General features: G+C 41.6%; 7 protein-coding genes, 1 long non-coding RNA gene and 1 other non-coding gene across 58 annotated transcripts; 5 read left to right on the top strand and 4 right to left on the bottom strand.

Moving 5' to 3' along the window:
• Positions 1-43,648: 43,648 nt before the first annotated feature.
• On the bottom strand, positions 43,649-45,703 carry GSX2 (GS homeobox 2). Its single transcript, XM_019928036.3, has 2 exons — positions 45,130-45,703; positions 43,649-44,435 (listed from the first exon to the last, which is right to left on the bottom strand). The coding sequence occupies exons 1-2, from the start codon at positions 45,701-45,703 to the stop codon at positions 44,095-44,097; spliced, it is 915 nt and encodes a 304-aa protein (XP_019783595.2). The 3' UTR covers positions 43,649-44,094.
• Positions 45,704-73,271: 27,568 nt separating this feature from the next.
• Positions 73,272-121,000, top strand: CHIC2 (cysteine rich hydrophobic domain 2). 5 transcript variants are annotated; one of them, XM_073805246.1, is made up of 7 exons: positions 73,272-73,735; positions 95,822-95,876; positions 96,018-96,173; positions 103,758-103,937; positions 116,140-116,196; positions 116,363-116,422; positions 118,753-119,583. In XM_073805246.1, the coding sequence occupies exons 1-7, from the start codon at positions 73,617-73,619 to the stop codon at positions 118,768-118,770; spliced, it is 645 nt and encodes a 214-aa protein (XP_073661347.1). In that variant the 5' UTR covers positions 73,272-73,616; the 3' UTR covers positions 118,771-119,583. The 5 variants fall into 5 exon arrangements, with proteins under 5 accessions (XP_073661347.1, XP_073661346.1, XP_073661348.1 ...); XM_073805245.1 differs by lacking the exon at positions 118,753-119,583 and adding an exon at positions 119,590-121,000 and having other exon boundaries at positions 73,279-73,735; XM_073805247.1 differs by lacking the exons at positions 103,758-103,937; positions 118,753-119,583 and adding exons at positions 111,800-111,904; positions 119,590-121,000 and having other exon boundaries at positions 73,282-73,735.
• Positions 121,001-424,430: 303,430 nt separating this feature from the next.
• Positions 424,431-624,392, top strand: LNX1 (ligand of numb-protein X 1). 7 transcript variants are annotated; one of them, XM_019928167.3, is made up of 12 exons: positions 424,431-424,754; positions 472,005-472,090; positions 504,228-504,720; positions 576,660-576,898; positions 577,403-577,555; positions 583,406-583,608; positions 586,512-586,883; positions 606,903-607,037; positions 613,280-613,457; positions 615,103-615,334; positions 623,241-623,399; positions 623,796-624,392. In XM_019928167.3, the coding sequence occupies exons 3-12, from the start codon at positions 504,329-504,331 to the stop codon at positions 623,929-623,931; spliced, it is 2,199 nt and encodes a 732-aa protein (XP_019783726.1). In that variant the 5' UTR covers positions 424,431-424,754; positions 472,005-472,090; positions 504,228-504,328; the 3' UTR covers positions 623,932-624,392. The 7 variants fall into 7 exon arrangements, with proteins under 7 accessions (XP_019783726.1, XP_073661356.1, XP_073661359.1 ...); XM_073805258.1 differs by lacking the exon at positions 504,228-504,720 and adding an exon at positions 443,081-443,178 and having other exon boundaries at positions 424,432-424,754; XM_073805255.1 differs by lacking the exon at positions 472,005-472,090.
• On the bottom strand, positions 440,692-447,241 carry LOC109548835 (uncharacterized). Its single transcript, XR_002174987.3, has 4 exons — positions 446,938-447,241; positions 444,301-444,334; positions 441,281-441,479; positions 440,692-440,922 (listed from the first exon to the last, which is right to left on the bottom strand). It is a non-coding gene; the product is annotated as an uncharacterized lncRNA (long non-coding RNA).
• On the bottom strand, positions 621,782-690,242 carry FIP1L1 (factor interacting with PAPOLA and CPSF1). 36 transcript variants are annotated; one of them, XM_073805259.1, is made up of 20 exons: positions 689,928-690,240; positions 688,704-688,748; positions 688,561-688,600; positions 684,833-684,890; positions 683,622-683,725; positions 678,809-678,873; positions 678,154-678,264; positions 677,343-677,473; positions 676,983-677,051; positions 669,443-669,552; positions 662,413-662,520; positions 657,357-657,611; positions 655,139-655,232; positions 653,275-653,431; positions 644,108-644,134; positions 642,022-642,076; positions 640,571-640,626; positions 633,951-634,164; positions 626,513-626,650; positions 621,782-625,749 (listed from the first exon to the last, which is right to left on the bottom strand). In XM_073805259.1, the coding sequence occupies exons 1-20, from the start codon at positions 690,010-690,012 to the stop codon at positions 625,602-625,604; spliced, it is 2,070 nt and encodes a 689-aa protein (XP_073661360.1). In that variant the 5' UTR covers positions 690,013-690,240; the 3' UTR covers positions 621,782-625,601. The 36 variants fall into 36 exon arrangements, with proteins under 36 accessions (XP_073661360.1, XP_073661361.1, XP_073661366.1 ...); XM_073805260.1 differs by having other exon boundaries at positions 678,154-678,261; XM_073805265.1 differs by lacking the exon at positions 676,983-677,051 and having other exon boundaries at positions 689,928-690,241.
• Positions 690,243-697,571: 7,329 nt separating this feature from the next.
• On the top strand, positions 697,572-1,109,408 carry SCFD2 (sec1 family domain containing 2). Of its 5 annotated transcripts, XM_033857009.2 has the most exons (10): positions 697,573-698,536; positions 713,099-713,267; positions 744,988-745,115; positions 767,281-767,456; positions 864,717-864,966; positions 1,058,547-1,058,692; positions 1,070,176-1,070,310; positions 1,085,145-1,085,264; positions 1,106,540-1,106,794; positions 1,109,263-1,109,408. In XM_033857009.2, exons 1-10 carry the CDS (start codon positions 697,699-697,701, stop codon positions 1,109,266-1,109,268), a joined length of 2,223 nt encoding a protein of 740 aa, XP_033712900.1. In that variant the 5' UTR covers positions 697,573-697,698; the 3' UTR covers positions 1,109,269-1,109,408. The 5 variants fall into 5 exon arrangements, with proteins under 5 accessions (XP_033712896.1, XP_033712900.1, XP_033712899.1 ...); XM_033857005.2 differs by lacking the exons at positions 1,106,540-1,106,794; positions 1,109,263-1,109,408 and adding an exon at positions 1,086,984-1,093,442 and having other exon boundaries at positions 697,572-698,536; XM_033857008.2 differs by lacking the exons at positions 1,106,540-1,106,794; positions 1,109,263-1,109,408 and adding an exon at positions 1,093,449-1,094,760.
• Positions 752,148-752,220, top strand: TRNAE-UUC (transfer RNA glutamic acid (anticodon UUC)). The gene has a single exon. It is a non-coding gene; the product is annotated as a tRNA-Glu (tRNA).
• On the top strand, positions 945,899-947,325 carry LOC117312405 (chromatin modification-related protein MEAF6). Its single transcript, XM_033857012.2, has one exon. It carries the CDS (start codon positions 945,933-945,935, stop codon positions 946,506-946,508), a length of 576 nt encoding a protein of 191 aa, XP_033712903.1. The 5' UTR covers positions 945,899-945,932; the 3' UTR covers positions 946,509-947,325.
• On the bottom strand, positions 1,102,640-1,107,473 carry RASL11B (RAS like family 11 member B). Its single transcript, XM_033857011.2, has 4 exons — positions 1,106,829-1,107,473; positions 1,106,161-1,106,217; positions 1,104,913-1,104,989; positions 1,102,640-1,104,122 (listed from the first exon to the last, which is right to left on the bottom strand). Exons 1-4 carry the CDS (start codon positions 1,106,968-1,106,970, stop codon positions 1,103,652-1,103,654), a joined length of 747 nt encoding a protein of 248 aa, XP_033712902.1. The 5' UTR covers positions 1,106,971-1,107,473; the 3' UTR covers positions 1,102,640-1,103,651.
• Positions 1,109,409-1,153,433: the final 44,025 nt, after the last annotated feature.

Raw genomic sequence — 1,153,433 nt, 5'->3', positions numbered from 1 at the left:
GGCTTCTCATTGCTGTGCCTTCTCTTGTTGCGGAGCACAGGCTCTAGGCACAGGGGCTTCAGTAGTTGTGGCACATGGGCTCAGTAGTTGTGGCTCATGGGCTCTAGAGCGCAGGCTCAGTAGCTGTGGCGCACAGGCTTAGTTGCTCCGCAGCATGTGAGATCTTCCCGGACCAGGGCTCGAACCTGTGTTCCCTGCATTGGCAGGCAGATTCTTAACCACTGCACCACCAGGGAAGTCCCCAAGGGTGCTATTTTCTATTGGGCCATGTATGTCAGGGTTTTAGAGGGACTATCACAGAACTGGCTCCTATTGCTCATCCCACCTGTCTCCGGGCCCAAACCTTGGCATTTATTCCAGAGAGGTTGATTTGCTCTGTCTGGGGAGGTTAACATTATCATCTTGTGCCCTTTGTCTAGGGGGTCACCAATCTCCAGTTTGTCTCCCATTAGGTGGATAGTAGATCTCAATTTATCTAAGATATCCCTTCCTGACGGGGGCATAGTGCATTCAGGACTGTAGAGGAAGGAATGGGTGAGAGTGTGTTCATCCAGTTTGCATTCTGATGGCTCTGTGAATGCCTGTTCTTGGGCCTTCCCTGATACCAACATAATTTTACAACTCTTGTGACCAAGTTTGTCTGATCTGGTGTTCAGAACCGAGTAGGTGGCACTGGTGTCAACTAAGAATTTGACAGGCTTTCCCCTTATATCCAATGTCAGCCAGGGCTCCTCAGGGGTCAGCTGGAGTGCCAGCTTAAGAGCCCTCTGGCCCTGTCATTCTTCATCTATTTGGACCATCTTCCTTCGAGGGTAATGGCCAAGATCTGCCATTTCCATTCCCATGACAGGTGCTATGTATGAGGGCATTCTCTCTTCTAGTGTCCCTCTTATTTACATACGGTGCACTGATTGAGTCCTAGTTTCCTGGGCTTATTATCCCTTGGTGGGTGCTGGGGATCACCCACTAGAGTTGAGTCTCTGTGGGCAGACAGTTAGTCCAGATTCCCGTACCGACCAGTTGATATTGGAGGGCAACAGCCAGTAGGAGGGCTTGCCTTCAGACCTTTTTATCCTCTGACATTTCCTCCTTTATATCTCGGTTGTTAAACACCTAGTAGGTAGGTGAGAGTTAGGGGTATCTGGTTCTGAAACCAAGCAGGACCCTGTGGGGCCCTCCCAGGTATAAAAGCCTTTCTGTGTCCCCCATTCCTTGTGGTGGAAAAAGGCTTCCTTCCCTGAGTTCCAAAGGGCAGATTCAAGCAGTGTACTAATTAGAGGAGTGAAAGAATACAGAAACAAAGGAAAGGCAGTCAAGAAACAATAGTGCAGTGATGGGGCAGGGTCCTGGTTCCTCCTCAAGGGATATATATAACAATATGATACAAATCTCTGACTTATTCTATAGGATCTAAGACCCCCCCCCCCACCCAGGTGGAGGAAGGTAACTTCAGGCAAAGCATAAGCACATGGACCCCAGACTGGTTGGAACTAGAAGCCTGATGATTGAGATTCCTGGAGCGCCACCCTATTATCTCACTACCAAGTCAGAGGAAGGTCACACCCCCTGTAGCCTCCCCCCTCCCCCCAATTTTGCCAACTCTCCCTCCAAAACCATCAGGGAGTTCAGGCTTTTTGAGCATGAGTCACCTGTTCTCCTTGCTTGCCCCTTGTAATAAACCTGTCTCTGCTCCAAACTCTGATATTTCAGATAGTTTGGTCTCACTGTGCATGGGGCACACAAACTTGGTTTCAACAGCAGTTCTATTTACAGTTTCTGAAGTTTATACCTAATGTCAGGGGCACTTTGGGAAATGAACTATGACCTCAGGATTGCATTCCCTTCCAATGACTCGGGGTCTGTGGTTATATAGATTCTGGGGCAGTCCCTGAAGTGCTCTTGGAATGCTGAAGGGTTTTCCGTTGACATCTGATTGACTTCCTTTCTCTTATCCCAATTGACAGGTTTCTTTCCTTCTGCCTGGATTCCCTTTAGGATCATATTTTTATAATGGGTCAGCCTTTGTCTTCCACCCCATTCTCCATTGTCTCAGTGGTCCAAGTTGGGTTCATTATCTGAGACTGCTTGATTCCCTGGTTTGAAAATAGCATGACCTGCATTGTTCTGTTCTCTTTTGCCTTTTCTTCCCCTGTTAGGGGTACATTGAAGAGACTCTGCCTGTCATTCCAGGTGGGGTCATGGATCTGAAAGATTCCCCTAATCAGATTCAGGAACGCTTCTGGATCTTCCTTCAACCCCTTACTATGATTTTTCCAGTTATACAGATCAAAAGTGGTAAATGGGACATATACTTGGATGAGCTCTCCTCCATTGGGAACCTGACTCAAAGGGAATGCTTTTTCGAGCAGGTGTTGGACCTTGGCTGGTTATTAGTCCTGCTTCCTGTACGTGCTGGACTGGGTTCTGGGGGAGGGGCCTGGTATGGAGGGTGTCCCTCTGTTTTATGGCCCAAATCTGGACATATGAAGGAAAAGGGTAGGGAGGGAGAAGTAGGAGGAAGGTTAGGGAAGAGATCAATGTCCTCAGGGGGAGGGTCAGGGACTAGTATCACCTCAGTGGAAGAGAGCCCACATCACTTATGAAGGCCTTTGTTTGGATATAAGGCCATAAAAAACTGGGTATAGGGAATTTCATCCCATTTCTTTTGTCTCTGGCATAGCAGGTCCGATTGTAAAATAGTGTAATTTAGAGACCAACTGATGGGCCAACTTCCCCCATCTCCCAGCTGGTATTGGGGCCAGGCTGCATTACATAGGAAGATTAAATGTTTGGGGGTCAGGGAATGATACCCGAAAAACTTCCAGTTCTACAGGACGCACCCTAATGGGTTCCCCATACCTTAGATGTTCTGTTTTGGATTTGTTTTCAAGTACCAAGGGGAGCAGTTGTAGTGATTTGTTGGCATGCAAATGCCACAAGATTTGACCCAAATAAGATTTCCAGTTGGGGAAATTTGGAACCAGCACCAAACTGTTCATGGATTTCTCAAAAGATCCAAATCTGAGGTGTCCAAGTGGTGTGGACTCTGATATAACTGGGGGTCCCCCTTTGAATTTCTACGGCCCCTGCTTGAGACAGTTAGTCCTTCCTCAGTCAGAATGTCCCACAGGAGGTTAGATGGATGCCTTAGGGCCAGAGCAGCTGAGCCACTGTGGTTCCTTGCCCATTTGGTCTATTATGGAGTGGCACAGCTGTTTAAGGCAGGGGCCTCTCCTCCTTTTGACCAAAAGGGGGAATTTTCAGATCTCCCACAGGGTGAGGGCAAGAATATGAGAGATTTCCACGGGGTAGTCACCAGATTGCTGGAGCAGTTGATGTTTTGTGCCAACATTGGGAGGAGAGCCCGGGGGGACTTAGGTGGATGAAGAATTGCCCAAGGTTCACCTCACAAGCAGAGGGGGAAGGAGCTTGGAGGATTAAGAATAGGAGTCGGGCAGTATGGTGTTTCCTCTTCTTGCCAGCAGCTCAGGGGGCTTCCTGACAGCAGGGATTCCTGGTCTCACAAGTGGCTCACAGGGCTCCCTAGCTCACTTCAGATAGAATAGTGCTAACTGGAAGAGAAATTCAGTCACTGTTCACTTACCTACCTTGGGACAGTTCTGCACTCAGGCGTCCCCAGTGTCCTTTCCTGAACTTGCTGAATGAGTATCCTCATTCCCTTTGTCAGGCAGCCTCATTACCTGGACCTTTTCCCAATCTCGCCTATAGGCTTACGGGGCTGCCCACTCCCCTTTACCAAACCAGAAGTGACTATGGAGAAGGCTACTGTTGACCCCTGGAGTTGTGAGGAGGGCAGAAGCCCTGGTGCGGTGGTGGCAGTTGTGGTTCAGAAGCAAAGGAAAGCGTTATTCTTTGATCAGAGGATAAAGAGGTGTGAGCTTGAACTCTATAGAGTCCATGCTCCCCAACAGGCTGCCGGCAGGGCTGCTTTATGGGGATCTCATTAGCGGGGAGGGGAGGGGGCGGAGTTCTTGTAGGGCAGGCGCAGCTGTGCAGCTCAGGCTCCAGATCGGGTGCAGTGTCTCTGCACATGGTCGGCCGCTGCCATCTTTATTCAAGGTTTCATTTGGTGCTTCTGGACACAGTCCCCAAGCTGAGGTGTCTGGTGCAGCTGTTTCACACTAAGAACTCTGGTCTAAAGTGCCATGTGCGAAGCCTCTGCGTGTGGCCCCCTATGAGTAAGTGAAACTAGACAAGGTGCAAAGAGAAAAAAGTTTCGACTTTTTTACTCAGATTCTATTTTTATTCCCTGGGAAATGTTAACGGGCTTTGCCAGGGACAAATCTCCAGAGGCAATGTTAACTTCAGGCAAAGCTGTATCCAGCCCCTCAAACAATGTTTCCAAGGACCCATTTTTTCCTCTCTGTCTCTCTTATCTGCTTTCTATGGTGTAGCTTTCATCCTTAGGCTCCTTTTTGTGGCAACTCTAAAATTCCTCTCCTTATAGAAAAATAATTTCCATAATTCCAGATCTCACACCAAGCAGGGAAATAGGGAAGCTTCTCCACATCAGAAGTCCTTGCATTTTGTTGGCTTTGTCTGTGTTCTTCACCCCAAAACCATCACAAGTGACCATGGGACATAAGACAATCAGCCACTCTCTGGAATTTGTAGTAAGGTTATTCCCACCTAAATCACATGACTGGGAGAATGAAATTTCGGAGTAAGGTTAGAGGAAAAGTGGAAGATGAATGCCAGGGAAGTAACCAATAAATAATCATCACAAATACAAAAAATAACCTTTGATTGCTTTTTGGAGGTTTTTTGGCTGTGGGATCTTAGTTCCCCGACCAGGGATCAAACCCAGGCCCACAGCAGTGAAAGTGCCGAGTCCCAACCACAGGACTGCCAGGGAATTCCCATTAATTAAATATTTTAAAAGAGCATATAGCATGTGGAACCAACTGCTGAAATAAGAAGAATTCACTTGTAGGAAGAATGGATTTCAACAGAGATTAGCTTCATTTATAATTATATTCAAAAATATGCTGAAATTATTAAAAGTAGATTATTCTCTTCGGTAAGTTAACCATATTCTTACATTCACTCAGTGTGTTTTTCCTATTTCATTTATTTGGAGCCTCCAATCTGCATATCAAAATCTACCTATAAGTTCCAACATCTTCTTTTTTGAACATATCCCTGCAACTTGTACCTACCTCCCTGTAGTTCAAGGAGATAAAAGGACAGCAGCCAGAAGCTCTTAAAATCCTTTAGCAACTCGCATCACCCCCTGTCATTCATTAGTCATGGAGAAATCAAAACTCTCACATAGGCAAAAGGCGAAGGACATGTGACATAGGCAACTCTGCTGATCTTGGCTGGCTTTCTCACATGTTGGGGAGTTGGTTGGCTGAAAGCTGTTCTAGAATGGCCTTCACAGGGATAACCGGACTCTCCTCCATGTGGTCTCTCGTCCTCCAACAGGCTAACTCAGGCTTATTCACAAGGCTGTGGCAGGGCTCTGGGAGAGAAGATCAAATTATACAAAGGCTCTGGAGGTCTAGGCTTGGAACTAGTATGCTGTCCCTTCTGCGTTCTGTTGGCCAAAGCAAGTCACAAGTTCAGCTCTGCTTCAAAGGATGGGGAAAAAGACTCCACCTCTTGGTGCAAGTTGCTGCAGTAGCACCTTGTGAAGGATGTGGATATAGAAAACCATTAAGGGAGCCACTAATGCAATCAGTCTATCAAGGCTGCAAGGATTATAGGTTCAATTCATGTTGTGGAGTATCTAAATTGTGGTCTGGGGCAAATAGACATCTTGAGTGATGGTGGTGGTAGCGAAAGTAGCAGTGTCCATTCAGGTTTTGTGCATGTCTTTAAAAATGTAGAATATGAAAAAAAATGTAGAATATGCACCCACTTTTGAAGAGTTTTATCTTTTAAAAATTACAAGTAAGCAAAGAAATCTGAAAACAGACTAAGCTTTTTAGAAGCACCATCTACATTCTTATCAATATTTTTCTAAACAGTTTGGCAAATTGAATATTGCCTTTTTACGGAGACTGCCATACTTGTTTATAATTTGGTACGCAGATTACATCTTTTTAAAGAAGGAACAGGTGCATGCTTACCTTCTTCTCATTGTAAATGGTTCCAGATGGTGACTATTCATTTCAGAAGTTTCTTAAGAAACATCTGTTCACAATATTTATATTTGACTTTATTATATTTTCCAAAAATTGCATTTTAAATACAGTTTCCTTTAAATTAAAAACAGCATTCATTTTTTTCTATTTATAAGAGAAGCCTCTGTGTTAGTTTAGTCTCACTTTGTGCACAGGCTCTACATTATTATATCACAAACAAAGCTAGAGTTAAATGATAACTTTGTGAAAGGAAAAAGGAGAGGAATACATGGAGTCTCTTTTATAGAATCTAATATTGTCATGCAGAAATTAATTATTTCTCAATTAAGAGAATCAAATTGGTTTCAGTTTTCTTTTTCAATTGCTATACATCTGAGTTTTGCAACTTATTTTAAATATTCCCGGGGGGAAAAAAACAGGTTGTGCTGGAATATTGATAGTGAGGCTGATCATTCCTCTAGTTGTATGAAAAGCTTTTATGACAAAATGCATTCTCCCAAAACAAAGCACATAATGATTATAAATGCAGCAAAATTACACACTATGAAAAGCCAAAATGCAATGAAAGAAGAAAGAAAGAAACCCTTTTCAACATTTAAACAATAGTGTACTAAAGCTCTGTGTACTCATGTAAGGAGCAGCTTTCCTAAGGATTTGTAAGAATTCTAACTTGTGATATGACGACAATAACGAGAGAAGTGGACAGTAGATGTGGCACTTGGTCCAATCAATACTTAGAACAAGACAATCCTGGGTTAGTTGAGTATCCAACCTATACCTGGTTGACCTCCTAGTCCCCTCTGCTTGCCTAGTCCTTCTTCACATATTATTCTTTTTTTAAAGATGTTTTTATTTTTTTATTGGCCATGCTACATAGCTTGTGGGATCTTAGTTCACCCACCAGGGAGTGAACCTGGGCCCTAGGCAGTGAGAGCGTAGAGTCCTAACCACTGAACGGCCAGGGAATTCCCTCATTTATTATTCTCAATGAAGAGGTTCATATTGTGGGATAATGTGAATATTGGTTCTCTTAGCCTGTCCAGCATTATTTCACTCTTCTTGGAGTGACAGTGTCCCTTCTTTCTCTCTGGACCTACTATCTTTCCCCCACTACTCTCAGTCCCTGCAACTGAGATGGATGGGGTTGACCTTTAAGAAACACACGGCCAACCAAAGCAACCCTGCCCTCCACCTCGCTCCCCAGCCACTGTGACTGGTTCAGGGTTGGCACTCCACCCATCAGCTTGACTCTGAGCCAATCCCACAACTTTTGTTGAAGGGACCAGCCAATGGGTCCTCTCTCTCTGCTGCTAAACGCAAGCAGTGAAGATTAGGCTGGCTGCTCTGCTGGCCTTCACCTTTCCAATAAGAGCCTGTTTGACAGCAAGGTCAACATAGGGAAAAGTCTAGCCAAGAGAAGGACTAGACTCTGGTGATATCATTTGGGACCTGAAATCCAGCTATGCCTGAACTCTTCAGTGTTAAAAACCAGTGGAGTTCCCCATTTTGCTAAGGGCAATTTTAAATTTTAGTTAGAGTTTTCTGGGGGTCCAACCAAAAAAGAAACAAGAGAAAAAAAAGGGAGGACAAGCTGCACACCCCAAAGAGGAAGAGCACATTTCTCTATGCCCATCCAAATCTCACTAGGTTAGGGACAGTGCCTTTGACGTCACTATATTCCCCATACTGTACAAGCTATTTTCTAGAAGTTTGGTACACATACATTGATGTGATTTAACAGCAAAACAGAGTGAAAGGCAGCCACTTGCTGCCCATGTAGTATGCAGTAAAGGTCTAGGCAGTTGGTTAATATGGGCAGCAATGTCCAGGCATCCCCTGCAGTGCCTTTGCCTGTCAGCCAGCAATTCTGTCCCTGCTGCACAAAAGGATTTCCCTCCGCCGAGCAGGATGGGCACTTTTATGACCCAGCCTGGTTGTTAACTGCTCTTTTGTTGCGAGGAAACACAAAAAGCAGAGAATTTTTTTTTGAACCAAGGAATCATTAGATGCCCAACAAATCCAGAAAGGAGAAAGTCGTGTTTATCAACTGTGACTTCACATCTTCTCTTTTGCGGTGTCTTTTGTAAGCCCATCATAAAGAACAAAACTGAAAAGGAAATAAAGGAAAAGAATCATGGAGTTGACTATTACAACTGAACAATGGCTTCATGATCATTTGTTCTATTTCTTCTTGCTGGTTGAGGAGCTGAGGCTGGAGCAGTGAGTGACATGCCCAAGGGCACACACTATAGTTGTTGGTGGGGCCAAAACTCAAGGGAGCTCAGATGACTACTGCTTCTGCTACATTCTGCTTTCTCCATATTTTGACAGGCAGAAAATGCCAGGAAACTGCTTTAAATGTATGCCCTAGCAGTATAAAAGAGTGGGGAGTAGTCCAGTATTATAGGTAAGGTAAAAGGTTAAAAAACTTGGCAATGTGGGACAAAGCAAGCTTTCACTTACGTTAATTCCTCAGGGTTAATGATCCCCAGAAGGGAAGTCTGGGCTTTTCTAGAGTTTTCCATAGTTTCATTTGTTTTTTTGTTTCTCTAACAAATGTTGTCAGATCACTTTACTTCTTGGTGTTCATACTGCCATATCTAACCCTGACAAGAATTTTCTAACTTAATTTCTGCTTCAGTAGGTTACATAAGCTGAACATCCAAAACAAATTTGAAACATGAAAATATTTCACAGGCAAACAGTCTCCAAAGGAAAATATATTAATCAACTATTGAGAGACAGAATATCAAGACATTTGAAAACTATTTCCCACTATCTTTTTTCCAGATGAAAGTAGAGTTCTTCTCTTTTTCCCCTGATAATTTTTTTCAATATTACTGTGTTTCAAAGTGTTATACATCTACCTCATGACTCCATTTGCTGAAGCTGTTTTTTTGGGGGTGGGGGGGAACAGCATTATATGACCACACATTTGAAAATGAGGACAAAAATTTAGAGGGGAAAAACAGTAGTCCTTTGCTTCAAAATACATTATCAAGGAAAGGGAAAATATCTCTTGCCAGGTAAAGAGATTAGATTAAGAATTTGAGGAAGACAGGAAAGAAGAGGAACTGGGAGAAAATGGAAAGGAGAAGAGACAAAGGAGGACAAGGCAGAATAGAAAAAGCATCTCAGTATCATCCATTTATCCAATAAATATATGTTGAGAACCTGCTGAGTGCCTGGTATTGTGTTAGACTCTGGGATATAATGCTATGCAAAACCAGTTTTGGACCCTGACTTTGCACAGTTTATGGTAAGCAAGGAAGACAGACTTCAATCTGAATAATCCCATAAGTAAATGTAAGGGAACTCAGTACCCAAATTGTCTATTGGAGAGACAGTGGGGAAAAGGAAGAGAAGGCAACAAAGTGGGCCCATCACAAACCCTGAGTTCCAGGTTGAAGGGAAGCTGGGATGACGAAGCTGCCTGAAATGATGGACAAAATTTAAAAATTGGGAAGTTTTATATAAAAATCTGCATGTATGACTTCTCTTGAAATCCTGCCAGATAGATAGTATTTTAAATCTCCATCTTAGAGATAAGGAAACTGAGGCATGGAACTTTCAACTTACATGAGGTCACAACGTTAGTCAGAGGCCAAATTGGAACTTGAAGCCAGGCCGTCTGGTGCTAGAGTCTGTACTGTTTAACTACCATGGCATACTGCCCCTTAGATGGGGTTTGTGCTCTGTAGCTCCCCTCTCTATCAGCCCCTCCACCCCAGGACCCTCACACACACACTGCTCTGTCTTCCCTGGGACAATCTTCCCTCTACTCGAAGGAAGATTTCCATCTTCTATCAACTGAAATCTTTCCATCAACTTAAATGTCTCATTTTTCTATCAACTGAAAAGTCACCTCCTTGGAAAGCCCTTCTTTGAGCAAACTCAGAGGATCCTTTTTAAAAAATTTTCTCTATCACTGACATCTGTGCTTTCTTCATAGAACTTATCACAGATTCTAATATATATTTTTTTGACTTCATTTTGTCTGTGTCCTCCACTGGATTATCAGCTCCATAAAGGTAAACACCATTTGTGTGATTTATCCAGAGCCCCTCATGTAGACTTTCAACAAGTGATTGTTGGATGGATGGATGGATGAAGACATGAACAACCTCACATTTAATAGAACTTATAGGTGAGGACCATCAGGAGGCACAACATTAATGAGCTGGGATGGCATCCCAATAGGGGCAGATCTTCAAGCCTACTTTTTCCCTCAGAGGCAGGAAAGGGTTTTTCCTTCTTTAAGTCATGAAACCAGCTGTACTGAGTAGGCTTTGGGGTATGAGCCTCATGAGAAGTGAGGTGACGATTGCTCTTTATCAGTTTCCTACCCCAATCAGAAATGACATAATCCATCACAGCTAAAGAAGGCCCTGGAATCAGGGCAAAGTTAGATCAGTACTTTATAATTTTATATGCAGTATATTATAGTTGAGAATCTGAACTCAACAGCACTTAATTAGGTAACTTAGGAAAATGGAAAAAGATAATAAACAGTAGATCTAAAAGATTGGGTTAGATTCTCTGAATTTGTAGTGAACTCAAGCAGTATGATTTTTGGAATTTCTACAGCAGCATTTGAGGGTCTGTTATGTGCCAGATGCCTGATAGGTGCTAAGGATAAAACAAACAAACGAAAAAACAGTCAGCAAGTGGATAAGGTTATCTGCTATTACATCTTTGTCTCCAGAAAATATTCTTGGAATTCCTGAAGGAAAAAAAAAAAGACAATCTTTCAAATTTTTACCCTGCCTTCTCTTGAGAACTGAGTGCCGCCACCTGTATTACTCTCTCCAAATCACCCCTCTCCCGTCAACCATCCAGGCTTCTGAGAAGAAGACCCTGTATTCTGATACTTCCCTGCCCCCTGGAGCACTGTCTTCAGTGGAGGGGCAGTTATTTGTATCCATCGTGAAGTGGAATTGTGAGTGAGAGTTCCCATTCCAATTCCTTAGGTCCAGACTATTTTCCCTAACAATTAGTAGTTTAAAATATACACATCTAGACCCTCTAGGCAAATGTATGAAAAAGCTAGTGGATTCTAGAGAGACAGAAAAATCAGTTGTGAAAATCGTGAATTATCTATCACCTATGAGGAACTTCTGTGATTTTTAGCGGGTCATTTGTCATTGTGGAAATGTCAAGAAATATAAGCCTTCTTTTTAGTTCCTCTAGGTAAAGTTAGCCATTCCTTTCCTGCCCATGGTTTTTCTAAAGCCTTTTTCATGTTGAATTATAATGATTTGCTTTTGCGTTACATCTCCACTAAAATGTGAGCATCTTAAAAGCAGGGAACATGCCGCATGCTAGTTTGTAACCCTTGCCCAGAGCCAAAAATATAATAGATACTCGGTCACTATAGAATGGATAAGTAACAATGTAGTCCTTGCCCTCCAAGGTGGACAATCTCCAAGATGGACAAATAATTCCCAAAACAGCTATTTGCTAAGGACTAAAAGAGAGCTTTCTAATAATTGCTAAAAGGATCCAGGAAAGGGAGAAGTTAGTGTGTGCTGGAGCATGCAGAAGGTGTCTAGAGCAGATGGTGAGAGATGCAGAGGAAAGAAGGGTTCCCCAAGCATAGACAATGGCAGAGTTAAGACATTGGGGCAGGAAAACACTATAGCATATTTAATGGAGTTTGCTAATTGATTATTTAATTAAAGATATTACTATATAATTAGAAATATTAAGGGCCTAAGTTTAGGTAGTAATGCTAAAAATGGATGAAAAGTTGGGAATTCCCTGGTGGTCCAGTGGTTAGAACTCCGTTCAGGGGAGTTAGGACTACTGCAGGGGACACAGGTTTGATCCTTGGTCGGGGAACTAAGATCTTGTATGCCGCGTGGAGTAGCCAAACATATATATATATATATATGTATATATTATTCAGCTTTAAAAAGGAATAAAATTCTGATATATATTACAGCATGAATGAACCTTGGAGACATTATGCTAAGTGAAATAAGCTAGTCACAAAAGGACAAATACCGTATGATTCCACATACATGAGGTTCCTAGAGCAATCAAAATCATAGAGGTGGAAAGTAGAATGGTGGTTGCCAGGGGCTGGGGGGAGGGGAGAACGAAGAATGATTATTTAATGGGTAAAGAGTTTCAATTTGGGAAGACAAAAAAGTTCTGCAGATGAATGGCGGTGATGATTGCACAACAGTTTGGATGTGTGTAATACCACTGAATGAAACACTGAAAAAATGGTTAACGTGGTGAATTTATGTTGTGTATATTTTACCACACACAAAAAAAGATCTTAGATCTGCAAATTGTCCTTATAAAAGGGATGACTGATCCCATGGGAGAAGTGAGAGCTCTGAGGAAGAGTGAAGAACAAGAAAAGGACAGAATCTTAGGGAATGCCTGAAGGAAAAGGGATTTAGTCAAACCTTCCAATAGTTTGACACCCCTAACATTCAAACTTCTAGCCTGCAAGTTAAATTTGAAAAATCTGAGTCAGGTGGATTATTCCTGAAGAATTCAGTGGAGGCATTGAAATGTAAAATTGCTGGGGGATAAAAAAGATGGTACTGATTTTAATCTACTTTCCAAGTTGATATCCTGGCAACTCTATGAATATGTTTTGAACAAATGCCAGTAGCTGCTTGGCAAGAAATGAGTTCTTAGTGGCCACTGGCTTCTAGTTTTTCTCTCAGAGCTTGGAGAGAGAAATAAATACATCATAAAATACATTCGTTTCGGTTAGTAACATAATTGTGGTTCTGTGCATGCGGGATGTAAGGAAGGGATGAGTGTACATACGTGTGTGTAGAGGAATATGAAGAATATATGTAAGGAATATAAGACTTACAAATTACAGCACCCCAGAACGCATAATCATGTTTACTTAAAGAAACTTTGTCTAGAGAAACAGGAATATTAAAACGGTTTGCAGGGAGAGCTACTGATTGTCCTTTCTTTGCCATGCCATTCAGGTAGGCAGCTGAACAAATAGGTCTCTAAATAGCAAATAAGACTTTGAGGACTTCCCTTGTGAATCCACCTGCCGATTCAGGGAACACGGGTTCAAGCCCAGTTCCAGAAAGATCCCACATGCCGCAGAGCAGCTGAGCCCACACTCCACAACTACTGAAGCCCGTGTGCCTAGAGCCCATGCTCCGCAACAAGAGAAGCCACCGCAATGAGAAGCCCACGCACCGCAACGAAGAGTGGCCCCCGCTCGCCGCAACCCGTTGCTCAGCAAGGAAGACCCAATGCAGCCAAAAATAAATAAATAAAATAAATTTTAAAAAATCTCTTCATATCAAAGTCTTTTCTAAATTTAATTTATTTATTTTTGGCTGCATTGGGTCTTCCTTGCTGAGTGCAGACTCTCTCTAGTTGTGGCGAGCGGGGCCACTCTTCGTTGCGACATGTGGGATCTTCCCAGACCAGGGACCGAACCCATGCCCCCTGCATTGGCAGGCGGATTAAGTCCATTTGAAATACAACAAATTTTTTCTAGGAATATATACTAATAATCTTATTCTCTGGCAGATCCCATGCCCACAGATGTCAGTTGTAGGGGCAAAATAGTTATGTTTCTCAGGGAATACAAGGCAAAATGGATATATGGCTGTGGGATAAAAACTGGTATATTTGAGAGTTTTATTTATCTCTCCTTAACTATCTGGAACTACTATTAATATATTGTCTTCACAGTGGAAAATCTACACTTAAAATAACTCCCCTGCAAAGCTAATCCACTGTGCCACATGTGGTTGGATGAATAGTTTTTATATTTTATATCTGCAAAATCTCTGATGAAAAGGCCTCATAATAAACCGGCAACCAAATTTTTAAAATTTTAACTTCTAAGAATTAAAAATTTTTTTTTAAATTTTTACTTCAGAAAGTCGTCTTTGCTGATCTAAGGTTAAGTGCTTTGGACCTTAGCTTTTTTATCTAATATGGGGAAGTTGGACCACATTGCAGACAGAACTGGTGGCCCATGGGCTGAATTAACCTAACAGATATCTTGTTAGGACTGTACTACACTTTAAAAGAATTTCGAATTATTTGCTAAAATGAAATATTGGGAAATTTTACAGAAGGATCTGAATTTCAGGATTCTTTCAGGAAAAGGAGAAGAAGAAGAAGGACTGATCATGCTCAAGATATTTAATACCACAAGAGAAAAAAAAACTATAACTATGTATGGTGACAGATGTTAACTAGACTTACTGTAGTGATCATTTTGCAGTGTATGCAAATATCAAATCATTATGTTGTACGCGTGAAGCTAATATAATGTTGTATGTCAATATACCTCAATTTTAAAAAAGGTATTTAATATCAGAGGTGAATTGAACTGAAACTAACTGAAGAGGCAACCCCAAACTTTGATTAGACTGAAGAAATCAGCCTCTTAACCTAGCTTCCTGATAGAGGAAAGGGGATTGCCTTTTCTGGGAGCAAATATTAGTTGTAAACAAATACACACAAAGTGTCTAAAAAGTGACAAGATATGTGAAAAAGGAAGAAAATATGACTCATAATCGAGAAAAATATTACCCACAGGTAACCCAGGTGTTAGAATTAGCAGACAAGAATTTTAAAATAACTATTACAAATATGTTAGAATATTTGGATAAAAGATAAACAAAATGAGCAAATAGATGGAGAATTTCAGCAGAAAAATGAAAACTCTAAAAAGAAAAAATACAATATCTAAAATGCAGAATTCATTGGATGAGCTTAATGACAGACATATATCACAGAACAAAGGAATTAGTGAACCCCAAGATAGGTCAAAAGGAATTATACAAACTGAATAAAGAATAAAATATTGAGGGAAAAAGAAAAACAGAACAAAGAGTCAGAAACCTATGGGACAATATTTAGTAATCTAGCATATATGTAGCTGGAATCTAAGAATAGAGGAGAGACTGGGGCAAAAGAAATATTTGAAGAGATAACAGCCAAGAATTTTCCAAAATTGGTGAAATAAATCAACCCGTATATCCAAGAATCTTAGTAAACACTAAGCTAGATAAATAAAAAGAAAATTATACCTAGACACATATTAAAAGCAGCCAGGTTGGGCCAAAGGAGCAATGATGTTTATGAAGACAGAACTATGAATGTTGGTTGACTTCTCATCAGAAAAAAAATGGAAGCCAGAAAACAATAGAATGACATCTGGAAAACAACAACAGCATCAACAAACCCAAAAACCTGTCAAGCTAGAATTCTATACCCTGTGAAAAATCCTTTTAAAGTGAGAGCAAAATAAAAACAGAAACAGAGAATTTGTCCCTTGAAAACCTGCACTATTGAGAAACACTAAAGAAAGTTTTTCATGCTGAAGGGAAATGACTCCAGATAGAAGCCTGGATCTGTAGAAAATAATGAAGGCCATCAGAAAGGGCACAGATGTGAACAAATATAAAATATATTTTTAATTTTTTTCTTTAGAAGACTATTGACTGTTAAAAGCAAATATAATGAAATGTGTTATAATAGATGAGAAAAATACATAAAAACAATAGCACAATGGCAGAAGGGTAAGAAGTGGAACTATACTATAGTAAGGTTCTTACATTGCTTATGAAATAGTGTAATAAGGATAAGTTAAGGATGAGTATTGCAAACTTTAGTAACCACTAAAAACAAAATGCCAAGAGGTATTACTAGAAAGCCAATAGGGGAAATAAAATGAAATAATTATTTTTTAAAAGGTAGAAAAAGAAGAACAAACAACAAGGAGGGTTGTTTTTTGGGGTTTTTTGGGGGGTGGGGTGGGTTTTGGTTTCTGGTTTTTTTGGCCATGCTGCGTGGATCTCAGTTCCTTGACCAGGGTCTGAACCCAGGCCATGGCAGTGAAAGTGCCAAATCCTAACCACTAGGCTGGTGGTCCCCAACATTTTTGGCACGAGGGACCGGTTTCGTGGAAGACAATTTTTCCACGGACTGGGGGGATGGGGGGGATGGTTCAGGCGGTAATGCGAGCGATGGGGAGCGGCAGATGAAGCTTTGCTCACTTGCCTGCCGCTCACCTCCTGCTATGCAGCCCATTTCCTAGTAGGCCGTGGACCAGTACGGTCCTCAGCCCAGGGGTTGGGGACCCCTGCACTAGACCACCAGGGAACTCCACAGATGAGATTTAAAAAACAAAATAGCAACGATTGAACCAATCATACCAGTTGCTAATTCAATATAAATGGCCTAACACTGCAGTAGAAATTGTCAGACTAGATTTTAACAAAACAAAGACCCAACTATATGCTGTTCATAAGAAACACACTTTAAATATAAGGATGCAAATAGATTGAAAGAAAAAAATAATAAAAGAATATATGATGAAAACACTAATAATGTTATAAGTAAGTGCAAAAATTATAGTATACACTAGGTAATGCTGAACTGTTAGAAAACAAGTGTCAACAAGAGGGTCAATTATAGAAAACTTAGAGGTGATGAGATTTGAGTCTTTGAAAAAAGAGTTGAGATATATGTGTATTGATTAGGATAATTTGGGTTGTATTGTAGTAACAGAAAATCTAATTCAAACTGACTTAAATGATAAAGATAATTTATTGACTTATGTAACTGAAAAAGCCCAGGGAACATGTCAGACTAATTTTGATCAGGGTTCCAACTTTGTATTTCTCTGATTTTCACAGCTCATTCTCAGGCTTACATCCCTCATGGAAGCAAAGTGATTACAGAGGTCTTCTCTCTAGAGGCCCCTCTTCAGTAGCAAACCCTTGCACCTCCCTCTGATTGGTGCAATCCTGACCAATCTATGAGGCTAAAGAATTTCTTTCTTCTTCTTTTTTAAAATAGAGGTATATTTGACATTTAACATTATATTAGTTACAGGTGTACAGCAGAATGATTTGATATTTGTATATATGCAAAATCATAACCATAAGTCAACACCTGTCACCATATATAGTTACAAAATTTGTTGTGATGAGAACTTTTTAAAGATTTACTGTCTTAGCAACTTTCAAATATGCAATACAATATTATTAACTATAGTCACCATGCTGTACATTACATTCCCAAGTTTATATTTATTTTATAACTGGAAGTTTATACATTTTGACCCATTTTGCTCACCACCCCATTCCTCACCTCTAGCAACCACCAATGTGTTATTTTATCTTGGAGCTCAATTGTTATTGTTGTGTTTTTGTTGTTTGTTTATTTTAGATTCTACTTGTAAGTGAGATCATAGGTATTTTTCTTTCTCTGTCTGACTTATTTCAGTTAGCATAATGCCCTCAAGGTCCATCCATGTGGTCCCAACTGGTTGGATTTCCTTCTTCTTCATGGCTGAATAATATTCCTCTGTGTGTGTGTGTGTGTGTGTGTGTGTGTGTGTGTGTATGTGTGTATGTGTATCAACCTGTATCCACACATCCATCCATGGACAGTTAGCTTGTTTCCATACCTTGGCTCTTGTAAATAATGCAGCAATGTACATGGGAGTGCAAATATCTTTTCAAGTTAGTGTTCTCATTTTTTTTTCAGAGAAATACCCAGGAGGGGAATTGCTAGATCATATGGTAGTTCCATTTTTAATTTTTTGAGGAATTGCCGTATTATTTTCCATAGTGGCTGCACCAATTTCCATTCCCACCAGCAGTACACGAAGTTCTCCTTTTCTCCACATCCTGTCCCATGCTTGTTATTTCTTCTCTTTTTGATAATAGCCATTCTAAAGGTGTGAGGTGATATCTTATTGTGATTTTGATTTGCATTTCCCTGATGACTAGTGGTTTGAGCACCTTTTTAATTAATGTACCTGTTGGTCCATTAAAAGGTATAATTTCAGTGTACCTTTTACAATGTACCTGTTGGTCATCTGTTTGTCTTCTTTGGAAAAAAGGTCTATTCAGATCCTCTGCCCATTTTTAAAGTGGATTGTTTAGTTTTATGCTATTGTGTTGTATGAGTTCTTTATATATTTTGGATATTAACCCCTTATCAGTTATATGATTTGCAAATATTTTCTCACATTTGGTAGGTTATCTTTGCATTTTGTTGATTGTTTCCTTTGCTGTGCAGAGCTTTTTAGCTTGATGTGGTACTCCTTATTTATTTTTGCTTTTGTTGCTTTTGCTTTGGTATCAAATCCAAAAAATCAGTGCAAAGACTAATGTCAAGGAGCTTATTATCCGCTGTGTTTTTTTCTAAGAGTTTTACAGTTTCAGGTCTGACATGCAAGCCTTTAACCTATTTTGAGTTAACTTTTGTGTATAGTTTAAGATTGTGGTCCAGTTTCATTCTTTTGCATGTGGCTGTCCAGTTTTCCCAACACCATTTGTTGAAGAGACTATCCTTTCCCCAGTGTATATTCTTGGCTCCTTTGTTGTAAAGTAATTAACCATATATGCATGGCTTATTTCTAGACACTCTGTTCTGTTCCATTGATCTATTTGTCTGTTTTTATGCCAATACCATATCATTTTGATTACTATAGCTTTGTAATATAGCTTGAAATCAGTGATGCCTCCAGCTTTGTTCTTTCTCAATATTGCTTTGGCTATTCAGGATCCTCTGTAGTTCCATACAAATTTTAATATTGTTTGTCATATTTCTGTAAAAACTGCCATTGGAAGCTATGGAACTTCTATGGGTTGATTGGCCTAAGCCTGGGTTACTATCCTTCCTAAAACAATCACTGTCACAAGAGGGATGAAATGGTGCTTGTTATGGAGAATGCTTCTTTCCCACTCCTGATGTTGCTTCAATTAATGTAACTCCAGTCTCTCTCTGCTTCTGGGAAGACGGATCCACTCATCTCATATGGTAATTTTATAAAGACTGAGAACACTCTACTCAGCTCTGCCTTCCTTTTGGGAGTAGACTTCCCCTCAAAAATCAGAAGTTCTCTTTTGTTATTCTGTGTTGCTGGACCTGTCAAAGTCCATCATGGCCTGAGTTGCATCATTTGGCGTTGAGTATTAGTAAGTCCACTTGGTTAGCAGACATGAGACAAATGCCTCTATGACAATAAAAGTGCTATTTGGGACCATCATATTTACTCTTTGCTTTGTTTTTCAAGTTGTTCAAAACCAAGGCAGAAAAAAAAAAAAAAACAAGGCAGAGAAGAGATGACACTTACCAGGGACCTCCTTGAAGTTTCAAAAAAAACATTGATTGACTTATGACAATCGAAGCCTACCCTTAGAACTAGAAGTAGGGTCCATGCTACCCAAAGCACTGACTACTCCAGTGAGGAAGAGTGGGTTCCCCAAAGGAAAGTCTAGGTACTGCCAGGATAAGAAAAAGCCCAAAATCTATTGGCTGATAAACCAACCATGAGATACACTGACTACTCCAATGAGGAAGAGTGGGTTCCCCAAAGGAAAGTCTAGGTACTGCCAGGATAAGAAAAAGCCCAAAATCTATTGGCTGATAAACCAACCATGAGATACCCCCTAATATGGTTTGGTCCATAATCTCTTTGTTTATGTCAGTCGATCAGGAAACATGCTCACAGATTTAGTGACTGTTATTGTCTGAATGTTTGTGGCCCCCAACCCCAAAATTCCTATGTTGAAATCTTAACTTCCAAGGTGATGGTAATTAGCAGGTAGGATCTTTGGGAAGTGGTTAGGTGATGAGAGTAAAACTCTCATAAATGGAATTAATATTCTTTCGAAAGAGGCCCCAGAGAGTCCCTGGCCCCTTCCGCCCTGTGAGGATACAAGAAGTCCGCAACCCAGAAGAGGACCCTCACATGAGCATGCCAACACCCTGATCTCAGATTTCCAGCCTCCAGAACCATGAGAAATAAATTTTCGTTGTTTATAAGCCCGTCTGTGGTATTTTTGTTATAGCAGCCTGAATAGACTAAGATAGTGTTCAAAGAGTTAAGTCCAAATCTTAAAACCAAAATTGCTTACATGGTGTACTTCATACTCAACTCCTGTCACTCTCCCCACCCTGGTGTTCCCCACACTGACCTTCCTTCATTTAATGGAATACACCTTGCTTCTCCCTTTCTAGAGCCTTTATATATACTGTTCTATCTGCAAAACCTACTCTCCTGTCCCCATTCACAGTGTTTAACTCCTCACATCTTTCAGATCTTGTTCAAAGGTACTTCCACACAGTATTAACCCAAGGTCTCTTTTCCCATCGTATACTGTCAAAGCATCACACTTTGTGTGTGTGTCTGTGTGTGTGTGTGCGTGAGAGACACACACACACACACAGAGAGAGAGAGAGAGAGAGAGAGAGAGAGAGAGAGAATCACACTTCTGGAGGCCAGAAATCTGAAAGGTGTTGGCAGGATCTTGCTCCCTCCAAAGTCTTGAGGGAGGAATCATTTGTTGCCTCTCCCAGCTCCTGGTAGCCTGATGGTTGCTGGCAATTCTGGGCTCTCAGTCATTTGGTTTTTCTTGATAGAAACTTTCCAAAGTTTATAACTGTATGTTTATTTGACTGATCGGTAGGTGAATCAGTAGTGCCATCTTCATTCACTTTCCAAGTGACACATCATTTGAGGCATAGTTACAAGGAATATAACTGAAGCAGCATCCAACGGAAACAGTCCTCTGTGCACAATACAAGTGCTACAATCCCCAAACAGGTGTGTGGAGGCAAGATTGGAAGTGGACATTAGGAAGCCAAACAAGCTGTTCTCCACACGGCCGGACTGATCCTCAAAACACTTCAGTGGTTCCCCATCTTACTCAGAATAAACACTGAAGTCCTTACAGTGGCCTCCAGGGCCCTACACTGCTCTGATCTCACCTTTACTACTCCCCCGACCCCAGCACTTCTCTGATGTGCCCACCCTGGCCTCCTTGCTGCTCTTCAAACACTCCGGGCAAGCTCCTGCCTCATGGCCTCTGGCTCTACCCCCTGCCTGGAATGCTTTTCTATCAGACCTCCTTCAGGACATATTCTTTTTTTTTTTTTTAACCTTTAATTAATTAATTAATTTATGGCTGCGTTGGGTCTTCGTTGCTGCACATGGGCTTTCTCTAGTTGTGGTGAGCGGGGGCTGCTCTTCGTTGCGGTGCGCAGGCTTCTCACTGCGGTGGCTTCTCTTGTTGTGGAGCACAGGCTCTAGGCGCGAGGGCTTCAGTAGTTGTGGCACGCAGGCTCAGTAGTTGTGGATCGCGGGCTCTAGAGTGCAGGCTCAGTAGTTGTGGCTCACCGGCTTAGTTGCTCCTGACATGTGAGATCTTCCCGGACCAGAGCTCGAACCCGTGTCGCCTGCATTGGCAGGTGGATGCTTAACCACTGTGCCACCAGGGAAGTCCCAGGACATATTTTAATGACTACATCTCAGTAAGGTGTTCCTTGACCATCCCAGCCTTGGGAACAGCAGTGAGGGTCACTGTGGCTGAGGCAGAGTGGAGAGGTCCACAGGAGTGGTGTCTCTGAGCCTGCCCAAAGCATTTGTGTCCAACAGACAGGAGGAACTGGTCTGGGTAGCAGAATCACGGAGCAGAAAACAGCTGCAGCCATGAAGCCCAACACTTTCAGCTAAAGCCTTGGCCTCTCCCCATTTGCTAGACAGGGAAGAGACCACTCCTCCAACCTGGATTTTTAGAAGACCCAAAGAAGAGGGGGAAATTCTTCAAAACATAACTGAGGATGGCTTTCTCACCACTGGCTGTGAGGACTAGGAACCATAGTTACTCAATTTAGAACATGTAGACAAGATAACAATTCACTCACCCAGTTGTTCACATCTACCCCACTGCATTCAGAGCAAAGCCTTTCCCTGGTACACTTGTGAGTATAAATAGATGAAAGAGGGAGGAAATCATCATGTTGCTCACTTTAAGTATACGCAGTTTTGTCAATTATACTTTAATAAAGCAGAAAAAAATAATTTCTTTTTAAAAAGGAGCACTTAGAACAGCAAACTCTTAATTATACAAATTAAATGTAGTATTTTCTGTTTAGTGTAAGCCACAGCCATCGAGATGGTGATGTTACTATAATCATATACATAGCTGTTGATTAACACAATGAAATAGCTCAAATCTCTCACAAACTTTGCTTCACTCTTTATTATGCCAAAAAATCACAACCCAAATTAAATCTTCATGTCTCTGAGAAAACCTCAACTATTTTGTAGGTTTCCTTTTTTTTTAATGATGCCGTTTTAGCCAAAGAAATGTGCAAAAATCCTGTATTCACAAATAGTTTGATACCAGCAACCACTTGGTTATACTGTAAATAGGTAGCCAGCTGAAAATTTTTGGCAATTTAATTGCAGCTTGGCAGCTATGAAGACAAGCCAAGGGCTTCCCTGGTGGCGCAGTGGTTGAGAGTCCGCCTGCCGATGCAGGGAACACGGGTTCGTGCCCCGGTCTGGGAAGATCCCACATGCCACGGAGCGGCTGGGCCCGTGAGCCATGGCCGCTGAGCCTGCGTGTCCGGAGCCTGTGCTCCGCAACGATAGAGGCCACAGCGGTGAGAGGCCCATGTACCACAAAAAAAAAAAAAAAGACAAGCCAACAGGCTACCCTGCTGTCTCAATAAATCTGACTCACATACATTGTATGAGCTGCTTGATCTCTGAGTAATCACAAAAAACAAATCAGCAGAGAGAGGAATTCATAAAAAGAGAATAAAGCTTTGCAAAATAGAACCTGTCTTTGGATCTTCAGAAGTGACTAAAACATTTTAATAGGGCTCTTTTACTGCCTCTTTCTGTTTACCTATGAAATATTGACAGGTCTTCCTGACTGGTAAAAATCAAAACTCATTAAACTCTCTATGTCTTACTTGATTGAATAAAAGAGGTAGAAAGATAGAATGGTTATTATGAGAAAAGAGAAACAATAGGAAGTATGGAAATTGGAGCTCCAAACATCAATCTTAATTTGTGCATTCCTGAGCAATTTTCTAAGTAGACATCAGCTTCCCATATCTCTTGTGGTGAGGCATCGTCTTCTGGACATCCAGACCTGCCACTCAATACCTTCCAGTCCACATGTGCCTCAAAGGTTAAACTTCTGTCTGTTGTCCTCCTGTTGCATTTCCATTTTCTTCAGATTTCCCCCACGATATGCGTGTTGACTTTTGTTTCGAGACTACGTCCAAATGCTACCTACCCCTCTTCTGGATTGAAAGGATTCTATAAGCACAGGGAAGTCAGCGAAGAGCTCATCTGAAGCTCATTTGCCTTTTCTGAGTTTTAGATTAAGGGAATGTTATGATGAGAGGAAAATGGGTGAGGAGAGGTGATAACTCATGTCTGGATGAAACAGATATTAAAAAAATATGATGCTGTTGAAAGGCAAATACTACAGCAGGACTTCCACGAGGCAGGCTATAAATACTAATTCTTCCCTACACCCTGAGTATTTGGCTCTTCAGATTAATAGCCTTGGTTCCTTCAACCACACCTCTGAAGACTAAGAGCTCGACGTCCTTCACCATACTGGCCATCTTCCTGTTCATTGCATAAAACAGATAATGTAAAAATTTTGTCTTCTATTTTCATTCTTCTCACAGCTATTAGGATTTGGAAAAACTGCCTCATAATTCAATGTTTGCAGTGTTTTATAGCTTGCAAACACTGTACATATGTTATCTCATTTAATCTCCACCACTCTCAACTTTACAGATAAAGAAAACAGATTTCTTTACAGATCAGAGAGGTTAAACAATTGGCACACAGCTCATAGAAAAAAGGAGTCAGAGCTAAAACCCAGGTAGGCCCTTATCTTCTAGTTCAGCACTCTTTTCATGCACCAGTTCCATCTCAAAGAAGGGGGAAAGCTTTGGAGTTCTTGATAATATTGAAAGTGAGGCTTATTTTCAAATACAGCCTATAAAATTGTATATATAGCTTTAGGAGAGGTCTGAGGAAGATACAACTTCATTTGATTGCTTCAAAAGCAATACAAAGAAAAAAGATAGTATTCTGTTTCTTCATTTTTAAATTCAACTTCTATTAAAGAACAAAATAGTCTGTAAATTCAAAATCCACTTAGGCCCACATAAACCACTTTTATTTTTTTTAATTCTGCATTTCAGTTCTATAAATATGGTCTGTTTTTAAGCCCTATGATCAAAAATTTCTAGGGGTTATATAATACACTTTAAAAACTATGTCCTCTTACACTCCCTTCCTCAGAAGCTGACAGATTAAAACAAAAATTCATACATTATTGAGAGTGAACTATTTCCCAAAGAACAATTAAAATAAAATGTATAATCTTTTAAGCTACACATTTTACACATTGTGACTGTGTACTTCCTGTGATTTAGGTTTCATGTGTACAATTTCCTACAGGTTTGTGAATTTCTCGGTAGACTGAAAGTACATACTCTGCGTATTGAATAGGATTTTTTGAGAAATGCTATTGGGCTGCTGAACTTCATAAGTTCAAAAGTTTAGAAACCTTTCCTATGTTTCTGAGTAACAGTTTAGCTCTTTATGTGTATGTGTGTGTGTGTGTGTGTATACGTACACACATATATAATAAACATAATATATCATTATTACATATAATTATACTATATTATATAATTAATAAAATGTAAATCAATAATACAATTAATTACATTGTATTATGTTGTATATTTATATTCTAATATAAATTATAATATGCAATTAGCTATTTCCTTTTTTTTTTGCGGTACGTGGGCCTCTCACTGTTGTGGCCTCTACCCTTGCGGAGCACAGGCTCCGGACGCGCAGGCTCAGCGGCCATCGCTCACGGGCCCAGCCGCTCCGCGGCATGTGGGATGTTCCCGGACCGGGGCACGAACCCGTGTCCCCTGCATCGGCAGGCGGACTCTCAACCACTGAGCCACCAGGGAAGCCCCAGCTATTTTCTTTTTTTTCTTTTCTTTTTTTTTGTGGCTATGTTGGGTTTTCGTTGCTGCACGCAGGCTTTCTCTAGTTGCAGCAAGCGGGGGTTACTCTTCGTTGTGGTGCATGGGCGGCTTATTGCAGTCGCTTCTCGTTGTGGAGCACTGGCTCTAGGTGCACGGGTTTCAGTAGTTGCAGCAGGCAGGCCAGTACTTGTGGCACGTGGGCTCAGCAGTTGTGGTTCGTGGGCTCTAGAGTGCAGGCTCAGTAGTTGTGGCGCATGGGCTTAGTTGCTCGGGCATGTGGGATCTTCCCCGACCAGGGCTTGAACCCGTGTTCCCTGCATTGGCAGGCAGATTCTTAACCACTGCACCACCAGAGAAGTCCCACACAGATAGCTCTTGATTCATTTCTTTCCTTACAGCTTGCTAGAACCAACAAAAAGATCATTAAGTAAAATGATTAGAGTGGGCAGATTTTCTTGTTCCCTATTTTAATGGGGATAGTGTGACAGTTTCACAAATTAGTAAGACATTTGCCATTAGTTTCTGACAAATGTTTATTAATGTTAAACAATTTCTTTCTGTTTCTAGCATACTAAAATTTTTTTATTAGGCACAGAAGTTTAGAAAGGAATTTTGGCTAAGACATGGCTATTTCTAAGATCAGACCTGATCCAGTGTGCTTTGGGCTATTGAGAAAGAGATTTACCAACTTCAACTTCATAAAGAAAGCCTAGGAAATCAAAACAATTAAAAAGAAATTGTTTGGTGCTATAAAGCTTAAAACATGGAGGAAAGTGTTTTTAAAAAACAAAAACATTCAAGCATTTTGTATATATCCATGTCCTGAATGTCTCCATATGCCCTGGAGAAGGAAGCTTAAATTCAAAAATAGTTATTAAAAGTAATCCTGACACTGACCAAGAATGCATTCTGAATGTGAACTAGTTCTTATGCTACTCAAAACCTAATCAAATAACAATTTTTCTATTTGCAAATAATGAGACTGACAAGGGCTTAATTTCCAAAATATACAAACAGCTCATACAACTTAACACTCAAAAAACAAACAACCCGGGCTTCCCTGGTGGCGCAGTGGTTGAGAGTCCGCCTGCCGATGCAAGGGACACGGGTTCGTGCCCCGGTCCGGGATGATCCCACATGCCATGGAGCGGCTGGGCCTGTGAGCCATGGCCGCTGAGCCTGCGCGTCAGGAGCCTGTGCTCCGCAACAGGAGAGGCCACAAAACAAAACAAAACAAAACAAAAACAACCCAATCAGAAAATGGGAAGAAGACCTAAACAGACATTTCTCCAAAGAAGACATACTGATAGCCAACAGGCACATGAAAAGATGCTCAAAATCACTAATTATTAGAGAAATGCAAATCAAAAATACAATGAGGTACCACCTCACACTGGTCAGAATGGCCATCATTAAAGAGTCCACAAATAACAAGTGCTGGGGAGGGTGTAGAGAAAAGGGAACCCTCCTACAGTATTTGTGGGAATGTAAGTTGGTGCAGCCACTGTGGGAAACAGTGTGGAGGTTGCTCAAAAAACTAAAGATGAAGTTGCCATATGATCCAGCAATCCCACTCCTGGGTGTACATCTGGACAAAACTATAATTCGAAAAGATACATGCACCCCTATGTTCATAGCAGCACTATTCACAGTAGCCAAGACATGAAAACAACCTAAATGTCCATCAACAGATGAATGCATAAAGAAGATGTGATACATATATACAGTGGAATACTACTCAACCATAAAAAAGAATGAAATAATGCCATTTGCAGCAACATGGATGGACCTAGAGATTATCACACTAAGTGAAGTAAGTCAGAAAGAGAAAGACAAATACCATACGATATCCTTATATGTGGAATCTAAAATATGACACAAATGAACTTATCTATGAAACAGAAACAGACTCACAGACATAGAGAACAGACTTGTGGTTGTCAAGGGGGTGGGGGAGGGATGGACTGGGATTTGAGGATTAGCAGATGCAAACTATTATATATAGAATGGATAAACATCAAAGTCCTACTGTACAGCACAGGGAACTATATTCAATATCTGTGATAAACCATATAGGAAAAGAATATAAAAAATAATGTATATGTATGTGTAACAATCACTGCTGTACAGCAGAAATTAACACAACATTGTATATCAACTATACTTCGGTTAAAAAAAACAATTTTTCTTCTGGTGTCTTTTAGACTAATCATTCCGAACAGGTCATAAGAGCCGAAATTATTTTGTAATTATTCTTATTCTTTGCAATTAGTTTTGTAGTTCTTTACTGTTTTAGAAAGCAGTTTTACACATATTAATTCACATTTCTAAAACTCCATCTCAGTAAGCATTATCTCAATATTTGGGCGACTGTATTTCCAGGCATTTAAAAAAACATGATTTCTTTAAAGATACGTTTTTGGACTCTTTGAGCTGCACTTTCACATTTACTAACATAATCCTTATCTATTTATTTATTTATTTATTTTAAACTTTTTTTTTTGGCTGTAACATGTGGCTTGTGGGATCTTAGTTCCCCCACCAGGGACTGAGTCCCCCATCAGGGACTCCACAGTGAAAGCGTGGAGTCCTAACCACTGAACCTCCAGGGAATTCAAGCAGGATTGGTGATTTTGCTGTTTAACACAGCCTCCCAAAAAGCTTGTGTACTGCAAACTACAAAATGTTGCTGAAAGAAATTAACAATACAAATAAATGGAGCAACATCCCATGTTCCTGGATTGGAAGACTTAGTATTGTTAAGATGTCTATACTAATCAAAACAATATACAGATTCAATGTGACCCCTATCAAAATCCCAATGATGTTTTTTACAGAAACAGAAAATTTATCCTAGAATTCATATGAATAGACCCAGATAGCGAAAACAATATTGAAAGTGAAAAATAAAGTTGGAGGTCTCACACTTCCTGATTGCAAAACAACTACAAATCTATGGTACTCAGAAGAGTGGTAGTGGCATACAGACAGACATATAGACCAGTGGAATAAAATAGATGACCCAGAAACAAATTTCAAATGATTTTCAACAAGGGTGCCAAGAATATTCAATGGGGAAAGGATAGTCTCTTCAACAGGATATCCAGTTCAGAAAACTGGATATTCATATGCAAAAGAACAAAGTTAAACCCTTACCTTACACCATAAACAAACATTAACTCTAAATGGAATAAAGACTTAAATGTATGACCTAAAAATATAAAACTCCTAGAGGAAACCATAGAGGAAAATCTTCATGACATTGAATTTGGCAATGATTTCTTGGATACGACACCAAAAGCACACGCAACAAAAGAAAAAAATACAGATGGGACAAATCAGATTTTAAAACTTTTGTGCATCAAAGGACAGAATCAACAGAGTGAAAGACAACCTAAGGAATGGGAGAAAATATTTACAAATCATATATCTGATAAGGGGTTAATATCCAGAATATATAAAGAACTCCTACAACTAAACAACAAAAAAATCAAATAGCCCAATTAGAAAATAAATGGTCAAAGGACTTGAGTAGATACTTCTCCAAAGAAGATATACAAATGGCCAAAAAGAATATGGAAAAAAAAAAAGAATATGAAAAGATGCTCAACATTACTAATCGCCAGAGAAATGCAAATCAAAATCACACTGAGATATTACTTTACACTATTATGATAGCTACTACCAAAAAAAAAAAAAGCCACCGAAACTAACAAGTGTTGGCAGGGATGTGGAGAAGTTGGACCTTGTGCATTGTTGGTGGGACTGTAAAATGGTACAACCATTACAGAAAACAGTACAGTGGTTCCTCAAAAAATTAAAAATAGAACTACCGTATGATCCAGCAATCCCACTCCTGGGTATAATCCAAAATAATTGAAAGCAGGATCTCAAAGAGATATTTTTACACCCACATTCATAGCAGTACTATTCACAATAGCAAAGATGTGGAAGCCACCCAAATGTCCATCAATGGATGAAATAAAATGTGGTATATAAGCACAATGAAATACTATGCAACCTTTTAAAAAAGGAAGTGCGGTCACATGCTACAACATGGATGAACCTAGAAATCATTATGCCCCGTGAAATAAGCCAGACACAAAACAACAATACTCTGTGATTCCACTCACATGAGTTGTCTAAAGTAGTCAAATTCACTGAAATAGAAAGTTGAATGGTGGTTACCAAGTTCTGCAAGACAAAAAATTCTGGAGATCTGTTTCACAATAATGCAAATATATTTTACACTACTGAACTGCATACTTTAAAATAGTTAAGAGAGTACATTTTATGAGATGTGTTTTTTCTTTTTTTTTTAATAAATTTAATTATTTTTGGCTGTGTTGGGTCTTCGTTGCTGCACACAGGCTTTCTCTAGTTGAGGTGAGCGGGAGATATTCTTCATTGTGGTGCGCGGGCTTCTCATTGTGGTGGCTTCTCTTGTTGTGGAGCACGGGCTCTAGGCGTGCGGGCTTCAGTAGTTGTGGCGTGTGAGCTTCAGTAGTTGTGGCTCGCAGGCTCTAGAGCGCAGGCTCAGTAGTTATTGCACACGGATTTAGTTGCTCCAAAGCATGTGGGATCTTCCTGGGCCAGGGCACAAACCTGTGTCCCCTGCATTGGCAGGCAGATTCTTAACCTCTTCCCAGATTCTTAACCTCTTCCCTTCCCACCAGGGAAGCCCATGAGATGTGTTTTTTCAATTAAAACTTTCAATCATTAAAACTTACAATCATTAAAACTTTCAATCATTAAAACTTTCAATCATTAAAATCATAAAAATTAAACTTTCTGGGCTTCCCTGGTGGCGCAGTGGTTGAGAGTCTGCCTGCCGATGCAGGGGACACAGGTTCGTGCCCCGGTCCGGGAAGATCCCACATGCCGCGGAGCAGCTGGGCCCGTGAGCCATGGCCGCTGAGCCTGCGCGTCTGGAGCCTCTGCTCCGCAATGGGAGAGGCCACAACAGTGAGAGGCCCGCATACCGAAAAAAAAAAAAAATTAAACTTTCAATCATTAGAGAAATGCAAATCAAAACTACAATGAGATATCATCTCACACCAGTCAGAATGGCCATCATCAAAAAATCTAGAAACAATAAATGCTGGAGAGAGTGTGCAGAAAAGGGAACCCTCTTGCACTGTTGGTGGGAATGTAAATTGATACAGCCACTGTGGAGAACAGTATGGAGGTTCCTTAAAAAACTACAAATAGAACTACCATATGACCCAGCAATCCCACTACTGGGCATATACCCTGAGAAAACCATAATTCAAAAAGAGTAATGTACCAAAATGTTCATTGCAGCTCTATTTACAATAGCCCGGAGATGGAAACAACCTAAGTGCCCATCATCGGATGAATGGATAAAGATGTGGCACATATATACAATGGAATATTACTCAGCCATAAAAAGAAATGAAATTGAGCTATTTGTAATGAGGTGGATAGACCTAGAGTCTGTCATACAGAGTGAAGTAAGTCAGAAAGAGAGAGACAAATACTGTATGCTAACACATATATATGGAATTTAAGGAAAAAAATGTCATGAAGAACCTATGGGTAAAACAGGAATAAAGACACAGACCTACTAGAGAATGGACTTGAGGATACGGGGAGGGGGAAGGGTAAGCTGTGACAAAGCGAGAGAGAGGCATGGACATATATACACTACCAAACGTCAGCTCGGTGCTTTGTGACCGCCTGGAGGGGTGGGATAGGGAGGGTGGGAGGGAGGGAGACACAGGAGGGAAGAGATGTGGGAACATATGTGTGTGTATGGTTGATTCATTTTGTTGGAAAGCAGAAGATAACACACGATTGTAGAGCAATTATACTCCAAAAAAATTATTTTTAAAATAAATAAACTCAAAATGGATTAAAGACCCAAACATAGGAGCTTAAACTGTAAAACTCTTAGAAAAAAACGTGGGAGGAAAGCTCCATAACATTGGATTTGGCAATGATTTTTTGCATATGGTGCCAAAAGCATAGGCAACCAAAGAAAAAAATTACTATTTTTGCTGAGTTTAGAATTCTGATTGACTGTTTTATTCTTTCAGTACTTTAAAGACAGAAGTCACTGTCTTCTGGCTTGCTTTTTTTTTTTTTTTTGGCCTTGTGGCATGCGAACCTGTGCTCCCTGCAGTGGAAGCAGGCAGGGAGTCTTAACCAGTGGATCGCCAGGGAAGTCCCTGGCTTGCATTCTTTCTGATGACAAATCTACTATCATCCTCATCTTTGTTCCTTTGCACATAGTATCTGTTTTCTCTAGATGTTTTTAAGATTTTCTTCTTATCATTATAATTATGATGTGCCTTGGGGCACATGTTTCTGCTGTTTGGAGTTTGTTGAACTCCTTGGATATGTAGGTTTATAGTTTACATCAAATTTGAAAAAAAATTGGCAGTGATTTCTCTGTCCCTTCATCTGTCTTTCTTCTCCTTCTGGAACTCCAGGAACATTTGTGTATAGGTCACTCAATGTTGTGTTACAGCTCACTGATGCTCTATTCTTTTCTTTTCAGTCTCTTATCTCACTATATTTTGTTTCGGATAGTTTCTATGGCTATGTCTTTAAGGTCACTAATCTTTTTTTAAAATATTTATTTACTGGGTTGCGCTGGGTCTTAGTTGTGGCATGCAAACTCTTTTTTAATTTAAAAAATTTTTATCTTTGGCTGTGTTGGGTCTCTGTTGCTGCGCGGGCTTTCTCTAGTTGTGTCGAGCAGGGGCTACTCTTCGTTGTGGTGCACGGGCTTCTCATTGTGGTGGCTTCTCTTGTTGTGGAGCATGGGCTCTAGGCGCGGGGCTTCAGTAGTTGTGGCACACGGGCTCAGTAGTTGTGTCTCGCGGGCTCTAGAGCACAGGATCAGTAGCTGTGGCTCATGGGCTTAGTTGCTCTGCATCATGTAAGGTCACTAATCTTTTATTTGCAGTGTCTAACTGTCGTTAATCACATCTGGTGTTTTTCATCTCACACACTGTATTTCTTGATTCAGATCTTTTTTTTTTTAAATAACTTGCAGATCTCTCCTTATTATGTTCATACTTTCCTCTGCCTTCATGAATAAATGGAGGGGATTTAAAAATATAATAATTGTTTGAAAGTCTTTGTCAGAATTCTGCCATATGTGTCATTTCTGTGTCTTTATATTGATTGATTTTTCTTCTCATTGTCATACTTTGCTGCTTCTTTTCATGCCCGGTGTGTTTTGATTGCATACCTCATAATTTATTATTATGAATTATACCTTCTAGGATGCTAGAGTTTTTTTTTAATTCCTTTAAATATTTTTGAGCTGTTTTGGATGCAGTTAGGTTACTTGGAAACAGTTTGATCCTTTTGAAGCTTGCTTTTAAGCTTTGTTAGGTGGAGCCTGAGTAGTCTTTAGAGCTAATTTTGCTCTACCACTGAGGCAATACCTTTCTGAGTAGTCTATTTGAATGAAAAGCCCCGTGTATGTTAGGAGGTCTTTTCTTTCTGGCCAGAGAGGACACAAAGTCTTACCAGGCATGTGTGAGGTCATAAATTTTTCAGCCTGCTTCTTTGTGTTCTTTCTCTAGCCCCAGGTAGGTTCTTCATGTGTAAGTACTGATGAATACTCAGCTGAAAACTAGAGGGGAAATCTCTGTAGATTTCTAGAGCTTTCGTTCTGAGCAGTTTGCTATTGAATAAGTACTGTGTCCTATGAATTCTAGGCACCTTGGTTTCCTCTGCTTCTCAATTCTGTCTCCTCAACTCAGGGAGACTGCTGGCCTTTGCTTGGGTTACCCTCCCTGAGTTCAGGAAATTCTCTCCAGGCCATATGGTGGGTCAGTCATACTACTCACCTCATTGTTTTCCTCTATGTTCATTCTTTCTCATCTCCAAGACTTGTTTTCAATGCTTTTAAATTTTAGAGTTCTCCAGTGCTAAGTCCTTGGGTTCCTTCCCCTTTTACTATGTACCACTCCCTTATGCGCTCACCTTGTCACATGATTTTAATACCATCGTTACATTCATGACTCCTTTATTTACTTCTCGAGGCTTGCTCTCACTTCAGAATTATTTTTTCAATTGCCTTCATGATATCCCCACTTTGATGTGTAATTGTCATCTCAAACTTAATATATACTAAAATTGCTCCTCCTACAGTCTTCTTTTTTTAAAATAAATAAATTTATTTATTTATTATTTATTTATTTTTGGCTGCATTGGGTCTTTGTTGCTGCACGCGGGCTTTCTCTAGTTGCGGCGAGTGGGGGCTACTCTTCGTTGCGGTGTGTGGGCTTCTCATTGCGGTGGCTTCTCTTTCTGCAGAGCACGGGCTCTAGGCGTGCAGGCTTCAGTAGTTGTGGCTCGCGGGCTCAGTAGTTGTGGCTCACAGGCTTAGTTGCTCTGCGGCATGTGGGATCTTCCTGGACCAGGGCTCGAACCCGTGTCTCCTGCATTGGCAGGTGGATTCTTAACCACTGTGCCACCAGGGAAGTCCCCTATAGTCTTCTTAATGGCAACATTTTTCTTTTCAATGCTTGGGATAAAGACCTTGGTGTCATCCTTGACCCTTTTCTTACTCTTACTCCTCAGTTTCAGTTTGTTAGCAAATCCTGGCAACTCTACCAAATCAAACCCAAGAATTCAACACTTCTCCCCACTCCCATTACTTCCACCCTGGTCCAGGCCAGTGTCATCTCTTACCTGGCTGTATTTAATAGTATCTTATCTTCCTGGCTTCTCTCAACATAGCAGCCAAATTCATCCAGATTAGTCATAAGTTACAGCATATCACTTCTCTGCTCAAAATCCCGCAAGAGCTTCCCAGTTAACTAAAAATAAAAGCCAAAGCCCTTACTCTGACCTACAAGCCCTACCCCATCATCCCTCTTCCCCCCTCACACACACTCACTCACTGTACTCTAGTCACTCTGCCTCTTCACTGTTTCCCAACTATTTCAGGCATCTTCACACCTTGGCCTTTGCTTGGAATTCTTTACCACTAGAATTCTCTTGACCCAGCAAGCACAGGGTCAGTTCTTCGTATTCTCTTCAGGTCTTTATTTAAAAGTTACTTTTTCAGTTAGACCTTATCTGAGTTAACTAAATATCTGTATATCTTCATGTATATTTCCTTATTTAGTCGTCATCACCCTATGAGGGAAGTACTATTAATTATCCCCATTTTACAAATGAGGAAAATAGAAGTTAGAGAGGTTAAGTGGGTTGCTCAAGGTCACACTGCTAGTAAATGGTAGAGCATGCAGACTGATTCCAGAACCTTCTCTATATCCTATCTATAATTATCCTCTATATAGGATATTTATTCTGTACATAGGATATTTAGCCTATGTATATATACATTTTTAAAATTTTATTTTAATTTTTGGCTGCATTGGGTCTTCGTTGCTGCACACAGGCTTTCTCTAGTTGCGGTGAGCGGGGACTACTCTTTGTTGCGGTGCGCAGGCTCCTCATTGCGGTGGCTTCTCTTGTTGTGGAGCACGGGCTATAGGCGCGCGGGCTTCAGTGGTTGCAGCACGCAGGCTCAGTAGTTGTGGTGCACGGGCTCTAGAGCACAGGCTCAGTAGTAGTAGCGCACGGGCTTAGTTGCTCCGTGGCACGTGGGATCTTCCCGGACCAGGGCTCAAACCCGTGTCCCCTGCATTGGCAGGCGGATTCTTCACCACTGTGCCACCAGGGAATATATGTTTATTACATATATTTATATACAGCTACAATGAAGTATAGTTGTTTCTAGCCTCCATGTTTGAGGCAACTGGTGGAGTCTTGGAAGCAGAATGATGCATTGATCTAGCTAGTTTACTGGGCATCTACTATGTACTAGGTATTGTGATGAGTGCTGAGGATGCAGAGATGACAGATGCAGTTGCTGTCATCAGGGACATCACAGTTGAGAATAGGGAAGAAGGCAGACACCTAGAAGTCCATGAGGGAAGAACTAGGTAGAACTCATGGATAGAAATTACAAAGGAAGATACAACACAAGTAAGTATTCCTAGTGGTCAAAGCTGTTGAAAATGGAATGGGCTGGGACAACTTCTCTCATGGGAGACATCCCAGCAAAAGTGAGGAGACAGTTGACCTGACTGTTACAGAAGAGACTGGCTCAAGCATAACATGGCTGGTCAGCCACTCGGCAACTGATCTGTGCGGGGTTTTTTTTTTTTTTTTTTTTTTTTTTTTTGCGGTACGCGGGCCTCTCATTGTTGTGGCCTCTCCCGTTGCGGAGCACAGGCTCCGGACGCGCAGGCTCAGCGGCCATGGCTCACGGGCCCAGCTGCTCCGCGGCATGTGGGATCTTCCCGGACCGGGGCACGAACCCGTGTCCCTTGCATCAGCAGGCGGACTCTCAACCACTGCGCCACCAGGGAAGCTCGAGTGGGGATTTTTAAAGAAAGTTTTCAACAAAATGACTACTTGCAGAGATGTGTGCCGGGCTGAGAGAACCAACAAGAATTTGATGGGACTAGTAGAGGGGACTAGTAGAAGCCAGAAGGCATTTTCACCTTTTTCCATGAAGGTGCAGGAGGAGCCTGACTGAGAGCTGGAGCCTTGGAAGAGAGGCTCTCAGAGAGAAAGGGAATTTCTGGAAAGGAGCAGCAACTGCCAGAACTGGGACAATGCAACATCCCCAGAAACAATCAGTGTACCTCAGATTCTCTCATCAGGTTGTTCGGTTATTTGCAGTGCCACTCATTCACCAAACCCAAATGCAAGCCAGAGGCAAGAGACTGCAGGTGATGCAGTTAATAGAAGATGTAGTACAATCCACAGTGGCCAGTGTCTTCTGGCAACCACGAGGCCAGAGGAAGGTGGAGATGGATCTAGACCGGCATATGGAGAATAACCAGCACAGTTGGTTAAGAGCCCTTCTTTACTAAGAAGCAAGAAATTCTCCTCGAGGTCTGTAAAAGTGAACGATTAGGAAGTGAACCTCAACCATGGGAGAAAATTAGAGCTGAACGGAAAATCCGGCTCTGCTCTTCCCGTGTCTCTTTCCCAGCTCCAACATCCTCCTGCTGTGCTCCCGGGTGCACCACCCACCCTGGCGTCTGGGCGAAGCACTTGGTCTGGGAGCCTCCCTCCTGCGCGGGGGACCAAGGACAGCCGGGCGCCGGGTCTCAGCTCAGCTTTCCGGGAACGAGGAGGCTAGGCTGGGGCAGGCGTCCCGTCCCGTCCAGGTGCTGGTGCCTGCAGGGTCCGCCCAGCCCTGGTCTGCTCGCGGGGGTCGCCGAGACCATTCAGAATGTCCGGGCTGCCAGACAAGCAGGGCTCTCCACTTGGGCAGAGACGAGGTTGGACAGGTGGCAAGGATCCAAGGCGGAGCTTCCTTCCCCTCTGGGTCCACCCACCGCCCCTCCCCAGCCCCGACCCAGAAAAGGACACGCACACAAAAAACTTTTGCCACACTATTAATATATTCGCGTTTCCTCCCACTTTCCCAATGGGCTACCAGCTGCAGAACTCCTGAATAGAAAGCTTAATTGTGCTTTGTCATGCAGAGTACCTCGATTTTCTATAGAAGGTTACAAAGGGCCATTTGAAGTATTTCTTTCTCGCCTAATAGTGAACCATTTGCATAGGGCACCTCTGCGCCTGCGAGACCCAGGTAGCAGTGGCCCCCGGGTAACAAAACTCAGTGCGGCTTTCAAGGGACGCCCCACTCCACCTCCAGTCCCGCATTCCGACTCTTCTCCATTCCCTCGGGTCGCGGCCAGCGCCTGCAGCTGATTTAGAGGATGCGAAGCCTGCGGCCCGCAGGCCGCGGTGGCCCGGCCCCTCCGCCGACCTCTCGGCAGCCTCGGGTCATCACGGGCCCCCTACCCTGGGCTGGGGCCTGCTCTAGGCCGGGCCTCCGAGCTCAAGTGGTGTTTTCAGCTACTACCTGCGGGTCGGGAACCGAGGCGTTCACCTAAGCGAGGCCCTCCCGCCTCTTGCCTCCGGCAGAAGGCCCAAGGGAGGTACTGAAGGAACTGGAGCTGATCGTGATTTGGATCGGCGCTGTTCCATTTCTCCTGGTTGAGTGGCAGGGCTGCCTTCAGAATATCTTTTCTTGTTGCTTGTTTTGACAGTTCGGATCCAGGTCTATGTGACATATAAAGCTAATAAAATTCTAATTCCATTGTTAATCTTATCTCATTGCAGTATAGGTTTTTACCCTCACACCTGCGTGGCAGGGTGTAAGTCCATTAATAATAATAAAAAAATCAACATATTCATTGCATGTCTTTTCCCTGATGATATATTGTGAGCAGTGTGAGTTGAAAAAGAACCATTTATTCCCACCGTGAATGAGCCTGCATGGGGCGGGAGCTTCACCTGCCCCTCAGTCAATTAGGAATGTATCGAAAAGTCTAGCAGAAAACGAGTTAAATTAACCGTTCGCTAATTTCCTTGTGTCCCTCCTACATAATCCCCCCTCTTCAGCTTGCCCCAGAAATTACCACACGTTGCAAGGTTCAAATAGTGCCTAATGAAACTGACTACACGCTTCTTCCTCCAGCGCCACCGTCGGGGGAGCCCTTCCGCCGGCCTTCAAAGCCGAAACGCTTTCCCGCTCCTGGTCCTCTGGTCCCTTAAAAAAAAAAAAAGATTTCTTTGGCAGGAAAAAAAAATCTAAACTGTCAATAACTCCTGATCCAGCCGGTGAACACTGCTGCCCACTCACTTCCCGCCACTGAGGACGCGGTGAGATTCGGAGCTGCTGGCCGGTGCCCTGGGTGAGGGCCTCATGGGCATCCTCCCCTCTCCCGGGACAGCTGGGGTCCTAGAGTTGGGAGGGTTGAGCCAGGGCCAAGGGATATTGGAGGAGTATGGGGAGATCAGCCTGGAGAACAAAGAGGGGAAACATTAGAGAGACAGAGACAGAGACACACCAAGGCAGGAAGAGTAGGAGAGACAGAAAAAAAGCAGAGGCAGAGACCTAGAGGGAAGCAGATAATAGAGACACAGACTACACTGCCAACTTTCAACTTTCTTCTCAAGTTAGAACCACGTGCCTGGCTCAAGCAACTCATCACCCCGGGGGGGGGAGGTGATTTGAAGTCTTGAGATGCAAGACCCTAATAATTAATCGTGGTCATTAATTAATTAAGGAGGAAAGGGGGGAGGTGGCTTGCTGCTGCTTGACCCCAAACAATTTAAATTAGGCTTTGTGAAGGTGGACTCCAAAAGCCTGCCGTCCCCCTCCTTCCTATTATTTCTCTTTCAAGCTCTCAAAAATTTCCATTATAATCCTCAGCGGCCTGGGGCCGGTAGAGCTGTGCATCCCTCTCCAGCCCTTCCCAGCCAACTGAGGCCAAGCTGGCTTTAACTCCTCGGAGCCGGCTGCTGCGCACGGGGCAGGGAGCTCTTTCCCATAAGGAGCAGCTCCCACCTGCCTTTTTTCTCTGCACCTGCTGTGGGTTGTTTCTCCCTGAACTTCAGAAACCAAATAGTTGCCTAAGAATTAGTCCCGCTGCAGTGCTCACACAGGCTAAATATCACCACATTCTCTGTTCTCTCTCTCTCTCTCTCTCCCTCTCTCCCTCCACCCCCCTCCTTCTCCCTCTCCCTCTCCCTCTCACAGTCTTCTTTTTCCTCCCTCTCACTAGAGACTTGAGTTCCTTATTTGAAATGGGGCAGCTAATACAAAGTCATCAAAGCACTATGGTTCTTGTCTTAAAGTGACAGCCCTCTTTATGGGGCTGTTTGAAATACGCCCCCTGCTTTTCAATGTCTCTCTATCCATCTTTGTCTGCTCTTCAGAAAAGCGGACAATATAAAGCCCAGCCTGGCGAGCTCCCCACGCTCAGGCCTGGGCAGTGCCAACCTCCGCCTTTAAGCAGATTGAAATTGTCACTGCTTCATTAATCTGAAACTAGTTACTTTCCTAAGCACACAGCACACACTTCCGATCTGTCAGGATTCACTCAGAGGAGCCCCTGGGGCCTTCCTGGGTTTAGGATTTGGAAGACTCAACAAAGGTAGGACAAGGGTTCAGGAAAACATAGGGCTCTGCTTGAAGAAATGCAATGCCTGGTGCAGAAGGGCAGGCAGTGACATCAATATAAGGGCAGACAAAACACCTTTTCAGAGACAATGGGATGCCCAAGCTTTTGGAGGGTGCACTTGAGAACAAGGAGTCCAGCTATGGGAGCAGACAAGGATATCTACCTCCATGTAGAATAGCTTATGGGACTGTGAGAGCTCACAGGCTTTGGATTTTTCTCTCCCCAAACAGAAGAAACTTGCTTCCACATATGAGTCAGGGTTGGCTGTTGTTTTTTCATCTGAGCTCTGATTCATCTCTGTTCCTAAGAGATCTCTTTAACCTCCTGTTCCAGTTCTAGCCTGTGTTAACCACTCCAAGTGCCAGGCCCTTGAGTGAGAAGCCCTCATCTTCTGTGAGACAAGCTGACTCTTTTCTTCATACCTCCACCATTAACAAAAGATAATACAAAAAATTCTTCTACTTTTAATATTTCCAGCTGGCTTAGAATAGCAAGTTTTTGGATTCTATTCCATCTAATTTAGGGAAGAGACATAGGTATTTTTTTTTTCAGAGATGCTCAGTTTTCGGTAATGTGAGCCTAAAGATTTATAAAATAGATTTATATTAAATTATGTTAATAGAAGCCTAGTAAATGCACCATTTAATTGCATGGAAAAAAATGTTCCCTTTTAAGAGGTCTGTTACCTTAACAGGTACATTCAAAGATTCCCTGTGAATAATGAAAATAGGAACAATTGCTTTGATGCACTGAGCTGCATTCATGTCTAGGACAGCTTTAGGCTGTGTTTGGAGAGGATGGGAGGAGCTCCTTTTAAAGCAGTGATTGCTCCTTTAAACCCAATTTCCTCTAGCAAATAGGTTCTATTGGAAGTGTCATTCTCCCTCTCTCTTACACCCTTAAGCCTGGACCTGAGATCTTACCCAGAGCTCACTACAGTCTTCCCTGAGGTTCAGCCTTTTGCTCCTTCCCCTAGCCCAACTCTGAGCCTCTTCCTGCCTCCCTCAAAGAAATCTCCCAAGCAGTGCCATGAAAAATGAGTGGAAACTGCACGAAAGATAGAAGTGCGAAGCAAAAAAATAAGAAAAAAAATTCTAGTGAAAATAACTCTCTTCTTCCCACATACATTAACACCACCAAGAGTCCACACACACTTGTGTACATGCACATACACACACAGACCCTGTTGCCCTCTGTGACCACTTTGAGTTAGAACAATCACCCTTCTGGCAATTCCCTGACCACAGTCAGGGTGGGCCAAGCAAACTGCATTTCTAATCCTGATTAGATGTAACTGGGCAGCAGTGGTGAGGAGTGGGGGTGAGGGGAGGGAGGAGGAAGCCAGAAAGTCAAAGACTTCACAGCCCCAACTTTTTGTTTCTCCTAAAATATCTATGGATATCCTTGGGGGGGATATGGTGGGGGGTTGGGAGGGGGCAGTAAACTATGATGGCCACTTCAGAATTAGGAGAGGAGGTGGGATCTACCATCACCAGTGTCTCTATCACCTGGGGCCATGAACACCCCAGGGATGGGCTGCTGGGTCCTTTCTGCCCTGGGCATGGTTTGCAATCAAGAAGCCTTGCTGGGGCTTCCCTGGTGGCGCAGTGGTTGAGAGTCCACCTGCCGATGCAGGGGACACCGGTTCGTGCCCCGGTCCGGGGAGGTACCACATGCCGCGGAGTGGCTGGGCCTGTGAGCCATGGCCACTGAGCCTGCGCGTCCGGAGCCTGTGCTCTGCAACAGGAGAGGCCACAGCAGTGGGAGGCCCCCGTACCGCCAAAAAAAAAAAAAAGCCTTGCTGTGTGCCACCGTCATTGTTAGACCCTTGGCCTTGGGCTTGGTTTGGTCACTGAGTGGGAGGGTGAAGGGGAAAGGTCTCTGCTCCTCCTCTTTGCTGGGAATTCTGGACTGGGTCAGGGCACAATGGCAGGAGGTTATTCTTCCCACTGTCCATCCTCCCCAGCCCCCAGCTCTTTTCCTGTTTAAAGAGGTGGATTCATCCATGCTAATGGTTCCTGCTGCTCACTTCTTTTCTCCTAATGGAGCAAGGTCCTGATTTTTAATTCTCATTTTTATTCTCTTTCTCTCTTTCCATCATGTGGTTATAGGCCCCTAAGAGGCCATGTTTTGGAGGAACAGAGTTCTGTGTTTCAAGTGGGGCGTATTGAAAAACTAGCATCTAGTGCTTCCCAGATAGAAATAGTCAAGCGTGACTCCACACATCTTAAACATTCCTCTTTTAATAAATCTGGGGACACTTCTCTTAGAGTGTTTGATATCAAGATTGTTTAACAGAATATTTGTACATCTGAGTGTTGGCTTAGGTGTTCTTACCCTAAGATGAAACTGTAGGCCTTTAAAATCAGACAGATTCCCAAAACCTTATTCCCAATCTTCAAAAACATCAACTGATTTTTTTTGGGGGGGGCGGGCGTTGGGGACGTGTAAAATAGGAGACAAGGAGACTTCATGGTTCACTCTGAAAGTGACAAGAAGATTCACCGGAGAACGTTTCTTTGGAGAATGTCCAGCGTCTTTGCCTGAATCTTTTTGCCTCTGGTGCAGGATTCACTGTTTCTCCTCTCTTCCCTAAGGAATATCCCTGAAGACAGGAAGGAAAGGTACCGAGCAGCCAACCCCAAACCAGGCACGGAGGGCTGGCCTCGCGTCTCCGTTGCCGGGTCGTAGAGCTGGGCGAGTGCAGCATCGGTGTGGCAAGCGGGCGGCTCAGCACTCTGGGCGCAGGGCCTGGGTGCGGGTAGCGAGGAGAAGTGCAGATGCTCTGGTCCCTACTGGGCAGGGACTTGGGGAGGGCCAGGCCCGAGTGCGGGACAACAGAGAGGCCGGGCTGAGAGTGGATGGGTAGGGGATGGGGTTGCCTGTCCACCTCTCAGATGAGGCTTCGCTTTGGGCAGGAGCGCAAAGCGGTGCGGCCGGGGCTCTTTGGCCTTCTTGTTATTTCCTGTGAAGGAATTCTTCCTTAGCTGCCAGTTTTTTGCGCTACGAAACTCCCTTCCTCCCAGCCCTGTACCGGTGCCCGGAGACGCCTGTTTATTGGGAAGGAGGGAGACGGATTCTTTGGAAAAGGCAGTGGGTCAGCGCCCCTCCTCCTTCGCGGTGGGCAGGGCGAGGGGGCCCAAAGCTTTGCTTGTGTGTGAAAGAGAGAGGGCAATCCAGAGCCTGAGCCTCCCAGGCCCGGGCCAGGAGCGAGTCAGATGCCTGTGACTGCTGCGCAGGATCGGGCCCAGGTCACTGCACAAAGCGGCGGCAGCTCCCCATTCAGTACGCACCGTCCAACCTCTCCTCTCCCCTGCCTGCCCTGGCCAGCACCAGAATGAGAGATGACGACGGGCCTCAGGAGTGTGTGTGTGTGTGTGTGTGTGTGTGTGTGTGTGTGTGTGAGAGAGAGAGAGAGAGAGAGAGAGGAGAGATCAGAGAGAGAGAGAGAGAGAGAGAGAGAGGGAGTGAGAGTGAGGGAGTGTCTGGGCGGGGAAACCCATACTAGAGCCCAGCCCCACCTGGTGAGGTTTCAGTTCCTACAGACCTAAAGTAAATCAGACCTAAAGAAGTGTGAGTATGTGTGTTGTAAACAGTTCCTATGGCTTGGACTTTTTAGGTGGCATCTTTAGAGAAAATAATCAAAAACAACCCCAGCGGGTGTTTGTGGAACTCAGCTTGCAGGGAATGAGATTGCAGGGAATGAGATCTCCTAGTTTCCATGTTTCCAGCTTCACTCTCTCCCTTAAAGAACAGAACCTGGCTGTGCTGAAGAGAGAGCCAGGTTGCCTTGCTGAGGGCAAAGCCAAAGTAAGTCTTCTCCAGGGCCAGGATTGCGCGAATGCACTCTGCAAGGTGGTGGGAAGAGAGGGACTAGAAAGGAACTAATTTAGGTTAAAGTTAGGGAGACCAGAGAAAAAAACCAGAAGTCCGAAGGCACCTGTGAGCTATTTTGGAAAAGTGAGAATGTAAGTCTTTGGACAAAATAATTCCCTATTCCTGAACTTTTGTTTTCTCAGCAGTGGTGGAAACCAGCTAATTTCTTAGCTAGACAAACTCGGAAAAACGGTATTGTTTCTAGTCACTTGTAGCATCATTTGTAACTTTGCATGTGTTTGCTTCAAACCTGTTTGATGAATTGTTGCCCTTCCTAAAACAATTCCTGCTATTCAGATTCCTTTACATAATTCAGGTTTTAGTACTGAGAGAGATGAAGAAGGAAAGAAAGGGAGGAGGGACTGATACAGAAAATAAATACTAGGTAAGGGATTTTCACCCTCTCCTGCTAAATAAATTTAAAGGTTTGCCTGTCATTAATTGTCAGTGTCACTCTAAATGGAGTGATGTATCCTGTCAATTGTGAGGAATTGAGCTATTTTAAGAATGGGGAGTACTACCTGGTAGGCAGCATCATGATGGAAGGTGTCTTCTTGGCAGAAGTTTCAGTGACACAGAAATCCTATAGAGCCACAAACTCCCTCAACCAAGAGACCCACATTACCAAGTTATAGTCATTACTTTGCTCTAAATTCTCAGACACTTTTATTCCCTGTCCATAAGGGGGAGAGAAAGACGGGGGAAGATGGAGAAAGCAAACATCACAAATTTAAAACCTTGATTTTGTTTCATTTATTTAAATAAATATAAATATAAATTTTATATAAAACTATTCACAAGGAGACTTCCAGTGACTTGGATTTTAAACTCTCCCCAGGCAAATTTTCAGAAAGCAAGACCTACAGGGTTTAATTTTCTAAGTTATTTGCAATTCAATACTTTCATTAAAAACAAAACAAAACAAAAAGAATCAAGAAACCCCGTGTTCTTATCAGGTTCTGAAAGACAGGGAAAGGGAAATGACATGCGCTTTCAAAAACCCACATACAGTTTTAAACTTAAACCAACCCTTTTTTCTTTGTTATACGACGAGACTTAGTTGAATCTAGATTATTTACATTTTAAAAAAATGATCTATAACTGCGAGTGGAGTCCCAAACAAATAGATCAAGTAGGAGACGGAAGTGACAGGCCCGTCATGTAAGCCCCCGGGAATACCTGTCTCCACCTTCTCCAGGCAGAACAACCGAAAGGCCAAGGATTTTGGCCCCTGGGTGCCTGCCGCGTCGCGTTGTGTGTGTGTGTGTGGGGGGGGGATTACGGGAGCGTGTAGGGAGAGGTGGGGCAGCCCTCCCTCATAATGGGGAAATCTCCTTGTCATCGTTGGCCGAGACCGGCGACAAGGAGTCCTCATCCTCTGAGCGCGCGTAGTGCGCCTGGTTGCCGACGCACTTACAGCCCGTGTGGCTGTTCCTCTGTGTGCCCTTCCCTTCCTTCTTATGCTTCACCCTGCGGTTCTGAAACCAGATTTTCACCTGCTTCTCTGACAGGTTCAGGTACGTGGCGATCTCGATCCTCCGGAGTCGAGACAAGTACATATTGGAAGAGAATTCCCGCTCCAGCTCCAGGAGCTGCGTGCTAGTGAACGCCGTCCTCATCCTCTTGCCATTGGGTACCTGGCTGGCCTCCGAACCCCCTGCAGACGGGCCAAGAGAGGGCAGAGAGGTAATTCTCGGGGGTGGGTGTGGGGAGGCGCTCCCACCCCACGTGCCATCCCTTGGAAAGGATGCCTCGCAGGGACGCACCCGTGAAGCTCAACTAAATACCTGTATCCATCTCTCACTCTTTCTCATTTCAAGACACATCGTTACTTAACCGGGAAGGACAGGGACGCCCAAAGCAAGTGAAGGCCTTTGATGTTCGGGACGTAAAGTCAGAGGATTAAAGTGGGGGGCGGGGGAGGGGTTGCATTGTCCGGTCGTCTCCCTTCAAGCCTAGCGGAAAGGCAGGCAGGCTTAGCCCAAAGCAACGAAACCCAGCCAGCCTCGACGCCGGAATGCCACACTTAAATACAAATACACCCACCCCGGACCTCAGTCAGTTAACCTCCGATTTCTCAGCCCTCAAGTTCGAAGTCCTAAAGGCCCCGATGTTATGCAAGACTCGGGCACCAGATACCGGGAGTGAAGCTCACCAGGCTGCTTGGAGAGGCTGAGAAGGCTAACTCCCACCTTCGTGGAACTTCTGGGGACGACTCCACAGTTATACTAAAAGCCCCTCCTCCCTCCCTATCCCGCCCCCAGGCTCCCACTTCATCCACTGAAGGCGGAAAGTTTGCTCCCGGGAGCCGGCAAGGCACAGCGCGCAGGTGCCCAGAAACCCGGCCCTACCCATGGTGAGGCAGTGGAATCTCCGCGGGTCCGCCACGTTGTAGGTGGTGGCGGTGCAGACAGGTGCGTGGTGCTGCGGGTGCCCCAAGGCCGCCGCGGCCGCCGCCGCCGCAGCCGCCGCAGCCGCCGCCGCTGCAGCGCCGGGCTGCTGGGGCTGGTGGTGGTGATGGTGGTGCTGCGGAGGGTGGTGGTGATGGTGCGCGTGGCTCACACGCGGGCAAAATTGTGCGTCCCCAGGACCCGAAGAGAACTGACTCTTGAGCAGGGGCAACGCCCCGGCGGCTGCCGCCGCCCCGCCACCCCCGGCCCCGGCACTCCCGGTCCCTGCGCTCCCGCAGTTGGAGCTCGCGGGCCCCCGAGGGGAGTGCAGGTGCGAAGTGACGCAGAGCGGGCAAACGCAGAACGCACCGCTCTTGCGGGACGGGCAGCCCGTCCCGGACACGGACATCACCAACGGGGATGGCATGCCCAGCGGGATGAAGAAATCTGGCCCGGGGTGCGGCTCAGGAAGCGAGGGCGCGGGCCGTGAGGAGTCCTTGATGATGAGCGAGTCGACATAGAAGGAGCGCGACATGTCGCGAGGGGTGGGTGGCTGGAGGGCCCGGCCGGCCGTGGCGCCCCCTCCCCTCTCCTGTCCTGAGCTCTGCCCCGGGCGCGGCGCGAACGCAGGCGGTCAAGCCCTTGGGGACGCGGAGGTGTCGGCGTCTGGGCTGCGAACAAAGGGGTCCCTGGAGAGGGCTGGTCCTCACGTCCCCCGCCCGACGCCCAGGCTCCGGGATTTTATAGCCCCCACCCCGACACGTGATGCTGCGGAGTACCGCTTGGCTCAGGCTCCTCAGCAGCTCCCCACCCTCGGGATAGGCTGCCCGAGTCACAACAGAAGCGGCGAGGAGGGGCGGGTGCGCGGCGGGGAAGAATTCGGAGGAGGGGGATGGGGGAGACTTTGCAAAGTGTAGGTTTTGTTAATTTCGCGGGGAGGCCGGCCTCCTCCAATTCTTTCTCCACGCTTTCCCGAGAAATCACAGAGCTGCATCCTCCATCCCACCCCTCTCCCTAGCCTGGGCCCCGACCCAACTCTTCCTCGCTTCCGGTCACAGATCGCACCAGGTGGGGACTTTGAGGCCTTTCTAATAGGAATGCCTAGTGCTCCTTGCTCTTCTGTGCCAGCCGCGGATAAGTCACGGCATAGTGTGAAGCCTACGGTTTAGAACAGGATTGTGTGGCGGTGGACTGGCAGGGACCCAGTCCCGGAGCGCAGCTTGGGACACGGACGGACACACACACACACACACACACACACACTCACACACTCACACACTCACACAGAGTCCCCTAGCTTTTGGAACTGGCCAAGGTCATTCAGGTGGTTGGCTGGTGAGGGATCCGGGGGGCATAGCAGAGAGGCCTCCCAGCTCAGAAGTGGAGCTTTTCATTCTGATGCTTGGGAAGTTCTAAAATGCCTTTGCACTTGGGGCCTTCTGGGGCCACTCAGATCAACGACCCTTCCTTGTGCCTCTTTCTAACCTGAAACCACCCCCCTTGGCAAAGAGAGACATTGAACATACGCTCTTGTCTTTCTCCGAGTGGTCCCACTGCTGCATTTGCAGACCAATCCTACAAACTCCATCTCAAGGACTTTGGGGAGAGGACCAAATCCCGGCCCTTCTAGAGACTGGGCAGGGGTTGAGGGAAGCCTTCGTTCTGAGTCCTGCTATCTACTGCTTAGGCAGCTAACCAGGAAGTTCTCTCCCCTATGCACGCCTTTTAAAGCCCATAAAGGTTTTGAAGGGAATTGAGTCACTCAGTGAATCCTGCCTCAGGATGGGAGAGGTGGCTTGGTAAAGGAAACCTCTCTGAGTGGCGGTGGAAGACTGGTGCACCAGTGGCTGGTGAGAGAGGGTGGCTGCTCACCTAAGGGCTATTGATCTTTCTGGGGAAGCAAGGCTGCAGAAGTGACAGCTTTCTCTTCTTTTTCCTTGTGGAAAATCTGGCTGGAGCAGGGAGGGTGAGCAACAGCTACAAGTCCAATCCTTTCCCCCAAACAGCAAACTTCAGGCCTGAGATAACAAAGGTGCTAAGAAACTTGGGGACGGGACTCCCTCCACCTGTGAGAACCAAGGGCCCAAATGCTAGGGGAGCATCAGCTTCTCAGCTGGTGACATGGCTGTCTCTCTGTCCTCTCTCCTTCCCCCTTTCCATCTCTGTGACCGTCTCTCTTGCCTGCTAGAGAAGTGTAATTGGGTTGTAGGGACGACCCGCTCTGGGGAGCCCAGGATTTATGGATGGCAATTAAAGTTTTATGAATTGCAGCTGAGGCTGGTTATTGAGCTATTTGAATGTGATTAGAATTCAATTAGAAAGCGGTTAGTGGACGGTGGGTCTCCAGAGTGTAAACAGACAGCTATTCCAGAAATGTGCTAATCCAACATCTTGTGACAACAATTAAGGAGTCTCAGGGCTTAACTCAGGGCAGCTCAGCTGTAACTACTTTTGTACCACAAGGTTTGCTGCTGCAGCCATCGCAGGCGCTCAGCCTCAACCCAGCCTGCCTGGCCCAGCCCGCCCTCGCTCACAATGGGAGAATCCGGGAAGTTCCCGAATCATTCCAGCCTCAGAAAGAAAACTGGGAGCTCAACCATTGGGAGGTGCTTAATGGCAGGATGTTTGTATAGGCCTAAATTGTCCGAACAGGTGACGTGATTTCCCTGTTGACTTTGCAAGTGTATATATACATTTCACTTAAAATTTTGTATAATATATATTTATATGTATCTATTCACTTTGATCTGCAGTGGTTCTAGTTCTGCTCTTGGGAAGAACTTCTAATGTGCTGGGAGTTGTGCTTACGTGAGGATCATTTTATTTTAAAGAATCCTAATTATGATACTTGAGCATCTAACTCGATTTATGTCTGCCTACAGAAACCTCCGGTTGGTGTGCTGGTGAATTTTGAGAAAAGTGAGAGGCCCATAGGGTTACTTAGGGCTGCGAGGGGAGTAGCGGCTTGGGGCCAGACTGAGGCTGAAAGCAGACCACGACCAAGAAATTTGTCTATTAGGATACTCGGTTAACTGCTTGAGCCCACCAAGAGCAAGTATTTTGGGGTCACGTTCCACATTGGAGTCTCTTTTCTCAGACTCTTCTCTTCAGTTCTCTTTGGATCTCTCAGTCTCTCTCCCCACCCCCTCCCCCTTTCCTCCACTCCAGCCCCATCTTCAGAAGCTTCCCAACCCCGTGTGCCTTGCCATCGTTCCCCTGCCCAATGACCCTGTGGACAGCTTTGCGGCTGGCCCTGCCCAGACCTGCCCTCCCCCAGGACTGCAGCGCCTCCAACCCATTCGGAGCAGAAAGGGACCCTGGGCACACCATCGGCGTGCCCCCATGGTGCCCTCGCTAACACCCAATTTTATTTCTCAGTGATTCTGTCCGATAAAATTTCATCGTCCATTAAGTAATCCCTGAAATGAGAGCTCTTATGAGCCTATAATGAGCTCTAATTGCCACGACTCGGGGAGCCACGTGGAAGGATTTATTCGGTATTAAGCAGTTGGGTACAGAGTACAGGCTGTTACCTAAGCCATTACTTTCATAATTCAAGGAGAAAATTAGCTCTTTTAAAGGGGGGGGAATCCTTTGATTTTTTTCCCCCTTTTGCTGGGGATGACAGAGATGGCTTTGCTTTGTCTTTTATGATGTCACAAATGCGAAGGTAACAGAAATTGTCCCCACCATCCCGCAGCCTTGCCCAGTCAGGACACCCCACCCTTACCCTCAACTGAGGAAAAAAAAATCAAAGCAGTTCAGAGGCACCACCTTCTTGCCTCTGGACTCTCCAGCTTGAGTCTGGATGAGCAGTCTCCTCGCAGCCCAACCCTGAGATTCGAATTCTTGGATATACCTTTCAGAAAGTCTCCCAGTACTTTCCCTCATCTGGGATCACACCGGATCTGAACCGCACATTTTCCTCTTCCTTCTCTCTCTTCCTGTTTCTTTTCACAGGCAAAAACAGGGAAATAAAGGGCGTGGACTAAACCTTACTTATTCCGCAACCCTAGCGTTCTGACCCATTGATGTGCTTACTGTTCTTCTCCGGCTGGAAGTCTTACTTTGCCCCTCCCTCTGCTCCCCCTAAAGCTTCGCCCCCTCCACCCCAAGTCCGTTTTTTCCCTCTCAGTTGCAGCATTTGCCCACACGGTTCTCCCGCCCCAAACAGAGGAGGCCGCGAGCAGGGCGGGACAGCCGGGAGTTGGCGGGGCCGCCTTGGATTTATTTGCTCCTCTTACATTGATTTCATATTAGTTTCCAAAGCAATGAATGATCTCAAAGCTGGGTTTTGTTAGCCGAACACAAACAGGAGACAGGACTTACTTGCCCCCAGCTCCCTTTAATGAGGTCATTATCAAAGCGTGAACAAGTCTATGAATGTTTTATTGAAAGCGCATCGTTAACTTGTATCCATCCTTTTCTCTGAGTGGCATTGTGATATTGCTGTCTGTGGCACATCTTACCCGATATAGCCAGAGATTTCCCCATTCTCTGTAACCAGGCAACCCTTTCTGAATACCCAAAAATTGAAAAGAACTGCTTAGTCTTCAAGAAAGTCCTCAATAATAGTGGAAAAGAACAAAGATCCAGGAGACAACAAAATGCCACAGGGGTGACTTTTCATGAGCAATTATCTCTCATTAATCAGAAGAACAGCTGCAATATTAATTTTCTCTCTTTCTTCCTCTTTTTTCACAGTCCCCAACATTTGAATAATCATAAATTTTGATTTTATGAAGGAGTCACATTTTCAGAGGCTAGAGGAAAGCAGCTACCTAGGTGAGGACAAGGAGAAAATGCTCTCATTTGATTTTTGTTGTTGTTTGGGTAAAGCTGCCAACAAAGCAAAATGAAAAGAATATTTAAGTAAGAGAGAAAAATACCAGAGAAAATGGTCCTTCCCCTCCAGCCCCTCCCTTCCTCTAGATGGTGGCTGAGAATCAGGACTGTTTTCCTGCTCCCCCTTCTTTCCTCCCGCTGCTCAGACCCATTCCCCAGTTCTGGTCAGATCAGGGTGGAGGGAAATGTCCCGGCGTCTGGCGTGGGAGTTTCAGCCGGGGTTCTGCCTGTTTAACTTGCAAACGTGAAGCCAAGCGTTGTCGATATGACCAAAGAGACACTCTTTGGGCGTAACTTGCATTGTGGCCATCAAAAGCCCGCCAGCTTTGGATGAACCAAGACGTGCATTCAGCAGAAATGGGGTGCTCGCTCTCTTTTCAGGAGCCAGAGAGGCAATTGTTCACAGGATGTGTAGCCAGGGTGGAAAACGGGGGTCCCCAGATAAGGCTGTAACCTACAAACGGGCTTGGGGGAGTTAAAAGACTCTCATTAAAGCCGAGGCTGCAATTAGCAAATACACACTCTTAGGGAACCCAAGCTCCTCTTGAAAAAGCGCGAGTCGGGATGAAAGAGGGGCAGTTGGGAGTCAGCCCTCACAATTCTGCGCTGGCTGAGCGGTGAGGGACTCAGGTCCTGGCTTCCCCTTCAGCTGCCCCACTACTGTTACTTTTAATCCATGGTCGGGGGAGGCCGGTCCATGGAGAGGGCAGGCTGCGGGCCTTGGGCTCAGCCACTACCGAGAAATGATCTTGCTTCTCCCCAGTGTTTACTCAGAACCGACGGGCCTTTGAGAAACCTGAATTCGCCTTTGTGCTCACCACAGGCACAAGAGTTCAATTCGGCCCTCAGAGAGGAAGGGGGGGAAGGTTCTGGGAAAGAAGCGAGGAGCTTGGCTGAGAATCTCAGGAACAGCCTCTGAGCAGAGTTTTGATGGCACCCCGTCCCCACCACACAGCCTTTCTGCTCCCCCCTCCCCTGAATTAATATTCGCCCAGCCCCAATCCTTAAGCCTAACGAGGCATCCCTCCCCCACCCTTAAAGCTCCTCTCTGTCATCAGAATAAAATTTATTGAGCACCAACTCAGTGCCCAGCGTGCGCTAGGCGCTGCAGGGAGCAAGCCTGAAAAGGCCGAGACTGTATCCAATAGAATATTGTTTCACTTTACTAACAATGGTCTGAGGTGGGGAACAATTATCCGGATAATTGAAGCAAATGCTGCACCGCCCTCCTTCTCCCGTTCTCTCTCGGCGCTTACCATTTTTTAAAAAATCTACGTTTTTCAAAGTTGGTGGTTTTGAGTTAGAATCGGGTAGCTGGGAGTGTAAGGGGAGGGCTGAATTAGCACCAATTCTCCACTTCCCTTGGCCTAAGTTTGCTGAAAGCACTGGGCCTAAATAGCTGCTTAGTAATGGGATTCAAGACAGTTTTTTATATATAAAAAAATAGTTACTAAAAAGAGAGAGAACCTTTATAATTTTTAGCAATCTGGCCTTTCTGGTGTTCAACCTTTGTCATCTACAAAAATCTCCTGGAGAGTACGGATGCCCGTTTAATGGTGTGTGGCCAGAACAACTTAAAAACAAAAAGCATGGGTCACTTTCTGTGTGGTCCTGAAGGTGGTGAGAGTTGAGAAATAACAGATAAATTCTACCCTCATTTATCCAAGGTAATAACCCCTCTGAGCCTCATTCAACAATTGATAGTTGTTGAAAGTGTGTAATGAGCGCCTACTATATGTCAAGTTTGGTGCCAGGGAGTTCCCTTGCACAAGACCCGCCCCCCTGGGTGCTTCCTGTACATCAAAAGAATCGACAAATCAACTCAGATCTGGTGAATCCCAAAAAGTCGCGTGAATATGAAAGTAAAGCCCTCAAGGCTCTGGGAGTGGATAAAGCCGAAGGCTGAAGTGACCTGCTGGACAACCGGGTAGCCTCGGCCTGGGACGGGGTTGGGGGGAGGGGATGGGGAATGTGTCGGGACACCGAAGGGTGGGCACAAAAGCCGAGAAGAGTTTCTCTTGGCTAACTGCAAAAACTGAAGCGAGGCCAGGGAGACTGGTAGAAGAATCTCAGTTTCCGCATCTGCGAACTAGGAAAAATGCACACAGCTCTCGAATCTAGATAAATGAGGGTAGAAGAATTAAGCACTGCCTAGCACCTGGCCTGGTGCTTGGTAAGAGCTCGTGGCGTCTCTTGTTTTTGTTATTATCTGCGACCTGCAGCTCCATGGGTCCTGAGGCTTGGGAATGAGGTACCAGAGCCCCGGGTTTCCTAATGAGTAACCAGGGAGCCGGAGCCTCTGCCCAATCCCTTCTCCGCCCCCGGCAAAGGCTCCTCCGCAGCCTGGCATCCGCACCCTAGAGCCACCCATCCGGGCGTTTCTCTGGCCCTCGGTTTCTGGGCGTACCGTCAACCTGGGCCTGGCTGGAGAGCCTCGCCACCTCCTGTTCCCCATCCACGTCAAAGGCCTCGAGCTCCATCCTGCTAGTCCCCACTTGGGACTGAGCTCCAAATTTCAAGGCTCCTTTGGCCCGGAGAAACCTTCCAGCTTTGTTGACTTGTTTTACAGGGGAGGCAACAGGAGGGTATGAGAATCCTCATAGCCATCATTTCCCGAGCTCTCATTGTGCGCCTTGCCCTTAACCAGGAGACTTTGCCCACAAAACCTCATTTAATTTGCATAACTGCCCTACCGGATAAAGCACTATTTTTATGGTTGTTTCTCTGATGAGAATCCCGAGCCTTATGGAAGTTCAAAGGCTTATCCGAGGTCACAGAGCTAGAGATGACACAGCCAGGATTCAGATCCTGTCTGTAGAATGCGGAAGCCTGAAGTTTTAGGCACTAGGCGATACTGTCTCCTAATAATATCTAGCATTTATTGAGCACCTACTATGTTTTTTAGAAACAATTTTTATTGGAGTATAGTCGATTTACAATGTTGTGTTTCAGGTGTACAGCAAAGTGAATCAGTTATATATATATGTGTGTATATATATATATCCACTCTTTTTTAGATTCTTTTCCCATATAAGTCATTACAGAGTATTGAGTAGAGTTCCCTGTGCTACACAGTAGGTCCTTATTAGTTATCTATTTTATATATAGTAGTGGAGCACCTACCATGTGCCCAGCTATGAGTTAAGCCTTTAATGCATCATTTATTTCTAGCAATGACCCTGTGAGGTAGGTACTTTTATTATTTCTCATTTGTCTATTGTCCACTCCTTGGTTAATGTGGTTTTCCTATATATCAAAGATAACAAAGGCCAGTCTAATGTGGCCCATATGACGGAAAAGGCAGACTGGAATTGGGATGAGATAGGGAATGTGACTGTTTTTATTCACTTGCTCCCAGAACATAGTAAGTGTTGAAAGACATTTGGGCAGGTGTAAAAAAATCTTACTCTTTTACTTCAAAAGCCTTCCTCATAATCAATATGTATGTCTGCAGGTTTATTTCAGTGCTGGTTGAGTACCTCCCCCAGTTGACTGCAAGCTGCACTGGGCAGAAACTGGGTCTGTTTCGTTTATTCGCCAGTGTATATAAAACATCCAGCTCAGAGGTGACATATATTAGGAGTGGAATAAGTATTTATTGAATGAGTAATCCCTCATTTTACAGATAGGAAAAATGAGGCTCAGAGAGGTTATGCAACTTGTTCAAGGCCACACAGCTTAGAAATGGCAGAGGGCGAATTCAAACTGAGGACTTTCTAATGCTGACCCTGTCCCCCTTTTCACCCTAGCCCACAGCTTCCTGAGCTATGTCCTGTAGGTCACAGGGACTGAGCACGGGAACAGGGCTGCTCTGCCAGGGGCTGTCCGAAATCCGTGCTCAGTCACTCCTCTCTCCAGGTCTGGGTGAAGCCGAGGGAGGCAGAAGTTGCAAGAGGCCCGCGAGGCCAATCCCTAGTTGGGGGTAAATAGGCTCTGAGATTTTGCCGCGCTCACCGCGTGCCTTGCCCCTTCCCGGCGTTCTGGCTGCCACTGCGGGAGAACTGCAACCTACACCTGCCTGTGTCTGTCGCCCTCTCTGCGTCTCGGTCTCCCCCTGTCCCTGCCTAGCATTTCTTACTGGAAAACGCAGCGGCTCTAAGAGAGCTCATTGAACCCACAGCCTGAAAACGGTTCCATCAGCAGCAGCCCCCAAACTCCAAGCACACCGGCGGCATTCACGCTCCGCTCAGCGGCCTCGCCGTGGCAGATGCGCAAGCGCGAGCGTGAGTGCAGGGCGGGGGAACTGAGTGCGATTCTGTATGTGCGCAAGAGCGTGTGAGACAGTGAGGGGGTGAGCGTGCGTGAGCGTGAGAATGAGTGCGTGCTGGAGGGTGTGTATGATGTAAATGTGTATATCAGCAAGTGTGTGAAGAGGTGAAGAGTGAATATGAGTAGCGTGTGTGTAAGTGTAAAAGTGCAGAGTAGGTGTTTAGAAGTTTGGGGGGTTGTAAGCATCAGTGTGCGTGTGACTATAGGAGTGTGTGGATATATGAATGTGAGAATTAGAGAGGCTGAGTGTGTGAGAGGACGTGTGAATGTGAGTGTGTGAGAAGCGTGGGGTCCCATGAGTGTGTGCGTTTGTGGAAGCTGGTGTGTGTGCGGGCCTGCCAGGGTGTCTGTGAAGAGTGTGACTGGGGAGTGTGCACGTTTGAGTACGAGTGTGGACGTGGAAGAGGGCGTGTGTGCGCGTGTATATATGTGTGTGTGTGTGAGAGAGAGAGAAGTTGGCATTTGAGAGCGCGTGCGTGCGTGGGGTGGGTGCGCGGGGTGTGGCTTCTCCCGCGGGCCGGGCCTCTTGGCTGCTCGCTCCTGCTTACGCAGTGGGCATCCACCGCAGGGCAAGCTCCTCTGTCTGCATGGAGCCTTGGAACCTGCGACCTCAGAGGGAGGGAGGGGGGGTGGGGGAGGAGGGAACCTCACGTTTAAAGGTGGACGTACTAAGCGGGCGGGGCTCTGGAGCAATGGCTCCTGGAGTCCCCTTCTTTTCTGCCGCCGGTTTTTTTCACTCCCATCTGGATCGTCTTTCCATCCATTTTCTCAGTGAGCATTTATGGAGTGCCTACAGTATGCCAGGCTCTGCTTTAGGCCGCTGGGGAAACCAGGAGAACAAGATAGCTTAGGTCTCACTCATCGTGGAGTTTTCACAGGGCTTTCTGTTCATGGGTAACTACTTTGCCAAATGGTGATGATACAAACATAAATTTTGGCCTGTGCCCTCCAGCAGAAGGGCTTATAAGACAGACAATGATAGCAATGAGACAATGCACTGTAGTAAGTGTGTGTGCATTCTGCTCCATCCCAGCCTCAACCCTTTCACTGCACTATTGAGCTTGGGCATAGGGTTAGGAGGTCCTGGGTGTGAATCTCCTCTCCTTTGACAATGAAAATAATAATGACTCTTCTCATAGGGTGGCTGTGGGTGTTAAATGAGTTGCTATGACAACCGTGGGAAAATGCCTGGTGCATGGTTAGCCCTCAATATATACAAACCATGATGATGGCGATGATGGTGTTCCCCAGGCCTGATGGAATGTGGGAGAAGGGGAGATGCTGTGTTTGTGGGCTACAAGTTTAAGAGATTATCCATGGATTTAAATTAAATTAAATGAATCTGTGTATGTTTATACTGCATTCCTCTCTAGAATCAGGCTGTGAGTATCAGATACTTGGTCTTCATTCTTCTCTAGTGACTTCTCCTGAACCAATGGTATCAATAGTGCTGTTGTCAAGAGGAAATGGAAAAGTATTGAGGGAAGACAGCGAGAATCTACAGGAGCCAAATGTTCTTTCAGGCAGCCTTAGAAGCATTTTGAGTCCACTCAGGTACCATTAAAGTGAAAGGGAATATTTTCACAGTGACACAAAATGCGTGCTGTAATTTAAACTTGTGAGCAAGGTTTCCGATGAAATATGACATAGGAAATCTGTTTCCTGATTAGCCATGTGCCTCCCTGGAACAAGATACTGTATAAACAATTGCAGGACATAATTTTTCTTTTTAAAGAAGGCTGTCTTATTAAGATTCTTTTATTTATTTTTTTTGATGTTCTAACTAGGATCACAAAATAATTTTATTTTAAACCAAAAAGATCATGTTCAAAGATTTAATTTCCTTACTTTTTTCAAGAGAAAATAAAAAAGAAATCTTGAAAAGTGCGAGAATTGTTTGCAACATCTAGGTTCTTGAATTTAGCAGCTGAAAAGAATTTTGCCATTATCCTGCTGGCCCATCTCATATTATAGCCAGAGAAACTGACGTCCCGGGAGATGAATGGTCAGTCCCTTTAGCAGTCACCAATTAGTCACAATTTTATCCACAATTTTACATTTGCAGGAAGAATTCCTGCAACTAGGAGGGAAAAAGGGAGTTCAGCTCCCTTCCATTTGGACACATCTCTGTTGCTGGCAGCTCTATCTTCTGGTGGGTCAGAACCAAACTTTTGGACTCTTCCTGACTCCTCTCTTTCCCTCTGTACATTTACTCCATTGGAAGTCCTGATGGCTCTACCTTTAAAAATATCCAGAACTTGGGCTTCCCTGGTGGCGCAGTGGTTGAGCGTCTGCCTGCCGATGCAGGGGACACGGGTTCGTGCCCCGGTCCGGGAAGATCCCACGTGCCGCGGAGCGGCTGGGCCCGTGAGCCATGGCCGCTGAGCCTGCGCGTCCGGAGCCTGTGCTCCGCAACGGGAGAGGCCACAACTGTGAGAGACCCACGTACCGCAAAAAAAAAAAAAAAAAAAAAAATCCAGAACTTGACCACTCTCAACACTCCCACCACTGTCACACTGGTCCACATCACAGTCTAGTCTCCTGACTGGGCTTTTTTCTCCTATACTTGCCTCTATAGTCTGTTCTCAACCCAGCAGCTAGAAGATCCTCTAAAAACAGAAGTCAGATCACGTCAGAGCAAAAACTGAATATATTACAATGGCCAGAAAGGCCCTCCATGATCTGGCCGTGTCTGTCTCTCTGACCCCCTCTTCTCCTGTTGACCTACGTGCTTGCTCTACTTTCCTTGCTTGTCTGGCCCTCTCTTGCACTGGCCTTCCCCTCTGGCGAGAATTCTTCCCCACAAGCTCACTTCCTCACCTTCTGGTCTTCCCTCAAATGTCATTTTCTCACTATTTTAAAAATACCGAAGCCCCTACTGTGCCCTCTGTACGCCCAACCCCCGCACCATGCTCTGTTTTGTTCTCCCATAGCACTTATCACTTTCCGGCATACTCTATAATGTATAATGTGTACTGTGTTTGTGTGTTTATTGTCAGAATCTCCCTGCTAGACTGAAAGCTCCTGGAGGATATTTATGTCTGTTGGGGTCACTGAGAACAGTAGGTGCTCAATCAGTACTAAGTACAGGATTGAAAGAAGAATGCCAGTGTTCTGGGTAGATGCCTAACCACAACTCCATCTTACCTCTACATAGCATTTTGGAGTTTACAAAGAATATGTTGTAAATATGTCTTAAATATGTTGTGTCATTGGATCTCACAATTAATATAAGCTAGACAGGATTTTTTTTTTTCCCAACAGTTATTTCCACAATGAGGTATTCACAGGTTAAAGGACTTGTCCAAATCAGATCCAGGACTAGGCTCTAAATCAGAGTGTCTTTTTGGGTGGGAGACACTTGGCTCAATGAGGAGAACTAATAGGTTACTGGTTCACTGTGGGTTGCTCTAAAATCTGGCCCCAGGATGAAGGTTGGGGTCCTCTGTCTACTGTCTGTCTTTAGTATTATGTATCTGCTCAAGCCCCAGCTAAATGAGTGGTGCTTGGGGGAACATAACACAATGGCCACATCCTCTTGTGTTCATAATTTGCACAGGGTTGAAAACAAGAGAGATTGTCTTGTTAGCTCGAGCTCATTTAGAGTCTGCCCCGATTCCCTGGACTTGGCTGGATGCCCTACCTTGTCTGACTTGCTCTGGGCAAACCAACATACCGTCTTAGTCAGTGTATTATAGTTCCTTCCTCATGTTTGGTTTCTCTGTCAGTCCATCAGATTTAGCTGATGAGCTCATTGACTGCAAACTGATTTAGCAAGACAATGTCCCTCATTCTCTGGGCATACACAGCACCACTGTCTTCCCAGATATTATGAAAAATTGACATCTCCTTTTGAGAGCATTGATACCTCAATAGCCATTCATCAATAACTGGTGTTAGAGCAACAATTAATTATATCGAACTCTAAAATCAGTAAAAGAAAAAGTAATGTGATTCAGAAAATAGATGTAAATATAAAATTACCAATTCTGAACAAATTTTTAAAGATAGTACTTTTTCCTCAAAGATGTTCACGTGTAGTGAATGACAGTTGCTTCTTTGTTATCCCTCGAATGGCATAAATTGTTACTTTTTTATGTGAATGGGGAAAATTAAAACATTTCGAGACAAGAAAAGGAAAAGAACAATTTAATTGTTTATTGAAATATTAATTCAATGTTTGGTTATTCGCAGGTTATCGTCATGCCATCTCCATTTAGAATTTAATACATGTCTCAGTTATACACTGTTTTTCAGTTCCAGGTGCTCTACGGCAACAGAGATGTTAATTATGAATGCAGAAGGCATAGTTCAGAAAGGAACAACGGCAGCCAAAGTTAACTGCATCGTTGCTGTTCTAAAAAAGGCTTTTTACCTGTGCTTTTCCTGAGATCAGGCAAGTTAATGGAGTTCCAAACAGCGTAACTAATAAAGATCACAATACCATTTATATTGGCCAGAGAATGACCCCTACCCAGACAGGACTCCTGGTGTATTTAGTTGTAAACACAAGCAAAGCATGTCAGAATAATGGCCAATTTTAAATATAAGGTCTAGGCCATATTGCTGGAGGAACTTCTGGAAGTAGAGCTACAGTTGCTATTAAAATTCAGTTCAGTTCAATTCACCATTATTTACTGAGTGCCTACTTGTGCTAGGTGCTAGGGTAACAAAGATGGCCAGAATCTAACCACAACCCTTGATGAATTCTAATGGAATGCAACAATCTATGAAACCATGGAGAAGAGAGCCATTCTTTCTTCTAGCTGGCATCAGGGATTCTGAGATTGGGCCTTGAACTGTTTGTAGGACATGCTCAGCTTCAAAACAACACAACATCACCACAACAGCAGTGAGAGAAGAGACTTTTAGGCCAAAGGTCTGCTAGTGAGCACAGGCCTAGAAGGTGGATGTCTGTTATGTGGAGGTGGAATGGCTGCACGCAGCAGGGAGAAACAGCAAGGGCTGCTGAGCGCTAGAAAGCAAATGGTCTGAGTGGCAAGTGAAGTACTATGAGATACCTCCATATTAGATGGACAGTCATTGACGGTGCTAAGCAGAAAATTGCAATGATTATATTGTAATCATTGTAAAGGAATGATTGGAAAAGAGAGAAACCAGAGGCAGTTAAAGTCTTAAAGTCCAGTCCTGAGATGAAGAGGGTCACATTAATCAGTGGGGGCAGGAAACGAGAAGGGAGGATAAATTCAAGAGTCATTTGGAAGAGAGCACCAACAGTCCTTGGTTACTAATTAGATGGAATGTGGGTACAGGAAGAGAAATGAGTCAGTGGGGAATTTGGATTTCTAGCTCAGGTATCTGTGTTAATGATGATGGTATTAACAAACATAGTGGTTACAGATGGAAGATAAGCAGTTTTTCGTTATTTCAGGTGGGCTTGTGGTTGGAGTGGGTGGAAGAGGAAGAAGAAAAAGTATTTGGTTTTAAACATTTTGAGTTGTTAGTACTTTGGGAACAGTCAAGGAGAAATTTTTTATGTATAGGAGTAGTTGGAAAAATGGATCTGAACTTAAGAGAAATTGGGGCTGGAAGTAAAAATGGCATCAGTTGGACTTCCCTGGTGGCGCAGTGGTTAAGAATCCGCCTGCCAATGCAGGGGACATGGGTTCGAGCCCTGATCCGGGAAGATCCCACGTGCCACGGAGCAACTAAGCCTGTGCGCCACAACTACTGAGCCTGTGCTCTAGAGCCTGTGAACCACAACTACTGAGCCCATGTGCCACAACTACTGAAGCCCCCGCGCCTAGAGCCCGTGCTCTGCAACAAGAGAAGCTACCGCAATGAGAAGCCCATGCACGCAACCAAGAGTAGCCCCCGTAACCCCCACTCGCCGCAACTAGAGAAAGCTCACACGCAGCAACGAAGACCCAATGCAGCCAAAAATAAATAAATAAATAAATAAATGGCATCAGTCTACAGTATTTAAACTGTATTCGAATAATAGTTGCAGCATTAAGATAAGATGAAATTACTGCGGGTTGAGGTGATGGTTAGGACGGTGGTCAGGAAAGGCCGCAAGGTCTGATGGGTATAGTGCCCACCAGAGTAATTGGCACACAGTATTTAACATGTTTGTTGAAAGCTGATTCTGTTCCAGAGGCTCACTTCCCTGCTCTCAGGAACTGTATAATCTCTTGGTCAGTCTATCTAGTGGTAATCAAGTCCTTGCCAGTTGACAATGGGACTGGAATACAGTAGATTTGGAAACCAAATCAAGGTTGGAAGGTGGCTTGGTGGGAATTTGGGATTAGAGTTCGAAATAGCCTCCTTTAGCCAACCAGGTGCCTTAGAAAGTTGGCCTGAGCACTCTTTCTTCATCCCAGCCCATCTAATAGAAACAGAGTGAAGTAGGGAAATCTTAATGTAGTCTTCAGATACCCCGCCTTGTTTCCTTTCCAAAAGACTTCCTTTTCCATGTAGACCTTACACGTTTTCTGACTGATACAACTTTGAAGGGCCTATTGCCAACTTAGCATGCCAAGGACTCATCAAGTAGGGCAGTCAGATGTTTCTGGCTTGGTCCTAAGCAACAGCATTGCTCAGATTCGCAGTGTGAATCACAATCCTAAGGGACTGCTCCAGGTCACAAGGTGTTTGTGTTTCGTGAACGACTTCAGGTGCTTGCAAAATGGTCTGTCATTTTGCAAACCTCCAGAAAGAAGGTTGCTCACCTTTGAGACCCCAGGTAGATGGAAAAAGCAGGGAGAAATGGTAAATCAATGCATATACATTATCACCATTTATCATCAGCTATAACTTTTAATTTATTTTCCATCCATCACCTCATTACCTATCTAATTGCCCTCATCCTAGTACATTCTGGACCAACATCTCTGCTTTAAGCAGGCAGGCCTGTTTGTGGTCCACAGCACACAGAGCTCCATGTCTGGGGCTTCCTACTGACATCTTTCCCCACTTAAAGTGCTTCTACCCTGTTTTTCTACCTTTTTCTTCCTAATGGTGAAAACACGAATCTAAAATTCCTCAGTGTTTACATATATAGTAACTATAAGTTTTATCTCTTCATAGTCTATACTGGGGCATAATTTCTCAGGATCTGTTTATGCAGATGCTAATCTTTCAAGAGCAATATCTTATAGACTAACCCTCAGCATCATCTAGAGAGATGGTTGAGTTAAATGAACTATTCAACTAAGTCAATTTGAAGTTTCTTAGATGATGAGAATAATAATGCTAATAACTATCATTTATTGTGTCTGCTATGCCAGAATAAGCATTTTGCCATGTTATTACATTTGGCTGAGTGAAGAGGATATCATCCTCATTTTACGGACGAGGAAACTGAAGTTCACAGAGCTTAATTTGCCTGAGGTCACATGATTAGTAAAGAGCAGAACCTGGATTCAAACCCATGCCTTTGAGACTCTGCAATTCAAAATCTTGCCAAAGCACCATATTTTTAGTGTTCATTTTTTAAAGGACAAAAATAGTTCCTGGTATTTTCTTTATCTCTTTGCATTCCTCCTTGTACAGGGCTGTGTACTGAACATTGTAATGAAATGGGCTTTTTTAAGGTTGCAGGAACACATGGATACCCAATTTCCCTCAGCTGACTTGAGTGTTTTGGTAAGGATAGACAGGGAGGTAAAGGAAAGTAGGGTATGTCTCAGCAACTGCAAAGCCAGACCTCATGGAGAATTGGAAAAATCATTCCTTCTTATGCCCATTTCCTCAGAAGGGGAACTTAGAGATTTATGGATCCTTCCTCCCTTTGAGAACAAAGTTTGCTGATGTTCAGATCAAAGGCCCTTCATTAGAAACCAGTTACTTCATTAACTCCACAAATATTTATTGAGCGCTTACTGTATGTCAAGCAGTCTTCATGGCACCAGGGAAAAGAAAACAGGTAAAGTTTTCTCCTAATGGGGCTTATGTTCTAACAGTTCCTTATATTAAGTTTTAGGGGTATGCTGATAAATCTCATGGGACTGGTCTCTTGTTAATGCTTATTCTCCAGGTTTGGAGTCATCTTCATTTTCAAGATTATACTTGAATTAAGAAGTAGGTATAAGTCAATATTTTCCAAATATATTTATAGTGGACAGCAGTTAGTTATTTCTACAGCATTGGTAGTGTTGTTGTTTCAGCCTTGGAATTCCAGGGAAGCTGATACTATCTATGGCTCCAAAGAGGGAAATATGATCTAGGGTAAGCCAGTCAGTATATGTTATCCCTTGCGTAATGATAGGCTTGGTAAACAGCCTGTGACCTGAGAGGATCCAATAAAAGCAAGTCTCAGAACTTTTGGTGGTGGGGGGGCGGGGTGGTGGAGTTTAAGAACACTGATCCTCTCTCATGCTCTGGAGAGTGTGATGTGTATATGTGAGGGCTGGATCTGCTGCAGTCATTTTGCAGAGAAGAGGAAGAATATAACACACAGATATAAACAGAATCCAGAAATGGAGCTTGAGGCCTGATCGCATTGTACCTTGCCTGCCCCACCTCTAGACTTTATCAGTGAAGTCAACAAATGTCTACTTATTGAAACAGTTTGAATTCAGTTTTGAAGGAAGGAAGGAAGAAAGGAAGAGAAAAACACTTATCTTCTCCCTTTGTTTTTTTCTAGAAGCATTTCACAGGACTAGATTTTCTCAGAGTAAAACATTGGGAAATGCTGATCTTGACAGTTGATGGCTGTTAGCCAAAGTCCTAGACAGGATAAAATATGCATCCCTTTGATCAAGATCTCTCCAAGTTTTAAGAAGTATCTTTATACCCACTGTTATGTAGTCTAAGTGCAAAGAGATGTTCTTAAATGCTGATCTTTTTTTTTTTTTAACATCTTTATTGGGGTATAATTGCTTTACAATGGTGCATTAGTTTCTGCTTTATAACAAAGTGAATCAGTTATACATATACATATGTTCCCATATCTCTTCCCTCTTGCATCTCCCTCCCTCCCACCCTCCCTATCCCACCCCTCCAGGTGGTCACAAAGCACCGAGCTGATCTCCCTGTGCTATGTGGCTGCTTCCCACTAGCTATCTACCTTACGTTTGTTAATGTATACATGTCCATGCCTCTCTCTCGCCCTGTCACAGCTCACCCTTCCCCCTCCCCATATCCTCAAGTCCGTTCTCCAGTAGGTCTGTGTCTTTATTCCTGTCTTACCCCTAGGTTATTCATGACATTTTTTCCCTTAAATTCCATATATATGTGTTAGCATACGGTATTTGTCTTTCTCTTTCTGACTTACTTCACTCTGTATGACAGACTCTAGTCTGTCCACCTCATTACAAATAGCTCAATTTCATTTCTTTTTATGGCCGAGTAATATTCCATTGTATATATGTGCCACATCTTCTTTATCCATTCATCCAATGATGGGCGCTTAGGTTGTTTCCATCTCCAGGCTGTTGTAAATAGAGCTGCAATTAACATTTTGGTACATGACTCTTTTTGAATTTTGGTTTTCTCAGGGTATACCTCTCATACTGTTGCAGTCAGGATGTTAGCTGGAGTTGCCGCCATCTGAAGGCTTGACTAGGATGGCTCACTCACAGGAGTGGTGGGAGGCCTCAGTTCCTCTCTTGTGAGCCTTCCCGTAGAGTTGTTTGAGTGTCTTCATGACATGGCTACTAGCTTCCCCCAGAGCGAGTGATTTAAGAGAGTAAGGTGGGTGCTGCCATGTCTTTTATAACCTAGCCTCAGAAATCACATACTGTCACTTTCACAATCCTGTTGGTCGCACAGGTCAACTCTATTCAATGTGGGAGGGACTACAGGAAGGTGTGAATACCAGATGATGGGGCTCATTAGGGATCAGCCTGGGGGCTGGCTATCATACTAGTCAAATCACACTATTTCTGGTTCTGAGCCCCAAATAATAAAATGGCTATTGACCCAACAAAGCTGATAAGAGGCATATACAGCCTCTGAAAAGAGTCAGGAACTTGAAACTACCTTCTTGGAGGAAAAATGATTGAAGTAAGTGGGCATGTTTAGCTCAAAGAAAAAATTTTGGGTGGAGATATCTTCACTTATTTGAAGGACTGTCATATAGAAGAAAGAGTAAACTTGATTTATGTCTCCCCAGAGATTGGAAAGAGAATTAATGGATGAAGATATATTGAATGACTCTTGAATTCCAGGCAATATTAAAGGGCTTGGAATAAAAAAATAGCAAAGACACAGTCCCAGACCTTAAAGAATCCAGTCTTTAAGAGCTGTGGAAGAACATAATACAGCATTTTTGTCTATGCTCAGTATGGTTACAGATATTTAATATAATTATCGAAGATGTTCAATAGAGAAGGAAGCACCACATGATTTAGACTGAAGCATGGTTTTGGAGGTTAGTGTGGATAAGATGACTTTGGGCTTCATTCTGATCTTATGAGCCTATGATTTTAGTAGTCTCTAGACATTTGTGAATTTAAAAGACGGCAGTGAGGGGCTTCGCTGGTGGCGCAGTGGTTGAGAGTCTGCCTGCCGATGCAGGGGACACGGGTTCGTGCCCTGGTCCGGGAAGATCCCACATGCCATGGAGCAACTAGGCCCGTGAGCCATGGCCGCTGAGCCTGCGCGTCCGGAGCCTGTGCTCCGCAACGAGAGGGGCCACAACAGTGAGAGGTCCACGTACCGCAAAAAAAAAAAAAAAAAGATGGCAGTGAGGAAAACCCAGTACAAATTATATGTCATATTTACAGCATTGGTTTAAATCAGGTGAGCAGCTGTAGATATTATTCTAGGGTAATCTAGGAAAATCCATATGGATTTTACAGATTTATTATAAAAATATTTGGAGACATTGAACTAAATATGTATATACAGTGTGAAATGATCAAAGAACAATGAAAGCAATGAGTTCATATCTGTAGTCATCTAATATTTATAAAGCACTAACTGTATACTAGGCACTGTTGTAGGTGTTGGGAAGATGGAAGTGATCTGAATATTTCTCTGCTGGTGTTTAAAACTGGAGAGCATAGTGGTAAGGTCATGGGGTGAGGAAATGTACTGTTTAGGCTCAAATCCTGGTTCTACCATTTCCTAGTTGTGTGGCCTTGGGCCAAGTTACTTTAATTTCCTTTTGCCTCAGTTTGCATATGTGTAAAATAGGAATGAAAATGGTACCTATGTTATAGGGATGTTTGTGAGGCTAAATGTGTTGATATATGCAAAGTGCTTAGATATATGCAAATGTGTTGATATATGCAAAGTGCTTAGAATAGTGCACTATTCTAGTTGCACAGCTAGTTGCACATCTAGTTTCTCTGCAACTAGAGAAAGCCCGTGCACTGTATACTATATAAGCATTTGTTTCTTTTCCTAAGTAGAATAGCGTCTGCCCTCAGGAAGCTCCCACTCTAGTTTAGATCACCTTCTTTCTCTCTTCCTCAGTCACCACAGTTGTTCAGATGACTGTGGAAGCAGAAGAGGATAACTGGTGCTCCCCAAAGGCCTTTCACACACTTGTATTGCACACGACCTTTCCTTAATCCTAGGGCACTGGAGCAGCAGTGCTATTTTTCACTAGTAATACTCTGAGCACCACAGACTCTAAGATTGGGACACATAGTGTCAATTTTATGTTAAAAAAGATTTTAAAAATGATCAGTGTGGGGGGGGCTTCCCTGATGGCGCAGTGGTTAAGAATCCGCCTGCCATTGCAGGGGACATGGGTTCGAGCCCCGGTCCAGGAAGATCCCACATGCCGCGGAGCAACTAAGCCCTTGTGCCACAACTACTGAAGCCTGCGTGCCTAGAGCCTGTGCTCCGCAGCAAGAGAAGCCGCAGCAAGAGAAGCCACCGCAATGAGAAGCCTGTGCACCACAATGAAGAGTAGCCCCCGCTCAATTCAACTAGAGAAAGCCCGCGCACAACAACAAAAACCCAACGCAGCCAAAAATAAATAAATAAAATACATAAATTTAAAAAAAAGTGCTAATGATCAGTGTGGGTTGAGAAGATTAACTTCTTTTTGGGAATTATACCTATGAGTAAAGACTAAGTAAGACATTTTATTTGTTTTCCCAGAGAACCAAGAAATTTGAATTTCTCCAGACAATTTAAAATTCTCCTGATGCAATTTAAACTTCTTCCTCTCACCTAGGAAGATGGTACTCATGGCTGGCACCAAACATTTCTGCTCCTAAGGCCATGTTCCCTAATACCACATCTACCCTATCCAAATATTAATAAATTAGGCTCTAGAACATACAAAATCATACGTTAGTTTTATTGTCCCTATCACTCTTCTTAGATAGTAACAGAGATAGAGTAATAAGAAGAAAAATAGTTGGGGCTTCCCTGGTGGCGCAGTGGTTAAGCATCCACCTGCTAATGCAGGGGACATGGGTTCCAGCCCTGGTCCGGGAAGATCCCACATGCCGCGGAGCAACTAAGCCCGTGCACCACAACTACTGAGCCCGTGTGACACAACTACTGAAGCCTGCGTGCCTGGAGCTTGTGCTCCGCAAGCCACCGCAATGAGAAGCCCCCTGCAACTAGAGAAAGCCCGTGCACAGCCACGGAAGACACAACACAGCCAATAAATAAATAAAATCTATTTAAAAAAAGAAAAGAAAAGAAAAATAGCTAACATCTTCTGTGAGGTTCCAGGCACTGTATGCTAGATCCCAACCCATTTGCCTTTTTTGAAAATCATATGCTAGAAATGATTCCTCCCTCAACTAATGTCTTAGGTCAGCCATTCCTGTATTACAAGTTTGGTGTAAATTTGCATATGGCAGTTAAGCAAGATGTAGGCCTGGGCCTTTGATTTTTCACCAGAGATCTTTATCTCCTCAGCCCAGAATTCCACGAGAAAAATTTTCCATGTTGCTTCCTTTGCCCATGGGCAGAGTTTTTCTGGTTTCTGTCTTGCTGCCCTTCCTGGTTAGATGCCATGGTCCTGCTTTGAACCTGCCCAGGGCCAGGTCTCCTATCACAGCATATTGAAACTCCTGCCTTTAGCTGCTGGGACCTACTTCTGGTCCAGTAATTCCCCCTAACCCTTCCCCTCCCAGCCCCATGATGTAGTCTGTGAGTCTATCACTCAAGCTTAAAGCTTCATCTTTGCTTCTGGCACTAAAAAGCTTTCTCTGTCTCTCTTTTAAATTCAGTATTTACTATATTACTAATTTTTAAAACTTAGGCTTTATTTTTTAAGAGATGTTTTAGACTTTAAGGAAAATTGAGAAGATAATACAGAATGTTCCCTACACTACTGCATGCAAGTTTTCTGTTATTAACATGTTACAGTATGTTTGCTAAAATGAATGAACCAACATTAATACATTATTATTAACGGAAGTCCATAGTTTATTCAGATTTTCTTAGTTTTTACCTAAGTTCCGTTTTCTGTTCCAAAATCCCATCCAGGATGCCACATTACCTTTAGTTGTTATGTCTTCTTAGGCTCCTCTTGGCTGTGACAGTTTCTCAGAGTTTCCTTGTTCTTGATGACCTAGGCAGTCTTCAGGAGTACTGTTAAGGTATTTTGTAGGATGCATCACTACTGGAATTTGTCTAATGTTTTTCTTATGATTAGAATGGGCTTATGGGTTTTGGGGAGGAAGATCAGAAAGGTTAAGTGCCATTGTCATCATATCATAACAAAGGTACATACTATCAACATAATTTATGGTCAGCATGATGTTGACTTTGATTAGCTGGCTGCAGTGTTTGTCAGGTGTCACCACTGTAAAGTTAGTCTTCCCCCCTTTGCTTTGGAAGGAAGTCTCTATGTATGGTACACACTTAAGGAGTGGGGAGTTATGCTCCCCTTTATTACTGTTTTTTTTAATGGTTATATTTAATCAAGGGGTTCTGTGTTGGCTCTATCAAATTGCTGGTTGTAGAAATTGAGTCCTTCCTCAGGATTTGCTGTTCTCCTTAATACAGTGGACACTGGTTTCTTACATTATCTCTGCAGCATCTCACTTGAACAGCTACTACCTCCTTCTTTTACTTTTTTCTCTCCCTTTACTTGTAACACCACACTCTCTGAGTTTGCCTCTCACCACTTTGACTAGTTTCTCTCAATTTCCTTTGTCAGTCCTTCCTCCTGTCTCTATCCCTACTCACTGTAATTCCTTCACCCTACATCATCTTATCTTCTCACTCTCTCCCGGGGACCTCACCTCTTGGCTTTTGAGCCATCTAGGGCACTGCTATGGCTACCTTTACCATCTATGAGTTGATGGGTCCCAAATGTTTTTATTCCCTGCCAAGACTTATCTTTTGAGCCTCTCCCTCTCCTCATTCTCTCTTCTCCCTGTCTTATCTATCTCTTCATTCATCTACCCACATATCTATCCATCTGTCTGTCTAATATCCGTGTCTATCTAACTATGTTCTACTGGGCATCTCCACTGGGTGTCCACTAAATCCATTATTCTCTCCTACAAACCAGGGAAATTTTTAGGAGTAGCTGAACTCAGGGGACTCAGGACATGGTCATCAGGAAAAGTCATGTCTGCTTCATTCCTTGGTTCTGCTTCCCCCAGTGTTGGCATCATTCTTAGACTGTTTCTACTACTGTAAGAGCGACATGGTTCCTAGTAGATTCATAGAAAAAGAGATCCCCCTCTTCCCAATAGTTATGTTAAAAGTTCTGGTATTGAATCTCATTGGTTCTGTCTGAATCATGTATCTGTTCAAACCAATCACTCTGCCCCAAGGTATCCCATGCTCTCTGACTTGACACCCTAGGTCATATGCACACTCTTGGAATTGGGGATGTGCCCAGCTTAACCCAATCATCTGTACTGAGAGTAGGGGAGATATGGTTTACCACAAACTGTCCAGGGAGGGGAGGATGAGTGCTGTTTCCAGAAGAAGTAGGGTATACATGCTGGGTAAGTTGGACTACTGGTCTCCCATTTGCAGATTTTAAAATGCACATCTGATAATGTCATGGCTTGGCTTCACATCCTTAGCGTATCTTCCTTACTTTTAGGATGAACTTCTGGCTCTTTATCAAGGCCTTCAAGTTTCTCTCAGCCTCTTTTATCCCATTGCATTTTGGCTCTGCCTTCCTTCCTATGGTTCAACCACACTTTGGTTTTTACCTGATTTGGATCATGTGCTTTTCTGCCTCAGAGTCTTTAAGTATTGCTATAGACTGAATGTTTGTGTTCTCCTCAAATTCCTATGTTGAAATCTTACCCCGCAATGTGATGGTATCAGGAGGTGGGGCCTTTGGTAGACGATTAGGTCATGAGGGCGGATAAATCTCTGTTGTTCATAAGCCACCTAGTCTGTGGTATTCTGTGACAGCAGCCCAAACTAAGACAAACATGCCATTTTCACTGCCTTAGAACTTTCTCCTCTTTTCTATTTCCCCACCCTCATACTTTTGCTTAGCTCATTATCTTAAATGTCATTTCCCCAGAGGAGAATTCCTGATTTCTCAGGATAAGTTAGGCCCATTAGCCCTCATGGTCCCCTGTACTTCTCCACAGGATTGATCACAACTCTGATAGTTAATTATTTTTATAGTTGTCTGTCACCCTTCCCCCATGGACTTTATGCTTCATGAAGGCAGGGACTGTGTTTCATTCACTACCTTATTGCTAAACCCTAGTTCCTGGTGCAGAGTACGGCACACGGGAGTAATTCAGTGCATATTTGTTTAATGAATGAATGAGTGAACAAATGAGGGTTTACATGCTGTCTTAGCTCGGGCTGCTGTAACAAAATACCATAGAATGGTTGGCTTAAACAACAGAAATGTATTTCTCACAAGTTCTGGAGACACTGGAAGTCTGCAGAAAGATCAAAGTGCTTGCCAGTTTGGTTCCTGGTGAGAACCAGCTGCCTGGCTTGCAGGTGGAAGTCTTCCTTCTGTGTCCTCACACCAAGGCAAGGGTGTTGGGGAGAGTAAGCTCTCTGGTGACTTCTTATAAGGACACTAACCCTGTCCTGAGGACCCCAGCCTCATGATCTCATCTAAACCTAATTACCTCCCAAAGGCCCTATCTCCAAATACCGTCCCCTTGGGGGTTAGGGCTTCTGTATATAAATTTTGGGGAGACACGACTCACCTCATAGCACATGCATTATCTCATTTGACCCTTGATAACCCCATGACATAGGTCCCATTTCAGGATGAAGAAAAGGAAGCTTAGAAAGTTGAAACTACCCAAGGCCACTCAGCTAGGTAATGACAGAACTTGGAAGTTTTCAAATCTAGGGATATTTGCCTTAAAAGCAACTGTAGATTTGCTGCCTCATGAGGCCTCTGAGGCATCTTCCTGTTTGGTTTTGAGCCTTTTGGTGTGAGGGTACATGTGAAAGTGTGTGAAGCAGGAATGTAAAGGGGAGCTCAAATGGAGGGGAGTCCATACTGCAGAGCGCAGGAGAGCACCTGAAAGCTGAGGGAAAAGATACTGAGAAGGGAGATTTGTCCCCAGGAAGAGACTGGAAAAGGAGTGTGACAGGAAGCTGGACCCTGGAGGGCTGGAAATGGAGTTTGGGATTATGATGTCAACCATCATCAGGGAAATGTTTGACTCATCTTCCCTTTACCCTCTCGCCCTTGTTCCCAGGTCCTACACCCTTTTGCTGGCTGTGACAGGGTTTTCAGAACAGGAAAAAGAAGCGTGAAATAGGAGGAGCAAAAATAAGGTAGCCCCCGCCTTACACTGAGGCAGTGGGAGTTACAAAGTTCTCTCTGTTGGATAGATCTTAGAATAAGAACATTTCTCCCACACAGAACCAGCGTTAAGATAAGGGTGAGATTTGCACAGTCCTCAAAAGCCTAATTAACTCATGATGTTCTGGAAACAGCACCAGTAACAATATATCTCAATTCAGAAAGCATTTATTGAGCTCCTCCTCTGAAGCAGGAGTTATGGAAAGTGCTGGAGATTTAAAGGGCCGTGGGTGACTTCCCCTGCCCTTGCGTGATGATTTAGAAACTTTGGGGCACCAGCCCCTTATCTTTGCCATTATTTCTACAGAAAGGTGAATTCTCAGTCACGGCACACAGGGTGTGGGCCATGTCTGGAACATACTGACCTTTCTTCCTCTGGTTCCCTTTTCTCACCCTCCCATCTGCAGCCATTCCTTTAACTGAGCGCAGCCACTTGGCCTCCTAGTTCCTGCCAAGAAAGAAATTCAGGAGCTTGGCCTACCCAGTGCACTGAATTGAAGCCCTGAGTTTGACTCTTAGATAGCCATTTGGCTGTAGGGCAGTCACATAGCATCTCTGAAACTCAGGAATCAATTACATCCTAGATTACCTCACAGAGTTCTTGGGGAATATTAAATGATATGTATGTGCTTCATAAACAGTAAAGCATTACATAATGCAAAACAATTGTGCTGATCCTCATAGAGTTGATTAGTCGGATGGGGCCTTAGAGATCTCCTATTGCCACCCAATATTTACTGTGTGCCAGGCTTTCTTCTACGCATTTCACATGTAGTAGTCTGTTTAATCTGCAGAGCAGCCCAGTGGGGTAGTACTATTATTATCCTCAACTTACACATGAGGAACAGAGAAGTTAAATGACTTGTCCAGTGTCACATTGTAAGTAGCAGAGCTGAGATTCAAAGACAGGCAGTCAGGCAGGCAGTTAATCACCAAACCAAGCTGCCTCCTGTGTGCTCTGTTACCGCCCTCTGATACTCCTCTGGGAGCACTCGACAGGATTATGATTGCTTGCCTTAGTGATAAATAAGCTACTGGAAGGCAGGAACTGTACCTCATTACACACACACACACACACACACACACACACACACACAGTGCCTGCCACATGGTTGGAGCTCAGTAAATGTTTGTCGAATGCATAAATGTACTCAGGAGAGATACATAGCAAGTCTGATACTATCTACTATGTTTTTCCTTCATCTTTTCTTGGCTAACTATGCTCATTTTCTTCAGCCATTACCAGTAGGAGGTTCTTTGGCATTTCTCACTCACTATCCTAATTGCCCTCCCCTGCACTTTCTCAACTTTAACAACGACCCACCTAAACTGGTAGAAGTGAACACTGTACTTGGAGAATATTCTCACCAGCACTGGGTATGACTACCCTTTCCTGCCCGCACAGTGTATGTTCCTTGTCCTGGACTCTCTCAGGAGCCTACTCCTGCCCCTGAACTATTTGCCTGGGCAGGTTCTTGACCATGAAGCCAAGTGGCCAATGTGAACCTTAAGCCTTTACTGGTAGTCTAGACTGGTAAGGGGAATCCATTAAACGGTACCTCCCCTCTCCTTCCTTCACTTTTCCTTTCCTGGGAGGAGCTTAAGAACTTAGGGATTTCCTAAGTTCTTACGGGAGAAAAGAGGTTATAGCTGGTGAGGAAGCTGGGGCAGGAGAATGCTTCTTCTAATCTGGAATCCAGAGAATTTGTCAATTTTGCTTCATGGCATGACTAAAATGAGTTTTCTTGTAGGGAAAAAAAATCAGCATAATTGGCCTCATCTACTGGACTATATTTAAGGGGATAATGGGACAAGATGTTTGATTTTAGATATGTTTTGAAAAATCCTGTATTATAGTGGACAAAAAATATTTGCAGTGTGTCTGTTGAGTTCCTCAAATTGGAAAAGTACAGACTCTGGTTCTCATCACAGACTAAAAAGACTGACGAAAAGTGAGATTCGATTGTTAGATAAACTGGCAACCACATACACAATAAATTCTCTATTCCAATCAGGGTTTTTATCTTTTGTTGTTTCGGTTAGACATTACTCTGGGGAACTAAGTGCCCCACTGGACACTCAGAGATCTGTTCTTTGAGTCGGGGTCAACGCCACCAGCTCCCAGAGACACTCCCCTCTGTGGGTCCGCGACCCCTCTGCTGGGGAGCGGTGCCGCGCCTGCGGGAGCGCGCGTCCGAGGAGCCGTCGGCGAGTGGAAGTGGAGGAACGAAAGCGACCTGGGGGAGCTAGCGAGGCCTCACGTGCGCGCTCCCGCCATCCAGCCCGCGTGCTCGCGCGCCCGTTCGCCCGCCCGCCCTCCCGGGAAGTCTCGCGATGCCGTAGCCCGGTGCTCCCGCTGCAGGAGGCGCAGGCTGTTGCTGTGGTTGCCTGAGTTGCTGCTGAGGCGGCGGCGACGGCGGCGGAGGCGGTGGCGGCGGCGGCGCTGGTGGAGGTGTCGGCTCTTGGGCGGATGTTGACATTGTGTTGTTGTTATTGCTGACGGTAATGGCGGCGGCGACGGCCGGGACCCCATCTCCTCTGTAGCCGACGCCGAGACAGCCCGGAGTGAACTCCGCGGCCTCGGAGCCCGCGGCAGCGACTCCCTTCAGCCTCCGCCGCCTTGCCAGCCCGTATCCCGGCCTCAGCCCCTGGACAGGCCCCTTCGGGCAGGGGGCCTCGGAGGCTCAGGATGGCGGATTTCGACGAGATCTATGAGGAGGAGGAGGACGAGGAGCGGGCCTTGGAGGAGCAGCTGCTCAAGTACTCGCCGGACCCGGTGGTGGTCCGCGGCTCCGGTCACGTCACCGTGTAAGGCCCGGAGGAGGGCGAGGGTGAGGCCGGGAGGTGCAGGGCTGGGGCGGGCCCCTTACTCCGCGGGGGCCCTCTCGCCCCGGTGTGCGTCTGGTGTCGGAGGCCTGCGGGAGGAGTAGGCGACCAGGAAGTGAAAACTTGCTTTATTTTCATTGGTTTCGGTCTCTGAAGTGGGGACAGACGCTGCCCTCCCTTCCCCCGCACCCCTCTTAGTAGGCCCTTCGGGCCTGGGCGCCTTGACGGATCCCAGAAGGAAGGTTATTCTTCAGGGTCTGCCCTTCCGGCCACCCCTTCAGCTTTGGGGTGGAAATACGCATTTCTGAGGTGTCTCCCCCTGTTTTCTCATCCAGTTACCCTGTGCTTCTGTCTCCTCGTCTGTGCCTTTGAGCCTAGTGACATATGGCTCAGAGGCCAGATGTGGGCCGGGTGAGACCCCAGTGACGATCGGTAATGAGTGGTTCCCTGTCCTTGTGTATTTCACACACCCACAGGTCTTCCCAGTTTCTTGCAGAGTCAGTTTCTGCGGAACTAGTGCAAGTTCCTGTAATTGTATATGATAAAAAGTATAGATGAACATATATATTTAAGATGCAGAACGATGTATGCTTACACATAATTAAAAAAAAAAATCTATGTGATGGGCACACACCGCTCAGGTTACTGAGGGTTCTCAGTAATCTAAGTCCCTCCTTTGGGCATGAACTCTGGGATGGCTTCTTCATTTGATAAGGGTTCCTGTAAGTCCAACTGGCAACATTTTAAAAGCGCAATATTATTCAAACAATAAGGAAGGAGAGCTTTCTGAAAGGTCATGACTAATAAAGGAATGTGAAGACTTGAACCAAATAATGAGCTGTCCGGAAGCAGGAAGTTTTGTAATGTTTCTCTGAGAAGTCCAGAGTTTTGTACAACTTGAAGTATTTCTACTGTTTTTCATTTTAGATCTCTGTTCAAATCCTAGGTCAAACTTCATGCTTGTCAGATATCTCCCCACTTCACCTTTTTAGTAAAATAAAAGGGCCAGCAAGTCTGAGACTGCCTGGAACACTTTTCATTATATTTTTGGTTTAGGGTGAGTGGGTCTTGCAGTGAATAACTTTCAGTGAAACAGTAAGACTTTTCATATAAGACCGTCAGCAAAACCCTTGCATTTCTCAATACATGATGTGATCAGCCATATTGTTGTTTGGGTGTGCTTATGTAATGCTTTGATTTCTTTAGCACCTGTTAGTTTATATTCAGGTGACTTAACCAGGGTGAAAACGCTGCCTAAGTGCTGTCACAGTGCCATGAGAAGACAATGGAATTTATCACCACAATAACAGTTACTTAGTATTTTAACTGTTATCACCAGCAGAATTAAGACATGTAACCAAATATAGTGGGATATTAAATCTTTTTTTAACACATATCACAGAAATTTTTAAGTCTTCAGAGCCTGCCATTTAAGTTTTGTTTGACTATTAGGACCTTTTTACATTCTTTTAAACCTGAGGAGTGCTTAAAGAAGAGTTTTCAAACTTTATCATGTTGTCTGCCCACCCTGCCCCTTACATTCCTCTTGTCAAAAAAAAAGCTGGCAATATTTTATTTAAAAAGGTGCAACTATAGTTATAATGTTTCCTCTGTTTAAGGGAAAGAAAAGCTAAGTACTTTCTTGGGCATGGTGGAAAATATAATAGGCGAAGTGCTCAGAACCAAATAGGTGATTAGCAAATTTGATTTTAGTTGGCTGCTTAGAGAGGTTAACAGAGTGGAGAGAATTAGTGGTGGTTCTCAACGTTAGTTGCCCATTAGAATCACCTGGGGAGCTTTAAAAAAAAAAAAAGCCGTGTCTTTGCCCCAGTTGAAAGCCAGTTATCTAAGTGAGTGTCCCAGGCTTGCATAGCTTGTTTAAAAAGTTCCACAGGTGATTCAAATATGTACCCAGGATTGAAAACCATTATTCCAGAGTATAAGAGGAACTATATGCCACCAGTAAACAGTATGCCTTTCTACGAGGGGAGTTAATTTTTCTGCGATCTCCCTCAGCAACTTCTCTTTCTTTCCTGTTACCTTGGTTCCAGGCTCTGGGTTCAGATCTATCCTCTGCCACTTTTTGGGTAAATTATTTATATCTAAGACTCTTCATTTAAGATGGGGATAGTTATAGTCCCTCACTGTTAAAATTATTAAGGATTAATTGAGAAAATACATGCAAAGAATTCATCACATTGTATGGTAATGTGCTCAATAGATATTAGCCTTTATTATCATTCACACACACAGTGTTCCACTTTGAGAAACATAGGAGTAAAGCACAGTACTAAGCAATCCGAACTGCCGTTTTCAAACCTAATAGTGATTCACTTTAGTCTTGTTTTTCCATTTCTAGACAATTTGTATGAGGTTAAATTATTGTGTGAAATATTTCAGTGAGGATTAATAAGAATCTTTCTGCATTGAAAACCTAATCCTGTTTTGTGGTGCCATATATAAATATAGTAACTAATGCAAAACTTTTTTTACATGACTCTGTCATACATAATTCACAGGCTTACTATGCCAGTAGGAACCCAGTTAACACCTATAAAGGTTTCTGAAATTGGTGTTTATGGGTTGCTATACCTGTTGAGCATATTCAGTTTTTCTTGCCTTTAAGTACAAATGTGGGGACTTCTCTGGCGGTCCAGTGGTTAAGACTTCGCCTTCCAATGCAGGGGGTGTGGGTTCGATCCCTGGTTGGGGAGCTAAGATCCCATATGCCTTGCGGCCAAAAAACCAAAATATAAAATAGAAGCAATATTGTAACAAATTCAATAAAGACTTGAAAAATTGTCCACATCAAAAAAAAAATCTTAAGTATAAATGGGAAGAGCTATTAAAATAGTTATAATAAGACTGGTTAAGCTTATCACTGCAGCTGCCCTACCCCCTACCCATTTATTTAAACTAAGGAACTGTTCAGAGCCCTTTTCCCTTGAAAGGCAATTATAGTGTAATGTATAGAATCATCTGTAATACAGATCAATCTGAAAAGATATAGATCCATCCATATGTGTTTTTCACAGATTTCACTTTTGAGTAGACGCTTATAGTTGAATATTTCTACTCTTTTCTCCCCCTATGATTTACTACATCGTATTATACTATTACTCTCATTTTAGACATCACTATATTCTCATATGATGTAATTTGGCACGTCATTATAGTGACGTGAGAAATTAAGTCACCTTCCATTTTCTACTACACAGGCAGGTCTTGGTTAGTTTTGTGGCATAATCAGATTTTGGGAACATAAGTATTTAAAATGTATAATTTGCCTAAACGAAGCCTGCTTTAATGTAGTTTCTAATAAAATATTTTCATGTTGACCCCAAATCAGGCTTAAACTGTGTACCTCCATTAAGATCAGTATTCTTTCTTGATATTCTTCTAGATGAGTATAATAATTTCCTTCATTTTTGGATTTGCATGTAGCAATATGAAACAGGGTGGCAGCTCCAACAGGAAGAAATCTTGTGCAGAAGCATATTTTGAGGAAAGTGGCATTTGAAGGAAGAGAGGGAAATGATAAGTTCCTGTTATTGCATAATGTTTATGTACATGTAATTTAAAAGGCTTGAACTCCCACTTCAATTAAAAGTAGATTTCCTGTGTGTGTGTGTGTGTGTGTGTGTGTGTGTGTGTGTATGTGTGTGTGTGTGTGTGTGTGTGTGTGTATTATTATGTAATGAAGATGAGGGGAAAAAACTGATTAACTTATTAGGTGGTATTGGCCAAATTTGTTAATATTTTTAAATTATGGTGTTCTTTGCCCCTTAGAATAAATTTGTGTAAAATATAATGATCATTTGTTGAAGAGTTTAATTTTTTACAATGATGATAGTGATGTGTTAATATAAAAATTAGAATTTAAAACTGGTTTTAGGCCAGTATTTCCTATCTAAACTATCATTATAACTGACATTAGTTCCTGTCTCATTTCATGCCCTCCCATATCAGAATCAAACCTGGAGCTTTCATAGGGCATGTATAATCTTTGACTTCTAAAATAAGCCCAGTCATAGAGCCAACTTATTTTACTGGGGTTTGTTTCTAATTTCACTAAATTATTGTGTCTTCGGGTACTTTCTTCTGAGGTATAATCTTCCTGTCATGTCCACAAATAATTCCTCATCCTTTACCAGTTTTTATCAATGGCTGTGGGACATCATTCTCTTTGTCTTCATCTCAGTTAAGCTGTGAAAATTGAAAGATTTAGAAATGTGACTTGAAAAAATATGGGAACACTTGGGATACAATAGGATCTTTGCATAGGAGACATCACAGGAACACTTTAGTGTATACTGACCTTTCAGATGGTAGAGTTAAAAAAAAATTGTCTTGAAATGTATTGGACCAAGACTGCTTCTAGATGCTGTGGTTAGCAACAAGAGACCTGAATATGATTTGCCCAAATAACAGATTCACTTTAGTTTAACAGTTTGTTTTAAACTTTATAACTCCCACCTCCTCTCTTCCACCCGACATAATTCCATTTTTAAAGATTAAATTTTTTGTTTGGAGATTTTTGAAGATCTTATTGATATTTCTGCACAAAACTGGATAGTTCTTTGAGGGCAGGAATTATGCTTCTTGGTTTTTATTTCTCCATTGCTTCATATAGTGTCTGGAATGTTATAGGTCCTGAAATGTTCTCTAAATAAATGAGGTGATTGCATACATCTTTGGATCTTATTAGAATTGTCAAAGGAATAACTGTTTTTTTTTTTTTTTTCTGTACCTACCAATGAAGGCAAACAATATTTTACAATAGAACTCTTATGAAATCACATTTATAAGATAAGTGGCCAGTCTTATTTCATTGATTTATTTATTGGCCGTGCTGTGCGGCTTGCAGGAGCTTAGTTCCCTGACCAGGGATTGAACCCGTGCCCTCGGCAGTGAAAGCACAGAGTCTTAACCACTGGACCGCCAGGAAATTCTCTGGCTTCTCTTTTTTTTTGTTGTAATGTATATATTCGTTTATTAAAAATCCATGCACAACCATATTCATTTTTGTAAAAACACATACAAATGAAAAGATGCATGTTAAATACATTTAATTGATTGCCTAAGAGGAGAGGAAGAAAATACTAGCAATGTAAATAGGAATAAAAGGAAATTAATTCCCATGTCATATACCTATCATTTTAAAATAACAATAAAATAAGAATGCCAGGGAATTGAGAAGCCAGGATACCAAAGGCAGAGAAGGATAGGGGTTGATGCCCAAGTCTGGGCTTCTATTTGCTCCACATGATTCACAGGGCAGGCTGATGTCTTTTCTTAAAAAACAAAGTTTGGTGAATGTGAGGAAATTGTCACCTAAAGTAGATATTTTTTTCCCAGAGAATTTTCTTACTCCGTATAATTTGAGAGGAAATTAGTTTGATTTAGAACATAGCATTGAATGTATCTCTGATAATATGAAGGAAAAAAAATGCTAAATGTTTTAACTGGATTAACTGCCAAAAATTCTCAATGGGTAAACTTTCTTGAAGAAATGAGAAATATGGTAGTAAACTGAAGTTTCAAAATTTTACTGTATTTGAATTTGAAATTCACATGATATTCCAGTCCAAACAGTTCAATGTGGAATTTCTGCCTGCCAACAGATGTGAAATTAACCAGTACTTAAGATTTTATGTGTCTAGCTAAGTGGAATATAGGAACTAAATGGTGGGACGTAAATGATATGAAATTATTTATGATGGTAAATAATCAAATACTAAATATTATTATTCTAAATAACATTACTCTAAATAATAATGTTATATGAGAGCTGCTCTTGAATTCCAACTTGAGTTTATTTTCCTAGCAGGTTAAACACCTAGGATATTAGACTAACTATATACTCAGAAGGGAATCTTTTAAGTCTCTCTAGTATCTATGTCTGGCTTAGCTTTCAAATCTGTTATAAAGCTACTTAAGATTTCATTCACGATAAAATTAAGCTTTAAAATATAACAGCAACAGATGCTGTTAGGTATCCTTACTCCAGTATCTTCTGTGTAAGATTTGTTGGTGACTTTTCATAATTTGTTTCAGAATCCACTTGTAAAATCAGATCTTATACCAGTGTTTCCGTGTTCATGCAGTCTAGCTTAATCCCAGTACAATATTTTTTAAACTTGCCTAATCATCAGAATCACTAAGGACATTTTAAAAAATATACATTTCGAGTTCTTACCCAAGACATCCCCAATCAGAATCTTTAGGGGAAGACTAGGAATTTTTATTTTTAATAAGACCTTGGGTGATTCTTATATCAGATGCATTTGGAAAACAATAGATGGTACTGTGGAAAGAGTGTGGTCTTGGATGTCAGGCAGATTGATTTCAGTTCTCAGAAACTTCCTAACTGTAACCATTAACCTTTCTGAACTTTAGTTTTCTCATCTGCAAAAGGGATATCTACCTCAGAGATTAGGTGTGACAGTCAGAAATAATTTATCTGATTACCTGGACCCATAGTAGGCATTCAGCAAATGATTACCGTATATTTTGATATTTATCCCTTCATGCATATTTTTTGGTTAATCTTTACTGTTTTCTTGGAAATCAGTCTGAAATGTGACATATGCTTTCCTGCTTTAAAGCAAGATCCTGAGCATAAATCAGAATTATCTGATTGAGTAGGGGAAACATTTAATCAAAAGAAGATACTAACAGATTGGTACACAGTGATGTTCTTCGAGGCTGTTGAGGTATTTTGGGGTTTGAGGATCTTCTCTGAATGGCACTTTCTTTTGAATTTCACATGTGAGAGATTTTACTTTCTGTTTACATTCTTCTTTTCTTTCTAATTGATCAGCTGTAGGTTGGAAATGAGACAACCAACCTTATTAGAGCTATGTGTGAAGTAAGAGAAGTTGGTTCTGAGTGCTAGACTTAGATGCTTGAATTTTAATACTTGGGTTTTAAGATACTTGTTTGCTCAGAGTATTTTTGACTAATCATTATCAACTGTCTTATTGAGGTTTCCTGATAAGTAATTTAACAAGTATTTATTAAATTTTATGCTAAATGTCATGTGAGTCTCTGGGTATATAGTTACGAATGAAACATGCATAGTTCCTCTGCCCTCCTGGAGCTTACAACTAATAGACAAATTATGTCTGAGAAAATTGTTGTGAAGGAGACCATTAGAGTCTCTGATAGAAAATAATGTGATTAGGGAGAACCCCTCTGAGAAGGAAACATTTAGGAAGGGTGAAAGAGTCCTGTGAAGAGCACTGCAAGTCTGGAGAACAGCAAAATAAGTTCAGCTTCCCTGAGGAACTGAAAGAATACTACTGTATTGTGGCTAGAATGTAGGAAACAAAGGAGATAGTGCCTTGAAATGAGATTGGCGAGCTCAGGTAGGGGCCAGAAAGGATTGCAGAGAGATTAGAGTGAAACTAGGAAGAGTAGTTAGGAGCTCTTGGAACAGTAAAGATGAAATGATAGTGGCCTGGTCTAGGGTGATGGACTTTAGATAAAGGAGGTATTTCAGTTCTAACTGTAAACCATCAAATTTAGCAACTTTCCTATGAGGTATGGCAGAACTCGCATTGGCCACTTTTGCCATCTCATTCCCCAATTGTGGTATTTTTTGTTTTGTTTTTGGTTTTTGTTTTGGCTTTGTGGAGGGTGAGGTCAAAGAACTGTGGCTGCCCTTACTGTTGACTGGAGACTGTCTTGATGACATACCTACATTTCCTGTTCTGCTGCCACATGGCAGCTAGTATGCCAAGAGAACAGCATGTGGCAGAAGTGGAGAGGGGCTTTCCCACAAGATCGTGGATTTTGAAGTGAGGACCTTTGTACCCTTTAGCTACAAGATGTGTGATGTTTGACAATGATCTGTTCATTAGGAGGAAAACACTATGCTTTTTACATGTTTACACTTAAAACTGAATTGTCTACATAAGGATTGAAATTTTCTCAAAGATCTGGAAAAATGATTTTCTTCTTCTTGAGCTCTTTTCCATCCTACATCTAGTAAGTGAAGTTTACTTAGGGTAGAGTTGGTTGGACTTTGTGTTAACTTACCTTTGTTCTTTTGATTGATAAGAAGTGAATGTTTATGTGTATCTCTATTTGTCTGTCTGTCTGCTTCCTGCAAGAGCACCTTGTTTTATTCTCTTTGATCTTGCATTGTATTGATAATTACAATGGAGTCCTTGATTAGTGCAGTGAAGGAGTTCCTGTGTATCCAGCCTTCTTTCTCTGCCCTTTCTAAACTATTCAATTATAAATGTTACTTGAAATTGATATGTTGGTAGTCTGTACTATAAACCAATTCAACTATATATTATTTCTTAAATGAACATAATTTATTGTATTGCTCATAGTATTTATATAAATATGAAGAATATTCTACAATATATATAAATTAGATATATAAGGTCTTTTTTCCTTGGTCTGGTACAGGTAATGTAAAGTAGTTGAGTTGGATTAGTTGAATCTCTAAATCATCAGACGTTAATACCATGAAGTTTAATCAGTATACATTTACATAACTTTATTGCTTTATATGTAATCGTCTCTTAATACTTGAAAATACCTTAATAATTGAAACTTAGTAAAATTCTAATGCTAGAATATTATAGAACTGTGTATAATTATGAGGTTATGATAGACTGATTGTAATACATGATTTAAATAAATTTTTGATTTCACTAGTTTATGAATGAGATTATACTCTCACAGAGCTGGTTGAACCCAAATGTATAGAATTTGGTCACACAGTTAAAATTTTTAGAGTTATATTATGAGACATATATATGTCTCCAACTCCAGGGGTTCTGTATCTTCTGGGTAAATATAGTACACTTTCAGTTCTATCCTTCCATGAGCCACATTGATATTCAGATGTGTATTAAGGCAGCCAGATGAATTTAAAGCGTGATTTTTATGCTTTGAAATCTGTTAATTTCTTCTATGGTTATGGCTTCATCTCCCAAAATAGCGAAAAAGCTGATTCCATTGAGCTCAGAGTTCAGCATTAGGAAATAAGTGTTGTCTTCACTTGCCATTTGCATAACCCATGTGTTCAGGTTGAATCTGAAATTTCTATTTCATATGTGTTGTCATATCGACAGGAAGATAAAATTCTCTTAGTCTATAGATTTGTACAGGTCAAGTGTCTCAGAGTTCAAAATATCCAAAACTGAATTTATAATCTTCCCCCCAAATCAGCTTCAAGTGCAGCCTTCCCATTTTCAGTTGATGACAGACCTGGCATCCTATTTGCTTAGACTAAAAAATCTGTGACACATTCTTGATGTCCCCGTTTCTCTTTCACTGCCTCTAATCTGTCAAGAAATCAATCTCTTGGCTCCGTCTTCAAAATATATCCAAACTCTGACCACTTTTTACCATCTGTACTGCTGGTGTGAATTATCATTTTCTCTCTTCTGCCTTGTACTCAATACTTTTCTTCCCCCTGCTCCCACCTTTGCCTCTCAACCTTTACGGTCTCTTTGGTACATCTGCCACAGTGATTCTTTTAAAACATAAGTCAGATCACGTCTCTTTTCTGTATCAAGACTCCCTGAAGCTCCCCATCTTCAGAACTAAAGTTCCTTTTAATGGCCTGTAAGACCCTACCTGATCTGGCCCATTTCTCTGCCTTCTACCATTCTTTCACTTGTTTACCCCAGTCTAGGCACACAAGCCTCCTTTCCATTCCCCGAGTTATTCTAGGCACACTTCTGGTTAGGGCTTTGCACTGGCTGGTTCCACTTTCTGGAATATTCCCCTCCAGATACCCAAATGGCTAACTCCTTCACCTTCAGATCTTTCACAATTATCTTAATGCATCCTACCCTACTTTCTACTTAAAATTAAAACTCCTCTACTTCCTCTTACTCTGTGCTTTCTCTTTTTTCATAGTTCTTCCTCTGTCAGAACGTGAGGTGAGCCAGGCTTGGTAGAGTACAAACTTTAGACAACTTTCTCTTGCAAAGAGGAAAACTCTCAAACTTTTTTGACAAGAATAAATGTTTAAAACTTTCTTGCTTTTTTACAGCAGCTGTTCCACCTATAAAATGTGAACCCAGAAAATATTGCCTTTTTTTTTTTTCTTAAAAACTTTGAGACTGCATTTGACTTTTGGGCCATAAATGACCCTGAGAAGCATGTTGTCTTACCCGAGGCAAATAAAACCAAAAGGTAGATTTGCTTTGTTGAGATAATATACCTAGTTCATACCTGAACCAGGGTTAGAATTCAGGCATTCTGTCTCTCCATTGTGTTGCTCTTATATTTTCACCACAGTAACAACTTTGTGCTTTCAAACTTTGTCTCACCTGCCTGGATTCCTGGCCTCATGCTTGTCCATGATGGCTACAACTGTTCAATTTTGCCTGGCTTTCCTGAACCCAGCACCTCTCTATGTACCCTGTTTCCTCCACATTACTCCTGACCTTGACGAGGTTGGCAGAAAGTTGGAATATCTTTGACAGTTAACAGTAGCCAGTTTTATCATCGGCTATTCTATTTGCTAAGCTATTTGAAGAGGATATTTGTGAAGTCATCGAGATCTGGACATTCTCTAATTTAGCATTATCTATAGTGGACATTAAATGATAATATTGTCAACTTTATCAGAAGGATGATAACCATAATAAAAAGTAAGCATACATTTACATTGTTTTATAATAATGAAAGCAGTTAAACATACAGAGTTTATACTGTGCACTGTTGGTGCTTTATGTATATGAACTCATTTAATGAGTTAGGGGTGATTATTATCCCTGGTATATAAATAGGGAAACTGAGGCTCAGAAAAGGTAAACTTGATCAAAGTGACACATCTAGAAAAGGCAGTATCAAGATTTCTATCAAGGCAGTCTGGCTCCAGGGTATTGTTTACTTAATTGCTTTTATTTTATTGAACCAGAGCAACAAACTTAAGCATTCTCTATATTATTCATCAACAGAAACACTTATAACAAAATCCTATACATTTTGGGATTTTAGATACAAATGTGAAAAGCTCAAAAACAGATTTTTTCCCCTAGATCCGTATGAGAATTTTAACATTTGTTATGTGTTAGTTTTATAATTTCTGTTTGATGGAAAAAGTTTTTTCCCTCCAATTCTCAAATATTTTCTCAATTTAGAGTTTCCAGTTCAAGGAGATAAACATTTTCTATGCTTACAGAGAAAGTTATTAGAGGCATTGTCCTGTAGTAGAAATTGCCCCGGGCTTGGGTTCAGGAAAATAAGGCTCTAGCCTAGATCCTACATATTAATTAGCTATGAGACCCAAGCTGTTTGCCTTTTATGCATCAATTTCTTCATCTGTAAAATTAAATGTTTGGACTAAATGATAGTTGTGGTCCTTTCTAGCTCTCAGATTCTGAGATTCTGTTGTGGAATTAGGAATTATTTTTTTCTATTTAATTTTAAAATTCTTTACAGTATACTTAATATGTATTTAAATATACTTTAAAAATCCTTAAAATATACTCTAAAATATACTTAAAAACTAGTAGAATTATCTTGAAATCTAGACATGTCAATTGCACATATATTTCCTTAGGCTGAGTTAAAAGTAAAAACAAAACTCCTTTAATCATCTACTTTTTCTTCAGGTTTAATGCTTTTTCTAATTATAATGAAAAACATAAAGATTATTAAAAATTGGAAAGTAGTACTTCCCAGTGAAGCAGAAAATAAACCATCTATAATCACCAAGAGGAAAAGGTCATTTAATATTTTGGTGTGTTTGTTCCTAGTCCTTATTAAAATATTTTGTTTAGTTTAAAATACTAATATATGTAATTATTGAAAATTTGGAAAACATGAAATTATGAAAATGAAATGTCACCCATAATATTTTTGCCTAGGGTTAGCCACTATTAATATTTTGATGGATAAACTTTTTCTGTTTTTCTATGTATATATAAATATTTTTATTAAAAATTGAGACCATACTTATAAAGTATTTTGTACTCTGCATTTTTCATTTAACATATTGGGAACATTTGCCAATTTATTACAGGTTCTTACATAGTCTGAAACATTAGGCTCTGTTAGATTTCAAAGAACAGAACCACCCAGGGGGCCTTAAGCAGTGCACGTTTTTTGTAAGAAGACAGGAAACTTTGCCATTGTATAGCCAGACTTCAAGGAGACTGGAATATTATTATTTTGGATAATTGAGTGCAGCTCTGGTGATGAAGTTATTCTGTCATTTTTCTCAGCAGCAAGTGTCCTTTGGTCTAGTGGTCTGTCACAGCGACTTACCTTCTTTCAGTTCTAGCTTCTGCTGTTGCAGTTGTGAACTGGCAGATTCCTTTTTGCCTCTGTCTCATAGTTTCTGCTTACTGTTGGCTTCAGCTTATTCTTTTTTTTAAAAATTCTTTTTAACCTCTACTTACATGACTTTACTGTATCTCTGCTTCCGCTTAAGCTTCATGTTACCAGTCTCTTATTCAGATACCTCAAGAAAGAGGGTCAGATTGAGTTAGTTAATGTTGTCCAAGTTGGGTAGGCCCTGCCATCCCATATGCTGCTAGCCAGCCCAGGAATTAGCTGTTCTTAAAGCAGATGCCTGTTTGTGGTCTAATTCACCAGAGCTTAGGGAGCTCCTAGTCAGGCACGCAGAGTAACAGGCTACTCTCTAGTGTACATGGTTTTGAGCTGTGTAGTATCTTTCAAATTGGTATATCATAATTAATTTCATACAGTTTTAGTCTTTCAATTGTTTTAAAACCTTCACTGGTAAAAATAGCACTGCAACTCAGAAACAAGGAAAATAAACATAGCACAAAACAAAGTTGAAGAAATCAGGTTCTTGTACTTCTGTATTTAAAAGACAAAATTCAAAATAACAATGCATTAGTGAATTCTAAGAGACATTAATATGAGGAGATACAAGGAACACAGAAAAATTAAAAATCGAAGTTAAAAAAAAGGTCTGGGGATTATGTAGACTAGAACTATAGAAAAGGTTGAAATGCATTCAGGAAAGCTATTGATTAGTGAACCCCAAACTTGTTTACTTATGATAACATACCTAGTTAATGCCAAATAAAAGATTCAAGTAGAAAAAAAATTATATTGGTGTTATCGTATATTATAAAATGTGTTTGCGTAGCAATTACTGTACATCTGCTGAAAAACAGATCCTATTTTAAGAAACAACAAATGAAACAAAATGTCTTTAATACTCCCTCACCAAAATAGCACTGCAGAATACTTGATTATTTGTGAACATATCTGTGCCACTGTAATTATTTTCTTCTAATACATTTCTAGAAGTAGAATTATTAGGTCAAAAGGTATGAACTTTTTTTAAGACTCTTTTTACATACTATCAAATTGTGCCCTTGAAAGGTCTTTCATTTTGTAAGTTTTTTTCCTTTACATTCTAGATCATATGTTACATGTATGTTTTTGTATTTTCTTTTTATTTAACAGTATATTATATGTACTTTCCATGTTATTAGTTTGCAAACTTCATTTTTAATAGTTGTCTAATATTCTATTATGCTGAGATACTGTAATTTACTTAACATTCCCATTATTTTATTCTTCTCTATTGTGAATAAAGTTTCAGGGAGCTTGTTTATGCATATATTTTTATTCACATTTCAGATTATTTTTTAGGCAGGATCCCTAAAGGAGAAATTACTGTGCCAAAGGTATAAATATTTTTAATGCCAAATTGATTTCTGGAATGGTTGTAATAATTTATAGTTCCACCGACAGTACATGATATTTTCCATCTTAAGACCTTCTTGCCAACATAAAGTGTTTTTTTTAATTTCATTTATTAGTCTTTGTAGATAACTAAGATGCCACCCGTCTTGAATTATATCTTTTAAAATTATTAAGTGCTACTTCTAGTTTTTTGGGTTAACAGAATGTTAGGTTATTAGGTTTGAAGGGAGTTCAGCTTCCTACCCATTACTCTTCTTTCCAGCATATCGAATTATTATTTTAAGAAATTTGACCTTTCCATTACTGTCCAGGGCCAACTGTACTTTGACTTAGAATAAACTAAATTATTATCATTATATTTTAAAACTTTAAACTTGAAGGAACATAATGGATAAAAGGAGTAATTTATAATGCTGTCCAGTTAAACTGAAACATACCTCTCATTTTCATTGCTAACAAACCCCATCTCCCACCAAACTTAAAAAAACAAAACCAGCACCACCACCCCCCAAACTGGAACTAAGGTAGTATCAAAATTAAGTAACTTAATGTCACATCAAAACCATCAAAGATGATATTTTGTAGTTATATTAACAAACATGAAGTGTGTGGCTTTTCTTATCCATTTAATAAAAAAGGATGGTTTTGTTAAAACTTTATCTGACAGTATTGTTTGGTTGGCACAGCAAAGGAGGTATTTGCTGTAGCCAATAACAAGTAAAAGACTTGCCACTCTGGTACTCGAGCTCTTTGCTAGGAGAAAGCATGCTATATGAAGTGGGACTCACTGAAGAGAGTGTTTTCAGCTGTTCTGTTGAGAGCAGTCTCATTTGTAAAGAAATGTGAATTAAACCCTGGATTGTAGTGGTTTGAATAATGAATGGGAGGTGAGATAAAGAGGTGAATGTGGAAGACTCTTTCAAGACACTGGATGAGGAAGGAGAAGAGATGGATGCCATCATACCTTGAGAGAGAAGAAAATAGGGGTTCAGATCTCAGGCTGGGTAGACTTATGCAGGATTGTAAGCTATGTGTAAGGAGCCAGAGAGAGGGAGAAACGAGTGGATTGCAGAGGAGACTGAAGGAGATGCAACCAGGAGCAAATGATTAGTTTGCCTCCATTGAGAAAGATGGTAAAGATACTGAAAACATAGGTAAATCTAAAAATGAAAGGGAGAGAAGGCATAGCAGTTTATGTTCTTGATCTGTTTTCCTCTGGTTGGAGGAACCATGGTTATCTGCAAAAAAGTGGGTTGGGAGGAAAAGGCTGAGCACATAGAGGAGCAATTGTGAAGTATGGAAAAGGGAGTTGATTAGGAATGAATTGCTATAGCATTAATCTAACTGAAGTTAGAAATAATTTGTATGATTTTTTTCTATTGTAGCTCCAGGCAGTGGGAATTGAGGTGAAGAAAGTAAACATTTCAATTAAATTGGATTGACAAGAGACACTCTAGAGGTGCAGAAAATAAAGGGTTTTGTTGGAGTATGGTTAAAGGATTGATTGTGTAGTTCTGGCAGATAAAGGAGGAAGTGGAGTCATAGGGAGCAGATTTGGAGTAGAAAAGCAAGGAGGAGTGGTAAGGAGTAGGTTACAACCAGAGACAAAAAAGCAAATTTGATAAGGGTGGGAGAAATGAAATGATTGATGGTAGTGGTAAGAGGAGAAATTTACAGTTCAGAATTTCAGAGGTGATACAGTTCCAGATGATGGTGTGGGTTGCTGAATTAAATAGAGGTGAATTTCCTCAGAGTAGATGAGGTCAGTTAATCAGTTAGGTTTTGGTGCTGAGTACTGAATTATTTGGGATGAAGACAAGAGTTCTTGTAGAAAGAAAAAACTGTGATGTGAATGTCTGTGTCATTAGAGAGTGTGAAGTTGTGCCAAAAAGAGCACAGCAGACTTGAGACTGCTATCCTTAAAAAGCCTTGCTTGCTGTGTCGGCTTTTGGTTGGTTGTCTGAGAACTTGGACTTTGGAAGCATTCCCAGTATGCCCAGAATTGATAAGAATGGCTCACTGTGCCTAAACTGTTTGTACAAACAGTATGGTGTATACTGAACACCTGCTTTCCTTCTGGGAGTCTGGAATTTTGGTACACGCTAAGTAGAGGGGGCCTACGTGACTAGTCCATGGTAAAAGCTTTGGCACTGACTCTCTAATGACCTTTCCTGGTAGACAACATTATACACATGTTGTGAAAACTAGTTGCAGGAGGAATTAAGCACATCCTGTGTTCTTCACTGAGAAGAGACTCTTGCACGCTTGCTTCTGGTTTCCTCTGGATTTCACCCCATATGCCTTATCCCATTGCTGATTTTGCTTTGTATCCTTTTGCTGTAGTAAATCTAGCTGTGAGTATAGATTTATACTCACAGGACTGTATGCTGAGTCCTGTGAGTCCTCCTAGTGAATCATCAAACCTGAGGGTGGCCTTGGGGACCCCCAACACAGAGGGAGCGACCTGGAAGGCTGAAAATGACGGTTGGGCTTGGAACATGTGGAAATCATGTGTATCAGAGGAAGAGAGAGCAGTGGTGTGGAATTTTGCAATGAGGAGGTAGTGGAATGTAGACATTTCTTCTTGCTTGGAAATTATTTAGCAAATATTTCATGAATATTTATCAGGCATTGGACCAGACATTTAGGATATAAAGATTATTAAGATATCGTGCCTACCTATAACCAACTCATTGACTATCAGAGTAGGGAGTTAGGCTTATGACATAATTATAATGAGATATGATAAGGACTGTGCAAGAGAGAATATAGTCAAGTATTATGAGGACATGGAAGATGGAGTCTGGAAGATGAACTCCAGGGAATGAGCTATAGTTGAGAATTTCTAAGGAAAGAGTGTCATTTCAACAGGATTTTTGGTTAAAGAGAAGATATAAATAGGTATCCAGGTAGCAGATCAATAGATCAGGGGTTCCAAAGTTAAATATTAAAAGAGGTTTGGAAGGGGAAGAATCTATCAGGAAAGGGAAGTTCTGAATTAGATGAAGATGAGAGTGCAGGGTAACAGATGAGTTTACTCTTTGAATTTTGGCTATAGATTTAGGAACGAGGCGACAGTGAAATGGAAGTAAGTGAGTAAAACAAGCCTATTTCAAGATTCCATTTAGATTTAGGTGTAAAGTTGCAGTCCCTTTGCCGAGCTTTACCAGGTGTAAGAGCTTTGAAAATTACCTCAATTTATATAAAAGTAAAAATTGGGGGAATTCCCTGGCGGTCCAGTGGTTAGCACTCTGCACTTTCACTGCTGAGGGCCCAGGTTCAGTCCCCGGTCGGCAAACTATGATCCCGCAAAAAAAAAAAAAAAAAGTAAAAATTGGCCTCTTACCTGCTTGCTTCCTTTCTTTTTATTTTTTTTTTTTTTTTTGCTGCACTGTGCGGCATGCGGGATCCTAATTCCCTGACCAAGGATTGAACCCGTGCCCCCTGCATTGGGAGCGCAGAGTCTTAACCACTGGACTGCCAGGGAAGTCCCATGCTTTCTTTCTTAAAAAAAATTTTTTAAAGCTATATAAGCCTTCTGTTGTAGGACTTTGTGATCATAAAATGTTACATAGAAGGTGCTCAATAGTTTGATTTGAATGAATTTCTCTTTTTCTCCAAGTACTAGTAGACTTGTAAACTTGTAATAGGTAAAATAGGTTGTTTAATGTGTTTTATCTTCTTGTCATATATGTCATTCTTTGAAAATAGTTTACATCGTTTATCACTTCTAAAGCCGTATTTTAAGAGTGATTAAGGACAAGGTCTTTCATAGGAATAGATGTAGATGTAGCACATGTCTACATTTTTCAGGCATCTAATGGACTGACAGTTAATAGGTATTGAATGGTAAATAAGACAGTTGTTGGTAGCACTTTGCCAACCCTCACTTTCTTCTTCATTTCTTCTCTCCCTCTTTCCTTCTACTTCCCCTTTCCAACTTTTCCCTGTATTTTTCCTTCTCCTGCTTTTATTGCTTATGCATATCAAGGACACCTATTAAAATCCACAGCCATTGCCTATCTCCATTAGTAACATTCAAAGCTAGGAAAAAAAGTCATCTATTTTTTTTAAAATTTATTTTATTGAAGTATAGTTGATTTACAATGTTTTGTTAATTTCTGCTATACAGCAAAGAGATTCAGTTATACATATATATACATTCTTCTTCATATTTTTTCCATTGTGGTTTATCACAGGATATTGAATATAATTCCCTTTGCTATACAGTAGGACCTTGTTGTTTATCCATTCTATATATTAAAATAATATGCTTTGAAGTTAGTTTTAAGGTATAGGTGGTAGCTCAAATTAACCTTTTTTGTTTTGTTTTGTTGGTTATCATTCAGCCTCTTATTTATTTTTTTTAAGTAAAGCAAGACTATCACTTCAAGTAAAACAGCTGATAGCATTTGTTGTCAATAATTCCAGCTTTCAGATGAAAATTGGAATTTGGGAAAACTTACATCTGCCTCTGTGAGCTTGACAGCTTCTCAATACTTAGGATGAGATCAGTGGTCATGTTAATGAATGTAATGATTCTGATATCACACAATGAAGTGTGTCAACATTTGGAAATCTGCATAACTCAATCTACCAGTATTTTCCAAGGGGCAAATATATGAAGTTATAAAATCAGGTATGGGTAAGAAAAAAAAAATCCATTTAAAATGCAAGATATACAATGGATTTTAATTGAACAGAGTATTCAAAGTTCATTGATAAAGCTTGTTTCCTCCTTACAAGAAATCCTTAATACGGTAGCACTTACAAGTTTTGTTATAGTATCAAAGAATATATACAATTTTCCAACTACATATCTGGTGAAACTCAATTTTCTTTATAAACATTAATCAAAAGAGCATATCACTACAGATTGAATGCAGAAAGAGATGTGAGAATTCAGTGTCTTCCACTGTGTGACATTAAAGAGATGTGAGAAAATCTCACTAAAGTTTTTTGTTTTGAAAAATATTTCTCATAAAAACATTATTTTTGTTAGCGTAAAAATGAGCATTTTGGGCTTATTTATGAATAAAAATTTTAAGTGTTTTGGATGTCTCAGTTCTAATGTATAATCTGAAATAGTGATAAATCTAAATCACATAAGCTTAAGCTCACTGAGGTCCTCAAGGATTTAAGAGACCAAAGAAGTCCGGACACCAAATGTTTGAACACCCCTTGTTCACCCAAATGTTTGAATATAGTAGAGTACTATATTCCAAATGGAAATGAGGAAAGGGTGCCTGGGTATCATGGCTCAATCTGCCTATAATCATGAAGTACTTGATTTGAATATTAAATGTCTTTAAACTTTTTTTTTTTTTTTTTTTGCGGGGCCTCTCACTGCTGTGGCCTCTCCCGTTGCGGAGCACAGGCTCCGGACGCGCAGGCTCAGCGGCCATGGCTCACGGGCCCAGCCGCTCCGCGGCACGTGGGATCTTCCCGGACTGGGGCACGAACCCATGTCCCCTGCATCGGCAGACGGACTCTCAACCACTGCGCCACCAGGGAAGCCCCAGTCTTTAAACATTTTTAAAGCGAAAGCAGATTGCAGTTGGGGTTCACTCCTGTGGCCTGGGGAGACTCCAAGGCCTTCAACAGCAGCATCTTCTTGCCCCTCTTTACAGGTATTCTTGTTAAGCAGGTGGGAAAGAAAAGTGAGGGGAAATGGGGCTTCCTTGGTGGCACAGTGGTTAAGAATCCACCTGCCAATGCAGGGGACACAGGTTTGAGCCCTGGTCCGGGAAGAGCCCATGTGCCGTGGAGCAGCTGAGCCCGTGCGCCACAACTACTGAGGCTGTGCTCTAGAGCCCGCGAGCCACAAGTACTGAAGCCCGCACACCTAGAGCCCATGCTCTGCAACAAGAGAAGCCACTGCAGTGAGACGCCCTCGCACCGCAACAAAGAGTAGCCCCCGCTCGCCGCAACTCAAGAAAGCCCCCGCACAGCAACGAAGACCCAACGCAGCCATAAATAAATAAAGGAAGGAAGAAAGGAGGGAAGAAGGGAAGGCTGGTGGCAAAGCTAAGCACTCCCATCTATTGTGAACCATGTCATTCTTTTGGGGGTGAGATGAAGAAAGAGAAAGGATTACTGTCTGTTGTTAAGACACAACAAAATTATGACTGAAGAGGACAGTGCCTAAAGAATGTCCTTGGAACTGCTAGTTCTTACTCAGAAGAATAACTACTAGCCTGACTTACAAGGAGCCCTGGCTTGCAGGAACAGCAGGGCAATTAGCTGGTAGTGCTCCCTGGGCAAAGCATCAACACTCAGCCTTATTATAAGGAAGTATCCAGGCTTGGAAGAGAAAGGAAATTAAGGTTTATACTCATACTGGATTGCTCCCTCTAAATTAGCATATTACTGGCAAATATAGGTATTTGATAAAATAATCTGTTCCAAATATTTAATGGCTGAAGGTGGAAGAGGAAGATACTTATCTTTAGGAGACTTGGAGGTATCTGGTTGTTGCTTTTCTAAAAAAATTTGAGGACCGGTTGGAAGGAGATGGTTAATTGCAATAATAAACATGGTTGAAATGAAACCTGTTGCTTGAAGGAGAAGATCTTCAGACCAAGGGAGATAACACAAGAGATGGAAGTGTATAATCTAGAAGGTCCAGTATTCTATAAACATTTGTTGAATGGTATCTCCTCTAAGGCAAATAGATGAAAAGGGAGTCCATTATCTAGAGACCTCATAAAACTGTCAGCGAGTACTGCATACCTCTTCCTCATGCTAGGGCCTTTACAGTTGTAGGTGAGTTATCTGTAGGGGCATTTTCAAGTAGAACCACATTGCTCTGAGGCCCCCACAGAAAAAACAGGTTTAGCTCAGAGTCTTAGAAAGAGAATATCACCAATGCCAGAATTATAGTAAACAGTAATGGTTGCCAATTTACGTTTAGGGTCAAAACTTTTTTCATAAATAGTATTCATTGTTTACAAAGACATATTGATGTTATTTCAGTGCTGCTATTAAGTAATTTTTGAAAGTACTTTAAGATGATGACAGAATGGTCTCAGATGCCACCATCTACATGTTGTAAGGAAGTCTAGATCATGATGCAAACGACCACCTGACCCACAGAAGTGTTGTGATTGACTTGCACAGTATTATAAAGGTGGGAAATTTTGCAGAGAAATCTGGTTTTCCATCTCCTCTTAGAAGAAGAAAAATACAACCTGTCAAAGGTGGGCCTGCATTCTAGTGTGACAGTAATCAGCTGGATCTGACTCATTACATTCACACACACACAAATTGTATACCTCTGCTTGGCTAGTCTCCACCACTCCTTATTGACTGCACACAGCCTACCTTATTTGATTTCTCTCTCTAGCTCCACTGATGGTTGAGTTAGAAACCCTTGACCTGGCCAGCTGTTTCATACAGAATATCTTAGGGGATCCCTCTTACCAGTGCCAGCTACCCAAGATGCAGTATTGTGTATTCAAGTGTTGCTAAGAGAGTGAATTTTAAGCATTTTCTTCACAGGAAAAAAAAAATATAACAGTGAGGTGATGGATGTGAACTAAACTTACTGTGGTAATCATTTCACAGTGCATGCATGTATCGGATCATTAGGTTGTACACCTTAAATTAATGCAGTGTTAAATGTCAAGTATATCTCAATAAAACCGGAAAAAAAATTTGGCTCCAGGGTCCACTAAAAGTCATATGTAAGCATCTCAATTTTATTTCCAGGGTGCAGTCTGCTATTACCAATGTTGTCTATGAATGTTTTATTCTTTCCCACTAACTTATGCAAAGAAATAGTCAAGTGCCCAGTCAATCCTCATGATCTTTAAAGACACTTAAAAGCTTAAAGATGTTAAAATGCACTACCTTGGTTTCATTTCTTTGGGGGTATGTGTAGCAAATGTCTTGGTATTTGAAAGTTGTAGTAGCTGTTTTGTTCCAGGTGTTTTTGACATTCTGTAGCTGTAATAGCAGTGTAGATATGCTGATCTCAGAAAATGTAATTTGCGTTCTTAGACATGTTATCCCTTTTTTGAGAGTTAACAAAATGCTCTTGACCTAAAGAGTAATTAATAGCAGAGATTTTAGCTTCCTGTTACTTAATTGGAAGAATCTTAGTAATTTTGACAGAATTGGACAGTTGTGTTGTTTTCCACAGTACTATTTGGCTCACAAAGATAGCTCCAAAGAAGTCATGTCTTTGTATATTCTCAGCCTCTTGTATAAAAGTTTTGATTCAGCTGCTAAAATTGCTTGTTACATTTCATAAATTGCTGATGACAGTGTGTCTCAAACTTCCATTGTTATTCTGTGTATAAAGTTGCACTCTATTTACTTGACATTTGATTAAGTTAAATGGTGTATTTGTTGCAACAATGACATGTAATAACATATTTTTCTTTTTTTAAAAAATAGATTTGGACTGAGCAACAAATTTGAATCAGAATTCCCTTCTTCATTAACTGGAAAAGTGAGTGTCAATTATTTAGGTATTATTTGTATGCCTCAAAACTAAAGTCTTTTCCTAACAAATTAGAAAAATTTATGCTAATGAGACATGTTTATTGACATTAATACTGCAGTGTTGTTATTTCTTAAAATTTTTCTTTAGGTAGCTCCTGAAGAATTTAAAGCCAGCATCAACAGAGTTAACAGTTGTCTTAAGAAGAACCTTCCTGTTAATGTACGTTGGCTACTTTGTGGCTGCCTTTGTTGCTGCTGCACACTAGGCTGCAGTATGTGGCCAGTTATTTGCCTCAGTAAAAGAGTAAGTTGAATTATATATTTTAATTTAAATATAGAAGTTGACAAGCCAAATCTTGCATTTACCTAGTTTTTATTTTTTTTATTGAATGCGTCACACTATTCTGAATACTATACAGAAATAATTTGATCCAATAGAGGAGTGATTAAGTTATGTCCACATGCTGTTAAATAGCAATCTGAAAATTATAATTTTTATGACATAGGACATTACGTTAGGGTAGAATATAGCGTTCTCTATGTATACATTCATGGTGGTAATTGAAAATTTGGGTTCAGGTCTGCCACTTATCTCTGACCTTCTAGGCATGTTTCCTAACCTATTTATTTATTTGTTTGTTTGTTTATTTATTGCTGCATTGGGTCTTTGTTGCTGTGTGCAGGCTTTCTCTAGTCGTGGTGAGCAGGGGCTACTCTTTGTTGCGAAGCTCGGGCTTCTCATTGTGGTGGCTTTCTCTTGTTGCAGAGCATGGGCTCTAGGCAGGCAGGCTTCAGTAGTTGTGGCACGCGGGCTCTAGAGCGCAGGCTCAGTAGTTGTGGCGCACGGGCTCTAGAGCGCAGGCTCAGTAGTTGTGGCGCACGGGCTTAGTTGCTCTGTGGCATGCGGGATCTTCCCGGACCAGGGCTCAAACCCACGTCCCCTGCATTGGCAGGTGGATTCTTAACCACTGTGCCACCAGGAAAGTCCCTTCCTAACCTCTTTAAACTGTAGTTGACATGTTTGTAAAATGGCAATATTTACCTCCCTACTTGAATAGGACTGTTGTAAGGATAAAATAAAATAGTGTTTGTAAAACTTTTAGTTGAATAGCTCAGAGCAAGAGTCTAATATATGTTGATTAATAGCATTATTACTGAAATGTAAGATAGTACCCATGGAAGAAATAAAATGGTAATAGTGCTTATTTTTATTTGGTGAAATTATGGGGAATTCTGTTTTCTTTTTTTATTGAAAGAAAATTTTTTTGTTATTTTACAAGTTTCCTGTGATGAGTACATAATAATCCTGTAATCTGAAAAAATGATCTAAAGTGTAATAATTTTGACTGCTTATAATAAAAAATTTCCAAGATGTGGGTAGAGATAAGGCAAATTAGTATAGATTGAATGTGTTATATTTTTGTTAAAAAGCTTTAAAAAATTGTGTAATTAAATGTATAAAAATGAAATACCATTACATTGAAATTGTATAGTTTTATGTGGCTACATTTCATTTTGTCATCAAATGATAGGAAATATGGAAAAGCAAATTTTATTTGTCCTTTTTTGTTTTACATAATAAGATATATATTTCTACTGGAAAAATATTTAACTAGTGCATTTTATTAATAGGAAGTAGATATTGCCTTCATAATAAAATTACTATTGTAATATTTACTTTTTTATATTCCAAGAATATCTTCCCCCCCCCCCCCCATAGTTCTCACCAGATCATCTTCCTACCATAGATTAAAAGGAAAAAAAAATATGGTTGTACCTGCATCCACAGTTGAATTTGTAGCTCTTATAGTTTAGAGCCTCTCACTCCCTCCTACTGTTTGGGCATTTCCATTGTTTAAGTGACTGCTATATCTTACTTGGTTGGCCATTTGCTGTTATTTAACCCAAGGAATCAGAGAGTTTTATTACTGTAGAAACCTTTGTGACCTAGTTATTTTTATTTTTTTGAGGTTTTGAGATTCTGTTTTTTACTTTTTAAATGAGTAAACAAGACATTGCAATGTGCACACAGTGTAGGATTTAGAAAACAAAAGTAAACTTCCTACCCTTCTCCATGAATTCTTAGTAAGAAGATCATATTTCAGATGCTTTCATTAAATTCCTTCTTATTTGAGACATAAGGTAGATTGACTTTTTAGGTTATTTCAGTCTGTAGTTTCAGAAAGTACACTTCATTCAACTGTGTATTATTACGTTTAAGGTCTTTCTTGTATTTATATGATTTAATTTTTTATGGACTCTACTGTCCAGTGGGCATAAAAAATTTGACTACTGCTTAAAAAACTGTTCGTTTCCCTGTCGAGGGTTTAAACTATTATATAATTGGAGAGAGGGACTCTTCATGCATGTATGAAGAGTATTAGAGGCCCTGAAAAAAGGGGTGCTTTGTAAGATGGGGGCAGGATGATTTGGAGCAGGGATTTTTAACCTTTTATTTATCATAGACCCCTTTGATAGTCTGAGGAAGCCTATGAACCCTTTCTTAGAATAATGTTTTATTTGTGTTTGGAAAGGTTTAATGTATCTTAAATGTGTTTTCAAATACATTGGATTATTGAGGAAACCAATTACATAGTTATCAAAATACTGAAACCTCTCAAATGTGTGCTTTATAAATATTTATTAATGCATGCAAAATAAAAGAGCAGGGGACTCATGGTAGTATGATGTTATAGGAAAAATCTGTGATTTCTATGAGTGATAAATATACAGGTCCTATTTAAACTACCACAGTTAGTTGCATGCATTCATAGCCTAAGGAAATATACTACATTTCAGTTAGAGGTTAGTGAAATTAAAGATGAATTTTTGTTCTGTCCACTTTCACAGACTGCTGGAATTCTATCTAGGTATTCCATGTTAAGAACCCTTGATTTAGAGGTACTAGTATAAATAAAAGCTAAAACCCAGCCTGATTGCCAGCCTCTGAACCCCTCTGAACCTCTGCTTTGTCCTCGTTTGTGATGTGGAATCGTCTTATACGGTTAGAATTGTCTCACTCTAAGGCAAATCAGGACCAAAGGCATACTCCATATGCAGCTTAGCGTTTTCACCTTCCTAACATTACTTAATAGTTTGAATAACTAGATTTCTGCCTTGTCTTTGAAACCCATCCCCAAATGAGTGATCCTTTTTATGACCTGGCCATGTTCCAGAGACCTGGTTTTTAATCTGTCCTATCGTTATTATTTTTAGGTCTTCCAAATTGCCTTTTCCTTTTAATTTTTTTTTAAAATTTATTTATTTTTTGGCTGCGTTGGGTCTTCGTTGCCGTGTTTAGGCTTTCTCTAGTTGCGGCGAGTGGGGGCTCCTCTTCGTTGTGGTGCACGGACTTCTCATTGCGGTGGCTTCTCTTGTTGCAGAGCATGGGCTCTAAGTGTGTGGGCTCAGTAGTTGTGGCTCGCGGGCTCTATAGTGTAGGCTCAGTAGTTGTAGTGCACGGGCTTAGTTTCTCTGGGGCATGTGGGATCTTCCTGGACCAGGGCTTGAACCTGTGTCCCCTGCACTGGCAGGCAGATTCTCAACCACTGTGCCACCAGGGAAGTCTGCCTTTTCCTTTTAAAAAAATTACCTTAGCCTATTTTTGAAAATTATTTAATATACAGTAAAATTTTCTCTTTTTGATGTACAGTTCTATGATTTTTGACAAATGGATAGAGTTGTGTAACTACTGCCACAATCAAGATACATTACAGTTCTTTCACTTCAAAAAACTTCCTTTTTCTGTCCCACTGCAGTCACACCCTCTTCGGTTTTTAAACCCTGGCAACACTGATCTGTTCTCTATCCCTATGGTTCTGCCTTTTCTAGAATATTGTATGAATGGAAGTATGCAGCGTATATAGCCACTTGAATCTGGCTTCTTTCATTCAGGTAGTGCATTTTAGAGTCATCTATTTTGTTTCATGTATCAATAGTTTATTCTTTTTTATTGCTGAGTAGCATTCTATTGTATGGATGTATCACAATTTGTTTATCCATTCACCAATTGAAGGACATCCCTTGTCAGATATATAACTTGCAAATATATTTTTGCAGTCTGTAATTGTCTTTTCATTCTCTTAATGTCTTTGGCAGAGCAAAAGTTTTTTATTTTGCTTAAGTCCAATTTGTTAATTTTAAAAAAATTGATTGTGCATTTGGTGTCATATCTAAGAATTCTTTGCCTAAATTAGGGTCACAACATTTTTCTCCTGTGATCTCTTCTGCATTTTACTTTTAGGTCTATCACCCATTTTGAGTCAGTATTTGTACAGGTGTGAGTAGATCAAAGTTCATTTTTTGCATATGACTTCAAGTTTTCCAGGGTGATTTGTTGAAAAGACTATCCTTTTTCCATTAAATTGCCATTGTATGGGTACATTGTCAAAAGTCAATCAACCATATATATGTGGATCTATTTCTGGACTCTGTTCTGTTCTGTTGACTTGTGTCCATCTTGATTTCAATACCATGTGATCTTATTTATAATATTTTATAGCTGTATAGTATATCGTATATATATATGCTATAGTGCTGTAGTACCTACTATAAAACTATAAAGTACTATATACAAGATACATCTATATATATGTATATATAGTATGTAGTGTGTGTGTATATATATATATATATATATACGTGTGTGTGTGTGTGTGTGTGTGTGTGTGTGTGTGTATATATATATATATATATATATATATATATATATATAGTTTAGTACCTTATACCTTCATAGTAAGTGTGGAATCAGGTAGGGCAAGTCTTCCAAACTTCATTCTTCTTTTTCAGGATTGTTTTGGCTATTCTAATTTCTTTCATTTTTCATATATGTTTTAGAATCAGGTTGTTGTGTCTAAAAAAACATGCTGGGATTTTGATGGATTGAAATTATAGATCAATATGGAGAAAATAGACATCTTAACAACAAGTCTTCTAAACCATTAATGTGGCATACCTCTGTATTTATTTAGGTCTTCTTTGATTTCTTTTTCATCAGTATTTTGTAATTTTTTTGCATAGCATACAGATCATGCACATATTTTGTTAGCTTTATATGTACTTATTTCTTTGGTTTTGGTGCTATTAATGGTATTTTTAAATTTTTGATTTCCAGTTGTTCATTGCTAGTACATAAAAAATACAATTGATTTTTGTATATTGACATTGTGTCCTGTGATCTTATTATATTACAGGAATGTTTTTGTACATTCTATGGGATTTTCTACATAGATAACTATGTTGTTTTATTTCTTGATTTCTAATCTGTATACCTTTTATTTCTTTCTCTCTTTTTTCACTGAGTAGGATTTCCAGTAAAATGTTGAATAGGAGTGATGAGAGTGGACTCCTTTAGGCCTGATTTTCTCTATTTTTCTGTTTTCAATTTCACTGCTTTTTGCTCTTATTTTTATTATTTCTTCTTCTTGATTTGGATTTAATTTATTTATTTCTAACTGCACTGACTAGAATCTCCAGAAAAACACTGATTAGAAGCAGTGAGAACATATGTCCTTGTCTTGCTCCTGATATTAGGGGGAATGCATTCTCACTTTCATCATTCCATATCATATTAATGACAGGGTTTTGTAGATGTCCTTTATCATCTGAGTAAGTTTTATTCTACTAGTTTGTGGAGAGTTTTTATCAGGAATAGATGGTGGATTTTGTCAGATACCTTTTCTGCTTCTTTAGAGTGGTTATATGGTTTTTCGTTTTTAGTTTAGAAATATGTGGAATTGATTGGATTTTTGGATGTTAAACCAACCTTGCATTCCTGGAATGAACCTCACTTGGTCTATTTTTCTTTTAATATTTTTGTTGGATTTGATAGACTATAAGTTTGTTTAGAAGTCTTATATCTGTGTTCATGAGGGATATTTTTCTGTAGTCTTTTCTCGTAATGTCTGATTTTGGCATTGGGGTAGTGATAGCCTCACAAAATGAGTTGGGAAGTATTCCCTCCTCTTTAGTTTTCTGGATGAGTTTGTGCAGAATATGCATTATTTTTTCCTTAAATTTTAGGAGCACTCATCAAGGTTCCTCTGTGTTGTAATGTGTATCAATTCTCCATTCTTTTTTATGGTTGAATAATATCCCATTATGCGTATATATCACAGTTTGTGCTTAACTTCTCGAGGAACCAGAGCAGTGTTTAGTCTAGGGCTGAGCACTAGTGAGGCAAGACCTTCCTGGTTACTTTACTCAGTAGCTTGTTAATTGTGATGTTCTCTAGTATGGCTCATGGAAAGAGGCTTTGTGCTGGATATTTGTCAGTTTGGGATACTCTTCCTGTAATCCTTTCTAGTAGTTCTTTGCTCTACCTTTGGTAGTTTCCTTACCCATGTGTGCTGCTCAGCACTCACCTTGATACTCAGTAGAGACTATCTGCAGATCTTTGGAGTTCTTTGCAGCACTTTCCTCTCTGGTACTCTGTTCTGTGGCTTCTAGCTGCCTTGGTTTCCTCAGATTCTCAGCTCAGTCTCCTTAACTCGGAGTTGCCGGCTTTGTCTGGGCTCTCCCTCCATTCACTGTGGCCTGGAAGCTCTCTGACATCAGTAATCATGGGAAAGCATAGGGCCTTTCTCATTTGTCTCTGTCTCCCAGGAATTCTGGTCTTTCCTTGTCTGTTGTCCATTGTCTTGAAAACAGTTTCATATGCTTTGAGGGGTATTTTGGGTTTTTGTTTGTTTGTTTTGGTGGTTTCAGGCCAGAGGGTAAATCTGGTGCCTATTGCTGCATCGTTGCTGAAAATGAAAGTCTGAATGTCCTCTTTCTATAGAAGTGTTTTGACAAATAACTACTGTGCTGCGGATTGAAAGATTTATATTAACGCTATACTCAAAGAGCATGTAGTCTATTTGGAGAATTGGCTAGATGAGTGCAGAGATAGTTTAAGTTTGTAAGTACTTGTCATGTTTTTCATGAGGTAGCTCTAATAACAAAAGACAATAAATATATGTCCTTAGGGTCTAGAAATATGAGGTAGCCACCTGCAATCACAAAATATGTTTGAAGTCTTGTGTTACATCTCAGACACTCATCTGAATTTTACATTCTATTACATAACATATATTTGTTTTAATAGAAAATGTTTAAAATGACTTATTGAATAAAGTTGATACTCTTAGAATATAAGCATATGTGTCTTATGAAATTGCTGGTTTTAGCTACCACTTCTTTATGCTGCTAGTATGCCATTCTCTGGAAGTTACTTATTCATTAATTCAATTAATATTTCTAAAGCTGCACTGTGGACTTGGTACTGTTTAAGCTGCTGTTTAGATACTGTTTAGAGGTTATATGTTTCCTCTTGTAGACTTAAAAAGTAGACAGAAAGCAATGAGGTAATTACAGATAGTGATAAGTGCTTGGAAGACAATAAAGCAGAAAACCTCAGGCTTTTGCTGTTCTTTGTAAGAGCTTGAGGAGCTTACAAGCAAATAAAATGCTTCAGCTTCGTTAAATAGATCTTATGGCCTTTACTTTGCAAAAGCTTATTTTCATTGATACTTGTGATTATACTTTGCTTTTTGATTGTGCCTTAATTGTAATATTATAGTTTTGAAAATTGATGTCTAAGTAAGTGAACTCTTTATGACTTGTTTTTCTTTCAGCCTGGCTTATTTATTGAGGAAACAAGTTTCATAATTTTACTGTACGTTGTGTTACAGTATTTTTTGTTTTAGCTTGTTTTCCATCCTAAAGTAACTATTAGTTTCAGTCTTCTAAGATTTTGCATATATATATAAAATATCCCACATTTAGTGGTTTTATAGACTTTGTTTATATATGCTCTCAACCATTATCCTTTCTGACTGAAGAACTCTTAAGTTTTAGAATGTTTATACACCAATTTCTTTTTTTTTTTTTTTTTTTTTTCCCGCAGTACGCGGGCCTCTCACTGTTGTGGCCTTTCCCGTTGCGGAGTACAGGCTCCGGACGCACAGGCTCAGCGGCCATGGCTCACGGGCCCAGCCGCTCCGCAGCATGTGGGATCTTCCCAGACCGGGACACGAACCCGCGTCCCCTGTATCGGCAGGCGGACTCTCAACCACTGCGGCACCAGGGAAGCCCTATACACCAATTTCTTAATCTAATGAGTTGTCTTACCTCCTTTTTTTAGTGCTTTAATCTGTCTCTTACATATGATGACCAAAATTGTGTGGCTTTCTAAAAGTGCTCTCTGTATGGATTTGTTGTAAATAGTGTATATTTCCATTCCCTTTATACTTTTATTTGTATGTTGTCCTGTATCAGGGAATCATTTCTTTAGGAATAGGGAAATAGGCTGCAACATGTGGTAGCTGAGACCTGCACTTTGGTGCTAGAGGAACTGGTTTGGAAAGTGGTACTTACTCAGAATGACTGATCAGTTCACTCTCTCTAAACCTCAGTTTTTACCTCTCTAAGATGGCGTTAATCTCTTCTTTGCAGTGTTGTTTTAAAAATTAGAGCAAGTGCATGTAGGGTACTTAGTATAGCATTTTGGCTATAGTGTGTGCTTAGTTAATGGCAGTTGCTATTAATATCATTTTATTATTCTTCCCAGTGTCTGTCTTGCTAACTACTATATCCCCAGTGCCTCTCACAGTGCCTCTCGTCTACTTTATGTTCAATAAGTATTTGCTGAATGAATGTACCTTTTGGCTTTTGAAATTTGTGAGTAGTAAGAACGTAACATTTCAGAAGATATAGTCCTCACTATTCAAAATAATATTCCTAAGTAAATAAAAGCATCTTGTCTTTTAGAGTAAATAACATTTTTTTTTTTTTCTGCAGGAGCAGTGTGATAAAGTATAAACAATAGTAAATTAGTGTTTGAAGCTGAGTGACTTTGAGAGAGTCGCTTAAAACCTCTCTGAGACTGGACTTTCACCACCATCCCCCCCACATCTTCTTTTTCTTTTAATCTCAGAAGAAGAGAGGCTGACTGATCTCTCTAGGTACTCTCCAGCCCTAAAAATCTATAATCCTTTGAAAATTGAGCTGTGTAGGTCTACAAAACATCGCTATTTCCAAGCTCTAAGTAAAGAAGTTCTCAATATTGATTTTTATTTCAAATCTAAAGATTTAACATTTTAGTAAAATATTTTCTTTCTTTGTTTTTTTTTAGTTTTCCTTTTACTTTTTTGGCTTCTCTGAGTTTTTTTTGGATAATTGCTATTTAGTTTTGAAACTTTGATTAAAAAAAAAAAAGGCCTGTATCTCATCTGTTTTACTTTAAGTTGTATTATGCTTAGATTTACTTCTAGATATCTTTTCTCTCAACCTCAAGTTTAGTTATCCAATAATTGTGAGTCACTTTGGTTGGGGTATAGAAGGGGTGGAAAATCCAAATGGAAGAGGTCAAGAGTAGAGGGTTTTGAGTGAGAATGCAGCCTTGTAAGACTTAAAAAAATTCAAGGGAAAGTGAACCTAGGACAGTCATAACCAAAGAGCTGCAAATATTTGTATATGAGAGGAATTTGAAGTATACTTACTCAGTTATACTAACAGTATTAAAAGTTACCCAAAACTTTTAGAACTCTAATTTACTCTGTGTTTGGGATTTGAGCATGTGTATTCAGTAACTCTGAATCATAAGATGAGAATGTCAGTGAACCTTTGGATGAAGAATTAGATGAAGAAAAATGCTAACATGTTTCAGGTAGTGAAAGCAAAACAAACTTAAAAACATCATAATGAAATTTTAGTGAAGGGCGATCTTGAAAAGTTTCTGGTAAACAAAAGAGATGATGAGTTAAATGTAGTCTTATGACAATCATTATTATTAATTGAAAGTATAGGAAAACCAGTGCTAACTTTTTTTTAACGAATGCTATCCAATTGCTTTATTTCTATAAATATAACATATTTATAAGGGCTTTCATATGTTCAAGATAAGTATACATCTGTGAAACCAACATTATAAGCGGTGCTGTAAACCCAACCATCACCTCTAATAATTCACTCCTTTCCTCCCTCTTTTTTTGTGTATGTATGTGTGACAAGAACATTTAATGTAAGATCTGCCCCATGCATTCTTCCCCCACCCCCAGCTTTACTGAGATGTAATTGACACATAACATTGCATAAGTTTAAAGTGTATAACATGATGATCTGATACACATATATATTGCAAAACCCAAACGTTCTCTTCTAATCTTGAGTGTTCACTTTATGCCAGGGTCATTGAGTTAATCAATTTACTTGTACTGTGTCATTCAATCTTCCCCAAATTCCAAGAGTAGGCATTCATATTATTCCTATTTTAAGGATGAGAAAACTGAGGCTCAGAAGTTAAGTAATCTGTTTGAGATCCCACAGTCTACAAAGCTAGGCCATAATTTGAACCCCAGGCGTAAAGCCTCAGATATGCTTTTTTTTCCACTCTTTGATAAGGATACAAAATCAAGCTGTTTTTTATTACTTATCATAATTTAATTTTATACCTGGAAGCAGGGGGATTTTAGAGGTTTGGAAGAAACTTAAAAGATCATTATTTCACAAGATAGGAGATTCAGGCCCATTGAGTGTTGTAAGTTTATCCAGTTGATTTATAAATGGTAACAGTGTTCAAGCATTTTATATTAGCTTTTGCAGTACTTTAGTTTTTCAGCAGATTTAGCTTTCCAATTATTTTTTCCCTAATATTTAAACAAATTTGTATTTTTTTGTGTGTGTGTGGTACGTGGGCCTCTCACTGCTGTGGCCTCTCCCGTTGCGGAGCACAGGCTCCGGACGCGCAGGCTCAGCGGCCATGGCTCACGGGCCCAGCCACTCTGCGGCATGTGGGATCTTCCCGGACCGGGCCACGAACCCGTGTCCCCTGCATCGGCAGGCGGACTCCCAACCACTGCGCCACCAGGGAAGCCCATAAACAAATTTGTATTTCTTGAAAATACAAACTAACAGTAAAGGAAGGAGGCCATAAAGGAGGTAAAGATGCAGGAAAACAGTATATTTTAATCAGATTTTTTACAAAGTTCCAGTTGGACAACTAAGAGTTGATATATTGCTTTTGCTTCTATTTTACTTTTATAAAAACAAAAATCAACATCCCTGTCTTTGAAAAATTATCAGGGTCTCACTCCCTAATAAATAAGTACACATTATTTCTGGTAAAGTTTTTTCTTTTTATAATATTACACCCTTCCTTAAAACTTGTGTATTTACTCTTAGAGAGACTGAGAATGTCATGTAAGGAGTTAATGCAAAGTAGGGGGGACAGGGACTCGCACTGAAGGTAGAGTCCGGTATTCTAACACCCATCTATCCTTAAGTGTTCAATTTGCAGTTTCTTGCCTCTTCTTTAGTATCTCCCACATTATAAGGATAAATAGGTTTAACCTCTTTCAAATCTTACTTCAATTGCTGTGGAAAAGGGATCTCGTGTAAAAAATTTCTTAGGACCAGAAGAATATATTTATTGCTGTTTCATTTTAAAGAATACTTTAGGCGTGAAACTTAGAAAACTGATTCTTACATAAACTAAATAAATTACTTCCGTTAGTGTGAATGGCACTGATGATTTGTTTTTAGCTGGAGTAAAAACATGTTACTAAATTAAATTCTCATTATGAAAGAAGATATGCAAGAAAGAAGTGTAAACTTTGAGTCTTAAATGTGCAGAGATTGCACTGGGACTTTAAAGATGTGTTCGACTCCTTTAAAATGTGTTTTGCCTAGAGCTGGCTGACATTCAGTTCCCTCTGAATATTTAGAACATGGTATTGGTGTGGTGGTTTATAGAAAGATTTGCTCACCTTCTTCAGTGTCCAGTCTGCTGTTACCCCATGCCATGAGTTCTTAATTTCAGATGGTGTATTTTTCAGTTCTAGAAGGTCCATTTGATGTTTTTATAGAGGCTAGTCCTCTTTTGAAATTCTTCATCTTTTCACCCATTTTGTCCGTCTTTTCCCTCTATTTAATTGAACATACTAATCATAGTTAATTTAAATTCCTGTCAGCTAATACCCATACTTGGATTATCTGTGGATCTGTTTCTGTGGGTTTTTTCTTTTGATTATTGGTCATTTTTTCCTGACTCTTAAAGTTTTAAATTTTATGGTAGATGTTATAAACAGAATGAAGTAGAAACTCCAGAAAAAATCTTCCAAAATCAAGGGTCCCATCTGTTCTGTATTAGGCAGATAGCTTGAGGAGAACGATCACTTTGATCTAATGAGAGATTGGGGTGGGTTGGGCTGGGTTGCAAGTTTAGTAGATTCAGTCCATCTCTGGTTTTCTATTTCTTGGGTATGACCCTTTCAGACTTTTGATTGAGGCCTGGCAGGTCTTTGTCTCCTCTCCTCAGGAGGTTGTATCCTTCGGATATTTTGAGTTTAGCTTTCCATCTTATGCAGGTTCAGGTGTTTTGAGGGGGAGACCAATCATGAGTTTGTTGCAGATCCTCCTCCATCTAGCAGAATTTTGTCTCCTAAATACTAGGAGACTATGAGTAATTTTTCTCTGCCTTTTTGTCTTGGTCCCCCATCCTTCCATGCTGCCCCAGAATTCAGTAGTGTCTCTAGGGAAAACTGGCTTTGCATTTTAGGGTACATCTAATTTCCAGTCCATTGGGCCAGGCTGTACAACCTACAAAAGCTCTGTTGATTTCCCTTTTCCCTAGTAGAGTCCCACTGGTGCCAAGCCTAATCCTCAGCTGACCTCTCTAATCAACAAAGAAAGAAAATGGCCAGTACATAATCATCAAATGATTTAGAAAGCGCTCTTTCCTTCTCTGGATTTTATTTCATCTAGTCCTTGTTGCTTCCAGAATTTTCTGATGTTTTAAAAATAATGGGGTTTTTTTCTTCTTCAGTTTATCCGTTTCTATTTGTGATGGGAGTGTTGGCTTGAGTTTGACATCCTACACAGAAATATAAGTCTCTAGTTACCTTGACTTTACATAAAGATTATGCTGTTCTTTGCATGTGGGGAAGGAAAGAATGGTGTGATTATCACTCTCTTGTTTTTTAACATTTTGTTTGAAATTTCTTCGTGTTTGGAATTGAAGAAATCGTATTTTAAGGACGTTGTATTCATTTTATGTTTGTGCCTTGATTGGGAGGATTTATAAATTGATGTCTCTTAATTCAGTTGCAAGTAAAAATAGTTATGCTTGCTGATCCCAAGTAAAAAGAATGTTGGGTTTAAAGTTTAGAGATCTGAGTTTGAATCCTGTCATTACCCTTACTGGCTGTGTGACCTTGGGCAAACTATTTAACTTCTTTAAGCCTGTGTACTTAATCTATAAAATAATAATATACCTCAATTCATGTTTTGTTGCACAAAGCAAGATATAAACAAAAACAAAATACATTTTGGATAAATCTCATTGAGACTTAAGAATAAAGTAGAATGAGTACTTCTAGACCTTAGAGCTGGAGAAAATTTAGTTTTAGATTAGGTTGGCTGTTCAAGGCCGATAGCCTAGTTAGTGGCTTAAGATACCTTGCGTGTCATAGACATGTTATTCAACAAGTTACAAATTCTTTACAAATTCATAGTTCGTTGAATAATGGAGAGAGCATGATGTTGAAAGCCATACAATCCCGGTTTCAAATCGCAGCTCCACCATTTCCTAGTGTAGCTTTAAGTTTCTTAACCCCACTAAGACACAGTTTTCATATGTAAAATAAAAGTTATACAAGCTGCCTTCTAGGTTTATTGTGAAGATTAAATAAGGTAACAAAGGGAAGACACATGGCATGGGGTCACATCCAAAGTGAGGATCAACAAATACTATTCCTTACTCCTTTTTTGTTTCTGTTTCTCCAGTTGTCCATTATAATTAATCAGCAGTAATTTTTTTTTAACCCCACCTGTTGGTTCTAGCCAGTGATTCTTCCTTGTGTAGTTACATAGATTTTAAAAATCCCTGATAGTAATACATTTGACTCTATTAGCTTAGTGAAATTCATTTGTCTTATGAATAATTTTTCTAATTTTCTGCTGTCAGTTGAAACTCAGTTTTAGTTTTTTGATATGTTATCAGTATTTTCTGAAAAGTTATCAGAGGTTTGTGGATAACCCCTTAAAATTGTGTGCAACATTTTACATATTGGTGCATAAATGCTTTTTTCATCATTCACAGGGTAGTCAGAGTAACGTTAAAAAGTTAAGAACCACAAGCCTAGTCATACACTCTTTTTTTTAATATAAATTTATTTATTTATTTATTTTTGGCTGTGTTGGGTCTTCTTGCTGCATATGGGCTTTCTCTAGTTGCAGCGAGTGGGGGCTACTCTTCATTGGGGTGTGAGGGCTTCTCACTGCGGTGGCTTCTCTTGTTGTGGAGCACGGGCTGTAGGCTCTCGGGCTTCAGTAGTTGTGGCTCGCGGGCTCTAGAGCGCAGGCTCGGTAGTTGTGGTGCACGGGCTTAGTTGCTCCGAGGCATGTGGACTTAGTTGCTCCGAGGCATGTGGGATCTTCCCGGACCAGGGCTCGAACCCATGTCCCCAGCATTGGCAGGTGGATTCTTAACCACTGCGCCACCAGGGAAGCCCTAGTCATATACTCTTGATTAAATTGTATTTAAGCATACCTTGTTTAAGATTAGTACCTGTAAGTCACTGCTCAGTACTAAGTTAAAAGGGCACTTTTGATACACAAAATATTTGCAGTTGTTTAGTTTATCTTCATCTAAAAATAGTACTTTTAACAAACAGTATGAAAAGGATTGTTCTGAATATACTTTAGTGGATATTTAGTTTAGGTTACTTAAAAGTTAATATTCACATAAAATTTTTAAAAGCGGCCTTTAAGTACAGGAAGGGAATTTGTTTAAAAATCCTTTTGAGGAATCTAATCATATTCTAGTTTGTCTTTTGGTGAATATAGAGTTTTCATGTATCATAATACTGAGATATGCCATTTAATTTTCTGCACATAACTGCAGTATAAGATTTATATTAATCCAGAACAGACAGAGGTGAATCAAGTAATTTTCTCTTAAGTTAAAATAATTATTTAAAATTTTGTATGGTTTCTTTCTAATGACTTATAACTAAGAACATTTTTGTTTCACTTATTTTAATGATTTGAATTTGCACAGATGTCAAAAGATAAGTATAGTTTTTATTTGAAAATACTTAAAAGTTTAAAAAATTATGAATACATTCAAAGCATTATTTTAGCTAAAGCTTAATTAATGCATTATAAACGTAGGAGTTTAAAACTAAAACTTGTTTTAAATAAGACATTGAACATTGTGATGTTATGAATAAATCCTGTTCAAATAAGCTTTAATTTTAAGTAGTTGAACTTTTACAAATAGTTATTAGTGAGCTACCCTATTTATACATTTTGTTAACATATCTTAGCATCTTATGTTCTAAAGACTGATAAGAATGCCATTTCTTTGAGAAAAATTCAGAGAAATTTTGTTACAGCTTCCACATTAAACGTTTTTCCTTTGGTTTTAAGTACTTTAAAATCTGTGAAATTTCTATTGATTTTATTAGCAAGTTCTAGAAAACTACTTCTTTGAAAAACCGTTTTTTCAAACAATTGATTGTGAGTAAATGAATCGTTGGTAATGAGTATGCTGTTAAGTAATAGTGGTAACAAAGTAGAGAAGTAATACATTGAAGATTTGCTAAATGATTTCTTGCTGTCCTGAAAGACTTATTTATATCTAGTGGCACGTAATTTGTTTATAGGGAATAATAACATATTCCTTAGAAAGTATGATATTAGAAAAAAATTACAAAAATGTTTCTTCTAATAATACGTCAAATTTGAATTTTCAGGAAATCCTGATTTTCAATTGCAGTAACATAACTTTATTTAGGTGTTTCATATGTATTTTTCTATTGTAAGCTTACTCTAGATGCTTCTTTGGAAATTGATAGGGCTATATCATACCTAATATTAATTGTTGATTAATCATTATTTAATTAGCCTTTTATGTGAATTATCCAGGCTATTTTACCTCTTTTGCAGTTGGCATGTTTTGACTTATTTCCACAATTCTGCCAAAAATGTAAAGGAACCAAAGGAGTAGAAGCCAAAATTTCTATCCTCCTGTTATTACTACTTACTACTCAAGTTGAGTCTATTTAATAAATAAGTCTATTTATAATTGTAATGATGTTTTTAAACCTCTATTATTTTTTACTTTAACATTGCTGAACAGCTATATTAGAACTAGTTCACCAGTGAGAAAAATAAAATTAGCAAGGTGCTGAAATGAGGAAATGTGTTAAAAAAAAAGTTAAAGTGAGAGCTCTGTGATGAGGGAGATGGGTAGGAGTCCAGATGCTTGGAGCAGTCCTTTTCCCAACCAGGTTAGTTGACATGATGTTATTCTCATAAAAAACTTGTTTTGATTACATGGTATGAGTTGATGGTCTTGGTCCTTTTAATTAAGGATAAGAATCCATGATAAAACTAGATTTCTTATTGATCATCTTATGCAGAAGGACTGAGGATTCATTGGTTAAGAACCACTAACCTGTCCTCTCGCCCCCAGGGTGTGAGCACTGAAAAGGATTAAGGCCCACTGTAGGGAAGCTTGCACTGAAGCCTGCACTGCCCTTTCCCCTGTTCTTTCAGTTAAATAGAAGATTTTTAGTTCCCATGACTGTCAGTCTGGTGCTTTTCACAAGCACCAAATTCTTTTAAGAAAATTAAGATGACTTATTTTTAGATCCACTGACCTAGAATACCGAAAGATGATATATTTTTTTGGTACTTCATGTTGACAGACCTTATACATATTGTTTTTTTTTCTGATGCATATTAGTTTGCTTTAATTTATGTTGAATTTGGTGATCGATACAAACTTTTAAAAATCAAGGACAGATATTTATATGGTTAAGTTTGTTTGTCCAGTAGTAATCACAGAGTTAGGCAATGTTAAATCTTATATTTCATTAGAAATAGCTATCTGACAACCCTGTGGACATAAACTCTTAACTTTTATTTCTAGATTACTGCAATAATAAGGTACTTTCTTTTCATGTTTAAAGGCTTTAAATAGCTTTTATAAATGCTGAAGTGTCATATTTTTTTCAATATCTGCCAAATTGGTATTGTATTTAATTGTGAAAATATATTTTGATTTTGTTAACTAAAATAATTGCAAAGTATTAAACATTCTCAGTAGTTAAAGCTTTTTTTCCCCCCATTTAATTTGAGCTTTTGTTGTTACTAACAAATAATTTGTGGCACAGTTTCTTTTCTTTCTTTCTTTTCTTTCTTTTTTTTTTTTTAATGACTGTTACAATCTATATACTTGTCACCTTAGTGTGCTAGAAATGTTCCACTCAGATGAAGGGTTCCTTTCTGGTTTTGTATGTTCTCACCTGCTCCTCACTGTAAATCATTGAGATGTCAAGTGCAATGATTAATTAAGCTGCACGTGCAAGTGCTTTTTTTTTCACCTGTCAAGCAGGAAAGAAGTCTTATAGCAAGATTAGATGGTGTTAATTCACAGCTATTACTCCAGACTGTGAAGTGTGTAAAAATATTTTATATTTAGATGCTTACTTAGAATATGGCATACCACCGTTTGTTTGGTTTAGAATTCTTAAATATTGTAAGATATAATTATTATATCATCAAACCTTGTCATTAAACTTTCAATTAGAGGCAAAGGATAAATTCAGAATTCCTACATGAATATTTTGGAATTTAAGGTTCATACTTTATAATTACCTTTTATTCAAATACTGGTAGTTGATTTATTTAAAGTAAATATTTAAGTTTCTAAATTTATGTGTGTGTGTATGTATGATATACACCATGAGATCCATTCATAATGAGATTTGTTCTTGTTATAATATAGCATGGGTTTAAATTTGTGATGAAACGATGATTGTGGTAACTACCCTTTTTTCTGTGAGTAATGAATATTTGCAGATTGTAATGTCAGCCTTTTAATTTTTATACATTAATATGAAACAAGAGACTTGGAAAGCTTGTTCTCCCCACCTTACTTCTTTCATACCCCCTGCCCCCTTTTTAAACCATCAGTAAAAAGTAAAACCTCAAATTGTATAGTAATCTTAATCTATTATTAAAAGGTCCTAGAAAGGAAGATTACAAGGTAGATTCAGGTTTTGAATCGGTTTTGCCATTGGTTTAGCAGCGGGTGGGCAGGCAGATGCCTGCTCAGAGTAGAACCTATTGCCATTTTTCACCATTGATAGAGTAGCCTTTCAGAGTCAATGAGCTCTGTCAATGTGAGCTTGTCAAGGCTACAACTTCATAGACCTGAGAGGCGGTTTGAGAGGTCAGCCCTTTTCAGGTTCGCTGTGATGCAAATGAACTTTAATGCTTAAACAACTATTGGAATTTTTATGTCTGCTCCTTGTTCTTTTTTCTTCACAAAGTCATTGACGAGACATTCAGTGCTTTTTAAATTGGAAGTTGCATTGTGCTAAAGACCTAGTACAGATTTACGGAGGGCTGAAAGCAGTTAGATCATGTTCTTTTCATGGTGCGATTAGAATCAAATCGATTTCCCTACAGCCTTCAGCATTCAGATGGCAATTTTAACAAAGCTTGGGGGCTAGACAAGGGACAAAACGACTGAACTGAATGTTAATTACACTCTGCAGCCTTATTTTCTTTTGATTTGGGGCTGACTGGCAACTAAATTAACAAAAAGTGTGACCATAACTGCTGCCCTATTTTCATTTAAAAGGAGAGCTGCCTCTAAAAGGCTATCTTTACAAAGAAACAAGTGAGGTTTGCTGATCATTGTTAACAAGGGCACTTTTTTCCTTTAAAATTCTTGCCAAAAAACTGTTCAAAAAAAGTAATGTAATAAATTAGTCATTGGCATATTATTATCCAGGGAGTTAGTTGATTTTCTGATTTTTATGACATAAGCTTAGAAAATGTAAGGCAGTAAGTAGTAGTTATGAATTATAATTGGCACCTCTGTGACTGTGGTGTCTTTAGCATGTTTAACATGCTAAGAGGTAATATGGTAACTAAATTATAGTAGGTACTTTAAATAAATATTAAACATTTTATTATGTAACATTCAAAACCAGCTTGATCCTAACAGTTTTTCACCTAGCTCATCCTTGTTTGACATGAAGATTTTCGTATTTGATGATTAGTACTTATGTAGTTGTGCCACATTAATGGAGCTGTATGCTTTTCTCCTTTCCTTGCAAGGAAGCTGCAGCTGCAGCAAGTTGCAGTTGCTTCTTGTGGCAACACTGTCCTGTTTGCACCTGCATCTGTGTCAGTCTCATCCTAACACCTGGCACCATGAATTATCCTCCCCTTTTTTCCTCCTAAGCAAGAAACATTTCATGCTGCATAGTATATATTGCAAAAATCAAGTGATCTTAAATATAAATTTCTTAGTTGGTTCCTTTTACAGTAGTATTGAATAAAGAGTTTGATTTTCAAATAAAACCAATTTTGTTTGAAAACCAACAAAAATGATTGGAGACTGAATGAAGCTGCAGCTGCAGCAAGTTGCAGTTGCTTCTTGTGGCAACACTGTCCTGTTTGCACCTGCATCTGTGTCAGTCTCATCCTAACACCTGGCACCATGAATTATCCTCCCCTTTATTCCTCCCAAGCAAGAAACATTTCATGCTGCATAGTATATATTGCAAAAATCAAGTGATCTTAAATATAAATTTCTTAGTTGATTCCTTTAACAGTAGTATTGAATAGTTTGATTTTCAAGTAAAACCAGTTTTGTTTGAAAACCAACAAAAATGATTGGTTTAAATGCAGTTTTGCCTCTGTTGGAAAATCTTTATCTGTGGAATAATAAACTAGCTCTTAAATTTGGACATTATTTTTAAGTATGAGGTAAAAATTAGTTTGATTTGTTAGCAAATTGATTTTTTTATTAACCTTTAATTATTTCCTTTTTAAATTTACTATAAAGGCCCTTTTCATTTCGTTAACTAATGTGTAAATAACCTTTGCTTTAAAATATATATATATTAAGATATTCTTGTTTTACTACTTAAGTATTACAATATTTTTGAAAGAAATGGGGATTTAAATTTGTGTCATTTGGTAGATATCATTAGCTGTTTAGACTTTGATAGTTTTAATCAGAGGCTAGTAAGTTCGAAACAGTTAAAAAATACAATGCCAAAAACCAAAACCATATCTTTATCAAAACAAAGTACTATTTCTGTTCAGGCTACAATTTAGTGCTTGAATATTGATAGTGTTATAGACCACCCTATACTCAGTCACTGTCTTATACCTCTTTCCTTTTCACACAAAAAGCAGCTGCAAAACAAAGTTTTTCTAAAACCAGTCAAGAGTAAACTTTTTTCTCATTTGTCTTCCAGACACGAAGATCGATTGAGAAGTTATTAGAATGGGAAAACAATAGGTTATACCACAAGGTGAGTACCACAGGGAGCAGCTTCGTACCGTTGGGGTCTGAATTGCACAGTATGGAAACAGATGCTTTTGTTGAACTAAAAATATGAAAGGTGGACAAATGGGTTAGTCTGTGTGCTGCAATAAAATAGAGCTCATTTTTCTTCTTTTACTCTCCTTCTTGTCTAGCTGTGCTTGCACTGGAGACTGAGCAAAAGGAAATGTGAAACGAATAACATGATGGAATATGTAAGTTAAAGGGCTGTTTTGTGAGTTTCTCTATTAAATGATCATTTATTTTGCTTCTGATCTTATTCTTTCCATGATTATTAATCAGCAAAGGTGTCAGGAGCTTAATCTCCTGAGTGCAAGGATTTTCTACGGTTCACAGATGCATGGTTTAATGTGCAAGACTGATTTATAAAGTTATGAATGACTTGAAAACAAGGCTTCACTGTGTTCTGAAAAATAATAAATTAATTGCCAAGATAAAATAGGCTGAACATGTGTTGATGGAGTGTGAAATTTTAGATGCTGTATAAAGAATAACCACAACTTTGGTTACGCAGCAAGTCAGATATGGCTTTTTTATATAATGCTAATCAGATTTCCAAGTATGGAAGAAAACCTTTCAGTCAAGCCGCTGGAGCTTAAGAAACCTTTAGCCTTTATAGATTTTAACTGCCCATACCTCAGTGGCCTTTAAAGAGTCTTTTAAAGTGTTATTGGAATATTATTTTGTAAAAATTATCTTAAAAGTAAACAGGAGATGAGATGTTGCTCATCCTGTGTTTATTCTTTAAACGACGTCTAATGGGCATGTATATACAATGATTTTAGAGCTTAGAATGGGATTTAATTTACTGACTGCTTGATTTACTTGAACAGTTTTTCTCCTTTTGAAAAGTTCAGAATACTATAGAAAATTATGAATCTTTATTCTCCCTCGAGCTTGGGTGTTTTATTTTAAATATGGAAAGGTAATATACAAAAATAAAAAGATCTGAGGAAGAGTTAACTATCTGACACATCATTTCTGACAAATTTTGTCTATTCTTTGAAATAGTATAGACATCATAGGTTTTGTGTGTGTGTGTGTGTGTGTGTGTATGTGTATAAAAGATTGATGAAAACAGTGCTTAGATACTGGAAATAGTTGGAAATTATCATAAAATTTTTTTCTCTGTAGCATTTTCTCTTTCATTAGCACAATCAAATCCCATTTCTAGCCTTGAACATAAAAGATATCTTTAAAATGTCTCTTCTTTCATAGAATATCTCTATTCAGTGAACCAAATAATGTAGATTTTATCATTATCTATTATATTAAGCATGTTAATTTATGATGATAAAAAGACACTCGATACTTCTTTATAATAATAAAAGCACATTCAAATAACTTGTTTTGAGATTGACCTATGAATATGCTAGTCTTATATTTTCATCATAGATGGTGAGAGAGTTTATGTATTTTGTGAGGAGGGATGGATATGTAAGAGATTTAAAGGATTTTGTGAAAAGAATATTTGCTATATTTATAAACCCAAACACTAAGCTTAAAATGGAGCTTTTTATTTATTTATTTATTTTGCACATTTCTAAATTTACTTTGGAAAGAAAAACATAAAAGTTATTCCCAATACTGTTATTTCCAGATAGAACTATAAGAATGTCATTCATTCATAAAATATGCATATTATATTCATGTTTATTTTTATGATGTTCTATTATTAAAACAAAATAATTTAATTTAACCTTCCAAAACATTCTGAACTTATGTGCTGTGTTTGTAAAATAGTTCCCTTTAATTATCATAAATTTTTAGATAAACACTCTACTAAGAAGAGTAGTTTAAAAAAATTGCTTAAAAAATGTATTTTTCTAAGTTTTCTTGGAGAGAGAGAGAGAGTGTGTGTATATGTGTATGTATATGTTTGTGATAGTTGAATGGGGGAAAAACATAATTTAAAAAACCCCCTAAAAATAGTTTTGAAAAGTTAAGATAGTAAATAATCTACCATATATATCTATTTGACCTCAGATTTTATTTAACTTACAGAAATTTCATTTGTTAGTTAAAGGGAAGTAATTCTCCTCGATTATATTTTGAATATTGGAGTAAATCTATGAAAAATACCAACTTGTACCAACTTTTTTTTATTGAGATACGGCAGAGCAGTATGATCTAGAAGAAATGAGACGAGTGGTTAATTTTTATGTGTGGCTTCTGAAGGGAAAAGTTTGTAAGAGATATTCTTTAAAAACTAGTAATAATTCAAGTATAGTCAAAGATAGCTTTTATTATTCATTATGTAGTATATACTGTAAAATGTAATTTAATCATCAAATTTTAGAGCTACAAAGAATCTTGTCATCTCTCCAATCCCTTTATTTTATAGATGAGGAAACTGAGAAACAGAGGAATCTAGCTCAAATAAAAAAGCTGGATAGGAAGCTAATAAACATTTTGTAGGCAAATAACAGGTCAGGAGAGTGGCCCAGGGGGCACCAAAGGATAAGTCAACTAGGAGAGGAATGTTTTGGAGCCACGTATAGAAATACCTTCTTTATTGAGACAGATCAAAAGCCAGAACTGAAGAGTGAAAATGAAGGTTTCTGGCCCAGATGGCTAAATGTAGAAGAGTATCCAAACCTGGAGGTCATATCAAGACACAGTTTCTGAAAAAGAGTGAGGAGTTCATCATTTAGCATCTATTGCATATAGAGTTGGAACAAGAGGAAGAATTGATTGTAATTTAAGACAGTTCCAAGTTTAGAATAAAAATCAACTCTGGTCAACTTGTGTCTTTCTGTGTTACTGTGTTTTGTATTTGTTGATTTTCCTTTAGTTTTCTTGTAAAAAGTCTTTTGGAACAAATTTTAACCTTTAATTTTGCTAACTTAAAAAGAAAAGACTGTTTTTAAAAAATTAAGAGAAAGACGACCAACTCTTTTTCTAGAGATCACATATCCTGGTACAATAAAATGAGAACAACTCTAGGTAAAAGGGAGGAAGCCCGAGGAAGTGAATATTGGGTCAGCTACAGCCACCATAGGGCAGTAGAAAGGGCAAGGCTTTGGAGTTAAGACAGTCCTTTGTTCAAATACTGACTCCACAATCCATGGTGTTACACTTCTCGGATCATCAGTTTTCTCATCTATAAAATGAGTATGACAATACTTGCCTCACAGAAAATTGTTGGGATTAAATAGATCCATATAGTGTGAAACATTTGGTATGTAGTTAGTTCTCAGTAAATGGTAGCTTCCTTTTCTCATTCATTCATGCATGCACTCTCCTTCTGTCTGTCAGAGGCACTATCAAAATCATTTTAAGTGATGGAATATAAGTGAAGTTTTTTTTAAGATAAAATTTTTTTTAAATCTTTTTAAAACTTTTTTTTCTCCTTCTACAGGTCATCCTCATAGAATTTTTACCAAAGACACCGATTTTTCGACCAGATTAGCATTTACTTTATTTATAGAGACTTTCCAAGTATGTTGTCTTTCCAATGGTGCCTTGCTTGGTGCTCTCCTGGTGGTGACATAACATTGGTTCTACAGAATCGTGTGGTGTTTTTTTCCGTTTTTGTTTTTTTAAATAACCGCATGTTCTAAGTGTGCATTTTTGTCAGACTTTGCAACAGTTATTTCATACAGATGTTTAATACTTAAGTTATTGTGCTCTTTTATGTTATGTATTCTGATTTTCAAGGATTACTTTTTTGTATTATCAAAAAAATACATTTGAACTTAGCATAAAAAGTGGCCAGCCTTTTTTATTTTACCACCAAGGTACACACAGTCCTTTATTTATTAATTCCTTAATATAGAAAAAGACCTTTGTAAGGCTCTACTTATCTGTTCTAGCAAGCACCCTCTTTGTATTATTTTCTTGCTTTTTAAATTTATTGTCATTATTTTAAAATAGTAAATTTTCTTTCATAGCTTTTTGAACCCTAACATATTTTCTCATACAATTCCTAATGCTCTGTTTACAGCAGAAATATCTGTAACATTATGAAGACGTATCAAAAAGTTTTGAAGGTATTTCTGTCTTCAAAAGTAGTAAGGCAGGACTAAATTATTTTCATTAGAATAGACAAATCCCTGAATGGTATGCATGCATCTAATGGTTACTAGAGCTCAGGATCACAAAATATAGTAGCATTACAATCTGTATATTTTTGATCAAGATGATATTAATAATGGCCTTATTTGGGTTATTTTTTATTGTTTATCAAATCTTGTATACAAAAGTATAGAAATACTCCTTTAAAAAATTTCTAAGGAAAATATTTGTCCCAGTCTAACACAGTTGTAGAATGGATATGTGTTTCTGAAAAGTTTTTGAAAGAAAGCAAAAGTTGTAGAATTAAAGTAAGCTGGTGTTTAATACCCCATTAATATTTAAAACAGATTATTACTAAGAAATGAAGGGCATATTTAGTACCGTTTTAGTCCACTAGTTTGCTTTCAGTCCAGTTATGTATACTTTTTTGATTGGGAGTGTGACATACAAGTTTGAGTCAGATCAGTTTGTTTCTTTCAAATATGTACAGACATTTTTTTCTCCTTTTGGTTGTACATATCTCCATGCATTTTAAAACTTTCTAAATTTCTAAATGGCCTATGTATAAATTTTTGTTTTTATAAACCTGAAATTATACAAATTTTGTGTGTGTCAAGAACTTGTTCCGTACAACTGTGGTATCGAGCAATAATGTGAATAACTTTTGAAATTATATAAACTATGCTTAATTTGTATTAAGAATTGGTACCACTATATAATACTTTTTTTCCTTGTATTAAATCTTTTAAATACCAGTTTCATTAATTTATATACCTGTATTTTTAAGGAGTATTTATTTATATTTCTCCAAAGTACTATTATTCTATGTAAATTTGGATAGTTGAATGCCAGTATCTTATATCCTATATTGGACATTAGGAACTGTCTTAAAAACTAGGATTTTTTTTTTTTTTTTTTTTGGTCTGAGATTTATTTGTTTCCTTTGCCTCCCAAAACACCAACTTGAATTTATATAACACTTTTCCTATGAAAAGCTCAAAGTACAAAGGATTCATACACTTCTCACTTTATTTACCTTGTGTCTTGGGTGTGTCCTGTCACCTTAAAGTAGTGCAGATTAAAAGGTAATGCTGTTCGGAAACTCTAGTATTCCTCTTTGGTTTCCCTGTGACAGATTATTGTATGGAGAATGCTAATTCTGCCTCAGGATTCCGAAAGAACAGAAAAATATGATGACTGTGTAGACTATGCAACACAGTTTTCCAAATCTAAAAGTTTGTAAATTTGTAAAGCACCATATTAATCAGCTTTATAGGAAGAACTATACCTATTTAGGCATAATTTTTTCTCCTATTATTCTTCTATAAATTGTAATTTTGACATTATTATATTCCCATAAGAATATTGTTAACAGTAAGATAGTTTTCATACTTGATAATGTTAAGTATAGGATTTTTAAAAACTTTCCTAATTTTATTGAGAAGTATCAACATGTCAGTTGCTTAAGGATTCCCTAGAAATGGGCACTCATGCTTCTAATGAATATATAGAAAAGAGCTGTCAATGCTTAGTATGTGGCATTACCATAAGCCAGTGATGCTTTGAGGAGTTAGATTTTCACGCTTGGGTTTTCATTAGTACCCCCCAGTGTAAGCCCTCTGGTTTACCTTTTCTTGAATCATGAATTTAAGTGCCCATGTTACTGGAAATTAGGAGTGTCAGAGATGCCTGTGTTATATGAACATTAGTCCAAAGAAAGTGTTTTAAATGATGATCTTTAGTGTCTGTTTTCTGACTTAAAGTTTGTGAGACATGAACCATAGTACTTGTAAAACTGGCCAAGGAAAGGTATTAGCAGAAAATCTAATGTTTAGATTTTACTTATGATCTTTGTTCATATATTACTGGCATTTTACAATTAGTCCAGTATCCCTTTGTAGAAACACTCCTTTATCAAATAATGTACTTTGCAAACTTTATTATATTTTAGTACATGACTTTTATATACCTAAGTTAAAATATGTAGTCCAAAACCTAATGACTACAGTAAAACTGAAGTGACACAGTTAGCTTTTAAGGTATATATGCCCCTCTCTCACAACTTCACCTATATCAAATGGTCATCAGATGATTTTTTAAGACTTTTTAATGACTAGGTTTCATCCATTTAAAATATAAACATGTAATTTTGGCCTGAAATCAACAAGTGTTCAAGCTTGAATACTAGTAAACGATGATATCCTTTTCTTACTAGAGAACTAGTTTTGTAACAACTTTCTCCATGGTTGTATTTTCAGTGTTGTATGTAGAGAGCTTCTGATTGCTTCTTTATGTTAATAGACACAGGCTAACCGTATGTAAAATCTTGACAGCATTCCATATCAATCTTGGTTATAAAAAATGATATTAAATAGTAACATGTACAGTTGGATCCATAGTTGCATGAGTTCAAACTACACTGGTTTAATATTTTGTATATAGACTGTTTCAACTTTTATGGTATTTGCTTCACAGTTATAACCATTAGCTGCTTGCCTGATGTTTCACTGTAAATATTTGCTTTGGCTCAGCTCTTGGTCAGTAGTACTAAATCATAAGTACCTTGTGTTTGAAACTGTCTTTGACTGAATTCCAGCATCTCGTCCTGGACTCTGTTTCCTTCTCCTATCCCACTGAAGTACTGTGGGTGCTTTTGCTGCCCTCCTGATGTCCAGAGTCTTCACCCAGGCATGGACATAGTTCAGAATTGCCTTTCTGTCTTCCTTCTCCAAAGCTCCCAGTAAGAATGTTAATTTTTTGGCACTCTTAGCTAGGTGTTTAGAAAGCCAGTTAAAGTGAGTCAGTCACATTAAGTGATGAATGGCTGACACACTGAATTCTGCTAAAGTGGTACTTGCATTTTTAAAAGGGAATTTTTTAACTTAAATTTCCAATTGGTGCAGTGGTACAATTGGTGTTTTCCTTTTCAATAGACCCTATCAATCTGGACTTTCCAGGAAGGGAGTAATAGAATGGTTGCATATGGGGCTTCTCAAACCACTATTTCTGAAGAAAGTTGATTTATGTTAGTATTAAGGTGGAAAGAATAGGCTCAAGACCAATCTCAAACCAAAATATTGGTTATCCCATAATAATTTGTGTTTAAATAAATACCCTTTTTAAAATAAATAAAACAACTCTTAATTTTCCATGGATATAATAGCCAACTTTATGTTGTTTTTAGGATCATACCTTTTATATAAGTTGAGATTTGAAGGAGATTTGTCTTTAAATCTTGAGTTACCTTGTCTGTACTTTTACAAAGATTTTTAGATAGTAATTTAGGAGAAACTTAAATATTGTTTACATTATTAGTCATAATTTTGTGTACTTGTTTCTGTTCGAGGGAGCAATAGCCCCCCTACCCCTGCCACCTGCCCGTGGTAAATTTAAACAACAGAGGTTGTTTGTAGCCTTAATAGACAGTAATGAAAACGGAAATTCAGATTGCTGATTCTGATTTTGAATTGATTTCTGATGTTCTGCAAGATCATCAAGTTACTTGGCATCTTTGCTTTTCATTTCCACAAAAGGAGGATACTATGACTACCTCATATTTTTTAATCATTTATTTTGCTGTTATTAAGTCCTATATAGAAGTTAAGTAGCTAGATGTTTAATAGTAATGACTGAGTAGCTTTTCTGACTTATTTACAATATCGGCAGAAACTTGAGTTATTATCAAATTTTGCTTTTAAAATGAAAGAGAGTGAGTACTTCCTATATATACTTATAGTAATGCTTTGCTTGTTTAAAAAGTCAGGTAAACATTAAGTATAATATTTGAGAAAAGTTTCTAATAAGACCTTTTAAAATATAGTTACACCTCCAATATTAAAGTAAAATTACGCCTTTCTTTTGGTTTGTTTTTTAACATTTACTTCATAAACATGGTGCTCTGAATTTGAGAATTGACTTTTTTCTCCTCATGCAAAATAGACAGTATATTGCTTTCTTAGCTCTTTATCTCAGAAATAGTTCAGTGAACTAACTATACCAGGTAATACTTAATTTTGGCAGATAAGCTATCTATTCCTTTTTTTTTTTTTTTTTTTTTAAGAACCATAATGTCAGCCAGCCTTCAAGAGAAGATAAGTAACAGGTTGGTGTTCTGGCTGCTCTCCTCTACTGGCCCATGATGTATCCTCAAACTGCAGATTTTTCTCTCTCATTATTTTTCCTACTGGTTCTTAATTTAGTAAAACTGGTTCCAGTTCTTCTCAATATAAATGCTATATCGATTTAAAATGTTTTAGAAGAAAAGCACATTCTAGTTCCTCAAGAAACCTTTTGTACTAAATAAAAGACCACCATCTCTTCCTTTTTTTCCAATAGCAGTTTGTTTAACTAGGTAATTACTACAATCTCATTGCATTACCATGAAGTCTTCATAAACAGGAGTTTGTTTTAACTGAAGTTATTGAAGCCCTTTAAAGTCACTTTCTTTTTACATTTGTTAGAGCTAGTGACATTTTGACCTCTCAGAAGAGTTAAGCATTGTAAAACTGGCAGTGGAAAGCAAGGTAGACATGATTTGGAAAGCAATATGCTGAAATCTACTGTTGGAGAGAAATAACTGCATTGTTATCCTACAGTTTGGTTTACAAAGGGGAAAGTTATGCAGTGGTCAAGAACTGCGCACAGCTTTCTTTATGTATTACAATGGAAATTATTTTTTAAAAGAAAAATATTGTTCTAGATAGAGTTTTCCTCTGCTATATAATGTCCTTTGAGAAGATAGGAGGCTACCTTGAGTACAGTATTCTTCTATTTATTTTTTATAATTTAAGTGTGACAATTTAAAAAAGTACCAAATAAAGGATTTTAGGAATTTGTTCCTATGTCCTTGATGAGCATGGAATAGTTTACAAATAAAATATCAATAATTCATCAGAAATTTTTGATGGGTGAGCAGTTATGCAGACCCAAGAGGTCCCTATTAATTATACTTTCAGGTAATTCTAATTACATTCAGCTAAGTCTAGTAACATTAAAATAAATGAATACAATTTTGGTAAAATACGCAGTTGAATTTTAAAGGTGTGTATTATATTTTTCTTTCATTATTGAGAAATTAAAGCCATTGTCAAATGAATATCATCTGTTTTTGTTAAGATGAGATTTTTCTTATGGTTAGATAAAAATTTGTTGGCTTTTATAATTGTGAGGAAATCTGTATTTAAGGTGGCTTCGTTTTTGTTCCAGTGTAGGTTGCAGTATATTTAGTCTTGCAAAATTAAACCTTCACTGACATGGTTTTTCTAGTAAACAAATGGAGACCTAATTTGAGCTACAGGATTTTTTGTTTTGTTTTGGTTTTAACTTTTACTTTGCTTGCTTGCTTTGCCTAGTTGAGTTTTTATTGTTCTTAAGTGAGTCTGTTGTAACACATGACTTCAACACATGATTACATGCTCAAAACTGAAATATGGGCTAATTCACAGTATTTGGTCTCTAAAGACTATAATATGTCAAATAAAATTTTAAGCCAATTTAGGTGAAGTTGGAAAAGGGAGTCTGGAATTTAGAGATCAAATCACTTTAAAAGAAATTGACCAAACTTAATAATGTCTGTTGAAATGACCATGTGAATGAATATACATACACATATTTCTTCTGTAGACATGACCTTTACAAATATCTGGGAATAAAATATTTAACATTATGAATATGAGTTTAGGAACTATGAGCAATAAACTTATTAAAGAAAATTTTATATTGTGTTCATGAACTTGCTTTAGAGTTGGAACAAAGAAGAGGAAAAAATACAACTTACATATTACCTTTATTTCCTCCAAAGATCTTATTTAAGTTGTCCCTAAATTTTTAAAGCCAATACAGCTATTAAGGTTTAGCATTGGTTTTTCAGTTTTTAGGGGGAGGCAGATAATTCTAATCACTATTCCTGTAAATATACACATTTAGCATTTAGCTAAAGTTTATCTGTTGCATTGTATCAAATGACTATTTGTCGTACAGACTTTTATTTTTTTCATGTTACTTGATTGACCCAGGTTCCATTGCAAACCTTTAAAAAAAACAGTTCCATATATATGGAAAAAAGTGTATGTGTGCATATATACACACACAATTCTAAGATAAAGTAATTATAACTAAGAAATTCACTAAGACATTTCTGCAGTAGGCAGTAGAGATGCTTTTAACACTAAGACATTTCTGCAGTAGGCAATAGAGATGCTTTTAAATCACCTGGATTGTTAGAGTTAAAATGCAAAATGACAGTTGAGTCTATTTGAAACATTTAAAAACTAAGGGAAATTTTGTGTTTGTGGATAATTTTTTTTGTTTCCTTGAGTCATCTCAATATTGTAGTTTTAAAAGAATTAATTTCTTATTTTCTGAGTTTTTATTCCTTTACTTATTTTTCTTTTCATCCTGACAAGAAAAATGCAAGGGTTCTCAGCAGCATATTAAGTTTCCCTTTTCACAGGTGGAGACCTAAGCAAAAATGCCATTACTGCTTGCATTAGTTACTATCTTAGAATCCATCACAGAAAGCCCAAAAGATAGCCCAACCTTTTGTACCTACAGTCTTAGATATTGTTAGATAGCCATTCAGTTTTCTTTACATTGTGTGTGAGATGAATATTTCTTGAGACTTTTTTGTTTGCTTTACTAAAGAAATCAACGAAGGAAAAAAAAAAGTCCAAAAAACAAAACAAACAAAAAACACCCTGTAACTCATGTGAAGCATGCATGGTGTTGTAATTTCAGTTTGCAAAGTGGTGTGATACAATGTTGCTGAGCCAAAAGCACATGATAGATTTAATGTAGCCAATTGTGTACTTTTGAAAAAAAGAGTAACTGTTCCCTGTGAGTTAATTTTGGATTTTTTCAAAATCTCTCTTTTAGGCTTTGTGCTGGATTCTTCCAGACAAATGCGTATTCCATGTGGGCCACTGTTCTGCTAAATGCTCTCAGTTCTCCTTTTGCAATCAAGATTATGTTGCTAAGGAGATTTTGCTTTTATTGGTGCCATTGATTTGTGTTAATACGTTTTGAATACCTCTCCGTATTCTTCCATAGACAAGGCCAAAAGAAAAACTTCCCCGAGTTTCCCAATTTACATTACAAATGGAGCGGTGGTGTAATGAAGCCGATATAAAGTGGGCAGTTGAAAGGGAACTAAAGAAGGGCACTCAAGTGAGAAATGAAGAAATGTGCTGAGTGTAGTCTGTGGGCTGCCTTTGGTCCAGCTGCAGGAACTGGCTCCGGCCATAGGTAGAGTGAGTGAGCACCTCCCTCTGCAAAGACCACCCACTTTTTGGAGCCCAAGCTGGCATACCATAGATTACCTCATTGACTAATATAGGGCCATTTAAAAAGTGAGAAACTCTTCTGAGGTGGCAAAGAGATTATTCTGTCTCACCCCCAAATCTCTCTTTGAGTCCTTCCTAGAGCATGACTGAGGCTAGACTTCCTATACATTATGACCTTAAGTTATCCTTTAAAGGAAGCCTTATCGATGATTGTGAGGACCAGCATATTCAAGTATTGTTGGTATGTCTCTAGGTGAGAAGGATGTTAACTAGATTAAATTTAAGGTTTTAGTTATATGCTTCTTACTTTGTATCATATTCTAGACTCCAAAGACCATCTTCTTAAAAAACTCAAATGTTCTGCTGTGAATGGAAGGAGAATCCAACTTGACATGTCTTGACTCAGTGATTTACTTACAGTGTAGTATCTGAAGGTGCCAAAGAATACCTTTGTGGCACAGTCATACCTTTTAGTGGTTTACATTGTTCAGTCTGGTGTTAACCCATATGGTTTTGTTCTGTTGGTCTTTTAATTCAAAGCACAAATACTGCATGGATATAACCTGAAGAATTTTTAGACATTTTAAATTAGAAATGTCAATATATTCGAAACTATGAAAAAAATTGCTACACAAGTCTGAAGAAATTAAGAATTGATCAGAAGGAAAGCATCTCAAGTGTTAAAAGAACAAGCCTGCATTATTTAGAGGTGAAAAATGCCTTGTTTCTGTCAAAATAATTTATTAATTACTTCAGCAAAATAAAAGTCTAAATTATCAGTCCTTTAATGTTGTATGATCTGGCCAAAAAGCATAAATTGCAGAGGCATTCTGCTACCAGTGGGAAATAAGAACTTTATAAAAACATCTGAAAAGGAAATCTTTAATTTCTATATTTATAGTGTCTACTCAGTAGGTTTTTTTCTCCAAAAGATACTTGTCAGCTACTGTGCTTCATGGTTAAAATCCCAGTTTTCAGACTAAATGTGGTAAGAATTTTTGTCATCTATCCCCAAATCTCCATGTACTGTACTTCTGGGGGTTTTTTGCCTGTAACTTTTTTAAAGCTTTTAAAATTAACTACAGCTTAAAGACTAAAGTTGAAAAATATAGGGATGAATTTATATTTTCAACCTGGTATTTTTGGCTGTATTTGTCAATTTCTATATTAATGATACCATTCTTCCATGGTATAATCTTAAATTTAAGAATTGTATTATAGGTAAAAGGTAATGAGACAAGTAACACAAATATTTCTGTACTATATATTGAGAGCTTTTTTTTTTTTTCCAAATTGGAATTTAATCTATTGAAACTGACTTAAATTACTTCAAGCTTATGCTTGGAAAGACTGACCTGACGAGATGGGCAAACCTGTTTGTGTACATAAAGCATAAGCAGTATAGTTTTACTCTGAGCATCAAACATGTAACAAAAACTAATGAAGCTATTTTGCAAAGATAGGTAAAGTTTACCAGAGGCATTCTAAGATTTATGAACTCTGAAAAACCAGCTCTTCATAGTTTTCTGTTTATAACATTCTATACCTGCTGGAAGGTATTTTTGTAAAAGAATGTAAGTGTAAGAAGTCAACCATTCTGCCCAGATTGACCAATATTTCTTATATCTACTGTTTAGAGCAAAGATGAGTTAGATCTATAAATACATGGTGAGTGTTTAAATACTATCAAACCCATTGACAATTAATCTGCACTAGGAGAGCCTTGCAGAAAGTATGTGTGTAGGAAAGCACTATCTTCTTTTCCAATTTTGTCAGCACAGGGCCTTGCTCTTTAGTTATAGAGACCACATACATTTTTAAAAAGATAGAATCTCAGAGCTGGAAGAAACCCCAGTGGTACCCAATGGGGATGTGCCTTGGAATCAACTGGGGAGTTTTTTTGTTTTGTTTTTTTCAAATACACTTGTCTGTACTGTCCCACCCCCTACCACCCCCATTAGAATTGAGAGGAAAGTAGAATATGTATATTTTGAAAGATTTTTCTCAATTATGATGACATCGTTCTTCCCCATTCTAACCTTATAATGACCTAAGGAGTTTGTCATTTATCTGTGCTCACAGATTGTTAGTGACAGAGCTTATGTGTGTGTGTGGGGGGGGGGGGGGGGGGGGAGTCTCTCCTGCATTAAATACTATAAATAGAATCTTCCTTTTTGCAAACTTAGCAATTTTTTAAAAATCCTAAAAGCTGTCATTTGAAATCCAGAAAGTGTTACCAAGATTGATTCTTTGCAACTGAAAGACTATCACCTATGCCTAGAGCACCTAAAGGCAAATTGTTGAAGAGAAACAACCCAAAATTGCTTATCTCGCTAAGTGGTGAAATTCTAGCTCTATCTACTGTCCAACCTGAGAACTGTGACTTAAACATTTAATTATTTATCGCTGGTCCGTGTGAAAACATTTAGAATGGCTGGCTGGCAGCCTACCAGACCCTGAGTTAAACATTCTACAGCCTGACTAGACTGCTGGGTAGCCAACTTCACATCAGATTAAGCACATTCTCTTCATGATGAATAGCTTGGAACCCAAAAACTTGATTTCCTTACAAAAAAATGCAAGGGGTGTGTTGTTTTCTAAGTTAAAATTATTTTATGTTTTACTGCCACCGTTCTATTTGTGATTGTCAGAAGTATTTTCCTTGGTGGTGGTGAGATAGAAGAGAAATGGACAATGACGGGCTTTTGGTACTAATAAAATTCAAAAAGGACTCCAGCAAGGTTGGACACAATGCAGCCTAGAGGTGAACATTCATGCATTTTGCATAGAAAAAATTTACATTTCATTAACATTTTAAATTACAAAGGCAGGTCTACAAATACCGATTTGTGTGCATGTGTGTTCTCATTGCATTTTCCAAGCAAATGGTGAATAATGTAATGTTAACTATATTGTTTCCTTACCATTAATTTCCCTTTTTATTTTAAAGTGTAAGCTAACTGTAATGTGTAGTAACATTAATTTCAGTGAGCCGTACTTTACGTTATCTATGGATCTATGCACGTAAGCTCTGTGTAATGTTCGCTTATGTAATAAATGCTTCTTTGGGATAATGAAGGGTACTCTGAGCATCATTGCTCAGCTATGTAGTAAACCAGTTCTCCACAGACTTGCCATTCTAGTTCTGCATCCACATGAATAGAAATCAACTCTCTTGATAGTGAATGACAATATGAAAACGTAATATTTGATGATGAACTTTCACTAGATAGGATAGAGTTCAACTCCAGTTGCCATTCTTTCAAATATGTTTTTGGGAAATTTATGCTTCGGGAAAGTGGGAAATTACAAAGAATCTGAAAGGGTTACAGAGGAAATGGTGGCTAACTATGTAATGAATTGAAATGTTGGAACTAAGAACTGTGCTCAAGGGAGCTGTCTGTCCAGCAGGCTGCCAGTTGAGAGTAATTGACAAGCAGGTGCCTGAAAAAACGACAGGAAAGGCCTATTTTTAGTTATTGGCATCAATAATAATGACATTATGGCTTTAGGCCATGATTGAAGAAGATTATTTTCTGAGAGTAAAGTAGTGTATCATGAATTTAAAGTGTTAGCTGTTCAACTGCAGGAAGTTACAATGTCTAAAATTTTTTAATGACTGAAAACCCTTCGACCAGAATCTCTCATTTAAGAACGTGTTCTTGCGCAGTTTGAAATTTTTAGCAGCTTAAAAACAAAATTAGCTTTAGATATATTTTTGATAAAGGAAAATTGTAAAATATACTTTAAAAATCACAAAATGTTTACTACTTTTATGAATGTGTTTTTTCATTTATTGAATGTTTGGAGCACTCTCAGAAACTTACATAGTTTTGGAGTTCTCAAGGAACCAGCCATTAGTGAAGAATATTGATATTGCAGGATTACTGAACTCTTGACAGTTACCTTTCTTACACTTCTTCTAGCAGTATGGAGTCCCTATAACTATGCTGCAAATGTGCTATTATTTTTAAATGCCACATTTTCAAACATGAAAGTGTAACTATGAACAATTTCTTGGTTATCTCCTTTGTTTCCCCATTGAACTACCCTGATTTACTCATCAAAATTGCATTCTTGAAATGAATTTGTATCAAGATCACAAATGAAATTTATTAAACCATTCACAATCAACTGGAGAATGTTTTTAATTAAATAAGAAGATGAAGTACAGGAGTTAGCAATGTTGAAACCTAGATTCTTAAATAGTATGTTAAAATTTAAGTATGCTTTTGGGGTAATATTTAAATAGATTAAAACAAAAGGAATAAAAGAAAAATGATGTTTGCTTTTAAATAATTCAAAGTATTGGCCAGAGATAGAAAGTCAGTGGTAGTTCTGCCTTGAAATAATGCTTAGATTTCAAAATTTGAGTTTTATTTTTATGTTTTTATTTTTTACAGAAAGGTTATTTTGCTTTCTTCACAAGAGAGTGTTTAAGACTTTGAACTTTTTGAAACTTCTAGATGTAATAAGTTTTTAAAACAAATACTGTAGAAATAAAGAGAATGTCAAGTATATTTCAAACAAGATAGAATTTACTATTATAGCAAATCTGTTTACTCACAAAATGGCATTTCAAAGATATCTCTTAAAAACAAAAGGGGAAAACAAATTTTTTAAATTTATTGTCATTTTAGTGCCACTTTAAGCATATGTTTTGACCCCAATTTTATTCTTCACAATTTAAAAATAGATGATGGTAATCCTTTTCCCTTCAATAAAAAGGAATCCAGCTCAACTTCTAAAATCTGTGTTTATAAGCTGCCCTGTTAATACACACTTTTCTTCATAGGATTGTCCATCACATTTAAGTAGATAAATAACTTGCCTCTTAATTATTTCATACTAGCTATATGACTTTATTTTCATTACTTTCAACAATTACAACTTTAGCTTTAAAGAATACTTCTATCAGTTTTTTTGCATCAATTCAAAATTCAGAAGGTACAAAAGACAGTGGTAGCTAGTTTCTTTTTTTTTTTTTTACATCTTTATTGGAGTATAATTGCTTTACAATGGGGTGTTACTTTCTGCTTTATAACGAAATGATTCAGTTATACATATACATATGTTCCCATATCTCTTCCCTCTTGCGTCTCCCTCCCTCCCACCCTCCCTATCCCACCCCTCTAGGTGGTCACAAAGCACCGAGATGATCTCCCTGTGCTATGCGGCTGCTTCCCACTAGCTAGCTATTTTACGTTTGGTAGTGTATATATGTCCATGCCACTCTCTCACTTTGTCACAGCTTACCCTTCCCCCTCCCCATATCCTCAAGTCCATTCCCTAGTAGGTCTGTGTCTTTATTCCTGTCTTACCCCTAGGTTCTTCATGACATATTTTTTTCTTAAATTCCATATATATGTGTTAGCATACGGTATTTGTCTTTCTCTTTCTGACATACTTCACTCTATATGACAGACTCTAGGTACATCCACTTCATTACAAATAGCTCAATTTCATTTCTTTTTATGGCTGAGTAATATTCCATTGTATATATGTGCCACATCTTCTTTATCCATTCATCTGATGTTGGACACTTAGGTTGTTTCCATCTCCGGGCTATTGTAAATAGAGCTGCAGTGAACATTTTGGTACATGACTCTTTTTGAATTATGGTTTTCTCAGGGTATATGCCCAGTAGTGGGATTGCTGGGTCGTATGGTAGTTCTATTTGTAGTTTTTTAAGGAACCTCCATACTGTTCTCCATAGTGGCTGTACCAATTCACATTCCCAGCAGCAGTGCAAGAGTGTTCCCATATCTCCACACCTTTTCCAGCATTTATTGTTTCTAGATTTTTTGATGATGACCATTCTGACTGGTGTGAGATGATATCTCATTGTAGTTTCGATTTGCATTTCTCTAATGATTAATGATGTTGAGCATTCTTTAATGTGTTTGTTGGCAGTCTGTATATCTTCTTTGGAGAAATGTCTATTTAGGTCTTCTGTCCATTGTTGGATTGGGTTGTTTGTTTTTTTGTTATTGAGCTGCATGAGCTGCTTATAAATTTTGGAGATTAATCCTTTGTCAGCGGCTTCATTTGCAAATATTTTCTCCCATTCTGAGGGTTGTCTTTTGGTCTTGTTTATGGTTTCCTTTGCTGTGCAAAAGCTTTGAAGTTTCATTAGGTCCCATTTGTTTATTTTTGTTTTTATTTCCATTTCTCTAGGAGGTGGGTCAAAAAGGATCTTGCTGTGATTTATGTCATAGAGTGTTCTGCCTATGTTTTCCTCCAAGAGTTTGATAGTTTCTGGCCTTACATTTAGATCTTTAATCCATTTTGAGCTTATTTTTGTGTATGGTGTTAGGGAGTGATCTAATCTCATACTTTTACATGTACCTGTCCAGTTTTCCCAGCACCACTTATTGAAGAGGCTGTCCTTTCTCCACTGAGTGGTAGCTAGTTTCTGTTCTCTCCAGTTGGCTTCCACAAAGTGACTGTTCTGTGGTGAGTCTTTTTGGTTTTATTTTTGTTAGTATTTATTTTCCTTTTAGTTATCAAAGAGATTTATTTCTGCACTATGTTCCCAAATTATGTTAACTGCTAATCCTGGAATAGCAGATGAAAACTTCTATAAAAAATATATGTTTAGTTCCAAGAGATGACACTGCTGTAACGTAACCTAAAGACCTGTTGAACTTCTGTTCCTGGGTGAGAAAAATAATCCAGTTAATATCTTCCAGTCCACAATAGATCTAGGAAAATAGTCTGAATACCAGTTGTCCACCATCATGGGTAATGTGCAGATTACTAAATCATTAATGTAGATTTCTTTAGTGCCAGATAACAGAGCTAAACATATGTTACTAATGAAATTGGAGACATTTGACTTGTTCTCCTTAATAGTGCCATACTCTAAATTGGTTTGGTTAGGGAAGAGTGTAAAGAATATGTGTTAAGCTTGGCCTGTTTCCCGGCATTATGCCAAGTACAAAGGCTATCAAGGGAAATAATATCACTCTACTTCTGAAGAGTTTAGGCTGGAGGAATAAACATGTAATGTGGTATAATACGTGCCAATAATCAAGGGAATTATGTGGTACGGTGGGACTACAAAGAAGCAATAAATTTTGTATTGGGTGAGAAGGTCAGTGAAGTCTTCAGGAGATAGTCATGACGATTTTGAAGGATCAGTTGAAAATGGACAGGTGCAAAGGCAGAGAGGGATATAAATAAGTTGCATTAAAAAATGGGTTCTGCATGACTGGAAAATAGGGAAAGGCTATCTGGTATGTAGTAATTATCTCTTAAGTTAATGAATTATGGGAAAACATCAAGAGATAAGGCCAGAAAAGGGAGAAAGGGCATGTGTACCATGCTGAAATTTTTTACTCTAACCTGAAGCTATTGAAGGGTTTTTAGAAGGTGATTGGACCCGATCAGATCTCTCATTGAAGAACTCACTATTTTAACAATAAGACCAAATAATAGGTAAGATGGAAGGAATAAAGGTGTAGAAAAACAGAATTGACTTTTGTTTAACAGAAAGACTAACCTTCTGACAATTCTGGATAATTACCTGGGACATTATCAAGGAATCTCTGGAGTCAAACCTGGACTGTAATTCTGGCTCTGCCACTTTCTGGCTATTTGACCTTGGAAATATTACTCAACAGTTTTGTGCCTCTGTTTTCTCATTTGTAAAATAGACTTATAATAGCACCTGTTTCAAGAAATTGCTGTGAGGATTAAATAATGTAATGCATATATTCTATTGACAATGCCTCCCAACCTAAGATTACCAGGAACACATGAGGAGTTGAACAAAATTGGGTTAATTGTTGAAACTAGAGCACACACAGTGGTGTATCAGTGGAGCTGTTACAATCAGAGGGTGCTGAAAAGACCTTATAAGATTCGGGCTCGTGTTTGGTGATTTGGAAGAGTTCAAGGAAGCAAGAGTTTGGTCTGGATTGCATCCTCTCAGGAAGTGGGATCATTTTATGATTGGGTATCTTAATGCATCTTGTTTAGATGGTGGAAAGAATGAAAGGAAGTTAAAGCTGTAATTGGTAAAGAAGCAGCAGTCACCTAGTTTTAGGTGGAAGGGGGGATATTTGGTATTTTGTGCTTTGCACTGTGACTTGGCTTTCTATCTGTGCTTAGACAAAATTATGAAGAGGTCTTGCCTGTTTGTCTTATTTCATCAGGGTCACAGAGTGCCCTTGCCTGATATTGATGTTCTGTGAGATTAAATTTATGTTCAACAAGAGAATACCAAGACCTAGCTGACAGTAACAAGCCAGTTCCCAGATGCCAGGGGGCTGCTTTCCTCTTCTCATCACTCAGCGTAATGCCTATCATAAACTTTATAGTGTTTCTCATGGCTGAACTTTATTTACCAAGTGTAGTTATTTGTATAATATCTGTGTTCCATTATATACCATGAAACCTGTTAGTCTTGTTATCTTATCTCTAGCACTAAGTGCAATGCCTGGCACACAGTAAGTGTTGAAGAAATGGTTGTTGAATAACTGAAGGAGGAGGAGAAAAGAAATTGTGTTTGGGAAGCAGAACTGAAACTAGAATCTATTGAGCGGTTACTCAATGCCAGGTCCTATTTTAGGCACATTGCAAAAGTTATAAGGAAATTCTGGACATAAAAGTTAGTATGTCTATTCTGCAAAGGAAACTTAGCTGAAGATAAGTAACTTGTTCTTCTAGAAAGTGATAAATAAAGCTTGATTCCAGACCTGTGTCATACATCAAACATTTAATAAACGCTCATCTTGTATTGCACTGGGAATTGAATTTATCAAAGCCTATCATTAGCGATTGCTGCTTTGTAATTACATCAACTCCTTCAGCTCCTCTCCCTCTGTCACAGTCAGCTGGGAGTCTCAACTTGTTTTAAACACAGCTATCCCCCTACTCTGTGCTTGCACCTAACAGCTGAATGGGGCTGGAGAAAAACCTACCACCAGTGCTAATTTCATTTTCAGTTCATTATCACAAATGTCAAATAGTCACCACCCAAATATCTTACCATACTTCACATATATGTTTGTTCTCTTACTCTCCAAAATTACTTTGTCATACCTTCACTTCCCACTTCAAATGTTCAACACCAACCTTCTCTTACTACTGAATCTTTCCATCAGCATACGAACATTCTCTTTTACCTCCTATCTTTAAACAAAATAATACCCTCCCTGCACCTCATATTCCTTCTGCCATGTCTCTCACACCTCACAGAAAGCTTCTCAAAAGTTTCCTCATGTTTCAGCTTACCTCTACTGACCCTTACTAGGCTTTGGTTACCCATTCCCCTGAAGCTGCTCTTGTCAAGATTACCACACACTTCCACTTTGCCAAATCAGTAGTCACTCCTCTATGTAAAAGCATTTACTCAGGGCTTCCCTGGTGGCGCAGTGGTTGAGAGTCCGCCTGCCGATGCAGGGGACACGGGTTCGTGCCCCGGTCCGGGAAGATCCCACATGCCGCGGAGCGGCTGGGCCCGTGAGCCATGGCCGCTGAGCCTGCGTGTCCGGAGCCTGTGCTCCGCAACGGGAGAGGCCACAACAGTGAGAGGCCCGCGTGCCGCAAAGAAAAAAAAGCATGTACTCAGTTGACCACTGCATCCTCTTCATACGCCCCCTCCTCTTGTCTTCCCTGACAGCATGCTCCCCCAGGTTTTTGCTCCTTGTTCCATCCATTGGCTTCAGCTCCTCCTCTTCACCTTTAAATGTTGGAGTGCTCCAGGGCTCAGGTCCAGGACTTAACTTTAGCTCTTCTCTTTTTCTACCCAGTCTCATCTAATCCCATGCTTTAGATACTATCTGTATGCAAATTTATGTTGCCAGCTCTGACCTTTCCACTGAGCTATAAATTTAGATATTTAGATGCCGACTTTACACTTCTCTCCTTGAATGACAAATGGGCATTTCACACTTCTTGGTTTTCTTGGTTTTCTCCCTGTGAAAACTTCTTTTTTCATTCTTCCTAACCTCACTATATGGCCCCTCCTTTCACTCAGGTATTCAAGACAAGAACCCAGCCATTGTCCTTTTCCCTCCATTTCCCATACTCTCCATACTCTACCTTAAGAATACATCCTCAGTATATTTCTGTCTGTATCCATTGCTTTCACTTGTGTCTAAGCTTCCATTATCTTCTGTCAGTTCTTACCTGAATTATTATGATAACTTTTTTTTTTTTTTTTTTTTTTTTGGCGATACGTGGGCCTCTCACTCCTGTGGCCTCTCCCGGGCTCTGGACGCGCAGGCTCAGCGGCCATGGCTCACAGGCCCAGCCGCTCCGTGGCATGTGGAATCTTCCCGGACCGGGGCACGAACCCGTGTCCCCTGCATCTGCAGGCGGACTCTCAACCACTGCGCCACCAGGGAAGCCCTATGATACACTCTTAACTATTATTTAGCTTCCTTCCTAATCTGGCTCTTGTCTACCTTTTGACATTTCCTACCACCCAGCACCCAGTCTCACCCACTGCAATCCCACTGCTGAACGGTCTTACTCAAAAGGACAAAGTGTAGTCCTCCTTTGGGGTCTTTGGTTCAGTGTTGCCTCTGCCTGGAATGACTAACTCCTGTCATTCAGGTCTCAGCACAAGTGTCCATTCATCAGTGAAACCTTTCCCAACCATCCAGTCTGAATTAGCACCTCTACCCAGTCAGTATCCTACTGTATTCTCTTGACTGTGCTTTTCACTGTCTGCGTTGATCTTATTCATAGTTTTGTCATTTGGTATGTCTTCTATTAGGGTACCAGCCCCACAAATTGGGGCCCTTGCCACTATATTCCCAGCACTAAGAACATTGCCTGTCACATGATAAGTACTCAATAAATTTGTTGAATACATAAATATATAACCATGTTTGTTTTAATATCAAACTAAATTTCACCCCCACAACTTTGACCCTAGGAAAACGCACCTTATTTCTCCCATGGCTCTGTGTGTTCACGGCTTCATTACCTCATTTCTTTTTCTTTCTTTTTTTTTTTTAACCTGGAACTGGGTCTGCATCCCTGCTTTGCCTGAGAACCTAAGGTCAGAACCTGTGATAGGCAGAATAATGGTCCTTAAAGATATTCACACCTTAATCCCCAGGAGTTTTTTGGTTTGGTTTTGTTTTGCTTTGCTTTTTTAGAGTTCCCTGTGCTATACAGCAGGTTCTTATTAGTTATCCATTTTATACGTATTAGTGTATATATGTCAATCCCAGTCTCCCAGTTCATCCCACCCCCTGCTTTCCCCCCTTGGTGTCCATATGTTTGTTCTCTACATCTGTGTCTCTGTTTCATTACCTCATTTCTTTGAGAAGGTTCGTCACTCTTTTCACCTACACTGTTAAAAAATAATAGTCTCCAAACTCCTTCAGAATGAAAAGAAGGATGATAGTATCTTTGAATAAACATCAGTAAAGAAGCTCATCAGTAAATCATCAATATAGGCCAAAACAAAAAATAGAGACACTGTCATAGAAATCTCCCACGTACTTGAGTATTTGGCTTGATTTAAATAAACATATATACTTCCCTGATGTAGCTGGTAAAAGGTAACATAGTATTATGTGATGTAAAGAGAGATGAGACAAAGGCTTGAGTCTACTTTGAAAATATGTTAAGTCTCTGATTTTAGACCACACATAGACAATCCTATGAGGAACAACACAGAAAAACAGCATAAACTTTCTATCCTTTTTGTGTTTGTCTAAAGCAGAGGTTAGAGGATAGTCCCAAGGGTGCAATTCTCTTTTCCAAACACAGAATAATGTTTATATTTCTCCAAATTGGTTTTTTTTTAAATTTTTCAAGTGAGTGAAACAATGAAATTTAGTCTTAATTTAAATGTATTTCCTATTTTAAGGATGTGTGTGTGCCCAGTAAACTTTACTAAGCATTTAAAGGTGGAAAACAGAGTCTGATTACTACTCTTATTTACCTCATCTCTTTTCCCTTAGTCAAAATTTGTTTTTAAATATGGAAACTCTTTTGTATCCTAGATAGTTAATCTTAGGAAACAGCTCATGGGCTAAAATAAAATCTAGCAGTTCATGAATTTGGGGTTGTCTCAATCTAATCTGTTACCATGTTCACTTTTGCTGTTTAACTTTTACTAGGTCTCTGCTTCCTTACCTGTAGATGTTGATAGTGTTCTAGTCAACAGTGTTAGGGTACAAAAAAATATGGTACCAAGACAGATTAGGAAAACTTTAAAAATTGGTCAGTTGCTTTTGATCTACCCACTTGATTGTTAGCTGTAAACAAATGATTTTGAAAAGATTTTGAATTTTACCATATGTTTGAAGCAATGCAATAGTTTTTACCAGATAGGTTGGGAATGGGTCATCCCAGAAAAGAAAAGAAAGAAAAAAAAGAAACAGATTTTAACAGTCATGAGATTTTAATTACAACAAAATTTTTTTTATTCCTTTAAGTAACAATGGAAGATAAGCCTTTTTACCTTCTTTTCTCTAATATTTGCCCATGAATTAAAATATTCAAAACACAGGTTTAAAATAATCCTGAGTGTCATTTATTATTTATCACTTTAGTTCAAGAATAGTGAAGTTAACTACTGATACTGCTGACCCAGTCCTACTTGCTAAATAATAACTTGGGATAGTGAAAGCTGAATGGGACCTGTTTAGGCCATGGCCTGAGCTTTGGCCATCTCTTCCAACACTGGTTGTATTATTATATGATGCTAACTTGACAAGCTCTGGTCATTATTTTACATTTATTCCAGCAAATCCAGCCCCTGTGACACTTAATGCTGCCATTGTCAATCAGTCTACTGCCTTTAGGGCTCCTGCTGTGTGCCACATCCAGTGTCCACTGGGTTCTGGGAGAGACACCAAAGAAGAGGTCATTTACGGCTCTGCTGAGAGTAAATCAAGCTCTAAGAAGGAAGGCTCAGGGAGGAGAGCTTATTAGTACGGCACAGAAAGGCCTTAAACATTCTCACTTTTGATTGGAATAAGAAGCCCACAATACCAAGGCTTTTCTACAAAGAGATGCACCCTGAAAGATAATACACAGCTCTGAAGAGTGAATTTGGAGGGTACAGGGACCACCCCCCCGCCAACTTCCCACACTCCTTTTTCTAAGTGACAAGGTTATGGGGCATGGCTGGCTGTTAGAGATTGAGGTAGGGGAGGTATTGATTTACTTCCTCGCACTGCAATTTTAAAAAGAACAGAATAGAACAGATGAGCCAGATGAAATCTTTTTTCGTTTGTTTTTCAATGAGGCAGGGTATATATTATTTTAAAAGAAAAGTTAACCTGGAATTCTTGAAAACAAGGGACCAGTAGGAGAAAATGGGGCAGGGGCGAATGTAATAGAAAAATAGCGACACCTATTCTTTTAGGGGAACAGCAAGGGTCACTAAGAATGGGACCCTTTTTCCTGGAAATGCAGACCATGTAGAGCAAGGCAGTATGACTTGTCCACAACTGAAATGCAAAACATAGATGAGCTAAGGAAGTTAATGAAACACTAGAGTGCAATTTATGTAGAGTCCAGACATGTACATCTCACAGGGTCTGCATCCCTCTTCTCTGAAAGCCCCTGCACTCTGCATGAGGAGAGAGCAGCAGAGAATGGGGAGAAGGAACAAGAGGACAGGGCCAGCCTTAAATATCTGGTGGTATATTGTCCTCAGCTCACCAAGAGAACTCTGCACAATGCGGCTCCTATTAGGAATGAGAACAAGTACCTATTGTTTAGGCTTAAACAGCTTGAGTGTTTCTCCTAGAGATAATTTAATTAAAATGGTCCCCGAAGCCAAACTGAGCTTCATATTGAGCACTGCACACATTCCTTCCAAATTCCAGCACAGGCTATTCAGAATGAGCAAGCCATCAGCCATGTAACTCAGCAGATGCACTGGGCCTGGTCCCCACAGACTAGCCTTTTCACTTCCCTTGGAAAGGAGGCCCCAGGTCAGGGGCTAAGACAGGGGGCTCTTCCTAGGCTGAGGGCAGGGCCATTAGTTCTGATGCAGTTAGAGAAAAGATCATCTTTCATCTGTGAATTTAGTTCCAAAAATGATGGGGGCATATTTTTTCCCTTAGGGATCAAGGGATAAATTGGGCTTACTGGCTGCATCCAAATCAAAAATCCTCACTCAGTGTAGACTCAGCACGTTGGTGCTCGACAAATATACGTTGAATGAATGAGTGGATACGTGAATGAAAACCAATCCCTTTGACTGGCTTTCAGCCTGTTTCCTTCTGGAGTAAGAAAGTAAATGGGTAGCCTCTGATCTTAGATCAAAGCTACCAAACTGTCAAGTACCCCAATGGGACATAATACAATGCTGTGGCACTGGATGGTGGTTTATTTGTGGTGGATGTAATTCAACATGTTTGGGATATATGAACAGAATAAAGATCTTTGACTCTGTGATCCTTGTTGTCTAGCAAGGGTAGGGGGATGGAAGGCAAACAAAAGCCATAAACATAGTAAAATAAACATATGATATGTTAGAAGTTCTATGTGCTAAGAGAATAGTAGTGCAGGGTAAGAGATCCAAAGGCAGTGTTGGGGGATATGGGAGGGTGGGAGTGGCTTGCAATTTTATAGAGGGTAGACAAGGGTAGACAGAGTGGGTCTCTTTGAGAAGGTGATGCTTGAGCAAAAAATTAGAGTGGTTAGGGTGTAAGCCCTCTGGGTATCTAGAGACAGAATGGTCTCGGCAAAGGGAAGCCAGTACAAAGGCCAGAGGGCAGGAGTACGCCAGGTATGTTTGAGAGCAAAGAATAAAGAAGCTACTGTGATGCACTTTGAAGACAGAAGAAGGGGCCACAAGCCAAGAAATGTTGGTGGTCAGTAGAAGCTGAAAAAGTCAAGGAAACAGATTCTAGTTATGAAAGAACAAACCCTGCCAAGTTCTTGACGTTAGCCCGGTGGAACTGATTTCAGTCTTCCTGAACATCGAGATAATAAATTCATGTTGTTATAAATCAAAAAACAAAGGAAAAGCAGCTACAGTGGCTTGGAAGGGGAGAAAAGTAACTGTGTCTATGTGGACGCACAGAGAATTGAATTCTTCTATGGTAACAGGCAAAGAGACAGAGAACAGGCATGCAGCTGTCGGTAGGTGGGTAGATGTGGCTGTGGAAGTCTCTGGGGGTTTTCTCTGGTTCTCTCAAATGTCTTAGAGAAGTAGGAAGCAAAGTAATCAGCTGAGACAAAGGGTAGAGAGGAAGGTATGAACTTGTCCTCTGGGAGAACAGGAGAGTGAATGGACTGGGGGAACGTAGGACAAATACCAGGCAGCATTAAGGGCCCACTTAATGGTTAACGATCACAGACTCAAAATGAGGCCAGGCAGCAGTTGAGTCTTTCACCAGGCATACTCAGCTGTTCTGGTACAGGCAAAGAGTTGGGTTTTGCCAGGGTGGTGGTTTTGCTAAGCAAGTGCGACAAAGTGAGAAAGAGGCAAGGGACTTCAAGGGTTCTGAAGTGAGTAAGTACAACTTGATAATGACCAGAGAATCCAAGCCGAGTAAGCAGAGAAGATAGGACCTCAAGTAAAAAGAGGGAAGGATCAAATGGATTAGAAATCCCCATAGTTTAGAAGGATTGGAGGAATAGGGGTACTAGAAGGAGTGATCTGGAAAAATGGGAGGTGGGGTCAGAGTGGAATGTGTCCAGTTAAGATTATGAAAATGCATCTAAAATCTGAGGAGAGTCTCTGGTGCAAATCGGGTACTCAACAATAAATAGCTGTTGTTAGGAGTTCATAATATCTTATCCAAAACCTTTGAGGCCAGATATGTTTCATAATCCAGAATTCTTCAGATTGGAGAAAGGTTATCTAGTGCATTTACATCTCCGTGGAGGTCTTGGAAGTCTTTTCATAATCAAATACACTTGTATTTCTTCAGTGAAATATATGAATATTCATATTAAGTGGTATATATAGCCTCATGTAAGCTCAGGCCAGACTTTGCTATTCAATAAGTTTTGGCACTAAAATAACAAAGCAAATAACTTTTGTCTTTAAGAGCCTATGAGATTTCAGAATTGCAGACAAGAGAAGGTTAACCTATACTGGCATTTTAACTAAGTTGTGGATTTACGGGCAATCACTTCATCTCTCTGGACATTGATTATTTCAGTATAAAAAGAGGACTTTGAGTTTGAAAAATTTCTTAGCTACTTTTGAGCTCAACATTTTATGATGCGTTGATACTCATTGCTGAACTTTAAAAAATTGTTTTACTAATAAATTTTCTGTAAGAGTGTTGGATAAAGAGTCTGGACCTAGATTTTGTATTAATAAATGAACTTATTTTGATTAACTATTATAGTCCTGCTTAAACTGATAATATCAGAAGAATTTAGATACTCTTTTTCCCATATTCAAGGCTAAGAAAAATACAAATCAATCACAGGCATTTAAGCATCTATCAAATTTGGTGAAACCTCATAGGTCAGATAAGTTAGAAGGAGATCAGGCTGAATTCATACAAAGTTTTAACGAAAGTACTTATGAAATACTGCATTATGTAATTAAATTCAAGTTCATTTTTATAATGCCTGAGTGTTTCCCGGTAGATGTTAAGCCACGACTTGCTTTGATGACTAGATGAGGCTGATTTTTAACTTAATACATAGCATCATTTGCATATAGTGTGCTTATAAAATGTTGAAAAAAAAAGTGTCCTTGAAGTGGATTAAATACATACCCTGCTTTTGGTTACTCTATTCATTATCTTAGCAAATCCTTTCTTTGTGCAGCAAAGGGAAAGGTCAGCCCAGCTTTGTTCAATTACCACATATTCTCCAGGGAAGCTTTCCAATATGGAGTTCACTTTCTGGTAGTGAGCAAAATTGTAAAGAATGGAGCAAAACGCCAAATACTAAGAAATAGAATGTTTTGCATTTTCTATTATATTTTCTGTAAGCAGTGATAAGACATAACTAGTTTAAAATAAAAAGGCCCCAGGGACATCCTCAAATCTATCTTCAGCCCAGGTTGTGCTACTGAGTTTCTATCCACACCTACAATTGCATTGACACTTGTATTTGAGTTTGATTCTATGATTTGTTTGAACTTCTTTTACACAATGGTTATTCTCCTCCAGGTGCCCTTGCTACCCTTCCCATTCTTTTTGCTTAGCTCAGTGTTACTCATTCTTTAATACCCAGCTCAGGTGACATCATTTTAGGAAAGTCTTTCCTGTTTCCATCACCACCACCATTCCCAAGCCTGGGGTGGGTGTCCTTCCTAAGTTTTCCTATGGTAACACCGTATGTTCCCCGTTGTAGTATGTCTCTCTTTAGTGTCCATGTACTTGTCTTGATCTCTCACTAGGCTATCGAGAAGGGAGGGACTGTGTCCGTCTCACACTTTGCTTCTTCAGGGCCTACCTATCTTAAGCTAACTAAAGGTTTAGAGTTCCAGAAGTAGGCCTTTGCACTGCAAACCCAAGGATGCGTAACCCAAAGCAAGATTTAATCCCATTCAGCTTCCTCAGAAAGAAGCCTAGAGGAAAAGAAAGGAGGTGGATCCCTGGCTGGAGAGAGAAGAATTACAGTTCAGCACTCCATGCCAGAGGAAGATGGGGTTGTCCTTGCATCTGACTGGTCCCTAGGGAAACTAGGTCCTTTATCTAGTCAGGGGAGAGATAGCACTCGTCTTAGGAGGCCTCAGCAGGTAAAAGAGGAAAAGCGATATAAGATAAAGATTTCATTTTTTAAGGCATTCACTCAATAATACAACAAATATTTTCTAAATACCTATGCCAAACAGTGTGTGGCAGCATCTATGTAGGGAGCCCCAGGGCATGCTCTTTTGGGAGCCTGGTCTCTCTAAAGAAAGACTGAAGGGGCTCAAATAAGACAACTATCTGGCCTTATTTACAGGGTCACCTGTGTGTATCTCTGATCTTATTAAGAAAGGGGTGGGTCTGCCCAGGTACACACATTTAAAGACACATCATTCCACTACATACAGACAACTAAACGCTAACTATTATATTTCAAACACAACATTGGCTCCTACACTCCAATTGCTGTATTACAATCATATTGCATCAGCCAGCATTATAGTTAAAGCCCACAGGCTTCAACTAATTAAAGAGACTGGTGATTAAAGAAAGAAAGTTTCGGAGGGGTGGGATAGGGAGGGTGGGAGGGAGGGAGACGTAAGAGGGAAGACATATGGGAACATATGTTTATGTATGACTGATTCACTTTGTTATAAAGCAGAAACTAACACACCATTGTAAAGCAATTATACCCCAATAAAGATGTTAAAAAAAAAAAAGAAAGTTTCATTATAAAGTGGTATTTGTTTAGCTAGTCCAGGTCCCCAAAAGAGGATAGGTCTCCCTATCTAGATACTATCATACAGTGTTTGGCATAGGTGCTTGGTAAATACTTACATTGAGTGAATGCCTTGAAAGTGGAATTTTTATATTTGATTCTTTCTTCTCTTTTACATTGTTCCCTGGGTTAAGCATGATGAGTTCGTAGTGACACATGACTTCACATTTCTCTGTGTGCAGGAGAGAAGGTCACTGATAAGTGCACAGCTGAGGCTCCTTATTGGGCTGAAGAGTCTAGCCATGACCCGCATCAGCTATGATCATTATTATTTGTGTGAATGGGGGAGCAGGAGACAGTTGCTTCACAGAGTAGCCTAGAGCCTTGTTACTGAAAGTGTGATCCTTGGGCAAGCAGCGTCAGCATCCTCTGGGGGCTTATGTGGAATGCAGCATCTCAGGTCCTATCCTAGATTACCTGGACCAGAATCTGCATTTTTAACAAAACCTTCCAAAGATTTTTAAGCTCACTAAAATTTAAACACTGGCCTAGGGAGTCAAAGGAGGACAAGCACTTGGACCTCACATAAAGATTACCAAGAAGATAGCTCAAAGAAGAGCAGAAAGGGCAGTCTGGAAGGGGGACTGGAACCCTAGGGAAAGAAGGTAAGGCAGTCAACTCAAGGGTGGGGGGTGGAGGGGGCACAGGAAAATCAGGAGTGACTAGACTTAGAGCTGAAACTCAGAGAGGAACAAGCAGGCCCCAAACCAGTCATGGAGCATCAAGTGAGGGTTTGGAGGGTCATGGCTTTGGGCTCAGAAGACGTTTAGAATCAGACATCCTTGGAATTCAAATCTTGGCTCAGTTTTCTATTGTTGCATGACAAACCACCCCATGTTTTATTTATTTATTTAAAAATTTCTGGTCACACCATGTCATGCGGGATCTTGGTTCCCTGACCAGGGATTGAACCCACGTCTCCCCCAGAAGGCAGAGTCTTAACCACTGGACGACCGGGGAAGTCCCAACCACCCCATGTTTTAGTGGCTTAAAACAGCACCTATTTGTTTACTCACAAGTCTATGTGCTGGCAATTTAGGCAGGGCTCAGCTGGGATGGCTCATCTGTGGCCCACGTGGTGTTGGCTGTCCTTACTTCCATGTCCGTAGTCAGCTGGCAGATCGGCTGGGAGGTGGCTGGTCCCAGATAGTGTCACTGGCTTCATGTGTCTGGTTTGACTGGGATAACTGGGCCTTTCTCTCCATGAAGTCTCTCATCCCCAAGGAGGCAAGCCTGATTTTGTTCACGTAGTAGCGGTGTTCCAAAAAGGCTAGAGCAAAAGCTGCGAGCCTTCCTGAGGTCAAAGGTTGGAAGTCACTTCTCTAGTCATTCTGTTAGTCAACGATGGTCAGAAGGCCAGCCCGGTGGGCTGACCTTCAGAGACTGACCAGCTGCCACGCTCTGTCATGTACTAGCTCTTTGACTTGAGGCAAGTTACTTAAACTTCTGAGCCTCAATTTCCTCTTCCTTTAAAGTGTAAATAATAATACATTTTTCATAGGATTATATTATACGAGACAAATAGTTCTAGTGACTGGCATGTTGTTAGCACACAATAAATGGAAACTGTTATTGTTAATACATAGCTAAAAGGTGTCTTCTCTCTCTACAGCCATCTTTCCAGCTCTGCATAGCAAGTACTTTTTTTTTTTTTTTTGTGGTACGCGGGCCTCTCACTGTTGTGACCTCTCCCGTTGCGGAGCACAGGCTCCGGATGCGCAGGCTCAGCGGCCACGGCTCACGGGCCCAGCCGCTCCGCGGCATGTGGGATCCTCCCGGACCGGGGCACGAACCCACGTCCCCTGCATCGGCAGGCGGACTCTCAACCACTGTGCCACCAGGGAAGCCCGCAAGTACTTTTAAAGTGGCTAAAGCATTATATTCTCAGAGGCAGGTTTGAAAAGGGGCAGAGACAAGACTGTGTGTGTGTGTGTGTGTGTGTGTGTGTGTGTGTGTGTGTGTGTGTGAAAGAGCTGAGGACCCATGACAGAAGGACTTTAGTGAGGGAAAACTAGATGTTTGCTGTGCATGATTTATAGAAATGGGGGCCAGATTGACCCTACAGCTCAAATACCATGAACTATTCAAGTTCTATTCACCATGCTCTGAAGACCAGCAGTACCAGCATCACCAGAGGTTGCTAGAAATGAAGAATCTTGGGCCTCAGCCCATACCTATTGCATCAGAATCTGCACTTGAATGAAATCCCAGGTGATTCACATACACGTCAGATTCTGAGAGGCAGTGCTATTAAAGAGAGCCGCTTGCCACTTCACTTGGTCTGCTGTGTCTGAACTCGTGTGGAGCTCTTTGGGAACAAAGAAAACTACTTCTATCTGAGTTGGACATAAAGGGAAAATGAAGAAAGCCTATGTCAAACTTCCCTCATCTTTTGAGATAAGGTGGGTCATTCGAAGAGGAAGAGTTTGGTTTGGAGCCATCACTTTGATCAAGTGATAGGCACAGCCAGACAAGGCAAGGGAAACGTGCAGAATTTTAACGGACGTCGCTTATATATTTATAAGGGTCATGGCCTGGTCAAAATGGAAGAACAGAAAAACATTCAGAGGAGAATCAGGAGGGAATTCCCTGATGGTCCAGTGGTTAGGACATGGTGCTTTCACTGCCAAGGGCCTGGGTTCAATCCTTGGTCAGGGAACTAAGATCCAATAAGCTGCACAGCACCACCACCACCACCCTCCCCCAAAAAGAAAAAGAAAAAGAAAAAAGAATAGAATAGAATCAGGAACAAATAAACTATTCTAGCCAATAAAGTGGTGAGCAAATGGGCAGGATCTGAATTATAGATAAACCAGGTGATGATGTATCTTGAAGCTGAGAGAGACCACCATCCTCAAAACAGTTCACCGTGTTGCTTGTCATTGTCACAGAATAAAATCTCATGCCTTGGCCCCAAACCTGCAGCCAATGTGAACACTCACTCCACTAGAGTGGTGATCTCTACTTGTTTGGGGATGGTATAATTGTTTTCTTAATGGGGCTTTTAATCCTGTTAAGATTTAGAGTTAAATAGGTAGTGAAGTAAGTCGAATCCACAGGGTTAGCATTTTTGCGTAAGTTCAGGAAGAGATTTTTATAATCTTGAGGATGAAGTGTGTTGTTTGGTATTTCAAATATTTGTAAGGGAGGATTTAACCTGTTAGAGAATTGCAGTCCCAATTTAAAGAGTGTAATTTGTAATTATTAGCTAAAATGTATAAAGAGAACTTTAAAAACCTATTGACTAAGGTTCTAAACCATTTTGGTTTAAAAGAACTGGAGATTACTCTAGTTACATTTTGCTAAAGTCATGTAAGCAGTTGAGAACATTTTGCTTAGAAGCATTTGAAGTGCTAAAAAAGATCCACTATATTAAATATATAATGCAGCTTGAAATTTCTAATGGAATTTAATTAATTGAGTATTTAAATGAGACTTTAGGAGAATTTAATTCCTGCAGCTTTAGTTGACAGAGCTTTAATCCTCTTGAAACTAATGGTTAAAATTTACGTGACTTATAAATAGAATAATAAGGTTTCTACATTGAACTTTAGGTTTAAGGAAAACAGTTTTAGAATTACTTAAAGTTTCTTCCTTTAATAAATTTCATATTCATTAAAAACCCTAAGGACTCTGCAAATAGCCTTCATTTTGCTCTAAAGCTTCCACTAAGGACACCAAAAACTCATGTCAACATAAATAATTTAAATTGTCACCAGTATCTGATAAGTTAAGACGTTTTAAAGCCAAAGGCATGTTTTTTTGGTAAGTGTGGGACACTGCTCTTGCGCTAAGACTTTCAAAGCCATAACCTTCAAGCTCACAGGAGAAATACTTTCATATACCATCTGTAGATAACTGGCCAACAGACTGCACACATAGCCCCTACGGTGGTCCCCCTGCAGTCACTGCCACCACCATGCATTTGTCTCAAGTCCCCTCCTCCTCTCACCCAGAAATCCATGACAACAGAAGACGAAAGCCAGCCAGTGAAGCAAAAGCTGAAGTCCTTCCATGATGTCTACTGACCCACGCTACCGATTAGAATCACACAGTTTGCTCACTCTTCCTTCTCAAAAAGCCAAGAGCTCAAGCCTGTATTTCAAGTTGCAAATGATTTGGAAAATTCTGTTTTAAAAGTGATGCTTGGCATTCTGAGGAGTATTTTCCTTGGGTATGAGGGTGCCTCGCCGCTGATGGTGATGTCAGGGAGCCAGCTAGATATCCAAATTCAAGGAAGCCTTGGGCCTCCACGGACTGCCAAAAACACCTCTCTTTCAGACTTTGATTCTGTTGGCTCTTCTGAGGATTTAAAAAAAAGAGGAAAAAAGATTCACCCTCAACCCTTCCTACAGCAATCGCTTTGCCCCCGAGGGCTTGATAAATCCAGCTGGCTTCATAACAAAAGTCACTTGAAACTGGCTGAAGCCCCACTGGGTGCTCAATGTTGAGAGGTCTGTCCTTTTCCCCACCTTTTGGAAGAATTGTAGCTAAGGAGAGAAGGAAGCCCATGAAAACAGCATGTGTTTTCTTAATCCAGTATGGTGAAAGGCAACCTCGGAAGGCTTTTGCTTCTAAATCGATGTACTTCGTGCAGAATTCATTGTCACTGTTGTTGCCCCCTCTGCCCCCTTCTTCCTGAAGCTTTTCCTAGTTTCTCCTTGGGTACCATCTTATATCACATACTACTGTAATTTGTATATACTTATTTATTTCCCCCACCCCAGAGTACCTCAGCGCAAAGCTTGCGTTTTATTCATCCTGTATTTCCCTGTGGCTTCTTCCAGAGCATTTCATACATCCTAAGTGCTCAAAAAAGTATTTGTGTAGAGAACAAGTGAGTGAACTATAATACAGCTAATTACAGTAGAAATGTTTACAGAAAGGTATATGGAAGGGTTGCTTTCTCAGTTTTTCAGGTTCTGACTTTTTTTCCTATTTTAATTTTTTATTTCTTTGGCCATGCCACGTGGCTTACGGGATCTTAGTTCCCCGACCAGGGATCGAACCCATGCCCCCTGCATCGGAAGTGTGGAGTCTTAACCACTGAACCGCCAGGGAAATCCCCATACTTTAATTTTTTTTATTATTTATTTAATTTATTTATTTGGTTGTGCCGGGTCTTAGTTGTGGCTCGCGGGCTCCTTAGTTGTGGCATGTGAACTCTTAGTTGTGGCATGCATGTGGGATCTAGTTCCCTGATCAGGGCTTGAACCCGGGCCCCCTGCATTGGGAGTATGGAGTCTTAACCACTGCACCACCAGGGAAGTCCCCCTACTTTAAATTTTAAGTGTAGGTTTTACCCTAACTTCATGGCTATAGTGTATTATCAAACATGTGCATATTTTATAGGTAAGGTCTGCCTGTACTAATGGAGAAAGAATCATAGAATTTATTTATTTATTTATTTATTTAACATCTTTATTCGAGTATAATTGCTTTACAATGGTGTGTTAGTTTCTGCTTTATAACAAAGTGAATCAGCTATACATATACATATATCCCCATATCTCCTCCCTCTTGCGTCTCTCTCCCACCCTCCCTATCCCACCCCTCTAGGTGATCACAAAACACCGAGCTGATCTCCATGTGCTATGTGGCTGCTTCCCACTAGCTATCTATTTTACACTTGGTCGTGTATATAAGTCCATACCACTCTCTCACTTTGTCCCAGCTTACCCTTCCCCCTCCCTTTGTCCTCAAGTCCATTCTCTATGTCTGCGTCTTTATTCCTGTCCCGCCCCTAGATTCTTTAGAACCATTTTTTTTTTTTTTTACAGAATCATAGAATTTAACCAGAATAGGTCTCAGAGATTATCTACTTGCTAATAATAATAATATCTTATTTATTAAGCATTTACTACATGCAAGGCATAGTGTTAAACACTGTATATACCTTATCTCATTAAATGATTGAAACAACCCTAAAAAGTAGGTATTATTATTATTCCCACTTTACTGATCAAGAAAGCATACTCCAAAAAGTTACATAACTTGCCCTGTTTAGCAAAAATCGTTCAAATTTTGTATATCAGACTTTGATCATGGCAGATTTATCTTTCCAATACATTATATTTAAGCTAAAATGAAAATCATTTTATATTAAAAAATATATATATAGTCCCTCCACTCAAAGAGCCAAACCTCTGATAGTGAGACTACATCCTGATTTGACAATACAAGGTAGAGCATGTCAGCTCATGAGAAGAGAACAGATGAAAAGTCAAGGTTCAAACCACAGTGGAGGGAATTGGTACGTGTGTGGAGGTAACCTGGGAAGGGAGCCTTGAAAGATGCAGGTTCTGGTTTAGAGGCGATGGGGCAGAGGGACAAAGGGGAGCCCTTCCAGGAGAGAGAAGAGCGTAAGCAAATACACTTGAAACAATTAACCAAGTTCTTCAGCTACTCTCTTCCCAACACTATCTCTTCTTACCACAGAGAAAAGTAGTTTGTACCAGGAGTAAAAGGCCAACAGTTTCACCTGTGCTTCTGACTCATCACCCTCTCTTCCCTCTGACTAACCTCTCTCAACTGGTTCCCTTCCTATAGCTCATACGTAGGTTCAGGTTTTATCTGTTAAAAAAGAAAGAAAATCCTCCATTAATCTGTATCTCATTGTGGATTGTTTCTTTCCTTCTTATCCCAGTCTTAAAAAACAAAAAAGTCTCTATAGTCTCAACACTCTCAACCTCTATCCTCTCTTCATCCTAGTACAATTCAGCACTTCTACTTATTGTCCTGACTCTTCCCTACCAGCACCCCACCTCCACCCCCTCAAAAGAGAACACTGCTTCCTAGGATGATCATGACCTCTTCATTGTCAACTCCCATGAACACATGGCCTCTCTGGTAGATGACATTGTTGCTAGCATCCTTCTTCATGAAAACTCTATCCTCCCCTGGCTTCTGACTACTGCTCTCCCTTGCTGACTCTTCTTTCTATGTCCATATTTAAAGAGTGATGTCTTAGTCCATTCAGGCTTCTGTAACAAGAATACCACAGACTGGGTAACTTAAAGGACAAGCACTTATTTCTCACAGTTCTGGAGGTTGGGAAATAAAAGATAAAGACATTGGCAGATTTGATGTCTGGTGAGAGCCCACTTCCTGGTTCATAGACAGCTGTCTTCTCACTGTGTCCTCACATGGCAGAAGGGGCAAGAGAGCTGTCTGAGGTCTCTTCTTATAAGGGCACTAATCTCATTCATGAGGGCTCCATCCTCATGACCTAATCACCTCCCCAAATTTCGAACTCTAAAAATCATCACAATGGGAATTAGGCTTCAGCATATGAATTTTAAGGAGACACAAACATTCAGTCCATGACAAGTGGTGTTCTTTTACTCTGGTTTTCAGCCTGCATTTAGTCTCACTACAAATAGTCCCTGAGGGACTGTATTGAATCCAGTGGATTCAACGTCTATCTCTCTTCAGGTAAGTACAGAATATCTCTAAGGGTAAGTACCAAGTCTATTTCCTGAGCTCCCTTTCAACACGAGGTCACAGTGCCTGAATGCTTATACTCTGTACTGAAGACATCTCCAGAGCAGATACCTCCATATGGACATCCCATAATACCCTGAATGGCACAAATCAACTCTTCCCTCATTCCCTAATCCATTCTTCTACTGAATTCCCCATCTTTATTAATGGTACCACTCTTCACCCACATGCCCAAGGAGACAATCTAGCCCCTCTTCCTTATGTCCACTTGGTAATTGGAGTCTTGCCAAAGCTTTACCCTTAAGCTCTCTGGGACCTATTTCTTCTCCATGCTGTCTGCTATGCAGCCTCCGCATCTCCTACTTGGAATATCCTAAGAATCTCCTAAGTCTTCTCCTCTTCAACCTCTTTTCCTTAAAATTCATGCTGCAGGAGTAAATTTCACAAATACCACCTATGCCACATTACTCTTCTCCATCATGTGGGGGACAGAGACCATGCCCCTCTGTCCTCTGGCTCCAGCCTTCTCCCCCTTCACTCCTCCGCAGCCACCCTGAATACTAGTCCTGCTTGACATCCAGCAGCTTCCCGCTCAGGCCTTTTGTGTGCCCTTTGTATGGTCCCCTCCATCCAGAATGCCCCTAACTCCTGCCCCCCTGGAGAACTAATACCCCCTTGAAAACCTAAACATTCCCAAGCTCTTCAGACAGGGTGGATGCTCTCAGATTATGAGTTCCTACAGGGCCCGACTTGGCCTCATTCCTCTTGATATCAAGGGTTGGTAGGCACGGAGAGGCCCTAGGAGATGCCAGAAGAGGAATGAAAATCTAACCATCTCAAGTTTCTACCCTAATCCTAAGCAACAAGCCTCCATGAGGGGTTAGCTTTTTTATTAATTCAAAGATTCATGCATACTAAAGGGTAGTTTTCACAGGAGCCAAGACTAATTTTTTCCCTCCTGCTGGATTCCTCGCTGGGGCTTGTCATGAGGGAAGTGAATTCACTCTCGTGGGAACAAGCAGACCATTTAGGGCCTCTGTTGTCCATCAGCAGCCTCTCTGGCCCTGCACCCAGGATCTCCGCTGTGCTATCCGCTCAAGGAGCTGGCTCCCCATACCCCAGCCCCACCACCTGGCATTAGAAAATGAAGCTGGGAAGCAGATTACTGACTCTCTCTGAAATGCCACTTCTGTAGGTGATCTACCACCTTGCAAAGAGATCGCTATTGTTACACAACATCATTAATGATAGCAGCCTTCCGGAGGATTAAACTGTTATCGAGCTTTCATTTTTAAGAATGTGTTTGATTTGCAACACGGAAGAGTGAATTTACAACATTACAGAAACAAAATGAAAGATTAGAGCAATTAAATGAAAACCGCCACCAATTAATTTAATCTAGACTAAAAGCTGCAAAATGGTTACTAATACTGATCATAATTACAATGACATTAAGGCGCCTTTTTGGGTTGCTTTTGTTTCTTTGTAAATGGGATTTAAGTAACATACCCTATGAAGATGATAAATCTAACTGCATGACTACCAGGTGCAAGAATTCTATTTGTGTGGCATGAACAGGGCTGCTAATCCCTCGCTCGTTCTTTTCTGTTTGGCAGCTAAACACTTCCTGGTGTGCCCTGTAATAACAGGCAGCTGTCCTGTCAGCTCCACTGAAAAATGAGATAATAAGGCAGGCAAATGATGTCCTTTATGTCCTGAATCTACCACTTCCTGCAGTTTTCTTCTCAAATGCTTTAAGTAACAAGGATCTGTGCAATTTTCACACAGTTTCTTCTTCTAAAAAAGTTTGTCCAAATTCTTGGTGAATGTCATTTCCCTTTGGACATTTGGTGGAAAAAGAGGCAGCCTGCTTCATTGCACCAGGACAGAAGGCTTCCAAAAAGCCTCTGAATGGGGTTTATGAATGGAAATCCCCCCTCAAAAGCCACTGAGGTGATCGGAGCTGTAACTCGTGTTTGGAGGGATGGGCTTGGCTTCTCTAAAGACAACTGCCATGGACCTTTCTGTTCTGCCCCTGGGATAACTGGTCGTTTTAGAGGCGACAGCAAGAGCAGCATTATCCTGCCACACTTGAGAAAGGCTGCCCAGTGGCCTCCTGGCTGGGAAAATTGTGGCCAGATGGGTCTATGCCTGACGTCTTACCTGGGGAGCCCAGGCGGTGTAGAATTTGTGAGTTTTGAGGCATCTTGGAGGTCATCTGTATCTGTCCCACCTTTTACCAAAAAGGAAGTGGCTGCTCTATGCTGGAAGGCAGAGTTGGAACTTGAACTCAGGAGTCCTTCTGGCCAGGCTGGTGGTGGTACCTTTTCCTGAAACAAGGGTGTGTTTCTTGGCGTTCTTTATAATCCACACTGACTCAAGGCTGATAACAATTGAATCCTCATTTTAAAATCCTATTCATAATGTAGAAGAAGGTTAATGTTCAGAGAACGTATATTTTAGAAAGTTTTCAGGGACTCACTCAATTATCTGTCATTCATTCATCCATCCATCCATGAATCCTGCCCTGTGCAGGGGTTAGAGAGACAAGTAGGTCAATTGATCTTGCTGCCTGCAGTGGTGCTTCAGGAGGTGGCAATAACTAGAGAAATGCATTCCAGGCATTCTGGACATGGGTGTGTGTGTGTGTAGGTGGGAAGGACTAACAATCCAAATGAATCCATAAACTTTTTTTTATAATCATTATTATTCTTTATTAATTTATTATTTTTGGCTGTGTTGGGTCTTTGTTGCTGTGCGCGGGCTTTCTCTAGTTGCATGAGTGGGGGCTACTCTTCGTTGTGGTGCGTGGGCTTCTCACTGCTGTGGCTTCTCTTGTTGCAGAGCACGGGCTCTAGGTGCATGGGCTTCAGTAGTTGTGGCTCACGGTCTTAGTTGCTCCGCGGCATGTGGGATCTTCCCGGACCAGGGCTCAAACCCATGTCCCCTGCATTGGCAGGTGGGTTCTTAACCTCTGCACCACCAGGGAAGTCCCTCCATAAACTCTTAAACGGTCTGAGAGAAAAAGACTTGCTTCAGGACTTCCCTGGTGGCGCAGTGGTTAAGAACCCACCTGCCAATGCAGGGGACATGGGTTTGAGCCCTGGTCCGGGAAGATCCCACATGCCGCGGAGCAACTAAGACCGTGAGCCACAACTACTGAAGCCCATGCACCTAGAGCCCGTGCTCTGCAAAAAGAGAAGCCACAGCAGTGAGAAGCCCACGCACCACAACGAAGAGTAGCCACACCTAGAGAAAACCCACACGCAGCGACAAAGACCCAACACAGCCAAAAATAAATAAAATTTATAAAAAAATAAAGACTTGCCTCACTTCATCAATTTATTCCAACTATCCAGACTCTGTTTTCCCTGTGGAAGAAAGATCCCACTTCATGACAGTTAGATTCATCTTTCCTGCCCTTTACTTGAATTAGCCTTAAAAGAGCTGCAGGACAAGGACTGCCCCGGGGGCTGGGAACACTGTGCCCACTGTTTGCCCGCAGGCCCCGGGAAGCCTGTGCAGCCACCTGGGCTCAGAGGCTCAGGCCACAGGGCGGCAGGCATGGAGCGGGGCTTTGTCTCTCCAGGCCCCAGGTGGGGGAGGAGGGGGGAGGGCATTCAAGCTGAGCAGAGGGCTCATAGCAGCTCCACGGGGAGGAGCCCTCTGGGGAAAAGAGGAATTCAATAAGCCGTTGAAGGAGTCCACTTTGCAGGCCACACTTTTTGCTCACTCTCTTCTCACTGAAGGCAGGTCTCAGCAGACTAAGAGGCCTCGGTGGTTTATTTGCACTGTTGACTCACCTTTCCTGCGGGAATAAGCGCCCCTTTTATTCACTCAAAAATTCCTCTCTCCAGTCTCCTCCCCTCCTCAAGTATTTTTTCCCCTTCCATTTGTATTCTTAGGGAAGAATGATATATCTAATATTTACTGTGCACTTATTATATGCTCCAGCACTTGTTCAACGGCTTTAGAAGTATTAACTCACTGAATCCTCATAGCAACACAATAAGGTATTTCTGTGATTACCCTCATTGTACAGATGAGCAAACTGAGGCCCAGAGAGGTTGAGTGAAGTGTGCAAAGTCACACTGTTGGTACGTGGAAGGAATTGGGGTTCAAATCCAGGAAGTCAGGCTTCAAAGTTTCTTCCTCTATACAACTCGTCTAGGAGCAGATGATGGGTTCATCCTAAATTTTCTAGAAATGCACTGTCCAATACAGTAGCCACTGGCCACATGTAGCTATTTAATTTAGCATCTAAATAATTCTAAGTAAGTTAAACATTCATTTCCTCAGTAGCACTAGTGCCACTTCAAGAGCTCAGTGGTAGCTACCATATTGGAAAGTGCAGATACCAAATGTTTCCATCGCAGCAGAAAGTGCCCTAGAAAATCCCTGACTTCCTGTAATTTTATTCTGTTTGATAAACATCAAGAACAATAACACAAACAATGGTGATCTGTAAAATCTATATTAAGTGAAATTTAACTTTTGAGGATTTTTCATGTGCTATTAATAGACTAAAACATGTTCTTCCTGGATTTCCGTGGCGGTCCGGTGCTTAAGACTCCGTGCTTCCAAGGCAGGGGGAGTAGGTTCGATCCCTGGCTGGAGAACTAAGATGCCACGTGCTGCACAGTGCGGCCAAAGAAAAATAAAAAGATAAAAAAAGTTCTTCCTGAAAAGATGTTTCCAATGCAGTGAGTGAAAAAAATCAAATACAGGTTTCCCCCACTATCTGAAAGCAGAGGTTCCTATGAAACCTTTCCTAAGCTGAAATGGCCTAAAGTGAAGAAGCAATTACCTGAGGACATGTCTTGCTAACAGATGCATGGAATCAACTGAGATGAAGCACAGATGCTCACAGACACAGTTCAAAGCTATGGCGGCTGATGCTGAGATGCTGAGTATATTTCCCAGGAAGGAGTTGGCGGGTCCACTCTCTGCTGGCTGTGCCTGCCTCTGTAATGTCTGCTGAAAAACCAGTGCTGAATGCTCTTTTTGCTTTTCCTCTTTGTTTTGTAAAACTGAAATCTTCTTCAGATTTCTTTCAGTTGTGGAAACTAAGTGCTAAGGTAAAAGACCTGTGGCATAAAGTGAACTTTTGAAAAGTGAGGGATACTTGTATCAACGAAGTATGTGAAGTGGAATGCATTTTTGTTAAAGACAACACATGCGTACACACATGTATGCACACACAGAGAAACACCTGGAAGGATGCACCACACACTAAGCCATGGCTATCCTTCCTACAAAGTAGATGGGAGGGGATGATAGCGGGGAGGGGTAGATTTCCTTGTATAGTTTTGTTTTACTTAAAAACATTTTTTACGACATTTATGACTTGCTTTGATAATAGAAAAAACTTCTAGAAGAAAATTTATTGAATAAAAAAAGATAGGAAAAGTGCTTTGTAAAATATTCTGATTTGGTGTTTGGATAACGTGATCTCCATAATCACAATTTTAAAAATGCCGTCCCACCCTGAGGACATTTGCATTTTGAGAGAAAATATGAAGACAGAAGCTGTGAGGAGAGAACTTCAGGTGTCAGGAAGCTTAACAAGATCCTGCAGCTCTTCCTGGGGGGTGCAAAAAGCAGAGAGCTGGGGGCATGGGGCAAAGGCAAGTTGGGGGGCAGTCAACGCAGAGACCCAGGTGTGGGGAGAGAGACCTGGGTCGGTGCTTCGCATCCAGCAACACAGAGTTTGTGACACTGGCTCAGGACCTGCACTGGCTTTTTGCTTCCCACTCTCACCCACTTGTGACCATCCCCCCACGCCCCATCGCCCCCCTCCCCAGCCAGAGCTAATCCGGAGAAAGCTACCCCAGGACAGGAATTGCCCTCCCCTGCTCAGCTGAACACCTGGCTTCACCATCACCTCCACTTGCCCTCCTGCACTCTCTCCAGGCTTCTCTCTTTTCCAAAATAAAGAAAACCCCAGCCCCAAAACACACACACACACACACACACACACACACACAGTACATTTTAACACTTGCTAATATTTGCAAAAACAATTTAAAAAGAAAAGAAAGAATGAAGGCAATCTGCACCGTGGTAAATCCTTCGGAATCTACACCTGTTGGCTCTGGGGTCAAGCACAAGTGTGGCCGCCCTCCTGGTCCACCCATCGCTTTATAGCTGTGCTAGCTCCCCCATTTCCCCGTGGAGCAGCAGCTGGGGTTTTTGGTGTCACAGCAACAGGCCAAAGGAGACTTCTCGGACAGGCTTCTCAGAGGACGCGTTATGGGAGCAGGCCGGCGGCAAGCAGGCCGAGGGGGGCACGCACGCCTGGGGCCAGCCTGAGGTCCGCAGCAGGTCTGCTGAGGATGCAAGCCCAAGCTGATGGAGTCCTCATGGCTCCCTGGTGGTGGAGGAAGCAGTTCCCCTCTTCTTTCCCCACCAGCACGGGCCGGCTGCCCAAGCCGTCAGCTGAGGCGAAGACCAAAGTCCTGGTCCCTCGCACATCTTTCAACATGCAGCACATTTGTGGTTTATAGCTTCTGCCGAGGGATTGAAAGGTCTGAGGTTCAAACTCTCAAGGGAAAAGAAAAGGACTCTTGTTGAGAAAACATTTCTAGCAGCTCATCTCGAAGGATCATTTGTGAGGCCTCAACCCTCGACCTCTGTGTGAGAAAGCGTGTCACTAAGTAGAAAACCGGAAGGCGTTTGACCCCAGTCCACAGTCACAAATTCCTCCCTGGACTCAGCCACACACACTGCTCTGCTCCGAGCTGCCTGGGCGGCTCGCGAAGGCCCTGAGGGAGGCTGGGCTTCAGGGCCCCTGGGCCGGGGAAGGCCGCATGGAGAGACCTTTCAGTTCTTTTCTGTGAGAAATGCGTGTCTGGGATGCAGAGCTCAGAACTGTGGCATTTAAGAGCCCGGGAGCTGTGAATGATGGGGAGGGACGCCTTCTTTTTGTCCCACAAATTTCAATGCAACGAGAAGAAATTCACAACTTAACTGAAAGAGAAATGCAGAGAAAAGAGACTCCATGTCATCTTGAAATGCCTTTCCTTCCAGGAAAGCAAAATTCAGCTAACGTTTGAGGCCCCCAAAGCCCCACAGTATGCTTAAACAGCTTTGGAAAGTGAATTACCTGGTATCACTGCTTAAAAACAAACAGGCTTCTTGTCTTAGGCTGTGTGCCCTAGGAATTAGGACTCTTTACCGGGCACCTAGATTAGCAGCCGTCTCCTGGTATCCTTTGAATTTACTCTTTCCAGAGTGTGATCTGGATCCCATTCCAGTCAGGATAATTCTGGAACGGTCAGAAACAGACTAAGTGCCAAATAAAGATTCCCCTCTGTAGGTGACAAAATCAGACCCTCTACCCTCTGCCTGAGGGGGAGTAAGGAGTCCCTTGTAAACCTCTGTCCACCTGTCTGTGCCCTGGACCCAGCTTTCTCCTTAGGATTTCATGTGGAAACTATGTGAACACTTGTAGTGACATTATTTATCACTCAGGAGTCTCTTTCAAGACTTTTACACTCACATCAAGAATCTATTGGGGGCAGGGGATCCCGCAAATCTGTAGGACAGTAAAAAAATTCAGGCAGAATTTCTTTTTATCTCAATTTCTGGAACAGCACATCCAATCCTAAGTGGGCCATCACATTCATGGCTTGTCAATGAGAATTTTAGGTGATGCCTGTGAAAAGGTTAAGAACTTGAAAAACGTTTCCAAATATTTTCATTGTAATTCTTTGCAATAATCGTGCAGGAGATCCCTGTAAGCATCTCCTAGTAATACTGACAGGATGAGGAAGTGTTTGGAGATAGACCAAGTACAGCCCGCTCTCGTTATTCGCGGTAGTTATGCTCCAGAAAGTCACTGTGAACAACGAAGTAGCAAATTCTGAACTGCTTTTCCTGCGGAAATACAGAGTTAGCTTCTTGGGGCCTCTGGTCACAAGGTTTTCATCAATCAAGCAATACATAACCTTGTTTTATGTGTTTCCATTTAAAGACACCTTACTTAATGTATCTATTGTTGATTCATTCACACTGAACTCATGGCTGACGGCACCATAACTCATGACTGAAGGAAGCTTGTCTAACACACGTGTTTTCTCCTCAAGGCGTGTCACAGCCTTCTGGCGCTTAGAAACACTAGGCAGCACTTCAACAACATGTTTGGGGGCCATGAAACAGTGAAAACACCAAGAAAAGCACATCAGGACAAAAAACATGGAACTATCAATACATGGATTATGAAAAGGACCCTTGTTACAGTCTGGGAGCTAAAACAGGAAAGCAGAGCCGGTTTTACTGTGATCTGGGTGGGACTCATTTTTCAGCCCTCTGCATGTCTGTGAATGACCACAGAATTCCTGCCAATTATTGATTTGGGTGTGACAAGTGAATTTTAGTGGGTAGGCGAAGTCACAAATACAGAATCCACGAATAATGAAGATCATCTGTATATCCTTCAGGGTGAGATCTCATTACCCTGGTTCCTGTTCCACAATACTTCCCTGATGTTATAAATTCATCACTATTAGTTTGCCTACTAAAAGGCAACAACCTCCGGGAAGGGAAACAAATGATTAGTTGAGTCATTTGTATCTTATGGATTTGTTTATCAGCTTCTTTGCTGGAAAGGACCTATCTGAGAGCAGATTTAGAAAGGGTTGTATTTAGAGAGTAGATGCGGGCAAGAGGGGATGGAGAAGAATTATAAACATACAGAGAGCAAACTCTTAAGGCAAACTCTAATGTTAGTGTGTCTTCATTCTCCCTGAAGTATGGTGGGACACTGGAAGTCCACTTTTCTATGGCTCAAATGCCACCCTGTCCAGCTCCCTTCCCACACTCCCCCAACCCCCCCAGACAATTTGCCAGAATTCAATTGACTTCAGTACTTTGTCCTCAGTCAGCCAGAGCCATTCTCCCCAAATGCAGCTGATTTGCTCACTTATGAAAACACTTCCTGCTTATCACTGGGGCTGGAAACATCTGTTCCAAGACCCAAGTTTAAGTCAATCTGATGCAACAACTATTTCTGAGCTTCCACACTGTGCAAGGCTTTGAGTTAGCTGAATTTGAACAGGCAGGTGGAGGGCAGATGAGGACTCTCATCCTACCTTTCAACCTGGACTCTGAAATCTTTGTCTCCTCACTTGGACCACAGTTTTATGCACCGTGGACTCCTTGGCCTCAGGCTAGACTTCCTGGCTTCCGCCCCTGCCTTGCGACTGACCTCTGCCCTCAGAATTCTCCGTGGTCCTGTCCTGATTTTCCAGTTTCCTGACCTTTTGCTTGGCCTGATCTCTAGTAGCCCCAGGCTTTGTAACCCCCAGCTTGCCAGCTCAGCAGCTTCCTAATGCAGCTACATCCTGCTGGTGTTACGCCCTCCCTGCCTCCGTGGTTCAAGTCCCTCTCGGTGGATGGCTCTGCATCCCAGGCCCAGCACGGAGCATTCTGCCAAGTGAGTTAAACCAAGGAAGATCCGAGCCTGGGGGAAGGGACTTGCTAGTTTCAGGTCTGTAATTGGCTTACTGTGAACTGCGGAGCCGCAGTCTGCATCATGAGTGTTTAATGTTCTTCTGGGTCAATGATAATCACAGGATGTTAGAGCCAGAAGTGACACTGTATTCTCTCATGTCAAAGATAAGAAAACGGAGACACAGAAGTATAAAGGAACTTGCCCAGAGTCATGTAGCTATTAAATAAAAGGGGTGGAACTAGAAGCCAGGTCACCTGATCTAAATTCAATGCCCGGTCCCTTATGCTATGCGGCTTCTCCTGTTTAGCTGAAGGGGGCACCTGAGAAAAGAAAGATTACACCACTCGTAATGATTCGAGTTTAAGTGCAGATAATAGAGACCACTTTAGTTGCTTTAAGCAGAAAGGGATTTAATGAGGGAACTAGGTGCCTACAACATTTCTGGAAGGGGATTGACATATACACACTAATACGTATAAAATAGATAACTAATAAGAACCTGCTGTATAGCACAGAGAGCTCCACTTCTCTGTACAGTAGAAACTAACACAACATCGTAAAACAACTATACCCCAATTAAAAAAAAAAACAACATTGCTGGAAGGGCTGGAGGAGTGGCCACAGACTGGCCTCTGGGAATAGCTTCTAGGAGGGTGCTGTAGAACTGGCCTGTGGAGGGAACTAACTTCTCTGCCCCAGTGGGGAGATTCAGGAAGTTGCTATCCCAGCCACTGGGTCCACGACCCCCTATCTTGACTGTGATCTGGGGATCAGGAAGCCACTCCCAGAACTGTAGGCACCAAAGCCTCATATACCTACAATGATCTGCAAAACATAGCCTTGCGTGCTGCCTCTTTTCCTGCTTACCTGTGTTTCAAAATCAAGTCTTAAGCCTATGCAGCTGATTGATGGAAGCTAAATCATATCCAGAATCTTATTTGCAAGGGAATCTGGGAAACGTGGACTTTAGCTTTCCAGGCTATGTAATACAGGAAGGAAGGTACATCAGAAGGAAACTGGAATGGATGTTGAGTGAGCTAATCTGTGGTGTTCCCGCCACACTATGCCTCAGTTTCCTCATCTGTAGAATGGGGATAATGATTTTACCTACTTCATAGGGTTGTTATAAGCAATGAATAAGCCTATATTACAAGTAAAACACTATTCCTGGGGCATAGTAAATATTCCATAAGTAGTAGTTATTAGTTTCAAAACCTTAGCAGGTTTACAGTCTGATCTCTTGAATTTTCAGTTTTCTGTGTATTCAGCCTAAATTTTTAATCTTGTTCAGCCCTGTCGAATTATGGGGTATGGATGACTTTGTAAAATTCCTTGACTAAAACAAACAGAAAAAGAGATATTATTAAAATAGGGCTTAAACTATTAACAAGTTGATTAGAAATAATTTTATCTCTCCCCATTTTACAGGGAAGAAACTGAGGCTCAGAGAAGTAAGAGGACCTGCCCAAAATGAAACCATAAACTAATTGCAAAGCCTGAACTAGAACCAGTCTAATGCTCTTCCCAATACAAATAACCAAAATGCATGCCGATGACGGTTGAACCTTCCAATTTGCAAAACGTTACCAAAAATGTAGTGAGTTTCATTTTTTTAAAACCACTCTGCTTTGTAAATATACACAGACTGGGAAAACGAAACAAAACAAACAAACAAGAAACCTCTCATTATTGTAAAAGAAAAAGCATGATAAATGCTGTCTCAAATAACAGTCAACACTCTATAAAAAAGTGCAGTATTAGAGGTAATCCTCTTAAGATCATGAATGAGATGAGGATTCCTCCTATCACTATCATAATTTAACATTTTTCTACAAGTCCCAGTTAATTCATTGAGAGAAGAAAAAATAAGATGGAGTATAGCTGTCAGCAGGAAACAGACAAAATTTTCGTTATTTACAAATCTCTAGCATTATATATACTATATAATTATCTACAAAGAAAACACAAAAGAATCATTTGGAAAAACTACAGTATTCAATATAAGAATCCAGTGATATGGCCAGTTACAAAATAAGTATTTTTCAAATAAACTGCTTTCTTTTATACCAGTAAGAATGAATTAGCAATTATAATACAAAAATAAAATCCTATTCTCAACATGAACACAAGTCATTACCTGGAAACAAGAAGAAATATGCTAAACCTACAAGAAGGAAATAACAATATTTTACAAACAGATATAACAGAGGCTTGAATAAATGAAATATATACTTTGTCCCTAGAGGGAAAAACTAATAATGTAAAGATGTCAATTCTCTCCAAAGTAATAAATCCCTTTAATGCATCTCCAATAAAAATTTTATAAAAGGAGTCTACAGGCATTGTGACAAGATGGTTCTAAAATTCACTTGGAAGAATAAATAAGTGAAAACCCATGAAACAATATGGCATTTTACTTATGGGTAGACGTATATGAAGTTAAAGGTTTAAAACATGGACTGGAAGGTTCCATGTACAATTCATGCTTGTGGTTACTTCTAAGCAGGGAGAAAGGGGAGTGGGTCAGGGACTTGGAATCAATCTGTTACATTTTCTACCTTTTCCTAAGACACACGCCTGAAGCAGCTATGTTACAATGTTAATATCTGTTAATAATCTGTGGTAGGTGGTATATATTATTCTCTGCAATTTGCTGTTTTTATATTTTTTTTTCCAAAAAAGAAGACTGAGGGGTATGTGGAGTCTGCACTGCAAGAATTCTCAATAATAAAAAGAGTATCATTTTGCCTGTAAATAAACCAATGACACTGAAAAGAAAGCTAGAAGCAGACCCAAGGGGAGGAGGTATTTCAAATCAGTGAGGGAACCAACAGAAGTTCTTAGTGATGTTCTCACCATCATGCATCAGAATTTTTTCTAGAGAGGTTAAAAGAAGTAAAACATGAAACCATGAAAGAGCAAAAAGGGAAATACTATTGCCTATTTATCTGATTTCGGGGTAGAGAAGGTCAAAAATCTCCTCATGAGACCTCTTCCCACCCCTGGGCCTTTGCTCAGGCTGTTTCCTGCCTGGAAACCTCTTTCCTTTCCTCTTCACTCGTGCATTTTTTCCCCAGGAAGCCTTCCCTGTCCTCCCTCATTAGCTGACACCCTGAATTATGGCTCTCTCGAGCACCATGTACCTCTCTTTTGTGTCATTTGTCACTTTTGTGATTTTGCGTTTGTTTGTGTGATTATTTGACTAATAATCTAGTAGACAATCAGCTCCATGACGACAGGTCTTGCCTGTTTTACTTGTTCAAAAGTAAAGCACTTTGCCTACAGTGTGTGATACACTGTAGGGGTCTGATAAATATTTGTTGGCTGAATGAATGAGTGAATGAATGAGTGGTGGCCGAGAAGAGTTGTTTTGTCCTGCTCGTTTTCATGTGTGCTATACATATGAGGATCTCCGTAATCGATCACTCTGAGCTCCACACCTCTTAAATGTTTGGAGCATTGGTGGTCTTCGTGATTGGCATGGTTGCACATCAGGGACGTGGGACAATCAACTTCTCGGCCTCCCTTCACAGACATCAGATTCTAGAAGTGACTTCTTTTAGAGCTACTGGAAAGCCAATTTTGCCTTAGCTTCTAGAAGAAGGAAACAGCTCACATGTGGGACTGTGAACTTGCTGCTGGCTTTGTCTTCCTTTCTCTAGTGAGTCCTTCCTACCCATGGGGATTGTCCCCAGGAGATGATGGAATTAAAGTCTCATAGGCATAGAGGACCACAGTCTTTCTCCAGATGGGTCTCCCTGGGCCTTGGGACACAACCAGAATCACAGCTCTGGCCATTCCATCTCATAACAGTCCCTTCCTGCGGGGATGACCAGATGTCTAGTTCTCCAGCTTCTGCTTCTGTGTGGTCTCGTTAGGTTTTTTTTATCTTTCTGGCAAATGCATCCAGAAATAGAGTTTTGAGAATGACATGACAATTACTAGTCATGTATTCATACTGGAGTATATACAAGAGCTGAGGAGAAGACTGTCATTCATGGAGGGGCAGCCCTTCAAGGGGAGGGAGATGCCCAGGGAAGTCTGCGGGGGCGGCACATCGGCCTGGGCGGGCTGCATCGCTGGAACGTGAGAAGCGTGTACAACGACTTCAAGCTCCCAGGGAGGAACAGGTGGGTGTTTTCTCTGACCTGCACGGTTACTTAGCCAAATCAGTATTTTCATCCCACTGGGCCCCAGACCCCCAGATGGGCCTGGAGTTAAGGCTGTGGGTCTTGAACCCTGGTGTCCACCTAACATTGTCTCTAGATTGAACAAAGGCTCTGTCCCACACATCCAATGCCCTACTATTTTCAAGATGCTGGTGGATGGCATTGAGGCCAACAAAATACATTTAAAATGTGACTGAATGTAGAGAGGCTTTTTGGTTTCATGTGTTTTTTCAATCAAGGATTTAGAAATATATAATTATTATGTTTGGAGGGGTCCCAAAATTTTTTGAGGTACGTAAGGGCTATTTGCTGTCAGCAAAAAGTACAAGGAGTCATTGATGTAGATGTCATGATCCAAATGACTGAACCTTCCTTTCCAGTTTCTGGCCTAAGTAATCTTAAGTAATCAATCTGTCCACTCTGTAGAAAGAGGAACCCAGCCAGCTTTGAGGTGTAATAACAAGTAATTACCACCATCCATTCAATGCTTACCATGTGCCAGACACTGTGTGGACATGAACTATTCTATTTCATCTTCCTGACCAGGCTGTGAGGTATTATCATTCATTTTACAGATGAAGACACTGAGGATCGAGTCACTTGCCCAAGGTCAACGTGTGAGTGATGGATCTGGGGTATTGTAGCTTTAAATCTCACATTCCTCAATGCCATCTTTCATTCGGTCCACCGGACACTGTGCTTGGCACCAGGCACTTCCCAGCCCACAAGTGCACTTGCTGGGTCAAAGAGTGTGCACATTTTCACCGTAAACGGGAGACCTGGGAAAAGGTAATATTTCGGTTTGAGTCTGAAGACAGGGAAAGAGCCAATGCCCTGGTTCAAAGACTGTTAGGCAGGAAGAATTCTCTCTTACTTTCTGTTCTATTCAGGCCTTCGAGTGATTGAATGAATCCTCATTTTGATCTCACGTTAGTACTTATGAGGGCTGATCACCACATATGCTATTTCTGCCTTTTGAGCACCTAGTAAGGTTGTAATTCTTGGTTCCCTCTCACCCCTTGGGGTTAGTTGGTACCGTGTGATAAATTCAAGGTCAAGCTTTTTAAAAAATATATTTATTTATTTTATTTATTTTGGCTGTTCCGTGTCTTAGTTGCAGCACACGGGATCTTTAGTTGCACCATGCATGCGGGATCTAGTTCCCCAGAGAGGGATCGACCCCAGGCCCCCTGCATTGGGAAGGTGGACCCATTGGACCATCAGGGAAGTCCCAAGGTCAAGCTTTAATTGCTGTTGAGACCCTCCAGGGCTCTTTTTTTAATCTCTGCCACCATTTCAGAGAGTGGGTGCTTCATCATCTATCTTCCAAGATAATGCATGACAGACATATAGCCCTGTAATGGACACACAGTACAAGCAAGAAAGAGACTTTCGTCATTTTGAGCCACTGGTAAATAAATTTTGGAAGTTTATTTGTTATTACAGAATAACATTGACTATCCTGACCGCTGCACGCTATTTGGAGAGGGTGGCTGGAGAGACTGCTCTCTAGAAAGCCTCCTTGCCCTCTATGGGGAAAACATTGTGCTTGCGCATAAATGCCCCGTCCTATTTTCACTCTGTGTCATTTTCTGGGAGTACTTAAGACGACAAGTCTATCTCACTCTTTCTGTTTTTAAGATGGCCAATTCGAAGTCAGAATCTTGCAATCCAAGCTTCAAGCCACATGTTTTAATGACCGATTTCCACGAAACATTTAAGATTGTTCTAGAAAATCCAACCTCACCTAATCCAACGTGACACTTATTCATGTGGTGGCTGCATGAGTTACAAAAAAAAAAAATTCATGAAACATTGCTGAACAGTTATTAAATAGTCTCTAGTCCCTAATGGCAAATTCATTTTCATTTAATAACAAGTTATTGTGAAGTATAATGAAAAATAGAGTGGCATGCAAAATAGACTGGCCTCTGTTTCCATTGACACAGTGCCAGTTTCTTGGGTGCAGCGTTATAATACTATCCATCTTCATAAAGCACTCTTTGGGCGGCATTATGAAACAGTGGGAAGGAATGGCGGATGACAGCTTCATTAGTCATGAGTAGGTAATCCTGGCCAATTTCTCCTGGGAATTATTAACACATTCCTAAACACCCCTTGGTTGATGACATCCAAAAAAGAAGAGGAGGAGATCGGTTATAAGATCTTGGACATTATCCAAATCTGGCTACAAGTGAGCTGCAGAAAGCCATGGAACAGTCCCTCTTTCCCAGAGCTCTCTGGAAGGCTTCTGGGGAATGGGACCTTGTGAGCCAAGATGGACAAGACCTCAAACTCTTGCCCATTGCTGAATACCTTAGTGGGGAGAAAAAATCGAGATGGTGTCTACCTGGCAGACAACTTCAGGCTGTATCACTTGGTAAGTGGATGAATTGGCCTCAAATTCATTCTCATCACTGGCTAGAAACTAGGAACTCCAAGAAGGTATCTTAGGGAGGCAGCTAAGTACACAATAAACACTGAATCCCAGAGGTTCCTGTGAATCCCAGCAACCGGGATCCCTTTGCCAAAGATTACCTAATCCCTCCAGAGTCTGATCACTTAGCCTGGAAGCTTGAAGGACAATGTGGCCCCTGACAGTCAAGATTTCTCATGTTTTTGTGGCCTTCTCTAGTGAAGCTGCCTTTTCAGTTTCTTGGTGAGTCAGCTGGGTGGGGTTGTATGGGGCTGGCAGGGAAGTGATTTATTCTGCAGGTCAACAAAGCTTTATCTGTGGGTTTAGACTCCCATTAACCATGGTTTGGTAATTCATGGTATAGCAAAATGGCTTATGAATTGGAGTGAGACTTGAACTCAGATCTTTGCTCAGCCGCTTACTACTGATGGCTGTGGGATCTAGGGCAAGTGAATTAACCCTTCTCAGCCTTAGCTTCCTCATCTGCAAAATTGGGGTGATGATATCTATCTCAGAGTTGTGTGAGGATTACTTACCACAGCTAGGTAAAGCACTTGGCAGAGTGCCTCAGTAAATATTTCTTCCATATATGGAAGCTATGTCCTACTTAAAAAATAAAACCAAAAATAATCAGATTTATAGGAAAGAAAAATCAGTATGAGTTGTTTATATTATCCTGTCCGCTGCCCCCAACTAAATTATAATCTCTTGTTTTCATTTATTTTTAAAAGAAGAGCAGTGATGGCCAAAAACATTTGTAGGCCCCCAGACCATTGTCAAATTTTCACATCAACTCTATTGTTGTCCCCATTTTCCAGATGAAGAAACTGAGGCACAGAGGAGGGATAAGTTGTCCAAGGTCACACCAGCAGTAAGTTTTGGAGCTGGAAACCAGATAGTCTGCCAGCAGACTCTGTCCTTATCCATCACAGCTATGTCCATGAACCTTTGTTGAATTGGTTGAAGCTAATAGAGAACTCCTATTTAAACAGCAGGTTTCCTAAGGACATTTAAATGTTTACACATTACTACGCTAGGGTGTCTCCCCGGCTACTCTGTGCAAAGCTAAAGCCTACGCACACTCCAGTTCCAGATCCTTCGGAAGTCTCCCTGATTTGTTCTATCTGCTCTTTCAACAGTCCTAGCCTGAGCCGCACCACCCACTCAGAGCACTCAAATCATTCATCGTGGCTCCCGAGAAGATGAGAGAGAGTGACAGCTGCAGAGGATGCCAGAGAGAGACAGGCAGAGAGAACAGAAGCCAAAAAGGAGAAAGAGGCAGGGGGGAAAAAGGAAGATACAAGCCAAGAAAGAACTAAAGGTGCTTAAATTTCAAGGTGGATTTTCTTTTTAAGTATGCTGTATCATAAAGTCTGACTATTGTCGGAACCCTTTTTTTCCCTGCTGCCTCTGGCTTTTGTGAAACAGTGAAGTGTTTTTGCTTTAGCCATCATGGAAGAATCTTATTTTTAGTGATTCCTTACACCAACTAAATAGTTAGCAATCAATGATCACTGTGAACATTTTTCACGTAATTTCTTTCAAATCAACTTCAGATTTTTTTTTTTCAGTTTTATGGCATTTGGAAGCTATTTCAGGGATTTCTTTTCTGTAAAAAAAATGTTAAAAAATTTTTAATCCAGTTGGAATTTAGTACCAGGTATGATCAATTCGGTAAATCTTTATTAAGTGCTTACTACCTGCATGTCACTGTGCGAAGTCCCAGACACAAGGGTGAATAAAGAGGACCTCTGCTTTGGTGGAAACTCTAGGCTAGCTGGGGCTTCCCAGCCTTGGGGGCATCGCTCTCTTAGGAACCCCGTTAGAAGTCTGCCTGTGTGGGCTCCACTCCAGGACTGCCTGAGTCGGTAGGTGATTCTGATGCACCCCAACGTTCAAGACACACTGGTTGGGAGCAGGCACTATTTGTAGCAGTCGTGCACCCCAGCTTTAGAGAGCTATCCAGGACTCTGAAAGCTCTGGAGACACCTCAGCTACCCGCTGTCTGCATGCAGCTCCTCAGACCCCAAGAAGGCTCCACCCTAAATAAGGGGGCATGGATGCGCTAGGGCCAGAGACAGATCAGTTTATATCACAACTAATGGAGAGCCGAGTATTCTTGTTAAAAATTCTCAAGGTCCAGAATTAATCTTGGGTAACTGGGAAACATCTTAATTTTAGAATTTTAAAAATCAGAAAAATTTGATTGGAATAAACTATTTTTGTGTGTGCCTATCTTACCTCCTGATTTGCAAAAGGGTGAGGGAAGACTTGTCTTCTTAAATCAAATTTGTACATCTCTGGAACTGCCAAATATAGTAAGTTCATAAGTGATCTGATAATACAGAATACATGCTTGTGCTTCTAAACCAGCAAAGTGCTGATGGAAGAATATTCTCCAAGTTCCAATTGTTCCCTCCTCTATGCCTGCAAATTTCTATAAACTGTTTTTCTGACCATATTCCTGCCCCACCTTTTTTTTTTTTTCCCTCCAAAATAAAATAAAGGCAATGGTTCAAATGACTGGCTCTTCATTTCTAAGTAACTTGGGTGAGGTTACCACAGTGAGTTTTACTTTACACAATTTGAATCAGGTCAATCTGAAAAACAAGAACAAGATTATGTAACTGTAGAGATTTGTATGTGTGTTGGGGTAATTGGAACCATTTTTATAGAGCAGTGAGTAGTTTATAGAGAAGCTAGTTGGTGATACTTTTCCATCGTATTTGAACTTATTATTTCAACAAGCCATTTTGAGCACTGACTGTGAGTACTACCCTTATTCCAAGGGCATAAATATATTTTCCTACATAGAATGCAAGCTCCTGAAGGGAGGATAGAGATTATATCTTTTTTTCTTATATACCCAATGCCCCCCTACCCCCACCCAGTAAAGTGGGACAGGAGAGGTTGGAAAGGGGTGAGGGGGAAGGAGGTGGGATTTAGGTAATAAGGATCTAGCCCCGCAGGTTAAAGCAGTGTGATTTTAGCGCGATAAAGATGTAGGTCAGTGAAACTGGCTAGAGAACTGGACCTAGATCTAAAAATATATAATAATTAAATAAAGGATTATGGGAGCATCACGAAGGGAAAGCAAGAATTATTCAGTAAATGGTCTTGTATACAAAGATTAAAATTAGGGAAAAAGCACTTGAGATTCGTACTTTAAACTGTATCCTGAAACGAATTTACCCTGACACTTGATAACTGTTCCTTAACTTTCTCCCTTCCACGTGCCAGTCTTCAGAGACCCACTCAGGCTCCACACTGAACTAGTTGATCAGCAGGGTGACTGTTTTATCACAAGTGAACCGTCACCAGTGCCGTGGCACTGGGGCTGACCTGGGAACAAACCCAGATGAGTTCCAGAGTGATGTGGTATTTGGGAAAAGGACACACTGCGAATTCTCCAGAGATGGAATGGCACAGAAAATATTGAACAGAAAGGGGAATGAGAGTTGGGCCTGGGTCTTCCTTCCCCACACTGGCTGCACAGGCATTCAGCAGGCTTCGCCTCCTGTGTCGACGCAGAACACGGTCTCTGGCCAGTTCCTCTCTCCTCCCCTCCCCTTTGCCTGGAGCGTAAACCCGGCGCTCTGGGATCCCTGTGTTGGAGGAAAGGCGGATGGTAGACACAAGGGGCCGAATGCCTGCAGCGCTGGTTGGTCCTGGATTGGGAATGATTATTTGCTGGTTGGGATGAGGCGGGGCTGGGAAGAAAATTCAAGTCTCATTCTTAAGTGATGTGGAAATGTATTGCCATTGGCTCTTACTAGGTAGCTCTAAGCCAGTGACGAAAAAAATGTTTTCATTGGCACAAGAACACATTTTATATCCACATATATGTGTGTCTACTTTTGGGCAGAATGCAGAAACTTGTAGCTTCCGTCCTTCCTGCTCCTCTGTCTAGTGAATTCTACCAGTGGTTCAAGGTGTAGCTCAGTGCCTGCCTTGAACAGGAGGATTTTCTTTTATTTATTAACATCTTGATTGGAGTATAATTGCTTTACAATGGTGTGTCAGTTTCTGCTTTATAACAAAGTGAATCAGCTATACATATACATATGTCCCCATATCCCCTCCCTCTTGCGTCTCCCTCCCACCTTCCCTATCCCACCCCTCTAGGTGGTCACAAAGCACAGAGCTGATCTCCCTGTGCTATGCAGCTGCTTCCCACTAGCTAGCTATTTTACAGTTGGTAGTGTATATATGTCCATGCCTCTCTCTCACTTTGTCACAGCTTACCCTTCCCCCTCCCTGTGTCCTCAAGTCCATTCTCTACGTCTGCATCTTTATTCCTGTCCTGCCCCTAGGTTCTTCATAAACATTTTTTTTTAGATTCCATATATATATATATATATATATATATATATATATATATGTTAGCATATGGTATTTGCTTTTCTCTTTCTGACTTACTTCACTCTGTATGACATCTCTAGGTCCATCCACCTCACTATAAATAACTCAATTTAATTTCTTTTTATGGCTGAGTAATATTTGAACAGGAGGATTTTCTTGACAACTTCAGTTCACACTGATTTACCCATGATCTCAGCTCTTGCTGCAATTACCATCTTCACCACAGTTAGGGCAGAGTTATTGTAAAGTGACAGAAGCTTAGGCTTTAGAACTTCTAATAATGCTTGGGTTCACGTGGTCATATGCTTCTGATAACATTGCAAATGTAAGATATTCAATATTTTAACTGCAGTGGGCTAAGGATATTGTCTTCTTCTACTCAGCTTCCCCCTCCCTTAGTTCTACCCCCAGGAGTTATGTGTTGACGGAGAGGCTCTGAGCATTTTGGGGACTCCAACTAGGAGAAGCTGAGTTGGAGATTTATTTGTTTTGGGTTCAATGGATCTATTCATGTGGTTCACACTTATTTCCGTGTTATCTATTCTCATGTAAGAATGGCTTCCAGGAATACTCCCGATAGCCTTGGTACATACTCATCTGGCATCACGGGTCCTATTGCAATATGAGCGTGTCCCACTGCGCCTACCACTGGAAACGAAGAAGAAGAGTCAAAATGCGCAGAAACGAACGCTAGTCTGAGGAACGTTCTTTGAATCCTCAGATGTAGAAAATTATAAGTGGAATATTTGATTCTCATTGATGTCTACTCAAAACAGAAATTACCTTCAGGAAAATACTCAATAATGCAGTGTATACGATTATAACACACCCTACTACCATGCTTTTAAAATGGGAATCAGTGCAAAATAGAATTGACCGGAATTCTTGTGTTAGCAGGGCACCAAATGGTAGCAATACTGTAAACCGTGAAGTAGGATTTTTATGCATGCCAAATTGAATTTTTATGCCTCCCAACATAAAAACCAATGGGGATCTCAACTGATCCCCATTGGACCAATCTTTGCATGTCTGCAATGCCTTGTCCTGATGAAGCCTGGCAATTTCAGAAAAAGAAAAGAAAAAATGACATTCGAAAGCTCTACAATCACAGCAAAGCAACCTAAGTGCTCCTGTGACAAAACTCCCATGCATATTCATCTATAAGTTATTGCACATAGTTTAAGGGTTATTTGATTAAACAATCAGGTAGCTCAATCCAATATAATGGCATTTCATAATGCACTTGAATCACTTTCTCTTCCCTCCATGAAAATGATATTACAGAATTATTGTCCATGAAGAGATGATCATACAGGGTATACAACCCCCAAAATATGAAAAAGTATAACAGAAGTATACTATGTAATTTTTCACAGTTTTATTATATGTACAGTATTTGTCACCTTCTAAAAATTTGTAATTTATAATGATTTTTTCAATCAAAATACATTCCACTTTCATACCTAATTTTGTATTCCTGTTTTGAATTCTTTTTCTTAAAGAGTCTCTCCTCCATGTATGAGCTTCAAGACCCACGTAACCTGAATCTGCCCTTGACCACAGTTGAGCAATTTCTTCTTATATTATTCTTGTAACAGTTATTGAATTTTATTTTACTATTATTTTATTTTTGATTTTAAAATTTTTATTGGAGTATAGTTGATCTACAATGTTGTATTAGTTTCAGGTGTACAGCAAAGTGAATCAGTTATAAATACACCTATATCCACTCTTAAAGATTCTTTTCCCATATAGGTCATTACAGAATATTGAGTAGAGTTCCCTGTAGTTAGTGAATTTTAAAGGTAACCATAATAGTTTATGTATGGGAAATAATTTTCAACAATGCAGAGCTTTGTGTAGAAAGTAAATAATATGGTCTCCTAATACTAATTTTGTTTTTTGTTTATTTTTGGTCATGCCGCACGGCTTGCAGGATTTTAGTTCCCCTATCTTAGTTCAAGGGGTTGAACCCATGCCCTCTGTAGTGGAAGCACGGAGTCCTAACCACTGGACTGCCAGGGAATTCCCTCCTAATACTTCTTGCTCCCAGGGATAACCAATGTTAATTTGATGTCCCTCCTCAAATGCCTTTCTTTTTTAGCCAGTTCATAATGAGTTAAGTGTGGGCTTTGGAACTAGCTGCCTGGGTTTCATTTTCACCTCTGCCCTTGTGACCTTGGGAAAATTACAAAATCTATTAGTGCCTCACCTGAAATCTCTTAGTGCCTCACCTGATTTTTTTGTATGTGTCTCAGGAGTCCTGGGAGAAGAGTTAAGGGCTTAGGTAGAACAGCGCCTGACATGCTGTACTCATCATATGTTGGTTTTATTGGTAAATGAATATACTACAATTTCTTATCGGTTATCTTATGTGACAAGTATATTGCTCTCCCTTCCCCCAAGTCTGTAAGCTTCTCAAGTTTGAGTACTAACGGGAAATGTCTTTGAAATCTCCTTATTCCTCAGAATTGTGAGGATGTGAGCGCCCTCTAGCTGCATTATTTAGTGGCTCCGCTGATCACCAGGTGGATTTCCACTGATTTGGCTGTTCTGGGTCAAAGAATAATACTAGATTTGTCAGAAACTGGAGGGCAGCTGGGGATGTGACAGAAATTCAGAACCAACGTATCAGGAGTCACTCCTGAGAAGCTAGGGATCCATCAGACACAGAAGAGTCTCTCTGAAACGTGATGAGACGATGTCCAGGAGAAAACAGGACAGTGTTGGATTTATACAAAACGCCCAGGAGCACACAGTAAACGCTTGTCTCTGCACTTCATTGAAACAGCACCTGGAAGTGTCGCTAAAATGCTCTTCAACGAAGGCCTGGGGAGACGGGGAAAAGGGAACTTGGGGCCTTCCCAAGATAACACAGCTCCACAACTACTTACAAAAGGAGCTGGGGAAAAAAAAAAAGGGAGGAGATGATAAAATATCAAGGGATGAAGAGATTTGGGTGGGGGAAGATTGTTTGGGTATATACCCTATTATCGTAGAAGATTCTCCTTAGGAAACAAATACTGATAGATTATCAATCGCAGGCTAGGTAATGAAGTATACAATAGCTGCTCAGGCCTCCCCCGCCCCAATTCACAATCTGATATTGAGTGAAAAAAGCTCGTTCCAGAAGACTATGAACTCAGTTTTGTTTTAAAAAATTTATAAGTGCACAAGACTAGAAAAATGACAGAAAGAAAAATAGTGACATATAAACTGTGGTTATTGGGAGAATGCAATTTTGTGGGAAACTTTTGTTCCTTGTGTTATTATGGACTCCCTTCTCCTAATTATAATAAACATGTATTTCGTCTGTAATTAGAACAATACCTATTTTAAAACAATCATTAGATATCTTTTAACTTATTGTAGTTCTTTGCATTCTTGTTTCTGTCATTTTTTTATTATATGGCCCAGTATTAAATTGTAATTGAGTTTAAAAACAACTTGCCTCACAAAAGTATATGTCCCCCAAAATGCAGTATAATGCACCACATGTTCTAGAATCAGTCCCTGTAAATCAAAACTCTTGACTGACCTATTAATCTATGAATAAGAAGTCTTTCTAGGGAATTCCCTGGTGGTCCAGCAGTTAGAACTGGGCGCTTTCACTGCTGAGGGCGCAGGTTCAATCCCTAGTTGGGGAGCTGAGATCCCTCAACTGGCACAGCCAAAAAACAAAGTCTTTTTAGCATGAAACCATCTAATCGGCCGATTAAAAAATGTCTGGAAGAATGATCAAACTCCCAATAGTAGGTATTGCTGAGGGTGGGAGGGAATTGGGCACTCATATTGTCTGTTTTATACACTTCTGTCTTCTTTGAATTTTTCACAACTATGTGTTACGTTTATAATTAGGAAAAAAAATTCCTTTCACATAAAAAAATAACTTCTGCACCAGGCTCTGCAAAGCTTTCCTGTCAGCCCCTTTCCCATCAGAATATCCATCTAATTATATCAGATGTCTTTAAACTCCTCACCTGGAGTATATTTTCCTTTTCCTAGTCTGTTTTAGCTTGGACTTGAATCTGGCTTTGTAGGTTACAGCAGCTCTGTGACCATGATGATAAAGGACTGTCCCCAGCCTTCACTCATAAGGAAAAGCATGACAGTGACCCCTCACGGCTGCCCAACAGCAAATGTTTGGGATTTCTCTCTTTATTTTCTCTCACTGCAGTTCCCCTGTGGGGTAGGGCAAAGATCCACCTCCTGAATTCTGCCCTCAAAGCCCTCATGGTCTAGTGTGGTAGCGGCTCCGGGGTCATCAAGTGGAGATGGCTTTCAGCTGGGCTGGGAGGCCATTGACGCGTGCTCGCTGGAGGGCTCACGTGCTCGCTGGAGGGCTCACGTGCTCGCTGGAGGGCTCACGTGCTCAACAGAGCTGTGAGGGGAGGTACGTGTGCACAGGTGTGTCTGCAGGAAGGCCAAGGCTCGCGGGACTGTGGACTTGCTCCCATTTTGCCACCCCGTCGGCTGTGCTGGCCTGAAGGGCTCCTGTTGGCCTGGACCCCGTGGCTCTCATCCCCAGATGTCTGGTTTCAACTGAGGCTGCCTTGTCCTCGGTCACCACCCCAAAGGCTGTGACTTTCTGCACCGACCTCAGGTACCGAAGGTTTCTGTTTTTTTCCTGGCTGACTGTTAGTGAATTCATTCCGTTGTTTCTTACCAAAGACTCCTTGGAGACTCAGAAACCTGCACTCCTCTAAAATAACTAACTCCCAGGCACTGCCTGACCTCCAACTGATTCTAACCTTGGTCTTGGATCAGTCAGGCCACCGCCCCGCGTCTGTCTCCTCTTCTCTGGTAATAACGGTGGTGACGATGTGTAGCTCAGGGTCCCTGAAAATGGAGCCTGAGACGGAGATTCTTGTGTGTGTGAGTTACGGGAGGCCCCCCAGGAGAAGGGGGTGAGGAGGCAGGACAGGAAAGGGGAATATGTCCAGTTGGATTCCAGCTCAGTCTGCTCTCCTGGGGACTCTGGAGCACAGACTGCAACTTGAAGTCCACCCTACCTTGAGGACGGGCCGGCTTTCGTAGCCCAAGTCAGCCAGGCATTGACTATGAGTATAGGGGACGGCTTGGGCATTGGGGAGTCAGAAGGTAACCATCTGGGCGAGGCTGAGGGCAAGTCTCCAAAGAAAGGGGAGAGTCGGGGCCACCAGCAGCCAGCCTCACTGCAGCGGAGACTAACTCGGTGCGCCTCTGGGCCAGGTGTCCATGGTGTCATTGCGATGATAGTGATAAACTCTGGCGTTCACTAGCACTTAATTATACGCCAGGCACTGTTTAAAGGACCTTATATACACTAACATTTGATGCCCATGGCCACCCTATTAAACAGATATATCATTCTATCATCCGCATTTTCCAGATGAAGAAGCTGAGGCACAGAGAGGTTAAGTAACTTACCCAAGGCCACACAGCTAGTAAGAAGTAGAACTGGGCTGGGGAAAATGATCTCTAATATCTTCCTATGACCCTATAGAAGAGTCACATTCATTAGCAAGTTAAGAATGGTGTCATTTATTTATTCAGTCAGTTACCCATTCATTCCACATTTATCGAGAGCCTCCCAGGTATCAGAAATGACAAAAGGCAATCAAGCCCATCTCCAGCCTTCCAGGAACTTCAGGGAGGAGCACACGGGAGGACAGTGCACTGGGCCCCCCGGGGAGAGGGAAGTACAGACATTAAACGAGCGCTTCAAGGAAAAGACAAGGATCCAGTTCGGTCTGGAAAGCTTAGCAGATACTAACATTTGGAGGACAGAGCAGGGTTTTTCCGGTGGAGGGAACACCATGGGCAAAGGTGAGGAGGGCGAAAGCCTGGTGGGGGTGGGGGAGGGTGGCAAGTGCTTGGCGACAGGCTGGGGTGGCAGCAGGTTGTGAGGGGCCTGGAGGGTCAGGCAAGATGGTTCAGAGCAGTGGCCGCCAAACCGTACTGTCTGCGAGGCTGGCCTGTGGTCCGTCTTCAGCTCGAACAAGCTGGTTCGGTGCCAGCGGCCAAGGGTGACTGTCCAGGCCCAGAACTCTCTCACTACCTGGACCTGGAGGAGGAGAGATGCCCCACCTACCCTCGACTCAGCTCAGTGCCACCACCTCTCTGAGCCAGATGGTTGGAAAAGTGATGCTGAGCGAGGTCCACAGGCAGGCAGGGGGTAAACTCCAGAGACTATGGTCTCGGGGAACATTTGGAATTGGCTCAATAAGAAAAAGGAATTTTATAATCAAAAAAGGAGCCACAGGGACTTCCCTGGCAGTCCAGTGGTTAAGACTCTGAGCTTCCGATGCAGGGGGCGCGGCCCAGGATGCGGGACGGTGTTGGGCAGGAGTTATAGTAGAGATCCCCTGTCACCTGTCTCTCTCCAGCTATCTTGGGCACTCCTCTCAAAGAAAACCAAAAAAACAAGGAGCCCAGGGCATAGCTCTTATCTTTCTTCTCATCCTGTCGAAATCTAACTGTGACCCTCGGCAGGTCTAGCGCACACTCCCACCTTTATCAAAGCCTTTGCTTGGGACTAGATAAGCACTGGGGAAGGTGGGAGTGGTGGCCAGGCCAGATGAAGTTCATAGTTCCCTCCCAGTCGGCTGTCTGGGTACAATTCAACTATTTATGATGTAACCAGGGGCAAGGGAAAACATTGCCAAGAACTGGGACACCTTCTTTGTCTCATCATTAAAGGGCAATACAATGAGTTAAGTTTTCACAGGGGGTGTGTGGCCCTACAATTACTAAGAACCACTAAGAAAGCAGAAGCTTGCTTTACTTCACCAAGATGTCTTCAGTGCCTTGCACGGCACCTGGCAACTTTATTACTCCTTGTGAAATATGAGCTTTTGTTTCTCCCTATGTCTCTTTCTTTCTAGTGACTATACAAAGCCTGTTGATGAATCCTAGCATCTCAGGGTTTTACAAGATCGCCTAAGATTTTCACGTCTACCCTAGGCCTAAGTCGTCATGGTTAATATTGGCTGAGTGTTATGTGCCAGGCTCTGTGCTAAAAGCTATAATAATAATAATGGTAATCATAAAATTATACATAACATCAATACTTATAGAAGGTGTGGTGCTCCAAGGACAGTGATGCTTGAAGGACAAAGGATGACCCTGCCTGAAAAGTTTCAGCGTTACACCCCCTACCAGACTCTTAATCACCCTCCACACCATGGTGCAAGGGTTATGACATTCCACCTGGGTAACGGGACCTGTCCCAAATAAGGAAAGGCGTATGCCCTGTCCCACTCCCACCCTATAGAAGGACCAATCAGTAAACGAAAATTTCACCTTGGACCATTCTTTTGTTTTCTGGCTATAAAAACAGATCAATAGCACATGTTCAGGCTCGACTCTCCCAGACTACTAGGAAGTCGGCCTGCTGTTCTGGCAGCGACCCTTCCCTCTAACAAATTCCATCTTCTTTACATTCTGCCCTGTGTCTGGAAATTCTTTTCCAATCCGCGTTCGGACCACGACAGAAGGTACGATTGTAAGTGCTTTACCTGTAGTAGCTCATTTAATCCTCGCAGGAACTCTGAAGTACGTATTACTATCCTCATTTTACCAGTGAGGAAGATGAGGCTGACGGGGTTTTGTGACCTGCCCAAAGTAACTGAACCTGGGATTCTAACCCGGGACTCCACATCTGCAGCTTGGAAGAAGAATGTTTAGGCCTGTCCTAGACCTAGCTCACTCTCTGGGGGCAGCATCACAAGGGTTCCCAGAGCCTGGTTTGAGGTCTGGCCCCTGTGACACCCTTCCCAGGGTCTTCCAGTGTGGGTTGGGTATGGAAGTGATCCCTGTCACCATCTGGGTACCACTGGATCCATTACTCTGGGCCTGGAAGGCAGAACTGTGCCTTGAATCATTTCCTGGGATGGCCTGTCTAATGGCCTCAGGCCTATTTGTGTTTCCTTTTTGGGGTGGCCACTTAAAAACGCTTCCCAGTAGATTTCTGGGAGCAGCTAAGCCCAAGGGATGAGGTGCAGGATGGACTGCTCCATGCCTTTCTCAGAAAAAGGAAAGCTGTGTCTCTGAAGCCCTTGGTTTCCTTCTAGTGACATGACCTTTGTGGTCAGACAGGGGTGTCTCTGTAGATTTGAACAGCGTGGCACTTTCGGGAGAGGTGGAGGTCTTCTGAGAGGTCAAGGGACAGGCAGCACTCAACTGGACTTAACGCTTTCTGAGAGTTTGTTGAAATGAAAATCTCTTCTCCTCCGGATAGACTCTAACTAACCTGAGGGCGAGGATGGAGTCTGGCTCCAACACCCCACACTGCCTGGGTGGACGCAGAGTCACAGCAAAGATCTGGCATTGAACCGTCTCGCATTCCCTTTGGTTGGCTGTCTTTTCACTTTATGCCATTAGACGTTCGTTTTAACTTTAAACTTTTCTTCATTTGGTGTTTTTGCAAAAGCTCTTAAATACTTTAGGTGAATTGCCCAATAGTGCTGAACCATTTGTGTGCAAGTTTACAAAGTTAGGAGACTTTACAAGGTTCCGGGGAAAGCCAATGTGGTGGCTGGCTGCTTGGTGGTCTCCCCATAATCATTTGTTGACGAATGGATATTTTAATAAATTAATGCAACCATCACGAAGGTTGAAATATGAGTTGAATATCATGGTATTAATTCTTTTCCTAATAGTGATGGCTCAAATTTATGTGAAAAAGGAATGAGAAAAAGGGACGAATCAAGGCAAACTCTTAGGCTTGGGGTCCGAGCAGCTTGTGAGTGATGGTGCCTTTTACAGAGAGAACAATGGATTTGGGCCACAGAAAGCAAGAGTTCTGTTTTCAGGGTTTCTCAGCCTTGGCACGGTTTGAGTTGCATAGCTCTTGGTTGTGAAGGCTGTCCTGTGCACTGATGGATGCCTAACATCCTCTCTGGCCCCTGCCCCCTCGGTGCCAGTAGCATATCTCCTCCCTCAGTTGTGACTCCCAAAATATCTCCAGATGTGGCACAATGTCCCTGGGGCAGAGGCAAAACTCCTCTGCTGGAGAAGCATTGGGTTAGACGAACACTCTATGAAATCACCACAGTCGGCGGGGAGAGGAGTGTCAGATAGGCAGGGAGAGGCGAGGGAGAAATGTACATTATAGCAGATGAGATTTATAATAGATCTTGAGAAGAACTTTCTGACACATGATAAGATCCTGAAATGGATTGCTTTTGGTCTCAGAAATTGTAGGGAAAAGGATCAAGAGCTGCCTGGACACCCCCCAGGAATGCTGAGTCTGTAGCCAGATGGGTCTGGCTGGAACCAGATTCAGGCACCTGGCGACACTTAGCAACTCTGGGTCCATTTCCTCGTCTGTTAAATAGGGCTAATAACATCTGCCTCCTGGAGCTGATAAGATTAGAGGCATGTGTAGAAGATACCTAGCGCAGGGGCATGAATTAGGGCCCTCAAAAAGAGTAGAAATCGCTGTTACTGTCACTACTCTCAGGTTTTATGTGGGCTCCTTCCTGCTGGGGCTCAAGAACTAACAGCGGGCCACCGAAAGCCTTTTTTTCTTTTTTTAATAAATTTATTTTATTTTGGGCTGCATTGGGTTTTCGTTGCTTTGCGTGGGCTTTCTCTAGTTGCTATGAGCAACTACTCTTGGTTGCGGTGTGCGGGGTTCTCACTGTGGTGGCTCCTCTTGTTGCCGAGCACGGGCTCTAGGCACGCGGGCTTCAGTAGTTGTGGCACGTGGGCTCAGTAGTTGTGGCTCGCGGGCTCTGGAGCACAGGCTCAGTTGTTGTGGTGCACGGGCTTAGTTGCTCGGTGGCATGTGGGATCTTCCTGGATCAGGGCTTGAACCCGTGTCCCCTGCATTGGCAGGCAGACTCTCAACCACTGCGCCACCAGGGAAGCCCCGAAAGCCTTTTTGAGTCTATCGTCTTCACTGAAATCTGTGCATACCTTCCTGTGGCAGTTCTGGGGACAGAAAATACAATTGTCTAGAAAGCAATTACCACTTAAATGGTCACAGAAGAGGTTAGAACCACACAGCAGATATTTTGATATTCCAGCCCAAATGTATCTGAAGCGGTTACTGCTTCCTGGCAGGTAGCACTCAGTATGTACTTAACAGCTGACAGGACCCACTGAGGTAGGTACTTTAGGTTTTTCTAGGGGAGAACCTCCTTTCTATCTAGAAATGTTTCATTTGTTATTTTTTATATTTTGCAAACAATGGAAATGTCATGTACCCTCTGTTGGCTGGGTACCTCACTCACTGAGGAGACAATTAAAACACAGAGAGGTCAGGTATTTACCCAAAGTCACACAGCTCATAAGTGGCAGAGTAAGAATTTGAAACTAGACATTCTGCCTGCAAAGCCTGAACTTTTAGCCACTACACTGCGTAGTTCAGTTGAAGGTTGAAGGGAAAACTTCTGGAGACACTAACAACATCTAGAGGACTGTTTCCTCATTTATTATCTGCTTGTCCGCATTCCCCATTTTAGTTTCTTACACACACACATCTGTTGGCGTTCCATTTCATTTCAATTCTTTTCATCTTTTTTTCCCCCCAAGAACTATTTTATTCTCATATTTTATTACTATATTTAAAACACCCGGCACAAGGGGACCCTTCAAAAGAAAAAGCACAGGGGCCGTCGGGAGCAAATACCTCTGCAGTGGTCTTTATCTCATACAGCTGAATGTAATTTCCCCCCCAGATGTGACTTTAGTAACTTATTAAATTAATCTTTAGTGTTTCAAAACCAATAGTAACACCACCACGATCTGAGCTAGCCAAGGGGACCTGCAAACCTGCGCAGCTGATGAATTTGTAAACAGTCCCTTGGGCCTGTTTGATCTTCACAGCACAACCTCTTAATTAAGCTGATTGAGGATAAGACAATTGGAGTCTTTGCATATTCAAACCTTCCAGCCTCCTCTTCCTTGGTGTGAATGAGTGAGACAGTGGGAGTGATCCAACTGTCTCAGCCAGAAATATTGGCTGTGTCCTTTCCTGGGGCAAACACGCAGTTACCCCTGTTCGCAGGGCTCTTGACTGAGTGTCCATCCCTGCTATGCTGGAGCCCAAATGCAAGTCCATGCGGTCGGGGCACGTGGCTGCCTTGGGCTGGTTGGTGTGTCAATGGAGACACGTTGCTTCCTGTAAGGCCCTTTAGCAATTTTGTGGACCAGAGCTTCCTGATTTTCTAAAAGGAAAAGCCACTCCCCAGGCAGGCTCCCAGGAGAGAAATCTGCTAGTCGAATAGAGGGACCGATTGAGTCCCTGCTGATCTCTGGTAGGACCTTGGCCCTTCTGAATTCACAAGTCACCACGACTCGTTTCTGTCCTACATGTCGGTCTTTTGCTTTTTGAAGGGGTTGCCCAGGAAATTATAATCAAGGACTTCGGTTATGGCATCAAGAAAACGTCAGCAAGAAAAAAAAAAAAAGAGGGTTTACAGGGGTCTTCTACCTTCTCTGCCCTGCTCACCCCCACTGCTATAAACGAACTCACAAATTGTCCAGAGCCCGAGCCCTGGCTGGGGTTCGGCCCCCTGGAGCCTGGACTCGTCACTCTCCTAAGGTGGCCGAAGTCCCCCCAATGGGAGGTGCTAACAAGCTTTGAAGAGGAACCAAACAGAAGCAGCTCAAAAGCCCAGAAACCGTCAAAGGGGCTCTTTTAGGAGCCTTCTGCTGGAGCTTGTCTCTCGTGTTCACTAAGAGCTGTTCAACTTTTTTTTTTTTTTTTTTTTTTTGGTACGCGGGCCTCTCACTGTTGTGGCCTCCCCTGCCACGGAGCACAGGCTCCGGACGCGCATGCTCAGCGTCCATGGCTCACGGGCCAGCCGCTCCATGGCATGTGGGATCTTCCCGGACCGGGGCACGAACCCGTGTCCCCTGCATCGGCAGGCGGACTCTCAACCACTGCGCCACCAGGGAAGCCCGAGCTGTTCAACTTTTAAATGTTGAAATCATTAGCCCTATTATTGTGTCATTCTGCCACATTTACTTCCATCCTTCCTTCTCTCCCCACCCACCAGCCTCCCCTGCTCCCCCCACAAGCTGAATAACACTCTATTTAAATCTTCTGAGACAGAACTCCCTAAAATATGCCCTTCTTTCAAAATATGTTGATATTCGAGTCACTCAAGGGCTCTGTCGCTGAGTCAAGGACTTACAGACATTTTAAGGAAGAGGAGAGAGATGGGAATTAGGGCCTTTGGTCCAGTGTCTGTGTGGTCCTCTGATTCCTCATTCGACCCCTGCCCATCCCCCCATCCCACCCCTTAGTCATGGCTCTTGGCCTTTTCCTGATGCAGGGAGTTCAGAGGAACAGAGAGAAGCCCGGGGAGCACAGTCAGACCAGAGGGCAGAATTAGCAGGAACCAAAAGGTTCAAGACGCTGAGTTTTGCTGGTGTTAGTCGGGACCCTAGAGAGACCCCAGAGCCCTTCTGCTTGGACCCTACCTCTGCGCGGTGCTTCTCTCCTTTGGCACCCCTCCCCCCGCACACCCCAGCCAGCCCTCTGTTCTCCCAGGGTCCACGCCCTGACTCTGAGCCAAGGCTTTGGAGTCATCCAGCCCCCGGCTTCAGGTCTGACATCTGTGTGACCCTGACCAGGTCCCTTACCCTCTCCAGGCTCAGGTTTCTCCCGGGAATAATAGCATTAGTACTTAATTTGTAGGGCGTTTGTAAAGACGAGGTGAACAAATTGATGCATGTGATTTCTCCCAAAAAATGGAGTTGAAATTCGCACAGGATGCAATTAACCATTTTTAAGCAAACGATTCAATGGCATTTAGGACACTCACAATGGCGTGTAACCACCACATCTACTTCGAAAACACTCTCCTCGCCCCAGATCAAGTGCATACTCTTTAAGCAGTCAGGCCTTCCAGCCCCTGGCAACCACCAATTTGCTTTCTGTCTCTATGGATTTCGGGGCATTTCCTATCAGTGGAATCATACAATATGTGACCTTTTGTGTCTGGCTCCTTTCACTCAGCATCATGTTTTTGAAGTTCATCCATGTTGCAGCAGTTATCATGACTTCATTCTGCTTTATGGCTGAATGATATTCCATTGCATTTATGCACCACAATTTATTTATCCATTCATCTGTTGATGGACATTAGGGTGGTTTCTACCTTTTGCCTATTATTAATAGTGATGCTATGAATATCTGTGTATATTTTTTTGTGCTATTTTTTTCTTAAAGAAAGCAGTAAGCTTTTTTTTTTTCTCCTCTCTCTCATTTTATTACAATGAAGTTTAACAGTACAGATAAGTCAGATGACCTTGGTGGGCAGAAAGTAGTAAGCTCTTAATAAATGTCAAAGAAGCAAACCAAAGACCAGGGTCCTGTACTGATGACTAGAAGATTCCTTGTCTCCTCAGCATCCCACACAGAGGTTACTCACAGTTTTAATTTTCATGAATGCCAGGGCTTTTCAAATCTGTGCTCATACAAGATCTAATCTCCCCTCACTGTTGCATTATAAGTGGGTGTGAGTGTGAAAAAAACATGCTGAGTCCTGCTCAGGTACACTGGTTTGGCTGAATAACTTAACCAGGCCAGTGCATGGCTAGTACTTCTAAGGAATTAGAAAAATTAGAATCTCACTAAGCCTCAGTTTTCCCGACTGTAAAATGGGGTGATAGTAGAAATGACCAACTGTTCTCATTTACGTGGGGAACTAGCCATCAACTCAGGATGGGACCTGAACACAGATTTCCTCTTCCTTACCTCCTACTAAAAACAAATATATATATTGAAATAATAATTCCCTAAGAGAGAAAGATAACATAAGGCACTTTAATTGACACAGCAAATATTTTTTGAACCCCTACTATGTGCCAGGTACCGTTCTACCCTCTGGGGATACAGCAGTGAACAAAGCAGAGAAAATCCCTGTCCTCATGAAGTTTATATTCAAGTGGGAGGGGATGGACAGTACATAAGTAAGTTAGAAAGATGTTCGTTTATTAGAAGGTGGTAAGTACTTTGGAGAAAAATAAATCTGGTGAGAGAGGGACGGGGTATGTTGGCCAGAGGGTAAGAGTGGAGTTTTGCAATTTTCCAAAGAGTGGTGTGGCCAGGATTGATTTCCTTGAGAAAGTGACATTTGGAGAATGATTTGAAAGAGGTGAGGGGGAGACGTAGGTGAGTGTCTGGGGGACAAGCAGATTGTGCTGAGAGAGGCAGGGACACGGGCCCTGAGGCAGGAGCAGGGCTGGAAGTGTCGAGAAAGAAGACGGCCACCAGTGAGCAAGGAGGCGCCCCGCTGGGGGAGGTCAGAGAGGTGATGGGAGCCGGATGGTGTAGGTCACGCGGTCAGGACTTTGGTTGCTGGGTGGAGAGAGCTGGCAGGGCCGGGGCGAGGAGTGGCAAAGTCTGCCAGAGGCTCTCCAGCTCATTTGGACGAAAGCCAAAGTCTTTGCGATGGCTGCCAATAACTTCCATTGCGTAGGAATCAGAACTCGTGATCCAATCCCCAGCCCAAACATGTCTCTCTCCTTTCCCATCTTCATCCCAGCCGCTCAAACCAAACGTTTCAGAGTTGTGTTTTGATTATTCTCATTCTCACACACCTCCGTCCATTCTAGCAGCAAGTTCTGCCAACCCTGCTTCCCAGACAGATGCCAAATCTGCCCGCTTCTCCTTCCCACTGCTGCCAGCCTCATCCGAGTCACCAGCTCTCCGACCCGGCGTGCTGCTGTGACCTCCCCACACTGTCCCCACAGAGCGGCCAGAAGGATCATTTAGAACATCAATCAGTCGTGCCAGTCTCCCTTCTTAAAGAGGCTGCAGAGGCTTCCAACCTCAGGGAAAAGTTCAATCCCCTTACTGTGGCTGACGAGGCACCTGTCTGGTCAGGCTGCCCCCCTGATTTTGTCTGCCTGCGCACTCAGTCACTCCAGCCACACTGACCCTCATCCCACCGCAGGGCCTTTGCATCTGCACCCGCCTTTGCCCTCTGCCCCAAATGCTCTTCTCCCAGTTTCTGTGTCACTCTGGTCCCAGCTTGAATGTCACTGGGGTTTCCAAGACCACCTGGTCTAAAGTAGGCACCCCTCCTCAACAAACCTGTTACACTCTATTAAATATCCCGCTTTATGGTCTCTATAGCACTTAATCCTCTTAGACGTTATCTTATTTATTAGATATAAAAAGGGTTTGTTTATAAGGCATGTAAACTACTTGAGAGCTGGGACCTCGTCTGCCTGTCTACTCTTGTGCTCCCCAAATCTAGAGCCATGCCTAGCCCATAATAGGTGTTCAATAAACACTTGAATAAATGAAAACATAGTGAGTTGTAGAGCTTACAAAGCATCCTCTGGAGTCCCATAGCACCCTGTCTTTCCCTCATTAGAGCTCGTACTACCTTAGGTTGTGATGACTTGTATATGCCATGTCTGCCCCTCTGGCTCTCTAAGGAAAGGAACTACGTTTTGCATCTGTCTCAGCACCTAATATTTGCCTGGCACGTGATAGGTACTCAATAAATGCTCTTTGTACCAATGGATGAATCAGGGTATGCCCCAAATAAGTGGCTTAAAAAAATGTTATTTCCCTCTCATACACAACTCTAAACTGGTACACTGGCTTTGCTACGTAAGTGTTTAAGAGCTCACTTTGTGCCTTCCTCTGAATGGCCTGAGATGGCTCATTACCTTCTCCGCTTCCAATGCTCAGGAAAGGGAAAGGGGAGGAGGGCACATCCCTCTCTCTAAGGGTGAGACCTTGAAATTGCCATATCACTTTAGCTCACATCCCATTAGCCAGAATTAAGTCACATGGTCCCCTCTAGCTGCAAGGGAGGCTGGGAAGTGTAGTCTTTTACTGGAAGGAGGGATGTGCCCAGCTCACAATTGTATTAGAGTGGAAGAAGGGAAGATTGGCTACTGAGGGAGGACTCAGCATCTCCGTTGCACATATCCATTACTTCACTGGATCCTCACAACTGTCTTATTATACCAGCAGTGTATGCATTATGACCTCCATTATACTGATGAGACAATTGACCCTTAGGTTAAGTGACTAAGTTTATTATAATATAATATTATGATATATAATATATAAATGGTTACATAAATATAACCAAGCTCATAGATACAGAACAGACTGGCGGTTGCCAGACGCCAGGTGTGGGGGGATGAGAGAAATGGATGAAGGGGGTCAAAAGGTAAAAAAAAGATAGTTGCCTCAGCTCCCCACTTTGCCTGTGTCGACACAGACTCCACATTCTATTCACATGAAGATATTTAAATCTGGAGCTCGGTTTGTCAGGAGGCAATGGCTAGGTGGGGAGTGGAGAAATAAGACAAAGAGGGAAAACGTAGTAAAATATCAGTGAGAAGGAAAATAAAGAGCAAAGCCCTAAAAAACAAACTGAGTGATAGACACTGAAAACAACAAAATTCCATTCAAGCAACGTGATTCTTGTAGAAGCAGCGAGTGAAGACTTGGGTAGACACAGTCGAGTCTGGCACGTGCTGGGCATTGAGTACGTTTGCAAATGTGGGTTCCCAGCGAGTTAGAAAGCTGAGGGATAAGGCAGAAAGTTCAATAAATAAGATGAATCCATCCTGTGGTCTGAAAGTATGTACGTGCATGGCTGAGTTAGATGTATTAAAAAATAAATAAACACAGAATGATACCTAATCACACTGTTACTCCTAGACAAGCAAACTAAAACCATGAGGAGCTGTTAGTTCGTACCCACCAGACTGGCAAAAATTTGATAATAAAACTATAAATCATTACCTACTAACACTGAATATGCACATATTGTATATCTTGATAATTTAGCTCCTACAAGTCTATACCCTTGACAAATTGAGTGTGTCTAGCAGGCAGCTCTGTTCTTAATATCAAGAACTTCAAAATAGTAAATAAATAAGTAAATTGTGAATATAAAAATATTATACATATGTGGAAATGAATAAACTACAAGTTCTCACAATAATGTGGTTGCATCATAAAAGGGAAGAAAAAGCACTAGACAGGAGGGGCCCAGGACGCAAGCAGGGAGACAAGGTAGAGGCTTTTGTAAAGGATGGTGGCTTGGCCACTTGAGGACATTAGTGTCTGGGTGCCAGGCTGGAGGCAGACAGGCTGGCCCACCACTTAGCCACAAACCTGGCTCTGGCTTTCCTGGAATGCTGTTGCAGCAGACTGCAGCCCCCTTGAGAAGCACAGTCCAAGAAGCCTTGGCCTGTGTAGGCACACGCCTCCCCCAACCATGAAGGACAGTATGCCTTTGCCCTGTGATAACACTGTAAGTCACCATCCACTGAGCATCTGCTGTGTGTCAAGCCTTATAGTAAGCCTTTTGCATACCCATCTCTTTATGCCTCACGTGAGGAATCTCGGAAGGAAGCTGTGATCGAGAGAGCTCAGTAACTTGCCCAAGATTGCACTGTGGTAAGTGGCAGGGCTGGGATGCAAAGCACCTTCAGCTCACTGGGGCCTGGGCTCTTACCACCTTGTTATGCGGTGTCTTCCTAGAAGGCACCATAGGGAAGGAGGAGGGGACGGCTCAGCTCTGCTCCGAGCTGTTAGTCAAATTGCAAAGAACAAGCCTCCCCCAGCTTGATATGAATCTCTCCCAGGCCTTTGCTTTCTTGTCTTCCAGATAAGTTAGCCAGACAGGCTGCTGATTAAGAAACCGTCCTATTTTTAAAGAGGAGAACATTCCATAATTTCCTCTGGTAACTCAGTTGTTTCTGGTAAACAATGATTCTCCTAAGTGTCACCCAATGGGTTGGAGCCATATCTTTTCATCTAGTGCCTAACAGGATGCTGACTCAATTAGTATTTGCCAAACAGATAATTGGAAATAATGGGGTTATCAGACAATTCGACTAAAGATGAGTGAGCCCCACAGAATGGACTGGCTCAGAGGTAGGAGCGCGGTATATCTGAGACTGATCCCAATACACAACTTTCCTGCAAAACCCGACCTTTAACCTTTTGGGGGGGGCAAGAAGGGAAGGAGGGGGATGAGTGGGACAGAGGTGAGCTCCAGCAGGGAAATTCTCAGTGAGAGAGAGGGAACAGAAAGCCCTTTATTTTGCTTTCTCTTGATCAAATTATGTGTGGTTGTATTTTTTTTTTTAAATCTTGATGTGGGTTGAATTTTTTTTTTAAGGTTTCCCTTTTCTTTTTTTTAGATGTTGGGGGTAGGAGTTTATTAATTAATTAATTAATTTTGGCTGTGTTGGGTCTTCGTTTCTGTGCGAGGGCTTTCTCTAGTTGTGGCAAGCGGGGGCCACTCTTCATCGCGGTGCGCGGGCCTCTCACTATCGCGGCCTCTCCCGTTGCGGAGCACAGGCTCCAGACGCGCAGGCTCAGTAGTTGTGGCTCACGGGCCCAGCTGCTCCGCGGCATGTGGGATCTTCCCAGACCAGGGCTCGAACCCGTGTCCCCTGCATTGGCAGGCAGATTCTCAACCACTGCCGCCACCAGGGAAGCCTGGTGTTCTGGGTTTAAGCTCCAGCTTTGGCATTGAAGGTGTGTGATGTCGAGCTGGTGCTTAACCGTATTGAGCCTCGGTTTTCTCCCTGGGAGAGTGTGGGTAACAGTGCAATTTTAGAGTGTGTACTTGCTGTGTCGCAGGCCCTGACCTAGAAGCCTTCACAGTTATGTTCCTTAAGGTCTGTGATAACTGATGCGCGGGCGATACTTCCATTAACTCTGCTTTACAGAGGCAACACTGAGGCACAGAGAGAGTCAGTGACTGCCCGGGGCCACGTGGCTAATGAGCAGTGGAGCGGGGATGTGATCCACTCAGGCTGTGCCTTGTTAGTTTCTCAAAGCCTTGTCATGGGGTTCAAAGAAAATATTGCTCTTGAAAGCACATGTAATCTAGGATCCAGAATAGTGCTCTGCAGACTGTTATCACTTAGTATTAAGTCAAAATTTTGAGCATTGTCTGACTCTTTCCTGGAGGCCAAGAGAAGAAGGAGCGAGGAAGGGCCCCTTCATCTGGTCCCAGAGTACGGAGACAAGGGTCTGGCGCCATTTGGAGTTCTGAGCTCCTAGAGGTAACGCCTCTGGTTCAGGTCTGAAGCGCTTGTCCTCTAGTTAAGGGCAGGACCTACATTCCATGTTATTGATTTAAAAAACCGCAAACCCCCAAACCAAAAATACTTACAAGAGCGCAAAGCTCTGAAGAAGAATCATGGCCCTGGGGGAGATGGTGTGTCCCATGTCACTCCACAAAGATGCGAAGGAGACAGAGGGGAGGCACGCATTTTGGTACAAGAGAGCTTTCCAACTGGACTACACAAGGAGGCCTCAGCTCTTTATTAAGCAGCCCCTCTGTGCCAGGAACTGTGCAAAGCAATTTCACACGAATTGCCTTGTGTAATGCTCACTTTGGGCAGAACGTTCTATTTTCTTTTTTTTTTTTTTGCGGTATGCGGGCCTCTCACTGTTGTGGCCTCTCCCGCTGCGGAGCACAGGCTCCGGATGCGCAGGCTCAGCGGCCATGGCTCACAGACCCAGCCGCTCCGCAGCATGTGGGATCTTCCCGGACCGAGGCACGAACCCGCGTCCCCTGCATCGGCAGGCAGACTCTCAACCACTGCACCACCAGGGAAGCCCAGAACGTTCTATTTTCTTATGTTTGTGCTCACAAAGCTAGTAAGGGGCAAAGCCAGGTCTAAACCTGATTCCAGATCTTTCCATCGTACCATACTGCCTCCTAATGTCCCATCTTCATTTCCAATACCGTTGTTTCAATTTGCCCCAGGAATGAAACTGCAAGGCTGTGTGAATCACTAGAATATATCTCGCTTTTAAACGAAGGTTTGCCTAGAAGGCTGTGTTTAAATTGATTATATACGGGCCAGATTATATTTTTTAAATGCCTTCAAAGCCTTTTAATGGGATTCAATGCTAAAGCATTTTCTATCTGAATAATCCTTTTGTAAAGAAAATCAGAATTTCCTTCCCTTTTCCCATGACTAATTTGCAGTTTCACATTAATCTTTTTATAAACTGGGCTTCCTTAGGATACTGTATACCAATATCAAGACAAGTAGAAACCAAAAGAGATGCAAGAACGCAACATTCCCAAATTGACAGCACCTTGAGAGAGGTCTGCAAACTGCCTTAGACCACGGTTTGGGGTATCAAGAGGGTGGAACCTTCTGGAATGGCAATCTTCAGCCATCAGCTTGGTCTGCTTCAACCTGGAATGTGCTGTTCTTTTGACCTGTCTCTGAGAACCCGTCCTGGTTTTCAGCCATCCCTTGGACATCTCGATATTGATATTTTGTAGGAGTCTCCAAGTCAGTACACCCAGGGCCAAGCCAGGATCACCTTCCCCCAGACCAGCTTCTCCACCTTCCCTTTGTGCCTCTACTAATGACACTTTCACTGCAACTCACTCTGGCCCCCTGCCTGCTGCCCTGCCTTCCCCGCTCAGTAGGTACGTTGCTGCCAAACCTTTAAGGCCACTGTCCCCTTCTTTCCTTTTGCACTGGCTACCACAGCATTTCATCCCATGTGTCTCTGCAGTAATAGTGCCTTAACTGGTCTCCTCACTTCCTGCTACCCTCCTTGAATCCCCTCTCCTTCTCCAGGTCAGACTAATTTTCCTAAAATTAAATCTAATCCTGGTCCTGCTCGCCTCAAACCTCCAATGGTTTCCTATTATTGCCTTTTGGAATCAAGTCCACCAGCCTAATGCTGAAGCTCTCCACAGTGTGGCTTTAGCTAGCATTTCCAACCTCTTCTTTTACCTCTTCTTCCTACAAGCGTTAGCAACGGGCTGTTGGCTGCTCGGGACCGGCCCCAGCCGCCTCTGCCTACCTGCCTTTGCTCAGTCCTGGGTTTCTCTTCTCTGACCATCCATTCATCTGCCTTGGGAAACCTACCTATTCTTCAGGGTCCCATGTAAAGGCTCTTTCGTTTATTGAGGTTTCCCTTCAGCCTTCCACTCCAGATGAATACAACCTCTCCTTTTGCTATTTGTTTGTATTTTTCTTCTAGATGAACTCCATTCTGTCTTGTTTCATAGTTATTTATGGCCTCATCTGATTCTTCTAACCTGATTTTAGCCTTCAGTCTCTTAAGGGCTAGAACAGTGTCCTTTTCACCTTTGTGTGTCCAACACAGAGGCTTACACACGTCAGGAGTTCAAAAATGTGGGTAGAAAGGAGTGAATTAATCCGGGATTAAAGAGTACTTTCTTATCAAAAGAAAAGACAGTGGATATACATATAGTTAAAAAATAGGTGGATATGTTGGTAAAATGTGCATTTTTGAATGCTCAGGTTGTAATCCTTTATTAGGTAAAATAGCATGTCCATGAAAACTCTTTCTCCAAAATGTACATCTAGTCCAACCCAATAAGATGCCATGCCGGGCAGGAGACAGGATTCCCTTGTTAGGTCCTAGTTTCTTTACGCACAGGGCATACAGGAGTCTTATTTTGAAGTGACTGAAAATCCTCTAAGTACCTCGGGGAGGAAAATCCGACTCCCTTTCCCCACATGCTGATAATAAAATCTGAACACAAAGAGAAGCAAATGATAAACGTCCAGACCTGGTCCTCATCTGCAGAAGGAAGGGTTGGAACTCAATGAGCCTTTATGAGATGTTAGAGTTTGAAGAAGACGACCTCTTCCTTTATTTTCTTTGAGAGGTTTAGTCCATCTGAATAAAAAACAAGACCAAAAAAGCTCTCCATGGGTCGGAGGGGAAAAAAAAAAGGATTTTTACAAACGTACTGCTCATTCTGCGGTGACTGCAGAGTCCAATATCTAATCTACTTCCCCACTTCCTGTGTTATGAAATGCTGGGCATAGTTTTCTGTTGGCTCAGTTGCATTTCCATACAGAGCAAAGAGCAAGAAAGAAAGACACAGCGAACACTGCCCTCTTTTGTCCACCCGGGGTTTCTGCCGATTCTTCTGGATGGGTGTGTATCAGGCAGACAAGAGTTAAAAGTCAGGCTGAGTAAACCTTGGAGTTGAATTTCATTTTAGTTGTTCCCTGCGTGCCTCTGAGGTTTTAGCAGCGTGGAACATCTTTATTTTGGTGTCGCAAACATTTTAGCTTACCCAAGGCCGCTGCTTTGCACCAAAAACCATTTCATAATGGTTGTTCCGTGCTGACCCCAAATCGTGGGTGTAAAGCAGAAAAGAGGCTCTATTGTTTGAGGTTTCCCTGCTCCGTTTGGATTACTAGGGAGCTAAAGATAAAACCCAGGCAGAAAGCGACGTGTCAGCAGGAACGGAGCAAGATTCCCTCTCCCATTGGGTAACCCCTCGCTTGGAAGAGACGGCTTTGTCTGAGTGGCCTGAGAAATTCTTCTCAGATAATTTGGTTATGATGTTCTTGTAAGTGTGTCGTGGGAGATAGGAAGGAAGGGACCTCATGAACTGAATATATTGCCAGAGAGCTTGAACCGATTGAAGCAGTCCTGGCAAGGAAGAGCATTTCTGTTTGTGGAACAACTTATACATTTTTCAGAGGCATATGTAGAAATTAAAAATTTATATGACCTCCTTTCTTGGTTGAATCACACTTGACAGTCACTTCTTTCTTGCGAGAGTGCATATGTATTTCGAGGGGCTGCTGAGAGCACCAGGGGTAAAGAAGAAGGGCCAGGCGCACTGTTTAGGAAGATGGTTTAGAGTCCTCTTGGCTCGGTGCCCAAATGCAGATTACTTCATTTGGTTTGAAAGCTTTAAAAGTCATATTGCTGAGGTCTCAGTGCATCAATTAATCATCTACTGTGTCTGTGCATCTGTTGTGTATGCAACCAGGCATCAAGGTGCATAGGCAAGATGTGTTCTGATGGGAAAGGGAAGATTTAATTGCGGATTCTAATTCAAGGAAATCGAGTTTGCAGTCCGCACCTCATCTCTTTGTCCTTAAATTTTAGCCCGAGTTCCAGCAACTTTGGGTCCTTCATTTCCCAAGAGAGTTCTGGGGACAGATATTCAGCTCCATTGTGCTCCTAAGGGAACTTGTGCTTTGATGGGTCATTTGGAAAACATGGTGAGATAAAGTCATTATCGGCGCAAATGGAGCAGTCGGGGAATGGGTCCCAGGGAACTTTTTCCATTCCTGTTGCTCTTTGAAAAGCCCTGCAAAGATGCTATTGCCAATTCCTGTCTCATCAAGCCAGGATGTTACCTTTACAAAAGCAATGTTAGGACACTTCTCATCCATGATATCCTCTCAACAATGGTAGATCTCTAAATTATCAGGGGTAAAGTATATTTAAGAGTAAGAATATATTCATCGATGGAACAAAGTCAGGAAACATCTATTTAGTTGTTTTCTTTCTGCTAAAGGTCTTTGAGGAAGCATTTACATTGGCTTATGCCCAGGTGTCTGATTCTAGACAGACACAAGTGGGGAATTTTCAGCCGGGGGGTGGTCAGAATGCTTCATCTATATGAGAGCTTCCATTCAGATACACGGAGCTGGAATCTGGAACTCAGATCGTTAGTAACTTAATTGTATAGAGCGCCACAGTAGCCTGCTTAGGAATGGTTAACGTGTTGAAATATTTTGAAAATACTGACACCAAAAGATTTTATTCTGAAAAATTATTATCCAATGAGGAAAAAGAAAAGGGACAAATTACAGAAAATTCTAGAGTCCCTGGGGATCGATGATAGAGCACATCATTTAAATGAATGCTACTTAAGAGAAAAGCAGTGCTGGCTTTACATGCTTTCTTTAGGAAAGACGCATTCTTAGTCCTTGCGCCCAACACAGGCTGATTAGAGGGAAGGGAATGTTTATTAACAAGAAAATGTACATTTGCTTCAAAAGCTAAGGGGATGTTTCTTTTACAATATCCTCGTAAGTTTCTTTATTGGCAATGTGAATGAAATACTGAATACTGATTTTTTGCGTTTATATAGCACTCTACTTGTCGGAGATCTTTCTCAAGGATGGGATCATTTGGTAATAGAGATGAGCCGTGGGGGTAAGATTAGGAGACAAGCCAGTTGACAGTGTTCATGGAGCAAACTGGAAACAGAAACTAAAGAATGTTATTTTCCCTCGTTTGAGTAACAGACTGGTGTTTGGCAACCTGTCCCAGGAGATATTCAAGAGGAGAGCAAGCATCCTCATTAAAGACTCCTCTCGCCTCTTTTCCTCCCCACACCTCTTCTCTGACCACAGTCTGAACACATTTCAATCAGCAGCAGCCCCAACTGGGCAAGGCTGCCACGTGCTCGCTAATAGTGTCCCAAAGGCGGCATCCCAGGGGCTCTTCCCGGAAGTGCTGCTGTAGACCGGTGAGTTACCGTATTTCCCCTGCAACTGCCGCCTCCAACACTGAAGCAGCAGGGCTGGGCTGCCAGCCGCTGCTCTGCGAGGGCACTGGAGGTACCACACTTCCAGGCCCAGCCTGGTAGTCCAAAATAATAAAGGGCAAGCAGGCACCTATAAAGTGTAACGACTGTTTAGTTGGAATGGGCTGATTTAGAGCTGGTCTGGGAATCCCTTTTGTCCCTCAGGTCCCAGTGTTCAAGGGCTTTCCCCGCAGACTGGCTTAAGCCATTGCAGCGTTAAATAAATACATGAAACACAATGCTGCTAACTTCTCGGGAAGACAGCAGATTCTTCTGGGCATGGGGGAACATAGTGAGCTGGGCACGGAGCCTCCCTGAACCATTAGCTGCCAGCTTCCCATCTGACAAAACAGATTTGCTAGCTTGACTTTGAACTTAAGTCAACAAAGTCAGAAAAAGTGTGGGAAATGCAGTCGCTGAAAAGGAGGGCCCAGTAACTATTTTGCGAACTAAGGAAGGCTCTTTACAAAGGTATTCGTAGTTTATTTTTCAGAGCCTTCCATAAGACAATACATATGAAAGTGTTCTGTAAGCCGTGGAGTCTTTCATAAATGGCAACTACTCTGCTGAGACATTTCCAAACTCATCGGGGTGAAAGTACTAAGAATATCAAACAAGAGTGGACAGAAGCACAAAAGAGACACTGACAAGACCTTTCTAGGCACACAAGACAGCATGTTCATTTTTACAGGTCTTATTAAAGAGAGTGAAGAGACTAGAACAATTTAGAATACAATCTCTACCCTGGTAGAAGCTGATGCAAAATTATAGAAGACAAAGGAGGAGACCTTAATGCTTTAGCTATTCTTCCATACAGTTCCCGTTACTCTATAACACCTCTCTTCCCTTTGTCAGATCAACAGTTCTTTAAAATGGGGGGGAAAAGCCTTACTCAGACAAGAGGAACCTGGCGGATCCCCTTGGGTTACTGTCCAGGCTTACCCGATATTCTCCAATTTGCTCACTTGGGATGGAGAAGCCGGCCAAGGAAGAGGGACCCGTCCCAGTTTCGGGGAGAGCTAAGCTGTGGGACCCATGGCTGTCTCCTCCACTCATCAGCCATTAAGCTTGTCACCAGTTGCTGACATCTAAAGCTGAAAAGAGGGACGTTATGGCACAATAAAATGGACAAGACCATAAACCCCTCCTTGGTGATTGGTCATGGTCTTCACATCCTGCCTGGCCTTTGCCCATTTTTATCACTGGGTACACGGCAGTCCTCCACTCAGAGCTTGTCCACAACAAAGGCGCATTAGTTCCAGACGGAAGCATTGCCCCTATAGCAGCCCCTACTTTCTCTTAAGCAAGAAGACCAAGGGAAAAGCACCAATAACAGCAATAATAACAACAGAACAATTTAAGACTGGATACTCACTAGCAACCCCTTTGTCTGGGGAGACCTCGTCTGGGGTGAGCTGGGTGCTGGTTCCTATGAAAGAGCATTTTGCATTGGCATCACCGTTGCTGGAGATGAGGGTTCTCTGGGGTGCCCATGCCATGTTTGTTTATCTTTGGAGACTCAAGCTCCATGTGGAGGGAGTGCAAGACTTGGAAGGAGCAATTCACAGACAGACTAGCCAGGCCTTAAGCTTTCTGTGGAATGGTCCACATTTGTGGCTCAGGGAGATGCTGCCCAGATCTGAGTCTTCACTGCCAGGAAGGGAGAGATCTCTGTGCTGTCACGTCAGCTATTGTGGCACATTATAATAGTTCATAGAGAACTTCTACCTAGTCCTCAAAACCTCTCAAGGTGGCTGTTTCCCTTCTCAGCTGCAAATGTGACTCTCAATCATAAACCCTTTGTTCTTGTGCCAACCCTGCCACTTTATAGATATGTGCAACCCTGAGCAAAACACAGGTGAGAAAACCAAGGCTCAAGAGAGTGAAGTGACTTGTTTCTTCCTGACAGAAGAGAGAGCAAGTGCAAAGGTCCTGAGGTAGGAACAAGCATGGTCTATTGGTCCCTGTTCTCAGAATGAGCTGGTGTTGGTGCCTGATCAGATCTCACACCTGCTTCCTTCTCTTCATTTAAGTCTCCTTAGTGAAGAGTTCTCTGGTACTCCGTTACATCTCTATCCCATTCTCCTTCCTGACGGAGTTTTTCCAGAACACCTGTCGCCTTCAGAAATGATCTTGTTTGCTTCTGTGTTATTGCTTGGCTAGCTGGAAAGCAAACTCCATGACAGCAAGGACCTTGATTTTATTCCACCCACCATTGTATTCTCAGCCTCTACAACAATGCCTCATACACATCCAAACAGATACACATCCCAAACGCTTTATCTGAAACCCGTGGGGTCCAAGTGTTTTGGGAATTCAGAATTTTCACATTTTAGAAAGGTCACGGGGTCCAATCCACTAAGTTTTGTAACACCCCAAGGGTCAGGGGTGGCATCCTATCATCAGACACATTTGCAGATCTGCAGTGAAAGGTGCAGAATATATGAATATTCACATTAAGGGAGATCAATAAAGACTTTGAATAGCTTCATGTCTATTTAGGTCAGGAGTCCCTATCAAAGAAGCTTGCCGTCCTTTTCAGGGCTTTTTGGAGTTTGGAATTGCAAATAGCGGACTGTTGATCTGCATTCAATTAATATGTATCAGATGCATAAATTAACAAATACGCTTCCATGGCTCCTGTGTGTCTAGGCTCTGTGGCAAAGCTGGCTCTACAGCAATTAAATGAAACAGATTTGATCCCTTCCAGCTCAGACCTGCAGAGAGAACAGGCAGTTGAACAATGAATTTCCACACCACTTCAAATAAGATGCCTTTTCTAAGGAGAGCAAACCTGTAGTTTTCATAGGCATCAGAGAAAGTAGTTTACTAATGATTTCTCTCCCCACACACATTGATCCTATCTTGGATCCAAGCAAAGGCAGCCACAGGCTTTTAGAGTCTGATCTTATAATGTATTCCTTAGTATGACGACAGAACCAGAGGTGGGAGAGAGGGAATTTTCACACCAGATTCGGTGTTTCTCTGTCCCTTCCCTCCCCATTCTCTCCCCAGCAGGTCACAGTGTCAAACCATTCAGAGTTTGAACCTCCTTTAGGGATTACTAATGCCAGGTAGAAATGCTGATATGCCAACAGGTGTGGTAGAATGCTCCTCTGTCAGGGAAAGGCATTGGAGATGCCAGGAGCATTTGTCACAGAGGCAGGAAGCTATTTCTCTGATTTCACATTGCCAAGGTCATCCACCTCATAAGGCAAAGGACTTTTGGCCCTTTTTTCCTTGATGGTCTTCTGAGAAGCCCTCCCTCCGTTCATCCCTCCCACCCATCCACCCACCCACCCATCCACCCACCCAACGAGTATTCATTGAACATCTGCTCTGTGCCTGGTCCTGTCCTGGATATAATGGCAATCTGGCCAAAATGAGAGCATGTAGATTATAGGAACAAAACACCATTGATTTCACTGCCCCTCCTAAAAGGGAAAACTTTTGCTGAGTGACCTTGTATTAGGGAAATTTGGGAGACTGGAAGGTGCAGCAGTTAGGGGACTTTCCAGACCTGGATTCAAACACTAGCTCTGCTGCTTACTAGCAAGTTTTTAAACTTGAAGTTACTAAGCCTCAGTTATTTCATCTGTAAAATGTGGATTACAATCCAACTGCATGGGACTGTTGGGATGATGAGATGGGAAAGCTCATGAGTAGGAAAACGACGAGCAGAGCGTCAGGCACATGATCAATACACAGTCATCTGCTTGTTGAGTGTCCACTCTGAGTCAGGCTCTATGCTGGACGCTGAGGACACAGAAATGAGTAAGGCAAAATCCCCATCTTCCAGAACCCGTAAGAGCCTACACTAATTAGATTTCCTAAGTATTTAAAGTGGAGTTCGAATTCAGGTAGGCAGATGTTTTCTTTTAAAAGAATAAACATTGTTACGATTATGAGAAAGGAAATCAATGCTCATTAAAGAAACACTGGAAGGAAAATAGAAGTAGAAATGCACAACGGTTATTCACTCATGTTCAGTTCGCTCAACAAATTTAAACATCAAGCACTATGCGCCAGCACTGTTTCAGGCACTGGGGACACAGCAGTGAAAAGCCAGACACAACCTCTGTGCTCAATATTTTGGTGGGAAGAGAGATAATAAGCAAATAAATAATTCCCGATAGCGATAAGTGCCACAGAGAAAGAAGGTGATATGTTTAAGAGGAGGGCGTGAGGTTGAGCATCAGGGAAAGAGACTCCAAGGTGGTGACAATGGAGCTGAGACCAGAACGGCAAGGAGTCGGCTGAGTGAAGGTTTGGGAAAAGTTGTTAACCAGCTCAAGTTTTTCCAGTGGTTTTTCTATCCAAACATCCAGCTGTTCCTCATCTACTCCCAGAGGAAAATGACGTAGAAAAACCTGTGTTGCCAAAGATTTATAATTTAACCTTCCTGGTTCTAGAGCCAGTTCTTCCAGCAGCAAAGAACCGCTCTTAACTCTTGAGTGCCTTCTGCTCTTCAGAATCTGAAAATCCCTCTGAGAGGGGAACAGATGGGGTTGGGCTCTCAACTGACGTGGAGACAGTGATTTATGCTTATAGGAACATGACACACAAGCCTCAGGATCCTCTTCTAGACTTGGCATCCTCCAGGCTCTTTTCCAACGTTTTATGTTCTCGGCTGGTCTCTGGAGGGATTGGGCCGTAGCCAGCAGAATGTGGCCACTCCGTTTAAGATAACGTTGAATGGTGTCCTCAAATATACGGAGATTTATGAAAAGGGTAACACTCAGTGCTTCCACTGAGACGGCAGTATGAGCACTCCAGGGAGGATTTGCCCAGACAGATGGGCAGTCTTTATCTCGGCTGTCCAACACAGTTCTGATTTTATGAAAATTAATTCTTTTCGATAAATGGCATTTATTTATTAAAAGCATAGATAACTGTGATTTAACTTTTATGCCTTTTTGCAAGAGTTTTCAAAACTCCTTTGTCATGAAAAGGGTTTCCATGTTAGATTCTAAATAGATGGTCACTGTAGTCAAAGGAAAGCACTCTACCGTGGGTTCAACTTTGGAAATACAACACGTAAGGCAGTTATTTGATGGCAGTTATAAAAAATACGGTTGGCAAACATACCCCTTTGCCTTCACGGAGGAGATGTAGTTCTGCCTTCGGGTAAGGAGACTTAGTTAGAGATGAACCCACTTTCCCCATCCCCAACAGTACGGCAAAAGCAACATTAAAAGAAAGTTCCAGGGCTTCCCTGGTGGCGCAGTGGTTGAGAGTCCGCCTGCCGATGTAGGGGACGCGGGTTCGTGCCCCAGTCCGGGAGGATCCCACATGCCGCGGAGCGGCTGGACCCGTGAGCCGTGGCCGCTGAGCCTGCGCGTCCGGAGCCTGTGCTCCGCAACGGCAGAGGCCGCAACAGTGGGGCCCGCGTACCGCAAAAAAAAAAAGTTCCAGGGACTTCCCTGGTGGTCCAGTGGTTAATATTCCGTGCTTCCAATGCAAGGGGTGCAGGTTCAATCCCTGGTTGGAGAACTAGGGTACCAAAAAAAAAAAAAAAAAATCATTTGAGCAAAGCAATGTTTCATGTGTCCATATTATCTTCTATCACGTTTATCTTTACGTGCATATAATATGTGCATCTTTGTAATAATATTACAGATAGAATTTAATTTAATTAATTTATTGCTTGTTTTTTAAAAACTTTATTGAGATGTAATTGACATATAACATATGTAAGTTTAAGGTGTATAACCAGATCCATTGAGACGCATATATATTGTGAAATGATTACCACAATGAGGTTAGTTAATACCTCCATCATCTTAAATAATTACCTTTTTTTGTTGTTTATGGTGGTGATAACATTTAAGAATTACTACCTTAGCAGCTTTCAACTGTTTAATACAGTAGTGTTAACTACAGTCACCATGCAGTACATTAGGTCCCTAGAACCTATTTATCTTATAACTAGAAGTTTGTACTCTTTGACCAACATCTCCCCAGTCCCCCCCATCCCCCGTCCCACCCCCAGCGACTGGCAACCACCATTCTACTCTCTATTATAGATAGAATTTTAAAGTAACAAAAACACTCGTTTACTACTAGTATGTGCCAGGCTCTGTCCCAAGCTCTTTAAATACATTAATTCATTTGATTGTTACAATAACCCACTGAGACAAGTACTGTTACTGTATCACTTTACACACGGGGAATTAAGGGAGTATTTTCTATTATCTAGTCTACATTTGGCTTTAGATTATAGTATTTTTCTCAAATTTTCATTTCACCTAGTCTTTTCCCCCTCTATCTCCCTCTCCCTCCCTCCCTCCTCAGACTATATCTATTTTTCCCCATCCTGTTTTTCTCACCTAATAAATGCATTGTAGACATTTCTTTAGATAAATAGATGTGGATCTCACTCTTTCTTTTTACATTGCTGCTTAATACCGCATAGTACAAATGTTACACGTATATCCTTATATACTGAGTAGATTTATTTCTAACAGATAGATTTCCAGAAGTGGAAATGCTGGATGAAAGAAAATGTATGTTTTTAATTTTAAAAGATACTACCAGATTCATTTCCAAAATTGTGCAACAATTCAAGTTCCTGCCAACAAACTATGAACATGTGTGTCCTTGTATCTTTGTCAGTTTCAGTGTTTTGATATTCAAATGGATGAAATGGTATCAAGATGACAATTTAAATTTCCTCCAGCTTTGAAATATTATAGCTTCAAAATTTTTTGTTTTATTACAGAGGTCAATTTAAATGAGTTTGTCACCATGTGATAGAATCATCAAGAAAGCAAAAACGTAAAGAGTAATTGTAAGGAGTTTTCATGACAGTCTTAGTCTGGCAAACTGAAGGGACAGTGAGATCCACTGATGTTTGACCTGGGTGCTCAGGGCAGACGAAGGAAGATTTTCTGAGTGGATCGAGTTCTGGTTCTCAGTGATCATTCATTCCCTGGCTGGCTTGGGCCTCTTCTCTTACGGAGGAATCACTTGCTGTCTGAGACAACTGCCAAAGTCCCATGTAACTTTGCTTTTTCACTTCAGTAAGGTGAACCATGGGATCTCGTACTCTCATTTCTCTTTAAATTGTTATCTTCCTGGTGATGCTTTGCACTCAAGACAAAAAAAAAAAAAATTGTTTTTAATGGAGTGGATAGACAAATGGAATTTTTTAAAAGAAAATTCAGTAAGGAGGAGACAGGATTTGGAGATGGCATGGTAGTACATTGCTTATGCCTTCAACCTGAATAAGCTACTGAAACACTCACACACAACGACATCCTGTGCATGGCCTTCTACCCATACTAGGTTTTGGAAAGATAGGTGGATATCAGTGAACCATTAACCTGTTGCCTGTAAAGCACTTAGTTTAATGATGGGTTGAGAAAATATTTTCACCACTCACTCAGTGGGTCATATCTTTGCTTGCGTGACTATATGATACCAACTGTAGAGTATCTCTTAAGAGCATGGGTTCAAGAATCAGACCTGGGTTCAAATCCTTGCTCTGCCTCTTCCTGTATGATTTTGATGTCTATGCACCTCGGTTTTCTCATCTGTGAATGGGGATAATAGTTGGATTTTACGTGACTGTTATGATGATTAAATGAGTTAATTTGTATAAAGTGCCTAAAAATTAATACATCCTTATGGTACTGTAGGTAACATTTTTGATATGGATTTAATTTTTTCCCAATAATAAAGATGAATCATGTACAACATGTAGTATATTCAGACAGAAATAATCTTAAGACTAAATTCTGTAGAGAGTTACAGATTTAAAAACTTCCTTATAACAAAGTTGGGGGGTTAAAATCTGGGCATTGCGGGTCACAGAGATTGGATTCAAGTTCTAGTTTTCTCACTTATTAGCTGAGAAACTTTGGGCAAATTACTTCATCTTTTAAAGCCTCTGTTTGTCTGTAAAATAGGATTTATAATGTTTCCTACCTCATTCAATTGTTTTGGGAATAAAATAAAAAATATTCGTAAAGGGCTTGGCACAAATTAAAAATAGTTGGTAGCTCTTATTCGATTTGGTTTTGTTCCCTTTGGCATCAGAATTTAGATGATGATTGGCAGGTAGAGTGCCCCTAAGCACAGCAACCATATCTATTTTCGAGGGGGTTCTTTAAGTCAAGAACTTTATGAAGTTGACAACAGTTTTGTTGAAAATCATTGACATTTAGAGGATGTACCAGCTCTATTTGCTCCTCCCTAGGGAAAAACAGATCCTCCAAAAAGCTAGTCTGGGCCAGCCTGGATTAAGCTAGTTTTAGTTTTAGTCCGTTTGGGGGACACACATGTAGATGGCATTTTGCGTCAGGCCATACAGTACCATTAGGAGGCCTTCATCTAATATCAGGGTTTTAAATGCTCATTGTAGAAAGTTCTTCGACTTTACATTTCTTGAGAGTACAATCTTCAAGTACCAAGTGTTTAGCAAGTGTTTTCTTTGGAAGGCAGGGTTTGCCTCACCACGCTATGCTAAAGGCTATCTTTCTGCCTTAGCAGTTGAGTAGAAGTGGCTGTGTTGCTACAGCTGTCTCTCTGCCTCGGCTGACTCATTCTGTATCTTTGCATTCTTAGGTCTCTCACCTCTGCCAAGATAATTTTAAAATAACATTTTTGGTGTGTTCTGGTAACGGGGAGGGTATTTTAATCTCTTTTGGGTGGAAAAATCCACTTTTTGTGGTAGTCAGAGGCCCAAATATTGCCACCCTGGGGTGGCCTCTTACACTTCTCAGAAACATCAATATCCACTCTAACCTTTTCCTCACTCCTGTAGTTCATTTCTTTTTTTTAATTTATCTATTATTTTTTATTATTTTTAAAATTTATTTTTGGCTGCATTGGGTCTTCATCGCTGCCCACGGGCTTTCTCTAGTTTCGGCGAGCGGGGTCGGCTCTTCCTTGCGGTGCTCAGGCTACTCACTGCTGTGCCTTCTCTTGCTGCAGACCATGGGCTTTAGGCGCACGGGCTCAGTAGTTGTGGCACGTGGACTCAGTAGTTGTGGCTAGTGGGCTCTAGAGTGCAGGCTCAGTAGTTGTGGCGCACGGGCTTAGTTGCTCTGCGGCATGTGGGATCTTCCCGGACCAGGGCTCGAACCCGTGTCCCCTGCATTGGCAGGCAGATTCTTAACCACTGCGCCACCAGGGAAGCCCCCTGTAGTTCATTTCTGCTTAATCACTTACTGTTTAATTTCTAACACCATGTAAGCAATTCATGCTTATTGTAGAAAACTTGAAAAAAAGGCATGAAAATGGAGATAAAAAATTACTCTCCAAAGACAACATCTGTCACATTTTAGCATATTACCTTCCAGTCCTTCAGGGTTTGATTTTTCCTCTTTTATTATTGTTTTAAAATATAAAGTAGAGAGCATACTGTTTACATAATTTCCTTACTGATTCTTTTTGCTGGACATGACAATAAGGTTTCCTTTGTGATCTGTGACATTCTTGGCAGATGTAGCCAAACTGATCGTTACTGTGTCTTTACTTATTCCAAGAGTAAAACATGTTTTTTTATTAAATTTGAAAACATAGATAAACTCAAATTAGAAATCCATTAAAACCATGCATAATCCCACCACTCAGAGACACCTTCTGCTAATATTTTGGTGTATTTCCTTCTGTATTTAGATTATCTATATTTTAGATCTACATAGAGAACATATTCTACATTCCATTTTAAAGATGTGTTAGTCACTTAAAAATACTTGGGCTCATCTTTTTAATAAAACCTTACAATTGTTGTGGAGGAGGGAGGTGGGCAAAAAGGGTGAAGGAGGCCCAAAGGTACAAACTTAGAGGTAGAAAATAAAGGAGTCCTGGGGATGTAATGTACAGCATGGTGACTATAGTTAATAAACTGTATTGTATGTACAGCTGCTAGGAGAGTAGATAGATCTTAAAAGTTCTCACCGTAAGAAAGAAAATGTGTAACTGTGTGTGGTGATGCATGTTAACTAGACTTACTGTGGTGATCATTTTGCAATATGTCCAAGTATTGAATTATTACGTTAGACATCTGAAACCAATATAATGTTATATGTCAATTATGCCTCAATTTTAAAAAAAGACCTACAATTCTACCAGTGTTTGTATAGAAGTCTATTTTATGGAATTTTTTTTTATTCAAACAGTTTCTATTGTTGGAATTAGTTTGAAATGATTGCCTGATGGCCCAGTGTATCCTGTGGGTACCTGCTGTCTTTTCCATGTCGCTTCTATGAGCCTCGGGTACCTGGAGGTCAGAAAGAATTCCTGAGTCATCTTAGCAGCCTGCTGCCCAGCACCCAGCACATGGTCCACACGATAAATGTTGGCTGGATGAATGAACTCTTACTATGCTCAGATGGCCTGGGAGACAGCGCAGTACAGAGTTTATGAAGTTCAGAACAGAGCAGGTTGCTGGTCTTGGGGGAGCTGCCGTCCTGGGACTGAGACTGTCTTCCTCCTCTACCCCCATTTGAATTTCCTCCATTACCATGCAGTTTACGCACGTTTATTCTTTAATTATGTGCCACTGGGTGCTATCTGCCTCTTTCTAAAGAAGAGAACCATAGTGAATTCTCAGTATTTGGGGAAAGCATTTTGGAAGACGACGGAAGGCCCCATAGTAGAAAGAACTGTGATTTTGGAGTACGAAGACCTAGGTTCGATTCCTTGCTCACCACTCAGCTTTGCAATCTCAGGAGTCTCACCCAACCTTCCAGGCTTTAGTGTCCTTCTTTATCAAGTGGAAAACTATGAATACACACTCTTCCTCTGCATAAAGGCTTATTGAGAAGAGCAACCATCCCATAGATGTGAGCTGGGCTGAGTGGGTAGACGAATGGGGTGGAGAGAGGAACCAAGGAAGCCCTTTGGCCTCACATTCACAAATTGTCTCAAATTTATATTTTTGAAAATTATACACACACATGTATGTACCTACACTATCAATGAGACGCAGTTGTGTTGCATCGAATGGCATTTGTGCATGCACATTAAAAGTAATAGTTGCCCAGTATGAATGTTTTAACAGTTCCATAATTTTTTATAACTTTCTTTTGGCCTTTTCCCCCTTCATTTTGAGTATGCTGGCAGCCTCAGTCAAAGGAAGTGGCTTAGGTCTCCTAACTTGTGGGAAACCCTGTTTGCCAAAGCGCCTCATAAACTATACACCACTCCGACAACGCTGGAAACAAAACGGGAGGGATGAGTAGGGTTGTTCTTTGATGGGAGAGGGGTGATGATGGAGAGGAAGTTGGAGAATGAATAGGAGATTATGGGCAACTGGCTCCCCTAGGGTTGTCTACCTCAGGCTACTCCAACTGGAAGCAGAGTTGGTAAAGTGATAGCAGTGAAGAATTCATTTTGAACGTTGCCTTTCTTTCCTCAGAAAGACTGTTACTTTTCAGTTAGCGGGAACAGGGATTTTCAGAGTAAAAATTTTGGCATTAAAAAAAAGAGAGAGAGAGAAAATAGAAAACACCCAAAGGCAGTTAACTGCTCCTCCCAGGGAGTCACTTAGGACCCCTTGAACGTACTAAATGTAATGGTAACAATGTTACTGTGGATGCACTCTGTGTTCCAGGCAGCAATCGGCAGGGGATCCAAGGTCAACAGTTTTCCTTATGCCATTTTACCCACAGCTCATTTTATGCCACCATTTATTACAGGGGACAGTTTGCATCACAAATCTCATAGATTGGCTGCAATTCCGAGTTTAATCATGCAGTCAGAAAGGAAGTTACCTCACAATTTAATAAGGTAAAAACAAACATTTTTACCATTATCATGTGTTTTATATTTGGCTCGAGTGAACAGTTCTCCCCTTTCATTTATGGAAGGTGGGCCTCGGCTGTCTCACATTTGGAATTTTCCAGGACAGTCCTGCCTTTGAATCCTCTGTACTGGTGGCCACTGGGCATGGACAATGGTTTATGTTAGGCCTTCACGTCCTGGTCTGGTTCTGGAGCGATGGCTGTGCCCCTTTTTGTGTGGGAAGCGGAGACCAGTTCTTCCCTCAGGCAAATGTCTGTCTCCCACTAAGTCACTGTTCCCAGGATCTCAAACTTGTTCCAAAGGAGGAGGGGGTCCCAGAATCCAGGATCCTCTTTTGCAGAACATTCATCATAAGGTGCTGCTCTATTTTATACCATAATTGGAATTAGAAATGCTTTTAATGGGGATAAACATGGCCTTCCTATGAAGGTTTATTTTTTAATTGAAAATAATAATAGCATATACATGGCTTTCATAATATATTAATACAAATTGTTAGAAACTCTTGACTAACTTTGCAGGGTCACCTGTGGCCTCCTCACTGGCCAGATCTCTGAGCTAAGTTTCCTGAAATCAGGTGATGGGCAGCAGTAGACACAGTTGCCAATCCTTCCCTGAAGCGTTCTCTCATCGTGGCTCCCGGGACACCTACTCCGCCTTGGTCCCACCTGGCTTCACTGGCTGCCCCAGGTTGGGCAGGACATGTCTGTCTCCATGGTGGACATGGGAAGGAAGCAGTTGTCCCCTTTCCTGAAAGCACATCTTGCTCTTCCTCTTGTCCCTCCTCCACCTCCCCAGGCCTCTACAAATGAGACTGGAGATGGTCCAAGCGACTCTTCTCCAGTTTTGTGGGTGGAGCAGGTATAGGCTTGTCTGGTTCCCTCACTTAGCTGCACAGACGCTCAGCCTCTTCACTTCTAAGATGGGAATATCAGTCGTCCCAGCCTCACCTGTTCATTGTGAATATTAAATGCTCTAAGCCAGTGGTTCTCAATGGGGGATGATTTCGCCCCCCAGCAGATATTTGGCAACATCAGGAGACATTTTTGAGGCCACATCACAAGTGTGGTGGAGTGGACTGGTCGCCGCTGGTAGCTAGCCGGGAGAGGCCAGGGAAGCTGCTACATATCCTACAAGGCACGGGGTGGCCCCACAATGAGGAAGGATCTGGCCCCAATGTCAAGGGTGCCACGGTTGGGAAATTCTGCTGTGCGGCTTGAAGGGTGCTTAGTTCAATGCCTAAGAAAAGTCATTATTGGTAGTGGGGAGTTAAGATGGCATACTAGGAGGATGTGGAATTCGTGTCTCCGCACAACTAGGGCACCTACCAGGCACCGGTGGGGGACCATGGATACCTAAGGGAATGGGAGGAACCCCCAGCAAGAATCCAGCTTGGGGGATCTTGGTTCCCAGGCCAGATGTTGGCCCGAGCTCCCATGGCGGGAGCTCTGAGTCCAAACCACTGGACTAACAGGGAACCTTCGACCCCAGGGAATATTAATCGGAATGAGGCTTCCCAGAGGTCCTCATCTCAGCACCAAGAACCGGCTCTACCCAACTGCCTGCAAACTCCAGCGTTAGAGGTCTCAGGCCAAACAACCAGTAAGACAGGAATACAGCATCACCCATCAAAAGAAAAAAGAAAAATGAAACGACAAAAAAATATGTTACAGACGAAGGAGCAAGGTAAAAACCTACAAGACCAAATAAATGAAGATGAAATAGGCAACCTACCTGGAAAAGAATTCAAAGTAAAGATAGTAAAGATGATCCAGAATCTCAGAAACAGAATGGAGAAAATACAAGAAACATTTAACAAGGATCTAGAAGAACTAAAGAGCAAACAAACAGTGATGAACAATACAATTACTGAAATTAAAAATACTCTAGAAGGAATCAATAGCAGAATAACTGAGGCAGAGGAGCAGATAAGTGAGTTGGAAGATAAAATGGTGGAAATAACTGCCAAAGAGCAGAAAAAGAAAAAAGAATGAAAAGAACTGAGGACAGTCTCAGAGACCTCTGGGAAATTAAATGCACCAACATTTGAATTATAGGGGTCCCAGAAGAAGAAGAGAAAAAGAAAGGGCCTGAGAAAATATTTGAAGAGATTATAGTCAAAAACGTCCCTAACGTGGGAAGTGAAGTAGTCAATCAAATCCAGGAAGCACAGAGAGTCCCATACAGGATAAACCCAAAGAGAAACACGCCAAGACACATATTAATCAAACTATCAAAAATTAAATACAAAGAAAAAATATTAAAAGGGGCAAGGGAAAAGCAACAAATAACATACAAGGGAATCCCCATGAGGTTAACAGCTGATCTTTCAGCAGAAACTCTGCAAGCCAGAAGGGACTGGCAGGACATATTTAAAGTGATGAAAGGGAACAACCAACAACCAAGATTACTCTATCGAGCAAGGATCTCATTCAGATTTGATGGAGAAATTAAAACCTTTACAGATAAGCAAAAGCTGAGAGAATTCAACACCACCAAACCAGCTTTATAACAAATGCTAAAGGAACTTCTCTAGGCAGGAAGCACAAGAGAAGGAAAAGACCTATAGAAACAAATCCAAGACAATTAAGAAAATGGTAATAGGAACATACATATCGATAATTACCTTAAATGTAAATGGATTAAATGCTCCCACCAAAAGAAATAGACTGGCTGAATGGATAAAAATACAAGACCCATATATATGCTGTTTACAAGAGACACACTTCAGACCTAGGGACACATACAGACTGAAAGTGAGAGGATGGAAAAAGATAGTCCATGCAAATGGAAATCAAAAGAAAGCTGGAGTAGCAATTCTCATATCAGACAAAATAGAATTTAAAATAAAGACTATTACAAGAGACAAAGAAGGACACTACATAATGATCAAGGATCAATCCAAAAAGAATATATAACAATTGTAAATATTTATGCACCCAACATAGGAGCACCTCAATACATAAGACAAATGCTAACAGTCATAAAAGGGGAAATCAACAGTAACACAATCATAATAGGGGACTTTAACATCCCACTTTCACCAATGGACGGATCATCCAAAATGAAAATAAATAAGGAAACACGAGCTTTAAATGCTACATTAAACAAGATGGACTTAATTGATATTTATAGGACATTCCATCCAAAAACAACAGAATACACTTTCTTCTCAATGCTCATGGAACATTCTCCAGGATAAATCATATCTTGGGTCACAAATCAAGCCTTGGTAAATTTAAGAAAATTGAAATCATATCAAGTATCTTTTCTGACCACAATGCTATGAGACTAGATATCAATTACAGGAAAAAAAACTGTAAAACATACAAACACATGGAGGCTAAACAGTACACTACTAAATAACCAATAGATCACTGAAGAAATCAAAGAGGAAATCAAAAATACCTAGAAACAAATGACAATGAAAACACGACGAACCAAAACCTATGGGATGCAGCAAAAACAGTTCTAAGAGGGAAGTTTATAGCAATACAATCCTACCTCAAGAAACAAGAAACATCTCAAATAAAAAACCTAACCTTATACCTAAAGCAATTAGAGAAAGAAGAACAACCCCCCCCCCCAAAGTTAGCAGAAAGAAAGAAATCATAAAGATGACATTAGAAATAAATAAAAAAGAAATGAAGGAAATGATAGCAAAGATCAATAAAACTAAAAGCTGGTTCTTTGAGAAGATAAACAAAATAGATAAACCATTAGCCAGACTCATCAAGAAAAAAAGGGAGAAGACTTAAATCAACAGAATTAGAAATGAAAAAGGAGAAGTAACAATTGACACTGCAGAAATACAAAGGATCATGAGAGATTACTACAAGCAACTGTAGGGCAATAAAATGGACAACCTGGAAGAAATTGACAAATTCTTAGAAATGCACAACCTTCTGAGACTGAACCAGGAAGAAATAGAAAATATAAACAGACCAATCACAAGCACTGAAATTGAAACAGTGATTAAAAATCTTCCAACAAACAAAAGCACAGGACCAGATGGCTTCACAGGTGAATTCTATCAAACATTTAGAGAAGAGCTAACACCTATCCTTCTCCAACTCTTCCAAAATATAGCAGAGGGAGGAATGCTCCCAAACTGATTCTAAAAGGCCACCATCACCCTGATATAAAAACCAGAAAAAGATGTCACAAAAAAAGGAAACCACAGGCCAATATCTCTGATGAACATAGATGCAAAAATCCTCAATAGAATACTAGCAAATAGAATCCAACAGCACATTAAAAGGATCATACACCATGATGAAGTGGGGTTTATCCCAGGAATGCAAGGATTCTTCAATATATGCAAAACAATCAATGTGATACATCATGCTAACAAATTGAAGAATAAAAACCACATGATCATCTCAATAGATGCAGAAATAGCATTCAACAAAATTCAACACCCATTTGTGATAAAAACTCTCCAGAAAGTAGGCATAGAGGGAACGTACCTCAACATAATAAAGGCCATATATGACAAACCCACCGCCAACATCGTTTTCAATGGTGAAAAACTGAAAACATTTCCTCTAAGATCAGGAACAAGACAAGGTTGCCCACTCTCACCACTCTTATTCAACATAGTTTTGGAAGTTTTAGCCACAGCAATCAGAGGAGAAAAAGAAATAAAAGGAATCCAAACTGGAAAAGAAGAAGTAAAACTGTCACTGTTTGCTGATGAGATAATACTATACATAGAGAATCCTAAAGATGCTACCAGAAAACTACTACAACTAATCAATGAATTTGGTAAAGTAGCAGGATACTGAAATTAATGCTCAGAAATCTCTTGTATTCCTATACAGTAATGATGAAAAATCTGAAAGAGAAATTAAGGAAACACTCCCATTTATTATTGCAACAAAAAGAATAAAATACCTAGGAGTAAACCTGCCTAAGGAGACAAAAGGCCTGTATGAAGAAAACTATAAGACACTGATGAAAGAAATTAAAGATGATACCAACAGATGGAGAGATATACCATGTTCTTGGATTGGAAGAATCAACATTGTGAAAATGACTCTACTACCCAAAGCAATCTGCAGATTCAGTGCAATCCCTATCAAACTACCAATGACATTTTTCACAGAACTAGAACAAAAAATTTACAATTTGTATGGAAACACAAAAGACCCTGAATAGCCAAAGCAATCTTCAGAAAGAAAAACAGATCTGGAGGAATCAGGCTCCCTCACTTTAGACCATACTACAAAGCTACAGTAATAAGACAGTATAGTACTGGCACAAAAACAGAAATATAGATCAATGGAACAGGATAGAAAGCCCAGAGATAAACCCATGCACATATGGTTACCTTATCTTTGATAAAGGAGGCAAGAGTATACAATGGAGAAAAGACAGCCTCTTCAATAAGTGGTGCTGGGAAAACTGAACAGCTACATGTAAAAGAATGAAATTAGAACACTTCCTAACACCATTCACAAAAATAAACTCAAAATGGATTAAAGACCTAAATGTAAGGCCAGACACTATCAAACTCTTAGAGGAAAACATAGGAAGAACACTCTTTGATATAAATCACAGCAAGATCCTTTTTGACCCACCTCCTAGAGAAACTGAAATAAAAACAAAAATAAATAAATGGGATGGGACCTAATGAAACTTAAAACCTTTTGCACAGCAAAAGAAACAATAAACAAGATGAAAAGACAACCCTCAGAATGGGAGAAAATATTTGCAAATGAGACGAATGACAAACGATTAATCTTCAAACTATACAAGCAGCTCATGCAGCTCAATATCAAAAGAACAAATAACCCAATCCAAAACTGGGCAGAAGACCTAAATAGACATCTCTCCAAAGAAGATATACAGATTGCCAACAAACACATGAAAACATGCTCAACATCACTAATAATTAGAGAAAAGCAAATCAAAGCTACAATGAGCTATCATCTCACACTGGTCAGAATGGCCATCATCAAAAAATCTACAAACAATAAATGCTGGAGAGGGTGTGGAGAAAAGGGAGCCCTCTTGCACTGTTGGTGGGAATGTAAATGGATACAGCCACTATGGAGAACAGTATGGAGGTTCCCTAAAAAACTAAAAATAAAACTACCATAGGACCCAGCAATCCCACTACTGACATACACCCTGAGAAAACCATAATTCAAAAAGAGTCATATACCACAATGTTCATTGCAGCTCTATTTACAATAGCCAGGACATGGAAGCAACCTAAGTGTCCACTGACAGATGAATAGTTAAAGAAGATGTGGCACATATATACAATGGAATATTACTCAGCCATAGAAAGGAAGAAAACTGAGTTATTTGTAGTGAGGTTGGTGGACCTAGAGTCTGTCGTACAGAGTGAAGGAAGTCAGAAAGAGAAAAACAAATCCCATAATGCTAACACATGTATATGGAATCTAAATAAAAAAAAGGGTTCTGATGAACCTAGGGGCTGGACAGGAGCAAAGACACAGACATAGAGAATGGACTTGAGGACACAGGGAGAGGGAAGGGTAAGCTGGGACGAAATGAGAGAGTAACATTGACATATACACACTACCAAATGTAAAATAGATAGCTAGTGGGAAGCAGATGCATAGCACAGGGAGATCCGTGCTTTGTGACCACCTAGAGGGGTGGGATAGGGAGCGTGGGAAGGAGATGCAAGAGGGAGGGGACATACATACGCATATAGCTGATTCACTTTGTTATACAGCAGAAACTAACACAACATTGTAAAGCAATTATACTCCAATAAAGATGTTAACAACAAAGTGATTGTCATTGTTGTGGCCATTATTCTTTTATGCAGCTGCTCTCTGTCAGAGCAATGGCTGTGCCTTCTATTACTTTTAGGAAGAAAGTATATTTTAGTCTTTTGATCTGTGATGCAAGAATGCTACTCTGTAGTACAAACATTTGTGGAAAGACTGTGCATGTGCATTTAACAGCATGGCTAGGTGAAACAAGAAGAAAGCAAATGGTCTGTATGCCTCAATTAAACACTAACCAGGGAAAATTATAGATTATAAAAATAACTATACTTTTTACATATTACCACTAATCTTCCCTGCAAATTAGGCGTGTTATACTCCCTTTGGAGAAGGAGAAAGCCTCTACTCACAGAAGTTATGTGATTTGTTCCAATGATAAAGGCTGGTGACTGATGAAGCCAGGCTATGAACACAGGTATTTTGACTTGATGAGTTTTCTACCTGACTGCTCTTCCCCTGCCCCCCAAACCACCAACTCCTGCACCCAGGCTTGACTGGGTGTTCTGGAATCAGATCAGATAGAGCGTATCCAGGCAATATGTTTAACAGCGTGGAAAGGACACGAGGACAGAAAAAGAGTCACTACCTTAACGTGGTGAGTTGATTAGTGCTTACTTGAAAATTTTTACTTTTATAAAAGCCCATAGTTGATCTAATCATAACAAACTTAAGGAAGAGAGTCATACATAGACGCATGTCCCATTGACTGCCAATCCTGGTGCCCATGCAAAACTCTTAAAGTCAAGATTAGATCAAACCCAACGTGATTATGATTTAATCAAGTAGCTAGACTGGTGATTCCTTGTTTTGTGAAAATGCTGCCAAAATATGATTCTGATCCCCCTGCCTACTCTCTGCCTACCATCCCCCAAACACACGCGCGTGTGCACGTGCGCGCACACACACACACACACACACACACACACACGGGGATGTCTTCACAACATTTCATTCTTTCTGAGTCCATTTACCCACTCAGTTATCTCTCTCTCTCTCTCTTCCCTCCCCTCTGAAACAGATTAGCATTTTAATGGAGGGTAAGGGGTTCCAGCAGTTCCATTAGGAGAGAGCCTTTTGGCTGGGCAAGGTAAGTGAGGAGAAAGTTTAGCAAGGAGAAATGCCACAGTTCCGAAACAACTAGTGTTTTACATCAAAAACAGTCCTTGTTTTTTTTTTTTTGGAAAGAGAACAGCCGAGTGGTGAGTTACAGAAAAGTGCCCCAGAGACTGGGTCCTCCGCGCTGTTTCTCTGAACGAAGACAGTCACATAAGCAGTAACATCTGGATGGGGGGGAAGTCCACTTTGAAATCCGAATATAGACGAACAGTGATTATTTAAACATCGCTTGTGTTTGAATAATGGCAAGAGTAGAGTCCATGAGGGACTTTGTTTTTCAGGCTTTTGGAAAGGGGCAGAGAGAACTTCCGGCAGTTTGAGGTGATCTGCAGTTGAGGTTAGGGGTTCTGTGAGGACATGGGACAATGGCGAATTTGGGCAACTTGTTCACAGTCATTTTGGGTTGTGTTTAAATTTCTCTTTTCTTCTGCATTCAGCAGCATTGAAGCATAAAGTCCCCAAGAAAAGAGGCAGACCAATCGGGGGGAGGTGGGCGCTTAGGTCAGGCTTTGTGGCTCTGCTTCGGTGGTTGAGGCGTTGGCAGACCGGGCGACAAGCTCTGTGTGTCCTGGGAGCTGAGGCCGGCACTGACCGTGGGAGCTGCTGCTGTCCTGTTCATGACATGGGGCCTTCTGGAACACGGGCGTCTGCCCGGCTCATAGAGAAGACTGCACACTCGCCTTTGTGTTCCCGGAGGGGTTTCATGCCCTGAAAGAAGGAGCGTGATCACAGCAGACCCTCTGCCTGCCCCTCCTCCCCACACAATGCACCAATCTCTGTTAGTGCCACACACAGGGCCACCCCAAATGTCCTTGCTGGGCACCCCCAGGCCTCCTTCCCGCACGTGCCTGTACCCAGTTGACCACTTGTCTTTGCATTTCTCCTACCAGGTTGTATGCTTTTGAAGGGAGGCCACAGAAGGTGATAGGCAAGAACCAAAATTCTGGAGTCAGGCTGGGCTTCCCTGCTCATAGGCTCTGTGACCCTGGGTGGGTCTCTTAACTTCCCTGGTGCTATGGACTGAATGTTCCTGTCCCCTCAGAATCCCTATGTTGAAATCTTAACCTCAAACTTGATGCTATTAGGAGGTGGGGTCTTCGGGAGGGGATTAGATCATGAGGGTGGAGCCCTCATGATGGGATTAGTGCCCTTGTAACAGAGACTCCACAGAGTCTCCCTCACCCCTTCCATCATGTCAGGACACAGCCAGAAGACTGCCATCTATGTCTATGGAGCAGGAAGTGAGCCTTCACTAGACACCAAACATGCCAACGCCTCGATCTTGGAATTCCCAGCCTCTAGAACTGTGAGAAAGAAATTTCTGCTATTTATAATACCACCCGTCTGTGGTATTGTGTTATAGCAACCTGAACTGATTTCAGTTTCACATCTGGGTCAGGTATATGGTTGACAGATGCTTAATAACTATTTGCTGAATGAATTCCTATCTTTTAGAATAATTGGGATAATTACATAAAATAATGTAAAACACAAGCTCGGTGCCTGCACACATGGCCAGGGTTCCATAGTTGCTAGTATTATATATATAATAATAATATACAATGTATAATAACATACCATACAATAAATATTTTATAAAAGGATATTTGCTTATATAATAATATCTAATACATATACATAATGCTTACTCTATAGCAGGTATTATTCTAAGTGCTTTATATATATATGAAGTAATTTATTCCTATATGAAGTAGCTGTATTATTATCCCCATTTTACAATGGAGTTTTTCTTAGTCTGTCAGGGCTCTCCCACAGGGTCGCAGGTGGGAATGAAGGATAGTGGTAGGTTGCCTTTTCCTTTTGTTGGAAGCTCTGAATTTAAGAGCTTGGATGAGTTCAAACTCAGTACTATAAACTCTGGGTAAAGAATGCTTTCACCATACTGGAATTTAGTTGTTGAAAGTGTAACTTAAATGAGTGAACCTTTGTCTGTAGTTCTGACTGTAGACAAGTTTCTTGTTCCAGCAGCACTTGCTCTAATGAGATTTGAGATGCGGTGGCAGGCAGCGCTGTGTCCAAAACAAATCACAGGGCATACGAACAATACAATTCTGTGATTCTCTCAGACAAGGCCCCATTTCAGAGCGTAATACTCCCTTAAATTATAAGATCATTAGCAGAAAGTTTAGCTTGGATTTCTCTACTTCATTTTGTTTTATTTTTTTTCTTTAAATTTGGTTGGTGCTTTAATGAAACCTCCACTTTCAGATTCAAATCTCCAAAAAGAATCCTGGGGTGTTGATGACTCTCTGGATGATGGTCTTTCTTCTTCTGGACTGTTTCCTTTCACAGACTAAGTAAAGGTGACGCCCTGCTTGCCGGACTCCACAGAGCCCTCCTCCTGGAGGCTTTGCTGGCTCAGTCAGCCCGGCTGCCAAATACGAAACACTTGACCGTGGACTCTCTGGAGGGGAAGCGGGAGTTTGTGGGTGGCACTTTCCTGGCAAAGTCAGAATGCGTCCAGCTCTAGGGGCTGCAGAGAGGAAGGGACCACGGCAGGTGGGGCTCTCAGGGGTCCACTCCTCTGCCAGCAGGCTGGACCCCAACCAGCCTGGCCTTCCATCCACACGGCTGTCAGTGCTGTCTCCCAAAGCCCTTTCCACTTCCACCTTCCCTGAGCAGCTTCTCCTTTGAATGTTTGTGGTCTTCACTCAGTTTAGTAAGAAAGTGTGGATGGAATTCAACTCTTCATCATTCATTCATTTGCTCCTTCTCACGTATTTACTGAGCCCCTACTATGTGCAGAGCTCTGTGCTTGCCGTGGAAGGATTTCAAAGATTGTCTTTGCCCTCACGAAGTTTACAGTCTGATGGAGATACCCATTCTAAGTTGTTAGTTCAGCAAATATTTACTGAAGGCATACTATGTGCCAGGTGCTGTTCTAGGGGTTGTAGCTAAATCTATGACAAGAATAGGCCAGGTTTTTGCCCTCATGGCATTTACAAGGGCAGCTAATAGCTAGCTGTAACACAGGGCAGTTCAGTTAAAATGGTGTTGACTATAAGTCTGTTGTCTTCATTCATTCACTCACTCATTCATTTCAGAAGTAGTTAACTAGCTCTTACCAGGTACCCTGTTAAAGTCTGATGAGCAAATAAGGACCAGATCCTCTCTTTCTTGGTACATACAGTCTAGTGGGAATTCAGGCATGAATCAAGCAATTGTATTAGTGAATCAATAATAACAAACAGACAAATTGTTTGAGGAGCAATTAAAGCAGAGCTGAAGCAATACATACTTTTCTGCTTTTAAAAGCAGAATAGTTGAGTGTAATTTAATCTTATCTTGGTGGGTAGGCTAATATTTATAGAGCTGACTTCACCCCATATTTTGGCATCTAGCGTTCCTCCTTACCTGAATCCATTATTAAACGGGGAGTAGATAAATAGTGATTTTCTTATTTCATCTTTCTTTCTGTTTGTTGGCTGACATTCTTTTGTAAAGAAGAACCTCCATCACATTTGCTTCCTCCTACTTCTCTTTTTCTCTCTTTCTCTCTTTTTTGGGTGTCACTATGGACTCATGAATAATTTTTTTTTATTCTATCCAATGCCATTACTATTTCTTTTCCTGCACAGGTTGTCCTAAATTTGGACAGTGGAAGCCCACTTTAAGTCACTGCTTGTGGTTTTTTGTGTTTTTTTTTTTTTTGACAGCTTTATTGAGATATAACTGAAATACCGTAAACTCCACATGTTTAAAGTATACAATTTCGTAAGTGTGGGCATATGTATACACCTCTAAAATCATCATTACTATCAAAATAACACATTCATAGCCTCCCCCCCCGCAAGGTTTCCTTGTGCTCCTTTGCCATTCCTCTCTCCTATTTCTCCTTCCTCCTCCAGGTCCCTCCTATCCTCAGGCCCTCAAGGAAACATAGATCTGTTTTCTTTCACAGTAGTTTGCATATTCATGAATATGATATAAATGAAATCATACAGGACGTATTCTTATTTTGTCTGGTTTCTTTCACTCAGCGTAATTATTTTGCAATCCATTCAAGTTGCAGAGTGTATCTATAGTTCATTCCTTTTTATTGCTGGGTAGTATTTCATTTTATAGCTAACCACAGGTTGTTTATTCACTTGTTGTTGGACATTGGGTGGTTTCCAGTTTGGGGCCGTTACAAATGAAACTCCTTTGAACATTCATGTATAAATTTTTGTGGGATGTATGCACTCATTCGTTTCTTCTGAGTAATCACTTAGGAGTAGAATGGCTAGATCATATGGTAGATATATGGTTAACCTTTCAAGAAACGGCCAAACCGTTTTGCAAAGTGGTTGTGCCATTTTACATCCCCACCAGCAGTATAAGAGAGTTCTTATTCTTCTGCATCCTCACCAACACTTGATATAGTCAGTTAAAAAAAATTTTAGCCATTCTAATAGGTGTGTAGGGGCATCTCATTGTGATTTTAATTTGCATTTCCCTAATAACTAATGATGTTGGGCACATTTTTATCTGCCTTTTTGACATTTGTATAGATTGATAGATAAGAGAAGTGTCTGCTCAATTGTTCAATGTTTTTCTCTTTTTTAGATTGGATGGTTTTCTTTGAGTTTTGTGAATTCTTTAGTACACAGAAGACTCTTGCCTTCAAAGTGGGAAATAATTAGTTCTAAAATGAGCAATCTCTGCCCCTAGCTAAAAAATCTTAAAGCAAGAACCGAAAAGATCAAACTCTTTCCATCTGACTTAAATATGCCCCCAAACAAACTCAAGATATTTATAGGAGTATAAAAATATTCAGCACCCAACAGGGTAAAATTTGCAATGACTCTCATTTAGATGAGATTATCAGCCATGCAAAAATTATCAGCCATGCAAAAAAGCATAAAAATATGACCCATAATGGGGAGAGAGAAATCAGTCAACTGCAATTGACCCAGGACTGATAAAAATGTTAGAATGAACAGTCAAGGATATTAAGATAGTAATTATAACATAGAACATATGTTCAAAAGTTAAAGACGTGGATGGTATAAGAGACTCAAATAGAACATTTAGAGATGAAAATTACAATAAATGCTAAAAATACACTGGGATTAATAGCAGATTAGATGTTGCAGAAGAAAACATTTGTGAACCTGAAGACACAGCAATAGAAACTATCCACAATAAAACACTGAAAGATAAAATAATTTTTAAAAATGAAATAATCATCAAAGATCTGTGGGAAAACTTCAAGAAGCCTAATATATGTGTAAATGGAGTCCCCAAAAGAAAGAGGGGGAAAAGAAAAGATATTTGAGTAAACAGTGGCTGAAAATGTCTCAAATTTGACAAAAACTATTAACCCACAGATCCAAGACCAGTTAACCCAAGAAACATGAAGAAACATGAAGAAAACTAGACCAAGTAACATCATAATCAAATTATTCAAAACCAGTGTTAAAGAAAAAGCATTTTAAAAAGCCAGAGGAAAAAAAAACATTATGTACTGAGGAGCATAGGTAAGAATGACAGCAGATATTCTTTCTAAGAATTACAAAACTGAAGGAATTTAGGAGCAGCAGTCCTGGCACTACAAGAAATGTTAAAGGAAGTCCTTCAGGCAGAAGGAAAATGGTACCAAGTGGAAAAAGGATATACACGAAAGAATGAAGAGCACTGATAATGGCAACTACATAAGTAAATATTAATATATAGGGATTTTTTTCTTGTTTAAATCTCTTTAAGAAACAATTGGAAACTTCCCTGGTGCTACAGTGGTTAAGACTCCATGCTCCCAATGCAGAGGGCCTGGGTTCAATCCCTGATCAGGGAACTAGATCCTGCATGTCGCAACTAAAAGATCCTGCGTGCCACAACGAAGATCCCACATGCCATAACTAAGACCCAGTGCAGCCACATAAATAAATAAATATTTAAAAGAAGAGAAACAATTGATTGTTTAAAAAATAACAATGTATTAACATGGGGATTATAACATAAGTAAAAGCATAACGTATGACAACAATAGTATAAAAGTTGGGAGGGGAGAAATGGAAGTATACTATTGCAAGGTTTTTATACTATATGTGAAGTGGAATAATATCACTTGAAGGTAGAATATGATAAGTTGAAGATATATACTATAACCTCTAATGAACAATTACAATAACACAACAAACAGTTATAGCTAAAAAGATGAAATCCAAAAGAAGTAAAAAAAAAAAAAAAAAGAGCAAAAATGAAACAAAGAACAGATAGGATGATAGATTTAAATCCAACCATAGCAATTATCACATTAAATGTAAATGGTTTAAATATCCCAGCTAGAAGGCAGAGGGAAAAAAAGACCCAACTATAAACTGCCTACAAAAAATGTAGTTTATGTATAACTGATTCACTTTGTTATAAAGCAGAAACTAACACACCATTGTAAAGCAATTATACCCCAATAAAGATGTTAAAAAAAAAAAAAGAACATAGTCAAAAAAAACACAAAAAAAGGTAGTTTAAATATAAAGAATAGATGAAAAATAAAAAAGATGGAAAAATGTATACCATGTTAACACTAATCAAAAGAAAGCTGGAATCATTATATTACTAGTCAGTAAATTTCAGAGCAAAGAATATTTCCAGTGACAAAGAAAGTCACTTTATAATGATAAGGGACTCAATTCATCAAGAGGACATAACAATTTTAAATGTTTATTCACCTGATACCATACTTTGAAATACACAAAGCAGGAAGCTGGAGGGAAATTTTGAAATCATTTATCTAGTCCAACTGCTTTCTTTCTTCTTCTTTTCTTCCTTCCTGTTTCCCTCCCTCCCTCTCTCGTTTCCTTTCTTCTCTCCTTCCCTCCCTTTTTATTTCATCCTCCTCTTTCTTCTTCTCCTTCTCCTCCTCCTCCTTTCACTAATGAAGAAACTGAGGCCAGAGGTGAAGTACACATCCAGTCAGAAGCAGAGGGGGGTCTAAGATCCAGATCCGGCCCTCCAACTTCTTATCTAGGACCCTTCCCTCTTCGCTGCACTTTACTGAGCTTGAACAAACATTGTCTTGATACATTAACAACTCTTAAAGTGGAGGTATTAATGATGCATAAATAAACAGATGGAAAACAGAAGTGTGACCTAGGCATTACTCCTCATTTGTTGACAGTTGATTGGCATCAGCTAGCACAGAAGCCAAACAAAAGGTTGAAAAGAAAACTGGGGAAACTCCTGTCCTATTACTTGGGAATTGCTCATTGAATTTCTGCTTTCAGGAGAAGTCTGGGAACCTTGGGATATGAATCCTTAGTAAGCATTTTACCTTCCTGGCACTGGGTGGGCAATGTCCCCTTAAGTACAGGTCTTTATTTGAAGTCAGTATGCCAGTGACCTGCTCTAAAGTGGTGGCTGCCCTAGGCTGCCTCCTGCCTGTGCTGTCAATGTGCCCAATGGCCCAGTTCTGCCAACTGGCCCATGAATTCACATGGAAATCAATTAGCAGCTGAGCAAGAGCTATGGGAATCTCTGAGTGCTGACCCGTGCACTGGGATGAAGGCAATCAAACACAGGGTCACCTGGGGTCAAGCCCATGGCTTTGGACAGCCATTTGTCACTTGGAATTGGGCAGAGAACTGTAAACACAAGAGACAGTGAGTGAAGTTAACTAATTATACACAATTGTGGCCATAGCTTGGCCTGATCAGACAGGGCACGATAGTTAAAATGCAAAAGTATATTTAAAACCATAGCCTTCCCCAGCCAGAAATGGTGCTGGAAAGCAGTGTTGGAAAGACATGAGTAGGAGTTAGAGTGGCCCAGTCTTCAATTTGGAGGCCGTGAGACATGATCTTGGAGAGGAGTGCAGGGTAATTTTAAGGCTCCCTGACAATTAAACCAATGAAAGCTGCATTACGTCAGCCTCCAGTAACCACCATGACAGTTGGAGTCAAAAACAGAAGTCTCGGAAAAATGCTTCTCCACCAATTACTAACTCTGGGGTAATGTAATCCACAATTCCACGGAAGAGAGGTTGGCTGCTGGACAGTCAATTCAGATTGGCTTAGCCATCTCGTTTATTTTTATATATAGGGTGAAAAAAAGAAACATATGCAACAGTAGTATGAAGACTTTGGAGCTAAGCAGATACGGGTTCAACTCTCATCTCAACCACTAGAAACTATGTGACTAGGATCAAATTAATCAATCGTTCTTAGCCTGAGTTTCCTCAACCATAAGAGGAGGATGATTACATCTACCTCATAGGATTGTTATGAAGGTTAGGAATCGTATATGCATGTACATGTAGCAGGAGTGGGTACAATTGTCCTCTTCCTCCTTCTCTTCATCATCATCATCATCATCACTTGGATGTCTTTGGGCAAGCCACCTCCTTTCTTTGCCTTTAGCGTCTTTTGGTCTCAGCATAGAAAAACTATGAGCGTAATCCTGGTCATCAGACCAAGCTGTGCCACATTAGGTGCTAAGCCAGAGCTATGAGCTGGGAATGAAGACCAGAATCCTCTCTCCTCTGTGGGTCGTATAACACTGCCTTCCTTTCCACCCGGGTGGTAATGGGGGCTCTGACACCTGCTATTTCTGGGATTAAGTGTGACGTTGCCAAGGCCAGGCCTCTGTATTAGACACACACAGAGCTAGTTTCTCCTGCCCTAAGCTATGTATCTGTCCTCTGTTTGACTAGAAGAACTGAAAGTAGCCACAATTAAATATATTTATTTAAATATCTATCAAAAAGCAATAATACGTCAGCTAGTCAATTGCAACTCAACTCATCTATTACATAATTATTTTACATACATTATATTTTATTTTGGATTTTGGAAGCAGGTAAGGATGTCTGCAGAGGAGTCCTGCCGAAGGATAGTTTGCCCTGCCTGTAATTTCCAGTAGTATCCTATCCTCCTCACATAAACATAAACACAATACTCAAAATAAGCCCCAAACCCCAAGTGAGAGATATGATTACCACTTCCCCTAGCCCTTGCTGCCTTGTTTTTTCACACTTCTATTGGATTAGGTAGAAACTATTATTCTAATTCTGCCAGCTAAAATTTGGGCTGGGCATCTCTCTCTCTCTTTTTTTTTTTTACATAAAATAAAATAATAATACCATGATTAATGCCTCATTTTTTTTTCCTGAGAGGAGGAAGGAGCTGCAGTTGGAAACTTTGTCTTCCAGATACTGCTTCCTGACGTATGGTGTTTGCAGAAGTCCTATAGTAGAATGTGTTATGAGGAGAGACTGAAGGCTTGGGGTGTCATATTAGTCAGAATTCTTCAGAGAAATGAACCTATAATAAAGAGATTTATTCTAAGGAATTGGCTCATGCAATGATGGAGGCTGACAAATCCCGAGATCAGTAATTGGCCAGCCAGGGACCCAAGTGAGTGGATACGCAGTTCTAGTCCAAGTTTGAAGTCCTGAGAACTAACAGGGCCAATGGTGTAAGTTCCCATCTGAAGGACAGCAGGCTCCAGACTCAAAAGCCAATATTTCAGTTCAAATCCAAAGGCAGAAAAAAAAAAAAAAAGTCCTAACTTGAGGGTAGTTAGGCAAGAGGAATTCCCTCTTATTCAGGGCAGGGTCAGCCTTTTAAATTCTATCTAGGCCTTCATCTGATTGGACGAGGCCCACCTACATTAGGGAAGGCAATCTGCTTTACTCAGTCTATCAATTTACATATTAATCTCATCCGAAAACACTCCCACATATTCTGAATAATATTCCATCAAATATCTGGGCACCTCATGGCCCCATCAAGTTGACACACAACATTAACCATCACAAGTACATATGGACCTACCTTGTCTGATGATTTGAGTACAAGAAAGTACCAGACAGCATGGTGAGGCAGGAAACGTGTGCTGTGAAGTCAGTTGGACCGAGGGTCAAATTCACCTGTGCCTCTCATTACTCCATCAGCCCTAGTTGTCTCATTAGTAAAATGTAGATAATATTTATTGTGTAAGGTTATAAGTTTAGCTGAGATGATACATACAAAACCTCTAGTAAGCAGTAAATACTCATAAGGGGTAGTTGTTATGATTGATAATAATCTATGAGGATGATGATAAAATCAGATGTGTAATCTTTACCTCATTAGTTATATTCTCTTCCATATACAGTTTTCCTTACCCTAAGATCAGCAAAATCCCACAGTAAGTGCAGATTTACCATTTCTAAATGTGCAGTAAGTCCCCTACATACCAGAGTTCTGTCCTGAGAGTGCATTCGTAAGTCCAATTTGTTCGTAAGTCCAACAAAGGTAGCCTAGGTACCCAACTAACACAATCGTCTATACAGTACTGTACTGTAAGAGGTTTATAATACTTTTCACACAAATAATACATAAAAAACACACACAAAGAATAAAGAAAACATTTTAAATCTTACAGTACAGTACCTTGGAAAGTACAGTAGTGCAGTACAATACTTGGCACACAGGGGCTGGCACTGAGTGAAGAGTTACTGACTGGAGGAGGGAGAGGAGGTGGGAGATGGTAGGGCTGAAGGATCGTCAGCAATAGGTGATGGAGGGCGAGCTGCAATTTCACTCACGCCTGCCGTCGATGGCACAGGTGATGGTCCCTTGCTGGATTCATTCTATCTACCCTCTTGAAAAAACGATCCAGTGATGTCTGGGTCATAGCTCTTCTTTCCTCATCATAGATGACGAATTGCATTCTGAACAGTGACACGGGTTTGCATTCTGAACGGCTGCTGCAACCTTCGTGTACCGTTCTACGTTTGGGTCCTGTGCCTCAGAAACTAACAGGGCCTCCTCACATAAAGAAAATCCCCTTGCCATTTCCTGCATCATGAATTTCTTCGGTTCTTCAGTTACTTCTTCTTCCTCTTGTCTCTCTTCGTCCTTTCTCTGGGCATATTCGCAGCTTTGAAATTTCACAACTTGAAGGTTCGTGTGTAGGGGACTTATGTACTGCTTAGTTTCCCAAACTATAGGAGATCGGTTAGCTTTCTAGCCACTGCCTTTGGTTGAAGAACAGGACCATTTAATCTACTACAGGCACAATATCTAGGGCCTATGAGATTTTCATAGGACAGGAAAAGTGTTTTCCTTTTGAAAAAAATTCTGGTTCTGGGGCTTCCCTGGTGGCGCAGTGGTTGAGAGTCCGCCTGCCGATGCAGGGGACACGGGTTCGTGCCCCGGTCTGGGAAGATCCCACATGCCGCGGAGCGGCTGGGCCCGTGAGCCATGGCCGCTGAGCCTGCGCGTCTGGAGCCTGTGCTTCACAACGGGAGAGGCCACAACAGTGAGAGAGGCCCACGTACCGCAAAAAAAAAAAAAAAAAAAAAAAAAATTCTGGTTCTGAAATATAAAAAGCTGTGAAATTGCAATTAAAATGTTTAATTAAATATCTATAAAAAGTAATCATATGTCAGACATATGCAACTCAATTCATCCGTCATTAAATGGAAATTATATTCAATGATGGAAGTGGATGCAGTTTAGGATGTCTGCTTTGATGTGGGGTGAAGCCTCCGGAAGTAAGAATGCTTAGGGTCTCTGAAGGTCTTAAAATAACCCTAACAAAGGCTGGGAAATGTGCATTGGCCAGGAATGGAGAGCAAATGGAAGATATTTGGAGAGAGGAATATGGGGGAATTTGAGACTGACCGGGTGTGCAGGCCACGGCCAGTGAGGCTCATGTGTGCCAGGAAATGGGATGGTTCTGGAGACCCAGTGGGAACAAAGCAGGAGTAAAGGAAGCCCTCTGATGGTCCTACCACCAGCAGATCCCCCACTTCAGCATCTAAGTCAGTGGAGAGAAAGATTCTCTGCCCAAGCATCTTTCAGCAAGTAGGTCAGGGAAAACCGTCAGATGGAGAAGCAAGAAGTAACTGCTGACAGGCCAAACCACAAATACTTCTAGCTAAATAGGAACAATTAAGTGGGAGCTGATGCCAAGAGCAATTCTAGTTCTACTAATGCACTTGTCCTTTCTCATATCACCATTGACATTCCCCCTTTTTGTTCCCTTTCTCTGGCCTTCGTGCTACAATCCATCTTCACTGAGCAGAGGGCTAGAATATGCCAACGAAAACCAGAGAGACTGAGCTGGCAGGGACTTTCCATCCTTGAGTGATGGCTGGAGCACTGGCTCCTTGGAAAAGGCGGCATTAACCATGAGCCAGGGAGATTCCCCTGCAGCGTGGCGGCTGGGCTGCAGCTCCCCACATTGCCACCTGTGTGCCCATCACCAAGGGAAAAGGGCATCCCACTATCAGGGGAGGCAGGAAGTGAGTGGCTGAGATGGCAAAAAAGAGAGAAGGATGGAGCCCATAAGTATTCCTGACTACCAAGCAACACACACAAATGACCAGCACACGGAGTCCCCGGATCTGAGGGGGTGGGGCTGTCCCCTCTGTCTGTGTTTTAAGAGAGCTTGTCATTGCATGGACCAGTGGGCCAAAGCCTCATTACCCTTGGGGGAGCCTTATCCTCCTCTTCTCAAACAAAATCAATCAGGGTCAATTGATAGAACTGACCCCAAACGACCATGACACAAAGGCCCTGTTGGCTAATTTCCTTTGATCCTCTTCCCAATGTCAAATGGCATGTGGTTAGCTCGGCAAAGTTCATATTTGCTATTGAGAGGTTTTCTTGTCTTTTTTGAAAGACTTCCTCTCCAGGCTAAATAAACCACCTCAGGTTCCCAACTTTGATTTCGGGGAAACATTGATTATTTATTTTAACAAACCCTTATACGGCCCTTGCTAGGTGCCACACGTGATTCTAGGTACATTACAAATACCAAAATATTTTATTCTCATGACAGCTCCATGAGATAGGCATATGTGTTATTATCATTTCCATTTTAGAGAGGGGGTAAAAATGGAACAGAGAGGTTAAGTAACTTTTCCAAGGTCACAAAGCTCCTGAGAGGCAGAACAAGGCTTTGGGCCCTGGCAGTCCCTTAGCCACACTCCATGCTACCTCACTTCTCTCACTGTGGCTTTCCTCAGATTCTCTTAAGGTTGTGGAGTGTAAAGTTAGTCATGATGTGCTAATGACGATTTGGTCTGCACTAGTTATGAGGGAGCGGCACTGCTTAGCCCCATCTCTGTTCTTAGATTCTGGTAGCAGCTTGGCTTTAAGCCTGGATTCACCTTATGCCCTTGTCTTTCCACAACTCCCTGTTCAGGGGCCCAACACTTTTCTCAGATTGTGTCAGAAAATTCACAGAAGCAAGCAGGGTAGGCCAGGGAGGGGAGGTCAACATCACCAAGAGCAATAAGGTGTGCAAGACACCTGTCCCCTTCTATGTAACTAGACCTTAGGTAGATGCCTGGGTTGTTTGCATTTGCTTGTTTACTTATAAGCAGCAGAAATGAACTTTGGTTAACTTCTGTTTGTTTGTTTAATAAATTGATTTATTTATAGCTGCGTTGGGTCTTGGTTGCTGCATGCGGGCTTTCTCTAGTTGTAGCGAGCGGGGGCTACTCTTCGCTGCGGTGCGCGGGCTTCTCATTGCGGTGGCTTCTCTTGTTGCGGAGCATGGGCTCTAGGTCCGCGGGCTTTAGTATTTGTGGCATGCAGGCTCTAGAGCGCAGGCTCAGTAGTTGTGGCGCACGGGCTTAGTTGCTCCGCAGCATGTGGGATCTTCCCGGACCAGGGCTCAAACCCATGTCCCCTGCATTGGCAGGCGGTTTCTTAACCACTGCGCCACCAGGGAAGTCCTGAACTCCGGTTAACTTAAGAGAAAAAAAAGAAGAAAAGAAAATAGAAAAAGTAAAAGAGAAAATATTGGAAGGATCCTGGGTGGTTCATAAACTCAAGGAAAGGTTGATTTATCAGAGCAATTAGGCCTCAGAAAGGACTGAAAACAAGGCAACCTTGGAGATTTCGGTAGCAGGACTCGGGAATGGTCTTTCAGGGTGCTCTCTAGAAATATATTCACCCCCAATATTCCCCATCCTTGTGTCATTCCAGTAAAGATTTCTACTCCCGGCAAGTGGAATGTGATTGGACTAGGTCCGGCCACAGGGAAAGCGCTTGGTTAGGCTGTGGGCATGGCGCACGCAATGAGGGAGCGGGGAGCTCCTCCGGAGGAAAGGCGGGAAGGAACCCTGGGGACTGGGCAAGGCACAACGGCAGCTGTCGGTTCCATGCCCTGGCCCGTCTGCGGCTGACCCCCAGCATCTCTGTGTCCTGGTCCCGTTGAAGGCCTGGACTCCCCGCCAGCCCCACATCTGTGTGTTTCTGATCCAGCCTGTTGATCTGGTCCTGATTCCTCTCTGTTTCCTCCCTTGATGGTTTGGTGTTGGTGCTCCGCCCTGCTACCCACGGCTTCCGATGGGTTCAGAGTGTCTTTGTAGGAGGGCCTGGCACAGATTTCATTTCTCTTCCTGTATTTGTGCCTACGGATCATTACCAGGTTTTATTCTGTAATTATTAACGTTTGAATGACATTTTCACTTCTGTCATCTCATTTAATCGTCTCAAAACCCCTACGAAGTCGGCAGAGCGGATATTATTTCCCCCGTCTTGTAGATACGCCATCTAGGGTTTAGACAGACTGGCTGACTCAGTCACGAAGTAATTCCGAAGCAAGCAACTGCACTAAAATTTAGGACGTCCAGTTTTGCAGTTCTGAGTTGCTGTCCATTTCTCCAAGTGTCATGGTTTCCAGGCTGCTGTGCATCTCCCCCGAATAGTGTCTTTGATTAACTTAATAAACATCTCTTCTTTTTGAAAAAGGAAACAATAAGCAAGAAAATGGTAGAAGGAGAGAGGCAGTTTCCTCTGCTGACCAAGCTCTCATGGTCAAACAAGGATGATGTGTGTTCATGTCTGTGGCTTCAGAGTATCCAGTGTTTTGTTCACAAGGCATTCCTTTTTTTAATCCCTTGAAAAGTAACAGTCACAACTCACTCAGTAGGCGAGCAGGACCCAGCTCTCATGGTGGCCGTTCTTCAGCTAACACCCGCAGCTCCGCTGTATCTCCCTCGGCTGTTGTAGGAGAGCCCCTCGCCATCTAGACCTCCGTCAACGCCAGCGAAAAGCCAAGCGCGAATGACAAATAGGTTGTGATTATAAGCGCTGTCAAACCTCAATCCCCACTGAGTCAGTTCACATGTGCTGTATGTTAGCAGATACAGCGGGCTGTCTGGGAAGCCAGGGGCCTGGCTGCAATGGGGGTTCAAGGATCCTTAATGCTACCTGGAGATGATCTCGGGGGTTCCTCTAGCGCCAAGTTCCTGGGGCTGTGACCACCTCTAGGCTACCTCTTAAATTAAGTTACTTAGGGAAACATCTGTGAATTCATTTATTCATTCAAAAGGTATTTATTAAGGGCCAACCGTGTGCCAGGTGCTGTCCTGGGGGCTGGAGGGAAAAATTTAAATTCCCTGCTGTCACTTAATAATCAGGTACCTATAAATGAGCTTGCGTGAGTGTGTGTACACATATGCCTGTGTATATGTGTACACATACGCCCGTGGAAAGGGTCTTCGATATCTTAAAGCAGGAGCCACAGACCCAAGTGTTTTCGTAACGCAGGTGTTAAGGTAAGTGAGTGAGACCCAGGGTGGGTGTGCTATCAGTCAGCGTAACAAAGCACCTCATCTAACGGCTTAAGGCAACGGTGATTTAATAATAGAACTCGGTTTGGGCTCTGCTTGGTGTTTCTCCCTCTGGTCTCCCCTGGGCTCCTCCAGGCGACTGTGGTCAGTGGTGGCTCGGCTGGGGCTGGATGGTCTAGCTTGGCCTTCCGGTCTGGGGTAACCCCGAGTTACCAGCCAGAGGGCTCCGTTTGCCTGCTCACAGCCCCTCCTGCAGGCTAGCTTCGTTTGTTCACACGGTGGCCTCAGGGTTCTCCGCAGCCAGGGACACAAGCCACCATGTGCCAGCACTGTTCAGGCTTCCGCTCGTGCTTACATTTGCTCTGGTCCCACTGAGTGAGTCACACGGGCAAGCCCAGAGTCATAGGAGTATGAAGATGATAATGAAAGGGCATGGTGTCAAAAGACATGGACACCTTGGCCATGACCGCAGCGGTCTACCCAGATACCAGACTGCAGGCGGAGGGGAGCACGTGACAGCGTGCCTGTCCAACAGGGAGCCGCCACCACCCAGCTCCACGTTCCAGAGGGAGTGGACACCCGGTGTAGCCAGATCCCTGGAACTGTAAAGAGAGGCCAGAAATCCAGATTTGTGCATAAATTCTCCTATTGGAAATATTGTCAGTTAACGTAGGATGTTACAATCCACTGTGACCAAACCCAAATACCTCTGTATCAGGGCTGAATTTGACTCAGGAGCCCCCAGTTTGCAGCCTCTGTCCCTGGGGGTGGGACACCGTGGTGTAAAGTGCCTTGGTTCTTAAACATTTGGAGTTTTCAAATAGTAAAACTGTAAGAGGAAGGACTATCACTTCTTATTTTTGCCAAGGAGTTTTTGAAAAAGCAACCATCATCTCTTACCTTCTAAGTGTAAAAGAAAGAGTTAAACACGCAAAACTAGGAATGACATGAACCGAGAATAAGTGCACAGTTCTTATGTTATGACAGAATCTTACCAACTCTGTTGAACGTGCCCTTTCCCCACTCTTTGCTTACCCCCTGTTTGTTGGAGCTCTGGAGGAGAAAGTGGCACTGGGTGTACTCAGGGGTGTACTTAGCTGATGGCTCTTGGTTCAGCTCGGTATTAAAGGGTCCTACCCTCTTCTTTCTGTTGGCAACCTCCTTCCCCAGTCCTGCGTTGTTCCAGGGGTTCCATCCTTACCTCGGCTGGTCTTGACCCCCGGGGTTCCTGGTCTTTACCTGACAGCTGGACTGACCTTCATGGGTTCCTATCTGTGGTCCAAAAGTCTTAACCTGATTTAGCTCCTTTACGTCCCTGATTTTACTTCCTGTTTTCCTTGTGGAAAGAAAGTAGTGAGGTAGAAAAGGATGGAGAGTTCAGGGTTTGACAGACTTGGGTTCCACTGCTGTTTACTAGCCCTGCGATGTTGCGTGAGTTAGCTTTTCTGGGCCTCAGTTTCCTCGTCTGTAAGATGAGCATGACAACACCTGCCACTCAGCACTGTCGTGAGGATTCAATGTGATGTCATATGATGTCATCGTCATGGAAGGAGCCCAGCATGATGCTGGGGGCAGAGTAGGCACTTAGCTTCTGAGCAACAAGCATCTCTTCAGCTTTTGCTCTGCACCAGGGGGCATTTCAACAGTGGGAGGGGACGCGGAGCAAAGCATACAACTTCCTGTTCAAACCGGACTTACTTTCTAGAGGGGAGAAGCAGACACAGACAAGGAAACAAATAAAGGAATAAAAGAGGCTAGATAGTAAAGTGCTCTGAAGAAAATATATGAAGGCGAGGGGATGGGGAGAGATTGGGGAGGAAGGATCAGCTACAGCCTCGCAGAGGCTAGATGACGAGAAGGAGCCAGACATGGGAGGATCTGAAAGAGGCCCTTTCTGAGCAGAGGAATTGGCAGATGCAAAAGTCCCCACGGGCCAGTGGAGCCCGGGTGAATGTGGGCGAGAGGCCAGCGTGGCAGCAGCAAGAGTGGGAGGTGGAAGACCCCAGGGGAGGCAGGCAGCGCTTTGGAAGCCAGGGTGGTATTGCGTCTCTTTCTGCCCTTCCTTCCAAATCTGACTTCAGGCTGGTACCTTGTTATCTCCTCTGCCTGACAGTTCAGCTTGGGCATCTCAGCCCAGTACCAAATCTTGACCCTGTTCCCAGTGGCTCAGCGTTAAGGACTTAAGGCTCTTCCCTCCCACGCCCCCCATCCCCCAGATACAACCCGATGCACAATTTATCCCCAGCTGCTGAGACTCCTCATCTTCTTGAGACACCTGTCCTTCCTCACTGTCGCTTGCCCTGATCACGGCTTTACGTCCTGTATTTGCAGGTTTGCATGTAGGTTTTTGCATATTCATAATTTCTTCTGAACGCTTACATACTTCTCTCACCTCTCCAGCTACACATAAGGTCCTTAAACAGAATCACCACTCCTATTTCTTTGGTAACCGCCCGGGCCTCCTACCTTGTTTAGCTGCTGAGTGAATGAAAGCTCCCCTCTTTCCACTCAAACTAAAACCGCCATCACTGTTGACACCACCTTCCTGTTTTATGCTCTTTACAGCTTTATCGCTACCTAAGTTTATCCGGTCCGTTCATGGGCTGCCTGCCCCAACGAGAATGTCAATGCCGGGAGAGCAGGGACCTCACCTGTGTTTTCACTGTGCCTGGCCCCAGGAGAGACTCAGCGAATGAACCAATTTGCACCGGAGACTGGGCCTCTAGTGGGTGTATTGGCCAAGTTAGCACTGTGGGTCAGGTGATCCTGACTTCTTGTGCAATGGAGAAACTGTCCTCGAAAGGCATTTTATGCCTTTCCCCTGGGTCTACTTCTTGGAACTCAGACTCTGGGGCTCGGCCAAAGGCACTCTGCTTTGGGTCAGTGGCAAAATCCTTAATGTCCTGTTATGTCCCTGTGGCCTCTCTCTTGGTACTTGATCTAGAGGTGGAGAATTTTGGAGGGTTGGAAGCAGCTGCTCTGGGGTATACACGTTTCCTGAAACGGTGACTTCATTTGTTTAATTCATTTTAACCATCTCCTTTTTAATTGACCATTTACAATCCGCTAAGACTATAGCAATGGCCTGTAGGGTTAAGAGAAAATAATGGTGTGTCAATGACGGAGCCTGCTCTCTGCCCTCTAACACCCCCCTCTGCCTCCCCCATTGGCTCAGGGAAGATGTGGTTTATATTAGTGACCTGGAGAAAGTTCGTGCCCTCTGGGAAAAGTATGTCCATGCAATGGCAGAGTGATTAATGGTTTATTTGCAGCCCTGACATCCAGGCTGTCAGGACCCTTCAGTGGCCTTTGATGTAAAACACACCGAGAGGCCTTGGGTCGTCCTTATCTCCTCAGAGGAGAGAAATCAGAAATGAAGAATGGTGGGCTGAGGCTCTGAACGTGAGGCTTCAGGGGTCCGAATGGTGAGAACAGACAGGGGCCGGGGATGGGGGTGGGCAGCGCTCAGCAGGGTGCCCTGCTGTTTCTCTGGGTGCTCATGTTTCCTTTTTTTCCTTGTATCTTCTTCTTCCTTGGGCACCCTTACGTCAACCCACATCCCTCAAGTCACACAGGGTAATGATTTCACAAGTTACGCATGGATGTCCCAGGAGTAACGTCATGGATCTTTGTATTTCTAAGGGCAGGTGGGTGGGCAGGTAATGGCTATGCCTCAGTATTGAACCATTGACGATAATTTAAAACTCTCTGGCCTCTGGTTGAAGGAGCCATGTTTCCTTAAGAGAACAAAAGAACCCCAAATGACCCCCAGTTGCCCAGGACAGAGGACAGAGTTTGCAAACAGCCTACAAGCTGGATTCAGCCCACAGCTGTATTTTGTTTGGCTACAGAGAGCTGAAAAACTTTTTAATAGCTGACAACATTTAACAATAAGATTTCAATTTCACATAAAGATTTGGATTTCTGCTTTCTCTTGAAAGACTGAAGATTTAGCAAAACTGGGCCTGGGCACCCTCACAGCAAAAGGGGCTGAAGTTGAAGAGAAGTTGCTTCCCTTAATTGGGGCAAGGTCTCCTTTCATTTGGGGGCCCAAATGGTGCTGTGTTCATTGCCATTTATCACTGTGTTTGAACTGCTGTTTCAAACTGTTGTTTCGTTTATTCCTAGTCCACTTTATGCATGTTTTGTGTGAGTTAGGTAATCCAAATTCTTTGAATCTCAGTGTTTTCATCAGTAAAAAGGGAATAGCAGAACCACCCTGAGAGGGTTGTTGTGATGTTTACAAGAGATAGAGCAAGTAAAGAGCTTAGCACGGTGCCTGGTATATAAAAAATGTTTAACAGATAGTAGTGATTATCTTTTTTTTTTTTTTGTTTGTTTTTTTGTTTTGTGCTACGCGGGCCTCTCACTGTTGTGGCCTCTCCCATCGCGGAGCACAGGCTCTGGACGCGCAGGTTCAGCAGCCATGGCTCACGGGCCCAGCCGCTCCGCGGCATGTGGGATCTTCCCGGACCGGGGCACGAACCCGCGTCCCCTGACTCGGCAGGCGGACTCTCAACCACTGCGCCACCAGGGAAGCCCAGTGATTATCTTTTTGTAGACATGAATTTGGGCCTTCCACTCAGTCAAATCCCTCTGGCAGTCCCTTGTTGGTTTTGAAGCTAAATTATTCAAATCAACGCTTTAGAAAAAGGTTCTGCCGTACTTTATCTATAAAGAATCCCCAGAGGGATTCAGTAATATTCCAAAGCAGCCTGGATTCTGGAGTTTTAAAGAATTCTTTGAGGGCACTGATTGCAAACATTCCACCTTCTGAGGTGAGAATTTAGGAAGTACCAAGTGCCTTATCACTTCAGGGTAAATTGGTATTGAGCTAACCTGAAATGCATCTGGCCAAGAATGAATAGATACAAGAGAAGAAACAAATAGCCTATAAAAAAGGATGTTAGGATATTCTCCAGCAGCTTTCCTGCTTTTATTTCTCTGTCCTCCTGTGGAAAAAAAAATGAGGCAAGGGAGAACAGCAGCTGGTCTAATGAGTCATGACCCATAACGAGACACATGTGGCCTCAAACACTTGACTTCCAGCAGACCTTCTGTTTGCCTTCTTTATTTTCTAATTCCTCCTGTGGTTCTTCCCAGGCTATTACCTACAGCATGGGAATCTGGAGGCGATGGTGTTTAGTACAATTTGATGTATGGTTACAAGTAATCCTGTCTATAGCCATGAAACCTCACTTAGATGCAAGGGATAGGTTTGTTCATTTGGAATGAGGTCCACACTAAGGAGATCACCAACTCTTTTCTTTTTTTTTTGACCATGCTGTGCAGCTTGTGGGATCTCAGTTCCCCAACCAGGGATTGAACCCGGGCCACAATAGTGAAAGCCCAGAATTCTAACCATTAGGCCACGAGGGAGCTCCTTTGGATATCACCAACTCTTGATTATTTTTTCCACATTATTTCCTAACTAGAATGAGCTCTGTACTTCTGGATGTGTGCCTCCAAGATGTTGTTTTCCATCGTGGTTGCTGTGGTGTGCTTAAATTTGCATGAATCAGAATGTTTTTGGCTGGAAGTAACAAACAGATAAAGATATTTTGTTGTTTCACTCATCAAGAAGTCTAGTGTGGGTTTAGTTCTTTCCTACCAACAGGGCTCAAGTTTTGTTTTGTTTTTTTTTCTCTCTCTTTTTAAAATTTTTTTTTTATTGGAGTAAAATTGCTTTACAATGTTGTGGTAGTTTCTGCTGTACATGTAGTGAATCAGCTATATGTATACCTATATCCCTTCCCTCTTGGACCTCCCTCCCCCCTCCATCCCACCCATCTAAGTCATCACAGAGTACTGAGCTGAGTACCCCAATGTTCACTGCAGCACGATAGCTGCAATGAACAATAGCCAGGACAGGGAAACAACCTAAATGTCCAATGAGAGGTGAATGGATAAAGAAGATAAGGCTCAAGTTTTTGCAGATAGTTGAGATAGGTTTCCCATGGCACCCATGGGAGAAACTTAGAATAAAATTCCAGGAATAGAAAAAAAATACTCTAGTACTAAAGCTCTGTTCTATGTCACAGATAAAATCTTACATTGAGAAACAGATGATAGTTCAGGGATGAAATGCACTGGGGCCTCATTTAAAGTTTTCCCTGCCACATGTGGGAGAAGAAAAGCCATGTTGAGAGTTTGTTGACATCCATCAATCAAAGGAGAGATTATCCATGAGCTTGTGTAGTGTGGCAGATATCATCTGAGATTTCTGGTTGCAGTGGTAGTGGGATGGCAACTGGATAAGCGAGGAATGCAGCAACACGCTCTGTGTTGGGTGGTTCAGGGCTCTGGTGTCTGGAGCAGTAGCTGGCACATGGTGAGGAGGCCTCTTGGGGGTGGTGTTAGAAGGTGCCCTGACAGCCAGAACAGCATCTGAATTCACAGCAGTAACTGCAGAAGGTACAAAGTAAATTCCCAAATAGAGATGGTACCATGAGGGAATAATCGGCAAGTATCTGGGTCAGTATTTCTTAACATGTAATCCCCGGTCTAGCTGCATCAAATCATCTGGCAGATTTCTTGACCTTGCCCATCAGCCTTACATTTTAAGAATCTTTTGGGAGCATGGCCTGAGAATCTGCATTTTAATCAAGATCTCCTAAAGGATTTGAAGGCATGGAGAGCTGATGAGGCAAAGAGAACTGTAGGACTCCAGAGAGGGGCGGCTTCAGAGAAGTGAACTGACTTCTGCATCAGATTTAACCCTGGGAGTATTTGACATTTCTGGCCTCAACCCGAAGGCTAAGAATCTCAGGTTTATACCTGAAGAGGGTTGCCTCTTTTGGAAGAGAATTGAAGGCCTCAAGCACATGATCAGCTTTTGCCTCAGGACTTCTGCATAATTTGGGGGCTGTACTGGGTGGGAGGTCACAGACATAGGTCAAGAAACTTTGAGAATCAGAGCAGAATTTTGGCAATCTTTTTGGTTTTTCAAAGGATGTATTCTTTTATTTTATTATTTCTTTTAAGATTTCATTTTATTTATTTTTGGCTGTGTTGGGTCTTTGTTGCTGCCCACAGGCTTTCTCTAGTCAAGTAGGGGCTTCTCTTGTTGCGGAGCACAGGCTCTAGATGTGCAGGCTCAGTAGTTGTGACACACGGTCTTATTTTCTCCATGGCATGTGGCATCTTCTGGGACCAGGGATCGAACCCATGTCCCCTGCACTGGCAGGTGGATTCCTATCCCCTGAGCCACCAGGGAAGTCCCAGAATTTTGGCGATCTTGCAAAGCAAAGGTTAGTGTTCAAGACCTGCCAGGAAGAGGGATTGTGTAGACTATACAGCATCTGAATTCACAGCAGTAACTGCAGAAGGTACAAAGTAAATTCCCAAATAGAGATGGTACCATGAGGGAATAATCGGCAAGTATCTGGGTCAGTATTTCTTAACATGTAATCCCCAGTCTAGCTGAAAAGCCAATCCCCAGTCAGTTGAAAAGCCAATAGATCAGCAGAAAACAAGAAATATATTAAATTACAAGAGCCACAACAGACTTTGACATAACACAACATTTATTGGCCTAGTGGAACGTAGGGTTTTGAAACCCTCTTTGAAAGAAGTTGCCATCATCTGAAGCCCCTACACCCTTTAATATGCAATATCCTTCATTCATTCAGAAAAATTATTAGCCATGGCAAAAGAGAGGATGACAAGAAGAAAAACCAAGAAATAAAACAGATCATAGAAATAGTCATGCATTGAAGTTAGCTAACAAGAACTTTTTTTTTTGACTGCACCAGACAGCATGTGGGATATTAGTTCCCCGACTAGGGATCAAATCCATGCCCCCCTCACTGGAAGCATGGAGTCCCAACCACTGGACCACCAGGGGAGTCTCAACAAGGACTTTAAAATAACTGTGACCACTATGTTTTAAAAATAGAGGAAAAGGTAGAGAAAAATATACAATAAAAGAATTTCACCAGAGAATTGGAATCTGTAAGAAAGAATAAAATCAAATTCTAGGAGCAAAGAACAATATCTGGAATTAAGAGCCCATCAGATAGGCTTAACAGCAAATTGGATAGAGCAAAATATGGGAACAGGGTAATTGAAAATAACCAAACAGAAGCACAGAGAGAAGAAAAGAATGGGACTGCAGGAAAGATTATTGAGATATGTGGGGCGTATGTGTCATTGGAGTCCCAGGAAAAGAGGAGAGAGAAATAATGGGTCAGAGAGAGAATAGGACAAAAGAATATTTGAAGACATAATGGTTAAGAATATTTCCCAACTGATGAAAGATATTCACCCACAGATTCAGGATATTTTTGCAAACCCCAAGCAGAATAAATACAAAGAAAACCACGTATAGATACATCATAGTAAGACAGTTGAAAATTAAAGGCAAAGAGAAAAGTCTCAAAAAGAGCTAGGAAAAAACACACATTACCCTCAAAAGAACAAAAATTAGTCTGATAATTGACTACAAGACAATGAAAAGATATCTTTAAAGTGCTGAAAGAAAAATCTATCAACCCAGAATTCTATACCCAGTGAAAATATTCTTCAGAAATCAAGGGAAAAAAGGGTATTTTCAGAAAAGAAAAATGAGAGAATTCATTGCCAACAAACCTCAATTAGAGAAATTCTAAAGAGAATTCTCAAGACAGAAGGAAAATGATCGCAGAGGAAACCCCAGAATTGCAAGAAATAAAGAGTGACAGAAATGTTGTTATACACCTATGGGTAGGTATAAATGAATATTGACTAAATATTAATCATATATTTATATATGATTATATATAATTTATATATAATATTAATCATTATATATGTTCCCGCTATGTGTGTATATATATATATATATAGAATTAAAACGCAGGACAACATTAATGCAGAAGTTGAGAAGGTTATAGATGCAGTTAAAATTTTCTAAAGTTTTGGCATTGTATGGGAATTAATAAAAATAGTAATTTAGATCATAGTAAGTTAAGGAAATATTTTTTAACATGCAAGTGAGCACTAAACGAGAGGTAAAATGTGCATAAGAGAAAAATGGAATAATAAAAGATATTAATCCAAAAAGACAGGAAAAGAGACCAAAAGAAATATGGGTTACATATAAAATAAATGGTAAGATGCTAAATAAAAACACCAATATATCATTAACTACACTAATTATAAGTGGACTAAATACTCTAATTAAGTCAAGTGACATTGTTTTAGTAGTCAGATGGCAGGCAGTGACATTGGAGGTTGGAAGACAGTGATCCAAGTTTTGCAGTGACAAACACATTTGTTAAAATTGTGCCTGAGCTCATGTGGCAGGAAGATCAAGTAGCTACCAATTCTTTAACTTCAAGGAAAAGGTTTGGAAGGTAGAATGTTAATAGTGTGTGTTGGTTGTGACCGGATGTATTATTAGAAGAAAGAGATGAGTTCAGACAAGGATTTGCTGATTTGGAAACATAAATAAAAATGAATCTAAGGAGTTCAGATATTTGGGTACTGAAAGATTTAAAAAGCCATCTGCTTCTAGACTCCAAGCAGTAGGAAATAAGATGGAGAAACCCTTTGAAAAACAATGTCTTATTAAGATGCAGATTTATAGTAAAGGTCAGATTATATGGCTTTTCTACCCAAGCTGGATGGCCCGAAGTTGGTTGCCATTAAGTTAAGAGAGAGTCGTGAGGGCAAGAGAACAAAGAAATGTATCAGGCTTTAGAATCATATCTAAAAACTGACATTCGCAACTGACTGGAGGCAGATAGATGGGAAACATACTATATTTTTGAGGAAATTTTATTACCAAAGAAATATGAATAAAGAACCATGAAACTGGACTAAAAACCGACATTCCCTACTAGTCATCTCCTACATTCTTTGATAGCCTTTAATTTGTATTACACACCAATGGTACAGAGAGCCAAGAATGAGCTTTGATAGCTGGGTAGCCAATAGTACAGAAAGAAGTATATTGTCTTGCTAGAGTTGGACATCCTAGAGAATTGAAAAGGGTAAAGCATACGGTCATGGATCCAACCATTGGGTGGAGTGTCATTTTACAATCTCGTTTCTGAGCCACCCTCCATGGGCTTAAAACTCTTTCCACAATTCCAGTCATTGAAGTGGTGGCAGGCATTGTGGAGAGAGCCTCCCCTCAATACCACTGAAAAGCTTTATTCTGCAGTGGGTATGCTTATAACATGTGCCTCTTAGAGCAGTTTTCTGCAACGGGGTCAACATATTTTTCCACAGAGCAAAATCCTGGAAATGTCTGACTAACTCTAGCATCATGTCTTAAGGGGGTAAAATAGTTTTGCTATCTGGCCGCAGGAATGTAGGCCTCCTAATTTCAAGTAATTCATCTCATAGGGGTGTTTTTGTGTGTTTGCATGTTTTTCTTGGTCATGCAAACTGTATAGTTGGTCAACTCTACAGTCATCTTATTCTGCAGCCAGAAGCAATTTTTTTTCTCTGAAACCATCCAGCTTACACATTTTGCTTTCCAACCAGGAAGGGCATTGTGGGGAATAGTCCTGTCTGACACAGACTGATTCATGATTACGTTAGAGAAATAGTTACGTGTCATCCTATTAGAATATGAACTTGGCAGCTGGGTAAGTCTTCAGTTCGGTTTGCACAAGAACAGGGGAGAATAAGGGTGTTATTGAGCTCACGTGTGACTCTGTGTCTGTCTTTTATTATGCAATGAGACAAATAAAAATAAGCGGATTCTTAGAGCCCTAGAGCATGCATGATTTGTCATGAGAACAAGAAGCAGGTTTTCTGGGAAGGCTGAGTATAGGCCCAGTTCAACAGTTTTGAATCTGATGATTTATTTAGGAAGTCTGATGGGAGGAAGCATAACCCTAACTGGCTGAGTCCAGCATAGGAGAGCTGACCACAGGAGGTTGTACTTGATTTGTCAATAAGAGGAGTCCTCACTCCTTGCCTCACACTTTCTGAGAGTTTGAGGAAGATAACTTCAGAGAGACTGTGTCTTGGATTGTATTATGCCATTCATCTGAGAGATTCAGGAATGAGAATTTGAGATTTGGGGATCTGGTGATAGAATCTTGCCCTTACACTTGGCAACAAGGCTGAGGTCGATCCACTGACAGATCCTTTCCTTCACTATGTATTTATTGAACAGCTGCCACGGTAGAGGTTCTGAGCCAGGCCCTGGTGGTACGGTGGGGAGTGATGCAGAGAGTTCCTGTCCCTGTGGAGTTTACAGCCAATGGGGGAAACAGATCAATACAGAGACTCACTTATAGTGAGGCACAGGGAATGCTGTGAAATGGGTAGTATAGCTGCTAAGGGAGGCCAGAGAAGGGTCAGCCAAGCCACCTTCGTGGAAGTGTCAGGGAAGGCTTCTTGGAAGAAATGATGTCTAGACCATGACATAAGAGATGACGGGGAAGCAGCTAGGCATAGGGCTGGGGGCAGGGGCAGGGGCAGGGAAATTGGGTGAGGGAAGGGAATGGGCTAGAGCAGGGGTCCCCAACCGTTTTGGCACCAGGGGCCAGTTTCATGGAAGACAATTTTTCCCACAGGACGGGTGTGGGGGGATGGGGGGGATGGTTCAGGCAGTAATGCCAGTGATGGGGAGCTATGGGGAGCAATGGGGAGCGGCAGATGAAGCTTCCCTCTCTTGTCCTCCGCTCACCTCCTGCTGTGTGGCCCGGTTCCTAACAGGCTGCAGACCAGTATCGGTCCACGACCCGGGGGTTGGGGACCCCTGGGCTAGAGAGTTTTGGGAGAGGCAGTCACAGAGACTGTATTGTGGGAACTGGGAGCAAGGGGCAATTGACTATATTCTAACATGTGAGGCAGGAAAAGTTGAAATCTGAGTGAAGGCAGGAGTCGTATCTTGCTGAGCCATGTGGAATATTTTTAAAGAGGCTGGCCTTTATTTTAAGAGAGATGGGAGCGGGGCTTCCCTGGTGGTGCAGTGGTTGAGAGTCTGCCTGCCAATGCAGGGGACATGGGTTCAAGCCCTGGTCTGGGAAGATCCCACATGCCGCGGAGCGGCTAGGCCCGTGAGCCACAACTACTGAGCCTGCGCGTCTGGAGCCTGTGCTCCGTAACAAGAGAGGCCGCGACAGTGAGAGGCCCGCGCACCGCGATGAAGAGTGGCCCCCGCTCACCGCAACTGGAGAAAGCCCTCACACAGAAACGAAGACCCAACACAGGAAAAACAAATTAATTAATTAATTAATTAAAAAGTCATCTTCTTTAAAAAAAAAAAGAGAGATGGGAGCTATTGAACAAGATTGATCTATCTATAATTCTTCTCCATTATAGGTTATTATAAGATATTGAATATAGTTCCCTGTACTATACAGTACATCCTTGTTTTTTATCTATTTTATATATAGTGGTGTGTATCTCTTAATCCCAAACTCCTAATTTCATGTGTGCATTTTTGATGTAAAAGAGTATTTTCCAGGGTACCTTCCATGGAACCCCAAGTTCTTAGCTTTTCATGAGATAATATTGAAAAATGGAGTTCCAGGTTAAACAATTCCGGGTAGCCTGAGGTGAAGTTGAATTTCTTTACTGAGAAATTGAATATGCTAATGTGCGTTGTGACTCTGAGAAACGAAGATGATTTGCAACATACTTTAAAATGTTTCTCTAAGATTCTCCCAGCCTGCCGGACCACAGAGACCTTTTAATTTTTTGGTGGAGCAACGTGAGGCACAGGGCTGATTGTAAGCTGTTTGGAGAAAAGACATCGTGTCTCTGTGGCTGAGAGCTGCCTCTAGGGTTGCGGGATCCCAGCCGTCCCCCCTCCGCAGCTTGTGATTTGCATGTGTATCTGTGACAGAAGCACAGAGTGGCAAACACACTAAGGGCTACTGGATTCTTCTCTCCAGGAGAGACAGTTTGTCGGTTTGCTGAATTCTCCAGGGAAACATTCAGAGAATGAAGGAACAGGACTTGGGGAACGGCCATTCCTTTGTCAAAACAAACACAGGCGCCCCTGCGTCAGCAAACCCCGTGGAGAGTAACTTGCTCAAAATTTGAAATAGATTTTAAAGGAGGATTTGGGATCTTAAACTTGACATTGGGGAGAAAAAAAATCTTTGTTAAGAAAGAACATACATGAGACAAATGTTGGGCAGCTGAAAATCCTGGGTAACTTTGACACATCTTAATTTTTAATTGAAAATAAGATATAGAAAACTCTCTCTTAAAAAGCTCATCTTTCAAAAAAACAATCCTGTTGAAAAAGGCAAGCTGCACTGGGTGACATCTGCCTAAGGATGTGAAGTTTTGAAAACAACCAAAATGTGAGAGAATTCCTAGGACACATTTGTTGAAAGGTCTTAAAAGAGCCACAACCACGAGCCAGAGTAGTTTCCTGAAATGTAGTTTCTCAAAATATTTTTATTAATCCATATAATTTTCACCAGCTCTTTGGATCTTACCGATATCATCGGAAGGGGGGGATTCAGATTAAATGAACAGATAAACACACGATTTAATAAAAATATTAATAGTAACAATACTCAAGGAATAGAAAGATTCAACTGTTTACATCAGAAAATCACCCCCAAATCTACTATGAATACTTGACCAGGCTTTTGAAAATTGTAAGGGAATCAGTTAAATGCAGGCAGGCTAAAGCAAAAAGATAAAAGGCTGAATCTTATCAGGAAGAGAATATTTTTTCCACCACCAGACTATCTTCCAAGTACTTTCCACAATAACTTATATTAATTTCATAATCCTAAGAGGTTCATATTATCCCCAACTTGCTAATGAATAAATTGAGTTCAGAAAACTTAAGAAACTCTCTCAAGCCCTTACAGTTGAGTGTTGAATTCGTATCTTAACCCAGATTCTTCATGTGATGAATGCATGATCTCTGTTCAATGTTTCTGCTTCCAAAGGCAAAGTTGTCCCCACCTGAATAAATTTAATTTGAAAGACAAAGATAAAAGATCTCAGACAAGCAAGAAAACTCCTAGTACTGTTTTTAAATGAAACAGAATCCCTGGATGAAAAGAGGTGGCACCAGAAATGAAATCGTTTCTGCAAATCTATTCATTTTATTCACCATACATTGATATAACAGTGACCAGGCATAGGTTTAAGCACTTTGCAAATGAGGCTCCTCCTGCCATCTCTATGAAGTAGGTACAATTAACATCACCCTTTTACAGAAAAATAAACAGAGAGGTTAAGTAATTGGCCCAAGGTTCCCCAGCTCAGAAGTGGCAGAGCAGGGTCCAGATCCAGGCCGGCAGGCTCCCAAGTCCTTGTTTTTAACCTCTCTGTTAGGTTGCCTCTTTGATGGAGCACACCATGTCTAAGGACATGCCACATTAGGGTGCCCGGTAAGATGTCTAGCTTTACAGCGTGTCTCCTCGCCTAACGTCAGATGCACTTTAGGCCAAAGCAGATTTTCAAAGTTTTCCTGACTCCTGCCATGTCAAGGAGCGTGAGGCCTGCATGTCTATATCTGGTGAGGATCTCGTGACTCCGCACAACCTGTCTGTGCTTTTCTCAGGGGTGGTCCAATTTCCATGGCCACGGTGAATCAAAACCCCACCGGCTTCCCATTTGGGTGGACAGTGGATAGGGGGTTTGTGTCGCCCGTGATATCGGGACCATCTTATTGGCACCGAGTAATGAGGAGGATCACTTTGTGCTCTCCATGTTCCAGAAAAACCCAGATTAAGAGTAACCCTTGTCGCTACTAACGCGCGCGCACACACACACACACACACACACACACACACACACACAGAGCTGAGTCAGGATCCGTATGAACAAACATCTGTGCAGAGGCCTAATAGAGTGGTACTGTGCTTGGGATAAGGGCTGAGAGCCCTCCCAGAAGTGGTTTTAGCAGAGTGAAGCCTGCAACTGGCCCTATAAATAATTATGACATTGAAAAAATAAGGGGGGTGGGTAATAATACAGCACTTTTGAAAAGCAGTTTGTTGATTGACAAAGTACTTCATGATGTTAAAATCTTCCCACTGAAGTCCCTTCCCTCTGTCTAGGTCAAGGCGTAAATAAACAACATTTTTTCCCTCTGCTGAAAGACAAATTATGCAAGCTATGAAGCAAAAGATAGGACAAGGTGTAAGTACAATTCTCTTTAAACTGTGAAGTAGACACTTCTATTTGCTTCAGCTGACCATTTTCTTTTATGTAAAATAATGAGAAAAACTTCCTTGAAGTTACTTCTATTTTCCATTGGTCTTCTAACTTTACCAGAAGTCCATTTGTTTCTTTTTCATAATTTTCCCTTAGGCAGGTCTAAGACACAAGATTTAAATTGTCAAGTTTAATCGGTTCTTAAAAGACATGCAAAGTCTTGGAAGAAAAAAATTTTTCAGATGGTCTATTTAATCTAGGGAGTATTATTTAAAAATATGTCTCCTGCCTCCTGTGACCAGAACCTAACAGGTAGCAGATCTACACAGGTCTGGATTTTTCCAGCCGAAAACACTGGAAAATTTCACCTTGTGGCCTGAACCTGTAAACCCATCCCTTTTTCGGAGAGTTGGTTGCTGGAAGGCCCAGGGCATCTGGAAAGAAGAACGCTTGACTGCGAGGTATGTTGAAGTTTTGCTGAAGAAAATGACCACAATGCTAAGAATCATAACTGACCCTCAGCATTTCCAGATGTGGAACCAAGTGTCAGCATAAATTTCCCCAGACTTGTTTCGAGTCCAGGCTTGGCTCTCAGTGCTGCCCGGAACACACAGGCAGAAGGCGCCAAGGTAGGCTCGTCCTGCCCTGTGTCCACCCAGCATAGATCTTATGTGGAAGCCAGCTCCACAGATAAAAGCAGAGCTGTAGTATTGGCTGCTTTGGAAGGCACTACCTACCTCCAATACCAGAATAAGACATTCCAAGAAACTGAGGAGCATAGAGACCCAAGAGAGAGGAATCCATCCCTCCCCCATGCATCTTAAGCTTTGCTTCAAGACAAAAATATTCAACTTTCTTCCCTAGACTTCTGTTCCTACACATTTCCGTGTGTATAGATCGTTATATATAATCTTTTCAATCATAATTTAAATTATGGATAATATTCCTCTGGGTAGCTATCTTGTAACTTAATTCATCATTTTCCTGCTATGGGAAATCGGGCTTCTTCTAATTGTTTAACATAATGAATAATCTGTAATTAGTATTTCCATGGATGTGTTTACCTTCAAACCATTTTGTGATGTTTCCTAGTTTTCAGAGTCTCTCTTTCAATGGCACTTACACGGATCATTGGTGTATGTATCCCTTTAGCTCTTTAGTCACACCATCACTTGGAAATCCATTAACAGGAAGCCAAAAAAAAAAAATCTGAAAAAATGTCCATTTAATGAAATATGTATGCAAATCTGTTGTGAGATCTACACAAGCCTTTAAAACTCCAAATGATTTTTTAAAATGCAGAAATGGAAAAAATGGTCAAAAGTTCCCACAGTCTTAACCATCCTAATGTAATACTTCCACAACCACATACACCAGAATGATGCTGTTGTGTTATTTTTGTCCAGCACTTCTGCATTTGCAGAGATAAAACAGCACAGCAAACACTTAATATAAAGTGCTTACTCTGTGCCAAGTAGTTTAGTATAAGAGTTTTATGTGATAGTAACTCATTTAACCCTTAGAAAAAACCTGCGAGGAAGCTATTATTATTTTTCCTACTCTACAAATGAGGAAATCGAGCATCAGAGAGGTTAAGTAAGTTACCCAAGGTCACAGCAGGTAGGTGGCAGGGCTGGGACATGAACCTAGCCAGTTTAACTATGGAATCTGTGCTCTTAACCACTGTACTTACTGCCTTTCTAGAATGCACACCTACGTCTGCATTTGGCTCTCTTCAGTAATGTTACATCGTATACATACTTTCGTAGGTATATGTAGCTGGATAGATTTTATAACAATCATTTTAATTATTGCATAGTACTACCATAAAATTTTCCATAATGATTCAATGAGCCATTCCCCCACTATTGGAAATTGAGTTTCTCTAATTGTTTAAAGTTTTCAATAAATTATTCCATGAACATGATTGTTCAAGCCATTTTGCAGAATTTTCTTGCCATACATTCCCATAAATCGTATTGCCAAGTCAAAGAGTAAACATTTTATGACTCTTGATACGTATTTCAAGAATGATTTCCAAAAAGTCATTCCAATTTACATCACCAACATTACTATATGAGAACACTAGATTATTTGAAACCTAACCAGAGTGGGATATTATCAGTTATATTTGTAAAATTCATCATGTTCAGATGTACTGTTTTTGGCAAATTTTTATAATCATGTACCCCCCTCATCTCAATCAAGATATAAAATATTTTCTTCACCACCCCCAAAAGTTCTCTTTGTAGACAATCTTCTCCTCACACCTCCAGCCCTTGGCCTCCTCTAATCTGTTGTCTGTTCCTATAGTTTTTCTTTTTCCAGAATGTCACATACATGGAATCATAAAGTATGTATGGTTCTTTTTTTTTTGGCGGTACGCGGGTCTCTCACTGCTGTGGCCTCTCCCGTTGTGGAGCACAGGCTCCGGACGCGCAGGCTCAGCGGCCATGGCTCACGGGCCCAGCCGCTCCATGGCATGTGGGATCCTCCCGGACCGGGGCACGAACCTGTGTCCCCTGCATCGGCAGGTGGACTCTCAACCACTGTGCCACCAGGGCAGCCCCTGTATGGTTCTTTTGTGTCTGGCTTCTGTCACAGCATGACGATTTTGAGACTTCATCGTGTTGTTCCACATATCAGTGGTTGTTCCTTTTTCTAGCAGTTTGGTATTCTATTGTACGAATGTATCACAATTTGTTGATCCATTAGCCGGTTGGGTTTTTTCCTCTTTGGACAACTATGAATAAAGTGGCTATAAATATTTGCAAACAAGTTTTTAAATCTTCTTTTGGGAATTTTTGTCCAAGTAATTTTCTTTACCAGTGTCTTAGGGGTTTTGTTATCTATTTTTATCAGCTCAGGACTGAACATTTTTTAACTCTCAAACATACTTTCAACATGTGTTTATCTTAGCCTTTACAATTACTTTTTATCTTTAGTTCTAAATTCTGAAATGTAGTGAAACCAATCAATCTCTTCCCTTCCCTTATTATTTCTTCTATTACTTCTATTTTTTTATATAATTTTTTTCTTTTTGGCCGCACCGTGAGGCTCGCGGGATCTTAGTTCCCCAACCAGGTATTGAACCCATGCCCTCGGCAGTGAAAGCACAGAGTCCTAACTACTGGACTGCCAGGGAATTCCCTCTTCTATTACTTCTATGCTTAGGATTTTGTCTTTTGTCTTCTATGCTTAGAAAATTACTTAGAATTTTGAAAAATATTACATTTTCTTCATTAGTTGGTGGCTGGGATTTTTATATTAAATTCCTATTCACTTGGAATTGATATTGATTCATGGGATAACATCTTTAACATCTAACTACTCTATGATATGATTTGTAAATATCATCCTATCACAGAAATCCATAAAGGGCAGTAAGTAAAGTAAGTCTGTGCAAGCGTTGTGTGTTCTTCCAGGTTTCAAAGAGATGGAATTAGTAAAGGATACAGTTTCCGCTCTTGAGTAGCTTTTAGAGGAGTTAAAGATCAGATGGTGTATTAGTCAGGGTTCTCCAGAGAAAGAACCAACAGAAGATAAGTATGTGTGTGTTCACACACACACGTATGTGAGATTTATTTTAAGGAATTGGTTGACCCAGCTATGGAAGCTGTGAAGTCTTATGATTTGCTGTCTGCAGGTTGGAGACCCAGGAAAAGTGGTGTCATAGTTCCAGTCCGGGTGCAAAGCCCTGAGAACCAATCCCAGAGCAGGAGAAGACCAATGCCTCAGCTCAGGGAGTCAGGCAGAGAGCAAATCTTCCCTTCCTCCACCTTTTTGTACTATTCAGCCTCTCAAAGGATTGGATGGTGCCTACCCACATTGGGGGGGCCATTTACTTTACCCAGTCTGCGGATTCAAATATTTTTTAAAAATATTATTTATTTATTTTGGCTGCACTGGGTCTTAGTTGCGGCACGTGGGATCTTTATTTGCAGCATGTGAACTGTTAGTTGTGGCATGTGGGATCAGTTTCCCAACCAGGGATCCAACCCGGGCCCCCTGCATTGGGAGCATGAAGTCTTACCCACTGGACCACCAGGGAAGTCCCTGTTGATTCAAGTATTAATCTCATCTGGAAAACTCTCACAGACACACCCAGAAATGATGTTTAACCAAATATCCGGGTTCCCCAATGACCTAGTCAAGTTGACACATAAAATTAACCGTCACAGATGGGTAGTTAAGGTAGAAGGATAATTTAGGTGAGATATTTCCGTTTGTGTCAGTAGTTATAGTCTCTGTAGTCCCAGCATGTACAGCACAACTAGGAGGGCTAGAATGTTGATTTGGAATTTTAGGCCTTGTCAAAATTGTGTGCTAATTGGACCGATTCCCCATCAGCCTGTATCAGAAATAACCAGACCAAATCTGCAATTGGTAAACTTTACCTGATCTCCTGAATGTGATTACAGTCAATCAAAAAGGCACTTTAGGAAAGTTCACTGTCTCAGCTAACATCTTCAGCCACTCACATTCCCTCTGCTCTCTGTCCAGACTCATAAACGAAGGAAGTTGAAGGAGCAGAGTAGGTGCCAGCTTGACTTGTACACTTAACTGCTTGAGGAGAAAAAAGGCAGGAGCAAGAGAGTGAGTGGAAAATGGTGCACCAACCATGCCTACTAGTCACAGTGACCTAACAGATGCCTTGGCCTCTCACCATTCATGTTATCAGAATATCCTTCTTTGTTTGGAAGCAGGGTGGGAGGGAAGTGAATAGGGAGGTGGGGAGAAGGGAAGGAGGATCCTCTCTCCTTTTTGTGTAGTTGGCAATTGGGTTTTCTGAACGTAATATCCCTGAGTCTTCATAGTGGCTCTGGAGTCAGATACAGGTTCAAATCTTAGCTCTACCACTGCGTAGATTGCAACCGTGTAAATATATTTCTCTGAGTGTATACACACACACACACACACACATATGTTCACAGGGGAAAAACCCACTGTAAATCACTAAAGGAGGGAGAATTACCACTCTCTTGGGAATTACTGTGGAGGTGGCATCAGTAGCAGTGATCAAACCCTAAGCAGAAGATGACCCTGTCCCAATAACACCAGCTGACATCCAGTGACTGCTTGCCTTGAGCTGACACTGCGTGCATACTTCACATGCCCTAGTTCGTGAAGACGTTATTAACTGATTTTACTAATGATGAAGTTGAGGCTCAAGAGACTTAGATAATTTCCCTCATAACCCTACACAGTGCTGAAGTTGAGCTGGGATTGGAATCTAAATATGTCAGATTCTAGAACGTGAATTCTAACCTTGACACTGTACTTAGTGGCACTAGTGGGTCATTTCGCCTTCCCCTCTTGGGGCTTTTGCTGCCAGTGTTAGACTTTAGAGGGTCTGGGTTTTGTTTTAATAAGGGGAGTGATTCCTCTAAAGGCTCCCAAATCCCCGCGAGTATGGAGTCTCTCTGTATAGGTCCACAAACACTTAGTTTCCTCTCATTTCCTCAATCATACGATGTTTCATTATTTTCATTTACTCTTTTTTTTTTTTTTTAAATGTTAGGGGTAGGAGTTTATTAATTAATTTTTGCTGTGCTGGGTCTTCGTTTCTGTGCGAGGGCTTTCTCTAGTTGTGGCAAGCGGGGGCCACTCTTCATCGCGGTGCACGGGCCTCTCACTATCGCGGCCTCTCCTGTTGTCGGAGCACAGGCTCCAGACGCGCAGCCTCAGTACTTGTGGCTCACGGGCCTAGTTGCTCCGCGGCATGTGGGATCCTCCCAGACCAGGGCTCGAACCCGTGTCCCCTGCATTAGCAGGCAGATTCTCAACCACTGCGCCACCAGGGAAGCCCTCATTTACTCTTTATAAAAGAAATCAGCCTAAGGGTATGGAGGCTTTCTCAGGACTAATTCTTATATGATTGCAAGACAGGCCTCATGGGTGGTTCCAAGGCTCCCACTATTATAGTTGATATCTCTTCTAGTGACTTTGGATCCCATGCTCAAGAAACTTTCCTGAACCTGTTTAGTGGTTGGACAAAGCGAAAGGCAGATCCGCTCTCTATGGAATCCCAGGACTGGCCTGACCACGAGAGAGGTGTTTAAGTGGAGGGCTACAAAAGTAACTTGGGGAGAAAGGAATGGAAGGTATTTGACATCTTTGATCTGTTGTCAGATTAGGGCGATGAGAAGTGAGATAGGTCTGCTGTCAGAGAGGAGAGACCTAAATGCGAGTGGGTGGAGGAGACTATGAGGTTGGCAGAGAGGTGGTGGGTTACTTGAGGGGAAAAAGAGATGGAACCTCTCAGGTGTCATTTGGTAATTTAATGTTGGCCGTGGAATCCATTGGCCATCAGTCTTGATGAGCTGCCCTGGCCGAAGAGGTCACGTTTAAGCTCCTCAACCAGAGCTCTTCATCTGCTCTCTGTGCAGGAAGCCAGGCAGCCTGTTGGGCTCATCGTTCTTTGTTGTTCCTGCTCGCGCCTGCCCATCCACTCCCTCTTACTTACGGTAGAAGATTCTAAGGCAGGCAGGGGTCTGGGGCTGCTGGTTTATATCAGCATCTGAGGTCTGAGTTGAGTAATCCATGGCTGTCAGACTCCCACAAGAACTATGATAACAGATTTAGGAATATGTGGGAATATGTTCAACTTTACATCTTTGTAAAGATGGTCGCCTCACTTTCAAGGGCAGATCATTTGAGCCAAAAGATATCCAGACTTGGAATGTGTAGACTTGCTATTTACTCGCTGTGTGACTTGGGCATGTCGCTTAACCTCTCTGAGTCTTGGCTTTCACTAAGGTAGAAAAGGAACTCGGGTCTCTAGGAACCAGTTCTGTAAAGTTCCGTCCAGGCCCTTGGGAGCAGTAGCTGTGAGCCTGTTACTGGTTTACTCAAGACTCAGAATAGGTATGTCCATCACCCTTAGGTAAATTGATTCATTTTCTAAAGAAAGAGGAATTCACCACTTAAATGAATCTTCTGGTAATTCCTCTGGTTAATCCAATGGATATAATAATATATATATATTGATGTTTAGCCAGTGGTCTTATTTCAATTGAGAAGTTATGTTGGTCGGCTAGGCAATTCTCTTCCTACCCTGAGTATTCTCGAAGGACGCACCACTAGACATGAGCCTCCCCCAGTGGGTCTCCCACATTTATCACCTTTGGGATAACTCCCTTGGCCATCTCCTGGGAAGACAGGAAAGGTGCCTCCAAAAGTCAGGTTTGAGATTTGCATCCGTGCTTTACCTTTAGCCCCCTTCCAAGCTATTGCCATGACAACCAGCCTCACCCTGGGTACCTGGTCAAGAGTATACTGACGTTTAATCCAGTGCGAGAGAGCTTAGGACACGGCCTCCATATTTAGTGCTGAGTGAGACTCAGTGATAGGATGAACCTTTGGACATCCTGGGCAGGAGAGTGAGGGACCAGAAAGCAGTACCTCTGTGGCCTAGGTGTGTTGACTGTAGCTGGCAGATTTGTGAGCCTGTGTGAAAACGCCTTTGACGACTCCCCCAGTGAGCTGAGGGGACTTTGAAGTGGGTGAGAACTGTTGTCCTGAAAACAAGCAAGTGGGGACTCTAATTTGGCTTTAATCTTAGTGTGACGCCTCGGGAGTTCACAAGCTGTGGAAGCCCGTAATAATACGATGGACTCTTCCCAATTTCCTCCCAACCAGCAGGCTCCAGCTCCGACCCTGGGGTCAGGGAGCTCTTAGGCCCCTCACATGTCATCACTCTACTTCCACCCTCTGGGCCAGAGTCAGCTTTTTCTCTCAGCATTTTAAGTCCCTCGAGAAAAATATTTCCTCAACCCAGGCTCCACGCCAGCAACTGATCAAAACTGCCCTGCTCACGGTATTTAATCCAACAATCTAGTTTGTGTCCCCTGGTTTCTATCCCTGGAGGCATTTTAATTTTTAATGTAGTTTTAAAAACCAAGGTTATACCGCACAGCATTTAAAGAATCAAATGCATCTACAGAGAGCTTTCAGAAAACACAGCAGCCTCTCCCCATCCATTTACCACTCCTCCAAAGCCCCTGCTTTCAACCCCTTTGGCCTTTCTTGTGGTCTTTATCCTTAACATGGTTCAACCGCAATTCTTGATTTTTCAGTGTTAAACATCATCTATGGACTTCCAGCTATGGAAGATGAGGATTTATCCTTCTTTCCCATCCGCCACCCAGGTCTGCTACACATAGACTTTTTTTGTCCCCTGTCTTTTATAATTTTGGTTAGATTGATATGTAGCACTTGACAACTTCGTAAACTCCATACCTGAGTCACGTATGATTACCTTCCCGGCACACGCATTTGTTGTCCTAAAGTTAATAATGGCTTTGTTTCTACATGTGCTTAGTTTTCTGTGCGATTGTCATTACCATCTTCCTTAACTGTCCCCCAACTGTGTATCTCTTTCCGTATCTTCACATACATTAGAGAGTCTATTAATTTTATCTGCTCTGAAGAGGTCCCTCCTGGAGCCTGCCCTATAGGCCTGTTCACAGCTGTCATCTTGAGATCCTCCTTCATCATTTTCCTGGACTTTCTCTTCGCCTCTCCTTTTCGTTGGGTCTTCTATTTCCTGCATTTTGTGTCTGCCTCTTCCTGGGTTTACTTCCTTGTTCTGGTGAGGTATCTCTGAGAAAGAATGAAAATGAGATAGACTTTTGGAGATCTTGGGGTCTGAAAATCCAAAATCCTTTGATTTCCTCTTCCCCTTCATTATCTTGGGTACTCAACATCCAATCCTATATTGGAAATCATTTTCCTTCAGAATTTTTAAGGAATTGCTCCCTTGTCTTTCAGCTTCCTGTGCTGAGAGAGCCGATGCCATTCTGATTTTTGAGATTTTGTATAATGCCTGCTTTTTACTCTGGAAGCTTTTAGAATCCTCTTTGTCTTCTATCACCTTAGGTTGGGTTTCCTAGAAACTGAGATTGAGACAGGGTTTTGAGTGCATGTGACTAATTGAGGGATTAATCTCAGGAGAAGGTAAATGAGGGAAGGAGGATGGTTCTGGGGAAAGAGCTAAGGATGTGGTTTGGCTGGAAGCTAGTTTGGCCTGATACCCTGCTCTGCTCTGGAGCACAGACTGGACCAGAGTTGGTTCCCCTTTCGGGACAAGACTCTAGACATTTCCCATCAGTCATTGGTGTGACCTCTCCTGTGCAGGAGCTGGAGTGGTGGGTGGAACCTCCCAGGAGACACAGCTGCCCTTTGGCTGAGGGCAGTTCCCCAGAGAAGGGGGCTGTGAGCCCAGAGTGGCCAACAGTTGGATGTGCTGGCCCCATACAGGGGATCCGGACAAGGTACCAGCGATGTCTTCTAGACATGTGTTCTAAAGGTCACAATGATTGTTTTTCACTCTGGAAACATATACTAGAGTTCTGGGAAATTTTTGGCAGTACACGGGCCTCTCACTGTCGTGGCCTCTCCCGTTGCGGAGCACAGGCTCCGGACGCACAGGCCCAGCGGCCATGGCTCACAAGCCTAGCCGCTCCGCGACATGTGGGATCTTCCCAGACTGGGGCACGAACCCATGTCCGTTGCATCGGCAGGCGGACTCTCAACCACTGCGCCACCAGGGAAGTCCCCTGGAATGCTTTTTATTCAGATGTTCGAGATGCTGGAATGGTTCTCTGTCATCACCTTATCTGTCCTTTCCTGTTTTCCTTCTCTTTTTCATTTTTTTTTTAATTTTTGAATTTTATTTTATTTGTTTTTTTATACAGCAGGTTCTTATTAGTCATCAATTTTATACACATCAGTGTATACATGTCAATCCCAATCTCCCAATTCATCACACCACCACCACCACCACCACCATCCCCCACTGCGGCTTTCCCCCCTTGGTGTCCATACTTTTTTTCTGTACATCTGTATCTCTATTTCTGCCCTGCAAACTGGTTCTCTTTTGCATTTTGTTCTTTATTTATCTTTCTTCTGAGTTTTTACATTTCTGCTATCTTGTTTTTAATTTCTGAGACCTCTTCTTTGTTCTGAGTATTCTTCATTTATTTATTATTTTATTATTTTTAAATTAATTAATTAATGTTTGGCTGCGTTGAGTCTTCGTTACTACGTGCAGGCTTTCTCTAGTTGTGGTGAGTGGGGTCTGTTCTTCCTTGCGGTGCATGGGCTTCTCATTGTGGTGGCTTCTCCTGTTGCGGAGCGCAGGCTCTAGGCGTGTGGGCTTCAGTGGTTGTGGCACATGGGCTCAGTAGTTGTGGCACACAGGCTCTAGAGCGCAGGCTCAGTAGTTGTGGCTCACGGGCTTAGTTGCTCTGAGGCATGTGGGATCTTCCTGGACCAGGGTTCGAACCTGTGTCCCCTACATTGGCAGGCGGATTCTTAACCACTGTGCTACCAGGGGAGTCCCTGAGTATTCTTCATTTAAATAGTCTCCTGCTTCTCTTTTATGGCTGCAATATCTTTTTTCCCCAAATATATTATAGGTTTTTTTTTTCAGTTTTTCTCTGCCTCCAAGTTATTTTCCTCTGTGTATTGGTTTTGTTCCTAATCTTTTATAATTGAGATTTTCCCCTAATATGTCTGGCTTGACTAGACGCTCATATTTAAAAACAGGACGCTCAAAAGCTGATTGGAAACTCCGAGTCAGTGGGGTTATCGACCGTGAGCTTCATGGTAGGGTGAGCTGGACAAGCCATTTTCTGCAGAACCCTAAGATCTTTAGGTCTTTTCCTGTGAGTTGATCAGATTCCAGTGAGAAGGCTCTGTTAATTTTCTGCGTAGAGGATATAAACCTGATTTCCAGTGTTTTGAGAGCCAAGTAGAAGGAGAAGAATGTTTGAGTTTCAACGTTCACTAAGTATTCATTTAATCCTCCTATTTTTATTACACCATCTCCACCCTCAGCTGTGGCTGGTGTCCTCCAGTCCAGAGACTATGATTTATCTTTTCCAAACACCAACCCTCTTTCTTCTTCTAGGGTGGCGGGGGAGTCTGTCACCTGGCTCCATGGGAGAGAAGGGATATGAAGGGTCTCAGTGCTTCTTAAACAGACTTTTACTCAATACCACCTCTTGTAAGCTTACCTTTCCCTCAGCTTCTACAAGTACCCCCAGTTCTTAAGACTTCTGTGGGTTCTTCACTATAATTTGTGTCTCCACTTCCCTCACTTAAGATTTATCTTTGTTGAGATAATCAGTAACTATGCAGGCATCTGCCTTCCGACTTCCAAAATTTCGTTGCTATTGTATCCTCTCTGGAATTCTTTGTTTTTATACGTTTACGCCTTTTAAAAAAAATCCTTTTACTGTTATTTTAGTGGAATTTCAGGAGGGACTAGACATTAAGGCATGCGTTCAATACAACATCTTTAGTTGAAATCCCCAACAGGATCTTGTAACCTTTCTGCCAGGAGAAAGAAATATTCACTGCAATTTCTCTCTGCTCCTTACTATTCATCTTAACTGTGTTGACCCTGCCTTCTTCACTGGTAAGGAACTGTCCTCATAACCAAAACCCCTTTCCTAGAATGTGCTCCGTAACAGGTGCATAATAATAATAAATTTTTTGTTAAATATTTATACAACATTATATACTCAACATTGTACTAGATCCTCAAAGAGCTTATCTAGTTGGGGAAATACACACACACACACAGTACAACAAAGGGCTGTTCTAATACGTTAAAGAAACAATAATCCATTCAGAGATTCTGCAGCAACAGATGTTTAAAACAGCATATTCAAAACTCCACATTTCACTCATTCACATGCATAATCCAATTTAGCTCGATCCACAGACACTTACAACAGATGGAGTTCTCACCATGCGCTTCTAAGTTATGCTCCAATATCGAGGAGCTGACTAGAGCTGTAGCATCAGGAACGGATGTGGTCGTGGAATACAAAGCTATTTCCACCTTTCACCTTCCCCTCTTCGCTCTTGAAGGTCATGAAAAAGACCAGTGCCTAGAATCAGGAGAAAGAAATTTCAAAATTTGAGAACCCCAAAGGCAATAATCTAGCACCCACCACTTGCCAGGTGCCTTGGCATTCGCCTCTACACACCCAAGGCTGCTTGCTGTGAACATCAACAGCTCTGTTCCTGAAGACTTTCTACCTGATGGCAGGGTCAAGCTCCACCTGTACCTAGGGGAGCTTGTGTACAATCTGGTATTAATACCAGAGTTTAATTAATACCGGATTCCCTTAGGAATCACCCTTGAGTCAGTGGCAGATTGGGGATGTTATTGGTGGGTAAATTCCCCAGCTTCCTAATCCTTCAGTTGGGATGACTCTGAGGCGTGTTCTACACTATCTCCCAGAGCACCCCAGCAGGCATGAATTCCAGTTGCCCACCCTGCTAACTGGCTCTGAAACGTACCCTTCATTGGCTTCCTTCCGTTTCCTGTCCCACTTCTTCACTTCCTTACAAGTGCTTCCCATGGTCACTCACTAAATAAACAACTGGCACTCAAATTTTTGCCTGTAGTGAAACCCAGACCTAGACCAAGATCTTCCCTAAAGAATAATGTATCTCAGAGAGGCCATACTCTTACTCTGAACTTTACAAAAGTTGAATGAACCCAAAAGATATACCAGGAGACTGTTACTCCAGATGCACAGAACAGTAGAATAACTCAACAGCCAACCAATGCTTACACAGTTAAATTTTGGAGCCGGAAAGGGTTCAAATGGTAATTCAGTACAACTCCCACTCAAAGCTAGAGCCTCTCTTCTAAAGATCCCTGACCAGTAATCATCTCAAGTCTCTATTCGAATACTGCAAAACACGACAGAAAACCCAAAGAAACTCAGCCCTTCATATTTAAGTTCCCACTTTGCGTTGACTCTGGTAGACCCTAGAAAAGAAGGAAGATAACAAAAGGTGTCCAAGATACATGGGTGTTTTTTGAGTGAGAACAATTTAGACTGTCATCTACAAGAATACCAGTTAAAAATGGACTTTATACACATTCCCAAGTCATTAAACCAAGCATTAAATTAGCTTGTTTCCTTGGCAATGAATTTCCAAAAGATTTCCTTCTCTAGTTTCTAACCCATCCCTATTTTCCCTGGATAGAAAATTTCCTTCCTCTCTCTCTCTCTTTTTCTGTCCTTCTCTGTTTGAACAAGCATCTCTAGACAGCCACACAGTGGACCCTGTTGACACTCAGTAGATGGTAAACAGTTTTAGCAGCAATGTCCACTCCTAGTCACATAAACCTCATTAGAGACTGCTTATCACAAAGTCTCACCCCCTGGGGGAACAAAGGAAGGCTAAGAAGTACAGCGAATACACAAATTATTGCCCAGAACAGGAGCTACTTCTACAAAGCGCAGTGGCAAACCCAGCCTTCCATAGAGGATGCTAGAACACTGGGCTGTTTGCCATAATTCTCGTCCTCTCCCCCGCCCCCCCGCAGAAACACTCTCAGAACCACTGAACGTTTTCAAGAAATATTAACATGAAAGTTTTATACAGAAAGCAACCAACCAATCTAGGATGAATTAGAATCCAGTCACAAAAGTTCAGGAGCTGAGAGCAATTGACTGTAGCAGCTAGATAGATGCGAATGTGTAGGGCAGTGTGGTGGAAAGAGAATGTATTTTGGAGTTTGTTAAGATTTATATTTCAATCACCAATTATGTTAGCCGAGGCATGAACTTAGGCTCTCTTGACTTCATTTGCTTCAGCAATGGGAATGATACTGATATTTAAAAGATTCTTTTGGGGAGTAAACAAACATTAAAATACGTTTGGTGAAATATCAGATTATAAGGCAAGGTACCCAGATTAGTTATTATTACCTTCCCTTGCTGCTATACTGCCTTTGGTAGCAACAATGCCCTATTGCCATTTGAACGATCCAATCTGAATCACGTAGCCTTAGTTAATCTAAAGCAATTATCAATTTTAATTAAAATAATCATTAACATTGTTAAGACTATGACTTACAGACCACTTACTGTATGTAAGGTACTGTTAAGCTCTTTTCATTATCATCTCATAGAATTCTTAAAATAGACCTATGAGATGAGATATTTTTTCCTGTTTTACAGTTGAGGAAACAACACTTCAGGGAAGTTGAATTACTTTTATGAGGACAACAACGAACAAGTGGTAGAGCCAGGGTTAAAACTCAAGTCTGTTTGACTATAAAACCTGTGTTCTGAACCATCAGTAGCTACAAGGTAACCCATGGTGATTGGAGTTGGTGAGGGTGAGAGCCAGGACACCCCCAAAGGAGAGGAAGCAGAGCGGGGGGGACGCAGAGGAAGGCATTGGCCAGGGGCAGCCTGGAGGATCAAATTTTACATTCTGATGGGGCTAAGTGAAGAATTTGGCCAAGGAATTAGGTGGGTGGCCTAATGGTCAAGTTGTTAGATGTGTTCCGTGAAGGGGAAAAGCTCTTAACATGAAACATCTAGCTGCAAGGAACCGAAGACTCAACTACCAGTGGCCTAAGCAGAATGGACTTTATATCTCACTTAGTGCCACGTCCAGAGGAAGAGTGGTTCCAGGGTCCATTTGGCTATTTGACTGTGTCATCAAGGATCCAGGTCATTTACATCCCGCTGTTCTGCCATTCCCAGAATGTCTACAACCCTCTCCCCATCTCCTGCCCAGCTGCATGATGCTTGTGGAAGCTCCTGATATGTCACACAGAACATCCACACCCAGCGAAGAAGGGGGTGTTTCTTTCCATGTGTCTGTCTCTTCTTATTATGGAGAAAAATCCTTCCAGAAGCCCTGAAAGGGCCACCCCTCGGGCTCCATTTGTCAGACTTGTGTTACGTGGTCGTGCCCAACCAGTCCATGGCAACAGGGAAGAAATTACTATAATTAGCTTAAACTAACCAGTGTTCATCTTCTGGGATGAGGTGCTCCTGTCCTTGACAACTTGGAGGTGGGGCACCTAGACAGAACCAAGAAGAAGTACGTGTTTGTGTGTGTGTGTGTGTGATTGTGTGTATGCACACTTGCATGCGTGTGCAAGTGTGAGCTCTAGGAGAGGCAAACAACAGGGTCGGCCACAAGTAGGCTGCTTGCAATGTCTCCTGAAAGCGATGGGAAGGGAGAAAACGTCCCTGGAATTACTCCAGTAAAAATTAGTCTGCACCGAACTCTCCAAGCCAGAGGTCTCTCTTTTCTCCCTGAGCATTTTCCCTTTATTGTTCATTGACCCCTTTTGCCTGGAACACACCTCCTTTCTGCCTGGTCTGCATCAGGCCTGCCTTGGACATCGCTTTTCCATGACCGCTGTAACCTTTACCACTTCCTATGGTTGGTCCTAGAGCCCTTATTCTCCAGACCTTTATTTCCCCAACATTTTTCTACATTTTTAAAAAGAAATATCTATTGACACCATGGATCCCAGTTTAGGAAATGCTAAGCCAACAATTAATTCAGCAGTAAATTATTATTTAAAGGAAAAATAGAACCATAGAGACTGTTTTGGGGAAAGAGCATTCCCTCCTAAATATTCCCGTATTTTTTAGTTCCTACCCAAAAAGTTGCTCTCTGTCTTCCATTAGATACCAGAGAAACAAATCCTTCCTCGCCACTCCCAAGGGTGCATCCCCGCGGCAATCTCCAGTCACTTTGCTTCCTTGGCAGGCGCTGAACACGATGGGCCCATCCTTCCTCATTCAGATGGCGGCCGGGGCGGGAGGATTGGCCTAATGTTAACCAGAGCTCCATCTAGTCCTGCAGTGAGCAGTGGCCAGGAGCCCAACGTTGAAGACATAAATAAGCTGCAGGTTTGCAGAAACCTGCCAGCAACTCTCTGAAACAGGAAGAGGCTACTTAGAGCTGTCCTGCTAACTCTCAACCGTGGGCCTGCTGCTCAGGTCTGAGGCTCCCTGGCTGCCGAAACCACCAGCCTTGGAGTTGACTCCGAGGGCACCAGTCTGAGAGGCCGCCTGAGATGGCAGGGACCGCCGATCGGGGAAAGAGCTAGATAACCCCTCCATTTGCAGCAGCAGAAGGGGGTTATAAATGTCATTCCTCTTCTGGGAGACGTGGTGTCTGACTCCATTAGACTTCCAGGACAGCCCAAAACAAACAAACAGAAAAGGAAAGGGCTTAGGATAATGGAATCGGATCAGGGCTGTCGTTGGGGAGCTGCTCCCAGGCACCCTGCGTTCCGGGCCCCCGGCTTGACTACCATTGAGAACTGTGCTGCTCACATGGAGATGGGGCTGGAACAAGTCTTTGAAACTCTGATGCAATCAAACTAGGTTTTCTGGGGGTCAGTTTTCTCAAGTCTGAGAGCCATTAGTTTTGTATGAAAAGCCATTATGGACGAATACAGTCAATACAATGAAAACAGATTCCTTGTATGACAACAAATGATAAACAGTCAGAATGTAGCTGATGGCCTACTTAGTCAAGTAATAATAGATACCGTCAAATTTCTATCCAGTGGAAGACTGGAGATCATTCCTTACAGTTCATGGCAATGAGAGTCAAGCCTAGGAGGGAGACCTCTAAACGTCATCATTCAATAAGGAAATATTTATCAAGCACTCTGTGTGCATAGACACAAAAGATGTGTCTCCTTCAAAAGCATCACAGACACATACGGAGTTAGACGATGATTTAAATAATAGAACGAGAGCGCGTGAGGGGTCACAGGCACGATTTGAGAAATTAGAGTGTGTATAGGCTAAGACGCTCATGGGTGGATTCAACTATGATGAGGTGGAGTGGCCTGAGAAGGCCTCTGAGAGAAGGTAGGACTTAAACTGGGGCTTAAAGATGAAGGATATGGATAGATGAAGGGGAAGAGAAAGGAGAGGTTTTAAGAAAATTGCCGGGAATAATCACGTGTGAACAATGTTGTTTATACTGGAGCTTTCATGTACCGGTATGCCCATCCACTTACAATCACCTGCCTGAAAATCATCATTATGGTCTTTTTTTGTTGCTGTTCTCCAAGTGAATTATTTTCCATTTTAACTGCTTTATTGAGATGCAACTGAAATGCAATAAACTGTACACATTGAAAGTATATAATTTGATGTTTTGACATATGTATACAACTCCACAATCAACACAGTGAACCTATTCATCACCCCTACTGAAAAGTTGTAATCTCCTTTTCAATTTGGAAAGCCGGATATATGGCTTCAAGACACGCATTCCACGCAGATTCTAAAAGCCAACTCTTCTCCCTTCTTGGACACGAGGGCCCCTTTCTCTCCAACCCAGAACATAGGTTTCATCTTTTAGTAATAATCAAAGGAACCACACTTCGTTGAAGGCATTTGGCAGCCTGGAATCGGCTTATTGCTTTATTATTCCTAAGGACAGTCCCAGTGAGGAAGGTATTAACTTTCTTCCCATTTCAGAGGCGGAGAAAGCAAAGCTTAGGGGCTCAGTCACTCGCCCAGGTCTGATGGATTGATAGTCTGCTCTCAGCAGATGGCAAAGCCACTGCTGGATCTCAAGGCTGCCTGTCTTTCAGGCATACACTCACATGTATGTACTCTGAGACCCTATAAACCTTTTCCAAGACAAAGGATCCTGCTAGCCTGGCACACAGGCAAGGAGGATATTGAAGATAAAGTTCTAATCATTGAATCCTGACCATGGATAGAACAGTGAACTCAGGTTGGCTCGTTCAGCTTTCAAAAGTATCAATTTACATTCCCTCCAAGAGTGCGTGAGGGTTCCCTTTTTTCCATATCCTTTCCAACACTTGTTATCTTTTGTCTTTCCGATTACAGCCATCCTAGCAGATGCGAGATGATATCTCATTGTGGTTTTACTGGCATTTCCCGGATAATTAATCTACACTCCCATGTTCAAATCAACATTATTCACAATAACCAAGATGTGGAAACATGGAAACAACCTAAATGTCAATGGATGAGTGGATAAATATATCCCATATATATATATATAAACATTTTCTTGATATAGATATATATATATAAAGGAATGTTACTCAGCTTAAAGAAAAGGAAATCCTGCCACTTGCAACGAGGTGGATGAACCTGGAGGACATTATGCTACATGAAATAAGCCAGACACAGAAAGACAAATACTGCATGATTCCACTTATATGTGAAATCTAAAATAGTCAAACTCATAGAAGCAGAGAGTGGAATGGTGGTTACTAGGGGCTGGGGATTGTCAATTATACCTAAATAAAGCTGGAAAAGAAGTTAGACTGTGACTTCCCTTCTGTTTCCTATAAAAGAGCTTTGGTGGTCCTGAGTGGGAGTGGGTAAACTTTCCTCCATCTGCCGCTGTCCCTGCAATCCCACCCAGTCACTCATCCTTCCCAGAACTCAACCAGGCTCTCTTGTAACGGACAGAAGAAGTCCATCTCAGAAAGAAGAGAAAAGATGGGCGTCTTGCTCTCAGAATCTCCCCTGCTGGCCTCTGGCACACCAGGGAAGGAGTGCTCTGCTCCGATTGCTGCTGTGTAAATGTCCTGTCAGGCTGTTTATACTCACAGTGCATTTTCTTGGCTTCCCCAGATCTGTTAATTGCCACCAGTTCAGGAACCTTTGAAGGGAAGAAAGCCAGGTTGCAGAAACATACCAGTGTTTATCATGAGCGACTTTCCAGGGGTTCCTGTAACAGCAAGGGGCAGGTCCTGTTCTTCAGAAGACAAGGCTTTGCTGCCTCAAGTCTGAGGCTGACTTTCACTCCTGAGGGCTTCTGATGCACAGGAGACGGTCGATTCCTCTTCACGAGCTCTCACTCAGAAACTTGTATGGAGTTGCGGCTCGTGATGTGGAATGGCTGTGCTGGGTAAATGGTTTTTTGATCATGTGTTTCTGCATCACAATATCCCATCCTCCAAGCCCTTCCAGATAAGGGGCTACCATATGACCCAACAATTCCACTCCTGGGTATTTATCCGAAAAACACAAAAACACTAATTGAGAAAGACACATGCACCCCAACGTTCACTACAGCACTATTTACAATAGCCAAGATACGGAAGCAACCTAAGTGTCCATCGACACAGGAATGGATAAAGAAGATGTGGCACATGTATACAGTGGAATATTACTCAGCCTCTGAGTACTGATCTCATCCTCTCTCTTTCTTCCCAGCAATGTTCGCTCCTGGACTTAGGTACTTCTTTGCTGCATTTATAAATACTCAAGGAGGGTGTTTAAGAGTATATAGTTGCAAAGTACTGTGTTAGAAGGACCCTTCTTCTTTTTTTCCCTTTCTTTCATTTATTTTTATTTTTTAAATGACATATAGTTGATATACCATATTATATAAGTTACAGGTGTACTATATAGTGTTTCACAATTTTTAAAGGCTATACTCCATTCACAGTAATTATAAAATATTGGCTATATTCCTCAGGCTATACCATATATCCTTGTAGCTTATTTTATACCTAATAGCTTATACCTCTTAATCCGCATACCCCAATATTGCCCTTCTCCCCCTTCCCTCTCCCCACTGGTAACCACTAGTTTGTTTTCTATACCTGTGAGCTGCTTCTCTTTTGTTATATTCACCAGTGTGTTGTATTTTTTAGATTCAACATATAAGTGATAATATACGGTATCTTTCTTTGTCTGACTTACTTAACTTAGCATAATGCCCTCCAAGTCCATCCACGTTGCTGCAAATGGCAAAATTTCATTCGTTTTTATGGTTGTGTAGTATTCCATTGCGTATATGTACCACATATTCTTTATCCATTCATCTGTTGATGGACACTCAGGTTGCTTCCATATCTTGGCTATTGTAGATAATGCTGCAGTGAACATTGAGGTACATGTATCTTTTCAAGTTAGTGATTTTGGTTTTTTTGGATATATACCCAGGAATGGAATTGTAGGGTCATATGGTAGTTCTGTTTATAGTTTTTTGAGAAACCTCTATACGGTTTTCCACACTGGCTGCACCAATTTACATTCTTACCAACAGTGTACGAGGGTTCCCTTTTCTTCACGTCCTGGCCAACATTTGTTATTTGTGTTCTTTTTGATGATGGCCATTCTGACAGGTGTGAGGTGATATCTCATTGTGGGTTTTGTTTTTGTTTTTTTTTTGCGGTACGCCGGCCTCTCACTGTTGTGGCCTCTCCCGTTGCAGAGCACAGGCTCCGGACGCGCAGGCTCAGCGGCCATGGCTCACAGGCCCAGCTGCTCCGTGGCATGTGGGATCCTCCCGGACCGGGGCACGAGCCTGTGTCCCCTGCATCGACAGGCGGACCCTCAACCACTGCGCCACCAGGGAAGCCCCCTCATTGTGGTTTTGATTTGCGTTTCTCAGATGATTAGCTATGTTGAGAAGATCCCTTCTGTTAAGGAAAGTACTATATATATAAAGACAATTAGAATATAAGAGAAAATGTGACAAGTTCTTAAGAGACACTTCATGTAATATAGGTCTTCAAAGGAGGAAGAGAAGGTACCCAACTGGGGCGCAGTAGCAGAGGTGTGTTAATTAAGCATATTTCAGAAATCGTATTACTTCATCTTCACAGTAATCCCATTAGATAAGAAAACTAAGGCTTAGAGATATGAAGTAACTTAATCAAGGTTCCACCGTGAGCAAGCAGTAGACTAGAGATTTGAACTCTGGAATCCTGGCTCTCCTGTCCTACTGCAGAAGTGGAACTGGAGCTGGCCTGTGGAAGATGAATCAGATTATGATTGGTAGGGTTGGAAGAGGGCATTCCCAGTTTGGAGAACAGGAGGAGAAAAGTAAAAGACATGTAGTAAGAATATTGTTAAAAGCATCCCTGGGGAAATTTACTCACTCATCCATCCATCCATCCATTCATTCATTCAATAAATATTTGTTGAGAACCTGTTTTGTACCAGGCACTGTGCAGGCTCATAGGAATTATCAGGGTATAAACAAAGATCCCTGCCCTCATGTGGAGCTGATTCTAGAACAGAAAGACAGATGATAGAAATAAAGTGTGTTAGAGGTTGTAGAAATAGAGAAATACAGCTCGGTGAGGGAAAGTTGGGAGTACGGCAGGGGGTGTGTGTGTGGAGTCAGTAACAGTTTACGATAAGGTGGCAGGGGGTAAGCCTGTCCCTCACTGCTCCCTCTAACTCCACCTTCTCCTCCTCTCATCCATCTGTTTATCCACCTATCACACCAGACTCAGAAACCGTGAAATTGTTGAGGTGGCATCTTAGGACAAATTCTTCCTGCGGCACTGACAGCCCCAAGCTGCTGGAACGATCTTTGAACCGGCCTGGGAGGCGTAGCAAACTCAGAAGCTTGTGATCTGGGCCCAGGGCTGAGCGTGGTCCCTGATGTTTCCTGCTCTCCAGGCCAAGTAGGGCTTGCTGCCTTCCTGTTTACTATATCCCACTTTGCCTCCTTCCACACAAGAGGGTCAGCTGCTAGGATAAGGTTGGGTACAAGCCCTCCAGGGGCTGTGCAACCAATAGCTTTGCTGCCCAGTGACCCTTCAGCTCAGAGGACGCATCAAAGGAATGCAGAGTGTGACTCAGGAAGGGGCGTGCAGAATTCCACTAAAGAAATACAACCCATCTGCAGCACCCTGGCCTGAATTCTGCAGTAAAAATTTCAGACGGAGAGTAACATGTTGAGAGGATGTGTGGAGAGAGACGCTGTCTCAGAACAGAGACTGCTTCTTAGAGAGCCATTAGGGAACTCAAAAGGAACCCGAGAGGCTTTGAAGAATGTGTGGGTGAGCTCAGAGTGGGGGGTCTTTCTAACGACTCAGTAACAAGGATGCAGAGTAACTGGGTTTTGGTCTAGACCAGCAGCATGTGAGCGCACAGAAGGTTAAGGCAAGAGAAGATGACTTCTTTAGTCCTTTGTGTCCCCCTAAAACATCTCCTTTTCTGACCTCCAACTAAGTAATGAATCGGATCACAGACATGTAGACACAGTGCCCTCCCTGGCACTATTCTTTCCGAGTGGGCTCTGTTGACTCCACCCCAGCGTTTTCCAGCAAGACTGCATTATTTTTTCAGGGAGGAAGTAGAGGAGAGTGTTGAGGATGCCATGGGCTGTCTGAGACAATGTTAAGGTTAGGTGTTGAAAACTCACAAAAACGAAGGGCCTTTTGTAGTCAGGTATTGTTTAATTTCAAAGGTCTGAAGATCCCTCAAACTAGTTTAAGTAAAAGAAAAGGGTGGGGGGTGGTGAGGACATGTTTTTGGAATGGTACGGAGGCATCTCCCATGCTGGGGTTGGGGGCAGAGCTGGGCTTCGGCAGTGCTTGGTCAGGAAGGCTTGAGCTGAGCCACTCTGAAGCCTTCTCTCTGCACATCTGCCTCTTCCTTCCTTCTCTCTCTGCAACTGGCTTTCTCGATTTCCCATGTACGTGCAGACCCTGTCCTAGCTTCACATGATGCCCGGTTCTCCAGGGCACCGACCAGGGTCTCTGGATCTCGATTCTAAATGCCTGCGGGACAGAGTTGGCCCATTAGTTCAGCTATTTAAACTTTCTTCAATTAGATGAAGCCAGGGAGGACTGAAGTTATTTGTTACAAAAGTGGTCACAGAAGTTCCCAGAAAGGAGAGGTGGGGCGGAGGTGGAGAAAGGGGGAAATTTTCCAAGAAAAGGATTTAGTTGGGCAGTTATTCCAGAAAATGGCTACTGCAGGGTCTTCATTAATTGGGATAATGTTTCCTAGAATGAAACAAATACTACCAATTAGAATACAGCTGTGGCTACCCTAATGTACACCCTGCCTTAAAGAAGATGAGCGTTTATTTAACCTCCCCTCGTGGTTGGAGCATAAACAGACCAGCAAGGAGAGGGCAACTCCATGGTGTCAGGATCCACGGCAGGCAGCCTCTAAAACGGCTCTTGGTGACCCTCTCCCCTTCTGGTCTTCATGCCCTGGTGTAATCACTTCCCCTTGAATGGAGGCTGGATCCTGTGATTCCCTTCTAACAGTGTGTGGCAGCGGTGATGGGGTGTCGCTTCTGAGACTGGAGTACAAAAAGACTGCCTTCCATTTTGCTGGCTCTCTCTCTGTCTCTTGCTTTCTCTGGGGGAAGCCATCTGCCTTGTTGTGAGCTGCCCCATGGAGAGGCCCACAGAGCGAGAAACTGACATCAGAGGTCAACAGTCAGCTGGGACCTGACGGCTGCCAACACCACTTAAGTGAGCTTGGACGTGGATCCCACCTCAGTTGCGCCCTAAGATACAGCAGCCTTGGGAGGGACCCTGAGCCAGAGGATCTCGCAAAGCCGTACCCCGATTCCTGACCCAGAGGAACTGTGAGATCTTAAATGTTTGTTACTTAAGCCACTATGTTTTAGGGTGGATTATTATAGAGAAATAATACAACCAATACAGGGTACCAGGCTTCTTCCATCTTGTTTCTCTGCTATCCTTCCCATCCACATGGTACAAGATTACTCACCACCTTGCTTGTATCCCGGCCAGTAGGAAGAGGGAAAAAGGAACAGGAGGGCATGCCCTCTTATTTTTCAGGGCATAATTCAGAAGTTGCACACATCACTTCCACTCACATCCCACTGGCCAGAACTTTGCTGCTACCAAGGAGGAGGGAAGGGGCGGCCTCGTGCCCAAGTGAAAGTCAAGGATTCTGTACAATGAAAGAACAGGAGAATAGATACTGAAGAACAACTGGCAGTCTCTGCCACAAACACCCATGCCCATGTTTGTCTGCTCTGTGTGTGTGATGAGATTACACCCATATCTCTCTGGTGCCTGGATACACAGAGCGTCAGAAAGACTACAAGATGAGAGATGGAAGCCAGCTCCACAGAGCTAGCACAGAGCTTGCATGGCAGGTGACAAATTCACATTTGCTGGAGGAATTCATGCACCAGAAACCTTGGCTGACTGTTACTTTTTCAGGGTCACACAACTCTTCAGCAGCAGAGCCATTACAAACACCGGGGTTTCTGCCTCCCAGCCCAGAGCTCTCTCCGCTCCTAAAGGGCATTTTTTAAAAATTGCTTCTGGGTTAGGACTACATGTGCACTATGATAACGAGGAGAGGATGACACACAGCAAAAGGATTCACTTGCAGTCCTGACGTTACTTTTCCTGCCAGACCAAAACAGGTTGGTTTCTAGCACCTGGTGAGTGCTGTACCAGCTCTTGATATCACCATGAGCTCATCCAGGGCTGCATCACCTGTGAGTGTTCAAAACATTTTAATTCAACTGATGTCAAATGAGAGGATATAAGGTTTGACTCTGCTGTGATTTCCCACAGAGAAATGAATATGTAATGGATGGTGCTATCTGTGAATTTAGTTAAAACCTGTTGGGGGACTTCGCTGGTGACACAATGGTTAAGAATCCGCCTGCCAATGCTGTGGACACGGGTTCGAGCCCTGGTCTGGGAAGGTCCCACCTGTCGCGGAGCAACTAAGCCCGTGCGCCACAACTACTGAGCCCGCGAGCCACAACTACTGAAGCTTGTGCACCTAGAGCCCGTGCTCCGCAACAAGAGAAGCCACCGCAATGAGAGGCCTGCACACTACGACGAAGAGTAGCCCCCGCTCACCGCAACTAGAGAAAGCCCGCGCGCAGCAACGAAGACTCAACGCAACCATAAATAAATAAATAAATAAATAAATAAATAAATAAATAAAACAAAAACATGTTGGGATTTTCCTCTTAAAGGCATCATGCCGAGACATTCTTTAATCAGTAGATTTTCCTCTCTTCTAAGACAGTGTTTAGTCAAACATATTTAATCTAAAATGTATACAGTATTTTAAGAGCTGGATGCTAACATTTTTCTCAAGTGATCCCTGAGTACCAAAGTGAAGAAAAATCCGCCATCCAGTACAGATCAGCTAGTCTGCTGCTCCTCCGTAGATGATAACGCTGGTCTTACCACATCACACACATCTTTCCACTTTGTTAAAATAGTGACTCTATTAGAAAATTAGGGTTCTATGACATCTACTCTGTGAAGGGTAGGGTCTTTTAAGAGAAGGTAACCTGATTATATCATGAGTCAAGAGTGTAAGAAATTCCATTTAGGTGATGGAAATGCTTATTATTTAAAAGACTACCCAGGGCTTCCCTGGTGGCGCAGTGGTTGAGAGTCCGCCTGCCTATGCAGGGGACACGGGTTCGTGCCCTGGTCCGGGAGGATCCCACATGCTGCGGAGCGGCTGGGCCCTTGAGCCGTGGCCGCTGAGCCTGCGCGTCCAGAGCCTGTGCTCTGCAACGGGAGAGGCCACAACAGTGAGAGGCCCTCGTACCGCAAAAAAAAACAAAAAAAACCCCCCCCTATATCCTGATGGTTCCAAGCACATTGTGAGTGCCCACAAAATGCCCACTAAAAGACATGAAATAATTGATCTGCTGTTACAAAGTGGACACTTGATGCTGCATTGACCACACTGAGTTTTCAGCCTGGGTACCTTTTCCCAAATACCATCCTTCTCCCCATCATCTTCTGTGTACTTGTCATGTGTTGACTTTTCAGTGACAGATTCTTGACATATGGTCATGCTGTGTCTCCAAGAATCCAAGACATATCCTTGGCATTTGCTTTACACTTTGTTGACCAGACTGTCTCCTACGAAACTCCCATCACTCCTATTATAATGCTGTACCATCTTTGAATCCTATAGCACCAATCTGCCTTTCCTGGACATCCTTATGAATAGATACACAAAGAGAGATGCGTGTGTATAATGTATGAATAGGTATAAATGAATGAATTGAACATCAAAAATTCTACCTAGAAAGCAACCTTTTCCTTTCTCACCATTTCCCTTCAGATACTCTGAAGACGTGAATTATTCTTTACTACACGTTGGGTAAAATCTCGGGCAGATCCCATAGCTTTTTTGGTCAATTTCAAATGTGAAAAGGCCAATCTCATCCAATAAACTCTGAACTCTCATCCAATGAGAACGTTTTCTCTTCCTCTAGTTCTGACCTGCCTCAGGCAATGGGACTGCAGTGGACAAGGATACAGTAATTTTTTTCTCCCTTCCTCGCTAGACCTCCTCTTCTTCTAGGTGTTGTTTTGCTCTCTAGGGTCAGGATGGAGTGGAGGTGGGATCAGGTGAATTAGAGGACCAGGGCCAAGTTGTCACTGCAATTTAGCATCATGGCCCTTTGCGTGCTGTGTGCCCCAAAGCTTACACTTCCTTGGGTTCCTTGGGTCCCCAGCACTGAGGATTTCACATCTGAGGTTCCTCTGAGGTAATGTCTGCTTTGAATGGCTAAAATTGCCCCCTGCCCCAGTCTTTGGCTTCTGGTTGGTGCTCTGTTGGGGTCATCTCATCCCTCCAGGAGGTTCTCTTGTGCAATATCCCTTCTGAGATGACCCACCACCAGCTCCCTTCCTCAGGGTCCACACTTAGCTCAGGAGACGTGAATGCAACATCGCCCCCCCCATCCCAAACCCGGCAAGCACTGACCTTTCTTAGGCAAGCTGCTACTCCACCCCACACTTGCTTTTAGACCTTTTAGGTGAGAATACCAGTCTACCCAAATTTCTTTCTTTTTTTAATAATAGTTTTATTTTATTTATTTAGTTATTGGCTGCGTTGGGTCTTCGTTGCTGCATGCTGGCTTTCTCTAGTTGTGGCGAGCGGAGGCTACTCTTCCTTGTGGTGCATGGGCTTCTCATTGCAGTGGCTTCTCTCGTTGCGGAGCACAGGCTCTAGGCATGTGGGCTTCAGTAGTTGTGGCATGTGGGCTCAGTAGTTGTGGTGCACGGGCTTAGTTGCTCCGCGGCATGTGGGATCTTCCCAGACCAGGGCTCGAACCCATGTCCCCTGCATTGGTGGGCGGATTCTTAACCACTGTGCCACCAGGGAAGTCCCAGTCTCCCCAGATTTCAGGGAACATAGGTTGTGGGTTGCTTGAAGTACCCTACCACGGAGTCCCCGCGAGTCTTTTTACTTTGTGCTGAACAAGAGAAGGACCAGGTGCACATGCTCTCCGCAGAAATGCTGCTGAGGGCTGGTCCTCTGGTTCATTTCTGACCTGGCTTCTCTCTGCAGAGGTCCCCATAACCCAGCAAGGGCCCCAAGGGCCATTTCCCTAAAGCCCTTCTTGCTTGTGGAGGGTGTCAGGCAGGATGTTGGCAGCAGTCTTGAGCCTAGCTGTGGGGGGGCAGGGGCAGGGGCTGGATGTGAGTAGGAGAGGCCTCCCAGCCGCCCGCTGGACTGGGCCGGCCTTTAGCAAAACCACCAGCAAACAAGCAGCGTGCCAGGCCCCAGGAGTTCCGTGTGGTCCGACCAGCCTCATACAGAGCTGCAGCTCCAGCCCTGGGATGGTACAAACACAGTCCAGTGAGGAGGCCCCGGTAAGCCACCCAGGCCTTTTCTGATTTATGGCCCACTAGACTCCCACCAAATTGAACACACGTGTCATAAACGCTTGGTGATTCAGCCATTTATTTTTTTTGTTTTTTGTACGCTATTTTGTTTTTTGTATGCTTTTTTGTTTTTTAACCTAAGCACTTTGTTTATTTCATCTATTGATAATAACATCTTCTCTGGGTTGTGGCTAAGGGTCAAGCTGGGTGAACTTCTGTGGCTCCTTTTAGATCTGGTTTCTGTCGGTGGCTGATGTAGGAGTCAGGGGGACTCGGGGCACACTTCTCTCTGCAGCCAAACTCCATTTCAGATCCCATTAAAGAGGAGGTAGTGTTGTGGTTAAGGGCCCCAGACTCTGGAGCCAGACTGCCTGAGTCTGATTTCTGGTACCATCAGTTACCAGCCGTGTAACCTGGAGCAAAACAAGACACGCATTCACTGATACACATTCCCATTTCCTCTTCTGTTCAGTTAGGATAACAGTCCATGATGTGTTTAGAACGGGGCCTGGCACACAGCAAGTTCTCAATCAATGTCAGCTGTCAGCATAAGCAGAGGATGCTTGCATACTTCAGTTATGGCCTATTTTCCATTGTGTCACACTGTACTGTGGTTCTCTATCGGCTTGTTTAGTCAAAGATGCCCAGAGCCCGGCATAGTTGCTGTGTGTGGTGCGTGTCAATCTGATACAGATGCTGATCTTGAACATACTGTATCCCAACTGCATCCCATCAAGACCTGGCAGCATTATTTTAGGGGTCTCCAATTGTTTCAGCACAGCCTGCTATGACAAAACACCAAAACCGTGCGGCTTATAAAGGTAATCGTGTATGGAAAAGCACTTAGCGCAGTACCTGGCAAACAGAAATGTGGAATAAATGTTGGTTATTAGCATCGTGATCATCCTTAAGATGCTTATTGTTGGAAATGAGTGGTGCGATGGTTTTAGGCGACGAGGGTCACCCTGAGAATCACCTGGAGGGCTTATTAAACTATTACTGGTCCCTGCCTTCCAGATTTCTGAGTTAGTAGATGTGGGGTGGGGCCTGGAATTTGCATTTCTAACCGGTTACCAGGTTACTGATGCTGCTGGTCTGGAGACCACACTTTGAGAACCACTGATTTAGACACTCTCCACCCGTAACTACATCATCCCCTTTCTTATTTCTTTCAAGGGAAATCAGCAGCACACAGAGCGGGCACTTTCACCTTGGCCTTAAGCTTTGTGCTGAGTTTTTTAAAGACGACGAGGAGTAGGTTAGCCTTTGAGCTCTGTGTGGACAACAGAAGCTCTCACTCTGTAGGAAAGGAAGCGCCGGCTCCTAAACCTTGGGGGAGGAGAGCTGGGGCCTCCACGCTACCCTTCCTCCCACTGACAGCCACATGTTCCAGGCAGGAAAGTTTGCCCAGTTTTGCCTGGACTTCAAAGGAGGGTCTGTTGGCCAAATGTCTGCCCGTGCTGAGCAGTTGCTCTGCGTTGGGAGCCCCTGGAGTTGCTGCAGCATCAGGGCCTCGTCTTACCTCGGCGGAGTCTGGCTTGAGCATTTCTAGGCTGTCCTGAAATGCTGTCCATGTGCAGCAGTGAAGATGCTGTGCTCCTCTTGTGCAACTTTTGCGATACACCTGCGATCGCTCCAACCCACAAGCAAGTCAGAATTTTATCTGAAGTCCTTTGGGGGCTCATAGACAAATAATTTTGGAACGATTGCTGGGAAAGGCCCAGCTGGTGGGGGGTACTGGGATTGCAGAAAGGGTCCCAGTCACTGCTGTGTCTGCCCTTTTCCTTCAGCTCCCGGGCTGGGCTGGGCAGGAGAAGGCAGCCGATTTCTCCTTGGGGTTGGCCCTCACTTGATTTAACCACTTTGCCTGATGGGCGGTTTGGAGATGGTTGGTACCATGAATGTTGAATGGGGATCATCTTCTGATTCCACCCAGGATTGGACCCTTGGCTGGTGCCTCCTTTAACACCGGTAGACATTGGTGATGGGGACTACCCTCCAGGTGGCAGGGGGGCCGGCTTCCTGTGTGTGACACCCGAAAAGTCACAATGGGTCCCACACTCAGAAGAGTCCACACCAGGTTTAATGTTCTGTGGTTACTGTCTTGAAATTCTGAGTGAGTTTTGAATGGGCCCTGAATTTTCATTTTGCACTGAGTCCTGCAAATGATATAGAGGTTCTGGGTGGCAGTCTCAACCGTAATGTAAGAATAGAGACATCAGGAAGGAAATGGATTTCAGTTAGAGCTACTGCATCAAGTGAGCTTTCAGCTTCGCCCTCCTGAAACCCTGCGAGCCACTAGGAAAGGACTGTCACTAACTCCAAGTCGATCCACTCAGCTCTGGGGGCTTGGAATCTTCTGTGATGAAGGGTTGTTGGGTGTCAATGCTAGGGTGGTGGGTAGAATCAGGAAGAATCTTTTCACTTTAAAGTTCTTATATCTCAGTCAGTGTGCCCTGAAAGAAATCTAGCCAGTCTGAGTCGATTCAGATGGAATTGCATTCAGACAGCTTCTCCCCTGATGGAGCAAAGAGGAGACCGCAGTCCAGGCTCACAACCTGTCTGCTAAGCATCCTTAGTGAAAGGAACTTATCTTTTTCCTGATAATATCAATGAAAGTCTAGGAATTGAGTTTTATTGGTCTAGCTTGGGTCATGTGCCCATCCTTGAACTAATCCCTGTAGCCAAGGGGAGTGAAATGCTCTGATTGGCTAGGTCTTACTCCTATATCTATATAGTGTCAGGGGGTGGTCTCAGCCCCTCCATCCCAGGTTTGGTCCTGCAGTGGGATCATAGCTTTTCTAGAGCCCTGGTCCTACTATACACCTCTCAGTTTCCCCCAGCCCTGGGCGTCCAGTAAGTGCCCTCGATATTTGCTGTTTACGATAATGGTACTTAACAATGAACACAAGTTCCACCTTCATCTCTCTGGATTCCCATGAAGCTAGGGCCACCTGTCACCCAGAAAGATCTCTCCTACTGAAATTGCCACGGCTTATTCTCCAAATTGCTTTCCTCAATTCAGGTAGGAGTCAACCCCAAACAAACCAAACCAATCCCCCAAAGATATTTATAGCCCCTGACTGTATTGGTTAGCTCTGTTGCTACACAAGGCTGCTTAAGAAATCACCCTAAGCTCAGTGACTTAAAACAGCAATCGCTTCTTCTCATGAGTCTATCCGTGAGCTTGGCTGATCTAAGTCTGGTGTGTCTGGGAGGCTCTGCTTCAAGCTGTGGGTCCAGCCACACTTCTCTGGGGAGCTCTGCTCCGAATGTGTTCACTTTGGGCCTGGAATGAAAGGTGGCAACTACTCAGGGGAAACTCCTCTCAGTGCTTTGGCAAAAATGTGAGAGTGCAATTGGAGATACAGAAGGTCTCTTGAGAACTAGGTACTGTTGCATCTGTCCACATTCCATTGGCCAAAGTAAGATATATGGGCAAACTCGAAGTCAAGACACGGGGAAGTATTCCCTGCCGATATGAGGTTAAGGCAAGGATGTGTCTCTGGAGATGAAGAATTGGAGCTAATTCAATTTACGCCACTAATTCTGTTATCTAAAACACTCCATCTGTACTCTAGTCATAACCTGGGGCCATTGTTTCTTGTGCATGTGGCAACAGCAATATGTCAACTCACCAGGTGCTGAGAAGATAACAAATGGAACTAAATGGAAACCTTCACCCCATGGTGTAAAGTCCCCAGATTTTGCCATGTAAGCCAGTTTATTAAAAAATTTCTTAAAGAGTGTGTGAAAATGCTGATATCCTATTCCCAGATGGCATGATAAGGAGGTCTGTGCCCCAGGCTTCTGCATTTGTATAAGCACCTCAAGTGAAACAGGGCCCGTGTTTGGGATACACTGTCTTAATCCTTAACTATGTCGTTAGGTTAGTCAATACTGGGATGCTAGCGAATTTGAGCAGATCTGGTGAAATTCTTATTGATGGGCATTTAGTAAACTTCTACACAGATGAACTATTTTTTTTTTTATCTCCCCCATCCTCTTAATTTCTCGGCATGTCACCAGCTACCAGTTTTGCAGGTAGCTTCTGGTCTCTAGACACTTGTTCAGCACGTATATCTTTGTGTCATCTTTAGAATCTGAAAATGAGTTTCTTGTGATCGTCCATCACTATGAAAGGTATCCATCATTTTTACTCATTCAGCAAACTCCAGCTTTTGCTACTTCACTCAGATTTTTTTCTAGGAGGCACACCTTTTCCTCTTTCAATCTATGGGGTCACATCACAGCTGACCCCACTCCCATAAGCTACCCCTGTTTCCAAAGGAAGGCATGTGAAGTCACAATGATGGTTGTGAACAGCCCTGTATCCCAGTCTGAACTAAATCTCTGTCCATAGTTTTGCTGGTAGAAAAAAATTTTTTGGAGCTTCTGGGGCTCATCTTGGCCACCACAAAACTAAAACCTGCCTGAGGGTGAAGTCAGTACAAAGGAAAGCAGAGCAAAGGATTTTAGCAACGACTCTGAGCACCCGAATCCAACTGTGCCTGAAGGTGTTCTCCTGGACCTTTCCATTATGTAAGCAAATGCATGGCCTGTGTAGTTTAAGCTAGTTGAGTTTGGTTTCTTTCATGAGCAATTGAAAGAGTCCTAAATGATATATCATAGTCTGGTATTGAGGCCAATAGGACCACAAGCAAATGAGACTGGTCAGAGCTTAGCAAAGCCCAGAATTCACTCAGCTAGTCACACACACACACACAGAGCTTATTCTGATAATCAGACCAGACTTGGGACCAAATCTTATCAGTAGTTATTGAGGTATTTTAAAGCAAAATAGATTGAAAAATGAATACAACTAGTAAATATATCTGTGTATTCTTAGCAAGGTCTAATTGCATTTTAAAAAACTATTCCCTTGGGCTTCCCTGGTGGTGCAGTGGTTGAGAATCTGCCTGCCAATGCAGGGGACACGGGTTCAAGCCCTGGTCTGGGAAGATCCCACATGCCGCGGAGCAACTAGGCCCGTGAGCCACAATTACTGAGCCTGCGTGTCTGGAGCCTGTGCTCCGCAACAAGAGAGGCCGCAATAGTGAGAGGCCCGCTCACCGCGATGAAGAGTGGCCCCCACTTGCCGCAACTAGAGAAAGCCCTCGCACAGAAATGAAGACCCAACACAGCCAAAAATAAATAAACAAATAAATAAAATTAAAAACAAACAAACAAACAAAAAAACGATTCCCTTTCAGGGCTTCTCTGATGGTGCAGTGCTTAAGAGTCCGCCTGCCAATGCAGGGGACACGGGTTCGAGCCCTGATGGGGGAAGATCCCACATGCCGCGGAGCAACCAAGCCTGTGCGCCACAATTACTGAGTCTGTGCTCTAGAGCCTGGGAGCGACACCTACTGAAACCTGCGCGCCTAAAGCCCGTACTCCGCAACAAGAGAAGCCACCGCAATGAGAAGCCCACGCACTGCAACAGAGTAGTCCCTGCTCGCCGCAACTAGAGAAAGCCCGCACGCAGCAACGAAGACTCAATGCAACCAAAAATAAATAAATGAATAAAACGATTCCCTTTTAAAGGCATAACTCATTTTATTAGCACTTTGCTTTATTGCGCTTCTCACATACTGTGTTTCTTTGTTTGTTTTTACAAATTGAAGGTTTGTAAAACAAGTTGAAGGCAGTCCTGTGTTGTTAGATGATGGTTAGCATTTTTTAGCAATAAAGTATCTTTTAATTAAGGTATATATATCATTTTTTTAGACATAATGCTATTGCACCCTTAGTATAGTGTAAGCACAACTTTTATATGCACTGGGAAATGAAAAAAAATCGTGTGACATGCTTTATTGGGATAGTCTTTTTATTGTGGTGATCTGGAACCGAACCCTCAATATCTCTGAGGTATGCCTGTGTTTGCATCTGCTACAACAGTTACATTTTCTCTCTCCCAACTCCCACTAGTAACATTTTCAGTGGCTTCCTCCCAGGTATTGCATAGAAGGATCTCTCTGAAATCATTTCTTTTTCTCTGCTTGGCTGTAGTAGAAAGACAGAAGCCTCACTCTGGACAGCAGGAAATAATGCATCACTTTGAACAAGTTGTCTTTTTATTATAAATATGATGATATGGCTAGGTGGGATGGTTTCAAAGAGACAGGATGTTACCTTAAACATTTACAATGCTGTGGTTAAAACAGTCTCCTTAAATTACCTTTTCAACCCGTGGAGCTTACATAAATATTTGGCTGTTGGTGACAAGCCTAATAAATCTGTTTAAGATGTCGCAGCAATATTTACTTACAAAGTAAAAGCGTAAGCCCACTTTGGCCAATAATTTTAAGAAGGAGAGATGCTACTTTTTAGCACCTTGCATAAATATTTGCAAGACCCATAAATCCAAGATAACTTTGCCTCTTCCCTAAAGCTATTTACTACTTCCTATCATGTTCCACCAAAATGCCACTTTTAAATGTCTTTCGATTCACTCGGCAAAGCTTGACATTTACTTGAGATGTATTGGAAGACATCAACTGATTCTGGGCTATAATGGAGGAATTCTTAGATTTCTTAATGGCCTAAAATTCTTTCTTTTTAATTAATTTTTATTGGAGTATAGTTGATTTACAATGTTGTATCAGCTTCTGCTGTACAGCAGAGTGAATCAGTTATACATATACATATATCCACTCTTTTTTAGATTCTATTCCCATATAGGTCATTACAGAGTATTGCGTAGAGTTCCCTGTGCCATACAGTAGGTTCTTATTAGTTGTCTGTTTTATATATAGCAGCGTGTATATGTCAATCCCAATCTCCCAGTTTATCCACCCCCCACCCCTTGGTAACCATAAGTTTGTTTTCTACATCTGTGACTCTATTTGTGTCACATTTTAGATTCCACATATAAGTGATATTACATGATATTTGTCTTTCTCCGTCTGGCTTACTTCACTGAGTATGACAATCTTTAGGTCCATCCATGTCACTGCAAATGGCATTATTTCATTCTTTTTCATGGCTGAGTAATATTCCATTGTATATATGTGCCACATCTTCTTTATCCATTCCTCCGTTGATGGACATTTTGGTGGCTTGCATGTCCTGGCTATCATAAATAGTGCTGCAATGAAATAGTGCTGCTGAAAAGATACATGGGATACATGTATCTTTTCAAATTATGGTTTTCTCTGGATATAAGCCCAGGAGTGGTATTGCTGGATCATACTGTAGCTCTATTTTTAGTTATTTAAGGAATCTCCATACTGTTCTCCATAGTGGTTGTACCAATTTACATTCCCACCAACAGTGTAGGAGTGTTGCCTTTTCTCCACACCCACTCCAGCATTTATACTTTGTAGATTTTTTGATGATGGCCATTCTGACTGGTGTGAGGTGATACCTCATTGTAGTTTTGATTTGCATTTCTCTAATAATTAGTGATGTTAGCATGTTTCCATGTGCCTCTTGTCCATCTGTATGTCTTCTTTGGAGAAATGTCTATTTAGGTCTTACGTCCTCTCATGGCCTAAAGTTCTGCATGATACTTTCAGGCTAGGGGAAGAGCTGAACTTCCTTTGCCTCTAAAACTTGCGAATCAGCGCATGAACATTTGGGGAATACAGCTCATCATGTCTGACCAGGAACTGAAGGTCGCTCTCTTCACTTGACCTCCCACATCACAGGGAGTATAGAAAGTACTTGAAACGAAAGTGGACAGGATGGTGGCTTTTTTGGCAACTGTTTCTCCTGGAGAAACTAAGACGTGACCTCAGTGTTTTGGGCAAGGCTGTTGCACAAACTGGAAAGGATTCTGGTCTTTCTGAAATAGAAATGAGATGCCATCTGCCTTCTCTCCAACCTGTTCAACAGATGAGTTTCTTCTTGATTTCAAGAGATGATTCCCCAGGGGAAAGATACCAACAGTGACAAACATCTCTATATGGAGGTCAAACAACAAAACAACCTCTTGATTGCCCAGCACATCCCTATACTGTTGTTTTTTCATGGTTGAGTTTTTCAAAAACTATATGGGCTATTTCCGTCTACTACATGGTAGAGAAACAGGCTGTGGAAAACTCATCCCAAGCACAAATACCAGAGAATTCCAAAGTGCCTGTCATTTGCGTATTACAGTTATGTTATCAGATTTAATTTCCAGTGAGTGTTAACTAAGCAACTGGTAATCATTCTGTTTTCTTATAAACTGCTCACAGTTTACAAGAAAACAGAATGATTGACTTAGAAAAATAATATTTCCAGGTATCATGAGAAATTGCTTTTTTTCCAAACTTATGATGAGGCCTCCTGGTCTGAACATTTCTGAGGAAGGAGAACAAAAGAGGTTTGCTTTGGCATTTACATTTTCTAGGGGTGGAAGAAAAGACTACGGCCAAGACTTTGATGTTTCTGAGGAGGACAAAATGATTTTGTATTTATCCCTTTTTAGTATGTGAATTTATACCAGATGGTCCCTTTAAAATAGACCCCATTCTAAACCACTTTTGAATTAAGTGGGGCCATCCAGAAAGCTCTCATTTCCTCTCTGACAGTAGCTGGTGTGAGATCAGCCTCCTAGTAGTGGCAGAGCTGCTATACTTGCGTCTGCTGCCAGCCTGCAGGAACTCACCCGCACTGCCACCCGCTAGTAACAGATGGCCAAAAGTAACTGCAGTAAGAGAAGTCCTAGGCAGTGCCTGACAAACGGGTCACAGCATTTTCTCCTGTCTCTGGGAATGGTGGAGGCTAACAGTACTTTCTTGATGTGCTTCATTTATTCCTGGGAGAATTGGGGAAGGTGTCACAGAAGGTTCAAGGAGTAAATTAGTCAGGCTGGGCTAGGTGCTGTAACAAGCATCCCCAAGACGTGGCACTAGGCTCTGGGGACACAAAGTAAGCAGAACAAAGTCCTTGCTCTCACAGAGCTTCTATCTGAGTGTAGCTTTCAGGATTACACTGAGTGTCTAAAGTGAATAATCCTTTCCATCAAATATTGGCTCTGGACTTTTCCACATCATGGTCACTCTCTGTAAAGGGTGGATCTGGATGAATGGATGCTATTTACATACATAAAAAAGGGAAGGAGAAGCAAAGAACTCAAGCAGCTCTGTTTCCTTCCCCCTAGAAGAAATACCTTCCAGTTCCTCTCACTTGATCCTCCTTCAAACATCTTAGCCTCTTCTGTGGTTTCTGGTCCTGGCTGCACATTAAAATCACTGGGGAGCTTTAAAAAATATGGGAGATTTTGACTTAGTTAGTCTAGGAGTGGGTACTGGAAATGAGGTGGTTTGTTTTTGTTTTTTAAACTTTCCTGGTAATTCTGATGGGCAGTTATGGTTGATAATCATGGAGTCAGCATCCTTCTTAGGCTGGTGGCAGTAGAGGGACCAGTTTTTATTATAGTGCATGCAAAACATTAAGCTAAAATGAGCTCAGATGTTAGGGAGCTGGAAACATAATTTGAACATTTTGCCCTGTAAGCCTCTGTCTCTATGCACAAACCAGCATTGAGCATCTTCCATGTGCCATACATGTGATGAAAGGCAATGGAGAAATCAAAATAAATAAGCTATAATCTCATCCCTAACCTCTAGCTACTCACAGTATATTTGGAAGGGATAATAAATTAAGCCTACAATTACTGTCCAATGAGAGAGATGAAACATGAAGACAGGCATAATTTTATCTGATTTGTTCACTGATGTGTCCACAGTACCTAGATATTGCCTGACACAAAGTGGTGCTCAATAAATGATTGTCGAATGAATAAATTTGAACAGTTATGGATGACATGACACAGGATTGACACCTTTATTAAGTATGTTGTAAACACAAGCAAGAAATGAATCAATAGTTAAAAATAGACAACTCTGTAAAGACCCAAACAGAAAATTAACCAAATTGAAAATAGGAGTAAATAATCATACAGAGAAAAGTTTAACTCAGTTAGTAATAAGTAAATTAAAATACAAATAAGTTCAATCTTTCTTTAATTAAATTAAAGATAGTAAAAATAATCTATGAGAGGATGCAGGAAGATGAGCACTGTACACTTTGCTCTTGGCACCGTACATTAGTACAACAATTTCTAGAAAGCAATTTAGAAAAAAACACTGTCATCCCTTAGTATAGATGGGGGAATTGGTTGCAAGACCCCCACAGATACCCAAATTCAGGGATGTTCAAGTCCCTTATAAAAAATGGTGTAGTATTTACATACAACCTATACACAGTCTCCTGTATACTTTAAGTCATCCCTAGGTTACTTAATACAAATGTAAAGGCTGTGTAAATAGACGCCAGAGTGCAACAAATTCAAGTTTGGCTTTTTGGAAGTTTCTGGATGTTTTTTTCCGAATATTTTAGATCTGCAGTTGGTTGAATCCTTGGAAGCGGAATCCATGGATGGGAAGGCCGACTGCATTAAGCCAATAAAAATATTCGCACCAGTAAATTCACCCCTGAGAGTCTATCCTAGGAAAATGGAACAAAATATGAAAAGCTATATTTTGAGGATATTCACCATATTTTTATCTATAATAAAAATAAAAACAGTCAAATGCCCCCAAACAGAGCAATAATGAAGTTAATTACAGCCAACCCATTTAATGCAGTATTATACATTCATTAAAGGTGATGGTTCTGAGGAACCTCTCAACGTGGAAAAATGCTTATGTCGTTATATGAAGAGAAAATGTGAGATACAAAATTATATATATCTCTACCTTATAATAATTTTTGGAGTGAGACAGAAATAAAGATTACATTTTAGAAATATGCTGTGTGTGAGATTGTTTCAAGATGGTGGAGTAGAAGGTTGTGCTTCACTCCTTGTGAGAGCACCGGAATCACAACTAACTGCTGAACAGTCATCAACAAGAAGACAGGAACTCACCAAAAAAGATACCCCACATCCAAAGATAAAGGAGAAGCTGCAATGAGATGGTATGAGAGGTGCAATTACAATAAAATCAAATCCCATAACTGCTGGTTGGGTGAGTTACAAACTGGAGAACATTAATACCACAGAAGTCCACCCACTGGAGTGAAGGTTCTGAGCCACATGTCAGGCTTCCCAACCTGGGAATCCGGTAATGGGAGCAGGAATTTCTAGAGAATCAGACTTTGAAGGCTAGTGGGATTTGATTGCAGGACTTTGACAGGACTGAAGGAAACAGAGACTCCACTCTTGGAGGGCACACACAAAGTAGTGTGTGCACTGGGACCCAGGGGAAGGAGCAATGACTCCATAAGAGACTGAACCAGACCTACCTGCTAGTGTTGGAGGGTCACCTGCAGAGGTGGGGGGTGGCTGTGGCTCACCACGGGGACAAGGACACTGGCAGCAGAAGTTCTGGGAAGTAATCCTTGGCAAGAGCCCTCCCAGAATCTGCCATTAGCCCCACCAAAGAGCTGGGTAGGCTCCAATGCTGGGTTGCCTCAGGCCAAACAACCAATAGGGAGGGAACCCAGCCCCACCCAGCAATAGACAAGCAGATTAAAGTTTTACTGAGCTCTTCCCACCAGAGCAACACCCAGCTCTACCCACCACCAGTCCCTCCCATCAGGAAGCTAGCACAAGCCTCTTAGATACTCTCACCCATGAGAGGGCAGACAGCAGAGGCAAGAAGAACTACAATCCTGTAGCCTGTGGAACGAAAACCACATTCATAGAAGGACAGACAAAATGAAAAGGCAGAAGACTATGTACCAGATGAAGGAACAAGATAAAACCCCAGAAAAACAACTAAATGAAGTGGAGGTAGGCAACCTTCCAGAAAACAAATTCAGAATAATGATAGTGAAGATGATCCAGGACCTCGGAAAAAGAATGGAGGTAAAAATCGAGAAGATGCAAGAAATGTTTAACAAAGACCTAGAAGAATCAAAGAACAAACACTTATAAGAATTAAAGAACAAAAAAACAGAGATGAACAATACAATAACTGAAGTAAAAAATACACTACAAGGGATCAATAGCAGAATAACTGAGGCAGAACAATGGATAAGTGACCTGGAAGACAGAATGGTGGAATTCACTGCTGCAGAACAGAATAAAGAAAAAAGAATGAAAAGAAATGAAGACAGCCTAAGAGACCTCTGCGACAACATTAAATGTACCAAAATTTGCATTATAGGGGTCCCAGAAGGAGAAGAGAGAGAGAAAGGACCCCAGAAAATATCTGAAGAGATTATAGTCGAAAACTTCCCTAACATGGGAAAGGAAATCCACCCAAGTCCAGGATATGCAGAGAGTCCCAGGCAGGATAAACCTAAGTAGAAACATGCCAAGACACATAGTAATCAAACTGACAAAAATTAAAACAAAAATTATTAAAAGCAACAAGGGAAAAATGACAACATACAAGGGAACTCCCATAAGGTTAGCTGATTTCTCAGCAGAAATTCTAGAAGCCAGAAGGGAGTGGTATGATATATTTAAAGTGATGAAAGGGAAGAACCTACAACCAAGATTACTCTACCCGGCAAGGATCTCATTCAGATTCAAGGGAGAAATGAAAAGCTTTACAGACAAGCAAAGGCTAAGAGAATTCAGCACCACCAAACCAGCTCTACAACAAATGCTAAATGAACTTCTCTAAGTGGGAAACACAAGAGAAGGGAAAGACCTACAATAACAAGCCCAAAACAATTAAGAAAATAGTAATGGGAACATACATATCAATCATTACCTTAAATGTGAATGGATTAAATGCTCCAACCAAAAGACACAGTCTTGCTGAATGGATATAAAAACAAGATCCATATATATGCTGTCTATAAGAGACCCACTTCAGACCTAGGGAAACATACAGACTGAAAGTGAGAGGGTGGAAAAAGATATTCCATGCAAATGGAAATCAAAAGAGAGCTGGAGTAGTGATACTCATATCGGATAAAATAGACTTTAAAATAAAGAATGTTAAAAGAGACAAGGAAGGACAAAACATAATGATCAAGAGATCAATCCCACAAGAAGATATAACAATTATAAATATATATGCACCCAACATAGGAGCACCTCAATACATAAGGCAACTGCTAACAGCTATAAAAGAGGAAATTGACAGTAACACAATAATAGTGGGGGACTTTAACACCTCACTTACACCAATGGACATATCATCCAGGCAGAAAATTAATAAGTTAGCACAAGCTTTAAATGACACAATAGAACAGATAGATTTCATTGATATTTATAGGACATTCCATCCCAAAATGGCAGATTACACTTTTTTCTCAAGTGTGCACAGAACATTCTCCAGGATAGACAACATCTTGGGTCATGAATCAAGCCTTGGTAAATTTAAGAAAATTGAAATCATATCAAGCATCTTTTCCAACCACAATGCAATGAGATTAGAAAGAAATTACAGGGAAAAAAACCGTGAAAAACAGAAACACATGAAGGCTAAACAATACGTTACTAAATAACCAAGAGATCACTGAAGAAATCTAAGAGGAAATCAAAAAATACCTAGAGACAAATGACAATGAAAACACGATGATCCAAAACCTATGGAATGCAGCAAAAGCAGTTCTAAAAGGGAAGTTTATAGCAACACAATCCTACCTCAGGAAACAAGAAAAATCTCAAGTAAAGACTCTAACCTTACACCTAAAGGAACTAGAGAAAGAAGAACAAGCAAAACCCAAAGTTAGTAGAAGGAAATAAATCATAAAAATCAGAGCAGAAATAAATGAAATAGAAACAAAAAAACAATAGCAAAGATCAAGAAAACTAAAAGCTGTCTCTTTGAGAAGATAAACAAAACTGATCAAACTTTAGCCAGACTCATCAAAAAAAGAGGGAGACTATTCAAATCAATAAAATTAGAAATGAAAAAGGAGAAGTTACAATGGACACCACAGAAATACAAAGCATCCTAAGAGACTACTACAAGCAACTCTATGCCAATAAAATGGACAACCTGGAAGAAATGGAGAAATTCTTAGAAAGGTATAGCTTCCAAGACTGAACCAGGAAGAAATAGAAAATATGAACAGAACAATCACAAGTAATGAAATTGAAACTGTGATTAAAAATCTTCCAACAGGGCTTCCCAGGTGACACAGTGGTTAAGAGTCTGTCTGCAAATGCAGGGGACATGGGTTTGTGCCCTGGTCTGGGAAGATCCCACATGCCATGGAGCGGCTAGACCCATGAGCCATGGCTGCTGAGCCTGCACGTCTGGAGCCTGTGCCCTGCAACGGGAGAGGCCACAACAGTGAGAGGCCCACTTACTGCAAAAAAAAAAAAAATCTTCCAACAAACAAAAGTCCAGGACCAGATGCCTTCACAGGTGAATTCTCTCAAACATTTAGAGAAGAGCTAACACCCATCCTTCTCAAGCTCTTCCCCCAAATTTTAGAGGAATGAACACTCCCAAACTCATGCTATGAGGCCACCATCACCCTGATACCAAAACCAGACAGAGATACTACAAAAAGGAAAATTACAGACCAATATCACTGATGAATATAGATGCAAAAATCCTCAACAAAATACTAGCAAACAGAATACAATAACACATTAAAAGGATCATACACCATGATCAAGTGAGATTTATCCCAGGGATGCAAGGATTCTTCAATAACGCAAATCAATCATTGTGATACACCGTATTAACAAATTGAAGAATAAAAACCATATGATCATCTCAATAGATGCAGAAAAAGCTTTTGACAAAATTCTACACTCATTTATGATAAAAACTCTGCAAAAAGTGGGTATAGAGGGAACCTACCTCTATGTAATGAAGGCCATATATGAGAAACCCACAGCAAATATCATTCTCAATGGTGAAAAACTGAAAGCATTTCCTCTAAGATCAGGAACAATACAAGGATGTCCACTCTCGCCACTATTACTCAACATAGTTTTGGAATTCCTAGCCATGGCAATCAGAGAAGAAAAAGAAATAAAAGGAATGCAAATTGGAAAAGAAGAAGTAAAACTGTCTCTGTTTGCAGATGACATGATACTATACATAGAGAATCCTAAAGATGCTACCAGAAACCTACTAGAGCTAATCAATGAACTTGGTAAAGTTGCAGGATACAAAATTAATGCACAGAAATCTCTTGCATTCCTATACACTAACAGTGAAAGATCAGAAAGAGAAAATAAGGAAACAATTCCATTCCTTATTGCAACAAAAAGAATAAAATACCTAGGAATAAACTTACTTAAGGAGGTAAAAGACCTGTACTCAGAAAACTATAAGACACTGATGAAAGAAATCAAAGATGACACAAACAGTTGGAGAGATGCACCATGTTCTTGGATTGGAAGAATCAATATTGTGAAACTGACTATACTACCCAAAGCAATCTACAGATTTAGTACAATCCTATCAAATTACCAGTGGCATTTTTTTGTTTTACAGAACTAGAACAAAAAACGTAAAATTTGTATGGAAACAGAAAAGACCCCAAATAGCTAAAGCAATCCTAAGGGAAAAAAACGGAGCTGGAGGAATCAGACTCCCTGACTTCAGACTATACTACAAAGCTACAGTAATCAAGACAATATGGTACTGGCACAAAAACAGAAATACAGATCAATGGAACAGGATAGAAAGCACAGTGATAACCCACGCGCCTATGGTCAACTAATCTATGACAAAGGAGGCAAGCATATACAATGGAGAAAAGACAGTCTCTTCAATAAGTGGTGCTGGGAAAACTGGGAAATATTTCATAAAAGAATGATGTTAGATCACTTCCTAACACCATACACAAACATAAACTCCAAATGGATTAAATACCTAAATGTAAGAGCAGACACTATAAAACTCTTAGAGGAAAACATAAGAAGAATAGTTTGACTAAATCACAACAAGATCTTTTTTGACCCACATCCTAGAGTAATGGAAATAAAAACAAAAATAAACAATGAGAACTAATGAAACTTAAAAGCTTTTGCACAGCAAAGGAAACTATAAACAAGACAAAAAGACAACCCTCAGAATGGGAGAAAATATTTGCAAATGAATCAACAGACAAAGGATTAATCTCCAAAATATATAAACAGCTCATGCAGCTCAATATTTAAAAAAACAAACAATGCAATCAAAAAATGGGCAGAACATCTAAATAGACATTTTACCAAAGAAGACATACAGATGGCCAAGAAGCACATGAAAAGCTGCTCAATATCAGTAATTATTAGAGAAATGCAAATCAAAAGTACAATGAGGTATCACCTCACACCAGTTAGAATGGGCATCATCAGAAAATCTACAAACAACAAATGCTGGAGAGGGTGTGGAGAAAAGGGAACCCTCTTGCACTGTTGGTGGGAATGTAAATTGTTACAGCCACTATGGAGAACAGTATGGAGGTTCCTTAAAAAGCTAAAAATAGAATTACCATATGACCCAGCAATCCCACTACTGGGCATATACCCAGAGAAAACCATAATTCAAAAAGACACATGCACCCGTGTTCATTGCATCACTATTTACAATAGCCAGGTCAAGGAGGCAACCTGAATGCCCATCGAGAGACGAATGGATAAAGAAGAGGTGGTACATATATACAATGGAATATTACTCAGCCATAAAAAGAAATGAAATTGGGTCATTTGTAGAGATGTGGATGGACCTAGAGACTGTCAAACAGAGTAAAGTAAGTCAGAAAGAGGAAAACAAGTATCATATATTAACACATATATGTGGAATCTAGAAAAATGGTACAGATGAACCGGTTTGCAAGGCAGAAATAGAGACAAAGATGTAGAGAACAAACATACGGACACCAAGGGGGGAATGTGGTGGGGGTGGGGTGGTGGTGGGATGAACTGGGAGATTGGGAGTGACATGTATACACTAATATGTATAAAATAGATAAGTAATAAGAACATGTTGTATAAAACATATAATAAATAAAATAAAATTCAAAAGAAAAGAAACGTGTGAAAAATACGTGTGTACTAAAGACAGAAAGGAATTATGCAAAAACTATAAAAGTTATTGCTAAAGTGATGGGTTTATGAGTAATTTTAAAAAACTGTTTTCCAAGCAGTCTATGATATTATTCTATTAATCCTATCATTAAAAATAACATTAAAGTTTTTGTTAAGAAAACAAAAACACCAACAAAGGCTTATGAAAATACCTAGAAAGGAGTGTTAAGGGCAACTCATAAAAACTAATGGAAATTGATACTTAGCTGCTGTTCAAGAATGAATGGATTAGTCAGGATAAGATAATGCTGTAACAAACAATCCCATCTCAGTGATTAACACAACACAACATTTTTTTTCTCACTTCTAATTGAATATTGGGTATGTGGGCTTCCATATGGTGATTCTGGGACTCTGGATCTTTCATCCCACAGTCCTATGAGATCTTGAAGTCTTCCACATCCAGCCATCAGATGATGGGAGAGGCAGAGCATGCAGAATCCCACAGGACATTTTAGAAGCCAGATCAGGAAGTGACCCACATCACATCCACAAGGATACCATTGGCCAGAACTAGACATATGATGCCATCAAGATACAGTGGAACTGGAAAAATGTAATCTTCCAATGTGTCCAGGGAGAAATTGAAATAGTTTGGTATTCATAAATTATTGTCTCTGCTACAATTAATGATACAATAGAGGGAGGAGAAATGGTGTGCTGCAGGTGAAGAGGCTAGCATGTTGGGGGTTGTTGAGTATCTCAGTTTGGCTCAAGTTGAAGACTGAAAGAACATGATGCCCTTGAGGGTGCATCATGCAGAATTTGAAGGTGGAAAGATGACAGATTAACCTAAAAGGAAGTTTGAAGCCAGATTGTGAAGTCCTTTCCTTGTTTTGTCCCTTCCAAGTGGCTTTCAACTCTGGCCTTTATACAATGGAGAGCCAATGAAAAGATTTAAGAATCATTACGTTTACGTATTAGAAAAGTAAGTCTGGCTATAGTACAGAGTATATATGGGAAAGGGAAAGGCTGGGAAAAGGGGGATTTATTAGAAATTTATATTTCTAAGAGCATGGTTGGCCTCTTTAATTCATGGAGGCCATGTGGACTTTCTGTTTTATGGTCAAATGGTACTAAGTGCACACCCAGTATTTGTTGTGTGCTGAAAAAATTTGTGGGAAATTGATTCCTGAACTCAAGGAGTGTTCAGTTAATGGAACAAGGCAGGGCAGGTGTAAAAGAATAGAGTGAGTATAACTGCCCGAGCTCACCCAGGTCTTCAACAAAATGTGAAAGGCTAGAACTTTACAGACAAATAATCTGAAATGAAACTATATCAACATGATGCATCTGATACACTGCTAAGCATGGAAGGGATTCAGAAGCTGGATGGCCAAAAAGACTGATAATGTCTAAAACAATATTATCAATCAATAGACTGTGTTTGTTAAAGTAAAAATGACCTTAGGAGGATGTATTGGTTCCTTGCAGTTGCTGTAACAAATTACTTCAAACAGGGTGGTTTAAAACAGCAGAAATTTATTATTTTTTAATTTTTTTTCCTTCTGATGAGAACCCTTAGGATTTACTCTCTTTTTAATTTGTTTGTTTGTTTATTTATTTATTTATTTGGTTACGCCGGGTCGTAGTTGTGGCAGGCAGGCTCCTTAGCTGTGGCACGTGGGCTCCTTAGTTGTGGCATACAAACTCTTAGTTGCGGCATGCATGTGGGATCTAGTTCCCTCACCAGGGATCAAGCCCAGGCCACCTGCATTGGGAGTGCGGAGTCTTAACTCCTGAGCCACCAGGGAAGTCCCAGAAATTTATTCTTTTATAGTTCTGGAAGCCAGAAACATGAAATCAAGGTGTCCGGAGGACCACACTTCCCCTGGAGGCTCTAGGGACTGTCTGTTCTTTGCCTCTTCCAGCTTCTGGTGGCTGTAGGTTTTCCTTGCTTGTGGTCACATTATCCCAATCGCTGCCTCTCTGGTCACATCACCTCCTCCTCTTCTGTCCGTCTTCTCTTCTATGTGTCTCTTAATTGGACACTTGTCACTGGATTTAGCACCCATGCAGATAATCCAGGATGATCTCCTCATTTTAAGAGCCTTAACTTAATTGCTTCTGCAAGATCCTTTTCCCAAGTAAGGTAACATTCACATGTTCTAGGGATTAGGATATGGACATATCTTTTGGGGGCCATCATTCAACCAAGCACAGAGGCAATACATTCACTCAGACATAAGTTCATCAGCTCCTCCATGTGAAGGGGTACATGCAGCCATTTTTACTCTTTGCTGCTTGGGGACCCACACTGTGTCCCCACTGGACTGAGGAGGCTGAGGGGAGGGAGAGACCCTGAAAGCGATGGGAGATGTAAAGACAACTGCAGTTGCTTTACGGTGTAAATCCAAATAGTAGGGAAATAGGTACTGACTTTCACCTTTTCTTATTCTTTCTTTCTCTGTTGTCATAGGTGTGCTTAATTATTGAGCTTTTTTTAACTTCCACTTTGCCATTGTAGAGTTTCTCTCTTAGCACAAATTACATGCTGTCATGTTTCTCAGTGAGTTTACATGTTGCCCTTCCCTTTCATACCATGAAATAAGGACAGAGACACCTATTCTTCTCCGCATCCTCCGCTATAGCACGGCGAACAATCCTCTATGGAGTACAGAATCCCGCAAATGGTGGTGAAGCTTTGTGCGTATGATGGGAGTCAGAAAGGGTGGCTGTCAGGTTTGTTTCAAAAAATAATCATTTTCTAGTTCTGCTGCACCTAGGGGCAGGGGAGGAATAAAGACATAGATGCAGAGAATGGACGTGTGGATGAGGGCAGGGGGAAGGGTAAGCTGGGATGAAGTGAGAGAGTGGTATGGACTTATATACACTACCAAATGTAAAATAGATGGCTAGTGGGAAGCAGCCACATAGCACAGGGAGATCAGCTCAGTGCTTTGTGACCACCTAGAGGGGAGGGATAGGGAGGGTGGGAGGGAGATGCAAGAGGGAGGGGATATGGGGATATATGTGTACGTATGACTGATTCACTTTGTTATAAATTAGAAACTAACACACCATTGTAAAGCAATTATACTCCAATAAAGATGTTTAAAATAAATAAATGCAAAAAAAATCATTTTCATTTACCCAACCGAGTTGAAAACTTGTCTACACAAAGGCCTGAATGCAAATTTTTATAGCAGCTTCAGTCATAATTGCCAATACTTTGAAGCAAACAACACATCCTTTAGTAGGTGAATGGATAAACAGTGCTACAACCAGACAATGAAATATTACTCAATGCTAAAAAGAAATAAGCTATCAAAGAACATAAAGACATGGAGGAACTCTGAATGTGTACTAGTAAGTGAAAGAAGCCACTAAAAGGCTACATGCTATATGATTTGAAATAAATGACATTCTGGAAAATGCAAAACTATGGAGACAACAAAAAGATCAGTGGTTGCCAGGGGTTGGGGGAGAGGGGGTGAGTGCAGAGAATTTGGGGGGCAGTAAAAACACTCTGTCTGATACTATAGTGGTGGATGCATATCATTATACATTTGTCAAAACCCACAGAATGTGCAACACCAAGAGCGAACCCTAATTTAAACTATGAACTTGGAGTGATTATGTTGTGTCATGTAGGCTCATCATTTGTAACAAATGTACCACTCTGGTCGGGGAAGTTGATAATGGAGGCATGTGTGGGGGGATGGGAGTATACAGTAACTCTGTATTTTCCACTAAACTTTGCTATGAGCCTAAAACTGCTCTAAAAAATAAGGTCTGTGTATTTTCAAAAAACCAATCATTTTTTTTCCTCCCAGAAAATGTCAGTGTTTCATAATTAACAGACCCAACTTGGAGACTGCCACTTGAGCAAGTTTTGCCGTCTTCTCTTTTCCCCTTGAGGATAAAAACAAAGGTTGATATTCAGACCACTAGATAAATAATATTTCTGGATTAAAATGTAACACTAAGAAGTCATTGAACTAGCATTTCTTCTGAAATGTTAGTCCCGGGGCAACTGAGAACACTGCCCTTTTGATAGTGGTCATTGGAAAGGAGAGGATAATTTCCCAGCCCATCTCTTAAGGACAGCCCACCGAGGGAACAAAACTGCCTGGGCATGAGTGTTACAAAGAAGGCCGTGTTCCCCTACAGGGCATCATTCCCCTGGCTGCTGGGCAGAGTCCGACAGACATATTCTAGGGTGAAAAACTTAAGTGTTTGGCATCCAAAAGTGATGTCATACCCACCTAACTTTTGGTAAATGTGGGTTTAGTTAGACTGGTTGCATTTCAAGACTAAGAGGAAAACTGGAGGATAAAGTTGGTTTCTTCTGATCACACCCTGGTGCGCACAGACAGAAATCAAACAGAAAAACCAGCTGTCATCGAGTAGTGAAAATATTGGGATAAAAAGTAGACTGTGAGGCATCAGAAAGAAATTCTACGAGGCTGAGTTAGCTGCCGTCAGCCATGGGGTCTGTTAAGTGCCTGCGAGCCCTTCCCTCTCCTGCTCGCTTCTGAGTATTCCAGTCCTCAGTGAGGTTGACTCAGGGCTAAAGGATCTTTGAAACCACCTGATTCGAGAGCAGCCTGCCCTCTCATGGCCTGAGTGGCCCCCCCAAGGCCCCCAGACAGTCAGGCACTGACGTGCTTGCCAACTCAAGGCCACCCTAGCCTGAGAGTTCTGACAACCACACACAAATACACGATAGATTTCCTCACCTTGTTCTTTAAGGTTTTATAGCTTTAAACTTTTCATATGTGTTTCAGAGATAGAATCTTCATAATATAGGGACAAGTAGCAAGGAATTTAAGAATAAACCACTTAATAATTTATTAATAATAAATAATAAATGAATAATATTGTTCATTTAGTAATAAGCCTTATCAGTGCCAGCCACAGTGTTTGGTGTTGGGAGAAATCAGAGATGACGCAGACACAGGTAATACATCCAGAGATTCCAGGCCCAGGCAGGTAATGTGACGTACTCCCAAGTAACAGCAAGGCGAGGCAGACGGGATGGTAAATGCCGTGAAAGAGGCTTACGTGACAAACGGCACGGGCATGGAGGATTACTCCCAGCTGGCGGAATGGAGGAGGTAATACTAGTGATATTAGAAGTCAGTCTGGGGGGAAGGGTAAGCTGTGACAAAGTGAGAGAGTGGCATGGACATATATACACTGCCAAACGTGAGGTAGATAGCTAGTGGGAAGCAGCCGCATAGCACAGGGAGATCAGCTCAGTGCTTTGTGACCGCCTGGAGGGGTGGGATAGGGAGGGTGGGAGGGAGACGCAAAAGGGATGGGATATGGAGATATATGTATATGTATAGCTGATTCACTTTGTTATAAAGCAGAAACTAACACACCATTGTAAAGCAATTATACTGCAATAAAGATGTAAAAAAAAAAAAAAAAGTCAGTCTGGGAGGGCAGGATTGGGTCTGCAGGCAGAGAGATGAGAGGACAGAAAGCATCCTAGGTGCCATTTTATCACAAGCTCCAGGGGAGGAGATATGCCTGCATTTGTAAGCGTGATAGGAGGAGGGGCCACGACGGAGGAAAGTCAGGATTAGCCCCACGAGGTGCTGCACCCTAAGTGGACACCTCAGACATGGAACCAACAGGGGTCAGCCTCGCCTCCGGGAGGGCATGCGGGGACATAGGAAGGAAATGGGAGGAGTGGTGAACAGGTGGACTCTGGTCGGAAGAAGAATTTTTTAAAAAAAAAAAACTCTTTTCTTTCTTCCTTGTAAGTTAGAAGAGTTCAGAGTTCTGGCCATGTGTGTAGGCTGAGGTGAAGAAACAGCGGAAAGCAAGGGATTGGAAACTCGCAGAGAGAATTGACAGGGAAGGGCCTAAGGAATGAGCAAAGACTTGGACCAGGATGTTCACAGCAGCTGTATTTGGAATAGCCCCACACTGGAAACTCAAATGTCCATCAATGGGGGAATGGCTAAGGAAACTGCAGCGTGTTCATTCATATGGAATGCTACACAGCAAAGGAAAGCTAGAATACTGGTATTTTATGAACAACGTGGATGAATCTCACAGACTCAATGCTGAGTGAGAGAAGCACCAAGTTGAAATAGAACAGACACAAAAGAATTCCTATTGTATGACTGCATTTATATGAAGCTCAAAAATCGGCAAAACTAGTCTATGGTGATAGAGGTCAGAATAGTGGTTGCCCTTGAGGGGGGTGCTGGCTGGGAAGGGCCACGAAGGAGTCAGCTTGGGGGGCTGGAAGTGTTCTGTATCTTGACTGGGTGGGGATAGAACAGGTGTGCACCTATGTACAAATCTATGGCACTCTACAGGTAAGATTTGTGCACTTGATGTAGGTTATTCCGAGAGGGAGAGAGAGAGAGAGGAGAAATTGGGCAAAGCAAAGAGGTGGATGAGATAAAGATAGGAGGAGAGGGGAGGGTGTAAGGACAGGGATTTTAAGGTAGAGTGAAGACAAATTGCACTGTTGCCTCCAACTTCTTCATCCATCCAGGTGCGAACAGATAAATGCCTCACCTGGAGTGGTGGGGATGACGGGCCTGGGAAGACAGGGATGGGTTCTGCAAAGGAACAGTCTGCAAGACGTGGTAACTTAGTACGGGACTTGGTGGGCATCTGACGGAGAGGAGGGGATCTCAGGTGCTCCCGAGGCCCGGAATCTAGATGTGTGCCTTACATCGTTGTGTCCAGTAAATGGTCGTTGACTTTCCTACTAGGCGCTTATCCCATTTATGGAACGTGACTATGCATCTAATTCATGGGCTGAGTTGCCAGGAGCATTCAGAGGATAAAGAAATATCTCAGGGAATACTTCAGTATAACATCAGCTCTCTGTCTTATCCTTGATAAGACTGAATGGGGTGGAATTTGGAGTTTTCCCCATAATCTGTTAAATGCAGTCACTCTCAATGGAGCTGAGGTCACTGTGAATTAAGGGGGCCTATGTATGGGTTCACAATGGACACACAACAGAGAGCCTGCTCCTCTTGATACCGATTGGTGAAGCCAGTTCAGAAGCCCTGGGCAGAAAGCAAAGGTAAGGAGAGGCAGTGAACCCACTGTGGGCGTAAAGCTTCACCTCCCTGGGCATCATCAGAAAAGCCAGGGAGGTACAGTGTGGTTGGCCCTGCCCTACCATCAGCCTCATTTCCTTCCTAAGGCACCTGGAGTTCCACTTGGATGGAGTCGTTATTCTAGGTGACAGTGCGACTCAGAAAGTCAAGAAACTGGGCCATCAGGGGTGCTGAGAGCTGGGGCAGAGATGTTGTCCAGCTGGCGTCTCCCGGGCACTGACCCTGCCTTCTCCTCCCAGCTGAGGATGTGGTCTCATTGGTGCTGAGTCCAGGTCAGATCCAGGAGAGTTTGCTGCTTATAAACAGTCCCACCAACGCAAGTACATGGGTTGTTAGTGTAAGTTCTTCCTGGGGTGGGGTGAACCACCCCAGGGTGGGCTGAAAACACAGTGGCCGAGCAAGCCTGGGTTGTTTTCTCAACGCTGGCCGAGCCCCATCTGCAGAGTGCTGCAGGCAGCTGGGGGTTGTAAGGGAACCCAGGAGCAAGGGAAAAAGCCCATCAAGAAACACGTTGCATCTGCTCCTGCCTTGTGTGACCACTTCCCTTCCCTTTCTCTCTGTATCTTGGCTACATAAACAGGATTGTCGCACAAACATGTGCATGCAACACGTGAGAGCGCGTAAGAGCTCTTCAGTGAGCGTGTAACTCGCTGAACCAGTGCTCTAAGGCATTGTGACCACATCACAGGCTTCGGAGAGAGGTGGGCATGAAGGGCTGGGGTGTGGGGGACTCAGGGGACATGAAAAGCATGAGATGCACCACCAGCCTTCAGGAAACATACGGCTTAAAACATGTGCCACCCCATGTGGGCCCAAAAGACAACTCCAGACCAAGCGAGTGGTACCAAAAAGAGGTGTTGAGGATGGACAGGGGTCGAGAGAGAGAAAGGGACAGGGGAGGGGAGGGCACAGGAGAGGAGAGCAAGGGCAGTCGCAAGGGCAGTCGGAGAAGGAAGACATTGTGATAAAAGGACACTTGATCTGGGGTCTTAGAGGAAGCAGCTTACATTTACGATGAGAGAGAGAGAGAGAAAGGAGAGCATTCCAAAAAAGGAGCTGGGGGCTTCCCTGGTGGCGCAGTGGTGGAGAGTCCGCCTGCTGATGCAGGGGACACGGGTTCGTGCCCCGGTCCGGGAAGATCCCACATGCCGCGGAGCGGCTGGGCCCGTGAGCCATGGCCGCTGAGCCTGCACGTCCGCAGCCTGTGCTCTGCAACGGGAGGGGCCACAACAGTGAGAGGCCTGCGTACTGCAAAAACAAAAACAAAAAAGGAGCTGGTAGGTACAAAGTCCTGGAGGTAGGAAAGTGGACAGAATGTTCAGGCAGAGAAGGATCAGAGGCTTCGTGCTCTGGGAGTTAGCTCTGTCGAGCAGAGTCCCCCTGCCTCCCCACGCGTTCAATCAGTCAGGAATCACCAAATGTTAACTCAAATATTTTATATACACGTACATCTCTCTCTATATAATATAATTCATATATAATCCTGTATATGAATATAGGAGGCTATGGGGTAAGTAGAAAGTGGGAAGATTAAGAATTTTTTTTTATTGGGGTATAGTTGTTTTACAATGTTGTGTTAGTTTCTACCGTATGGCGAAGTGGAGTTCCCTGTGCTCTACAGCAAGTTCTCATTAGTTACCTATTTTATACATATTAGTGTATATAGGTCAATCCCAATCTCCCAGTTCATCCCACCCCCACTTCCCCCCCTTGGTGTCCATACGTTTGTTCTCTACATCTGTGCCTTGCAAACAGGTTCATCTGTACCATTAAGAAAAATATTTTTAAAGGAGTAGTAACATATAACACCGATCGTCGCCAAGTCGGTATTGCACACCTAGTTAATGTAGCAAAAAGAAAGGCAAGGGACTTCCCTGGTGGTTCAGTGGTTAAGACTCCACGCTTCCAATGCAGGGGCACGGGTTTGATCCCTGGTAGGGGGAACTAAGATCCCACACGCTGTACAGTGCAGCCGAAAATAAATAAGAAAGATGAGGCAGCTCTGCGGCCATGCTCCCTCAGTTACTATCCCACAGGGGTGACCTAAGCCCTCCCCTCCAGCCTCCTCAAGGTCTCAGAGCAGCCCAGCCAGGTGGAGCAGCCATTGTGGAACCTGGGCCATGCGACGGGCATATCTGGTTCAATCCTGGCTCTGCCACTTTCCAGTCATGTGATCCTTGGCAAATTACTTGCTCTAACTGGGGCTCAGTTTTCTCATCTGTAAATGGGAACAGTGCAATAGGACCAATCTCAGAGGGTTGTTGTAAAGTTTAATGAACTTGGGAGGAAAAAAGCCCAGTGCTGGGGACCCCTCAGCAAATGTTAGCTACTTTTATTATTCATACAAGTGAGAGGAGGTGACAGTGTTCTCTGCTTCTGCCTCTGTTCTCTGCTCTCTGCCTCTGTCATATGAGTGCTAAGACTTGTGTGCTTACAAGGTCCCCATGGTATGGAGCCCTGGTTGCCTACCCAATAGCCAGTCTCTCCTTCTTCCTTAGTCATTGACCCTTCATTTTATTCAACATAGCAGTGTGCCTAGGTTAAACACACACACACACACACACACACACACACACACGCATTTCCCTTGTTTCCTTCGCAGCTATGGCCCATCCTGTTCTGACCAATGAGATGTACGCACTAGGTGTATCCTCTGTGAAGCTCTTTAAGTGAGCCGAGTCACAAAGCATATACCACTTTGCCCTTCCTAATCTTCCTCCTTCTTCCTGCCTAAAAGGTAGATGTGATGGCTGAAGCTTCAGCAGCCTGGCTGAACCATGTGGTCATCTGAGTATGGAAGCCTTGCACTAAGGCTGGATGGGGACACAAGGAGCAGAAGGGTCCCAGACGATGATAGAGCAGCATAATGGTCTTAAGATGTCTATCTCTTAACTCTCATTACATGATAAACATAAACACCTACACTGTTTGAGTACTGTGTCTATGATACTCACCACTAATTGCAAACTGGAAATGATACATTTCCCCATGACTGAAAAATGGGATTAAGGCCTGGAGCTGGCTGAATCGTTGTTGGGATCCTAGGATAGGCAACTGGTTTCTTCCATGCCCTCGCCTCTCTCTTTTCCTCTCTCTCACGCTAGTACACACCTGCAGTGGAATGAATGGTGGACCCAAAAAACTTATGTTCATGTGCTAATCTCCAGAACCTGTGAACGTTACCTTCTTTGGAAGAAGAGGTCTTTGCAGATGTAATTAATTTAGAGATCTTAAGATGAGGAGATCATCCTGGATTATCTGTACAGGTCCTCAGTCCAGTGACAAGTGTCCTCATAAGAGACACACAGAAGAGAAGACAGAAGAGGAAGTGATTGTGACCATAGAGGCAGAGATTGGAGTGACACAGCCATGAATCCAGGAAAGCCATCGGCCACAGAAGCTGGAAGAGGCAAAGAACGGACTGTTCCCTAGAGCCTCCAGAAGGAATGTGGCCCTGCTGACGCCTTGATTTTGGGTTTCTGTGTTTCTCTCCAGAACCATAAGAGAATATACTTCTGTTGTTTTAACCAATCCAGTTCACGGTAATTTGTTATGGCAGCCACGGGAAACTCATACATACCCACTGGCACACTGTACCCGAGCTTGCATCATGCAGGGTGAGAGCCTGGAACCCTTCGTAACTCTTCAATAAATTCTTCTTGAAACAAACGGGCATGTTCTCACATCAGAAACTTGCAAGCCAGGCTGCTCTCCCTTCCTCAGGGATAAAGAAGCCAGCCCACAGCTCTGACATTCCCCGCATACTCCCCTGCACAGACTCTGTAAACAGCTGTGTTCCAGGGGCAGCTGCGTCCCTATCGTACACAGAAGAGTAAAACCATTTGGAACCATCTGGAGGACACAGCCTGATCCTCTTTGCTCTGAAATGTCTCCGAGTTTAGAAATCTAAACACATATTCTAGTTTGTCAAACTTCCTGAAGGACTGGGGTCTATTACACGGTTGCATAATACAGTTAAATGACCGCCCTGCCTGCGCCTCTCTCCACCCCCGTGCCAGGACCCAGTTTAGGAGAGGAAGTAGGCTGGAGAAGATGGGCCAGAGGATGGGAAACAGAAGGGCAGAGGAGCATGGGCAAGCATGTTCAAGAATCAGGAGCCTTCCAATGGAATGTGGAAGGAAAACCTGCCGCACTATGTTGGTCAGAACCGGAAAGCAACATAGGGTGGTGGCATGTAAGGTGACAGTCGTGAATCCGAGCCTGCGTTCTTCCTCTAACCTGCTGTGTATCCTGGACCAATTCGATATGTATGATTTGTCTTACTTATCCACAAACCGGGGTTAGTAACTACATCTTCCTCATGGAGTTGTTGTGGAGATTAAGTGGGATAAATGTGCGAAAAGTGCTCTGGGCAGTACCTGGTAAGTATACACACTTACCTGATAAGTATGTATAATTAACAGAAACACCTAGTGTTTCCTTTTCAATAGAATCCATGGTAATCAAGACACTAGGCTTGTCCCAGTCACAGAGGTCTATCAACAGTGCATCCATTTCCTGTGGACAAGTCGCTCAACCGCAAACTTTCAAGGACTTCTCTTTGCATCTTTATTTTTGTTTTTAAACAAAGCTGGCCCAAGCCTCATACCACAAAATTCCTCCACCCCTCACTCATGCCTGTAATGCCCATTGCTAAAGGCTTTACTCCTCTGGAATCCAGAGGGGTCAGCAAACTTTTAAGGGCCAGAGAGGAAATAAGCTAGGTTTTGTAGGCTACCTGTAGTCTCTGGATTTGGCCCAAGGGCCATGGTTTGCCGACTCCTGCTAGATGAAAGTTTAAAGAGACTCACAGTTTTCTGATTAGATTAGCCATCTGCATAAAGGAGGCTCTGGGAGGTCTCTAAGAGAGAAAGGGGTTTTCTGTTTTCTCTCCCTCTATCAGGAGAGGAAGAGATGGCAACGGTGGTCCCCAAGGGAAAGGACTCATTGAAGGAATTAACTGGCTACAGGACGTAAAGTAGACCTGGAAGACGGAGCCACATCCTGGCACTGCCTGATTCTGCCTGAACCCAGCCTGTCTCAGAGTTTGCCGCCATTAGTAAAGAACAGGTGAGAACCAGACTCGCATCTGTGCTTCAAAACGGCTCTCATCTCACTACTCAAAAGTGCTGTCATTTTCCAGCAATCCAGTCCAGCAAGATGCTCAGAAATGAAAAAGCCAAAACCTGATTTCATAAATAATTCACTCATGTTGATAGGTTCTCCTCATCCCATAACCTTTCATTCCAAGCAGCAGAAGACAGGGCTACGGTTTTAACTCTGACAACAGCAAAGAAGCCCCATGGGTGATAGAATGAGATCATAGATACAATCCCCAGGGCCAGGAGACTCCCATCTACACTTGGTAGAAAACTGGCTCGTGAAGATACTGGCCACTGGGCCAGGTTCTAACAGATCCGATTTCACAGAGAGGAAAAGAAGAAGGCTGAAGATTAATTAAATTGATCCTGGAAGGAATGTAGACTAGTCTCTGATCAAAAGAGAAAGTGGAATAAATCAAGTTTTTCTTTATCCAAAAATCACACACACACAAAAATTATAAACATGCTCAACAAAATCTGGAATGGAAATTCTTAATGGTTTCCACTGAGGTATATATCTCAAGGGTCTTTGTTTCCCACTAAGAGTTTATTCTTGGGACTTCCCTCGTGGTCCAGTGGTTACGAATCTGTCTTGCAATGCAGGAGATGCCGGTTTGATCACTGGTCAGGGAAAAAAGATTTCACATGCTGCAGGGCAACTAAGCCCATGTGCTGCAACTACTGAGCCCACGTGTCACAACTAGAGAGAAGCCCGCGTACCACAATGAAGATTCCCGCATGCTGCAACTAAGACCTGACGCATGCAAAAAATAAATATAGTTTTTAAAAGTTTATTCCTTCCCTGAGCTTTTATATACACAATATATTAGTCATGCTTCTCTGGACAAACAGAACCAATAGGATACATGGTTCTGTTTCATATATATATATGTGAGAAATTGATTGATTTTAAAGAATTAGCTCCTATAATTATGGGGGCTGGCAAGTCTGAAATCTATAAGGCAGGCCACAGGCTAGAAACCCAGGGAAGAGTTCATGTTGCATCTCAAGTCCAAGGTCAGTCTACAGGCAGAATTCTCTCTTCCTTGGGGAACTTCAGCCTTTCTCTCTTAAGGTCTTCAACTGATTGGATGAGACCCATCCACATTATGGAGGGTAATCTGCTTTACACAAAGCCTACTGGTTTAAATGTTAATTTCATCTAAAAAATACATTCACAGCAACATCTAGATTGGTGTTTTACCAAATAGCTGGCTACCATGGCCTAGTCCAGTTGAACACAAAAAATTAACCACCATACCCATTAATCTACTGTTTTTTCTTTGGACTCTCCATATTAGTCACTGGTATTGGATCATCTAATCGTGACTGTGCCATCCTTATCTGGGATGATAAAAGGGAACAATAGTAGACTATTCCTGAATGGCAGATTCTATCCATTAGAAATGGATTTGACTGCAAGTGATATAAAATTGAAAGAACAATAGCTTAAAAGGAAGAATTAACTTTCCTCCTGTATCAAGAAATCCAGTGATGCCATGAGACCCATATTCTTTCTATCCTTTGCTTTGCTATCTTACATGTGTTGGTTTTTTTTCCCCCCCTCATGCTTATTGCTTCCCTCACACTCATAGTTTCACGTTAGCTGCAGTAGCTCCGGATATCACATCAACATTCAAGGCACAGAAAAAATAGGGTGGGAAGAAAGAGTAGTATGGGCTATGACTTTTCCCTTTTATTAGGAGAGCAAAGCTTTTCCAAAAACCTCCCTGGCAGCCTTCACTTGTTTCACTGGATAGACCTGTCACATGGCCACCTTGAGCTGCAAGGGAGGCTGGAAACATTGCTGCTCCAAACAGAGCTACGGTTCTGTTGTCAAGAAAAAAGGAGATGTGATACTGAGTGGGTAACTTATAGTGTCTGCCACAAGGACAGTATACAATTATTTTTATCTGGATTTGAAAAGTGTTTCTTTAGTTCTGCATTCCGTCATTCATTTAATAAACACTTCTTCTATGTGATAGGTCTGTGATACCACATTTCATACAACAATGTACTTGCTCTTAAGAAAATTAAGTCTATACTGGTTTCCAAGAATAAACCGCTTACTATGAGAGAGATGTGATAGAAGAGGGATACACAATTCATTCTTCAGGAAGAAGTGGGTGGAAAACCGGGACAGTTTCAAAGAGGAAGTGATGGTAGAACAAAGTCTTAAAGGATGACTAAGAGTAGGCCTTGGGGATGAGGAGGCACAGGTAGAGAATAAGCAAAGGCCCTGTGGTAGGAAGGCCCGCTACGTGAATCAGTCAGGTTTCTGCAGGAAAACAGACACCTCCTCAAGTATTTACAACAGAAGGAATTCAAAGCAGGGGATTGGCTGTATGGTAGAGAGAGATGCTGAGAGTTAAACATGGGACAATGAGTCCATGCAGGAAAAGGCATCAGCAAGAAGCCACTACAGTAAGTCCCCTACATATGAACGAGTTCCGTTCTGAGAGCACGTTAGTAAGTCCAATTTGTTCATAAGTCCAACAGAGTTAGCTTAGGTACCCAACTAACACAATCGTCTATACAGTACTGTACTGTAAGAGGTTTATAATACTTTTCACACAAATAATACATAAAAAACAAACACAAAAAATAAAGAAAACATTTTTAATCGTACAGTACAGTACCTTGGAAAGTACAGTAGTGCAGTACAACAGTTGGCATACAGGGACTGGCATCGAGTGAAGAGGCAAGAGGAGTTACTGACTGGAGGAGGGAGAGGAGGTGGGAGATGGTAGAGCTGAAGGATCGTCAGCAATAAGAGACGGAGGGCGAGCTGCAGTTTCACTCACGCCTGACGTGGATGGCACAGGTGATGGTCCCTTGCTGGATTCTCTTCCTGTTTTCTCTGTTCATCTACTTGGAGCAGACAGCATCATTTCTGAACACTTGTGTCATCTGTTGACATACTAGGATCTTTGTTTACTTTAGCTCAGCAAAACTGGAGCAGTAGACCTTTTAAAAGCAAAATATTTATTACCAATCTATACAATAGTTAATGTATTAGTATAGTACTCACTTCATTAACATAGTTCTGGAGAAATCTACATCCTAGTAATGTTTTAGAGATAGTCTTGTTCTACCTGCTAGTCCCTTAAAGCATATGTAGTCCTTATGATTTGGTTTTCAACTTTTAAAATAAATCAGTGTCATTTGTCATTGGGTATGGAGGTGGCAGTTGGGGACAGAATCTCAGATTAACTTGAAGTGTTGACACAATGTTATCACAGAGCCAAGACTTATGGCCCTCGAAGAGATATTTAGAGTTTCTTTCTTCCAACAACCTCTTTTAGATGAGAAGAGTGAGCCCACGCAGATAAAGCCGCTAGCCCAAGGATTTGAAAGTAATTAGTGGTGGTAGGGCTACAATCTAGACTCTCAGATCAATTCCTTTTAAACTTGCCTTTATTGCCAAGGTGTCCAGAGCTAATACAAAGTTGCTATTTTCAGAAATATTGCTCAGGTGATGAAACTCTCATCTCAATGGACTTGAGCAAAAAAGAGGGTTTACTGGCTCAGGAAACAGTTTAGGGGGATTCCAATTTTAGGCTCGGGTCAGTCTAGGGGCTTACAGCAGTAGTCAGGACTCAGCCACTTTCTATTTCTGCTTTCCTCTGAGCAGGTTTCATTTAGACAGGCTCCTCCCATGACTGGGCAAGGAGGAGACCAAAGTCCAGGCTCACAACCTATTTGCTCAGCATCCCTAGTGAAAAGAACTTGTCTCTTTCCTAATAATATCAATGAAAGTCTAAGAATTGAATTTTATTGGTCTAGCTTGGGTCATGTGCCCATTCTTGAACCAATCACTGTAGCCAAGGGGAGTGAAATGCTCTGATTGTCTAGGTCTGACTGGTATGTCTATATAGTGTCAGGGGCTGGTCTCAGCACCTCCATCCTCAAATTACATATTTGGAGCATGAGGGAAGTAAGATTCTTCAAAGAAGATCAAAGTTCCATCAACCCAAGAAGAGAGAATAAGTGCTGGGCAGGCACAAAACTGAGATGTACTCTAGACGCTGAGACTTGTGTCAGATAACAGAGTGGATTTCTAGATAATATATTGGTGAGGTTTTCCTGTTGGCTATTACCCTGCTGTAGGAAATAATCCCCTTTAGGTAAAATGAATTTCTCATGTGCAAAGCACATGTACACCCAGGGAATACAGAGAAGTCAATTGTTTCTGAGGCTTTGGAAAGATGGTGATGCTGAGTAGGGGACTCCACCCCCTTACCCCTCTCCTAACCCCATGGATTGATCGCTTTTGAGTCCTAAGCAAGTCTCTGGGAAACACTCCCTTAACAAAGAGCTCTTGCCTTGGCCCTGCTTTAGAGGCACGACTCCAAAAAGTTTAACAAACTGAGCATTGAACACATAAGGTGCTCAGGGGTGAGAAAGGAGTTCGAGGTAAGGTGAGTGTGCCTGCTAAGAACTACCCCCAAAAGAAACAGGGTTCCAAATGAATCTGAGCATTCAAATGAAGAAGCAGCCTGCCTTTGGGCATTATTCTCTCTTTGGGGGCTCTGCTGGGCTTTTCATGCTCTGTGATAAATTAGCAAAAGCAAGCCAACTCTGGTAAGCAAAAATATATGGAATTTTATTCCACTGTAATTTAAGTCTCACTGCATCTATTCACTGCCTCTGTTCTTTTTGTTTAAAAATGCATAAAGGATAGCCATGGAGGTTTGAGGAAGCATTGTCTAAAAGCCTCCATCTTCCCTCAGAGATAAATGGAGGACTTTGTAAGCATGATTCCAAGGCAGAAACCTTTATATTAAAATCTGAAAAAAATTTGAAGTATATGGCAAAACACTATGAAAAAGCTAAAGGGCCAATGATAAACTTTAAAGAAATATGTAACTTGTATTAAAAGCTGATAAAGAGGGCTTCCCTGGTGACGCAGTGGTTGGGAGTCCGCCTGCCGATGCAGGGGACATGGGTACGTGTCCCGGTCCGGGAGGATCCCGCGTGCCGCGGAGCGGCTGGGCCCGTGAGCCGTGGCCACTGGGCCTGTGCGTCCGGAGCCTGTGCTCCGCAGCGGGAGAGGCCACAGCAGTGAGAGGCCCGCGTACCGCAAAAAAAAAAAAAAAGCTGATAAAGAATATCTTTTACATATAAAGGGTTCTTATGAAGAAAAAGAGGAATACTGTACCACAATAGAAAAATGCACTAAGGGCATGAATAGCCAGTTAATGAAAGAAAAACAAATAGATAATACACATATGAAAAAAATTCATTTTACTAGTAATTAAAGAAATGCAAATTGAAACAAAGAGGCACCACTTTTACACAATCAGATTAGCAGAAGAGAAAAGTGACGCTACCCAGAGTTAGCCAGGGGTAGAATAGATGGGAGTGAGGATTGATAAAACTCGGCGTGGAAGGTGGGTGAGTGGGAGGTTGCAATTTGGAAACAACCATTCTAAGAAGCCTCACGATATGCACAGTTTTGACCCGACACCTAGGAATTTATCCTAAGGAAATAAGGAATTTGCACAAAGATTTAAGGCTACGGGTTGTTTATAAGAATAAAATACTGGAAACAACCAGACTGTCTAATACAGGGGAATTAATTAAACATACTATGACATGTTCATTATAGTGGGAGAAACAAGTAAATTGTAAAAAAAAAAAAGAAGTTTAGTGTTATCTGTCATTTGGTTTTCTGTGGAAAGCTTTGGAAGAATATTTAAGAAAGTGTTAACGGTGGTTTTCTTCTTTTTGGCCCATTTGTACTTTCTCATTTATCTTAAATGAACACAAATGAAGCTTGTAACATTAAAAAAGAAAGAAAAGACTGAGGAATGGTAAACTGCCTAGTTGAACAGGGACCTTTCAGGGACCTTAGGCATCCCCTCCCAGCTGGGAGAGAGACGGATACTTCTGCCTCCTTTCTGGAGTGTCCCTACAAATCTGTTGGGAAGACAGAACCGAAACACCCATCTGTCCTGCTCAGGGCAGCTTCTAATTTCATGGCGGGTGTCTGTGCCCGGCTCCGCTGCACTGGGGGAGCCCCCGAAGCAGGAATAAGTGAGCCTGGCCAACACCAGGGGATTTTGATCTTTATGCCTTGACAAGCGAGTCCAAGGCTTAATGAAGCCTTGCTCACTATGCCAACGTGAAGGAGAAGGGGCTTTTCACATACGCCAGGGCCGGTTTTCCTCTTACTTTAGAAATATAATGTTTCTTGAATTCTGTACTGTCATTGCACGCAGACGTTTATCAGCTTTTACAAGAGAAAAAGAAAAATGGAAGGAAAGACAAAGGGAATTCAAGTCAGCTCAATTTGTCCCCAGATCCTACCTTGTGTATGTTTTAAGTCTGCTTGTTCGTGTCTCCTTCTGGATTCTAAAACCCCTTGATAAGATTCCCTTTTCGTATCTCTATGCTTGTCAGGGAAAGAGGCTCAGAGCTGGTCAGACCCTTTCATCTCTAACTGATAAAGCTGTGTGTTTATTTAGATTCGGTCATATTGAATGAATCTGAACAATTACACATTACACGCCCCATCCCCTGAACAATAGATGTTCCCTTTGCCCCTCCCCTTAGGCCTGGACTTCCAAGGAATTTGAGAGATGTGAATCAGAGCTCTGAGAGGGAATAATACAAATATTTCTGAGGTCCAGGAGTATTCAGAACTGACATGCTTTCCAAGGCGTCTATCCTTCCCAATCCCTCACCCTAACCTCAACTCATCTCCTTTGATTTCCTTTGGTTTCGTTTCGCTTTTCAACGTAGACCCTTCATGGCTCTGATCATGCCTCATCTGGATGGAATTGCAGGGTTATCCTCTCCCACCTGATGGATAATTTCCTGCACTGAACGTTGCAAGACAATCTGGTGAACACTCCTTCCCACCTAGCCAAACCGTTTCATAATTCTTCAACCCTTCACTAGGGCATCCAGCTCAGAAGCTGCAGTGAGTCAGAAGAGGATGAATGTTTCCTTTGGTCTTATCTTTTTTTTTTTTTCTTTTAGGTTAGTTTCTAAGTGTATGTCTTGAGCTTTATCTGGGCCTGTTGGATCCTGTGGGTTGAATTCAGCTTCAGAAATCAAGGGACTTCATCTCCATGACCATCCCCTTCGCTGGTGTCTTTCTAAGTGACTCCAAAAAGATCACAGACAGTTGATACACTTTCTTTCCCATCTGTTTATAATAAGGCCTCAGACAGCCCCATCGGTTTGGATGAGCCTAGTTTATGGAGTGTTTAGAAATCCCTGAAGGACACTCGTGCCCCCAAAGCCTTTTTCATAGTTAGCAGACCTGCAGCTAGGAAAGCAGAGAGTCTCCGTAATGGGGTAATGAGTTCCTCTTACAATTCTAAAAGTCAGCTTTGTAATGGAGCTGTCATCCCATTCCCAGCTCCCCTGCCCAGGTTCCCCATATGTATTAAAAATATTTGCTTCTAATGATAAATAAATAGTGCTTTTCTTTACCCTAGAAAAATTGCACATATTCTAGAGGAAGGGGAAAGAGACATACAAACTCCAGGAATTTCTGGGGGTGACTTATATCTTCTTTTTCTTGATTGTGGTGACGGTTTCACAGGTGTATACATATGTCAAGTCTTATCCAAGTTGACACTTTAAATGCGTACAGTTTATGATGTGTCAATTATACCTCAATAAAGCTGTTGGAACAAGAAAAAACAAAACCCTAAATCCAACATTCCCCATTTCCAATGCCAAGAGTCCGCTGTACTGCCCTGCATTGTTACTAATAAATAGGTGTTTACGTTAGAAAACCGAAAAACTCCACAAGGAAATAATGTTGGCCCAGGCAAAGCTTTCTAAAGTCTTACATTTTATCCAAGTATTATTTTGCCTACTTTCAGATTCTAAGAGAACTTAAAACAAGATTCTGCTTCCAGGAAAAGAGATTTAAGAGTAACTTGCCATCAGAAAGAAAGCAAAGTGATAAAGTTCCACCAGAAATTATAGAAGACCCAGCTGGCATAGGACCAGCTCCTGGTAAACATAGGACACAACTGGGAATCCACTCTCAAACAACTTGTAACATTTACAGCCTTTGCTCAGGGACCACCTTAATTGTTATCATAGTGTTAACATCTCCCCAGTTCTCATGGCCTGTGATTTAGTCAGTATTTATTGGTCATTTTTAAGGCTAAAATTTCCAACAAGCCTCTATGGATCGGAACAGGAAGCATGGAGCGCGAAAAGAGAAGAGTCAACGATCATTTAAATGGTGAGAAATTGTCTTTTCTCTTTCACTATCAAATGTATACTAGTGTTGCTAATTTACTTAGATCAAATGTTAAAACTGTTTGTAGTCGGGGAACGACCAAAGGGGTTCTTCTAGTGACTGAATATTCAAAAGTAACACGGTTTCATTGAGGACAATGTTGGCTGTGGGTTTGTCATATATGGCCTTTATTATGTTGAGGAAAGTTCCCTCTATGCCTACTTTCTGCAGGGTTTTTATCATAAATGGGTGTTGAATTTTGTCGAAAGCCTTCTCTGCATCTATTGAGATGATCATATGGTTTTTCTCCTTCAATTTGTTAATATGGTTTATCACATTGATAGATTTGCGTATATTGAAGAATCCTTGCATTCCTGGAATCAACCCCACTTGATCATGTTGTATGATCTGTTTAATGTGCTATTGGATTCTGTTTGCTAGTATTTTGTTGAGGATTTTTGCATCTCTGTTCATCAGTGATATTGGCCTGTAGTTTTCTTTCTTTGTGACGTCTTTGTCTGGTTTTGGTATCAGGGTGATGGTGGCCTAGAGTCTGTCATACAGAGTGAAGTAAGTCAGAAAGAGAAAGACAAATACCGTATGCTAACACATATATATGGAATCTAAGAAAAAAAAAATGTCATGAGGAACCTAGGGGTAAGACGGGAATAAAGACACAGACCTACTAGAGAATGGACTTGAGGATATGGGGAGGGGGAAGGGTAAGTTGTGACAAAGTGAGAGAGTGGCATGGACATATATACACTACCAAACGTAAAATACATAGCTAGTGGGAAGTAGCTGCATAGCACAGGGAGATCAGCTAGGTGGTTTGTGACCACCTAGAGGGGTGGGATAGGGAGGGTGGGAGGGAGGGAGATGCAAGAGGGAGGAGATGTGGGAACATGTGTATATGTATAACTGATTCACTTTGTTATAAAGCAGAAACTAACACACCATTGTAAAACAATTATACTCCAATAAAGATGTTAAAAAAAAAAAAAGTAACACGGGATTACACTCACTGGAAAGGTGTAAACAGCAGGGCTCTGTCTCCCATTGCGTCCTGGTTCTCTCTCCATGGTCAGGGCGCAGGAACGGGGCCCGGAGTTGTGGAGCAAGGACATTTCCCACCTGATGATGGCCAGCCTTGCTTGTTTGCAATATCCTGTGCTCTGTATGTGTTGTTTTCACCTGTACCTCACACTTTAAAATAGGTGTAGCGCTCCCATTTTATGGAGAGGCAGTCTGAAGCACAGAGATGTGAGGCAACTTGCCGAAGGTCACATAATACTAATACTAATATTAATAGTAGCACTAAGAGAACCAAACAACTAGATAGGATTTACTGTGAGCCAGGCAGGGAGTACACCAATTGCTCTACATATATGAACACATTTATGTTCCTGTGAGGTATGTTCCTGATACCCTTATTCCCACTAAAGACTAGGACATAAGAAGGGGGCAGTAGCTCATCCAGTCACACATCTGATCATCGATAGAGTCTGTTCTTCACTAAACACAGCGTTGTGTGTCTTTCTAGTATATTGTAGGCACTCAGTCAGTAGGTGTTTGTGTATGTGACTTTTTCGTGTGTATCATTGGGAGAGTAGGTTCTGGATCATAATGTAATTTTCCTATTTCTAGCCCAAATCCCCTATTTAGCTCAAACGATTAAGACTAGATTGGAGTTGACCTTCACTGCAGTTTATGCTCTGCCAGGGCCACAGAATGGCCCATATGACACTGACCAATTTCTGTTTACATCTTCTAACACCCCCTGGGGCACCGCACCCACTCGCTCTCCCAGAGGATCTAGAAAGGCAGTTAATCACAGCACTCACATCTTGACCATGGAAGTGAGCATGTGTTCGATAACCTGGCCAATCTCAAACCTCCCCATGGCCACAGGAACTGGCCCAGCATTAAGCATTTGACCAAACAAGAGCCATTTAGGGTCCTTTCTTTGATTGCATATTTTAATGCTCAGAGAGAAACCCTCTCTGTTTCCTCTGGAAATTTTCATTAGGAGAGATTATGCTCGAAGCTGTAAGAGGCCGTGTTCCTCTTCATGGCAGAGGTTCAATCATCATGGGAGGAACTGAGGCCCAAATACCAAGAAAAGCAAAGACCGGCAGTGGGGACAGAGAGGGAGAGAGAGCAAATGACATCATTTGAGTCTCAAAGGATCCTCAGGCCCTCTTGATTTCTAAATTTCCTAGTTATATGAACCCATTTACTTCATTATTTAAAGTGGTTTTATTTGAGTTTCTTTCATTTGTTACCTTAAAAGTACTGACAAATACAGGAGATATTCTTTTTCCTTTTTCTTAAATATTAAAATTATATCCACTCCAAAGTTACTTTTGATAATAAGAAGCATTATACCTACCATATTATGAGGGAAAGTAATTGCAATTCTTTAAATACTCATTGTGAGAATATTATTCTATTTATTTTTAGCTAAGTCCTTCTACGGACTGTAGTATCATTAGGCAGGAAGATAGGATCAAAAGATCAATATCATCCTCTCTTTCATAATTAGAACAGAATCAACAGAGTGGAGACATGATTTGGATACAAGTAGTGAAATCCTCTGGGCCTGAGCATAAAAAGAGACTCTGTATTGAAAATGATTCCCTTGGGCAACATGAAAGATTAACTGGGATCAGTAAAAATTGGGGCAACAATCTAGAATTTCCCTTTAAACCAGAATGTATTTGGGAGTTTTCCTACAAAATCTATTCCACTTGAATAGATTTCAAAAACCTAGGGACTACCTAGAGATAGAGTCCCTTTTAGCCCCATATGCTTCCTTTGGTCCCCAGCTACCTGAGGGTCCTCCTTTAGGAAGTCATCCTTTTGATTACCATTCCCTCTTTCTCTAGTTTTCCTTGAGAAAATTTCCTTGCAGGGCAATATTACATCACTTTCGTCTTACGACAGTAACTTTATAGTATTTAAGTGCATGGATTTAAGCCAGACATCTTGGGCTCCCATCCTAGCTGCACCATTTACTAACTATGTGACCTTCCCTTTACCACCCCACACCATACCTTATTTTACACCTCTGTAAAATGGGGATAATAATAATAATAGCTACCCGGAGGGTTATGGTGGGATTAGAGAAGATAACACACATAAGGCTCTCAGCATGGTGCCTGGCACATAATACCTGGTTTTCTTTGTTTATTTTTTTGGGGTACGCGGGCCTCTCACTGTTGTGGCCTCTCCCACCGCGGAGCACAGGCTCCGGACGTGCAGGCTCAGCGGCCATGGCTCACGGGCCCAGGCGCTCCACGGCATGTGGGACCCTCCCGGACCGGGGCACGAACCCATGTCCCCTGCATCGGCAGGCGGACTCTCAACCACTGCGCCACCAGGGAAGACCCCATAATACCTGCTTGATAAATGTCAGCTATTCTCCTGAGAGTGAAACATCCTGGCTGTGTGCAAAGGACACTGAGAAACCAGCCAGGAGCACTGATGCTAAGCCTGCATCTCCAAATACTGTCCGCGTGACCTTGACCAAGCGCACCTTGGTTTTTCTCACCTGATAAAAGGCAATGCTAATGGCCCTCATGCCAAGTTCCCAGGGGTGGCAAATCCGAGACCGGTGTTTGGAGGACACAATGAAGTAACAGAAATGAAAGAGGTTTGGAAAGAGTAAATGGATTTTACAAATAATCAGTACTATCAGGGGGAAATACTTTATTAATTCAACTAATATTTAACAAGTGTCTACCAGGTACAAGGACCAAAAACAGTTTTATTTTCAAGGAGGTGGCAAATCTTGCTCTAGGATGAAAGAAAGTCAGACAAGAGACTAAAAGCCAGATAAAATTAGGGAAAATATAAGAAATGGGAGATGAGGGAAAGACCAATCTCACCTTCTCTACACTTTTGCAACAGGCTAACTCCACAAGGTTTTCCTGAACCTTACTCAGTGTGGCCAGCCCAGAGCCACTTTAATGTCATCTGTTCTTCAAGCCAGTCCCAGGCAAAGTTAAGGTTGGACACGTATTTCTAAACGGCTCGGAAGGGAAGCTACTTCCACACGTCATGTCCTTGGCTCTGAATTAATGCAAGTTGCTCTCCAAGGAGCAGAATATATATACATATATACACACACACACACACACACACACACACACACGCATACACACACACCTTATACTATATATAAATGTATATAAGTATATATTTATAACTTATATAATTATATATAAATATATATGTATATAGATATATTTAATTGTAGCAAAATGCACATAAAATTTACCATCTTAACCATTTTTAGTGTACAGTTCAGCGGTATTAAATACTTTCATAATGTTGTCCAGCCATCACCACCCTCCATTTCCAGAATTCTTTTTATTTCGTAAAACTGAAACTCTGGAAATTCCCTGGCGGTCCAATGGTTAGGACTCGGCGCTTTCACTGCTGAGGGCGCAGGTTCCATCTCTGGCTGGGGAACTAGGATCCCGCAAGCCACATGGTGCGGCCAACGCTTTAAAAATAAAAAAAATGTTTAACAACTCTACCCATTACACACCATTCCCCATCTCCTCTATACTCCCAGCCCCTGGCAAGCCCCATTCAACTTTCTGTGTCTATGATTTTGACTGTTCTCTGTACCTTATATAAGTAGAGTCATGCAGTATTTGTCTTTCTGTGATTGGCTTCCTTCACACAGCTTTTTTGGAGAAGGTCTGAGATCATTGTCCCTGGAAATTTGGGATGTGGCCACATTCCTTTCCTTTATTTGCGGGCCCACCAGTTTATGAGAAATTCTCTCTCTAGGTTTCAAGGGCAGCCAGGCTTCAGTAAAAGCGGGAAAGGGGATGTATGGCTTTTAATCCAAGCGGCAGCGTCTGGTTCCTTGAATTTCACCTTTTTTGGCTGCTCTCCGTTTTCCTTCACTTTCCATGTAAACAAGGACTTGGGGGATGGGGTGAGTGGTGTGTGAGCCGAGGCCCCTCAGACACTTTTGTCCAAGGAGTTTAATGGAGGCTTCTGAAGTCTGTAAAGCACAGTGAGAAACAGCAGCTGCTCGTTCGCCCCGAGCCTCCATTAATAATGAGATGTGCCTTTGTCATAAATGTAAACACACTGAAACGGGAACGTTACCAAGAGGCCCTGCGAGAGGCTTATCAGCAGGGGGAGAGGCCAAAGGTAAAGGTCACCAGTGATCCAGGGGCCATTAGACAGAGGTCTGATGCCACTGTTGCCTTGGGAACAGGGCTCCGCACCCAAAACCTGGAAAGAACACGGGGTCTGTGTGTCCTCATCTGCTACATCTGGGCTCCCGAGACATGATCTCAGCTAAGCAGAGCCCACCTCCTTTGTACAGCTGACTTTTTAAAAAAGCATGCATTCCAGACTTTATGCTTCCTCGTGGAGATTGCCCTCTAAAATCACCATGCCATGGGGACAACATATTGTCCACCAGGGCCACCTGGAATGCTGTTCTGCACAGGCCTGTAAGCAAAGACAAAGTCCTGTGAGCTTTCTCAGTGATGGCAAGTCAAACTTTGGCTTGGATTTTGAGACAGATGGTGAAATCTGATAGAGGAAGCGTGTGATCAACACAGTCATTTTATCTGGGGCGGAAAACAAGGCATGAGGGCTTCCCTGGTGGCACAGTGGCTGGGAATCCACCTGCTAATGCAAGAGACACGGGTTCGAACCCTGGTCCGGGAAGATCCCACGTGCCATGGGGCAACTGGGCCCGTGCGCCACAACTACTGAAGCCCGCGCACCTAGAGCCCGTGCTCTGAAACAAGAGAGGCCACCACAGTGAGAAGCCCGCACACCGCAATGAAGAGTCGCCCCCTCTCACCGCAGCTAGAGAAGGCCTGCGTGCAGCAACAAAGACCCAATGCAGCCAAAAATAAATAAATAAAATAAATAATTTTTTTTAAAAAAGAGCTTATGGTTTCTTTGTGAAAAAAAAAGGGAAAAACAAGGCATGAGTTCATATAAAACAATAGCTAATGTTTATTGAGGCAGGCCAGGTACTAGTCTAAGTGTTCTGGATAGAATGTCCTATTTAATTCTCACCATAACACCATGGGCTGAATAGTATCATCTCAATTTTACAGAGCAGGAAGCTGAGATACAGAAGAGTTAAGTAATGTGCCAAAGGTTACACAGCCACCGAGTGGTAGAGTCAGAGTCCAGGTCCAGGCTCTTAACATTCACTATGCCAACTCCATGATTTACTTGAGTCACTTCTTTACGAGAATTGCTGAATTAGAGGTTACCAAAGAGACTTGTGACTCAATCTCTTACTCGTCCCCATGTCCACAAGGCCTGGAGTCTCTCCATTAGAGTTACTCCTCAGGCATTTTGTTTTGACCAGGGCCCCTGTTAAAATGCATGTGCTTTGCTCTAGAGAGTATTTATTCAGATGTGTCTAAAAAATTAAAAAGACTCAGAGAGCAAGGAGATATAAACACGGAAAACAAGGCAATGCATTTTGATGGGACAGGAAGTCGTGAGAGATCCTAATCTTAGAGTTCCAGGGGATGATGGTAGTCTGGGTACCCCATCCATCCATCCATCGATCCATCGATATATCCATCTCTTCATCCCTCCCTCCCTCCATCCATTCATTTAACAGATATTTATTGAAGGCCTGTGATGTTCTAGGAATCCTGCCAAAATCTGGGATACAATGTTGAGCAAAAACAGACCGAGCCACTCTGAGAGTTTGAGTCTGGAAGGGGAGAAGTAAAATTTGAATTATGATAACATCTGGGAAAGAGAAATACAAGGTGCTATGAGAACAGATAACAGGGGGCTGGAATAGCATGATCTGAGGGCACTGGGTGTTTGGGAGGAGACAGAAAGAGATGCCAGATGAGAGGCAGGGAGGGGGTCAGCATGGTAGGTGGTGATGAATGCTTGACAAAATTCAGCTAGATCCCCAAGTTAACTCTGCTTCAATGTTTGGTGATGGACAGGTACATATATGTGCAAAATGCCTTAGCCCCGTGAAGGAAGTTATTATGGTCATACAGTGTGCTATTTAGAGAGGAAGAATTAATGACTTTGAACATGCACTCAGCCTTGACTCTTTTCCTCCCTAACTTTACAGCTATGTCACTTTGACATCCTCCACTGCAGTTACCTCGTGGATAAAATGAAAAGGTCAGAGAGACATTGTCTTTAAGCTCCCTTGAGAGTCCGCGTGTGGCTGTGATAGGAGCCCAGAGGGCAGCCACCACTGTCTGTCTTTGGTTGTCCTAGTGTCTCTGTGGAAACTAAAAGACATGAGGGGCATGCAAGGCAGCATGGCGGCCAAGGCATTTGGTGCCAGGGAGTCCAAGATGGGGAGTGGGGAGAGAGCAGAGATGACTTTCTTCCCTTTGTTCTTGGAGGGGGGAGAATCAGGTAAAAAAGTCTCAACACTTAATACACTATAATCTGAAAGCTGGGCTCATTTAACAGGGGCCAAACCAATTCATTTTGGAAACATCCCAGAAGACACGGTATGTGTGGCAAATTCATAATATATGGAAGAGTGCAATCCAAACGCTTGCTAAGAGTCCATGTTTCAAGCACTCGTTTATTTATTAATAATGTTAATAATAATAATAATGTTCATTGATTGTTTACTATGTGCTACTTCCTTCACATTCACTTTCTCATTTCTTTCTCACATTAACTATAAGAAATAGATACTGTGCTGTTATTATCCCCATTTTACAACTGAGGACACAGAGGTCTAGAGATGTCATGTGACTTGCCCAAGATCTTACTGCTGTTAGAGGTACAACCAAGGTTGAAATTGAAGTCTGACGGATTGTGAAGTCCAGGCTCTCAAACACTGTGCTCTACTGACTCTGTGGCAAAAGAGATGATTGATATCCAGATATTTACCAACCTGTTACTTGTTCATTAAGAAAGACAGGTCTTGGGCTTCCCTGATGGTGCAGTGGTTGAGAGACCGCCTGCCGATGCAGGGGACATGGGTTCGTGTCCCGGTCCAGGAAGATCCCACATGCCGTGGAGCAGCTGGGCCCATGAGCCATGGCCTCTGAGCCTGCGCATCTGGAGCCTGTGTTCCGCAATGGGAGAGGCCACAACAGTGAGAGGCCCGCGTACCACAAAAAAAAAAAAAAAAAAAAAAAGAAAGATAGGTCTCTAAATACACTGAGACCAACATTGCTAGATTTTGCAGATGAGTAAAATTCTAAAAATATTTGGGAGTCAGACAAAGGGGTGTCAAGTTTTTGTTTTGCTAAATGAACAAGTTCTTTATTTTTTTAAAGCCTATTCCATCATCATTTCTTGAAAGAAAAAATAATTTAAAAATAAAAACAGAATCCTGCAGCCTGTGGAACAAAAACCACATTCACAGAAAGATAGACAAGAGGAAAAGACAGAGGGCTATGTAACAGGTGAAGGAACAAGATAAAACCCCAGAAAAACAAGTAAATGAAGTGGAGATAGGCAACCTTCCAGAAAAAGAATTCAGAATAATGATAGTGAAGATGATCCAGAACCTGAAAAAAGAATGGAAGCAACAATCGAGAAGATGCAAGAAATGCTTAACAAAGACATAAAAGAATTAAAGAACAAACAAACAGAGATGAACAATACAATAACTGAAATGAAAGGTACACTAGGAAGAATCAATAGCAGAATAACTGAAGCAGAAGAATGGATAAGTGACCTGGAAGACAGAATGGTGGAATTCACTGCTGCGGAACAGAATAAAGAAAAAAGAATGAAAAGATATGAAGATAGTCTAAGAGACCTCAGAGACAACATTAAATGCAAAAACATTCACATCATAGGGGTTCCAGAAGGAGGAGAGAGAGGGAAAGGACCCAAGAAGTATTTGAAGAGATTATAGTTGAAAACTTCCTTAACATGGGAAAGGAAATAGCCGCTCAACTCCAGGAAGCTTGGAGAGTCCCATACAGGATAAACCCAAGGATAAACACGCCAAGACACATAGTAATGAAATTGGCAAAAATTAAAGACAAAGAAAAATTATTGAAAGCAGCAAGGGAAAAATGCCAAATAACATACGAAGGAACTCCCATAAGATTAACAGTTGATTTCTCAGCAGAAACTCTACAAGCCAGAAGGGAGTGGCATGACATATTTAAAGTGATGAAAGGGAAGAACCTACAACCAAGATTACTCTACCCGGCAAGGATCTCATTCAGATTTGACAGAAAAATCAAAAGCTTTACAGACAAGCAACAGCCAAGAGAAATCGGCACCACCAAACCAGCTGTACAACAAATGCTAAAGGAACTTCTCTAAGTAGGAAACACAAGAGAAGAAAAGGACCTACAAAAACAAACCCAAAACAATTAAGAAAAGGGTAATAGGAGCATATATATCGATCATTACCTTAAACATGAATGGATTAAATGCTCCAACCAAAAGACACAGGCTCGCTGAATGGATACAAAAACAAGACCCATATATATGCTGTCTACAAGAGACCCACTTCAGACCTAGGGACACATACAGACTGAAAGTGTGGGGATGGAAAAAGATATTCCATGCAAATGGAAATCAAAAGAAAGCTGGAGTAGAAATATTCATATTTGATAAAATAGACTTTAAAATAAAGAATATTACAAGAGGCAAGGAAGGACATTACGTGATGATCAAGGGATCAATCCAAGAAGAAGATATAACAATTATAAATAAATATGCACCCAACATAGGAACACCACAATACATAAGGCAACTGCTAACAGCTATAAAAGAGGAAATCGAGAGTAACACAATAATAGTGCAGGATTTTAACACCACTTACACCAATGGACATATCATCCAAACAGAAAATTAATAAGGAAACACAAGCTTAAATGACACAATAGACCAGGTAGATTTCATTGATATTTATAGGACATTCCATACAAAAACAGCAGATTACACTTTCTTCTCAAGTGCACACAGAACATTCTCCAAGATAGATCACATCTTGGGTCACAAATCAAGCCTCGGTAAATTTAAGAAAATTGAAATCATATCAAGCCTCTTTTCTGACCACAATGCTATGAGATTAGAAATCAATTACAGGGAAAAAATGTAAAAAACACAGACACATGGAGGCTAAACAATATGTTCCTAAATAACCAAGAGATCACTGAAAAAGTCTAAGAGGAAATCAAAAAATACCTAGAGACAAAAGACAATGAAAACACGATGATCCAAAACCTATGGGATGCAGCAAAAGCAATTCTAAGAGGGATGTTAATAACAATACTGTCCTCCCTCAGGAAACAAGGAAAATCTCAAATAAACAATCTAACCTTACACCTAAAGGAACTAGAGAAAGGAGAACAAACAGAACCCAAAGTTAGCAGAAGAAAAGAAATCATAAAGACCAGAGAAGAAATAAATGAAATAGAAACAAGGAAAACAATAGCAAAGAGCAATAAAACTAAAAACTGGTTCTTTGAGAAGATAAACAAAATTGATAAACCATTAGCCAGACTCATCAAGAAAAAGAGGGAGAGGACTCAAATCAATAAAATTAGAAATGAAAAAGGAGAAGTTACAACAGACACCACGGAAATACAAAGCATCCTAAGAGACTGCTACAAGGAACTCTATGCCAGTAAAATGGACAATGTGGAAGAAATGGACAAACTCTTAGAAAAGTATAACCTTCCAAGACTGAATCAGGAAGAAATAGAAAATATGAACAGACCAATCACAAGTAATGGAATTGAAACTGTGATTTAAAATCTTCCAACAAACAAACGTCCAGGACCAGTTGGCTTCACAGGTGAATTCTCTCAAATATTTAGAAAAGAGATCACCTATCTTTCTCAAACTCTTCCAAAAAATTGCAGAGGAAGGAAAGTGCCCAAACTCATTCTATGAGGCCACCATCATCCTGATACCAACAACCAAACAAAGATACCACAAAAAAAAGAAAATTACAGACCAAAATCACTGATAAATATAGATGTAAAAATCCTCAACAAAATACTAGCAAACAGAATCAACAACACATTAAAAGGATCATACACCCTGATCAAGTGAGATTTATCCCAGGGATGCAAGGATTCTTCAATAAATCCAAATCAATCAATGTGATACACCATATTAACAAAGTGAAAATAAAAACCATATGATCATCTCAATAGATGCAGAAAAAGCTTTCGGCAAAATTCCACACCCATTTATGATAAAATCTCTCCAGAAAGTGGGCATAGAGGGAACCTACCTCAACATAATAAAGGCCGTATACGACAAACACACAGCAAACATCATTCTCAATGGTGAAAAACTGAAAGCATTTCCTCTAAGATCAGGAATAAAACAAGGATGTCCACTCTCGCCACTATCATTTAACATAGTTTTGGAAGTCCTAGCCACAGCAATCAGAGAAGAAAAAGAAATAAAAGGAATACAAATTGGAAAAGAAGATGTAAAACTGTCACTGTTTGCAGATGACATGATACTATACATAGAGAATCCTAAAGATGCCATCAGAAAACTACTAGAGCTAATCAATGAATGTGGTAAAGTTGCAGGATACAAAATTAATTCACAGAAATCTCTTGCATTCCTATACACTAATGATAAAAAATCTGAAAGAGAAATTAAGGGAACACTCCCATTTACCACTGCAACAAAAAGAATAAAATACCTAGGAATAAACCTACCTAGGGAGACAAAAGACCTGTATGCAGAAAATTATAAGACACTGATGAAAGAAATTAAAGATGATGCCAACGATGGAGAGATATACCATGTTCTTGGATTGGAAGAATCAACATTGTGAAAATGACTATACTACCCAAAGCAATCTACAGATTCAATGCAATCCCTATCAAATTACCAATGGCATTTTTTACAGAACTAGAACAAAAATCTTAAAATTTGTATGGAGGAACAAAAGACCACGAATAGCCAAAGCTGTCTTGAGGGGAAAAAACGGAGCCGGAGGAATCAGACTTCCTGACTTCAGACTATACTACAAAGCTACAGTAATCAAGACACTATGGTACTGGCACAAAAACAGAAATATAGATCAATGGAACAGGATAGAAAGCCCAGAGATAAACCCATGCACCTATGGTCAACTAATCTATGACAAAGGAGGCAAGGATATACAATGGAGAAAAGACAGTCTCTTCAATTAATGGTGTTGGGAAGACTGGACAGCTACATGTAAAAGAATGAAATTAGAACACTTCCTAATACCATACACAAAAATAAACTCAAAATAGATTAGAGACCTAAATGTAAGACCAGACACTATAAAACTCTTAGAGGAAAACATAGGAAGGGCACTCTTTGACATAAATCACAGCAAGATCTTTTTGGACCCACCTCCTAGAGTAATGGAAGTGAAAACAAAAATAAGCAAATGGGACCTAATGAAACTTAAAAGCTTTTACAAAGCAAAGGAAACTACAAAAAAGACGAAAAGACAACCCTCAGAACGGGAGAAAATATTTGCAAACGAATGAACGGACAAAGGATTAATCTCCAAAGTATATAAACAGCTCATGCAGTTCAATATTAAAAAAACAAACAACCCAATCCAAAAATGGGCAGAAAGACCTAAATAGACATTTCTCCACAGAAGACATACAGATGGCCAGGAAGCACATGAACAGCTAATTATTAGAGAAATGCCAATCAAAACTATGATGAGTTATCACCTCACACCAGTTAGAATGGGCATCATCAGAAAATCTACAAACAGCAAATGCTGGAGAGGGTGTGGAGAAAAAGGAACCCTCTTGCACTGTTGGTGGGAATGTAAATTGATACAGCCACTATGGAGAACAGTATGGAGGTTCCTTAAAAAACTAAAAATAGAATTATCAAATGACCCAGCAATCCCACTACTGGGCATATACCTAGAGAAAACCATAATTCAAAAATAGTCATGTACCACAGTGTTCATTGCAGCACTATTTACAATAGCCAGGTTTGAAGCAACCTAAATGCCCATCGACAGATGAATGGATAAAGAAGATGTGGTACATATATACAATGGAATATTACTCAGCCATAAAAAGGAACAAAATTGGGTCATTTGTAGAGACATGGATGAATGTAGAGGCTGTCATACAGAGTAAAGTAAGTCAGAAAGAGAAAAACAAATATCGTATATTAACGCATATGTGTAGAATCTAGAAAAATGGTACAGATGAACCGGTTTGCAGGGCAGAAATTGAGACACAGATGTAGAGAACAAATGTATGGACACCAAGAGGGGAAAGTGGTGGTGGCGGGGTGGGGGTGGTGGGATGAACTGGGAGATTGGGATTGATATGTATACACTGATGTGTATAAAGTGGATAACTAATAAGAACCTGCTGTATAAAAAAATAAATAAAATTAAAACACTAAGAATTAAATAATCTCAGAATTTGAAAGCTGAATAAATTTCAACCCATGAACAAATCACTGCACAATTCTTGCTTTTCTCTTTTTGCTTCAAACCAGTGAAAACATGGCCCTAAGCCACTGACTGGCACCAGTGCAGGAACTAATATTGGGAGTATCTGTCCATTGGTCTCTTATTAACAACACGTTGATTCTGAATCTAGCTTAGAAAAAAATAAGATGGTATTTCTTAAAATCTTTTACAACTCAGACTTTCCACTAACTTCATCTGGTCTAACCTCCCCCACCATATAATTAGTCTGAATATTTGAGGTTTTCCTATTGTCTCCAGTAAGGTTCTTGGAGACGAGGTCAAATTAAGGGCAAGTCTCACAGGTCAGAGTATTGTTTTAAGCCATATAAATGTGTCTCTTAATAATTAAAAAAAAATAAAATCACTGAGTTACTGAAGTTATTGGGTGAGTGGATTTGGGGCCAAAACCGAAGACCATATTTTAAAGATGGCCAATGATTTAAAAATGATATTCCATCACAACTCAAATAGGCAAAGAGAATTCACTTCAGCCATGAAGAAGACATGGGTGTGATCAACGTTCGGGTGAGTGTGATTTGTTTGGGGCCAGTGACCCTTCCCTGCTCTGGTATTTTTTCAGGCCTTTTTTGACTATTCAGCATTACACAGTTCTTAGTTTATGAGTCACAGGTTATCTTGAGGGCAGCATCTCCTTTTCTGGGGATGTACATGAAATTTCAACCCTGTAAGCTGTATGCCATCATCTTACTTCATTAGTCGTTTCTTTGACACTTTGGGAACAATCTGTCGAAAGTGTTTGAAACATCTGAACATCTTCCTTTTAAAATAAAGCAAAGCAGATGAGGAAATACTATCTCAGTGAAATTTTTTCACATTAAAAATAAAATGCTGCACTTGATATGGGAGTATCACCAATCTTAAACCCAAGTCTCCATATCTTCAAGTCACCCAGATAATTTGATCGGTGCAGACATCATACTTCAGGATTTTAACCTTTCATTTCCCCCCTCAGTTTTCAGAGTGATTCAGAAGACAAATAAAAGTAAAGATAAGGGCTTTGAGATTTTGAGTAAAAAAATTTCCCATCAGTATAGCCTAGGGCTATGGACTTCTGGAAATAGACATATCTGAATTCCCATGTGAGTTCTACCACTTACTTTTATTTGACCTTGGGCAACTTAAGCTCTTAAGTCTCAGTTTCCACATGTATTTAAAAAAGAATGAAGCAAGACACTATATGTAAAGTTCTTAGCGCTACAGCTAGTACATAATGAAAGTTCAAAAAATGTGACAGAGACCCTCATAGCTCAGCAAACATTCTATGTGCTCCCCTACATTTCCCAGCTACCCTTGATGTTAGTTGGAACAAATGGGTCATAAGCATATTGTCACATTGGGTTTAGGCAGTTAAAAGCTGGGTTGTATGCTCTCTTTCTCTCCCCCTGCCATGGTGATCTTAAAAGTCTCGTTTTTAAATTTTTATTTATTTTTTTACTGAAATATAGTTGCTGTACAATATTATATAAGTTACAGGTGTATAATATAGTGATTCACAATTTTTAAAGGTTATACTCTATTTATAGTCATAAAATATAAGCTCTTTCCCCCGTGTTGTACAATATATCCTTGTAGTTTATTTTATACCTAATAGTTTGTACCTCTTAATCCTCTCCCTCTACACCGCCCCCCCCCTTCCCTCTCCCCACTGGTCACTATGTTGTTCTCCATATCTGAGTCTGCTTTTTTATGTTACATTCACTAATTTGTTGTATTTTCTGGATTCCACATATAAGTGATATCATACAGTATTTGTCTTGAAAGCCCCGTGTTAACGTGGCAGCATCACAGGATGGAGGGATCCTGGATCCCTGAATCGAGGAGAGCTCCTGCTGAGCCACCTCTTTTTTTTTTTTTTTTTGACTGCTTTGGGTCTTTGTTGCTGCACGTGGGCTTTCTCTGGTTGCAGCGATCAGGAGCTACTCTTTGTTGGGTGCACAGGCTTCTCGTTGCGGTGGCTTCTCTTGTTGCGGAGCATGGACTCTAGGCACGTGGGCTTCAGTAATTGTGGCACGTGGGCTCAGTAGTTGTGGCTTGCAGGCTCTAGAGTGCAGGCTCAGTAGTTGTGGTGCACGGTCTTAGCTGCTCCGCAGCATGTGGGATCTTCCCGGTCCAGGGATTGAACCTGTGTCGCCTGCATTGGCAGGCAGATTCTTAACCACTGAGCCACCAGGGAAGTCTCCACATCAGTTTTTATTGTAAAGACACATCAAACTTTTTCATACAAAGACCCTAAAGTTTTGAAGTAGCTTATGTTAATTATCTTAATTCACCTAGTGATTGAGATACATATATACTTTCATTCAAATCTTCAGACATTTCTTGTACCAGGAGGCATGTGCGTGGGGCTACGTCAGCTCCCCTGGGTAAGAAACTCAGAGAAGCCTCTCCAGCTCATGCATAATCTGTCCCTTCCTCTCCTGTCACAGGAGAAGCTCATTTTAAGAGTATGACTTCCAGCTGGTCAGTTACCAAGTCCCTGGCAAGAATCTGCCTACCTGATGGCTATGAGTTTTCCAAGATTTCCAAATTCTCTTCACAGGTGATTTCTACTCACTACAAACATATGTCACTTTTACAGTCCAGTGTTTTTTTTTTTTTTTTAGCTTAAATAGTAAACTTAAGACCTGAATGAAAGTTGAGTGTATTAGTTTCCTACAGCTGCCGTAACGAAGTACCCTAGACTGAGTGGCTTAAACAACAGAAATTTATGTTCTCACAGTTCTGGAGGCTGGAAGTCCAAGATCAAAGTGTCAGAAGGATTAGTTTCTTCTGAGGCCTCTCTCCTTCCCTTATAGATGGCCATCTCCTCCCTGTGTCTTCACACGGTCTTTCTCTGTACATGTCTGTGTCCAATTTTCCTCTTTTAATAAGGATGCCAGTCATATTGGATTGGGGTCCACCCTAACAACCTCGGTTTAACTTAATTACCTCTTTTAAGACCCTATCTTCAAATACAGTCACATTCTAAAGTACTGGGGGTTGCTTCGGCGTATGAATCTCAGGGGAACACAATTCAGCCCATCGCATGGGGCAACCAGGATTTCAATGAGAGGTGAAGCCCAAACATTGGTGCTCTTGGGCTTTCAGCCTCCCGTGTGTGAATCTGAGACAAAGGACTCATAAAAAGAGTAAATGCCCATGTTGTGGCCCAACAGTGAGATTCTTGGACCCAGTGACCAGGCAGTAGCAGCTGATCAATCTGCACAATTTTTATTTGAGCTAATTTGGATAATCTCAGGATTGATCATTGATCTATGCAGAGCCAGTGAGAAGAATATACAATTGAAAAACTCATTTAAGGTAGAAATACGAGCGGACTTTTCACTGGTTTCTCTGCCTCAAGTTAGTAAACAATAGCAGAAAACATAAAAGCAAAAAACAGTCCGTTCCCGCTTTGCCCTTTAGCTTTCATGCTTTTGTTTCGTTTGTGTTTATCAGTCAGCTGGAACGGGAAAACAGGATCAGCCTGGCTGGTTAGTGTGCCTTTCCTCGGGGGCATACTTCCAATTCTGAGGAGGAAAGACTGTATCTGAATAAATAAGACTTGGTCATAAGCTTCCCCAGTGAGAGGAAAATATTTTCTTTTAAATTGCTTTTGCTCCACTTTTGAACATGCAAAAACCCAATGTGAGGTTTCGTATACGCTTTAGAGTCGTTTCAAACTCGTGCATAGGAGTAAAAACATAAAAGGACGTTAAACTGAGACTCTTGGAGCAGGGAGATGTGATTCATTGCGGGCCTTTTTAAGACAAGTCACTACACAAAGCAGAGTAATAAATTAATAATGCCTCAGATCATGAGTTAATAAAGACGGCTTTGCCTAAGGCGCAGATGATAATTTGTAAAGGCCTGTGCAGGCAGAATGTCTCAGACAGCCCTTGGGAGGTAAAACAATTGGGAGGTTCGTCCACCGTGACAGCCTTCTCTTTTGCTGTTAAGAAATGCAACCGATGAATCTCAGATTCCAGAGCTAACTCAGTTTAGATTAGAAAGAGAACTGTTTCTTTTGACCTGCACGGACTTAGGGCAGGGATGGGGGGCTGATTGGTGGCGGTATTGGAGGGTCTCCGACAAAAGCCTTAGTGCTCTGAGCCAACATGCTGAGTATTCGCTGATGGCCCAGACGTCTGCAAGTGGGCACTGTGGAAAATAAAGGTGGTCTGTCTGTCAGGCCAGCGGGGTGGGTTATACTGCAGGGGTCTGCGGCCCAGCCTCTAGCGGGGAGTGGGCTCGGCTGCGGTCTGCCGGTGTTCAGTGACAGCCGCGGTCACCCAGTCCAGCTTCTTGCCGGACTTATTTGAGGAAAACAAGCCGAGGGCACTGTGGGAAGAGCCCTGTGCTCAGGGTCGGGGTACTGGATTTGAGTCCTGCGTCTAATCCATGGATCCAGTGTGGGCTGGCAAGTCCCATCACTGCCAGGGGCCTCTGTTTCTTCATTGGTAAGATGAGAGCTGGGGGGTGACTTTCAAATGTTTTTAGCTGTCTAGCTTGTTCCTCAACCCAAAGCTTAAGTGGAAGCCCAAGGAGTTGAGCCTCTGGTTGTAGCAGGAACGAAGGTGACCCCCTCCCCAGGCCCACGCCACGCCAGGGACGTGCTAAGACACCATGGCTTAACATCCTCAGTCCAAAGCAGTGCTTCTGAAATTTGAACGTGCAGTAACATCAAACACAGATTCTGACTCATCAGTTTGGGGGTGGGGCGGGGTAGTGGGGTAGGAGCTGAGATTGTGCGTTTCAATCAGGCTCCCCTCTCCCCCCACCCAGGGTAAGCTGGCACTGCTGGTCCACGAACTCTTCTTTGACAAATGAGATCATTTCTGTTTAGCTCTAAAAGGCTACGAATTCTTCTGACCCCTGACCCAGTGCCCATCATTACCCGGCGTCCCCTCCAGTGATGGAGAGGTACCAAGAGCAGGTTCGCTCTGTCTCTTTCTCTCTTAATAGAAATGTGGTGGGGGCACTTGTGGACTCCACAGCCTTTAGGATTGTTATCAGCATTTAGTAGATTGAAGCTCAGGAAGGGCTAGATGCTCTGCAAAGCATACAGCTGCCTCACATGGCAAACAATTATCCCCCATACTGCATAGCTTTGCTTTCCTTAAGCTCTGCAGCCAACAAAAAGCTTTCCCCCTTCTTCAGCTTTTTATTTTGGAAAATACATTTGTCTCTCAGTATCCATGGAGCATTGGTTCCAGGACCCCTGTGGATACCAAAACCCACGGAGGCTCAAGTCCCTTATATAAAATGATGTAGTATTTACGTATAACCTAGCCACATCCTCCTGTATCCTTTATCTCTAGATCGCTTGTAATACCCAATACAATGTAAATGCTAACGTTATGGGTATAAGGCCAATTCAAGTTTTGCTTTTTGGAAATTTCTGGAATTTTTTCCCAAATATTTTTGATCCATGGTTGGTTGAATCTGCAGATGTGGAACCCACAGATACTGAGGGCTGACTGTATTCACACCTACAGAAAAGATGCAAGAATATTTCAAAGAACACCTGGGTACCTTTCATTTATATTCTCCAACTGGTAATATTTTGGCACTTTTGCTTTATTATTTTCTCCGTGTATACATAAGGAAATCTCTTTCTCTCTCCTTGGCGGAATCATGTGAGATTTAATTACAGACATCCCAATACTCTACCCCTAAATATTTCACCTTAACTCTTCTAATAACAAGGACATTCTCTTACATAACTGCAGATTATATACTCAGGAAATCTAACACTGATACAATTCTATTTGACATTAATAATTTACAGTCCATATTTATAAATTTCCCAAGTTGTACCAATAATATCCTTTTTAGATTTTTTTTTTTTAATGCAGAATATAATCAAAGATCTTGCCCACATGGCTTTCTAACACCCACTGGACATTCAGGTACATAAAAAATTAAATCTCTTTGCATCTGAGCCTAGGATCTAACTTTATAAGTAAGTACAAAGCAATTTTTCCATAGTTTTAATAAATATTAAATTTTACACAAATGCATTTCCTTGGTAACGAAACAAAGAATGCGCTTTGATTTGTCTGGAAATTTGGGTAAAGTTGTTCACCATTTTGGTAAATCACATCAGTGAGGGCAGTGTTGCTTATGGGGTTTGGGTTTCCAAATGACACACCTCCATTGATAAGCGTTTGTCATTGGAGCCCTCACAGTGACTCCACATGCACGTGTGAGCATTTGACTACTTACTTATGGCTTCTAGTTTATGCACACCTATTTACATACTGAAACACACATTATTTTATTAGAAAATTTTTTAAAAATTTCTCTTTCACTTTACGGTTAGGGCACTGTGTTGGCATTTGTGTAGTTACTCATTACGGGTAGGTATAATAACAAATTTTATTTCTGGATCATACAGGGGGGGTTACAAAGTATTTATTATAGAAAGAGTTGTTGACCTCTATGAGAATGTGTAACATTAGAAAGATTATCAAGTGTTGGTGAAGATGCGGAGCAACTGGAATGCTCAAACACCGTTGGCAGGAATATAAAATGGTACAACTGCTGTGGAAAACAGTATGACAGTTTCTTAAAAAGTTAAACATATACCTACCACATGATCTGGTTGTTATCTTCCTAGAAATTTATTCAAGAGAAATAAAAGCCTCTACACAAAGGTTCATGGCAGTTTTACTTGTAATAGCCCAAACTGGAAACAACCCAAATGTCCGTTAACAGATGAATGGGTAAACAAATTGCAGTTTATCCATACAGTGGAATACTACTAAGCAATAAAAAGGAATGAACACGTGATACACACAAGTCATAGGTGAATTTCAAAATCATTTTGCTGATTGAAAGCAGCCAGAAAAAAAAAAGAGTACGCTTTGCATGATTATTGACAATTATAGAAACTTCTAAAATTCTAGAAAATATGAACTAAGCTGTAGGGATGGAAAGTCCATTAGTGGTTGCCTAGGGGCAAAGAGTGGGTAGGAAGGGGCCTGAGGGGGGATTGCAAAAGGACAGGAGAAATCTTTTAGGGGTACTGGTTATGTTCATTATATTGATGGTGGTGATCTTTCACAAGTACATACATGTGTCAAGTCATATCAAATTGTTTACTTTAAGTATGTGAAAATTTAAATATGTCAATTATACCAAAATAAAACTGTTAGAGAAAAAACAGGGTTGCTGTAAACACCTGCCCTATAAGTGCAGTTTATACAGCATCCTCTGCAATCTGAGCCCTTATTGCCTTTGTTTAGGTAACTACTCTTCTCTTGGGTGGTGGATCCCTAATGGACTAAGTTAATTATGGTTTTTTTTTAATCCCTTTTTCCCCTAATTATGGTGGTTTTTTTCCTTTTTTTGGATTAGGTGTGGGGATGAATAGCCATTCTGGACAGTGAAACATGAGGGAAGGTGTGTAGGTCAGGCTTCTGTGAAGGATTTACTTCCTTCAAAGAAAGACAGAAAGGGAAGGACCCTTACCTCCTTCTTGACAAGTGTGTGTCCAGATGTGATGTCTGGAATTTCTGCAGCCATTTTATGACCATGAGGGATGGTGGTTTGGGAACACAGCTAACATGTTGAGGCGGGAGAAAGAGAGACATGGAAAGAATCTGGGTCCTTGACAGTCTCTAGACTCTATATTATATAGTATAATAAGTTCCCCCATCTTGTGAGGCAGTTGAGTTTAGATTTTTTGTTACATGCAGCCAAAGGCATATTACTTGATATATTCCTTATCTTTTAAGACTCAACTCAAGCACTACCTCCTCCAGGAAGTCTTCTGTGATGCCTGCTCCCTTCTGGGCCTGGACTGCATTATACATCCCTCCTTTGTGTTCTCGGGATATCCTTTTAATGGCCCTTTTTTACACTGCATGTATTATCTAATTACAATTTTCCTCCTGCATTGATTGAACTAGGAACTTCTCAGGGCAGGGCTGGGTTTCATTTGTTTCTACTTCACCAGAACCTAGACAGTAATTAGCAAATAGTAGGCATGTAATAAATACCAGATCAACTGAATTGAAACTCTCCTTTTCATGTACTAGCAAATGAATCTCACTGCCCTCCAGTCATTACCAACCTAATTAGATTTCTCACATCTGAAAATTCCTTTCTTCTCTTCCTCAGTCTTTTGTGGTTGCTCTTCCCTGAGTATCTTTAGAAACTGGAGTTATCTTTGAAGTCTCCCTGCAACTACATAAGGCCACCTTCCAGGTGTGCCCTTGCAGGCTGCAAAGGAAGGAGGAAAGGGGTTCCCTTTCTCCACTTTTGGGGCACTACCTCTCCAATTTCCCCCTACTGTGGCCTTAGCTCTTTGGGGAGTATTGGTTTTCCTGTCACAGCAGGACTGTTGACCTAAAGACCTGTGCCTTCCCTGCCTCTCCCGTCTCCTCTCCCAAGTGCAATTTGGATTATTTTTCTATAGCTGTCTTGGCCCAAGTGGGCTAGGATTTCTGAATTCTCTCTATCAGAACATTTCATGTGTCCTGTGGGGCCCTTCCCTATAGCACTAGCTCCAATGATACTGACAGGTAATGTTTCTCTGTTTCCCAGATCATTACCAGTGAAAAAGATGTAAACGCAGAGCTGGCCAACCCCCTGCCCCTGGGGGCTCCTGCTAAACATTTTTCTTCCCTTCCTTGGAAACACCTCAGGCTGGAGGCAACATTATTCATCATTTCTTTGGCTGCAAATTGTGCAAGAAGATGGATTCCATTTTTAGAAAATGGAATAAATATAAAATGGTATCTTCTGTCTCCTCCCGTCCTCTGTCTTCCCCTCTCCCCTCCCCTCTCCCCTCTCCCTCTCCCAGCATTTCTTCCATATCTTCCCAGATTAGTGCTTAAGCACACAGACTCTGGACTAGACAACATGGCTGTGGATCCCTGTTCCATCACTTAATAGCTATACAGTCTTGATGGAGAAACTTAACGCTTCTGTACCGTGATGTCCTCATCTCAAAAGTGGTGACAATTATGCTTCATTGGGTCATTTTAAGTATTAAAATGCAGTATGTACAAGGTTCACAAACATGCCTAGTAAAGCTAAATACAATACAGGTGTTAAGTATGATTGCTACTACCACCACCACTGATACTACTACTGGCCAGCATTATTGAGCACAGACTATTTATTATGTGCCCGGTGTTTACTCTACTAAACTTTTATAACATAGTCCCTTTTAATCCTCGTGACAGCCCTAAGAGATGGCTCCAAAAAACCCCCAGTTTTTGAATGCTCTGTGACAGACTCTCTTCTAAGCTCTGTACACTTATTTTATTATTTAACTTTCATAACAATCCCATCAGGTAGCTATGGTCAAGGTCCAGCTGACACATGGGAGAACGGCGGCTGGGCTTAAAAGTCTTGCCCAAGTCACACCGATTATAAATGGAGAAGCAGGGACTTGATTTCAGGCCTGTGTAAACTTGTGATTCTCAAAATCATCTGGGGTTCGTTAAAACACACGTTGCTGGGGTCTCTGATTTAGTAAGTCTGGGGTGGGATCCGAGAATTTGCATTTCTAATAAGTTCCCAAGTGATGTTGACACTGATGGTCTGGGGACATATTTTAAGATCCATTGTATTAGTGGTAGGCACTGATTTATCCTTAGGATAGGCATAATCCTTTAGTTGATGTCTTGAATTCTGCTATAGAATCTTAACTAAGAGATATATTTCTCATCATAGGAACAGAGGGGAACATTTCACGTTCATTATCCCACTCATGACGTTCCAGGGACATTATGACTTCAGCTCAAAATCTTATTTACAAGCTGATGGTTTCGTGTTAGCAGTGCTCAAGGACACAGACTCTCACCTGCATCCTGCGCTCTGGTCTCCTTGTTTAGATTTATATTCTTTTATTCTGTCTTTTTCCACAAAGAGGTCATCAATTCTGGAAGTTTTCCTTGCAAACAAGTCATAAACCTGAGCACCAAGAGATGCCGATGTTGTAGATTTCAGATGCCAATATGTGGAGAAAATCAAGCACCAGATTGAAGGGGTGTGATGGTTAATTTGATATGTCATCTTGACTGGGCAGTGGGTGCCCAGATTAAACAGTATATCTGGATGTGTCTGTGAAGGTGTTTCTGGATGAGATTAGCATTTGAATGGTTGGATTTAGTGAGGCGAATTGCCCTCCACAATGTGGGTGGGCATCGTCCAACCCACTGAGGACCTGAATATAACAAAAGGTGGAGGAAGGAGGAATCTGTTCCTTTTTCCCCTGCCTCACTGCTCTCCTGGGTCTCCAGCTTGCAGACCATCAGGGAACTTCTTAGCCTCCATAATCCCATGAGCCAATTCCCCATAATTAATCTTTCTCTCTCTTTCTCTCTCTCTCTGAGCTTGAGTGCAATGATCAACTCCTTACCACGGGGAAATGGATCCTACTAATTCATGGCATTTGGTGGCTTCACAATTAATCAAACTGGGTGGCTGTGATGACATACAGATGGAAGCAAGGACTGTGGTGCTGGATGGGTTCTCCTGAGGGCACTGGAGCATCTCTAAACAGCTAATGTTCTTTCAGTCTCAGTTCAAGTCATGATCTGAGAGCCAGAAAGTTTCCATGGCAGCCCTAAAAGAATCTCTTATTTAGTATAGCCACAGGCTCATATTGCTAAAAATCAAATAAAATGTAATTGGGAGGGTTGCAGAATTGCAATGTCAGTTGAATTCACAGCCTTACCAAGTTTCTCATGTAAAAGTCAGGGAATTGATTGGAAAAGAATGAGACACTGAAACCTGGAAGGGGGAGATTATGTTGGAACTGACACTCCAGCAGCCCCATGTCACTCTGAGCCTCCCTTGCTAGTACCAGTAGCTCATCCTCCTGTGTCGGAGGGGACGAGCCTTCCTTTGATTGAAAGCCCTGTGGTGACCTCACCCAGGACAGAAGGCTTGCAAGGGGAGGCTCATTCAAGACCCGTCACAGATACCCCTTGTTGTCACTAAAACAGTAACTAGGGTCAACTCTCAGTGTGTCCAGCGGTCTGGAACATGTAATGACCTAGGAGGAAAAAGCATATATACATTGTAAGATTTTCCTGACCTAAAACCTGAAGGATATGTACGATAATGGGTTTTGTAAAATATAATACTATGTCTTTTCTTTGGAGCATAACCAAGTGTCCTTTGAAAACAAAAAAACCCACAAAAAACCTTCATTTTATTAAAGAGTTATGGAGAGATTAGCCTTCATAGAAACTAAAGAGGTATTATAAACCTACAGTATTTGAAACAGAATCCTGCTGGTACATAGGTGAACAGAATAATCAGTGGAATGAAATAGAGCCCAGAAAAAACCCCAAGTATGAAGAGTAATTTGATTTGTGGAAACAGTGGCATTTTATGTAAGTGGTCAAAGAACAAATCAGTCAATCAATCAATAGTGTTCATACAATAAGCTAGTGATCTGGGGAAAAGAAGAGAGAGAGAGAGAGAGGGAGAGAGAAAGGGAGAGAGAGGAGGCTAAGGCCCTGCATCACACCTAAAATAAATTCCATTTTGGTCTGTTATTTGCAATATGTAGAAAATCCATAAAAACTTTAGAATAATGGTAGAATTTTATCCTCTGAAACGGTGAAGCTCTTTCAAACAAGACATAAGACCCAAAAGGTCTAACGAGTAGATTTGACCACACAAACATTTTATTTTTTTTTTTTTTTTTTTTTTTTTTTTTTTTTTTTTTTTTTTTTTTTTTTTTTTTTTTTTGCGTTACGCAGGCCTCTCACTGTTGTGGCCTCTCCCGCTGCGGAGCACAGCCTGCGGACGCGCAGGCTCAGTGGCCATGGCTCACGAGCCCAGCCGCTCTGCGGCATGTGGGATCTTCCCGGGCCAAGGCACGAACCCGTGTCCCCTGCATCGGCAGGCAGACTCTCAACCACTGCGCCACCAGGGAAGCCCCACACAAACATTTTAAACAGAAAAACAAACACAGAAAGCCAAGAGACGAAAAATAAACGGGAACATATAACTGCCACCCATATCTCAAAGATTAATTTATTTAATTTACAAAAAAATCCTGCTATAATCCAACAAGAAAAGGTTGAAAACCAAACAGAAAAGTGGGGGAAAAAAGATTAAAGCAAGCATCTTACACAAAAATAATTACAAAGAGCTATTCACAATATAAATGGATGCTCGACTCTACTCAGAGTCAAGAATATGCCTGAAAAGAGCACAAGAAAAATAACAGGAAGATGGATGCTATCCAGTGCTGATGAGGGTGTAGAAAAAGGGGAAGTGGCCTACACTCTTGATGGAAATACAAATTGATTCAGTCTTTGAAAGTTAGGCAAATCTATCAAAATTTAAAATGTGTATGTTCTTTGACCTAATTTAAAATATATATGAGAGATATGCTCATACAGGTGGATAGGGGTATTTGAACAAGATGCTCTTTGCTGGCTTGTTTGTATTAGTGAGAAAAATGTTGGAAGCGATCTGAGTGCACATCATTAGAGAACTCATTAAGTCAGTCACTTTTCACCGATGTGATGACACTGTAGGGCCACTTAAAACATTGAGGTAGGGCTTCCCTGGTGGCGCAGTGGTTGGGAGTCCGCCTGCCGATGCGGGGGACGCGGGTTCATGCCCCGGTCCGGGAGGATCCCACGTGCCGCAGAGTGGCTGGGCCCGTGAGCCGTGGCCGCTGAGCCTGCGCGTCCGGAGCCTGTGCTCCGCAACGGGAGAGGCCACAACGGTGAGAGGTCCGCGTACCGCAAAAACAAAAACAAACAAAAAACAAAAAACATTGAGGTAGATCTAGAAGCATCGACATGGAAAGATGAATAGAATATATTATTAAGTCAAAAAAGTAAATTGCTGAATGATATTTATTGTATAATCTCATCTGTGGTCAACCAAAAAAATATACATATAAATGTATAGAAAAAATCTGAGTTTTTACCTCTGGGGAGCAGGATGTGGGAGGCTGTACTTGACAAGTGGCGTGAGATTTTTACTTTTTATTTTATACAATGCTCATTTTTGTAAGCCTGTATCAATTTTATATTTAAAAATACATTCCTTTCTCTTCTTCTCACTCTCCTGCCTTTTTTAAAAAAGAAGCTTCCTTCTCTTTCTTCTTTGGCAGTTCCCTGCTTCACAGGGCCTTCCCTCTCCTCCATTCTGGATTCTGCCCAGAATAATCACTCTCAAGCTCCAACAAGGTCGGATGACCCCAGGAAACAAGGAGAAGGCACTGACAGGTTGAGAGGCGGGAGACCTGAGTTCTCCTTCTTAGTTTTGCTTCCCTCTAAGGAAATGATCTTGGGTAATTCATTCAACCTCTATGAGCCTCGGTTTCTTTGGGTAATGCGACAGTCGGAAGGTTTCTTCCAGGGTCTATGTCATACTGATGACCTGAGCAAAGACCTGCTCCAGTTCAGCAGTTTTCCAGACCCCGCCCTTGTCTCCTGGAGAGCCATCTTCTGCCTTATATGGGAAGCTCCCAGCACCTTTCACACGGAGGTGTTGCTGACACTGATGGGCAGCAGAGGGCTTTTATTCCACCTCAGACCTGCTCTATTTCTGGGCTGCTATCAGCTATTTCCCATCTCAGACTTGCCTCTGTTATCTAAATGGCCTATTGGGGGCTGGGAAACAGATGCTTCGGCCATCAAGGAGAGCCGTCTTTGTCTAGGTTTGAAGTGGGTTTCTCTGAACAGTCCTGTCACTCAAACGCCCCGGGTGGCTCCTGAGTTGAGTCTAGAGACATAGCAGGTTGGGTCACCTGTATATGGAAAGACTGTAGCCCCAGGCTTTATGACCAACTCTCTAAATGTGACATAAACAACGCCATAAATATGACATTGGGGGTTTGTGTGTGTGTGTTGGGTGACTCCCTTGTCCTAAGCTCTCCCTCTGTGCCTGCCAGCATGCCTGGTGCTTTACACAGGACCATACCCTAGAAGCTATGTGTTATTAATCCCATTTCACAGATAAAGAAAACTGAGTCTCAGAGGGAGAAAATAACTTGTAAGCACATCTATAAGAGACGCTTTGGTTTTAAGAAGCTGAATCAAAGGGTATGCACAAAACTTTCTTCACCTCTATCAAGCCTGCCCCTTTGTTTTGCTTTTGGTGAGGATGGAAAAGGTCCCCAAACACCCTAGTGACTATCGGAGGAGAAGGAAATGCATTGCTGATCTTTTCTCAACTCTTCCCCCACTGCCACCTCCACCCCCCCCACACCACCAAAATTTGATTATTTCCACTTTCTTTCTTCACCAGATATTTGTTTACATAAATAAAAACCTTACGGTTGGCAGTATCGGCCAAGTTGTGACATGGCAGCTGGGTGGGGGAGAAGAGGACCAGAGCTGAGGAGACAGGGTACAAAACAAATGTTTACGTGTCATTTAAAATATGGCCTGGGCCTGTGTCAGACGTTTGCGCAAAGCTCTGAATCAATTTTGTTGATTCAGGCACTTTTGGAAGGATAACCGACATATCTTGAAATATGAAGCCAGGAAGCAGCTTCCCTGGAGCTCATTTTCCAGTGACAAGTTCCACCTTATCTCAGGTGCCTCCATTCCTAAAATTACAAGCGTATGTCCTACCGCCACTGAAAATAAATTTGATGAGACAACAAGCTGGCATGGAGGGAGACAGTGTGCAAAACAGGAAGGCACGGCAAGTGCTTCCATACTCCTCCAGCAGACAAATTACTTGGCAAGTTTCACTCGAAACAACTATAGAAGTTAGTATTTTATTTCCTGGACCTATAAAAGCCTAATTGGTGCCCATATGTCAGACTAATATTTCTTCCAGCCCTTTAAACTCTGCAGTAAGATTAGGATAGGAGAAAAAAAGAATAACTGAGCTCTCCTTGGAATGAGGTGACGTCACCTGAAAATGCCCAGACTCCACCTGTAAACTGTTGGGGCTTTTCCTTTACTTTCTCATGGCTCCTCTCTTTGTTCCTCTCATCTTCACAAGGAAAATTCCACCTAGCATTTGCACGCTCCCTCTCCGTGATTTAAAAGCCCCAGTTGCATCTTTGTGGACCTAAAGATTATTCTAGAGCCCCTGGTGAGTTTGGTAGTATTCCCAGAAGAAGGTACACATAAGCTTTTTAAGAGGACACAAGAAACTGCTTCATCATTCTTTTTTTTTTAAAGAAGTGGGCCCCGAGTCAACTGTGTGGGGTTTTTTTTGTTTTGTTTTGTTTTTTTGTTTCGTTTTTTTTGCAGTACGCGGGCCTCTCACTGCTGTGGCCTCTCCCGTTGCGGAGCACAGGCTCTGGACCCGCAGGCTCAGCGGCCATGGCTCACGGGCCCAGCAGGTCCGAGGCACGTGGGATCTTCCCGGACCAGGGCACGAACCCGTGTCCCCTGCATCGGCAGGCGGACTCCCAACCACTGCGCCACCAGGGAAGCCCTGCTTCGTCATTCTTGGATGTGAGGACCTTCTGGGAGATCAGGGGTTTTTGTCTGTCTTCTTCAGTTTGCATGCCCGTTGCCTAAGGTAAGATCAGGCATATTCTTGGTGCTTCAATAAATATTTGTTAAATCAAGGAATAAGTTATAGTAGACATCTGCAGCTGTTGCCTGCCTGTATTCATTCCCCTCTTTCTGGGAAGAGCACCTGGAGCTTTTATGGGAAACCTCACCTTTCCCACTCTCAGTGCACCTGGCTCAGGTAGAGGTGAACTATCCCCAGCTCCAGGGGTGGGCGCATGTCCCAGGCCTGCATCACTGGCCACAGTGATTGGTTCAGAGATGGGCTCATGATCTAATGAGAGTCCAATGAGAGGGAACCTTGAGGATTTTATGGGAACTCTGGGGAAAAGAGTATGTTTGTTTGTTTGTTTTTTCCCCACTGAAACTGCTCTCTCTAAGCATACTGTGAGCCAGGAGCTTCAGCCTTCACATCATAGAGAGGTCCTGCTTGGGAACCAACTCAATACAGAGAAAAGATGGGCCAAGAGATAGAGAGAGGGATTGAGTTCTACAGACATTATTTAACCCTTGGATCTAACTATACCTAGGGCCCCAAATCCCCTGGAGTTTTTAATCATATGATCCAACAAATTCCCTCAAACTAGTTTCTAGAAATCTAATATTTAAAAAAAAATAAAATAAAGAACTGAATTAAGGAAATGGCAATGATTTTACCACAGTAACTTTGGTTTCTATTAGAATGTGTCCATACTTGACTCAACTAGTCAAGAATCAGGCTGCTATTTCTACCCAAAATGCAGCAACTGAAACAATATAGACTTTTTTTATTCCCCCATGCAGAAGTCTGGGAGGCAGTCCAGGCTGTAATAGTGGCTTAACTAGGATTCTATCTTGTTACTTTGTCATCCTCAAAATGTAGCCTCTCTTTCATGCTCTCATGGCCCAAGATGGCTGTTTGAGCTCCTGCCATCATGTGTCTTCCCACCGGTAGGAAGAGAAAAAGGAGAAAGCGGAAGACCATGTTTGTCCTAAGGCACCGTCAACTTGGAGAAAGGTACACGTGGGTGGACCAGAAGTGAAGCTGAAAATAATTCCTCCCTCCCTCCTTCCTTCTTTGCTTCTTTCTTCCTTCCTCTCTCCGACCCTCCCTCCCTCCTGCTTCTTTCTTTCCCTCCCTTCCCCCTTCCCCCCTTCCTTCCTTCCTTCTTTCCTTTCCTTTCCTTTCTTTCCTCCTTCAAGCATTCATTGAGCACCCATTATGTACCAGATACTGTGATGAGCTCTAGAGAGACAACATTGAATAAGGTAGATTATTAAAAATACCACAGGTCCAATTTTAGGATGTAGCAGCTCTCAGAGAGAGAGATCTGGGACTTCGTTTTTACAAGTTGAGAAACCCCAGCAACCCCCAACTTCCAAAAGCCTGGGGACTTCCAATCTAGCCCATGCCTAACAAACCAGGAAAACATCTCTTACCTGCATTTACATTTTGAGTAACGTTACTCATGTGTACATATTAATTTTCTCCATCACATGCATGTTATAAACTTTTGATGTTTAATCATGTTATTAAAGACTTTGTCTCTTTTCAAAGGAAATTCAGGCAGTCACAGAAAGATGAAAAAGATATTTCTTTCTCTATAAAATGGAGACAATAATGTTACCTGCTTTGTAGATGTGTTTTGAAAATTAAATGAGATAATACATATAAAATGCTTAGCATAAGAAAGATGTTAACAGTTTTTTAAATCATTTTTATTATATTTTCTGATCAGAGAACATTCTTTCTCCTTAATTCTATTTGGGGCACTTGGTAGTGAAAGTGTCTGGATTTTTTTTTTTAATGAATATATATGGCTTTTATGTTAATAATTTAATATCCAAGAAGAATGACTATTCTGTGTTTGTAAAAATGAAACATGCTCATTATGAAGTATTTAAGCAATGGAGAAATGTACATGTTTATAATAACCCCAAATAATTATCATTCAATGAATAATATTTCACATCTTTCTAAGCAGATGTATCAATCACAATGTTTTCCGTTCCAAAAATATATACAAAATCTGATTCAAATTGGTTTAACTCATATGGAAATGTGTTGATTGCCCTAATTGATGTTCAGAGACAGGGTAGTCTGATCCAGCTTCATTTTTCTGTGACTCTATCCTCTGTCTGTGGAGGCATAAGCCTCAGGCTGGCTTCACTTGTGGTAAAAATGGCTGTAGATGTTCTAGGCTTTGCACCTTCCCACACCAAGTCCACAGGGAGAGAAGGAACCTCCCATGGTGAGCGTGGTGGGTGTACTATAAAAACTAGGGTAACTTTTTCCCCAGAAGTCCCCAGAAAACCTTCCCTCAAGTTACGCTGGCCTTACTTAGCTGGGTCACAGCCCATTCCAGATTCTGTGGCAGGACTATGCCACGTTCTGGTTGCCTTTGCTCTGAGCTCCCTGAGATAAGGAGAAATGGGATTATCCTGGTAATTATCCACCCCAGAGCTGAAGCTGGGTTCAGAGTCCCCTGAAGGACATATATTTTCTGGTGGAGAGATGGATATCTAAATGAAAATCAGGGTACTGTTTGGAAGGGAGAAGAGAGGAGAGGGGAAAGTATGCTAAAAAGAGACTGGAAGACACAGACCTAGAGAGGAAGAAATATTTTTACAGAAATATGAGCATTTTACACATGCTATTTTTAATAAAACAATAGATTTAATATTACTTGAATTAGAAAAGTAAAACTAAAGTAAAACTGAAGGAAAAGTAAAACTAAAGTAAAACTGAAGGAATTGCTGCCCTTTCGTTAAGTGTATCTTTACCACAAAGGTTATTATTTCCTTAAAATAGCCTCTTGGGGAAACAAGGTTAAGAAAAGAAATTATGAAAAATGTTAAGATGTTGTAATCATTATTTTTTAAGAACAGTTTTCAATTTTAAACAGTACGGAATGACCCGTGTATATGAAAGATGCACTTCCTCCCATCTCACCAAACCCCACCTCTCAGTGCTGACTCTGCTACTGTTTTTACAGTATCATAGTTTGCAACATTCACATTCTGTTGTGGAAACATTACTCCCATAATTGTTTCATATCATCAGTTCGGTATTTAAGTGAATTGTATATTCATGATACGTCCGTTTTATCCCAGCTTGTCCCTTCCCAAATACTTTATTTTGCCTCATCTTTAAATTGACTGAGTCTCATCCCTGAATAGTTGTTTCAAGAAAGACCCGTGGGGCTTCCCTGGTGGCGCAGTGGTTGAGAGTCCGCCTGCCGATGCAGGGGATGCGGGTTCGTGCCCCGGTCCGGGAAGATCCCACATGCCGCGGAGCGGCTGGGCCCGTGAGCCATGGCCGCTGAGCCTGCGCGTCCGGAGCCTGTGCTCCGCAACGGGAGAGGCCACAACAGTGAGAGGCCCGCGTACCGCAAAAAAAAAAAAAAAAAAAAGACCCATGGGTGTGTCTTCTCTTCTTTTCTGTGTCAGAATATTTGTCTCTGGCTTTTATACTAGAACTCCTCTTGGATGGGTGAAATATTCTTGAGTCACAATTTCCCTCAGAAGTTCTAGATGATGCTTCATTATATTCCGGCATTGAATATTGATTATCAAAGTTAGAGCCCAACCCAATTGGCTTCTCTTACTTTTTATGTCAGTATGCCAAAGGACTTTTTTTTTTTTCCTTTAAGTCCTTGATGTTCAATAAATTAAAAAGTCTGTGTCTCTGTTATTCAGTATCTCCTTTCCTGGGTCCTGCTGTGCCCTTTCGGTCTGCAGATTCATTTCTTCATGTGTCAGAGAAATTTTCTTATTTTATATCTTTGCGTATTTAGTCGGTCCTATTTGTGGATTCTCTACTTTAGGAATAACGAACAGGCTCAGATTGCTTTGTGCTTTTCACATACATTCACTACGTTTATCTTAAGCATTTTTTTCTGTCTGTAATTTGACTTTGAGCTGTGTCTATTCAGCTTTTTGCTATATGTATTTATTTATTAGTTCCATAAGAATGCTGTTTTGGTCTTTGATTTGTTTCTATAGAATCGAAATGTCCATTTCTTTCCAGATCTTTGCCTTGTTTTATCATTTTCCCTTTGGTCCCCAGTGCGCTGAATTCATATTCTTATTAACCTGTTCTATAACCCAATATAGCCAGCTAGTTTGCTTCTTACCGGATTTGGAGGTTTTAATAAAAATGCTCAAGATTTTTGATAATTCAAGGTTTCCAGGGTGAGCACAGGGTTAGAACCTCTACTCCTCTAGAAGCTCCCCTTTCTTTCCTTGTCCTCTCCTTTTTGAAGTACATGACATCACTTCCTTATTTGTACCCATTTCCTTATTTGCTTGCTACTGCTAATTTCCTTTTCTTGTTGGTTCTCACTACTTTTGTTCATATACTAGATATCAAGGGAGGAGAATCTCTACTTTGCCTTAATTCAGCCATCTTTCTTCAGATGTCTGTATTATTTTTTTTCACTTACACTTATAAAGTCAGAAAGAAGCGATCTCCATTACTTAAAAAAAAAAATCAGTGAGATCATGTGAGGTTTATCGAACACTTTGAAGTCCTATGCAAATATTATTTTTAAAAGATGAGATCATAGAATCTTAAGGTTGGAATAGACCTAGGATCTTTTGTTTTAATCCCACATCCAACTAAGAAATCCTCCTACAGCATTCCTCATAATGGCTTCTCCTGCTCTCTGTGATGGGAACTCACTGCTGGGCAAAGCCAAGTGGATTCAACGAATGGACACCTCTCAGAGTTAGTAGTTATCTCTGTGTATCAAGGCAAAATGTGCTTTCCTGAACTTCAGCCTAGAGATTCTAGTTCTGCCCTGCTCAGCAGGTGGCAAAACGGGCATCATTTGAAGTTGTCACAATGTGGAGACATCAGCATACTGAAAAGAAACAAATAATAATGAAAAGATTTAATGGGGGACTTCCCTGGTGGCGCAGTGGTTAAGAATCCGCCTGCCAATGCGGGGGACACGGGTTCGAGCCCTGGTCCGAGAAGATCCCACATGCCACGGAGCAACTAAGCCCGCGTGCCACAACTACTGAAGCACACGTGCCACAGTTACTGAAGTCCACGTGCCACAGTTACTGAAGCCCACGTGCCTAGAGCCCATGCTCCACAACAAGAGAAGCCACTGCAACGAGAAGCCCATGCACCACAACCAAGAGTAACCCCCGCTCGCCGCAACTAGAGAAAAGCCCGCACGCAGCAACAAAGACCTAACGTAGCCAAAAATAAATAAATAAACTTAAAAAAAAAAGATTTAATGGGCTGTATAGGAACCACACAGATCACAATAATTTGTGTGAAGTGTTTTCTACTTGTGCCCCCAAAACATATAGCAGGAAAAAAAAAAAAAAGGATTTTAACTGTAAAAATCACAGATTAACTTTGTAGCAAGTTTTTAATCTGAATTTAACTGAATCCTACACAATTTTGTTAAAGGCTCATAGGTAGGTGCTCCTACAAATGTTGGCAACCTTAAAAAAAAATTAGAAAGATTGCTCCTGATATGTGGCCATTATCACCTCTCTCTGCCTCTCAGGCTGCTGAATAAGCACTTGTTGAGTGAGAAACACATTTCCCAGTGGGTCAAACCACTTCTCAGGAGGAAACAGCCTGAGGACCACTTCCTAATCTACACACTCCTGCCAGGCAGTGCCAAATGACCCATTCGGAAATATTTTTTTGACAAATCACTGCTCTTGTAGCCAAATGTTTTGAAAATACTTCAAAAAAATATTTTCAACAATGCTGATTCTAATCTGTAGCAGAAATGTATTTATATTTTACAGATTTTTTTGTGCGTTTTGCATCAGCTCAAATCTCCCTTGAAAATGCTTAGGAGCTTCTGATGGTCTTTTGTTCTCCTTTTGAGAGTGAATGTTTCTAAGGGGTTTGTGTGGCACTTCAATACTGACACTTGGGCGTTAGATAAGAGACAGATGGAGGGTGGTGTAGAGATCCAAAGTGGTAGAGGTTAAGAGACCCTTGCCTCCCCGCAGCCCCACCCCCGCCTGCTGGAAGGTCCACGTGCTTTTCTGATTCTCCCCACAACCTCCCTAAATGAGGCTGACATCTCTGCGCTTGAGAACCCCTTGAGACCCTTCTGTGGAGTTTCATTTTTCTTTCTTTTTTTTTTTTTGCGGTACGCGGGCCTCTCACTGTTGTGGCCTCTCCCGCTGCGGAGCACAGGCTCCGGATGTGCAGGCTCAGCGGCCATGGCTCACGGGCCCAGCCGCTCCGCGGCATGTGGGATCTTCCCGGACCGGGACACGAACCCGTGTCCCCTGCATCGGCAGGCGGACTCTCAACCACTGCGCCACCAGGGAAGCCTCCATTTTCCTTTTTCTTTTTAAAATTTTTATTGAAGTATAGTTGATTTACAATGCTGTGTTAGTTTCTGGTGTATAGCAAAGTGATTCAGTTATACATACATATATATATATTTCTTTTCACATTCTTTTCCATTATGGTTTATTAGAGTGGAGTTTCATTTTTAGATCAATGCACACAAACTTTAGGTAATCCTCGCCCAATTCTACGTTTTCAAAGAGACTATTTTTTTTAACATCTTTATTGGGGTATAATTGCTTTACAACGGTGTGTTACTTGCTGCTGTATAACAAAGTGAATCAGCTACACATATACATCTATCCCCATATCTCTTCCCTCTCAAAGGGACTTTTTTAGAATGTTATTTATTTATTGATTTTTCCTGAGGAGTGGGTCAAAATCTCTTCAGTTACAAAGGTGATGACCTCAGGGTTTTTTTTTTTTTATCCTCCTTCTTGTTTTTACTTCTGGGAAGGGGCAGGACAACCCTGAGGAGCTATCCCTCCATGCTGGTCTGTTGTGTGAGAGCTTAGAGAAGAGCCTCCCCAGCGCAGGGCCTTTCCCTTAAACTAACTATCTCTCTCTGAGAGAGAGAGATACTTGTGGAGGGATACTGTGTGCCGGGCCCTTTGTGTACAGTGCTTCATCTAATGCTCTCAGCACCTTCCTGGAGTTAGTTCTATCTTATTCCTGCTTCACACGTTGGGAAATGAAGGTGCAGAGAGGTTAAATGGCTTGCCCAAGGTTACCCATCTTGGAAGCAGAAGAACCCGAGCTTGAATCTAGTCAATCTGATTCTAGAGCTTGTGCTCAGAGAGCTCCCCCCACCCCACCACGGCGCTGCTCCCCTACATAGGAGGGTATCGAGTACCTACACGGGAAACACTGTATCAGCAGCCTCTGCTGTGCTCTCCTGGTAACTCACTCAGATGATCGTCTGCAGCGAACCTCTTGTGAGCACCTCACGAGGTGCTATTCTAGGGGCTAAAACAGTAGCAGAGGAAGATGTCTGCAGGTGGCACGTGATGGTGCCAGAGTCTTACACAGGGTTTCGGGGGCCTAACGGGCTATTTCCGGCAACGTGGTGGATTGCATTACATAAAGCCCTCCTGCTACGAGACACCTGGAAAGGCCATATAAAATAGAGCTAGCATCCCTTTAAATGTCAAAATGGGCTCAAAAGAGAGAAGAGGAAACTCCAGGGACCAAAAATGAAATGGAAACTGAAAACCAGCGGGCAATCTGCAAACCGAAGCTGAGGCTACCTGGGGGGATTTGATGATCTCAGAAACTGAGGAGTTGGGGATATAGAGGTTACTCTGGGACAGCAGGAAACCTCAATCTCCCATGTAAAGTTCTTACTCCTAGTGAAAGGGTAAGGAGAAAAAAAGGCCCCCAAAAGACCAAGGGAAATGACAGGCAGGCTCACGTTTCTTGGAGCGAGCGCTCAGCAGAGGAAAAATTTGAAACGCCAGTCCAGCCCTCACTAGCTTTGGGCTTCAACGGTGAACCCCCTATATGGCTCCTGGATATTTAAATTAGCTTAGAGACAGCTCTTAGGTGCTCCCAAAGTTCCTGGCAAAAGCAGAGGAGAAGCCTTACTAGAGAGACATCCTCAAACCTAGAGCCCCAGGGTTCCTGTGGATAAAACACTAGATGAAATGAATTCACAATCCAAGATGTTTAAAAACACCAAATGCAAGCAGAAACTAACACACCATTGTAAAGCAATTATACCCCAATAAAGATGTTAAAAAAAAAAAAAACACCAAATGCATGAGCCAATGCCAGCAGGCAGAGCAACAGAAGTATCAATCTTTCCAAAACCGGATCTCAGATAGAGACTATAAAATAAGAGCATATAAAGTGATTACAGGTAAGAAAGAAGTAGTGAGAAAAAAGAAACCATCAGTCTTACATTTGGTAGTGTATGTCTGTCCATGCCACTTTGTTATAAAGCAGAAACTAACACGTCATTGTAAAGCAATTATACTCCAGTAAAGATGTTAAAAATAAATAAATAAATAAAAAGAAACCATCCAAAAGACTAAGCAGATTGTGCTAAATAGAACTTTGAGAAAGGAGCAAGGTTACAGACTTAAGGGCAGCTGAGGGAGAACCAGGGAAGCGCTTGATTCAATTCTGGCTGACATCGGAGACAGATGGAAAAATTTTCAGAATGCCGTACAGGAAAACAAGTGGTCCCAGGAAGGCAGTCTTGGACCTTTTACTGGAAACAACGGACAAGAATAGCTCTTTTTGTACTGGAGCTGCCCTGTCGTTGGCAAACTCTTTTTGTAAAGGTCCAGATAATAATTATTTTCAGCTTTGCCAGCCGTGTTTTCTGACTGTCACATAGTCGTCGTCTTTGCATTTTTTACAGCTCTTGAAAATGCAAACATTCTCCTTAGCTCACAGGCCTCAGGTGGGTTTTGACCCAAGGGCTATCGTTTGTGGACCCCTGTGCTGAGCTAATAGTCTGTGGCTCTCCTGGACATCTGCCACTGCGTGGGGAGAGCCCGCCTGAGAATGAAACCACTCGAAGGAAGGCCTTGCCAGGAAGAGGACAGAGAACACAGATTCCTGATGGCAGGATTTGAGTGTCTGGACCCACCATATACAAAGATCCAACCAGGAATTTTTAGTTATGTGAACCAATAAATATTCTATTTTAGAAAGCCACTTTTCCTTGATTTTATGCCACTTATAAACAAAAGAGCAACATGCAAGTTTAGCAATGCCCTTGAAGCTCATTTTAAGAGAATCTCTAAATCCTTTGTGTGTCATAGTCTGCTTGCCTTAATATTATCTAAACAGCAATCGATTTTGTTCAGGAATTACTGAAAACCAGATGAATGCATCATTATTTTACAATCAATTGCTATGTGGACGGAAAAAGAGAAGAGAGGAAAATAGTATTTGTGTGTGTGTCCAGCACCGTACTGAGTGTTTTACCTGTGGGCTCATTGAAGCGTGACAGCAGCTTGGTGAGATATACACTAACCCTATTTTATAAATGAGAAAACTAGCCTTAGAGGTGAAGTAACTAGTCCAAGGCCACACTGAGAAAGTGACAGGCCCACTGCTTGGATCAGGACTGTTTGACTTCAAAATCTGTTCTTTTCTTAAACCCCACGTTGCAAATGTCTTAGATTGGGGTCAGCAAACTTTTTCTGTAAAGGGCCAGACAGTAAATATTTTTGGCTTTGTGGAAACGACTCAACTCTGCCATGCAGAGCAAAAGCAGGGTTGCAGAAAGATCTAATACATGATTTTAAGTTGTTTGCTCTACTGTATGCAATGTCACCCCTCCCTCTCTGTGATCACTTGGTCTTTAGGAAAATGCCTTGTTTTCATGGTTGCTTTTGGGGTGGGGAGAGTCAGAGAAGAAGCTGTATGTTATATAGGGGCTGATGTCAGAACAGAATTGAAGAACTAGCTCTAAGACATAGAGCAGAGTGATTTTTTTTTTTTTTTTTTTTTTTTTGTGTGGTACGCGGGCCTTTCACTGTTGTGGCCTCTCCCGTTGCGGAGCACAGGCTCAGGACGTGCAGGCTCAGCGGCCATGGCTCACGGGCCCAGCCGCTCCACAGCATGTGGGATCCTCCCAGACCGGGGCACGAACCCGTGTCCCCTGCATCGGCAGGCGGACTCTCAACCACTGCGCCACCAGGGAAGCCCGAGCAGAGTGAATTTTGATGAAGTCAGGACATGAGAACTCAATTAATCAGAAGTCTATAAGAACTTCTCCCCAAATTTGGAGAACCCTTGGGAAGTGCTTTAGGTTTCCTTAATCTGTGCAATTGGAATTGGATCCACCTTATCTAGAGTTTAAAGGCCCAGGTGACCCTAGCTGATAGCTGAGTTAGACACTTACTCAGCAAGTGTTGAATAAGGTACTCTCCTTGCTTCTGGGAGCTCACACTCTGTGGGAAACAGATTTAGGAATAAATGTGTAATAAGGGCTCTGACAGAAAGATGCTGTGAATGCCTGAAGGCAAAATGATCCGTTTTCCCTGGGGTGTCAGGGAGGGCTTCCTGTAGGAAGTGACCTTTGAAAGGTAGGCCTTGAAGGATGAGAAAGAGTTAATTGCTCAGAGAGGCGAAGGGAGAATCTTCCAGCCAGAGGGAACAGGGGGTGCCCAAATGGGAGTCAGGAAGTTTCCTGTGAGAGAAAATGAGGAGGGCAGAGCATGCAAAGGTGGGTCAGGGCCAGGTAATTTTGTGTACTTCTTTTTTTCCTCTGTAATGCTTATTATATGAGGAAGATGCTCTCAGGTGGGTTAACATCTATTATTTAATAAGAATTTGGATTTGATGAGGTGTCCCTTTCCTTTCTTGTTGCTCTCTGGAGTGTTAAATATTTGGTGGCCTTAGTGACACCATATGGTATTTGTCTTTCTCTGTCTGGCTTACTTCACTTAGTATGACGATCTCTAGGTCCATCCATGTTGCTGCAAATGGCATTATTTCGTTCTTTTTTATAGCTGAGTAATATTCCATTATATATCTATATCTATATCTATATATGTATATCTCAATCTCACATCTTCTTTATCCATTCATCTGTTGATGGACACTTAAGCTGCTTCCATGTCTTGGCTATTGTAAATAGTGCTGCAGCGAACATTGGGGTGCATGTATCTTTTCGAATTACGGTTTTCTCCAGGTATATGTCCAGAAGTGGGATTGCTGGGTCATATGGTAGCTCTATTTTTAGACTTTTAAAGAATCTCCATACTGTTCTCCACAGTGTCTGTACCAATTTACACTCCCACCAACAGTGTAGGAGGGTCCCTTTTTCTCCACACTCTCTCTAGCATTTATTGTTTGTAGAATTTTTGATGATGGCTATTCTGACCAGTGTGAGGTGATACCTCATTGTAGTTTTGATTCGCATTTCTCTAATAATTAGCAATGTTGGGCATCTTTTAATATTTTATTTATTTATTTATTTTTGGCTGGGTTGGGTCTTTGTTGCTACACACAGACTTTCTCTAGTTGCGGCGAGCGTGGGCTACTCTTCGTTGTGGAGTGTGGGCTTCTCGTTGCGGTGGCTTCTCTTGTTGTGGAGCACGGACTCTAGGCACACGGGCTGCAGTAGTTGTGACTCGTGGGCTTAGTTGCTCCACGGCATGTGGGATCTTCCCGGACCAGGGCTTGAACCCGTGTCCCCTGCATTGGCAGGCGGATTCTTAACCACTGTGCCACCAGGGAAGTCCTGTTGAGCATCTTTTCATGTGTCTTTTGACCATCTGTATGTCTTCTTTGGAGAAGTGTCTATTTATAATTGATTATTTATGTTGTCAAAGGTTGTGTGTTAAAAAAAAAGCACAGGTTTGAGTTTAAAACGTGACCTTGATGCTTCTTAGTGAAGCACAATTTATTTAATCACTCAGTTTCCCCCTCCATAGAGACAGGATAATGTTATCTATGTGGCAGAATTATGATGTGAGTAAATGATGTGACGTAAGTAAAATTGTCAACCCAGTGGCCATCACATAGTTGGTACTCCATAAATATTCCCTATTTTCCAACTAGGTGGGTTTTCTTTGTACATGATTCTTTAATGATTGTTTAGAGGCTTGGCATTTTCCAGTAGGGTAGCCCTAGCCACATATGGCTACTGAGCACTTGAAATGTGGCTCGTGAGAACTGGATGTGCTGTAAGACTTGGTGTGAACTTAAGGACTGAAAATATCCCATTAGTATATTTGCATATTGATTATACATTTAAATGATACTATTTTGGGTATATTAGGATAAAAAAATTCTTAAAATAATCTCACCTGTTTCTTTTAAATTTTTTAACATAGGCTAATAGAAAATTTAAAATGACATTCACGGCTCACCTTATGTTGCTGTGGGACAGTTACAAGTCCAGAGGAGTGATGGAATTAAATTGCAAGGCTTCTCTAAAGCTCAGATGATCAATTAAATTTTTCAATTTTTTTATCTTTTGCTGTAAATATCTAGTTGCCTAAAATTCAATGGAGTTATGAAAATTGGGTTAGGTACTTAGCCATTAGCGTACAGGTTAAGTGACTGATGAAAAAAAAATCAGTTGTTAAACCTTTTCTGTTTTTGCATTTTCACCACCATCTGTGTCATCTGAATAACCTGTCCTCTAATGCAAGTGTGAAGTTTCAAGCACTGTCTCTCTGTCTCACTTCTGATGGATGGAATCCCAGAACCCAGCTGTGTGCTCTACTGTCTGTCCCTCCTGCACTGCACACTGAATTCATTTTCTCTTTACGCGTGACAGTGCCTTCACGTTTTGAACTCCTCATCTTTCTTAGAAACCACACAGGGATGTCCCTGGACTACAGGGGAGAGTCTTTTGAACTCTAAATCAGCAGCAGGTCTCAGGTTTGACATTAAAATCATTTGAACACACACATAAATGAGAAAAGCCAATATAGGGGGTATGGTTTATATATATATAAAAAAAATCCAATGCACTGTCTTTGGGATACAGAGAAAGGCTGAAGGATTTCTTCATACACTGTATCTCCTCTTCCTTGCCACCATCTGTCCGTTCTTTTGCTGGGGGAGGCAGACGAGCTACTGAGGCTCCCATTAAGCACTTATGCAGGTGGAGGCGGAGAGACAAAGCGGAGGGAAGTTGGTTTTCACTATGAGGCCACGTCGACTTCACAGTCTCTATTTCCTTCTCTTCCCATCCTCAACTCCCCTAACCTCTCTTCCAACCCTAATACCCTTCCACAGTGGCTGCCTCTTCCTAAGGACACCCATGATCTCCATATCACTGAATCCCATAGATACTTTCAGCCATATCCAGGGATAACCTTAATGTCCACATCACTTATCCAGCATTGTCCTAGGGTACCACAGCTGTGCTCACTGTCTGCCTTTCCTCATCTCCCAACCAACACGCTCCAGTAGGCTTTCTCCTACCAGGCCCAGCAATCTTCTAAATGGCTCCTTCGGAGGTCACCCATGACACACACAGTGCTACATCAATGGTCTCTTTCAGTTCCCATCTTTCTTAACCTCTCACCAGCATATCACTCCTTCCACCTTGAGACACTCTCTTCCTTGGCTTTCCAATACAATCCTTACCTGGTTTGCTCCTAGGTCTTTGGGCACTCCCTCTCTATCTGCTTTGCAGGCTCAATTTCTTCTTGGCTAAAGTGTCGGCTTCCCAAGACTTGGCCATGAGCCCTGTTGTCTCCTTCTATTCCATACTATCTCCCTCAGCGTCCAGCAACCATAACCATTTCCAGAGTTTAAACAACTAAAAATTCTGATAATTTTCAAGTTTATATCCTCAGCCCAGAAAGGTTTATCCAAACCCATATACCTAACCTCTTACTTGACATCTCAAGTTGAATGTCTCAAGGATATTCAAAATCAACAAGGCCAAAACAAGCCCCCAAAGCCTGGTTCTCCCTACCTATTTCCTCTTTCAGGGAATGATAGTGCTATTCATATCTTGCATGAGCCAGCAGTCAAGTCGTCACTTTTGAAACCCTCCGTTTCCTTTGCCTGTACTGTTTTTTCCATTATATCATCCAGTCCCAACATTCTTATGTGCTAATAATCTCTCAGATCTATTCACTTCTTTCCACCCTTCCTGCCAACCCCTGGGCCACAGTTACCATCATTTCTTGCTTTGGACTGCTTCAGTAGCCTCCAGTCTTCTTCTCACTCCTCCCCAAACACAGTCACTGGAGTCATCTGGCATACTGAGTCTCAGTCCTGTTGAGTCTTCCCCAACTTGGTGTCTTTCCAGAGTATAGAAGCCCTGGGGACCTTGAACTATGGCCTGGGAGCTCCATGACTCCTAAAAGCACGAGGGTTTAACAGGAGTTCAGAGAAGGAGAAAGTTGCTTCCGGCAAGTGGGTCAGTGGAGGCTTCACAGAGGATGGGTTTGACTCTGAAGGATGATTAGGTGCCAATCATGTGGATACAAGAGAAGGTCACTTTAGAGAGTGGAAACATGAACATAAACAGGGAAGTGGCAAAATGCCAGTATTGATTCATTGCTTCATTGAACAATGAATTATTGAGCATTCTTTATGAGCTAAGCACTGCTAGAGGGGCTGGCAATAACTTGATGAACAAAACAGACATGGCCTCTGGCCTCATGAAACTTACAGTCAAGAGGCGCTGTGTGGGGAGTGTTTGGGGCACAGGGCACACAATGGGGCTCCTGGGAAGTTATACCAGAAGAAAGGGCGAAGGCCAGATCGCAGGAGGGCCTTGAAGAGCAGACGAGGAGTTTTAGACTTTAGACTTTCTGTCAAGACCCATAACTTCAAATGCTGCCAGGGGATGCTCAGAAAATGTAAATCAGGGAAGTGGTCTGGGTGTGAGGCAAGAGGAAGAGTAGGTAGGGATTGGGGCAAACTGGAAATCCCAGACTCTATCCAAAGCTGTGAGTGATTACTCAACCACAGCTAATTATTGCTCTTCAACGGTGTGGGCTCAGAGCCTCTGCCATTGAAAGAGGTAAACACAGGATTTTAGAGAGATTTTTGGCTTGTTAAATTTTGATAAGTAATTCAATTCACTTATTTTTCAAAAGACCGTGAAGGTCAATCAAACTATGTCGTCTGGATGCAGTTTGTGAGATACTGGTCTGTGGCTCTGCTCGATGCAGATGGGAACCACTTAACATCCAGAAGACCGCTCATGGGTAAAGTGGGTTGAAGACAGGAACCTTTAGGCAGAGAGCCCATGGGAAGTGGCGTAGGAGACAAAGAATGAGAGTCTGGGTTAGAATCTGGACAACGAGAAAGAAGATGCTCTCCCGGCAGGATTTGGTCTTAGCAATCGAACCCCGTGCAGTGTGCCAGCCTCCCTTCTAGCTGGGGCTGGGTGGCCATGTGAATCACTCTGGCCGATGTAATGACAGCAGGTTATTGGATAGGGCTTCAGGAACAGTTTTCAAAGGAGTACACCTTTTTGTCCTTTCTCCCTTCTACCTTTCATCTTTCTGGGATGTGGACGTGATGATGGCTGAAACTCCAGCAACTATCTGAAGCCAGAGTCAAAGACGATAGAGAAGACAGGTGGGAAGACCAGGGTCCCTAATATCCACAGAGCAATCACCTCAGCCCTGGCCTGCCCACCTCAGGATTTTTACTTGAAAGGAAAATAAGTTTCCTCTGTTTAACACCTGCTCTACATTTTCCGTTATATACAATCTGACCTAATCCTAACTGAGAAAGCAACTAACTGAACGTAGAGAGCGGGGCTGGTGGGGGTGCAGTGGTGGGGTGACAGGAGCCTGGATGTGGGTATAAGATATTGGAAAGACAGGAGTGGCAGGAAGCTGGACACACATTAGGAAAGGCAGGTATGAAGGCGTAAAGGACCAGTGAGTACTCACAATGTTTCAGATGTTGCTTGACACACATTAGCTCATTAAAATCTAATAACCACTCTATAAAGATACGTTCTATAACCATTTTACAGATGGGAAAACTAAGGCACAGAGAGACTAAGTAACTTACTCAAGATCTCCCGGCTAGTAAGTAGTAGAACCATGGGTGTCCAAGTGGCCCATTCCAGAGCCCACACTTATAACCTCCATGCTGTGCTGCCTACATCGGGCATGTAGTCTGTTCCTACCATCGCTCCCAAAGAAGCACCTCCTCCCTCCCTCTTAAGTGCTGCTCTCCGGCCACACTTCTTCCTCTTGTCCTTGGAAATGCCAAGTCCTTCCTGCCTCAACTCAAAGCCTTTGTCCTAGCTGAACTCTCTGCCTACAAGGCTCTTCCCTCTGATGTCATTGTGTGACTGGCTCCTTCCCCTAATTCTGGGCTCAGCTCAAAGAGCACCTCCTCCAAGAGGCCTCTGTATCAGTTGTTGGAGTACCCTTGCAGTGAACGTTTCTCGTGCAGAATTATAAGCTGTATCCACATTCTCAGACATCTACAGTTATGTTTCTGCTTTTAAGCTAAAGAGAGTGATCTATTTAAAGAAAAAGCAAAAACAAAGAAAGAAACTTGGGACTTGAGAGCCAGACAGTCATCCATGCCCTCAAGGAATTCTCGGCCTAATGACGAGGCACAGAAGAAAATCCACATGTCTGCTGCATTATCAGTGCTCCTAGGGACGTGCGGATGAGATGCACACCCACGGCAGAAAGAACAACTTCTGCAGAGGCTGCCGCAAATACTGGAGAGTGAAAGTATCAGCGTGTGCTACTTGTCCCCAGTTTCTTGTTGGATATATGACCACCAAAAACAGGGACTGCATTTCCCAATCTGTTTTGCAGCAAAGGTAGCCATCTGACAAAATTACGTGGAAACTAAATGGAGGTTCTTAAGTGGAACTTCTTAGACGGGGCCATCAGGGGAAGAGTAAGACTTTCTTTGGTTCCTCCTTCCTATGGGCTAAGATGTGGATCTGAGAGCTGGATCTCAAGCAGAGATCATCGTCATCTTGGCTGACGACGTGGAAGCCACGTGATGAAGAACATGGAACAGTGATAGAGAAAGAGCTTGAGTTTTAGAGACTTGGAAAAACATATCTGTCATATGGGAAGGAGGAAAATCAACTTTTTATAGTTTACACCACTGTTATTTTTAGTTTTCTATCACCTGTGACCAAATCTAATTTTGAGTCGGGGAGTATTAGATAGTAAATGAACCTGGAAAGATAAGGCCAAAACAATAAAGTCATTTTAAGGAATATCAAGAAACTTGAAATTTATCTTGAAGCAATGAAAAGAGAGTGGATGTTTTCTAGCAGTAGATGAAAAAGATAGGATTCAGATTTTTTGAAAAATGACTCCTGGGAGTGAAAACATCTTTGGAAAGCATGGATGGGAGGGGGCAAGCCTGGTGTCAGAGAGGACAGGTAGGAGGCTGTTATAAGTAATGCAATGAAATGGTGAACTTCTGAGCTATAGTAACAGATGCTGAATCGGAGAAGATGGGTTACAAGGAAATGAAAGGTGTAGAACCTCTAGAGCTCGATCTATTGGTGTTCTGGCTGAGGAGAAGGGAGCACCTTTACTAACTTCCAGGTTTCTGACTTGAGCAATTCCATCACTCATGAGTGGAAGACATTAGAAGGAGCAGTTCACCAGGGGACATGGAAACAAGTGGTGGCAGATTCTGGAAACAGAGTGTTATTAACCCAGTTTCAAGATTGCAAGTCTGCAGAGTCAAAAGTATGAACCAAATAGATTGGGTTCAAACTATGCCCATGTTGCTTGACCTTAGGCCCATTTATTTAAGCTCCCAGATCTTCTCAACTATAAACTGGACAGGATCACAAAGACCTCACTGGGTTTTGTGAAGAATAAATGAAATTCCAACAGTGTCCAGACATACTAGATGGTATGTCCATACTAAATGGTCGATACATGGTAGGTGTCGTTATTTTCTGCTTGTTAAATAGTCAGGTCATCCACGCAGGAGTATTTTTCCTTCCCCGTGCTGTGGATCGAATGTTCGTGTTCTCCCCAAAGTCATATGTTGAAGCCTTTATCCCAAATGCGATGCTATTTGGAGGTGGGGCCTTTGAGAGGTGATTAGGTTTGATGTGGTCATGAGGGTAGAGCCCCCATGTTGGGATTAGTGCCCTTATAAGAAGAGGAAGAGACTGAAACCTCTGTCTCTGTCTGTCTGTCTGTCTGTCTCTCTCTCTCTCTCTCTCTCTCTGTGTCATGTGAGGATACAACAAGAAGACAATAATCTGCAAACTAGGAAGAAGGCTCTCATCAGGAACATAATTGGCTGGCACCTTGAACTTACCCTTTCCAGCCTCCAGAATTGTAGAAAATACATTTCTGTTGTTTAAGCCACCCGGTCTATGGTTATTTTGCTATAGCATCTTGAGCTAAGATACCTTACGTAGTCTCTTAAAGGTTGTTAGTACATGGCACAGCAAGTAGGACCTTCAGTCTCAACTCTGAATATACAGTACATTCTCAATAAAAACAAAGGGAATAAAAGAGCGAGTGTGCCCTTGCTAGTCCAAGGAGGTAGTAATAGGTAAACCTATTCGGGTTTACCTTCACTTTGATTCTCTTCCTGCCCTGAGATCTCTCTCAGCTTCTCCCACTGGCTGTATACTCTGCCTAGAAGTTCCAGCAAAGAGTTTTTAAAATTAAATGTTCCTGATAAAGATTTTGGTAAATTTCTTGATATCTTAATGTGGTATACAAATGATTCCTTCTCTTTTATAAACCTTTTTTTTTTTCTTTGAACGAATCTCAGTTGACATTATAGGACCAAAAAAAAAAAAAAAAAAATCAGCATGGTGTATATAATATTAACCAGCTATGAGTCTGGAAGAAATTCAAAAATGAGACAGAAGTCTTTGATTTTTAAAGCATATTTAATCATGTTTTAAAGCAAAATGAAAGACCACAAATCTATTCAGACATTCTAAACAGTGAAGGAATAATTTTTATCAAAATCTGTAACCTTACTCCCGCTGAAAGAAATTGTCCCTAAGCAGTGCTGACAACCCTGTCTGAGACGTGAATCTGAAAACACTGTGTATTTTTTCAATTATATTTTGGAAGCATTGAACGTGCTCAATGAAATTCCAGAATTAATCCACTCTAGTTTCACAATAGGCACTGACTCATCCAAAACTCCTCCCCTCTTTCCTTTTGGCAAAGTCACCCTCCTCCCTCACCCCCCTTCAACACACACACACACACACACACACACACACACACACACACAAATTCAGTTAGAACCAACGGCTATGATACATCAAAATATTCACAGTTAATCCAATAGACTTACATTTCTGTTTCCTGCCTCTGTTTTTCCCTCCCAGATGGAGGGAAAACATCTCATTTACCACCTGGACCATCTCCCAGATGAGCCGAGATGCAGGGCACCTCCCCATCTAAGGGGGTAGGTTGGCTCTTCCTGCCCATGAATTCAGTTGCTCAGCAGCCTTTAATGGAATGACAAGAGAGCTATGTGCTACTGCTTCCCACAAGAGCTGAAGCTGCAATGGGTTGACTTTTATTGTGCCATCGTCAGAGAACAAATGATTCGCCTAGAAAGAGACACAGTCGTCCAATGAGATGGATCATTTTAATTCCAGTGCTGAAGAGGTAGAGAGTCCATGAAACAAATGAGCTTCAAAATCCACGGTTTTAGCTCATAAAAGATAGTTCTTTTTAAAAAAGAAATAACCATTTTTTGAGATATAATTACATATATAAAATTTATCCTTTTAAAGTGTACAGTTCAGTGGGTTTTAGTATATTCACCAATTTCTACAACCACCACTATTATCTATTTCCAGAACATTTTTGTTATCCCCTCCAAAAGAAATGCCATATCCACTAACACTCAGTCTCAGTTCTGCAACCCTCCAGCCCTAGGCCATCACTAATTTACTTCCGGTCTCTATAGATTTTCCTATTCTTGACATACATTTTGTATAAGTGGCTACATGTGACCTTTTTTCTGGCTTCTTTCACTTAGTGTTTTTAGGATTCTGGATGAGAGGTTTTGATGATATGTTGAATTTCTCTTCTAACAGTCTTCCAATACCAAGTGCCTCTCCACCTTTAAGTGCTGTAATATGTATAATCTCACTTCATCCTTCCAACGGTGGGATGAGGCATATACAACTATATGCATTTTACAGATAAGGAGTTGGGGCTTAGAGAGAAGTCAAGTAACTTGTCCAGGGTCAGACAGCTAATAAGCAATAGAGCAGGATTTCAGTCCAGATCCATTTGACTCTAAAGCTGGTAATCTTAACCTCCAGTCTCCAGGATATTTAGAGACAAGTTCTGATTTTGCTGCCCTTTCCAGTCTCTTCTTTTAAACACAAAAATGTAGATTGCAGAGATGCTTGAGAGTTAAGGCAGTTCCCTAGGGCCTGTACTGGGTGGGATGAGTCTGTGAAACACAGCACAGTCAGTTAGCGAGCTGAGTATCAGCGAATGGTGGCGGGAAATCTAAGGGCCCAGGAATCCCAGAAACTATAAGGAGAATGACCCCAGGGCTTCTAGCATACCAGACGGGCAAACAGCTTGGGGTGTCTGGTTGAAGCTTGGAATGCCGCTAACATCCCTGTTTGGGTCTCCAATGGGTGGACTAATACATCAGATTATTCACCAACAGAAACTGATCTTGATGAATCTTAGAGAAACATAAAAGAAGAGTCATCTTGCCCATCACATTGCTATGATCCACAGCAAGGCTCAACCTAAGAATCTGGGGATGAGATTCAACTTATTTTTTTTTAATTTTTATTTTATTTTATTTTTTATTTGAGGTATAGTTGATTTACAGCCAACTTATTTCTGAAGACTCTCCAAAGAGTGACAAAACATGCAAGCAGAAATCTGTCAAACACTGTCCATTTTCTTGTTTCTCCCAGAAGAAATGACATAAATTATAACTGAAACCCACAGCTCGGTCTTTAACCTCCTGTCTTGTTCCAACTCCTCCTTTGAAATTTCAAGAACCGAATAGTCAGGAATTATCAGCCTCACTTCTCCTTGTTTCCACCTCCCGACTTTGAGAGACCCTGACATCCACAAACTGTGACACGGCTCAGAATGGGCTGCATTTGAGCAAATTAGAGGGTCTGAGTAATTCTTCCTTAAAACACCGGACCCTGGATATGTTTTGAATGCAGGTGCAGAGGAAACGGTCTTTAAGTGATGATAGATTATTAGGCACATCGTTAAACGAAGCCAACCAAACTCAAATGCTCAGCTCTTCATCCTGGTGCAACTTTAGGTTTGAGTTGAATCTTTTTTTTCTTTCTTTCTTTTTATTTTAATTGAAGTATAGTTGATTCACAATTTTGTGTTAGTTTCAGGTGCAGAGCATAGTGATTCAGTATTTTTGCAGATTATACTCCATTACAGCTTATTACAAAATAATGGCTATAATTTCCTGTGCTATACAGGAGATCTTTGTTGCTTATCTTTCTGATGTATAGTAGTTTGTATCTGTTAAGCCCATACTCCTAATTTCTCACTCCCTGTTTCCCTCCTTTAAAGGGGAGAGAGAACACCGTTCTCCCCTCACCCCAAAGGGAGGGACAGTCCTGCTGCCTGGTTCCTGCTGTCCTTCTGCTATTTCTGGCAGCAGGACCTTTTGCCTCAGGCTGAACCCGAGTCCCCTGACATCACACCTAGTTCTGTGGTCAGAGAAGAGCGCCTCTGACATCCTGGTCTGCAAGTTCCTAGGTGCAAGGCAAATTCGTTAACCTCTCTAAGCCTGTGTTTCCTCCCTTATTAAATGCGAATATTAATACCCACCTCTTAAGGGTGTTAGGAGGATTAAATGGAATAAAATATGTGAAGCCCTCAGCAGAGTGTTTGACATGCAGTAAGTCCCTATAAATTCCTCTTGGTTATCTGGAAGCACATCCCAGTGAGATACTTATACTGTCTTTATTTTAGCCTGCAGAACACACATATGATTTAGAGAGGCTGGGAGGGAATAAAAATGTGAGCTAGCTCTCACGGGTGCTTGCTGGTATGAGCACTGCGTCTCAAGGGGAAAAGCTTTCGGAAGGCTTGGAAGTGGAATTGTTTTTGTCATCTGCTCTCCTCCTCTTGGTGGAAGAAGGAATTGAGGAGTAATTAAGGAGGGGCCTGAACAATGGAAGATTCTGAGGCGAGAGGTGAAGGCCTCACTTCAGAGGGAGAGAGGAGAGGAGGCATGCAGGCCATGAGGGTAGGGCCCAGGAGACAGCCTTGGCCACTGCCAGCCATGGGCTCCAGGGAGCCAGTTAGGGACAGGCACCCCTCCTCCCAGGACCCATGATTTGGTGAGGGGAGCACAAGGTGGATTTCAGTCCCCCACCATTTCCCTCACATCTCCTCAAATAAGTCCTTGACCCGGACCCAGACTTCACAGCCTCAAGCAGTGGCCTTGGGCTGGGGGTAGGTGTCTGAGTTTGGATTTGGACCAAGAGTCCAGAACCAGGAAGATAAGAGCAAGTAGGCTGATATCTGTGGAGGGCAGGAGAGGAAGAAGGGAGGGTCTTAGCGAAGTGTTTCTCTATGTGTAACCAAGAAGGACCTTATCAGGCCTTCCCAGGACAGACACCCCCCCGCCCCATGTCCTCTGCCTGCCTCTTGTTCATAGAAAAACTTTAGCCTCCTAGGCATTCCCTGAGTTCCAAATAATAAATTTAATCAGAGAAGTGAGAAAATGCAGAAATATAGGAAAACACTTAAGCAAGACAAAAATAATAATAGTTGAGCCATTAAACAATGGCTTTAGTTCCTCCTCAAGGGCTATAGACAGTATTCTGAGCCATGTCCTGTGAGCTGTTTTGCAGATACTAAGATCCCACCAGGTGAGAGGAGTTAACTATATACGGACCGTGAGCACGTAGACCCCAGACCAGTTGGAACCAGGAGGTTAATGATGTTGATTCCCAATTACCTCACCACCAACCAATCAGAAGATTGCTGTCCATGCATCCCACAACCCTCGTCCCTCACCCCGTCTTTAAAAACCTTTCCCTGAAAGCCATTAGGGAGTTCAGGTCTTTTAAGTACTAGCTGCCTGGCCCCCTAGCGTGGTACCCTGAAATAAATGCTGCACTTTCCGTCACCATAACGCAGTGCCAGTAGGTTGGCTTTACTGTGCTTGGGCAAGTGGACCCAAGTTCGGTTAGGGAATGTATACTTTGCCGAATTTGTGAACCACCTTAGCAGGTTGGGTTCTTCAGAAATTGAAGCTGAGATGGATATAAGACATGCACTAGGGATCAGCACCTGTGAAGCACAGGGGAGGAAGTAGGATGGGACCTAGAGGAGCTGCCAGCTGAAGGCTCTTAACCATACTCCCTGCAGCTGGGCAGCAAGGCCTTCCTTAAAGGGTGATCTAGGTGATGCCGCTCCGAGTGGGCCACAACCACCAGTCAACTAGCACTGAATTAGCAAGTAGTGAAACTTTGCTCCTGGGGAAATGCAGGGGTTAATTTCCTATGAGCCTCTGATCACAACATTGTCACCAACAGATCAATACATGACCTGGTTTGATGTGTGTTTCTTTTTAAAGACACCTTTTAAAATATACGTTATTGATTCATAGACGTTGAATTCAAAGTCAACAGGACTACAATTCAGGCCTGAGCAAAACTTAGATCTAACACACGTGTTTTCTGTGTTTTCTCCATAAAGCTCATCACAGCTTTCTAGCGCTCGGGAACGCTAGACCCGCTTCAGAACTGCACCTGGGGGCCATTTTATTTTATTTTTTTGTGTGTTAATGTTCTCTTTCAATCATTTTTTTTTAAACATCTTTACTGCAGTATAATTGCTTTACAATGTTGTGTTAGTTTCTGCTGTATAACAAAGCGAATCAGCTATATGCATATGTATATCCCCTCCCTCTTGTGTCTCCCTCCCACCCCTCCAGGTGGTCACAAAGCGCGGAGTTGATCTCCCTGTGCTATGCGGCTGCTTCCCACTAGCCATCTATTTTACATTTGGTAGTGTATATATGTCCATGCCACTCTCTCTCTTCATCCCATTTTAAACAGCAAAATCATCAAGAAGAAGCACAAAAAAGTGGCACTAAATAGACCTCGAAAAGGACACGTTTGCAGTGTGGGAGCTGAAGAAAGAAGGCAGCGAGTCACCTGTCCAACCTCAGCTGAGAACTTGAGGGTTGGGCAACCCAATTTTTTGTCCCTCTGCACATCTGCAAATGACCGTGGGAGCATTGTAAGTACTGGCTTTGGGGTCACAGATAACTTTGAGCAAGTAGGTGAATTCACAAATTCAGAATCCATGAATAATGAGGGTCAATTGTGCTTACTATTTATTAATTGCCTCCCTAATAATTTAAAATGTTAGTCTACTTTCATTCTGGGTAACGTTATTGATGAAATCATGGTTTAATTTTGCAGGATATATTTTTTCTAACATACATTAAATGGAATACATTAATGTTACAATTGTTCATCTTTACACCTCCTAAAATCATCTCACACCCCACCCCCTCCCACAGTGATGCACAGACCTCAGGGGTCCGCGATTTTTAGAATTTTTTTTTTTTTTTTTTTTGCTGTACGCGGGCCTCTCACTGTTGTGGCCTCTCCCGTTGCGGAGCACAGGCTCCGGACGCGCAGGCTCAGCGGCCATGGCTCACGGGCCCAGCCGCTCCGCGGCATGTGAGATCTTCCCGGACCGGGGCACGAACCCGTGTCCCCTGCATCGGCAGGCGGACTCTCAACCGCTGCGCCACCAGGGAAGCCCGGTCTGCGATTTTTGAGGCTGCATTTTTGTGGGCAGGGATTTGATATGTACACGGTTTGGTCTGACACAGTCTCAGGAAATCCTTCTTTTCGGGTTTCTGATGGAATCATTCTTTTGTTCCAGGATCTCTGGGCTAAGAGGGAATTCTCTTCTATATTCCACTCAACATAAGTTATGTTTATCCTTCACTTGCTCATAAAACAGCAGCTTGTGTTTAATGTTGATTGATTCAAATAAGAGAATTCAGCAAATTTCCAAACCCACCAACTTCCTCCTGTGTGGTTAAACTTTCCTATATTTGGTGAAAATGGAGGAAGGAAATGACAAAGGATTTGGATATTATCCTGAAAGCTATTTGTTTGCTTTAAAAATCTCAGTAAAAAGATTTTCTCCAATTTATTTTTCATAACTTCGTGGGAAGCAAAAATAATTTCTGTGAAAGAGCTGGTTTTTAGGCAAAAATGCCATTTAATCTCCAAGTACACTGTAAATGACTTATAAGGGTTACCTGGCATTTGTAATCTAAGATGTCCAGAGCCAATAACATTGCAAAGATTCTCTGATAATCACGGGAATGCAAGTTTATTTCCTTCAGTGGAGAGTCCATTAAAAACATATGAGCTTTTTAATCGGTCTCTAGCCTCTCTGCAGTGATGTGATCTACCTATATTTTTCCATAATTTGTAAGCATCAACTGAGACTTTATTAATAGATGAAGCTAAATATTTGTTAATTGAAAGTGGAGGTGATTTAAACCAAACCAAAGATAGCATGTATAAATTTTTTTTAACATTGAACCTATCTTCAATGTTCAGGAACCTATGTTCCGTTTTCTTCTCCTTCATTGTGCTTTTCTTTTCTTTCTCTTTTTTTTAAAGTTCAGCTTTATTAAGGTATAATTGACAAATAAAATTGTAAGGTATTTAAGTGTACATTGTGATGACTTGATATATGTTGTGAAAGGATTCTCCCCATCTAGTTAACTAACATATCCATCACCTCACATATTTATACTTCCTTTTTTTGTGTTTTGAGAACATTTAAGTACTACTCTCAGCAAAATTCAATCATACAGTACTGTGTTCTCGACTATAGTCACCATGTTTTACATTAGATCCTCAAACCTTGTTCATCTTACAGCTGAAATTTTGTACCCTTTTACCAACCTCTCCCTATTTCCCTAAGCCCCCAGCCTCTGGCAACCACTACTCTACTCTCTGTGTCTATGAGCTTGACTGTTGTTTTTTTTTAGATTCCACATATAAGTGATACCATGGAGTATTTGTCTTTGTCTGTCTGGCTTATTTCACTTAGCTTAATGCCCTTAAGATCCATTCGCAAATAGCATGATTTCTTTCTTTCTCACAGCTGCATAATATTCCATTTTGTGTGTGTGTGTATATAAATGTGCCACATCTTCTTTACCCATTCATCTGTCAGTGGGCATGTAGGTTGCTCCCATGTCTTGGCTATTGTAAATAGTGCTGCTATGAACATGGGATGTAGATATCTCTTTGATATCCTGTTTTCATTCCCTTTAAATATATACTCACAATTGGAATTGCTGGACCGTATGGTAATTATATTTTTAATTTTTTTGAGGAACCTCCATATTGTTTTCCATAGTGGCTGCAGCATTTTACATTCCCATCAACAGTCCCAAGGATTCCCTTTTCTCCACACCCTCTCCAACTCTACTATCTCTTGTCTTTTTGGTGATAGCCATTCTAACATGTGTGAGGTCATAACTCATTGTGGTTTTGGTTTGCATTTCCCCGATTAGTGATGTTGAGCACATTTTCATGTATCCAGTGGCCATCTGTTTGTCTTCTTCAGAAAAATGTTTATTCAGGGAATTCCCTGATAGTCCAGTAGTTAGGGCTCCGTGCTTCCACTGCAGGGGGCATGGGTTCGACCCCTGGTCAGGGAACTAAGATCCCGCATGCCGCACGGTGTGGCCAAAAAATTTAAAAATTCAAAAAAAAGGAAAAGAAAAATGTCTATTTAGTTCCTCTGGCCATTTTTAAATTGGATTGTTCTCATGCTATCGAGTTTGTGAGTTCTGTACGTATTTTGGATATTAACCCGTTATCAGATAGATGATTTGCAAACACTTTCTCCCATTCAGTAGTTGCCTTTTTATCTTGTGGATGGTTCCCTTCGCTGTGCAGAAGCCTTTTGTTTGATGTCGTCCCGCTTGTTTATTTTTGCTTTTGTTGCTTTTGCTTTTGGTGTCACATCCAAAAAATCACTGCCAAGACCAACGTCAAGGAGTTACCTCCTATGGTCTTTTCTAGGAGTTTTACAGTTTCAGGTCTTACATTCAAGTCTTTAATCCTTTTTTTTTTTTTTTGTAGTTATAAACTGTTATTTATTTATTTATTTTTAACATCTTTATTGGAGTATAATTGCTTTACAATGGTGTGTTAGTTTCTGCTTTATAACAAAGTGAATCAGTTATACATATACATATGTTCCCATACGTCTTCCCTCTTGCATCTCCCTCCCTCCCACCCTCCCTATCCCACCCCTCTAGGTGGTCACAAAGCACCGAGCTGATCTCCTTGTGCTGTGCAGCTGCTTCCCACTAGCTATCTATTTTACGTTTGGTAGTGTATATATGTCCATGCCACTGTCTCACTTTGTCACAGCTTACACTTCCCCCTCCCCATATCCTCAAGTCCATTCTCTAGTAGGTCTGTGCCTTTATTCCTGTCTTGCCCCTAGGTTCTTCTGACCATTTTCTTTTTTTTTTTTTTTTAGATTCCATATATATGTATTAGCATATGGTATTTGATTTTCTCTTTCTGACTTACTTCACTCTGTATGACAGACTCTAGGTCCATCCACCTCACTACAAATAACTCAATCTCATTTCTTTTTATGGCTGAGTAATATTCCATTATATATATATGTGCCACATCTTCTTTATGCATTCATCTGTTGATGGACACTTAGGTTGCTTCCATGTCCTGGCTATTGTAAACAGAGCTGCAGTGAACATTGTGGTACATGACTCTTTCTTTCTTTCTTTCTTTCTTTCTTTCTTTCTTTCTTTCTTTCTTTCTTTCTTTCTTTCTTCCTTCCTTCCTTCCTTCCTTCCTTCCTTCCTTCCTTCCTTCCTTCCTTCCTACCTTCCTTCCCTCCTTCCCTCCCTCCTTCCTTCCCTCCTTCCTTCCTTCCTTCCTTCCTTCCTTCCTTCCTTCCTTCCTTCCTTCCTTTCTTTCTTTCTTTCTTTCTTTCTTGCTGTGTTGGGTCTTCGTTTCTGTGCGAGGGCTTTCTCCAGTTGTGGCAAGCGGGGGCTGCTCTTCATCGCAGTGCGCGGGCCTCACTATTGCGGCCTCTCTTGTTGTGGAGCACAGGCTCCAGACGCACAGGCTCAGTAGTTGTGGCTCACGGGCCTAGTTGCTCCGCGGCATGTGGGATCTTCCCAGGCCAGGGCTCGAACCTGTGTCCCCTGCATTGGCAGGCAGATTTTCAACCACTGTGCCACCAGGAAAGCCCCATGACTCTTTTTGAATTATGGTTTTCTCAGGGTATATGCCCAGTAGTGGGATGGCTGGGTCATATGGTAGTTCTATTTTTAGTTTTTTAAGGAACCTCCATACTGTTCTCCCTAGTGGCTGTATCAATTTACATTCCCACCAACAGTGCAAGAGGGTTCCCTTTTCTCCACACCCTCTCCAGCATTTGTTGTTTCTAGATTTTTTGATGATGGCCACTCTGACTGGTGTGAGATGATATCTCACTGTAGTTTTGATTTGCATTTCTCTAATGATTAATGATGTTGAGCATTCTTTCATGTGTTTGTTGGCTATCTGTATATCTTCTTTGGAGAAATGTCTATTTAGGTCTTCTGCCCATTTTTGGATTGGGTTGTTTGTTTTTTGTTATTGAGCTGCATGAGCTGCTTGTAATTTTGGAGATTGATCCTTTGTCAGTTGCTTCATTTGCAAATATTTTCTCCCATTCTGAGGGTTGTCTTTTCATCTTGTTTATGGTTTCCTTTGCTGTGCTAAAGCATTTAAGTTTCATTAGGTCCCATTTGTTTATTTTTGTTTTTATTTCCATTTCTCTAGGAGGTGGGTCAAAAAGGATCTTGCTGTGATTTATGCCATAGAGTGTTCTGCCTATGTTTTCTTCTAAGAGTTTGATAGTGTCTGGCCTTCCATTTAGGTCTTTAATCCATTTTGAGTTGATTTTTGTGTATGGTGTCAGATAGGAGTCCAGTTTCACTCTTTTGCATGTGGCTGTCCTGTTTTCCCAACATCATTTATTGAGGAAACTGTCCTTTTCCCATTGTATATTCTTGGCTCCTTTGTCATAAATTAATTCACCGCATATGTGTGGGTTTATTTCTAGGCTATTCTGTTCTGTTGTCCTTCATTGTATTTTCTCTTGGTTATGAATGTCCATGTCTGGGTTTCTTTTGTAATTCTCCCCCAGTTTATTACTTCACAACGGCCAGGTGGCCCCCTGGAGTGGTTAGAGCCTCTTGAACTCTCACCTCTGGCCTTGAATAGCCTCATCTGTAGTCTCATACACAGTACACGAATGATCATTTTCTACCTGTGCCAGGACATGAATAAGGTTGGGAAGCTCCTCTCAAGATCAAGGTTCATCTTGGCTTTGGGAATCTTGAAGGGTCCCTTACTGCCTCTATCCACAGTATGTTTGCTGGACTCTCTCTCTAGTACCTGGTCACCATTCCCCCAAACAACTGGCCCATCTTTAGACTTGAGACTGGCTTGCTTCACTCCTATGAAAGAGACTGGCTTGGTGGTCACCCAACCTGCTTCCTCTCCTGGGCTTAGATACACACTACGTCTCCCAGTCCCTTTCATCCAGGTGGGAGTGTGAGACTAGCTCTTGCTGATGGAGTGGTAGTGAGAGCGATGTGTCTCTTCTGGGTCAAGGCCGCTAAGAGTTGTGTGCCCTCTCCACGCTTTGCACCTAACTTCTTCATCCAAAGTGTCCCTTGCATGTTGAAGATGGTTGCTAGGTCCCTAAATGACTGCCCTTTGTCCAGCTACCCCACCGCCTCTAACTGAATGAAACAGACTTTGATGTGGATGAAAATAATTTTTTATGGTGGTAAGCCCTAAGACTTCAGGATTTATCTGTTATAACAACTAGCATTACTTACAGTAATCAGTACAATTTCCTTGTCATAGACATTCATGGTGTTAGGAGCTGAACTGTGTCCCCTGTAATATTGATACATTGATACCCCTGGTATCTCAGAATATCATTGTAAGTTCTTTAAAGAGACATATAGTTTAAATGAGGGCATTAGAGTGGGTCCTAATCCGACATGACTGGTGTCCTTTATAGGGAGAGAAATAGACCAGGGGCGCTAGTGCACAGAGGGACAACCATGGCAAGAGGCAGCAAGAGGGTGGCCTCCTGCAAGCCAAGGAGAGAGGCCTCAGAGGAAGCCAAGCCTGCTAACTCTTTGATCTTAGACTACCAGCCTCCAGAACCGTAGGCAATTAATTTCTGTTTTTTAAACCACCAGGTCTGTGGTATTATGTTACGTCAGCCCTAACAAACTAATAGATGTGGCCAAGCCTCCCCATGTACCATCTTGTTTCCTTCTTATTTCCCAACAGGTTTGCTCATTAAAAATACTGTGAGCAACTGTGAGTCCTCAAAGATGCTAGTCTGTCCAGCTTTCCTGTCTCTGCCATTATTATCTCTTATGACCTGCAATCAATTTTGGTAATTCCTGTTCTTACATAAATCCAAACACACACACCACACATATTGCTTTTGCTTGATATTTTCCAATTTCATAATGGTCTTAGTATCTGAGGTTTATTCAATAAAAGTCTTTACCGAGGGCCACCCAGGATTTGAATTTAGCCCAGTCCGACACCCCACAAGGAGCTAATGGGTTAGATGAACACCAGTTCCAAACATCTCTGTAAGATTCTCCTATTACTGTCTCTCCTTCCCAGCCACTGCCTCCGAAGCCAGTCGCTAACAAACCTCCTAAGTGATAGGTTTCTCTGGCTCAGGATCTGTCTCCGGAGACCGTGAACATGAGCAGCCCTGCCCGGTGTGTGAGTGCAGAGTCAGCGGAATCACCCATCTCCCTCACTACACTGGAGCCAGGCCCTGCCTCTGGAATCTACAAGCTTGTCGAATTGTGGCAACTGTCATGTTAAGCCCAAACCAAGTTTTGCTGATGGAAGCAAGATGCAAAATCCAGGGCAACCCACAAACCCCAAGACACCGGCTTGCAAACGCTTTGCTCTGGCTCAGAGCTTTTGACTAGGTAACCACCTATTGATAAATGAAGCTTCCAAAATATCCACAGGGGCCACCTGCTTGGCTAACTGAAAGTATTGTACATTCAACTCAGGGAAATTGTTTAACACAGCTCCCTCTACTGGGCTATTAGTCCCTCTGAAGTTTTTGGTGTCATAAAACCTGGGAGAAAGGAACCAGCCCAGTTACCCATTGAGGAACCAGCTGATAGAAACAGTGAGGAAAGGGCATTGTCTGATGTGAGAATACTAGGGTGCGTATAAGTGGGACCCTCTGGGTTTTTGCCAATGCTTTTTGGGTGGTCTGCCACATTGGGCCCTTCTGCATCTCAACAACTTGTCATCTGAGAAAAAAGGGGGCAGTGATCCTGACAGGCCTTCCAAGAGGTACAGGTTAATACGGTTCCAGCATTTTCTTCTAGGAACAAATATGTTTCCAAGTTTAGCTCCACAGGAAGTCAACAAGCATGAGAAACAACAGGGCAAAGGTGTTCCAGAAAAATAAGCCAAAACACATTCACAAAAGGGGCCCTTTCAAAATAAAGGCAGACTGAAAGGAAGACAGGCAGTTCTTCCAAGAGTCTGATCTGGGATATCAGTGTGAGTTCCAGGCTTGGACCGAAGGCCATTCATGACCTTTGTCCAAGTGCTACAGACTCTTAAGCAAGGACAGTCCTGATCTGCTTCTTTCCTCCTGTAACAGGAAGCTCTAAAGCAGGGGATGAGGCCGAGAAAGTCGCTGAAAATGTGTCTCCTCTCTCTACAGAGCTCGGGGTCATCCTGGTCTCATTTGGCACATGGAGTGAAGACTACTGTCAGCCCAGCCCGAGTGGAGTATCCGCCCCGCTACACACATCTACATGTCTGCCCAGACTCCAAGTAAGCATTGCCTGTGTCGGGGTTTGAGAGAGTCCAATAAGGCGAATGGAGATCAAAATGACAGTGCTGATGAAAGCTGGGTTGGTGAGCGTGGCTTTAAATATATGAGCCAGGTGGCTTTCCAGGCGCTCCCTCTGTGCTGAACTTACTTCCTAGGCTTTTGCCGGGAAGGTTACAATGAGTAAGTTCCTGGCAAAAGCCTGACTCTGTAAAGTTTACAGCACAGGGGAGCAAAAGGAACAGTCCCCGCCAAAGAATGACTGAGTCACTCTGTCCCAGTTCCCTCTCCTGGACTCAGTGATCAGATAAGTAATCCCTCTCCCTCCCAGGGAGATGAATAAAGGGTGGTAAGAAGCCAGGAGCAGTGGTCTAGCGAAGGTGTCCACATGGAAGGAAGCTTCAAGAGAAGAAAGTCAGTGTCCCCAACAATCTCCTCTGGAAGCCCCGTATATCCTCACCCTCCCTCCCTGTGTGAGGGCACAGGCGGGCACACACACACACACACACACACGCACACGCACACACACACACACCACCAGCACCTCCCAAGAAGACTGAGTCTGGACTCCTCCCCATGCTTTCATAGCCTGTGATGATATCTATCGCTGCCCTTAATATTCTGCGTCACCACTATTTTTCTTTTCTACTTCCTCCACTAGAGTTTGAACTCCTGGAAGTCAAGATTGTATTGCATTGCTTTTTTTGTTGTTCCATTTTTATTGAGAAATAATTGGCGTACATCATTGCATAAGATTAAGGTGTAAAGCATGATGGTTTGATTTCCATATACTGTGAAATGATTGCCGTGACAGGTGTTGATAACTTTAACCATCTTATAAAGATACAAGAAAAAGAATTTCTTCTTGTGAGAAGATTTATCTGGATTTTTTCACTATTCATGATTTTAAGATTCTTCCATATTGTATCTATTAATATTTCATTCCTTTTGCTTGTGAGTAATATTCCATTGTATGGACATACCAGACTTTGTTCTTGGGTTCAGCAGTTGATGAATATTTTGTTTCTTTTTTTTCTTCTAGTTTTACTGAGATATAATTGAGATACAGGACTGTGTAAGGTTAAGGTGTACAGCATAATGATTTGACTTATATATGTCATGAAATGATTACTACAATAAGTGTAGTGAACACCCATCATCTCATATAGATACAATAAGAAGAAAAAAAATTTTCCTTGTGATGAGAACTCTTAGGATCTACTCTCTTAACCACTTTCAGGTATAATGTACAGCAGTGTTCATTCTATTGATCGTGTCGTACACATTACTGATCTCTGTCTCCCTGGTACTAGCACATAGTAGATGCTCAAGAAATGTTTCTGGGAGGGAGGGAGGAAGGAAGGGAGGGAGGGAGGGAGGGAGGGAGGGATGAATAAAGAAGAAAACTGTGGGAACCCAGAGAGGAAGGGCTTTTTTCTAGATATAAGCTAAGGCTTTGACTCGGTCTAAGGGCACAGCTGCCTCAGTCCTGTCGTTATCCTAGAGCAACCCTGGAACCAGCCAGCCTCACAAAGGCTGCCAGAGTAGAGAGGATCTGAATCTGAACTAAATTCCTCTGAATGCCCATGTTTCCTGGGTTACATCAGTCCCCTGATGGATCTCCATGTCCTGGCACTGGCCTGAGTGTGGACCTTTCCTGTGGATCTGGTGGGGTCCCTCCCAGCTCCCCATATGCTTCCCACCCTCCCTCCTCCAGGCTGACAGACCCGCTAGTTCCTGGCTGGAGACCTGGTTTGAGGATCTCCAACCTAGGAAATGCAAGACCCTCTCACAACTGAAGTACAACTGTTAATGAAATATGAACTAAATATTCACATCCTATACATCATACTGTTTTCTTTTTTTGGCTTGTGTAGACTCAAATAGCATCTTGCCTAGAGAACATAACATACTCAATAAATATTGGTTGGATAATTATTTGATCAATGTAATTACACTGATACCAATTACACTGATAGAAATTACAGTGTAATTAAACATTGATCAATTACACCGATAACAGGTACAGTAGCTTAGACTTTGAACAAGGAAGGCTGTAGAAAAGAGGTGCTATAAGCCCCTACTGACCGTTCTGGGACATGTGAGGCAGTGGCTAAGACACGAAAACTACCCCAACAGGCTTGTGTATGCGTTCCACCTCTGCCGCGTCTTTGACACGTCCTATAATATTTCTAAATTACAGTTTGCTCTTCTGTAGTCTGGAGATGATCATTGTACCGACCTCGTAGGACTATTCAACGAGAAATAAAATAAAACAGCATAAAATGCTTAGTATAGTATCAGGCACATAGTATAATACTTAACAAATTTTTTTTTTTAAATTGTAGGTGTTTTGTTATTTTTATGACTTAGGATTCTGGGGCAACGAAAGGGGCCAGGGTGAAAGATCTTCATGAGTTCAGGGGCCTGTGTCGAGGTGGTAAAGCCCAGGGTGACCCCATGCTATGTCACAGCTCTGTGCATCTCCAGATGTGCACAGATGGAACAGTTTTCTGCAAAATGAAGTGTAAATTGAGTCAGGGGCGCTTACAGGAGCTCAGAGAAAATGTTAGGAGCAGAAGGTTCAATCACGATAACAAGCTTGAAAAGAAACCCTGACGAGGGAACCTCGTGCTCTTACCTGGAGACCTTGCTCTTGGGCTCTCAGTCAAACTCCATCCTGTGAAGGGGAGTGGGGAAAGAGACAGAGACAGAGAGAGACCAAGAGAGACCGAGCCAGCCCCTCTCATGCCTGCTGCTGGCCAACCCAGCTGTCTCTCAGAACCTGCTTCCTGCCTCGCTGGTGGGGGGAGATGTGTCCCTTGGCCCAGCAGCCATCAAAGGTCTTAGAGCGCGGAGGGATGCCTGCCAGGGAAAACAAAAGGACCCCGCCTTTTGCTGCCCGGGGAAAACTCTTGGGGATGCTGTAGAGTGATGTCTGCACATGGGGTCACGGAGGGAAGAAGCCCATCCACGCTGGGGACCTTGAGGGATGGTGAACTGCAGAGTTGAGGGAAAGCCCGTGGGCTATTTTTGGCCAGATTCAGACTGGAGTCAATGGAGCTTTTGTTTATGTAACATCTGCAGAAGGCCCTTTGGAGAAAATGACCCCGGTCTCTGGGCCAGGGCTGCAGCGAGCAGGGGTGTGGTGGAAGCTTCCTGTTGTTCTTGGCCAGGCTGCCCAGCTGGTTTTGCAGCTCCTCTCCTGGAGCCGTGCTTCCTCACTGCCTGCTCCTTCCAGTCAGCCTTGCTTCAGCGACCTTCCTATGGGGTAGCACAGGCAGGGTGTCCCACAGAGCGGGTACCTCAGGCTCTGTGTCCCGCAGAGTTGCCCTCCTGACCTCAGGCCTCCCTGCCTCCTCTGCGGCCTTGGATGCTTCAGGGTGTCCTTCCTGCACATTCCCTTGGCTGACTGGGTTTACTATCTGATGCAGTGGTTAGGGCAAGGGGCAGGGTCTGAATCCAGCTCGATCATTTGGTACTTGCTCAATCTAAGGCAAGTTGTATCATCCCCTGTGTTATTTATTACAGGCAAATAGGTATACAAATACATCAGACATAAATAATATATGTCAATTTCCCTCCTACCAGCCTTGCTCAAAGGCATGAGGACTATATTGGTATCTTTTTGAAACGCAGATTCCCTTGGTACTAACATCTGAATGTTGTGTCCCTCCAAAATTTGTATGCTGAATTCCTAACTCCCAAGGTGATGGTAGTAGGAGGTGCGGTCTTTGGGAGGTGATTAGGTCATGAGGGTGGAGCCCTCATGAATGAGATTAGTGCCCTTATGAAAGAGCCTCCAGAGAGATATCTGGTCCCTTTGTCATGTGAGGATACAAGAGGTCTGCAACCCAGAAGAGAGCCCACAACATTTATATTGGCACTCTGATCTCAGACTTCCAGCCTCCAGAACTGTGAGAAATCCACTTTTATTGTTCATAAGCCACCCAGTCTGTGGTGTTTTGTTATAGCAGCCTTAACTGACTAAGAATTAGGAAGGACTTTTTGAAGTTTAAGTAAACTTTACATACACAAAAATGTACAAACCTGAAACAGTTAGGTAAATCTGTTTACCTATGTATCTACCCATGTAACTACTAGTCAGATCAAGATACAGACTGTTTCCTTCACCCTTGTGTGAAAAGTTCCTTTGTGTCCCTGTCTATTCAGTGACTTGCTCACACCCAATCTACCCTTCTTTTTCTGCTCAGGCTGCCATAACAAAATAGCCCAGACTGTACGGTGTAAACAACAGAGACCCATTTCTCATAGTTCTGGAGCCTGGAAGTCTGAGTTCAGGGTTCCAGCATGGTTGAGTTCTGGTGAGGGCTGTTTTCCTGGCTTGCAGATGGCCATCTTCTCATTGTGTGTTCACACGACCTCTTCTTTGTGCACCAAGAGAGAGATCTTGAGAGAGAGAGCTCTCTGTTGTCTCTTCTTACAAGCACACTAATCCTATCAGATCAGGGCCCCACCCTTAGGAGCTCATTTAACCTTAATTACTTCTATAAAGGCTCTGTCTCCAAATACAGTCACTTTGGAGGCTAGAGCTTTAACATATGAATTTTAGGGGAACAGAGTTCAGTCCTTAGCACAAACACCACCTCCTCCTCCCCCCAGTCCCTGGCTGTAGCCAATACTTCACTTATAATACTTCAAATCTGAAAGCAACCCAATGTTCATCACCACAAAAATGGATAAGTAAACATTGTACAAGTAAAGTCGCACAATGGAGTATTCTGCCGCAATAAAAAAAAAGCATGGCTACTGGTACCTAGGATCCATGCTGGGTATTCGTCTGATCAAGGCCTTTGGTACTTACATTCTGATCTCTGCCTCCACTGCTCCAAAGGCCGGTTTGTTCAAACCAAGTTTAAGTATTCCCTCACATTTGAAAGCAAAATTTCAAGTCTTTCAGGACCTTGGCTAACCACTCACAATCCTCCCACCATGGGGTAATAATGGAGACCCCTGCTCATAGCATGAGTGGTTTTCAGTAGAGCCTTGTTAATATGAAACATAGCTTTCTTAGGGGAGAAATTGACTTTTAATTTGGACTTTCTGTTGTTTTTATTAAAGAACAATAGGGTACCCACTTGACCATGGAAAAAGCAGTTGTTTCAAATTAGGTATACTTTTGAATTAAGCCAATATTGGCTTAACGGGTTTTACCCAAGATGTTTTTCTATACACTGGAGGTCCTACTAAGTCTGAGAAAGATTGTGGTAGATTTCCACATGCATTGTTATTTGGCCTTACACGTTGTAAAGTATCAAAGTCAGTTTATTTTTAACAGTTGTGTTTTAACGGATTGAGCTAAAACTGTCGAAGAGGAGAAAAGATTTTTATAATCATCATCTCTTTTGAGGTGGGGAGTTTTAACGCACCGATATAATTTATTTTAAAGTGAAGGCAGCTAGAAGTTGAGATCTGAGATAACAAGCCAACCTGCTTGCCACTCTGCAATTCACACCCATTTCCGAGACTGGGTTTTCTATTCCTGGAGGTTTCATTCTGGTTTCTGTGAGTCTGGTTTTTTTATCCAGGGGTCTTGCTTGCCTGCTGTCCCAATTTGCCTTTGGTTTTTTGCACGAAAATGATATTAAAATGGCCAGCAGCAGAGAAGCCAGTGAAGTATAGAGGAAAGGTCTGTGTGTTAACATCAGGGAGACCCATGTTTTGGGTCCTATATCTTCCCCCTGCCTGACTATGTGATCTTGAGCAATTATTCCAAGTCTCAGTTTCATTATCCATAAAATGGGGATGTTGATGCCTACCTCTGATTTGATAAGAATTTGGAAATAATATCTGTGATGTGCCTGGCACATGGTGGTTTATTCATTCAAAAAATATTTATTGAGTACCTAACACATGTCAGACTCATTAACAGTGGGGACAGAGCAATGAACAAAATGATCTCTGCTCCCACAGATCTCATGGTTGTTCAATAAATAGCCACTATTCCAGTTGGTACATGAAAAGATGCTCAACATCACTAAATCATCAGAGAAATGCGCATCAAAATCATGAGATATTGCCTCACACCTATTAGCATGGCTATTATATTTTTGAAACCTTAAGTGTTGGCAAGAATGTGAAGAAATTGGAACTCTTGTTGGTGGGAATGCAAAATGGTGCAGCCACTATGGAAGACAGTATGGAGGTTCCTCAACGAATTAAAAATAGAACCACCAAATGATTCAGCAATCTCACTTCTGGGTATTTATCCAAAAGAATTGAAATCAGGATCTCAAAGAGATATTAGCATTCCCATGTTCTTTGCAGCATTATTGACAATAGCCAAAATGCGGAAACAACCTAAATGTCCATTGATGGATGAATGGATAAGGAAAATGTGGCATATACATACAATGGAATACTATTCAGACTCAAAAAAGAAAGCAATCCTACAACATGCAACAACATGGCTGAACCTGGAAGATATGCTAAGTGCAGTAAAGCCAGTCACAGAAGGACAAAGCCTGAGTGATTCCACTCATAGAAGCGGAGAGTGGTTGTCAGGGGCTGAGGAGACGTGGAAATGGGAAATTGCTGTTCAATGAGTATAAAGTTTTAGTTGTACAAGATGAATATGTTCTAGAGATCTGCTGTGTAACAGTACCTGGAGCTCACAGGACTGTGCAGCACATATGAAAACTGTTGAGGGTAGATCTCATGTGAAGTGTTCCTACATAATAAAAAAAGAAAAAGAAATGTTCTAAATCTGGATTATGGTAATGTTTGCATAACTGTAGATTTACTTAAATTCATTGAATTTTATGGTATGTAAACAATACCTCAACAAAGCTGTTTTTAAAAAAAGTCGATGGAATATTATTCAGTGCTAAAAAGAAGTGAGCTATCAAGCCGTGAAAAGACATGAAGCAACCTTAAATGCATATTACTAAGTGAAAGAAGCCAATCTGAAAAGGCTGCACCCTCTATGATTCCAACTATAACATACTCTAGAAAAGGCAACGTTATGGAGACAGTAAAGAAGATCAGTGGTTGCCGGGGTGGGATGGAGAGGAAGGGTGAATAGATGGACCACAGAGGATTTTTAGGATGGTGAAACTACCTTTTATGATATTATGTTGATAAATACATGTCATTATATATTTGTCCGAGCCTATAGAATGACAACACCAAGAGTGAACCCTAAGGTAAACAGTGGACTTTGAGTGATTATGGTGTATCAATGCTGGTTCATCCTGGGACAAAGGTACCACTCTGGTGAATGATGTTGATAATGGGGGAGGCTACATGTGTAGGGGGGCAGGGAGCATATGGGAAATCTCCGTAACTTTCTCTCAATATTATCGTAAACCTAAAAGAGCTATAAAAAATAGTCATAAAAATTTAACAGCCCTATCTCCTTCAAGTCTGTTCAATGTCACCACTCCTCCTCCCAAAACTTCTTTGCCTGCTCTGCTTTTGTTTCTCATAATCACCTAATACACTATATAATTTATCTACTATAGGTAATCAATTCTAAGTTGCACAATTTTTTATACATTCTAGCATACATGAAATCAGGATTTTAAAAAATAATTGACAGTGAGTATTAGCGTTCTGTCCTGTTTTCATGGCACACAGAATAATGATACATCTTATATCATTGCAATCTTAGAGATGATAAACTACGGTGTTATGTTATTGTTTCTTGGTCTTTTCTGCCGTCTAGAATATCAGCTCCTACAAAGGTAGGGGTCTTTATTTCCCTGCTGTATTCCAAATCCCTAGAACAGTGCCTGGAACATAGTAGATCCTCAGTGAACACTTGTTGCATGAATGAATGAATGATTGGATGTCGTGCCTGTTGTTAATAAACTGATAATAAAACAAAGGAACTGAAATGAAAAGACAAGATGAGTTATTAGTAGAACAATCTATTTCCATTACTTCCTCACTATTCTCTCCCCCAGATACCAGGAAAAGAGCCTAGTTAGGAAGCATGTTAGCGAGTCACCAAGACTTATCCTCCAGGGCAATAAGAGACTTCCAGAGACCTTTGGGAGGGTTGAAAAGAAGGCTACTGTGGTTAGTTAGCTCAGTCCCAGAAGCTTTTTGTCCATACTGTCTCCCTCTGAAGCACTCATTCATGACATTCTCTAGAGATGCTGGGAGGAGCCCAGTCCTGCAGGAAAGTGGCTAGAGGGTCCCCCTCAGTGGGCAGTTCATCTCTTCCGACACTCCCCAGGGGTCCAGGGATCACCTATCCCCCAGAGCAGGCTCATCCTTTTGGTTTTGTTTGCCAGACACGGCAGCTGGCTCTCAGGAGCTGTGACATGAGGCCCCTGAGGTTGGGCTGCGGGTGGGTGGCTTCCTGGGCATCTGGAGGGGCTGCGGGCATTCATTCCTGATGCCCAAGGGCAGGACTTACACCAAGGCCTGGGTATGCGAGCCTGGGAAGAGTTCATTCCTTGTTAGATGAGCCTTTGCTCTGGTTCACATTAGCTAACACTTACCGACCCCATTACAGGCTGCCTCTTTATTTTTCCTTTAGTTTCAAGGGAGAGAGATGATATTATCCCTCCCCATGCCAGCCCTCTACAGCGGATGAGGGGGCTGGGAGTGGGGAAAACCCATTTAGGGGAAGGGACGAGTACAACTTCCCATGGAATCAAGACCCCTTCCTCATGCAGCTTCAACCTGCTTTCCCTTTTCTCTCTTTCTCTCAGCCACTCACACATTAGGCACAGCCCCTGAGGCCCACGATGCTTTTAGGGCCCACCAAAGTGTTTTCATTTCTTTTAAAATCAAAAGGAAAAAAAAAAAAGAACTTTCAGGGGTAAAAAATGTTTTTATTTTATCTCACAGCAGCAAAAAATGTAAATCGTAGGATTTCTAAAAATCGATGACGTTTTGCCTGAAAGAAAAAATAAATAAAATGTTGCAGTATTTAAAGCTCTATCAAAAATTTTAATTTTGATATTATCATGAGGAAGGAGCCCACGAATGTTATATGGTGGCCCTGCTTGTTATGAAATCAGAAAAGTGATGTTGTCATTTCTGGGAGGCCAGGTGGCTTGAGAACATTTGGGGCTGCAGCAAATAGTGGGGACATTTAAGGGAAAAGGCAGGGTGGGGCAAACATTTCTTGAGTGCCACTCTGTGGTAAGCCTGATGCACGGTATTTTAGGTACATTATCTCATTGAAGCCTTACAACTCTGGGAGGCCATCTAACCACCCACTTTTTTTTTTTTTTTTAACATCTTCATTGGAGTATAACTGCTTTACAATGGTGTGTTAGTTTATGCTGTATAACAAAGTGAATCAGCTATACATATACATATATCCCCATAACTCCTCCCTCTTGCATCTCCCTCCCACCCTCCCTATCCCACCCCTCTAGGTGGTCACAAAGCACCGAGCTGATCTCCCTGTGCTATGTGGCTGCTTCCCGCATATGTCCATGCCACTCTCTCACTTTGTCCCAGCTTACCCTTACCCCTCCCCATGTCCTCATGTCCATTCTCTACGTCTGCATCTTTATTCCTGTCCTGCCCCTAGGTTCTTCAGAACCATTTTTTTCTTTTTTTTTTTTAGATTCCACATATATGTGTTAGCATACGGTATTTGATTTTCTCTTTCTGACTTACTTCACTCTGTATGACAGACTCTAGGTCCATCCACCTCACTACAAATAACTCAATTTTGTTTCTTTTTATGGCTGAGTAATATTCCATTGTGTATATGTGCCACATCTTCTTTATCCATTCATCTGTCAATGGACACTTAGTAACCACCCACTTTTATAATGAATTTAACGAACTACCCAGTTCCCCTGACACCTCCCTGTGTATGTCCCCTTTCTTAAAAAAAATTAGTTCACAGGTTCATGAATCCTTCTCAATGATCTTATCCAAATACTGTTTTGGAATCTTTTGAAAAATGCCTTTTCCTTTTTGATCCTTAAATTAGAACCAGCAAGATGGGTTTTGACAGTCCGAGGTCTGCCTTAAGTTCCAAACAAGTTTTGACTGTATTCTAAGATGCACCTGGCGTCTTGGGGTGGGGGGGGGCTTGATTACTTAAGGCAGCCTGCCTTGGAGAAATGTGTATTTTTACTGATCTTTTTAAAAAGCATATTTCAAATGTCCAAAGGTAATTTTTTTTTTTTGCAGTACGCAGGCCTCTCACTGTTGTGGCCTCTCCCATTGCAGAGCACAGGCTCCGGACGCGCAGGCTCAGCAGCCATGGCTCACGGGCCCAGCCACTCCGCGGCATGTGGGATCTTCCCGGACCGGGGCACGAACCCGTGTCCCCTGCATCGGCAGGCAGACTCTCAACCACTGTGCCACCAGGGAAGCCCCAAAGGTAATTTTAAAAACCATTTCACAATCAGATTTTGGTGGTGGTGGCCCCCGTGCAAACACCCATACTGTTCACAGAATGTGGCCTATGGGCCATTCAATTAGGATAAACAGAAAACAAAGCCTACACACTGGAAACAAAATCCTGTAAAATTTGTCCCTAGAAAAACAAACAGTGCTGACTCCAGGAGCTCTGGTCTCTTGATCGGACAACTCATTTCATCTGTATACAGAAACCAGGAAGGCTGACTCAAAGAGGTGACTTTGCACTTAATCTCAAAGGATAAGTAGTAAGTAGCTAGGTGAAGAAAAGGGGAAAGATACTCAAGTACAGGGAACAGTGTAAGCAAAAGAACATGCCTGTTTGGGACCTACAGGTAGTTAGGGTACAATAGGAGAAATGGATGCATGAAATGAGGTTGGAAATGTGGACCAGCTCCAGCTCATGTCCAGCTAAGGAGTTTTGACTTCCTTCTTTGGGTGATGGGGAGCTGTTGAAGTCTGTTAAGCAGAAGAGAAACATGATGGGATTTATGTTTTAAGAAGACCTCTCTGGAAGTCCTATGGGGAAAGAACTGGGTTGGCAGGGAGCTAGGAAGACCAGCTTCAGAGGTTGCTCAGTAGAACTGTTGAAAGATGCCAAAGATCTACAGAGTGACTCTGGGTGTGACAAAGAGGAGGGATTTAAGAGACATTGGAGTAGGAGATTCTAAAGACTTGATGACCCATGGCGGAGGGTGGAGAGGGGACTGGCTTGAGCAGAAAAAGATGAGCATGACTCTTCCGAGTGTCTTTTGGGTAATTAAGGTAAATATATAAATTCATCCAAAGACTATTTATTGAGAACCTCCTATGTACCAGGCACTAATCTAGGCACTGGGAGTATGGCTTTGAACAAAATAGGAAAAGCCCAAGTGGAAGAGTCTGTAAATAAGTAAACAAAGAGATAGTAGAATTTCAGATTGTGTTAAGCCTTATGACAAAAAATAAAGCATGGTAAAAAGAGGGAGCATGATGTTTATTTTATGCAGGAGACAAGGAATGATTCTCCAAGAATCATTAGGGCACAGGAAAGCCACGTGAAGATCTGGAGGGAAAGATATTCAGGCAGAGGGAAGAGTGGGCATAAAGAGCCTGTGACTGAAACAAGGGGGGCTTGTTTGACAAACAGTGAGAAGGTCAGTGTGGCTGGAGCTCAGTAAAGTCACAGGAAAAAGGTGGGTAGCAGGGGTTAGATTCTCACAGCTTTGCCCATCATGACCGTGAGTGTAGATTTCATATGAAATGTGATGGGAAGCTATTAGATGGGTTTGGGTAAGGGAGAGACATAATTTGACTTATGTTCTTCTTGTTGATGTTGTTGTTAAATTATTCTGGTTGTGAAGTATAGAATGAATTTTATTTTATTTTATTTTTGTTTTGTTTTTTTGTTTTTGCGGTACGCGGGCCTCTCACTGTTGCGGCCTCTCCCGTTGAGGAGCACAGGCTCCGGACGCGCAGGCTCAGCAGCCATGGCTCACGGGCCCAGCCACTCCGCGGCATGTGGGATCTTCCCAGACCGGGGCATGAACCCGTGTCCCCTGCATCGGCAGGTGGACTCTCAACCACTGCGCCACCAGGGAAGCCCCTAGAATGAATTTTAGAGATGCATGAATGGAAGCAGTAGTCAAGGCAAAAGAAAAGTGGCAGCTGAGACTTGGGTTGTAGCAGTGAGAGTGTTGAGAAGTAGCTGTAGCCTTATTGAGGGTGGAAAAATCAGGACTTGCTGATGGATTGAAAACAGAATCAAGAATCACTCCTAGGTTCTTCACCTGGGAAAATGGGTGAATGTTGGTACTCTTTACTGAGGTTGAGAAGAGTTGGGAAGGAATAGGTTTTAAGGCAATGGAGGAGGGAATCAAAGGTTTTGTTTCAGACATACTTCACTTGGAAAGCCTGTTAAACATCCAGGAGGAAATATGGGAAGATAGCTAGACACACAGATCTGGAGTTCTTGGGGAAGGTTTGGGTGGAGATAAAAATTTGAAGGTGTTTGATGTCATGAGATTGAATGAGGTCACAAGGGAACTGAATATAGATTGGAAAGAGAAGGTGGGCCAGGACTGATTCTTGTTCACTCAGGATGATAATAGTTGAGTGGAGAAGAAGCAGCCAGTAAAGGAGATTGAGAAGGAGATGAAAATGCTGGTAAAAGAAACTTCAAGGGTGGTGTCCCAAAGGCCAAGTGAAGAAATTCATTTCCAGAAGGAAGGAATGAGTTTCTATGCTAGATGCTGCTGAGAGGTCTAGTAAAATGAGACCTGAGAATTGACCACTGGACGTGGCAAGACGGAGATGATTGGCAACCTTGACAGAAGCTATTTTGGCAAAGTGGTGGTGACGAAACACAAGGAGACTGAGAGGTGAGAAAGTGAAGAGAAGGCCCATCGGCGATGCTTTAAAAGGATTTGCTTTAAAAGAGTACAGAGAGATGAAGTGAGAGCCGGATGGGGACAAGAGGTCAAGGGGATTTGATCTTGTTTTATTTTCACAGCATATTTATGTACAGATGGGAATTATCCAATAGAGAAGAGAAAGCTAATGATACAGGAGAAAGCGGAGCAAACTGCAGGAGTCAAACCCTTGACTAAGCAGGAGGATGGGATGCAGTGCACAGTGGAGGGGTTGGACTTAGGAACAAGTACGATCCCACCTGTTGTAAGAGGAGGAATGGCAGAACGTGGAGGAACAGGTGCCTGGTCCTACCAGGAACAGTCCTCTCTGGTTGGTTTTACTTTCTCAGGAAAATAAAGCAGAGTAAAGTACAGCAAAATAAAGGAAAGGAAAGGAAAATAAAGCTGAGAGTGAGGAAGTAGAAGGGATGTTGGAATTTTGAGAGGCCGGAGGTGTGTAGGGGGAGTATAAAGAGGAGCCGTGATATTTTTTTTTAATTCATTTATTTTTATTTTATTTATTTATTTATTTTTATTTTTGGCTGCACTGGGTGTTCGTTGCTGCACGCGGGCTTTCTCTAGTTGCGGCGAGCGGGGGCTACTCTTCCTTGCGGTGTGCAGGCTTCTCATTGTGGTGGCTTCTCTTGTTGCGGAGCACGGGCTCTAGGCGCGCGGGCTTCAGTAGTTATGGCACTCAGGCTTGGTAGTTGTGGCTCACGGGCTCTTGAGCACAAGCTCAGTAGTTGTGGCACACGGGCTTAGCTGCTCCACAGCATGTGGGATCTTCCTGGACCAGGGCTCGAACCCATGTCCCCTGCAGTGGCAGGTGGATTCTTAACCACTGCGCCACCAGGGAAGTCCCTAGCTGTTATATTGAGAGAGCGAGTTGGGTGGCAGATGTATTAGAATTGCCAGGCAGTTGCGAGTGCTCACTTAAGAGATATACGGTCTTTGTTTTCTAACTTTTTTGAAATTTAACTGACATATGACATTTTATAGTTTAAGGTGTAGGACATGTTGATTTGATACACTTATATATGGTGAAATGATTACCACAGTAACCTTAGTTAACACCTTCATCATAGCACGTGATTACCATCTCTTTTTTTGTGTGGTGAGAGCATTTAAGAGCTACTCTCTTAGCAACTTTCAGGTATATACTGCAGAGTTGTTAACCGTAATCACCATGCTGATCCCCAGAACCTGTTCATCTTAGAACTGGAAGTTTGTACCCTTTGCCCAACATCTCCCCGTGTTCCCCAGCCCCAGCCCTTCCCCCAGCCACTGGCAGCCACCATTCTACTCTCTCTCTTATTTTTTTAAATGAAAGATCTTATGATGTGACTTGCAAACTGGACAGTTCCACATTACTTCGAAAAACTTTTATTGCCATCATTGACAATAAATTAAGTGGATAATGCAACAAGACAACTATGGGGAAGGATAGCTTAAAATGGATACATTTTAGTTTCCTTTAAAACAAAAAAGGTTGTTATTCTATATTCACATAGCTCTGTGTATCTTCCTATTTTTTTCCATTCCTGGTCACCTTCTGCACGTTGCCGAGAGTGCAAAGATAGGAGCCAGGAGGTACTCACAGGTTTCAGTATTCTCGCTGCCGCCAGCTCTCCGTAGCTCTACACTGTTTCTAGGAGTCTGGCTTTTTTAGATTCCACATAGGAGATCATACAGTATTTGTTCTTCTCTGACTTATTTCGCTTAGCATAATGCCGGCAGGACCCACCCACGTTCTTGCAAATGGCGGGATTTCCTTCTTCCTTTTGGCTGAATAATATGGTCTCAGGTCAGTTTAGTCAGGCTGGTTGTGTTTAACTCCAGCCAGTTTAGCCATATGGGTGCAGGTGTAATGTAGGAAGAGAGAAAAGAGAGATGACACGTCGGTGGAGGGAGACATTATATGGTAGGAAGACAGAATTCAGCTTGGCCTGTGTTGGCTTTAAAGTATCTAGGGAGGTGCAGGTAAAGCTGTCTGGTAGACAGTTGGAAATGAGGAGTTTATGTTATAAATAAAGGTTTGGGAATCACTCACTGATCCAGCAAACATTTACTGAGTGTGTCTGGTGTGCCAAACACTGTTGTAAACCATGGGATATAGCAGCAAACAGACAGAATCTTTGCCCGCCTACGGAGCTCACACACTGGTGAGGAAAATCATCCTGTGTAGCTTAGAGGCTTCCCAAGAGTGAGACGCGGAGTCCAGGGATAGGTGAGATGGTCCTTTGGTATGTGGCTAGAAAATATTTGAACTTCCACTTCTATATTTCTTATAGAAATATAGAATTTCTTCTATATTTCTTCTCTCCTTTAATATCTAGCTTTGTATGTGTCTTATTTCATAATATGTTAACGCAGCAGCACATCTATTATTATATAATAAATATGTGTATCTTGGGAGATGCATGCTCAAAAATTCTCTACTGACAGAAGTGCTTGATCAAAAAGACTTGGAAAACACTAGCCATATGTGAGATAGCAGAGGAAGAAGGATCGTAGTTAAGTTCCTCCCAAACTGACACTATTGAGGATGTATATAAGGAATTAGATTCACTTTCTACTGGGCCCAGTCCTCAAATATCCCACCATGTGTGGGGAACTAACATTCCTAAGTGATGAGCCTTCCAGGAATGGCACAGGATAAAAATATCAAAAAGAACTTGATTATGATTGTGCTGTTGAGAAACAGGACAAGCTGCCGTGTGACACGGTGGACACCATTCTGTGGAGGCAAGATGATCATTGGTGAGGCTGGCTGTGGATGAATGTGGGCCTTGCGGGACCCCGTTGATTTGACAGAGAAGATTTGACCATGCAACCCTCAAGTGTCTTGTAACTCTAAGCATCAATGTGTATATGAACAATGAGCTGTGACCTTGGAATTATAATAATCTCTTTATGCAAAGAGTTGGATAGAGGAAGGGTGAATCATAGCCTTACATCTACAGACAGAGGGGAGAGGCTCTACCCAGACAGCAGCCAAGGGAGGACTGAAGAATATGTTAGCATTTCCAGCTGACTTCACGAGAGAGGATGCCTGAGGAGCAGATGTGAACATTTTGGTTTCTGTGGTTGTTATTTTCCTATAGTGGAGAACAGTGACTCACGGTGTCCCCACGCCTGACGAAAATCACCCTGGAGAGGCAGTTCAGAATAGTGGAAAGTTACTCCACGTTTACAAATAAGGAGACTGAAGCTCAGAGAGGCTAAGTCATTAGCCCAGAGTCACCCAGCTGATAAGTGGTGGAGCTAGAATTAAAGCTGGGGCTATCCAACTTAAAATCCCATGTTTTCTAAATAGAGGTAAATTGAGGACATGTCCTAGGAAAAACACCAAGGGCTGCAGGAGGAAGAAGCAAGAATGCATTCATCTAGAAAATGTGGGCTGCTATAACGAAGAGAACCAAGAATTACGAAAACCAAACAGTGGTTTAAACGAGATGGCAATACTTCTCTCTCACACATAAACGTCCAAATGTAGGCAACCCTGGACTGATATGCCAGCTCCATTGTGTTGGGGACCAGGCTCCTTTTAATTCTTGGCTGTGACGTCACTTGTGGTGTTGCCTTCAGCTGCATGGTTGAAGATGGCATTGTGCCCACTGTATCCACTGGGTCTGCATTTCATGCCATAGGAGGAGAGAGAAGGGAGTCCCTGTGTCCTCTCAGTTGTGACCATCACTGCACACTTTGCTTCTGCTCCCAGACCCTTGGCCAGAACGAATCACATCGGCACACCAAGTCATGCAAGAAGCGAGGAAACATCTTCCTTCCAGGGATCTGTGTGCCTAGTTAAAGCTCAGAGCCTCTCTTTCTAAAAGAAGAAAGGGGAATGGATATTGATAGACAACCAGCAGCCTCAGACCCAGAAAGTTACATCTGTTAGAAGAACAAGAAAAAGTACACAGAGGAAGGATTTAGACTATTCTAACACAAAGTGAGGGAGGGAAGTCCAGGCCTGGGAAAGAGCCTGGGCAAGGGCAGAAGAGACAGGCCTCTTATAGAGAAGTGCCAAGTTGGCTGAAGAGTTTAGCAGTGCACACAGGGAACGTTCAGAAACAAGGCTGAAAATTTTTGTCACAGGCCTTCAATAGATCAGGTGAGGAATTTGTACCACCCCTTTGTAGGCAAGAGATTGCAGGAGTATAAGCAGAAAAAGTTATGATTAAGGTTGCACCTGTCAGAGATTTGTTCTAGCGGTTGTGTGCAGAGTGTAGATAGAGCGAAGGCAAGATAGGAAGCAGGGTGGGACAGTGGAAAAATGCTGGACCGCGTTCAGGAGGCCTGGCCGCAAAGCCCAGCCCTGCCACTAAGCAACTACTGTGCAGTGGTTATGCATCCAGCTCTGGAGTCTGGTCCCTGTGTTCCGTCTCAGCTCCACCACGTACTAGCCATGCAGAGAAACCAGATGTCTATTGAGTGTGCTTAGCACACGCCGGGCACGTGGTGAGAGTTAGCTTGGCTGTGACCTTGAGTAAACCTCTCTCCTTAGTGAAACATAGATTCCTTAATGAAATGTTTAGTTGATTTCTAAAGCTACTTTTTGGTGTAAAATTCCCTGATTCTAAAAAATAAAATATCAATCAAATAAAATTCCCTGATTATATGAGTGTAATACAACTATTTAGCACTGGCTGAAGATATCTGAAAATAATATTTTACAACAGTTTTCTTTCCCTTGGGTAACATGTTAGTATTGATAAATTCACCTTCCCCCCAACCGCAAACTGAATTATAATGATCTGTTGATTAGAGGAAGAGAATTCTCTTCAAATCATATTTTACTCAATGCAAAATAATGCTGGTAGTCCGGGACATTGAGGCAATACTGCCACCCGGCTTTGTGCCTCTGTCTCCTATCTTAGAAGAGGAACGAGAATTCCATATAACCCATTAGTTTTCTGAATCAAATTGGGAGGTATATTCTTTATCACAGTCTTTTCAGGAAGCTACTAAAGAGATTGCTAGGTCCAAATGCACCTTCTAGATAGATTTTCTACTTCCCAGGATTGGGAGAGCGGGGTATGCAAAGGAGCTACACCTCTGTAGCTAAAAGGGGGTGGATGGATAAAAGGGAAACACAGGCAGCCAGTCTGATATCGTTTAGTCCCTGTTAAGGGTTAAATTGTGTCCCCCAAATTCATATGTTGCAGTCCTAACCCCCAGTACCTCAGAATGTGCCCTGAGTTGGAGATAGGGTCTTTACAGAGGTAATCAAGGTAAAATGAAGCCATCAGGGTGGACTCTAATCTAATACAAATGGTGTCCTTATAAAAAGGGGACATTTGGAGACAGGCGTGCACATAGGCATAATGTCTGTGAAGATGAAAGCAGAGGTCAGGGTAATGTTTATAAGCCAGAAAACCCCAAAGATCACCAGAAAACCACCAGAAGCCAGGTGAGAGGGATGGAACAGATTCTCTCACAGCCCTCAGAAGGAGCCAATCCTGCCAACACCCTGATTTCGGACTTCTGGCCTCCTGAACGGGGAGACAATACATTTCTGTCATTTAAGCCACCCGGTCTGTGGTACTCTGTTACAGCAGCCCTAGGAAAAGAATACAATCCTCATCACAGAGAAGGGGAAATGACCAGCACTTGGAAAAATGCCTGGCTCATATGAAGTGTTCAATAAATACTTGTTGGATGGATAAATAAATTCATGAGGAAAGTTTTTTGTTGGGGAGCACAGGCTCCGGACGCGCAGGCTCAGCGGCCATGGCTCACGGGCCCAGCCGCTCCGTGGCATGTGGGATCTTCCCGGACCGGGGCACGAACCCGTGTCCCCTGCATCGGCAAGCGGACTCTCAACCACTGCGCCACCAGGGAAGCCCGTGAGGAAAGTCTTGAACGAACCAATGACCTGCTCTCTCTTTAGGAATCCTCCCTCTGTTGTAAATTGCACACCCGGCACCCTTTCTGGAGAACAAGAGAGGAGAACGGGGGTCATGAGAGCAGGAAGAAGAAGAGGCGATAACCTCCATTTTTTAGAAATTCTTCCCAGGCTGTGGGGCTCTGGGCTTGGCCAGTCATGCTCAGTCCAGGGAAATTGCCTAGGAGGGTTGACAAGCCACCATTTATTATTATTTATTATCAGAGCTCAGAAAGTAATCATCTCTATAAATCCCCTTAGTTATGAACATCAGCAAAATAGCTTAGAAAACATTTGGAAGGTTTGCAGACTGAGGGTAACCTCCGGTGTGTATTTTCAGAGCAGTTTTGCACTTCACTGTGAAAAACATCTGAGTTTCTGAGAAAATATCATCCATATGTTTCTGGCCCATTTATCCTGAAAACCTCAGGAAGTCTTGCTTTCTAAGCACCATGCAGGAGAAATGCTGGAGACCTTTCAACCCGTTCTCTGCGAATGAGTTCTATTTCCTGTCGCCATCTTCACTGGCAGTCTTCTGATTCAGTCCTAACCTGTTTCCAAATCTACGCTCAGAGCTCACCTGTGACTTTCCTGGTTGTTTCTTTTTCAGAGCACAGACCCATCTCCCAGTGGGTCTGCCTTGAATGAACTTCATACACAGGTGATACAGTCCCAGCCCTAGGGCATGCTGTCATTTCCTAAATAGCAGAGATTTGCTTCATTTCTCTGACCACCTCTCCTTCGTGTATCTCTTTATGGAAGGTGGTAGATGATTTCTTTTAGGCTTTTGGATATTAAAAAAATAATGCCAAATAGTAACACACCAAAAAGTTGGACAGGATAAGAACTTGCTAAGTTTTATTCGAAACAAAATGTTTGTCCCATGCAGGTCAGAAGAGGAGAATTTCATAACAAATTCTTATGTCTCCTGTTCAGAGAAACATGAAGCTCTATTCCAGGAAAATTCCAGATTATATGAACCACATGGGACTGAGTGCTTTCTGTTTAATGCCTCTTACAACTGGCCTCTTTGGGATTTGTTATATTCAGTTGTTCATTGTTTTGCGTAGGTAGGTAACTTCAAAACTCTCAAAAACCCCACCATTGTTTGTAAGCAGCAAAAAAGAAATTTAAATGAGAATTTTGTCTTTGAATTGAAAACATTTTATTTGTAAGAGATATAAGAGGGAGAGAAACAGTGAATGCTAAGGGCAGAAAACATATGAGTCTTGAGACAAGCTAAAATATGTGAATAAACTAATTGCAGAGTCGGCTGACTCAGCTGCATGCTCACTTATAGACAGTCCCTTATAGACAAGGGGCATCACACCCCTGAACAAGGCACAGAGCATCACAGTCTAAGGTCTTCTCAGGCTTAACTCCTGTATCACTTACCCACCCACATTCCCCACTTGAGGAGTGAAATCACAGAAAACACTCTCTGTTCTGATTTGTGAAGGTGAAGAGCAATTTGAGTTAGCAAAATAGCTGAAGTGCATTATTTTTTTAACCTCCCATGCCTAGTGTGGAATTAATTCACATTCCTCATTTCATGATGTATTATTATAAGATGTCCTTGGGAAGTCCCTTCCATTCTTTTCCTTCCTTCCATTTTCCTTCCTTCCTTGCTTCTTACCTTTTATCTCCCTTCCACATCACCATCCATTCTAACACGTTATATGTGTTTTTGTATGTACGTGTGTTTGCAAAATGAATAATGTGCTTTTGTACATATGCATTTTAGTTTTGCACGTTGTATTGTGTTACAGATCTTACAATATGCAACATCAACATTTAGTCATCTGCTGTCCCAGGGATGGATACGCGGACTGCCTTCAACAATTCAACCCACAAATAAGCCTGCTATGAATTCATTTATTCAACAAATATTTATATGAGCCTCTACTATGTTTCAAGTGTGGTTCTAGGTACTTAGGATATATCCCAAAAAAAGGCAGATAAAAATTCCTCTACTTTTAGAGTTTATAATCTAGCAGAGAGAGAAAATAAATTCAAAGATAATAAATAAGTAAATTACATAATATGTTAGAAAGTGATAAATGTGACATGGAAAGAGAAAAGGTAGATCAGAGTAGGCAGGATTAGTGCTGTGGGGACGGGGTGGGCAGCAATTTAAATAGTCTGTCAGGGTAGTCATTTGAGCACAGAGATGGAGGAGACGGGGGGCAAATCATGCAGAGACCTGGGGGAAGGGAGATTCAGGGAGCCAGCACAGCCATTGCAAAGCCTTCAAAATTAGAACATGTTCAGGGTACAGCAGGAAGGCAAAGTGGCTGGAGCAGAGTGGGCAAGGTAGAGAACAGTAGGAAATGAGGACTGACCATGTAAGGCCTTGGAGGGTACTTTTAATTTTGATTTTAGGTGAGGAAACTTTGGAGTGTATTGAGCAGGAAAGTGTCATGATCTGATTTGTATTTTAAAAGGATCGCTCTGGCTGACACATTGAGAAAAGACTGCATGAAAAACAAGGGTGAAAGCAGAGATTCTGGTTAGAAGCCTTTTGTAATAATATGAGCACAGGATGATGATAGATGAGATCAGAATGGAAGCGGTAAAGATGGAGAGAGGTGGCCAGATGTTTTTTTTAATATCTTTATTGGAGTAAAATTGCTTTACAATGTTGTGTTAGCTTCTGCTATATAACAAAGTGAATCAGCAATATGTATACATATATCCCCATATCCCCTCCCTCTTGCGTCTCCCTCCCACCCTCCCTATCCTACCCCTCTAGGTGGTCACAAAGCACCGAGCTGATCTCCCTGTGCTATGCGGCTGCTTCCCACTAGCTATCTATTTTACATTTGGTAGTGTATATATGTCCATGCCACTCTCTCACTTCATCCCACCTTACCGTCCCCGCCCCATGTCCTTAAGTCCATTCTCTAGTAGGTCTGTGTCTTTATTCCCGTCCTGCCCGTAGGTTCTTCAGAACCATTTTCTGTTTTTAGATTCCATATATATGTGCTGGCATACAGTATTTGCTTTTCTCTTTCTGACTTACTTCACTCTGTACGACACACTCTACGTCCATACACCTCACTACACATAACTCAATTTCATTTCTTTTTATGGCTGAGTAATATTCCACTGTATCTATGTGCCACATCTTCTTTATCCATTCATCTGTTGATGGACACTTAGATTGCTTCCATGTCCTGGCTATTGTAAATGGAGCTGCAATGAATATTTTGGTACATCACTCTTTTTGAATTATGGTTTTCTCAGGGTTTAATGTTTTTAGTTCTTTAGTTATTTTTTTGTTTTTTTTTTTTTGGCGGTATGCGGGCCTCTCACTGTTGTGGCCTCTCCCCTTGCGGAGCACAGGCTCCAGATACACAGCCTCAGCGGCCATGGCTCATGGGCCTGGCCTCTCCGCGGCATGTGAGATCTTCCCAGACCGGGGCACGAACCCGTGTCCCCTGAATCAGCAGGCGGACTCTTAACCACTGCATCACCAGGGAAGCCCTATTTTTAGTTTTTTAAGGAACCTCCATACTGTTCTCCACAGTGGCTGTATCAACTTACATTCCCACCAACAGTGCAAGAGGGTTCCCTTTTCTCCACACCCTCTCCAGCATTTATTGTTTGTAGATTTTTTGATGATGGCCATTCTGACCAGTGTGAGATGATAGCTCATTATAGTTTAGATTTGCATTTCTCTAATAATTAATGATGTTGAGCATTCTTTCATGTGTTTGTTGGCAATCTGTATATCTTCTTTGGAGAAATGTCTATTTAGGTCTTCTGCACGGTTTTGGATTGGGTTTTTTGTGTTTTTGATATTGAGCTGCATGAGCTGCTTATAAATTTTGGAGATTAATCCTTTGTCAGTTGCTTCATTTGCAAATATTTTCTCCCATTCTGAGGGTTGTCTTTTGGTCTTGTTTATGGTTTCCTTTGCTGTGCAAAAGCTTTGAAGTTTCATTAGGTCCCATTTGTTTATTTTTGTTTTTATTTCCATTACTCTAGGAGGTGGATCAAAAAAGGTCTTGCTGTGATTTATGTCATACAGTGTTCTGGCTATATTTTCCTCTAAGAGTTTCATAGTGTCTGGCCTTACATTTATATCTTTAATCCATTCTGAGTTTATTTTTGTGTATGGTGTTAGGGAGTGTTCTAATTTCATTCTTTTACATGGAGCTGTCCAGTTTTCCCAGCACCACTTATTGAAGAGGCTGCCTTTTCTCCATTGTATATTCTTGCCTGCTTTATCAAAAATAAGTTGACCATATGTGCATGGGTTTATCTCTGGGCTTTCTATCCTGTTCCACTGATCTATATTTCTGTTTTTGTGCCAGTACCAGACTGTCTTGATTGCTGTAGCTTTGTAGTATAGTCTGAATTCAGGGAGCCTGATTCCTCCAGCTCTGTTTTTCTTTCTCAATATTGCTCTGGCTCTTCAGGTTCTTTTGTGTTGCCATACAAATTGTGAAATTTTTTGTGATAGTTCTGTAAAAAATGCCATTGGTTGTTTGATAGAGATTGCATTGAATCAATAGATTGCTTTGGGTAGTACAGTCATTTTCACAATGTTGATTCTTCCAATCCAAGAACATGGTATATCTCTCCATCTGTTTGTATCATCTTTAATTTCTTTCATCAGTGTCTTATAGTTTTCTGCATACAGCTCATTTGTCTCTTTAGGCAGGTTTATTCCTAGGTATTTTATTTGTTTTGTTGCAATGGTAAATGAGAGTGTTTCCTTAATTTCTCTTTCAGATTTTTCACCATTAGAGATTTCTGTGCATTAATTTTGTATCCTGCTACTTTACGAAATTCATTGATTAGCTCTAGTAGTTTTCTGGTAGCATCTTTAGGATTCTCTATGTATAGTATCATGTTATCTGCAAACAGTGACAGTTTTACATCTTCTTTTCTGATTTGGATTCCTTATATTTCTTTTTCTTCTCTGATTGCTGTGGCTAAAACTTCCAAAACTATGTTGAATAATAGTGGTGAGAGTGGCCATCCTTGTATTGTTCCTGATTTTAGAGGAAATGGTTTCAGTTTTTCACCACTGAGAACGATGTTGCCCGTGGGTTTGTCATATATGGCCTTTATTATGTTGAGGTAAGTTCCCTCTGTGCCTACTTTCTGGCAAATTTTTATCATAAATGGGTGTTGAATTTTATCAAAAGCTTTTTCTGCATCTATTGAGATGATCATATGGTTTTTATCCTTCAGTTTGTTAATATGGCGTATCACATTGATTGATTTGCGTATATTGAAGAATCCTTGCATTCCTGTGATAAACCCCACTTAATCATGGTGTATGATCCTTTCAGTGTGCTGCTGGATTCTGTTTGCTAGTATTTTGTTGAGGATTTGTACATCTATGTTCATCAGTGTTATTGGTCTATAGTTTTCTTTTTTTGTGACATCTTTGTCTTGTTTTGGTATCAGGGTGATGGTGGCCTCATAGAATGAGTTTGGGAGTGTTCCTTGCTCTGCTGTATTTGAAGAGTTTGAGAAGGATAGGTGTTAGTTGTTCTCTAAATGTTTGATACATTTCACCTGTGAAGCCATCTGGTCCTGGGCTTTTGTTTGTTGGAAGATTTTTAATCACAGTTTCAATTTCAGTGCTTGTGATTGGTCTGTTTATATTTTCTATTTCTTCCTGGTTCAGTCTTGGAAAGTTGTGCTTTTCTAAGAATTTGTCCATTTCTTCCAGGTTGTCCATTTTATTGGCATAGAGTTGCTTGTAGTAATCTCTCATGATCCTTTGTATTTCTGCAGTGTCAGTTGTTACTTCTTTTTCATTTCTAATTCTGTTGATTTGAGTCTTCTCCCTTTTTTTCTTGATGACTCTGGCTAGTGGTTTATCAATTTTGTTTATCTTCTGAAAGAACAAGCTTTTAGTTTTACTGATCTTTGCTATTGTTTCTTTCATGTCTTTTTCATTTATTTCTGATCTGATCTTTATGATTTCTTTCTTTCTCTAATTTTGGGGGTTTTTTTGTTCTTCTTTCTCTAATTGCTTTAGGTGTAAGATTAGGTTGTTTATTTGACATGTTTCTTGAGGTAGGATTGTATTGCTATAAACTTCCCTCTTAGAACTGCTTTTGCTGCATCTCATAGATTTTGGGTCGTTGTGTTTTCATTGTCATTTGTTTCTAGATATTTTTTGATTTCCTCTTTGATTTCTTCAGTGATCTCTTGGTTATTTAGTAGTGTATTATTTAGCCTCCATGTGTTTGTACTTTTTACAGGTTTTTTTTTCCTGTAATTGATATCTAGTCTCATAGCGTTATGGTCAGAAAAGATATTTGATATGATTTCAATTTTCTTAAATTTACCAAGGCTTGATTTGTGACCCAAGATATGATCTATCCTGGAAAATGTTCCATGAGCACTTGAGAAGAAAGTGTATTCTGTTGTTTTTGGATGGAATGTCCTATAAATATCAATTAAGTCCATCTTGTTTAATGGGTCATTTAAAGCTTGTGTTTCCTTATTTATTTTCATTTTGGATGATCTATTAGTGAAAGTGGGGTGTTAAAGTCCCCTACTATTATTGTGTTACTGTTGAGTTCCCCTTTTATGACTGTTAGTATTTGACTTATGTATTGAGGTGTTCCTATGTTGGGTGCATAAATATCTATAATTATATCTTCTTCTTGGATCAATCCCTTTGATCATTATGTAGTGTCCTTCTTTGTCTCTTACAGTAGTCTTTTTTTAGTCTATTTTGTCTGATATGAGAATTGCTACTCCAGATCTCTTTTGATTTCCATTTGTATGGAATATTTTTTTTCATCCCCTCACTTTCAGTCTGTATGTGTCCCTAGGTCAGAATTTGGTCTCTTGTAGACAGCATATATATGGGTCTTGTTTTCGTATCCATTCAACCAGTCTATTTCTTTTGGTTGGAGCATTTAATCCATTTACATTTAAGGTAGTTATTGATATGCATGTTCCTATTACCATTTTCTTAATTGTTTTGGGTTTGTTTTTGTAGGTCTTTTCCTTCTCTTGTGTTTCCTGCCTAGAGAAGTTCCTTTAGCATTTGTTGTAGAGCTGGTTTGGTGGTGCTGAATTCTCCTAGGTTTTGCTTGTCTGTAAATGTTTTAATTTCTCCATCAAATCTGAATGAGATCGTTGCTGGATAGAGTAATCTTGTTTGTAGGTTTTCCCTTTCATCACTTTAAATATGTCCTGCCAGTCCCTTCTGGCTTGTGGAATTTCTGCTGAAAGCTCAGCTGTTAACCTTATGGGGAGTCCCTTGTATGTTATTTGTTGCTTTTCCCTTGCTGCTTTTAATATTTTTTCTTTGTATTTAATTTTTGATAGTTTGGTTAATATGTGTCTTGACGTGTTTCTCCTTGGGTTTATCCTGTATGGGACTCTGCACTTCCTGGACTTGATTGACTATTTCATTTCCCATGTTAGGGAAGTTTTCAACTATAATCTCTTCAAATATTTTCTCAGTCCCTTTCTTTTTCTCCTCTTTTTCTGGGACCCCTATAATTCAAATGTTTGTGTGTTTAATGTTGTCCCAGAGGTCTCTGAGACTGTCCTCAATTCTTTTCATTCTTTTTTCTTTATTCTGCTCTGAGGTAATTATTTCCACTGTTTGTCTTCCTGGTCACTTTTCCATTGTTCTGCATCAGTTATTCTGCTATTGATTCCTTCTAGAGAATTTTGAATTTCATTTATTGTGTTCTTCATCATTGTTTGTTTGCTCTTTAGTTCTTTTAGGTCCTTGTTAAACGTTTCTTGTATTTTCTCCATTCTATTTCCATGATTTTGGATCATCTTTACTGTCATTACTCTGAATTCTTTTTCAGGTAGAGTGCCTATTTCCTCTTCATTTGTTTGTTCTGGTAGGTTTTACCTTGCTCCTTCATCTGCTGCATATTTCTCTGTCTTCTCATTTTGCTTAACTTACTGTATTTGGGGTCTCCTTTTCGCAGGTTGCAGGTTCGTAGATCCTGTTGTTTTTGGTGTCTGCTCCCAGTGAGTAAGGTTGTTTCAGTGGGTTTTGTAGGCTTCCTGGTAAAGGGGACTGGTACCTGTATTCTGGTGGGTGGGGCTGGATCTTGTCTTTCTGGTGGGCGGGACTGCATCTGGTGGTGTGTTTTGGGCTGTCCGTGAACTTATTTTGATTTTAGGCAGCCTCTCTGCTAATGGGTGGGGCTGTATTCCTGTCTTGCTAGTTGTTTGCCATGGGGCATCCAGCACTGGAACTTGCTGGCAGCTGGGTGGAGCTGGGTCTTAGCGTTGAGACGGAGGTCTCTGGGAGAGCTCTCACTGGTTGATATTACGTGGGGCTGGGAGGTCTCTGGTGGTCCAGTGTCCTGAACTTGGCTCTCCCACCTCAGAGGCTCAGACCTGATACCAGGACAGAGCATGAAGACCCTGTCAGCCACTTGGCTCAGAAGAAAAGGGAGAGAAAAAGAAAGAAAAATAATAATAATAAAATAATTTTTAAAAAAATTTTTTAGTTATTAAAATTTTAGAAAAGTAATAGAGAAAAAAGAGAAGAGAGCAACTAAACCAATAAACAAATCCGCCAATGATAACAAGCGCTAAAATCTATACTAAGATAAACATAAAAATTAGAAACAAGTCAGTCACAGACAGCAAACCTGAAGTCTACAGTTGCTCCCAAAGTCCACTGCCTCAATTTTGGGCTGATTCGTTGTCTATTCAGGTATTCCACAGATGCAGGGTACATCAAGTTGACTGTGGAGCTTTAATCCACTGCTCCTGAAGCTGATGGGAGAGATTTCCCTTTCTCTTCTTTGTTCGCACAGCCCCCGGGGTTCAGCTTTGGATTTGGACCCGCCTCTGCGTGTAGGTCGCCTGAGGGTGTCTGCTGTTCGCTCAGACAGGACGGGGATAAAGGAACAGCTACTTCAAGGATTCTGGCTGACGCAGGCCGGGGGGAGGGAGGGGTACAGATGCGGGGCGAGCCTGCGGCGGCAGAGGCCAGCGTGACGTTGCAACAGCCTGAGGCGTGCCGTGCGCGTCCCGGGGAAGTTGTCCCTGGATCACGGGACCCTGGCAGTGGCGGGCTGCACAGGCTCCCGGGAGGGGAGGTGTGGAGAGTGACCTGTGCTCACACACAGGCTTCTTGGTGGCGGCAGCAGCAGCCTTAGCATCTCATGCCCGTCTCTGGGGTCCACGCTGATAGCCGCGGCTCGCGCCCGTCTCTGGAGCTTGTGTAGGCGGTGCTCTGAATCCCCTTTCCTCATGCACCCTGAAACAATGGTCTCTTGCCTCTTCGGCAGCTCCAGACTTTTTCCCGGACTCCCCCCCCCCAGCTGGCTGTGGCGCACTAGCCCCCTTCAGGCTGTGTTCACTCAGCCAACCCCAGTCCTCTCCCTGGGATCCAACCGAAGCCCAAGCCTCAGCTCCCAGCCCACGCCCATCCCGGCGGGTGAGCAGACAAGCCTCGTGGGCTGGTGAGTGCCGGTCAGCACCGATCCTCTGTGCGGGAATCTCTCCGCTTTGCCCTCCGCACCCCTGTTGCTGCACTCTCCTCCGTGGCTCCGAAGCTTCCCATCTCCGCCAGTGAAGGGGCTTCCTAGTGTGTGGAAACCTTTCCTCCTTCACAGCTCCCTCCCACTGGTGCAGGTACCGTCCCTATTCTTTTGTCTCTGTTTTTTCTTTTTTCTTTTGCCCTACGCAGGTACGTGGGGAGTTACTTGCCTTTGGGGAAGTCTGAGGTCTCCTGCCAGCGTTCAGTAGGTGTTCTGTAGGAGTTGTTCCACATGTAGATGTATTTTTGATGTGTTTGTGGGAGAAAGGTGATCTCCACTTCCTACTCTTCCACAGTCTTGAAGGTCCCCCTCAGGTGGTCAGATTTGAGACAAATTTTAAATTTAAAACTGATAAATTTCTCAGAGTTCCATTTCTACTTAGGATGTAGAAAACCACAAGAGTACACTGCTCCCATACTAACAATGAGAAAAATCTGGAACATCTATAACATCATAACTTTTCTTAAGTCTGTCAGAGAACTGACGTCTCAAGGCAACCAAAGAAATCGAATTCAAAAAAGTGACAAGATTATCCTAGGAGAAACAAGATACACAGACTGTTCCACTTTCGGCAAGACTCAGGGAGAAGAGGTGGCTGCCATAGAAGAGAGTTGGAAGAAACAAGCTAAAATTTTAGCAAATTCCTAAAGGTCTAACTTGGCTGGCGTACCAGTACAGTATAACTGGGAGCTATAGACACAAGGTGAGTTTTCACTCAAGCTCTTCTCCATGAGCGTCTAACAGGTATTCAGAGGAGTTGAGGGCAGGGCAGGGGACCAGAGAGAGCACCCCTCAGTAGCCCAGGTGTGTAGGAAATAATTAGATGCCATTGCAAACAGGTAAAAACCACTGCATGCTTCCCCAACCTTTCTGTCATTCAAAGCAAAAGCCTTATGCTGCTGGGGGAAATACAGCAAAAAATCTCACCTCCAGAGCTCCCTGGGGAGGGGTAGAGGGAAAACCCATCTGCCTTTGCAGGAGGTATATAAAAGCCTCCTTCCTGCCCCCCAGGAAGCAGGCAGAGATCCGCTGCTTCTAGGGGAAGGATAGGAGCAAAAATCATCTTCCCTGGAGAAGGGGCAAGAAAATCTCTTGGTGCCTGGATCTTGTATCAATACAAAGCAGAGGTCTACTACTGCTGGGGAAGGGACAGAAAAATATCTCCTGTCCAACAGTACACATCAATATGAGACAGAGTTTTGCTGCCATGGGGGGCAGGGAGGGGAATAGCAGGAATGGGGAGAGGCCCTCCCTGCAAGGCCAAGTGCACAGTACCTGCCTAAGATTGAGGCTGGACCAGGAGAGTTGAGAATCCCCTCCTGCCCCAGATCAGAAGCTTAGCACTAAGGAACAGGCACCACTGCAACAAGTCCACTGCAGGAAGAGCAGCAGAAACAGGGAGGGAGAACCCTTTCATTGTGACTGCTGAAATCTGAGGGTGGAGCAGACATTCAGAAAAAGTTACTCTGGTGCCCAAGCCCTCTCACTAAGCAGAAGGTAAGACAGGGTACCACTGGAAGAATGTGACGTGTGTGATGCACTGAAGGTAACGACAGCAACAGTAAACCCCAATCCAGCTCAACCACCGAGTACATTGACTCAGTTCCCCCACAATAATGGCCTGACAGAAGAAGAGGCATGCCCACTTCTGGGATTGAACACTACTTATCTCTCCTGTTCTTCGGACACAATGCCTGGCAGTCAATGAAAAATAATGAGATACAAAAAAGAAAGGGAAAAAAAAAAACCCATTGTTTTTTGTTTTGGTTTTGTTTTCCCTAGTTTTATTGAGATATAAATGACATATAACATTGTATAAGTGGTGGGTGAAGGTGGATCTTGTCCCTCTGGTGGGCAGGGCTGTACTCAGTAAAACTTTAATCTGCCTGTCCACTGATGGGTGGGGCTGTGTTCCCACCCTGTTGGTTGTTTGGCCTGAGGTGACCCAGCACGGGAGCCTACAGGCTGCTTGGTGGCCTCCGAGAGGGCTCACACCAATGGGTACTTCCCAGAATTGCTGCTACCAGTGTCCTTATCCCCACAGTGAGCCCCAGCTGCTTCCTGCCTCTGCAGGAGACCCTTCAATACTACCAGCTAGGTCTGGCCCACCACTTATGGGGTCACTGCTTTTTTCCCTGGGTCCTGGAATGCACAAGACTTTGTGTGAGCCCTCCAAGAGTGGAGTCTCTGTTCCCCCCAGTCCTGTGGAACTCCTGTGACCGAGCTAGCCTTCAAAGTTAGATTCTCTGGGGACTCCTCCTCTCGTTACTGGACCTCCAGGCTGGGAAGCTTGATAGGGGGCTCAGAACTTTCACTCCTGTGGGATAACTTCTGTGGTATAATTGTTTTCCACCTGGTGGGTATGGGATTGAGTTGATCACGATTGCGCCCCTCCTACCGTCTCGCTGTGGCCTCCTCTTTGTCTTTGGATATAGGATATCCTTTTTTGGTAGGTGCCAGCATTTTTTTTGTCGATGGTTGTTCAGCAGTTAGTTGTGATTTTGGTGTTTTCTTCAGAAGGGGGTGAGCCTGTGTCTGTCTACTCCGCCATCTTGAGCTAATCTCCCACCATCGCTATACTTCTATTTACATTCATTAGCCAGCTGGTCACAAGGTCACCTCTAGCAGCAAGGGAAAGTGGGAAAGCAAGTCCATTTCCTCAGCAAACAAAATCTAGGTTCTGTAAACAAGGAAGAAGGGAGTATGTGATATTGGATAGACAATATCAACAGAGTCTGCTCTGTGAGTATTCACTGTGACAGTGTATGCAGAAGAAGCAATATGACATCTGGCACGTAATGGATGCTCAATAACTGTATGTTTTTAAAAAGCTGAAGAGATGGAACTTACTTGAGATGGAATGGTAGGAGACGGCCTCTATATCAGAGGTCAGGTTCTCACACTTCAAGAATGACAAATTAAAAGTTTGTACTTGATTTTGTGAACCCTTAAAAATACACAGCAAAAATAGTGCCGTGCACTCAAAGAGCAGAATCAAGCGTTGGAGGGAGGTTGCTGTCTATATATCCTTAACGGGTGGGATGGTTATTGTAAACCTAGAGGAAAGATACTGGGTCAGATGCAGAGAAATAGCAAATGTCACAGGATATAAGCAAATGCAGAGGTAGCTTCGGTTCTGAAGAGGACTTTTGAGAGGTGGAAGACAAGTAGCGTACGGAGTCTGTAAGTGTATTGTATACACACACATGTGCACTCTATAAAGATTTCACAGGCCGCCAAGCCATTCTTCAGAATCATGGTATAAGAGAGGCTTCCATACACGAAAACAAATTATCTCAACATATCCCTTCTATCAACTCTGCAAAGTTATTACAAGACGATTAACTTTGTTGCTTTTAAGAAAGTTTAAGGCATAACTTTTAGAGTCTGTGTCTACATAGTCTAAGCAAAGAGAGGAACTGACTTAAACTCTGAGGTTTTTTTTAACATGATAACCAACCAGTATAATGAATTTAAGCTTACCACAAAATCCTTTCCATAATAATGAATTCTTTTTGTGACATTTCTGATGATAACAATTATAGATCATAATTTTCATCTCTGCTTGATTTCTTGAGGGTGCATGAGTCTACAAGTTAGAAGTATCACAGACACCATGGGTACCTAGCCTTTTTCTAGGGACCATCCTGAATCCCCAATGCCATCTCCTTTTCTATCTAATGGAAAATGGCAGAGCAGGGTAACTACAAAGATGTACCAGAACATCCCTGTAGGGATAGCAGTTAGGAGAACATATATTTAGTTGATATCATCTTGTTTCAAATAATTGTTTTCAGTCAATATCCAGTTAGGGATTTCTTTTTTCCAGCTAGGGATCTTAATCAGGTTGCAAGACAAAAAAGATACGTTTGAAATGATTTCTTCACTATGACTGAATTATTATCTGACATTACTATACAGTTAAACACTATAACGAATTACAAACATACAACATAGAAATGTTTCACTTTGACCACCAATCCTTCTTTACCTAGGAGGGTTACTGTATTAGTTTGGATACAAGCTTTGATGCCTTAATAAAGACCCCCAAACAACAGTGATTTCACAGAAGTTTGTGCTTTCTCATATAGAAAACCAGGAAGGTGATCCAGGGCTGGTATAACAGCTTCACAACCACCATGAACCTAGGCTCCTCCTAATCTTATTGTCCTGTCGTCCTCGATATATGACTTTTATCTCATGACCTGTATTAGTCTGATAGGGCTGCCATAACAAAATACCACATACTGGGGGACACAAAGAACAGAAATTTATTTTCTCACAGTTCTGGAGGCTGGAAGTTCAAGATCAAGGTTCCAACATGGTTGGTTTCTAGTAAGGCCTCTCTTCCTTACTTGCTGGTAACTGTCTTTTTTCTGTGTCCTCAGATGAACTTTTTTCTGTGTGTGTGCATATCCCTGGGGTCTCTTCCTCTTCTTGTAAGGGAACCAGCCCTATTGGGTTAGGGCCTCACCCTTATGACCTCATTTAACCTCAGTTACCTCCTTAAAGGCTGTCTCCAAATACAGTCACGTTGGGAGTTAGGGCTTCAGCATATGAATTTTGGGAGGAAATAATTCATCCATAACATGTCCCAACATAGCTGTTCTAGCTCCCACTACAATATCCACATCTCAGCCAGAAAGCAGAAAAGGAAAAAAGGGAAGGGCACAAGTCCTCTCTTTAAGGGCATAGTGAGAAATTTAAATGCATCACTTCCACTCAAATCCCATTGGCCAGATCCTAATCACATGGTCAAACCTAACTGCAAAGCATGCAGGGAAGTAGATGCTTTAGTGAAACTTCCATATGCCTGGCTTAAATTTCTCTTCAGAAGGGAAGAATAGATGTTAGGAGACGACCAGCAGTCTCAGCCACATTTGGAAAGGTTCTGTTGTCCGGTATAATCATACAGCATCTCCATTTGTCCCTTCTGTCTCCATTTCCCTTTTGTACCCCTCTGGTTCCACCCAGAGTATTGGTTTCACTCAGTGCAACATGGGAGAAGCCTGGTACATTCCTAGAACTGAAGGCTTCTTTATGGCATCCATAGAAAACGTGGAAGCATCATTAAACCAAAAGTTGTCTTTCCCTTTGGGTATGAGGAGATAAAATATGGAAGGGGATGAGGCAACTGGCAATGTAAGGGTAATTAGGAGAGAAGGCAGGGTCAAGGAAGAGAACTGAGATTGGAAACGTTAGTGCACTTTGTCCGCTGGTGGGAGTGATAACGCTTTGTCCTATATTTAAATCTCTCCAAGAAGAGCAGACCATTTGAGGGGGAGAAGACATTTAGAGCCAGTTGACTTTCTATACTGTTTCACTCTGAGCAAGAACTGCCTCTTATCTCCTGCTTCCTGTCTCTCGAAAGTGGAATGTCTCCTTTCGTTAGCATTTTTAATCTGGTTATTCCAAAATTGTGCAATTTCCTGCTATTTCTTCTATGGTAATCTAGCCAAGTTCTGCTTCGGAGGACTCTCCCCTCTTGCTTTAAGGTTTCCCCAAAGCCCTGCATTTAGCCTTTTATTCTTCCATGACTTTGTGGGAACACTTTGTTCTGGCACTCATGGAACAGCTAAAAATGTATCTTGTTACCTCGGCCCCATTTCAATCAACAAGTATTTATTGAGAGCTGTCTTTGCTCCAGTGCTGTTCTAGATCCTGTCGAATATAGACATAAAAGAGTCTGAGGTCTGGAAAGCACCTTAGAGATAGCTGCTCATTTTCCAAATGAGGAAACTGAGGTCCAACGAATAAACAACTTGCCCCAGGGTCATGAGGCTGTTTAGAAAAATAACCTGCTGAGTTTTCCCATTTCCTACTCTCATTAGGATTTACCCTTTGACTGGGAAGATGAAAGAAAGTGTATGGAACATTGTGGCACCTTTTCTAAGCCAAGCTTCATGTTTTCAGTATGTTATGTAAATTGCATCATCTCCCAAAGAACTTAGTAAGATTACTCTGTGAGAATTCAACTAAAAGAACAAAAAACCCATAAAGTAATTAAATTATGCACAATAGCTTGTCCTACCCCATGGCCCTATCTAGATGAACTAATAATACAAATTCTGGGGCTTCCCTGGTGGCGCAGTGGTTAAGAGTCCGCCTGCCGATGCAGGGGACGCGGGTTCGTGCCCCGGTCCGGGAAGATCCCACGTGCCGCGGAGCGGCTGGGCCCGTGAGCCATGGTCGCTGAGCCTGTGTGTCTGGAGCCTGTGCTCCGCGGCGGGAGAGGCCACAGCAGTGAGAGGCCCGGGTACTGCAAAAAAAAAAAAATAATAATAATAATAATACAAATTCTGGACATGCAAAGCTAAGGACCAGATCTTAGATCCTCCAGGTGCTGATACTTTGTAGGGACTCTTGGAGAACAGTGAGCCAGGAATCTAGGGGTCTGCCTTACTCTTGGCCTTATGTAAATTGCTACATGTATCTCATTCTACCTTCCAAACAGCCCTGTGAAGTGAATATCACTATCCCCATTTTATAGATGAAAACATCCAGGCTTAAAAGGGGAATTCCTGGGCAGGAGTCTGGCCTGACTGCCAAAAGATTGCAATGGAATTCAGGTTTTACTGATGTCTCTTCTTATCCTTAAGTGCTAGAATAAGTCACATCCCCCTCTTCTTTGTACAGCTTTCCAGCACAGAATGGTGCAAGAGCGTGAGACAGAAGCATTTAGGTGGACAGAGGTTTGGCCGTCAAGATGAACTTGATGGTGAGTGCTGGCCCTCAAAGCTGATCTCTCCTTGCTGCTCTAAGGCTCATGCCCTTCCCTTCACAGGAAGAAGAGCTCTTTCAGGATGAGGCAGGATAAGACCCTAACTCTCCAGAGTGGATCTGAGCCCTCTGGAAAGAAGCAGGGGCTTGGGAATTGTGTGGGGATGGGGAGAAGAGGAAAGTAGACCAGAGAAGATGCTCGGGCCAGGTTCCCACCTGAGATGGCTCTGTTTGCCTGAAATGCGATTCCAGGGGAAAGGCAACACTTTGAACCATGTTCTGGACCCATATGATTACTCTCTTTATGGAACTGAGTTCTGCCTTCATAACCTTCCAGACATTGCAAGCCTAAGAAAGGAGTTATATATTTGTGTATACATACAGAAAAAAATGTCTAAAATAATATTCATAAAAAATACTACTAGTTGTGATTAGAGTGGAAAGGTTTGGTGATTTTGAATTTCCTTTTTCTACTTTCTGTACTTTTAAAAATAATAAGCCAGAATTATTATTATTTTTTTATTTTTATTTTTTTATTTTGCGGTACGCGGGCCTCTCACTGTCGCGTCCTCTCCCGTTGCGGAGCACAGGCTCCAGATGCGCAGGTTCAGCGGCCATGGCTCACGGGACCAGCCGCTCCGCGGCATGTGGGATCTTCCCAGACCGGGGCACGAAGCTGTGTCCCCTGCATAGGCAGGCAGACTCTCAACCACTGCGCCACCAGGGAAGCCCCAGAATTACTTTTTAATCGGAAAAAATGAGTTGTTTTTTTTTTTTCCATTTTTCATTGTTATTTGGCAAACAGAAACCACACATGTATCCACTAGCTTCAAATGTGATTGCTGCCTCAGGGATGCTTGGAAGTTTCAAAATGACTTTGTGTGTAAAGTAATATCCTCTGGCCACAAAAACAATTTGAGAAGAAAAAGAAGAAAATAAGATAGAAACCCGGTTTTGAATTTGAGAGTGTGTCTAGGTTATACCAGTCACACGTCATACCCTTTCTGGTTCCAAGCACAGGCTGTCTGACATTTCACGTCCCCACGCAGCATCACCTTCAAACTTTCCCACTATTTGCTCATTGAGCAGTTTACAGCTAATTGTGATTAGCCAGGATCTAGCATAAGAAGCTCACAAAACAAATAGGGAAAATGAGTGAGGTTTTCCCAAATCGGAATCCAAGAAGAAAGATGATGACTACTCCACGGTGAGGACCAGGAAGTAGACAAGAATCAAAACAGGTAGGAATCAAAATGCCCCTGAGTATTTTAGAGTGAGGCCAATTAAATTTGGCCTGGAGGATGAAGGCAGGCTGGGGATTTCCGTCTTTGCAGGCCTCTTAACAGTAAACATGTGAACATCTAACAGGATTTATTTATGTGATTGTCCTAAGAAAGGCACAGAAATAGACTTCATCAATTTCCCAACGTGTGGTTACGGACAGTTCATGTATTACTTTATCTCAAGAGGAAAACAGCACTGGGGACCAACCCCATTCTCCCTCTCTACTTTGACTTCCAACGAGTGTGGCTTTTTAAAAAATTCATCACCTCTATCTAAAGGTTGTAGTTTTCAGAATCCAAATTATGTAATGGATCAGGGCCAGATCACTTGAAAAAGAGACCAGGTAGAGGGAGCTGGGGGACCTGGATCAGATTCCTTGCATTTTTGACGAATTGGGAAATTTCTCCGTTTTGACGAATTTCTTCGTTGGAGAAAGATCACTTTCTTAGGTCTGTGTCGTTCTTAGGTCTGTGTTGTCCCACAAGTAGCCGCCAGCCACATGTGACTATGTAAATTTATGTTAATTCAATTAGGTATAGGAGTCTCTGGAGGCACACAGACACAGACAGGAAGTTCCTGAGCTTGGACCTTCTCTTGTGTTCATCTTTCTGAGATGTTCGAGAGTGGTAACAAAAAGTATTGGTTACCTCAAAAACATGGGCAATGAATTTTTCTCTTGAAAGAGTCTACTTTCTTTTCGTGCGCACAGGAAAAAGTTTAGAAGGAGGCGCACTCAATGGCTAACAGTGGGACTCAGAGTGGGACTATTCCTCTACAAGTGGGATGGGACGGCCATGGGGCAGAAGGAGAATGGGAGTTGGGGAAGGAGACACTGAGGGGCTTTCATTTGTTCCCTTATCTACCTCTGGGTTGTTGAGTTTTTTGTTTTTTGTTTTTTTGGCTGAGTTGGGTCTTTGTGGCTTTGCGGGGGCTTTCTCTAGTTGTAGTGAGCAGGGGCTACCCGTTGCGGTGTGCGGGCTTCTCATTGATGTGGCTTCTCTTGTTGCAGGGCACAGGCTCTAGGCGCGCGGGCTTCAGTAGTTGTGGTCCATGGGCTCAGTAGTTACGGCTAGCGGGCTCAGTAGTTGTGGCGCACGGGCTTAGTTGCTCTGCGGCATGTGGGGTCTTCCCGGACCAGGGCTCGAACCCGTGTCCCCTGCATTGGCAGGTGGATTCTTAACCACTGCACCACCGGGGAAACCCTGGTTGTTGAGATTTTTTTCTTTCATGGGGATGCTTTTAATTTTTAATGGGAGAAAACTAATAAAGAGACTTAAAAATAAATAAGGAAGCAAACAACACATGGATCCAAAATTCTAACCAATCTCATTTTTCTTCTCCAAGAACAAAGATTGTAAAGAATAATAAGCAAATGTTTGGGAGGAAATCTTGTTTGTTTTCACCCTCCATATGTTTGGCCTGGTCCAAAGCAGCTGGCGTGGCATTGTTTACCCACAATGTGTGCGTGACTTTGGTTGGCTGCATGTCCTGGGCTCTGCAATTCTAAAATTAACATGAAGCTAGCTGGAAACTTCCCCTCCTTCAATGCTGTAGAGGCAGAGATTCGAGTTCTTTGATTTGCTTGATAAGTCCTTCCTAGCATTTAAGAGATAACTCTTTGTCTTATTTAAGGGTCAAATTCACTGAGATGCTGAGTTTGCTCTTTATCAATATGGTCAATAGAAACAGAAATGTCCCACCCTGTAAGGTTTAGCTGGCCCATTCTCCTGCCTCCAAGTACTTAACACTAACTTCTACCAATAATATGCCAATATGTGTTACCATTCCCTTGGCAAGCTGTCGATTTTCTTATTTAAAAGAAATTCGTGAAGTCATTAAGCTCAGAAAATGATATGCTGAGATGTTTTCTCAACTCTTTGTCAACTTCCGTTTCTATTTGCCTTTGATGAATTATGATATTCCATATACACTAGCTGGGAAGCTTTTAAACTTATTTAACAGTAAAAAGACTTGGATGGTTGAAAATTAGATAGATAGATAGATAAATAGGAAGAATATATCTCTATGATATATACCTATGTATGTCTCTATGATATATATATATAGTCTATGAAGAATAAAGTAGGAAGTTGCTGAAGAAGGTGGAGAGAGCCTTAGACAGCACAATTAAAGTGTAATACCTGTGAAAGAAGAGCTACATGGAAGGAGGATTCAGTAGGAAGAGCTTCAACCTACAGTGAGGTTCAGAGAAAGTCTCTGCCAGGCTGATAAGAAGGCTTGAGCAATGGCAACCCATTAGAGGATCCCAAGTTGGTCAGGAAAGCCCAGTTCCAGTGCCCCCCACTGCTCAGTCATCAGCAGGGAGTGGCCCAGGCAGCGTGGCCTTGGTGTGAATGCTGCCGTGGGTCTGATGGTGGGAGCAGGGGGTTGTCAGTACACGGTGCTCCCCATGGCGGGTTCTCTTGAGGGAGATCTGAACAGTGCAATGTATGGGTCTGCTAAGGCTGCTATAACAAATACCACAGTCTGGGGGGCTGGTACAACTGCAATTTATTTCCTCCTAGTTCTGGAGGCTAGGAGTCAGAGATCAAGGTGTCAGCAGAGTTGGTTTCTTCTGAGGGCCACGAGGGAAGGAGGTGTGGCAGGCCTCTCTCCTCGGCTTGTAATGGCATCTTCTCCCTGTGTCCCCACATTGTCTTTCTCTATGTGTTTCTGTGATCACAGTTCCCCTTTTAATGAGGACTCTAGTCACTGGATTAGGGCTCATCTTGGATAATGACTTCATTTTAACTCAGTTACCTCTGCAAAGACGCTGTCTCTAAGTATGGTCACATTCTGAGATACTGAGGATTAGAACTTCAACACTTGAATGGTGGAGGGGGAGACACAATGCAACCACAACGTGCACCTCCGTGCCACCACAAAGCTCCACTTCTCCACACCGGTTCAGGAAGCAGCTTCTCCACATTTCCCACTGGCCTCTCTTCCTGAGGGAAAACTGAGAAGAGGGAGGTTAGCAGGACAAACCACTGCTCCTATGGCTGCAGTGGTCTCAGGGCAGCAACAGTTACTCAGCCTCTCCCTCCACCACTATCCATCCTAAACTGCCCCCCTCCCAACAATCACCTCAGCCATTATTGGAGGTTCACCAGATGGTGTGAAGTTTGCCATGTTAATCCCCTACTAATTTACCTGCAGTGAGATTACCATGGAGGGCAGTACAACCTGAAGCAAAAATTTTTTTGTTTGCCATCAAAACTGCTTTCAAGATTTCATTCCCTTAAATAATATCCTTTCTTAGAACATCAGAGAATGAGGATTCTGTTTTCTAGTGGAGACTAGCAGAAATTGGAGCCATTTTGAATTTTTAAACTTTCCCAATATAGATGACCATTTCTTGATGAATAATTATATAAAAATGTGAATACCGGTCATGGTAAAAGGGCAGGGCAGAATATAAGTTTCCTGGTCCATAGTGGGGACACTTCCAATTCATATTCTGATTCCCTTGGCCTTTGCACAGCCAGTTACGTTGGAGAGCACTTTTTTTTTTTTTGTGGTACGCGGGCCTCTCACTGTTGTGGCCCCTCCCGTTGCGGAGCACAGGCTCCGGACGCGCAGTCTCAGCGGCCATGGCTCATGGGCCCAGCCGTTCCGCGGCATGTGGGATCTTCCCGGACCGGGGCACGAACCCGTGTCCCCTGCATCGGCAGGCGGACTCTCAACCACCGCGCCACCAGGGAAGCCCGGAGAGCACTTTTTAAAACTAGGATTTTCCATCGCTTAAAAAATGAATTAGCTTTTTCCCTTTGTACTTGTCACTAATGAGTCATTTTAAAGTGTCGAAACTTGTCATTAATAACCTTTCCTGTGTTTGTAGCAAAAAGAGTAGAATCAAGCAGGAGTTCCATGATTATTTATGGAAGCTGTGCTCTGGATTCTTCTTTCAAGTTTTCTTAGTTCTGTTTAAAATACAATTTTAAAATACCTGGGTTACAATTATTACATTTTCTGGGAGACAGCATAACGGAGTAATGTTTTAGTTCAGTTGCTTTCAGCTGCAAGTAACAGAATACCTCCATTAAAAGTGGCTTTAGGGCTTCCCTGGTGGTGCAGTGGTTGAGAGTCCGCCTGCCGATGCAGGGGACACGGGTTCGTGCCCCGGTCCGGGAAGATCCCACATGCCGCGGAGCGACTGGGCCCGTGAGCCATGGCCGCTGAGCCTGCACGTCCGGAGCCTGTGCTCCGCAACGGGAGAGGCCACGACAGTGAGAGGCCCGCGTACAGGAAAAAAAAAAAGAAAAGTGGCTTTAGACAGAAAGGAATTTAGTAATCTCACAAAACAAGAATTTGAGGGGTAGGTGGGCAAGGACAGGGTTGGATTAGCAGATCAGCAGCATCATTAAGGATGGAAGCTGTTTTCCTCTCTGACATCTTCAAGGTTGGCAGCATAGGTGCAAAAAGGCTGCCACATTCTAGGCAACACATTTATACCCCACAATATCTGGAAGAGAGAGACAGTGAAAAAGAGAGAGAGACAGAGATTTCTTTCCAGGCATCTTCTTTTATTAGGAGGGAAAGTCTTCCCCAGAAGTCCCTCAGCTGACATCTCCTAAGGTCCCATTGGTCAATACTGGATTACACATTCTAGCTGCAAGGGAGGCAGGAAGCGAACACATCTCCAGCCTCTTCCAGGAAGGAAGGATGGCAGCCAACAGGTTGACCATGCAGAAGTTGATGTGATCAGAACCTCTGGGAGAACGCCAGTTCTTCTCCTTAATACCACTATAAACTTGAGCAAGTTATTGATACTTAGTTACTCAGTGCCTTAGTTTCTTCCTCTGCTGTGTGAAGTAAATTCAATGATACATGTAAAGCCCTTTGAGAAAAACAAATATCGTATCTTAACGCGTATATGTGGAATCTAGAAAAATGGTACAGATGAACCAATTTGTAGGTCAGGAATAGAGACATAGACATAGAGAACGGACATGTGGACACGGGGGTGGGGGTGGGAAGGGGAGGGTGGGACGAATTGGGAGATTAGGTTTGACAAAAATACACTACCATGTGTAAAATAGCTAGCTAGTGGGAACCTGCTGTATAGCACAGGGAGCTCAGCTCTGTGCTCTGTGATGACCTAGATGGGTGGGATGGGGGGTGAGGGGTGGGAGGGAGGTCCAGGAGGGAGGGGATATAGGTATACATATAGCTGACTCACTTCATTGTATAGCAGAAACCAACATAATATTGTAAAGCAATTTTACTCCAATAATAATGATTTTAAAAAGCCCTTTATAGTATCTGCCATATGCCGCCTGTTAGGCATCATGGCTATTTGCTAGAATCACAGAGGGTCTCCTGGGGCCTGGGGTTCATCCAGATGCTCTGGCCGAAAATTTGACAGACATGTCGGATTTAAGCTGCTGTAATGTTAAATTTTTATAGGACCCTAACCGCGGTGGCTGTCTTTAATTCTTCAGACTTAATGCTTAATATTGTCATATATTTTTAAAAGCTTTTAGTTGGCAGCCGTGTCCATTAAACTTATTTCCAAAAAAGCTCTCAGAGATAGAAGAAGTGTCTTTGGGTCCTATGGGAGGTGCCGACCTCCTCCAAGATTCCGTCCACTCCTCTCTCATGTTGCCCGTGTGTCTGACGCCTTGGTCTGTTCTCACTACAGCTTAAAGCAAGCACTAGTTTCACACAGTCATATACCTCATGTCAGCTCTGTTTCTCAATCTCCTGGCTTCAAACTAGGGCAAATTCAGGAAGAGGACGGAAAGTAGCTATTAGGATTTTCCTTTAAAATTTGATACACTGTTAAGTGGGATGGAAATCGGCATAAAATTTCTGAAGTGCAATTTGACACATGAAATATTTAACTACATAATTATCTTGACCCAGCAATTCCACTTCTGTGAATGTAAGCAAGAAATAAAGTTCATAAAGCATTGCTTGCCTTAGCAAAAAATTTTTAACAACCTAAATGTCCATTAATAGTAAATATGTTAAATAACTGTGGCATTTCCATATTATGAAATTTCTATATTGGAACATTTTTTAAAACACAAGGAAGATCTTTATGTACTGACATGAAAGGATGCCTACTGTATATTGAGTTTAAAAACAACAAAATACGGACTGTTGTTTATCCTATTGTATCAGTTTTCTACTGCTGTTTAACAAACCGTCCCAAAAGCTTTAGTGCCTTAAAACGACAATATTTGTTCATGATTCTGTGATTTGGCAATTTGAGTTGGGCTCAGCTAGGACAGCTTGTCTCTGCCGTATGTGGTGTTGGCTGTGCTCACTCATATATCTGAGGCCTAAGCAGAGGTGACGGGGACAGGTCCCTCCACCTGGCCCCTCTCTCTTCCTGTTCTCTCATCCTCAAGGAGGCTAGTCCAGGCTGTTCACATAGCGGCAGCAGTCCAAGAGGGTGAGAGCAGAAGAAGGAAATCCGGACCCTGACAATGTTATTTCCTCCAGTTTCTATTGGTCAAAGCAAGTTGCAAAGCTAGACCAGAATAAAGTAGTGGAGAAATAGCCTTCACCTCTTAATGGGAGTTGCTGTCTCAAAACCGCCATCCAAAATGCCCCGGGTCATCCTCACTTCCTGAGATCCATGCCTCTGTATAGTCCCTCCCTTATTGAACCTGGACCAACTGTTAAAACAGAACTTCTGAGGCTAGATCATTCCACACCTTGCACCTTCCACCTTGCTCTCTTGGACCTCTCCCTACGGGGGAAGTCAGATGCTATTTCATGAGGAAATTCAAGCAGCCTCTGAAGAGGCCCACATGAAGAGGAAATGAGGCCTCCTGCCAACAGCCGGCACCAATATGTCAGCTGTGGGAGTGAGCCACGGTGGAAGCGAATCTTCCCGCCCCAGTCAGATCTTCAAACAACTGCAGCCCCACCCAACACGTGACTACAACCTCACGTGAACCCTCAGCCCCCCAGAACCTGGAATCACTTGGTCAAGCCTCTCCCTAATTCCTGGTCCATAGAAGCTGAGAGATAGTAAATGATTAGCGTTCTTTTAAGCCACAAAATATTGGAGTGATTTGTTACACAGCATTAGATAATAAGAGATGCAAATAATTTATGACCTCTGTGTGTGTGTGTGTGTGTACACACACATAAATATACAACACAAAGATAAATATTGTCTATCTATCTAATGATTATCCCTAGAGACTGGGAATAAGGGTGTGTGTGTGTACACACATAAATATATACATACACAAAGATAAATATTGTCTGTCTATCTATCTAATGATTATCCCTAGAGGCTGGGAATAAGTGAGTGTGTGTTTGTGCGTGTTGTTGATGTGGGGCACTAAGAGGCAGAAAGACATATGTTTTAGTTGAGGCCCTTTTCTCTTCAGACTTGTTTGAGTTTTTTCCCTAAGAATGTTTTACTTCTATAATTTTTTAAACAAAAATAATTTCTCTTGATATTTAAAGCATTTGTATGTACATATGAATATGAGTAACTGGGCTGGGGAAAGAGGCACAAATCCATTTAAGAGTCTTCAGCGGCCCTCTGGCATGATTGCTCTGGACATTTCAGTCCTAATAACTGTGCCACATGCCCTCAGAACATCAGCACAGGCTTGGTGTACGGAGATGAAGGCTCTCTGACCAAGGATAGCATCGAGACTACAGTAATAAGGCAACAGTGAGATTTAAGCATCCGTTTTCTTTTTAAATGAGGTTTTCCCGAAAAGACAACATCCAACCTAGTCACCGAAATGCAATTAGTACATACAGCTGGATCGAGTTTAGAACACTAAGAATCTGTTTGAAAAAACAAACACAAAATGGGGTCCAGCTGTTCTGAACCAGTTTAGAGAACATCACATTTAAAGACAAAATGCGTTTATATGTTTTCCAATCGCTTTTTCATTGCAATGTGGTTTTAAGAATCAACCGACTCAAACGATTCATCAGTGCAGTTGACCAGGCCTTTTCAAAATAAGGAATCTAAAGCATTTTGTCCCCTGAAAATAGAGATAAGTGTCATAAAAATCTTGGGATATTTTTTTCTAAAGTCTGAGATAACTCCACGAATTTCTTTCTGGATTGTAAGAAATCTGAGTTCCCCTTACATTATTATTTTCATTCACAGTAGTTATTATTGTGATATTTATTTATTATTTATTAAGTATTTACAGTATCCTCAGGGCTGGAAACAAAATTCTAGAGGAGACTATAGTCTTTGCCTAATAGATTACAGTTTGGTCCTCTTCTCTATGACTGTCCCAGAATGTACAATATTTAGTCTCATTACATTTCATACAGTCCTGAAAGAGGCAGTTTCACCTCAAAGGGAAATATCCTTAACTTTAAAAAAAAAAAAAGCATCTAATAAGAAACTAACAGAACACTGTAAATCAACTATACTTCAATTAAAATTTTTTTTTAATTTAAAGCATAAAGAAATATATGTGTAAAGACATCTGTTGTGGAGCTCATAAGCAGACTGCTCAGAATTTCTAATATTTTTGACTTAGTGGAAGAGTTCAAATCGATGTGTTCTTCCTACTCTGATTAAAAACTTAGAGACATTGCAAAGAAAACTGGATTTTTCTTGGTGTAACAACTCGTTTTATTTTTCTTTATTGCCCAACCTCTGCCCCCAAATCCCCCTCAAGACAGTAATCTGGGGCACCTAATGTGTATAAGTATGAAAAAGACAGCCTTTCCCCAGAGCTTGCAAACAGTTTTCCCAGTAACCTGTTAGGAGAAACTGCAGCCCCTGTGAACTAATTTGGGGTTCCTGGCATGCAGGTTTGAGAGCTGGATATCTGATTTGTGTGCCCAGCACTAAGACTCACTGTCTTTTGAGCAGCAGTGTCTTTGCTCACTGGTTTTGAGCAATCCCCTACATCATTCTAGGCCTGTTCCCTTCAATGACATGATACTGATTTGTGAGCAAAGCATTGTAAACCTATTATTACATGGATGACGAAAATGTAGAACAGAAATCCTAGGTATGGAGATGGGATGCATGGCTGTGTGCATTTGTTTGGGTTGACTCAAGGGCAAAGCCGCTTTTTTTTCTTTTTTCCTCTTTTTTGGCTGTGTTGGGTCTTCGTTGCTGCGCGTTGGCTTTCTGTAGTTGCAGTGAGCGGGGGCTACTCTTCGTTGCAGTGCGTGGGCTTCTCACTGCGGTGGCTTCTCGTTGCAGAGCACGGGCTCTAGGCACGCAGGCTTCAGTAGCTGTGGCACGCGGGCTCAGTAGTTGTGGCTTGCGGGCTCTAGAGCGCAGGCTCAGTAGTTGTGGTGCACAGGCTTAGTTGCTCCGCGGCATGTGGGATCTTCCCGGACCAGGGCTCGAACCCGTGTACCCTGCATTGGCAGGCGGATTCTTAACCACTGCACTACCAGGGAAGTCCCCAAAGCTGCTTAATATAAAATTCTTCAGGGAGTTTTCCTGGGTTTTGTTGAAAAATCTAGGCTATAGAAAGACTTCATTTTACCACTGGTATTTGAGACAAGGCAAACACCTGATTTACACAGTTTCTAACTCCAGTGTGAGATTTATTTTTGTGTGCATTTTATACATAGGTATAGAAAAGATGTTTATGAAAGAAACAAGTTAAAATACAAACACAAATTACCGACGTTGGGGGGAAGCAGGTGTCTCCTGGTTGAGGGCAGAAATCTAGAGCAAGGGGGACTCTTAATACAGCATCTGCGTTCTGAGGAGCTGGACGGAGACCAATGCAGAGCTTCCTGCCACCTTCCCTGAACTATAAGACCCACGAGAGTCTGACTCCTCTAACCAGTGAGAGGGAAGAAAATTGAAGCAAGAAAGCAGAGGCTGGTGTCCTCAGGCCTGGCGTCCCCACATGGCCTGTCTATAACAGGGAGACAAGGGCCACACAGGCACACCCTCCCTTCATCTGAAACTCACCAGACAAAATCCAAATGGCAGAGGGAAAGAGGCCGTTGCTTTTCAGTGCAGCCTAGGACCTCGCGTAGGGGGCCAGGGAAGGACCTGCTCACCCTGTTTCACCAGTGAGATTGGTCATTACTTCTCCTTGCTGGGAGCAGCAAGATGGGAGCTAGGGAGGTGCCTGGAAGTGTGGTTCCAGTTTGCTCCTTCCTGGGGAATGAGTAGGAAGTTCCTTCTGAAATATGGACAGGAAAATAAATGTTTCCTGGCTGTGCCTCAACCCAAATAAACACAACGCCTGTGTGAATAAATGATCTCATGGGCCTCCCCAGTGCCATCCAACACGTGCTCCCTAGGAACCAAATTAAGATGAGCCGTCAGGGAGGATGTGGCTGGTGAGGAGTCACCGTGTATTTGACAATTCATATGAACACAAAACCGGCCGCTCCCGCTTAGAAAGAATGTTTGTTCTGAGAGGTTCGGTTTTTCATTTTGGGGGGTTTTTTGGTATGTTGGCTGTTAGAATTTGGAACACATTTTCCCCTATAAACTGATGTTCTAAACCTAAATGGTGTTTGCTTTCCCAAAGCTGGTCCCCCAACGTTTTTATAGCAGTATAGCCTCTGCTCCGCCTTACCGTTTTCGTGGGGAATGAATTACAAAATCCAACACGGAAAGTCAGAAATACATTAGTCCTGGGTCCATACCAGTCCACCCACCTCTCCTCCCCCCACGTTTCCCTGGGCTGCGGGGTGGCACTCCCAGAAGCAATAGCAAGTGGTTCCTTGGACGGGAGAACTTGGTTAGATTCTCTACATCTACACAGGGAAAACTATATCTGCCTATGAATAAGGACAAGTAAGTACCTCTCGACAACTATTTAAGAAACTCTTCCTTAAGTGAACTGAATTGAGAGAAAATCAATTTGTTTTTCAATTACTCATTCCTTCATTCAACTTAAAAAAACCCTGGAACCTGGTAGGTACCAGGCCCTGGACATGTAGCTGTGAACACAATAGACACAGTTCCTGCTTTCATGGAAGGAAACCTAGTTGTAGGTAGAGGGGTGGGTGTAGGAGGGTGAATTATATAAGTTCTATATTAAGCAAATAGGCAAATAAATAATATACTTACAAATCACAGCAAGTACTACCAAGGAAATGGGTGTGGGGGGAGTATGTCTCTAGGAAATGACATTTGAGCTGAGACCTGAAAGATGAAAAAGAGGCAGGAAGAGAGTTAGCTTGTATGATTTTGGCAGGGGAGCTAAGGATGGCGGGTGGAGATCAGTACAGGCCAGCCCAGGAATAGCAAAGCTGTGAGATGGAGAAAAGCTGGGAGTGTTCAAGAAACTGAAGCCAAGCTAGTGTCACCGAGGTAACATTGGAGAGGTGAGAGGGGATCCAATTATGCCAAAGCTAGCAGGGATTTTATGTTTCCTCCTTATTGCGCTAGAAAGCCTTGAGGCTTTCAGATAGGTTAATGGCATCATCTGAATTACTTTTGCAAAAGTCTGCTCTGGCTGGAATGTGGAGTATAGATTTGGTAGAGGGACTGGAGGCGAGGAGGGCAGCAGGAAGACCAGCTAGGAGACAACTCAGTAATCCAGGTGAGAGCTGAAGGTGGGTCGGCAATTGTGGTGGTGGAAATAGAAGCGGCGGTTGCAGTTGATATCAGTTTGCGAGGTGGAATTGTCAGAACGGACTCATGGATTGGATGTGGGACTGGAGGGAGAGGCTGCAGCACTTGGGTGTTTGAAAGGACCATTGGCTGACATGGAAACAACAAGAGATGAAGAGCTGCTTTCGGATGCGTGGGGTTGGAGATGGTAGTGAGACTCTGAGAACACGGTAGGAAACTCAGAAAAGAGGTCTGAGCCAGAGATACAAATATGGGAGTTGTTGGCACAGAGATGGGATTTAAAGCCTCCGGGTGGAGCTTCCGATTCCTCACTGCCTCTCTCGTTTGTGGGCACGGGTGGGCAAACTATCAGTTATGTGCTTAGACGAGGAAAAGAAAAGCAATACATAATGGTTTAAGGAAACCGTTTTCTACCTCCTAGTTTGAAAAATCCATGTTCACCCTAAGCATCTTATAAGCGTGAAAACAAGCCTGAGAGAAAGCTTGCTCAGGTTCTGATATCTTGATCACAGAATACTGAAATATGGGGGGGAGGGATAAATTAGGGATTTGGGAGTAATATATACACACTACTATATATAAAATTAACAAGGGCCTATTGTATAGCACAGGAACTATACTTAATATTTTGTAATAACCTATATGGGAAAAGAATCTGAAAAAGAGTATATATATATATATATATATATATATATATATATATATATATATGTATAACTGAATCACTTTGCTGTAAAACTATCACCTGAAACTAAAACAACTATACTTCAATAAAAAATAAAATAAAAATAATACTGAAATCGCTCCTCTAGCATTTTACATAGCTCAGATTTAATATCCCTCCTTCAAAATGCCCCCAAAATGAGGACATTTTCTCTGCATATAACTGGGCATGTTACTTTTGTGGGACACTCTAAAAAGGGGCAAGTTTTCCTTGCATGGCAAAGTTGCGTTTGCTTTCCCATGATGATTAAAAAACATGAGGATTTAAATTTCATCTAGAGGTTTCTGCTGAGTTGGAGCCTGTCGTTCATCTGGAACATCCCGCACCACATGGAAAGGACATTCTAAAGCCATGGAGTTTGAGTAGACCCAGGTCCCCATGCCGTGAGCTGCCAGGGAGTGAGTAATTCTGGCTTTGGAAAGGGCATATTTGTAAAGCTAAATTAATACGTCCTGTTTTTCATCTGTGACTTCTCTCTGTTTCCAATAGTCAGCTGCCTTGGTTACATGACCATGCAAAAAAATGTTTTTGGAGGTTTGTGTGTTTATTGTTTATCCCAGAATGGACTCAACTCTTGAAACCAGTTCAATCAGTACTGATCTAGATGCTCAAAGGAGAGGAAGGAGAAATAAAATCCATCTACCTTACTTACCTTTCTTAATGGAAACCCCCCAAAGTGTCTGACAGTTCCCAAATCTACTGTCTTTATCCCCTGGTGGTGAAAAGCTGTGAAGCAGATGAGGAACATGAAAGCCTTCGTTACATCAGCTCCTTTCCAATATTTTGGTTTTCATTTCATACGATAAGGTTGAAAGGCCCATTTGACTGTTATAAATTGCCTCTTCTCATCAAAGAACTCCAAGACCAGATTCTATAAACATATCTGGACACTGTGTTTAGTTGTAAACCACTGGGAAAGAAAAATGAAATGACATCTAAACTAAATGCCCGGCCCCTTTCCAGTCTTCATTTTTTTATTGCCATAAATCCAGTAAATAAGTCTTTAGTTTCTGTTGAGAATGAAAAGCTGACCAGCCTCAAGTTTAAAGGCGTATGTGGACCCAGAGCAAAGTACCCCCAAGCTCCACCAAACCAAATGCAAGCGTCCCAAGGGCAAGCAGCTGCCCTGATGTTGCAAGTCATATATTTACAAAAATGGACAACTTGGACTTTGCTGGGAGGCATCTCCCTCTCTCCTAATAAAAGCTTTTACTTTCATTTGACCAGCGGCCAGCTGCCCTGGGTAACTGCACGTGTAGGAGAGCTACATGCTAACAGTTGGAAGTAAAGATGAGGCCAAAAAAAAAAAAAAAAAGTTGCAGTAGGACCTGAGGACTGAAAATACACATGCTGATTTCTTCTCATCAAGCAGAAGTTTCCAGGCTGGAACTTAGAATCGTTCACCCCCTGGATTATTGATTAAAAGAAGCCTGTAACTGTTAGGCTTCTAAAGTCAAAAAGACAAATTTGTGATCAGGCCATAACTGCAGCACACACAGAGGTCAAGAGATATACAGGGCACTTCCTTGTGGGTAAATCAGAATCACAGTGGAGAGCCGGGTGACAGCAGTCAGCCGCACACCCTTGGATTAAAGAGAAGAGAAGGCTCTGGGCTAGGTGTGTCCTATGTACGAGTTACATAAAGGTAGCACCAGTTCATAACTCCAGGGAGAGACCACTTAACTAACCAATGAGCCATGTTTCTGTTTAGAATTCTATTCTCAGCCCTAAGAGTTTGTTTAAGCAACTCTTTGGCCATCACTGGAGCTGTCAGTCCACAGAAGTGCTTAAGCTGACTGTTGGGAAAAGCAAGGCTCAGAAGAGCATCCTTCCAGAAAGGCAATTTCTACATTTTTAACTAGCTGGGTCACTTTGCAGGAGTGACTTAATCTCTCTAATCTTCATTTTCTTCCTCTACAAAATGGGAATGAGAATGACAGTATTATGTCAAGAATCATAGGAACTGGGCTTCCCTGGTGGCGCAGTGGTTGAGAGTCCGCCTGCCGATGCGGGGGACACGGGCTCGTGCCCCGGTCTGGGAGAATCCCACATGCCGCGGAGCGGCTGGGCCCGTGAGCCATGGCCGCTGAGCCTGTGCTCCGCAACGGGAGAGGCCACAGCAGTGAGAGGCCCGCGTACCGCAAAAAAAAAAAGAATTATATGAACTAACACAGGTGAGGTCATTAGCACAGGAGCTGGTGGACAGTAAGTTCTCAATAAATGCTAGCAAAGATGACGCTACCGATGATGACTGTGACATTGAAGAGTAAGTAGAAGAAATCTTTATGTAAGCAATAATCCTGTATCTTTAGAGGATATCTTCCTTTAAAAGTCTTAGCTAGTGCCAGTCGTAAACTTGCTCCTTCTTTTCCTTTGTCTACAAATGTTTGCCAGTGTTCGGTTACAAGAGAGGCTGCCTATGGAAAATCTTTGAAAGATTTGGCAAGACATTGGAGTGGTCAGGATTGCTTGATTTGTCCGAGACAGATCTCACGCTTCTGATATAAATGCACACTTCTTTACATATATAAAACTTAAAAGATGCCTGGGACTCTGAGGTCCGTCCGGGCAGCGGCCAGCTCCTGCCACTTTAGGAAGTGGTCCCAGCGTGATGATGTCCCAGTCTGGTGAGAACATGGAGGGGCAGTGACCCTGTGTTTATTTCCTTGTTGATTTCCCTTCCCTGGCTCCAAGCTCATTTTCCCATTGCCTGCAGGAAAACAACATCCAGGGGTGCGGTAGGCCTGACTTGGCAGCCCTAAAGGTGAACAAAAGGATCCTGGCTTTGGCGAGAGCAAAAGGAAGTTGGAGGGAGCCTCGGCCCCATCCAAACCAGAACAGACTTGTCGTTGATGCCCCTGAGTGGCTGCTCTGCGGCGGCCGCTCTCCCTGGAAGCTCCCCAGAGGCTGCTCTCAGGTCGATGCATCGACTCCGTGCAAAGCCTGCAGCAGGGGCACAGGACGAGCTGATTAACTCCAGGGCAGAGTGCTTCTCGTGCGTGTCTGGAAGACGGGGCACAGGAAAGAGAAGGGAAATTTTCCTGGGCTACTGCTGAGTCAGAAAAACTGAGCTCCCAGATGGACTTTACCCAGAGGCCTCACACGGCTGGAAACTGATCCACAATGCAGCAAAGGTAAGAGGCCTGCTTCCTCCTCAGGGTGGTATCTCAGGCAACTGGGGAAAAGTTTGCCCCTGACTACGGCAGCCCAGCCTCCACCCAGCCCACTACACACACACACACACACACACACACACACACACACACACACACACACACCAACTTGTTGAGAAGAACCTAGAAATATCTAGTTCTGTCTTTTTCAAAGCACTCTAGAAAGGCCTCAGGACATTTGCTCTCTTCATGTTTGATTTTTTTTCTGCATTCTTCATGGACACCTCTTCCTTTACTTTCAAAAATAAAAACTACTTTTTTTATTTCATTTTTCACTGGCCAAACAGGTCAGTAAAAACGTAAGTAATCCCACTAGTGGTGACCGGGTTTATATAATATTATTCTTCATCAATATTCAAAACACATTCACAGCTTTTGTCCCATTTCTACCGGAGAAATGGGCATTGCCACTGCAATTTTATCCTCGGAGACACTTAAGTCCAGAGAAATCGTGATTTGCCCAGCAGCACGTAGGAAGGTGAGTGACAGACAGCTCATCTTGTCTCCACTCCTGCCTCTTTTCAGTAGAATGGTGACTCTCCTTTCTAAACCAAATACCAGACTACATTCTCTGCCACATATTCTGGGAAACGATCTGATGAGAGGATGGAATTTTAGCAATTGGAACTCTCCTGGATAATCCAGATGTGGAGAGTCACAGTAGCCAGGACTACGCCGCCATGTTACGTATCCCTGTTTACTTCCATCCCTGGGCATGGATGCCAGTTCAACAAATGTCGATAACTGATGGCCCCAGTGCCCAGCTCTGGGTCACATGTCAGGGCGTGGTGCAGACCGTATGCCCAGGAGGTGCTGAAGGAGTACAGAGTGGGGCCTGAGAGAGGAGGTTGTGTGTGAGAAGACTCTCCACAGGAGGGGAGCTTCACACTTGGACTTAGCATGAAGTAGGGACTTGTACTGAGGGAGAGCATTTCGGATCAGCACAGCCCCCCAGGTAGGGAGGGAGTGGGCATTTACAGCAAGACTGCGACAGCAGGGCAGGGGGTGAAGAGCATGGACCGGGGAATTAGACCATCTGGACATGAATCCTGGTTCCACCACCTACTAGCTCTATGTCCTGGGGTAACTCAGTTAACCCTCTGACCTCAGTTTTTTGATATGTAAAATGGGAATAATGGTGATACCTACCTCAAGGAGCTGTCTTCAGGTTTCAATGAGATAATGTATGTAAAATCTTTGCTGGTACGTAAATGCTCAATACATACTAACTATTTAAATACCATGTGCCTGGCCCCATGGGAGATGCTGGGGATACAGTATTGTGCATTAGTTGTGTGCCACTAACTGTATGCCGTATAGTAAGGGCTGTGGGACGGCAGAGGAGGGATCTACTAAGTCTGTGAGATTTTGGATGGTTGTTCTGGGCGGCCTATTGGAGGAGGTGGGAAGAATTTTCACAGCAGAGGCCCTGTGTGTAGGAAGGTGACATAGAACAGAGCTACACGGATTTGATTTTGAATAGCAGCTTCATCTCCACCAGATGCCTAGCATAACCATGCCAGGCTGCTCAGGCTGCCATAACGAAATACCACAGCCCGCATGGCTTAAACAGCAGAAACGTATTTTGTCATCGTTCTGGAGCCTAGAAATCCAACATCAGGGTTAGGCTACTCTCCTTGGCTTGCAGACAGCCACCTTTTTGCTGTGTCCTTGCATGGTCGTTCCTCTGTGCACCTGTACCCTCGGTGTCCCTCTGCATGTCCAGATTTTTCTTTTCTTATAAGGACACCAATCAGTTGGATTAGGTTCCACCCTAAGGACCTCTTTTTAACTTAATCACCTCTTTCAGGGCCCTATCTCCCAATCCAGCCACATTCTGAGATACGGGGCTTCAGCATATGCATCTGGGAGGATACAACTCAACCCGTAACAATGAGCCTGTTACTAAGCCTTTCCAAGCTTTATTTCCTCATCTATAAGATGGGGACGCTACTTTAAGAGGAGAACCATTGTGATGATTATAAGAAGAACACATGAGCCACCTATCCCAGTTTCTGACCCTTAGAAGGCACCCAATAGGCAGTGGTGGTTATTATCAGCATTTTAGACCAAGCCTCAGATGAACATGGGATCCCCTGCACAGTCCACATTCCAGATAGACACTAAAGAACTGGGCCTTAGTTATCCCACAGACTTCCCCAGAGGACAAACGGGCCCTCAATTTTCCTACTTCCTTGGTTGTGGCAGGGAGCCCATCATCAGTTACGTGAAGTGGCCGGCGTGATCAGCCCATAGATACTGTGTTCTCTCTCTCTCTTATTCAGTAACCTGTCCTTTCTTTACTAAATGAGTGGGGTGAGAATGCGCATCTCCTACACCTCAACAGAGAACCAACATGAAGCAGACATACCCTGATTCTACTCTTGGGACAGCCACTCCAAGGTTTATCCTCCCAACGCAGCCTCTGGGTACCTGTGTCCTGGCAAGTCTGAAAAACATTATAATTCCAACCTAAGATATCCACTACATGCAGATGTAGATATAGGTATAGATATAGATTATTTTGAAAAATCTCAAACTTACAGAAAAGTTGCACGTACACTACAAGGAATTTTATACTATATTTTTCCTGAACCCTTTGAGAATAAGCTGCCAAAGTGATGCCTCATCTTCCCCCAAATACTTCAGTGTGCATTTCCCATAAACAAGGGCATTCTCCTACACAACCGCAGAATCAGGGACTTCATGTTGATACATTACTATTCTCTAATCCTCAGACCCCAGTAAGTTTTCATTAACTGTCATTGGATCCTCAGATCAATTCAAGTTTTTGTCAGTTGTCCCAATAATAGCCTTGATAGCAAAAAGAGTACTTTCGAATCAAGCACTGCATTTAGTTGTCACATCTCCTTAGTCTGCTCCAATATGCAACCTTTCCTTGGTATTTCTTTCACTTTCATGACCTTGACACTTCAAAAAAATACAGGCTAGTTATTCTGTAGAACGTTCCTCTCTTGGGGTTTGTCTGAATTTACTCAAGTCTAGATTCAAGTTCTACAACTTGGGCAAGAATATCACAGAAGGGATGCTGTGCTCTTCCCATTGCATCCTATCAGGCGGCAGATGATTTTAAATTTCCCCGAGATCACTTGATTAAAGTCATGTCTGCTAGGGTACTCCCCTGGAAAGTCACCCTTCTTCCTTTTTTTTAATTAATAAGTGTTGTCAGAAAAGGACCTTGAAATTATGTAAATATCTCATTCCCAAACTGTCAGTGTGCCCTTCTGACATGTTCCCATCATCATTTGAACACTTCTTTACTTCCTGTTACAACGACATGTTCCTGCTTTAAAATTAACTATTTCTCCAAGGAGCTCTGGTTCCACTATGTGTGGGATTATTTAGAATCCCAATTCTCACTGCTCGGTGTGCTCACTGCTAACTTAGGTATTGCTGTTCCCTGACTCTTTCAGTGGACAGAGCTAGTGTGTGTATATATACATCTATATTATTTCCGTAGATGATCCATATATACTGAAAACCATAAATTCACTCTGGTACTTCCAATTCCAATCCAGCACCACAGGGTTCGTCCTAGCTTTCTCCCTTTCCATATCGTAAGTTCCTTCTCTAACACTTATGGAGCCTGATTTCCATCATCCTTAATACACTTGCTTATTTGATCAATCCCTTGAATGTAACCAACTGCTATCATGACCACTGCCCCCTTCCCCACACAGTTGCCCTCCCCATTCCGCTTGGATTCTGACACTGCCCATCTGGGCTCTGGCCCTTGTGCAGGTCAGCCCTTCTCTGGGGCTGATCTCCTTACCTTGTCTGGGCCACCATATCTCCTCCACCCCCCACAAGGGTGACTGCCTTACTCAGCCCACATAATAGCTTTAAGGACTGAATTATTTAGGAAGAGAAGGGAAGGTAAAGAAGATGTTCATTCACTTTTAACATTTTTGAAAAACTCAAAAAAGTCATGCTGTGACCCATGGTGAGCATTTGTGCGAGTATGTGTTGTCACTGTCTTTGTTTTGTGGGGAGCAGTCTCTTCCATACAAATTGGGCATATGTCCCCAGTGCCAGGACTGAAGGCATGAGGTTCACACTACTGATTCTATTCCAGTCAACACCGTTCCAGTCTATATGGACATGGGCTGCTCACTGTCTACTCAGGGTACCAACAATATTTCCAGGCTGAAAACTACTATTTGGGCAACCACCGCTCCTTTTTCTATTCTGAGTCCTAGTCTGGGCTCTGCCTTATTTATTTATTTAAAACTAGATAGTAAGCACTTACTCGAAACCAGGTACTTGGCTAGGTTGGGACATAGAGATTTAAACCCTTGGTCTCAGCCCTCAGGGAACTCTCAGTCCACCGTGAGATGCACACAAGAGTCAGACAGTTATAAATCTGTGCAGCAAAGTGCAATGTGAGCTGTCTGAACAGCTTGAGTCTAACCTAGAGGGCACCTAACCTAGATGGGGTGGGCAGAGAGAAGGTGCCCGAGGGGAACCCTGAATGGGCAGGGATTAACAAAGTAAGGCAGGGCAGGAAGGAAGGCATAGGGAAAGGTGTGTGGAAGGGCCAGAGGGAAGGGGAGGGCTGAAAAGGCAGGTGCAGGTTGGTGGAGGTGTGTCACACATGCCAGGTTAACATGGTTGGATTTTTTTTTTAACATCTTTATTGGAGTATAATTGCTTTACATGGTTGTGTTAGTTTCTGCTGTATAACAAAGTGAATCAGCTATATGTATACATATACCTCCATATCCCCTCCCTCTTGCGTCTCCCTCCTACCCTCCCTATCCCACCCCTCTAGGTGGACACAAAGCACCGAGCTGATCTCCCTGTGCTATGCGGCTGTTTCCCACTAGCTATCTATTTTACTTTTGGAAGTGTATATATGTCAGTGCCACTCTCTAACTTCTTCCCAGCTTACCCTTCCCCCTCCCTGTGTCCTCAGGTCCAACCTCTATGTCTGCATCTTTATTAACACAGTTGGGTTTTAGACTTTAGGACATGAGGCTCTGGAGCCCAACTTTCTCGGTTCAAATCCTGACTCTGCCACTTACTAGTTGTGTGATCTTAAGCAAGTGACTATTTTGTGTCAGTTTCTTTCACTGTAAAGCTGGAGATTATAATCGTACTTACATCATGGGATTGACGTAATGATTAAATTAGTGATTTTACACAGTGCACAGAAAAATGCATAGCATATAAAAAACATATAACAGAGAGGGAAGACAGCAGAAGCAAGAAGAACTACAATCCTGCAGCCCGTGGAATGAAAACCCCATTCACAGAAAGACAGACAAAATGAAAAGGCACAGGACTATGTACCAGATGAAAGAACAAGATAAAACCCCAGAAAAGCAGTTAAATGAAGTGGAAATAGGCAACCGTCCAGAAAAAGAATTCAGAATAATGATAGTGAAGATGATCCAGGACCTCGGAAAAAGAATGGAGGTAAAAATCGAGAAGATGCAAGAAATGTTTAACAAAGACCCAGAAGAATTAAAAAACGAACAAAAAGAGATGAACAATACAATAACTGAAATGAAAACTACGCTAGAAGGAATCAATAGCAGAATAACTGAGGCAGAAGAACAGATAAGTGACCTGGAAGACACAATGGTGGAATTCACTGCCACAGAACAGAATAAAGAGAAAAGAATGAAAAGAAATGAAGACAGCCTGAGACCTCTGGGACAATATTAAATGCAACAACATTCACATTATGGGGGTCCCAGAAGGAGAAGAGAGAGAGAAAGGACCCAAGAACATATTTGAAGAGATTATAGTCGAAAACTTCCCTAACATGGGAAAGGAAATAACCACCCAAGTACAGGAAGCGCAGAGTCCCAGGCAGGAAAAACCCAAGGAGAAACAGGCCAAGACACATAGTAATCAAATTGGCAAAAATTAAAGACAAAGAAAAATTATTAAAGGCAACAAGGGAAAAACAACAAATAACATATAAAGGAACTCTCATAAGTTTAGCTGATTTCTCAGCAGAAACTCTACAAGCCAGAAGGGAGTGGCACAATATATTTAAAGTGATGAAAGGGCACAACCTAAAACCAAGATTCTACCAGCAAGGATCTCAGTCAGATTCGACAGAGAAATTAAAACCTTTACAGACAAGCCAAAGCTAAGAGAATTCAGCACCACCAAACCAGCTCTACAACAAATGCTAAAGGAACTTCTCCAAGTGGGAAACACAAGAGAAGAAAAGGACCTACAAAAACAAACCCAAAACAATTAAGAAAACAGTAATAGGAACACACATATCTATAATTACCTTAAATGTGAATGGATTAAATACTCCAACCAAACGACACAGGCTCACTGAATGGATACAAAAACAAGACCCATATATATGCTGTCTACAAGAGACCCACTTCAGACCTAGGGACACATACAGACTGAAAGTGAGGGGATGGAAAAAGATATTCCATGCAAATGGAAATCAAAAGAAAGCTGGAGTAGCAATACTCATATCAGATAAAATGGACTTTAAAACAAAGAATGTTATGAGAGACAAGGAAGGACAATACATAATGATCAAGGGATCAATCCAAGAAGAAGATATAGCAATTATAAATATATATGGATCCAACATAGGAGCACCTCAATACATAAGGCAAATGCTAAGAGCTATAAAAGAGGAAATTGACAGTAACACAATAATAGTGGGAAAAAAATAATAGTGGGGCACTGTAACACCTCACTTACACGAATGGATAGATCATCCAGACAGAAAATTAATAAGGAAACACAAGCTTTAAATGACACAATAGACCAGAGAGATTTCATTGACATTTATAGGACATTCCATCCCAAAACAGCAGATTACACTTTCTTCGCAAGCGCACACAGATCATTTTCCAAGATAGATCACATCTTGGGTCACAAATCAAACCTCGGTAAATTTAAGAAAATTGAAATCATGTCAAGCATGTTTTTGGACCACAATGCTATGAGATTAGAAACAAATTACAGGAAAAAAACCCATAAAAAACACAAACACATGGAGGCTAAACAATACGTTACTAAATAACCAAGAGATCACTGAAGAAATCAAGGAGGTCATAAAAAAATACCTACAGACAAATGACAATGAAAACACAATGATCCAAAACCTATGGGATGCAGCAAAAGCAGTTCTAAGAGGGAAGTTTATAGCAACACAATCCTACCTCAATTAACAAGAAAAATCTCAAATAAACAATCTAACCTTTCACCTAAAGAAACTAGAGAAAGAAGAACAAACAAAACCCGAAGTTAGTAGAAGGAAAGCAATCATAAAGATCAGAGCAGAAATAAATGAAATAGAAACAAAGAAAACAATAGCAAAGTCAATAAAACTAACAGCAGTTTTTTGAGAAGATAAAATTGACAAACTTTTAGTCAGACTCATCAAGAAAAAGAGGGAGAGGACTCAAATCAATAATATTAGAAATGAAAAAGGAGAAGTTACAATGGATACTGCAGAAATACAAAGCATCCTAAGAGACTACTACAAGCAACTCTATGCCAATAAAATGGACAACCTGGAAGAAATGGACAAATTCTTAGAAAGGTATAACCTTCCAAGACTGAACCAGGAAGAAATAGAAAATATGAACAGACAAATCACAAGTAATGAAATTGAAACTGTGATTAAAAATCTTCCAACAAACAGAAGTCCAGGACCAGATGGCTTCACAGGTGAATTCTATCAAACGTTTAGAGAAGAGCTAACACACATCCTTCTCAAACTCTTCCAAAAAATTGCAGAGGAAGGAACACTCCCAAACTCATTCTGTGAGGCCACTATCACCCTGACACGAAAACCAGACAAAGATACTACAAAAAAAGAAAATTATAGTTCAATATCACTGATGAATATAGATGCAAAAATCCTCAACAAAATACTAGCAAACAGAATCCAATAACACATTAAACGGATCATACACCATGATCAAGTGGGATTTATCCCAGGGATGCAAGGATTCTTCAGTATATGCAAATCAATCAATGTGATATACCATAGTAACAAGCTGAAGAAGAACAACCATATGATCATCTCAATAGGTGCAGAAAAAGCTTTTGACAAAATTCAATACCCATTTATGATAAAAACTCTCCAGAATGTGGGGATAGAGAGAATCTACCTCAGCATAATAAAGGCCATATACAGCAAACCCACAAGAAACATCATTCTCAATGGTGAAAACCTGAAAGCATTTCCTTTAAGATCAGGAGTAAGGTAAGGATGTCCACTCTCGCCACTATTATTCAGCATAGTTTTGGAAGTCCAAGGCACAGCAATCAGAGAAGAAAAAGAAATAAATGGAATCCAAATCGGACAAGAAGAAGTAAAACTGTCACTGTTTGCAGATGACATGATACTATACATAGAGAATCCTAAAGATGTCACCAGAAAACTACTAGAGCTAATCAATGAATTTGGTAAAATTGCAGTATACAAAATTAATGCACAGAAATCTCTGGCATTCCTATACACTAACAACAAAAGATCAGAAAGAGAAATTAAGGAAACAATCCCATTCACCACTGCAACGAAAAGAATAAAATACCTAGGAATAAACCTACCTAAGGAGGTAAAAGACCTGTATTCAGAAAACTGTAAGACTGCGATGAAAGAAATCAAAGATGGCACAAACAGATGGAGAGATACACCATGTTCTTGGATTGGAATAATCAATATTGTGAAAATGACCATACTACCCTAAGCAATCTACAGATTCAATGCAACCCCTATCAAATTACCAATGGCATTTTTTTTTTTTTACAGAACTAGAACAAAAAAATCTTTAAATTTGTATGGAAACACAGAAGACCCCAAATAGCCAAAACAATCTTGCAGGATAAAACAGAGCTGGCAGAATCAGACTCCCTGACTTCAGACTATACTACGAAGCTACAATAATCAGACACTATGGTACTGGCACAAAAACAGAAATATAGATCAATGGAACAGTTTAGAAAGCCCAGAGATAAATCCATGCACCTATGGTCAACTAATCTATGACGAAGGAGGCAAGGATATACAATGGAGAAAAGACAGCCTCTTCAATAAGTGGTGTTGGGAAAACTGGACAGCTACATGTAAAAGAATGAAATCAGAACACTCCTTAACACCATACACAAAAATAAACTCAAAATGGATTAGAGACCTAAATGTAGGACGGGACACTATAAAACTCTTAGAGGAAAACATAGGAAGAACACTCTTTGTCATAATTCACAGCAAGAACTTTTTTCACCCACCTCCCAGAGTAATGGAAATAAAAACAAAAATAAACAAATGAGACCTAATGAAACTTAAAAGGTTTTGTCCAGCAAAGGAAACTATAAACAAGATGAAAAGACAACCCTCAGGATGGGAGAAAATATTTGCAAATGAATCAGTGGAGGAAGGGTTAATCTCCAAATATATAAACAGCTCATGCAGTTCAATATTAAAAAAAACAAACAACCCAAGCAAAAAATGGGCAGAAGATCTAAATAGACATTTCTCCAAGAAGACATACAGATGGCCAAGAAGCACATGAAAAGATGCTCAGCATCTAAAAGTGGAAGCTCAGAAATGTCAGTAGTGCATCATACTTTAAAGCTTCTAAGCATCAAAAGACACAATCAACAGAGTGACAAGGCAGCCCATGGCATGGGAAAAATATTTGCAAGGCATATACTTGATGAGGAGTTAATATGAAGACTATATAAAGAACTTCTACAACTCAACAATAAAAACAATCCAATTTTTAAATGGGCAAAACAGACATTTCTCCAAAGAAGATATTCAAATTGCAAATAAGCACATGAAAAGATGCTCAGTGTCACTAATTATTAGGAGATGCAAATCAAAACCACAAGGAAAAGGAAATACCACCTCACAACTATTAGAATGTCTGCTATCAAAAAAAAAAAAAAAATCCGCAAAATAACAAGTGTCAGCGAGGATGCAGAAAAATTGGAACCCTTGTGCACTGTTGGTAGGAATGCACCATGGTGCAACCACTGTGGAAAATGGGAAATTGGTATGGTGATTCCTCAAAAACTTAAAATAGTACTACAGTATGAACCAGCACTTCCATTTCTGGGTATTTACCCAAAATAATTGAAAACAGGAACCCAGATATGTGTATACCCTTGTTCATAGAAGCATTATTCACAATTGCCAAGGGATGGAAGAAACCCAGATGTCCATGGACAGATGAATGAATAAAGAAAGTGGGGTATAAACATACAATGGAATACTATTCAAATTTAAAAACGAAGGGAATTCTGACACATACCACAGATGGATGAACGTTGAGGACATTATATATTAAGTGAAATAAACCAATCACAATGGGACAAATACTGTATGATTCCACTCATATGACGTACATAGAGTAGTCAAATTCATAGAGACAGAAAGTGGAATAGTGGTTGCCAGGGGGGAGGAGGGAATGAGAAGTTTTTGTTTAATGGGTACAGAGTTTCAGGTTGGAGAGAGGAAAAGAGATCTAGAGATGCATGGTGCTGATCGTTGCCCAGTAATGTGAGTGTACCAAGTGCCCCTGAGCCGTATGTACCCTTAGAAATGGTGAAAATGGTCCATTTTATATTATGTATATTTTACCACAATTTAAAATAATAATTAAGAAATGCCAATAAAGCCTGGCTTATTTTCCTTAACAAAGGGATTCTGGCAAAAATGGTTAGGCGAACTTGTAGAAGGAAAACAATCCTATTATGTTTAGAGAATTTTCCACATCTCAGAGTTTCCTAAAAATGTTAGAGACCTAAATTTCAATACTGGAATTTTATTTTAAAGCTTTTCTCTGGGAAGGTAAATACATAAGAAAATAAGTCTTGGTCAGAACTTGGGCATGCTCTCAAAAACGAGGTATTGTCTGCTAGATCACAAAGAACCTACAACTCTACCAATGATAAAGGAGACTGTCTCCTAAAACAAATAAGATGAACATCCTACTGAAGATACAGAAATGAAAGAGGCACTGCAAGGTGTGTTTGGTTATTCAATTGTGTGTGTGTGTGTGTGCGCGCACGCACACACTCCTAAAACATTTTAAGCTTATAGTTCTTGACTGGTGGCAAGGGAGCCAGGTATGTGAAAGGAGTTTAAGAAACATCTACACTGATGGTCCCTTCTGCACTGAAAGGCAGAGGAACAGACCCAGCATGAGGCTGACTCTGAATTAGAGGTCACAGCCTGTGTTGGGAGAAGCATCTACCCAGCCCCTGGTTCTGGAACAGGAAGAAAAGAGGAACTGACACAAGAAGGGGCTCTTCCTCCCTCGTTCCTGAACATCTGACCAGGAGGCCACCTCTGACCCCGGAGGAGCCCTGCCTCTAAGCTCACGGGTTCACTTTATGCCCTCAGGGGCTTCAATTTCCTCATATGTAAAACTAGAACAATAATGAAATACTAGAGGGCAATGGGGCTTCATTAACCATAAAATAGATGCGGGTTTTTAGTTATTTGTGTTCTATTTCATTCCACAGAGAAACTGGTGGCTACAGCTGGCAAATGCAAAGTAGAACAGTGGCTCACGCTAACATGGCCCGTTTCTGGCCAGCAGAGGGTTTTTAATTTTTTATACTTGCCACCAACATCTAAAAACCAGAAGATTTCATATAAAATCCAAATTTCAAATTCTGTTACAATGTAGTAAAAACCTAGCCACACCGGTCCCACTTTCATGCCTTGATTCACTCACCTGGCAGATGTGGGTTGGGTGACAGTTCTGTGTCAGGCACTGTTGTGGGTGCTAGGGATATAGCAGTGGTAAGAGAGAGTAAACAGATAAATCAGATAATTGCAGAAAATGATAAATGCTATGAATAATCACAGTTAGGGGCTAGAGATTGACAATGGGGGAAGGGGACAATGCTATTTGAGTAGAATGGCCAGGAAGGACCTCTCTCTGTTTGCCACAGTCCACTCCATGCCCTATTACCCCACTTACTTCAGTCATTTACTGCTACCTGCCTGGCAATTAGAGGCAACTGAGACTAAGAACATACAATGATGGGAAACATAATGAAGAATTTAAATTAGGAACAGGGGAAATGTAAATAAGATTAGGATAACAAGAGCAGAGGAAATGAGAATCAAGTGTGCATGCCACAAGAGCCTTCGTCATTGGTAGAGCTGGGCATCAGATTTAAACCTGAACTTCCTGGCAACTAGGGCAAAAGGGAGGTATGTCCAATGACATCATCCTCATTTTCAGAAAGGAAGAAAGAAAGCCATTCCTTTATAGGTACAAAGCTTTCCTCACCTAAACTTGGAGTAGAAATTGACCACATCAGACTTTATAAAGGGAACTGTGAGTGATATAGTGATCAATATCTTCACCAACACATTCACAGAAGTATGGTATTTCCCACTCATCAGTCATTCATTCAAAACCCTTTTGTCAAGACACTAACAGAAGCACTGGCCATGCAAAAATGCCTGTTGTTTTCCCTTTTTTCCCTGGTGTCCAGAGATAAGAGATGAGGGCGTCTCTTACAAGAACATTGTTATATGAAAGGTCAAGATGATGCCATGCAGACCTCTGCTCCTGCTGATTTCAATTGACAGAGTATCAAAAGAATGGACAGAATGCCTGTCACTCAAACTCCCTTCCTTCCATAAATCTATCTTCTCTCAGCTGGTTAGACAGAGGGAAAGTAAAGAGTAGAATTAACAGTTCTTTGTGACATTCCTCAGTGACAGCCACTCCTATTACCAAAAGGCAATTTCTGTGGTCCTTGAACCTTTTGACTTAAGTAAATCTCTTTCTTTTTATGGACTAGCCCAGCGGGGAAATGCTGATGGTTACACATCCTGACTGCTTACTACTGAGACCGGCCCACGTGAGGGAAGGAAGTTCCTACATCTATTCATTCACCCCCTGCACAGGAAGCCTCTGCCACACTCCTAGGCTGGTGACCAAACACTGGGAAATCTAGCCTGTCTTCTAGAATGTTCCTAGGCAGTTCTTTCATGGCTTCAGTGTCCAAAGCCACCTAAGGGTTCCCGTGCCAAAGGAGCCCAAAGGATTCTTGCTTTGTGTTAGCTCCATTGTGTACGCCCCAAGTACAGAGCATACCTATGTTTTTAAAGGTGTCCCCCTGCCCCCATGAGAAAACACACAGGCAGAAATATAGTTAAACCAAATTTTCTGCCCTTCGTTTTTGGCCCCGGGGGCTGCCTGGCTGAGTGCTTGTCACCGGGATTCTCTCCTGGCTCACTGGCGATTTTGTGGACTCACTCTCCTGCAGTTGGCAAGAATCGAGGCATTGTCTGAGGGCCAGGGCCAAGCATTACTTCTCCCTCACTCTTTTGAAAACTGAGAAGAGCCTTTTGACTGTGCTGGTTATAATCCTTCCCCAGACTTCCTCCACTCCATTACCATACCTCTCTGTTACTCTGACTAAATACCCCCTTTGAGCCAACCTCACAGAACTGGTTTTCTGGGTTTGCAACAATGACCTTCCAGAAACACCCTGAGCTCAGTCTGGCTCGAGCCTCACAGTCTCTGCTTGGCCATCTGGCAAAGAGGCCCTTCTGGTGCCAAAGTAACTGACCCCACGTGAGATGTTATCCAAGTCACTTGACATGGAATCCTGCTCCGTCCTGGAACGGGACAGCCCAAGAGTCCCCAAGGATTTGCTCCAAGAGTCCCAGCTAGTGCTGTGTTTCTGACAAACTTCATTTTGTAAATTTCTTTCCATGGACCATAAACAAATATTTAGGCTTACATTTACACACACGCATAAATACCTCAATATAGACTACATTGTTTTTTTTAATTTAATTTTTATTTTATATTGGGGTATAGTTGATTTACAATGTTATGTTAATTTCAGGTGTACAGCAAAGTGGTTGTTATACATATACGTATATCCATTCTTTTTCAGACTCCTTTCTCTTATAGGTTATTACAGAATATTGAGTAGAGTTCCCTGTGCTATCCAGTAGGTCCTTGTTGATTATCTATTTTATATATAGTAGTGTGTATATGTTAATCCCAACCTCCTAATTTATCCCTCCCCCTACCACATCTCCCCTTTGGTAACCATAAGTTTGTTTTCTATGTCTGTGAGTCTGATTCTGTTTTATAAATAAGTTCATTTGTGCCATATTTTAGATTCCTCATATAAGTGATATCACATGATATTTGTCTTTCTCTGTCTGACTTACCTCACTTAGTATGATAATCTCTAGGTCCATCTATGTTGCTGCAAATGGCATGATTTTGTTCTTTTCTTATGGCTGAGTAATGTTCCATTGTATATATGTACCACATCTTCTTTATCCATTCCTCTGTCAATGGACCTTTTGCTTGCTTCCATGTCTTGGCTATTGTAAATAGTGCTAAGACTACACTGTTTTAACTTAAATCATTTTTCATTCATTTCTTTTACCACTAAAGTGAGGTTCAAAATACAGTGCATCCAACACACCCATCGGGCTTTGTTTCTGAAGGGTAAGTGTTATCATTACTAAGACTTTTAGGGTAAATGCTTTGTAGATTAATAAAAACTTGTCACCAACATGCACTGAGTGGCCAGGAAACACCTGGAAAAGGTACGTTGAGTTCAGCAGGTGCTCAACTTGTGAAATAATAATAATCGGTCACTTCCTGAGCTCTTCTCATGTGCCAGACACCATAAAACTCTTTACATGGCTTGGCTTATCTTGTTTAATTCACATGATTCTGAAAGGTACTATGATAATTTCCATTTTTCAGGTAGAAAAACTGAGGTTTAAAGAGGTTAAGTAACATGCCCAAAGTCACCAAGCAGCAGGACTGGGTTTGAAACCAGGTCTGTTATACTTCAAAGCTCTTAACAGGAGGCAGAAGGGAAGGCAGAGGAAGGTGGTGAGAGGGTGAGAGGTCTTGGGTAGCCCACCCTTCACGACGCCTCAAGCTTCCTGATCAACTCTCTGTGTCCATACTGTGGTGTTTGTCTGTTTAATGGACAAAGAACCGCTTTTTCAGAATCTACATCAGTCATTTTCTCTGTTCGCTCTGATTGACACCTGATTAAATCATCAAGATGGAGGTTTCCCAACCTCGCCAACACTGGCATTTAGGGCTGGATATTTCTTGGAGGTGGAGAGCTGTCTTGTAGCATATTGAACAGCAACCCTGGCTTCTGCTCACTAGATGCCAGTAATATCTCCCCAGTTTTGACAATCAACAATGTCTCCGGAAGTTGTCAGATGTCCCCTGGAGGGCAAAACCACCCCATACGGAGAACCACCGCACTTGATACAACGAGAGGTGAAAGGAGATTAAAGTTCCAGAGGTGATGGCGAAATTCCCCAGAGGGCAGGAGTTTCTGTGGGTCTGGCTGGGAGGCCTCTGGGAATTCTTCAGGCGAAGCAACCCCATTCCTAGTCACCCTGCCATTCTGACCTCAAGCTAACTGGAAAAGGCCAAGACTAATCACCCAAAGGAAGCCTCGGGCGCCATAGGCTGACATGTGGGTGGAGCAAGGGGGGTCCCTCCGAAAGGCCCTGATGGCCATGATTAACCTTCCCAGTGTCACCATTCTGGCAGGAAATTTGTGTCTAGCTGGGAAATGGTCCTTTCTTCCATAGCCACCTCTGTGGCATTCATTTAATCCCAAGCATAAATGACTAAAGAGTGATCATGCCAGATATGACTTTAGGGTAAACGGGGTATGCGGGAAGTGCCCAGGCTGGTGCTGGTGTCTCATGGCTTATCACAAGGTGACCAGTGGGACACAAGAGTCCTTTGTCGCAGGCCCCACATTGGGCCTCAAATTTAAAATTTTGACATCCTCTCCCATGTTATATACATGCTGAATTTTTGCACGTGGTCAAAAGCACTAATTTGTTCAATATATACATTTAAAATATATCACGCTTTTCACATGTCTATTTTGGAATTTCTTTTATTTTAAATATCTCAAGAGCCTCAAAAAGTGGGCATGGCCCAGGCCTGTCTTAACTTCTGACATAGCCTGCTTTCAACATTATAAGGCAGAGCAAGACACACAGGGAGAGTGATCTCCAGGGGCTAGAAGGCCTTGGGCCCCCAAATTGTTCCGCATGTGCTCTTAGTGCTGAAAATTCCATGAAAACTGTCTACGCGATGTCTTACATTCCAGGATAATTCTGTAAATAAAAAATATCCCTGGGAGAATGTATAATGACCTCTCAAAACGAAATCACGAGAAAATAGACAAGCCAATTTAAGAAATGGTCAAAAGATTTGGACACTTTGCCAAAAGAAGATTTACAGATAACAAGTAAACACATGGAAAGATGCACAACATTATTAGTCATCAGGGGAAAGCAAATTAAAACCAGATTGAGACACCATTACATACATTTTAGGATAGCTAAACCTAGAAAGGATGACCATACCGAATGTTGGAAAGCATATAGGAACTGCAACTACTTGTGGGAGAAAAAAATGGTACAACCACTTTGGACAACAGTCTGACAGTTTCTTAAAAAGTTGAACCTATACCTGCCATACGATCCAGCCTTTGCACTCCTCAGAATTTACCAAAAAATGAAGGCTTATGAGCTTCTCTGGTGGCGCAGTGGTTGAGAGTCTGCCTGCCGATGCAGGGGACACAGGTTCGTGCCCCGGTCCGGGAAGATCCCACATGCTGCGGAGCGGCTGGGCCCGTGAGCCATGGCCGCTGAGCCTGCGTGTCCAGAGCCTGTGCTCCGCAACGGGAGAGGTCCGCGTACCGCAAAAAAAAAAAAAAGAAGGCTTATATCCACACAAAGTCTTGTGCACATATATTCACAGCAGCTTTATTTGTAATCACCCCAAGCTAGGAACAACCCAAATGCCCATCAACAGGTGAATGAATGGACAGACCACCATGGAAAAGTACTGAGCAGTAAAAAGGAACAAACTATGCATACATACAGTATGAATGAATCCCAAAAGTATTTTGCTGAGTGGAGGAAGCCAGACAAAAGAACATCCTGTCTGATTCCATTTATATAGGATTCTAGAAAATGCAAATAACCTATAGTTCTAGGAAGCAAATTTACGGTTGCCTGGGGATGTGGAGTGGAGGGGCGAGCTAGAGGAGGGATTATAAAGGAGAATAAGGGAACTTAGGGAGGTGATGGACATGTTTATTATCTCAACTGTGGTGTGGACGAAGAGTGTCACCTGCCGTATCGGTAAACACAGGAGGTTGCGACCGTCCAGGGAGCAGCGACTGCAGCCCCCACAAACAGTACACCCTGAGGGCATTCAGGATGGAGAAAAGCAAGATCCAGGCCCTAGATAGTTAAGGTGCATAGCAAAGGAATGATTTCACTGAGCCCAGACTCTTGCATCTTCTCATACAAGGTGCTAAATTTATGAACGTGAGATGTCAGGTTTTCTTTAATTAATAGTAATCTTTTGATGTTCCAACTACCCAGTTTTTGTTGCAAAACTTCTCTATGTTCTGGGCCCTCCCTTACCCCTGCGGAGCAGTCCCTCAGAGCTACCTGAGAGGCTGGCTTCTGGGCTTAAGTCCTCAGTTTTGTCCGCCAAGTAAAACATAATTCTCAGCTTATAGGTTGTGCATTTGTTTTCAGTCAACGGTGGTGATGATTTCGTGGGCATATCTGGATGCCAAAATTGATCAGATTGTACACGTTAAATATGTGCGTTAGGATGGAGCTCAGGCACCAGGGTGCTGTGAGGGTGACAGAGGCACAGTCATTAATGAAATCTTCCTGGGCGGTTTTTCCATCTCCCTCTCCTCGGGCTGAGCACAGAGGCTGTAGCCATCGTTCTTGAGCGCTGCCTGGATTGTGTTACTAGAGTCAAGTGTGAGAAACTCATAAAAAATGCAGCAGCTTCTGGGTGGGTGAAAGCCCGGCTGTGACACCCTCTCATAGTACCTGAAGGGTACCTTTTATCGGGATAAGTTCTCTTGGGGCCAGAAGAGATTAGATCAGAATACACTGGATATACTCGCAGGGCTGAAAATCCCTCCTTAGACAGGAGAGAAAAGAGGGTCCCTCCCCACCAGAGTGGAGAAAGTGGCTGAGCAGCTTGGATCCTTTCCAGCCTACTTAGGCCAAAAAAACCGTGCAGTGTCCCAGTGTTCATTGAGAAAATCAAACGCGCGCGCGCGCACACACACACACACACACACACACACACGCACGCACACGTGCACACGCGCACACACACACACACATACACACACAGCGGCATCAGAGCCCAGCCGCCTCCGAGGCTGGGGTCTGCAGGTGCAAACTCCAATTAGAGCAGCCGGCCTTCCAATACCTTTTCATCCCGAACAAGGACTGGGTCTCAGCCCCCGCCAGGGATTGAGGAAGGTCCCGGAAGGACTGCCGACCAGACGGGAGGAAACAAAGACTGTCCAAAGAAAAGCAGCTCATGTGAGTCGAACCTGAAACCCTCCCTTCATTCTAAATACTCTTGTGAGAATTAGCCAATGCACATTTGGTGGAAAATCAGTCACTGGCCACAAGGAAACAAACCGCCTTGCAAGGCCCTCCACTTCCTCAGCTAAGTTGGGGAGATTTCTTTTGCAAACCAGCGAGGCGCAGTATTTCTACAATGGCACAGTCTCCGTGGTGGTTTCCACCATTGACAACAGTTCCCCCTAAGCTGATGTGTTTTTCAGAGTTATGGATGCAGGGTGGTCCCTCTGTAACTGGTGGCTCTTTATCATCAATTTCACCTCAAGGCTTAAAAGAAATCACTTGTGCCCCTCATTGTTAGCAAGTAAGCATGTGCTCGATAGGCTTGTCAGTGCTCTCTTCTCAGCAGAAAAGCACTAAGACCACAGGCTCATTTTCTCTACTCCTCTTCTTCTCCCTCCTCATGTTTCTTTTACTGACTTTTTAAAGAGAAGGCTAAAAGGTCAAGAAGCTGATATAGAGCCCTGTGCTTCCTCTACAATCAAGTCAGCTTGTTCCACAGCCAAGGAAGCACTCCAGAGGGAGGAGGACATCTCTGCAGGGGAGTTAATTCCTGCTGAGCTCCCCCTGCTGCTCTGCCACTCCCCCAGCCACCACCCTCTGTCAGGGGCTGTTTCCTCCCCTTCCCGAAAATCTGGCTTGTTTTCTAACGTCTAAATCTCCAAAGGAGCACCAACAATTAGAAATGTTAACAAAAGAATGTTACAAACATTCTCGACCTTTCTAGACTTCTCTTGAAAACTTCAAACATTGGTTTCAGGTCAGAAGGTCTGAGTTTGAGTGTGCTGCTTCAGGCTTCAGTCTCCATCAGCAGCCTGACCTTGAACTAGGCATACGTTTCCTCCTCTGTAAAAGGGGAAGTCCAGTGTTCATTAGTTCTGAGACACTCATGTTTTCACATCTTAACATATCTGAAACTGCATGGTCTTTTTGTTTTGTTTTGTTTTACAGTTGATTGTGTGTCATTGTTTAACAGGCAACATACTGTTTTCTTTCTGGGTGGTACATAAAATAAAGGTGCATATTCCACCCTTTGGCATCTTAGAAGTGATGAAATACAAGAATAATTATACCTACCTCATGTTGTCTTGAGGACCGGGCGATACCACAGCTTCACAGGGTTGATGTGAAAAAGTAAATAGAGTGTGAAAGGATATGAACAGAGCAAAGCACTTGCAAATTAGGGGATTCTTATCAGGACTGGGAGTATTTTCTTGCTCCTGGAATAGATCAATCCTTTACTTTTGAAATTACTCAGGAAATTTCATGAAAGTTGCACCCACGATCTTCTACGACTCTGTTTTTCATGCAGTGGTTGGTACAAACAGATTAGTTTAGTGGATCATGAAATGTTTCTGTCATTGGAAATAGATTCCAAAAAGAGTTTGAGAACTACTGCTTTGGGAAAAGCAAAACACAAGTTCTTCGGAGGCCAGAACATTCCTTTCTCCATGTCTATGATGTTGCAAATGTGAGGTTACATGGGACTTGGTTACTGGGATCCTCCCATTTGCATTCTGAGATTCTTTGCCAGTGGAAATTGGATTTCCACTCATAAAACTTCTTTTGCATATGTTCTGTTGTCTCGGTGGTAAAAGGGATGTGAAAAAATTGAGGCAATAATTCAGTCCTAAATTATTAGTACAACCCAAGATTCTTCCATGTAGGTCATCCAGATTATTACCTAAATTGCTTTTTTTTTTGGAGGGGGTGGATGGGAGAAAGGTTACCTAGATCATGTGTATAAGAGAAAGCTTATAACACCTTCACTCCAAACAGAAGTTTTAAACAACAGATCTTGGCCTGGTTTCTTTATACAGGTTGGTTCGTTCCTTGATATAAAGGAACGATATACATCCAAGACATTTCTCTGGAGTGTAAACATAGACTATGATGGGATCCGCTGGTTGTGTGTGTAGGACAGGAGCATTTGCTCCCTGGGAACAAAATATGGAGATCTGCTGTCCTATTGTCAAATACTATCAAAGTAAATGAATAAATGGAAGGGGGTAGAAAACCAAGGCTGCTTCTAATTGCCATTTTGTTACGTGCTTGTGTATAACTGTTTCAACACACTTAAATATGAGCTTTATCATTTCCATGTTTCTAGTATGAAAACCTGGCACTCAAAGGAGAGACGATTTCTGTTAAAGTCACAAGAGTTAGGAACAGAATCACCTTAACACCCAAATCCTGTCTCAAAGCCCTGCTATTCTATTCTAAGGGGCAAGAAGGGCCAAGCAGTGTCCCTGAGATGTGGTGACAATCGCCCTGCCATCCACTTTTCCTACCACCTTCTCTGAGGGGAATTGCAAAACTGGCTACTTTATTCACGTGGTTGTCTTCTTACCACACAGTGACATGCAGAAGCAGATGCTCGCTAATTTTTTTGAGACAATGAAGTTTTGTCTTTCGCAAGCCTGTCAAGGATACATCCCTTTTGCCCCACCACTCCTCCTCCCTTAAAAAAAGAGAGAGGAAAAAAAAAGGAGAGAGAGAAAAAGTAATAGAAGTGCGGTCCCAATGAGATACCTCTTCGATTTCTGTTCTGAATAGCAGGTATTGTCCTCAGAGGTTATTGCTTCTGGAGAGCTGGCCAATAAAGATTAGCATCTCCTTTGCTCAAATGCAGTGCGAGAACACAGTTTTTAATTGGCCTGCCCAAGGTCACACAGGAATGAGCAGTGGAGCCGGAAGTGGGGCCCCAGTACTGTAATTCTCCTTCATGGGCCGTAGCAGCCCACACTGCTGTTTTATATACACTTAGTAAATATTTACAGCTTTAAATATCTTCCCCATCACAGTTAGGACAAGAAGTGCTTTCACATATATGCATGTGCATGCGAAACAGATGTGAGAAATATAAACTTGAATTAAACGGACACAGCACCCCTGATAGTAAAAGTACTAGACTAAAACCCGGGAGACCCAAGATTCAAGACGACTGCTTTGCCCTTTCCCGTCTCTTGGTTGTTCTTTAATATTCTGAGCAGAGACTACACCTTTGACTAAGAGACCTAAAATCTGTGCCCACCTAGAAGTGCACTGATGAAAAAGGATGAGCAAAGTGTTCTCTGTGTCGCAGCCTTCCCAAGCTCATGATGCCCTAAAACATCCTATGTTGGAAAAAGTAGTGAAAGCCCATTATAAGATGGCTGGGTTTTGTGTTGGAAAGAATATTGATCAAATTATGCCCCTACTTCCCAAGAGACTTTTTTTTACATTAAATTATATATAACTTACACCAAGATATTGATTCTACTTCTCTTTATAATAATATTGAAATACAGTTGACCCTTGAATAATCTGGGGGTTAGGGGCACCAACCTTAACCAAAGTTGAAAATCCATATATAACTCATAGTCAGCCCTAGGTATCCATGTTTCCCCGTATACACGATCCACATCCTCGGATTCAACCAATGTTCAATCGTGTAGCACTGTATTTACTATTGAAAAAAATCGCATGTAAGTAGAACCGCACTGTTCAAACCCCTGTTATTCAAGGGTCAATTGTAATTGCAATATATTAACACTGAATGGACTCATTCTATCCTAATCACATATATCCTTTACTATAAGATACTTGAGGAAGAACATCTATCTGAATGGAAGTTTATATTTTTAAAATTAGATTTTTTAACTTTGTAGTGAGTTATGTAACATAACCTCAGTTCAAACCAACTAAAGAAAAAGAGAGATTTCATTGGCTCACCTAATTGGGAAGTCCAGAGGGGGGGATCTGGTTCAAAGAATGTCCGTGTTCTCTTCTCTCTCCACATCTGGCCTCTGCACATCTCTCGTGCTTCCGAGTGTGTTGGTAGAATTCTATCCGCCCCCACCCCATGTGACAGGAAAGATGGATGGCAGGCCTCCTCCTTACAGCTTGTTTTCAAAAAGGCGGAGGATGCTGTCCTTCTCCCTCTTATTCCAAAATGCTGGAGAAGGGTTCCGATTGACTTGATGAACCATCTACCCCTTGGACCAATGCCTGTGACCAGAGAGAAGTGGACTGTGCTCAGCAGAGGCTGGGTCCTGTGCCCACCCGTCCTGCAAGGGGGGCGGGGTGAGCCGGTCGGGCAATTAGACGCCATGATCACAGCCCCACTAGGACCAAGGGGTGGAGACAGAGATCCCCAGGGGAAAGGGAGTGCTGATGCCGGAAGGAGAAAAAAAGTAGTTGGGCAGGCACAGAATATTGCTTAGCTCAGACTGTTCCATTAGACTTATGATAATAATTATTATTATAAAAATCCACTTGAGCAGCTGGTATTGGGCGCTCAAGGCTAATGTGTGTGACTTTCAGATTTCCCACCCTCTTCACTGGAGAGTGTTATCATGACAGACATGACTTACCATATACTCCATGCCCTGGAGAGTTGAATTGCAATGGTTTCATAATGTTATTCACAAGAATATTTGTAACAAAATATATTGTTTTCAATCAGTTTCTGCACAGGATTCCAGTGCTTCCCCAGAAAAACATTTTATGAATTCTAGGAGGTCCCTTGTGGAGTAGCTGGCACATATTTTGCTATAGAACCTTCCTGGTGATGGAGAAAACTAGGCCCTAAGGAGGTTATGCAATCTCCCCAAAGTCCCACAACTAGTTTGTGACTGAGCCAGTAAACTCTTGTCTCAAGTCCTGGCTGTGGGGATCAGCTCCCTCTGCTCCACTGTTTGGCCCAGAAATTGAAGACTGAAGTTGATGAGGGTTCTTTATGTCAAGCACTAGTGTAATTGGCTTTTAATGGCCTTATTTTCATCTTACAAGGAAAATAGCGTATCCTTTCCTGGCTAAACGCTATCTCAGAAAAAGCCACAAACCAGCCTCCTGAGTCCTGTTGATAAAACTGAACGCAGCCTAATTCTGCTGAGCTGGCAAAAACGGATAACTTCACTGCAGCTTCCCTGGCCATGGCCCACAGAACAAGGATCTGTATTTCTGGATATTACTGTATATCTTCCTTAGTCTATTATGGCTGGAGGAAGTGGAAAGCACTACAAAAAAATGAGGTGAGAAACCCTGGGAAAGGGAGATAGTAAAAGGAAGGTACAGAAGGAAAGAAAGAGAAAGAGAATGGAGAGACTAAGAAAATCATCGTGCATGGGGACCAAAGAGAAGAGTGGAGAACCAAGTTTAGAGGGAGGTGGCAGGAAGGTTCCAGGAGGCAAGAAAACTTGACATTACTGGATCCCTACTATGTGCCATGGACATTCACATCCATTCTCTTGTTGCATTTAATGTCATCCTCACAACATCCTTGCAAGGGATGTGTGGCCATCCCACATTGTAAAGAGAAGAAACAGAGGATCATAGCTTCCAGGTAACTTGATGGATTCTTGCAGCTAAGAAGTAATAACATTGGAGCTAAACCCAGACATATCTGACTCCCAAGTTCATATTCTTTCTGCCCCAACCTCCCCATCACCCACATACTATCTAGTCACTATTGTCATAAGACAGGTTATCTAGAGGCAGAACCTGAGACAAGGATTCTTGTACAAAGGATTTCTTGAGGAAGGGCTCTCAGGAGAAGGGGAATGAGGGAAGCAGGATAGGGCAGCGAAATTGTAAGCAAAGACAGAGCCACAGTTACTCTAGCTTTAGCCTGATCTGACAGAGAACATGGATTACCCTTCAGAATTCATCCCACCTTGAGGCAAGGGAATCAGACTCCAACACCCCTGCTAGTCAGTCATTGACTGTGGGCCATCCCTCCTGGCCAGGGTAGAGAGGGGTATGGGGGGTGTAACATCTCAGGGGGGCAGCTGTGTAAGAAAGGGGGGCCCTGAAGAGAAGAAACCAGTGCCCCAGTGGTCACTGGAGACCCATGCTGAGTGCCAGTGTCAGTTCCAAAGGCCTGGCCAACTGCAGCAGCCAAACTGAAGGTAGTAGACCTCACACTGGGGCAGTTCCTGGATAATATGGCCCTAGATCTGCCCCTCCCAACTCCCCCTGGTCCCCTCAATGGCCCACTTGCCTCCCCTCACAGGTGAAGATTCGATGGATTAGAAGAATCAGAGGACCAGGATCTTTGAAGGTACCCAATGCCTGGTTTCACTTTCACTATATTCATATATTTATCACATTCAGATATTTCACCACATTCATATTTATCACCAGCATTTTCTGCACTCTCTCTTCCTTGCTTTTCTCTAGCAGATTTTACTTCAAACATGTGATAATTATGGCATCTCACTAAGCCAGGGATTCTCAAGGGCTTTAAAATATATATACCAGGGCTTCCCTGGTGGCGCAGTGGTTGAGAGTCTGCCTGCCAATGCAGGGGACACAGGTTCGTGCCCCGGTCCGGGAAGATCCCACATGCCGCAGAGCAGCTGGGCCCGTGAGCCATGGCCGCTGAGCCTGTGCGTCCAGAGCCTGTGCTCCGCAACGGGAGAGGCCACAACAGTGAGAGGCCCGCTTACCGTAAAATATATATACCAGTGCCCAGGCTTTCTCTACCTGCAAGGGGGTTCCGAATCAATTCACCTGAGATTTATTTTAAGTCCCAGAGTGATTCTCATTGCAGGCAGGATTGAGAATCACTGTACCAGGCATACCTCAGTCACTTGGGGCCAATATATTAGAATCACACGGGCACTGAAAAAAAATACCCATGCTCAGGTCCCATCCCCCAGAAATTCTGATCTGATTGGTCTGAAGTGGGGGTCTGACATCAGGGTTGTTTAAAGCTCCCCAGAAGCTTCAAATGTGCAGCCAGTGTGGAAAGTTGGGGGATTTTTTTGAATTGTACCATGGGGAAGCATGTCAGGATAGGGTGGTTTGGAACTGTGCTGGGATCAGAGTCCTAATGAAAAGAAGAGAGGCCTGCGTGGACAGTAGCAACAGAAGTGAAAGAAGAAACTCTCACTTTTAATCTGACAGCCAACAGCCAGTTTGATTAGATTTCCTATCAAATATAAAGTAAAACTAGATTTTTCAGGAATCTTTTTCTGTCTTCAGGTCTTCCTGTTGGAAAGCTTTCTGTTAGACGTTTTCTGTTGGAGGTCCCCAGGAGAATCATCCCAAAAATGGTGCGAGGAGAAAGGGATTATTGTACCTGAGATCAGGCCCAGAATTAATTTACCCAATCAAGATTGTTCAGGCGCCTATATTATCCCACCCGGCTCCTGAACGTTCACCCCCACTGGATATACAGACCCCATGAAAACCAACCATTGGGTACTGAAATTGTTTCCAAGTGACTGCATCCCTCACATTCACGGGCCTCTGCCCCCCTCCCCCCACCCCCTCCCCCAATTCTCCATATTGACCCAGTCTATAGTACTGCACTTCTAGCCCGGTGGGCCTCACTGCAAAGTTCTCACCTAGTTCCCCTCACTGGCTTACCTGGACTGGCCTGCTCGAACTGGCCTCTGCATCCAGGTAGGCCCTGACCCACCCAGGTAGGCTCATGTCCTATCCTGATGTGCACCTCCAACTTCTCAAAGTGATACAGTTGATTCTCCATATTCCCAGTAGCTATATTCCATAAAGTCAGTGCAAACACTGAATCAGCAAATACTGAACATTGTTCCCAGGAGAAATATAGGGTTAGCTTCCTGAAAGCTTCTGGACACATTCTCAGCAGTCAATCAATATATAACCTTGTTTTAGACGCGTTTCTGTTTATAGACTCCTTACTTAATGTATAGTATTGCTTCATTAACATTGAACTCATGACCAATAGCACCATAACTCGAGCCTGAATGAAGCTTGTCTAACACACCTATGCTCTCTGCAAGGCACATCACTGCCTGTTACACTTAGGAACACTGGACAGCACTTCAGCACTATGCTTGGGGGCCATTTTAAACAGAGAAATCAACAACGGAAAGCACAAAAATGCAAAAAAAAAATGTGGCCTTAAACAGACCATGAAAAGGACACGTTTACAGTATGAGAGCTGATGAAAGAAGGCAAATGTGTCTGAGCGTGTCCACGGATGACTGTGAAAACGCCACAAGCATTGAATTTGGGGCTACAGGTACATTTAGTAACTAGAGGAATCCGCAAGTTTGGGATCCACAAATAACGAGGATCGATTGTGTAAGCATCCTGTTCTGGTGACGGGATGTTTTAATACCTTGCTATTAATTTAAAAGCTATGTTCTAAGCAAGAGCTCCTGAAATATTACAGAGCTCAGGTCCAGAGAAAACTCACACGGTGCTGTGACCCTTTTTCTTTTTTTTTTTTTTTAAGCAAGAAATTGTTTTTGTGGAAAAATACTCATATTTGCACAGATGATTGAAGGTTTTTTTCCCCCCCAAGCAATGAAACATAATAGAAAAAACAAGTATCAGTACATTGTGTAGATTTTGGCTTTTCGCTAGAAGAGTGTTTTGTTGTAATGGGAAAAATAGATACATTTGTGGTCTTTATCGTGGATACGTAGAGAGGATCTTTTTTTTTTTCCTTTGTTCAAAATGGTATCATTCATTTAAAAAAATCAAACCGTGGTGTCTCTCTGTCATGTAAAACAAAACAAAAGACTCCATCCAAGCCAGGGGTGTTGGCCTCGGTGTTGTCCAGCTGAGATCTGTTGGGAATAGGCACAGACTAACCACCACCACCCTGATCACCCCAAAGATTGAGCAGAAAAGGGAAGTGGGTGTCTTTTTCCTCCCCTCCCAGGTCTGAGCCTGTCTCTGACCTCTGGTTCCGTTCTGTTGCAAAAGGCTTTGCTCCTGGTTCAGAGCACCCTTGGGCTGGGCTGCAGCCTGTGTGCAGATGGGCCATTTGGAAGGCACACTGCATCTTTTACAACACTCTTTCTTTCCAGGTCTGGGAGAGAAGCCACGCTTTGGCACTGCCTTGGACATATTTGAAAGGATGGGCCAACACAGACCAGAAGGAGCCAGAGCCAGCTCTTAGCACTGAAACTCTGTCCCTTTGCTAGAGGTGGTGTGAGCTTGGTCTGTTTCCTGGTGGCCATCATTCTGGCTTCCAAGGGCAGCTTCCAGTCCTGTTTCATTTGCGGGTGCACCGAGGGATGGCTGGAGGCAGGGCGGAGGGGGCTTCCCCACCCCTCCCATCTCAGGTAGCCCCCTAGTCAGGCCAAACAAACATCCTAAACCTGCGCCCTTGCCCCGTTCCCTCAGCTTCAAGAAGTCTGTACCTGCGCCATCCTTCCAACCAAAAGGCTGCCTCCAGGCTTTGCCTAACGGAAATCCTGGAGATGATTCTGTTCCCAGTGAATTTAATTTTCACTCCCACTTGAAAAAGTGAAGGGGCGCTAAAGAGAAATGCCCTCAGATTGGAGCATTGTGAACTGGACACCCACAATCTTCTCTTTTCGTGGCTTCCTAAATGCAGTTTCCCTCAAAGACTTGTGAAGTTGGAATTATGTAAATCCTGGGTCCACTTGACCCAGAGGAGCTGAGCGCTCCCCTTGAACACCCACCTGGAATCCTCCCGTGGGAAGTGCAGAAGGAGGACTGGCTAATTAGGAGGGCGCAGGCTCCCTAAAAACCACTTTCGGATCCTTCAGCAGGGCAGCAATGGCAGTGGAGCCTTTAACAGGTTCTGGATCAACTCAGAGCATTACATTTCTTGACGATTTTAGTTTTTTTATTTTTAAAATGTTGTGCATTGTTTCATTTTTACACAATTTTAAATGTTATTTTCCATTTACGGTTATTACAAAATATTGGCCATATTCCCTGTGCTGTACACTGCATCCTTAAGCCTAGCTTACACCCAATCGTTTGTACCTCCCACTCTCCACCCCTATGTTGCCCACCCCCGGCCCCACTGGTAACCACTAGTTTGTTCTCTGTATCTGTGAGTCTGCCTCTTTTTTGTTATACTCACTAGTTTGTTGTACTTTTTAGATTCCACACGTAAGTAAGATCATACACTATTTGTCTTTCTCTGTCTGACTTATTTCACTTAACATAATGCCCTCCAAGCCCATCCATGTTGCTCAGAGCATTATATTTGAGCAGATTACGGCATCCATCTTCAGAGGGGTGGTAACTCAAGACTGACTTACCCACTGGCACATTTTAGAAAGGGAAATAAATTACTTTGCTTCCATACAGCCAACAATTATTTGATTCCTTTAATGTTTGAATTTTCTTTAGGTTGGGAGCATTTATTTTGGGATTATATCATTTTATTGGAGTCAAAGGAAAAAATCAATTCAAAGCAAAAAAAAAAAATCTCATTTTTTTGATGGAGTTGTTTGTAACTGAGTTCTTTTCAACGTAAGAGCTCACCATCCGTAGGAATTCTTATGGAAGTAATGTGAGAGTCAACCAAGTTATTTGGAAGCAAATTAAACTTTCAACAAGATTGCTCAACTCTGTTAGAATCAGTTTAACAAAACTTGATTGGGCTTTTCTTATAAATGTTAACGAGCAGTTCAAGGTAGGAAAGATGATGAATACAGCCTGAGGACCACTCTATAAGTTCAAGGACAGTGATAAGAGAGTTAATAGGTAATCAATAACTCCAAACCCGGTCCTCTTCACACCATCTAGGGGAGTCTTCTTACACTAGGTAAGCTTTCCTTCTCCCTGAAGACACCACTGGCCTAAGAGACAAAGTCTGGGTACGAACTGTCCCATGCCACACAGCCCCATTAAAATCTATGGATGTACCTGGGGCAAATGCGGTTGAGGGGACAAGAAGGAGACATGTTGGAGCAGGTGACACTTTCACATGCCGTTCTTGTCCAACCAAGCTGGCCTCAGCTCCTTGGCCACTCACTATATACAGTGTTTTTTGTCAACGATGTGTGAGGAATGAAGATCCAGGCCTCCAGACCGCTTGCTGCTCTCCTAGCTTCACTTTTCACTTCAGGCTCTTGGCAAAGATGGGCATATGGTGTGTTTTTCATTAGATTTCAAAATCAAAATTCAAGTCTGGTTTTTATGATTCTAAAGCTCTTTTCTGAAGCCCCTCAGACACCACGGAGCTTTCTTTGGATCACAAAAGAGCTGAAGAAGAGCTTGTTTTCCTTCCTTGGTTTGTCTATTTACGGTAAAAAGAATGTAAAGAAATGATTTTTGACTGAGAAGCGATGTGATTCTGTGTATTGGCTAACTCCCAATATTGTCACCTGTCCATATGATTCTTGGTGCCCTTCCAATCTGGTCACCATGAATCTTTTTCCAAATGCCATTATGCCCAGTACCTAACACAATCCCTCGCTCAAGGGATGCGCCCCAAATATTCGGTAAATGAATGAATGAGGAAATGAACACTAGCTTGCAGGTAGCTAATCCCTACTTATTTTTTCTTCCGAAAAAGCTTTACTGAGTTATAATTCACATACTACAAAATTCATCCCTTTAAAGTGTACAATTCATGTACAAGGTTGTGCAACCACCAACACTATCAAATTTCAGAACATCTTCGTCACCCCGAAATGAAACCCAGACCCAGTCACGTCCCTCTCCATTTCCCACTCTGCCCAGCCCCTGAAAACTTCTAACCTATTTTCTATCTCTATGCACTTGACTATTTTGGACATTTCTTTAAAATGGAGTCATGTGATATGGGACCTTTTGTGTCGAGTTTCTTTCACTTAGCATAATGTTTTCAAGATTCATCCGTGTTGTAGCATGTACTTCATTCATTTTTATTGGTGAATAAATTCCATTATATGGATATACCACATTTTGTTTATCCATTCATCGGTTCATGGAAATTTGAGCTGTTTCCATTTTTTGGCTATTATGAAGAATGTTGCTATGAACATTTGTGTACATATTTTATATGGATATATATTTTTAATTTTTTTAGGGATGTTTTTAGGGATATATATTATCTAGTGGAATTGCTGTGTAATACGGCATCTCTGTTTAACATTTTGAGGAGCTACCAAACTCAGAAGTGATTGTACCATTTTAATGAACGAATTTACTTATTTTATTTTTGGCTGCATTGGTCTTCGTTGCTACGCGTGGGCTTTCTCTAGTTGCGGTGAGTGGGGGCTACTCTTCCTCGCGGTGCGCGGGCTTCTCATTGCAGTAGCTTCTCTTGTTGCAGAGCACGGGCTCTAGGCGCTCGGGCTCAGTAGTTGTGGCATGAGGGCTCAGTAGTTGTGGCTCACAGGCTCTAGAGCGCAGGCTCAGTAGTTGTGGCGCACGGGCTTAGTTGCTCTGCAGCATGTGGGATCTTCCCGGACCAGGGCTCAAACCTGTGTCCTCTGCATTGGCAGGTGGATTCTTAACCACTGCTCCACAAGGGAAGTCCCGATTGTACCATTTTAAAAACTCAGCAATGTATGAGGTTTCCAGTTTCTCCATATCCTTGCCAATATTTGGTTTTTGTTTGTATCCTTGCCAACATTTGCTTTTTTGTTTGCTTCGTTGGTTTTGTTTTGTTTCTGCCATATTTAAGTAGTTCAGTGGCATCAAGTACATTCCCTTGCTGTATAACCGTCACCACCATCCATCTCCAGAACTTTTTCATCTACCCAACGTGAAAATCTGTACCCATTAAACAATAACTTTCCATTCCTCTCTCCCTAAGCCCCTCGCAGCCACCATTCTACTTTCTGTCTCTATGAATTTGACTACTTTAGATACTTCATGTAAGTGGCATCACACAGTATTTGTCCTTTTGTGACTGGCCTATTTCACTTAGCCTTATATCTTCGAGGTTTATCTATGTCATAGCATGGGTCAGAATTTCCTTCATTTTTAAGGCTGAGTAGTATTCCATTGTGTGTATACACCACATTTTGTTTATCCATTCATCCATTGATGGACACTTGAGTTGCTTTAACCTTTTGGCTATGCTGTATAATGCTGCTCTAGACATGGTGTACAAAGACCTGTTTGAGTCCCTGCTTTCAATTCTTTTTGATACATACCCAGAAGTGAGATTGCTGGATCATGTGGTAATTCAATGTTTAATTTTTTGGGGGGGAACTACCATACTGTTTTCCATAGTAGCTGCACAATTTTACATTTTCATCAGCAGTGCACAAGGGTTCTAATTTCTCCATATCCTGGGTTGACTTTTTTCTGTTTTGCTTTTTTTAAATAATAACCATCCTAATGAGAGTGAAATGATATCTTATTGTAGGCCAACATTTGTCTGTCTTTTTTATTTCAGCTATCCTACTGGGTGTGAAGTGGTATCTCATGATTTTGATTTTGATTTCCCTAAAAATTTGTGACACTGAACAACTTTTCGTGTACGTTTTGACCATTTGTATATCTTCCATGGAGAAATGTCTATTCGAATCATTTGCCCTGTTTTCAACTGGCTTGCTTGTCTTTTTGTTGCTGTGTTGTAATAGTTCCTTATATATTCTTTTTAAAATTATTTCCACTTTATTGCTCAAACACAGAAATTGAGGCAAACCTGGAAAGTTTTTATATATTCTGAAGATAAGTTCCTTATCTGATATATGCTTTGCAAATATTTTCTCTTGTTGCATGGCTTCTCTTTTCATCTTCTTGATGGTGTCCTTTGGAGCACAAAAGTTTTTTAATTTTGATGAAGACCAATTTATTCTTTTGTTGTTTTTTCTTATGTGTTATATCTAAGAAACCATTGCCTAATTCAATCTTCAATTCATGAAGATTGACTCATGTTTTATTCTAAGAGTTTTAGCTTTTGCTCTTGCATTTAAGTCAATGATCCTTCTTTTAAAATTGAAGTATAATTGACATATAACATTGTATTCATTTTAGATATACAACATAATGATTTGATATATGTGTGTATTGCAAAATCATACCATTGAGTTTAGGTAAGATCCCTCACTACATATAGTTAGAAAATTTTCTTTTTTATAAATTTATTTATTTATTTTTGGCTGCACATGGGTTTTCTCTAGTTGGCGGCAAGCAGGGGCTACTCTTCGTTGCAGTGTGAGGGTTTCTCATTGCGGTGGTTTCTCTTGTTGCAGAGCATGGGCTCTAGGCGTGTGGGCTTCAGGAATTGTGGCACGTGAGCTCCGTAGTTGTGGCACATGGGCTTAGTTGCTCTGTGGCATGTGGGATCCTCCCGGACCAGGGCTCAAACCCGTGTCCCCTGCATTGGCAGCAGATTCTTAACCACTGCGTCACCAGGGAAGTCCATTATAAAATTTTCTTAATGTGGTAAGAACTTTTTTTTAAAGAAGTAGTCACAAAATTTATTATGTTAAAGAGGCAGATTAGAAAATAGTATTACGGTATTATCTAGTTTAAAAAATTTTTATCAATATATTGCTTTTATAAATAGCTCAAATAGACATACACTAAAACATTACCATTAAATCCAAGGAAGAAAGGATATATGTATACGTGTGGCTGATTCACCGTGCCATACAGCAGAAACCAACACAACATCGCAAAGCAACCACACTCCAACAAAAATTTATTTTTTAATTAAAAAAAGTTGTGGTAAGAACTTTTAATATCCACTCTCTTAGCGACTTTCAAATATATAATACAGTTTTGTTAACTGTAGTCACCATGCCAATGATCCATTTTGAGTTAATTTTTATATGTTATATACCTATAATTTTTAAAATATTAATCAAATATATATAAATCTTTTTAAATACTATTGAATTTATTCCTTACTCTGCAAAAGAGGGCTGTTGTTGAAATGTTGGGCAGTTTCCTTAACTAGAATCATTTTCTTATGAATTCCTTTTGTTTTTGTTTGTTTTTTTGTTTGTTTTTTTGTTTGCGGTACGCGGGCCTCTCACTGTTGTGGCCTCTCCCGTTGCAGAGCACAGGCTCCGGACGCGCAGGCTCAGCGGCCATGGCTCACGGGCCCAGCCGCTCCGCGGCATGTGGGATCTTCCCGGACCGGGGCACGAACCCGTGTCCCCTGCATCGGCAGGCGGACTCTCAACCACTGTGCCACCAGGGAAGCCCCTTATAAATTCTTTAAAAATGTAGAAGGACGTTTACATGTAACATTTTTTTTCTTGTTTTTAATCATATATACATTGTATTTAAGAATTATAAAATCTTGAGTATATTTTTAACCAATCATTTATTAAATTTTTGTGTGTCTAATGTGCACAAGCAGCTCTCCAAGCAGTGGATGATCTGCAGGACCAAATGCTGCAGAAAGGTCAAGGTGAACGACAACAGGGAAAGGCCTTCAGGTTTGGTGGTTAGAGATCACAAGTGCCCGTGAGGATGCAACTGCAGCAGAGTCGGGGGTGGACAGTGAGAGACAGGAAGTCTCAGCAAAAGAGACCACTTGTTGAGGAAAGGAGAGAAATAGAGTAATTATTCGAAGGTACAAAAGAGTCAAGTAAAGAATTATTCAAAACAAGAGAAACTGGAGCATGAGTGTATTGAGAGGAGACAGCCAGTAAGAAGGTGACACTGAAGATCCTCAGGAAAAGGAGAAACTGAGAGTCTGCTTCTCAGAGGCAAGCAGAAAGGACAGCGATAAGAGCATAGGTTACGAAAGTAACTTGGAAATCAGAAAAACCTATACTCCTTTAAGGAGTAACTACCTATAAATGTAATAGATTTTTCAGTGCAAGGTTGTCATTTAAACTAAAAGAAGTTCAAAACGTAGAACTTGAGCTCCAGGTACAAACAGACCCGTGTTTACATTCTACCTTTGCTACTCGTTAGCCAAGCAGCCGTGGGCAAGCTACTAAACTCTTCTATAAAATGGGATCAATAATAGACCTACCTTATCGGGCTGTTTGCATGAGGATTCTAGGAGGACTACATATAAATCTCTGGATAGTTACACATTCTCTGTAGCTCTAGCAGAAACGAAACACATCCATGTTACTTCAGTTGAGAATTCAAGTGGTTGAAATGATATTTTACTCTATCCTAACCCTCTTCCTACCATTTAGTCACAGTACTCTTGACAAATATCTGAGAGGCACATACGGTTTGTGTAAGAATGGCTCTTGACTCATTTTCATTCATGTTCTGTGGAGTCAAACCTCTTTCCCCTTCCATCCCCTGGAGTAAAGGAGATGAAGTTAGCCCTCATTTTAGTCGAGCAATTCACAGTGGCGGACTTGGATGTATTCTAGCCATACTGCATGCTCATTTCACTATTTTGAAATCTCTTCCAGCCCAAGCTAGGATAAGTTATTAAAGCTCTTTATGACTGAATACTACCACATACCATTTTCCTTAATCTCTGGTTAATGAAAAGACAAGCTCTTTCCACCTTTCTTGTACAGCCATATTCATTTCTGGGCAAAACTCTTGAAAACTTCCCTCCCAAAGAGTAATAGTTTACTTCTAAGGGAAATGGAATTGTGAAAGAAAATGCCATTGACTTCCAGTTACTGAAGTTAGATTTGAAAGTCCTGTGACATAGACAAAGGTGAGCGATCTTTCTGGCAACATATGCATCAGCCCTACTCATTCTCTCCTCTCTCCAGAGATGCTGTTTTTCCCCAGCAAATACAAGTAACTGCACTGCGTTAGGGGTATTTGGTTTTCTCAGAAATTTTTCGTTTTCTCAGAAATGTTTTGTTTATACTTTTAAACCTTCTCCCTCTCATGAGCATCGTTCTTTGTTTTCTTTACTGCATCCTGTTGTAATAAGAGGATTTTGTTTTTATACCGATTTGGAAAACTTCCTTCCTGGCATTCAGATTCTCTCTTCCGATGTCAGAATGAGAGATAATGGTCCTTTGCCAGCCCTTGGGTGGGGGAGTGATAGGGAAACAAGGGGAGCCCTAGTCTTCCCAGCCCGGCCAGGTTGACGGTCTCCGTGTGTGAGAGCCGCCCAGTGTGTGCCAACAGGGCTTCACTGTTCCCTCCCGCGACACCGGGGCCTTAACATGCAAGGCTAGTGTTGTGAAAATTGTCAGTATTTTCTAATCGATGCCCTCTTTGAGGCATCAATGGGGTTTCTAAAGTACTTAGTCACTCAGAACAAAGTTGGGTTTATTGCAAATGCCAACTTTCTCGATCAAAATCCACTCTTCCTGGCTTATGACACGCCTACATCTTTCTGAAGCAGGTTCCATTCAATAGTTTCCTTCTCATGAAAACCTTAAAATACAATATACCATGTTTTTTAAAATGTCTGTGGAAATAAGGGAAGCTTATAGCTTAGTGTTACTTGCCTATGAAAGAGATTTTGCAAACTGGTTACGCTCCAGAGGCCTGTTCATGTAAAACCTTAATTTCCCAAAGTTGCCTACATTAGATTACATTAATATCTAACAAATATTAGAACTTTAGTGTTTAAAGCGATCTGTGATGGGGTGGGGGGAAACCTAAGGGACTGCTTAGTCCAACTCCCTCACCTATTAATGAGGAGAGAGAGCCCAAGGAGGTGAAATGAAAGGACCAAAGTGATTCACCCCGGATCAGCACCGTATTCAGAATCCAGCTCTCAACCCCGTGCTCACTTCCTGTCAGGTCCCAGTCTCTGTCTTTTGAGGTGGGATCTGGTAAATCAAAATGTAATGAGAAATCATAAAGCAATCTTTTCAAAAGGAGAAACTAGATTTTCTCTTTTAACTCCTGGCCACTTCCCAGTCCCCTGTCACCCTAAGTTTCTGTCTGGTTCTCTCTGATGCTTATGAACCAGAAAACTGACCAGAATTATGTGACCGTGACAGAGGGGAGTATAAGCCCCGAGGTAAATTCACCCAAGATGTGGTGTCTACATTGAGTACTTGTCACATCTCATTCACGCACACGTTGTTTCATCAAAGGAACATTGACTGAGCACCCATTATGTGCAACGCGGCAAGTAAGTCCCGAATCTCTGCAAATTACAGAGGAAAATAAAATGATCTCCCTGACCTTGAGATGCTCTCAGTCTAGTACTGAAGACAGGTAAATAAACAACCTGCAGTCCGGGTGCTGTCATGAAAGGATGTCCAACTTCTCTGGGGGTCGGAGAAGCCAAAGGAGGGAAGGGCATTCTGGGCAGACAGTGCTGCACAGAGGTTATAGTTAGGCAGCTCTGGAGAATGGCTCAGTTCTTCTCAGTAGCTAGAGCTGTACTTCTGAAACTTCAGTATGCATGCAGATCACCTGGGGTTCTTGTTCAAATGCAGATTCTGATTCTGTAGGTCAGGAGTGAGCTCTGAAATTCTGCATTGCTAACAAGTTCCCAGGTGATGTCAGCGCGCTGTGCACACACCCCACCCCTCCCTGCTCTGAGTAGCAAGGAGCTACGGAGCAGATGAAGTAGGGAAAGAAGTAGGAGCCGATTAATAAAGTATTTTGAAGGTCATGCTCTAGAATTTGGATTCTCTCCGGAAAGTCACAGGAGTAACAAATAGATTTGAACGACCTGAAACTGATGTCGGCTTTCTAAGTTTATTGGAGGCTCCATAAGGCATTTCCTCCGGGAAGTTTTCTCACCCTTCCCTGGGCGGAGTGTCACGTGCATACCTTAATTTAGAGCCAATCACACTATAAGGTAATGCTGAGCCAACCATCTATCAAATTCACTTGACTCTAAGCATTAGAAGGACAGTAATGTCCTTTGCAGTGTTGAAGCCTCAAGACTGAATGCATCTAACACCTGCCACCGTACCTGACATATAGGGGTTTGTCCATAAACTGTGATCCTATGATGTTCTTGCTGTAGATCAGTGGTTTTCAAATGTTCGCATCCATAAGAATGACGGAAGGCTTGTTAAGACAGAAATTGCTGGATCCCACTCTCAGAGTTTGTGATGCAGTAATTCTGGGCTGGAGCCCTAGAGTTTGTGCTTTAACATGTTCACAGGTGATGCAGATGCAGCTGTGATTACTTCCTACCAAGCAGTGGTAACAAATGAGATAAAGTAAGTTAATGGCTTAAAAGCATGGACCCTAAGCTGTGGAATCTTGGGGAATTAGTTAACCTCCCAGGCCTCAGAATGCTCACCATAAAATGAAGGTGGTAATTATAACACCTACCCCCTAGGGTCAATGTGAGGATTTAATGAGCTAATATATATAAAACACTGGGGAATTGCTGATAAGTATTCATTGTTGTCGCTAAAAGAACTCACCTCAATGGCTGATGGCACAGAGAGAATAAAACAGCTTTGTAACAAAGCTGCAATGTGTTTCTTTACAGGTAAACTTGGCAAATGTGAGGCTAATCGCTAATTTCTGAAATCTGCAGGAATATCATAGCCCCTGTTGCATTTTTGTAAGCACAGTTTTAATATTTTTTAATCTGTGAAACACTAGCTGACGCCACATTTGTTAAAAAGTGGCTATAATAAAAAAGACAGTAACAAACAGTGGTGAAACTGGAAGCTTCATACACTGCTGGTGGGAACATAAAATGGTGCAAACACTTTGGAAAACAGTTTAACGGTTTAATAAGTTTTTCCTTGAAAAGTTTAACACAGTGTTACCATTTGACCCAGCAATTCCGTTCCTAGGTATATACTCAGTAGGACTGAAAACATGTTCTCACAAAAACTTTTACATGAATGTTCATAACAGCATTGTTCATAGTAGCCAAAACGTGGAAAGAACCCAAAGTCCCATCAATTGATGAATAGTTAAAATGTGGTGGGCTTCGCTGGTGGTGCAGTGGTTGAGAGTCCGCCTGCCGATGCAGGGGACACGGGTTCACGCCCCAGTCCGGGAAAATCCCACATGCCGCGGAGCGGCTAGGCTCGTGAGCCACTGTTGAGCCTGCGCGTCCGGAGCCTGTGCTCTGCAACGGGAGAGACCACAACAGTGAGAGGCCCACTTATCGCAAAAAAAAAAAAAAAAAAAAAAGTGGTATATACCCATACAACGGAATAGCGTTCAACCTTAAAAAGAAGTGACGTACTGATACACGCTACAACATGGATAAAACTTGAAAACATTATGCTAAGTAAAAGAAGTCTGATACAGAAGGCCACATATAAATGAGTCCATTTATATAAAATGTCCAAAAGGGGCAAATCCACAGAGACAGAATGTAGGTTAGTAGCTGCTGGGGCTAGGGAAAGAAGAGAATTGGGAGTGACTGATAATGGTATGGAATTTCTTTTGGGGATGATGAAAATGTTCTGGAATTAGATTGTGGTGATAGAGAGTGGTGATAAACAGTCTTGTGATGATACTAAAGACCACTGAATTGTACCCTTAGAAGGGTGAATTTCAGTGTGTGAATTATATCTCAATGTAAAAAAATTACTTAAGACCCTGTAATCCTACTTGGTGAGAATAACATTTTCATCTTAGAGCTGCACTGTCCAGTAAGGCAGCCACTATGAAATGTGGCTAGTCCAAAGTGAGCTGTGCTGTAAGTGTAATATACACTGCAATTCAAAGACTGTTTTTTAAAAAAGAATGTACATTATCTAAATACCTTTCTAATACTGAAGTGATACTATTTTAGATATATTTAGTTAAATAAAATATAGTGGTAAAATTTACTTATCTGTTTATTTTTACTTAAAATGTGGCCACTAGAAAATCTAAAATTCTGTATGTGGCTCACATTTCTGGCTCACATGATCCTTCTTTTGGCCTGATCTGCCTCCAGGGTCCTCCTCAGTAGGTTGGAGTCTTTGTAGAGACACATGAAAGTGTTTGCATCTGGGGTTAGTGAATCTGAAGCTGGTCCTTTTCCTTTACATAAAGGGCTTTGTACCCAGCGCTTGATTAGCTCTCTTCCATTAGCATGACTCAACACATGTAAACAGGGCAATTCAATGGATGCTTCCAGTTTTTGTTCTTTGAGTAGAAGGCCACCTGCAAAAACAGAGCCTTGTTATCTCAAAGAGCAAGGTTCTGGACCATTATTTTAGAAAGTACTTCTTGTGTCTCTTGCTAATGAACTACACAGCAAGTCATCTGAAAAAAAAAATTTAAGGCATAATTTCTTTCCTCCTCACAGTAATTTTTTTCCAAGGCTCAAGTCCTCTGTCAAAGTTTTTTTAGCCTTGGCATAAATTTCTAGGTATCAGTGAAAATTGGTCATAAGAATTCTTCTGGAAGGGAAAATTTGTTTTTTCCACATCTTTATTGGAGTATAAATGCTTTACAATGTTGTGTTAGTTTCTACTGTACAACAAAGTGAATCAGCTATATGTGTACATATATCCCCATATCCCCTCCCTCTTGCGTCTCCCTCCCACCCTCCATATCCCACCCCTCTAGGTGGTCACAAAGCACCGGGCTGATCTCCCTTGTGCTATGCGGCTGTTTCCCACTAGCTATCTGTTTTACATTTGGTAGTGTATATATGTCCATGCCACTCTCTCACTTCATCCCAGCTTACCCTTCCCCCTTCCCGTGTCCTCAAGTCCCTTCTCGACGTCTGCGTCTTTATTCCTGCCCTGCCACTGGGTTCATCAGTACCGTTTTTTTAAATTCCACATATATGCATTAGCGTACGGTATTTGTTTTTTTTACTTACTTCACTCTGTATGACAGATTCTAGGTCCATCCTCCTTGGAAAATTGTTTTAAATAAAATGAAGACAAGGATTTATTTGGTAGGCAAAGTAGTTAAGGGCAAATTATTTGAATACTGTAGAGATGTCTATCAGCAAGGAAATTAGGTAGGTTGATTTCTTTAAAAAAATCAATATCTTTTTGTTATAAAAACAATATATGCTATTTTGAGAAATTTCAAAAATAATGAAAAGCAAAGAGAAGTAAATAACCAACAATTCCTAATCATACTACCAGAGATAATCATTGTTAATATATAGAGGCCTATCTTTCCAGGGACAGAAAGGTCAAAATAATCCTATATAGAGAAAATTGGCCCCAATTCTATTAACTGCTGGTCAAAAAATAGAACAGTTATTTTTCACCCAACAAAAATAATTCTACTGGCACTAAATTTTGAGAAGATAAATCAGCTTTTTACAAGTTTGGTTATAATATTCCCATGTTACAATTTACTAGGTGGACTTAACGTAATCCTTTAGCCTTTACTTCAATAAAACAAGAAAGATATTTACATTACACACATCAAAGATGTGGGTGGGCATGTCTCTCTACATTTTTCTCTTCTCTTCACCGACAAGGTTGTGTAAAAATATTAACTGCTTCCCCATAGGCTCATGTATGTTGTATAGTATCTGCGTCATGAGGCAGAAGGATGGATTTTTCTCTGGAGTTTTTATGGACCCACATTCAAGTGTTTCCCCAGCTGTGTTTTCAGCTTTGAGTTGCTAAACTTCTTGAAAAGTAATCAATTTTGATCATCTTAAATCCCAAAGTAAATTTTCTTTTCTGGAGATTACTCTAGTTACTAACACAGGTTAGTCTGGGCTATTGAACCATCTTTTAGTGCCGTGACATCCAAACATGAAAGCTGTGGTTTTGCTTCGAGGTGAAAGGGAGATTTGAATTATGACTCAGATTCTTCCCTGCAAGAGGTGAGGTCTCAGAACTACTTTGCTCTTTTTTCAGTTGTATCTTGTCTTATTCTTTGGCCATTTCATCGTATAAGTCTGCTCTCTTCAAAACAGTGTAAATGCCTTTAAAGCCAAGATTCTTATATGATGTTATTTTTTGTATTTGTTTATATGTTTTATAATTTTCTGTGTACACACACAGACACATACTCTCAGTAATACTTGTTTCTTGACTAATGAGAAGTACAGTGATATTTAAAAGTTTTGGAGATTGTCATTTGTAGGTGATTTCTTGTTAGATAACTTTTATAAATGACTATGTTTAACATTCCTTAGTTTAAACCTTTCAGCTGTAACTATACAATTAGCCACGAAGAGTCAAGAGTGTTTGCTAAGCACTAGGGCTCTGCCGTGTAACCGTGCTAGCTTAGGCAGATAAATTAGCCCATCTGTGCCTCAGTTGCCTTATGGAAATGATAGATTACTAATTAACTGAATTAGTTAATTCATGTCAAGTGAATAACGTGATGACTGGCATAATGATAAGATATCAACAAACATTAGCTGCTGCTTCTGCCGCTCCTGCCAATAGTAGTACTATAATCAGTACACTCTTGACCAATGAGATCAGTTCCTCCACAAGTGGAGAGAGGCTCTCTTCTTCCGTGCTGGGATCTTTGAGAGCTTTCTATGTGGAAAAGTGAGGCAACAAGGGAACATCTGCAGAGCTGGCCAGCTAAACCAAATCAACAAGTCACTCTTCGTTTTGTGACACATGCAGGTATTAAGAAAAGGAGATGAAAGCAGCAACAGGTGTCCCAGGAGACGCTTAATTTGGTCAACATGTGCTAACCTCCCACCAGCCATGCTATCCTGGGTATGGGTTCCTGAAGAGTAGATATAAGACGTGGTGCCTGCCTTTGCAATCTTCTATCTCCCAGGAACCATTAAATACGTGGTATTTAGCAGTTAGTTGCGTCCATGCAGAGAATGTGTTTTCCCAGATTTCTAGGAAAAAAATGAAAAAGGAGCCCTGTTATACAGGAAACACTAGAATAGAGCAAGAAAAGATATATACTCAGTTAAAACATCCAGGCCACTCTGTTAATCAGCTATTGCTGTATGATACACCACTTCAAACTCAGTGGCTAAACCCACAACCGTTTATTATCTCTCCTAATTCTGGGGCTTGGCTGAGCTACTTCTCTGTAGCTTTTGCCTGGGATCACTCGTGAGGCTGCCTTCAGCCGGAAGGTCCAAGATGGGCTCACTCCCAAGTCTGGGAGTCAGTGCTGGCCGTTCGTGAGAGCCTCCATTCTCTTCCAAAGGTCTCTCATTCACCAGTAGACTTGCCTGAGCTCCTTTACAGCCTGTCGATCTCAGGGTTCCAGGAGGGCAAGAGTGGAAGCTGCAAAGTCCCTCAATGCCTAGGCTCTGAAACTCCCACGGCATGCCAAGGCCAGCGCAGGCAGATTCACAGGGGTGGACAAATGGTCCCTAATTCTTATTGAGAGAAGCATACCATATGGCAAAGGGGTTGGACACAGCATCAGTTAACTAATTCTGCATTAACAAACCATCCCAAAAGTTATGGCTTAAAACTAATCTCCCACAGCCTATTCGCCTTCCTCTAACTTGTGTCATTTTCTCTTTAGTGACATGTGTAATTATCCCTCCTGTTTCTGCAGTTAATCAGTTTGAAACGTCATGACACAGCTAGGGTCAGTGACTTGAGGAAAAACGAAAACTACATTTCTTTCTCGCTCTCAGAGTTCAAAAGCAGATGAATGAATTGAGGAATAGCTCCAAAAGTCAACTTGGGATAAGATGAAGGGAGGAGATGTTTCATTAAGAAGAGGAGCCAGATTCTGAGGGGGGGCCACACCCCTTGGGTCCTCCCTGCACCTGGAGCTTCCTTTGAAGTGAAGGAAATTGTTCCACCACAAGGAGGCGGAGGGAAGCAGGTGGATGTGAGCACGGAATGTGAAACTAGTAAACATTCTGTAAACACCGAGGGCGCGGTCAGCAGCGTGGGCTGACCAATGGTATCTCGTGTTCGTTTTCTTGTCTTCTTATAGTTTACCCCATATTTGATTCTGAAGAAGTTCACAACTTAGACAACTTTAAAGTTCTTGGACTTATGACCTAAAGAGCAACTGGTCATTCTCCAGGTACCTTCACCTTCTGACTTCTCTGTTGTGGGGAGAGAAGAACCATGACCCGACCCCCCTAGAGAAGCTGCCCCAAATGCTGTGATTTGCTTTACTTACAAAGGTTAACCTGGGAGTCATTTCACAGAAGGAAGTATGGACAAGAAGGGACAGAGGTAGAAAAGCCAAAATATATTCATTTCTAGAAGGAAGTTGGAGCCCTTCTGAGCGCTGTTTCTGAGATGAAACACTATGCCATGGGAGGGTAGGTCTTAGAATTAAGAATGGGAATCCCAGAATCAGAAATTCTTACCTGGGGAATGTTTTGGTACAGGGGTACAAATGGAATAGCAAATGTTCCTAGAAAGGAAAAAGTTATCTGGGAGGCAGAGTCCTTTGAACTGGCCGGGTGAGCTCTTTATGTCTGAACAATACACATTCATACATTTTCACAAATGCATGTATGTGAGGGATTTAAACATAGGTACATGTGTGTGGTCATGTGTGGGTGGTCTTTTTGTTTGTTTTCCTTTTTTTAGGCTTGGTGCCTCCTCTTCTCTTACAAGCATATCAATTCCCAACCCACCACCTACCCAGATAACCCTTATTAATAATCTAATATGTATCTTTCCTATTTTTACCCATGGCCATGTAATCACATAAAGATGCACACATACACAGGTGCTTTCTGATCATCGTTTGTTTTACAAAAATAGAAAACTATTACCCTTTATTTTCTGCACTGTGCATTACTCAGTCAACAATGCCTTCTGAAATTCCTCCTGTCCATTAGCAGAACTCTATGTCCTTCTTCCTGATGGCTGTGTTGTTCTGTCACAGGCTACACCATAGTTTATTCAGCCATTCCCTATTGCTTGAAACATTGTAGCTTTCACAGACAATTTGAAAAAAAACAAAATAAAACCACTCCCTCCTTCCAAAAAAACAGTTTATATGAGCCCTTATGTTCTACTGACTTTATTTCTATTGGAGAGTTTCCCAGGAAAAAGATTTCTGGCCTAAAAAGTATATGTATTTTAAATTTGAAGTAGATATCACCATACTGCTTCCCCAAGAGGCTGTAGCATTTTTCATTTTGACCGTGAAAGTGATCCCTTTCCTACAACCCAGCCAGCAAGAAGTGTTTCAGATCTTTTAAATTTTAGACAATTTGGTAGGTATAAAATGATATCTCATTGTTAATTTGCATTCCCCTCACTTTGGGTGAATTTGAAGATCTTTCCTTGTTTCTCGGACATTTGGATTTGTTTTTCTGTGAACTGCCCATTCACAGACTTTGTCCATTTTCCTACCGGTTTGTTCTTTTTTAAACAATATTTATTTATTTATTTGGCTGCACCGAGTCTTAAGTGCTGCATGAGGCATCTTCGGGATGTTTGTTGCGACATTCAGGTTCTTTTAGTTGCGGCATGCAGGATCTAGTTCCCTGACCAGGGATCCAACCTGGGCCCGCTGCACTGGGAGCATGGAGTCTTAACCACTGGACCACCAGGGAAGTCCTCTGGTTTGTTCTTGTTTCTCTTGTCAAATTATAATAAATATTTGTATATTATAAAAATTAAATATACTATCTGCATGATATGTATTCCTGCAAACCTATTATGGTCAATGATATTTTTATGACATCTTTGCTTTAAAAGTTATAATTTTAGAGTTAAATATGCCTATCTTTTCTCTCGTAGCTTTTGACTTCTCAGTTTTGATCAGGGACGTTTTCCTGCACAATATAGTACATATAATCTACTAGATTTTCTCGCAAAAGCTTTGCTTTATCTTTTTACTCATATATTTGTACTGTATCCTTGGATGTGCAATCAGACTGGGATCAAATAAGGTACTTATTTGAATACAGTGGCTTTCTACAGAGTTCTAATAACCGGTGAGGAAGTCTCTGCCCCATTTTTACTTTTCTAAAATTACTTAGCTTTTCTTTAGTATTTAATTTTTTTCTAGAAACTTTAAGATCACTTTATGCAATTGCCAAAAACAAACAACCAAAATACCCACCTTATTGTGAGTTTTCATGAAATCCATACACAATTTGAGGGAACATTTTTATGGCATTGAGTTTTCTCATCCAAGAATATGGCATGTCTTTCCGTTTCTCCTTTTACATATTTTAGTATGATTTTGTTATTTCCTTTTTTTGTTATGTCCAAATATTCCATAGGGGTTGATTTTAAATGATTTTTTTCCATTCCTATTTTATTGCTAGAGTAGAGAAAAGCTAATGATTTTTTTTTTTTTTTTTTGGCATATTTTTGGATCCATCTACTTTACAAAATTCTCTGCTTAATTCTAGGGGATTTTTACCAGATGCCTTTGGGCTTTCTAGGTTTACAATCATATCATCTGCAAAAATAGATCATTTTTCCTCTTCCTTTCCAATGTTTTTTCCAGTTTTCAAATTTGTTGCCATAAAGTTTCAAATTATATTTTCTTTTAATATGTTTAGTCACTTTAATATCTGTTCTTTCTACTCCCTGATCTTTTATAATTTTGCTTTTTCTCCTTTTAAAAAATTAGGTTGTTTATCAAATGTATAGATTTTTAATACAACAAGATTTTAAATTTATTTATGTGTTCAACTACTTTTTTCCTTTCTATTATATTAAGATTTTACCCTTATAATCACTCTTTATTGTTCTTTTTCTAATTTCTTAGAATGCGGATTTAGTTTCTTTACTTCTCATATTTATTCTTTCACAAGGAAGGGCTTTTGGTTGTAAAATTTTTCTAGTATCATTTCATAGAGTCTTAGAGTATTTTACAAAGGTTGCCTTTTCATAGCTTTCAAGATGGTTGGTAATTTCCCTTTTGATTCTTTGTTAAGCCAAATATTTTCTAAGTATTTCTTAATTTTCAAGTAGACAGTTTTTGGTCATCTTTTCATAATTTTTTTCTTATTCATTGAATTGGGATCAGATGATATAACCTATAAAATCTTTATTTTTTGAATTTCAGAAGTTTTCTTTGTAGCCAGCTACATGATCAGTCTTTATAAATGTTCTGCAGGCATATAAAAAGTAACAAAAATTATCTTTATTTGAAATGTAGGGTTTTGTTCAGTTATTGTATTGGGAAGCAGTATGGCACAGAGATTAAAAGCAAAGTCTTTAGGGAAAATATGTTTATTTTCAATCTTGAACTTACCATGTGACCTTGACCACATTTGTAAGATGTAAATAATAGTATCTACCTCATAGGGTCTTTGTGAGGGTTAAATTATTTAATATTCATAAAGTACTTAGAATAGAAATTAGCACATACCAAATGCTATATAATTAATTGTTTGTAAACAAAAAGAATGAGTCAATTCATCTATGCCCTTATTTCCTTCTTTCTCCAGAATTGTCCAATACAGTCAAATAGATATATTGGGTTAGTATAAGTTGTTTTTTTTTTTAACACCTTTATTGGGGTATAATTGCTTTACAATGGTGTGTTAGTTTCTGCTTTATAACAAAGTGAATCAGTTATACATATACATATGTTCCCATATCTCTTCCCTCTTGCGTCTCCCTCCCTCCCACCCTCCCTATCCCACCCCTCCAGGCTGTCACAAAGCACCGAGCCAATATCCCTGTGCCATGCGGCTGCTTCCCACTAGCTATCTACCTTACTACGTTTGTTATAGTATAAGTTTTTTGGTGTTTTTGAGGATGGCTCGTGTGTCAGAACATTATTCTGGTACTATTTTCTTTTAATTTAAGCTTTAAATTATTAAAGTGATAGATTTTTAAATGTAATCCTTTTTTCTTTAGATTTTCAATGCTCATTTTACTTCCTTGAATTTTTCTTATCTCCATTACTTTTTTTTTTTAACATTTGACCACACAAATTAAAATTTCTTTGCCCTTTAATAAACTTAGTCCCAATCTCATTCTTCCTTAACTAAGTTGCCTTTTCCCCAAAATAGTACATAAATAACCATTCTCATTATACTTTAGAATGCTGAATTTCCTTCAGAGCAGTTCAGGCAAATTAAATAGCCTGTTATAATCACATTGGATTACAGATGTGCTCCCAAAATGATGTTAAGTGTACTGACTTCCACAGTCCATTCATTCTTACAATTTCCAGTGCCATTCATTTTTTGTGTTAATCCAAGTTTCTGTCTCACATCACGTTCCTTCTCCCTAAAGAAATCCCTTTAAGATTTCTTGTAGTTCATGTCTGTTAGTAATAAGTGATCTAGGTCTTTGTTTATCTGAAAAAGTCTGAATTTCACTTCATATTTGCAAGGCTTTTTCCCCGGGTGTAGAATTCGGGGTTGACAGTTTTTCCCTTCCAGCATTTTAAAGATGTTCCCCCATTGCCTTAGGCTTTATTCCTTTCTGATGAGAAGTCTGATCTTCCTTATCTTCCTTCCACAGGCCTGATCCATGAGGAAGCATTTCTCCCACCTTCTACCCTGCATCAGTCTTTCTCAGGAGGTCTGTGGAGAAGAGCCTCTGATTAGGTATGACTCCTCTATTTACCTGTGACTCATATATTTGTACTATACTCTCATATGTGACTCATATATATGTCTATACTCTCATGATAGCCCAAACTTGACTTTAGAAATTTACTACAGATTTTAGCTGAATTTTTCTTACTTGCTTTCACGGCAGATCTGCCTTCTTCCCATGCGCTGCTTCAGATTAGCTAGTACTCATATTTTTTTCCTTGGAAGTGCCTATCTTCTCTTAGATTTCAGGCTAGCTGGTTGCCCTACAACTTCAGATCACTAATGGACCCCAGAAGAGTTATGATTTTGTAGATTATTCTACTTTTTCTTAGGGTGTGAGTGATGTTCTTTCCAGTTTTTTATATTCTAAGAAGAATCCACCTACTTAGATTTTAAGTGTAATTTACAAACATTATTATTTAATTTATAAATCTAGCAAAAAAATATATATATATATATACACACACACACACACATATAATCCCTTCTTAGCATACTTTTTTTTTTTTTATTTTTTTGCGGTACGCGGGCCTCTCACTGGTGTGGCCTCTCCCGTTTCGGAGCACAGGCTCTGGACGCGCAGGCTCAGCGGCCATGGCTCACGGGCCCAGCCGCTCCACGGCATGTGGGATCTTCCCGGACCGGGGCACGAACCCGTGTCCCCTGCCTCGGCAGGCGGACTCTCAACCACCGTGCCACCAGGGAAGCCCCTTAGGGTACTTTTATAACTTAACTTATTAAATTTTTTAACATGTTCAACTGCATGGTAAATTGTAAAGAAAATATATTAAAATTTCTTTTTAAATATTCCAATTATCTGTTGTCGTAGATTGTATTTTCCAAAATGGGTACCACACCACAATTCCCATCCCATATGCTCTTCAGTGTGACCCTGACACTTCCCATCATGATATAGAAAGTATTTTTTCATCCCTTTGAATCTGGGTGACCTTGTGACTCTTTCTACCATTAGAATATGGGAGAAGTTATGCTATACAAGTTCTGGTCATAGACCATAACTGACCCGGCAGCTTCCACTTCACTAGGCTAATGGAGACTCCAAGTCTTGCAGTGATCTTGTGATCCAGGTTCCTTGGATTCTCCCTTAATTCTCTGATGAGTATGTGAAGAGAGAGAGGTTGTTTTAGCACTTGTTTACAGCCTGTTCATCTTTTTGTTACTTGATTCTATTCTCAAGTATTTATAGATCCTTTCAACAACTCTTATAGATCGTTACATTACCTTGCGTTATTTTTGCGCATCTCTTCTGTCTTGTCTGATTTTCTGTTCACGATTCCAAGGTCATTCTAATGGCATCCTAAAGTTATCCACCAGAACTCTTTTTTAAAAATCAAGTTGTTGTTATATTTCTAAAAGTGTTTGGTTTATAGTTAGATGTTTAACGTTTGATGCGTACTTTGGTGTTTGATGCAAATGGGATTATGACTGTTATACCTTCTTTATAAAAAGTATCTTTTATCATAATGGAATATCTTTTTTTGGTCCTGTTTAGTGATTTTAAACTTAAATTTCACCTTTGCTGATGTGAATACGCTACCTCAGGTCTTTTTATCGTTTCATTTGCCTCTTTTCTTGCCCTCGTTTCATCACATTAACAGCATTTAGTTAAACTTTGTGTTTGAAAGCCTCTGAAATTTACTTAGTCCACAAATATTGAGCGCCTACTATGTCTTAGACTATATCTGGGCATTGGTGTAAAAAGCAAAGATCCCTGATCTCAAGAAATTTTATGGGAGGAGACAGACGATAAACAATACACATAATAAATAAGCAATTAACATAACGTGTTAGAAGTGATAATGATGTGGAAAAAGGTAAAGCAGGGTACGTAAGATTGGGAGCACAAGGGAGGAGTTTGTCATTATAAATAGAGTGGTCATGAGAGACCCCACTGAGATGGTGACATTTGAGTCTGAATTAAAGGAGGGAGGAAGCAGGCCATGTGGACACCTGGAACCTGGAAGTGTTCCAAGCAGGAAGAACAGCCAATACCAAGTTGTAAGGTGGAGGTATGCTTGCTATGCACGAGGAAAAGCCAGGAAGCCAGTGTGGCTGGAGTAGAGTGAAAGGGAAAAGTCATCGATGAGGACTGAGAATCGGCATGGGTCTGGCCACAGGACGTCATTGGTACGTTGGCTGAGGGTGGGCGGTTTTAATGGAGTGACGAGGAAATGCCATGTTCTTCATGATGGTGGATATGCTCAATTCTACTTCTCTCCAATTCGTTTATGATTGGTTTGATTTTATTTTTTAAGCTTTTTCTTTGTCCTAATTTTCACAAGTTTGATCAATATCCGAGGTGGGATATCTGCAGTCTAAATTCCTTGAGTTTTCCGCAGCCCAGCCCTAAACTCATTTCTGTCTCCAACTACCACAAAAAGGCAGGGATTTTTAGCTATTCTTTCCTGCAGACCTTTGGTACAGAGGAAAGAAGAGGGCTGTGTGTGACTTTGGGCCACTGTATCAATCTGGCTGGCAAACAGGTGCTGTAGACAAATCCAGTCATTGAAAACAGCTTATGAAAAGGGGCCATTTCCCAGGTGAGCAGAGGGACAGTGCAGACTCAGGGCTACTGACAGTGTGTGTTTCGGTGGGTGGGTGAAGGCATTACCACGCAGGAGAGAAGCAATGACTAGAATTCTGAGAGAAAGAGAGCTTGTGCCCTGTGTCAGAAAATGAAACCACTCTATTACTCTGGAAGGGGAGTTTAAATGCATGTAAGAAAGCATGTCACTTCCCTCAGAATTCTATACCTCCAAAGCGTCATCTTTTCCAGTTTCCTGCTCCTGCATTGCTCTTTTCTTGGTGACCTGTGACCTGCTATTCCCACCCAAGTGGTTCAGCCCCATCCCAGACATGGGCACAGATTTTCAGTCCTGGAGAATTATATGAAAGCCAAATTAGTCTGTCTCTGACTTTGGACTGATATTCATAATTCATTTCTGGTTACAAGAAACAACAAATCCAGGGCTTCCCTGGTGGCGCAGTGGATGAGAGTCCGCCTGCCGATGCAGGAGACGCGGGTTCGTGCCCCGGTCCGGGAAGATCCCACATGCCGCGGAGCGGCTGGGCCCGTGAGCCATGGCCGCTGAGCCTGCGCGTCCGGAGCCTGTGCTCCGCAACGGGAGAGACCACAGCAGTGAGAGGCCCGCGTACCGCAAAAAAAAAAAAAAAAAAGAAACAACAAGTCCAGCTAACCTAAGTACACCCCAGATACCAGGTGTATCCCCTTATATACTCTTTGGAGCGCTAGTTAAACTTGGCCTAAACCCCAATACCACCGCCCATGAGAGTTCAGGGTCCTTGGTACAATCTCCGGGGGTTCCTGAGTTCCCTTCTCTTGTTCCTCCCTGTCTCCAGCTCCCACATCCTCATGGGATCTGCCAGTTCTTCTTCTTGTCCACCTGGCTTTTAAGTCTAGACGTTTCATCAGTTTGCCCCCCAGGTATTCCCATTACTTCAGCATGTTGCGAGTATAAAAACTTTAATAACAGGTCACATTTCACTTGGTCTCAGTTTATTTTTTCTTCAAATACTCTCCAGTCTGAGGAGGCCGTCCTGTGCTTATAAGAGAACAAAGAAGTCCACCAGCGCTGGTTGCTGGTATATTTTTACTGGGGCGGGGGGGGGGGGGGGAAGTAATATAAATTCTTTCCTAGGGAGAGTAGAGCAAACATCAGCAGCTCCTCAGAAACTTGGAATGGACATAGCCTCAATTTGCTAAATTGCCCTCCATCAGAGTCACAGAACAGCAAATGGATTTGGGCGGCTGCCCTGATGATGACGCCACCACCATCTGCGAGAATTCTCAGCATGTGTCGTGGCCCCACGTTGCGGTGGGACGGCCATCAGAAATAAGTAACTTTCCGTTTGTGAAACATCACCAGGTATTCTAGGCGATATGATAGTCCATGTAACTAGGGATGATTTTCAAAATATTTAGCAATCAGTACAGCACAGGCCTCAACCAGTCTGAATAGACCTGAACAATCAGAGGAGATGTCAGGAGTAAAACACCCAGTACAGCCCCAGCTGAATATCTACCCTGCATATAACTTAATAGCAACTCTGCTAATTCACATTGTTTTGTACCCAGATGCTTCCTTTCTCCTCCCCTTTCCAAACTATACTTTGCCCATTCATTCATCCATTCATCCATCCATCCATCCATCCATCCATCCATCCACCCATTCATTCAACAAACTCATGATTAAGCTTTTCCATGTGCTTTCCCAACCTTTCTCAGCTCCTGTCCTGTTGTCGCTCACACAGGCATCTTCCCTAATTAAGTCCTTGCGTGCTTGACCTCATCCTGGCATCTGCTTCTCACAGGACCCAGACTAACTCCTAATGGTGGTGTCAGGATCATAGACAGCAGAGCTCTCTTGTTACATTTGGGTCAATCCATCCTTGGATCATTACAGAGGGTTACTTCATTTCCATTACTTTGGGCATGTGCATTGACAGACCCTGATTACTCTTTCTATGTTCCTCTTTCCATTTAAGCACGGATGAAGAGGGTAGGTAGTATACAGTTTCTATAGAACAAGGAGATTTGTAGGAGAGGGGATGGGGGCAGGGAGAAATAATGGCAATCAGTTTAGAACGTTTGGCTTTGAGATGACTAGCGCTTGGGACTGACCTGCTGGTGACCTCTGGCATGTGCTTCCTGGTTCCTTTATTCTGGAGACGATGCTACCTTCAGATGGGTAGAGCGTAGATCAGAAGACTCACAGGTCTTCTTCCACCTTCAAGTTCAAAGGAGTTGGTGTGTGCAGCATCCCCTTGAGGTAGAGATGAGGAGGGGACATGCCCAGCACGTCTGCTGTCCCCTCTGCCAAAACTGCACAGCTATATGACATTGAAGAAAAGCAGGGACTTCCCTGGTGTCACAGTGGATAAGACCCTGCGCTTCCAATGCAGGGGGCCCGGGTTCGATCCCTGGCCAGGGAACTAGATCCCACATGCATGCTGCAACTGAGAGTTCGCATTGCCACAACTAAGGAGCCTGTGAGCCACAACTAAGGAGACTGCCTGCCACAACTAAGACCTGGTGCAACCAAATAAAAAAAAGAAATAAATATTTAAAAAAAAAGAAAAGAAAAGCATCCTGAGGTACACCTGGCTTGCTGCCCCACACACTCCATAGTCACAGCTGCGAGTTTATAGGTGGGTGGATGGAACATGAACAGTATTGATCCAGGTGCAGCCAAATAATGCAAAAGGACTGGCCACCCTGGGGAGACACTTCAGTGAGAGTCACCCAATGCAGAGGTGGGAATACACCCGTGGCAGGACTTGTCAAAGCCGTACTTCCGTCCACCTCCTGGGGCGACTCAGAGAAAGTGGGAGAAACGACTGAAGGCCAGCCTCTCCCTTGCCACGTGGACCATGCCACTTCAGGGGGACACGGTGAGCTGAAAAGACCAGCCTAGCCGCCCTAGGCTGATGGCCAGTACTGATATTGACAAAGCCTCAATGAAGGCAGTACAAACAGAGAACTTGGAGATCTGGGGCCTCTATTCCCCGGGCCGGTTTATAACACTGCTTCTAGCTCTTAACTCTCTGCAAATGTTCCTTGAACTGAGCTGAAGGGATTTGAAAATAAGATGCAGGCATCTTTCAGACAGTCTCATACCCCAGGGAGAACGAGCTTCTGCTGTCTGCACTTTGGCACCTTGGTTGCAGTTGAGGTCAACATTTCCAATGCAGGATCAGTTGAGCCACCCAGTAACGGGGGACTCCAGGAAAGGTTTATGATGGCAACAACCCCACATTCTCATAATTGGCGAGGGCGAGTAGGAGGGGAAAGTATTCATCACTCGGTGATAATCTAAACTTCGACTGCAAGGGCAGCTTCCACGCTGAACTTGGGAGGAGCTGGCAGCTCCTGGAGCCAGAGTTACCAGAACTGGCCGTGGAGATGCCATCGTCCACATCACCGGAATCCATGTTCACTGCGCCGCCTTGCTGTGGCTTTACGACCAACGGGAAGCGCCCTTGTTTACTCCGGGCACCTCATCATGGAGTAGTGGCAGGTGTCCAGGGAAATTCAGCTCTAAGAAGGGCTGAAAAGAGAGGCAACCATCCAGGTTCATTGTCCAAGCTGAGAAGGAACATCTTCACCTGCTCATGATCTGAGAACAGACAAACGAACTTCCCTTTGCTGAGACTCTGGTAGTCAGAATCAGACCAAGAGCTGTCTCCACATTAATGGTGAGTGGTTTTCCTGATATCCTTTCTTCTATTCTTTGACTTAGGAGAACTGAAGGACAGGATTCTTGGCAATGATCCCCGTTTTTGAGAACATGGCCTCTCTTGGATGGAAGCAAAAGTTCAGTGGGAAGGAAAACACTTCCCTACCTAGAAAGTTAGCTGCTTCTGTGCTTATCACACCCGAAGGAACCAGCAACGTGATTCCCCTCTTGCTTTTGCCTTTTCCACTCCATCCCTTACTGGGCCGTTTTGTGTGTGTATCTGTGAGTCACCGTATGTTACTAGTTATTTTGAACTTTCAACTTTCTCAGGAAAAAGTTTGAAGAAGTTGGACTCTTAGGCCTAGACAGAGCACTCTATTAGACAACATAAAAGGCAGCAAGTATATGGAGGTTGGTGAAGAGAATGGTCATACGGTCTTCTTCACTGAGGACTGAGTGTACAAAAAATAGAATTAAGTGGGATTTAAATTATACAACACTGAAAAAGCTTATGAAGTTTGAGGTGGGGATTTTTTTTTTTTTTTTTTGCAGTACGCGGGCCTCTCACTGTTGCGGCCTCTCCTGTTGCGGAGCACAGGCTCCGGACGCGCAGGCTCAGCAGCCATGGCTCACGGGCCCAGCCGCTCCGCGGCATGTGGGATTTTCCCAGACCGGGGCACGAACCCGTGTCCCCTGCATCAGCAGGCGGACTCTCAACCACTGCGCCACCAGGGAAGCCCTGAGGTGAGGATTTTAACTAAGGTTTACCGAAGTCGTCAACTCCTCTTTAAAGGAATTTCAATTCGTCTAAATATCTACAGATGTTACTGTCACCTGAGAGCACAGGTCTTTTTCAAGTTCTTCTCAAGGTGTCAGCCAATCCTGACTGTGGGCATGAAACTCTGAGACCACATTTGAGAAGTTGTTCGTTTTTCTACCCACTCAGAGAACCCGCCTCTACATTCGTGAAAATCGTTAAGGCATAAGAAGCCTCAGGTTCTCTGGAGTGACACACAGAGAATCTAGAAGCAGGGCAAGTCCCTGTTCCCATGAGCCCCCTTCTTGCCTAAGGGCCAAGGCGAGGCTATGTGGAGCCCGGGAAAGAGGCTCTGAAGTAAGCAGATCTGCACCCCAGTGTCAGCGCCGTCATTTACTAGCTGGGTGAACTTGGGCAGAACTCTCTAACAACTTAAAGCCTTTACATGAGAAGAAACAAGCTGACCTTCCTCTTTCCTGCAACTGCACAAGCACCTGGTAATTTCCACCTGTGCTTTAATCCTTTGTCTTTAACTCTGCTTCTCCATTGATTATGAGTTCCTGAAAACAGAGATTCTTCTCATCCTTGAGAGTGTTTAACCATTTTCTTTGAATAAGTGAATGAATGAAGAATGAATGTCTAGAATGTAGTATTACTGTGAAAATTAAATGTAATAAAGTTAGTTCCCTTCCCAAAGTCTACAAGCCCAGACTCCTGGGAAAAGGAAGGAGGGATACTTCCAAATTTAACCTAACAATGGGAATTCCCTCCCTTCCCTTGTTTTATAGTCATCTTTAGATCTTTTAACTAATATTTATTGAAGGCACTGGGCTGTGTTCCTTCCAGGCACTGGGCTACGTCCTGAAGGTCTATGAAAAGTCGTGTTCACTAGCTGACTCTCTAGAGTCAGATTGTCTGTAATAAATTACAATCAGCACAATAACTGCTGGAGTAGGGCGTAAGGAGAGCACAGCACAGGTGCGGATGTCGGAAAGCCAGGGGAGATTCTACAAAGGAGGTGGCATCTGTGCTGAGACACGAAGAGGGAGAAGGAGTTACCCAATCTGAAGGAAGGGAAATACCTGAGTGTCAGGTTTGCCTGTAACCTGCTGGGCATGTTGGACAAGTTACTTTACCACTCAGAGACTCAGCTTCTTCCTCTGCTAAGCAGAGCTAGCTCATGGGGTTTCTGCCAGGATTCTGTAGGAGAATATATAAAAGTGCCTAACATCAATCTGGGCGATGGTAAATGAACAAGAACTGTTAAGATGGTGCTGCATGGGTAAGAGCCTAGCAGTGAGAGACCCTGGCTGTTATGGGAACCACACTCAGGTTTTTTGGGATATCCAAGGGGACCCCAATGAACAGTGACTCTCCTGAGTTTGGAATAATTGGAGAAAAACTCAAAGGGGTAATTATGGAGGCCAAAATATGGCCTTTCAAATGGTAATAGCTAAATTGGAGAACGAGGCCTGGAACAAGGGAAAACAGAGCTTGAACGCACCCAGCCTGAGCAGATCTGGGCACGGCAGCTTCTCAAACAGAAGCCTGCCTGGGGAAGACTCAGCAGGTGGAGCTGCAGAGGAAAACTCGGGCTCATTCCCAAGACAGAAAGGGGAGGAGAGAAGCCAAGCTTGCCTGTGGTTTTTTTTTCCATTTTTCCAGCGATGGACTTGCAGGGGCAGAATGAGTAAAGGGCGAAGCACGGTCGGAGTTTGCTTTGGAAACCACTCTCCTGCGGAAATGAGGGTATGGGGGGGCAGTCCATCTGACACAGTGTTACCAGGGCATGGGGGCTGGGGCGTGGGTGGTATTCTGTGGGTGGAAAGGATGTGGAGGTGTTGATGAGGTATGATTGGCAGGCAGGGACCAGGTCATGAAAAGCCTAGTGTACCAGGCAAGGCAAATGAACAGAAGGCGGGATGGCTGCAGAGAAGAGTCACAGGCCAGGAGTGCCGAGGAGACTTGACTAGCGCGGCTGGCGTTGCAGAGCGTACAGATATAGTGGCACCAACCACCGTGCTTATAGGAAGAGAGAAGCCTGGCACCCTGGTTCTGCCAGGCCATTAGGAAGTCGAGGATGCAGGCAAGGAAGTGGGATCTGGACCAGACAGGCTTGAAGTGAAAACAGTAGGGAACAATATTCTTGGGCAGCCTCTAGGAGTCAAGAACCAGGGGTCACAATCAATTCAAAGAGGAAGGTAGAATTTGGGTAGGGGAGTGGAAAATCTGAATGGCTAAAAGAATACGGGAGGGAGCAGCATCCTCAGAGTTTTTTCTTGCATGATAAGAAGATCCAAGGGGTGGCCCCGAAAATGGGCAGCTTAAGAGGAGTAGTGATAACTGTCCTTAGAGTTGACAAGGTCAAGGAGGTAGAGGGGTTGTCTACAAGGACATGGAAGCTCCCAGGATGAGGCCACAGTTCAAAAGGAGGAGACACATTTTACACCTTTGACACGTGGTATTGGGTCAGTTATAGTAGCTATAGATGATGGAACCAAGAAAGAAAGATACGAAAACCTTCAAAATGGCAACAGCCATCAGCCCCCAAATTGACTAACCCACCTGGTTTACGCAAGGATGGAGTCATGAAAGCGTAGATATCCACATTTGCAGAAGACAGGCCTTGTGACATTTACAGAGAGAGCAATAACGATGTCTTTTTTCTACTAAAGAAGAATGTGCCATGCTGGCCGCAGGTCTGTGTAGGAAACCATCACAAAATGTGTGCCACCTCCAGTGACCAATGCACTCCCTCTCTCGCCAAAAGCAGACAACCCAGAGAGGGCTCCCAAACTGTACATCCGTCACGTAGCCTAGAAGCTCGTCTGCAGGCCAGATAACACATGGGCTGTGAGTCTGTGAGAGAAATGCAGTCTCTTCCACATACACAGAACCAGAGGGCATCTATCCCATCAGCTGATATCTGTGATTATCACTATTATTTTCCGTAACTGCCCTCTGGGTTCTGCTTACTTGTACCTTGCTAAGTACTTGTAATTAGCCATTAAAAGATTTGGAGCTAAGCTAGCTCAGAAAAGAAACTGAGGCCAACATGATGCAGTATGTACAGCAATTCCATCTCATAATGCTAGATACTTTCAGCTAAAGAGATGCCTTTTATTAAAATCAGATGGAATATGTGCACTTTTGTTGTGGCATTCAGTCGTCTTAGACAACTCTACAAATATGCTGTGGGGGGAGAAAAAGGAAGCAAAGAGGGGCTGAAGTAGTTCTGACGAATCTTGAGGTACGGTCTTAGCAATAGTTCATTGCCGGGAAGAAACCTTGAGAATGCCAACCTTCATTGTAGTGATCTAGAAGGAAAGAGCTTTGAAAACAGACCTCCTTTCCCCCCATAGATTTCCCTGTCAAGATACATAAAAGAATTCAGACTAATGAAAAAGCCCAAGTGAGCTGGCTGGCTAACTAGGACAGGCCCAGCCTTGAGTTCAGAGAGCTTTCTAATGTGTTCCACCTGTCTCTCCAGAGAACAAAGTTTACAGGATATGTTGATGGCAAAGGAGGCTTGCTTCTAAAGAGTGAGATGATCATATGGTAGCCGAAATGGCATATCGTAGAAGTTTAGCTCAACACCAAAAATACGGTCACTCTTAATAAATGACCCATGCCCTAGATGCTGAATTTCTTTCTCTTTCTTCCTCCCTTCCTTCCCTCCCTCCCTCCTTCCTTTCTTTTCCTTCCTTCCTGTCTTTCTTTCTCCCTCTTTCTGTCTGTCTTTCTTCCCTTCGCGGTTTCATCATCATGAGAGAAGTCTCCAGCAGTAACGTGAAGACGTGAAGGGTGAGCTCTTAAGGCTCTTTATCATCTGGCCCACCTTACCCATCCAAACCAAGCACAGGATGGCTCCTCTTTACCCCGACAAGGTGCACTTCTCATGGTCTTGTCCTTTCCCTCATCCCCTTCTCATACCTTCCTCCCCAACACACACAAGTTGGGATCATCCCTGCCTCTACCTGCTGTCCTGTCTGGATTTGTGTGCCCTTCTCAGCTATCTCTCCAAATCCTAAAAGGTTTGATTCATGTTCCATTCTCCATGAAATCTTGCCTAATGACACCAGCCAACACCAATCTTTTCCTTTCCTGATTATCCCTCCCATTTACTCTTAAACCAAGGATAGAAATTGCTATGGTGCTTGGACTTGGGTCTTGAAGATTCCAAGGTCACCTCTGAGCTCAAGGGCATCACGGCCTTCTAGCAATGACAGTGAGAATGATATGGGAGGAGGAAACGGAGAGGCATGTGTCTAGTATTTGCCAAGCCTGGTCCAAACCATCTAACTTGGTAGTGGTTGTATTGGAACTTAATTTTATGTTGTCCATATAATCCAGTTGTATGTAGTTCTATGGTCTTATGACCCTTCTGATAACATTTGCAGATTTTAAAGGGATCGACTGTTGAAGTTTTAGAGAGAAATAACCATAAATGATGTCATAGAGAGTTACAACCGATCATTCTGGAGGGGCCCCTCAAGTTGGCCTTCCTTGCTTGGGGTTGGTTTGACAGACTCCAAAAAGATGATGCACCCTGAGGATGCCCCCAGGGAGGATGGATTTCCTGGTGTGTTTTCTCATAAATATATGTATAAACGTATCCATATGTCTATATGTTCTATATTTACATACTCAGTGTATAAACCAGATTAATAATTCATTTGCAATTGGAGACAGTCCTTCCCAGAAACTACACTTCCCAGAGCTACTTCTACAAGACACTTCCTTCTGAATAGAGGATGGGTAAGAACTTTGATTAGTGTCCAGGAAGTTGTCCAGGAAGCATGAGATCAGAACCCTTCCCCATTTTTTCCCAGTGTGTTAAACTGCTCTGGCCCTGCCATTTGCTGGCTGGGCTGGCTTTCAGCGTCTCTATGCCTCGGTTTTCCAGCGTCTATGCAAATAGTAATAGTGCCTAACATAGGATTGTGGTACAAAGTGCTTACGACACTAAGTAGCACCAGCTAAGCACTTATTCAGTGTTTGTTTCTTATGATTATTGTGTATATCTTTTCACCAGTACTTTAAAAATAGCATTTCCATAAATAATGCAACAGCCCTAATGGAATAATGAAGCCCATATTGATTTTTTTAATCTTTAAAGATTATTCTAAATCCAGGAGTACCAAGTCGAGGGGCTTATTATGTGAGATACATCTACTTTTTCCTTTCCCTTTTTTTTTTTTTTTTTTTTTTTTGCGGTACGCGGGCCTCTCACTGCTGTGGCCTCTCCCGTTGCGGAGCACAGGCTCCGGACGCGCAGGCTCAGCGGCCATGGCTCACGGGCCCAGCCGCTCCGTGGCATGTGGGATCTTCCCGGACCAGAGCACGAACCCGCGTCCCCTGCATCGGCAGGCGGACTCTCAACCACTGCGCCACCAGGGAAGCCCTCCTTTCCTTTTATACACCGTTTCTGGGAGTAAGCTCCACTCATGGTTCCACTTCTGTTCTCAATTTTTATTCATCAAACCACAGGAGCAGAAGGCTGTGTCTCTGAATACAGCAAGCGAAGCCCCATCACCTTGATGGCTTTAGAAAACGCTTTCTGCGCTGTCACTTCCTGCAAATTCTTTCACTCAGAAACCGTGTTCTCCGTCTACCCTCCCTAAGTCTGTGATCTTCTCCCCCTCCCCGGTGGGGCCTGGCGCCCTTCAAAGATGATTGACACACACGGAAGGCAACCGTACGCAGGCCTTCTGATGACTCACCAGGCCGGCGGCTGGGCTGGCCCTCCTGTTGTCGGGCCGGTACCTATTCCGGAAACACCGGCAAGTAGAAGGTTTTGATCCCTTAGTCTTATTTTGTTGTCGTTGTTAATAATAAAGTAGTAGCCACACCTACCACAGTTTCTACTGGATAAAAACGTGAATGGGTTTTTTTGTTTTGTTTTGTTTTTTAAGCTTCAGTTCTCTACAAAGTGCACCTAGTTCCCAGGTGGGGCAGGTAGTCTAGAGCACTCTGGGACGGCTGGGGCGAGAAGCCAGCTCTTTTTTGCAAGTGAAGTATCCAGAGCCCGCCCTGCACCCCAGCCCTTGACTAGAATTTCTCCTCCTTCCCTCCCTGGTTGTTTTACAAGGTATCAAATGACTGGCGACACCCAGTCAATGTGGAGGCCAAGAGAATGGAATTAACACCTTCCTCCTCTCTCCCTCCCCCTCCCCTCCCCTCTCTCCCCCTCCCCTCCCCTCTCTCCCCCTCCCCTCCCCTCCCCTCCCTCCCTCCCTCCCCCTTCCCTTCCCTCCCTACCTCCCTCCCCCTCCCCTCCCCTCCCCTCCCTCCCTCCCCCTCCCCTCCCTCCCTCCCCCTCCCCTCCCCTCCCCTCCCTCCCCCTCCCTCCCCTCCCCTCCCTCCCCCTCCCCTCCCCTCCTCCCTCCCTCCCCTCCCTCCCCTCCCTCCCCTCCCCTCCCCTCCCCTCCCTCCCCTCCCCTCCCTCCCCTCCCTCCCCTCCCCCCTCCCTCCCCTCCCTCCCCTCCCCCTCCCTCCCCTCCCTCCCCTCCCCCTCCCTCTCTCCCTCCCTCCCTCCCCCTCCCCTTCCCTCCCTCCCTCCCTCCCCCTCCCCTCCCTCCCTCCCCCTCCCCTCCCCTCCCCTCCCCCTCCCCTCCCTCCCCTCCCCCTCCCCTCCCCTCCCTCCCCCTCCCGTTCCCTCCCCCTCCCCTCCCCTCCCCTCCCCCTTCCCTCCCCTTCCCCTCCCCTCCTCTCCCCTCCCTCCCCTCCCTCCCTCCCTCCCTCCCTCTCCTCCCCCTCCCACTTATCCTTCTTCCTCCACCCCTCCCCCCAGCCAAAACACCAACCAACCAATCCAAAAACCTCTGAAGAAGGACAGTGTTAGAACTATGGAACCAAAGCGTTTCCAGTATCAAGAGAAAAGGGAGCTGGAGTAGGGGGGAAAAGACGGAATTTCAACTTTTTTTTTTTTTCTTCAAGGGAAAAAAATAGAGTGTATCTCTGGGTAAGCAGGCCATCCTCCCGGGAGGGAGAACCCACGATTTCCCCAGGTAGTACATTCCAGAGAGTAGATAAATTGTCCAGAGATACTGGACGGGGGCCACAGAAATACACGACATTTAAATACAATGATGGAAGCTGTTTACAGTCCTCTGAAAGATGCCTTTCATCTGAAAGACGAAAGGGTTTAACAGTTAGTCGCGATAGCTCAGAGCGGTCGCTGTGACACCAGATGAGTTGTAGTCTTCCAATCTTTTCCTACTTGAAAAGCTGAAGCAACACAATGACTTGCCCAGGGTCACACACACCACACTTGGGACAGAAATAATCCTAACTGCTCCTTCCCGGCTCTAACCAGCTGACAAAGCCACCTTATTACTGTACCATCATTGGAATCTGAATCATTTAAATTGCTCCTAATTGCAGGCCAGCGGTGAACTGTAACCTCTATGTGACTCTGCCAGGTCAGGGAGGTAGGAGTGACGGAAGTTTTACAAACACCTGAATATGGGATGAAATGCTGGGAGGGGGAGAGTGTGAAAGTGTTTGAAAGTCAAGTGTTTGAAAACTTGACTCTGAAACTGCTAACAGTCATCATATTTAGATTTTTTTTAAATGAATTTGAAATGTCACCTCTCATTTATTTTATTGGAACAGAGAAGCACTGGGGATCCAAATGGATGCCATTAAGAAAGGCAATTTGGGGATAAATCTGATATATTCCAAGCAGTCAATCTTCACACACTTCCCTTTTATGCTCATTAAATGACTGTCTGTTTTGTGTTTAAAGATCCTATGTTATCACTTATATGTGGAATCTAAAAGATAAAACAGTCTGTTTCTGTATATACATAACAAAACAGAAACAGACTCATAGAGAACAAACTAGTGGCTACTGGTGGGGAGAGGGAAGTGGGGAGAGGCAAGATAGGGGTAGGGGATTAAGAGGTACAAACTAATACTATGTAAAAAATAAATAAGCAAAAAAGATATATTGTACAGCACAGGGAGGTATAGCCATTATTTTGTAATAACTTTAAATGGAATATAATCTATAAAAATATTGAATCACTACACCTGATTCCATATTCAGGTCGTACACCTGAAACTAATATAATATTGTAAATCAGCTATACTTCAATTTTTAAAAATAAAGTTTTGAAAATAAAAAAGTAAATAAACTTTCTTTTTAACTCTTTTGTAGGCAACTATTGGGGGGGGTGGGAGGAGGGGACTGAGGAAGCAACCAGGCGTATAAATTCAGATCTGTCCACGGAGCTGGACACCTGCTGTGCTCAGGAAAGAAAGTAAATTCCATAGGGCAAATTGCTCTGATTCATTTGTCCACGCAGAGACGCCACCTACCTGCTCGCAGGTATTCAGGTAAATGACAGATGGGCCGGACCTACCTGACTGTTTCAATAGCTAAGGTCCCAGCAGTGTTTTATCTGTTGAGGCTCCCGTGATGTCACGCATTTCCTGGTCTCCACCGACCAGTGCCTTCCTCCTTCCTCAAGGCACCTATATGACCGGTGGAGGCCGGTCCTGCTCAGGTGGCCCAAGGAGCTGCTGGGTTAACCCACAAGGCGAGAGAGCTGCAGGGTTGTTGCTGCTTTGAGAGCCCCAGGCAGCACTCGAAAAGGTGAGCTGAAACCCTCCATTTTTCTCTCCGGGCATTTAGACCACTGGCCCCTGACAGATCTGAAGGAAGAATTTGAATGAAAAATATAAACTGAATGGTTTAGCCCTGAGTGTTTGACCCAGCGGGAGAAGCCCTTTTTGAAAGGAAAAGAGATGCCGTTGACATTTTGGTGACACCGGAACTTTCTCCCAGTCCAGATATTTAATCCTTTTTGTTTCTCTTAATCATTAATCCTGCCTCTGCTTGTCTGGGAAGTTGAACTAATTATTATTTTTTTAAACTCTGAAGTGGAGTGGGGACTTTTTTTGAAACTTAACCCAAAGATGCAGACCTGTTCAGCCCGTGTTGGGAGGGGGCTGAATTCAGAGTTGCCTTATTTTGTCTTACCTTCTGCGTTCACCGGAGGCAATTTGCATCTAAACCTGTGAGATGACCTCAATTTTTTTTCTCCTGAAAGTCTGTTCCGCCAACAGGTAAGCTCTGTTGCCCTTACTCAGCAGCCCTGCGCTCCAGTGTTCTTCCCTCTTTCTTCTCTAAAAAAGTCTACTCTTTTCTTTGTTCTTTGTTCTTTTTAAAACCACTTTGCAGTCTGGATTAGAATTGTTTACATTCAGACCCTGAGCGCCTGCCTGCTGACCTTTGGTTAAAGTAAAGATGATTTCCTCAGTGTTTACAAGAATATAAATTCAGGTCTGATTTGTAATTTTTTGGAACTCTTCCATTTTTTTCTCTCTTTTCTTTCCTTAGCAAATATACCAAGGAGATTGTTCTGCCAGGACCTTTCTTTTTTAAGTAATTTTACCTCTAGGATCCATTTTTGCTTTCCTAATCCTGACCACACAGCCTGTTGCTACTTCTGTTCTTAACAGCCCAATAGCCACACTCTGCACTCAGTTCTGTTGTTAGGGGGAAAGAACCCATCTCCAAACTCAGTTAGCGAGGGAATAATATGTTAGGAATATTCATATTCCTATGACTACTCATATTCCTCCACGCAGAAATTCAAAGTGCATGGCCGTTCTCCAGAAGTATAGATTGAAACAAGCTGAGAACGCTGTTGTCTCAGACAGTTGCTTCTCCCCCGAGACTCAGCTCCGTGCTTGTTGTCAGTTTCTCTTACTCCTCATAGGCTTATATAGCTCTTCAAGTGACCTTCGAGTCTGTCCTTTTCCCCTGAGCCTTGTGCTGGGGTGGTGACGGCTGCTTGTCCCTCACCAGTGTGCTCACTTGATTCCGAGTTTTGTCAGCAGAAGAGAGAAAAAGATCCCTTAGATCCTGAATCTTCCGGATAAAACTGTGTCTTTAAAGTCACAAACCTCTCGACAAGATTGCCTTTCCTCTGTTGGCCACAGTTTGTTAGTTCTTTGCATAGTAGTTCATGTATGGTTAAACCATATAGTGACATCACTATATGTCAGAGCCCCTGGCTATTAAAGGAAAAAAGCTAAGGACACTACACCCACAGCTATAAATTTATTTATTTACTTATTTATTTTTGGCTGTGTTGGGTCTTCGTTGCTGCGTGTGGGCTTTCTCTAGTTGCGGCAAGCGGGGGCTACTCTTCCTTGCAGTGTGTGGGCTTCTCATTGCGGTTTCTTCTCTTGTTGTAGAGCACGGGCTCTAGGCGCACTGGCTTCAGTAGTTGTGGCACGCGGGCTCAGTAGTTGTGGCACACGGGCTTAGTTGCTCCGCGGCATGTGGGATCCTCCCAGGCCAGGGCTCGAACCCGTGTCCCCTGCATGGGCAGGCAGATTCCTAACCACTGCACCACCAGGGAATTCCCTACACCCCCAGATATAAGAAAGGGAAAAAATTACAGAGACTGGAATTCACAGTGATCCAGAATGCAGTTGGTGTCTTGGATAATGTATACATGAGTTTTGTCCAAAGGGACGAAAAGACCCTCAGTGGTTCCCTTCCTGTAGTAACTCCATCCCTTGGTTAAGTGGCAAAAAGCTGGATTGCAAAATGTATAGTCTCTTTCATTCACATCTTCCTTATATTACTTCTCTGAGCCTCAGTTTCTTCATCAGTAAAACAAGAGCTAATAATCCCTACAATATAAAGTGGTCCTGAGAAGTACATGAGGTAACATATAGGGAGCATCTATATACATCCTTCTTTAAGGCATTTATCTGGGTTGCTTGGAAGAGATAGTCTGGCCTTACAGAGATAAAAGGTCTAATGTGATTGCAATTGTTAGGGGCCCTGATAGTTCTTGTTATGGTTATTAATTGTAAGTAATTAACACCAATGTGCACAGTGCAGAGAAAGGAAACAGGCAGGAGGCAGGGAAATGCTTAAACTGTGTAATTAAACAGGCCAGGCCGATTGGTCTCCACCGACCTCCCAGGCAGGGTTTAGGAGCTACTGTCCGCCGCTGTTACTCCTTCCTTCTCCCTCCTCAAGGCTCTCATCCCACAACAGTCCCACAAAATGTTGTCCTTCGCAGACCTTTGGGGGAAATGTCCTGCTGTCATTTGCTGTAATCTGACTTGGCAGGCAGACCTCGCTGCCTTCGGTTGTGCTATCTGCAGGGCAGATTGGTGCTTGGTCTCCTCCAGGCTTGCAGATAAACACCCTTGGCCACAGCCTGGTGAGCTGCAGGGCCAAGTCGCTGGGAGGAGGAGCCTGCCCTGGACTGAAGAAGGGGGACTTGTAGGTCTTTTGGATATGATAATTCCAATGGACTATCGTGTGTCCTTTGATGACCTGGGACATGAGGGCAGGCATGTTCCCAGGACCCTGGGACCTTCTCCAGGTGTCACCCCATCCTGAAAAGATAAGGCACCTATTCACCATTCAAGAGCAAAGTAACGGCTTAGTGGGTTGAGACCAAGGGTTCAAAACCTTGATCCGACTGCTAGCTTGCTTAGGGGAACCTGGAGAAGCACCTCAACCTCCCTTTCCATCAGTTGCCTTGTTTACCTTTTCCCGCAAAAGGGATGCTAACATGGTGTGCTTCACACGCCCCTGGGCCCCATAACAGAAGCTGGATGGGCTGCACACCTAGGTGGGTAGGTCAGGTTGACTGCAGGGGAGTGGGCAATTCCTCCCTAGGAAATATTAGTCTTATTTATTGAATTCTAGGTGGAATGGTGCTACTGCTTTAGAAGAGTGGCCCGGTTTCAGCCACCAGACTCCCTAGGTTCAAAACCCAGCTCCACCGCCTACTAGCCTTGTGACCTGGGATGGGTTATTTAACCTCACTTTACCTCAGCTGTGAAATAGGCTTATTGTGAAGTTTGAAATGAGTTGAAAGGTACAAAGTGCTTAGAATAGTCCCAGGCACAATGTCAGCTATTACTAGTATCATTTTCTTGAAAGGAAGGCACCATGGGTAAAATCAGTCAGATCTGGGTTAAAGAACCAGTGCCGCCATGTAATTACTAAACTAAAGAAGCAATTTAATATCTCTTTGTCTCAGTTTCATCATCTGGAAAACAGAATACTTACCAAACCCGGTGCTGTCACGAGGAATAACTGAAATGGTTTTATATAAAGTGCCTGGTATATAGTAAGCACTTAATAAATGTTAAATCGTATATTATTATAGGAAACAATTATTATATTGGATACAGCTAAACTTCTAAGGTCATGCTACAGTTTGGATATGATAATATTGGAAACAATAGTAACTTGAGAACCAAAGATTCTCTGAGCAAAACAGACTTCCCAAAAGGCCCCCAAAGGCTTAAAAGGAGAACCTGATTAACAAAGATTATCTTGTTTATCTTGGACTTCCAGGGGAGGGGAACTGCCAGTTGAAATGCCTGAACCTTTGCAGAACTGTGGGCAGTAGGATTCTGCGATGTAAACAAACAGTGGGTTTTCCTGGAGCAGTGACTCCTGGCTTCCTGGCTTGCAGTGTCTCCTTTTTAGATTTGAATTCCTCACTTAAAGTGGAGAAATAAGGTCTGCTAGGATTCTGACTACTTAAAAGGCCGTTTTCGTCAGATGCTACCAAGAGGGGACATATGAGAGATGCTCCGAAATGTGTCCTCCTCATTGTCTCAGTATCCGAGGACTCCCTGGGGGGACATAACCATTCTTGATATTTCTGTGCTGGCAACACATAGACTCACTTTTATGTGGGTGGCAAATTTATTGTCCTCTGGCAGGGCCTCCATAGTATCAAGGGCTTTTCAAAACCGTTTGGAAGGAAGACTACATCACTCTTTCTGGGTTAATAGGATTTAACCATCTATTATCTCCAAAGAATAAAGGTTTACATGAAAGCCATACAAATTGCAAAGCGCAAAGACTGCACTGAGCTGAAATCAAAAACAGAAAATGTTGGTTGTCCCCTATAAACTTTTTACATCCATCTTTCCCTCTTATTTTGTTCTAAGGGACATGAGGACACCACAGTGACCTGTTGCTTAGTTACCCACGGATATATTTCAGATCAATATAAGGAAGAACTTTCTAAAAATTCGAGTTGTGCAAAAATCCAGTAGTTTGCCTTTTAGGGCACTGAGTTCCCTGTCACTGAAGGTGATTGTTTTTTGGTATATTTAGTACCTGGTACATGTTTGCTGAATGAATGAGTGCAAAGTAGATTTGTGTTTCTTTAGCAGCATATACCGCTCATCTGTAAAATAAAGACTATAATCACTGATCTCATAGGATCATTCTAAAGATTAACTGAGAAAATGCATGAAAAGTACCCAGCATAGTATCTTGCACTTAGTGAGCTGCTCATTAAATAGTAATAATCATTATGTTTTATTTTATATTATATTCTAAAGGGAGAGGAGAGAAGGGATTCCTGGGATTCAGGTAGAGGGTAGACAAGATGACCTCCAAATTTGAGATTTGCGGTTTCTGCGCTTATCGCTCTATTCCTGTTCTCTTCACCCCTGCCCTTCTGTGTCTGCCTTTCTAGAAGAACTTCTCCCCCCTGTTCCAGGGGGCCATGCTCCTTGACATGGTAGATTGAACCACTGTTAGGTTCTGTCCCATTCAACCAGAGACTTTTTTTTTTTTAGTATCACTAATATGTGACTTGAAATGTGTGGACTTAAATTCCACCATTATTTTCCAATGACTCTTAGTCGTTTCTTCTGTTTGATGCATTCGTCACAAGGACATAAAGGACTTCACCAACAGCAGAGTGGAAACTCTCCAAGAATTTTCTTTAGTAGCCTCTTGGTGCAGAGCATGACAACAGCACACATATGATGGTGAGGACTAAATATGTCCTTGCTATGTGTTGAGATGATTTACATAAGTTGCTCGTGACTCCTTCGGTCAGTCGCATGGCCTGTTTGAATAGTATGCTGAGTGCTTAGGCGTCTGCATACTCATGTTAATACATGAGTCATTTGGTGTTTTCAAACGCCTCATTAATTATTATCATTATGCTTGTATTATGTCTTCCACGGCACACATACAAACTCAGCTATGCTACCTGTACTCTTTTGTCCCCTTTGGGGCCCTAGCAAATTTGGTTTAACAGTCATCTCTGAAGACATCTGTGTTCTAACTTAGCAATGGATTAAAAGAAAATTATTAGGTTTTTATGCCAGGGCAGAACTGCTATCCCTAAGTATGTAGCTATCTAAGTGGCTGCCACTCAGCATATCGTCCCTAAACCCTAAACCGTGTAGACAAGAGTTGGAGAGGATCCTGCGGAATACGTACCCCATTCCTGGGGAATACCCCTGGAAATACAGAGACCCTGTATTCATTTCATATCGCTGCTGTAACGAATTAAACTTGGCCTCTTAAAACAGCACAGATTTATTTTCTCACAGTTCTGGAGGCCAGAAGTTTGAAATCAAGGTGTTGGCAGAGCCTTGCTTCCTCTGGAAGCTCCAGGAAAGAATCCTTCTTTGCCTCTTCCAGCTTCTGGTGCCTCCAGGTGTTCCGGGCTTGTGGCTGCATCCCTTCAGTCTCTATCTCTGTCTTCACATCACTCTCTCCTCTGTATCTGTGTCTTTTCTTCTGTCTCCTAAAAAGATACTTGTCACTGGATTTAGGATAAATCAGATAATCCAGGATGATCTCATTTCAAGATCTTTAACTTAGTTACATCATCAAAGACTTTTTTGAATAAAGTCACATTCACAAGTTCTGGGGGTTAGGATATGGGTATATCTTTTGGGGGGACATTCCTTCACATAGGTCCCTCCCACTACTTATAGAGAAATTCCTTCTCCACTTAGAGGCTGAAATATTGTGCAGAATCCAGCAAGGAGAGTTAGAATTGGCAGCCTTCACCACTACCATTATTTAATTCCTATGTTCAAAGTACAATAGTTAAGTGTTTTATATTCTAAAGACCTACTGAATTTTTTTAGTCAGTAGTGTAATTTATCTACAAAAGCAAATCAGTAAAGGTCATTTGAGGTTGCTTTGATAGACAAGTAATATCCTGGTTGAGGAAGTGATTATTCCACTGAACCCTGAGCCCAAACCACAAGTTTTCACTTCTAGGAGCCATGTTTTCAAAGGGACCTTAACAAACTAGAGGGCATCCTGAGTGGACACTTGACCACTACCTGGACTACCCAGGAAGACAACTGGAAGAACCAGAGACAAAAAGACAAGAGAGAAACCACAATGCTGTCTTTAATTTGGGGGGCTGTCATGCTTAGAGGGAATGAATGTGATCTATGTTACACTGAAAGGCGTAGCAAGAGCCAAAGGTCATACTAACGAGAGGGAAGCATTCAGCTGTTGGCAAACCAATGAGCTCCCCATCACTGGAGGTGTTTCAAACAGAAGCTGATAGGTCCTCCGTCTGGGATGTTGTAAAGAGGCTTCTTGCACTTGGTGAGAATCTAAGGTCATTATCCAACTCAAAATCCTGTGACTTCTAAATAATTTTAAAATCTCAAATACAGATCATCAGGTGGGAACATCAGACGTCAGCGAGTGGATTCCTCTTCCTTGATTGAGGAATTTGCTCAGGTTCTTCCTTCCATCTGGATTTCTTCCCACTTGCCCAAATCCCATTTATCTTTCATGATCCTCCCTGAGGACCATCTGTTCCATGAATTTTCCTTGACTCTTCTGGGCCAGGCTACGCTGCTCTCTTGCTCCTTTCCCTCCACGCTTGCGTCCCTGGCTTCAATTTTGGAGGACCATACTCCTTGTGGATTCTCTTGCAGTGTTTTAACTTTTTTTTTTTTCTATATGTAAGCTCCATTTTCATAATAGACTTAAACTCATTGAGGATGAAGTTGAATTGCTATGGGAACTCCCACAGAAATGCAGACACATGTCAGGCAGGTAATAGATGATACGTGAACACCTGTAGAATTGAAACAGTAGAAAAATGTTGAGAATTCAAATACCTTCCTCCACCTTGTCCTTCCTTCCTTAAAGCTTGGTTATCTGTTTAAAAAAACCATAAGCGTTTCCCGAGTATGTGTTTCAGCCTTGAGTGGAAGAAAGCCAGCCTGCTTCTTTACCATGCTTCTCCTCTGACATCAGTACTGCCCAGGACCCTATGGCAACTAGCTGCATGAACAGAGCCCTTGGTCAATGCAAAGTACCCTACTTTCACTTTTGTTATTGGCGGGGGGTCTGCTCCATTTCACCGTGTTGGTAGACCAGGAACTGGAAGGATATCTCTTCTGGGCCAGAGTTCTTACAAACAAACCCAAGTTTGGTGCCATGACACCCCGGGGGAAAGACAGTAAAATCTGTCAAGAGAGGCAAAGCTCCTCGGGCTTGGGAAAGTCCATCACTAACTTCTAAACCTTGCATCTAATTGGCTTGCCACCCGGGACTGTTCTCACTTAACACTTCCCTTGTTTTCCCCACTTTCTGAACATCTATGTTCTCAGTTATTGACTCCAGATATATTACATTGTCTCCTTTTAGTTCAGTTCTTTCATTTCCTGACCATATTTCAACTTCTTTAAAGACCATTTATATATTTTTTTTCTGTCTTTTCTAGTGTTGGCAACACTATGCAGACTAGTGTCATTCACAGCCTGCGTTAATGAATTGCTTACTCTCTCCGAGAACACTGATTTAGATATTAAGTAGGAGCAGAGCTCACCTTGACCTTTGCAGCAGCTCATATGCACCTGCCCTCCCTCTGTTCCCTCTGTCTGTCCTCTGCAATGCATATGGCACCCCTGCCTTCCCAGCCTCCACTTCCAACCTAGGCTCTTGGTTCAAAGACAGTTTTTATCCCATGTGTGACTAGTTTTATTCAGGTCACTAAAGCACTAATTTCTCCCTATTACATAGGTGTCTATAAGCTAAGGAATAGCCCACAGAGCATTTCTTCATCCTCTTATACACCTTAGTTCACAGTTGGTTTTTTTGTTGTTGTTGTGGTACGCGGGCCTCTCACTGTTGTGGCCTCTCCCGCTGCGGAGCACAGGCTCCGGACGCGCAGGCTCAGAGGCCATGGCTCACGGGCCCAGCCACTCCGCGGCACGTGGGATCTTCCCGGACCGGGGCACGAACCCGCGTCCCCTGCATCGGCAGGCGGACTCTCAACCACTGCGCCACCAGTTGGTATTTATAAAAAAACTGATGGCACTTTGATATCTCCCAGTCTCACAAAATTTATCTATAATTTAAAATGTAACTGTAAATTTACTTTGTTTAATAGAGGAAGATAGCGTTTGCCCTAACTTTGGCAATTACTTTCCCCCAATAATCTAATTTAAGAGTTGAAGCCAGAGCTATGGCAGTGGTTAGACAAACATGCCTGCTAGATAATCATTTTAGAAAGAGAGACGAGGCCACTGGTGTGAAGAATTTATTGGCACTAGTCCACCCTATTCCTCTGTGGGTGTATTTCTGGTCTTCATGGTCCCAGATGGTGTTTCTGACTGTGACTGTGATCTCTGAACGGAGGTGTGCCTTTAGTGACCAGTTTCAAACCAACTCTGCAGCCTTTCTGCCCTGCGCAGCTTCATCCAGATTTTAAAGTACCATCAACAACAGGAAAACCTTAAGCTCAGTTTTGTTTGAATGGCTAATTCATCTTGGATTTAAAAAAAAAAATTTAATTGAAGGATAGTTGATTTACAATATCGTGTTGGTTTCAGGTGTACAGCACAGCGATTCAGTAATATAGATATTCTTCTTCAGATTCTCTTCCCTTATAGGTTATTAGAAAATATTAAATATAGTTCCCTGTGCTATACAGTAGATCCTTGTTGGTTATTTATTTTATATATAGTAGTGTGTATATGTTAATCCCAACCTCCTAGTTTATCCCTCCCCCCCCAACCCCACAAGCATAGTTTCTTGAAGGGAAAGACTAAGGGATTCTAAGTCTTTACGTGTTTGAGACACACTGTAAAACATGAAGGTTGGTTGAAGGGATTCAAAGATTTGGAACATTAAATAAGTCAGCAAAAATTATGAAGCACACTGACTACAGTAGGGCAGAGTCTCATGCCGTTTGTATAGCCACAGAGTGTCCTTGCTCTAGAGGACGGTTTCTATCACTTGACTGGGCTCTCTTATACACTCACAGAACAAAGCTCTTTCAGGATCCAATAGTTTTGTGATCATTTTGGGGACCTGGCTGTAGGTTACACTTTCTTCCTCTCATTTGAAGCCAGTTCTTCCTCTTGCCTCGTGAGCCCTTCAGCAAACGGCTCACCTGGTGCCTCTATCAAGTATAACAATCAGAGCAGTCAATTTAGACCTTGGTTAAAATTTAGTGGCACACCTGTGACAAGGTTGTAATTCTCCACTTTTGCCGTTGCACCTGGCTGGGAACCAGGGCAGGTGCAAGGAAAAGATTGAGGCCCACAGGAGGTGTGGGAAGCTGATCTGGGTCCTAACCACAGCCTCAACACCCTACTCTCTCTACCTGAGTCTCTAAAAATAACAGTGACAGGGCCATGAGTAGGTGGGGCAAATGAGGCGCTCACCTTAGGGTGCAGATTTTAAGGGGGCACCAAAAAAAACTTAGTAATCCCTATAGATAATATTTTAATGTATTATTTTTAAAAACCAAAATTAATGCAAAAAATCCATGGTGATCAGAATTTAAATAAAGACAAGGATTGGTAGCTCAAGTTAGCTAAAGGTTATTTAAGATTATCACTTTGTCAGACATGGCAATTTCGGGCTTCCCTGGTGGCGCAGTGGTTGAGAGTCCGCCTGCCGATGCAGGGGACACGGGTTCGTGCCCTGGTTCGGGAAGATCCCACATGCCGCAGAGCGGCTGGGCCCGTGAGCCATGGCCGCTGAGCCTGCGCGTCCGGAGCCTGTGCTCTGCAACGGGAGAGGCCATGGCAGTGAGAGACCCGCGTAAAAAAAAAAAAAAAAAGGCAATTTCCTCAACTGAAAATCAGACAGGCAAAGAGGTAGATTTTGAAAATAGTATTGATGGGTTTGCTTCCTTTAAAGCCAGGAAAATGAAACTATGGCGAAAAAATTTTGGTTTTAGTATAAGTAAAATATTTAAACTTAAAATAACGTTGTACATTTAATATACATATTTTTCATGTTTCCCACATTTTTTCAACTGTCTTAATGATCTGGGGAAAAATTAACCATTAAAAAATACACAAAAACATGTATATCAGTACTCACATTTCCTTTTGCCTTAGGCTGCAACACGGACCACATAGTGCTGATGGGATAAAAGTATCTGTTATCTAGGAATGTCTTCAGCGGATTTTTTCTGACACTGTTTGTCATAGGCTAAGTAGGAATTTTCCAGAAGCAAGGCTTTCTGACAGATAAGGGGAGAACGCTAATGGTCCAAGGTGCCTGACTAAGAAGGCTCCTCACACACTTTCCTTCTCAAAGAGTATCTGGAGCTTCAGGATTTCTAGTTTATCCCATGGCCCACCCCACCGTCAGCTGCCCTTGGCCTGCCACTATTTTAATTTTTTCATTTATTAGTGAATTTCAGTGAAAGCTCGTCAATGTTTATGCTCTGCATAGGAAAAATTATCTCGGATTTACCATTTCTTGCAATGATTTCCATTTCTTTTGTGTTACATATGTCAGGATATTTTAGGACAACAAGAGTTGTCAAAATAAAGGAATGCTTACAGACAAATGGGAGAGCTCCAAATTCCCCAAATACCATCCGTTCTTCAGATCAGATTATGCGCTGAGAATTCTAATACTGGAACTGTTTAGCCATTAAGGACTTTATGCTGTTTATATCAATCTAACTAATGCCACTAAATATCTTTGCATTTTCTAAACTGTTCCTAGCCCTTGCTTTTGCTTTTAAAAGTATTTACTTCTCTACTTGATTACCCTTCATTTTTTTTTCCCTCTGTGGCCAAGAATTGCTAATAGATTCCTTCAGGCCTCAGGGCAGTGTCCTGTGCTCAGCCCCAATGGGACGGCAGCAACAGCCGGGGCGTGTATTGCCACCAAGAAAACAGATGCAGTCTTTGGCTGTGGGAGCAGTTGGTTAATTCCCGCTTCATTCTGTCCCGGTTGCTCTCCGTACATTGTAGGGAGGACACTGTTAAGTTGGGAGCTTGCAGAAGGGTGTGGTCAGCCTCTTGGAGTCTGAAGGAATCCTGAAGGAATGTCAGATGCACCTAAGGCTACTGAACCTAGGGGAGGGCTTGGGGGCTGTCTTCCTATAATTGAGGGATTTAAGGAATTAGACATATTCTAAATGGCACCCATGAGGGGGTGGGTGAGTTCCAGGGAGGCAAATTTTTGGTCAATATATGGACTTTCCCTCCCTAGGAGATTAGAGGTATCCAAAGGAAGAATGATCTATTTTATAAAGTAATAAAGGCCTATTTCATCTAAGGACCATCTCTCGAGGCTCCCTTTCAACCCAAAAAGTTTCTGGCTACCATGATTCGTGTTTGTCAAGGGTAAAGTACCAACGCGAGACACGCTGCCATTTGACTACAAGGATACATTCTTTTTAATAGTATGAGGTCCCGTTACTATTGTTTGAATAGCGCATGTGACTCACGCAACTATTCAAGAGATGCTTTAGAGTCATGTCTTGACCTTTCAGTAGAAGGAAAATGTGAAATTGTCAGTGCAGCATGCCAGATGACGTGTTTATAGCACCTTTCCAAAGTGGAGTACATGGATTATTCTGACTACATCAGATAACCATTTTCTATAAAGGCAGTGTACATTTAAAGGAAACTTAGTGGGACAGTAGCCACCAGGGACCCCATTGTTCTGATAGGTTATCTCATACAAATTTTTTTCTACTTCCAAATAGGCTATATCCCAAAGGCTGTTCTTTTGTGTGTGTGCTTTTTTATCATCCAGTTTTATTGAGAGATAATTGACATACAGTTCTGTATAAAGTATACAGCATTATAATTTGACATACATACGTCATGAAATGATTACCACAGTAAGTTTAGTGAACATTCATCATCTCATATAGATATAAAATAAAGGAAAAAATTGTTTTCCTTGTGATGAGAATTCTTAGGATTTACTCCCTTTCATATATAACGTATGGCAGTGTCGACTTTATTAATCACGTTGTACATTACATCCCTAGTGCTTATTTATCCTATAACTGGAAATTGGTATCTTTTGACCACCTTGACCCACCCCCCTTCCCCCGACTCTGGTAACCATAAATCTGATCTCTTTTTCTCTGAGTTTGTTCGTTTGTTGAAGTATGATTGACCTACAGCACCATGTTAGTTCCTGGTACACTGCATAGTGACTTGAGATTTCTAGACATTACAAGATGTTCACCACGATAATCTAGTTATGATATGTCACCATATGAAGATCCTACACGTTATTATTGACTATATTATTTCACCCCCTGACGCCTTCATTTTGTAGCTGGAAGTTTATACCTCTTCATCTCCCTCCTGAAGCCTGTTCTTAAGGATATTAAGTCTTCAGTCTATTGAATTTTCCAGCACAGGCGACAGTGCACCTATGACCTCTAACGACCCTCCTGGCCGAGGACGGTGCTGAGTCACGTTTGCTATGAAATGTATCTTTGTTGACAAGCCGCAAACGTTTAGAATTTGAAAGTTAGGTAGGAAAAGTTCTGGACAGATTTCAGGCAAGATAAACCAGTGGGAAAGGAAGCAGGGATTAAGGACAAACAGAAATGGAGATTTTGTTATTTTCCCTGGTACTTCCTGGCGTGACATTGGTGGACTACACATCTCTGTAAAAGTCCCCTCGGGTGTCTCTTCCACCCCCACATAAGAGGAGAAGGAGGAAAAAATGGTTCCTGAGTCACAAGAGCATTGTATCAAGGCAGAATAAGAGTTCCACCCCAAACCACACACCCAAGGAGGCAATCTACTTCCTGCTCTTTTTCACTCCAAACTGCAAGAAAGCCACCCTGCAGCTCCCGTGCCTTACCCCAGCCAGGATCAGGGTGCCGACAGCTGACACATTGACTGATGCGGATGGATAGGCCCTCTCGCTCACGTTTAGGGGAGAAAAGAGTTTACCTTTTAAGCCTTAATGATTTTTGATAATTTCCTCTCAGTTCATCAGCAAGGCACATATATGTCTCAAAACATGATACATCATCCACGCTTATAAGATGTAAACTGGAAATAAGAAACGTCAGGTAAATTATACGAATCATATTTTTTTAAAGTCTACCTAGTTCTTTCTTTAGAGCCCAAACTGTTGGTCAGCCAGTGCTCTTTTAATCTGTGTCTATTCATATAGGCTTTATTTAGTCTAAAGCGAAGTTGAAAAATATATACAGCAGTGTTTACATTAATATTATGTGAAGAATCTGGTTTTCTCATAGGGCCGATTGCTAGGGACTTCAAATTGGTCTCAGATAAAAAAGAAAGCAAACAAAAACAAATGAGCGTTGGAGCTAAAACCTGCCGTTTTTGCTCGCCCCAATTCACTCATCCTGTGTCAGGCATTTTAACACTCAGTAAAGTCAAAGAATCTTTTTATTCAGAGATGTTGGGAAAACCCATCTGCGATGTGGCCTAAAGAGATTTTTCACCTTCTAATTTCCTGGGGCTCTTTTATTTAGTGAGTTACATTTTGGGATTCTCACTGGTCATAATCAAAAAAAGATGCTGGGAGAAAAGTGGCAAAATGGTGAAGAGCAGTAAGGAGTCAGGAGCCCTTGCTGGTTTGTTTCTTTTTTTGTGCAACTGACAAGTTACTTACCTACTGCACCTCAGTTTCCTCATCTGTTAAATTAAAAACAAAACAAAATCCCTGGGGATTTGTAAGGATTAAATAACATAATATATATAAGGCCCCAGCATAGTGCTTGGCACATGGTACCTGGCATACTCAAAAAGCTGTTATAAAGAAAAAAAAAAGATTTTCCCAAAAGCCAACCACCCCAAAATAAAACACCTCCACTTTATTAGAACAGATACATAGAACGCTATTTCTGAAAGGGATTTCATAGTATCTAGTCTGATGGTTTGCCTTTTTTTTTTTTTTAACTTAAGCCACGGTGCTTTGAACCAAATATTATGAGGAATCTAACGTGTGAAATGAAAGTGGGGCTGGGTCTGGGTGGAGTGGAAAAGTGGACACAGCCCACCATCCCCCTTCCCTTCCCTGGAAGACCCGGAGGCAACTGACACCCCTTCCAGAGCAGAGTGAAAACCAAAACTCTGGTCCAACTCCACCTTTTCACCAACAAGGGAATGGCCTAGAAACGTGACGTTGTTTTTCCAGCTGTCCAACCAGAGCTATCACCTGCATTCCTAGCAGTCTCCAGTACTGCACAACAAGAAAGAACACGTGGGAGTATGTGACCCAACTCTTCCAGGTCTAAATATCTAGAGCTTTAGTTCAAAATATGTGAACATCTTTTCCTATAGCAGATGATAACGTTTGGGTGGCCATTTCCATTTTCATGTTTATTTTTCAACCGTTTTTCATGCCACTTAAAGCATTTCCTGTGTGGTTCCAGTACCTTCTATCAGCCTTGACGACAAAGAGCAGCTGTGTAGGTTTCCATGAAATTTGACTAGAAACAACTTCACCCCCTCCTGCACCCTCTACCTTAGCTGCCTGTGGTCTCTTTTGATGCTAAATAAAATGCTATGATTTCTAAATGTTTCACATTCAGGGTACTTTACTTCTACCTCTTGACCAGAGCGTTCTTCAAGCCATATTACTGCAGTACAGAAATGTAAACACGAAGCTGACTCAGTGAAAGGTTGAAGTCAATGTATTTTCTTTTTGAGATAAGGCTATGTTTGTACAAACAACCTCGGACTTTATTTGAAAAGAAAAAAAAAAAAACTGCAAGGCAGTTAATGACTGCTGTGCTGTTTCCAAACGTGGCTAGTTTCCTGTTAGGTTATTCATGTGTCCTTATGTTCCTGTGGAAAGCTTAAAGTTATTTTATTTACTTTCAGAAAAGAAGAAAGTTGAGTTGGGGGCTGGGGTATTGCAGGATTCTTTGTTGTCATGAGCGTTGACCTCTGTTTGCACTGCTTACCCAGGCTTCTCATTACTGTGTTCATGTCCACCTCCTCCGGACTGGGGACTCCATGAGAGCAGGCATGTCCTTTAAAGCTCTCTTGAAAGTCTCCCCCATAGGCAACTCATTACCTAGCTCAAGGTTGGCGCTCAAAAAATGTTTTTTGAAAACAGAGATGTTTATGATTATCATTGTTATTCATCTCACATTACTGCAGCTCATTAATAAAAATGACTGAAGGCCAAAAAATATGTTTATTGACTGATCAGGAGACTTCCTAGATGTTAATCAGGCATGTTGAAAACTCCATTTTAAACTCTGATACTAAAGGAAAATACATAGTGTGATAGTATTCTGCTAGTTTGAAAAAATATATATATAATTGAATGAAAGACAACTATGAGAACAAAGCAAAAAGACCCCTTAGAGGAACTATAGCTTTCAGTTTCCAGGCCAACTGAGCTAGACTGGAGACAGGAGGACTTCAGTAACAAATACATGTAAGAATAGTTCATATTTATTGGACACTTACTATATTCCAGGCATAATTCTAAGACCTTTATGCCTCATATCTCATTTAATCCTCACAACAACCCTCTGAGGTAGTCTGTCCCCACTTTACAGACATGGAAACAGAGGCTTAAATTATTGGCGCACAGTGGTGGTGGGATTGGCCCAGGCAGTATGGCTCCAGGACCCACTTTACCACTACATGACTGAGTAAATGAAACGCATACAGAAGAAAGCAATGCTTTCGTCATCGTAAAAATACGACTGCCCAAAGAGCTCTCATTTCTTCTCAGATGATTTAGCTGAAGACTCTGAGGTCCTATATTTTCTGAGTTTCGGAGAACGGTAAGGAAGACAGATACGAGAAAGCCATCAGCGTTAACTGGTTTTCTTCTTGTCCTGCTCTGACAGAGAGTTTTATAAATCACTGGGCTATTTTGTTAACAAATTACATTTCATAGGGTGTATTTCTGGGCATTTCCCAGATCTTACCCCAATAATTTTCACGACACCAACATGAGGACATTAAAGGGAAATATTATTCCTGCTGGGATAGGTGGTTAAGCTGAGGCATAAGGAGGCAAGGCTGCTGGCCGCAGGTCATGTCAGTCACCTGAGTGGGCACTCAGCCCTGGCCTTCTGAGTCACGGCCCAGCTCTGTCCCCTGGCAGCACTGCCTCCCATCTATAACCAAGATAAGCAGTCTTGTTCTCTTTTAGGTTTGTGGATGGCTCCTAGAAGATCTTGATTCTCTCCGGAGGATACATCGTTTTCCTGGGTCGGTTTCCTGTCACACTGCCCTGCCCCCTCCCAGTCAACCATGAACCAGCTGGACCCTGCTGAGGACCCAGATGCCATCCCTGCCCCCCGCTGTGTGGTGTGCGGCCAAGCCCACACCCCTGAGGAAAACCACTTCTACACCTACACGGAAGAAGTGGACGATGACCTCATTTGCCACATCTGCCTGCAAGCTCTGCTGGACCCTCTGGACACTCCCTGCGGACACACCTACTGCACACCCTGCCTCACCAACTTCCTGGTGGAAAAGGACTTCTGCCCTGTGGATCGCAAGCCTGTGATCCTGCAGCACTGCAAGAAATCGAGCATCCTGGTCAACAAGCTCCTCAACAAGCTGCTGGTGACCTGCCCGTTCACAGAGCACTGCGCGCAGGTCCTGCAGCGCTGCGATCTTGACCGTCACTTTCAAATGAGGTAGGGAGGGGCTTGTCCTCGGCCAATCCAGTGAAGTCCCGCCCTCAGGGCGGCCGCTGGAAGGGTGGGGTGTTCCAGGGCCCGGCTGCTTCCCGAGATGCTTGTTTCTCTGCCTTCTGCTTTGCAACCAATGCAAGGAGTCATTCAAAATAAGAAAGGTCTTAGGTATTAATGGCTGTGGTTCAGGGTGAGGAAACAGTATGCGGTAGAGTTGTGGGGTGTGAGTTGCGCGTGTGTGTTTATAGGACTGGGTTTTTTTGTTAAAATATACATCACATAAAATTTACCATTTTCAGTATACAGTTCAGTGGCATTAAGTATATTCATATAGTTGTGCATCCACCACTACCATCCATCCATCTCCAGAACTTTTTTCATCCTCTAGAACGAAAACTTCATACCCATTAAAACAAACAAACAAACACAAAAAAACTCCCCTTCCCTCCTCTCCAGCCACTAGCGATCGCCATTCTACAATAGTTTCTGTCTCCATGAATTTGACTGCTCTAGGAACCTCATATAAGAAGCATCATTCAACGCCTGTACTTTTGTGATTGGCTTAGTTCATTTGTGTCCATTTGAAATGTGAAAGATACTGGAAAATCTGATGGGCAGCTTTCTCTGAGGCTCCTGATCCCCAAAAAGATTTCCTGGAGGGCATTGCTTACCTTTTTTGTTGTTGTTAAATTTATTTATATTATTTATTTATTTATTTATTTATTGGCTGTGCTGGGTCTTCATTGCTGCGTGTGGGCTTTCTCTAGTTGTGGTGAGCAGGGGCTACTCTTTTTTTAAAATTTTCTTTTATTTATTTTTTTATACAGCAGGTTCTTATTAGTCATCCATTTTATACACATCAGGGTATACATGTCAATCCCAATCTCCCAATTCATCTCACCACCACCACCACCACCCCTGCTGCTTTCCCCCCCTTGGTTTCCATACATTTGTTCTCTACATCTGTGTCTCAATTTCTGCCCTGCATACGGGTTCATCTGTACCATTTTCCTAGATTCCACATATATGCATTAATATGCGATATTTGTTTTTCTCTTTCTGGCTTACTTCACTCTGTATGACAGTCTCTAGATTCATCCACGTCTCTGCAAATGACCCAATTTCGTTCCTTTTTGTGGCTGAGTAATATTCCATTGTATATATGTACCACCTCTTCTTTATCCATTCATCTGTCGATGGGCATTTAGATTGCTTCCATGACCTGGCTATTGTAAATAGTGCTGCAATGAACACTGGGGTGCATGTGTTTTTTTGAATTATGGTTTTCTCAGGGTATATGCCCAGTAGTGGGATTGCTGGGTCATATGGTAATTCTATTTTTAGTTTTTTAAGGAACCTCCATACTGTTCTCCATAGCGGCTGTATCAATTTACATTCCCACCAACAGTGCAAGAGGGTTCCCTTTTCTCCACACCCTCTCTAGTTTGTAGATTTTTGTAGATTTTTGTTTGTTTGTAGATTTTTCTGATGATGCCCATCCTAAGTGGTGTGAGGTGATACCTCATGTAGTTTTGATTTGCATTTCCTTAATAATTAGTGATGTTGAACAGCTTTTCATGTGCCTCTTGGCCTTCTGTATGTCTTCTTTGGAGAAATGTCTATTTAGGTCTTCTGCCCATTTTTGGATTGGGTGGTTTGTTTTTTTAATATTGAGCTGCATGAGCTGTTTATATATTTTGGAGATTAATCCTATGTCCATTGATTCATTTGCAAATATTTTCTCCCATTCTGAGGGTTGTCTTTTGGTCTTGTTTATGGTTTCCTTTGCTGTGCAAAAGCTTTGAAGTTTCATTAGGTCCCATTTGTTTATTTTTGTTCTTATTTCCATTACTCTAGGAGGTGGGTCAAAAAAGATCTTGCTGTGATTTATGTCATAGAGTGTTCTTCCTATGTTTTCCTCTAAGAGTTTTATAGTATCTGGTCTTACATTTATGTCTTTAATCCATTTTGAGTTTATTTTTGTGTATGGTGTTAGGGAGTGTTCTAATTTCAGTCTTTTACATGTAACTGTCCAGTTTTCCCAGCACCACTTATTGAAGAGGCTGTCTTTTCTCCATTGTATATCCTTGCCTCCTGTGTCATAGATTAGTTGACCATATGTGTGTGGGTTTATCTCTAGGCTTTCTATCCTGTTCCATTGATCTATATTTCTGTTTTTGTGCCGGTACCATATTGTCTTGATTACTCTGGCTTTGTAGTATAGTCTGAAGTCAGGGAGTCTGATTCCTCCAGCTCCGTTTTCTTCCCTCAATACTGCTTTGGCTGTTCGGGGTCTTTTGTGTCTCCATACAAATTTAAAGATTTTTTGTTCTAGTTCTGTAAAAAATGCCTTTGGTTATTTGATAGGGATTGCATTGAATCTGTAGATTGCTTTGGGTAGTATAGTCATTTTCACAATATTGATTCTTCCAATCCAAGAACATACTATATCTCTCCATCTGTTGGTATCATCTTTAATTTCTTTCAACAGTGTCTTATAGTTTTCTGCATATAGGTCTTTTGTCTCCCTAGGTAGGTTTATTCCTAGGTATTTTATTCTTTTTGTTGCAATGGTAAATGGGAGTGTTTCTTTAATTTCTCTTTCAGAATTTTCGTCATTAGTGTATAGGAATGCAAGAGATTTCTGTGCATTAAGTTTGTATCCTGCAACTTTAGCAAATTCATTGATTAACTCTAGTAGTTTTCTGGTGGCATCTTTAGGATTCTCTATGTATAGTATCATGTCATCTGCAAACAGTGACAGTTTTACTTCTTCTTTTCCAATGTGTATTCCTTTTATTTCTTTTTCTTCTCTGATTGCTGTGGCTAGGACTTCCAAAACTATGTTGAATAATAGTGGCGAGAGTGGACATCCTTGTCTTGTTCCTGATCTTAGAGGAAATGCTTTCAGGTTTTCACCATTGAGAATGATGTTTGCTGTGTGTCTGTCATATATGGCCTTTATTATGTTGAGGTAGGGTCCCTCTATGCCCACTTTCTGGAGAGTTTTTATCAGAAATGAGTGTTGAATTTTGTCAAAAGGTTTCTGCATCTATTGAGTTGAACATATGGTTTTTATTTTTCAATTTGTTACTGTGGTGTATCACATTGATTGATTTGCGTATATTGAAGAATCCTTGCATCCCTGGGATAAATCCCACTTGATCATGGTGTATGATCATTTTAATGCGTTGTTGGATTCTGTTTGCTAGTATTTTGTTGAGGATTTTTGCATCTATAGTATCAGTGATTTTGGTCTGTAATTTTCTTTTTTTGTAGTACCTTTGTCTGGTTTTGGTATCTCATAGAATTAGTTTGGGAGTGTTCCTTCCTCTGCAATCTTTTGGAAGAGTTTGAGAAGGATGGGTGTTAGCTCTCCTCTAAACGTTTGATAGACTTCACCTGTGAAGCTATCTGGTCCTGGACTTTTGTTTGTTGGAAGATTTTTAATCACACTTTCAATTTCATTACTTGTGTTTGGTCTGTTCATATTTTCTATTTCTTCTTGGTTCAGTCTTGGAAAGTTATACCCTTCGAAGAATTTGCCCATTTCTTCCAGGTTGTCCATTTTATAGGCATAGAGTTGCTTCTAGTAGTCTCTTAGGATGCTTTGTATTTCTACTGTGTCTGTTGAAACTTCTCCTTTTTCATTTCTAATTTTGTTGATTTGAGTCCTCTCCCTCTTTTTCTTGATGAGTCTGGCTAATGGTTTATCTTCTCAAAGAACCAGCTTTTAGTTTTATTGACTTTGCTATTGTTTTCTTTGTTTCTATTTCATTTATTTCTGCTCTGATCTTTATGATTTCTTTCCTTCTGCTAACTTTGGGTTTTGTTTGTTCTTCTTTCTCTAGTTCCTTTAGGTGTAAGGTTAGATTGTTTATTTGAGATTTTTCTTGTTTCTTGAGGTAGGATTGTATAGCTGTAAACTTCCCTCTTAGAACTGCTTTTGCTGTATCCCATAGGTTTTGGATTGTCATCTTTTCATTATCATTTGTCTCTAGGTATTTTTTTATTTCCTCTTTGATTTCTTCAGTGATCTCTTGGTTATTTAGTAACATTGTTTAGCCTCCATGTGTTTGTGTTTTTTACGTTTTTTTCCCTGTAATTGATTTCTAATCTCATAGCGTTGTGGTCAGAAAAGATGCTTGACATGATTTCAATTTTCTTAAGTTTACCGAGGCTTGACTTGTGACCCAAGATGTGATCTATCCTCGAGAATGTTCCGTGCACACTTGAGAAGAAAGTATAATCTGCTCTTTTTGGATGGAATGTCCTATAAATATCAATGAAATCTATCTGGTCTATTGTGTCATTTAAAGCTTGTCTTTCCTTATTAATTTTCTGTTTGGATGATATGTCCATTGGTGTAAGTGAGCTGTGAAAGTCCCCCAGTAGTATTGTGTTACTGTCGATTTCCTCTTTTATAGCTGTTAGCAGTTGCCTTATGTATTGAGGTGCTCCTATATTGGGTGCATATATATTTATAATTGTTATATCTCCTTCTTGGGTTGATCCCTTGATCATTATGTAGTGTCTTTCTTTGTCTCTTGTAACATTCTTTATTTTAAAGTCTATTTAATCTGATATGAGTATTGCTACTCCAGCTTTCTTTTGATTACCATTTGCATGGAATATCTTTTTCCATCCCCTCACTTTCAGTCTGAATGTGTCCCTAGGTCTGAAGTGGGTCTCTTGTAGACAGCATATATATGGGTCTTATTTTTGTATCCATTCAGTGAGCCTCTGTCGTTTGTTTGGAGCATTTAATCCATTCACATTTAAGGTAAGTATCGATATATATGTTCCTATTACCCTTTTCTGAATTGTTTTGGGTTGGTTTTTGTAGGTCCTTTTCTTCTCTTGTGTTTCCCACTTAGAGAAGTTCCTTTAGCATTTGCTGTAGAGCTGGTTTGGTGGTGCTGAATTCTCTTAGCTTTTGCTTGTCTGTAAAGCTTTTGATTTCTCCATCGAATCTGAATGAGATCCTTGCCGGGTAGAGTAATCTTGGTTGTAGTTTCTTCCCTTTCATCTCTTTCAGTATATCATGCCACTCCCTTCTGGCTTGTAGAGTTTCTGCTGAGAAATCAGCCGTTAACCTTATGGGAGTTCCCATGTATGTTGTCTTTTTTCCCTTGCTGCTTTCAATAATTTTTCTTTTTCTTTAATTTTTGCCAGTTTGATTACTATGTGTCTCGGTGTGTTTCTCCTTGGGTTTATCCTGTATGGGACTCTCTGCACTTCCTGGACTTGAGTGGCTGTTTCCTTTGCCATGTTAGGGAACTTTTCAAGTATAATCTCTTCAAATATTTTCTCGGGTCCTTTCTCTGTCTCTTCTCCTTCTGGGACTCCTATAATGCAAATATTGTTGTGTTTAATGCTGTCCCAGAGGTCTTTTAGGCTGTCTTCATTTCTTTTCATTCTTTTTTCTTTATTCTGTGCCGCAGCAGTGAATTCCACCATCCTGTCTTCCAGGTCACTTATCCGTTCTTTTGCCTCAGTTATTCTGCTATTGATTACTTCTAGTGTATTTTTCATTTCAGTTATTGTGTTGTTCATCTCTGTTTGTTTGTTCTTTAATTCTTCTAGATCTTTGTTAAACATTTCTTGCATCTTCTCAATCTTTGCCGCCATTTTTTCCCCAAAGTCCTGGATCATCTTCACTATCATTATTCTGAATTCTTTTTCTGGAAGGTTGCCTATCTCCACTTCATTTAGTTTTTTTTCTGGGGTTTTATCTTGTTCCTTCATCTGGTACATACCCCTCTGCCTTTTCATCTTGTCTATCTTTCTGTGAATGTGGTTTTTGTTCCACAGGCTGCAGGATTGTAGTTCTTCTTCCTTCTGCTGTCTACCCTGAGTGGAGGCACTCTTCGTTGCGGTGCACGGGCTTCTTATTTTAGTGGCTTCTCTTGCTTTGGAACATGGGCTGTAGGCATGTGGACTTCAGTAGTTGTGGCACGTGGGTCAGTAGTTGTGGCTCGTGGGCTCTAGACCCCAGGCTCAGTAGTTGTGGTGCACGGGCATAGTTGCTCCATGGCATGTGGGATGCTCCTGGACCAGGGCTCAAACCCATGGCCCCTCTGTTGGCAGGCGGATTCTTAACCACTGCACCACCAGGTAAGTCTGCTTATCTTTTTTTTTTTTTTTTTTTTTGCAGTACGCGGGCCTCTCACCGTTGTGGCCTCTCCCGTTACGGAGCACAGGCTCCGGACGCACAGGCTCAGCAACCATGGCTCACGGGCCTAGCCGCTCCACGGCACGTGGGATCTTCCCGGACCGGGGCACGAACCCGCGTCCCCTGCATTGGCAGGCAGACTCTCAACCACTGCGCCCCCAGGGAAGCCCTGCTTATCTTTTTATGTAAGGAAAAAATGTCTCCCACTTTGGCCCATGATTATTAGAATTTTCTCTGTATGAGAATTGGCAACATCCAACTCTCCTTTGAGGAGATGTGAGGTATTTTCAACTAAGTTTTTAAAAGGAGAAATTTAGAAACCTTTTGTCCTTCAAGCGATTTGTTCTGCAAATTTTTCAGCCAAGGTACACACACTGGTGGTAGAACACTGGTCTGACCGCTCCTGCTGGTGGCCAACATCACCCACTCCACCTGTCCGCCTCTTACTTCGTCCACTCACATTGTCATGGTCCTGAATGTTCCTCGTGTGGACGGCCCAGGGGCACCCCTGGGTCTTGGGTATAGGAGTTACTCTCTTAGAGCATTTAAGGTGCTTAATAAAGCGTGAACAATAATACCACAGTTATTTTGTAAGAGGAAATTTGGAAGCTGGTATTTATCTTGGTTCCTGTTGTAACAAGGGCAAGAGGCAGGTGCAGGTGTTTTTTGTAAAGGTCACATTCCTTAAGTCATGAATCTGAGTCTTTGTCTTTGCGCACACACAGAATCCCTAACATGGAAGTTTGCGTCCAAAGCAATGGCCTGGGTGTAATGCTTCACACATGTTTTCCGTATAATTACGTCAGTGAATTCACTTTTCTCCCCTAAGATGTTGCACCAAATGCATCTATCTCAGGTTTCTGGGCTGCCTCTGACCCTCTGTGATTGTTGGTGTGTAAACTAGGATGTGGCTCTTCTCTGATTGCCCGGAAGGAAGTTGGCCAGAGGAGAAGGGGTAAGGGGGTCTATGTGTGACTTTTGCTGCAAGTTTTACCCAGGTAGGAGAGGCATTGTCTGGAGGGGGAGTTGGTCTGGGGTCAGAGGTTAGATGCAGATAGATGCTGATGGGGGACCAGAGCCACGACTGAGGTCACACTGGGTAGGGGAAGTGAGGAGATGAGGAAGAGAAAGGCTCTGGTAGACCTCCCTCCCACCTTCCTGTGTTCCCGATGTTTGCCGTCTATATATTTGTTTTGGGAGGTGTATTCGTTTCCTATTGCTGTTCTAACAAATGATCACAAACTTAGTGGCTTAAAACAGTGCAAGTGGGCTTCCCTGGTGGCGCAGTGGTCGGGAGTCCGCCTGCCGATGCAGGGGACACGGGTTCGTGCCCCGGTCTGGGAGGATCCCACATGTCGTGGAGCGGCTGGGCCCGTGAGCCATGGCCGCCGGGCCTGCGCGTCCGGAGCCTGTGCTCCGCAGCGGGAGAGGCCACAGCAGTGAGAGGCCCGCATACCGCAAAAAGAAAAAAAAAACAAAAAAACAAAACAGTGCAAGTGTGTTATCTTCCAGTTCTGAGGATTCAAAGTCCAACACGGGTCTCACTAACATCAAGGTGTTGGGAGGTTAGTTCCTTTTGGCTCTAGAGGAGAATCCCTTTCCTTACGGCCTCCAGCTTCCAGAGGCCACCTGTGTTCCTTGGCCTGTGGCCTCTTTCTCCATCTTCAAAGCCAACAGCGTAAAATCTCTCTCTCTCTTCTCCCACCTTTCCCTTCTTTCTCTCTGTCTCTCTCCTCTCCTTCCATCACCACATCTCTTTCTATGACTAATCCTCCTGCCTTTCTTGTATAAGGACACTGGGATCCAGTCAGTGAATCCACCTGGATAATTCAGGCTCCTTTCCTCATCTCAAGATTTAACTTAGGGCTTCCCTGGTGGCGCAGTGGTTGGGAGTCCGCCTGCCGATGCAGGGGACGTGGGTTCGTGCCCCGGTCCGGGGAGATCCCACGTGCTGCGGAGCGGCTGGGCCCGTGAGCCATGGCCGCTGAGCCTGCGCATCCGGAGTCTGTGCTCCGCAACGGGAGAGGCCACACCAGTGAGAGGCCCACGTACTGCAAAAATATATATATATGTTATATTTGTTAGTCATCAAATGCTTAATATACACTTCCTTCCCTCAGGCTTCCTGAGCATTAGCCAGGATTCAGAATTTGGAGCTAATCCAGAGCCTGACTCTAGAGCCCTCTTGGGCCTTGGGCCTGTGACTGGGTGGGTAGACTACCTCTTCCTCCCCTTAGAAGAGAGGTTAGATTAAGTAGTTACTTAATACAAAAGTAATTAAGTAGTTACTTAGTTACCTCTGGAGTCCCTTAAACTAGGAAAACTCAGAGGTTACCAGAAGGCAAGTGTTTGCCTTACGTTCCCATATGACGCCTCCAGGCTGGTGGCTGCTTGTGTGTGAGTGTGGTCATATGTTTGTACTAGAAGACAGATTTATTTATCATTTTTGCATTCTTGGTTTCAGTATTTAAAATGTAATGAGTTAAAAAAAATATTCTTTCGGACTTCCCTGGTGGTCCGGTGGTTAAGACTCTGGGCTTCCACTGAAGGGGACATGGGTTTGATCCCCGATCAGAGAATTAAGATCCCGCATGCAATGCGGTGCAGCTAAAAAAAAAAAAAAAAAAATTCTTTGGCTGATGGCGCTTTGATGAATATAAACTAGGCAGGCTGAGAATCGACCTAGAATAGAGAACTTCACTGTAATTCTGGCTGAGAACCACCGGGAGACCGATGTGGACCCACACACGCCCTTCCAGGGGGTCCTAGAGAGCTAACGGTTCAGGGCTTCATGAGAAACTCCGCATGTAGGTTTCTCCAACTGTACAATGGGTATTTATGTCAGTTGGCTCCTTGGATACTAAGCTCTTGCAGAAATGAATCACATTTAGAATGTTTCCATTGTCCCTTTAGAAAAGAACATGTGTTCGAGAACTGTTTTCCCAAGGTCTCTGTTCATGGCCTGTCCATAGGATCACGCTAATAAGAACAGTAGACTTGAGCCAGGGATGCTGGCTGTTTTTCTGCAGAATTCATGGCATTTGTAAACATCGTTACCCTACTACTTCAGACCCTGGGTTGAATGTAAATCCTGAAGTCAAACGTGTAGGACCAACTGTGAGTGTGCATGCCTAGTTGGACCAGCAATGACGTGGACAACTATCTCTGACTTCCGACTAGAGGGTTCTTCTGTGGAAGTAGATCTGAGCGTGTGAGCTAATGTTTGGAATTTTCTGGATAATTCTGTTGACTTCTGCCCTCTTAGATGCTAGCAGACTCCTGTCACATGAGTCTACTCTAAAGAATGCCCACGAGGGCGATGGGCTTGTTGAGTCAAATGGCAGCCTCCCCAACCAAGGGACGTTGGCAGTGGACATGGTGAGGGCACAGTAGAGGGTCAATTCAATGCATCTCTCTTGACCCAGACCAGCAGTGAGAGGGCACGTGGAGGCGAAGCTTTTCCTTCCTTGATCCTGAGTGGGAGTTATCTTAGCCTCAAGGCTACAGCTTTATGCAATATCATCATCTGCATATATAATATTTATCAAGGATCCACCACAGGCCAGGCCCAGAATGAAAGAAAAATCTATATAAGCCATGATTTCTGCCTCTGAGCAAATGACCTTTGAAAGGTAAAAGAGAGAATTTGAAAACACATACACATTGAATTTTTTCATGGGACAAGTCACGTTGCTCTAGAGTTTCTGTCTCATGGAAGATAATAAAAATGGGAGATAGTGAAGTTGACCCTCCTTCAGCATTTACTGGCATGAATAAAGAGCTCATTGTTCAGTGTTTTGAAAACATCCCTGAATGAAAACGTGATGCATTAGCACACCTGACTGAAGGTTCTCTAGAGGTTATTTTCTTGATTAACTTTAAGCCCAATGTCCTGGAACTTTCTTCCCCAAAGGCCTACCCTGGAACCTCTCCTGACCTTTTCTTCTATCAGGGGCCCTTTTCTGGAGTGTGTTCCATAAACACAGGCTCAGCTAGCTGCCTACAGGGCAGGGAAGATTTTACTGCCAGAGTGAAGGTCTGGGGAGTATTACCCTACGGAAAGGTGGGCAGGTGACAAGTCATGTTGGCCATTTCAGCCTGGGTCAACATCTCCACCCTAACTGTGTTTGACATACATCCTTCATGTGACTTTCTAACCGTGAACTCAATTTTCTCCTGGCCCCACCTGGCTGAGGTCTGCTCTTTTAGCTCTCCTGGGCACAAAAGAGATGGGGCAATGCCTTTGCGTTACTTTCTGAGAGAACCATTGAGTGCCCATCAGATTATGCTCCAAGCAATTCTTTAAAGAAACCACAGGCTCCTGGGCACTTATTTCCAGAAATCTTCCTTACCTTTTTCCTTTCTTCCTGGACATTTTATTATCCATCCATGTACATGCTCAGTCTCTGCCATCACTCTCATAAAGTATGAAGTCCTTTTTTGCTAATTTGCCTCTGATCAAGAAAGATTGGTCCAAAAAATGGTCTCTTTAACTGAGTTGAATTCTCTTTCATTCAACAAATATTTATTGAGCATCTACTGCATTCTAGGCACTGTGGTGAGGACACAATAGAGAACAGGACCAGTAGAACTCCTGCCCTAAACGAATTCCCTGTCTAGTGAAGAGAAAAGAGACAGGAAAACAGGAGGTGATTGGTGATGGGTGATGTCTGAGCTGACATTTAAGGATAAATAGGACTCAGGCAGGCAGAGCCTGGGTGCATTGATTAGGGTTAGGACTGTTTACTAGCAAGGAAGCTACACAGCAATCCATGAGCATTTGAAGGTAGGATTTTATTTGCAAAAGATTGTATTAGGTAGGATTATATCTGATGGCAGGTAATAAAAAATTCAGGTTATATTGTTCTAACTATGTAAAAGTTTTCTTGTTCTCATTTAACACAAAGTCAGGGGCTAGGAAGCCCACAACTAGTATGATGTTGCCATGATGCCGTCAGGAATCCAGGCTCCTGATTTTCGATTAGCATTCATCCTCAAATTTGTCACCTCATGACCGCAAGATGGCTGTTCAAAATCTGTCATCACATCCAAGTTCCATGCGGAAAGAACCAGGCAGGAAGGGCAAAATGCAATGTACAAACTGAGACTCCCTCCTTTAAAGAGCTTTCTGGGATGCCTAACCCAGTCATTTCTTCTTATACCTCATTGGCTAGTATCATGTTACATGGCTGCCTATCTATAGGAGAGGCGAAGTGCATCACCACCACGAACAAAACCTGGGTGCTGTTCAAAGGAAGAAGAGTAGGGCTTCCCTGGTGGCACATTGGTTGAGAGTCCGCCTGCCGATGCAGGGGATGCGGGTTCGTGCCCCGGTCCGGGAGGATTCCACGTGCCGCGGAGCGGCTAGGCCCGTGAGCCATGGCCGCTGAGCCTGCGCGTCCGGAGCCTGTGCTCCGCAACGGGAGAGGCCACGGCAGTGAGAGACCCGCGTACCGCAAAAAAAAAAAAAAAAAAAAAGGAAGAAGAGGAAATTAGATATTGGATAAGAGACCAGCAGTTTCTGCAAGAGCGACAGAAGCAAAAACAAAAAACAATAACTTCATTTTTATATTGCATCATATATCCATTACTGCATCTTATCCTATGGAAATACAAGGAGGTGGAAGGCAGACATCCTTCTTTTTTCACAAAGACTTGGAGAAGCAATCTGACCTTACCAAGGTTATCAGAAATACAATCCAATACACTCTGAAGCCCACAGTATGTGTTATATATGAAATTGTTTATGAGTTATGCTCTATACAGTAGATCTTGGACATTCAAGAAGAGTATGTCCCAGGACTCTGAAACTCTATATTCAAGAAAAGACTGTAACATGCCACATCCCTAATAGAGCAGCAGGAAAGAAAGGTCAGGACCAGAATAGCAAAGCCTCTTGAAAATAGATGCTGAGCTAGCTGCCAGCTAGGCTTATCCACTATTACTAGTGGCTGTTAATAACAGCATTTATAACAATAGCTAACACTCATTGAGTCCTTTGTTCTTACAGGCATTATTTCATTCCACCTTCGTAACAACACTGTGAGTTAAGCATACTATCATTGTCTTTCCTCTACAGAGGAGGATATGGAAGTTCAGAGAGGTTAAGCAACATGCCCAGTGTCACACAGCTCATTCGTGGCAGAGCTAAGGTTCAGATTCAAGCCTGTTTGACTACAGCATCTAAATTCCAAACCTAATTTCCTTTTTACGGCTCTTCACTGGATCTGACTCACTCTTGCATACCAGACAAAGAGAATGGAATTCAAATTAGGACCTCAAAAAATTATAAATTAATAGATGCCATGCTTTCTCAAGGTTGCTTATCTTCAGATCTAAAGTGTCGGAGTTAAATCTGTACATTCTCAGGGTCTACCGTAGTTAACTCTTTCAGCCCTGCCTTGGGTGAATGCAGATCTCTGATGCCAAATTCCCTCTGACTACACTATTTATTGCACGTGGTCTCATCCCGGAGATTTTTGTCTGGTCTTCTTCCTGTGAAGTGGAGTTTGCTGTAATTGCTTGGTTGTCATTAATGTAACTATCCCTTTGAGCCATTTCTTTTTTTTTTTAATCTTTATTGGACTATAACTGCTTTACAATGGTGCATTACTTTCTGCTTTATAACAAAGTGACTCAGTTATACATATATATATGTTCCCATATCTCTTCCCTCTTGCGTCTCCCTCCCTCCCACCCTCCCTATCCCACCCCTCTAGGTGGTCACAAAGCACCGAGCTGATCTCCCTGTGCTATGCGGCTGCTTCCCATTAGCTACCTATCTTACGTTTGGTAGTGTATATATGTCCATGCCACTGTCTCACTTTGTCACAACTTACCCTTCCCCCTCCCCATATCCTCAAGTCCATTCTCTAGTAGGTCTGTGTCTTTATGCCCGTCTTACCCCAGGTTCTTCATGACATTTTCTTTTTTCTTAGATTCCATATATATGTGTTAGCATACGGTATTTGTCTTTCTCTTTCTGACTTACCTCCCTCTGTATGACAGACTCTAGGTCCATCCACCTCACTACAACTAACTCAGTTTCGTTTCTTTTTATGGCTGAGTAATATTCCATTGTATATATATGCTACATCTTCTTTATCCATTCATCCCTTTGAGCCATTTCTATTAAGGTTTAGGCCTTCAGTTAGCAAAATGGATTTTAATGTTCGTAAATATAATATGAGCTAGAAGGAGAGGAGTCTGGGGCTTCTGTGGCATTCCAGAGCTTAGGCATGCAAAGTAGCCCTAGTGTTAAGATAGACAGTACAGTCTAGAATCACAGATCTCAGTGCTGGAAGAGATGTTATGGCCCAGCCTCTACAGAACCAGGTAGGTAAGGCATTATTAGCTGTATTTCAAAGAGGAGACGACTGAAGCTCAGAGCTTCAGTGAAATGCCCAGAATCCGACAGCTAGTACCAGAGCCTAATTCAGTTATTCAGGGGTTATGCAGGATGAATGGAGTGACTTGTTCTTACAGATCAGGAGCCTATATACACTGTTTGGACAGAATTTTGTCTGTCTGTCAAGGCTCTTTATTAGTCTCAGAGAGAATGACAGCGCCTATTCTGACATAGGGACAGTTTGCAGCTTCACAAGGAAACCATCACTTCTCTCGCCTCTGACAGTGTAGTCAGGACAGCACCAGGTAAAATACCTTAAATGCATATTCTAAATATACGTGTATAAGTGGAGTTGGTTCACTTTAACATTCCTGTGTCACAGTATCCAAAGATTCACATTGAGCTCAGAGCTCCAAGCTGTGTTCTAGAAATGCTGATTTCATCCAGTGTCTTCCTCCAACAAGCTGGAGGACAGCTTCTGAGTATCTGCTTATTCACACGGTGGGCTCTGAATAAGCCATGTTCACGCCCTCTTCCAACACAGATTAGCTTCCCGCCCATCTGCTCCCAGCCAGTGATGTAGATGTACCAGCTGCTTCCCAAGAACCAGTCGGCATCCTGTAGGAGGGGCAGGTCCCTTTCCCAGGTCCCTTTCCCTGCTGCCTGCTCTCAGCCTCAGCCCTCTCGCCAACCACGGTGGGTCCCTCCGTTCTCACTTCTCCCCATCTGAGAATCAGAGCACACAAACCTCTTATGAGCCCATGATTTAGCAGCACAGCTCCAGCTCAGGGCTCTAAGTCTGATTCTCTATGATCTACTGATTGTGGGAACATGGCAAGGGTTGTTTAAAGGGACTGGGCTGGGCTGGGCCCCTGCAGCTGACAGACAGAAGGTGGCTGGGGAAAAAGCTGCCCTCTAATCGGAAAATGAAGGCGCTTCTGTTGCTGGTCCTGCCTTGGCTCAGCCCTGCCAACTACACTGACAATGTGGGCAACCTACACTTCCTGTACTCAGAACTGTGAGTCCCCCTCTCACCGTGCCTGCCTGTGTTTGTGTATTGGGTATGGTCGGGGGTGGGACCTGAGTCCGTTTCTTGGCTGGTATGTCGGTTTAGAGGAATAAATTCCACATGCACTGGATGCACTTGGACGAAACACACTGCCGGCAGTTTAAAGCAGCGTGCTTAGCTGTCTGTGACTTAACAAAAAAACCACCATCTTATTGATGCAGTGCTTTCCCAACAAGGCGTTTTTTTCCCTGCTTCTGTGCCAACACTGCTTTCTCTTTTTTGGTACTCTGCTTTTTCTCAATAGATGTGTCTTCTCTTCCTTCCATAAATAGAACCAAAGAACAGAGGCTGAATGCACAGATGTGCAGTCTCTATCAGGCATTTCTAGTTATGAGCAGATAGCATCCTTTTTTGAGACAGTCGGTCTCCATACCTGCAAACACAAAGAGTATCAGTACAGGGGCAAGATAGCCCTATAGGTAAAAAAAACCTCTACATCCATTTTGTTTTTATTTTTGATAATTTTTATACATGGGAAAGCAGAAAGAACGCTGCAGTGAACACCCACATTCATGTCACCTAGATTTAATGATTAACATTTTGTCACTTTTGCCTCATTTGTTTTATTTTTTTTACAGAAGTGGTTTGGAGTAGATTGCAGTCATCATAACATTTTACCTCTAAATATTTCATTATGCATCTCTAAAAAAGAAAGACGTTTTCCACCATGACCTATGTCCATTTTGTAAGGGGAAATGACTCATGTCTCCAACCTTTAGAGTGATATGTTTCTGGTTCTTTTTTGTTAATAAGCTTTGAAAGAGGATTGCAGACTGATGTGAACAGCTTCTAGCAATCAGGTGAAAGGTGCTGCTGTGTGTGCCTCAGTGTTTGCAGAACTTACAAAAATGTAGTTCTCCTTACTCACCAGAGCGGTAAAAATAGCAAGAGTTGGCTTATGTATAAATCAGAGTCAGTGGGCAAATGAAGAGGACTCTATAAACAGAGTCCAAAGAGCCCAGACTAGAAAAGCTTGACTGGCCAGATTTAGATAGAGATCCCCACATGTTTAGATATAACCAGTGCCTCTGTTATAGTTAGACAGACTAACCAATTTGCCCAGCACAGTAGATGCTCAATAAATGCTCCATAAGTAGAGAAAAGAATGAATGACCTGGGTCTTTGGAGGCACGTCATTCATTTTGAGGACTCTTCATTTCAGGATTTCCTGGTCCTACCTTATTGGAATGTTACCCCAGTCCACCTTGGATAAGAAGGTTCAAAGAGAAAGTACCTAGCTTAAGCCTGAATAGTGAGCATCTCCGGGGTGATGATGACATTGTGGAAGCTTTTCTAGAAAAATATGCAATGGCAGAATTAACTGGGATGGTGAAAAGGCCCTTTCCTCTCTCTTGATGGATGCCGAAGGTACCTATGAAATCTAGTGCCCAAAAGCATTCCTCCCCACCCTTGTCACCGGCACCCCTCCACCTCCACCCCCAGCCCCCATCTGCTATCCTTGTTAGTTGCTGTATTCGTTTCCTAGGGCTGCTGTAACAAATTACATACACAAAACAACACAAATTTATTCTCTCACAGTTCTGGAGGCTAGAAGTTTGAAATCAAGGTGTCAATAGGGCCACACCCTGTGAAGGCGGTAGGGGAGAATCCTTCCTTGCCTCTTCCAGCTTCTGGTGGCTCCCGGCATTCCTTGGCTTGTGGCTGCATCCCTCCAGTCTCTGCCTCCGTCTTCACATGGCCTTCCACTGTGTGTGCTCTCTAATTCTACATCTTCTTCTCTTCTTATAAGGACACTTGTCACTGGAGTTAGGGCCCACCTGGATAATCCAGGATGATCTCATCTTGAGAGCCTTAGCTTAATTGCATCTGTAAGACTCTTTATCCAAGTAGGGTCACATTCACAGGTTCTGGGTGGCATATCTTTTGGGGGCCACCATCCAACCCACGACAGGTGCTAATGAGGAGCCTTTCCATTGAGTTACTTTCTGTTTTATAGCCTAATTAAAGGAAGGCTCTTCATACTGGCTTACCGTTTTCTTTTCTGCACACACATGAATCAAAGGCAACTTCTGTGTTGAATAACTGAGCGAATGCAAGCTGCCCATTCTTTCTGAAATGTGAAGCAATCCAGGAAGCGTGACGCCAGAAAAGTGCAAAGACCATGTTCCCATACTGATTTGACAGAACTTTCTTGGAAGCTTCCAGTTGCTAGGGATGCTTTATAAGAGAATCCTGTGCAGCTGTTACCTGATGCTGCTGGTGATCATGAACTAATTGGTGAATTAATGACACATTGCAGGTACTGTGGCAGGTGCTGGAAGGAATACGGGCAATAAAAAATTAGTCACACTACCCACCCTCTAGGAGCCAAGGATCTGATTGAGAAGACAACATTTATGCAGATAAGAAATATAAACAATGATCCAAGGCATAAGAAGATAAGTCTTTTAAACAGTAGGGCAGGTAACCGGTTGAGAGGAGGTGGAGATTGTGCATTTCGGTGAAACTGATCAGGGCAAGCTTGGGGAGAAGTTGGGGGTTTGAGTCGGATCTTGAAGTAATTAGGGAGGAATTAGGCAGAGTCAGAACTGGAGGGAGAAAGCAGTTTCAGGCAGGGTCAGTTGCACTGGTAAAAAGGGCTAGGAGTTGGCTAACCCTTTGGTTGGTCAGCAAAGGTTTGGAAAACAACTGAGAGCCGTGCGTGGTACCGTGGGTCTGCTCAGCATTCTCAGAGCGGGGGCCATCGGGTGATGAGGTGCTACCATAGGCCGCTGGGATCTCGAAGGTGGAGGGGACTCATTGGGAAGCGTGAGAAGCCAGGCTTCCCCCTGCCACCCTCGTCTGAGCTTTGGCATCCGGTGAGGCTGGCCCTGTGTCCCGAACTTCCAGCCGCAGAGCTCCTCCTGGATTTTCCTTTCTCTCTGACACTAAGGCTCTCTCAGGCTGAGTCCTGTTCCCTCAGGGCCCCACTGGAAAACTGGAGCTAATCCAGTAAACGGATTCAAACTTAAGAGGTGGCACCTAGAGGTCTCAAACTCAAATGCCTACAGGAACCAGGCAGGAGTTATCTGAACATGGGATTCATTCGGGTATAAGACCAGAGGAAGAGGTGAGGCCTCTGAACAACTGCTGAGAAAATACATATATATATATATATAATGTCTGAAGGTATTTAAACCCAAAATAAAACAAAAACACCATGTCCAATCCAGCAGATCGCTTCTGCCCGGTTTGGCCTTGAGGGCCAAGAGTTTATGACCCTGGACAGCTGCTTCTTTAAACATTTCCGTGGACACCTGTTGCCATGACCCAGAGGAGAGTGAATTCCATGGAAGGAGCCTAAAACCAGAATATTTGGTGTAAAGGAGTCCCAGTCAGAGGTTAGGGGACAGGGAGTCTAGGACTACTCCCGGGGTCTACAAAAAACATGCCATAAGGATCAAGGGCAATGCTTTCTTCTACAAGCGCTCACCCGCCGGACTCCCACAAACTCTTTTTGAACTTCCTAGACCCCCAAGCAAATTTATGAAATAGACTTTGAGTCTAGTGGACCTGAGCACGGATCCAGCCTTCTCATCGTTCTGGGGCTATTTACAGCCTCATGCGTGACAAGACTTACAGGTGAATGAAGTCCTTGGAACAGCGGGGGTTCTGAGGACCCCCCCCCCCCACAGAAGAACCGAGGTCCCGCTTTGTCTTTTAAAATGCAGATGTTTGGGCTCTAAATCAATTCGCTAAAACAAAAATCTTGGCAGGGGAGGGTGCATCCGTTTTCATGCTTAAGTTCCCCAGGTGATCCTTATGGAGCCCATCCTATTTTCATGCTTAACAAGCTCCCCCCGTGATTCTTATGGAGCCCATCCTATTTTCATGCTTAACAAGCTCCCCCGCGTGATTCTTATGGAGCCCATGCTATTTTCATGCTTAACAAGCTCCCCGCGTGATTCTTATGGAGCCCATCCTATTTTCATTCTTAACAAGCTCCCCAGGTGATTCTTATGGAGCCCATCCTAGTTTCATGCTTAACAAGCTCCCCAGGTGATCCTTATGGAGCCCATCCTATTTTCATTCTTAACAAGCTCCCCAGGTGATCCTTATGGGCACTATCATTTAAGAACCTTTAGCTTCAGTTCAGATGCAGACTCACTCTGACTCCCCCCCATGGAAGATCGTCTCTGTGCGTCTCCTGTGCTGTGTATCGCCAGCAGCGTTCCTGTCCGTCTCCTCTGCCTGGTGAGTCCTTAGAAGGAGAGCTTTTTGAGAGATGTTAAGTTCTGTACACCCAGCTTCTGTGCGGTATAAGCTTAAGTTGAACTAAATGAAATGGATTTGCCTCATGTCTTGGCTACTTCCTTGGCAAGCTGGCCTATCTCAGGTTTTGCAGGAAGCAGCACTGGGCATGAATAACTGAGAGGGCTGCTTCTGTGGTCAGTGATCTCCCATGGCTTTTGTAACGTTTGTTTAAATATTTTGTTTAGCAAAAATCCCAGGGAAAAACCTTAGAGTTTGGGGGGGTGGTGAGATGCATTTTATGGTCCAGCCCCTACTCTCAAGAGCCATTGACAGAAAATTGAAAGTTTTGTCATCTTTCCTTAGCCTTTCACATTTCTAGCTCCTACAGCCCCTGAAAAGATTTCTTACTTTGTGTCCTATTTTGGTAGATGCTGTGTTCACGCCCATGGTGTAAAGTTTGAGTGAGTTCTGAGTAGGCATACAGTGAGTTGGAGCCCTGTTTCTCAAAGTAGGTAACTGTCCTTTGTTTTAGAGATGAAGGTATCGATAAGGCAGCTAGGTGTGGTCGTTGGGGGATGAGAGGTCCCTGAAACTGGTGCTATTGCTGTAGCTGTGTGGCTTCTCGGAAAGCCAGGGCATGCTGGCTCTCTTTCTAGCTTACAGCCAAACATTCTTGGTTGGGAACCGGCATCACTATGAACAGTATCCATGCCCGTATCTGGAGACAAAAATTACACTCTGTCCCCTGACTCCTGTAGAAACAGTAGCTCTAAGGAGGGAAGGTTTATTCCCCCTAGAGTCTTGTGCTCGGGAAATTAAAATGAACAACTCCAGTTTTGCAACTTGAATCATTTAAGGTTGTGGAAAAATGTCTCCTGGAGAAACTGCCAGGTGCAGCAGGAGTTATGAGGCAGCCCTGTGTGTGTCGTTCCTGGGACACATGTCTCGGGTCCAAGGAGCCCAACCTCCCATAGCCTCCCTGGCAGAACTTCCTTGAAGCAACCTGTAAAACATACCTCTGACAAATCCCACTGTCTTTGTTGGGGTTCACGGGCCAAAAAGAGCCTTAAATCACACCCAGCTGGGCATTCTGGGCCTTTAAATGAGGAGATGGTTTGCCCTGGTCCGACTTCTCCATTTCCCCTTCTCTAGGTAAAGGTCATGCAACAGCACTGGCCTCCTCCCTGCTGGCTTCAGCCAGACTTGGCCATGAACTACACAGCCTGGGGAGGCATCTTTTTTTTTTTTTTTTTTTTTTTTGCGGTACGCGGGCCTCTCACTGTTGTGGTCTCTCCTGTTGCGGAGCACAGGCCCCGGACGCGCAGGCTCAGCGGCCATGGCTCACGGGCCCAGCCGCTCCGCGGCATGTGGGATCTTCCCGGACCGGGGCACGAACCCGCGTCCCCTGCATCGGCAGGCGGACTCCCAACCTCTGCGCCACCACGGAAGCCTGGGAGGCATCTTTTTTTAAGGGCACAAGGCATATCTAGTTTGTTGCTGTTGGATTCTTTCTTGTGTGAATGAGTTGGAAGAGGGTTGAGGGAGAGGAGTGCAGTGGGATGACCTCAGCATCCTTTTCCTCCCCACTTCATTTGCACTGTGTTAACGACTCCCAACACTTTCCAAGTTTAAACCAATAGGGCGAATTCTATGGGTTTGCCAGGAAACGCTTTCCAAGTTGAGTCTCAAAGAAATTGTTTCTTTTTCATCAAAATTGAAGCGGGAAAAAAGAAAAAACTGCTGATCTCTGGATTTTTCTCATCGTATGTTTTGAGAATCTGAAGTTGAGTTTAGATTAGGACTTAGAAGGAAGGAGAGAGAGTTTACAGAGGAAATGGAGTGAGGTGGAGAAATCCTACTCCAATGGAGAGGAGCAAAGCCAGGGCCCATCTGGGTTCAGTGACTCTCAATGTCTTTCAAAGCGTGGCAGCTCCACACATGTCTAATAGGGCATTTTTCCCTAAATCTACAACTTGTGCATTTGGAAGGAAATTGAAGCCGCCTGTTCCTGATTTATTTACACTTCACTCATCAAAATGGTGCTTTGTAATGATTCTTTGTCCAAAGAGCATAGTGATCCCGTTTAATGGTCTTATTTTTCTCCTTGAGAATTAGCAAGTTCTCTTTTGCCAGCAGAAACGCAACACCAGTCCCAAACCATTTGCTTTCTGGTCTAAAAGGCAAAACCCGAGGGCTTCCAGGTACCACTTCAGTGCTTGGCAAATTGTGTCTTTCCTGGTGTCACCTGATTATGTCAGGTGATGAGAGACAGTGGGGATTTTTTTTTATATCAGGCCTCACTGATTGCTTTATGTTTGGTGATTTTTTTATTTTTATGATAAATCTCAGCACAAAAGTAGAGTCTAAGGAATCCCCATGTACCCTAATACCCACCTCCAGTAATTAACAATTCATGGATACCTGTTTTCCTCTATATCCTCCTTTGAAGCACATCTCGAGCATCATACTTCATCTGCTAATACGAAACGTTTTAGTATTTACCTCTAAAGGATAAAGATTCTTGAGAAATGTAACCATAACACTAATATCACACCAAAACAACCATAATGCCTTAATATCAAATATGCAGCCAGTTCAAATTTTCCCTTTTGCCTCATAATTTTTTATAGTTTGTTTGAATCGTGATCTAAATAAACTTTACACATTACAGCTGGTTGCCATATCCCAAGTCCTCCTCCCTTCCCCCTCCAGACTCCATGGAAACAAAGGTGTTCTTGAGGTAAATTCTGAGGAATATAACTTTGGAAAACTCCCGATACTGGGTTAGTAGCTGAAAAAGAAAAATACAGCAATTATTTTAATTTCCTATCAAATTGAAGGAAATGTAAGGAAGACACGGTCCAAAGCACTGAACAATCTTGTGAATTTAACCAAGATGGGTGTTTTTGATGACCTTGTCACCCAGAAGCTTTAAGAGAGGGAACTAAAGAGGATGGGGAAATATCTTTTCCCTAAGGTGATAATCTCCCAATTTTTTTCATCACAGACCTGTATCAATAAATTTGTTCATATGCCTGTCATACGTATGATTATTTATAAATTATGCACATGTAGTACTGTATTATATCCATTATAAGACATACAAAAATATTGTTAAAGGATCAGGAAATTCTACATAAGAGTTCTATTACAGTCTCCCCACATTCCTCACGGGTGTCATCACTTTGGAGACCACCGTGGAGGAACAGGCTCTCTGGACTGGTTGGCATCAGAACACAACCCCTTCATTAAAGTAAACAGGAAATTTCCCACTGCCAGTCTGTGGGATTGGCCTTGGAAGGGCAGGAAATGGCCTTTATCTGCAAGCCAACGAAAATTTGCAGGCGAGAGAATCAGACCTCTTTTCTCCTAGTTATTTTCCCTCTTCTTGACCATCATTCCTTTTGCCTGGCCCATGTGGACCCCACTCTCTTCCAGCTTCCTCTACCCCGAACTGCACCTGCTTTCATAAACCCCAAGAGTGGGTCCAGGGGGGGCTCCAGGGTTATGAAAACTGAAGCATTTATTTTTTAAATTTAATTTTATTTAGTTATACAGCAGGTTCTTATTAGTTATCTATTTTATACATATTAGTGTATATATGTCAGTCCTAGTCTCCCAATTCATCCCACCACCAGCACCCACCCCGCTTTCCCCCCTTGGTGTTCATACAGAAAACTGAAGCATTTAGAGGAGTCCTCTTCAAACAAACAGAATCATGAATCCACACTGGCTAGGTCCCTGGTCAGGTTCTTGGAAGGGCTCATGCGTGCCTTGAGGTATAATCATAGGTCTTAGAGTAACCCCCCTTCCTGTGACAGCACTGAGATACCAACCGTCTGTCTGTGTCCCTCCCCCTTCTTATTTCTCTTTCAGTTCCCTATAGAACTTGCTCTGGGAACTCTGGTGCCCCTCTAAGCCCACTGCTCCTGTGTTTAACTCCTGCCTAACCAGAGCTTTCTTGATGATCAGTGGGCCAAGGGAATACCTGTGGCCCCTTCCCCACCCTCTTCCTTCATTGGCAGTTCTACCCGTAATCAAGTGGCCCACCACTTGAAGGTTGGAGGTGAGATAACTTGGTGATTAAAGGCACATGCTCAGGAGTCAGGCTGACTCAGCCTCCTATTCAGTCTCTGCCAGCTGAGCAACCTTGGGCAAGTTACTTAGCCTCTCTGAGCTTTTTCTCATCTATAAATGAGAGTAGTAACACCTCTCTCACAGATTGTGAGTATTGAATGCAGTTAAATAAAGCATTTAGTACAGTTCCTGGTACATAGCAAACCCTTAAATTATGGGTTTTATTAGTAGTAATAGCAGTAGTTATTAGAACAACTCATCAATTCTAAGATACTTCTTAGTATGGGAGTAGGCTGCATCTTGTAAGTGGCACTATACAAAGATAATGGGAAGTGCTGCTTTTTTCTATTTCTGTAAAATAATGGTGCACCTACAATAGATGGAGTCTTTGATTTAATGACATCTGATAATAACTAAACTTCATCCACTGTGAGCAGGGATGGGCTAAGTTCAGGGAAATGGAGTTGTTGAAACCATACATTCCCTCCCACCTTCCCTCCCTCACTGAAGAGGTAGGTAAGTGCCTTACCTGAGCTGAGAAAGGGGTGACTAGCATTCCTGGGTGAAGCCTGGGGAGGCACCTGAGCCATCTGTCAGTGGATGAGGGCCTCGCCTCCTACACAACTCTGCTTCTGTGGTGGGTCCTTCTCTCTGGACCTTCTTCCACGCTTCCTCCCTGCAGTCATTCCTCACCACTTAGCTCCTTGTTACCTTGATATTGCAGCTCCTACTTCTCTTTTCCTCTTTCCTACCCATCTTCCCCCTTCCCCAGTTTGCACAGGAACGCTGGATCCAGCATGTCTCTGGCTGGTGGAGTCCGTGGCCCAGAGCCATGGTTTTTTTTCGAGCCTAAGGGGGCTGTGGAGATGATCCAGCCCAGTCTGCCCATTTTGTAGAAGAAACTGAGGTCTAGTAATTCACCCAAATAACTCAGTCCTACCAGTAACAAGCTGTGTGACCTCAAACAAGTCATGACATTTTTGGGGAAACTGCTAACGCATTCATTATTCTAATGTTTCCTCAGGAAACAATAAAACTGGAGTTAGTTGTTAAAACTTTAACAGCTTTGGGCAAAGCAATGGCATAGATGTGATATAATGATGCGTGGGACCACACACGTTGCCTTTAAGGAAGTGAGTGTCCTCTGAGGGTATATGAACGCCTGGGCATGCTCAGAGAGGCCTATCATGGGACTTCCTTGATCAATTTTGTACAAATACGACCTGAGGCCATTTGACAATAATACAGCTTCATACTGGAATGTGGCAGTCCAAGGATTTTCACATAATTCCAAGGCTTTCATATACAAATGGTGGCAGCAGAGAGGCGGAGCCCAATCATGAAGCAGTTACAATTAGAACCGTGGCTTCAGAAGTCACTCCGATCTGAGTTCAAGTTCTGGCGCATCACTTACCAGCTGTGTAACTTTGGATAGATTAATTACTTCAGCTGGGCCCCAAGTTTCTCATCCTTACATCAGTTTTTAATGATGGTACCTACCCCATGGGGTAAAAATTAAATATACACACGAAGCACTTAGTAGATGCTTGGAGCATTGCAAGGACGCTGTAAACATTAGCCATGGTGATGGTCAACTACCTCATTTGAACCTCATAGCAAATGTAGTGAATCCCCATCTTATTGATGAGACAACTAAGCATCGCTGAGGTTAAGGAAGTTCCCCAAGATGATCCAGCCATCCTGGAATGCAGGCGTCCTGATTCTAGGACCAGGGCTGCTCTTCCTCTGCATCTCCCTTTGCTGCCATGGAGATGGCGTTGCTGGGGTGTGTCTCGGGTTATTCCAGGCCTTTACAATTCACTAGAGCCAGGCTGGGGGACTGAGATGGATTCTGAACCCACAAAGTAAACTGCTTTATAGATGAAACTTTTCTGGGTGAACTATTTGGGTAGTTTCTCCGGCCAGTTGAAATTATGCCAAAGACTTTCTAGCATGTACAACTATTTTTTTCCACTGGAGTAGGCATAAGGGGGCTGACTACAAGTGGTCCCAAAGACGTTCTTTAAAGTGGTCAGCCAAAAATGTTTTTTGGCCTCATGAGCTAATTGACGATAGATTAAGAGGATCAAAGGGATTCTGTTGCAAATGCATTTGGAATAACCCTTCCCTCCAAGATGCTGCAGTTTTTATAGAAAAACATCTGGACACCATCAAAAGTAGAAGCTCCCTGCACCCTCACTCCCCACCCCATGTGACAAACCCTGTGAAGGTCGGAAGTGTCATCAGGGATGTGCAAGTCACGTAGCATTATGGTCATGAGTGTGGACTCCAGAGAACCAGACAAACCCTGGACCTGTCCCTTGCTGAGTGTGTGTCTTAGCTGCCCTAACCTCCGAGATCGGCCTTATGGAGGACTAAGTGAGATCACATGCAGCTCCAGTACCATGCCTGCCACGTGAGCATTAATGACCAATGCGAGCTCTTCTTATGCTTCCGTCTTTGCTGCTCTACAAGCCAACTTCCTTTCTTGGCTCCCTGCGTATTTTTCTATTTTAAAAAGATACCCATGTGGTGGGATTGGGTGGTGGTGTCAGTGTCTGAGTTCTAAAGTCTTCTCCCTGAAGAGGTTCCCCTCTTTTGATCTCCTTGGATTCTACTCAGGATAGCAGCCCAACTCCATCAGGGAATTATAATTCCTTTTAACAACACAGAAAAACGATTCAACCCCTGAGAGGTACTGATTCTCCCTGAAAAGGCCCCAAACACTTATAGTTAGCTTCAGAGAATTTGAAAGTCCAAGTAGCAACTAGACGGGAATGGTATCTAGGACTCAAATACAGGATGGTTGAGGGTAAAGGAGACTATGAAAAAGCATTCTTTGTAACTCAGGCAATTGTTTCTTTAGTTACAAAAGAACCGGACAATATAGGTTATTCTGTGGGAAATGTGGTCAATTTGTTTTTTAATCCCCCGTTCAGTTGCTTGGCATCAGTAAAGAAAGCATCCGGTCAATGAATTGATTTTCTCACCTTTCACTCACTTTCTCTGCACACAGGTCCATCTCCCCTTAGTTCCTTGGTTTGGTTGACAGAGTTAGATCAAGGCATGTGGACCTCCGAGGAATCCAGTGATTTGGTTCGCCTTCAGATTCTTTATTTAACAAAAGCAGGGAATTTCTATTCATGAAAACAGTACCTTACAGAAACAGACTGACTGCTTGGTACAGTAGACATAAATTAATATTCTGGAAGAATCCAGCGAGACATTTCCCACTTCTTAGAAGTTCTCATTCTCTGTTCAGCGTTTTGTTTTATAAGTGTGGGTTTTTTTTTTGTTTTTAAATTTTCCAAACTAGGCAACCAGTGGTAGATGAATTAGTGTGCATTTAGGTAAGGAAAAGAAAGCATTCATTTCTGGGAAGCGTATAATCTAATAAATATCTATTGAGTGCCTATGAAATAGCAGGCATGTTCGAGACTGAGGATTGAGCAATAAACATATATTCCAGTGAGAGGGCAGTAAGCAAGACAATAAATAGCATATCAAATAGAAATAAGCGTTGTGAAATAGCATCTCTTTGCCCTGGTTTATTGCTATAAGGAAGACTCTCTTACGTAAAGGAAGAGACACTTGAGCAGAAACCAGAAGGCAGTGAGGGAGGGAGCTGTGAGGGCATCTGATGTTGGGACGAGCGTGGGCTTTGGAGTCAGGCTGTGCTGTTTGCAAACCCTAGATCTGACACTTTCTAGTTCTGCGTCTCCTTATGTGGCCTTAACCTCTTTGGCCTCGGTTGTCTCATCTGTGAAATGGGAATGGTGAGTCCTACAGCACAGGATTCCTGTGAGCAGCCAGTGATACCCGCGGAAAAAGAGCTGGCATCTGGGCGTGCTGGGCGATGTAACTTCCCGCTGCTTCTGCTTTCATCTTTCTTTGCTGGATTATTCCTGAACGAGGGTGGGGGAGGGATTTGTACCTAGTTAAACCTTACTCTGGGTCTCATGCTCTGAATATAGTTTACATTGGAACGTCAAATACCGATGACCTCCCTCTCCACACACCCCCATTCTTGTTTGGTGTGAATTCATGGTTAATTTTCTCATCCCTAAATTGTGTTGTTTTCTCTCTTTCTCCAGCTTGTTCATATCATTGTCTTCAGTGGATTCTCTCCAGTTGCAGATGTGTCTCTGTCTAACCTAACCTAGTTTATTTCTTTTTCTTCCACCTGTCTCCCATCTTCTGTGGCTCTCTCCACCTGGGTGTCATCCATAAATTTTCTGACACCCCATCTCGGGTCATCCATCAGGGTAACGATTGAGACTGATGTGATGGTGGATTGTTAAGACACCTTCTGAAACACGTCCCTATGACTGTGCTTAATACCTTCTTTGTTTGAAATTTCTGTCCATTTTCAGCCCCCCTTCTGAATCTTTAGACTCCTAGTGGAAATAAAATCTTTCCCAAGACACGGCATGTTCACCTTAATGCCCCCTTCCCCATCCCTTTACATTCTTAACTACAACAAGAACTGTATTAAAGTCTTCAACATAATCTCAGACCGCTCATGTGCGGTCCTCTAAATGCAGATTGTTTTGTTTGTTCATCCCTGGTATTCTGAACCTTTTACTTTTTGCCTCTGTAATGTTTATTCCTATATACACTAATTTTTCACTGCCCTTTCCTTCTGTTTTCTTTCTACATCACTATCACATGTTGTTGGTCTTTTTCCAATCTTCTGACATCCCTCTGTGTGCAAGGTAATTTTTCAGAAATAATTATTCATCTTTACTGCACCATTGTTCAGTAAGCATGTTAGTCAAATTCTTTTATTCCCCGGGGGTATATGTCATCCGGAGCAGCTGATTTATGTGTGTGTGTATTTGCCAAATATTCCTGTACCTAATTTTTTCTTGTCAAAACTTCTCTGTGTTAGTTTAATTCTTCAAATTTTTATTTATACTTATTTATACTTAAAGATATTTTTTAAGGAGTTTAGCATTTCACGTGTTAACATTTTCATTTCAGTGTTTGCGTGTTTTAAAAACATAGATCTGTGTTCTTTCAAGCTTCTTGGCCTAATTTTTTTATGAGTCGGTGAGCTTACAGAGTTTAAAGCTATTGCTAAGTGTTAAATCCTCCTGTTTCAACTTATGTGTATTCTTCTCTGTTGAGCTTAATAATGTCCATTGTCTGACTGTTCTTAAGTACTCAGAACTGTTTGGTGATCCTAAGAGTTTCTGACACACATCTGAATAGATGTCCTCTTTTTCCACTTGATATAAATAGAGACTGGAATTAAAGAATTATGAACTGTAAATTTCTTTCAGAAAAAAAAGCATGGAATATGCTGATCAGCTTTTTAGAAACCAAGTCTCATCTTCCCAAAGTGTAGAACTTTCCACCATGCGAATAATTTGGCACTGGTTTTTCACTCTTTTCCTCCGAGAAATCATTGTATTCAACCCAGCCTCTCTTTTTTTAACATGACCTTGCCACGTCAAATGATTTTAGAGAGCATTTTGCTGAAGTTTATTCTGTGTCCTGACTTGGTCGATACCTCCACCCAGCCACTGGAGAAGCCTCAAGTCGTAGAACACATTCCTGCCAGTTATTTTTAGAATCTATTCCAACGCCTTTATTTTACTAAAGACAAATGTTTGACCCCAATAAGCAAGGACACTTAAATCTGTAACAACTCTTTGCCAATGGTGACTCCAACAGAAAGCTCTGTTCCTGATGCAATAATCCTTCTTTTTTTAAAATTAATTAATCTATTTTTGGCTGTGTTGGGTCTTCATTGCTGCCCGCAAGCTTTCTCTAGTTGCGGCGAGCAGGGGCTGCTCTTCGTTTCGGTGGGTGTGCTTTTCATTGCGGTGGCTTCTCTTGTTGCGGAGCACGGGCTCTAGGTGCGTGGGCTTCAGTAGTTGTGGCTCACGGGCTCTAGAGCTCAGGCTCAGTAGTTGCGGCGCACGGGCTTAGTTGTTCCACGGCATGTGGGATCTTCCCGGACCAGGGCTCGAGCCCGTGTCCCCTGCATTGGCAGGCGGATTTTTTTTTTTTTTTTTTTTTTTTTTGCGGTACGCGGGCCTCTCACTGCTGTGGCCTCTCCCGTTGTGGAGCACAGGCTCCGGACGCGCAGGCCCAGCGGCCATGGCTCACGGGCCCAGCCTCTCCGCGGCATGTGGGATCCTCCCGGACCGGGGCACGAACCCGCGTCCCCTGCATCGGCAGGCGGACTCTCAATCACTGCGCCACCAGGGAAGCCCGGCAGGCGGATTCTTAACCGCTGTGCCACCAGGGAAGCCCCAATCCTTCTTCTTAATGAGCTTTGCAAGCTGGTGTAGCACTTGACTTGGAGGCTGGTGTCGGAGTACATTTAAGTGAAGCTGCATTGTCATTTGAAGCTGTCGGCAAGCACAGTGTAGTTGCTGTGCCATTTTATTTTATTTAAATGCATTGGATGTGGTATTGATTAGTAGCCTGAGCAAACAGAACTGGAACAACTCAAAATAGTCAACATCCGGTTTTAACTGTGGCCAAGTCAACCTTTGTCATGAATGATCCATGCAAGGACAGCAGAAATTAACACCAACTACCGCTAATGCAGTGGTGGATTCCCCTGCAGCTTACAAGAAGCTGTTGTCACTCTCCTCTGAAAGCAAGTTTTACTCTTAAAACATGCAGTAAACAATGGCTTTGATAGCATCAGTTTTAGATAACAGAAGTCCTGGTACTTGGAGGCTTCTGATCACTCTAAAGGCATCAGAGCAGTGGTTAGAGCAAACAAGTGAGAGCTGAATCCGTTTCTGCAAATGAAAGAATGTTTGTATAATCTTGTTCCTGCTACTAGAAGAAAAATGTCAAAGTTCTAAAATATTACTTACCGAGCCCCAAACTAACCACGCCTCCACTCAGGGCCACTTTCACCTGAGACAGTCTGCATTCTGCCTGCAGAATTTGTATCTCTCTAAATAAACTTGCTTTCACCTTTAAAAAAAAAAAAAATATATTACTTACCAAAGTTCTAAAATCTTATACTGAAACGAGTCATTTTTAAAAGAACTAAGGAACTTGTGAGCATTTATCAGCCCAGACATAACTCGTGGGTAGATATCTATGTACATCTTAGGGACAGGAGGTAAAATAATGTTCCCACTTCTTGAGTCTCTGCATGATTAGAGGGCCAGAAGGGTAGGAAATATTGCTGGGGACCTTCTGGGAAGGGAACAGCGGACATCTCTCTAGCTCAGGTCTAGCCTTGGGCAGCTTCACCTGGCAGAGGGTCCTTGTGGCCCCATTCGTGCCAGAGGGAGCCCTTCACCCGTGTGGGCTCCTTAGATAAAGCAGGATGGTTACAAGGCTGATCCGATTTTAGGCAGGAAATCTACCTTATTTAAAGCAGAAAAAAGAATTGAAATAGATTAAGCCCTTGGAACTGACCCCGCTTTCAGCGGGACCAAGTTGATTTCATCCTCCTTCTGGAGCCCCTTCAGCCAGTCGGCTCTCTGGGGGTCGGGCAGGTGAAAGTGCATGAATGTCAGTCGGCTGTTCGGCTTACTCCCTCTGATTGCTTCCAGAAGGTGTGGGACATGTTGTCCCTATTGAGGGTCTTCAGTTACCTTTTTTCCTCCCCCCACCCTGCCTCTCTCTCCCTGCCCCCCCCCCACAAAAAACAGCCCTTGTTCCGGTGTGTTCATGTTTGGCCTTTCCTGGCCATGTGAAAATCATGAGACTAGACGCTAATGACACCTGCATTTTGAATCTTGTGTCATGTCCCCAGTGAGCTGTACACCTGCGAATTTGAAGTCTCTTTCAATCACAGCTTTTGAATTGCAGATGAATCCAGCAAGACTTGGGCTACATGGGGAAGAGCTTTTATCCAAACACATGCTATGATAGTGGGCTTAAGCCGTCCGGCAGAGCAAGCGGATTGACTGCTTTTCTAACATGTAAGACAACTCAGATTAATTGGACCAAATTTGTAATTTAGTGCTTTTCCAGAGATGAACCCTAATCCATTCAGCAAGGAAGCATGGGGGTTCTGATCTCCTACCCCACCTCCAGTTATGTGTGTGTCTCTTTCCTGCATTTCACCTGGAGTTAGGAGCCCCAAATGCAGCAGAACCATAAAGACAAGCTGTTCTAAATAGCAAAAGATGGTGGTGTCAAAGGTGTGTTTCTGTCCCTGCTGATCCTGGCTTTTAGGCTTGAGGGTGAGGTCTCACTCATCGTAGTGGGTTTGTGGCCAGGCTAGTAGAAAGGGGTGCAGATAAAGCCCAGACACCGTAGTGTCCCAGCCCCAGGAGCCATCCAGGCACTCACCCTGAGGGCCCTGTGTATTACTCACTTTCGATTCCTCTCTGTTCTGGGTAATGGGCTTGGGAATGGGCTTTTTTGTGATTGTGGGTTGTTTTTCGGTTTTTGAGACATTTATATTTAGCCAGTGGCTGATTGAAACCAATTACTATGCAAATTTCATTACATACTTTGGGTCCCCTAACATTTCACATTCTGAATGAGAATAGAGAAGCAGTTACTGACAGTGGCCGAGCTCCACCCAGCCTTAGGATACTGTCTCAGATCAGCCCCTGAAAAGAAGGAACTGGGTGGACCAGAGTGTGCATTTTTATGAGGAAGGAGTGCTACTCATGGAGAGCTCTTTCCATTTTCAATGGCAAAGACCTTCTCTGCCTTGGCTGTGTGATAGGATGTGGTTTGCTGGGACTCCTGTCAGACGGGGAGGCAATGCAAAGGAAGGTGCGAGGGCTGCCCACTGCTGAGGGACTTGGGCATCACTGAGTCTCATGAGGCTGACGGCAGAGCCTGGTGGCTGGGTGCAAAGTTGGGTTAGAGAAAGTGGAGGGAGTGAGAAGATACTAACGGAGCCTGAAAAGTGGCCACATCCCAGTCCTTTGTAACTTCTCACGATGTGTGTGCATGTGTGCATGAGCACGTGCCCTCCTCTAAAAGGAATAAAACGAATCCATGCTTTCCAAAGAACCAGCGTCTGGCTACCAATTGATAGAAACACCACAGCCTCCCTCCCTCCCTTCTCCACCCAGGAGTAGGACTGGACATAGGATGAGCAATTGGCCCTCAGACAAAAGATTCATTCAATTAAGAAAGGATGAACCTACGGCTATTGTACACATAGAACTTCAAGGGTGTTGTTTACCATTTCGAAGCATTTATAGGCATTCTCACAATGCTTTTATGACTTGCTGGGTGTTTGCATAAAAAGTGCCAGGTGTTCACGCAGGTGGCTGCCTTTAAATATATATCTTTTTCGCACAGTTTAAGGCAAATCACTTTTTACAGGAAAATCAATGTACCTTCCCCACTGCCACCCTAAAATGCAAAGGGAACAGACCTAGAGGTGAGTCTTTTCACTAGTGGCGTGCTAATGACCAGCTTAGGCTAGAAATAAAGCAGCCAAATGAAAGGGTAAATTTTCCTGAGTAACCAGGAAGTGATCGCTGCTGAAAGCATGTTCGCCATACTTAGAATCTGCTACCAGCAGAGAAAGTAATGCTCCTGGGGTTGGAGCAGAAATTCCACCCTGATGCTAATATTTGCATCATAGTGTAATAAATGCAGTCTCCCACATCTTTTGTGTTGTTGTTCACCCAAGGTAATGCATCATTAGGTGGAGAATCAAGAAGAGGAAGAGAGCTGGCTAATTATAGAAAAACAAAGGAGAAATTTCTCGGGAACACTTCGTGCTTCCTCAGTGCAATCAAAGTCTCTTGAGAGGCATTTAGAGCATTTATCCAAGGAAGCTGTGTCACTTCAGTATCTAAAACTCTTTGTAAATAAGTGACGTGAGAACAGAAGCACTAGACTAGGAATGTCGTGGCCTGAGATCTAATCCGGAGTTGGTACATTAACACTGCTAAGCAAGTTTTGATAGAGCACAATTATAGAACACACTGAGTTCTAGGACAAAGGTGGAGGAGAAAGGGGAAACCGTTTTAGGTCAGGAGTTGCTTTTGGTCTAGGCACCCTTCCATTCAGGGACATTGCTAGATACTTTGCTACGACCATTTTGTGCTTGTCTGCCAAAGTAACAGTTCCTCGGGGGCAACCTCAGGGGCCGTACCATTTGTGTTAGGATCGTCTTCCAAAGGAGGGGTGCAGTGAGAATCTCTTCCTCTCCGCTGGGTGATGAGTGGTTTCAGTTAAAGGAGGAAATCCTGTTAGGCATTTCCCATGAGATTCCCACGAGAGTCTGTTTGATTTGAACTTGAGGCTAGAGGAGGTATATTCACAGAAGGCATTGCATTTATGTAGAAATGGCCTTAGTTATTCTCTACCTATTTCCTCGTGGTCAAATAAGGAAAACCATGTTATGTGGAATAACTAACTAAACAATGGTAAGACAGTTACTTATTAAAAGCAGGTGGAAAGACTTCAGGTCAGGGTCAAGTGATTAACGCACAAGGCTTACACTGGTGCGGTCCCTGAAAACCTCTCAGAAGTACTGGCCTTGACTAAGTCTAATACTCTAGTATTTGAGGTTACCCTTCTGCAAAATGGGGGTGCTGGTGCCTTTATCAAGTTATTAGATGCTCTACCAAACATAGGAGTAAAGATAGTCCCAACCCCTTGTGCTCATGATCTGAGCCAATAGATGAATGAGAAATCACAGGGGAAATGAGATTGATGTAGCAGGAAGGGGAGACTGGGAAGTATTTATTTACTTGGCGTCCATACAGTGCTGGGGCTGGGGAGCTGATTCAGGGAGGTGTGGCTGACCATTGAACCAACTCACATTTCCCTGGCTTTTGTCATCCCTCATTTCATTCCAGTCTATATCAAGGGAGTAACATTATTATAAAAAATGTTTACCTTTGAGAACGCTAACGTGGTGTTTTAAAATATTCACTAATAGAATAGAATGGTAAAACTAAAAATAAAAATAATGTTCAGTTTCATTACAATGTAGTGAGCCAATTGATTTTACTGAATTGATTTCTCATGTGCCCTTGTAGGAAAACAGAGTAAAATAGTTTGCTATCCTGGATGGAGGGGAGCTATTTCATTTCTGGCCATATCAGGATGCAAGTTTTATGTCACGGAAATAATATTTCAGGAGGAAGACAACAACTGTAGTAGAATTTGCAAAAAGGAGAAAGAATCATGCCTTAAGCAACAAAACAACAAAGCCTGGTCTCAGTTGTTTTCGGGGTCTACAGAGCCTAATTAAACAGGCTGAGCTTGTAATGGAAATATTGGTGGGTCTCATATGACTTTGATTATATTCTTTGTGTTCCTTAAAAAAAAAAGTCTAAACCTTCAAATTATGATGCAGAAAGAAAAGTCTGCTTCTATTTCTCTTCGGATTCTTTACAGCCACGAGGAATCATAATTATTCCAAGAAAATGATAAACACCTTCCATCATCTCAACTCCATGACTTAACAGAAAAACATTTCCGTTTTACAACAGGTTACCGCTACTGGTTTCTTTCCCTCCACCCACAAGCACAATCACTTCTTTCCATTTACATTTTTTTTTTTTTTTTTTGGTCCCTCCACACGGCTTGTGGGATTTTAGTTCCGCACCCAGGGATTGAACCTGGGGCCACGGCAGTGAAAGCACTGAGTCCTAAACACTGGACCACCAAGGAAGTCCTCATTTTAATTTTTTAAGAGGTCCTTTCTCAGACCTTCTCTCAGTGATCCTTACAGCAGTTCAGCGAGTTAGGTCAAGCATTATCTTGGGCAAGGACACCAGGGCCCCCAGAGATAGCAGCTGGGCCCAAGTGTATGGTTGCTGAAGAGAAAGAAAATAGAGCAGAAATCATTTGACTCTCTGTGGTACTCTTGAGCACTAGAAGATAGTTGAGATGTTTCTCCTGAACTTTTTCACATCTTTCCCTTAGCCTTCTGTGGCACGACAAATAACTAAAATACAAGCCCTAGATGTAACTCCTGTTCTCCCCACGGTCCACTTATGACACTTAAGGTTGAAGATACGGCCCTACCAGAAGCATAGCACACTGCCAGAGAGGACTTGCAAACTCTTGAAGAATCAATGAAGCCAACAAAGCTATAATGATGGGAAAATTGGCAGTGAGGCTGATGTTTCAGAGTCACAGCTGCTCAGCATTCCCTTGCTTTTCTGCTTGGGGTAACTGGACCCTATGTTTACTCATGCCTACGGTCCCATTGTAAGTCCTATTAAAGTCTCCCATGGGTCTTATGTGGAATAAATTTGTAAAGTATATTGTGACTGTCTTCAGTGCTACCGATTTGAGTGTATTCCATGTCTACCTCAACCCACCCTCATTGCCCTGACAACCTGATGTTGTCAGCTAGTTGACAACACGTGGGTGGAAGTTCTCACACCTCAGATTACATTGGAATCACCTGCAGAGTTTATTTAAAAACACAGGTACTTGGCACCCCTCTAACCCGCACAGCGAGGTTTCTCAGCCTTGGAGTATTGATGTTTAGGCTGGGTGATTTGTGTTGGGTGCTGTCCTGTGCATTGTAGGATATTTACCAACAATCCTGACCCCAACCCGCTAGATGCCACTAGCACCCTCCCCAACTGTGACAACCACAAATGTCTTTAGACATCTTCAAATATCTCTTGGGGGGCAAGAGAGTCCCTGGCTGAGAACTACTGTCTTTGGGATTCTAATTCCTCATGGAAGATTGGAGCCCAGGATTCTCTTTTTAACATGCTTCTCGGGCAAATCGAGTTGCTGCGTGTGACTTATGGGGCCTCTTCAACACCCCGTGTCCTTCAGCCCCCGCTTCCACGGTCACCTAGAGGATTACTACAGTCTTAATAAAAGGTAAATTTCGGTTCTCCCCTTCCCAGGCCAGGCCAGCTGTGCTGCCCAGAGGCAATTAACTAAATAAACAAAATCCTGCTCTGTGCTGCTGAGTGGCTCTCTCTGCATCCAGGGAGCATATGGGCTTAAAACCAGAGCCCTTTCCGGGGGAACGTCCCTGCTGTTGTTGTATAAGCCAGGAAAACAATAAATAGGCTCCCCTGATGGGATCTTCGGACCCAAAGGGAGAAAAGAGCATCGGTGTAGCTGGCTTGTGGAGGGGGAAATGTCTAGAGCAGATGATGCTTGCTAGCAACTCCTGGGGCAGCCTGGAGCCTTCCCTGACGGAAGATTGGACCTGGATTCGTGGGCAGGTGAGGTAGCCTCAGCAGAGACCCATCAGCCTGCAGCCCAGCACAGGCTGGGCACCGGCAAAGGCGAATCTGATGCCTTTGCCCTAGCGTGAATGACTTGGATGCTTTCAGGAATTCAGCTGTTTAGTCTGTGTCTTGTGGTTGGAACTTCCTCTCCAAACAGTCGTATTGGGGATGTTATTTTACAACTGGCACGAGCAGAATTTCCTATGGTGACTGTAAGTGCTGTAAGTGCTGGCCGAGCTTGTGCATTCAAGGCGGGAAGGCCTTCTGTGGGGCTCTCTACCAAGAGCGAACATTTTGTTTAAGCCTGGTTGCAGTTGGCAACACAAGGATTTCTGGTCTGTGGGTTTCCTTGAGGCTTTATGTTGTAGCCGGTGGCCTTGTGTCAACAGGTGCTTTCTCGAAGAGGACACTGTCTATATTGATGGCATTGGTGTCCTTGGTCCACCTTTTCTTTTTTTAATATAAATTTATTTATTTTTGGCTGCGTTGGGTCTTCGTTGCTGCGCACGGGCTTTCTCTAGTTGCGGCGAGGAGGGGCTACTCTTCGTTGCGGCGCATGGGCTTCTCACTGCAGTGGCCTCTTTGTTGAGGAGCACGGGCTTTAGATGCACGGGCTTCCGTAGTTGTGGCTCACAGGCTCTAGAGCGCAGGCTCAGTAGTTGTGGTGCACAGGCTCAGTTGCTCCGTGGCATGTGGGATCTTCCTGGACCAGGGCTCGAACTGGTGTTCCCTGCATTAGCAGGCAGATTCTCAACCACTGCGCCACCAGGGAAGTCCTGGTCCATCTTTTCTGAAGAACTTAAGCCATTGCAGTTATATTTAGAAATAATGTTGCCTTTATTTGTTTCTCATTGGAAGGCTGGCATAGATGCTTTGGTGTCTGCCCGTGACTCGGATATTTCTTATAACACCAGAGGCCTTTAACTCCTTTCCAGAAAAAAGAACAACTGAGGCAGAAGGTGGTTTCTAATCCTCAGAGAGGCCGCACTGTGTCTCCTAAGCATCCCTGAAGAGATAGAAATAAATACATCACCAAGATGGTGATGTGACAGGACAAGTCCTAAGTTCCCTCTTAGAACTCCAAGCGTTCGTTATGGTCCCATGTCAAGAAAAATGAAGTGCAGAAATCGTGGTTTACCAGCAGCGTGGTTCAAACGTATCACAAACGTGAGGCATTTCACTCTCACATTTAATGCTCATTCACAGTTTACACAATGATCGCAAGTTCATTCACCTCCCTTTACATTCTCCCCAAGCTTATATGTTTACATAGCGGGGAAGCATCTGAGCAGGCAAATGCAAACAACCAGCTTCAAGCTAAAATAATTTATACTAAAAACATTTTGAAAGCTAAATATTGTCCTAACCACTGTCTGTTTCTCTGTGCCTCATCCAGGAAGCTGTGGGTGTAGAATAGGAGACAGACTCGTGTCTGAGCCAGGCTGAGCTGTGGAATGTTAAGATTATTCGGGGCAAGAGAAATGATCTAATTCAAGCCTTCACTTTACAGATGAGAAGACTGAGTCCCTGGAAAATTAAGTGGTTTGCTTTAGAGAACAGAGTAAGCTGGTACAGAAGAAGGACAGGTGGCATATCTTAATTTCTGACCCAGTTTTCTGCAAATCACAGAATTCTGTTGCCCATAAAGTGTTCTTTCCCTTCCTCTCTAGACAGAAGTAGAGAAAAATTCTCAACCAATGCCAACTGAACTTAGCTTACTAGAGGAAAGAGAAGACTGAAGTTGCCTGTAGTGTGTATTAGTTTGCTTGGGCTGCCATAACAAAGTATCACAGGCTGGGGAGCTGAAACAACAGAAGTGTAGTTTCTCACAGTTCTCGGACTAGGAGTCTATGACTAGGGTGTCAGCAGGGTTGTTTTCTTCTGAGGGCCATGGGGGAATGATCTGTTCTGGGCCTCTCTCCTTGGCTTGTAGATGGCCATCTCCTCCCTGTGGCTTCATGTGGCCCTCCCTTTCTACCCTCTGTGTCCTAATTTTCCTTAAGGACACCAGTCAGATTAGAGCCTCCTCTAATGACCTCAATTACCTATTTAAAGACCCCCATCTCCAAATAGTGTCATACTGAGGTACTGGGGGTTAGGACTTTATCATAAAACTGGAGGGACAAAACTCAGTCCATACAGCATAGGTACATGCATGTTTTTGTGCAAAAGAGAAAATGGAAGAGAGTAACAGAGAGAAGAACATGAACAAGGTCCCTTGGAGGCCTGTCAGAGAGGCATAATCATTTCCTGCCAGGACCTTGGCGAGAGAAAGAAGAAATAAGAAAGGAAGGGAAGCTGGGCTTCTACCTGGTCAAGTACATGGGCCCTGAGGACTCCTTATCATCGTCTGACAGGGCCGGGTGTACTTGAGCGTGGTGTGTCAGTCTTCTAAGAGAACAGGCTAGGGGTTAGAGCAGCATTGTCCTAGCTGATTTATCTAGTGTGCAATTAGACTACCCAGGAGTCCAGTACGAAGGGAGAGGCTTAAAAGGGCTAGTTCTGTACTACCGTTATGATAGCCACCAGCCTCGTGTGGCTATTGGGCACTGGAAATGTAGCACTTCCAAGTCCAGATAAGCTGTAGACGTAAGAGTCAATTTCAGGGATTTAGTATAAAAAAAAAAAGTAAATTATCTCATAATTTTTCTATTGATGTTGAAATGATAATATATACTGGGTTAAAATATGTTAAAATTTCACTTGTTTTTAAAAATCTTACATTATAAAATATGGTGACTAGGAAATTTTAAATTACTTCTGTGACTTTCATTGATTTTTCTTTTGGACAGCTCTATGCTCTTAACTATGCATGGAGAAAAAGAATGAAATTAAGCTTATACTATATATTTTAAAATATATATTCATATAGTTTCTAACCTTTTCAAATATATATATTAGTATATTTTATGTATTTATATATTTATATTTAAATATAAAATATATATTAAAATATATTTGAAAAGGTTAGAAACTATATGAATAAGCAATTTTCTATCTTGCACTTATTTAATATTGTACTTCCTAATGTTCATAATTGAGTCATGTTTCTATTTTATTTGCTATTCTTTAAAACTATGATTTTAAGTTTGTAAGGTAGAGTTTTTCAAACATATGCAAAAGTAGAGAGAATAGTTTAATGAACTCTTATGTGAACATCTCCCAGTTTTAACAATTATCAACGTTTTGCAATTTTATTTCATCCCTGCCCCCCCACTTTTCGTTGCTGGAATATTTTTAAACACATTCCAGACATTATATAATTTTACCCAGAAATAAATAATTTTACCCAGAAATACCTCAACAAAATGTTTTTCACTGTGCTGCCTAGTATTCTGTCTTTTGGCATGTCATAATTGATTGAACTATTCTCTAGACATAGGGACATTTACTTAGCCATATATATATATATATTTTTTTTTTTTTCGATACGCAGGCCTCTCACGTTGCAGAGCACAGGCTCTGGACGCGCAGGCTCAGCGGCCATGGCTCACGGGCCCAGCCGCTCCGTGGCATGTGGGATCTTCCCGGACTGGGGTACAAACCCGTGTCCCCTGCATCGGCAGGCGGACTCTCAACCACTGCGCCACCAGGGAAGCCCACTTAGCCATATATTTAAATTTTCAAATTTTAACTCTCCTAGGTAATCTGTGATGAACATCCTTTAATATAAATCCCTACTTTTTTAGACTGAAGTCTTAGGAGTAGAATTACTTATTCAAAGTAGGAGATTTTAAAAGTATGATACATATGCCAAGTTGCTTTCTAAAAATTTAAGTTCCTGCTATAAGCTTTTATCACAGTGCTTCACTTTAAACACTTTGACCAGTAGTTTGGATATTATCAATGCCAATTTGATACATGAAAATACTATCTCATGTTGTTTCTTTAATTATAATGTTATACTTTAATTGCAAGTGAGATTGAACAATTTTTTTCTTCTGTTTCACTGGCTAAGTACATGTTGTCCCTTCTCCCTTTGACCTTTGTTCTCTTGTTTCCTGGGAATCTCGGTCTCCACATGAATGTAGAAATGTGTGAATGTGACTCTAGTAGATTGGTTGCCTCAAAAATCAGCACCTGTACTATCCTCTTTTTCAGTTGGAATAACGTCTCTTGGTCTCTGTCTCTGGACCAGGGAGAAGACAGAGGCATGGAAAAATTCTCTCTTCCTCCCCAACCCTGGGCAGATTCTGTTCTGTTTCATGAATCAGTGCGTATGGGGCAAAGTAGCTGTTGGGTTTCTCAATCCAGCTCCAGCACCCCTATCTCCTAGACTGTGTCAGTTCATTGCCTAAGTTTTGGTGTTTTAAGTTTTTTCATTCTCTCTCCCCACCCACCTCTCATGCCTTAATTGTGTTGTGCTGACCTCTGTTTTCACATATGTGTGTGTGTGTGTGTGTGTGTGTGTGTGTGTGTGTGTGTGTTGGTCAGAACTCTTTAGCTGTAGATGTCAAACAAGCAAAACTAGGACGGCTCATACTGAAGACAGCAGGCATCACTGGATCTTGGGTCTCCATGCCTTCATCAGGAAGGTTCTCTCTCACTGTCTCACGCTCTGCTTTCACCTAGTATGGCTTCTTTCACAGGCAGCCTCTTCCTACCAACTGAAATGCAGAGTCCCAACTTGGATTGATCTGATGGGAGTCACATCTCCATCTTGGACACAATCCATTTAGCTATGGGTACCCTGATTGGTAAGTTAGATCACATGCCTTGCCCTTCCCTCCTCCAAGAAAGGTGGTACCAGGGTAGATATGGTCCACCAGTCTGTATAGGCTGGCTTCAGTTCATATTGGTCAATGATCTATTCTCACTGGTTGCTGTGTAGGCTGTTCTTGCTTTTTATTTATTTTTTAAAATTAAGATATAATTGACATAACTAGACTTATTGTGACAATCATTTTGCAGTGTTCACGAACATAGAATCATATGCTGTATACCTGAAGCTAATATAATGTTAACATCTAACTCCATGCATAGTTATCCAACTTTGTTCTTGTGATGAGAACTTTTAAGGTTTATTCTGTTAGCAACTTTCAAATATACAGTATTAACTATAGTCACTGTGCTGTACATTACATCCCCATTACTTAGTTATTTTATAACTGGAAGTCTGTACCTTTTGACAAACCCCTTCACTCATTTTGCCCACATGTGCTACCCCACCCACGCCTGCCTCTGGCAACTGTCAATCTGTTCTCTGAGCTTGGTTTTCTTTTTTAATTACACATATGGGATCATATGATATTTGTCTTTCACTGTAACTTATTTCGCTTAGCATAATGCCTGCAAGGTCTATCCGTTTGTTGCAAATGGCAAGATTTCATTCTTTTTCATGGCTGAATAATATTCCGCTGTATATATATATCACATTTTCTTAATTCGTTCATCTATTGATGGACACATAGGTTGTGTTCACACCTTGGCTATTGTAAATAATGCAGTGAACATGGGGGTGCATATACCTTTTCAAGTTAGTTTTTGTTCGGATATACACCCAGAATTAGAGTCTGATTATATGGTAGTTCTAATTTTAATTCTTTGAGGATCCTCCATATTGTTTTTCATAGTGGCTTCACCAATTTATATTCCCACCAACAATGCGCAAGTGTTTCCCTTTCTCCACATCCTTGCCAACACTTATCTCTTGTCTTTTTTGATAATCACTAGTCTTTTTTGTTGTTAATTTATTTTATTTATTTATTTTGGCTGCGTTGGGTCTTTGTTGCTGCTCCTGGGCTTTCTCTAGTTGTGGCGAGCGGGGGCTACTCTTTGTTGTGGTGCACTGGCTTCTCATCGCAGTGGCTTCTCTTGTTGCAGAGCATGGGCTCTAGAGCGCAGGCTCAGTAGTTGCGGCACATGGGCTTAGTTGCTCCACGGCATGTGGGATCTTCCTAGACTAGGGCTTGAACCCGTGTCCCCAGATTCTTAACCACTGCACCACTAGGGAAGCCTGATTATAGCTACTCTAACAGGTGTGATGTGATATCTCGTTGTGGTTTTGATTTGCATTTACCTGACAATTTAGAGCGTGATGTTGAGCATCTTTTCATGTATATATTGGCCATCTGTGTATCTTCTTTGGAAAAATGTGTTTTCAGATCTTCTGCCTATTTTCACGTTGTTTGTTTTTTGCTATTGAGTTATATGTTATTTATATATTTTGGGTATTAACCCTTTATCAGATATACGATTTGCAAATATTTTCTCCCATTCAGTAGGATATTTTGTTAATGGTTTCCTTTGTTGTGCAGAAGTTTTTTAGTTTGATGTAGTCCCACTTGTTTAATTTTGCTTTTGCTGCTTTTGCTTTTGGTGTCAGATTCAAAAAATCATCACCAAAAGCAGTGTCAAGGAACTTGTTCCCTATGTTTTCTTCTATGAGTTTTATGGTTTCAAGTCTTTAATCCATTTTGAGTTATTTTTTTGTGTATGGTGTAATATGGTGTCTCAGTTTCATTCTTTTGCACATGGCTGTCCAGTTTTCCTGACACCATTTATTGAAGAGATTGTCCTTTCCCCATGGTATAGTCTTGGCTCCTTTGTCATAAATTAATTGATCACATACATGTGGGTTTATTTCTGGACTTTGTTCCATTGACCTATGTGTCTGATTTTATGCCAGTAGCATACTGTTTTGATTACTATGGCTTTATAATATAGTTTGAAATCAGGGTGCATGATGCTTTCAGCTTTTTTCTTCCTCAAGATTATTTTGGCTATTCAGGGTCTTTGTGGTGCTATACAAATTTTAGGATTCTTTCTGTGAAAAATGCCATTGGAATTTTGATAGGGATTGCATTGAATATGTAGATTGCTTTGGGTAGTATGGACATTTTAACAGTATTCTTCCAATCCATGAGCATGGAATATTTTTCCATTTATTTGTGTTCAATTTTTTTCATCAATCTCTTATAGTTTTCAGTGTACAGATCTTTCAGTTCATTGGTTAAATTTATTCCTAGGTATTCTTTTTCATGTAAATGTAAATGGGATTTTTTTTAAATGAACTGTCTGAAAGGAGAAATTAGTAGTGTATAGAAATGCAACAGATTTTTGTATATTGATTTTGTATTCTGCATCTTTACTTCGTTTATTCTAACAAAGTTTATTTGGTGGAACCTTTAGGATTTTATATAGATATATGTATATATATAACATTTATGTTATATATATCCTCTGCAAATAGTCACAGTTTTACTTCTTCCCTTCCAGCTTGGATGTCTTTTACTTCTTTTTCTTGTCTACTTGATCTAGTTAGGACTTCCAATACTGTTCTGAATGAAAGTGGTGAGAGTGGGGCTTCCTTTTCTTGTTTCTGATCTTAGAGGAAAAGCTTTCAGCTTTTCACCATTGAGTATGAAGTTAGCTGTGGGCTTGTCATATATGCCCTTTTATTATGTTGAGGTACATTCCCTCTATATCACTTTGAGGTTTTTTTTAATGATAAATGGATGTTGAACTTTGTCAAATGCCTTTTCTGCATCTATTAAGATGATCATATGATTTTTATCCTTCATTTTGTCAATACGACATGTCACATTGATTTTGCAGATGTTGAACCATCCTTGCATCCCTGGAATAAATCCCACTGGATCATGGTGAATGATCCTTTTAATGTATTGTCAAATTCGGTTTGCTAATATTTTGAGGATATTTGCATCTATGTTCATTAGGAATATTGGCCTGTAACTTTCTTTTCTTGTGTCTTCCTTGCCTTGTCTGGTTTTGGTTTCAGAGTAATGCTGGCCTTGTAAAATGAGTTTTGAAGTACTCCCTCCTCTTCTATTTTTGGGAAGAATTTGAGAAGGATTGCTATTAATTCTTTGAATATTTGGTAGAACTCACTAGTGAAGCTATCTGGTCCTGGACTTCAGTTTTTTGGGAGACTTTTGATTACTGATTTAATCTCCTTACTATTGGTCTATTTTTTTCATCATTTCAAAGAACTGGCTCTTAGTTTCATCTTTTCTATTGTCTTTTTAGTTACTATTTTGTTTATTTCCACTATGGTCTTTGACATTTCCTTCCTTCTACTAACTTTGGGCTTCATTTGTTCTTAATTTTTCTAGTTTCTTGAGGTGTAAAGTTAAGTTATTTATTTGAGAGTTTGTTTGTTTGTTTGTTATTTGAGGCTAGGCATTTATTGCTGTGAACTTCCCTCACAGAACTACTTTTGCTGCATTACGTAAGTTTTGGTATGTTGTACTTCCATTTTCATTTGTCTCAAGATATTTTTAAAATTTCTCTTTTGATTTTTTCTTTGACCCAGTAGTTCAGTAGCATTTGTTTAATCTCCACATATTTTTGAATTTTCCAATTTTCTTCTCATAATTGATTTCTAGTTTCATACCATTGTGGTCAGAAAAGGTGCTTAATATGATTCTAATCTTAAATTTACTAAGACTTGTTGCCTAACATATGATTTATCCTGGAAAATGTTCCATGTGCACTTGAGAAGAATGGGTATTCTGTTGCTTTTGGATGGAACATTCTGTATATGTCTAAGCCCATCTGGTCTAATGTGTCATTTAAGGCCAGTGTTTCCTTATTAATTTTCTGTCTGGATGAGCTATCCATTGAGGTAAGTGCAGTACTAAAGCCCCCTACTATATATTGCATTGCTGTCTATTCCTCCCTTTAGGTTTCTTAATATTTCTTTATATATTTAGGTGCTCCTATTCTGGATGCCTAGATATTTACAAATGTTATATCCTGTTGTTGGATTGACCCCTTTGTCATTGTTTAGTACCTTCTTTGTCACTTTTTACAGTCTTTGTTTTAAAGTGTGTTTTTTCTGATATAAATATAGCTACCTCAGCTTTCCATTGGTTTCCATTTGCATGGGATATTTTTTTCCATACCTTCACTTTCAGTCTCTGTGTGTCCTTACATTTGAAGTGGATTTCTTGCAAGAAGCATGTAGATGGGTCTTGTTCTTTTTATCCATTCAACCACTGTCTTTTGATTGGAACATTTAATCCCTTTACATTTAGAGTAGTTATTGATAGGTATGTAGTAATTGCCATTTTGTTAATTGTTTTGCAATAATTTTCTTCTATTACTCTCTTCCTTTGTAGTTTGATCACTTTCTTTAATGTTATGCTTAGATTCCTTTCTCATTATCTTTTGAGTATCTACCGTAGGATCTTGCTTTGTGGTTACTGTGAGACTTACATATAAAAACTTATATTTATAACAGTCTATTTTAAGTTGATAAAACTTAAGTTTGGACACATTCTAGAGCTCTACATCTTACTCTTCCCCTCCCGTCACATTTTATGTTTTTGATGTCACATTTCACATCTTTTTTTATCTTGCGTATTCCTTAACTAATAATTATAGTTATTATTTTTCCTACTTTTTTGTGTTAACCTTCATTTTAGCTTTACAAGTGATTAACCCACTACCTATACTATATATTTACCTTTACCAGTGAGATTTATACTTTCATATGTTTCTTGTGACTAATTAGCACATTTTCTTTTCAACTTAGAGAAGTCCATTTAACATTTCCTGCAAGGCCAGTGTAGTAGTGATGAACTCCTTTAGCTTTTGCTTGTTTAGGAAACACATCACTTTCAATTCTGAATGATAACTTTTCTGGGTAGAGTATTCTTGGCATTTTTTTCTTTTAGCATTTTGACTGTATTGTGCCACTCCCTTCTGGCCAGCAAAGTTTCTGCTGAAAAGTCTCCTGATAGTCTTATGAGGGTTTCCTTGTATGTAACAGTTGTTTTTCTCTTGCTGCTTTTAAGATTCTCTCCTTGTCTTTTTTTTTTTTTTTTTTTTGGCTGCATTGGGTCTTTGTTGCTGCACAGGGGCTTTCTCTAGTTGTGGCGAGTAGGAGCTCCTCTTCATTGCAGTGCAGGGCTTCTCATTGCGGTGGCCTCTCTTGCAGAGCACGGGCTCTAGGTGCACAGGCTTCAATGGTTGCAGCATACAGGCTCAGTAGTTGCGGCACACAGGCCGTAGAGTGCATGGGCTTCAGTAGTTGAGGCGCGTGGGCTCATTAGTTGCAGCGCATAGGCTCTAGGGCACGCAGGCTTCAGTAGTTGTGGCGCGCGGGCTCAGTAGTTGTGGCTCATGGGCTTAGTTGCTCCATGGCATGTGGGATCTTACCAGACCAGGGATCAAACCCATGTCCCCTGCATTGGCAGGTGGATTCTCAACCACTGCGCCACCAGGGAAGTCCCTCCCTCCTCGCCTTTAAATTTTGACATTTTAATTATAAGAAGCCTTGGTGTGGGTCTCTGTGGTTCTTCTTATTTGGAACTCTCTAGGCTTCCTGGATCTGGATGTCTGTTTCATTCCCCAGGTTAGGGAAGTTTTCAGCCATTATGTCTTCAAATAAGTTTCTACCCCTTTCTCTCTGTCTTCTCCTTCTGAGACCCCTATAATGAAAATGTTAGTCTGCTTGATGTTATCCCCTAAGTCCCTAAGCTATCTTCACTTTTTTTCATTCTTTTTTCTTCTTGTTGCTCTGATTAGGTTGGTTTCACTGCCCTGTCTTTGGGTTCACTGATCTTTTCTTTTGTTTCATCTAGTCTAATGTTGAACGCTTCTAGTGGGTTTTTTGTTTTTATTGTTTAGTTATTATATTTTTCACCTCCATGACTTCTATTTGGTCCTTTCTTATATTTTCTCTTTGTTGAAATTCTCACTGTGTTCATCTCCCAAGTTCAGTGAACATCTTTATGACCATTACTTTGAATTCTATTTCATTAAGGTTTTTTCTGAGGTTTTATCTTGCTCTTTCATTTGGAACATATTCCTCTGTTTCTTCCTTTTGCTTGACTCTCTCTGTTGGCTTCTAAGACTTGATGAAACAGCCACCTGTCCCGGTCTTGAAGGAGTGGGCTCATGTAGGAGATGAACCTCATCATTCAGCACTGCCTGAGCTCTTGGTTGTCTCTCAAAACTTTCTGATTGTCCAACGGCCTATTTTATTTTTAATAGCTCCCCGTAGTTGAGGGTATGCCAAGACCTGTCAGTGCTTCAACGAGAAGGATCTTAGTCAGCATCTAGACTCAGGTTCACTGGAAGCCAGAGCTTCGAGCAGAAGCTGTTAAAGTAAACAAATATATACAGTCCTGCAGACCACCAGAGCCAAGTGATCTGGAGGTGTCTCCTGAGTGCAGCTGCAAAAAGTGAGGCTCCAGATGTGCGTATAAGCTGCTTTCTGTAAGATACCAGTGAGCTATGGCGAGGCAGAGGGAGAGCGCAAAGATGGTGTCCCCCAGCATCTATTCCCCCTGAGAGCACCTCTGTAGGCCCCTAGGTGTGTGCCGAATCTGAAGCTGGCCCCTCAGGCCAAAGCTCCAGGACTAGCAAGTATTCCTCTTTCATAGAAAGGCTGGGGGTGTGTTTCAGTCTGCTGTCTGCACAGTGCCCTGGGGGTGGCAGCGTGCCAAGAGCTATCTCTGATCGTTACTGTCCCGTGGGACCCAGCACTGTAAGCCCTTCTGGCTACTAGAGCCAGAAGATCAAGGGATATTCCCTGGGTGGCAGTCGCAAAAAATCAGGGCACCAGATGTAAAAATTGAGGTACCAAGCCTGTAAGAACTCCCCTCCAAGTGATACTGGTGCTCTGGAGAGCGTGAAGATGGTGCCCATCCTCCCAGGTCTCTTGAAGGGATTACAGTCAGCCCTCAGATGTGTTTTTAAGTCGATGCCCGCCCCTCAGGCTGCAGCTAAGATGATAAGCTAACGGGCCTCTTTCAGGAGAAGGAGCTCCTGAGTCTGTTGCCGTGCCCTGAGGGTAGTAGCGGTTTAAGAACTTTTTCTCCGTGGTTACCGTCCGGTGGGACCCACAAGAATCAGCCTCGCAGGCCACCAGACCCAGGTGATGTAGAGGTGTCCCCCTGGCCCCAGCCACAAAAAATCGGGGTGCCAGACCAGGGTATAAGCCCATCTCTAGAAGATGTTGCTGAGCTGGAGGTAGGCAGGTGGAGGGTGCAAAGATTGCATCCCCAGCCTTCATTCCCCGAGTGCACCTCCGTACCTCTTAGAAGTTTGCCAGACCAGAGGCTGTTCTAAGCTGAGCTCCTGGGCAAGCAATAGGCGTCTTTCTCAGGAAGACTGGAGGTGTGTTTCAGTCTGGTCTGGGCAGTGCCTTGGCGTGACCTGCCAGGATCTCTCCCTCCAGTCGTTGCAATCCCATGGGACACAGGCAAGTTCCCCTGGCCTCAGAGCCGGGCAGTCAACGGACGTCCCCTGTTCGGCAGCTGCATAAACGCAGCACCCGATGTGTACGTAGAAGCTACCCTCCAGCTGATACTGGCGGTCTGGAGTGTGGCACCCACCAGGAAACAATGGCACCCGCAGGCTTTAGCAAGGCAGAGGGAGAGCGTGTGGCTGGCATCCACCAGCCTCTATTCCTGGAGAGTATCCCAGCAAGCCCCTACCCCTCTGGCGGACACTGCTTTGACATTAGCAAATGAACGTCTTTCCCCTAAAGTCTGGGTGCTTTTCAAAGAGCTGCTTCTGTGTTGTGCCCTGGGGCGGGTGACTCTAGTCTTGAGAGCCCTTTTAGAGTCGTTTCTCAGTTTGCTACATCCTCATGGGTCTCATGCGCATGCACCCCGCTGGTTTTCAAAGCCGGGTGTTTGGAGGGACTCATCTTTCAGGTGCAGGTCTTAAAAGACTGGGTGCCTGATGTGGGGTTTTCAGGGAGAAGCTCCGGATTTGAGTTCCCTCCTGGTTGTGGGACGCTGTGCCAGGGATCGGGCTTATGGCGAGCTTGCGTCTCAGCCTCTCTCTCGTGCTTCCGTGCGGTTTCCCTCTCATATGCTCCCAGTGCAGGAGTCACTCAGCTAGTTCTTCGTCTTTTTTTCCATAGAGATTGTTCCAAACTGTAGCTATAGATTCAGTGTGTCTCTGGGAGGAAGTGAACTCAGGATCTGCCAGAACCTCACGCTAGATTTTTAAATCTTTTCCATATCATCCCCGGGTTAGCCTACATGACTGGTTGCTTGAAGTCCCTTCAAATGGAGGAGCCATTCTCAGAGGGAAAACAGACACAAAGGGTTAGGCAACAACGTTAGGCAAGATTCTAAGGCATCTCAGAAGACAAATTAGAAAGACAGTTAATTGAACATGGGCACTTAAGTTTAGGTAAACTTAGAAAACTTAAAACTTTATTCCCAGAAACTGGAACGTAGTAGGTTCAAAATTAATATTTTGGGGGTTGAATGAATGAATGAAAGAAGTAGATTATATCAGACCACAATCATCATCATCTAATTGCTGGAGGCATTTTGCCCGTGTAATGGGATTAGAATCCCTCTGTTTGCTCTTTGATTTTGGGGGGAAGAGCTGAATCTCTCAGGGTAGCTTTCACAAGGTCTTTGTCTTCAGAGTCTGCGAGCTGTCAGCCCCAGCACTGCCTTTCCCTGCTGCGACCCCCTGCTGCACTCTCCACCTTCTGCTGTTGGATCTGTGGGCGTGGGTTTTACCGATCCAGTGAGGAGCCAGAATTCAGGCTTGGCTGAGTGATGGGGACAGTGCCCAAGAAGAGAAAGGCCCAGGAAGTGTCCAGAAGCATCAAAGCGTTTCCTGGGCATAATGAAGAGTTTGAAAAGGGACTGGGCTGTGCCTGCAAAATGGAGCCAGGGATGCCCTGGGGCTGAAGACCTTTATAACAACAGAGCCCAACCAGGGTGTGGGTGTGTGTGTGTGGGTGTGTGTGTCTGATTCTGGCTGCCGGGGAATCAGGCAGACCCCTTCTCAAGGATTTTGAAGCCATCAGAGAGTGCCACACCAAATTAGGAAAACATTTAAATGCATAAATTCCTAAAATAGAAGAAAGTTAGTTCCAATGGATAATTAAACAACCCTTGACTTCAAAAAAAAAAATAGCTTATTTGTACAGTTCAAGGTACAAACCTGGAAGTCAGCTAGTTCATTGAATATGTAGAAGTAGTTTCAGTGAATGGATATAGTTGTATCTCCGTTAAAGATGCAATGAAGAAGTTGACCTGGTGCTGAGAATATAGAACTGAATTTCTATAAATTCCTAGCTATATATTTTAGTTGCAACTAAGGTCTATAAACACAAGCTTGGGTTGTTTTTTTGTTTTCTTTTCCCCCCTTGGGTTTTTTGGGTTTTTTTTTTTTTTTGGTGGGGGGAGGGGAGAGATGGTCGGAGAGTCTGAAACTTTATTTGACCCAGCATGTATTTGGTCTCTAATTCATGCATTCCCTACCCCTCATTTAGGCTTCATTTGCTATTACTTCATATTCTATTACTTTCTACTACTCTCTGAGTGTATACCTTACAAAGAGGGCTTTGCTCTACATTTTCATTCATTCTACAAGCGTTGTGAGCCTTCCACGGAGCTAGCTGCTGAGTGTATAAAGACCTTAAGACCCTCTATCATTAAGATACTCACAGTCTAACTGGAGAGACTGAGGAATTCACAACTGATAAATGCCAAAGGTTACAAAGTTTCAAAAGAAAAGGAATACTTTTACCTTCAGAAGCCTAGTAGAGGCTAAGCAAGCAGAGACTAGAGCAGATAGAGGGGCACTGAGGTGGTAGCCATTTGGCTACTGGAGGGAGAGCCCCTTATGGCTGTGGCTGCAAAGGGGTGTAGTTTGTTCTGTACCTTTACTAGATGCTTGGCCAACAGTTTTCGTTGGACTTCAAGATGTCTTCCAGAAATTGCCATTTTAATATGAAGTTACACTTGTTGAGTTCCCCAGTGGGTGCCAGGCGTGGGTGGATTGACTCACTGGTAATTCAGACATGAGAATTCAGGGTCATGGAAAAAGTTCAGAAGTTGTGTGTCACTTACACAGTAACCAGTCATCATCTTACATTGACATGTACAAATTTCCCAAATTGAATTTCTAACGTAAACGTAGGAATGGACACGTAGGAATGTGTCCAGTGATTAAGTTTTTTTGTTCGTTTATATCATCATTGATTAGAAGAGGTTTCTTGTTGAATGTGACTTAAATTATCCTGGAAGCTTTATTACATTTTTTTCTTTCTAAGAAGTTCCAAAACATGATATAATTTTCTTTTAGGCCGTTTCTAAACAAATAGCCTGTATTTTTAAAAAATTGAATACCCGTAACCAAGCGATTATTTTGGTTAAACAGTAATTAGATAGACGCTGGCAATCTGCAAAGTCCAATTTGCAAATTACCCCTTTGCCCATTTTTTATTAAATGACAGGGTACATGCTAGCACTGATCAGGTGGTATTTCCTAAAAATGTGATTGAGCTAACAAAGAACCTCATTATTTTAACAATCAGCCCAGCTTGCCAGTGCCTTCCCCCAAGGACACCCCCTTCCTGGCCTTCTGAGTCCTCTCCCTGAAAGGAAGGCACTATTTCAGCCACAGGATAATAGCATTCACTACCACATTTTTGTTTGTTTGTTTAATTTTACTGAAGTATAGTTGATTTACAATGTTATGTTAATTTCTGCTGTAGAGCAAAGTGACTTAGTTATACATATATTTTTTCATATTCTTTTTCATATTCTTTTCATATTCTTTTCCATTGAATATAGTTCCCTGTGCTACACAGTAAGACCTTGTTGTTTATCTAATCTATATGTAATAGTTTGTGTTGCTAATCTCAAACTCCCAATCCTTCCATCCTCCACCCTCCCACCCCTCTTGGCGACCACAAGTCTGTTATCTATGTCTGTGTGTCTTTCTGTTTCGTAGATATGTTCATTCATGTCATTTTAGATTCTACATACAAGTGATATCATATGGTATTTGTCTTTCTCTGACTTACTTAGTATGATAATCTCTAGGTCCATCCATGTTGCTGAAAGTTGTTTCATTCTTTTTTGTCTGAGTGGTATTCCATTGTGTATATGTACCACATCTTTATCCATTCATCTGTTGATGGACATTTAGGTTGTTTCCATGTCTTGGCTATTGTAGATAGTGCTGCTATGAACATAGGGATGCACGTATCATTTCCAATTATAGTTTTGTCTGGGTACATGCCCAGGAGTAGAATTGCTGGATCATATGACAATTCTATTTTTAGTTTGTTGAGGAACGTCCATGCTGTTTTCCATAATGGCTGCACCAACACCACCACATTTTTGATTCAAGAACCTTCTGTGACTGAGTCTCTACCTTTAAGAAATCTGAAACTTGAGCTGTTTCTAGTCACCAGCCTGACTGACAGTTCTTTCCTTATGGTGGTGATGGCCAGTCAACTTTGTAGACTAAGGGACAGACATATTTCTGAGATTTGCTGAGATCAAAATAGAGCTGAAATTGCAGACAAGAAAGCAAGCATCTTTCTGTGTGGTTAGCTAGATAAGCTAGGCTGAAAGCATAGAACTGAAAAACTAGAAGGAAGGAGGTGGGAAAAGACATGTTTAAGTCCTCCTGGTTTACCAGCTCTATGACTTTGGGCAAACGGCAGAGCCTTTCATTTTTAAAAATCCGTAACAAGGAGGGCCCATAGCCCACATCGAGTGGCTCTCGGAGCTCTATATGAGAGTGAAAGAGAAGCATGAGAGTATGTGAAGGCCCTGCGGCTGCAGAGGCTACAAAATATAGATGACTACTGTCTGTGCTACACACGAGAGCTTTCTGGAAGCTTCCAAATCAAGCAGAAATTCCCACCTGTGCACTCTAAGATTCCCTCCACACTAAACCTCCTTTAGATCACGTGCAAATTAGAATAAAGCAACCCCTTCGCAAGTGGACAGAGACTTAATTTTTTTTCTTTTTTTTTTTTTTACAAAAAGGGCCCCTACCTCTTGGCAGATGAATCCTCTGCTGGCACTTGGCTTGGGAGGCAAAGCACTAGCTGGATGTTGACCCCCCCCCAAGCCCTCGCTTGGGCACCTTTGTGCAGGATCGAAACTGCCCAACTGTGTGTGTTTCCCCTAAACCTTAGGAAATGCAGTGAACTTCCCAGGTATTGGATTAGTTCTAGAGGTCATGTTGACTGATAGTAAGATACGGGCTTGAAGTCATATGGACCCATTTTTCATTTCTTGATCTGCCATTTACCAGCTGTTAGAATTGAATGACTTCCAGGAAAATCATCGTGGTCTTCTTGTGTGATCTTGGGTGAGTGACTTAGTGTCTCTGAATCTGTTTCACCATCTATGAAATGGAGACCCAACAATACGTAGGCTGCCCAGTAAATGTGAAAGATACCACGTGTGAAAGAGTAGCACAGGGCTCAACAAATGTCCGCCCAGCTGAGTCCTGCTTCCAACCTGGCTCATTGGTTATTCCTGGGACAGGAAACGTCACTTTCCATCACTAGCTCTTCAGATCACCACAAAATTTCAACAAGATAATGACCATAGTGCTACCAAGGTCCAATGAAAGCTTTGTTGACTATAATTTTAAAACGGGGGCAGTGGGGGAAAGCCCACTTTAGTTTAAACATTGGGAGTGTTTCTTATCAAACCGTATCTTCCAAAACACATCGATGCTATTGACGTTAAGAGAACAGATGTTAGTGAGCCAGATCTCCTGGTTTTCTGGGAGAACAAAGGCTCTTATCCAAAATGTCAGTTTTATGTAATCCAATTGATGGTCAATTTAAGAATAGGCCGACCAGCCAGATGACAAGTTAATAGGAAAAGTTTTCTTCTGCAAATCAGTTCTAAGTATTATAATTAATGAAATCCTTAAATACCCAAATCCTCTGTCACTGACAGGCAAGAAGGAAGATGGGGGAACAGTGTAAATGGAGCCCTCAGCGGGTATTTTAGGACAGCTGGAAAGAGTGTGTGAAACTATCTGAATCCAGAGTGATTTCTGCAATGTATCTGGGCCTGTCTTCATTTGAAGAGGCCAAAACTATACTTCCAAGTTCACCTATGAACCAGAAAATCCATGGTTTCCTTCTAGTAGACCACTATCTAATTTTACATGAGATGTGCATATTCATACTTGAAAGCTCCTTATACAGCTTGAGATACTCATTTTCAAAGATCAAAATATAATATTCTTTGTCTATAACAATCCTCTACTTAGGAACGTAAACCCATGCCTAGCTCGGTCTTTCCTTGGAAGATTTCCAGAGGATCCTGTTACTTAATCTGCTTGGAGATCTGTGCAATTTTTATATGATAACAACTCATAACAGATGAAATGCCTAACATCTTAATAAAAGTTTAAAATATCTAAGAGTTCAGATCCAAAGGATGTTGGCACCAAATTCCATCCTATAAAGACGTGAGTTCCTGTGGTTTTATATAATATTCTGTGACTTGACTTCCCTATTTCCAACTCCCAGTGTTGGCAGATGGGTAAAAGCTGGATTGAACAACTTGGAAGTCCACGTTGTCCTAATAAATCTGGGAACTCTGTTTACTCCCTGTGGAATAATTGGACAGATTAAACTGTTTGACCCCCATTGATTTCAGTGCAGTTCTCCGATGATAGATTTTAGTCATGAACAGGTTGAGTGATAAATTAGATGGTTGGCAAGCGGCCAAAATTTAGGTTTCCCTTATGTTCTTTTTCTTTTCCCTTTCTGTGCTATCCCTTCCCTAGGGATTGTTGAATTCCTAGAGAAATAAAAGGAAAACGAATCAAATGGATTGAAACCAAAAAGGCAACTTCTGAGCTCACAAGTGATAGAAGGTCGGGGCTATTGCCACATTTAGGATTCAGTCAGGGTAGTAACGGTCGAAACCGAACACTGAAGTGTTGAAGGGTCATGGTACAGACAGAACGTTTAACAGGATGCAAACCCTAAACTCTGCTGATTGGAAATCATTAAGAACACATGATTAGTAAATAGTACCTTAAGACATTTACCCACTTCAAGGATCTTATAAGCTGTGTGTGTGTGTGTGTGTGTGTGTGAAAGAAAGGAGAGTGGGAGAAGGGGTGTGGGAAGAACCCTACCATCAGTGTATCAACATGCCTTTTCCCCTATCCAGTGGCTGTTAACCTTGGATGAACCATAGAGTCACCTGGATTTTTAAAAGAATGTGTGGAAATAAATGGGATGATGGAAAAGTTAGGAGTATTGTTAAAGTTATTTCAATTTTAAATGAGACTATCAAACCAGGAACAGAGTGACATTTTTACGTAGGTTGTTGGAATCAGGAATCTAATTATTAAAATCTTCCTGCATCATCACTTAACAAGTGTTCATTGAGAGCCTACCATATATCAAGCACTCAGCATAGCTCCCAATAGGGATTTATTATTTTAGGCTTATAGAAGTTAGAGCTGAAAGAGAACCCAATATGTTCTACTAAAAGGTTTTAACCGGGCTTCCCTGGTGGCGCAGTGGTTGAGAGTCCGCCTGCCGATGCAGGGGACGCAGGTTCGTGCCCCGGTCCGGGAGGATCCCACATGCCGCGGAGCGGCTGGGCCCGTGAGCCATGGCCGCTGAGCCTGCGCGTCCGGAGCCTGTGCTCCGCAATGGGAGAGGCCACAGCAGCAAGAGGCCCGCGTACCGTAAAAAAAAAAAAGTTTTAACCATCTAGGATAATAGGAAAAACTTTAACGTGGCTTATTTTAAGCCATAAAAATCCATCACTGTGTCTATTGAGGTGGACTTTCGATTTACCCTTCGAGCTATCTGTAAGTTTCGGGAATATGCTGTGATCATGCTGGCCATCTCTTAATGGGTTGTTTGCCTGATTATATCTTAAGTATATCATGCAAAGAACACTGTAAGAATTCAACTAGTTACGTTTTAGATGAAACACTGATTTGTGCAGCACGTTGTAGCCACCACCCTCTACGCACTCCCACGCCCCCGGCCCAGCCCATGCCCTGTGGAAGGTCAGGGTTAAGTGGATGCTCTCCAGTGGAGTAAATGGCAGTGAGACCTAATCCTTCCCTTTTGCAAGTCCAGGTGATGCCGTAGCAGGGAAAGAAACCCTATTCCACCCCACCTCTTTCCCTGAGGGAGCTGTACACCCAGTTCCCACTACCCCAGACATTATCTCCTAAGATGGTTCCCAGCACAGCCTTCTGGGAGGAGTGAGGGAAATAACTCAGTGGTACCCTAGAAGCCGGGACACCTGGTCACTCAGACATCAAGAGTGAGAAATGTATGATTTCAAGAATTCACACAGCAGTGATTGGCCGATGGGCAGTCCTAAGCAGATTCTGTAACTCAATCAGTTAAAATAATCAGTGAGATGGAAAGGATTGGTAGTGGTTCTCAACCAGTTGACATCTGGTTGAGATGTCAACCAGGGAGCTTTACAAAACACTGATGTATGGTAGACCCACTCAGATTCTCATTTAATTTGTCTAAAGTATCTGATAGGCTGGATTTTTAAAAAACTTCCCAGGTGATTCTGTTCATAAGGTTAAGAACCACTGGATAGGGGAACAAGCATGTCCATACACTGATAATAGATTTATTTACTAATCTCAAATGGCTTAAGAATGTGCATTTGGTCCAGTTATGGAAGAAACACAAGATAAACGTGTATATGTGTGTCTATGTATTAAAAAGAGATTAGAAAAAAAAGATTAGAAGAATACTAACAGACTAGCAAGAATTTTCTTTGGGGGTAGAATGATGGGTTTTTTCTTCTATATTTTCAAAAATTTCTTCTCTGAACCTCTATTGCTTTTGAAATTTAAGAAAGGGACTATTTCTATTTGATTCTAATAAAACTAAGAAGTATTTCATGAGTATCTATCATGCCCTCAACTGTGTATGCATGGTGGAGGTTACAGGAGACATGGTCTCAGGGGGTTTGCAATCTAGTCAAAGAGATGTAACCAGTGTCCGTCAACATGTAATGAAACACTGAGTCCTGGGGTTAAGCAGGTGTGGTTCAGACCATGTGTGTTCATCTGCCTGTCTTGTTTCTGTGCTAGATCACTAGCTACTAGAGGGCAGAGTCTTAGGGGCACCTAGCCTTGGGGCTTACGTTTGGAAGCCACTCGGATATTTGTGGAAGGAAGGAATGAGTTCAGAGAACAGAGAGATTACTATGAAGCGTCCACGGAGAAATGAGACGTGAGATTAGATTTATCATTGGATAAAATGAGTCGGAGTGGCCACCGTTCAAACAGATCCAAGTGAGAGGCCTGTGGTGGAGGTCATTGCGTACGAGGAGGGACAGTTTGCAGATGTGCTCCACTGCAGAAGCCTTGTCGAGTGCAGTGACTGTGTGCCACACCAAAGAAATCGGGCAGAGCCGTAGCCAAAAAGTAGGCCTGGCAAGAGAGAGGGAGAAAGAGGTGTTCTATTATCCAATAAGTAAATAAGAGAGTCAGGATTTCCTGCATCTTCTCCCTCTGCCATTTGCATAACACAATTTTGGGGAAATGAAATATGACTCACAGAAGTCAGGTTGTTTCCTTAATATATTGCAAGGGAGAAGCAGCTCATTTAGCAAATAGAAGCTAGCTGGAAAAATAGGAGTTTTGTTTCATGCAAAAAGATTTGGCACAAAAGAGCCAAAATATCTTTGCATGACGTATTCTCAAACACAGAGTGAGGAGGAACCCACTTTCTCAGTACCTGAGAGTCGTGTAAAGTGTATCCAGGAGGGCTCCGGACACCCAGCCCAAAAAGCGCTTGGAAACACTGGAGCATTTCGTAATTATCCTAAGGGCTGGAATGGAGGGCACTTTGAGGAAAGAAGGAAACGCTTTAAAATGTCATCTGGAAATGATTTCCAATCGAATGCCCTGCTACCTTCTCCCACCCCTCCCCCATCCCCATGCCAAGCTGTCACCTTTGAACAGCCCCCAGGGTTGTGCAGACTTCACAGAAATTTGGGGCCCTCAAAGACTCATCCCAGGCAGCTGGAAGAGTTGGTCGGAAAACCTCACTGGGCGGTCAGTTCCGATATTTAGAAACCCTCACCACCGTGAAATCCACCCTTTCCCATTCTCCTAAAAACATGTCCTACTCAACCCTGAAATAGAAAGCACAATTGATCCGTAGCCCAGTTTCCAAAACACGAGAAGCTGGACTTTGGTCATTTCTAAGTGTTTTAAAAGTAAAGATGATAGGGCTTCCCTTGTGGCGCAGTGGTTGAGAGTCCGCCTGCCGATGCGAGGGACACGGGTTCGTGCCCCGGTCCGGGAAGATCCCACATGCCGCGGAGCGGCTAGGTCCGTGAGCCATGGCCGCTGAGCCTGCGCGTCTGGAGCCTGTGCTCCGCAACGAGGGGGGGGAAAGAAAAGTAAAGATGATAATTCTGAATGGAACCAAGAATTGCATGAACCTAAATGTTAGCCGAAGAGAAAACAACCTCCCCCCGCCCTCTCTCCCCCTCTCTCTCCCCCCCTCTCACTCATATCCATGAACAGTTGACGGAAAACTCCAATCATCTATGGTATGGGAATTGTCTGCTCTCCCTCCCCCAAAATGTCCAGGAGAACAACTCCATGACCCTCAAAGATGCTGGAGACTCGCAGAATGGATAACTATTGTGACATCTCTGTGAGGAATTGACCTGGCGAGTGGACTATACCCGATCCCTTGACCATCCCTCATTAACCACTGTCAACTTCACATCTGCTTTGGGCTTTGGAATTCTTAGGCATCACCCCAGGGAGCAGCACGGGTATTTATCAGGCACTCCTGCCTATCCGTGTGGGTCTTCCTAATTAAACAGTGGAGTCGATTCTTCTAGTTGCTGAAAAGCCCTGGAATTGTGTGTTTTGGACCTGCCAGGGCTGCTGTGAGGCTGAGCTGAAGCAGCGGTTTGGGGGTGGCCTTTTGGAGGCCCTTCTAAGAGGGTGTCATCTGAGCACACACTGGGAGGCACCTGAAACCACAAAAGCTCCCACCTCACTCATTTGTTTCTATTGAAACTTTGGGCCAAATAAAAGGGAACAAATGTCATAGAGTACATGGTGAAGAGCATGTTCCTTGGAGTCATGACTCTGACTTTCAACTCTGTTTCTGCCCCTTATAAGGTGACCAGCTCATCCTGGTTTGCCTGCGACTGGCCTGGGTTTAAAACTGAAAGTCCTACATCTCAGGAACCCAGTCAAAGGCAAGCTGGGGCGGCCAATCACCCTAGGTGTTGTGTGACCCTGGGCAAGTGAACCCTTGTATTACATTTCCACATCTTCAAAGTGGGCATGATAATTACGTCTACCTCATTAGGTGGTTGTAAGGATTGAATGAACAGAGGGGAAAGTGCCTAAAACCGCCTGACGCATGTTAAGGACCAAGATAACTTGATAGTTACACACGGTTTAAATCAGCAACAAAATCCCAGACAGAGCTATGTTTAATTTTCAGCTCCTTTACCTTAGTGCTGTGTCATCTTGGATAAATTACTTAACCTCTCTGAGCCTCGTTTTCCCCCCTCTGTAAAATGGGGATAATGTAAGCCAGCTGGGGCAGTGTTTGATAGCACAAGCCCCGCTACTATGCCTGGTGATAAAGACCAAACATGGAATAAGTAACAGCTCAGGTGATTACTATTATGACTTGTTATTAATAGGACAGGAGAATGATGCACTCCTAGGTGGCATGGGACGGATACGTCTGCCTCTTTTCCCCTGATAAATTGTTTCCACCACAAATGCTGTGTATTTGAGTATCTGAATACCTGGACTAAAGAGCTCCCTCTAGAGGAGGAAGAAGTAAATCACAAGAAGTTAGGCACCCACCGGGTAGAGATCGTTTTAAGCAGCTGCCTCTTAGGATGCTTGGAGCTGCACCTCTTCTCAGGTAATTAGGTTGTGCTTGGAGAGGAAGAACGGCAGGGAGACAGGGAACCTCAGGGCACATGGGGACCATGCAGCTGCCTCCCTCCACCACCGGCCCACCAAGTGTGCTCTGCTGACAAATGGCCCTGTTGACAGGGCAGAAGCAAAGACGCAAGCAGCTCAAAGCTCACGGCTGTCAGCTGCAGGCCTGAAGATGCCGACTTGATTGGAACGGGCCACACTTGCCAGCTCATGCTGTTTGTATTTCTCATAGCAGCCACTCAGTAGCTGGCAGTGAACGATAGCTGTAGTGAAGAGTATGTGGTTATAAAGAACCTTCTCATGTTCCTTGCCTTTTCCCTGCCTGCTGCGTTGCAGTCGCCTCCAGATCATCAGCCACCAGAGTACAGTTCCGAGGTACACGCCTCAACCAAAAGCCTGTCTGCTTTGGCTTCAAATCCCAGCCCCTCCACTTACCAGCTGTGTGACCGTGGGAAAGTTACTTAACCTCTCTGTGCCTTAATTGCTTATTAGCAAAGTGGCGATAGGGATCTTCCTCATTGGGGTGATGTGAGGACCGAATGAATTAATATGCATAAAGTACATGGAATAGTGCCTGGTCCATAGTAAGTGTACAGTAAGTGCTGGCTGTAATTATAAGTTGTTACTAATATGTGAGTTGAGATTTGAAGGATAAAAAGATGAAGCCACGGGTTGTCTGACAGACCTACCTCTGCAAACTGACAGAAAAAAATAAAGGAGAGCTGTTAACATTAGGTGAAAGGGTATCTGCTTTTCCCTGCCTCCCCCAAAATAAAATAGACACTGTGCAGAGACAGGCCAGCTGTTTCTCATGCCTGTACAGCACCGGGTCATCAATCCCACAGGAACACATCGACATGTTTGGTAAACTGAGTCACGTGTGCTGGCTTAGTTGTCATTGGACCGTTTGTTTCTGGAGCTAATTCCACCGTAAGAGCACCGTGCCCCTCACTCCACCCCACCAGGCCCAAGGGACTGGGGTTTCAGCTGCCCAAAGTTTGATCTGCGCTTCCACGTTGCTTTCCAGTTTGTTTTAAATTTCCCTTTCTGGGATTCATTAATAAGTGAGGCAGGGGCGGTTGGAATTTCTGGGGATGTTTTCCCCGTGGTTTGGAGGCAGGAGAATGGGGCTAATGAGAGGAAGGAGAGCATGGTTGGTGGTGATGTAAGAAGTCCCTCAGTTCTGCAGGGTGAGGGCCTTTCACTCAAGTTCATACTCAGAGACTAAGCTGACTCCCGGATGGTGGGCTTGCCCAGCTGATGACCCTTTTACTTACTAACCGATGTTTGCTTCACCCATGAGTACACAAAAGTGCTAATGACTTTTTTTTAATGTATGGCTTCTGGTAGCTTCATGAGTGGCCATGTATCATTCGATCCCAGGGTACATGAATTTTAACCTAGAGGAGAAAAATCCAAACAAGGAAGAATTACTTTACTTAACATCCTTAAACTAAAGAGAGATTAGTTCAGAAGCTGCAGGTATAGTGAGTGAAATATAGAATACCGTTATCCAATCTGAACTCAGAAAATTCTCCAAAGGGTTCTGGTACTTAGGACCTGGCTGCCTGAAAACCAGGGCGGTCGTATTATTAGAAGTTGTGTTAGTGTTGAGTCTTTTCCAAGTAAAGTGATCAGGACTTAATTAGCAAGGGTGGGTCCTGCTGGAGTGTGGGCTTGGAGAGTTCAAATGCATCTGTTTTGGAAGAAGATGACGAATGCGTTTATTTTTATCTTAAACATAATAAAGATTTCTAGTGTTTTGCATTCAAAAAGTCATGAAATATTATCACATATTTAAAAAACATAGCCTGCCTTCCTCCAAAAAAAGAATCAAGACAGCCTGCAACAATGAAAACATATCTGGGTCAGCATGATTAAAAGTATAAACAGAAATCATCTAATAAAAGGAGCTAGAAAAAACATAGCGTAGGGCATTATGCTAAGTAAAATAAGTCAGAGAAAGACAAGTACTGTATGATCTCTCTTATATGTGGAATCTTAAAAAAAAAAAAAAAATCACAGATGCAGAGAATAGATTGGTTACCAGAGGCAGGGGTGAAGGGGGCCCAAAGGTATGAACTTCCAGTTATAGAGTAAGTCATGCAGATGTATTATACAGCATGGGGACTACAGTTAATAATCTGCACAATAATTTGAAAGTTGCTAAGAGACTAGATCTTAAAAGTTTTCCTCACAAGGGAAAAAAATTTAACTGTGAACGTTAACTAGACTTACTGTGGCGACTATTTTACAATATATAAAAATATCGAATCATTATGGTGTACACCTCAAACTAATATAATGTTACAGGTCAATTATACCTCAATAAAATCTATCAAAGGGAATAAAACGTATCTAGGCGAGCACAATTAAAGGCATAAACAGAAAGCATCTAATAAAGGGAGCAAGAAAGAAACACAGCTGTTCCCAGAATCTCTCAGGCTGCTCTGACACATGGCTGACCCCGTGTCTGTGAGCGCTGTGTGCAGTGTCGAGGATTTAGTGGTGAGCAAAACACGTTGGACTTTTGCTGTTGGGGGGAGACAGTGATTTAAAAGAGAAGTAAGTAGGGCTTCCCTGGTGGCGCAGTGGTTGAGAGTCCGCCTGCTGATGTGGGGGACACGGGTTCGTGCCCCGGTCCGGGAAGATCCCACTTGCCGCGGAGCGACTGGGCCCATGAGCCATGGCCGCTGGGCCTGTGTTTCAAAAAAGAGAAGTAAGTAAACACACAGAGTCATTTCCAAAGATGTTAAGTGCTGGGAAGTTAAAGTGGGCGCTGGTGGGAGAGACGATCCTTTAAGCGACAGTCACGGAGCCTCCGTGAGGAGGTGACTTAGAGCTTTCTGTTGTTCCCTTCGTCCCTCCTGCTCTCCCCTACTCTCTCCCGTGTTGGCATCCGACTTCTCGATGCCCACTTGTCTCCTGTGCCCACGGGCATGGCTTTAGCCCTGCTGAACCCCAGAAGCGGCAATAGACGGGTAGTCAGGCGGCCTCCAGCACCACCCCCAGCATCTGTCCTCCTCTTTGGTCTCACTTCAGCTCTGTACTTTTTCCATTTCTACTTTCTCCATTTCTACTTTACCCCTTGAGATAAAGTCTGCACCAAACTCAGTAAACCTGGCATCTACCGTGCACTTGCATCCTTCGGGTCTTTAAATGTGATATTCACACCTAGTCTGTCAGACCAATGTCACTCATTTTCCTAGACTCAGCTCAGATGTCACCTCTTCTGGGAAGCCTTCCTTGATTACCCCAAGCAGAGTGAGGTGACCCCTTTCTCTGAGCTCTCCCAACACTTGGCTCATACCTCCATCTCTCTGATAATGTGGTGTGGCAGTTTTCTGTTTTCACGTCAGTCTCCTCACATGCATACACTGTATAGTACGTTTCTTTGCATCTATAGTGTCTAACATTATGCTTGATATACAATAATTATGTTGATTACTGCTTATTGAGTTGCTACTGTATTCCAGGTACCCTTAGGGACTTGGCATGAATCTTTAAATCTCACTGTAAATAAACCTTGTGCCCATTTTACATCTGGAAAATGAGGCTCAGAGGAATCATGGAATTTGTCCAAAGTCGCAGACTGGCAGTGGCAGACCTAGGATTCACACCCAGATGTTTTAAACTTGAAAGCCTGAGCTTGTTCCACATCACTGTACCCTCTTTGTCAGGGGGCCGCCCTCCTGTGCTCAGTGAATGAAAAAAACAAGGTCCTCCTTATGTGCTCATTGAATGAAAAAAAAGTATTTCAAAATCACCCATCCTGTTGCAGCAGCTTAATACATCAAAAGAAGGTATATGGCGACTATTCCTCCTATATACGTAATAGTTGTACAACCCAGACCCAATAAAATCCTATTCAAGTTATCAGGGAAGTATGTGAAAAAAGAATTCTTAAAAAGTCTCACTTTTCCCTCTTTCCTCTCCCTTTTCTCATCTCGAGTCGGAGTGCAGGGAAATCATGAGCTTGCTGAGGGAAGAAGGGAGCCTGGCATGGGTATCACAACCAACCACAATTATGTGTTAGCAGGACTGTGGGGGTGAATCAATTCCCAGTTTGGTCATTTCAATAGACAGAACACCCAAAAGGGGACTTCAGCTCAATTCAGTAAATGTTTGCTGAGTGCCTGCTCTAGGAAATCTAGATGGTATGGGGACCCTCTGAAAGGCACCAGGTGAGTAACACTTTGTCCCTTCTCTCCAGTCCCCTCCAGCCCCGTGGAGTAAGATGTGCCCAGAGCTGACTGGGCAGCTGAGGCAGGGCTGGTGTGTCTTGACCGTCAGCCAGGAGGGACATGGGAATCCATGAGCTTCCTCTTTCCCAAGCCACCAATATGATGAAGCCTTCTTGATCCTAAAGGGATAAAGTTTTCAAAGTTTGGTTCTATCGGCTTAATTATGGAACTAGACTCCACCCACTCCCACCCCATTTGGAGTTTGTACTCTATTATAGAGAAAAAATGAGCAGGGAGGAGGAAGAAGAAAAAATAAGTAGGGTTAAGACGTGCCAGGGAAAAAGCTGCTGTTTTAAGAAGGGTACTCAGGGAAGGTAGACTTCAATCACGGACCTGATGGAGATGAGGGAGCTGACCAGACAGGAATCTGGAGCAAGTGTTGCGGAGAGGGGTGGAGGGGGCCATGGAGAGACAGCAGAATGCAAGGCCCCTGAAGCAGGAGCGTGCTGGGCAAGTGTGAGGACCAGCAGGAGGCCAGATGAGCAGGGGATGGAGATGAGGGTACAAGTAACAGGGACAGAGAATACAGGGCCTTGTGGGCCATTGTGAGGACCTTGTGTTTTAGTAACATGGAGAGCCATTTTAAAAGGATCACACCGCTGCTGTGTTGAGAATAGATGGGGACGGGGCAGGGCAGAGAGTGTAGAAGCAGGAAGACCTCTCAGGAGGCCATTGCAATAACCCAGGCTTTGATTATGGTGGCTTGGACTAGGGCCGTGGCGGTGGACGTGATGAGAAGGCGTTAAATCCTGGATAGATATTGCTTGATTATACTTGGGGTGTCGAGAAAAAGAAAGGAATCAGGGCTGACTCTGGGGTTTTCGGTTTGAACAACAAGAAGGATGTAAGGTAAAACGGAAGAGGTGGGAAGAGCAGGGAGGCTTGGGGTGTTTGGATGTGTGAAGTTTGAGATGCCTGTTGGACATGGCAGTGAAGATGTGGCATGAGCGGTTTGATACAGGAGTCTGGAGTGCAGGAGATGCTCTGGGCTGGAGGCCAGGCCATGGGAGGGGAGAAAGCATGACCTCACAGCCTGGATTCAAATCCCAGCTCCACTCTGATAGGTAGAAGGGAAGAAAGCCTTATCCAAGTTTCCGCACCCTCATCAGCAAAGTGGAGGTGGTTTAACTGACTTGACAGCTGGGACCACTGGGAGGGTTTAAGAAGACCACGTATGTGAAGCATAACGCGTAGTACACAGTAGACCAATAGATGTGAGCTCTTCCCAGCCCCCTTCTGTGTTGCCAGACCCTGTGGTGAGGCCATGATCAATACGGCTCAGGGATGGCCTGGGATGTCAGCCTGGGGAGTTGGGACTTGACCTGGTAAGCACTGGGAAATATTTCCATGGGAAGTTTTCGAGCAAAAAGAAATTGTGCTGGTATGTTTGTGGTTAGGATGGATTGGATGGTGGGGAGGAAGGGAAAGACTGGGAACAGGGAGATGGGCTAGGGTGTGTTGCAAAGCCCTAGAGGCATGGTGTCGGGAGGGCCAGGGTGGAGGCCTGGAGATGGAGTTGGGAGCCAGGCACACATGGCTGAGGCCCACCCTCAGCCCCCAGGGTCACCAGCACCCTGACACAGACTTTCTCTGAGCCAGAGCACTGTGGTTCCTTGAGGCTCCCGATGGCCCGTCTCCCAGGTGCCTTGTCTGAGGACACAAAGGAGAGCCTGCCGCTCTCTGACAGCGATCACTTCTTCCTGCAGCGGGTGATGCAGGACCTTTAAGGTCCATTCATGTTGTTGCAAGTGGCAAGATTTCATTCTTTTTCACGACCGAATAATATTCCGTGGTGTATGTATGTATGTATGTGCATATATATATATATATATACACACACACCACGTTTTCATTATTTAGCCATCGGAGGACACTTAGGTTGTTTCCATGCCTTGACTATTGTAAGTAATACTGCAGTGAACAGGGGGGTGCATATTATCTTTTCCAGTTAGCATTTTCGATTTCTTCAGATAAATACCAAGTGGAAATGATGGATCATATGGCAGTTCTATTTTGAATTTTTGAGGAACTTCCATATCATTTTCCGTAGTGGCTGCACCAATTTATGTTCCTCCCAGCAGTAGGAACATCCTCACCTTTTCTCCACATCCTCACCAACACTTGTAACCTCTTGTCTCTTTGATTATAGCCATTCTAACAGGTGTGAGGTGATATCTCATTGTGGTTTTGATTTGTGTTTCCCTGATTAGAGAGTGATGTTGAGCATCTTTTCATGTACCTGTTGGCCATCTGTGTGTCTTCTGTGGAAAAATGTCTATTCAGATATTCCTTTTTTTTAATCGTATTATTTTTTTGCTATTGAGCTGTGTGGGTTCTTTATATATTTTGGATATTAACTTCTTATTAGATACGATTTGCAAATAATTTTTTCCCATTCAGTAGTTGCCTTTTCATTTTGTTGATAGTTTCCTTTGTGGTGCAGAAGCTTTTTAGTTTATTTATTTTTGCTTTTTGTGTCAGATTCAAAAAATCATCTATAAGACCAATATCAAGGAGCTTACCATCTGTTTTTCTTTTAGGAATTTTATGGTTTCAGGTCATACATTTAAGTCTTTAATCTGAGTTAACTTTTGTGTATGGTGTCAGATAGGGGTCCAGTTTCATTCTTTTGCATGTGGCTGTCTAGTTTTCCCAACACCATTTACTGAAGAGACTGTCCTTTCCCCATTGTATATTCTTGACTCCTTTGTCATAAATTAATTAACCATATATGTGTGGGTGTATTTCTGGACTCTGTTCCATCTATCTACATCTGGCTTTTTGCCAATACCATACTATTTTGATTACTGACTGTCCTTTCCCCATTGTATATTCTTGACTCCTTTGTCATAAATTAATTAACCATATATGTGTGGGTGTATTTCTGGACTGTGTTCCATCTATCTACATCTGGCTTTTTGCCAATACCATACTATTTTGATTACTATAGTTTTGTAATATAGATTTAAATCAAGAAGCGTGATGCATCCAGCTTTGTTCTTCTTTCTTAAGATTGCTTTGTCTATCTGGGGTCTTTTGTGGTTCTATACAAATGTTAGGATTGTTTGTTGTATTTCTATGAAAAACGCCGTTGGAATTTTGATAGGGTTTGCATTGAATCTGCAGATTGCTTTGGGTAGTATGGACATTTTAATATTTTCCAGTCCATGAGCACACAATATTTTCCCATTTGTGTCATCTTCAGTTTCTTTCATCAGTGTCTTACAGTTTTCAGTGTACAGATCTTTCACTTCCTTGGTCAAATTTATCCCTAGGTATTTTTCATGCAGTTGTACACGGGATTATTTTCTCAATTTATCTTTCTGACAGTTCTTTGTTAGTATATCGAAATACAATAAATATTTGTGTATTGATTTTGTATCCTGCAACTTTACTGAATTCATTTATTCCAATAGGTTTTTTGGTGGGGTCTTTGAAGGTTTCTCTATATAATATCATGTCATTGCAAAGAGTGACAGTTTCACTTTTCCTTTCCAATCTGGATAACTTTCATTTCTCGATTAGTGGCTCTTGGGCTGGTCTTCTTGAGGCAACACTCAGTGAAGGTCTGTAGAGGTTGCTGCACCCTTGAAATGGAACAGCACCGCTCCACGCAGCCCCCACCTGGCCTGATTAGCATATGAATTTGCAAGCCCTGGTTTCAAGTAAGAGCAGACTGGGCAATTAGTGAACTCAGTAAGAGAGTAGACTCAATGTTTACCTAATTCAGAAGTGAACTGAGAAAGAAAGAATGCAAAGGAAGTTAGAAGGCTAAAGGGGAGGTTGTGTAGTTACCCAGACTGTTATAATGAGTATATTGAGGCTCAGTTTGTCGTGGACCACTTTTATTCTTCTGTCATCAGAAAGGAGCCCTCCCCGGGACTTCCATGGTGGTCCAGTGGTTAAGACTTTGCCTTCCAATGGAGGGAGTGTGGGTTCGATCCCTGGTCCGGGAGCTAAGATCCCACATGCCTTGGCGCCAAAGAACCAAAACATAAAACAGAAGCAATATTGTAACAAATTCAATAGACTTACAAAAAAAAATAACCTTAAAAAAGAAAAGAAAAGAAACAAAAGGAGCCCTCCCCTGCAAACTAGCTTGTGCCACCCGGTTGGCCGAGCTCTGAGCCCCTCAGAGCCTCTGTGAAGTATGCCGGGGGTCCATCCTGCTTCAGGTCAACCCCCATTAGTAGTGAACTCATGGACTCAGGAATTTTTGCAAGGAGGGTCATTTTCTCTTCTTACTTCCCCCCCGCCCCCCGCCTATCCTTGCAAAAAAGACAAAAATTCCATGGCACCCCCACCCAGTGTCAGCATTCTTATATTAAGACAGATTTGCCTCTACTCACTTTGATATAGGAGCTCAGGATCTCAACTCTGTTATTAACACAACTGGTCGTCAGAGTTGCTTTGAACAGTTAGCATATCCAAAGTGGCTGAAAAATGGTTTTCCATGTTTCTTGTGTGCATCCTTCAAGTTCATGGCCGTCGCCCATCACCACCTGAGAGTACTTAGTGCTCAGGGATAACTAAAGGGCGAATAAATCCTGCCTGCTTTGAACACAACCCAGGGTTCAGCATATGTTCCTGTACTGGCCAAGGCTAATCAGCTCTTTTCCCCTCCTCCCCTCACTCGTGCCTGTAAATCAAGAGACCCCGGGATTAGTCAACACAAAAGAGATAATTAGTAAGTACAAGCTGCTACCTTCATAGATCACCGTGTGCCTCAGATCCGAGCTAAGCCAGGAAGCTGAAACAAGCAACATTGCACAAGTATGAGCCTCTTCAGCAGACCATTTTTATACAAGGTTTATGAGTCTGAATGTTTAAATCTACCCTCCCCAGATACTGTAAGGATGTCTGGGATACGAGGCCAGAGGGGAGGCTTCTAAGTCATTTTATGAGGTTTTCCTTTCCTGGACTAAACTGTGTCTTTGGAACCCCAAGGATTTGAAACAGAAATGGCTTCTTAATGGCATAGTCTTGGGATTCAGAGATGTTTAAATACCTTAACTCTTCTCACAGATATGGCAGCAGAATAAGATGCTACTTTTTTTTTCCACTGGGATATGCTGTGTCTCCTCAGAAAGCCATGGTGTGTGCCTTTGCCAGCCGTTTGTCCAATTGGAAAATTCATTTCCTGCTCTGGCAGGGCACATGGTCAAGGGCATTGCTGCCCCAAGAAAAGAAATACTGTTTCCAGTCCAACGAAATAGCCTAGGAACTTCCTAACCATGCGTTGCTAACCGATACTGCTGGCTTACAGAGAAGTGTTCCACTCGTATGTTTATGACTTTGGAGCTGCTCAAATGCACGCTGGCTTTCATTTTTTCCATCACACAATGTTTCTTCCAATTTTTGAGTTTCTCATATCAACCACTTTGCTATTTTTAAGCAGAACAATTCAAAGCCAAAGTAGCTAATCAGAACAGTAAACCCTCACCAATTCAAGCAGGGAGCTTGTACTCTTTCAGTGAGGGAAAAACTAGCATTAGAAACCGGGGGCCTGTTTCATGTTCTATGAGATAAGGATGTAGGGTTGTAAAATCAGAGTCCTTTTCTACTAATATTAAAACCACATTTCAGGGCTTTCCTGGTGGCTCAGTGGTTGAGAGTCCGCCTGCCGATGCAGGGAACATGGGTTCGTGCCCCGGTCCGGGAAGATCCCACATGCCGTGGAGCAACTGGGCCCGTGAGCCATGGCCACTGAGCCTGTGCGTCCGGAGCCTGTGCTCCGCAACGGGAGAGGCCACAACAGTGAGAGGCCCGTGTATCACACACACACACACACACACACACACACACACACACACAAAGAAAACACACACATTTCATCAAATCATCATCGATTATAAGAAGCATCATATTTTATGTACCAACAAGAAAAAAAATTTTTTTTCATTTATTTTTTAACTTATTTGTTTGGTTCCTCCGGATCTTGGTTGTGGCTTGCAGGCTCCTTAGTTGTGGCTTCAGGGCTTCTTAGTTGTGGCATGCGAACTCGTGGTTGCGGCAGCATGCATGTGGGATCTAGTTCCCTCACCAGGGATCGAACCCGTGCCACCTGCATTGGGAGCATGGAGTCTCATCCGTTGTACCACCAGGGAAGTCCCCTAACAAGAAAATTTTAAAACTGCCACTGGTTAAATCATTCCAAAACACCTTTAAAGATATCCCTGCAATGCATGGGTTGGTCAGATCAGACTTTGAAATCCATTCAGACACATATGGCGACATCTCCTGCCCTCTAGTTGTACTGTTTGGCATGAACTAGGCCTGTCCTTTAGGATGATCTCAGTAACAAAGTGTGACATCACTTTTCATCTCCTTGGGGGTATCTCTCTTGCTAAGCAAATAAAGCATTTGCTTGTCTCTTTGCAAGAAAATCAGAAATTGATGCCCTCCTTCTAAAGACAAATATTTACCACCAATATCAAATTTACATGCCACTGCTCCGTTTTTGAGACTTTCCACGTATACAGTACCTTTTCATTACAATGCTTAATCATAATGTAATCTTTTCTAAGACATTGAAGAGCAATTAAACTCAATGGCATAGTACCAAGAGTGGTGGCAACTCAATGGAAGGGACGAGATGGACACCTGTGACCATGTTTCCTTGGACAGTGGCATTTGTGTCATGACTGCAGCTTGGCAACCTGAAGCTGTGGGACCCCGTCAGTCACCCACGCATCCCAATCTCAGAGAAGTTAAAATGTGACAGAACAGGCATCTTAGAATGGTTGAATTATGGAAGTAGCTACAGTCTGTTGAGAATTCTCTATATATCTGGCAAGATATATAGAACTAAGCTCTTGACTTAATGTCAACCAGACCTTACAGCAACCCAAGATGTATGTGCAGATTAGAAAGTTTAACCAGGTTAACAAACGTGTCCCAGATCACACAGCTAGGTAAATTTCAGAGCAAGGATTCCCATCCAGACAAAAACCATAGATCTGGTTCTGTAGGCCATATAAATCATGGGCATATCAACTGAAGACTGCTGTTTGATTCCATTCTTGAGAACCGCGCCAAGCAGGCTCTCAAAGCATTATTTAAAATAGCTCAGCCGTATAAGGTTTTCTGTATTGAGTTGGTAAAAATCATTTATAAATTAACATCCATTATATGCAAATGGCCACTTCTTAAAGGGACCCGTCCATTTGATTTTTGCCTTCATAACCCCTGGGAAGGTGGTTTGGCTGTCTGCAGCACTTCCTCACCACAGTGAATGAGAGTTAAATCCTCCCCATTTGCTGATCAAAACCCGACCTAAGAGCTGAGACGACTTGCCCAGTGACAATGGAAGTGCGTCCATAGCAAAATATGGGCTTAGAAGGGCTCAAACCTCGGTGTCCTGGCCCTTACGCTTGCTCTTTAACATGCGTGGTGAATGGATATAGACCTGTTTTTTAAAGACCACGAATGTTGTTTTACCTTCCCAGTGTTAAAAGACATGAAAACTTTTAGCACATGGGAGCCCTGAGCTCCTGGTCCTGGCCACTCAGACCACCCCAGAGGTGGAGACTGGAAACCAGCAAGCCTGCCTCTACAGAATGTGAAGCTGAACCAACTCCTGTGGCTTTGTAGTGAGGGCATTTCTGTTTCCATGGACAGTTAAATATGGAATCTGGGAGGAGCTTTGTATTTATGGTCAGTGGTTTGGGAACTAAACCCAAAAGAAGGGACTGAGAGGGTGACTAAGGACTTTCATGGTCAAAGTAAACACCAGCAAGAAGGAATTACATCCAAATAGTTGAAGACTGCCAGCCTCAAGCCCTAGGCTTGTAGACCCCGTGACAGCTCTCGTAATTTGCATTCCAGGGGCCAGTGTAGAGTGCTTTAACAGAATGCTGTAGACATCTTTTAAAAATGGTTCTTTCAAGTCATTCATTCATTTGGTTGGCAAGTGTTTACTGACTTCCGTCCATGTGAGAAGGGAGAGGAGCCAGGGGTGAGTAAGTCGATTTCCAAGGGTGGCAAGCACGTGGACTTGAAGAGCCCTGGTTGAACAATGCGCAAAGCCTTCTCTGACCTCCTGCTGGTTTTGTTGCAGCTGCAAAGGTGCCTCCCACTACGGCCTCACCAAAGACCGGAAGAGGCACTCTCAGGAGGGCTGTCCAGACGGCTGTGCCAGCCTCACAGCAACAGCGCTGTCCCCAGAGGTTTCTGCAGCTGCCACTGTCTCCTTAATGACAGACGAGCCTGGCCTAGACAACCCTGCCTACGTGTCCACAGCAGAGGACGGTCAGCCAAACAGCCCCCTGGACTCTGGCCGGAGCAACCGAACAAGGGGTGAGTCAAAGGGGGTGGTTGTCCGGGAATGGACTCCTTGGCCTTGGGATTGCCCTGTCTGGAAAGTTATAGAAATGTTTTTTCAAGGGAAAAACGCTCTGGTAGTTTTGGGCAGCAACCCAACATCCAGTTCTCCAGAGTGAAATGAAACCGCGAGGACCTGAGATCATTAGACATGTGTGTAACCTGACCTGGCGAAAGGGGTTGAAGTTAGACCTAGTGATTCATCACTCCCTCGGTGTCCCTACCTTCCCATCCAGGTGGCTCGAGAAAAGTGCTGTTATATTCCATCCAGCCCAGGAAAAAAACCAAGCAGATTTTAAATAAACCATCCACATTGCATTGTAGAAAACTGAGAATATACAGCTAAGCAAATTCTATCATCGCACCACCTAGAAGTAATCACTGTTCACGATGTGTTGTGCGTGTCTTACCAGCCGCGTCCATAAAAGAGGACCTCTGTGAATACGTAGCTACTCTCCCTCCCTTCTCTCTTGTCCTCAGCACGGCCCTTTGAGCGATCCACCATCAGAAGCAGATCTTTTAAAAAAATAAACCGAGCCTTGAGTGTTCTTCGAAGGACAAAGTGTGGAAGTACAGTTGTCAACCAAGCTGAGCAGGGCAGAGAGAATTCTGAAAACACCACTGGCCCTGACGGTAAGTGGCCTCCCAGTAAGGCTGGGCTTCTGGAATGACGACTCCAGGCGTGATGACAACCAGACCGCCCCCACCCCCCGCTTTCTATGATACCTCTCTTCCCAAGGGCATAAATATTTCTTACCTTGATTGGCCTCTTCTTGCATAAGTAACCAAAGGCAGAAATTATTGTTCTCTTCTTACATAGATTGAGGGAAAAGGTTTTGGAACCCTTACCTTCAGATGCTAGCTTAGTGCATGTAAAGAATAATATAGTTTTTTTTTTTAACCGAATTATGCCTCAATTTATTTATTTATTTTTGTCTGCTTTGTGTCTTCGTTGCTACGCGTGGGCTTTCTCTAGTTGTGGCGAGCGAGGGCTACTCTTCGTTGCGGTACACAGGCTCTAGGTGCACGGGCTTCAGTAGTTGTGGCTCGTGGGCTCTAGAGCGCAGGCTCAGTAGTTGTGGCTCATGGGCTTAGTTGCTCCGCGGCCTGTGGGATCTTCCCGGACCAGGGATTGAACCTGTGTCCCCTGCCCTGGCAGGCAGATTCTTAACCATTGCGCCACCAGGGAAGTCCCAAGAATAATACAGTTAAGTGAAGAACATTTAGAACAGTGCCTGGCACATAGTAAATGCTATGTAGGTATTTATTCTTATTACCACTTTGTGTGATGTGTGGTTCTGAGTGTTTTCCATGCATTAACTCATTTAATCCTCAACAACTCTTTGAAGTAGCTACTACTATTATCCGTGTTTTACAGATGAGGAAACTGAGACACCAGGAGGTTACTTAGCTTGCCCCAAATTACCCTTCTAAACTTGGAATCCAGGTTAATTTGGTTCTAGAATCTATGCAAAGGAAGTTTATGGATCTTATCCTATGTGTTTTCCCCAATATAAATGGAGCTGAGAAAATACTGTCCTGTCCTTTCTTTTCATCTAATGTTAGACCTTTACAGCAGTAATAATAGTAGCTTCAGTTTTTTTTTTTGAGCTTTCCTGGGTGCCAGGTAGTGCTTTAAGTCATTTAAAGGTCACAGTGCTAAGGACAGTGATCGTGATTCTCATTTTACAGAAGAAACTTAGACTCCGAGAGATTGGGTAGCTAGTCCAAAGTCACCCATCTGGAAAATGGCAGACCTAGGATTTTAACTTGGGTCCTCTGGCCACAGAGCCCACTCGTTTACCCACTGGATTAAGCACCCTCCACTCCTTCGAGGTTGGGAGGTAAATCCGAAACCACCGTCCTTATCATGTTCTCAGAGAACTTGGAGCAGTCGTATAAGACCCCTGCTTATCCCCTCTCACCCTGTACACACGCTACATGCTCTGACTACTCTGAACTTATTGCTGTCCTATAAATACTGTGTCTCTCTCACTTCCATGTTGTTGTTCGTCCTGTACTCTCACGCCCCTTCAGCTGGCATCCTAATTCCTCTTTCCAGGCTCAGCATAGGCTTTGCCTCCTCCTGGGAGCCCTCCTTGACTCCCTCAGTCCTCTCTCCTTTGTGTTCTCAAAGCACCTGTATCTCTGTTATTGGCAATGTCACCTTTCATCGTAACTGTACCAATGGGGGCAGGGGCTCTTTATCTAAGTCTTTGTGTTCTCAAGTCCAAGCACAATATATGACACATAATAGTTTTTGCTGAATGTTTCTGCAATGAGTAAAAGGATTATAACTTCCTTTCTGCCAGTCTTCCCCGCTTATTAAAGCCTCCTTAATTCCATTCCATGTAAAGTTTTCTCCTACCTGAATAAGATTGATTTGCATGTTTATTGCAGAAACTTTTAAAATAAAATATTACTATGTGTAAGACATTGGCCTAGGCTCTGTACTTTTTTTTTTTACTGAAGTACAGTTGATTTACAATATTATGTTAGTTTCAGATGTACCACATAGTGATTCAATATTTTTATAGATTATACTTCATTTATAGCTATTATAAAATATTGGCTATATTCCCTGTGCTGTGCAATATATCCTTGTAGCTTATTTATTTTATACATAGTCGTTTGTACCTCTTAATCCCCTACCCCATTTTGTTCCTCTCCTCTTCCCTCTCCCCACTGGTAACCACTAGTTTGATCTCTATATCTGTGAATCTGTTTCTGTTTTTATTTTCTAGATTCCACATGTAAGTGATAACATACAATATTTGTCTTTTTCTGTCTGACTTATTTCGCTTAACATAATACCCTCCAGGTCCATCTACATTGTTGCAAACAGCAGAATTTCATTCTTGTTTATGGCTGAGTAGTATTCTGTTGTATACATACCACATCTTCTTTATCTATTCATCTGTTGATGGACACTTAGCCAAGCTATGGAAGCAACCTATCTTGGTAAATAATGCAGCTATGAACACTGAGGTGCATGTATCTTTTCAGATTAATGCTTTTGTTTTCTTTGGATATATACCCAGGAATGGAATTACTGGATGATATGGTAGTTCTATTTTTAGTTATTTGAAAAACCTCCATACTGTTTTCTATAGTGGCTGCATCAATTTACATTCCTACCAACAGTGTACTAGGGTTCCCTTTTCTCCACATCCTCGCCCTCATTTGTTATTTGAAGACTTTTTTTTTTTTTTTTCCCCCTGCGGTACATGGGCCTCTCACTGCTGTGGCCTCTCCCATTGTGGAGCACAGGCTCCGGACGCGCAGGCCCAGTGGCCATGGCTCACGGGCCCAGCCGCTCCACGGCATGTGGGATCTTCCCGGACCGGGGCATGAACCCGTGTCCCCTGCATGGGCAGGCGGACTCTCAAGCACTACGCCACCAGGGAAGCCCTGGAAGACTTTTTGATGATGGCCATTCTGACAGGTGTGAGGTGATTAGCGATGTTGAGCATCTTTTCATGTGCCTGTTGGCCATATCTGTACATCCTCTTTGGAAAAAATGCCTTTTCATGATCTCTGCCCGTTTTTTACTCAGGTGGTTTGTTTTTTTGATATTGAGTTGTATGAGCTGTTTATATAGGTAAGCTCTGCACTTTTATATAAAGATTATAAAATCCAGCTCCTGGTTCCAAGAAGTTCATTCAAGACAAAAAATAAAATACCAGAAAGAGTGAGATATAAATAAACAAAAATGACAGCTGTCAAGAGAGGCGCGCCTCTTCCCAGTGGGACGGTGTAATCCGTGTTTAAGGAGTGGTTATGACCTGGATGGGCATCCCCATCTCGACTGTGTGTTGGAAAGTAGTGGGAGATGAGGTTAAGGCCAGATTAGAAGGGTTCTGGATGCCATTTAGGAGTCTTGACTTGGGGCAGTGAACATACCTGGAAGCTTTTGCATAGAGTTATAGCAGGATGGAAGCTGTGTTTCAGGAAGATGAAGATGGCATCTGTGTTATGTGTGCAGGGGCTTCAAGTAGGAGAGAATGGATTTCCTCAGGTGCTCCAGGAAGCTATTACTCCACAGTGGGGTGAGGTATTATGACTCAGTGAGGCTGGTACAGGATTTGTGAGGCAACAAAGCTTTTAAAAAGGGCCTTAGGATCTCATTGCTTCAGTAAGTAACCCGCAGTTAGTATGGTGAACGCCCATGGTTTTATCCATCCTTTTCATATCAGTAAAGAGACTGACTTCACTACTTAGCTGTGTGACCTGGCCAGGTTACTTGACTTCTCTGAGCTTTAGTATTTCATCATCCAAAACAACAGGGGTGATAATAATCTAGTTCAAAGGGTTGCTGTGAGGACTAAACAAACAACAAAGTGTCATGCAACTTGCTTAGCTCAATGGCCAGCATATAATAAACACTTGGTAAATGATACTATATCCTTTAGTCCTTAAGTAAGGACACAATACTGAAAAACTTTCAGACCAGCACTAGTTTGGCAGTTTAAAAATTACTTTAACTCTCAAAGGGAAGGTCACTAGGGTCTCATTATTGTAGCTCTAATTAACGTTTCCAAGTGTGACTGGGTATGTCCTTTCAGACTATCAAACATCCTTGATCAGCTAGATTTGGGCGCATGGTTTTTGTAAATCTGTTGGGAAAAAGAGTAGAAAGGGAGAGGGAGGAGAGAGAGAAAACCAGCAGCTTTGATGATAATTTCCAAATCTTTCTTTGCTCAAAATGATTTTTTTTTAAGAACTTCCATTTCCTTGTCACCAGACCTGTTCCAACAAATACTTGTGGATAGAGCCTACTTAAGGTAATCAAGATAGTTTAAACGTTAATTGAACTCGGTCACCCAAGCTCTGTTAGCACCAGGAGCTGACAGATGAAGGCTGCTGCCCACAGCCTTACAGCAAAGCCCAATTGCTTACATTAAATTAACTCCCAGTGGGGGGTAAAGACCCACATTTACAACGGCTCCAGCTTCCTCTGGCAGCTAAATTGCTTTGTGTATCATGTTCTGCAATACTTAGAAATAATTTTAATTCTTGCTGTATTGTTCCTAGAGAGTTGAGTACTCATCCATGAACTCATAGTTCACTAGGGAAAATGCATTAAGGTCATGGGTTTTGAAAATAGTCAGAAAGAGTGTTTTATGTAGAACCAGGCCTGCAGTTTTGATCTTTCCCGATGACATAATTAAGGGAGAATCATAGGGCAGAGGCAGCTGTCAGCAGCTACAGGAGACAAAAGCATCAGTGCTCTCAACATCCTAACTCGAGCCTCAAGCAACTGGGGAGGAGCTGCAGCTCCCGTCAAACTAGGTGTTACGTGGCCGGCATTTCCTGGTGTCCCCCTGTAGGCTTCTATTCCAGCCGAGGTGGAGGACAGCGCCAGTCGTTGCTGCTGGCTGTGGGTCTGTAGACCAAGTCCCCTGTGGACCCGTTGCCGGCTGTGGACCCCTGGCTTCAGGGGACTCTGAGGAAGGTGACAGGAGCTGTCATCAGGAGCCCCGGGTTCTGACCTGGCTCTGAGGACCACCACCTAACTGCCACCTCCAGCCAGTCGTGCCACTTCTCCTCTCCGAGCTCACGCATCCTCCCTTGTGAAACAAAGGTCTGACTGTCACTGTCAAACTACACAGCCTGAGAAGCAATTCTGTGTGTGGGCCCAGCAGGGCGGGGGACCCGTGACAGATTTCAAGGCGAAAGAGTCCTCAGTGAAAAGGTGAAGTTTGGAAACACCAGCCTGGGTCTCTGAACCTCCTTTTGGCTCTGAATCCAGCCATACAAGCGGATCAGGGACGAACCTCTGGATGCCACCAGCTGGGCCTGGGCCTCTTTCCTTGATCGTGAATTAGGCCATTTGACTTCCCTTTACTGACAACAGGGTAGAGAGGACTGATTCACTAAGCCTGAAAAGCAGGTCCTCCCAGGAGGAGATCTTCAAAATGATCAAAAAGAGCAAAACAGGCTTGTTCTGTTTTGCCCCTTGATTAGTAAGTGATCAAACTGCAGCCCTTTGCATGATGACTGTTCGTTCATTCCTCTTCATTCGGTAAACATAGGCTGAAGTCTCCTGTGTACAGAGATCTGTGCACAGAACTACAAAACAGCCAGAAATTATGTCCTCAAGGATCTTAGAGTCCAGTGGTGGGTATAAGAAATGGGCATGAATAATAATAGTAATAATAATAATAGAAGGCTCGGTGCCATGAGAAATAAAGCTTTATGGGAAATGGGAAGTTTAGAGAGAGCAGGGGGAAAGGGATCAGGGTAGAGTTTAATTGGAAGGGATCATTTCATGCAGGCCTTGAAGGAAAAGTTGGGTTTAGGCCTAGAATGGAAAACATTCCAGGCAGAGAGACTTATGCTGGCACAGAGGCAGGAAGATGGAAAACATGTACAAGGAACAATGAATAGTTTAGTTTGGCTGGAACCAAAGTTTGGCAAGAAAAGGAGTGGTTGGAAATGTCCGTTGGGGGGGGTGTCTTAAATAAACATTGTCCATTTTAGTCTTTCCAAGGTTGTATCACCTGATTCCATATGGTGAAATTACCAGAGTCAAGATCAACCGAGCGGATCCCAATGAAAACCTCTCCATTAGGCTTGTGGGAGGCAATGAAACCCCGCTGGTCCACATCATTATCCAGCACATTTATCGTGATGGGGTGATTGCCAGAGACGGCCGGCTACTGCCAGGAGACATCATCCTAAAGGTAGAGACCACGGCTGTGGAGCCATGAAGAGGGTCTTAGCAAAAGTCACTTCAGAGCAAATCGGTGGGTGGGTGGGTGGGTGGATGGATGGATGGATGGATGGATGGATGGATGGACGGGCGGACGGACGCATGCGTAAAGCACTAACGTAAATGTGGAGCCGTCACTTTCCATAGTTCTTATGTTGATATGGCTCTTCATACAAGATTTGTAATCTGAGATAGGTCCCTAACCCTTCTGTCTTTCTTGTATTTTTTTTTTTTTTTTTTTTTTTTTTTTGGCCCTGCCACACAGCATGCGGGATCTTAGTTCCCCGACCAGGTGCCCCCTGCAGGGGCAGTATGGAGTCCTAACCACCGGACCACCAGGGAATTCCCATTCTCGTTCTTTTGATCTCTTTCTCTCTCTATAAATACTGTCTCTGTATCATGTATCTTTTTCTTTTTTTTTGCGGTACGCGGGCCTCTCACTGTTGTGGCCTCTCCCGTTGCGGAGCACAGGCTCCGGACGCGCAGGCTCAGCGGCCGTGGCTCACGGGCCCCGCCGCTCCACGCCACGTGGGATCCTCCCGGACCAGGGCACGAACCCGCGTCCCCTGCATCGGCAGGCGGACTCTCAACCACTGCGCCACCAGGGAAGACCCTCTGCATCATTTTGTCTCTGTGTTCCCCTCCTTCCTCTGCCTTCTGCTATCTTCCCCCTCCCTTTTCTCTACCTCTGCGTTCTTCTCTCTTCCTTTTCCTCCTCCCTCCTCTCTCTTCCTCTCTCACCCTTTCCTCCCACTTTAAGTAGCACTAACATAAAACAATATAAAACCGAAGCCTATATCTTCTTAAATTGTTTTTAGAGCAGATAAATGGAACATTTTATATTTTACTTAATCACTTACATTCACACACCCCTCTAAAGTAAATTTCCTAGAGCTTAATGGCCCTTCACACACACGCACGCACACACATCCCTAAGCTATTCTGCCAACCCACAGGCATTCCAGGGGAGACAGGTGGTGGAAGAGAACACGTGGGGCATTACTGTCCTCTGAGGCTTGACTGAGGGGAAGGATGCTAGGGAGGAATTTTCAGAAGAAGAGAAAGGATAAAGGAAGAGTTGTTTATCAGACAGAAGTCCAACATGTGCCAAAAGTGATAAGAAAAAATCCCTGCCTTGGTCATATATTTCCTGTCTGAAACTCAGATGACAGTTTCATCCCATCCCTTCTGGGTTGCTGAGGGGCCAGCTCCTGATACATCATGCGCTGGTTCTCTGGCAAAGAAATTCTTATTGTTTGGAATAAGAGGAGAAAGAACTTAAAGCAGTTATTGTAGAAACACTGATGTTCTCACTGGCCTCCGAGGTGGAGTACGAGGCAGGGCCTGTCAACCTCAAGGGACGGTCAGCCGTGCAATCAGCGACACTCTGCATGGCTTCCTCCCAGTTCTGCGGAAACTATGCTGCCTGGAACGGTTGCCTAAGGAAAACCTTTTTGATTCTTGTGACCTTCAACTGGCACTTGCAAGCAAAAGAGGTGCCAGGAGTATTTAGCAGGCGACCCTGACTTTCTTTTGGCCTCGGTGTGATGGAGAAAACCAGACCCGGGATAAGGTGTCAGAGCAGAGCCAGGTCTTTGAGCTCACCTGTGCTTGGACAGAGGTGATGAGCCTTGTCCGAGCACGAGGGAGCCTCCGTCCATCCCTGGAGATGGAACAGAGGACTAGCGATGGCACGCTGCAGGCAGGCCCATGAAATCTCATTCCAAGATTCTTCTAACTGTTGGCTGCAAGTACAGGAAATCTTACCAAACCATAGAAATTCAAGAAGGTTGTTTCTCTTCTGTGAGGCCTCCTTCCTTAAGCACAGAGTGTAGTGCTGCTGTGAAATTATTTTCTTCCCAGGCAGTGACCAGCACTGAGATCTGAAGCCTTCAGGCTGGGCCTGCCTAGAGTAATTAAAACCAGAAAGCCCCATGCAGCATCAGCCCTGAAGATCATTAGCGAGGCACAAATGAGTGGGCCAAGCTGGAGGACATTTAAGCAGCCTAATAACGTGATCCAGCCTTTCAATAAAAGAGCCGAGAAGCTTCCATTCACATCCGTTTGTTTGAAACTGGAGAGATTTTTTTTCTCTCCTTTGCTGAGAACATGGGCAAAAGACCTTGTAGGTGAACACCTGGAGACTTGACACACACACACACAGACACACACACACACACACACTTGCCAACACTCAAATATTTTCATGTACACACACATTCCCTCCCTCCCTCCCCCCCCTCCCTCCCTCTCTCTCTCTCTCTCTCTCTCTCTCTCTCTCTGTCTCTCTCTGTCTCTCTCTGTCTCTCTCTGTCTCTCTCTGTCTCTCTTTCTGTCTCACTCTCTCACACACACACACACACACACACACACAGTAGTGGGGCCTGGAAGTTCCAGTACAGGTGATCCAGGGAGAAAAATTCATCTGGAGATGTTTGGAAAGAAAATGCCAACTCAGTTTGATTTAAACAGCAGTTTAATGTAATCATTAATCAGAAATTTTCTTTTCTTCTTTTGCCTTTTCCCACTTTGTCTTCCTTTTCCTCCCCCCTTCAGCTGAAAAATAAGTTTAGCAAGCAACAGAAAGGAGGGTTAGGACTATATAAATACATTCAAGGGCCTGTGTAAGGACAAGACTGAAGAAAGATGGTGTCTGCTGAGAGAGTTGAAAAGGTGTGCAGCTAAGACTCAGGGAAACCGGGTTACAGGTTCTGTTGGAAGATGGGGGTATCTGGACGGAGAAGAAGGTGATAGAGCAGAGTGGTCCTTCAGGAAGGGCCCCAGGGAGTCTGTGGGCTGGGCCTTTGGGGCAGGTTTGTGGCCGGTGGCGTGGACGGCTCGGTCGCTGCAGATTCTGAGGTCCCCTTGCCCTAGGTCAACGGGATGGACATCGGCAACGTACGGCACAACTATGCCCTGCACCTCCTGCGGCAGCCCTGCCAGGTGCTGTGGCTGACGGTGCTGCGGGAGCAGAAGTTCCGGAGCAGGACTGATGGGCAGCCCCTGGACACCTACGGGCCCCGGGATGACAGTTTCCACGTGATCCTCAACAAAAGCAGCCCGGAGGAGCAGCTTGGAATAAAACTGGTGCGCAAGGTGGACGAGCCTGGGGTGTTTATTTCCAACGTTCTGGATGGTGGCGTGGCAGACCGACACGGTCAGCTGGAGGAGAACGATCGTGTGTTAGCCATCAATGGACATGACCTTCGGTACGGCAGCCCGGAAAGTGCAGCTCATCTGATTCAGGTGGGTCACAGGTCATTACAAGATCCCAGTCAGCAGTTGCCAGCATGATTAGGAACACTCGTCACCCTGACCCACCTACCCTGTTACTACCCCGTGTGACGTACAGTGCCTCCCTTTCGAGGAGCTGAGGGTGGAGGGCCAGGGAGGAATATTACTCCAGCAAATGGTGTGTCCTGGGGTCATGGCCATTCCGTTGGCGTTGCCAGTCATCCAGTCTTGAATGCAGGTAAACACATTGGGCGAGGTGTTGCAACCCCACCGGGTTAAGATCACTCAAGGTCAGCGGGGTTGTGTCATCCCTGTACCTAGTATGATAGTCATAGACTCAGGGCTCACTTAGATGTGTTCTGGACACTTCCAAGACATCTGGTGGTACCAACTCCTGTAAGAAGCTGCACCATGTGCCCTCCAGGGATCCTGTGGACAAGAAACCACTGTAGGATTGGCTAAGGCTGAGCCCTGTCTCCATGGCTGAGTCCGGCCCCCTTCGAAAGCCCAAGGGAACTCGAATATGAACCTAAGGAAGTCCCCCTATAGGAGAGGCATACAAATTATCATTAGTCAGGCAAATAGAGCTCCTGATAGCCTGACATTAGTTCAACCTAATTCACTCTCCTGACAGGCGCGATGTTACCAAGCCCCAGCATGCATCCTGTTGACTTTGGCTGGGTCACCATGAGTTTTTCTTTTTGTTGTTGTTGTTTTTCATTGAACTATAGTTGATTTACAATGTTGTGTTTCAGGTATACAGCAAAGTGATTCAGTTTTACATAGATATGTATAATTTATTCTTTTTCAGATTCTTTTTCCTTATAGGTTATTACAAAATATTGAGTGTAGTTCCCTGTGCTATACAGTAGATCCTTGTTGGTTATGTATTTTATATATAGTAGTGTGTATATGTCAATCCCAAACTCCTAATTTATCCCTCTCCCACCTTCCCCTTTGGTAACCATAAGTTTCTTTTCTATGTTTGTGGATCTATTTCTGTTTTGTAAATAGGTTTATTTGTATCTTTTTTTTTAGATTTCACATATAAGCAATATCATGATATTCGTCTTTCTCCGTCTGACTTACTTCACTTAGTATGATAATCTCTAGATCCATCCACGTTGCTGCAAATGACTTTTTTTTCATTTTTTTTATGGCTGAGTAATATTCCATTGTGTATATGTACCACCTCTTCTTTATCCATTCCTGTGTCAATGGATACTTAGGTTGCTTCCGTGTCTTGGCTATTGTAGACAGTGCTGCAATGAATATTGGGGTGCATGTATCTTTTTGAATTATAGTTCTCTCCAGATATATGCCCAGGAGTGGGATTGTAGGATCATGTGGCAACTCTGTTTAGTTTAAGAAACCTCCACACTCTTCTCCGTAGTGGCTTTACCAATTTTCATTTCCACCAACAGTATATATAGGAGGGTTCCCTTTTCTCCACACCCTCTCCAGCATTTATTATTTGTAGACTTTTTGATGATGGCCATTCTGACTGATGTGAGGTGATACCTCATTGTAGTTTTGATTTGCATTTCTCTAATAATTAGTGAGGTTGAACATGTTTTCATGTTCCTGTTGGCCATCTGTATGTCTTCTTCGGAGAAATGTCTATTTAGATCTTCTGCCTATTTTTTGATTGGGTTATTTATTTTTCATCATGAGTTTTTCTAATGTTCTCTGAGCTTCCAGCTTTATTCCTAGAGAGACAGGCTTTGTTCTGGGCTCTTGTATTCTAACCCTTTAATCCACTTCATTTAGCCAAAATGTATTAAGTTTTTGCTCCTTGCCTAGCTCTGGATTAGGTGCAGAGAACAGGGAGATGATGACCTCTTAGGCTGGTCTCCCAAAGGAGTCCACAGTCTAGTAGAGGAGGTGGACTTTTTCTAAATGACTGCCATGTGGTGTGACAGTGTGTAATGGTGAAATTAAGTAGAGTGCTGGTATAGACAAAGGAGAGTGGTTTTTTTTTTTTTTTTTTTTTTTTACTGAGATGGGGTCTAGAAATTCTTCACAGAGGAGGAAAATCTTGAACTGGGGTTTTGATGGATCAGCAGACGTTCTCTAGGTGCATGAGGCAGGGAGGGTCATTCTAAGGAGACACAACACAAAAGAATGTTTCCCCAAAAGCCAGTTAGGGAAATGGTTAACATCTGGAGAGTGGTATACATTTTAAAAGCAGCAATAGATAAGGCAAGAGTGGTAGGCAAGGGCCAGATCATGTAGAGTTTTACAGGCCATGATAAGGAGCTCAGACCTTACCCCCAAGGCCATGCGGTGTCATTGGAAGGGTTTAAGAAATGAAGTGACATGACTTTCTAGCAAGATCTCTCTAGAGGCAGTGGAGAGCTGACAGGAGAGGGGCAAGACCAGAGGCCTTGTCTTAAGATGCGTTTGCAGTTATCCGGCACATCACGTCAGCTTCCACTTAGTGACTGAAGTATTAATTCTTCAAGTATAGACAGAGTCAGCAGCAGTAGCTGACTGGTCCTTGTACCAAGTTCCATGGAGGATGACATTCAGAAGACAGAGCCTACTCTCAAGGACTTGATCATCTCAGTACAAACACATCTCCCTACCCTTGGGTTCCAGTCATGGAGCTCTTCCAGGTGTCGGCAACTCTTTTCACTGTCGTATGTGTGGTATCTTATCCCTCTCTTTTGAGGAGAACCAAGCAGCGGATGAAATTATTGCCATTTTAAAGGTGGAAAGCCTGAGGCAGAGGGTGCAAGGGGACTTACCCTGCTTCCTCCAGCCACCAGGACAGGAAGTACATGTGGTGCTTTGGTCCCCAAGCTGGGACTTCTGATGGTGCCCCAGTTCCAAGGTGATTCTTAACCTGATGGCCGTCCATCTGCCCTGTGGGGCCTGAGGTCACGCCCTGTGGAGCCGGGGGAGCACAAAACCAGAGTTACAAGAGACATTTCCTTTCTGCACTTTATGCCGTCTATTCCCAAGTTCACATGCCCAGCTCCAACTTCTTTGAACACCACACTTGCATAGACAGCTGCCTGCTTGGTATCTCCATGTGGCTGTCTAAAACGCATCTCAAATTTAATGTCCAAAAGTGAACCCTTGACTTCTCCCCGCTCCACCCCTTTCCAAACCTGCTCTTCCTCTCAGTCTTTCCTCACCTCTAGAAATGGCACCGCCATTTTCTCAGTTACTTGGACCAAAAAGAATCGTTACTCTTCTGCATCCCCAGCCTACAATTCATCTCTCACCAACTCCATGGCTTGGATCAGCCAGGCCACCATTATCTTTGGTCTAGGCCACTGCAAGAACCTCTTAACTGGTCTCCTTGCTTCCATATTCCATGCTCCTCGCCTCTCTCTCGACTCAGCAGTTAGAATGACCACTTTACAGAGTCAATTCCACCATGTCGCTTTCTTGCCCTCAGCTCTCTGGCGCTTCCCAAGGCACTCAGATTAAAACTCCAAATCCTTACAGTGACCTGCAAAGCCATGCTAATCTGGTCTTTAGTTGTCTCTGCAACCTCATCTTAAGCAGATGGGGGAGAATTTCTGGTATTCTCCCCCTTGTTTAACCATGCTCAGTCACACTGCCTTCTTGCTATTCCTCAAATATTTTTAAGAACTTTCTCAACTCAAGGCTGGTGTTCTTGCTGTCCCTCTGATCAAAAGACTCTTACAAATGTCTATAGAACTCCTACACTTCACTCAGGTCTCTCCTCAAATGTCACCTCCTCAGAGACACCTTCGCTGACAATCCCACTTAAAGTGGCATCTCCCACCCTCAATTCTCAATTCTGTATCCCCTAATCTTCTTGATCTTCTTTTTTTGGCCATGCCACACGGCTTGTGAGATCTTAGTTCCCCAACCAGGGATCGAACCCATGCCCGCGGCATTGGAAGCGCTAAGTCTTAACCACTGGACCACCAGGGAAGTCCCTAATCTTCTTTACCTTCTACCAACAAATTATTGTATTATTACCTGCCAATCTAGCATAGTATAGTACAATAGAGTATTATATCTCAAGCACTTAGAGATATGCCTGGCAGTAATAGGCACTCAATAAATATTTGAATGAATAAGTTTAGTCAAATTATAAAAATGTATAATTATATATAATTCACACATTAATCCCATCTCATAGGGATATTTTTTGTCAAACCATTTACTGAAGAACAAGCACCAAATCCACTTTTACGTTATTTGTCCCCAAGATAGAACTCTACTTGTTGTCGCCTTGAATTTGCTCAGTGATTATTGGTTGAGCACCTTCTAAGTGCCAAGAGGTGTGTAGTACAACGGTGAACAAGACTGACACAGTCCTGGCCCCTTGGAGCTTGGAATACATTCCCACCTCTCCTCAAATACAATTAAGTCAGCACTGAGCAGGTGGTGTAGCCTGTATGTGCCAATGGGTGAGAACAGGATATAGACAATGTTTTTGAAAATATTAATCCATGGAAAAGGAAAAGCCCTTGGTTTTTTCTTTGTGAAGAAACTGCACTCTAAGCATGATTTTCTTCTCCTTAAAAAGCAGACTCTTGGGTGATCATCAGTTTTTTTTTCCCTGTTACACTTGTCAACTCCCTCTGCAGGTCAGTCAGTGCAGCTCACATTCTGAAGATGATCTGCCAGCTATCCTTCCCAGTAGGTGAAAGAAAAACTCCCTTACTCACGTCACTTGGAAAACTCTTGATTACACGTGACATTCTACTTTTGTAGATTAGTAACAGAAGAGGAAACTATTTTTTCCCTGAGAAAGTTAATTTATGAAATAAAATCTTGCCTAACAGTGGAATTTCCTCAACGATTCTTCTGCTTACCAAACAAAGCCAGTGTGCTTTATAGGCAGAGGAAGAGGAGGGAGAAAAAAAAACAAGCTTGGGCAAAACTAGTTGGAAAAGAAATGGAAAAGGTAGAATGCTGGGCAAACTCAGTTAAGCGATCTCAAGCATGAATTTTATTTGTGAGATACTCGTAACACACACCAAGCTGGGGCGATTAAACTAAGTGCCCTTCAAAAGCTGAGACTCAAATTTCCAACCAATCCGTGGCTGCATTGGCCTTGTGTGTCCACTGCATGAATCATATTTGCCTTACAAAGAAATTCCCAAACAACATGTCCTTTTGGTCATGTTTTCTCCCACAGTCCCACACATTCTGCCTTTTTCTACATTATTTCGGGGAAAAGTTATTACAGAGAAGCCACAACTGTCTTAACTTTGACCAGCTTTCCATATGTGGAGCCCTAACCTTGGCTCACTCAGCAGCAGCCCTAAGGGCCAGGCTCCAGAGTTAGACAGATGGAGAGTTGCACTCCTCTCAGAGACAAACGCGATGGAGACAGAAGCTTCAATGATGGGGCAATTGCCTTATTTAGCAACTTAGTACAACTTTATATTTCTCCCTTGTCAATTTAAGCTTTTTGACTAAAATCTCTCTACGAGAGTTGTTGAACTGTCTGGTGTCATACCTAAAATAATAGAACAAAGATATATGGGCCAAAGGTTTGAGACCCTAGGGGGGAAAAAGACATTTCAACATCCCAAACCTGGGAGGTTCCGCATATATCTACGCAATATTCAATATGAGAATGATCTCTGCTGAGAGTTAGGCCTGTTTTGAGATGCTCTCATCTACCTGCAGTTATGGATCAGTGAATTCATATTTAGGAGTTCAAATATATACAGTTAATAAATGAAGAAAGCAATGATGGATTTCAAATTTGAGTATCTCTTTTTTGTGCCTTTTTTTCTTAGCCAGCTTCCCAGACTCGATGCAGAAGTTGAAATAATTCAAAGCCATTCGCAGAGGTTGTGATACAAGGGGTTTTTGTTAATACTGGCCTGTGTGATTTTTTTTCCCCTCACATGAATTAATATTTAAATGAGAAGTTACTTCACCAAAGAACAATTGACAAGCAGCTTCTTCAGACTTTTTAAAAGAATGTGATAGGCCTTTAGACAGAGCCAGAAATTAAATAATGGACTACTCCATTGCCTACATTTGTTCTAAATACGTGATTCCAGCTCATGAGTTCTGGGGCAGAACTTTTGTCCCCTGGAGCCAGTAAGAATGGCCAAGAAATAAGACCTGACAGTTCTGTGTGTATGTGTGTGTTTTCTAATAGACTAGCACAGCTAATATAAAATCAAATCCCTATCTAAACAAATTTTCTTAATGCAGTATGGTAGTAAATTTAATGCACATAAGACTAAACAGTTTTTTTTAATTTTAAAAACATTCTCTTGAGCTGAATTCTTAGAGTCCAAATGATTTTTATATAGGGCTCCAAATTCCATGCATTCATGATTAAAGCATGACTTGCAAAACTGTTCAGCCTTTCGACTCAGAATTTTATGAGTGAATCTCCTGCCCAGCTACACTCCAAATAGTAGGAGATCTTGAAACTTCACTACCCTTCTCCAACTCTCATATTCCCCTACATGATTTTGTTCTGTTTTTACCACGGAACAGACTCAGAGTAACTTCCAGATACCATAAAAGAAATGGTGTTTGAGAACTTAGGTCATTCTGCTTACTCAGGAATTAATTTCTTATTTTGAGCTTGTCACTGACATCTGTATGACAGTCTGTATAAGTCAGACTGTCATTGTTAATTTCTTAGCACTTATAAGATATGCTTCTGGGAACATAAAGATGTACCTGGAGCTAAAGTCTAGTGGGAAAAATAGATCAAATTGCTGTCTCAAATCTTCTTTTCTACCCTTGTCAAATCCTAAGGTCCTATTCAGCACTTTTCCTCAAACCCTCCTTAATTTCCCTTTTCCTTTGCGAGATTCTGGTCACCCTTAACTCACTAAAGGAGCTGCTGCCTCTCTAGAGAAGATACAATTCTTTTCAGAATGTACCAGGCTCTGTGTATGCCAGGTGCTAAAGTCTCGGTGGTGAGCAAGTCAACACACACCAGATTTGCTTTCACTAAGCTCATTTTATAGGGACTAGCAACAAACAGCACACCATCAGCTCATCCTAGAGTTGTAATTCTGGAGCCCTAACTTATTGCTTAGTGAGACTTTTTTTTTTTTTAACTTTTTTTATTCAAGTATAGTTGATTTACAATGTTGTATTAATTTCTGCTGTACAGCAAAGTGATTTAGTTATACATATATTTTTTCATATTCTCTTCCATTATGGTTTATCACAAGATAATGAATATAGTTCCCTGTGCTATACAGTAGAACCTTGTTGTTTATCCATTCTATATATAATAGTTTCCATCTGCTAATCCCAAACTCCCCCGTACCCCCTCCCCCTTGGCAGCCACAAGTCTGTTTTCTGTGTCTGTGAGTCTGTTTCTGTTTTGTAGATAAGTTATTTGTGTCATATTTTTGATTCCACATATAAGTGATATCATGTGATATTTGTCTTTCTGTGTCTGACTTCACTTGTATGATAATCTCTAGGTCCATCCATGTTGCTGCAAATGGCATTATTTCATTCTTTTTTATGGCTGAGTAATATTCCATTGTATATATATACCACATCTTGTTTATCCATTCATCTGTCGATGGACCCTTAGGTTGCTTCCATGGCTTGGCTATTGTGAATAGTGCTGCTATGAACATAGGGGTGCATGTATCTTTCTGAATTACAGATTTGTCTGGATATATGCCCAGGAGTGGGATTACTGGATCATATGGTAATTCTGTTTTTAGTTTTTTGTGGAACGTCCATACTGTTTTCCACAGTGGCTGCACCAACTTACATTCCCACCAACAGTGCAGGAGGATTTCCTTTTAGTGAGAGAGATTTCTGTTTCTCAAATGTTCTCTTGCTCACTGGCAGGACCGTTAGGCAAGGGTTTTGTTTCTGTACCTCATTGTGCAGTATGTTGCCATGTCAACAGGAATGGCTGACAACTTTGTTATTTTTCTAGCATATCAGTGGGTAACCCTGTTCAGATGCCTCCTGTTGTCTGTATTGCCAGGTAGGGTCCGTGTGCCACATGTGATCTCAGAGCCAGGTTGCACTGCTGTGATGTGTTTCACAGCAGCGTCTTGGGAGCTTCCCTGTCATCTTTCAGTTATGCAGTAATAATGAAGACAGACATCTATGGAGTTCTTGGCTCCATAGAACATAGAGACAATCCCTGTGCACAAGTGAAATGGCAAAATGGGAACTCCATCAGTGGGGTCCCAGGTGCAGCTGGTCCATCCAAAAAAAGTCCCTGCTCTGATGGTCAGACCAGGATTTGTCTTCTAGGTCCAAATCTCATACGCACACCCAACTCAGCTTTTTTACAGCAAGTCGTCAAGAGTTCATCAAGTTTTTGTGGGGACTTGAAAACATGTTAAATAGTGAAGAAACTAGGAATACTTGACCTGGAAAGGAAAAGGGATCAGGGAGGGCAATGAGAGCTATTTTCAAATAGGCTTGTCACGTGGAAATTGGTTTGGGGTTGCCCGAGAGGGCATGACTAGAACCAATGGGCAAGCAAGGGAAAGACAAATTTAAACTCAACCTAAGGACAAACTTGCTAATTAGTGCTGTCTAAAAAACTTGCTTATTAGTGCTGCACTGCCTTGGGACACAGTGAGTTCCTTGTCATTGGAGGCACTGAAGCATGAGCTGGGTGACAACACGGCAAGGATTTTGGAGTGGAATTAAAGCACAAACTACAGAGGAAATGTTGGATTAGATGATGTCTGCCATCTCTTCCTTAGCTGTGGCTTCCTGGCTGTGTGCAACCAGTGCTCCACAGTTCCCCGGGGCTTGGTGAGCACAAGATAGATGAACTGAAAATGATACTTGAGCCCTAGCTGGAAGGGGAGCTAAAGTGGGGCAGCCCCTAAAAGTTCAGGAAGAACCATCCCCACAGTTAAAGCTAGGCTGTCTCACTCTGGGATCCTTGGAAAAGACCAGTGGAGAATGCGGATGCAGGATGAATTTTTTTAAAGAAATGGTCATTAAGACCTCTGATGCTAAGGCCTGAACCAAGATGACAGAGTAGAAGGACGTGCTCTCACTCCCTCTTGTGAGAACACCAGAATCACAACTAGCTGCTGGACAGTCATTGACAGGAAGACACTGGAACTCACCAAAAAATATACCCCACATCCAAAGACAAAGGAGAAGCCACAATGAGACGGTAGGAGGGGTGATTTTGCAATCACAGCAAAATCAAATCCCATAACTGCTGGGTGGGTGACTCACAGACTGGAGAACACTTATACCACAGAAGTCCACCCACTGGAGTGAAGGTTCTGAGCCCCACGTCAGGCTTCCCAACCTGGGGGTCTGGCATGGGAGGAGGAATTCCTAGAGAATCAGACTTTGAAGGCTAGTAGGATTTGATTGCAGGACTTCGACAAGACTGGGGGAAACAGAGACTCCACTCTTGGAGGGCACACACAAAGTAGTGTGTGTGTTGAGACCCAGCAGAAGGAGCAGTGACCCCAGGGGAGACTGAACCAGACCTACCTGCTAGTGTTAGAGGGTCTCCTGCAGAGGCAGGGTGTGGCTGTGGTTCACCGTGCGGACAAGGACACTGGCAGCAGAAGTTCTGGGAAGTACTCCTTGGCGTGAGCCCTCCCAGAGTCTACCATTAGCCTCACCAAAGAGCCCAGGTAGGCTCCAGTGTTGGGTTGCCTCAGGCCAAACAACCAATAGGGAGGGAACCCAGCCCCACCCATCAGCAGTCAAGTGGATTAAAGTTTTACTGAGCTCTGCCCACCAGAGCAACACCCAGCTCTACCCACCACCAGTCCCTCCCATCAGGAAACCTGCACAAGCCTCTTAGATAGCTTCATCCACCAGAGGGCAGACAGCAGAAGCAAGAAGAACTACAGTCCTGCAGCCTGTGGAACAAAAACCACATTCACAGAAAGATAGACAAGATGAAAAGGCAGAGGGCTATGTACCAGATGAAGAAAGGAGATAAAACCCCAGAAAAACAACTAAATGAAGTGGAGATAGGAAACCTTCCAGAAAAAGAATTCAGAATAATGATAGTGAAGATGATCCAGGACTTTGGGAAAAAAATGGCGGCAAAGATTGAGAAGATGCAAGAAATGTTTAACAAACACCTAGAAGAATTAACAAACAAACAGAGATGAACAATAAAATAACTGAAATGAAAATTACACTAGAAGGAATCAATAGCAGAATAACTGAGGCAGAAGAACGGATAAGTGACCTGGAAGATAGAATGGTGGAATTCACTGCTGCGGAACAGAATAAAGAAAAAAGAATGAAAAGAAATGAAGACAGCCTAAGAGACCTCTGGGACAACTTTAAACGCACCAACATTCACATTATAGTCGTCCCAGAAGGAGAAGAGAGAGAGAAAGGAGCTGAGAAAATATTTGAAGAGATTATAGTTGAAAACTTCCCTAACATGGGAAAGGAAATAGCCACCCAAGTCCAAGAAGTGCAGCAAGTCCCATACAGGATAAACCCAAGGAGAAACACGCCAAGACACATAGTCATCAAATTGGCAAAAATTAAAGGCAAACAAAAATTATTGAAAACAGTAAGGGAAAAATGACAAATAACATAAAAGGGAACTGCCATAAGGTTAACAGCTGATTTCTCAGCAGAAACACTACAATCCAGAAGAGAGTGGCATGATATACTTAAAGTGCTGAAAGGGAAGAACCTACAACCAAGATTACTCTACCCGGCAAGAATCTCATTCAGATTCGATGGAGAAATCAAAAGCTTTACAGACAAGCAAAAGCTAAGAGAATTCAGCACCACCAAACCAGCTGTACAACAAATGCTAAAGGAACTTCTCTAAGTGGGAAACACAAGAGAAGAAAAGGACCTACAAAAACAAACCCAAAACAGTTAAGAAAATGGTCATAGGAACATACATATCGATAATTACCTTAAACGTGAATGGATTAAATGCTCCAAACAAAAGACACAGGCTTGCTGAATGGATACAAAAACAAGACCCATATATATGCTGTCAACAAGAGACCCACTTCAGACCTAGGGACACGTACAGACAGAAAGTGAGGGGATAGAAAAAGATATTCCATGCAAATGGTAATCAAAAGAAAGCTGGAGTAGCAGTACTCATATCAGAGAATATAGACTTTAAAACAAAGACTATTACAAGAGACAAGGAAGGACACTACATAATGATCAAGGGATCAATCCAAGTAGAAGATATAACAATTATAAGTATATATGCACCCAACATAGGAGCACCTCAATATATAAGGCAACTGCTAACAGCTATAAAAGAGGAAATCGACAGTAACACAATAGTAGTGGGGGACTTTAACACCTCACTTACACCAATGGACAGATCATCCAAAATGAAAATAAGGAAACAGAAGCTTTAGATGACACAATAGACCAGATAGATTTAATTGATATTTATAGGACATTCCATCCAAAAAACAGCAGATTATACTTTCTTAAGTGTGCATGGAACATTCTCCAGGATAGATCACATCTTGGGTCACAAATGAAGCCTCAGTAAATTTAAGAAAATTGAAATCATATCAAGCAACTTTTCTGACCACTATGCTATGAGATTAGAAATGAATTACAAGGAAAAAACGTAAAAAACACAAACACATGGAGGCTAAACACTATGTTACTAAATAACCAAGAGATCACTGAAGAAATCAAAGAGGAAATCAAAACATACCTAGAGACAACTGACAATGAAAACACAACAGTCCAAAACCTATGGGATGCAGCAAAAGCAGTTCTAAGAGGGAAGTTTATAGCTATACAAGCCTACCTCAAGAAACAAGAAAAATCTCAAATAAATAATCTAACCTTACACCTAAAGGAACTAAGAAAGAAAAACAAACAAAACCCAAAGTTGGCAGAAGAAAAGAAATCATAAAGATCAGAGCAGAAATAAATGAAATAGAAACAAAGAAAACAATAGCAAAGATCAGTAAAACTAAAAGCTGGTTCTATGAGAAGATAAACAAAATTGATAAACCATTAGCCAGACTCATCAACAAAAAGAGGGAGCAGACTCAAATCAATAAAATGAGAAATGGAAAAGGAGAATTTACAACAGACACAGCAGAAATACAAAGCATCCTAAGAGACTACTACAAGCAACTGTATGCCAGTAAAATGGACAACTTGGAAGAAATGGACAAATTCTTAGAAAGGTATAACATTCCAAGACTGAACCAGGATGAAATAGAAAATATGAACAGACCAGTCACAAGTAATGAAAGTGAAACTGTGATTAAAAATCTTCCAACAAACAAAAGTCCAGGACCAGATGGCTTCACAGGTGAATTCTATCAAACATTTAGAGAAGAGCTAACACACATCCTTCTTAAACTCTTCCAAAACATTGCAGAGGAAGGAACACTCCCAAACTCATTTTATTAGGCCACCATCAGCCTGATACGAAAACCAAAGATACTACAAAAAAAGAAAATTACAGCCCAATATCACTGATGAATATAGATGCAAAAATCCTCAACAAAATACTGGCAAACAGAATCCAACAACACATTAAAAGTACCATATACTATGATCAAGTGGGATTTATCCCAGGGATGCAAGGATTCTTCAGTATATGCAAATCTATCAATGTGATACACCATAGTAACAAATTGAAGAATAAAAACCATATGATCATCTCAATAGATGCAGAAAAACTTTTGACAAAATTCAACACCCATTTATGATTAAAAAACTCTCTAGAAGGGCTTCCCTGATGGCGCAGTGGTTGAGAGTCCGCCTGCTGATGCAGGGGACACGGGTTCGTGCCCCGGTCCGGGAAGATCCCACATGCCGTGGAGAGGCTAGGCCCGTGAGCGATGGCCGCTGAGCCTGCGCGTCTGGAGCCTGTGCTCTGCAAAGGGAGAGGCCACAACTGTGAGAGGCCCGCGTACCGAAAAAAAAAAAAAGCTCTCCAGAAAGTGAGCATAGAGGGAACCTACCTCAACATAATAAAGGCCATATATGACAGACCCACAGCAAACATCATTCTCAATAGTGAAAACATGAAAGCATTTCCTCTAAGATCAGGAACAAGACAAGGATGTCCACTATCACTGCTATTATTCAACATAGTTTCGGAAGTCCTAGCCATGGCAATCAGAGAAGAAAAAGAAATAAAAAGAGTACAGATGGGAAAAGAAGAAGTAAAACTGTCACTGTTTGCAGATGACATGATACTATACATAGAGAATCCTAAAGATGCCACCAGAAAACTACTAGAGCTAATCAATGAATTTGGTAAATTTGCAGGATACAAACTTAATGCACAGAAATCTCTTGCATTCCTATACACTAATGATGAAAAATCTGAAAGAAATTAAGGAAACACTCCCATTTACCACTGCAACAAAAAGAATAAAATACCTAGGAATAAACCTACCTAAGGAGACAAAAGACCTGTATGAAGAAAACTATAAGACACTGATGAAAGAAATTAAAGATGATACAAACAGATGGAGAGATATAGTATGTTCTTGGATTGGAAGAATCAATATTGTGAAAATGACTATACTACCCAAAGCAAACTACAGATTCAATGCAATCCTTATCAAATTACCAATGGCATTTTTTACGGAACTAGAACAAAAAATCTTAAAATTTGTATGGAGACACAAAAGACCCCGAATAGCCAAAGCAGTCTTGAGGGAAAAAAATGGAGCTGGAGGAATCAGACTTCCTGACATCAGACTATACTACAAAGCTACAGTAATCAAGACAATATGGTACTGGCACAAAAACAGAAACATAGATCAATGAAACAAGATAGAAAGCCCAGAGGTAAACCCACACACCTGTGGTCAACTAATCTATGACAAAGGAGGCAAGGATATACAATGGAGAAAAGACAGTCTCTTCAATAAGTGGTGCTGGGAAAACTGGACAACTACATATAAAAGAAAGAAATTAGAACACTCCCTAACACCATACACAAAAATAAACTCAAAATGGATTAGAGACCTAAATGTAAGACGGGACACTATAAAACTCTTAGAGGAAGACATAGGAAGAACACTCTTTGACATAAATCAAAGCAAGCTCTATGTTGATCCACCTCCTTGAGTAATGGAAATAGAAACAAAAATAAACAAATGGGACCTAACGAAACTTCAAAGCTTTTGCACAGCAAAGGAAACCATAAACAAGATGAAAAGACAACCCTCAGAATGGGAGAAAATATTTGCAAACGAATCAACGGACATAGGATTTATCTCCAAAATATATAAACAGCTCATGCAGCTCAATATTAAAAAAAAAAACCACCCAATCCAAAAATGGGCAGAAGACCTAAATAGACATTTCTCCAAAGAAGACATACAGATGACCAAGAAGCACATGAAAAGCTGCTCAACATCACTAATTATTAGAGAAATGCAAATCAAAACCAGTTAGAATGGGCACCATCAGAAAATCTACAAACAACTGCTGGAGAGGGTGTGGAGAAAAGGGAACCCTCTCGCACTGTTGGTGGGAATGTAAACTGATTCAGCCACTATGGAGAACAGTATGGAGGTTCCTTTAAGAACTAAAAATAGAATTACCATATGGTCTAGCAATCCCACTGCTGGGCATATACCCAGAGAAAACCACAATTCAAAAAGACACATGCCCCCCAATGTTCATTGCAGCACTACTTATAATAGCCAGGTCATGGAAGCAACCTAAATGCCCAGCGACAGACAAATATATAAAGAAGATGTGGTACATATATGCAATGGAATATTACTCAGCCATAAAAAGGAACGTAATTGGGTCATTTGTTGAGATGTGGATGGATCTAGAGACTGTTATACAGAGTGAAGTAAGTCAGAGAAAAACAAATATCATATATTAACGCATATATGTGGAACCTAGAAAAATTGTACAGGTGAACCAGCTTGCAGGGCAGAAATCGAGACACAGATGTAGAGAACAAACATATGGACACCAAGGGGGAAAGCGGCAGGTTGGGGGAGGGATCGTGGTGGTGGTATGAGTTGGGAGATTGGGATTGACGTGTATACACTGATGTGTATAAAATGGATGACTAATAACAACCTGCTGTATAAAAAAAAAAATACAGAAAATCTATTTATTAGGTTTATAGATGTGTATAATTAAAAAAAACACTACTGTTACCTTGAAAAAAAAAGATATATAAGAAAATCGCTGATTGTTAGTGTTGGTGTTTTATTCCGTAAAATAACCAAACTCTTACTGCTTTTCATAGTTTAACAGTTAATTCTCTTGGCTTATAGCTGGTATTGAAAAATCACAATCCCTCTCTCAGATTCCAGACCTGAGCCAGCCTTAGACCCAGATTCTATCAAATACAGTGGAGTCTATGACCTCTTGAGGATAGAAACTATAATGCCATGGGAAGAGTTACATAGCAGCAAATTTTTTCAGTCTTCCCACAGAGTGACCTATGGCTGGGATATTCCTTTGAAGGGATAGGAAGAGTTATTGCATCTTGCACGTGACATGTAACGTTCTATTATATACTACAGTATCTTTGGAAATAAAAAATAAAACTATAATTATTTGTTAAAAAAAAGAAAAGACCTCTGATGCTAATGGCTGGAGCACTAAGTAGAGACGAACTCTGTAAATAGCTTATTATTATAAATCCAACTACAGCTCTTATCTCTGTAAGAAGAGGGACCTCCAGTCAAGTGGGTCTATACTATGTCATAAAGGGGGCCGTGTACATGGTCTGTCTGCTGAGGGCAGCACAATCTCAATGCCCAACAGTCAGTTTGGAGTCCTCTGTTTTATGTGTTTGTGTAGAACTATACCCTGTGGCATTGAGGGGGCACGAGTGTGGTAGCTCTTAACTTGATATTTTATGAAGCTAATATATCAATGCAGTGACCAAACCCACATGAATTACAGTTCACCAAATGTTTTTTTTAAGCATATGCATATATATATATATATATATATATATGTATATATGGTTAAAAAGCAGCAAATGCTAGAGTACATTTGGTTTAACTCCAATCTTCCTTCGCAAATGAATAGGTAGAGCCTTTGGCTACGTCACACCTTGAAGTACAGGTACTCTATCAACTCTTGCTCTGCCCTAGTTATTACTGGCTAAACAGCCCCCGCATGGACCCATGCAACACTGGGTCAGTACAAAGTCTCCCTGGGCTCACAGCTCTGCAAAATGCCTCTCCTGGCCCCTTGTGCAGTGGCATCTTTGATTTCCATCTCTCTGTGAAGCTTCTGGTCCGTGTTGCACCCTGCAGTTCTTATGAACCATAGTGGATTTTGTAGAGAAAAGAGCCGTTTCCAAGGTGAACGCGATGGAAGATGCTTGCCCTGTGAGGCATTAGTGTAGCGCTCTCAGACTCTTCCTTCCAGCTGTAAGAGATGGGATCGTATTATTTTGAAATGGGCTAAATATAAATGAGGCTGCCGGCCTATGGCTGCCTTCCGTGACCTCTGCTTACTCCCATCGTATAAACAATATACGCAGTTTTGAGTCAAATCTCAAAAGCGCAGAGAGAAAGTCATCAAACAAAACAAAGACAAGCCTTTCCATGAGAAATGCTACTCGGTTTTAGCCCTCTGGTTTTCTCTGAATATGAGATTTGTCCTGTTTTTTTCAGCTGGAAGCAATTGGTCCCACCTCAGGAGACTCCTTTGTGTGCTACCCATATCTCTTTCCTGGCCCCTGCTTCTGACTCTCCCTGAAGTAGGACAAGCTCTCTGAGGGCAGGAGCCATGTTCCCAAGGCTCTTAGTGCAGTGGCTGGTCCAGAGCAGGCACCTGTCAGCCACAGGGACAGAATGTTTGTAGAAGAGACCTGCCAACAAGCGGAGGTCCACAGGGGAGAACATAGAGGCCAGCAGAATCCCTTCCCCCTAGCCAAAGAAAGGAGAAGAGGGAGTTAATGCTTGGGCTCTTAGAGTAGAAAGAAAATGATACAGCAGCCAGGCTGTGCAACTGGTAACCACTGTGTCCAGAATTTGTCTAGATCTAGAATGTTTAAGGGAGAGAAGAGAAGAGAGGAGAGGAAAAAGTAAAAAGGATTTACCTCTAGCCTGGTCTGCCACTTGAAAGAGTCACAATTGTTAAACAGTCCTTTTGCCCAAATTACAGCATCCCAAGAAATGCAAGAAAGATGCTGTGCTCCCTCTTCCTTTGAGTGTCGGTTATTTTTTTAAAATTTATTTTTGTTTGTTTATTTTTTGGCTGCGTCGGTCTTAGTTGCGCCATGCGGGATCTTCACTGAGGCATGCAGAATCTTTTGTTGCAGCGCCCGGGCTTCTCTCTAGTTGTGGCGTGTGGGTTTTCTCTTCTCTAATTGTGGTATGTGGGCTCTAGAACACTTGGACTCTGCAGTTGTGGCACATGGGCTCCGGAGTGCGTGGGCTCTGCAGTTGGCAGCACACAGTCTCTCTAGTTGAGGCACGCGAGCTCAGTAGTAGTGGCCTGCGGGCTTAGGTGCCCCATGGCGTGTGGGATCTTAGTTCCCCGACCAGGGATAGAACCTGTGTCCCTTGCATTGGAAGGCGGATTCTTTACCACTGGACAGTCAGGGAAGTCCCGAGGTTTGTCATTTAAATGACAGGCCTGCTGCCCCCATCTTCCTGGCACAGATTATGTGAGTATGAAATAAACAAGTTCGTGCCATTCTCTCCTTCATTCAGTCTTTCTGTGACGCCCCTCTTCTCACACTCACCTCACATTCACACCAGTGGAAAGAAAGGCTATCTGGTGCTAAGGGCCATTTCTTGACACTGAATCCAGCTATTGCTGAGAATTAGAGCCAGGATAAACACATTAGCCCATTTTCCACCTTCAACTTCAAATGCTTGGTAAGAAAGCATCAAATAGAATCTCTCTGAGAGCAATTTATAAGGTGGCTGGTAAGAGCTGGAGATCCAGCCTTGCAGGGAATTTATTTCCAAGTAAGTTGATACCAGGGCTATTTATTGGGGTGTATTCCCGCCAAAGTCGGCATTTGAAAATCCAGTGAGAAATTCGTGCTGGAAAATGCGAATTAAATAGCTCTTAGGCTACTTCTTGGCATTTGGGATTTTGCATAGCAAGTTGATTCAGTATGTAAAAGTCTCAGATTTTCTCAATTATCATGAGCTGGTTGGGCCTGCCACTGCTGCTGGTCCTGGATTGACATGGTACAACATGTGGGCCTGGACACAAACCCACCGCCACCACTGAGATCCTTCAAAACGTCGGAGTTTCCCTGAAGATAAGGAGCGCATCTGGGCTCAGCAGTTGAAGTTTTGACTTGAATGTTTGCCACTTCTTATCTTTTAGTAATTTTTCCTTCAGAAAGTTCCAAATGAGATAACCTCATTTGGATAAGTGAGGCCTACGGTATAAAGAAAGAGACAGTTATTACAAAATATTCTTCCAAGAACTCAGTTTAGTTGGTTAATACCATAGTTCTTCATGTCAGCTTACTTCAGTATTGTTTCCTGGGCTTGTTATTTTTTATCCTGTTGTGACACAGGCTTTATATATGATGAGAGACACCAGGGAATTCAAGATAGGCAAATGAGCAGAGGAAGGGTATGTAAGTGATGACTGGGCAGGGCAGCAGAGGTGATGATGTGAAGGAGAGTGAGTGAAGGACTTAGACTTTCTTTGTAGGGTTTCCTACGTTTATGTGAAATGAGTCAACTCTCCTGGCCCACCATCCACCATGATGTTTACAATAGACATTGCACTTCAGCAGGTGTTTTTAAACATTCATCTCATGTATAGCCACCCAACTGATGACCCCTAAGCTTCTTCAAGAGATCGCCGAGAAGAGACATTAATATAAGAATGTAAAGTCATGAAGGTTTGGGCTGGACAACTGTGGGGATTTGATCTATTGGTGGGTTCTTATTGCTTAAGGTTGTAAGACAAGGTCCCTGTTCCGGAGAGTGGGAGCGATGAGAAGGAAGCTGCGGAGAGGCAGGAAGCGAATATCTCCACTCCCATTGTCTGAGCCCATGGAGAAGAGCGTGGACTTTCCATGGCCTCCTTTCACGACCTGACTTGTCCATGGTGTGACATCTGTGCCTGTGAAGCAAGAGGGCAGGCAGGCCACTGTCCGTCTGTGCTGTGATGCGGAGCCGTCTGGGGATGAGATGTAGAGGGGAGAACTTATTCCTCTCTTCTCCGCCTTCCTTGTCCTCAAACCTAGCCTTTCCTGGTTTCTAATCAAATCTAGTCATGACTTAGCCACGGTCAGCTTTTACTCAAGTGACAGGGAGGTCAGCAGACTACTTCATCTTGGACCATCAGGGAGCCTTGTTCTGGACGTTTCACAGGTCCAAGGTCTGGTCTATCTGGCCTGCAGATCTGGAACCTCAATAGTCAGCAGTTCTGGAATAATGACCCACACTCTCAGACACAAGTGAAACTCATCTGTGGCAGAGAGCCAACAGGTAAATTTATGGTGTGGAATGAACCTTCCTAATAATCAGTGCATTTGCTATTTGCAATGCTCTGTCCAAGTGTCAGGGTACATAGCAGAGAGGACTAGTCATCACAATTAGCGGCTGTCACATAAAAAAGGATCAAGGGAAAGGCGTTTGATCAGGCTGCATTATAACCTGCCATCATCCTCAGATTTCTGAAACGCTCATCCTTTCCAATGCCCCAATGTTTGAAACTGTCAGACACAGGATTCCTCTTCCTGCAGTGGTGGTGTTGCTGCCACCAACTCCATTTCTTTTTCTTTATTGTTTACCTGTGTCTTAGACCTTTGATCTGGGATTTGGGCTGGGCTACCACTTTACGCTGTACATTCTGTTCTAGCTGGAAAGTCCTACAGACATGACTTGTGTGCAGTGGAGCCCATTCATTAAACATAAATTAGCGACGTCCAACAGTGTCTTTTCAAAGACTGTTGAATGAGTCAAACCTTCCCTAGTTTTTCCCTTGAAGCGACGTTCATTACCCGATTTAGGGATAAAGGAAATAACTCAAGTTCTTGCTAAATTACAAAGTGGGCATGGCCATGGAAAATACTAGAAATAATTTTTTTCATAAAAGTAAAACCAAACTCATATCTTGGTAAGCCACTGGTGCTGGGTGCTTTGAATGGAAGCTCAGAGTGGCTAACACCTGTGTCTTATCACACAGGCCAGTGAAAGGCGCATTCACCTCGTCGTGTCCCGCCAGCATCGGCAGCGGAGTCCTGACATCTTTCAGGAAGCTGGCTGGAACAGCAGCGGCAGCTGGTCCCCAGGCCCAGGGGACAGGAGCAACACTCCCAAGGTGAGGCCCAGTCCACAGCTCCTGCAGGGAGCTCTTTCTTGGGAAGGCTGCATACTTGAACATTTTTGAGTGTCACCTCTGTACTTCATCACTTAAACACTATTTGACTTGTCTTGTAAAATGGAAAGCCCCAAATCCCATCTTTGAGAACTGGTGAGATAACAGGTGTCTTTCATCCAAGCAGGAGAGAGGAAGGTGCATGAGAGTTTTGAAACCTGATCTTGAAAACCAGACCTCATATGGGGACCTAATTTCTAGCCTAATCCAGATGGATGTCGTGTTTTTCCAACAGGCATTTTGTTTAAGGACTGCTCCCATTCACTTTGCAATGAAGCAAGAGGTTTGCTTGGTTTCTAGTTTTTGAAGTTCCCAGTCTGCCTGAAAATTAATGATTCCCCTTTAGGAAGTTTGTTTTTGCAAGAAGGACCCAGGAAGATAATAAAAACACTTGAAGTTCATGTAACATTAGGGAGTGGTGGGATTGGGACAAACCAGAGACCATATGTCCTTCTGGCGTTAAATTCCAGAAAAATTTTAAAACACTGTGGATGAAGCGGAATGCATCTCTAGGCAGAATGCCTCCTTCAGGGCAGCAAAGTGTAGCCTATCTTTAAGTGAGGTGACTCAGTGCGATATGTACTTCTGTCATGGCTTTTATTAGAGACAATACTGTAACCTCTTCATTTGGATGGGGATCTAAGCAACACAAATCTTGTTTAGTGCAAATTCAGTGTCCTATAGCCTTAGCTTGGCATCCTGTTGTGATGGCAATGAGCTTCTAGCCATCATTCCTCCTGGGACCTGGTTTCGTTAAATCACTTGTCGTTAAAATCTTATAGGTAGCCCATTCGTCTTGCAACAGAGATTAAGGAATGCCTACATTCTACATAAGGCTGTGTTTCAGTTTGGAATAACTCATGAGTTTGAGTTTTTGAGCAGTGGATACAGAAACAGTACTCAAATTTTTGATTTTGGAATACCTCTGCTTTTATATACTGTTAACTGCACAGCCTACAGAGCTATACCACCTCTCCTTTCTCCAGCCAGCCAGACAGCCATGCCCCATAAATCCATAAATTTCAGGTTTATTTACAATAAACAATCTAGAAAACCCAAGTACCTCCTGCTAAAACCTTTTATGGATAAGGACTCCCTGGTGTCTTTTGGCTAATAAATACCATTAGTGTTTAAATTAAACCAATGGTATTTATTAATGGAAAACTAGCTTATTAGCTCAATTAATTAAAGTTTTAATCCGATTATAGTTGAGTTAACTAGACCATATTATATTCTGGTTCATTACACCGCTAAGAACACAGCTTCCACCAGCACTGGGGGCGTTATATTCCCTTCCGCCTAACCATCATGAATCATGGAAACAGCCGAAGTCATCTGAAAATATTTTTGCTGCAACCTCCTGTCATGTGTCCAGTTCCTGGAAAACATATAACAGACTGGCCTAGTGGGAACCTGTAATTATTTTCATTTTAATGTATAGTTCTATCTGCCTTCTGAAATGTACACACACACACACACTGGCATATTTAAAACTAAACTAAGACACATAGACATTTGATGATTTAGTTTTTTATGATCCTACTAAAGTTTTATTTAGGAAGCAACATGGCTTTTTGAAAGTAGGAGCTTAAATGATTCAAAGAAATACCAAAGGCGGCAAACCAAGATTTGTGAGACAGAGAAGTTTTTAGCCAATTGAAAAGTTAAAGAATGACAGGCATCAAATTTAGGAGTGTGGTTACCTCTGTGGGAGAGGAAAGGGAACGTGACCAGAGGAAAATCACAGAGGGACTTGAGCTGCACACAGAACCTGTATTTCTGATGCTGTGTTGCAGAGTACACGGGTAGGTCATTATGTTCATCTTTATACTTTTATTATACGTCTGAAATGTTTTCTTTTAAAAATCCAAAGCAAACAGTCCATAACGTATTTTAAGAGCTGAATGATGAGTATACAGGTGCCCGTGATACTTTTTAATCAGTTTGAACTGTGTCATAAAAAATTATATTTTTAAACATTAGGGAATAGTCTGAGGTCTCCACAGTAGGGAAGGGGGTGGGGACAGAACACGGGTGGAAAAGAAGATCTCTGTCGTATTTAGCTCTTCTTCTCCCAACCAAAGCTAGGCAACTCTGGGTGTGAAGGGTTCGGGGTGTCAAGGGATGATGACTTGGGTTTTTCTGTCCCTAACATGGATCTCTCTCTGGTGGGGAACCGAGTGGCTGTCAGAGGCACAGGACACCTTGATTTGGGGTAGCCCAGACATTCATGCTGAGCCTGTACCTGCTCGACAAAACATCCCTGTGCTCAGTGCAGCAAGACTGCTTGGTAAGCACTGAGGAGGTGTGATGGAAAGACTCTGTCTCCAGGGACTTGTATCTGAAAGCATAGACAGCACATCTCTGCAGCCGGGAGGACATAGCTTTCAGCATTCAAATCTTATATGTCATGTATTTTATTTGACAGCGTTAAAGTTGGTTTGAGTTCTCTATTCAGCAAGACAAATTCTTTCTGGAATAATTGGGTAATTAATTCTTTCATGTGTGTTTTTCTGACCATCACCTGAAACTTGATAGATTAATTTATATCACGTGTTTAAATGGTACCTCTAAAAGCAGAGCGGTGTACAGGGGAGAGCAAGGATTTAGGGTCAGACATCCTAGGTTTCAGCACTCAATCTTTCTCCTGCCAGTTGTGATTCATTGATCAAATTTTTTTTTAATGGTGAGCCTTGGTTTTCCTGGCCTGACACATGGAAGTAAACAACAAATAATTTTTTCTTTTCCTAAAGGAGTAGCTGTCCAGTCTGTACATTATTCAGGCAATATTTATTCATGACAAAATAATTAAGGCCTCAGTAACACGCCCTATTAACTGGAGTGGCAGGAGAGAAGCCAATGGAACTTCTGGAATATTTCATAGGATATGTCATTTTGCTGCTTTCACATGAATTTAATAACACATTTTTTAACCAAAGTATCCTCACATAAAAGCCGTATCTTCCATTTAACTGCATTTCTTTTAGCCACAGGTTTGCCGTATGTGGGCATTCTGACCCATTTTATAGATGAAGTCAGAGGAACCTGGAGTGATTACAGTGTTATAAAATCTCTCGCTTATTACTATTAGAACCCAAATAGCGCTTCCCTGGTGGCGCAGTGGTTGAGAATCTGCCTGCCTATGCAGGGGACACGGGTTCGAGCCCTGGTCTGGGAAGATCCCATGTGCCGCCGAGCAACTAGGCCCGTGCGCCACAACTACTGAGCCTGCGCGTCTGGAGCTTGTGCTCCGCAACAAGAGAGGCTGCGACACTGAGGTCCGCGCACCGCGATGAAGAGTGGCCCCAGCTCACTGCAACTAGAGAAAGCCCTCGCACAGAAACGAAGACCCAACACAGCCAAAAATTAATTAATTAATTTTTTAAAATTATATAGAACCCAAATAGCAACAAACGATGTTCAAACGTTCTACTAGAAAGGCAATTAAATTATTGGAATTTTTTTCACCTGGGTAAACGTTATAAATACTGTATTGCTAAAACCCAGTACTGGATGAATTGTGGGAAATTAGCATTTTCACAGCGTGTTGTTGAGATTATAAATGATAGAGCTGTTTCAAAGGTAATTTATCAATATCTATCAAAATGTTAAATGCTCAGGCTCTTTGATTTAGCAGTTATACTTCTAGGACATTAGCCTGAAGAAATATTTACACAAGTGCACAAGATATGTGTGTCTAAGGATGTTCACAGTGACACTGTTTAATTTCGTGAAAGACTAAAAAACCCAAAAGGTCACTAATGGTGGATATGGCATATTCACACAATGAAATACTAGGCAGCTGTTCAAGAAGAGATAAAGAGTGTGTGTGTGTGTGTGTGTGTGTATTTACATCATAAAAGATGCCCTTATTTTCCAGAGCATTCCATATGTGTATAAGGCATCACCTTGAGAGATTGACTAACTACCCCTACAATACCCCAGGCCCTCTAGAAATAATGGAGTTAAGCCCTTCTTTGAGAGCACAGGGAATAAATGCCTTATGAATATCCCCAGGAACAAGCTGAAGCAGCAGGGCAGCCTGTTGGAGTCTCTGGGTTTAAAGCTTTGCCCTGAGTTGGGGGCATTTCAGAACTGCCTGCATCTCCAAGCTGGGATCTTTGTTTTTTTTTTTTTTTAAAACCTGTTGTGGCATCTCCCGTTGCGGAGCACAGGCTCCGGACGCGTAGGCTCAGCGGCCATGGTTCACAGGCCCAGCCGCTCCGCGGCATGCGGGATCTTCCTGGACCAGGGCACGAACCCGTGTCCCCTGCATCGGCAGGCGGACTCTCAACCACTGCGCCACCAGGGAAGCCCAAGATCTTTTGAGAGATATTTGTGGTTAAAGGAAGAGACATTCTGAATCTAATTGCTTTTTAAAAAGGAAAAGTCATGTACTAAGGACAGATCTTGAGATCCTCTCCAAGTCTACTCCTTTGCCTCAGCTGGAATGCTAGGACCACTATGTTCATACTGTTACTTGCTTGTCTTGTCTTGAAACTTTTCTCTGAAGAAAGCCCCATTTCAGTTTTACAGTCCTCATCTGACAACCAATCTCTACCGGGCACTTCAAAGTTCTAAGGTTCATATAAACACAACCCAGACCTTACAAGTACTAATTGTAACATATACCTTGCTATAATCTTAATTTCCAATTTATTATTCTATTACTATCAAAAACAATGTGGCAATTTGCAATTCATCCATCCATTTATTCGACAAACATGTACTTATCATCATCAATGTGTTAAACACAATGTTCAGGGCTAGGGATACAGTCACAGGGCATTACTGTATACAGTAAGGCCATTAAAACAGACGTGGGTTATTTAAAACCATAGGAAATCATCAGATAATAAATGCACAAAAATCCTAGGCTTATCTTGCTTCATAATGAAGCATTAAAAATTGATTCTGTACATGCAAGCATTAGTTCTGTATTATGTCAACCATCAAATTTACAGAAGTTTGATTATAATTCATTTGATTTGTTGCATAGATAATATATTCACAGGGTTCAAAAAATGGAAAGTATAAAGTTTCTCACCCTTCCCTGATCTGCCCAGTTTCCCCCTCCACCCCCACGAAGCCACTTTTTCTTCCGGAATTTCTTTATGAAAATGCAAGTATCAGTACAAATTCTTATTTCCTTCCCTTTTTTTTTTTTTTTTTTAAAATGAAAGGTAGTATACTTATATTTTGTTCTGTAGCTTGGTTATTTTTGTCAGATGTGTTTTTAAACTTTCTTTCTTTAGATAGAACTATAAGCTATGTTTTGAACCATAGACTTTTGGAGGTTTGATCAAGTGTTATAAGTATTTATTTGCAGAACAAATGCCCATCTAGTCTCCTAGGTCACTGCCCAAGCAGGAAGGAGAATAACTTTTTTGAAAAATATATATTGATACATATTCATTGATAAAGCAGTACCCTTGACCTACTCTTATTGCTTCAAGATAATGTTGAATGTGGCTTCAATGTTTTTAATCTAGTGTTGTTGAATCAAATCACAATTAATTTGCTTTTGAAAAGTTGGTCTACATTGTGTATTACATAATGTATATATTATGTTTTAGGTAATAAAATTAAAGGCTATAACTGCACATTATTTAGGACTGCTAAAGTAAGAGTAAAGTTGTCAGCTGGGGCAAACCTAGATATTGGTGAGATTTTAGAGTATAATATCTAGGAAATTCATTATTTTTCTTTGAGGATTTCTGTAATTGATTACCTGCATAAATTAAACTGGAACTATTTAATTTAAATATGGTTACATTTTAACCTAGAAAAACTTGCTGATAGTCATGCATGACGAGAGTTTTACGAAATGTTGACTCACTGTATCAGGAATAAATGGATCACCTGAAAAATTTTGGGTGCAGTTCACTTGGTATACTTAATATTCCTCCAGTGGTCTCCAACCTATTCCTCTTCCCATTTTTTACTTCTCCCATTTGGAATATACATTTTCTCTGAGTCAGCCTGAGGAATTTGGGACAATGTAACTCTGTTGAGAGTGAGGACCAAGTGAGGAGTTCTCTGCCTCTCTCTCCCTCCTTCTCTCTATGTACGACCAAGAACCACCATCATATATTTATGCAATCTTGGTAGTTTTTTGTATGTAAGAAATGCAAAGCCACTTACAAATAAATGTGCTATATTTGTTTTTCTGTCTGTGCCTTCAGCCCCTCCACCCTGTGGTCACTTGTCATGAGAAGGTGGTAAGTGTCCAAAAAGACCCTAGTGAATCACTCGGCATGACCGTTGCAGGGGGAGCATCACATAGGGAGTGGAATTTGCCAATCTATGTCATCAGTGTTGAGCCCGGAGGAGTCATAAGCAGAGATGGAAGAATAAAAACAGGTAAAAAGTAAAGAGACTTAAGGTACTGGGGCAGCAGAGTGTTAAAAGGAATTAGCGGCTTACTGGGTTAGGTAACTGTTTCCAGAATTAACAAGAGAATGTGAGGGTGATCTGGCCAGGGCATCTGTGACCCATTGACCATGATTGGTTTGAGTATAGTTCCTGGACCGGGTTTCACCCCTCTTGGTTCATGTGGGTTGATGTGGGCCACCTTGCTTGCTGGTAAAGTGAGTATCTGCAAACAATGCCAAGAATTAATAGGGAAGGGCTACAGTTATGAGCAAGTTGCCTTGATTAAACGGCATAATTTGGTTCCATTCATTCTAAGTAATTCTTTGGTGGATTGATCCAGTGATGAAACTGTTCATGAATCGTTCCCTTTATGGGTTGGATAGGAGAAATAATTTGATAGATTTTGATTCAGTGAATATTTATTAAGTGAAAATACCAAGCCAGGTACTTTCCCATTGATGAAAAGTGTTTCACTACTTTAATCTTATATGATTTGGGCTCCTTAGAGTGATGGAAAGAGATGTCCAATTTGTATCTCTGATAGTATTGTCAATTCCCATGGATGGGTAGCTGATGGTTGAGCCGATATGCCCTTTCAGGGTGTTCAGATTCAAGAAATAAAATGTGAAGTTTTTGAAGTACAGTTGCTCAGCCTGAGGGGCCACGGGGGGATGGCATGTGTGAAGGGCTTCAGTCAGCCAACCTAACGGTGCTTCTCTGGGGTTCAGGATGAACTCAAGGCCTTTCCCATCTTTCTCCTCCTGTCCTTTTACTCTTGCTACGGTTATTTTGTGCGAGAAAGTTGATATTCAAAGGAGGCAGAAAGACAGGAGGGAGATAAAAAGATAGGAAATGGAGGTAGGGGAGGTATGTACTTTAGTTTCTCTTTTCTTTTTCACTCAAGCACCCGGGTGGAGAACGATGAGGTCAACTACGAAGTGACTTATTAGTGAGAGAACGTGAGCAGAGGGTTATATGATAGGATGGCCCCGCACACAGTAGGGGCTTAACCAGTGGTAGCTGTCAGCACCTGTGCACTGAATAGAAATGGAACCTCTTCTTCCCACCTCTTTAGGAACACAGTTCCAGGCCCATCGTTTTTAACTGCCGCAGACTCATCTGTCAGACTCTCTCATGGGAAGCTTATTATTTATTCATTCAACCCTTATTTATTGGGTGCTTACTACATGCCTGGCTCCGTGTGGGTGCTGGGCGCTTTTGCCACATGCTCCGCCTTTGTGCTAAAAATGGGAAGAAAAGGAAAAAAAAAGGTTTTCTTTGATTAAATGGTGAACGTGGCTCTTTTATCTCCCTTCCTTCCTCCCTCCCTCCCTCCCTCTCTTCTTTCCTTCTTTCCTCCCTCCCTACCTTCCTCCCTCCCTCTCCCCCTTTTTAAGGCAAGAGCCAAATACCAATAGGTGTGCGTTAGAATCCCCCTCACGTGATTTACCAGCGCCTTGGCACATGCGCACTGCTCGCGATTTGATGTGAGAAAACCCAGCCGCATGTTGACGTGAGGCTAAGGAAGTGCCCCTTGCCCTCTCCACGTACCCGCATCCCAGTCAGTCCCTGCCCCTTTGCCTTTCCAGTTTGCACTCTTACTAAGAATGGCTTCTGCTTCTCCGGTCACTAGGTGACGTTCTGTTGAATGTGAACGGGATTGAACTAACAGAGGTCAGCCGGAGCGAGGCGGTTGCTTTATTGAAAAGCACATCCTCCTCGGTGGTACTTAAAGCTTTGGAAGTCAGAGAATGTGAGCCCCAGGAAGAAGGCAGCAGCCCAGCAGCGCTGGACTTCAACCACAAAGACACGGCCCCACCTGGCAACCGGTCCCCCTCCTGGGTCATGTGGCTGGAATTACCACGGTGAGTCCCAGCGTGACATCCTTGGGGAGGTGTGGGAGGAAACGATGATAGTTCTTAGACCACTGTTTCACTCTCTTGGGCTGGTTCAGGGCACTGACATGTTAACGAGACCCAGGCTTGGTTGTGGGTCTATTTGAAAGAATTTGTGTTCCTTTTGGTAACTGAAACTGCAGCAATTCTTGGGCAGGGACGAAAGCCTGGGTGTGGAAACACTGTTTGGCCTTCACGGAGAGGAGGTCGTAGGGCTGCCATGTTCGATTGTGTGGGTTGTATGTGCGTCAGGAAGCTCAGTCGACAGAGAGAGGGCGCTGTTTTCACACACTCTGGAGCAGGGCAAGGTCAGCTTTTCTCAATTGGCTAGTGGCGGGCCTAGGAACTTGCATGGAGGTAAAACCAGTCTGTGGCTTCACGCCTCCAGCTCTCCGGTGGCCCCAGCTAAACCCAGAGCAACGCAGCAGCACAGTTTGCCTTTGCCCAGATGCTGGGTCCTGTGTTGATTGAGGGCCTCAGATCACCTCTCCCTTGTTCCTACTCTTGAAAAGTCCTGGTGTAAACCTTCAGGAAGCAACTAGTTTGTCATCTCAGTGAGATGTAACTAGAGCCTTAGAGGGGAGCCAGATAAATGTTTTGGAAAGTTCAGGAAAGGATTTGAGGGCAGCCTTGCTAAATGGCTAGATACAGAAATCAAATATTCGAAGGACAAATAATTTGGGGTTTGCTCACCTGCATCAGAGCGTAAGCTCTTGGCCTTCAAAGGATTGCCTTAATAATTCCAAATGCATGACTTAAATGTTCAACATTAGAGTCACTGATGATGGTATGCTGGCAGAGGATTAAATGAATGAAAGTAGGATGTTTGGTTTTAGTACATTTTTCTCGAGGGTGGAGATAGGTTGGTCTCTCTCTCTCTGTCTCTTAATTTTAAATGAGGTTTTAAAAAACATCCCTACCTCAAATACACACTGAGATTCCCTTTTTAGCCTTCACTAGTTGATAAAATATTTTTTAAATGAGTACATTTTAAGTTAAAAACTGAGCATTGAGTTTAAAAAATTTTTTAATTTTTTAAAAAAATTTTCTTCCTGGGTGGAAGAAGAGAATGTTACTTTAACTAAAATCGTGTGGAAAAAAAATTTTCTAAAACTTCAACCTATTAAAATGGATCATTTAAAAAAGTTTTTTGTGCTTGAAAGCTACTTGTCTTATAAAACAGAGTTCCTTGCCGTTCATTCATGTAAAGACAGAACAAATGTGAGATGTGTTTTACTTCACGTACAACCAAGTGAATGGCTTTCTCTCCCTCTACCTTTGCCCTTGACTTTGGGCACAGCACTTCCCTGATCTTATCAGAAGTCCAATCTGGATTTTGCTCATTTCCTTTAGAAGAATAGAAAGTGTGAAGCCAGCAAAGACAACACTGGTTTGCAGTCCCCCCGGCAATTCTTAGTTTCCTTCATCCCCTCCTCTCCTCGTAGTAATAAGCACAGTGAACATTCAGAGGGCACCAAAGGGTAGAGAGAGAGTGAAAGTGAGTCTTCCACCCTTGGCCCCTCAGATCCGCTCAACAGAGGTCACAGATACCAATGACTTGTGTAATTTTCCAGGGAGTGTCTATGTCAGAGGTTGGTAAACTTTTTCTGAAAAGGGCCAGAGAGTGCAGATTTGGAGGGTCATGCTGTCTCTGTTGCCACTATCCATTTCTGCTGTTGTGGTGTGAAAGCAGCCATATAGACAGTCAATACATAGATGAATGGGCATGCCTGTTTATTTATAAAATTGGGTGTTGGGCTGGGCTGTAGTTTGCTGACCCCTAGTCTAGGTATATATGTACACACACACATACAATGGTAACATACACACTATGATGTACCATAATTTTTTTTTAATCTAAGAATATACTTTGGGTATCATTTCACATCAGTACACATCAAGCTTCCTCGTTCTTTTCTATGGCCAATAGTATTCTCTTGTATAGAAGTACCATATTGATTCAGCCAGTCCTGATAGTATTGTCGAGACCTAATTTGATGGTGGACACTTAGGTTGTTTTCATCTTTCGTAAGCAATGTTGCAAAATGAATTCATAAGGAAGGTACAGTGGTGTTCATTGCACCGTTGTTGTGTCCACTACCAATAGGAACTGGTTAAAGAAATCATGCTATATCTGTACAACCCTGTGATAGGTTACCTGGTTATGAAACTATCTGATCACCTCTTTTTGGATTTCGTAGGCATTGCATCACTGACTCGCACTGAGTGGTGATGTGGAGAAGTGAGGCCTGTCTCATTTCTTTCCTTCTCTATGTGGCTTGGTCTTTCTACCTAACGTTCAAGATAAATGTTGTTATTTGGCATCTTCTTTTCAGGGAGTCCAGATATGTATGTTACCTCTTTTTGTTTTATATCTTTCATTTTCTCTCGAATCCTTTTCAATTCTATTTACTTTCATTCTGCTTTCTTTGCTTGTTTTGGTCTGTCCTTCATAACCCTTACTGTGTTTTCAGTACATCTTTGCCTTTGTACTCACTTTCATTTCTGTGTTATTTTTCCCTTCTACGTCTTTCTTCTCGGCCTATTTCTTCTCCTCTTGTCTTATATCTCCCCTTGAAATCTTATATCTCTGCCTTGATCTCTTTTACAGAGCCATTGTTTCAGAAGTATTTTAAATTCACAGGAATAGGGTTGGTTATAAATTTCCTTTTCTCTAGCAGCATTTCATTTCTGTGGCAGCATTTTTCTGGTGAGTGGTTTTTGTCTGTTACTGTTTTTACTGTTACTCTCCGCCTTTTCTTTTATATGTGTCTCTGGTTCATTTTTTAACCTTTGAGCTAAATTTTTCCTGGAGTGGCTGTTTGCTGGAGGTTTATAATAAAAGGAAGGAACCAGGGCCATCTTGCAGGTTGGCATTTCTGATCTTGACTGCATAGAGCCCCAAAGGTGCCAGGTTCTCCCTCACTGATGCAATACCATGGGCATAAAAGTCTCTAGTCATTTGGCATTAGTGATGTCCTAAGAGTTTCAGGCCTTAGCAAAAGTTACTTGCCTGCCGGAACCGCTAGAGATTTAGGCTGCAAATAGTTTTTTTTTTAATTCACAAAGAAGACATTTCCCTCCAAGTTATACATTTACCCAGTCAAACCTTTTCCCCTTTTGCTTAACAGATTTTGAGGGAAAACTATTTGCCCTAAAGTATGATCCAGCCACTTACCTAATATTCCCTACCAGTGAAGAAAAGTGATATATCAGCAGGTCTAGAAACAATCTCTTTTCTAGGACATTGTGATCATGTCCTCAAGTGCAGTCCAACACGTAGAATGAATGTATATGAAGAGGGTACCATTAGTATGCTGAGCCCCAGTGGGTGTCAGATATAACAAACAGTAGCAGAGAGTAAAAGTAGGTTATTAAGGACAATGCAAATGTGTCTCACCCTTATCAGGGATGCCTTTTGTACACCCCTGGGCAGTAGCTCCAGACATGGGCTCTAAGCTATACAAATGATCAGATGCAATTCACTTGGAGGGGATTCAGAAAACACTGAAGACCTTCTGCTTTATTCACTGTTGGCTCTCAGGGCCCACACTCCACATCTGGAAGTCTTTGAAAACATGCTCTCATCCGGACTAGTATGATAGTGATACACATTAATTCATTTCTTCTCTTGCCTAAGTATTGAACCTTTCACTTTCCTGAACTTCAGAAAGCATTTTGAGGACTGTCTGTATCGAAGAGCAGGGAGGCAAATATCATGGGTTGTTTTTTTTTTTTTAAGTCAAAAACTTAAAACTTACATTTTAACTATAGGACAGGGACACTGTCAAGTACATCCAAACCCGGAATAGAAATAACAACTGCAACAGTAGCTCATACTGATATAACCTTTTCTGTGTGCCAGGCACTCTGCTAAGAGCTTTACATGTTCTTTGCATTTTTCACTCATTTAAAGCTCACCTCAGTCCTATGATCTAGGTACTAATATTATCCCCACTTTAAAGATAGGAGACTGCAGCACAGAGTGGTTAAGTAACTTGCCCAAGGTAACATGCTAGTTAATATGCAGAACTGGGATTTGAACCGGGCTGCCTGGTTGGGATCTTAACCATTATGCAGTGTTTGGGGAGCATCCTTTAGGAGGATGTGAAGCCTATATTTAGCTTTTATAATTTGAGTCTTACCGTTTCTTTACCATAAACAAGTTCTGCAGGAGTGTAAATGCCTCAGATTTCTGTCATTCAGTGGATGTGTCATGCACCCAGCAGCACCGTATGTATTTTTCTTCATTGCTTAGCCTCTTAGGCCTTAAATTTCTTGCCATTCTCCTCCCCACCTCCCACCATTACCTTCCCTGTGTGATGTTTGCTAATAAGTCACAGTCAATCCAGAATCAAATGAGTAGCTCCTGGCGAAGTCATTTAAGGAGCAAAATTAGTCTTTTATAATTATCCCAAACTCACCTATATTTCTGGTGGGATATGAATGCACTTTTAATGTGTTTGTTGTAATAGTGGATGGAGCCTCCACAGGAATACCTAGTGTCTCTGTAGGTCTTTAAATGGCTCTGCTTAGCAGGCATTTGTTGAGTGAAATAATCAATAGAGTAGGTTCTAGGAATAGCCCTCATGGCCTTCATAATACAGTAAGCAACAACATGTCATAGTGAATTATTAAAAATTATGAATTAAAGAAGTTATAATTAAAATATTACGTAGGCACAGGGTGCTTTGGGAACCTAGGAAATACATTGGAGTGAATGGTGGTATGTTTCATCTAGCTGGAGGACATAACCAAACTAGGAGAGTTAAGAATATCAGTTACTTTTCACAGTCATGCTATGTAACAAACTAGCCCCAAAACCTCAGTAGCAGAAAGTGAAAGTCGAAGAGGGAAGATGGAAGTGAGGCTGCCCACATCTGGAGCGTGCAGGCCAAGCCTGCAGAGCCCTGGGCCCACAGTGAGCGGCCCCTCTGATGTGCAGAATGCCCATTCTGCAGGGAACATCAGACACAGATCAGCTTCAGCTGACCCAGGCCAGGCGTGATTGATCTTGGCTGGCTCCCTCATGCATTTGCAGTCCTTTCTGGGTCGTTCAGGTGGCTCTGCTAATCTTGGTTGGCCATGCTCCTGTGTCTAGATTTGGCTGGCTCTGGCCAATGTCCCACTGATGATCTTATGGCTGAATCCAGAATCGGAGGGGGGCACCACAAAATTATACAATAAGCGGCACGGATGATACCAGGGAAGGGTGATGACTTGGGCCATTCATGTAATTATTTTACACAGTAAGGAAGAATGAGGAGATATTAGTTGTTTTGGACATGCTGAGGTTGAGATACCAGTGGAACATCAAGTTTGATAAACATGTCTAGAGCAGCAATTCCCAAAGTTTTTTTTCAAGACCGCTACACTTATTTAGAGTATTGATGATACCCAAGAGCTTTTGCTTATATAGGTTATACCTGCTAATATTTTACCTTATAAATTAATCTGAATAATTTTATTTATTAAATCATTTAAAATAATCCATTATATAATAACATAAATAACATCTTTTATAAGAAGCAGTATTTTTAAAAATTACAAGAGTGGCAGTGTATGATTTTTGCAAACCTCTTTAATGTTTGGCTTAATAGAAGATAACTGGACTCTCATATCTACTTCTGCATTCAGTGTCCTGCCAGATCACTTACCACATGTCCTCTGGAAAATGTCACCATATGCTTGTAAGAAAATGAGAATGACTCATTAATGTTATGTTGAAATTTTTGTATTGGTAACATAGAAATTTTAGATGATTATTTTTATAGCTTGTCCACATGGAATAAAATATTAAGAGTCAAGGTCCAAAGTGATAATTAATGAAAAAACCCAATGGGTTTTTTTCATCAAAAGGGTGAGAAATACTTAAGTTTCGAGTATTGCTCCATGTACCCATTTATATGTTTTAAAGAACGTTAAGACATATTTAATCATAACCTTGGGTAAGAAGCACCCACCAGCTCTCCTCCAAACACTGGGCATAGGTGGGAACATAATGCTCTAGTGTCTGGGGAACAATTACCTGCTTTGAACATGAGCAGTCAGTGAGCCACTGTGTAAATGTGGTATCAAACACACCACAACTCCTACAGGATGAATTTACTAACATCAAGTATTACTGTGAAATACAGCAAATGAATATTTTATAATAAAAATACGGTTGTTTCCTTTAATGAATTCATATTTTTCAGCAATAATTTCAGCAAAAGAAATTATTGTAAATGATATATATGTATGACAACAGATACAAAACAAAATTGAGTTGCATTTTAGCACTACATTTTAAAGTTACCCACCAGACAAACCCAAAGCTTGTTTTACTTCAAATGGGAGTCGAAATGCCATGAAAAAGTCATGTTACGTTGATTAGCAAGGTCAGTAACAAATGTAATGACCAGCTTCATCACCAGAACATTTCTCAAGAGACTTTTTATTGGTTTTTCAAAAAAATTAGTATTTCAAGGTACAGTTTATAAACAAAATCACCAAATCTTGACTTTTACCAACACTGAAAATGCTAATTCTCTTTCAAACCAGTTCCTGGACTTGGGGGATTTTGGAGTCAAATCCAGCTCCTGACATACCTCTGTCATAACTGTAACACAGTTTTGTACTTAGCCTGCACCTACGTTAACACTGATCCAACTGCCACTGAATAATGAAAGGAACAGCTTCCTCAATCAAATTTTCTATTTTAGCTGAGGGTTCTACCCATTTACAAAAGACCTATGGTCTTTCTCCCATTCCTGTTATAACTTGCTATTCAGTTTTTAACTTACTGCCAGGTTTTTCTCCTTCAGTATGAATCATTCTTACAATCTTTAAATGCACCTCAGTCTCCATTCAGTATATTACGCTGCCTGCATGCTTCTATATAACCTATCAAACATGTAAAACTATGTATAAACTGGTATCTTTCAAAAGTCAGAACTTCAGCCAATGAATTAGGGTTACATTTAAATTTTTTCCACTGATGGGCTTCCCTGGTGGCGCAGTGGTTGAGAGTCCGCCTGCCAATGCAGCGGACACGGGTTCGTGTCCCGGTTTGGGAAGATCCCACATGCCGCGGAGCGGCTGGGCCCGTGAGCCATGGCCGCTGAGCCTGCGCGTCCGGAGCCTGTGCTCCGCAGCGGGAGAGGCCACAACAGTGAGAGGCCTGCGTACCGCAAAAAAAAAAAAAAAAAAAAAAATTTTTTCCACTGAGATATTAACGATTCAAAGAATTTTTCCTTCATTAAAAATTATTTACATCCATAAGGAAATAAAAATATGATAACTGTAAGTATGCTTGAATGTGGTTCATCAGTAAAGATTTAGGCATAACTTTAATATAAGTTGAGAAATTAAATCTTTAAGCCAGAAATGATTCTTTCCCAGTAGACATAAACAGAACATAATAGATGGTGTCACTTTTAAAAGGGTGGTTAGCTTTAGAAAAGAGAAAAATTAGAAATTAGAAATTTTTAGAAAAATTAGAAAAAGCCAGCTAGGGCTTCCCTGGTGGCGCAGTGGTTGAGAGTCCGCCCGCTGATGCAGGGGACACGGGTTCATGCCCCGGTCCGGGAAGATCCCACATGCCACGGAGCGGCTGGGCCCGTGGGCCATGGCCGCTGAGCCTGCACGTCCGGAGCCTGTGCTCCACAACGGGAGAGGCCACAAAAGTGAGAGGCCTGCATACCGGAAAAAAAAAAAAAAAGAGCCAGCTAAAAGCACAAAGGTAACTGGGCTATGACACAATTTTGAATGAGACCCATCCAGTGCTATTAAGCCTAAAAAAAATAATGCCAATAAAGGGAACGGGAGATGAATCACAGTAATTACTAAGAGTTCGAATTAACTGCGCATTTACATTGATTTCGTTCTATTTCAGGTACCTGTACAACTGTAAAGATGTTATACTGCGAAGGAACACAGCTGGAAGTCTGGGCTTCTGCATTGTAGGAGGTTATGAAGAATACAATGGGCACAAACCTTTCTTTATCAAATCCATTGTTGAAGGAACACCAGCATACAACGATGGAAGAATCAGGTAATAATAATGACTACTTAACAAAAAACTTACATCCAAAGATTGTGTTTTATACATGCAAAAAGCCTGGCCCCATGTGAAATAAGGCACCTATTATATCTTTTTTTATTGGTAAGAAATTTAAAACATTTATGCAGCATTCCATTTCTAAGAAATCCAAAATGATTTGTTACTCTTGGTCCCATACAGCAACTTCCTATACTTTTAGCATTCTTTCTAAAACAAGCTGAACAATAGAATTTGAAGAATTTAAGTGAGGGGGAGAACCTTAATTAGAAGTACTGATAACATAATTAAAACTGACAGATGGAGCAAAAACTGGGACCACCAAAAAAAAACTTGCATTAACTTCAGCTGTGGCTCAAAATGTTAATCATGTACCTTTATTTTTTTTAGATGTGGTGATATTCTTCTTGCTGTCAATGGCAGAAGTACATCAGGAATGATACATGCTTGCTTGGCAAGGATGCTAAAAGAACTTAAAGGAAAAATTACTCTCACCATTGCTTCTTGGCCCGGCACTTTTTTATAGAATCAATGATGGGTCATAGAAAAACAGGAAATCACAAATAAGCTAAGTTGAAACAATGTATTTTATCTTATCGATTTTTGTATTTGAAGGCTACAATGTAAAAATATAAACTTTAATGTCAGGAAAAGTAGGATCTAATGAAAAGCCAATTACACCTCAGAAAATATAATTCTCAAAATAGAAACATTACTAATAGTTTTTATTCAGTGTGGAGCATTTCTCATTACTCTAGAACTTTAAGTTTATATTTTTCTATTCAATAAAAAGCTCTTAAACAGCTGACATGGTTTGTATGCCCCCACTGAATTCAAATCATACAGTTAAATTAAAACCTGGTATATGCTGAGGTCTGCAAAGGGTACATTATGGGCATTTTAAAAACAATTTCCAGACAGAGGATTTTAAAAGTGCATTGCTGAAAAGTGTTCATCAAATGAGAAATAAATATTTTTCAAAAATTATATAGCTGTCTTTTAGTATGTGATACTAAGTTCATTTCTATTATCACTATTTAAAAGTTCCTAGTAATTCATTCTTTCAAAACCATGTTGCTACCATCACTGACAAATACCTTCTAAGGGCTATCCCTAAAAATGTTCACAGAATTCTATAAACTTGTACTTTCTTAAATGTAATGGGAAATGACTAATCTAAAGCTTATTTATTTTTATTCACAGTATAGCTAGTAACTGTATACAAACTCTACGTGCTGCTCAACCAATGAGCCTTGGAAGAACCATCAAGAAAGGCCAAACCAGCTTGACCTAGCTCATAAAAGATGGCTTTGAGGCAATTCAAATTTGTCACAGTGACGAGTATTTTGTCCATGTGCCTGCCAGAAACTACATTTAGGGCAAGTTATTTCAGAGGTCACCCAAGTGCCATTAGATTTTATTACTTTGGATAGAAAAGTTCCCCTTTAGTTTCACCATGAACCCAAATTTAGAACACTGAAAACCTGCTATCAAAAAGTTGTAGTATCAGGCTTCCCTGGTGGTGCAGTGGTTGAGAGTCCGCCTGCCGATGCAGGGGACTCGGGTTCGTGTCCCGGTCCGGGAAGATCCCACATGCCGCGGAGCGGCTGGGCCCGTGAGCCATGGCCGCTGAGCCTGCGCGTCCGGAGCCTGTGCTCCGCAACGGGAGAGGCCACAACAGTAAGAGGCCCGCATACCACAAAAAAAAAAAAAAAAGTTGCAGTATCAAAACTGTATGAGTTCTTTAATATGCAAAGCAATAGTGCCACAGCAGTGATAAAAGACTAGTTTTAATCTCAAGACTCAGAGGTGCCTTTTGATGCATTTTGCAGTGCAACTTCTTAAGAGACTGGTATTTGATTAACTCCTCAAGGAAACTGGCTAAGAGGGAACCTTGACCTTTATCAATCAGATATTATGTACACAGCTAAACATAGCTCTTTAAATTCCCTGCTGAGTGACTCATTCACATTACTTTCTTCGATACAAAGTCATTACTGTCTATTTTTTAAATATTACAAGACAAAGATTTTTAACTTAACATGAAAAATTCACTCTTTTATTTTAGAAGAAAAAAGTTAACTTTTCATACTAAAAGAACAAGATTAAAGGCAAATTTCTTAAACATTATCCAGAAAAATAAGATTTATAGTATCTATTTCTGGCACTACTGTACACAAAAGGCCATAACCATGCCTATTCTGCAGGTGTAGCTTCGGTGCTCTCCTGTTCAGGGGCAGGCTCGCTGCCAGCTTCTTTTCCTTCTTTGCTTCTTTTAGATTTTTTGTGCTTGTGTCTCCTATGACTGTCTCCTTCTTCACTTTCATGGCGACGTCTACTATTACTAAAGAAAAAAGAAAGGTGTATTCTTAAAAATGTTTAAGTAGTGACGGATCAACCTACTTTAGGTAAATTCTCGGTATAACAGTGGGTTTTAAATAATCTAATACTTTCTTTTTCTCAAACACATTTTGGGGAGTAATTATTTTTTATGTGACCTTTATGCTGAGATTATATTTACATTTAATGCTCACCTTCATTAATACTTTCCTAGAACCCTAAGGACCATATACATTAGATTATGAGACCGACGCACCGCCCACTATGCCAAGAGGGCCACTAGGGCCCATATACTTCATTCTAAAAGACTAAATTACAAATTAGAAACTGAAGCACTAGATCAGAACAGGAAATACTTCCTAGAGTTGATTTTAGGCAAACAATAGGCATTAAAATTTAATGCTGATTTTTTTTTTTGGTGGGGGGGACTATAAGGCCCTGAATTTTCTTTGATTAAACTGAACATCAGTTTGTTTAATAACAATTACTACTAAAAACTGATTCATATGACAAATCCCCCCCCCCACCCAAGATAATGTAGTAAGTCTAATTCTCATATTTTTTATTCCATGCTAATTTTGGCTTATGGGCATTATAATCTGGTTAGATTTCAATATCTTTGTTGAAACCTATAAGGAACCAACTATAGTCTTCCAATTAGGAACACATATAATGCTCTAGTGGTTACTTAGAAATGTTTGCTTTTACTTCCTGAAAACAAATCAATTTCTCTTGGCTTCAAAATGATTCACTATTAAAGAGCAAACCTTCGAGAGGACTTGTGTCTGGTTTCCTCTTTCTCTCTGTGTCGTCTTTCTCTGTGTCGTTCTTCTTTCTCCCGACTTGCTCTGTGGCGCTCATAGCCTCTTTCTGCATACTCCCTGTATCTGTATCGTTCTTCATCACTGAAATCAGAATAGAAACAAGTTTTCTTGACAACTGGATTGTTGATTCTGAATGACTTCAAGCTACAAAAGACGTGACCTGAGTCCAAACCAGAAGTCCTAATGTTAGCATCTTACACAGAATAGGTGCAAAGTATATACTTGTTGAACTGAGAGGAAAACAATGCTGCTCCCAAATTAGTACTAGATCTAATACAAGAATACAAAATATATAATGATTACACGTTATGTTAAAGGGCCAAGTTCTGTGCTTTCACAGTTGTTATAGGGTAGAAATTTTATATAAATGCTGTTTTTCTTCAAAATTTGGGAGCTGTAACTGATTTAAATTTTAATCAGCGGCTTCATTTTACTTTTTAGACTTAAAAGCATGTTTGTGTATCTCAGATTTCCAACCAAAATTCTTAATGATATTTATAAAATCTTAGGCACACAGTTAAGATTCTAAAAATATATTAAAAATATTTGGCTTATGACGACATAGTCCAAGTAGATAAAGGTTCTTAAGGTTTTGAATCACATAAAGTATATATTCATCTAATGAAGTGGTATAAACATTAAGAACAGAGTGACATCAAAGCAACTTCCATTTTCCAGTGCAAATTATAAAGCAGGCAATTGTAAACCGCCATATATTGGCATTCTTAGTAGATGTGCAAATTTATGAATACAGGCATACCTCAATGATATGAACCGTAGGTTCAGTTTCAGACCAATAAAATAAATATCACAATAAAGCAAGTCCACGAAATTTGGATTTCGCAATGCATATAAAAGTTGTTTACACTATACTGCAGTCCGTTAAGTGTACAATAGCATTATGTCTAAAAATCAATGTACATGCCTTAATTAAGAATACTTTATTGCTAAAACATGCTAACCATCACCTGAGTCTTCAGCAAGTCAATGTTTTGCTGGTTTGAAATATTGTGAGAATCACCAAAATGTGACAAAGAAACACGAAGTGAGCAAATCCTGTTCGAAAAGTGGCGCTGATAATAAAGTATCATACAAGAGACTGAAAAAAAAAAAGCAATTTCCACAATATCCACACAAAATGCAGGCAGAAAATTGCCTACGGACATACTTGAATTCTGACATCCCAATAACTTAACGCTATCTGTGTGGTAAGGGAGGCGGGTTGGGGGGGTGGAGTGAGGAGGAGGAAGCTGGAGGGAGGGGACCATGGGAACAACTTCAAATCCATATTAAGCTCTGCCTCCATTTTCTGATTTTGGAGAGAATGGACTAGTGAAACTGGGACTGATGGTAGTCATCTTTACCTCCTTAGACCTGTCTCTCCATGTCCTTTCGTGAAAATGGAGACATACTTCTGTTTTTCTCTCAATCCTTCAAGTCTATTTTTTCTTTTTGTTCAGCACAGAAGTCAACATTTTCTACATCCTAATGTCAGTAAACTCTTAGAATGAATAAAAATATCTTTTAGAACACTGTGTACTAAAGAGCTTTGGTTTCTAGAAATATATGTTTTATACAAATTATTAAATTAGAATTTGTACATAGCCTCAAGATGTTAAGGAATCTGAGAGAGAATAACAGGAGACAGAATCAGGTGAAAGTATAAGCCATATAAAAACAAAGCCTAACTGTGGTCTCTTAGCAAAAGTGATAATTCAGGAGTGCGACACCTAAAGCCAAGTCATATTGCTGACCAAGTTATCATTGCCTGTGACACATTTTTAATGTTATTTTAAAGAGTATTCATATATGCATATATATATGGATGATACACACACACACACGGACACATATATTACATACAAACACGATTTTTTTTCTAATCATAAATGTGTACTTGGTACTGGGGAGGTGGAAGCGTGTCATCAGAAAGGCAATGCACCATGACAGGCAGTGTGGAGTAGCAGGAAGAGTCCGTGCAGAGCAGGCCCAGGAACACGTCCTGACTGTTATTTCCTAAGTGTATGACCCAGGGTAAGTTACTTAACCTCTGTGAACACTCAGTTTTCTCATCTGTAAAACTGGCAACAGTCTTTTTCAGGATAGTGGTAGAATTGGCAATAACATTTATAAAGTGTTTGGAACAAGAGCAGGCCCTCAAATGGCCGCTAACAGGCAGGCTCACCATCTTCATTAAATTTAATGTTAAAATTTTCAGAAGCAGAACGCTTTCTGTAAAGGTGACTGTTTCTAATAAAGTTTCTGAAGCAGAATAAACTCACACCTACCATGACAAACGAGTATTAGCATTAATATTATCCTCTTTAAAAATGAGGTTCTTTGTAATGATTCCAACTGGATTTACCTAAAGATAACTAAGGTCAATTATCTCATAATTCGTCCTTTGTAACCCTGTTTTTTCCCTCTCACCCTCACACCAATTCTTGTTAGCTTTGAGGCCTTTAAGATTCTGAAGGCAGCCATCTGATGGGACCCTTCCTACAGATGGTGGAAGATTTGGTCTCGTACACAAAATGTAAAGACCCCTTCTCTGATAAGCAGCTGCAGCACAAAGGTTTCTCTGAGCCTGGAAATCATTAGAGCTCATTTCAAACACCCTAGAATGACCCGCCTTCTCTCTGGCCCACAATTAAGCGGCCTAAAAAACAGATGTTGAAACTGGTCTGTAATTTTCAAAACAATGACTCTAATTTGTAACAACACATACTACATGCCATATTGCTGAAATCTCAGTCTTGAGAAAAAAAAAGGCCTTTCCTTATACTTCATTTGGATTTTCCAGAGAACACTTTATTCCTGGGATAATTCAGAACAACACAAAATTCTTCCACCTTTTTTTCCCTCTCTGGCCTTGAACTTTTAGTCAGATTTAAGTAAACATTACGCCTGATGCCCTACAGCTAGCAACATGAAAATCAAATATGGTTTAACCATTAACACTTTTAGCTTCAATAAAAATTAAGTAGCATTTGTGCATGAGTGTGTTTGAAATGGACAAAGAATTTTATAAACACTATAATTTATGCAAAGAAAAGTTACGAGCTCTAGCAAAGCAATTCATTTCAGACTTGTTTCCTATGAAGTTCTGCATTAAGCTCCTTACCTTGTGAACATGTACATTCTAGAGATAACAGTACTATCTCAAATATATTAATTTTAACTACATTAGAAACAATTCAACTTCCCAGAAAGTAATGCGCTTGAACTTAACAGAATTCATGCACTTATGTGACTGAAGTTATTAACAGCACATGTCCCACCACACAAACTCAAAACATACACTTCAACACACACATACACACAAACATGCATGTATGTACCATACCTTTACTTATCTAGTCAATAAAATGTTACCAGGTGCCTACAGTGTGTAAGTCATATTATTAGGAGCTACAGGAAGGAAAAAGATTAATAAATCCTATGGAGTTTCTTCTTGCACTTTTTTTTACATAAAGTTTTAAACTTCTAACCAGTCCTAGATATTGTGACAATATTACATGGTTAAATCTGTAACGACAGTGTATGAGTAATTCTGTATCCTCAGCACACAACTCTGTGCCTGGTACATAACAGGAACTCAAAAAATGTCAGTTACATGAGAGAGTGGCATGGATACATACACACTACCAAATGTAAAACAGCTACCTAGTGGGAAGCAGCCACATAGCACAGGGAGATCAGCTCAGTGCTTTGTGTCCACCTAGAGTGGTGGGACAGGGAGGGTGGGAGGGAGACGCAAGAAGGAAGAGATATGGGGATATATGTATATGTATAGCTGATTCACTTTGTTATACAGCAGAAACTAACACACCATTGTAAAGCAATTGTACTCCAATAAAGATGTTAAAAAAAAAGTCAGTTTACATGAATGAAAGAATGAATCTGGTTCCCCACCACCCCCGAAAGAGGAAGAAAAAAAAAATCAAGTACAGAAAGAGTAATAAAAACAAATGAAAAGTAATAAATTTTTAAACTACCTAATTTCAAGACTAGAAAGGATTTTAAGTAATATCTCAACCATATTTCCAGTAGACAGTATGGCTCTAGTGTTGCTTTAATTTCTCTATGCTTCCATTTCCTCATCTGACAAATCAAAATTTAGACTGGATAACCCCTAAGGACCTTTCTGGATTAAGAAGTATATGATTACATGATCACATCTAACAAAACAAATGCTGTCTGAATCAAGCATATGCTCACATCTTGAACTGATATATTACTTCATCTCATCCAGCAAAATCAGAAAACTGTGTACCTTACATTTATCTTACCCATAAAAATAGCTGATAACAAAAAAAAGTTATCTTTAACTTATTTCATTCTACATTGTGAAGGTACCTAAATGGATATGTTAATTAGAAAGATGCCCAAATTAACGCTTTGATATAAGGGTTGATTTTTATCCATTTCAAAACCTATCTGGCTAACACAGTTTCACCAACAGTTTTCAAGATTGTTTTTTCTCTACTGTATTCACCCTCCTCCCTGATACGTGTTAAGTCATTTTATTCACTGACACATTCATTATGTTCCAGGCATTACTGTACAAAGTGCTGAGGATACAGAGATGAAAAATGATAGTCAACACCCTGAAAGAGAAAGACATGCTTTAAAGAAAATACACAAAATGCTTAGGGAGTATGTGAAGGAATAATTAATTCTTTCTTTCAGGTTCAGAGTTGCTCACAGAAGACAAATACGAGCTGAACCTTGAAGAATCAGTGAAAGTTTGTGAGGCAGAGAGGACAGGAATAACATGAAGAAGGGAAGTGCTAAACTATGAGGCTTTCCAGAAGAGCAAGTAGTTCAGTGTAGCTAGAGCATGCAGTATATTGCCTTGGGAGAGAACCAGGGTTAAAATATAGAAAGGTGCACTGAATTTGTGACTTACGGATCATAAAAAGAATTTTGACTTTATTCTTTATGCTAGCAATAAATGAATTCTTTCCAATGGCACAGAAAGTTTTAGGGAATCAACTTCTAGGTCCCCAACTTCCATATTTATTCTTTCCTGAACATGAACTGCCTAATGATACACCTGCAGGTAACACATATGCCACTTCTCTGGCTAACCTCTCCTCCATCACGTTCCTGGCCTTTTACAAAAGAAAGGCATTCTTTTCACCAATTTTACTACAGTACATTATTGGCTCAGGGTATAAAAACCATCATGGCATCAAGAAGATCTAATTTAAAATATTAGTGTCAGTAAGACCTATTTTATTCAAAGAACCATAAAGCTTCTATAGGGCTTTAGGCCTTTCTCTCTTATACATCTGTCTGCTACAAAGTATGAAGTAAGAAATGGAATATTTTGGCCTGTGTCCTGGGATGTTCTAACGTCAGATATCGTGTAGAGTAGTGTGGAGTCATAAGAATTTTCCCTGAACTAGTAAAAAAACAAAACCAAAAATTCCTTCTGAAGGAAAGCAAAAGAAAGTGCTGGGGAGGCAGCACCTTATTTTGAATTCTGTGACTATTTTATCTTAGACTTAGACAGGAAATATGGATTAAACTCATTTAACTGAACAGAAAAATGAAGTCAGACTTTTTTCCCATAGAAATTGGGTGTGATGTGGCTGCTGGCTGGACAATAGGAGCTGTCTTTTACCAGTTAAGTTATTTGGTAGCTATTTTCCATAAATGGAATGGGGGAAATTTGCAGCTCCAGGTTTGCATGAAAATAAATATCAAATACACATAAAGGTGTTTCATTTTTACAGACATTTTGGAGAAGATATATTTCCATTTTCCTAACCCTTTCTAAGCATATTAAGTTGAACAGGGTACCTCTAAAATAAAGAGTATTAAGTATAATTGGTAGTCTTCTGATAAGTCTTGGTAAAGCCCTTTTGGTGTTCTTCCAAGAAACTGAGAAAACTAAAGACTTTGGAAACAGGGTCTTTGCAGATGTAATCATCAAGGCAAGACGAGGTCTGACTGGATTTGGCTGCACCCTAATCCAAAGACTGTTACCCTTATAAAAATAGGGAAATTTGTACACAGACACAGAGAGGAGAATGCTGTGTGAAGACAGACACAGATTGGAGTGAAGCATCATCTACAAACCAAGGGATACCAAGGATTGCTAACAACCACCAGAAGTTACAAGAGAGGCAGGGAACAAATTCTCTCAAAGCCTACAAAAAGGAACTAAACCTGCTGCCACCTTGATATCAGACCTCTAGCCTCCAGACCTGTGAGAGTAAATTTCTGTTGTTCTAGGCTAACCAGTCTATGGTACTTTTATTGTAGCAGCCGTAGAAAACAATTTCACCAAGTAACAATCAGGTGGTTTCCAACTATCTGCTTTTAAGAAAACTGAGCCATGAGGTAATAGATTCTTAAAAGTAACTTTTCATGACAGGTTAGCTGTGTAATTTTGACATATCACTAAATCTTAAAGTGCTCAAATAACTTAGTGACAGAACCGCAACAAAATTCCATCAATTCTTATTTACATATTTTATGTGAACAAGGTTTCTCAATGCTTACATTTATATATTAAAAAAAGAAAGAAAGAAAGAAATATAATCAATGGCAAAGCCTTTTTTCCCCTAACAGTAGCAACATTCATTCATGGATACAAATATTATTTAGGGATGGGAAGAAGCGCTTCCATCACATTAAAGAATGTAGTTATGTTAAATTATTTTTCAGAATTTGTATTATATTTATATATAAAAATAAATAACTAAAATCAAAAAATTTTTAAATACTTAATCTTATGGTCATTAATTTTTTAATACATTTTAACTTACATAGGTATGTTGCAGGGAGGACTGATAGGATGGATCAATTAAAAAAACTTTCAAGAAAAAAAATATTTTGCATTAGAATAAAATTCTTTGGGGGACGTGGCTCAGAAGTAAGAATTCAAGCACAAAAAGAAACGCAGAATTTCCAACTGTTACAGAGCTTGTTTATGTATTTTTTAAAAATGGATAATGATGTTCAGCAAATCACTATAGTATTCTTAATCCAATGGATATATAATAGAGTAATGATAACTTTATTTTAAAATTGTGAGATTTATAACAGACTGGAAATTATATCTATATAGCCAACTATTTATACTTAAGGTGAAAAATTTTTGATGCCAAGATAAAAATATGTGAGGGGGTATGACATTTTCAAAATTGTTTTAAGGAAGAAATGAACAAACAAATTTGAAGACTGCTGCTTTAGGTAGTGGGAAGTCCTTATGAATAAACAGCCTTGATGCTTTTAAAATGGCTATCCTAACTACTCTTCAAGCAATCCTTTCCCAATTGTAGTGGATCTTCCATCCTGGCACTGAATATAAATTCTAAAGTGCATATAAAATACAGGTGTACAAATTACTGCACGCTGAACATACCTGTTGAAAACACTCGGCGTGGGACTATGATCACGCTCCCTCTCTCTCTCTCTGGTGCGTTCTCTTTCTCTGTCTCGATCACGATCTCGTTCTCGGTCTCTGTCTCTGTCTCTATCTCGGTCTTTCTCTCTTCTTGAGTAATAGTCCCATTGCTTACTGGTGTCCACAAGACTAGGCCATGAAGGAGCAGAACCAGGAAGGTGGGGAAAGGCAACTACAGAGAAAAAATAATAATAATTAAAAACAAAAGTTATGGTACCTAAAAAACAAAGAAGACCAAAAAAAGTAAATATCCCACAAAAATGCTTCACTAGATTAAAAAAAATTATTTTATATATAGAATAGAGAAATAACATATGGTGAATACCCACAGTCTGGGTAAATACCCAGAAACAAACCTTAAAGATCTAACATATAGACTCTTCATTTTGCAAGGTGAACAGCAAATGAGAATTAGATACACCACAAACTTCCCAATACATCAAAAATATAAACCAGAATACATAAGGACATCTTCAAAGTGCTGAAAGAAAGTAACAACCTAGAAATATGTACTCAAAATTATATTTCAAGAATAAGATTAAAACAAAGGCATTCATAAACAAAAATAAGCGAAAGTTATAAACAACAGAGTTCACCAAAAAAAACTTCTACCAGATATATGCATACTACATTTCAAGAGTAACCACTAAAAAACAGAAATAAGTATATTATTTCAAAACAATGTAGGGAAAAATAGAATTTTTAAAATATCACCTGAAAAATTCAGTCAATTCAAAACAGAACTAGAAAGAATGGGGGTATGGGAGACAAGTGTGAATAGCTCAAAAATCACAATACAAAAGACACTGAATTAATTAATCAGTTAAGTGACAGAGATTATTGATTTGTACTTTTAAAAATTCTACCTAAATGCTGAAGATAAGAGACATAAAAAACACACAAAATGGTTGAAAGTAAAAGAATGGGAGAAAAAAAGGAAAATACTAATAAAATAAAATACTAATAAAATAGTAATAAAATAAAATACTAATAAAATAGTAATAAAATAAAATACTAATATCCCCCAATTTCCATATGAGTAGCTGTATTAAAGCAGACTCATACAAAAAGGATTACTCCGGGAAGAAAGGATGACTACTTGAAGGTGGAGGATGCAACTGACCAAGAAGACAGAACAAATTAAACTTCCAAATATCTAACACCATTGCCTTACTTTTTACGGAGTAAAAACTAACAGAATACAGGTAGAAATAGAAAAATCCACCATGATTCTGGGAGATTAACATACTCTTTCCATTACTGACACTTCAAGCAAACAAAAAAATCACTATAGATATATGAGGACCGAGCAAAATACCGCTAACAAAGTTGATTTAATGGACATAACATAGAATACTGCCCAGGGCAGGTAAAGAATACTCATTCTTCTCACCCATATGAAACATTTATAAAAATATACTATGTACTTTCAAAGGATAAGTGTAATAGACACCATGTTCTCCGACCACCATACAATTTAAATTAGAAGTAAAAATTAAAAATTATGGGAAAATAATCTCCATATATATCAAATTTAAAACACACTTCTGATAACTCAAGGGTCAAAAAAGTCATAAATTTAAAATAATTTAAAAACCGAACATAAACAAAAACCCAATATATCAAAAGTCTAGAAATGAAAACTGTTCTGGAGGGAAATTAATCTTAAAAAACACTACATTAGAAAAGATGGAAAGTGAATGAATTAAGCTTTCAACTTATGAACCTAGGAAAAAATAGAAAAATCTAACAGAAGGGAGATAATAAAGATAAAAGTAGAAATCAAGTAAATAGAAAACTACCATACAATAAACAAAGCTAAAAGTTGGTTTTTAAAGACTAGATGAATAAAACATGATAATCTTTTGACAGGATTAAGAAAAAAGAGACCTCATAAAAATTATCAGAACCAATAAGGGACTACAACTACAGATGTTGCAGAGATTAAACAATACAGAGAATATTATATACTTTAGACCAACACATTAAGTAACTCAAGAGTGAAAAGAAATCTTGACTAGTACCATAATTATTAAAGACATTAAACCCGTAATTTAAAACCTTCCCACAAGACCAGATGGCTTTTACAGGTGACTTTTACTACAGATCACTCTAATAATATACAAACTTCCAGAGAATAGGAAAAAAAGATTATTGCCTAACTTATCCCATGTGGCTTGTATAACCTTAATACTAAAACCAGTTAAGGACAGTACAAATAAAGGAGAATCACAGAACAATCTTACATATGAACTTAGTTGTCAAAATCCTAAATAAGTCAGTGTTTATTTTTAAAAATAAAAAGGTAAAATCAATCATGACCAGGTTAGGTTTACCTCAGCAAATAAAAGGTGGCTCAATATTAGAAAAATTTAGAAATCTGCCACATTTAACAGAGAAGGAAAACAGTATGATCAACTCAGAAAGCATCTCATAAAGCTCAATATCCGTTCACAGTTTAAAAGCCCTTGGAAAACAAGAAGAGATTTTCCTTATACTGACATAGGGTTTTATCAAAAACCTAAGAGTAAAAATCTAGTAGTATAAATATAAAAGCATTTCCTTTAAAAAAAAAGGGGGGGTATCCCCAGACAAGAACTCCACTTTCAGTACTTCAATATTATATGGAGATCCTAGCCAGAACAATAAGACCAAAAAAAGGGGGTTGGGGGCGGGGGGAGGTGAGGAATAAGAATCTGAAACGGAAGGAATTGCAGATGATACTGCCTGAAGAGAATTCACAGACAAATTATAGTGAGAGTTCAACAGGTAACAGGCTACAAGATCAACATATATATTGATCAATATATATACATATAAATAAAACAAAAACCAATTATATTTCTAAATACAAGCAAACACAAACAGTACATGGAGCTTAAATGAATATACCATTTATAAGAACAAAAAATAGGTACCTATGACTAAATCTAACCAAAGATGTGCAAGAAGTGTATGGAGACAATTATAGCACTCAGCTGAAACACATTAAAGAACACCTCCCTAAATGGAGAGTACTCGTTCATACATTAACACAATGTTGTAAGGTATGAATGAATTCCTACAAAGTGTTCTAGAGCATCAATGTAACAAATAACATGGTATAGTAAGAGAAAGGACTCTGGAGCAAGGCTACAAGGTTTCAAAGCCTGCCTCTGCCACTTATTGTGTGACATTGGGAAAATGGCCTTAATCTGGCTGTTCTTAAATTCCCTAGTCCATAGAATGAGGGTGGCAACACTACGCCTGCTTTATAAGACTGTGAGGGTTACATGAGTTAACAGTGTTTGTCATACTGTATGCATAATATAAGCGTTAATTATTAATAAAAATCAACAGAGTTTTTCATGGAATTTGCAAAGTTGATTCTAAAATAGATATATAAGAGCAGTGGCCCCAAAATACTTCTGAAGCAGAATAAGGTAGATAGATTTCGCTGAACCAGGTATCAGATTTACTAAGAACTCAAAATTAAGGTAGTGTGGCATTATTAGCACAGGGACAGTTAAATTAACCAAATGAATAGTCTAGAAAGGTAAGAAACAGATCCATGCATGCAGGGAAACTTGATACACGAATGGAGAGATGACACTGTAGATCCCTCAGGAAGGATAAACAAGTAACACTGGGACAATTACATCTTTACTTCATAACGTAGGCAAAAATTAATTCCAGATGGCTTAAGAACTTACACAGGAAAAAGAAATTTGAAAACTTTTTTTGGGGAAAAATGTATTAAAGAATATCTTTGTATACTTGAGGTAGAGAAACTCATGGTTCAAATATGAACCCAATTAAAATGTGGTATGACTTTGCACAGTTGATGAAGTGTTAAAAAAAATGATACTTTTAATGTATTTGCCATAGAAAATTTCTTCTTTGAGGGGCTTGAGTATAATTATCGCTATAGTACAGAATATTTACACAGTCATAATAATGTGACTATGGTTTACTGTTTAGCTTTTAGAATAAAATATTTGTCAGGGCACAGATAATTTTGGTTACAAGACAGAATGTTAGAAGTACAGCTGATCAAAGCAGGGAGGCAGAGGTGGAAAAAGAGGTGAAGGCTTGGAAAGACACAGTAGTAGAGACTGATGGTACATGAAACAGAGGGTAGGTATATAAATAAAAAGAGGAAGAAAGAGTAATATAATTTCACTTCAGGGGAATAGGAGAGGAGTAATGATGGTAAGTGAGTAAAATATACATCCATCACAATAAGAAGATAACAGATGGTATCTAAAGTTATATAATCAAGAAATAGGGTGATAAGCCTATGTAGAAATGCCATGCAGACCATCAAAAGAACTAAAAACCATTAAAAATGTCTGTCTCTGCAGTTCTTCAATATTCCTGCAAAGATTACTTTTAAACTAGGTATTACTTTGTAAGCACAATCTTAATATGCACATCAAGAAAAATCATTGTTTTCCATCTACAGTTAGTTTAGTAGTATTTGAGGATGAACTACAAAATTCTAAAATAAACAAAGGTAAAATAGAATTACCGATAAAGAGGAAGTAGTATTTATCATCTTCATCCCAAGGCTTTGTTTGACTGGAATAAAGAAACCTAACTTTCCTCTATTTAATTCTTGTGCTATGCTTTATCATTGTTAGTACTAAAGACATCCTCATTAAAGGGGGGAAAACCACTCATCTCTGAGGGGGTGGTAAAGAGTGAGCAGAAAACTCTTGCTTTTTTATTAAAAATGTGCATGTATTACTTTGAGAAAAAGTTAAATGCTTAATTAGCCAGTTTTTTAAAAATGAAATCTTCCACAAGGAAACTGAGCAGGTAATCTCAAGAATAAAGTCTTATTCTTTCTGATATGGGCTATTCCTCAAGTTCATCTGTACTGAAACAAATATACAGGAATTTAATGACAAAGCAGAAAATGTTAAGTGCCATAAAAAAGGTAAAAATAAATTTTAATTAATTTTATAAGTAATGCTTATCGAGTATGTACATATTACAGGTACTGTGCTGAGTCCTTTATATTCAAGCTTCAATTAACAGATGTGAAAAATAACCGCCTCCAAGTGCAGAAAAGGGAAGGAACTTGGAGCTTGTTGGAGATGGGGATAATCAGAAAAGTAACAGCTAATATTTGAGTGTTTATTAAATGGCAGGACTAACATGCTTCAGTGTATTCTCTCTGATCTTATGAGGAAGAATCATGCTCTCCATTTAATGGTTAAAGATCTACAAAAGTCACATAAATAATGAGAGGGGGAAGCAAGATTCCAACCCAAAGAGTATGACTTCCTGGGAGCCCAGGGGAAAAAATGTGACATAACCACTGAAACAAATAACAGAAAGACTACCTTTTGATGTGAATGAATGGAATATGTGGCTTTGAACAAGGTGGGTCTGAAGGACAGTACAAAACCCTGACACAGAAACCTAGAAGGTTAACTGAAAGTATATGACTGATACAAATATCTGATCTCTCACCAAGCCTTACAAATTCTACTCCTTAAATGCCTTTGGAACCACTAATTTTCTCCATCCCCCATGGTATCCGCTGAATTCAGGACTATAAGTTTCTTCCCCTGGATTACTCTAACAGCTTCTTGTTCTCCCAATCAAGCAGGCATCTCTGCCCTTCCCACCTTTCTCCCACACTACAAATCCCCAATCTCCTCACAGTAAGTAGCCAGAATGGACGCTTTTCAAATGTAAACCTAACGATTATGCAAATCAGCATAAAACTAAATGGCTCCTCACAGCCCTCTGACTAAGGTCTAAACTCTACAGCATGGCTGTAATGCCCCCCCGCACCATTTCTTATCTCATCTCTAGATGTTCATCATATTCTCTACTCTCCAACCACACCACACTTCATTCAGTTCATAAAGCCTACCACACTCTCTCACACCCCCATGTTTCTGAACATGATTTGAACCCCAAATCATCTACACCCCACTCCAGTGGAGTGGGAGACCCCTCCATCATGCTCCTATGATACCCTCTTCTGTCACCTGGTTGTTTCCTCACTAGCTTATAATTTGTTGAAGGCAAGCAAACCTATGTCTAGTTTACTGTATCCTTAAAACCTAGTACAATGCACAGCTCTTTTAAAATAAATGAATGGATCAAGAAATCTAAGCAGAAAGTGGTATTAGAAGGCCTTAGAAGGGATAAAGTTGTCAAGAGTGAACATGAAGGAGAACCTGCCAAATGATCTAGAAGAAAAGATAAACCAGTGAGGGGGAAAGATGAGAAAGAGGTTAGTCAGATACCGTGAGTTAAGAAACAAAAAAGATTATGGACAGTGAAGATCGACAATTTGGTGACAAATCCTAAATCCTTTTGGGAAAAGGCAAGGGACAAATATCCCTGTTGTGCCACCATTTGTTAATTTTTAAAAGTATGGCTGGTAAAGAAATGAAAAGTATTCTGTTAAGTGACCTGGAATATATGTAAGACCTAGTTATTCCTGTAGTAAATATTTTTTAATTGCTCTGTAAGATAGTACTTTAAACAATGGAACTATGTTTCTATTGTTTTAAAAGTACTTAAGTACTTTACTGATTCAAACTGAATCTGGGCAATTAAAAAATAACACTTACCATTGCCATATGGAAAAGCACGTGCAGAACGACTATCATAACCAGAGGAATGTCCACTGTCGAAGAAAAATATATTTTTATGTGTTGCAAGGAAGTTCTGAATTTTAATAATTAGGTGCAAATGCAAAACATAAAGCAGAATTATGACTTTTATTTAATCACCATATAATGGTACCTGTAATTCTGTAACTTTATTTTTTAATACTTAAAAACACAGGCTGTTTAACCTCAAAACCTAACACCTACTTGTAAAGAAAATATAGCTTGTTAGTATTAACATGAGTAATCCAATCAATTCAGCCTGACTCACAATAAGTAACAGAAACTTCGAGGCTAACAAAGTATTTCAGACTTTAGTTAAAATTTTGCCTTAAAAAACTGACTTTAATAATTAAAAATCAGAAATTCAGCGCTACTGATAGAATCAACAAATACTACTTTTTAACATTGTGATTGTGAAAACAAATATATGTTTAACAAGAACTTAAAATTAAATCCTATGGTCTCACAAGTCACACTTCACCGAGTTTTATCATTTCGTTTGAAAATCATATGCTTGGTTTGATGTTATTGATGTAAAGTTCTCACAATTTTTCTTTTCATATAGTTTAAATCACTTTTTCAGAAATACAGTATTTTTTATAGAGTTTATTTGCCACTTAAGAGGAAATAATAATAGCTACCATTTATTAGTTATTTCTATCTGCAAAGAATGGTGCTGATGCTTTATATTCACTAGCTGTTTTAATCTTCACAACTCTATCAACCCCCCATTTGGTAAAAGAGGAATCTGAGTCTCAATGAATAGTTTTGAACCTTGCCTAAGAACACAAGCTGGGAAATTCTGAAGCCAAATTTGAACCAGGTTAGTGTGATTCCAAAACCTATGGGGTTAAACATGGTATTGCCATCCATGAGGTAAATGTTCTTTACCACAGCATTCCAAATAACATAAACCATAAAAGCAGGGTATAAAAAATAAGGCTACTGCCACGCAGAAGGGATCCAATCTTCCTTTGTGGAAGCTGAGTTGCACTGGGTAGCAAGGAATAAGGCAGCTTTGCTTTACTGTGGTCCCTGAAAATAGTTATCCTTACTTAATCCTAAAACAGACATGCATTATTCATGATTACTAATCATCTGTTTGTACATCCCACAAAACTTGACTACAGCCAAGATTTTACAATCTAGGGGTTTCTTTAATAAGAGTATCGTAAATCAAAGCAAGATATTTCAAAATACTATCATTTAGTTTTCTTTGTCCTGTTTTGTTATTAGGCTATAGGTCCAACATCTTATATAAAAGTAACTAATACAGATCTAGACTTATGAATTAAAAGGCAGGTACTATTGTTTATAAAATTAAACCTTTGAAAATATTACCAAGATACATATGATTCTTCTGTCAGAAGCCTATCAATGATAAAGTTTACAGTACCCATACTGATTACCTTTCTATTGTTGGTATAAGAGACGGAGGTGGAGCGCCTGGTGGAGGAGGAAAACCTGAAACATTCAATCATAAGATAAAAAAAGTTAACAGAATGTACACTTAATGCCAAGAGTTAAGGTTGCTGTGTGTCACTAAATTTCTCTGGGGATATAACGTGCTTCTCTATGTTATAATGGACAGAAAAAAAGTGGAGCTTAAATTTATGAACAGATTTTTGGAGGAATATAACTTTAAATGAACAGTCTGGTCTAATACACAGAGCACAAACTGGGAGTCAGGACACCCGGTCTTATTTTCAGCACCACACACAGCCCATTTTGTGAGTGTGAGAAAGTTAATCTCAATGCCTTACCTTTTCCATATATAAAACAGTAGTAGTGTTGCCACCAGATATATTTTAAGTATTTTAGAAGAAAAGCAAATAAAATAGCATTTACCTCTTTCAAAAAATATTTTGAGAGTTTAGATGTATATAAATTTCCTTAAAATGTATAATTTATAAATAAAATCTTACCAGTAAATATATAAATGCTTAAGGCTGAGAACATCCATCATAAAATACGTTTTAAATAGCACAACCCTAAAGAACTAATTTATAAAGAAAAGCACATAATATAGTTTTTAAATTAGTTTAGAAATGAAATAATTTGCACCTTTATATCATGAGGTCTGCATTGTGAATAATTCACAAAACCTAAATGAAATACCACAGAGTATGGCTACAAGGGACCTTAACAGTTAAATCTACTCTGCACTTTCAAATTCAGATAGGCAATAAAATATCCCAACAAGACTTGAAGATTCTACAACTTATGATACCAATTCCTTATGACACCAATTCCTGCCAAGCTTTAATAACCCTATTAGGAAGCACATTAAATTATATAATTCGAATCTCTCTCACTACAATTCATATGCTGATCTGCATGAGGACAAAAAGCAAACCATTGAAATACATGTTTGAAAACACTTCCACTAAGCCTTTTTAGTATTCTAGGTAAAAATGAACCCCAGTTCTCCTAACCCTTCTCAAAAGTCCATTTAAATCCATTTTTAGCCCTGCTTCAAGCTGTTTCAAATTCACCATGCTCATCTTCACTGTGTCCAGTTTTTAGGTTCTCCTCTATTAAGCATCTTAGCAGTGTAAAATTTAGCAATTACTACATTAGTCCTAGAGTCACAATCCTACTTTATATAGCCTTACAATCACTTCTTTTTAACCTATAAAGACACACCAATGATTCCTTTATGACTTTTCCTAGTACGTCTTTTTCAGCCATATTCATACATAATCAGTGACTCTCTATCCCACATCTAAATATGTGTACTATCCCATGCTATCTAAACTCCACTATTTTCTGTTTATCAAGGTCATTTTGAACTTAGACCCACCCTTCCAAGCATTGTCACCTCTCATTCTCTTTATACTTCTTGACTTTTAATACTGAACTCAGTAAATACACTTGCTATCATATTTGTATCACACTACCAAAAAATAAAAAAATTTAAAAAGAACTGAAAAAAAAATGTAAAAAACACTGGGCCACATATAAACTCCTATTGATCATATCCTTACAACAATGAACAATTTAATCATTGCTCTATGAACAACCATCTGTCCAGCTGTCAACCTATCTGTGTGGTTCAGAACATACTTTCTCACAACATTGAGTTATGCCAGCAGGGTAAAAATAAAAAAATCAGAAACCATGATAAAGTCAAGATAAATGATCTTTCTCTTCTCTTGCAGTCACTTCATCATACATAAAAAATTCATTGGTCTGAAAAAACAATTTTTAATAAAAATTTTATTTTTAATCCTATACTGTTTTCTTTAATAAATTGATATGGTAAAAACTTTCTCAGAATGTCTATTTCTACAGAAATGGGTAAGACAAGTATAAGAAAACTAAATATCTTAATCAAAACTCGAATGAAGCAAAGGCAGAGCTGAAAATAGGACCTTGAAATCCCAATAGCCTATTCCACATTCTAACCACATCAACACTGTCCCTCCTGTAACTGTAAGCTTGAAATTTCATGTTTATTAACAATGATGGAGAAAACATGAAAAAAAGTTTTACCTGGAGGTGGTACAGTTATTGGAATACCTAAAAAACAAGTGATGAAATTTAATATAGTAATTGGATTTCATAACCTGTTATGTATTTATGCCATCACCAAAGAAAACCTTGAAATAAAACCCCTCGCCTCATTGTCCTGGCTTATTCCGTCAAAAGCAGCATTCTGTTTTCTTGCAGAGGACCAACAATTCAAATGTAACGTCAGACTTCCTGATGAAATCCCAGTCTAACAACTTCATAACAAGGTTTCCCCCACTAGTTGTAATCACAAACGAAGTGAGACATCAGTTAAAACAGCACACTTGTGCATACACAAATATCAAACTCCATGAAATTAACACTAAGTTTGATAATCAACATCTGATCTTGTTATTTTAACAGTTTAATAGGGAAAGTGATCAATGGGCTCTTAAATACTGCAGGTAGTGCAAGGTAACTTGGAAGATGATGGATATTCACTTTAGTAAAGCTACGAGGGAGGTTCAAGTGTTAGTGTGAATTGTTTTACTGTTGTTGACAGAAGTGTGGAAAGGTTATTACTTCCCTTGACTTGTGGGAGGATAGGGGGTATAGCCAATTCATATACATAAACCCCTAGGGCACACTAAGTCTACTTCTATAGAAGTCAGTAAATACTAATTTGAGTGACTCTCACTCATTGGCACACATTATTAAACTTTAAGAAATAAGCTATGTATAAACATTCTCAATTTACATTGGTCAAATGTGCCTATAAACCCTAATTTAAAATTTATGTGTCATGCAAATTATAAGTTTGTTTGAAGAAAAATGACATTTCTAAGTAGAAAAATTTAAAAAACAAATAACTTTTTCAAGGAAAATTTTATACCATAATAACTTCAACAAAGTCAGAATGGTTTACTAAATCCAATCTTAAAAACTGCATCAAAGCTATTCCTAAAGAGGAAAAAGTAATCTAATTCATTAACTAAATGCATAGGAAAAAAACGGCTTTCAAGTGTTTGCTTGTCAATGAAACATCTGCCAATAATTTATTTAAACTTTTTCTGTGCATGTTTTACCAGAATAAGAGGTTTATACAAAAAGATCTTAAAGCAGCAAATGGCCTTAAAATGAAGAATGAAGCACCTTATTTTACCACCCGTGCAATAAAAGGATACGCTAAACTTACAAAAACCAAGAAGATTGAAAAAGATATATAAGGCAGCCATCATGTTTCAAAAATCATTAGGCATCCACAAGTCTACTAAAATGAGCTACACTTCATGGTAATTCTCATCCATCCTGAGGTACCTTGCTGCTTCCTATATTACTAAGCTAAAAGAATCCAGCAAACAATACAAACTAGCAGAGTCCCAGGCACCAAACTAAATGGGAAATCAAGGAAGGCAGAGCATATTAAATGTTCTTAATGTCTACTATTACTTGATTTTCTTTAGAACAGTATAGATTTTTTTTAGAGCACTACTGGACTTCACTATGTGACCTAGTTTTCACATTTAAATACATGACTATTTAAATGAATGACTATTGTCCTAGGTGTGTAAGATAAAAAACCATACCAACTTCAGCAACCCACTCTGTAATCCTAGTAACTTTCCCTAAGTCAATACACGAGCAACATGCATCACTCCAGCTAACTACAATGTGAATTCATGTGAAGTAAGAAAATACTAGTCAGACCTCTCAAAATTTAGTCCTCGAAAACATTTATCAAACTTTCACAAAACATAAAAATAAAAGAATATAACCAAACTATTAAGTATGCTACGAAGGTAGTTAAAATTACAAACATTTTGCTTTAAATTTTAATCTTACTACAGTAGTATCATAGGACAGATTTTTAAAAAATCAACTGAAAAGAATTAAGAACACAAAAATTATGCAACATAGATAGATATAGATGTCTTTCCAAACAGTATCTACACATCAGAAAGCTGGCATGAGAACTTATAAAGGGTCCTTCTTGTGAGACCCATATTTCATCTAAGATAATTCAATGCAAATCTTTATTGGTAAGTGTTCACTGAAACAGAACTTAAAAGTTGACGAAACATTATACAATCCATTCTTTGACAATTAGCAAATGTATTTTCAAAATGCTACTAAGAAAATTTAATATGTGATATAATGTTAAACCAATACAATTTTCATCTAAAATAATCACCGTTTGGTATTTGACTTTTGTTAACAAAAGAAACAGTGTAATGAAAAAGAAAATGCATCTCAAAATTCCCCGTCCTGTCTCCCTCAACAATCGCACCTGTCCTGGCCAACATACATGCTGCCCAGCCAACAGGCTTGAAATACACAAAGCACGTACTGTGTTTCTTTTTTGTATCCTTTATCTGTAAAATGAGTAGGGAAAAAATGTTTGTTTTCCTGGAAAGTTTTGCATACAATAGTAAAAGCAAGATTTCTATTACAGGCCAAAAGTTTTTGGAAAAGTAATATTGAAGTTCTAAAGGGAATGAATAGATTAGTGGTTTTGAAACTTCAGTGGCCATCAGAATCACCTCAAGAATTTGTTAAAACACAGATTGCTGGGCCCTGCCCCTAGAATTTCTGATTCAGTAGGTCTGGAGTGAGGCAGAGAATTTGCATTCCAAACAAGGAGATGATGATGTTGCCAACCAGAGACCATACTTTGCAAATCACTGGATTACATCCAAACTTCTCTACTAATTGCATTGCTGAGCACCTCAATATGCAAAACACGTAACATAAATTCCATTTCAAATTCTTATGAAACAAACAAAGCATGTGACATTCTTAAGTAAAACAGTACAGCTGTATGACAGCCTATACTATCTGGCATCTTCAAAAGAAAGAGAATAGGATTTAACTAATTCCAGTATGTAATAAGTACTTGTAAACGTAAAGAAGCATAGGGGTGGGGGGGACCTAAAATCCTATTTAGGGACTGAAGGAATTGATGCAAAGAAACAGAAAGACAGCAGACCAGCAAAACATCATATCAAAAGGAACTCATCTATATTTCAAAAACTCCCACGAAGTTAATAGAGGCTCTGTACTCAAAAGATAAATGAATAAAAATTATCTATGAACGCATTCTCAATGTATCGCATCATTATTTTATATAGCTATGGCAAAAAAGAGTTAGGTGATAGCAATCTCTGACATGGCTTCCATTGATCCCTGCCTCCTGGTATTCATGTCTTTTTATACCTCTGGTATTTATATCCTCCCCTTGAGTGTGGTCTAGATATAATGACTTATTTCTAACAGGCGAAATACAGCAAAAATGATGGGATGTCACTTCCGTGACTAGGTTACAAAAGAGAGTGACTTCTATTTTGCTGGTTTCCTCTACTGTGTTCTCAGCATTCACGCTCTGATGAAGCCAGCTACCTTGTTGGAGAGGAAGTGAATCTTTTCAACAAAGAGGTCAGTGAACTTGAACAGAAATCTTTTCTTAGTCAAGCCCTTGAGATGACCATCTCAAAGCCTCTGAAAGAACTTGAAGCAGAGGACCAGCTAAGCTGTCCCCACATTCCTAACCCACAAACACTGTTCAATAATAAATGTATGTTGTTTTAAGCCACTATGTTCTACAGTAATTTGTTATGGAGCAAGAGCTAATACATATAGTTACTACCTATCACTTCTCTATTCAGTTCAAATGAAAGAAAAAAGCACAGCAGAAGGACTATGTGAACTATGCTTTCTATTTCTCACTTGTAAATGACAAATTTCATCAACACTAGCATGTTACAAATTGATAGCCTGATCACTTTCCTTATGTCTCACCAATTTCTACTGTCAAGTCATCAAGCTCGTAAGTAAATTCTGCACAAAAAAACTGAGTACAAAAAGTTTTATAAAAATCTTTAAATATTACCTTCCACCACATGCTTTTCTATGTATCAATATTTTAAATACTATATATACATATACATCATCTACCATGTACCCTTTTAAAAAAAACAGAATGTAGACTACTATAAAACTATTTCTTAATAAAGTAAAATAATTAATCACAAAGGTACAAAAAGGAATGGAAGTAATTTTAAAGAAAAAATGTTAGAAGGTGATATGGTCACTAAACTTAAAGCAACAAAAATAGTTATCAGCATACTCCACACCTAAAAAGTAAAAAAGATAATTTTACATTAACTATAAAATGGGTGAACTATTTTATCTTTATTAAGATCTCTTAATCCTATTATAATCTAAAAGCCTATGGAAAACAAAAATTCTATGTTAGACAAAAACGTCTCTGATAGAAATATCAATATTTTTACAAATAACTTGTAAAGGAATTAATCTCTACAAGCTCACGTCTAATGGCAAAGTGACTGGAAGAGTAGCACAAACAAAAGGCAAATATTAAACCATAATTAAATTCTACAAAATACAGCATCTATGGTGTATTAAAAATATAACTATAAAGGGAGCATCCATGGGGAAAAAAGACATTTAAAAATATCAACATCCTGAAGGAGCTTTTATTTTCTATTAAAACTTAAATTTAACTTAATTGTGCCAAAAAATACTATTCGTTACACATAATTAGCATTACACCCTACTTTGAGTTTATTGAAAACACTGACAGACTCTTGGTTTTTTAAAAAAATACAGAAAAACACAACAAAATAGAAAACGAGTACAGTTCTCAAAAACTTCAAGAAATTATTTTTCAAAAGGTATTTCTAGAAACTACATTTTTAAAATGCTTACATTTTTGGCAAACAGCATCAGTTAATATGTGGATTTGCTGTGTAAGACCAAAAATCTTCATGGAACTATAAAATCAGCTTAATAAATGTTATATTTACAAAACAGCTTCTCAAATAAAGGGACAAAATTGTACTTCCTCAAGGATGCAGAAAATATTCATCGAATACAGGCCAAGCTTCTGGCAAAGCAGCAGTTCTCAAAGTGTTATCTGGAGCTTCCTGGGCGTCCCAAAGGCCCTTCTAGGAATCTGCAAGGTCAAAACTCCTTTCATAAACACTAGGCTGTTATTTGCCATTTTCATGCTCATTCTCTTACAAGTATACAATGAAGTTTTCCAGAGGCTACATGACATGTGAAATCACAATAGATTTAATGCGGAAGCAAATAGGAGAATCCGGTTTTTTTCTATTAAGCCACATAGTAAAGAGATTTGCAGAAGTGTAAAACAAGGCCACTGTTTGCACTAAATGTTGTCATTCTGGAAAAATAATTTTTCATAAAAATATTATCTTAATATGTAATGGGATTATTATGCATACTCTCAAAATAATATTTTAAATATAATATTTTAGGGCTCCCCTCGTGGCGCAGTGGTTTAGAGTGCGCCTGCTGATGCAGGGGACACGTGTTCATGCCCCGGTCCGGGAAGATCCCACATGCCGCGGAGCGGCTGGGCCCGTGAGCCATGGCCGCTGAGCCTGTGCGTCCAGAGCCTGTGCTCCGCAATGGGAGAGGCCACAACAGTGAGAGGCCCGCGTACCGCAAAAAAAAAAATAAATAAATAAATAAAAATAATATTTTAATTTCTCAGGTTTAATTTCTAATAAAAAATAGATATAACACACATAAATAAAAGCTCTCTGGGGTCTACAGTAATTTTTAAGAGTATAAAGGGGTCTGTAACCAAAAAGTTTGATAGCCGCTATGCTAGAAACCATACTGCTAACAGGAAAATAATCTAATTTTAGATTATCTAATAATCTAATTTTCTGGTTCACTAGAAAATGAAAATAATAGATTTTCTGAAAATTAAGGAAGATCTTGAATAACCAGTGTTTGTTTTCAAGCTACTGTTAGTATGGTGGCAAGGAACCATATTAAATACTTTTTCATTTAAAAAAGCTAATCCAGAACTCACAACATTCACTTAGGACCTTACATGTTTGTTGTACTCTCCAAAACAAAACCTCCTCTGCTCTCCGTACAAATCCATTGTGGCCAGAAATATGATTTTGGCCTCTCTGTCACTTTCATGTATGTTCTAGATGTATGTGTATTTGAGGGGGAGAGGAAGCAACACACCTCTTCTTTTCTGTTAACTACCTGACAGTAAAAGTTCCTTGAATGAAGCGGTCTCTATCAATTCACTGTTGCTAAGGAGTAACTGTCCACTCATGCAAGAAGCCACATCTGTAAACCTCCAAGAGCTGACCATAAATTTAATCCTCCACACCAGGGCGTTTCTGAGAGTGAATAGTAATAATTAACCTGGGACAAAACGTATAATAGGACTATTCCAAGCAAATCTGGATAACACCCCAAATTAAAGGCATAATACATCATTACTATATTTGTTCCATCATATACAGAACTACAGTCTTAAAAACTTAAGCATTTGAAAGCTAATGTTAACAAATGCAACATTAAAATGTTCAAATTAATTCCCCAAAGATTTTTCTTCATTTCTCCTTTAATTATTTCTCAAGGAAGCAAAAAGAAAACCCAAGGTTTCTCAAAGACAAATGGAGTATTTTTTAAGGCAGTACTTACAAAAAGACTCCTGAACCACAGCTTTCTTTCATTAGTTGCTCATGCTTCTTAAGGTGATCTAAATTACAGCAAACTATACAGAATATACTGTAATCATGTGACTCTGTGGTAAATGGTAACTGAAAATGTGGCTTTAATCAAGGCCTACGTTCATCTGGTATATGTACATATATCTATGCAGCCATACTGTAGTTTAAAGCCCGTGCTCATTCTGATTAATAAGTGCCTGGACCAACTGTTAATCTGATAATCCCTTTGGTGTTATGGATACATAAATATCCTGTTAACTCAATTAGCTAACATATTAAGGGAATGTCAAGTATACACAAGACCTCTGTGATTAGCGCTGCAGGGAAACATAAATGGAAATACACAGCCTATGCTCTCTCCAACAGCTCACAATCTAGTAAAATAAGGAGTAATCCAGATAGTCTCAACTTACAAATATTTGGTTTCAATATGAATTGGTATCTTTCCCTCGCTACCACCCCCAGCAAATATACCACAGATAGGTACTGCTTAACCAGCATTAGAATTCATCTGAATTTGTATTCCTTCAATGCTGACAGGATGATATGGAAATGTTCTCAAGGATAAGCATCAAAGGAAATCTGGACAGGTGTTTAAAATATGGAAAGCACGTAGCTGAAAATTAATATTAAATCGACAGCTTAAGCAATAATCACTGGTACTCTACAGTATAATGTCATAGATAAGCTAAACATAATTAAAAGATTTGTCATCCTTATAAACAGAGGTTATACGGCAAAGAAATGGAATGATTTTGCCATTTTGAAAAAGAACGCACATCTAGATAATGCCATTGCCTATCAATATCCTACAGGGCTTCTAAATATTCTTATACCAGGGAAGTATTTATTTTTTTATCATTAGTTCACACCGCCTCTCTCTCACTTACTTTAATAAATAGCAAGTGTTGAAATATATGTTAGCCATCTGGGAATATACTATATTAGCTAGCAAATAAGAAAATTCTTTTAAATCACCTTTAGTAGCTGGTAAAGCTTAAATAAGATTACAAAGCAATGTAGTGTAAAGACTATTATCACATACATTGATCATCTTTTAGTCTCATTAAATCAAATACGTTCAAAATTAACTATTTCTACATTTTATCTTTTTCATAGGGCAAAGGACTCATATATGGATCACTAAGTCCTCATTACTTTCTCTTTTCTTTTAGTTAATTCTCACCACATTAAAGATTCAAGAGTCACAGATCCAGGCACAACTTCTGAATGGGTTCGGATTCAGAACAAGCAATTTATTGTTGGAACAAGAAATTCACTGAACTTTAGAAATAATGTTCTCTTGAGTAACCTCTCCAGTCTTCTCTTTCCTCTATTTTTGAGACAACAGGTTCCCTAAAGCCGTAGTCAGGTTTCATAATTATCCTTTTTGAAAGCAGAAGTAATCTCAGAAGAAAATCAAAGGCATTGTGCTTGTGGGGCTAATGCAGTAGGTGAATTTTCGAGGCCAGGATGAGTATTACAGGGAAGGATTAGTCACACCCTTTAAGTGCTTCTGTACTCTAATCACAATCACCACCGCTTAAAACAAAGACAACTCTCTTGCAAATTCAAAGTGAGTGGACAAGCCTCTCTAGTATAAACGGATTTTTTTTTTTTTTGCGGTACGCGGGCCTCTCACTGTTGTGGACCACAGGTTCCGGACGCACAGGCTCAGCGGCCATGGCTCACAGGCCCAGCCACTCTGCGGCATGTGGGATCTTCCCGGACCGGGGCACGAATCCGTGTCCCTTGCATCGGCAGGCGGACTCTCAACCACTGCGCCACCAGGGAAGCCCTAAACTGATTTTATTAATAGAAAGCAAATTTTAACATATGTAGCGCATGTAGTTCTGGTTAGGACCAGGAGCTAATTTTTAACATTTACTACTGGCATTCTCCCTAGGAAGAAAGTAATTATTATCTCAATCAATCCTGTTAGTTTCATTAAAAATTGATTAAGGGATATAAATATTGAAAGCCTATCATGAATAAAATAAAAAAGGTCTTCAGACAAAAGGATGAAAAGTATAAAATTTGGTAATTATTTGTGAATTTTTTTCTACTGTCACTGATCTAGTTTTTAATAAATAACCAAAAGTGACTAAGAATATGATAAAAAATGACATTAATTTTCTCTCTTGTGTAGTAGAAGTAAATATCAGATACCTGGCACCCAGAAACAGTCTCCTAAAAGGAAACCAGTATACAAAGAAAGATGACCAGACAGACTGAGATTTTCAATTCAATCCCTTCACAGGATGTAATTTTTTTGACCTACACCATTCTGAAAGTATCTTTAAATTTTTTTTCAAAACAAGTTAATATGATTCAATGTGAATTTATACATACACAACTAGCAACTTTAATTTGGGGATCACTATCATATTTTTGGATCACAATTTTAGTGTCTGTCCACTCTTCCCTATTTTAGTACATTGCTTCTTTGCTTTACTGAAAAAGTAAGACACATATACATCTGTTTCAGTGTGAATCTACTGAAGATTTTACATAATCAATTTCATATTCTACTACTTTTAATGTAGTGCAATCAATGAAGATTAATGTAGTGAAATCAATGAAGATGCTATTTTCAAATACATACTTTACTTGTTAAATTCAAAATTTTAAAAACACTCATAGGTTATTTTTCTTTCAAAATCAAATGTCTTATTTACTATTTACCTGGTGGTGGAATCAGAGGTGGAGCAGTACTGACAGTGGGAGGAGGTGGAAGAAATGGAGGAGGTGGAAGGTGAGTGGGAGGAGCTCCTGGAGGGAAAAATGGCGGTGGTTTGCTAAAATTGTTGTCTACTTCAGTAGCAGATCTTTCAGAAAGGACCTAAAATTAGAGCACAGTTAATTAAAAAGATGAATAAATGTTCTTATCTAAGATTAAACTCAGTAAATGAATCTCATTTAATCTAAGAAATAAGTTTTATTCACTTACATATATTCTGGGGAAGCAGGAGTAATTTTTCTATGTGTGTGATGTGTGTGTATATTATACAGATGTGAGTATTCACTCTCAAACACACTTTTTTAAATGTTCATATTCCAAGCCTAGACAAAACTGAATCATTACAAATAAAATTCTTAAGGAATAATTGTTCTAAAAATATTCTAAACGAGACAATTAAGTACTTCATAAATAAAATGTAATGAGTATTATCTTTGTTACTCAACCAAAGTTAAAGTATTCAAATTAAGGCAATATAATCATTAGTCATAGATACTAGCATTAAGAAATTAACATGGCAATAGAACCAGATATTCACTGTACCAAGGCCTGTCATTATCAGGTTGCAAAGTAAGAGACTATAAGGCATGCATCAATAGGGTGCAACTAACAGGCAGCCAGATACATAAAAAACTTCTTCATGTGAGCCTTGTAACTTTAAGAACAAGGGTTTATACTTAAAAAGTATTTACAAAATACTGATCTATGTGAACAGGTAAGGGACAGAAACTGAACCTACAGGAGAGTGGCACCTAGAAATCTGAATTTTTGACAAGCTCCCTAACGGATTCTGTTTGAGAAAACTAGAAAAAACAGGCAACATGATTTTATATATTTAATGTATACTTTTCAAATCCTTGCTGGCTAAAGCATATCATTTAAGCATATAACCTTTCATTAACTTTTCCTACATTTAAGTACAGTAATTTTTGTAAGGCTTATGCTGATAAGCTGGTTCTTAAAGTAGAAAGCAGTATTATTTTAAGAAAGCATGACATTTTAATGGTGGGGGTAAAAAAGAGGATTATCTTCCATTTTAGAAATAATTTACCTTAAAAGGTGCTAAAAAGAACATTTACATAATTTACTGAAGGTAATAAAGAATCAAAACACTGGACATCTTTTAAAGTACTCAGAGAAAGAAAATAAATAATGAAAAAAAGTGTGGTCAAGCTAATAGCTGAAAGTCTCAATTATTCAAAGTTTAAACTTGAATTATACAAGCTAATAACTCATCTTCTTTCATTCTTTCACTTGAAAAACAAAGAGATCTACTTCACCCAGAAATGTCACATTAAATAAATTATGGTATAGCCATACAATAAATCTATCATGAGGAGGTGTTAAATATTTTTAAGAATATGGGAAAATGCAAATGATAATTTTATATGGAAAAAAAAAGGATACCCAAAAATATAACCATAGTAGTATCTATCCCAATCTTGCTTAGTGATGAGGAAGAGATGTACCAAAATGTTAAGAGTGGTTATCTTTAGATGGCAGAACTATCGACGGTTTTATTTTCTTCTTTAAACTTTTCCCATATTTTCCTTTTTTAGCCCAATGAGCCTATATATCACATTTATAGCAAGGAAAAAAATATCTTACTGAAAAAGATCCAAAGGTTATAAATTTTAAATGGAACAGCTTTCGTAATAACATGGTGATTGATTCCACATTTTAAATCCCCTTTGTAGTACCTAAATCACCTTACATATAGATAGCATAGTGCTATGAATGAATAAATTAAATTAGAACACAGATATAATCCTTCATTTAAAAAAAATAATAACTTTTAAAATACTAAACCTGTATGTTGCTGTTTTCATTTGCCCGTCGTCTTCCTTCTACTCGGCTGATAGTTATAGTCTGACCAATAACATCAATTGCCCCAGGTAATCTCCTGTAACATAAAAATTGAATCATTTCAGTTTCACCTAATTAGATGTTTGGACAATAACACAAATATTAGGTGAGAAATAAAGGCTAAAACCCTTTGCAATGTAATTTAAAATAAAATCAGATCACAACACATCGAAAAAACTTCACTTAGATCTCACTACTTTGCATAGTCATAAAAACTAAATTTTATTAATTAGCTAAGACCAACACACCAAACAATGATCATAATGCTAAATTTTAAGTATTTTTGTAGGTTTTCTTCAAAATTTACTATTTTTTAATAGTCTCCAAGTGAATTTATTTTTGTGGAACTGAATCAGTAGCAAATGTTAAACAAATGGAAATAAAAATTTTTGGCCACTATAATTGTAACACATATCATAGTTCTATTACAGAAATCTTAAAAATTCCTCAAAACGGCTTGAAAAGAAATAATGCTCATTTTGATACATAAAGGTTATGTTCCTTAGTGATTTATTCTGAGAATTAGAAAAAATAAATAGGGAACCACTTTTTCATTCTTGATAACTTGCCTTTAGTTAGAAAAATTCAAATATTTAAATGCCAGCACCACCTCCAATTGTATTTACAACCATTAAAGTTTGTGAGTAGATGGAAAAACAGTCTATCACAAAATAATGCTGCAAATTCAATAGGAAAATCTAACAATAAAAGAAACTAACGTTAAAAGCCATTTTTACGTGTAGCTAAGAACTTTATAAAAATATATATGCTTAACAAGATACAGAAGTCACTTGTAGGAACTGGCAATGAAAAGTGGATGCAAATTAGATGAATTTCTCTTCATCTATATTTCAGTTCTGAACAATTCTGTTTTTAAAATTTTACAGAAGTAAAACAATCAAAGTACCATAGATCCTTCAGGTCACTAAGTTAGGTTCCTAAAATGACTAATAACAGCAGCTACCAATTATTGAATGATTACATTCTATACCTAAACCTCAGAATAACCCTTAACTTAAAAAATTAATATATACTTGTTAGAGATGATAAAGCTAGAGCCAGAGTGATGTCACTGACCTCAGTAATAATTACATGGCAAAACTAACTTTCACACCTGAGTCTTCCTGATTCCAAAGTCTCAGACCCCTTCCCTTGAGCCATGCTGCCTTCTAGCAAGATAAGCAGGCTTTGAAAAACTTAAGACTTTTGGAAATCAAGAACTACTGAAGGTATGTTTCAAGTAAACCTTGAAAAGCCCCATAAATAATTTTATGCTCACAAAAACAAGAAGAAAGACCTACAAAAAGTCTATAATGGCATTTGAAATGTCTTCAACTACATAGTTAATTCCTGCTTACTATCCTGCCACTTAAGATTTGTTAATACATTTAAAAAATGTTCAAGCCTTTCTGATTTTATGCCTAGGTCATTGACCCCCTAGGTTCCCTCATGATCTCAAAGATCAAAAGTGATTTTACTTAACTTGTACCCTTCAGTGCAGCTGGGAAACTATCCTAACAGTCACACATTAGAAAAACTGAAATACTTCTGACAAAACAAATATTGCTCTAATTTTTGCCTAAAATTTGCCTAAAACTTACAAAGCTATGACCACTATAATTTCATATCAAAGCACGTGCCATCAGCCCTCCCATATATAAACACATCTCAGATCCAACAGCCCAAACGATAAAGGTGTATATTCTGAAACCAGGATTTCCCTCACCATTTATTACTACCTAAACTTCATAGTAAAAATCCTTATTTCTACCCTACTATTTTCTTTTCCATTCTCTTCTATTCTCAATCGCTGGATTCTCCCCTCTCCATCTTCTTAAATTTATTCCCATCAAGAACAAATTCTCACAAATTTGTTTGGATTTGCAACTTGGATTATAAATTCTCTGAATTGTTAAAAGTAGCAAAAGGGGAAAGATTCTATAACCTTTGACCATGGATTTCTAAGGACTTATGTTTTCAAAAATTCTGGGACACATGGGAGTACTCATTTATTAAAGTTTATCTTCAATATGTTCAGAGATGTCTGATTACCTTTTTCAGCTTTAAATGGATTGCTCTATCACTAAAGAGTCAAAATGGCAAATATTATGTTTCTAAAACATACAGGACTTCCCTGGTGGTGAAGTGGTTAAGAACCTGCCTGCCAATGCAGGGGACACGGGTTCGAGCCCTGGCCCAGGAGGATCCCACATGCCACGGAGCAACTGGGCCCGTGTGCCACAACTGCTGAGCCTGAGGTCTGGCGCCCACAAGCCACAACTGCTGAGCCCACGTGCCACAACTGCTGAGGCCTGCACGCCTGGAGCCCATGCTTCGCAACGAGAGGCCACGACAATGAGAGGCCCATGCACCGCAGCGAGGAGTGGCCCCCCGCTCACCGCCAACTGGAGAAAGCCTGCACACAGCAATGAAGACCCAACACAGCCATAAATAAATAAATATTTTTAAAAATAAATAAATAAAATAAAAACATACAAATGAGAAATTAGCCTTAATAAATGTATATCACTAGAGGGAGTCTAGAAAATTGCAATTCCTTACATGTCCATAATAGTAACAGCTCCCTGCCCAAGCATTTTTACCACACAAATTGATTTACCTTAATCAGAAATTTTGTTAGAAATATTTTACAACAGACACATATGTACCAAAGTAACAAAAATCACTTAATATTTAACACAGGTGAATAATTAAACATCAATTCTGATGTCACATTATGGAAAACAATATTGAACCATATTATTATTAAAGTTTCTGATGTACCACTTTCTATTTCAATGAATAAAAAAATTTAGTAGAGCTTCACCACGAGGATCTACTGTAACCTGGATTTCTACATAGCACAGGTTTATCTGGGTTTACAAACTGTTCAATAAGGCAGACAGTTAATGCAGTTATCAAGATTCCCTTCTCTATACTGGACTCAATCATAGAGTAAAAAGCTGAAAGAGAGAGCAACTAACCACAGTGGACAGCTACAGTTTCATTAATCTACAATTTAATACAGGCAGTGAATATTCACAAGAACCTCGACCTGTCCTCCTAGCACAGATGAATATGAAAACATCTCTGAAATTTTAGTGGAATTAAATTAAAATGACATATTTTGAGGATTCTAATGTTCCAGAAAGGGTATGAGAGCTGCTTACATAGATACAATAGAAATCCTAAGAGTAACAAAATCAGAAACAAGGGAAAACAGATAAAAGGTTAGTTATTAATCTTTGGACACAAATTTATCTCTGAGCTTCTTTTTTACCAGCCAAAATAAAGGACAGTCTTCATAACAAAAGTCTTTAATGTGCATTAAGAGAAAAACAAAGCACTAGCTCTGAAGATTACTTTTCTTGGTAATAACAATTGCTAGTATTTATTGAACACCTACTATGGTGCTAGGAAAGCACTGTTCTAAGCACTTTATATAGATTTACTCCTCATAATAATCCTAAGAGGTAGCAACTATTATTATTCCCATTTTAAAGATGAAAGTAAAAAGAAACAAGTTTCTCCTCTGAGTCCATCTTAAGTGAAAGTATGATAGAGTACAGTAGTTTTTAAACTTTTTAAACCACAAAACAGTTATTTAGGAAATACATTTTGCACAGCAATCCAGTATATACATTATATAAAAAAAAACAAATGTTTCATAAAACAGTACTTACACTTACTATAAAGGAAAAAGAACATTAATATCAAATATGATTTTATTAATATTTACAAATAACACAGGAAAAAACCCAAAATAAAACCAAGAAATATTTGGTGGCTGAGACCAGCAAATTGACTTCACACCCCACTAATGGATTAGGGGTTCTCAACTTTGCCTGCACATCAGAATCATCTAGAGAGCGTTTAAGACCCCCAATGCCCAGAGTGCACACCAAATAGTTAAATCTGAGTCTCTCAGGCCTAAGCATCAACATTTTTTGTAGCTCGCCATGTAACTCCAATACAGAGCTAAAGTCGAGAACTACAACTAATGGCATGCCCAAAGAAGAGACTTATATTTTGTCCTCTTCTAGTAAGAACTTAAAGTAGTTAATAAAAATTAATGTTTTTATTACTCAATAAATTTAAAGTCATATCTAAAAAGGTTTAACAATTATGGTAAAGATTTCATTACATACATATTTTCATATTGATCTTTTGAGTTCTGTGGACTGACAGTACTGCTTCTATACTTATATTCTATTTTTCAAGTGGAGACTTAATAAAAAAGAATTCTGTCTAGAAAAGTGATACACGTCCCCCCCAAAAAAATCACAGAATTAAAAAACTGTCTTCAGGACATGTAATTTCCTATCACACCATATTCAAAGAGACTGGTAAAGCCTATGATGGGAGCAGAGATCCAAGGGGAACTAACACTTTAGTGGGTGCCCTGCAATAGCGTTTCACAGGCTTAAAAATTATTTCATCCGTAAGTACACTGAAAGTAAGGTGTAAGTCCAATCAGTTTCATTTTCACAGATGTGGAAAGAGGCTCCTTTGTGAAGTACCACGCCAACGTCAATATTCAGGCTTGGGTATGACCAACTCCAAACCCCCTCCTACCCTCAGAATGTTTTCCATGCTAATTTTCTGGGTCCTGAATTTTTAAAATGTCACATTACTTGTTAAGCTATATTAAAAACAAACAAAAAACCTTGAATACTTAAAGGTGAAATATGCTAAAATTTGACTCACTGGAGGACATAAATTGTGTTTATTAGGGCAGCCAAGTTTACTTACTTTTGTGCAGAGCTTGGAATAAAGCTTTACCAGCCACATTTATGCTTAGTTGCATTTTTTAAATGTATCACTGATAGGAAAAGATATGTTTCTACAGGTAATTAAAAAAAAAGGCCTTCACATGTCCAATCACATAAAATCTTACAAGCTACACAATATAGCAACATGCATGCAGAGTGCTCAAATGCTATGAAGTACAGGTACGTTTTTTCAGTAAACGATTTCATCAAGACATAATAGTAAGCAGCAAGAACAAATGAGGGAGTCAACCTTAGATTTAACGTTCATTTAACATCCACTTTTAAGTTTTGTTAGTCTATTATAAAACATGCGAGCAGGTTTAAATATTTTAGTGATTATACATTGTAAAGCAATTTTTACCATTCCTCCTTCAAGAGTCTGGGTTAGTTTAAAAGTATTCTGATATTGGAAAACAAGCTTAATAAAACAACCTAGAATTTGCAACTAATTACCTAAAAGGAGCATAGTTTAAGATTGTAAAATGAAAACAAAATACAGAAATAAATTGGACACTGGCATAAGGTTATAGCAATCATCCATACTGCCTATTCCAATTTTCTGTGTTCATTTAAACTACTTCATTCTTCTCACTAATTCGCTTTACAAGAGTTACAAATCTGTACAAAACAAACTTGCACCAATAAAATGTTATTGTTATATACTATAGTTAAAGATTTAAAAAACACTATAATATATAAATTAAGAGTAACAGGGTGAGAAAAGTCTGGGTCTCCAAATACAGTAATTTATGAAAAGCATCTCAACCATCATTTAATCGTTCTTTACAAAGAGACTTAAGGAATGCTTTAAAAAAAACTCCCCATTTCTCAGTTACATTAATTACAAGAGCTGGAATCTCATTTTTTATCTTATGCTATAAAAAAGTGTATGTAGCTTTCATCTACAGTTGTTTCTTCTTTTTAATTTTCAAAAGCACAAAATACACACTGAAAATACAGTGTCAAATTTCCTACTACCTATACTCCCTGAGACTAATCACAAAATCAGAATAGGGAGTTTTCTGAGTTACCAAACCATCTTTTGGGGCACAGGGGGGCGAGGGGGGCGGGTAGCAAGGGGGAAGTTATATAGTCTAAGTACTGAAATGTATCACTTTCAGATTTAAAAACTAATATTTTCCTTATAAAATGGCCAATTTATTTCAAGAAATAAGCTGTTATATCAAAAGCATAACTATTTTAAGATAAAAATTATAAGTCAAATGGTTTATATAAAAGAAATTTCAGATGTTAAAGTAATAGCAGCATGGGACTTCCCTGGTGGCGTAGTGGTTAAGCATCTGCCTGCCAATGCAGGGGACACGGGTTCGAGCCCTGTTTCGGGAAGATCCCACATGCCGGGGAGCAACTAAGCCTGTGCACCACAACTACCGAGCCTGCACTCTAGAGCCCGCGAGCCACAACTACTGAAGCCAGCACACCTAGAGCCCGAGCTTCACAACAAGAGAAGCCACCGCAATGAGAAGCCCGCACACTGCAACGAAGAGTAGCCCGCGCTCACCACAACTAGAGAAAGCCCACGTAGCAACAAAGACCCAGCGCAGCCAAAAATAAAATAAAATACATAAAAAACAAAACAAAACACACATTAATACAGCATCAAGCTGCCCAGGAAGAAAGCTTTAAATTCTTTACCAACAAAAACAAACAAAATACACTCCCATATACTATTACCTTATTTAAAACTTCAAACGATAAATTAAGAAGGTATCTTAGTCTGTATTTCTAGTCAAGCAAAGTATAACTGCTTATTGTTGGCAATACATTTTCATACCCTAACACACTTGCTTCTCATTACATCACTTAGGATAGAAATTATTATTCCCATTTTCACAGGCTCAGTTTACAATATCCATCCAAGGTTTGTATGCTTTGTAAATTTAAGATTTAGAACACAAACCAAAATTCTATGGAGGGTGGATTATGAATAAAAAGCATAGCAACAATAAGGGAGATAGTACTTCCTAGACCCACTTAATAGAATGGCAGGTTTATGCACTGTAGTTGGAAAATAAAGATTGGAAAGACTCAATGGCGTCCAATTTTATAGGTCCTAAAGACCGGCTCAGAGAGCTAAATTTTATTCCAGATACTGAAAAGCACCCAGGGGTTTTTGAATAGGGTATGATATGAGAAAGGAAAATTAAACCTGCAGCAAAGGGAAGGAAAACATTTATTGAGCACCCATTAGCATGGTTCCAGGCAATTTATATTATAAAAAGCTAGAGAGACAAGGGGCGAGACATGAGGTGATAAGGGCTGATTCATAAGGTAAGTGTAAAAACCCTCAATTCTATACTGAAACAGTGTAATTCAGGGGGGAAAATGGTACAGCCTAGTCAAAATTTATTATCTTTCTAATGAGATAAAACAACACTGATGACCTAAACATCAGGAGTATCCAATGTTTAAAAATAGCCTTACCTTAGATCAGGTGATTCGGCCCTCCCATATTGATCCTGCCACTTCCCAACGCTTGAATTGGCTTTTTTGGAGGCAGTACTTGTCTGAGACTGAGAAGAGGTGCTGTTTCTGGTGAGATAAATTTTCTATGTTTTTTCTTACATACTGTTGTCTCTGACCCCCCTTGATCTGTTTCTTTTTTCCTTGACATGCTTTTTCTAAAGTCCTTTAGCATGTTCTGATAGTATCATTCTCTTCAAGTTATATGAAATACTTGTGGTGGAACTAAGACTGCTAGTGGTATTCAAATATAGATGTCTTTGTTATCAACATTTTATTAATTCTAGAATATTTTTAGAAATACTTCTCAACATAGACAGTATGATGTCAAAATGCAGAAATGAGAAAAGAACCAAAGGCTTACTTCAGGTTATATATATTATCCAGAAATAAATTTCAGTGCTTTTACAAATTAATAACATTAATTTCTGCAGTTTCATAAAACCTTATTTGAAATGTTGGTATTTCTTTCCCTAATTCTTCAATAATAGAAATATTGTTAGTGTAACCAGTTAACAGCAACATTCTGTGTTTCATAAAAGCCTATATTAAATATATATTTCATTAAAATTCAATTTCAGAATAATTAAAGTCTTTCAAAGTAAAATTCTAAAAAAAGTTAATTTTATCCCTGGTGTTCACCTATATACACTCTTGCCAATCCTTTAAAGGAGTAATAAGACACTCTTTCAAAGTAATAGGAAAAACATGTTTATGTAGCTGCTTATTTATGTAAAACAAAAAACAACACAGGAAGAACAAGCCAGTAACTAGATGAAATGAAATTGTTTATTGACAGGAGTGAAAAAAATTGCAAAAAGAATGACTAATCTGAGTATACTTTTGCATAGTCTTGCCTTTGGAACTATGTTAAATGTTCTAGATATGTAGAAAGTAAGTCAATAAGCATGGAGGAAAAGAAATGCTAGTACTGAAAAGAAACAGAAACAATGGATCAAATTATCTTTTAAGTGACTAATACATATAACCACTCTGAAGGAAATTTTTGAACACAATATTTTGACTATATACCCTCAATCTAAGAAAAAGAAAAATTGCAAGAAATCTTGAACTCTATTTAATAGGTTTGTTTTTTGTAATGGTAGGTGCACAGTTCTAATCTATTTTGTGTGTATTTCAGTATTAAGCAAATGAGTGTATATACTGAACTTGTTGGAACTAGGTTCTCACTGTGGGAAAAAGGAAGATACAATACAAAATAGAGAAAGAGGAGTAGAACCTGTGGTGTCAAGCTAGAAGTAGAAGAAATGTGACTATATGATTAAAATTTTATAAAAATAACGTATATATGGCAATTTCACATTAAAATTGCTTGCTTTTTCCTAGCTCTGAGTGCTGAAAAGACCTAGAAATAGTGACACCCCAACAGCAATGAGCGTAACTATTGCCGAGACCGTGGTTTCTAATTACCATTTCCCACTAAAAAGCATCAGGATTCCTTCAAGAAATGGCTGCTTCTAGGGAAGGGGCAGGGAAAGTACAACATAAGACTGAAACATCAGAAAATAAAGAAATCCTCAAAAAAAGATGATGGGGACATGTCAAAAGGTCAGAGGAGCCAGTCTGAAGAGGCTCCCATGGACCAAATGTGGAACAATTTGAGCATCAACATGAATTACAGTACATATATATGTGTGTATACATATACATGTGTGTGTATGTGTATATATATAGTTTATATACCCCATTTATAAGCCACACACACAAACTCTCTCACACATAAAATAAAAATTAATGAGTCTAACAATAAATAAGTAGGTAAGGGAGGTGGAAAAGCTCATTTTTAAAGTAGAATGCCAACTAATAAATGTAACAGGAATAACAGAGTTAGACAATGACTATTTTCAGTCATTACAGTAATAATTGACTAAATCAAAAACGGACATTAAAATTCATGGAAAGTTCAAAGACAAACGGAATATTTATGCAGTCTCCTCACAGATTACTTATTTATACAGTAACTTTGCAGAAACGCAAAGGACACCACCACGACTAAGTAATTAAAGTTATCACCACTAAAAACGGGACAAACTGACATCATGTACCTACAGGCTGATTCACTGAGAACACCACATTACTTATGTAGTATTCCTGCCCCAAAAGCAAAGCCTGAATCTAATAACGTGGGAACATCAAGCAAACCCAGACTGAAGGATGATTTACAAAATAACCAGACTGTACTCTTCAAGTCAATGTCAACAAATACAAAGAATGTTCAAGAAGCTGTCCCAGATCAAAAAAGAATAAAGAGATAAAGGAGTTAATTGTAATGAATAATCCTGGACTAAATCCTAAATCAAGGAGGAAAGAAAAGAACTGCCATGAAAGATATTATTGAAATAATCAGCAAAATTTATGGCTTGTATATTAAAGTACTGATTCATTATGAGATGTTCTGACATTGATTAACTGTTTCCTATAATTACGGAACACAATGTCTTTGTTCCTAGGAAATATATGCTTAAGTATTCAGGGGTAAAAGGGCACAATGTCTACAATTAGCATTCAAATGATTCAGGAAAAAAATATTTTTGAGAAATTATAAAGCAAATATGGCAAAATGTTAATAACTGGTGAATCTGAGTGAACAGTGTATAGACTTTAATACTTTTCTTGCAACTCTTTCTAAGTTTGAATTTTTTTCAAAATAAAACATTAAAAAATGAAAACAATAAATGAAGGGGGCACAACAGGGGCTTCTGGTAGTAATGGTAATATTCTTATTGATCTATATGAAAACTTTTAAAGATTAAAAAAACATTCTGATATATCAAATATTAACAATTTGCTGGGCAGTACAGAAAGTTAGAAATCCAACATTCCTACTGATAAAGTACAAAGAACCATTAAAAATTTTTTTTTCTTTGCAAACATACCAGTAGCCATTTATATGTTAATATGGCATCTAAGATTTTAAACAATAGGAATACAGTGATTAGGTCAGTAGTACACTTCATTACTGCTAAATATTTGCTGTACAGTCTCTATTATGACTTACATGACATTACTGTCTTCTCCCTAAAGTCAATAAAATTTTACTTTTAAAAACACCTAATTTCCATAAATACAAAGAATAAAATGGAAATACTTTATAAATATAAAGAATAAAACACAGATATTTATTTAGGGAAATACTTCACAGTGGCTGAGAAGTATCCTTTTGATCAAGCGAAGATGAGTCCAGAAAACAAACTTTCCTAATAAGCAATGAGTACTGTTCTCTGCATCCCAAAGTGGCAGTATTAACATGCTGCGTCTGTTTCTACAAACTGTGGTGGTAATTATCCATTCTTTTCAGCATAAGTGATGAATCTGCTAATTTCTGTCATTTTTTTTTTTTTTACTTCCTTCTTACTGTGCCTTATCCACCAGTGTCCTCCCATCACTCCTTATCCATCTCTCCTTCATCTCTCCTTAGATCCATGATCCATCATTATAATCACTCTCTCAAGTACACTCTCACCTTCCTTGCCCCTCTCTCCCTTGGGCATATTTGCCTGGTATAACTTCAACCCCTGCTAAATCCAACTCTGGCTACTCTTCATGAACACATGAATACCTGACAAGGGAAAGACAAACACACCCAAACAAGCTGACTTGTTTCATTTTCAACCTCTGGCCACTAACCTCAAGAAAAGTTGGAAATGTACAGTCTCTCCCCGTGTCATAAATTTTTCACTCTGCTCATTCCCATCAGCATATAAAAATGCTGTGATTTCTCCCACCTGGAAAAGAAAAGCCATCTCTTCACCCCACACTTCCCTCCAGGTAACTGCCTAGCAATCCTGCTCCTTTCCCCCAGGTTTATTCACACACCTCTACATAACTATTTCAGACCTTCTCCTCTCCTCTCAAACATTCAACACCCTCTTCCACTATTCTCACTTTCACCAGATAAGTCTGCATTCTATGCTGCTGGGAAAAACTGAAGCAATCAGAAAGAGAACTTTCAGTTGTTTCCATCACCATTAACCACCCACCTACCTTCACCTGCCCTTCCTCCTATTACAATGAGTGAATTGTCCATGCTTCTCTTTAAGGGTAAATCCTCCACTTGCTTATTACATCCCACCCCCTCTGACCTTCTTAAGGACACTGCTCTAACAACTGTCCCTTCTCAATTCTTGCATCATCAATTTTCCCCTCTAGTAACTCATTCTCATAAATATAAAAACATGCTGTAATTTCTTTCATTTTGGCAAAAAACCCTCCTCCTGACCCCACATTTCCCTCCAGATTGTCCTCCAGACTGTCCCATTTCTCTGCCCCCTCAAAAGAGAGAAAAGAAAAAAAAAAGAAAAAAACTCAAAAAACTGTTATTCTAATTCCTTTCCTCCTATTCTCTCTTGAATCCGTTCCACAAAGTCTTTTTTTAAATCTTCACCTTATACCACTGAAAACGTCCTGGTCAGAATCACCACAACCTTTGCATTTAAAATTCAAGTCATTCCCAGTCCTCTTCTTCTTGGCCAATCAATATTATTTGATAGTTAAAACACTCTTCCTATTTTGAAACACACCCTTTTCAAGATATACACTGGGTTTTCCTCCTATTTCATTAGTCATTTTTCTCTACTTGTCTCCTCTTACTGTTCTATCCTTATTTTTCTGACCTGCATGGAAGTGCCTCAAGGCTCTGTCTTCTTACTACTTCTCTAGTAATACTTACCTCATTTACAATCTAATTCAATTTCACAGATTCATTTAAGTACTATTTAAACACTGATCACTCCCAGATTTGTACCTCCAGTCCATACCTTTCCCCTTACTCCAGATCTATTTATCCACTTCCCATGCAAATATTCCACTTGTATAACTAGTAGGCATCTCAATTTTATCAGGTTCGAAACTGAACTTTTGGTCTCCTCCCTCCAAAAATCATTCCTCCTATAGTCTTTTCTGCCTCAGATATAAAAGATCTTTTGTGTCTTTTGAAATGTGTCCAGTATCTGACTGCATCTCACCATCTGCACCACTACCACCGTGGTCTAAGTTACCATTATTTCTTGTCTAGATAATTGTTATAGCCTCCTAACTGGCCTCCCCATTACTGCCCTTAATTCCTCTGTAGTCTGAGCTTAATAAAGCAGTTAAATTGAGACTTTAAAAACCTAAATCAGATTATTTCATTCCTCTGCTCAAAATCTGATGGTGACTCCCCATATATTTCACTTACAGGGAAAGCCAAAACACTTATATAATGGCACAATGTCCTACATAATCTGGCCCAAATTTTTAAAAAAGAGGGGAGGGGGTGGAAATGGGCAAAATACAGAAAAACTGCTATTGATTTTTAAAAGTTCAATTAGTTTAATTATGATAATAACAAACATCCATAGAATATTTATTATGTATGTACCACTGTGCTAAACACCTTACATAAATTGATCCATTTAATATACATAACTATCCAGTGAGGGTATTATGTAGTATTATTACTGTATTTTATAGATTAAGAAATGAAAGAACAAGAAGATTGGGCGATGTGCCCAATACACACCAGCTAGTAATACACAGCTAGTGTAATTCACAGCTAGTAAGTAACAGAGCTAGAATTTGAGCCAGAAGTCTGGCTCTAGAGTCCAAGCTCTTAATATCATTCTAGAATGTAGAACACCATAAACTCAATGAATGAAGGTTGGCCTCTTTTAAAATATGAAAAAAAAAAAAAAAGAGAATACTACAAACTAAAAGAATCAATATTCCTCAGCTATCATAACTTCTTAGACAAACACTTTTATGAGATTGCATTTGGTTTAAAAAACCTTATTTGGAAAAGTCCATGACTAGTAATTGTTTTTCTGTTTTTTGTTTTAGTCATTTTTCCCCTTATGTTTTTTTTTTAAACATCTTTATTGGAGTATAATTGCTTTACAATACTGTATTATAGTTTCTGCTGTATAACAAAGTGAATCAGTTATATGTATACATATATCCCCATATCCCCTCCCTCTTACGTCTCCCTCCCACCCTCCCTATCCCACCCCTCTAGGTGGTCACAAAGCATCGAGCTGATCTCCCTGTGCTATGCAGCTGCTTTCCACTCGCTACCTATTTTACATTTGGTAGTGTATATATGCATGACTAGAAATTGTTAAGAAGAGACAGTCAAAATCTGAGATGGCTTTATGATACTGAATTTTGGCTGAAAGTTTCAAAAATCTTTATTTTAGGGCTAAATTACAAGTTTTCTTTCTGCATTCATATAGTATGAAATATCAGAATGACAAAATCAGTAAACTACATAAAATAAATTTAAGTAAGTAACACAAAAGGTAAATGATCTGGCTGAGAACTCGCAATAGTTGAGTTACTGACTTGTTTCAGGCTCAGAGAAATAACTGGTTTAAGTCATCTTTAACCCAAGATTAAACTGCTGACATAAAACTTCCCTAGTCTTGGCTTATCCTTTACCATTTTCCTGGTAATGGGCTAATCACTTGTTATGTTTAAGTTAAAAGGACATTTGCCAACATCTTTGCCTCTTACAGTTGGTACCCTGTAGAACTCAAAGTTAGGTATTATCACAACAAACCAAAGAAAGAAAAGAAAATGGTTTTAATTTGAAAAATTTCTCAGGCTGAAATTTTTACAACCTCTTTTACTAAAATCAGTGAAACATCTTTAGGCCAGTATATCCAGATTTAGGAAGTTCAATAATTCTTTATGTAAGAATAATAAGCACAGAAAACAGTGCAACCTTTGCTGTCACCACCTGTCCTGAATGTGAGACTGTTGTTTCTTTATATATACATGTAACTATATTCCACTGTTCATTTCTTGCTTACCTAGATTTTTTTAGATGAAATAGCACCCAGAAGAGTTTTTCATGAAGAATTCATTTTGTACTAAAACCAAGTAGAATGTTCCAGTTTTTTGGTATATCATTCAGAGTTTTTATACTTCATATAGCACTAAAGGTGAAGATACCGATGCCTTCAATAAACTGAATCATCAATATCTCACTAACCTGCTTGGTGGGAGTCCAGTCTTGAACAAAGAAGGAGGAGAAGTAAACTCAGCTTTTGTAGATGGAAGCGCTGTTTCCTTCTCTGAATTTCCAGTTCTTCCCTGCTGTACCTTAAAAAAAAGGGTTATTAGCTTGTTTAATTCAATGGAACACTCAAACCTAACACAGTAAAGATGTTAAAATAAATTCATAACATTTCATTTGAAATTAAATATGAAGAGTGCTTCGTTGCCCAGTATATAATAAAATTAAACTTATTTTAGAACAGCATTAGGTGAAAGGCACCAAAGATGGATTATGGGACCAAAATGTTCCCAACTAGTAAAAAGTTCAAATTAATGTCACTTAAAAGTCCAATAAACTATAACTCTTAAGGACTTTCATAAATTCCCTCAGATCATTATAAGTAAGTCCAAGATACTCAGTTAAGACTCCATGTTTCAGAGTTCAAGAAAGGCCTTGAAGAATTCAGTATACCCAGAAGCCTGACGTCAGTCATCTGTCTCCTTAATCCCTCTTCTCACTCTTTACGTTCACTTTCAAACCAGTTATCTACTTACTTCATAATTTCTCCCATATTTGCCCATCCTTTGTGCTCCTGTCAGATCCTCTGAAGTACGGTCCAGTCATATTCCTTTAGACTGGTGAAAATCTTCTTTATGCTCTTTTGCTTTTATACTCACCTTCCTATCTTAAAAATCGTCATTAATTTATTAAATTTAAATAAAGTTCAAGTTGCCCTATACTTAAATAACATCACTATATCTTAGGCCCTATTTAAATTCTACTGTCCCTGTTCAGTCTAAATTCAGCATCACTCTCCTTCCTATGAGGCAAAGGCCAAGAGAATTCAGACACCTTGACTCTGATATATCCAAACCACTGATCCAATTCCAGAAACCATCTACCTCTCAAATAAACATTATGTGGAACTCATTTTCAAATAAGGTATTAATGTTAATACTAATTATATGAGGGATGATAAGGATCAGCACTAAGACACTGAGGAGAGAAAGAAAGAAAGAGATTTGTTAGACATCTGACAGGTAAAACTGACCCAATGTGGTGACAGGGGAAATAAACATGATTTATTCATCAAACATTTATTGACTACCTATTATGTACTGGAAACTGAGACCACAGAGAGAAATACAACAAAATTCCAGACTGTGGGAAAAGACAGGCACAAACCACCAAAGCAACACAACAACTGTTATGAAAAAAATATCCCTGGGATAAAAGATACTATGAGAACACAGAAGAAGAAATGCACTATTGTTCCTGGGGATGTCAGGAATACTCAGAGTTGACACTATGGTCTCAACTGTTCCCCGGAGCTCCAATAATTTACACCCAGCTTCTCACATGTCTTCTAAGCATCTCAAACTTACATGGCCAAAATAAAGCTACTGATTTCCCACTATCCCCCATTCTGATCCTCCCCAAGTCTTCTTCCTATGAGTAAATGGCACCAAGTTGCTCAAGAAAATAAAAACAAAAACAAAAAAAAAACTAGCAATGATCCAATACATATGAACAACCAATGTCAACTTTACCTTGACAATATATACCAAATTCAACCACTTACCATTCTGTTCACTCCTAAAACTCAGGTCAAACCCACCACCACATCTCATTTGTTCTATTACACTGTGTCTCTGCTTTGATCTTACCTCTCTAAAATCCATCCTCTGTACACAGCCAAAGCAATCTTATTAAAAATATAAATCAGCTCACATCTCTCCCCTGCTCAAAATTCTCCAATAGGGGCTTCCCTGATGGCACAGTGGTTGAGAGTCCGCCTGCCGATGCAGAGGACACGGGTTCATGCCCTGGTCCGGGAAGATCCCACATGCCGCGGAGCGGCTGGGCCCGTGAGCCATGGCCGCTGGGCCTGCGCATCCGGAGACTGTGCTCCGCAATGGGAGAGGCCACAACAGTGAGAGGCCCGCGTACAGCAAAAAAAAAAAAAAAAAAAAAAATTCTCCAATAACTTTCCGATGCAAACAGAATAAAACCTAAACTTATCATGGCCTACAAGGATTTATGGTATGGGCCCTGCCTACCTCTCCAACTTTGTTTTCCTCTATTCCTCCCCAACTTATCTTAACTACGCCCAGTCACAATGGCCTTTCTTCTTGTTCTTTTTAACAGATAAGTTCCTCCTTTATGAGGGTTTTTGCACTAGATGTTCATTCTGCTTTAAAAGATCATCATGGCTCAAGTATTGTTCAAATGTCTCCTTGAAGTGGCCAATCCCAACCTCTATCATATTATCTCTATCATAACATTTTGCATTTTATTCATAGAATTTCTCACATTATCTTAAGTCCTCTTACTTATTTTATGTTTATTGTCTGCCTGCTGCCACTATAACATAGGATCTCTGAAGACATGGATGGCATCCAGTTCAAATCTGTATCCTAAGTGCCTAAATACACTGCCTGGCATGTAATGAGTGCTCAAATATATTTGCTATTTGATTGGCTTTGGGATTCAGCTTTAAATGTCACTTCTTTAAAGTCTTTCATAGAACATGGAGTTTATATAATTTTTGGCATGATAATCTAATTACCACCTATCTTTCCCATTAAGTCAGATAAACTCTTAAGACCACAAAGTCTATGTCTATAATTCTTACCTCCCCTCTCCACCCAAGTCTAAGACACTTCCTGGCATAGACAATGCTCAATTAAAAGTTGGGATCTGGAGAGCAACTGGAACCCTAGTACTGGAGCAGAGCAGCAAATCTAGTCTCACAGAAAGGGAGCTCTACTGGGCACCAGAAGGCCTGGATTCTAGTCTCTGCTCTTGAGGCTTTGAGAAAGTCTTTAATCCTTCTACCCCTATTATCAAATACCAGTAACAACTCCTCAGTCTATCTCATCAAGCTCTTGTGATGATCAGGTGAGATAATGGGAAATCACTTTATAAACGTGGGGTATTAATGTTATTCTGTCAAAAACTGCATAAAGATGAATATCTCTGGAAAGGCAAGTTAAAGAAAGTAATAAAGATAAAATAATATGTTAAATCTTAAAAATAAACAAACACGTAAGTAAACAAATAAATAATAAAAATTGGGAAGGAGGAAGGGAGAAGGGTTGGAAAGAGGTAGAAAGAGGGGCAAGAGATTATAAATTAAAGAGTATTTACAATAGGGGAAAAAGTGAGAAAAGGTATCAGGAAGACAAGATACATTTTCAAACATGTAAAACTTGCTTGTGTTTCCTAACTTAGTTTTCCTTTCTTGTTAATTTCTTCATAATATACTCATTATAGTAAACAATTCTGAAAATCTTCACCATTTTAGCAACCCTCCTAGTCAACCTGCATTATCATTATCACTTTGTCTTCAGATGTTGCACTCAGCATTACAGGCTCAAAACTTGTTTAATCACAACATAATGAGATTATTTTTTCCACATGATCTAATATTTTAAGAAATGACTGTAAGACATTATGATTTATTTTATAAAAACAAATTATCATATTTTTACTCAAATTTGCTGAAACTTAATTATTTTGTAAAATTTCCTTCAACTGCCCTTCACAGCATTATTTATAAAAGTTTAATACTACAAAATAATATCTAAAAAGAAATTACTGTGAAACACCCAAATAATGGATTATGCAACTATTTATAAAGTGTTATTTATCAAAAAACTTTAATAACCTAGGAAAACATTTACATGTTAAGATGAAAAAAGAAAAAATAGAAAATCACATAAATTATTTATTACAATTTTGTTTCAACTCACAAGAACAAAAAGACTGGGAAGGCAACAAAAGTTAGGACTCTGAAAGCAGACGAAAAAATAGTAACTGAGCAGACCAAAGAATCTGAATCCTAAGTCAGCAATGAGAAAGCAAAGACATATTGATTTTCACAGCAAGACCCACAAAGATTCAGGAATTGACAACTCTAACTCCCAGAACATTTCAAGCAGCCAAATATAAATATAAACCCTCTAGGCAGGATACTAGAATGTCTTCTCTGAAAACTCAGATTATCACAAAAAGAAAAAACAAAAAGTAAAACAAAGATAAAGATACTGACATTGGAGACTGTGAGAAAAACTTAGCCCTACAGTAAAGCCTACAGTCAACAAGTTCTACCCACATGCACAGAGCTTCCGATCACCTTTTCAGTGGCCCAGTTAATAATGGGCAAGGATCAACAAATACTTGAGAAAAGTCAAAGTCAGAAGCCAAAAACAACAAACTTAAAGATGAACTTGTAGAAAACAGACCATGCACAAAAAGAAAACCTAACAGAAACAATCTAACATTAAGATCTTTTGAAAGACAGAGGGAGGAAAAAATACTGCATTACTGCATGCATGAATACAAATAGGCTAAAGTTAAATACTGAAGGAAAATCTTCTTGGATATTCAAAAATACAATAGCAGAAATGAAAAAGTGAACAGAAGCATTCTAAGGCTGAAGAAATCTCCCAGATAATGGAAAACAAAGAGAAAGGAAAAGAGAAAAACTAAGAAAATTAAAGGAACCAGCATAAGGAGGTCTAATTTTTGAATAAGAGGTCCAAAAGGCAGATGAAAGCAGAGAAAAAGTAAAAAAATAATAATAATAACAAAGTAAGAAAATATCCCAGAAATGAAGGATATGTACTTTCAGGTTAAAAAGGTACAAATGAAAGCTTGGTACAATGACTGATAACAGACCAAGATACATGCTTATGAAATTCACAACACTAGTGACAAAACTCATACATGCTTCCACAGAGGAAAAAAACATCTATGCAGGTGTGCACCCATTCTCACTAGTCACTCCTCTCTCGCCCTCACCCCAAATTATGTAGTTATACAACTGCTTTTGTACCCAATTGAGTGATTTTATTTTTACACTTATTAAATTTCATCTTTCATTTTGCTAAAAAATATATAAAAAATCTTTTATATTAAAGTATATAAAAAGACTTTAAGAATGTTAAAATGTTGATAAGTCACTTGAGACACTTCCATAATAAACACATGGCAGTTCACCTGTACTATTCTACCTGTTAGAATGCTTGAAAATTTACTTAATAAAAAGTAAAAAAAAAAAATTATTTTAAAGATGCTGATGAGGTGCCTCTCACTTGACTAAGGATGAAAAAATATCTTTGTAGTAGATATGAAAATAACTTAAAATTTTGATTCTTAAATTTGTTCCTTTGTCCATCCACCAGTATCAGTCTGGGTCTTTCTTCATTTCGTACCTATAGTACTCCAACAGCTCCCTATCTAGTCTCTGTCTCCCTTTTTCCCTCTTACATTCTATAGCTTACCCTGGTACCAGTTCTTTTTCTAAAAACCAGATTTGCTGATACTATTCTCCTACCCAAGAACTTTCAAATGGCTTCCTACTGCCCATACATATGTCTGCAAGCTAGTTTTAGATTAAGATCTTTCTCATCATTTCTACCATTTCCAGGCTTCTCTCCTCTATGTCTCATCTACCCCAACTCTCCTTTAATGCTATCTGGTTTTGTTCACATTGCTCTCTGCCTACAGTGTTCTATACTCCCCTGTCTCCTACTAATGAAAACTCACTCATTTTTCACTTATCACATCCCATTTGAATCCTTCTAGACTCTGTGATGCAGGATAACCCAATCTCTCCTCTGAACTTTCTACTGCATTTTGTCAATACACCAACATAACACTTGTCACAATACATCATGGTTATTAGTTCACATGTACACATCATTCAGACCATGAGCTCCTTGAATACAAAGACCCTCTTTTACTGTAGCATCTAGCACAGTGCTGGGCACACTGAAGGTACTCAGATACATCAAGAAAGCTGGGCAAGCTTTTTTCCTTCTATCTCTTTCTCACCAATCCTAATAATTATAGTTCAAATGGTAGTTAAGTGGACAAGAGCTTGGACTTCATCCAACCACACCATACACTGCTGCCAGAATACTGTTACTATAAGTCACTCTCCTGATCATTAACAGGGAGTAATTCCTCCAATTCATCTTTCTGGTTTCTAGGCTTTCTAAAATTAAACCACACTCTACAAAGCCAAGTCTTCTGTTCTTCTCCAGAAATAACTCTCTGATCCAATAAAGCTGATTTCTTAACTAATTTGACTATACCTGTTAAATTCAAGTCCTTATTCATCCAGAATTAAATAAATCAGAATTGAACAATGACCTCCTCTCACATGATCAAAAGAAACTTCAAAATAATTTTTCAGTAGACTGTATGTATATAACTTATTCACAGTGGCTACCTTCAATAAGAGACCAGACCCTAAGAGTTTCTTTTTATCCTTTAGTTTTAGAAGTTTACTGCAAAAAGACAAAGCATAGAGAAGCTGGCAGTTTAAAAAGGCAGTTCTCATTTCTGTTAGAAGAAAATTAAAAGCACCATTGCAAACAAACTATTTCCTCATCAAGATAACTTTTCTAACTATTCATTGCAATCATGAAAAACAATATATTCAACGTCTCAATAAGTAGATATCACCAAAAAGAACTTGATGACCATTTAAAATAAGATAGACATCATCACACACTTTCAAAATATTTACAGCAGAACAAGAACCAAATACTTACCCGAAGTAGGATGTAAATTAAAATTAAATTCTCTATACAGAACTGTGTCCAGCAGAGCGGCTACATCTGCGGATATAGCACATGCATTGCATAAGGCAGTATTTTGGTGGACTGGGCTGTAGCCCCAAACGGGACACAGAGAAGTTCCTGCCCACAAAAGTTCCCTGGGTATATAACCCAATCTAAAAGTCACTCCCAGTCTTCATCCCAGTGTCACTCAATACAAGAATCAAGAATTAAGAATTAAGGTAAAGGAAGAAGAGTTTACAATCAGATTTTGAAAAAAGTTTGTAGGTTGCTGTGTATCACACAAGTATGAAAATATATTATTATTCTTGGGACTGATCCTATGGAATGGAGAAGCCAGAAGTCAGACTTGATACTCAAGTAGTATCAACCTGCAAGTCCCTCATTAAACCTGCTCCTTTTAATATTAATTTAAAAAATCAATGACTTTATCCTAATTTTGTTGAGTCTTTCTTGGCAACTGGCAAAGAACACCTAAGATTCCTGAGCCATCTTAAACTGCAGAAGACATTACACCAATGATTTCAGTCTCATACAGATAATAAGCAGTATGTCATCTACCTTACCATTTTTTAACAGAAAATTAGGACAAATAAGCCTCCAATTCTGATAAAGATTATAGCGGGATCTACAATGAGTGCTTAGCCTGTTGGCATGAACTTTTATATCCTACAAGCAAACACACACTTGACTCAAAATAAAATCACAACATATAGCAAGAATAGTTTTACTTTGCATTTGTTAGTATAATAGGCTATAATTCACATGCTTGCAAAAGTGGAGATAAAACAACAATCAGCAAATTTGTAAGTCACCAGGAAGCTGAAGGTTTGGAAAAAAGGTAGCTATTTCCACTTTAATCTTGTCCCTCGAGTAGTGGTATGGGAGCAGACTCAAGAACAAAAAATGAGAGCAACCAAGGATAATTTACTAAAATTCACCTTAAAAAGATTGAATCTGCCATCTTGGATCTCTGCACCTGGTGTAACTTCCATAGTACAGTCTTCGGCCTAAGTTAAATAACATATTCCCCATTAAGATACCACATAATTTTTAATTGATAGGCCACATAAAGACAAACCAGCTGTGGCTAGTCTGTGAATTGAAACTAAAAACATCAGATAATCATTAATATGAAACTGTGAAAGGGAAGGAAGGGGAAAAAAACAAACAAGGTAAAATGGAATTTTTAAACTATCATATAGCATTTAACCACCTTTATAGGGAAAAACTGATGTATTTAGGGAGCAAAACTGGGATGGTAGAAAAGGCTGGGGTATTGTGGAATATTTACTAATTACCGTAATTTTATTTGTAGTAGAGGTAACTGGTATAACTTCCAGTCCCATTCGTATCCTCTTTTGTTTTTCACAGTAAGCTTTCCAGGTATCTTCATTAAACCCATAATTAAAATAATCAGAAAGATCAGCACCTAAAGATAAAACACACTTTTAGTGTATGAATATTTCAATTCTATTTTTATGCAGCACATAAAATATAATAAACTGTAAAAATAAATTTAGAGTTCTATTAGTCTCATCTAATTTTACCAATTCTCCCAATTACTACCATAAAGCAACAGGACTATACAAATTTTTGATCAAAATTACTCCCTTTAGAAATGGCATTATAGGGTAAGCTGGGACAAAGTGAGAGAGTGGCATGGACATATATACACTACCAAACGTAACATAACTAGCTAGTGCGAAGCAGCCGCATAGCACAGGGAGATCAGCTTGTGCTTTGTGACCACCTAGAGGGGTGGGATAGGGAGGGTGAGAGGGAGGGAGACGCAAGAGGGAAGAGATATGGGGACATATGTATAACTGATTCACTTTGTTATAAAGCAGAAACACACCATCGCAAAGCAATTATACTCCAATAAAGATGTTAAAAAAAAAGAATTGGCATTATAATAAAACAATATGCAAGTCTACTTTTATACAATGCTAGGCCACCTGTAAGATTTAGTAATACAGGTTCATTATTACTCATGTGCTTAAGATAATGAAAATTACATTTAAAAAACAATATTCTAAACTGATGCTGAAAAAAAACTTTTCTAATAGTTTAGACTAAAAATCTTTTGAAACCAATCCACAATAATCTTACCAGGTTTACGCCATGGTTTATCTTCAAAAGAATCCAAATCTACCTCCAAAAGGGGCACTCCATTAATGCTTCCAGGTGCATCAAGATCTACTCCTTTGACTTTCGTTCCTACTTTAGAAAATTACAAAATGGTGAAGGAACTATATTAATAAGAAGCTGAGAGATACCAGAGACAAACAGAAAACAATGACACCTTTTTACTACTATTAGCACTAAATATGGCCAAGATTCCAAACAGAGTAGTAATGGTTACCACAAATAAAAAGTGAGGTCAAAGTTTATGGTGTAGCTATAAGATAAAATAGAGAGATTAGAGACTTCTTGTTTATAATAAGGGATTCCTGTACCAAGAAGTTAATTTCCATGTTTTAAATCATTGTCTTTGTACAGTCTGTGAGCTGTAAGAAAGGGTTGTAGAACCAAAAAACAACGGCAACAACAAAAAAAACGCACACACACATGACAGGAACCCTATGTGACCCACACAGCCTAAACTATTCATTATCGAGCCATTTATAGAAAAGTGCCCATTCTATGATACATGGTCAAAAACTGCTCTTTTTAATTGAGCTGTAATAGCTATTAAAATCTATTCATGACCTATTCAGATATATGCCCTATTTTCTATTGATGCAACTGCAAATACAAATTTTACCTGTAGTTCCATAAACTCTTCCTCCTGTCTTGATGTTAAGATTTACAGGTGCTGTACCATAACTCCTAAAAGCAAAATCAAAAAAATTATCCTGAGATGCTTAAAGTAAACAAAAGCAGAATATATTCAATATGTACACATAAATTATATACCCACATATTAACTAGATAGACTGACACTAACTCAAACATTTTAGAAAATGTTTTAAACTAATTTAAAAAGCCTGTCACTTGCTTAATAAAAGATAAAAAAAATATTTTTTAAAAGTCTCACTAATTTTCCATCTCAAAAACCTACCCGCGATTAACTCAATATCCCACTCTAACAAACTTTCGAGAAATTTGGCTGGGAAGGGAAGAATAGTTTATATGCCTTGTTTTCACTTCCTGGCCTCCCAGTCATTCAACTGGACTTGTGAAAACTCACTGCTTCTGGTCTGCCTAACAATTTCCATCTTTTGTCTCCAATGTATTAAATTTATGAGACCTAGGTTATTCTGCTTAAAAAAATAAGGATATTCAATAAAATATTCAAATAGTTGTATAAAGATCCACTACTATAAATGCAAGAAGTATGAAGGAGCCTAAAATAAACTGTCACTGTCAAGTTGTACTATCATTACCAACTTGAAAGGTTTAATCATCTCATTGACTAATTCTCTAATAAGTGCTTAAGCACCAGCAATACATCACATATAATTCTAAGCCAAGGAGAGAGAATGAGGAGCTGGACAAATATGGTTCCTGCCGCATGATGCTTACATTTCAACAAGCTAAATTCAGCACAGCCAAAGCACTTTGAGGTATCTATATATGATGTACAAAAGTCCTAGCTGTTCGAAAGTCAATATACAAAAACCAAGGACTGTCTCCAAATGGTCCTCTTACAGACTGCTAAAGGATAAACCAAAACAGTATTTATAAAAGGCTTACCATAGTTCATTAAATGAACTTCTTTGCTTCCCACCCAGCTACTTTCCTTCCTTCCCCATTCTGCCCTTTAAAACATTACTTTTCTTTTTTAATGCCTCCAAGCCTTCACATTCATTGTGTGTAAAGAACCTTAGCTGTCTGGAAAACTGCGCTTAAGTAAATCTGATACCCCCATTCAATAGCACCCACCATGAGGTCTCAGGCTTCTCTAGGGGCTAGATCCTATATACTTGGATGTCTACAAAAACTTAAAAATAAATGTATCAAAAAATTTTATCTTAACCTGCTCCTCCCACCTTAGCCATATACGGTAATACACTGTTATTTACACACACTGAACTACTCTAGAAAGCTCCAAGTCACTGAATCCTTTGTCTCCCTTTCCATCTACAACCAACCCATTACCCATGTTATTTCCATTTATTATTCACTCAAATATATTGAATTCTTCCATCTATCCCTATATTACTGCTGCTGGTTTAGTTTCGACTATCATCCCACCTGGATGATTACTTCAAATCTATTAACTAAGTTCTATCTAGTCCATCTCAACTACTACTGCTAGAGTTATATTTTCAAACAATGTGACCTGCCTAAAAACCTTTAAGGGTTCCATCATGGCACAGCAAAAACATCCTAACTCCCCTCTTCTGTGGTTTCAAGCATCCTCTCTCATCTACCTTATCCTCCAGTCTTGTGGTTCGTCTAAGTCATGCTTCCACTACATCTAAGTAGTTTCCTCTGCCAAAATCATCAGTCCTCTTCCTTCTGTCTCGAGAATTATTCAAATTCATATATTACCTCCTCTAGGATCTTCTCTTCAACACATGCACTTTTAGCAACTGTCCTCTCAAAGCTTTCCAATCACCCTGTACATGTTTCTATTCAAGCACTTACACTGCAAGGAAAGTATCTGCTCACATGTCTATCTCCCTCACTACTTTTGATAAATAAGGACAGTTGATATTCCCATCATCAATTATTAGAGTGACACACAAACTGCCTTTGAAAAGTGTTAATGAATGAGAGGCTGAATTTCAAAGATACAGCTAAGAAACCACTCCTCTATACAAGGTAAATTATTCCTACCCTAAGATTTGATTTTCCACATACCTTACTTACAGATACAATAAACTCTGTAACAAAAGTATGTCACCTAAAAGAAATTCTAGTCTTTACCTTCTAACAGCTTATAAACCAATTTAGTATTGTTCCTTGAAATCAATTTGCTCTTTAAATTTGCCTCTGAAATGCTGTGCACAAAGTAAATATTCATCAAATTTTATTTTCTCCCTGGCTTTCTTTCAGTTATCAATGGATATATCTTGAGATATTAAGGTTAAACAAGCTTTATACTTTTCAGAAAGATCTGTAACTTACTTTGAAATGCGTAAAAAATACAAAATAAGGGGACTTCTCTGGTGGCACAGTGGTTAAGACTCCACGCTCCCTGGTTCGATCCCTGGTCAGGGAACTAGATCCCACATGCAAGCCGCAACTAAGTCGTTGTATCCCACAACTAAGGAGCCCATGTGCCACAACTAAGAAGCCGGCAAGCCGCAACTAAGACCCAGCACAACTAACTAACTAATTTTTTTTTTAAAAAAATACAAAATAAAAAAGATGGATTGATGAGTGGGTGGAGGCATGGAGATAGGCAGGTAGGTAGGTAGACAGATAGGTGATAAAGCAAACACAGCAAAATGTAAATTGTATAATCCAGGTGATGAGTAAATAAATGGGTGTTCACATCAGTTCATTAAACTTCGAGTGTTTGAAAATTTTCGTAATCAATGTTGAGAAAAAAAAGTTCAAAGACAATTGTGTTTTTAATACGCAGTCAATTTAGTGAATAAACACTTACTACTTACTATATTTAAGGCAATGTAAGGAATAGGAAAATTCATAAACCACTCAAAGAATTTAGAATCTAAAGGTAATAAACACGTGCGAACATAATTCAATTCATGAAACCGGAAATTTTGTTATAAGAAATAAAGTTCAGATAAAGTACTATGGGAGCTATATGTATTTAATATTTGCATGCAAGTCCCACCCCAAAATTGGTCATATTAATAAAAAGTAATCACCATTTGCTTTAATTGTTCTGTACTTGAAAATACAAATAATTTTATATTAAATATAAGTATTTACTAAATATGCAATTGATTATTATAGTATTATGTTAAAGTGTTCCTTCTGCATAATGCAGACAGATAAAGGCCTATTAGCATAAAGGCTTACTAATATCATAGCTCAACACTAATTATTTACTTTAAGTGGGGATGAGAAGAACATCAAGAGTTATCCTAACTTGAATAATTTAGTCTCTTCTCAAACCTGCTCCCTAAAAAAGTTGCTAGGGTCTTAAAATTACATCAGCAGTCATTATTATAATGCAAAACTGATTATGACAACAGAATTACCTTTAAGCTTCTTGAAATAACTTTTGAAAAAATTTCTCTACTGAAGAAATAAAAAATTCAAAAGGATTTATGTATATATTGGTCCGTTTCAGATAAGGCTACTTAATGAACTATAGTGCAATTAATGAAAAGTTTACTTTATATTCCCAACGCACTAGTACCACATCATACATCCAATCTGAAAAGGATAGAGAAAACGTCAACTCATATTCTACCACCATAACAAAATCACAATATGTACTTTATTCCCTTCCAATCTTTCTGTAAGATTCTTTATGTGCTCAATGAGTCAATGACAGGCCATTCACTTGATCCAGCTTTACAGACTATAAACTTTGAGACAACCTATTGGCATAAATAGCATACAGGATAATTAACCACTTGAAAAATACACTATGAAAAGCAAAAAGAAATACTTTTGATATTGTTTTTATCGGACAAAAAAATTAAAAACCTAAACTGAAGTCTGGATAAGTAATAAAATGTAAGAACAATATAGATGTAAACAGCAAATTAAGGTTTTCTAATTCTAATTAAAGAATCTGGGGACTTCCCTGGTGGTCCAGTGGTTAAGAATCTGCCTTCCAATGCAAGGGATGCAGGTTGTATCCCTGGTAGGGGAACTAAGATCCCACATGCCACAGGGCAACTAAGCCCGCGCACTGCTACTAAGCCCGCATGCTGCAACTAGAGAAGCCCGCGTACTGCAACGAAGAGGCCATGCTCCTCAAAGAAGATCCCGCGTGCCGCAACTAAGACCTAATGCAGCCAAATAAACAAATAAATAAATTAAAAAAAAATAATCTGGGGCTTCCCTTGTGGCACAGTGGTTGAGAGTCTGCCTGCCGATGCAGGGGACGCAGGTTCGAGCCCCGGTCTGGGAGGATACCACATGCCGTGGAGCGGCTGGGCCCGTGAGCCATGGCCGCTGAGCCTGCGTGTCCGGAGCCTGTGCTCCGCGACGGGAGAGGCCACAACAGTGAGGCCTGCGTACCACCCCAAAAAAAAAAAAAAAATCTGTATCACTCAATTCATTTGTAAAAACATTTCAATTTCAGGAATCAAAAACTGCTGCTTCCATGTAACTTTACCTAATTAACTTTATGTTTAAGAAAAAAATATTTTCATGGTGAAATTCCTTTTAGTCATGAGATGTATTGATACTTGACATATAACACTGTATTAATTTTAGGTAAAAAACATAATGATTTGATATATATATAAACTGCCAAAATGATTACAATAAGTTTAGTTAACATCCATCACCAAAGATAGATACAAATATTTTTTTTCTTGTGTCAACAGCTTTTACCTACTGTCTTAGCAACTCATCACGTGAAATCATATCATGGTAAGATGAAAAAATGTAAAAACATTGGAATCAACCACCAATTGTTTGATATAGACACACCACCTTTGACTTAAGCACACAGTTGTTACTTAAAAATAACTTACCCATACTGTGGTGCTCCCGTTTTAATGTCTCCTATAGTGACATGAACATCATCCTCATCATCATCACTGTCGCTATCACTATCGTCTTCAGTCTCTGTCACTTTCTATATCAACATAAACAACCACAAAATACACTCAATAATCCATTTCAACGTCTGATATAAATAACTGAAAAGGTAACCATTTTGCATTTTTTGAGCTAATTCTAGAGAAAAAGTTATAGTACTACTACCTACTTCAACTCATTTACAACTTTGATGTTTTGCAATGATAAAAAGGGATAAGAATGTGAAGTAAACCTTTTTTTCAACATTGTCTTTTTGTAAATAACACATGTATTTTTTCCTACTATTTATAACTGCTCCTCTTGCACAAAGGATCTAAGGCAATGTACTAAAATACCTAGAAGATATTTTTAAAATGTTTGAGGAATTCTTAGCAAAAAGAACATGAAGGTAAGAGGAAAACAACTAATTTTAAGGGTCACAGTGTCACAGTTAAAAGCATCAAATAGTTAAAAAGCAGCTCACTTATTCTTGACATTCATGTACACATAGAAAAGGTCCTGCATGCAAATGATTGAGGGAATACTTTGTTTCTATGAGTAAAAGTAGGGACATTTATGAAAGCTTTATTTTGGCTCTAAAAGGCTGTTCTGTGCTTAGTCACATAATAGTAAATTTAAAAAGTAGATCACCAAGGCTAAATACTTTTTTGTATACAAGTTCAAGCTTGCAGAATAAGAATTTCCTTCTTTTTACAAGATTAAAACATTAAAATATTCATGGGACCGATGATTTGTTCACCCCCCAAAATATCACTTTTAACAGGCATGAGGTCAGACTGTCATTTATATAAACAGTAATTTTTGCTAAAAAACTTGACAAATTTGAGTTGAAAAACTCTATGTCTGCTTTGAAAACCAGGCTCACCATGATCTATCGAATTGACCTATGACCACTGGGTTCCTTGGTAGCAACAAACATCAAGCCTTTGCACATGCCCCATTTCATCTGAACTCTCCTCCCACTATTTCTTCTCATGGTTACACTTTTTTGACGGCACCAGATGACACAGGAGATACAAAAGGGGCCCGATTATGCAAAATATTGGCAGTCATGTTAAATTCTGGTTTTCTTCCTAAGTGAACGGGAAGCTATTGATAAAGATTTTAAACAGAGAAGTAACCAGATCTCAAAGCCTTATGTTACCGGTTTAGGTACGCCATTTTCAGGAGTTTCATCTTCAATTCCCGATGGAGGGTTAGCACTACAAACAACAAAAATAAGTACACAACTGGTATTATTTTTCTGAAGTACAGACGGAGCATACTAGTATTTTTAATCTATGTCTGATAGTTTCCTGAAATTACTGTCTCCACCAGAGACGAAAAAAGAACTGCCTGTCCTATTCTGCTATTCCTAATGCCCTACATAAAACGTTTACACTCAACACTGGAAGTAGAATGGAATTGCCTCCACAATTTGTTAACGATGCCAAATTTGCAATTTGACGGTGGGGTATAATTTGAGTTTTTACATTTTTAAAATATGCATCATACTTAATCAATTTTATTTATCCTAAAACTACATTGAACTTCAAGGTACTCTAGGAATTGCCAAGGGCTATGTAACACACAGTTTCCTCTTTTCCCTGGTGCCCAAGGAACTCAGATGTGCAGTATGATGACGTTAACTCAGCACTGAGTTAACACACATGCTTCTTCCTAGTTTTCTGTTTCACCTGTCTTATTAGATATATGTCCTTTGTTGTATAAAAAACAAATTTTAAGATTTAAAAAAAAGTTTACTTTCATGTAAAGACTGCCTTCCAATTTGACACTAAGGAGCTCCAGATCTAATTTTGATGCATTAAAAAATAATTACTTTTTTAAAGCCAGTTAATACTTGAATTTGCCCTGTTACAACAAAATTGACATATAACAATAAACACTTATTCTCAAGAGACTCAAGCATATGGCCATTAACCATGAAATAAAACTTCTAGTACCACGGTGCAAATGGTTCCTTATATTTTTAATAATTATGATTCTGAAAGTGGGAATTAACCATTAACCTCATTTTATAGATGAAGAAATTGAAATACAAGGCAACTGACAATTATTTAGTAGCATTTCTAGGGAAAATGTCCAGATGTTGATATAGTTCAAAGCTGTTTTCACTGGGTTTCTGCTAATCTCTAAACTTCACTTTTGTCAAGCAGTTTCTATATAAACTAATTTAATCTCTATAGTGGTATTCTGTAACACAATCTCCAAACAAAGCAAAATGAAGGACAAAACCTGAAAACTTATCTGTTAAATTTTCATAGTTCTAATGCTTGACCCTCCCCCCCCCAAAATGCAATTATAATTATTCAATACATTTCTCAGATGTAAGTTGAGCTTGTTCTTTATGTCACAAAACAGTATGTTTAGCCACAACTTTGAAATAAAACAAGACAATCAGAGACAGCACAGTGCAATGGTTAAGAACAGTTTTGACAATGGGCCAATCACAAAGAAGCTGGGGAAAACTCTAATAGCAAAGACTCGGCTCAGTTAGGGCAACGAAGTAGGTACTGCACTGGATAGTAGAACACAGTTTGGCAGAGCTCTCTTCCCCAATAGACTTTTGAAAGTTTTAATTCTCTTTCACCATTAAAACACTAGAAACATGATAAAATTATAAGCTTTATCTAGAAAAATAACATTTTAAGGGTAGATCTTTTCCTTTGGATGAAATAAACTTAACAGCTTTCCAAATAAAATGTTAATAAGGAATATAAAGACATTTTGACAGTGATAGGGAAGGGAGAAGGGTTCCTCTCCAATCAATTTAATCAAGCTGTGTATTGAGGAATTAAGGAATATTTAATCACAAAATAAGCTTCAAGAATTATATCTAAGAATATTAACAAAGTAAAATAAAAATTAGTTCACAAAAATGTGTATCTGATTGTTATCATTAATTTCTTGATCAACTGAAAAATCAGGGTATGAAGAAATATTACTTTCATAACTATTAAACTACACAAATCCCAACTCTGTGGTTAACTAAGAGTAGGGTTAGGAACTGGGTTGGATATATCCATTTCAAAACGAAATGACAAGGGCTTCCCTAGTGGTCCAGTGGTTAAGACTCCAAGCTTCCACTGCAGGGGGCGGGGGTTTGATCCCAGGGGGATGTTCCGCATTCCACCAAAGGCAGACAAAAACAAAAAACCCTAAATGACAAGATTTCAGATGATACAGCAATGAATAAATGAATAAATAAATAAATAAAACCAAAAAAAACTTCCAACAAAGGGTTTTTTTTTTTTTTTTTGCGGTACAAGGGCCTCTCACTGTTGTGGCATCTCCCATTGCGGAGCACAGGCTCCGAACGCGCAGGCTCAGCGGCCATGGCTCACGGGCCAGCCGCTCCATGGCATGTGGGATCTTCCCGGACCGGGGCACGAACCCGCGTCCCCTGCATCGGCAGGCGGACTCTCAACCACTGCGCCACCAGGGGTATAAGCCCAGGGGTATAAGCCCTATAGGGGTATTTTTAAGCAAGGAACAATAATCTCAGCACCCCCTGAGCTGTTTCCACTTCTCACTTCTTCCCTCCATTAACTTTTTAAAAAATAACAGCTTTGAGATACAATTCCTGTACCATACAATCCACTCATTTGAAGTGTACAACTGAAAGGTTAAGTATATTTACAGAATAGTGTATGTATGTCTACCTATCTAATTCCAGAACATTTTCATCACCCCAAAAAGAAACCTTATATATTTGTAGTCACTCTCCATTTTCCCCTGTCCTGGTAACTACTACTTTCTGTCTCTTTGGATGTACCTATTGTGTACATCTAATATAATAAGAAACACAATATGTAGTTCTTTGTGACCGGCTTCTTTCATTTAGCATGTTTTCAAGGTTCATACATGTTGTAACACTATCAGTACTTCATTTCTTTTTACTGCCAAATAGTATTTCACTGTATGGATATACCACTTTTCTAAATCTATCCATTTGATGGACACGTGGGTTATTTCCATTTTTTGGCTATTATGAATAATGTTGCTATATATGGTAGCTCTACGTTTAACCTTTAGAGGAGCTATCAGACTGTTTTCCATAATAGTTGCACCATTTTACAATCTTACCATCAGTGTATAAGGGTTCCAATTTCTCCGTATCTTCACAAGCACCTGTTAACTATCTGTCTTTTTGATTACAGCCATCCTAGTGGGTGTGAAGTCGTATTTCCCCCTCTTTTTAAACCCAAATATTCTTTAAAAGTCCTTTTTGTAATCACGCCTCCCCCACTATAAGACACTAAGGCATCTGGTCAGTGATGTCAGCATATCCATGTACTTGTACCCATGAGCTATTCTGAAATTTAGAATAAGTTTCTGGCTCCCTGATATGTTCTGTAAATGATACTCAGACCTTTCTAGTAATCTAACAAAGGCAATCAATCTTATAACAAATTCATTAATTCCACTTCGAATTTTAAATAAATACGAAACATTGAAATTGTAACCACAATGCATTACACCATCAAAAATATTAAGTTGTAAAAGTAGTTACCCAAGGAATTCTTTATTTTTAAAAAATTTTTAAGTTAAAACTTTTTTTTCTTAGTAGTCTGATGGTTATACTGTATACTCCATTATTGAGCTCATTTAAGAGTACAAAGTCACTTAATAGTGAAAAATATCCAAACCCTTACTTCAAAAACATTTTGTCCCCTGGGCTACTAGCAAATAAACAGAATTGGTACAAGACTACGTCCTGAAATAGTAATAAACTATAAAGGACTCAGCGTCTTGCTATCTCTGTCAAAATGTAATCAAACCAATGATTATAACAAAATAATTCTGACAATCTGCTGACAGAAGCACTGTACCACACAATCTGCAAAAGCATCAACAAGAAATTTCACTAACCTGGCATTTTCTTCTTCTGGCCTTTCAACTTCATTTTCATCTACCAAAAAAAATACATAAATAAATAAATAAAATTAACAAACAAACCACTCTTAAAGAAACCAGTATTATGAAAATCTGAAGTGATCATCACAAGCACTAACCTAGGTCCTTTGCCAAATCACTGTGCACATGCACGTCCCATGGGCCTATAAGCACATCCAAAGTTAGATCACCTTATAATGACTTAACAAGATATGTCTTTTATGAAAAATAAAGAAATAAAAAAATCAGACTTTACTTCTATAAAAATAAACTTAAGAAGCATTACAGATTTCTAGACCTTTGTAAAAGAAACCCTATACATTTACATTTCAAACAGTACTACGAATGCTAAATCTTGCCGCCAAAGACAACGTATTTTACAAGTTTATCAAAATCAAAGTTTGTCGAAGTCACATTATCAAGGAGCTGCGTGGTGCCCAAACGTGCACTTTTACTAAACTATCCTAAAGACAATCAAGAATACGCATTTTAGGCAAGGAACAAACATTAACTTTCAAATCTAATACCGGCAACAGACAAGAAGGGACTGTGACTTCATGGAAGTTAAAAGCCAGATGTCCCTTTCAAGGGGGAAGTAAAAGATGCAGTAAACTTATTTTATGAAAAAGATATACACGAAGTGATACTGAAAACCGTAAGCCTAAGGGACATGAGGTACTTCTACGTGGGTTAAAACGCAGTCTCTTAAAAAAGAAAAACTTCACCTTAATACAGGAGACATTCGGGGTTTTCTTTATGGGCCATAATGTATTCCATCTCTTTCTTTCTCTCTCTCTCTTTTAATTAATTATTTTTAAAGCACGACTTTCACACAAGGAGGTACCCTTGCAGGTGCATTCCATACAAACTGACCATCAAGAAACAAGACGTTAGTTTTACAGCATCAACTTTATTTAGCTATTATTACAGAATGACTGTTCCTGGGACAGGAAGGGCATCCCACAGTCAAGGGGCAAGAAGAGACACACCAACACAGCTTAGAATCGATATAAGAAAACAAGAGGAAAAGCGCACAGAGGCGAGGCGGCCGAGAAGCCTGGGCGCAGTGGACGGCGAGGCTGGAGGCCCAGCCCCTAGCCCCCTGCCCAGCGGGGTCCCAGCCGCCACCTGGTGGGTGCGTGTTGGGGGCGTGGGCTGGGCGGGAGGAGGCAAGGGGGGCGGGGGACGCGCACGCCGAGCTCGGCCTAAGTCAGGCCACACGAGGCTCCATGCAAGAGGCCCCAGGCGGCGGCGAGAGGGCCCCAGGACGCCGGCCGTTTGCGGGCCGGGAAGGGAGGCCTGAGAGAACCCGGGAGAGAAAGAAGGGACAGGAAGTTCCGTACCGCCATAGAGCCACTCTTCCTCCTCATCCCCTCCGGTCCCGCCGCTCAGCTCCGACACTAGGCGCTCGACCTCGCCGGCCGACATGGCCGCCCCGAGCACAACTTAAAGGCGGCGATCAACAGCCCCCTCCAACCCTTCCCCAGCCTCGCTGCCCGGGGTCTCGAGAGGGGCGCGAACCCGCCGGCGAGCGAACGAAGAAGGCGCGAGACTCAAATCCAGGGTAGGTGGCCCCGGCGGCGGAGGCGGCAAAGAACACGGCTCCGTCGCCGCTCCGCCCGCGCCCGCGCACGCGCAGCAGCACCCAAGCAGCGCGGAGTCTCTAGGTGGCTTCGCTTCCGCGGCGGCGGCCACCTGAGCCTGGTTGCGCCTGCGCACCGTAGTTGGCCCCGCCTCCACGGGATCTCGCTTGCCTTTTAGCGTGGCTTTCTCCCGTGACGTCTTACGTAGGCTACGATTCCCCTCCCCCAACGTTCCTTCTGATAACCTGTATTGCTTTTGCTGGAGAGTGCACCGTCGTTACTTTCTGCGTGTGATGCTTGCTTTCTCGTTTTGTTTTTTTAAAATCTCCCGGAAGGCCTTGTTTCATTCTTTACTTGTATCAGACTTGATCCAGAATCGCCTTATCAGTCCCTGTTTCTCATTAGAGAAGAAATCATAATTCGTGCCCACTTTCCTGAAAAATTAATTTTAACAGCAAACAAAAGCCAAACTAAAAAATGAATAATGCATTCTCTTTGTCAAAAAGTCAAAGACCTTCTCATCCACTACCCTCCTTTCCAGAAGTAGCCCTTGTTTTTCTGTTCATGTGCAGCATTATGAAATTTTATACATATTTGCTACACGTGTATTGTTTTGGTGAAAGAACCTGAGATGAATGAGTCTTAAGGGGTACAATATTGTATGTATAATTGTGTAGATTTGTTTATTTGATTGGTTGGTTTGGTTGTTTTTTTTTTTCTCAGCAGTGTCTTGGAAGTCCTTTCCATATTTGTGTATGTCAAACTATGTTCATTTTTTAAGTGCTTCATCGTATTTTTTCATTTATTTATTTAACATTTATTGAATATCTGCTGTTTAAGAACTTAGGAAATAAAAGTATGAGTAAAGCACAGCCCCTGCCCTTGAGAGCTCTCAATTTATTGAGAAAGGCAGAAGGGTGGTAAACAATTAACTCACTTACAAGGGAAAGGTGGGTCTTAATAGAAGCACAAAGTGTTTTTACACCACCAATGCCACACCATCTCATGCTATTTAAACAAATCATGTGGTTTTAATCTCCCTAACCTTTGAACATTCCTCTATTGCTATTCTCAGCCTCCCTTATCTGAAGGGGATAGATAATCCCTTGTGTATTTCTGAAGTCTGTTGAGATATAGTCAACTTTTGAAATCTTTCCTGAACCCCATTTCTTTATTTATTCTATAAATACTTATGGAGGGCCTACCAAGTGCCAAGGACTCTTCTAAATTATGTAGATTCAGCAATGAGTAAAACAAAGTCCTTCCTCCCGTGAAGCTTTCATTCTAATGAAAGGGAGACAGACAATAAACATATAAATGTACAGTATGTCAGATAGTGATAAGGATTATAAAGTAGGGTAAGCAGGAAAGGGGGACCCCGAGCAAAGTGATGAAGAGGGATAGGATGCAATTCTATATCAAGTGGTCGGGGAAAGCCACTCTAATGAGGTGGTTCAAAAGTAGAGACCTGAATGGAGAGAAGTAAACCGTTGTGGATTTCTGGGAGAAGCCCTATCAGGTGGAGAGAATAGGAAGTGCAAAAACCCTGAGGCAGAAGCGTACTTGGAGCATTCAAAGAACCCCAAATGTAGCTGGAGTGGAGTGAGGGAGAGAGGATATGTAGATGAGATTAGAGTTATTCCGGAGTGGGTAGTGCAGAGCTAATCATTCCTTTCTGCACAGTATGCTGATTCCGTGGCATGTGTCTATCACATCATATAGTAATTATTTGACTACATATCTGTTTTCCTAAGACTTCACCAAATCCTCCCTCAAACAGGGCATCTTCTTATATGTCGTTCTAATTCCTGGTGTGTTGCCTAGCACTTAGGAGATCTTCTTGGCCTCTACTGACAGTAACAAAGTGAAGATTTTACATTCTGCTCGAGAGTGTCATAAGGCACTCACTCACATTCCTGTCTGTTTATGTTTCCATTTATCATTCTATGAGTCTGTAATGATGGTTTCATGGGAGAACAAACTGCCTTTTGCTGAAGAGCCTCTTTCTCCTTTCAGCTGCCTGAAATGAGCTTGTCTTTCAAGGCATTACTTAAACTGAAGAATTGATGAATAATAATTGATGCATCAGAATTGCCTTCATGGTGGAGGTAGCATTTGAGCTAAGCTTTGGAAATGAAGATTTTCACAAGCAGAGAAGCCCATAAATCACTAATAACCACTCTTAAAAAACCTCTTCCTTCCTTGCTTCCAAACTGAGTTCTTTGCCTGGATAGACTTCCTTAGTTAAAAGTATCTTTATCTCCCACCAGGGGAGACTTCAAAGACAGGTAGCTTGAAGATATTATATAAAATTATGACCTTATCAAACTACGATACTCCATATATTCTGATATTTGTTTTCCATTGTGTGTGTGTGTGTGTGTCTGTGTGTCTGTGTTGGTGTGTGTGTGAGAGAGATCTGCTGGTTCTTGGCAAAAAAAAAAAAAGCCGAAAACAACAAAGCAACAGGTTTAATGTATCTACTCTGAGAAGTACTGAAAGGGAATGCTCAGTAGATGATGATTAAAATGATGACAGGAGGTAAAGATCAAATAAAGGTGCCTTGCTCAGTATTTAGTAGATAGTAAGTACACATAGATGTGTTTTGAATAGATATGGCATTTAGGCTCGACTATACTATTTGCTACCAGCTTTAGTTATGTCATTTCAATGTTCCTCACTTTCCTTATCAGTAAATTGATATATTAAAATAGCATTTTATACCCACTTCTTGGAAGGATAACAAAGGTAAAATGAAGTTTCAAACGTGAAAGCATTTGACAAATTAGAGGTGACTGGTAAAAGAAGTTTTCATATATTGAGGTAGGGGGAAGTCATTCTGGTTTATCCGTGAGTTAACTTGAATTTTATGCTAACTAGCCTGTTTGTGGCCTATGAAACATACTTTGTACCTCTTCTTTAATTATGAAAGAAAAGGGCACATTGACCAGAAGTAAAGAATGTCCATGTTAAAAATAAAGATTAGGGACTTCCCTGGTGGTCCAGGGGTTAAGACTTTGCGCTTCCACTGCCAGGGGCGTGGGTTTGATCCCTGGTCAGGGAACTAAGATCCCTCATGCCATGCAGCCAAAAAGTAATAAGTAAATAAGTAAGTAAGTAAATAAATAAATAAATAATATTAAATGCCTCCTTTCCTGGGACACCAGAGCTGGTACTCCTTCAATGATAAGACTAACTTTCCAGGTGCCAAGGCCATACAATTCGCTGTGTACCTGCTGATCTTTTTTCTCTTTTTTGAAACCACGTAAGAATGTATCCCTGACTTGTTTGATGTTCTTTCTTCTGATAAGACATAAAATTGTGCTGAAGACTATGCTTCTCTGGAGCAGTTCCTCAGAATTATCTGAGAGGCTGTCTTCCAGGTTATAGTCCTCAGTCTGGCAAATAAAACTCTTTGCTATGCTATTATAAATTGTTTATTGATTATTTTCTTCAACATATGTTATGGTTTAGGCCTTTTGTCCTTTGAACATCCTGAGAAACTGCACATGTGTAGAGTTTTCCTTTGTCTCTAGATACCACAACAAGGAATTAAGCCTCAATTATCCATCTTCCTCTGCATTCTGATATATGTTAACACTAAATTCTATGTTGCTAGTTGTTTCTGGCAATTGTATCATCTATTCACATCTACACTGCTATGTAAACTTCACATTCTTTAAGGGTGAAAACAAAATTTTTTTGTTCACCAGATTCTCTCTTACAATATCAAGCAAATGGGAAGTGCTTAGTAAATCCTTAAGTGTTGATCATGAACAGAGAGGACTTAGAAATGAGATGGAGATAGGCTTGATTTTATGAGAATAGAAAATAATTGCTAGCTATTTTGAGCAGAAAAGTACAAATCACATTTAAATAAGGTACATCTGATGGTCTTAAGCATGCAATTTTAGCAAGAATTCATCTAACTCTGCCATGGTGTCTGAGACGAAGAAATCAATTTTTTCCTGGGTTTTCTTCTCTTTTCTGTCTACCCTGTCCCCCAAGGTTATTTCATCCAACCCCATGACTTTTAATACTGTCTATGTGATATATATCTATGACTCTCAATTTTCTGTCTGCATTCTTAATTTATCGTTAAGCTCAGGACAAGCTGCTCACTCAGGTGCTTCACCTGATGCCTCTCTGGGGTATTTAATAGGCATCTCAAACTTATGCCCAAAACAGAACTTGTGAATTCCCTTCCCAAACCTGTCCTATCCCACTTCCATTCTCTCCCAAGCTTCTCCATCGTATTATGAATAACCACCATCCAACTAGTTGTTCAGCCGAAACCTAAGGAATCATCCTTGATTCCCCTCTTTCCCTCTTGAGTCCCTCTCACGCCTATAAAAATCCATTAGCAAGACCTGTTACTTCTTCCTACAAAATATATCCCAAATCTGTCTACTTCTCTCCATCTCCACTGTCTACTTCTCTCCATCTCCACTGCAATTCACGTAACACAAACCCTTCAATAGTTTGTTACACATAAAATAAAATCCAAACTTCCTACGACGTGACCTATAAGCCCCTTCATGATCTGGCAGCCCTTTGGGTGGCATGTGGCTGTACAGGTTGTGTATTGCCCAACTTTATGCAGCCCCCCACATTTCCTCATTCTGAGTCCCTTTTTGTCAACTCTTTAAGTGTCATTCCCTTACATACTCTATGCTTATCCCCTCCCAGTTTCTTCAGGCCTGAATTCCAACTCTGTATCTAACTCTCAGTCCCTAACTTTGTTCCATTATATATACATGTCCCACATGTCCATTATATATACATGTCAGCATTTTAGCAGAGATGTCTCTACTCATTCACTGAAACAGAAATCTAACTTCCCTCCAGGGACAGCACATCATCCTCATCCTTCTCTACTGTAGACCCACCATTTTTCTTCACCCAGTTGTACTGTGGAGCCTGGAGGAAGTATTGCCATTTCCTTCGCTCTGGTGGGCCACTACCAGACTGTTGTGGTGCCACTTTCTTTTGAAAATCTTTTGAAAATCCTCCTCCTTGCATACCTCCTTATTAACCACCTCTGCCTCTCTCTCTTCATTTCCCCTTATTCACAGATGATGTTGGGGTCTGGTACACAGTCTTCCGTTCCTTTACCACTTGGCATCATAACAAGTAACTTGCACATTCTGCTCATCTGTTTTTTGATCTCCTAGAATCTAACTATTCAACAATCTTCATTCATCCACATCAGCAGTCTGCATTTAGGGCCACACTATGGATCCCATTATATCCTAGAACTGTTCCCTCCTTGAATTTTAGGGGCCAAGTTACTTTCTTTGAACCTAATTTCATATTCTGCCAACTTTTTTTTTTTCAGATTCCATCTCACTTTTCCCTTTTCTGTCACTCACTCCTGTTGACCACTCTATTCTTTTTGAAAGTTGCCCCCTTCTTTTCTAGTTCCTAGCTCCTATTTCTTCATGGGCCTCTCTTCAAACAGTACATTCAAGCTATACTAAACCATTTGTAGCTCCAGAGAACATGCTGTAAGGTTTCATACTTCTATACCTTTGTTCATGCTGCACTCTTTTTTTTTTTTTTTTTTTTTTTTTTTTTTGCGGTACGCAGGCCTCTCACTGTTGTGGCCTCTCCCGTTGTGGAGCACAGGCTCCGGACGTGCAGGCTCAGCGGCCATGGCTCATGGGCCCAGCTGCTCCGTGGCATGTGGGATCCTCCCGGACCAGGGCATGAACCCGTGTCCCCTGCATCGGCAGGCAGACTCTCAACCACTGCGCCACCAGGGAAGCCCCATGCTGCACTCTTTGCTCTGCTGCCAGGAATGCTCCTCCCCATCCTGTACACCTGGTGAACACCTGGTTTTCTTTGAAGGCAACTCAAAACTTATGTCCTATATGAAACTTCTTCTGACCGCTTCCCTTTTTGCTTCACTTAGTCAGAGTTTATTTTTCCCACTTTATAACTCTTGAACATTTTTTTTTTATAAAAACGTTGCTCTGGGACTTCACTGGAGGTCCAGGGGTTAAGACTCTGTGCTCCCAATGTAGGGGGCTCTGGTCCAGGGGTTCGACCCCTGGTTGGGGAACTAAGATCCTGCATGCTGCATGGTGCAGCAAAACAAACAAACAAACAAAAAATTAAAAACATTGCTTCTGTAATGTTTTATTGCATTTGCTTGCTTTACGTGTGTGGGTTCTTTTATTTCAGATTCTTCTGAAGGCAAGACTGTGGCTTACTTCTATTTATATCCTCAGTGTCCAACACGGTGTCTGGAATATTGTACATGTCCATTAAAAGTTGGTTGAATATATTATTTATTATACTGATATGAACTGAGCATTTATTCAACAAACATTTATTGAACACCTGTTATTTTCTAGTGTTGGGGATACCAAGCTTCTAGCGCACCATCTAGCAGAACAGATATGTTAAGGAAAACAGGTATGTTAAAACTTACCCCAGATATGGCAAGTACTTAGCAGAGGTGTAAATTTTTCATGGATCAGGTAATATATCTTATTAACCACTGTATTTTGGAGCCTAACTCAGTGATTACACTTAATAAGTGCTTTATAAATAGTGATTGAATGAACTGAACCTGTAAAACATTCTGGGCTCAATCTGTTGACTTCATTGTGCAGCTGTTTAATGTTCTAAGCTGGGATAGCTGGAGAGAAATAGAGAAATCATGAAGGTTTTTGGTGCCATTATAACACATCTGGCTGTATTCTGTAGGCAACTGGGCCAGGAGAGGATTTTAAGCAGAAAAATGGTTGAACAAGCTTAGTTTACTAGGAAGCAAACTGAATGGAAGGGAGAAGAGATGGAAAACTGGGAAATGATGGCGGGGGGAGGGTCACTGCTATTGTTCAGTTGACCGAAGACAGTGGATTAAGGCAGTGAGAGGAAGGATAGATGAGGAGAAAGGGCTGGATTCTAGATGTTTGAAGTGGATCAAGATTTAGTGCCAATGAGATGAGGGAAGGAAGATGGAGAAAGTGAAAGAGAAACCGTTGTCTGTTAGAGGTTTGTGTCCAATAATGTATGTGATAGTACTGTATAAACTAAGAAACATCACACAGCAGTTGGTTGTTTTTATCTTCTCTGGCTGCTCTTAGTTTTGCTGGGCAACACATCACTTTTAAAGAAATGCGTTCAGATCCAAGGAAAATATCATATTTCGAATTAGGATTTATCATTCCTGAGATTTCTCAAGGAGCAGCGAAGATAATCCGAGCAGAGAGGGAGACGAAAAGAAAATCCCTCAGCTCTTTCTTAGGCAGCTCCTTTCCACTTCCCCGAACTTTCGAGGCACCCGGGAGCCTCCAAGCCCCGCCCGTTTATTCCCAGCCTTCACCATTCTTCCGCGACGTCTCCACGCTAGCCAATCACGCTCCGTAACGTCATTACTATGCGCCCACACTGGATGAGTCGGAGGCCGTCCCACGTGTACTGTGTTGACTGTCAATGTCTCCGGGAGCCCAATTCCCGGAAGCTGTGAGCTCTGAGAGAAGTTCCTGCGCTCGGTGCCCTGAGTCTGCGAATACCCACCATGAGCACCCCAGGCGTGCTGACCTTCACCCAGCAAGCCTGGGAGCAGGTCCTGGCCAAAGTGAAACGGGCCGTGGTCTACCTGGACGCCGCCTGCGCCGAGAGCCTGCACTGGGGCTGCGGGTCCTCACGGCTGCTGGAGGCGGTGGGGAACTCTGCGTGTTACCTGCGGGAGTTTGAGCCAGCCGCAGTTGGTGGCGGAGCCGAGCAGCCCAAAGCGGTGTTTGTGTTGAGTTGCCTGCTGAAAGGCCGGACCGTGGAGACCCTACGGGACATCATCTGCCGCAGTCACTTCCAGTATTGTGTGGTGGTCACGGCTGTGAATCACGCAGTCCACCTCACGGCTAATCACGTGCCGCCGGCGGCGGCGGCTGAGCTGGAAGGGCAGCAGCCAGTGTTCGAGCAACTGGAGGAGAAGCTGTGTGAGTGGATGGGCAACATGAACTACACGGCTGAGGTGCTGCACGTCCCGTTGTTACTCGCATGTGCTGCTCCCCACCTTGCCTTGACTCCAGCTTTTGCTTCCCTTTTCCCACTATTACCCCAGGATGTGCATATCCTCAATCGTGCCCGATCGGACAAGAGGAGGCTGGGAAACCTGGCTGAGGTGGATGCCACTACCCTAACCCCTGAGCTGCTGCTGACGATTAGGTGCCTGGTGTCCGGCCTCAGTTCCCTGTGTGAGCATTTAGGGGTACGGGAGGAGTGTTTTGCTGTAGGTTCCCTCAGTCGGATCATCGCTGCAGATCTGGCCAATTTTGCTCCCGCCAAGAACAGGAGGAAGACCGCCACAGGCAGGGCATCAGTGGTCTTTGTGGACAGAACTCTGGATCTCACAGGTAAGTGGCGTTTGCTGTGGAAGGCTTCATAACCGCTTTCCAAAGTGCTGGGACTTTCATTGATTCAACATATATTTTATTGACCTCTAACTATGTGTCAGGTTGAGAAGTCAAAGAAGAGCTAGATGGACACAGTCCCTGATCCCCCAGTTTATCGTCTAGAGGGGGGATACAGACAAGCAAATCAGCAAATTTGTTAAATGCTATCTTGGGTAAATACATCCTCAGCGTGCACTGCCCTTTTAAACAAGAACAACTGCATCTAGCCCAGAGATTGGAAAACCAGACTTATGCTGACATGGAGGAGAGCTGTCCACCTGGGAACCTTTTAGACATGTGCAGATATCAGTATTCACAGCAATCCTTCATAAGAAAGCTTTAAGTTGTTGGAGAAGTATTAACAGATGAACAAGTGGAGGTAACCTGTACCACAAAACACGAAAATATTACAGTTAGTTGACTTTCAAGTTTCTTTACATGAGTGTTAATAAATGAGTCTGAACTTAAATTTCACCAGAAAAATGAGGCTAAACAGAATTGTAGAAAATATGTACAATTGTATTTAGTCTCATTTTCTGGTGAAAATATTTTCAAACGTTCATTTATTCTTAGCTCTCATTCTATTGAAGATTGGGTAATCCCAAATTGTAATATTTATACACATAAGTAACAAATGTTACCCTTAAAAATAGGTGAAGAAAAAACATTTTCTGATATTTGACATGTGCATTTATTTTCAAAGGTCAACTTTATTGTTCTCTAATTAGGTAGATGTAATGCTGCTGGTAGTGTAGGCTGGCCACACCCAAGTTCAGGGAGAATAATCAGGAAACTGACTTTGGCAAGCATTCCCTTCAGTAGGTTAAAAAAAAATGTCAAATGAAGTTAAAAAAAACCACAACAGGTGCATTTGAAGTTTGACCTTATAAGATTCATTTTCAGATCATAAAATAGAAAGTAAGCTAAGTGGTAATACTGAGATGTAAGCTTAATTATGTGACTGAAGTAACCAGGTGCTCAGCCTGTCAGTGTGATTTAAATAAAAGTAATCATTGTAACACCCCTGAACTCTTAGAGGATTAAAAACACCTGATGAGTGAGTATATGCTTGTTGAGTTTTTGAGTGCGTGGTATATACTGCTTATGCTTCTATTTCTTTTTGCCCAAAATGTGACATATTGTTTCATAATTAATCAAGGTCACATATTTTTGTGTCCCCCCCCCCCCCCGCAAAGACTCCAGTTAGGCAAACTTTAATGTCCTGGCCGTCCAGCATCATAGCAACTACTCCTTTACATATTATGCATCTCTTCCTTGTATATGACTCTTCTAAATACAGAAAAAAACAAGGTAAGTGTAGCTTCTTGTCCTCTAAAAGCTTACAATACGAAGTAGTCAAGAATGATTTAGAAAATAAGGGCGCTAGGAAGACAAAGTTGCCATTCAGCACAATTATTTTATACTTTCTCTCGCTTCAAGCCTCCAGATTTCCCTCCCCATGTTCACCCCCTCAGCTTTCTTGCTTTTATATAAGCCACCAGAAAACTGTATCTTCTTATCACTAAGTCTACCAACCTTTTTACCTCTGTACCCCACATATTTTTCTTTCCTTCCTTCATATTAAAAGATGTCCTGTTCCTGCTACTATCTAATGCCAACTTTTCCTCCTTTGCAGACTAGATCTTTTCCTTTTTCACTTCTCTCATAGGTTTACTTCTTTCAAATACCCTCCCCTTTCCTAGATCATCATTTTTTTAAAAAAGTCTTTTCTACTAGGTTTTCCCCATCAAAATACACACAGAATGGAACATCTCCTTTCTTGACCCCTCAGGCTCAGTTTCATTTTTGCTCCATTTTTAGCAAACTTAGAAATTTGTACTTGCTGTCTCTACAATCATCTGCTTCAATTTTCCCTTGACTTCAATTAGGCTGTTTGCCCCTCAGTACTCCTCAGAAACTTCCTTTGTCAAGATCACTGGTGGCCTCCATGTCACCAAATCCAATATTCAATTATCAGAATCCATTTTACTCAGTCTGAAAGCAGCATTTGTCACAACAGAGTAGAGGATGTAAATAGTTAAAAAAATACAAATATTAAAGAAGTACAGAAGACATACAGATCATGCAGTTTCTTGTGTAATCCCATCAAAACATAAAACTGGCGACATGTTATTTGCTTGCTCACAACCCTCCCATCACACCTACTATCAAATCTAAGTTCGGTTTAGCACGGTTTCCAAGGCCATACATCACCTGCCTGTGTGTACCTATCCCACCTCATCCCTTATTGATCTCCCCCCACACACTGCTCTCCTGGCATGCTGGCCACCTTGCCATTTCTCAACATGCGAAGTATGTCCCAGCCCCAGGGCCTTTGATGTTCTTGTGCAGCTCAGCTTGGAATGCTCTTCCTTCAGGTGTCTACATGGTTTCGTCGCTCACTTCCTTCGAATCTCCACTCACATGTATCCTCAGACAAGCCTTCCCTGACCACTTTCTTTAGACACTCTCTAACCCCTTACCCTGCTTTATTTGCCATAGTCTTTACCACTACCTAACATGCTAATTGATTGTCAGTTGCCTGTCTCCTCCCATTTGAACGGAAGCTCGTGAAGGGAGGGGCTCTATTTTGGTTACTGTTTATTAACTAGCACTCAGAAGAGTGCCTTGAAAATAGTAGGTATTCAGTAAATATTTATTGAATGAATGGATGAATGAACAGGTGAATTAAAGGTTGCTGACAGCTAGACTTTCATTGAGGTTAGTGTACTTATTTTTTCTGATTGAAAATACTTCTGAGATTCCTAAGTTGCATCACTAGTCATTCACAAATGCAGCGGGGCACACATTTTCTGAATATTCTAAAATTTGACAATTTGGGACCACAGTAGTATTTGAGAAAGGAAATAATAATATTAACTAATCATATTTATGTGATTATTTAATGGATAAAAATCACTTCCACATTACCTATTTGATCTTCTCAACAAATTAGGTGAGTTAAGTATTATTTATCATTTCAAGAATAAAAAATTGAGGCTCTGAAGTTCTTTACTGGAAAAAAGAAAAGCAGAAACATTAAGTGGTAGGCCAGATGTGACAGGATTGCTCCATTATTTCTATTAGTGACCGAGGTCAGCATCTTTTGTTTTCTGAATTGTCAGAGTTAAGTGCTCACTTTCTTTGTACTTGTTTAGGATCCTTCTGCCAGTAGGTGGGCTTCCAGGGTGTGCTTTAAATTGGTGATGGTACTCATTAAGCAAACTGGTGTGGGAGAAGACATTTTAGGTACATGAGACCATGTAAAAGGATATTTAATGTTAAAAGGGGCATTGTTCAAAGGGAGCAAATGGGAGGTCTCTCTGGGTAGATTCAAGGCAACAGGTAAAGAGAAAGAAAAATTCATTTACTTTGTCCAGGGCTTAGGAGGAACCATGAAAGTATTGTTTTCAATAGAATGCCAAGAGAACTATGCAAGCTGATGATAAAGCAATGGGAGTGAACTTCCCAAAAGTTCCTTGAGGTATTTCCCAAGTACATTTAAAATTATAAGGACTCTGCTTCCTTCCTACTTTACTGAATAATTCAGTGGAAAAGCATCTAGGTGGGGCTAAGCAAGATAGGTGTCCATGCAGGGAGGAGAGCGCTACCAGGCCTGGGTGAGGGAGCTCAAGTTGGGTGAGATCTCCTGAGTGGGGAGAGGTGCCTGCATGAGGTGGTGGGTGGCAGCAACAGTGGCCTGGTGGGATAGGAGATAAAGGGAAGCCAGAGTGGGTGGCATAAAGGGGTGTCCCTGGGGCGTAACTATCTACCTCTCTACTGGTGCATGGAACGAGTTTGATTTGTGGTCCCCTCTGAAACCAGTAAGCTTTGGCATAGTGTAGCCAAGAAAAGGTCCATGATCTACTTCCCATTTTAAAATTATGACATTCTCTCCTTCAGAAGGGATCTAAATTATATCTGGCTGGTGGAGGGTAGATTTTGGAGGATAGATACTAATTGGGGCAAGTTTGTTACTATGTCCTAATAACTTATAAATTGAAGTTTTTTTAATGGATACCTTTTGGATAACCCTCCATACTGTCTTCCAGATGGTCAGTTTAATGGTTCATTTATTTCAAAAATGTTTCAACATAGTGTTATTATTTCATATTGGTAATCCTCAGGGCTGGTTTTCAGTTGGTGCGTAGCTGTATTGTCAAACCTGTTTTTTAAATACTAAAGTACTTCTGTACTAGCCAGTAAAGGGAAATTCTCTACTTGTTGAGAATTACCTGTTACTGTTGCCTGGTGGAGGCGAGTGATAGGGCTTAGGAGCATTGTGGTGTGGATGCAGCTGACCCCCAGGGGTGTTGAGGCAGCAGAGGGAACTCATGCTGGTAGTGATGGTTGTAGAGATGCAGCACTTCTCCTCTGCTCCAGAGTGGCCCAAAATTGGATGGGGTGGTAGGGTAGGTGGTGTTGGTGGCATTATTTTTGGTGCGGGTGCTTTCCAACCTTGATCCAGGCTCTGGCGTCCAGGAACATACCCAATCACCATGCTCAATATTTTTACTGATCTTTCCTGGATGCAACAAGCATAAGGAGCTGGGGAGCTCATGACTTGTTGTTACAAGAATCTGGCGTGGGGCTTCCCTGGTGGCGCGGTGGTTGAGAGTCCGCCTGCCGATGCAGGGGACGCGGGTTCGTGCCCCGGTCTGGGAGGATCCCACGTGCTGGGGAGCGGCTGGGCCCGTGGACCGTGGCCACTGGGCCTGCGCGTCCGGAGCCTGTGCCCCACAACGGGAGAGGCCGCGGCAGTGAGAGGTCCGCGTTATGGAAAAAAAAAAAAAAAAATTGGCGTCGTTTCTTTTCTAATTTTTAGTGGAGTACAGTTGATTAAAAATGCTATGCTAGTTTCTGCTGTACAGCAAAGTGAATCAGCTATACATATACCGGTGTGGTTTCTTGCATCATATTGGGGTTTAGACAGAATGTGGGGCATTGTTTAGCCAGGGATAGCTGTAGCATATAGATGATTACACCAACAGTTTCTAAAAGTCAAAAGGTAATTGGAAATGATCGGAATGACTTGAATGGTTTGAATTTCAATTTAAATTATGTGACAGCAGTTTTTTCGGTACGCGGGCCTCTCACTGTTGTGGCCTCTCCCGTTGCGGAGCACAGGCTCTGGACGCGCAGGCTCAGCGGCCATGGCTCACGGGACCAGCCGCTCCGCGGCATGTGGGAACCCGTGTCCCCTGCATCGGCAGGCGGACTCTCAACCACTGTGCCACCAGGGAAGCTCCAGCAGTTTTAATATAGCGGCCAAAGGGAAATACATTTTTAGTTTTTTATTTAGATGTTAATTTATATACCTAGTATATTAATTTGTTATTTGTTAAATATTTTGCATGCCATTTTTGATAATTTACCATTAGAAGATTTATATGCCTATGTATATATTCCTGGATGTAAAACTGACACTACCAAAAATAACCTCCAATAGTTCATAAATATTCGGCAGTGTTAATATCATGCTTACAATTTTGAGAAATTTCTCTTTTTGTCATCATCTTTGCTGAAAGTAATACCGCTTTGTCTAATAGTTGGGTTTTTTTTTCAGTAAACATTTATTGAGTGCCTACTATGTGCCAAGCGTTGTTCCAGGTCTAGGGAAACAGTGGTGAACAAGATAGACAAGTTCCTTGCTCCCTTGAAACAGTTGATAAGCTCTCAGGGCTGAAAAATAGAGAAAGTTTGTTGCAATTGTTTGAGAAGTAAATGGCCACCAGTGTCTGTTGCTACGATTTTGGCATACTTCTACCATGTCTAGCCCACACAGAAGCTTGTGTCTCTGCAGAGTGCTTCAGGCATGTTTGCATAGGGGATTTAAATACAGCATTCTACGGACTGTTCTGGCTTCTAATTTGTTTCAAGGGACAATTAAAAAGGTAGACGTGATTTATGAATCTCGAAAAGTTTGAGTCTGGTTTTCTTTCCATTCTTTTCTGGCTCTTGAGATCGACTAGAGAGCTTTGTTGATAGTCTACAAGTTCAAGATCAAAAGATAGGAGGTGGCGGTAACTCTGGGAAATAAATTTCCTTTCTTGGTTCAATTCTCCTGAATTTTAGTTTCATGTAAACTTTTAAATTAAATTTAGTCAGTTAAAGGTTAACTCCCAATCCAATGGGTGGTTCTTAATCCTGGGATTATGGTATACTTGTGCATTTATATTTGCTTTAAGGTGTGATTGTATATTATTTTGTTAAAGTCTTGAAATTTGAGACTATTAATAGTGGCTGACATTTGAGAGCATACTACTTTTCTCAGCAATCTACATATATAAACTCCTTTAATATTCATAATAATTCTTTTATAATTATCCCCATTTCACAGATGAGGAAACGGAGACATATAGGAGTTAACTAACTTACCCAAGATCACACAGCTTGTAAATGGCAGAGTTAGGGTTTGAACCTTGACAGCTTGCTCTAGAGCGTGTGCTCATAATCTCTCTCATATGTGAGGCTATCATCGTCCTGGTTAGTAGAGATGATGCTGATATGACCTCTAGAAGCTAGCACCTTCCAAGACTAAACACAGTTGTTGGACTCTGGTGCTGCCTTAGTATTCAAAGAAGTGACTTATTCTTTCCTCCCCCATCTCCCCCAATCTGATTTTCCACAAAATGCAAAATAACCAATTAATATCTTTATTTTAGGGTTCAGAGGATACTGTTTAAAATAAGCATAGGTATGAGGAACAATTGAGAAGCCATTTAAGGCTCTGACTAGATTGCAGGTGTTAGATCCAGACCAGTATAATAACTTCAAGTCTTAGCTTAGTGACTTACTTGTTGTTTGATTCTCATTGAGCCTTTTTAGGGTTTTCTCATTTGTAAACAGGGGAAAAGAGTGACCTTGAAGTGCTGTTGGAAACATATGAAATCATCCATCCATCCATCCATCCATCCATTATATAACTAAAACAGTAGATAAGAGATTAAAAAGTGATAGGGTTTCCATTTTATTTTATTTTATTATTTTTTAAGCATTTAAAAAAATTATTTTATTTATTTTTGGCTGTGTTGGGGCTTTGTTGCTGTGTGTGGGCTTTCTCTAGTTGCGTTGAGCTGGGCCTACTCTTCGTTGCGGTGCGCAGGCTTCTCATTGTGGTGGCTTCTCTTGTTGCAGAGCACGGGCTCTAGGCATGCAGGCTTCAGTAGTTGTGGCTCGTGGGCTCAGTAGTTGTGGCTCGCAGGCTCTAGAGCTCAGGCTCAGTAGTTGTGGCACACAGGCTTAGTTGCTCCACGGCATGTGGGATCTTCCCGGACCAGGGCTCAAACCTGTGTCCCCTGCGTTGGCAGGCAGATTCTTAATCAGTGTGCCACGAGGGAAGCCCGGGTCTCCATTTTAGATAGCATAGCTAGGGAAGACCTCTCTGAGGATGTGACATTTGAGCAGAGATTGACAAGAGAGAGGAAGCAGGCCATGTGACAGCCTTGGTATTGAACATATAAGACCCAGGGAATGGCAAGTGCAAAGGACCTGAGGTGGGAATATGCTTGACATGTTTGAGGAGGCTCGTATGGCTTCCTTCAGCTTGCCCTGCAAGCAAGGAGGGTGGTGATAGGAGATAATGTTGGAGAGATAGGCAGAAGGAATGCATTGTAGGGCAAAGTAAAGACTTAGAGTAAAAGCCAAAGTATGATGGGAAAGTTGGAGGGTTTTGAGCTGTGATGACATGCTCAGATTTACATTATACAGGATGATATATGTAAGGAGTAAGGGGATTGCAGTAGATCCTCAATATATGGTAACTGCTACCACTTATCTAGGTTGTGTAATAGGCATGAGTGGCTAGTTACAGTAGCCTTAGCTCTGCCCCTCCCTAGTCATAAGTCAGTTTCCTGATCTGTGAAATGAGGATAATAGTACCCACCAGAAGACTGAGAGGGTAAAATAAGTTAACATGTCTAGCTCCTAGAACACTGCCTGGTACATAATGGGGAATATGTGTATTAATACTTTTATTAATTAATGATATGCCTTTAAAATGATTTAATGTTTTATTCTTTTAAATGTATGTTTTCCCCCTAAGTATAAGACCAAGAACATAAGTACAAGAGCAATTTGCCACACATGTAACCCAGAAGAATTTTACTACCTGACCTATTATCTGCCACTAAAGTAAGTGAGAGTTGGTTAGAATTAACCATTTGTCAAGAACTGTATTCTGTCATACCTAGAGGAAAAAAAATGAAGTGCAGTAAGTGAAAGAGTCTTTCTGTACAATCCTGCAAGATCACTACAATTTTGGTTACTTAGGGGAGTGTAAAGAATGACATGGATGATTTCGATTCATTTCATAAATGTTTATTGAGCAACTTTTATATGCAGGCTCTGTGCTAGGTGATAGTGACATAAAGCCTCCCTATTCAGTGTGTCCTGGCAGCCTCAAGCCCAACTGGAAGCTAATTAAAAATGCAGAATCCCAGGCTTCACCCCAGGCTTAAGAATCACAATTTTAACAAGATCCTCGGGTGATCTGAATGTGCCGTTAAGTTTGAGAAGTGCACGCATAAAGATCAAACAGTTAAGAAGACTCTTGTCTATGAGGAAGTCATAATCTATGAGGAAGCACAAAGCTTAGCAAATTCACGTATGAATGATATGTGCCTTCATATGGTTTAGGTACAAATATTCTCTTAAGGGGTGGCCATTTCTAGACCAGTGGTTCTCACATTCGAACCACCCCAGAAAGTCTGATTTTTAAAAGTGGTCTGGGCAGAGTCTGGAACCAGTATTCTTTTAAAAGCTCCCTATGTTTGCAAACATGTAAGAAGGAGCATAGGTTGTTCTGGGAATTCTTTTTAGGTAATTTTTTAGTAGAGCTTAAGGTTGGGATGAATGACTGAGGGAGAGGTAAGAGACCAGGAGGGAAGGGTGATAAAGATGATGAGGAAAGATAAAGGCTTTAAATTTCATGCTTGGTGAGGAGCCATAATAAGGTTTTAGGCAGGCAAAGTGCATGTACAGATTTTCTGTTGAATGAGTTCTCTGGTGGATGATGTGATGGATGGATTTATTGATTCCAAAGTGGGAACTGAGGGGGGATGGGTAGGTTTTTTGTTATTGTTTTGCTTGCTTTTTTTAATAGTCAAGTTTATTAAAGTATAATTTACATATAGCAACATTCATCCTAAATAGTGTGTAGTTCTGTCAAACAACATATAGTCGTGTAACCACCCACCACAATCAAGATATAAGAGGAGTGCCATCACTCCAAAAAATTCCCTTTGTACCCCTTGTAGGCAGTCTCTCCTCTTACTCTCATATCTGGCAACCATGGAACCATTTCCTGTCCCTAGAGTTTTATCTTTTCAAGAATGTCATATAAATGCAATCATATAGTATATAGCCTTTTGAGTGGCCTCTTTCCCTTAGCATAATACGGTTTAGATTCATCCATGTTGTAGCTTCTATCAGTAGTTCACTCCTTTTTATTAATGAGTAGTATTCAGGTGTATGGATGTAGCACAGTTTGTTAATTTGTTCATCAGTTGGGCTGTATCCTTAAAGTGTGTAGAGAGGAATAACATTGATAGCTGTCGGCTCAACTAACTTATACTGTGTGATGTGCAGTGATTCTTTTTTTTTTTATTTTTCCAGTGATTCTTAACTGTTTTGAAATTAAGGAACTTTTTTTTTGAGCAACTGGTCAAAGTTGTGGATTATCTAGATAAAAGCATAAACTTAAAATATTTCTCATAAAATTCAACCCTCCCATGCACCCATAGAGGAGCCCAGGCTAGGAGCAGTGGGCTCCTTGAGATAAAAGCAAGAAATACTGGCGGCTAGGAGACTATTGATCAGGAGACTATTAAAATATCTAGGTAAGAAATGATGTGAATTTATACCAAGTCAGTAATAGGAAGGATGAAGAAAGGAGTAGTTGAATATTTAAGTGAGAGAATTAATAGAGTGGTGACTGATATAATGGTAGAAGGTTAAGAAGAATTTGAAGACATGCCAAGTATTCTAGCCTGGGCAATTTCAGAATCCATTCACAGAAAGAGGGAGTGTAGGAGAAGATTTAAGTTAGGGCAGTATAATGAATGCTATGTGACTCTTATCTAAAATTACTGTGTGGTGAAAACTACTTACTGAATAAACCTATATAAGTACTGCCTTATTATTCTCCTGCCTCCATCCCCCCAGGGTCCTACCTGGTATATGGCAAACTGAAACAGCCTTTTGACCAGTATGTATTATCTACCTTAATACATCCCCTTTGTACTAGATTTGACTGATATGAGCCAACCATAGGTAGTGTTAGAAATGGTAGTATTAAAGAGTAATTAATAACTAACACTCCTTTAACCATCCAGATTCTAAATTGAATATGGAGTAAAGAGTTGGCAGGCAGAGGCCAAAATACCAGTTTTATGGTGGATACAGTGAACCTTAAAGAATGTGGCTTACATCTATGGGCAAGTGAGATTCCTAACACCAAATTCTTGGGTTGGAAGGTTTACCCACTCAGCATCAGGAGTGGACCAGAGAAAGTCTTTTTCCCTCTTTCCAAGGGCAGAACCTATCCTAGGCAGAATGAGTAGAACCTGACAACCCAGGGGGAAAGGGATTGATTGAATGAGGTGAGGCAAGTTCAGAAATGTTATGCTAATTGTTGTCCTTCTACATAGAAGGAAACATCAGGAGCAATAATGAAATATTCTGTTCTTAGAAGACAGAAATGTCATCAAATACTGAAACATCTCAAAATAATGAAAGATGGTCAAATATTCTTAAGAAAGAGTCATGGGGAATCAGAAAGGAGGTGAGGTGTTTTTTTTTTTTAAGATTTGTGTATTGTGTAGTTTTTTAAAAATTAATTAATTTTTATTTTTGGCTGTGTTGGGTCTTTGTTGCTGCCCGTGGCTTTCTCTAGTTGTAGCAAGCAGGGGCTACTCTTCGTTGCAGTGTGCGGGCTTCTCATTGCGGTGGCTTCTCTTGTTGCAGAGCACAGGCTCTAGGCGTGCGGGGCTTCAGTAGTTGTGGCTCGTGGGCTCTAGAGCGCAGGCTCAGTAGTTGTGGTGCACGGGCTTAGTTGCTCCACGGCATGTGGGATCTTCCTGGACCAGGGCTCGAACCCGCGTCCGCTGCACTGGCAGGCGGATTCTTAACCACTGCGCCACCAGGGAAGTCCCAGGAGGTGAGTTTTTGAATATACTAATTCCAAGAATCCAGTAACCCTATCTCAACACAAAGGGACACTGTGCATAATCCCAAAATATCCTGTTTGTGAAATGTACAGAAGGCTCTTGTGTTTTTATCTTTAAGCCCTACTACAGTATGACTGAGCTCTTGTGAAGATGCCTTAATTCTTGCTTCTCACTTTATTCCTTATAAGTAGAGGCAGGTGTAGATGTTATATGCCTTATGATGATGATACTGGCACATACATTCACTTGTGATCCACAGGGTCATACAGGATTGCTATTTTTCCGGTGCTGTTAACTATAAAAGTTTAGCCTTTGAAACAGTTGACTGAATTTAGGATCTCAAATACTGAGCTTCAAAGATATTTAGGTGTTGGTTGGACCAACTCTGAGTTTTTAGCTTGGTAAAATAGCACCACATTTTTGGAAGTTGCCTCAGATCACACAAGGAGCTAATGGAGGATGGGACCACTAGAGCCCATGTATCCAATTTCTTGTTCCTATACCCTCTTTAGAAAAGAAGGCATTGGGAAATAAACCATTCTCTGGCCAGACTAGATCCCATTGCTCTTGGCTAGATTAACAGTTGGACAGGGAAAAATAACTGGGTTCAGCTTGACTTCCACTCTTCAGCGTCTTAAATAATACTTTAAAATTTCTATAATAACGGAAAAATTAAGCTCTCTGAAAATTTAAGTGTGATACAAATCTTGGCATTTTATTCATTTCATAGAGGAAGAATCTGAAGTTACCGTGACATTGAGAGGCCCCAAATGCTTAGTCTATGTTTGAGTCATGTAACTGGCACTAATTAAATTTTTAAAATGTATATTGAACCCTCTAAAGCTGGACATGCAACAAACTGTATTCAGAGAAGAGCAGGACATGAGTTGAAATCCTATACCTACCTGCTTTATCCTTCATTATCACGCATGTTAAATACACATTCCTTTTGACTAAACCTAAAAAGTTGAGTAATCCTGCTCATGTAAATTTGGCATTTTGTTAATTCTCATATATAATATTTTAAACAGTTTCTGAAAGAGTGTAAATTATTTTTCTAATTAATTTAGGTCAGTCTCATGTGCTCCTTGCAGAAAACACGGGGGAAAAATTAATTTTAGGTAGAGTTTACATCAACCAAAGTCCTACCATTCAAAGATAACCCTTGGTAAAATTTTGGGATATTTATATGTGTGTATAGCATGTTTTTTCATTTCATTACAACGGGAATATATGTTCACCATAGAAAGTTTAGAATCTATAAATAAATAGAAGAAAATAAAAATCACAATTTGAGAACTGCTTCAGTAAATATGCCATAATTTAAAAAAACTACTCCTCTACTTCTGAACATTTAGGGTGTTAGTGTATAATATTTTAAGGATGTAAATGATACATTGGTTCTGTAAAAATAACTATTAGCTATTAAACCTTAAGGAAAAATAAGTATGTCATGTCTTGGCTTCTCATATTTGGAGAGTTTCAGGAGGACTGGATTAGTCAACAGTTTTAATTTGCCAAAGGTTTAATGAACTGAGACTTGCCAAAGACCCCTGCATTTAGCATAGGGAGGAAGAGTGAGTAGCAGCTAGATTGTAGGGGCTAAAGAAGTTAGGAAAGAAAGGCAGAACATATAGACTACTTGTCTGTACCATGTGTCTGTGAATGGCAAATAAAAATAAGAATAGCTTGGGGGCAGGGCTCAGAATTTGGGCACCAGGTTCAAAGAAGAGTTATTGTAGTGATGAGTGGAAGTTTTCAAATAAGTGAGGAGGTTACTAGTGGAGAGAGAAATGATGCTATGGGGTAATCGTCATATCTCCATTCTTTCCAGGCTTAAAGATATTATTCACTTAGAGACTTCTGACTGCCCTGTGGATCTCAGGGCCACTTATAGTCACTAGGCATTCATTCAGCAAGTATTTAATGAGTAGCTTGTAGTGTGAGTGCTGGGGAGACAACCATAAACTATAGACAACATAAATAAGACATGGTTCCTTCCAGGCCTAATAAGTGAATATTTTACTGGTAGAATTAGAACTCTTTTCTTTAGCATCAGAAGCCACATTAGAAGCACTCATGCTGGTTCTGTCTTAAGTCATTTTTATGGGCCTGATTTTTTTTTTTTAATGGCGTGGTTTTTGGAGTTCTGCCTCCTGAGTTTGAATTCTTGCTCTGTAATTTACAACATATATAATTGTGAGCAAGTTACTTAAACTGAATCTTCTACTCTGTCAATGAGCATAATAATACCTACCTATTAGAGTTGTTCCAAGAATTAAGTGGATAATAAATGTACAGTATGGAAGTTAATACCTGGTACATCATAAGCTCTCAATAAATATTAGCTATTGTGACGAGGAAGACGATGGTGCTGACAGTGATTCCTTGGATTTCTGGTTTAGTCTTTTCTACCTAGTTCTTCTGTGCAATTAATATGACATGGCAAAAACAATAGAGATAGACATTAGGAAGTAAAATAGTAATTGATTTGAAGTGGGTGGGATCAAAACAAGTTGATTTGGCCAGTCCCACCCATTGTTGGAATCATGTCTTCCAAGCATTGATGGCTTTTGGAAAGATAACTTGGTCTCATGGAAAAAGCATTAAACTGTGTCATTGGTCTTGAATTTTAATTTGAGCTTATTAATTCATTTGTTATTAAAAGAATTAATATATGTAAAGCACCTAGAGCAGTGCCTGGTACACAGAAAGCACTGTATAAATGCTTTTATCACTGCAAACTGTTACTATTCATTCATTTGTTCTTTCCTTCATCTAACAAATAATTAGTGAGCCTGCTAGCTGCCAAGTTGCCTGCTAGACATGGTGGGTAGAGGGTGAACTAGATAAATGGTTGCCATGATGAAGATAAACTTCTAGCAAAGGGGAGATCTGCTATTCTTGGTCAGGTCTCTAAGCCTTTCTGGGTCTTAAGGTCTTCATCAGTAAAATAAAGAAAATCCTTTGGGCTCTAAAATTTCAGGATAGTGTTGTCCTATCACGCCATTTACCTGACCTTCCAAATGTTTATTATTTATTTATCCACTAAATACCTATTGATGCCTACCATGTGTAGGCACTATGCTAGGTGCTGGGAATTATAGCAGTAACCAGAGCAGACACAGTGCCTGCTCTCAGGGACCATTAAGTCCAACACACAAGACGTACATTGTAGGTAATTGTGAGATTGATTAGTGTTACTAAGGGCAGAATGTTAGGTTTATGTTATTGATTTGTGTAACAGAAGCTAAAAATGGATACTGTTTTTGATAGAAGGGGTATTATAGAACATTAATTTAGCTGCTTTTTCCTCCCATTTTGTGAGTTCATATTTTCTTGTCTGCTTAAACAGGGGCGGTTGGACATCATGGAGACAACTTGGTGGAGAAGATCCTTTCAGTGCTTCCCCAGCTTCCGGGCCACACCAATGATGTGATGGTTAACATGGTGGAGCTCACTGCACTCCAGGCCGAGGAGGAGAATCAGAATATGGTTGCACCCGGCTGTCTCGCACAATCCAAGTAAGATGTGTAGTTTTTTCTCTCATCCTTTTCTTTCTCTTCCCTTTTCTTTCTCTTGTAGATTGTTCCTGTAGAAAGGAAACGAAGAAGAATCAGTCTGGTTGAAAAATTCATAGTGGATAGCATTTAGAAAAAAGAGTTTTTTCTTAACTTTGAAATAACCATATTCATTAAACAACGAAAGCCAAAAAGTATGGAATTTTATAGAGGTGTCATTTGGATGTAATATAAACTTGTTCCCAGGGTCAGCTAAGTGAGTCAATTTACGTACCCACAGACAGCTTCACATGGAGTTGAGGCTAGGCTTTCTCAATTTCTCTTTCCCAGTTGACTTTTCCACATGACTAAAATACTGCCCACATAGCTCTGAAACAGTGCCATCTTTTTATATGTAAATGATATACTCTTGGGCATCAGTGTGAAATGTTTTTATTTCTACTTATACTTTTTCACATGGTTAGAGAACCCAGAGAAAGAAGATGGGGTACTTTAGGTTATGCAGAGTTCCAAAAATAAAAGAATATTTCTTCAGAAACATGACAATAAAAAGATACAATAGTTACCTTTTCTACTTTGTCCTTCATCAACAGTTCTTGAGAAAAAAAAATATTAGAAGAGAAAAAATGTGTGAGTATCCGTTTCCCTTATCTCCAAGTTTTAAACAAAACAGGGCCTTTCAGCCTTATAGTTTCCAATCTTAACAGTAACAGATACATTTGGAATTTCCTATCATATTTGGAATGAATTTCCAGCTCCTGAAGTTTTCAGCTTTTTTGTAGTTAGTTAATGACATTTACTGGATGCCCAATGTGTATGGGCCAGTGTGGGAAGAAAAAAGTTCTGTACCCTGTCGTTTTTGTATGCTTATGCACACTTTAATAAAAGCAAAGGCCCTGTGCTCACTTTGGCAACATATGTACTAAAACATAGGCCTAAGGGCTTGAAGCTGTGCAAACCCAGAAGTAATTATGGTTGGAAATATTTTTAGCTGCTCAGAAGGCCATTCAAAAGTTAATTATTAAGGACTTACTATGAGCCTTACTCTGGAGTAAGTAATATGAAGGACATAGAATAATATAAAATGTCATTCTTGCCTTCAAGGAACACTTTTCTTATTCTAGTCGTGATTTAGATAAGGTACAATTAAAAACCGGTATAATGATATGAAATCAAGACTCATGTGTCTACTACAGATTATAATTCCTGTAAGTGAAGTAACAGGTTAACGTGGTCTTTGTAGATCAGTGTGGGCTTTGTGGAAATGGTGGTGCTTGATTCAATTATGTCTTGAAGGATTTAGAAAAGGAAAAAGGGCTAGCATGAGCATAGGTGTGGAAACAAGAATGGTCAGGGCCTAATGTGATAGGTTGTGAGGAAAAAGGACATCTCACTGGACACCACTGCCATCAGCTCTATAACATTTTTCGGGACTTACTGTGTGCAAAGCACACTTCCAGGCATTTTACATTTGGGAAGTCATTTAAGTTTTAAAATAACCCAATGAGATAGGTGTCTTTATTCCATTTTACAGATAAGGAAGCTGAGGCAGAAAGACATTAAGTAACATAGCTGGCAGGGCTTGGAGTTAGAATTTGAGCCCAGAATGTTTGATTTCTGAGCCACTGTCTTAACTTATACGCTGTGTATGCAGGGGCCAGAGAAGCTAGGCTCATGAATAGCTATAAAGAGACATGAGAGAGAAAAATAAGGTTACTTCATGATTTAATTTGGGGAGGCCTATTTGTTCAACATAATGGTTACACAAACAACAGAAATCAGTTTTGGCTAATTTCAGCAAAAAGGGGGTTTATTAAAGGGGATTGGAAAGCTAATAGAATCAAAGGAAGAACTGTTAATCAAATTTTATAAAGGACTATACAGTTCCAGGGGCCTAGGGGGCAAGAACTCAGGAAAAGCTCTTCAAGGCACTGACACCAGAGAGACTGAATTTTAACTGCTTTCTGTCTTGAGTCATTCTGCTTACGAGTCAGATTCCAGGGGAAAAGGCAAGATTGGCCTACCTTGGGCCTTGTGGTCACCCTTCGCCCAATGGGGGTCGGGAGCAGTTCATACTGACTGAGAGTTGTGTCAGGATCGGATGGCATGGCAGAGGGGTGGTTCTCCAAAGGGAAACTGAAACATTTATCAGAAGAAAGGGAAAAGGATACTGGGAAGGCAGAAACAGTAGATGCCCCTTAATAATAACAGCACACACTTAAAGAGGACTTACTGTGTAACAGGCATGGTTCTGAGCACTTTATGTATAGTAACTTATTTAATGCTCACAACATCTCTATGAGGTGAGTTCTACTATCCTCCCCTTTTATAGATGAGGAATGAGGTTAAGTAACATGACACACACAAGTGATGGGGGCCTATATTTGGACCCCGGCAGTTTGGCTGTAAACTCAGTGCTTACTGTTACCCTATGCCACCTCCACAGAAGCCTAAGATAGTTACAAAAGGAACATGTGAGCTCCCCAGAGAAGGTGGCAAAAGAGAAGAGTTGAATCCATCTTTTTTTTTTTTTTTTTTTTGCTGTACGCGGACCTCTCACTGTTCTGGCCTCCCCCATTGCGGAGCACAGGCTCCGGACGCGCAGGCTCAGCGGCCATGGCTCACGGGCCCAGCCGCTCTGCGGCATGTGGGATCTTCCCAGACCGGGGCACGAACCCGTGTTCCCTGCATCGGCAGGCGGACTCTCAACCACTGCGCCACCAGGGAAGCCCTGTGTTGGGTCTTAGTTGCTGCGCGCGGGCTTTCTCTAGTTGTGGTGAGCGGGGGCTACTCTTCCTTGCGGTGCGCGGGCTTCTCATTGTGGTGGCTTCTCTTGTTGCGGAGCATGGGCTCTAGGTGCACGGGCTTCAGTAGTTGTGGCACACGGGCTCAGTAGTTGTAGCTTCTGGGCTCTAGAGCACAGGCTCAGTAGTTGTGGCACATGGGCTTAGTTGCTCCATGGCATGTGGGATCTTCCCAGGCCAAGGCTCAAACCCGTGTCTCCTGCACTGACAGGCGGATTCTTAACCACTGTGCCACCGGGAAGTCCTACAAGTAATATTTTGATTATGGCCAATTTATTTAACCTTGACGCCTCAGCATTCTTTCTACCCCAAGCTTAGTCCAAGGCTTAAACCAAACCAGTCTTGGAATCCCATTTTCCTTGCCAGTGGTTGCTTTAGAAATGGGGAGGCAAAAGAAAAGTCTTCTTAGGGTTTCTTGGTCAAGTTTCTTTGCTTTTGAGAAGAGATTCAAGGAAGAGACACACTTTCCCTTTCCTCTTACACTTCTCCCCCAGCTCCTCTGATGTATATCCTGAAACTGCGACAGACCTTGTTGCTCGCAACCGGAAGTTGAAGGTAACACACTGAAGGTGGTGTGGCCAAGAGTGCTATGGGCAAGAGCAGCAGTAGGTTACAGTGAGGTGTCTGGACCTCGTATTATGTAGGAGAGTATGTTTCCTTATTAAGTCAAATTGACTTGCTCTTGTCTACTACTTGCAACCAAAGTCATCCTAACTGACAAACTTTTCGTACTTCAGCTATAAAATGAGGGCATTGGCTTAAATAACTTCTAAGGCTTTTCAGTTTAAAATAAAAATTCTTCTCAACTGAATACCTGCTGTGACTCAGATCTGCTTCTGAGCACTTGAAACTAAGTTCATTCATATGTATTTTCCACTCCTGGTCTTTGTTTTTAGTGGGTGCCTTTTTCTCTCATTAGACTATGAGCGAATGTTGCCATGGAATATGAGCTTTCAGTGCCATTCAAGTATGAGAGTGTGGTCATAAATGTCAGAGGAAGTGATGAGTTTTAGAAGGATCTGAAGAAAGCTTTAAGGAGAGCAAGTTTGGTGAAATAGTGAGACCAGAAGTCAGGTTGCCGATGATAAAGAGATAGGTAGTGAGAAAATTGTAACCAAATAAAAGCATGCAGCAATAGATGGGAGAAAAAAATGGTACTTTCTTTACAGTTGCTTTGAAGACTGAGGGAATTGTGCTGATTAATTTATTTGCAAAGAGATATTGAAATAAATTACAGCTGTCCTAGTGTATACTGTACTTTTGTCAAAATAATAATAATCACTACTATCACCACCCCCAGAAAGTTCTTAGTGAAATGAGTGTGAGGCTAAAAAAGTTAGTACTGAAATGCAAAACAGATGGGTGCTTGTCTGCAATGGAATAATCTTTAAAAAGCAAGTCTCTGACTAGCATTTAAATCTTGACAATCAAAATTTATTGCTAAAATAATTTTTATAAAAGTTTGTTTATAATTATAGCAATTAAAGTTACTGCCAATGCAGATGAAAAATTGATAACTTAAGTGCATTATAACATGGCTTTCCAGTTCCTGTCCATTGGTCCCTGGATTATGTGGAATATTTTGTCCAAGAGGAGGCAGAATCTTTTCTGTTCTTATGTTTTCCTTCTGTTGAACTGGGTTTCTATTCTCTGCCCCAGCTCCAGTCTCCTAGCCTATTACTTTTTCAATTCCTGAAGCACCCTTACCCTGATGCCTCAGGGAAGTCCCTAAAAAAGCAATATTTTAAGTCCAGTTTTCTTGTTAACTTTTATGTTGGAAGTGGGAATGTTTTTTTCTTAGACTATAGAGCAATGGAATAAAAAGAATAGATCTTGGAGTAAGAGACAAATGCAGCAGTGGTTTTACCCTAAACACTGATGAGCCAGTTTTTTGTTAACTTTCACATTGTTAAGTAACCTGATAATGGTGTATATTAAATCACTAACTCAAAGTCAAAAATCATTAAATTCCTGGGGGCTTCCCTGGTGGCGCAGTAGTTAAGAATCTGCCTACCAATGCAGGCAACACGGGTTTGAGCCCTTGTCCGGGAAGATCCCACATGTTGCGGAGCAACTAAGCCCATGTGCCACAACTACTGAGCCTGTGCTCTAAAGCCTGCGAGCCACAACTACTGGAGCCCGTGCTCCACAACAAGAGAAGCCACTGCAATGAGAAGCCCGCGCACAGCAACAAAGAGTAGCCCCTGTTCACTGCAACTAGAGAAAGCCTGCGTGCAGCAATGAAGATCCAATGCAGCCAAAAATAAATAAATAAAAATAAATAAATTCATTTAAAAAAATCATTAAATTACCCCTAAATAGTGGTAATGTTTTTTCTTCTTTCCTTGGTTTCCAAATACCAATTAAATATTACTGTTAAAGACACTAACATTTTTCAGAGGGAAGAAAGGTAATTTTTATTAGAGAGGAATCAGAGATACTACTTTGATTTTGAATTTACGTGCAGGTAGAATTACTGAACTCAGATGGAAACATTAAGTAACTGTATATTTAGTGTTGACTTTGAGGTGAAAAGCCAGCACACAAGAGGGTGTGTCATCACATAGCAGTGTTATGAACGACCTTACTGTTGGTACAGACTGTGGGCATCTTCTCTTCCCCACTTGGACCTCCCTACAAAAATGACATTTTATTTTATTTTATGTTTTTCCTTTTTAAGTAAACACTGCAAAATGAGTAGGAGAAAGGCTTACCTCTTCTCAGCATACAGCTTGCTATATTTAACTTTTTTCAAGGAATTCTAAAAATCATCTAGTCTCAGTTACAGGTTTAGAAAACAGAATTGATGAGTAATTTGTGGATGGTGGGGTGAAATAAAGCAGGATTCTTTTCTGTAAATGAAGGGAGAAGAGTGTCCACTAAGAAATAGTTAAATAATTTAGTATGCCAGAGACATTTAAGTTATATTTCTTGATAAAGAATTGTTTAAGAGTACTTTTCAGAATTTTTTAAAAATGCATGTTAAGAAAAGAAGGTTTGAAGGTAGAGATTCTTGTTCTACAATTGCTCACATACATGGTATTTGTTAGTTAAGGAATGTGCAGGTAATCCCCAGAATCTTGTTCATATTGAAAAATTTTAAATGATTTGTGGTCTCCATGTTGTGAGAAGACTGAACTCTGGGTCATTGTGGCTTTGGGATCCATAATCTAAAGAAACTATGACTCCTTTAAATAAGGCCAAGAACACTCTGAAGTTAGTAGCTAAAATGGATAAGGAGGAATGGAAAGACTCATTACATTTGAATGACAAGTTCTTAATTAGGTTGATGTTCACTGCCAAGCAAAAATCCACCAGTTTAAAAATCTAACTCCCGGTGAGTTAGCCAACCACAGCCTTTATTGGGGTGCTTCTAAGTCTTATGTTATAGTATAGACCAGGGTGTATTCAACGGTGTGCCAGGATTGTCCCATAGCTCTGGCTATAGCTTCTCTCCTCTAACACTTGCTGGTATTCTTGTCTGAGGGCCCTTTTCCTTTCTTTTTTCACTCTGCGTTGTATTAACAGTGTCACACTGGTGATAGGGATGGGGGGCTGGAATCAACAAGGTGGGGGTAGGCATCCTTCTAACAAAGCTGGGAGGAGGATAAAGTAAGAACTAAGAACAAGGCAACGGTTTTAGCATTGAAAGAAGGCATCTTGGGGGCTGCAGGCAGATGAGGTCTGAAATCCAGGAAGTTTATTTGAATAAAACATCATGGGTGGAACTATGAAAGCAAATCCTCTGAGCATGTAAATGTGTGTTGTAGTTTTTTTTTTTTTTTTTTTTTTTGGCTGCATTGGGTCTTTGTTGCCGCGCGTGGGCTTTCTCTAGTTGTGGCGAGCGGGGGCTACTCTTCGTTGTGGTGCGCGGGCTTCTCATTGTCGTGGCTTCTCTTGTTGCGGGGCACAGGCTCTAGGCGCGCAGCATTCAGTAGTTGCAGCGCGTGGGCACAGTAGTTGTGGCTTACAGGCTCTAGAGCGCAGGCTCAGTAGTTGTGGTGCACGGGCTTAGTTGCTCCACAGCATGTGGGATCTTCCCGGACCAGGGCTTGAACCCGTGTCCCCTGCATTGGCAGGTGGATTCTTAACCACTGCGCCACAGGGAAGTCCTGTATTGTAGTTTTTTGGTTTTTATTTTCTTAATAAAATTTGTTTTCTTGCAAAGCAAGTTGAGATTTTTTTAAAAGTCTTTATTGAATTTTGTTACAATATTGCTTCTATTTTATGTTTTGGTGTTTTAGCCGTGAGGCATGTTGGATCTTAGCTCCCCAACCAGGGATCGAACAAACACCCCCTACATTGGAAGGTGAAGTTTTAAGCACTGGACCGGCAGGGAAGTCCGTGTTGTAGTTTATTTATCCAAAATATTTGTTAATTGACTACTCTGTGCCAGACACTTGATGAAGACAAGATCTCTGCCCTCATGGAACTTACTCTAATGGGGGAGACAGACAACAAACAGGTAAACAAGTGACTATATAATGTCAGGTGAGGATAAATGCTATGAAGCAAATAAAGCAAGGGAATCAAGAGTAACTGGGTACGGGGGGTGGTGAGGAGGGGCATGGAGGAGGTAGAAAAGGCCTTTCAGAGGAGATGTCTTTCAAGCAAAGACCTCAGTCAAGTAAATTGTAAGCCTCGTGGATATCTGGGGCTAAAACACTCCAGCCTCGGGAAAGGACTAAGTGTTCAAAAATAACTCATTGGGGTATTAATTTGCTTTCTGCTAATGGCTCATGATGTTGAACATCTTTTCCTGTACTTATTTTCTATCTGCATATCCTCTTAGATAAAATGTCTCCACATCTTTTGCCCACTTTCTAATTGGAATTTTTTTTTAATATTGAGGTTACATAAGCCTTTGTCAGATAAGTGATTTGCAAATACTTTCTCTTAGTCTGTAGCTTGTCATTTCATCCTCTTAACAGGGTCTTTTCACAGAGCAGAAGTTCTTAATTTTGATGAAGTTCAGTGTATCAGTTTTTCCTTTTATGGATTGTGCTTTTGGTGTCAAGTTTAAGAACCCTGCCTAACCCTTATTTTCACTTCATTGAATCACTTTAGCACCTTTGACAAAAATCAGTTGAGCATATTTGTTTGGACGTATGTCTGGGTTTTCTATCCTATTCCATTTATCTGCATGTCTGTCTCTCTAGCAGTACCACACAGTCTTGATTACTATAGCTATACAATAAGTCTCAAAGTCAGGTAGACTGATTTCTCCACTTTAACTTCTTTTCAAAAATGTTTTTGCTATCTTAGTTCCTTTGCCATTCTATATAAAATTTAGAATAATCTGTATATATAAAAATATTGATGGAATTTTGATAGAAATTAGATGAATTTATATAGCAATTTGGGGAGAGTTGACATCTGTTGACTTTTAAACTTATGAGAGAAATTTGGTATTTCTCTCTATTTAGGTTATCTTTGACATTTTTCATCAGTGTGTTGTACTTCTCAGTATACAAGTCTTATAGAGTATACATGTTTTTTTAAAAAATAAATTTATTTATTTATTTTTGGCTGCATTGGGTCTTTGTTGCTGCATGCAGGCTTTCTCTAGTTGCGACAAGCGGGGGCTACTCTTCGTTGCGGTGCTCAGGCTTCTCATTGCGGTGGCTTCTCTTGTTGCGGAGCATGGGCTCTAGGTGTGCGGGCTTCAGTAGTTGTGGCACGTGGCTCAGTAGTTGTGGCTCGCAGGCTCTAGAGCGCAGGCTCAGTAGTTGTGGTGCATGGGCTTAGTTGCTCCGCACCATGTGGGATCTTCCCGGACCAGGGCTTGAACCCGTGTCCCCTGCACTGGCAGGTGGATTCTTAACCACTGCGCCACCAGGGAAGTCCCTGTATACGTGTTTTTGTTAGATGTATACATTAAATCTTTCATTTTTTGAGTGATTATAAATGATATTGTAATTTTATTAGTGTCAATGTGTTCATTGATGGTGTATAAAAATGTAGTTGATTTTTTAATGTTTATGTTATATCCTACAACCTTGCTGAATTCACTTATTAGTTCTAGGAGTTCATCTGTTAGCTTCCCTGGAATTGTCTGTGTAGATAATCATGTTATGTGCAAATAAGGTCAGTTTTATCTATTCCTTTATGGCCTGCAAGCTTTTTCCTTTTAGCCTTATTGACCTGGCTAGAACTTCCAGCATTATGTTGAATAAGAATGGTGAGAACAGATATCCTAACCTTATTCCCAGTCTTAAGAGAAAGGCATCAGTCTTTCGTCTTTAAATATAATGCTAGCTGTAGGTGTTTTAAAAGATGTTCTTTATCCATTAAGGAGGTGTGCATCTACTTCTATTTCACTGAGAGTTTTTTTTTTTTTTTAATTTATTTGGTTGTGCTGAGTCTTAGTTGCAGCAGGAGGGCTCCTTAGTTGTGGCTCGCCAGCTCCTTAGTTGTGGCACGCATGTGGGATCTAGTTCCCCGACCAGGGATCGAACCCAGGCCCCCTGCATTGGGAGCATGGAGTCTTATCCTCTGCGCCACCAGGGATGTCCTGGTTTTTTTTTTTAATCATGAATGGGTGTTGAATTTTGTCAAAGTCTTAAAGATTTTTGCATTCATATTTATGAGAGATATTTGTAATTTTATTTTTTGTACTGTCTTTTTTTAAAATAGGGTAATACTAGCTTCATGAAATGAATTGAAAAGTATTCCTTTCTCTTTTATTTGCTGGAAGAGATTGTGTAGAAATAGTATTAATTCTTACATCTTTGGTATTCCCTAGTGAAACCATCTGGGACTGGAGACTTCTATTTTGGAGTTTTTAAATTCCAAATTTAGCTTGCTCAATAGTTATAAGACTATTCAAATTATCTATTTCGTATTGGATGAATTGTGGCGATATACTTTGAGGAACTGGTGTATTTCATCTAAGTTGTCAAATTTATATACACTCAGTCCTCTGTATCTGTGAGTTCCACATCTGTGGATTCAACCAACCATGGATTGAAAATATTGGAAAAAAAATTCCAGAGAGTCCCAAAAAAGCAAAACTTGAATTTGTCGTGTGCTTTCTGTCTTTAATTGGTGTATATAGATCATTTAAATTTAATGGAATTATTGAAATGTTAGGACTTGAGTATGCCATTTTAATTTTTGCTTTCTGTTTGTTATCTCTGTCTTTCATTTCTGTTTCTTTAATCTAACCCTCCTGTCAGTTACTTGAACTTCTCTAAGAATTCCATTTGATTTATCTGTAGTGTATCTCTTTGTATAGTTTTTTCAGTGGTTGCACCAGTCGTTACATTTTTTATATACATAACTTATCACAGTCTATTGGTGTTGTTATTTTACCTGTTTAAGTGAAATGTAGAAAGCTTACCATGCATTATTTTCCTTTACCGTCCTACACTTATAATCATCTTAATATTTCCTCTACATACATTTAGAACTGCATCAGTGTTAAAATTTTTGCTTCTGTTAGTTTAGAAAACTCAGAAGAAGGAATGCTTATTGTATTTATCTATATTTTTGCTTACTGTTTTCTTTCTTCATTATGTTTCAAGATTTCCTCTTTTTTCTTTCCTTTTTAGAGAATTTCCTTTAGCCATTCTTTTAGAATAAGTTTGCTGATGACAGAATCTCTTAGTTTTCATTAATCTGAGAATATTTTTATTTCCCCTCATCTTTTTTTTTAAAGAAATTATTATTAATTTGTTTATTTTTGGTTGCATCGGGTCTTAGTTATGGCACGTGTGATCTTCGTTCTGGCATGCGGGATGCGGCATGCAGGCTCTTCAGTGCAGCGTGCGGGCGTCTCTCTAGTTGCGGTATGCGGGTTTTCTCTCTCTAGTTGTGGCGGGCAGCCTCCAGGGTGCGTGAGCTCTGTATTTTTCAGTATGCGGGCTCTCTAGCTGAGGCGCATAGGCTTAGTTGCCCTGTGGCATGTGGGATCTTAGTTCCCTGGCCAGGGATCGAACCCACAGCCTCTGCATTGTAAGGCAGATTCTCTACCACTGGACCACCAGGGAAGTCCCTCCCCTCATCTTTGAATGATATTTTCACTGCATATATTATTCTGGATTAACAGTTTTTTTCTTTCAACACTTGAAAAATGTTGTGCCACTTCCTTCTGGCCTCCATGGTTTCTAATGAGAATCCACTGTCATTTGAATTGTTTTTCCTCTATAGTTAAGGTATCATTTCTCTTAATACTTCCATGATTTTTCCTTTGTCTTTAGTTTCGCGAAGTTTAGTTATGATGTGTCTTGGTGTCAGTTTCTTCGAGTTTATCCTGTTTGTTGTTCACTTAGCTTATTGTATCTGTAGGTTTATGTCTTTTGCAAATTTGGGAAGTTTTCAGCCATTATCTCTTCTTGTACTTTTTCAGCTCCACCTACTTTCTTCTTCTGAGATGCCAGTGATAGGTATATTAATTTCCTATTGCTGCTGTAGCAAATTTCCACAAATTTAGTGGCTTAAAATAACACAAGTTTATTCTCTTGGAGTTCTGGAGTTCAGAAGTCTAGAATCGGTCTTATAACCCTAAAATCAAAGTGTTGGCAAGGCTGGTTTATTCTGAAGACTACAGGGTAGGTTCTGTTCCTTGCCTTTTCCAGCTTCTAGAGACTGCCTTGGCATTCCCTGACTGGTAGCCACATCATTCTAATCTGAACTTCCATTTTCACATTGCCTTTTCCTCTGCCTCTGCCTCCTCTTGTGTCCTTATAGGGACTATTATTATTACATTGGGCCCACCTGAGTGGACTATTTAATTAAAGCATTATTTATAAAATTGTGAAATGTACAAATGAAATCATATGGTATGGACTCTTTTGTGTCAGGCTTTTTTCGCTAAGCATAATATTTTGAGATTCACCACATTGTTTTTATCTCTTTTTAATGCTTTGTAGTACTATTCCATAGCATGAATATACCACAGTTTGTTTAGCTGTCTTAAACCTCGTCTGTTTCTGGTTTTCTACTATTATGAATACAGTTCCTGTGAACATTCTTGAAGAAGTGTTTTGGGGGAGATACACTGTCATTTCTCTTTCATGTTAGTGGAATTGCTGGGTTATACTTTCATTTCAGTGGAATTGCTGCATTATGGGGTTAGTATTTGTTTAGTTTTAAAAGAAACCACCAGATGTTTTTCTAAAGTGTTTTTACTATTTTACACTCTCACCAGCAGCACGTATGGGTGCTGGTTGATCCACATTCTTGACAAGACTGTATTGTTCATTATTTTGGAATGAATTGTGTGTGTCTCCCTAAAATTTATGTGTTGAGTTTCTAAACCCTAGTACTTCAGAGTGTGACTGTATTTGGATATAAGGCCTTTAAAGAGGTAATAAGTTAAAATGAGCCCCTTAAGGTTGTTCTTAATCAAATATGATTGGTGTTCTTATAAAAATAGGACATACATAGAGACACCAGACACAGAGAAAGGCATTATGAAGATGTAGTGAAAAAGGTGGCCATCTGCAAGGCAAGGAGAAAGGGCTCAGGAGAAATCAGACCTGGTGTCACATTGATCTTAGATTTCTAGCCTCCAGGACTGTGAGAAAATAAATTTCTGTTGTTTAAGCCATCAATCTGTGGTATTTTGTTGTAACAGCCTGGGTAGACTAATACATCTATCATTTTAATTTTAGTCATTCATGGGGGCATGACATGGTATCTCATTGTGGTTTGAATTTGCATTTCCCTTAGGACTAATGATACTGAGCACTTTCTCATGTACTTATTATGTGGAGAAATTAGAACCCTCATACCTTGCTGTTAGGAATATAAAATGGTGCAGCAGCTATGAAAAAAAGTTTGGGAGTCCCTCAAAAATTAAACCTAGGGTTAATGTATGACTCAGCAATTCCATTCCTAGGTATATACACAGAAGAATTGAAAACAGGTATTCAAAGAAAAACTTATACATGAATATTCATAGCAGCACTATTTCCAATAGCCAAAAGTTATAAAAAACCAAATGTTCATCAAAGGATAAATGGATAAACAAAAGTGGTATATCTATAAAATGGAATGTTATTCAGCCATGAAAAAGAATGAAGTACTGATACATGCTGCAGTGTGAATGAACCTCAAAAATATGATTCTAAGTGAAAGAAGCCAGTCACAGATGGTCACATATTATGTGATTCCATTTATATGAAATACCCAGAGTAGATTAATCCATAGAGATAACAAGTAGATTAGTGGTTGTCGGAAGTGGGTGGAAAGTGACAGAGGAAAAGACTGCTAAATGAGTATGAGGTTTCCTTTAATCCTGAAAATGTTTTGGAACTAGATGGAGGTTAATGGTTGTACGACGTTGTGAGTGCAATGAATGCTACTGACTTGTGTGCTTCATAATGGTTAATTTTATGTTATGTATATTTCACATCATTAATAAAAGTAATTGAATAATGTAAGCCATGGTGAGAGATCCTTAAATAATCTCACATTTGGTTCTTTAATACACATTTAGGTTTGGTAGATTATATACTTGTTTTCTCAATACTTCAATTTCCCTCCTTTCCCTCTGGTTACTCTCCTGCCACCCCCAAGCAAGGCCCCCCAGGCAAGGCCTGGCATTATTGCTTGTTTAGGCCTTTGGTGTATAGGCTGAAGCCATGCTTTAAGAGGTAACACGTGGTTGACATCTCTCTCTCTCTGTCTCAACAACTGGTAATGTTCAGCCTAAATCCTGGAGTGAAGATGAGACAGAGCAGAGCTCAGCCAACTCTTAGTAAACCTAAAACACGAGTGGAAATATACCTTTGTTGTCGTAAGCCTCTGAGATTTTTGGAGTCATTTATTATCACAATATTACCTAGCCTCTCTTGATTGAAACATCAGGTAATAAAATACCAGGGTGGTAGAATTTCAGGTGACTTTAATCTCCTTTTATATTTATGTATTGTTTGAATTCTTTTAAACATATCATTTATATATTCAGAAAAAAACAATAAAATTGTATTTATTGTGGAAAAATATTTAAAAGTTGAAAAATAATTAGGAGCAGTATTTGTGCTAGTAATCTTCCATATGTTTTTAATAATTATTCTTACTGATAAACTATAAACTCATATAAGTTACGAATTTCATTTTACAGAGTGAATGCAGTACCCTCAGCACTTTGGAATTTTTAATAAATTATGATTATCTGCATTTATAATTCCAAATTTTTTCCCTAAGTGATATCAGTTTAGAATATTCAGTGTCTGCTTAATGACTCAGTTTAATCAAGTATTTTCTAAGGATATACCCTGGGCAAGACCTTCCTCTTATCTAACATTTTGCCCATTTTCATAACTGACAATTAAATTATTCTCTTTGGCAAAAGCACAGATCCCAGAGTTCAGATTTCTCTATATTTTTTCACAACCTAGAGATTTTGGTCTTCTGGAGAGAAAATAGTATTTCATCAGGGTTTAGTGTGCATCAGAGATTAGCTATTTAAGTACTTAATTCAGTCATCCAAACAGTCCTTAAAGTGAGTATCATTTTTATTTTTGAAAGAAAAAAAATCTTCACAGAAGTTATTAACTTGTTAAAGCCTACAGAGCTGGCAAAGCTGTGCCCTGGATTTTGAGCCCAAGTTCTAATTACAGAACTCTTCTTTTTTCTTCTACTAAAAACAACCTCTATGTTTGTACTTTGTTTACAGAAGGCTGTTACTTTATTTTTTTTATTTTATTTTTTTTTGCGGTACGCGGGCCTCTCACTGCTGTGGCCTCTCCCTTTGCAGAGCACAGGCTCTGGACGCACAGGCTCAGCGGCCATGGCCCAAGGGCCCAGCCGCTCCGCGGCATGTGGGATCCTCCCGGACCGGGGCACGAACCTGTGTCCCCTGCATGGGCAGGCGGACTCTCAACCACTGCGCCACCAGGGAAGCCCCGTATGTGGAATAATATCACTTTATTTTCCTGTCAGGATTATCCTTACTTTTTTTTTCTCTTTTTCTGGGATTTTATCACTGAGTGATACATTGCATAACTATTCCAATTATGGCTTTTCTAATATTAGAATTCAATTTTGATAATTGCTTTATGGACAGTATTAACGGTGGAGTGAGAAAAGGGATTTTCAGGATACAGCCCCAAACCGTTATTCCCTAACACTAGTCTGTGACTACATTTCTCCTTTTCTGTGAGGAGCGCAATATAAGAGTTTCTGAGGGCTTTACACAATTTAGAGTTTGGCTTTATTGTAATTTAGGACTTTCTTTGCTTCAAGGATGCCCATGCTTTAAAAAAATGTCAAGTTCCACAAGGAAGAAGCCACAGGTCTTCAGAGCCTATGTTTTGTACAGAGAGATTATTCTGAGCATTTTGAATTTAAATTGTTTCAGAAGCATGCAGCATAATTTTTTCTTTTTTAAATAATTGAGGTATAGTTGAGGGACTTCCCTGGTGGCGCAGTGGTTAAGAATCCGCCTGCCAATGCAGGGGACACGGGTTCGAGCCCTGATCCGGAAAGATCCCACATGCCGCAGAGCAACGAAGCCTGTGCGCCACAACTACTGAGCCTGCGCTCTAGGGCCTGCGAGCCACAACTACTGAGCCCATGTGCCACAACTATTGAAGCCCGCATGCCTAGAGCCCGTGCTCCACAATAAGAGAAGTCACCATAATGAGAAGCCAGCGCACCACAATGAAGAGTAGCCCTTGCTTACCACAACTAGAGAAAGCTCGCACACAGCAACGAAGACCCAACGCAGCCAAAAATAAATTAAAAAAAATTGAAGTATAGTTGACTTACAATATTAGTTTTATGTGTACAACGTAGTGATACAAAATTTTATAAATTATAACTTCCCTTAAAGTTATTATGAAATATTGGCTATATTCCCTGTGCTGTACAATATATCCTTGTATCTTATTTATTTTATACATAGTAGTTTGTACCTCTTAATCCCCTAACCCTATCTTCGCCCTGACCCCCAAACTGGTAACCACTAATTTGTTCTCTATATCTGTGAGTCTCTTTCTGTTTTGTTATATTCATTCGTTTGCTTTACTTTTTAGATTCCACATATAAGTGGTAATAACATACAGTATTTCTCTTTCTCTGTCTCATTTCACTAAGCATAATACCTTCCAGGTCCATCCATGTTGTTGTGGCAGTAAATGAAATGGCAGTATTTCATTCTTTTTATTATGGCTGAGTAGTGTTCAATTGTGTCTACTACATCCTCTTTATCCATTCATCTGTTGGCTATTTTAAATAATGCTGTTATAAACATTGGGGTGCATGTATCTTTTCGAATTAATGTTTTTATTTTCTTTGCTGTATATCCAGGAGTGGAATCCTGGATCATATGGTAGTTCTGGTAGTTCTATTTTTAGTTTTTTAAGGAACCTCCATGGTGTTTTCTATAGTGGCTGTACCAATTTACATTCCCACCAACAGCATACTAGGGTTCCCTTTTCTGTACATCCTCATCAGCATTAGTTAATGTTGAATAAAAGTGACAAGAGTAGACATCCTTGTTTTGTTCCTGATCTTAGAGGAGATGCTTTCAGCTTTTCACAATTGAGAATGATGTTTGCTGTGGGTTTGTCATATATGGCCTTTATTATGTTGAGGTATGTTCCCTCTATGCCCATTTTCTGGAGAGTTTTTATCATAAATTGGTGTTGAATTTTGTCAGAAGCTTTTCCTGCATCTGTTGAGATGATCATCTGGTTTTTATTCTTCAATTTGTTGATGTGGTGTATCACACTGATTGATTTGCATATATTGAAGAATCCTTGCATCCCTGGGATAAATCCCACTTGATCATGGTGTATGATCTTTTTAATGTATTGTTGGATTTGGATTGCAGGTATTTTTTTTTTTCTTTTTTCTGTTCAGCATCAGTGATTTCCACTACGCTGTCTTTCAGCCCACTGATCGGTTCTCTGTATCATTTAGTCTACAGTTGACTCCTTCCACTGTATTTTTCATTTCAATTATTGTATTCTTCATTTCTGTTTGGTTGTTTTTATATGTTTTCTAACTCTTTATTAAAAACTTCTAACTTTTTACTCTGTGCATCCATTTTTCTCCTGAGTTCTTTGGTCATTTCTACCGTCATTACCTTGAACTCATTCTCAGGTAGATTGCCTATCTCCACCTCATTTAGTTCTTTCCTCTTCTGGGGTTTATCTTGTTCCTTCATTTGGAATGTGTTCCTCTGTCTCTTCATTTTGCCTAACTTGTTTTTATTTCTGTGTATCCGGTATGTTGGTTCCGTTTCCTGACCGTGGAGAAATGGCCTTTTGCAGGAGATGCCCTGTGTGTCCCAGCAGCACACTCGCCTCTCATCACTAGAGCTATAAGCTCTAGTGGTGCCCCCTGTGTTGGCTCCGTGGGTCCTTCTGTTCTAGTGGGCTGACTACTGTTGGTGGTCTGGTAGGCACAGCTGGCCCTGGTCCTGTTGGTTGCCAGGCTCTGCCTTGTGCAGAGGCTCCTGGCCACTGGTTATTGGGGCCGGGTCATGGACGGCTGGCTGTGGAAATCTGGGGAGTCCCTGGGGTGTTGCTGGCATGCAGCTGGATGGGCCACGTTCTGCCGTGGCAGCAGTCCTAGGGCTAGTGTCTGCCTATTGGTGTGTGACGTTGGTCTCAGGGCTAGTTCCTGTCCTATGGTGGCTGGGGCAGAAGCTCAGGGGTCCTGGGGCTAGTGCCATCTCACTGGTAGGTGGAGCTGTGTCTTGGCCCACTGGTGGGTGGGGCTGGGGCCCAGGGGATCCTGGGGTTGGTGTGCCTGCCCACTGGTGTATGAGGCTGGTCCTGAGGCTGGAGTGGGCTCTCTGGTGGGTGGGACCAGGCCCTGGTGCTAATGAGGTAGAGGGAGAATTTGAAAATGTTGCTTGTCAGCACCAGATCCTACCACCTGGGAGAACGATCTCCCCAAAATGGCTGCCTCCAGCATCCGTATTCCCAGAGTGAGCTCCAGTTGTCTCCTGTCTCTCTGGGAGACTCCCCAGGATCAGCAGAATGTTCTGACCCTGGCTCCTTTCAAATTACTGCTGCTTCTCTGGGTCCCAGAGAGTGTGAGATTTTGTGTGCATCCTTTAAGTGTGGAGTCTCTATTTCCCACATCCTTCTGGGTCTCTCTAAAGCAAGCCTCACTAACCTTCAAAACCAAGTGTTCTGAGAGCTTGTCTTGGTGATGCTGGACCCCTAGGCAGTGGAGTCCGATGTGGGGGGCCTGTTGTGTGGAGCAAGGAGCCCGTTGCTTCTTGGGGAGAACCTCTGCAATTGTGGGTTGCCCACCCAGGGGCGTGGGTCTTGGCTATACCATGCCTCCACCCCTTCTACCTTTCTCATTGTGGTTCCTTCTTTATATCTTTAGTTGTAGAAGATCTTTTCTCCTAGATTCTGGTCTTTCTCATCAATAATTGCTTTGTAAACAGTTGTAATTTTGGTGTGCCCATGAGAGGAGGTTAGCTCAGGGTCTTCCCACTTTACCACCTTGGCCAAGCTCCCAGCGTAATTTTTAACTTAGGAAGTGTTGTTAGCATTTAGGTGCTTGGTATTACTGAGTTTTTTTCCTTGCATTTATTTAGAACAGTGTTTCCAAACTTTGTTAATTGAAGAGTACCTTATTCATATACTGACCTTACAAAGCTACTTGATATTTTTCTTTGAATTGATTGATGCCTTAAAAATTTTTTTGCAGTTTTTTTTAACGTACAAAAGAGTGGCAAGAATAGTACAAGAAACTACTTTTCCCCCCTTGAACCATTTGAGAATAATTTGCCTGTGCCCATCACTCTCAGATACTTTAGTGTGTATTTCTCTCAAAGGGATATTCTCCACTGTAATCTCAATCACGAAATTAACACTGTTGTACTACTACCATCTAACCCACAAATTTTGCCACTTATCTCAGTAATATCCTTTATCAAAGCAAAAGGATATTGGTCAGAATCACACAATGCATTTAGTTGTCACATCTCCTTAGTGTTCTTTATAACGGTTCATAAGTCTTTCCTTGATGTTCATGACCTTGACACTTTTGAAGAGTACAGGCCAGTTATTTTGTAGATTGTCCCTCAGTTTAGGTTTGTCTCATGTTTCCTCATAATTAGATTCAGATTATGCATTTTTGGCCATAGCATGCAAGCGATGGTGTGTTCTTTTTGTTGCATTCTGTCAGGTGGCACACAATTTAACTTTGACCATTCATAGTGATAACTTTGATCACTTGATTAAAGGAGACATTTTGAGATTATGTAAATATCCTTTTCCTCATCAAACTTTAACCCACCGCTTTAGCATTTATTAGTATTTCTTGGCTGAATTATTTCCGTGATGGGTGTTTTTAATCGGGGGTGTTTCAGACTTGTGTCCTTATAATCCCTTTATTTTGAGTTTTTACTCTGAATTCCTATCTCTTTTACTAACAGTGTAATTTTGGCTACAAAAATCTGGAAGAAAACCTGATGATTCCTTTTTACTCTGTTCCTTAGGAATGGATCTTTGTGAAGTGGTTCTCAGATTTTTGGATTTCAAGGAGCAGAGAAATTCAACACCATGAAGCTCCATACTTTTATTAGTCATGTGAAGTCCTCTAGTTTTTCCACACAGCACACACACGGAAGATTATTTATCTTACAGTACTGAAAACACTTGAATTCAAATAATTTAGCTTTGTGAGAAACTCTACCTCATCCTCATTATAAGCAAACATAGTATGCTTGCTGTGCAAATGCAACTTCAAAACAGGTTCTCTTTTCTAGCCCCTAAACAGATGGTGACCCCTAAACCACGCTTATAGAAAGAACTATTATATATTCTTCTCTCCTCAGATTTACATCCTTATTAACACTTTAGCGAGGTTCTGTATTTCTAAGGTGCCAAGGGACATGGCACAAAATGCCTTAACAAAGTAAATGGGAGTTAAGATGGTAAATAATAGGAGCAACATAGATTCATATTCCACCTGAACCAACAAGACTATAATAATTTCAACAAATCAAGTTTTCTCGATTTAGTGTCTTTGAAACCTCACACTTATATGTGTAAGGTACAGGGTGAGTAGAGTAATAGATTCTGGAATCACTGTATGATAATAGAATAATAGGGTGTGCTGATCTTGAAATTATCCTTCCTCATGGAGTGGAGCGATAGAAGGGGTAAAGTGAACAGATTGAGTTTTTGTTTCTAAGAGCCTCTATAAAGCTATCACTAACTCTTTATCTTAGAGTTTCTTTACACGTGAACTAATCCGCAACTTTCCAAGTCTTGAGTTCAAGCCAAAACACACAGATGTAATCCAGCCTAGAGTAGAATTCCCCAGTGGAGCAAGCGCTGGCCTTCGGAATGGGTCATGGAACTCAAAATACAGCCTCAGAGTCAGAAAAATGTTCATGGAGGGGATGTGTATTTGGTTTTTTAAGTAATCTAATTGTGTTAGTAATTTAAAGTCTTCACATTGAGTTAATCTGTTTATGCATTAGGAATCCATGTGTAAAACAGTCTTTCCTTTATTTTATTGTTTGGTATGAGGAAATTATGAATACGTTTGTATCGATTATGGTTATTATCACTAATGAGCTGGTAGAGAGTAGGAATAAAATATGTTTATCTGTACTGAGATGAAGTTCAGTTTCCCATATTATTTTATATGATTGTCAAATAGTTTATGTGTTATATTCCGGTCTATTTTTTAAGAGGTTTTGTAGGCCTATTGCTGTGCTGAGTGAAGGCATCATATTGAAGGAAGAAATGATGAGTATTCTTTGGAAAGAGAGGAAACTTTGATTATATATCATGTGGAGATTGTTCCTTTATTACTATGAACATTATAAAGCTGGTGTGCAATTGTTTATCCTGGATTTAAACAGTGTTTTATCCTGCACTGTGTTTAGTTTCTTAACACATGGTTGTGATCTCTGGAGTGTAAAGTCATTCTAGTGCATTTATGATGTGAAACCAGTCACACCAGTAGATTTCTACTATAGCTTGATAGAGAAGGCACATGCATTTTTTAGGACATTTAAAATTTTTGAATACCAAATTAAAAGTATGTAGTTCACAAGATTATTATGCTAATTGAAAGTTGATAACAGATAATACATTTATTCATGCTTTTAAAATGACAGGGACTTCCCTTATGGCGCAGTGGTTAAGAATCCGCCTGTGAATGCAGGGGACATGGGTTCGAGCCCTGGTCCGGGAAGATCCCACATGCTGTGGAGCAACTAAGCCTGTGCTCCACAACTACTGAGCCTGCTCTCTAGAGCCCGCAAGCCACAGCTATTGAGCCCACGCGCCTAGAGCCTGCACTCCGCAACAAGAGAAGCCACCACAATGAGAAGCCCGTGCACTGCAACAGAGAGTAGCCCCCGCTCGCCACAACTAGAGAAAGCCCGTGTACAGCAACGAAGACCCAGCGCAGCCATAAACAAATAAACAAATAAATAAATAAAATGACAGCTCTTTCCTCAGGTAGAACAGTACATAGTAAATTTGTATGGTACTTTATTCTTAAGTGAATATCCTGAGCAAATAATGAAAGTCACTTTCCTAAGAGATATATAGGATTGATGAGACTTGGGGAGTAGATATAAGTGACTTGATCATATATTGGAGCTGCATCAGGGTTCCTGCTTTTTCCATTCTACTCTGCTCCTTCCCTGAAATGTACTTCAAAGCAATATTGAATTTAACGTTTTGAAGGGATCTTATCTTTTTCAGCAATGTATTTGATAGTTATGGGAACGTTCTTTAAGAAATGGGACAGTGGATACAATACCTCCTTAAAACAATCTCTTCCTTTCAGTTGAACAAGAAAGGCCGATTGTGTTGATGTGGTTTTTTGGGGGTCCTAGAACAGCTTCTGTGCAATTTTTGTTTTCTACTTATTATTGTAGTATAGTGGCTTTTCCACCAAAACTTTGTGACCTTGAACAAGGTACTTAATTTCTCACAGTCACAGTTTTCTTTTCTGTAAAAGAGAAAGTACAGTGGATGATTTCTAAGGAACCTTTGATTTGAATTCCTTTTATGATTTTCATGTGCTGTGTTTGGAAAATAAACTTCAGAACATGAATTACGTTAGGGGAGTGGTTTTATGTCTGTTTTGTTCACTAATGTATCCCCAGTCCCAAGAAAAAGGCCTGGTGCAAAGTAAGCACTCATATTTGTTGAAAAAAATGAACAAAACCCAACAGAAGAAACTTCAATAGGAAGAAATAAATGGATTATATTTAAAAATTAAATTTTATCTGCATACTTTGAAAGCATTATAGTTTTAATGTCCATCTTGGGGAGTTACTTTTGTAAGACTGGCTATTTATACATACATTTAACCGCAAGTAATAATAAATCTGATTCTAACCCTGTCCTGGTAAAATCCTTTGGTGGCTTTCCGTTGCCCTTTGAGTAAAGAGTAAAACTTCAGATTGTTTTAGAAAGCTTTCTTAGATCTGCACCTTGCTTATTTTTTCAGCTGTCACCTTCCCCATCTTTTCCTGCCACCTCCTTCCCTTCCCTCCTATGTGCTCACACTCTTGGCTGCAGCTACACTAAACTTCTTTAGGTCCTCAGTGTCCTGCTTTTCCACCTTTTGGCCATCCCAGGTGTTACTCTTTTCCTCTCCTCATCTTTTATTTCCTATAACAGCTCTTAGTGCATTAGCTTATAACTAGTAGTTTAGTGTCTGTTCTCCCCAGCTGGGCTTTGGAGGCTTTCTGAGAGAAGGTTTGTGCCTGACTTGTTCACCCTTGTGCGCTGTTACATCTTCAGTGACTGGCACAGTCCATGGCCCATGGGGTGTTGATGGTCTGAGTGCACTGCCACCCATGGGCACAGGATGCTGACATTCTGATAAAGCCAGAATATTTCTGTCCTTAATGCCCTGCGACCAATTTCCTCCCAATTCATTAAAATAAATTCTATTTAACAATACCTAATTTGAGTTAGTGACGAATGTTTAAAATAGGGCAAGTGGGATTTGGAATAGGAAGTACCACGTTAGCCAGAGTGGTCAAGGAGGGAAGCCTTGAGCTGTTCTGACAATAGAACTGACATTGGTAGGTGCTCAATAAATATTTGTTAAATGAATGAGACCTAATCAATGAACATCTAGAGGAAGCGGGTTCTAGGCAAAGGGAATAGCCTATAAAAAGGCCCTGAGTTGGGAACCTACTATGACCCATTCAAGGGGCTGAAATCTGGCCAGTGAGGCTGAGACCTAATGGATGAAGCTGAGAAGGTGAGAAGCTGAGAGATGAAGATGTAAATAAAGAAAAGCACCAAAGTATATAGGCTTGTTGGCCAAAATAAGGAACTTAGATTTCAGTGTAACAGTAGTAGGAAACATGGAAGGGTTTTGAGCAGGGGAATGATATGATGTGATAGCTTTAGGAATTCACCCTAGTCCAAGCCATCAGTTCTTGCCTTCACCGTACAATAGCCTCTTGCACAGTCCTTAGATCCGGTCTCTAAAATGGGGCCAGAGTGATTTTTTAATAATGCAAATCTGATTAGGTCAGTCTGTTGCTGAAGACCCTTCAGTTGCCCTTGAAAAAATGTTTACCATCCCTAATGTGGGTTCAGGCCTTGGGTAATTTGACATATGCTGAGGGCAGTGTCCATCTAGATTTTCATGTTCCATTCATACGTTTTTTCATTTCCTTGAAAAGGTCTCAAGTTCTCTTCTCAGAACCCCTGCCCATGATGCTACTCTTACCTAGACTGATCTTACTCCATTCTTTGACTGGCTAATTCCTGCTCATTTTTCAGGCCTCACTGTCACATCCTCAGCTACCCTCTGACCTCCACTCTCACACCCAGACCAGGTTCGGTGTTCTACTCTCTCCCTGAGCTTCCTTTCTGTGCTTTTGTCACCCAGTCTTCAGGCACATGCTCAGTTCCAACCTCCCTGCTGGATTGTTAGCTCCGTGAGGACAGGGCACTGAAGGCTGCTCACAGCTGTGGCTGCAGCACCTCTGTGAGTGCCCAGCCTACGGGAAGTGCTCATATTCTGAGAAAGAATCAACGAAACTGCTTTCCAGTGCCAAGGGTCTACTTCAGTATCCTCTGTGTTTAGCTGTTTTCTCTTCTGTTGAGATGAAGGCTAACGGATAATTTTGTTTAAGATGAGGTAATTGTTTTAAAAAGTAGTCAAGAGGAAAGATGACTGTTGAAACCTCTGTGAATAATTTAATTAACAAACCTGCCTTCACAGCTCATTAAGCTCACCACTGATGGAAACCATTATAACCTGCTGTGAAAAACTATGATTCAGATTGCTCTCTGTTTAAAATTAGTTGAAAATGGTTATTTGGTGGTTTTTGTTGTTGTTGTATCACTGTATTTCTGTTGGAATACTGTGACTGTTATTGCAAATTGTGTGAGTAAACTTAGCTTCCTGTGCATGCCACGGAGAAACCATTTCTCTGAGTTTAGTCATAAGATAATGGTGTATCTTCACATTTTACCCCCCACTCAGTCTCTTAATTGCATGCCTTCCGTTTGATTGAAGTAGCACCATGATTCAACATTTAGCCACTTTTTAAAAATTAATACTGTCTTTTTTATATTTTAGTTGATGATGAATATTTCCTGTTAGTTTCTACCAGACTGCATTTGACATTTCATACATGCCAAACGGAGACAGCTTCTAAGATTTCATTCATAGTTGAGTAATTCTGGTGAATGAAAAGTCAGGAATTAACTGAAGGGACCATATCTTCCTGTACAGAAGTCTCCTGAGACTTAACAAAGCTAATTCTAGCAGGTTATTATTATGTGTATATTGCCGGCCTGTAGTCTTCTTCAAACATGATAATTTGTCATAATAGCTTGACTTTTAAGGATACAAGATAATCAGTTTATTAAAAAAGGACATAAATTCAGTATGTATTTGACATCTTTTGTAAGTTACTGACAATATAGAAACTAATCACATTTCATAGTAATAAAGTGGAGTTTTTCATAGGATGAATATTCTACTTTTATATTATATCTTTCAAGGGATCTATTGAAACAAAGTTGTATTCCAGTAGCTACAGTGAAATAAAGTTTATCTCATTGGAAAACTTAACTTTAAAAACAGAGAAAAGGGTAGAAAATTGTTTAAAATATTCCGTAAGCTGTTGGGAATATTCTTTTGTTAACTCTCTTTCTTACTACCACTGGACTTGTGAAAAAGAAAGAGGGTTGTAATAAAAGAAGTAACAGCATAGGATATTCCCCTATCTTTCACTGAGTGTTACAAAATTAATCAAATTCATACACGTGAACTTGGAGTACCAGTGTCTAAGGGAAACCATATGAATATAGCTTGTTAAGGACCCAAGGAATCTCAGGAGTCAGCATTCTAGTTTGACCCTTTGTCTACAGAATAGTGTAGAATCATGGTTAATAGTTGGATTTTGGAGTTCACAGGGACCTGGGTTCAAATCCTTATCTACTGGCTATGTGATTTGGGTAAATTATTTTATCTCTTTAAGAGTCAGCTTTCTCACCTTTGAATGGGGCAATGATTCTTATCCTGGAGGGTTACTGATCAATGAGATAATATGGTCATATGGCCTGTGACATAGTGAGTTCTCAATAAATAAAAATATTTATAAGGAGATGTAAAGCCCCAGAGAGTAAACTGAATTACCCAAGGTCACAGAAGCAGCCCCTGGCACTTTGAGTGTAAATCTTCCTTCCTTTATTGTTAACTGTGGGCTGTGTTAGGCAAGTGGCTTCATTTTGTCTCAGTTTTATCTGTGGTAGAGTAGCTAGAGGCTATTTCTCCTTCTTTCTTTCCCAAGGAGATAATGAACATCAAATAAGAGCTAATAATACCTCAGTACAATTTAGACTTTAGTTTTTTGTCAGTTCAGTTATATAAATGATATATATGTAGAATGATTTAAAATTCAGCGAAGTCTTCTTAGAAACATTTAAAGAAGAAAGTTGACTAAAAGTGGGACATGATTGGCCTTGTGTCACAAGTGACTGTCAGTGGCTAATGGTGACCCACAAGGAGAGTAGTATGATATTGTTTGAAACAAAAAATGTGTAAAATCTTGAGAGCAAGCTTGACCCGCTTATGAGTTAATGTGAATCTACTTTGCTCTTCACTCTGTCCCATTCTATCCTTCGTGGGCCCACATGTGACTTTAAAGGGAGAATAGAGGATGTATTAAAAATTGGAAAAGAAAGCTAACATGAAAAGCTTAAAATAACTGATATTATAAATAATGGTTTCTCCCTGATGATTTGCATAATACAGGCATGGCATGGTATAGTAGAAAGATTACTGGCTCAGAGCCAGTTACTTGGGAATGAGTCCTGGTTTTGCCATTTATAGGTTGAGTGTAGTTACATAAGTCAGTTGGCTTCTCTGAGGCTCCTTATTTTATTTATTTATTTATTTATTTATTTGGCTGCATTGGGTCTTCGTTGCTGTGTGCAGGCTTTCTCTAGTTGTGGCGAGCTACTCTTCGTTGTGGTATGCAGGCTTCTCATTGTAATGGCTTCTTTCGTTGCAGAGCGGGCTTCAGTAATTGTGGCATATGGGCTTAGTAGTTGTGGCTCACGGGCTCTAGAGCACAGGCTTAGTAGTTGTGGCTCACGGGCTTAGTTGCTCTGCTGCATGTGAGATCTTCCCGGACCAGGGATCGAACCCATGTCCCCTGCACTGGCAGGCGGATTCTTAACCACTGCGCCACCAGGGAAGTCCCTCTGAGGCTCCTTAAATTGGGGCAGTGATATTGGCTTAGCTCATGAGGTGAGGATCACGTGAGACCTAAGAACTTGTTTTGTTAATTCTGAAATGCTTCTAAAATGGAATGTAGTGATGGTATTTAACAGTATTTTTTAATATTATATTTTATTTACCTTTAAAAACTCTTCCTTAAGTCAGCCATGAAAAAAAGAAATTGTTTTTGGGTGGGCCGAATTATTAAAAAGATGTTGTCCAGCTGTTCCTGAATTTAAGAGAAAAGGCTAAAGGACTAAGCAAGATGAAGTAGGTTTACAGTAGAGCACAGAGTTTAGATTAGGTATAAATAGTATCTAATAACAATTTGATTTGTTTGAAGCTGTAGTGTTTTTCTCAGGTATATTATAAAATTTTTTTTAGATGCCTTCAAAAACTAGAAATAGATTTACATTTGTTTGTGTTGGGTTAGGTAGCATCCTGCTGAAGATGTAAAGATGATTAACATTACTTCTGATGTTCACTTCTACCCCAAAAGTTGTACATCCACTTTATAAGTCAGTCTGGAAATATTTATAGAACCTGAACTCCTCATAAAAGTAACAATTGTAGTTTTAAAATGTCTTGTAGTGTGCAGTCTACAGATTTTCAGGATTAAATTGATGAGGTAAGAAGCTGGCACCAAAGTCACTGCTTAAAAATCTTTGTACGAAAAACTCTAACTCCCTGTAGCTTTGACTCTCTAAGTAATCTGTAGTAAAGTTTCTTATTTTATTCCTGAAAATCAGAATTCTTCACATCAAACTGTCTTATGTAGGGCAATTGCTTGAGTTGGACTTAATATGTTTCATTATGAATTCTGCATTATATATTGTTGACCTTTTCATATTAGAAAATGAACCTACTGACAGTGGTTATCCATATGTGTATGTAAGTATGTGGAAGAGACTAATGTACTTCTAAAACAGGCTTCCTTCTATATATCTTACGAAAAGATCCTGACCACTGATTTTTTAAAAAATTTAAATGAAGTATAGTTGATTTGCAATGTTGTTAATTTCTGCTGTATAGCAAAGGGACTCAGTTATACATCTATATATACATTCTTTTTCATATTCTTTTTCATTATGGTTTATTATAGGATATTGAGTACAGTTCCCTGTGCTATACAGTAGGACTGTGCTGTACAGTGTTGTTTATCCGTTATATATAACAGTTTGCATCTGCTAATCCCAAACTCCCAGTCCATCCCTTCCCCACCCCCCTCCCCCTTGGGAACCACAAGTCTGTTCTCTGTGTCTGTTATTTTTTTTCCTAGAAATCTTAGTGATTTATTTTATTTAAAATTTTTTTTATTGGAGCATAGTTGCTTTACAATGTTGTGTTACTTTCTGCTGTCTGTTGACCATGGATCTTTTTATTACTACTACTGCTGCTGCTGCTGCTGTGTTTATTGGGCACTTATTATGTGCTAGGCATTGTCCTAGGTCTTTAGATATACTAGCACATTCATTTCTCATAACAACCCACTGAATAAGTACTATTACCATCCCCAGACAAGAGAGGAAGAAACATGTATAGACAGGTTAATTAACTCTGCCAGGGTCATAGAGCCAGCAAGTGGGAGAGCCAGAACCCTTCGTGGTTGGGTTCCAGAACCCATGCTTCTACCAGCCTACAGTGCTGCTACCACTAGTGCACTGACCCTTTTGTGATAGCCCTCTGTGTATTGCTTATTCCCTCATTAGGAAACTAGTTTGGAGAGGATAGAGAATTATATAAAATATACTGTCATAATTATAGTGTGAATTTCAGTGAACTTTCCTTGACTTATAAAATTGGACCTCATGTGTCCAAGTTTCACATGATTTCATGTGGAACTTCAATAGTGTGAAATGTCTATTGGATCAACTTTTATGAGGATATTAGAGAAAGGCAGTGATTAACTCCTAAGCTCAACTCAGATGCAGATATAGGAGTACATGTGTAAGCCACCAAGCAGCAGTAAGAATGACTTAGTGAAGAAGTGGGCGCAGGACACAGCAGAGCTGCCGGTAAGTATGACTCTGATCTTCTTCAGTGCTGATTATTCAGAGAACCAGAATTAGTCCATGAATGTTAGCTTGGTAAACTTTAAATGATCATGTGTAATGCGGGGGTATATGTTCAGAAAACTGATATGGAGAGAAAGTAGACATTAGCAACTGTCGTATCTAGACAATCAGAATTGTTTATATCGACAAAGCAATTTTCGTGACCTGGCTCCACATCGGTGTCAGAGACCATGTAAACTATATATTTCTTCTTAATGTTTTAATAGAAAAGAACCTGAGAGTACAAGTCCCAGGTGACTTCAGTATACGTGAACAAATCGAGATTGTATGAAAAACATACTCAATATAAGTGGATTCATTTAATATATTACAAACCCTTGAGCATATTGAATTTTAAGACAGTATCTTTCACAGCAATAGTAATAATAGTAACAACCACCACCACCACACAACTCCTCACATTTGCTTTATGTGCGTTATCTTGTTTAACCCTCAACCGCCCTGTGAGGTGGTCACTGTGTTACTTCCATCTCACAGATGAGAAAACAGAGGAAAAGAGAGGATTAGTTACATGCATGAGGTTATGCAACTAGCAAGCATTGTTTGTTCATTCAGTATTTGTTGAGTGTACCTGGCCCTATTCTAGGTAGTGGGGAATTAGCAATGAGTATAAAAAAATCTCTGCTTTCATAGAAGGACTTTATGTTTTCCATAAGGGAGCTAAACAAGAAACAGAGAAACATGGAAACATAGAATGAATCAGATGGTAATATGAATTATGCAGGACACTAAAACGGTGTGAGGGAGAAGGGTATGCTGGAGTAAGTTGCTGGGGTGGGCTGTCGTTACTCTTTTACACGGGTGGTGAGGGTGACATCTCAGCAGACATCTGAAGAGAGAGAGGGATGTTGGTAGGAAGAGCATTCCTGGCAAAGGAGGGAAAGAGGTCCCTGTGCTTGGAGTGCCTGCGGAGGCTCTAAGGGGCCATGGAGCTGCTGTGGGTGAAGGGAGAATGGTGGGATTTGAACTCAGATTTATCTGACCCCAGAACCCCTATTTTAACCATTACAGTAGTCTGATGGGGCAACCACAGCATTAGCTGATGTACTGTGATCTTGGAGACACTGTATTATTCTCATGGAAAAGAGGGCGGCAGTAGAGTTCTACTCTAGAGGTTCTGTACGTAGAGTTGAGAGTATAGAAGAAATCCCTGTGGCTTGCGGTGCTTTGGAGAATAAAAGTAGGGAATGATTGCAGACCGTAAATTTGGGAAACTGGGAGGAGTGTACCTCCCCTGCTCAAAATTCCTCAGTGGTTCTCCATTGCCTTCAGAGCTTTAGAGAAATTAAGTAACTCTCCCAAAGCCCCATAGCAAATAGACCTAGCTTTAAAAAGAATTTTTTTTTCTTATTGTAGTATAGTTGACTTATAATATTGTGTTAGTTTCAGATGTACAGCAAAGTAATTCAGTTATATATATATATTTTTTTCAGATTATTTTCCATTATAAGTTATTACAAGTTGTTGAATGTTGTTCCCTGTGCAATACATAAATCCTTGCTGCTTATCTATTTTATATATAGTGGTGTGTATCTGTTAATCCCATAGTCCTATTTTATCTCTCCCCCTCTTCCCTTTCCCCTTTGGTAACCATAAGTTTGTTTTCTATGTTTGTGGGTCTGTTTCTGTTTTGTAAATAGACTCATTTGTATTATTTTTTAGATTCCACTTATAAGTATAGACCTAGTTTTGAGTGATGATAAAGACTTTGTTCATGACTGCTGAACTATGCTACCCTTCTCAGAAAGTGAAATCAATCTCATGTTGATTGGCTGCTCATCACTTACAGACTGAAGTCAACAAGCCTTGGCAAGGAAGGCAGGGCCCTCCTAGAGTAGCTCCCACCGTCTCTTTTACACTTACTTCTACTGCCCCTCCCCTTCCACCTTAGCATGGAGCAACTTTGCTTACGTGTCTGTCTCTTCTTCCAGACAATAAATCATTGAAAGCTTTTGCCCTGTTTTGTTCTATATTCCAACCACGGAGAATAGGACTTGGCATGCAGTTACCTGCTCATTTAAATTAAACTTAGAATATTAATTTTAATATTAATGATGACAGTTTTGGTCAGATCAAAAGAAGTGGAATATGTTGAGCAGTGATGTTAGTTAATGCAGAAAAAATAGATAATAATAACCTTTCATTAGTAGTTGTTTTTATTATTGTCAGACATTAAACTCAGTCTGAAATACATCATTCCAAATCAAATTCAAATGTGAAAGATAAACCTTATTAGGTATAATTTTAGAGCTAAATGAATATCTTATTAGATACAACTTTTAAGATAAAACTTTTGAAAATGTATTAATTTTTAAACTATTGCTAACTGGATAGTAGGAGGTGTTTCTGGAGCTTTAAGTAGAGGAAAATGTCCTTAGAAAGGGAAAGAAGTCATCTTTGTTTCTTTGTACTCAGTTTTTAAAACGTTACTACAAATGTGTATACTTGGCTACATGCAGAGATCTTCCGGAAAGAACACTGTACTCATTTATAATGGGGATGTGGCACTTTGGGTGAGACAGAGGGCTGTTGGAGAAGTGAGCCCAGATGAGACCCTGCATAATGCCCTGCTTCGTGCTCTTATCAACGGTTAACTGTAAGGGCTTTGTCAGTAATGTCCTTCCAACCCAAGGCCCAAAGTGGGCTACTTAAGGCCATCGTTTCATAGCCTAATTCCTGATTGTCATTCACTAGGAAATCTACTTGTTAGGAATTCTGTTGAGTAATTTTTGAATAGAAATTCTCATTGCTGATTGCCTTCTGTTTCTCAGACAAGTACATTACCTGAAATTTATATGCTTGTAATCACTGATACATCATTTTTGGACATGTATTTAATTTTGGCTTACATAACATTTATATGTTACTCTAGCAATGTTCAGTTATACTCTGAAATACTTTTAAGTGCAAATTCTCAAAAAAAAATGTCATACCGTTTTCCCATACTTCTCATAGCACAGCATGCCCCCCCTTTTAGGTGGCTTGATTTTATTGTTTCCTTAATTTCTCAATATTTTGTGCTGATTAGAATGGGTGAGATGTTCTTTATTTAATCCTAATACTTAAAACTGTCAGTGGGAAGAACTACGTTAGTACTTAGAAAAAATGCTTAAGAAATTATTTTGCTCGCCGCCCTTTCCGTTATCCAGTAGAAATTTACCTAAAGCTCTTTCTGTGGTTTTATTGCAGTGACCCGGCAGCCAAAGCCCTGTGGGAAGCCTTATTGAACACCAAGCACAAAGAGGCAGTGATGGAAGTCCGGAGACATCTAGTGGAAGCAGCAAGCAGAGAAAACCTGCCAATCAAGATGAGTATGGGTAAGTTATCCACTTACCCACAGACAGTGACCGCCGGCTCTGAGGAAGCTCATTTAAGTCTGCTCTGATCTGTGGGCCGACCTAGCCAGCATGGCGTCTAGGTAAAAGTATTGAAGACGTTTGTAAACTGATGAAAGAGTGGGGAAGGAATTTATACACATGCCCTCGGGGCTCAACCTTGAGCTCTTTTCTTAGACTCAACTTTGGGAAGTCCAACAGAGTCCTTGCTTACAAGGCATCATGTTGTTAGTTATTTGATCTAGAACTCTCAGAATTGGTCTGAACTTCCTCCCCTTCATTCTGTCCCACTCCTACACCCCTGCCTCCACCTCCACACTTACTGTGCAGAAGTGATCGCTTATTAGTTTAGACTTGATGAATGAATGACTGTGCCGACAACTCAGTTGAGGAGATGGACACGTTCTGTCCCGGCCTCTCACCCTTAGAGTGGTCTGCCGATTGTCTGGTCACATCAGTGTTGCCCCTTCTTCACCACAGTATGAAATGCCTGATTTTTCTCACTTCCTTTTTTTTTCACATGGAGCTTTGTCCTTAGTATTAGAAAAATGGGGCTGCAAGGAATTTAAATTTTAAATGGCTTTTTTCTTTGGATTAAAATGTCAGAGAACTAATGTTTTTATTGGAGAAAAGGAATCTGGGGTTTTACCCTTTTTAAATTAAATAATTTTATTAGTATGGAAATATTTAGATATGGATATTGAATCTGGTTTTAATAGGTAGAATTTATTTCTGGAAACTTGTAAAAGTTTATTTCTCTATTTAAAAAATAAGGTTTCTCTTATAATCTGCTCTTAGGTATCCAATAAATATTAGTACATTTTACTAGATGGGTAAATTTTTCTTGTTGAGATTTCTCACCCAAATTCTTGATTCCTAACGAGTACAAAAAAAATCAAACTGTCAAGTTGAAATAGAAGAACAGAATTTTGGAAGTAAAAGAATGTGGATGAACCTAGAAGGAAAAAAGTTAGAGGGTCGTAATATGAACAAAAATCATAACTTTCAGTGTCTTAGGTGATTATATATGAGGGCTTTAAGGAACATGAAGGGTGATAAGAAAAGTGAAAATAACTAACATTTATTGAGCACGTATGATGTGCCAGGTTTTCTTCTAACTCTTTACATGTGTTATTTAATCTTCACTGTAATTCTGAGACGGGTGCTATGAGTATCCCATTTTTCAGATAAAGAAGCTGGAATAGAGAAAAATTAAGTTGCCCAAGCCCATACATCTGATAAGGAGTAGGACTGGAATTCAAATCTAGACATTCTAATGTGAGGGAATATGCTTTTTATTTATAAAATTATCCTAACTTCATACAACCAAGGCCAGAGTCCTACATGTTGTTTTGAAGTAGAAATAAAGTTGTTTCTTTGAGATCATCCTGGCATTCGACTATAATTCTTGTATCTTTCTCTCCTTCCTCCCTCCCTCCCCTCTTTCTTTCTTTCTTTTCTTTCTTTCTTTCTTCCTTCCTTCCTTCCTTCCTTTCATTTTTTCTTGGCTTTTCTTTCCACAGTTATAGGTACACATTAATAACATATGTTTACCTAAAATATTTCCTTATCTGTGAATATGTTGAAATAAGAACTAATTCATTCACATCATGAATAGAGAAAAGTAGGAATGCGCAAAGGGTCTGGGTGATAAGGTTAATTTATATTGCATTGCAGTGATAAAACCTTATGATGCTATCACAGAGCATAAATCAGTTTTTATTGCTCAATCAATGCAGGACTCTTGAAAGATCAAAACACTTTACATTTCTAAAGCTCTGTATCTTTTAAAAATAATCAGAGCCAGGAAAAAAAAAAAAAAGCGGGTAGCCCCATAAGGAATTCAATTTAAATATTTGAGTTTTCTGTCAACCAAAAAAATTTTAGATAAGATGGTTTGATTTATCCCCAAGCTCCAGACATGGGGGAGGGTGAGGAGAGGAAAAATAAAAAAGAAGGAAAGAATCAGACAATTGTTAGCCAACTTTGTTGTAAGAAGGACCAAAAAGATTGGCCCAAATCTTATTCTATCTGTGTGCCAACTATAATTTAGTAAAAGATAACACACTGTGGCTATGCATTTCTGCTTCATATCACGGGTCAGAATTTCTGGTGTGTCTCATTTCCATATACCAACAGATACATAACTGTGAACAGTAAGGAAAAGGGCTGGAATTTAAACATAATAAAACATTGATATTTGAAATCTGCTTATCATTAAAAAAAGAAAAATCATGCTCTGATATCCTAGATGGCTGGAATGCTTTTTCTAGCAGCATTGAAAGCTATGAAATGTACTTTAAACTATGCACTGTTCTCTCAACCCCTGCTGTAAATTCTACTGAAGTACACATTTTTTTGACTGTGATAGAGGCTTCTGGTATTTTTGAGACATTAAACAGATATTTTAATTCTAGATTGAAGACTTTTCTTATATTTAAATTCACTGGGAGGGATCCCATTATATAAAATTTCTCAGTAAAAGGTAAGTTAATATTAAAACATCATGAGCACCAAGAGAAATAATCATCATTCTCTTAGGGGAAAAAAGTTGAATTGCCAAAAGAAAGAAAAAAATTCATTTTATCATTTCACATATAAACATATGCCTTCTTTCCAAGAGATTGTTATTAAATTGTCAGTTAACTAAACATATATGTTCCAGAAAAGTGGTTTTTTAAAACATTGTAAACTGAATTGCATTTTTCCCACTGGCTTTTCATCATGGAAAATGTATTCTGAAAGTAAAAAACAAATGGACTCTAAGAAACCCATTTGTTTGGACCCAAAATGTTCACTCACAGAGTAAGATGCCCATCTCAATCTCTCCATTTACAGAGAATCTGTTCCTCTGGACTGACACTGTGGTTGGGGGATCTTCACCGGTTTTCCCATAGCTCTCTGCAGAGTGGCTATATTTAATGGCTGGCAGAAAGAGCCTATTAGGGCTAAAGTGAAACAGATCTCTTTATGACACTGTTCTTTGTTCTGCAGCCAGATTGTTTGAAAAAGTATTCTATGCTCAACGCCTGTTTCTTTATTATTTTCTTGCTTATTAATCTAGTGTAGTCTGGCTTCTGGTACTTTTTTGCTGACAAGTCCTCTGGGCTACTAAATATAAGGGCATTTTTCTCAGCCCTCATTCTTCTTCATTTCTTTGCGATATTCACTACCAGATTGTCACCACTTTCTTGTACATCTCTCTCTGTTTTCTGGGACTTCCGGCTCTCCTGATTGTGATGGAGTGCAAAGTCAGTTACACATCGAGGTGAATCACAGTTCTGCTACTTATTAGCCAAATTTCAATTTATTTATCCATAAAAATGGGGAAACTATTTCCTGGAATTTTGAAGGAGAAAGAAAGTTCTGAGCAGAGTGAAGTCAGACAAACTGGAATTGGTGTGCTGCAGTTATATTCTATCTGTGGGGAAATCTACGTGGGAAACTATATTATAAGAGGGTTGTAAAATCAAAACAAACAAATCAAATTAGATGATTTCCCCCTTTCTTTCTTGGAAATGTACCAATTCATTCTTTCCACTTAAGTTGTCTTTTTCTAGACTTTACGCTGAATATTTCCCTTTTGATAACGCATTCTTTCTTTAAGCGGAATTCTAAATAGTTTTTCCATTTTCAGCTTAGTTATTACCTCTTCCCTGACTCTGTTCACCCCCCAAATCACCTTGGCTGTATTTGGGATTCCCAAGCCTCAGTGGTCACACTTTTACAGGAAAATCTCTTGAGCTACGTTTCCAGAGGATAATCTGATCCATTGCGTTGTGAAGCTTCTGAATTCACTCTCCTTGTTTGGCAGCACTGGAGTGTTAGGTCCACATAATCACCATCAGTGTCTCTCTTCTAAATGAAATGTGATGAGTGTTTTCAACCATTTGTGAAAAGACTAGCCTTTAACCAACACATTTTCTAGCTCTGAGCCACTGACAAAGTTCTAGTTTGTTAATGTCCTTCCTAAAATGTGATGTCCAGCGCTGAGTAAAGATGTATTGTTCTTTGCCTCTTTTTGGACACCATACTTCTCTTAATGAAGCCCCAGATGAAATTAGTGATTTTTGCTTCCCACCAGTGCCACACCCACTATCATTTCCTACTTTTACGGCTTTGAAAAATAGCTTAAATCAAAACACTAAAATTTTATTCGATGTGTACTTTTTTCAGCATTATTGAGAGTACTCTGTTTCCTACTATTGGTATTGAGTTCATCCAGTTCTGTGTTTTGATCACATTTATATCTTTTGCCTTCATTGTGGAGAATTTTGTTTGGTATTAAGGGGAACATGTATGCATACACATCCATGTGTATGTGCGTGTGTGAACTGGGTGTGGAGATTGTGAAACTTTGCAAAATGGATAGGTTAAAACCTAATAAGACTAACGTACCATTTGATATATGGTAATTGATAAGAGATAAGAAAATCTGGATGCCTCATAGGGAACATGCACTGTTGAACTCTCACATATCCTTGTCTTCATGTATTAGCTCTTGCCGCAGTTTGGGGAATGAGGAAGGGAATTGACTTTTATTGGATAGCTACTTTGTTTCAGGCATTATAACAAGTTTACATAGTTTGTTTCATTTAATCCTCCCAGTAGTCTTGTCAGTTTGGTACTCTTCTCCCCCCTCCCCAGATCTCAACCCACCCTTCTGCTGTGCGGTGCTGGGGCTGGCGCTGGGCAGACCACATCCTGCTCTTCAGCTGGCTTCCTGGTGGGCTACACTGATGAGGGGTGCCAGAGGGAAACTGCAAGTCTGGAAGGGGAAGAAGCAACTTGCCTCTTTCCCCCTGCTGCCTGTGGATTTTGCTTCTGCTTGTCAGTGTCATGCCAGCAGCACTTCTTCACCGCGGCAGTGGCAGGTCCTTCCTGTGGGAGCAACTGAATCCAGTTTGCAGTTCTTCCAGTACTTGCAGAACCTGCTTCATGGCACCCCCTCCTCAGAGGCACCAACCTAGCCAAGTAGCACTCCGTTCTCAAGAGGTATAATTCCAGCCTCTGTGTTTCTTCCATCCTACTGGTGGTAGCTGCTTCCAACAGTTGCTGCCTGCATGATACGTTGGAGTTCTCGTTTACCTTTCAGTTACCCAGTTAACAATTCTGTATGTTAAATTTTCTCTGCTCAAATAACTGGTGTATTTTCTACCTTCTGCCTGGGCCCAGCCAGGATACAACCCGGGTCTGTCTGACTTCTGTATCAGGAATCAAACTGCTGGGGGTGGGGGGTGGGGAGCTGCTACAGAGCCACAGACACAGATATGGTTGTGCCATTCCTCTGTCTAAGACCATTTGATGGTTCCCCATTGCCTGAAGATAGTGTCCCAACTCCTTAGCATGCTATTTATAGAAATCTTTCTGACTTCTAGCCTCATGCTTCATCCATCCACTCAAATTGCTTTTCCTCCCTACTCCCCATTCCTCAGTAGGAACTTCTGTAGATCCAGGTCTTTGTTGTTTTCACCTGAAATATTCTCGTTTGATTGTCCCTCCAGGTTTCCTCCACCCTTCTCTACCTGTGCTTCTGGAGGCTAACCGTTATGGACTGCCTCAGCACGCTTTTCTGCCCTTGGCCTCTCAGTTCGGTTTGGCCAATGGGAGGCATGGGCAGGAGATTTAGAGGGTGGGGGGAGAGTATGGTTAGGGTATTGTTTGCCTGGCTTCATCCCTGCTAGGATGCAATTGGTTGCTTCCCTCTACCCTTCCCTTGTTAGTTTTCCTTAACACCCCTGATTTCCCTTAGCCTAACTTCTTAGGCATTCCTGTTGTTATGTTTGCCTTATTTTTCCTGTTAGAGTGCCATCTTTTTCCTGCTGGGACCTTGACTAATATAACCACTCACTTTACACTACGTGCTTGTGCACACACGCATGCACACACACACACAAACACTTTCCTGTCAAACCCACCTTATTTTTCATGATCTAGTACAAATGTCACTTTCTCTGTGGAACCATATCTAATTCCCCTTTAACCTTCTTCCTACACCCTCCTCAGCAAGCTGCATTGATTGCTCTGGCTTCTGAGGACCCACAGCTCTTTCTCTTATTTCTCTTAGTGCTCTGTCTTAGCACTTACCACAGTGCAAAATAGTTAAATGTGTGTGGATCCAAAACTTTGCTAGACAGTGTCCATTTCATATTCTCCATTGGCTGTTTGGCTTGGTATATAGTGTGTGGCTTAGTACTTGCTGCTTGAATGAATGGATTGCCTGATGCGTGTGAATGAGTAGTAGACGGACAATGTGTATTTCTACTTTCAGTTATATGCATTAATATTTCTATTTACAACTTTCCTTTATGATATTTCTTGTTCCTCCTGATATATTGTAGCATCTGATCATGTCTTCTTTCTTGATGCTCTTCCCTTGGTCTTCATGTCACTCTGCTCTTCTGGTTATCTTCCTCTTTCTGATAATTGTTTGATGCTTTTTTTCCTTAATTCTAGTTTCCTGGAAGACTATAGATATTTTTGTATCCCCTATTGTGCCTTGCACATGGATACTTGGTTAATAATTGCTACTGATCTTAAAGCCTGACCCTACTTCCCTCCTCCCTCCAAAAAAAGAATGCTCATTTCATCCTTCAGGCTTTTAAAATTCTCCCCCAACATTTTCTCCATCATATCTCGCATCCCCTGTCATTCTTTCTAAAAGATGACATCTTCTCTCCCTATCGGTACTGTTTTTGTTCATACTTCTATTATAGCAGTTACCACCAGACCCTGAGTAGTTGGGCCTGAGAATTCTTATCTGTGCTTCTTAGTATTGTCCACACCTAACACAAGACCTTGAAGTTACTATATACTCAGTAAGTGTTTATGGAATGAATAAATAAATTCTTGAATTAATACTGTCAGTTGGTATTTGTTATGTATTTATTTAATGGATTGCTTTTTCTATCTCCCTCCTATGGAATCCAAGAGTGACACTGATTTAGAACATCAGTTCTCAAAACTTTTTGGTCTCAGAATCCCTTTACATTGTTAAAAGCTATTGAGGGGAATTCCCTGGTGGTCCAGTGGTTAGGACTCGGCACTTTCACTGCTGGGGGCCCAGGTTCAATCCCTGGTCAGGGAACTAAGATCCTGCAAGCCATGTGGTGCGACCAAAAAAAAAAAAGCTATTGAGGTTCACAACAACCTATGAACAACAAAAAAAGAAACTATGTGGACACCAAGAGCTTTTGTTTATGTGGAGCATATCTATTTTTTTTTTAACGTCTTTATTGGGGTATAATTGCTTTACAATGGATGGAGTATATCTATTGATACATGTGAGACAGATAGAAAGAAAATATCACATCAGGAATTCAAGCAGGGAAAATTTTTAAAATATTTATTAATTAATATAAAAATATTATAATAAACCTATTACATGTTAATGTAACATATTTTTGTGAAAAATGACTATATTTTCTCAAATAAAATAATGTAAGGAAAAGAGTGGTACCACTTTACATTTTTGCACATCTCTAACGTCTGGCTTAATAGAAGACAGCTGTATTCTCATATCTGCTTCTTCATTCAATCTGTTGTGATACATTATTTTGGATAAAGTATATAAAGAAAAGCTGACCTTAAAAAGATACGTAGTTGAAAAAGGAAGGAGTATTTTAATAACTTTCCAGATATTCTTTGATACTACACCAGGTTTACAAGAGGTAATTTCTTACAGGTTAATGAGGAATATGAAACCATATTGCTGAATTTTCCATACTCTGGTACATTAAAACCCATTGGTGTCTCTTGCACTTTGAGTGGCTCTTTTTTTTTTTTTTTTTTTTTTTTTTTTTGCGGTATGCAGGCCTCTCACTGTTGTGGCCTCTCCCGTTGCGGAGCACAGGCTCTGGACGTGCAGGCTCAGCGGCCATGGCTCACAGGCCCCGCCGCTCCGCGGCATGTGGGATCTTCCCGGACCGGGGCACAAACCCGCGTCCCCTGCATCGGCAGGCGGACTCTCAACCACTGCACTACCAGAGAAGCCCTGAGTGGCTCTTTTATGCACATATTATTTTATAGCATTGTACATTATCACTTGAGCAATATTGGTTCTTTAAGTTATGCAGATTTTCGAAATGTTGACATATATTATACAATATAACAAAGCCACATTTGTCAATATCACCACTGATATCATTAGAAAATCTTTAAGTATTAGGAATGTAAAGATATAGGGGCAGATACAAGTTTTCCAAAATTATAATTTCACATGAAAACTTGAGTTTCGATATTGACAATACAAACTGTTAATTGTTTTCCTTGAAGTGACAGATTCACTTCATTTACTTGTTGGAAAAAATGTGTGAAGAACCATACTTTTTCAGTTGTCTTTTCGGTAAAAATTTTATGCCATTAAAACAGTGTGAACAGCGGTTCACAACTCAAGTAATCACATCAGTGCTTTTCCTTGAGGCAATGGTTGCACTGATACTTTGGTTGCCCCAGAAGTGCTTTTTGTATATTTCCCATTTCTCTACAGAAAATACTGATGTTTTCTTAAGGGTTGAGATTTGATAAAATTAGTAACATTTGATTTTTCATCATAGCCATTCTGAAAGTGAAACTGACTACTCGTATAATTTGGTACCACTGCCTTGATTGGTGCTAAGGCACTGGCACTTTTACCCACCACTGTTATTGTACCGTCAATGCAAACACAGGATAGTAACAAAATCAAGTAGCATCTTTGTATTAGTATGAAAATTGTTCTGACTTTTCTGACTACCTGAAAGTGCCTCAAGGACCCAGGGGTCCATGGAACACCTTCGAGAACCATTATTTAAAAGAGTATCATATTCTCTGGGGTCCAAGATTAGCACAGTTTTCTAGAGGTCATTGGAATCAGTAGAAGGGGGAAAACTCATTGAAATTTTTTCTATACATTATCCAGATTTAGCCATAATAGACAATTGTTCTCATTCATTTAAAAGGTATTTATTATGTGTTCATAGTATATAATTAGGTCCTTGTAGGGGATAGGAAACATGAAAAAATACTGTCTTATTTTCAAATGAACAAGTTAATTAACTTTTCTGATCTGTTTTCCTGTCTTCAAAATGGGGATTCTATTGTCTGCTAACCCGACAATTAGATGAGATGATTTATTATGTAACATATAAATGTTTGTGAAATTCAGCATGTTCTGTAAAAGGAGGATATAGCATGATAAAATTATTTACTGCCTCCTGGGCAGATAAAAGACATTATAAAAAATAATGACCAATGGTCATACAATTGCATATGAAGAGTATTCTACCAGATTTAGGGGTGGAATTACATTGCCTGTATGATTGCTTCCTGATCATCTTAGTTGGAAAACATGTGACTAGAGTAATGATTTCCAGAAGTGAAAGTGGAGATTGGGGTTTTAGTTACCTAGTGATTATGTTGGAGCCTAAGTAGTGAATTTCTAAAGGAAATATAACGTAAGGGTGATCATCCAGGAAAAGAAAGTAGAATGAGTGAGAGGAGGGTTGAAGGCAGAGTCGTAAGGAACACATCCATTTAGGGGCGTGAAGAAGAAGAGGATCTAGAGAAAGAGACAGAAAGAGTTTTTATTGAATTAATGATTAATAGTGCCCGAAAGCCTTAAGGTCACTAAGCACATATTTCTTTCTTACACTTCATCACCTAAAACAGAACCTGAATTGCCTCTGTTTCTCTGTTTCCCCATCCACAAAATGGGAATCTGAATTTCTAATATCCCATCTTCAAGCATCTGCCCTCTGGCTCTATATTTTTAACTTTAATTGGTGCATCTTTTTCTTCATTTTTTTCTCCTCCTCCTCTTATTAATCTTTATATTTTCTCAACAGAAGGGATCCTCAACATATGAGAATATGGGCTAGGAGTTCAAAAACCCCAAGGGAAGCTCCATTGCTGTGGGGTGGGAGTTGCTTTACTTGGAGGCTATTCTTTCCAAGTCAGGGTAGACCCACCAAGGAAAGGCTGCTTACCTGGCAGGCTGGTAATCTGCCCCTTAGATAACAGGGGTAATCTGTCTGTTCCTTTCTGTGCTCTCTGCTGAGTTTATAAACACTGATGCAGTGTTTAACTTAGCCTCAGGAAGGCTGCATTTCCAAAGAAAGCCAAACCCTAAGTGTTTCTGGTGGATTTATATTTCACTGTTTTTGTAAAAATTTCAGGGAGAGCTGTTTATTTTCTATTTGTGACCTATGGTCTTGCAGCAGTTATACTTTATTCTGTACTATCCTGAAAACATATCTTGCAATAGATTTCTCAATTTTGGATCCATTTGATTGAATTGATTCATATAATTAAAATGATCTTTTCACATTACTTTCTTCTGTCTTTGTAATACTACAGAGCTCAAAAATTTGTGTAACAAGAAACATATACTGTTTAAAGGATATCCTAGGAAATCCTTCTTCAGTATTCATAGTGTTAAAAAAATGGACATCAATTCCCAGCTGGGTTTTATCCAAGTTTCACTATACAGATGGCTGTATATACTGCCCTTCAAATCCCTACGGGAGAAGATTTATACTGTCTTCCCTCTTCCCCCCCTTAATAACCTGTTTCAATGCCTAATAGTCATCACGATCGTGGAATTTTTTTCTCATGTCTGACTTAAGTTTCTCCACCTGCGTGTTAACCATATTTCTTTGTCCTTTGACCTCAGTAGAGGTGGGAAACCGACAGTTATTATTACTCTTATATTTCTTTTTCTGTTGAAAGCCAATGCTTCATCCATTGTACAAATCAGTGATAGTAATAGACTCAGATTTCCCAGAGAAAAATACTGGTCTGTTCATTTCACATGAAACAGGCATTATTTTATATCAGAACCAAGAGACTATTTAAAAAGTAAAATAGTCTTTAAAATTCATATCATAGCGTTAGTAAAATAAAAAGTAATTGTCTGTCCCCCCTCCCTATCATCTTACTCTTCAATGTAACCTTTGCTCTGAAATCAGTATCTTGCCTTCCAGGCCTTTTGTATGTAATTAGGTAAGAAAGTAAGTAAATAAGCAAGTAAACAAACAATGAGAAAAATAAAATAAAGGTGCATACTAAGAGTATGGCAATGTGGTTTCCATTGTGACTGTTTGTTTTTCTCCCCTCTCTCTTATTAGAGTTTTGGCTACCCAGCATAAAATACCATGAAGGAAACATAATTATACAGTTGTGCGAGGTTTTAAACATTGTATGTATACTTTAAAAATTATGTTAAGTTTGATCATATTTAAAATGTGTGGTTATATTGATACAACCATGGAAAACTATTTGGCAGTATCAACTTTAGATAAATGTACACTGATCCAGTGGTTTCACGCCTGGGCATGTATCCAATGGAAATGAGTCTACCAAAAGGCATGTAGTAGAACGTTCATAGCATCATTATTTATAATGGCCCTGAGCTATAAAACCTAAAGATCCTTCAAAGTAGAATGGATAGAGAAACTATTATAGTCATATAGAACAATAAAACACAGTGAGAAAAAAAAAGATTGAGATTTTGGATGATGTTGAATTTAAAAAAGCTAGATACAAAATAGTATATCTGTGTAATTCTGTTTATTATGACGTTCAAAAGCAGACAAAAAAGTGAGTTGTGTTGAGAGAGTTCAAAGTAATAGTTTGCTGTTGTGAGCTTATTGACTAGGTAGGTATTGATGGAATCTTCTAGGGTTCTGGACATATTCCATACCTTGATCTGGGTGGTGGTTACGTGGATAGATGTGTGTGTAACAGTGAACAGAACTACATACTTAAGATGTGTAAGCTTTACTTTATGTTATACCCCTCACTTTTCACCTCCATTATACCTGAGGCTTCTGAGTCTGAAATTGGTTGTATCTTCTGGGCAGATGGCCCCTCTTTGCTGCAGTGCCTTGTCACATATTCTAGGCAAAGCCTTTGGTGGGGGGGGAAGGGGAGGAAGTTTATTTTTACTGTTTGTTTTGCTGCATGATTTAGTACTCTTCTATTCCTCTGTTACTTCAATTAAAAACATTTTTTTAGTGCATGACCATAGTATTATTACATATAAAAAAGCCAGCATTCTCTTATAGCTATAATTACCTGAATGTTCTCATTTCTGCTATTTCTCAGTTTCCTAGTATAACTAAGTACAGTTATATCTCCCAACTGAAAATTTTATTCAGGCTGTATTCTAATATGTATGGATTTATAGCTGTATGTCTTTTTCATAACTGGGGAAATTTGAGTATAGGCTCTCTTCTTGAGATGATGAAAATGTTCTCAAATTATATAGTGGTGATGGTGGCATAACTGTGAATATAGTAAAAATCAGTGAATTGTACTTTTTAAGGGTGAATTTTATGGTATGTGAGTTAAAGCTCATAAAGCTCTTGTTAAAAAAGAAGCTCTTAGAAATAAGGATATTATTGTAAAAATAAAATTCAGCCAAAGTTTAAAGATAAATCAAGAAAATTTCCTAAAATGTAGAAAGAACAGGACATTGAAAATATGATACCAAAGATAAAAGATATAGAGAACCAAGTCAGGAGGCCCAAGAACTATTAGAAGTTTCAGAAAGAGAGAGAAAGCAGAGGACAGGAAACTAGCAAAGAAAGAATGTAAGACTTTCCCAGATGTGAAGAAAGACATATCAAGTATATAGAATAGGCTTAACTGAAAAGCAAGTGGAAAGAATAAAAACTCTCTAAACTAGACACAATCACTGTGACTCCTCAGAGTTACAAGAGAATGAGAGGATCCTATGGACCTCGAGATGGAAAAAAGAAGCTTATCTACAAAGGAACAAGAATGAGACTAGCACACATTTCTTAAGAGCAACGCTGAGCCAGAAGATAATGAAGCAATGCATTATTTTCATCCTAGAATTGTAGATCCAGATAAACCGTTATTAAACTTTGAGGGCAAGAAAAAGCCTTTTCAGAGATAAGAGAACTTTGCTTTCCACACATCTTTTCCGAGGAAGTTACTTGAGGGTGTCCAACGAAACAAGGCAGTATAGCAAGAAAGAAAAATCAGGGATTTAGCGAAGCAGTGTTCCAATGGAGGAGAGCAATAAAAGGCATTCCAGGCTGCTGACTGTGCAAAAAGGCCTAAAGAACAATCGGCCCATGATGGAACAGGGGAATGAAGGAGTTTGGTAGTAAAGTATTCAGGGAGCGGAAAAACCCCCAAAAACCCCACAACTCAACTATACCTCAATTAAAAAAAAACAAACAACACAACACAACACGGACTTCAAAGATAAGACAGTGTATAAGAAATTAGGAGAGTTTACAACTTTGATTAAAGCAGGGAATGCTCCTCCCCCGCCCCCTCAGAAAAAGCCCATATGCATTCTAGGACCCAAGTGTATTCTATGCATAAGGAAATGTAATCATAGCTTGTACATTGGGTCTGTCATTAATAGTTATATAGTTTATAATGATACAAACACTATTGACTAATTTTGAAGTTTCGAATCATGCTATAGAAAAAGCACATTAGACTAAATTATGGCTACAAAACAAAATATAAATGCTATCAATCTTGACCGGATGAAAATAAAAGTACAGATGATTTGGAAGATGAAAGGGGGAAATACGAAGTAGAGGGAAGGGTAAGGGGAACTAATATCCTCTGCTTAGAAGACGAAAAGCCATAGCATACCATCTGTAGTTGACAGAACAAAGAAGAAAGTTTAAGTATGTAATGTAAGTTACAAAGATAACCAGCAGATGGGGAGGAAAAGTGCTTGAAGTCTTGTCTGCTTATGGACTATCTCACGATCTCTTTGTTGTGTGTTCCTTTCCCTTTTTAATCCCTTTTTGTCTTTCTGATGAAATGAGAAGAGGATGTAAACCGATGTGTTCATGCTACCCTCTGAACCTTTCGTACATTATTTACAAAACTCCAAAACCATCTTTGGTACACAAGATTCTGGCTCTCTTATGCCAACTGTTGAATTAACATTTGAAATTTTCCCTGACAGTGCTGCCCACCAACCAACAGTTTAATATTAGTAGAGTTGCCACCATTGTCTACATATTAGTATAAGTGCTTTTGCTATAATTTACACGCATTCTTGGAAAACTTGTTTTGCAAAATCACATACTAGTTATCAGGGCTCGTGATAAAATAAATATCACTAGCAGGGCTTCCCTGGTGGCGCAGTGGTTGAGAGCCCGCCTGCCGATGCAGGGGACACGGGTTCGTGCCCCGGTCCGGGAAGATCCCACATGCCGCAGAGCGGCTGGGCCCATGAGCCATGGCTGCTGAGCCTGCGCGTCCGGAGCCTGTGCTCCGCAAACAAACAAACAAACAAACAAAAATCACTAGCAGAAGCCCATTCAAAAATCGATACAAATTTATAATTAGAGCACTAAAGTAAACGATAAAAAATACTAGCACAGTTAAAAAGATTGGCCAAATTCCTATAGATAAAGACTATAGATAAAGAAACGTTACTGCATATATGGGACTTTATGTGAACAAAAGAGTTGAAGGTAGCTCACTGGAAGGTAATGTAAAGAGGAGCTGAGGCTGTTTGGTTATGGAGGCAAAGGCAAAATGCACTAAAGGTCAGGGAGAACCAAACAGGAAGCACTTCCAAGACAGTGCACGTGGCCAAGCAGAGCCAAGAAGAACTAGGAATGTAATCAGTGCTCAGCTCCTCTTGTGGCTTGCAGGGTTCAGCTATGTTTGTTTATTTTGTGTCCAGCTGCTCTTATTTGGCGGCGCAAAATGTTAAAATGAGAAAAAATGACAAATGAATAGATATTTTTGTGTAATATTAAAATTATTCATGTTTGCCAATTATGTGAGTTAATAAACCAGAGTTTTAACAGAATGTTATATTTAAATATTTTAATATACTTTGCCTTTATTATATTAGAAAAATGATTAAAAAGGAGAAAAATGAAATGCTGATATTTGATTTCTGGAAATACATGTCTTAAAACATAACTTTGAGGACTTCCCTGGTGGCACAGTGGTTAAGAATCCACCTGCCAATGCAGGGGACATGGGTTCGATCCCTGGTCCGGGAAGATCCCACATGCCGTGGAGCAACTAAGCCCATGCGCCACAACTACTGAGCCTGCGCTCTAGAGCCCATGTGCCACACTACTGAAGCCCATGTGCCTAGAGCCTGTGCTCCACAACAAGAGAAGCCACCGCAATGAGAAGCCCGTGCACCGCAACGAAGAGTAGCCCCCGCTTGCTGCAACTAGAGAAAGCCTGCCTGCGCACAGCAGGGAAGACCCAATGCAGCCAAAAATAAATAAATTTATTAAAAAACAAAAAACAAACCCCCCCCAAAACAACATAACTTTGTTTATTCACATTTCACACACTGGGTTTTCATTCGTGTTTTCAGGACAATGATGAATAAAAAACATGCAATGGGGCTTCCCTGGTGGCGCAGTGGTTGAGAGTCTACCACCAGTAGAAAGATGGTTACTTTCTACCATTAAGACACAATTTGGGGATTAAATCAAATCTAGCACTGACAGAATACTTTTTTTTTTTTAAGAAAATCAACAAAGAATCATATATGTGTAGATATTTTAAATATATCTTACCAAGCCACAAAGCAGGTTCAGAAAGTTATAGTTTATCAAATGTATATAATAAATGGAAGAGTAAGTTCCATAATTGATTTGAATACAACGGAATTCAATATTGTAAGGATCACAGACAATATAAATACATTAAATCCTTTTATTTTCCAGATATGTCCCCTTTCTCCCCAGAGATAATTCTATTTCAATAGGAGTTTCAAAATATACATAGAACTGATGGTGGTTAAAGTTTTGTGTTTGTTTCTTAACTAAATTGAAATCAGAAGCCCATTTCACTTCCTTAAAAACTATAAAAAAGAAAAAGAAAGCCTAATAGATTTTCTTACTTGAAAACTATTTTTCAAATTTCAAAATTGTCCCTTTTCAAAGAGTTGCTATGTATTATGCAGTTTTGATATAAAATAGCCCTTGTTTTTAGGACTTTAAAAAAATGTGTTGCAAAGCCTTCTTGGGTTGACATTTTAAAATCACCATGTAAATCTGCCTGACAAGTTTTTTTGGTTTTTTTTTGGTAATATGAGATGTGAATAAATGTTCTATTACTTTTTCAACACCTGGTTCTAGTTGCTTGCAGTTTTAGTTGATATGAACTGAGAAGTTTTCTCAAGTTGTTAGCCTCACAGTATAGCATTTTTGGTAGTCAGTCAGTTGATTTTGACTTGTTTTATGTAAGATTGTGATTAAATTTATATTTTAAAAATGTCACTAGCCTATATTTTAAAGCATTTGTGTGAAGTACTCTTTTACTAAATTCCAATTAACATGTTACGAATTTTTACCAAAAAACCCCCCTGCTTTCGTGACATATATAAGGAAGTGTTAATGGCTTGTGTGTGTAAGAAAAAGGTATACAGAGGGGAACAGAATGGAGCAGCAAAGGTGAATAATTGCTGATTCACAAGGTAGTGTTCTGTTGGCATTTCCTGTTATGAAATATATCCATTTGTTCCTTTGGATCTCATGCCTTATGTGGGAAGGCAGTGTTATGTAAATACGGTCACTGAGTCCAAGTCTGAGCTAGGAAATTGCTAACTGGATAAAAAGTTTAATAACTATGTTTTTGAATTGAAGACATTCTTTTTTAAAAAAATATTTATTTATTTATTTACTTATTGGCTGTGTTGGGTCTTCGTTGCTGCGCTGGCTTCCTCTAGTTGTGGCGAGCGGGGGCTACTCCTCGTTGCAGTGCATGGACTTCTCATTGGGTGGCTTCTCTTGTTGTGGAGCACGGGCTCTAGGGCATGCAGTCTTCAGTAGTTGTGGCACGTGGGCTCAGTAGTTGTGGCTCGTGAGCTCTAGAGCATAGGCTCAGTAGTTGTGGTGCACAGGCTTAGTTGCTCCACGACATGTGGGATCTTCCCTGACCAGGGCTCAAACCCAAGTCCTCTGCATTGGCAGGCGGATTCTTAACCACTGCGCCACCAGAGAAGTCCCTGAATTGAAGACATTCTTATCTTTAAATTGAACATATGGTTATTGCAGTCAAAATCTAAACAGACTGGTGACTTTCTCGGATGATTTCCATTTCTTGAGGTCTCTCTAAAGCACAGTTATGTTATGAATGCATTGTATGTATTCTGAGCCTTTCTTAAAGAATTTTTATTTATTTATTTTTTGCGGTACACGGGCCTCTCACTGTTGTGGCCTCTCCCGTTGCAGAGCACAGGCTCCAGACGCGCAGGCTCAGCAGCCATGGCTCACGGGCCCAGCCGCTCCGCGGCATGTGGGATCTTCCTGGACTGGGGCACGAACCCGTGTCCCCTGCGTTGGCAGGCGGACTCCCAACCACTGCGCCACCAGGGAAGCCCTATTCTGAGCCTTTTAAATTCCTCTTCCTTCAGTCCAGGAGATAAGGTTGGAGAGGTGGGCAATTACATATCACATAGAGCCTTTCATGGTTTCAGGACATTTTAGTTTTTGCCTTAGCAATACTTACCACAATAATGATTAAGCAGTTGTTTGTATAATTGTTTTATGACTTTCTCTCTTGATACACAAAGCTCTGTGTGTCCAGGGACCACACTGCGTCACCTGCAGCACAGTGTATAAACAAATAAATGGAGCTCATGGCAATGTTAGATTTGAACACATTTCATGTGAAAACTTGTTTTCATATATTTAATGTTAATATTTAATATGTCAAGATGTTTTTGTGTAAAAATATTAATCATCTGCACAAAAGATCCCCATCTCCTAAGAGGAGAATGAGATGTAATGAGCTGAATTAAGTAGGAGAGCATCCAGGAATCGTTTGCCTTCTTTATTTGTTGGCCATGAGGACAGATTTTTGTCTGATTTGTTCATGGGTTTATTCTTAGCAGTAAGAACAGTCCCTGGCACAGAAATATATGTTGAGCCAATGGATTGATAAAAGTTAATGACACTCACAACTCAACAGGAAGAAAATAAACAACCTAATAAAAATGAGCAAAAGATTTGAACAGACAAACTTCACCAAAAAAGATATAGGGTGACAAATAAGCACTTGAAAAGACCAACATTATTAGTCATTAGAAAAATACAAATTAAAACCACAGTGAGTTGTTGCTAGATACCTAATAGAATGGCTAAAACCAAAATAACTGGCAATACCAAGTGCTAGTGAGGATGTGAGGCAATAGAAATCTCATTTGTTGCTGGTGGGACAGCTCACTTTGGAACTTAGTTTGTCGGTTTCTTATAAAGTTAACCGTACACTTAGCATATGGCCCAACAACCCTAGAAATTTACTTAAGAAAAATGAAACCATATGTCCACAGACACATACACGCATAAAAAAAACAAAGATGTTTGTGAAGGCTTTGTTCACAATTTCTTTCTTTCTTTTTTTTGGAAAATGTTGGTGGACTTTGATTTGTGAATCTTTTTCAATTTATTTTTATTTATTTTTAAAATTTTTATTGAAGTATAGTTGCTTTACAATGTTGTGTTAGCTTCTACTGCACAGCAAAATGAATCTGCCATACATATACATATATCCCCTCCGTTTTATTTCCCTCCCATTTAGGACACCACAGTGCATTAAGCAGAGTTCCCTGTGCTATACAGTATGTTCTCCTTTATTGTCTATTTTATACATAGTATCAACTATGTACTATATATATGTGTCAATCCCAATCTCCCAATTTCTCCCACCCCACCCCTTTCCCTCTTGGTATCCATACGTTTGTATTCTATGTCTGTGTGTCTATTTCTGCTTTGCAAATAAGGTCATCTATACCATTTTTCTAGATTCCACATATACGCGTTAATATGTGATATTTGTTTTTCTCTTCCTGATTTACTTCACTCTATGACACTTCCTAGGTCCATCCACATCTCTACAGATGACCCAATTTCGTTCCTTTTTATGGCTGAGTAATAGTCCATTGTATATATGTACCACATCTTCTTTATCCGTTCCTCTGTTGATGGACATTTCGGTTGCTTCCATGTCCTGGCTATTGTAAATAGTGCTGCTGTGAACATTGGGGTGCGTGTGTCTTTTTGAATTATGGTTTTCTCTGGGTATATAGCAAGTAGTGGGATTGCTGGGTCATATGGTAGTTCTATTTTTAGTTTTTTAAGGAACCTCCATACTGTTTTGCATAGTGGCTGTATTAATTTACTTTCCCACCAACAGTGTAAGAAGGTTCCCTTTTCTCCACACCCTCTCCAGCATTTATTGTTTGTAGATTTTTTGATGATGGTCATTCTTACCAGTGTGAGGTGATACCTCATTGTAGTTTTGATTTGTACAGGATAGAAAGCCCAGAGATAAACCCATGCGCCTATGGCCACCTAATCTATGACAAAGGAGGCAAAAATATACAGTGGAGAAAAGACAGCCTCTTTAATAAATGGTGCTGGGAAAACTGGACAGCTACATGTAAAAGAATGAAATTAGAACACTTCCTAACACCATACACAAGAATAAACTCTTAATGGATTAAAGACCTAAATGTAAGGCCAGACACTGTGAAACTCTTAGAGGAAAACATAGGAAGAACACTCTTTGACATAAATTGCAGCAAGATCTTTTTTTGACCCACCTCCTAGAGAAATGGAAATAAAAACAAAAATAAACAAATGGGACCTAATGAAACTTCAAAGCTTTTGGACAGCAAAGGAAACCATGAACAAGACCAAAAGACAACCCTCAGAATGGGAGAAAATATTTGCAAACGAAGCAACTGACAAAGGATTAATCTCCAAAATATACAAGCAGCTTATGCAGTTCAGTATCAAAAAAACAGCCCAATCAAAAAATGGGTGGAAGTCCTAATGCACATTTCTCCAAAGGAGACATACAGATGGCCAACAAACACATGAAAAGATGCTCAGCATAACTAATTGTAATTTCTAAAAATTGGAAAAAAACTCAAATAATCATTAACTGGTGAATGGATAAATGGCTAAACAAACCATGGCACATTCATACAATGGATTACTACTCAGCAAGAAAATGGTGCAAACTACCTATATAAGCAACAACATGAATGAACATCAAATACCTATGCTAAAGTGAAAGAAGCCAGACTCAAAAGGCTACATACTATATGATTCCATTTATAGAACATTCTGGAAAGGCAAAACTATGGGATAGAAGCCAGATAAATGCAGATAAGTGTTCACCAAGGGCTGGGGGTGGGAAAAGAGAATTGACTACAAAGGGGGAACTTTTTGGAGTAATGGAAATATTCTGTATTTTGATTGTGATAGTGCTTACCCAACTACATGCATTTGTCAAAATTCATAGAACTGATTTGAGAACACCCTGAACCAGAAAAGGATACATTTTACTGTATGTAAATTATACCTTAATCAACCTGACTCAAAACCGAGCAGAGAAAGGGTTAATGAGGCTCTTCTCTATTAGTACTTAAGCAAGCAAATCATTAGCTTGCTGCTTGGGAATCAGGAATGAACCATGCTTTGCCGAGGGACCAAAGAAACTAGTGAAACTCAGCTCCCTGCTCATCATTCCCACTGTTTTTCTTCTTTACATGCTCGCCCTGATAAACAGGTAATAAGGCACTTCAAAATCCTTAATCTCTTCAAAATATGTAATGAAAAGATAGAATATGTTGCAGGCTTATAAGTTGCTTGAAACAAGGTCTTTATTTTTTGTGTATTATAGTCTGTAGCAAAACCATTAATTGACAAATGCCATTTAGCACCATGTAAGACACTGAACTCTCACTTATTTGCTACTCCGTAGAGCTGCTGTGAAAATCAAGAGGACATACTTGCACTGTATAAACGATAAAATGCTAAATAAGTACAGGTGGTCTCATTGCCAAATATTAACAAACTAGACATAACAAACAAACTGGGATTTCAGGCATCAGAGAGTAAACCACAAACAGGGTGTAGGTAAGATGTAAAGGAAAGAATTACTTGACTTGCATCTATGTTTGGCCCCATTGCCATCTTCTTGCCCAATGAGGAGAATCTGTGGTGTTCAGGAGTTCAGTCCATAGCATTGATGAATGGCAGGAGTGAAATTTGACGTATTAGAGTGGGAAGCGACTAAATGGAAGGACTGCTATAGGCAAAAGTTGGACTTAGAAGCTCTGAAAGAGTGAATCTTCAACAGGTGGTTTTTTGTTTGTTTTTGTTTGTTTGTTGTTTGTTTTTGGTACTCCAGTCTTCTGTGAAGTGGGGGTCTCGTTCTAGATAGAGGTGACCATTGTAGTAAATGTACTGTGTCACCCATACCAAACCATTTCTTCTGATATCTCATCTTCCAGGATTTTTGCCACTCTAGTTCTCCATACATTTTTGTTTCATAAACAGCCAGCTTTTATGCTTATGAATATTGTCATGAACCCACGGATATCAGTGATAAAGTTTTAGCTATAGTCATAACAGATTTCTCCTTTATAGACATACACACACAATTAGAAACCTTGCTTTTTTGCCTCTTAGATTGCTATATCATTTGTCTTGGAGAGGTACTCCATGTTGAGCTCAAGAAATATTTATTCATATGACTTTATTTGATAACTTATTTATGGGGTATTTCAGAATTATGAAATGAATTCTAGCAATATGGCTTTGGCAAGATAACATGTGTTTTCTTGCTTGCAAAACGCAGTTAATAGTTTCAACTTTGCTTTTGTCACCATGTTGTTTTAAGAGTCACGATAGCTTAGGCAAGCTTGCAGTTTACTCTGAAGTTTTGTGCTGATGTAAGGCAGTAGTATTTTTTTATTTAATTTAATTTATTTATTTATCTATTTATTTTTGGCTGCATTGGGTCTTTGTTGCTGCGCACAAGCTTTCTCTAGTTGTGGTGAGCGGGGGCTACTCTTCGCTGCAGTGCACGGGCTTCTCATTGTGGTGGCTTCTCTTGTTGCGGCACACGGGCTCTAGGCATGCGGGCTTCAGTAGTTGTGGCTCGCGGGCTCTAGAGCACAGGCTCGGTAGTTGTGGTGCACGGGCTCAGTTGCTCTGCGGCATGTGGGATCTTCCCAGACCAGGGATCGAACCCGTGTCCCCTGCATTGCCAGGTGGATTCTTAACCACTGTGCCACCAGGGAAGCCCTGCAGTAGTATTATTAATGGCATTCTCTTCATTATTTTTACCACTCCCAGAAGAGGGTACACTGATAAATTGTATGTTTCTCCAGGGAGAGTCACTCCGGGACAGCTCACGTCGTATATTCATCTCTTCAAGAACAACCTCAAAGCTCTAGGGAATCACTGTGGGCTCCTACAGCTTGGGCTGGCCACTGTTCAAACTCTGAAACACCCGCAGACTGCCAAGTGGGACAACTTTCTGGCTTTTGAAAGGCTCCTTCTCCAGGTATGTTGCTCTGGGAGCTTCTTGGGATATTAATAATTAAAGTTTTTAATTCCAGGGAAAATCTTTGATATTTATTATAATCTTAGTAATAAATCATATTGTTGACATATGCTCTATATCATATTTTCTTAAGTGCCTCCAATTTAAAATTCAAGTAGCAGTTTTTTTCTGTATCTACTTTTTTTTTTTTTTGACAGGAACATCTTTGGCTTCTCATTCAATACTTTAGAATGTTTTTTGAGTATTTGACTAAACTTTGAAGATCTCTTTTCAGTTTTATGCCATTTGGGCCTTTCTTGATCTTCATGGCATCTTTATTTAATCCTTGCTACTTTTCCTGTAGAATATTGCTACTGTTTACATTTCTTCTGACACTACTTTCTAATCCTTAAACAACAAATAGCATGTGGCTTAAAATGATGCTTATAATAGACGAAAGGGAGGCAAACTCCATTTGTAATTTTCTTTTTTTTAAAGTATTAGCTTATTTATTTATTTATTTATTTGGATGCTCTGGGACTTAGTTGTGGCACATGGGATCTTCCTTGCCACATGCGGGATCTTTAGTTGTGGCGTGCGGGATCTTTTTTTAGTTGCAGCGTGCGGGATCTTAGTTGCGGCATGTGGGATCTAGTTTCCTGACCAGGGATCCAACCGGGGCCCCCTGCATTGGGAGGGTGGAGTCATAACGCCTGGACCACCAGGGAAGTCCTCATTTGTAATTTTCATGAAGAGAGATGTATGTGGAGTAGGACCTTTTCACTATTGATAAAATATTTTCATGGGAAACTTTTAAGAAGATGTATTTTTAAAAATTATAAAGTATTTCAAACACATAAAATAATATGACAAATATTTATGTACCTTACACATAGATTCAATATAATTTACTAGTTTTTTATGTTTACTTTATATCCTTTTTCATTAAAGAAATAAAACTAGACATAAAGTTGAAGCATCTCTGATACTATACCCTTTTTCTGCTCTGATTCTCCTTTTTCCTTTCCCAGAGGTAATCACAAGCTTGATTCCTTGTTTCTATATGTTTATTAAATATTTATTTTTCCATAAATAATACAGAGTATTATGCTATGGGTTTTACTTTTTATGTAAGTGATACCACATTATAAGTATCCCTAAACAACCTGCTTTTCCCTCTCAGCATTCTGTTTTAAGATAATCCAAATTGACATGTATAGATTTAATTGTATAAATATTCAATTTATGGAATCCATATTGATGTATAATTAGACTGTTCCATATTTGTGTGTGTGTGTGTGTGTGTGTGTGTGTGTGTGTGTGTGTGTGTGTGGTTTGAAAGAATGAGATGAATATCCTGGAACTTGTCTTCTGGTCCACATGTGAGAGAGTGTCTCTAGGGCATATACCTTGGAGAGGAATGTTATTTTGTTGACCATGCATATTGTTGAGTTTACCAAATATCACCAAACTGATCATCAAAGACTTTGAACTAGTTGACTCTTCTGCTAGGACTGGATGACAGTTTGTTTCCCAGCATAGTGTCCAGCACTCAGTATTATCAAATTTAAACATTTTTTTATAATGGGTCAATACTGTCTTCGTATAAATTTGCATTTCTCTGGCTACTGATGAGGCTGAGCACCTTCTGTAGTATTTATTAGCTATTCAGTTTTCCTCTTCTACCAATTGCTCATTTTTATACTTATTTATCTATTTAGGTAACAGAAAAAACTGTTTTATGTCATGCAAATACTTCTCCCAGACTGTGGTTTGGCTTTTAAATTTAATTCCTATATGTTTTGTTGTACAGAATTTTTGCATTTGATGTACTCTAGTTAATGAATATTATCTTTTATAGTTTATTCTTATTTATGTTTTATATTAGAAATCTTTTTGTACCCCTAATTTCTAAATCTTTTGTTCAGTATTTTCCACTAAAAATTAATTTTTGTTTTTGACATTTGAATTTTTATTTATTTATTTAACATCTTTATTGGAGTATAATTGCTTTACAATGTGTGTTAGTTTCTGCTTTATAATAAAGTGAATCAGCCATACATATACATATATCCCCATATCTCCTCCCTCTTGCATCTCCCTCCCGCCCTCCCTGACATTTGAATTTTTAATCCACCTGGCATTTATCATTGTTTATATTATTGGGATCTCATTTTCTTTTCTTCCATATGGATAGCCTATTCTCCCCACACCATTTATGAAATATTCCATTGTGCTGTAGATTACTTACCTAACAGTCATTTCCCTCTTTCTCATGTTGGCAGAACACCAGTTTTGTTCCAGTGTCCACTCTTTTCCCACATGATTCAGGCAAATCCTGATTGGTCTCAGACTATATTAATATTCTCATCTCCCCACCTAATGACTGGTTTAGCAGTTCTAGCCTAAGGGAGGCAAAGCGAAGTTTGCTGGAGGTGCTCCTAAGAAAGATTTTCTTTTGCCCTTGTAGAAAAATACATAATGAAGAAACAAGCTCCTTTTTATTGATACATGTTTGTGACACTTTGAGTATTTTGTAATAATGAAGGGAGCTCACTGAGATCCTGAAAAAGATAAACAGAACCTAAATCCTTAAAGATGACTTTGAGTCTTACCTCAGAATATCTTGTTTTGTGAGATGATGATTCTTCTCATTGTTTAAGCCATTTTAGTTGGTTTTCTATTATTTGGAACCAAAAGATATTCATCCTTTTCTCAATGATACATGATACACTAAGATCTCATATAAAAATAGGTTTGTATCTCACTTTCTAGTCAGTTTCAGTGGTCAGTTTATCCATCACAGAATTAACACCACAGTGTTAAAATTAACATGTCCAGTTTTATGCCTTTCTCTGTAAAAGAAACTTACTAGATTTCTTATGGGTATTTTAATGATTTTAATACCAGTTGTAAATTGAATTTTCTAATTGCTCATTGCTAGTGTATTGGAATACTCTTGGCTTGACTTTTGACTGGTGATCACTTGTCCAACCTTGCATTTTCTCTTAATATTTGTTTTCCTATTTCTTGCTGTGATTCATTGGTTGTCCTGTATTTCCTCTGCAGGCAATAATATTATCTGTGAATAATGGCAGTTTTGTTACTTCCTTTACACACTTCATACCACTTTCTTTTTTATTGCACTGACCAGGCATGCTACAACCCTACTCGACAGAGGCAATGAAAATAGGCATTTTCATCTTATTCCTGACTTTAAACACAATGTTCTAATATTTTACCATTAAATATTATGTTTTGTTTTGTTTTTAATCAGGCTAGGGAAGTTCCTTCTTAATCGTATTTTGCTGAATTGTTGTTGTTGTTATTGCTGTTTTTATCCTGCCTGAGTGTTGAATTTCACTTAATACAGATTCTGAAATTTTTTAGATGAATATATATATATGGTTTTTCTCCCATAATCTGTTAATGTGGTGAATTGTATTTATAGTTTTTTAAATAATCATTACTGCATTCCTGGGATAAGTTTAACTTGATCCTACACACACACACACACATACACACACACACACTGCTAGATTTAGTTTACTAATATTTTATTTATGCATTTGCATTTATGCTTGTAGGTGAGATTACCTTACAATTTTTCTTCATTGTGGTGATGTTGTCCAGTTTCGCAACAAAGGTTACAGTAGTTAGGTAAAATCAGAGTGAGTTTCATTTTTTGTATTCTTTGGAGCTATTTGTATAAGAAAGGAATTTTCAGTTGCTTAAAAGTGAAATATGCCTAAATTTAGAATCATGTGGACCTGCTGTGTTGTTGTTAGACTTAGATTTGTACTTCCAGTTTGATTACTTAAGTGTTTATAGATCTATTCAATTCTCTGTTTCTTCTTGAGATTATTTTGGTAGTTTATATTCGTTTAAATCCATTCATCTATATTTTCAAATAGGCATAAATTTATTTATAGAATTCTCTTAAAATTTTTAAATCTCTTTTGAGTATATAGTTGTAATTCCTTTTTTCAATACCTGGTATTTTTATTGCAAAATTAACTCTCCTTTTGATTTTGGTTCATATTAGCAGAATTTTATTAGTCATTCTAAAGAATCAGCTTTAGTTTTTTATTTTGATATACTCATTTGTGCTCTGTTTTATTTTTCATTAATTTCTGTTTTTATCTTATTTCCTTTCTTCTGTATTCTTTGGTTTTACTCTGTTGTTCTTTTTTTAACTTCCTATTTTCAAATAATGTATTTAAGATTATGAATTTCCCTCTAAATACTGCTGTAGCTTAGTCCAAAAGTTTGACTGTCTTTGTTGTTATTCAGTTCTAAATATTTCACAATTTCTATTATGATTTTCCCTTTGATTTATTTATTATTTAGATTGCATGATATTTTTTAAGTTTATAAATATATGAGGTGTTTTTTTTGTTTGTTTGTTTTTTTTTTGCTTTACGCGGGCCTCTCACTGTTGTGGCCTCTCCCACTGCGGAGCATACGCTCTGGATGCGCAGGCTCAGTGGCCATGGTTCATGGGCCCAGCCGCTCTGCGACATGTGGGATCTTCCCGGACCGGGGCACAAACCCATGTCCTCTGCATCGGCAGGTGGACTCTCAACCACTGCGCCACCAGGGAAGCCCTATATGAGGTCTTTTAAAAAAACTTACTTTTACTTGATTATTAGATTATGGTCAGAGAATGTGTTTTGAATGATATAATCTCCTTATTTATGTGACTTCCTTTGTATGTGATTCATTTCTCTAAATGGTCCACATATACTCAAAAAGAATGTTTATTCTCTAATTGTTTTATGTAGTGTTACATAAATGTCCCTTAGCTTACAGTAATCATATATAATATATATTAAAATATATATTATTATAATATAAATAATTCAAATAAATATAAATGATTCAAGATACATTTTTTAAAAATTCTTTATCTCCTTACTTACTAGCTTCTGACAGAAGTGCTTTCAAGTTTCCCACTATGATTGTGGATTTATCAATTATTCCTTATATTTTTTCTGTAACTATATCTATCTATATCACCTATATCTATATCTACTTATTAAAAACCAGGTCACAATTCTAATGTAGTACCACAGGGTTCATTCTAGTTTTCACCCTTTCCTTATCTATAAATCCCTTCTGTAGGTAACCAGTCTCCATTAGCACTGCTGCCCCTCTCACAGGTGCCTTCCTCACCTCACCTGGGCTTGTCTTCCTGCTCCAGGCTATGGCCAGGCCCACAAGGATGTTCTCTTTTACTTCACACAAAGGTGCCCCTATTGAAACCTCTCCACATGAATGCCCTTCCCGCCTCACTCAGGCTCTGACCTCTAGTGCTGTGCTGCCTGGCTTCCACCTCTTGTGTGGGTGCCCTCCTCACCCCTCTCAGGCTCCAGGACCCCACCCCAAGCCCCGCTGCTGCTCCCATGGCACAGATGCCGTCTTCCCTCTGTAGGCTCAGACATCCCATGCCAGAATATTGCCATTGCCCTGTTTGCATGTTCTCACCTCCCTGCTCAGGCTCTGACACTCAATCTTGGGAAATTGCTGTCCTCCAACCTCCCCATGGATGCCTGTCTCACCTCCTTTGGTTCTGACAACCTGTTTAGGGCTGCTGCTTCATTCCCCTCCCTTCTCTGCCCACCCCACTCCCTCACAGAGATTCCCTCCTCATCTCACAGGGGCCTTGGTCGCCATTTAGACACACCCCTCATCTTGCTCAGGTTCTGAAACCCTGTACTGGGTCTTCACTGCCGCCAGCCTCTGTGAGGTTCTTTTCTGCCACTTTGGGTTCCAACAACCCCTGCTTAGCTCTGCCACCCACTATGCGAAGATGCCCTCCTCACCCTCTTTTGATGCTGACACCCTGCACTGGGAGGCCCCTGCTTCCCGCCATGCACTCCCTTGGGCTCTGGCAACCTGCTCTAGGCCACTGCTACAACCTCCCTCCCTCTTCCTGCCCTGCCACCAGGACAACCTCTTCACCCCTGCCCACCACTGACACCCTGCAAGGTGAATCTCTAGCAGCAAAATCTAACAAGAGTGTTTCAAAACAAGGCACAGCAGTTTTCTCCCAAGAATGATAATCCTTCAGCTCACCAGAGATTTCTGAAGAAACATGACACAGTATTAATTCTGTGGCATCTTATATTTATAATTAATTTTTGGAATCCTTTTCCATGTTAGACTGCCTCAGATGTGACCACGGTACTTGGTGTGCTTCTCTCAGCAAGTGGAGAAGGAATAAAAAGACAGGGAAAAAGAAGTAACATTTAAAATGCTAAAACCTCACTTTTATCATAATTGCACATTACCCTGACCAGCACTGTGTTCTCAGTCATTTCTGGGTCCTCATAAGTTAGTGTTTTCGCACAGGCGAACTTATACACCAGCCATAGCAATTGCTCTTTGTTTATGAACAGGCTTATTTTATCTAGTATACACTCATCCATTATTGTAATGAGTCATAATATATGCTGAGTTGCCCTATTTACAGACTCCGGTATGAAAGTAGAGCATCTGAGTTTATTTGGAGCGTGAGGACAATGTCTAGATTTTTCCTATGGGCTTGAGAGCCACCTAATGCAAACCTCAGCCAGCGCTGAGAGCTGTGTATTTCTTTGGAGACTCATTTCCACCACTCTCTCCCCAGCCTCCGTCACTGAACCTCAGTGTTGACTTCATGGCCTAAGTAACCCTGTAGACAACCTTGGTAAAGAAAAAGAAATTGGTCTTGGAAATGTATAATTAAACACAGGTTACTGCATTCCTTCTCCTCACTGCCGTCTCCTGGCTCAGTGGTTCTGGCGATTTAATGACTAGTCAGCAAGAGATCTGGGTACTATTCATAAGACTTATGTTTGACTCAGGCCCTGGAATATGACAGAAAGATAATACTGTGTGCTCAAAAGAAAAACTTTTTTGATTATTATTGGGAAAAATCTAATAATTATTTGCAGTGAATGTTTTTAAAAACCAAAGGGGATAAAGCATCTTCTCAATTCCTTTTTCTCTCCATTTTCATCAAGGTCCAATATCACAGTCTGTGTTTTAGGCATTCAGCACATATGTGCTAATTAACAAGTAATTCTGTTTGTATTTCAAGTTAAAAAATGTAGAGACGAAGTTGAACCTGAACGTGGCTGCATCTATGATTCTATTAATGAATGTATTCACTTGTAAAAGTAGCTTTTCTTTTCTTTTTTTTTTTTGCGGAACGCGGGCCTCTCACTGTTGTGGCCTCTCCTGTTGCGGAGCACAGGCTCCGGACGTGCAGGCTCAGCGGCCATGGCTCACGGGCCCAGCCACTCTGCGGCATGTGGGATCTTCCCAGACCGGGGCATGAACCCGTGTCCCCTGCATTGGCAGGCGGACTCTCCACCACTGCACCACCAGGGAAGCCCTGCTTTTCTTTTAATCAAAGTACAGATTTACTTAATTTTGTGGTAGCCTTTGAAGAATTCTTTTTTTATTACTATAAAAAAAAAGAAAGTTTGATTTAGCTTCCTCATCTAAATGGGAATAAAGTGCCTACATCATAGTGTTATTGTCAGGATTGGATGAGATTACATATGTATATCACTAAGTACAGTGCTTGACATCTAGTAAATGCTCAATAAATAGTAGTCATTATTTATTCTTTTAGCTGAGCCAAAAATATTGCAAATGCCAATTTACTTTATGCAAGTAATAGTTTTAATATATTCTCAACTAGATTTTGTTTTTCTAAATTAAAATTTACTGAGGAAGAATGAGACTGTTACATAGAAAACTGTTACTGTCTTTTCTTACTTACTATTTGATGATGTTTAGCAGTATTTTTCTTAAATCCAGATTTAAATCTCATTGTTTCTACATTGTATATCTGACGTTTTTATGCTAATTGTTTCAAAGAAAAATTTTATTGACAATAATTTTTTGGTGGTTATAAAACGATAGCAAACTATGTAGTAGAGGAAGCAGATGTGTTTATACTTTCTAAAATACATACTTTATAAATATATATGTAGTATCTATCTCCAGTTTTTTTTTAGGTAGAATTTACATTTCTAAATAAAAAAATCCAACTTGGAAAATGACTTTTTAAATTAAAAAAAAATTTTTTTTGGTTGCATTGGGTCTTTGTTGCTATGAGCAGGCTTTCTCTAGTTGTGGCGAGCAGGGGCTCCTTGTCATTGCGGTGCACTGGCGTCTCATTGTGGTGGCTTTGCTTGTTGCAGAGCACAGGCTCTAGCCATGCGGATTTCAGTAGTTGCAGCACGTGGGCTCAGTAGTTGCGGCACACAGGCCCTAGAGTGCGCAGGCTTCAGTAGTTGTGGCCCGCAGGCTATAGAGCGCAGGCTCAGTAGTTGTGTTGCACAGGCTTAGTTACTCCGTGGCATGTGGGATCTTCCTGGACCAGAGCTCAAACCCGTGTCCTCTGCATTGGCAGGCGGATTCTTAACCACTGTGCCACCAGGGAAGTCTGGAAAATGACGTTTAAATAAAATATAAATGATTTATAGAGCCACTCATGATTTTCCAGGTAAATGTTGCTTTAGTTTTAAATGTTATCTGTCTTTGCAATGAAAAGTCGGCACAGCATTTTATCAGTTCCCAAAGCAGTTTTTAATAGGTAGAATTAGTTTTCTTTATGAGATACTAAACTTCAGAGTATCTCTTCTGTACAGATCAAGTTTAACGAAACTAAATGACAGTATGTCTGCTTGTCCTATAGCAAATTGGTGGGTTTTACCTTCTCAGTCCTCTAGAGCTTCTATTAGGTCCCAAGCCAGACGGCTAGGCTTGGAAATGTAATGGCTCATTTTAGGTCTGTTCCTGACTTCACCAACACCCTGGGAGGTCCTGATTTGTCACTTGCAAAAGTGCTGGTGATACTATTTGGATGAAGAGTGAGGGAAGAGGCAAAACAAGGTGATCCCTAAAGTCAGACCTGAGTGTTGTTTACAGTTACGGAGATTTTTCATAGGATTTTTGCTGAGAAGGAAAATTGTGGAGCATGTTAAAAGAAAATCTCTTGTTTCTTTATGCTCTACTCTTAACACTTCCGACACCAAATGTGTAGGGGTTTTTCCCACACCAAGCAATCCTCCAACCCACTACTGGGTGTCACACCCACTGGGTATCCTGTAATTCAATTAATGAGTAACTAAATGGAGTTAGCACAGACCCCGCAGGTTATGGGCTAAGTCCCACAAGACTGCCCCCCACTTTAGACATCAGTTGCAAGTCTGGGCCTCTCATACTTCTGACCAACCTGCTATCAATCAGGGTTCCCACGACCCCCTCTTTGGGTTCCATAATTTGCCATAATGGCTCACAAAACTCAGGGAAACATTTATATTTTTATTTATTTTTCAACACTTTATTTTTTATTTTTTTAACATCTTTATTGGAGTATCATTGCTTTACAATGTTGTGTTAGTTTCTGCTGTATAAGAAAGTGAATCAGCTATACATATACATATATCCTCATATCCCCTTCCTCTTGCGTCTCCCTCCCACCCTCCCTATCCCACCCCTCTAGGTGGTCACAGAGCACCGAGCTGGTCTCCCTGTGCTATGCGGCTGCTTCCCACTAGCTATCTATTTTACATTTGGTAGTGTATATATGTCCATGCCCTCTCTCACTTCGTCCCAGCTTACCCTTCCTGAAACATTTATTTAAGTTTCAGCTTATTAGAACTCGGGTGAGGTCTGAAAGTGTCCTAAGAGCGGGAGCTTCTGTTCCCATGGAGTTGGAGTGTCCTACCCTCCCAGCACATGGGTATGTTTACCAGCCCCAAAGCTCTCTAAACTCTATACTTTAGGGATTTTTATGGAGGCTTCATCTTGTAGACATGATTAATTATTAACTCAGTATCTAGCCCTTCTCCCATTCCTGGAGGATGGGGCAGGGTGGGTGAATCTGAAAGTCCAAGCTTCTATTCTTGGCTTGGTCTTTCTGGTGACCAGCCCCTATCCAGGAGCTACCCAGGAACCCACCAAGAATCACCTCATTAGAACAAAAGATGCTCCTATCATCCAGGAAATTCCAAGGGATTTAGGAGTTCTGTGTACCAGGAATCAGGGTCCAAGACAAAATATTAGAACAAAAGATGCTCCTAGCAACCCTGTTGCTCAGGAAAATACAAGGGTTTTAGGAGCTATGTGCCAGGAACTGGGGACAGAGACCAAATATATGTTTCTTACTATGTCACAGTGGTTTTCACAGTATTACATCAAATTTACTGCAAAGGCCATTTATCAGAGGAGAACATCCCCCAGCCCACCACCGATTTCCACCAAGAGAGGTTTTCCTAGGCACGCTCTTGGTCTGTCACTGACCCTTTATTCCCTCTTCTCTTACAGAGAGGGGTGTTTTATCCGGTTGGCAAGTTCGGGACAAATGAATGAGCTGAAATCTGTCTTTTCTCCTCTTGGGAGGGGCCCTGCGTGTGGAGAGCACTGTGGGGCTCAGCGCTTTCAGAATCAGAATCTGCCCTCATTGGCTGGCAGCCTGTTCTTTCTCCACCCATCTTATTCTTTATAGCAAGCTGGCAGCAGCTTGTTTTGAATGAAATGTCTTAAATATTTTTGGAAAAAGGTTAAATGGGGATTTATCAGTTGCCTCTTTGGACATTTGTATTAAACAGTTGTATACAAAGAGAGGTAGGAATGAACCTAATACAGAAGAAAACTTTTTGGTTGAGCTGAAAATAGTTAAAGTCATTTTCCATTCTGAAAAGAAAAGGGGCAGCTTTGGCTTGAAGAATACTACCATTTCTTATTGATTCTAAAATATCCATTTTTTCACATTTTCGCATTTCTGAAACTGGGGTGCATCTTGGAATCAATGGCATTTCTCACTCTAAGTGCAGTATTTTTTTCTCTTGCTAGGGTACATAAAATAATGGTGTGTGTTATAATCAGTTGTGTCTTCCAGTCAATGAAATGGGGTTTTGAAAGTAGGAAGTGGATGAAAATTTCCCCAGATCTTGGGTCTGACTTAGTATTTTCCTGACTGTTCTGTTGCCATTGTGTTAAAATAGTGGCATTTGAGTGGCATATTGCCTTCACCGGCCATGAGTATGATAAAAGATTTGTCACTTGGGATAGTCATCTCACTGGAGCACCTTTCATAAGTTAAGAAGGTGGTCTTTCTTTTAGGCAATTTTGTGACTCTTAGACTATGCTGTGAATACATCATGATAATTTAAGTAATACTGAAATTTCCCCTAAACTGCCCTAGGACCAAGAAATACATGCTTTGGGGATGATCTCTTAGGCTGGCGCTATTAAGTCTTAGGTTAAGATTTTTATGAGTGGATTCTCAGTAGCTTAAGAATGTGTTGACTTAACCTGGGTCCCTATAGTGAAATATAAGTTGTGTAATATTTAAAATATAATACTAATTTATGATACTAATGTACAAATATTATTAAATTTGCTTATTTTTTTTACCTGTTTTGTATGTAACTCATTTTGATTAAAAATGTATAAGGCATTTTATTTACAACTGCTGATTTCTGATTTGGAACTAAAATTTAGTTAGAACAATATACCTGAAATTAGTTAACTTTATTTAAGAAATATATACACCCAGAAGCACTATTTAGAACAAGTGAAAAAAAATAATTTTTGCATACAAAGGCTATACTTGTCTCTCAACTTCTCTAACCATTTGCTTTGTTTATCTTCTTTTTTCTATCGATGGCCCTAGGGCCTCTTTCTTCCTGGTTTTGGAGTGTTCCACATTATTCCTAGCTGTTAAGTATTAATAATTCCAGTAGTAGTGTTATAGATCTCCCCTTCCTGAGGTTTAACACACACACACACACACACACACACACACACACACACACACACACACACACACACCCACACACGTTCTTTCTTCCTCTCCCATGTGTAGCAGGCCTAAATAAAGAAAACTAGAGCTAAAGCAACTTGATTCTGACAAATAGGGAAACTTGGGGCTTTAACAATTGTTAATCCCTCTTATTAGAATGTTCTTTTCCAGTTCTTCTCATGGATGGTCAGATCAAAACTGAAATGCCATCTCCTCAGGGAAGCCTTCCCTGAATAGCTTTCCTCATCACTTTGTTTTATATTTGCTTTTCATTTTCTGACGTTATTTTGTTTACATAGTCATTGTCTCCCTCTGCTAGATTATAAGACAGTTGAAACTGGGGACCTTGTTGACCTGATTCAGGTATTTGAATATGTCCCAGAATACAGAATCTTCATTTTCACACTTACAGTAGCAGGCTTTACTGCCTGCCTGTGGGAATTTGAGAGGTTTGTTATAAACATGGAGTTTACTTCCCATTGATTGGCTTGCAATAAATGGATAAAGATTTGAGTGGTTTACGTGAGTCTAAAGGGATGTCTTGTTTATGGCCTTTAGGGCAGAGGCTTAATGTTCTCACCACTTGGTGTCACCTTTTTACATAGTACATGGTCACCCAAAAGGACAGTGATTTCGCAGTTAGCCTTGCAGCTCGATGTGACCAGGTTCTGGTGAGTGAGACATGAGTAGGACTGATGTGGGCCACCTTCAGGCTGTGCACTGAAAGGAGAGGTATGTGCCTTTCCTCTTCCCCTTTCTGTGTGTTGAATTGCAGCCAGAATGGCAAGAATGGGAGTAGCTGACTTGAATTATGAGAGGAAGCTATGTGTTGAAGATATTTGAATGGAAGGATGGAAGAACCATAGTTGGTTTGCTGGACCACTGACCTGGTCTTTATGTGAGTGACAAATATATTCCTATTTTGTTTAAGTCACTATAATTTTGAGCCTCTGTGATAGCAGCCAAACATTCCAATTAACATGGCCATCTTTTACTGCAGTTTTCATCCCAGAAGTTTGTACTGTAAGTCTTGTAATCCTGATAATTTATGATCTCATGGGGAAGTTAGCAAAATAATGGGTTGTCTTGATGTTTGCACTCTTAAACATCACTAGATTCTGGGATAATTGGTAATAGTGTAGGAGATATAACTTATTTTAATGCAACACTAAATTATTAGAGTTTAAAAAATTTTTCCACAGATATTTATGGGAAAAAGTTCCAGATGAAGGACATTTGGAATTAAAGAGATCTGAGTAGCCTAATATGTTGGTTCTTCAGGGACTCATGTGATTATACCCTTTTGAGGTTATTAACTCTACCCCTTTTTCCCCCACAGTTCAGAACACCTGGGGAGACACTGTCTCATCTGTAGATAGAATAAACTTTTCTAGTCCTCAGAAATATAAATCATCTCTTCATCACTTTCTCTCTCCTCTAGGGAAGCCTCTGCCCTCTAGTTTCTTGCCAAGAGAGGTGTCACTTCCAAATGGTGGAGGGAAAAAGTTAAAATGCCTTCTCCAGAAGAAAATATTCTGTTCCATTCCACATAATAATGATCTCTTGAATGCATGCTGCCTGTCAGGTAGTGAAGTTATAAAACCAAAACATATATGGTTTCTTGGATGTGCATATAGTTTATTTTGTAATGTGTATTAGATATCAGTACGTTAGTACCATTTGTGCTAATTTTGGGGATACAGGACCAAGTAGGATTTCCTGGGCTGGTCGGAGTACCTGAGTACTGCATTTATAGTATTTTATAAATAAATTTCTTGAGCTGCTGATTTAGCCTTGAGGACTGTATACCAGAGGTTGGACAGGTTATGAACTTGACCTACCATGGTCCTACCACTGGTAAGTGTCAGGTTAAAACCCACGTGTTTCTGGTTAAAACCCGCATGTCTGATACTGAAGCCATGCCCTTTACTGCTGTGTATTGCTAGACTATTTGTCCTGGGGCAAGGCGTCAAATGACTGTTGGCCACTTTCTTCTCATACTCCACTTATGCTTGTTCTCAGGCTTTAGGATAAAAAAGTTTTCAAAACACAATAGGGTCTGCATAACCCATTAATGTAGATTTCAATTTATATGCACTTAAGCTGACAACTTTCTCTGTGAATATTGAGGTCATTTTAATGTTTTCTACTAATTTGCTTGTTATTGATATATCTATAAATTTGGCCTCCAGGTTAGAATTTCATCTTGAGTTTTGCTCCTCAGCAAGCCTTTTATTGAAACCTTATGAAACTTACACATTTCTCCATAAGGATATAGCATCTCGATTTCACTTTTCTCCAGCAGAATATTTTATTTTAATATTGTTTTTCTCTCCTATCACATTAAGGTACTGTGTTTTTTAATAATAAAAGAGAAAGACAAATGGAAAATAGAATAAAAACACACGTGAACTTCTTGTTCCTTTGCCCAGGGAGGGCACATTGCCAGGTTTTGGAGTTACGTGAATTTCTGCCAAATGTCTGATTAGAAAGTGAGAGTTTAAATATATAGGCTAAGTAAACTATTGCTTTTAAACTGGGTTTGCCTTAGAAGCAATGATATCATGTGTTATTCCAGCTGGAAGCTAGAGCTAGTAATCAAGCAAAGTAAGTTCAAGGCTAACAATTTTGGTTCTAGCATTTTGTGGGTCTACCAAAAAAGTTTCAAATCCAGACCTCATGCCAGTGGCCAAAGGCACATCTGGGTGGGTCTTGGTTTTGTGAAAAACAAGAAGGGTACAACCATTCTGGTTTGCTTGACCAAAAGGGAAATAATAATGGTTTGTGCTTCCCTGCACTGACTGAATCTTCTATACCAGCCACTCCCTCTAGCTGTTTGTTCTATGCTGGCCACCCCAACGGTTGCTGGGATTCTTTTTTCCTTTTTTAAATATCTGGGTTTTTAAGAATGGAAGGCAATAACACCATCTAATTGATGTGTTTATAATGTTAGTTAGTCTTGGAGAAACCAAGTCTTACGTATGCCAATTCACAGGATGTCTTGGGTGCAACCGAATGGCAGGTCTCTCTGAAGGAAGGCTATGCCTAAGGCCGGCTGAATATCTCGAGGACCCCACGGCTTCACTTGTGACTTAAGATTCCGAGGGTGCTAGAGGCTCGCTTGACGTTAGTGAGCACGTGAGACTAGACAGTAGGCTTGGGCCTGAGTGTGGAGAAATCTAAAAAATTTTCTATTTTTTACCACTCTCGAAGAGCTACATAGAATGAATTATTATTTTTTTTTAAGATTTCTTTTTGATGTAGACTGTTTTTAAAGACTTTATTGAATTTGTTACAATATTACTTCTGTTTTGTGTTTTGGTTGTTTTGGCCGCAAGGCATGTGGGATCTTAGCTCCCCGACCAGGGATCAAACCCGCACCCCCTGCACTGGAAGGTGAATTCTTAACCATTGGACCGCCAGGGAAGTCCCTAGAATGAGTTATTTATTGAGGGTTTTTTTTTTTTTTTTTTTGGTGTGGGGAGAAGGCAGCACTGCCAGTCCTCAGAAGTAGGAGAAATATTTGTTCAGGATCTCAAGTTTCTTTCTGGCGAGGGACACCGTGAGGATTTGGCCACACCTGGTTTACCTGAGCACCTTGAGTGAATGTCTTTGCCTTGGTACTCCCTCTTTGCTCCCATCTTTGCTTCTAAGGGGAGGGACTGAAAGCAGAAGTGGAAGAGTACTGAATGGAAGCTGAACAGTCTGTCCCTTTTTCTCTAGAATGTGTTGGCCCTTGCTGTGATGAATGTCGAATGATCTGAAAATCCTAAAGCAGACATCCTTCATGAGGAGTACTATACGGGGCAGTCCTCTACACCCTCTTTCCTAGGTGTTAGGAGGCAGTAGGGGCAGTGCTAGCTTATAACTTGCAGGATACTGTTGCAGGGTCACTTTACAAACATTATGGAAATACTTCTTCTAGAGTAATTGATGTAATTTCATATCTATGCAGAAAAAAAATCCACAGCTGGGTGATTACATATTGGTTGTACTGTATGTTTTTAACAGGAATTTTCCCTAACACAGTATGCAGGAAAACTATTCTTACTTTTTTTAAATCTCCTGATTTTGAGCTCTTAAAAAAAGTAACAAATATGCAAAACAATTGCCAAAAACCCTATTCTTAGGGGCAAAATGTGTTAAAAATTGATAGGTTACCACCCTGCCACATGGAGATATTTCTGTTATTATCCAGTCATGTGATTTTTTAAAAAAAATCTATTGTGGTTTGACAACAGACAAAAGATTCCTTTTTGTACTTAGTCCATGTAGACTTGATAGATATAGTCTTTTTTTAAGTGAGTTGTTTTGTGTTGCTGTTTTGTTTGATATATTAGTGTTTGAAGTTTGCTTTCCTTGAAACATTTTGGATTCATACTTTTTAAAAAAATGAGGAAATGAAATTGGAAAAATTTGGGTTTGGTATTCCTGGTTATTAACTCTCACTGAAAAATATAGAATTTTTCTTGTATCTTGTCAAATACTTGATACCCATACTTTTTAACTTTAAACTTAAAGTATTGGTAGAAAAATATAAAATGTTAAAACATTATATCATTTATACAAGTAGAGTACATCATGGTATTTGGGGAGTAGAAGGAAGATAATTACGTGAAACTTTAATATATGTAACATTTTCAGTTCACTTTTTTTAAAGTAACTTTTGTTTGGTGGATTTTTTTCTTTTGCTCCTATAGAATTTTTTTTTTTATAATTGTAGTCTAAATGAGAAAAATAAAGAAAAAGATACATTACCAATAATCCCATAAATATAACTCTTAAGAAGAAAGCTGGGGCTTCCCTAGTGGCACAGTGGTTGAGAATCTGCCTGCCAATGCAGGGGACACGGGTTCGAGCCCTGGTCTGGGAAGATCCCACATGCCGCGGAGCAACTGGGCCCGTGCGCCACAACTACTGAGCCTGCGCGTCTGGAGCTTGCGCTCTGCAACAAGAGAGGCCGCGACAGTGAGAGGCCTGTGCACCGCGATGAAGAGTGGCCCCCGCTTGCCGCAACTAGAGAAAGCCCTCACACAGAAATGAAGACCCAACACAGCCAAAAATAAAATAAATAAATAAAATTTAAAAAAAAAAAAGAAAAAGAAGAAAGCTGCCTATTTAAATATGATAAAATACAATAACCAAGGTATAAGTCATCAGCACTCAACTGACCAGAACAGTTTCTAACGGCACCCACCTGATTTAAATTCTCTTTATGAATAATGCACATACTCATTGTGAAAAGGACTAATTCAGTGTATTCCTGCTTAACATGACAAAAGAATAGAGAAAGAAAAGGAAAATATAGATCAAAAAAATTTTTTTAACATCTTTATTGGGGTATAATTGCTTTACAATGGTGTGTTAGTTTCTGCTTTATAACAAAGTGAATCAGTTATACATATACATATGTTTCCATATCTCTTCCCTCTTGCGTCTCCCTCCCTCCCACCCTCCCTATCCCACCCCTCCAGGCGGTCACAAAGCACCGATAGATCAAATTTTAAAAGCAAAGGTATTTTGCTTTTGTAGGGGTGAAATTACCTCCAAATGGAGATATTTCTTTTTTTTGCTGAATTTTTGAATTTAATTTAATTTATTTTTTTGCGGTACGCGGACCTCTCACTGTTGTGGCCTCTCCCGTTGCGGAGCACAGGCTCTGGACACGCAGGCTCAGCAGCCATGGCTCACGGGCCTACCCGCTCCGCGGCATGTGGGATCTTCCCGGACCGGGGCACGAACCCATGTCCCCTGCATCGACAGGCGGACTCTCAACCACTGCATCGACAGGCGGACTCAACCACTGCGCCAACCAGGGAAGCCCTATTTATTTTTTTATACCGGAGGTTCTTATTAGTTATCTATTTTATACATATCAGTGTATATATGTCAATCCCAATCTCCCAGTTCGTCACACCACCACCCCCATGCCCCCCACCAGTTTCCCCCCTTGGTGTCCATACGTTCTCTGCATCTGTGTCTCTATTTCTGCCCTGCAAACCAGTTCATCTGTACCATTTTTCTGGGTTCCACATATATGCGTTAATATATGATATTTGTTTTTCTCTTTCTGACTTACTTCACTCTGTATTACAGTCTCTAGATCCATCCACGTCTCTACAAATTACCCAGTTTCGTTCCTTTTTATGGCTGAGTAATATTACATTGTATATATGTACCACATCTTCTTTATCCATTCATCTGTCAATGGGCATTTAGGTTACTTCAAACCTGGCTATTGTAAATAGTGCTGCAATGAACACTGGGCTGCATGTATCTTTTTGAATAATGGTTTTCTCTGGGTATATGCCTAGTAGTAGGATTGCTGGGTCATATGGTAATTCTATTTTTAGTTTTTTAAGGAACCTCCATACTGTTCTCCATAGTGGCTGTATCAATTTACATTCCCACCAACAGTGCAAGAGGGTTCCCTTTTCTCCACACCCTCTCCAGCATTTATTCTTTGTAGATTTTCTGATGATGCCCATTCTAACTGGTGTGAGGTGATACCTCATTGTAGTTTTGATTTGCATATCTCTAATAATTAGTGATGTTGAGCAGCTTTTCATGTGCTTCTTGGCTATCTGTATGTCTTCTTTGGAGAAGTGTCTATTTAGGTCTTCTGCCCATTGTTTGATTCAGTTGTTTGTATTTTTAATGTTGAGCTGCATGAGCTATTTATATATTTTGGAGATTAATTCTTTGTCCATTGATTCATTTGCAAATATTTTCTCCCATTCTGAGGGTTGTCTTTTTGTCTTGCTTATGGTTTCCTTTGCTGTGCAAAAGCTTTGAAGTTTCATTAGGTCCCATTTGTTTATTTTCTTCTTATTTCCAGTACTCTAGGAGGTGGGTCAAAAAAGATCTTGCTGTGATTTATGTCAAAGCGTGTTCTTCCTATGTTTTCCTCTAAGAGTTTTATAGTGTCTGGTCTTACATTTAGGTCTTTAATCCATTTTGAGTTTATTTTTGTGTATGGTGTTAGGGAGTGTTCTAATTTCATTCTTCTACATGTAGCTTTCCAGTTTTCCCAGCACCAGTTATTGAAGAGACTGTCTTTTCTCCATTGTATATCCTTGCCTCCTTTGTTATAGATTAGTTGACCATTGGTGCATAGGTTTATCTCTGGGCTTTCTATCCTGTTCCATTGATCTATATTTCTGTTTTTGTGCCAGTACCATATTGTCTTGATTACTATACCTTTGTAATATAGTCTGAAGTCAGGGAGTCTGATTCCTCCAGCCCCTTTTTTTTCCCTCAAGACTGCTTTGGCTATTCGGGGTCTTTTGTGTCTCCATACAAACTTTAAGATTTTTTGTTCTAGTTCTGTAAAAAATGCCACTGGCAATTTGATAGGGATTGCATTGAATCTGTAGACTCCTTAGGGTAGTGTAGTCATTTTCACAATATTGATTCTTCCAATCCAAGAACACAGTATGTCTCTCCATCTGTTTGTGTCATCTTTGATTTCTTTCATTAGTGTCTTATAGTTTTCTGAGTACAGGTCTCTTACCTCCTTAGGTAGATTTATTCCTAGGTATTTTATTCTTTTTGTTGCAGTGGTGAATGGGATTGTTTCCTTAATTTCTCTTTCTGATCTTTCGTTGTTAGTGTATAGGAATGCAAGAGATTTCTGTGCATTAATTTTGTATCCTGCAACTTTACCCCATTCATTGATTAGCTCTAGTAGTTTTCTGATGGCATCTTTAGGATTCTCTATGTATAGTATCATGTCATCTGCAAACAGTGACAGTTTTACTTCTTTTCCCATCTGTATTCCTTTCATTTAGTTTTCATCTCTGATTGCTGTAGCTGTGACTTCCAAAACTATGTTGAATAATAGTGGTGAGAGTGGACATTCTTGTCTTGTTCCTGATCTTAGAGGAAATGCTTTCAGTTTGTCACCATTGAGAATGATGTTTGCTTTGGGTTTGTTGTATATGGCCTTTATTATGTTGAGGTAGGTTCCCTCTATGCCCACTTTCTGGAGAGTTTTTATCATAACTGGGTGTTGAAGTTTGTCAAAAGCTTTTTCTGCATCTATTGAGATGACCATATGGTTTGTGTTCTTCAAATTTTTTGTTTTTTGCGGTACATGGGCCTCTCACTGTTGTGACCTCTCCCGCTGCGGAACACAGGCTCCGCACGCGCAGGCTCAGCGGCCATGGCTCACGGGCCTAGCCACTCCGCGGCACGTGGGATCCTCCCGGACTGGGGCACGAACCCGTGTCCCCTGCATCAGCAGGCGTACTCTCAACTACTGCGCCCCCAGGGAAGCCCCTTCAATTTGTTAATATGGTGTATCACATTGATTGATTTGCATATATTGAAGAATCCTTGCATTCCTGGGGTAAATCCCACTTGATCATGGTGTATGATCCTGTTAATGGGTGGTTGGATTCTGTTTGCTAGTATTTTGTTGAGGATTTTTGAATCTGTATTCATCAGTGATATTGGTCTTTAATTTTCTCTTTTTGTAGTATCTTTGTCTGGTTTTGCTATTAGGGTTATGGTGGCCTCATAGAATGAGTTGGGAGTGTTCCTCTGCAGTTTTTTTGGGAAGAATTTGAGAAGGATGTGTGTTAGCTCTTCTCTAAATGTTTGATAGAATTCACCTGTGAAGCCATCTGGTCCTGGACTTCTGTTAGTTGGAAGATTTTTAATCACGGTTTCAATTTCATTACTTGTGATTGGTCTGTTCATATTTTCTATTTCTTCCTGGTTCAGTCTTGGAAGGTCATACCTTTCTAAGAATTTGTCCATTTCTTTCAGATTGTCCATTTTATTGACATTGAGTTGCTTGTAGTAGTCTCTTAGGATGCTTTGTATTTCTGCTGTGTCTGTTGTACTTCTCCTTTTTCATTTCTAGTTTTATTGATTTGAGTCCTCTCCCTCCTTTTCTTGATGAGTCTGGCTAAAGGTGTATCAATTTTGTTTATCTTCTCGAAGAACCAGCTTTTAGTTTTACTGACCTTTACTATTGTTTTCTTTGTTTCTATTTCATTTATTTCTACTCTGATCTTTATGATTTCTTTCCTTCTACTAACTTTGGGTCTTGTTTGTTCTTCTTTCTCTAGTTCCTTTAGGTGTAAGATTAGATTATTTGAGATGTTTCTTGTTTCTTGAGGTAAGCTTGTACTGCTATAAACTTCCCTCTTAGAACAGCTTTTGCTGCATTCCATAGGTTTTGGGTCGTCATGTTTTCGTTGTAATTTGTCTCTAGGTATTTTTTGATTTCCTCTGATTTCTTCTGTGATCTCTTGGTTATTTAGTAATATACTGTTTAGCCTCCATGTTTTTGTGTTTTTTACATTTTTTTCCCTGTAATTGATTTCTAATCTCATAGTGTTGTGGTCAGAAAAGATGCTTGATATGATTTCAATTTTCTTAAATTTACCTAGGCTTGATTTGTGACCCTGATGTGATCTATCCTGGAGAATGTTCCGTGTGCACTTGAGAAGAAGCTGTAATCTGCTGTTTTTAGATGGAGTGTCCTATAGATATCAATTAAATCTATGTGGTCTATTGTGTCATTTAAGGCTTGTGTTTCCTTATTAATTTTCTGTCTGGATGATCTGTCCATTGGTGTAAGTGAGGTGTTAATGTCCCCCACTATTATTGTGTTACTGTCGATTTCCTCTTTTAGAGCTGTTAGCATTTGCCTTATGTATTGAGGTGCTCCTATGTTGGGTGCATATATTTTTATAATTGTTATATCTTCTTGGATTGATCCCTTGATCATTTAGTAGTGTCCTTCCTTGTCTCTTGTAACATTCTTTATTTTAACGTCTGTTTTATCTGATATGAGTATAGCTACTCCAGCTTTCTTTTGACCTCCATTTTCATGGAATATCTTTTTCAAACGCCTCACTTTCAGTCTGTATGTGTCCCTAGGTCTGAAGTGGGTCTCTTGTAGGCAGCATATATATGGGTCTTGTTTTTGTATCCATTCAGCGAGCCTGTGTCTTTTGGTTGGAGTTTTTAATCCATTCACGTTTAATGTAATTATCGATATGTGTATTCCTATTACCATTTTCTTAATTGTTATGGGTTTGTTTTTGTAGGTCCTTTTCTTCTCTTGTGTTTCCCACTTAGAGAAGTTCTTTTAGCATTTGTTGTAGAGCTGGTTTGGTGGTGCTGAATTCTCTTAGCTTTGCTTGTCTGTAAAACTTTTGATTTCTCCATCAAATCTGAATGAGGTCCTTGCCAGGTAGAGTAGTCTTGGTTGTAGGTTCTTCCCTTTCATCACTTTAAATATATTGTGCCACTTCCTTCTGGCTCATAGAATTTCTGCTGAGTAATCAGCTGTGAACCTTATGAGAGTTCCCTTGTACGTTATTTGTAGTTTTTCCCTTGTGGCTTTCAATAATGTTTCTTTGTACTTAATTTTTGTCAGTTTGATTACTATGTGTCTTGGCCTGTTTCTCCTTGGGTTTATCCTGCCTGGGACTCTCTGCACTTCCTGGACTTGGGTGGCTATTTCCTTTCCCATGTTAGGGAACTTTTTGACTATAATCTCTTCAGATATTTTCTCGGGTCCTTTCTCTCTCTCTTCTCCTTCTGGGACCCCTATAATGTGAATGTTATTGTGTTTAATGTTGTCCCAGAGGTCTCTTATGTTGTCTTCATTTCTTTTCATTCTTTTTTCTTCTGTTCTATGGCAGTGAATTTCACCATTGTGTCTTCCAGGTCACTTATCCGTTCTTCTGTCTCAGTTATTCTGCTGTTGATTCCTTCTAGTGTGTTTTTCATTTCAGTTATTGTGTTGTTCATCTCTGTTTGTTCTTTAATTCTTCTAGGTGTTTGTTTTTTTAATTCTTCTAGGTCTTTGCTAAACATTTCTTGCATCTTCTCGATCTTTGCTTCCATTCTTTTTCTGAGACCCTGGATCATCTTCACTATCATTATTCTGAATTCTTTTTCTGGAAAGCTGCATATCTCCACTTCATTTAGTTGTTTTTCTCAGGTTTTATCTTGTTCCTTCATCTGGTATATAGTCCTCTGCCTTTTCATTTTGTCTGTCTTTCTGTGAATGTGATTTTCCTTCCACAGGTGGCAGAATTGTAGTTCTTCTGCTCTCTGCCTTCTGGTGGATGAGGCTATCTAAGAGGCTTGTGCAAGCTTCCTAATGGGAGGGACTGGTGGGTAGAGCTGGGTGTTGCTCTGGTGGGCAGAGTTCAGTAAACTTTAATCCGCTTGATTGCTGGTAGGTGGGGCTGGGTTCCCTCCCTGTTGGTTGTTTGGCCTGAGGCAACCCAACACTGGAGCCTACCTGGGCTCTTTGGTGAGGCTAATGGCAGACTCTGGGAGGGCTCACGCCAAAGAGTACTTCCCAGAACTTCTGCTTCCAGTATCCTTGTCCCCACAGTGAGCCACAGCCACCCACCGCCTCTGCAGGAGACCTTCCAACACTATCAGGTGGGTCTGGTTCAGGCTGCTATGGGGTCACTGCTCCTTCCCCTGGGTTCCGATGCACACACTAGTTTGTGTGTGCCCTCCACGAGTGGGGTCTCTGTTTCCCCCAGGGCTGTTGAAGTCCTGCAATCCAATCCCACTAGCCTTCAAAGTCTGATTCTCTAGGAATTCCTCCTCCCATTGCCGGACCCCCAGGTTGGGAAGCCTGACGTGGGGCTCAGAACTTTCACTCCAGCGGGTGGACTTCTGTGGTATAAGTTCTCCAGTTTGTGAGTCACCCAACCAGGGGTTATGGGATTTTATTGTGATTGTGCCCCTCCTACCACCTCATTGTGGATTCTACTTTGTCTTTGGATGTGGGGTATCTTTCTGGTGAGTTTCAGTGTCTTCCTGTCGCCGATTGTTCAGCAGTTAGTTATGATTCTGGTGCTCTTGCGAGAGGGACTGAGCGCACGTCCTTCTACTCCACCATCTTGAACCAGTCTCCTGGAGATTATTTCTTATTTAACCAGAATATAAAATCCATCTGCTCAACCAACAAATATTTATCGAGCACCTACCAGACACCAGACACCATTCTTTGGCACTGAGGCTGCATCAGTAAACAAGTAAAATAAGGTCTCTGCTGTTGTGGAGATTACATTATATAATGAGTAAAGTCAAGCAGTAAACAGTTAAATAATAAGGACTGCAGTCACCACAGAATTTGAGCAACTGTTGGGTATGAAACATCATATTAGATGTTAAGAAGGGTTTCAAAAGGTTAGTTTTCAATTGATAAAAGATATATGTCTTAACACATGAATGGTTTCTTTTTTAGCATGCCATAAGCCCCTTTCACATGCATCCATAATATGCATATTTGTTATAACATGAGTGCTAGTTACTTACATCCATCTCCCTCTGCTATAGCCACACCAGTACTGACAGACCAGCGTCCTAAGACTTATTTACCCATGCTTCCTCTTCACTCTTAGTTTACCTACATGATATATTAGAGAGGCTCACAGTGCATATTGGTTCAGTGAATGTAGTTCTTCACAGTTAGTGAGACATCTTCATCTGATTTTTATCTCAAATTGATTTTCACCAAACCCATATAAATGGGGTAATTTTGTGGTTGAAGCAACAGAACATGAAAGAATTAGTGACTACTTATGGTCACATGGAAAATATATGTTTTTATGCACATATGAAAGAATCATGGATCATAGGCAAGCCAACTTTAAGAATCCTAGTTTGGACCTAAATTTCCCTTTTTTTATTGTGAAACGTCATAGAGGAGGGTATAGCTGATCATGTCTAATATAAGTTGGTCTAATTTTGTCCAATCTACGAATCTCACCAAAAGCTCACAGTCTTTCTTTTGCCAAACCACTCCCATTTTCACCTTTTACTCTGTGAAATCATTCTGAAGTTTGTACAAGATGTTTGTACTGAAGTTATAAGATGATCGATCCTCACTACCACAACCATTGAGCTCTTGCTAAGTGCCAAGAACCAGGCTTAAGTGCTTTACATGCATTGTTCTATTGAAATCTTACAATTCTAGCAACTATTTGACAGATGAAGAACCAGAAGCTTAGAGCAGTGTCAGCCCAAGTTTATATGTAGGTGGTAGAGACTAGATTCTGTCCTGACTCTGCCCAACCCCAAAGACTGTGCTCTCAGCAATCATACTACACTACTTCAAAAGGCTTATTTGAAAATATAAGCTAAATGAATGTTGTTGTCAAGCTACATATCTAGTGTAGGACATGAAGGTCTGCCTATTTATGAGACAATCATCTGTACCTCAATTTACCAGAAAATATAAAGTCAGGTTCACTGATTTTTGAGTTTTTGCAGAAATCAGCCTTTGTCTTCCCTTAATGAATAAACAATATACCCTGTATTTTTTTCAAGAAGCAAGCCCCTTCAGTATATCAAATTCATTTTATTTGCCAGTTTCTGTCCGTACGTCATGAATGACGAGTAATGCATATAGGAGGAGAGGGTTTAGGCTCCATAGTGTGAACTCTGAAACCTGGATGTTCAAATATAGTGAGGTTTAATCCAAACAACAAACACAGTTTTTGAGTGCTTGCAAAAACTTTGTATTATCTTCGTTTACTTCAGAAATCTCAACCATATTTTATTGTATCATCCATAGATTCTCATTCCTGGGAGGTACTTTAGCAGTCATCTATATAAGAACCCCTGTAGGGCAAATCCTCACTATAGACAGCTTGTGTGAGTCTATTTAAGACCTAGATTTTCTTTCTAAATATTGCACACACACACAAATTTTATTGTTAGTTTGAGGGGTAATGTAATTGAGGCAATGGACTATTTGCCTTGTTTTTTTTAAAAGCTCTTTATTTAAAATTTTATGTTGGTGTCTCTCACACACAATGTGCTTTTCTCAAACTGTACTTAATTTTGTCCTCTTTCTGTGCCTGAAATTATGTTTGGTGCTCTTTCATACAAAATTATTGAATGGTGATAGGAAGGATCTTTATTATTGAAGGACAGAGGGTGCTCAAACTCAACAGAGAGGCCAGAAGAGAGGCTCTCAGTGGCCACCCATACTAGCCACCTTTCCATTCTGGCAGCTGCATGCTTCATCTTCTCCCTCAGCAAGACAAAATAGTAAAAAGACATGAGAAGATCCAGGACATCCTTAACAGCTAGGAGATCTCCCAAATGTCCCTCTGCGGGGGCTGCCGTTTCTCACCTGGGGGCAAATAATGCACAGCAAATGTAGTTACCTGACAACTGTGCAAGGAGTGTTAAAAATAATTTTGTTAGGGCTTCCCTGGTGGTGCAGTGGTTGAGAGTCCGCCTGCCGATGCAGGGGACACGGGTTCGTGCCCCGGTCCGGGAAGATCCCACATGCCGCGGAGCGGCTGGGCCTGTGAGCCTGCGTGTCCAGAGCCTGTGCTCCGCAACAGGAGAGGCCACAACAGTGAGAGGCCCGTGTACCACACACACACACAAAATAATAATAATAATAATTTTGTTGGTGATAGAGGAGATTTTGTAGGTTGGTTGGTTTCTGGTGTTAGAGGTGTTTTAATGAGATACTTAGCCACAGTGATCTTAATATGCACATCTAATTATTTCATTGTCCTCTGTGTCTTCGCACGTGATGTTTTCTTTTACTAGATCATTTTCTCTACTTATCTGGAATACCTTCCCTCATCCTTCAAGTCCAAATTAGCTGCCTTTCCACAGGTGCTTGCCATCATCTTATACGGATCACCCTGTCTTCTTATTGCCTAATTTATTCGTATCTCCTCAGCTCTTTGAAGATAGGGATCCTGTATGTTTTGTTTACTGCTGTTTTTCCACCTGGCACATAGTAGGTGTTCAATAAAAATTTCCTCTCAACTTATGAATTTAATGCAATGTCATTTAGAATTCCAGTGAATGATTTTTTAAAGAATTTGATTAAGTTATTCTTAAAAATAGCCAATAAAAACATGAAAAACAGTAGTGTTGGTTGAAAGACTTGTCCATTTAGCCCACATTATACTTATCAATATATAATATCAATTATATATCAATAATGCTTGTTAATGTTTTCTAGTATTTTTTGTTTTTCTATTTACCCTTTTAATTCAATAATAATCACTTCCTTTCCCATAACAATAATTACTAATAATTTGTACAGCTACAAAATAGTTTAGAAATAGATGCTGTAGTATTTTAGTATATTAATAAATTTAGTGTGTCTAATAAAGGCAGTACCACAAGCCAGTGGGAAAAGAAAGAATATTTATGGACAAAAGCAATTGGTGGTGGGTGGTTATTGCTGTATCGATAGGGTAAATTAAAAACCAAAACCAAAAGAAATCTACTATAAAATATTGGAAAGCATATGTTTTATCTGGGGATAAGGAAGAACATTCCAAACATAAAAGTCATGGAACTAATCACAAAGGGGGAAAATCACTAGATATAGAAACTATAGCTTAGTGGTTAAGAGAAAGGACTTTATTTTTTTTTTAAATAAATAAATTTGTTTATTTATGGCTGCTTTTGGTCTTCGTTGCTGCACGCAGGCTTTCTCTAGTTGCGGCGAGTGGGGACTACTCTTTGTTGTGGTGCGTGGGCTTCTCATTGTGGTGGCTTCTCTTGTTGTGGTGTGCGGGCTCTAGGCACACGGGCTTCATTAGTTGTGGCACGCGGGCTTAGTAGTTGTGGCTCGCAGGCTCTAGAGTGCAGGTTCAGTAGTTGTGGCACATGGGCTTAGTTGCTCCACGGCATGTGGGATCCTCCCAGACTAGGGCTCAAACCCGTGTCCCCTGCATTGGCAGGTGGATTCTCAACCACTGTGCCACCAGGGAAGCCCCAAGAGAAAGGACTTTAAAATCAGATGGTCCGGGCTTCCCTGGTGGCGCAGTGGTTGAGAGTCCGCCTGCTGATGCAGGGGACACGGGTTCGTGCCCCGGTCCGGGAAGATCCCACATGCCGCAGAGCAGCTGGGCCCGTGGGCCATGGCCGCTGAGCCTGCGTGTCTGGAACCTATTCCGCAGCGGGAGAGGCCACAACAGTGAGAGGCCCGTGTACCTCAAAAAAAAAAATAATAAAATAAATAAATAAAGTAAAATAAAATAAAATCAGATGGTCCAATCTGAATTTTGCCTTTGACCCCTACCAAGTGATCTTATGGGAAATTATGTACCTCATTAAGCCTCAGTTTCCTCATCTATAAATTGGAGGGGTTAATAATAATAGCAACCTCATTAAGCCTTTAGAGTACAAAAATTTATGTAAAGTACCTGCCCTTTGCCAATCACATGAAAAATGCAAGAAATTTTAGTCATTATTATTACTTTTAAAATTTTATATAGGATGTTAGTAAATGAAAACCCCCTATAAAGGGCAAACAAAATAGGAGAAGTATTGCCATAAAGACAAAGATTGATTTTCATGACATGTAAAGAATTCATTCATGGATAAGAAAAACATAATTGTTCAACAGGAAAAAAATGGTAAAAAAAATGTGGCCAGCCATTATACAGATGAAGAAAGAACTATGGCTAATGAGCATATGAGAAAATATTTACTTTTTCTAGTAATAAAAAAAGTAAACTCAAGCTACACGGAAAAGCAGTTTACCACTTCAAATGAGCAAAGATACAGTTGATAATTTAGTGTTGGGCAGAGCTCAATGGCATGGTCATCAAGAAACATTACTCTGGGAGAGTGAATTTTGTCAAAGCACGCTGGCAACGTATGACGAGACTCTTAAGATTTATAACTTTCCTGGTAATTTCACTTCTGGTAATTAGTCTTAAGGACACAATCAGAGATGCTGTTATGATTTACTTTGAAAGGTTTTCGTTGCAGTTTTATTTATAATAATGAAGAATTAGGAGCAACCTAAATATTCCACAGTCGAATGTTAGAATGCAGTATGTAGTCATTAAAAATCAAGTTATTGAAGAATATTTTTTAATGAGATGACAAAATATTAATCGTGTAATGCTAATGGAAAACGCGTTTATTCATATGGATATGAAAGTCAAAACTGCATATACAGTATGAATCCAGCTCTGTTAAATAACAACAACAACAAAAGGATGAAGGAAGTAAGGGAAGTTAGGTACATAGACAAGATTAGAAGAAATAATGGAAAAAACACATGAAAATGATTATCATAGTTTTCAGTGAGGAGCGGGCTTTCTGTTTATCTATCGCTGCAACAGCAAATTACCCCCAAATTTAGTGGCTTTAAAGCAAGCATTTTATTATAGCTCATAATTTTGTGTGGCAGGAATTCAAGCAGAGCTCAGCTGGGCTGTTCTTCAGCTCCACACGGCAGCTAGTGAGGTGACTTGGTAGTATTCAGCTGGGAGGGGGGCTGAAATAGAGGGTCCTAGATGGCGACAGTTACATGTCTGAGCCTGACAGGAACAGCTGGGAGGATGGGCTCAGTTGCAGTGCCTGCACATGTCCCTTTCACATGGCAGTCTCAGGGTGCTCAGACTTCTTACCGGGAGGCTCGGGTCTCCCTGGGAAAGTGTTCCAGGGGAACTGGTAAAAGGTGCAACTGGATTGAGGGGATAAAACTGGACTTCAAAAGGGGAGAAGGAAAGAATTTGTGACCATCTTTAATCTACCTCAATTGGATTGAATTTATTTTTTTGTACATTTGTAAGAGTTCTTTATATATTAAGTTTATAACCTTGAATAAGATAGTTCCCATAAAGTACTTAACAGTGTGTCTGGCATAAATAATAGTCTTCTGTAAGTGCCAGCTGCCATCAGTGTTATCTTTATCCCTTTCTCATTAGAGTAGAAATGTATTGGTGGGTTTATTCCCAGTGGCTCATTGAAAAAGGCATTTAAAAAGACATAATTTTGCCTGGGCAAGCCAAACAAGATTTCATGAGCAGTTGATTCTTAAATTATGCTTTGAAGGATAAAAGGGAATTTACCAGTTAGGGAAGGGTGGGAAAGGCGCTCAGAGTAGTAGGAGCTGTATATTCCAAGTCACAGAGTTCTGATAGAGCGTGGGTGCTGCAGGACCTTTTAGTGTAGCAGGGTTCAAATATAAGATGCACATTTGTGGAGAAAGGGCTGAGGCTTGGGGAGGAAGGATTAAATTCAAGAGATAATCCAGAAACAGAACATACAGTTCTTAGTGACTGATAAGCTGTAACAGTTCCTTGAGAGTTATAGAAAACAAAATTTATGTGTTCACTAGTTAAAGCAGCCATTACTCTCTGTTCCTGATTCAGTTTTCTTTCTTTTAATTTCAACATGAATTGCATGCGAAAAAGACAGAATTCAGAGCAAGTAATAAACTACACATGGATAAATTTCATTTCAAACCAAAAAAATAGAGTTGGAGAAAATGACTGGCTAAGCTGTATTTCTTGGTTTAAAAATAAAGTGATTTATATATATGTGTAATATATACATATATATGTGTGTGTGTGTATATATGTGTATATATATATATATATATATTTTTTTTTTCCCCAGAAAGTCAACAGAACTGAACATTTGTCCATCATCTCAGAGTGGTTGCCCCTGTCTGTTGGGCTTATTAGCTCCATTCTTTTGTCCCAGGGCTCTCATGCTCATGTGCCATATGGCCTCCACATCTGGTGACCAGTCCATGCTCTTTTGGGGGCGAAAAACAAAATTTCCTTTGAGGTACTACATAAATACATTTCTGTAGAATCTGCTACTGCCCATGTCTACAAATATCTGGGTCCCAAATTAAATGCATAAAGCTGAAATTATGTTAGTTTTCAAAGATAACAGTAATTAAATAAGACACGATACAAATCAGGGCTTTAAACTTTTTGGCACCAGTTCTTTTCTTCCAGCTTATTACTTGCGATGATAGCCCTTTGATGTTTTGACATATCTCTGAAATCATGATTAAATATGTAGCCAAAGCTAGTTCTGACTTACTGTACTGGGCAAGTCATTCAGGATCAATATTATAGATTAAAAATTGCTATTTAGAGAAGTTCTTCTAAATTTAATGAATTTAATTTGTGTCTTTGTTTTTCCTCCTTAACTCACTAAAGTAATCCTCTCAATAAGTTATTAAACCAAATAAAAACTTCAAATAAAAAAGTAAGTTCAAGATATTATTAGCAAATGTTTATCACTTAATATTTTTAAAATTTATCATAGATATCCACTGTCCCATAGATAAAACTGACAATTAAGCTTTTTGGCAACCACTTATGTTGGTATGCTTTGCAGTCATTTAAAAATAATTTCTTTGATCAAAGTTGTGAGAAGAATGTTGGAGCAAACACACGTGCAATACTGTGCTGGTAACACAATCGGGGTTCTGTGTTTCAACACCAGGGTTTTTATTCTCTTCTTAACTCATTGAGTCGCTGTTGCTTCTCTCACTGTTTCAGAACAGGATTAAAATTTGTACCATTTTTCCTGTGTTAAAGAAACAAAGCGGGGAAAAGGGGGAAAGACATAATCCAGATAAAATGGAATTGGTTGTATAGAAACAGATATTTTCAAAGTGTTAACTGATGTGAAAAGCTGTTTTAGTAATAAGCCTAATGGGAAAACAATGTGGTCAGGAAACTCGGTGATACTGAAATTTGACTCTTTCACAGTAATGTCAGGTACCAGGAACAAGGGGACACGATGAACAGAATCAGTCCCATGTGTTGCTAAACATAGGTTTTTGTTGTTTTGTTCCTCTGCTGCCTCTTCTTGTAGCCTCCCATGGTGTTGATGGGGGTCAAGGACTGGAAATGTAGCTCCGGTAGAACTGCTGGGTTCTCCCTATTCCTTAGCTTCTCATCACCATCTTTCAGCATTGTTACTCTTGTTCTGCCTTCCTCTAACTTGTCTCCTGGTGATGCTGTTTTAATCTTAACTTATTTTTCTTTCTAGTACAACAGCCTTGATTTGAGGGTCGTATAAGTAATAAGTAAAAAGTAAGCAAGCAATCAAGACAATCACGTTCTAAAAATTGTATGCAAAATCTGGAAAATATCTATTAGTTGGGAATTCATATCATAAAACACCACTGAAGAAGGAGTTAGAGATGGGGAGGCATAAACATTCCAAACTATTATAATATTCTTAAGAATAGATGACTACTAGCAAGACCTTTAAATTTATAAGATTTGGATTGAGTAGGGTTTTAATTTAATTCTACAATTTTTGTTACGAGGCATGGTCTTAACAAATTTAAGAATGTGTGGAGTATTTTTTTAGTCTCAATAGACAAAGACTCCTGTGAATGGGAGTCAGGAGACCTGATTCTCCGTCTTTAAATCCTTTGCTTCTTAATTTCTTCATCAGTCAAACAGGGACATTACTTTTTTTACCTCCTTTCCTTGAGGAAATGCTCTAATGATCAATATTACCTTACTTTCAAGTCTCCAAGGGGAGTTACTTGATCTTTCTGAAGCTGCTTCTCCTCAGCTGTGTAACTGAGGTAGCTTTTGGGTGGCTCTGGGCATTAGGAATAATGTATACACCGCATTAGGCACAGTGCCTGCTAGGCGACGGGTCCTCAAAAGACAGATTTGACCATTGCACTTGCTGCACTTGCTCCTGCTACTACTCTGGTGCTGTTACTAGTACTACCATTACCTCCTTATTTGCCAGGACTTTATCAATACTAGTTCTTTTCCATGATTAAAATAAGCATGATATGGCTGAGATTCATTTGTACTACTTCCTGTATGGGAAGTTTTGTTTGCTTTGTTGAAAGGAAAGAGAAGATAGCATTTCAAATACCCCCTAAATCTAATAATATAGATTAGCTTTTCAAATTTTTAATTTCAGTATGCCATATTTTCTTAGAGACATCCCCCCCTCCCCTAGACGCTCAGCAGTAGAATCAGTCAGAACTGGCTAAGTCTTTGGGATTCTTGTTCTGTATGTGAAGCCTTGCAGTTGACCTCTGAATCATCAAAGATATTGACTTATGGTTAGTAAGGTGTTATTATTAACTGCTTTTTTGTATCTAATGCTATAAAATTTTGCATATGTGTGCATATATATGATCTTTGAATAACTCAATATCCAACTATATTTCTTTTTTTCCAACTTTGTTTCATATAAGAATATTCTTCACCTTTCTGATAATTTGTTAGAATATATTAATACATAGACACACAGAAAGTACTCAGTTACTCATTTCAACAAGTACTTATTGAGCGCCTACTATGTGACTAATAGTCCTGTTCCATATGGTAGGACTAGAGCAGTGAATATTACAGGGTCCCTTCTTTGATAGAACACACATTCTAGTTAAGGAAACAGACAGTAAACGAACAAACACATATATAAAGCATTTATGATAATGAGCTTATAAACTGACAGGTTGTCTATAGCTCTCTTCCATTGATTGGTTCCCTTGTTCTACTGGCTTTAAGTAGTTTGAGTGTCACTGTTAGTGATAAGTGCTCTGATGGAAAATGAGTCTGGGTCATGGGAATAATAAGTAGCGGGGATTTGAGAAGATATCATATACCATCTGGTGAAGGTTGGACATCTCTGAAGGAGTGACGTTTGAGTGGAGAGCTGAATGAAGAGAGGGAGTGAGCCATGAGGCCATCTAGGGAAAGAGTGTTCTAGGCAGAGGCAGCAGGAAGGGCCAAAACTCTGAGGCAGCTTGGGGGCCCCTGCTGAGGAGTGAGTGTCGGGTAGTGGGGGATGAGCTCACACAGGTGTGGTGAGGAAGGTGGTGGGCAGATTTTGAGACCTTGTAGGCTCTGGTGGTAGTGGTGGTGGTAGTAACTATTATTATTATCATTTGGTATTTTGATCTTAGTATATCTTAAATTATGTTAAACACGGGGGAAAAAAACACATGGCATTATTAATTGGATGAATGAAAAAATTTTAAGAACTCTTTGAAGCAGAATTCCACTGGTGCTCCTGTATGCTGCATTATTTGCTTGTCCATCTTAATTCTTAAATTGTCTTTTAGCTTGAACTAGCATGAAGTTTTTGTGTATGGACTCTTAAGAGTTGTGACAAAAAAACTACAGGGCCTAAGTGAAGGCAGCTACACTTTGCAGGTCCCACTCACTCTGGTTTGAATTTCACCCCGCTCTTTGTAACAAAAGTCAGGTCTCTTAAGAGAAGTGAATTAAGTCAGAGGTGTTTTTTCTTCTTATTCTCTTCCAAAGAAGGTTTTAGAGTTTTTGTTTTGGCACTGTGCATCTCCAAGAGAAAGTTTTTTCCTATACACCTGCAACAATAAAACATAAAAGGATTGTGAACTTGAGTTCTATCGTTACTCATCATCTCTTTATGTTTATGCTAGAGACAATTATATCTAAAATCTTATATGCAGTTAGGTTGTTTTTAGACAGTAAACTTTGTAGAAAGGTAGTGCTTTTTATTCTAAACCTAGTAAATAATTCTAGTATAATCGCCACTGTTAGAAACTATTGATGTGTACCATATGTGTTTACACGTACTTCATTTATCATTACTACAGAAGTGTTTCAATATTTGAACAATTGGAAAAGCCATACTGAATGCATTCAGGCTGAATATTTTTCTTGGCCCACTGTCTACCCGCACCTAGTTATGTGTAGATTTTTTTTTTAATCAACTATATTTGCTAACAAGATAGAAAAAGTCAAAAGTGCTTGTTAAAAAATTTATTGTTGTAATCACTGCAAATGAGTTAAGGTTCACTTGTAAAGCAGAATTTGAATGGTTCAATTGGTTTCCTTTTAAAAACTGCCATCATTTCAAAAGAACAAATGATCCCACATAGCAATTGTATAAAAATATCTCCTCTAAAACTCCATGTCTAATATGAACTGTTTCCTTTTCATTTGTCCATAATTCCTTATCTCTTTCCCCTCCATCCCAACACACACACACACACACACACACACACACACACACACACACACACACTCACTCACTCACTATCTTCTTAATACTTTTCTGTGCTGTTCTTTGTTCATGTGCAAGCAGCTTTTGCTTTCTTTTCATTTGGATGCTCTCTCCAGCCTGTCCTGGGCTGTGTTGTTGTTTTGGGAAGTGAAATGGGCAAATTCTTACTGACAAGCTAATTGCTTTCATCATGGTTGTGTCAAGTTGCGTGCACTGAAAATACCAAGCTAAACATACTTCTCACATTTTGTATTCTTTTGACTCTTTCAAGTCCTGGTCCTTTTAAAGCTATGATACGTGGTTAACTTTACCAATTTTGGGGAGGGAAAGGAATATTTGGTTTTGAGGGCAGGAGAATGTTTTCCCAACAGTGAATTCTACTAAGTGCTGGAATTTTTTTTTCCCAGCAGAAGGAACAGAGGTGCCTTGCCTGAGTAATTTAAAATTCAGCTGGAGGAAGTTTAGCTTGGGCATATACCACCCATCTGATATTATAAGACAACTGAAGAAGGGAAGGAAAAGTGAAGGTGAAGTAGTAACATAGAAAGTAGAAATTAGCCTCGTTAAGCCTAAAATTCAAACTCTTAGTTGACATTATTGACCTTTCAGTTTATAGTTTAAACCAGTGGATCTCAAACGTTTTGCTCATAGGACTCCTTTACATTTTTTAAACATTTTTATGGACCCCAAAGAGCTTTTGTTTATATGGGTTATATCTATCGATTATCAACCATCTTAGAAATTAAAAAAAAAGATTCATTAAAAACAGTAATAAATACATCGCATATTAATATAAATAATACATTTTTCATGAAAAATAACTGTTTTTCAAAACAGTAACATTTAGTGAGAAGAGTGGTAGTGTTTTACATTTTGCGAATCTCTTTAAAATGTCTGGCTTAATAGAAGACAGCTGGGTTCTCCTATCTGCTTCTGCATTCAATCTGTTGTCATATCGCATGTTACATAGCTTCTGGAAAACTTCACCGTATGCTCCTGAGAGAATGAGAGTGGAAAAAAGGCAAATAATGTCTTAGTATTATTATGAAAATAATTTTGACCTTGTGGACCCCCTGAAAAGGTTCCCCAGGGTCCCCTAACCACAGTTTGAGAACTATTGGCCTAAACAAATCTTTCCAGTCACACTCTTGTGTCAATTCCCCATGCAGCCTCTTAGTATCAACACTTCAGCCTGTTCCTTTCCCCACTCCCACCCACCTGCCCCCCTAGCTGCCCACAGTTTGGAGACCAGAATCTTAAGCATTAGAGTCAAATAGTGTCTGCGCAGTACAGTTGTCTGTCATGGAGGGGTTCACCTGAAGATATTATGAAAATAACAAAAGAGTGAACTGAGAATGAGTGAACCCACTTTCTGAAGTTAAAACTATAGTTGAAGTCTTATGCATGGTGATCAGGGCTAGAAGATGACTCTTTAATTTAAAAAGCAGTTCAAAAGAGAGAAACATAAAAAAGTTGCATCCACACATCAGCATTTAAAAACTTATATAAAATATATCCATTCATTTGCCAATCTTTTCATATAGTGCCAGGTCTTTTCTTTGAGTAAGGATTTCCTGATTGGAGTTCCCCATCCTCCTGTTTGCATAAACTACACTCAAAATGCATCATCTATTGTTTCCAGTTTTGTAATTTTAGAATGTGGAGTAAGATCTTAAAGTCACTTGCCAAACAGGCTAAGGGCTCTACAAACACTGATCTGTCACTTCTCTGTAGTGTAGTTTCCTGAGGACAGAGACTGTATCTTGTCTTCTTGTTCCTAGTCTTAACACAGTGCCCAACAAGCATAGGTAATCCCTGAAAGCTTATTAGTTGAGTCCATAGTGAGGGCATACATCTGTGAATGAATGAAGCAGAGGCTATGTAATGAAATTACGTTCATTATAAATTATTTCCCGCTCCACTGTTAGCACTGGTTTAACACTGAGCATCCTAAGTCTGGAGATTTCCCTCAGATCCCAGCAAACTGAGAGGTTTGGTCACACTAACCACCCTAAATCTGTGCACAGGAGCAGTGAATTCAAATTAGGGTTTGTTAGGAATTCAAATACTGGATCCATTACCATGGCCAATTTGAATTGCCTCCATAGAACACGTTCTAGGAACCTCTTTTTAAGAGCCCTTTAGTTGCCTAAGGCAGGCAGTCTCTCAAAGGGCCAAGCTTCTGGGTTTAGTCTATTCCATTGGAATCTTTTTTTTTTTTTTTTTTTTTGGCCAAAAATCACAGAAACATTACCCACTCAATTCATCATTTAACTCAAGATACACTTTTATATGTATATAAAAGGGTATGTATGTATACATACATATATGTATGTGTATATGTATATAAAGTATACTCATACTTTACTAAAATTTAAAACTTTTGATTTTAAGAATAGATTTACATGTCTCTGATATTTCATTTATAAGACTTTTCCAGTTCTTCCTGGGCTTCATTCTGAAAATGTATACCCTTCTATTTCTTTGGAATTCTGTCAAGTAGCTATGACTTTGATTGGGAGGAGAGGCCGCTGCCCTTGCCCTGCTAGCCATGGTGCAGCGTGGAACACGTGGCTGGGAGTCAGAAGCCTGGGTTTGCACACTGGCTCTGCCACAAATCCAGGTTCGGGGACCTTGCACAGGTGACCTAACTTCTCTGGGCCATGCTTTCCTTTTCTATAAAATGGGGGCAATTATAATAGCAACGTCACAGATTGTTCTGATTATTAAGAGAAATAACTTGCAGGAAAGTGTATGACATATAATGAATTATTCAATAAACATTTGTAGAGCCATTGCTGATAATATCCACAGTACCCAGCTGTTACTTCACGGATAAACTAGCGTATTGCTTCCAATGTCAAGTTTTAATTTTAGAACATAATAGATGTAAAAAGTGATTATTTCCTGATATAACTACTTACTGCTTTCTATTACTGACTTTTCAAACTACTCAGCCACATTTTTGTTGGTCCATGACCCAGGTACTTACATTATTTAAGTTTAGCCTTTTTGGAAATTAAGGCTTATTAGTTTTGTCAACAGAGCAATTTGAAAAATGTAAAATGTGAACACTTTTTTTTTTTAATCCTGCCTACCTCCCTTCATAATTTTTTATTTTCTTTTTTAGCAAAAAATGTATTATTAAGTTCCAAGTTTTGCCAGGTTCAGGGCTAGGCACTAGACACACATGGATTAACATTGGTTCCTGCCTTTTTGGAACGTCCAAACATTTATGTCCTTTATTTTATCTATTAGGAGTTTTCTGGATATTTTCAGCTAGTTTCAAAAACTGAAAGGATTGCAAAGAGAACAGATTAAGAACCAATGAATTAAAGGTATTTAAAGGCAAAAGATGTGGAAAGAGCAAGTCTTAGAATCCTAGAACCTGGATTCATGTACTTTTCACCACTTTCTAGCTATGTGATTCTGGACAAGTTTCTTTAACTTCCCTGAAACTGTTAATAAATAACTGTTTTTAACTTGTTGTTTGATTTGTACCAATTACTAACTTTCTGTACATGTTTCAATAGCCTTTTTTTTGGTCCTATAAGTATCCATAAGATTAATCACATCAGAGTCAGGGTTTCAAGTTTTTGTTTGTTTGTTTTTTGTTTTAAACCTCCATTCTCAAGAGTTCTTTGTGAGTGTGTTTGTATGTGTGCATGTGTGTACTCTACATATTATAATTATTTTTAAATATCATTTTGTTCTTGTTTTATGGCTACAATATCTTCTTTCTGCATGCCTTTTCCACATTGCCTTTTTTTCTCCTAAGTTGTTTTTCCTCCATCTTCTATGTTAAAAGCTTTCCTCGGATGTTGGATAATCCCTAGTAGTAAAGATTAAGAATAGATGTCTAAACGGCTTATTGGATGTGCTGAACCTATGGTAGGCTTGCAAATTTGAGGTTTACGGTAGGTGATCAAGTGAGTTGTTTGTTGATAAGCCATCAGAATCAGTATTAGGTCTTTTCTCTTGTGTTAGAAGTATTCCCCCAAAGGGTACCCTTCCAGTTTCCTGCATGGAGTGGAAAAGGTCTAGATATATCTTTTGAGAGCCACATAGAAGAAAGGGTGGTGTCTTAGTCCATTCAGGATGCTATAACAAAATGCCACAGACTGGGTAGCTCATAAACAACAGAAATTTATTTTTCACAGTTTTGGAGGCCGAGAAAGTCTAAGATCAGGGTGCCAGCATGGTTACCTTTTGGTGAAGGCTGTGTTCTTGGTTTATAACCAGCATCTTCTTGCTATGTCTTCATGTGGTGGAAGGGACTAGGGATCTCTCTGGAGCGCTAATCCCATTCACGAGGGCTGCACCCTCATGACTTAAACACCTCCCAAAGGTCCCACCTCCTAATACCATCATCTTTGGAGGTTAGGATTTCAACATATGAATTATGGGGAACACAAACATTCAGATCATAGCAGGTGGATAGTGTCAGCATCCACCTTTTGGTGTACAATCAATTAATTCCCAGGTCTTAGCCAGCCAATCCCTAGACCAAAACCCTCTGTTTTACTCTCTCCAGAGAATAACCCTCCTGTCTGCTACCAGGGTAAGGGAGAGGTGGTTGCCAAGTGATGTGGCGTGTTGGAGGGGACTCATACAGTTTCATCCCACCTATTATTAATGTATCCCAGTTCCCTCCCAACTTCTGAAGAACCTCTTGCTGCCATTTGCTGAGCCTTTTGTGGATTCTGCAGTGTAAGTAGGTTTGCTTCTTAGCTTTTCCACCAGTTAGAGCCTGACTTTCTTGGTTCTCCTAAACCCTTTAACACTTATGCATTGACTTTCAAGCTTCCAAAATTTTGTTGCTGTTATTTCATCTCTAGTTTTCTTTGTATATGTGGGGTTTTGTATTTAAAAAAAAACAACTTTTTTTTTTCTGTTATCTTTCTTGGGTAATTTTAGGGCTTTGGGAGGTAGCATATTTAGATAAATGTTTAATCTGCCATCTTAACCGTGAATTCCTTTGATCTTTCTAAAGTGGAAAATCTTACTTACGGATCTTCAGTTACACTCCCTGATCTCACTAGAGTCAAACTAAAGGGAATGTTTGACCATACTTTTCTCTTTTTAAGATCTGTGTTCCTGTCATTTATAAATGATGATATCAACTATATTTTCTAGCAAATACTCGTACTTTACTAAAATTTAAAACTTTGGATTTTAAGAATAGATTTATATGTCTCTGATGAATTAGAGAAAATTTAAATATGTTCAGAGATGAATAACTGAGGTGAATTCATTGAGAGAGAATGTGTGAGAGAGAGAGAGAGAAAGAGTGTGTGTGTGTTTTGAGATTTAGTCTATTAGAAGCTACACATGCCCTAATATAGATTAAATGTATGCCCCCAGAATATATTTTTATCTACATTCATCCTTCAACAGTAAATATGTAGTCAGGATTTGATGTGAACACATTTTGCTGCATCCAGAGACTCCGTACTTCATGGAGCGAAACTTCTTCCAGTTATTAGAAGAGTGCTTATCCCAGCTCCTGGTTTTCCAAACTGGAGATCCCAATCTTTTTTTCCAGAAACAGATTTTTTGCTTTCACCTTAAGCAGAGAAAAAACTCTGTTATTAGTCACAGAGACAGTACTTGTATTTGCTTTCAAATCTGATTATACCAGGACACTGTAGTAATTTTTTCATTTGCAATCCACTTTAAATAACAGTTCAAAGTTTTCAGAGATTCACATTCATAATACTACTTACATCCTCAGTGAGGTTTTGTTGAGGGTGAGTTTGCAGGTAGAGGGGTGGAAAGAGGATCAGGAGTAGTTGCTAGGTAGGAATTGAGGTGAGCATCTATTATAATGACTCTAGGGTTGACTCTAGTTTTGTATATCCTAGTTTAAAGAGTTCAAGTGCAGAATAGTCACCTACCCATAGAAAGAAATATTATATGACTACAAGCTTTATTTCTGATTTTGGCCAACAGTCTTAGTGCAATGGACTGAATTGTGTCCCCCTCAAAATTCATATGTTGAAGCCCCTTAACGCCCAACGTGATGGTATTTGGAGATGCAGCCTTTGGAAGATAATTATGTTTAGATGAGGTCATGAGGGTGGGACCCTCAGGATGGAATTAGTGCCCTTACAAGAAGAGACACCAGAGAGCTTGCTGTCCTTCTGTCTGCCATGTGAGGACAGAAAAGGCCATGTCTACAATTCAGAAAGTGAGGCCTCACCAGAACCCAACCATGCTGGCACTCTGATCTTTTTGACTTCTAGCCTTGCTTAAGCAATCCAGTCTATGGTATTTTGTATGGCAGCCTAAGCTGATAATACACTTGGAAACTCATTGGTCAAATGGGAGACAGCCTGATTTCAACCCATCTGTACTCTGGAAATATAACTGAGGATATTTTCTCATACCAACTGATTCTCCAGTTCTCCACACACCAACTGGGTGTACAATAACTCAATTCAATTTTGGTACTATCTACCTGGAGTTAGCATCAGATCCCCCAAGTTAAAGGGGCTCAGTCCCACAAGACTGCCCCTACCTCAGATTCCAGTTGTAAGTTCCAGGCCACTCATATTTCTGACTGACTAGCTATAAATTGTATAAAAGGTATAAAGCATCTCAATTTCAATAATTTTCTAGAATGGCTTATAGAACTCAGGAAAACACTAACTTTTTTGCATTTACCAGTTTATTACAAAGGATACAACTCAGGAACAGCCAAGTGGAAGAGATGAATAGGGCAAAGTATGAGGGGTGGAGGGGATATGGAGCTTCCATACCTTCTTCATTGTACCACCCTCCCAGCAAGTTAATTAACGTGTTTACCAATCCAGAAGCCCATCAGATATCTTTGTTCAAGAGTTTTTAGGGAGCTCAATCTCTAGCCCCCTCCCTATGGGAATGTGGGTGGGGCAGAAAGTTCTAACCAGTAATCACTTGGTCTTTCTAGTAACCAGCTCCATCCTGAAGCTCTCTAGGGGCCCTACCCCAAGTCACTGCATTAGTATAAGCTCAGGTGTGATCATCAAAGGGGCTTGTTGTGAATAACAAAAGACACTGTTGTCACTCAGGGTTTTAGGACCTCTGTGCCAGGAACCTGAGACAAAGATTTTATATATATATGTATATACACACACACACACACACATACATACATACATACACACACATATATAATACAAAGACTATACATATATATACTTTTATTTTTTGAGGCTATTAAGTATTGCTTTATTTATTTTTATTGAGGTGTAGTTGATGTATAATGTTATAAAGTTTCACTATGTACAACATAGTGATTCACAGTTTTTAAACCAAATATGTTTTTTGTTATACTACAACCCAAAGCCCATACCCTGTTTGTTTGTGGGTCAGCTCCTCAATCATTCATCAGGTTTGTAAAGGAGGAAGAAAGCAAGAAAGTAAGTAAACATTTCTGTGGTTTGTCTGGGTGCTTTTTGACTAGGAAAGAGAGAAATGTCTTAAATAATATGGAAAATATGTTATTGTTAGAAAGAAAATGCCACGACCTTCTCTGTCACAAATGCCAGCATTTGGAGAGGAAATGGTTCTTGCCTTTGGAGAACTGAGTGGTTATATCAGCTTTGCTACAGAACAGAAGAACCTTGCCCCTGTATCCTACTTAAAACAACTTTGGCAATGATATTTTGGCTGGTGAGAAACTAATTAGAAGATGAGACAATTTTACATACTCTTTAAATGACCCAGAGTTTCAAACAGATGTTTCAGGGAAATGCAAACCTGGTGCTCTTCCATTAGCCAATTACCTTGTTGCAACTGTCACAGGCTCTTTTGTACAATAATTATGAAGAATTATGTCCCAGCTGGCAACAGAAATGTACATTGTTTAGCTCAATTTGAAGGAAGTTTGGTGGTAATTAGAGACCCAGTTTTTCTGTTAAGCCTTGAAAAAGGAAACTATCACAATTGAGAAGACCTTGATGAAAGGCATAGGGGCAGACCACATTCTCCAAGAAACATACACAGTAGAGTCTTGTAGGATAATGTACAAACACACAACACACACACGCACACACACACAATCAGAAAAGCTCTAACTCCAAAACAAACAGAAGTGGAGAAGTAGCGAAAAGAGTAAGGAATAAACTATGACATAACTTGAAGCACTGAAATTTAAATTTCATAGCATTTAAACATAATTGCATGAATTCTTGCTGGCTTTTCTTGATGTCTCAACAATTTTTTTAGTATCTCTTTTTGTACCTTTAAAAATATTAGCTTATATATCTATAAAGGAATAGTTTTAATATTGAATTTTTCAGTAGAATTATTAGATTGGGGGGAAAAAAATCCTTGTTTGAATCTATAATACCTCACTCTCTTAAAACAAGCAAGCAAACAAAGCTTTGAGTTGAAATTAAAGACAAAGATAAGCATAAACACTTGTTAAGACTGTATAAGGCTTGATTCTTTTAAGGTCAAATAATCAGTTATTATTTTTCTTAGTGACCTTAAGACTTTTGCATATTAAATAAAAGTTCCAGTCACTCAAATATGCAGAAAGCCATATGGATTATCATTATGTATGATAAAAAAAATTTCCATTATGTATCTATAGGTTTTATTCTTGGGACCTGGCAAAGAATTTGCTTTTTTCCTCTACAAACTCCCAAAGCATAGTAAGTCATTGGAAGCCAAGCATTCAGTACAAACAGTTTCAGTTTCCATATTTCCTAGCAGGCCAGCCAAGAGCTATCCTAGGAAAATGCAAAGAAAAACTTTATTTCTGGAAAATACAAATATGTTCTTGTACTTGTAAATATTTTCCTACCCCATATTTTTGAAATTAACATCAATTAGCATGGGTCACATTGACTTGTGTTTATAAACCAGCTCTGCACTTCATTTTAGACAAAGATGAAATATTCATTCTATTTTTTTTTTTACCATCTCCCAATGTGATAATATATTTACAATAAAGAACATCTGGATATTTGCAATTGGAGAAGTCTTCATGCTTTTGAAATATAACATTTAATAAATAGTTCTCCTTCCACTGCTAAGTAACAATCAGCATGTCTCAGATGCCTGGGTGGGTTTTTTTGTAAAAAGCATTTGCTTGTTTGTATTATTTAAGACATCTTAATATTGTAGGTAGGTGGTGAAAAAGCAAGTTGGACGTCAGGAGAAAAAAAAATCTAAAATTTTGTAATAAATTAGGATAATTATGGCAACATGGTTAAATCTTAATGAAGAATAATGGTTCTTTTTCCTCCCTTGGTCAGGCCAAGCGTTGCAAGTATATGCATGATGTTACAATACTGCCCCCTACTGTAAGACTTTACTGGGCCCTTTCAAAGGAACATCAAGAAAAAAATAGGAGAAACTAACTGATGACTGGGGCAAGTAGATCTTATTACATTTGGCATTTTAAAAGCATATTCTGATGAATGGTTCAGGCCCCTTAAATGCAGAAATCTAGAATAATAGTACAATATATACTTTTGTTTCTCAGTTTGTTTTCTTTCGAATTAATGTCTTTGCTGCTCTGTTCCTTTGAGGTAAACAGAGGAAACTTTCCTCCCCTGACGTACTTCGAGATGATGGATCTTACCAGGGGTTTTGTGAATGTGTTTTTGTTTTAATTAGTGTTAGTTTCAAGGAATTTTGCATCTTTGAAAAAAGCACACAGGGTATCTTTGAGGCTGGATAAAGAATGATGCTTTTGTCTATCTTCAGTGTGGCTTTGGTATTTTTAATAACAGGAATGAGTCTTGGGGTAAAGTATATCAACTCAACCAATCATATCTTGGAGTTTATCCAGTCTTAAATCTAACTGTCTGTAAACAACTTTGTATTCTTTTACATTGAGTAAAGCTACAAATTCATGTGAATAAGCCTTTGGCATGAATACGATTTAGGCTGCCTTTTTTGTTTTGTTTTTCTAAAAGTTGAAAAATTTTTCTTTTTTTATGGGTACTGCTTTAAAAAAATGGTTCTGATGACATTTCTTTTGCCAATGCACATTTTCTGACATTAAAAAACAAATCAAAAGCCACTTATCATATGAATCATTGTTAAAGTCAGCAGTAATCCACTGTGTAAAATCTCTCTGTAAAGGCGCAGAGGCTGGGGGCTTAAACCTGGAGCACATTAAATTAGTTTCAGTCTCTCGCCAACGGGCTTCGTCTGGCTTGCTTAGGCAGGCAAAACGGAAACAGGCAGTTTATAACGTGAAGTCTGCTTTAAAAACCATGGGGTTCATTGGAGGAAGATTTATATCCCCCACTTATATAAACATTACAAATATGGACTGCAAGTAGGAGGGAAACCTTTATCGAAATCTCTTGAAGAGCTTTTTCATTGTGAGTAAAATGGACAGCTTGCACTGTTGTTTGAAGATATGCCAGCAGTTCGACAATCATCTTTTTCACTGCTTCGCCTGATTAAAATGTAGCATTGTGAAGACTAACCAGACCACCTACTTTTAATTTATTTTCTTGATGAGACTACGTTGGCATCAAAAGTGGAGCCAAAAAACTCTGTGCCAAAGGAGAAAATTGTCATTTCAGGATTTAAAAAAAAAAAAAAAAAAAAAAAAAAAAAGACAATATAATTATATAAAGACTTGGGGAAAGGGGAATCTGGATGTGAGTTTATATCACCTCCTAATTTAAAATGATTTTTATATATAAACACTATCCTAGATTTCATGTTGTCTTTAGGGCTGTAATAGAACACAGATGAGGCTTGAAATATTTGATCCAATAAAATGAGAAAGGCTGCAAGGAAAGATTACCAGTTGAGATTAGAGTGGCTATTTATTTCACTTTTCACATATGGTGATTTTAAGTCCATGAGCTAAATTTCTGTTTTCTTCTCATTTGTTTTTATCTTATTTTTAATATCTTGAGAATTTCCATAGAAATGTACTTCCCTCTGCCCCAAACATGTCTAATAGGGCCCTTAGACAAAATTATCTTTTTTTCTTTAGGCTTGTTAGCAGTAGCTACTATTTGGTGGACTTCAGCCACAATCCAGGTAGTACTGTATCAGTTTTTCTTAGGATTTCTTCCCTCTGTCTGAAAGATAGCACGTCTGGTTTTAGCATTGTTAGCTGATTCCAAATGTAAGGTTATTCTTAAACCTTAAAAATCTTAAAAGCTTAAACCTAAAAATCTAAAAACCTTAAAAATCAGGGCTGACTGTAAGAAGCGACATGGTGAAAGCATTTGAAGGACATAACATGAAACCAGAACCTGCAGGAGTGTGGGGTTAATATCTCAGGAGCTCAGCCCAGAAGGGCCAGCTTGGCTATTTGCCCACCAGGCCTGTAGGCTGTGACTGCCATTGGAAGTAAAGGCAGATTTCTGAAAGGGAAGGACGGTCATTGACTTCCAGGTGTGCAGAAGTGGGAGATGTAATTAGATTCAATGTAAAAAAAAAAAGAAAGAATAAGGTACAATCAAGGCTCTCTGGCCAATAACATAATAATAGTGATAATAGTAATCATTTTAGTGAGTCTCATTTGTTAAGCTCTGATTATATGCTATGTACCATGCTAAATGCTCTACATATATCATTATTTTTCATCTTTGCAACAACTCAGTTTCTTAAGTGAGGAACCCAGGGTACAGAGGCTTAGGTCACACCATTGATAGTGGCAGAGCTGGTCACTGCAACCAGAAATTCTGACTCCAGAGCCGTGCTTCTAGCTTGCTTAACCACTGCATGATACACGTTGATTTTTCCTGTTTTGGCAGACACGTGGGGTTTCCATAGCACATCACTAACCTGTAATCCTGTTAATGCCAAACACTGCCCAGACTTTTTATCGGCAGCTCTATCTGTCCCTACAGCCATGATACTCAGATGAGTGGCCCTGAGTGTGATAATGAACTGTTTTGTGTTGTGAGCTGAGATGGAGGCAGGAGGGCTATAGAATGACTGTGCCAGAGGTTGTCAGGTAGTGATGAAAAGAATTCTCTGTTACTCTGTACAGAAGGACTAAGATAAAGGATGATGCTTGTTAATCTGCAGCTAGTCTGTGATCTGTCCTTCCAAACAATTAAGTTATCCTAAATCCGTAATATCTACCAGTGAGAGTTAGAATTTTACTAGAGGAAGACCTCTAGTTTCAAAGATAAGTTGACCTAATCTTGAAGGCAGCAGAATTATTAATCATTGTTCTTTGAGAAATTTGATTTATATTCACCTGTAACATGAAGAACAGAATGTATATGCTATTAAAATGGATTTTGATAATGAATAGCAGTCAGTCTTCAAAAGTAAGGCACAAATACATCACCAGCAATAACATATGATTTTAGGCTCTAAAGAGGTTGTGATAGATAATAGTGAATTTCTTCTTTACATAATTGGACAACCCCCTGCCCCCCCCCCAAAAAAAAAGGAAATCCCAAGGTTAGAAGGTAACAGAGTGCTAGTAGTGGTGAGAGGAGGATGAGAAGGAAAAGAAGAAAACCCTGCTCTCGTTACATGTAGACGTGTGAGATGAGGTGTATGATCTAGAGTGGGTGGAAGAAGAAACAAAGGTATAACTATTGTATTTAAGGTATTTAAAATGAAGGAGGTAGTCAGTAGAGAATCCAGAGTTCTGATAGAAATGGATGGTATTTATATGTGTGTGGTTATATGTTGGGGAATGGGGTAGGGATGCAAGTGAGCTAAATTCTAGTCTCTCACAGTAGGAAGTCAATAGTAACATAAGAAAAAAGTGATTTGTAAAAAAACTTGGTGCAGCCATTATGTAAAACAGTATGGAGGTTTCTAAAAAAAGTAAAAATAGAGTCACCATGTGACCCAGCAACCCCACTCCTGGGCATATATCCGGAGAAAACTATAATTCAAAAAGATACATGCACCCTAATGTTCATTGCAGCACTGTTTACAATAGTCAAGACATGGAAGCAACCTAAATGTCCATTGACAGATGAATGGATAAAAAAGATGTGGTACATATATACAATGGAATATTACTCAGCCATAAAAAAGAACAAAACAATGCCATTTGCAGCAACATGGATGGACCTAGAGATTATCATACTAAGTGAAGTAAGTCAGAAGGAGAAAGACAAACACCATATGATGTCACTTATATGCAGAATCTAAAATATGACACAAATGAACTTACCTACGAAACAGAAACAGACTTACAGACATAGAGAACAGACTTGTCGTTGTCAAGGGGGAGGGGGATGGGGGAGGGATGGATTGGGAGTTTGGGATTAGCAGATGCAAACTATTATATATGTATAACTGAATCACTTTGCTGTACACCAGAAAGAACACAACATTGTAAATCAACTATACTTCAGTAAAATCAATTTACAAAAAATAAAATAAAATGAAGGAGGTAATCAGTAGAGAAACCAGAGTTGTGATAGAAATGGGTGATATCTATATGTGTGTGGTTATATTTTGGGGAATGGGGTAGGGATGCAGGTGAGCTAAATTCTAGTCTCTCACAGTAGGAAATCAATAGTAATGTAAGAAAAAGGTGATTTATAAAAGAAGTAGTATAACTGTAACACCTTATTTAATGACTTGATGGTGATCTCTAGAGAAACCAAAACCAAAAATCAACCAAAAGTGGTTTTCTCTGAGACGTAGGAGTGGGCTTGGGAAGGGGTGAACAGGAGGCTGTTGCTGTCCATTACGACCCCTTTAACTATTAGAATCAAATCTTATGAACCATATTCATATTTTGCTTTGATAAGAATAATTTTTTTAAAAAAGAACTTTGATTAAAACCAAAAGAACACTCAAGGTTCTACTTTAAAAAAAGAGAGAGAACAAAATATCCCCTTATGCACTCCATTATATTTTCCTTTTCCCCCTTAAGCAGGGATCTGAAAAATTAAGTAACTACTCTTAGTTTTGTTTAGTCTCAGAAGTTCCCTTTGTTGGTAAGGTGAAGTTTCCAGAAAAGACAATTTTTCATAATCTGGTTAATTAGGCCACCATTTTTGATGACTAAATAAACCTGACCAATGACCTGTGGACCATTTTGATTAATTTTCAATTCCAAATTACTGAGACCCATAGATTTAAGTGATGGATGTAGTGACAAGATGCCTCAAGGACTTTCTTAGATTATCTTTGCCTTTTCGTTACTGTTACCGGAATATACTTGTACTCTGGAAGTCTGCTTCTCTGTAACATAATCACAGCAACCTTGACTGTCTGAAATCTTAAAGCTGGTTAACCACTTATGAAATCCTGTTATGCTCTCTTTGGAGTGGTTGATAATTCTGGCTCATTACATCCCTTTTAATACCAGTATTTGTCTTAGTTTTCTGCACACACCATTTTTGCTCATTTCTTACATCGTCATTCTTAGATAGACTTTTTTGGTCATTATATATTGTTCCTAAAAACCTTTTCTGGCTGAACTGATTTGACCTTAGACTTATCTTTAATTCTCAGGAAATTTAGTCGTTTCCCAGTTTAGCAATCTGACAAGTTAGATGTTATTTATGCTTATAGGGTTTTTTAAAAGGAGATGGTTTTCAGTATATGTAAATATATATTTGCATTTCCTGAGTATGTAGTCTTAGGCTTACTAATTTCTTTTGTGCCATTAACTGTGAATAGAAAATCAAGCTTTCTCCATTTATCAACCTCAAAAATTCATGTAAGATGCTGTTGTTTTATAATATTTTTTAAATGTGCTATCCTAATGAAAGATTCACGTTTGCTGTGTGGCAACACCACTTCTCTGTAGAGCACTTTTACATCCCTTATCCCATTTAGTCATCACAACAACCCTGTGAGGAAGGCAGGGGAGGAGTCGTCATCCCCATTTCATAGACAAGGATGAATGATTCGCAAGCAGTCACACGGCTAGTGGTCTAGTGGTCTAGTGGTCGGAAGAACAACTCAGTGCTCTGACCTTGACTTCACGGTTCTCTGCAGCAGGATTTAAATCTAGAGTTTTTGCTTAGAACCAGTAAGGGAGTGTGATCCGCCCTTGCTCTGGACCTCATTTTCTCCTTCACAGCTGCTTCTTGCTTTTCTTTCCATTTGAATTGTTATAAGCCTGAGGGAGAGCCAACAAGACTTACTGCATCTTGGGGGATGGAGAAATCACTCACTTTATTTTGGAAATTTTGATTAAAAGTAATTTTTTATAATCTCTGAAAAAGCAAAAATAAGGGAGTGTGTTGGATTTGGCATCAAGGTAGGTGATGTAAATAAGGTGGAAGACAATAGGGAGCTGTGGAAACAGTAGTGACCCTAAGGGGAGATGCCCAGCCTCAAGGGGACGATGACGCTTTAGATTCTCCTTTTATTCAGCAGTTGAGCCTCATTGTTGCTTGAACTTGCAGATTTTTAAGAGAAGTTGGAAGTTTGAATATTTTATGGGAAATTTCCTAATTTTCAAATACCCTTTTTTTTTTTTTTTTTTTTTTAATTTTTGTGTCGAGGGCTGACTTTCAATAGATCGCAGCGAGGGAGCTGCTCTGCTACGTACGAAACCCCGACCCAGAAGCAGGTCGTCTACGAATGGTTTAGCACCAAGTTCCCCACGAACGTGCGGTGCGTGACGGGCGAGGGGGCGGCCGCCTTTCCGGCCGCACCCCGTGTCCCAGGACGAAGGGCTCTCCGCACCGGACCGCGGTCCCGACGCGCGGCGGGGCGCGCTCAAATACCCTTTTTGTGGAAAAAAAAAACCATTTGATTCCCAGGGCCTGCAGCTTGGGACCCCTGACATAAATATTACTGTTTCTCTGTATAGGCAGTTAGGAGCAGCCAGGGCTGAGGCAACCCCTGGGGCTGAGCTCATCTTTCCCTGTTCCAGGGGTGGTCTCTCCTGGAAAGAGACCATGAAAGGGGTGCTCTTAGGATGGGAAAGGTTACAGGCAGTGGATGGGGAACCTTGTGGCATCTAGGAAACCCCTTTCTAATTTATGTTTTTTACTTTTCCTATAGAAAACCCTTTTTGGGGTTACAAAGTGTTGTCTCTGTTGCTTTCTATGATACTGCCTTACCTATTTCTGTTGAGAAGCCAAATAAATAATCATGGTCATGTTTGACGTATGTAGGAAAAAATAATTTATGAATATTTTCAAACTTGATTTTTCTGCAAGCAAATATTGCTCAACTTTTACATTTAATATTTTTCTAGATCTAAAGCAAAGTAAGTGCAAACCTTATATTTTTTGGTTATCAATATAGTTTTTTGTGATAATATATTTTTTGGTTATTAAATAATTTTATATATCTTAATTTCTGTAATGTCAGGGACTTTTTTTTTTTTTTTTTCTTTTGCGGTACGCGGGCCTCTCACTGTTGTGGCCTCTCCCGTTGTGGAGCACAGGCTCCGGACGTGCAGGCTCAGCAGCCATGGCTCACGGGACTAGCTGCTCTGCGGCACGTGGGATCTTCCCGGACCGGGGCATGAACCCGCGTCCCCTGCATCGGCAGGCGGACTCTCAACCACTGTGCCACCAGGGAAGCCCTCAGGGACCTTTTTATAGCAATTCTCGTTTTAAAAATACAGCAAATCTCTGGTTTCAACTTCTGGAAGAGTTCACAGATATAACCTACTGTAGCTTATTGGACTGGAAACTATTCATATTTAATTTAATTTGAATCAGAGCATTTAATAATCCAGCTGTGGTTTTACTGTTTCATATTCTTTTTCTTAATTTTTATTTAATATTGGAGTATAGTTGATTAACACTGTTATGTTAGTTTCAGGTGTACAGCAAAGTGATTCAGTTATACATATACATGTATCTATTCTTCTTCAAATTCTTTTCCCATTTAGGTTATTATAGAATAATTCTTTTATTCATTTATCCAGCATTGATTATTTCCCTGGCATTGGGGGTTCAACAGAGAACAAAAAACATATGGAAATCTTTGCTTTCATGGAGTTTATCTTCTGGTGTGGCGAGATAGATGATAAAGAAAATAAATAAGTAAATTATGTAGTATATTAAAAGGTGATGAATGGTATGGAATAGGAAGTATTAGTGGTGGAGAAATTTGTAATTTTGTAAATAGAATAGACGAGAAGGCCTCACTGAGAAGGTGACATTTGGGCAAAGACCTAAAGAGAGATAAGGCAGTAAGTCATGTAGATCATTTGCGGGCAGAGGTTTATAGCAAAAGCAAAGGTACTCATGTGAAAGGTGCCAGGTGTTTTCAGAGAAGACTTAGGAGGCCTTTGTGGCTGGAGCAAAGCAGGCATGGGAAGGAGATGAGGTCAGAAAGACCCTGTGGGACTTTATAGGCTATGATAAGGACACATACACAACACACACACACACACACACACACACACACGCACACACACAAGCATCTGTCTCCACTAAAATTTCAGAACTGTTCCCCAGTTAGTAAAATAGAAGAGGCCACTGAATGGAGATTATTTTCCATTATTAAATTATTTTGTGCCAGTTGAATGTTGGGCTAAAGAGAAGATGAAGAATAGGTTGACTATATCAGGAGGTAATTCAGATTGATTAAGTGTTGGACTGTAACGTCAGAATCTCTAGTTTTGAAAACCCTTAGAAGGCGGAGGAGTAAGACATGGAGATCACCTTTCTCCCCACAAATACATCAAAAATACATTTACATGTCGAACAACTCCTACAGAACACCTACTCAACGCTGGCAGAAGACCTCAGACTTCCAAAAAGGCAAGAAACTCCCCACGTACCTGAGTAGGGCAAGAGAAAAAAGAAAAAACAGAGACAATAGAATAGGAACGGGACCTGCACCTCTGGGAGGGAGCTGTGAAGGAGGAAAAGTTTCCACACACTAGGAAGCCCCTTCACTGGCGGAGACAGGGGGTGGTGGCGGGTGGGGGGGAAGCTTTGGAGCCATGGAGGAGAGCGCAGCAACAGGGGTGCGGAGGGCAAAGCGGAGAGATTCCCGCACAGAGGATCGGTGCCTACCAGCACTAACCAGCCAGAGAGGCCTGTCTGCTCACCTGCTGGGGCAGGCGGGGGTGGGGAGTTGAGGCTTGGGCTTCGGTGGGATCCCAGGGAGAGGACTGGGGTTGGCTGCGTGAACACAGCCTGAAGGGGGCTAGTGCGCCACGGCTAGCTGGGACGGAGTCCTGGAAAAAGTCTGGAGCTGCCAAAGAGGCAAGAGACCATTGTTTCCTGGTGCGCGAGGAGAGGGGATTCAGAGCACTGCCTAAACAGGCTCCAGAGATGGGGGCGAGTCGCAGCTCTCAGTGCAGACCTCAGAGACGGGCATGAAACACTAAGGCTGCTGCTGCCGCTACCAAGAAACCTGTGTTGCAAGCACAGGTCACTATCCACACCTCCCCTCCCGGGAGCCTGTGCAGCCTGCCACTTACAGGGTCCCGTGAACCAGGGACAATTTCCCCCGGGAGAACACATGGTGCATCTCAGGCTGTTGCAACGTCACGCTGGCCTCTGCCACCGCAGGCTCTTCCTGCATTCCATACCCCTCCCTCCCCCCGGGCCTGAGTGAGCCAGAGTCCCCGAATCAGCTGCTTCTTTAACCCCGTCCTGTTTGAGCGAAGAACAGACGCCCTCAGGCGACCTACAGGCAGAGGCCGGTCCAAAGCCAAAGCTGAACCTCAGGAGCTGTGCAAAGAAAGAAGAGAAAGGGAAGTCTCCCCAGCAGCCTCAGGAGCAGCGGATTAAATCTCCACAATCAACTTGATGTACCCTGCATCTGTGGGATACCTGAATAGACAATGAATCATCCCAAATTGAGGCAGTGGACTTGGGGAGCAACTGTAGACTTGGGGTTTGCTGTATGCGACTGACTAGTTTCTGATCTTTATGTTTATCTTAGTTTAGTTTTTAGTGCTTATTATCATTGATGGATTTGTTTATTGGTTGGGTTGCTCTTTTCTCTTTTTTTACTACTTTTTTATTTTAATAATAACTTTTTTCAATTTTTTATTTTAATAACATTATTTTATTTATTTATTTATTTTTGTTCTTTCTTTCTTTTTTTTCTCCCTTTTCTTCTGAGCTGTGTGGCTGATAGGGTCTGGTGCTCTGGCCGGGTGTCAGGCCTGAGCCTCTGAGGTGGGAGAGCTGAGTTCAGGACATTGGACCACAAGAGACCTCCCAGCCCGATGTAATATCAATCGGCAAGAGCTCTCCCAGAGAGCTTCGTCTGAACGCAAAGACCCAGCTCCACTCAATGACCAGCAAGCTCCAGTGCTGGACACCCTATGCCAAATAACTAGCAAGACAGGAACACAACCCCACCCATTAGCAGAGAGGCTGCCTAAAATCATAATAAGTTCACAGACACCCCAAAACACACCACCGGATGCGGTCCTGCCCACTAGAAAGAAAAGATCTAGTCTCATCCACCAGAACACAGGCTCCAGTCCTCCACTGGGAAGCCTACACAACTCACTGAACCAACCCTACCCACTGGGGGCAGACACCAAAAACAGCAGGAACTACGAACCTGCAGCCTGCAAAAAGGAGACCCCAAACACAGTAAGTTAAACAAAATGAGAAGACAGAGAAATATGCAGCAGATGAAGGAGCAAGGTAAAAACACACCAGAGCAAATAAATGAAGAGGAAATAGTCTACCTGAAAAAGAATTCAGAGTAATGATAGTAAAGATGATCCAAAATCTCAGAAATAGAATGGAGAAAATACAAGAAACGTTTAACAAGGACCTAGAACTAAAGAGGAAACAAACAATGATGAACATGGTACTATACATAGAGAATCCTAAAGATGCTACCAGAAAACTACTAGAGCTAATCAATGAATTTGGTAAAGTAGCAGGATATAAAATGAATGCACAGAAATCTCTTGCATTCCTATACACTAATGAGAAATTTGAAAGAGAAATTAAGGAAACACTCCCATTTACCATTGCAACAAAAAGAATAAAATACCTAGGAATGAACTACCTGAGGAGACAGAAGACTTGTATGCAGAAAACTATAAGACACTGATGAAAGAAATTAAAGACAATACAAACAGATGGAGAGATATACCATGTTATTGGAAGAATCAACATCATGAAAATGACTGTACTACCCAAAGTAATCTACAGATTCAATGCAATCCCTATCAAGCTACCAATGGCATTTTTCACAGAACTAGAAGAAAAAAATTTCACAATTTGTATGCAAACACAAAAGACGTGGAATAGCCAAAGCAACCTTGAGAAAGAAAAACGGAGCTGGAGGGATCAGGCTCCCTGACTTCATACTATACTACAAAGCTACAGTAATCAAAACAGTATGGTACTGGCACAAAAACAGAAATATAGATCAATGGAACAAGATAGAAAGCCCAGAGATAAACCCATGCACATATGGTCACCTTATTTTTGATGGAGGAGGCAAGAGTATCCAGTGGAGAAAAGACAGCCTCTTCAGTAAGTGGTGCTGGGAAAACTGGCCCAGCTACATGTAAAAGAATGAAATTAGAACACTCCGTAACACCATACACAAAAATAAACTCAAAATGGATTAAAGATCTAAAGGTAAGGCCAGACACTTTAAAACTCTTAGAGCAAAACACAGGCAGAACACTATGACATAAATCACAGCAAGATCCTTTTTGACCCACCTCCTAGAGTAATGGAAATAGAAACAAAAGTAAACAAATGGGACCTAATGAAACTTAAAAGCTTTTACACAGCAAAGGAAACCACAGACAAGACGAAGGGACAACCCTCAGAGTGGGAGAAAATATTTGCAATCGAAGCAAATGACAAAGGATTAATCTCCAAAATATACAAGCAGCCCATGCAGCTCAATATCAAAAAAAACAAACAACCCAATTAAAAAATGGGCAGAAGACCTAAATAGACATTTCTCCAATGAAGGTATACAGATTGCCAAGAAACACATGAAAGAATGCTCAACATCACTAATTATTAGAGAAATGCAAATCAAAACTACAATGAGGTATCACCTCACACCGGTCAGAATGGCCATCATCAAAAAAAATCTATAAAAATAAATAAATAAATAAATAAAAAAAATAATAAAGAAATCTAGAAGCAATAAATGCTGGAGAGGGTGTGGAGAGAAGGGAACCCTCTTGCACTGTTGGTGGGAATGTAAATTGATACAGCCACTATGGAGAACAGTATGGAGGTTCCTTAAAAAACTAAAAATAGAACTAGCATTTGACCCAGCAATCCCACTACTGGGCATATACCCTGAGAAAACCATAATTCCAAAAGAATCATGTACCACAATGTTCACTTCAGCTCTATTTCCAATAGCCAGGACATGGAAGCAACCTAAGTGTCCATCGACAGATGAATGGATAAAGAAGATGTGGCACATATATACAATGGAATATTACTCAGCCATAAAAAGAAAGGAAATTGAGTTATTTGTAGTGAGGTGGATGGACCTAGAGTCTGTCATACAGAGTGAAGTAAGTCAGAAAGAGAAAAACAAATATCATGTGCTAACACATATATACAGAATCTAAAAAAAAAAAGGTTCTGAAAACCTAGGGGCAGGACAGGAATAAAGACACAGACGTAGAGAATGGACTTGAGGACATGGGGAGGGGGAAGGGTAAGCTGGGTTGAAGTGAGAGAGTGGCATGGACATATATACACTACCAAATGTAAAATAGCTAGGCAGTGGGAAGCAGCCGCATAGCACAGGGGAACCAGCTCAGTGCTTTGTGACCACCTAGAGGGGTGGGATAGGGAGGGTGGGAGGAAGGGAGACGCAAGAGGAAGGAGATATGGGGATATATGTATACGTAAAGCTGATTCACTTTGTTATACAGCAGAAACTAACACAACAATGTAATGTGATTATAATCCAATAAAGATGTTTAAAAATAAATAAATAAATAATACAGATCAAACATCTGTAATGAAAATTTAGCATCTGAATTGAAATGTAGTATAAGCATAAAATATGGACTTGATTTCAAAGATTTAGTATGAAATAAAGAAAATAAAATGTCAAAAAAAGAATCTCTAGTTTCCTGTATGTTATACCCCTCCTGTTTATTTTTATATCATGTTATTCATTTTTCAGCAGATACTTTTGAGTGATGTTATGTGCCAGACACTGGACTAGGCTTTGGAGTAAGCAGTGTTATACATAAAGGATATAGCCAACATTCTAATGATGGGTTCTGGTACAGTGAAGGGTTACGCAGGTGTGCTTGGAAGTGTCATAGTATAAACTCCTCCAGTCTATTTTTGTGTGTGTCTAAGGGCAGTTTAGGTAGTATTATGAACTAAATATTTGTGTCCTCTCCCAATTCATTTGTTGAAACCTGAACCCTCAGTATGATAGTATTTGGAGATGGGGCCTTTTGGAGGTGATTAGGTTTAGATGAGGCCATGAGGGTGAGATCCTCGCCATGGGATTAGTGCTCTAACTAGGAGAGACCAGAGAGCTTGCTCTCTCTTTACCATCTGAGGACACAGCAAGAAGGCAGCAAATTCTGCAAGCCAGGAAGAGGATCCTCACCAGAACCTGACCATGCTGGCACCCTTATCTCAGACATCCAGCCTTCAGCACTATGGGAAATAAATGTCTGTTCTTTAATCCATCCAGTCTGTGGTATTTTGTTAAAGCAGCCCCAGCTGACTAAGACAGGTAGATCAGCTGGGGAGGGAGGAGAAAACCGTCTAGCCTCCCTTTCCCCATATTTATTGTCTCCTTTTGGTTTTGTGTGACAGAAATCCAAATCAAATGATGATGAATGGCTTCAGGCATGGTTTGACCCAACTTAAAAAAAAAATAGTTTATTAGGAGTCTGTTTCTTGGTTCTACTCCCTTCTTTATTAGTTTCATTTTTAGGTAGACTCTTTCCAAGTGATGGCAAAGATGCCCCCAGCAGCAATAGGTTTATATTCTCTATGCATGGAGCTAGGGAAGAAAAGATGTGCTTCTTTCCCAAGAGTTTAAAGAAAAGTTTCAAGTCTCATAATTCTTGCCCCAGATGGTCCTGGCCTGGGCCATGTGGCTGCTGAATATTCATTCTGTCCAGGGGAATGAATATATTGCATGACCATTCCTGGGTTACTCATTAGTTCCTGAGGTTAGGAATGAGGTTATCCCCATCATATGAGCCAAAATGTGAGCAGAAGTCCCCCAAAGGAAACCTGGGTGCTCTTAACCAGAGAAGGGGCAGTCAATGCTGGGCAGAAGAAAACAAGTGACCACTCTACGTGGGTAGACAATGGATAGCAATTTAAGCAGTTATTTACTTGGTCTCTCTTTTTTTTTTTTTTTTTTAGCCTTTTGTGTTCAACATTTACTTTACTAGATGAAATTAAGAATCTTCAGTTGGATCTATTCTTTCATTAGTTTTAAAAGGCACAAGTCAATACCATAGGTCTACTCTGAACTCTTGAGACCTTTGTTCAGTAATAGTTGTAAGAATGAATCAGTGTACAATCTAGTGACACAGTGCTGTGCGTGCTACCTCCCTTCCATGTGGGGAGGAGGGGGTTAAATGTATTTGTATTCAGACTGGCTTCATTCTGAAGTTGGGCCTTTCTTAGATTTATTATAAAGTTGGAAAGGCACACTAAACACACACACACACACACACACACACACACACACACACACACACACACACGCACACACACACCATTTTTGAAGCATGAGGACCTTCTCCTTTTGCCTGTTTCCAGAAGTGATTGAACTGATTTTTTTCCCTTAGCTGTGACCAAGCATTTGAACTGTCAGCCAAGAGGTCCCTTTAAATTTGCAGAAAGCAATGAGTTATAGCATAGATAAACACACACTGAAGTGTTTCTAGAATTATAACCATACAGATCACTAAATCTTTCATAATTAATGTTTGTTTTTGTTTTTTTCTTTTTGCTGCTGAGTAAGCATGAGATTAAAGTTTTAACTTTATCCAGTACTGCTTAGTTGTGGGTTTTGTTTTTTTTTCCCCTAATGCCACTTAACCATTAAGCATGTGATGTTCCCTTGAGTTGGTTTGCTATTTAATTGAATTTTTCCGTTGCACTACTTGAAATGCTTATATACCCATAGAACCTGTAGGCTGATTCTCATTCTTGTATGCCCCTTCCAAGGAGCACAGTGCAGCCACCATTGATTGGTGGTGATGAACACCATATAACATCAGGGGTCTCTGAATGATAGGGCAGGACTATCTCCTAATGGTTAATTTTTTTCTTTTGAAAAAGACAATTTTTATTTTCTTCATTACAAAAATATATTTATCAAAAAATTTAGAATATGTTATAGCTTTCCAAAGGCACCCATAATTTCATTATCTAAAGACAATTGATGTTAGCGTTTTGGTATGTTTCAGATCTTTTTTATGTGTCTGTATAAACACACACACATATTCTGTTATTGTTTTTTAATGAAAATAAAATCATGTAGTAATGCTGTTATAGCATTTGTTTTTTTCATTAATGACATTAAATATCTTCCATGAGATTACAGTATTCAGTGTTGTAAAGGCATTGTAAAATTATTCTCATCCAGTTTTTCACTCTTTTTTTTTTTGCGGTACGCGGCCTCTCACTGTTGTAGCCTCTCCCGCTGAGGAGCACAGGCTCCGGACGCGCAGGCTCACGGGCCCAGCCGCTCCGCGGCGTGCGGGATCTTCCCGGACCGGGACACAAACTCGTGTCCCCTGCATTGGCAGGCGGACTCTGAACCACTGCACCACCAGGGAAGCCCCAGTTTTTAACTCTTATAAACAAGGGTTCATTTTATATATTTGATTATTGCTTTGTTATAAAAAGGTTTCCTTGGTTTCCTTGTTATAAAAAGGTTTCCATAGGTTTCCTTGGTCAAAAAGGCTTTTTAAGGCTTTTGATGCTCATTGGCAAAATGTCCTATAGAAATGTGCAAATTTAAACTCTTCACAAAGCTCTGTCAGCATGCCATTGTTTCATGCCATCATTAGTATTGCTGATTTAATCAGCAAAATTTATATCTCATTTTAACTAACACCCTTCAATTGCTTAATTAAGGTGGATATTTTTTCATGTTTGGTCATTTGATTGTATATATTCATTTTTTGTGAAATGCTCAATTCTGCTTTCCTATTTTCTATTAGGGTTTTACTCTTCTTGCTAATTTGTAAAAGCTCTTTATATATTTAGGATATCCATCTTTTTTCATCCTGTTTGCTATTTGATATATATTTATTTATAGATACTCTTTTTAGAATACAAAGGCATTTTTATGCAGTCACATCTATCTTTCCTCTGTTGGTTTGCTTTTAAACATTTATGGAAGACATTGTGTCAGGCATTGTGGTAAGAACTTTTATCTCATTCATTCCACCCTGTGAAATGTATGAGGCAGGTATGATTATTATCACCCCCATTTTACAGTGAAGAAATTGACTCCTAAATGGCATCTTGGAAACTGAATTCGTGCAGCCTGACTCAGAGCTGGCAATCTTGACCATTTATTTCATTCCTCTTTTGCTTGCTTTTGCTTTTGGTGTCATGTTTAGAAATGCCTTCCACCTCTCAAGCTTATGTAAACATTCCCGTTTTCTTTCAGTATAATTATGGTTACCTGTTTACCTATTATTTAATTAAATGTTTTATCCCATAATCTCTGGATCTCTTTGGTCTCTCATCTGCAGACACAGAGAATAATTGCTAGTTGCTTTTTATTCATGATTCTTTGTTTTAAAGCTGCTGCCAAATTCTTTTCTTTCTTCTATTAATGCTAGTGTTAGTTCCACTAACATTTGCTGGGCATGTACTTTGTGCAAGAATCTCTGTTAGTCCGTGTGGGCATACAGCAATGAATGAGATAGAGTCTACCTCTCCAACAACTTGTGATGTAATGGCAAGAAAGAGAAACATACATAAAGAACTTTAAGGTGAACTGTGGTAAGTCCTATAAAAGAGAGACAAATAAAATAGTGGAAAGGGAGAGGTAGGCGTAATTAAAGGACTTGTGAGGAAGTAAAATTTAAACCAGACCTTGAAGGATGGGAAGGACTCAGACCGTAAAATGAGTATGATAATAGAACCATCTCATAGGTCTGTTGTAAAAATCAAATGAGTTAACCTGCGGAGTGTGTGGGACAGTGCCTGGCATGCTGTTAAGAGCTGGGTCAATGTTAAGCATTGCCTTCTTGATCACAACTTGAGCAAAATCTTGAAAAATGCTGATTCTAGAATAAGTCCTATCTGTAGACGTTTGTTTATACGTTAGAGTATCCCTCTTGATTTTTTTGTTAGTAGCTACTGATTTGTATATTTTGTGATTTTCTACCTTGCTTTCACAAGGCTATTCATGTTGCATTCAGAGGGGGGCAAATAAATTTGAAGGAAAATAAATTTAATTAATGTGGAGCCAGTTTTATTAACTTTTATGTATCATGCTTTTATTTTGAAAAAGGTTCATTTGTTACAAATTAACCTTAGACTTCTGTTTAATTAAGAGTGTCTGACGGTCTCACTCATAGATTGTAATCACAGTTAAATTTAAGTATTTTCAGTTATGTGCATGTGTGGATGCACGCACGCTTTAAATTACCCTTAGTAACTAGTAGCTTAAATGAATGTATTGGAATAATTCAATTAGCCAATGAATAGAGTTAAAAAACCGTGTTTGATACCTTTGCTTTTGGGCGACCTGGGTGCTTGGAGGACTCTCTCCGTTGGAGGTAGGCCCCTGCCAGGGAACAGTAATCAGAAACCAGGAAGCAGGAAACTTGAAACCCAGAATGGGAACTTGGGAACAGCACTGTATAGCAGTGTGAAACCTGGGGCTAGGACTAGGTCAAATAGATGATGACCGGTAGACCTTGCTCTATCATACCTTGAGACTAGAAGCCAGTTCCAAGCTTTGAGGGCAGGCTACAGGCACAAGGTCAGTGTAGGTGGACCGAAGGCTGGGCTCAGCTGTTGATAATCTTTAACATTCATGGAACACTTGAGTGGGACACAGTGAGAAACCAGACCATCTGCTTTACTCTTCTCTTCCCTCCATCTATACTTATCAGAACTATCACTTCCTTCCCCACTAGGACCAGTTGTCATTGTTACATGTGTGGAGATGGAGAGAAAAATAGAACTACCACTAGTCTAGATGATATCTTAATAGGAATAAGAAAAGGTCCTCTTTCCTCAATTCACTCCACTGCTTCTGCTGGAAAATGTTCATAATCAATATACAAATCTATGATGTCTATAATTTTAATTGTGTCCCCTAAATGAACAGTATACAGCCATATCGTACAGCCCTGGGGAGTACAGCCTGCATAATGGGAGAGAAGAGAGAAAAATTATAAAGGCCATTTTGAAGACACTTTCACCCTTGTCTTTTATCCCACCACATAACTTCACCTACCCTGTCCTCCAGGAGAGATGCAATTGGCACTTTGGACTTTTTTGTGCAAGTCTGCCATGGGCACTGAAGGATATTTAGTGCCCCTAGCCCCCCTTTCCACCTTCACACTAAAGCCTGTAGTGCTCCCCAGTTATTCCGTCAATCCCCCTCACCACCCCCAACTCACATTTCTAGATGCCCCCGAGAGAGACAGTATCATTCAGGTTGAGAACCTCTACTCTGGCTTCACAGTACTAATCCTTCATTCTGAAAGATTTCGAGGGTGCCATGCATAACGGCTCATCCTTCATGTCACTTCTTCTGTGAATATTTCTGGTCTTGTCTCTGGATAGAATCAACCCCTCCTCTGTGCCCCACATGGCAGCTTTTGTTGACAGCTGTTAGGGCAAATACCACACTGCACGTGCTTGGGTTTGAGGGCCTGTCTCTGTCCAGCCCGCCCTTACCCCGCCTCCCTCATTAGACTTTGAACAGTTTGAGGTCACGGATAATGTTGTCTTCCTGGGATCCACAGAGTCCAGCACAGTCCCTGCATCTTCCTGGGAGGTTTTTCTCTCCCTTCTCTACTAGGTCAGCTAAAATTTTAAAATTTTAATTTGTGAAAGCACTTTGCGTAATGAAGAGCTACTTGAAATCAAACAAATAAGGATATCGTGTATTATAATTCAAAGTATATTGAAAATTGGAAATTGCTTCTGTAATCTATCTAAAAATACTAGCTTCCTGTTCAGACCGATATTTTTAAGGATATCAGTCTGTTGGTTTGCTAGTGCAAAATATTATTCTAGGTCAAAATTGCCATGGTTCTACTACTTAAGGGAGTAAGATAAGATGTTTTGTGATATGGTTCTTATATACATTCTTGTCTTGAACTTAATATTGCAAAGGATTATTTCCAGAGAATTCATTACTATCCATACTTCCCTTTGAATTGTGAGTCCCACTGAGTCAGCCCCTGTGGCCTGAGGTAATAGACTCTGTAATGTGTAAGAGTTGATTAGCAATTGATAATGTTCACTGGCTTCTGTTTGGGGAGGCCATTTTTGTATTTCATTTAATTTGTTTTAAAAGTTTTTCTCACCCTGAGTAAGAGATGAGTCAAAATCATCACAATAAAACAACCTACAAAGAGAATGCTTGCTCATCAGGAAAGCTAATCTCTTGTAGCTGCTAGAAAGACTGTTTCATGGGCGGCCTGGGTATATTAGAGCGAGTAAAGAGTTTCCAAGCTTCTGCAAGGACTCATGATAACAAATGAAGTTTGTTCTTTCTGCTTAACACTGTTGCCATTTGACATGAAGCAAATAATAAGTACAAAAATGAGGTGTTGATGAGTTTGAGTTCCTTGTTGCCAAATATTTGCTTCGGGGCAGTGCACCGACCATCTGGAAAGGCCTTTGGACTCACAAGGCAGATGATGGTCCAGTTCGTTAGGATACGTATTAGGCTGCTATAATAAGTAGACTCTAAAATACGGTAGACAGAAGCAAGATAGAAATATCACTCTCTCTCATGTAAGAATCTCCATCAGTGGTCTGCGACTAATAAGGCAGCTTCTTGGTGCCGGGGGCCCAGGCATCCTCAATTTGGTTGTTTTTATATTTCCATTTTATGATCCCAAATAGCTGCTCTAACTTTCACAAGCATTTCCTTATCCCACAGATTAAAAAAATGGGGACAGAAAGGTAGTGGTGGGAACAGCATGTTCCCTTTAAGATCATGACCCAGAAGTTCCACCTATCACCACAGCTCCCCATCCCACTGGTCACCCCTTAGTTACATGGCCATACCTAGTTGCAAGGGAGGCTGGAAAATGTAGTCTTTTTCTGGGTGGCCATGTGCCAGGCTAAAGGGGTGTTTGTATTACTACGTGAAGTAAGGACGTAGAATACTGGGGCATAGGAAACAAGCTCTACTAAAATGGCTATTACTATTAGTTACAGCACTGAAGTCAGTGAAATGAATTACTTATTTCTATGGGACATTTCTTTGGAGTAGATTACATCTCCTAGTTAATTTAGTAATCTTTGAAAGGCATTTGTTATATCAGAAAATGCTGTTGGAATTGGCTGCGTCATTGTCCTTGCTCGGATTAACTGTGGTACTTGCTCGGATTAACTGTTCTGTGTGTCAGTGTCATGCAGTTATGAAGCCAAGAGCAGACAGCCTATTGTTCTCTCAGGCCACCTGTGGATGTAGAAATGGAATGTAGCTCCATCATCCAAATAACCAAAATGTAAGGGAGATGGAAGTTTTCATAAGAGCCCCAGAGCTTGGGTATGTTCTTATAATCCTGCTAAATGGTAATTTTCATTTCTTAGGATTTTTTCCCTTGATTTATGTTGACTTCCAAAAACATTCCTTAATCCTCTTTCCCCTCTCCTAGTCTACTCTCTGACCATCTTTCCTCCAGATTTTTCATCGTCTTTACTTCCTCCAGGAAACTTTACCTGATTTCCCAATTCTGGATTGGGTGCCTCAAATGTACTGTACCATAACATCAGGAATTCTATTCACTAGCTTCAGACCAACCCTCTGTATTGTAATTGGCTGTTCATATGTCACTCCCCCCACTAGACAATGAGCTGTGTAAGGGGGCATGTCCCTTCTGTCTAGCACCTAGTGCCTGGATACATATTTGTTAAATAAATGTAAGAATGGATGAAGAGAAGGGAGAAGAGGGGGATAAAGCTAATAGAAAGGGAAGATGAAGTAGAGGAGGGGGAAGCACATTTGATTTCATTTATGTCGACATGTTTGATAAGTGCTTCTGTCTGACCCACCTGGCTGGCAGCCTGCTCACGGAAGAGTTAGGACAGTGATCTAGAAGGCTTGTCCTCAGATGCCCACTTGCTGAGCCTGGCGGTTGCTCCATTTTCCCCATTCGGGTCCTTCCTCTAGGCTTATGGGAGTAGAGGTGATTTCGGTGTGGTGGGAGTGAGAGCATTTGTGTGTTGCCTCAGTGATCTGCTGGCCAAGATAATAGTCCCATTTCCTCCCCAAGGTATCGCATTGGTTCACTCCCAAAAAGCCCCAAGGAGAGCTTGAAGGTGTGTTTGAGCAATATATTTCAACTATGTACTATATTCCATCAGTTCACAAAAATGAATCTCCTTTCGGTGTTATCTGTATTTTCAGATACAGATTATCTGTATCTTTATTTAAAAGTCTATCTAATATTTTTCAGCTTAGCAAAGTGTATTCTACTTACGCGTTAAGTTGCAGACTTTCGGGAGAAGTTTTTGGAGATAGGCATGTTTTTAGTTTGACTGTGTTATTTAATTTAAATCTAAATATTCAATGATACATTTTTGTTATGGTACATTCCATTATTATCTTCAACATTGAGAGGTCTTGCTCAATTTAATGTAACTTCTGTAAAATAAAGTGAAGAAATATCATTTGAATAGATAGAAATAATTGAAAATGGGCTATTATGTGGAAGGTAGAGAGCTATAAAGAATGGAATTGGCAACAAACCATCACTCTGGTTATGATTTCACAGCCTTGGTGATGGATTCTTTTTTTTTTTGGCTGTGTTTTTTTTGGCTTTTTTTTTTGTTGCTGCGCACGGGCTTTCTCTAGTTGTGGCAAGCGGGGGCTACTCTCTGTTGCGGTGCGTGGGCTTCTCATTGCGGTGTCTTCTCTTGTTGCAGAGCACGGGCTGTAGGCGTGCGGGCTTCAGTAGTTGTGGCACGCGGGCTCAGCAGTTGTGGCTTGCGGGCTTCAGAGTGCAGGCTCAGTAGTGGAGGCACATGGGCTTTGTTCCTCTGTGGCATGTGGGATCTTCACAGACCAGGGCTCGAACCCGTGTCTCTGACCTTTGCAGGCGGATTCTTAACCACTGTGCCACCAGGGAAGCCCTGGTGATGGATTCTTAATGAATAATTAAGGAAGGCAGGAACTTGGAGGTGTAAAGATTCCATAAGTATCATGAGATTGTAAAGCTGGAACAGGAACCTTTGAAATTCACTTGTGCAGTGCTCTAGTTTTATAGATGAGGACAGTGCCTAAGTGACATATCCAAAGTCACTGGAAGGGGCAGTTGTTTTACATGATAGATACGTGCTTTTCAATTTCTAAAACTGTCATGGCCTGTAGTCTGATAAAATATTCCATAGAGGCAAATTTAAAGATACCACAGTGTTTCTAAATTAGTCACTGCTCCTTTTTCACTGTCTTATTTTTTTCCTTTTGGAAAAAAAAAAAAAAGAAAGAGACAAGGCATAAATAAACTAACTGCAAATATAAATATGATTCATGGTAATATTTCACTTAACTCAGGAGTTAATTTTGGCCTACAATAAATGCTAAAGAAAATGGAAAGATTTCAGAAAAACATGATTATCATATGAACTCAATGAATTACTTACAGATTAAACCATTTATTTAGTCTCACTCCATGTGCAAATGAAATTTTAAATTTAGTTGGATTTTGAGGCATTTATATTTGGATAATTTGGAAAATACTACAATTTTTGTCTCAAGTGAATTGTACATCCAATTTCCTAGTCTCCAAAAACAGGAAATTCAAACGAAGCTACAATATATCAGCTTACATGGCTTTGTTTTAAGAAATAAATTTTATTTCTGTACTAATAGTATTTGCTTTTTACTTAGTGGAAAAATTATTAACTCTAAAAGTGATCTGAAGTTTTTGCTATTTGTTAGGTACCTTACGCATTCCTGAATTTCAATTCAAATTCCTGTGGAATTCTATGGGGATGGCTAAATATGTGCAGCCATTGTTGGGGAAAAAAGTTTGGTGTGCAGTCAGCAGAACCTGAAACCCCAAAGTAAACTGAAATTGGAGCTGAGTCAGACTTTCTTCAGACAGTGTGGTGCAATGGTCTGTCACAAACATTCAAAACGGCCATCTGTGCTGCACAGTACAGGCAGCAGCATTTGTGTAGATGATATGAATCTTTATTATAAGCAAAAACATTCCATGCCAACTGTGCTGAATAAAAGGCATTTCTCTTGACTGAGAGCAGGAGTGAGATGTAGGGTACAGGGACTAACTGTTTCATATTAGCAGATGTTTTTCACTTTGTGGTGAATGTATTATTGCCTTCTCCCGCCCCAAGACTCTAAAAAAATGAGGAAATAAGCCAATTTCAGATTTCATTACTATGAGTCTCGGTTTATTCTTCCTAGTGGCTAATTTAATCACTTAATTGGCATAGAGATGAAGAATAAGTTGATTTCTTCAACCAGTGTTTTCTGAGCAGTTTAGGGTGTGATTGGCAATAGAATAGGAGCTAACTGCACAAAGATGACTAGTACTCAGGACTTCGACAATATTATTTATCCTTCTATATCCAGTCTCTATTACTGCTGTTGAGACATCTGTAGTCACTGTAATATCAATTCCTTTAACTGTAATCCATTTTTCTTTGATTTTTTTTCAGATTTGTGTTTGTGTGTATCTGTTTATATTATTATTATTTTACAATTTCATTATACTGTTACAGTGTCTAATTGTGGATCTCTTTCCATTTGCCCTGCTTGGTATACATTGTATTTCTTGTGTCTGTGGATTTATGCTTTTCTTCAATTCTAAAAAATTCTCATGTATTATATCTGCTAGTATTATGTCTCTTCTCTATTTTTTTCACTCTGGGACTCCAATTAGACCTGTTTTAGACCTTCTAATTTAATCATCTTTTCATATTTTTGTCTTTTGTTTCTTTGCCATATTTATGGTAATATCTTCAGATTTATCTTCTATTTCATTATTTTTCTCTTCAGTATTTGGAGTCAACATTTGAATTTGAATTTCAAATACTGTGTTTTTCTCTTTTAAAAACTCTGCTTTATTCCTTTTTTTAAAAAAAACTTCAGGTTATTTTTGATAGTCTATTATTCCCACCTTTAAAAAAATTTCACTTTTTACTTCTTTGAACATTTTATATATAATCAGTTTATATTCTTTAGTTGATAATTTCAGTCCTGAAGTCACTGGGTCTGAATCTGCTAATGGTGTGTCTGCTGACTCATCCATGGCTTGCTTCCTTGAGTGTTTTATAGTTTTTGGTTGTGAGCTCATTTGTGGGAGAATAACATTTGGTAATTCTGCAGGCCTGAATGAGGAGTGTGTTCCTTCAGAGATGATTTGGTTAGGCTCCTCCCTTGGAGCTAAGGGTCTCTAGGGACACTACCAATATGCCACGACTGCTGTAGTCCACTTCAGTGTCCTGAATTAACGTAGCAAATGCAGATTCAGCTCTCTCACCTTGAAGGGTGCTCAAGGCCAAATTTCTGGATTCCTATGCAAAAGCCACTAGTTTCCCCAAGGCAACACCAGCTTTCTGTTGGCTCATTAACCAAAGTCTGGTTTCAGCTCACTGGTTGCCACCTCACTGTGCTTTAGTTTGTTTGCCTGAACAGATTTTCTTTACTTTCTTACAAGCCAGCAATGAATTAAAACGTGTTTATTATCATTTATAAATGATTGTATTGTGTGTGTGCATTATTTTAGCAAAAGAGCTTATCATAGTATCTAGCACAGTAATACTCTAGAACACTGTGGTCCCCCTTTAATAATAAATAGCCCACCAATAATCTGTGCTGTTAAGAAAATAAAACATATGACATTATTAATCTTGAGAATTTCAAATAATGAAGTGCTTTCTTGGGGTAAACATTTCAAGTTACAGAGATTAGTCTCATATGAAGAAAAAACTCTTCCTTTCTTCTCCTGGTTTTGATGGACAGTTTAATTAATGCAAAATTTTAGCATCTGGCACTGTCTTTATCCTAGGTTACCAGGTAATTTTTACATGATTTTTCAACAAAATTAAAACCCAAATCAAGTGTCTTGGTTCACTTGCCAGATTACAAGTAGCATCTGGAAATGCCTAGAAGCAACTGGCCAGTTGGATATCTTGAAATGTGACACTGTTTTAGGGTTGGAATTTTTTGATCTGTTATTTATACTTTGGCCATATCAGTGTTGCTGCAAAATATTTGGTTGATTCTTCATAAGTTAGTTTTGCTTCCCCTGTCATTGTTCAAGTCCAGCTGGATCAGTTACTAGGAGATGGTAACCTACAAATAAATGAAACATGTGCCTTGGACATGGTAGCCAAATGGGAAAGTCATGTACACAAATAATTATAGTACAGTGGGCTAAGTTCTAGAAGAGGATACAAAATATTATGGGGATGCCTAGGAGGAAACATCAGTATCTGTGATGCTGAGGATCTCACCAGTCTGAGAAGACTTCTCAGAGGAGGGGGACGTATAAATTGGATATTATAGAATAAGTAGGAATTACCAGGTAGAAAAGGAGGATGAGGAATTCTAAGCAAAGATGGAGCAGATGGAGCAGGTTAGAAAGGTTTTCCAGAGGAAGAGCTGATTAATAGTATAACACATTCATTTTTTTATAAGGGGTAAAAGCCATGAAGTTAGTGTTTTACAGAATCACAACTCTTCTATTATATTTCTTCCATTCACCCCCACATACCCCTTTTCCCAAATACCACTAAATGTTTAATCTTATTGTGTGGGCCTAGATTACAAAGAATCCAGTATGTGGAGAGTCTTTCTTTGTCAGCATCTTCGATATTACAGCAACTTCTGATCCTCAGGATATGATCTTTGGTCCTTCTAGTACCTTCAAGCCAAGTCTTGATTGCTGGCTGCCTTGGTGGTGAATGGGCTCCACCTTGCTTCCTGTGTTCACATATCACCATTTGTGTGAGGAGTAGGGAAAGCACTTTATTTTACTTCAGGTTGCCATAATCCTTTTTCCTCATTTTCAGAAACTTTGCCTTTTTCAAGCTAGGGAATTACTTTATATTTGTCTCAATTTTTTTTCTTGTAAGTTCAAATCTTCTTTCTGTTTTGTCTTCCAACCTTCATATCTCTCTGTGGACCTTTTCATACAATAGGCATGTTTCACAAGCGTGAAGGAAAAATATATTAGGCATTACCAATGTAGAATTAATGATTTCTATTCTTCAAGCAGCTAATTTGCTTCACAGATTTTTTTCTACTTGCCACTAAGGCAAAGAAAGGACATTGGCATATTGGCCAATGATATCCATGACCTCTAAGGCCTCATTCTGTTTTTACTTTCTATAAAAAGTACATTTGATACACCCCTGTTCATAACAGCATTATTCACAATAACCAAAATGTGGAAACAACCCAAATGTCTACCGATAGATAGATTAAAAATGTGTATACACACAATGGAATATTATTCAGCCTCAAAAAGGAAGGAAATTCCGACACATGCTACAACATGGATGAACATTGAAGACATCTTGTTAACTGAAGTAAACCAGACACAAAAGGATACATATTTTATGATTTTACTTAAATGAGATATATAGAGTAGTCAAATTCATAGACAGAAAGTAGGGTTGGGTTGTGGTTTCTGGGGCCTGGGGGAGGGGGCTTTGGGGAGTTAGTGTTTAACGGGCATAGAGTTTCACTTTGGGAAGATGAAAAATTTCTGGAGACGGATGGTGGTGATGTTTGCACAATAATGTGAGTGTATTTAACGCCACTGAACTGTACACTTAAAAATGGCAAATTTTGTGCTATGTGTTTTGTTTGTTTGTTTTTACCACCAGAACAAAAAAAGTGCACCTGAGGAAAGACGACTTAGAAAAAACTGTATTGTGCCTAGGGTGATTATTTCAGAGACTATTTATTCAGTCATCCATTCATTCAACAAATATTGAGTTCCTACTACGTATCATACACATTTTAGACACTAGGGATATAGCAGTGAACAAAACAGACAACAATCCTAGCCTCACTGAGCATTTTAGTAAGGTGAGACAGACAGTAAATAAATAAACAAAATATGTAGGAAATAGATGGTGAAAATTCTATGGAGAAATATAAAGCAGAGAAGGGAGATGGAGTAAATTGGGATTAGGTGAAGACTGTTGTAATTTGTCAGGTTACTCCCAGAGAAGTGGCACTTAAGTAAGACCCGAGGAGGTGAGGGGGCAGCCACACAGATGTCTGAGGGGAAGGGTTCCAGGAAGAGAGAGTAGCAAGGGTAAAGGCCTTGAGACTGACTGATAGTAATAATAATAGATTTCACTTGCTAAGCACTGGCTTTATATACTGTATTATTTTTATCTTCCCCCCTCCAGTTTTATTGAGATATAATTGACGTACAGCACTGTGTAAGTTTTAGGTGTACAGCCTAATGATGACTTAACATATATTGTGAAATGATTACCATACTCAGTTTAGTTAACATCTGTCATCTCATATATATATATATATATATATATATATATATATATATGCTTTATTATTAATCTCCAGAATAATTCTGCAAGCAGCTCTTCTTTTCTGGATGTGGCTGTTGAAGCTCTTTGAAGTCGCCATAGCTTGTCCAAGGTCACTTAGCCTGTTGGAAAGCAGGCTTTCCTGGATTTGTTGGATTTGTAGCCATGTCTGTCTGACGAGACGTCTCTGTTCTTCTGCTTTTCCATGTGGCCTTCTATGGCACAAGGGTAACAATATTAATTGGGTATCCCAAAGAATGAGTTGCTCAGCATTTAAAAGCATTCCCTTAGAATGTCATGGGGGCCCTTTTAAATGAAATGGTTTGTGATCAGGATAATAAAAATCACATAAACAGACTGCTGGTTTCTAGTTTCACAACTTGGAAATTTCCACTCCAGCATAACAAACAAGAAGCTAAACAGAATAAAAAATCAACAACCCTCCTTGGATTGCAAGAGAGGGGAGGGCAAACTGCTGCTCTTGAGATTGGAGAGACCCACAGACAAACACAGGGAGTTGCAGCTCCTCAGAGCAGAGACTCACAAGTGGAAACTGCCACAAGGACCAGTGCTGGGTAGGGAAACAGGAGCTGTAATTGACGAATTGCTGGAGGCTCAATGTGAAGAACTAACTCAGAGAGTTGAAAACTCCAGGGAAATCCAGTTGTAGGACAGCCCCTACAGTGTTAGGATATTTACCTCCAGGAACTTGACTATACTTATACAATAAATATACGAGAAAAATTCCCCTTGGGCTTTCAAAAGGGAAAAGGAACCATTTTAAAGTATGCCAGAGCACTCTATTCTTCTCAAGAAGGCCTACCCTCAGGGGAAAGTAGTTAAACAGAGCCTAACCTGCTGGGTATTATCAGAACCTAGGAAAGGGAAATACCCAAGTCCAGCTCACTCCAGCCATCCTGTTCCACCTAAGGGAGGAGAAAAGGACTGAGAAATGCTTCTGAAGTTCACAGTCCAGAGGCATTTGCTTATTAAAACTCTGAGATCTCATTATAGGACAACAGAATTCTTCTCCAACCCCTACACCTCACTACCACATTACTAAAGGTCTGTATATAGCACTTCCTTTTACCTGGTACATCATATCCAGCTATCACAAAAAATTACAAGGGTTACCAAAAGGTAAAAAACACAATTTGAAGAGACAGAGTAACATCAGAACTAGATATGGCAGGGATGTTGGAATTATCAGATTGGGACCTTCAAACAACTATGGTTAATATGCTAAGGGCTGCATTGGATAAAGTAGACAGAATGCAAGAACAGGTGGGCAATGTAAGCAGAGGGATGGAAATCCAAGGAGAGAATCAAAAAGAAACGCTAGAGATAAAAAACACTGCAAAAGAAATGAAGAATGCCTTTGATGTTCTTATTAGGAAACTGGATATGGCTGAGGAAAGAATCTCTGAGCTAGTGAATATATCAATAGAATCTTCAGAAACTGAAAAGCAAAGAGGAAAAAGAATAAAACAAAAACAGAACAGAATATCCAAGGACTGTGGGACAGCTACAAAATGTGTAACATAAAGTGTAATGGGAATAATAGAAGGAGAAGAAAGGAGCAGAAGAAATATTTGAATCACTAATGACTGAGAATTTCCCCAAATTAATGTCAGACACACAGTCACAGATCTAGGAAGCTCAGAGAACACCAAGCATATCTGATAAATGCCAAAAATTAACACCTAGGTGTATTATTTTCAAATTGCAGAAAAATCAAAGATAAAGAGAAAAATTCTGAAAGAAGCCAGAGGGATATCTTATCTATAGAAAATATCTAAATATCTTATCTATAGAAAAACAAATATAAGAATTACATCCAGCTTCTTCTCAGAAACTGTGCAAGCAAGAAGAGAATGGAGTGAAATATTTAAAGTATTGAAAGAAAAAACTCACCAACCTGGAATTCTGTATCCTGAAAAATAATCCTTCAAAAGTGAAGGGGAGGGCTTCCCTGGTGGCGCAGTGGTTGAGAGTCCGCCTGCTGATGCAGGGGACACGGGTTCGTGCCCCGGTCCGGGAAGATCCCACATGCCGCGGAGCGGCTGGGCCTGTGAGCCATGGCCGATGAGCCTGTGCATCCGGAGCCTGTGCTCCACAACGGGAGAGGCCACAACAGTGAGAGGCCCGCGTACAGCAAAAATAAAAAAAAAAAAAAAAAAAAAAAAAAAAAAAAGTGAAGGGGAAATAAAGACTTTTTCAGACAAACAAAAGAGAATTTGTTACCAGTAGACCTGCCTTGCAAGAAATGATAAAAGAAGTTCTTTAGAGAGGGGGAAAATAGTATAGGTCAGAAACTAAGATCTTCATAAAGAAAAGAACATCAAAGAAGAAATGTCAAGGTAAAATAAAAACTTTTTATTTTTCTTATTCTTAATTGATCTAATAGAGAACAGTTTGTTCAAGATAATAATAGCAACATTATAATACATTTGTATGCTTATCTATATATCATATTTATGCTTATGATATATATATGTATACTTACATATATGTGAAATGAATGACAGCAATAATACAAGGAATGGGAGAAAAAGGAATTAAGATCATTTTTTTATTATTATAAGGGACTCACTACCTGTGAAGTTTCATAATGTTATTTGAAAGTAGACCTGGAACAGTTGCAAGTGTATATCACAAACTCTAGGGCCACCACTTAAAAAAAAAAAAGGCTATAAAACTGGTATGTTAGGAAAGAAGAGAAAATTGAATCATATAAAATGTTCAGTTAAAAGCACAAAGGCAAAAAGAGATTGGAAGACAAAAATAAGAACAAAGATAAAAGGAAACAAAGAGAAAACAGTTATGAATATGGTAGATACTAATCCAACTATATCAATAATCACGTTCAATGTCAATGGTCTAAATGTACCAATTAAAAGAGATTAACAGAGTGGATCAAAAGAAATATGACCCAACTATACGTTATTTATAAGAAACCCACTTTAAATGTAAAGACCCAGATAGATTAAAAGTAAATGAATAGAACTTCCCTCGTGGCACAGTGGGACATGGGTTAGATCCCTGGTCCGGGAAGATCCCACATGCCGCGGAGCAACTAAGCCCATGCGCCACAGCTACTGAGCCTGTGCTCTGGAGCCCACGAGCCACAACTACTGAGCCCATGTGCCGCAACTACCGAAGTCCGCATGCTCTAGGGCCTGTGTGCTGCAACTGCTGAGCCTGTATGCTGCAACTACTGAGGCCCATGTGCCTAGACCCCATGCTTAACAACCAGAGAAGCCACCGCAATGAGGAGCCTGCACACTGCAACGAAGAGTAGCCCCTGCTCACTGCAACTAGAGAAAGCCTGCATGCATTCACAAAGACCCAATGCAGCCAAAAAAATTTAAAAAAAAAATAAAAAGTAAATGGATAGAGAAAAATATATTACGCTAACACTAATCAAAAGAAAGTAGGGGTAGCTGTATTAATTTCAGACAGAGCAGAGTTCAGAGCTAGGAAAGTTATCAGGGATAAAAGTCATTATATAATAATAAAGGGGTCAATTCTCCAAGAAAACATAATAATTCTTAATGTGTATGCCTAAAAACAGAGCATTAAACTACATGAGGCAAGAACTACAAGGAGGAATAGATGAATTTCTATCATAGATGGAGACTTCAACACCATTCTCAGAAATGGACAGATCCAGCAGGCAGGAAGTCAGGAAGGACATAGCTGAACTCTACAATACCATCAGTCAACTGCATATAGTGGACATCTGTAAACTACTTCATCCAGCAATAGCAGAATACAGATTTTTCTCAGGCTTACATGGAAAATTCACACATGTGAATATTAGACCACAACTGGATCATAAAACAAATCTCAACTAATTTAAAAGACTAGAAATAATATAATATCTGCTCTCAAACCACAATGGAATAAAAGTAGAAATTAATAACAGAAAGATAACTGGAAAATTCCAAAATACATAGAGAGTAAACAAACTTCTAAATAACACATGGTTTAAGAAGAAATCTCAGGAGAAATTTTAAACTATTTTGAAGTAACTAAAAATGAAAACAACTTAACAAAATTTGTAGGATGCAGCAAAAGCAGTGCTTAGAGGGAATTTACAGCACTGATGGCTTATATTAGAAAAGAAGGAAGATCTAAAATGAATAATCTAAGTTTCTATCTTAGGAAACAAGAAAAAGAAGAGCAAATTAAACCCAAGTAAGCAAAAGAAAAGAAATAGGAATTAGAGCAGATATCAGTGAAATTGAAAATAGGAAATCAGTAGAGAAAATCAATAAAATCAAAAGCTGATTCTTTGAAAAGATCAATAAAATCGACAAGGTGCTAGCCAGGCTAACTAAGAAAAAAAAAGAGGACACACATTACTAATATCAGAAATGAAAGAGTGGGGACATCACTACAAGTCCCATGGAAATTAAAAAGATAACAAAGGAATGCTATGAACAGTTCTTTGCCTACAAATTCGATAACTTAGGTGAAATGACCCAATTCCTTGAAAGACACAATCTGCCAAAATTCACACAAGAAGAAATAGATGATCTGAATAGTCCTACAGTTAAAAGAAATTGAATCAGTAATAATCTTTCAAAACAGAAAACACCATGCCCAGATTAGTTCACTGGTGAATTCTACCAAATACTTAAGGAAGAAAATACACCAATTCTTTACAATTTCTTTTAGAGGATAGAAGTGGAGGGAATACTTCTAGCTCATTCTGTGAGGCTAGCATTACCGTAATACCAAAACCACACAAAAACATTATAAGAAAACTAAAACCAATGTCTCTCATGAACAGAGATGCAAAACTCCTCAACAAAATATTAACAAATCAAATCCAAAGGAGTATTAAATGAATTACATACCATGACCAAGTGGGATTTATCTCAGATGTGCAAGACTGGTTCAACATTCAAAAATCAATTAATGTAATCCCTCATATCAACAGACTAAAAAAAGCATAAACATTATATGGTCATATCAATAGATGCAGAAAAAGCATTTGACAAAATCCAGCACCCATTCATGATTTAAAAAAAAAAAAAAACTCCCAGTAGGAATAGAAGGGAACTATCTATGAAAAAAACTTCGGAAGCTTTTCTACTAATGTTGAGAAACTCGAAGCTTTCCCACTAAGATCAGATACAAGGCAAGGATGTCCCCTCACTACTCCTTTCAACATTTTACTGAAAGTCCTTGTTAAAGCAATAAGGGAAGAAAAGGAAATAAAAAGTATTCAGATTGAGAAAGAAAACATAAAACTATCTTTACAGATGACATGATCACCTATATAGAAAATCAGAAAGAATAGACAAAAAAATCACTGCAACTAATAAGTGACTATAGCAAGGTTGCAGGATAGCTTAGTATCAATAGTCAGTTGCCTTCCTACATTGCAAAGATGAAAAGTGGAGTTTGAAATTAAAAACACAACACCATTTATGTTAACACACCCCCAAAATCAAATATTTAGTTATAAATCTAACAAAATGTATACAAAATTTATATAAGGAAAACTACAAAACTCTGATGAAGGAACTCAAAGAACCAAATAAATGGAGAGATAGTCCTTGTTCATAGCTAAGAAGACTCAGTATTGTCAAGATGTCAGTTTTCCCAAATTGATCTATAGATTCAATGTAATTGAATGAAAATCCCAGGAAGTTATTTTATGGATATCAACAAACTAATTCTAAAGTCTATATGGAGAAGCAGAAGACCCAGAATAGCCAACACAATATTGAAAGAGAGAAATGAAGTTGGAGGACTGATGCTACCTGACTTCAAGTATTATTATAAAACTCCATTAATCAAGACAGTGTGGTATTGGTAAAAGAATAGACAAATAGATCAATGGAACAGAATAGAGGGCCCAGAAATAGACCCCCATAAATATAGTTAAGTGATCTTTGATAAAGGAGCAATAGCAATGCAATGGAGCAATGGAGTCTCTTCAAAAAATGGTGCTGGAAAAAAAAAATTGCTGGAACAATTGGACATCCACAAACAAAAAATGAATCTAGACAGAGACGTTATACCTCCACAAAAATTAACACAAAATAGATCATAGGTCTAAATGTAAACTGCAAAATCATAAAACTCCTAGAAGGTAAAATAGGAGAAAACCTAGATGACCTTGGGTATGGTGATGCTTTTTTAGTTACAATAACAAAGACACAGTCCATGGAAGAAATAATTGATAAGCTGGATTTCATTAAAATATAAAAACATCTGTTCTGTAAAGACAGTATCAAGAGAATTAGAAGACAAGCCACTGGGAGAAAATATTTGCAAAAGATGCATCTGATAAAAGACTGTTATCCAAAATACACAAAGAACTCTTAAAATTCAACAATACAAAAACAAACAACACAATTAAAAAATGGGCCAAAAACCTTAACAGACACCTCACCAAAGAAGATATACAGATGGTTAATAAGCATATGGAAAGATATTCTACATCATATGTCATCAGGGACAACAATGAGATAAGCAGTACACACCTATTAGAATGGCCAGAATCTGGGACACTGACAACACCAAATGCTGACAAGCACGTGGAGCAACAAGAATTCTCATTAATTGCCGCTGGGAATGCAAAATAGTACAGCTACTTTGAAAGACTGTTTAGCAGCTTCTTACAAAACTAAAACTACTCTTAGCATACCATCCAGCAATCACACTCCTAGGTATTTACCCAAAGGAGTTGAAACCTTATGTCCATAGAAAAACCCACCCATGGATGTTTATTAAAAGCTGCCAAAATTTGGAAGCAACGAGGATGTCCTTCAGTAGGTGAATGGATAAATAAGCTGTGGTGTATCCAGACAATGGAGTATTATTCCATGCCAAAATAATGAAAAGACATGGAGAAATTTAAATGCCTGTCACTAGGTGAAAGGAGCCCGTCCAAAAAGGTTGCATACCGTATGATTCCAATTATACGTCACTGCGGGAAAGGCAAAACTATGGAGACGATAAAAAGATCAGTGGTGGCCAGGGGTTAGGAGCAGAGGGAGAGATGAATAGGCAGAGCACAGAGGATTTTTAGGGCAGTGAAAATACTCTGGATGATTCTACAGTGATGGGTATATGACATTACATGTTTATCCAAACCCATAGAACGTACAACACCTAGAGTGAACCCTAAGGTAAACTGTGAACTTCGGGCTATTATGATGTGTCAGTGTAGGTTCATTCTTGGTTTAAAAAAAAAGTACCACTTTGGTAAGTGGTGTTGAAAATGAGGGAGGCTATACATGTGTCAGGGCTGGGGGTATATGGGAAATCTCTGTACCTTTCTCTCAATTTTGTTGTAAACCTAAAACAGCTCTAAAAAAATTAAGTCTTTTAAAAAAATCAGATGAACATGCTTTACATTTTATAGTTAAAATAGGCTCATTTCATTTGAGGATGAATTTATATCCTAAAATCATAATTGTCACTATTGCTACTATTTCCTGACTACTAGCCCTGGACCATGACTACAATCCAGAATGCTCACCAGGTTCCAAATCCCTAACTCTGCATTAGTAATGGTCTTCTGTATTAGTTTTCCTATTGCTGCTATAGCAAAGTAGCACACAGTTAGTGGATTAAAACAGCACAAATTTATTATCTTACAGTTCTGGAGGTCAGAAGTTGAAATGGGTATTGCAGAGCTAAAATCAAGGTGTTGACAGAACTGTGTTCTTTCTGAAGATGCCAGGAAAGAAGACATTTCCCTGCCTTTTCCAGCTTCTAGAGGCTGCCTGCGTTCCTTGGCTTATGGCCCCTTTCTCCATCTTCAAAGTATGTTACTCCTATCTATGCTTCTGTTGTCACATATTGTCTTTGCTAGCTTGACCCTTTTGCCTTCTTCTTATAAGAACCCTTGCGATTACATTGGGCCTATGTGAATAATCCAGGATAATCTCCCCATCTCAAGATCCTTTTGCCAAGTAAGGTTAACATACTCATAGGTTCTGGGAATCAGGACCTGGGCATCTTTGGGAGTCCATCATTCTGTGGTCTAATAGTCTTGTGTGCTTGATTTTCTACTCTGGGCAATTTACTCCATCTCTAAACCTTAGCTTCCTTGCCAGTAAAATAAAGATAATGAGATCTCACTTTGAGGGATTAAAATTAAATGTGAAGATATATATTATATCTAACTCAATAAGTGTTGAATACCTGGTGCTAGTTTTGAACTTCGAGGTTTGGTGAAAGTAGGAGACTCTAGAGCAGCACTGTGCAATAGAAATATAATGTGAGCTACGATGTCAGCCACACATGTAATTTCAAATTTGTAATAGCTACATTAAAAGATAAAAGGAAATAGGTGAAACGATGTTAACAATATACTTTATTTAACCAGATATATCCAAAATATTATCATCTCAATAAGATAAAATAAATTATTAATGAGATATGTTCCTTTTTGTATAAGTCTTCAAAATATGGTATATATTTTACATTTACAATTAGCTCAATTTGGACTAGCCACATTTTAAACATTTACCAGCTACATGTGGTTAACAGCTACCGTATTGGATAGAGCAGGTCCAAAATAATCACTGTTATTTCCTTGGGTACCATGTACTTCATAGCACTTGTCTAACATTGAGTTTTCTACTCAGATTGTTCACAGATCTGACTCTTGAAAAGAACTGAATGGTGGTGACCAGCGTGGCCAGAACAGACAGAAGGAAGGGGGTGGGGGAAGAGGAGTGGTACTAGGTAAAGGCGGGGAGGGAGGCAAACCTGATCCTGGAGAGCCTTACACGTCAGTGCAAGGAGTGTAGACTTCTTTGCACTCCAAAGCTCCCCCGGACTAAAATGCCATTAGTCTTAAAGTAACAATTAGATCCTTTTTTTCATCACACTGGTTACTGTTTATTTTTCATTGATTACAGAAGCACAGGCAGAGATTTCCCCTTTCCTCAAGGACTTTCTCCTCCAAAAATTTTATAAATATACACTTGTGGCCACATCTCTCTCTCTCTCTCTCTCTCTCTCTCTCTCTCTCTCTCTCTCTCTCTCTCTCTCTCTCTCTCTCTCTCTCTCTCTCCCCCTCTCCCTCTCTCCCTCCATCCCTCCCTCCGTCCCTCCCTCCCTCCCTCCCTCCCTCTGTCCCTCCCTCCCTCCGTCCCTCCGTCCCTCCCTCCCTCCCTCCCTCCCTCCGTCCCTCCCTCCCTCCCTCCCTCCCTAACACTTGAGCAATATCAAGACCCTCTATTGCCTAATTCATCTTTGCGGCCTCTCTAATTATCTTTGTCTTCTTTTCCTAGGAAACAGAGTCTGAGGCAAAAGTTGTATGAAAATGCTTTAAAAGGGGCAGAACGTGGAATTGCAGAGCAGCAATACTGAGGAGAAAAGGAAAATGAGTCAAGGAAGGAAGTAAAGCAGATACGAGAGGGTGCATTATTGAGCTGGCAGTTGCCTCCCAAGAAACACAGCTGCTTGTAGCTGTATGTAGCACTCGTGCTGCTTGTAACTGTTTGCAGGGGAGGAGCTAGGTTAAGACTTTATGCCACTTCTGTCCATTCCCCCTGCCTTTCATTGGTCTTAAAGTTTATTATAAGGAGGGTTAACTGCCCTTTCTTTCAGGTGGTGTTCTCAGGGTGACCAAGAGGGAGGCCAGAGCCTCCACGGGACTAATTGGATTGGATGTGGGCATGTTGCTGGTGTGGCCTCCACTAGGTAGGGATGAGGGAGCCATCACGTTGTGCCCAGGGAGCCTGAGAGCGTTGACAGTGTGGAGATGAGGCAGTGTAGCAGTGGCGTAAGCACAGCGCTCAACAGGTGGCCAAGTCCAGGTGGTGGAGGGCAGTGCGCTGCTGAATCTTTGGAGGTGCATAAGTACATCTGGGACCTCAGGCCTCTGTCTGAATAGAAATATGGCTTTGGTGAAGAACGTGGTAAAGTAGTAATAAAGGTAGTAGTAAAGCAAGTACAAACTGCTTTACAGTTTATAAAGTACTCATTTCATTGATATTCCATGAAAGTCTGAGTCTGAGCTAAAAGTCTGGTGAGGGATGTGGTAGTATCCTCCTTTTTACCGAGACCTTGAAGCCTAGAGATGTTAAATGCCTTTTAAGTGGTAGAGTGGGACTTAAATCACACCCTTTCATACTGTCTCTTTAAGGAAATGAGATACTTACTTCTGAATCTGTACTAGGGCATTTAGTTAATTTCTGTAAAATGTTATTTGAGGAGCTCTAGAAAGACTTTCTATGACAGGTGGTTGCTGCCCAGCTACCACTGAACCAGAAGCTTAATCATTAAAGAGTCATCTCACTTCCTCTTAGATTCTGTCTTTCTTCTCTTCTTTTAAAATGCAGAATCCTGGAAGAGTTCGGCCATCCAGTCATTCATTTCTTAGAGGAGGAATGGCTCATTCACTGGTGCTAGGAAGAAGCCAGTGAGTTCTGAGTACTTGGTGGAGAAAGGGAGGGGCAAAGTCAGAGAAAGGAAAGGAGAGACCACTCAAGTCAAGTTGGCTGCCTTCACGATTGTGCCTGTGTGTCTCTAATCTGGCATTTAGACGTGTTCTGAAGTTTGTCCAAACTTCCCTTCTGGAGCAGAGAGTGTTCCAGACTTGCTTCTGAATAAGATGGCCCAGCCCGCTGAGATTATGGTCGGGGTTGCCACCCAGCTCACGGGCTTCTGCAGGCAGGTGGTGGATGTGAGGAATGGTGCTTTGTTACTGAGTAGAATTTTTGTGTTGCTGGTCACTTTCCTAAGGGGGCTTGAGGCCTTGGACAGTGCAGCTCCCTTTCCTTCTTACTTCCTGTCGAGTGATACAAAATGTTTTGAAATAATACTTAAGATAATTGTTGTGGTTTTCACAGGCAACTTCTAAGCTGGCCTCTTTTACCCATGCCTGCACTGCACTTTTTTTTTTTTTTAACATCTTTATTGGAGTATAATTGCTTTACAATGGTGTGTTAGTTCCTGCTTTATAACAAAGTGAATCAGCTATAGGTATACATATATCCCCATATCCCTTTCCTCTTGCGTCTCCCTCCCACTCTGCCCTACATTTTTCTGTCTCCTCCCCATTCAGTAGTCTTTGCTCTGCACTGTGGATCCTGGAATTCAAATTCTCTCATAGTCTTTGAAGTGCAGTATCCCCTTCTCCATTAAGATAGCTAAAATTTATATTTTCATCTTCTCATGTATCCCCTAATCTGCCAAAATGTAACTCTTTTCCTGGAGTCAACAAAATGACATCATTTTCAGTTGCCTGTTAAGAGCTGTTAAATTGTTGCTTAGCCAGGTTAAAAAGCAAGCAGGCAAGGAAGAAAAAAATGGATTTTTAGATAATGTATACATTCTATGGGATATTTTGTTAGTAAGAACAGCATTTATCAAGAGCTCAAGCAAAGAGTGGACACGTTGACTTGGCGCTGATTGGAGGAGTGTGAATATTCTTATACAGGCTTCAGAAAGCCCAGCATTGACCTGTTTTTATTATTTTTATTGGCTCCCTTGATGATAGACAAACTGGCCTAACCTGGGGCCAACAGAACCAGCAGGAAATTTAGGTCACGGATAGTTGCATTTTAAAAACTCTGGTTTTTTTAGATACTGCTCAATCATTGTAATTGATTGATGATAACATGGCAGAGAGGGCTCTTAAATCATTAAAGGTGACCAGATAAAGACAAATGGCTGGAGATTTTGTTGGATACACGGTCCCCAACTCCCTGTGGTATTCTGTTCTGCTCTCTGAAGAAGTAGCTTGTCCCTCGTTTCATGCAACTTATGGCCCAGCTGGCCTGTGTACGGAAAAGGGCCTCTTAAACTTGGCAGTTCTGTTTGAAAGCACAGCGTAACATCATTTCCCAAGAGATGGGGAAAAAATATTACAAAAAAAGTTTCTATCCCCCCTAAAACATATGTGTGTTTTAAAATGAACAGCCTTTAAAAGTTGTTCTTTCCATCTTTCTCTGAAATCAAGGCCCTAGCCTTTACCCATAGCTGAAGGTAAGTGCAGTCAAATTAGATAATTTGATAACTCCTGTAAGCTTCTTATATTTTCCTGCTCTTGCTTTGGGTAAATGCTAATTTGTAATAAGAACTCTAAGTAGATAGCTCTGTTCTTCCCAGGATGCAGGAAATGTGTCCCGGTATAATGGCATTTTAAAAAGTTTTTACTGAAGTAAAATATAATACTGTAGAAAAGTACAACTCAATGAATTTTTCCTAACTGAAAACATCTGTGTCATCAGCACCCAGGTCAAGAAATACAGTATGACCAGCAGCCCTGGAAGCCCTGCTTTTTCTTCCTCCCTGTTACTCCCTCCTTTCAAAGGGGAGGAACTTCTAAAAACGTAGATAGTTTTCCCTGGCTTTTGTATTTTACATAAATGGAATTGTATAATATGTTCTTTGTTGTGGATTCTTTCATTCGACATTTTATTTGTGAGATTCATCCGTATTGTTGTTTTATGAAATTGGAGGTCATTCTCATTGCTGTGTACTATTTCATTGTGGGATTCTACTACAGGTTTTCTCTCATGGGCATTTTCAGTGGGAGAGAAAGTTTGTAGAATCTATCTTTACTTCCGCTGAGGATTTCACCATTTCCCGGTGCCAGGGAATCGTTTGCTCCACAGACACAGAATGCCAGCAAGTTCCAAGTGCCCCTTAGAGGGATAAATTTTAGGAAACACTTTCATACTTTGAGATCAGCCTCATTGTGCTACCTTACGTCTGCTTATTCTATTGTCTTCTGATACATTCTTCCAACTTTCTTGTCTATGACCTTATTTTGCTCTCTCCAGAATCCTGCCATTCATTTTGGTCCCTTTCTGCCTGTCCTGAGCTCAGACACCCATCCCCCTTTCTGGAATATTTGTATCTGTCCTATTCATACATTTCACTCCAATTCTGCCTTCTCTGTTATCTCCTTTGAAACACCTCTTCCTACTCAGAACCTCTTCAAAAACCTTGAAATAATTCTAGACTCTTCTGTTTCTCTCATACTTCATATTCAATCCATCAGTAAACTGTGCAGGCTTTAGCTTCAAAATATTTCCACATTCAACCAATTCACACCAACTCCAATGTGCCTATCTCAGTCTAAGCCCCATTTTTTCTTGCTTGGATTATTGAGATTGTTTTCACCTGTCTCTCTGCTTCCCTTGCCTCTCTAAAGTCTGTTGTTCTCTTCACCACAACCTGAGTGATAGCCTTTTAAAACATAGACCATACCATTGCTCTGTTCAAAATCCCTTTCATCTCAGAAGAAAAGCAAAGGTTCTAACAATGGGCTATGTGGCCCTGAATGATCCTTGCCCTTCTCTGTCTTGTGTCTTACCCTCTTCCCACTTCTCTTGCTAAGGGAACTGAGCCTGTTCAACTTCCACACCGTTGATCTATACGACCCTATTCCTGCTGCTTCTCATCTGAAGCCCATGCCGTGGTCCCAATCTACCATCTTTAAATTAGCTGCTCCTGGAGACCATTTCCACCATCTTTGATGACTTCAGGATTTGATTCCTTTTTGTTCATATCTCTTCAGCATGTCCCATCCTTTTTTTTACATAGTTGTAGGTATACATAGAAAATTATGCTGTTTGTAAAGGACACACTGGGTTGACAGCTACACAGGACTGGAGGCCACTGGCCCAGTGGCACTGGCTGCCCTGAGCCCCAGCCAGCTGTCCCTTAGGCTTAGGGGTGTAGGGTAAACATGGCACGGAAACACCCTGAATGAGAAATTCTGCCTTAACGTTTGTGACTGGAAGTACATAACCCTCCACCAGAGATTTTTAACCTTGAATGAGGTTCTGGGGCCAGTCAGCTACCTTACCTGGGGACTCTAAAGAGCTGCAAGTCAGTAGATCGCCTCCGACATGCTAAGTTGGTCTACTGCTGTTTGCTGAGTTCCCTTGGTGATTTGTCCCAGTCAGAATCCTAGCATCATAGCCTGTCTCAAGGCTCTGGATTCCCCTTCCCCACAAACTCTGATTTCCCTCTGACTGGGAAGCACTGGAGAGGAAATGTGAAGTGGATCAGATGTAGGTTTTGGAGAAGGACAGTCTTAAGTTGGATCCCAGCTCAACTCCTCACCAGCTGACGCCCTTGACAAGTCACCTTTTTCAACCTCAGTTTCTTCCTCTGAAATAATAATGCCCAATGTTACAGGGTAATCAGGAGGATTAAATGAAATAATCATAATTATATCCTTGCAAATGTTCATTTCTCTTTTTCTGATGTCAACTACTTCATTGTAGAGATGAGTATACTTTTGAGCTACGTTCAAAGGACTGAGCTGGAGATACCATTAGGAGTAAGATGTGGTTCTTGCCATCAAGAATTTTTCAGTCTTAGAAGGGGGGTAGATATTTAATGAATAAACAATGTAATGAATAAACAACTAAATTCAGGGTGATAAGAGCCATGGTAGAGGGAAGTAGAGTCTTTTCAGGGATCACAAAGTAGGCACACTTAACACACAGGGAAAGTCGGGGGAGATAAAGTTTTAGTTGAATTGTGAGACCAGGTGGAAAGGAGGGAAAAAACATTCTAGGCAGGGATATAAGCATGTACAAAAGCACAGAGGCAAATGCAAGTAGTTCAGCAAAACTGAAATGTAGCCTGTAAGGAAACGATTCATGCTGGATGAGGCTGAACGGTTAATTAGGGCCACAAAGCTAAAATAAATGCATGTGTCCTATAAAAGCTTTATCTTGAAGACAGTGGAAACCATGAAATAACTTTAAGGAGATCAAAATTTTGGTTCAGAATGAGATAAATCATGACTAGAGATAATAGTAGTTGCAACCTAGGCGGTAGAGGAAGGCATATATAAAATCATTAGGACTTGGTGGCTGATTTGATGTGGCAGGGACGAGGGAAAGCTGTGATAGACTCCAAGTTTCTGTCTTGTTCAATTGGAAGAATGATAGTATCACACAACAGTACGGTATACAGACTGCAGAACAGATAGTGGGGTAAAAATCTTCATATCAGTTTTAGACATGTTGAATTATATTTGCAGATGAGATATATTCAGTACAAGTAGAGATGTCCAATACTCAGTTGACTATATGGGCAGCAAGCAAAGGAGAGAAATTCGGCTGGAGATGTAGATCTATGAGTTGTATTACTTAGTATTCAGATTAAGGTGAGAATCCACAAATACAGTGACTCAAGCAAGATGGTTTATTTCCCATACACACTGCAATCTAGAAGTTGTTGAGTGATCCAGTCCAGATGCCACTCAGAATGTGGTCCACTGGCCAGCAGCACTGGTATCACCTGACAACTTATTAGGCATACAGAATATTCAGGCCCTATCCCCAAACCTAGTTAATTAGCATCTGCATTTAACAAGAGCCCCAGGTAATCCACATGCACATTAAATTTTGAGAAGCTCTGATTTAAAGGACCTATGTTGCATGAGAAGGGGAAAAGACAGTAGAAAATAATGAGCTTTCTTTTTAGGATGTGACATCCTTAAATCAGTAAATATTATTATTTACTATAGTAGAAATTAAAACTGAGAATAGTTTAAAATATTTATTTATCAATTCCTTTAAAAATAATAACAAGCCGGACTTCCCTGGTGGCGCAGTGGTTGAGAGTCCACCTGCCGTTGCAGGGGACGCGGGTTCGTGCCCCGGTCCGGGAAGATCCCACATGCCGCGGAGCGGCTGGGCCCATGAGCCATGGCCGCTGTGCCTGCGCGTCCGGAGCCTGTGCTCCGCAGCGGGAGAGGCCACAACAGTGAGAGGTCCACGTACCGCTAAAAAATAAAAAAATAACAAGCCTGTTACAAGCTAACATAAATAATATATTTTATGAAGAAGAACTGTATTTCCAAAACAAACAAACAGAAAAGTGAGAATGGCATTGGTTTATATTTTTGCAAATCTCTTTAATGTCTCCCTGAAGAGAAAACAGCTGGGTTCTTGTGTTTGCCTCCTCATTCAATATGCTGCCATATGTTGTTTCGGTTGAAGTAATATTTGAAGAAAATCCAGCCTCATGCAGATACATAGTTGGAAAAGGGAGGAATATTTTGATCGCCTTTTCATGTTTGCAGACTTTGTGTTTTGATACCATACCTTGACTCTACAAGTAGTAATTTCTTAAAGGTAATTTGTAATGTGGAATTGGAAAGCATATCAGTGAGCTTTCTGTACTCTTTTACATTAAAATCCACTTGTCTATCCTGCATTTTGCATGGATCTTTTGCCTATGCCTGATTTCCTTACATCATGCATGGGTCATTTGGACAACATTGGCTCACTGAGGTATGCAGATCTTCCAAACGTTGACACATTTCATTGTGCAATTCAAAGAAAAAATCACATATTTAATGTTGCCGTAGATGTCATCAGAAACGTCTTTAAGTATAGAGAATCTGGCAGTGGCAGATACAAGTTTTCCAAAATCTGAATTTTAATTTAAAAGCCAGAATTTTATCCTTGGCAATAAACATGTAAGTTGTTTTCCTGGAAGAAACAGGCTCACTTTGTTCATTTTTGAGACAATGTTTGCCAAATACCCAAGTTTTAATTATAATGTCTCTATCTGAAATTTTTTCAAGTAACAGTGGTATTGCATGAGAGGAACAATTCAGTTTATGACTCAAATACTTGCACAAGTTCTTTTCCTCAAAATAACCATTGTACTTTAGTATATAGCAGAAGCACTTTATGCATAGTTCCTATTTTGTTACACAGAATATTAAAGAGACATTTATTTAAGCTTTGAGATTTTGTAAGATTAATAATTTTCACTGCTTCATCGAGAGCACTCTTAAGTGAAACTGGCTTTTTAAAAAATTCCAACTGTGAGTACATAGCACAGTGCTCAAAAATGCAATGTTATCACAGTTTGGAGCCTCTCTCCTTGATCTGTGTTAAGGTACCAGCACTTTTACCCACCATTATTTTTGTACTGTTAGTGCAAATGTCAACAAGGCAAAGAATACTTTAGTATTTTTTGTTCTTTTTCTTTTCTTTCTTTCTTTTCTTTTTTTTTTTTTTTTTTTTTTTTTTTTGAGCAGAGAAAGGTTTATTGCAGGGCCAAGCAAGGAGAATGGGTGGCTTGTGCTCAAAACCCCTGAACTCCCTGATGGCTTGGGGGGAAAAGGTTTTATAGGCAAAGTTGGGGATGAGGGCTGCAGGGTGTGTGACTTTCTTCTGATTGGTTGGTGGGGAGGTAGGTAGCAGGGTGGTACTCCAGGAATCTTGTGCTCAGCCTGAAGTTACCATCCTCCACCTGGGCAGAGGCCTTAGTTCTGCAGAAGAGTTCAAAGATATTGTTATGTATATTCCTTGAGGAGGAACCAGGACCCTTACCCAAGGCTGCACTATTGTTTGTTGACTGCTTCTCCCTTGTTTCTGTATTCCCTCCCTTCCCTAATTAGTAATTCTTTGAACCTGCCCTTTGGAACTCAGGGAAGGTCAAGGAAGCTGAATGAAGCCTATTTCCTACAAACAAGAAACGGGGGATGTGGAAAGAATTTGTACCCGAGGGACCTCCTGCTCAGTTGTGATCCCCCCTTTTCTTTGATAGTCCTCAATCTTGAGGAGAACAGGTGTTGGAAGCCTTAATATTTTTATAAAAATAGTTTTGACCTTATGGACCTCTTGAAAAGGTCTCTGGGATCTCAGTTCTGTGGCTCACACTTTGAAACTCACTGTCCTATATGATTATCCTGGGCCTGTTAAATATTGGCTTATGCAATTGCATGATTTTGGACTCATTCTAGGCAAATTTAAGTAGCCAATTAGGGAGCAAATTATTAAGTAGCAAATTTTAAATTTGGTGTGTCTCTGTGCCTTCCTTTTCTATGACAACCCTGAAGGCACTCACTGGTTCCCTAGTGGCACGGATGGAATACGTACCACCCAGGAACCAATTCTTGCTTGCTCTTGCTTGTTTGTTTAGTCATTGGGCAGGTATTTATGGAGCCCTACTTTTTACCAGGTTCTCTGACTGGGCTATGGGCCTGATGCAGAGCTTCACATGCCCCATCTCACATAAACCACTTGCATCAATTTTCTATTGCTGCACAAACTTAGTGGCTTAGAACAACAGACATTTACTACATTATAATTCTGTAGCTCAGAAGTCCAACACTGGTCTCACTGGACTAAAATGAAGGTGACGGCAGCACTGCATTCCCTTCTGGAGGCTCTAAGGGGACATCTGTTTCTTTGCCTTTTCCAGCTTCTAGAGGCCCCCTGCATTCCTTGGGTCATGTCTCCCTTCCTCCATCTTTAAAACATACACTGTGCTTCTTCTCTCTGACCTTTCATCATTGCGTCTCTCTCTGACCACAGCCAGGAAAGGTTCTCTACTTTAAGGACCCATGTGACTAGATTGGACCCACCCAGATAATGCAGGATAATCGCCCCATCTCAAGTTCTGTAACTTTAATCACATCTGCAAAGTCCCTTTGGTCATATAATATAACATGTTTATGGTTCTGGGGACAAGAGTGTAGGTCTCTTTGAGGGGGTGTTATTCTGCCTACCACACACTTAGAAAGTGTGCATTAAATAGTTGTTGAAGGAAGGAATGAAGGATCCTATCCCATCACTCATTTCTCAGAGCTTTGCTCCTCCCTGATATTAGATGTTGATTGTTTAAGACTCAATTGAGGTACCACCTCTTCGAGGATTTAGGTGTTGCTCTGCTCTATTTCCAAAGTAAATGAATACCTCTACTAAAGCACTTATTTACTGCATCATCATGACTGTTTGTTCCTATCCCCACTCTCCTGTAAGTTCATTGAATCTTGTGTCTGGCACGTAGTATGTGCACAATAAATATTTGTTGATGAATGCATGAGAGCAGCAATTAATTATCTTTATACCCACCAAGTTACATTTTTGCATTTTCCCTGGCACATGTAAAGCCCATTCCCCAAAGAAGCAGAGTGGCTTTACTTATGGGAATTTAAGGCCTTGTGGCAAGTATTAATGCAAGAATGGCAAAGGCCATTAACACAAGTGATATTTGGGGCAGAAGGGCCTTAGGCACTCCCTGGCAGCATCCCTTGAGCCCGCACCCGCTAACTGAGCGGAAGCTTGGAGGAATTGTAGAGATGGGTTCTCTGCAGAGCAGCACTTTGGAGTGGCTTAGAGTTCCCCTAAGTGTCTGCAGGCTCTGCATTCCAGAGGAACAGGTGTGGAGCCGCAGGCCTGCTCTGCAGCCACACTGCATATGGCCCCTTTGCACCTCATGCCTGCAGAGGTCGCCAGCACAGAGACCGACTCTGACTTTGCAGAGGTGTCTTAATTCAGCCCCAAAGTTGGCTTTTCTAAACACAACATGCATTTTACAGAGGGCCTTTTGTATGGAGTTACTGGGGATTCATTCAAAAATAACAGAAGTCCCAGTCTGCAGAATTAAAAAAAAAAAAGTTTTTGTCATTCCAGACACAGCTCCAGTCTTCCACCTCCTACTAGTAAGCCCATTTATATCAAAATGAATGAGAAATTTAATCCCTGGTACTTTATAAAGAAGCCATTTTTTTTCCTTTGGTTGTGGTTTACTCTGTGTGTGCTTTTTTAATGGCAGTGTTTAATAATGTTTATATTGCCTTTAACCTTTGACTAAGTTTGCAGTTAAGTTCCAAGATGTGGTTACACATCCAGTATTTGTAGGCTGCTCCTGCCTCCTTTGAGACTGCTAACTTCTTATTCCTGGAAGATATTTCATTCTCTTACCAAGCATCTTAATCACTTCTGCTGGGTGAGAAGGGAGTCAGTGGGGTAGTAGGCAATAGTAGTAGTAGTTGTGTAGTATTGGGTTGATCAAAAAGTGCCTTCGGTTTTTAAGTAAAAATAAAAGACTCATTTTCACTAAGAACTTTATTGAACAACGTATTCACCCTTTTGTTCCACGACCTTCTGCTATTTTTCAGGCAACTTCCTAATTCCATCTTCCCAAAACTTTTTATCTTTTTGAGCAAAGAACTGTTCCAGGTGCCTTTTACAGTCTCCCAGGTAATTGAATTTTTTTCCATTAAGAGAATTTTGTAAATACCTAAATAAATGGAAATCCAAAGGTGCAATGTCTGGCGAACACGGTAGAAGAATCAGAACTTCCCAGACAAGCTGTAACAGTTTTTGCCTGGTCATCAAAGAAACATGAGGTCTTGCGTTATCCTGACGGAAGATTATGAGTTTTCTCTTGACTAATTCTGGACGCTTTTCACTGAGTGCTGCTTTCAGTTGGTCTAATTGGGAGCAGTACTTGTTGGAATTATTTGTTTGGTTTTCCGGAAGGAGCTCATAATAGAGGACTCCCTTCCAATCCCACCATATACACAACATCACTTTCTTTGCATGAAGACCGGCCTTTGGTGTGGTTGGTGGTGGTTCATTTCACTTGCCCCACGATCTCTTCCGTTCCACATTATTGTACGGTATCCACTTTTCATCGCCTGTCATAATTTGTTTTAAAAATGGAATGTTTTTGTTATGTTTAAGTAGAGAATCTCATGTGGAAATAGGGTCAAGAAGGTTTCCTGCGCTGAACTTACGTGGAACCCAAACACCAAGGCAATTAACATAACCAAGCTGGTGCAAATGATTTTCAGCGCTTGATTTGGATATTTACAGTATGTCGGCTATCTCCCGTATGGTCTAATGTTGATTGTTTTCAATTAATGTCTTGATTTGATCGCTATCAGCTTCAACTGGTCTACCCGACTGTGGAGCATTGTCCACCGAGAAATCTCCAGCACAAAACTTTGCAAACTTTTGACACGTTCCATCAGTCACAGCACCTTCTCCATATGCTGCACAAATCTTTTTTTGTATTTCAGTTGCGTTTTTACCTTTCCTGAAATAATAAAGCGTAATGTGCCGAAAATGTTGCTTTTTTCTTCCATCTTCAATATCAAAATGGCTACACAAAAATTCACCAAATTTGATGTCTTTTTTAAATGTGTGCTGATATGACAGCTGCCACATACAGTCTAAGCAAATTGTTTCGAATGAAGTTAAAGACAACTAAGTGCTACTAGAGCCATCTTGTGGAAAAAACGAACGAACCTTTTGGCCAACCCAATAGTAATAGTTAGTAGTTATCAGGGACTATGTGCCAGGCACTGTGCTTTGTGACTCCTATTATTAAATCTTTAGAATAACCTTATGAAACAAGAACTATTATTGTGTATCCTCAAATGTAAGGGAAAGTACTTTCCTTAAAATTAACCCTCAGAAAAGAGGGCCTCCCCTTATGTTTGAGTCCTTACAAAGACTGTCCCATTGTGGGGTTACTCTATTTTAAACCACAAAGTAGTTTAAGCAATCGTCCCAGTATTATGAAAATGCCTGTGGCGGGCTTCCCTGGTGGCGCAGTGGTTGAGAGTCCGCCTGCCGATGCAGGGGACACGGGTTCGTGCCCCGGTCTGGGAAGAACCCACATGCCGCGGAGCAGCTGGGCCCGTGAGCCATGGCCGCTGAGCCTGCGCGTCCGGAGCCTGTGCTCCGCAACGGGAGAGGCCACAACAGTGAGAGGCCCGCGTACCACAAAAAAAAAAAAAAAAGAAAGAAAATGCCTGTGGCTTGGGACTGCTTGATATTCAGGCCTTTGTGATACTCTTTCCATTTTATATAGATGAGAAAACTGAGACTTACCCAAGGTCATACAGCTAATAAGTGGTACAGCCAGAATTCAAACCCAGGCATAAAATCTTACTCCCATCTCCTCATTTTTAATCCACCTCAGATTCTTTCTTTTACCTTTAAAAAAGTTTCAGTCTAGGAAGTTTCGTCCAGGATGTTTTCTTTCCTTCTTGTTGGGGTTTCATTCTAAGAGCAGAGAAGATCAGAAGATGGGTATGCATCCAGTCTGGAGTCATGCTTTTATGGACAGCACTAGGAAGGTCTAGTTCACCTTCTAAGCCAAGGTGTCATGGGATTCTCTCTGCTTCATCCTTGCCAGATCACCCTGCTTCCCTTTGCTTTGATGGGAAGTTCATTGCTTCCTGAGTCAGTCTCTTACCTTGGCTCTGGTTGTAGGAGTTCTTCCTCATACTGAGCTGAAATCATTTGTCTTGGAATTTTCAGTCTGACAGAAAAGAGATCAAAATGTACGTGGCTTTGTCTCTTACTGTCTTCCCTTCCTCCCCTCCCCTTCTTCTTCCCTTTCCAATAAATGTTTTATTTTAGAGTAGCTTTAGATTTATACAAAACTTGCCAAGATAATACAGAGAATTTATGTATACCCCTCACCCTACTGTTAAAATCTTACACTATTGTGTATCCTCAATCATTTGTCAAAACTAAGAAACCAACATGGTACATTATTATTAATTATAAACTCCAGACTTCAGTCTGATTTCACTAGTTTTTCTGTAATGTCCTTTGTGTGTTCCAGGATCCCATCCAGGATATCACATTACATTTAGTCATTATGTTTCCTTAGTCTCATCTGGTGTGTGATAGTTTTTCATTTTTTCCTTATTTTTCATGACCTTGACGGTTTTGAGGGAGTGCTGGTCAGGCATTTTGTAGAATGTCCCTCAATTAGGATTTATCCGATGTTTTTGTCATGGGGTTATGGGCTTGGGAGAAGAATACTGCAAAAGTAAAGTGCCAATCTCATCACATCATATTTGGGACAGGTGATATCAATGTGACTTATCACTGGTGATGTGAACCTTGATCCTCTGACTAAGGTAAAGTCACTCCTCCCTCCCCTTTCCATACACAGTTTTTTAAAAGCAAGTCACCATGTTCAGCTCACACTTAAGATGTGGGGCGATTAAGTTCTGTCTCCAGGAGGAGAAGTAGCTTATGTAGGTAAGTTATTTGGAATTCTTCTGTTAAGGAATATTTCTCTTCTCCTACATTAATTAATGCAACCACTTATTCATTACCAGTGTGGAGTGATGCATATTTATTTTATACTTTGGGTTATAATCCATTACTACTACTACTTTAATTATTCTCTTGTGCAAATCATTCCAGCTTTGACCACTGGGAGATCTCCCAGTTGTCTCTTGTGTCGTTTTGACATGCCCCCATTTGTTTGTTTTCTAAGGACTTCCTTACTTTCTGGCACTACAAGATATTCCAGGTTCTTTTTGTATTTTCCCCGCCCCATCCCTAGAATCAGCCATTTCTCCAAGGATCTCTGGTTCCTATTATTGGAGAATGATATTAGAAACTAAGATCTGACCACTGGAGTGCTCATTGCTACTGGGATGTAACTACTTCTACATCTTCTCAGTGGACAGAGTTAGGAAATACGTGAATGTATATCAGCCCATGTTACACACATATCTACAATATTTCTGCATCTACATTTCTTTCTATAGGAAGGCTTTTCTTTTTCAAGTATTTATTGTTATATTTTGCTGTGTAGCGAACAGCGAGATTCACTGCCTTCTACCACCAATGGTAATTTTTTAAGGTAGGGGGAGAAGAAAGTAAAAATGGAGATCTTAGCGTAACTATGACTTAAGAACTCAGTCACCCTCTAGTCCGATCATGTAATTTTAGAGATGAAGACATCCTAAGAAGTTTACTGAGATCCAAAGAGGTTAAAATACTAGCTAGTGGAACAGTCAAGATTGGAATCTGGCTTTTTGAAACGGAATCTCTTTATTTCCACAATATCTAATGCCTCTTTAAGACTAATCAGTATTCTTGGCTTTGTATTCAGCTCAGTTATTAACTTCTTTGGATGCATTAAGCAGATTAAAGTGTAATTTTAGAAATTGGTGTGCAGAGGTACGAGCTAGCCAATGGAAATCCGCTGCAGTGTCACTGAGGAGGGATTTTGCTCTCCAGTGACAGATCAACAACTTGAAAATGATGCTCTGATGGCCAGATGTTAGTGAGTGAATCTTCTTAAATGACTATGATGATTACCCTGCCCTGTTTTACTTTTTATAACTATAGCAAAAAAATATATATTTTTGCTCTGGGGAGAGAATCACAGGGTTCCTATAGGACAGATACTTGATGTATACACCTACTTTTTAGAAATGGGATATAAAGCAATGAAAGAATCTGTTTAATGTCATCCAAGGAGTTGGTGATAGAGTAAAAAATAAAAAGCGAAAGCTGCAGCCCCCATGGCCCTTCTTTTAACAGGCCAGCCACACACCTCCTTTATTTTAAATTGCTTTCGGGCAGCTTTTAAAGTAAAGAACAAACACTTGAAAGTTCCTCCCAAGAGACTCCTGAGGCTACAGGACAGTCCTAGGATGCCTTCAAACCTTTCAGCCATTTCCTTTGAGAAGTGGGTATGTTTATACTTGATAAACCATGTCTTGTCACCACATAACAGTTAAAATCTCCATTCTGTTCTTTTCCATTTGTACTTTAGTCATTCCATTTTAGTTTTGTTTGGTACATTGTGAACATCCAGGATTTTTAGTTGAAATAAATGGTAACAGCTGTTTCCCATGTACCAAAAAATGTAATTATGAACCTTAACCTTGAGATGATATGTCCAGATTTTCCCAGGTGTGGAAATGACTTGAAAAGCTCATTTTGGGTAGTTGTCCCAATACAGAACCACATTCAGCTGCTTGCCATCAACTTCATTCAGAGAGAGAGAGTTTCTATAGGTCTTTCTTTATTCCAATACTCCCTTCTTAACACGGCTTTTCCTCTTTAAAATAGTGCAGGGACTTCCCTGGTGACGCAATGGTTAAGAATCCGCCTGCCAATGCAGGGGACATGGGTTCAATCCCTGGTCTGGGAAGATCCCACATGCTGCAGAGCAACAAAGCCCCTGCGCCACGACTACTGAGCCTGTGTTCTAGAGCCCACGAGCCACAACTACTGAACCCGCGGCCGCAACTACTGAAGCCTGTGTGCCCTAGAGCCAGCGTGCCACAACTACTGAGCCCATGTGCTGCAACTACTGAAGCCCATGCACCTAGAGCCTGTGCTCCGCAACAAGAGACGCCACCGCAATGAGAAGCCCGCGCACGGCAAGGAAGAGTAGCGCCCGCTCACCACAACTAGAGAAAGCCTGCGCGCAGCAACGAAGACCCAACACAGCCAAAAATAGATAAATAAACAAACAAACAAATAAATAAATAAAAGACTATGGTCTAAAAAATTTAAAAAATATACTAGTGCATATTTACTGACATAAACACACCCTTAAGTCCCGTCTTTCATTCCTGCTTTATTTTTCTCAGTAGCTCTTACCACCATTTAAAATACTATATATTTTACTTCCTTAGCTTTAAATTGTCTGTTTTCCCCCATTAGAATGTAAGCTCTGTGATAGCAGAGGATTTGTTTCGTTCACTGCTGTCTTCCCCAGACCCAGAGTAGTACCTGGAACATAGTAGATGCTCAGTGAATGCTTCTGAATAAATAACGTGAAAGTTGTAACTCGTGATCATTTGGCCCCTGATTTTAATATAAATACAAATAGTTGAGTTTTATTTTACAGGGTTATTTTAGATTATAAGTAGAATTAAATCACATTGTTTAAAATGGGGATTTATCTATTCACCAAAACCCTCAGAATTTGTACTAGAAATGTGCATTGAAAGTTATGCAGCTAACTCAGTAATGCAATGCTGTTATCACATGAAAGGAATTTTGAAATTCTCTGCTAAATGTCACTCAGGAAATTGGTGGAATATCTAAAAGCACATTTTTTTAAAACTTTAAATGTGAATTATCTTCAGACTAACCCAAAGATATCCTGAAGTGTCATTACCCAGTTTGACCAGATTTAGCAGAAAATGACTTTTCATTGTTATAAAAAGAAAATCTATTCTGACTAATATTTGCCACCTTAAAGAATATTAAAAGAATATGCTATAAAATCTAAAGTAATTCCTCTGAAGGAATGTCAGCATATAGGTGCTGGTATGTTTTTATTTTTAATCATATTATGTTACAAATATTTTTATTTAAAATTTCTAGCATCTGAACTACGTACACTTTTATTTTTAAAACACATGGCTCTTATTTCTTTAAGCAATATGTAAGATAATAGAAAAGGGTATGCAACTTGACCAGCCATTTTATGAACTAGATCTTTCAAAACAACAGCTCTAATGCCAAATTGCCTGCAGTATTCTCTCCAGGACAAGAAACATACAAATAAAAAGCTATCTAGTCAGTGAACATCACAGACTTGTTTGCAAGCTATCTTTGGGCTGATGTAGTGCATAAATTACGTCTGTACAAGACTGACATATGTGCCTATTCCCCCCTTTTATTTCAGAGCATTGGGGAGTCGACAATGTCTGTTGTGTTAAATCAGCTGCTTCCCATGATTAAGCCTTCGAACCAGAGGACTAATGATGACTACAGCCCCGAAGAGCTGCTGGTCCTCCTGATATATATTTATTCTGTCAGTGGAGAGTTCTCAGTGGACAAAGACCTGGGTGAAGGTGAAGAAAAAGTGAAGAAAGCGTTGGCTCGAGTCTTTTGTGAGGAGTCTGAATTGTCACCTTTGCTGCAAAAAATCACAGGTGAGTGTTTAACAAAAATAGAGGACATAAACATCACTGATACCGAAAACATTTAAAAATAAAGGCATTTGGAAATAGGATGTAACCATCTTCATTGGAGTTGTTCCGAATTTCATGAGGCCTGATGAATGCTAGCCAGCCTTTCGGATTAGAGGTTTTTGTTGTAGGTTTTTTTTTTTTATTCCAGTTGTGGTAGGGAAATGGCCTTCTAGCTGCTTGTCAGTATTCATATTCTTAGAGCCTAAGCCTTGTTAAAATAGCAGAATACTCACAGGGTGTAATATCTTTAAGGAAAAATAGAATGATGTGCATCCATCCTATTCAAAGGATTTCTGTTGACATATTCTCTTTGCGATTGTCATTTCAAACTTAAAAACAAAAAACCTGTTTCCCTAAGATGTTGTACAATGTTATAGGATGAAAATTGCCATTTTCAAGAACAGTTTCATATTTTGACTTCTCATATTTCATCTTGAATCTGAATTAATGGGTACTATCCAAAATAATCCCCAAACATCCCAGTAAAGTAGGCTGTTGATTTGGGGGAAGTACCTAATTAAATATCCTAAAATCTAACCATTTTCACTTCTAGTAAGAACTGTGGTATAACTTGCGGAGATATTCATTTGTGTTGTTTCATATCAAATTCAATATTCTTTATATTTTGTGTAAAGCTTATTGCTAGTAGTGTGGATTGAGCCTGGGCCTGTTTGAGAGTGAGAAGTTATTAACACTTACATGTAAAACGTAAATACTTTAAAAACATACCAGGTTGCCGTTCATTCATGGATATGTGTGTGTGGGTGCATGTAGACCTCTCCACTGGGGAAGGCTCAGCTGAGGGAGGTTACATATCATCTGACTTTTCCTCCTGTCCCCTGTCCTGCCTCCCTGCGGGGGGGGGCCCAGCTTTCTCAGAAGCGGGCTGTGTCTCTGTCCACCTGAGCATCCCGTGCATGTGTGCTTTCCTTTGTGCCCAATGCTGACCTTTCCTGTGTCTGGTCATGGAAAACGAAACCCTGACAAGGTGGAAACCGAATGAACTTCCCACAGAAATGAAACGTTTCCTTGCCCAGTACAGAACCTGCTTGCCAACTTAAAATCTACCTAAGGAAAGCTTGTGGGAGTTGTTCCCATTTCATTAGGGTACAGCACTGAGTGTGATTTCACGTGTGTGTTTGGCTATAAATGAATATTGACTTAGAAAGACTTAATATGGTTTATATACAGCTTAGAACAGTGATTTGATTCAAAGTCAATTTGAACACTAGGAGAGTATAATTGGAAGTTATTCTTAACACACATAATTCCAGAAACAGACAACAAAGATGGTGTGTTCTAACGAGGGTGTTTGGATAGCTTTCTGCAGCGTTAGTGTGTTACTGTATTATTTTGAGAATTGAGGTCAAGCAGTCAGTGTTCATTCGATACTCGCTCAAGGTGTTTATTGACCCAGAATTTCATTCTTTATTGGTTTCTCTGTTTTATGATTGCTCAGGATATTGCATTTTCTTGCTTTTAAATGTGATTTCACGTTTAGAAACACTTCTGTACATTCATGTTTATGTTAGGAAAATTTGTAAAGTTAGCAGCTGAAGGTAAAAAAAATACGAATTTGTGGAAATTTTAGTGTATCTTTAAATTTTGGAGACATCTTATTTTATAATACAAAGTATATATTCCTACCTAGATTAGCTTTGGGTTTTTTTTTATTTTTTATACATCTTTACTGGAGTATAATTGATTCACAATACTGTTTTTATGGCTGAGTAATATTCCATTGTATATATGTGCCACTTCTTCTTTATCCATTCATCTGTTGATGGACATTTAGGTTGCTTCCTGTCCTGGCTATTGTAAATAGTGCTACTGTGAACATTGTGGTACATGTCTTTTTTTGAATTATGGTTTTCTCAGGGTATATACCCAATGATGGGATTGCTGGGTCATATGGTGGTTGTATTTTTAGTTTTTTAAGGAACCTCCATACTGTTCTCCATAGTGGCTGTATCAATTTACATTCCCATCAACAGTGCAGGAGGGTTCCCTTTTCAACACACTCTCTCCAGCATTTATTGTTTCTAGATGTTTTGATAATGGCCATTTTGACCAGTTTGAGGTGATACCTCATGGTAGTTTTGATTTGCATTTCTCTAATAATTAGTGATATGGAGCATCTTTTCACATGCCTCTTGGCCATCTGTATGTCTTCTTTGGTGAAATGTCTATTTAGATCTTCTGCCCATTTTTTAATTGTGTTGTTAGTTTTTTTGATATTGAGCTCCATGAGCTGTTTATATATTTTGGAGATTAATCCTTTGTCAGTTGCTTCATTTGCAAATATTTTCTCCCACTCTGAGGGTTGTCTTTTCGTCTTGTTTATGGTTTCCTTTGCTGTGCAAAAGCTTTTAAGTTTCATTAGGTCCCATTTGTTCATTTTTTGTTTTTATTTTCATTACTCTAGGAGGTGGGTCAAAAAAGATCTTGCTGTGGTTTATATCAAAGTGTGTTTTTCCTACGTTTTCCTCTCAAAGTTTTATAGTGTCCGGTCTTACATTTAGATCTTTAATCCATTTGGAGCTTATTTTTGTGTATGGTGTTAGGGAGTGTTGTAATGTAACTGTCTAGTTTTCCTAGCACCATTTATTGAAGAGGCTGTCTTTTCTCCATTGTATGTTCTTGCATCCTTTGCCATAAATTAGGTGACCATATGTGTGTGGGTTTGTCTCTGGGCTTTCTGTCCTGTACCATTGATGTATATTTCTGTTTTTGTGCCAGTACCACACTGTCTTGATTAATGCAGCTTTGTAGTATAGTCTGAAGTCCAGGAGCTTGATTCCTCCAGCTCTGTTTTTCTTTCTCAAGATTGCTTTGGCTATTTGGGGTCTTTTGTGTTTCCATACAAATTGTGAAATTTTTTGTTCTAATTCTGTGAAGAATGCCCTAGATTAGATTTGGATGTACAGTTCAAACAGGGTGGATAAGATGTGCTACTTAGACTTGACATAAGTCAGCTTGCCAGTGGAACACACATCAACCCTTGTGGCCACCAAAAGGACTTGATTTCTGAAGGTAGATTTTTACTTGGCCAGTATAGACATGCCCCTTATTAAGTATGTTGAAAAGTCACATGTCCTGAGAAGTAGGGTTTATGTTTACAGTTAGCTGCTGAAGAGAATGTTTAATCTACATCTCAGGATAAGGAGTAATAGGACAGCATTGAGGCAGTGGTGACTCAGTTTTGTAGAATAGGATGGAATACGCAATATGTACTGGAAGAATTGAATTGTCTTCCAAATGTGCTTAGCCTTTCATGGAACTAGGTTAGTTTGGCTTTTACCATGAACTTGCCCACAGTGTTGCACTTATGTTATTCCAGTTTATAATCTCAGCTTACTTGCTACTGGTTGGCAGAAATTACGTTATGTCTTGTGGACATTTTGTGGTTGATGAGATTTAGTTTAAAAGTACTATTGAAAATAAGCAATCAGTATAAGAATTCTACTTTTTATATAATGCTGTAATTTTACTAATCTTAACTGTTGATAGAATCAAGAAATCAATACTTCTTCTGTACTAAAAATTAAGCATGTTATCATCATTCAACTGCTAAGTGATAGAACCAGGATTTGAACCTTCTGGATCTCGAGCCCATGTCTTTAAACATGGAATTCTAAACCTGCCACAGGCTCACTTCCGTAACCACTGCATATTGTATTCTGTAACTTATGCTTGCTTAAACTTATTGTTTTATGCCATGCATTCTCACTTTCTGAACAGTGAATTAATATTTGGTTAATATTATAGATATTACTTGTGCTTTTGAATCTGTCTATAATAGCTACTTATAGGAGTTTCCTCATACCTTCCTATTTTGGTGCATGTATCCTCTTTGTTTCTCCATTGCTATAAAGAAATTAAAATATTATATCTAGTCACTGAAATCTATTGGTTGTCTAGCTTTCTAAAACAGGAGTAGCAAACTTAAATTCCTTTTATTTCAGTAATACCTCTCGACAATAATTACCCTATATTTAAAATTCATATTTCCTTTTATATGTTAAAAATGTAATTTATTTTTGATAGTTTCTTTCATTTCTCTCTATTCTTCCCTTTTATGGAAAGGGCAATGAGAAATTGTGTTCGGCAAAACAAAGCAAAACTTAAGCATGGTCAATGGCAACGTATTATTTTCTTTTTAATAGGTACTCTTGGGGAGAGTCGTGGGCAAAAACTCTCTTTTCTACTCACACAAAATAACAAGGGTTGGCTCTCAGGGTGTCAGGGATGGGAGCTGTAAAAAGAAAATTGGTACGGCCTAAATGTTTCATTTAGTGTTGTGCTTTCTCAGTCTTGCTAAGTTCAAAGAGAGTATCAGTTTCCATATATGTTAGTATTTGCATGGCAGTCACAAGAGAAAACAAACGAAAACCATTTGAACTTCCTTCAGAGTATGAAATCAAAACACTCATTTCAAAGATCTGTGCAAACGTGGACTATCATCATACAGGGAGCTATGTCAGAAAAAGCATAGGCTTAGAGCAGAAATCCTTGATTCAAAAGTCCTGGCTCTGTCATTTCCTAGCAATGTGTGTTAGTGGGCACATTACCATCTCTGAACCTTGATAATAAATATAAGCGCCCTATTGACCACTCATGATTTTCCTGAGAATAAAATGGTGTGATGTGTGTGAGCTAATTTTTGATCCACAGAGCGTTGTAATAGGTAATTTTTTTTCCATTGCTGTTATTATTTTGATGGCATCTAGCTGTCATATAGGGCAGTGCTTCCCAGCCTTTTTAACGCTGTTTTGCACACAGGCAGTAAGAATGTTTGCAGAGTCTACTGAGGTAAGTGGACAGGCTGGTGTGGTCGGGGGCAAGCAGCAGCAGGGGCTTGATCACTCCAGGCCCTACCCGCCAGACCTGTGAACTGAAGCAGCAGCTTGGCACACCTGTAAACTATTAAGGGCAAATCGGTGCTCTAAGGTATTTGGTCAGGAGGCTCTGGAATCAGGAAACAAAGAAAAACAAAACTTGCATATGGTTTTTGACACCCACACTCTTGGAAAACAATTTTTTTGGTAAACAATTTTTATACTACTCATTAACTTATGTCCCTGAATTTTTATAGTGTCTTTAAAGATCAGGTCAATAAGAGCTAGATCTGTTTAGTTAGGTTCAGTGTAATGCTAGGGAATGAAAGATTCAAAATATCTAAGAACTCTATGGTTCAAGAGAGAGGCATGATAATACCACAGAAACTGTAGTTTATATTTATTAGATTCTTATTTTACTTCCTGTTGATAATTTGGGATTATCAATTTCTGTATTATATTAGGATTGTACCTGGATATATGTAATGGAAAATTTACAAGATTAGCTTAAATAATAAATAAAAATAAATAGGGATTTATTTTTTTTCTCAGCAGGAAGTTAAGAGACAGGCAGCAGAACTCACACTCCTTTTGGCTTCCTTCCTTCCTCCCTTTCTTCCTTTTTTTCCTGTCAGTATATTTCATCATCATGGTCATGAGGTGGACACTCCTCTTCCATGTATTGTGTCCCTGCTTTAGGCAAGGAGGGAGGAAGGATGAAAGTAAAAGGAATATACTAGTGGTGTCTGCCCTTTTTTATATTAGGGGAACCATAGCTTTCTGGAAGTCCTACCCAGAAGACTTGTAATCGTTGCCTAGAACTGGGTTTCATGACCACCTCTGGCTACCAGAGAATCTGATGAATATTTTTAACTGGGCACATATTAGTCATGAACAAAGTCAGGGTTCTGTTAAAAGAAAGAAGGTGAGAGTGGGCATTATGTAAGAAACTTGAATTTGCTGCAGTTATTATTATAGGCTTCCCTGACAGAGGAAATTCTAAGGCAATATAATATACTGTGAGATGGAGTGATGCTCCGGGTGCAGTTAAAGTATTAGTTTTCTTTTACAATATATACTGAAAAAACACACTATTGTGTGCTAGTATCATTGGACTTATAGCACAAATATTTTAAACTTATCAGTATTCATTGAACATGTCTATGTATCTGGCATTATTCTCTCTAAGCATAGAAACCCTGGGGGCGGCAGTGGTGGAGTAAAGGCTCTGAGCACAGGATTTGGAGTCAGGTGGGAATATCAGGTAATAGCAGCATTATAATATCTGATAATCCTAGATAATACTATAGTGTTCAAAGTGCTTTTGTAAACAGTATCGCCTTTGATCTGAAAAGAATATGTACGTTTGAACCCATAAACTTATATGCCTAAAATATTATACCCCAAATATCTGAGCTCAAATGAAATACATCTATAATGCTGAGTTCTCTTTAAGACAGTTTACTCATAAATATACTGCTAGTTTTTCAAACATGGTTTGGAGCAGAGAATATAAAATTGTATATAAACTTGGAAATAGGAGAGTTGCAGTTTTCCCTGTTTCCATTTTTTCCATGGCAGTTCCCTCCCTAATAAACCTTTTGTCTTTAGGTAAAACCCAGGTACACTTTGGGGAGGTCCCATAGTTGCCTGGGTTTTTGTAATAGGTGTAAAGACTCATAAGGCAGGGCTTCCCTGGTGGTGCAGTGGTTGAGAGTCCGCCTGCCGATGCAGGGGACACGGGTTCATGCCCTGGTCTGGAAAGATCCCACATGCCGCGGAGCGGCTGGGCCCGTGAGCCATGGCCGCTGAGCCTGCGCGTCCAGAGCCTGTGCTCCGCAGTGGGAGAGGCCACAACAGTGAGAGGCCTGCGTACCAAAAAAAAAAAAAAAACAACTCATAAGGCATATATTATTATGTTTTATGAATGGAAAGGTTCTCAACAATTATCCAGTTTATTCGTTTTGCACAAGAGAAAATCAGTGCCCCAACAGGTTGACTAATTTGCCTCAAACCACCAACCAATAGCCTATCCAGTGCAAGGATGGAACTCAAGACTGTGTTTTCTGATTCCCAGTCCAGAATTCTTTTTACTAGACCAGTGATTCCCAACCTTTGTCTCATGGATCCCTGGGAAAATCTAGGAGTTAGAACAAAAGGTTCACTCCTGTGTGTGTGCTTTGTGCTTCATCCATATACTCAGTATTACTCTGCACATATAAATATACAAATATTTGTAGATACAATTGTAATTTATAAAATAGAAATTCATTTAAAGATATTGCTGAAGCTATAGAATTTTTCCTTTGTATCTTTTAGGTAACAGATACCAAAAACATAATTATAAGATATCCCCACACTTTAAAAATGTTTGAAATCATGAGTTGCAATAGGAGTCTCAAACTCAGATGCTTACAGGGACCAGCAACTAATATAAATAAGTAAAGTAGGTTAGGTTTTGGAAAAACAACAGTGAAAGTACAGTGATAATCAGCAAAAGATAGTTGGTCTTAATAAAGGGGGCAATAGGGAGTGGTGATGACTGTGTCAAACTGGAGATCCTCTAATTGTTTCCAGGAGAGCATGAGTCTAATATTGCCAGTCTCTCAAGAAATCAGGAATCTGAGGGGCTTTTTTTAATATTCTTAATTAACCAAATTTAAAAAGTTGGCTCATTTTCTAAAACACTGCATGAGTCAAAGAGATTTTATTGAAGGGCAGAATTCAGCCTGTACGCTTCCAGGTTGCCATCTTTATACTAGAGTTTAGTATCTAGTATACAACCTAGCATACAGGTTGCAATCTTTATACTAGGTACTGCCTCAGGTATTGATTACAAAGAAAAGCGTTTAAATCTCTAATACTTACTAGAAATCTGAAAGATCTCTAGGCAGATGAAATTAGATACTACAGTTCAGTCAGAAAGCAAAGGAAAGGACCTAGTGACCTCCTTTTTTGACTTTTTTTAACTAAAAGAAAAAAAAAATCACATTTGTTTACATTTTAATCTGGCATGAGTTTACCAGTGAAGTAGCATAGGTTTTCCTTCCAAATAGATCTTGTAAATATACCATATATAAGTGGAAGTAGACTTCCCACAGAACTCTGTCTATTGGGTGGAAAATGCTGGGAAGCAATTTTGGGTTTAATATTAGGAAGACAACTTAGGAAAATAAAGCCAGCCAGCAAGTCTGACTCACCCCCATGAGAAGAGCTTCCCAGCACAGGGAACTGACACTGAGACTTGTGTCAGTAGGAATTTTACTAAGACATTTTAGGACTTTAAAATATTACGGTGTGAAAAGTCAGTTCTGTGGAAGGGATGGTGCATAAGTTCTCCTCAAATTCTGGGAAGACGGTATTTTTCTAGCTAGATCCATAGTTGTGCTTCCTTTGCTATGTAATTCTCAAAACTTTGGCATAAAACAATGTCAGGATTCCTGTTATTCTAACTGGAATAATCTGAACTTCACATTGATTGTGATAAAATGTATAAATTACCTTCATGATGCACCATGATTTTTAAAATCATCTTTAACTTTTTTAAAGTTTTGATTTTAAGGGATCTTATTTCCTAAGTTTTTTCTTCTCTATTCCTTCCCACTTGTCTTTTGTCCTGTTTAAGATCAACCATGGATAATAAATGAGGAAAGGCAGGTCCAGTTTGGAAAGCACTGTTCTTAGGGACACTGAAGGTAAGAATAGTCTAGTGAGCTCTGAACCAATATCCACTTGCATTCCTGTGAAAATCTAACAGAGGACTTCGAATGAGAAGGAGCTGAGAATTTATTTTCAATGGCTTGTGGAAGGCAGCTTATGGTACTTTCAGGTCTGCTTTCCACTGGAAAGCATATATATCTACTCTTATCTCCTTAGTAAGACAAAGCCACATTCTACAACCAAGAGTACAAATCTATTTGCAATGATTTTTTTTTCTTTTTTTTTTTTTCTTTTTTTGCTGTACGCGGGCCTCTCACTGTTGTGGCCTCTCCCGTTGCGGAGCACAGGCTCTGGACGCGCAGGCTCAGCGGCCATGGCTCACGGGCCCAGCCGCTCCGCGGCATGTGGGATCTTCCCGGGCCGGGGCACGAACCCGCGTCCCCTGCATCGGCAGGCGGACCCCCAACCACTGCGCCACCAGGGAAGCCCGCAATGATTTATTTTTGACAGCTTTCCTCTTTTGAAAAAGTTCAGGTAAACATAGACCATATAAAATCATTATTGCTATTTATGGCTGCCACTTTATTATGAAAACTTTCATCTCCATCAACACAAGGCATAGACGTTTTGTTTATTATGTTAGTAGAGCTATGTCTTTCAACCAAAGCATTTTTCATCATTGGTCAAGTACTTTCCCAGCGTGTAGAAAGTCAATCTTCTTTGTAAAATATAAAACACTTCCCAACAGAGAATTGTAAAAGGTGAGGAACTAATGAGAATTTCTCCTCCTGTGCTTCCTTTACTCTGTCACCTCTGCGTTCTTTCCTCCTCTCACAGCTTTCCCTCAGTAATTCATCAGATATGCATTTCTGCAGATTTCTGCTCCTAGGGGCACTATTTCAATTGAAAAATAGCTTTCAAGATTTCAGAAATCTTTCCCTTGCAAAGTTGTTCCTTGGACCTTGAGGACTGCCAGTGACAAAGGATGTTGCTGTGGTAACTAGAAGGGTGATCCTAAAAGTTCATTGCCAGCCTTCATGTTATCCACACTTGAATGAAAACTTCAGTTCATTACAGTAGGTGACAGTGTACAAAACCATGACTGCAGAATCCACTCACTCAGATGAAAGAGGGCTTCAGGATGCAGGGGGAAATTCATTTCAGCAAAGATTCTGCCTCACCTCTTGGTTCTAGTTTATGGATTCTCAGTTATTGTGGCATTCCAGTATTAGACTTTTCATTAAGGGATATACCTTCATTTCTAGTGTTTCAGATTTCTTGTTTCAGGGCTGTCAAAACAAAACAAAACAAAAGCTTTAAAGACTGTTGTTTTCTATTATGGTTTGTAACACTGTTTGGTATAATAGGGTCTATTTTTCCTCTTGATTTCTAAGATTTCTGCTGGAAACTCTAATGAAAAACATATGTCTGCCCTAAATCACTCCCATGAGAAATGTTGGAACTGTTACATTTAGTTTTACTGTCCAACATATTAAAATAGTTAACCACAGCACATATTACAAAACAGCTATATCAAGTGAAGTTTACAATGTTTAGTTCATATTTAAAATATATCACAAGCTGTGTATAAAAATATTTAGAGCTGCCTATTAAGGTAGCTAACCAGTTATGTAATTTTGCAAAAATATTAAGAGATCACTACAAATTACTTTCTCAAGTACTTAATTTTTCCATACCAGCTCATAAAAACAGTCATTCTTAACTAAGACACTGGAACATATCTTCTTGCAGTGGTATTTATAGATGCACAAATGCAGAGACAGACTGTCCATATCGTTAATTTTTATGTCTGCACATGATGCCAATAGTAATAATTGTGTGTGTGACAGAGAGATTAATACTTGCTGATTCTTATTAACTGCACATTAGACTATAAATTTCTCAGTCATGAAAGAGAACAAATGGAATGCATGGAATACAGGGTAATTTTCTTAAACACATAGCTCTGGATCAAATAGGAGTGATTGGGTGGTATGGTTGAAAAGAGCACAGATGGGAAGGGGCCTGATGTTTATTCCTAAATATGCCCATAGGTGTGTAACCTGAAAGTAAGTCACTTAGCTTCCTTTGGACTCAGGATCCTCATCATAAAATTAGAGTTTTATTAGGTGAATCTAAGGTCTCTTCTTTCACTACCATTCTATGGTTCTAGCTTCTTTTGCTTTTTATTTTTGTTGGAATCAATGTACTCCCTTCCCTATCTCTAAATCAGCTCCTCCTCAATACCATTCTATCTTTTCCATGCTATCACTGTCATCTCAGGAGGGAAGCAATGGACTCATTGACTCAACCTCAGCTCCTAGAGAGCAGCCCAGCTCTGTTTCCTTTGAGATGCTGTTTACAGCTCTCCAAAAATGCTCCCTGTTCTTCCATGGCCTTCCCTCTAAAATCCCTGACTCCACGCCTGCCCACCCATTTATCCTGCCTGCTGATACCAGGTTAACATTCTTAAATTTAATTTTCTATTTTAATATCTTTAAAGTTTTTCCTCCACTATTACAGTCATACGTTCTCCTTGTAGAAAATTTGGAAATGTCAAGAACAGTGTAGAAGAAGCCACATACAATTTTATTGAATATTGATGAAAAGCAGATACTTGCCATTTGTTTTCATCTTTTGTGAATTGCCGGTTCATGGTCTTTTCCTTTTTTCCTACTGATTATTAATTTTATTCTTAATGATTTTGGATCAGAGCATTTGTATTATTAAGGTTATTAATCTTAGTCATATATTTTGCTAGCATGTCTTCCTAGCTGGTATTTGCTGTTCATATTTGCTTATATGGCAAGTCTGAAGACAGAGCTATATTTAGGAATTTTCGGGGAGGGGCTCCAACAGTGTGATTGGGGCTCTCTGCATCTTTTAAGCTTTTCATCCTTCTAAGTATTGACCTCATTCTTTTCTATCACAGCTGCCTCTGTGTGACCTCTCTCCCTCCCAGACATTCCTGGCTTATGTCATTCCAGAATAGCAACTCAGGAAAAGAGAGAGCTTTTTTTCTTCCAGGGGTTGTAGATCAATCCTAGGAAACGAAGCTGACTGTCACTGTTACTGATCCACTCACTGTTGCCAGGGGAATGGGGCTCTCTTTGGCCAAGCTGAGTCCTGTGTTCATAGCTGTGTTGGGAGTGAGCAGGAGGGAGGTCGGGGCAGGGATTTGCAGAAATGGGCGGTGGGCTGTGATCGACAGTCCAGCACTGCCATTTAACATAGGGTCTGGAGTAATTCCACAGAGGAAGGGATACTGATGTACAAAAGCTAGATATGTCCACCATGAGAACATTCACTAATAAACCAGTTTTATTTCTTTATATTTAAAAAATACATCTTGGGCTTCCCTGGTGGCGCAGTGGTTGAGAGTCCGCCTGCCGATGCAGGGGACACAGGTTCGTGCCCCGGTCTGGGAAGATCCCACATGCCGCGGAGCGGCTGGGCCCGTGAGCCATGGCCACTGAGCCTGCGCGTCCGGAGCCTGTGCTCCGCAACGTGAGAGGCCACAACAGTGAGAGGCCCATGTACCGCAAAAAAAAGTTTTAAATAAATAAATAATACATCTTATCTTCTCCCTCTTGGGGTTTGTATTTTGCCTGTAAATGGATAAAGATGTCATTGGCACCAGAATAATTGCTTCAAGAGTAGGTATTTGTATGCCTAAAAATAATTGTCTGAATTTTCACTAATGTTTTAAAAAACAGCATCAGAACAACTGTGGACTAAGGGAATTCTTAGAACTCAAGCTGCTTTCACCATGCAATTGCCCCTCAACACTCGAGTAGCAGTAATTGTGCCTGTCATGCATGGCTGTGTAATTATATATAATTCTTTGAATATAAGAATTAGAAGGACAGAGATTGTCATCTGGATGAATTTTAGAGCTCCATTCATATTTATGTGTTCCTTAAAATATTTATAATCGGATTTTCTTCCCTGATGACAGCCATATACTTGTTCACTGTAGTATAGTTGGAAGATCTTTTGCTCTTTAATAAACACAGAATAAAATTTAAAATTACCTATGAACCCACTACCCAGAGAAATCTACTGTTAGTATTTTGATATGTATTTGGTGATCTGTTTATTGGTAAGTGGAAATTGAGATCCCATATATGCGTCCCAAGTGAATATAGCAGGTGAGATTTTGTTTTAAATGTGTTTTTTAGTTTATCCGTTAAGGTCAGAGTGCCTAGGATAAATAGGGCCCCAGGTATAATGTCACATACGGTTTCTGAAACTAACATTGGAAAGATGGTTGTTGAGAATGTTGGTTCTGAATCCATGTCCCAAGTTCTAAGAGACATTATCCCTCAAAAGTCAGATTACCCTTAATCAGAACATAAAGGAGAATACTCTGAGCCAAAAAGGAGGTCCATTAGGACCTTGGGTAGGAGGAAAAACACTTAGGTACAAGTAGTTCAGCCTAGAATTGTGGCAGAAGAAAATTAAAGAGAGACACAACAGGCTCTAGGCTCTGACTTATAATTTTATTATGTGAGAAGAGAAGATTAATATTTTAAAAACCAGGAGGAGAACATATGTATACAACCATGGTGATGCTCATTTGTATTTTGAAATTTAGTTGTAAATGTAACCAAGAACGTAATTCCCATAGAAGCCTGACTCTTTTCTGCCTTCGGGTGTTGCCTGTTTCTTCTGTGCTTAGCACCTGGACTGAATTGGTCCCAAAAGGAATGGTAATTTTCCCTGAAGTGTTTATGAAATGAAGCCCCCTTCTGCTTTTTTTCCCTTTCATTTTAAACACAAGACATATGCCTGCACCTATTCGTCAAGCTCTTGAGTTGTTGCCAACCTGACAGAGAGCCATCTGGAAAAGGAAACTGTTAGGGTGCAATGTTCATTAACAATTTACATTTTCCAACGTGTAAAATGCTTAATTCTAGATGCTGTGGTTTTGTCCAAACTATACTCTAAAATAATTGGACTCTTTATTTCCTTATTTTTGTTGTGGTGGTTAAGAACAACAGTTAAATCTGATCTGTTTTTTTCATACGGTGAGGTAGGATTGGGGGTTTCTTTTCTGTAGAAATCACCACCTTGCAAAGAATTTAATCTTTGGCTAAAAAAGGTTTCTTCATAGTTAAAATGTAGTTGGATACTTCCTCACTGGGAACGCACACCCTTTCTGTCAAAGTGTAGAAACAATGCACCATGTAAACAATAACACTTCAGTTATAATTTACAGTATTCAGGGCATCTCTTTGATGTACAAGAAGTGAAGCACATGTTTTCATCTATCAGAAAAGCAGAACGCTTTACATTTCGTTCCCAGAAACAGATATCAAGACACCGATTTTCTTCTGTGATTGTATCTTTGTTATTATTTTTATACTTTAATCTCTTGTTTCCCATCCCCCTTCTCCCTTCCTTCCTCCTAATCTCACACTTCTGTGAGAGAACTCATAAAACTGGTCACCTTGGGAGTTTGCACACTGTATTCTTGATTATTTCAAGTTGTTCTTGAGAATGCAGAAGCCCAGACAAAATGACATCATCCAGGATGAGTACAGCCTTTTAGTTTGGAAATGGGTATTTAATGGCTTTTGATTATAGAGTGATTGTAGCATTTCAGAGCAACAGCCCTTCCAGATATTCGGCTGGAAGTGTTGACGCTGTTATATGTCAGGGCCGCTATACCCAGAGTTTAGAATAGAACAAAACCACCAGGGTGTATTTGTTGCAACTTCTTGGTAGGGTATGTGCAAATTACAATCAAAATATCAGATCTCTAATTACTTCCTTATTGCTTTTGTCTTTGCAGTTCTTTCTTGAGCCAATTTATGCCTTATCATTTTTTAAAATACAGATTCAACATGTGAAAGATCCGGGGAAAAGTTCTGGGAACATAGATTTGTTGGCTTTTTGATGGGCCTTTTTAAGGACATGGCTCTTGTTTTCCAATTTGGCAGTGAAAAATAATCAGTGTTTTGCTTAAAATAATGGAAGAGCAAAAATGAACATGATCAGGCTGAAAAAATATCTGGGTCATTACTCTCCAGGGTATAGGGAGGAGCTAGAAATGGTTACCAAATACTGTGCTACACCCACAGCGTCCTCTGTGTCTGGACCAAAGGCACACACCCCCTGCACTGGACTTCTCAGAGCAGTAGAATGTCATTTTTCCATGATCACCTTCTCACTCTGGAGGCTTTTCATCCTTTTGTACCCTTTGTTCCAGCCACAGGCTTTTCAGTTCCTTAAATACATTACATTCCCTCCAACTAACTCTCCACCCTAGTCCAATTAACCCGTTCAGAGCTCAGCTCAGGCCACATGTCCTAGGCTCAGCCTCCTCTGCCCCTCCTTACTAGCTCAGCACCCTCTGCCCTCATCATGTGTCTAGTGAACAGTTCATTATATATTTTTGTGATAATTTGATTAGTGTCTGCCTCCCCCCCCGGACCCCCCACCGGCCCCAGACCATAAACTCCATCAGTTTTGTTCACCATTGTATCTCAAGTACCGAGTATGCTTGGGGGCACATGGAAGGCCCTTCATAAGTACAGTATTTATTGAATGAAGGAGGGAATAAGAAAGCAGCTCTGGCTCAGCTCCAGTGCTTCATCTGACACTGCAATGCTACAGATATGTTGCAGCTTTACCAGAGGAACTCTGCTTTGGAGAACAGAAAGGTTGGTTGAAGAAGAGAATGGAATATCAAAAGGAAGCCATGCCCTATCGATGAGAGTTTGGAAATCCCATTGTTTGCAATATAGTTAAGAAAATATTTCATGCAGTGAAGACAAATGGTATCAGCCATTAATGGAACTGTTATTTTGTGCTTTAATATTTTTATCCTACCAGATTTTAAATTCCGGAGGTTTTTGGTTAAATTTGCTGTTTCCCCATTTCCCCTTATTTTTTTTCATCTTTATTACTTTGCCCTTCTTCTCTTTCATCCCCTCGTCTTGTTTCCTTGCCTGCTAGTGAGCCTGCCGTTCAGCCATACCTGGAGTGCAAAACATTTTTTAACTTAACTTTTAGATCCTCTGACAATTCTTTTCCAACCTGAATATAACAAGGAAGAAACCAGCCCCAGAATGTCTGGGGAAGTTCTTTGGCCTGTGGACAGAACCACAGGGGCAGGAGAGCTTCCTCTCAAGATGGTGATTCTTGGGAATCCGACTGTCTCATCCATGCAGCTTATAACTGTAGTTAGGTGGGCTGATCATTTGTCTCACACTGTAAGGTGCTTCAACAGACCAATTCCATGAAGGAAAGTAAATGTCACGTATAAACCATGATTTGAAAACCAGTGTCATATAATCTAATACAATCAGACTTTTTATTTTTTAAATCCGCGGTTCTTTCTCCTTCCTTCCCTCCTTACTTCTTTCTTTTCAGCCAGTTTTTATGAAGGGACAACATGCCTCTAAGGTGGTGCTAAGTACAAGAGGTGCAATATAAACAGGGTGGGCAAGGTGTGTGTTGTCAGGGGGTGACTTTTAAGGGGAGAGGGTCTTCAGTGCCACAGATGTCCCTGAGTTCTAGCTTAATCTCTCCAGTTTTCCCTCAACCCCCTCAGCACGATTCCCTTCCCTTTATCCTTAATGCCTGTCAGTAGTATCCAGCTATAGCCTCCTAACTAATGTTTCTTAGCAAATCTTTCCTCAGCCAGCTTCTGAAGTCCTTTCCGGCTGCTCTCCCAAACCTTCCCCCCTCCCAGCCTGGATAGAACCATTTCTCCAGAAATGTTTTCTAAACTAACTTTTTTTTTTTTTGGCACCACATCTGCTGCTCCCACCCTTCTACTGCCCACCTCCACACCTAATAATCAGGCCCTAAACCATGGGAGTTCAGTCATGAAATTAGCATTCCTAAATTACAGCATTCTATTCAGTATTCATTGATTTAAAAAAAAGACTTAGAGGATGTAATGTTTAATATAAAGTGGAGGAGGGTTTTTGCTCCCAGCCCCATGTATCTGGTGCCTGCTTATGTGTAACCTGAGGCCCCATCGTCAGGCATGTGTGCCCATTCATAGAAACAGGAGCATGCATCCTGGCTTCAGAGTTTTGCTTCTCAAGGCGGGAGCTGACTAGCCTGAGCACGTTTTGCTTTTCATACATATAGAAGAATATGTGATAATTTTTTGTTGCTACAGTGAATAGGAAAATTGCAAAATGCTAGTGAAGGAGAATGAGAAAAACTTTAGATCCAGGTATATAGTATGTTTAAGAACCCTTAAGTTTTCTCTCCTCAGGATTTAAATAATTTTATTTTCATCTCTACAATAAAGTATTTTCTAAATTGTGCTATATTTTAATACCATTTCCTGTGCATAAAATACATTCCCTGCCTCCCATTCTTATCTGTAAAACTCCTACCTGTTCTTTAGATGCAACTCAAATATCATTGCCTTTCTCATTCCTTCTCTAATCATCCCAGCCCGAAGTGACCCCATGCCTCAGTATTGATTTGTGACAGTCCTAGGGCACTTACATTTATGTTGCCTCATGTGCTTGATAGTTGCACATGTGTGTTCTTCCTACCTGGTGATCTTGGACAAGTTACTTGTTCTCTCTTTACCTCCACTAGTCCATCTTTAAAATGGACGTATAATAGTACCTATCACATTGGATTGCTGTATATAACACTTAACAGTATACCGCTACTATTGTTTGTTTTCTCTTCTGTTACCTTAAGCTCCTTGAGGGCAGCGACTGTTTATTATTCACCTTTGTATTCTCAGCTCCCATTTTAAAATTGTGGTTCTGCATGAAGGAAGAAGTAAAGGCCGGGTTATAATATTTTCATAATGCTCTTCACCTTTCTCTATTCCTAGACTTGGTTCAAATGGAATGGAGGCTAGACTGGCCTTTGGGGTCTAGAACTGGTTCTGAGATGTTATGCTGTGAAAGGAATATTTGATAATGAGTGCTATTTTCTGTAAAATATTGCTTTATAAATCTCTGTTTGCTGTATTGCAGAAACTTTTTCTTCTATTCCTGTTAAACCAAACACTGTAAACAGTATATCATCTTCTTGGGAGTAAATCTAGATATTCTTCTCCTCCAAAGTTACTTTGCTCATCTAGAAATTGACTCTCACATTTTTCTTTCACACATACATATTTGGAACTTAAAAATTGTCTTTTAACTTTGTAAGAAAAGGAAATTTAACCCATGTGTAGTTGAGATGAACTTTCTTCTTATACTTCCTTTCTCTGAAGAAAGTCTTATACGTTGGGGTATAATCACCTGAACCTCAGCTTTCATTGGTCCAACTATGTGGATTTGGGTTACCAGACACCAATGCATTTACCTGTTTGAGAAGAAGGGCACTGATAGAGTTGGTCTTTCTCCTTCTCAAATGCTTGGTTCCATGTTCCTAGCATGCCAGTCAGCACTAATAAGAATTAATATTTATTGTACACCAGAAATGTCTAGACATGGCCCCAGAACCATCTTGTGGGGTGATCTAGCTCGCTGAACTCAGAGTCTGAATGATACAGTGAGATGTCAGCCCTCTAGTAGGACAGAGCCCTACCCCAGCAGTACTCTACTCCAACAGGCTTATCACCGGAGCACACAGAGGCTTTGTTCTCTGGTTCCCTGGGATGGGAATTCTTAGACTGTTGTTACCACAGATGTGCCTGTGAAGATCCATTTGGATTCTTCTCTAGAGTGGTTTCCAAGTACTGTTCTGCAGACCAGCTATATCAGCATCACTGGAGAGAGTTGTTCACCATACAGCTTCATAGGTCCTATCCGAGCCCTACTCTGTCAGAGAGTTGAGGGGCCAGGTCTGGGGATCTGTCTGGAGTTGGAGCAGTGTGTTCTATCTGGAGCCCCCTGGATCAGGCATGGGAAAGGGCTTTCCCTTGAGACATCACCCCACTGGAGATATCTGGGACCTCACCCTCTCTTCCAGGGCACTTAAACAAGGTCCCAGGTTACTGAACGGGGTGGGCGTTGTCAACTTGGAGTAGGTCAGCTGGCAGAGTCTCAGGTATCAGCGAGCATCTTACAGGCACTCAACTGGTGACTTGCTGGCCATGTCTGTCAGTGCCCGTCACACAGCTATTAAGCGAAGGAGCTAGAATTCAAACCTGTCTGGGGCCAGTACCAGAGTTCTTTGTCTCTGTGCCATGTTGCCTACTAATTCCGGACTGAGTGGCTCCAGTCACTCCTTCCTACCTATCTACTCTGTTTATTTCTCCTTGTTTATTGTGACACAGCTGTTCCATTTGGTGGCTGAAGTTCTTGCCAGGACAGTGTTTATGCTTGGACTCTTCCTTTCCTTTTGTGGTGGGTGAGCTGGAGCTTGTCAGCAGGTCAGGGTTCAGAAGTCAGGGTCCAGGAGTTTTTTTCCCTTTAGGTTTTTTTTACTTGGCACCAAAGTGAGTGAGTCTTGGGAAGTTATTCCTTAGGTGATCCCGTTACTTCAGAAGCTGGTTTAAATGGATAATAGGAGGTGATGATGGCAGCTGAAATATTTAAAGCAACAACACATTTTGGAAAAGAAGACAAGAAAAATGAGAGCAATCCTGGTAGCTGCTTATGTTAGTATTCTTGATTAATGTCTGCTTTTTAAAAAATCAAATCGCTAATGCATCTCCAGTCACTGCACCAGTCCTAACCAGTTAGTTGTGTTTATGTAGTATTAAACAGCACACAGGCAGGGCTGGCTGAAATGTCACTTTCATCCACGGAGGGAGTCAAGACTACATACCTTGCTGCTTCTCCAGACCTTGTCTCTGCAGCGTGCGCTTCTGAGTGTGACCGGGTCACAGCACAGCACTGAGGCAGCTCTGCCCGTGATTCAGAGTCGCTTCTTTTGTGGACTTGGAAGGGCCCCCGAGGAACTGCCCATGACAGCCTTCTCCCAAGCCAGCCTGCCTCTTTCCTTCTGCACCTCAGAAGCAAATTGGATTGCAGGCTCGTATCCAGCAAGCCTCAGCTGTTCTGTGGCCCTGTTGTGTTTGGCCTCCTCCGTGTTTGTGAAACCTTCAGTTGGAAGCCAAACTAGAATAGAGCAGCTTCAGATAAATAGCTGCGGGTTTTGGGTTTTGTTTTGTTTTTCTTTTCTGGTTTCTCTTTGAAAAATGTAAAGAATGGCAGGAATTGGTTGGGGCTGAGTCGTGGCTGCTTCTTAGAAGGGCCTGTGCTCTCCAGCCGGCCCAAGCATCTGTCCCTTGCTTCCTTCTCTTGTAGTAGCTGCGGGTCCCCAGCTGCAGGGCAGTTTGTGGCTTTGCTTTCCCATCACTGCCGTGTTCTCCCTCCACCTGCCTGTTAGCGGAATGGGAGAGAAGGACAAGCGGCCGTCCTGACTAGTTTGGAAATAGTTCACTTATCATTGCATCATGTTTTTATAAACAGGAACTTGAGATCCACACATTTCTAAGTGTTTTTAGAGGAATGTGTCAAGCACAAGCTGTGGCACGTAGTAGCCACTTGGCAAACATCTGGTAAATGATTGAATCTTCAACTAGAGGTCCAGGTGTTTGGGGACCCAAGGTCATGTGTTTGGCTGGAAGAAGAGACATCATGGGGCAGTTTGGGAATATTAACGGCACTCTAAATACACGCAGAGCTTGGAAGACAGACAGCAATTTTTTTACTTTCCATGAAATACGGGGCTTTACTTTTATTTTGTGATGGGATACCTTGACCGCTTTATATTGAAGCCCTTTTGCAGACCTTAAACTTTAGTGACCTTATAAAATGTCAACAAATTTTCTTTCTTCTCATCCAGGCAAAAAGTCCTCTTGGGTTCATTGGGTCTGACCATCTCTCTAACCTGATACTGTCTATTTCTCTCACTGTGGGCTGTGAAACAGGGACTACATCCCACGTCTCTGCCACGTCTGGACTTCTGGGCCCCAGAGACTTTGGTGTTAACCGTGAACCCTCATTTTGTTACTAGCACCTTGGCTCTGCCCTACCAGACCCAAAACAAGTTATTAATGGCCCTGTCACAGTGGTTTAGGACTAGAGTCCCACAGATTGCCTGAGTCGAAATCCTTATTCATCATGTGGCCCTACAAGTTATGTATCATTTCTGTGTCTTCATTTTCTCATCCGCAAAATGGGTATCCTAGTAGCACCTACATCATAGCATTGTTAAAACTGTGCCGGGCACATTGTGAGTGCTCGGTAAATGACAACTGCTGTCTTGGTGGTGGTAGTGACAACAGCAGTCGTATCTGTCTTGAGTTATGAGGATGTAGCCACTAAGAACTATTTTGTGATTTAGTTTTGTCTTACGTGCATTGAATACTTGGAGAATAGCAAAGTCCTTTTGTCACCATATTGTAAAAATATTGGATACTTTTTTCCCCCCTTAATGCATGGTCAAGATTTTTTTTTTAATTTCCCATTGATAACTGTAATTCAGATCTCCCAAAATAACCAAATAACCATGTTTAATTTGAAAGTTTTAATCAAAGAAGTGATGAGATTTGATTTATCTTTTGGGATGATTTCACTGAACAATTGTTATGGTCAACTTTGATTTGATAGAAAAGACACTGTCAGCGACACACACGAGGGTCCAATTGCTTTCCTGGTTATGAAAGGCAGATGAGGCCTTTGTGAGGGAAGGTCATTATCTTCCCATAGTAATTACTATTCTATAAAAGCCAACACTCTCTCACACCTGATTACTGAGGGAAAACAAGACGCTGGTTTCTGTGTAAGCGCCTTGTGGTAAAGGCCAACTTTGGAATTTGGTCTGATGTCACTGCTGATTGGCCCCAGGGGTCTGGGTTTTGTCTGTGTTATTGGAATACCTCAATTTATCTGTTTTCCACAGGAGATCACAGCACTCTTTAAGAGTTTGGAAAGTTCTGAAATGAAAGCACACTTCAGGACGAAGACATGGCTCTCCCAAACACTGGCAGTCCTCACAAGGCTAACAGTGTCTGTTGACCTTAAGGAACGATTTTTTTTTCTTAGCCATCAAACCACAGGATTTTTAAACTGGCTTTATGACCATCTCTCCCTCTAGTCCACCCTCTTACTTACTTTGGACAGAAACTCAATTTCAGGGGCAACATTGTCGTGTTGGACCTTTTCTTTCCAGTTTCTTAAAGATTCCTTTCAGGTCTACAAGAGAAAAGCAAATTTGATCAGTTATATTTGGTTCCCAAAGTGGCTTTTGAACCCCAAGTGATATGAATACTACTGAAACAAAAGCCTTCCATTAAAAAAAAAAAGTGGATGCCTTGCCAGTTATAAGAGGAAGTAAATGTGTGTGGTGGATGAAAGAGAGGGGAGGGAGGTGTGGAAGGAAGTATTTGAGAGTCAGAATTGAAAGTGTCCCTGCCAATTAGGCCCGTGACCTTGGCTGTTTCTGAAGCTTTCAGTTTCAGTTTCAGTTTCTGGAGCTTTCAGTTTCTTCCTCTGTGAAGCTGGGAATCACGGGTCCCACCCTCACACAGTGGGGGAGGACCAATGCTTGGGCTGCCCTCAGTGAGTACTCAGTAAATCATATGTTACCATGATTACCATTATTATTATTGTGCCGTGCTCTAGACTGAACTCCACGTATTCAATTATGAGATCTTATGTCATCAAAACTTTCTAAACACTTTTTCTGATAGAAATATTTGAATGAGCTCTCTTTGTGATCATATCTCATTTCAGATTTTAGGTTTCACCAAACCTCTTGATCTAATCACCATCTACTTATAGATGGAGATATGCAGTCACTGATATGACTGATATTATGTACTTTTAACTCCTGGTAGACTGTGATGGACTCAAGCCCATCATTTCACCGGTCACCATGTGTTTACTGAGTGCCTACTATGTGCCAGACAGGAGTGGGTTCTGGGGATACAGTGGAGAACAAGAGAAAGCCCCTGCCCTGAAGGAGCTTGTACAATGTTTTAATGGCAGCATTACTTCTTACTCGTATTTATATCCCATTCATTCTACCTAGTACCTGGCATACAGGAAATACTCAATAAATGTGGGGGGTTTTTTGGTGAATTGAGTGCAGCTTACTGAAATGGAAGTCCAGTGTGCTCTTTCTGGAAATTTTTCTTTAAGGAAAAAAAAAAAAATCTAAGATTTTCCATGAAAGGTCCCCTCGTCTTTATGTTGTATTTGTTAACAGTCTCTATCCATCTGGTTGGATAGAAAAATAGGTCTTGCTGATTACTATCTTCTCACTGTTTGAAGAAACCCTTTGTTGATTTTCCATATATATAGATAATTATCTGTGCTGCTTGTATGTGTAAAGAAATGTGTAAAAGGAGAAATGAACAGAAATGCAAACCAGGGTTGGTGGACTTGTTCTTGGACGTGACCAGTTTTTGCAAAGCTCGTCAAGAGCTCTTTCTCTAATGGGCACAGAATTCTTAGTCTGCCTGCACACCAGCAGCCTCCCCTTCTACACCTGCAAATTAAGAAGAAACAGAGCAGGTGGTAGGGTGGGAAGGAAGTAGCAGGCGAAGGCCTGTTAGTGCTTGGCCTTGTAGAGAACGCTTCACCTTTTTAGAATCACCTATTACCTCTGAGGTAGATGCTATTCACCACTGCACCCCACCCCCATCCTCAATACAGATGAGGAATCTGAGGATCAGAGGTTAAGAAGCTCCCAAGGGCACCCAGTTGGGAGGTAGCAGAGGCAGGATTTGAGCCCAGGCTTGCCTACCCAAAGGCTCTGTCTCTGAAGACAAGGCTGCACCCCTTCTCTACCTAATTAATAGTCTCAAGTAAGTCTTGCAGGAGTCAAGACTCTCCTCCTCAAAGCTGCTCTGAGGCTGGTGAGACAGATCCTGGAAGTGGTAAGTTGAAGTGTGCTCTTGTGTTCAGCTCTCCTTGGGCTGGGACACAGAGACTCAAGAGGAGCCAGCATGGACTGGGATTCTCTCAAGTTTCCACAGATTTGGTTTCTGGGCAGGTTTTGAGTTACACCGAGTGTAGGAAAAAAAAAAAAAAAAATCCCTCTCCTTGGTCTTTTGTTGTTGTTGTTGTTGTTTTAGAGTCTGTTAAGATGCAGAAATTTTGTGTAGGTGCAGTTACAATTAATGCACCTTTGGCCTTCTGTGTCCAATAATGCTTTCAACTTTTATCCCATACAGAATCCAAGATATGTGACAAGGTGGTAGCAGCTAGAGGCTCTGTGGTTGCTTAAAAACCTGTTGGTGTTTCAAGGATATGTTAACGTCTGTCCTCCTTCTACCATCTTCCTCACAGTCCAGAAGTACTGTTCTGGCTCTGTTGTTTGTTGAGAAGCATGTGGTTCAGGATTCTTTCAGTTGTCAGACATGGAAGAAAATCCAACTGAATTAAGGAAAAAACAGAGGTTATTGTTTCACATAAACTAAGAGTCCAAGGCCATCCAGCTTCAGGTACAGCTGGATCCAGAAACTCAAACTGTGTTATCCGGACTCCTTCACCTCTGCCCGTGTTCTTCGCTACACGCCTAATGATTCCAGGTTTATAGCCTGTATAACTGTTAGTTGTTCATAAAATATTTCCACCTTTCTTCCTTCTGGGTACATGGTAGGATTATGCTCCTTTGTCTCCTGAAGTTAGGTATGGTGATGTGATTTACTTTGACCAATAAAATATGTACGTAAGAGGCATGTGTCACTTCTTGTCAGAAGTTCCTCCCACAGTATCCCCCAATTTCAATATTTGTCCAGCTCTAGTGAAGATATTACCAATGAGAGAACATGTCTGCTCTCTCTTTGACTTCTTACAGTGATTGATAACCTTTCTACCTCTGATTGATGCTTATTAATTCGGCCTTCTGGGAATCAGGATGAAAGCAAATCTTATACTACTTTTATGTGTGTGGAAGTTTCTAGCGTGAATCTGGCATAGGGTAACAAGCAGGTTCTCACTGTACATTTTTAAAAATAATTTAAAGATACGTGTCTCAATCTTTTCTTCTTTGGGTTGATCTTATTTTTTTCAATTTTTTTCTTGAATGACATGCTTCTAAGTCTCCTAACTATATTGACTATTTTCTTCATCTTGTGCTCCAATTTGTCTATAAACCTGTTTTCCTTTTATTTTTTAATCCTTTCTATAATGTATATCTTTTAATTTGCTGTGTTGAGACCATTTACATTTATTGTAATTATTGAAATGTTTGGATTTAGGTCTACCATTTTATTATTTGTTTTCTGTTTGTTTCTTGTATTTCTCATTCTTCTGTTTTCCCTTTCCTTCCTTCTTTTGGGTGGTTTGAGCACTTTTTAGTATTGCATCTTTAATTTATATATTTTTTGTTTGACTCTATTTTTTTTTTTTTTTTTTTTTTTGGCGGTACGCGGGCCTCTCACTGTTGTGGCCTCTCCCGTTGCGGAGCACAGGCTCTGGACATGCAGGCTTAGCAGCCATGGCTCACGGGCCCAGCCGCTCCGCGGCATGCGGGATCCTCCTGGACCGGGGCACGAACCCGCATCCCCTGCATCGGCAGGCAGACTCTCAACCACTGTGCCACCAGGGAAGCCCTGACTCTATTTTTTTGTATAGTGTTTTTAGATGTTGCTCTAGGGATTACAATATACATACTTAATATATCAACTTAATATTTTAGTACTTCAAATGGAACATAGAAACATTATTCACATATATTAAAAACAGGTCTAGTGAAAATGAATTTTCTTAATTTTCTTTCATCTGAAAATATTGATTTCACCTGCAATCCTAAGGAATACTTTCACTGAATATAGTTCTTTTCTCTTAGCACTTAAAAAATGTTGTTTCACTTTCTTCTGGACTCCAGTGGTTTCTGATGAGAAGTCTACAGTCATTCTAATTTCTGGGTTTGGGGATGTTTTTAGCTCAGTCTGAGGGAAACAAGAGATGGAAATGGTATACTTCCCACCAGTTTGATGGGATTTCAAAGTCTGGTCTCTTGCATTCTGGTTTCATGCACTCTGTACAGGTTTTGTAATGGGAGATAAATGATGGAGTGTGCTTACTTCATCTAACCCAGAGCCTCTCTATGCATCTGTTTTGGGGGGGAGTGGATATGTAGTTCAACAGAAGCTGCTAAACACTGTTATATATTAATAAAGTATGTGTGGTATGTATGTATATATGTATATATTTAATAAACCCATATTACTTACATATATGTGCCAAGCATAATGTTAGGTCTGTTGCAAATTAATTAATTTAATACTTACGACAGTCCTATGAGGCATGTACAATTATTGTCCTGTATGTTACAGATGAGGAAACTCAGGAACAGAAACTTTAAGTTGCCCAAGTCACATAGCTAGCAAGTGGGGAGCTAGGATTCAGATACCTGGGGAGTCTGGTTCAGAGTTCAACTCTTAATCATTAATCATCACACTAAACTGTTGTTAATTAAATTGTTATAATTATATAGTTATATAAAAAATAAGAAGAAGAAAGGAAAAAATAATAGCTCATCATTATTGAGCACTTTCTAGATCTTTGTTCTATACTAATAACTTTATACACATCATCTCATTGAATTGATTTGTTCATTCATGCAGTTTTTATTGAGAATTATGTTAGGTACCGTGTGAAGTGCTTGGGCTTAGAAGCGAGCAAGAGAACAGTTCCCTGCCCTGGTGGAGGTTGTATTCTAGCAGAAGGGTTGTTAAACAAATGACTCCCATGTAATTATGTGATTGCAATGTGAAAAGTGTTACAGAGGAGACTATTAATGGGGAGAGCATTCTAGTGGGGTTTCTAATTTAAAATCTACCAGTCATGATAGGATAGATTATTTTGAAATAAAAAACAACCTGAAATTTTCAGTGGCTTAAACCAATGAAATTTATTTCTTGTTTATACTGCATGTCCATCAAAGAGTGGGCCGAAGGCTTTGTTCTGTGTTAGTATTTTTGTCTTCCTCGATCAGGGACACAGGCTGACAGAGCAGCCACCAACAAGCACATGGCCATTCTCAGGAGAAGAGGAAAAAGCATGGAAGACAGGACTGACTATTGAACCTTTTACTAAGAAGGAACCGTAGCTTCTGCTCACATTTCATTGACCAGAGTGAGGATATGATCAGTCCTAACTTACAGGGGACAGGAGAAGTAGTTCTGCTGTGTGCCTAGAAGAAGGAAACCCAGAAATATTTGGGGAGCAGCATTAAGATCACCAGGTTTGTCTTGAGGTCAAGGAAGGCTTCCTTAAGAGACATCGTTTGGGTTGAATTCTTAAGCAAAAGGCAGAGGGATTGGGGTTGGGAAGTAGATGGAAAGGCAAATGTGACTAAAGTAACGGGAGTAAACAGAATTATACGAGGTCTGGTAAGTTAAAGGGGTTTGGGTTTTATTCTAAGAGCTATGGTAAGCCAGCAAGAGGTTTTGAGTGGACGTAATCAGATTTGTACTTTAAATGGGATCCTATGGTTGGTGTAGAGAGTGGATGGGATGGGAGTGAGAATGAGTAAGCATAAGTGAGATAGTAAGAATAGGTGTCCTATACTACTGGGACAACTGTGAGAACACTGTTGTCCCAGTAGTATAGGCTAGAGAATATGGTAATTTGATTTAGGCAGTAGCGATTGACAGAAATGGGTGGATTAGAGAAACCGGGTTTAGAGGTGGATGGAATAATCCTCCGTGATCCCAAAGAATCTACTAGTCTCCACTTTCTCCATGAGGAAACTAACGCTTGGGGAAATAACAAAGCTTTGCTAGTGAGTGGCAAACCAGGAATTCCAACCTGACCTCATTCCCAAACTTGTACCCTTAACTGCCATATCACACTACTTCAGTGGAACGTACTGAGAATAGTTTATGTCCCTGGAATGGAGAATAGGCTGGAGAGCTTACATTGCAAATGGTCAGGGCTCCCACTTGGCTCAGATGGTACTTGCAGACCCTTGGATGGCAGATGCCAGGACTCCAACTTTCTCTGCTCACCTATATGGGCCTGGGCTCCTGAGCCCTACTGGCTGCACAGTAAATCCCAGTCATGCTTATAGTGAGGTGATGTTAAAATCAAAGTTGAGAATCTTATCTAAATGCTTCCATTTAAATTAATTTATGCATTAATGCTAGAAGCTTGATGTCGTAGGGTTACAGTTCTTTAGAGATTTTAGTGCATCCTGATTCCTTCCTTCCTCTCTCCCTCCTTTCTTCCATTCTACGTTCCCTTCTTCTTTCTTTCATCCATTCACTTGGTCATTAATCATTTTTTGAGTGACGTTTATTGCAGAGCAGTATAGCAAAGTGATTCATAAAGTAGAACTCCAAAGTCCTTCCGTAAACCCTTTTCCATACCTTCTGCTGACATCAGAATTCCAGGCCTAGCTCAATATCCACCAGTCCATGAAGCCTTCTCCACTTCTGCCGAGGAGTTCTGAATGACTTTCACTGTGGTTATTTTTAAGTGCAATTTATCTTAGACTAACCTCCTACTTCCCTCTGTAGCTTGTTCTTGAGAATAGGGAGCTCATACTTTTTACTTCTTTCACTTTCCGTAATGTACTCATCATGATACTAAGTATGCAGTTACTTCCTAATACATTCAAGAATAGAACAATAAATGTTTTATCTTAATCTTTATATGACATTGGTTTTTGAACATGATAAACTGTGAAATACAAGTGGTCTTGAAATATAATCGTTCATAAAATCCATGTAACAAATCAGAAACCCAAATTAATATATTCAAATATGGAAATTTGTTAAAACAATATTATTTTTTAAATTAATTTATTTTTGGCTGCACTGGGTCTTCGTTGTTGCACGCGGGCTTTTCTCTAGTTGCAGTGAGCGGGAGCTACTCTTCGTTGCGGTGTGTGGACTTCTCATTGCAGTGGCTTCTCTTGTTGCAGAGCACAGGCTCTAGGCATGCGGGCTTCAGCAGTTGTGGCTCGCGGACCCTAGAGCGCAGGCTTAGTAGTTGTGGCACACTGGCTTAGTTGCTCTGCGACATGTGGAATCTTCCTGGACCAGGGCTCAAACCTGTATCCCCTGCATTGGCAGGCAGATTCTTAACCACTGCGCCACCAGGGAAGTCCTGGAAATTTTTAAATAGTAAAATTAGCAGTGTTGCCTAATATTCTTTTTCTGTTCCAGGATCCCTCCAGGATTCCATATTACATTTAGTCATCATATCTCCTTAGGTTTCTCCTGGCTATGACAATTTCTCAGACTCGGTATTTTTGATGACCTAGATATTCTTAAGGAGTACTGTGCAGGTATTTTGTAGGATGTTCCTCAACTGAGATTTTTCTCATGTTTTTCTCATGATTAGCCTGGAGTTATGGGTTTTCTTTACATTTCCTGCCTCAGTCCTAGAATCAGCTATTTCTTCAAGGAGCCCTGGTTCCTTTCACTGGAGAATGGTATTAGAAATCAACATCTGGTGCTTAGTATGCTCACTGCTGTTGGGATGTTATTCTTCTAGACCCTCTCAGCTAACAAAGCAAGGAAATATATGTATGTATATAAAGCCACGTAAATATACACATTTATGAATATTTCCATTATAAAACCATCTCTATTCAGATTAAGCTAAACATTAGTTTATACTGATGTCTCCAACTCTAATTCATTACCATGTGGCTCATTCTAACCTCATTCCCCTTGGTTTTCTGTATACTTCCACACCAACAGTTAGAAACCTGGCTTCCACCATCCTCCATCCACTTATTTAATGGGTTAGATTCAGTTTACGCACCGTTCCCCTCCATTAGGATACTACATAAGTGAAGTTGTAGATTTCTCAGGGTACCATATACAGAACCATCCCTCTTCAGTTGTGATGTTAATCACCTGGTCAAGGTTTTGTTGGGTTTCTTCCTGTGATATAGTTACTGTGTTCTCCCTTGCAACTAATAAAGCAATTTATGGTCATTTGCTTTGAAACAATGCACATATCTTGCTCCACATAAAACTATCACCCATTGATTCTTGCTCATACCGTTCTTACAGTGATGGCTACCAAAAAAATGGTGTTTAACTCCACCATATCTCTACTCATTAGTTGACATTCTACGAGAAGGAAAAGCTGTCTTCTCCCTTAGCTGTCTATGTATGTATTTATCTATTTATTATCAGTAAGGATTCCTATTTAATCAATGTATTATAATTCACTAATTTTGGTGCCAGTTGTCTCAGACCTGTCAGGTGTTAGCCTCTTCAAGCTGGCTCCCATATGCATTTGACATGCCTCATTATTTTGGGACATTTCCTTACTTTCTGGCACAGCAAGATATTCCAGGCTCATCTTATGCCTTTCTTGCTTCATCCCTGGAATCACCCTTTTTTTTTTTTTTAATTCCCTGGTTCCTTTCAGTGGGGAGTGGTATATAGAAACCAAGATCTAGGCACTAGGTATACTCATTGTTAATGATGTGTCATAGCCTCTAGGCCCTTCAGCAGACAAAATTAGGAAAAAAATAATTTTTTTAACATACATACAAATAAATAAAAACACACATACATACAAATTCATATTAGAAGCATATGTACATTAGAAAATGGGTGTTGTATCTATATATAGTTATATCATTAGTTATATAGTTATATAACTATATATATGTCTAGTAGATGAATATATGTACCTGCCATTCTACTCCAACCCCCATGGTTCCTCCTTGCCTTTGTCCCATTCCATATTTGCATTTCACTTTTTTTTTAAACATCTTTATTGGAGTATAATTGCTGTACAATGGTGTGTTAGTTTCTGCTTTATAACAAAATGAATCAGTTATACATATACATATGTTCCCATATCTCTTCCCTCTTGTGTCTCCCTCCCTCCCACCCTCCCTATCCCACCCCTCTAGGTGGTCACAAAGCACCGAGCTGATCTCCCTGTGCTATGTGGCTGCTTCCCACTAGCTATCTATTTTACATTTGGTAGTGTATATATGTCCATGCCACTCTCTCGCTTTGTCACAGCTTACCCTTCCCCCTCCCCATATCCTCAAGTCAGTGCTCTAGTAGGTCTGTGTCTTTATTCCCATCTTACCCCTAGGTACTTCATGACCTTTTTTTTTCTTAGATTCCATATATATGTGTTAGCATATGGTATTTGTTTTTCTCTTTCTGACGTACTTCACTCTGTATGACAGACTCTAGGTCCATCCCCCTCATTACAAGTAACTCAATTTCGTTTCTTTTTATGGCTGAGTAATATTCCATTGTATCTATGTGCCACATCTTCTTTATCCATTCATCTGTTGATGGACACTTAGGTTGCTTCCATGTCCTGGCTAGGTTGCTTACATGACTCTTTTTGAATTATGGTTTTCTCAGGGTGTATGCCCAGTAGTGGGATTGCTGGGTCATATGGCAGTTCTATTTGTAGTTTTTTAAGCAGGCTCAGTAACAAAAAAACAACCCAATCCAAAAATGGGCAGAAGACCTAAATAGACATTTCTCCAAAGAAGATATACAGACTGCCAACAAACACATGAAAGAATGCTCAACATCATTAATTTAGAGAAATGCAAATCAAAACTACAATGAGATATCATCTCACACCAGTCAGAATGGCCATCATCAAAAAATCTAAAAACAGTAAATGCTGGAGAGGGTGTGGAGAAAAGGGAACCCTCTTGCACTGTTGATGGGAATGTAAATTGAAACAGCCACTATGGAGAACAGTATGGAGGTTCCTTAAAAAGCTGCATTTCACTTTTTCACAGCGAGAGCCCTGTCTCTCAGCAACGTCAACACCTTTACTCCATTTGCTACTCCATTTACTCCTACAGTGCACAAACAAAAAGAAAAAAGCAGTTTCAGAATTGCTATACTCATAGCACTATGAAAACGAAGCCTACGAAATATAGTTCAAGGTTTGCTTGCAGTTCTTTTTCTTCCCGGACTGAAGGTATTTATCAAAGCATTGTGTTCTCAAGTTACTTGGATCACTTCTTCCCTCACCTGCCCACCCGTGCCACAACATGGTTCTATTTTTCAGTTGGGATCATATGTTTATTTGTTTGCATTCAGTTTCAGGGTTCTCTGCAAAGTTTATTGATTTAATTGTACTTTTGAATATGTGCAACATTAACATTCTTCCACATTTAAAATTATACAGAAGATGTGTTCAGAAATGTTACTCACTCCTCCATCGCTTTCAACTTGTATTCCACTCACCTCATTCATTCCTTTGTCGGTAACCAATTTTACTGGTTTCTGATTTATTCTTCCTGTGTTTCCTTTTGCAAAAATAAGCAGGGAAATGTATGGTTTCTTACTTCCCCCTTTTTCTTACACAGGGGCAACATACTGTATGTACTGTTTTATACTGTGCTTTTTTTACTTAATATGTCCTGGAAATTATTCCATATTAGTTCACAGAGAGCTTTCTTGTTCTTTACTACATTCGCCTAATATTTCATGGTGCGAATGCACCATACTTTATTTAACCACATCCTGTGGTTGGATATTTAGGTAATTTCTAATATTTTGTGATTACAAATGATGGTGCAATGGGTAACCCTATGTATACATGTTGGAAATATATGATCAGGATAAACTGTAGTCATGGTATTGCTGGGTCAAGGGTAAGTGATTTAGTTTTGTTAGATATTGCCAAATTCCCCATCCATATGGGTTGTACCCTTTTACCTTCCCACCAGCCATGTAGGAGAAGGCCTGTTTCTCTTTAGCCTCACAACAAACTGTATTGTCAAGCTTTTGATTTTTTGCCAATCTGATGGGTGAGGTATTTCAATATTGTTTTAATATGATTTCTCTTTTAAGTGAAGTTGAACATCTTATCATATTTTAATGTCATTTATATCTTTCATGGGAATTTTTTATTCATATCTTTTGTACATCTTTCTATAATATTTTTGGTCTGTTTTTGATCAGTTTTTTAAAGTTCTTTATAAATTAGGGATATTAGTCCTTTATCTAGGATGTACTTGCAAATATTTTCTTCTAATGTGTTGTCTTTTGTCTTTGCATACAGTGTTTTTTGCCATGCATTTTTTTTAGGATAATCGAATATATCAGTCTTTTTAAATTGCATCTGGATTTTGAGTCATAATTAGAAAGCCTTTTTAACTTTCAGGTTATAGAAGAATTATTTAAGAATTCACCCATTTAAAAAAATTAATTGCATAATTTTATTTTAAAAATATCTTATTAATTTGGAGTTTGTGCTTATGGGCAACATGAAGAATGGATCAAAATTTATCATTTTTCAAATGACTATCCGGTTGTCCAAATACCCTATATTAAAAAGCCATCTTTATTTCCACATTTTGGGATGCACCTTATCATATACTAACTTCCATCTGTCAGTTCTCCTTCTGGACTTGCTCTTCTGTTTCATAGGTCTATTTGTGCTCCAAGACCACACCATTTTAGTTATAGAGACTTTGTAGTAGGTTTTAATATTTCTTTTAGCTATTCCCTCACAGCTCTTTCTTTACATTGTTTTCCTTAGATAATCTTGTGCAGTTATTTTTTCATATGAACTTTAGTATTTAGTAAAGTCAATTTGTTTATTTCCAGAAAAAAATGACTCCTTGGTGTTTTTATTGGGATTTCACAAAATTTATAAATTGACTTAGAGATCACAGGTATATTTTGATAATGTTGAGATGGAGATGTCCTAACCAAGAACCAGGGATATCTTTCCATTCGTTCAAATCTGCAGTTGTGTTTTAGAGCAGTGTTTTAAAACAGTGTTTTTCACATAAGTTTTAAGCTTTTCAAGTTTATTTAAGTTCTTTTTAAGTTTACCCTTTCCTTTTTTTTTTTTAATGGCTTAAAACACAAACATTTATTTTCTTATTATGTCCGTGGTTAAAAAAGCAGGAGCACCTTAGCTGGATGGTTCTGTTTTAGGATCTCTCATGACACTGCAGTGAAGGTGTTGGCTGGGGTTGCAGTCATCTAAAGGCCTTACCACCACTGGAAAATCTGCTTCCAAGATCACTCACAAGGATATTGCCAGGTGGCCTCTGTCCCTAACAGGCTGTTACCTGGAGATCTCAGTTTCCCACTACATGGTCCTCTCCATAGGGCTGTTTGAGTGTCCTCATGTTATGGCAGCTGGCTCTCTGTGCTCCAGAAACTTTCTAACAAGGAGAAAACTTTCCAAAAATGAAGAAAGAAATCTTCCAACAAGAAGCCTGGATAGGAAATTGACATCCCTTTTGCCTTGGGTGCCAAAATCTGGGGGCAGGTGCACTCTGAGTTTCCCTTAAGAAGAAACTTCTTATGGTTTTTTTTGTTTGTTTGTTTTTTGTTTTTGTTAATGTGGCCTTGGCACGAGCCCTCCGTGCCTGCTGCATCTCCTCTGTCCTCCCTTAAGTTTACCTTTTTCATTGTTACTGTAAATGGAGTTTTCTCTACCATTATATCTTTTAACTTCAACCAGTGTTTTTAACATTTCTATTTACAAGCAATGCTTAACACATTTGCTTCTTCATTTCAAACAACTATCTCAGCACAGCCAGACTGTGTGCAATGCATCAAAGATAGTTCTTCCATGAGTAACTTTCTCTGTGTCAGCAGATAAGGTTGAAACTTTACACATGTACGGTGGACTAGAATCCACTAGAACCTTCACCATCCAGAATTCAGAAGATCAGCTATTATTAAAAGGAGAATCTCATTCTGGAAGCTCTGTGAGTTGCTCTTTGGATTAGTGCAACAGGAATGGTATAACCACGGTCAGAGAAAGGAACAGGACCAGAGATCACACCAGATCTTACTGGAACAGCCACATTTGGATGTGCAGCTTGTCAAGCTGGGTTTCCGCACAACATGATAGTGACTCACGTAGCCCCGTAAAATCACTCAAACTGAGTTTCTGCAAGCCAGTCCTTTTTACAATGCATGAGGGGTGAAGTGTGTTAAGTAGTTTACCATACAGAACGCACTGGTAGTTTCTTCCCTGTCCCTGGGGGCTGCAGTGCTTCAGTGTAAACTTTGTGTTTGACATTTCTCTGTCTCTGATGAGGCATTTGAAGTTGTGCCAGAAGTGGAGATCTGTCCTTTCTGTACTTAATCTCACAGCTGTGGGTTTGCGTGGTTCATTCGGCAACACAGTTTGGGGTAGTGATGATTATTGATGCTAAAACTCTGAGCATTTGCATAGTCATGAGATTTCAGTGACAACTTACAAACTTTTTTAGACATTACTTCCAACATTAGTAAACTTTACACTCACTAGAAAAGAGAGTTACTAGAAAATACTAAAAAAGAAAGGGAATTTTCAGAATAAGGCTGAAATAAAACCAGAAGTTCAATTTCTACAATCTCTTGATACTTGCTGGGTTTGGCTGAGATCATATGAGATTCCGTAGGGAACTTTCTGTGTTTGTCCATCTCCAGCTATTCGTCCCTCATCCAAGTCTTATTCTCATGCGTATTTTGTCGGAATACCTTTTAAAGCATCTTTTTGATAATAGGAATTTGTAATGTAGTCCTAATGACTTTTCAACACCTCATTTAATGAAGGCAATTAAATTTTGCTAACTAGCCTGGATAGAAAAATTTTCTTATGACTAATTGAATAATCAGATTAAGAAACTGTTTCTCGGGCTTCCCTGGTGGCGCAGTGGTTGAGAGTCCGCCTGCCGATGCAGGGGACGTGGGTTCGTGCCCCGGTCCGGGAAGATCCCACATGCCGCGGAGCAGCTGGGCCCGTGAGCCATGGCCGCTGAGCCTGCGTGTCCGGAGCCTGTGCTCCGCAACGGGAGAGGCCGCAACAGTGAGAGGCCCGCTTACCACAAAAAAAAAAAAAAAAGAAACTGTTTCTCTATATACATGCATGCATGTGCACAGATTTCTTTGTTTATATAATTTATTTAGTCTCTTACAGCTGTGATAGTATTTCTGATTCTTTTTTTTAAAAACACCTTTACTGGAGTATAATTGCTTTACAATGGTGTGCTACTTTCTGCTTTATAACAAAGTGAATCAGCTATACATATACGTATATCACCATATCTCCTCCCTCTTGCATCTCCCTCCCACCCTCCCTATCCCATCCTTCTAGGTGGTCACAAAGCACCTAGCTGATCTCCCCGTGCTATGCGGCTGCTTCCCTCTAGCTATCTATTTTACATTGGGTACTGTATGTCAGTCCATGCTACTCTCGCAGTTCGTCCCAGCTTACCCTTCCCTCTCCCCGTGTCCTCAAGTCCATTCTCTACGTCTGCGTCTTTATTCCTGTCCTGCCCCTAGGTTCCTTAGAACCTTGTTTTTTTTTTAGATTCCATATATATGTGTTAGCATATGGTATTTGTTTTTCTCTTTCTGACTTACTTCACTCTGTATGACAGATTCTCGGTCCATCCACCCCACTACAAATAACTCAATTTCTTTTCTTTTTATGGCTGAGTAATATTCCATTGTATATATGTGCCGCATCTTCTTTATCCATTCATCTTTCAATGGACACTTAGGTTGCTTCCATATTCTGGCTATTGTAAATAGTGCTGCAGTGAACATTGTGGTACATGACTCCTTTTGAATTATGGTGTTCTAAGAGTATAAGCCCAGTAGTGGGATTGCTGGGTCAAATGCTAGTTCTATTTTTAGTTTTTTAAGGAACCTCCATACTGTTCTCCATAGTGGCTGTATCAATTTACCTTCCCACCAACAGTGCAAGAGGGTTCCCTTTTCTCCACACCCTCCCCAGCATTTATTATTTGTAGATTTTTTGATGATGGCCATTCTGACTGGTGTGAGGTGATACCTCATTGTAGTTTTGATTTGCATTTCTCTAATAATTAGTAATGTTGAGCATTGTTTCATGTGTTTGTTGGCTATCTGTATATCTTCTTTGGAGAAATGTCTATTTAGGTCTTCTGCCTACTTTTGGATTGGGTTGTTTGTTTTTTGATATTGAGCTGCATGAGCTGCTTGTAAAGTTTGGAGATTAATACTTTGTCAGTTGCTTCATTTGCAAATATTTTCTCCCACGCTGAGCATTGTCTTTTCGTCTTGTTTATGGTTTCCTTTGCTGTGCAAAAGCTTTTAAGTTTCATTAGGTCCCATTTGTTTATTTTTGTTTTTATTTCCATTTCTGTAGGAGGTGGGTCAAAAAGGATCTTGCTGTGATTTATGTCATAGAGTGTTCTGCCTATGTTTTCCTCTAAGAGTTTAATAGTGTCTGGCCTTACATTTAGGTCTTTAATCCATTTTGAGTTTATTTTTGTGTATGGTGTTAGGGAGTGTTCTAATTTCATGCTTTTACATGTATCTGTCCAGTTTTCCCAGCACTACTTATTGAAGAGGCTGTCTTTTCTCCATTGTATATTCTTGCCTCCTTTATCAAAAATAAGGTGACCATATGTGTGTGGGTTTATCTCTGGGCTTTCTCTCCTGTTCCATTGGTCTATATTTCTGTTTTTGTTCCAGTACCATACTGTCTTGATTACTGTAACTTTGTAGTATAGTCTGAAGTCACGGAGCCTGATTCCTCCAGCTCCGTGTTTCTTTCTCAAGATTGCTTTGGCTATTTGGGGTCTTTTATGTTTCCATACAAATTGTGAAATTTTTTGTTCTAGTTCTGTGAAAAATGCCATTGGTAGTTTGACAGGGATTGCATTGAATCTGTAGATTGCTTTGGGTACTATAGTCATTTTCACAATGTTGATTCTTCCAATCCAAGAACATGGTATGTCTCTTCATCTGTTTGTATCATCTTTATTTCTGATTCTTAATAACCCCTGGACCATCATTTGGAATGCTGATACTTTTAGAATATAGTAAATAATAATAGTAGATAATATTTATTGTGCACATCTGTGCCAGGCACTATTCCAAATGATTTATTTATTCTTCATAGGAGCCGTATTAGCTGGTTTCTATTATTATCCTGCTTTGAACAAATGAGGAAACTGAAGCAAGTTAAATAACTTACCCAAGCTCACTCAGGTAATAATTATTGGTAATTTAATCCCTGGATTCTTAACCACCAGAGAAGTAACCACTTAGCAAAAGTGAGGCTAAGAACTCTGGTTACTAACTAACATGACAGATAAAACTCCTGTTACTTTCATTTTCTCCACCAGTTCCCTGATAACCACTTTGGCTTCCTTTTAATTTACATGTACCATCATTTGTTGGTATTTCTGGTGTTTCTACACTAAGTTTTTCCTTTATATTTCCATTTTCACATAACTGGGATGAGGTTCAATTTAGTGTCATGCCCAGGGTTTTATAAACGTTCACATACCGCTTATCCATAAATACTTTTTTTTATTAAGGAACGGAACCTTCCATTACATTAACACCCACTAGGGGGCATTTAATGAGGGAAATGGCTGATAATTCTGTGTGCAGTAGGCACAGAGTAGGAGGAATGTAATGATAGTTTATGCTTTTCTATTTCAACTCTCAGCTTTGTGAAATTTTGTGATCCCATGTGGAAAAAATAGGTTGCTGAAACAGTCCTATGAGTGACATTAGTGATTTGGAAAAGTGGGGAAGACTTGTAATTGTTTACTGCTTTTGTAGTTCTAACATTAATGGTCATGGTAGAAATGGTGGAAGCAATATCCTGGTACACCTTTTATCTTTCTGGAGACAGTTGAAATAAGCACAACAGATACATATTGGGTTTTCTTGCAGAGATATATACATATATATATATATATATATACACACACACACACACACACACGTATATATGTGTGTATGTATATATACATATATATACATAAACTCATATATATTTTCTTCTCCATTTCCCCCTTTTTATGCAAATGTTAGCATTGGACTTTGCCTGGCTTTTTTCACGTAATAAATTAATATTACATAGTGTATTATCATGTTATATTAATATTAATTAATATTACATGGTATATTATGATGTATTTTAACAAATTGTAATGTAAATTCATCACAGGCTGAGAATGTGCCATTATGTCTCTGTCTACATATGTGTAGCACAAAGCCTGTTATACTATACTATGTAAAGATTTGTTCAATGAAATGAAGCACACCTCTGGGCTGCAATTTGCACATCATACGGCAATTTCTCATTTAGCTCTGATTCACTGGGATTATTTTACATGTATAGCATTCTGTTGTCATTTTAATGTCTCCTTGTTTGCCACACTTACGTAAAAACCTTCAGTGATGTTGATTTTGACCTTGGGAGATTTGTATTTCTCTAATTACTAAATCTCTACATCTTTTGAGAGTTTTGATATCCCAGAAGAATGAAAACTATAAGAATTACTTTTAAGAGAAAAGCTATAAATTATTATAATTAGAAAAAAAGGCATGACCAACTGTGTCTTAATAGTGAAGATGTGATATTGCTAAAACAGATTAAAAAGTACCAGACTGCATAGCCATATACTTCAGAGTGTATCTTTTCTCCCAGAAATACTCAGTCTGCCTGTGTTCTGTCACAGGCCACCTAAGCTGTTTTTATGAAAGTTGTAGCCACAGGACTCAAGAGGGACTTTGGGTGTTCTAAATTTTTGAACTGAAGGTTGAAATAAACTGACATTTGATAGAACAATAACCCATAATTAACTTTTATGTAACAATCAGATTTATGTAGATATTCTTGGAGGATTATGAAAATACAAGTTATTTTCCAGGGTCTGAATTACTGAAAGACCATTAGAGATAATGTATACTCTAGTGTTTTTGCATTCTCAATCTCCTGTTAATAGTCACTTTGGGATTTACACACCTCCCTAGCACAGGGTTTGCCAGATTTCTTCTTTTACCTATTTTCTTCTTTTCTTTAGGTGACAAGAGTCAATTCTTTATTTCCGTTGGGAGATAGCACTTTTCCATCTTAGAAAAACTCATAGCATTGTTTCTTCCCATATGAATATCTCTTTTAACTTTGTATCTCCTAACTCTTTCCTCTCTCCTTTCAACAACAATCAGACAGACACACAGTTTCCTTTTTGGAGTCCATGGCTTTAAACTTTACAAATCTTGAGGCTTTCTCTCTCATCTGTTAATGACTATACTGGTATAATATAGGACGAGATGGTATAACACTCATTTGTATAATTGCCACCCAAAATTAAACAGCATGACAGCAGCTATAAGATTGTGGTCTTAGAGTCACATAAATCTCTGATGGAGTGTGCAGCTGTGAAGATTAGAGTTTCAGTGGCTAGGCAGACCTTTGTTTGAGTCACTGGTTCCTGGACCTAGGCAAGTCCCTAAACCTAAACCTCAGTTGTCTCACCTGAGACACTGAGGTGAGAATAATAATAGCAGCTTATCCCGTAGGAGTGGCATGAAGATCAAAGGAGAGATCACATATGAAGCTCTGAATACAATGCCTGGCACAGATCAATGCTCCATAAATATTAGCATTTAATTGTAAGCTCCATGAGGGCAGGGATTTGATTCATTTTGTTTATAGTTGTATCCCTGGCGTGTAAGACAGTACCCATGGTAAGTTCTCCACAAGTATTTGCTGAATGAGTGAATGAACGGCTATTAAAGACCTCATGCTAGAATACCACTTCCACAGTCACTGTTCTTTCCCCATCCCAAATCACATACTGTAGGTATTTTCATTCAAGCTCATTTATTTCCTATCTGTATCATATGATCCTTTCCTATACCGTCTCCTAACATATTTAGCCATACCTGAGGTTCTAGGAGGACAGAGTGAAGAAGACTTGGTCTCTGCCCTCAAGGAACTTCTGTCTTATGAGGAAAAACAACTAAACAGACAAGTTGCTTCCTGGAGAGGGGTCCGTTCCTGGTTTCCTTTCATTCTTCATTCTATCTCTCCCGGCATTTTCAGTGAGTTTAGCTTGTACATTTTCTAAAATTGCTGCCATGTATGATTTGAATCCAACAGAAAATCTGTTTGTGGGGAGATGTTTGTTTCGGGTTTCTTATTTTTCATTTTGTTGCCAAAATAGTTTTCACTTGTTATCCTCTTTTTGACTGGCTTCCAGTAGAATTGCAGATACAAAGCAACAGATGGCTGGGAAGAGGGTTTTGCAATGTCCCTTGGGCCCAGTGAAATCCCACTTGCCACCCAGACGTTGCAGTTTCTGACAAACCTTCAAAGATTCTCCAGTTTGTTTTCCATTTAAAAACTATACGGTGCTTGGAAGTCACCATAGCGTTTTTTATTATTACCAAAGTGAGGTTCTGGCTGTTGTAGCTCTCTGTAGAAGCAGCAAATACACATATTGGCACAGATGTCTTTTAAATTAATTTTCTTTTAATGGTTGAGCATGTTTTGAGATGTCACAGGGGAAATATGTTTGTATAACTCCACATTCCTTAGAAATGATTCCATGCAAAGATGTTCTGTGAATTAATAATATTAGCATTTAGTCAAGATACAGATTCTAAAATATTTAAAAATATGAAAATTCTATAAGCAGGTAGGCCATGTAGAGATGGTCCTAACTTTTATTCACTGTCAAAGAAATTGCTCAGATTTACTTTGATGTCTTGTCAAGCAGTTTTGCCCTAACTTGTATAGAAGAACAATTCTTTTATTATAAATGTCTCATGAGAAAATTAATTGGGTGTCTTCTGACTATGCATTCTGTAATTTTTCTACTTCGTAGATGTTGTCTCTTTTGTAACTATAGAATTAAACAGAGAAATCATTTAAACCAGAAACCTGGTTGTTGACATATCTCTAATTGCATAAAGTAGCATAATTGGACTTGATCAAAATTTAAAAATTTTTGCTTCAAAGGATACTATCAAGAAAGTGAAAAGACAATACATAGAATTGGAGAAAATATTTGCAAATCTGTATTTGATAGTAGTCTAGTATTCAGAATGTATGAGGAACTCTTACAACCCAACAATTAAAAGACAACCCAACTGAAAAATGGGCAAAGGATTTTAACAGATGTTTATGCAAAGAAGATGACCAATAAGCGTGTGAAAAGATGCTTAGCTTCATTAGCCATGAGGGAAATGCAAATCAAAACCACAGTGAGATGACACTTCACACCCATGAGAATGACTGTATTTTTCAAAAAGTGTAATAATAAATGTTGGTGAGGATGTGGAAAAATTGGAACCTTCATACATTGCTGATGAGAATGTAAAATGGTGCAGCCACTTTCAAAAATACGTAGCAGTTCCTCAGAAAGTTAAACATAAAGCTACCATATGACCCAGAAATTCCACTCCTATACCCAAGAGAATTGAGGATGTATGTTTGCGCAGAAACTTGTATGTGAACGGTCACGGTAATATTATTCAAAAAAGCCCCAAAGGAGAAACAACCCAAATCTTCATCAGCTGATGAATGGTTTGACAAAATGTGGTATATCTATACAATGGAATATTATTCAGCCATAAAAATAAATGAAGTACCGACGTGTGCTACAACCTGGATAAACCTCAAAAACATGGTAAATGAAAGAAGGCAGACACAAAAGGGTTAGGGTCAGTGTTAGGGTTATATGATTCCATTTATGTGAAATATATTTGGAATAGGCAGGGCTATAGAGACCAAAAGTAAATTAATGGTTGCCAGCGGCTTGCATGGTGGGGAAGAGGGAGGCGGGAAAAGGATAGGGAATGACTGCTCATGGATCTGGGCTTCTCTATGGGGTGATGAAAATGTTCTGGAATTAGATAGTGATGATGGTTGCACACTAAAATCCACTAAATTGCATGCTTTAAAATGGTAAGTTTTATGGTATGTGAACTGTGTCTTAACTTTAAAAAATCAACATAGAAAATCTATTTAAAAAATTAATTAACGAAGTAAGAATCCTGATATGAAAATATAACTGTCATTCAGTTGTGTTTTCTCCTTGAGGTCTTAATAAAAAGTTGTTTATGACAACAAATATCCCTCCCAGAATGTAAAGGATTGATTATACAGAAACCACCTAGACTTTGGTACCCCACACACTAAGATAATTGCCTGAAATTCTGTGTGGTCAAGTATAGATTTAACCATATGTTTCATTTACCGGGCTTCAGGAGGTGAATTGTAGTTTGCAGTTCTAATTGAAATAATGTAGTGGATAACCCCCGAAGCTGGAATCATCACATACTTACTGTATTTCATCTACTCTAAGATGCACATTTTTTTCCAAACTTTAACATCTCTGGGATATATCTTACAAATGTTGGTATCTTGACTTGGATGAAATACGGCAGTTTTGTACTGTGTGTGTTTGCTTTTAGCGCCTTTCTAGAGCAGTTAGCCGTACAAAATTAACTTTGCTCTTCCCTAAAAGGCCATTTATATTAAAATATCATTGCTAGTGCACCCCCAGTGGTATGTTTATTTTGAGGCTTTGAAACCCGGTTGTTGACCTATCTCCTAATTGCATAAAAAGTAGTTCTCAGAGGTTAGAGGAAGGCTTCCCACATTTCCCGTCCAGTTCTTTGTGGACTGAAGGGAGAAAGGCCTCTCAGGTTGTCCTACCTTCTTATTCCCTTCTGTCACATTGGGCCATTTGAAGGACTAACTGGAAACTTGAATTAAAAGTTCAAGTTAAAAAAAAATCCTGTCTCTATATGTGATATTTTGATTTGAAACTTTGAGAATGAAGTCTTGAAAGTGTTTATGGTAGACCATAATTTAATAGTTTTTTAAAAAATTGCTATAACCTATTTTAAGGATACCATGAAATCCTGTAATACAATAGAATTAAAGTTTTTTCCAGGTATCTTCTCTAAGACCTTTGGAAGCAGAAGGTTTTAGATTTCTGAGTGGAGATTGGGGAGGATATTGTTAATCCATGGTTTTTAAAATGTTTGTTTTACCCCTAAACACAGAGAGAACCTGGTCATTACAAATGGCAATACTTCTTAAAAATATAAACATAAAATGAAAACTCAGAGCATACATAAGCTAAGAAGCAGTTGTCAAGGAAAGTAGAGAGGGAGGGAGTATTTTCACTATTAGAACGCTTGGTTCTGTGTGATAGTATCCTTTTACAAAGGCAAAGCATTTCTGGCATTGCCTTTAAACAAATATATAACCCAGGCCATCTGTTCCTGTGTGTTATACAACAGGAATACCTAACTATTACAATAGTGAAGAAAGGAATTTCTTCACGTGTATTATTAAAAAGAGTATTTATACATAATATATCTTCTTATATATGTTTTCTATATAGCACAGATATGTATCTGTATATGCTGTTATGGCCATCAAACTATTCCCTAAGGTCTTGGCTCAATGGTGATTTGTAATGGAGAAAGTGACTTTCTCATGCTCTTAGTTGAAGACTTAATATTGGATAGTAAGTCCAAGTTATGAAGCACATTGTGAGGGAAGTGGAAGCATTTAGTAAGAGCCTAATAATTGCTGTGCCAGGAAACATATAATGGTAATTATTGGGTGCTTTGAATACTCTTTCCAGTTTGGATTCTTGTTGAAAAATACTTCGGGTGCTTGGATGAGCACATGGAATAGACAATCTCTCCTCTCCCACTTTCTTTCCAGCACTGTTCAGACTCCTCCTGGTGAAAGGGGAGTAGCTCTTAGAGGGCAGGGACAACCACAAGAGGTCAATAAATTCTCAGTGCTATGTCTGCCTAGCTAGCCATCATAGCCAGTGATGGCACATATGGCCTAGATGCAGGATATCTGATGAAAAACTCATTTCAGACCCAAGATGATACAGTGAGGTGTAAGTCTTACTTGACCTACACCTCATTCTATATTCCATCTTAACTCAGTGAGTGTCAGTAAAAGAACTGATTATAGCCATTGACAGGTTGATTGTTTTATTATATTAGCCAATACAGTATTGTGGATAAGACCATGGATAGTGGAATCAGATTATGTGGGTTCATTTCTGATTCCACTGTTTATTAGCTGTGTGACTTTGGGCAGGTTGTTTAACCTCTCTGTGCCTTAGGATTCTTATTTGTAATGTAGGGCTAGCAATAGCATGTGCCATATAGCAGTATCATCATAATGAAGTGAACCTCTTAGAACATACCAGCACATAGAGTAATTGCCCAAGGATGCTTCTTGATTTGCTGTAGAAACCAAGTTATCAGGAAAACCGTCTTTGGAACTGGGCAAGGGCCTGAGCTGGGAAAGTAGCCTTGGACAGTGAAAGCCATCATGTGAACTTTGACCTGGAATCCTAGTCCCTTAAAAGGAAAGAGAGAGAGACAGAGAGAGGGAGGGAGGGAGGGAGGGAGGAAGGAAGGAAGGAAGGAAGGAAGGAAGGAAGGAAGGACGGGAGGAAGGACGGGAGGAAAGAAGAAAGGAGAGAGAGGAAGGAGGGAAGGGAGGGAGGGAGAAAGAGAGAAAGAGGACTTCTAGTTTGGACCGTATTGTTTAGAGAAGCATGCAAAGCACAGAATGAAAATTGAAACCTTGGGAGTATTTTCTCACCCAAATAAAAAAAATTTAAACAGCTTTTAAAATTATGGATTGTCTTTTTGTCAAAATGGCACCTTTAACATCAGGCTTTGCTACAAATAATTCATTAATTCCTTAGTATGACTACTCTCTTTCCATTTCTGGGACTAAAATAGATTTCTGACCTATGAGTACTTTGATAATTTGAATTATTTGCTATTAAAAAAAGGGTAAATTGAGATTAAAGGCAATTTAGTATAGTAGAAAGAATATAAGCTTGGTGATATAATGACCTGGCTGTAAAATTCTGTTCTGCCACTTACGGCTTTGTGATCCCAGGCAAGAGCTTAACTTCTGTGAGCCTCAGTTCCTTGTTTGTAAAATGAAGCTAATTAAGGCTTCATATTTCAACGCAAATGATTGTGCTCAGAAAATGGTTCCTATAATTTAGCCAATAAATAGTTCCTGTTAACCATGCAGAGGGTTCAGACAAATCAACCATTTTATGTGGCAGTTTCAGTGGTGACGGTGCTCCTAAACATGCGGGAGCTTAACAGTGATCACGGTGCGCCTGGCTGAACTTGACGCTCGCAAGCTCTCGTGTAGAATTTTGGCCTGAAAAGGAAACTTAAAAATTTAAACTTCTCTGGCAGTCCAGTGGTTAAGACTCTGCGCTTCCACTACAGGGGACATGGGTTCGATCCCTGGTCAGGGAACTGAGATCCCACATGCCGCGTGACACGGAAACAAAACAAAACAAAACTTGAAGTGTATCACAAAGAAAACTAGTATATATTTTAGATGTAAAATCCAGGAAACTAATAGCGACAGCTAATTATGTGATCTTGTGCAAGTTAAATGTTCTATGCCTCGTTTTTGATATAGGATGATTGGACTAGACGACCTTTGAAAAATAAATATTCATGAGTTCAGGAAAGATAGAATAAGCTTTTAATACCATGGAGATGATTCAGCATTTGTCAAACAAGCATATAAGTATTACTAGAGTTTGCCAGTGTGATTTGTTCAGAAAACTTGTGGATTTGAGAAAGGGAGGAGTGAAAATTAGATCTTAAAGCTGCAATATAATCTGTTAAACAGTCAAGCACTTAAAGAAATCATCTTAATAAAGTTTTGAAAGCACTCATCTAATATTGAATTGACTACATGTGGAAAACTTCTATTTTTATGTTATTTTTACTGTGGGATCTTCAAGTTAAAAGTGATCACACTTAGGCTGATTACCTGCATCTGTATCCCCCATGCTAGATTTTCTCAGAACAAAGGAAGGTTCTTCCTAATGGGAAGAAAATACAGTGTAAGCTCCATGATGATGCTATTGGATGCTAGAACAATATACTTTTGATAGCTGAATTGCATTCTTTTTTTTTAACATCTTTATTGGAGTATAATTGCTTTACAATGTTGTGTTAGTTTCTGCTGTATAACAAAGTGAATCAGCTATACGTATACATATATCCCCATATCTCCTCCCTCTTGCGTCTCCCTCCCACCCTCCCTATCCCACCCCTCTAGGTGGACACACAGGGTGACACCAAGGTGATTCCCTGTGCTATGCGGCTGCTTCCCACTAGCTAAAAAAACAAAACATTGGGTAGTATATATAAGTCCATGCCACTCTCTCACTTGGTCCCAGCTTCCCCTTCCCCTTCCCTGTGTCCTCAAGTCCATTCTCTACGTCTGCGTCTTTACTGAATTGCATTCTTAAGACCTTTTCTTGGCAAAGTTTGAACAATATACAAAATCTCTTCCAGTGCATTTAAATTAGGGTAATTACCAAGCCTGTTTGTCTCCTCTGCTGCTGAATGAAGAAATAATTTGTCCTGAAAAAAGTAATGCCAGTAGGGAAGGGAAGCCCCATTGGATAAACCCAAGTGTGTCAGCAGCCGACTCCGGGCCAGTGTAAAGAGATGCTGCCGAGGAGCCCCTGTTTGTTACCATTTAAAGGCTCATCAAATTTGATGGAGAATTATATTGAAATGCTTAGAGTTGGCAGGTCCTTTTTTCCTCACAGCTTTTTAAAGACTTATTTTGCCACTGATTGGTCCACCCACCTCATTTTGCTCTTAATATTTCACTAGCACCTCTGCTTCTGACAGTTATGAGGACTCAACGCCAGCCAGATATCAGCAGGCCCCCTCAGCCCGGCAGCAGCTTGGAAGGAGGCTGACCAGAGCTGGGGAGCAGAGGCTTTTCATAAATAATCGTGTGTTCTTGTCAGTGGTTTTGGCCCTTGAAGGATGGTAACATGTTTCCATAGCAGATGGGTCAGCTCTTGCCTGCCATTCTGTCTTTTGAACTTCCTGTGCAAGAGTATGGTTTTCATCAACCTTGATGCTGTAGAGAACACCTACTTTATAAGATTGAATTTTTTTTTTTTAGCCAAAAGAAAATAACTGAATGTTTTTGTGTATAAAAGGTTTCTTTGGAAAAGATTAAAAGGGGGTGGAGTAGCCAGACCAGATGTCCAAGTGAAAAATTGTAACTATGATAGAAGCTTTTTCGTGTAACGCATGAAAATTAAGACTGAGGAGAACCCTTTCTAGGTTCAGATTTCATTAAATGCCATTAAGAAATTATACCTTTTGCTCTAAAACTGCTTTCCCTTATTTTTTTGGTAAATAATCCCTGCACATAGATGTCAGTTTGCCCTCTTATGTCTACAGATCTTTTGGCAGGCAAACTACTGTCTCCTACCTTTTCTTTTTGGCATCTTGATCACATTTGCAGAAGGGCAATCCAAATGTAGTGCTCACAGGGTGAGCAGGGTTTGGAATGCTGAGTATGCTGGCCTCATTCCAATAGTATTTACTGCTGGCAGCTAAACATGGCTCAGGTAAATTATAGGGACCCCATCAACCCTATTGGACCCATAAAATTAGCTTTATCCAAGCAGTAGAAAGTGAATGTTTCAAAGCTTTGTACATTTCCAGAGGGAAAAACAACACATATATTACTGTCATGTCTATGTAGTGGAAACATAAGTATGTCCTACTTCAAGGAGCTCTAATATATAAAAATAGAAACATTAAAAGCACATAAACTAGGTGGTGATTAGATACCTTCCTACATTTACATTCAGATTATGATTACTTGACGATGAGAATAAGTGGCAAACTGTTAACGTCTATAGAGATAATTCCATTTACAGAGTTTAAGAAATGACTGCACGATACAGTGAGAACGCATAACGCAACCAGAAAGAAATGTCTGATGTTATTGTGGTTTTTGTCAGCAAAGGTCTCTGAGGTTTGAAGACCAAGTAAATCTGAGGCAAAATATAGTCCCATTAATTAAAATATGATTCCCGTGTAATTTCTGAAACAAAGTATCCCTCTTTACAGTGGTCACCAGTGGTGCTCTGATGACCCCCTAGAAAATTCAGCCTGATCTGCTCTGCCTGACTGATTTGCCTGAAGGGGACCCCATGGTACATGAAACCATTAAGGAAGCCAGTGGTAGTCAACTCAGAGGTGAATTTTGGTTGCTCTTGTGTCTGAATGTTTAGCAGAAGGGATGAGAAGCCTAAGTCCTGAGTAGGCATTCATCGGAAATGTCCTGTGTTAGAAACACTGGGCTAGGTGTACTAGGGTACAGAACAGTGATAGAGAGTAGCTGTGGTAGAAATACTACTAATACGAGGAGAAGAACAAGTTGGTAGAAAGAAGCAGAAACCCATCTGAACTAGACCAAGTGGAAAGGGGACTGATTATAAGGAAAAATTGGAAATGTTATTGAATCCAGTTATAGGAAGTACAGCCAAGTTTAAGAGGAGCTAAAACATCTTTGAGTGTTCAGTCTCATTCAGAAGGTCTCAATCTCGAGACTGTCTCTTGTCTAGATTATCTGTGTACATCTGCCTGCCCTCTTCCTAGAAAGCCAGCATCTTCTGTTTCTCCCTTGGTTTCTGCTTCTCCAATAAGCTTAGTCAACAAAGAGCTTTGATGTGCCATGTAGAACTCCCTGGCTATGTTCTATATGGCCTTATACTTCTGTTCCTCACAGCTAACTAGCTCAATCTTTGCATCCCAGTTTCAAATTCCCAAGAAAGTGAACCTTACTAACTGAGCCAAACCCATTGATTTGTTGTCCTTGGATCCCCCTAATACAAAAAATCACTATGTACTAAATAGTTTCTCTGTGCCAGGTCGTGGGTTAAACACTCTATATGTACTATCTCATGTAATTCTCATTCGATCTGCAACATCTTATTTAGTTCTTCAAAAATATTATGTACTTCATGTGGTTCTTGAGGGGATAAAATGAGATAATGTATGACCAAACAGTACATTTCACAGAATCTAGCCTTCATTAGTAAGGGCTTCATTAACATTAACTCATAATCAAAGTATTTTGAATGAATGAAGACTTGCTGGATTAAAGCTCTGAGGACCTGGGTTCTTACTGTGGTTTTTGCCAGCAACAAGTCTCTAACCTTCATTGGTTTCTACTTCATCAGATTATAAGAAATTATTGTTAATTATTTTAAAATGAATTTATTTATTTATTTTTGGCTGTCTTGGGTCTTCCCTGCACACAGGCTTTCTCTAGTTGCGGCGAGCGGGGGCTACTCTTTGTTGCGGCGCGCAGGCTTCTCACTACAGTGGCTTCTCTTGTTGTGGAGCACGGGCTCTAGGCACGTGGGCTTAAGTAGTTGTGGCTCGCGGACTCAGTAGTTGTGGCTCACGGGGTTTGGAGCGCAGGCTCAGTAGTTGTGGTGCACGGGCTCAGTTGCTCTGCGGCATGTGGGATCTTCCCGGACCAGGGCCCAAACCCGTGTCCCCTGCATTGGCAGGCGGATTCTCAACCACTGCACCAACAGGGAAGCCCTGTTAATTTTTTTAGGCATGGTAACGCTATTATGGTTGTGTTTTTAAAGGTCCTTATCTTTAAGGATGTGTACTGAAATATTTGTGGCTAAAATTATATGATATCTGGGATTGACTTCAAAATAATTTGAGAGGGGATAGATGGAGATAAAAAAAGATTGGCCATGAGTTATAATTGTTGAAGTTGTGTCAGGGATTTTATTATAGTACTATTCTTTCTACTTTTGTATAGGTTTCAAATTTCCCATAATAAAAAAAAAAACGTAAAAAAAAATTGGAACAAGATCACAGAAGTCTTTACAACTCTAATTTTTTTTAATTTTGCTATTTGGAACAAAATAAGTCTTAGCCAGTGTTTACTCTGAATATTTAGCTTATATAACTAGTCTTTGAGTTTTATACAATTCGTACTTTTTTAATTACAAAAGTAATGTGAGAGTGTTAGAATATTGGCCTCCACCATCCCCTTTCCCATATTCCTGTTGCTCCTGCAGTAATCAGGGTATCTTTCCACACTTTTTTTCTGCAGTCATATGAACATTTTTCTATACACATGTACAGGCTTTGGTGTTTTTTGTTTTATTTTCTTTACAAAATTTGGGCTAGTTATTTCCCACTTAATTACCTTATACATCAAGGACATCCCCCAGTAGATAGACACGGGCCTAACTCATTCTTAAAAATAGCAGCAAAGTATTCCATTATCTATATATTAATAGGGATATAAGTTTGATTTCTCTAATAGTGGCTTATCATAGAAACTTCTCTTTCAAGTGACAGGCAAAAGCAGTGAGGGTTAGGTGGCTGCTCTGGTGTATTAGGGCCCCAGGCTCCTTCTGATTCACTGCTCTACCATTCCTGGGGTGTTACTTTCATCCTCATAGTCCAGGATGGCTCTCCACCACTTCACATTGTAGCCAGTTAGAAGGGGGACAGGGGTAGGAAAAGGTATGACCCTTCCCTTCAACGGCCACAGCCGGAAGTTACAAACATTGCCTTTATTCCCCCATGTGCCAGAATTTGGTCACATGGCCACGGTCTTCCCTTATTGACAGATACTCAAGTTATTCCCACTTGTTTTTTGCCATTACAAACAATGCAGTATTAACATTCTTGTATATAGAGCCTATGTACTTTCACTGTTATTTCTATAGGATAGTTCCCCAAAAGTGGAACTGCTGTAAAACTGCATGTTTATACATTATGAACTAAAACGCTTAAAGGAAATTCTGTAGTTGGGCTTACAATTTAATTGATAAAGATCTCTAACTCTTGATGGCATGGTCTCATACTGAGCAACCCCGTTTTGACAATGTCACCGTATTCGTTCAGCCATGTTTTGACAATTATTTGACTATTTTATTGTATCTCATTCTTATCCATAAAAATTAATGAGCAATGGAACAATGAAAGTTTTGCTGTTAGTGAGATTTCTACTAGAATTTAATAGAATATAAAATCCTTAAGAACTGGGGATTTTGGCTCTTTTCTTCCCTGCTTTATTCCAGGCACCTAAAAGAATATGAGACATAATAGGCTCTCAATACATACTTGTTGAATGGGTGCAAGAAATCAACAAATGAAGTTTCATTGATGCAAATTGGAAACGATTGGGAGCATTAAAAATAGTGAATCTTTAGGCTCAATTGGACACTATCCTTAAACTGATCACCTGAATGTTTATTGTCAAAAAAGAAAGAAAATCTAAGTAAGATATACAAGGTGCCATTGAAGATGTAGTGATACAGTGATTGAGAGCGCTCTAGAAGTATGAAATGAAAGTATCCCTCTAGTTTTTCAAATGCTAAAGAAGTTCACAGAATGTTGATAGGGATATAGTCCACTCTGGAATTCTCTGCCAAGAAAAGAAGGTGGTCCACATTTTCGTGACAGAATTTTTGAGGTTAAGATCATCAGAGCTAGGATTGCAGAATTCCTGTCAGCAAATCCCAGTTCTCAAGATTAAAACCACTCTTTTGCTAGTTACTTAGTTTGTGCTTATTTCGTCCTTGAAACCTTTCCTCTCCCAAAGTTCAGACACCATGTCTGTTTGTCTTACCACAGTATCCCCAGAGTTTAACCCTGTACCCCTCACTTAGTGGGTGCCTATAAAATAAATGTTGAAAGAGTGCAGGGATGAACACTCAGTAATTTAATTTACAGTATTACGTTTAATGTTTATATTTGTCAGTATTCTTTAGGTGGCAAGTAACAGAAACCCAACTCAGACCACCTTCACAAAGAAGATGGTTTTATTAGGAGGAGACTCAGTCCAATCACAGAGAGGAAGCCAGGGCAGCCTGGACATCTCAGGGGCTAAAACTAGCAGGATTCTCTCTCTCTCCATCTTTGTCTCTTGTCTCACCCTCTTCTTATATGTGTATGATGATCTTTTATTGCACATGAGGTTTTCTTTAAGTATCTGAGTCCCAAGGCTCATATCCTAATAATCATTCACCAGAGAAGAAATTTTGTCCCACCAGCTCCATTTATAAAATTGTTATGGGAGCACTTGAATTGTCCTGTCTTGGGTTACACACTGCTGTGGAAAAGATCTGTCACCAGAGGAAAGATAGGGGTGATGTTAGTGAAGCATTGCATATTAAAGTTTCTGGTTTTTCTTTTTTGCTTTTTTTTTTTTTTAAACGTCTTTATGGAGTATAACTGCTTTACAATGGTTTGTTAGTTTCATTTCTGCTGTATAGCAAAGTGAATCAGCTATACATATACATATATCCCCATATCTCCTCCCTCTTGCGTCTCCCTCCCACCCTCCCTATCCTACTCCCCTAGGTGGTCACAAAGCACCGAGCTGATCTCCCTGTGCTATGTGGCTGCTTCCCACTAGCTATCTATTTTACATTTGGTAGTGTATATAAGTCCATGCCACTCTCCCACTTCGTCCCAGCTTACCCTTCCCCTCCCCATGTCCTCAAGTCCATTCTCTACATCTGTGTCTTTGTTCCTGGCCTGCCCCTAGGTTCTTCAGAACCATTTTTTTTTTTTTTTTTTTAGATTCCGTATAGATATGTTAGCATACAGTATTTGTTTTTCTCTTTGTGACTTACTTCACTCTGTACGACAGACTCTCAGTCCATCCACCTCACTACAAGTAACTCAATTTCGTTTTTTTTTATGGCTGAGTAATATTCCATTGTATATATGTGGCGCATCTTCTTTATCCATTCATCTGTCGATGGACACTTAGGTTGCTTCTATGTCCTGGCTATTGTAAATAGTGCTGCAGTGAACATTGTGGTACATGACTCTTTTTGAATTATGGTTTTCTCAGGGTATATGCCCAGTAGTGGGATTGCTGGGTCATATGGTAGTTCTATTTTTAGTTTTTTAAGGAACCTCCATACTGTTCTCTATAGTGGCTGTATCAATTTACATTCCCACCAACAGTGCAAGAGGGTTCCCTTTTCTCCACACCCTCTCCAGCATTTATTATTTGTAGTTTTTTTTTTTTTTTTTTTTTTTTTGGCTGTATGCGGGCTCTCACTGTTGTGGCCTCTCCCGTTGCGGAGCACAGGCTCCGGACATGCAGGCTCAGCAGCCATGGCTCATGGGCCCAGCTGCTCCGCGGCATGTGGGATCCTCCTGGACTGGGGCACGAACCCGTGTCCCCTGCATCGGCAGGCGGACCCTCAACCACTGCGCCACCAGGGAAGCCCTATTTGTAGATTTTTTGATGATGACCATTCTGACTGATGTGAGGTGATACCTCATTGTAGTTTTGATTTGCATTTCTCTAATGATTAGTGATGTTGAGCATTGTTTTATGTGTTTGTTGGCTATCTGTGTATCTTCTTTGGAGAAATGTCTATTTAGGTCTTCTGCCCACTTTTGGATTGGGTTGTTTGGTTTTTGATATTGAGCTGCATGAGCTGCTTGTAAAGTTTGGAGATTAATCCTTTGTCAGTTGCTTCATTTGCAAATATTTTCTCCCACGCTGAGTGTTGTCTTTTCATCTTGTTTATGGTTTCCTTTGCTGTGCAAAAGCATTTTAAATTTCATTAGGTCCCATTTGTTTATTTTTGTTTTTATTTCCATTTCTGTAGGAGGTGGGTCAAAAAGGATCTTGCTGTGACTTATGTCATAGAGTGTTCTGCCTATGTTTTCCTCTAAGAGTTTAATAGTGTCTGGCCTTACATTTAGGTCTTTACTCTATTTTGAGTTTATTTTTGTGTATGGTGTTAGAGAGTGTTCTAATTTCATGCTTTTACATGTATCTGTCCAGTTTTCCCAGCACCACTTACTGAAGAGGCTGTCTTTTCTCTATTGTATATTCCTGCCTCCTTTATCAAAAATAAGGTGACCATATGTATGTGGGTTTATCTCTGGGCTTTCTATCCTGTTCCATTGGTCTGTATTTCTGTTTTTGTGCCAGTACCATACCATCTTGATTACTGTAGCTTTGTAGTATAGTCTGAAGTCAGGGAGTCTGATTCCTCCAGCTCCGTTTTTCTTTCTCAAGATTGCTTTGGCTATTCAGGGTCTTTTGTGTTTCCATACAAATTGTGAAATTTTTTGTTCTAGTTCTGTGAAAAATGCCAGTAGTAGTTTGATAGGGATTTTTTTTTTTGCTTTTTATATTTTAAATAATCATATGCAAATTGTTATTCCTATCTGGTGCTAAAAAAAGTAGAAACAATTTTAATATAATGAAGAACTTTATAATGTCTAAAATTTTATTTAGTTATATGGGAATAGAATCCCCCTGTTAGAACATAACTCTTACTCTCAAGTTATATATATATCTAACTTGCTTAGATGTTTTTAAGAATGATTTTTTATGAAAGTTAGGAATACCTATACATGTGATACAGTCATTGGAACAGTGATAAGAGCATGGGGTTTGGAATCATTCCCTTGGTTACAGTTTTCATTCTGTTATTAACTGAGCAAGAGATATACCGTGAGCCTCAGTTTTGTGTTTGTTTTTGCTTTTAAATAAATTTTGGGGGTGTTTTTGTTTGTTTGTTTCTTAATCTGTAAACTGATGGGATTAAAAACAATATTTATTTCACAGACTGATTGTGAAGATCAAGAGAGACAATGGATGTGAAAAAATTTGTTAATTACAGAGTACAAACATTAAGTAGTTATCATTGTATCCTATTTCTAAAGTGATAATTTGGGTTCCATGAACATCCCTCCCCCTGCCCCAAAATTATATGCAAACTCGAATGTGTTTATACCTGTATCACTTAATATAAGGTTCAGCTGTGAGTGACAGAACACCAAGTAACTGTGACCTAACAAAATGTAAGTCCACTTTCCTTTCAAATTATACAAACTCCAGAGATAAGCCATCCAGGACAGGTATGGCAGTTCCACAATCATCAGCGGCCCAAGCTCCTTCCCTCTTGTTGTTTTGCTTTACTAAGCCTCTGGTTTTCTCCTCATAGTCCAGAATGACAGCTTAAACACTCAAGCCAGCAATAAAGATGAAAGTGGGGAGGAAGTGGAAGAAGGCCATGATCCCTGCCTTTAAGAACACTTCCTGGAAGTTGAACATGACACTTAAGCTTGTATCTCATTGAATTTAGTCACATGGCCACACCTCACTTGAAGAGCAGCTAAGAAATGTAGTCTTTTTTCTAAGGCATCCATTACTAAGCAAGAAGGGAGAGTACTTAGAGGAAGAATCGTCTGTGTCTGTATTAAAATGGATATGTATTTCAAATACAGCTTTCATCAGAATCTTAAAGAGATCTATTATAATTTATAAACATTAAAAAAACACACTGTTTCAAAGCAGAATCAGCCGTTTGCTATGTAAACATATAGATTAGGGATATCTTTCTAGATCATCATCAGTCTGTGCTGTGAGCAGGAGCATAGGAGATAATCAGTAAGCGTAGGTTTGGTGCTGTCGTATATAGCATCAAAACCATTTGATAATGTTGGTTTCTTATTTTAATTTACCCTCTTAAATCAATCACTTTACATCTCATAAGTCAATGACTTCTTTTTCATGCACTCCAGTGATGATGTATTACTTAAAAGATTCTTAAGCAATTTAAAATTTTATCTGTACACTCTTCTTCTTTCATCATTTTGGATACTAATCACGATTCGTTTTGAGAATTAATTGACTTTTACTTTTCATAATTAATTTAATTTCAAATTTATAAAGTCTAGTGAGTATCTTTCTTAGTTTAATTGAATTTTTCTTTTAATGCTTTTACTTTGTACAGATCATCTGATCTTATTGTTTATACCTCATTTTAAGTAACGCATGTTAAGCAACACATAAGCTGTCAAAAATTCTAATTTAATTCATTTCAGAAATAAACAACTGACAAAACCAACTCAAAAGAAGTAAACATTTATTAGACATTCTAATGGTTTTGTTTTTATTGTGCATAGTCTTTGCTTATGTAGAAATGTGTAACTATAAATGGTTAGGTTATTTATTTTAATTAATTTCTACTAAGAATTTTTCTCTCTTTAGAAACAAGTCAGATGTGAACATTAAACACATGACCAAAAAAAAGAAGAAAAAAGTCTTACTAATGTAATTGTCAAAGTAAAAATATGTCAGGATTTTTTTAAGTATTAAAAATAGTTAATTATGCAGCCATTTAAACTTGATTGATAAAGAAAGATGTATATGCATATTGTTAAAGTAGAAAGGAACGTTACAAAGCTAGTATGTCTGATATATTTTTTTAAATATTTAAGTGTCAGGGGAAAACAATCTCTAACAGTATACACCAGCTACCAACCATTTAATAGCATTTATCTGTGGATGATGGGATTAAAGGTGATTTTTTACTTTCTAGAGTATTCCTTTCCATATTGTATGGATTTATATAGTATCATGTTGCATTGCTTTTATTACCAGGCTAAAAAAAAACAAACTAGCAAGCTTTCCCCTTTTTGAAGAAAAGTTAGTTATAATAAAATGAATAAACAAAGGTAGCATTTTGGGGGTTTTTTTCCCACTGCAGAACTCTATCTTTAAAAATAAAAAAGTCATAGTGCTCGCTTTGGCAGCATATGTACTAAAATAATAATAATAATTTTTTTTTAAGTCACTTAGAAGGTAAAATTATGTACCCATAACTGAGTACTACAGTTTTAAAGCATAGCATTTGGGAAATTTCACAGCAAACTTGATATATTGCTGCTTTTGCTGAAGAAACGTCTTTGCCTTGTCTGTGCTGGGCTGATAGCTACACTGAATTGCAATGAGATATGAAGTAGAGTAAATCATTGTGAATTCGGAATTTAGTCTCCTGGATCTCCTTCCCTTCAGAGTCACTGACTCAATGTTAATGAGGATGTGTGTGTGTTACTTATCTCAAGGTGTGAGATTAGCAAATGACTGCAGGGCAAATCAGTAAAGCTTTTGTGCTCTGTGAAAGCAAGAATAAACCAGCTATTTTAACCCAAGCCCAGGCATTCCTTTCTCTGGATTCCCTAGCGGATCCTTCAGCTGAATCCGAACATTATAATAAAGCCACTTTCTGTGCTTCTCTGTGCAAGTTGAGAATCCTGCCAAAGCCTTCTATGAGGTATCTGTGAATTTCTCCTGGGAGAACACCACACAGTGTCCTTGGCTTCCTGCTCTAAATGATCCACTCCAATGACACACTGTAATCCTACTCAAGGTAGGGAGAATGAGCTGCCAAAACCTATTTATCACTTTGCTGGCCTTGAAACATGCACATCTGTCTAAAGTTAAACAAGGGTCATAGGAAGAGCTTTTCTTTTTCCCCCGCCTCGCCAACACTAGTATCTTGTATAAAGATTAAAATAAATTGTGTAGTGTTTCACTGCATTGGTCTTCTCACCCTACAAAGTGCCATTCTTTAAAGATGTATAAAAGAGTGAATTTGGGAAAATAGATGTTTGCAGTTTCACAAATAAATATTGAATATCCAGAGCTAGGAGGCATTGGTTAAATAGATGATGGTTATCCATTAAAATGGAATATTATGCTACCATTAAAAATAATGTTGAAGAATACTTAATGAAGTACACAAATGGCTATTGAATGGATAACTATCACCTTTTTAACCAAAATAATACATAGAATATTATCCCATTTTGTTTTTAAAAATTAAAAATATATACACAGGTAAAAGTGTGGAAAGATATGTACCAATAAACTTTTTGTAGTTACTTTTGAGTGGAAGAATTATGTTTGAATTTTCCCTTCTTCTCTTTTCTTTCTCATTTTCTTTCTTTTTTCTTTTTTTCATCAATATTTATTAACTTTTCTACTTTTGAAACAAACTACAAAGTCATTTAAAATAGGTTTATTAGGGCTTCCCTGGTGGCATAGTGGTTGAGAGTCCGCCTGCCGATGCAGGGGACACGGGTTCGTGCCCCGGTCTGGGAGGATCCCACATGCCGCGGAGCGTCTGGGCCCGTGAGCCATGGCCGCTGAGCCTGAGCGTCCGGAGCCTGTGCTCCGCAACAGGAGAGGCCACAGCAGTGAGAGGCCCACGTACCGCAAAAAAAAAAAAAAAAAAGGTTTATTAGTGTTGATCCTTATCTAAAATAGAAAATTTGCCAATTAATATGAAACAAAGGGGATAGATTTTAGAGCATTTTATTTCTGGCAGTTAAATTTATATTTTTTAAAAGACACTTTAGAAACTGTGGAGAGGGAGCAGAGGGCAATACAGGAACTCCCTGTACTTCCCACTCAATTTTCCTCTAAACCTAAAACTTCTCTAAGAATAAAATCTATTAATAAAAATTTTAAAAGCCCCTTTACACTTGTTCTACTTGGCCATCTTTTATTTTCTCACCATCACAGGTTATGTTGGTAAGCACAAGTTACATTAATACTTGACTTTTCACAAGCCATAGGGCAGTGTTTATGAGCAAGATGGTTCTAACTGTAGTCCAGAGAATGGTAAAGGCTCGCTGAATATTCTGTAGACTGTTAGGATCTGATATTCTGGATTTCTTGGCCTCTTAAACCTCAAACACTATCAGCCCCCTTCCACTCCTAGCCATAGAACAAAGCAGATTCTGTACCCCCTGGATACCCATAGGCATTAGTGATGACCCCTATCCTCAGGGATCTGTCATCAGTGGCCCTGCTGTGAAATCAGTTCAGTGCACATCCCTGCTCTGAAAGTTTGCCACCGTGCTGTTACAGCCACTCTTTTGGTTAAGACCCACTTCCAGAAAGCCCTTATTGAAGTGCAAGTGTGAATGAATACTGACCATATTGACCAAAAGGAAGGTGTGAGGTCCAGGGTGAGTAAAGCATGTAAAGATGACTGAGGGAACTAGAAGGCTATGATATATAGTATTGACTTGCTCCATGTTCTCAGTAGCATGAGCTGCAGAGAGAAGAAAGAGGGAAGAAGGTAGAAGGGGACCAAGTAAGACAGAGTGAGGGGGATACCACTGTCCTACGCTTGCCTTGGGGTAGAATTCTAGTCATCATTTTTACCTTACCAACCAACCAACTGCCTTACCAACCAACTGTAATTACGTCTTCCCTTCCCTTTTGTCATTCCATAAACATGCATTAGACATCTACTCTGTGCCCAACTCTGTGCTAGGTTCTGGGGTTGTAAGGTGAGAACAAGCATCCATGTCCTCTTTCCCTCATGAGGCGTATAGTCTAACGGAAGGGAACTTATCAAATAACCACACATAAAAATGTCAAGTAGCAGCTGTGATAAGTGCTATGGAGGAGAGGTACACTGTTGTAGGAGGGTTGAATCTGGGAAGTCAGGCTAGACATCCTCAAGGAAGTGACACCTCAGCTGAGCTCTGAAGGATAAGTCAAGTGAATGCAGGCAGCATGAAGGGTTTTCCAGACAGAAGGAACAGCATGTGCTAAAGCTTTGTCTAATCTTGTTTGGAAGGGGGCTCCTAGAGCACTGAGGAAAGCCTTCAGTTTTTAATGTTCTGACTCTCAAACACCCCAAAAGACTCATCCAGGTGCAAGCAAATGTTCCTGTGAACCCAGTATATTCATTTTTTGTGTTTTGCTTCAGCTATAAAATTTGTTTTTACAGCTGCACTTTCTGGTACAGAATTTGAACACATATCATAAAACGAAAGACTACAACTATTGATTGTTCTGATTTTGATTGCTCAACGACCAGTGTCACCCAGCAGTTACTTCATCACCTTGATAATGTAAAATAAGCACCAAAGGTCAGGCTCTCAAATTTAGGTTGTCTTCATAACATGATTCTCACACACTTTTTAATTTGCTTAACGTTGCAGCTTTGATTTTAGATACAAGCCAAATGAGCCTGAGCTTTGCCCGCAAGTTGTTTTCTTTGTAATATTTTGATAAGGTAAAGAGTTTTGTCAAGTGCTGTTTTTAATGCTCGAATTTAAAGACTTCAAAGACAATTAGTCCTGGTCAGACCATTCATCTGTGATTATTTTCATGGTGAAATGGTAGTATTAAATCTCCTGATGTTAAGGGAATAATTTTACTTCAAAGCATAGTTCCAGAATATTCTGTCTGGTCTTGCCACAAGTTCGTGTTCCTTAAGGTTTTATTCTTGTAAGAGCTATTCAATGAATACAGTAGCAAGAAAATGGATGAAAAACATATGGTGTTCTTATTCAGGGGTTCAGTTGATCATTTTCATTTTTAAACCTTCAGTCATCCACCTTATTTATTTCTCCAGTGTATAGGGTTGTGTTGTGCATGTATTCAAACTGTTGAAAAATGACAAAACATATAGTGTGGTAGTGGAATGCAACAGGAATCATTATGTGTATTTAATTTTTTTAAGTTAGAAAGAAACCAAACTCTATTTTGATAAGACACAGTAACAGAAACCAAATGGAAAGAGAAAATTATTATTAAATTATTTTTCTAAGACAAAAAATTTTGAAATAGAGTGTCAGTGTTTTTGAATAATGTTGACCTAAAAGATACTGTGACATACTTTGAAGTGTGATATTATTAGTATAAAAGCAGAATAACAGTTAATGTCTTTAAATATGACTAAGTATAGTTTAAGAAAAATAATAAAATCTATTAGATGAACCAGAGTATTATTGATGGTTTGCTAGGATAGTTTCTCAGAAGGATTGCAGAGATTTTCCATGCTTTCTCCTAATCTGACAGCTGACTTATTATTTGTATCGTAAGTGTTCTTCAGTAGAAGTATTCATTTTCTTTTCAGATCTCCCTTTTATATTTGACCAAAGTTTATCTCTGTTATCTTTTTCCCTGGGTTACTTCACTGGTCTATATCCTTGAATTAATTTATATATGGTATATATAGTCCTAACTTGTAAGAGCCGTATTGAATTTACTCTGCTAACTGGTATAAGCAATCTATGACCACTGCTAACTACATGATTGTCATTTGTGTAATAATTATTCTACTGAAACCATCTTCTGCTGAAAGTTTCCCTGCCACTCTCAAGGTATCTGCTGCCATGACTAGAGTTCTTTCCCCTCCCTTTCTCTATATTTTTCTGATTGCTCCCCCCCTGCTTTTTTTGGCCTTCTGTAACTATTGGAAAAACGAATTGACTATTTTCTAAAAAGAAACATGCTTGTATAAGTAAGCTTGTAGAAGCAGTCATCCTAGTGGAAAATTAGAGATGGCCCCAAATAAAATATTAATAATATTTTAATTATAAATAGTAATTTATTGAGCATTTTTTAGTGTTTTTATTTTTTAATTTCTTTTTATTTTGATCATCTTTTCATGTGCCTGTTGGCCATCTGCATATCTTCTTTTTTTTAACATCTTTATTGGAGTATAATTGCTTTACAATGGTGTGTTAGTTTCTGCTTTATAATAAAGTGAATCAGTTACACATATACATATGTCCCCCTATCTCTCCCCTCTTGTGTCTCCCTCCCACCCTCCCTATCCCACCCCTCTAGGTGGTCACAAAGCACTGAGCTGATCTCCCTGTGCTATGCAGCTGCTTCCCACTAGCTATCTATTTTACATTTGGTAGTGTATATATGTCCACGCTACTCTCTCACTTTGTCCCATCTTACCCTTCCCCCTTCCCATATCCTCAAGTCCATTCTGTAGTAGGTCTGCATCTTTATTCCCGTCTTGCCCCTAGGTTCTTCATGACCATTTTTTTTTTTTTAGATTCCATATATATGTGTTAGCATACGGTATTTGTTTTTCTCTTTCTGACTTCCTTCACTCTGTATGACAGACTCTAGGTCCATCCACCTCACTAAAAATAACTCAATTTCGTTTCTTTTTATGGCTGAGAAATGTTCCATTGTATATATGGAGCATTTTTTATGTGCCAGGCACTAAACTAACTCCTCTATGTGGATTATCTCATTGAACCCTATGAAATCTGTGCCATTTTAATGCCTCATTTTCAAATGAGGAAATTGAAGCTCAAGGAAGTCAAGAAACTTATCCAAGTTCTTTTAAATAGTAAGTGGTGGGGCTAGAATTGAAACTTCATAGGGACATATTTTAAGAGTGTGGTGTGTTTTTTTTTTTTCCCACGTAGATAATGTCACACTTCATTGTGTTAGCGCATCTTCTGAAAGTGAGCTTGTTCAATAATGGAATCTTCTACACCTTACTGTCTCATGTCTGTTTTCAAAGACCTTCAGTGATATAGTTTGATATAGAAAGTTAATAATGTTGCTTCTAGTTTTGAAAATGAGGCATAAGTGAGCTCAATTATGTCTTCAGGACATCTGCCCAAGTAATAAATCCCTCCCTCCATTTACAGTTTCCGTAAGTTCATTTGCATTACCAGGACATTGATAGAAGTTTCTTTAACAACACCTTTCCCACTGCTTCAAGTGTTTGATAAAAAATGGATGTGTTGGGAGCTATTGCCGAAATGGTGAAGGTAAACTTGAGATAACACTGATATTTTATATAAAGAACAAACTTGTTAAGAAAGGAAAAGGGAGCGTGAAACTGCAGTTTGCCTTGAAATTAGCCACAAATGATAGGAAATCCAGAATAGACAGCTAACGCCTAGAGTTGAGCTGGGAAAAAATTCTGATAAGCAGAGAATTTGCCACAGGAGCCCTTTTCCAAGAGCTGGTTATATTCATCTGGGCCTAGAGGGTTAATTTAATCAAGTGAATCTAATTTTAGTCATTAAGAAAGTCAGTTGGGATGAAGAAACTTTGAACAGATTCTGGGCACCTTCATCAAATGACAGTGAATCTTATTCAGGTTATGTAGTTGTCTTTCACTTTTCTCAGTTAATGATAAGCAGTATTGCCCTAGAGCCAGATAGATTTGAGTTTGAATCCTAACTTCCCTGTTTATCAGGTTGGAGACTTTGGGTGAGTTTCACCTCTCTGACCTTCACTTTTCCTTGTCTGTTAAAGGGGATAACAGTGTTTGCTCCCAAGGATCAGTCGATAAATTTGTGAAAGTGAAATCAGAGCCCTCTCTTTCCTTCCCTTCTTATCTCTTTTTAAAATGGGAATTATTATTTTTAATGTATGGTGCCATTTCTTTAAGGAACTCTACCCCTCTTATTAACTTTGGAGAATTGTTACATTGGGGGACAAATTGCATACAGAATAATTGCTCTGGGTTTTTTTTATTAGGACTTCTAATATAAAGATTGATTATAGAGTTTTGTGCATTTAAGTTGAAAGTCATAATATCAGTATTCACAAATAAATTATGAATAAAGTCAAACAAAAACATTATTCCAAATATTATTTCCAACGGTGAAGAAAATGAAATTTGCTAAATTAATCCTCACCATGTTAAGCTCCTATTATTATACGCAGGGCTTGGTCTTAACACATTTTAAGTATGAGCGTATATTTTCATAAATTAAAATTCCATTTTGTCATCTCAATGTGAAAGGAATTCAGGACATTACTAGATGAATGATTTTTTTTTGGTAGGCCAAGGTTATTTCACATTTTTAATAGTGGTTTCATCACTGTATACCTATTAAATTATATGGGTTCCGTGTAATGATAGCAGTCTTGTTACTCAAGAGACTAAATCCCTGGAGGATACTCAAAAAGCAAATTTTCTTGTGTCTAATCACACATGTGGTATTGCATCTCCTCTCACTTGAAGTGAAAATACTTTCTTTTTCTGTGTCACAGTTGAATCATGATTTTTCCCTGCTATTACATTTATATCATGGCAGGATAAAAGTTGTAAAATTAGAGTAAATTTTAGAAAGCACAGGTAGGATTTTGGTTATTAGTCGGAATACCACTCTCCCCACTCCTGAGTTGCCCGACTGACTAGAAATAATATTGTGTGTTAAGATGCTTAAGCAAAGAATACCTATAATTCTTTGCTTGGTTCTCTGATAACTAGGATTAGAGTGAGCAGAAATGCAGGGGAAAACGTCCAAATCGGCGGTTGTCTCTACAGAAGTAAGGTGCCTGACACTCTTCCATGAGAGACTACTGCTACTAGCAGTGATGGTGATGGTACATATTGTATTTTATAACTGCAATAATGATAATGTATATTTTAAAAGCACCTAGTAGCATACCTCCCCAGACTAAAGGCTGTGCCACATCTGGATGTAATAACATCAGGCCAGCTGGCTCTCTCACCCCTCTGTCCAAATGTGGGTTTGGGAAAAGTGATTGTTTCTCTTGTATCATTGTCTACTAGTATCACGTTTCCTTTTAAAGTGCTGAAGAAGGACTGAGTAAGGCAATCAGATTTGCATCATGGAAATAGGTGGACATATTGCCTATATGAGAATTTCTTGTGTCACACCTCCCCAGGGAAAAAGTCCTTAAAAACTACCATCTGATCTCCCAGCCCTGAAGCATTTCACACATAGGGTGTTATTTTCCAAATGAATAAATAACACCACTGGAGTAAGCACAACTCTGCCCTAAAGGAACCCACAATGTAAAGGCAACAGAAGGCAGATCTGTGGACTTTCATCCGCATTCCGTCACATACTTAAGAGCCTTTCTGATTTGTATTTCCCATTTCCTCATTTGCACTCAAAATGCCTTCTACTCTGGCAAGAAGGAGAGGAACGTTCCTCACACAGGAGTGGACTGGATAAGTTGCAGTGGTCCACGCAGTAGATTAGAGCAGAGGCTCTGGAGACAGTTCCGAATCCTGGCTCTCCCACCTACCAGAAGACGACCTTGAACAAGCCATCCTCTAGTACTGTTGTGAGGACTCAATGAGAGGACAAGTGGAAAACACTTAGAAACAGGCCTGGCACAGAGTAAGTGCTCAATAAATACTTGCCGTGAGTGATGGCATTGCCAAAACCTGAGTTCAGTTCCATGTTTTCTTCACTAATGGATGTTCAAAACTCAAGAAAGGCCGGATATTTTTAAGCTCTTAGCACATTTAAAATAGAGAATGTCAAAACAAGCTTACAAAAATATGTTTTAAATATTGATATATTCATTATTGACATTTCTAGTGTATGCTATTTATATAAAAGCACTTGGTTAATGCGTTTAACTGAAAATACAATGCAGTTTATTTTTGCTACTCACAAAATAATTACAGGATAACTTCTGAATTCATAGCTCACTCTAGGTGTTATGACCCAGTAAAGCAGCAGTTCTTGAACTTTATGCTCTTCAGGACCTTTTCACATTCTTATAAATAATTCAGAAACCCCAGAGAGCTTTTGTTTATATGTTTTATCTGTTACTGTTTATGTATTAGAAATTAAGCCTGATGATAATAAACTCATTACATGTTAACATAGTAACATATGGAACTGTGTAAACATAGAAAGTAAATGTATCTTCATAAAAAACAACTATATTTTCAAAAACAAAAAAATACATATGTAGTGACTGTCATTGTTTTAAATTTTTGCAAGTTTCCTTAATGTCTTTTTCAATGAAAGACAGGTGGATTCTCCTATCTCCTTTTGCATTTGGTCTGTTGTGATATCACATGACAGGTAGCCACTGTGTACTCATGAGAGAATGAGAAAGAAAAAAGACAACATTTCATGCCACATGAAACGTTGAGGCTCTTCATAAATCAGAGCCTGAAAATGGCCCTCCCTGGTAGCCCTATGATGGCTTTGGAATAATACAGAGCACAATATCTTTTTCAAAGAGGAAGTGCATGGAAAGGAAGTGGAATTAACTAGGCCTCTAGTTCCTTAGCACTCTGACCTAATTCTACGTTTAATTTCTTTTTTTAAACTCATGTGTGTTCTTCATTAGTTCCATATCCAATGAGCAGGGCATATTGTCTTGGTCTAAGTATTCTGGAAAAAAATTTTGGCTCATTTGAAAGAATCATTTTTCTGGACCTCAGTGTCCCCATTTGTAAACAAATGAGAAAATTGGACCAAATGAGTCCAAGAACCCTTTCGTTACGAGATTCTATTCTTCCCACTTAAAGTGGATAGATTGTCATTAAAAAAGAAGAAGAATTTGCTTTATGTATCTAGTCACTATAGATCTAGGGACTTCTTAATGCATAAAATTTCAGATTGCACAATTGCAAGGAGCAATAAATTTGTTCTGAGAATAACTGAAGTCATCTCAGCCAACCTCCTGCCACGTCACAGAGTCTCGAGTTGAGTTACACTGCTCTGAATTCGTTTTTGAAACTTGGCTATATGGAAGAGGAGGCCTGCAGATTACCCCTTCCCAGCCACAGTCAGGAAAAAGAAAAGATTTTACCAGAAGGTATTTGCGAAATGGATATTAGTAAATCAGGCTCTGCTTATTTTATAAGTTAGTGTTTAAGTGATCAGGCAGGCTCTGAAGTCAGGCGCTACCAGGATCCACACCCCAACTCTGCAGCTTGGTACTTACAGAACCTCGGGATAGTTCGTATCTCTGAACCTCAGTTTCCTTCTCTCTACAATGTCTACTTCATGGGGTTGCTTTGAAGATTGGATGAAACAAGATGTTGTCATGCCAGGTCAATTCCAGATGGTGGCTCTGTCCTTAACTAGGTTTCTTCACCTGTAAAATGGGGCTAATGACACCTCCCTTTCACAGTTGTGGGAAGATTTCACCAACACAAGTCCTAGCGTATGGTATGAGTTCAACTGATGATAATAAAAATTACTAATATTAGTACTCTTATTTACACAGGTATTCTGAAACATCTATTATACCATTGTGTACCATACAAAAGACATTTTATCCGCAGCTTTGTGTGTTTGTTTGCATATTTGTTTGTTTGTTTGGGGAGGCAAATCCCAAAACTGGTGGTAGGTAAGATTCCAGACTGAGGGGTAAAAGAAGATGGAGTGATAGGCCACAACCATAAGATTCAGTTGAGGGCAGTGTGTTAGGGGCAATCTGGCTTTCCTTTTTGGTAGTAGTTTGGAACGTTGACTGCAAATTGGAATCACCTGAGGTTTTAAAGCTGTTGGCACCTGATTTCACCTGCAGAGATTCTGAAGTCATTGGCCTGGAGCGTGGCCTGGGAATAACAATTTTTAAAGTTCTCCAGGTGACTCCAGTATGTAGCCGGTCCACTGAAATTCTGCATATATTTAAAACAGCCATTTTCCCTGGAACATTATGTGCATTTGAACTGAAGACACAGTCAACTATCTATGTGGTTGTCTGACTGACTTGTATATTTAAAACATATATTATTTTTGTTTTACTAAATATAACATTAATTTAGATCTCTTCTTAAAATAAGGAATCTCCTGCTCTATGCCACACAATTACATGGAAACATTCCAGTGAAGTATTACTTATAAATGAAATAGGACTCTCATTTAAATAATCTATTTAATAGCATGGAATACTAAAATTGCCCTCTCTGCCTTAGCGTTGCTACTTAAAGTAGACTGTTAAAATTCATCACATTTGTAATTAGATTTGTAATGAGCTGAGTCCGTAATAAATTCAGCTGCCTGTTGAATGGTCAGGTTTTATCTGATAGCCTCAGAGACACTGGGAAATGAGGTGCTGAGGATGAGGGCGAGACACCTTTCCCTCGAATTCTGGAGACGGCTTGCGCTGAGAATGCTGAGTGCTTTTCTACCCTCTAAGCTGTCTCCCTTCTGTAGGGGTCAAGTTCCCGCTAGTTTTTGCATTGCCCTTTAGCTGCTCAACAGTAGTGTTGATAACTTTACTTTTTGGCTGCTAACACAGCACAAGGTATGTATGACTTTATTTTTAGGCTCAGCCACATTGGAAAACTAATGAGAGGCCCTTCGTTACCCTCCCTCCCAGCCTTGATGCACATACTTTCTCCCTGTGTTGATGAGCAAGCGCCCCGTCCCTGGTATTTTTGTCTTTATCAGCTGCACTCAACTTTCCTCCTTTTCCCAACATCTCCTTCTACGTCCTCACTATTTCTCTTTCTTCTCCATCCTTTAGTCTCGCCACTCAACACCCTTATTCTTCTTCCCTCCCATCACTGTGTTCCAAAATATACAAGAATCTAAAACCGAAGGACATGGAAGAAAGTATAGCAACAAATTATTAGTGGTTAAAGTGGTTCATTACTAGAGAAGCTAACAATTAGAAAGAAACAGTATATTATGGAAAATCCTGTCTCTAGGAGGGAGTCGGGATAGTTCTCCTTGCTATTATTCAAATTGTAGTTCATGTACAGTTCTGCAAGTTAATTGAATAATATTTAGAAAAAAATTAGACGTAAGTCTCTTTGCTGTGAGTAAAACAGAATCAGCACTTTCCTATAAATCAACTGTTTTTCCTTTCCTTAAGTCCAGGAGCTGCTGTTATTTCTTTGGGGCCAAAACATACATTTCACAGTAACATTTTAGAGACGTTGATGGGGCTCAATGACTGTGGCCGAGGCTGCATGGTAGAGATTTGCTGTAACAATGGACATCCCCTGGGTCCTCACCTGAGGTCATTAAATTGATTTAGTTTGGGTCCACTGGTGGTATTTTAATGCAGCTTAGCTGTACAAATACAAGGCCCCATTGTGTAATACAGGCAGTGCATTGTTATTTTTCTAGGCCTGTCAATGTAAAAAATGTGTCTGTTTGCCTTCCCCTATGACCTGAAAAAAAATTTTTTTTTTAGTTATATTACAGAGTAGCAGGACACCCTAGAAATGTTGGTTTGGGAAGGTACCTTGAGGAATAACATAGAAATATCTGGCAACATAATTTGGTAAAGAGGCCAGGGATGCACACGCTCATCTTAGGGGACTTTATTACCCTTCCTTTTCAGTTAAGTACCGAGCCTGCATGAACCACGTGAAGAGTCTCTAAGAGGCTGGTGGTTCTTCTGATGGTGGTCTGCTGTGGCCAGAGAGGTCATTTTCACTGCAGCCAGTCGGGAGAGAGGCCAAGTAAATGGGCACACATGCTCCAATACCCAGCACCCTAGGAAGCCACACTAAACACACTGTGTCCAAGGTTTGCCCAAAATAAACCAGATGGCATTCAGCTTGCCAGGACATTTAGTACGGTGTGTGTTGCGGGTTGTTGCAGGACCCATGTGTCTGTCATAAGATTCTGTTGAATCCAGGTGTTTTCTTTTCTCTCTCTCTTTTTTTTTTCTTTTTGGCATGTGGCCATTGGTAACCATTTCTTCAGATATGTCTTCTTGTGGGTTCCTCTAGGGTGGTTCTCTTTTGTCCTAGCAGGTACTGGATTGAGTACCTTACAGGAAATTGCCACACAGCTTCATATGTGGTTTTGTAATGGGCCTATTTTTAGGCTATTTTCCATACCTCTGGGACTCCTGGGAGTTCCTTCCCAAGGGTAAGTCTCCAGCTACGGACATGTAAGTACTACAAGTAAACACAGGAGAGAGGCTGTGTCACTTTTCTGCCTATTACTGCACCATAGTATGAGCTTCTGAGATGCTCATTTGAGAGTGTCATTGATAAAAGTCTTACTGCCACAGACCCTGGAGACTCAGAGGCCTGGGTTAGAATCCGATCTCTGACACATCCTGTCAGTGTGACCTCCAGCAAGCTCCTTACTCTCCTGGAGCATTAGTTACCTAATATGTAAAGTGGAGATTAATAGCAGACCTTCAGGGGGTTGCTTTGAAGATTAAATCAGATAATGAATGTAAATTGCCTAGTAGATAGTAAGCATTCAGTAAGTGTTAGATACTGCAATTAGATATTATTACCGCTATTACTGTGAATATCCTGACCTAATTCATGCCCTACACCCACAAACACAAACCCCTAAATTATTGTCATGACTGCTTCTCTCCTCTTAATCTGTTAAGTGTAATATTTTCAACTTGGACTTAAAAATAAACCTCATTTTTGTTTTTTTTTTAAGACCTCATATTTGAAGACTAAGCTATTCATTTTGATTCTTTTTTAAAAATATTTATTTATTTATTTATTTTTGGCTGCATCAGGTCTTAGTTGTGGCACGCGGGATCTTTGTTGTGGTGTACGAGCTTCTCTTTAGTTGCGGCCACAGGCTCCAGAGCGCATGGGCTCAGTAGTTGCAGCACACGGGCTCTGTAGTTGCAGCACGCAGGCTTAGTCGCCCCGCGGCATGTGAGATCTTAGTTATCCGACCAGGGATCGAACTCACATCCCCTGCATTGGAAGGTGGATTCTTAACCACTGAACCACCAGGGAAGTCCCTCATTTTGATTCTTTACCTCACTTATCTCTGCTTTCTTATGCTCTAAAAGGTTTTAGTTTCTTTAAACTAACATTGGTCAAAATGTCCTTATTCTTTGCTACCGGTTATGCGCCTTACTGTGCATTATCCAGTTCAAGTTCAGCAAATGTTTATCAGGCATCTTCTGTCTGGTAGGCACCATGCCAGCAGGTAAGGATACAGAGCTGATCAGTACATGATTCTTGCCCTCGAGGAGCCTTATATTTAGTGGGGAAATAGACATGTAAAATGTCAACTAAAACATAGAATGATAACTGTCATAAATTATAGGAGGGATGAAAAATACACAGGAGGGCGGCTAAGGAGAAGATGCTCCTGCCTCAGCCCCAGGGAGGCCAGGGAGTCTTCACCGAACGGGCAGAGCAAAGCTATTCCCTGAGGAACAGGAGGGTGTCAGGTGCACAGCAGGTGTTCCTCAGTAGGCAGAGGGAACAGCAGATGCAGAAGCATGGAGATGAGTAATGAAATGGCCCGTCTAGAGAATTCAGGGGGAACCGTGTGCCTGGAGTGTTTTGTGCACCTGTGGGGCGCTGGATGTTGAGATGAGAGCGTCTGGAGGGGCTAGATTACAAAGAGCTTTGTCTGCCTTCCTGAGGAATTTAGACTTTATCCTATAGACTGTGATGGGGCCATTGCAAGGGTTTCAGCAGTGGAGTCCCTGTTTTCTTTTTCATTAACGTACCACTTACATACAGGAAAGTACACAAATCATAAGTCTACAGCCTAATGAATTTTTCATGTGTACACACCTATGTGTATGGACAGTATTTCCAGCAGCTCACTTGCACCTCCTCCCGTCAGTCTCCCCAGAGGTAACCACTGTTCTGACTTATTTCACCCTACATTAGTTTTGCCAGTTTTCGGCTTTGTCTAACTGGATTCATACGGTATGTGCTCTTTTCTGTCTGGCTTCTTTTATTCAACATTTTGCCTGTGAGAGCCATCCATGTTGTTGTATGTGCCGTAGCCTGTTCCTTTCTGAATGCTGTGTAGCCTGCATTGTATGAAAATACTTCTGCAGTCACTTGTGACTGCTGTTTCTTTTCAATTGTTGACCTAAAATTGCCTAAAAGTGGACCAAGAATGGACTCCTTCTCCACTTCCATTTTCACCTTCTTTACAAAATGCACACAGTATAAGTTGTGATTTCCATTTGGGCTTTAAGTTGGACTGGTCCCACTTGTCCCATCTGAAAGACCAAGGATCTGTCACTAACTAGAACATTTAAGATCCTGCCACCTCAAGGGAAGACTGGCTCAAGGGTGTTCCAGCTCATAAAGTAAGTTCTTTATTTTCTTGTTATTCTTTACTGTCTCCCATGACCTTCCACCTCATCAATTAACAAATGATTATTGAGAACTGACAAGGTGCCAGACATTGGGACTTGTGACAAGAAGTTTGTAATAAGCAGTCAATCAAGATTCCATCCTAATCTGGAGGGTTGGGGAACACTTTCTTAAAGGAGTAACAGTTGATCTGTGAACTGAAGGATGAGCAGGAATTAGCTAGAAGGGAGGGGGAACAGCAGCCGCAAAGCGGAGAGAGTGGCAGAGTTGGAGCTGGAGACAGAGACAGCGACCCAAGCATGTGAGGGCTCGTGGCCCCTTAAGGATCTTGAATTTTATTACAAAGGCAGTGTAAAACCTTTGAACAGGAGAGTGATGTGATCTGTTTTGCATCTTTTAAATAATTAGATTCCCTGCTGCACTTTTATTAAAAGCAAGGGTCCTACTGCTGAATATCTGACCTATAGGTTCGGACCATGTAGGAAATTTAGCTCTAATTGAGGGACCAGTCATTATTCTTTGATGGCCTCATCTCATTTTTAATATGTTCAGGTCTTTTCTGTATGTCTTCTCTTCCTTGCATCCTAGACTTTCAGAACTTCCTTCCCTTTGACTAGAATGTCAGTGTAAGTCTCACATTAGTGTATGCAGAACTAATTTAAAATCCTGGCTTTATTCTTTAACTGAAGTCTTCTTTTAATGATGGAAAACCTCAGGATTTTAACTTCAGGTGGGTTAACACTTTGATACACCGTTAGTCTACTTCAGTGTCACTAGCTTTACTCTGTATCCAGACTGAGAAACAATTTAATGACAGCAATTGTATTAATTAGCTCTAGCCGCTGTACTTAAAAAAAAAAAGTCAAAATGGCTTAATCTGAAGTTTCATTTTCTTACTCCAGCCCACTATGATTGAGGTGGCCCTCCTCCAAGAGGTAACTCAGGGACCTGGGCTCCCTCCCGCAGGTGCTTGCATCATCTCAGAGTCTTTAGCGTCTAACCACACTGCTGGGGAAAGAGTGGCCCAGAAGATTGCGTAGGTTGTTCTACTGCTAGTCCTGGAAGGGGTGACCATCACTTCTGCACACATTCTATTGGCCAGAGCATAGTCTCACGCTCCCAGAACCCAGCTGGAAGGAAGGCAGGCTGACAAGGGACCTCCTGAGTGCTGGGAAGAAGATTTAAGGAGTCAGCATCTAGCCAGTCTGCCATAGTGATACAAAATGTGCTCCAACTTTTGTTGCTTTTTACAAATTACACTTACTCATTCTTTTTTTTTTTTTTTTTTTTTTTTGGCGGTATGCGGGCCTGTCACTGTTGTAGCCTCTCCCGTTGCGGAGCACAGACTCTGGACGCGCAGGCTCAGCGGCCACGGCTCACGGGCCCAGCCGCTCCGCGGCATGTGGGATCTTCCCGGACCGGGGCACGAACCCGTGTCCCCTGCATCGGCAGGCGGACTCTCAGCCACTGAGCCACCAGGGAAGCCCCACTTACTCATTCTTTTATTCACTAAGGGTCCTGAGTACCTGCACTGTGCCAGGTGCTAGGAATACAGTGGGAAGCAAGACAGACATGGTCTCTGCAGTTTAGCAGAGAGAGGAACAGAAATAAAACAATCACACCAATGGCCGCTTAACTATAGCATTGTAATAAGGGCTGTGAAGGAAACTAGCATGATGTTAGGAGAGAGCACCTGACCAGTCAAGAAGTGTTCAGGGAGAGTGTCTCTGAGGAAGAAGCAGTTAAGCTGCCTCCTGACAGATGACAGGGAGTGGAGAGACAAAAGAAGTGGGCAGCTTTCCGAGGGAGCAAGAAGGGGCACTGGGAGTTTAAGGAACTGAAGGAAGCATGGCTGAAGCCCACAGAATGGGGAGACAGGAGCCAGATAATCCAGGGCATGGGGGGCCATGAGAAGCAAACAATGGGGGACATAAAGCAGTGGGAAGCCACTGAAGGAGGTTCAGCCTGGGAGTACATGATCATAAATGTGTTTTATAAACATTGGCCTCAACGTGGAGGATGGATTGGTATGGGGCCAGAGATGGTTGTCAGCGTCCAGGTACATTATCTCTATGGCTTCCTTCTGGTTTCTCTTCTTCCTTCATAGCCTCCCACCACTGTACATAAAACCGTTAGGCTCCAGTGGAAGTGCTGGAATTTTCAGTTCCAGACATGGAGATGTTATCTGTATTATTGAAGTAGAATAATCGAATCCAATTCTGAGCTCTTTGTCATCTTGAAATATTCCTTATGGCCTCTACTGTCTGTCTTGACTCAGTCAGTCACGTCAGCTGTTTAGCCAGACCCTTGCCGGCGAGGTTTGCCGCCACTTAATCTGGAGCTGGTAGAAAGCAGTGCCCATGACTGCCCCGTCTGCCATTTTGAAAAAAGTCTAATCAACACCTCATTCGTCCAGCATTACTCCGGGATAAGCTGTTGCCTATGAGATCTTGTTTCTCTTAAGTACTCAGAGGTGTTTTTAAGACTTTTAACATTTTCTGATTTCAAAAATGGACATAGAAACAATATTAAAGATAGAGTTTTAAAGGAAAAAAAGTCCTTAACTCTATTGGACAACAGTTTTTACTTTTGCATATCACATTAGAATATTTGTAGACTTGTGTATGCATATCAAAATATCTTCCATTGTTTTTTCTTTTTTTTTAACTTCAATATAGTATCTTGTCTATAGCAGAAATAAATAAATATCTGTTGGATGAGTCAATGAACGTATGAATGAATATACGTTAATCAAAGAAATTTTTTAAATGTTGAAAAGCCAAAAGAAGAAAATTTACATCACCTAAAATAATTTTAACAAAAAAAGGACCTATAATTGCTCCACTGAAAAACAAATTTTACCTGTGCATTTTTACATAGTTTTAATAGAGCATTCTGTGTCCTGCTTTTCTAAAAAAAAAAAACATTTTTATGACCTTTTATCTAAAATATTGCATATAATTTTCTGATGTGAGGTAGTCAGAGCAGATACCATTATCAGAAATTTTTATACAGAAATAGACTCAGGTTAGATGGCTGGGTGCAGGGAGCAGGGCCAGGAAAGGTCCCATGCTTCCAACTGACAGATTTCTTTCATTTACCATGCACTGCTGCCCCTCTGCTCACTCTTATTTGTCATCCTGTCATTTGGGAACAAAATGAGGAGGAGGGAGTAGCTAATGGCAGTGACACATGTGGTTTAGAGTATGAGGAAGCCAGGCTGCCTGGGTTTGAATCTCAGTTCCTCTGTGTGAGTTTGCTAAAGTTACTTAACCTCTGTAGGTACATACCACATGTGTGTATCATTGATGTGTGTGTGTGTGTGACTGTGTACAGGTGAGGGGATATGATAGGGAGCAGATAGTTAAGGGGTCAAGAGGAAACATAACCTATAAAGAAAATGCTTGGAAGAGAACTGTGTTTTTACTCTTTTGAGAAGAGCAGAGGAGAGGTGTAATGGTACATTCATATTGGGTAGATCTTATGTTGCAAAAAGCACTTTCATGGGAGGAGGAAATTTGTCTTTTTTTCATCCGCTCTGCTTAAGTCCTAGGACAGTTTTTGAAATAGACTAAGCATTCAGTAAACATTTGTTGAATATAAAAAATGAAATCAAAACTTGGGGAAATAATTACCATACACGTCATTGCAAGAACACATAGCATTGTTAAAATGGGAATATCAGGTACCATTAAAACTAGAACTTTCTGGTTCCTTTTGAAACATTATTTTCCAAGACTTGTTCCTATTTTATGATCTTCTAGTTATCACAGAAAATGTGTATGCTCTTTCAAAAAATGTATGCTCTTTTAAAAATGATGTTATGAGTCATTTATGCCATTGCTGACTCTGCAATTATAGGCACTGAAGATTTGTTCTGAAAAGATTTTTCAATATGGGTTTTTAAACCTCATAGTAGAGTAGAAACAAAAATTTCATTGAAAATCTAGAGAGCTGGATTCTGGTCCCACTTCTGCCCTTTAGTAGCTGTGTGACCTTGAATAATAGTTGAGTGACCTCTCTGATCTTTAGTTTCCTCATCCTTAAAATGGGGTGGTCAGGACTTCCCTGGTGGTGCAGTGGTTGGGGGTCTGCCTGGCAACGCAGGGGACACTGGTTCAAGCCCTGGTCCGGGAAGATCCCACATGCCGCGGAGCAACTAAGCCCGTGCACCACAACTGCTGAGCCTGTGCTCTAGAGCCCATGAGCCACAACTACTGAGCCCATGAGCCACAACTGCTGAGCCCACGTGCCACGACTACTTGGGCCCGCGCGCCTGGAGCCCGTGCCCTGCAGCAGGAGAAGCCGCCGCGATGAGAGGCCCGCGCACCGCAACGAAGAGTGACCCCCGCTCCCCGCAACTAGAGAAAGCTTGTGCGCAGCAACGAAGACCCAACACAGCCAATAAATAAATTTTTTTTTTTTTTTTTTTTTTTCGGTACGCGGGCCTCTCACTGCCGCAGCCTCTCCCGTTGCGGAGCACAGGCTCCGGGCACGCAGGCTCAGCGGCCATGGCTCACGGAGGCAGCCGCTCCGCGGCATGTGGGACCCTCCCGGACCGGGGCACGAACCCGCGTCCCCTGCATCGGCAGGCGGACTCCCAACCACTGCGCCACCAGGGAAGCCCTTTTTTTTTTTTTTTTTTTTTTTTTTTTAAATGGGGTGGTCAGCTAAGTGATCTCTGGGAGACTTTTCAGCTCTTCAAAGCTATGATTTTTTTATTCCATGGACACTAAACCTTTATATTTTAAGAAGTTAGATTATAACTATGAGAGAATTTGTTTATAAAGAGCATTTCAAGGCATTTTAAAGGTTTTCCTAGTTAATAGGAATGTACATTGAGATAGTCATAGGCTTTTTTTATTCTCCAAAGTAGGTAAATAATTAGATAAATTCATTCACTCATTAAATAAGTGTTTTTCATTCAATAAGTGTACCTGCTATACATGCACCAGGTATTGTGTGTTAATCCCACAAAGAAAAATACCTTATTTGGAGAATATAAGATATATAGATATATGAGTCAATCTAATTTTATAAGGAAATTTGGGGGAAAATAAAATTTTAAATATGTTTTATTATACAGAGAGTGAAAAATGATATTATATATGTGTGTATGTATGTGTATATATATACATATATATATATTTGTAGAGTGTATGAAATCACAGGCTCTGGATATACGGTAATATGTTACTAACCCTCAAAATTACATTTTTAGAGCTAAATTACATATCTAATAAGAAATACATGGGCCATGGAATACTAGTGCATAGCAGACCAACAAAACACAAATTGCATTGATAAACAAAGTGACTACACTGTACTTATGGGGTCAGAAAAGCAAATACCAGTACTAAATGTCATTGAACACTAATAAATAAAAAGCCACATTATAAAACAAAAATGAATTCCAGTAGAGGGCATGCAGTCAAAGCAACAATATTAGTAAAATCTAGGGGCTTCCCTGGTGGCGCAGTGGTTGAGAATCTGCCTGCCGATGCAGGGGACACGGGTTCGTGCCCCGGTCCGGGAAAATCTCACATGCCGCGGAGCGGCTGGGCCCGTGAGCCATGGCCGCTGAGCCTGCACGTCCGGAGCCTGTGCTCTGCAATGGGAGAGGCCACAGCAGTGAGAGGCCCACCTACTGCAAAAAAAAAATCTAGTACAAGCAAAAAGTACAGTGCTATAAATCTGCTTGAATTCTTCTCCAGGTAACCCAAGTGTTTGTGAGTCTCACCCCTTTGCTGTGATGTGGTGGGACGCACACTTTGCCACCAGGAAACAGCATGCTATTGTCTTGTTACTGTCCATGGAATACAAAAGACAGACTCTTTAGTTGAATTTTCCATTGCAGTAGCTTTGTTTCTTTTTAGTAGCATAGTTCTGAACTAAGTGGACTATAAGTCCATACAACTCACTCCAGACCCAAGGCAGGCTTTCTTTTGGGGGGAGTAGAGGTAGGAATTGGGGTGGGGAGATAGGTGGATACACTTAGGTGCTGGCAAAAAGGAAAAAAAAAATAACAGTGAAGAGAAATACTCTTGCCTCCTATTGGACTCACTGTCTAAGATGGGGACAAAACTGTAAGCATATAATGTGATAACTAGTCATTCTAAACCTGGCTGCACTCAATCACTGAGGGAGCTTTGTAAAGTTAAAAAGAAGAAAGAGGAGGAGGGAGAAGAGGAGTGAACTGTAAGTCCTACTAAATCACAGTCTCTGTGGTTAGAATATTTTGAACAACATTTTTTTTTTTTTCTGGGCCACACTGAGCGGCCTGCGGGATCTTAGCTCCCCAACCAGGGATCGAACCCGTGCCCCCTGCAGAGGAAGTGCGGAGTGCTAACCACTGGACCGCCAGGGAAGTCCCTGAACAACTTTTCTACTAAGGCTGGATGATAGGCTACAAGAGAGCAAATAGTGAGTGCCCCATCTGAATGACCAGGCAAGGCTACTTCGTGAAGGGGCTTGTGTGACCTGCTACCCAGAATAGTTTTATTCCTTAAGGAGTCATGGAAGCTGAGGACCATTGTGTTCATATTTGGGTCTTGAAAAAATTACTCTTCTGAGGAGGAGAACTGGAATCAAGGACCCCCATTATGAGGTACTGTCCTAGTTCAGGCCGGAGATAATTGAGCCATCGCAGTGGGGTAGAGAGGAGGTGATAGCTTCCAAAGGTCCTTAAGGAGGAGACTCAACAGGGTCTGGTGTGAGATGTAAAAGAAGGTTTCTAAACTGGGCAACTAGGGGTCAAGTAGTGCTATTTGTGAAGATGGGAAGAATAGGTAACATCTGGGGAGGATGCAGTGGATTCCAGTAGTTTGGGAATGACTGTGGAACATTTGTCTAATAGGCATAATTATATTATCTCCAAACTGGTCTCCCTGCTCCTGCCTTTGCTCCTCTGTAATCTTATCACAGCAGCCAAAATCGGCCTTTAAAAACAGAATTCAGACCATGTCATTCCTCTGCTCAGAAAATCCTTCAGTAGCTTCTCACCTCACTCAGTAAAAGCTGGAGTCTCCTCAGTGGCCTACAAGCCCCACCTGCCACGTTCCCTCTGACCTCGCCTCCTACTGTTCTTACCTAGGTCACTTCACTTCAGCGACATAGGCCTCCACTTGTCCCTCAAACAGTCCAGGACTGCTCCTGCCTCAGGGCCTTTGGACTTGCTGCTGTCTCTGCCTCGGGTAGGGGTTGTTGTTGCTTCTGTTGTTGCTCTTGTTGTTTTGGACTGTGTTCAAGCCAAGCACAGGGTCCAGGACCTCAGTAAGTGAAAGAGTGGCTCCTTCCCCCACTTGCTTCAGGTGCTTGCTGGAATGTCTTCTGCCCTATTAAAATGACAAATGCCCCCTCCCCTTTCCTATGCCCTTTTCAAAGTCCTCATTTAAATCTTCAGCCCAGATAGCTTTCTGAAAGACAGTTCCATATTTAGAATTACTATTCATTCATTCATTCAATCAACAAATATTTATTAAGTACCTACCAAGTGCAGGGTACTGCCCTAAGCACTGTAGACACAACAGTGAACAGAACAGGCAAATATCCATCCCTTCATGGAGCTGCATTCTAGCTGGGGGAGACAATAAACAAGTAAGTACAATATTTACTATTATTGCATGATACTTTTTATGCTACTTGCTCAGAAAACCTGAGGTAGGACAGGAGGATAGAAGGGGCTTAACGCGAGTTCAGGTTTAGCAGGAGAAAGGAGTGACAGGGTTGAGGGTACTTGGATGACGAGGTGTGGGCTGGAGAAAGGGAAGAAAGCAAAATTCCAGAAACTACGGACAAGTTTAAATCATATTTCTTTTGCCCGCAAGATTAAATATTTTCATTTACTTCTAAAGTCTCAAAAATATCCTTAAAATTCATAATTACTTATTAATTTATTCAATTCAGAAAATATTTCTTGGGCCCATATTATATGCCAGACACTGTCATAGTCTCTGGAAAAACAGTGTTAGGCACATTATTGAATTATTGAGATGGGAGAGACCTTAGAAATAAATTAGGCTAAAGTCCCCACATTTTATAAATCACAAAACCAAGCCCCAGGAAAGTGATGTGGCTTGCCCAGTGATGCATAACCAGTTAACGGCAAAGCTGGAATTTGTAACTGGGTCTCCAGGCTCAAAATCAGGGCTTAATCCAAGCTACATTTCTTGGGATCAAACCTTTAAAGGTCTAAACTTGTCATTTTATGACGGAAATCACTGGGAAAATGGGATTTTCTTTATGGATACTTTCTTTTCAGCTTGCCTTTCAGGAATCTCCATAAAATATAAGTCCAGCACATGCGTATACTAGAAGTGAGAGACACGGTCATTGACCGTATTAGCTGAGAATTGTGGTTACAAGTGAGAGAAGTTTAACTGAGGTAGCATGTACATCATAAAGGGGAAACTGGGATAAGCAACGAGGTCCTACTGTATAGCACAGGGAATTACATTCAATATCCTGTGATAAACCATAATGGAAAAGAATATGAAAAAAGAATATATATACATGTATAACTGAGCCACTTTGCTGTACAGCAGTAATTAACACTGTCAATCAAATATATATCAATAAAAATTTTTTTTTAAAGTGGGGGAAACGGAAGAATTTATTGGTTACAGTAGTAATTGGTGTAGGTGTGGTGGTGGTGGGATGAACTAGGAGATTGGGATTGACATATACACACTAATATGTATAACATAGATAACTAATATTGAACATGGGGAAAAACATAAAGAAAGAGATGATTAAAACAATAGTAATTGGTGTAGCTTGGATTATGTGTCTGCTCCCTCCACAGCCAATACTGTCAGGACAAAGCCAAATGAGAAAAACAAGGCTGGCCAAGGGATTATGGGGTGAGGGTGGAGAGAGGAGTTCTCAGAAAAAAGAAGAGTTCTTGTAAAGTGTATAAAGTCCCCAAAAGATGTCTTTGTTGGTTGGGTCCTCCAAGAAGCAGGTGCTGAGACAGGGTTGTGGGGTAGCTGGTAATAGCTTTGAAAGATAAAAGGTGTGGGGGGAACAGGACTGAGCAGGAAAACCTTCGGCTAAAGTATGTATCAGACAACTGTGAAAGGAAGGAAGGGGGAAGCAGGACCAGGGAGGGAGAGCCTCAGATCTGGATGCAGATCTGACAAAGACGTGACCAACGCAAGGGGGATTTGGGAGCAGAGATTATCTGTTCCCAAACAGATTGGGAAGGGGAGACTCCTTGGAGGGAGTGGCGGGGCCCTCAAGGATCATGCCTTCACCATCCTTAGTCATTGGCTGGTCCAGCCGGGAGGAGTGTGGCCTTGGCCTTGGCTCAGAAGCAGAGGAGGCTGCCAGTGGGTGACAGCTGAAGGCTGTCCACTAATTACACTCCATCCAGCTCAAAGGCAAGTGCTTTCTTGAAGGGAGAGCACATCCAGGGCTGCCATAATGTCTGGCATGAACTGTGAATGTTTTACTGACAAAATGCAGGAAACGTCAATCAGCACATCAATGCCAAAAAATAAGAGATTCTATATTTTGGGAAATTTGCTATTTTTAAAAGTTTTTATTTAAAAAGGATGTTTTTTTAAAGAGTTTTTCTGAGCTTGGCCCCGCCACCGCCCGCCTCGGCACAACATGGCGATGCACAACAAGGCGGCGCCGCCGCAGATCCCGGACACCCGGCGGGAGCTGGCGGAGCTCGTGAAGCGGAAGCAGGAGCTGGCGGAAACACTGGCAAACTTGGAGAGACAGATCTATGCTTTTGAAGGAAGCTACCTGGAAGACACTCAGATGTATGGCAACATTATTCGTGGCTGGGATCGGTATCTGACCAACCAAAAAAACTCCAATAGCAAAAACGATAGAAGGAACCGGAAGTTTAAGGAAGCAGAGCGGCTCTTCAGTAAATCCTCAGTTACTTCAGCAGCTGCAGTAAGTGCATTGGCAGGAGTTCAGGACCAGCTCATTGAAAAGAGGGAGCCAGGAAGTGGGACGGAAAGTGATACTTCTCCAGACTTCCACAATCAGGAAAATGAGCCCAGCCAGGAGGATCCTGAGGATCTGGATGGATCTGTGCAGGGAGTGAAACCTCAGAAGGCTGCTTCTTCTACTTCCTCAGGGAGTCATCATAGCAGCCATAAAAAACGAAAGAATAAAAACCGGCACAGGATTGATCTGAAGTTAAACAAAAAACCACGAGCTGATTATTAGAAGACTCATTAGTGCAGAAGCGTCCAGGCTATAGAGCCCTGCTTCCCTCCTCCGACCTCACAAAGATAAACACCCCTCACCTGGCTGCGTGGCCATCCATCTCTGCTTTCCCAGACCTGGTGCCTGTGACTCTGAGTAGTTTGTTCTGAAATGTGGTGACAAGCAAGTCATTTCTGTAAGACCATATTGGAGCATTTATTCTGTGTCATTTTCAGTAACAATTGCAGGACGACCCAAGACATTGTTTTAATCCCAGCAAGTTGCTAACTGTGCATTTCTCCGTTCTTGGAACCAATGTCTCCCCCGTCAAACTGGCTGGCACCAGCTTCATCTGTGATGCGCATGGAGAAATGTCCTCTAGGTTTGTTTTATGCTGAACGTAGAACAAGTCACATTTCAGAGGGAGGCTGTAAATATCTGGCGTTTTCTTATTTTGTTTGTGTTTTATCGTTTTTCTATGATTGTTTTTACCATCTTATTTGCTTTGGGGACTTTTTGTAATGCCATTATACAGCTCATACCTTCCTGCTGACATATCTGATCATCTCTTTCGTGCAGTTGCCAATATTCTTAACTGAAAGTAATTTGGTTTACCATAAATAAAATGGGGGCTTGGCTTTTTGTTTCTTTGCAGAGGGAAGGTAAAGAGTGTTTATTTAATAATTACCTATCTTAAATCTTTTTGAGTTGGAAGCAGTTTCATGTTCAAGGAACAGGAAAAACTGAAACACATGAGTTTAAATGAGTCCTTTTAAAATAGGTATTTTTATTCTTTTGTATAAATAAAATTTCACAGGCTTTGACTTCTCATCCTTCACCTTTAAACTTGAGATTGTTTTTTCACTTACTTATTCGTATCATGCCTTACGGAAATTTCTTTCTCCATCTTTTCTCTCTCTTTGATGGTATTTGCCTGATTAAATATTGCTCTAAAAATGACTAAGGCACATGGAAAGGCTCTAAACTGTACCCAAAGCTGCTAACGCCTGGAGTCCTTGAGCAAAGTGAATGACAGGATCACCGAGAGGCCGCGATGCCCAGCAAACGCCCCTTCCTTTCAGGGTGGATGGGCCGAGGAGTCTGTTGATGGTTGTTACCTGCCTCTGGAGCAGCGGCCCTCCACCTCGGCTGCACATTGGAATCACCTGGGTTGCTTAAAAAAATACCAGTGCCTGGGTCGCGCTCCCCAAGACCCTGACTCGGCTACAGCCTAGTATTGGGGATATTCGTTCCAAGAGTCCCTGGCATGCTGACAGGAAACCAAGTGGAGAACCACTGCATTAGGAGACTGGATTGTTCGATTTCAATCCCATGTCATGAATCAGTCTAAGGGATAAGCTGTGGGGCCTCACCTTTCCTTTGACTCTATTTAGTCATAAATACTTATCTCCATATCTTTGTTAGAAAAAATATGTTCCATTTGTGGCAATGTTGGTAGAGCTGAAATACGGATGGCGTCTATTATCAAAACACGTCGACCTTGTCAGATGTGCAAAAGCTTCCTCTTGTTCTCAAATAAACTTTTTTTTTTTTGAAAAAAAAAAAAAAAAAGAGTTTTTCTTTTTTTTTTAATTTAAATAATACAGAAGAGCACAAATGTTCTCCCAGTTACCACTTCAAAAATCTGGTGTGTGTCCTAGCAAAGCATTTTCTCTGCCATATATATTTACATATTTTGTATATAGAAAAGTAGAACGATATTAAAAGTAATACTACTTTACAAATTGCTTTTTTTATTCAGCAGGATAGATAACCTCTAGAATACATTAACATCTTTCCCCATTCTAACCCCCCATGTTTTGTTATAATTATCTAGAAATGTTCTTCCAGATAATTATTACTTTTGTACTTTATATTTATTCAATTTAATCTTTATTTACAAATGCATGGAACTTCACAGTAACGTGGTCAGTGATTATTGAGAGTTAAGCATGACTGAGTTCTTTTCTTAACACTGTTTCTTATACGTCAAGTCTCCCCAATTTGTTTATATTTGTTAGCTGACAGCCACCTAAGATCTCCAGCCTAATCAGATGCTTTAATTTTGCTGCCATCTGTTTCCAGCCTCTTTTTGGCTCGAAGCCTTCACTTTTACTTCACTCTTCACTGACGTGGGCTTTGTCTGACTCCCCACAGTACCTTTCCTGTTTCCATCCAATCTGCTGTTGCCGTCCGCGTTTTGAAGCAGAGCTTGACAGAGATGTTTTCCTAGCCTCCTCTCTCACTCCTGTTTTCTTCCATTGAAAGTCAATTAATTTATAATAAAATTGGGTTTTGGTCGATAGCTAAACCCATTGCCATGGTCAGGAATGGTGAGGTGGTATTTATTTTTAGAAATAGTGCCTATGGCTCCATTATTGCTCTAACATATAAAATCTAGGTGCTTTTTGGTTTCCAGGTTCCAATAGACAGAATAAGCCCTAATACCTCAAGCTGTGAAGATTCAGCCCAGCTTTGCTCCAAGACATAGCATTTGGATGGCAATCTTGTCATCCCAAGAAGAGACTGTAAGAGGTACCTCCAAGAAAGGCGGTCAGCTCAGAGTGATGCTGGGGCTCCATTATGACATTTTCATAAATGGAGGAAATTAGGATAAAATGTTGAGCTGGAAAAAAAAATTGGTTGGGAAAAAAAAAGAGGAAACTAATTTAATAAGTGGGTTTTTTTCCCAGAGAATATTATATCATACTAGAATTTTCCATATATGTTTTCCTGGATGCATCATTTATTTACTTGTTGTGATATTTTAATTAATTTATTTATTTTTGGCCGCGTTGGGTCTCCGTTGCTGCACACAAGCTTTCTCTAGTTGTGGCGAGCGGGGGCCGCTCCTTGTTGCGGTGTGTGGGCCTCTCATTGCAGTGGCCTCTCCCGTTGCAGAGCACGGGCTCTAGGTGCATGGGCTTCAGTAGTTGCGGCACGTGGGCTCAGTAGTTGTGGCACGTGGGCTCAGTAGTTGTGGCACACGGGCTCAGTTGCTCCACAGCATGTGGGATCTTCCTGGACCAGGGCTCGAGCCTGTGTCCCCTGCACGGGCAGGTGGATTCTTAACCACTGTGCCACCAGGGAAGCCCTGTTGTTGTGATATTTAGATCCAGCTTTAAAGTTCAAATTTCTAAGAAGGCCAGTACGTACTTCCTTTTTCTTTCTTTTGGATTGAGAAAGGCAAACTACATGATACGTTGAACTAAGCTGAGAAGTTTCTTTGTTTAATTGGTTATCAGTACATGAGAAGATTAATAACAGACTTGCTATGTCAACAAGACATTTCTGGTTCCTTTCAACTGCATACTTTCCAGGGGAGAGTCCATTGTTTGGAGGCCAGCATGTCCCTTTGTGAATATACAGGTCTTCATGAAAATTCTCCAGTGTTTTCCCCCAAATATGACATTTTTGAAAAGTGTGATTAAGATAAATATATTTGGAGAGATATTTCACTCCCAGCTGATAAACACAGTTTGAACAGGTGTCTACTTGACATGTTTAATTTTGGATGAGACATTCCTCTTTGAAGAGTACTGTGTGGTAGCCAGCCTTCAAGATGGCACCTGATGATTCTGACTTCCTGGTATTCACATGCTTGTGTAGTCCCCTCCCACACTGGAAAGGGTAAGCCTTTGTGCCAGTAGGATATTGCAGACATGACAGAGTGACAGAGTATGTCTTCCGAGGCTAGGTCATAAAAGATACCGTCGGGCTTCCCTGGTGGTGCAGTGGTTGAGAGTCCGCCTGCCGATGCAGGGGACGCGGGTTCGTGCCCCGGTCCGGGAGCATCCCACATGCCGCGGAGCCTGCGCGTCGGGAGCCTGTGCTCCGCAGCGGGAGAGGCCACAGCGGTGAGAGGCCCGCGTACCGCAAAAAAAAAAAAAAAAAAGATACCGTGGCTTCCACCGTGCTCTCTCTCTCGGATCACCCCCTGTTGAGGAAGCCAGCCATCACATCATGAGGACACTCAGTCGTGAGAGATGTCTTCATGGAGAAGGTCCATGTGGTGAGGAACTGAAGCCCCTGTCACACTTAGCACCAACTTGCTCTCAGTGTGAATGGGCTATTTTGGAAGCACAGCCTGCAGAGCCAGAACCCTGCACTAAGCCACTCTTGAATTCATGATCCACAGAAACTGAGATAATAATTTTTTATTATTATTTAGGCCTTTAATTTTTGAGGTAATATATTACTCAGAAATAGGTAATAAGACAGATAAGTATCACAATCCTGACATGTGGAATTGAGACATAGAAGTGTGGTCACATGTTTTAGTTCCACATGTTTATTGGGAGTTCTATTATTAACAGCTTCACATCCCTTTTCTGAAAACTAAATTAAAAAATGACAGGGTTAATTCATTCTCTTAGGATTTCCTACAGCTCTTGGTAACTCTTCCTTTCTGTTACACCTAGCAGAATGTGAAATCAATGGATAGCACGAATTTCGTAGGTATGGTTTCTACCTCTTGTGTTGCTTCAAGGCAGTGGTTGTGCTTTTGTTGTATAGAGGGAAGTACTGAACTTATTGTTGTTGAATCTTATTATTTTATGTTTTATTAGTATAAATACATTTTATAAGTTAAAATATATTACAAAAACAATAAGTAACAGCAGCAAGGTCTTTAAAAATTCATAAGTTTAATATAAGCTTAATATGATGCTTGTAATAAAGCAAGGCATTTTGATAAATATAAAAAGTTGAAATTATGGATTATAGACGACAGTTGCAATCTTATATCAGCTTTGGCAGCCAATTTATCTATCTTGACTGATTGTTATATTACAAGCTAAGTTACACTGTGATAACAAATAAATCCTGAAATTGCAGTGTCTTAATGTAACAGAAGTCTATTTCTCACTCACATCAAATTCTGACATGCGTCAGGCAACTCCCCTCTAATTAGCGGCCTAGGGACCCAAGTGCTTCCATCCTGAGGCTCTGCTGACTTACACTTGAAGCAGGCAAATGAGGTAGAGGGGGTGGGGAGAAGAGGAGAGAAGGAGGAAGGGAGAGAAGGAGCATGTGCACCAGCCTGGAGATTACACAAGCAGTGTGCACTTACACTGAGCAGAATTAGTCATGTGGCCAACCTAAGGCAAGAGACCCTGGGAAATAGATATTGTTGAGCAGCAGCAATTGCAAAATATTACCAAAATACTACTACATGCAGATAAGCAAATGGTGGTGGTGGTGGTGGTTATTATTATTTTAAATGTCTTGCCTTGAATATCGGAATACTCTGTAACTAAATATCTATGTGGCACATATCGGTGCTTTGGTCAACTCCAACTGATAAGTAACACACATAAATATGCATCTGGGTTGTTCTGGGCTTTAGTATTGTTTTAATGATGCACATCAGACACGTATAGACTCCTTGGAAACTAAGGCCTAGAAATGAGATGAAAGGAACCAAGACAAGGTCTCGGTTCTTCTACCAAACTTAGTGCTTTTTCATCTGTTCTGTCCCCATCAACTCTCAAACACACTTATGCCTTCGATGGTGTCCTAAAATTCGTCATATACCTTGGTAAAATCCAGGTTTGGTTTGATTTATACAAATACGGAAAACATAAGAGTATTAAAGGCCTTGTGCAATTTATCTTACTGTAAATTCTACAGAGATAGCAAACTCACATGCTTGCAAGGACCAGATAGGTAATGGAAATATGATCAGGGGACCTGAGTTATACCGTAGGGACTGGGCTCAGCTCAGCTCTAGCTGATTATGGCCACGTGGGAATCAGAGCTCAGGGTTCTCAGATCTTTGGGTTTTGTTGTTGTTGTTGTTTATTTGTTTTAGGAGAAGCCATCTACTACCTGCATAGAAATAAATGTCTGTAATGTCAGGTCATTGAAACCAGAGCAGTGATTTTATACTCTTCCAGATCTGGGTTGGGGAATTGATGGCAATTCCACCTCCATGGCATGTAGAGAATGAGAGAAAATCGTGTAACAGTCCAACCAAGACCAACTTTGTAAACCACATCAGGATTATCAATTACCAAAGGGCCCGGAAGTCACTGGAAGCACCATCCAGCTCTGCCTTAATAAGACCCATGAGACCAGGTCTTGGCTCTAAGTATGTTTGAGACATGTTTTATCTTTTTCACACAGCCTGTTTGTCCCTCGGCTTATCTTAACAAAGAAGAGTGGTTTTTGCTCCATGCTGTTATATTGAAAAGAGGGTAGATAAAGAAATAAGGAAACTCCTGGGGGCTGGAGATGATGGAAGTGAAGAGCTGGGTAAGGCCTAGGAAATAGAGCTGTGCTGAGGAGTACTTGACAAGAACAAAACTTATTCTGACACTACCAGTTCCAAGTAATTGTATTACCATTGAAATAATGAAGCACAGTTTTTAAAGGAATAATTTGTGCATTTCTTAAGAGCTACATCAAACCAACCATAAACCACACGTACAAAGGGACTGCTTCCATGTTCAAAGCCAGAGATGGTGAGGCTCCTTCTCTTTGTTCCTCTCATCTTCACCCAACACTTACTCTTGCAAAACTAAATTCTTACACTTCCCAAAGTGCCAGACCGGGTGCACAAGTTATTCACTTAGTTACTCACACAGGACATCTCATCTCCTGATTTAAATGCTGTTTTACTATGCACAAGTGTTGTAAATAGGTCAATGTAATGTGATGTTGATATCCTCTGCATAGAACTGTCATTAGGGCAACTTGGCTCCCTAGAAACTCTCTACGTCTACCAAGTTAATAGGCCATGATTGTAAATCCCTATTAAGTGTAAAACATACCTTATGAATCCACCAGGTTCACTAACACCTTTGTTCCCATCATCATCAGAGAGAACGTTTCAGGCATCCATAAAACTAGTAGAGACCACATAAGATGCAGCAGCACTGAGGGTTCTAGAAACAAGCCTCTGCTATTGGGGATCCCACAGATGGTTGCATAAGCACTTTTAGTTAGCATATTACTGACCCAATAATAGCTTCTTCTCAGAGATGTGTTTTCTATTCCAGTCCACCCAGCTGGCATGAATATGCTGCTTAAAGACCACATAATAGAAGCCTATAAAAATACTCACAGATCGTCCGGTAGCAGATATATAGACTAAATAGTCCCTGTGGTTTTCTCTCTCTCTCTCCACCAAATAAGGGAAATGAATAAACATCCAAAACCTAAATAATTATTTCGGTTCAGCGAGGCTTTTATCTTGTTCACAAAAGACTTTATATCAACAAACATAAAATCTTTTAACCTCCATTTTCAAAATTAGTTATAATTTTCACTCTTAGCAAAGATCCTTTACAAATTCATCAGTAAGGCATGAGTCATTGGAAAAGCACAATGCTTGTTGACGATGCTGGACGTTCCACAGTGAACCTGCTCTAAGAGGCAATGAGTAAGGAGTGTCCACTGGAAGAACTTAATGTGGCTGTGGTTTTCAAAAAAGATAGAGGTATTTATCATTGCACAATTTAGAACATTGAAAAGAAGTTTTCAGCCAAAGTAGTCAGAGCAAAGTAGCTGTGTTAAACATAGCTGTATGCTTTCCAACTTTCACGCTAGCCAGCTTCCATAAGAAAACATTATAGAATCTCAAATTGTTTCATTTTTATTATATTGTAGGAAATTAAATTTTGGTTTGAATGAATGCTGCCTTATGAAATTGAGGTATGCTTAGAGAAAAAATATGAAATTCCAATATGGATTATTTATAAAGACCCTTCTTCAGATGATTTCCTTAACCCCATTCATTCAATATTTCATTCATGCTAGACAACTGATATTACAGTGAAGCTAACCTCCCTCTTCACATCGTTTATGAGTCACACCCTGTGCTAGTTACATGGGCTAAAGGCATAAAGACATACTCTTCATTTGATAACACTAACTCCACAAAAAGTGACAGTGCTATTAACAGAAACAGGAAGCCAGGGGGAGAACCCAGTTCAAAAAGGAACATATATGTAGGATTTCAGGCCACACTCACCCGCTGATCCTTGCTACGTCCGTAGCACCGTGCTAGAGGCTGCTGGAGGTGGTTTCTTGGTAGTGTAAAGTCACTGCCGTCTAACAGCCACATTGGGAAGGTATAAGCACCAGTGAACCGTGTAATTAGCCGTTCAAAACAGAATGAGATTAAGTGTCAAATTAGTAATTTCAAAAATAAATCTGGACAAGGTTCAGAGCAGAAGAGATAGATGAAGGCAGCACAGAGCCAGGAAAAGAAGGCAGCAGTGGCTCTAGGGTCAGATAGTCTTAGGAGAAAATCTCATTTTCACCCTTCTACAGCAGCAACATGGTCTTAAGTCAATGTCACTGAGCTCCAATTTCCTTGTCTGTAAAACAGGGATCAAAATGCCTTCTTTACAGATTGTTACCGTGATGAAATGAGATACCATAAGGGAAGTGCATGATGTGCAGGAGGCACTCATTATTTGGCATCTGTTACTATGGCTACTGTGATCTAGCAGAGCAGGGGTAGGGCAGCCAGTCCTCATGCAAAAGATATGCTTGAAATTGAGGACAGTGAAGGTTTTGCTTGGGGCTTGCCATCTAAAGACAGGAATCAGTGAGAAAACTGGTCCACTAGAATGTGCTTAAAAATGTGCTAGAGAATCTTAAAGTAACTGGAGTCAGATTACAGAGGGCCCTGAATGCCAGGAAGATAAGTTCAGCCTACATTCTGTGGGCAGTTGGGAGCCACTGAAAAATTTTGAGCAAGGAAGTTATCTGATGAAATTGGTATTTTAAGGGTCTTGTTTTGATGCATCTGATAATCAGATGTGCAACCTGGATTGGAAATGAGACTGTCAAGAGCAAAGAGTGAGAAAGAAAGGGAGAACGGACATTGATTGGACACCTGTGGTATATGTTTTAGATCATGGCCTGAGAGCCAACCTCTGATTCCAAAAGGGGTTCCCTCTAAGGAAGAATCAATCTTCCTCTTTAATGGAATGGAAAGTGAAAGTACAGAAGAGCTTTTCAAAAGTCTGAAGGGTGTAGACTAGAGCATGCAGACTACCACTGATGGTAGAATGAGGAAATCTGTGGTGTGGTAGAAGGAAATCTCAGAATGCAAATTCTTTTTGAAGGAATATTTTTGTCAGTATTAAAATACTATAAACATATTCTTTTTCTGTTAGGTGTTTTATTTCCTATGTTCTTTTCTTCATCCTTTTGTACTTAGAGTAAAACTCATAATGGAGAAGACTTAGAGGCTTCAGACATAAGCCATGATTGCTACATAAAACTCTTCATTCAAGCCCATTTTCATTAAAACCAGACTGTTTTAAAAAGAAAGCTATTTAAAACAAGCTCTTCTGGGAACATTTGAACATCTGTAAGGAAATACACAGGAGCCCGATTATCGATCTGAAAAGTTGTATCGGAAAAAATACAGTTTCCTTTACAGTTGAGGATGAGCCAAGGAAAGGGGGCTTCATTTCGGCAGACTCCCTGGTCTGTGGAACCCTCTTCAGACTCACGAAAAGATTTGCCAACCCCAGGGGTTCACAGCTTCATCTGTAGAGTTTTCTTACTGGACTCCAGTGAATGCCAGTAAATAGCCCAGTAAATCAGAAAATAGGAATGTTTCTAGACTTGTATTCGTTTTTCTTTTCAGAAGTATCTCTTCAACATGCTGTTCTCCTTAAGGAAAATCTTGGGAACCATGTGACTCTTGAGGAGTCAATCTGTGTTTCCAATTAATATTTTTTTTTAATGTTACACTCAAAGCCTAACATTGACCAACACTTGTGTAGAATCTATAGCATCACCATTTTATTTTCACTGAATGCAATCTTAATAAAAACTTCCATATTCTGGCTTACATGGAAGAAGAAGGTTCCAAGAAAATATTCAAGATCTACATTTCCCAGGGTTTCGTTGAACTGTGATATTATGTTCATCGTTGGATTGTTGTCATGTTTATCGTAGATTTTCTTGCCTTGCTTAGCCAAGAGGAGTTCTCTGGCCTATAATGGATATACGTGGTTTTAGAGAGATTAGACATTTTACTGTGAAAAAGCAACTTCAGATTCGAGAGAGCGTAAGTGTTAAAAAAGCACTTATAGGGTTTGGAAACTGTAAAAAAACTTCACTTTTCATGCACCTTTGCTTGTAGGTCATTGTCTCATGTTGGTTTTCCTTTTTCATTGGTTACTAAAATGTTCTTTTAAACCTGGTAGCACTTGCTAATGGGTGGCACAAATGCTGGCTCAAGGGGAAACTCCCAGTCTTACCTTCAGATCTGACTCTAGACTCTGAATCAAGCTTCCATTTCAAATTATTGCTAAAACCTATTCTTAATTGCCTGTCAGGAAATCACTTAAATTCTATGCTTTTATGGGGAAATACATGGATATCTTCAGCTCAAGACATAAGATTTTATATCTTTATGATTTTGTATTATGAAAAAAATCTGTTTAAAAACTTCATACATTATTATAATATGTATATCATAGAAAATGAAAGTCCTTTATCATCCAACTTCTCAGAAAATATCTGTCTTACTATTTGGGTGACTATTTCTCCTTAGTTTTTTTTTTCCCATAGAGCTACTAACATACACATGCATAGGTTCATTAAAATGGAATCACCATATGCCTACACTTCTGCAACTTGGTTTTTCTCTCTTAGACATGTGTTCTGGCTATTGCATTTAAACCTAGCTTATTCTTTTTTGAAAGGAATATTTTATCCCTTTGTGAAGTGGCCCATAATTTATTTGGACGGTCCTCTGTTAGACATTTATATGAGATATTGATTGTTTATTCACTTTTTTGTTTACATACAGAAAAATTTACTATTTTTGTTGTAAAGTTTTATGAGTTTTTTTTTCTTTTTGCACTATGCGGGCCTCTCACTGTTGTGGCCTCTCCTGTTGCGGAGCACAGGCTCCAGACGTGCAGGGTCAGTGGCCATGGCTCACGGGCCTAGCCGCTCCGCGGCATGTGGGATCTTCCCAGACCGGGGCACGAACCCATATCCTCTGCATTGGCAGGCAGACTCTCAACCATTGCGCCACCAGGGAAACCCTAGTTTTATGAGTTTTGATGAACAAATACAGTCATGTAACTACCACCACAATTAAGATACAGAACTCTTCCATCACTCTGAAAGTTTCCCTGTACTGTACTGTCCCTTTGTAGTCAACCCTTTTCTCCACCACCAGCCCCGGCAATCTATTTTCTCTTCCTATGATCTTGCTGTTTCCAGATTATCATAAAATGGAATTAGGCAAGATGTGGCTTCTTTCACTGAGCATAATATGTCTGAGATCCACCAGTGTTATTGTGTACATCAGTAGTTTCATTTATTTTTACTGTGTGGAGGTGCAGGTTCGTTTATGCATTTGTCAATCAAAGGACATTTAGGTTGCTTCCAGTTTTTGAAATTATGAATTAAGCCACTCTAAATGTTCATGTATAGGGTTTTATGTTAACGTAAGCTTCAATTTCCTTTGGGTAAATGCCCAGGGGTGAGATTACTGGGCCACATGATAAGTGTATGTTTAACTTTATAAGAAAATGCCAGGAGGCAGAGTCAAGATGGTGGTGTGGGAAGCCATGGAGTTAGCGTCTACCCACAGTGCCTGCCGGCCGCTGGTGGGAAACTCTGACACTTAAGGAGTGTCAGGGAGGGAGTGTCAAGGGAGGAAGCCCAAAGTGAACCGGTAGGATGTAGGGGGACTGAGGGGGGAGGAGAAGTGGAGGCCAGACAGGATCGGCACCCCTGAGGCGGGGGAGATCAGGAGAGGCAGGCGGGAGGAGCCATCCAGGAGGAGTGGCAGAGGAGCGGCTGGCGTTTGCCCTGCCCACTCAGGCAGGGGAGACTGCTGAGCTCCCAGGCGGATCCCTTGCCCTCCAAAGCCCCCTCCAGGCCACGTGGGTCCTTGAGGGCTTAGGAGGGAGGCCAGGAGATCAGGAGAGGCAGGCGGGAGGGGTCCTCCCAGACCCCAGACAGGAGGAGCAGAAGAGGAGAGGGCATTTGCCCCACCCACTGGAACCCAAGAAGGCTGCTGGGCTCCCAGGTGAGGTCCCCTGCCCACTGAGACCAGGGTGGGGGGCACGCCTGGGCCCCTTCTGTTCCTTGAACCTAAGCCCCACCCACACAGCCCCCAGGGCCCTTTCCAGCCCTGTTGTTCCTGAGCATAGGCCCTGCCCACCACCCAAACCTTGCCCTTGCTTAGGCCCCGCTCTCCACAGCCAAGGGCTTCCCCCCCACACTTTTTTTTCTTTTCCCTTCTCCTTTTTTTTACTATTGTGGTACTAATGTACCTTCCAGTTGTTGATTCATCTATATTTTTATTTTTGTATTCTTTCTAACATATCTGTTGTTAGTTTCCTAGTCTAATTTTATTTTTTACTTTGTTATTGTTCTTTTTTTTTTTTTTTTGCCACTCCACGTGTCTTGTGGAATCTTGGTTCACAAGCCCAGGGTCAGGCCAAAGCTCCTGCAGTGGGAGCTCCAAGTCCAAACCCCTGGACTAACAGAGAACCTCAGATCCCAGGGAATATTCGTCGGAGTGAGGTCTCACTGAGTTCCTCATCTCAGCACCAAGACCCAACTCTACCCAATAGCCTACAAACTCCAGTGCTGGAAGCCTCAGGCCAAACAACCAGTAAGACAGGAACACAAACCACTCAAAAAAAAAAAAAAAGAAAGAAAAATGAGACGGCAAAAAAATATGTCACAGATGAAGGAGCAAGGTAAATACCTATAAGACCAAATAAATGAAGAGGAAATAGGCAATCTACCTGAAAAAGAATTCAGAGTAATGATAATAAAGATGATCCAGAATCTCGAAATGGAGACCGGGATTGAGAAAATACAAGAAATGTTTAAAAAAGATCTAGAAGAACTAAAGAACAAACAAACAGAGATGAACAACACAATAACTGAAATGAAAAATACACTAGAAGGAATCAATAACAATACTGAGGCAGAAGAACGAATAAGTGAGCTGGAAGATAAAATGGTGGAAATAATTGCCAAGGAGCAGAATAAAGAATAAAGAATGAAAAGAATTGAAGACAATCTCAGAGACCTCTGGGACAACACTAAACACACCAACATTCGAATTACAGGGGTCCCAGAAGAAGAGAAAAAGAAAGGGTCTGAGAAAATATTTGAAGAGATTATAGTGGAAAACTTCCCTAACATGGGAAAGGAAACAGTCACCCAAGTCCAGGAAGCACAGAGTCCCATACAGGATAAATCCGAGGAAAAACACACCAAGATACATACTAATCAAACTAACAAAAATTAAATTCAAAGAAAAAAAATTAAAAGCAGCAAGGGAAAAACAAAAATAACATACAAAGGAATCCCCATAAGGTTATCAGCTGATTTTTCAGTGGATACTCCACAGGCCAGAAAGGAGTGGCAGGATATACTTGAAGTGATGAAAGAGAAAAACCTATAACCAAAATTACTCTACCCAGCAAGGATCTCATTCAGGTTCGATGGAGAAGTCAAAAGCTTTTCAGACAAGCAAAAGCTAAGAGAACTCAGCACCACCAAACCAGCTTTACAACAAATGCTAAAGAAACTTCTCTAGGTGGGAAACACAAGAGAAAAAAAAGACCCACAAAAACAAACCCAAAGCAATTAAGAAAATGGTAATAGAAACATACATATCGATAATAACCTTATATGTAAATGGATTAAATGCCCAAACCAAAAGACACAGACTGGATGAATGGATACAAAAACAAGACCATATATATGCTCTCTACAAGAGACCCACTTCAGACCTAGGGACACATACAGACTGAAAGTGAAGGGATGGAAAAAGATATTCCATGCAAATGGAAATCAAAAGAAAGCTGGAGTAGCAATACTCGTGTCAGATAAAATAGACTTTAAAATAAAGCCTGTTACAAGAGATAAGGAGGAACACTACATAATGATTAAAGGATCAATCCAAGAAGAAGATATATAATTTATAACAATTATAAATGTTTATGCACCCAACATAGGAACACCTCAATACATAAGGCAAATGCTGACAACCATGAAAGGAGAAGTTGACGGTAACACAATAATAGTAGGGGATTTTAACACCCAACTTACACCAATGGACAGATCATCCAAACAAAATAAATAAGGAAAAGACAAGCTTTAAATGACACAATAGATCAGATAGATCTAATTGATATTTATAGAACATTCCACCCAAAAGTAGCAGAATACACTTTCTTCTCAAGTGCACACAGAACATTCTCCAGGATAGATCACATCTGGGGTCACAAATCAAGCCTCAGAAATTTAAGAAAATTGAAATTGTATCAAGTATCTTTTCTGACCACAACGCTATGAGATTGGAAATCAATTACAGGAAAAAAAAACTGTAAAAAGTGCAAATACATGGAGGCTAAACAGTGTGCTACTAAATAACCAAGAGATCACTGAAGAAATCAAGGAAGAAATTATAAAATACATAGAAACAAATGACAATGAAAACACAACGACTGAAAACCTATGGGACACAGCAAAAGCAGTTCTAAGAGGAAGGGAAGTTTATAGCAATTCAGTCTCACCTCAAGAAACAAGAAAAATCTCAAACAATCTAACCCTACACTTAAAACAACTAGAGAAAGAAGGACAAAGAAAACCCAAAGTTAGCAGCAGGAAAGAAATCATAAAGATCAGAGCAGAATTTAATGAAATAGAAACAAAGAGAACAATAGTAAAGGTCAGTAAAACTAAAAGCTGGTTCTTCGAGAAGATAAACAAAATTGATACACCCTTAGCCAGGCTCATAAAGAAAAAAGGGAGAGAACGCAAATCAATAAAATTAGAAATGAAAAAGAAATCACAACTGAAACTGCAGAAATACAAAGGATTATAAGAGACTACTACAAACAACTATATGCCAATAAAATGGACAATCACAAAGAAATGGACAAATTCTCGGAAAGGTACAATTTTCCAAGACAGAACCAGGAAGAATTAGAAAATATAAACAGACCTATCACAAGTAATGAAATTGAAACTGTAATTAAAAATCTTCCAACAGGGGCTTCCCTGGTGGCGCAGTGGTTGAGAGTCCACCTGCCGATGCAGGGGACACGGGTTTGTGCCCCGGTCTGGGAAGATCCCACATGCCGCAGAGCGACTGGGCCCGTGAGCCATGGCCACTGAGCCTGCGTGTCCAGAGCCTGTGCTCTGCAACGGGAGAGGCCACAACAGTGAGAGGCCCGCGTACCGCAAAAAAAAAAAAAAAAAAAAACAAATCTTCCAACAAACAAAAGCCCAGGACCAGATGGCTTCACAGGTGAATTCTATCAAACATTTAGAGAAGCGGTAACACCAATCCTTCTCAAACTCTTCCAAAACGCTGCAGAGGGAGAAACACTCCCAAATTCATTCTACAAAGCCACCATCACCCTGATACAAAAACCAGAAGAATATATCACAAAAAAAGAAAATTATAGACCAATATCACTGATGAACATAGATGCAAAGCTCCTGAACAAAATACTAGCAAACAGAATCCAACAGCACATTAAAAGGATCAACACCATGATCAAGTGGGATTTATTCCAGGGATGCAAGGATTCTTCAATATACACAAATCAATCAATGTGATACACCACATTAACAAACTAAGGAATAAAAACTGTATGATCATCTCAATAGATGCAGAAAAAGCTTTTGACAAAATTCAACACCCATTTATGATAAAAACTCCAGAAAATGGACATAGAGGGAACCTACCTCAACATAATAAAGGCCATATATGACAGACCCACAGCAAGCATCATACTCAATGGTGAAAAACTGAAAGCATTTCCACTAAGATCAGGAACAAGACAAGGATGTCCTCTCTCACCACTCTTATTCAACATAGTTTTGGAAGTCCTAGCCACAGCAATCAGAGAAGAAAAAGAAATAAAAGGAATACAAATTGGAAAAGAAGAAGTAAAACTGTCACTGTTTGCAGATGACATGATACTATACATAGAGAATCCTAAAGATGCCACCAGAAAACTACTAGAGCTAATCAATGAATTTGGTAAGGTTGCAGGATGCAAAATTAATGCACAGAAATCTCTGGTATTCCTGTACAGCAACAACGAAAAATCAGAAAGAGAAATTAAGGAAACACTCCCATTTACCACTGCAACAAAAAGAATAAAATACCTAGGAATAAACCTACATAAGGAGGCAAAAGACTTGTACTCAGAAAACTGTAAAACACTGATGAGAGAAATCAAAGATGACATAAACAGATGGAGAAATATACCGTGTTCTTGGATTAGAAGAATCAATATTGTGAATATAACTATACTGACCCAAACAATCTACAGATTCATTGCAATCCCTATCAAACTACCGATGGCATTCTTCATAGAATTAGAACAAAAAATTTTACAATTCGTATGGAAACAGAAGAGACCCCAAATAGCCAAAGCAATCTTGAGAAAGAAAAATGGAGTTGGAGGAATCAGACTCCCTGACTTCAGACTATATTACAAAGCTACAGTAATCAAGACAGTATGGTCCTTGCACAAAAACAGAAATATAGATCATTGGAGCAGGATAGAAGGCCCAGAGATAAACCCTCACACATATGGGCACCAAATTTATGACAAAGGAGGCAAGAACATACAATGGAGAAAAGAGAGTCTCTTCAATAAGTGGTGCTGGGAAAACTAGACAGCTACATGTAAAAGAATGGAATTAGAACACTCCCTAACACCATACACAAAAATAAACTCCAAATCGATTAAAGACTTAAATGTAAGAGCAGACACTATAAAACTCTTGGAGGAAAACATAGGAAAAACACTCTTTGACATAAACCACAGCAAGATCTTTTTTGACCCACCTCCTAGAGTAATGGAAATAAAAACAGAAATAAACAAATGGGACTTAATGAAATTTAAAAGCTTTTGCAGAGCAAAGGAGACCATAAACAAGACAAAAAGACAACCCTCAAAATGGGAGAAAATATTTGGAAATGAAACAACAGGAAAAGGATTAATCTCCAAAATACACAAACAGCTCGTGGAGCTCAATATCAAAAAACCAAACAATCCAGTTAAAAAATGGGTGGAAGACCTAAATAGACATTTCACCAAGGAAGACATACAGATGGCCAAGAGGCACATGAAAAGATGCTCAACATCACTAAGTATCAGAGAAATGCAAATCAAAACTACAATGAGGTATCACCTCACACTGGTCAGAATGGCCATCATCAAAAAATCTACAAACAATAAGTGCTGGAGAGGGTGTGGAGAAAAAGGAACCCTCTTGCACTGTTAGTGGGAATGTAAGTTGATACAACCACTATGGAGAACAGTATGGAGGTTCCTTAAAAAACTAAAAATAGAACTACCATATGACCCAGCAATCCCACTACTGGGCATATACCCGGAGAAAACCATAATTCAAAGAGAGACGTGCACCACAATGTTCATTGCAACACTATTTACAATAGCCAGGTCATGGAACCAACGTAAATGTCCATAAACAGATGAATGGATAAAGATGTGGCACATATATGCAATAAAATATTACTCAGCCATAAAAAGGAATGAAATTGGGTCATTTGTAGAGACATGGATGGACCTAGAGACTGTCATACAGAGTGAAGTAAGTCAGAAAGAGAAAAACAAATACCCCATGCTAATACATATACATAGAATCTAAAAAAAAAAAAAAAAAAGGTACTGATGAACCTAGTTTCAGGGCGGGACTAAAGAGGTAGACATAGAGAATGGACTTGAGGACATGGGGTGGGAGGGGGAAGCTGGGGCACAGTGAGAGTAACACTGACATATATACACTACCAAATGTAAAATAGTTGGCTGGTAGGAAGCAGCAGCATAGCACAGGGAGATGGGCTCAGTGTTTTGCAATGACCTAGAGGGGTGGGATAGGGAGGATGGGAGGGAGGAGATATGGGGACATGTGTATGCATATGGCTGATTTGCTTTGTTGTGCAACAGAAACTAACACAGTATTGTGAAGCAATTATACTCCAATGACGATCTATTAAAAAATAAAAGAAAATGCCAAATTGTTTCCCAAGTGCCTATGCAATTTTGCATTCCCACTAGCAATATGTGAGGATTCCAGTTTTGTGTATTTTCACCAGCACTTAGTATTGTCAGTTTCTTGTTTTTTGAACCATTTTGATACCTGTGTAGTGGTATCTTGTGGTTTTAATTTGCATTTCCCTAGTGACTAATGATGTCGGGTATCTTTTAACATGCTTACTTGCTGTTCATGTACCTTCTTAGGTAAAGTGTCTGTTCAGATCTCTTCCCATTTTTTTTTACTGTGTTGTTTTCTTTCTTTCTTTCTTTTTCTTTCTTTTCTTTTCTTTCTTCTTTTCTTTCTTTTCTTTCTTTCTTCCCGTGTTGGGTCTTTGTTGCTGTGTGCGGGCTTTCTCTAGTTGCAGAGAGCAGGGGCTACTCTTCATTGTGGTGCGCTTCTCTTGTTGTGGAGCATGGGCTCTAGGCGCACGGGCTTCAGAAATTTTGGTACCTGGGCTCAGTAGTTGTGGCTTGCGGGCTCTAGAATGCAGGCTCAGTAGTTCTGGCGCACGGGCTTAGCTGCTCTGCAGCAGGTGGGATCTTCCCGGACCAGGGCTCTAACCCGTGTCCCTTGCATTGATAGGCGGATTCTTAACCATTGCACCACCAGGGAAGTCCCTGGGTTGTTTTCTTTTTAGTGAGTTTTGAGAGTTCTTGTGTTTCCTGGATACACATTCTTTACCAGTTAATGTTCTACAGATATTTCTCCCAGATTGTGTTTGTCTTTTCAGACTGTCTTTTACAGATCAGAAGCTTTACATTTTGATGATGTGCAATTTATCATTTTTAAATGGATTATGATTTTGGTGTCATATTTAAATCTTTGCCTAACCTGAGACTTTAACGATTTTCTCCTGTGTTTTCTTCTAGACGTTTTATAGTTTTAGTTCTTACATTCAGACCTATGACCCGTTTAGAGTTAGTTTTCATGTGAGATGGAAGGTATTGGTTAAGGTTCATGTTTTTGTTTATGAATGTCCAGTAGGTTCAGCACATTCACGAAAAAGATTATCCTTTGTCCATTGAATCGCCTTTGCACATTTATCAAAATCAATTGATCATGTGTGTGTGGATATATTTCTAGACAATTTGTTCTCTTCCAGAGTGATGCATTTTAAATGTCTACCATACTGCTGCTGAACTTATCCCAAGAAATGAGGCTACCAAATCCCATTTAGATCATTCACTTGTTTATTGCTTAATGAAGCCAAAGTGAATGCATTTTTTAGTTAAGCCCAGGTCATAAAAACGTGCATTGTTTAAGGCAGAATTGGTCAGGGAGAGGAACAAAGTTAATGGAAAACAATGTGTGCGCCCTTTGGTTTAAATATTTTTGGTAGAATTTTTTCAAAGTTGAATATTGGTGTTAACTTTTTCCAGATTCTTCCTAATAGTGAAAGTGTGAAATTACAGAATGATTCCCCTTACACTCAATGCACATGCATGCGTGCACACACACACCACACATCAGAAGGAAATTTTTATAGCTCAGAAACATTTGATATTTGTTTAAGCCCCAAATAATATAAACTTTTTATTACTAAAAGCATGTCTTTCCTCTTGTATTAGAACAGAGTATTAGAAACTGCCATTTTTAAAGGGAGGTTTCAACCAATAGCATCCCAGAGCAAGATATAAAGTATCTGGAGCATGCATTTATCAAGGAAGTGGTTCAGAAAATAACCCCCCTCCTACCTGTCTCACATTTTCAGGTTGCTAGCTTACTATACACTGGCCTGCCTATCCCTCAAAAGCCCTGAGGATGTTTCATCAAGTAGGTAATCAAACTTGTGGTAGAGAAATTCAGAAAAAAAATTACTTCAGCAAACATGAAAACAGCCTGGCAGGTGCTCCCCCTTTATACTTAACCCATAAAATGCTTGACCAGGAGAAACCTTGAAACCTAGGGAAGATCTTTCTTCCTTCTACTTCTTTTTTCCTTCCTCTTTTCCTCCCTTCCTTCTTCTCTTCCATCCATATTGAATACGTAGCATTGAGTCATGTTATGAAGCAATGTGACACAGTCCCTCACTGATAATTTAATTGGACAGAGAATACATATCTGCAGAATATATAAGTAATACTGTGGTATGATTCACAAAGAATTCTACCAAAACCAAGTTTTACCAAGTTGCACTGATATCTTTTTTCCAAGAAAATAAAATACTGGCAGTCTTTTGTCTAATTTGAGTATTCCCCCTCAAAAACAAAGAAGTTACTATATAAAATTTTAAGCATTTTGTCTCATATGATTTTCTTAAAACTTTAGTATTTGCTACTAGTCTATCCTAGAAAAAAATAATAGAATCTGAATTAGCACAAAATTTTATACATTTTTCATTAAATATATGCATATTAATTGTTCCTACTATTCTACAAACCATCCGCAGATTTCCAGGTGAGGAATTTAAAGCACTGCCAAAGTGACACATGCAAAGAGTACGTGAAATTATAGACACTGGGAGCTGAGAGGGGCCTCTCTGATGGGCTTATCTAAGCCCATCAGGAAACCAATGCTGGGCAAATGCACCCATTTTACTAGGTCACTGCCCGTGAGCCTGGAAGACTAGGGAGAATTGGATTGTCTGAGGGGAGGTGTTTTCAGAGCTCTTGAGTTTAGAGCACTCCAGTCCACAGTTCTGGATGAGGCTGGCTCATCTTTCACTGCTACTATAGTCAGTAGGACCTTAAGAGGATCTATTATGTTGTTGTATATTAATTCTCTCAGGTCATCAGGGTGACAGTTACTACATTGCTGTTTCATAAGAGTAAAGCATGTGTATCTCATTTAGTCAGAGAAGTTTTAACTTCACATTTTTAATAGTAGGGAAAATCTACAACAGTTTAGTAACCATTTTCAACTTTGGAATTTGTCATTCTCCATTCCTTGCTTTTTCCTTTTTAAAAAAAAAAAAATTTATTTTGTTTTAAATAGTTCAAGTTTGAAAGTTTGCATTTCATTAAGTTCTTTCTAGTGCTCTGGACCTCACCTTATTCCAGTGACCTTGAAGAAGCAGTTGCTACTACTCTGGTTGCGTGGAAGGTATGGAGGGGTTCAGACATCCAGAAGGATCTGGCTCCTGGAGTGACTGCCTAAAAAATAGAGGTTAGGAAATAGAAGTACGACGGTAAGCCAGGATGCATCTGTAGGATTCTCTTTGTAACGTCATCCTGGTATCCACAACTGGCAAGAGATTAATTCAGCCCTGGAGAAGCCCATCTCCAAGCACGAGCTCTGACCTCCTTATTTCCCATTTAGTGTATCGCTGCAAACTGATCTTACGGCTTGGCCATGGTGCCATAGTAAGACTGGACAGGAAACTCAGAGAGAGCATTTTTAGCTCCTGTTAAGTCATCTGTTTATCCAGCAAATACCTGTTGAATGTCTTCTGTGTACCAGGCATCGTGCTAGATAGGCATTGAAAGCACAATGTTAGTCCCTGCCCTTGTGGAGCTTCAGTTTCGCCTCTAATTAGCAGTGGCGGCCGGGCAAGTTTTCCTTTTCTGTAAAGGAAGGACCTGGACTGAATGTTCTTGGAAGGTCCTTTCCAGCTAGAATATTCCATTCCTAAAAGCAGAGAGTTCCAGTGTCTCTGAGGGGAACAGAGGGTTAACTTAAGCAGTATGAGAAAAAAAAAACTAACAACAATTTAACACAGGAATTTGGGGACTTTTGTTGTTGTTTTGGTGGTGATAGCTTGTTTTTTTGGAAAAAATTTTGGAATTTTCCTAAGAAGGGGAGAGAAGAAAATGAAAAACTTGAGTCATTTATATCATCCATACTAACTGAAGTAGGTTTTAAGAATATAATTCAGTCTAAGTTAAAAGATTTCTTGAAACTTTTAATATATGAAAGCGTCCTTGTGCAAATCAAGTTAGTTTTACACGTGTATTTAACAAAGGTTGGATTTTGACAAATTTTTCTTTACAAATTAAATCCATGAACTCAATAACATGACTCCAATTAATAAATTTTGTTATCTTCTGTGGGGCACAGCAGCAGGCCACGGGGGCTGTCTTCAAGGAACAGGTGAATAAGATGACTTGGCTTGTCTTCAAGGAACTCACAGTGTGGTAGTTTCCCCTGCATGAACCGAGTAGCTTTTTCAAATTCTTTTCTAAATACTTGAGTCTTTAGCATTTACAATGGAGATACGATGACAATGGAAATGGATAACTGGGAAGGAGGTGGGAGGTGGGATACCATAGTAGAACGCACTGAGAAGGCTTTCGAAGTGACAGCTTGTGCATGGAGAGGAGCGGTCTTCCTCCTGTAGGGTTGATCTGGAAGTTGTACTTACTGGGCATTCTCTATTAGCACAAGAATATCTGGTTTTCTTTGATATATTTCTCGGTTTGGAAATATCAGTGCTGTTTGGCATCAATTAAACTGAAAAATGTTTTTGTGGATTAACAGAAATGTTTGCTTTAGTGTTGATTGTCTAATTTTGTTGTAAAATGGATATCCCCATCTGTGCTTCATCCAGGACAGCTTGGAAATAAAGCTATTTTTAAATGTGATTTGAGAATTTGAAAAACTTAGCATGGTATATTTATGAGCAAATATAGGTTTCTATTTAAGAGGTGGCCACCCAGAAGGACTAAACCACCTTCCCCTCTATGCCACCGCCTTCTCCTTTTCATTCCATTCCTTGTATTCCTAACTACCAGAATAGAGGCTTTCAGCAGAGCAGCGCAGCAGGGCTGTGGACATGCTCACAGCGTGGATCAATCATAACGCCGTTCGGCCATGAATAGGTAAGGCACAGTGCAGCCAGTGGGCCAGGTGTATCAGATACAGTCCACGCTGATGTTCTGGCCGTGAGGAGGGCTTACAATTTTAGAAGATGTTTTAATGCCTCCAGGTTACCAGGGGCTGCCTCCTTCCAAGTGCTCATGCTCATGGGGTAATCTGGGCCAATGTGTGATTATTGAAGTGGTGACAGGACAGAAGCAAAGGGACACTTGAACCCTTTTGCAGTAACATCATTCCATGGGTCAGCTAAGAACCTTACTTGGAGTAGCTGAAGGCAAAGGAAATGGCTGTAGGCATTAAAAATAACCTTTAAATAAAAATACTGACAGTCGGGCTTCCCTGGTGGCGCAGTGGTTGAGAGTCCGCCTGCCGATGCAGGGGATACGGGTTTGTGCCCCCGTCCAGGGGGATCCCACGTGCTGCGGGGCGGCTGGGCCCGTGAGCCATGGCCGCTGAGCCTTCACGTCCGGAGCCTGTGCTCCGCAGCGGGAGAGGCCACAACAGTGAGAGGCCCGCGTACCGCAAAAAAAAAAAAAAAAATACTGTCAGTCATTGCAGGGGAAGAAATGGAATTTTTTTATTTTGTTATCTGTATTTTTTTAAATTTTGGATAGCCAGTCTTTAAAACAGGCCAAACCAAGGGTTTATAAAGAACTGGTCGTGTCCTAGCCTACCATTTATTCATTCCACCCTTTATTCAGCAAATACTTGCTAACTGGCTACTTTATATCTCTTTTCCTCAACCTTCCTCCCCTCCCCCATCTTTTCCATCGTTTTCATCAGTGTATTCCTCCAAGTCAATCGTGCCATTTTTGAACAGGGCTTTAAATTCTGTTAGCTCATTACCTGGGACTGGCTGATTAAAAAGCCATTGGTTTTAGCCTGTTTGAGTTGAACAGAAAAGAGTCGAGCCAGCCATCACCTCTTTAGAGGACTTTTCTGGAGCCAAAATTTAGCCCAGAACCCTTCATATTGGTGAGGTAAGCAAATCTTCAAGTCTTCAGATTTCCTTGTGATGACCAGGACTTGCCGTTAGGCTTTTAGAAACACAGCCACAAATACTTAATGAAAGCAAACATCTTGAAAACAGCAGGTTTCCATTGGCTAGTTGTTTCCAGATGCCCGAGAACAGAGCTGCTGCTGACTGTGGAGTTTAGGTGCCAAGTCAGAGCAGATCCATTTGAATGACAGTGTCTCTAGAACGCTCTGACTTGACACCAGCAGGGCTTCCCCCCACCACCTGTGATCTCCCACCCAAACAGAGTCGTGTTCTCAGTGTTGGGGATGAACTTTTCTCTCGGACGATTAACTTCACACGGCGAGACCCTGCCCCAGCCAGTGGGGTCAGGGCTCACACATGACGGGTTTCACACTCATCTTCAGGTTTCACTAGGGAAACCTCCCAGACCGGCACTTGGAGTCGCATTTACTAATATTATGCCAAAAGATATCCAAAGTGGTTTCCAGAGAAACATACTATAAAAACTGTGATAATGCCAGAGCAAAAAGAGAATGAAAGTAGAAAATAAAATGAAGCTAAAGGTAAGATAAAGAAAATCACTGATGTAATTATAAAACATAAAATAAAAACCGTAGGGTCCTATATAGTTGAGATTGGTCTAGATTCAGCGCTGAGATACTTAGCAGCCAAGGAAAAAAGAGAATGAAGATTATTTAGGATTTGGGACAGGGGACTATGTCACAGTATTTTGCCCATGCAGACTCCACCTTCTAAGTATGGGCTAAGTCTCCTGGATTCCTGGAACCGTCTGCAGCCACACCATTATTTTTAGGGCCAGGTTCACGTGGGTCTGCATTTCCTTTTTCCCAAAGTATGCCTTGGGAAGCTGGTGTCCCAGTTTTCCCAAGTGCACTATTGGAGTCGAGAATTCATTGAATTCGAGACACACATGCAAATTTCAACTCATCTCAGCAATACTCATCTTTGGGGGAGCAAATTCAAATCAGAAGGAAGGCATGAGAAGTGAACTAAGAGTCTAAAATTAGATGTAGTATCATAGGAAAGGATTTTCCTCCCTGGAGTCTAGTTCTGCATTGAAACCCATGTACCCATGAGTCTAAATATTTATTGGGCCCTCTATGCACTAAGTTCTCAAGAAAACACAGCTACCCGTGTGCACCATAAATTAAGTCAGTTGCCTATGATGCACTAAGGAGGTTTAATGTGCCTTTCTTTAGCCTTTTGGGTAGTTTTCAAAAAGTCGATAGAAGCACTGCTTAATCTGTAGATTTACCTGGCCCCATTCATTCATTTATATAATAGATAATTCTCACCCTCCAACTTTGTGCCAGGTTCTGTGGGGATAAAGCAATGAATAAAAATGTCAAAATCTCTGTACACATACAGCTTATAATTATTATTTTGCTGTCGTTACTTAACGTTAAGAAGAAAAATTCAACCCTTCCTGCATTTTTTTCTAGCTGACCAATCAGTCTCTGAAGTATTATCTCATGACTATTCTGATCTCTAAATTACCCTGTGAGGTAGTTTGGCAGGAATTAATCCCTTCTTTAGAGATCAGGAAAAAGTGTAATCTTGCCAAGGTCACACAGAGCTGGGATTCAAAACCTGATCTCTTAACTCTAAGACCTAACCTTTCTCTATGATACCATTTTCCCAATTAAGTACTTTTACTTTATTTTCTGACCTTTGCTAGATGGACGGAGATAAGCAGTTCTTTATGATACTGTAGATTCAGACACACAAATTTCTCAGAAAACCAAATAACGAGGAATCAGAGCACAAGTTTTTTTTAGACCTGCTGCCTGATTTAATGTCAGCCTCCAATGGCCTCAGAGTCCCTGGGCATGTTGGTTCCAGCATATTTCCAGGGCTACCTATGGGTAGAGAGGACAGAAAGGTACTGTGTTCTTATTCCTTGTCACTATCAATTTAAAAACTCCAGGCCCCCAGTAAGGAAAATGACACCCTTCAATGTTTGTTCCTCTTCATATGCACCTCTTAATAGTTAACCTGCATTCGACATCCTTTTGGAGTTCAGCCTCATTTCCTAACCCTCCAGAGACAACATTTTTCATGCCCCCAAAGCTTAAAGAATAAGAAACTATGGCGGGAGAAAGGTTTCCGACAACACGACAAATCACTTGACAGCATCCCCAGTGGCATTAACTATCATGCTCTATGATACATGGACCTGTGGCCCCTCCTCATTTTTCAAACAGGGATGCTGGCATCCAGTCGTTGGAGTAGAATTGGCCCCGTAATGTTTTCCATCTGCTGGCTTGGCACCAGTCGTCAGAGTGTCACCTGGGTTCTGTCTTCTGGTCTTCAGGGCCAAGGCTAGAGACACTATAGAAGAACAATTACCTTATTCATCTGTCAGCACTGTTTACTTTATGTGAACAAAGCAAGATTTTGCTGAAGTATATAAAAGAAATTTACTGGGAAAAAAAAAAGTCTAGGCACCATCTCTCTTCTTTTCCTCTCCTCCACATCTTCAAATTCTGACAGATCTCAAATGTCACCTTCTCTAAGGAGCTTTTCCCAACACCCTCACCCTCCATGTGCCCCTGGAGAACTTATTTCGTATTGCATTGTGTCGCAATTATTTATTTGTATCTCTCTCTCTCCCACTAGACTGTAAACTCTTCAAAGGAAAACATGCACTGTGTCTTTTAAAGTTCATACCATTCAGTATGTTTTTCTGTTTAGGGAATGATTTGCAAGTTTAGAAAAAAATGGTAATTCCCGTTAGTTTTAAACTAAATCTACAGGAGTAAACTATGTTGAAATTTGCCATTCTAAAAAATGAATTTGTTAATGCCTTTTTCCCTTTTATAAAAAGTTAGCAATAGGAAGTTCAGTGTTGGGGTTTTAGGATATCCTTTTAAAAACAATTTTTAAAACAACTGAACTTTTCATTGTTGAAAACTAACAGGATATTTGAAACTAGTCAGTATCATTTAAAATTGACCTCAGACATTTGACAGCACTGTCATTAATTAAATGGCCCAGTAAGTTCATGCTTGTGGTTCTAAAGTGGGTTTCTGCTTTAATGGAAATGTTCACATTATTAGTATTTCATCATAAGTGAAGTATATTCTTAGAAGCTATTTCTAAAAGATTATAAGATTTTTTTAAATATAAGATTTTTTTCACATTGTTGCTGGCTTAGACAATTCAGGGAGAGATGATGAAGTGGCTACAGGAGCAATTCTGGAAGGAGGAATGTCTGGGACAAAAATTTAACTCAAAAAAAAAAAAGAGCCAAACCATCTACCCTGGCATTAAGACCCACCACACAACTTTTCATCAAAGGGCAGAGACTGGTAGTCATGATAGGCTCTCATCTGAGCAGTAACCTCGACCCCCAGGCTCCATCTTCTTCAATGCATGTTAGTGTCACCACACTGGGGAGGTCCCAGTGGGCCAGGCGTGGTGGTGGCACACAGCATCTCTTGTACCCACAGTCAGTCACATGGCCCTTCCTACCTGCAAGTAAGGCTGGGAAACACGGGCTAGCTGTGTGCCCAGGAGGAAGAGGAAAGCACTATGGGGAGGGAACAGCATTTAGTCCCTGAGATCTGAACTCATCTCTTAGGAAACCTAGTTCCAGGTACAGAATAGTGTCTGTGGACTGGAAGATATAAACACCAGAGCTATTCAGATGGGAATCATCAGGATTTAGTGACTGACTGGATGGGGAAGTAGAAACACAAGAAGAGTATTTATTGACAGTTTTCTAACTTCTCCCTGTGTCTGTCCTTTTTAGGCCCTCTGAAAATGATTTCTAAAAAGCAACTGGACAAGGCTCTGAAAAGTCTGTGTATCACAAAGTTGTTCTGAAACAGTGACCTGTTAACTCATAAGCTGTGTATAAACTGGCTTTTCACATCCACTCTAGACCAGATGAATTTTTAGAGGAACCACAGTCTGATTTGAAAGAGAATATCATCTAGTTAATGTGAATTAACATTAGCAAGTACAGTTCTTTTACAAGTACATTAACGGCCAAGAAGAAAAGTCAAGAAATGGCATGCTCATTTAGTGTGTGGGCACCGGAAGAACTATTCTCTACTCAAAAATAGTTGTCAAAGAAAAGAATCAACCAAGAAGAGCTGGTTGCTAATAGTTTTGGTGTGGGAGGAAAAACCGATTTGCAGCTCTTGGCTCTGAGGTGGGGTCAGGAAGGTCAGCAACCCAGTGTTGACCTTTGTGTTTGGAATGTTTCATATTGACTCACCAGACTCTTGTAATTTGGTGAGCAGACGAGCAGAAGTGTAGACGGCGGTCTCTGTGCCTGAACTTTAAACTCCTGAGACGCTTGTCTTTTACGATAATAATTAGCACTGCTTGGGATCCAAAGCAGGGTAGCCACCTAAGACCTACCATATTAATCTAAATTAAATCAATGAGTGACCACCAGAGGACCCGCTGGGAAGCTGGGGGTGGGCAGCTGAGTAGCACGGCTGCGTAACTTTGTACACCATTTGTTTGGAAGTCTGTCTGGAGGTGATTTTTACAAGAGTGATTAGTCTGATAGGATGAGAGAATTTCAGCAATACTGCTATGATCACATGCTCATCTAGTGTTGAGATTCTCCGATCCCTTTAAATCCAAATGGGACTTTTACTCCTTATTTCCTCTCCTAATGATGAAAGAATAAATGTCATTTTATAATCAGGTCAATGATATTTTTCAAAATTAAGTAATATGTGTTTATGGTAGAAAACTGTGAAACTAAAGATTTTAAATCAACATTAATCCCATCACCTAGAGATAACTACTATAAATATTTTGGTAAGTTTCTTTCAATTCATAGGCATGTGTATGTATAAATTACATATACCTATATAAATAAGGCTTAAGTATAGATTAATCTTGATATCAGGAATACTACCCAAGTTAGTTTTCTTTTAATTTACCTTTAATAGTTGCATGATGTTCTAAGATCTACTGTTATTTACTTAAGCATTTCCTATTTTTGGACTTTTCAGTTGTTTCTAGATTTTGACCATCCTTGTGCATAAATCTTTGTACTTATCTTTGACTACTTCCTGAGGATAAAGTCATAGAAATGGAATTACTAGGTCAAGGGCTGCAACCTTTTTTAAGACTCCTAGTGAATACAAGTCGCTTTGTGTATACCCTAGGAAATATGCTGCCATTCACTCCTGTTATCTGGGTGTGAGAGAGACTGACTGACCAAAAATCTTTTCAGCATTGAGTATTATTCTTTACTCATCAAGTGGGAATTGGAACATTTAACTGAGCTATCACTTCTGTAGCTTTACAGGCTGCTCTGCTTCATATCTAGCCATCTTGAGTACATTCTGTGAAAAGCTATTACAACAAACCTCATTACAGCTGCCCTTCGTCTAAAGACCAGTAAGACAGACACGGGCAATCTAAGATACGTCCAGCACGAGTACATGCATTACGTAGTTCTTAATGAGCAAAGTCAGGCTGGTATGAGTCTTGTTGCTTTTATATGTCCTAAGCATCCTTTGGGAGGGTTGTATTCGGTCTCCAGAGCTGATCTGCTGGGTCCAGTGCCCTGAAATGTCTGTCTAGTAATAAGGGAAACTCCAAGCGTGAAAACTGCACATCATGAGCCCAGTGGAGTTTTCCTGCTGACAGGGAATTGATTGACTGAATGTAAATCACTCTGACTTGAGTGATTCTGTCCACTCAGGATGAATTGGAGAGAAATCACCAGAAGGAAATTGGCCTCTGAAGTGTGAGAACATTGGATTATCGCCGTCAGGAGCAATGCTTGTCAGGAGCGTGGCATTTTTGCCTTATTTCGGATCTCATGTTGTTTGGAGCAGTGTTGGAGTGCTGTAAGATTTAGCTCTACCTTCCTCTGGGTGTAATGTTCAAAGTATTTTCTTTGCCATTTTAGCAATCTAGGAACAATGGATTATAGTACTTTATTATAGTTTATAATGCTTGGTTCATTCTGTAGCAATATCAAAATTCCACCAACTTTTTCTTAAATGCTTAACTGTCACAGAAATCAATTAAATCGTTCAGTGAGTGTGAGTATCTGGCGCTATCACATGCCCCGGGAGTAGAACTGTGAGTCAATCTAGTGCATCTCTGCCATCATAGACCTTACATTCGGGCGTGGGAAGACAGTGAACAAACATGTAGCATATCACATGCTGATAATAGCTTTGGAGAAAAATAGAGCAGGAGAAGGGGGCAGGGAGGATACAGGGGCAGAGGGGATATGGGTGTGTTATTTTATATGGGATGGTCAGGACAGGCCTCCCTGGAAAGGAGACATTGGAACAGACCTGAAGAGAGCAAGGCAGTGAGTCTTTTCGGTATTTGGGGGAATGACATGCCAGGTAGAGGAAAGAGCACGTGCAAAGGCCCCGAAGCAATGGCTAGCTTGGTCTATTCCAGAACAGCAGCCAGGAGGGTGGACTGAATGGGTCGGGGTGGGAGGAGAGGTGGCAGAGTGCAGAGCAGGTAGGACCTAGTCGGCCTTCGTAGAGACTTTGGCTCTGTGTGAGAAGGGGGTCACAAAGTCTTTTGAGCAGAGAAGTGACACGATTTGACTTCAGTTTTCATTGGCAGCAGAGGTGGTTTATCCACTGAAACAGGAGGAAAGTCAGAGTCCCACGGACACAGGTGTAGAGCTTAGAAGATGGGCGGTGGGAATGCGTGGAGGGCCTGATTGATGCCTTCTGCTTCTTGGTGAAGGAGGAAGCCAGGCTGCCAGCCGGCAGTGAGGTTGGGGGAGGAGGCATTGGAGGGTCAAGGAGGAGGGAGGGTTTGTAGTAATGGTCTGGGAGGGTGGGAGACTGATTGGAGAAGTGCAGGAGGAATAAGAATTGATACGGCCACCAGTGCCAGGATCATCAGTAACTTGAGTAAAGGACCAATTGGATACAATGTTTTCTGAAATCCTTTTCAAATTTTCCTTTGGCCAGCTGCTTCTTCAGCCTCCAACCAGTAGCCCTTGGCGGACTTTCTTTGACAGTCTTGGTACATTATGACTCTAAGAGTTTGGTTATAAGGACCAAAATCCTTGTATAGGAGGACTGATAGAGCTAGAAAGGGCTCAGAAATCGTGTGGTCCAACCCTTTCCATTTTACAGATAAAACCCACCAGTGAGCTAGAGTGACCTGCCTGGGGCACGGAACTCATGAGTTGTAGAGCTGACCCTAACTCCTGTCTCCTGATCCCCGGCCCAGGACTCTTTATACTACAACAAATATTCTTTATTTTTCCCAAAAAGTAATTAGAAAAACCTTAATCTTGGATATTTTAAAATCCCTATCCTGATGTAATCTAGCTGGTTTAACTTTAGAAGATAGAAGAAAATTGGGGAAAATACTTTGTAGCAACTTTATTGAGGTTTGTAAAACCCATACAACACTTTTTCGTCTTTCATGTTAAATATAGACACAAAACAGCATTAGCAGCAGCAGCAGAAATTTGGGCAAGTTACTTCACTATTTCATATGTTTTTATTTCAGCATGTTTTTTATGGAACTAGTTTTTATTCATCTTTTCTCTCCTTGTTTTTTTATATGTGACTGAAATGTTTTCCACATTTATTTCCAGTGGGTGAAGTGTGGTCCATGTGGTCCATTGCATAACAACCCCTACCCCTGGATAATTGCCCTCCTTATTTTTATGAAGCAGAAAATAGCCTATTGTGTTATAATTAGTCAATGGTGCCCACCCAAACATGAGTATTATGCAACAACTTTTGCTTCTTCTCGGGAATGGGGATGGAAACAGGAGGGAGGATAAGATTTTGATCATTTCTGAATGTCCTGAAATACCATCTCGGGAAAGATTCATGTTTTTTCAGGTTCCCTAAGAGACTTAAAAAAAAAAATCCATACAAACCTAATTTAAAATTAAATGTTCCTCAAAGTGACAAGTATACATTTTCTTTCACCTCTCTTCTAATTAGAGCCTCTTACTCATCTCTAACTTGATTCATTCATTTTGTCTCATACAAAGAATATTTAGAATACTCACTGATGGCTAAAGCACTCAGGTGTTTTAGCTAGATAAAAATTTTGTACATTAATAAAAACAATAAAATGAAAAATAAAATCAGAAACTCAGCAGTAGCTTATTTTATAAGCCCTATAAACAACAGATACTTAAATAAAAAAACTTTTTTTGCCCATTATTTAAAAATCTACATAAATATTTTGAAGACTTTTTAAAGATTCATATTATAACAAGGTACATTCTAAATAGGGGCTTAATTTGTTTGACCGCTAACAAATGAAAACGTTAACACAGGGCGGATATGATTTTCTTGCTTTCTGCTCCTATATGATCCAGGACGATAACCAAAAAGAATTTCGTGACATCAGATTTATTTCCATGGCAACTGACTGTAATGTTACAAACATTGGATTATTGACTGGTTCAGGATGAAGGTTAAGGAAGATTCATTCCTATTCAAGCAAGATCGTCCAAAACCAGCACCGAGGGGAATACTGTCAGAGCTGCTTCCAGCAGGGAGTCCTTTTCAAAAATGTTCTCATTATCCTGAGAGTTCTGTTTTATTCTGTGAGGGTTTTTGTTGTTGTTATTATTTAATGTTTTAATTTTGTTTGTTTGCTTCACTTATTTATCCCGTCCTCCCCCAGAGGTGATCGGGTGGAAAAATAGTTATTTTTAGTCATAGAAGCCCCCTCTCTTAAGAAGCAGTCTCCACCTTCATGTAATTCTTCCTGCATAAATAAGATTTATTTTGGAACTTCAGTCAAAAACATCTGTACTTTGTGCTGAACAAAACAGCTGCTTTCCTACAAGAGCTGCCGGCCTTCCTGATGTTAGATAAACCCATTTTGGTATCTGAAAGCCCCTCGTAGAGCAGAGAAAGAATGTAGAGTGGGAAAGAGAAGCTCGCTCATTCTTTAATCTAGAGCGCCTCTGTGTGGCCTGAGCAGGTTAATACAGGAGGAGGATGAGAGTATCCAAACTGCCAGTTTGCTCTCCATTCCCCACCCCCAAACTTCATATGTTTTTAAAGGCAAAATATATTTTCATAAACATATTATTTGAGGACGTAGTATGAAATATTATGAAACATAATATTTGTATGTATGAAACATATTATGAAATATGTTTCATAATATGAAACATATTATTTGAGGACGTAGTTAGTTAGTTCATCTCTTCTGAAAAGAAGATAAGATAGTGTTAACGGGCATTCTACTTGAGATATTTTTCTAATAGTGATGGGAGACATGCGGAGATCAGTTTTTAAAGTCTTATCTGAACCACCCAATGATTGACAACATGCCTTTGAGAGATTCTGTTTCTCTTGGGAAGACTGCCCTCACTGTCATGCTGCTTCCTCCAAAGGTTAGATTAGTTGTATTTTTTTTTTTTTTTTTTTTTGCGGTACGCGGGCCTCTCACCTTTGTGGCCTCTCCCGTTACGGATCACAGGCTCTGGACGCTCAGGCCCAGCGGCCATGGCTCACGGGTGCAGCCGCTCCGCGGCATGTGGGATCCTCCCAGACCAGGGCACAAACCCGTGTCCCCTGCATCAGCAGGCGGACTCTCAACCACTGCGCCACCAGGGAAGTCCTAGTTGTATTTTTTTTAAACTTACTTTTCTGTATCCCTAACTAGGTTATAAATTCCTTCAAGCCAGAGCTGTTGTGTTCCTCACCTCTATATTCCCAGGAACAGCACAGTGCCTGGCACATAGTAGGTCCTCAAAAAATGCTGATGAGTGATGGGTGTTTAAGGGCCAACAGTGGTGGATCAGAGACATAAAATCCATGATCTTGACCTGTGTCCTGACATTCCAAGTGTATGGTTAGTCTTTATTACTGTGTTTTTCTGTACTTAGCTCTTTGGAAATTGCCTTAAATACAGTGAGATTTACTTAATGAGAAACTGAGGTAGTAAATAGTAAACGCTGTAATAAAGCTGGGCATTTTCACTAAGTTCCTCTTCTCCCTCCTGACTTGCTGGCTTTTGGTTTGTTTTGCTAAATCATTAGTTTGTAATGTCTACTTTTTATTAAAAACATCTGCCACCCAGTACTACACCAGTAAAATCTTCTAGTGAGTGCTATAAGCTCAGAGAAAAAGTAGTCACATTGCCCTAATAGCAGGGAATGCTGAGTTATGCTGCTTTTCAGAGAACAGGGACCACCCCCCCACCGCTGCAAACCATTTTTTTTTTACTGTCCATTTCCCATCTGCACTGAAACATGCTATGTAGGAAACACTTTTTTTTTAAGGTATGTTTAACTATGTTCTGAGAATTGAGCTATGTCCCACCAAACACATGGATCATTCAACAAACGTTTATTGATCCCCTCTATGTGGTTGGCATTGTGCTAGGATTACAGAAGTGGGTGAGACAGTCCTCCCTGGACCTCATGGGAAGGCTGAGGGAGCCCTAATGCAGGTGATCTGTACACACAGGGCTGAGATAGTGGAGAGAGTAGTGCCTCTGAGGTGCTTGATCAATGCTGTAGGAATTGAATTCAAGGACTTTTTAAGGGAAGTGGAAGCACCTCTGTGTATTGCAAAGCCAAACTGAGATCTGTGTCTTGACTTACAGGGGAGAATAGTCGGGCAAATAATGTTCCATACCACACTTAAAACGTTTACTTTAGGCAAGGCAAGGAAGGAACATGTGGATTTTAGGTGTGGCCAGTTAAAATCAGAGACTCTGACTATAATTCCTTTCTTATGTTCAGCCCCCCGCCTCCCGGTGTGGACCAGTGACGCTGACTTATCAAAAGCTCTGAAATTTTCTTTTTCAGTCTTTGATAAAAGTTGTTACTTCTGCCTGGAACAGTCACGGCCACACGGTCTCCAGACCAACTCCTCCCTTCATCCTGGAGGGGCCTCCTCTGTCTCTCTGGTAGGGCTCTGGGCTTCCCCTCATAGCACCTGCCACATCGTCATGTAAACAGGTTCACCTGCTTACCTGTCCGGCTCCTCTACACAGCTGGGAGCTGCATGGGAAAGAGTGTGTGACTGTTTCCTCCAGGGCCCAGCACTTGCTTGGCACCTTGAGGCTTAATAAAGATGTGTTGATCAAATTAGCTAATTAATTAATTAACAATAGCTCTCTGGTGTTGTGTCTCAGAAAACCAGATTCTTTTAGTTGCCCCTTTTTATTTTATGCTGAAAGAAGAGACAGGTCCTTCTCATATAAATGAGGGGAATATAAACCTCTCACTGCATAGAATCCGAGCAATGTCCTTTCCTTCTGTGGTAAACATGGGAAGTCTCTGGGAGTATAGGAAAGTATTTTTTTTTTTAATAAAAAGGAAGATATACAGTCTACGATATGCCCTTGAGCCTGTTTACTCCTCTATAAATGAGGGGGTGGGCCTGATTATCTCAGAGGACCTTCCAGCAAAAGTTGTTCTAGGAAGCCACACCGTAAATACTATAAAACCATCTTATTACTGCCAAAATTCCACATAATGTTTGCTACGATTTTGTAAAGTACTCATGAGTAGTTTAGAAGAAAAAGTGAAGAGACTGTCTCCCCAAGAGCCTCCAGCACACAAAACCTAAATGATTTTGTTGAATCATTGAATCAATCAATGTGAAAAAAACAAGTGGGGGAAAAACCTAGTCGTTCAGTAAGAAATATACGTACCATTGATGGGATTTTCAAGAAAGAAAGGGAGAATTGTCTGCAAGTGCAGAAGCAGACATTTATTGTGAAAACGTGTTACTTAAACAGTTGCATTATTTATTTACATGGGAAATGACCCATGAATCTATAGTAAAAAGCCTTTATAACAAGAGAATTAGGTCAAGAAACTAGTATAGCTGCACGTACAAGCCAGTACTTGATAAATGCCATGAACTAATGATTTGACCAAGTGTCCTTTTGAAATTTAGTAGCAAGGAGTCCCAGGAACATACAGGAAAGTGTTAAGAAGAACAGCCCATTCTAAAAAGGTTTCTTTCCTTGTCTCTATTAGATGGCTGTCTTGAGGGAGGGGGGCTTCTAAGTTTTCAAGCACAGACTGCAAATGTGTTTGTTGTCATCGAATTGGAGTTGGTGCAGGAGCTCTGTCGCTTCTTTTCTGTGTAACAGCCTAAGTGTGGTGGCGTTCAGTCTAGCTGAGGCCCCTTCCTGTCATAAATAAGATTACTTTCATTTCACTTGTGGAGTGTGCTATTCCTCAGAGTAATGAATTTCCTCTGTGCCTTTGAGCACATAAACATGGTTTTCATTAGCTTTCTCTCTTTTAAAAAAAAAAAAAAAAAAAAAGCCGGGGACAGGGAAGTGGAAGGAGGAGAGAGAATCTGAGCAAAATTAATAGACGTCAATTAACTCCATAAATCCAGATGGATTTTTTTTTGCCAACTGGCTGGAACAGGCTTGTGAGCAGTTCCAGAAAGGCGTTAGTTAGTTCATCTCTTCTGAAAAGCTACAGAAATTCAGTGAGGCAGAAAGGGGTACCAATTTTATCCTACATGAACACAGAAACAAAGAGAAAGAGAAGGGGTGGGAGAGAGAGTATTCTTTTTTTAACCTTGTTTTAAGAACCATATCAAAAAGTCCATCAGAGTGGTCCCCAGGCCAGACAGCTAGCCCTGGGTTCCTCTGGAATTATGGAGCCCATCACAGAGGACAACCTACATGACCAGGATCATAGTGCTGTCTCTGCATCCACCTCCCCTGCCTTTGCTGCCGTATGTGTGTGTGTGTGTGTGATTTTATGCTAATAAGCTATCCCAGCCTTTCTCAATTTCAAACTTACCCTGTTGAGGTTTGTAAGTCATACAGTTCATAGTACTAACTATGTAGTTGTTCAGTTTTATATTCTAGAGTCTCTTTCTTGTCAAGGAGTGACTCGTTATATAACACGGCTGGACTTTTCTCGTTGACGTTGCATACTTGAGCCCGAAAGCTATTTAGGAGCCGTTGACCCTTTAACTTCTGCCAGGATCTTTTTTGCTGTTGTTTTTGGAAATTTGGGGGCAGAGAGTTGTGGCATGGGGTGTTCTCAAATCATCCCAGTGAAGGAATTAAGCCATTTTTTAAAAGTCAAAAACTGGTTTTCAAAATTATTTATCCTCCCTGGAAAATCCCCAGATTTGTCTTTCCAGAATCATTCTCTCTCCCCCCAAATCAAGGTCTGTTGCAGCCCCCAATTACTAGTATACTGTGTGCTTATTTCTACCTCCCGAGAGGAAGAAATGATAGTGCTCTGAAAGCATCGAGGAATTGCATTCCGGGTCGCAGGTTGTCATTGACGATTCACCGAAAGCTTTAACCCAGATAAGGAAGCTTGATGCGTTTACCAGTGAGGTGCCTTTTGCCCGGTTTTGACCTCCTGGATAGGTACTCTCGTTACAGTTTGAAAGTACAGCTGGTTTCCATTTGAAATGAGAAGGATGGAGCTGTTTAAGGAGCCAGAGCACTTCTCCAAGGTGAAGGCTGCTATGCTGAAACGTGCACTACACACAGCGAGGAACCTTAGAAACGAGTTTCCATTTCACTTAGCTGTAGCACAGGAAATTATTTCCGGCTTGTTGTTGTTGTGAACAAAGAGAGCATTGCATATTAAAAATTCCCTGTAGTTGTTTAATATTTACTGGGTAGTGTGCGAGTCCCTAGTCAAGGCTTTCTCCTCAGTAAATCATGTCAACTCTGTCACTGTTTTGATTGGAAGCATGAATTGTAACATTGAAAATCTCCCAGGACTTAAACTCTGCAGCTGTGGAAGGCTGCAGCTATTTACTGGGGTTATTAAAGGAACCTGTGCGACTTTTTGGGGTGGCGGAAAGCTAAGACGGAGTGAAATTCATAAGGTGTACAGGGATTTAAAATGAAGGTTCTATTATGAGCACAGCCCCATCACAATATCCTCATAGAAATAGATACAGTATAATAACTATTGTTCCATGAATTGGCAAACAATATTCTGCTGTCTTTTTGCTTTTTTAGAGGGAAAAATAGGGTCCAAGTGTGAATACTAAAGTAGACATTTTTAGTGCTTTAGAACAGTGTTTGAACTGAACGGTTTTTCAGGGTACTCTGTAGAAACAAATGTCACCTTTATTTCCTAAAGGCATTTTGAAGAGTTTGCCATTAATGTTTTTACAGCCTTAATTCTCCTCAGAACGAAAGAAGTGGAGAAATTTTATACTTTCATGATCTGAAGACATGGCTAAGTAGCCTGCCTCCTGATGTTTGGTGCCCTGAGGAATGTCCTCAGAGTACAAAGGATGTGTTGGAGGGGCTAGATCCCAAGGAGTGGAAAATGGAGCAAAGGGAACTGAAAACTCATGCTTGGGAGCTGAGACCAACCCCACGCCTAAGATGTATCTTTTCCAGAGTGTTTCTTTGTTCACTTGTTCATTCCTTTATTCAATCACTTATTCCTTTAAGAAATGTTTATTGAGCATCTACTCTGAGCCCAGAACGTTGCCAGGTACTGGGAGGTCTAATTTAAAGGCAACTTGCCCCCAAGAACAGGGCTTCCTGCCAAGAATGTTCTGTCCTCATTGCTGCAGTGGAAGGAGCAGCTGGATCCCCCAGTTCAGCCTTGACATTCAGCAGAACTCAGTGTGTCTGCATCTAAAAGCACAAACCTGTTTGCTTGGCTGTTGTTCTTTTAATTGCCAGCATCTTTGCTATTGTGTAAAAGCCATTATTCGTTTTAAAGGCAATCTTCTAATTGGATTGAAATCTCTATTGTATCTAGAAGAAGCAGTACAAGACCCTAAGAAACAGTTTATAGAAAATATTTTTGAATCATTTAAAGAAAGGAACTGCATATTGGACATAATTCCAAAGTTAACTGTCAAAGGTAAACAAACATCAAGAAGATCCTGCAAAGCTATAGAAATGCAGTCCATGTAGTTTTGGGGGGTGGGGGGCAAGAGCAGGATAATTTGGAATGAAACTTCTAAAATATTAACTCAGCAAAGCAAATGCAGAACTTTTGGGGACTCAGTACTCACGTGGGAGACTGGACACTGTGGGAGAATATGACAAAGGACAGATGGTCTCCAGCCTAATCTAGGGCAGGAGATGAAACGTAAGCCTTTGACTTAGAAGTCGATGTGCTCCAAGCTATCAGTGCAGCCCCGGAAAGTACAGTGAGCACTGGCTCTTCTAGGCCGGAGGGCCAATGAAATGTTTGGGCCTTGGGAAAGTTACAAGAAGCCAAACTGAAAACATGTCCAGAGCTATCCTGTGTTCCTACCTGGAATGTATATGCTGTTCCTGGCCTTGTTCCTTAAGAAAACTAGTTTAGAATTGGGCAAGATTCAGAGAAATGCAATTAAAATGATAAAAGGGAGCAAAGGTTGATGGTGAGAGAGGACACATGCCACAGTAGGAAAAAAACAAAAAGGTTGAGATTCTTCAGTCTGTAGAAATGGAGGTTGAGACTAGTTGTGTCTATGAAAGAAGGTTACATACAAGGTCAATGCTAAATCTCGGTATTACTAGAAGCAGGAGAGAGCCATATCAGTTGGGAAGCCTTGAGCAAGGCATTTCCTTTCTTGGGGACCAAGTTTCTTATTTTGTAATCCGCATTCCAAAGTGTCCTCAGCAGCACACCTGTCCTGCAAGATGCTTGCTGGGAAAAAGGTATTCTTTAGCCAAGTAAATTTGAGAATCTCTCCACACCGTAACTTCTTCCAGGAGCTTAACCCTTTGCATTTGATACTAAAAGCTCTCAGAAGTTCATCCTTAAGGAAAATCTATTTAACTTTTGTGATTCTCAATCAGTATTTCCCAAACTCATTTGACCACGTGGAATCTTTAGTTCACGTAGTGCCTATGAGGACTTTTGAAAATGCTTTTGTGAAGAATGGACTCCAAGATATTTACGGTCCCTGGAAGGCAGTTAGTCCCAGACAGAGGAAGTGCTTCCTGACAGTGTGAAACTTGTTACTTCTAGAGCTGATACAGGGAAAAAAAAAAAAAAAAAACATGGTCTACAAGGAGTAGGAGTTTATAGCCAGTGATGGACGATGGCAGGTTTATCAAAGGTAATTGGGAGGTCAGGTTCACAATATGAAGGAAAATCATTCGAGTCCACACAGTGCTTTGGGGAGCTACTCTTGAGACCCAGACCTCCGTATCAGGATTTCGATTGTTGTTATCAGGACATAATAGACACCATCAAAAAAGAAAGTACATAGAGGCAGCTCATTTAAATTTTGGCTGAATCAAGTAAGATAGGTCTGCATCATAATGAAATTATAGACAATTGGAAAACACTTCTCTTGGATCTTTTGCCTGTCACATTCCATTATTCAAGGTTTGAGTTCAGGTCCATTAAGACCATATCAGTTGTTTTCTATAGCTTGTCTCCAAGAACCTGGCTAAGGATTCAGGTTCAACAGTTTTGTAGACTTGTGTGCTTGTGTTGTTTTTCCCTAGAAACCTTTTGCTATTTTGAAAAAGTGTTTTATGCATGCAGCTCTCCACCCGCTGAGCCACTGGCCGACTTTTCCTCCTTTCTCTCACTTCCCCACCTCACTGAGCACGTGTGTATAGCCACGGTGTCCTTCCAACATCGTAAAATGTTTTCCTGTTATTTATTGCACTTTAGGGAGAGCAAATGAATATGGTAGATTGAAAGACTACAGCTGAGAAGAGCTTTCTTGCTTTCTAACACGTTTTAACCTCTGTTCCTTTTCTTCCTTCATCCCATCATGCTGGCCATTCTCCACTACCCACTCTTCTTCACTCTGCTTCGTGCGGGCATGGGGAGGGAAAGGCTGTCCTGTATGGACTGCACCAATGGGCTCCCTTGCCCTGTGGCTTCCTGTTGGGTTCGGCTAATGGAGAGGCAGCAGCTGGAGATTGTAGGAGGAGAATGACGTTCAGGTATCCACCCCAACCTCCTGTCAGGCCACCCTCTCCACAGAGATCCTTTCTCGTGTTCTGGACACAGCTTCCTTCCCTTGCCTCTTCAGACCTGCACGTGGCCTCTGTCATTTCTAGCCCTGGAGCACTGTACCTCCACTTGTTAGTTTCCTTAAGCCCTGCCCACATCTTTGTAAATAGCCCTTTTATTAAACTCTCCCCAAATTACCCAGTTGGACTGAGTCATCTCTTTCCTGCAGAGGCTCTAACGTACCTCCTTGTAACCTTCTGTCTTTTTTGCTGTCCAGCCAATCGCAGCATTCAGTAGAGCCCAGCACAGGTTCGCCTTCTTCAAGAAGTGTCTGCATTCCACATGAGTCTCTTCTTGAGGTCTCCCAGCCCCTACACTCCGCCCCACTCATCAGCACCTAAGAATGCTGTCTTGTATACCGACTTAACTGCACTAGGACTGATGCTCTGCGTGCGTAGGTCTGACGTCCCATGGGTATACAAGATGCATGGCTAATGAGTAGAGGTTGCCAACTGGCAACCTGACTGACTGCTGTTGGCCAGTTATCAACATTTTATAGAGTGCTTCCAGGCACTGTTAAACAGATTATAGAGTTAACAGGAGATACAGTTAATTATCCTCATTTTACAAATACAGATGCTGACACAGAGAAGTTAGGTAGCTTGTCCTGGGACACACCGACAGTAAATTCTGGAGCTGGGATTTGAACCTAGGCAGTCTAGCTCTGGAATCCATGCTCTTAACACTACACTAAGCTACCTCTCACAGTGTTTTGTTTTTTTTTTTTAAGTTTTTGAATAACCAGCTATCACTTAAAATTCAGATTTCACTTTACAATCTGCATTTCTAGTGTCTCTTGAAAGAATGGACCATCTGGCTGTTGGGACCCACAGGCCATGGCAGCGGTTGGCTAGAGGTCAGTAGGAGCTGCCGCGTTCAGGGGGCGGCATGCTCTCCAGCTTGTGAGGGTCTCTTCTCAGCTTGGTCCTACATTCATGCTCTTTCCCATCCTCTGGAGCACTGAGTCTGGGACCCCTGAATGAGAGTGATTTTTATGTGTGGCCTTTTAGAAACCATTCACATGCCTTTGGTCATTTCCCACATGAACTCTTGTTTCCCCAGCTAGATAAGGCTTGAGGGGGGTAGAGTCCGTATTTTAAAGTTGTCTCAACACCTAGCACAGAGTAGGCTGTACTTGATAAAAACCTGTCGATTGGAAGAAAACAACTTGCTCAAGTTCACAGAGTAGGGTAACTTAGGTAACTCAGCCAGGACATGGGAGGCATCCTTGCACTTGGGTTGGGTTTAATCCCGTAGAACAGTTTGCCTGGAAAGCCTAACAAGTAAAGTCTGTTCATATCCCTAAAACATAGCTGTTGTGGGCAGTATCGCTACTGCTCCCAGCTGAAGGAGAATCTACATCCCCTCCAGGCCCAGTGCTGTGAAATTTGTAGAAGAGGAAACAGTCACTGCTTGAGAGGGTGGTGAGTGAGGGGAGAGCCTACTCCTGGGTGGAGCAAGAAGGTGAAGGGATGTTTCAAAGCAGAAGTTGAGACTTTTGAGGATCTTCCTGCTGAGGGACATGGGTTTCAGAAGGCACAGGAATTTGGAGGTTGGGCAGGGGGAAATGGAAGCAGAGTAGGGATGTGCAGAGCCATATTGGGAACAGGATTGATGAGGGATAACTGGGAACCTTGGTGACAGATACAAAAAGGGGGTGCGGGATATGTTGGGGTTAGTCCTAATGGTGTCCAAGGCATTGAGTGCTGAGGGAGAAGCAGAGATGGGAAGGGAAAGGTTTTTCCAGGGGCACCCAGAGCTCTGGGCCCCCTCTTCTTCTTTTCTCCCGAAGTGTGCGGGGGAGGGCATAGCGTACAGGAACGCTTACTCAAAGGCAGGTACGCAGCGGAATGCCCTGTTGGGGATGATGCCTTTCACATTTTTGAATGCACATTAAATGTGGGCAATTTCAGTAGAATCTGGATGTCATCATAAAGCACAGCTAAGAAGCTTGCTTCAGTCATGTTAAGAGCACATAAGTCTTATTTTTTTCAACGTGATACTCTTTGCGTCTCTTTGATTGCAGGTTTTATTATTCCATCTTATTATAGGTTGACTCTTCTTTTTTTTTTTGTTTTTTTTTTTGTTTTTTTTTTTTTTTTTGCGGTACGCGGGCCTCCCACTGTTGTGGCCTCTCCCGTTGCGGAGCACAGGCTCCGGATGCGCAGGCTCAGCGGCCATGGCTCACGGGCCCAGCCGCTCCGCGGCATGGGGGATCTTCCCGGACCGGGGCGCAAACCCGTGTCCCCTGCATCGGCAGGCGGACTCTCAACCACTGCGCCACCAGGGAAGCCCAGTTGACTCTCCTTTATGGGACGAAAGGACTTCAAGAAATAGATGCCAATTTAAGAAAATTAATCGTCTTTCGTTAGACGGGGGCTGGTGTATTTGTAATGATGCAATGGGCATACCTATCAATCAAGGAGTATGAAGAGCCTTTGGTGCCTGCAGCTGTCTTCAGTTTAATGTGCAAGGACAGGGGGCCCTCACGAACTCCTCCTCGTGAACTGGAAAAACTGCCAGTGGTTGCGGGTGCAGCATTGGCCAAGACTTGGGGCTCTTGGTCCTGGCTGAGCAGGGTCAGATACCTGACCTCCATCAGGCAAGTCAGGGGCTTTCCCACCAGCAGAGATCAGCTGTGATGGGTCACGCTTATTCACCCCCCTTGGGACTTCATGGAAAAATACAGAATTTGCAGATCTCATCAGCATCTATTGCTTTGGCCTCCATGGATTCAGGGAGTACAGTCATGACCAAAGTTGAGTAGAAATCCCCATCTCTCCTGAGAACACTGAGCCTTTAGGGGACAAAAAAGGGATGCATTAGACTTAAAAACGCCCCCTGGCGGTAAGCAGTTTCCCTTACTCTCTACTCTCCCGGTGATGCATCACCTGTCTTGGGGATTCAGGCAAGGGAATCACCCTGGAAAGTTTCTAGGATGCCCCCAACAGTATAAGCAAGGGTTGAGCCCTCCCACCATTCTGCCTTCTTTGACCTGTCTGTCCCCAACCACGCTTGGCATATGATCGCTGCTTTCAGATACCGGCTCTTCCACTTGCCAATTAGTTGTGTGACCTTGGGCAAGTCATTTCACCTCCCTGTGCCTTATTTCCTTCGTCTGTCAAAAAGAATCATAATGGTACCCATCTTGCAGCACTGCTGTAGGAACTAAATGAATTAAACGATGTCTGGCACGTAGTGAGAGCTAAATAATTGTTAGTTATAGGACGTATTTTGATGACAGTGACAGTGGGTGTCTGGCCAGCCACGAGGTCACCTTTATACAAGACACAGCCAGGTTGTCTTCATGCTTCTCTGGTAAGCAGACCTTGGTAACTGAAGTCAGCCTGACCTGGCCTCTGCATGACGCTTGTTTATGTCTTATTTCCACGCTCTCCAACCTTCTGGTTCTTATGTAGCTAAGACACCCACTGGATCAGACGGCTCTAGACGAGAGCGATTCTGAATCAGACCCCAGAGGTCTCCATCACTGACCACATGTCGTGTGTATGTTGTTATTCAGTTTCCTTTGTGGCTAAGGAATGGACATCTAAGTACTGCTTCTTTTTATGGAAGGCTCTGACTAGCATGTTTTCTGATTAAAAGGGAGGCCTCATAGAGCATTCATTTTGAAGAGCATAGTGATACTTAAAACCCAGCACTATTCCAGGCATTTACTGCAAACTCTTTATTTCCTAAAATAAGGAGGACATGCTTTTTGTTTACTTCCTCCTAATGAGAATTCCTCAGGAGTCTGAAAGCTGTTATTGTGGCCTTTTCCTCTTCTCCCACGTCACAACCTACCCTGTGTGAGGGGCAGCTATCCAGTGCTACCATTAAAGTGGCAATTTAACTTGGAAAGGAATCCTCTTCCACTCTCCCCTTAGAATTGGAGCAAGCTGCCTTTGTCGACCAAATGTATATAAAACCTTTTAATATATTTCAAACCGTATCACCAGTTCCTCTCTCCTCTGGGAAGTATTCCCTGACCTCCATCTATTATGGAAAACATTTCATCCTCTGCTGTCTCTGTGCTGGAACATACCTTTATCGTTGTACTTAACATTTAGCAGCTGTTTAATGGTGCCTCCTCTGTGCCTGGCACAGTGCTGGACTCTGAAGATCTAATCACAAACAAGACTGCAGCACAGCACTGTCTCGTGGAACTGTGGGTGACCAGACACTAGCCCCCTGTGGCTACGGAGCACTTGAAGTGTGGCTAGTGCAACTGAGGGGCTAACTGTGTAAGTTTACTAATTTCAACGTGTATTTAAGTAGTTACATGTGGCTGATGACTACTGTATTGAACAGCTCTAGAATGTATGCCTCAGAAGGACAGAGATCTTTCTCTTTCATTTACCGCTGTACTCCCAGCACCAAGAGCAATGCCTGACAGGTGACGTGAAGGAGAGAATGAAGTAGTGGGGGAGGGAGGGACAAGGTCTCTGTGCCTGTAGAGCTTAAGATATAGGGGGGACCGATTATGTATGTATTTGTTTACAGACGTTTAAGTCCAGAGGCAGGGATTGTCTTTCCTTCGTCTGTACCCTTCGACTCATTGCCTAGAACCATACCAGGGCCTTAGGAGATGCTCAAGAAATGTAAGTTGGCTTGAATCAGATGCTGATGAGAAGGGGTAGGCACTAGGAAAGCTGAAATAGCTCTTTTGAAATTAACATGCCCTTTCATTTTCATGAATATGGGAATAAGCATTTGAGAATGAATAAGGGGGACTTAGTCTCTTGTCATGAGGCACCTTCAGAAGCTATGAATGGCACCCACAGGAACAGCTCCGAGTGGGCTCGGAGGGATACAGTCCTAAATGTAACATATCCAGCGCTGCAGCATGGAGGGGTCCTCGGTTTGGGGGGAAGAAGGTCATGGTCCCCTGAGCCAAACCTAGTCTGTAACGGACCTGAAGTCACTCATGCCCCTGAAGCAAGATAAAGGTTAAACATCTGGAATGTTCCTGGGGACGCTGCTATTCTGAGTTTCTTAGATGTGCAGATGCACCCAGGTACTTGATCTGGGTTTTGAAAAATGATCTGATTGTGCCTCCAGTGAGGGGCTTTTCAGGAGAAGCCCCGGAATGCAGCCTTATCTTCTTCTTCTCTCGGGCTGATCCTTTGTCCTGGCTGCTGACCTTTCTCCTTCCTCAGACAAGGAGGTTTGCTTGATTGGGAAGAGGAACAGATGCAGACAGCCTAATCTGTTCTTGGCAGGCTCCACAATCGGAATTGCTGTGGGGGTCAGAGGATCATAAATAATTCACAGGGTTCTGGTTCTCTGGGATGAGATGGACCAAATTAGTCATCATTTCATTGTGTTCTCCCTCTTCTCACCCCAAACCCCATACACCCCTATAGCCGCTTATCCCCTAAGCCAGCATCTTCCCTTTGATGCCTTAGAAGGAGAGGGGAGGGCGGGCTCTCCCCAAATGAACATGAAACACATTGAGTTGGTATGTGAAGATGCTGTGATGCAGAAATTAGGACATCTTGAAAGCTGAAACATAAAACAGCGTTTTTAAAAGGGAAAATAAGTCCAATGTGTTTCCAATATGCTCCGCACAGGAAACGGGACGGAGGCTCCAGTGATGCTGAGGGGCGTCACCTCCAGCTGGAGGGCTTTTATCACTGCTCTGCTATCATCTGCGCATCAGATCCCTAAGATCTTTTTCCTCCAGCTCCAGGAGACAGTGGGTACTAAAGGCTAGAGAGCTTGGAATGTCAGCGTGACCTTGCGGGCCCCTCTGTCTCCTTCAGCATTTAAAAATTCAAATAACAAGCCTGGTCCCTGCCTGACTCGGAGTTGTGAATGTGTGAGGGCGAGCGCCTCAGCAGTCCAAAGTGACCGTTTGTTTGAGACTTACTCTCTTTTAACCAAAGATGGGGGAAGAAAGCAACTCAAAAGGCAGGACCAAGACTTCAGGCATCTGTTAAACGTTGTTTAGACACAGAGCAGAGGCTAAATGCGACCCGAGTGCCACTCTGGCTAGATCTGGGGTGGAGAGAGACCCCAGCTCAATGTCTTTACTGCCATCAGCAGGACCAGTCCTCCCCACTGCCACCACCAGGGCCTCAGAGCCAGCTTCTGAGCCCCCTGCCTTGCTGGGTTCTAGAGCCGGGGCACGAGGCAGCCTCCAATGGAGACAGCCCCGCAGTGGAATGTGCAGGGAAAACCACGGTGATCCACTTACATCCACCCTCCCTACTGAAGACTTAGAGTTCGTCAGACCCCTCCCCTACTCTCCTCCCTCTGGCACACTCGCTCTCTTTGCCCCTCTCCTTGCATGTGGAATCAAGAGAGCTGTTAGTTCCTCAAAGCAGGCGGTACTTAGCAGTTTTCAACAAAGGTTTGTTGGAAAAAGTGTGAGGGAGATTAAAGGGTTTTGGATTATCTACAAACTTTATTTCTCTTTCTGTTTTACAGAGACCAGGCATGATGCCAATTAAATAAGTGCTGCTCAAACAGCAGTCACTCAGTCCTTGCCTTTAAGAAGCTGAATCTAGAAAAGGAAACATAAGTAAACACAATAGTTACCATGGTACCAGTTTGCTTCCTTTCTTACAATAGATATTATTAGAGGTCAAGTAATTTCACCAGCAACAGATGGTGATGGTATCATTAACACAGTAGATATTAGGAAAGTTTTCTATTTATGTTGATGATGATGGTAAATATGCTTTATGATTTTATGCAGGAACCCTCACTCCTCCCTTAGTGTTAAGGAGTGAGTCCCTTTGTGTCGTCAACAGTGGGGGGCAGAAACGATGTCAGTCTACGTAGTTGTATGGACTCTCACAGGCAGACAGGACTTCGTCTGCGACAGCATGGTGTGGGTGCAGAGCGGTGAGGACGCGGGAGAGCTCTGGAGACAGTGCAGGACCCACCACCTGACATTCCAGGGGAGCACGAGGCGGTGTGATGCCTCAGCTTCCTCACCCCTCAGGTCCCTGTGTCGAATGGGCCAGGCGATCTCCAAGCTCCTCACTGAACACTGGGTCTTGCATCCATCCTCTACCTTTGACAGATAAGGACACTGATGCCAGAGAGTTTAATTAACCCGCCCGAGGTCAGTAGTAGCAGAGCCAGAAGTAGAATCCAGTTCTCTGGCTCCAAGTCCCCTGTCGTTTCCACATCCCCCGTCCTTTCCACTTCCCCTGTCATAATTTCAGGGTGGTCAGAGGCAGTGTAAGATATTAGTGAAATGTTAGGGCTTTGCAGAAAAGTAAAGTAACAAAGCAGCGTGAAGAAAAAAAATCGGGACCCTCAAAGTTTGGTCATGGTTCATCCAAAAATGTGTCCAGAGTACCTGGGCTTCCTCAGGTACACTCGACTGGGATCCACAGCCCTGAGGGTATTGGTCATCCCTCCACCAGCCATTCAGGGCAGCCACTGGCCTGAGAGTGCCCCTCTGACCGGGAGTGGCCTCCAGTGCCGCCTGCTGCAAACCCAGAGCAGGGCCAGCCTCAGGACAAGGAGGCCAGACAGGGGCAGAAGGCTCATCTGCACCCTCGGGCCCTCACCACGGTGCTGGCAGCAGACCCACAGTTCGGGCCGCAGGTCATCTTTTCACAGCCCCGAGGACCTCCCACTCTCCCTCCTGTCTCCAGCTCTGCTCCCGAGGTGTCTGCTGTCAAGCGCAAAGCTCTCTAAATGATTTCAGTGTCAAAAGAAAAGTACCTGTGTCAGAGAGTTTAAATGAGTTCAGTTATTTTGTGACCATTTTTATCATTGCAGTTTGGAAACTTGGGATGGCAATCCAGCAATATTGCCCACTTTTCCCCAGGCTGTGCAGCATGGCATTTTGTTTTGACCCAAAACCCGTGTGTGCCAGCCCCTTGCCACTGTCATTGTGTCTTCAGTTTTCTTGAAGCAGTCATTTTGAGGAGAGAAACAGCATATGTAAAAAATTACATGGAGCCTGTAAACACAGTTGAGGCCAAAACACAGAGCTGCTTTTAGACATGCATCGTAATGAGTATTGTGATGATTTAGTTGCAGCATGTCAATAAAAGATCCAATTAAAGGAAAAAAACATACTTACGAAAAATACAAATGGACTTTTTAAGGCTGCTTGGGGAAATGTATCCACTGCACAGACATGTACATTTTTAAAGTTCATACCCTGCCTTATTCCAAAAGGATTTGAGATCGTTTCGGGACAAATATTGGCAGATAGAACCATCTGAACTCAACATTTTCATGCCAGAATGACTTCCTGCCAGCCCAGGGCTACACAGCTACAACTCTACCCCCGTTTCCAGAAAGAGAGAACTGAAGGCATTTCCCCGACTTGGTGGTTGGGTGGAGCAAAGCCAAATGACCTTGAAGCTGGTTCTGCTCAGGTGTGCAGATGTAATAACCAGGCTCTTAATCAGTTTCTGGTGATCAACTCCTCTCCTCTGACCTTAACCAAAGTTTTATTTCAAAGTTTTATCTCTCTTGTTCCCCAAGGCTGAGGTCATCCTCAAAAACCTGTGTGATTTTCCTGGTCCTCCAGGCTCAGGAAGCTTCCATCCTGTCCCTAGTCGTCTTTGTGGGTAGGAGCTCTCCGCTTGAACCCTGATCCCAGGGGGTCCCCCCTCGAACCCCAATCTCTCCTCCTAAGGTGAAGGGAAAGAATATAGACTTAGAAATCACAGCTCTGGGAATGAATCCAGAGTCTGTCTGCCTTTCACTGTCCTTAAAACCTTAACAACTTGCTTAGCTTCAATTTCTTCATCTTGAAATGGGAGGAAGAGTAGTACCAATCCCAGAGGTTCTGGTGAGGATGAAATGAGATAACACCTACAACACGCGGGGCCTGATACATGAGTATTTAATGCATGGTCACCATTGTTAATTAAACCTGCCCCTCCCTAAGCATACCGGACAGCAGCCATGTATCTCCTGAGTCTTCCCGTATTGCCTATAAACAAGCTTTCCTGCGGGCCAGATCTACTCAGCCCCCATGATGCCCTCCAGTACCCCTTGCTGGACCTCCCTCCCTCCTCCAGCCCACTCTCCATCCCCCACCAGCATGATGTCCTGATTCTGCACACCAGGGGCCTGCCTTGCATTGTTCCCCTGCAGCCACGTCTGTTCCGCGTTCAAGGGTGTGTGTCTAGACTCTCCCACACTCTCCTCCCACCACCTCAGCCCTGTTCTGATGTAAAGATAGAACTAATGCTTAATAGTTAAAAGAGTGGGCATTTTCTTCAAGGTCACTGTATGTCTCTTTTGTTGGAAAAAAACAACCCTTTTGGTGTTTCATGACTTTTACCCTTCGTTTTTTCATCCAATCCAAAAATAGTAGCTACAAGGATGAACAAGATGGACCCAGTGCCTGCCCGAAATTTGCCTACTGTTTAGTAAGGAACTAGTATACAGGGTGATAGATTATATATTTGTCAAAACATATTAAAGGCCCTGTTTAACTTTGTAATTTACGTGGTTCTTCCACTGGGACAAGTTACTTAACCCATCTGTGCCTCATCTTCTTCATCTGAAAAATGGAATAATGATAGCTTCTACCTACAGTTCAACAAGCAGCCTCAGCTCTCCCCTCTTCGGGACTCAGTGCAGTACACAAACTGCACAGCTGTATGAAGAACTCTGAATTTGATAATTCACTTTCGGTAATTAAAACAAGCCTGGTGCATTGTAAGTGCACAATGATAAGTTATTATTAATTGTAGTCATAAAACACATTGGGCATGCAGAGACTTTCTCAGGGCCTTATATATTTTTGCAGCAGCTCATCTCTTTAGAAACATTTGCAGCCCTCCTTGGATGTAGGAAGACAGCTTTCTTATTAACTATCGCGCGTTCCCCCTTCAGGAGCTGCTGAATCAGGTAGGATGTCTCTTTCGGTTCCGACCCCTGCTTCAGCACTCCTTCTAAGAGGGTAATAAATGAACATGGTGAGTTTTCCTGCTGCAGTTAACTGCTTTCTTGAGATGCGTCAGGAGATTATCTGAGAGTGTTTGGATAAATGATAGATTACTCGGAGGCTATTTATAAGTGTAGCAATAACGAGGAAAAGTTGAAGGAGGCATGAAGGATGGGAGGGAGGGAAGTGATGCCAGAACGTTAACTGTGAAGACAGAGGAGGAGAGTCAGGGAAGGAAAACATAAAGGGAGGCAAGCGGCTGAGCTGGAAACATTTGCGCAGAGAGGGCAGGAGGGGGGCATCAGAGGGTGAGGGGAAAGAGGGTGCAGAGAGAGAGAAGTCATCGTTCACCAACGAAAAGGCTGAATACTGAATAAACAAAATACATCAGGCAGATTGGGAAGAAAGTGGAACAAAAGAAATGGAAAAAGAAAGTTGGAATGAGTATAATTTGATGCAGAAATGGAGAACACATATTAGATTATGGCTATTTTATATAAAACAAAGGAGCAAATGTTTTGCCTGTTGGAGATTACTGAGCTCCTCCGAAGTCACTACCATAAGCATTCCATGACAGTTTCATCCTTTTTTTTTTTTTTTGCATTATATTTGAAATAGACACTCTAGGGAAACTTAAAGAGTATCTTTATCATAAGTTGAACTCCTAAGTTATAGCATTTCAAATGCTGAAATTAATAGAATATAATACAATATAATACTATAAAGGAAATTATAATATGGGTAAAGAAAAACTGAAGTTATACTGCTAATAAGACTGTTTATATCACCTCTTCTTAGCGTGCTTTATAGGTGGTATATCTGTCTCATAACATCCCTTTAAGATAAACAGATGCGTGTAGCATGGTATTTACTTCACCAAAAGAGATTAAAAGACTAGTCAAATAATCCATAAGTCATTCACAGAGCTAGGAACATCATCAGGTTTCCTGTTCCATTCTTACAGTGACGCCCACTCTATGCATCCTCCAGAAACAAATGAAGCTGGGGATTGGACATACTCGGGTGAGAGTCCAGGCACCCTGATGTATTCACTTTATAAACTGGAACAGCTAACTCGGCCTCTCTGAAATTTCATTTCCTCCTTCTGTAAAATGGGGATACTGCTACTTTTTCCCCAGGATCATTATGACTATTAGAGATAAAAATATATAAGGGATTTGGAACAAGTATATGGTCAATGAATATTACCTATTATTATTTTCATGCAACAGAACCCAGTAATATACATCTTTTAGTCAAGAAAAAGCATCATTGCATCAGCCAAGAAAGGGGGGAATAGGGTGGCAAGATTAAATCAAGGAAGAGAAGGAAAATAATCACGTGAAAAAGCATGCTGGAGTCAATGTATTATAAAGGGAAATGTATTTCTTTATTGCTCTGAGTCAGTGTACCTAAATGGCAATGAGTACAGAAATGGAGTAAATTCAGACATCAGACGTCAGAAATGCTATTCAAATGGAGGTTTGCCATCCCTCAGAAGATGTCTAATCTGTACCTTAAGGTTAAGGTAAAGAGATAAGTGGAAACGAAACTCTAAAAACAAGTGTTACATAGGTTGAAGCTTGATTTTTTGATGTTGAAAAACCTGGATATTAGCAGCAGCCACTTCCTCTTGGACTTGATCATCCACACGTAAATCCTCACTAGAGCCCCGGGTCGTATAGGCCTTCTAAATCCTGTAACTAGTACGTCGAATAAGCATGGCTCAGGAGGTCAGATCGTAAAGCAATCTTATTTTGTTTCTCAGTGTTACTTTCAGTTATTCAGTGGGGTCTAGTTCTTTCCCTGTTTTTGGATGAACATCGGGCAAGTCCATAACTTTTCTGGTCACACTTAGAAAATACAAACGTCTTAATTTAGTAATTTATATGTCTAATCCCATGTAATAGTCAAAACTTCAAGCTTGGGGCTTCCCTGGCAGTCCAGTGGTTAAGACTCCGTGCTTCCACTGCAGGGGGCGAGGGTTTGATCCCTGGTGGGGGAACTAAGATCCCACATGCCATGAGGCACAGCCAAAAAAAAAACTTCAAGCCTGATTTAAAGTTGAGGCATTCTCTCTCTCCCAGCTTCTGCCTGTTTTTGCTCCCTTGAAGAGGGAGGTGTGGCCAGCTGCCTCTCTCTTCCCTCCTGTAAGGTTCCTGGTACTCCTCCCATAGCTGATAAATTGCAGTTCCCAACTCCTGCAAGGTTCCAGAGATAGGAAAGCTGTTACCTTCCTGACACTGTCTGGTCTCAACCTGCTCTTTCTCTTACATGCACCTTGGTGGGGGCTTTTGAGGCACCCATGTCCCTGGAGATCACCTGCAGTTCCTTTGATGTGAGGGGTAGGAAAAGGAGAGCAGGATCTTCCAGTGCTGTCTTGAGGAGGAAGGCTTGTGAGGAAAGGGATGGCCATTTGAAAATGAGTTTGCTCATCTCTGTTTTAGAAAAACAAATCATGAAGCAATGAAGGGAGAAAGGGAGTGATACATCATCATTCATTTTAAAATCCTTTCAAACTACTGAGTTTGCAACCAAGTTACAGAGCACTGTGTATCAAGCTCTAAATTCTCACAAAGTATTGGGGTTGAGCCATGGAAAATTCTGACTTTGTTAGACTAGAAAAATGTTCAAATGTTGGCAATTTCATTTGGTTCAGACATTTTTTTTACTCCCTCTCATCACTAATACTGAATTCTGCCTTGTAGTTTAGAAATTTTAAAACTTAAATTTTACTTTTATCATCCCACGACTAGATCCTAAGCTTCCTGAGACGAGGAATGGCAACCACTTACCTTTGCATTCCCTGAAGTACCCAGCACACAGTGGCTGCTGAGAGAAACTTACTAGCTCATACCACGATCTGAGAGAGTCATGCTGGAACTCATTATTGGCCACAGAATTGCAGAGCTCGATTCTAATCATCAAACTTTCCCTTGATACAGAAAGTAGAAAGTACAAGAAGTTGAAAAACCTTACGTGTGCTCGGCAACTTTAAGAAAACTTTGTACTATTCCCTCGTAAATTGGCCAGGGGAGGGAAAGGGAGAGGGAAAGATAGAACCCCCTCCAGGATACAAAGAGGGGCAGCTGTGGAGGGAGGAACCGGCTCCAGGCTGGACGTCCAGCCTCCAGCCTCAGACACCCTCCAGATCCGAGGGAGGCAGTTCGACCAAGCCTGCTTTCCTGTGCTCCTCCCTGATGTCAGACAAGGACAAGAGCAAAAGCAGGGTATTGAGAGGAATTGTACGCCCCTTCTGCCCGCTCATTGTCTAATGAGAAATTATTTCTTGGCGATCGTTTGAAAAAAAGCCAGTCCCAACCCGCTCTCTCTGGTGTTTGTGTGATCTGATTGGAAATTCCCGAGTGTGTTTAGGGCTTTGTTCTAGAATGCGTGAACATACCTGAAATTGCAGAGTGTCATCTGTTGCATATTCGGAGAAGCTTTTTAAAACCTAACTTGACACTAACCTGCCAACTCTGACCCAGAATTCCAGACAGATACGTGGGTCTTCTAAAATCATAAACATTTGATGTTTGTGTTCCTGAACTGGCTTTTTGAATGCAAAAATATTTACATCTGGCGTTTTGAAATCTTCTAAAGGAAGTTTTCCAGACACCTTTGGGGGTGTGATTTTTTTAATCGAATAAAACTGCCAGTTTTGTAAAATTCTGCTAGGATTTTCACTAGACACCGCTTCAAAACACCCTCAGGTTTATCAGCGCCAAAATCCCCAGTCACAAAGATGATATTAGCATTTTATTATAAATGCATTTGGGATCCTCGGTAACTTGAAAGGCTTCTATTAGGATGAAACATAAGGCTAATTAATAAAGTATGGAGCTGAGCACTGTGCCAAATGAAATAAATATTTATTGGAAATAACCAAAATGACTTTGCTGCAGTAGAAAGATCCTAAAACTGTACTCTGTGGAATAATGCTGAACATGTTCATGTGTTTTCACAAACACATGCTGAATGTCATGCCCAGTTCGCTCGAGCTGGGTAGGAGTGGGGGAGGATTACGTCTACTGCCTGGGAGCAGTCACACAGTCGAACAATATTAAAGAAGCATTTATGATCAATACTCTTAAAACCTCAAGAGAAATGTGAAAACTTAAATTGTCTGAGGCTTAGCTGTATAGCTCCCAATTAAATGAGTGAGCTGTGTCTTTAAATACCCATGCCCTACTGAAAATTCCCCATAGCTTTTTAAAAAAGCTATAAATGTGTTACTGGAGACAGAATTCAGCTTAATAAATTTCAGAAGGTTTTGATAGTTCCTTCACACTTTAGCTCGTAAAAGGTGTAGGCAAGAAAGCAGCATCATTTTTCCCATCTTCCACATGATTGGGAAGGATACGAAATCCAGTTGCATTTCATGAGAGCGATTTGGGGGAGTCTAAGATGGCTCATGAGGAAAAGAGGACTCCAGATAAGTCCTTGGTACCTAAGGTTACACGTTTGCACACGGCTCTGACTGCCCCTCTCCTGCTGTATCAGGATCACAGACAGTCTCAGGCCTCTGCTGACCTAAGTTTTGTCACTGATGACTCAGCCAGAAGACCTACTTAGGCCTGGTTAGGATTCACAGCTTACAAGCAATTCTTTCTATCATATAGTGATCACTCTTGGGTCACAGATGCCCCCAAAGGACCCTGGTTTCAGAGCAACTTAATCCTTCGTAAGTTGCAGACTCTCCTATGAGTCTAGTCCCGTTGGAAAGCGTTCGATTCCAGTGTCAGTCAGCTTTCGGCTCTTTTGTTTCCCTGATAAGAATTAAAAGTGGGTTGGATCCTCACAGCGCTGTTTGCAGGACACCCTGGACAGTGGTGGCTTTGTGACTCAGCGTTGAGGTCATTATTTTATAGAGCAGCACAAAAAGGCTCTTAGAAGCCACACTAAAAACTCTCCAACTTGTTATGTCAGTGATTTTGACATTATACGTGTTCCTCCCTTTCCTTTCAATATGAATGCATCCAACACAGCCCCTGCCTCTCCCAAAGTTAGAGCTTTACAAAAAGTACCTTTGGCATAACTCACCAACTGGTGTCATAATTACAGCTTGTTTCACTGGCTTCCTGTTTGGGAACCCAGCAAAGGCAACAGTGAGTGGGCCTGAGACATGCTTTTTGAAAGGACCATGATTCCACCGATGTCATCCTTCATGACACAAGTCACTGCTGCTGCTCTGCAGAGGAGTGGCAACCTGATACCCTATGTACTCAGTCAGAAAGCTATGTGGGGTCATTATTTGGAGTGAGCTTTCTCTTAGGAAAATAGATGTCCAACAAAACAGCCTAAATTTAAATTCTTCAGGGTAGATGAGATCAGATAGAGCATCAGTCTTAACGAGCACCTGTTTACTGGCAGGCTAGGATGTGAGGTTTACCCCCAAGCAAATGTGAATGTTTCTTTTTCCATGTTCCAGGTAATGGAACCAAACCGGAGAAAAGGAGAGGTTCCTCTTGATTTTCCCAGTAGAGGTCACCATTTTCATGATCTGGATGGGTTTTGTGCGTTAGAAGCCACACATTGAAAGGACCGTAGTAACTGAGGCTTCAGTTCCTGGAACTGAGAACAGATCCTCTACAGGACACTTTATTCTGTGGATAAAGAAAAATAGCAATTGTCTGGAAAACGTAGGTTGTTCAAGTAACCTATTTTTAAATTGGATCTTGAAATTTGAGATGTCTCCACTAAGCTGAAGTAAATACATCTCCTTCGAATATTTTCATGCACGTGCATGAAAATACACATGCAACTATTGTTTTTAAATTATTTTGGCTGCTTTAAAATATGGCTTTTTCCCCCTTTAGAACAATTTAATCCAAAAGAAGAGTCAGAAATATTACTTATTGCAAATTTCTGAGGCACTGCGGCATTAGTCATATCTACCTTTAAACCCAATTCTATAGGCATGGAAAATGACAAATGTATATATTGAACATTTGAATCTGGTTTTGTAGGATTTAGTGTCCTTAAGTGGCTAGGCAGAGTTATCATGCCCTTTCGTTCCTTTACTTGTGAACTTTTGCAGACTCTTGTCTAGCAGTCATTCAGGTCTTATGCTAAAGGCATTGAACAATACCTTGTGTAGGATGAACCATTACATTGTCAAAAGCCTTTCTAATGAAGCAAGGGATCAGTAGTTCACACTAGAACTCAATAAAAATACCTTCTCTAAGAGAGAGTAGGGAATAATGATCATAAATAGTACCCAATGGAAATCTTTTTTTTTTTTAATTTCATTAATTAATTAATTTATTTAGGGCTGTGTTGGGTCTTCGTTTCTGCGCAAGGGCTTTCTCCAGTTGCGGCAAGCGGGGGCCACTCTTCATCGCAGTGCGCGGGCCTCTCACTATCGCGGCCTCTCCCGTTGCGGAGCACAGGCTCCAGACGCACAGGCTCAGTAATTGTGGCTCACGGGCCCAGTTGCTCCGCGGCATGTGGGATCCTCCCAGACCAGGGCTCGAACCCGTGTCCCCTGCATTAGCAGGCAGACTCTCAACCACTGCGCCACCAGGGAAGCCCCCAATGGAAATCTTTGAAAATGGCTTTTCTGAAAAATATTTGTTGTCCCTCATGAATCATTATTTTGAATATTTCTGTCATGTAAATCTCCCTAAAATAAATTAGGATGAAATGCAGAGAGTAAAGTTACTTCTTCCCCAGTAGATTGCTATGTGTGTAAGCTTAGCTGGTTGCTGAATAATTTTGAACAGTAGAGTGCAGTAGAAGAGTATCAGAGAATAGAGCTGGACAAAAATCAAGATGCCGGAAAACAGAATAAGGGCACGTTCTCCTAAAAAGATGTTCGGTTTCTACCGACAGGGAAAGACACTTTTGAACTATATCGTAAGTGTATCCATTTTTAGAGAATGGCTAAATAACATCCAAACAATAAGCTGTCAAACAGGAATGTGAGTATTTTCTTAATTTTTTTTATTGTGGTAAAAGTCACATAATATAAAACATACTATTTTAACCATATTTAAGTGTACAGTTAGTTCAGTGGCATAAGTACATTCACATTGTGGTGCAGCTCGCACCGTCATCCCTCTCCTGAATTTTTCACCTTCCTAAGCTGAAACTCTGTCCCTTTAAACACTAACTCCCCATTTCCCCTGCCAAGCCCCCCACCCCCCGGCCCCTGGCATCTACCAGTGTACTTTCTGACTCTCTGAACTTGACTATTCTAGGTACCTCGTATAAGTGGAATCAAACAGTATTTGTCTGCACCTAATGTATATTGGAATAGGAATACCAGCAGATATACTGATCAGCTGTTTATTAGAATTAAAGCTGTTTACTTTGGAGGAGTGGAAATATTCAGTAACAAATTCTGGACAAGCTCCATCATCATTAATAGCTATAATCTAAAGCAGGCCTCAGACCAAGCATATAGGAGAGTCATCAGAATCAGTGTCATTTCGGTGAATGCCAATTTATATGGAACATTCAGGACATTTCCATCAATTTACCAATAAATGTGTTTGCCACTCACTATGTAGTCAAACTAGCCTTTGTAGAAACTACACCATAATTCTGATGTTTCCCTTTGGCCTTGGTAACCCCACTGGGGTAGCAGTGAATGCAGCAGTAGTAAAAACAAACAAACAAAAACCAACATCACTGCCACCACGCTTACTCTTGCCAGACACGGAGCGGTCCACATCTATTGTGCTGTTTCCATTTCAAGCCTCACTTGACCACACGTCCACCACTGAATTCTTGGTTCCTTGCCCATGTTTCTTCCCATCTCGTAAATGGTCCCTGCGTCCACCCAAGCCAGCAACGTAAGAATCATCCTTGACCCTCCCTCTTCCTTACCTCCTGCAACAGCAAGTCCTCTGGATTCCAATTCTAAAATATACCTCAAATCCATCCCCTTCTTTCCACTCCACTGTCACATCCCCACCTGGGCCGCCATCACCTCACACCTGCACCACTGCCAGAGCCTCCAGCTGTCCTTTCTCCTCCCAGCAGCAACGTGGTCTTTATATTTGAAAACATGGATCGGATCCTGGCATTCTCCTGAGTGAAACCCTTCGGCTTCTGCCTACTGAGCTGGGAATGCAAAGCAAACCCCTGACAGTTGCCCACCAAGCCCTGACCAGCTCTCCGGGCTTACCCTGCCCCCACTCCAAGTTCTTTCTGACTCAGGACCTTCCCACATGATGCTACCTCTGCTCAAAGGCTATGTGATTTGGGGAAGTCACTCAATCTTCTGGGCTCTGGTTTCCTCCTCTGAAAAGAGGGAGCTTGGTTGTTTTCCAGCAGTGATCTTCCGATTTCCTTTGATAAGACAAGTTCTCTTGAATTTATCTTTTAATACCCTTCTACCAAGCACTGATCCTGAGGTATAGGAGAGATTAGCCACATGTCCATCAGAACATAGTTTCCAAGGATAGTACAGGAATACAAAATGCTTTGAAATTGAGATGTAAATGTTAACCAGCACTGTTTTCAATTAATAGAGGGATGTTTATACCGTACGAGAAGCCTGAAAGTCTAAAATTACAGCAGGGCAGCAGACTTAATCCTTAGAAAGTAAATTTACTGCTCTCTCCCTAGGCTCTATCTGAACGCACCAGTCACATGGGGGTGCCTCGCTAAATTGGCATTCTCACCATCCTGTATTAAAAGTGTATTTTCAGGGTTTATCCTTTTCTCATCAGTAGGACAGTGTTGTCAGGTTTCCAATTTCAGATTGTCAGACACCCAAACCAGAATTCGGAGCCAGATTTCCTTTCTTCCGTCACCTATAGCAGACGTTCCTAAACCAGTCTACCACAGAAAATGAAGGTGAATTCTATTTTTTTGTGTGTGGTACGCGGGCCTCTCACTGTTGTGGCCTCTCCCATTGCGGAGCACAGGCTCCGATCGCGCAGGCTTAGTGGCCATGGCTCACGGGCCCAGCCGCTCCGCGGCATGTGGGATCCTCCTGGACCGGGGCACGAACCTGTGTCCCCTGCATCGGCAGGCGGACTCTCAACCACTGCGCCACCAGGGAAGCCCCGAAGGTGAATTCTTGAAATACATTTGTTTATTAACTGAGCCAACCCCACGCCAATTCAATCCAGTTCTGCAAACTTTGTTGAGTATCTCCTAGATGCCAGGTACCTACCAAGTACCAGGCTACAATAAATAGGTCCTGGACCCAGCACTCAAAGGGCTCACAGTCCAGCAGGCAGACCCAGATGCAGATAAATGATGTCAGAGATCCGATGAAAAAATAAAGGAAGGTGCTGTGGTCTCTGGGGCAACAGTGCTTATCTCAGTGTGGAGGGATGAGGCAAAGTGTGATGGACGAATAGTATTTACCTGTCAAAGAAGAAAACAACATTGCAGGAAAGGGAGTCGGGTATGCAGACCAGCAGGAGTGCAATACCTGTGTCCTTTGGGGGAACGGCTGGGGTTCCAGAGGGTCTGTGGCCAGAGATAAAGCTGGAAAGAGAGGCAGGCACCATGTTGTGAAAGGCCTGGTATGATCCATGTGCTCTCCCTAAAGTTTGACTGTATCCTGAAATAGTAATCGCTAACTGCCACTTTCCATGAAATAACTTATGCAATCCTACAGAGCTAAGATTCCAGCCCACGTCTGCCATCTCTTCAGCCCTGCTATGAACCCCTGTTACTCTGCCTCCAAGATAAAAGGGTAAAACTCTCTGACCCTGGCAAGTTACCCATCACCTCTGAACCTCCCTCCATCCTCTGTAAAGTGGGAATAATCTGTACAATGGGAATAATTGGGTTGTTGTGAGAACTAAGGTTAGAACATATGAAATATTTAGCATGGTGCCGTGTATGTGGTATGTACCCGCCATTATTATCATCTCCAACATCATCATTATAATTAATTTTTAAGATTTTAAGAAATGAAACAACATAACCATATTTGCATGTTAGAAGGTGTCTAAGACGGCAGGGTGAAGGGAGGCTGGGGTGTTGCCAACCCCGGGGGGCACCGTTCACTTTGTAGTCGGTGTGTAAGTGCCCCTTGGACCCAGGCCGCACAACAGCTCTCAGAGGAATGAGACAGGAAGTCATCCAGAAATGATGGAAACGTAAATGGGGGGAGCAGAGAAGAAGGGGCTACGAGAGATGCTTAGGAACTAGGGACTGAGAGGGGGTCAGGACGTTTCTGGCCTGAGTAGGTGAGCTGAGTGGAGACGTGGGGTAAGCGAATCAACTCGGATGACTGTATGTTTCTGAATATGTGTCTCTAACTTCTTTCCAAACAGAAAATAAACACGGTTTTAGATTAGTGACCTTTTTTTTAATTTAGTGTGTCTCTTCCTCTTAGGAGTGTCAATAACTGGGATTGACTGTGTTCTTAATAACATAGCCCAGTGAGGGTCAGTGCCAGGACGAACGGCAGAATCCTGTTTTGATTTTCATTCTAGCCATTTTCAGTCTGGCAAGACTGACCCTGTTATTTCTGAATTAATGATTTCAGTCACCGAAGGCGTCTTGTAAGTGAAATGTGGTGCATACAAATGAAGTCTCCTAGTAGTTGTGGGAAGGTTTTTCATCTTGTTAGTATATGTTTACAGTACCTCATCACAGGGCAAGAGAATATAAAGTTTTAACGACAGAGGAGAAAAAAATTCTCTATGTGTATCCTTTTGTAAAGACAACCTCAGGATATCCTGAAAATAGAAAAGACAGAAAAATGTTGTGTCACTCCCTCAGCCCCTGGCAAGTCTGCAACCCTGGTATTTCATTCACACCCATTGGTTTGGGATTTTGGGAGACATCTGCCTCCCCAGGAGCAGGCAGGTGGAGGGCTGCAGGGTGACTCCTCAGCCCCTTTTGAGTCCCAAAATATCTTTCATATTTTACCTTACTTGTGAGTTAGTTTAATAGCTCACATTGGCTGAAACACTTTCAGGGGGAAAGGGGATCTTATTTTTGTCCCTGCTTTATCCTAAGTGCTTATCAAATAGGCCATATTTGAAGTGTAGCTTTACTCCTAAGGGACAAGAACCAGAGCTGTCGATGCCTTGATCACATTCCAGGGTCCATTCTGTAAAGCACATACTTTACCTGAGATTGATGTCTTATCCTTTATCCACTGCTCCTTCCTTAGTTTGTTTGCTTTAAAGCAAAATAAACCCTTTTAATTTTCGAAACAACTAAGCGTAAAACAACAAGGGCCTACTGTATAGCACAGGGAACTATAATCAATATCCTGTGATAGATCATAATGGAAAAGAATATGAAAAAGAATATATATGTATAACTGAACCACTTTGCTGTACAGCAGAAATTAACACAGCATTGTAAATCAGCTATACTTCAATGCAATTTTAAAAACACAGAACAAAAAAAAAACCCAACTAATCATAATAAACATCCAATAATTAGGAAATAAATCTAAATAAATAAAACTATAAAGGAATAAACCATCTGTACAATTTGATACAATAATAATAATAACGACGACGACTAGCATTCAGATCTAGGCTAATCATATATAAGTGCTTTGCTACATCATTTATGCATATTACTGTATTTAATCCTCACAACCACAATGAAAGATCCATTACTTCCATTTTCTCCATGAGGAGGTTGGGCTCAGATATACAGACGCTGATTAGAGTGTTGGTTGGAAATGCCTACAGGCCGTCTGAGAGCAGGAACAGGTGCCAGCTAGAGGGGTGGCCAGGCACCCAGTGGACTTCTGTTCGGGCCATGAGTCCACTCCCTTGCTCTGGGGGGTGACGTTCAGTGTTGCTCAGTCCCGACTCTTTGCAACTTCTAGAATAAACTTCCGTGTTGGTGCTGTTGGCATCGGGGCTCGTGATCCAGTTCTTCCTCAGGTATGATGACCATTTGCTCTCCCCTGCTGCCCTCCAAACGACAACACTCCTGTCGTTCCTCCGTTCTCTCTCTGAGTCATTATTGACCACTTTCCACGTGCCAAGCCTGCTCTGAGGACTGGACATCTAGCAGTGAACAAAACCCACTATTCTCTGTCCATCTCTGTTCTGTGGAGCTTAATTCTGTCGGGCATGGCAGAAAATAAAGAAGTAAAGAAATCACCCTGAATCTTTTAGATCAAACCCCCTTTCCATCTCATACCTGAATCCAGGTTTCACATCAAAAAACCTTGCAAGGGCCTTTTCTCACCTGCCATAGGTGGTCTGTTTCTCCTTCTTAGGCTATGAGAATTCATTGAAGGGATCATGCTGGCCTCGGTGTTTCTCACTCACAAGCCTAAATACTGAGCACGGTTGTACAGGTCTACCAGCTCTTCTATATCAGTTTCCCTCTTTATTATATGTTCATTCTCCCAGTAGCTAAAACACAAGAGAAACTAGCCAGTTATATAGACTTTATTGCTGAACAAAGTGTCTGCCTCAGATCCTTCCATCTTTAACAGCATGGAATAATCTAGAAGAGAACAAATGCCCCCTTTGCTAGTCCTTCCTTGCCAGATGCCTGTATCTTTCTTCTGGCCTGTGGTCTGGCTCCTTGAGCTCAGTAGATACAAAGACATCAGCCCCACCCCCAGACACTGCTCCAGTCATCATCTGACAATAATGTACTGACAGTCTCCCTCAGCCTCGTGAAGGGGGAAAGGGTGTGACTGCTGACCTTGTACCTTAGGGAATAATATGGTAGACCCCTCCTTAATGTTCTTAGGAACTAGTCCTAAGCCCTTAGCCAATGTTCAGGTTCATAAATGATGCTGTAATCGCACACAGTTTCTCCTATAAAGTGCAGTCAAGTGTAAGTGGTCTCTTAGAAACTTAATGATACTGTAAATATTGAACCCAAATATTTGAATTTCTTCTAAGCATTGTCAGTTATGCACAACCCTTATGCTTCTCTCCGTTCCCAGCATCGGTGCAAGGAGGTAACTCTCCTGTGGGGCTATGGTTGGAAGTAAGAGTTCCCACCACAAGGGAGTTACAGTGACTTGAGTAAGAGTAATTATAGCAGTAGCTGACACGGTGCTCACTGTGTGTGAGGCTCTAAGCTGAGAGCTGTATGTATATGACTCAGTCCTCCAGAAACCTTCAAGGTAGGCACTATTATGATTCCCCCCCCCTTTTTTTAACATCTTTATTGGAGTATAATTGCTTTACAATGGTGTGTTAGTTTCTGCAGTATAACAAAGTGAATCAGTTATACATATACATATGTTCCCATATCTCTTCCCTCTTGCTTCTCCCTCCCTCCCACCCTCCTTATCCCACCCCTCTAGGTGGTCACAAAGCACTGAACTGATCTCCCTGTGCTATGCGGCTGCTTCCCACTAGCCATCTATATTACATTTAGCAGTATGTATATGTCCATGCTACTCTCTCACTTTGTCCCAGCTTACCCTTCCCCCTCCCCATGTCCTCAAGTCCATTCTCTAGTAGGTCTGTGTGTTTATTCCCGTCTTACCCCTAGGTTCCTCATGACCTCTTTTTTTTTTAGATTCCATATATATGTGTTAGCATACGGTATTTGTTTTCCTCTTTCTGACTTACTTCACTCTGTAGGACAGACTCTAGGTCCATCCACCTCACTACAAATAACTCAATTTCGTTTCTTTTATTCCCCTTTTTAAGAAGAGAAAACTGAAGTACAGAGAGGTTAAGTAACTCACCCAAGCTGACCCAACGAGTAAGAAGTGGAATGAGGATTCAGATCTAGGCTGCCTGTGCCCAGAGTGAATGCCAAAATCTCTGCTCCAATCTTTCTCATGCTGTAGCAAACGATGGGTGCAAATGATACAGCTGTGATGAGCTGTAGGTGCTGGGGGTTAGCTGGGCTCACTCACTGAGAGTGGAGCTCCCACACCTGCCATTGGCCCAAGTCACGCCAATCCACGCCTCGGGAGGGGCAGGTTGTCACACCTCACAGGTGTTTGGCTCCCTAGGAATGTGAGCTCCTTTGATGCCAGGGTCTGTGAGCATTCCAGCTTTACTGAACCCACTTTCTCTATCGTTCCTCAAGCTTTGCACTTTGTCCTGTAGCCACCCTTCCCCTCCACCAGACTTTTCAGTATTTCAGGAGGAGGTGAAGCCCTGGGAGAGAGATCTTTATTTGGAGATTATACTTCTGATTAAAGAGCAAGCTGCAAGGAGGGGAGCAACAATTTCCTGTGACTCTGAAGGAGGAAATAATTTTCTAGTTGACTCTAGAAGAAAAGCGAAATGCCTCCCTGGTGATGGGCAATTGTTTGTTAAAGCTACTGGGTATGCATTGCTTCATTTAAATACAGTAGCACCCTTTGGCAGAAGAGCTGAAATTTATTCCCAGTGCTTTCTTTTATAAAGCCTTCTACTCTAAATCCAAATTTATACAAGAATAGAATCTTAGAATCAACCAGTTGTTTTTTTATATTCTTTGAGCTTTCTATCCTTCTAAAACATTTTTATAAGTGAAAAAAATATATAACCATATTAAAGAAACCTGCCCTTTTTAGAAAAACTAACAGTGATTTTCATTTTTGCATGTTGTCTTCCAGCCCAGGCTCAGGCTATTAATGTTTTCCATAATGTACTTGCAGCTCATATAAGTCAATATGGTAACTCCAATACCCCGCCGCCCCCCAGATCTCAGGAGTTTAACGCAACTCAAATTCATATCCCACTCACTCTGCATCTCTTACTCAAACCAGCAAGCAGGCTGTACTGGTCACAGTCACGGAGGCGCAGACCAGAGGGATTGGGCCCCATCGTGGTGCGCACTTCCAAGATCACTGAGGCAGGGGAAGGAGAAACAGGACATCACAAACAGGCTCTTAAAACTCTGCCTGGAAGTAACACCCATTACCTCAGCTCCTTTCCGCCAGCCAAAGCGACACACGGCCAAGCCAGCTTCAGGGGAGGTGGGCTTGTACATTTACTGTGTACCTACCTGGAAGGACGAAAGATGGGATATTTGAAAACAGCCCATAACTGTTCCACAGCTGCGTTACATTCTACCACAAACTGTAATTTACTAAACTGTTTTCCTACTGGTGAATACTCATGCCGAAAGCAGTGAGTTTACGTAGGATTTTAGAGCGTATATTTGAATGATTTTTATGGAACCATCACCAAGCAACGTCTGGCTGCCCCTGTATGAGCTCTCTCTCTCTCTCTCTCTCTCTCTCTCTCTCTCTCTCTCTCTCTCTCTCTCTCTGTCTCACTCACTCACTCCCATACACGCACTTCTGATCACCTGCCTGCCCTGTGGCCACAGGCTGGAAGGCCAGACGCTAACAGAGGCCGGCTCAGCAGTATGAGCCAGTACGCCAGCGCGTTCTGATTTGCTCCGTTTCAACGCTACTTCTGTCCTAAGCACCTCACTCCTCCCTGCTGCAGCCCTGCACAGCCGCATGGCAGCAGCCTGGACGCGCGGCCCGAGCGCAGCACCTAGCACAGTGGTCATGTCTAAATGAGACAGAAGTGACTTTAGAAATGAAGTGAGGACACACTAAACGTTGTGCTGTCTCTGTGAAGCCAGTGGCATTGCCCAGTGATAAAACTGCCTCTATTCATCCAGGTCAGAGAACCACTGTGGCTTTTGAATTGAATTATGTTGTATGGCTAGTCTTCCAGATTACAAAGTAAAATGTTAATGGGGCACCCGAGCCACCTGGCCTGTAGTGGAATAATTACATTTAACTGAAAAATTAATGAGTGAGAGGATCTGCCTGAAGTTATATTGGAACTGGGAAGCAACTCAGCACCCATGGGGGTGAGATAGGGAAGGTGAAGAGACAGAATCTAGTAGTAAAATTAGAATCGCACAGAGCAGGGCATGAGGCATAGGCTCCAGAGCCCACGTGGTCCACACAGTTGGAGCAAAGGGGCCTCGTAAGCTCAGACCAGGCTCAGGAAAACACACACCACCAGGCCCAAACTGGCAAATAGGCGATGGAGAGGGAGTCCAAGATGAATCAGCAACATCTGTAGTTTAATGAGGAAATGTGTCCATTTGTGGACATATAAGAAGCACAGAGAACTGAACTGCCTCCCCCATGAAAGGAAAGCCAGGACTTACAGGAACTAGGAGACATTACAGGACGTATAGGGCTGCCTAGCTTCTAGTTCTGGGGCTACCACTTGTTAACAGTATTCCTTTGGCATGTTACTTAATCTCCCTATGCTTGACTTTCCTAATCTGTAAAATGGGATTAATAATAGTACTTACGTCACAGGGGTGTTGTGAAGTTTCAACAAGATAGTATGTGTTTCTTGTTATTATATATATTATACATGTGTGTTATATGTATATAATACTATACATAATATATAATATGTGTATATCGTTTAGAACAAGGAGCCACAGAGCAAGTGCTTTTAAAATGTTAGTTCCTGTGAGGGGTTCTTGGATCCCAGATGCTAAATGGGAGTTAGGATAGGTCCCAGAAAGAGAGGCAAGCTAGGGCTCACTAGGGCCAACTCGAGAGTGGAGAATCAGTTAGAAAGTCGAGTGAAGCCATGGTAGAAAGAGTCAGAATATGCAAGAACGCACCTTTTTTTTTTTTTTTTTTTTAATTTTTGCAGTACACGGGCCTCTCACTGTTGTGGCCTCTCCCGTTGTGGAGCACAGGCTCCAGACGCGCAGGCTCAGCGGCCATGGCTCACGGGCCCAGCCGCTCCGCGGCATGTGGGATCTTCCCGGACCGGGGCACGAACCCGTGTCCCCTGTATCGGCAGGCGGACTCTCAATCACTGTGCCACCAGGGAAGCCCAGAACGCACCTTTTTGAAGTTGGTTAAAGATGCCGAAGATGGACAACATAGATAAACCTTGAAGACATTATGCTGAGTGAAGGAAAGCAGTCCCAAGAGGACAAATACTGGATGACTCCACTGATTTGCCATACCTAGTCCAAAAGGTAGACAGGAAGTAGAATGCTGGTTGCCAGGGGCTGGGACTAGGAGAGAATGGTGACTTATCGTCTCATGGGCCCAGAGTTTCAGTTTTGCAAGATGAAAGCCTTCTGGAGATGGATGGTGGTGGTGGTTGTACAATAATGTGAATGCACTGAATGCCACTAAATGGTACAGTTCAAAATGGTCAAAATGGTCAATGTTATGTATATTTTACCACAATTTGTTTAGAAACTAAGGAAGTTTGTATAAAATATGACTTTAGTTATAATAATGTATCAATTTTGGTTCATTGATAGTAACAAATGTATCATACTAGTATAAGATGTCAATAATAGGGGAAACTAGGTTCAGGGGTATTTGAGAAATAACTGTACTATCTTCACAATTTTTTGGTCAATCTAAAACTGTTCTACAAAGTAAAGTTTATTATTTTTTTAATAGCTCTAGAAAATGGGCAAAACCAGATGAAAAGCTGCTTTGGCTAGAGTGAGGGATAGTTGAGATAGCTGGAGAAATCATTAGAAGTCTGAAAACAGAGATTGTACATATGGCTTAGGAAGTAACATGTAAGGAGGAAAGGGACTTAAGGAATCAGAAGGTTCCTTAAGCAGGGGAACAGATGGCCATTGACACTGACTGGGAAAGGATTCAGGTCCTCAAAGTGGATTCATGCTCACCCCAGTCCCACTTTACATGTATAGAGGAGAGAATCATAAAAACACACATGCAGGGCTTCCCTGGTGGCGCAGTGGTTAAGTCCGCCTGCCGATGCAGGGAACACGGGTTCGTGCCCCGGTCCGGGAAGATCCCACATGCCGCGGAGTGGCTGGGCCCGTGAGCCATGGCCACCGAGCCTGCGCGTCTGGAGCCTGTGCTCCGCAACGGGAGAGGCCGCAACAGTGAGAGGCCCGCGTACCGCAAAAACAAAACAAAACAAAACAAAACACATGCAGTCAGCCAAGGGCATTTCAGATTCCAAAGAGGGAAGATTACTAACTCTGAATCCTTGGACATTTCCTTAACGCAAAACAGAAAGCCGACAATTAGTAATGGACAGAATGGTATAGAGCAGGGCAGGGGGCCCTGGCCTCAGAATCCTGGTAGTCTGGTGGGTCCAAGTAGATCTAAGCACCTAAGCATGTCAGGGCTGAACTGTAAAGTGTTGATACTGTAAATCAGATGTCATTTTACAGTAAGATTTACCATTTTAAAATCTTGTCTCTAAAAGTCCCTAGGAAGTCTTTATGAATCAGATCTAAGTTCAACACGTTTAGCACCTATGAAGTTCTATATTTGGCATGTCTGCCCATGTCATTTTAATTCTCATAATAGCTAGTAGTAGTATTACCATAGAGTATTATATGAAGAAACTAGACTCAAATCATTTGAGTAACAAGTGATAGAGGAAGGAAGCAAACTATGATCTTCTAACCATATGAACGAATTGTGAGTTTCTAAGCTCCTTCCATGACACCTGTTAAACCAAATGAAATCAAATCATATAAGGCAGTGAGGAGTTTGCCTAAAGGGCTGATCAAGCCAGACATTCTGGCTACAGAGGAGGTCCTGGAGGAGGCGTTGGAGAGCAGATGTGGGCACAGCACAGCCCTTTTTACAGAATGTATGCCCTGCTCCTCCCCCTCTAGGTGCCAAAATGTCAGTAGGGTGGGCCTCGTTTTGAATATCTGCACAGTGCTGTAAAAATTGGGCATGTGCAAAAATAAAATAAAAAAATAAAAATTGGGCACGCGCAGATTCTGACCAGTCCACACGGGAAGAGGGTGAGGAAGTTGTGAGGGATGCGGGATCACATGTCACAGCGTGGGCAGAATGAGGGGGAAAGGATGTGGGCCTACTGTGACAGGGGTGGAATAAGGGGAACATGCCCTCAGCAGCTGCAGGAAAGTGGACATTAGGGTGGGGCTGCAAGAGGGACCAAGGGCCCTGGGCTGAGGCAGGAGGTCAGCAAATACAGTCTATGCCATAAGTGAAGAAATGTTTAAAAATCAGTTAAGATGCTATGAGAAACGTCAGTACTAGACTCCTCATATTTTTGAGGTTTCGTAGTCCACTTCATTTATTGGGATACTTTCAGTGCAGCTCCCAGAAAAGGAAAGACATGCACCGGAATGCCAAAATGGTCTGGAAAGATTAGCATGAAACTTAATATTCACCAGCGCAGCCTCCACTGGCCATTGATGGTGTTGCACATAGTAGGTGGTCAAGAAATGCTTTTTGAATGAATGGTTACAACATGGAATAAGTAGCATCAGCGTGTGTATGTGTGTTTGTGTGTGTGTGTGAGTGTGGGTATCTGTGTGCAGTTTGGGTTACTATGTGAGGTTTTCCGTTTTGTTTTATTTTTTAATGTATCTATTAATATTTTCCACCACATATTCTGCCTTTGAGGTCAGGAATCATGTAGTTAATGTCATCTTTGTAACTATTCACAGCTTCTGTGAGGCTTTTTCCATTGTGCGATGGGATCTAAACTGATACAGTTTTCTAAATTCCAGACTAAGTTAACATGGTGATATTTTATTTAAAATGCTTATCTTAGCCCATCCTATTTCATGCTGGCCCATAATTAGAAGCACTCATAAAGACTGGACAAATGACTACAGTGGATGGGAATGGGATTAAAAAATTCAAGGATCCCTTCTGACTCTGAGTCCTTTTTTCTGTGACCCACCCCCCAAATCCCCCGAGGTCAATATTCTCTTTATAATCATATTGCAAATCCACTCACAGGTGGATTGTAGTACTTGAGTATACTGTCTCCACATTGCAAACCAATATTGTTTAGCCATCCATTTAATGAAATGAAAACTCCAGCCACTCAGTTGCAACTCTTATAGAATATGCCTGGGAACGTGGATGGAGATAACCAGGAAGCTTCAGGGGACACTGGCAAAGACACTGGTTTTAGGAAAAGGTGAGGCTCCTCTTAGTCTAGTAAAATGTCTCTCTTTAATATTTTGAAAAATTTGGGCCTGTTGGCTAAAGCAGTTAGTAGTCAGTACTAATGACGTAATGCTGGATCAGATCTGATCTGGTGATACATACAACTTTACCCTTCTGCTAACCGCTTGTGCCTTCAACCAGTCCAGAACTTAAACAACTAACAATAGGAAGAAAAAAATTCCTGACCTATTTTTTGAATCTTCACATGATGCAGAGATAAAAATAATTTCTCTGTACTAATTAACTGAAAAGTCTTGGAACATTACAGCCTGGAAGCTTTCCATTTCTAAAATTGGTGTCCAGAACATTGCTAAGTGGTTTGCTTTAGGGAAAGATGTGCTGGTTTTCATTAATCCATCGTTGGGCTTTTCAGTGGGAATAATTCAATAAAACCTTTGTATTACTTTCTCTCCCAATTAATAACAAGAACATAATGTACTTTGGGAAGGACAAATGTATGACTAATCCTTCACTCCCATGTCTGATTTTTCTTATGCATCTTTTGAGTTCCATGTATTTGATTAACCATTCAGATAACTGCACAACACGCAACTTTATTGTTTTGTTTTGTTTGTTTGTTTGTTTCCCAGGAAACATATGTATTTTATTTAAAGAGCTGGCAAAACAAGAGAAATTCACAGGGATCGGTTCTTATGCAGTAAGCAATTACAGAAATCATATACTCATGCATTTTTAAACAACTGGGGTGAGAGAAGCACCTCTGATTTTTCAAATTTGATTTCAAACATTTACACAGCTAACCTACCTTATAACTTCCACACATAACTTAAATGAGATCTAATATAAAATCAAAGTAGCTGAGGTGAGTTAGTCAAGGTCTTAAACATGAAACTTTACAGTTACATAGTTATTGCTTCTTGTCTTGTCCAGTTTATGAAATCAGAGAGCAACATTTTCTCCTCCCGCCACCTCTGTTCTTATCAACTGCATGTCTTGTGGAGAGCGGAACTAAGGCTGACAGAGAAACACACACTGCTGCCCATCAGGTTTACGGAAGAGAGTCCTGTCTCGGAGAACTTCTTTTCCCCTCTTCCTGAGAAAACCAAATAGATAATTGTGGCCAGAAGAGAGAGAATTTGAGTTCCTTCGATGGAGACACTTTTGAACACAGTTGAGTTAATAACTCTACCTTTGGAACTTAGGTCTGAAGTAGTTTCATTTATGGTCAAGAATGTTGGGGGAGGGAATCACAAAAACAAAATGTCAAGTCAAGGTCATGGGTGCTCTCAGGAAGATAGAGTGCCTTTTATTTATTTATTTATTTATTTATTTATTTATAATTATTTTTTTGCGGTACGTGGGCCTCTCACTGTTGTGGCCTCTCCCGTTGCGGAGCACAGGCTCCGGACGTGCAGGCTCAGCGGCCATGGCTCACGGGCCCAGCCGCTCCGCGGCATGTGGGATCTTCCCGGACCGGGGCACAAACCCGCGTCCCCTGCATCGGCAGGCGGACTCTCAACCACTGCGCCACCAGGGAAGCCCTGATAGAGTGCCTTTTAGAACCTGGCTCTAAGAAATGGGGAAGAGACGGCAGTTCAAGGACCTTCCAGCAAATTCTTAGTGCAGAAGAATCAAGTACATGTAAACATTTTTAAAGCGGTAGGGCAAGTGACCCCAAATATTCCTTCTGCTCCTCTGACCTCGTGTTGCATCAGAAGAAAACAACAACAGCAAAAATAATGATGATAAAGTAAAATCGTTTCTTTTTTCAGTCAGAAAGCTGATGAACCCATATGATCCCGGTAGTAATCTCACTCGTAATTTTTGTTCTTGGTTAGTGACTAGGGCATTTCTGATAATAATTTGCAGACTTAGGGAAATACATTTGTTCTTTTAATAGAGGATAATTAAAATGCTTTAGTAGCCAGTGGAGTACTTGTGAAGATTTAAACTTGGTCAAACCCATGTTTGTTTAAGCAAAGCCAGTATGTGTGTGTGTCGTTCTGGGGGAGGAGAAAGAAGGAAATCAGTGAGCTTGTATATAAACAACTCACTTTTATGTGAACTCGAGGCCTTGGCCCTTCTCCTAGTCTCTCTCCTTTTAGGATCTCATCCAAGCTCAGAATTTTAAGCTGTGTCATCTGTGGAGATAATTAATTTGGGAAAGAAAGATTCACACTGACCATGAGAGTAAAATATTGGATAGGCTTTTCTGGGTAAAAAGGATTAGACCTTGTTTCAGAGACAGCCAAATTCCATCATCTGGGAAGCCAGTCTGGAGATGAGGCAGGTTTCCTACCACTGATTAAAGAGTGGGGAGGGTGAGGCAAGAATATACAACTGTCATCTGCTTTCGTACTCCAGCTCATGGTCATTCTGTTTCCCCTAAACTGTTTACATCACAGTCTTAACACAACTGTCATTATAACATATTACTTTAAAAATAGATGAGAGGACAGCCACTTTTTAAGAGTGTGGCCAAGGAAAATTACCTCCGCCATGCCACTGTCCAGCCCAGCTATGCTCTTCTTAACTGTGTCATCTTCAGGAGGAAATAGTACAACCTGTGGATTGAATTTAGAGAGAAGTCCATTTAGCTCAATGAAAGGAATCGTTTATATTAAAGCTACCTGGTGGCAAACTCTTGATGGCCTTAAGAGTTTATAAGGTGCCAGGAGTAAAAATTGTTCGGGTTGAATCGGTTGAATGTGTTATCATTTCTGGAAAGGAGATTCCTGCTTTGGGTTGGAGCTTATGCTACGGACCCCCTAAGGCCACTAAGAACTGTGAATTTCCCTTACTACCAAATCTGCATTTGCAACCCTGTCCTCCATCCTGGAATCAGGGAGCTATAGAATTGGCCGTGACCTCAGAGGCCATCTTATCCAACCCTAGACAGAGAGGTTAAGGGACCGCCATGGTCCCTTGAGCTCCGGTCCCACTCCTTTCAACACCGCCCCTTAAGTCTCGGCGGGGGAGAAGTACTCCCCCCTTTCAAACCAGCTCCACCTCTGCTTTCCATCAGTGGAAGCATCATCCTCCCAACTCAGAGGAGCAGACCCTCAATACCACCTGCCTTCTCCTTCCTTTGCCTCCCACAGTTAGTCATCAAAGTGACTAGTAGTGTTCCAGTGTCATTCTACGCCTCCCGCCTCATCCCCACCACTGCCACTGTGGTGTCACCTCCAGCCTGTCAGTAACTGCCTGTGAATGTCACTGATTCCAGTCCTACCCCTCTGAGCCATGATGCAGACTATCACCAGCTACTACCATCTACCACACAGTCTCAAGGTTGGAAGAAACCAGAGAATTCATCTTGTTCCACCTCCTACCCCATGCCTGACCCCATACTAAAACATTTCCTCTTTTATCGGTATTCCCTTTCTCAGAGGTCATCGTGGTTCCTCCTGTCTATAGGACATAAAGCTCTTACTCCCTAGCTGTGCAATCATGCCTTCCCTCTCATCTCCTGCCAAGTCTGGCCCCAGTTTATCCTTCCAGCTGTCCTTTCACCAACATCAACCAGTGAGGCTCGTCTTCCCACTCTTCCATGAACACTCAGACATTTACGCCTACAGTGACAAAAGCTGACCAGCCAAACTAGCTTTTAAAAAGCAAAAACAGAGCCAACTCACATGAAGTAAATGGTCCAGGGCTAGAGCTGCTTTCCTCAACCTTTGTCCTCAGGACAGAGATCTCCGTCTTGGTTCTTCCTCCCTCTGTGTTGGTCGGCCCCCTCCACGTAGTAGTAAAATGGCCACCAGTAGCTCCAGGATTATGTCCTCTGAGCAGGACAGCTTCTCTCTACCCATGGTTCCTGCAAAGGTCTCAGGATCCAGTCTCATTGGACTGGTCTGGATCAGGTACACATTCTGAACCCTCACAGTGGCCAGGTCGTTAGGGTGCTTTGGGGAACAAGGTCAGATTCAGGCCCACCTGAATCACAGAGCTAAGGGTGAGTTTAAGGAAAATCAGGGCACTGTTATCAAAAGATGTGGGAAGGGAAACTGCAGACATCCCCTCTACCCCACATGCTCTACCAGCTCTCCTCGGCTTCTCCAAAACCCAACCCAGGTCTCACTTCCCCCAGGAGGCTGTTTTGTAAGCAGCCTACTCACTATGACCCCTGAACTCCTACCGTGCTTGCTTTCTGGAGCATTCAGTGTCTCTACACTAGGTGCTGAGGTCCTTGAAGGGGGAGACCACTAAAGATATAATGCATCTTTACTTCTTGATTTTTCTCATTATACCTAGGACTGTGCTTTACACAATTGACGCATAATAAATTTTTGTTGTGGTGGAGATGTTGGCTAATATTAGCATGCATGTGTGTGTGTCAGAAAGAGGGATGAGGTGCATGGAGAAAGCAGATGTGTGTCTCCATGGAAACGTAGCAGCAGGAAGCTGCTGAGCCTGGTGGCCGCATGATTGATGCAGACATTTGGCCATCTTGGTAGCCAGGGTTGAGGCCTCGGCTAAGAGGATTTTGCATCCTTCCATGACGGGCAGTAAGATGATGACATTACAAGGTGCACTGAGTGCAGACTCTTTTGTCACTCTGACCTCGGTTTCAGCAGGAAAGGACAAAAAAAAAATAGACCAAAAGGCAAATCAGAGAAAAGAATGAAGACAAAAAGTAAGAGGGACATTTTTAGGGGAAATAAGGAAATAAATTAAGAGGAAACTCAAGACCATGGCCAGTGGTGACAAGAGCTACTTGTTCTCCGTGAGAAGAAGGCCTCTTTGCTCTCACGCTCTTCCCTTACAGCCTAATTTTACCTGTTTTCTTCTATGTGTATGATCTGAGTGTGTGTGTGTTTTGATTTAGAAATACCTCCTCCCTCTCTCTCCTTCCCTCCTTCCTTCTCTCTCTCTCTCTCTCATTGTCAATGTTCTCTGATCCAGTGACCTTTTCTCAGTAACTAGTTCCATATGTTTGTTGACTTATACTTGTAAAATAACGTTAAGAAGATTCTTTTGGTTAAGGTCATGTCATCTTGTTTTTGCAGTCCTTCTAAATGCGAGGGATTTGTTTCGTATGGTTTAAACATTTTAAAGGATAAAGAACGTGCCTGTGTCCTACAAATGAAACAAGGTCTTGTGTTGTATACAGCTGATCTAAAGAAGATGTGCAGGATATTTGGGGGTTAACTTTGCGTCTGATGAAAGAGGAAAGCTTGCATTCTTGAAGAGTCTCTAAGAAAAGGAAACCACAGGCCATCATAATAGAGCTGGGTGAGATTTGCGAATCGTATACCTTGGTTTCTCAGACTTTAATATGCTTAAGAATCACCTGGGGTTCTTGTTAAACAGACAGAGTCCTGGGCTTCACCCCAGGGATTCCAATCTGGTAGACCTGGGTAGTCTGCATTTCAACAAGCTTCCCTGGTGACTGGGGAGAATGGGTCACAGACCACACTTTGGGAAATACTGACCCAGGCCAACCTCCTGCTTTTAGGCGGGAAGACACTTCATCCAGTAGTTCTGAATGACCCGTTGGGCATCGCGCTGCCAAAATAGGCTTTACCTCTATAAGCCTCCATTCCTTATTCCTTAAAGCAGGAGTAATAGTGTTCTCTATTTCCAGGGTTATTGGGCGGATTCCATATGACAGTATACGTAAAAGCCCTTTGCACTTTGCATGCCTAATACATGATAGGTTCCAGTTAATGCTTAAGTATTATTATCAGCTTATTGCTATTATTTTTGGTAAGTTACTTCCCTGATTGAACTCTGTTTGCCTGTAGAGCTTGCCAAAAGGTACCAGGGCCATTCGGGATGGACTGGCAAGGTGTCCCTGGGGAGGAAGAAAAGTTCTCCAGAGCTGGGCACAGACCCCCTTCCTCAGTTTCGGCAGTGGGTGACTGACATAGGACTCCACTGTCCCCAAGTTAAGGCCACCCATACGGGAGCTTTTCCTTTGTCCTGTGGTGGCTGTGAGCAGGGCAGTCTGTCGTAGTCATGGTTGGATCAGATGGTAAGCAGACAAAAGTCAGTTGTTGAGGGTGGGAGTGACACGCTAAGAAATGTCAGTAATGAGAACCTCTCTAGCACATGAAAAAAGTCACCACGTTATAGAAGGTTAGTGCTAAAAGACACCACAGCAAACCCCTTGTCCAGCGCCTTCCCTCCCTCAATCAATAAGTGAGAAAAGTACCTGGTCCCAGACAGAGCTGGGATAAGAGCCCAGTTAATTCCCTTCCTGAACAGAAATAAACAAACTCGTAGTACCTTCCTCATAGTATCAACAAGGGCCTCACAGCCCAGGCAGATTTTAATATGTGAGCACAAGTTCATAACCTTGTAATGCAGACGGGGATCAAATGTTTATGCAGGGGCGTATTTTCTCACTGCACTCAGAGTGTCATTGTTTTTCCTTCCCACCTTGGGGAGCAAAATAGCCCCTTTCAGTCTAAAGGAGCACTTTTGATGCAGTAGGAGAAAATGAACCTTTTTTCCTTTGTGTCTGACTCTATTTCTCATGTACAAAGAACTTGTGTTCCAAGGAGAGCCTGGATGGCAACTGGGATCCTAACAATCACGTTTACTGTTCAACTACACAAGGGGGCCGTCTGTCGGGTTTAATGGTCCTCTCTTTTAAAAATAGGAACGACCAGCCAGTTAATAAAAAACAGCCCTGGCTGAGTCCTGCTCGGGCTGGTTAACTTAGATTTATATTAACACATGAAAATATAAGCATCACCTTGGTCTGACGTGAGCACATCCCTCTCCCGGGTTTGGGGTTTCATCTAAACCAGCACTCAGGGAATTCCCTGGTGGTCCGGTGGTTAGGACTCCATGCTTCCACTGCAGGGGGCCCAGGTTTGATCCCTGGTGGGGGAGCTAAGATCCCACAAGCCGCGTGCTCGGCCAAACAAAAAAAAAAAAGAAAAAAAAAAAAAAAAACCCCAGCACTAAGTGCAAGTCTCATCTCTGTGGATAAAATCAGATCATGAGCAGGTCAAAAGAGTCAGGCACAAGGAGAATGCTTTTGCTGAGATCTCCACAAGCCACCTTTCTTGTTGTGGGACCTGTGCACGCCTGCCATTGTGAGGCTACAGAAGAGATGGGAACAAAAGCTCGTAAATGGGCTTGGTGAGCGATGCCCATCGGAGCCTCTTGGTATGTGGACCCCAGCCTTTGTGAGGGGTCAGCTGGGATTTGTGAGAGCCCGTAACCTGCCATGTCAGGAAGATCGCTGCTGTTCTCAGCAATGGAGAGCTGGTGGCAGCTGCCAACATTTTTTTTTTTAAACTCAGACCCCATACTGCTCCTATCCTGCTGATTCTTTCAGTGTTCCTCTCTGAGTAGCAGATGGTGACAGTTCTCCAGATGTTGCAGCTTTCATGTTCATCTGATGTGTACATGGTGCGCCGGGGTTATTTATGTCAGCAGACTCGCACACCCAGCACACACGGACCCAGGTGTGTGCTTCCCAGGCTGGCTGTCGTAGTGGCCTCTGCACCGCCCAGGTGGAGGTGTTCAGCCCAGACTGGGTCCCTCTCATTTTCCAACCCTCCTGGCACATATGATGGTTGCATCCCACTCCTCTGGAAGGGCAACATTTGCATTTGAAGCTCAGGATGATTTCTATAATTATGGAGTGCCGCTAATCTACTTGCCCTCCTCCCTTATGTGACTTCAGTCTCGCAGGCTGTGTGAGTTCCCCAGAACATTGAAGACCTGGGTTATGAAAAGAAGTATTTCATGTTGACCTCCGATCCAATTTTGCTAGGATTTCAGCAACTCTGTCCCCTTTGTCGTTTCCCCCTTGGACACCCTGGGGCAGCTCCCCTCAGTTCTGCAGAGGCCTGACGGCCTAAGACTACAAGATCCTTTGGTGGCCATCTGTGGGGTTTTTTTGTTTGTTTGTTTTTTTGCGGTATGCGGGCCTCTCACTGTTGTGGCCTCTCCCGCTGCGGAGCACAGCCTCCAGACGCGCAGGCTCAGCGGCCATGGCTCACGGGCCCAGCCGCTCCGCGGCATGTGGGATCTTCCCGGACTGGGGCACGAACCCGCGTCCCCTGCATCGGCAGGCGGACTCTCAACCACTGTGCCACCACAGAAGCCCCATCTGTGGTTTTGCCTGCCCCTCACCAGTCTTGCATTCGGGCGTCTTATGTGAAGAACTGCTCTTCCTCGTCCTCTGTTTGATTTTATTGGGGGTTGTCTATCACAGTACCTCTCCTTATTGGCCACAAAACTGGGCCAGCTGGATTTCTTGCCTAGGACTTTACTAATTGAAATGCAGAGTTTCCCTTCCTGGCTGTGAAGCTGGGCTCATGACAGCTGCTGACAACCACATCTCACGCTTCATGGAAGATGCCAGTCTGCAGGAGAGTTCAGCTGATCATCAGAGAGGAGAAGAGACAAAAGACAGAAAGGGCAGTGTGGGCCCTGGTTTCACTGTCCCAGGACCCAGCTGGCCACCTGCCCTTCCTTCGGCTTAGTTACTTGAGCCAATAAACTCCCCTCTTTGCCTTTAGATAATTTAAGTTGGATTTCTGTTACTTGCGATCAAGAGTCCTAGCTAATGCAGTCGCCTTGACCTCTGCTATGAAGTCTCTCCACTCTCCTCTGGCCCCTCAACAGCATCACCCCTGCCAGTCTCCAAGGGCAAGGAGGTTTTCCTTCCAAATGTGACGGGTGATTCTGCATGCTGTTGGGGAGACGGCCACTGTTTCCAGGGATGACAGATGGTCTTGGGCTTCTCCCAGACTTAGAGCTCTGGCTGTGGAGAAGTTCACGCCAAGGCCCCTCTTATGATACTTCAGAGACTCCGAAGCCGGGAGGAAAATTGGGAGCCCTTATAGCCTTCCTTGACCAACAAATCTAAGGTTCCCGGAGAGTTGCTGACCACAGCAGTACGTATCTCAGCCTACCATGGGATACCAACTTAATACAGTCGGCCGTCTTCTGTCCTTGGGAAGTGTTCCCTCAGCCAAATAGCTGCCTTTTCTTGAATACAGCATTCGATTTCAGGCAATACAAGGACTGTTTTTCTCAGTCCCAGATCATCGTGGTTGCCCACTGCCTTTGTCCTGGAGTACTATCACAGAAAAGCATATGGTTTTCTACTTCCGTGTATGTTAAGTATATTATGTTCTCCGTTCCCAACCCTGAGGCAGACTCTGCCGCCAGAATCTTTTGATGAATGTCCTATAAGGTTACAGCAAAGGGAGATGGTTTCTTGGGGCTATTTAGAGTTAAGCTAAGAACAGGGGCTGTGGAGTCCAGCTGCCTGCTTGGACTCTCAGCTTTATCACCTACCCGTGGTGGCCCCTGAAGCCAGTCTCTTAACCCTTCTGTGTCTCAGTTCCCACATATGAAAAATGGAGATAACCACAGCACCTGTTTTGCAGGACCGTAGTGAGGAGAGAATGTTCTAAAAGACATAAAGGCCTTAGCGTAGGTTCTATCACGTTAGCAATCATTTAGTAAATGTTACCAACAGTAGGGCTTCCCTGGTGGCGCAGTGGTTGAGAGTTCGTGACCCGATCCGGGAAGATCCCACATGCCGCGGAGCGGCTGGGCCCGTGAGCCATGGCCGCTGAGCCTGCGCATCCGGAGCCTGTGCTCCGCAACGGGAGAGGCCACAACAGTGAGAGGCCCACGTACCGCAAAAAAAAAAAAAAAAAATGTTACCAACAGTAGTAACAGTTGTTTCACATGGAGCCTGTGGGATCTGGTTGCTCACATTATGGTCAGGTATTTTGTTTCTGGGAAATGGGACTCGGCAAATTTGGCAGAAAGAAGGCCAGTGGGGTGCAGGAAGAGACAGATGCTGGCATGACCTCTTGCTTGGGCTAAAACCCACCGCCCTAAGCCCCCCTCTCCAGTACAAGGGCAAAGGGAGAACCCTTGAACACCAGCTGCCACCTGGTGTTGGGAAGCCTGGCCACGTATCTGCTCTCTGCTTTCCCCCAAACAGGCTGTCTTGGTGGGAGAGAGGGGATGGGAGGTGAAACTTGAAGGGTGGGAGAAAAGTCGCCGACAGATGGAGTGAGGAAGTCTCGAGAAGACGGTGCAGCGTGGGAGAAGGCTTGACGTCAGGAGCGGGAAGTGTGGGTGAAGAGGGTGGGTTGAGATTCTCCTCTGTGGCTCTAAAGGAGCAGAGAAGAAAAGCAGCCGATGAAAGACTTGAGTGTGCGGCCATGCACATAGGCACGGGCTCCCTGGCTCCCTTCCGTGTCTCTTGCATGGCCCTAAAAAAAAAAAAAAAAAAAAAAAAAAAAGCCTCCTCTTCCCACTTCTTACTCAGACATGTACATCTGCAAACCCACCAGCCCCTTGAGCTAATGTTTCTGCTTAAAAGACATGATTAAATCCTGGACTTAATTTATGCATTTCTTTGATACAGATGCAGCTGTGTAAGCCATGGTTATTTTATTTACATTTCATCTGACTCTCCCTTTCTGATTTTTGCTAGACTGCTTGTTCCCTTTTTTCTTTTTTTTTTCCTGCTCTTCTGAGCTTTGGATCTGTTTGTCCATGTATGTTAGGTTGAAGAATATGAAATTGCTGATTTTACCCCACTTTTGACCTACCAAAACAGCCATTTCATAGGGTTCAAGTGAATTTTTTCAAGTTTAGGTTATAACCGTAAGTTTCCAGAGGAGTGGGGCAAAGCCACGTGCTCTGAGGACCCACCACTGAGGTGTAGCCTGATGGCGACAGAAAGCTGGTTAACTGCCCAGAGCAGAGAAGGGACATGAGAACAGCACAGCTCACGCTTAGCCAGCAGCGTTCTGTGCCAGCCACTGCTCCTATGTTATTGTTCATAACCCTCACACCAACCCCCAAACATGGGTACTCAGGGTGTCCCCCTCTGTGATGAGGGGACAGAGGCACAGAGAGGTCAGGGAGCTCGCCCACCGTTACACAGCCAGCAGGTGGCAGAACTGGGATTCGAACCCAGACAGCCTGGCTCAGGAGTCAGTGGCTTAACCACTACACTATAAAACGTTTGACCAAACATATATACGATGGATATATTGTATATATGTATACAGTATATTATATTACTCAGCCATAAAAAAGAGTGAAATAATGCCATTTGCAGCAACATGGAAGGACCTAGAGATTATCATACTAAGTGAAGTAAGTCAGACAGAGAAAGACAAATATCATATGATATCAGTTATATGTGGGATCTAAAAAAATGATACAAATGAATTTATTTACAAAACAGAAATAGACTCACAGACATAGAAAACAAACCTATGGTTACCAAAGGGGACAGCAGGGGGAGAGGGAAGGATAAATTAGGAGTTTGGCATTAGCAGATACACACTATTGTATATGAAATAGATAAGGACCAGGACCTACTGTACGGCACAGGGGACAATATTCAATATCTTGTAATACCTATATTGGAAAAGATTATGGAAAAGGATATATATCTCTGAATTACTGTGCCGTACACCTGAAACTAACACAACATTGTAAGCCAGCTATACTTCAATTTTTTTAAAAAAGAATATAAATTTAAATAAAAACAAATGCAAATGAGACAGAAAAAAAAAAAAGGTTGAGCAAACCACGGAGTAGTCAACAGTGTTCATGGGTCCATTGCTGCAGACTGCACTGTTATCATTCATCAAATACTCCTGCCCAGCCCTGTCAGCTATTGTTGGCTTGCATGAAGTCGCTTTTCTGGATAAGCTTTAATATAAATCCATTAATAATTACCTACTTGAGGATTTTATTTGTATTTGGCGTTTTACCACCACCTCCCTCTCCTCCTTTCATCTCACACGTGTGCAGCATCTGAGACTTCCAGAGCCTTTCACCTTCATCTTCTCACCCATCCCTCACAATCTCCTGGACGAGGAAACTAGCTCACTGAGAACGGAAAGGACTTTCCCAAGTCACACATGTGACGCCCGTCAGGCAGACACTGGCCGTCACTCCACGGGAGGCTCTCCCCAGGACTCACTTGGTTCGTCAAAGACATGAGTGACCCCGCTCCACGCTTAGGGCTGCGTGACCTTGGTGAGGCGATCTGCCCTCCCCCAGCTTCTGTTTCTTTATTTTTAGATGGAGGTATTCATACCTACAGGATTGGTGTTCATCACTGTCTGTGAACTTCTTTACATAGTAGACACACCAGAGGTGTAGTCCTTCCTTTCCGCTCTACTCGAGGCTGGCTGTGCTGGGATACTGAGTCACAGCCATTGGCACATACTGACACCAGGTCTACAGGGTATGAAACAAACTAAGCTGAACACACATTCTTCACCACTCTCTCATTGTAAACTAATGTAGTGAAATGACTGCTTTTAGAGTCTTCGTTTGCCAGGTAGGGACAGTAATAATAATACTGACTCCCTAGAGGGCTCTGTATGAGGATTGAAGGAGGTGATGGGTGGAGCTCGGGGCCTGGTGCTTTACAAGATCTCAGGTGACGTAGCTGTTGCTGTAGTTGTTGCTGTTGTTTGTGGTGGTGTCACTTGTCCAACGGGCCTTCATATTCAACCTGACCAGCAGAGGAAGTTTCTAGTCATATGGGACATTATAAACCTGTAAACATTTTTCTGCTATTCCATGGCTACTAAAAAAAAATACTTTTACTAGATTTCAGGACTCCAGCTGTCATTTTATCATCCATTCTCTGCTATTTAGTGACTTTCCCAAGGAACAGTTAGGTCATGTGAAGATTTCTATTTTTATCTGGGAAAAAGCGGGGGAGAATTTGAATAACATTTGGGGGAACGAAAGGATTATCATTTTTCCAATGGACCTGTTTCCACCATGTGTCCCCTTGTCACTAGCAGATTGTAAAGCTATAAACCCTCCTGTTCCACACTAAATCATGAGTCACATATCAGGAAAGAAAAATACCTTCTGCAATCTGGCCAGCATCTCGCTGACACTTGCTTCACCTAGATGTGGCCCATATGTGGTTACTACTCATTTCAAACGATATTTTAAAGTTAACTGCTGCAGTAGTAATGAGAATATTTTAAAGTCTATGTTTGGTATGCCAGCGGGTGGGGGGAGAAACCATATTCCAGAGTGGAATTAAACTGGCCTTGTTTAGCTTCTTTGCTTTGTTTCTCTCACCGGAGTTGTTACCCTTTCAAAGGTGTCAGCTCTTAAGCTATTCACTCCCTTGCAGTAGACTTCAGGGGGCTGCAGAGAGAGGAGAAACTACCCTTAGACTGCCCCCTAGAGAGATCCCTGATGGTGGTGCCTTACTGTCTGGACCCCCCATGGGACCATCTGGGGTCGAGGGGTGCAAGAGGGTAGGGGTAGGGAGTGGCTTTTGACCGTTACGTAGACAGATAGACAGAGAACACAGAAGTGTGGCTTTCTTGCTTTCCTCTTATCTTCAGCCCCTTCTTGTCTTCTGTTCAGCCTTCTCTTTACCAACTTGTCATCAGAACCCACGTCCAGGTACCAGCTCTAAGTACAGGTATCACACTACTGCCTGTCACGTTCATCTCTTTCAGGAGATTGTTCTTAAAATACTGGTCACCTGGGGGCAGAGCCCCTTTTCCTCTGAACAGTATTGGAGTGCATTTTAATAACCCACCTCCCCCTTTTAATCTAGCATCTCACCATTGGTCAGGATATTCTAAGTTTTGCTGTAGTAACAAAATAACCCTAGAAGTTAAGGGACTTAATTCAGTTAAGAGCTTATTTCTCGCTCAGATTACATGTTGATTGTGGCTCAGTGGAGTCTCTTTTCCACACGTGTTCCCAAAGATTCAGGACGATGGAAGCTCAGACATCTTGAAGCTACACCGCCTGGAATAAGAGGCCTCCACAGGTACCGTGGAAGGGAAAGAGGAGAGCTGAGCTGGAGGGTCATAGAAGATCCCGGAGTCCCCCTTCTTATAGCCTAGCGGCAAGAACTAGTCACATGGCCTCTCCTGACTGCAGGCAGGGCTGGAAAATGAGGTATATCCCACGGATATTCGGTGTACAGATGATGTCTCTGCCGCAGCCCGTTCCCGCATTTTCCATGTGATTGAGTGGATGACAGCTTTCTGATCCTAAGGTCGTCTTCCTAAGGGTACTGTTTGGATAGATGGGAGTTGTCAGTTTACACAGACTCCCAAGTCTTAGACTAGCAAGCTCTCCTCTGTGCTCCTAGACCACTTCCTATGCACTTTCATCACAGTCCTTACCAGAGTGCGTTAGATTTAGTTGTCAGTGTTTCCATTTCTGCACCCCCCTGCCTCTCCCCCTATTACTACATCTTGAGGGTAGAAAACAGGCATTTGAGGTCTGTTTCTAAAAGCTTTGCTAGTCCTCAGTGGAGTATCTGGCTGTTTGGTAGGTCAGGGAGGAAGAGAGGGAGGGAATGAATGAATCAATCAATCAATCAATCAGTCAGTCAAATAAACAAGCAAAACCACCTCTTGGAGTGGGTTAGTCATAAATTAGACTCATCTGTTATGGGCTGATTTCTACCGGTGTACCAGGCACCAGTAATGTTTAGGTATCTAACAAATGCGGTCTTAAAATTTTGTTTCTCTAACTCTCTTAATTTATACATGTGTTCCCATTCCCCTGGGAAATGGGAAATTTACTGTCTGGCAATTCCAGGTCCTCCCACCTTTTTCCCAGGGCCATATCTAAGGCTCTGAGGAGCTGGTACCTGTGCTACACACGCTGTCTGTCCCTGAAGGCACCCCAGTAGCATCCTTGTTCCACAGGATCTCTGCTGTCAGTCCACGAGGCCCTAATGGCTAGCTGTTTGCAAGGCCTCTTTGGGCCCAGTCCTCTATCTCTCTGAGTCTCTTATAACTCCATTAGGCCAAGAGAAGCTTTCTGCTGCGCTTAAGCAAGGGCCCAGGGAGCTCTGTGAGTCTCTTCAGAGCTTCATCTATGGCCAGGCCGCTCCAGGCCGCATGCAGTATGGGGCCATGGAAGACTCTGTGACCTCGTCTGATGTATGACACAGCCATTACTGTGCTGGGGCTTCTGCTTCCCTGGGCTCCATTAGAGAGGTGAAGCGTAGACACCCTTTGTTCTATAAACCTACAGACATATCCAAGGGTTCTCTCCTTCTCCCTTGGACGCCCCCAACCCAGGGACCTTTCTCTAGTCTTGGGGACTAGAAGCCTGCCTCTGCCTCTGTCAGTCCCCTGAATATCCTCAGGGGGTGGGTTGTAGGGTCAAAAGAAATGTGCTTCTGTGCGTGTATATGAAATTCGTTAACACTTTAAATTATTATCCTGCCTCAGTAGTGCCACTCTCAGGGTTACCTACTTCTTCTTTTGTCCCCAGATGTAGTCTAGGGACACCTTCATCATGTCTCACACCCTGTGCCCTAGTGTCTGCTGTCCTGCTGGTGCACAGGTGTGTGTGTTGAGGCCGTCAGTTCACCAGCTCTGCCCAGGGCGGAGGCGTGGTCAGCTTTGCCCGGCACATTCGAGATGCCTGCTGCCATGCCAGGCGCCACCTGCCCAGCAGGAGGCTCCCCCAGAAGCTGGACTTCCCTCTGCTCTCCTGGATTCTGCACCAAGGTTCAAAGACATCTTGCCCATTCTGGCATTTTGGTGGTACAGGCCCGGTGCATTTAGGCCCTAAATCAAAGGATGAAAGATTTGTACTTCCATTGTTTCCATGGAGCATTTAGGCCTAGGCCTTGTGGTTCAGCTGTCTATCCCCTGCATCTTCCAAGAAATGGGAAAGATCAAGACTTCAAGGTGGTCACAGCAGAGGCAATAGTGGAGCCAGTGGGCCAGGGGAAATTTATTTCTCCATGCTTCTCAGTCATCTTGTAGGAAAACTCTGTCCACCCCGAACCCCAAGGGAAGACAGCCCATAAAGAAAAGAGTCTGAGAACACCTGTTGGCTCAGTCAAAAATGAAAGTAATGGGCCTCAGAAATCAAAAGGGAAAGCACAGCTTTCAGAAACAGCTGAAGCCACACGTGGTTGTTGGAGACAAGCGGTAACCTCCTATGAAGAGCAGCCCTGTGCAGTCCCTGGGTTCCTTGGCTCTGAAATCCCGAACAAGATCTTTATAATGTACTTATTGGAAAAGATCCTACTCTTAAAATATAAATACATAAATATAAGTATTAAATGTAAAAAATAAACCTGTCTGTATATACAGTAAACTAGTGTTCTGAGGGTATGTTAATGTCCTCTAAGAACTGACAGTGAGAACATGGAGCCCCAAAGAGGTCACGTGGCTTTGCCTGGGTCCCTCAGAGAGCTGATGGCTCAGCAACATCTATCAAAGTCAGTCTCTCTGGCTCTTCATCCTGTTTCTCCTCCAGAAGCCTTTATGCTCAGAATTCTAGCTCAGCCTGATGATACAAAAGAGTCTTTTAAGCCATATCTTAAGATGCCTGCTTTTAATTAGTTGGTATTAAAAGTGCTTGTGTAGAGGGAAGAAAATAGAAGGCAGGATGTGGGAGGAAGAGAATATACATTACAACCCTGGCAATAGACACATAGAAGGAACCAACCTGCCCATTGTTTTAAATCTAGCCTGTCCACCCCCATGAAGGTTACACACTGACAGGAGAAGGAATGGATCCAGCATTTACTCCTATTGTTTGCTTATGCTGGTGGCTGCATCATCCAGGGTCATCGCTTCATACATATAAGTAGGAGTTGGAAAGGATGGTATTTCCACATGTGAACCATTGGTGACAGTGAAGACACTTGGCATGTGACCACTAGCAGCGGCATATCAGCCCCAATGTACATCTGTGCGGTCGGTACAGTTTAAGTTGTACTTTCACTAGCTGGTTGGCCTCTTCAAGGTCACATTGAGGTCACTGTCGTTCTCTCTCTTTGTAGAAGAGGAAAGTGAAATGCTGAGTTAAAGCATCTGTCCAAAGGTCCACAGTAAGTCCGGATCCTCTGACTCAAAATGCCTTGTTTCTTCTTCGACGATGCAGCTGCCTCTGCCGTGGCTTTCCAGTCTTTTAGGGGCACCGGGCCTTGTGAGAGTGCTGGGAAAGCTGCAGCTCTGCCGATTCAGAACCATGCTCCAGTGAGTTATAAGAGGGAAGACAGCGCATCTGCGGAGCACATGCTGCGTTCCGAGCACTCAGCCTTCATCTCTGTCTTATTACAGCCCTGCCCTCTCTCACCTGAGGCTCCTTGCCTCTGCTGTATCCCTGACTACCCAGGGACCTGGGTAGTGTCAGACTTCATATCTGTGTCATTCTCATTTCCCTGACTGTTGTGTAAAGTTGCATATATGGGCATGTTTTTCACCATTCACATGATTTCTTCTCTGATTTGCCTCTTCATATTCTTTGCCTATTTTTCTACTTGGTTGTCTTTTTTCTATTGACTTTCTTACTGATGTCTTCTTTTGTCTATCTAATCCTTTGTTGATTTTATATGTTACAAATATCTTACGGTAGTTTAAGGCTTGTCTTTTCACTTTGTGTATGGCATCTTTCATTTTTTTCTAAAAATTTTTGTTTCTTTCACATTTAGGTCTTTAATATCTCTGGATTTTTTTCCATATAATAAATGATACAGGGATCAAATTTTATATTGATTATGTCCACACACCACTTGTTGAATAGTTCATCCTCTCCACACTGAATTTCGGCATCATCTTGGTTGTCTATCAAGTTTCCATGTATGTGTGACTGTCCGTGGGCTCCTCTGTTTTCATTTCATTCTTTGGTCTTTCCCTTTGGCAGTACCACACGGTCTTAATTACTATATCTGTATAATGAGCCTTGTTCAGCTTCAACTTTTTCTTGCTTACTCCTTTCTTTCTTTCTTTCCTTTCCTTTTCTTTTCTTTCTTTTTCTTTCTGCATTGGGTCTTCATTGCTGCATGCGGGCTTTCTCTAGTTGTGGCGAGAGGGGGCTACTCTTCATTGTGGTGCAAGGGCTTCTCATGGCGGTGGCTTCTCTTGTTGCGGAGCACGGACTCTAGGCACGCGGGCTTCAGTAGTTGTGGCACGTGGGCTAAGTAGTTGTGGCTCACGGACTCTAGAGCGCAGGCTCAGTAGTTGTGGTGCACGGGCTTAGTTGCTCCGTGGCATGTGGGATCTTCCTGGACCAGGGCTTGAACCCGTGTCCCCAGCATTGGCAGGCAGATTCTTAACCACTGCGCCACCAGGAAAGTCCCTTCTTGCTTATTCTTAACCCTCTGCTCTCCCATAGAAGTTTTAGAATCAAATTGTTAAATTTCACACACACACACACACACACACACACACACACACACCCTTCACTTTCTTGATTTGCATTGAAGGTGTACTGAGTTAATAGATTAATTTGGACAGAACTGATATATTTACAGTCCTAATCCCTAATGGAACTTGAGTTTGATCAGCCACAGGTTCATGAAGGCCAGACCTTGCTCTGAATAATGAAGGGACACCTGACTTCTGTCTGGCAGTTTCCCTGTAAATGGAGAGCTCTTTCCAAATGGCCATCCTTGCCTAAACTTTGGATGCATTACAACAGATATTTTTCTCCACGGTGAGCCAAGGTGGAAAATGATTATTGTAGTGCAATTTGCCAAGATTTTTTACTATCTGAGTGATCAAATATATGTAAATAGGGAGAAAAGAGCATGTAAGAACAGTGCAAAGGCCAACTCAGCTCTGACAGCTGGATTCCCGTGATGGCCTGCCTGAGAACGCTCATACACATCAGGGCACAGTGAGCAGTCTTTGCAGGCTGGAAACTCCGCCAGCAGGATAAGAGATTCAAAATAGAATAATAGGAAAACAAGAAGAGTGTCTTTAAGCCTGCTGAGCTTGACATGTCCCAGCCAATTTCATTCCAAAGATTATTACCCTTCTCCTCTGATGAGTACTTTCCTGTTCCTCCCAGCTTTCCTACCATAAATACCTAAGAGTCAAAGAAAAAACGATCCCTGCATTCTGAAAAGTAATAATACTAATCCTTTACTCTGGAAGGCTCCGATACTATTTGTTAAATGAGGATTTTTAAAGAATGAGAGCCTATTTCTTTTAACTCTTAAGATTTTCAAGAAAATAAAATAAGCATCTGTATTATGTTAAACTATAGAAACACATGTAATATTTTTGAGTGGGGGAATAAAAACTGTAGTGATGGGGCTTCGCTGATGACGCAGTGGTTGGGAGTCCGCGGACACGGGTTCGTGCCCTGGTCCGGGAAGATCCCACATGCCGCGGAGCGGCTGGGCCCGTGAGCCATGGCCGCTGAGCCTGCGCGTCCGGAGCCTGTGCTCCGCAACGGGAGAGGTCACAACAGTGAGAGGCCCGCGTACCGCAAAAACCAAAACCAAAAAAAAACTGTAGTGATTGCTCGTGACTTTAATCATAGTCACTCTCATGGTAAGTTATTTGTAGTTCCAATTATCATGAGAATTGTAATACTCCTTTCTCTTTGTTCAAGAAGGAATAATGAATTTGAGGTTTATACATCAAACGTTTTTTAGGGGACAGATATTCCCAACCTTTTTAGAGTTGAAATACTCTAGTCTTCGGTAATTTTGAAACACAGCATTCCCTAACCTTGTAAAAGTACTCAATGGAATATATTTATTTTTTAATGAAAATTTTTTTAATATTTTGCTATGAGATTTTGAGGATACTTTTGCACTTCTTCCGAGGTACACCTGTGATATCCATGGGTGATTATCGCTTATTTGAAGATGAATTTTACACCAAGAAGGAAAACATACCTGGCTCTGACCATCAGAACCAACTATGGCACTAAAACCACAGATCCCTAGGTCCCACTGCAAGGGATTCTGTGTTACCCGCCTATGACAATTCTCTATGCTTTTGAAGGAAGCAAGCATCTTATTCTCAGCTTCTTACGAGTAACCTATTCCATTTTTCCACTATAATTAATCATTCAAAATGCATAGGCTTTTGTTTTCTCCTTAAACTATAAGACCTAGAAGATGATTTAAAAAGGTTGCAGCGGGCTTCCCTGGTGGTGCAGTGGTTGAGAGTCTGCCTGCTGATGCAGGGGACACGGGTTCGTGCCCCGGTTCGGGAAGATCCCACATGCCGCGGAGCGGCTGGGCCCGTGAGCCATGGCCGCTGAGCCTGCGCGTCCGGACTGTGCTCCACAACGGGAGAGGCCACAACAGTGAGAGGCCCGCGTACCGCAAAAATAAATAAATAAATAAAAAGGATGCAGCATTTGGGGCATGGGGGCCATCTTGGGCATTCCCCTGCCAAATTAAAAAAATAATAATAAAGGATGCACCATTTGCTTTTAAAATACAGTTAATATAAGAATAAGACCAAAAAAATTTGATGTATAAATCCCAAACTCATTATTCCTTCTTGAAAAAAGAGAAAAGACCAATTCTCATGGGTCTTTCTGTAAGTGGAAGGTTGGAGAAAGAAAAAGAGAGTTAAATTTAAAGTCAGCAAAAGAATCATTCCATTTGAAACTTGTGTCCTTTTACATTTCTTGGAAAGTATGCCCAGAAATATCTGATAACTGAAGCCTGTGAGAAAGCCATGTCCTTGTGGGAGCTGTAACGTTGTGTCAATAAGGAATCTGTCCGCTTGGTTTTGTTTATTAGTGGTGATGTTTTTTGGATTTGAGTTTTTTTGCCCTTAACTTTAGCAGAAACACAACTCATTTTCCCACGGATTAACACTAAGAACTGATGAAAAAAGAAACATTTATGAAAAGATCAGTGTTACATCCTCATGCTTATTTTCATGACAAGGATATGGTCTGATTTTGCCTAAGTTCCAAATGTATGTGTTGGGGGAAGAGGATTTGAGAGAAGAAAATCTTAAGCAGAGGCTCAAGCTATAGAAATAAGGAGGCAACCAGATTTAGGGCTAGGTCTTGAGTTCCCTAAAGAAAGGTACGTTAAATGTAAAATTAAATTCAATTTATAACACTTGTAATATATGAATATAGTCTCATTGAACAAAATTTAACCAATACAGGTAAAAACACGAGTTCCTCTTGATGTCTCTCTTTTTTTAATTCCAGTCCTCTTTCCAGAAGTAACCCCAGTCATCAGTTTGGATATAATCTTCCACTTTCTTTTCTAAGTATTCACATTCAAATGTATGTGCAAAGGTACACCTAGAAGTATACAGGGATTTTGAAAGTAGATGTGATATCATAGTCTACATATTATTCTGCAACTTGGTTTTTCCCACTTAATATGTCTTAGAGTTTTTTCCAGGTGACCCATTCTATTTTTAACAGCTGCATCATATTCTGTGTTATTAATTTAATCGTATGCATTGATGCACATATTAAATAATTGTTTCTAATTATTCTCAATTGTAAGCCAGGCATAGCGACCACCTTTTTTTTTTTAAGATTCTAATATTTGTTTGTTTATTTATTTATTTACTTCGGCTGTGCTGGGTCTTAGGTGTGGCACGCGGGATCTTCATTGTGGCACGTGGGATCTTAGTTGTGGCATGCAGGATCTTTAGTTGTGGCATGTGAACTCTTAGTCGCGGAGTGCATGCGGATCTAGTTCCCTGACCAGGGATCGAACCCGGGCCCCTTGCATTGGGAGTGTGGAGCCTTAGCCACTGGACCACCAGGGAAGTCCTACAACCACCTTTCTGTATGCTTCTTTGTACCCAAGTAAGACTCTTTCTAGGGTAGATTCCTAAAAGCTGAGTTGCTGGGTCAAAAGGCCTGTATATTTGTAATTTTAGTAGGTGCCATTCTATTGCCCTCCAAAATGACTTTACACATCTACATTTCCACCAGCCCTGTACATTACCATCATGCTTGATATGAGCAAGCCTTAAAATGCTTGCAATTAATGGTGAAGGAAAAAATATATACTTTGATTTAATTAGACTTAATATTTAATGCCTTTTGAGAATTATCATATTAATAAATTCACACATACATGCACAGAGGAACCCTTTGTCTGCCCATATGCTCTAGCCTCAAGTCAGTACTTCCTCCAGAGCCCAGTCTGAAGACAGACCAGATTACGCTAGATTCTGGGGGAAAAGGGGTGACTATTACATGAGGAGAGGTGAGGTAGACAGTGGCTTCTGGAAAATATCCTTCCTACTGGTGTAAATTGATGCCTGGAAATTTCTTTCAGAAAACAAGTCCCTTTAGATTAAGCACTCACCCTTTGCAAAGAGACCTTCACTAACAAAGGAGTTGGTCCGTAACGTGAGAGCACTGCATGGCCTCCATAGGCCCTTTCAGCTCGAATGTTCCATGATTCCTCTATGAAATTAGCTAGTTGACAGGAAACACAAGGCCTTGGGGGAATGGAATTCAGGAGGGAGGAGGTAGTCAAGAAATCTCTGCAGCAAGGGCTGACGCAAGGTTTGATTACCTTTGGGCAGTTTAAAGACATTGACTGCGGGAGGGACATGGTTAGGAGGACGCTTTCCACGTCCACCAGTTAACCTGGCCGTCACCTCATCTGCCTATAGCTCTGCTCAGAGGGATGTTTCTGTTCAAGCATTAGGCGTCAGCGCCCAGCTAATCAACTGCAATGTATTTAAAACCAGATTAAAAGTTGAAATAGCTCATCTGTGATGTCATGTAAGACACATGAGAAGAGAGGCCAGCCAATTATGTCACTGAGAGCAAAGTTTGGAAGATAAATGTATCATTAGAACAACAGATACAGGCAATTTGATTTTGTTTTATAGAAGAGTCATAACATCTATTTCTTTATAGGGTTGCATGGTTCTCTGGCATGGATTCTGAAGGATTAGAATAATATAGTTGGTATTCTTTTTTGCCTGATGGTCTCTTCCTTTATTGCTTAACCCTATTTGTCAAGGTTCTACTCTTAAATCCCAGACATCTGGGGCATGAGAGGGAGCTTAACATTTCCAAGACATGGTTGTTATAAAGCAATATCATTTCCAGTGTCTTTCCCAGACCCTGACCTTTTGGGTGATGAGTTCTCTAACATTGTTGCATCATGGAAATCTTTTTAAAAATGAGATAATATGTCATTTGGATGAATAAAGAAATAGAAGAATTCTCGGTCTTAGTCTCAATTGACATTAAGTATTGAGAGGGCTTATGCTTAATTATATTAATCCAGACACAACTAAAAAAGACAGACTGTGTTTAAAACTACAAGTGTTATCTGTCCCTCAATAAAGTTATTGAGAATATTTTTAGTGCATATCATCCTTGTCAATTTCTAAAGACTCATCTGCTGAATCATTGTCTACACCACTGATATTTCAGCATCCTGGAGCTTTTATGTTTAGGCTTTCATTTCATTACATTGTTTGGTAAAGAAAATATTCTCAGTGGGCTAAAAATAAAGGTGTACCATGTGTCTGAATTCACCCCTTCTCTGTGGTTCTTTTTTAGACATCCTGAAGGGTTGGGAAAGAACAGGGGAGTTGGGATGGATCCTACAGAGCCGTTGCCATGTGAGTCAGGGTCTCTCTTCATGTTAGCCCTGTTATGCTAGGTTTTCGTTTACATAATGGATAAACCCAATGCCTGTCTTCTGCAGGGATTTTTTAAGTGACTGACACTTTAAAATGAGATTTGAGAATGCCATAGTCCTACTCTGGTCACAAAGGCCAGCAAGGCTGGAGTCTGACACTTGCCTTCTTGGGTTAGTCACACCATCTTGAATCATTGGCTTATTCTCACACCTTTGTTTTGTTTTGTTTTAATTATCTTTTATCATTTCAGAAGCTTTTCTTTAGCAGCAGCAGGGTAATGTCCTATTTAAATAATGTCAAATTCCCTTCTGCTTAGTGCTTTTTAAAATTTTTTTTTCTTTTCTCTTCCACGGTAGATTTATATAGGTCATATCCCTAGCTATCTTAAGCTATGCTATATGGGCAAAGCCTTTTTTTTTCTTTTTCTTTGGCGGTACGCGGTCCTCTAACTGTTGTGGCCTCTCCCGTTGTGGAGCACAGGCTCCGGACGCACAGGCCCAGCGGCCATGGCCCACGGGGCCCAGCTGCTCTGTGGCACATGGGATCCTCCCGGACCGGGGCACGAACCCGTGTACCCTGCATCGGCAGGTGGACTCTCAACCACTGCACCACCAGGGAAGCCCAAAGTCTTTTTTTTTTTTTGAACTTTATTTTATTTATTTTTTTATACAGCAGGTTCTTATTAGTCATCCATTTTATACACATCAGTGTATACATGTCAATCCCAATCTCCCAATTCATCACACCACCACCACCACCCCACCACTTTCCGCCCTTGGTGTCCATTCATTTGTTCTCTACATCTGTGTCTCTATCTCTGCCCTGCAAACCGGTTCATCTGTACCATTTTTCTAGGTTCCACATATATGCGTTAATATATGATATCTGTTTTTCTCTTTCTGGCTTACTTCACTCTGTATGACAGTCTCTAGATCCATCCACGTCTCTACCAATGACCCAATTTCATTCCTTTTTATGGCTGAGTAATATTCCATTGTATATATGTGCCACATCTTCTTTATCCATTCATCTGTCAATGGGCATTTAGGTTGCTTTCATGACATGGCTATTGTAAATAGTACTGCAGTGAACACTGGGGTGCATGTGTCTTTTTGAATTATGGTTTTCTCAGGGTATATGCTCAGTAGTGGGATTGCTGGGTCATATGGTAGTTCTATTTTTAGTTTTTTAAGGAACCTTCACACTGTTCTCCATAGTGGCTATATCAATTTACATTCCCACCAACAGTGCAAGAAGGTTCCCTTTTCTCCACACCCTCTCCAGCATTTGTTGTTTGTAGATTTTCTGATGATGCCCATTCTAACTGGTGTGAGGTGATACCTCATTGTAGTTTTGATTTGCATCTCTCTAATGATTAGTTATGTTGAGCATCCTTTCATGTGTTTGTTGGCCATCTGTATGTCTTCTTTGGAGAAATGTCCATTTAGGTCTTCTGCCCATTTTTGGATTGGGTTGTTTGTTTCTTTAATATTGAGCTGCATGAGCTATTTATATATTTTGGAGATTAATCCTTTGTCCGTTGATTCATTTGCAAATATTTTCTCCCATTTTGAGGGTTGTCTTTTCGTCTTGTTTATGGTTTCCTTTGCTGTGCAAAAGCTTTGAAGTTTCATTAGGTCCCATTTGTTTTTTGTTTTTTTTTTTACTTCCATTACTCTAGGAGGTGGATCAAAAAAGATCTTGCTGTGATTTATGTCAGAGAGTGTTCTTCCTATGTTTTCCTCTAAGAGTTTTATAGTGTCTGGCCTTACATTTAGGTCTGTAATCCATTTGGAGTTTATTTTTGTGTATGGTGTTAGGGAGTGTTCTAATTTCAGTCTTTTACATGTAGCCGTCCAGTTTTCCCAGCACCACTTATTAAAGAGACTGTCTTTTCTCCATTGTATATCCTGGGCAAATCCTATTTTGATGAGGAATATTCTCATATCAAAATGCTCAGGATTGCTAAAATATTTCCAAGGCCAAGCCAGTGGCCCACTTGTTTTGAGAGGTATTCATTAGAGTAAAATGCTTTCTCCTTCGACCTCAGCCCCTCTCCCTCTAGTGTTAAATTGCCCAAAGACACAGACTATACCATTAACCTCCAAAGTAGAATTTTTTTCTCACCCCAACCCCACGAGCCTAGATGTGGCCTAGTGGCCCCTAACCTGAGACATTCCACCCAGGAGAGCCACGTATTTCTTCATTTCTAAATGGGAGGGATCTTCTGAAGCTCAGAATTCAGACCTGCATTGCTGAGTATAGTCAGAAGAAGCCTGAGCCGTTCTGGGGTCTATTCCTGGTCGTCACAGGCCTCAGACCGGCTGGTGCTCAACAGTCCCCAAGCTTCCCTAGGCGCCTTTCTACCTCCGCAGCTTCTGTTCATTCCCTACAGATCATCAGGTCAACAGTGGCTGAGTGACTGTTTCATGTCAGGCCCTGCATAAGACCTGGTGAGTGTGGCAAAGAGTCGTAGATGAGCAGGGAAGACCAGCAAGCCAATTGCCCTCAGTCCTCGTGACTTGGGGTGCCAGCCGCCAGCGAATGCGTGCTCTCTGCTTGGGTTTGAATTCCCGAGCCAGCTGTGGAGGGAGTGAGGGCTGCTGTTCCCAGCAGGGTGGAGCTGCCTCTCTCGGCTTCTCCGGGTGCCTTGATGTCATCAGCCAGTGGCAGCAGGCCACCACAGTTGTGTGTGTCGGGGTGAAGCACATGGCACGTTCTCACCAAGTGTGTGCAGGGCATGTCTTTGTTTGGCCCTCCACTCTCATTTGCTCTCCTAGATTTCCCTTCTCCGCTGTGTGGGGGGTTTTTTGGTTTTTTGCTTTTTCCTTCCATGACTTGGAGTATACTCTCAAGCCCCACCCCATCCTTGCCCTAGCCAAATAGCTCATACACCACACTGAAATTGCTGCTTTCCTCGTCTGTAGCCGGCACGGGACTGTCCGCTCCTCAGGGTAGGGACCATAGCCACCTTCTTCACTCCAAGAATCCTGCTACAGTGCCTGACACACAGTAAGCATGCTGTACGTGTTTGGTGAATGACTGGATGACTGAATGCCTTTCCCGCCTAGTGGTCCTATGTTTGGCCTTTAGAGGAATCTAGTTGCATATGCTTTTGTTGACAGCATTGTATAATCAGAAAATTCAGACAAACTTGAATTTGAAACTCACCTCTGTCACTTACTAGCTATATATCCTTGGCTAAGTCCCATTCCCTCTCTGAACTTCAGTTTCTATGTCTGTAAAATGGAGGTCATACCTACTTCTCAGTGTTGCCAAGAAGATTAGGTATGATAACATGTAAATACCTAAAATATAGTAATGGTCAATGTTTGTTTTCCTTTCCCTTCTAATTGGCTTTATAGATTCTTTATTCATTCCTCTTTGCACCCAAAATTTGGAGGGTAGGTGTTTGTAATAGTTACAATGGGCTAAACACAAATGACCCCAGAATCTCAGTGGTTTAAAACAACACTGGTAGTTTCTTCTCTGTGCTCTGCGTCCACCTCTGGTGTGCAGGGGCTCTGCCAGACAGCCAGAGACCTGCTCTCCATCTGGCCTCCATGATCACTGAGGCAGGGGGAAGGGGAGGTGGTAACCTGCACACAGGCTTTTAAAGGCTTCCCCTCAGAAGTGGCACATGTCACTGCCACTCATATTTGACAGCCCAGAGTAAGCCCCACGGTCCCACCTCACTCAGGGACACGTGTAATCAATCCTACCACACACCAGAAAGAGGAGACCAGGGTGTCATTGATTAAACACCAGTGACCACCCTGTAATATTTAAGATGAGTTAACTTTAAAAGTACCATGAAATATTAAGTTACTGTGACCTCGATTGAGAGTGAGGACTGTTGAGCAAATCTTAGTCAGGAAGATTGTAATGACGACTGGATAGCCTTCTCAAGAAAACAGATCATTTTAAGGATATTAAGTGTTAGTTATTAGCTATGGGCACTCGAGTTGCAGTCCAGGCTTTAATATTCATCACAACAGGCAGCAGAGCCCTCTGCTTGTTAGATTACTGATCACTAGATTAGCCCTAGTCTCAGTATGCGCTTGCAGGTAGTAAAAATACGTTTCTTTCCAAATAACCTAGGACTTAAACTTGTCATAATGTAAACTGACCCTTCTAGCTCTTTGCTTAAATTTGGGCTATTTTACTGTGTTTATGCTGTACTTTTTATCATAATCATTTAGTTGTTTATTGATTGTTTGCTGTGGTAAAAGAGTCTGGACTCTGGGTCCTGACTGCCTGGGTTCAAATTATGGTTCTGCCATTAATTGGCTGTGTGGCCTTGGGCAAGTTACTCAACCTCTCTGTGCCTCATTTTCCTCAGCTGTGAGGAAATCATCTACCTATAGGATAGTACTGAGGATTAAATAAATTAATACCTATAAAATACTTAGAATAGTACGTGACACATAAGCGCTCAATAAATGTTAACTATTATCATCATTTTTAGGCAAAGTGGTGGAAATACAAAGGAAATCCAATGCAGGAAGAAGTTTTTATGTTTTATTTGCTGTTGCTTAGAACAGAGCCGCACATCAGGCACTCAGTAGATATTTGTTGAGTGAATCAATGAATGGGCTCTGCCCTGATGAAATTTAAATCCAGCCTAACCCTCGATTCCTTCCTTGGAATAATACGAGAACTTCCTTCTCTCAAATGTACCGTAGCCAACCTTGAATTTTCAGGTCAGCACAGCTCTTGACCTCCCTGACCAGGGGTTTTAATTTTCCCTTCACTTGCCAACTTACTCTCCAACAAATTCTGCCGCCCATTCCAATCCTGGGCTTCACGGGCTGCCCTTCTCTTCGCACCCTCCGTGGGTGACCCTGGCGTGACAACATTGACTTCTCACACAGAGGCTGGTGGCCGCGAAGCCACTCCTCGCGAAGGAGACCGAGTCAACACATGCAAGTTGCTGAGCACACAGCAAGAGCTCAGTACCCACAGCAAGAGCCACTGGAGTGGCCGTGTGGGCTTTGCAGAAGCCCCTGGAGTGGCCACGGCAAGATGAGGCTGCTGCTAGAGGCTTCCTGCCTCGAATGGGCCCTGAGGCTTTTCACAGCCAGTAACCAGACTGCCATGGCCACAGCCAGCAGTTCTCCGTAGAGGTTCGGTTTGGTCTGGTTTCCTTTTGGTTTCTTTTTTGGTTTTGGGTTTTATCTTTCTTCCGGAAGAGTTACACGTTTGTGATCTAGCTGCACGTTCCATTTACTGACCAAATCCTGGGTGCCTGGCTCTGCACGAGGCACGAAACCCACTGCGGTTCTGAGAACTGTCTCATTTTACCAGCTGACAATGAACCGTTTGAGGGACACGACTGTTCCGTAAACCTGGTCCTGAGCTATCATCGCCCAGTTGCTTCACCTGCAGGGAGGCAAGCACTGGGGGCAGAAATGAAGGCAGTTGTGGGCTGGTATGTGAAGAGAGAGTTCAGATGTTACAAACCTGGACAATTTCCCCAGTGGGGGCCCCAAAGAAATCCTAGCCATTTGGAGTTTTTATTTCTAAACTCCCTGTCGACTCCCTTGCCCTTCAGGGAAACAAGAAGCTGAGACCTTGTTTGCTCTTCAGTGTATATCCCACTTTCAGGTCCCAGAGCTGGCTGGAGCTCAGCGGTTCTTCCACCCTCCCCTTACCCATCCTTCAGGGGAAAGAGCTCTGAGCCAGGCCCCTCACTCACCCTCCATGACACATGGTGGACATAGAGTAACTGCGAAAACAGCTGTGGGCTTAAGAATGTCCCTGCCCAGAAGCAAGTGAAAACCTGGAACCCCTGAGCCTCTGTGATAATTCATTTTTGTCGGCAGAGTTTAAATCGCCCCGTAGACGTGCGAGTCATCTGAGCCATCTCCATCAGAGGGTGGAGGAGATGGGTGAGAGCCCACCTGAGACTGGACTGGGGTTGGCACAGGTAGAAGCGCCTAGAAGCCTGCAGACAGCAGCCCGCTCTGCCCGTCAGGAAGCCTGGCTCTGTCCTCAGGGTTGCCCCTTCCAGACCCCAGCTCCCCCTTTCACTGGGACCTGAGCTCAGAGTTGCAGAAGGCAGGCCTCTGCCTATAAGCTTTCCTGGGTTCCCTGCTTTTGCTTCTGGGGTCCGCCCTCAAGGCTCCTCCTGCCCCCAAAAGAGAGGAGGGCAATGGTGGTATTTCTTGCCTTCCCCTCCATGCCGGGGGCCACTGGCAAACCTCTCTGGACTGTGTCCCATCTCCGAATCAGGCACGGCTGACCTCCACGCTAAACCGTGCTGCCTCCAAAAGAAAATACAGAAAAGTGATAGATAAGAGGCCTCATTTAGTGGGAGCTTAAATTTCAGGCGTAGCAATGCTGGCTCAGCTCAATGGCGATTTACAACGACAGGTGCAGGGGAGCCTAGATTGAGGCTGAGAGTGATTTTTGTGTGTCTTGGGGGAGGGGCAGGGCGGGGTCTCATTTGATCTGGCTGTTACCAGAAGAAAAATAAACTCCATTTGCCCTTCCATTCTTTTAAGAAACAAAAGGGATGAAAGAAACTTGAGGCCTATAAGCTTCCCTTTTCATTCTTCTCTTTTTCTCAGATAGATCAGAAAATGATTCCATATTATTAACCACCTAGCCTTCCCCAAAAATATAAATAAAGAGACACTACTGTCCCTCCATACTTACAAACCTCATGACAACAAGCTCAGTGAGGCTGGAGCTCAGGAAATATAATGGAAAAGAAAAAACTTAGATTTTTTTTCTTTTTTTTTTTTAAAGCTCCTCTAAATGATGGTGAGAATAAGAGGCAGGGGAAGGCCAGACAGTCATTTGAAAGGCTTTTAAATGTGCCATGATTTGGACTTCTGATTTCATCCTTTTCTACAAACGAACGATTAGCTGTAGCACAGGTTTGTGTAATTAGCAGACAGGCCAAACCCTGAGTGATTTATTCACTGTAACTTGGACAAGAAAGCATTGACCAGGGACTTCCCTGGCAGCCCAGTTGTTTGGACTCCGCGCCTCCGCTGCAGGGGACATGGGTTCAATCCCTGGTAGTGGAACTAAGATCCTGCGTGCCACGCGGCACAGCCCAAAAAAAAAAAAAGCATTTCCCAGTGGCGCATCACAGCTAAAAACAACACCGTATTATTCCCACACTCACAATTTTATTGGCATTTCTAGAATAAGGTACAACCTTATTTCTTAAGAATCCTTCACAGGCAATGGACCTTTGGTACTGTTTGTAAAACTGGCAACAAGACTGGGCCTGGGCTAAGTAAGATTCAGAAAGAAGCAGAAAGAGTGTACCTTGATGTGGTCCTTCACAGCTTCCTTCTTGGCCTACTCCTCCAGGAAGCCTTCCAGGCCATCTTCTTGGGGGAGCCCTAGGCCTCTGCTGCAGCTGCGTCAGGTAGAATCACCCCTACCCCCAGCACACACACATTTCTGCACTGGAGAATAGGGAGGGACAGAGTGTGCAGGGTAACGAAATGCAGGGCTGGTAGCGGGTGGTGGTACATGAGGAGGACAGGTGGGATTGGCCTCAGCAGGTCTTGGAAGGAGCATCTGGGCTTCCATTTCCCTCTCTCTGAAATGCCGAACTAGCTCATTGGTTCTGAAACTGTGCCCTGGGGGAATACTATTCCCTGCTAAAATCAAATGATGGCAGTCTTCACTCAATTTAACGAAAAATAAAGCAGATCAGATTTACCCCACCGTAAGTTTCTACCTATTCTGTGTTTTCTTACCTTTGTTGCTGCTTCAGCTTTTGTAGCACCCCAAAAAGAACAGACAAGAAGCGAGCAGATATTAACAGAAGAGCTGCCAGCTGTGCTCAACTCATGGCCGTGCTCTGGTGCCGCCTTTACGTGCATGTAGCATAGCCTTGTTTTCTCCTAGTCTGGAAAACGAGATCAACAGTAGTCACTGTCACAGTGGTCTCTGAGGCTCCCAGGTGCTGTGTCACCTGACAGCTTGTGAAAACAACCAGATGCAGGTGATCTCTCAAGTCAGCTTTGAGAGGCCAGCACTCCATGTCCAGCTATTCAGAACCACCAGAAATGTCAGCACGCTTTGAACGGGGACTTACGGTATCAATGGCAAGTTAGTAAATCAGTAGAATTCATTCGACAGAATAAAAACAATCAACCTATTAGGAAGCATTGGGAGTGAGATACGGGTTTGAGATGGTGTCTGTGATTACTGTTAAGGAGCTGCCCTCCTTGGGACTGGGCAGGTTCATGACCATGAGCTTAAGTGGTTACGTGGGCATTTCTCCCACTTGTGGCAGGCTTCATTCCTGGAAAAGGGGCCCAAAGTCGAAATGATATGAGGGAAATCTGATTTTTCCTATGGCGATAGCTCCGATAATAGGAGATTGTGTAACTGATCAAAAATCAATGCCTACCTTTTTGAAAGAAATAGCCTCAGGACTTCCCTGGCGGTCCAGTGGTTAAGACTCCACGCTTCCACTGCAATTCGATCGCTGGTCCTGGAGCTAGGATTCCACGTGCTGCACAGCGCAGCCAAAAGGAAAGAAAAGAAATAGCCTCAAACCTGGTATTTTATTTACTCTGAATGCTGAACTTCACAGTCCCCTTGTCTAAGGTGACTTGGATTGATTTAATAGGATAACATAATAACCGACGTGAAATTGTACTACTTAACATGATGCGGCATCACAGCAGTTTTTATACTTAATTAACCCTTCCTTAATTAACCACATAAACTCTTAAGATAAAGAGACTGTGCTGGTATAGTTAGGGTAGTCATAAAAGCTGCTTTGGAGAGACTTTTCAGAAGCATCTTGGAGGAAATGCTTTGGAATGGTTGGGGCCGTTTCCTTATTTCTGCAGTGACCCAGGGTTATTGGTCTTGCTGCCTCCTTGGCTCTTCCTGAGGCAGCACAGACGTTCAGGATCAAGAGCCTGCTTGTCCCGCTGCCTCCATCCTGCCTCCTGGGCCTCACTGGCAACTTGACTTTGTTCCCTGCCTTAATGAAAGATGCAAGTTCCAAAGCGTATTCCTGACGACGTTCCTTCCTTCAGGTTTCCCCCACCGCATGTCAGACCTTGGGCTAGAATTCTGGGCAGTCACATTCTCTCGTGGCTGTACAAGACTTTCCACGTCCGCCACACCTCCCCAAACTGCCTAATAATAATAGATTTCAGCTGTCATTTCTTCCCTGTTTCCAACTGTTATAAAAAGCTGAATTTGCTGGAGGCTTAAAAAAGTAGTGGGACTGGTTTTGTGTTCTGTTATATATTTTAAGATGATAGCTGATACATTTAAAAGATTATACTATATATATATATATTATAAAGCATAATTACATAATAAACACCCATGAACTCATCGCCCTATCCCAAAGGGTCCTTACCCGCCCACCTCCTCCCCCCAGCGGTAACCACTTTCTGAAGCTTGTATTTATCACTGCCTTTCTTTTAAAAACAGTTTTATCTCATATGCACGTATACCCAAACCACGTAGAGTTTAGTTTTGCTTATTAAACAGACAAGCCAAATTTATGCAGCCAATTGAGTTGCTCTTCGCCGAGCAAAGCCTTTATGAGAGCTGATCCACTCACACGTGGAGGCTGCACTTGCTCAGACCCATCTGCGAGCCCTTTGTTTGAAATTTCCTGCAGAGATAGTTTATCAGCTCCTCAAGAATCACACTTTATGGCGTGTTTGGTCTGATTCAGCTCTTTTTCCCATTATCTCTCTGTTTTCCCCATTCATTTATTTAAGGAATATTTCGTGGGTGCTTCTAGGAACCAGGCGCTATGCTAGAGACCAGCAGAGAACCAGGGAGAGCCCCGGCTTCCCTGGAGCATGTCGCCACCCCTCCCCTCCTTTCCTCCTCTGTCACTGGAGCAATAACTAGAGGCCACAGGCTAAGGAGATTCCAGGACACTGAGCAGGATCCAGTGAACCAAGGGGGCATGGGACCAATGTGGCCTGAGAGCCCGAGGGGAGACCTATGGAGGGACTTCCGGGGGTGGTCCAGTCTCCACGAGCCCTGCCTTGGGCCCTTTGTGGCCTCACCGGGACACCTTCTGACCCTGATTTTCTTTGTTAGGCCAGGCTCACTAACACTGTCATCCAAGCATACACACGTTATCTCCACACCCACTGAGGAGCCCCTGCCGTGTAGTGTAGATCAACGATCCTACAAGGAAAGAGGAAGTCAGCCCTGTAAGACCTGAAGGCTGATTAAAAAAAAACAGATTATGGTTTTTTTATGTTAGAAGAACTTAGAAGTCACACTAGGTCATTAAATATTAGATTGATAACACAGATACATTGCCCTGTAGTATAAATATGAGACCTCAGAAATACGTGTGTATAATATTTTTCATTTATATACAATATAATGTATAATATAAATAATACATATATATAATTCATGTGTTCTCAACCAGCCTCCACACGACCCATTCACCAAAATAACTTATATCCTGCGATCCCTCAATAAAGTAGAACAACTCAGGCCAAAACTCTGACCCCCTCAGAGCTCTAAGGCAACCTCCGCTTGCCTGGGCACATCTGCTCATCCTGGTTGAGCCGTGTGATTCCCAGGAGCCAGTTATGTTTGTTCCCAAACCTGCTTATGCCAGTTGTATTTGTTATTAAATAAATTAAATTAAATGTTTAATTAAATGTTCTCTGAGGAAATATGAATTCAAAATAAATTGTTTCAGAGAAAACCAAATTGAATGCTTTGAAAGACTCAGTAAAGATGAATCATTTTAAACATGCTTTTGAATTAGGTATGAACAGGATGATTGTGAAAGATTGAAGGGAAAAAAACCCATTAAAATCTAGAAGAATTCTGTTCTCAGATTGTGCTACAGGGGTCTAACTTCTTATTCCACTTTAAATGGACTAAAATTGGAAATTATACACAGTACATAATTTTTTTAAAAAAAGAACTCTAATCAGCAGATAATACTCAAACAAAAGACTTTTCTCAAAAGAGTAGTGAATAAACAGATGTTTGTGTTTTAATTTTAAACAAAGTTATACGTACACACAAATACACATATATGTGTATGTATACGTGTGGGAGAGAGATCAATTTTTCATGATCCCCCTCTTTAAATGACTTCTAATCACCTATTGGTCCCAATCACATTTGAAAAAGAGAACTTCTATTATAAATATTACCAGGACTTCCCTACTCAAGAGTGGTTTTACACAGTCAACCTCCCGAAAAGATTTCAGATGTGACACCACTTGCTAAGGTTTATTTGGTTTTTTATTTTGTTTGGTTTTGTTTTCATTTGCCAACCTTTTATAGAGAGCCATGAAAAAGGGCTCCATCTTTAAAACAATGGTTTGAAAAGAGAGAAAAGGCAATGTCGGACAGCCGGATGGATGAGGGAGGTCATGACTTCCCAGCGCTCTGCCCTTTCTGCTTTCTGGCCGCATTGCCCTCCCAAGCCAGCCTTTTCTCTAACTGCCCCAGGAGCCCACAGAGATGGGTCCCCTGCTGCCAGGGGTTTGCTGAGAGACACAAGGGTGGGATGCAAATTGGAAAATGGACCTGATGTTCTCAAACTCTGGGCTAGAAGTAGGATGAGGAGGCCATCCTTGGATAATTTGGGTCCAGATAAGAAAAGAACCCCTTGAACAGGCTCAACTGATATTCTTTGACCCTAGCTCTTCTCAATCAGATGTAAGGGACTTTTACAACTGTGACGAGAATAATATCACTCAATAGGGAGACATTTAAAATCCAATTCCAGCCATGTCCCCCAGTTTATCCAGCCATACAGGTTCCACGTGTGTGTGTGTGTGTGTGTGTGTGTGTGTGTGTGTGTGTGTGTGTGTGTGTGTGTGTGTGTGTGTGTGTGAAGGCCTTAGGTGAGGGTGCTTCATCTCTAATCCAGACTGACGCTTTGGATAAGGCAGCCTCCTGATACAAGATTCTTTATTTTCCTGAATACCTAAGAAATAAAACCAAACTTCTGGAAGCCAGGCTCTTTTGAAAAAGTTCCCCATGCACCAGAAAGGTTCAAGGCTGCTCCGTGAGAGAACCAAACAGAAGGACTTAGGCAGACCGGAGTGAGGAGTCCAGCTTTATTTCAGCCCTCCCAGGAGGATCTGAAACAGGAGGGGAGGGGGCAGGGCACAACCTTTGAAAGAATGACATAGCCTGAGGACATGACATGAGCTGATTAGAACCAAAAGGGTCCAAGATGGTGGACAAGTCGACGTACACTAGACCTTGAGCCTCAGTATATGCTCATTGTACTACATTAGCATGCTAAATGACACACCCACGGGCGCCATGACAGTTCCAAGACCGACCATAAAGATCAAAAAGTGGGTGGTGGCCCAATTCCTGGAAATCCCCACCCCTTCCCGAAATAGCTGGAATGCTCCTCCCACTCATTAGCCTATGAAATTACCCACCCCTCTAAAAACTGACAACCCCATACCCTGGTACTTTTCTCACCTTCTGAGATGGCCCACACTCTGTCTGTGGAGTGTGTTTCTCTCTAAATAAATCCACTTCTTACCTATCGCTTTGTCTCTCATTAAACTCTTTCTGTGATGAGACATCAAGAAGCTGAGCTTCATTAAGTCCTGAAACCAGGTGTGTGATCTCAGTTGGAAGACTGTGGGTTTTGGCTGGGTTTGAGTCCCAATCTGAGTTTGGGCCGGGTTTGAGTCCTGGCTGCGTGGGTTCAAGTCCCAGTCTGAGGTGCACGGTTTCAGATCCCTGAGCTCTTCAGCCTTCTCTCCATTTTACCTTTGTTTTTGCTGGAAATGTGGGTCCCTGCAGTGCACAGAGCCATGGAAACCGCTGTCCTCCCTCTGCCGAGGTAAAGCAACTCCAGTAAGTGGAGACGGGTGAGAGGGGGCCGAGGGCGGGCAGATGTGGACACAGGAGCCCTATTTTGTTGCTCCGAGGAGTAACTGGACCCCTGCCCAAGAGATCCCCAAGCCCTCCAAAGAAAGAAATTGCAGGGGCATGAGTCATCCCCTATTTTAGGCGAACACAGGGGTGCCCTGCGGGACTGAGGGCCTCCCTTATCAAGGAGCAGGCAACTGAAGTACGCAGATTGTGCTTGGCCAAAGGCTAGGATCAGCTTCTGGTTTATTATCTATTTAACTAAGTGGATTAAATGAGAATTGACTGGAATTGTACACTTAGGGGTCCCTTACAAAACACCGTTATCTCATAAGCTGGCTTAATGGAACAGGCTGTCCGGGGCTTATTAGAAGTAACTGAATACAGTGCCTTACAGGGCAGAGATCCAATGGAGGGTGTGGGGCAGGCCCGGGAGATCCCACACCTTGTGTGGCCACAAAAGATGGGCCTGGGGTATAACTGCAAACCATACTATTAGCGTCTACCCCCAGAGACAGGCCCAGATCTTCCCAAGAAGAAAGGCATCTGCCATTCACTCCACTGTTAAAGCACTTCTTCGATATTAAGGGTGAACTAAGTGCTTTACTGATCTTTTATGTATGTGGACTCCAGCACATATGAAAGACAGCAGAGTAGAGTGGTTAACACAACCGTCTTGGGCATTAGACTGCAAGAGTTTACATCTTAGCTTTACCACTTACTACTTGAGTGACCGTGTGTCACTTAACTTCTCTATGGCTCAGTTTCCCCATCTGCAAAATGGGGATGATAGTAGTACCTACCTCATTGGGTTTCTGAGGAGATTAAGTGAGCTAATATGTATAAACTTCTTGGAATAGTGTCTGGCATAAGTGATTCTATACGTGAGCTTTCAGTGATTATAGCTTTTACACCAAAAAAGAATTCATCCCATTTCATAGCTTTTGCACCCGCATCTCCTTTAGCTATTAACTGCAGCATGATATGGAATGAGCTGCACTCACAGAGGAGATATTCTGAATGGTGGGAGGCAGTGTACGTGGAGGAGGTCAGGGCTGTGATCAGAGAGACATTTTGCTGGAGATGGTGATGCGATCTTACACGTCATTTATCTTCTCTTATCCCCATTTCTGTGTGTGTGTGTGTATGTGTGTGTGTGTTGAGACTTTCATTATAGGGTTTAGGTAAGTGAATGTAAATTCTGCTTTTGGTGAAGATTGATATAATTATGAAGATGCTCAGAGATGAGACCCCTTTGGCCTGGTGTCCCAGAAACATGTACATTTTAGAGGACTTGCTTTGAGGGTAACAGACACGTCGGAAAGGATCGCTGGACAGACCCACTGGACAGAAGTTGCCCTTGTGCAGTTGGTTTGAACAATGGAGATAATTGACTGTTTTTCAGGAAGGTTTTAGTGTATTTATAAATTTTGTACTTTTTTTTTCTTCCAGCAATTTCTTTGACAGTGTTATTTTTCTGTTGGGTTCCTTTGAGTTCAATTTACCTGTAATCTGTAAACATTTCTTCTATCAACAACCTGCTCCACAATTGACCTAACTCTTCAGAATTACACAGCCTTTGCTTAAACTACTTCCAACGTATAAGCTACAATTTCCATGTATAATTTATAATTTTCAGTACTCTATAATCCAGGAGATGATTCTATTCCACTCAGCCTAATAGATGAACATTACAGTCCTCACTTTTCAAAAAGTTGAAGGAGACCGTATGAAAATTTGTATGAACCTTTCTGTTCTGTAGAATTACTTTAAATTTAAGAAGTCTAGCCTATTAGCTGAATTGTGTTTTAGAAGAATTGAAACACCGTGCATGGTGTTAGAACTAGTAATGCTTTCTTCTTGTTTTCATGCCATTTTTAATTTAAAGGAGTAGTAGTACGTAGTATACAACACTTAGATATAATTGATGTAATTTCCCATATTTTGAATGGCTCAGGCTGGGAGTTTAAGGAAAGAAGCCACATGAATCAGTGAGAAGCCATAACCTTCCAGGGTTTCTTCTGGCTGATTATTGACTAATGCATAGATGCTCTGGACCTGTGGATCTCACCTTTTCTTGATTATGAACCTCTTTAAGAATAAGGAGGAAGTTGTGGACATGCTTCTCAGAAAATGACACAAAGCTTGGCATAGAATTCTAGAGAGTGTACACGAACTCCCTGAATTTTCTGTCGAATCCCTGCTTCCCCACTGGAGTTCACTGAACACGGGGAGGCTTCCTCTCACTAGGCTTGACCACCCTTTTGATTTTTTTTTTTTTTTTCCGGTACGCGGGCCTCTCACTGTTGTGGCCTCTCCCGTTGCGGAACACAGGCTCCGGGCACGCAGGCCTAGCGACCATGGCTCACGGGCCCAGCCGCTCCGCAGCATGTGGGATCTTCCCAGACCAGGGCACAAACCCGTGTCCCCTGCATCAGCAGGCGGACTGTCAACCACTGCGCCACCAGGGAAGCCCCTGATTTTGTTAATGACAGTGAGTTGGAAATTTCTGGAGACCAGGAAATAGAGACTAGTCAGAGGATTTTTTTGATACAATAAGAAATATGCATATTGGTCTTTGTCCACAGTTCTTAGCACACAACTCTTAAAACCCTTGGAATTTCCAGAATGATGAGAGTGTCTTATATGCTAATGGGATGATTGGTGGTTGGGGGAATAATAGCTTCAGGATGGGAGCTGGTTGCCGGAAAAACCAAGGCATGTTTAGAGTAGTGGAACTTTCAGCCTTACCCCCGCAACTTCCAGAGTGAAGAGAGCTGCTGAGAGATGCATTAATCACCAGTGGCCAATAATTTAATCAATTGTGCCTATGTAATGAAACCTCCATAAAGTCTCCTAAACAATAGTGTTTGAAGAGCCTCTTGGTTGGTGAACACATCAAGATACTGGGCAGGTGGAGCACCTGGAGAAGGCATGGAAGTCCTGCTCTCCTTCCCCCATACCTGGCCCTCTGCATCTCTTCCATTTGACTGTTCCTGAGTTGCATCCCTTGTAATAAACTGGTCCCAGTAAGTAAAGCACTTTCCTGAGTTCTGTGAGCTGTTCTAGCAAATCATTGAACCTGAGGAAGGGGTCATGGGAACCCCTGATTGATAGGTCAGGAGTGCAGCGGGCAACCTGGGATTTAAACTTGGCATCTGAAGTGGGGGCAGTCTGGGTGGGGTCTGCACTAACTCTACATAGCTAGTGGCAGAATTGGTTTGAATTGTAGGACACTCAGTTGATGTGTGGAGAGTTAGAGAATTGGTTGGTATGGGGGGAAAAGTCCACACATTTGGTGTCAGAAGTGTGAGTAAAAACAGTTCAGAATTTTGCCCTCCCTTTAAGAGTTATATACAGTGTTCCACAGTTATTGAAAGTACAGGCTCAACTATCTACACACTGTGTCTGCTGCCATTGGGTTCCTTTGGATGTTCCTGTGTACTTTAGATACACTCCATTTTAGTTGAAGCTTGTTTGGATCTACTCTACTTCCTAAAAACTTCTCTCTTTATCAAAATTAACAAGTATCTCCTCACTTCACATCCACTAGGAGAGCTACAATCAAGAAGATAGTTGATAACAGCATTTTTGAGGATGCAGAGAAAACCCTCTTACACTGAGGGTGGGAATGTAAAATGGTGCTGTCATTTTGGAAAACAGCCTAGCAATTCCTCAAACGGTTAAATACAGAGTTGCCACATGACCCAGAAATTCTATTCCTAAATATGTACCCAAGAGAAATGAAAATGTATGTCCACACAGAAACTTGTACATGTAAAACTAGAAGCATTATTCATAATAGCCAACATGTGGAAACACCCAAATGTTCACCAACCAATGAATGGATATTTAAAATGTGGTATATCTATACAATGACTGTTAGTCAGCAATAAAAAGAAACTAAGTGCTGATGCATCCTACAACTTGGATGAGCCCTGAAAACATTGTGCTAAGTGAAAGAAGCCAGTCACAAAAGACCATATATTCTATGATTCCATTTATATGAAATGTCCAGGGTAGGGAAATCCATAGAGACAGAGAGCAGATCAGTGGTGCCAGGGTCTGGGGGTAGGGGGAAAGGGGGAGTGACAGTTAACAGGTATGGAGTTTCTTGTTGAGGTGATAAAAATGTTCTAAAGTTGATTGTAGGAATGATGATTGTACAACTATGTGAATACACTAAAAGCTATTGAATTGTACACTTGAAATGAGTTAACTGTGTGGTGTATGAACTGAACCTCAATAAATGTGTTCTGAAAAAAAGAATATAGATTCTGGACCCAAGCTGCCTGTGTTAAAATCACCCTGGCAGCTCTGGTGTCCCGAGACAAGGATTTGGGTGCAAGTACTGTATTTGAGAAGATGTCCTAGGCAGTGTGGTCAGGACGTAGGGAAGTGAGACAGGAGAGGAAGGAAAGCCAGTAGAGGAGGCATTCATGAGTGAGTTACTGTTGGGGGCAACTGGGGCTCAGTCCTGCTGCCCCCTCCATAAGGCTATGGAGACCACAATTCAGAATGGTACCCCCCAAGCGATGAGAAAGCTCTGTTGTTTCTGAGTGCTGACTTCTATGCTTCTAACCGGAGAAAGGCCCCAGACAGGAGGAGAGATACACAGAGACAGAGACAGACAGACACAGAGGCAGACATGCAGGTACTTGAGGCAGGAAGCAGAGGGCACAAGAACTGTTCCCCAAACCTACAGGTGAACCAGTCCAGAATGACTGAACGAACATGGGCTGAACATAGACAGTGTGCTGATGGGAGTGTTCCTTAATCTCTCTGGCCCTCAGCTCCCTCATCCTTTGTATGGGGGAAAGAATAGCTCCTGTCTCATAAGGGTGATGTGGGGATTGATGAGTTCATGTATCTGCAATATTTCAACAGTCAAAAATACTCATCTTGAATCTTTCTCTATTTTTTGAACTTCTGACTTACCATGATCATTCCTCTTCTGCATGAGCTTGTAACAAGACAGAGAAGCAATGCATCTATTATGAGTTTCAAAAAGAAATAGAACCACTTCCGAGAACAGTCTTCTCATTAGGCCCCCTTTGTGTTTGATCAGCTCTGAATGGCTGCCTTTTGAAATACGCCATAAGCTTTGTTAGCGCATTATATGCCCATCCCAGCAAGTTCTGTTATTGGAGCAACTCTATGATCTTTCTCATTCTTGCTATTCTATTTTATGGAAACTGTTGTTGGGATTCAAGTGAGAGCGGTTCATCACAGTACTCTGTTGTGTTTACCTTTGTGTCTCCTATTTTCCCAAAGCTGCGTTCAGAGGACACTAGACCCTGGGGAGCTTTCTTTTTGTGAAACCTCTGCAGTCTAGGGGTTGAAGCCAGTGGCTGCAATCCCAGGCAATTCTGAGTTCTGCTTCTGTCAAAGGCGTTTACACTCAATGTGTTTCATTGCTCAGGGATGATTGAAACAGCCCAGTTGGTGAACAGCCAGGGGGAAATAGGGTTAAAAAACAACAACAACAACTACGTTACATGAGCTCAACCTGTCACGATTACAACTCACTGTAAAGATTTGTTCAGCGAAGCAAATATCTCTGGATTGTTTCAGGCTGTGACTCTTCAATTAACCTGACATTTCACAAGTCCAGAAGGGCCGTGGATGAACTCTTTACTTCGCTTCGGGATATTGCTGGAGCTCGGAATCTCATGAAACAGTTTAAGTCTGTATATGTTCCTGGAAATCATACCCACCAGGCAAGTACATATGTTTTAAAGTAACCGTCTAATCTGTGTTGTGTTTTTAGGATTCAGAGACTGAAAGAAAAGTTTCCATTTTAACCTCTCTAAAATGAAGGATCTGTTCAAGATGAAATCCAAGGCCCTTGTAGTCCAGAGTTCTGGGTTCCCCTGAATCTGAAAGCTTCCCAGTTTATTTGTATTTCAGGCTCGATGCAGTGAGATGAGCACTGGATTACGGGTCAGTGCTGCTTTATAACTGCCCCAGAGCTGTTCTGTCACCTTAAGCAAGTCCCTAAGCGCCAGATGTGGGGTGGCCTTAGTGCCCACGTTTCTGGATCTAAGAGTAGCAAAATTACCTAATAACGTTATGGCAAGGGAAAAAGAAGCTGATGCCAGCAAAAATGTTTGTTATTTAAAATGCCCCCACCGCTTTATTAGGAGAGTAGGAGAACCTTGCAAGGATGTTTTGACCAGGGAGTAGGAAGACGGTATGAGAATCCAAGATTGAAGGGGTAATTGCTCTATCAAAACTCCGTGGGGCGAGGTGCGGGGGAGGCACGGGGAGGCACGGAAAGACCCAAAGGGAAGATGAAGGGGTGAAGGAAAGCTGGGGCCATCGAGGCTGGGCAGTCTCTGTTGGACAAGGAAGAGACACCCCGCAGGTTCCTGGTGGCCAGAGGTGAGCTTTCAAGGAAGAACAGATGTTTCTGACAGAAAAGATCATTGGGTTTTGCTGTGGAGTGTGTGAAGGAATCTTCTCTTCCATCTCCCCATGAAATAGTCAGTAAAATTCGCTCCATTTGCTAAGGCTTTTTGGAGAGTTGAATGAGCTGTTAGTGGCGACTAGGACATAGTGGGGGGTTCAGCTTGAGGGTTCTGACTCTCTAAGGTGGGCATGTCGACAACAGCTAAGGTTACCTGCTACCACCTAGCAAAATCCAGATTCTTCCTCCCATATATTTGTATAGTAGCTGATACTTGAAGAGTCCCCTACATTTGGTTTTCCCTTTGATCCTCACGACAAGTAGGCCAGAGAGGTATTCTCATCCCGAGACCCAGGAAGCAGGCACACAGGTGGGCCAGGGCCTGACGCCAGGTCTTTTCTGCCAACCCAAAACCTCCCTGCTTGCAGCACCGTGGTTCTCCTGGAGGGTCTAGGAATTATGACTGATAATGCTGATCTCAGATACTGAAATCACCCACCAAGACACAAAAGACCTTAGAAATTGGCACTCAACTTAGTAATATAAATTCCCATCTTTTGTTCAATGATCTGAGAACATCACTACCACGAAATACAGATAATATCACTCAGATAAAAAAAAATCACTCAGATAATTAATCAGTTGTAGTTTTGTCATGAAACAATTACCAGTCTTAAATATGGCAGTATGGACTGATCCTAGAAGACGTGATAGAAATGTTGACATATGATGAAGTTTAGACCAAAGGATATCAAGACGCAAGTGGCTGCTATCATTGGCAAGGGGAAGATAAACCACTAAATTAATGAGGTCTTTTCAGTTTTGTGATCATCATGGTGACTAATTTGGCCAACTTCACATAAACATGTATTAGCTATAAATCTTGGGCATAATAAGGACAGTGATAAGTTTCCTAGACTTTATCTCCCTGCTAGCAACACAGTTGCTCCAGACCTCAGAACCCTGTCTGAGCAGCCATCGCCTTTGGAAAATGAACTTTCCCTTGTTGCATACACTTCCCTTACAGTGAGTCAGTAACATCAACTCGTTCACCAAAAATCCTAAATGTCAGTGAGTGGAAGTGGGTTCAAGGCAGGGAGTATATGTGTATCTTGAGGAGATTAAATAACAATTATACAGACACTTAGTGAAATGCTGTGCAACCAATAAAATGAGTGGAATCTAAATATACTTGGCAAGGACTGTATTTGGGTCCTTGTCCTGGGCTCTGCTTGGAGAATTCAGAATAAAACGGGTTCATGTTCTATTGGGTGTAGATGTACATCTATTGGGTGTAGATGTAGATCATTATGTAAAGCATTATCCTATTTTTGTTTAAAAATAAAAAGTACATGGGTGTATATATTTAATAAGTCTTTAACATTTTAGGAAAATTTTATAATGGTTACATGTGGGGAACAGAAAGGGTTAGATGCACAAGGAGGAACTCTGGCTTCTTGCTTTATACTCACATATGTAGAGGAAGAATTTTTGATGGGATTATGGATAATTTTTACCTGTTTGAGTTTTTCAACACTTTTTGAACTTAAAGACGTTTTCAGGACTTCCCTGGTGGCGCAGTGGTTAAGAATCTGCCTGCCAATGCAGGGGACACGGGTTTGAACCCTGGTCTGGGAAGATCCCACATGCCGCGGAGCAACTGAGCCCACACGCCACAACTACTGAGCCTGCGCTCTAGAGCCCACGCACCGCAACTACTGAGCCTGCGTGCCACAACTACTGAAGTCCACATGCCTAGAGCCCGTGCTCCGCAACGAGAAGCCACCACAGTGAGACGCCCGCGCACTATAACGAAGAGTAGCCCCCGCTTGCTGCAGCTAGAGAAAGCCCACACACAGCAAGGAAGACCCAATGCAGCCAAATAAATAAATACGTGCATACATATATACATAAATAGATTTATTTAAAAAAAAAGAAGAAGTTTTCAATCACAGATGGAAGCCCCTTGAGGACAGGGATTTTGATCTGGTTTGTCCACTGCCATATCTTCAGTGCCTAGAGTGGTATCTTGCACGTAGTGGATACTCGATAAATATTTGTTGGGTGCATCTTAAATGTGCTACATGTATTTTTATCACATGTTGGAGGATTTGTTGGGACAAAAATGTGTATAGATAGAAAACAACAAATGTCCAGAGTAGAAACAGAGTCCAGCTTTGTTTAGCTTTGAAGATGTACCTTGGGTAGGCAACTTTCTGTCCATCCCTTCTCCCAATTTGGTCCTCAGCTCCAGGAAGAAACTGTGCTTTCTATCTAGCTCCATGCTGTTCCTACACAGAATCTAGTTGGGATGTCCCGGGCTCCCTGGGACCAGTGCTATGTATCGGGCTGTCTCCCCTGGATCTCAGGGCCCCTACCAGCCCCAGCCTCCCTCCCAGGTACCTCTCTCCTGCTCCGATGCAAATGAGTTGACTCTTAGAGCCACTCCTGTTTCCACTCCTAGCCTGAGGCACTTCTTATTTAACCTTCATCCTTTAGCCCTTTCGGAAAATGTGTCAGTCACAGCTCAGATGCAGAAAGCAGACACCACTCTCGTCATTTTAAGGAGAGCAGGATTCCATACAAGAAATTAAGTACATGTAAAATCTTGAAAGAGCTAGAGGAGTGGGATCTAGACTAGGTCTCCAGAAGTGAGCCCAGAACATCACCACACACGTGGCCCTCCAAGGAAACTAGTACCTCTGCCACAGCCAGGAGAGTGATGGGGATCGTGAGGCTGCCACCGAGGCTCTTTATTTGAAGAACGCACCACCAAAGCTGGAGACAGCTTCTGGGTTTGCTCACCACGGTGCATGCAGAGCCCAGCACAATGCTTGCCACCTAGGGGTGGGTGGAGAGGTGGATGGATGGGTGGGTCCTGGACTGTGGGTCTTATCCAGAAAGGCATTTCTTATGTTCTTAATTCTTAGTGAGAGGGAGGTTAGCATGTACGTTAACAGCAACATTTGGGTTCATAGCCCAGCTCTGCTCCCTACTAACTGTGTAACCTTAGGCAAATTACTTCACCTCTCTGTGCCTAGTTCCTCTTATGTAAGCAGGAGCTAAGAGTAGTAGCTCCTTCATAAAAGTGCTCTGAATAATATATATAAAGCTCTCAGGATAGGAGCTGACACATAGACAGTGCTATGTAAGCATTGTCTCTAACAGTTGTAGTAAAGGACAAAATAGACCTTCTCTTTGTCCTCTTTCGTAGCATTTCATCATTTCCTTTATTAGGAGATGGCCTACACAAAAAGGGAGTCATTCTTAAGCTGACTGTCCTGTTAGCTGTGGCATTTGGTCAGAGTCTACTGCTGACACCCGTTTGTTTGGAAAAGTCATGTTTGTCCGTAGACTCTGTTGACCGGAAACATAAGCCCCAGTTTTGCGTGTGCAGCAAGTCTTCTTATGCTTTCATTTCTTACTACAAATGTTCCAGTTTAATGGGAGGCTTAACCTCCTTCCTAAATGTCAGTGTTTGATGTGCTGCTGTTTCTCAGATGACTCAGGGCAAGGAGCTTATGAGCCCTTTCAGACAAAATATTGCACGGCTCTTGCATGACGGGTTTTGGCAGAAGTCTCAAAGTGCTGTGCTTCCCTGGAGGAAACTTCCCACAGATGCGCACTGTCCTCTGTGCCTCCGGCATGTTGAACCAGAGCCTTTAGAACCAGCAGGGCCCAAGGAGGCCTGATTCATCTTGTGCCCGGTGAAATATGTGCTCTGAACAGTCTGTAGGCCCAGTCTCTTCATCAACATCAACAATCCCCAGCTCTGGCCACCAGCTGGTCTTTTGCAAGCACTAAGCTCTGTTCTTCTTCTGATTCTATCTACCTCACCCTAGACCTGCTAGCATCCTTTCTGAAAGGCTCTGCGTGAGATAGGGCTATGCTGGGGGCCAGGAAACTTGGCTCTGTCCTGTAGTCTAACTTCTAACTGCCTGTGTGAATTCAAGCAAGTTAATTAATAGCTTTGGGCTTTGATTTCCTCATATTGAAGTTGAAGGGACTTTAATCAAAAGATATTTTAAGTAATCTGCTGCTGGTTTGAAGGATGGATGGATGGATGAACAGATAGACAAATGAACCACTTTTTAATCTGCAGCGCAAACCATTTTCCTTAAGAAGATGAAAGGAGAAAAAAAATCAGTCATACTGCAGCAAAAAATAAAAATAAATAAGCCATGGAGTAGTCAAAGCTAAGACCAGTTTTGAACAAATGTTTTTCTGTACAATCTTGGATTGAAACAAAATAAATACTCTCAGTACAAATCTAGTTCTGAGAACTTGGTTGTTCAGAGTCGGTTTTGCAAAAAAGAGAGAAGCATCTGCAATAGCAGGACCAAGAGAGGTCCTGGCTGCACCAACACCAACCAGCAAAGCCAAGGTCAGCAGCATGACTGTTGGGGGTGTGATTGTGGCAACAACTCCAGTTTTCTCGGAAATGGATATCCTAGGCCAGGGGTCCCCAAACTATTTGGCACCAGGGACCAGTTTCATGGCAGACAATTTTTCCACGGGGTGGGGTGGGGGGGAATTGCTCAGGCAGTAACGCGAGCGATGGGGAGCGGCAGATGATGCATCGCTCGCCCGCCGCTCACCTCCTGCCGTGCGCCCGGTTCCTAACAGGCCTAGGACTGGTACCGGTCCGTGTCCCAGGTGTTGGGGACCCCTGTCCTAGGCCATCTTTAAGTTGCGCCAAATTCAAGAAGCTGTTGGGGGTCTTCCCTGGTGGCGCAGTGGTTGGGAGTCCGCCTGCCGATGCAGGGGACACGGGTTCGTGCCCCGGTCCGGGAAGATCCCACATGCCGCGGAGCGGCTGGGCCCGTGAGCCATGGCCGCTGAGCCTGGGCGTCCGGCGCCTGTGCTCCGCAACGGGAGAGGCCACAGCAGTGAGAGGCCCGCGTACCGCAAAAAAAAAAAACGAAGCTGTTGGAGTTAGACTAGTTTCTCAAAATTGTCTCTGACTTATGTGTAATGTCATCAACTGTTGCTATGCTCAACACCTTTCTTCAAGAGTTGGAATCAGGTCAGTAAGAACTTTCTAGATCTAATCATATACCGCAAAAGAGTAACCAGAGACATAGAAACAAGTATTTTATTTTTCATATTTTGATTAACTCTGGTATATTAAAAGCCCAGTTTGTTCTGGAACAGATATTGGTCATTTAAAGAAAAAAAGAGAGTTTCTGATTTTTTTTGAAACTTCATCTATTTCATGTGTAACACCCATGGGGGTCTCATTAGGCTCTACCAAACCTTCAGGCTAGCCTCATGAGACTGTCATACAGGGCCACACTGTGATTTTCATTGCCCTTAGCACTTTTACCTTCATGGCCCTCTTCCTGTATCAAAATCTCTCTCTATATATATTTATGTGAAGAAATATTTATTAAATATTATAATAAAAATTAAATATATTTATTTGATTACTGAATATATTCTTATATTTACACATATGCAATTACATATATAATTATATTATAGTTTCATTGGTATAGAGACAAATAATATTATATATCAAAACATTATCTTTGGGCTTCCCTGGTGGCGCAGTGGTTGAGAGTCCACCTGCCGATGCAGGGGACACGGGTTCGTGCCCCGGTCCGGGAAGATCCCACATGCTGCGGAGTGGCTGGGCCCGTGAGCCATGGCCACTGAGCCTGCGCGTCCGGAGCCTGTGCTCTGCAACGGGAGAGGCCACAACAGTGAGAGACCCACGTACCGCAAAAAAAAACCAAAACATTATCTTTGACCAAAAAGTTCATTTTTTTCTTCTCATTTTAAAAGAAATCAATGCATTTTCATGGGTCGCTTACAGTCCTGTGGGCCCTAGGCATCGTGCATTCTGTGCCTAGTTGATAAGTCATCTCTGTGGTCATAGCCCCCATTTGCACCCGTCTGCCCAGGACAGGAACATAGCTCGCAGTAGGGAACAGCGGGCATTTTTCTCCTCTCAGGTAGTCCTGTGACCATCATGAAGCAGTCCATGCAGCTACCCAGGAGCTGTTCGGTTTGGTCCTGAAGTGACAGCTGAGCAGTGAGGGAACTAGACTCACATGGAGGGAAGGGTAGGGGCAGGAGTCCTCTGGCTTAAAACCCTCATATCCTATAGGAGCCAATTTCTCTGAAACAACTCCACTGACATGACTTCCAGCATTCCTCCAAGGGCCATGGCCAACCACACAAGAGTCATCACACTCAGAGCAGCCCAAAGCCCTGGCTTTCTGTCCAGTATTTATAGTTCCCCCAGTCTAATGCAATTTACTAAGCAACGGTCATTTTTATCATAAGCAATCTTGCCTGGCTAGAGTTTGACATTCTTCCCTTATCAGGTTTCCAAGGAAACAGAGCTAGAAAGTTAACCAAAGGTCAGATTCTTATGTAGAAGGGAAGAGAGGTTTAATAATCCTTCGCCTACAACAAGCAACCTGCCAGTTATTAAGGAAATAGTTATATTAATGTTTCAATCCAGACTTTACGGTGTGTCTGTGGCAGAGACGATGCTATACATGTTCCCCAAACTCCATTTCCTTTTCCTTCTGGCATAGTTAGACCACATTTTCCAGATTCTCTTGCAGATGTAAATGTAGGTTTGTGACCAATTCTGGCCAATGAACAATGGGCAGAAGTAATACAGCTCACTTTCAGGCTGAACCCATAAAATCTCTCTGGAAATCCTCTATACTCGCTCTCTTTCATCCTCTGCTGATGAGATGCAAAGGCTTCAGTGTGGGATTCCAGTGCCCTAGGGACTGGTGGGGCTACTCCATAGCAGGAACCTGGGTGTCTGAATGACTGTGTAGGCCCTGCACCGTAGGGCACAGACCCCTTCCTGCCAGCACACGCTGGATGTGGTATAAGCGAGAAATAAGGATGAATTTGTCTGTGTTTTTAATTCCTCTCCTTCCCCCCCTGAAAGATGAACTAACAGTGAACGTTTGATTAGGAAAATTAAATTACTCTGGTTAACACTCTTATGTAGACAAACTACACGACTAATCTCCCCTCTGGTCCTTTTTAACATGTGAGGAAAACTTGTGAGCAGGGCACTAGGGCAAGACATCTGTCTCCCCATCACCACCTTCTATGGTCCTTTGCTGAGAATTGGGTAGCTTCTGGCTGAATAGAAAATTCCATGACAGTTAGAGGATCGTCATCTAAGAAGCTACTGCCAAAAGCTATTCATTTCAATCAGATTTCAGTGACATGATTTGGGGCAGAAAAAAGTCCAAACTAAGTGAGGAAGGAGCCAAAAGTTCTCATGATTAAAACCCTACTTGGGAAAACTAAGAAATGTGTTTGCTAAGAAGTCACGAGACTAGTACTGCTTTGTACCTAAGAAAGTCTTTTCCCAAATCGTGCTCTTTAAATGGACAATGTTATTTAGTGGTTCTGTGCTTAGTTGTTTTAAAGAAGAAATTGGAAAGCTGAAATTGGAGCAAGGGAGAGAGCAGGATCCCTAACCCTCTACGCTTCCTTCTTTCCCTGTCTCACAGTCTACATGGGGGCTTCTGGAGCCCTGAGAGCAATCCTGTCACCCTGGTACACTGTACTTTGCACAGAGGAGGCCCTAGGCATAGTGTTTTAGCTGGACAACAGGACCAACTTTTTCCTATACCTGAGCTCTTCTCAGGATCACTACTCTTCCTTCTTACAGAGGGTACATCTTACGATGAGCAATTGCCTCTTTTGTTTTCTGTAGGTTGGGGTATACTCTCTCCTGTCTTAAATGTGACAGCGTATGTGTACTTCTCTGTGGTTCTGCTTAATGTTATTCTATATAACTATATGTAGACTAACAAAAAACAAATAACTGTAAACCCCTGGAAAGAAGAAATGGCCTTTTTATTTCTTTATCTTCCCTTTGTGCTTTGTATCAGTTAGAATTGCATTCAGTTGCAAGTAACAAGATCTGAAACGTAAGACTTAAACATGCAAGGTTTTGTCTTGTCACATAAGTAGATTCAGTACATCCGTGTTATGTTTATAGTGGCTCCACCAGTCTCCACTGACCTGGGTTTCTTCCAGCCCTCTGCTCCAGTATCTCTAAAGAATGGCCCTGTCTTACACAGTGGCTGCTGGAGCTCCAGTCATCACTTCCATGTTCCAGGCAGCAAACAGAGAAAGGGGAGGAAAGCATACCCTTCCCCTTTAAAAATAGAAGACTTCTGAAAGTCCCACTCCCCTTCTACTTACATCTCCATTGCCCAGAACTTGCAGACCCAACAGCAAAGAAGGCTGGAGAATGGAGTCTTTCAGCCAGTTGATCATGTGCCTGTCCAAAAACTGTATTCTATTTCTAAAGAAGCAGTCAATGAATATTTGATGATAATGATGATAAGGTAGCAGAGTATTGGCCAAAGGACTTCTCCATGGAGAGCAGTTTAAAGAGATTAAAGTTTAAGAGATTAAATATCCGGAAAGGCTGAGATGGTAGAAAAGTTTTCAAGACAATTTACTCAGGGAAGAGGATTTGTAGAATTCAGAGGCCATTCCATGACCTTTTCTTTTTTTAACATTGAAAATATTTATTGGATTGTTTTATGATTCCAGAAGTATACCTGTCAATTTCTAAAATTTAGAAAAAAAAGAAAATAATGTCCCCTACTCCCAGAACCTAGAGTTAGCCCTTGTTTACATTTTGGTGTGCTTTACTCGAATCTCTTCCATGCATAAATAATTTATTAATTTTGAACAGGTGGGGGAAAAAAAGGCCATTCTTGCCGTGTGTGTGTGTGTGTGTGTGTGTGTGTGTGTGTGTGTGTGTGTGTGTGTGTGTGTGTGTGTGTGTGTGTGTGTGTGTAGTGGTGTTTTAACTGTGCTTTTTAAAAAAAGAATATAGTGAAAAAGCTTCCTCTCACCTTTGTCCCTTGTCCAGTCCCCCACTCCATGATCGCTGCTCATGGTGATTCTGTATATCACACCAGAGTTTATTTTTTGCATGTTTCAGCAAATGCAAACTTTCATATTCCCTTTGGCACATTTTACACAAACGCCCATCATACACACTGTTCCTCACCTTGCTTCTTCCACTCACGATTTATTCTGCACCTTGCTTTTTACCATCAGCACAGAACTTCCCTCTTCGCTTCCATAGCATTCCTTCGTGTGGATGTATCCCATTTATGAAAGAGCTCCCTACTGATGGGCACATGAGTTTCTAATCTTTTGCTATTATAAACCATAAACAGTCCTTTGTGGATCTCATTTGAATATATTAGCATATTTGTAGGATAAATTCCTAGATGTGGAATTGCTAAGTCAGATGCATTTGTAACTTTGATAGATATTGCCAGATTACTCTCTACACCGATTGTAACAATTTACACTCCCACCAGTAGTATATGAGCGTGTCTGTTTCCCCACAGTCTCATCAAAAAAGTATACTTTCAAACCTCTGTATTTTTGCCTGTATGATAAATTTTTAAAATCTATGTTGGTATTAGGAAGACTGACTCACAGTTTTTGGTTTTTTCAGTTTCTGTGTTATCGGTGTCTCTGCCCAGTACTTTCCCTTTCGTGAGCATTTGCCTATGAGATCTCTGGGCACGCAATGGTCTATTTGACTAATAAGCAGAGGAGAGCTGCACCCTCAACTCAACAGCTGCTATTTCTCCCTGCATCTTATCCTTGATAAATGCACCAGTTCCCTTCTAGCTAAACGACTGTTTATGATTTTGATGGTTTATACCCTGCTATATTTCTAAGGTATTTCAAGTAAGAAAGTTGGAATAAGGGGGAAATAAGAGTAAAAAATGACTACGAAAAGCAAGATGAAGCCAGAGGTGAAGTTAACATACCAGATATCCTCCACACTGGCTAGAGGCCGGTCACAGATTTGGCCAGTGCAAAGACAGGAACAGTTCATGACATCTCTACAGTGCTGTCATAGCCTGGCTTTCCTGAGCCTGTAACAGATATAGCAGAGTGCTTTGAGGGAAGACATTCCTCTTCCTTCACCCTTCATGCTCAAACTGGGCTGCCGAACGTATCTGGAGCAGCAGAGGTAGCAACAAGACTGGGAGGAAGGTGGTCCAGCCGATGCGAAGGGAAGGAGAGAGGAAAAGCTTGGTAGTGAGGAGACACAAGGAAAGAGGTGGGGGAACATGCTTGGAATATACATTGGTCAGAGGCAGCTGCCTCCAAATACTACCTAAATGTGGATAGATTTAGCACCATTTACCAAACTGTAGTTGCTGTAAATTCACATCAGCTTAATTCTACTGAAATTCTCATAGTCTGCGTGGCTTGCTTTCTCTAAGCCCTGACCTTGGTCAGATTTCTTTGGGCATCTTGGCTGCTTTTTCTGGCCAGTGTGTACTTGGAGTTGACCTCTCTAAAAGACGGAGGGATTGCTTTGGACTTGGATAGTGACAATACATTATAAGAAAACATTCGGGATCCTAGCAGAAGGGAGCATAATTCTAAGAATGTTTAGGAGATTGTCTTCCTGTCTATATCAACTGACAATACTTTGCTTTTCAGTATACTTCATGCAAAAAATTGTCACTTTAAATCTAGATTGAAAAATTAGCCATACTAGGATTATAGCTCTGGTGAGAGGCATTTGCTTATGGAAGGGAGTGTGAGGAATAAAAAATAGTGCTAGTGTAGTGGGATAAAAGTTTCCCCCCAAATCATTGTCATATTGTCTTTTCACACACGGAGAATCACAGCCATTGCTCAGTATCAGAATAAACTGGTTTTGCTTCGTTTGGTGCAGAGAAAGCTACCCTCTCTCTAGGCAAATCAAACAAACCCTTTTACTTACAGCACAATGTTTTGTCTTTGCAGGCATCCTATAAGCCGCTGTTGAAGCAGGTTGTGGAGGAAATATTTAATCCCGAGAGGCCAGATCCCGTTGACATTGAACACATGTCTTCAGGCCTCACTGATCTCCTTAAAACTGGATTTAGCATGTTCATGAAGGTAAAGTAACCATGACGAGGTAATCCTGAGTGTAATGCTGTCTTTGCTGGGCTTGAAAATGCTGGTACCCCCTTAACCCTGGCGAGTACCACAAAGGAGAACGTCCAGTATTTGGCCCTTCTGAAATCGGGTGCGATCTTCATTTAACTTTCGGTTATAAGCAGCCTGACCTTCCAGCCTCATACAGCTTCCCTTGACCTAAGCATTATAATCTTTTCTGATCAATAGGTAAGGACACAAGCCCTCCAGGGTAGCACTATTGAAAACTTCCCTCGTGGCCCACATTTTCACTTAACAGGAATCCACATACCATTCACAGATCTTAGTGGTAGCCCAGTGCTCTTAATTCTAGAACTTACTATGTGGGATAATGAGTAACTCTGCTCAGTTGTATAACTAGCATCACCCCAAAATCCATTTGAAAATGACTTTTATTTGGGCTTAGCAGACTCCTGGGTGACAAGCATGAGAATTTCCCTGGCTAGTATTAAGGGTAGGTCAAAATTACTGAACAGCCTTTGCAGTGGAGATGAAAGGAGGAAAAGTACACAAATGTGATCTATTTTTAACCCACTATAAAGTTTCTAAATTTAAAAAGATCTAAACAAGATTACAGGCTGACCTCCTCTTCTATGCCAGGATTTCAGTTGTAATAACTCTTGGAAATAACAGAATGTTTTGCCAGCTTCAAAGCATCTTTGAAATCATGAATTAATCTGCATAGAAGATCAGGCCTTTCAGAGTTCAATAAATGCATGTGCCAGGAAAACTGGTCCACTCCAAAAGCCGGAGGACGGAAACCAATCAGACTCTAAACCAAGCAGTAAACGGCTGGAATGGACACCCAGTCTCCTTCCCAATGGTCCCAGTTATCATCAGCTTCTGATGCAACGCGCAGCTGGTGCATTTTCCCTCTGTTTTGGTTTTTTTTTTTTTTTTTTTAAACAATGCAGCACAGTTCAGCTTCTCAAAAGTGTTCGTGGACTCCCATGTTAAATGTAAGCCCAGGGTTGTCCAACAGCCCTTCATGGTGGCTAGTTTGTACAGAAGCTTCCAGGCTAGAGGTGGTCTCTGGCCTTCTCCACCCGAGCACCCTATTCCTTCATTCATAAGCTTGGACTTAACCTTGGAGAGAGACTAAAATAACAAGAGTGGACTTTCCTGCCCTGATCCATCAAGTCTAAGGACGGCTCATTTTGTCCTTTCCCAGTCAGGCTGCTGCGTCCGTGGGCAGGGCAAGGGCACACGTGGAGGCTCGAACCTGTCTGCACTCTGCTTACTGCAGGAGTTTCTAATTTGCAAGGAGGCACGGTGTCAGTGAGAGAAGGCCTTAACTCGCTCTTAGGCCAGTGATGTTCTGCGGAAAGAACTGTGTCCTGGCGAAAGGGTTCTGTGACCAAATATGTTTGGGAACCCATGGGATAAACAGAAAATTAACCCGAAATTCTTTGCTGTCAGATTTCACAGTGCCTTTAATGTGCTAACGGACTTTGCAACTCTCTGGAGGCTAGCATAGACTGTCTGTTGTAGGAGGACTGTCCACTTGCATTTTCCATCACTGTTTCATGAACCGTGAGACATCACATTTTTAAATTACCCTTTTAAACTACACGGAGTGTTTTCTACAGCTCTTCTTGCGGTCGGAAGCTTCGCTGTCCTAAGGGGAGCTTTGCCTGAGAGGATGTTTAGAACCGTCCTGGGCCAGCACTGGCCTGCTGTGTTTCTCTCCATTCAAATCCTTGGAATTAGAGCTCATGAAGAGATGCCCCCGCCCCTGGAGACTGATCTCAAAGAGAGGTTTCCATGTAATGGATTTAAGAAAAAGGAATGTGTGTTCTTCCAGCAGCTGTCAGCATCCACTCCTCGGCCCGCAGCTGCCGGGCCTCTGCTCTCAGTAGCCAGGGGCTCTCATCTCTCTGCAGGGGGTGGGAGAGTCTTGGTGGGCTGGCCCAGTAGCCCTCCTCACCCCAGCAGCCCAAGGGAAAATCATTTTGTTCCATTTCTACGTGGGCCTCTGTGGCCGGCTCTTCCCATCATTCCACAGAACTTGGCAAGGAAAGTTACCTCTGGCCCATGTGTTCAAAGTTTAAACAAAATTGGGATAAATGGAAAAAGGAACTGCAGGGCTTTGAGGACCTAACAGTGACTTCTCAAAGACCTCCGTCTTTGAGATGGGGGATGATGCCATCAGGAGAAGTGTCTTCTACGTTGGTTTAAGGCCAGTGGAAAGAAGAGGATGTGGATAGAAGAGATGGAGCCTCTCATGGCCACGGCCATTCACCAGTCTCCCTGGTCCTGTTCTCTGATGCTTTTCACTACCAAAGTCAAACAGCTAACCTGTGGTCAGCTGTACCAGGGAATCAGCCATTCTCAGGTTCAAACCTCACAACACCCCTTTCATTATCCCTGCTTTCCCCGTGGGGAAACTGAGGCTCAGAAAGCTTAAGCAGTAGATGTGAACTTCCAGAAGGCCCAAATTGGGTCATCCTCCCCTCCGTTCTCAGGTGTTTTCCAGACAGCACACAGGAAATGGGACAGCAGGATTGGTTCCCAGGTCAGTCTTATTCCAGAGCCCGCGCTCTTAACCACATTTCTTGGCGCCAGGATGCTGCCAGGTATTTTCTTGGAAGTTAAATATTCATGTGTCATTAATTCTTTTCTTCCTGACGACTCATTAGCACAGATGCTTTCCCTCTCCAGTATCTATGCAGCTCCTCAGTCCACTCCACGCCCGGACTGGTCATCCATGTGAGGGAGCTCTCCCGGGGTCATCTGCTGTTACCCTGTCTGCTTCTCTGGGACTTGGTCCCGGGACTCACTGGCAGTACAGTCCCAGGAGAAGAAATTTGCGCAGTGGTGTGAGCTGCTTCCACACACTGCAGCTTCATTCTGTATCAGCAGCCAACAGCCTTTGCTTTCGGGCCACTTGCTGCCCTGCTCTTTGCCTCTGGGACCTGCTTCCCCCCTTCTCACTCAAGACCCACTGATGCTGTGCCTGAAGGGAACAAACAGACAGAGCCTGATGAAATAAAGGTGTCCACGTGGGCTCCTTCTGTGCTTGGGGTACTGTCGCCCAAATGGGAGAGCTGTAGGGCTGGAAAGGGAGCTGAGCTGCTCATCTGTCCCCGTCGTGTCTGTGGACTCACAGGTGGTTTCACAGATGACTTTGGCTCAGTCACCAGAGGCAGTATCTGTAGCCTACGCGGGGGGTGAGAAGCCAGCAGGAAATGTTCTGGGAAAGAGACCAGCAGACATTACCGCAGAGTGTACTGGGGGTCCCCATGACGGTGATAGGAAAAACATAGGAGAGGGTTTTCCAGGCCCCAGTGTCTCGTCAGGGCTCTGGACCTTGTGTGTGCACTTGTGTGACTGCACTCATTCCTTGCTTTGTCATTATACGTGTTAGGTATCTTTCTCCAGACTAGCATGTTCTAACTGAACGGCTTCATCCACTGCACATCAGTGAATCAAGATCTCAGTTCAATGTGTTGTAATCAGCACTTCTTAACGAAGAAAAATAGAACAGGCTAGCAACGTGAAACCAAAAACTGAGTCACACATACATACACACTTGTGATTTAAATGAATTTCTTGCTTTCGGCCACAATCAAAAGGAGGTGAGGGCTTCCCTGGTAGCGCAGTGGTTGAGAGTCCGCCTGCCGATGCAGGGGACACAGGTTCGTGCCCCGGTCCGGGAAGATCCCACATGCCACGGAGCAGCTGGGCTCGTGAGCCATGGCCGCTGAGCCTGCGCGTCTGGAGCCTGTGCTCCACAACGGGAGAGGCCACAACAGTGGGAGGCCCACGTACCGCAAAAAAAAAAAAAGGAGGTGAAAGCTATGGCTATGCGAAAGGAGGGCTGATCTGGGTCTCATTCTTTCCTGCATCCTCAGCATGGGGCACCTGCATGGGCCTTACACACAGCAGGCACCCGCTAAAGGTTGGGAGTGGCCCTGTGAGGACGCCCATTCAGAGAGCAGCAGGCTTCAGTCAGTGGTTCCTCTTTCCAGCTTACTGCCCTTAAGCCGAAGCTACGTTTCAGCAACTTCACGAGGGAGAGAAGGCAGCAGCCAGACCAGGCAACTCCAGTGACCCTCAGCGTATTCCCTGACCCTCCTTTGCAGCAGCTACTAAGCAAGGCGAAGCCAGTCACTGTTCTGTCATTATGTCACCCCAGAGAAGCAGCGGCCCACGGGCTCCCGCTCACCGCCCAGCACTGCCCTGCTGGGGGAGACGGAAGCCCACCTCGCCTCTGTCGAAGAAACCTGGTGGGCTCATCTTCTGTCCACAGACAGCATGGAAATCTGTTTTTCCACCTTCTTTGTCTCTCTGGAGAAGAGAACGGAAGCAAAGAGGCTGGTTTTGTAGTGTGAAGACTCAGAGGAGCCAGCAGGAGAAATGTCCGAACAGTGTTAGGCAGGGGGGTGCATGTTGTCAGGGGAGGTTTTGGGGGTCGCTTTTCTATTCCACATCTCTCACTTTTCTGTTTGCTTTTGTAAATAATAGAAGGCCATCTAGTTTATGCTCTATTAACACCACTGACCTCCTTCTACTGCCCATGTTTGTTTTCAAGAGGCAATAGGGAGTGGTGGTAACATCCGGAGTCAGATGATCTGGGTTAGAACTCGAGCTCCCGCACTTACCAGCTGTGTGACCGTGGGTATGTTGTCACTTAAGCCCTCTGTGCCTAAGTTGCCTCATCGGTAAAATGCGGATGATAATAGTACCTACTTTACAGGACTGTGGTGAGGATTGAGTTCATACGTACAGAGGATTCACACCAGTACCTGGCCTACAGGAAGTGCTAAGTATGTACTTGCTATTTTTATTTGCACAAGTTCGTGATCCTGGCCAGACTGTGGCTCTTGGGAAAAGAGCCACCTTGAGTGTCTTTGTATTGCTGTACAGAGCCCGCGTGGGGGCATTTGGTGCATACAGATTAACTGCTAGTGAACAAATGAATCACACAGAAGAGAACTGACACCTTCCCCCAAAGTCACAAGCATCTCCTGTCTCACTGCCGACTTGCTCTTGCTAAGAGACATGGACTTTCTCTGCCTGTGGGCAGCCATGTTTATACGGCTGTGCGGTGTTTTTCCAGACCCCCTTTCTCGTCTATCCTGTGAGTCCCGGCTTGATGTCCTCGGTCTCAGCAGACACAGACCCTCCTTCCTGGAGCAAGGTGTGGGAGCCGGTGAAATTCTGTGCCCGTGCCGTGACAAAATGGCTCAAGGGAAGAGAGGCCAGCTGGGCTCGACCCTGGCCACCTGGCACGGAGGCAGAAGCCCAAGACAACTCGGACCCCAGGCTCCACCAGGAGCACTTTAGAAGCTCCGCCTCTGCCCCGCAAGCACTCCTCAATCAGCCCCAGTGCTGTAGGGAGGCCTCGGAAGTGGCTCGCAGAAATCAATCTTATTGATGTAAATGTCCGCAGACAGTGAAAGTTAGGAAAAATGCCTGTGTGTCCAAGATTCTCTGCCTCAAATAAACCCTGTGTGAGAGGGAATCCAGGCAGCTGTATGTTGCCCTTACTAAAGTCGGAACCTCATCTGTGTCAGGCTACAACTTGTTAAAGTCACTTTCTTTTCATTGCTTTAACTTGTTTTCCTGTATAAATCAGACCCTCCACAGAAGTCTCTCATCCCCCGCCCAACCCGTTCTGGTTATCGCTCGTTACGTAAGAAGCCATGTCAAAACACTGGCGTAAAGTATTATCCGTCATTTATTTTGTTCATGTATCTGCTCTCTGGGCAGAGCTCAGCAGAGAAGAATTCGCCTCCAAGATGGTCCACTCCCGTGGTCAGCAGATGGACGCTGATCACCAGCTGGTAGCTCAACCCGGCCCGTGAGCTACAGGACTCAGTTCCTCTCCACACAGGCCCCGCCACGTAGCCTGAGCTTCCTCACAGCATCCCAGGGACAGGCATCCTAAAAGAAATTGCCAGGTGGGAAGCCTCAGAAGCCACAGGGCATCACTCCTCAGTATCCTGTTGGTTGAGGCGGTCACAAATGCCCACCTGGATTCAAGGGGAGGGATATACTGTCTTCCTATGAAAAAGGGAACCAGAGCGTGAGAAGCAGAAACTATCGCTGAGGCCGCTTTAGGAAAATGCAGTCCGCACTTTACCTCAATGTAGGAGTGGCTGTCCGGCCCATCAAGGGCAGTGTTCGGCTAATTCTAGGAGTTTTCCCTTCGATCTCAAGGACAGAAAATGTACTTAGGCTTCTGATCTGCTTTCAAAATAAGTGAGCCCAGAAAGACTTTGATAATCAAAGGCATGCCTGCTATTTGCCCACAATCATTTTAAATAATATAATCTAAGGGAAAAAAAAAACCTTTCTGAGTGATGAGCTGGAGGACTTTGCTCTCCCAGGTTCCCCCCATCAGGCCCTGTCAAGGAAAGCAGGCAGGCTGGGGAGCAGAGCTGGGTGCCCACGCGATCATTCTTCCTGCAGTTCTGAGCAAGTGTTTGGAGTCAGCTCAGCGCACTCCTCCACCAGAGGCTAGACCTGTGGTTAGCCACAGGGAGCTGTCGGCTTCAAAGGGCGGTGCCCTGGGGGGAGGGGACTATCAAACTCCGAGAGAAACAGCTTTGACAGAACATCACATTTTTTAAACAGTCAAGTCTTCTCTCCAAATGCCTGTGCGTGGAGCACCTTGATCCCTGTAGAGAAAAGCTTGATAGTGATCTAATAAATAAAGCGAACCATACCTTACCGCTCTCACAATTTAATTTAAAACGAGCATGTCTAATAGGCAGCACTTTGAAAATGCGTTTCTGGAATTTGTGGTTTGGATTTCAGTCTCCTGAAAATAATATATTTTATATCTACTCCATGTGTTTGGACTCCAACTTGTTTTGACTAAAGGACTTGATTTGTCAAGATGTTTTCTCCGCTGGAACTGCTGTGAGGGCCGTCGGTTGTATCTAATGAACTTACGCGAGGCCCTTTTACCTCCTTTTAAGAGCATTGTGAAACTTCGTGTTGTTGTTGTTCCATTTCTTATATGGCTGTGCTTCATTGGAAAAAGGAAAAGATTTATGAAAAACACTCAAAGAAGACCCAGTGCTTGCCTCTGGGCCCTTAGTATGAGTTCCTGCGAGAGCTCCATGGCCTTAGGCAGCAATAGAAAAGGGCCCACAAGGAGAGAGGGCACAACTGCTCAGGGTAGCCCTAAAAAGCTGGAGGTGGTGAGGGGGAAGAGTTGAAACACTTCAGTGGCAATTAAGCCACCACCAGGTTGCACGAACTCCATCAAAGAAAGTCCTCATTATCAGGACCGAGGGGGCCTCTCCGGGAACCTAAGGGCGGCAATGTGGTGGGCCTCAAGAAGGATTGGGCCCGAGAACTAGAAAGCCAGCAGGAAACCAGACAGTTCTGAAGGCTTGCTGTGGCCTGCAGAAGATGCCGAGAACAGCCCTAGCACTGTGTACATGCTCAATAAGTATGAGCTGAGTGAATGGCTGGAGAGCTCTGTCACAGCTTCTGGTGCTTCTTCAGAGCTCAGCTTTGACTGGGCCTCGTCCGTCTTAGGTCAAGTCTTGATTCCCAGTGAAGGGTCTCGAGTGGGCCCAGCCTGGGTCGGGGCCCATTCCTGAACCGTTCAGTTGAAGTTGGGGGGCACGATCACACCATAATTACATGGCTGCCAGGAGCCCACCCCATGGCCATGGGGATGGAGGAGACTATTCATGTGTGGGCGGGACAGATACCTACAGATGCATCTACAGCAGCGGTGAAGGATGCTGTAAGGATAAAGGGCAAAAGCGGTGAGCCTCAGGTGCCATTTGATGTCAGATCCTTGCACTGGGAAAGCTGGACGTGCCTGGAGGTCATCTAGTCCCGCTCCTCACTGTTTGCACAAGAAAAATGAGACTCAGACGTGAAAAGTTGGCTTAGGTCCACTATACTTTGTGGCATTTCTGACAAGAGGAAAACATCTTAGCATTTGGTGTTTGTTGATTAAATCAGCACAAGTCTTGGAATCTATTTGCAATACTATTTATAACTGTTGTTTGTATTTTCTTCTTCTTAATTATGCTACATACTGTGGTTTGATTTTTGTCTAACATTCGCTAAATTTGATCCATAAGGTCTAGTGAGATGGATTTGGGTAGGAATCGTGAAACAAAAACTTGGTTTTGGCAGGCGACGAACTTTGTTTGCCTGTGAGCAATTATCAAGAGCCTCTTGTGTGCTAGTCGCTCTTGTGGGGAAGGAAGATACAGAGACAAAGTAGCCATCCTACCTTCCATGGCATAGCGTACATTGGAGAGCTTACAGTTTGTTAGGGAGATGGACAAGAACACTGAGGGTTGAGGGGACGAGAGATAAGTGGTATCTGGGTGGGGTGTGAGGACACAGAAGGGGGAGCTCAGTGTGTCCAACCAGTAGGAGTGAGGAACAAAGTGATGAAATGCCGGGCTACATGAAAGGAATTCCAGGTAGCTCCAAATGGCTGGGTCTAAGAGCAGCCTGTAAAGAGTGGAAGAAGGTAAGATAGAGAAATAAGCGGAAGGCAGATCACGAAGGGCTGGAGGCCTGACATTCGACCAAAAACAATGAGGTTCCATGGAATGTTTTTTCGGAATTTATAACCAGTGTATGTGTTATAAAGATCACCTGGAAGCACTGAGAGAGGGGGTGGGGGAACATGGCCGGACTAGCATCAGGCTGGGGAGAGAAGGTGAGAAGATGAGAGTTGGGGTGAGGTAGGGGCCGAGGGAATGAGGGCAGTGATGCAGCGCCAGAGGGTCCCACAGGACCGGGCATTGATGGGATGTGGAAGTAAATGAGAGAACATTGTCCAGGGTCAGTCACCCAGTCAGGGATGGCTGGATGGCAGGTGTTAACATTCTCTCTGACTTGGAAGCAGGAATGGAGAAGAAAATAACTGGCATTTTAGAATTTAGGTGCCTGTGAGACAGCTTTGCAGCTCAGCAGAGCTGAGGGGCCACTGGCCCATGTGAGGGCCAGACCGTGGACAGGATAGGGCCACCCAGGGACGGTGTTTGCGAGAAGAGGCCCAAGCAGTCAGGAACACAGTACGTGATGGGGCAGGTCAAGCAAGAGGAGAATCCATGAGGAAGAAGAGAAACTGAGAGGGCTTAGAGAGCAGAGAGGGTTGGGGAGGAAGTTTCTGGAAAGCAGAAGCCATCCACTGCAGCAAATGCAACAGTTAGGCTGAGCTGATGGCAGAGTGACTCTGGCAGATGGCAGCCTTTGCGATGAGATTAAATAAAGACCCACGAGGAACCTGGTAATTGGCTGACGTTGCTGAAGAACTAAAAGTACAGAGTTTTAAGAGATGAAAGCTAGTAAAAATGCTGTCAGTTTGAAGAATCTGTTTATAAATGAGAGCATGTGGAATGTATCCCACTCTGGTATGAGACAGACCTGGATTTCTGTCTCAACGCTACAGCTTATCAATTGGAAAACTTGGGACAAGTCACTTCACCTCTGTAAGCCTCACTGTCTCCATCTGTAGAATGGAGCTTCTACCTACTTCATAGAGTCTAAGATTGTGCAGAGTAATGCTTGCCCCACCCCCTGCTTTATTTTCCTCCGCAACACTTATCACCTTCTTCACTTACCAATTTACTTTTGTATTTTGTCACTCTCCCCAACGAAAATATAAACTCTGTGCAGCAGGGAGTCCTCTCGGGTTCGTTCGCTGCGGAGTCCCCAGTGCCTAGAGCAGTGTCTGGCCCATAGTAGTTGCTCAATAAATATTTGTGGACTGGATGAATAAATGAGTAAAAGGTTGTGCTAGACCTGAAGTGTTTGGCGGCAGTGGCAGTGCTGTTACTTCCTCCCGTTGGGAGAAAAGCCATTACCAAGCCACCTTCAAAGTCAGCATGGCGGGTCTCAGGGCCCAGTGCCCTTTGGGCCAACGCTCCCATTACGCTGTCTCCCTCCTACGAGGCCCGGCCCATCGTTGGAGGGTGGGGGACCTGACCCTTGCCTGTGCTGGGGACAAGTAAGTCACACATGTAGAGAAACAGATTGGAGGAGAATCAGCAGCTGGGTTCTTGGAACGCCTGGAGAACTCCAGAGAAACGGGGAGCAGAGGAAACCCTTCTCATAGAAACCAGTCAGGACATCAAAGAGTGCTCTCGGGACCACAGCTGCAGAGAAGGTGTCGGCAGCCCCTGCTTCAAAGGCTGGATGGATGGTGGGGAGAAACTATCTTCTCTGACCAGAACCTGACGTCTTAAAATCCCAGCCAGCGAAGGTTTAGAAAATGAAAGAAAGAGCAATGAGTCTGACTTGCTTTATTAATCTGTGTGTTTGTGATGGCAGTCATGATGCTTAAATCTTTCATCATCAAAGTGCCTTACACCATGAACCCACATACAAGTGGGACTCAGCCGAATGTGGCTGGTTATAAGGAATGTGTTATTCTGATGGAAAAGACTGGAAAGGCTCCACTTCCCAATAGCCTGCCGATTTGACATGTTCTAAAAGGAAATCTGGTATCAAAACATAAATCTAAACAGAAACCAAAATGGCAAACAGCAACATGCATTAATGGGGCCCGTTAATTTGTACCACAATCAACATTCCCTCAATTCGTTGGCCAAAGGGTATTGTTCTTTGTTGTTGCTGTTCATTTCTTTTTTCCTTTTCATCTTTCAATACATCCTTCCAAGATTCTCACAATGTACTTCAGAGTCCAGACTCTCTTATGGAAAGCATATGTCTTTGGGAACGTACTGTACCACTTGAAGTTCTGGAGCCAGTTGTATTTCTGTCCCAGCATTAAGTGAGAAACAATTGTTTGTAGGGTTGGAAGGAACCCCGGTTAGTTACTCAGCCAGGAAGAACCACACGTAAAGCAAAGAGAGAGTGTCTAAAAGATCTCAAAGAAAAGAAGAATATCTCCAGTTACCCTGTGGACCTCATTCATTCATTCATTCATTTTATTCATGCAACATTTGTTGAAAGTTTATCATGAGCTAGCTCTACGCTCAGACCCCAAAATACCGAGATAAATATCAATCCCTACCCTCCAGTAGCTTACAGCCTAGGAGAGGAGATAGACAGGTCTATCAAGGTCGCAGTCCAGTGTGACAAGGCCAAGGCAGAGGTATCTGTCAGATTCGGGTCATGGGGCAGGAGTTGAGAGGTGGTTAGGGAGAACTTTTTAGAGGCGAGGGTGCCTTTTAAAGAGAGTAAAAAGGAAGGAGGTACAGAAGGGGAGGCAGGGGTACTTTACACAGAGGAAACTGTCCATGCCACATAAAACGAGATGACGCAGTTGGTGCTCTAACTGTTTAATAACTGGAATGTCATGGGCACGGACAGACCAAAACCCACTGGTGTGGTCCCAACCAATGCCTGTGGGCTAAAGATCTTTCCTACTAATATGGACAAATCCCCAGGGTATATCACTGAGCAAAACTAAATCTGATATCGAGTGGCTAGAAGTCAAGATGGCCGTTACCCCTTGGTGAGGTAGTGACACGAAGGGGGCCTGCGTGGGGATCCAGAGTGCTGGCTTTCTGTTTCCTGATCTGGGTACTGGTCACAAGGATTTGTTTAGTTTGTGAAAATAAATTGAACTGCACACTTGTGATAAATGCTCTTTTCAGCGCAAATGTTCAGTAAAGTGTTGTATGTTTAACAAAAAGTTTTTTAAAAAAGACCTTGCAGGGCTTTCCTGGTGGCGCAGTGGTTGAGAGTCCGCTTGCCAATGCAGGGGACACGAGTTCGTGTCCCAGTCCGGGAAGATCCCACATGCCGCGGAGCGGCTGGGCCCGTGAGCTATGACCACTGAGCCTGCGCGTCCGGAGCCTGTGCTCCACAACGGGAGAGGCCACAACAGTGAGAGGCCCGCATACCGCAAAAAAAAAAAAAAAAAAAAAGGCCTTGCATTCATGGATGGCTCAAGTCCTCGTGAGTGACTCCAGCAAATAGTGCATATGGAGGAGATGAAAATAGAGGCATAAAGCAAAGCCATGTGAGAAGAGCCTTATATACTGAATTGAGGAGTCTGAACTTTATCCTCAGAGTTAGGAGACTCCCCGGAAAGAATGTGAGCATGTGATGGAGCTGAGGGGTGTTTAAGAGTGTGGCCTCTGCAGTTTGGCCCCTGGCTCTAAGGTTTAGTCACGACGTGTAAACTTCAGTCTCTCCATCTGTAAAATACGCCAATGATTGTATTTGCCTCCTAAGGATTTTTGACAATCGGATAAGATAACGCACAAAACTTCAATAATAAATATTTGCACTTTTGAAAGCTTACTTAGGCAGGAACGAGGAGACTGGATTGGGGTGGGGGTGGGGGTGTGTGTGGCCAGACCAGGGACAGGGAGACAAATTAGAAAGACTCTAACAATAATCTAGTAAAGAAGGAATGAGAGCCGACCAGAGCAGGGATAGTGGAAATCAAGGAGAGATCAGTGAATCGGAGGGGGAAGAATGAACAGGACTTGATCTGGGAGATGAAGAAGACAGCACAGTCCAAGATGACGCTCAAGGGTCTGGCTCAGGTGACTGTGAAGGAGGTGATGTTCTTAGAAAGTCAACAGAAGGAATAGACTTGGGGAAAGATCACGCATCAAACTTGAAATCTGTTGGGTTGAGGGATCCCAGGAGGCATCCAGGTGGAGATGGCCACAGGAACTCAACAGTGATGCTAAAGACGTAGATTTGGGAAGCATATAAAGGATTCTTGAAGGCATATGAGTAGACGAGGTCCTCAAGTGAGAGAAGCAAGGGGCCAAAGATGGAACCCTGAGGAGCGTCGACACTTCAAGGGCAGACCAAGAAAAGGAACCTATGAAGGAGTTTGAGAAGGAATCAGTGGAAAGGTAAAAGAAATAACCAAGACAGTGTGCTACTGTGGAAGCCAAGAAGGGTGTTATCCACTGTGACAAATGCCACAGAAATGTCCAGTTAAATGAAGACAAAGAACTGTCTATCGACTCCTACATGTGACGGCCATTGGTGACTGCAGTGAGAGCAGCTCCAGGGGAGCAGTGGAGCAAAAGCAGGATGGCCGTGGGTGTGTGGGACTCGGACTGGAAGACAGCAGTCAACAAATGCAGTCAAGGGGTTGGAGCTGCAGCGCAGAAGGTTGGGGGGTGGGGTGAGGTAAAGATCAAAGAGTTTTGTAACTTTTTCAGTGTTCACCACCACCCATTTTGAAAGAGTTTAGACCTACTTTTCCTTCTTTCTTTCTTTCTGTCTTTCTGCCTTTCATTTCTCTCCCTCCATTCCCCTATTTCTCTACCTCCCTCCCCCCCGTCCACTCTGAGTTTCCTCTCCAGAAGCCAAGGAACAACTTATATAACTGGAAATACTTAATGTATTACCTTTTTAAGTGTTTTTAAAACAAGACATTGAAAAGTGGGTATATTTAGGCAGGGGAGCAAAAGAACCAAATTGAGAAAGGAGTTGGAGTTGGGGTAAGAGCAGGGGCTTCCTCTCTTCCTGTCAGCCTGATGTCCCACCCTGCTGCTCCAGGGGACCGTCCCTTGGCCCAAAGATGGCTTGTGTGTTAGTGGGTGTGAACGAGTACAGACATTTACCACCTTTGTCTACCCTCTCCTGGCTGGAGTCAAGCCTGTTTCTCCCACCTCGGGCTTCAGTGGCCATGCAGGCAGCTGACAGCATCCTTCCCATAATGACTCCATGCTGCTGTCCCGGCTGGGCCTCTGGCCTGCTCCCCCGACCTGGTGACCGCTTGCCTGCGGCGCTCGGCTCACAACACTTCTGCCCACTTCTCACCGAACCGTCCCGGGCTTCCAGGTAGGGCTCAAACACACTGTCTTCAGGAACCCCCTCTCGTCCCCTTCAGTTAGTCACTAGGTCTATATGTTGGCCTTGCACATTTCCTGAGAGATTACTGGGAGACATTCTCATTTTAGTTGTTTTTTTTGTTTGTTTGTTTTTGTTCTTTTGGGTTTTTTTGCGGTACGCGGGCCTCTCACTGTTGCGGCCTCTCCCGTTGTGGAGCACAGGCTCCGGACGCGCAGGCTCAGCAGCCATGGCTCACGGGCCCAGCCGCTCCGCGGCACGTGGGATCTTCCCGGACCAGGGCATGAACCCGTGTCCCCTGCATCGGCAGGCGGACTCTCAACCACTGCGCCACCAGGGAAGCCCTCATTTTAGTTGTTTTATAATACTTTGCCTCACTGGTGAAATCATGAGGCACCGGGAGGAATTCTCCACGACCTCCAGTGCAGTGCTGCACGCGGAGCAGGGCCTCAGCTCTGGCTGAGGCCAACCTCAGCTGACTGAGGCTGGTTTGCAGAAGGTAAGGGCGTGAAGTTTGCACTCGAGGGTGGGTGCAGGGCTCTTGCATCTTTGCCCACCCTCCACCGCCCCCTCCTAGGGCTCTAACCATCCGTCAATTCCACAGACATTTACTGAGCACCTACTCTGAGCCAGAAACTGCGCTAGGCACGCCGGGCATTTAGCAGTGAAGCCGGCAGACAAGATCACCGCCTCGTGGAGCTTGTGTTCCATTAGAGGAGACGGCCGTCAGGGGAGAGACGTTGACCCCAGGCTGTGACACGTGCTTGGAAGGAGATGCACGGAGCTCTGTAAGGCAGGAGCACGCTTATGCTGAGACCTGCAGACCGAACAAGAGGGGAAGTTGCCCTCAGTCTTCTCTGCGTATTTAATAGTGCCCACTCCTGTAACTTTGCTTTCAGTAAAATATTTATTGAAAGGGCTGTAGGAAGGTGACATGCTGTGCGTGTTCCTGGTCAGTGCGCTCACAGACCACTAACACATCCGACCCCTAACAGATCCCACCCTCTCTGAGGGTTGTTCATCTCACCTGAAGACGCCTCTGACGCCGGCGGTGGTTTCTTTTGCAGGTGAGCCGGCCTCATCCCAGCGACCACCCTCTTCTGATTCTCTTCGTGGTGGGCGGGGTCACAGTCTCGGAAGCCAAAATGATCAAAGACCTTGTGCCATCCCTGAAGCCAGGAACCCAGGTACCGAGTCCTCAGTGATATGATCTGAACGGGAGGCCTGAGGCAGGAGTGGGGAGGGCAGACCAGGGCCTTCATTAGGCTCCCCCGCGCTCCTATCTCCATCCCGCTGCCTCCTTTCCCAGGGCCAGGACCTACTGTCGGTGGAGGGAAGGGGGAGACCTCTCCTACCTCTGGGTGGCAAGTGCTGAAGCGCTATTCCCAGTTCCTACAGGGCTTGTATTCTCTGGCGTCCAATCGGTGCTTAATTACTCAAGAGTTTTGGCTGCTTTCCAGGCTCCAGATAATTGAGGGTGACTCCCGGGGACCATCTCCGCCCTGTGGCAGGGAGAGGACGGGGCTGGAGGAGTTTGGGAAGGCCCCTTGTCATGACAATGACAAGTGTAGTATCTTTCTCCTCTGTAGCCTCCTGCCAGGTCCCGTCCTCCTCCCCACGCAAATGCCCGGTGGTTAAGACACAGCCCTCTAGGTTTTCCAGGCCCGAGTCTGCATCCTCCCTCCGCCTTTTACTAGCTAGGTGATTGGAGTGAGAAAAGCCCTTCGTTTTCTCATTTAGGCTACGGGGCAGGGTGGTTGGGAAAAGAGTGCCTTGCCCAGCTGCTTACTGCTATGGGCAACCGAGGCTCTGTCCTCTGGGGGCTGAGGGGCCTCAGAACTGTCCTGCTGGGGCACCGGGAGCCTGGGACACCTTCCCATTGACCCTCGCCCCCCGCCCAATTGAGACTTGCTTTCGGGGCCTGTCTTCAGCTTTGCCATGTCTGCATGCAGCCAGCGGCTTTCTGTGGTTTAGAGAAAGCAGAACAGAGATGCCAGTGCAGTGCTTCAGGTAGGACCCTGGCTTACGTGGGGGACTGTCCACCACAGGCACACGGAGCCCAGGGGGTATTCCAGCCACGCCTGGCTGCTGGTCTGGGTGGGGAGCAGTGTACAGTGCCCTTGTCTCCCAGCTCCACCCACTCTGTGTATACGCACTCAGCCAGCCGAGGAGCCCCCACCTCTGCTGGCATCCGTAATCTGTACTCCGTAGTGCAGCACTCAGCGGGCTCACTGACTGCTTCCCGTTGCTGACAAAGCATCCTCAAGCAAACACGAATTCCTTGAGGACAGAGGCTGGGCCTTCCCAGGCCTGAGCACAGGGCAGGAGCTCCGGAAGCCTTGTGGCCTGACGGCCTGATGTGAGGCAGGAGAACTGGCTTGGTGTCAGGGTGGCCTGGACACCTGAGACGTAGAGAAGGCCTGGTTTCCGAGGGTCTCCAGACACCCTACTTAGGAAGGTGACCTGTATCTAGGGAGCCATGGTATGTTCTTGAACAAGGGAGTGGCCAGTCATTGGCTGTGACCATTCCTACCATTACTCACACCTGTCATGGTCATAGCTGGTGGAATTTCTGATAAAGTGGTAAATTCCGCCTCGTCTCACACCCTCTCTGTCCGCAGTGTTCAGGATCTGTTTGGTGAGCAATTGCCTTTTTGAGCAAGACATTGTTTTTTATCGGAAAGCACACTTCTCACTGCCCCTAACACGGTGGACCAAATTCTTAGCTCTTCCGAACAGCGATGCATTGTTAATAGCCTGCCAGACTGTTAATCCCCACTCTAAAAGGATAAAATGCAGACGTTTTCAAAGCCGTGTGACCTGAGTTTGACAGCAGAGACCTGACATCTGTAGTGGCTCAGTGGCTCGGCTGCAGTCTGACTGACCTTGTGCTCGATCATCTGCAGAGAGAGTGGCTCAGAGAACCTGGGGCTTCAGAAGCAACCTTGCCTGCTGCTGTGTCACCGCTGCTGCCTCTAACTCCTGGGCCACACAGAATCTACGAGCAGATCAGCCTCTTCCCTCCTCCACAGGTCTTCCCCCAGGGCCACTCTTCTCCAAACCGAGTATCTTCAGTTCTTCCAGCTTCCCCACCCCAGCCCGTGCCGTGGACCCGAGTGCCTCAGCTCCCGGGCAGCTCTCCTGGGCCCCCAGGTCTCTCCCTCTCACGCTCACTTACAACTGAGCGCCCTTGCCATGGGCTGATCAGTGCAGAGGCCCTGGGGCCCCCTCCTCCTCCTACCACGGCCCCTCCCTGCCGCTGGGCCTTTATTGAATACTAGAAACCGTACTTGCATTATTGAAGCATAAGATAAAAGCAGCTTTTCTGTAGACTACGCCAACCTGTTACTGATTCTGGGATTATGGACAGCTAAAACCACTCTGTCTTTTGTATCAATTGCTATGATCCATACCTACTGTATATCAACATGGGTGCTTTTTGGACCCAGGTGCAGGAACTTACAGTCTCTTAAACTGGATTAGTCAATTATCCAGTAAACATTTATTGAGCATCTACTCTGTGCCAAGCACTGTTCTTTGTGCTGAGGATAGAGCGGTGACCAAGCCAGACTCGTTCCTGCTTTCATGGAACTTACATTCTAATAGTAAGTGATTGACTGACATTAAACACGGAAGCTCCAGCTAGACATGAGTGTTCCGGGAACATAGGCAGGTGCTGTGATGGGAATACCTGGGGGCTTGGAGGCAAGAGGTTCCTTCATACGGCACCGGCTTCCCCTGGAGCAGAAGGCTGGTGAGCTGAGATTTGCAAGGCATCCGGGGATCTGCTCTTCAAAGGAAACTGCTGATAGAAGTCACTTAAGGCACATCCAGAAATGAATTCTCTTTTACAAAAGATGGTAAGGATAGCATGAAACAGTGGAATCCAGAAACCGCATTAGCAGCTGCTAGTCCTAGAGGATGGTTGCTATACTCTAAAATGGGGTGTTTTCTCCGCTCTCCATCTGTGGTGCTTGGTAAACGTGCTGAGAGAAAGTGGGCAGCTGGAGAAGGCCCTCCTTCCTGACTACAAAAAAAAAAAGGATCAAAGAGGCAACCTCTCAACCCCACTGCAAACAGCCACAGCCATGAGCAGGAGAGTTCGCGGGCTTGCCCTGGTCTGGGGTGCGTGTGCTCAGCACCGACCTCTCTCATTCCAGACAGCTCTGCAGGCTGAACCCCGTAGCTGGGTCGTGGCCAAGAGGCCAGCAGAAGCCTGCGATTGTGGGAGGAAAATAACAGGGAGGGACCCCTCCGGAAAATACAGGGAAAGGCCAGCTCAGGAAACAGAGGAAGGCCGAGTGACCAAGCCGACCCTGCCATCACGCTCTTCATGGGCTGGTACACGTTGCCCAGCCACACTCTCATGTGCATCTCCATTTCTGGAGCTGAACATTTAGTGAGAATGTAGGAGGAAAAAAAAATTAGACCCGGAAATATGCTCATACGCGTACAATTTTGCACAACCGTGGAGGTTCAAGGATACCTAAATCCTGGATGTATACCATAGCTCCAGGTTATTCTAAAATTTGAAGCCCCAAAGAGAAGAGTCAAGCCACTTCCTTTTCTTTTCTTGGTCTACATTTAATTTGTTCTGAAGTTTCTTACTCTAAGGAAAACGTCAGTGAGATTCAAAATTTTTATGTTTACCTGAGTTAGCTTAGGCCCTTATCATTTGAACTATTAGACGGCATTACACATGTTCGTATTGTTCCTCTTAACATTACCCTTCATTCCTACGCACTTCATGTGTCTTTGATACTTGCAGCAATCCACGTAACAACGCTGAAGTCATTTACAATGGAAGGTTTTTGTTCTTGTTGTTTTCCCTCAAGAGACTTCTTTTTGAACAACCATCATGAGGGACAAAAGCGAAGAGGCATCTGAAATCTCATCAGGTTCCTCAGGAGAGCCTAAGCACAGCACACTCACCCCTCAGGCAATGAGAAGGCAGTGAGTTTTCCAGAAAGCTCGTCATGTCTGTTTAATTAATCCACTGCCCCACTGTTTTAACGATACAAACATTTTATGTTTAACACACGTGTGTACGTGCGTGTATACATGCAGCACCTGTGCTAATGGGGGTGAGTGGTGCCTTGAATCTGACATGTGCTCCAAAACCAGTTCATCAGCTGGATGAATATGCGTGTTGGTACCTGTGCGTATTAGTCGCTTTTACTGGGAAGCATCTCCCAAGGTCAAAAGAAAAATAGAGAAAAACTATTTTTTACCCCCCTCTCCTTTCACTTCACAATGTTAGAAACCAGAGGGATATGGAGTCTAAATCCTGGGTTGCCAGCTTCCCCCTGTTCAGCAGAAATGGAACAGGAAGATGCTGGCACCTACAAGTTACGGCCCGGAGAAGCAGAAGGTGGAGAGAAAGCTAGCAGGCTGGGTCACTCTCGCAGGAGCCAGGGTGGGCTGAGGACAGAGACAAGATGCCCCTCCTTCAGCTGGAGTAGAGAGCCTGTGTGGAGCCCCAAAGGCAGCCTTTTAGGGGCTTGGTTCAGAGGCACCCTGGTGTCCTTCACCCTTGCCTCCCCGATGGAAATTTTCATCAGTGCCCTTGGTTGCCTGGGAAAACGCCAGTCCTCCGAAAGGAGCTCTAGTGCTTAATTTACCTCATATCACACATTTGATGACTATGTTCATAAAATTTAAATTTCATATCCAACAGGCCAATTTCAGATTGCTTTAAGCATTTTCTTTTTCATTTTTGAGTGCCATTTCCCCCCATTTAGCTAACTTTTTATAATTTTAAGGACTATTTCAGTCAAATAAGGCAGAAATGCTTTTTGTCGAATACGCTCAAAAACAGAAAATGCTCAAAAGCGTTCTGAAGAACAAAAGACGCCTAAGATGTGAAAATGCTTAAGGACCATCAGCTATTATACTATAAAGGAAATATTAGTGATGTGATCCTGCTTGTTCTTCAAAATCGGAATTTTAGACAAGTGGGTTTTCAGCTGAACTGATTTGAAACAAATTTACGCAGAGCTATTTGAGATACCAGAGCCTGCTGGTGTGAAAAACTTCCTGCTGGCTAAACTCACTGCCTCCTTCCTAGTCTTGTTTTTGTTCATTCATTTAATCAGTCATTGGCTAACTCACTATATCGAGGACCTGCTAGGTATCAGGCACTGTGCCAGCACACTACAAAGAAACAAGGAATACAATGTGATACCAACAGCCATGGGAACATCCTCAGTCTTCAGAGAGGGGTGGTCTGGGAGGGCTTCTGGGAGGTGGTGATGCCTGAGTCGATTATTGAAGGATGATTAAGAGGACTTCAGGCAAAGAGTTGGTAACTCTTGTTCCAGATGAAGAAGCGTCCCCAAAGTGCCATTTGTGAAACTGCAGATCATTTAGGGTGGCTGGAATGTGGAACCAGTGGTGAGGGGTGTGTGGTGGCCAGGGGGTGTGGTGGGGTGTGGAGTACTGAACGGCCATCAGTCTCTAAAGTCCTGGAATGCTCTCTAAGACGGTTGGACTGACAGATTTTTGGTTTGCGGTTACCATGAGGTTTTGATACAGCAGTCTATATACATACAAGATTGTTTTAAGTTGCCGGCCTCTTCATTTCAAGTGCATTTCCAACATCCTGCATTTTGATATCATATTTGTGTCTGGAGGATTTCCTACCTTTACTGTATGTTTGCCTTTACTCCTGAGCTTTCCCATTCATAATTTTCCCTTTTCTAGTTGTGGCCTTTTCTTTTCCCTCTAGAGAAGTTCCTCTAGCATTTGTTACAAAGCTGGTCTGATGGTGCTGATTTCTCTTAGCTTTGTCTGTAAAACTTTTGATTTCCCCATCCAGTCTGAATGAGAGCCTTGCTGGGTAGAGTAGTCTTGGTTGTTGGTTTTTCCCTTTTATCACTTTAAATATATACTGCCACTCCCTTCTAGCCTGCAGAGTTTCTGCTGAAAAATCAGCTGATAATCTTGTGGGGATTCCCTTGTATGTTATTTGTTGCTTTTCCCTTGTTGCTTTTAACATTTTCTCTTTGTCTTTAATTTTTGTCAGTTTGATTAGTATGTGTCTTGGTGTGTGCCTCTTTGGTTTTATCCTGTATGGGGCTCTCTGCGCTTCCTGGACTTGAGAATGTTTCCTTTCCCAAGTTAGGGAAGTTTTCGGCTATTATCTCTTCAAATATTTTCTCAGGCCCTTTCTCTCTCTCTTTTCCTTCTGAGACCCCTGTAATATGAATGTTGGTACATTTTATGTTGTCCCAGAGGTCTCTTAGACTGTCCTTATTTCTTTCATGCTTCTTTCTTTATTCTATTCCACAGCACTGGGTCAGGCTTATAAATGGTAGAGAGAAGGCAGTCAGGATTTTAAACCTGTGAATAAATACAATCAGATTTACACTTGGGGAAGATGGCTCTGGCACGTTTATCTCCTCTGAGTCCACCCCAGTGACTGCTGTGAGCTGAATAGAGGGAGTGCAGCAGAGGATGAGAATAGTGAAGATGGTGATGATAATGAAGACGATAACAGCAGGTACCATGTTAAGCCCCTCCAGAGCCTGTCATTGTGCTAAGTATTTTCTATGTATGTTCACATTTGATCCTCGTGATAATCGTGTGAGGTGGATATCATTATTCCCACTTTATAGATGAGGACTTGAGGCTCAGAGTGATTAAGCAGATTCTCCAGGGTCCATCGTCTGGCAGGTGGCCAGCTGGGGCCCAGCTCAAACTGGACACTCCTAAGTCTGTGCTCTTAACGACTGTACTATCCGGCGAGAGTCCTTGGTCCCAGCTTCCTCCTTTCCTCCCCTCCTCAAAGACCCCCTCAGTTACTTCACAGGCTGCCTTTGTTTTCCATCTGCTTCTTTTCAGCCCTCCACAGGGCATGCCCCAGACACCCTCAGGTTTAGCCCTCATGCTGTCTAAATACCCATATGTCTAGATGTGAGGGTCCTGGTCCTTGGTTCCAGCTTGGTGGAGGTGACCGAACCCATAGTCACTGCCAGCCGTGACTGAAAGCCCGGCACACGGCCTGAGAGTGACAGATTCTTTTAGCTTAGTTATCACTGCTCTAGAAGTGTCCACATCAACCGAGTCTACAGCCCTTCCCCTCCAAGTTCCTCAACCCTGTTAATAAGACTTAACCATCCTGTGGGACTCAGTCTAGCCATTACACTTGCCCTCACCTCAGCCAGGGAGGAATTCACCGTCTTGGCATTGGAACTAAGGCTGGCAGCGGTGGTGGAACCTGGCGAGCAGGAGGGCAGGGGAGGGGCTGTGGCCTTCAGCTTCCCTGGCCTCTCCTACCTCTCAAGAGTCTATTCTTATGCAAAGGATTTTTGTCTTTATGTGTGCATTTTTTAAAATATCTGAATAAGGGATTCTTAACTTGTCTGTGAGTCCTAGTTATCCACCTAAACCTCACCTAAAACTATATTCAGCATCTTGTGTGTACACATATGCATATCTTTCTAGAGAGTTTTTAGCTTTCATAAGATTCAAAAGGAGGCCTATGACGCAATCACAAAACACAACCAAATAGCAGCTCGGAATTTCTGAGCACCTCACGTGCTCCGCGCGCTTGGCCTTCTGCAATCCTTGCCACAGTGCTACGAGCTCGGGGCTGTTGCTTTTCTTCTGGGAAGGATAGAGTGAGGCCCCAGGGGAAGTGACCCTCCCCAGGGCATGTAGCCCATCCGCGGTGGAGGCGGGCTCTACTAGCGTCTGGTGAGCGTGCAGGTCTGGGCACCGCCATTCTCAACCATCTGTTGGACCTGGCCCAGAAGCCCCCGAGGAGTGAGTAGAGACCCTGTCCTCTCTCTCCAGAGCCACATATTCAAATGGTATCTACACCATGTGATAAGGGGGTGCTAATATTCACTGTCTGCCCTCAGACTCTCATCGCATGGCTTTCTAGGAAAGATGTGAGCACAGATTGCAATGTATTTTTTTCTGCCAGAAATATGACTTGGCTGACATTAGCCATATATTTTCAAGGAAAATTCTCTTTCAAAAAATAGTAACATCACTGCTTTCAAAGATTAATTTTTGTTTTAAACAGAAAACTTTTTAATAACCTCATTTCTTTAACAACAACAAGCACAAGAACATTATAAAATGCTTCCTTCTCTCCTCCCCTCCCTCAGCTTCTCCTCCACATTGGAGCGTAGGCTCTGGTTTTGGCCAGTGAGTTGGTTAATTCTTTGCTTTGGTTCCACCTGGGATAGCTTTGGGGGTGGGAGGGGTAGAGAGTGAGGTGTGAGTGCCAACTTGCTTCCCCGCAAGAGGCCTGGCCAGGCGGTTTGGCCCCTTGAAGCCAGGCCTGCTGCCGGCCTGCGACCCCCCGCGCTCAGGGGCTGGGCTGTGGCATCTGACTCATACCTCCTTCCCACTTCCCATAGTCACCCCCTTATCTACTGGGTGTGCAACCCCTGCCTTGGCAAAACCTTACCAGCCTGACAGAGCGCATCACTGCTCCAGCCCAGCCCTGGGAAACGAGCTCTCCCAGTGCTGCAGAGGGAAATCTGCCCCAGAAGAACAGCCCAGTCTCAGGGAAGCAGAGAGGGACATCACGACGACAGGCCAGAGAGGCCCAAAGGTCCATGTGGACTAGGGAAGTAAGCAGCCTTCCCAGAGCCCTTGATGATAGAGGAGTGACCAGACAGACGCTTGGATGCTGAAGCCAGCCTGCCTGGGTTGGAATCCTGACTCAACTGCTTCTGCTTCCTGTGTGTCCTTGGACAAGTTGCTTAACCTTTCTGTACTTTATTTTGCTTATCTGCAAAATAGGAGTAATATATGTACCTACTTCATAGGGTTGTTATGAAGATTAAATGGATATTAAATGAGATCATCCTCAGTGCCTGGCCCACCATAAGAACTAATAAATATTAGCAGATATCATCATTATTATCATCATTGTTATGGGTCAAACGGTGTCCCTCCCAAAAGATGTTAAAGTCTGAACCCCTAGTACCTGTGAATGTGGCCTTATTTGGAAATAGGTTTTGCAGATGATCAAATTAAGATGAGGTTATTAGGGTGAGCTCTAATCCTATATGACTGTGTCCTGATCAAAGGGGAAATGTGGACACAGAGACAGACACACGTAGAGGGAAGACAATGTGAAGACATAAGGGAGCTTAAGAGGGAAGATCCTCCCTCACAACCCTTAGAAGCAACCAACCCTGCCAACACCTTGCTCTTGGACTTCTGGCCTCCAGAAGTGTGGGACAGTAACTTTCTGTTATTGAAGTTTGGGGTACTAAGAAATTAATACAGCCGTCATCATTATCACGCACAGCGACAGCCAGCTCTTGAGTGTGCCTTCTCTCTTTCCCTGAAGGAGCAAAGGCTTCCTAGAAGAGGGAGAGACCTCTCTGTTGAGGTCACATTACTGGATCACAAAGCAACGGTCTGATCAAGTTCAATTCAGCAGCGAGGTGGTGGCTGGGCTCAGCCCTGCTCAGTGCCCACTGGTTAAAGGCTCAACAGACGCAGCCCACCGTTCCTCCAGCCATCCTTCCCAGCCTGTGCGCCCTTCCTTACACCCAGGATGCTAGCATCCGGTGGCGTTCAAGCTGCCGCCTTCTGCCTTTTTCTCCACAGTACCCACTCCATGCCTTCCCCCAAAGAAATGTGTTGCATTTTATTTCTCATCATCTAATAAGCTGGGATTGGCTCTCCTAATTGTCTGCGGTGTGTTTGCCCCTCCCGTTGTTAGGTAATCGTGCTGTCCACGCGACTCCTAAAGCCAACTAGTATCCCTGAACTGTTATTTACAACTGACCGGCTGCATCCAGACCTTGGCTTCTGAGGATCTGCTGAGAAGAGGAGACCTACCCGAGCTGGAAATCCCAATACTACTTTCTGTCCCCATCCAAGATATGCCTCCCAAACCAGTGTCCCTGTTACTAATCGTGGGTATGACTGAATTATGCCCGAAGAATCTTTTTTTTTTAACATCTTTATTGGAGTATAATTGCTTTACAATGGTGTGTTAGTTTCTGCTGTATCACAAAGTGAATCAGCTATACGTACACATATATCCCCATATCCCCTCCCTCTTGCATCTCCCTCCCACCCTCCCTATCCCACCCCTCTAGGTGGTCACAAAGCACCGAGCTGATCTCCCTGTGCTATGCGGCTGCTTCCCACTAGCCATCTGTTTTACATTGGGTAGTGTATATATGTCCATGCCACTCTCTCACTTCGTCCCAGATTACCCTTCCCCCTCCCCGTGTCCTCAAGTCCATTCTCTACGTCTGCGTCTTTATTCCTGTCCTGCCCCTAGGTTCTTCAGAACCTTTTTTTTTAGATTCCATATATATGTGTTAGCATACGGTACTTCTTTTTCTCTTTCTGACTTACTTCACTCTGTTTGACAGACTCTGAGTCCATCCACCTCATTACAAATAGCTCAATTTCATTTCTTTTCATGGCTGAGTAATATTCCATTGTATATATGTGCCACATCTTCTTTATCCATTCATCTGTCGATGGACACTTAGGTTGCTTTGCCCAAAGGATCTTGATACCCACACAGTGAAGTACTTTGCTGGCATTGCTGAGATTCTAAAAAAAAAAAAAAAAAAATCATTTTTCTAAAGGCATCAAACTGCCTTTCAGCTGGCCTAATTCATGTTAATTCCACTTTATCCTTAACCCTCTCTCTGTGATCTTTCTGATTCCGCCTGCAAGTTCATTCATTCTAAATGAGTGCCTGTTGGTGAGTATTGGTAGATTACAAGACGTTTGATCCGCAGTTGCTCAAGGAGAAGTTCCCCATGCTTTAGAATCGTGAGTGTGAGGAAAGTTTGGTTTTTAAGATTATGTAGCTGAGGAGGGAATGCTGCAAACAGGAGCTGAGGCTTTGTTTCTGTCTCGATCTGAGACATTTCTGAAAAGGCCCGAAGGGAGGGGTAGCGGCTAGGGCCGTGCTGATTGTCTGCCTGTGTTGTAAATCGCCTGCCTGTACAAAGGGCTGCATTGTTCCAGTTTGCTTACTGGGCAGGGCTGCCAGCCTGCTTGGAACAGGAGTGGGAGAGAGGTTGATTGGAGGGCTGTGCCTGCCTGTAGAAGGTTTCGTCTCCTCCCCAAGGAAGGCCCCAATAAGGACACCTAGTCCAGGGAGTCTAGGTTGGAACCTCAGCCCCCATGACGTTTGTGATACCACATTTCTATAGAAGTATAAAGCTTTCTTTTCTGTGAGTCTAACGCTTCCTTCTAGCCGTAACAGAAAAACCTAGACTGACAGAGTGAAATTATATAAGAGCTCCAGCAAAAATGAACTGCTTGGAACCCACACACTTGTAGGTGTATAGTTCATGGAAATTTCTAACATCTCTGAAAGAAGTTTGTAATAAAGAGACAGAGCTGCAAAATTAGTGGCTAGTGTGGGTTAAACAGAGGAAATAAAATGTAAACCGAAACATTCACGTGTCTCTGCTTTTAGTGCTCTACAAAACACTGTTATGAGAAAACTGTGAGGTTGGAAATCATTTTGAGATGTCATTGCAGCAGGTTTTCTAGACACCAATGTTCTTTATTTTGTCCAAGTATGTTTTCCACCTAACACCAGTTCCTTCACGGTGCTGAAATACTGGAGACCTCGGATGCTTCTTCCATTCCACTCAGTTAGAAGTTTGAATTTGAGTAAGGAAGAAAATGGCAAATAGCCCCAAAGAGATGATCATTAAAGCAAAGATCACTCGTTTCTAAAAATAAAGAAGTAATCTGGGGGCTTCCCTGGTGGCATAGTGGTTGAGAATCTGCCTGCCAGTATAGGGGACATGGGTTCGAGCCCTGGTCCGGGAAGATCCCACATGCCGCAGAGCAACTAAGCCCGTGTGCCACAACTACTGAGCCTGTGCTCTAGAACCCGCGAGCCACAACTACTGAGCCCGTGTGCTACAATTACTGAAGCCCGCGTGCCTAGAGCCCGTGCTCCACAACAAGAGAAGCCACTGCAATGAGAAGCCCGTGCACCAAAATGAAGAGTAGCCCCCGCTTGCCGCAACTAGAGAAAGCCCGCACGCAGCAACGAAGACCCAACGCAGCCAAAAATAAAAAAAAATTTTTAAAAAAAGAAGTAAGCTGTTGTGTGTCTCCAATCTGCATTCATTCATTCATTCATTCCCAACTATCCAGCGGTATGTACCAGGCACTCCAAGAGCTTCTGCCCATGATATGGGGAAGGAGAGCGGCGCATCCCGGACACAATGGCTCTCACAGAACGAGCAGCTGGTGCTTCTCCTGACACTCGAGCCCTGTGTGAGGATCTGCTCAAGGATCAGTGTTTGTTTTTTTTTTTTTATTTTGGCCTTACCCCATGGCTTGCAGGATCTTAGGTCCCTGACCAGGGACCGAACCCAGGCCCTCAGCAGTGGAAGCCCAGAGTCCTAACCACTGGGCCGCCAGGGAATTCCCGAGGTTAAGTTTTAAACCATATGTCTATATGCAAAGGAAACTTTCGGGAAATAGAAAAACCGAACTGCTAACAAGTGGTTCCCTCTGGGAAGCAGCATATTATAGGAGGACTAAGAAAAGGGAACGTCTCGCTCTCAATATATTTGTGTCATTTGAATATGTTTCACGGTAGACATGTATTTGTGTTTTACTTCCGTGCCTTGAATGTATTTTTACAAGTTAATTTTCTCTTTTATAAAAGAATATTCAAAAGCTTCTCATCTGAAATGATAAACAGAGGAAGTTTCTGATTGTAAACATTATCATTCAGCAGTTACTATGTCCCGAAAATGCTCTCAGTACTAGATTAAATATGGTCCTGAGTGATGGGGGGAACATGAAAGGTTGAGTTTATCATCGTCTTTTTCCATCTCTGTGGTCGCTGGTTGGAGGAACGTAGCGAGGCAGACAATCAGGTAGCGGAAGGCTTTGGAGGAAATGTAAGCTGAAAGAAGACCCTGGGGATCAGAGTTTAGTTTGAATAAGAAGGTGGGAGGCACAACTCGGTGTAAATCCTGCAAAGAGCCTTTACCAGATAAGAAAAAAGAGGGGACTCTGGAAGTAGCACATCGGGCCCCTGGGCGGAGCTTCCCGAAACCTCTCTGGCATTGCCTTCTTCTTGGGCTCACTGCCCGGGGGAGGAGAGGGTGGGGGAGAAACGATCGTGCTCTTGGTGTCCTGTGAAGGAGCAGTGGTTAGAACAGAGCTCCGTAGTTTTGTCTGGGTTTAAGTCTCAGCTCTGCCACTCGCAGCAGTGTGTCCCTCTCCAAGCCTTAGTGCCTCCATCTGTAATCCTGATAGTAGTGAGTGGTACCTACCTCATGAGAGGGCTGCTGTAGGGGGACGCCGTCCCTAACACAGCCTGCACAGGACACCACCAAGGAACTCACCCCACAAAATGATAAAGTCTCAAAAGGCGGATAATGTCAAATGAAGAGAAAATCTGGAAGCATTCCCAGGGTCCACAAGGAGACGAGAAGACGGAGGAGGAATAATGCCCTGGTCCCACCTACTTCCAGGATGATACAGCCCAGAGGCCAGGGGCAGCGCCTGGAGCCCCATCCCATGGCTTGGATTCCAATCCCGCCTCCTCCGCACAATGGTTCACTTCTCCTGGTCTCAGCTGACTATGAATTGGACAATGATAGGACATACCACGTTGAGTTGTTGTGAGAATTAAAAGAGTGAATACGTGTAAAGCATTTAGAACGTGGCACTTGGCAAGCTGGCTAAGAGCACAGAAGAATCACCATGATTGGCAGCTAACGTCTAACGATTGCCCATGCAGAGCCCTGTCCCTGAGAGAACTTTCTCCATCCCTAATGTTAGCTACAGAGTAGTTATGTGGACTCTGAGACTGACACCCTGACTGAACCATTTCAACCTCATCCAAATGCACCAGTTCTAAAGGGATTTCCCCCCCGCCAGATGTCAGCCACCTGAAGGTGGCTTAAAAGGCCGAGCTGGGTGTTTACTGTGGTTTCTCCTCTCTCCGCCTGGGTCTGAGTGTTCACCCCCTAAACCCTGGCTGGTCAGAGCCAAAACAAGCACAGACAAATGAAAGCCTTCTGCCAAGGATCTCATCAGCCACTCTTCATATACACAATTGATAGAGGTGTAACTACTCCTTAGCGATTGACTTCCACTTTTGTAAACCCTCCTTCTGGAGTCTGCTTCCCAGCAAACATAGCAGGCACGACAGGTGTTTGGAGGTACGGCAGCCAGGGGTTGTCCCCAGAGGGCTGGGGCCTATGGATATGGCTCCGTCGACCCCAGACCCCTCCATTACAGCGTTACCCAATAACAAAGACTTCCATCAGGCTCGCCCCAAGACTACTATTATTTATTAAACCCCGGTTACCAGAAACAGAATCCCAACGACAAATAATCCAGGATTACAAATATCGTCTGCCATTGCTGCCCAGGAAACATTAAGAGAAACTCCATCTCTATTTTAAGAGACAAAACCAGACGACGGGGGGTATGTGAGAGCAGAGGTATGAGGGGTACTTGTTGGGATCTTTGCCACAATCAGCGATAACCCCCATCCTGTGCTCTTCTCACCAAATTAGGAGAGTCATGAGGACAATAAGAACTTTCTGGAAGTTTCTCCTTTTAGACTCTGAAGGGAGTGCAGAAAACACCAGTTCTCCTGGGTTATTTATTGTAACAAATAAAGCCCTGTCATTGGTCGTGGCCACTGCCAGGCGCCCTGTCTTGAGTTACCGGCAGAGACTTGGCCGGGCAGCCCGACCCCCGCTGGTGCAGCCCTGGAGTTACCCAACTGCTCGCCCCTGAGGGATCTGCCCAGAGGCTTGTGCGTTTGTCCAGAAAGCACATCTGCTTTCTCCCCTGCAGGGTGTAACATGAATGTCGGAATCCTGCTTTTCACCAGAACGAGGGGCTCACTGTAGGCAGGCCCGCAGCTCTCGAACCTGGGGCTCAGGGCAGCCCGGTGGCCGGGCGCTGACAGGGAGCCATCGTGGTCCCCGGCGCAGCGCCAGGCCCGCCGCAGAGTGTTCGGATGGTTTTGATTTGCGGCAGGGAGGAAGCTCGAAAGCCAGACATCTCGACGGACAAGGATCCGGTGCTGAGGCGGACGGGCTGTGGGCTGTGCTGGCCCCCGCCCCAGCCTGGACGTCTTTATTACTGAGCTGGGACTGCAGGCCAGTGTGCAGCAGGCTGATAGCAAGAGCAGATGTGGCCGCGGCAGCCAAGCGGGGCCACGAGCCCAGGGTAGCAGCAGGGAGGTGGAGGGAAGCCCGACAGGGACCACGGGCCGGGCAGGGAGGGCCAGCGTCTGCAAGCAGAGGAGGGGAGAGCTCCGTGCACTGGGGGCTTTGCTTAGAGGAGCCGGGGCTGGGCAGCGGAGGGCCGGCTGCCTGGTGTCTAGGCCGTGGCATCAGGCAGACGTGGCGGAGTCCTGGATCCGAATCCGCCACTTAGGAGCTCATCCTTCTGAGCCTCCCTTCTCCGCATCTGTAGCAGGGACTGAAAATGGACTGTGGGGTTGGTGTGGAGAATGGAAGTTATTTCAAGTACCCCTACAGTGCCTGGCACAGAGGTTTTCAGAAACAGTGAATGTTACCGCCTGTGTGACCACAGCTTTCATCTCTCTGAGCCTCAGTTTCCTCATCTTTAAACTGGCGGTGGAATTATTACCTTCCTTGCAGGATTCTTCAGAAGATTCAAGGAGGTGGATTATAATCTGGGCACACTGTAAATGCTCAGTAAACTCTGATTCCTTTCTCCATTCCCCTGCACACACCCACACAACCCTCCCTTCCCCTACCCAGGTGGGAGAAGGCCATTTCTCAGTGCCGTATGATTATAGAACAGAAATTAAAACCAAAGAGGAATTCAGAGTATGACGAAAGGGATGAACAAAGGTAAAGAAATATGAAGCTAAATTCATGAGAAGAAAACATGGTGTATTCTAGAACTATAAATAGTCAAGTCAGCCTGAGACAGTGGACAGAACTGGGACTTGGGTGGTTTCCAGCTGGGAGTCAATCTCTCTCTCCCAGAACGGCCTCCAACAAACCACTTTATCCCCAGGGTAGACTGGAGCCCTGAGACCCTTTCAACGTGAATTTCTAAAATGAAACGTAAGAGACCGAGTCCAGTGCTGTGGGGACGTGAGGGGCAACGGGGAAGTGCCAGGAGGTCAGGAAGGGCAGCTCACAAAGGAGGAGAGGCCTGCCGTGAGGTCTGCAGGCTCTTGGAGCAGGTGGAAAGGAGAGGAGGAAGCAGGGCGCCTCTCATAGACAGAGGACGTCTGGCGCCACTCAGCACCTTTGCAAGATAAAGCCCCCGGGACAATTCATCTTCTTTAATTCCAGAACATGGGTAGAAGACCATTGGTAAGTATATAAAGATGAACCTCTCACTCACCGGACATTACTAATAGAGCCACACAGAATGAATGAAAACAAACGTGAACAGAATCTAGTCAGAGATCCTTGTCTCACTGCCTTTGAAATGAGACGTTTTTAGAATCTCATGTGAGCACTGTTCCCTCCCTCACCCCCCCTCACCCCAACACCTTCTCAGAGGTTCGGTTAGGCTTGAAGTGTAGAAAATTGCTCTCCATGTAAGGAAGGTTTGGGACATCACCAGAAGCCCCGTCAAGAGCAGGCAGGACACTTACCCTGTGGGAAAACAGATTTGAAAATCTGGTACCATTCCGTAGTAGGCCCTCAACTATTCATTATGGCTGCTTCTCTTGGTCCCAAGGCCCCCTATATGTGGCAGTGGCCCATATATGAAATATTATAAAGGACTAAGAAAATCGAATATAGTCAGAAGACATTGATTCATGCCCTTTGTGTGAACTCGAGGACATCACTCGAAACTCAGAGCGTTTTTCTCATCTGTAAAATGGTCGTATTACCTCCCCCGCCCTCCCCACTGGTTTATCCTGAGGGTTAAATGAGATCAGGTGTGTGAAAGCACTACACAGACAAATATAAGGTGTGACTGTTTGCCCATAAAGGTGGTGACTCACTTAGCTTGTATGAAAGGCCTCCCAGGCTCGGAGGGAAGCCGATGAGAGGCCTGGCAGTTTGAGCACATCACCTGGGGCAGGTGCTACATGGGAGGGGTTCCTGAACAGCCCCGGATCAACTGCTACGAGCTTCTGCAGGATGAGAACAGAGTGCACTTTCTGAAAGCAGCGTACCCAAGGAAGGTTTGCCGAATAGAGCACATGTGGAGAAACAGTGGTCTTGTGTAGAAGCGTGATCTTCACGGCTTAGCCAAGCGATCTCTGATCGACATAAAATATAGGGCCAGACATTTGTCTTAGGTTTACCTGGAGGATCAGGAAGGAAATGAATAGGAGATGTGCTATACTCTTGACTAGAAAGCAGCAGATTACAATTTACAACTCTCGCAGGCCGGGGCCTTTGACAAGTTATTTAACTTGTTTTCAAGCTTGTTTCCTCATCTGTAAAATGGGGATAAGAAGAGCATGCGCTTCAGTGGCTTGTTGTGAGACTTAAGTGCTCACCCCAGGAAGGTATCTTGCCCGACTCGACGTGCCCAAGAAGTACAAGGTGCCGAGTAATACTTTGTCTGAAGGACAGAAGGTGAACGTTTCAATTAAGACCAAGTCAGACGTCTCCTCTTTTAAAATGAGCTTTATTGTACATAAAATAAATTAATTACAGTTTAAGCCAAAAGCATGAGTGGCTTTTTAAAGTGCATCTGTGTAGGAGATTTGGCAGTCACCCCTGCATCTGTTCACTCGCTTTAAGATAGTGTTTCCGTAGTTAAGCCACAACTCGGCCAGGTCTAGAAACAACCCAGCGTCATTGCTGTGTTTACACAAATCAGACCAAAATAAATGGACACACTTTGTTTTTCTGTACCTGACGCAACGATTAAAAAAAAAAAATTATACAGTCTCACAATTACTCAAAGTCTGGGGCTGAAGAGTTTGTGTTCTCAACCACTCAACACGTACCCAACTCAGCATACTCACCCCATGGCAGGAGGATGCAGGCCCATAAGCTTACACACATCTGTATATATAACATTCGGCCCATAAACTCCACCCTTTTTAGTGGGGTGGGGTAGTATTTTCTCCTTGTTCATTAAAAGAAAAAGAAATCTGGGTATCCTTCAGGTTAGAAGGGCATTCTATAAGGAAGCGTATTCCAGAGACACATATACTCACGTAAGAAAAGCAATTCTTCCTCTTGGGAGGAGGGAAAAAAAAAAAAAAAGGAAAAGAAAGAAAGAAGAAAAAAAAAAAGAGGAAAGCCTGTGAATGCTTAATCCATTCTTTCATTCCCAACGTAAATCACATCAATATATTGGCTGAAATTACAACTGACTGTCATTTACAAGGTAGTTAACAAAATCCCCAGCGATCGTGCCCCGTCCCCACTCCGGAGGAAAAGACATGGAGGATGTTTCACGTATTCGGAGGGTGGCAGTGGGCTCGTTCAAGCTGCATCAGTTCTTTCCCCCTGCTCAGGACAACGCTTCCTCGTCTGCAGCAGTTCCATGGGCCCTCCTGGCCCCTCTGCTCCAGCCCTTCCTGGAACCATGAATAACGGCCAGCATCCAACATTCCTGCAGAACCTCGGGCCTCTTCCCGGGAAGACCAAACCCCCTCGAGCAGCTCGGCGTCAGACAGAGGTGACAGTCCTGACTTTGGCAGAGAGCGCTTGCTTGAACCTCCTCTTCAGGTCCTGCATGTTGGGGGACTTGGGCCTGGGGATGAGGGAGGTCCGTCGCTTCTCTGGCGTGCCACTGGGCTGCTGTTTGTGACTCACTTCCTTGCACAGCACGTGGAAAGCGCTGTAGACGTCGTTGTCGTTCTCGCTGACGGACACCTCGTAGAAGGAGCAGCCCAGCATGCTGGCCAGCTGCAGTCCAAGCTGAGGGTCCACCTGCCTGATGTGCAGCAGGTCGGCCTTGTTGGCCACGACGACCACGGGCAGCCGAGTGCCCGGGTGCAGCTGCTGCACGTGCTGGTGGAGCGGACCGGTGAGTTCGTAGCTCTTGTAGTCGGTGATGGAGAAGACGATCACCACAGCGTCTGCCCAGCGGATGCATCTATTCAGCTGCTCGGTGCAGCTCAGGCCGTTCTCGTGGACCTGAAAGAGAGGGATGACGGCAAGGTGAAGGGTGAGGGCCGGAGAGAGCCCTGGCTCAGCTGGAGAGAGAATTCAAAAAGCCCTTAGCGGGAACACCAGGTTGCAGGCCGTAAACAAGTTCTATCCCCCCCACGCTTCAGCTTTCTCGACAATATGTTGATCCAGCTGCATGGAGCTGGAATAAATAACAGAGCAGCTCACCACACTCGAGTGGAAAATTGACCTGCAGAGAACTCCATGCAGAGAGACTTTGTAGTTGCATAAAATGGGAAATTAACTGGCTAGACAGTAAGTCTGGGGAAGTAAAGATAGGAGCTGGAAGCATTTAAACCTGGATAACTGCCCAGTTCAAGAGGGAAAAAAAAAAATACACACGCGCGCATGGCTCTTTGTCTATAGCGTAACTTTCCACCATATAAAAATGATTCCAAGTGTTTGGAGACTATACCTAGATGTTTGATTTCTAATGCCAAAAACACAAATGTAAAAACTGACCTTTTTAACCATAGCAAGGGCATTTTGCCAAATCCAAGTGTGTTTGGTTTGGTCTTTCCTGCTGGGTAGAATCCTCCTACGAGAAGATTTCTGCCCCTTAGCCAAGTCTCCCAAATTAAGCCAGGCTAAGACTGACCAACAGCCAGATACAACTGAAGTGTCAAACAACATATAAAAGCCTAGTGACTCCCCAAGTCTCTCTCCTCCTTCAGCAAGAGGTACTTTGGAAACAATCGAACAATTCCACGGCCAAGCAGACTCCCCTTTGATCTAGTCACATATCTCAGATACTCACCTGAATACCTGGAGTGTCTTGAACCTGAATAGCCAGGGTTTCACCTTCTATTTGGACTTGTCTGGTATAGAGATTACCTATAAAGGCAAAATTTCAAAAAAAAAAAAAGATTATGTCCTTCCTTCTTGTACAACTTTTAAAACATTGTGGGATATTTTTTTAACTTAGAAATTATAACCTGAACCAATGCACAAAAATATGCTGTAGTTTATTCTGTTTAATGGGCTTAGTTCAGATTTTTTTTTTAAACAACTGCAATTTTAACCCCGTTTTAGCAGGTTTATTAAAACTAGGACAAAGCTTGTACATTTTTGGAAACTTAGCTGTCGAATTTTAAACGAAGGTTCCATGTTTAGAGAATTTCCGTGAAAAAAATTTTTCTTGTTCAGCATGTGTGGAATTTGTTTTATTTTAGTACTTATCGCTCTTTGGCATAAATTTATATTCTAGCTATTAGATATAATGGTTTGGTGGGCAAATATTGTTAGTAAATTCACAACCAACATAATCAGTTGGAATACAAGTGTAACATAACATAGCTGACTCTACATCAAAGCACAAGGCTGCCATGCCTTATCTTGGGATGGTTTATATAGTGCGTTCCAAATAATCCCTTGTAGGTACTTCATATGGTCTAAGGAATTAAACAATTTGCTAACAGAGCATAGGTAGAAAGTCCTTAAGCCTCCCCAGTGGACATTCTTAATCACAGGGATTGAAAAAGTGTTCTATCATTTATTCAGGAACTCTCCTCCTAAAATTTTACCATTTAGTTATTTTTCTTTGTTAAGAAAAGAGAACTTTAGGTTTACAACTGCTCTCCTTTGGCCTTTGCTTTAAAAGGTCACCTCTGAAAGGCAGCCAGCAGAGAGGGTGAGGGGTAGGGGGAGGAGCTGGCCATCTTTTTTTTTTTTTTTTTTATGACTTTTGCAGGAGTGTTTTGAAGGGAGAGGCTCTTGAGTACAAAGGGTGCTTCCAACTGGGGTCCCTATAGTTAAAACATACCAAGGGGAATACTTTCAGGCACTTGATAAAATGATGAATGGGCTTGGAATGGAATGAGGCCAGATGGCAGTTATGGGAAGCGGGGGAGCACGGGACGGGGGCAAGGGAAGTTGCAAGTGGCAGGATCCCAGTGCTCAGACTGTCACTCTGAAGGAACCTGCCTGGTAGACACTGAAAAAAAAAAAAAGGGAACAGCAGTACTGGTGCAAGCTGAAAGCATTTTCCTCAAATACATTTCCTCACCTGCATTTCTTTCATAGTCACCGATGAATCGTTTGGTGAGGAACCGGACCACCAGAGCTGCAGGTCAGAAAAGAGAAGGGAAAGAGAGTTAACCTTGGCACAAGAAGTTAGGTTGGTCTCCACCCCTCCCCCAACCTAAAAAGCAACTCTCAGAGAAAGCCAGCCGACCACCACGTGAAATTCCTACCCTGCAGCGACGGGGAGGGGGCTGGAAGGCGTCGTGAATTATGGCTCTGTCCAGCTGGATGGGTCATTTGGTCCACCACCATCCTCGGAGCCCGGCTGAGCCACACCTAAGCCTTCCCGCAGACAAATGTCTTTCCTAACCTTAAAGAACTCCAGGAGAGGTTACGTTCACTAACTCCCCTTTCTGTGCCAGGGACTGCCAGAGGCTCAAGAACCCCAGAATTCGAATCCCCGTTGTGTCGGTGGTGTAGAGGGTCGTCTGGCCCTCAGCAGTTTGTTTCCCTCATCTGATGAAGGAGGAAAGTGGAAACGAAGATGGCTGAGGTCCCTCCCGAGGGGCAGCGGATCAGTAGGAGAGGGTGGGCGATCCGGCTGCAGCTCCCACCTCTCCCCCACGCCTCGTTTAACCGCAACTCTCAGTGGGGGCCGCCCAACTCCAGCCCCAGAGGTAAGCGGGTTCTCGCCGGAGCGCTAAGACTCACCTGTCTTGCCCACGCCACTGGCGCCCACCACAGCGATCTTGACCAGGCGGCGGCCCGCCGCCCCCAGGCAGCAATCGGCGGCGGCTACGCTGCCCGGGGCGGGGTACTCGGCGATAGTGCACATGTTCTGAATGAGGCGCATCGCCGCTTCGGCAGGGGCTTCAGCGCGCGGGACGGGACCTGCGAGACAGGAAGAGGCTCGCGCTACGCAGGAGCGGGCTGGTGCACCGGGCAGGGGGCTCCGCGGTATTAAAAAAAAAAAGAAAGAAAGAAAAAGAAAAAAAGCCCCGGAGCGGGCGCGGCGGGAGACTCCGGCTGGCTCGGGTTCCAGGCTGGGACTGCAGCAGGGCTGCGCGCGCGCTGTTTTCTCCGGGGCCGGCCCCACCCCTTGTTTCCCGCGGCCAATCCCTGGGCGCCCTGCGCGAGGCCCCGCCCCCGGCGCCGCTCTGCGCGCGCCACGCCCCTGGGGTCGCCCAGAGCCAGTGCGGGGCCCCGTGAGGCTCGGAGAAAATGGGGCAGCCGGCAACAGGAGGCAACGGGTGGGCCGGAGCCGACGGCGCAGCCAATGGCGGCCGCCCAGGAGGGCGGCGCCGGGCACGGGCCGGGGTTCCGCTGCGCCGGGATGGGGCACGTGCTGTGGCTGCGGGGTTGGGGGCGCCTCGGTCCCGGGAAGCGGGGCTCGGTCTGGGGGCGGCTGTGGGGGATGCCTCTTGGCCTGTCTGCCTGCCGTCCCCGAAGAGCGCGGCCTCGGACCTCCATTAGCATTCCCAGGCATCTGCACCCGCCCGGATGCCCAGCCCGCCCGCCCACCCACCCACTCCCCGCAGCCAACTGACTGATCGGCCAGCTCCGCCCACCCTCAGGGAACCTGCGCCCGGGAGGCCGGGGCCTCGAGGGTGTGAGCGCTCGGGGTCGCCCGTCTGGCTGCCCGGCTTCGTGCCTGTCTCCTTAATTTGGGTCGTGATTGTACTGACTTGGGTGCATCCGGAGTGGCATCCTGGATCATAGATTTGGCTACAGTGGCAATCAGTAACAAAGACCCCCGTACCCACTCCCCTGAAATGTGACTTTAACTTTGGGGAAAAATAAAGTCACCCAGTTTGCTCTAGCTCTTGTTGGCAGGGTGGCGGATCACTCACCCTCCGACAAGCTCACGTGAACACACATACGGTCGAGTGCATGTACAGCCTACCCAGAGGCAAATCTAGAAGTAATTATAGAACAAGCTTTCTAGCGCCTCACACGCACTCACACCTCCTCCAGGAGCTGTGAAAAGGAAAGCAACAGTTATCCCAGCTGTCTCTGGATACTGACTAGATTGGGAGGCAGATATCAGAAAGGGTCTGCACTTAGTCTCTGGTTATGAGGAATGGCAAGTTTACTTAAGTGACTTGATGCCAATTTGCGCTCATAAAATCCCAAGCTCCACCCCTTACATTCTCACCACAGAAAGGCATCTTCAGTGGTAGGCTGAATTCCCCATCCAAGCAACATTATGTTGCTGGAACTGCTGTAAAATGTCACCAAACACTCAGGCTGACCACCTCCCCATTCCCTCCATCTCGCCCCCTCTCCTTCCCACCCTCCTAACCTGGTGGGCCCCCAAATGTTCCAGAGGCTTTTATCCTAAAGACAAATGACAGCAAACACTGTGGCACTGGGTCCACACCCACGTTAAAGGTTGAAACGTAAAAGTAAAGTAAACCAATTCCCTTATCTACACATGCCAGGCATCTAGTTTGACTCCTCCTTGCAACCTTGACTTAATTGACCAGGTATTTGACAGAATTTATGATGCAGACCCAGTTCAGACGTTGAGATGAACCCTCGGGCCTATCACGGTTTAGATGTTTGCAGGAATTCAAGGACGAAATAGGAGAGTAATCTCAAATGGCTCAGCAGCAAGTCTTCTAGGATGGGCAACATAATTAGCAAGGTGCACAACCTTAATAAACACGAGAAAAGGTTGACTTCTGGGGAGGTCACAGGAATGAAAGAAATTCAGCCATTTGAGTCAGAAGGGAAAAGAGTATATCCAAAATGCACTATGTTTTTCTGCATGGTTTAAATCAAACTTGAATTTTGCTCTTCATAAAAATTGCAAAAATGCACTATGTTTTTTGCCATAAAATCAAACTTAGCAAGACTATAATTACAGGTAACCATGTACTTTTCAACGCCCCCTCCCCAGGAAAAAAAAGCCTGTAATTCTGTCATGCTTATGTGGTAAAATAATTATGTAGTCTAAAGTTTTTGTTCAACTGCTTTTTACACACACACACCACACACAGAGACATGACGAAAGTTGTCAAGGGGAATTTTGCTTTGAATCATTTTAGCTTCTGGGGCTTGATTTTCAGTACCGTGAGCCTGTACCAAGCCTGTGATTCTTCCGTCTGAAACACGAAGGCTGAATTTGGTATTCTTATTTTAGGTCTAAGAGATCTGGCTGTGCTTTAAAGAACACAGAAAAGAAAGAAAGAAGAGAAAGATGGAGAAAATCTCTTCAAATTCCAAACATCTAGCAAATAGCCCACCTCCATGCCACTCTGCCTCAGTGGACGACACGAGAGCTACCCCTTCTAAGAAATTCATAGAATTAATAAAAAGGAAGGGGAAGGGGCAGGAGAACTGATATACATTGAAGTCTTGTTTTATTTCAGGCTGTGGGCTAGGGATTCAGCAAACAAAAATCTCCTTTTACCTTTTACCTCTTCCTAAGAGGTAGGTGTCATCATTACCTCCTGTTGCAGTTTTCTGTTGCTGCTTTAGATGTCCAAGATGCCTTCTTCAGTGACATGTCTGCATTTCAGTTGGAATGGCTGGAACAGCTGGGACTGGCCAGTATCTCTCCCTGCCTGCCTCCCACTTTGGTTAGCTCAGGCCCCCTCCCAGCATGGCAGGTGGCTTCCCTTAGAAGGAGTATTCTAAGAAAGGAAGCGGGAGCTGTCAATGTCTTAAGGCCAGTGCATGGAAACTGGCACAGCATCACTTCAGCTATATTCTGATGGTCAGTCCCAGAGCCCACCCAGATTAAAGGGCAAGGGGCATAGATCCCACCTTTAGAGGGGAGTAATGTCAAAGAATTTGTGGCCATCTGTAATTCACCACCCTTCCATTTTATAAATGAGGAAACAAAGTCTTGCTTTAAAACTCCTTCAGGGTCATATATCCTATAAAAAAACAGAGCCAAATCTGAAAAGGATGAGTAACACAGAAAATATCCGGGATGTTCACAATGAGATGGTCTCCTGTGATGCCATGCTATAGTGGTTAAACTGTTCTCTCTCTCTCGGCATCCACCTCTGGTTAACCTAACACACTAGAAATGGAAAGGAAGGTGGGTGTGAACCCACCATTTCCTCCACACTTTTCTCAGCATCCCAAAGAACATAGGGGCCAAACAAAGGAGAGTTTGGGCCCTACCTTACATTTAATTTTCAATTATAAAAGAGTATAATGAGATTCTTTTTCAACTGATGGCTTTGAGACCACTGTTCAAGACCACTGTTTTCGTTGCTTTTATGTACTCTGTATTGACACCCCTCTCTGCTTTTTTGAACTGTTTTCCTACAGCCTGGCACAGGGATTATTTACTGATGTCACTTGCTCAGATCGTTTTCCATTCTTTAGTGAGAGCACCTCAATTTTCCTTTGGAAAACTCCCCTGCCCCATTCTCATGTTGCTCTGATGATGGCAATGGGGTGATACCAATCCCTAATTGCAGGAGTAGATACCAATAAGCCTCAGGGATTCGTTCAGGGCTGGGCCAGTGAAATATCTCCCTGAGAGTTTTGTTTGTTTGTTTTTTGCGCTACGCGGGCCTCTCACTGTCGTGGCCTCTCCCGTTGCAGAGCGCGCAGGCTCAGCAGCCATGGCTCACGGGCCCAGCCGCTCCGCGGCATGTGGGATCTTCCCGGACCCGGGCACAAACCCGGGTCCCCTGCATCGGCAGGCGGACTCTCAACCACTGCGCCACCAGGGAAGCCCCTGCCTGAGAGTTTTGCTGGGGGAAGGGGTGCTTCATTTGCACTGATGTTAATCAGCTGGTAGAAAGTGAGCCTGGAGCTCCAGGTAACCATCCTGCCACCATGTGGGGAAGTCTGCCTCAAAATGAAGCCAACCCACAAGAAAGCAAAGTTGACAGGCAGAGAGGCAGGACCCTGATGGCATCTTTTCTAGCTCTGCATTCAGCCATACCTCAAAATCCAGACTCACTCCTTGAAATTCCCAGTTACAGGGGTCAACACAGTTGCTTTCGAGATTAGGCTCGTTTGAGTTGGATCTCTGTCACCTGCACTGAACACGGCTTCACACACCCTGTTTGTGTGCAATTGTGGTCTCTGCACAAGCATCAGCAACATCCCTCATTCAGAAATCTGAGCTCGGCCATACCCTGCAATCTATAGAAATACGCACACAACTGAAAGGATATTAGTCCATCCAGACAATGGAATATTCAGCACTAGACAGAAACGAGCTATCAAGCCACAAAAAGCCATGGAGGAAGCTTACATGCATATGACTGAGTAAAAGAAGCCAATCTGAAAAGGCTACATACTGTATGATCCCAACTTTATGACATCCTCCAAAAGGCAAAACTAAGAAGAGCAAAAAGATCAGTGGTTGCCATGGGAACCAGGGATGGAGGGATGAACAGGTGAAACACAGAGGCTTTTTAGGGCAGTGAAACTACTCTGTATGATACTACAGTGGTGGTTACATGTCTTTATACAGTTGTCCAAACCCATAGAATGTACAACACCAAGAACGAACCCTAATGTAAACTATGGGCTTTGGGTGATGGTGATGTGTCACTGTAAGTTCATCAGTTGAAACAAATGTACCACTCTGGTGAGGGATGTTGATAACTGGGGAGACTCTGTGTCTGGGGGACGGGGCACGGGCTACATATGGGAAGTCTGTACCTTCTGCTCAATGTTGCTGTGAATCTAAAACTGCTCGAAAAATAATCTATTAAAAAAAATATATATATATATATGAAAGGGCATCTAGTCCAACTTTCTCCTGCAGTATCCCTGCTAAGAGTTTGTCCAACCTAATCTAGAATTCTTCCAGTGATGGGAAGTACTCACCATCCACAGCAGCACATTTATACTGAGCTGTTATCTTTTCTCCTAGAGCCCCCTTCCTGAAAGGCAGACATTGGCATCCTCACCAGCTTTCCAAACACCTGATCCATTGCTCCTTTGCCTTCCATAGTAGTTTGGAAAGGACTAAAGGACTGATAAGGGAAAAGGAAAGGTGCTTGCCTATGCATGGACATGTAAAGGAACAGGAAACACCAGAGATGCGTCGCCTGCATCTTCACTAAGGATGAGTTGTGATAGAGTTTTTATCATTCAATTTTAAAAATGAAAAAGAACCATGGCTCAGAAGCAGCATCTGATGAAAGAGGGGAGAGAATTCATTTTGAGCTGCTCATTTTCTAAGAGCTCTGTAAGCGTGGAAATAGAAAGAGATAGAAGTAAGCGTAATGGAAGGTCTTCACCCAATGGCTCTGTGCACCATGTGTCGGATGTCTTGCAGTTCTATGGATTCCGCTACAGAGAGCTATGCCTGGTACACAGTGGGGATGTGATGATTTTTTTATATTGTCAACCTTCTTTTTAGTAGAGGCTGGGATGAAAGGTAGAATCACTAAGTTCAAAAGGCAAAGGAGGGAAGGCAGATTGGAACTCAAATAAAAAGAACACAACACACACACACACACACACACACACACACACACCGCTTGCCATTAGAAAGATCACCAACTGACCAGAACACTTTAACTTTGAAAAAAGTAAGATCTTTAAGTTCCTCGAATGGGCCTTCCCTCCCCTCCGCATACCTTGGTCGGTTTCTATGGTAGCAAATGGCCCACACTCCCCCCTCCCTTTGCACACTCAGGAAGAAAGAAGGACTAGTGTTCTACAGTTATATTCCCTTGCTACTCTATCAGGTTTTATCTTTCTTATTCTGGAAGGTTTCCTCCACCCTCTTTCTCTATTTCAATGTAATATATAAACTGAAGGTAAAAGAAAAAGTGGAAATAATTCTCCTTTTCATTCAGGGCAAAATCTGAGATTTTCTTCTCCTCTCAATGATTTAAGTCTTAATAGCCGAAGTCGTTTTTCTGGCAACACAGAAGACCTATTTGATAAGTAATCTGGTGGCAAGAACTCAGAATATATTCAAGTTTTAAACATTACTTGGAACAGCTAGTGAATTTTCACTGTGTTTTCACGGAGAGTAGGGAAACTCACAGGGCTCGTTTTCCCAAAGCCTTTTAAAACGTCGAGCATTAGGAACTGACGGGACTGCATTGCTGATAAAGCCATGGTTAGGAGTTCTCGTCATTAAATGAAAGGTCTTAAAATATTGGAGCTAGACAGTGCTGACTTTCTCTGAGATCATTTCTTCTTCTTTTCTCCAGTGGAAAGAACCCTTCAAGCATACAAGGATCCTGCCGCTTCTCTCTCCAGCCCATCACTTGTACAGAAGACTAAGGAGCCGAGGGGCATAAGTATCGGTCCCCCAGAAATGATTGCTCTTGGGACACTTGACGGGCTACTGGGATCAGGTGATACGCACAAACAGAAATGGTTCAGAAAGATTCAGACAACTGAGCCAATTGTTTAGCAGAATCTTTGGTTCCAAATTCCTCCGTAGATTGGACACATCTAATATTTGCCCTCCGACTTTCCCTTGGGGTGCTAGAAAGTTCACCTAAGGACACTTCAGGCCTCCTTATTTGTCTTTGCAGAGAAGACAAAGCCTCTCCTCACAGCCTCCACTCCTTAGCATAATGTTCGAAGCTAAAAGGAAATCAAAACTTCATACCTATCCACCTATGTTATGAGAGAACAAGCTTCACTTTCCTCCATTGCCTGAATCACCTGGATGGTGGAATGAAACCTTGTTTGGGGCCAAAGCCACTGATTCTCGTTGCTTTGTCCGGCTCTCAAAAATCACAGGAACCATCAAATCCTTTCTAAGCTCTCATCAGCCTCCCTGGCTCAGGGTATTCAGGAGTATCGAAAATATCATGGGTCATAGTGTGAACTATAGAAATGGGGCCCCAAGGTAGCAGAGATATGTGAGTTACTTGGTTTGTGAACGTGGAAATGGTGATGTGATCATTTCTTTAACAAGCATGAAATTCAGTCACTGCTAAAAGCATTTTCATTCTAACGGCATTCTGTGAGAGTTTAGGATTTTCACCAAGACATCCGCATTGTTAATGCACCTCCCTTCTGATTGAAAAAGAAAATGGATAGCAGATGAGAAAAATTGGATGCGATCGTTTTTAGGAAATGCACGAATGACTCACGTACTCACTTGATTTGACAGGAGTACTGGTTTCTATATAAAGAAGCAACCTAGTCCCAAAATAGAGCTGCACATAGCAGAAAGTAGCTTGTAGAAGAATTACACATTCCAAGCCTGAGGAACATGAAGTTTGGTATGCTGGGGCATCTCTGCTGGGAATGTTCTGTGAGGTCCATTATTAATTCATTTGGAATGTAAAGTTAGCTGCTCCAGGATCTTAACTGTTTTTCAAGATAGGAAAACTCCCGTGTATTTTGAGACAATTCTTAACTGGCTCTAAAAGCAAACAACAACAACTTAACTTTTTTGCAAAGAATGTGTACCCCCATTCTAACGAAAAAATATATTTAGCTCAATGGTAAATAAATTATAACAGATTTTGTGCCATACATATGTTGAATGTCCATTGAGATTAGGCACATGAAAGTACCTGGTAAATTGTAAACGTTTAATCCTTTTATATCTTCGTTATGAAAATGAAGTGGAGTTCTTTTTCCAGCCTGGATTGTCCCGTGATCAATTGTAGGGAAGTCGTCTATTAACAGCTCAGTCAAATCCTCTCCCAAATCCCTCCTTACCTGGACCTGGATGAGGAGATAGGGTGAAAAGAGCCAGGCTGAAGCCTTTCTTGTGTTTATTTGCCATAACAGCCGATAGAGCCAGGAGCCAAGGCATTCCTCTCTTCCTATCTGCAGGCAACAGATGGAACCATGTCTTCTGGATGAGCTAGTGCACTGCTTATCAACCAGACCCGCTGTGATTCTAGGGCAGAATGTGGCAGGCTCCCTGAGGTAACAGCACACACCCAGCCCAAGAACATTGTGGAGAACAATTTCCAGACAGTTGTGCTGGACAGCAGCCGGCTCAAGAAATTCCTCCAATTGGCCAAGCGGCATCTTAAGGGAGCCCTTCGCAGCTTCTCCCTCATCATTATGAAATAGCCTGACCCACAGGAGGCCCTTCTATGGCACGACCTGTCCCCCTGTCCCTCCTTCCCAGTTCAGCCCCAGGCCCAGGGCCACTGGGCTGTGCTTCAACTCGCCGTATCCTTCACCCTTCACGCTACACTATTTGCTTGTTTATGGTCCAGCTCTGTACACTGCAGTGTAAACTCCACAGGAGTAGAGATGCTGTGTTCTTCGTTGCTTCGTCTCCAGAACCTAGAAGGGTAAATGTGGCACTTCTAGGTGTCGTGAAAAAGTCAACACATGAAAGAATCTGTGCATTTTCTAAGCACTGAGAAAAGAGGCAGTGGAGAGAGCCCGGGGAACCTAGAACTGTGGACGGGGATGGCAGGGGAGTCAGGACCGGAGGGGGCACAGGGAGTGTGGGCGTGAGAACACAGATGGAGAAGGGCTGTGGACGTGAGGCAGGCTCCCGGGCTGCACCACGCACTGGCTCAGTCTTTTCACTGATTCCAGGAGACGAACGAAGAGGATGGCTTTGCAGTCGGAGGCCACTGCCAGGGGCAGAAGATGGAGAGGGTGCTGTGGCTGGCCGGCTGGTGTCTTGGGAAGCAGAATTGAGGCCAACGGCCCAAACTGGGGGATAAGACGAGGAAACGACAGGGCGATGGTGAGGACGGCGCAAGGAGAACAGAACAGGTAGGTCACATCCACTGAAAATGCTTCGGGAACCAGAGGACCAGCTAAAATGAGATGGGAATAGGGAGGGTGTGGCTCAGGGAAGCAGAAGCAGAGGAAGGGGTGTGGCGTCTCAGGGAACCAAGGGGGTGAGTTTATCTGGGATTTGGATGGGTGGCTGATTCTGGAATCTACGTGGGAAGGATGTCGACAAGGAGGGAGAGTGACGGGGAGGGACTCCTGGACCTTCCTGGGGGCTGGCCACCATGCTGCACAGCCAGCGTCCAGTCTGTGCAGGTACAGACAGGCTGGCCCGTAAGCTCACGAGGGCAGGGACTGTATTCTCTGTGCCTTACCCATACTAGGTCTCAGTAAATAGTAAAATGAATGAATAGAGCAGATTTTGTGCAGGAACAGGTCGGACTGTTTCCTGTTGTTCGCTGTCTCGTGTGGGTCTTATCCTGGTACCGAGGGGACTCACGTGCCTTCCCTGACAATGATACTACCGATTAGGCACATACCATGTCCCAGGCACTATTCCAAGAGCTCCATATGTATTGACTCAGTTCACTGTCACCACAAACACACAAGACACGGCTAATGCTGTTGTCCCGCTATTTACAGACAGACCCAGAAAAGCTCAGTGGTTTGTTCAAGATGATACAGGTGGGAAGTGGGAAAGGCAATGTTTGAACCCAGACAGTCCGGCTGCAGAGCCCTACCACCCACAGCCTGCCGCCTGCCTCTCAGGATGCTCTACCGTCCCGCCTCTCCAGGGCCAAGTGCCTCTATCCTCAGCCTTCCTCTTGCTTTTTCATCTTCTATGCAACTTGCAGGTGGAGGGGCTTTATGTTTGGAAAGGAATGTATGAAATGCAAGGATGAAGAAAGCAGCAGGTTGGGGAAAGACTGGAGCCCCAAGCTGTGTGTGTGTGTGTGTGTGTGTGTGTGTGTGTGTGTGTGGTGTGTGGTAGGAGCTACAGTTGTTAAAAATGACTTCTCATTTATATTTTAGAAAATTGCTTCTCATCTAACCCACCAGGGTAAGAGCACCCGACCACAGCTACAGGGCTGGGATTTGATCAGGATGTTAGCATGTCAATTTAGGGTCAGAGCATAGAAAGTTGAGGACTGGCTAATCGGAAAAGCGAGAACAAAATGAAGACTTGCAGCTTATTCCCAGGGTGGGAAGAGGAAAGACTATCACTTCTTGAACTTAACTTAAGCATTCAGTCCAACCACCTCTGCATTTTGCCCAGAAGTCTCAAGACCTGAAAAAGAAACCACAGTCAGCCCTCCATACCCAGGGATGCAAAACCCACAGAAGAGGAAGCCAGACTGTATACAATATTTTATATAAGAGACTTGAGCATCGGCAGATTTGGGCAACTGAGGGGCCTCCCAGGTACCGAGGGACTGTGTACTTAAAACTGGGTCGGTGGAGTGAAATTCAATTTAACTCCAACGATAAGCCAGGTACTCTGAAAGGTGCTTTAAAAAAGGAAAAGTGGCATTCATCTATTTCTTGGTGTTTTGCTTTTTCCACCTTCTGTCCTTCTATTACATAACATCAGCCCCATTCAGAGCAGAGATAATGCTTTACAATAGTCCCGGTGCTCAGTGACCAGAAGCACATTTGCTGAACACTGGTGGCTGTTGACAAATGCCACAGCCCCACTTGAGCATTAAATCATCTACAGAACCTTGGTTGCTTCGTGTGTTCTTCCCATGTGACCATTATGTATAGGTAACAGGCTCCAGCAGGGGTTTAGAGGAGAATATTCTAGTTTGTTCTGCAGCCCTGGCAAACGTATGTTCACTTGTCCTCATCAACGTGATGCTGAAACGTTGAAAAAGCCAGTGCTTTTAAAATGGTTTAAAAAGTAGGGGACTTCCATGTTGGCACAGTGGTTAAGAATCCGCCTGCCAGTGCAGGGGACACAGGTTCAAGCCCTGGTCCAGGAAGATCCCACATGCCATGAAGCAACTAAGCCCGTGAACCACAACTACTGAGCCTGCACTCTAGAGCCCACAAGCCACAACTGCTGAGCCCGCACGCCACAACTGCTGAAGCCTGTGCACCTAGAGCCCGTGCTCTGCAACAAGAGAAGCCACTGCAATGAGAAGCCCGCACACCGCAACGAAGAGTAGCCCCTGCTCGCCTCAACTAGAGAAAGCCTGTGTGCAGCAACAAAGACCCAACACAGCCAAAAATAAAAGATAAATAAATTTATAAAAAATAAAAGAAGATACACCAGAAATATTAGGTATTTAACCATGAAGTAGGATTAGTCAAATTTATTTGCTTACATTATCATGTGTGTGAGGCCATGTGAAGGTCAATGAAATCATCTGACATGATCCCTGCTCCCAGGGAATGTATAGGCTAGTTAGGAAGGCAAGATTTACAGAGGAAGGAATGGATGATATATTGTGATGCATACAAAGTGTGTCAATTGTACTTAAGGAGAAAGAGGAAGATCAATAGGGCTGGAGTGGCCATAGGAGACTTCTTAAAAGAGCTGGAAGTTGAGCTGGACTTTGAGGGAGGAGTGCGATTTGGATGAGAGGGTGCATTTGAAGGAGGAATGAATGTGGCATCTTGGAGAGGGGTGGAAAAGGCTGCAATGACAGAAGGAATTGTGCCAGGATTGAGTGGGAACTTGGGTTGGATGAGTAAGATGCTGCCAGATGATGGAAGGATTTAGAAGCTGGAAGCCAGGGCGTTTAGACTTGTATTTGAACTTGCTAGTGCCCAAACCTAGTGGGGAACCTCAAGGTTCCAATAGGCACGAGGTGCTCTCACAGTAGGGTTTGAGGAACCAAAGGAAATAAGAGAAGAAACATTGTGACCATAGTTAATGTCAGAAATGGACCACAATTTAATGACCGACTTGAATGATTGTCCATTTCTGACATGTGTTTTTCTACAAGAAACAAAGAAGCTAAAACCACTGACCCTGGTGCCTTGACATTCTAGGAGCAAAAGTCCACATGCAGGATCAAGCAGGAGTGAAAGAGAGATAGGGGAGAGGGGGTAAAGGGAACCACAAATCTGCAGGAGGATGGTGAGGGCCCGGAACCCTAAATAATTGGTTGCTGGAGCAGAACGTGTCCAGAAGCTAAAGTAAACAATCAAATTGCTTAAATGGAAAGCGGATTGGCATGGAAACAGGATTCATCCAGAGGCTGATGCCATCCAGGCAAGATCTGTGAATAGAATGTAAAGGCAAGGTAGTGGAAAGGAGAACCTTGGGTGTTCAAGGAGAGAAGCCAAAGCGTGACCAACCAGGAGTGCATTCATCCATTCATTCGTCTATTCAGCAGCAAAATATTGGGTTGGCCAAAAAGTACGTTCGGGCAACGAACAAACGTTTCGGCCCACCCAATATATTGCGTGCACTCGTTGAGTTGCCCAATTCCAGGGAACCCCATTCACATTGTTTCCTGTATAAATGGCACCGCTGGAGCACCTTGTAGAATAAATCTGAATGGGGCCTTTGGAGCTGTGCCTCAACTTAGCCTGGATTGCGTGGCCATTATGTGTCAGGCACTGCTGTAGGTGCAGAAGTATTAGGTTCAGGGTCAAGTCCAAGAATAGGAACCAGCCAACCAGATCCTGCCAGACTCCAGGGACTGGGCCAGTTCTTATTTGTGCCCACTCATTCCTGTCCTCCCAATAGAATAGATCTGAAGAAGGCTGCAGGTGGAGAGGTGCCAAAGAGGGAGAGGTGAAAATTAAAGCACATTTACAGACAGATGCTAGATTTACAAACTAGCCTCTACAAAGCCCCCAGGGGGTTGCCTTCCTTCCACGATGAAAGGTCAGCATGAGTACAAACAGATTCAGCCCCTCTGGAGACAGACCAGACACCTGAAATGGTTTGATTCTCCAGCCTGTGCTGTGGAATAAATAGCTTTACTCCCTCTGGAAGGCCAGTGGCGGAGAATAATTCCAAACCTGTGATGATACCTTTCTCTCTACCTCATTAAACACTTACTTGAGTGAGAAAAGTGAAGTCAGTAAAAATTTATGGACTGCTCTGCCCTAGTTTCTGCAAAACTTCAACTTTTCCTTCTCATCAGCTGTGTGATTTACTGAACATCAGCTAACAGTCACAAGCCTGGTATCTGGTGAGTGCAGGGAATAAATGAATGAAACCCTGGCTTTGGGGAAGTGGATACTACTGTCATGTTGATGGCTTATATAGTGGGAAGCTGGCTTAATGTCACAGCTGATGTCTAATTGCTTAAAACGATGAAGAGAGATTTCCATAGAAAGCCTGAGTCAGCAAAGCAATAGAAAGGCTGAGTCTCTTCCATAGAAAGCCTCTGCTCACAGCTGTCTCCCATTCCAACTGAAATCCCTCAGTCCTGAGGTCATTGTTGGAGATGGGGTCATCACAGTGTCAGCCTGTGATGCTGAAGAATAATCCATGATGCCTTTAGCTGAGAGAGCAGAACTGATCTCAGCTAAGGAGCAGAAGAACAACAAGGCTGGTGGAGTGGTCGTCATCTTATCTAGGGAAGATAGGAAAAGAATCTCTCTTTTCAAAGCATTCAGGATACTTCCTGCAGATAAAAATGACAGAAACTCAATTCAAACTGGCTTAAGGATCACAATGGAATTTCTGGGCTTGTGTAACTGGAAAATCCACAGGTAGACTTGGTGGGTTCAAGTATGGCTGGGCTCGTAGGCTCCAATACCATCCATAGGTCCATAGGTCCACAGGTCCCAGGCCAGCCTCTCCTCTCTTGCCTGTCTTTGTTCTCAGGCAGGCTCTGGCCAGGTGGTTGTCCTTGGAAGCTCCAGGCTTACCTCAGCCACATAGCTCACAACTCTCAGCTCAAAGGAAAAACCTCTTTCCCAGTATCTCCAGTAAAAGTTCCAGGATTGAGTCTCATTGGCCTGGCTTGGGTTACATTCCCAGCCCAAAGGCAGTCATCTTGGCCAAGAGGATAGAAAATCCTGATTGGCCAGGTGTAGATTATGTGCCCAGCCCTGGAGCAGAGTAGGTGAGATCAGCCCCACTGGATCCCTGGGACCAGGAGTGAAAACAGGTTGCTTATAGTTAGGAAATGAATGCCAGGCAGGTCAAAGAGCAGAACTCCAACTCATGCTCCCCGCCCCGCACCATGTGTAAAGGAACAGTCTCTTCTGGGGTCTTATTTGGCTCATATGGGTCCTGCTCATGACATTAAAGTAGAACAGGGCCTGCCTGGGCCAGCGTACACTGCCCTAGAGTCCTTGGGAGCTTTCTACTTCTCTTGCTTGCATTTTGTGTGTCTCTCTGGAAGACAGAAAAATGGAATTTAGATGACATTTCTCAAAGGGCTTTCACGTCCAATGACTGGCCCACATGCACTGGACAATCAAAGCATCATGAGATGGGCAGAGGGTAGAGATGTTTGTGTCTCCAGGTCTAAGTTCCACCTCTACCACCTGCTTCCCATGTGATCTTAGGTTAATCAAAGGAATTACTGTATACTCCCTACCTCAAAGACCAGTGAGGATGTGAATACTTGAAATTATGCTTGAAATTATGCTAAAGTACTTGATGGATTATTATTAGTAATGATAAGAGGTATGTATCAGACAGTACATACATTATTTTATGGTTATCATTATTTTAGGTTAACAGCTGATCTTTCAGCAGAAACTCTGCAAGCCAGAAGGGAGTGGCAGGACATATTTAAAGTGATGAAAAAGAAAAACGTACAACCAAGACTACTCTACCCAGCAAGGATCCCATTTAGATTTGATGGAGAAATCAAAAGCTTTACAGACAAGCAAAAGCTACGAGAATTCAGCAACACCAAACCAGCTTTACAACGAATGCTAAAGGAACTTCTCTAAGCAGGAAACACAAGAGAAGAAAAAGACCTACAAAAACAAACCCAAATCAATTAAGAAAATGGTAATAGGAACATACATATTGATAATCACCTTGAATGTAAATGGATTAAATTCTCCAACCAAAAGACACAGACTGGCTGAATGAATACAAAAACAAGACCCTTATCTGTGCTGTCTACAAGAAACCCACTTCAGACCTAGGGACACATACAGACTGAAAGTGAGGGGATGGAAAAAGATATTCCATGAAAATGGAAATCACAAGAAAGCTGGAGTAGCAATTCTCATATCAGTTAAAATAGAATTTAAAATAAAGACTGCTACAACAGATAAGGAAGGACACTACACAATGATCAAGGGATCAATTCAAGAAGAAAACATAACAATTATAAATATTTTTGCACCCAAAATAGGAGCAGCTCAATACATGAGGCAAATTCTAACAGCCATAAAAGGGGAAATCAACAGTAACACAATAATAGTGGGGGACTTTAACACCCCACTTACACCAATAGACAGATCACCCAGACAGAAAATAAATAAGGAAACAAAAGCTTTAAATGACACAATAGACCAGATAGACTTAATTGATATTTTTAGGACATTCCACCCAAAAGCGGAAGAATACACTTTCTTCTCAAGTGCACACGGAACATTCTCCACAATAGATCACATTTTGGGTCACAAATCAAACCTTAGAAAATTTAAGAAAATTGAAATCGTATCAAGCATCTTTTCCAACCACACTGCTATGAGATTAGAATTCAGTTACAGGAAAAAAACAGTAAAAAACATAAATATATGGAAGCTAAACAGTGCACTGCTAAATAACCAAGAGATCATTGAAGAAATCAAAGAGGAAATCAAAAAATACCTAGAAACAAGTGACAACAAAAACATGACGATCCAAAACCTATGGGACGCAGCAAAAGCAGTTCTAAGAGGGAAGTTCATATTAATTCAAGCTCACCTCAAGAAACAAGAATAATCTCAAATAAACAATCTAACCTTACACCTAGAGCAACTAGAAAAAGGAGAACAAAGAAAACCCAAAATTAGTAGAAGGAAAGAAATCATAAAGATCAGAGCAGAAATAAATGAAATAGAAACAAACAAAACAGTAGCAGAGTTCAATAAAACTAAAAGCTCGTTCTTTGAGAAGTTAAACAAAATTGATAAACCTTTAGCCAGACTCATCAAGAAAAAAACGGAGAGGACTCAAATCAATAAAATTAGAAATGAAAAAGGAGCGATTACAACTGACACCGCAGAAATACAAAAGATCATAAGAGACTACTACAAGCAACTATATGCCAACAAAATGGACAACCTGGAAGAAATGGACAAATTCTTGGAAAAGTACAACCTTCCAAGATTGAACCAGGAAGAATTAGAAAATATAAACAGACCAATCACAGGTAATGAAATTGAAACTGTAATTAAAAATCTTCCAACAAACAAAAGTCCAGGACCAGATGGCTTCACAGGGAAATTCTATCAAACATTTATAGAAGAGTTAACATCTATCTTTCTCAAATTCTTCCAAAAAACCGTGGAGGGAGGAACACTCAACCTCATTCTATGAGGCCACCATCACCCTGATACCAAAACCAGACAAAGATATCACAAAAAAAGAAAATTATAGACAAATATCACTGATAAGCATAGATGCAGAACTCCTCAACAAAATACTAGCAAACAGAATCCAACAGCACATTAAAAGGATCATACACCATGAGCAAGTGGGATTTATCCCAGGGATGCAAAGATGCTTCAGTATATGCAAAACAATCAATGTGATACACGATAGTAACAAATTAAAGAGTAAAAACCATATGATCGTCTCAATAGATGCAGAGAAAGCTTTTGACAAAATTCAACACCCATTTATGATAAAAACTCTCCAGAAAGTAGGCATAGAGGGAACCTACCTCAACATAATAAAAGCCATATATGACAGACCCACAGCATACATCATTCTCAATGGTGAACAACTGAAAGCATTTCCTCTAAGATCAGCAGCAAGACAAGGATGTCCACTCTTGCCACTATTATTCAATGTAGTATTGGAAGTCCTAGCCACAGCAATCAGAGAAGAAAAAGAAACAAAAGGAATACAAATTGGAAAAGAAGAAGTAAAACTGTCACTGTTTGCCAATGACATGACACTCTACATAGAAAATCCTAAAGATGCCACCAGAAAACACTAGAACTAATCAATGAAATTGGTAAGGTTGCAGGATACAAATTTAATGCACAGAAATCTCTTTCATTCCTATACACTAACAACAAAAGATCAGAAAGAGAAATTAAGGAAACAATCTCATTTACTATTGCAACAAAAAGAATAAAATACCTAGGAATAAACCTACCTAAGGAGGCAAAAGACCTGTACTCAGAAAACTATAAAACACTGATGCAAGAAATCAAAGACAGATGGAGAGATATACCATGCTCCTGGATTGGAAGTATCAATATTGTGAAAATGCCTATACTACCCAAAGCAATCTACAGGTTCAATGCAATCCCTATCAAATTACCAATGGCATGTTTCACAGAACTAGAACAAGAAATTTTACAATTTGTATGGAAACACAAAGGACTCTGAATAGCCAAAGCAATCTTGAGAAAGAAAAACAGAGCCAGAGGAACCAGGCTCCCTGACTTCAGACTATACTACAAAGCTACAGTAGTCAAGACAGTATGGTACTAGCACAAAAACAGAAATATAGATTAATGGAATGAGATAGAAAGACCAGAGATAAACCCACGCACATATGGTCACCTTATCTTTGATAAAGGAGGCAAAAAATAGCCTCTTCAAGATGTGGTGCTGGGAAAACTGGACAGCTACAAGTAAAAGAATGAAATTAGAACACTCCCTAACACCATACACAAAAATAAACTCAAAATGGATTAAAGACCTAAATGTAAGGCCAGACACTATCAAACTCTTAGAGGAAAACATAGGCAGAACACTCTGTGACATAAATCATAGCAAGATCCTTTCTGACCCACCTCCTACAGAAATGGAAATAAAAACTGAAATAAACAAATGGGACCTAATGAAACTTCAAAGCTTTTGCACAGCAAATGAAACCATACACAAGAAGAAAAGACAACCCTCATAATGGGAGAAAATATTTGCAAATGAAGCAACTGACAAAGGATTAATCTCCAAAATATACAAGCAGCTCATGTAACTCGATATCACAAAAACAAACAAACCAATCCAAAACTGAGCAGAAGATCTGAATAGACATTTCTCCAAAGAAGACATACAGATGACCAACAAATGCATGAAAAGATGCTCAACATCATTAATCATTAGAGAAATGCAAATCAAGACCACAGTGAGGTCATTGTGGTTATCATCAAAAAATCTACAAACAATAAATGCTGGAGAGGGTGTGGAGAAAAGGGAACCCCCTTGCACTGTTGGTGAGAATGTAGATTGATACAGCCACTATGGAGAACAGTATGGAGGTTCCTTAAAAAACTAAAAATAGAATACTATATGACCCAGCAATCCCACTACTGAGCATATACCCTGAGAAAACCATAATTCAAAAAGAGTCATGTACCACAATGTTCATTGCAGCACTATTTACAATAGCCAGGACATGGAAGCAACCTAGTGTCTATCGACAGATGAATGGATAAAGAAGATGTGGCACATATATACAATGGAATATTACTCAGCCATAAGAAGGAATGAAATTGAATTATTTGTAGTAAGGTGGATGGACCTAGAATCTGTCATACAGAGTGAGGTAAGTCAGAAACCGAAAAACAAATACCGTATGCTAACGCATATATATGGAATTTTAAAAACCAGTACTGATGAACCTAGTGGCAGGGCAGGACTAAAGACGGACGTAGAGAACGGACTTGAGGGCATGGGGGACAGGGAAGGGGAAGCTGGGACGAAGTGAGAGGGTAGCACTGACATATATACACTACCAAATGTAAAATAGATAGCTAGTGGGAAGCAACCGCACAGCACAGGGAGATCAGCTCGGTGCTTTGTGACCACCTAGAGGGGTGGGATAAGGAGGGTGGGAGGGAGACGCAACAGGGAGAGGATATGGGGATATATGTACACGTATAGCTGATTCACTTTGTTATACAGCAGAAACTAAGAAAACATTGTAAAGCATTTATACTCCAATAAAGGTGTGGGGGGAAAAAAAAGAACAAAATTCAACTGAGTAAAATTTAAAGATCTAAAATTAATTAATTAATTAATTAATAATAAACTGGTCCAGCCAGTTTTTATTTGAACCCAAAGAGTAATTCTCTCTGTACTTCAGTTTTCCCTTCTGTAAAATAAGGTTGTTTAGAACATTTCTGAGGTCTCCTCAGGACTCTGAGGTTCCCTGATTCTGCAGCTACCTCTGGGGACCCTATAAGACATTGAGTCCAAGTGAAGATGAGGCCCCACAGGAGGAGCACTTGGGGTTGTTTCAGAGGCCTTGGCCTAAGGGTACATACTGTCAGATATGGCTTAGAGGGCTAAGTACTGCTTGGCTGAATTCACAAGTCTGCCTTATTGAGGCATGACGCTGGAAATATTCATCAGTCTTAGGGCACAAAACCTGAGCAATAAGAACTGCCCATCAGCAGGGACCCGGGGTGCCACACGGTGCACGTAGCATGGCTGTCAGCCCTGACTGAAGTGCAGCTGCCCTGTCACTTTTCCCTCTTGCCACCCCTGCCAAGACTTATCTCCCAGCGGCGATATCGGTGCCCACCCCGGCACCTGCCACAGCCTGGAGCCACCAGAGCCACCTGGGGCTTGTGGTTTGCCAGAAGGGTGACCTCTACCACCATAAGAGCCAGCGTTTCCGCCTCCAACATTTTGGTTCTTTCCTGAAACGAAATGTGAAGGTTAATTGTAATTGCCTAAGGGCATTGTAGCTTCTGCCACCTTCCTTATTCCCACATCATTCACCTTCTCTGCCACGGCTGCCACCATAACCACTGAAGTTTTTGCCCATCAAGAAAGTGCATTCTGTCAAAATCAACTCTTAGGCACCACCAAAGAGTCCACAGTGGGCTGGATGAAAAGTTGGCCAACACTCAGTCATACAATGCTCACCTCACTTCACAGCAGTGGGACTTCCGTGGTCATCCACAGTGTGGCCTTCCTGGATAATAACTGGTTGCACAGAACCATGGTCACTGAAGGTTACCAAAACCGTGCCTCTCTCTCATGACCTTATTTACTGTTTACTGTTCAAACAACCTCTTTTTTTTTTAATTTTATTTATTTTTGGCTGTGTTGGGTCTTCGCTGCTGCGTGCGGGCTTTCTCTAGTTGCAGCGAGCGGGGGCCACTCTTTGCTGCTGTGCATGGGCTTCTCACGGCGGCGGCCTCTCCTGTTGCAGAGCATGGGCTCCAGGCACACGGGCCCCAGTAGTTGTGGCATACAGGCTCAGTAGTTGTGGCTCACGGGCTCTAGAGTGCAGGCTCAGTAGTTGTGGCGCAAGGGCCCAGGCGCTCCGCGGCATGTGGGATCTTCCCGGACCAGGACACGAACCGTGTCCCCTGCATCGGCAGGCGGACTCCCAACCACTGTGCCACCAGGGAAGCCTTTAAGGAAATTTTAAAATATTTTTCCTTGTGATGGGAACTCTTAAGGTTTACTCTCTTAACACCTTTCATATAGAGCAGTTAAATCATATTTAACATGTGGTACACGACATCCCCAGTATTTATTTATCTTATAACTGGAAGTTTGTACCTTTTGACCGTCTTCATCCAATCCCCTCTCTCCCCACCCCTGACACCCTTTCACTCTTTCGTGGCTACCACACGCTATTTTGTCTCCTAAGAAGCTCAGACGTGAGATTTGCACTTAACTGGATGCATTTTCCTCATCCTGAACACCCTGGTGTAACTATTCCACAACTTCATTGCTAAGCCTTCATTGTTTTAATCGGTTTAGAGTTTCATTGTATCTCTGTCTTTTTTTAATAAAGCAAGCTCAATTCCCAGCATAAATAAGTGGTTGAGGGAATATGAAGGAGTGGCTACCAATCCCTAAGAAAGAAGCATAAACAAAACAGAACCCCCATGCTCAAGTTTAGGTTGTAGGGATTGCATCCCATCGATTGAATAAGGTAGTAGTTAGGGTGTTGATTAAGGTTGAGGGGGAAATAGGAAGTCAAAAGGCCTGGAAGAGCTATCCCCTTCCTCTTAGCCTGGCTGAGGACCCTCCTCCACCTAGGACGACAGTGTCCATGAGCGGCCCCCCACTTTGAGAAGGGAGGGAGCCTCTGGGAGAACATCAGATAATACAGGAAACCGCTTCGCTGCCATGAATGAGTCTCAGAGAATCAGACTGTATTTGTGGCAGACACTGCAACAGCCAGTCGCAACCCCCTGGCCCTCGCTCCTTTTGCTACAGAAGCAGAAAAGGGCAACCTCTACTTTCTCAGTCTCCTTTGCAGCAAGGAGGATGCAACACGGTTCTGGCCAGTGAAATGAAAGGAAGTGGAGGTTTGTTGAGTTTCAGGAAAATCTTTGGCTTTGCTGCAGCTGGCACTGGCCTCTCTCCTAACTGGCGGAAGTCAGGATATGGGAGCGAAGCAGGTGGGGCGGGGGCGGGGGGGCCACGTGGGAGTCTCTTCCCATCACTCTGTTCCCATTCTAGCAGTGAAACAGAAAGCAAGGCCATCAGCTGTGAGTGAGGACGTGGAAGGAGAGGTCGGGACACATACGAGGATCAGTGAGCAGACTCAGGACTGACCTGAGGTTCGTGGTCAAAGAGGTAAAGTGAGACCGGCCAGCATGGGAGGTGTTCTCCTCTAGCCTTGTTCATTGGCCTGCACACCGACGTGGACTAACATTTAAGTAGGGTTCATGTTTTGCCAGGGAACTACAACAAAAAGAGAGAGGGAAAGGGGTTGAGGGTTCTTGCAAGGAAGTGACCATAGACGTGGACCACGGGCACCAAATGGGGGATAGAGGCAACTGAGGAAGGGACGTGTGGTAGGGGGTACGCTGCCTGTAGACTTAAGGGAGTCTCTGCCCCCCAAGGCCAGAGAATGGTGTGAGACAAGCCGTGGGGAAAGGGAGCTGGAAAAGTGGGAGGTGGTGGTCAGGGGGATGCTTGAAACTGAGCTGAAGGAGGAGGTGCAGTTGTTGGTCAACTGTTGATGATAAAGATGCGGTGTCCAGAGTGGAAATGCAGGCAGAAGAGATTATGCTCCCTCCTCCCTTGAAGTTAGATACCCAGACCTAAGGCCTGAAACCTCAAAATGCTAGCCTTCCAGGGACTTCCCTCGTGGTCCAGCGGTTAAGAATCTGCCTGTCAATGTGGGGGACATGGGTTTGATCCCTGGTCGGGGATCTAAGATCCCACATGCCGTGGAGCAACTGAGCCTGTGCGCTAGAGAGAAGCCCGCACACTGCAACAAAAGATCCCGCGTGCCGTAACTAAGACCCAAGGCAGCCAAAATAAATAATACATTAAAAAAAAAAAGAAGAACTGAAAAAGTAAGAGAAATCTTTAAAAAAAAGTACTAGCCTTCCATTTCCCACCAAACTGACCCCTTAGAGCCAATAATTGGAAGCTTTTCTCCAGAGCTTCACAGACTCTCTCCTTCCCTCCCTGTATCCCTATTAGCAAACTCCCAGCAGGAGCCCAGTTCAGGGGGCCCCCCAGCACCAGACAGGCAGCAAGATGGGTAAGGAGGACCCTGGCGGGCAGGGGGGCGTCATGGTAGAAATGGCAGCTTCGTCTCAGAACAAGGCGGGGACTCAGGAATTAGAAGAGGTTGCAAGAGCAGGTGGAGACATGCTCCCCTGGGCCGAGGGGGAGGGAAACCAGGGCTGGGAAGCCCTCTCCTCCCTTAGCCAGGGGAAGGCCCCCAGTCTGAGGTGGAGGGGAAAGTAGAGGAATGGGTGAAGCTCTGCATGGCTCCAAAGGTTAGAAGGTGAAGGGCTGAGAGCCAAGCTGGACATTGTGTTCATAGTAAGGATTCCAGAATGGGAAGGAATCTCGGAGGCATTAAAGTTAGATGCACTGCACATAACGGAAGTCTTAGGGTGGACATTTCGGGTGGTCCACGGTACATGGTAATGGTCACTCCTCAATGGTCAGGGTCCCGGGTTCACTTTTTGCCCACCATCCTACCTGTGGCCTCCATGCTAGTGATGGTATTTTGGCCAAGTTGCTGTATTTTTCTGAGCCTCAGTTTGTTCAGCTGAAGAATGGGACTAATTACAGTCTCCACTTCCTGAGGCTAAGGAGCAGACCAGTTAAGATAACGCATGAAAAGTGCTTTGCACCCATGCCGACACAATAAAGTTTCACCGTTACTTGTTTTGTTCAGCTCTAGTCCAGTGCCGGGTATATAGTTGGAGCTCAGTAAATATGGAGCTCAACACATATTGCTTGAATTATCATTATTATCGTTATTATCGATGAGGCTTCACACAGTACTCACACACTATATCCAGAACCCACTCCATTACCCAGCACCTAGGAAGGGTCTCATTTCCTTGAGCCATCTTTATTTCTGGATGACCAGTTGCCAGAATTGGAACTGACCCAAGGAGCAATTGTCACAGAGCAGCTGCTGGAGGGTCCAGCCCACGTCAGCCCAGCAGAGCCCAAGGACCTCCCTGGCCAGACCAGACGCTGCTCATGGCTTTTGTTGGCCTGTCAAATTCCCCCACCCGTCCTCCTCTGGGAAGAAAAAGCAGACACAGTTGAGTCCTTGGGAGGCCAACGCAGGCTAGAGGCTGGGAGCCTGGGAAGGAGAGCCAGGGGAGAGTCGCTGCAGGGGACCATTCTGGGGTGTTCGGCGCAGGCCTGGGAGGTGTTTTCCTTCCTTGTGCCATCGGCTGCGCGTCTGTGTGCAGCTCTCACTGGAGATGGCCTCCCTCCCTCTCTCCCAGAGTCACAGAGGGATTGTGGTGAGAAAGCTCAGGAAAGTCAAAACAAGCCTGGTGATGTGAAAACCATATGAGAACTTTCTGGGGCCCCAGGTCAGCCTAACGGACCTCCCAGCTGTCACCGAGCCCACAGACACTGGCCCTGTGTGAGGTGGGGGGCCCTGGCCCCGTCGCTCAAATTCAACAGAGACCAAATTTAAAAGGAAAGAGAGATGAGGAAGGCTGCTGGTCGGTCTCTCTTCTATCATCTCTGTGCTTCCAAGGGCTTAGCAATGCAGCGATGCCAGGCCCTTTAAGTGATGCATAGTTATTGAGCGCTTCCTACCTGCCAGGCGCATCCACGGTGGGCCTCATTTCCCCTCTCGTTCCTTTCACTCATCTCAGGGTTTACCTGATTCCCGCGTCAAAGCTCAGGTCTCTGAGGTTTATGGAGGTCAAGTCACCAAGGTGACACGGCTAATAAGTGGTGGAACAGCCCGCGGGGGTTCGAATGCTGGCCCATCTGGCTGAAAACCTTGACCTTTGATTATCCGAGCTGCCTCCCTGGTGACCTTTTGGTTATTTCAAACAAATTTACCAACGTTCAAAATCTTGCGTCAAGGCGTAGCTTTCGGAATGTTCCCCATCCTAGAGAGAAATGGAGACATACTTTTCCCTTCCGGTCATATTATCTAATCTTTGGACAATACTCTAACGTACCAATTGTTATTTGTACCTGAAGTTACTGCACAGCAAAGCCTGTCAGGGTGGGAGGGGGATTATTTTCCAGAGCTCTCATTATTGTGATGTTAAAATTAAATGTTCTCTTAGAGCAACTAAAAAAAAAAAAAAAACCTAATTCAGAAAGTGAGATAAATGGCTGTGCAAGTATAATGGCTTGTTTTTCGGGTTCCCAAAGACCAGAAAAACGAGCTTGATGTACAAATACATGTGCAGACTTTCACCTGTCTATGATCTGCAATTATTTATACATCCAACATCTATCTTCTTGGGATGGTTTCTTGAAAATCATTCAAATCCATTTTAAAACTCAGCAAACTTTTGGAAGGCTGACCAGACCCAAGTGTTCTGAATTTTTTTTAATTGAAGTATAGTTGATTTACAATGTCGTGTTAGTTTCAGGTGTACAGCACAGTGATTCAGTTGTGTGTATATATATATATATATATATATATATATATATATATATTCTTTTTCAGCTTCTTTTCCATAGGTTATTGCAAGATATTGAATATAGTTCCCTGTGCTATACAGTAGGTCCTTATTGTTTGCCTATTTTATACATAGTAATGTGCATATGTTAACCCCAGACTCCTAATTTATCCCTCCCACCTCCATTCCCCTTTGGTAACCATACGTTTGTTTTCAATGTCTGTGAATTTCTTCCTCGTGGACTTTAGGGCTGGCAACCTGGAGATGGAGTTGCTTCCAGAAGCTGCCTGGCTCCCCTCTGGAGTCAGCTTGAGGCCTAATTATTTCAGGAGAAGCAAGGGTCTGCTTCAACTTCCTCACGAAAAGACTCATGAAGAGTCCTCGCACTTAACTAACATGAGGGAACGGAAGGAGCATCAGGGTAGGAGCCAAAGCAATCCAGGCAGAGGAGGTGAAACAACCTAAATGCCATAAGGCTGGTTAAAGGTGTCCCTACACATCCAGACAGAGGGGCCCGGGCAGCTGTTGAGAATGAGCTGGATCTGTAGGGATTAATAAGGAACAATCTTTTGATTGTTTTCTGATTTGCAACAAACCTTTTTCCTGTACTCTTTTTTAAAAATGCAAACCAGTATATAATATCTACTTTTTTCTTTTAATTGGGAGTTACCTGTAGCTATAACTTTCTCTCTCTCCATTGTGTGTATACCTGTATAAATAACTATATCTGTGCATGAATACGCTTTGAATAGCTCTTGACGGATAACTGGTAAACTGGTAACAGTGATTGTTTCTGGAGAGGAAAACTAGGAGGCTTCAGATCAAGTGCAAAAGAACATTTACTTTTCACTCTACCCATTTATAGTGTTTGAATTTTAAAACTTTTTAAAAAGTATTGTTACCATTGCTAACATGGATTTGACACATATTACACACCAGGTACTGTTGTAGCACTTCACACGTTTAAACACATTTAATCCTCACCATACCCTAAGAGGTAGGAACTCTTATTATGACCATTTTACAGATGAGAAAACTGAGGCACAGAGAGTGTATACCTCTAGTACGTGACACAGCAGGCATTTGATTGCAAATAGAGAGGCTCCAAATATGCTATGCACGTACTGTGTTCAAAAATAATAAAGATGCTGGTTTTTTTTTTTTTATGTCAAGTGAAGTTGCTGCAGCCGTCTCAGACCTTGAGGGTGACACCACCCCTGGGTCCAGTTCTCAAAGAATAAGGGGTGGGTTGGGTGGGGTTTGGAGGGAGGTGGTGGGGGGGAGGACTGTGAGCCCAGTGCCTAGGTCCCCCAGCTTCTTTTTTTTTTGTTTTTAATGTCTCTCTTTGGCATGAGGATATATATATATATATATATTTTTTTTTTTTTTTTTTTTTTTTTTGGCTGTCGGGTTGCTGCTCACGGGCTTTCTCTAGTTGCAGCAAGCGGGGGCTACTCTTCATTGTGGTGCACAGCCTTCTCACTGTGGTGGCTTCTCTTGTTGCAGAGTATGGGCTCTAGGCGCATGGGCTTCAGTAGTTGTGGCACGCGGGCTTCAGTAGTTGTGGCACGTGGGCTCTAGAGCACAGGCTCAGTAGTTGTGGCACACAGGCTTAGTTGCTCCGCGGCATGTGGGATCTTCCCGGACCTGGGCTCGAACCCGTGTCCCCTGCATTGGCAGGCGGATTCTTAATCACTGCGCCACCAGGGAAGTCCCCCGCCCCAGCTTCTAATTTGAGAAGCTGGGGTTGATTCTCTAGCAGGCCTTGATCCCTACTATCCTATTGCTAATTTTAAATAGATCTTGCTTTCAGCCTTCATTATGTGAGCATACCAAGGGGGAGAAATTAACTGAGAGCCTCTCCTGGTCTCCAGTGGATGGATGGAAATTGAAACCCCTCTCCCCTGTTTTCCTTACCGCATTAAAGAAGCACATTGTGTTCTCTGAACCCGTCAGGGCTGCAGTGAGAATGGCACCCTCTCCAGAGTCACCGTAACCCTGAATCAAGTTGATTCACAGGCCGTCTGGCTGTGAACCCCACAGTACTCTATACTTATGCTCAAAGAGTACTAATTGCCTTGTTAACAGACCTCCTCTCAAGAGAATGAAACTTAAGCAGAGGAATATCAGAGCATGATTTCCAGAGAAGTGAGCTGATCCAGAAACTAATAGCATTTCCAGCAACCAAGTCGCCGAAGGCCCGCAGAGCAAATAAAAGAACATTTTAATGGTATTGTCAAGAGGATACGACTTGTCAAGGCAGATTTGCAAACCGGAAAGGGGGCAGAGACCGCTCCTGTCTAGACATCTGATTAGCGAGAAACTGTAGGATTATGAGGAGTGTGGATTTTTCTGGCTGCCGTGTCTGAGGCGGTCAGGCTTTCTGCACACAGGGCTGGATGAGAGAAACCTTTGTCCCCAGTGGAAAACGCTGGCTGGTCTTCATCCTCCCTTGGGCTCTAGCAGCCAGTTCGGGACCAAGAGACTGTACAGTAGGTCCCCTACCTACGAACCTTCAAGTTGTGAACTTTCAAAGATGCGAACGTGGGTCCACATGTCCAATCACATAAATTAGTTCACGTGTCTGGTGTACTTGGTCACCTGCGTGCATCCTCTACAAGTGGTTGTGCTTTTGTGTACTTTACAGTACTGTACAGAGTACTGTTATTTGTGTGAAAAGTATTATAAACCTATTACAGTACAGTACTGTATAGCTGATTGTGTTAGTTGGGTACCTAGGCTAACTTTGCTGGACTTAGGAACAAATTGGATTTACGCACACACTCTCGGATCGGAACTCGTTCATATGTAGGGGACTTACTTTGTTAGTTGATTTTAACCTGCTGCTGCTCGGGGCACTGGGCACTTGCCTGGGAGGGTCTGGGGTTCGGAGACGAGAGAATCACTGACGGGCACGTCACCTCTTCCTGCCCTTCCATCGGCAGTCCCAGCTTGCTGTCTGATCACGCTGCAGGCTGATCCCCTGGACTTGGGGCCTCTGTTCTGCTTAAATAACTGTCCAACCCCCTCACCCCAGGACACCATGGAAACCACAGCACTTCCGGGTGGGAATTATGGGTTGTGGGCTCAGACAAATAATCCTCGCTTGGATGGAAATGAAGTCAGGTGAATCGGGGGTGAGTGTGTAAGGACTGCAGGGTCTTGGGTAATGGTGGGACCCTGGAGGTGACAGGTGGGTTCCTAAAGGAAAGGGGCTGGGAATCAGGAAACGTGAGGTTCTAGAACAGGTTCCTCACCTCCTCTAAAGGGAGGAAATTAATATCAATATCACGATTCCAGTCCCTGTGCCACCCGAGTGCTTTCTGCACAGCGCTGTGGGCCATCCCTGCCCGCAGCCCAGGGCTGCCTGCTTGTTCATGAAAAGTCACAGCCCAGCCCCGCATCAGCAGCAGGGACTACAGCAAGTGCGAGAGACGGGGCTGAAAATACAGTCGTTCCATCAGTCTGAGTCCAGCTAGGCAAAGAAAAGCCACTGTGGATTTCAAACAGGGAGTGCGTGCCGAGGAATTTGTTACAGGGGTGAGACAGTCCTGAATTGGCAACAATAGGAAGCAGCTACCACCTGAAGGCTGGGGAGGTGTGGGGTGAAGGGAGATGGGAGAACCAGAGCCGAGGCGGGAGCCCCCAGACAGGAGCGAAAACCAAAGCAGGCCTGCCTGGTGGGAGTTAGAATCATAGAGCAGCTACCACCCAGGCGGGGAGGGAAAGGGTATAAAAGTATCTTAGAGTTTCTCCCTGTGCCCTCGCCTCCGACCTTCTCCTGTCGTACGGTCTTCAGGGGTCTGGCAGGGAGAGTGGAACAAGGCAGCGCAAGTTGGGGCAGAGGAAGGGGGTCAGATATTCTGTGAAACAGTCTCCTCACCTCCTGTGCTCTGCCCTCTGCAACCACCAGAGTTAAACGACAGAATTAAATATTTGCGTAATTATTAGTTTAATATCTTTTTCACCTCCTCCACACCACCAGCACTGCAAACCCTAGGCTCCATGAACGCAGGGACGGCGTCGGCCTTATTCACTGCTGTAACACGGCACCCAGCATGGTAAGTGATTCCTAGCTGATTCTTTAGTGCATTTGTTAAGAATAATTGAATGAATGAATGGTTGTGTACTGCCCATCGTGCAAGCAATGGATTCTCAGAGTAGAGCCTGCAGGATTTAAAATCTAAAAACAGTAGCACTTAAACTCACCACACACTCCATAAAGTCTAGGAGATCACCCAGCCCCTAGGGTCGACCTTCCAAGAGCTCAACGTCATGCAACTTCAGTGGGATATTAGAATTTAAACAGCTCTTACTGTGTTACCAGGACAGAATTTTGCCCCTTGGTGAATATGAAATTATTTTGTAAATCACAAAATAACGCATTTATCTTAGAGAGTATAGTAACGTTCATTACATTTTACACGAGTAAGCCCCGCTTCTGCATCTACTGAGAGTGCCACGGAAGGATTTTAGGGTTCCTCTTTTCTAAGACCTATTAACATCTAGCACAGATAGAAATTCCAGGGGATAACTTACACCAGTTACTCACAGGGAGAAATGATTAAGGGGAAGATGAGAAATTGGGTAGAGAGAAGGATTCAAAGAGAGCAAAGGAAAGATAGCCTGAGTCGCTCACACATTCTCAGGAAGGAGGAGGTGATGTGGACCAGGTGACGGGAGGGCAGCAGGACAGTTGCCATGGTTGCAGCGGGTGCTGAGGGCCGAGGGGCCAGAAAATGAGAAGTGAAGGTAGCAGATGCCAATTAGGGCAAAAGCACAGCTGAAACTTGACAGGGTGGATTCAGTCAGGGCAGAAAGGGACTAGCAAATTGATAACTATAACAAACAACTACAACAACTAACATCTGTTTATTGCTTTCAGCGTGCCAAGCAACCAGCTCCACAGTAATTCTCAGGACAACCCTGCAAGGTAGATACAAGTATTTCCCCATTTTACTGGTAGGAAACCAGTAGATATCTGGTGTGTGTGTGTGTGTGTGGTGTTCTGTTTGGGGTTTGCAGCATCTAATCCTCCTTCCTAACCACACACTGGTTTCCTTGCGAGGAACATGGCAACTGGTCTCCCAGATGGTCCCATGAGCCTCCCCTTCTGGTATTCACACCCTTTAGGGTCCCCCCACCCCCATATTAAATAAGGCTGACCAATTCTGAGTGTTGCTGTATATTAACTTATTAAATCCTCCCAGTAATCCTATAAAGTAGGTACTAGTATGTCCGGTTGTACACATTGTTACAGAGGAGGAAATAGAGGTACAGAGAGCTTAAGCAACTTGCCCAAGATTGTGGAACTAGCTAGTGGTGGAACTGGGATTTGAATCCAGTTTTCTCACTCCAGAGTTTGTGCTTAACTGAAGCAAAAGTAAATGTGTTGAAGGAAACTAGGTTTACACAGAACTGATGGAGAACCAGGCTGCAGTGGTTTCTTAGCTCCCAGAAGAAAGGCATAGTCTTGCTGCATGCCCAGGTGCCCTGTGGTTTGCCCCCTCCCTCCCCATTCCATCACAGACCTCCTCGCCTGCCCCCCACCCAGCGCTGCTCTGCTCCAGCCTCCTTCCTCTGCCTGTAGCGCCGGGACCACATCAGAGCCCCGGCACTGACGCTGCCTCCTGGAACCGCCCCCGACGCCCTCCCCACCTTGTCCACCCCCAGCTCCCTCACCTCCTTCAGGTACTTTCTCAGCGAGCTCTCCCTGACCAGCCTCTCTAGGATTTTACCTTCCGCTTGCACTTTATTCCCCCTTCCCCCGCCAAGGTAGACACTGTTGTCGCTGCACCCAGATTGTTTCCTGGGCCAGTGCACTCACCTCAAGCTGCTGTGAGTGTGGCCGCCAATGGCTCTGAGATGCCCTGCTTCTCTGGGGAACTGTCCTCTACCAACAGGCTCTGCCTTGGCTGAAAAGTTACAGCCCCTTCCTCACCCAACCCAGGGCAGCCCACAGCCAATGACTGAAAGATAAGGGGACCCAAGGTGCTGGCTTTCATGCTTCAAGGTGGGGACAATTGTGTAAGAGTTATATGAATACTCCAGAGTCTCTCGTGGATCAGACCTAAGCCCACATTCTTCTTGACTTTTTTCCATTCATTATCTGCTTCCTTCACTCCCTTTCATCTAAGAACTCTCGCTCAAAATAAATGAACAAACAAAACAAAAAAAACCCACCTTCACCAAATCCCTGTCTCAGGCTCTGCTTCTAGGGAACCCAACCTAAGACCTTCCTGTTGTTTTTTTCTTCTTCTTAGTGCTCACTTAACATAACATATATTTAACTTTGTCCATCTCTCTCTCACTAAGATGTCCATCCAGGAGGGAAGTCACTCTGTCTGCTTTGTCCCCTGCTGCATCCTCAGTAGATAAAACAGCACCTGGTATATAGTAGGTGCTCAGCAAATGTATGTTGAAGGAATAAATGAGTCCTCAGGCCTCTATGCATCCCAGCACTTGCACAAATCCTGACCTTGGTGGTCAAGCCAGGAGTCTTGAACTGCTAATGCTGTTGCCCACAAGCTCATTCCACCTTCTCATCTAATTTCTCCAGCCTATGAAAGCTGGCTTCTGATCCCAGTGCGCTATTCCTCCCTATCTTGGATGATTTGCCAGTAACACAGCTTACTTGCTTGTTTGTCCAAAGGCATCTGTCAGCTCCTCTTGGGACTACGGGCCTCCCACAGTCTGCCCACTCAGGTCTCAGTCAAATGATAAGGTAAACAAGGGAAGTCTATGCATCTGCCTCCAGATGGGATCTGAAAACTAGGTGGATGAAGAAAGGTACTCGGTAGAAGGCACCCAGGTGATGCTGTGCTTCCTCATTGGGGTGAGGGATCGGAACGCGTGGCGGAGATAGGAACGGCCACGGGCAAGGGGGAAAGCTCCTTTCTTCCTGAGCTGGAGCCCTGCCAAAGCCAGCTGAGGGCCATCGCCTAACTCATTCTAGAGGTTAATTCTGGCACATTTCACAGGGGTGTCTTAGGGCTGTGTTCCAGCAAGGCTGCATTGCTGCCAGCCAGGAGTGACTAAGGGACTGGAGATGCGGAATCAGTCAGGTGGGGCTCAGATCTTGAAGTTTCTGTGCTATTGACTCGTCAGCGACCTAGTTACCTTCCTGGGCTTGGTTTCTGGGCAGTATATGTTCTTTGGTTTCAGTAATAGCAAACAATACTGTTTTCTGTGAGGGCATTTCCTGGCTGTGGACTGCCCTGGGTTGGGTGAGGAAGGGGCTGTAACTTTTCAGCCAAGGCAGAGCCTGTTGGTAGAGGACAGTTCCCCAGAGAAGCAGGGCATCTCAGAGCCATTGGCGGCCACACTCACAGCAGCTTGGGGTGAGTGCACTGGCCCAGGAAACAATCTGGGTGCAGCGACAACAGTGTCTACCTTGGCGGGGGAAGGGGGAATAAAGTGCAAGCAGAAGGTAAAATCCTAGAGAGGCTGGGCAGGGAGAGCTCGCTGAGAAAGTACCTGAAGGAGGTGAGGGAGCTGGGGGTGGACAAGGTGGGGAGGGCGTCGGGGGCGGTTCCAGGAGGCAGCGTCAGTGCCGGGGCTCTGATGTGGTCCCGGCGCTACAGGCAGAGGAAGGAGGCTGGAGCAGAGCAGCGCTGGGTGGGGGGCAGGCGAGGAGGTCTGTGATGGAATGGGGACGGAGGGGGCAAACCACAGGGCACCTGGGCATGCAGCAAGACTATGCCTTCCTTCTAGGAGTTAAGAAACCCCTGGAAGGTTCTGAGCAGAGGCCTGACATGATCTCACTTTCGTTTTAACAGGTTTGTTCTGGCGGCCATGTTGAGAGTAGACGAAGAGACCAAGAGTGGAAGCTGGGAGGCCAATCAGAGGCCACTGCAATAATCCAAGTGAGAGAAGAGAGCGGCTTGGACCAGGGCAGTAGCAGGGAGGGTGGTGAGAGTGGTCAGATCCTGGAAATATTTTGAAATTCGAACCAGTGGGATTTTCTGAGAATCTGAATATCAGGTTTGAGAGAGAGAAAGTCAAGGTTGGCTCCAAGGATTTTGGCTTGAAATCTTGAAAGATGGTTGCCATTAACTGACATGGGGAAGCTGTGGGTGAGGCATTTTCCTTTTCATGTCCAATGGGAGCTCCGTTTGGACATGTTGGTGTGTAACGTCCACTGGACACTGGACATCCAAGTGGAAGTGTTGAGTGACTTGGATATAATTTGGGGAGTCATGGGTGAAAAGATGTCACTCAAGCTATGAGATCATACAGGGAGTGGGTCGAGATGCAAAAGAGAAGGGGTTCAGTAATATTTGTCAAACAAAGCACGCTGAGCATGGGCCTCCCCACTGGACGTAGGGGTGTCTCCCTAATGGCCTGGGCCAAAGATCCACTTTTACATTCCCCGAGCACTCACCTGTTGCAGGGAATGTCACTGATCTCCAGAAGCCCCCCACCCTAGGTGATTATGTTTCAGAATCATAAATACAGAGATACTCAAATTTAAACAATCACATCAAAAACCTACATTTTCAAGAGAGATAAAGTAGGGGGTGATAATAGGTTGTGTGAATGAGTTCCCACAGACCTGCTATCAGTCAAGCTTCACACACAGCCCTCTCGGGCATTTCAAACAGGATCCTGTCTGTAAAAATAAGGCCCCAGCTTTTATCAGTGCACCTGTTGTTCAAAGGGTCACCGGTCCCCAAGCGGAGATATGCAAAGGTCACCTGCTCACACCACCCCGTGGGAATGTTACCTGCCAAGCTGCCCATCCAGGCGCTCTGTGCCGCGGAAGAGGATGAGAGCAGAGCAGGGAGGGAGGAAGCAAAGCTTTCTCTGCTTCTGGGCCCTGTCCCCCAACACCACTTGTGAGTCCAGCCTGTCACTGAATTCTCTCTCTCTCCCAGTCCCATGCAGACGGAGGCATGCCATCACAGGAAGACACTAAAAGAGTTTGCCTTTTCAGAAATTACTCTAGTTTGGAGGCCTTTTTTAAAAGCACCTGTGCTGTGGTAGAAGGAACACTGGAGTGAGAGGCCCTCCATCCTGGTTCTGCCAGGAACCAGCAGGTTGGCTTCGGGAGCAAGTTTTACCTACTTGTGCCTCAGTCTCCTCATCTGTGAAATGGGTATCTGAGTGCCCCATGAGGTCATTCTGAGGGTTAAAGGAGTTGAAATGGGTAAAGTACACAGAAGAACGTCCGTCACAAATTAAGGTATATTTTATTTCATGTTGTGTTAGCAATACTATAGCTCTTGGTTGCTGTTATTTTTGTTGTTGTTGAATTGACCCTGCCAATTAGCTTTGCGATCTTGGCCATGTCGCCCCACTTCTCAAAGCCCTCAGGCTCCTGTCCTCGGAGGTGCTCTCACAGTAGTCCGTGAACAGCCCTCCCTTCCAGGCTCTGAGAGTGGGGAAAACTCCACAGCCGTACATTTGAGAGGCCCGGTGACCGCTGAGGCCCTTACAGGAAGTGTGATGGCACTGTCAGAAGGGGGGGATCCGCACAGGAGGTGAAGGGGCTGGGAGGTGGCAAGGCTGCCCTCGCTCCCCTTACTCTGTTTCCCTTTCCCACTGGAACACGGGTATCTTCTCCAGTCCCCCCACTTCTCCTTTACACCCTGAGTCCCTGCAAGAGCTGTACAGAGTGCTCTGAACAGCCTATCCTGGTGGTGTTCTTTGTCTACAATTTCAAGAAAACAATCACATGTCATCTGTTTATTCCAGGAAACAGGTTCCGTAGTGACGAGAAGCCCCAAACTTCTGAGAAAGAGTCTCTGTTTACAACATTTGTAGAGTCTTGCTTATGTTTGCATTTCCCCTACTAGTAATAGTTTTGGCACTCCATCTCCCGCTGCACGCAAGTGCACTACCTGAGCCCGGGTGCACCTTGCCAAGTTGGAAGGGAATCGCTTATAGGCAGCCCGTAGGAATCGTTGGGTTCCTGGGGCTGTGCCAGCGCGGGAAGAGGGAAGTAAAGGAAGAAAAAGTAAGAGAGCCTTGGGCTGGGAATCAGGAGCACACCCAACTGAGGCATATAGCACCCCAGGCAAGCTAACCATTTGGCTCCTGACTCAATTAGAAATAGCACTTAGGGCTTCCCTGGTGGCGCAGTGGTTGAGAGTCCACCTGCCGATGCAGGGGACACGGGTTCGTGCCCCGGTCCGGGAAGATCTCACATGCCGCGGAGCGGCTGGGCCCGTGAGCCATGGCCGCTGAGCCTGCACGTCCGGAGCCTGTGCTCCGCAACGGGAGAGGCCACGGCAGTGAGAGGCCCGCGTACAGCAAAAAAAAAAAAAAAAGAAATAGCGCTTAATTGCTCATCTTAGCGGTACCTTCAAGAAGAGGTTTATTCCTCTCTTACATAAAAGAATTCTAGAGGGCTTCTGTAGTAGCTCCACAAACTCTTTAGCTCTCTGCTCCACCATCCTAGTTCATTGCTTTTATCCTTCAAGGTTGCTCCATGATCCAACATGGCTGCTAGGAGCTCCAGCCATTACAGCCACATGCCAGGCAACAGGAAGGAGGAACCGAGGAAGGGCAGAAAGAGCATTCACACGCTCTACCTTTTACAGAGCCTTCCCAGAAGTCCCATACAACAGCTCTGCTTACATCTCAATAGCCAGAGCTCAGCCACACAGCTGTTCCTGACTGCAGAGGATGCTGTGTTACCTACGGAGACACTGAGAGTGGTTTGAGGGAAAGGGGAGAATGAGGACTGTTAGCAGCAGCACAGGCTCCAGTTTTCTGTCCTGAGCAATTCTGCTCTGGCCCCAAACTTGCACACCCACGTAGCAAAAAAAAACACTTCATAAAGCACCGTATTTACTTGTTGCTCAAATATTCCCCCAGAGAATGTTAAGATTTCTCCCATCTTTGTTATACTGTACTCTCCTACAGAGGAATTCTAATAAATAGAGTTTGTTCCATGTCAGAACATGTCTAAGGATGCTTTAGCTTAACAGCCATGTTTAAACTCCCCTCAACTCTTGGTCTGAGAAGTTACCTGGCTCTGACAAGAGACCCAGGACCTAGTCTTAGCAAAGACACCACCAGTCTGGATCCTTTATTCATTCAACAAATATTTGTTTAACATCTAACCTGCCCAAGACATTGCGCTAGGTATTGTGGACCTGGGAACCAACATATGCAATGTCAGTGCCCTCGCGGTGCTCACAGTATAGGAAATTCACAGGCACTGGTAATACATGATGGAGAGGTGCTGGGGGCCAAGTGTGTGAGGCTCCCTGGCAGTTCCTCGGCAGGTCTTTGACCCTATCCAGGAGTGTCAGGAAGGCTTCCACAGGGGTGACCTGCAAGTTGAGAGCTGAAGTTCAAGCAGGGGTTATTCAGACTGTGAATAACAAAGAAGTCACAAGATCAGAGGATGAAAGATCCTTGTGGCCACAGTGCAGAGGAGGAATTGGAGAGGGGCAAGTGTGGGGGGCAGGGAAACCGGCAACGAGCCTGTTCCTCCATCCAGGAGAGCAGGAGAGGCAGAGGCAGCTTGGATGGCGAGAAGGGAGGCGTACGAGAGGCATCCTGGAGGTGGCGTCCAGAGAACGTGGTGACTGGTTGGTGAGGATCGTCTGTTTGGAACAGGAGGAGGGATCCAGACCTGAGGCGGGTTTCTGGCTCAGGGTTCCCGGCTTCAGAAACTGGCTGGTTTATCCAGGGCTGGATAACACAGCGGAACAGGCCAGGGCCCGTGGCTGAAGCCTGCCCCTTCCCCTGCATCATGAGGAGGCAGGCATGTGGACACTCCGGCCCGCGCAGCCCCTGCACACCACCGGTCACACGAACAGCTTCTCCTGAAGCAGAAAGCATCCTCTGGGGGACTGACCCGGCCCAGAGGCCTTCACAGACTCTGGGAGAAGCGTGACGCTGTTTGGGCGGGGAATTCTAGGGCCTGGGAACATAAGGTGGTTCGGGGGTCAGCACGTCCCAGTGGGAAGGGGCACAGCCAAAAGTCAGCAGGAGAGGGGGGCCTCCAAGTGCCCTGGGGCAGAGGTCCCAGGACCCCGGGTGTAAGGGCAGTACCGGCCGCAGAAAATAGGGTGCGAGGAGATACTGACTTTAGTGCTGGGGAGCTTGTGTTTGAAGGGCCTGTGGCGCTAACCAGGAGGTAGTCAGAGCTGTCATTCGGGGGCACAGAAGGAAGATTTTGAAGTCATATATCTGTCTTCGCACACTGGCTACCCTCAGCATCATGTATAAAACAGGGCTATGCTGGGCTACGGGACCTGCTCCCGGAGCCTCCTTCCTCCTCTGAGCGTCTCCAGGCCATAAATCAGCCTCCCCATTCCACTGCCCTGCCCCAGGGCTGGTGGGCCTCGTTGGGGCAAAGCCTGAGGAAGCCTGTCCGAGGGTCCCAGCCTCGCCCGATTCACCAGATTCCTGTAATCAGTTTGGTTACACAACAAAATTCAGATCAGAGTGAGGATTAGCAGAGGAAATTCGTGCACGGCGCTTTGAACTTCACAGATGAAAGCCCCCTCCCCCATTCGCACAAAGAAAGCCAGAGGTACGAAACGGGACGGGACGTGAACACATCTCCCCTACCCTCACCGGCCTCACTGCCGCCCGCTGCAGCCGGCCGGGTGAGCCATTGGCATCCCAGACGGCCTTCCCCCCGTGGCATTCCACCCAGGTCTCCCGGACGGGGGGAGAATGGATTCTTTCCTCAGCCCGCTGCTCCTGGAATTGCAGGCATTCGGTGAGCCGGCCCCCAGCCCTGCCTTCTCCAGGACTCCCGCGTGCAGCCGGTCCCGCAGAGTAACGGGGACATTCGCGTCCTCCCCACCTCCCCACCCCACTCGGAGTCCACAGCCCACGGCTGCACAGGGAGGGAAGGAAGAGGGCCCGGTAGGTGGAGGGGGCGTGCAGCCAGGGCAGCCCTCCCGGCGGATCGGCCCGCCGCCGGCGGGTGATTGTTCCCAGATGGAGACTGTTAAACCCTGTCGGCCTCAGATACACACTGAGCGCTACGTCCGCATTCCTGGGATGTGTAACTGCCCGGCTTCACCTTCTGCGGCCCTCGATTCAATAACATGTCAAGTTCCCTCAATCTCACCCAGAGCTAAAACCCTTTCACCTACTCCCAGCCTCTGCATTTGGAACGCATATTCGCTGTGGCTGTCTAAATATTTAAGCTGGGCTAGGGGGAGACATATGTAATTGGATTGATTACACTGAGTTGCCGGAGCTGAGTGGGTCTCACCTGTTAGTGCTGGCTTCATGATGAGCTTTGGAAGCCCAGAGTCACGGACTGTGCTCACTGGGCTCTAGGACCGATGATCGTGGATGCTGTCCCGGCGGTTAGCAGCCCCGGGTACCTGAGGGAGGAGCATGGCAATTCTGCTGCTGATTCTTTACTTGAGGGCCTGGCTGCTGGAGGGATCCTGTGCCCTTGATTCCCCACTCGAGGTACCAGATCTGCCATGCTAGGAAGTGCATTCCACAGCCCTCTCCACCCTGACTTGGCATTGCCTCTCAGAGCTGTGATACTGCTCCCACCCTGGCAGACCCTTTCCACAGTGAGTCCTTTCTCTTTTACCAATCTGCAATAAATTAGGCTTTTATTCATACTGCATTGAATCTGCAGGCAGCAAGGATACCTGTGGCATCTGGGGCCCAGAGATGGTAAGTGACTTGCTCAAGATCACACAGCAATTGGCGATGAAGCTGCATCTATAACCCCAGACCTTTGACTTTCTATCTGTTATGGGTTGAATTGTATCCCCCGAAAGAAATGTTGAGGTCCTAACCTCCGGTGCCTGTGAATGTGACCTTATTGGGAAATAGAATCTCGGCAGATGGAATCAAGTGGAGATGTGGTCATTACGGGGACCCTGATCCAATATGATGGTTTCCTATAAGAGGAGGGAAATGTAGATAGAGGGCCACACATAGAGGAAAGTCAGCCACTTGAAGATGAGGCAGGCATTAGAATTACACAGCCACAACCCAAGGAACAGCCGGAAGAAGCCACTAAAACGGGAAGAGGCAAGGAATTGTCCTCCTGTAGGGGCTTGGAGGGAACATGGCCCTGCCAACACCTGGATTTCAAACTTCTAACCTCCAGAACTGTGAGAGAATACACTTCTGTTGTTTTAAGTCATCCAGCTTATGGTATTTTGTTACAGCAGCCCTGGGAAACTAATACATCATCCAATAGCGTTTCTGATGCGAGAGGTGAGTGAAATTCTGGGTGAAAACGCAGCTCCTTGGAAGTGGTGAGAGATGGCTCATTATGGGTCTGGACTCCTGATGACCTACCAGACCATGTTTAGTGTGCAAGTCGCCTTTGAGTAGGGCCTGGCACTCTGTACCTCCTCCTATCCGGAGGAGTGCCCTCCAGAGACGCCCTGGGTTCCTTATCAACTTCTGAACTTTAATTTACGAATTGATGTAATATTGGAGGACTTCTCCTCCTAATCCTTCTTTAGGCTGCCCAACATAATTCTGATCATTTGCATGTAAGTGGCCTTCCCCTCTGAGGGATTTCAAGGTACTTACCAAATTCTGTGACCCATGGGAGTGGCCTCTGGGGTTAGGAATTCCTGGTTTACATCTACTCTCTGAGCTCACCCTGTCCCAATGACTTCATTAACCTGAGGCCTTTCATTTAGTGGACTTAGTACAGAAGATAAGAGCTGGCATAAAAGTACTGTGGCTCGGGCTTCCCTGGTGGCGCAGTGGTTGAAAGTCTGCCTGCCGATGCAGGGGACGCGGGTTTGTGCCCCGGTCCGGGAAGATCCCATGTGCCGCAGAGCAGCTGGGCCTGTGAGCCGTGGCCGCTGAGCCTGTGCGTCTGGAGCCTGTGCTCTGCAACGGGAGAGGCCACAACAGTGAGAGGCCCGCGTACTGCAAAAAAAAAAAAAAAAAAAAGTATTGTGGCTCAGGCTTGGCCTGACTGTGAGCTGGAGGTTTGGGCAAATGGATGCTTTGCAATTAACCTTAATGTTTTTCTTAATTCTCAAGCTCTGGCAATTTTCCAAGAATCCATGGGCCAGCTCCCGAGTCTGTGGGGTTTCTTACAGTCAGTTGGTGGTTTGCATCCAGGGGTGGCTGTGTTCGTGCACTAACACCCACAATACTGGTCCATGAGAACCCCTGAGCCCACTGCTTTCTGTCAGCCTCACACATTGGCTGAGGTCAGTCGCCCAAACCCCAAATCTCCTGGTCGCGTAACTTTGGGAGTAACTGTTCTAATAGACGTGTTCTATTTTCTTGCCTCACTGCTCTTCACCAAAGCTTCTTGTTTACTGTGGAATTGCTAGGGATCTAAACACATCAAGGGACAATGCTCCCTTCCCCATAGGCATGAGTTGAACTAAATGGAACCATACCTTTGCTTTCTTCCCAAACCAATGGGTGGAACCAATTTAAAACGTCATGATCATTCAGCGTGTGTGCAGAGACTCCCCTGTGTGTTTTAATGTTCCTCCTGAGAAGGACATAATGTTCTTGCCTGTGTTTTATCTACCAAAGGCAGGCACTGCACTGCAAAGGCAATAGGTCTAAACAACTGGCCACTGCTTAAACCAATTACGGTACAGCCACCCAGTGTACCCCTAGGCAGCCACAGAACATCACGCTTTGGAAGCAAATTTAATGACATGAGAAAATGTTTGTGGTCTTCTATTAAGTGAAAAAAGCTGCTTACAAAACAGAATGTACAGTATGAAAACAATTATGCAAAAATTAGGTATATATCCATTGAAAATCTGGAAGGCTATACTCCAAAATGTAGACATCGATGAAATACTCAGGGCCACGAACACACAATGGCCAGTTTGTGCGCCGTGCAAGAGCATCTCCTTGGGAGAACAGCAGTGGCTGACACCCTGGCACAGGGCTGGCCCTGCCGAGAAGGGCCATCTTTTTCTAATCATACATGGCACCATAGAGACTGGCGTTAGCTCTGGGAACGTGAGTCTAAATTGTTTTCTATGTGCTTTTTCATGATTTCCCAAAGTTCTTCAATGAGTATGTGCTACTTCTGTGTCAACTAAAAACCATGATATATAATATAATCAATCTTAAAAAGATAATCGGTGGAAATTTGAACACTGACAGAATATTTGATGGTATTAAGGAACTATCTTTAAGTGTACTAATGATATTGTGGTTATATTTTTTAAAGATTCATTAGCTTTTAGAGATGCGTACTGACATGTATATAGATGAAATGGTATGTGTGGGATTTGCTTCAAAAGAATACGGGAAGGGAATTCCCTGGAGGTCCAGCAGTTGGGACTCGGCACTCACCTCCAGGAGCCCGGGTTCAGTCCCTGGTCGGGGAACTAAGATCCCATAAGCCTCGAGGCATGGCTAAAATTTTAATTAAAAAAAAAAGAAGAATATGGGAAATAGTTAAGTGGGGAGGTGTATAGTATAAAAAAGAAAGGTCATGATTTAATAATCGTTGAAGCTGTATGCGAGGTCCGTGAGGGTGTGTAATACTTTTCTATTTTTGTATATGTTGCAAATTGCCATAACTTAAAGTTAAAATAAAGGTAGAAAACTGTTTTAGGTTTTCTAAATGGTTTAGGTCATTGTGACTGAGATTAACCTGGGTTTTCCCTTACCTTTGCTTCTGGAGAATTGTGCAGACCTTCTGCGTGCCTTCCTGAGTGTGCCTACTTGTACGGGGGTGTAGTGGCCAGTGAAGGCATGATGCCATCCTGCTTGGGGAAGCCAAGATGAAAGGCAACAGGACACATGCCACCTACCAAAGCCACCAGGAGTTTTACATAGTAGTGACATTATCACCACCGCAGCTGAAGATAGACAAATAGGTCCCATAAACTGGATTGTACCTAAAGTTTAACCCTTGGCAAGAGCCATTACATATCTAACAGGTTTAACAATGCAAAGATGGATTACCAGCAAGTCCTTGTCTCCGCTGAGACAAAATAAGAGGAAAAGGATTCATTTACAAGTGCGAGAAATTGGATTTAGCTACATGGAAAAAAATTAATACTGGTAATGGAATGTTAAATACCCACAGGCTTATTGTATCAGCTAGGAATGCTTTCAGCTGCAAGTAATAAAAAAAATCTTACAGTGGTTTAAGCCGTAAGTATCAATACATTTGTCAGTTAACAAGGAGTGAACAGGTAGAAAATCTCAGGGTTGTTTAGCAACTATTGGTGATACCAAGATATGGAGAAGCCAGGTGCTTTCCATCCTTCTGTTCTTTTATTTCTTAAGCAGACATTTTTTTAATCTATAGACTTATTGCCTCATGGTTACAAGATGGGTACTGGAGCTTCAAACATCCCAATCTTAAATAACCACATCCGAAGCCAGGAAGCAGAGGGAGGAGAGCAAGAGAAAGTTCTCCTGTGTAGCTCTTTTTTTCTTTTCTATTTTTCCAGAAAGGAAAACTGTTGCTCAAAAGCCCTTCAGCAGTCTTGCCTTTGTATCTTATTAGATAATACTTGGTTGCCTGGTCACCTCAAGCTGCAAGGGAGACTAGGAAAGTGAGTACCTGTCTCTTTAAGGTCCTACAGGAAAGAAGAGAAGGATCGGGAGTGGCTGCCGTAATTATGGAAGAGAGCTATGGCATGTCTGCCCTCATTATTGAAGCAATTTTTGCTAATTCTAGAAAAATTGAAAAATGCAGGCAATTACCTATAACCACATCTTCCAGAGAAATCCACTGATAATATTTTGGTGTCAGAGCAGTAGCTTTTAACGAAGTTAGATCTCCTTTATTGGGTACATGAAGATAAGTGGAGACAGAGCGGGTCAGCCCAGGCCTTCCAGGTCTTTCGCAGGTTTGTGAGTCAGGGTAAAAGGCTCAATCTTGACTTCTTCCATTCCTCAGGAATAGAAAGAGGGGATTCGGATAGAGTTTATCAGTTATGTGTTGCTGTATAACAAACCACCCAAAACGTAATGGTTTAAAACAACAACCATTTATTATTGTTTATGTTTCTGTGGGTAAGGAATTTGGGCAGGGCTCTGTGTGAAGACTCTACTTCATGTGGCATTGGCTCCTTCACTCCACCAGCTGCATTCAGCTGACAGGTCAGCTGGGCTGGAAGATCCGAGATGGCTTCACCCATCTGTCTGGAATGCTCCATGCTTCTCCCTGTGGCCTCTCTGGATTCATTCTGTCTGGTCCTCCAGGGCCTCTCTCTCCAGGCGTCCTCTCTCTTTAGCAGAATAGCCTCGAGTTCTCTCCATGGTGGCTGCTCTTCCTAGGTGAAAGCAGAAACTAAAAGCAGCTTAAGGAATGCCTTGGAAGTTCCCGAATGTCATTTCCACCATTTTTTAATTAGCTGGAGCAAGATCCAAGGGAAGGGAAATAGACTCTATCTCTTTTTTTTCCTCGTAGAAATGTGTTTTTTTCTTTTTTTGCGGTACGCGGGCCTCTCACTGTCGTGGCCTCTCCCGTTGCGGAGCACAGGCTCCGGACGCGCAGGCTCAGCGGCCATGGCTCACGGGCCCAGCCGCTCCGCGGCATGTGGGATCTTCCCGGACCGGGGCACGAACCTGTGTCCCCTGCATCGGCAGGCGGACTCTCAACCACTGCGCCACCAGGGAAGCCCTGTAGAAATGTTTTAAATTACGAATTCACATCATTTAATAGATACAGAGCTATTCCAGTTCTATATTTCTTCTTAAATGAACTTTGGTCGATTGTATCTTTCAAGGAATTTGTCCCTTTCATTGAAGATTTTGAATTTATGGATATAAGATTTTTTATAACATTTCCTTATTATTCTTTTGATGTCTGTATAACTTTTAGTGATGGTCCCTCTTTTATTTTTTTTTAATGAAGTAGAGTTGATTTACAGTGTTGTGTTAGTTTCTGCTGTACAGCAAAGTAATTCAGTTATACATACATATGTATATATATGTATTTTATGTATATACATTCTTTTCATATTCTTGTCCTTGGAGGAGAGGCAAAGGGCTTGCCAGATATTGTCATAACCATCTTGGAAACAGTCTGCTCCATATTGCAACACATCTGCTCAGGGTTAGGGAAGTTAAAACACACACACATGCAAATGCACTAAAATTCAAAACTCAACACTGTTTCACCTTTGGCAGCTCTATGCCATGTGTGTATGTATATATGCACCAACTGTGACACTGTAATTCTTTGCAAATAGGAGCTTTCAGGTTTGTTGAGGAATCTCTGTCCACCACTGATGAGAATGTAGGACTTTATAGCCTTAGCCTCAGAGCCAGAATGTCCGGATTCAAATCCAGTCACACCTCTTTTTTGGATGAGATTAGCATTTGAATCAGTAGAGTGAGTAAAGCAGATGACCCTCCCCAGCAGGAACGTGCCACCACCCACCACGCTGTCAAGAACCCGAAGAGAACAAAAAGGTGGAGGAAGGGCAAATTTGCTTTCTCTCTCCTTGAGCTAAGACATCCATCGTCTCCTGCCCTCGGACATTAGCGCTCCTGGTTCTTGGGCTTTCAGACTCGGATCGGTCTTAAGACATCAGCCCCTTGATTCTCAGGCCTTCAGACTCAGACTGAATTATACCATTGGCTTTCCTGTCTCCCCAGCTTGCAGACGGCCGATCATGGAACTTCTTAGCCTCCATAACTGTGTAAGCTAATTCCTATAATAAATCTCTTCTTATCTACCACTCCTATCTCCATCTCCATCTATATACCTATATCTATTTCTATTTCTATTTCTATCCTGTTGGTTCTGTTTCTCTAGAGAACTCTAATGCAAGACCCTTAGTTGAATTACATCTGCAAAGACCCTTTTCCCAAATATGGTTGGTCACTTTCACAGGTTCCAGGGGTTAGGATTCAGACATTTCTTTCAGACATTATTCAACCCACTACACCACCCTATTTAATAACTGCAAAACTATAAACTCTCGTGCACACACACACACACACACCAGGTCCTCCTGATACCCCTTATCCTGTTACTATTTCCTTATTTTCTACAGTACTTGCCACCTTCTAATGTACTCTATCATTTGCTTATGTATAAGGTTTATAGTTCTTCTCCCCTCCCACTGGAATGTAAGCTCACCAGGGCAGGGATTTATGTCTGTCTTGTTCATTGATGTAACACAAGAATCTAGACGTAGAGCAATGCTTGACACAGAATAGGTGCTGACTAACTTCTTACAGAATGAGTGAATGAATGAATAAATGAATGTCATGTGTTACAGGGAGACAGTCGCCCAACTAGCTCCAGGCATAACAAGCAAGAGTCAATACATGTCTTTTGAATAAAATGAGGTTAAACAGTCTTGAATTTGCCCTTAGGAGAATCCTGGGAGATCCTATTGAAAAGACAGTGATTCCCTTCCCAAGCTAATTTGTCAAGTTTTTTGTTGTTGTTGCTTTTGGGTTTTCTTACTCACCAGATTTAGCTGCCCACTTTAGGAGCAGTGATTCTCCATTGGTGATTCAGTATTAACGTGCTTCCTGAGCTGGCTGTGCTGAAAATTACTCCCCCCAAATTAGAAAAGGTTACATTTCTAGAAAATATATGTTAGTCTCTTAATAAGGTATAATTAATCACACCAAGGAGCATCATGACGAAACTAGTTTCCAAAGAGCAACGTAAAGCTCGATAATTATAAATCAGGGAGCTTGATGACTCCAGGATGCTGCTAGATGGGGCACTGATGGCCCAAGCTGAGCAAACCGAATCTTCCACGGAAGAATAACGATGGGGGCATGCTCTGTACCTGGTTTCCAGGCTGCCGCCTCCCGCTTTGCACCCCGCTCTGACGCTCACTCTTGTTTGTCCTTTATAAGCTATGTTGGGGTATGTTTATTTCTTTATTTCCTGAAATAATGGCCTTTAAGGCTAGAAAACAATTGGCTGCTGAGAATGAAGTTTTGGGGCCTGAGTTCTGTGTAGCTGTTTTGTCTTATCTCAGTTTGGTTTGGTTGTTTTCACCTTCTGCAAAGTTCAGAGCACAAATGAAGTCTTTAAATACAAATATATTTGTTATTTTTAGTAAAACAGTAAGAGCTGTTTTGAAGGGTATTTGGGAAATGCAGATGAGCAAAAAGAAGAAGTATTTGAAACAGCCTATAACCCCGCTGCCCAGAGCCAGCTGTGGCCATCGTTCACGCTGAGTCTCACCACCACCTCTTGGTATCTCATGAACTTCCCGCCCATCTCACTCCTTGTTCAGATATTTTAGGTGTGTTTAGGGCGGTTTAAAGATGGCATGTGCCGCAGGAGGCAAGGAGGCCGGTGACAACCAGCTGACACCCCCAGTGTTTTCTCCCACGTGTGTCCTCAACTCTTGGACCCACTCCTGCGGAGAAATCATCCTCTTGCATTAGTCTCGCAAGGATCAAATCACGGGCCTCCAGGAAGGGTGTGGCCCAGAGCCAGAGCTCCAGCCTAGAAGACACACCGGTTCTAGATCTGTCTCAGCATTACTGTGGACCTTTAGCTTCCAGCAATCGAAGAATGAAAAGAACAAATCTATCCGTCATTCATTTGACAAATATTTACCAGTTGCCTACTCTGTGCCCGGGTTCACATTATCTATCACTGCCTAACGAACCACCCCGAAAGAAAATGGCTTTACACAACTATTTATCATTACTTCTTATAAATGTGTCCTTTGGCTGGGCTCAGCTCAGGGGTCCTTGCTTTGGGTCTCACGTGGCTGCCATCAGGTCGTGGCTGGGGCTAGACTTATCCAAAGGCTCATCTGGGCTGGACGACCAGGGCGGCTCCCTCGCACAGCAGGTGCCCCATGGACTTTCCCTCTCCCCTCATGTGGTATTTCACCCTCCAGGCCTTCTCCACTTGGCGTGAGCCTCGCACAA

Source organism: Tursiops truncatus, chromosome 5, assembly GCF_011762595.2.
Source record: "Tursiops truncatus isolate mTurTru1 chromosome 5, mTurTru1.mat.Y, whole genome shotgun sequence".
Classification (NCBI taxonomy): Eukaryota; Metazoa; Chordata; class Mammalia; order Artiodactyla; family Delphinidae; genus Tursiops; species Tursiops truncatus.
This window is presented reverse-complemented; position numbering and strand designations above follow the sequence as displayed.

Bases quoted from the DNA above. Each gene is read 5' to 3' on its own strand.
- LOC117312405 (XM_033857012.2), top strand. From the start codon at position 945,933: ATGGCGATGCACAACAAGGCGGCGCCGCCGCAGATCCCGGACACCCGG.
- LNX1 (XM_073805255.1), top strand. From the start codon at position 504,329: ATGAACCAGCTGGACCCTGCTGAGGACCCAGATGCCATCCCTGCCCCC. The intron at 586,884-606,902 runs GTGGGTCACAGG...CTTATCACACAG, and splicing joins GTGCAGCTCATCTGATTCAG to GCCAGTGAAAGGCGCATTCA. The intron at 613,458-615,102 runs GTAAAAAGTAAA...TCCGGTCACTAG, and splicing joins AGATGGAAGAATAAAAACAG to GTGACGTTCTGTTGAATGTG.
- FIP1L1 (XM_073805259.1), bottom strand. From the start codon at position 690,012: ATGTCGGCCGGCGAGGTCGAGCGCCTAGTGTCGGAGCTGAGCGGCGGG. The intron at 688,601-688,703 runs GTTAGTGCTTGT...TTTTTTTGGTAG, and splicing joins TGATTTGGCAAAGGACCTAG to ATGAAAATGAAGTTGAAAGG. The intron at 657,612-662,412 runs GTAAGGCTATTT...TGCTGTGTGCAG, and splicing joins GCCGAATCACCTGATCTAAG to GCTTTCTCCAGTTGGCGGTG.
- RASL11B (XM_033857011.2), bottom strand. From the start codon at position 1,106,970: ATGCGCCTCATTCAGAACATGTGCACTATCGCCGAGTACCCCGCCCCG. The intron at 1,104,990-1,106,160 runs GTGAGGAAATGT...TTGCCTTTATAG, and splicing joins TGACTATGAAAGAAATGCAG to GTAATCTCTATACCAGACAA. The intron at 1,104,123-1,104,912 runs GTGAGTATCTGA...CCTCTCTTTCAG, and splicing joins AAGACACTCCAGGTATTCAG to GTCCACGAGAACGGCCTGAG.
- CHIC2 (XM_073805245.1), top strand. From the start codon at position 73,617: ATGGCGGATTTCGACGAGATCTATGAGGAGGAGGAGGACGAGGAGCGG. The intron at 73,736-95,821 runs GTAAGGCCCGGA...TTTAAAAAATAG, and splicing joins GGCTCCGGTCACGTCACCGT to ATTTGGACTGAGCAACAAAT. The intron at 95,877-96,017 runs GTGAGTGTCAAT...ATTTTTCTTTAG, and splicing joins CTTCTTCATTAACTGGAAAA to GTAGCTCCTGAAGAATTTAA.
- SCFD2 (XM_033857005.2), top strand. From the start codon at position 697,699: ATGAGCACCCCAGGCGTGCTGACCTTCACCCAGCAAGCCTGGGAGCAG. The intron at 698,537-713,098 runs GTAAGTGGCGTT...CTGCTTAAACAG, and splicing joins CAGAACTCTGGATCTCACAG to GGGCGGTTGGACATCATGGA. The intron at 767,457-864,716 runs GTATGTTGCTCT...CTTTTATTTCAG, and splicing joins TTGAAAGGCTCCTTCTCCAG to AGCATTGGGGAGTCGACAAT.
- GSX2 (XM_019928036.3), bottom strand. From the start codon at position 45,703: ATGTCGCGCTCCTTCTATGTCGACTCGCTCATCATCAAGGACTCCTCA. The intron at 44,436-45,129 runs GTAGGGCCGGGT...GCCCGTCTGCAG, and splicing joins ATTCCACTGCCTCACCATGG to GGGGTTCGGAGGCCAGCCAG.